General features: G+C 37.0%; 6 protein-coding genes and 1 long non-coding RNA gene across 7 annotated transcripts; 4 read left to right on the forward strand and 3 right to left on the reverse strand.

The window, feature by feature from the left end:
- Positions 1-1959: 1959 nt before the first annotated feature.
- mettl14 (methyltransferase 14, N6-adenosine-methyltransferase non-catalytic subunit) lies at positions 1960-18067 on the forward strand. Its single transcript, XM_030143950.1, has 11 exons — positions 1960-2292; positions 4429-4517; positions 4858-4945; positions 7585-7662; positions 9220-9307; positions 9387-9477; positions 9857-9998; positions 10700-10792; positions 12214-12330; positions 13464-13674; positions 17442-18067. The coding sequence occupies exons 1-11, from the start codon at positions 2227-2229 to the stop codon at positions 17747-17749; spliced, it is 1371 nt and encodes a 456-aa protein (XP_029999810.1). The 5' UTR covers positions 1960-2226; the 3' UTR covers positions 17750-18067.
- A 14454-nt stretch (positions 18068-32521) lies between these two features.
- On the forward strand, positions 32522-73039 carry LOC115425860 (mucin-2-like). Its single transcript, XM_030143683.1, has 44 exons — positions 32522-32651; positions 35521-35564; positions 35679-35711; positions 37999-38940; positions 39122-40183; positions 43215-43280; positions 43385-43545; positions 44355-44419; positions 45958-46115; positions 46216-46275; positions 47228-47269; positions 48042-48104; positions 48610-48693; positions 48916-49083; positions 49589-49714; positions 50639-50680; positions 50994-51098; positions 51316-51525; positions 51745-51818; positions 52087-52327; positions 52525-52598; positions 52867-52992; positions 53056-53086; positions 53658-53867; positions 54086-54159; positions 54428-54647; positions 54867-54940; positions 55209-55428; positions 55648-55689; positions 56126-56581; positions 57601-57837; positions 59742-59804; positions 63969-64010; positions 65260-65468; positions 65998-66062; positions 67231-67385; positions 67507-67560; positions 68336-69009; positions 70505-70569; positions 70656-70798; positions 71401-71765; positions 72090-72151; positions 72242-72384; positions 72521-73039. The coding sequence occupies exons 2-44, from the start codon at positions 35531-35533 to the stop codon at positions 72622-72624; spliced, it is 7644 nt and encodes a 2547-aa protein (XP_029999543.1). The 5' UTR covers positions 32522-32651; positions 35521-35530; the 3' UTR covers positions 72625-73039.
- A 13176-nt stretch (positions 73040-86215) lies between these two features.
- Positions 86216-87292, forward strand: LOC115425866 (5-hydroxytryptamine receptor 4). Its single transcript, XM_030143696.1, has one exon. The coding sequence runs from the start codon at positions 86216-86218 to the stop codon at positions 87290-87292; it is 1077 nt and encodes a 358-aa protein (XP_029999556.1).
- Positions 87293-110940: 23648 nt separating this feature from the next.
- adra1d (adrenoceptor alpha 1D) lies at positions 110941-124223 on the reverse strand. The gene is given in 3 exon segments (XM_030149533.1): positions 110941-112251; positions 122800-122868; positions 122871-124223. Coding segments are annotated over 3 exon segments (1530 nt in total). The 5' UTR covers positions 123781-124223; the 3' UTR covers positions 110941-111700.
- A 215010-nt stretch (positions 124224-339233) lies between these two features.
- Positions 339234-941405, forward strand: ctnna2 (catenin (cadherin-associated protein), alpha 2). Its single transcript, XM_030138923.1, is given in 19 exon segments — positions 339234-339602; positions 368191-368297; positions 412763-412958; positions 419121-419287; positions 421058-421177; positions 424272-424538; positions 475160-475363; positions 725677-725757; positions 769446-769598; positions 863225-863317; positions 866423-866579; positions 868018-868065; positions 868068-868217; positions 888412-888563; positions 899396-899509; positions 917327-917508; positions 923313-923418; positions 938250-938384; positions 941046-941405. Coding segments are annotated over 18 exon segments (2715 nt in total). The 5' UTR covers positions 339234-339602; positions 368191-368195; the 3' UTR covers positions 941334-941405.
- On the reverse strand, positions 676581-681022 carry lrrtm1 (leucine rich repeat transmembrane neuronal 1). The gene has a single exon (XM_030138936.1). The coding sequence runs from the start codon at positions 679809-679811 to the stop codon at positions 678234-678236; it is 1578 nt and encodes a 525-aa protein (XP_029994796.1). The 5' UTR covers positions 679812-681022; the 3' UTR covers positions 676581-678233.
- On the reverse strand, positions 925705-943272 carry LOC115422564 (uncharacterized). The gene is made up of 3 exons (XR_003935853.1): positions 943194-943272; positions 936102-936103; positions 925705-925716 (listed from the first exon to the last, which is right to left on the reverse strand). It is a non-coding gene; the product is annotated as an uncharacterized LOC115422564 (long non-coding RNA).
- Between the last annotated feature and the right edge of the window lie 185810 nt (positions 943273-1129082).

Genomic DNA, 1129082 nt, shown 5'->3' on the forward strand with positions numbered 1-1129082 from the left:
TTTCTTTGCCCTCAGGTTGCCCCCCCCCACACTTTTAAAATTCTGGTGCTGCCACTGAGTGTCTTCCATGGACACTTTAACATTTGGAACCAGGATTTGAACCACCAACCCTTTGGTTATTGGACAAGCTGCTCTACCAACTCTACCAACCCAATAGTTTACAAGTTTAAAATGGTAAATTGTCAAATGTTTACTTTTTTAAAACTTTTTTATTTAAAATTAAAAAGAGAGAGAGAGAGAGAGAGAGAGAGAGAGAGAGAGAGAGAGAGAGAGAGAGAGAGAGAGAGACAAAAGCAAATAGGCCGTTATTTCAACATTATGGTCTTGCAATTTAAACAGCACCACAATGTTTTTCAATTTACAGTTTTATTTTCTAAAAACAATAGAAATACATAATTTCTACATACAAATCTGGTTTTGTTCACATACTCTTCCTGTTTAAACTACAGCTATATTTGATTTAATCATTGACGCAAAAATATTTTCATATAAACAACTTTGCATTGTATTGTCACTTACAGTATTTTTTTTTTATGCTGCAATTTTACAACTTTTTGGTGTCAATTCTACAGTCATATTTTACTGTGTATTTTTCATGGAGTTACAAAAATGTCTACTCAGCTGGACACCATGTGTTTAATTTTTGAAGCAAAGAAACATGCATTTAAAACCCATCATCAGAAAGTGATATGTGTGAAAAGTATTAAATAAAAACATTTTTAATGCTGCTAGTCTGATGTTTTCTCACATTTTAACATACTCTAATACTAGTTATTACTCACGTCATAGAGATAATTTGAAAAAAAAAAAACAACAACTTTTTGTTTAACAAAAACTATTAATTACAGTCCAATAACAATTAGCAATTGATTTACACTAAAACATGTTACTGCAGGTTTATCAACAGCACAGTTACAGTAATGGTATAGATTGCAGTGTCTGTGATGATGCATAAGTGTCCATTGTGTTGGCTGATATGGAACTAAAACAACAAAACCCATGAATATACAAGAGAACAGCTGGAGAAGAACTGTCCACTGTAGTGACCAGTATGCATGAAAGGGTTAACAGGGGTTCCATCTGATTCATACACTCTGCATTATTCACATTTATCATAATACTGTACGATCAAAATGTATTTAGTCAGACAACTGGATTATGATTAACAAGTAACTTTATTCTATACACTAATCAAATCATCTTAAATATCTCACCACAGGCTATCCATAATAATAATGATTACAGTAATGATTTATTCAGGCATGTGCAAATGATTAAAAAAAATAACAGAAAATCGCTCCAACTCCAAGTATATGTATTCATTTGCTCCCATTTTGGATTCAGGCTTAAGTGAGCAGGAGGTTACTAATGATGTTACAGTTTATGACAAGGCAGGAGCTGATGATAAATAATGCAACAGCATCTCTCACCCTTTGTGCACATGAAATTATATGAAATTATCATATCGTGATTATATGAGAATAATTTTTAATAGTGAATGTGTGAGATCTCATATAGTAGGATATACAATTCTTACAGTTATGACTGTTTCTATTGTTTTAACTTAATGTTTTGATAATATCGTTAATGATGCTCATAATATCATAAAGTACAATGAAATGAACTGAACCGAACAGAACTGAATTAATTATTGAGTGTACCATCTGTATGTGAGAGAGAGCAGCGCCTCTAGTGTACAGATTAATTGTATTTTAAGGGGGAAAAATCGGATTATTTGATTGGAGGATTAAGATGTAAACGTCTATCAAACGTGTCTCAAAATAGTGGCGTCATCACCCAGCGTCCAGTGATACAGAAAGAGTATTGGCTTTTAATTTTGACTGGCGTACACCGGTATCAAGGGGGGGGGGGGTGGAGTTATAATCTAAAAATCTGCTTTCACCAGTGAATCGTGGACAAGGAAGCGAGAAAGAGTCACTGTACTTAAGTAGAGACGAATATGTATCTACAGGGCAGGTTTTGACTTAAGTTTGGCCGACACTTTTACGTAACTCCACCTTCGTTCACTTCGTACGAGCTCGCGGTGAATAAATCAAGCAAACCCATTGTATATTTTAGCGGCTAACACACATTGCTGATTGCTAGCTAGTGTTATAGTTTTTTTATATAGTTCTAGGTATTGTTAAAGCGAGCCAGGTACATTGATATGCAATGTTTTGATGCAGTATTTCTGGATTTTAACTGCAAAGCATTAAGAGTGAAGAAATGAACAGTCGACTGCAAGAGATCCGCGAAAGACAGAAACTTAGACGGCAGCTTTTAGCCCAGCAGGCAAGTGGACATGGAGCCTCCTGTCATTTTAACACACTCATTTACTAACGAAACAGTGCAAATGTTTAAAGATTTGTCTGCGAAAATAAATATACGTGTTACATTTAAAGCACCTTGTCGTTCGTCTGCTAAACACTAATATTTCTATCGTACATCATTGGCTGGAAACTGAGTCCTCTTTCAGTGGTTTATACTTGTCGCCCTCGAGTGGATTTAACACGTAAATGTTGAGTGAATATGTGAAGGCAGGGCATCAACATGTTCAGTTTGAGTTTACGACAAAGAAAAGCACGACGAATGGCTAATTAGAACAGCTAATAGTACATTAAAAGCACTGTAGATGAATAGCAACCTGTGCAGATGACGAATAAACTGAAGTTATAGTTGAACATTTGGTGAGAAGTGGCTGAATTTAGCTGAAATTGCTTAAATTGGAAAATATCCCTTGAGTGAAAAAATGCAAAATAGTAGATGTTGAATAAGCTTAAAATAAGGTAAGGTAAGTTTATTTGTGTACACAGGGTGGCTCAAAGTGCTTAAAAAAGGCATAAAAAAAAAATCACAGAACCAGAAAAAAAAAAAGCAAGACATAAAAATTACATAAAGTAGAATGAATTGTCAAAGTGAAATACTTAAAGTTGAAGAAACTGAAATGACTAAGTAGGAAAGGGTAATTTTACAGCTGAAGCAAGTTAAAACAGGGTGCACTTGCAGGTCTTGAAAGTCTTAAAAAGCCTGGAATTTAGTGTGAAAGTCTTGGTAAAGTATGTACTTTTTTTTTTTTTTCTTATTGTCGAATTTTAGAGTAGGCTCAAAGGCACATAATCTTGTAAGATACATGAGGGATGCATAGAAAAAAAAAAACATGATATGATTTCACTAACCAGTTGGTACTGAAATGATTCTTGTGAAACTTGTGTGGGTGATATCCATGCACTTTTGTGATTTTCATATGTTTTGAAAACGTTTCCGTCAGTAAAATATAATTTACTGTGTGTACATTCATTTACAGGGTGGGGAAGCAAAATTTACAATGAACATTTAGTTGTTTTTTCTCAGCAGGCACTACGTCAATTGTTTTGAAACCAAACATATATTGATGTCATAATCATACCTAACACTATTATCCATACCTTTTCAGAAACTTTTGTCCATATGAGTAATCAGGAAAGCAAACGTCAAAGAGTGTGTGATTTGCTGAATGCACTCGTCACACCAAAAGAGATTTCAAAAATAGTGGGAGTGTCCATAAAGACTGTTTATAATGTAAAGAAGAGAATGACTATGAGCAAAACTACTACGAGAAAGTCTGGAAGATACTATTAAAGAAGAATGGGAGAAGTTGTCACCCGAATATTTGAGGAACACTTGCGCAAGTTTCAGGAAGCGTGTGAAGGCAGTTATTGAGAAAGAAGGAGGACACATAGAATAAAAACATTTTCTATTATGTCAATTTTTTTGTGGCAAATAAATTCTCATGACTTTCAATAAACTAATTGGTCATACACTGTCTTTCAATCCCTGCTTCAAAATATTGTAAATTTTGCTTCCCCACCCTGTATACATTTAATAAAATGAACTTTTCTAGCACACAGAACAGGTACAATCTCTACTAAAAAAGTAGGCACACAAGCATAAAAGTACTTAAAATCAAAGTCTTTGGGGGGGGGCGGCTAACAGTTTTGAAAAGTCTGGAATTTTTATTAGGATTAAGAGTAAGCACTCTGCAAAATAGAGATGTTGATAAAGCAAAAATAAAAATTGGAGGAGGACGCTGAAAAGGCTCATTACAGTAGAAATCCCAGTCCAAGTGGGGGAAGAAATTTGAAGGAGAGTGTGAAATGACTTCAAGTTAAAAAAAAAAAATGTCTGAAATAAAGACAGCAAATACTGTAAGATGTAGGTTAAATGCATTGAAAGCTCCACTATGTTTAAGACAAGGACATGGATAATCTTCAAAAATATGTGTTGAATCTGTTATGGCAAATAAACAAGTAACAGTATTAAAAGTATCACTGGGTATGATGAATGAATAAATAAATAGTGCAAACAACTTGGTAAATAACATATTATTAGATCGCATGATGAAGCATGTAGGGTAGAAAATAGAAGTAACCCTCTGTATCTAATCCACAGTTGGGAGCTGAAAGTGCAGACAGTATTGGAGCTGTCCTAAACAGTAAAGATGAGCTCAAGGAGATAGAGGAAACAAGAGAAACATGCAGGTAAGACACTGCTCAGTCCAGTCCAACACAAACAAGCAAGAACATAAGCTTGTTTTCCTCCATTTTTCTGAATGACATGTACCCGTATATTATATCATGTAATATGCTCAACATATTTCCATGTGGGTGGCACAAACAAGTGGCTGTTTGTCCAAGTTGTTTTCTTTTTGTTTTCTCTGTGCCACTAGGTGCTGGCATTTGCAACTTTCCTCCATGTTACTTCATCCCCCCCTCTAAGAAAACATTTGGCATCTTCATTGTCAGTGTTAACATTATTTTTTAAAACCTATTGTGAGTTTTAGGCCTCTAGAGATGCATTTAGGGTGTTTGTCTTTTGCAGGGCTTCAATTGATAGTTCAGCTCCACCTTCCAAAAGGAAAGCACAGACAGAGGGTGAAGACACAGAGGAAGATGTGGAGGAACAGAAGGTGAGCCTACGTACATGTGATTGAGCAACAGGGATAGGACTGAAAATTTCTTTCAGCCCAATGACAACAAAAAAAGTAGTTTATTGTTTTCTGTAAAATCAATCATGTTACTTATAGAAATGTAAACAAGTAACAGGTGAACACAAACAGCACTGGGAATTATAATAAGTAAAATCAGGAGAAACCATTTAGGCATCAAAAGAATTTTTAGCCCAAGAAACTAAATATGAGGATCTAAGGATCTCTCAGACTAGAGATCCACAATAAATTGGTATATTATCAAATCATACAACATACCATTAGAAATGACACATTCCACTGGAAAAATCTAAATCTTACCAAGTGTATTTTTCTCATTTCTAGTCAAAATATCTCATCACACTTAAAATAAGACATAATCACCTAGAGAGTAACTCTTCAGTGAGATATAAGAACTTATTTTTAGACAATAACTTTTATTTTATTTGCTGACTCAAAGTCCAAAAGTAGATAGATCGTGAAAACCTTATTTCAAGAAATCTTACCAAAATAATTTTCAATTTGTTCCATTGGCAGATTTTTTTTGCGTGATTCAAGCAAAAAAATCTGCCAATGGAACAATTGAAAATAAAATTTTCAAGATCTATTGTCTAAAACTAAGTTCTTATATCTCACGAGTTACTCTTTAGGTGATTCTGTCTTATTTTAAGTGTAATGAGATATTTTGATTAGAAATGAGAAAAGTACACTTGGTAAGATTTAGATTTTTTTCCAGTGTGTCCTACAAAATCAAGGAACATGCTTAGTTGGTACACACCACATATAACAATCACAATATCAAAATAATCACAACAGAATTTTTTTGGTTATATCTTAGATTGTTTAGAACTTTACCTGTAGAGTAGATGTAAATGTTGTCCGAAATTATTCGAGAAGTGTTCAAAATGATAAAATGAATCTGTTTTCTTAGTCACTGTCCTCTTTGTGTGTCACTGTGTGTATATCCTTAAAACACAAATAACCGAAGACCAAGGTCACCAGACATATATAGTGAAATGGAAGGCAGTAGATATTGTATATCCTCCTGAGACCCAGTAAGTAAATATTTTCACCATTTTACATGAAAGGATTGCCTTAATAGGAAACAGCATGATGCAACATTTTTTTCTGATAAATTTTTTATTTTACATTTTTTGTTATATAACGGTCCTTTTCATTGGACTTAAAAAAAAAGAAAGTAAAGGTATGAAACTCTTGTCCACTACAGAGGACAAAAATGCATTGCTGGGTCTCAGTGAAAGTAAGGCCACCCACCTCAGTGGGACAAAAATGTACAGACAAAAGTAAAAGCAGAGGCAATACACCCCCGAAGTGGCTGCTGTTCAGGTTTTGGATAATGGAAGTAGTGACAGTGGGATTACAGTGTTCTTTCGATGCAATGGGAATAGTGCCTCGGGGTATATGTCATTCATTAGTCTTGCAGTGTCTACTTTGAGGCAATCGTAGTGCATTCTGGAGAGCAACAGCACAGTGAAGGGTGTGGTAAAAAGGCTTTTTTTTAATATATATATATATAGACACACACACACACAGGGTGGGGAAGCAAAATTTACAATATTTTGAGGCAGGGATTGAAAGACAGTGTATGACCAATTAGTTTATTGAAAGTCATGAGAATTTATTTGCCACAAGAAAATTGACATAATAGAAAATGTTTTTATTCTATGTGTCCTCCTTCTTTCTCAATAACTGCCTTCACACGCTTCTTTAAACTTGCACAAGTGTTCCTCAAATATTCGGGTGACAACTTCTCCCATTCTTCTTTAATAGTATCTTCCAGACTTTCTCGTAATAGTTTTGCTCATAGTCATTCTCTTCTTTACATTATAAACAGTCTTTATGGACACTCCAACTATTTTTGAAATCTCCTTTGGTGTGACGAGTGCATTCAGCAAATCACACACTCTTTGACGTTTGCTTTCCTGATTACTCATATAGGCAAAAGTTTCTGAAAAGGTATGGATAATAGTGTTAGGTATGATTATGACATCAATATACAATGAACTAAATGTTCATTGTAAATTTTGCTTCCCCACCCTGTGTGTGTGTGTGTGTGTGTGTGTGTGTGTGTGTATATATATATATATATATATATATATATATATATATATAATATGATGCTTTTCAACACAGAAACTGAAGGTATCTTCCCAGCAGTCAGGTGTGTGATTGTGTATCATGTACATTGTACATTCTTCACAGACACATCATTATATAAATGTAATTTGATAGACTTTTGAAATGTCTACAGAGTAAAAATACACAGGGCCACCACCCCACATAGTTATGTCTGCTCCCTCAACCAACAAAAGGTGTTATCAGATCTCAACTGAATGTCCCAGATGTAGGACAGGTTAATCATACGAGATTTCTAATAATAACAATAATAATAATAACAATGTTTTTTGCACAAGGCCTGTGTGTGTTTAGTTTTTCAATTTTTTCCAGCTCCTTTATTTTAATACTTTGTTGCTCCAGATAGTACATTTGTTTTTCACTTGTTTTTCACATTAGCTTTATGATCAAATTCTGCCAAACACATGTTCCTCCATGTAAATGACATGCTAACCAAAGGAAAATATTTCTCTTTTGTGTGTTAGGATGAGGTGGAGATCCAGCAGCCTGATGAAAGCAACCCTTATGAGGAAGTTTACAAAGACTCAAGTACTTTTCTAAAGGTTTGGAAACTTTTTTTTTTATGCATTATGAATACCTACTGTGACTCAGAGTTTTTTGTTGCTTCAATTAAATGGACAAACTGCAATCCTGAGGTAGCTAAATAAGAAAACAGCACATTGAACAATACATTTATAGTGTTTAGTTTTCTGCCAATTGTTTGAATTTGAAGATATTTTAATTCAAAGTATAAAAAACTATTCATCCGCTAAAAGTAGTATTTGCTCTTTAAAATAATTGCATACATTTATTATACATAATTTTTTGATATGATTTTATTTAAACTTTTTCAATCCACAAAACCAAGACATAGACTCTTAATGAGTACAAACAACCAAAACAACAATCACAAAATCAACTTGAGACAAACGAACAAAAAAGATGGCCAAAACAACCCCCCAATAAATAAATAAATAAATACCTACATACATATACATGCACACACACATTAACAATTGTTTATTTTTCTGCCAATTGTTTGAATTTGAAGATATTTTAATTCAAAGTATAAAAACTATTCATCAGCTAAAAGTACTATTTACTCTTTAAAATAATTGTGTAGATTTATTATATATACATTTTAACCATAACTGTATGTAAAAAAGGTAAAAAGACATCAAAAATATATTTGGCTAATAACATGTTTGTCCCCAGAGATAAATTAGTCTAGAGACGGGAAACGTATCAAAACGTCCTGTCGGAGACATCACTGTCACAAGAGAACGAACAATGCAGTATTTCAACCCACAGATTTCAACCTCAACTTTACAGAGAATCAGGTTAATATTTACTTTGTCCTGCATTTTAATCCAGTCTGATTGTTCAGAGGTACTACAGGTCAGGACAGTTGAATGATTTGACAGGTTAAAGAACTAAAAGTCTCAGTAAATAAGGAAGTAGGTGGGCAACATTTTTTTAAGCGCTGGAGACATTTTTGGAAATCCGTCAAGTAATCATCAGCTATTCATGGTCATCTCATACCATCCAGCCATAAGATAAACACCTCTTTTTTTAGTCTTGTGAAAGGCTGAATGACACGCTTTAGTTGACAGGCTGATACAGAATAAGTCATCTTGAACTGCAGCAAACATGGTGGAATGTTGGTGACAGTCACATGACATACCTGGTATCAACCTGTCATGTGTGTTGAGTTTCACAGGCTGTAATTACAGGTTTGAACCAGTTGTGAGCTGGGCACAAGCCAGTGTTTGTCCTTTCACTATATATGAACTATTCATACCTGTGTTTGAAGTGACTCTAGTCCTGACTAGTTATTAAACCCATTTTTAAAAACTATGTCATAAAGTGGTTAAACGGGATTACTGCCACATTGTTTGAAATAAGAACATGTTAAAGGGGCCATTATATGTCCAAAGCCAAGGGTTTATATTTATTTACAAAGTATCTGTGTTGAAAAAACAAGTGATCAACTATTGATGTGTATTTCTTATTATATTTATTTATCTAATCATGCTTTCTCCTGCATCTCTCTCCCTGCTCCTATTGTTTTTAATTGTTTTTCATTCATATTCTTTTTTTTTTTTTTTTTTTTTTTTAAGGGTACTCAGAGTCTAAACCCTCACAATGACTACTGCCAGCACTTTGTGGACACGGGTCACAGGCCACAAAACTTTATCAGGGATGTCGGTGAGTGTTTGTGGGTGTTCATGTGTGTTCGTGGTGTTTTTTGTGTGTCAGTCTGACCATGATGTTTTCTCTGCCTCAGGTTTGGCCGACCGGTTTGAAGAATACCCTAAACTGCGAGAGCTGATCAGACTGAAAGACGAACTCATCTCCACCACCAACACCCCTCCTATGTATGTTAAATAATGACATGGACAGGACTTGGTATCAGCCTGATTGTCACCATGTTTATATGGAATTATCATTATTATTATTATTTTTATTTTTATTATTTTTAATTTAACCTTTATTCAACCAGGGAAAAGATCCCATTGAGATTAAGAGCATCTTTTTCAAGGGAGTCCTGGCCAAGAGGCACCATGAAATACAACACACAGTTACAACATGCAATAATTTGCAGGACAAGTCAAACTATGAAAAACAAGTGCAAGTCATTGACTTAGTCTCTAGCACTTTGAGTTTGGATTTGAAAGCATTCAAGGAGATCTATTCAGTTAAAAATGGACCCCAGCCTTTCTCTATGAACTTAGGTGTCTTTGTGTGCCATTGTAGGTACCTCCAGGCTGATCCAGAACACTTTGACCTGCAGGACCTTAAATGCAAATTTGATGTTATTCTGCTTGAGCCTCCATTAGAAGAATACTACAGGGAATCGGGCATCAGCCACACGGAACGTTTTTGGACCTGGGACGATGTATGTATGCTGGTTTGCATTTATCATGATGTGTGGTTCACATGTTTCACTTTTAGTTCTTGAACTGAGATCATAGAAGAAGACGTCAAGAAAAAACATTTGGATGCCATTAAGGTGGTGGCTTAACTCTTTCAGTGCCATGGGCCGATTAAATTGGCTTTACGAATACAACCTTTAAAGTGCCACAGGCCGATCAGATCGGCTTTGGAGAACACGCCATATTTGTGTACAAACAAACCATCCACCCCCATTTCTTTCTCACATTTCGATGACGTTCTTTCAAATCTTCTTGCAAATTACGATCAATAATGAATCGGCTGCGTCCGGTGCGTTTTGAATCTAAGTAGCAATCGGTCGGATGTTACCGAGCGGTTTTTGACCAAGGAAGAGCTCGCGTTTCGTTTTCTGCTTGGGAAATTTTATGAATGAATTTATGAATGAAATCATATGCAAATTAGATGGCCATTTTGTAGTAATATCGTAAACACAGTGATCTGTCAAAACAGTCCCATCTGCTAGAAAATGAGTTCTGATGACGATTCAGACTTCGATTATAAAAACGACACGGAATACTGAAGAACGGCCAAATTCTGTGGCACTTTTAAGGCTTATTAGCCCCTTAACTGTCTGGCACTGAAAGAGTTAAAGGAATGTAGACCACTTATTTTCACTTCCGAGTTTTATATTCGCTGTTTTCACAGATCATGAAATTAGAGATTGAGGAAATATCAGCTCTACGCTCCTTTGTCTTTCTCTGGTGTGGATCTGGGGAAGGCTTGGACCTGGGTAGAATGGTAAGGTGGTCAGACACTCACTTAAAACCTCACGCTCAGACAAAGTACCTGAAAAAACCCCCTTTCTGCTTTTCCTCTTGACTGGTTTTCTAAGGTAGTAGAAGATGACAGATTATTTTTCCTGCTTATCGTTACTACATTTTAGAAGACACTAAAGGCTGAGTCACCCAGGAAACCTGTTAGTTCAGATGCATCCGATAAGTGAGTTGAGCAATGTCTTGGAACTATGCTGATGACAAACCTGTCCTTAAACACCTTTTGATGTGCATCTATTCAAACAAGACTATGTATTCAAGCCTCAGCTCCTCTGCAGAGGTATCCTTTCCAGCAGGTTGTTAGAGAGACGGCCTTATTTTCTTTGTCACACGGTTATCGGCTGTTGGTGTGACGTACTTGTGGCTGGACTTTGTCAGGTACACTGAGTCACACTCTTTTTCTTTGTGTTGGAAGGTTACTGTTATTTTTAGCCTTAATCACATGACACATGCACAAGTTCTTTTCCTGTTTTCTAATCTAGTGAGGCTCACATGCACACAACTTTTTATATAGGTGGGGTTTTTTTTAGATAAGCACACATAACATGTTTTTGTATTTGTTTTAGGGATGTCCCGATCTGATCTACAAATTGGTCTGGCCGATCTGGCATTTTTTTAGAGGATCGGATCAGATCAGATTTAGTGAGAAGATCGGGCTGATCCAGGCCTGGGTGGGGGGGGGGGGGGCGACATCCTGCCCCTTCAAATTAAAGTTTCCAGAGGTTGGGAAAAGCTGCATAACAGCGGGAGGCTTACAGGAATTAGTAAAGCGTCTATAAGTTTCACTTTGACTCTGCGCTTCTACTCATTAGGAGGTCTGGTTGTGATGCGCGAGTCTGGTTTTTTTCAACCCGCAGAACTTTTGTGGAATTATTTGACCCAACCCACCCCACAAATAAACTGACATTCTTTGGACCCGCTCCAACCCAACCCGCAAGGAACCCATTTCACATCACTAGCACATGGCACCGAACGCACCCCCATACAATACCTAGATGGACCTGTCCATAGATGCACTACAGCAGTGGAAAATATAAAGTTCTAATTCGTCCCACAGTATGAATTTGGAAAGTGCAAAACTTATACTAAAGTTATTACGAGTCAAAGGTGTCAAACTTGTCTTAGTTCAGGTTCCACATTCAGCCCAATTGTGATCTACACTAAAATAATAGTATAATAACCTGTAAATAATGACTCCAAATTTAAATCAAAATTTTATTTGTAAAAAGGCCAGATCGGATCGGTATTGGATCGGTATCAGCAAAACTAATCCCAAAAAAAAATCGGATCGGAAGCAAAAAAAAATCCAGATCGGGACATCACTAATTTGTTTATTTTATATTATAATCTATTAAAGGTAGTGTCCACCTGTTTCATTTCTTTCAGTGTTTGAGGAAATGGGGATTCAGACGGTGTGAGGATATCTGTTGGATAAAGACAAACAAGAATAACCCAGGAAAGACCAAGGCACTGGACCCAAAAGCAGTATTCCAGAGGACTAAAGTACAGTATAAACACAAAACTCAAGTACACAAGTTAACAAATTGGATTAATCATAATGAATTCAGAGTTCCTTTCTTCAGCTCACTGGCTGATAGGCCATGAGTTATGGTGAAGGCGCTGTGTCTGGTGTCATCTTCATCATCGTCTTCGTAATTGTCTTCGTTAGCAATTTCTTCAAACATCTTGTCTGATGAAACTACTGGTCGGATTAATTTCAAATTTTACATGTAACTTGCTTGGGACGATGTCTACAAAGTTTACTCACAGTTTTGAGATATTTTGATTTTTGATGACTTTTTGAAATATTAAAAATTTGCTTTTACTTATAATGAGCCATATTTTGATGGCTTATACCATGGAAATAGTTGTAGATATTAATATAGTTACTATTGAGCACTGATTAAGATTCTTTTATTGTCAGTATACAGTACATGCACCACACACTGAAATTTAATGTCTGCTAGAACATGGGGGGACACACCACACACTGCAGACTAGGAGCAGCGGGCTTTGCCATATCAGGCACTTGGGGAGCAAAATGGGGGGTTAAGTGCCTTGCTCAAGGGCACATCAGCCAACAACTTTTCCTGCCAGTCTGTGGAATTGGAACCGGCAACCCTTCAGTCACAAGCTGACTCTACAGCCCTCTAGGCCACAGCTGCCCCAGGATAGGAAGTCATACATGGACTTTCATTTAATCTGGAGTTCTCCTCCAGTGAAAGTACCACCCACTTGTATTGGGAGACTGATCTCCTGCATCGAGACCACAGGAGTCTAACATATCGGCAGAACCTGACAACCTCACAAATTCAAGTTGTTATTGATGCTTGATAGAACATGCCTGTAAGATATAGGGATATTAGTCCTATTTTTTTTTTTTGAACATGGGGATCCAGATCTATTCAGTTTAACAGGAGAGCAGAAGCATACACTCCTCACAAATGAGAGACTGACATTTTCCTTTTTCTTTTTGGCTAATCACTCAATTCCTTTATTCATTCACTACATTTACAAACAGTAAAAGTCAATGATATACATAATGACATTTCACAACAAGTATAAATGAGTAATTTAAAAAGAAGCCAGTGTATGCTTTAATTGAATAAGTCGTTTCTACAACCCATTCCTTGTAGGAGCATTGCCTGATGGGAATCAAAGGTACGGTTCGCAGGAGTACTGATGGTGACTTCATCCATGCCAACGTGGACATTGACTTGATCATCACTGAGGAGCCTGAGATGGGGAATGTCGAGAAGCCTGTCGAGATCTTCCATATCATTGAGCACTTCTGTTTGGGCCGTAGGAGGCTGCACCTGTTTGGACGAGACTCTACAATCAGACCAGGTGAGATGAACACCTTCTTCATTCCAAGCAAGGATTGGATATAAGCCTAACTGATGGAAGGCTGGACACAATTAACAAATCAGTTATTACTTAACACGTCTGTAGTATATTGACTTTTATTGGTCAGATCAAAGCACTTATTATTCCCTTGGTCCCCACAACCACATTCTATACCTACTAGGCTGTTAACTAGAGATGCACCGATACCACTTTTTTCCAGACCAAGTACGAGTACTTACATTTGAGTACTTGCCGATACCGAGTACCGATACTAGTCCTTAATAATCCCATTCCAGTTGTTGGTTCCTTTTGTAAATGTGCTTTTATTGTCGTTGTCATTAGTCTGACTGGAACAAAGTGCTGCTACTGGCATTTAATGTGTTGGAATGAACGTTTGTCAATTAATCCACCAGGGGGTGCTGCTCTGAATTAACTGTACTGGACAGATACCATGGAGAAGAGTAAAGTTTTATGAAGAAGAAGAAGAAAGTCAGTAATAACAAACACAGAGATGACAGAGGTAACACTACTGTGGATACTAATGTTGCAGCGTTTTCTCTGGTAAGGTTTAAAAGCTTAGCTTCAGGAGGTAGAGAAAAGAGAAATGAGCGATAAGTTTGGTTTTCACTTCCGCTGGTGGTGGTCCACACTGCTCCGTACCTCCATAGTATTATCAGTAGGATGGAAACCGGCCCAGCCCTGGGTAGTTGTCCTAAATGTGTCAGTAGTTTTTCTCTAACTCACACAGTCGCTCTTTGAACAGATCCTCTACCTCCACGGTTCCCGCTGGTACTCTCCATCTGGGTACGCATCCGCCAGCACCTGGAAAACAGATGGAATGTACGCAGAGGATGGACAGAACGCTGCATCTGTATCCGTCTGTATCTGTAACGTTACTTGCAGTCAGCGTTACTTTTATCTCCGTCATTTATTTTGAAAAATCTCCACACTCTTCTCACTCCCCACACAGTATTCCTCCTCCTCGTACCTGCTGCACTGAACTGGGAATGTCACACGGCCGTAAGTGGTATCGGTGCATTTGTATTGGATTACTTTTACAAGTACGAATACGAGTACACACACTGAGTATCAGAGCTGATGCCCAATACTGGAGTTGGAATCGGTGCATCCCTACTGTTAACAAACAGTTTTCCCTCAATAACCTCTGAATTACTGCTTATTCATGATTAATAAATAAGGAAGTTACTATGAATTGGGAATTTAATATTCTTTACTCTCTATGGGCCTAATAATGAGGTAGTTCCACCAGAAAACATCCTTAATTATACTTACATGGTCCATAATAAAATGCAAATGAGGTCTTTTAACTCATACTTTATAATACTTGGTTAAATTAATAATAATCTAGTAGTTTGACATATATTGATCCACGCAGGTTTCCTATTCTGATTTACCTCTTCAGATTTGAGATTGATTTTCAGTAAGAGGGGTGGATCTATTACATTTATATGGGGGGGGTACAGTATGTATATGAATTCAACAAAAGATCCACAAAATACTTGAACCTATTTACTGTCATATAATACCCTGTACCAACACACTACCCAAGTGTTCTGGATGCACAGGATCGGAGCCTGACCGATGTCCAAATAAAACAAGCTCTTACAAAAAGTAAAAGTAAAAAAATTTGAATGAAAATATCCACTACAAGAAAAGTTCTGCTCTGTAAATAACCACAGTAATTGCCCCTAAGATGTAGAGGAGTAGAGGAATGAAATACTTTTAAAATCACTTTTGGACAATGAATCGTTTTTTTCAAAGCTTTGAGGAGCTTGTTTTTTCATGTACAGTTTTAACAATATATAAGTTAGGGGGGTTATCAGGGTTCCTACAAATCCTGGAAATCCTGGAAAATGATTGACCAATTTTCCAGTTATGGAAAACATATGGAAAATGAGGAAAAAGATCAAGTGTCCTGGAAATGGTTAAATTATCCTGGAAAATTATTTCTCCTCCCCCTGCCTTGTGACCTTTTGTGCCTAAACTGAGGTGAAGCAAAGGCAATTGTTTTTCAGTGATTTATTGAAAATATACAAATATTTTTAGAGGAAGTGCAGGAGAGAAAGTAAGAGAGAAGAGAAAGTTGAGTTGGAAGTTGAACATTATAACTCCAGTTTGTCAAACTATTGAAGTGCTACGCTGTAATCTGTGGGTGTGTTTGCATTATTCTATGATACGTTTGTCATAATTATTTTTCATAGATAAATTATAGCCATAGACTGCACATCAAATATTTTAGTAATAAATATAGAAACAATCTGGGTAAATGCAAGTTACAACTGTAGAAAAGAACACTTCCAAAGAGTGAGAGGGACAAGGGAATGGATTAGTGTATGACGCGATAACTTCTCTCTGTAGTGCCTAAATATGTACTGGAAAAGTCCTGGAAAATAATTTCAGGGAAAAGAGTTGGAATCCTGGTTATACCTTAGACAACGGGGTACTTATTGACAAAACTGGAAGTGTACCTGCTTTTAAATCTGATGTCACAGTGCAGTAAAACACATGTCCATATCACAGTCAACAAGAGCACAGCCTGTCTGTTCATTCACTGTAACTTCTTTCTTTAGTGAGGCTCCAGATAGGGTTCATAAGGAACTAAACTTAATATTATTTACTTTCCTCTGAACTTAACACAAGCTCAAGCTTTTTTCAAGCTGTTGAATGTGTCCAAGATTTTTGTCCAACCAATTTCTCTACACTATTCACCTGATTCCTTTCAAATTCGACACACGTGTTCTTTAGCACAAGGAGAGGTGCAATGCAGAGTTTGACGACTGCATTTTTAAAATTTTTTTGAAATGCTTGAAGGTTAAGTCTTATGTCTTGGTTAAACTGAACTACACAAGAAGGGGAGTTATTTTGTTTAGTCTGGTTCACAAGTCTATTAATAGTTCACAGGTCTAGTAATAGTTCACAGGTCTAGTAATAGTTCACAAGTCTAGTAATAGTTCACAAGTCTAGTAATAGTTCACAAGTCTAGTAATAGTTCACAAGTCTAGTAATAGTTCACAGGTCTAGTAATAGTTCACAAGTCTAGTTCGCTCTCGGCTGGCCTGGGAATGCCTCGGGATCCCCCCGGAAGAGCTAGAGGAGTTGTCTGGGAAGAGGGAAGTCTGGGCATCCCTGCTTAGACTGTTGCCTCTGCAACCCCGTCCCAGATAAGTGCTAGAAGATGGATGGATGGATGGATGGATAGATAGTTCACAATTATCTTTAATTTCAACTTCAATATTAATTAGGGATGTAAACAATTAATCGACCAACGATTAATTGTCGATAAGAATTTGCTCAATTAAATTATTAATTGTCAGTTAATTGCCCTTTTCCGAAAGGCACACACATGCACCACCCCCCATCACACACTGCCACATCAACAGATGAATTCCACAGGAAACACTGACTGTATCCAATGGTTCAATAAATCAATCATAAAGGAATATGGCATGGTTTTTTCATGAAGTGTATAATCAATATTTAGCTTTTATTCTTATAGACCGTATTGAAAAAGAAATTCAGGATCTCAGGAAAATTGCCGCTTATCAATTAATCATTAATCAGTCGATAAGGGCAACCAACTAACGATTAATGAATTAATCGATAATTTGCATCCCTAATATTAATCCTTGGGTAGGCAGGGTATCAGTGAGCAGTAGGGGCAAAGTGTTGTTTGACCAAGCGGGGTGTTAGTAAGCTCCACTTGATTCTTCACTTGTCTTTTTATTTTTTATTGTCGTCTGTTACAGGCTGGCTGACAGTGGGCCCGACTCTTACCAACAGTAACTTTAACCCAGAAGCCTACGCCTCACATTTTGAATTGCCTAACTCCCACCTGTCTGGCTGCACTGAAGAAATAGAGAGGCTGCGGCCTAAATCTCCACCTGCCAAACTGAAGTCGGACCGCGGTGGTGGAGCGCCTAGAGGTGGGCGTGGTGGACCAAATGCAGGCAGAGGCGGAGACAGAGGACGGGAAAGAAACCGACCAAATTTCCGTGGAGACAGGGGAGGGTTCCGAGGCAGGGGAGGACCACATCGGGGCTTTCCACCACGCTAGTCCAGAAGAAGAAATGCCCATGTGAATTATCCACAGTCATATTGTGGTTTGGTTTATACTGTATGTGACAGCTGAGAAGATAGTTTGATCAGTCTTTTGGTTTGTTTGATTTTAATACTTGGATTATTCTCATTATATTATGTTTTTTTTGTTGTTTTTTTTTACTGATTTTCAATGAACATATTGACATACAATAGTTTTAATAAATGTTCTTTTCATTATATGTGATCATGTGTTAATTTGTGTGTTATTTTTTTTCTGTAGTAGGATAAACACATATGAAGGAAATAATAGGGGGTGATATTAAATTTAGTAATAAAGCAGGAAATGAAAAGTCATCATTGCTGTAATTTTTCAAATACCGTTTCAACCGAGATTTCACTGGGTGTTAACAGTGCACATTCTCCACTGTCATGTGAAATAATAAAGTTTTATTTGCTCTCATATATATATATATACATATATGCAGCAAACAGGTTGGTAACTGCTAGTTCTACTGGTTTCCATTTACAAGCACACCCCCGAAGCTGATTGGCTACCTGTATCTGTTCATGTTTTTCCTGCATGTTGTCGAGCGTGTATGAGGCATGGCAAGCAGGCAGTGTTAAGGTGGGGTATCATTTAAAGAATGTTGCACATCTTGATGAAATGCAGTTTTTACTGACGTACCTTGAGCTAATCTTACAGGTGTGACTCATTAGACACAGGCAATCTATTCCACAGTTAAAAGTACACAGGTTTTTCTTTCATCTCTATCATTTAATAGTTTTCATTCTTTTGTCTTAGTGCATACAGATGTGACTCACACCAGTTCTTCCATATTTTTGTGCCCGTTGACGTAAACCGACTAATGTGTTCTATTAATTTTGTTCAGTATGTGACCTCAAATATTTTTTCAGCATAACTTCCTCCTACCTGAAGCTACTGATGTAGTCTGTCAGTTTGGCATATGTACACCTGATTAATTCACTGGTTTAACCACAAGGCTGTTCAACAATTAACCCTTTCATGCATAGTGGTCACTACAGTGGACAGTTACTCTACAGCTGTTCTCTTGTATATTCATGGGTTTTGTTGTTTTAGTTCCATATCAACCAACACAGTGGACACTTATGCATCATCTCATAAACTGCAATTCGTCCCATTATTGTAACTTTGCTGTTCTTGATTGGTTCTTGAGTGGAAATCAATTAATATTTATTTTTTGCATATTATCTCCATGAAGTGAGTTATAACTAGTATTAGAATATGTTAAAATGTGAGAAAACATCAGATTAGCTGCATTAAACATGGTTTCATTTCACTGTTTTTATGTCACTTTATGATATTGGGTTTTAAATACATGTTTCTTTGTTTCAAGAATAAAATTCATGGTGTAGCTGAGTGGACATTTTTGTAACTCCATGAAAAACAGGTTGATTTAAAAAAAAAAAAAAAAAAAAAATTCAATCACATTTTTTTTTTTTTTCATGCCTAAAGAGGAATAAAAACACTCAGGAAAAAAAAAAAATCTTGATTAAGGTTCTCATAATTCATGCATGAAAGTAGGGCTGCTCGATTATAGAAAAAAAAAATAATCACTATTATTTTAGCAATAATTGAAATCACGATTATTAAAAACGATTATTTGTTAACCTTAAAGTTGTTTATTTTTTTCTTGCAAAACAATATAAAATATACTCTTTAAACATAAATAAAGCTTTTAACCACTAAAACAAAGTATTTTCACTTTTGTACGAAACAAAAAAATCTTTGAAATCAAATAAGTGTACTGTAAATTCAAGTATGTTTCCTTTTGTAAACAAATTGTGCACTGGAATTAAACTGCTATAGACTTGCCATAGAACTGTAGCAATAAAAAAAAAAAAAAAAAAAAACTCACGTAAAGTGCAAATTATAAATTCAAGTATGTTCAATGTAGTATGAAACATAGTAAATTCAGTGGCATGCTGTGAGGTTTCAGTTCAGGCCTTCTGTATACATCAGCCATCTACAGGGTGTCCTATAAGTCTCCATACATAGGAGACATAATACATATGGTTCTAACATACATTTCTTTATATTTCTTCTTTATAGTTCTTTGGCAGTGGAGGACATGCATTGAAATGTGTTCCCGACAAAATGGCAGTCATACAGAGCATATTATAGAAATAAAAATGGTTTATGTCAAGAAACGTTTATTTTTCCTATGTATGCAGACTTCTGGGACACCCTGTAGAATACGCACGTTAGGGTTATACGGGTTAGGGTTAGGTTAATACGGGAGTTGCAGCGTAAAGAGATTCGGAGACTGAAGATTGCATTGCGGACGAAGTTGTTTTTATGCGTTTTAGTTTTTCATAAGATAAAGATTATGATAAAGGTGTCGGTGGTTAAACTTCAGATGGTAACAAAGGTTTGTTGTGTTAGCGGTCGGTGCGGACACAACTACCAAACACTTTTTGCACGTGATGTGTTTTTGCTCTTCGTCTTCTTCATCAAACCTAAAGTGATTACATACAATTGAATTTGACTTGCCTTTTTTGTTTACCAAGCACTTCTGCTGTGATTCTCCTGCCGTTTTTCCAGACGGCTAGGTCCAACTGTCCTCTTGGGGTGGACCTGCCGGCTAGCTGGCAGCAGTAGCTTAGAGGGGGGCGGGGCAGAGCAGCTCATGGGAGCTTGCGTGCGCGTGAATTAAAACAACTCAAAATTAATAATCGTTTTTTCTCGATTACATAATTTTTGTAATCGTTGCGTGTAATAATCGAAATCGTAATTGAATTTCGATTAATTGCACAGCCCTACATGAAAGGGTTAAATACTCTGACGTGTAGGATCTACTGAGCCTTAATCACGTTACCTTGCTTTTTTGCTACAATAAATAGGCTATAAACTACCATGAGTTATATGTCAAATATTGTATTTTCCTTGCAGTATTAGTATTGGTGTTAGTGTGTTTTTGGTTATTCATGGACGACAGAAGATGATACAGAACTGTAACTGGGAATATAAAGTTGCACTATTTGGCAAACTTCCATTAAAACTTGGAATGTTGACAGATGGGGAAAACAATTGAGCATTATATGTGTTAGTGTTAGTTTGGTCTCTGTGATAACACTACCAAGAAGGTAATGTAGTAGTCGAAACCAGACTCTAAGCCAATTTACAGAAACCCAACAGAATCCTCCAGGAGCAAACACTTGTGACTGGTGACAGTGGCGAGGAAAAACTTCCCTTTAAGAGACAGAAACCTCAAGCAGACCCTGACTCCTAACACTTACTAATCCTTAAAAGACTTAGTAGACGGGTCAAGTGTGGGTCAAGGATGGGCCCCATTTCATTTTGGAGCATATTCTGAATTTCTTTTTCAAACTTTTCCTAACATTGCATGATTGAATTAACAGTGTGTACGAGGGGGGGCTGAAAAGTTCATAGCCTGACTAAGAAGGAGTTATTCCACAGCAATGAAACTTGGCATACATTAAATTCAACCTCTCCTGATACTAACTACTAAGTGGTTTCCTTCCAGGTAAACTCACATCGGATAAATAATTTAGGGCTTTGAAAAGTAGTACCAGAGACATTTGGTGAACCATCCGTGGCACTGTGGTCTTATCACATGTCTGCAGAAAAAGGGGTTAGCCCCCAAGGACATTCATGCAGATATAGTTGCTATAAGGGATGATGCTCCAGCTTTATCAACTGTGCAAAACTGGGAAGATGAATTCAAGAGGGGTAGGGAGAACGAGGGAGGGGTGAAAAGCAAGCATTTTCATGAAATGTCCGTAGTACTACTTTTCAAAGTCCTAAATTATTTATCCAGTGTGGGTTTAACTGGAAGGAAACTATGCAGTTAGTATCAGGAAAGGTTGAATTTAACATATGCCAGGTTTCATTGCTGTGGAATAACTACTTAGTCAGGCTATGAATTTTTCAGCCCCCCCCCCCATATATACAAACAGGGTCCTTGTGCAGGTGTTAAAAGTCTGGAATTTGGAAATGCTGTTTTCCAGACCTTGAAAAGTCTAGAATTTTGTGTGAAAGTCTTAAAGTATTGAAAAAAGTTTCTCTCATAGTCAAATTTAGAGTATGTTCAAGGGCCCACAAAACCTTGTAAGATAAATACATGAGGAAAAGAGATGAACTTGATAAGATTTCACTAAGCTGTCGGTATTGGAATGATTCTAGTGAAACGTGTGATATCCATGCACTTCTGATTTTCATGATTTGAAAACGTTTCTGTCAATAAAACAATGCAAATTATGCATTTATTCATTCATACATTTATTAAAATTAGCTTTTCTACTACACACAACAGGTAAAATCTCAGCCAAAAAAGTAGGCACACAAGTGTAGGAGTACATAAAATCAAGGTCTTGGGGGAAAAAGATTGCAGTTTTGAAAAAGTCTGGAATTTTTATTTGAATAAAGAGCAAGTACGCTGTACAGTCACCACCACAGTGGATTTGGAATGAAACAATTGTGATGCGATTGTGGACTTCCAGCTTTAATACAACGAGTTTAACACAAAAATTACATGAACTGTTTAAGAATTTCAAACCTTTTAAACAGAACAGTTCATTTTTATTGGCCAGAAAAAAAGACAATGTGATGACATTTTAAAATCCTGACATTGCATTAAGACTCTGTTCATTGACTTAATGGTCAAAACAAAGGCTACTTGATATTTGTGACATTAACACTTTCACTTGTAGCAATACTTGGTGGTAAACCCAAAAACCATATTAGTGCTTACAAGTTCATTATATGTAATTAGATGTATAGTACAACAACTTGTAAATGTGTCTGCTTTGTTTGCCAACTCTTTCTCTCCATTTGTCATACCCTTCTAAACAGTAGTCATAAACAATATCTTACTTGCGCTGAAACAGTGAAGTGACTACATGGGAATTGCACGGCCTCGGCCCAGTTATACCTGATCTGAAATTACTCGAATTCCTTCACTCTGCAATCAGGTAACAAAGCTGAAGCTTTTTAGACATGTTATGCTTTTGTGATCTAACTTTAGCTTGTTGATTTTCCACTGTGCATGTAAAAACAACAAGCGTTGCTTAGTCACTTCAGCGGACTTCTCTTTTACTTTTGTCCTCTACGTCATGAAACCCATTCATGGACACAGGTCAGTGAATGAAGACAGGATAGGACAGAAAGACAGCTCAGACAGTACCTGGCTGTGCTGCAGTGGGAGGAGCTATCACATCTTTCAAAACGCTGTGGTATGTGACACTTGTTCAAGTTGTTTAAGTACCTGAACATCTACAGTGTGTAAAATATGTAACATATTATAATGAAACCTAATGTAAGCATGAGTACATGTGTGCAGGTACATGCTATATACAAGGTGGGGAAGCAAAATTTACAATGAACATTTAGTTGTTTTTTCTCAGCAGGCACTACGTCAATTGTTTTGAAACCAAACATATACTGATGTCATAACCATACCTAACACTATTATCCATACCTTTTCACAAACTTTTGCCCATATGAGTAATCAGGAAAGCAAACGTCAAAGAGTGTGTGATTTGCTGAATGCACTCCTCACACCAAAGGAGATTTCAAAAATAGTTGGAGTGTCCATAAAGACTGTTTATAATGTAAAGAAGAGAATGACTATGAGCAAAACTATTACGAGAAAGTCTGGAAGATACTATTAAAGAAGAATGGGAGAAGTTGTCACCCGAATATTTGAGGAACACTTGCGCAAGTTTCAGGAAGCGTGTGAAGGCAGTTATTGAGAAAGAAGGAGGACACATAGAATAAAAACATTTTCTATTATGTCAATTTTCTTGTGGCAAATAAATTCTCATGACTTTCAATAAACTAATTGGTCATACACTGTCTTTCAATCCCTGCCTCAAAATATTGTAAATTTTGCTTCCCCACCCTCTAATAATACTGCAAAGTTAGAAAGTTGAAAAACACTGAATAATAATAATACATTTTATTTATAGGCGTCTTTCTTGGCACTCAAGGACAGCGTACAGTAAACAAGTATAAAATAAGCAATAAAACATAGAGTTGTGTTTTTCAACCTTGGGGTCACCAGAAATTTCTAGTAATTGGCTAAAAAAAGAAAAAAAAACTTACTAATAAAAAATATATGGTGAGTTGAGAGAGACAATCCCAATACATAAAAGACATGACAAACTGTGAAGCTGAAACTGAAGCACTGTGGTTCTGTTTATCTGTCAAATGTTCATTGTGGTCAGTTTCAGATGCTGCAGCTCTTTCATAATTCATATTGTTATATCGTTGTTTGTTCAGTATTAATTGTCAGCCTTGTAAATACAAGCTGGACTGACTACATATCCTGACCAAAGAAAATAAAATTCTCACTTTATGCAGTAATCTACACCTGGCTTTTCTGCCTCCATCCATAATAATACATATTATATACAGGGTGTCCCATAAGTCTCCATACATAGGAAAAATAAACGTTTCTTGACATAAACCATTTTTATTTATATAATATGCTCTATATGACTGCCATTTTGTCGGGAACACATTTCAATGCGTGTCCTCCACTGCTGAAGAACTATAAAGAAGAAATATAAAGAAATACATGTTAGAACCATGGAATGTATTATGTCTCCTACGTATGGAGACTTATGGACACCCTGTAGACTAAATGTCATCTAAAATTGACATTTATTTGCAACATAGTATAGCAAACTATTACATGATCAAAAACAAATTAATTTTAGCTAAAAAAAGTCTCAGTTTTTAATGCCCGGGGTCACCAGAAATTTGTGATGTTAAAATAGGGTCACGAGTCAGAAAAGTCTGGGAACCACTGATATATACAATGCAGAATTTATGATAGAATTTATACGTTTTTAAAAGCAGGAAATTAAAATTCTCTTTGTTTCTTTTATATTAGCTTTATTGTATTGACTATAGTCTTAGGTTCCTCTGTAACAGGAGTGTCAGACGTATTTTACTTTAGAGGCAACATTCAGCCCAGTTTGATCTCATGTGGGCCAGACCAGTAAAATAGTAGGCATACTAACCAATGGATAATAACTGTTTTAGAGTGAAAAACAAATAAAATTACATTATGAAGAATAACCTGAACAAATATTTACAACCTGAAATATATTCAGAAAAATAAGTGCAATTTCAACAATATTATGTCTCAGCTTATTATTAATAGAATTTAGAGATTATAGTGGATCAACAATGTACAAAACATTTAGTAACAGGTGTTATATTGTTAAAATTACACAGATGTTTCTCTGGAAATTTCAGTTTGTTCATATTTGTTCTGGTTACTTACATTTTATTGTGAAAAATATAAACAATTTCATAATGTAATTTTACTTTTTTCACAATAAACCAAGAAGAAAATGTGGGGTTGTCATTACTTGTAAGTTATTATGCTATTATTTTACTTAAGATCACATCGGGCCCATATGAGTTTAATGTTTAAAGCTGTCAGTCATTTATGGCACATAAATGGGTAAGATCCTCCCATTGGATTTCCATGTATTTCAAGTGTTTTAATGAAGCTTTTATGGCTGTGGAGCAGGGACTCCAACGTACAGTGCATGGACCATTTGGGGGGCTGGTTTTGGCCCACGGGCCATACGCTGGACTCCCCTGCTCTAAATTATGCACTGCTTTGCTTTTCACTGTCGTTTTCAAATGTGTGTGGGTGGGTTTTTTGTTTTTGTTTTTGTCATACCAGCAATTAAGTGCATTTAAGTAGATTTTGCCTTTTGTGTGGTCTGTTGCCTTCGTTATATAGAATACTATTTATTATTATTATTATTATTATTATTATTATTATTATTATTATTATTATTATTATTATCAGATTACTTACACTTTTGGTTCCCCCCTCTTATTTCCAATACACTTGCTCCTTAGTTTCTATGTCATAAGCTCAGTCATTAAAATTAATTTAGTTCTTGGCTTGGTGGTAGGTACTGAAGATGAACACAATCAAGACTGAACCCTGCAATTAACTGGTCAAAAGTCCTAGGTGTACAACTCCTTCACCCCTGCTTAGTCAAGTATGGATGAATGGATGGATGGATGGAGATGAAACGTGACACTAGCTGCTTTTCCATTGACCCAAAAATTGTGCAAATATAAGTTGCACATAAAAATTTGCCTCATGGAAAAACGCCATTTTCGCCAAAACTCATTTTTCGATTGAAGGTTTTTGCGCTGGCAAGAGGTGTTTTTTTGGGTGTAGCGCAAATTGCGTATCACAGAAAACTGCAATGAAAAGACCTTTTTCTGCAACTAGAGTCACAGGAATAAAAAAATAAATAAAAAATGGATGTTGAGGGACGTTACAACAAGCGAAGAAGAAGAGTTTTAAAAGAAACATGGTGGGGTATGTGTGGACACACCAGGAAACTAATCACATTTTAATTTAGTACGGGATAGAGGAGTAATAATAATAATACTAATAATAATAATAACAATAACAATAATAATGGATATATCTGTTAATCAACATCATAACTACGTTCATCGCCATGTTTATGGAATGACTTCTTGTGTCATCTCATGATAATAAATAAACAAATCATTGCATTTGTGATTTAATGGAAAAACTGACATTATGCACTTCTGTTTTTTCAACATTTAGTAAATATCGGTAAAGTTTTGCGCATATGTCCAATGGAAAAGTGACTACTGTTATCACATAAGTAAATTTGTCTTGATAGAGATCTTTACAAGGCATAATGTTTAAAAATCTGTTTTATGCTCACAGCTCTGTCTACATAGTTGATAGGAGAACGTTTCTTCCATTCTGTACAACTTGGCACAACTAACTGTTTCCAGAATTTGTAAGCACACAAACAGACCTTTTGGTTTTGTTTAGAAAATTTTCTTAGATATTTTGGTTTTGACTGATATATAAAACTGACTGGGCTCAAGATTAATAATGAAATTCTTCATTTGCCCATAAAATTTCAGAGACATATTTGGAACGGTGAAAAGTTTCTAAAGTAATTGATAAATCTAGTTTCTAAATTATCTGATAGCTGTGACAAAGCTGTAATATATAAAGTAATCCGTACTGAAGACTAACAGAGTTTACAATCTTTTGAATGTCTACTTAAATGCATACATTTAATACATGCAGTTTAACAGATACCTCTTGAATTTTATGGTCTATATTTTCAGTGTAAAGAGTTGCACCTGGTATAAAATTCTACATTATATAATGGTTTGCTGTCAAATGACCTGTTTTCAATGCCATCCCTTGTTGTTCTAACCTTATCTTTTAATTCTCTAGAAACTCTCCTGAGAGGAAATGAAAGTAGATTAGTTTGTGATTCAGTTTGGCATGTCCATGCAGCCCAGCCCACACATGTAGAGTTAAATGCAGGTCATATCTCATTAGCAGACATATCTCTTCAGCAGAACAGCACTTCCTCATGAAGAACATTTAATTTTATCTTCTGGAAGTTAACATGTGGCTTCAAACCAAGTATGATGCACTACCAGTCCTTTTTAGTGTGCTTGTGTTCATTTTCTTTAGTGGTTTAGCTTCACTGTGTTTTCGGGTCAAAACAGTGTGGAAAAACAGGAAAAGACAAAGAGAGGATGTTTTTACTTAATAAGGCACTCAGAATGTACATCAGTAAGAGATTTAGGATGTTGAACATGAACTGTAAACTGTAACACACTAACAACAAGTAATTGAATTTGGGCCCAGTAGTTTTGGTTTTGGGGCTCTTTTTTTCTAAATCAGTCCAGCTGCTTTTTAACACCTGGTTGAGCTCTAAAAAGCAGTTACACAGTCAAAACCGGGTAAAAACACAGTAAAAAAAAAAAAAAAAAAAAAAAAAAAAGGGAAAATCACAACAACACTGCAAACAGCAGTTAAAAACAAAAAACAAGGAAAACGATGTTAAAAAAAAAAAAAAAAAAACGCCCAAAGCGTCTATTTTTATAGTGAGTCAGTCTCACTCTCTACTCTGTGTTTTGCCCCATTACATAGGGGATGGGGGTGCACTGAGCGTGCTCAGATGTAAAGGAAGTGTGAGGTCTCTTTTTTCAGCATATTTTGAAAATTTTCCTATTGAGCAAATGGTTGAATTTTTATGAATATTTAAAATAAATCATACATTCAGAATGCTCACTGCATATGACCCTGGTTTCGACTAGCTCTACGTCATGAGATAACTTTTGTTATGATTTGGAACAACATAAATAAAATTTGATGGAATGATAATAAGTAATGTCAGCCGGAAAAATCTCGAAGCAAACAGATAAACCTATTAAACAACCGATGTTGTTCTACTTGTAAAACAAGTACACCAGGTTGACAACATGTTCTTATATAATTGCTTGTTTTTAACCGTCAAGGAAGTAGAGCGTCTTTACACTGCCTAGATTTCTTCTATCTCTCACATAACCCACTATAGCCCACACACTGTGTTTTACGGAAATGCCATTGTATTGACATTCTAATTGTTATTGTTGTTATTGTAATTCTAGGTGTTATTTATTGTCCATGGCTCATGCAGGTCCTGACTCTGTCTACTGTGCTGCTTTCTTCTAAGTCTATTTGTCCAGTTATACCACATCAGATCTGATAAAACCTAACAATGTAATGACAATTATTTAACTAACTTATTGTGTTAACATGTCTTCAGTTTGATATATGGTGTTCAGCTTAATTGTTACATTTGTATAATGTCTTCTGTGGCTCTGGAGGGAGTTTTCCCACATTTTAAATAGAGAATGATAATAATATCCCTGGATCTCTGGAGGTGAGATTTTTTGTTTAATGCCAAAAAATGGGCTAGTCTGCCACCTGGATTCTGTGTGTATGTGTTGGGGGGTTTACAAATTTTGTAAGAAATGCCTTTATGATATCAATGTTGTTATGGAAAAATGATAAATAAAGTTGTTTTCAAAAATAAAAAGAGCTGGTCTATAATTCAGTGGTGGAACTAGGAAATTCTGCATGAGGCAGCAAAAGAGTGGCAATAGGTCTTCACAGGGAAGCACAAGACAATGGTACATGGGAAACCCCATTTAATCATATGTAAATGGGTCCACCCCTGCTACTATTAATGAATTATTACTATTTATTGATAATAACCAAGAATATATCAGGGACAACATGTTTGCTGTCTTATCAAGATTGGGATGTGAGGATTGGTTTGGTCGACACTCTGAAGCTGGACGTGGGGGAAAATAGATGAACACAAATATATAAAATGCAAACATATTTAATGAGCCCATATCAAACACATTCCAGAGTGTGCTTGTGCTTATTATCATGCACAATATACGTTAAGCAACATGTTATTGAAAATACTTGTTATATATTACATATTTATGTTTGTTAGAAATTTCATCCGTTGAAACAACATGAGCCCAGTGGCAGATCTAGAAAATTTTACATGGGGTGGCAGGAGGTCCTGTCAGGGTGGCATGGGAATGTCCTCAGTGTGGTGTGTGGTATCCCATATGTATAAATGGAACAATAACACTTTTAAACTGTACAATGAATTATTATGCAATAGAGTAGAAATTTGCTTCATCTTCAGTTGGATCATAAATACTGATAAAATAATATACATACAAAGCTTTGCATATCTAAAATTATAACAAAGAGTTTTAGTGAAAACATGTTATTTTTTTGAGTAACATGTTATGACACTGCACTGGAATCTATGGAAAATAAAACCATACCGTGTGGTCCAGATGAAATAAGGCTGGATCCTCTGACTCCCTTCCATCACTCTCTCCATCTGCCTCCTCAGCATCTGCTTCTGTCCCTCTGTCACAAACCACACTTCCTCATTTTCATCCCTCCATTTGACATCATCTTTTTCCTCCTCTTCACTTCCTTCCTGGTCAGTTCCTCTTCAGCTCTGACCCTCCTGGTTTCTCTACCATTCTTTCTTCACCTTCATTTCTCTTCTTCTCTTCCTCCTCCACAACTTTTCTTTTCATTGTGGCCTGCAAGTGTCCAGATATGAAAACTTGAGGGTTAAAATCCATGTACTTTTCTCCCTGTGTTTGTTCTTTTCACAGTTTGACAGTAAGGATGTAACCTGCTTTAACTGTTCAGTCTTACTGCTGTGATATTGATCACAATGTCACAGAAACTTAAGCCCCTGAAACAGTGACCCCCTGAATTCAAACATAAAAGTTTTACATATCTAAGGGTGTATTCACATCTACTTCGTTTGGTCCGTTTAAAACGGACCAGAGTTTGTTTCCCCAGAAAGTCCAGACTTTTTTTAGGTGTAAATACACACATGCGAACTCTGATTCGAATCAAACAAGCGGACTAGGACCACCTAGAAGAGGCGGTCTCCAAACGGACTCTGGGCCAGTTCACTTCTGGCGTGAATATAACCGGCCTTGAGCCGAAACAAACCAAGGATTCTTGCGCCTTTCTGTGCTTGACGAGCCACCGTAGAAGTTCACAGGTGGTCAGAGCTGATAGCAGCAGCCATGAGTCATGGACAGACGTGCAGCAATGAGGAGATTGAATGTCTTATTGACATTTGGTCAGATGCACATATTATGAAACTGGCTCCGAATGAGCTGTTCTTGACAGTTAACATTATTTTTGTAAATTTGTGTCTGTAAAAACAGAATACATATTCCAGAAATGGTAACTGTATGTAAGACCTCCACGTCTGTTTTCATCAACACCGCCCGTCTCTGATTCACTCCACCCCCGACTTTTCTGTCCAATGCCAGCGCAGTTCGTCACATGCGTGCTTCTGTTTACGCATTTTGGTCCACAAGCAAAAAACGCAATGAGAATGTGATCCGACCCAAATGACAAAAATAAAGTCTGCATTCAATCCAAATCATATAAGTGAACCAAAGGACTTTTCAGGTGTGAATGCATCCTAAATGCTTTATAGACTGTTTACTATAGTCAGCTAACCAAAGGGGAAAATATGCCAACAAATCACACACGACTGAGTCACGTTTGGCTAATGATGAATGAACGTACTGAACCTTTAATGTATATTCCATTCATTAAATATTTAACTTGACTAATTTTGTGTGTTTGGGAAACTGACTTCACCTAGAAAAGCTGGGCGGCTCAGTTGCTCCACTCTGCTGGGTTACAGACTCTGTTCAGCGCAGGACGTCCGCTCATTACACAAGCTCCGTGTATTTGATGCAGGGGCGGAGCTAAGTATTTAAGGAGCCCAAGAATATTTTTAAAATTATAATTTAGTAGTGAATTCATTTTTTTTATTTCAATACTTTGAGAGGTTTTTGGGAATAGTGCTGAGTTGTTTTTGTTTTTTTAGTTTAGTATAGTTTTTAGAACATAAAGTTAGGGGGGCACCTTGCCCCCCTATAGATCCACTCCTGCTATTTTGGACACATGTTCTCTGTCTTAAAAAGGGGTTTCTTAACATCACTTTGTTTCAAAAAGCATACAAATGGTGTCAAACACAACTTGCTCTCCTTTGCTGCACATGCTTCTCTAATATCTTTTACGTCATGGTAGTTAGAACATGCGAGAAACTATTCTATTGAGCAGTAACATACCATGACAACTTCGTTTCTAAATTTAGTGCATTTACGAGCAGTAGGTACAGGTCTAGAGATGAGCACTATATTGGATGAGAATGTAATAAATGTTTGGGATTGCATCTACAGGCTACATATGTACCTTATGACCTGAATAAAGGTTCATCTAGTTTTTTATCCTGTCGTATATTCATTTTGTAGTGGGATCTGCCACATTTTGTTACCTTTACATATATATTAAGATTTGCAGTAACATCAGGTAAAATGAGTCTTTTCTTGTCTACACTATGAATATTATGTGGAACAATAACCTTAAGTGCTTGAAGACGGCAGGTAAGGCATTTTTTGGTGAAGTCCGGGAACGTGGGGCAGGTTAACACTAATGATGAATGCCTGCGCTGACTCACACCCATGCATGCATGAACGCACTGTGAGCTGTGAGAACTTTTTCAGGCAACAGCTGGGGCAAATACATATTGTTTCTGGACTTTTCCAAAAATATCAATGCTCTGGTCAATGCGACAACTACTTTCCTCTGCAGCATAAAATTCAAACATTGAATGGAAGAAAGAAAATACATATTATTTACAGAGATTCACCAGAAAACACCTACTGTAACCCAGTGGTATATGTATTTTTTTTTTGCTGCTGCCAGTGGAGACACTTGGTTGCTAAACTGAAAGCAAATGAAAACAGATTTATGGCTATTTAACTACATTTAACAGATACTGATTGACATAATCCAAAAACTTAGGTGTGTAATGGATTTCAAGATTTCTTTTTCTTTTTTTTTTTTTTTCTACGAATAATGCATCTTCTGCTCCCTTTGGGTTTATTCTATTGTTATTTTCCCCCCAACCTCGCACTTTTATCTATATTAATAAGATGCAAGGTGATGTAAAATTCAATGGAAATTAAATAAGTTTAAAAAAAAAAAATTGGACTGATATCCATCCAAAGTGTCTTCTGAGACACAGCAAAATCAAAATCCTGACCAGTTGTTCCAGTACTGAATACTGTTTTCATTTAACTATTAAAGTGAGAGATGAGTCTTAGCGCCATAAGTTCAGACTATATTGTGAGATCCAGTGCGTGTTTGAAATAACAGAGATTCTTTTTTTACTCACAGTGTCCCCCAAACGCCTCCCCCTACATTTTACACTGTGACCGCTCCATTGACAGACTGAGTGTGGTTAGATTGATAAGTCCTTCATTCTTTTTACCTGGGAATGTAAAACAAGTCTGGCAAGTTATGTCATACAGTTCAAAAAGCCAGAATTTCTTGTCCCTTCCACAAAAACTGCACACTGACAGTCTTCACTTCAATTTTGACTTATGCAGACAGGTGTTTGGTGCTTTCTTAGTGTTCGCTTGTTCCTGCATTGATTTTTGGATTGGGGACATCACAAGGGTAAGAAATAAAATTCTCATTTTCACACAGCTTCATAGTTCATAATACAATAAGAAATCACATACCCTATAATGGCAAATTTATTTTAATTTTGCAAGAATATTAGTTATGTTTGCATGGGCTTTAGTCAATTTTTTTTTTTTTTTTCTTTTGCAATTACCATCTTTTAATTTGGGACTTTATGTATTTTAACTATGAACTGAAGAGTTTCATTTTAGCTTTTAGAAAAAAATTCCATCATAACTTTTACAATGAATTGTTTTATTTGTACTCAATTTAACTTCACTTCTATTCTTCACAAGTTTATTTAGACACATCTTTCACCTGTGGCAACACCCCTGAATAATAATAACAATTATAATAATAAAGTAATGATAATGATAACAATAATGATAATGATATATAAAACATGTGCCAAAGTAATTATGGAAAGAAGAGAAAATAAAAACAATCCATATAAAATTTTTAGTCAGTTTTAGAGGGGGGGTTTCTGTTTGTTTTTTGTTTTTTTTTTTCATTTTTATAGGTTAAAGAATGATGACTTACTGGACGAGTGTAGTCAGGGTGTGGCTGCTCTGTTATCACCTTGCTCCACTGTCTTCTAGCACTTATCGTGTCTCAATGATTGGATATAATTTTTTTAAAGTAATTTTCATGTACAAGTAACATGAATGAACATATCAGAAGAAATCTAATCTGTGTAAATCATACCCTTGTTTGACAGAAAATATGCCAGTAGTCTGACAAGATAAATGGACTCTAACTGCAGAGAATATGTGAAGTATGGAAGAAGTGTTATTGAAAGATATATAAAAATGTGAAATTCTGTTGCACATTGTTTTACTGTTGATATGCCCTGAACAGGTTGGAGATCTGGGAGAATTTTTACTACTGCTACAACTTCATAGCTGTGTAATTTTTTTTCTGTCAATATAATTAACCCTAAACTAATATGATTGTCAGAAAAAAGTGACAAAATAAAAGGTTGGGCAATATGTCGAATTACTCTTTAGGTTAATGAAGTTTTTTGCTTTGTAAAAACGCCTGAATCACAAAAATGATGTTAACACTTCCTTTGGAGCCCCTTATTGCGCAACAAAAATTTCAACATTCGTTGGTGTAATGAATTCCTTTTGAATTTTCGGCCTTATAGTTTTGCTGATTTTGTTTTTAATATAATATTTTTGTTTTTGGACATAATGCAAATTAACACCGTGGTTTTGTTATTGATGTTTTTTGAAATTATACATATATTTTGTAAAGTTGCAGTGAAGAAATCTCTTAGATTGGTTTTTTGTCATGCAGGAAGTGGATGTGAAGTTCATTTTCATAGGAAGACAAAAGAAGATGAATCATCCATAAAAATTACGACAGCGTATTAGGGCCACATAAGAAAATAAAAAGTACGAGAATAAAGTTGTTAACTGACAGGAATAAAGTCATTAATTAACGAGAAAAAAGTCATAGTTTTAAAAAATTCATTATTTAACAAGAATAAAGTCATTAACAAGAATAAAGTCATTATTTAAGGAGAATAAAGTCGTAGTTTAAAAAAACTCTATTAACGAGAATAAAGTCATAATATTTCGAGAATAAAGTTGTACCCACTCATCAAATAATGGAGAACTTGGAACATTTTGTGAAGTTATACTTTCATTTCATTTAGGCACAAAGGCCAAATACTGAGTCTATCCCCCCATCATCACATTAGTCTAAGGACTTTGAAGCCAGTTTGCATACATTTGGGTTTGCTGTAAGAACCACACTGATTTGTAGCAAATTGCCTCTTTGTGGAGGAGAAACTGATGAAGTGGTCATTTGCAGGGCTATCAGTGGATACACCAGAGAACTATACAGAGAGGGTTTGGTGTTTCTGAACAAACTGTGGGGATGCTACTCCGAGTTTTTGAGTCCAACAGAATGGAAAATTGCTGCTTCACTTGTTGCCTTTGCTGTAAAACCGGAAACTCTGTCAAATTTTCAAAATATCACGACTTTAATCTCATAAAAGTACCACTTTATTCTCATTAAATAATGACTTTATTCTTGTTAATTAACGACTTTGTTCTCGTTAAATAATGAATTTTTTTAAAACTACGACTTTATTCTCATTAAATAACGACTTTATTCTCGTAGTGAAAAGCGTTTTTATTTTCTTATGTGGCCATAATACGCCGTCGTAAAAAAATGAAAAATATGATATGAATTATTTGGGCATATTTCTGATGTGTTTTTAGATTCATAACATCCACCGGAATCATCTTGATCATACAAAACTGGACACCAAATGGTTTCATAAATGAAGTCTGATGTTCTGCCATAACTGAGTGTCTCTTTAGATCGGGGTTTGCTGGTAACCACATCCCTTTAACCTCATTTATTTCAGACCATGTAATTGTACAAACATGTTTTTTATTGTAATTGATAATTTCCGCATAAAACTCTACATTAATTCTTTAAATAGGTGAAATTTGAATAAAACTCACAAAATCAGAAAACACATTTCCTACAAATGGGATTTTATGGTACGTTTTAAAAAAGCCTCAGTGTTGCGTGACATTTAATGATCTGTTTTGAAGGTAGAAGGCACACTGATTGGAATTTTTTTACATAGACCTGCCACTGCTTTGTTAGATGTAATAGATTAAAAAAAAACTTGTCTCTCCAGAATGTCAGTGCATTCCTGATTTAGTCTTGCACTGGATGAACTGCAGGTAGTTTTCAACAGCTGTTGTCTTCTACCTGTCACAGACACACAAACAGTTACCACAAAAGCAGGACTACATAAGTTGGTGCATATATCCTCTACATATATATAAATGTGATCACAAATTCATTAAAATTTAACTGAGCGTTTCATATTTCACAGGAAACGCACGATGGAACCTCTCACATTTCTTTTCCTGTTAGCAGGTAAGTTAATACATTTCTCTTCAGAAAATTAACTGCATGATAATATGTAACAGTGACGTTATTTTTCAAATAGACTTCTTTTTCATTCAATCATTGTAAATTTTTCCTCTACAGGATTAGTGGGAACATCAGCTCAAAGCACAACAGGTAACAAAAACAAACATAAATAATCTGCAGATACCAACTGAATAATCCAAAATGCTAATTTGTAGTGTAGTAAAATACAGCAAATAAAACAGTATTTCATTTATTTCATAGAAATGTTTTTAATGTATTATCAATAATTATTGTTTGACATTAAGAACTTTTAATTGTATTTGGGTCTTAAAATGATTATACAACTAAAACTGCCTTGCTTATGCAAAATGTGGGCATTAATTTGATAGATTTTTTTTTTTCTTTTCTTTTCTTTTTTTTGCATTTTTCAGTGAAGATTTTAATACCCAATATTTGGTAAAAGACAAACACTTTTTACTAGCAAGTTGTTGGGATAAACCTGAATCTTGCTTACAGTTTATACATTACAGCGCATAGTTTTAACATCTGCCTTCTAATGTACATTGTGAACAGTAGGGCTTTATATTAAGCTAATGGATAGTAATTAGGCCAGTTCTTTATGTTATGTTCTTTTAATGAAACAACAATTTTTGGGGATAAAACTGTATTGCTAATCATTATAATATCACTATTAGTTTGAACATACTTCATGGATCTGAGGAATAAACCTGAAATAACCCATCTTTTTTATTACTATCAAGAAAAATACAAGAAAAGATTTTTAAAAATTTAAATATAAATACAGTATGTAGTATAACCAGATGCTTTCACACCTAAAGGCATTCAATTTACATGCTGTGGGAATCAGTCAGTCAGTTTTCATTGGAAAAAAATGCGATGCTAATCTTCCTTATCAGGTCTCATGTTGTAATGTTGTCGGTGTGGTTTGTTGAGACTGACTTTCACTTTGCACAAAATCCCCACTGGTATCACTACATGTCAAAACTAAATAGTGCACTGTATAAAGGGAAACCACCTTTCCTAACAAGTCTACCCACTTCAGATTCCAAAGCAAAGTGCAAATTCTGAACTCTCCCACGGGAAATAACCAAAACCTATTTGTGCATTTCCCGCATGTTAATCAAACTTTTTATAGAGGAACCCAAGTCTATATTTGATACAATAAAGCAGAATTTTAGGTTTTTGACTTTAAAAATATGTATATTCTACAGCATTTTTATTCTTAAAGGCAAAATATTAAATAATATTAAAATGTAATCCAAAATAAATAAATAAATAAATCTTCAACTGCATTGAACTATACAGATATAAACAATCATTGCAGTGATTAATATGTTTCAGCTGCAACAATTTTTTCAACTCTTACTGTTACACTGAGTAGCTTCTCGTTCATTAAACAGAAATCTGTTAGGCAGGGAGGAGACCAGGATTCATGTGGTTCATTAGGCTCTCTGGGATGTGCAGGAGAAGACTTTACAGAGTGGTCTGATTCTCCATCATCCATACTACATCTTAGCCAAAAATTGAGTCCAGACAGGAATGCATGTTGTGATATTCATTGTGACACTGCATAAACATGTGGCCACATATTCAGTCCTACACCAAATGTGTTCTAATCAAAGCTCAAGGCTGTCTGAAGAAATGTTGTGTGAGACTTTTTTTGGCCAAGTTGTCTATAAACTCTAGCAATAATAATCCTTCTGAGTCACACTCCAGACACCCTCCCCCCTACACGTAGACGCCTCTCATTTGGTAGTGGATTTAATCCCCTTTTCCACCAACATTTTCAGGAACTTCTATTTCCAGGAATTTATTTACCTTGGTAAAAGAATTCCTGGTAATCTCCATGGTTTGCTTTTCCACTGCACCTCAAAGTTCCAGAAAATGTTTTCAAATCAGATGGACAACATATGGGACAGTGGTAAAAGAAACTGCACTACTTCTCCTGTCCACTAGGTGGGGGTAAGAAGCTTAAGGTCAAATGGGCATGATAGAGCTGTAAACAGCGAATGCATCATTTGTTGGCACAATATGCCAGGGTGGAGTACACTGAAGTTGTTCTGGTATTCTTTGTGTTATGCAATCTGCACGGAATGCACACTGGCTTAAACACTGCGGTTGAATGTAAGAACACAACGCTGCAAGTATGTTTCAACAACCAATTCTTCAGCCCCGCCCCTCGAGAATTCCGGAGAGTTCTGCCCGTCTACAAGGTCTTTTTTTCAGGGAAACTTTGAGGTTGAGGGAAACTTTCCTTGGGTAATATCAGTGGAAACGTGGTTTTTCAAAGGTTTTTCAAACTGGCAGTGTAAGTTTTTAAATCATGCGTCACATGTTTCCTATTATGATACATAGCAACATATTTGTTACTGCTGTTTCTCTTGCTACACTTCAATTGTATTTTAATCACTTCCAGGAAGCACAACTTTACCATCAGTCAATGCAACCTCACCACCAGTCAATTCAACATCATCACCAGTCAATGCAACTACACCACCAGTTAATACAACCTCATCCCCAGTCAATGCAACCTCACCACCTGGAAATACAACATCACCACCAGTTAATGCAACTTCACCACCAATCAATTTAACATCATCAACAGTCGATGCAACCTCACCACCTGGAAATACAGCATCACCACTAGTTAATGCAACTTCACCACCAATCAATTTAACATCATCAACAGTCGATGCAACCTCACCACCAGTCAATTCAACATCATCACCAGTCAATACAACTATACCACCAGTTAATACAACCTCATCACCAGTCAATGCAACCTCACCCCCTGGATATACAACATCACCACCAGTTAATGCAACTTCACCACCAATCCATTTAACATCATCAACAGTCAATGCAACCTCCCCACCTGGAAATACAACATCACCACCAGTTAATGCAACTTCACCACCAATCAATTTAACATCATCACCAGTCAATACAACCGCATCACTAGTCAATGCAACCTCACCCCATGGAAATACAGCATCACCACCAGTTAATGCAACTTCACCACCAATCAATTTAACATCATCAACAGTCAATGTAACCTCACTACCAGTCAATACAACCTCATCACCCGTCAATTCAACATCACCACCAGTCCATACAACTATACCACAAGTCAATGCAACTTCAACACCAGTCAATGCAACTTCAACACCAGTCAGTGCAACTTCAACACCAGACAATGCAACCTCACCACCAGTCAATGCAACCTCATCACCAATCAATTTAACATCACCAGCTGTCACTGCAACATCACCATCAGTTAATGGGACCTCATCACCAGTCAATTCTACCTCACCATCAATCAGTTTCACGTCATTAGTCACCAACATGTCAGAGTCAGGTAATATAAGTTTTCACATAACTAACAGACACTACAGATGGATGTATGAGAAGTACCTGTAAACAACACTTAATACTTTAAAAGATCATAAAAGCACCAATATATATGTTATATCTAACAGCTGTTTTGTTTTTTGTACACAAATGACTAATACTAAAATTTTAAAACTCCTGATTTTCAGCCACAGTCAATTCAACCTCACCATCAATGAACATGACATCACCGCAACTCAACACGACGGCAACACCAGACAACGTGACATCACCAACAGTCACTGTGACTGAACCAACAATGAACATGACATCACCGCAACTCAACACAACAGCAACATCAGACAATGTGACATCACCAACAGTCAGTGCAACCGAACCAACAATGAATATGACATCACCGCAACTCAACACAACGGCAACACCAGACAACGTGACATCCCCAACAGTCAATGCGACTGAACCAACAATTAACATGACATCACCGCAACTCAACACGACAGCAACACCAGACAATGTGACATCACCAACAGTCGATGCAACAGAACCAACAATGAACATGACGTCACCGCAACTCAACACGACAGCAACACCAGACAATGTGACATCACCAACAGTCAATGCGACCGAACCAACAATGAACATGACATCACCGCAACTCAGCACGACAGCATCACCAGACAACATGACGTCACCAACAGTCAATGTGACAGAACCAACAATGAACATGACATCACCGCAACTCAGCACGACAGCATCACCAGACAACATGACGTCACCAACAGTCAATGCGACCGAACCAACAATGAACATGACATCACCGCAACTCAGCACGACAGCATCACCAGACAACATGACGTCACCAACAGTCAATGCGACAGAACCAACAATGAACATGACATCACCGCAACTCAGCACAACAGCATCACCAGACAACGTGACATCACCAACAGTCAATGTGACAGAACCAACAATGAACATGACATCACCACAAGTCAACGCGACGTCAGCACCAGAAGTGACATCACCAACAGTCAATGCGACAGAACCAACAATGAACATGACGTCACCGCAACTCAACACGACAGCAACACCAGACAATGTGACATCACCAACAGTCAATGTGACAGAACCAACAATGAACATGACATCACCACAAGTCAACGCGACGTCAGCACCAGAAGTGACATCACCAACAGTCAATGCGACAGAACCAACAATGAATATGACATCACCCCAAGTCAACGGGACAGGTAACAGCTTCTGTAAAGGTTGTTTTTTGGAGTTTACTTTAGTTCAATGATGCTTATATTATGTCATGCGTACTTCATGTTTGTAAGCCTTCACTACTATTCATATTTAATAATGTAAAGGGCCAAAACATATGACACTGGCAGGATTAAGTGAGTCTGGGACTAATTGTGAACTTTCAGAATTGAAAATATGAATGTTGTGAGGGTGCACATGGAGATCAGGCTGCTTTATTACAAACACGCCCCCTTTCCTCCCACTCTTACATTTAACACCTTCACAATCCACAATCATTTTATCTGTACCACACATAAGACATATGGTAAAAATAAAGTACACTAAAACTTGATACGTTTGGGCAATAGTAGGTCTACAGGGATAGGATAGTGTTTAAGTGCATTACATTCTGCTACTAGGCTGTTTATGTGAAGGTTATAATCAAAGATTATTAGTATTGTATCATTTATAATTTATTTATACGAGTACTTTCTAATGTGCATTTGCCTGTTTTATTCACCAATATTGTTTTATTGGTATTGTTATTACTATTTTTCTTTCCTTTCTGTCTTGTAATTCTTCTTACATGTATACATTCAATGTTGTTCTGCTTCTGGTACTTTAATGTTTGAGTCGAATTGAATTGAATTGGTTTCATCAAATTCACCCCCAGAAAATGCAATCTCATAATCAGTAATTGCAAAGTCACCAACAATAAATGCAACCTCACCTCAACTAAATGCAAACCCACCACTATCAATCTCTATGTCCATAGTATTGATGGCAGGTAATGTAATCCAGTCCTTTCCATCAGCTAGTGAATCATGATTGCATCTGGGTACAAATAGATGTACTATTATCGTGTGTATGCACACAACCACATGTCACAAACAGGTATTTTAAAATTTCACACAAATAATAAAATACTACAAATTTCTCAGAACTAAGATACATATTACTTTAAGACAATTTCTTAAATTTTAAATTAAGTACTTAAATATGATAACACTATATTTATACATTTTCACCACCAGCATATGTGACCACATCACAAGCTTATGTGACCACACCACCATCTAACATGACCACACTACCAGCTAATGTGACTACACCAGCTAATGTGACCACCACACCAGGCTTTCTAACCACATCACCAGCTAATGTGTCTACACCTCTGGTCAGTTTAAGCACACCACCAGCTAATATGACCACACCATTAGCTGTTGTGACCACACCACCAGCAAACGTGATGACACCGCCAGTCAATGTGACTACATCACTGGTGAATGTAACCATGCCACCGGCTAATGTGTCTACACCACCAGCTAATGTGACCACAACACTAGTCAATGTGACCACACCACCAGCTAACGTCACAACACCACCAGCCAATGCAACAATGTCACCATCTAATGTGACCACACCACCAGCAAATGAAACCACACCAGCTAACGTAACCACAACACTAGTCACTGTAACAGTGCCACCAGCTAATGTCACCACACTGCCAGCTAACATGTCTACACTTCTGGTCAGTTTAAGCACACCACCTGCTAATGTGACCACAACACTAGTCAATGTGACCACACCACCAGTTACTGTAACAGTGCCACCAGCTAATGTCACCACACTGCCAGCTAACATGTCAACACCTCTGGTCAATGTTACCACATCACCACCTAATGTGACCGCACCACCAGCTAACGTCACAACACCACCATCTAATGTGACCACACCAACAGCTGATGTGACCGCACCACCTGCTAATGTGACCACATTACCAGCTAATGTGACCACACTACCAGCTAATGTGACCACACCACCAGCTAATGCGTCCACACCACCAGCTAATGTGACCACACCACCACCTAATGTCACCACACTACCAGCTAATGTGACCACACCACCGGTCAATGTAACAGCACCACCTGTCTACATGACCACACCACCAGCTAATGAGACCACGCCAGCTAACGTGACCACAACACTAGTCACTGTAACAGTGCCACCAGCTAATGTCACCACACTGCCAGCTAACATGTCTACACCTCTGGTCAGTTTAAGCACACCACCAGCTAATATGACCACACCATTAGCTGTTGTGACCACGACACCAGCTAATGTGACCACACCACCACCTAATGTGACCACACCACTGGCCAATGCGACCACACCATCAGTTAATGGGACCAGACCACCAGCCAGTGTAACAACCCCACCTGCTAATGTGACCACAACACCAGCCAATATGACCACAGCACCAGTCAATGTGACCACATTACCAGTTGATGTAACAACACCACTAGCTAGCATGGCCACAACACCAGTGAATGGGACCACACCACCAGTAACTGTCACAACACCACCAGCAAACATAACCATATCACCAGGTAATGTGACAACATCACCAGTTGAAGTGACCATGCTACCAGCAAATACGACCACATCAGGCAATGTCACCACATCAAGGGCAAACATGACCACACCAGCCATCAACGTAATCACAACACCACCTAATGTGACCAATCACCCTGTCAATGTGACAACACCACCAGTTACTGTAACCATGCCAACAGCTAATGTCACCACTCCACCAGCTAACATGACTACACCACCAGTCAATGTGACCACACCACCAGTCACTGTAACCAGGCTACCAGCTAATGTCACCACACTAGAAGCTTATGTGTCTACACCTCTAGTCAATGCAACCACAACACCAGTTAATATGACCACACCTCGAGTCAATGTGACCACTCCAACAGTCACCATAGTATCGACACCAGGTAATGTAATGTCCTTGACATCAGGCAGTGAATCATGATTGCACTGAAGTGTAAATAGATGCACTATTGTCATGTGTATGCACACCAGTCGCCCTTTTCTCACAACCCGGTATTTTAAAATTTGACACAAGTAATTCATGACTTCAAATTTATAAGCATCAAGATTAATATTATCTAAAGACAATTTGTCTTATTTTAAATTAAATACTTAAATAACCCTAGATTTATTATTTTATATTTTCACTACCAGCTATTGTGACCACACCATCAGTGAATGGAACCACACCAACAGCTGCTAACATGACCACATCACCAGGTAACGTGACAACACCACCAATAAACATGATCACATCACTAGTTAAAGTGACCACACCACTTGTGAATATGACTTACCTCATTGTTTTGTTGTCTTGACCTCAGCATCAACAGTGGTCACAACCATTGTCACAACAATTATGACCACAACACCTGCTCCCCCAAGGGTTGAAGTCAGTATGAGGATAGAACAACCTTTCCAAGAGGAGTTTGAAAATGTTTCCTCACCGGAATATCAGGAATTTGAAAAACAATTAACATCAGCAGTAAGTTTCTACATCTTTTTCTCTTCTTTCTTTCTTTCTTTCTTTCTTTCTTTCTTTCTTTCTTTCTTTCTTTCTTTCTTTCTTTCTTTCTTCCTTTCTTTCTTTCTTTCTTTCACTATCACATATTAAATAATACCAAATTGTTTTCAAATGGTCATTACATAGATGCATTGATAGTTGAAGTAGTTAATGAGTTTGTGTATGAGCATCATCAACTGGGCCTTTCCCAGTTATACAGGCAGTTACAATATATTGTGTTACCAACTATCTGAATGATTGTTTGAATGATTATTTGCATAAACATTTTGGCAATAAACAAAGCTCTGGCAGTTTTTAATTTCCATGCCAATTTTATGATGTTCAGCATTTACAGCAGTCAGTGCCCTCAATGCACAACATTTTTTTTCTGCTTACTTTTTTGAATTGAAATCAGTTCAACGTTTGGAGCAGCAATGTGCTCATCAATGTCAGACCTATTCTACCAGTGAATCAAAGTGAATAAATGGCAGGGCTTAACCTTATTAAGTCTACCAATAAGCAAGGAGAAACTCACTGTCAACACAGTTATTTCGATTTTGTTGTTGTTCTTACAGATTTATTTATTTGACATGTGCAAAAGAGGCATTGAAACTGCAACATAAAATATGAATAAGTACCTTATGCACTGTATGAAAGTGTTTGTAGCAAATGGTAATTTACAACACCTGTCCACAGGTTTTTTGTTTAAAAAAATAAATTACATTAGAATACAATTACATTAGAATACAGCACTTTTCATTTTCTAATTGTCTCATGGATTTCCTTCTCAGCTTGACAATGTTTACTCGGCAACGTTTGGAGACAGATTCAATAGGACAGTTCTCATATCCTTAAGGTAAGCAGCCTTTGTTCAAAGAATTTATTCTTGTTGATGTATTTATTTTACTTGGAAAGCAAAGTTAATGTTAGTAGAAAGACATGCCATTTTTTCAAAGATTTTTTAATAATGTAATAGGACAGTATTTAAATTTCAATGGTTTTAATGTGTAAATAGTCAAACTTATCTCAGTCATAAATAAAGCCTCAGTCACAAATGCCGTTACGAATGGCTATGAACACGATACCAACGATTTATGGACCATTTCGTACAACCTTCTCAAGACATACTTATAAGAATGGAGAATTCACAGACCATTCCTGAGTTCGTAGCCAGGTGAGTTATCCTGTGCAAGGTGTTTCACGAACATACGATGAAATCCACTTTTACAGGGTGCCCCAACGAATGCCTTATGAACAACGAAAGAACTACACACGACATTTATGGATCAGGAGGCCATTCCAGGACCCACATGTTCCTGCAGTGGCTGCAAGTAGATCACAAGATCACATTACATTATTATTAGGTGTCCCTTACAGCATTCATACGGACAGACGTACAGACAGAGATTCATATAACTTTCTTAAGGAGGACAAAAGCTGTTCCTAGAGGCAGTAGTGCGTCATTTGTGTGGCATTCATGTTGCTCTTTGAGGGGGTCGAATACAAACTGTCAAGACGGAGTGAATGACTGGACTGAAACGCACGGTGCTGAAGGGAAAGTGTTTTATTAACAGAAAAATAAACATGAAGAAACACCTGGAGAGAGATAATGCACAGTCCACAGGGACGAGGATCAGTTAGGGTTCAGCACTCGGTGATGAACAGTTAGTGTTTTTAATGTTCACTTCCCTCTAGTATTCTTGTCCATCTTTGTTTTATTCTTATACCTTGTACTTCTAATGTCTTCAATTGGTGTCTTCTTATGACTCCGAATTTTGAATAGTGCAGGTCAGTTTTCCCGCATACTTTACAGGAATACGTGATTCAGCACCACGGACAGCGCATGAGCCCAGACACATAAAACGCACATTCACATTCTAAAACAATTAATGCAGAAGAGATTGACGTAGTTAAAGGTCTAAAAAGACCTTCAATCATCACCAAATTATGCGTGGACATCTCTAATGCTGGGATAGGCTCCAGCACCTCCGCAATCATCTGGAGGACAAAGCGGTTCAGAAAATGAATGACGGAAAAACAATACTTTAAGAATAAACTAGGTTAACTTTTTTTGCAGAGGTGAAAGTGGACACGACTACAGATGTCCACATGAACTTTGGTGATGATTGATCACTGCTCTGGGGCATTAAACTACATTAAGCTTTTTTTTTTCTCATGGAGGACCTCAAGTTGCTCTTGCATTTTGAACGGCAGCTATACGGACTTCATAAGATGGCCGTAAGAAACTACCGCTCCCTCCACAAATGTCTATGAACTCCAGATCTCACACGAACCCATTGTTCGTAAGAAGCTTTGTGACTGAGGCTTTAACTGTAATGTAATCAGTAAATCAGCTGTCAGTTATTAAGAGTTTTTTGTATATTTCTTTTACAGCCGAGGATCAGTTGTCGCAGATGTTGAACTTATATTCAATCAGAATGAAAATTCAACAAATTCAATAAATGCAAGTACAGTGTCTGAAACTTTAATTGCTGCTGTAAATAATGGAAGCTTGGGCCTGCCTGTGAACGCTTCATCTATTTCTGTAGCTGGTGAGTTGGTTTGACTCTTATCTTCCACAACTGCCTGAACTTGTGAAAAATATTTATTACATGCACATGCAATGTTAAAAATGCAAGGTTTTATTTCCAGTTGTACAACCGACTCAAGCCCCCGTTATCCCTTCAACCATCAGTGCAACTACAGCACCAGGTAAAAAAAAACAAGAGTCAATATTTATCTGTAATTTTCCTGAATGAATTAAAATTACTTTGTGTTTAATTAAATCTTTGCAACTGTCATTTGCATAATAATTTACTTTTCAGAAATGCAACAGATCTACAATTCTGATAGTCAAAATATATATTCCAGTAGTACTGCTAGTGCATGGATTACAATTTGTAGTTTTATGTTTTAATAAAACACTACATACAAATTGGAGAAAAACTCTAAAAGACATAAAACAATACAGCTTGTGAGAAAAAAAGCAATGCAACTTCCCACCACCTACCAATATGCCCAAATGAGGTATTTTAAAGACACCATATTTGACATTTTCCCCAAAAAATTACTGTAGACTCTCCAATGATAATCCCTCCATACCATCAATTCTGACCTTCTGTCAGTGTTTGACACAGTCTTATCTGAGCCATAGGGGGCACAAGGGAAATGTTTTAGAAAAGAAGAGCTGCTTTGCGAATCTGTGTCTAAAATAAACTGTTTAATATTTCTATGATGGAATTTGTAAGCTGCACAGCAGGTTCACAGAGCAGTGTCATACTTTTTCTTTTCAGGAACTAAACGTCACATACAATTAAATGTTACTTATTACATACAGACCAGGAATGAAAAGTCTGATTTACAGACAAAAAGAAAAAAAATGTTTACCATCACCAGTTAATACAGCCTCAAGCCCAGATAAAGAATAGTTTACCACCAGTCACCAACATGGGTTAACCCTAACCCATGTCACAAAGATGTATTTTAAATGTAAAAACAAATAACACATCACTGTAAGTTGATGCTGTTATCTTATTTGTTTATTACTTTTTAATAAGACATCAGTACCGAGATATGTGCATTATCCTAAAAAAGTTATTTGATTCTTTTTCTTTTTTTTCCCACATATTATGAAAATACTAAAATTATACATTTTCACCACCAGTCAACATGACTACACCACAGGCAGACATGACCACACCACCAGGTAATCTGACCTTGCCGCCAGTCAATGTGACCGCACTAACAGGCAACATAACCAAACAACCAGCTAACGAAAACACACCACAATTCAGTGCAACCTTACTGCCAGTAATTTCAACATTCAGTAACTTCACCATTAGTCTATTCAACCTCGGAAGTCACCAACATGTCACAACCAGATAACTAATAAACAAAATTAGTGAATCACTACTAATGTATGAATTAATACTGTTAAGGTGAATATTTCAAAGTATCATATCATATTTTGAAGTATCATATCATCATTGACACGGGGGCATATATATTATCTGAAAAACTTCCTTTAATTTTGAATAGAAAATACTATGATGATATATATTTTTAGCACCAGCTAACATGACCACACCACCAGCTAATGCAACCACTCCAATAGTCAATGTAACCACATCATCAGGTAATATTACTACACCTCTAGTCAATGGAGCTGAACCAAAATTCAATGCAATCTCATCTCAACTCAGTAAAACTTCATGGCCAGTAAATGCAACCTCACTGTCAGTAATTTTAACAATGTACCTATTCAAGACTTCCAAATTCTCCACCACTACACCACTAGTGGCAAACTTGTCACAAATGTTTTACATTTAAATACAATTTCTACATCTCTACAAGTTTATGCCATTATCACACCTGTTAAATTGGAAAATTTGAAACATCATTTGATATCAGATTAAGGATGTGTGTTGTGTCTTAAACACTGATTATAAAATACTAAATGTATTATTTTTCACTACCAGTCAACATGACCACACCATCAGTCAACATGACCACACCATCAGTCAATGTCACCATGCCACAAGGTAATGTGATCACACCACCAGGTAACTTAAGACTACGATCAGCTAATGTGATCACACAGTTAAGTAATGCCAACATAACTACGTGTTAACATGAATATTGTTCAGTATTATATGACATCAGCACCACAAATTTTACATCATCTTAAAAACATTATTTGATTTCAAATTACAACATAATGTGAAAATAAGGTAATTGTTACTTTTTACCACCAGTCAATGTGACCTCATCATGAGTACATAAAACCTCATGACCCATTAATGCAACCTCACTGTCAGTATTTTCAACATTGTCACTATTCAATACTACCTAATTCCCCACCACTAGTCACTAACTTGTCACAAGTGTTTTATATTTAAGCACAATTTCTACATCTCTACAAGTTTATGCAATTATCACATCAGTTAAGTTAAAAACATATTTGTTTTCTTTGAAGAATAGTTTTATATCAGATCCAAGATGCGTGTTGTATCTTAAAATACTAAATCTATTATTTTTCACTACCAGTCAACATGACCACACCACCCATCAACATGACCACACCACAGGCAAACATGACCACACCACCAGTGAATGTCACCATGCCGCCAGGTAATGTGATTACACCACCAGGTAATTTAAGTCCACAACCACCTAATGTGACCACACAGTTAAGTAAGCACTATATAACTATATGTTATCATGAATATTGTCATATGACATCAGCACTACAACATTTCACATTGTTTTAAACATTTTCATATCAGATCCAAGATGTGTGTCATATCTTAACTCTGATTATAAAAAACTAAATTTATGTTTTTTCACTACCAGTCAACATGACCACACCACAGGCAAACATGACCACACCATCAGTGAACGTCACAACACCACCAGTCAACATGACCACACCATTGGTCAATGCAACCACACCACCAGTCAACATGACCACAGCACAAGCAAACATGACCACACCATCAGTCAATGTCACCATGCCACCAGGTAACTTAAGTCCACAACCAGCTAATGTGACCACACAGTTAAGTAAGCACTACATAACTACATGTTAATATGAATATTGTTAAGTATTATATGACATCAGCACCACAACATTTACATTATCTTAAAAACATTATTTGATTTCAAATTACAACATAATGTGAAAATAAGTAAACTGTTATTTTTTACCACCAGCTAACATGACCACACCACAAGTCAATGTAACCTCATCCCGAGTATATAAAACCTCATGTCTCGTTAACGCAACCTCACTGTCAGTAATTTCAACATTGTCACTATTCAATACTACCTAATTCCCCAGCACTAGTCACTAACTTGTCACAAGTGTTTTATATTAATATACAATTTCTACATCTCTACAAGTTTATGCCATTATCACACCTGTTAAGTTGAATACATCATTTTTATCTTTGAAGCATAGTTTTACATCAGATCCAAGATACGCGTCATATCTTAAAATACTAAATCTATTATTTTTCACTACCAGTCAACATGACCACACCACCCATCAACATGACCACACCACAGGCAAACATGACCACACCACCAGTGAATGTCACCACACCACCACTCAACATGACCACACCACCAGTCAATGTCACCACGCCACCAGGTAATGTGATCACACCACCAGATAACGTAAGTCCACAACCAGCTAATGCCTCTGTCACAAATGTTGTTATGAATGGCTACGAACACTGTGCAAACGATTTATGGACCATTTCATACGACCTTCTCAAGGTAGACTTACAAGAATGGAGTGTGTGTAGACCGTTCCTAAGTTCGGAGCCAGGTGGGTTATCTTGTGCAAGATTTTCTATGAACGCGCAATGAAATCCCCTTTCGTAGTGCGTCCTAACGAATGGCTTAGGAACAACTGAAGAACTACGCATGATGTCCGTGGATCAGGAGGCCTCCCCAGAACCCCATGTTCCTGTGGTAGCCCCAAGTAGATCACAAGAACACATTACGTTGTTATTAGGGGTCCCTTACCGCGTCCACATGAATGGATGCACAGACAAAGATTCGCACGGCTTTCTTAAGGTGGATGTAGGGTGTTCCCATAGGCAGTAAGTAGTACACAATTTGTGCGCCATTCATGGCATTCTTAGAGGGGGTCGTATACACATTTTCAAGATGGAGTGAATGACTTGACAACTGAAAACTGTACGGTGTTCGTATGACACAAAATCACGTCATTTTCTCATAGAGGCCTCAAATTGCTCTTGCGTTTTGAACGGCAGCCGTACCGATTTCATAAGACGGCTGAAAGACACTACTGCTTCCTCCACAAATGTCTAGGAACCCCAGATCTTGTACAAACCGGGAGATTCGTATGAACCTATCGTTCATAAGAAGTTTTGTGACTGAGGCATCATGTCACCACACATTTAAGTAATCCCTACATAACTAAATGTTAAGATGAATATTTTGAAGCATTACATGACACCATGACATGTACATTATCTTAAAAACTTTACTTTATTTCAAATTGCAAAATAATGTGAAGATGTGTTATTTGTTTTTTTACCACCAGCTAACATGACCACTCCGCCAGTCAATGTGACCATGCCACCAGGTAATGTTACCACACTACTAGTCAATGTAACCTTGTCACGAGTATAAACAACCTCATGCCCCGTTAATGCAACCTCACTGTCAGTAATTTCAACATTGTCACTATTCAGTACTACCTAATTCCCCACCACTAGTCACCAACTTGTCACAAGTGTTTTATATTTAAATATAATTTCTACATCTCTAAAAGTTCATGCCATTATCTCACCTGTTAAGTTGAATACATTATTTTTATCTTTGAAGCATAGTTTTATATCAGATCCAAGATACGTGTCATATCTTAAAATACTAAATCTATTATTTTTCACTACCAGTCAACATGACCACACCACCCATCAACATGACCACACCACAGGCAAACATGACCACACCACCAGTCAACATGACCACACCACCAGTCAATGTCACCATGCCACCAGGTAATGTGATCACACCACCAGGTAACTTAAGTCCACAGCCAGCTAATGTGACCACACAGTAAAGTAATCACTATATGACTACATGTTAACATGAATATTGTCATATGACATCAGCACTACAACATTTCACATTGTTTTAAACCTTTTCATATCAGATCCAAGATGTGTATCTTAACTCTGATTATAAAAAACTAAATTTATGTTTTTTCACTACCAGTCAACATGACCACACCACAGGCAAACATGACCACACCATCAGTGAACGTCACAACACCACCAGTCAACATGACCACACCATCGGTCAATGCAACCACACCACCAGTCAACATGACCACCCCATTGGTCAATGCGACCACACCACCGGTCAACATGACCACACCACAAGCAAACATGACCACACCATCAGTCAATGTCACCATGCCACCAGGTAATGTGATTACACCACCAGGTAACTTAAGTCCACAGCCAGCTAATGTAAGCACACAGTTAAGTAAGCACTACATAACTACATGTTAACATGAATATTGTTAAGTATTTTATGACATCAGTACCACAACATTTACATTATCTTAAAAAACTGTAGTTGATTTCAAATTACATCACAATGTGAAAATAAGTAAATTGTTTTGTTTGTTTTTACCACCAGCTAACATGACCACTCCGCCAGTCAATGTGACCGCTCCACCAGGTAATGTTACCACACCACTAGTCAATGTAACCTCATCATGAGTATATAAAACCCCATGTCCTGTTAATGCAACCTCACTGTCAGTATTTTCAACATTCTCACTATTCAATACTACCTAATTCCCCACCACTAGTCACTAACTTTTCACAAGTGTTTTATATTTAAATATAATTTCTACATCTCTACAAGTTTATGCCATTATCACACCTGTTAGGTTGAATACATACATTTTTTTTATATCAGATCCAAGATGCTTGTCGTATCTTAATTCTGATTATAAAATAGTGAATTCATTATTTTTCACTACCAGTCAACATGACCACACCACAGGCAAACATGACCACACCATCAGTGAACGTCACAACACCACCAGTCAACATGACCACACCATTGGTCAATGCAACCACACCACCAGTCAACATGACCACACCATCGGTCAATGCAACCACACCACCAGTCAACATGACCACACCACCAGTCAACATGACCACACCACCAGTCAATGTCACCATGCCACCAGGTAATGTGATTACACCACCAGGTAACTTAAGTCCACAGCCAGCTAATGTAAGCACACAGTTAAGTAAGCACTACATAACTACATGTTAACATGAATATTGTTAAGTATTTTATGACATCAGTACCACAACATTTACATTATCTTAAAAACTTTATTTGATTTCAAATTACATCACAATGTGAAAATAAGTAAATTGTTTTGTTTGTTTTTACCACCAGCTAACATGACCACTCCACCAGTCAATGTGACCGCTCCACCAGGTAATGTTACCACACCACTAGTCAATGTAACCTCATCATGAGTATATAAAACCCCATGTCCTGTTAATGCAACCTCACTGTCAGTATTTTCAACATTCTCACTATTCAATACTACCTAATTCCCCACCACTAGTCACTAACTTTTCACAAGTGTTTTATATTTAAATATAATTTCTACATCTCTACAAGTTTATGCCATTATCACACCTGTTAGGTTGAATACATACATTTTTTTTATATCAGATCCAAGATGGTTGTCGTATCTTAACTCTGATTATAAAATAGTGAATTCATTATTTTTCACTACCAGTCAACATGACCACACCACAGGCAAACATGACCACACCATCAGTGAACGTCACAACACCACCAGTCAACATGACCACACCATTGGTCAATGCAACCACACCACCAGTCAACATGACCACACCATCGGTCAATGCAACCACACCACAAGTCAACATGACTACACCACAAGCAAACATGACCACACCATCAGTCAATGTCACCATGCCACCAGGTAATGTGATTACACCACCAGGTAACTTAAGTCCACAGCCAGCTAATGTAAGCACACAGTTAAGTAAGCACTACATAACTACATGTTAACATGAATATTGTTAAGTATTTTATGACATCAGTACCACAACATTTACATTATCTTAAAAAACTTTATTTGATTTCAAATTACATCACAATGTGAAAATAAGTAAATTGTTTTGTTTGTTTTTACCACCAGCTAACATGACCACTCCACCAGTCAATGTGACCGCTCCACCAGGTAATGTTACCACATCACTAGTCAATGTAACCTCATCATGAGTATATAAAACCCCATGTCCTGTTAATGCAACCTCACTGTCAGTATTTTCAACATTCTCACTATTCAATACTACCTAATTCCCCACCACTAGTCACTAACTTTTCACAAGTGTTTTATATTTAAATATAATTTCTACATCTCTACAAGTTTATGCCATTATCACACCTGTTAGGTTGAATACATACATTTTTTTTATATCAGATCCAAGATGGTTGTCGTATCTTAACTCTGATTATAAAATAGTGAATTCATTATTTTTCACTACCAGTCAACATGACCACACCACAGGCAAACATGACCACACCATCAGTGAACGTCACAACACCACCAGTCAACATGACCACACCATCGGTCAATGCAACCACACCACCAGTCAACATGACCACACCATCGGTCAATGCAACCACACCACCAGTCAACATGACTACACCACAAGCAAACATGACCACACCATCAGTCAATGTCACCATGCCACCAGGTAATGTGATTACACCACCAGGTAACTTAAGTCCACAGCCAGCTAATGTAAGCACACAGTTAAGTAAGCACTACATAACTACATGTTAACATGAATATTGTTAGTATTTTATGACATCAGTACCACAACATTTACATTATCTTAAAAAACTTTACTTGATTTTAAATTACATCACAATGTGAAAATAAGTAAATTGTTTTGTTTGTTTTTACCACCAGCTAACATGACCACTCCACCAGTCAATGTGACCGCTCCACCAGGTAATGTTACCACACCACTAGTCAATGTAACCTCATCATGAGTATATAAAACCCCATGTCCTGTTAATGCAACCTCACTGTCAGTATTTTCAACATTCTCACTATTCAATACTACCTAATTCCCCACCACTAGTCACTAACTTTTCACAAGTGTTTTATATTTAAATATAATTTCTACATCTCTACAAGTTTATGCCATTATCACACCTGTTAGGTTGAATACATACATTTTTTTTATATCAGATCCAAGATGGTTGTCGTATCTTAACTCTGATTATAAAATAGTGAATTCATTATTTTTCACTACCAGTCAACATGACCACACCACAGGCAAACATGACCACACCATCAGTGAACGTCACAACACCACCAGTCAACATGACCACACCATCGGTCAATGCAACCACACCACCAGTCAACATGACCACACCATCGGTCAATGCAACCACACCACCAGTCAACATGACTACACCACAAGCAAACATGACCACACCATCAGTCAATGTCACCATGCCACCAGGTAATGTGATTACACCACCAGGTAACTTAAGTCCACAGCCAGCTAATGTAAGCACACAGTTAAGTAAGCACTACATAACTACATGTTAACATGAATATTGTTAAGTATTTTATGACATCAGTACCACAACATTTACATTATCTTAAAAAACTTTACTTGATTTTAAATTACATCACAATGTGAAAATAAGTAAATTGTTTTGTTTGTTTTTACCACCAGCTAACATGACCACTCCACCAGTCAATGTGACCGCTCCACCAGGTAATGTTACCACACCACTAGTCAATGTAACCTCATCATGAGTATATAAAACCCCATGTCCTGTTAATGCAACCTCACTGTCAGTATTTTCAACATTCTCACTATTCAATACTACCTAATTCCCCACCACTAGTCACTAACTTTTCACAAGTGTTTTATATTTAAATATAATTTCTACATCTCTACAAGTTTATGCCATTATCACACCTGTTAGGTTGAATACATACATTTTTTTTATATCAGATCCAAGATGCTTGTCGTATCTTAATTCTGATTATAAAATAGTGAATTCATTATTTTTCACTACCAGTCAACATGACCACACCACAGGCAAACATGACCACACCATCAGTGAACGTCACAACACCACCAGTCAACATGACCACACCATTGGTCAATGCAACCACACCACCAGTCAACATGACCACACCATCGGTCAATGCAACCACACCACCAGTCAACATGACTACACCACAAGCAAACATGACCACACCATCAGTCAATGTCACCATGCCACCAGGTAATGTGATTACACCACCAGGTAACTTAAGTCCACAGCCAGCTAATGTAAGCACACAGTTAAGTAAGCACTACATAACTACATGTTAACATGAATATTGTTAAGTATTTTATGACATCAGTACCACAACATTTACATTATCTTAAAAAACTTTATTTGATTTTAAATTACATCACAATGTGAAAATAAGTAAATTGTTTTGTTTGTTTTTACCACCAGCTAACATGACCACTCCACCAGTCAATGTGACCGCTCCACCAGGTAATGTTACCACACCACTAGTCAATGTAACCTCATCATGAGTATATAAAACCCCATGTCCTGTTAATGCAACCTCACTGTCAGTATTTTCAACATTCTCACTATTCAATACTACCTAATTCCCCACCACTAGTCACTAACTTTTCACAAGTGTTTTATATTTAAATATAATTTCTACATCTCTACAAGTTTATGCCATTATCACACCTGTTAGGTTGAATACATACATTTTTTTTATATCAGATCCAAGATGCTTGTCGTATCTTAATTCTGATTATAAAATAGTGAATTCATTATTTTTCACTACCAGTCAACATGACCACACCACAAGCAAACACGACCACACCATCAGTGAACGTCACCACACCAATAGTCAACATGACCACACCACAAGTCAATGTCACCACATCATCAGTGAATGTCACCACACCACCAGTCAACATGACCACACCACCAGTCATTGTCACCGCATCATCAGTGAACATCACCACACCACCAGTCAATGTCACCACACCACCAGTCAACATGACCACACCACCAATTGATGTCACCACACCACCAGTCAACATAACTGTACCACCAGTCAATGTCACCACATCATCAGTGAACGTCACCACACCACCAGTCAATGTCACCACACCACCAGTCAATGTCACTACACCACCGGTCAACGTCACCACACCATCGGTCAATGTCACCACACCATCGGTCAATGTCACCACATCATCAGTGAACGTCACCACATCATCAGTGAACGTCACCACACCACCAGTCCATGTCACCACACCACCAGTCAACATGACCACACCATCAGTGAACGTCACCACACCACCAGTCAACATGACCACACCACCAGTCAATGTCACCACACCACCAGTCAACGTCACCACACCATCAGTGAATGTCACATCATCAGTGAACATCACCACATCACCAGTCAATGTCACCACACCACCAGTCAACATGACCACACCAACAGTCAATGCGACCACACCATCAGTGAACATCACCACACCACCAATCAACATGACCGCACCACCAATCAACATGTCCACACCACAAGCAAACATGACCACACCACCAGTCAATGTCACCACACCACCAGTCAACGTCACCACACCATCAGTCAATATGCCCACACCATCAGTGAATGTCACCACACTACCAGTCAAAATGACCACGTCAGTGAACGTCACCACACCACCCATCAACGTCACCACACCATCAGTGAACGTCACCACACCATCAGTTAACATGACCACACCGCCAATCAACATGACCACACCACAAGCAAACATGACCACACCATCAGTGAATGTGATCACACCACCAGGTAACTTAAGTCCACAACCAGCTAATGTGACCACACAGTTAAGTAATCCCAACATAACTACATGTTAAGATGGATATTGTTAAGTATTATATGACATCAGTACCACAACATTTACATTATCTTAAAAACTTCATTTGATTTCAAATTACATCACAATGTGAAAATAAGTAAATTGTTTTGGGGTTTTTTTTACCACCAGCTAACATGACCACTCCACCAGTCAATGCGACCGCTCCACCAGGTAATGTTACCACACCACTAGTCAATGTAACCTCATCATGAGTACATAACACCTCATGTCCTGTTAATGCAACCTCACTGTCAGTAATTTCAACATTCTCACTATTCAATACTACCTAACTCCCCACCACTAGTCACTAACTTTTCACAAGTGTTTTATTTTGAAATTTCTACATCTCTACAAGTTTATGCCATTATCACACCTGTTAGGTTGAATACATTTTTTTTTCTTCTTTGAAGCATACTTTGATATCAGATCCAAGATGCGTTTTGTATCTTAACTATGATTATAAAATGCTAAATTTATTATTTTTTACTACCAGTCAACATGACCACACCACAAGCAAACATGACCACACCACCAGTCAATGTCACCACACCATCAGTCATTGTGACCACGCCATCAGTGAATGTCACCACACCACCAGTCAATGTGACCACATCATCGGTCAATGCGACCACACCACCAGTCAACGTCACCACACCACCAGTCATCATGACCACACCATCAGTGAACGTCACCACACCACCAGTCAACATGACCATACAACCAGTCAATGTCACCATGCCACCAGGTAATGTGATCACATCACCAGGTAAATGAAGCCTCAGTCACAAAGCTTCTTACAAACGATGGGTTCGTACAAATCTCCCAATTCGTATGAATTCTGGAGTTTGTAGACATTCATGGGGGGAGCAGTAGTTTCGGCCATCTTATGAAATCGGTATGGCTGCCGTTCAAAACGCAAGGGCATCTTGAGGCCTCCATGAGAAAATGACGTGATTTTGTGTCATACGAACACCGTTCAGTTGTCACGATCTTCGTAAGGATACCTTGGGACCTTCCTACATCAGACCTATGGCCACTTATTGAATTATTTTGTCATAAGATGAATGTACGTCAGCCCTATGTGAAACTCACGATGCTCTGAAGTCGATGGTAGGAAGATCTTATGCTGTTTCAGAATATTTAGATCGGTATATAAACAGTGGTTGTGTACTAAAAGTCCCATGTCGTGATCATCGTATTCAAGATGGCAATAATGCCCACAAGACTGAAACTTCTACTGTACAACTGCAAGATGAAGAAAAGGAAGATTTAGTGGTTGTGGCCGCTGTTTCAGTCCAACAGTAGCAGAAGAAGAGGGACATTTTAAAATGCTAAACGTCAAAAAAACAGCTTAAAGTAGTTTAATGCCCCAGAACAGTGATCAATTGTCACCAAAGTTTGTGTGGACATCTGTAGTCATGTCCACTTTCACCTCTGCAAAAAAAGTTTAATCTGAGAGTTCTGGTTATTCATTATTTCTTTCATTCATTCATTTTCTGAACCACTTTATCCTCTAGTCAGTCGCAGAGGCACTGGAGCCTATCCCAGTATTAGAGATGTCCACACATAATGTAGTGATGATTGATGCTCTTTTCAAACATTAAACTACGCGTCAACCTATTTTTAATTAAGCGTTTTAGAATGTGTGTTTTCTGTGTTTGGGATTGTATGCTGTCTGTGGTGCTGAAACAGCATTCCTGTGACGTATTCAGGAAAACTGATCTGTACTGTCAGAAATTAGGAGTCACAATAAGACACCAAATGAAGAAAATTGAAGTAGAAGGTATAAGAATAAAGCAAAGATACACAAGAATAATAGAGGGAAGTGAACATTAAAAACACTAACCGTCCGATACGCAGATCCATCACCCTGATCCATGTCACCCAGATACTGTGGACCGTGTATTATCTCTATGCAGGTTTGGTGTTGTTTTTTCAAGTTCATTTTTCTGTTAATAAAACACCTCTGCATCGTGTGTTTGAGCAATCATTCACACTGTCATGACAGTTTGTATTCGACCCCTCTAAGAATGGCACCAGTGCCGCAGGAATGACGTACTGCTGTCTATAGAAACACCTTACGTCCACCTTAAGAACGCTAAGGGAATCTCTGTCTATACATTTGTGTGAATGCCGTAAGGGACCCCTAATAATAACATAATGTGTTCTTCTGATCTACTTGTGGCCACCGCAGGAACATGTGGGTTCTGGAATGGCCTCCTGATCCACAAACGTCGTGCGTTGTTCTTAGGTTGTTCATCAGGCATTCGTTAGGGCGCCCTGTGAAAGGGGGTTTCGTACTGTGTTCATGGAAAATCTTGGACAGGATCACTCACCTGGCTACGAACTTATGAACGGTCTACGAACACTCCATTCTTTTAAGTCTGACTTGAGAAGGTCGTACGAAATGTTCCATAAATCATTCACACGGTGTTCATAGCCACTCATAATGGCATTTGTGACTGAGGCTTTAAGTCCACAACCAGCTAATGTGACCACACAGTTAAGTAATGCCTACATAACTACATGTTAACACGAATAGTATTATTGACATCAGCACCACTACATGTACATTACCTTAAAAACTTTCCTTGATTTCAAATTACTACATAATGTGAAAATAAGTAACTTGTTATTTTTTACCACCAGCTAACATGACCACACCACCAGCCAGAGTGACCACTCCACCAGTCAATGTGACCATGGCACCAGGTAATGTTACCACACCACTAGTCAATGTAAACTCATCACAAGTATATCACATAAAGTGCGTGCCCTTGAAAACCCTCAGCCTTCAGTCCACACCAAAGTTTTTACATATACAGACTGACAGAAGGACGGACAATGTGTCGGACACCCCCCCCCCCCCTCCAGGACCACAGTACATAATTCTACAAGTAACGCAACAGTACTGTATAGGGCTGGGTATCACAGCCAATTGCCTTAATCAATTCGATTTTGATTCAAAAGGTTCTGAATTGATTAGTTATGATTCGATTTGATCCGATATCGATTCGATTCAGTATTAACTGATTGATTCAGATTCAATTAGTGATACCAAAGTACAATTTTGAGCTGTAACCTGATTATATGACTACCGCAGCCATGCAACACATCAATACTGGTATCAATATTGACAGTAGAAAGGAAATAAATATGACAGTAAATAGCTGAATCTGCTCTTAAATAATGAATGGGACAGAAACATTGTCATTTTTCTACAGTGGCTCAGAATAGACTTTTTTTTGTTAATGCACTACCTCATCACCAGGCCATGCAACCTTATTACCAGTAAATACAATTTCACCACTATGTCATACAACCCTATTAACAATCCTCACCACAAGTTAATACAGTTTCATCACCAGTCAATGCAACCTCACTACAAGTCAATGCAACTTCAGTGCCAGTCATTTCAACATTGTCACCCTTCAATATAACCTCTTCCCTTGTTAATGTAACTTCACCACTAGTCTATTCAACCTATTCAACCGCAGTTCACAACATGTCACAACAAGGTACTTAAATGCATTAATTACGACATCACTACAAATGTATGCCATTATCACACTGTTAAGATGTATGTCATGCATATGATGACTATAACATTATATGACCTCAGCACTGGGACATTTGTATTATCTTGAAAACTATTTAATTTTAAATATAAAAAATACTATTATAATAATTAAATTGTTATTTTTCATCAACAGTTAACACGACCACACCACCAGCTAATGTGACCATATCACCAATCCAATCACTATAACCACACCACCAGCTAACATGACCATGGCACCTGTCAATGTGACAACATCACCAGTCATTATAACCACACCACCAGCTAACATGACCACGGCACCCGTCAATGTGACAACATCACCAGTCATTATAACCACACCACCAGCTAACATGACCACGGCACCCGTCAATGTGACAACATCACCAGTCATTATAACCACACCACCAGCTAACATGACCATGGCACCCGTCAATGTGACAACATCACCAGTCATTATAACCACACCACCAGCTAACATGACCATGGCACCCGTCAATGTGACAACATCACCAGTCATTATAACCACACCACCAGCTAACATGACCATGGCACCCGTCAATGTGACAACATCACCAGTCATTATAACCACACCACCAGCTAACATGACCATGGCACCCGTCAATGTGACAACATCACCAGTCAATGCAACCACACCACCAGCCAACACAGTGTCAGTGCCTGGTAATGTATATTTTACATCAAATAACATGTTTAATATAACCTCCCCACCACTGGCCAAAGTGTCGTTGCCCAGGAAGTCCTTTCTCCTCACCTAAAGGTCACAAGAATAATTGAGGAGACTCATGAATTCATTGAAAAGTAGCAAAGGAAGGTGGTAAAAAGAAGAAATGGACAATGCTGGATACAAACCTTATAGACAACCATCAACCTTCCCAATGCATGCATTTTTAATGTGATATGCAACATGTTTTTATACCATACTATAAGGCTGCACAATTAATTTTTAAAAGATCACCATCTTGAATGTCTGCGGTCAGACTGATCTCATGAAATCACATTGCATGTGACGCCAGTTTATTGCATTTGGCATGCTATACGAACGCATTTTCATTCTTTCGCGTGTTACTTAATGCCATTTGATGGCGTACCAATGCGCTAGCTGCTAATCACTAACCCTAAACCTAATCCTAAACCTAACCCTTACCGCTAATCACGCTGGTCGCTAATCGCACTAATCGCTAACCCTAAACCTAACTCTAACCCTAACCCTAAACCTAACCACTAATCACGCTAATAGTGTGTTATTATACGTGGCATAAATATATATACAGTGAAAGCTTATAATGCATACAGATAACACACCAATTAAAAGTGGCATGTTATCTGTATGCAATTCATGATATCGCGTTGCTGCGGTAAAGAGAGTGAAATGGATGAAAACCCCAGTGGTTGTGGTGAGAGTCACCCACCCAAACTCATGCCCAATTAAGGTTTGCATTCGGCGGTGTTAATCTCATGTCGGTCTTCTTTTCTGTCATCCAGATCCAAGTGTCTTTTCACGTTCACTTCTCTGTCTTCTGCTCTGTTATTGTTCTCCTTTTCTTGTCTTTACCGGTGAGGATAACTCGGCCTTTAACCAAGAATCAAAAGTCTCACCCTCTCCAAAACTGTTATATTAAAAAAATTCCATTCTGCTGGCTGGGAAGTTTCTTTGCGCTGCAAACCTTCCAGATCAGCTAACGTCACTTAGTAACCGGGACCTTAAATGACCGGACTACTTGCAGAGTGACATGAAAGACCATTTTCCTTGATAGCTGTGCAATAAACATTTTCGCATCTCTCATTTTTACACATTTTTCACATTTTTGCCAGAATCATGCAGCCCTACCATACTAGCACTATGTGTAATTTTTCAAATCAGTGCACTTTGTGATGTTAAACGTTGTGCTATTTTAGTCAGTTTGACCTAGGTTAGCTCTAGAGGTGGGTACCAAAAGTTGGTACTAAACAGGCCTGGGGTTAAATAACAATAGACCAAAGTATTGATAAGCTCAAATGATATTGGTTTTTTTAACAGTCCTGAAGACAGGATACCCTGACTGACAGCAGAACAGTTGTCTCCCAAACTTTTTTCACTGACTTTGTTTCTCAATAAGACATTCATGATGCATTTTTTGTGATTTTTGATATGAGATACCCAGATTGGGTCTCTCAGGGGTGGGTCAGCCCTCTGTCAGACACTGCAGCACAGAGGGGCTCAAATATGCACAGACATCCAAGAGACAATGGCCAGTGAGAACTAAAGAGGAAAATGATCACTTCACTTAATGGCACAGAGCATCAAGTCTGCATATTTGGCCAGAAAGATAAGCAATTTATCACAAAGCCTTGTGAATTTCAAGTTCAGGCAGAAATGCACAGTTTTGTTATGTATAAAAGGCTGGTAGTATGCTAAAGGTATGCTAGCAGTCTGATGGCCACTCTAAAAATTAAAAGTGACTGTCAGACAACTGATGTTTCGCTGTGGATCTGTCCCTATAGATAATCTGAATTAGTCACAGCATCATGAACTGATGTTCATAACTTTAGATAAGGTGGATTTAGAGATCTGGAGATGAACTAATAGACAAACTACAGCCCTGTTAAAATACTAATTAATAAAAAAAAAATCCTCCATTCAGATTAATTCTTAAAAATGATGAATGAAAGAATATTTTCTTTTACTCTGAATAACTATTAACATTTGCTTCCCATTCCTATCACAATAGAATCAGAATCATTGAACATCTAAATATATATTATTAACTATGCTACAAATTGAAAAAAAAAAGGATAGCAAATAAATTCTGTGTACCAGATACCACAGCAGACCTCCAGAACTTGTCTGGAGCCTGTGCCTTGGGTCAGAGCTTTTTTTTTTTTTATTTTTTTTTATTTTTTTGCAGCAAAAGACGGACCTACATCTACACCTACTTGAGATCTCTTTGTCTTTTTGGCAGTTGTACTGCAGAGCAACAATACCCAACATGTTGTACTATTTTAATAATTTCCATGTAACAACCTCTCTACTAGTCAATGCCATCTCATCACCAGTAAATACAACATCAATTCAACCTCATTACAAATCAATGCAAAAATCTCAACATCCTCATGATTTAATGCAACTTCATGACTAGTCAGCATGTCACAATCTGGAATTACAAGTACCATGATTAATGCATTACTACAAATGTATGTGACTCCATGACATATAATACCAATACCAATGCAATGTATAAGAATGCCGTTTTGTTTTGTTATGAATTACATACTAATATGACAATGCTAAAATTATCCATTTTCACCACAAACAGTCAATGGAACCACACGTCCAGCCACAACAGCTCCTGTGCCAGGTAATGTATCAGTAATAATGCAGTAAACTCAGCAATACACACTCTTTTAGGAAAGTGAGTTTTCCAAAGGCTTTATGATGAATAAAATTCAAAATGAACCATTCCATTTCATCACCACACCTGCAGTAAACAAGTGGCGTCAGGCACAACAAACCCCGCCCCTCACACATATTGTAGCTTATTTTGGTATCGATTCATCTGACGTCATCCTGTCTATGCATGTGTTGATGTCAGCATATCAATTGTCTCTATATATGTGCCACGTTTGAAGTAAACTGTAACAAAATTGATGTTTTTACAGACATTTGAAATGTTGCCCATTGTAAGTAAAAGGAAGAAAAAAAGATTTTAAAAAATTCATAAAAAATTTTAACTTTAACCTAGTTTTCCCAAAAGGTAACCACATCTATTCTGGGACACTGGCAATCTGTAAACCAAATTTGGTTTGAATTCAACCAGTAGTTTTGCAGCTACAGTGTTAAGAAACAAACAAAGAAACAAACAAACCAAACCAAAAACAATACCCCTTGCCTGCCCTTCGGGGGCGGGGTAATAAAATATGATTATTTAATAGATATATCTTATGGATTTTATATCACCAGACAATGCAACATCTACACCACTAATTGCAGCATCATGACCAGTTGTAAAATCTCAGTGCAACCTCATTAACAATCAATAAAACCACATCACTAGTCAATGCGACTTCATCACTGCTCAACCTCCCCATTACTCAATATCACATTACTACCAATTACCAACAAAACAAGTTTGGGTAATTTGTTATTATTTGTTACTAAAAAAGTTATTTCACAGAACTAGAATAAGTTTTGTTTTGTTTTTTACTACTAAGCAATACTAAATATTTTTACAATGATCTTTACCCCCTCTTTAGTGTAAGTTCTAAACTTGGTGTGAAAATTAACCAGCTGACTGTTGTGTTGAGCCATTTTATAGCATAAAATGCAGATTTTTGTATATTTCTAAATTTGTCTAAACAAGAGCAGCAGTGTTTACATGTTTCATTAGAACAGTCATTTAATCAATATGACATTCTATTGATCACCACAGTGTCTTTATCAGGTAATCTTTCACAATCAGTTTATCATTCCCTATTTTCTCAAATCAACTTCAGTACCCCTCAATGAAATATTAACATTTTGTGAGTAGAAACACCTGTATACATCTTTCAAATATGACTTGTACCGGGATTGTGTTATTTTATCCTCTACTTTCATCTTCTTCTTAGGAAATGTAACCCTAATCCCAACCACAGTAAATGCAACAGTACCACCAGCAGTCACCACGCCGCTTCCTGCAATCACAACTATGGCCACAACTGCTGCCCCCCGCAGAAGAATTAATCTTATATTCAGAATTGTCAGAACATTTGTAGATGCACTTAGAGACAGTTCCACACCTGAGTTCCGGCGGTTAGCAGATGAAATCAGCACATCGGTAAGTTTGTGCTTTTTTCTTTAATTTGCTTACTTTTTTTCTAGTTTTGTTGTACCCTATCACAATCACATGCTGAATAATCCTACAGTGTTTTCCTAATGACTTGTTCTTGACATGGAAGTAGCCAATATACAGTACTTGTACATGTAATCAACAGACGGCCCTTGAAATCACATAGGCAATTTGATTGTGTTACGAAATGCAAGCGAAATTTTCAACAAGCGAGACTCTATAACATACAGTAGATATTTCCTTGATAATTGAGTGTAAGTTAGTATGTATGACTGTAAAATGTTAAAACAATCCTGCGATTAGGGACTGAATCACAGGATTAGACACTAAATTAGACAATATATTACATTTGAGGAGTTGAACATTTCAGTGACGAAGCAAGAAGAAATTCAACCTTTAAAAAAAAATATAACAGTGATCAGGAAATTATAGAACAGTGGGGGTATTATATCAATTCAAGCCTTCTATTTTCTTTTCAAATGTAATTTCAGAAATTTTTCATGAATTTCCTTCACAGCTCAATCCAATTTACAGAAGACGGTTTGGAAGGTTTTTCATTCGACTTATTGTCAGATCCTTCCGGTATGTATCCTATATGTAAAAAGTCTATTATTCTGAAAAGCAATTTTAACTACTAGAAACATTTTGTCTTCTTCCAACAATGTTTTACTGTCATGCATTTACAGCATATCATTATTGGAATGACTGGATAGCGTTTAAAGGGGGAATATGTAGTATTTCTATTTTCGAATATTTAAAAAAATATATCATTAAGTGTGTTGAATAAAGAGGTCTGAAGTTATGGCAAAGTTGCAGATGTAGATAACAAACTGGAATAAAACTCCAAGGCATTCTCTTTAAGCATTAAAATGCCTTTATTCTCATGGTATGGTCATATATAGACCTTAAAAGGCATTTTAATGCTTAAAGAGAGGGCCTTGGAGTTGTCTTCCAGTCTGTCATCTAGTTTATGAATCCCTTTTTCCAAAGAGCACCTCAAACAAACTCCTTTTTGGACCCAGAAGCATTCCTTCCCATGATTTTTTGAAAGTCGCAGATATACTGGATTGCAGAGACATGAACTGAATATGTTCATGCCAGTGGTCCACAGAATTTACTCAGCTGGTTCACTCTGCTGGTTCCACATGATGAGGAAAAAACAACATCACAGGGCCTTTGACCAAAGTGTTAGAGAGTGATCAGATGGGATGAGAACCACAAAGAAACAACTTTTAGAGTAAGAGGAAGTGACAAAGCATTCACTAAAAACATTTCCTTTATTATATAGTTATTATATGATATTAGGTTTGGATTATTGTATGTGTTATGCCAACTGAGCTATATTGTAAACTATCATCCGATGCAGTACGTGAAGATCATATGACAGTATTACTTTGATTAACTGTCAAAATAACCAGCATGAGCTTTTATTTGTTGATGCCATAATACATATGTGTGTAAACAATGACCTTTAGACTTTACTCAGTAAGTGATACAGTCTCTGATTACATAGTATTGATTCATTGGGGGTTTTAGTAGCTGTAGGTATTTTCTGGTATGTGACTTTCCCCTGTTGTTGAGAGTTCGGAATATCAATACTGCATGTAACCCCTTCAAATTTAATCAACACATTTCATTGGATTTCTTTGTCTGCATAATTAAATTGATCACAGATATAATTTAACAGTAATCAAATCAATACTCAGGAGTCAGGGCTGACATAAATAATCTTTTTTATGTATTTTTACAGTCAAGGATCAGTTGAGGCAGACGTTGACCTGGAATTCAATCAGACAAGTGATTCATCGGTAAATGCCAGTTCAGCTGCTGAAACTTTAGTGGAAGCTGCATCAAGTGGTAACATTGGTAACCTGTCTGTCAACGCTTCATCTGTTTCTGCAACTGGTGAGTTGGTTTCAGTCTTAAGTTTCAAAATTGCCTGCGTCTGAAAAATGCTATTATGTATAGTTCATCTAGCATATGTGATAACAGAACAATTTTCAAAATTTTAAACCTGTCTTTCCAGATGTAGTAACAACTCAGGCTCCCACTACAGCTGTCAATGCAACTACCGCACCAGGTAAAAAAAAAAAAAAAAAAAAAAAAAAAAAAGAAAGGAGTTATTGAGCTACAATTTCTACATTTCTTATATTCCTTCTATTACTGAGGTTTTCATACATAGTTGTCCATAATGTTCGAATAATTTTCTATTCAGACATATTCCTCTTTTTATTCCTATTTATAACATCAGTAATCACCTTTGACTAAATCTCCACAAACTGAGTCTCAGTTACATTTTATCTATCAAGAATAAATCACATTGTCACAATCATTTCATGACAAGAGGTAAAAATATTTTATTCCAACTTTATGGACAACAGTGTAATTTGTAATCTGTTATTTTTAAGATAATTCACCGTTCATAAATTGAAAAACAACATCCATTTTTGACACTGATGAAAGCAACTACTATTCATTTTTGGTCAATGGATTATGCTTTTTAGAAGATAACATTTTATTTAATGACAGCAGTGTTTTCCACAAATGAAAAAACAGAATCAAGGTGTAAACCAATTAGTCAATATAGTTTGCAAATGCAAGCAAATAAAACTGACATTTATGTGTAATTTAATCACCACCAGTCAATGCAACCCTAATACTAGTCACAAATGCATCACAATCAGGTAAAATCTCACTTTAGATGTGTGTTAGTTCCTCACTAACATGTAAATAATAATACTTTTAAAGATCAAATAAAAGCAGAATCAAGACAAGTACAAAATGTATTTTTAATGTCAACTATGAATACTAAAACACAAAAAAAATCTTACACTTTTGTCCAAATGCAACTGCAGCTCCTTCAAATGCAACTGCCGCTCCTTCAAATGCAACTGCCGCTCCTACACAAGCAACTGCAGCTCCTTCAAATGCAACTGCCGCTCCTTCAAATGCAACTGCCGCTCCTTCAAATGCAACTGCCGCTCCTACACAAGCAACTGCAGCTCCTTCAAATGCAACTGCAGCTCCTTCGAATGCAACTGCAGCTCCTACACAAGCAACTGCAGCTCCTTCAAATGCAACTGCAGCTCCTTCGAATGCAACTGCAGCTCCTACACAAGCAACTGCCGCTCCTTCAAATGCAACTGCAGCTCCTTCGAATGCAACTGCAGCTCCTACACAAGCAACTGCCGCTCCTTCAAATGCAACTGCAGCTCCTTCAAATGCAACTGCAGCTCCTACACAAGCAACTGCCGCTCCTTCAAATGCAACTGCAGCTCCTGCAAATGCAACTGCAGCTCCTACACAAGCAACTGCAGCTCCTACACAAGCAACTGCAGCTCCTACACAAGCAACTGCAGCTCCTACAAATGCAGTGACCCCAGCAAGTACAACTGCATCAACAGATCCTCCATCATCAAGTGAGGGAACCCTGGGCCTTTCTTTCAGCCTTAACCAGACATTTACATCAGATCTTACCAACACGTCATCCTCAGCATATAGGACATTAGCAGCCACGGTGATTACTGAGGTAAGATTTCTTTGCCCTGTAAAAAAAATGCTGCATACACACAACAGCTTGGAGCAAAATGTCATTTTACATTATATTCTCCCAACATTTTTGAATCGAATATTTGAGAAAAGGTATATTGTTAAATTAACCTCTGGTCATGGTTACATCTTTGATTTTCATGGTTACACCATTTTTAGATGTGTTTGGATCCACCATGTGTCCCTATAACTATACAGTTCCTCAGGACTGACCACACAGACTGTCTTATCATCTGCCACAAACCTTCACTTGTGCTTGAGCATGAACTGAAGAGGTTTTGGTAGTCAAAAGGTCAGGGTCACTGTGACCTCATAAAACATGTTCTTGGCCATAACCCACTGTCACTATTTGTAGGTTCCTTATAATTGAGAGAAGTGTGGTTAGAATATAAATTAAACTGCGCAAAATCTTGCAGGACATGGTATGTGCCCAGCTGTGATCAGCTGATCACAGTTGTCATCCAGTGTCAGTTCATTCTCACTCATTAGGTGGTCTGTTTAAACTCAGATCCAACAGTCCCTGGTCTTTCATCACTATCAACCTGCTCAGAAACTGCCACCACCACCCCAGCCTCCAACCCCCTACACTAAGTCCTCAAAGACTCCATGTGTATTTGTCCTACACAGCTCTTGTACAGGGGCATTTGTGCAGCAGGCTCCTGCTTTGTTCAGCATGTGTTGGGCCAAAAATCAGGAAACATCAAAGAGCAGAGCCAACAGCACCAAGTTCAACTGTATTACCATTTGTTGCAATAAATGGTTTAAAAGATGACGTGAGTGTTCCTGCCTGAATGCAAGGATTGCGGACACGTCACACTCAACCTAAGGTTGTAGTTCCTTAATTTACCCCAAAATTTTAAAATAGTCTGTTTTTATTCATGTTAGTATGTAATGTATGTAGACGAGGGCTGAGTGCGATGGCCAAAAGTTTCCTGGTTATAGAAATTTTCATAGCAATGGATATTAATTATTACAATAAATATCAAATCCTTGTTTCTGTCAACACGTCCCGGGTGTACCCCGCCCTCACCCCTAGGTAGCTGGGGTAAGCTCCAGCACATCAGTGACCCTCTCAAGGATACAGCAATTCAGAAGACTGACTGACTGACTGACTGACTGTTTCTTTCAAGTTTAAAGGTTGATGTTTGCTTTGAGTGAAAGTAATGAAACCAGATGGTCATTAGAACATTCAAAACAGTTGTAAAATAAGATAAAATCTTTTTTTGAATATCAAAATGTCCATGAATGAAATTGAGTAAAACAGTATAACATTGAAACAATTCCATTTTTTACTGATAACATAAGTAATAAACCCATAAGAGGAATTGCAATAGATCTGATCAGTGTGATACAATATCACAATAACAGTAATATAGTTTTAGAGACAGTGCATGTTGACACACAGTTTTACTGAAAAAGCTTTTGGTCTTTTTAATTAACTTATAAGAGGCAATAACATCTCTTTATTTTTAAAGATGAACAAAATAGGTGCGGCGCTTTATGGATCAAGTTTCAGGCGCTCGCTTGTTAACTCTTTCACGTAAGTCTACACTTTGTCCACAATTTCTTCTCTTGTAATTTTTAATTTGCTGTTAGACATTATTGCTTTCTGTTTTGTTACTGCAGGAATGGATCTGTGAGAACTTCCATGACGCTTGTGTTTAACTCACCAAGCTCAGTTCCAGCAACAAGCACTGCAACTACACAACTCAGTAATAGACTTGCCAGCTCCACCACTTTGAATGTCATATCAGGCAGCGTTAACACAAGTAAGTCAATAAAAACTGGGACAAAAATATTAAGTACTGGTCCTATATTATCATGATCATTATTACTATTGTTTAAAACTGTGCCAGTTATATTGAATATTTTTATGGATTAAAATACTAAATGAGCTGATGATTGAAGTAAGAAGTATTGTGACAAAAATATCTGAATCTGTTCCAAAACCAAACCACGGGTCTGGATCATATAACATTGTTTTAAACTCATCCATGGTTTGTCAAAACATTCTTTCTGTAGGTCTTCATACTTGGTAGCCTTTTTTATTGTTGTGTTTCTCATCTAGTATGACATTTATGATTGCTCACATTCCTCTGCTAAATTTGTTTCCATTTCCCTTTTTCCACATTTTAGTATTTTTTTATTGATATGACAACTTATCCTCCTTTCTCATATGTAATTTTTGTTTTTTTTTGAAAAAAAATTGTTTTAGTTTTTATTTTTGCAGATTTTGACATTTTCATTTGGGCACTTTTTAAGCACAAGTTGAGAATGGGACTAAAAACTGTTGGATTGAACCACGCCTACTGTCAAATTACCCGATTAACCTTTGGTATTGATTAACATTTCACTGTTGTTGCTTCCACAGCTTCTACAAGTACTGCTTCTGCAACTACTGCTGCTCCAAATGCAACTGCTGCTCCTTCAACTCCTGCTCCAAATGCAACTGCTGCACCTGCAACTCCTGCTCCAAATGCAACTGCTGCTCCTGCAACTCCTGCTCCAAATGCAACTGCTGCTCCTGCAACTACTCCTGCTTCCAATGCAACTGCTGCTCCTACTACAAAAGCTACAACAGCTGCAACAGCGACCACAGCTCCTCCAACAGATGCTCCGTCATCCACTGAAGGAACCCTGGGACTTTCATTTAGACTTGACCGAACATTTACATCAGACCTTGCTAACTCATCATCCAACGCATTTAAGCAATTAGCAATCATAGTGACTACGGAGGTAAGATTCCCTTGTACTGTAAAAAAAAAAAAAAAAAAAAAAAAAAAGTCATATTAAAAAAAACCTTGGGTACACTGGCATTTTAAATGGTATCAATGTGTATAATTTTGTATTGTAAAAAGAGAGGAAATATATCCCAATATTGACAATTAAAAACTTGATGTTATTAAGTATATTAAGAAAGCCGCACTTAAATTAAACTTACTAACCACCATCCAACTTTTTAATTTACAGAGCTCTTACTGTTTCAATCGTGATTGTGGTCTATTGTTGTATATAACTTATATAATGTGATAACAAGTGTAATGTTCTTTATTTTTCTAGATCAATCGCATATGTAGAAACCTTTTTCCAGGTTTCAGACGCTCGATTGTTGACTCGTTCAAGTAAGAGTACATTTTGATCGCTGACTATTTTTTCCCCAGTCATTTGTAATTTGCTGTTAAAAATCATTGCCTTTGGTCTTGTCATTACAGGAATGGATCTGTGGCTACTTCGATGACTCTTGTGTTTAACTCATCAAACTCAGTTCCAGCAGCAAGTACTGCAACCACACAACTCAGCGCTCAACTCGCCAATTCCACCACCTTAAACGTTATACCAGGCTCTGTTTCAGCACGTAAGTTATTGGAGACTTAAAATCTACTTCACTTTTCATTTTTATAAACGCTTTTCTTGGTTAACGTTTAGTTTTGAACTGCTTGTAGGCCACATAATTTCACTGAATTGTGCATTTTCTTTTTCTACTATTCCAGAGTCAACATCAACATCAGCCGCTTCTCCTCGGCCCACAATGATCTCTTTGTCACTCTTATCAATAATAATGCTGGCCATTACACAGATGCTGGTAGAGTTGTAACCAGCAGTCACCAGTAAAATGTTTTACTGCGTTACCAAGTGTGTGAAAAGATTTACCAGTAAGCCAAAAAACATAATGTGTGCATGATGAAATTTACCCATTGAATGATGTGGTAAAAAGATGTGCTGTGTCTACATTTGACACGATTTTTTTAACAGTATTTAACAAATGTGATGTTATTATTACTTTTTTTTCCGTTCTATTTTATTTAAAATACTAATCATCAGGATTTTAACCCCAAAATGTTATAGTGGTTACTCTTTAAAGGAGTAGCAGCCTTTTTAATGGATATGGGTTTTTGAAATGTTCTTTACTATTCTATTATTAATTGTGGCAACATTTTTCATTGTATCAACATTTTAAGGTGTTAATATATGGACTATTTATTTTCACTGTACAATCCAGCACAAAACAATATACAGTAGTGTGCAAAAGTCTTAGGCCAGCATTAGGTTTGTTGGTTTAGTAAAGTTCTAATGACCACACATATGCATTTCTCAGTCTCTGTATTAAGATCCAGTCTGGATATATGGGAAGTATGTACAGCAGGAAAAGTGACTTAAAAGTACAATATATAATTAACTGAACATAAATCCAGTGTTTCCATTCACTGTCATTGATCCAGCTCAATGGATTTTACTGGCTCATATCTGATGACCATGAAAAGATGACAAACTGTATTTTTCACCAATTATTTACATGGATTGATAGGATTAGTGGATCAACAGTCAAGATCAGTAGATGCTTTTGGTCAACAGTGGATCTTTGAGTCTTTATGAGTTAACATGTCTTTAACCCTTTTGTTCAGACAATATGAGATGTATTGCATGAAGTTTCTGATGTTTTATACCAGATTTCATTCAACATATGTCAGATGCTTCTGTTAGTTATAGTGATTTTAACCTTTAGAACCCATTTAGTTCAGGTTTTTTTGTGTCTTTTAAGGCTGTGCACATATTTCCTATATTTTCCTGCTGCATCTGAAAAAAACAGAATGAGAAATAGGGTGGATTACCCTAATGTGGGACATTTTTTGAATATTTCGGACTTCTGTAGTATATTGCAATGTTAAGCCAACATGGTAATGCAATAATAATATATAATGTAAAGCTTAAGTGTCACACATTAGGGCAATTCACCCTAAATATGTATGCTCGTTTTAACCCTGCAAAAACAACAAAGATAAAGGTGGACTAAGATTTGCACAGTACTCCAACACCAAAAAAGACTGTAGAGGAAGGCTACATGATCTTGATACTGGAGACCGATTGTTCAAATTCCAACCAGTTGTTTTGGAGTTTTAAAAGTTTTAGTCATGATGGTGATCTTGTTTATCTCTACCTTTAATTTTATTTCACTGCACACTATGTGAAAAATATTGTCATGACACATGCACTGATTTTATGTGGAGATTTGCAGGATCGTTCAGTATCAAGTGAAAAAAATGGATTGTCTTAATAAGAATTGCTGGATGTAAGCCTAAAATCTATTTCTTTCTCACATATACTCCTTTAGCAGACTACTGAATAAATGTTAAGATGACTAAGGAAGGTTTCAACACTAACAATCAGTAATATGAAACATGTTCTTTATATGACAATGATATTAACATTGCTTTTATGTCTGTAACTCATTAAAACCAGATTTATGACCATTGCCAAGACAGTTGATTTCTGTGGGAGGCGAAAATAAATGCAAAAATAAAAGTATGAGTAAAAATGTGTTGTGAATGGCTTTTTGAATGAAAAATGTTTAACAAGAAGATTAAACCATCGACCATGTCAAACTGGTCTACAATGTCCTAAAAAGAAAATATAATTACCCCCTAAACATCTATAAAAACACAGACCAGTGAGTCATTACTGGTGGTGTTTCAACGGCACCAGACAAGACATTTTTTGCTTGTGAACTGTTCCCTAAACTTATTGTGGGAAAGAGAAGGAAAAAAATTTAAATGTCCTCAAATTTATTTATTAAGCTGAATAATTTTAGAGAGCAGTCAATCATCCATGAATCAGCTAATGAAGTTTGTCACATGATGTCACTCAAGGTCCCAAAACAGAGCAGCTGTTTCCTGCTACGAGTTTCACCTGTAACTAGAAGCACTTGGAGAGCGCAGACCGACAAGGCAGATCAGTGCCCCCCCACCCTGATGTCTGTCTGTCTGTCTGTCTGTCTGTCTGTCTGTCTGTCTGTCTGTCTGTGTGCAAGATACCTCAAAAAGTTATGGACAGATTTGGATGAAAATTTCAGGAAATGTTGATACTGGCACAAGGAAGAAATGATAAAATTTTGGCGGTGATCGGGGGTGGGGGAGCCACTGATCTGCCTTGGTGGAGGTCAGCGCTCTCTTTTCTAGAAAAGCACTCATAGAGCATAGACCTCTGCCAAGGAAGATCATTGGCCCCCCCACCCCCAATCACCACCAAAATTTTATCATTTCTTCCTTGTGCCAGTATCAACATTTCCTGAAATTTTCATCCAAGTCCATCCATAACTTTTTGAGTTATCTTGCACACAGTCAGACAAACAGACAGACAGACAAACCAACGCCGACAAAAACATAACCTCCTTGGCAGAGGTAACAAAAGCCCCACTCTCCATAGTTACTGTTGCTACAACTGTCAAGCCTTTGTACTGGGAACATGACTATGGTGTTTTCAGTGTTATCAGAGAGATACTGGCAAGGAAATATTTGGAAATCTCTATGACAAGAGTTAGCACAGAGAAACAGCAGAGAGAGATTCACAGAAAGGGCTTGAGACACCATCTTCACAATATGTTGTCATTTTAAGCAATACAAATTCTACGGTAAGATGTTAACTAATGTTAGCATTTTCAGCATGCACTTGTTATCAGACAAAGACAGCCAAGCATTTTATTTTCAAGTAATTCATGTTAACTATGGCCCAATCCCAATTCAACCCTTAGCCCTCCCCCTTGCTCCTACCCCTTGAAACAGAGTTGCAAAGGGTAGGGGCTGACACATTCCCCTATGAAATGAGACAAGACCTGTTATGTCATCATCAATGCCGTTATAAACAGATGTAACAACTTTGTTCACAAAAGAATTCACCATGCTGTCTATAATGACTTCCTTTGTCATTATCCACACACACTGGTCTGAAAGGCTTGTATGTGTGCCAGTGCACAGGTGAAGATAGAAGTGCTCCAACACAGCAAATGTCCAAACATTTCCTTTTGTTCATTGCTGCTTTATTATATACAATTGTGGCAAATAAACTTAATGCTCAATACAAAACACAATACTCTTTGACCCGCAGTGTTAGCATGCCGTGGCATAGTCAAAAACCATATGGCCTCCCCAGTGTGCACCTGTGCTGATTAACCCACCTGGTTAAATACCCAAAACCCATAGGCCTGAGGGCAACTGACACCTAGTGGCACAAACGTGCACAACACCCAAAATAACCAATGAAAAATGAACACCTGGGCTCTTACACTGTCAGCAGCTGTAACTGTGTCTGTTCCATGGGCTTTGGTCATCTTTTTGCAGCTATCAACCGCAAAGCACAAAAATGTGAGCTATAACATACTGAAACGGCATTAAATGGTTGATGAAATGATTAAACTGTTTATGAAGAAAATGCATTTGTGTGTTTCTTTCATCACACTGATGCACTTTTTTGCTGTGTTTACCAATCTTGCGAATGATTCAAACAGAATTATGGGAGATTTCTCATCCCCCTCCGTTTGTAGAGTGGTCCTGAAAAATTTCCGTTTCAAGGACTAAACATCCCCTCCGACTCATTAAGAATTGGGACATTTTCGTCCCCTTCATGTGAATGCACAAAAAGGAAGTGGAGGGGTAAGGGGGAGGGCCAAGGGGTGAACAGGGATTCGACCTAAGTTAGGTTGTTGTTTGTCACCTGAGGCAGAATAAATACTTAACACCACATAAAAGGCAAGTTTAAAACACTTTTTGTGTCCTTTTAACAACTCTGTGTTAAGCTAGCTAACATTAGCTAGCACCTTTCCTTGGAGTAACCAAGGGAGTTTTTAATTCATATTCCTTCAGATTATCAAAGTAACTGATGCATTCTGCAGTCTGTTCTATCTACATCTCTCTGATATTTCAGCACTATTATTATAGAAATGTGACATAATTTCTTTAAGAATATCAGGCCACTAACACGAGTGCCTTTTAGCTTGAGAAAAGAATCCACCTCTAAACCGAATATATGTATCTGCTGTCAGACTTACAGGTTCCATCGCAAATATACTGCATATAAAAACTCTAAAATATATAAATCAATTAATGACACAATGTGCATAACATCTATGTGTCATTGAGAATACTTTAAGTTAATATTATCATTAAATCTGACTAATTAGAGATAAAAACTGTGGTATAATGTTGAAATTTAACAAATAGCTGATACTAATCACTGGCACTCATTGAGTACACATGAGCATTTAGAATTATGAGCTCTAGTCACACACTACTTTGACCTTCACTTGTTCTGTTCCTCCTGTGTCTAGTTACAGTTATTATCATGTTTAAAGACAGAAGACATTTTTTGGAGGGAATTTGTGAAGGATCAACTAGCAAGGCTAATTTTAAAATTAATTCAACACGAGGCTGGCAGAAGGCATGGGCAGGGGTGGGCTCAGCCAAAACAATTGTCTGTCTTGCCCAGCCAATCAAGTATTAGGGAAAAACGTTGATCCCATAGAAAAATATAACAGACTACACTACTATTGGGTCTTATTTGTGATTAGGTGGGCAGCCTACAGCCCACCCTATTCCGTCAGTGATTGGTTGTCATTGTTGTTTTGCATTCCCTGAGCCCTTCATTTGCTCATACAGCAGCTCACAGTCTGTTGTCCATTTCTGAGCTGAGGGAAAATAAACGACCGTCCTTGGTTTTGCTGCATCTGTCGAGGTTTCAGTTTAATACTGCGATTCTCTCTATTGGAATTTCACTGTATCTGTGACTTTTTGACGTGCTCTTGGGCTGAACACCGTCTCCGGGCTCCTGCAGAACAGCAGGCCTGGTGCAGCGGCCGCCTGCATCACCTTATGTACACACACACGCTGACTAAAGCAACACTAATAAAACACACACACTGGACAACACAACACCAGTAATACAAAAAAACATACACACACCAGTAAAACACACACACGGTCTCTCAATCATTGCCCAATGAAGGGACAAAAACCAAGTGAGGGACAAATGATATTAATTATTATAATAATTTTGTTCTGTTCGTTTATATGTATATAGTTCTACTGAAATGTGAGTCTAAAGTTCAGGGTTTTAGATGGAAAAAGAAGATTTGCTGTTTTCTTTGTCATTTGTCACTTTTCAGATTGAATTTGAATAAGACTTTTTGGTTTGTGAAATATGAAAAAATTATATAGTTGTGTTATTTTGACTTTTGGCCAAGTTTAAGTAGTTTGTGCAATTATTCTATTGTGCCACTTTTCAGTCTGAGTTTGAAATTCTGGCCACAGTGAGAATAATTTATTTTATTGGTATTTAGTATTCATTCTTTTATTTTTCAAGATCATGCAATGAAAACAAATACGCACGGAGGACTTACAAATTCATTTTTATTTTATTTTAAAGAGTAAATGAATATAGATGAGCTGCCTGACGACTGAATTTCTCTTTGGGATCAATGAAGGGATTCTTATACTTAAATAAACCCCCGAACCATTTCTTTTCATTGCCGTCAGGACTGCAATTCAAATTATCAGCCTTCAGGTGACTTTTCAGCTTTGCTATCATCTGTACATACCAACCAAGTAGGCCACCTGTTATTTCAACCAGCCCACCCCAGACCGTCCAGACAGACCATTTATATACATACATATATATATATACATATATATCTATATCTATATATCTATATATATATATATATATATATATATATATATATATATATATATATATATATGTGTGTGTGTGTGTGTGTGTGTGTGTGTGTGTGTGACAAAATAGATACTAACAAAAATACATGTTTATACATGTAATACCAAAATTCACCAGTAGAGGGCTGCATTGCATCAAGGATGATTCTGACCCTGTCTTTACTGTTATCGTTCATAAAATACCATATTAATAGTTTTGTGTTCTCAAAGACAGAGAGTTGAGTGTGCAGTGGCTTTTTTAAAAGTTTGATTATTAATGACATCCAGGAAACACAAACTCATTGACAGAAATTGGAAAAAGCAAGGCAAAGGCAAATGCATTTTCAAGTGTTTGAATTGGATGCAAGTCCACCACATGAAACTAAGAATCAGTAATAACCCAAACCTCCTTTCTTTCTGCCTTTTTCTTTTCTCCTTGATGAAAAACAAATAGCTATCATTAAAGATTACACCACATGGACAATGTCATACTAAGAATGCTATTCCTTCAACAAGCTGTTTAAAATAACTCTATACTTATTGTAAATAAACTGATTAATCTGCAGTCTGACTGTAGTCTTTTAGTTTTTAGTTTGTTTTTCACAAACTTAAGTTTAAACATATGAATGAAATGTCCAATTTTTTATCTCCCTATGCAAAATATACTAAATATTACAACAAGTTATCAAGCAATATAAACATATTCTCAGATGTTGAAAGTGCAACAAAGTGCAGTAACAAAAAAACCATATGGAATTATGGAAATTTTTGCTGGCAACCATAATAGAAAATACAAAAATAGGCTACTGATGCTGCTTTAAGCAGCTGAGCACCAACCCACTGGAGCAACTATTCACAGGACCTTTAATCACAAATTTAAAAAATAATTATTCAATCTGGTTTCTATGTAATGTTTTAGATGTTTTTTAGGCTTTTAGAATTGATACCTACATATTGTCCTAATTTTTTGTTTTGTTGATTGCTATCACTGGTTGTATTCTATCTCACTGATGATTTAGGTGCTAAAATCAGTTTTGCTGACAGAAAAAACGGAACTGACAATGTAAGTAGGAACATGAAACTAACAATAAGAAATCTAGGTTTGGTCCTTTTTTTTTTTCTTTTCTTTATTTTCCCTCAATGTCAGTATTTCCAATTCATGTGGGTTTCAGTGGGGTTAGAGGTCATTATTATGGTTTTAAAATGCTTCATTATTAACGCATTCAATAAATCAGTCTGCAGTGTGTGTTCAGCTACTGATGGATTAAATGCAGTTTCAGTGTGTATTGCATGTCTGCATGTAAAATATACTGACAAAGATTTTCCTTAAAATTGGGGAAAAAAAACAAACTGGTTTGAATAGTAAAATGTATAGATGACTAACAATTCCAATATCACATTCATACATATTAAAAACTAATAGATATTATAATAAAGATTTATAATAATGGAGATTTAGAACCATCTGCATCATCTTTTTAATTATATGTGTAATCATTTTTACCCAGGTCACTCTGTTTTCCTCAATAAATACAACAACACCGGGGAATCAACCTCTACTTGATCTTGTTTCTAGTAACAAAAGAACAGATGTGCAGCCCGTTTGTAAAACACACTTGCATTACACATATGAATGATTGGATTGGGAAAAAAAAACCCACTAGCTATCGTGCCAATGTGCCTTTTATTACACCCTTCATTAAAAATCCCCCCATGTTTAATTAGAACACATCCGCCACACTTGAGATACGTCTGTCACTGGCTGAAGCCCAAGGTATTCAGACTAGACTGGATCGGCACTGCTCTACTGCACACCGAAACACAGGAAAGCCACAATCAGAGCAGCTGTGGGACTATACAGAAAATTTAAAAAAACAGAACATGAAACAAATGAAAAACCCATTACTACTGTTAAATCATAGAATCTGACACTGTGCACTTGAACAGCAAGTCTATGAAGCCCTCAAAGCTAAATGCATAGACTCTGATGTATTTTTACTATATCGATATATTTTGCCACAGAAAAACAAACCAAAACAAAACAGAAGAAGCATGTAACATCTGCCTGATTCTTAACATTAATAGAGACATAAACATCATTCCTAGCATTTGCAAACTATTCTTACATCGTGTGTAATAACCTACAACAGAAAAATAGTACAAAATAGTTCTATGTTACAAACTGTACTGTACACTGATAATTTAGTTTATTCATAATACACTATGTTCTGCTTCTTCTCCCTCAACCTGCCCTATACCAAACTAAAAATAAAACACAAATAAACCAGACCCCATTTATTTTTCCGGATGGTCTTCAGTATTCAGTGAACAGAATGGCAATTTGTTCATGGAACTTGGTGACCTGTTTTTTTTAATCCTTAATAATTTGGATTTCCAGAATGAACTCGAGATCCAATATTCAGACTTTCAATGGTGATGTTTGGGGTACATCTCAGGAGTAATTTTAACCTATAAAGACCCAAACATCCACCATTGAACAAAACGATCTACTAATCTAAACTGTTTAATACCTGTTGATCCACTAATTCTATCAATACATGTAAATAATTAGTGTAAAATACAGTTTGTCATCTTTTCATGGTCATCAGATGTGACCCATTTGGATGTTCAGAGGAACGTGGAAACACTGTCATCTTCTACAATACTGATTCACCAGTAAAACCCACGGAGTTTGATAAATGACAGTGGATGGAGATACTTGGTTTATGTTTAATTAATGGTGGATTCTACTTTTAAAGTCACTTTTTCTGCAGTTGTCTCTGTTTCTGATAACCCTAAACTTTAATCTGAGCTTTCATGAACAGCTAATGATCGGTAAATTAAATATAGGAAAATACATGATTTTCACTGAAAAAACTGCAAAATACAGAGGATAATATTACAATAAATGGTGATAAATCACAGAGAAGTTAAATAGAGTGAAAAATTCATTTGGGAACTGACACAAAAGTAGCACTGGGTCTTTATGAGCTAATGCTCATGCTTCTCCATGTTCTGTAACTCATAAACTCCCCTGAAACCCTGAACATGCACCTGTTTCTCCATCAGCCTATCAGCCATCAACCCTCTACTATGTTTTCTGCATTCAGTTATTCATCAGTGGGTATATTTTTATGGGACTTTTGGAAATTCCTCTCCCAGTTTGATACATCCTCATATGAATGTTTAACGTTACTCCTGCTGACACCCTGAAAGCTACCCTCCAGATGACAGGCTGCCTTACTAGTTACTGCTGTGAAATATTAACGTCGGTTGACATTATTTTCCTCAAGGCTCTTGATATTAGCTAGTTAGCCTTTTTTCATTTTACGACATGGCAATTATGTACCATGACACCAGCAGCAAGGTTATAATAGTTTTGGATTTTTAATTATAGTTTAGTCTTATTTAGTTTTGATTCTTTTTTCTCTAATTCACTTAGTTTTAATTAGTTTTCAGAGCAAGTTTGCTAGTTTTTAATAGTTGTAATTTTTTCTGAATGCTTAGTCTTAGTTTAGTTTAGTTTAGTTTAGTTTAACTATTAGTTTTAGTTATTTCATATATTTTATCTTCCTCGCCATCCTATTCAAAGAAGTTAGTGAGGTGCGGATCAGCGGGTGACCCTGGAGACTTTGAGGGTCAGGTTAGGGTGGCTCATTGACTGAGCAGAGACACAAACATATGTACAGTACAATGTATAAATTCCCTATAGCAGGTTGGGGGGGTGTAGGTGGGGGTGTGATCCATACACAACGTCACTTACGTGAAAATAATGCAAAGATGTGCAAAGCATGAGAGAAGATGCACTAAGCAGCCAGCAGTAAACTAGATAGAAGAATATATAAACCAGCTAACTGGCAGTAAACCAGATAGAAGAATATATAAACCAGTTAACCGGCAGTAAACCAGATAGAAGAATATATAAACCAGCTAACCAGCAGTAAACCAGAAAGAAACATATATAAGTCATATAGAAACATATACACCCCAGTTCAGCAGCAGTAAACCACACACCTTAGCAGATATCTCATATCTTAATCATCAACAGTTCCATTATTAGCCAACTTTGCTTCATTTCCATTTAGCTAGCTGCTGCTAGTACCATCAAACGTTTTTTTAACATTATAAAAGGTTACATACCTCTATAATTGGATTATTTTTCTACCTCCTCTTTTCTCTGTTTCTAAACTGTGCAGCTAAGGGTTTGGAAGGTCTTTTCATGGTGATAAACTCTCCAACCTTTACTTAGATGCTCGGTATAATACCTGTCTAACTGTTATTCAGCTCCACTCTGTCTCTGTCACTCACACACATGCGCAGTGAGCACCGGGTCAGGGAGAGCTCACCTGAGAAATGACGGGGGGGGGGGTTGTTGTTTTGTTTTTGTTTTTTCATTTCTTTATTTTTAAGACAGTTAATGAGAAATTATTGTGTTATCAGTACTAGTATTTCTTTATGTACTATAATTATTATTGCTATTATTTACTTTTTTTTTTTTTTTTTTTTTTTTTTTTGGCTACCGGTGGTGCCCCCTCCAGCAGTTGGTGCCTTAGGCAACCGGCTATGTGGTCTATGCCACAAGCCGACTCTGCTCCCATGCTGCTCCTACAGCCTTCTTTATTAGGAGGTATAGAGGGTTCCTTTGTGAGGGGGGGGGGGGGGGGGGGTCATTGTACCTCATCACCTATAATAACCCAGACTTCTACCATCCTCTACCACTGGACTCTGACTACTGCACAGGTTTGTCTGTTTGGTCCCCTTTCTTTCTCTCTGTTAATAAATCCATCTTGGTGCATTTGAGTCCTGTCATTCACACCACATGATAGGTTAGTGCTGCTCAGGTATGGACCAGCAGGTTAACCCTGGGGTTACCTGCGGGTCGGGTCAAAAAATGTCACTATTTGCGGGGCAGGTTAAATAATTCCACAAAAGCCGGACGTAGGTTGAAAAAAAAAAAAAAAAATCACCCCTGCATCACTAAAAGAAATCCCATACAGGACTCTGCTGTTTTGTCCCAGCTTTAGTCTGCATGTTCCAGATAGAGTGGGGACCAGAAGACGACCATAAACCACAAGTGACCAGACATGACAGACTGTAAAGTGCCTTATGGAGCCACCTGCTAAAATTGCTGGAGCGTAATAGATCAATTTGATATCAATCTGACATTGACAAAGACAAAAACTAAGGGAATTTTATACATATTTTTTATACTTTTTAGTTTTGTTAGCACACAATACAGTATCAGTTAGCTATCGTTTTTTTTTCTTTTAATTAGAGTTTTTATTTATTTCAGTTAACAAAAATATTTTGTCAATTTTAGTTTTCGTCATTTCGTTCGTTTTCATTAACGATTATAACCTTGACCAGCAGTCACAAAAAGGGGCAAAACCGGGTGTGTGGGGGGGGGGGGTCTAAGGAGGCCCACAGGTTGAAGGTGAGCTGAATTTCAAATGAACACTATATAATAAAGTCATTTTGTGGTTTTATTAACCGCAACTTCATGGGAGCTGTCTGCCAAGAAAAATGTTTTATTAAATAAAAACCAACTCTGAAAGTCCAACTCAGCAAGAGAGCAAGTTGTCATACAGACCTGTCAAATCAAAGTCCTATGATATATGGTGCAAAGCCTTCTGTCTGACCTGAGATCTGATTAATAGAAGAAGACTTTAAAGATGGCCACCAGATCACTGATCCAAATAAGACGGACAAGACAGGAGTGACTCCAGTAAAAATAATCATTCTAAAAATCTGTTTGTTTTTTTAAATGGCATCAACACGATTTCATTTATAGGTTCAATAACTTAAAGCCTGTGTCATTAGAGCATTTTTCACAAAACATACAGATTGACACACAGTCTTTGAACTGAGCTGGCACAGCAGTTGGCAGCAGACATTTGTTTTTTGTTTTTTTTTTTTCGGCTGCAATTAGGGTTGCATGCGTTCATTAATTCCCACTTCCAACCTCGCTCATCCCGCCCACCTTCATGTAAAACCATGGTGTTCAGACCTGCGCTATGGCAGAGACATGAGCACAGATCATCAGCTCTCTTCATTACAGGTGAGTGTCATTGTACATTTTCTGAAAATACATTTGACATGAACCATGTTCATGCCTGTGTTTGAAAACTGAATTAACAACTTAATTTAAAATGTTTAGTTCTTTAAATTGGTCTACATTTTGTTTTGGTAGAGCCAGACCAAGCAACACAGTATCATTGATTTTCTTATGTCTTATTATGTCACAGTACTTTCATAAATGATTTTGGAATATCTGGGTTTAATATAAAATGTTGCATGTTATGTAACACTGCATCTATACCAACATGAGATTATTTTTTTCCAAACTTGTTGCCTTTCTATTGATGTAATCAGTAGAGCTTCATATACATAATGTTACATATAACATTAGCACAATAGCACAAGTATTTTGCTTCACTTAATCACTATCACTGACATGTTGAGGCTAATTTAATGTTATTGTACTGACATTCAAAAGATCACATTGTGAACCATGACAGAGGTTGGGGTTTGTATTAAATTAACTGACATTAGCATATTCTTGCCCAAGTCACATATTAACAAAAGGGATCAGAATAAGCAGGTGCAGTGAAAGTAGGTGCAATGTCGAGATGACTGATTTTATTCATTTCAGTGTGTGTGGTGAAGTGCCCGCTGCTTCTCTGGTAAAGGAAGAGACAGAGGAAAGGGCATTTTCACACGCTTTCACCGAATAAATGATTAATACGCCAACAGCAAATATGATCACCACAACAGAAACTAATCTACATATAAATACAAACTTCAAGGGTGTGGCAGGAACAGTATGTATGTGGTGAGTTTACATTATTTTTTCTCGTCAATATGATTAATGTTAAATGCAAAATATCTCCAAGTTGAACAAAAGCCTACATTTTCACTCAGTATTGCACCCAGTCATCAAAGCACAGCCTCTGTGGAGTTCATTAAAAATTTCTACCAAGTCATCTGGAACATCTGCTCCCTGCATACACCGTTGGCCCTAGAACTTTAATATGCGATTTTTAATCTTATTCTTAACGTGCTGCACAATTGTAATGGTTGAATTCACAAGACCTGAATTTGAACATGGTTTAATTAATCTCAGAGGCGAACACACTTTGGCAAATAAAATATAAATTGTAATAGATGTGATGTAAAATTCATATATAATAAAACACTAAAATGTTTGTCACTTCAGTCGTGGAAGCTCTGATAAGCTCCAGTAAATCAGACCTGAAGAAGGCGACTCATTTGGATAATCCACCGTCTACAATCCCTTACACTCAAGGTGTCATCTGACATTTGAGTGTTTTTGTATTGGTTTAGACAACACACTCATAAGTGTCACATGTAATTCTCTTCATGCTGTTTTGATGAGAAGAACATCTGGTTTTACTCACCGCACTAAGCAAAGAGATGGCATTTAAGATAAGGCAACCATGACTTTTCAGGCCCACAGTCTCTTGGGATTTGTGCTGCTAAGAAATTAACTAATGAGAAGTTACCATGGAGTAAAAGTTGAGTCTGAAACAAACACAACTCTGGGTGGTTTGTTTACTTTTACTTTGTTAATGTACCATAGACAAGTGTAAGCAAAGCTCTTCTAACTGCCTCACTTACAACACACTCAGGCCAAAGCGCTCATTATTTACATGTGTATCTGTGTGTTTTGACAGGTTTGATTAGACGATGGATAACAGCAGCATGGAGCTGCATGGAGATGCTAACACATCTCTTCAGACTGAACTTTACTCCTGTACTACCCTAAGGAACCAGACCTTTCGCATTTTCCTGTATGCTTTCCTCTCTGTGGGAATTGTCTGCACGGTTGTGGGCAACTTCCTGGTGGTCTTGTCCATTGCTTACTTCAAGAAGTTGCAGTCACCCACAAACACTTTCGTCATGTCCCTGGCAGTAGCTGACTGTCTGGTCGGCCTGGTCGTGATGCCGTATAGTATGATTCGGACCGTGGAGGGATGCTGGTACTTTGGCTCACTTTTTTGTCAGCTTCATTCTAGCCTAGATGTGATGCTTTGTACTGCCTCCATATTCCACCTCAGCTGCATTGCATTTGACCGCTACTACGCAGTCTGCAACCCACTCGTTTACTCTTTAAAGATGTCCCGTGGTCACGTAGCCCTCCTTATTGTCATATGTTGGGCTGTTCCCATGCTAATTTCCTTTGGACCCATAATGCTAGGACTCCATGTTGCAGGTGTGGACGTCCTCCTCCCTAAAGACGTGTGTGTGTTCGTAGTTAATCGCATTTACGCCGTCATGGCCTCATTGGTAGCCTTTTACCTGCCAATGGGTATCATGCTACTAGCCTACTGGAAAATCTTCAAAGCAGCTAAACGTCAGGCGAGGCAGATCAGTGCTATGGAAAGCCAGATGGCTGCTGGGGTGGGAAAAGACTCAAGCAAGAAACAACGGCATCGAAATACTATAAAACGAGAAGGAAAAGCAGCAAAGACTTTGGGCATCATCATGGGAGTGTTTCTCATTTTTTGGATGCCGTTTTTCACTGTCAACATTGTGGACCCATTCATTGAATACAGCACAGAGGTCGTTGTCTGGGATATATTTTTGTGGCTCGGATATATCAACTCATCTCTAAATCCCTTCCTATACGGTTTCTTCAACCGCTCCTTCCGCAGAGCATTCCTCATGTTCATGGGCTGCAGAGTATGTCTGCCCGAAGCTTCCCCTGGGATGGAGCTTTCGCAGACTAGGAAAGAGGCAAATGACCGCAGAGATCAACCGTAAAATATACATCATGTATCTTTGAGTGTACATAGACAGAATACTAAAATGTATGGGTGGTGTTTTCTCGAATTGATGGACATATTTTCTTTATAGCACAAAAACATTTTCTTTGATTTCCAAAACATATTATCACCTTTTCAAAGGTTGCAGCCTCTGGGAAATATATTTCATCATTTTCAGCTCAATATCACACGTTACAAACAGCTCACAAGGGTTTACAATTTGAAGGAGAAAAAGAGGAAAAACACCAGTTAAAAGACATTGGGTGGAAAATGAACTAGAGGAAACCTTCATCATGAAGCCGCAACATCAGTTTACATCTCAGGTAAAGGACCATTAGAGTGAAACTGCAAACATTAACATTTTCGCACAAATATTAGCAGTTAAACTCACTATGCTGATTCACCTAATCATAATTTGAGTGACAGAACCTATCTATTTTTAACCCTGTAAAAGTAAAACATCTTTGTCCCTGTTATATATATATATATATTTTTTTTTTATTATAACCTTTATTTGGTTGTGTGTGGTGTGAGGGGTTGGAGTTTTAAAAGCAATGCTTCTTCCATCCCCTTTTCAAACCATGTGTTGTCCAGTTGTCATCTGTTAAGTGTATAAATGTGGTAGCAGGTTTGAAATAAACATGTGAAATGAAATGAAATGAAATGAAAATTTAACCAAGAAAAAACTTATTGAGATTAGGTATCTCTTTTTCAAGAGTATCCTGGTCAAGACAGCAGCAGCAGAAGTTACACAAAATAGAAATCACAGCCATACATCCACACTAAAAATGTGCGGTGATGTCAGCATATCAATTGCCTCTATATATGTGCCAAGTCTGAACCAAGGTTATTATCGTTAACGAAAACGAACGAAATGACGAAAACTAAAATTGAAAAAACATTTTCGTTAACTGAAATAAATAAAAACTCTAATTAAAAGAAAAAAACGATAACTAACTGAAACTGTATTGTGAGCTTACAAAACTAACTAAAATGTATAAAAATTATGGATACAATTCCCTTCGTTTTCGTCTTTGTCAATGTCGGATTGATATGAAATTAATTTATTTCACTTCAGCAGTTTGAGCTGGTGACACCATACGACACTTCACAGTCTGTCATGTCTGGTCATTTGTGGTTTCCAGTGGTCTTCTGGTCCCCACTCTACCTGGAACATACAGACTAAAGCTGGGACACAGCAGCACAGTCCTGTCTGGGGTTTACTGTAGTGATACATGGGTCGGGTTTTTTTTTTTTTTTTTTTGGCGTACCGTGTGTGTGTGTGCGCGTGAGTGACAGACAGAGCTGAGCTAAAGGACAGTCAGTGTTGAACTAGCATCCAGGTTAAAACTGGAGAGTTTATCACCATGAAAAGGCCTTCCAAGCCCTGAACTGCACAGTTTAGAAGAGGAGAAAAGAGGAGGATGAAAACTAATCCAATTACAGAGGTATGGAACCTGTTAGAATGTTAAAAAACGTTTGATGTTACTAGCTACAGCTAGCTGAACTGAACTGAAGCAAAGTTGGCTAATAATGGAACTGCAGATGATTAAGATATGAGATATCTGCTAAGGTGTGGTTTACTGATGAGGAACTGGGTTAGATATGTTTATAAGTGGTTTGTATATGTTCCTATCTGCTTTAACTGCTGGTTAGCTGGTTTATAATAGGTTCCTATCTGGTTTAACTGCTGGTTAGCTGGTTTATATATGTTTCTATCTGCTTTAACTGCTGGCTGCTTTGTGCATCTCCTCTCATGCTTTGCACATCTTCGCATTGTTTCACGTAAGTGACGTTGTGTATGGATTGCACCCCACCTCAACCTGCTATAGGGAATTTATACATTGTACGGTACATTGTGTCTCTGCTCAGTCCATGAGCCGCCCTAACCCGACCCCCAAATAAAGTGTCCAGGGTAACACATATCCACGCCTCACTAATTTCTTTGAATAGGATGATGAGGAAGATAAAATATATGAAATAACTAAAACTAATACTAAAACTAAACTAAACTAAACTAAAACTAAGCATTCAGAAAAATAACGATAACTAATAAAAACTAACAAACCTGCTCTAAAAACTAATTAAAACTAACTGAATAAGAGAAAAAAAAAGTCAAAACTAATTAAAACTAAACTATAATTAAAAATCCAAAACTATTATAACCTTGGTCTGAACAAAATTGAAACAAAATTGATGGGTTTATAGACATGTGAAATTTCACCTATTATAAGTAAATGGGGAAGAAAAACAATTTTAACTAGAAAAGCACAGACCTCTGCCTGGGCAGATCAGTCCCCCACCTCCCGATCAACACAAAAATTTAATCGTTTGTTCCTTGTGCCATTATCAACATTTCCTGAAAATTTCACCCAAATTCATCCATAACTTTTTGAGTTATCTTGCTGACAGACAAACAAACAGACAAACCCCAATGAAAACATAACGTAATAATAAAAATTCATTAAAAAATTGAACTTTGACCTACTTTTTCCAAACTGTAATCACATCTCTTCTGGGTCATTGGCAATCTGTAAACCAAATTTGGTATGAATTCAACCAATAGGTTTGCTGGTAGACTGTTAACAAACAAACAAACAAACTGAACCAAAAACAGTAGCCCTTTCCTTCCCTTTGGGGGCATTGTAAAAATATACATAAAACACAATAAAAGTCAGCACTAAAACCAAACATAAAACACTAGATAAGAACATACATATTAAACATCATTATTTTAAAAGGTACTAAAAGTATAACAACAATATTCCTTAAAAGCTCCTCACAGCAGAGCTCAGTTCATTCAATTTATAATATTGATATTCTAACATGTATCTCAGATAATTTATCATGCTCTAAGCGAGTCTTTCTCTTTTCATCATTTTTATTTAGAGGGAACTTTATCTTACTATTAATGAAACCCGTTATGTAATCACTTCCTCAGGATCGTCTGTGTGATCAAGCACAACTACACAAAAGGATGAGCGTCTCACAGGCCTGTGAACGAAAAGCACTTGAAACCCTCAAGGTTGAAGACACAGAAGTTCAAAGGTGAGTGTGTAGGATGGCAAAATTAATTAATGAGAGGCTGAATACAAGAGAAGAAATGGAAATGTACCTCTCTTTCTAGTAATGCTAATAATCTGTTTTTTACCCTCTGATTTGCTGAATTCTATCTTCACACAAACAAGTAAGCCCCCCTTTGCCGTAGACACATTTTACAAGTGAAGGAGACTCTGTAATGATGCAGTTCAGAGAAAGGATTATGGGTTCAGTTACTAGATAATATCAGCAACTACAGAGAAAGTGACTATAATCAGCTTTAACAGGGCTGAGGATAAAGTTGATTTCAGTAAATTAGCATAATTCTGGTAGCACTTCCTATAATCTGCAATGTTGAATTATTGGATTTGTTACAATTTCACTCCTATTTAAAGAATGCATCAAAATGACAAAGAGTATCATATGCTACTGAAGTTCTCTAATATACAGTATGAATATAGAGATGCTTTGTGCTTAACCCTTTCATGCATATTGGTCACTACAGTGGACAGCTATTCTACATCTGTTCTCTAATATATTCATGGGTTTTGTTGTTTTAGTTCGATATGAGTTAACACAGTAGATGCTTTTGCACCATCCCATACACTGACATTCATACCATTACTATAACTTTGCTGTTCTTGATAAACCTGATCTGCAGTGACATGTTTGAGTGTAAATCAATTGCTAATAAAAATTGTGCATATGATAAAATGTGAGAAAACATCAGATTAACGGCATTAAAATGTTTTGATTTCGTATATCACTTTCTGATATTCAAAAATTAAACACATGGTGTCCAGCAGAGTGGACATTTTTGGAACTCCACAAAAAATTATGAAGGTAGTTGTGTTTCTTTATTGCTTTAACCCCCCCCAAAAAATTACTAAAAAAAAAAAAAAAGCCATAAAATTTTTTTTTTCACTTCAATCAAAGAAACAAAGTGTTCTAATGCAATTTATATATATATATATATATATATATATATATATATATATATATATATATATATATATATATATGTTTATATATATAAATTTATATATATACATATATATATATATATATATATACACACACATATATATATATATTTTTTTTATTGCATTCAAACACTTTTTTTTATTGAACTTTTTTTTAGATAAAGCAATAAAGAAACAAATCAACCTTCATTAAAAACAGGTTTATTAAAAAAAATTCAATTGCATTGTTTTTTCATGCCTAAAGAGGAATAAAAACACTCAGGAAAAAAATCTCAACTAAGGTTCTCATAATTCGTGCATGAAAGGGTTAACCTTAGTTAGTGGTCACTCCAGTGGACAGCTATTCTCCAGCTGTTCTCTTGTATATTCATGGGTTTTGTTGTTTTAGTTCCATATCAGCCAACACAGTGGACACTAATGCATCATCCCATACACTGACATTGATACCATTACTGTAACTTTCCTCTGTTCTTTTATCTCAATCAATTGTTAATTGTTATTAGACTGTAATTTACAGAGTTGTTTTTGTTTTTGTTTTTTTTGCATATTATCTGAGTGAGTAATAACTAGTATTGGTTCAAATATGAGAAAACATCAGATTAGCAGCATTAACCTCCTGAGACCCAGGAAAGTAAAAATTGTAGCTTTTTTCCACTAAACAATTGTCTTGATTGGAAACTGCATAATGCAACCATTTTTTTTGTTTGTTTTTTCAAATACATTTTTGAAATGTATTTATTTATTTATTTTTATGGAGTGTGCTTTGCAATGGACAGCATTTTTTAAGTGAAACTGTCACACTTTTGTCCCCTACAGAGGACAAAAATGCATTGCTGGGTCTCAGGAGGATAAAAATGTTTTTATTTCATAGTTTTCACACAGTATGTCAGTAAATGCATGTTTCTTTACTACAAAAATTAAACACATGGTGTTCAGCTGAGTGGACATTTTTGTAGTGCCATTAAAAATACATTCATAAAAAAAAAAAAAAAAAAAAAAGAAATCAATCCCATTGTTTTTTTTATGCCTGAAGAGGAATAAACACTCAGGAAAAAAAAAATCATGATTAAGGTTCTCATAATTCATGCATGAAAGGGTTCAAATGAAATACCAGAAAGTGATATACTGTGTGAAAACTATGAAATATTATTTTAAAGCAGCTAATCTGATGTTTTCTCACATTTTAGCATACTTTAATACTAGTTATTACTCACTTCATGAAGATAATGTGAAAAAAAAACTTTTTTGTTTAAGAAAACTGTTAATTACAGTCTAATAGCAAATACCAATTGACTTACTCTCAAACATGTTACTGCAGATCAGGTTTATCAAGAACAGCAAAGTTGTCTGATACGCAAATAAAACAACAAAACCCATGAATATACAAGAGAACAGCTGTAGAATAACTGTCCACTGTAGTGACCACTATGCATGAAAGGGTTAAAGTAATGTACAATGGAAAAACAGCCTTGGGTAAATTCTCATTGGCAGTTCTGGTGATAAATAAAAAATAATTAAAAAAAAAAAAAAAAAGCCTGGTTGCCCAACACTTCCTCCTCACTGATACTCTGCCTACCCAGTGATTAAATTTAAGTCTTAACTTTCAATCTTGTGAAAAAGTTTTGAAAAATTTCTAAAAAAAAAAAAAAGAAGCAAAAAATTAAGAGAAAGACACATGTAAAGAATGAGGCAGGGATATTAATATGCGCATTAGTAGGATCATAAACTTATATATTATTGTCAGTCACTGGGCACTAAAAGTACAGTTTCATTTCCATTGTTATTGAGAAGGAGTCTTACGTTCTAAATAGAAATGCAAAAGGTTGTGTTTTGATTGTTCTCATTAAATAATTGCTGTCAAGCGGAGTAGGCCGATTCAAGAATTGGCAGCTCTCAGCCAGCTCAGCCACACCAAGAATAACAATGATGAAAATTATACCTTACGCTGTTGTGACAGTGTGGCAGGTAGACAACTGAGTACAGGTGTATGTATGTGTGTGAATGTACTGTATGTGTGTGAGGATGTACACAGAAGCTGCTTTTGTTTAATCATCAGTCATGATTGGATTCTGAAGAATGTCTTTCAGTCACATGTATTGTACAGGAATGACAGATTTATCTATAGGCGCCATTTATCTACAGACTCAACCCCCCCCCACCCCCCACCCCCCCACCATAGGCTATAGTGTTACTGACTGAACTATCCATCCACATATAAATGTACCAGTAGTATTAACCATTAACTAATCTGCCTTTTATTTTTGTTTTAATTAGAGTAATGTTTACTACAAGTGTGTTTTTGAATATTTTGAATGATAATAAAGACTTTATATATCATAATAATCATAGTTTTTACACATGGTAATGCAATACTTCTACTGTATCCTGTTGTTTCTAGCTTTCAGACTGATCTCATGAAATCGCGTTGTATGTCACGCCAGTTCTTATGACATTTGGCGTGCTATATGTATGCATTTTTATCCTTTCGTGTGTTTTTCAACACCATTTGAACATGTGTCAATTTACACTAAGATCTCTGGTTTACATATCCATAACCGCTAACCCTAACCGCTAATCGTGTGGTATTTGCCGTGGAAAGCTTATAATCCGTACAGATAACACACCAATTAAAAGTGGCATGTATGGTGTGTATATTTATCACATTGTTGATTTTAGATTGTTTGGAATGCAATACCATAACTGAGGCCAACCTTGTCCAAAAGTGCCAAAAATACCAAAAGTGGTCACATTAGTGAGGTTAAATTGTATTAATTTTATTATTACTAATATCAATTTTTTATTTTATTTTTTATACAGTTTTATATGATTTGAAGCAGTTCTAATGTCAATTTTGCTCTGGCTTCAAGAGGGCATTTTTTCTGGATCTGCGACTGTACCAGGAAAGACTGACATGCAAGTCATTATACACTGGTAAAATGCAAACTAAGCAGTTATGGCAGTTTGACATGAAATGTAAAAATGCAAAAATATTAAAATCTGTGTAGCTTATATACCATTTATTATTGTAGCATTTTGCAAAGTAATACTGTAATCAAACAAGTACTTTTCCAGTTGTTTGACATGTAAATATATAGTGACCTGAATGTAATAGAATGATGTGACAACATTAAATCAGTCTTTTTTAGCTTACCGGCCGATAGGCTGTAAACTATTGTTGTCATCCAGCCTCTGGCAGCGGCGTCTGTCATCTGTCGTCGTCTGTCGTCGTCTGTCGTCCATTACAAAAATTTCACTCGTCTTCTTCTCCGAAACTACAATTCCAATTGACTTCAAACTTGGTATACAGCTTCTTTATAAGATGTCAACAAAAGTTAGTGAAATTATTTGGATCCGGCTCTGATTCTGGATTTGGTGCGACTTTGAAAAATTTCCCCATTATAAGAGATAGGACTTGCCGGTAAGCTACAGGGCGATTGGTCCTATTTTTTTTTTATTATTATTATTATTGTTTGTCCTGAGGACAGTTTGGTTTGTCTTCAGCATTAACTAGAAGCACTCGGAGAGCGCAGACCTCCGCCAAGGCTGATCAGTGGCCCCCCCCGTGGGCCCCCCCACGCCAAGGAGGTTATATTTTTGCCAGGGTTTGTTTGTTTGTTTGTCTGTCTGTCTGTCTGTCTGTTTGTCTGTCCGTTAGTGTGCAACATAACTCAGAAAGTTATGAACAGATTTTGATGAAATTTTCAGGGTTTGTTGGAAATGGGCCCCCCCATGGGCCCCCCCACCCCCGATCACCACCAAAATGTAATCATTTCTTCCTTATCCCATTTCCAACAAACCTTGAAAATTTCATCAAAATCTGTCAATAACTTTTTGAGTTATGTTGCACACTAAAGGACAGACAAACAGACAGACAGACAGACAAACAAACAAACAAACAAACCTTGGCAAAAACATAACCTCCTTGGCGGAGGTAAATATCAAGAGTTTTGCTTTTTTCAGTTTGGACAAATGAGTCAGCCATTTTTCATTCCATGGACATTTGTTTTATCTAATGACATAAATCATTTGACAGACCATAACGTACCTGCTGTTGATTTGATCTGGATTTAATGACGATGTGGTACATCAGTAAGCAACCAAAAAGTGTCTATTCCAGCGTCCGTTGATGTACAGATCCATTTCAGCCATTAGTCCGTCCTTTCCCTCCCCTGGTTTCCACATCATTAGTTGGTTGAATTTGTGATGCCCAGGACAGCACACTTCCAAAATGTCATATGAGTTTTAGGCACACGCACTACTGATGTTGTCACTTTATGCTCCAGCCCATTTCAGGAATGATGATGTTCAAGTTTTACCCAGTATTTATGGAGGATCTTTCATGATTATTGCATCATAACCCATATAATGAAACATGTACTTTAATTCCTGTTGTACAGCCTGAACTAACAATAACATCAGTATGCCTTATTGTGATAGGTGCAGTTTCCCATGATGTTTCACCTGAAGCAGACAGTGGCTTTGTCTTAAATAATGTTTAAGCTCCTGATTCAGTAACAGCTCAGCAAGGTGTGATGACAATACCGGTAAACTGTTTCTTTATTTACCTTCCCCTGAAGTGGACAGCACAGCCAAGAGAGTGGGCCGCTCTCAAAAAGTATTTCATATATATTTAAATGCAAAATGTAAAGTTTTTACACTTGGTTCTTTTAATAGATATGAGAATAAAGAAATGAAATCGAACAGTGAGTGTGAAGATGTGAAAGGCTTCATAAAAGCCTTCTACAGTGGAACCTCACAGTATGAATTTAATTTGTTCCATGTCCGTGCTCATGTTGCGAATTACTCCTTTTATGAATCAGTTTTCCCAAATGAAATGACTTGAAATATAATCAATTCATTCCAGCCCAAAAAAACGCCCAAAAATCATTTTAAATGTTTTTTTTAAACTGAAAAAGTATAGATAGAAATAAAGTGACTCGTACATAAACAAGTAAACTGGTTTTGTAAGGTATTTTCCTTGAAGATGATAAAATCTGTGAAGGAAGGAATTCAGTGGAGGAGGAGGAAGGAAGGAGGAAGGAGAATCTACTGCCAGTAAAATGTCAGGTAGAAGAATTTCTGGCATTTTCTCTCTCTCACCACTTAATTGGATCTTTCTGGCCTCACTTTGCTGTTGACACCGGAACATGGGCTGACCACACATAGCACACTGGTACATGGCCATGACTTCAGCTGTGCCGCTTCGTTGTGCATGTGTGTGTTTGTGTACATGTCGTCTGGCACATGAATCTGCTGCGCTTTACCTGTGTCTCCAATATGGGCAGTGGCACATCCTAAATAACTGAACCATAACTGTCCTCATTTGGGAATTTGGTCATCTCCTCCTCCATGTGAATGCTGGTGCTCCTGTACGTGAAGTGGGCCTGTGGAGGCTGGACGTACTTTGAATTTTCACTCATATTTCGAGACCAAAAGTCAGTTTCGTGAAGCAGATTTCTCATACTACTACTACAGTAGCAGCTGCTCGTCTTTCAGAGAGGGGAAGCTCATTGTCGGCTTACATCAAAAAAATGTCAAGTTATTTAAACATAAATTCGTCCCTCCGCTCCTTTTTAAGAAAATGGTCAGTGACCTTATCGTACCAACTAAACAAGAAAACGTTGAAATTATGTTAAATTGAAGCAAGGAAGTACAATGAGTATGTTTTATTTTCCAGTGCAAGAAATGAACAAGTAATTTCGTAGTGGTTTCTCTCTTGATTTCACAGCAGAATGCGCAACAGTATTAAACTGAACTGTCAGTGAAGGAGTAGATCTGAAAATAGCTGTCAATCAAACGGGATTCAGCCTTTCGACTGATCCTCCAATCAGCATGTGGAAGCCCAGCGTCCAGCCCAGCCGAGGTCTACCCACAGCTCCATTCACCCCCAGAGACGACAAGCGTCCAGGAGCGGGACAACATCGTGGCATTTATCCAATTACCGTCCAGTTTTGAGGCAATGAAAAAAACTGTTCCACTCAGTCCCATTGAAGTGCATGGACACTGAGCGTCTACGGGCAAATGCACTGAGCAGAGATCGAATGAGAAAACAGCGCAACGGGAATGTATGAGAAGTGAACAACAATGAGTCTGTTGATTTGTGATAAAGCTGATTCTGAACGAACTCGTCTGTGAGATGAACGTGTTCTAACACATTTGTAGTCAATAAAATGTCAACACAACCGTACATATTTGACCATTTAATTTTCGTAATTTTAGGGGAAGCCAAGCTTCCCTTGCAGTCTTTGAGAAATCGCCTCTGTACTACTACTACGGTGCACTCGTACTGTGAGGTTCCACCGTATATCAGAGGAGTCTGTAAAGATCCACTGTGGCAGATGCAGTGGGAACTAATGTTAGTTAGCAAATGTGCTAACGTTAACTAGCGCAATTTATTTTTTTCATTTGTTTAAGAGTTGTAACTTGACTTATCTATTAATTTTCCGAACTGCTTAATCCTTGAGAGGGTTATCAATGGGCAAAGGTGGGGTGCACCCTGGATGTGCCACTATTTAAATGCAGGGCTGACATACACTACCAGTCAAACGTTTGGACTCACTTTCTCATTTAAATGGCATTAGATGGACCACAGATGGTCAACAAGTGCTCAGCATCAATAAGAACTCCTTCAAGACTGGTGGAAAATATTTCTATTGACTATGTCATGAAGCTCATCGAGAGAATGCCAAGAATGTGTAAAGCAGTAATAAAAGCAAAATGTGTCTGTTTAGAAGAATCTAAAATATAAAACATCCTTTAAGTTATGTCACACTTTTTTTAACTACATAATTCCATGTGTGTTCATTCACAGTTTTGATGCCTTCAGTGAGAATCTACAATGTTAATAGTCCTGAAAACAGAGAAAAACCAGGTGAGTCCAAACTTTTGACTGGTAGTGTACACCAACAACCATTCACTCTCACATTCATACCTATGCGTTATTTGACCCATTAGCCTATTAGCTGCATGTCTTTGCCAATTCAGTTTTATTTATACGATACTAATAGTAATACATGATCACCTCAAAGCACTTCTCAAATTCAGTCAAGGCCTTAAATAGACTATACGGTGAGGAAACTCAACAAATCCTCAAGAGGCAAGCTCAAGGCAACAGTGGGGAGGGGGAAGTGAGAAAAACTTCTGTTAAAGAAGGAAAAACCTCTGACAGAACCGGGCTCCGAGTAGGCGACCATCTGTCTGGACCAGCTGGAGTTAGTGGACAGAGGAGAAAGAAAAGAAAAACAGCACAGAGAAAGAACAACAAACAACACAGAGAGTGGACAACATGCAAACACTGGGCAGGTTGGAGTCCAGAACGATACATCAGGGACAAACAGGTCCAGAAGCAGAGATAACTGGAGAAAGGAATAAGAAGAGGGAGGACAGAGAGGGAAAAGCACGAACTACGAGAAAGGGAAGACACAAAGTTAGTGCTAAATAATGGTGACTTACTGCATAATAGAGAGACTTCATCTACTTCCTCTGTTCTTTATTATCACATGGAAGGTGGTAGTTTGACAGGTCGATGTGTTTTCAGACTCAGGGACACTGTACCGCAGCATCATGAATACTGATCAATGAACTGACGAGGACCCAGACACAGGAAATGACATCACAATTTAACAATTAAAGGGAGCATGTCACACTTGTGAAGTTCTGAACAGACTTCCTGAATCTCATATAGGGTCAAAACACAGTAACGTCCCGTCGAAGAACGAACTGCAATTGATTGCCTTTCCAACATTTATTTCAATATAAAGTAGCTCCTTGTTTTGGATAATCCCTTATGGTCCCGCTAAAGCAAAAATGAATTTAAAAGTAAAAATGTGGATAATTTAGCAACACTAATCTGTCAAATTGTTTCTAAAATGTCCTGTCAGAGAGATTTCAAATACCATGTTTTGATCCTATAGCAAATGGCACTGATATGCATTGCCACTACACTGTAAAAAGTCATAAACTCAATTAATTGTCATAACTAGTTTCTATAATTTACTTCCACTTAACATAATGAGTCATGAAATTTCAACTTAACTTCATGAGTTATTGGCATTGCAACTCCAGATTGTAGGCCAGTTCAGTGAAATGTTCATTTAAATGTGTCAACATAACTTAATGATGTCAGTTTGAAAATCTGTCTTAAAACTGATCACGACCACTGGTGTTGCAGCAATATTAATGCGAGGTACAAATAGTGCTGGAAGTTCAGTCTTGATCTGATAAGGGGCTAATAATTATGATGTAAGATTTTTGTCACATATAATAATTATACATTGACAAATAGTGCACTGACTAAGGTGAATGGCGACTGTTAGCAGGGGAAGGTACAGGAAGGTACTGGTAGAATGGAGAGATAATATTGGGCCGGGAGTTGCAGCCTGTCAACTGTCTGGTCAGTTGGACCAAGCGGGGGGGGGGGTGTCATCGTGACAGTCTTACCCATTCCCCTCTGTCGTGGTACCTACTTAGAAAGTCATACAGCAATCAGACCACACAGGTGTGCCAAAGCCTCTTCCACCAATGGGGTCAAAGGTCCCAACAGCCAGAACACCTATTCCTGCAGCGACCATCTGAAAACACCTCGAGTCAGAGTGGCTTTGCTCAAGACTAGTGTGGAAATCCCAACTCCTCCCAAAGATTTTGCTTCTCCTAAAGCAGGGCTATTCAAATCCGGTCCTTGAGGGCTGGTATCCTGCATGTTTTAGAAGTGTCCCTCTCTCAGCACACCTGGAAACCTTTAAAACATGCAGGATACCAGCTAGGGCTGCTCGATTATAGGAAAAAAAATAATCACGATTATTTTAGCAATAATTGAAATCACAATTATTAAAAACGATTATTTTTTAACCTTAAAGTTGTTTATTTTTTTCTTGCAAAGCAATGTAAAATATACTCTTTAAACATAAATAAAGCTTTTAACCACTAAAACAAAGCATGTTCACTTTTGTATGAAACAAAAAAATCTTTGAATGCAAATACAGGGGTTGGACAAAATAATGGAAACACCTTCACCTCAAGATGATAATGCCCCAATCCATACAGCTAGAATTGTTAAAGAATGGCATGAGGAACATTCTAATGAAGTTGAGCATCTCGTATGGCCGGCACAGTCCCCAGACCTCAACATTATTGAGCATTTATGGTCAGTTTTAGAGATTCAAGTAAGACATCGATTTCCACCGCCATCATCTGTAAAAGAGTTGGAGGGTATTCTAACTGAAGAATGGCTTAAAATTCCTTTGGAAACAATTCACAAGTTGTATGAATCAATACCTCGGAGAACTGAGGCTGTAATTGCCGCAAAAGGCGGACCTACACCATATTAAATTATATTTTGTTGATTTTTTAAGGTGTTTCCGTTATTTTGTCTAACCCCTGTAAGTGTACTGTAAATTCAAGTATGTTTCCTTTTGTAAATAAATAGTGCACTGTAATTAAACTGCTATCGACTTGCCATAGAACTGTAGCAATAAAAAAAAAAAAAATCACATAAAGTGCAAATTATTAAGTCAAGTATGTTCAATGTTGTATGAAACATAGTAAATTCAGTGGCGTGCCATGAGGTTTCAGTTCAGGCCTTCTGTATACATCAGCCATCTAGAATACGTACGTTAGGGTTATACGGGTTAGGTTAGGTTAATACGGGAGTTGCAGCATAAAGAGATTCGGAGACTGAAGATTGCATTGCGGACGAAGTTGTTTTTATGTGTTTTAGTTTTTCATAAGATTATGATAAAGGTGGCGGTGGTTAAACTTTAGATGGTTAAAAAGGCTTGTTGCGTTACCGGTCGGTGCGGACACAATTACGAAACACTTTCTGCACGTGATGTGTTTTTGCTCTTCGTCTTCTTCATCAAACCCAAAGTGATTCCATACAATTGAATTTGACTTGCCTTTTCTGTTTACCAAGCACTTCTGCTGTGATTCTCCTGCCATTTTTCCAGACCGTTAGGTCCAACTTTCCTCTTGGGGTGGACCTGCCGGCTAGCTGGCAGCTGTAGCTTAGAGGGGGGCGGGGCAGAGCTGCTCATGGTAGCTTGCGTGCGCGTGAATTAAAACAACTCAAAATTAATAATCGTTTTTTTCTCGATTACATAATTTTTGTAATCGTTGCGTGTAATAATCGAAATCGTAATTGAATTTCGATTAATTGCACAGCCCTAATACCAGCCCTCAAGGACTGGATTTGCCCACCTCTGTCCTAAAGGAAGGCCTACCTCTCATCTGTAATTATGGTATGTTCCTCTGACAAAAGAAAGCAAGGTTTTTAGAAAGGATAATGTAACGTTGTGAGTTGTTTTAACTTGAAACTTGATGTTTTTATAAAGCAGAAATGTGTGTTTGTTTAACTAGCTAAGTCAAGTTTTTTTGTTCTGATAATATTAAATAAATATTTGTTTTAACTCACATTTTTAAGTTGTAACAACAAGTGATTAATAGTTGAATCAACTTTCATAACTTTGAAAACAAAGTTGGTACAATGAGAACATTGTAGTGAAGTCAACTTTCAGAACTCTTGTCAGAACTTGTAAACCTTGTAAGTCAACAACAGTAGGCAAAAGTTGAGAAAACTCAAAAATCTCTTGCATCACGCCTTGATATTTTACATTTTCTCAACTTGTTCTTTTTTACAGTGTACTTACTACGTTCAAGCGTGGACAAGAGTTAATATGTTCTTAACTTAAAAGCCCAGAGCGACCAAAACCCACCATGACTAACATGGGACTTCCAGGTTTTGGGCTATCAAAGGTGACAGTGAAGTTTTTGTTTTTTTGGTTTTTTTTTTTATTTAGTTGCAATCTGCAGCTTCACCAGTAAATGTCACTAAATACCAGACACTGAAGGCTTAGTTATTCAAATAAGTGTGATTCTCAGTGGTGATGTAGTAAATCCAACTGTAAGGCTCAGAAGTTAAAGTAATTTATGTTGAAGAAATGTAAGGTTTAATGGTGAAATAAATGACAAGGAATAAGTTAATTCATGTATTTGTTAAAAATAGATTGACAATGTTTACCCAAATAACTATTTACATTTATGTTTGCTAAATTATTAGTTACACCTTATCACGTTTAAATATTCTCATTTGTAGTGTACAAGCAGCTGAAATAATCTGTTGAATGTGCCTTTCTAAATCACTTATATTTACCGATCTAAGTACTGCTAGCTCCTGATTGGTTTGTTCAGTCATGTGAGAGGATGTTTCAGGAAGTGTTGTGGCAATAGTTACGGTATGTGAAAAGTAAAACAATGTTTGAAGAAATCCGTCTCCATCTTGCTGTCTCATTTTATAAAGAATGAACCATTAACCACCAACAAACCCTCACACTACACAACCAACAGGAGCAAAGAGAGTTCATCTTACATTAATTCATGCACTAAATCATCGTGAGTCATGTATAATTTAACCCATAAAGACCCAAACAGCCACTGGTGACCAAAAGCATCTAGTGATGGAACTGTTTAATACCTGTTGATCTACTAATCCAGGGGTGTCAAACTCATTTTTGTTCAGGGGCCACTTTCAGCCCAATTTGATTACAAGTGGGCCAAACCAGTAAGATAACAGTGAAAAAAGAAAAAATCCATTATGATGTGGTTTACATCTACAAAGTTTCCTTAAAAATCTGAATAACATGAAGAACTTGAATGGTCTTAAGAAAAACAAGTGATATTTTACCAATATTCTGCCTCGGTTTATCAGTTTATCATTTACACATGTGCATTACAATCACACAAAACATTTAATAACAGGCAGAATATTGGTAAAATTACATTTAGTTTTCTTAACACATTTCTGTTGGTTCATATTTGTTCAGGTTATTCACATTTTTTGTAAAAGTATAGTTTGATAATGTAAACATTTTCATGTAATTTTACTTTTTTTTGTTACACCAAAAAAACAAAGAGAAAATTTGGGGTTGTCATTATTTAGAGGTTATTATGATAAGATTTTACTGGTCTCACCCACTTGAAATCTAACTGGATTGTTTGTGTCTATATGTGGAACTTGAATTAAAATGATTTTCACACCACTGATTGTTAATATCTTCAGTGTAATTTTTGCATTTCATAAATTCATCCCACGGGCCAGATTGGACCCCGGGGGTGCATGTTTGACACCCGTACACTAATCCTTTCAATCCATGTCAATAACACTGGGTTACAAAAAAATGTTTTTTGCAAGTTGTCTAGGTTTTTTCAACTGAATTAGGACCATTTTGCACCGCTAAATCCAAAAATGACATCTGTTTTTCTCAATCAGGTCAGCTTTTTTTGCTAATTTGATTTTGAAAAATTTGGGCTTCTCACAAAATATAATAATTAATACCAAAATAAGATTGGTGAGCACACTTTATGAAACTTGTGACTTGATTCCTGTTAGGTACAATGGTGTATTCACCGCAGATGTAGCAGAATACGTCAGGCTTATTTTTGCAAGATCTTCTAGTTGAAGCCATTTCATTCACCTGTAATATTAAAAAAAAACATTAATCATAAATTGGCAGAAGTAAAATCTTCAGAACTCATTTATTGCAAGAAATATGAAAGAATTTTGTATCATATGATGTGAAAATGCCCATAAATGTAAGCAAAAATGTTAAAAAGCCAATATGTAGCATAGTTCAGAAAGTTGACCAGATTGAGCAAAATTAATGTGATTTTTGGATTCAGCACACCAAAATTATCCTAAATCAGCTCAAAAAACTTAAACAATAAATTTGTTGTTGACCAGTGTAATTGGTGTAAAATACAATTTGTCATCTTTTCATAGTCATCAGATGTGACCCATTTGGACATTCAGAGGCTCCATAGTTACCATGGAAACACCATCATCTTCAACAACATTGATTCACCAGTAAAACCCATGGAGTTGGATCAATGGCAGTGGATGGAGACACTGGGTTTATGTTCAGTTAATGATAGATTTTGCTGGAAAAAGTTGGGAAGAAAATCTTCATCCTGGTCTGGGAGCACAGAAGATACCCTTTTATATGCTGTCCCCTGCTGAGTAACCTGTTCAGCATTGACCGCTGATGCTTTGATGATATGTTTAGGTGCCTCCACCAGGTCCGAGAGATTTAGCCTCCCTCCCCCTGGGTGTGAATCCCTTCCCCCTTCCTGGAGTGCAACCCCCTCCCTTTTCCCCTGAATGTGAATTCCCTGGCTCCTTCCTGGAATACAACCACTTTTTCTTTATCTCTTTGTTTGCTTTTTGTTTTCTGTTCACAGCTTTGAAGTACCTGCATAAATACCATCTGAAAACCTAGATTCGTGGTCAGACTACCAAAACAGATTCTGTGCTTCGCAACACTAAAATAAAGCCACACTCATTGTAGCAAGCTTTGAACCAGGTTTTGAGATTTTCTTCAACAAAAGTCATTTTGTCTTCAGTTTTATCTGTTTCTAATATAATAACCCTCAACTGTAATCTAAGATTTTATTAACATGAACATCAGGGATCTCAAACTCCTTTTCTTTCAGGAGCCACATTCAGCCTGATTTAATCTCCAGTGGGCCGGACCAGTAAAATAATAGAATCATAACCTATAAATAATGGCATCTCCAGATTTTTGTCTTTGTTTTAGTGCAAAAAAACCCCATGAAATCATGAAAATATTTACTTTTATAAACTATCCAAACAAAAAAGATGTGAATAACCTGAAAAAAAAAAAAGAAATTTCTTAAGAAAAATAAGTACAATTTTAACAATATTATTCCTCAACTTATCATTTCTACATGTGCATTATGGATCGGCTCTACAAAGACACTAAACACTTACTAACAGGCAGGAAATAGTTAAATTGTGCTTCATTTTATTTAGACATTTCAGGTTATTCACATTTTATTGTTACAGGATAGTTTGTAAATGTTAATATTATTTTTTGCACTAAAACAAAGACAAAAATTTGAAGTTGTCATTATTTGTAGACATAATGTAATATTTTCTTCACATCAAACCGAGAAGAAAATATGGAGGCATTATTTCTTGTAGGTTATTATGCTGTTATTTTTACTGTAGATCATACTGGTCTGTACGAACCTGAACTATAATGAGTTCCACAGCCTTGACTGGAATTTTTGCACTTTGCAAATTCATCCCAGGGGCTGGATTGGAACTTTTGGTGGGTCGCATTTGGCCCCCGGGCTGCATGTGTGAGACCCCTGATCTACATGATCAGATATTATCTGCTCCTCTTTTCAAAAAATTCAATCTTCTCTCAGTTTTTGATGTGAACGTTTACCAGGCCTGTGTCTTCATGTACAAATATGTTCACTTAACTCATATTCTTCCTAAAGTTTTTCAAAATTTCTTTATGTTGTCTTCTGTTATTCACAACTTTCCGACACGATTTTCAAGCAAATTTTATCTTCCATACTGCTGAACTTCAGTCTGTCAGTATTCTCTGAAATATTGTGGACCAAATTTGTGGAATAATCTAAGACCTGAACTTCAATCAACATCTACTTTATCATTGTTTAAAAAGCATCTGAAAAGGACTTTGATTCATGAAAAAATGTAAGGCTGTATATCACTGGATTTGTATTTGATGATTTGTAATGTGGATTACATTTTTATTGTTTTTACTTCAGTTTATTATTTCAGTTATATTGTATTTTTTAATTCTTTTTTTTTTTTTGTGTATTGTTCATTTCGGGGGAGGTATTCATATAAGCCTTCTTTTTTGGCTTCTAACCTCTCCTGCACAATTTTGTTACTTGTTTGAATGTTGTTGTTGTTTTTTTTTCCATTGCTGTTTTTATTTTGTGCAAATAAATAAATAAAAATATCAGAAAATACAGAATTTAGATTAAAAAATGCAAAATAGAGGACAGTATTATAATAAATGGTAATAAATCACTTAAGAATAGTTAAATAGAGAGAAAAAAAAAATCATTTTGAAAGTACCACAGAAGTAGTACACTCTAAAAAATGATTAATAGGCTCAACGTAAAAAAAATTGAGGTAACAATTTCCATTAATCTTTTTAAGTTATTTCAACTTGGCAAATTGCTTAAATGCCACAAGACTTCTCTAGTTAAGTAAACTCTATTACTTTAGTACAAACAACATGATTTGCTTTTTACTCTACGAGCTTAATTAAGTCGAACCAACTTAATTTTAAATGTGTAAAAACTACTCCATTTTGTTATATTGACTTATTGTTTTACTTTTATTCTACTCAAAAGTGTTCATACAAATAGTTTCTTTAATTTTTTGAGTTGGTCTAACTTATTTCTGTACATCAGAAGAAATTCCACATGGAAATTCCAGTTATATGACTGGCCCATTTAATTCTCTGCACAACTAACTTACTAAATGTACCTGCATGTTAATATCTCAAATGTACACAGTACTATTGTACGCATGTTCTTGCACATATTAATTAGCACTTGTTAAACAGTGAAGAGTTGCATTGAGCAATATAACTGCAACTAACAATAAACAGGAAAGGCACTGTTTGGCCTATGGCTCTGACTCATGGTGCAGTTCTATAAAAAAAAAAAAAAAAAAATGAACACAAAAAGGCCAATAAACATTAGAATGTACACATTAACTCAAAATTAACACCAACATCACAACCCTGCTGAACCCCTGCACATAAAAGAACACGTTTTCAACAATATACCCAATACCCACAATGCAATGCAGCAAATACGCGACAATATATACTACAATTTTAAATTAGAAAGGAGCAAAATGTGTATTATTCAGTCCTTGAATAATTAAAACTACTGTTGCAGAAACAAAGCTAAATTCTATCAAGCCTTAAAGTTTGGTAAAGTTCTGTGCAAAATCATGTTTCTCCCTTTTTTTTCTGTGCTTCCCTCCTTTTCTTGTGGTAGGCGTGGTCTGTCAGCAAAACATGTCCAGGCTCGTCAGCTTTGTACTCAGCTTTTAGAGGAAGCTTACAAGATTTTTAAGCTGTACTAACTTAATATATTTCTTTGTTAAGTTAAAGGCAGAAATGTCTGTTCAAAATCAATATGTTATTAAGTTAAGAGTATTTTCCTTGTTTTTCATTTAGACCAACTTCATAAAATAACTTATCATCTGATTTAAATGTGTACATGTAACAAACTTAATTTTTTTAAGCAGAGAAAGCTCTTGATTTTAAGCTTAACTTACTAACCCCATGAATCATTTTTTAAAGTGTACTGGGTCTTTATGGGTTAAGTGCTCATTAAGTGAACAATTTGAAGCTGTGTTTGTGTTAGTAAAAGAAATACAGTCAGAAAATCTAATGTAATCTGAAAATTTCTATCACACGCTGTGGTTTAGTCTTTTTCATTTTTTTTCCTAAGGCACCACAGTTGTTGTTTTAAACCAGATCCAATTCCCCCAAGATGACCGACTCATGACAGACTTACACCCCACAAATTTGGCTGGAGACTTTAAATTCAAGAAAGCAAACCCAACCTGATATCTCAGAACATGCAGGACTGTTTCCTTTGTAACAATAATAGCGCCTGCTGCTGACAGCTGACAAGGAGACATGCAACATTGCTATTAAGTGAGTAATTGTATGTGAGTGCATGTAACTAATTTTGGAAATTATTGTTGTTGTAGCTTTGATGGAGTTGGACTGGATTGTTTTTGAGGAAGAGGACGTTATAAAGCACATTTACTTAAAAAGTACATTGGAGAAACCATGACTTGAATCTAGATGTACTGTGGTGTGTATTTTTTATTCTGTGTTTCTGCTACACAGTAAATTTGCCAGTGTTAAAAATGCAGTGTCAAAGTATTTTAATTCTTTCGGAGTTATTCCAACAATGGACAGAGTAAAATTTAACATGATAACTTCCAGTGTTGGTGAAAATAATTGGAGTTAAGAGAGGTTTTACACTGTCAGTGTCATATATTCAGTGTTAAAGTAAACTGACTCTCTCAAAGTTAATTCAACACCGATAAGAGCAAGATACCTTTGAGTGTTAAAAAATAATGACTCTGAAAAGCCCCGCCCACCTACCTCTGTGCTCAAACTGAGTGAGAAGTTGGACTCTGGCGTCGCCATCTTCCTCGCATCGAAAAATTGTGTTTGTAAGTTTGTGTAAATAAACTTTTGTTATTTCATCCAAGCAGATTCTGTGTGCAAGAATATAGTTACTTTGTCGTCGTCAATGTTGGGTACGTGTTTTCAAATACCGAATTTCAAATGGAAAACGTGATATCGGGTCAGCGGCTTTCATTTTACATGTCATTTTATGTTCACTTTTAATTGTAATATTTCATTTTTATTTGGAATAAATTGGGTACAGAAATAATTGTATCTTTTTTTCCCACCCCTGCAGACACTGGAACTACTGGGTGGGGAAGCAAAATTTACAATATTTTGAGGCAGGGATTGAAAGACAGTGTATGACCAATTAGTTTATTCAAAGTCATGGGAATTTAAATCTTCAAATCATATTTTACTGCATTTCTAACGGTCTTGTTGTCTACCTCAAGTTCAATTGCCATTTTTCTCATGGATTTGGTTGGATCCTTTAGGATTTTGGATTTGAGAGCTTTAATAAAAGCTTTGGTACGTTTTTTGTCGCTTCCTCCACTTCCAGACTTTCTCGTAATAGTTTTGCTCATAGTCATTCTCTTCTTTCCATTATAAACAGTCTTTATGGACACTCCAACTATTTCTGAAATCTCCTTTGGTGTGACGAGTGCATTCAGCAAATCACACACTCTTTGACGTTTGCGTTCCTGATTACTCATATGGCAAAAGTTTCTGAAAAGATATGGATAATAGTGTTAGGTATGATTATGACATCAATATATGTTTGGTTTCAAAACAACTGACGTAGTGCCTGCTGAGAAAAAACAACTAAATGTTCATTGTAAATTTTGCTTCCCCACCCTGTATAGTACATCACATGTAACACCGGTAGGAGGCACTTAGAAATCAACACTCTTTGGAGTAATTTATTTATCAACATGTAGTGTTAAGTAGGTTTAACACTGGAAAAGTTATTTCTTAACACTTAACTCTTCAGTGTTGAATGTGAATAACACTATGGGCGTTACTTCTCACATAGTGTAAAACTTGATTGACACTAATTAGTGTAGTGTAAAATATTAACTCTTACTAGAGTAAAGTTGACTCTGGAAATGTAACTCTATGTTTAGGGTAAATTTTACACTTTGTAGATAGGGACCATATGTTCACTGAGGTAGTGTTAAAATTGACTCTTTAAGTGATATATAAACACTAGCGATTTTACTGTGTATTTGTGTCTGCATTTCAGAGTAAATCAGCAAATAGTGAATTACATCCTGTTCTGACACCAATTGTTAATCATTTTCCTTCACATAAAATCCCACCAATTTCACAAATGAGCTGCCTGTTTTCCTTTTATTTCCATTCTTTTCTTCTGCTCAGGAGGACTGTGTTAGTTTTGGATGTGATTACTCATGTTCTATTGTTTGATTTTCGGCTGCAGGTCACGAACGGATTTCAGTAAACGCACTGGAACGAGAGTAACAGGAAGCAGTTGAGATTTATTTGCCTTCAGCTCCAGCCTCACTCTGTGTTGTGAACTGTTGTGCGCTATTGTCCGTCAGCAGCATGCTTCTGCTTCACGCTTCTAACCTTGGCCTTTAATTCATACAGTTGCATTTGTATGTTGCCTATGACCTTGTTGAGCCGCATTATGTAATAAATTCCCATTATGTAATGAAAGTTCAAAATGTAATAAAAATGTCACGTCATCTTGTAATAAAGCTGCATTATGTAATAAACTGACGCATTTTGTAATAAACTACCTCAATGCATTATGTCGTAAATTTTTTCACATTATATAGTAAGTTATTACAATTTGAGAAGTTTATTACAAAATGCACTTGACACATTTTTATTTTCAGGAAAATGTAATGTGCTAAATTAATCTTTAAAATGTGTGGTTAAAGTTCTGATTACATTACCTGTAGCTCCTGTGACTAATTTCTTCTAATTTGCTCTGAAATTATATTAATTTGGATTGTTATTACAAAATGACCATGTTATTACATTTTTTAAATAAAAATGTGTCAAGTGCATTTTGTAATAAATTTCTCAAATTGTAATAACTTCCTACATAATGTGAAAAAATTTACTACACAATGAGTTGACGTAGTTTATTACAAAATGCGTCAGTTTATTACATAATGCGGCTTTATTACAAGATGACGTGACATTCTTATTTCATTTTGAACTTTTATTACATAATGGGAATTTATTACATAATGCGGCTCAACAGACCTTTTTTTACAGTCAAAAAGGTAGAACCAGTATATGACACATAAACCAGACTGATCTCATGAAATCACAATGTATGTCACGACAGTTCTTATGGCATTTGGCGTAAGCATTTTCATCCTTTTGCGTGTTATTCAACGCCATTTGATTCGAATTTACACCAAGTTCTCCGGTTTACATATCCATAACTGCTTACCCTAATCGCTAATGGCGTGGTGTTTGACGCGGCTTGAACATACATACATGGCTTATAATACAGATAACACGCCAATTAAAAGTGGCGGGTATATTTACGCAATTCACGATATCACATTGCATAAACTTCAAAACGATAGGGACATCTGCTGGATAGGAAATGTCACCATTACAAATTAAATATGGGTAAAAGTGAGAAAATTCAACTCTTTTTATTTCGATTTCTATATTACACCAACCAATATAACATGAGAAAATCCCCCGCAAAATAATTTCACATTAGCACAGACTTTACATTTATGTATGCCAAGTAGATTCGTTGATATTTTTTCTAGCAAGTGAACAATAATACAACATATAAATCCAACAATGAGAATAAATACTGTGCAGCATCTGATTTTTTTTTTTGTCTTTTAGTACATTATGTCTACAATGCTTTGTCAAAACACAAGTCAGCAAAAGTCATTATACCTGATTAAAATAATGTTATCGAAATCACGCTTTTGACTCAAAAATCCCTCTATTACAACTTCACTATATTTATTTCAGTCATTTGTTGTGTGTTGTTTTAGAAAAAACAACCAAATACCCAACAAAACTGTTATTTAAGGATCAGATTAATTTTTATCGACATGAAACCCGATACAAAATTTTAAGAAAGACAATCACAAACTCCGACGGATGCGATGCCAAAAGAGCATCATCTCTGGACTGCGCTCTTGTCGTACACAGTTGAGGGAGTGTCTGCTTTTGTTGACGCTTCCAAAACATGGCTTTAACCAGAAGGTTCATCTGCGTAAACATGATGGCCACGGGAAATTGAGACAAAGTTTGTCATGTTTGTGCTGGGGGATTAAAGCTGTTATTCTCAGTCCACAGAGTATTTTGTGAGTGTTACTGGCGTCTTTCTTAGCTGATCGTCCTATACGGCCGTTGAAAATAAATAAAATATTCTCTCTAAATGTCAGTCTCTTTCAGGCCGTAACATTCAGCCAGGTCGTAGAACTGATAAGTGCTCTGCTCACAGCTGTTGAAAATGCCCATAGAAACTGTATCTACGATATCAATCCGGCCCACTCCAGTTGCGGGACCTTTTCCTGTACCTCCTTTGATTTTATTTGACAGATTGTTCACTTTTTCCTTGAGCTGGAAGGAGGACTTTTGTAGAGGCGGCAGCAGACTCCACCTCTTCAAACTAAGCGAGTGCCCTTTTCCTCTGTGCAACAAAGAGCTGCCGAAGGCTTCGTGCACAGCATACCCAGGTTTATAGTCTCCCCTCTGTTCCCTTGTCATTCCTTTGACAGCTGTCCTCCACCTCTGGCCGTAGAAGCGCCGCAGAACCCTCCGCCTCTGATGGCACTGACACCTGAGGAGCCGAGTGAAAGCCCTCTGGAACTCTTTGCTGGAGCAGGGGTAAATCATGGGGTTGATACAGCTGTTGAAGTAGCCCAGCCAAAAGACCACCTTGAACACAGTCTCAGACGGTTTCAATGCAGGAAAGAAGGAACCTGCAGGGACACAAATCCAACAGGAACGCTTGTTAGTAATAGATTCATGCTACACGTACAGGGTGGGGAAGCAAAATTTACAATGAACAACACTATTATCCATACCTTTTCACAAACTTTTGCCCATATGAGTAATCAGGAAAGCAAACGTCAAAGAGTGTGTGATTTGCTGAATGCACTCGTCACACTAAAGGAGATTTCAAAAATAGTTGGAGTGTCCATAAAGACTGTTTATAATGGAAAGAAGAGAATGACTATGAGCAAAACTATTACGAGAAAGTCTGGAAGATACTATTAAAGAAGAATGGGAGAAGTTGTCACTCGAATATTTGAGGAACACTTGCGCAAGTTTCAGGAAGCGTGTGAAGGCAGTTATTGAGAAAGAAGGAGGACACATAGAATAAAAACATTTTCTATTATGGAAATTTTCTTGTGGCAAATAAATTCTCATGACTTTCAATAAACTAATTGGTCATACACTGTCTTTCAATCCCTGCCTCAAAATATTGTAAATTTTGCTTCCCCACCCTGTACAGTATGGTGGTTTATACGCCTGTTGTTTTCACAGAAAACATGCGAGTAATTACCTCGGCCAAGTGTAACGGCAGAGGTTATGTTTTCATCAGGGTTTGTCTGTTTGTTTGTTTGTCTGTTAGCAAGATAGCTCAAAAAGTTATGGAAGGATTTTCAGGAAATTTTCAGGAAATGTTGATACTGGCACAAGGAACAAATGATTACATTTTGGTGGTGATTGGGTGGGGCGGGGGGTGGATTTTTTGTTTGTTCGGCTGTCTGTTAGCAAGATAACTCAAAAACTTAAGGACAGATTTGGATGAAATTTTCAGGAAATGTTGATACTGGCACAAGGAACAAATGATTACATTTTGGGGAGGGGGAGGGGACTGATCTGCCTTGGCGGAGGTCTGCGCTCTTTGAGTGCTTTTCTAGTTCTAAATAAAATAGTCGAATAATCACTGTTAATAATCTCATGACAGGCTTTTTTGGAATGTTAGAAAGAATTACAAATGTTTTTCAGACAGGCCTGAATCTGCATCTAAACAGTGTTATGCTACATATATGCGTTGTTTTAGTCCTGTGAGAGCTGGTTATTCACAGTAGTATGTCTGTAATGATTTATTGTGCAGCCGTAGCTGGGCGTATTAATAGGAACGGAGCCGGTTCTGACGTTTTTTGGGATATATTAATGAGACAGATATTTACAGAACAGACTTCAACCAGTGGGCACAGTCCTTCTGCTTTTGCATGACTGTAGTAGATAATGATTAGCTCTTTCTAGTCCTGAGAGATTATTGAGTCATTTCTAGGGTGAATTGTATTGCAATGAAATAAAATATTATGATTATTAACCTACCACACAAGATGAGGAAATCTGACTGATATCTTTCATTAATTTTATCAGCAGGGGCAAAAAAAAAAAAAAGCCATAACTTGAAAATGGATGTGTGACGATCTCCCAACACTTCTGAACTGGACACATGTTGTGAATGAAATGTATGACATGGAAAGGCTGACCCTCTCATTAAGACTCACTACTGACAAATGTAAAAAAAAAAAAAAAAAAAAAATATTGGGGAAAAATGGGATGTTTATGTTAATCAAAGAAATCACTGAACCTGTGTAATCTTAAACCTATATATGTTTATTTTGACTTTTTTGCCTAATTTGTCCTGAACCTGTCTGTATTTTATTTATCTAAAAGTTGAACCTAGATGCTCTATAACTGTTGTGGTCTGTTTTTTGTTTATTTGTTTGTTCTGTATACTGTAAAATTTGCATATAAAAATAAAATATAAAAAAAATAAGAGGTAAAATCTTATTTGTTTTATATATCAGATACTCAATTACGAGTAGAATAAGAAGAAATAGTACACACCAGGACATCAGTTTGGACCACTTTACACATGACACCTAATACAAGTTATAAGGGGTTTGCACAGAAAAGAATAACAACCTTGAAGTTCAACATTTGGTCCATTCAGGGTGTATACTTTAGCTTATTTGTTTACTTAACCCTTTCATGTATACAGGTCACTACATTGGACAGCTATTCTACAGCTGTTCTCTTGTATATTCTTGGATTTTGTTGTTTTTTTTTTTGTTTTTTTTTTGTTTTTTTGTTTTTTTTGTTTTAAACACATATCTGTATTAAAGTTTTAAGACACTAGATATCTTTTCTGACAGGAATTGGTAACATTATGTAAATCTCTCCTGAGCATAAATCCCCAGAATCACAAGCCTTCCCCATAGTTTTCACATAATTTATCAGTAAATACATGTTTCTGTGCATCAAAAATTAAATGTGTGGTGTCCAGCTGAGTGGACATTTTTGCAACTTCATGAAAAATAGGTTCAAAAGAATTTATTTATTTTTCATAACTATTTTTTTATGTATTTTTTTTTTTAAATTTAATTTAATTTTAATTTATTTTTCAGAAGAAAATTTTCAATCACGTTATTTATTTCATGGCTAAAGAAGAACAAAAACACTCAGGAAAAAATTTTGATTATGGTTTTCATAATTTGTGCATGAAAGGGTTAAACATTGCCTTCCACATTGTGTCAGGATGATTGACAATCTCACCGTGGACAACGTTAATTTCCCCTTATCAGCTTCCTTTAGGATTACAGAATATTCAACAACCTCTGTTTTTTTTTCTATAACATGAACTATTTCCAGCCACTGCTTACAAGGGATAAAACAGAGCAGGGAAATGAAGACATGGAAGTAGTGAAGAGGCCAGTTTTTACAGCATCACTGCTTTGATGCTAGTGCCTGTGATAGTCATACTGTTATTCATAAAATGTGTCCTTTTCCTCTTGGTTTATAGATGCTCCTGTCTCCTTAGGTGTGAATTTAACTCAGCTTTGACCCTGGACAAAGGCAGGACGTCATGAGATTGTACAGTTTGACAAAGACTAGTAAAAGGGCATAATGGCAGAATAATATGAATAATATATACTGCTGTTGATAAGTATTGGTGCATTCATTTTCACCTTTAACATTGTAATAACTGTATATACTGTCAGGTGTCACCATCTATAATAATATATCTGTTGATCGTATTAATAACACTGGTCAACAACAAATTTATTGTTTAAGTTTTTTTGAGCTGATTTAGGATAATTTTGGTGTGCTGAATCCAAAAATCACATTCATTTTGCTCAGTCAGGTCAACTTTCTGAACTATGCTACATATTGGCTTTTTAACATTTTTGCTTACATTTATGGGCATTTTCACATCATATGATACAAAATTCTTTCATATTTCTTGCAATAAATGAGTTCTGAAGATTTTACTTTTGCCAATTTATGATTAATGTTTTTTTTTAATATTACAGGTGAATGAAATGGCTTCGACTAGAAGATCTTGCAAAAATAAGCCTGACGTATTCTGCTACAGTTTGTAACACTTAGTAAATACATCCTGTTAGAAAATAATTTTTTTTCTCTTAAAACCTATTTTGGGTGAGAACTATATAAAAAAATCAACTGATAAAGTCACAAAAATGTAATCAATTTTGTGAGAAGATCAAATTTTTCAAAATCAAATTAGCAAAAAAAACCCTGCCCTGATTGAGAAAAACAGATGTCATTTTTGGGTTTAGCGGTGCAAAATGGTCCTAATTCAGTTGAAAAAACCTAGACAACTTGCAAAAAACATTTTTTTGTAACCCAGTGTAATTAGAACCTGCAATCTGAAAGTAACTAAAATAACTTGCAATAAATGGAACAAAAGATAATATTTTGTGGCCCAGAAGAAGCAGAAAATGGGAAATACAAGTACTTTAAATATCTACTTGTTGTTGTTTTTTTTTACAGTAAATTTAACCCATACAAACCTAAACAGCCACCGGTGACCAAACTATCTACTCATCGAAACTGTCTAATACCTGTTGATCCACTAATCCTATCAATACATGTAAATAATTAGTGTAAAATACAGTTATTCATCTTTTCATGCTCATCAGATATGACCCATTTGGATGTCCAGAGGCTTCGTAGTTACCGTGGAAACAACGTCATCTTCTACAACACTGACTCACCAGTAAAACCCATGGAGTTTGATAAATGACAGTGGATGGACACACTTGTTTTTTACAGTCAGTTAACAATATCTTTGCTGAAAAAGTCACTTTTTCCTCAGTTTTCTCTGTTTTGACATAATTCACTTTGAATTTACTCTGAGTTTTCATGAACATCCATATGATCTGTGAATTGAATACAGGAAAATACATGATTGACACCAAAAAATGCCAAATAAAGAGGATAATATTTTTTTTAAAAATGGTGATAAATCAGTTAAGAAAGGTAGAAATAGAGGGGAAAAATCATTTGGGAACTGCCTCAAAAGTAACACTGGGTCTTTATGAGTTAATTAGTTAATTCTACAACTGAACAGATGATACATGTCACTGTGTTAACATCAACTTTGAACTTGACGTGTCCAACAGTCCATTTTGAGTCACATCAACTGTGGGAATGTTTTAAAAAAAAATGCATATATGTGGTTTTTCAGATCAATATTTTCATGCTACTAACAGTACACTGCATTTACTAAAAAGAGTCGAATTTCTTAGACAAATACAAGGTTTATATTACATTACACTGCTGACCATAACATTGGAATATTTTTGTTTTCAGACACATTCCTCTTTTTATTCACATCAGTAATCATCTCTGACCTGCACCAATGATTATATACTTACATTTTATCTATCAAGAACAAATCACATTGCCATAATCATCTAATGCGAAGAGATAAAACATATTTTATTCCAACTTTATGGGGAACAGTGTATTTGTGTTATGTTTCTTTCTATTGGATGTATTTATTTTGCATTTTTTTCCTCTCTATATAAAAGATAATCTGTATATTAGGGCTTTCCTAACAAGACAGGGTTAGATGTTAGGATAATTAAAGTGACGTCTTCCTCTGATTCTTTGGTTTCGTCCTTTCTTCTGACAACCACAACCCTTTGACGACAGGCAGCAGTTTTCATTTCCTGAGAGGACTTTAACCCTTTCATGCACGAATTATTAGAACCTTAATCAAATTTTTTTCCTGAGTGTTTTTATTCCTCTTTAGCCATGAAAAAACACAATGCGATTGAAAATTTTCTTCTGAAAAATAAATAAAAAAATAAAATAAAAATAATTTTAAAAAATAAAATAAATAATAATAATAACAAAAAAAAATTCTTATTTTTCATGAAGTTGCAAAAATGTCCACTCAGCTGGACACCACATGTTTAATTTTTGATGCACAGAAACATGTATTTACTGATAAATTGTGTGAAAACTATGGGGAGGGCTTGTGATTCTGGGGGTTTATGCTCAGGGGAGATCTACATAATGTTACCAATTCATGCCAGAAAAGATATGTAGTGTCTTAAAACTTTAATAAAGATATGTGTAAAAATAAAAAACAAACAAACAAAAAAGAAAAGATCAACAAAATCCATGACTATACAAGAGAACAGCTGTAGAATAGCTGTCCACTGGAGTGACCACTATGCATGAAAGGGTTAAAATGACTGGGATTTCACATCCTTACTGACTTCACACTGATTAACATCCTGGCATAAATCATAACATTAAGCAACAAATGAATGCTGTGACTACACCCTGCAGCCAATACAGGAGTCTTGGGACCTGTTTAATTTCTCTGACAACATTTTATGACAGGTCTTTTGTATAAGCATGTTGTGTCCTCCAGTTACAGAGCTTAGGGAAAACTCTTCCTGTCTTATATTCCTTCATTTTCAGCATCCCTACCCATGGGCCTGTTTTCAATATTTCTTAGTAATAGGACTTTGCGGTTTAATTGTATTGATCCAGAAAAAGAGTCGAACTGCACTGCAGCAAGTCTGAAAGTAGAGGATTTCACAAGCGTAGATGACCAGACCTTGATATATTTCAGTTTTATTAAGCTTTATCAGACAGACTGGTGCTGCAGACACAGATGACAAAGGTGTTAGTGGTGGTTTTATGTTCTTTATCATGCAAATTAGAGAACTCAACCATTAAAAATAGTCATAAATTTGAAACTACTCAAGATATTATCGGACACATTTCTCTAAGATAATTATTCCATTTGGCTGAGTTCCTGTTCTTTGGCTCTGTTGAGTGTAGTGCAACATTTATCTATGTACACTGAAAAAAAAAAAAAAGATTCTTTGAGTTTACTTGATTTTATTGTGGACATCAGAATGAGGAGATCTGGCATTGTATTTTCACTTTGTTTTGTATGAACTAGTGCATATAAAGTGAATACATTTAATTCAAATCAGAATGCTTGAAAGAATCATGATAATGCAACACATATTTTACCCTCATATAAATTTATGACATAGTATGATAGTATTTAAATCATGTCCAGGGTAATATTTGGGCTCCCTTCTCCCACTTCCACTATATTTTTTTTTTTTCTGGTCTCTTACTGAGACTTTTTCTGCATAAACTTGTCCTTTCCCCTCTCATTGACTGATGAAGTGAATAGCACTATATGGCATGACTAATTTCCATTTCTTGCACCTTCCACTTGCAAGGTCTGCCCTTAAAAGTGATTCTCTGGATTCAAAAGTGCTTCTAGAGAGAGCTCTGAGTGCTACACCTAATAAAATCTCGGCCATTTATTCCTAATGGCTTTTACAATCAGTGACATCAATACATGCAAAATGAAAATTCATGAACCCACCATCACTCTGTGTGTGTGTGTGTGTGTGTGTGTGTGTGTGTTTGAGTTCCACCATATATACATTTGCGTTATTGCTTTGACTTTTAGAATAGCATTCATGTCTTTCATGGTGTTGTATAATGCATCTGCAGTGACCACTTGAACTGGATGAAACCCCTTGGTGTCAGCGTGTCATCACTTGAAAAGGCTCTTTGTTAATCAGCTAAAGCCAGGCTCTGCCTCAGGATAATGGTGTGTATTTGAGAGCTCAGTACAGAAGAATGTAAGTCTGTTGTGTGAAAGACAAAAAACATGATATTACCTGAAATAAATAAATAAATAAATAAATAAATAAATAATTAAAATTAAAATTAAAATTAAAATTAATTAAATAAATAAATAAAGGCTGCTTTTGGTGCTTTAACCTTTCTGACCAACACAGTTGTGCGTAATGTGTAAAAACTACATTCTGTTGAATTTTTGGTGTGCAAGTGATTTTTTAACTCTTTCATGCATGAATTATGAGAACCTTAATCAAGATTTTGTTTTTTTTCCTGAGTGTTTTTTTTTTCTTTAGGCATTAAAAAACAATGTGATTGAAAAAAAAAATTATGAACCTAATTTTCATGGATTTGCAAAAATGTCCACTCAGCTGGACACCATACATTTATTTATTTATTTTTTTTGTAACTTGTATTTTATTAGCTTTAAAAGCACAAAAAAAAAAAAAAAAAAACCCACAACAACATAAATAAATAAGTCTGGGTAGCACAGTCTTATCAATTATTTTGCTTATATAATGTCCATTTTTTCCACTTTTGTTCATTTGAGGTTCTTGTAGTCTCAATCTGTGTGTTAGTTTTTCCATTAGAAATATGTCCTCGATCATAGTTATCCATTGATCCTTTGATGGTTCGTTCATCTTCCCCCAATTCCTTGTTATACACTTTTTTGCAGCTATCAACATCACCTTTACCAAATATTTATCGTATTCACGTATAGTGTCATCACCAAAGTTGCATAAATAAAGAATTTCAGGTTTCTTTGGAACTGTGTATCCTAATACTTGACATACATACATTTAATTTTTGATGCAAAGAAACATGTATTTACAAATATACTGTGTGAAAACTATGAAATAAGAACATTTTTAATGCTAATAATCTGATGTTTTCTCACATTTTAACATACTCTAATATTAATCATTACTCACTTCATGGCGATAATATGCACACAAAAAAAAAAATTGTCGTTAATTACAGTCTAATGAAAATAACAAGCAATTGATTTCCACTCAGACATGTTAGTGCAGATCAGGTTTATCAAGAACAGCAAAGTTACACTAATGGTATCAATTACAGTGTATGGGATGGTGCATGAGTGTCAAATGTGTTGGCTGATGTGGAGCTAAAACTACAAAATCCATGCATTTACAAGAGAACAGCTTTGAATAGCTGTCCACTGTAGTGACCACTACGCACGAAAGGCTTAAACTAGCCTTTGCCATTTTTATATATTTATGAGGTGTATTTACATATAGTGTTAATGTAGTGAAGTGAGGTCCTCTGAAATTCTACTTCAGATGCAAAAGTTACTCCCTGTGACACAAATACCTTAATCAGATTAACTTTACAGTTTAACCCTTTCATGCATAGTGGTCACTACAGTGGACAGTTATTCTACAGCTGTTCTCTTGTATATTCATGGATTTTGTTGTTTTTTTGTTGCATATTATCTGAGTGAGTAATAACTAGTATTATAGTATGTTAAAATGTGAGAAAACATCAGATTAGCTGCATTAAAAATGTTTTTATTTCATAGTTTTCACATAGTTTCTTTACTCCAAAAATTCAATTTTTAATCTTTTCTGTCGTTTGTACATATAACTTGTGCTGCTACTCATTCTCTTTGTATGCTGCCTCTTGGCCAGGTCATTATTGTAAATGAGCATCAGTTATCAATTAACTTACCTGATTAGATAAAGGTTAAATTAAAAAAAAAAAAAAGGAAAATGCATGGTGTCCAGCTGAGTGGACATTTTTTATAACTCCATAAAAAGTTGGTTCATAAAAAAAAAAAATTCAATCACATTGTTTTTTTTTTGTTTTGTTTTTTTTCATGCGTAAAGAGGAATAAAAAAACACTCAGGAAAAAAAACAAACATCTTGATTAACCCTTTCATGCATAGTGGTCACTACAGTGGACAGTTATCGTACAGCTGTTCTCTTATCGTATTTTCAAGGATTTGGTTGTTTTAGTTCCATATCAGCCAACACAGTGGAAGCTTATGCATCATCTCATACACTGTAATTCATCCCATTACTGTAACTTTGCTGTTCTTGATAAACCTGACCTGTAGTAACATGTTTAAACGTAAATCAGGCGGTTGTCATTGTTGTTACACTGTCATTAACATTTTTTTATTTTTTTTTCATATAATCTCCATACAGTGAGTATGTTAAAATGTGACAAAACATCAGATTAACAACATTTAAGAAACTATTTCATGGTTTTCACACAGTGTATCAGTAAATACACGTTTCTTTGCTTCAAAAATTAACCCTTCATGCACATTGGTCACCATAGTAGACAGCTATTCTACAGCTGTTCTCTTGTATATTCATGGATTTTGTTGTTCTTTTCATTGTTTTTTTGTTTGTTTTGTTTTACACATATCTTTATTAAGGTTTTAAGATACTACATATCTTTTCTGGCATGAACTGGTAACATTATGTAGATCTCCTCTGAGCATAAACCCCCAGAATCACAAGCCCTCCCCATAGTTTTCACACAATTTATCAGTAAATACATGTTTCTGTGCATCAAAAATTAAACGTGTGGTGTCCAGCTGAGTGGACATTTTTGCAACTTCATGAAAAATAGGTTCATAAGAAATTTTTTTTTCATTATTATTATTTTTTTAATGTTTTTTTTAAAATTATTTTTATTTCATTCTTTAATTTATTTATTTTTCAGAAGAAATTTTTCAATCACCTTGTTTTTCTCATGCCTAAAGAGGAATAAAAACACTCAGGAAAACATTTTGATTAACCCTTTCATGCATAGTGGTCACTACAGTGGACAGCTATTCAACAGCTGTTCTCTTGTTTATTTACGGTTTTTGTGTTTTTAGCTCCACATTAGCCAACATATTGGACACTCATGCATCATCCCATACACTGCAATTGACAACATTACTGTAATTTTGCTGTTCTAGGTAAACCTGATCTAACATGTTTGAGTGTAAATCAATTGCTTATTAGACTGTAATTAACAACAAAAATGTGTTGTTGTTGTTGTTGTTGTTGTTGTTGTTGTTGTTGTTTGCATATTATTTCTATGAAGTGAGCAACGACTAGTATTAGAGTATGTTAATGTGTGGTAAAACATCAGATTAGCAGCATTAAAATGTTTTTATTTCATTGTTTTCACACAGTATGTCTGTAAATACATGTCCGTTTGCTTCAAAAATTAACTGCATGGTGTCCAGCTTTTTTTTTTTTTTTTTTTTTTTCATTTTTGCATTATTTTTTTTTATTTTTGCAACTCCATGGAAAATTGCTTCATAAAAAAATGTCAGTCCCATTTTTTTAATGCTTAAAGAGGAATAAAATCACTCAAGAAAAAAATCTTGATTAAGGTTCTCATAATTCGTGCATGAAAGGGTTAAGTGGAGATAATGTATGTTACAATATTACAATGCAAATATTTCAGTGGTGATTGTTTTTTTGTTTTGTTTTTTTAACCATGCAGCATATATACATGATTAATATTTTTTGGTGAAATTCCAAAAGATCAACAGGACAGACTTGTTTTTTTTTTTTTTTTTTTGTTATTAAACCACACATACCTATCGGCAGGAAGAAGAAAAAGGGCAGCCAGCAGAGGATGAACATCCCCACCACAATAGCCAAGGTTTAGCAGCTTTTTTCTCCCTGGAAAACTTCATCAGTCGGACTGAGAGCGAACTTCTGAACGGGTGGTTTTTGCTGCTTTTGGAGCTGCTCGGACGCGCGTCTTCCAACACGCTGCGACAGTGTATCCGGAGCACCACTTCCATGGACTTATTTCTTTCTCTTTTGACACCCGCTTCCAGACTTTTAGTAGTCCTGCGGGCAACCACATAGACCCTAAAATACATAAACAGAATAACCATGAGCGGGAGGTAGAAGGAGAAGAGGGAGGAGAAGAGCGCGTAACCGGGCTCTTCTGTGATCCTGCAGATCCTCTCATCCATTGGCGGAGGTTCCTTCCATCCCAGGAGCGGTCCCACGGAGATCACAGTGGATGAGACCCACACTAAGACTAAAATAGCGACTGCCTTCCTCTCTGTCATGATGCTGGGGTATTTCAGACAGTACTTCACCCCTATGTAACGGTCGATGGAGATGATGCAGAGGCTGAGGATGGATGCGGTGCAGCAGAGGACATCCACAGCTGCCCAGATGTTACAGAACACCCTCCCGAACACCCAGCATCCCAGAACCTCCAAGGATGCAGAGAAAGGCAGCACAATAATACTGAGCAGCAGATCAGCCATGGCTAAGTTGACAATGAAGAAGTTTGTGACAGTCTGTAAATGTCTATTACACACCACAGACAGGATGACCAGAATGTTCCCAACAATTGCCACCAAAATAAAAACGGACAGAAATACCCCAACCCCGATGACCTGAGGGTCCAAAGTGAGGTTGGTGCATGTTGTTGTTGTTGTTGTTGTGGTGGTGGTGGTGTTGTCATTTGGAGATATTTGATCCGCTGCAGATCCATTGAAAGCATCAGTAAAATAAATCCCATTGTCGCTTTCGTTCCTCAAAGTGAGGTTTGTCATTTTCAAACGCCATAAAGAGAACTTTAAAGGAAGTTTCTTAAAGAGAGCGATGCTGGCAGTTTGTCTATTAATGCAACGACAGGGAAAAAAAAAAAAAAAAAAAAAAAAAAAAAGAAGAAGAAGAAGAAGACGTTCTCGCTCCTTGCAGGATGAAAAAATAAGCGAGATCAAAAATCAAAACAATAAAAATTACAATCTAAATACAGGAGTGTCTATGTAAGGTTAGGAGAGAAATATGCGTCCAAGTCATTGAAAAAAAAAAACAAACAAACAAAAAAAACAAAAGGAGTTAAGGTTCTGGAGAAAATACAAAAGAATTAAGATAGAATTACAGCGACTGAAAAAAACAAAAGTCAAATATTGAATGCAGATTTTATTGCCATGCATTCCTTCCATGCGCTGGTTTCCACTAGTGGCATCCTGTGTATCACATCCCCACTCCCACAGTCAGAGCTGCTACAGCAGGTCTGAACCCACAGCTCCACCCACAGCTCACATTCTACTGTTGCGTTCAGCCTCCACCAGAGAGCGTCAGTTGAAATCAGGTCACGAACGGCTGTCACACACACACACACACACACGCACACACACACACACACACACACACACACACACACACACACACACACACACACACACACACACACACACACACTAAGGTTATAATAGTTTTGGATTTTTAATTATAGTTTAGTTTCATTTAGTTTTGACTTTTTTCTCTCTCATTCACTTAATTTGAATTGGTTTTTAGAGCAGGTTTGCTAATTTTTATTAGTTTTCATTTTTTTCTAAATGAAAAAGTATTAATTTCAGTTTTGGTGTATCTTTTATCAGCCAGTAGGGGGGTCAGAGCGCAACAGTCTTTGACCGTGACTACATGGCTTGACTGATCTCCTGTAATGGATGAAAGATTCTTTATTTTTGAAATATTTTTCTTGTAATGTGAATCATTTTTCTTCAGTAAATAGTTCAAACTTTCAAAGAAGTCTTGCGTCATTGACTCTAGCTCAAGAACTGGCCACAAAACCGAGTTTTAAGAAACTGCACCTACAGTAAATGTCAATATTTTTGTGTAATTTTATGTTTATGTTTATGTTTATGCATTTGGCAGACGCTTTTTTCCAAAGTGACTTACAGGGGAAAACCAATCAAATCACTCAATCAATCAAATTGCATTTATATAGCACCAGATCACAACATAAAAGTTGTCTCATGACACTTTATATAGAGTTGGTAAAAACCAGACTCTAAGCCAATTTACAGAAACCCAACAGAATCCTCTGTTGGGTTTTACTTTTTTTTTAACACTAAAACAAAGAGACAAATTTACAGTTTTGATTATTTATAGGTTATTATGATAGTATTTTACTGGTTCTGATCCACTTTAGACTGAAATGACCTGAAATGATTTTAACACACTTGATTGTTAACATCTTCAGTGTAATTTTTGCATTTCAAAAAATTCTTCCCAGGGGCTGGATTGGACCCTTTGGTGGGCCAGATTTGGCCCCCGGGCCACATGTTTGACACCTGTGCATTAATGGATCAAATACCTCTGTCCATATTTAAGTTGTGGGTAATCACATTTAATGAAAAACAAAACAAAACAAAGAAACAACTTTTTTTTTAACAAGTTGTAACTCATCCTGCCTGACAAATCTGGGTCAGGTGGATTATCTTCATATCTCTCGGGCTGCGACATGTCAGCATTGACCACTGGAGAGAAAACTGTGCCTTGGGGCGAAGCTGTGAAGTTTCATCGTGTGTGAAACTGCAGCTGCCATCCACTTGACTTGTGCATAGTTGGAATAGAAGGACAGGCCTGTGCAAACCTCCAGGGAGCCTAGAGGGCAAAGGTCAAGAGGCAGAGTCACAGAACGAACAAATGGAAAACATCACAACACTGGCCTGTTATGGTAGAAGACAGAAGACAGTGTCATGTTTACAACAATCCAACACAGAACGCATATTAACCCATAAAGACCAGTTCTACTTTTATGTCAGTTCCCAAATGATTTTTTCTCTCTATTGAACCTTTCTTAAATTATTTATCTCCATTTATCATACTATTACAGGGTGGGGAAGCAAAATTTACAATATTTTGAGGCAGGGATTGAAAGACAGTGTATGACCAATTAGTTTATTGAAAGTCATGAGAATTTATTTGCCACAAGAAAATGGACATAATAGAAAATGTTTTTATTCTATGTGTCCTCCTTCTTTCTCAATAACTGCCTTCACACGCTTCCTGAAACTTGCGCAAGTGTTCCTCAAATATTCGGGTGACAACTTCTCCCATTCTTCTTTAATAGTATCTTCCAGACTTTCTCGTAATAGTTTTGCTCATAGTCATTCTCTTCTTTCCATTAGAAACAGTCTTTATGGACACTCCAACTATTTTTGAAATCTCCTTTGGTGTGACGAGTGCATGCAGCTTTTAAAGTGATATTTATATCATGAGACATGATGAGGTTAGATAGAATACCGATTATGTGAAAAATATAATACATTGTTTCATACCGGTGCCAAATATCAATATTTTTTTTTACCAAAACAAGTGACTCTAAATGAATCCCCAAACCAGGCCAGTTTAAGTCATGCAGTCACTCTCAATCACTGCTGCGTGGAGACATGAAAATGGATGTTACATTGTTTACTCTCGGTTGTCAAATACTGTGAATCTGGCACCATAATGCATATAAGTATATAATCAGTGCTTTTAGGGATTTGTACCTTTTTTCAGTTGCACAGAGATCACAGATGACTGACAGCATGTATTTAGGTCTGCCAGAATCACTGCATCATAATACCATCATCACCATCATTACCACATGTGCAGTTAATCCTAATAGTACTGTATCATAAGTTATTGAGGGGTTCCAATCTTACATACTATAGTTTACAAGTATGATAATCAAATAATACAGGGTGGGGAAGCAAAATTTACAATATTTTGAGGCAGGGATTGAAAGACAGTGTATGACCAATTAGTTTATTGAAAGTCATGAGAATTTATTTGCCACAAGAAAATGGACATAATAGAAAATGTTTTTATTCTATGTGTCCTCCTTCTTTCTCAATAACTGCCTTCACACGCTTCCTGAAACTTGCGCAAGTGTTCCTCAAATATTTGGGCAACAACTTCTCCCATTCTTCTTCAATAGTATCTTCCAGACTTTCTCGTAATAGTTTTGCTCATAGTCATTCTCTTCTTTCCATTATAAACAGTCTTTATGGACACTCCAACTATTTTTGAAATCTCCTTTGGTGTGACGAGCGCATTCAGCAAATCACACACTCTTTGATGTTTGCTTTCCTGATTACTCATATGGGCAAAAGTTTGTGAAAAGGTATGGATAATAGTGTTAGGTATGATTATGACATCAATATATGTTTGGTTTCAAAACAATTGACGTAGTGCCTGCTGAGAAAAAACAACTAAATGTTCATTGTAAATTTTGCTTCCCCACCCAGTATTCTTTCTATTTTGCTGTTTTTTTCCAGTAAAAATCAGATATTCTACATTTAATTTACTGATCATGTACTTTAATCATCACGCCGAGATTACATTTGAGGGATATTGTAACAAAAAAAAGGGAAAACCGAAGAAAAAGTGACTTTATCAGTAAAATACATCATTAACTGAACATGAAGCGTCTCCATCCACTGTCATTTATCAAATTCCATGGGTTTTACTGGTGAATCAATGTTATAGAAGATGGCGGTGTTTTCATGTTCACTACGGAGCCTCTGAACATCCAAATGGGTCCTGTTTGATGACCATGAAAAAATGACAAACTGTATTTTGCTGATCATGTACTTTAATTATCATGCTGAGATTAAATTGGAGGGTTTTCATACCAAAAACAGAAAACATGAGGAAAAAGTGACTTTTTAAGTAAAATCTATCATTAACTGAGCATAAACCAAGTGTCTCCATCCACTGTCATTTATTAAGATAAGATAAGACAGGGGTGTCAAACTCATGTTAATTCAGGGGCCACATTCAGCCTAATATGATATAAAGTGGGCCGGACCATAAAATAATATAAATAATAGGATAAGAACTTTTGAGAGAAAAAAGTAAAATTCCGTGATGAAAAGGTTTACATCTACGAACTGTACTCGAACATAACATGAACAAATATGAACAACCTGAACATTCTTAAGTAAAACAAGTGCCATATTAACAATATTACGCCTTAGTTTATTATTTAACCATGTGCATCACAACTCACAGATCACAGTGGATCTACAAATACATAAAACATTAAATAACAGACAGAATATTATTAAGATTCCACATACTTCTCTTAAGAGATTTCAGGTTATTCACTTTTTTTAAAAAAAAAAAAAAAAGGCAAGTCTGTAAATGTAAACATTTGTGTAATTTTACTTTTTTTTTTTTTTTTTTAACACTAAAACAAAGAGAAAAATTTTACAGTTTTCATTATTTATTGATTATTATGGTAGTATTTTACTGGTCTGATCATTTTTAGATTGAATTGACCTAAAATGCTTTTAACATCCTTGATTGTTAATATCTTCAGTGTGATTTTTGCATTTTACAAATTCATCCCAAGGGCCGGATTAGACCCTTTGACGGGCCGGATTTGGCCCCTGGGCCACATGTTTGACACCTGTGAGATAAGATAAGATAAGATAAGATAAGATAAGATAAGATAAGATAAGATAAGATAAGATAAGATAGCATAACATAACATAACATAACATAACATAACATAACATAACATAACATAACATAACATAACATAACATAACATAACATAACATAACATAAGATACTTTATTGTCATTATACAGAATGTACAATGAAATTTAGGTGCCCTATCAGGATACGGACTCATAAATAGTAATAGTAATAAATAGTGATAATAACTATAAAAAATATATAATAAAAACAAAATATGCATCACTCACATATCAACATCCTTTCATTCATTTCCTCACACATCAACCTCCTTCTATTAAACTCCATGGGTTTTACTGGTGAATCAATGTTGTAGATGTTGCCTTCAAGGATGTATGTATTTATCATTTATTTATTCTACTTTTCTGGTATGTCAATATGGGTGTGTATGTATGTGTATGTGAAGATGATAAGTGAGGTTAACTGATCCAAGGGACTTGATTTTTCATATATTATGTTGATAGGAAGCTAAACAATAGACTGTTGTGTGAAGAAGGGGTGGGATTAAATAAATTATACTTCCTCCCACTCCTTTTCGAATATGCAAATTAAGTCATACTTTGTTTTCATGTATACGTAAAGGTTTTTGTTTTGTTTTCTTATATCCTGTTTCATTTATAAAGACTAAGTATGATTATTTTGTTTTGTTGCATATTCAAAATAAACTAAACTAAACTAGAAAGTGACGGTGTTTCACATTCATATATTCTGGGACTCTCCAAAAATACTGGATTTTTGGAAAAAAGCTGCAAAAGGAGATTGAACAGATTCTGAGTATTAATTTCCCTTTGGAACCAGCACTCTACATTCTGGGTAGAATTCCTGACGCTATGACGGATATAAATTCAAAATCTTTACTGAAAATCCTGCTTCTTTTTCAACATTCTTTTTATTGAAGTCAAGGTAAACCCAAGTGGCAGTCATACAAGAAAAAACAATACTTTTAGATTTTCAACATAACAAAAAACACAACACCCACCCCAGTCATCCCCCTGGCCTACAAAGTCCCAGGCAATTCATCCCCATCTAAGATTAAATAAATAGATAAGCAAAAAACAAAGAAGAAGAAAAAAGAAAAGAAAAGAAAGACATATAGAGGCAATACTATAAGACAAGAGTGGAGTTGGTCTACAAGGCAGATCAGATTTGAGAGCAAGTGAGGTTGTGTTGGGCTACGTAACGACACGTCGTCCCTCATGATCTGTCTTAAAACTCATGAATTCATGAGTTATCAGGGAGAGGTTTTAGTGTATTAATAAAGGACGTTACTGGTTCCAGGTGGAGTAGAAGAGGTTTTTGGACCCCCTGAGTGTGCATTTAACCTTTTCAAGACTTAGATGGAGCATGAGGTCACTCATCCATATGGAGGTGCTAGGCGGTTTGGAGGATTTCCACTGCAGCAGAATCCTTTGACAGGCGAGTAGAGTAGTGAACGCTATAATGTCTTTGTGTTTGTTGATAATCTGCTGGTCAGTAGGTACTCTTCCAAAAATTGCAGAATAGACGTTAGGTTGCAGGTTAAGGTTCAATGCCCGTGACAGAGTACTATACTCAGTACCAATGAAAACGCAACATTTGAATGTGTTTTATTGTTCCTGAGCTGCATCAATATGTTTCAGTTTCACCTGTATAAGATAATCCCAGACAATTTCTTAACAACCTGAGACGGGTTGAGCTATTGTCACGCTTGAATGAACTTGTCTGCATTCATAAGACTTGTTTTTCTCATTTACTCAGCAATGAACTGCTCAGCTTAAGGAATTGTGGTCAGTTAAGGAGTGGTCATGTACCAAGCACCAAAATCCTTTGCAATAGCTCAGCGATGCCTAGACTGACACATGACCACAGATGCCATGCTATGGGGCTCCTGGAGGCCGGAATCTCTGCTCGGCAGGTGGCGCGCCGTTTTGGATGCAATGTGTCCACCATAGTCAGGATGCAACAGAGGCATGAAGAAACTGGCTCAACTGCAGACAGACCTCGCCCTGGACGAGCACGTGTGACCACGCCACAGCAGGATCGCTACATTGAGCTGCAGCACCTCCGGGACCGCTTTGTGACTTTTGGTTTTGGGGGTCCTTGAGTTTCTTTCTTTATCCTTATTTTTTGTCAACAAATTTGGATGTGATTTTGTATTTTTACTGTATAGAAATGGCCTATGATTAATTCCAAAGAGCTTATGGAATAAAAATCCTCATCGATATAAAAAAAGATATAAGAATCTTCAAGTGTTGCGTTTTCATTGGCACTGAGTATAAAAACTGTTGACCAGTCGTCAGTAGGGATGGGAATCGAGAACCAGTTCTTTTTTGAGAACCGGATCCCAGTAGCTCGACTCCTTGGAATCATTTGCCTGCCTGCTTAACAATTCTGCTTATCGATTCCACCTTTGTTGCACATGCGTGATGACGTCACGGGTACGCTGCATTGTTTTGGTCAGAACGTAGCCAACATGGCGCTGAGGCAGAAACGGTCTAAAAAGACGACACCAGGTCCACTGGAACACTGTCAAAGCTACCATGTGTCCAAAAGGGTGGAGTCCCTCCAGTATGTTCAAACATTCATCCACAGCATGCGACTCATTTACAGGAATGTCACGTATTTGATACGCTACTTAGAGGCGCTTGTGAATGTAGCGGCAGAGTGAACGCCGGGCCCAGTTCTGGTTCCGGTGCGGGCAACAAATGTCATATCCCCTCAAATACAAGTTTCCGAAGGCAGGGGAAAGGACATGAAGTGCACAACAACGGGAGACGAGCCGAGTCGAACCGGTTCCACGTAATGGAAATGCGGCAATAGAGGAATTAGTAAAGCAACTTTAGTTTCACTTTCACTGTACCACCCCCCCCCACCCAAAGTTATTTTAGTTCAGGGGCCACATACAGCTCAATTTGATCTCAAGCAGGCCAGACCAGCAAAACTACAGCATAATAACGTTTTTTTTGTTTTTTGGTCAAATTTTTCTCTCTGTTTTAGTGCAAAAAAGTAAAAGTGTAAATCTAACAACATTATGTCTCAGTGTGTCTTTTGCACATGTGCATTACAACTTACAGATGATAGCTGATCTACAAACGCACAAAATATTTAGTAACAGGCATAACATTGTTAAAATTTGACTTTTTTTTTTCTTTCTGGTTGTTCATGGTTGTTTGGGTTTTTCACACTTTTGGTGAAAGGATAGTTTGTAAATGTAAACGTTTTCATCAAGTAATTTTACTTTTTTTTCACACTGAAAAATTTCTATTTCAAATTGGGTCAAAGTGGGTCAAAGTGGGCTGTATGTGGCCTTTGAAGTAAAATGAGTTTGAAACCTTTGACTGTTAATTTGTTCTGTGTGATTTTTGCACTGTGTAAATTTGGTAATACCTTTGGTGGGCTGGGTTTGGGTCATGACACCCCTGCTCTGAACAGTTCTTTCCACCCTCCAGAATGCTGCATCTGTTACTATAGCGATAGCACCGATGGATAGCAAGTTGTCTTGTTGTTTTGTTTTTAGGAGACACTTTAGTGAAACTCCTTATAAGGAAAATCCACTGAGGTTCATGATTTGAAGACTATTTCATCTCACAAGAGTTAATTATAATTTTACTGAACCTTCTTAATTATTGTCCAACCAGGAGTGGCTGCACTAGACGTGGATGAGTCATCTCAGAGCAGTTCAGAGCCCATGAGAGAGCCTGGGCCCACATCACTGTAATGATGAAAACAAAGTTACTGTGGGTGGATCAGAAATTTAAAGGCAATATTTTTCTTCTCACAGTTCTGAGTAAATCCACAAGCAAATTAATTTGAGTTCATTGGAATGTGAGCGACTTATTCGTACTGTACCATGCACCTTATCTACACATCTGCAATACTTTATGTTGTTTGTATATACTACAGCTCCCCCTTTAAGTTTACATTTTTTAGGTATACATTTATATTTATAGAATTTTTTGTCTTGTGTGTTGAATGTTTTATTTATATATTTATTTTTTCTATTTTACTATTGGCTTCAGGTGCAAAAATATGTTTCACTGTGTATTGTACTGTGTATAAGTGAGCATGTGACAAATACAAATTATCTTATCTTACGTACTTTTTATTTTATTCTGGTTGAGTTTTAAACAGTGTATGGGGACTCTTAAAGCAATGTATGACATTCATCAGAAATTTTTCTTCAAATTTGTAAAACCCCAGTGATAGCCTAATTATCACTAATCCATTTGTCTTTCTGTGCTTACACACCTAAACAACTTCAACAGACTGATGTCATGAAATCACGTTGTATGTTACGCCAGTTCTTATGGCATTTGGCGTGCTATATGTACGCATTTTCATTCTTTTGTATGTTCAATGCCATTTGATCGCGTTTCGATGTATGCCAAGATCTCCGGTTTACATATCCATGACTGCTAACCCTAACCCTAACTGCTAACCGCTAACTGCTAACGCTAACCCTAACCGCTAAACCTAACCCTAACTGTTAACTGCTGACCCTAAACCTAACAGCTAAGTGCTAACCGCTAACCCTAAACCTAACCCTAACTGTTAACCCCTGACCCTAAACCTAACAGCTAAGTGCTAACCGCTAACCCCAAACCTAACCCAAAGTGCTAACCGCTGACCCTAAACCTAACAGCTAACTGTTAACCGCTGACCCTAAACCTAACAGCTAACTGCTAACCGCTAACCCTAAACCTAACCCAAACTGCTAACCGCTGACCCTAAACCTAACAGCTAACCGCTAACTGCTAACGCTAACCCTAACCGCTAAACCTAACCCTAACTGTTAACTGCTGACCCTAAACCTAACAGCTAAGTGCTAACCGCTAACCCTAAACCTAACCCTAACTGTTAACCCCTGACCCTAAACCTAACAGCTAAGTGCTAACCGCTAACCCCAAACCTAACCCAAAGTGCTAACCGCTGACCCTAAACCTAACAGCTAACTGTTAACCGCTGACCCTAAACCTAACAGCTAACTGCTAACCGCTAACCCTAAACCTAACCCAAACTGCTAACCGCTGACCCTAAACCTAACAGCTAACCGCTAACTGCTAACCCTAAACCTAACCCTAAACCTAACCCTAACTGTTAACCGCTGACCCTAAACCTAACAGCTAACTGCTAACCGCTAACCCTAAACCTAAGCCTAACTGTTAACCGCTGACCCTAAACCTAACAGCTAAGTCCAAACCGCTAACCCTAAACCTAACCCTAACTGTTAACCGCTGACCCTAAACCTATCCGCTAACCCTAACGGCTAATCGCATGGTGTTTTACGTGGCATGAACTTACCCACAGAAACCTAATAATGCGTACAGATAACACGTTATCTGTACGACTCCATCACAAGCGGTCTGATTGTTTACATACCAAACCAACACATCACTCTACCCTTATCTAAAATTTTGTCATGAAGTGCATTGTGGGAATGGAAATTCCACCCCGGCCATTGTCTCTTCAACCTCCTTCCCTCAGGCAGGAGCTACTGAAGCACAAAAAGCAGGACAAACAGGCTAAAAAACAGTTTTTACCCTTGGGCAACCAGATTGCTACATGCCTAAGGGAGGCCCATGGGTCAGCCTGTACTGTCCCAAACTCGGTGCAATAAGTATGTGTGTATGTGTGTGCAAAGGGTCTTAAATGTGGGTTTTAATGGATGTTTTAGTGATTCGCTGATTTTATTGGATGTTCATTTTTTTTTCTATATGTTTGTTTTATTGGATATTTGATTTTGTTATTGTGGCACTGAAGAGGGTAAGCTCTACCCAGTTTTGTTGTATAGATATTGTACAATGATAACACTGGTCAACAACAAATTTATTGTTTAAGTTTTTTGAGCTGATTTAGGATAATTTTGGTGTGCTGAATCCAAAAATCACATTAATTTTGCTCAATCAGGTCAACTTTCTGAACTATACTACATATTGGCTTTTTAACATTTTTGCTTACATTTATGGGCATTTTCACATCATATGATACAAAATTCTTTCATATTTCTTGCAATAAATGAGTTCTGAAGATTTTACTTTTGCCAATTTATGATTAATAGTTTTTTAAATATTTTAATATTACAGGTGAATGAAATGGCTTCGACTAAAAGATCTTGCAAAAATAAGCCTGACGTATTCTGCTACATCTGCGGTGAATACACCATTGTACCTAACAGGAATCAAGTCACAAGTTTCATAAAGTGTGCTTACCAATCTTATTTTGGTATTAATTATTATATTTTGTGAGAAGATCAAATTTTTCAAAATCAAATTAGCAAAAAAAGCTGACCTGATTGAGAAAAACAGATGTCATTTTTGGATTTAGCGGTGCAAAATGGTCCTAATTCAGTTGAAAAAACCTAGACAACTTGCAAAAAACATTTTTTTGTAACCCAGTGTAATAAACTTATTCTATTCTATTCTATTCTATTCTATTCTATTCTATTCTATTCTATTCTATTCTATTCTATTCTATTCAGCCGCAGCAGCAACAAACATGGAGAAGAAATGGAAGGAATCACTGTAAGTCAATTGTCGTCTTATAAAATGGGGTGCGTGATCATGAAAAACAATACTTAGACTTCAGTTTCGTGGCATTTTCAGAATATGTCATTGTGTAGGTTTATCATATGTGTACTATATGGAGCAAGTGAGCAGTGAGGGCCTAGCCTTACCCTGTATGCTTACAAGGCGTGTATGATTGGCCTACACAATGACGCTGGAAAGACTAATGGATTAGTGATAATTAAGCTATCACTTAGGTTTTACAAATTTGGAGAAAAATTTGTGATCAAAGTCATACACTGCTTTAATGATTCTGTGGAAATTGTTATTTTTTTTTAAATTTTTATTCTTTATTTAATTTCATAAATAATTTTTAGTTTTCACACATTATGAGAGACGCCTTCATTTATGGAGATGAAAGAGGAAATAATACATGACACTGAATACAACACACAAAGGCATTATTTATTAAAGATCAAGTTATTTTATCACCTCGAAATTGTTCATCAAAACAGTAATTTTTTTTATTTTTATTTCACTGAAGGAAATTATTTAACTATTGTCATTTCATCAACTATAATTATTTCTGATACTGATAACCATTCTGCTTGTAGAATTAAAATCGTACAAGAAATAGATTAATAAGGTGTGGAGTCTGTGTTCTGGCTCGTGGGCATTTCTGTCTCTACTCATAGCAAGTCTGTGCTATCAGACCACATCCTCATTACAGGATTTATGAAAAAACCCATCACTTTATCTACACCACCTGCTTCTCCTGATGAGACCACTAAATATGCAGTCGTGCTCAGGCAGCTTAAGGTCACACCATACGGGGAAGATGTTTTGATGGCACAGACTGGGTAATAGATAATTCTTTATAAGGGGAAATTATAGTTGGATGAGGTTCAAGGCAAAACCCCTCATTAGAGCAGTTCAGATTTTAATGCTAACATTTGTGTCATATTAGCTGCAAAATGCTATTTGAATGAAACTGTCGATGTTATGGGTTTATTTTTTAGAATCTTAACCATTGAGTAAGGACCTCAGCTCCAAAAGGAAGACAATGTGGAAGTATTTTAAAGTGTAATACCAAAGACGGCCACTAGGGTTGGCTCCAAAATGCCCTGCCTTCCATAGACTTACACTGTTTTTTCCACATATCATTCTTTCTGTGAATTTTTTTTTTTTTTCCACAATATTTTTATTAACTTTTTAACAGCATAAAATCAGGCATTTACAATCAATGTATGCTGTCAGTTTGCTTCATTAAACTCAAAAACAACAAATACAAAAATAAATAAATAAAGACGGCTGCAATCTAATTCCAAATATTGTCCAATAATCCTGCTGATTATCTTCCTAATCCCCAATCAGGTGAACCGTTCATTAGATGTCAGAAAACACTGAAAAGTTTTCAGTGTATACCAAGGTCCAAAATGGCGCCCTCAGTTGTCTCCCCCTGTTCACAACCAAGATCCAGCACTGATCTTTTTGAAGGACAGTATTCAAACTGATCAATTGATCACAAAAACCCCCCCAGTAACTATCAATTCGACAGTTAACAGCCTATCCAAAAACTGTTTTAGCTCTAAAAGCAACAAAAACAAACAAAAAACCGACAAATGAACACAGACTCAACAACAATTTGCTTCTCTTATATTAATGAATGGTAATCTATACTAAGTGGATTTTAAATTGTAGTAAATACAAAATGTAGTACATACTTCAGAAAAAAGTAAAACTTGTAAAAATGTAGGAACTGTACTGCCTACAGCAATCAGTCAACTTGAACGTCTGTTAAATCAAGATTCTTGGCATAATTAATAAAAGGTCTCCATATATTCTCAAATATGTGCTGTTTAGCCTTCAATATGTAAGTGATCCTTTCTAATGGAAGGTCTGATAGCATTTGTCTCATCCAATGAGCTGTATTTGGTCTGTGAACATTTTTCCATAACTGTGCAATACATTTTTTGGCATACAGTAAGCTGAGGTCTATAAAGGTTCGTTCATTTTTACTATAATTCTGTGTCTCTGAATATAAGCCCAGCAGAAAAAGCTTAGGGTCCAGCAAAATCTGTTTTGAAATTATCTTCTCAATTATAGCTCTTACCTCTTCCCAAAACTTTTGAATCTTTGTACATTGCCAAATACAGTGAAACAATGTCCCTCTATGTTCCAAACATTTTGTGCAGGTGTCACATATCATTCTTGCTTCTTTAGAGCAGTTCAGATTTTAATGCTAACATTTGTGTTGTATTAGCTGCAAAATGCTATTTGAATGAAACTCTCGATGTTATGGGTTTATTTTTTAGAATCTTAACCAGGGAGCAAGGACCTCAGCTCCAAAAGGAAGACAATGTGGAAATATTTAAAGTGTAATACCAAAGACGGCCACTAGGGTTGGCTCCAAAATGCCCTGGCTCCCATAGACTAATGCCGTGTTTCCACTACAGGGTATCGGCTCGACTCGACTCGACTCGGCTCGGCCTTTTTGTGTTTCCATTACAAAAAAGGACTTGGAATCTGGTACCTGGTACTAGTTTTTTGCTATCACCTCCGCCGAGGTTCCAAGCAATACTAAACCGTGGTATATAAACACTGCAGACCACTGATTGGTCAGACAGTTTTCTCTGTGACCCGCCGTTTAACAAAAAACAGATGCAGAAGTGGACAGTAAATACAGCGGTACATTAATCCACATGATAACAGCCCAAAACTACACCATGGTCGGTCCAGGAGATTCAGTCTTTGGTGGCCGACATAAAAATTCAGACGAGACAACACGCAACGAGGGAGTTTTCAGCAATTCTCTGAGCAGACGACTCGGAAATAATGCACCGCATCGCTATGACGACCAGGTACTGTAAAGTCATTATCCTGTAATGGAGACGGTCTCCAGGAATACAAAGCCGAGCCAAGCCGAGTGGAGTCGAGCTGGTTCCACGTAGCAGAAATTCGGCATTACACTGTTTTTTCCACATATCACTCTTGCTTCATTCATTTTTATTCATTTTCGGTCTTTTAGAGTTTCTGTTAATTTAATCAGCACCTTTTTCTTGACAGACATAGCAAATGTAGTCGTAGTTAACCCTTTATAGGGCACTCACTGAAATACCCTGAAATTCAAAATTTTAACCTTAGTGTGTTAGGCTCCCTCCTCTTGCCCAAAAACATCAGTGCAATATTTGCTCCACACAAACAAACTTAAAAATAGTTTTTATCCAACAGCAATAACCACCCTCAGTGCCATAAAAACCATCTTTGACACAACACATATATACAGTGACTGGATCGTCCAATGATAGAATGAATGTCTGTGCGTGTTTGTTTCTGTAATTATTTATTTACTATTGTAAGGCTCAGAAGTTAAAATAATTTATGTTGAAGGAATGAAAAGTTTAACAATGGAGTAAATTACAGAGAATAAGTTAACTCAGGTATTTGTTAAAAAAATATATTGACAGTGTTTACACAAATAACTGTTTACATTTGTGTTGCAGAATTATTATTTACACATACATACATTTGGGTATTTTCATTTGTTGTATATAGGAGGCTAGAATAATGTGTTGAATGTGCCTTTTCTAGATCATTTACATTTGCCGGTCTGGGTACTGTTGGTTCCTGATTGGCTGGTTCGGTCATGTGAGTTGGTGTTTCAGGAAGTGTTCTAGCTGTCACGACACATGCACAGTAAAGCACTGTTGTATGAAGAAATCCGTCTCCATCCTGTAGTCTCATTTTATCAAGAATGAACTATTAACCACCAACGAACCCTCACGTTACACTATTATGGTGTTTGTGTCTGTGTTGTTTTTATTATGCACTGATTGTTTGACACTTTTTTAATTTCGTTGTACATGTTTCATGTTACAATGACAATAAAGACTATTCTATTCTAAAAAGTAAACATATTCAACAAAAAGGTTGGTTAAAAGGTCATAAACTGAAAAAAAATCAGTCATATTCACTAGTTACAGCTTCAAAATGTTTATAAAATCTCACTGAATCAGTGTGTAGTATTATAAAAACCAACATGCTTCTTGACCTCACTAGAGCACAGGATTGGTCCCACATTTAATGTTTGTGGAAATTACTAAAAATAGTCACTTGCTTGATAAAGGGTTAACAGGTTACCATTACAGCACTGTAAAATGAGTGTTATGCAACAGTTTTTTGAAGTTTACATTATCTCAAGCCAATAGCATTTAGCATTAGCTCACCCGTGACCTCTGACTTCTCATAGTCCTGCAGCTCCACCTCTTTTGTCCAAATATGGTCAAAGAGTATAAACAGAGCAGCTACAACTAAATTCCCCATTAGTGATGGAAGGACTCAATACAATTAAGTTAACAGTACAAAACACTGTAAGTAAGCATAAGGTAACACTGAGAAAAACCGCCTTCTATAGAAGAAAGGCATAAACATTTCAGGACAAAGTCATAATGTTACATAAATAATGTCCTAACATTATATACTGTACAGTCAAATATTCTGATGATGAAGTAGAAGCTGTAATTTTACAATTTTTATTATTATTATTATTATTATTATTATTATTATTATCATCATCATTATATTATTATTATTATTATTATTATTATTTCTAAAGTTGTCAGAGATACTGGCACATACAGCAGGAGAGTCAAGTAGATTTAATGTAATAAATGGGTACTGGTTTTAATGTTTTTTGATGCTACATCATTTCCTTATGTGTTTATTTAAATTAAGATATTTTAAACTGATTAAATTGCTGCATCATTCTTGCAATTCTATGACTGTTTTCTTACAATATCATAAGATTATTGTTGACCTGTCTGATTTTTCTAACCTCAAAGTAGCCCTAATATCTCTTAATAGTATTTATCATTATTATTATTATTATTATTATTATTAATTATATACTTGTATGGTACCTTGTTGAGTTCCTTCCAGCTCCAAAAACCCACATGGCTACCTCATGATTCCTCCATCCACTAATTACAACCAAACTTTGTCCATAGTTTCTTGTCATCAGATTATTTGTGCGGTGTTTTCTGTGCTGTTCATCATATTGATTTGTCCTCACAGAATTATGCTGCAGCCTACTGCTGAAAAAAACAGCCCCTCTAATATACAGTACCAGCACTTTTTTTCCTGACATCTACATTTATCAGCAAAAAAAGTTGTGTGAAATGCATGACTCGGATACAACCCCCTCTTTAGCTGCACTCAACTCAGCCCAGAGGCTTTTCACCATCAAAATGTCTGGTATTTCCTGTGATAATGTACTCTATATGTGCATTAGAAGAAAACATTGTCATTTGTCTTGCTTGTATGTGTTTGACATTTATTCATCTTGCCTTTTTTTTTTCTTGGTCATATGTGTCTGTGTTTGTTTCCATCAAAATATGACATAATGTTTTAGGCTGACAAAGAGGAGGGGGAGGAGGAGGAGCATCCTGTTGCCTTATATTTTTCGGTCGTGTTTGTTACAGTTCTAAACCAGATATTTGCACATTCACAAATCACACACACATCACACAAACACATTCTTTCTCTCTCTCGCTCTCCCCTAAGACTCTCAATATGGTAATCTCCTGCCTTAGACTTTGACTGTGCGCCATCTTATCAGTTCTCAGCAGAGCACTGGGATTCAGTCGGCCACAAGTCATGCCGTGCTTTGATATCACTTCATACATGACTCCTAAAATGACTCCTCCACTCTAATGTTTGTAAAGGTCAAATGGTCACAAGTTTGACATAGTGCCTCTAGGTTGACCACATTTGTAGAGGGGGAAAAAAAAAAAGGAAAAAAAAAAAAAAAAAAAAATTCTACCTGCAGCTTGCACACTTATATCTTATCTGAGGTTGAAAGCTGATTCGCTTTGCTTCAAGGATGAGCACAGATCTGTTCTTTTCATTCGAGTGGCACTAGTCGCTTTTCCATTTACCCTCAAATTGCAACGTGATATGCAACATGAATTGCATACAGATAATATGCCACTTTCATTGGCGTATTATCTGTACGCATTATAAGCTTTCTGTGTGTATGTTTACGCCGCGTAAAATAACACGTGATTAAGTTTAGGGTTAGGGGTGTTAGAAAATATCGGTTCTGCAATATATTGCGATATTTCATTTCACAATACTGTATCGATATTAAAAAGTACTGTATCGATATTTTTAGGTATTCATTCAAATGTAGATATGGTGGATTTTTATTTTTGTTTTTCTTTATTGTTTATTATTATTTAACCCTGTTTTATTAAATAATGGTTATTTGAAGCATCCTAAAAGCACTTCTTACTGTTTTTACTGCGAGTGGCAGATGTTAGTTCCTTTGGAAACTAGGAGAATTAGAAACATTTTGTGATATAGTATTAGATCCTGTTCTGATCAAATAAAAATGTGTTTAGTATTTGTACATATTTCTGGTGTAATTCAATTCTTCCAGGAAATAATCTTAAAAAAAAAAAAAAAAAAAAAAAAAAAAAAGAAAAACAAAAAATTGCGTTTTTAACAGTATCGTGATATATCGTAATATATCGCATCGCGATCCTAGTATTGTGATTTGTATCGTATTGCAAGATTCTTGCCGATACACAGCCCTATTTAGGGTTAGGGTTAGGTTTAAGGTTAGCAGTTACAGATATGTAAACCAGAGATCTTGGCATATACATGCGATCAAATGGCACTGACTAACACGCGAAAGGATGAAAATGCGTACGTTGAGCACACCAAACGCCATAAGAACTGGCGTGACATATAATGACATTTCATAAGATCAGTTTGCAAATTGCACGAATATAACTTGCACAAAAAAATTTGCCTAACGGAAAAATGGCAATTTCACCAAAACTCTCTCTCTCTCTTTCAATGAAAAGTTTTTGCGCTGGCAAGAGGGGGTTTTTCAGGTATAGCGAAATTGGTATATCACACAAAACTGCAAAGGAAAGACCTTTTTCTGCAGCTAGAGTCATGTGAATAAAATAAAAACAATGGATGTTTAAGGATGTTACAACACGTGAAGAAGAGTTTTAAAAGAAACACGGTGCGGTATGTGTGGACACACCAGGACACCGAATAATTTTTAAATTTAGTACGGGATAGAGGGGTAATATATAATAATACTAATAATAATAATGAATACATCTGTAAATCAACGTGATATTTATGTTTGTCGCCATGTTTATGGAGCGACTTCTCATGTCATCTGGCAAAAATAAACAAACGAATCCTCGCATTTGTGATTTAATAGAAAAACCGACATTGCGCACTTGTATTTTTTCCGACATTTAGTAAATATCAGTAAAGTTTTGCGCAGATGTCCATTGGAAAAGCCACTACTGTCTTCAGCAACAACATCATCACCTTCTCGTCTTCGCATTAACAAGTTGATTTACAGTAACTGCCTCAAAATGCAGTCTTATTTGACAGGAAAACAAAGTGCTTCAGTCTGATGCTTCTTTTCACACTGTGTAGATAAATGCATTTATCACACTTTACCAATGCTTAATTAATGCCAGTATAAAAAAAAAAGATACCAACCATTAAGTGGAGAAGAGAAGAAGACAGCATTAAGGGTGCGTTGCATAATTACCCTCTTTAATCAAAAGAGTGTCTCTCTTCTGGTTTTGACAGTAAATGCTTCTCAACAACATTTTTACCCTTCTAAAAAGTACAAACGGGGTTGCAAATTTATGTTAATGACAGGAACCTTTAAACCTCTTCACTCCATGAGGAAATGCAAGTGTGTCATTACATAGTTCAGTCCAGTTTTAAAACCGGAATATTGAAATAATAACATCGGTTTTGATGATCAGAATACATTCGTGACCCTCGGTTTATGATGTTTGGAAACAGTGTCATATATGGACTGGGCTGCTGCAGCATCTGTGGAATGCAAATTTTATTCTGTCAGTTTGGATTGGCATGTTATGAGATTATTCTGTTTGTTTTAGAGTCCAAGAGGCCGTGGCACCGAACTGAGATAGACCAGGGTACCACCAGCACACACAGACACAAACACACCCGGGTACGTGAATCAGTCGGAAATACTAAGTGTGCTTTGAGAATTAGCAATAAGCTACCCAGAAATTCAACACTGTTAGCTTCTGCTTCGAGTCTGTACCATTTTTAACGCTGGTATGACTCTTATTATAGAGTCAAAACATAAAACGGTTATTACTCAGCCAGCTTGTAAATTGTTTTGACATTATTCTCATATAATAGAGATTAACAGATTTGGACTTGGCATAACAATTTTGGAACTGATTCGATAATCATAATGTTTATGTATATGCGAGGATCAGCCTTGTGATGCATAATAATCATTTGTCTTCTGAATTTATTGCTGAAAATAACATCCTAGTCGCGTGCACGTGCATGTGCGTGTGTCTGGGTGCTGTTCAGAGAGTAGAGGTGGGGGTGGATGATCCTACCAAGAGCCTATTCCCTTCCCATTGGCACATGCAACAAGTATGTGTGGTAGCTCATAGATCATACACAGTGGCACGGGTTTGTTTCCTCTGGAGACCACGCTTGGGTCTGGACACTCACAGATACACAGGTGGAAAGCCATCTGTTTACTGGGAACTGTCTCTGCAAAATAAATCGACACGAACAAAGACGGAATGAACCAAATGCCTATGTGAAATCAGAAAACATACCATCCTAGTTTTAGAAGTGCCTGCTACGAGCTGTTAACACAAGCCATCGAGAGAGTTGGTTGTACAGAAGAAAAAATAAGCCCAAAAAAAAAAAAAAAGTTTGACAGAATATTGGTTTATGGTAGAATCTTGTTATGAATGATACTGGTGTCTTGTTTATACCACGATACACCCCCAGCAATGTGAACCATCTCTGAATTTTCGAAAAAGAAAAATGTATTACTTGTAGTGAAAATTGATTCGTTTTTTTCCCCTAACACCACTCTGTATTCTCAGGCTTCAGAGGACATACAGTATGTATCTGTATTATCCCTTAAATTGGGCTTTTAATAAGCACCCCAGTGTATTGAATATAGAGTGAAAGTTTGGAAAATAACTTCATTTTGAGTTCGGAATAACACCGGGGGTTGTGTGGGTGAGACGAAATTTGTACTAATTTGAATTTCCCCAGGATAAGGTTATTAGAGTCAGACAGAATACAATTTTGACAATTGGAAAACTTTTATAATTGCTGTCTGCTTTAAAAATATGACATGAAGGACACATGAGTAAATATTCATTTCAGCTCCAACAATAATGAATGGAGAAAAAAGTAAAGGACACTTCAATCCCACAGTTTATAGACTGTACTGAAGTGACTCCAAACAAACTGGAATAGGGTATTTTAGAGACACATCAATCTGTTCACTGAAATATTCTTTTTAAGGAACCGTGATGGTGATTCCCCTGCAAATGAAACATATGAAAATACAACACAAGTTCTCATTATGTGTAAAAATAAATAAGTAAATAAATATATCAGTGTAGCTAATGTCAAGGAAGAAGCTCTGGGTTTTGTTTTGTGTTATTATAGTTACAATTGTACAGTAAAATAATAACACAAACATACTACATTGAGATTATAACTAAATAAAAGCACATCAGCATATTGTATTACATATAGTTGTGGAAAAAATTATTAGACCACCCCTTGTTTTCTTCAATTTCTTGTTCATTTTAATGCCTGGTAAAACTAAAGGTGTATTTGTTTGGACAAATAGAATGATAACAACAAAAATAGCTCATGAGTGTTAAACGGATCGTATTAAATGGTAGTTGAATGTGACTTTAAATTTTACAATGTCAGGTGAATATCATAAATCATACATCATGAACCAAAATGGAGGAGGAGAGGAGAAGTAACGTTATTAGTTGTCTGCTTAATTTTTATGTTTATGTTTATGCATTTGGCAGACGCTTTTTTTCCAAAGTGACTTACAGGGGAAAACCAATCAAATCACTCAATCAATCAAATTTTATTTATATAGCGCCACATCACAAAAAAGTTATCTCACGACACTTTATATATAGAGTTGGTCAAAACCAGACTCTAAGCCAATTTACAGAAACCCAACAGAATCCTCCAGGAGCAAACACTTGTGACTGGTGACAGTGGCGAGGAAAAACTTCCCTTTAACAGCAGAAACCTGGAGCAGACCCAGACTCCTGGAGGATGGACGTCTGCCTTGACCAGTTGGGGTCTTTACATTACAAAGTTGTTTTGCTTGAAGAGTCTTTTTATTTTTGCAAGTCTTAAGTTATATTCTGAGTTATATTTTCCAAGTGTATCTTGTATTTTTATTTTAAGAGGTACTGAACAGTCAGGTTTGATTTGTGTGTGTGGGTGTGCTTTTGATTGAACTCACACCTGCCTGCAATGAACTCAGAGCAGAGGTCAGATTCTACCTAAAAGATCTATTTTTACATCTTTAGAAAGTAGTTGTGGTAAAGAGAGCATAGAGCAGAAAAAACAGAATAGGGGATTTTTGTGGTCAAGACATGCTAGCCGAACAATGCAGGTGCTAAGCAAAAGCGGTGCACGTGCAAAAGCATGTGCTTTTCTTAGAAGTAGCTTATGGAGTGACTGACGTGTTCTGCCCAGAAACTATGATTAACCAATAATAAGCATATGACGAATGATGTCATTGAATAATGGGAGTCTCCAACAGTCACTAAAGACTATAAAAAGTAACAAAGGAAACTCTTAAGTGGGGGGCTTTTTTGCTTTTTCTCTCTGTAACGAAATGTGTTTGATGCTAGATTCTTTTTTTTTTTTTTTTTTTTTTTACTTCTGCCTGAAGCAATAAATAAAGCTATTGTTTTAACTTTTTAAATCTCATCCTTGCTTTTTTGGTGAATTTTTCTTCATTCTCCTGTTGTGTTTCTCCGACACCGACTTCCATTAGTAAGTCTTTTACCATAGAAGTGAACCCCCATCTCCTGGCAGTTTGGGTTTTTATCCTAGCCCTTCAAACTTCACTGGGCATCTGAGTAGATAAAGAGACACCGATTTTGTACTTTGCATCACGTAGACGTTTCCAGTAATCCGCAAAGTTACTCTTCAGGTGGAACAATAATGGAAAATTTTGGAACAACGATCCATTTAACTAACATAATTGTGGTCATTTGAGATTCTTGAGTCTTCATGTTTTTTCAAGAGCTTAATTTAAGAGCTGATATCTATCCATTTTCCATGTTTTCTTGATAATAACCAAAATCACTTCAGTTCTTACATCAATAGCTATGGCATTGTACTGCCAAAAACAGTGCTTTTAGGCATTCCATGTTATCTTTTCTGTCTGTTTTAGTCACATGATCTTACATCTTAATCTTACATTTAAATCTTACATTTACTTCATGTTGTTTTTTTTTTTTTTTTTTTAATTTTTTCCTACATCTCTTTTTGACAAGTTCCCCTTTAGAGTAGATACTCTGCAAAGTAGGCCTCTGGTAATTCAAGTCCTGTGGGGCTAAAAAAAAAAAAAAATAGCCACATAACACAATGTGTAGTGTGATATAAGATCTGAAAATGACATCTTCTGCCTCAGGCACAGTTCTGAAGCAACTGGAATGTCACTTATTCACTGTTAATTAAAAAACCAAACATGTATGGACACAAGCATTTACACAAACACACATCCACACAGAAGCAAGAATGTAAGCGACTCACACCCATATGTTGGGAATATAATAATAATAATAATAATAATAATAATAATAATAATAATAATAATAATAATAATAATAATAATAATAATAATTTGAGCCTCTAAGTCACAACTTCAAGCCATGACTCATGACTTTGTAGCATTCCAGGCAAGTCACACCAAACTCCCTGAGGGCAACGAATAGTGGTAGTTAGATGTAAACAAACCAACATGGTGGACCATACAAAGCTTATGGTCATTTACAATCATTTCTAAAGCTAGAGGCGCTTGCTCCTTGTTTATTTGAGGGAAACAGGAGGAAAAACGACACATAAAACAAGAGAAACTGTTACACCTTTTATGTTATGTTATTTCGATATTTGGATACGTATTTGGTATTCATTTATTCTTGCACTCAATGGACTGAAAACTTGCTAACGCTAGAGTAGCTGCTGATTATGCAGAACATTTGCAGATAAATAACGTCAAAGCAATACCTTTTTTTAAGAAACAATTTGCATAAAAAACACATCCTCGGGGGCTGCTATTGTTGTTTCACGGGCGATGTGACGTCAGAGCTCGAAACTGGGAGTAAGTCCATCTAGTACGAGTTCACAGGTAAGAAGTCATGGGTTTGACTGCCATTCCAGTGCATTTTCACAGGTAGAAGGTTGGAAAAACACAGGTTAGGGGTTGCCTGGAACACAGCATAATACTGCAGTAAGTAGTGAATGTAAGTTAATATAAAATGCATCAAAGCAGGTGCGTTGGGCAAAGCCTGAAACACAAAGCAGAGTCAAGTAATGGGATGATTCTAGCACTGTTTCTGAAAAAAAAAAAAAAAACAGGAAAGTTGTAGGTTTGTACGTTTTTGAGCAGAGATCTTGTAAAGTGTAGTTTATTTATTGGGTGGACCTAAGGAGCTGAACAACTCTTTGAGAAATAGCCAGGAGCCAGGATGAGCACGTATCAGTACACAGAAGACTAAAAATTCTGAACTGAAGCACTGATCAATGTTTCACTCCCAGTAACCTATGCTGAAGACATACAGGGTGGGGAAGCAAAATTTACAATGAACATTTAGTTGTTTTTTCTCAGCAGGCACTACGTCAGTTGTTTTGAAACCAAACATATATTGATGTCATAATCATACCTAACACTATTATCCATACCTTTTCAGAAACTTTTGCCCATATGAGTAATCAGGAAAGTAAACGTCAAAGAGTGTGTGATTTGCTGAATGCACTTGTCACACCAAAGGAGATTTCAAAAATAGTTGGAGTGTCCATGAAGACTGTTTATAATGGAAAGAAGAGAATGACTATGAGCAAAACTATTACGAGAAAGTCTGGAAGATACTATTAAAGAAGAATGGGAGAAGTTGTCACCCGAATATTTGAGGAACACTTGCGCAAGTTTCAGGAAGCGTGTGAAGGCAGTTATTGAGAAAGAAGGAGGACACATAGAATAAAAACATTTTCTATTATGTCAGTTTTCTTGTGGCAAATAAATTCTCATGACTTTCAATAAACTAACTGGTCATACACTGTCTTTCAATCCCTGCCTCAAAATATTGTAAATTTTGCTTCCCCACCCTGTATTAGCCCCTCAATATTCAAGAATATCTGCTTTGGTCTTTTATCCAACATGTTTAAATGCCATTAAAAGATGATAGCACAGTGTAATATATAGCGCTGGAAATATCTACTAAAGACAGAATTTCCAGTACCTCCACACTCACCAATTTATCAGCGTACTTACTCTGCTGGCCTCCCTCTGACACTTTGTAAATCTCACTTAATTACAGCCACCGACTGAGTTTACTGAGATAACTCTCTTGAGATCTGCTCTGTGTACACTGAGTATCCCTCAAAACACAGAGACGCTGTAGCTTCGTTCTCACGCCACATGTAGTCTGTCGAGTACGTGTGTGTGTGTGTGTTTTAACAAATGAAATCAGCCCTGATCCTCACAAAAAATACCGTTAAACATAACACACACAAACAAATCCTCTTGGCTTGTATTCAGTGTACTGTAAATCTCATTTGATTGCTCATAGTAGACCCAGTTTACTGACAGAAGTCTTCACTGTGTGTGTGTGTGTGTGTGTGTGTATACTTATGTGTGAGAGATTGTCGTTAACAAAATAGACGTTGCAATGTGAGGCTTCTCATTCACATTCCTTACATCGCCTTCTCTTTTTCAGTTGTGATTATTTAATAATTTCCACCATGATTAGAATTCATGCTTCATACCTGATTGCAACACTTTCTCATCCACACTAAAACAAACTCTATTAAAACCTTTTGACTTGTAAATTACTCAATCTGTTCACACTGTCCCCCTTATATGAACCCAGTATTATTTGTGTTATTGGAGACCGCAATTTCCGAAACTTCCATGCATTTCTTCAGATAAAAATACAGTTTATCTGCACTGGAATGACCCCAGATTTTGGCCAGTTTTATTACATCAACATGAAAGCACAAAATTATTATTATTATTTTTTTTTTGTGCTTAATGGCCTGTAGTACTCGACTCAAATCCTAACTTTGCAATTCAACTTTACTGCAGTCTGACAACAGAAGTTCTGGTGTGTGTGACAGCAGTAAAAGTTTCATAGTTAAATCTAGATGCACACAGTGGAGTTTCTGTCATTCTGCAAATCAATGAAAACAATCACCGAGCCCTTTCCAATCTGGTTCACCTTCCATCTTGTTTATTTCCATCATTCATTCATTCATTTTCCATTGCCACTTTCATCCTTGGATACATTTTAGAGTAACCAGTTGCATGTCTCTGAAGCCGAGGACCGTCTGACTGTGAGTGCTATTCACTGCACCACCGACCACTGCATTTTCTCTCCAGAAAAACAGGTCATGTGTGGTTACAGTCAGCTTGAAACTAGAAGCTAAAATGCATAGGAATGTGTTGACTTCTACATTACACTACACTGCCCAGAAAAAAACTAAACAAAACCTAATATTTCATCAGACCACCCTTAGCTTTGATTACAGGATGCGTTTGCTGTGCCATCATTTATGCCATATAATGATTATGGGATGTTATGATGAATGTGAAAACATTTATTTCTGTCCAGAGTTGCATTGATTTTTTGCCAAGATCTTGTATTGATGATGAGAGAATAGGCCCGTTGTGTCCATCTCCATCACCATCTCCATCACATCCCAACGACTCTCTACGGGGTTCAGGTCTGGACTCTGTGGAGGCCAAGCCATGTGTGAAAATGATGTCCCACACCCCCTGAACCACTAATTCACAATCTGATCCTGATGAATCCTGACATTGTCATCTTGGGATATGTCTGTGTCACCAGGGAAGAAAAAATCCACTCATGTCCAGATCTGGTCATTCAGTATATTCAGGTTCAGCTGAACCTAGATCTGACCGACAGAACCGGCCCCAGATCATAACACTGCCCCCACAGCTTGTACTAGGCATGATGGGGAGGGATGGGAATTTAACGATTCCGATTCCATTATCGATTTTGCTTATTGATCCGATTCGTTATCGATTCTCTTATCGATTCTCATTGGGTGAGGGAATAAAAGAGTACAAACGGGTGTGTTTGCATTAATGGTCTTTTATATTTCCATCTGTACACAGAAAAAATAACATATACTATATGTACAAATAATAACAGATGATGCCGGGCCCGGTTTCGGGGGGGGGGGGGGGGGGGGGGGGGGGTACGGTGAAAGTGAAACTAAATGCTTGTATTTGAGGGGATACAATATTTGTTGCCCACACCGGAACTGGAACTGGGCCCGGATGATGGCCTGGTGTCCACTCTGCCGCGAGATTCACAAGCGCTGCTAAGAAGCGTATCAAATGAATCACATGCTGTGGACAAGCATATAATGGAGGGATTCCACCCTTTTGAAAAAATGGAAGCTTTGCAAGTGTTACAAGTGGACCTGGTGTCGTCTTTTTAGACTGTTTCTGCTTCAACGCCATGTTGGTTATGTTCTGACCGAAACAATACAACATACACATGACGTCATCGTGCATGCGCAACGAAGGCGGAATCGATAAGCAGAATCATTAAGCAGGAAGGCAAATGATTCCAAGGAATCAAGCTACTGGGATCCGGTTCTCAAAAAGAACCAGTTCTTGATTCCCATCCCTAATGATGGGTAATCACTTCATCCACCTCTCTTACCACCCTGATGTGTCCGTCACTCTGGAACAGGGTCAGTCTGGACTCATCAGACCACATGAACTTTTTCCACTGAAACACAGTACAGTCTATATTAAATAAGTTCAGACTTCTTTCTACTTCTTTTCGACCATGCAAAAGTCAGACTTGCGCGTACTTGAAGACAGATTTGTCTTAATTTGCTTTATTTTGTTTTATTTTGTTTCTTTGAATGTTCAAAATAAATACATTAAAATAAATAAAATCTATGCACTCTATCAAACTGATGGATGTTTTAGAAATGAGACGCTACTCACTGTATCAGTTAGGGTTAAAGAACTTGCTGCTGCTATGAGGTGTAAGACTAAATCCAGTTAAGTGTATATTTGTTGGAAAAACAGTCACAACTTCAAAGTGTGACAGTAGAACATACCCTAACATTGCAAAGAACTAGAAAAGCACATGGAGAGCGTTCCTTGCGCCAGTATCAACATTTCCTGAAAACTTCATCAAAATCCATCCATAACTTTTTGAGTTACTTTGCAAACAGACGGACAGACAAACCCCGATGAAAACATAACCTCCACTGTCCTTGGCGGAGGTAATGATCTAAGCTCAGTTTTACCACTTTGAAATACAAATTCATTTGTGATAAGATTTGAAAAACACTCAACAACTGATGCATCTTTACATCAGTTCATTAGTTTCTGTGCAGTCGTTTAAATGTTCTTTACCACCTTATAAACAATGATAAGATGCAATGTAATAATGTAATAAAACAACAGAGGATTTACAGTACTATATATTCTCCACTATTACCATTGTTGGACTTTGCAAATACACTCAATATCCACACACGTCACAGTTTCTCAGACTTTCATTTGACCTTTCTTATCACCTGTGTGCATGTTCTACAGCTAAGCTGGAAGCCACAACAGTCAGGACCCAATCATCGATCTCTGACTCTGAATTTATCCGTAACATTTAAATTCTGAGCCGGCTCATTGTTGTATCATCACATTATCAGCGGGACTTGTTGCAATGAAAATAGCAGCTTGACATTTTCTAAAATGATTAGAGCCGTGGGTGATAGAATCATTTTTCTCCAAAATTCTTCATGGACATTAGACACCATTTAAATCAGCAGGACAGAAGGCTTTTAGGCTCTACAGTTAGGTTTCCTATAAGTAAATGTCAAGTCATTGGTTTTACAGAGCATCTACTTTAGGGAGGAGTAGCAGCAGACTGTGAAACCACACATCTTAAATCACAAAATGCATTTACTTCTGCTCCTTTGCATTAACAGTTAGTGTCTACGTACCAATTACATTGTTTAATGAAGTTGTTGTTTGGCTTGTGTGGAAGTGATAATCAAGTGTGTGTCAGCTAGATAGTCCATTCTTATATTAATTAATTTATTACTGGTTACGGTTAATAATGAAATGTTTGCATGTCTTAGTTCAATTGCTGTTGTGATATTAACCCTTTCATGCACAGTGGTCACTACAGTGGACAGCTGTTCTCTTGTATATTCATGGATTTTGTTGTTTTAGTTCCATATCAGTGAACACAGTGGACGCTCACACTGCAAAAATCTTTATCTTACCAAGTGTCTTTCTAGTCCAAATATCTCATCACACTTAAAATCAGACAGAATCACCTAAAGAGTAACTTTTCACTTAGATATAAGAACTTATTTTTAGACAATAGATCTGCAAAATCTGATTTCGAGTAATCTTACCAAGATAATTTTCACTTGTTCCACTGGCAGATTTTTTTGGCTTGAATTAAGCAAAAAAAAAAAAAAAAAAAAGTTACTCTTTAGGTGATAATGTCTTATTTTAAGTGTGATGAGATATTTTGACTAGAAATGAGAAAAATACACTTAGTAAGATTTAGATTTTTGCAGTGTATGCACTATCCCATACACTGCAATTCATACCATTACTGTAACTTTACTGTTCTTGATAAACCTGATCTGCACTAACATGTTTGAGTGAAAATCAATTGCTAGTTATTGTTATTAAACTGTAATTAGCAGGGTTTTTTTTTTTTTTTTTTTACTTTTTTTTTCAAATTATCTCCATGAAGTGAGTAATGACTAGTATTAGTGTATGTTAAAATGGGAGAAAACATCAGATTATCTGCATTAAAAATGTTTGCATTTCATAGTTTTCACACAGTTTATCAGTAAATATGTTTCTTTGCTTCAAAAAATTTCAAGCATGGTGTCCAGCTGAGTGGACATTTTTGCTACTCCATGAAAAATGGGTTCATAAAAACAACTTCTATCACATTGTTTTTTTAATGCCCCAAGGAATAAAAACACTGGAAAAAAATCTTGATTACGGCTCTCACAATTCATGCATGAAAGGGTTAATTTCTTGAATGAAATAAATATGTCAATTATGCTTAGACAGACAGACAGACAGACAGATAGATAGATAGATAGATAGATAGATAGATAGATAGATAGATAGATAGATAGATAGATAGATAGATAGATAGATAGATAGATAGATAGATAGATAGATAGATAGATAGATAGATAGACTTTGTTGAGTCATTATATATTTCTATAGAGAGAAATACATCGAGCTCAGAAAAATAGCTTTGTTTTAAAAGGTTTGCAACAATGCTGACAATTTTCAATTAATCCAAAAGGGTACAGATTAAAAACGAAAAAAAGTTTTAATATGGCATAAATGAACATTTAATCTTTCAATTTATCTTAACAATCAAAACTAACACATTTGGAGAAATATATTTTTAGACAATTACAAACAAGAGTGCAAAATTTTCCTCTCAGACATATTAGAGTAGATGTTCAAAGTTTTATATAATAGCAATACTTGAGTAAAGTACTAGTACCTCGAATTTCTGCTCAAAAATTGAGTAGAAATACTAAGTAAAACTATACTGTTATCAAAAACTCCTTTGGAATAACAGGGTTGTTTTGTTTCAGTGTTTTCAGCTTGTGTGCACAAAGACTGAGGAAAGTACAGGAGACCGAGGAATAAAAACACTCAGGAAAAAATCTTGATTACGCCTCTCACAATTCATGCATGAAAGGGTTAATTTCTTGAATGAAATAAATATATCAATTATGCTTAGATAGATAGATAGATAGATAGATAGATAGATAGATAGATAGATAGATAGATAGATAGATAGATAGATAGATAGATAGATAGATAGATAGATAGATAGAGCCTTTGTTTTTTCTTCTTTTTCCAAGGTGCATGCTGTTCATGATAATATAAGTGCCATACAAAGTGCTTGTTTGAAGCTGGTGGTGAAAGCAGTTGATTACTGGCTGTTTTTATTGTACTTTCAAAGCGGAGAGTGGAATGGGCTGCTAATAAAATAAAGCGCCTGTTGGAATATAACTTACCAGCACCGTTGAAGTGATACAAAAAGAGAGGCAGGAGCAAAGAGGGAAACATGTCCAGCTGTGCATAAATGTTGCAGCAGGGCTTCTCAGTGGAACCTGACTGAAGCTGATGTCCTAAAGCACTGAGGCGGAACAACACCACCTATACAACGTCCACTTTCACTATAGAATTGTACATATATTGGACTGTAACAATAGAAAAGGTAAAACACGGAGGCTTATCAGGATCGTACATCGTTTTTCTGAGTATGGAGCTGAGTTGTTAATTAAGGTTTGTTGTGTTGAAGCAAAAAGTAAGCATTATCCGACTGCTGCGTTTGCAGTTGTGTTGTTTTGTTTTTGCAACTACAAGTAAGATTCAAGATCAGCCTAAAGGCTAAGTGGTAAAAATAAATAAGAAATAAAGAAAAGGCATGGAAGAAAAGTATTGAAATAGTATCCATTTGCAAGTGAATAAGGAGCTGTGTGCAAATGTCAGACGTGAAAGTGTTGTAATCTTTCTTGCACTTTGTATAAATTGCACAGATTGACCTACAGGATCAGGAAAACATGAAACCAGAAACCATACCGATCTATATGACACAGTACAATGTGTTTTTGAGCTTATGGGAAATCTGTCTTTGTTTAGCCCTTTAACCCCTGAGTCATTATTTCAGGTAAATGTGTTGCTGTGAATTCATGTCTATAGAGGTGTCCTAAAAGCTGCTGTGAGTATGTGCTTGTGTTCTTTTTCTTCAGTGGTTTTCGTCAATAAGAGATTTAGGATGTTGAACATGAACTGTGAACTGTGACACACTGAACTACAATGACTCCAGCTGCTTTTGAACATCTGGTTGAACTCCAAAAACACAGATCCACTGTCAAAATGAGGTAGAAACACAGTAAAAAAAAAAAAGAAAAGAAAAATCACAACAGTGCAAACAACAGTAAAGTCTATCTCACTAGTTGCTTTTTCATTGACCCTCAAATTGAGTGAATATAACTTGCGCATAAAAATTTGCTTAACGAAAAAACAACAATTTTGTCAATACTCTCATTTTTCAGTTAAAAGTTTTTGTGCTGGCAAGAGGTGGTTTTCGGAGGTAGCGTAAACGGTATATCATGCAAAACTGCAATGGAAAGACCTTTTTGTGCAACTAGAGTTAGGTGAATTTAAAAAAAAAACTGATGTTGACAAACGTTTCAACAAGCGAAGAAGAAGAAGAAGAAGAGTTTTAAAAGAAACAGGGTTTGGTATGTGTGGACACACCAGGAAACTGAATAATTTTTTTATTTAGTACAGGATAGGGGGTAATATATAATACTACTATTACTACTACTACTACTACTACTACTACTACTAATAATAATAATAATAACACTGGGTTACAAAAAAAATGTTTTTGCAAGTTGTCTAGGTTTTTTCAACTGAATTAGGACCATTTTGCACCGCTAAATCCAAAAATGACATCTGTTTTTCTCAATCAGGTCAGGTTTTTTTGCTAATTTGATTTTGAAAAATTTGATCTTCTCACAAAATTGATTACATTTTTGTGACTTTATCAGTTGATTTTTTATATAGTTTTCACCCAAAATAGGTTTTAAGAGAAAAAAAAAATCATTTTCTAAAAGGATCCCTGTTAGGTACAATGGTGTGTTCACCTCAGATGTAGCAGAATACGTCAGGCTTATTTTTGCAAGATCTTCTAGTCAAAGCCATTTCATTCACCTGTAATATTAAAAAAAAACATTAATCATAAATTGGCAAAAGTAAAATCTTCAGAACTCGTTTACTGCAAGAAATATGAAAGAATTTTGTATCATATGATGTGAAAATGCCCATAAATGTAAGCAAGAATGTTAAAAAGCAAATATGTAGCATAGTTAAGAAAGCAAAATTATCCTAAATCAGCTCAAAAAACAAACAATAAATTTGTTGTTGACCAGTGTAATGAACATATCTGTAAATCAACATAATATTTATGTTTGTCGCATTGTTTATGGAATGACTTCACGTGTCATCTCGCGATAATAAAAAAATCATTAATTCCACATAACTGTATATTTGTTGGAAAAGCAGTCACAACTTCAAAATGTGACAGTAGAACACACCCTAACATCGCAAAGAACTAGAAAAGCACTCAGGGAGCGCAGACCTCCACCAAGGCAGGTCACACATCCCCCCCACCCCCGATCACCACCAAAATTTAATCATTTGTTCCTTGTGCCAGTATCAACATTTCCTGAAATTTTCATCCAAATCTGTCCAGAACTTTTTGAGTTATCTTCCACACAGACAGATGGACAGACAGACAAACAGACAGACAGACAAACCAATGCCGGCAAAAACATAACCTCCTTGGCAGGGGTAAAAATAGAAGAAGATGAAGTAAATATCCTGTGGAATTTTCCAAAAAATAAATATCCTCATACTTAACAAAAGCATATTTGTTTTTTGTTTTCTCTCAGTTCAAACTCCAGACTTAAAAATAGGTAAAAGGGAATAGGGATCAAATCTAACCAAACATCACATGCACGCAGTGTGTCGCTTCAAGTCATAATTGCCTCTATGCGCAATGGAGAAACAGGTTTGACATAGTTCACAGAATACCCTCTGTGAAACATTCCCCCACGCTTTGGCCCATATATAAACATCTTCCCATTCTTTTCTGTAGCTGCGTCTTCTTTTTCTGCTCGGAGTTTCCATGTTCTCTGCCAATATCAGCATACCGGTGTCCGAGGCTTTTGCCTTTGTTTTTTGTGTGTCAGTGGGTGGAGGTCCGGAGGAAACTAGTGACAGGTTGATGGACTCCTGACCCCATGTGCATGTTGGTTGATTGACAGCGGACACAGCCAATGGTGATAACGCTGTCTCTGCTATAAAATCAAAGTCATGTTTAGAGAAAGGCGACTGCCCTGCACTTTGGAGAGCCAGAGCCAGTCAAATGTGGGACATCGTGTCAGAGCTCCTCAGTCACTCGACTCCTTAAAAAGGGGCTAAAAACATTCCATTTTAGACAGGCTTTTTATGGTCCACCATGATGCTTTGTTTTATTCGCTTTGTCTTTCATTCTGGTGACAGCACTTTATTTTTATTGGACTGTCTTTTCTCTGTTAGCACTTTGAAATTCTGCTGAATTAAAAGTACTACAAGTGCCTCTCCATACCAGACAGGCCTCCTGTCTGTCTGTTTTTAAATCCCTTCTTAAAACCCATCTTTTCTCCTTGGCTCTTGAAACCATGTGAGATGTTTGAAGGTACTATCTTTATTCTATTGTTTTTATTTGGTAGTGGTTTATTGTTCTTATTTATCTATTTTATGTATTCATTTATTTTGTTGTTTTTAATTGTATGGCTTTTTAATCCATCTTGTATTTTATTCTTTTATTTGGGTTTTATTTATTCTTCTGTAAAGCACTTTTTTCTTTTTTTGTACAGTTTCTATGTCTTTAAATCTATTCTGTATTTTATTCTTCTATTTTGGTTTCAGTTTTTCTTCTGTACAGCACTTTGGTCCACTGCAGTTGTTTTAAAGTGCTTTACAAATAAAGTTGGATTGGATAAAAATGCAATTTATTATTATTATTATTATTATTATTATTATTATCAGTTGGTGGCATGTGGAAAAAATGGTCATAACGGACCCATAGACAACCACCTAACAATGCTTTTTCCCTCACGTTAAGCTGGCAACGGCTCCGGAGCTCCCTGGGGATCTCTGCTTCTACCTTTATGTGCAGATATGCCTGGATGTTGCTAGGCTATTTTTCAGGGGTCCGACTGACTGTGTCGAAGAAGTCGGTTGGTGGACTTCCATGTCCAATTGTAGAATATTCAAAACATTGTAAAATGGTGCAGTCCCATGTTACAATAACAGAAATGATGTAACTAAAACACTCTTCTTGCCGCTTTCCTCCGACAACAAGAAGAAAAGATGGCTGAAGTTGATACGGTAAGTTGGATCTCAAATGATGAACAATACAGTTTAGTGTAGGCTAGCATCAGTAGCTAACATTAGGTAGCTAGTACTAGTGCTAAATACCATACCATACCGTAGCATACCATACCATACCAACTTTATTACCTCTGCCAAGGAGGTTATGTTTTTACCGGCGTTGATTTGTCTGTTTGTCTGTCTGTCTGTGTGCAAGATAACTCAAAAAGTTAAGGATGGATTTGGATAAAAATTTCAGGAAATGTTGATTCTGGCACAAGGAAGAAATGATTAAATTTTGGTGGTGATCGGGGGTGGGGGGACTGATCTGCCTTCGCGGAGGTCTGCGCTCTCCAAGTGCTTTTCTAGTTTATTAATGTATTTGCTCTGCTATTGGTTCCTTGTACACATAAAAATGGGGGGGTGGGGGGGCCCACGAGGGGGCCCCACTGATCGGCCTTGGTGGAGGTCTGCACTCTCCGAGTGCTTTTCTAGTTTATAATGCACTTTAAGAACTTTACAGCTAGCCAAAGTGCTGTACACGAAACATAAAACAAGGGATTAAATAAGTAAACTAGAAGCACTCGGAGAGCGCAGACCTCCGCCAAGGCTGATCAGTGGCCCCCCCCGTGGGCCCCCCCACCCCCGATCACCACCAAAATTTAATCATTTCTTCCTTATCCCATTTCCAACAAACCCTGAAAATTTCATCCAAATCTGTCCATAACTTTTTGAGTTATGTTGCACACTAACGATCAGTGGCCGCCCCCCGTGGGCCCCCCCACCCCCGATCACCACCAAAATTTAATCATTTCTTCCTTATCCCATTTCCAACAAACCCTGAAAATTTCATCCAAATCTGTCCATAACTTTTTAGTTATGTTGCACACTAACGGACAGACAAACAAACAAACAGACAGACAAACAAACAAACAAACCCTGGCAAAAACATAACCTCCTTGGTGGAGGTAATAAGTAAAAACAGTGATAACACAGGGTGCAAAGCAGGCTAAGAAAAACAAAATACAACCATCATAAAATCTGATAAATCTGATAAATGTCAGTTTATATTGCATTACCTGTCTATACGTAACTTTAAAGCATCAGTATGAGCTGGGCAGCGATTGCAACAGTTTAAACTTAATAATCGTAACAGCCAAATCAAACAGGAAACACACCAATAAACTAGAAGCACTCAGAGAGCGCAGACCTCCGCCAAGGCAGATCAGTGCCCCGGATTTGGATGAAAATTTCAGAAAATGTTAATACTGGCACAAGGAACAAATGATTAAATTTTGGTGGTGATCGGGGGTGGGGGGGCCACGGGGGCCTACTAATCATCCTTGGCGGAGGTCTGCGCTCTACGAGTGCTTTTCTAGAAAAGACAGCGCAGACCTCCGCCACGGCTCCACTTCTCTGCCTTCCTGTTCAAGTGAAAAATTTATGTTTGAGAAAGAATTTCACGTGTGTATGAATGCATTTCATCTGTGTGTGTGAATGGTAGTTCTGAATAATGTCTTATACGGCCCCTCATAAAAGCTAATGCTGTTGGTAACATAAAAGGAGATGAGGAGTTTCTCTCAAGCTGGAAGCTACAATGGCCATAAAGTTGGAATCATCTTTTTATCCCTATTAAAGCACATCAGTTATCCCCTTTGACCTGGGGCAATGATCACATGCTGAGTCCCAGTCCCACACTTTATCTATCAAGAATAAATCAGTGTTACAATCATTTCATGAGGAGAGGTTAAAATGTTTGATTCCGACTTCATGGGCAGAAGTGCATTCTTAAGTTGTTGGAAAGTTGTTTTAGTGACAGAGATTACTAGACATCCAGAGGCTCCATTGTGAACATGGAATAAAAGTAAAATTATCCCATAAAACCCATGTAGTCGAACAAATGTCGGTGGTTCTAGATACTTGTTTTTACATTCAGTTAGTGACATATTTTGCTGAAGAAGTCACACTGGCTTCAGTTTCCTCCAATCTGCTATAATCAACTTTGAATTTACTCTGAGCTTTTATGAACATCTACATGGTCAGTACGTTAAATACAGAAAAACTGCAGTGGATAATATAATAGTAAATTATGAAAAATAAGTTAGGAATGGTTGGATGTAAAATAAAATCTTCCCACAAACAGAGTTGTAGGTCTTTATTCCTCCTCCATATGTTCATGACATTCCTTGATTCAATTGAAGATCTTACACAGATTGCATTTCTCTAAAGCTGAAGTTGCAAAAATATTCCCTGACTTAAACCCCATCTGTGACAGACGCAAGCAGGCCCCAGCAACAATATACCACACGTTATGGTCCTGCTCCAAGCTTATCCTTTTTTCCTTGAACTCTTTCTTTGATTTCATTTCCCGGGTATATGGGTGCTGTATTCAGCCGTCTCCCCTAACTCCTATTTTTGGTCTTATTTCATGCACAGATGACTCAATCCCTCCAGCTAACCTACAAAAAGTTGTGGCCTTTTCATCTTTACTAGCTAAAGGCGGACTATTCTTTTCAAATGAAAGGACTCATCCCCTCCAACACACGATCAATGGATCAGAGATATAAAGTTGGAAAAAATGAGGTGCACCCTAAATAATTCACTCAACAAATGTTTTTGTCAACAAATTTAACTAAATAGGGGAGCCTGTTTTACACTATGTGAATATGGTACCTGGACTGGAACTGTAAATACATTTTAGTTGTATATATTGGGATAGACCTGTTTGTTTATTTATTACCTCCACCAGAAGGTATTGTGATCGCTTTGCTTTGTTTGTTTGTTTGTTTGTTTGTTAGCAACTTTACGGGAAAACTATTCCAACCATCTTTACCAAATTTTACCCACAGATAGGCCTAGGCCCTAGGACCAACCCATTAAATTTTGGGCCAAGTAGGCCAAAGTTCAAGGTCACAGCAAGGTCACAAAATCTCAAATTTTCCTATCTCTCATCATTGAGCAATTTTCAAAAATTCAAAACGACTCTGATTAGCCTCCAATTTGACACACCCGTAGTTATAACAATATCTTGTATCTGGCACAAAATTGTCCACATCCACCGTGGAATGTGGACTCTGTGGACATTTCAATTTAACACTGAAAATCCCATTTACGTCACATTTTTTCATTATAACTCAACAAATATTGATTGGAATTTAATATAATTTGACATACACATGAATGGTACCAAGCTTCAACTCTTTCTGCTGTATGGAACAACCTGGAAACTGTTTAATTTAAAAAGAAATAGTCGATCCACACCATGCACACCATTCAGGGCACTTGGCGGAGGTTTGCGTTCTCTGAACACTTGTTTATTTATTTATTTTCTTTCCTTAAATGTACCAGAATGCACTGTTTTGACAGTCTTGTTATACATGTTTTGTTTGTACTGCCTTTTTTTTTTCCAATGAGTTTTGTTTGTTTATCATGTGCAGTGTCAATTTTTGTATTTTGAACACATCACTTGAAATTCTAAGTGTTATATTTGTTAAATGTTTCAAAGGACATCCAGGAAAAGTTTGTGTGTATCAGTGTGTGGGGTCAAGCTTTGGAATGGGTTGGGGGTAGACCTCAAGCAGTGTCCAAATATTCAAAAATTCAAAAAAATGTGCAAAGAAATGTTATTTTCACAATATCTGGCTCAAGGAAGGGTGTGATCATTAATTGGATTGTCAGGTTGTTCTATTGTATGGTGTGTGTGTATATAAACATGGGGGTGCAGACGTGTATACAGCAGTAGACATAAATTGGTGTGTATGTGACTGTATAAGTGTATGTGTATGTGACTGTATAAGTGTTTGTAGAAGTGTATGTAGATAATCACAATCTTATGTTGTATATCAAGTGATTCAGCACTAACAGTCTGAGGACTGGAATTAGGGGGTAGGACTGGATAAGCAGTGGCTTCTTCCTACTCCCTTTCAGGCACAACAGTTGTTCTTTTTTTTTTTTTTTTTTCTATTATTTGATTTTTTGTGTATTGTTTATCATTATTATTATTATTTTTCTATTGTTTGATTTTTTTTATTTGTGTATTATTATTATTTTTTTTGTTTTGTTTTGTTTTGTTTTTGTTTCATGTTTTGTATTATGTCTGTGTCTGAAATAAAGTAACCTAAACCTAAAGTTCTATAAATGTTGAAAAGCTCTATAAATAAAATAAAATATTAAAAAAAAAAAAAGAGTTGTAGGTCTTTAAGGGTTAACACACCAAGGTTAGGGTGTTTGCTGATGCCTAACCTTGTCTCTCTATTAACTGCAACTCGCGATCAGAAGATCCATATGTGTGCTCTTTTTCATGATGGTGTAGACAAATATATGTTTGTTGTGATTTGCAGAACATCCCCATGACTGCTGAGGAGAAGCGTGCCAGGCGTCCAAATACAGAACTGAACTACATCCACTAAAATATTAAACTGCTCTGTTTCCTTTCAAGTTAGAACCACTTTCTCAACACATTTCTCTGGAACAAAATAACTGCTCACAGAACAAGTCGATATGTGATTTGCCTGAAGATAACATCTTCACAGTGAAAGCAACCCAAATCCATGGCTTTAATCTTGTTTCGTTGTTGAAATACTGTTTGTTTTTGCATGTTTATGGTTTGTCTATGAGTGATGAAGCATTCACAAACCATACTTTAACTACTAGAGGCAAAGATTTAGTGTAACAAGTTCTGACATTTAGACATATATAGATTTAGATATGTGAAAAAATGTGTTGTTTTTTTAACAGCTTTGTATGATAAGTTGTTAAACCTTACATTAGTACTTCTTCTGCTGTACTTAAATACAATTCCTTGGGAGTCTTTTTACTTATGGACACAATGTTGACAACAGTTTAACCCTTTAAAACCTAGGACTATTTTTGTGGTGACTTACAAATTAATTTTTCTCTACATTTGACCTTTTCTAAGTGATTTATTACCATTTCTTATTGACATTAACCCTTTCATGCATGAATTTTGAGAACCTTAGTCAAGATTTTCTTCCTGAGTGTTTTTATTCCTCTTTAGGCTTAAAAAAACTAATGTGAAGGGAATTTTTTTTTTTTTTTTTTATGAAGCTATTTTTCATGGAGTTACAAAAATGTCCACTCAGCTGGACACCATGTGTTTAACCCTTTCATGCATGAATTATGAGAACCTTAATCAAGATTTTTTTCCGGAGTGTTTTTATTCCTCTATAGGTATGGAAAAAAAAAACAATGCGATGGATTTTTTATGAATATATTTAATCATGGAGTTACAAAAATATTCACTCTGATGGACACCATGCGTTTAATTTTAGAAGCAAAGAAACTGTCATATCAGTCCCTGGACTTTTTCTTGTTTTGTGTGTTTCCTGTTTTATTTTGTTAGTTTCCCTCATGTGTCTTGTCTGGTGTCTTTACTTCCTCTTTGTGTTCACCTTTGCCCTGATTACCTGCCTCCTCCCTGATTGTCTCCACCTGTGTCCAATTGTCTTCCCGCCCTCTTGTGTATTTAAACCCTGTGTTTCCCCCTGTTCGTTGCCAGTTCGTTTTCAACCCTTGGTGTGATAACTTACCAGCGTTTTTTGATCCTGCCTGCCTGTTGTGACCTGTTTTGCCCATCAACCTCCGACTCTGCCTGTTCCTCGTCTGCCTGCTCGTCTGTCTTCGACCTGGTTTGTCCATCACACCTGAGAATACGCCTGACCCCTGTCTGTTCCTCCGCCTTGGTGCCTTTTCCTGGTTTTGACCCCTGCCTGGACTATTGGTACGTGAGCCTGCCTGACCCTATGTACGTTTGCCTGTCTGATAGTCTGCCCGTGTATGACCTGGTCTGTCCACTGATTCTCCTTTGCTCTCTCCTAGTCGGGTTCCCCTCGTGTGCTCCCGACCTGGGCCGTAACGAGGTTCACTTAAGATCCGAAGCCGAGACGATTCCCCATCTCAGTCCAGCTGAAGATACATTCATTACCATTCTGTGTGAACCTGTTACTCTGATTATTTCTAATAAATCCATTTTAATTGTACTCCTGTCTGAGGGTCTTGCATCTGGGTCCAGTACTCGTACAATCTGTCCTAACAGAAACATGTATTTACTGATATACTATGTGAAAACTATGCAAAACAAACATTTTTAAGGCTGCTAATCTGATCTTTTCTCACATTTTAACATAGCTGCATGGAGATAATATGCAAAAAAACAAACAACTTTTTGTTTCGAAAAAAAACAAAACAAAACTGTTTATTACAGTCTAGTAACAATTAGCAATTTTTTACACTCAAACATGTTACTGCAGATCAGGTTTATCTAAAACAGCAAAGTTACAGTAATGGTATGAATTGCAGTGTATGGGATGATGCACAAAACAACAAATCCCTAAATACATAAGAAAACACCTTTGATCAGCTGTCCACTGTAGTGACCACTATGCATGAAAGGGTTAATACTTGAAGCAAAGATTAAAACCGATCATCGAAAAGTGATATACTGTTTGAAAACTATGAAATAAAAACATTTTTCATGCAGTTCAGATTTTATCATACTCTAATATTAGTTATTACTCACTTCATGGGGATAATATGCCAAAACAAGCCTAACTTTTTGATTAGGAAAATAGTTAATTACAGTCTAACAACAATTAGCAATTGATTTACACTAAAACATGTTAGTGCAGATCAGGTTTATCAAGAACAGCAAAGTTACAGTAATGGTATGAATTGCAGTGTATGGGATGGTGCATAAGCATCCACTGTGTTGGCTGATATGGAACTAAAACAACATACAACATGGATATACAAATGAACAGCTGTAGAATAGCTGTACACTGTAGTGACCAGTATGCATGAAAGGGTTAAGAAACTTTTTTTCAAACTGTAGCTAACTTGAAGTTTAATATTGTGTATATTTTACATGATACAAAGCAATGATTTTATTTTTATTTATTTATTTATTTATTTATCATTTCGAACATGCAAAGAAAATAAAACAAAACAAAGCAAATTAAGACATAAACAAAATAACATTTAAATGGACAGAATCTATCTTCAAGCACATACAAGTCTGAATTTTGCATAGTCGAAAACGAGTAGGAAGAAGAATAAACTTATTTAATCCTACCCCTCAGTGCTTTTACACTTTTATTGTTAACTTTATACAGCAATCAGCCTATACTATTTCCCTAATTTTAACGTCGTACCACAACAATTCATAATACAGTAACTGAATTATCCACAACAGTATGTTCGTGTCAGTATAGTCATACAAACAGACTCAACAAATCAAACATTTTCTTCAATAATTACAGCAGATTTGTCAGTACAATATCATACATAAACAAAAACAAACAGGCCTCATTGTCATTATTAAATACTGTACCTCTCAAGAATCAATTCTTTACATCTTTTTTTAAACTGAATTATATTTGATATTTGTTTTATCTCCACACCCAGTTTGTTCCACAGTTTTACTCCACAAATGATACATTGTGATATGTAGCTCTACGCATTCTTTGTTCATAAAAAATTATACATGATTATAACATGCATTTTATTTTTGTACAGTTTTACAGTCAACACAGTAAATGTCCAGAACAGTAAGAGGGATCCTGGGTGTTTACGGGAGCGCTGTTAGCTATTTGTACAGCTAGTTGTCAAACACTAATGAAGACAGTATATTCATTCTATATTAGTTTAACCCTTTCATGCATAGCGGTCACTACAGTGGACAGTTATTCTCCAGCTGTTCTCTTGTATATGCATGGATTTTCTTGTTTTAGTTCCATATCAGCCAACACAGTGGACGCCTATGCATCATCCCATACACTGCAATTTATACCATTACTGTAACTTTGCTGTTCTTGATAAACCTGATCTACAGGGTGGGGAAGCAAAATTTACAATGAACATTTAGTTGTTTTTTCTCAGCAGGCACTACGTCAGTTGTTTTGAAACCAAACATATATTGATGTCATAATCATACCTAACACTATTATCCATACCTTTTCACAAACTTTTGCCCATATGAGTAATCAGGAAAGCAAACGTCAAAGAGTGTGTGATTTGCTGAATGCACTCGTCACACCAAAGGAGATTTCAAAAATAGTTGGAGTGTCCATAAAGACTGTTTATAATGGAAAGAAGAGAATGACTATGAGCAAAACTATTACGAGAAAGTCTGGAAGTGGGGGAAGCAACAAAAAACGTACCAAAGCTTTTATTAAAGCTCTCAAATCCAAAATCCTAAAGGATCCAACCAAATCCATGAGAAAAATGGTAATTGAACTTGAGGTAGACAACAAGACCGTTAGAAATGCAGTAAAATATGATTTGAAGTTAAAATCTTACACAAGAACACCAAAACACTTGTTGACAAAAGCAACAAATCCAACTTTAGCAATTTTTGGGAATCATGTTTATGGCCGCCTTCTAGCCCAGATCTAAACCCTCTGGATTCTGCTATTTGGGGCATTTTAGAACATGCTACCAATAGAACATCACACAGCAATGTGGAGTTTCTTAAAGATACTGTTAAAGAAGAATGGGAGAAGTTGTCACCCGAATATTTGAACAACACTTGCACAAGTTTCAGGAAGCGTGTGAAGGCAGTTACTGAGAAAGAAGGAGGACACATAGAATAAAAACATTTTCTATTATGTCAATTTTCTTGTGGCAAATAAATTCTCATGACTTTCAATAAACTAATTGGTCATACACTGTCTTTCAATCCCTGCCTCAAAATATTGTAAATTTTGCTTCCCCACCATGTACACTAACATGTTTGATTGTAAATCAATTGCTTGTTATTGTTAATAGACTGTAGTTGACCATTTTTCTTAAACAATTTTTTTTTTTTTTTTTGCATATTATCTCCATAAAGTGAATAATAACTAATATTCGAGTATGTTAAAATGTGACAAAACACCAAATTAGCAGCATTAAAACAATTTATTTCATACTTTTCACACAGTGTATCAGTAAATACATGTTTCTTTGCTTCAAAAATTAAATGTTAACCTGTCCAAAACTGAACTGCTGGTCTTCCCAGCTAAGCCAACCATACAGCTGGACATCTCCATCACTATTGACTCCATACCTCTGGCTCCTACCAGTGTAGTACGTAACTTGGGAGTCATGATTGATAATCAGTTGACCTTCACGGATCACGTTGCCTCTGTCACCCGATCATGCCGTTTCACTCTGTTCAACCTAAGAAAGATCAGGCCATACCTAACCCAACAGGCCACCCAGCTCCTGGTGCAGACTATGGTTATCTCCCGTCTTGACTACTGCAATGCTCTTCTAACGGGCCTCCCAGCTTGTGTTGTCAAACCACTACAGATGGTCCAGAATGCAGCAGCGCGTCTGGTCTTCAATCAGCCTAAAAGGGCACATGTCACCCCCTTACTCATTGAGTTACACTGGCTACCCATAGCTGCCCGCATCAAATTCAAATCTTTAATCCTAGCCTACAAAATTCTCCGTGGGTCTGCTCCTGTCTACTTAGGTGCACTAATAAAAGCTTATGTCGCCCCACGACCACTCCGCTCGTCTGGGGAACGTAGTCTGGTGGTCCCCAGACCTTGTACAAGACAATCCAGGCTCTTTTCATGGGTCGTTCCACGTTGGTGGAACGCTCTACCAAGTGCTACAAGAACAGAGTCATCCCTGCCTATCTTCAAGAAGCTCCTGAAGACCCAGCTCTTCCGAGAGCACCTCCTGTCCTAGCACTTTCAAACATTCCATTTTAAATATTCTAATAAGGTTTTTCCCAGGACAACCACAGATTCTTTCACGATTATCTCTGGACCTGCTGCGGTGGTCCGGCCTCTTCCCTGCCCTCATCATCACCACTCACTTATCCTCAACCGCCTCCATGTGTCTCCCCCTACTCCCCCCTTCTCCCCCTCTCCCCCAGTCCCTATCTCTATCGCTCTCTCTTTTTCCCCTTCTCTACCCTCTCTCTTTAACCCCAACTGGTCAAGGCAGACGGCCATCCTCCAGGAGTCTGGGTCTGCTCGAGGTTTCTGCCTGTTAAAGGGAAGTTTTTCCTCGCCACTGTCACCAGTCACAAGTGTTTGCTCCTGGAGGATTCTGTTGGGTTTCTGTAGAATTGACTTAGAGTCTGGTTTTGACCAACTCGATATATAAAATGTCAAGAGATAACTTTGTGATCTGGCGCTATATAAATAAAATTTGATTGATTGAGTGATTTAATTGGTTTCCCCTGTAAGTCGCTTTGGAAAAAAGCGTCTGCCAAATGCGTAAACATAAACATAAACATAAACATAAATGTGTGATGTCCTGCTGAGTGAATATTTTTGCAACTCCATGAAAAATAGGTTCATAAAAAAATTTTCAATCGCATTGTTTTTTTCATGCCTAAAGAGGAATAAAAACACTCAGGAAAAATATCTTAATTAGGGTCAAAAAAATGCTATTCAAAATCTCTCTGAAGGGACATTTTAGAGACAATTTGACCCACATTTTTACTTTTAAATTCATTTTTGCTTTAGTTGGACCATAAGGGATTATCCAAAACAAGGAGCTACTTTATATTGAAATAGATGTTGGAATCGGCAATCAATTAAATTTCGCTCGCTGACGGGACATTACTGTGTTTTGACCCATTAAGGTTCTCATAATTCATGCATGAAAAGGTTAACAATGTACATGGATATAGTCCGTTTCCCATACAATGTTCTGTATGGTTTTTTCTGTTAGTTTCAGCAGTGACTCTAAAGTAAACATTTAATAACACAGACTTCGGGGAAATCATTCTCTTTCAGTTCCTTCCAGCTGTTTGCTTTTATCCGCTGTCTAACACCAATAATAATAAACATACTAATTAGCCAGTGTAACCTCAGCCTGCGGCGGGTGAAGAATGCGTCTGTGGTCTCTGTATCCTGCCTCAAAGTGTTCACACAGGTCAGTTCACATAACCTCAAGGACACACAGCAATGTTTTTCCTTCTATAAAGGCTGCGGGTGGTTGCAGCTCTATCTGGGTTTGCATCGCTTTGTCTCCCAACACTTTGCATTTTGCCACTTATAGGAGCTTCACAAGATTATTTGCACAAACATCAGCAAAGTAGATCAGTAATTATTTGAAAATTGACGAGTAGCTGAGCGTCATATTTACTAATATTTCACACTGCAGGAGCATCCTTACTCAGTAGAAGCCAAATAGTTTAAAGGTGTTATATGTGGTGTTAATATTCCAAATTCTCACCAGCAGAGACTGTATCACTCACTGAAAAAAGTTTAACTCTATAACGCCAAATGTATCATATTTGATTTATGAGTTTTGAAGCCCTCTACATGATCAGTGTGATTTTTTTTTTTCTTGAAAAACCCATAGGCCATAGGTGTGAATGTGAGAGTGATTGTTTGTCTCTATATGTTCAGCCCTGCGATGAACTGGCAACTTGTCCAGGGTGTACCCCGCCTTCGCCCCTATGTAGCTGGGATAGGCTCCAAGCGACCCCCGTGACCCTAGTGAGGATAAAGCGGGTTCAGAAAATGAATGAATGAATGAACCTGATGTATACAATTAGATACATGCAATACACTGATAATGGGGCAGCTGTAGCTCAGGTGGTAGAGCGGGTTGTCCATTAACTGAAGGATTGGCGGTTCAAATCCCACACTATCCTAAGGCCCTTCCACACCAAAAGGCCCAGGAACTTTATTACCAGGAACTTTTTTGGGGGGAAAAGAGTTCCTGGTAACTGCGTTTCCACCGCACCCGAAAGTTCAGGGTAATTTATTCAAATCAGGTTGTTGATGTATGAGTGAGCAGTAACAGAAACTGAATTTCGCCGTCGTCTGTCCACTTGTTGTAGCTTCTCTTTAGGTCCATTTTCCAAATAATCAAAATACAAAGCTTGTGGAAATTAAATGAGTTAAATATTGGCAGTGAACAGAATGCGGAAATGCTGCTAGTCTAGTCCACCACTCAGCCTTCTCCAGCACACAGCTCCGCCCCTTAAAGTTCCTGGTAATCTGGAAAGTACTACCTCTGTACCAGGAACTTCTTCAGGGTAAATTCGGGGCCGGAGGAGGGTCAGTTACCGGAGTAATTTTCGGTGGAAACGCACCAGGAACTTTGAAAGTTCAGGGTAATACAGAAAGTTCCTGCGGTGGGAAAGGGCCTCTAGTCAGTCTGTTGTGTCCTTGGGCAAGACACTGCACCCTCCCTGCCTCCAGTGCCACCCACACTGGTGTATGAATGTTTGGTGGTGGTCAGAGGGGCTGTAGGTGCAAATTGGCAGCCACGCTTCTGTCAGTCTGTCCCAGGGCAGCTTTGGCTACAAATGTAGTTTACCACCACCAGAGTGTGAATTTGAGAGCGAATGAATAATGGGTTAATAATGTAAAGCGCTTTGGGTGTCTAGAAAAGCGCTATAGAAATCCAATCCATTATTATTATTATTATTATTATTATTATTATTATTATAATTATTATAATTACTATTTTTATTATAATCCACCATGGGGGAGGAATTTGTTCACCAGAGGCCTTTCCAGTGACACTACAAGATCATCATTAATGAGGAAGGAGGAAGAACTTTGCCAAATTTTGAAAAGGAATTACCAATTTGTTAGACAAGTTTGTGTTATTTTATGTTTTTGTTTGTTAAAAAAATAATAATATTTGAGCACTGAGACCCAGTGTATCAAATATGATACAAAAGTGAAACTCATACATGGAAATTGACATTTATAAAAACTTTTTTTTTTTGGTTGTTCAGAAGGCTCCAATAAAGGCTCCAGTTTCAAAGAACTGGAATTTTCTGTGATTTAATGGTTCAGGCTTTACAGGGTTAAAGCTAATTGTTTACACACACATCTGTATTATGACCTTTTCAGGTTTTCTTTAAACAAAAATTCATAGCGGGTTTTTTTCCAGCCGGTCAAAGTAACACAGTGTCTTAGAATCTTCAGATGTGATATGATGAATCTCTCCTTCGCTATCACGGACAATGCTTAAGAGGATTTATCAGTGACTTACTGTTGCGTAGTTTGGGTCCATTCTGTACTGCGAGATGATCGTCATTAAGCTGTGAATTATTAAATGTACTTTCTGTTGATGGAGAGGATCTAAGACAGCTCTGCCAGGGAAGTATTTTATTCTAAGTTTGTCCGTTCACTGCTCATAGCACTTTGAGCTGCAAAGATCCAGTACACTGTGACAGAGGCAGCACTTACCTATTCCTGCACTGTTTGCGCACAGGTTTATTCCAGGTATATTTGTATTCACAGGGGTTACATGTAGTATTGATATTCTAAGTCACATCCCAGAACACACTCAGGACTACTAAACCACCAATGCTATGTATCCACAGAATGTATCACTCACTGAACTAGAAAAGCACTCGGAGAGATCACCACCAAAATGCAATCATTTGTTCCTTGTGAATGTATCAACATTTCCAGAAAATCCTTCCATAACTTTTTGAGTTATCTTGCTAACAGACAGACAAACAAAAAGTCTGCTCCACCCACCACCCCCCGTCCGATCACCACCAAAATTTAATCATTTGTTCCTTGTGCCAATATCAACATTTCCTGAAAATTTCATCCAAAATTTCATCCTGTACATAACTTTTTTGAGTTATCTTGCCAACAGTCAAACAAACAAACAAACAGACCAACCCCGATGAAAACCTAACTTCCTTAGCGGAGGTAATAACGTACAAAGCTCATTGTTTAATACTTCATACAACTGTATTATGGTATAATCAAGTTTTCCTTCAACTAAAAAAAAACTCACAGTTGCTTATTTTGACAGTTGGTCAAAGTAGCACTGAGCCTTAAAATCTGCACATGTGGTCTCAGTTGATAGTTTACATTATAGATGGAATTCACATCCGTCACTTCCCCCTGGGCCACGCCCCTCTAAGTCAGACTGAGTGGCAAAACAAACCAGCTCAACATGGCGGAGCATAGCAGTAACTACAGCGAGACCAGGAAAAATGTGGAATATAACACCAAATTAAAGACAACTGGACTGGGCATGGATCCATACAAGCTACCAAACAACAAGTGGTCTACGAACATTGATATGTGGCCGGAAATCACGTATCCTGACATTTATATGAACCTGATTTCAACGCCGGGAAAATACCCAATACAAAGGCTGAAAGCATACAAAAGACAAAGAGTTGTTGATATCCTCGTCATCGTTAATTAGAGGATTACAGCTGGTGAGCGCTTTCAGTTCAACATATGATTGTTTTTGAGGTTTTATGTCAGTGCAGACGTATTTTCTTGGCGGTGATTGCCAAGGTAAAGGCCCAGCAGTAGTGCTCACAGTTCACTACTGATTTACTGGAGTTGAACCCTTAGTATTGACCCAAGTGAGTGGATGATCTACTGGTACTGTGGAGATTTAAGTAGAGTTAACATCAAATACTTGATACAACACAGCTACAACAGCTTTGTGCTGGAGTACCCCCTTATTTGGAAAACTAGGTTAGCCTCAGTTTAAGCTAGTTTACAAATTATGTAGAACACAAGGTTCAGAATCACACAACTGAAGACAAAAACGTTTCAGTTATGAAATATAGAACTAAATGACAGATGCTAACATTAAGAGCTTTACTAAGAAGTAACGTTAGCCAAAACGATATGTAATCTAAGGTATGATTTTACGCAAGAAAACAGCATAAATTAACGTTACCTGACACAAAATGGCAACCACAAATCCAGGTTTCGTTGCCTGGATTCCAGTTATTTCTACAAATTGCAGCGATCCATCTGCTTCTTCTGTCTTTGGCTTTAGGTCGCTGCTAAAACAATGGCTCCGAGTGCTTTTTAAATCTATTTGTGCAATCAATGGCACAACAGCTCTTCCCCATTTTTTTAGATTGTTCTAAAGTTTTCACAGTACTCAAGCCAAAGCCGCTACTCATCTCCCTCTTTCTGCCACTCAGTGGGCGTAACCGCGGTGACTTCCGCTAGCGGTGATGTCACGTGCATACCCTCTATAGTTCTGTTAGCTTAGCTCTGTATTTAGACACCAAACAGCCTCAGTAAAACCATAAATTTACCTCTGTTTTCCATATAGTTTTTGGTGTCAGTGGCTGCACTAAAGATCTGTTTGTTCAAATGAGGTCAGAACTGTCACAGTTTAGTCTGAACCATGGATCAACAAATGGCAACTTAGCAAAGATAACATCACATAATAACTTTATACCTTCCTAAGCCTCATAATGAAACTCACCAGTGTAGAAAAAACTCTGGGATTTCAGCATCAAACTTCATCCTTTTCATTTAGAGCTACATCCAGTGGTGGAAACAACAACAGTACTTCTACTTGTCATGTCTTGTCAAGTGTGTTAAATTTAGTCATGTTAATGTTTCATGTTTTTTGTCTTATCTTAGGTGTTTCAGTGTTTTGTCCTAGTTTTATGATTAGTCACTTTATGTTAAGTTTGAGTCCTTCACATTTGATCCTGTCTGGCGCTTCTGTTTTTATTTTGCACACATCTCTTCCCTCTCGTTTTAGACCCTGACTTCCTCCCTTTGTGTGATTTTCCCACCAGTGTGATTGTTAGCCCCACCCCTGATGGTTTCCCCTGTGTTCCCCTACCTCATTTACAAATAGTCCCTGTCTCTGTTTGTCTGGTGCCAGTTCGTCTTGTTCAGTCTGCGTGGTCTTGTCAAGCATCTCTGCCAGCTTTTTCATGTTCGTCAGGTTTAGTTCAGGTATTCTGTAAGGGTTTTGTTTCTCATACTGATTCTTTTAACCCCTTTAGCCCTATCGGCCCGCCCGCGGGCCTAAAAAATTATATTAATATTCATCTACTATAAAAATATAATAAATCAGGACAATAGATGTTTTTTTCAATTTTTGCTCAAAGTTTAGACCCTAATGTTAATCAAAGTACATCAAAAGTGTATTTTAGTGCAAACTTTAATGTTCAAACATGATTTTTAATCTTTGTGGGGTGAAATATACACTATTAAAAACCTCCGACACGAACAATTAATTTATGCATGTCATCGTCAATCCAGCTGAAAAAAAAACAGGCGAGGATAAAAAATTCTAATTTCTCTTTTAGTTTGTTACAGTTTACTCAGACATAGTAATAGATACAATATTTTAGACAATAGGAATAGATTCTGTGAGGTCTCTACGAGGGCCGTTCAATAAGTTCATGGCCTCACCCAGAAATACTGGTTGTTATAATACAGGATGTTACATTCTTTTGTGATGGGATAGTGATGCTTGAACATCGATGGACCAAGTGCATTGCTGTAAATGGAGATTATGTTGAAAAATAAAATATAAATTATCAGTCTGTATTGTTCTGTTCTGGGTGAGGCCATGAACTTATTGAACGGCCCTCGTAAATGTCCACAGACACCAAGAACATCCATATGAACCTTATTATTGTGAAGTAATTCTTCATTTACTTTGGGTATGTCTTTTTAGGTGTTTTTCCCCTGAAAATATGGTCAGGGTTAAACAGCTTAAGTTGTACTTTGTATCCTCCTTGTAGCACCTTTTGTTTCACTACATTTGGACAAATAAAATACTTTAGTTAAATCATTTTTGGGAGTTGTGCGTTTGAGACCACTGGTTTTGCGTCAAAGACATTCCACTACTTTGATCACTTTCTTTGAATCTAAAAGTTGTTTCTTATCGGTTCTCATCCCATCTCTTCATTTTGTGACGCTTTGCTCAAAGGCCCCTTGACTGACAGAGTAACTCACTAGTCCCCCTAGTGGACACAAATTCAACAGATCATTAGATCAATAGATTCAGTTCATTCTCTACAATCAAATACAGGGGTTGGACAAAATAATGGAAACACCTTAAAAAATCAACAAAATATAATTTAATATGGTGTAGGTCCGCCTTTTGCGGCAATTACAGCCTCAATTCTCCGAGGTATTGATTCATACAACTTGTGAATTGTTTCCAAAGGAATTTTAAGCCATTCTTCAGTTAGAATACCCTCCAACTCTTTTAGAGACGATGGCGGTGGAAATCGACGTCTTACTTGAATCTCTAAAACTGACCATAAATGCTCAATAATGTTGAGGTCTGGGGACTGTGCCGGCCATACGAGATGCTCAACTTCCTTAGAATGTTCCTCATGCCATTCTTTAACAATTCTAGCTGTATGGATTGGGGCATTATCATCTTGAGGTGAAGGTGTTTCCATTATTTTGTCCAACCCCTGTACACTGACATCTTTGGCAGATCTTCAGAGCTCTTTATTCGAAACACACTAATGAGAATAGATCATGTTTTAACAACTAAAAGTATTACATTTAGCTCTATTAGTGTGTCAAGAATGTTTTCTTTAAAGCAAATATACTTGATTTCTTAAGAAAGAAAAATGAAAGTCTAATCGCTAATGAGCCTTCAAAGTACGAAAATATTCCAGCATGCAAGTTGCGCTTATTGCAACAAAAACATAATTATTAAAATAGATGTATCATAAACTGAAATGTCTCACTGTTAAAATGAGCAAAGCAAATACTCTGCTGGAATATTACGCAAGCCACTGTTTTAGCTCATAAATGGTTAAATTCCAGCTGGAATGTCTTATTAAAAGAAGGCTGTAAATACTTTCTAACCATTACATCACACTTCTACTGAAAAACATACCAGAGGAGATGCGATCCTTACAGTATAAACAGGTCATCAGCTGACAATAACCTATGTTTTATCAATAAAGAATAGATTTATATGCTAAATTGCCAAAAGTATTGGTATTTTTCTGCCTTTACACACACACAAACATTACATCCCATCCCTGACGTTGCATTCTTAATCCATAAGATTTAATATGGTGTTGGCGCACCCTTTGCAGTATCAACTTTCAACAGCTTCGACTCTTCTGGGAAGGGTTTCCACAAAGTTAAAGAGTATGTTGATGAGAATTTTTGACCATTCTTCTAGAGGAGCATTTGTGAGTTCCAGCAGTGATGTTAGATGAGAAGGCCTGGATTGTAGTCTCTACTCTAGTTCATCCCAAACTCACTCATCTATACGTTTATGAACCTTTCTTTGTGCATTGGTGTGCAGTCGTGTTCGGACAGGAAGAGGTCATTCCCAAACTGCTCCCACAAAGTTGAGAGCATGAAATTGTCCAAAATGTCTTTGTATGATGAATTATTTAGAATAGAATAGAACAGAATAGAATAGAATAGAATAGAATCTTTGTCACATGACATTGACAAGGCAATGACGGTGAAATGGGAGCTGCACCAGGTCCTGATTGTGCAAAAAACAGGTGTAACATAAAAATAAAAAAAACGGCAACTCAAAATATACACTGTAAAAAAAAAAAAAAAAAAAACTGTAATATTCCGGCAGCAGGGATGCTGAAAAAATACTGTTAAATAACGGAAAATAACCATCTCATAAAAATATGGTAATTTTCCATAATTAAAATACAGTTTTTTGCTCTAACTTTACATGAGATTTTGCTTTTTTTTTAAAAAACTTTTTAATGTTTAATAAAGAATATTTCCATGTATTAAAACAATCAAATTACCTATAAATATAAATAATTTTCAACGAGACTAAGTTGTACAATCCACTGATAAAAACTGTATTTGGACAGTTTATCAGTGCTTATACATGTTATACATTCACAAAAATACATTTATTCAACATTTTTGTTATGAAACCTCCCATAACGACACAAGATATTTGTCAATTAACAAACAAGTCTGGTTAAACTTACAGAACAAATACTTCTTTAATGGTTAATTGTCAGTAATTTCATCTTGTTTTATTATTATAATTTTTTTTTTTTTTTTACAATATGAAACTTTAACAGTTTAATCTCATAAATAGAAAAGAAATGTTTGTGAAATTACCATACATTTGCAAATGTATTTTAACAGTATTTTTCTGTGAAAAAAGAAAAATTTTCTTTAAAAAATGGAAAATTTATGGTTATTCACAGTTACAGTTTTTTGTTATTTTACATTTGACATGTAAAATCACAGTCTATTTTTGTAATTTCATTGATTTTTTCCTGTATCTTAAAAATACAGGAAAAATCTGTAAAATAAACGGTAAAAATTCTGTTAAACTACAAAATTTTTTTTACAGTACAGTCTAATATACTATATACCAGAGGTCTTCAATCCTGATCCTCAAGATCTACTATTCTGCATGTTTTAGATAGTTCCCTCTTCCAGCACACCTGATGGACGTTATCAGACTTCTGCAGAGCTTGATGATCATCTTATCAGTTGAATCAAGTGTGTTGGAAGAGGAATACACTGAAAACATGCAGGATAGTAGCTCTGGAGGAGCAGTAGACACCCCTGCTGTATGCAATATACAAGAAAACAATATGCACTGCCTGATCAACAGCTAAAACTTTTACTGCATCAGAATGTAGTTTTGGTGTATATGAGTGTGTGTGTGTGTGTGTGTGGGGGGGGGGGGGTATGTGGGGGGGGTACAGAGTTCAGAGTCCTTATGGCCTGAGGGAAGAAACTCCTCAAATTTTCGGAGTTCCTTCCACTGGAACTAAGAGGCCAAGCCCAAACTTTGAAAAACAACCCAACACTATTATCCTCCGTCCACCAAACTTTACATTTGGCACAGTTCAGTCAGGTAAGAGACTGTTCCCCTGGCAACGGCCAAACCCAGACTCATCCATCGGATTGCCAGACACAGAAATGTCATCCACTGCATCTAATTCTTTGCATTGCACTTAGTGATGTCAGGTTTGGCTGCAGCTGGTCGGCCATGAAAACCCACTCAACGATCCTCTCTATGCAGTGCTCTTGAACTAATCTGAACACACCGAGTTTCGAGGTTTGCAGCTATTGATTCAACAGAAAGTTGGCAACTTCTGTTGAGTCAATAGCTGCAAACCTCGAAACTCGGTACACCAGTGTATGCTTTGACCCCACTTTTTTTTTTTTTTTTACATGGCCAACCACTTCATGGCTGAGTTACTGTTGTTCCAAATTGCTTCCACTTTGCTCAAAAAATCACTAACAGTTGACTGTAGAATATTAAATAATGAGGACATTTCATGAATGGACTTACTGCACAGGTGGCATCCTGTCATATTACCATGCTTGAATTCACTGAGCTCCAGAGAGTTGACCCAACCTTTCACAAATGTTTGTAGGAGCAGATTGCATGTCTAGCATGTCTGCTTCATTTTATACACCTGTGCCATGGAAGTAATTGGAAAACCTGAATTCAACAATTTGGAGAGGTGTCCCAATACAATATACAGGTACATCTCAAAAAAAAAAAAAAAAAAAAAAAAAAGAATATCACGAAAAACTTCAATATTTTTTGTCACTCAGTTCAGAAAGTGAAACCCATATATTATATAGACTCATTAGACATAGAGTGAAATATTTCAAGCCTTATTTCTAGAAATTTTGATGATTGTGGCTTACAGATAATGAAAACCCAAAATTCAGTGTCTCAAAAAATTAGAATATTGCATAAAATCAATAAAGGTTTCATTATCAGGACAAAAACAGTGATTTTTACGTATTTAAATTCAGTTAATATTACAACTAATCTGTCCTCAGAATGAATAATAGATGAGGACTAAAATGCTCCAAGACAGAGAAAAGCATATTAAATTCCCTTCTGGATTCCTCCATATGTTGTGGGACGGACTGAGACAATATCTGCCTCATATGAAGTGACAGGTAATTGACAATGCTGCATTGTACGTCTTTTCCACAGGCAGTTTGTGTTGTGTATGTACCTGCATGTGTAATTCTTCCCTGAAGTGGCTGAGACAGATCAGTTAAAGTGGAACTAAAAATAGTGCAGGTCCTTCATTGAAATTCTGCATGGCTGAGCTCCAGCCTTAATGGACATCTATAGAAAAAATATCTCTACCAAGAATCCATTTAATTTCGGCATCAGAAATAATAATGAAACAGCACTTTGTATAATTAGGTGTCCTGAATCAGGGAAGTAGAAATATCCAGCCAAAAAGGGACAACGAAAACAATAAACTTTCAATTTCATCAGTACTCCAGCTGAATAATGAGGAGCTATTTCACGGAAAGCCTTTTGGTAGGATTGTGATGGTAGCTGAACTCTGATGGAATCTTTTGCCAAACTCCAAAAGGAGATTGTATCGGTATTTAAGAGTTAGTACAACATAATATGTAACACATATCTACTAAATGGTTTTTAGAAAACGTAGGAAATAAACTCAAACTCTTTCTCTCAGTGACAAGATGAAGACACATGACTACTCTGAAGATGAGAAAAAACTGATTTTATATGTGTGAGAGTGTACGGGAGGAATGGAGGTGACATTGGTTGACAGTGACATATTTGTTTGTGTCTTGTTTCTTTTTCTTCTGCCAATTTCTTCTCAAACCCAAACCATCCCATAATAACAACTAACCTTTTGTAGCCTTAAGGGTCATTGAACAGTTCATGGGCTTTCTCTGTTCCCAACACACGTCAAAATGTCAATTTTCATCAGTGTTGTACATTTTTACTCTTTACATCACACCCTTGGGGAAGGTTCTGCCATGTAGCTGTTTTCATAAACACTGGCAGGACCTCATACTGATTTTATAGACTGCCATGTACACGTCATGACCACTCACAGAAGAAACACCAATACTTGCTTGACATGCCAAATGTTACACAGAAGGCTTTAGAACATAACACACAATAAAGAACATACTGAGAACTAGACTGAAAATGTGTAATCGCGAAAGGAAACTGTTGGTGACTTTTATGTTCACACAACACGTGAATATTACTGACATCGATTCCAAGTGACAAAGTGTTGATTCTGAAAGTAACAAGATCTACAATCTTCATTTTCTGCAAACTTCTGCCACTTTTAATTGGCGTGTTATCCGTATGCATTATAAGGTTTCCGTGTGTATGTTCACACAGCGTAAAATACATCAGCAGGGTTAGCAGTCATGGATATGTACACCAGCTAAAATTTGCTTAGAGGTCTTATTTATGTCTTTGTGCATAAGAAATCAATGTAAGTGAATTCCCAAAGGAACTTTGTGTTGGTAAATGCAAGTTATGCAAATTTACAGGATTTCAGTTCTGTTCAACATGTTGATGGTCATATGAACTATGTTTTCAGGTCAAAAATGTCCAATTTCATCACAATTAATGCTGTATTTTCATGTCACAAATGGCCAAGTTATATTTGAACTGAATTTACCTGAAAAACAAATATTCTATTCTTTTAGATTCCCCAATTTTTCTTACAAGATTCTATCCTACATATCACATGTTTTATTTTTACAGGTTGCAATATGGAGGATGGTGCTGATCCATCCTGCTTATGTTACGCCAATACATACATTAAGAATGTCACACGTCACTTTTTAAATCAACAGTTTTCTAATAATAAGCATTTTTATAAAGAAATATACAATATACAATTTGAAGAAAATATAGTCGTGCAGTAAAAAAAATATTAAAAATAGAACCAGTTCTATCCCAAAGCTAAAATTTTGTGCACAACATCTTGAAACATATATGAAGACATGGTAAAAATTTCCAAATGTTCATTAACTGGCCACATGGTAATTCGGGTGCTCAAATAAAGAGTATTTTTGTGGAAAAACTGAAATCGACCCATTTTATTCATTGCCTCACAGCAACACTTTTCATTGAAATGTTGTCTTTTTGCAGTATATTGTTGCATCTTGAACATAAGAATCCATGCAAAAAAAAAAAAGAGGTCTCTACATTCATCCGTTATGGCACAGTGCAAGCCTGAAGAGAGAGGACATTTGGAAGAATTAGCCTTTTGGCCTGATTTCAAGGCCTCATGGACCAAAAATGAAAACACCTACAATTATTTTGATGCAAAATACGGTCTTTTCAGGGGGGTTTCGCTCCAGACAGTAAGTTTCAGCTGTGTGGCTTGAATACCTAAGGAGATATAGCTCCTCAAAGTTGGCCGAAAAGCAAATTTGCAAAATAAAAAAAAAAGCATTAATTTTCAAAGGGCTGTATCTCCTAAACTATTACAGATATGACATTAAAATTTTGGATGTGTTCGTTTATCTGGTAGGTGAACAAGTGTGAATGTTTTCAGAATTTTCTGAGGGGGTCATGTGGGGACCATTAGTTGAATTGCCATGGAATGACCCTAGTGTGTAACTAGTTGGCAGGCTAACGTAATCACCACACATAGGCAGTCTTAAGCTACGTTTACATTATGTCCCCGTGGCCACGACAGCCCTGTTTGCCCGAAATGAAATTTTGGCCATTTTTTTCTCCATATTCAGGTTTTGTTACATAAACGGCAGACTACATTTCAGGCAAACGGGGCTGCCGTGGCCACCGCAAACATAATGTAAACCTAGCTTTAAAAACCTGGCCCAGCGTCTGAAGCCTCAGCCATGCTGCTCTGTGATTTCCCCCTTTACACTACACAACATGTGGGCATGCATCAATACTAACGTTCTCAAGACCCCACGAATTGACTGCCGAATTTGTTGCCAACTCTTTCAAAAATCAATTTGGATAGATTTAATCGATTCGTCGTTACAGAATTATGTTAAAAAAAAAAAAAAAGTATTGATCACTGCGACTTTTAGCAACAAAGAAAGGAAAAAAAAGAAAGAGGACCAGAATGTTCTATTGTTCACAAACAAATGGGTGACTGGCTTGTTCTAACTCCGATTTTGTGAAATGTTCTGCTGTTTGACAAGTGTGTGTCATGTTCTGCTCAAAACCACAGTTAAACATGTGGTTTGTTCAGCATGTAATTTAAAAAAAAAACAAACATAAAAAGTTGGTGCAGTTTGTGCAAATAGAACGGAAATCTTTGTACAAAAATGCTGTTTTCACCCTCCGGTCACAAACAGTATGCTCTATTGTTTATTACCAGTATTTTTTTTTTAAAGGTATACTTGCACAGCTCTAGGCTCTGACATTAAAAATATGTGTGATTTCAGCAGCGACAGTCTACATATTGGTTGGACACATTAAATTATTTTTTTTCCCTCTGTTTCTTATCAACAGTGTAGCGTCTAAGTTATTATAAAGCTTAAAATACTCTAAAAGTAAATTTAAACTAAACCTGAACATGCGTATTCACAGCATACAAATACCAAAGTTGAGTCACAACACAATGTCATGTTGTCAGTGGATATCAGCGAGGTGCGCCTACTGCTGCAGGTGAATCTTGAATAAATGATGGGATGGGATTGATTGATATTCCATAAACTCCACTGCCACAGGCAAAGTGTTCGCTTCAGTCTCACCTCCATGTCAGTGAAGTTTGAAAAACATCAGAGAAATAATGAAACCTTTATCTACCGTATCTTTTCTTCTTATACAAATACGATGTGCTTTTACGGGCAGTGTTATTGCAGTTTTATCTCTCTAGCTCTCTAACACCATAAGTCGTATAAAGTCTGGTCTGCAATGTCAAATTCCCACTGAATCGGTTAAACTTTCCCCCCATTTCTAAAATTAATATTTTCTATTTACACATGAAATAATGAAAGAAAATGTTGATGCTGCTCTTCTTCGTCACCCAGGAGCATGCTCTAAGCTGTTTAGATGTGTGATCCATGTCATCTTTGAAGGGCGTCATGCTCCTACAACTGATGTATAGATTTATTTCTGGATGTCTCCTCTGACCCCATTTCATTTACTGATCTGCAAATATTGACCGTCCACTCGTTTATAGCTGTCATTTTGTGAATAATGTCGCAGCATTAGCTTTATCATCTCTTTACATACTCAGTCCTGGTTGATATGCTTATGTAGTATATGTAATTTATATGCAGTTATGGTTCAAAAGCTGCAAAACAGACACATTTTCTGCCCTTTTCTGACATCCACAGAAGACAAAATTCCAAACGCTGTCACTAGCCACTTTTCCATTCACCCTCAAATTGTGCAAATATAACTTGCACATAAAAATTTGCCAAATGGACAAACGACAATTTCACCAAAACTTTTGTTTTTCGATGGAAAGTTTTTGCGCTGGCAAGAGGTGGTTTTTCGGGCAGAGTGAAATTGGTATATCACGCAAAAACTGCAATGGAAAGACCTTTTTTCACAACTAGAGTCACGTGAATAAAAACAAAGATGTTGACAGATGTTACAAGAAGTGAAGAAGAGTTTTTAAACTAACATGGTGCGTTACGTGGACACACCAGGAAACCAAATCATTTTTTAATTTAGTATAGGATAGAGGGGTAAAATATAATTATAATAATAATAATAATAATAATAATAATAATAATAATAATAATAATAATAATGAATACATCTGTAAATCAACACGATATTTATGTTTGTCGCCATGTTTGTGGAATGACTTCTCGTGTCATCTCACGATAATAAATAAACAAATCATTGCATTTGTGATTTAATGGAAAAACTGACATTATGCACTTCTGTTTTTTTCACATTTAGTAAATATCGGTAAAGTTTTGCACAGATGTCCAATGGAAAAGCCACTAATGACTCAAAAACTACTAAAAATGCTGATGTACAGAGGTGTTGGGGAGAAGAGGGAAGAAAATAATGCAGGTTCAGTGTGTTCTCTTTAAACATCGCCTCTCCTCCTGACAACTGCTAAGAAACAGATTGTCCAGTGGGCAGCATGTAATTAATAAAAAGATAAATGCTTAGAAAAGTATTAGATATATGCAAAGACAGCAAGTTAGAGAAACTCTAATTATAAACACAGAAAAAGTACTACCTGAAACCTTGTTTTGTGTTGTTTTTCTCCATTAAAATGACATTTTATAGTTGTTGGTTTTTTTAAAACAATATTGTTATCTTTTCTTTCTTTGGTCATGTCAAACATAAAATTCAGTATTACACACTGGTAGGTGGATAAAATCATAGTCTTGAGATAACATAAACTTCTGAAGCACACTGTCTGTTCTATATTTCACATGTAAAGATAATGTGCACCTATGTTTCACTAGTAACAATTAGGCAAAACTTCATTAGCTGCTAAACTGTGGGATGTATTATGAAACACTAGGCCTGTATGCCATTAAAGGGGTTATATGTAGTGTTAATTTTCCAAAATCTCAACAGAAGGGGGAAGTCACATACCGGAAATACACTAACAAATCAACCCTATGTATCCACAAACTGCATCACTCACTGAATAAAGTATAGAGCTCATTGTTTACACACATCTGTACTAAGGTATCATCAAGTTTTCCTCTTCAAACATAAACATACTGGTTATTTGCACACTCGATCAAAATAACAGTGTCTTATAATCTTTACATGTTGCATCAGCTGATAGTTTACATTATAGCTTTGTTAGCTTAGCTCTGTTTTTAGACAGAAAGCAGCCACAGTGAAACACAAATCACCTCCGTTTTCAGACCTGACACAGTTTGTGTCCGTGGTTTCATCATTAAACTCCCTTCTTTTCGCTCAGAGCTGTGTCCAGTGGTGGAGACGACAACAGTGCTTCCAGGTTTTATCACTTTGAAACTTTCTTTGATTCTAAAGGTTGTTTCTAAGTGGTTCTCATCCCATTTCGTCACTGTGTGATGCTTTTTATTTATTTATTTATTCATTTAACTTTTATTTACCCAGGCAAGCAATTAAGAAGAGATTCTTATTACCTCTGCCAGGAGGTATTGTGATCGCTTTGCTTTGTGTGTTTGCATGTTTGTTTGTTTGTTAGCAAGATAGCTCACAAAGTTATGGACAGATTTTCAGGAAATTTTCAGGAAATGTTGATACTGGCACAAGGAAGAAATGATTAAATTTTGGTGGTGATCGGGGGGGCAGATCTGTCTTGGCGGAGGTCTGCGCTCTCCGAGTGCTTCTCTTGATACTATTGTGATCACTTTGCTTTGTGTGTTTGCGTGCGTGTTTGTTAGCAAGATAGCTCAAAAAGTTATGGAGGAATTTTCATGAAATTTTCAGGAAATGTTGATACTGGCACAAGGAAGAAATTATTAAATTTTGGTGGCGATCAGGGGTGGGGTGGGGGGCTGCTAACAAACAAACACGGGAAGCAGATCTGTCTTGGCAGAGGTCTGTGCTCTCCGAGTGCTGTTCTTGTTCACAAATGCTTTGGTCCGAGGCCCTGTGGGAGATCTGCAGAGTGACTCACCACTCCCTCTAGTGCACAGGTGTCAAACTCCGGTCCTCGAGGGCTGGTATCCTGCATGTTTTAGATGTTTCCCTCTTCCAGCACACCTGCCGGTTGTTATCAGGCTTCTGCAGAGTTGGATGATAGGTTTATCATTTGAATCAGGTGTGCTGGAAGAGGGAAATATCTAAAACATGCAGGATACCGGCCCTTGAGGATCTGAGTTTGACACCCCTGCTCTAGTGGTCACATAAATCTAACATTATAGAAAATCAGTATGAATAGAATGAGTTCATACATTCTACAATCCAATACACTGGCATCTTTGGCGTAACTTCAAAACTCTTTATTGTACTCTATTGATAATTTTAGGTATTTATTTAATAACGAAAGGTATAAATACTGCATATGGACCATGCTAATACCAGTAGAATACAAAGCTAATATTCCTTTTTTTTTTTTTTTTGCCTTCATTTTGGCAAAGTTCTGAGCTGCATCAAACATTTGCATTGTGTCTGTGTAGCATGCAGTGTGCGAGGGGCACATCAGTTTCCAGAACAGAACTGTCTTCATTTGACTGTCTGCTGGCTTAACTGCAGGGACAACACAATTTTAGCCCAGTTGGGATACAGCTCACTGAACTCTTAAATGAACACTTTTTCAAAAGCTAAACCCCAGTAACAGAGGCAACCATCGTCACTGCTGCCACTGTGTACATACGTCTCATAGTGTGCATTTGGCATCAGTTTGACCTGGCAAATCTGGTAATTACTGGCAAACCAAAGGAACACGTGTGGTAAAAATATCCCAGCCTCTGCCACATGCTGTCTTACAAAAAATAAGTACAATATTTTCTGTTGGCACTTTTTTCACTGAGGTTATATAATTGCATTTAATTCTCTTGAACAACTTCCATTTCTAAGCGGTCAGCAAACACGAGACACTAATAAGTACATATTTGCCGTGCTGGCAGAGTGCATATTCTTTATTATAGTTCTCCCCGTCTTGTCAGTGTACGTGAGCATCATGAGTATTCAGATTCAATGCCATGGGTGAGGTTATTAGCGCTATGCAGAAGAGGATAGGGTTCAGATGAGGTCCATGGCAGTGGGTGAGCGGCCGCCTGAGGCAGCACCGCAACTCAACAAATAGCTTTATGGACAGCTTCACGCTGAACAGGTCAGACGCAACAAGGAGAAGATTTGTCTGAGATGATGATTGTATTAACCTTCACGTTATGGTCATGGCTGTCAGTCAGTAAAGAGCTATTTGTTCTTGAATAACGTCAATGATCCACAGATTCAGGTGAAGCTGAGGCAATCCCACCTCCGGGAAGCAGGAGATTTCGTTTGGACAGGCTGTTTCCAGTGTATCAGTGCCAGACACGTCCACACGTCCACCCAGATGTAACTGAGGCAGAGCAATGAAAACAGACCTGCACAAGCTGTTTTGTCAGAGATAAGCAGCACTTAGAAAGTTTCAGTTAAAAAAGTCAGTGCTAGTGGCAATATTTTAAACCCTGTTTGCTCTTTCCCATTAAATAAATACCGGGTTGTGTTTACATAACCGAATTCTAAAATTATCTATTAGTGTGAATGCCATTCTTTTGTGTCTACAGACCTTGATATGTAATAGGACTTGTTTAATTAGGAGTGAGAAATGCATAATTGAACATGGTGACAACTGAATCTAACCCACTAAACACAATGCATACAGTATATGCTAAAGCAGGGGTCTCAAACTCATTTTCTTCCAGGGGCCACATTCAGCTCAATTTTATCTCCAGTGGGCTGGACCAGTAAAATAATTGCATAATAACATATAAATAATGACAACTCCAAATCTCTGTTTTTGTTTTAGTGCTAAAAAAAACCCATTAAATTATAAAAATACTTACTTTTACAAACTACCTGAACAAAAAAGATGTGAGTAACCTGAAAAAACTGAAATTTCTAGTGAAAAATAAGTGCAATTTTAACAATAATGTGCCTCAACTTAACATTTATACACATGCATTATGGATTGGATCTAAAGACAGTTGTTTGTAAAAACTGAGGCACTCAGAGTAGGGCTGAAATTAAAAAGCCTTTATTTAAGCATGGCCAAACAAATAAAAACTGAGCTGACACGTTGCGGCCTATGGGCCTTCATCAGGGCTGATATAAGGCCGCCCATACGGATCCTCCTATATATAGGGAGAGGTCACATGACTGGGCGGACCTTAAAGACAGAGATTAGAAAATTAAAAATTGAAACAGACAAAAAAACAGAGCAATACATAGTATATAAACAAACAACATAAGACATTTCAAGCACTATGAGTCTGCACATAAAATAAGTCATCAGAAATAAACAGATAAACAATAAGGGTTTTTAATCAGGAAGCTGAAGGAGGGATCTAAAGACACTAAACACTTAGTAACAGGCAAATTGCTAAAATTGTGCTTCATTTTCTTCAGACATTTCAGGTTGTTCATATTTGTTCAGGTTATTCACATTTTATCCTAAGAATAGTTTGTAAATGTAAATATTTTCAGAATTTAAAGTTCTTTTTGCACTGAAACAAAGACAAAAATTTGAATGTCATTATTTTTCAACATAATGTAATTTTTTTTTTTTCACATCAAACCCAGAAAAAAAAAATGGAGTCATTATTTTTTGTAGGTTATTATGCTGTTTTGCTATGATGCTATTATGAGTTCCACAGCCTTAACTGTGGAATTTTTTGCACTTTGCAAATTCATCCCACAGGCCGGATTGGAACCTTTGGTGGGCCGCATGTTTGAGACCCCTGAGCTAAAGCCAGTGAGACAGTCTGAGCATGAAACAACAGTTCTATGTATTTAATGTTGTCAATGAAAGACAAGAGTTTAGGTGCACGTGGTTCTTGTTTACCTTTACATGGATTACAAGGGAAATCTAAAATCTGGCTGTCTCCTTTATCCCTCTACATAAACAAGGTAATCTAAGGTACGCCTCTTGCCAAGTCGTGAAGTGACCAGAGAGTAGACAAGACATGCTGGCAGACAGATACAAAAAAAAAAAAGAACAAAAAAACAACATGTTGCTCTTAGCTCTTATGTATTGTCCAGGAGCCAAATCTGAACCGTAACATCAGCTGTTACTATTAAGACTTCTTTTGTGCGGATAAAGAAGTCTGAACATGACTGTCAGACTAAAGCAGCGAATAATGAATAAAAATGCTGTGGTTTTAAATCACTATTACTTTTGGAGAAGATATAACAGAGCTGTACTTTAGAGAGCAGCATATCTTGTGCTTCTACTCTTTTCTGCTTTGGGGGCTTTGTAAAGCAAGTGATTGTCTTTTTTCTTCTTAATTCTCTCATCCCTCTTTGTCTTTGTCCCAAGAGTCAACTAAAGCGCTTGTTCTCTGCAAAAATACAGTCGCTGAACAGAAGAGAACTGCTAATTAATTCATGTTTGTTCGGTACATTCACACACAAAAACTCCCAATAACCTCCCACAACAAAGCAGAACTGACCTTTAGGACCGGGAGGTGATAGAGGCCCTAGGACTCAGCACCATCCTGTTCCACTCCAAACATGTACCAGATTAAACTCTAAGCCATCCTCTCCTTCAGTTGTGGGAAAATTCCTCAGATGTCGTTAGGGGAATCTTCCTCCCTCCGGCCGTGGACAGAAAGTGTCAGGAAACTTGACAAAGTTCCCTTGAGTATTAGCCTCCGACAAGTTTTTTCTCAGTTCGGTGTATGAGCTGCAAAAAAAGATACCTGCAAAATTTGTTTAATATATAATGTTTGTATCATACATGAATAAAATAAGGGGTGGTGGTGTTTCTACGGCTGTCTGTCAAACTGTATTAATATTTTATTACTGGAAAGCAAACCTCTAAATGACCCAAAATGGCAAAAATGTATGCTATATACAGTATAGGAACCTTAATAAACAATGACACTAACAATAATAATAATAATAATAACTTTATTTATATAGCACCTTTAAAAACTGAGTTTGCAAAGTGCTTTGACAGACAAAGCAGAAGGGCACAACAACAGGATATGACTGAAACAAACAAGATGCAAGCAAAGGCACTAAAACATACAAAAACAACTCAGTAAAAGACATAAGAACAGCAAACCAGAAAAACATGACACTCCGAATAAATTTAAATATATTGAACTAGAGAGGGCAGAGATTACAGAGACAAATCACGATGCTGTAAAATCAATATAAAACTAGAAAAGCACTCTGAGAGCGCAGACCTCCGCCAAGGTAGATCAGTGCCCCCACCCTCGATCACCACCAAAATTGAATCATTTGTTCCTTGTGCCAGTATCAACATTTCCTGAAATTTTCATCCAAATCTGTCCATAACTTTTTGAGTTATCTTGCACAGACAGACAGACAGACAGACAGACAGACAAACCAACGCCGGAAAAAACATAACCTCCTTGGCAGAAGTAATGAAGAAATGGAATAAGACAACATCGTGTGTCAATATAAATGAATAACCACAAAAGGGTAAAATTAAATATTCAAACATTAAAAAGACACAACATCACATAAAAGGCAAGTCTATGAAAAATGTGTTTTAAGAAAGATGTGATTTAAAAGATGTCAGTGATTCTGCAAGCTTTTTCTCCTCGGGCAGGCCATTCCAAAGTAGAAGGGCTCACTAAATGTAATAATCATCATCTGTATGTTTTATATGAATAGTTATATGAGATTTCTCCACACCTCCAGTGCTGTCACCTGAGGGGAGAGTTGTGTACAAAATTCATCAGACTATCTCAGGAACCACTGTCTCCATCCTTAAGAGGAAAATCAATAGAATAGCAATTGACTTGTTGTTGTCAAGATACAAAATCACGATGGGGGATTCATCATTCTCCAGAGGCAATCTGCAGAACCCATGAAACATTACTGATGAACAACAATGGGCGATTAATATTTTACAAACAAGCAGTTAATCGACTGTCATTTCACAGTATATTGACCTTTCGAGAAAGTGCTGAAGGTCTTTGATCGAAACAACACACTTCAACAAAAATAGGAAAGATGTTTCATCAAGGAAGAGTTTTGCGACCTAACATTATGTATTCCAGTCAAAAAGACTCAGAGTGACAGGAAGCACAGCCTGTAAATACACTGTAAGCCCAGATAAGTAGAGTTTACTCAAAAAATTTGGGGCAAGTGATTGCACTTAAATGATTTGAGTAATGGTCGACTAATCAATTGGTTTAAGTAGGTTCAACTTTAATGCTGAAAGTATTGAACTTAAACTATTAAGTAGAAAACACTAAAAGACAAGTTATTTGTACTTTAAATCTGTTGTAAAATCAATCCCACTATCCAACCATTCAACTCAGCATTTTAGGTTACGCTGACTAATTTTTTCAATTGCAGCCAGATTAATTTGTCATTGATTAAGCAACTTTTTTTTAAGATAATCAAACTCAAAAATCCTATTCCTGACCAAAGTAGTTATGAAATTATTCAACTTCATATATTGTAGCATGAATGGAAGTTAGCTCAATATCATTTACCGGTACAGAGAGTGCTTTTACTTTGACCAAACATTTGAATTTCTGTAATACAATAATAACGTTAGATGAACAGGAAAGCCATTGTTCTTCCTATGGCTCTGACTCATGGTGCAGCTCTACAAAAATAGAAAAACAAACACAAAAAGGCCAATAAACACTGCCGTACACACATTGAATCCAAATTAACACTAACACCACAACCCCGCTGAACCCCTGCACATAAAATAACACATTTTCAACAACATGCCCAATACCCACAATGCAATGCGAAGATAAAAAGATGTGGTCATAACTAAAACTTAGTGATTTAATTCCATTCAACTTAAACTTTTTCGTACTTTCAATTATGTCTACAAATTAGTAGAATATACTGAACATTTTATAGTAACATCATAAAACTTAAATCATTTAAGTGCATTGTAATTAAAGCATTGTAGTAAATACAAATTCCGGGCTTACAGTGCAGGACAAAATCAGTAAATAAATTAAAGGAGTGATATTTTGCTTTTTTCAATGGAATTATTATTATTATCACTTTATAACATTTCCCTATGGTCTACATAAACTGGAAATGCTATGTTTGGGTCTGAATTCTTCATTAATTCAACTCCACAGGTCCATCTTCAACCCTACTTCTGAGTAATGACACTAGAAAGGTCGTTTTGAGCGCTGGCCCTTTAAATGCATATGAGCCACTTCACGCTCCACCCCCTCCAGGTTGTTGACCGTGCTGCTCTGTCCTGTTCAGCCACTTGTGCAACTTAATACAACCAACAACTGAACATTTTAGGTCAAAGTTTGGACATATTTTCAGTTTTTACTACAACCGCTGCTGCTGACAAACAATTATGTCGTACTCTGAGAAATGTTCGTCGGAAGTCTTGACCTTAAATGCGCAAATGTCCTGAGGTAACTAGTTATAGATGCAACAAATTAAACAGGAATTAAAACAGGTTGTAGAAATCCACTTGATTTCTGCCAAAATTAATATAAAGATAGCTTTGCAGCACCTGGAGGTTCCAATTCAAATTTTTGGAACTATTACAGTCCCCAAATACACAAATAAATGAACCAAAGACTAATAAAAGTGGGTTTCAGGAAAATATGATCCCTTTAAAACTAACCAAGTGGTGAAGAGAAACTTTAAGAGCGAATAAATTAACAGCAAAAAAGCTGTGATTACACTTCCACTGCACAAACAGAATTACAGGCTCCTTGGTTTTGTACCTAATCACGGTGCTGTTGTTGGACCACCCAGGTAGCTTCGACTAAAATTAGAAGAAACACAAACAAATTATCAAAAATCACTCACAGGTTTACACAACAAATAGGTACAAGAACTTTTTCTGCTGATCTTGCTGTTAAGTACATACTGATGTAATTAATGCTGCTAATGCTCATGGCTGCGGTATTGAATTCCCATTTTGGTCACGTTACGGTAGACTTCGCCCCCCTCCCTATTCATTTCAATGAACAAGGTGACATGATGCATCGGTTTCCTGTCCTCGCAAACAGAAGACGGAGTTCCATCTGGTTGAACTTATAGTGAAAATTAGCCGAGTCAATCAGGGAAAGCGAGAGCCCGAATGACCTCTTTGTGCCAATAAATGCATGATGAGATCATAATGGCAGACTGTGATTGGAAAGATAAAAGGTCTGAAAAGAGTAGGCATTAGTTTCATTTTAAGGGCTGTAATGTTGGCTGCCTCATCATGCTTCTTTTAGTAGTAATGTGCCTCTACACGGCTCGTATTATGGTCACATCTGTTTTTCACCGCTGAGTGTGATTATATTTTCTCTAGCCAATACTGGTCTCAGCACGGGAAGTTTTTAAAAATATGCAGATTTCGTTCATCATACCAACCCTGCACAGCTGCTGCAGTCATCAGCTGTATACGGTGATGAAAAAAGACAGTGAACATTTCACAGACCCGAGAAAGCAGAGGGTGGCTCAGGAAGTTAGACAGAAACGTCCACGAAACCACAGGGTTGGCAGATCCATCCTGTAAATGGCCAGGTCACAAACTTGCAATGGCAATTCCAGTATTAGCAGTATACGATTATATTTTTTAACAGCACAAAATACATCCAATCCATTTATCACTTGCTGAAAATGTACTGGGTGTTCATAAAATCTCTTTCCAAGTCAACAAATTTATTACAAAAGCAAATGACAGTGCCAGTATCAACATTTCCTGAAAATTTCATCAAAATCCTTCCATTACTTTTTGAGTTATCTTGCTAACAGACAAACAAACAAAAAATCACCCACCCCCCGCATCACCACCAGAATTTAATCATTTGTTCTTTGTGCCAGTATCAACATTTCCTGAAAATTTCATCCAAATCCATCCATAACTTATTAAGTTATCTTGCTAAAAGACAAACAGACAAACTCCAATGAAGACATAACCTCCACCATTCCTTGGCAGAGGTAATGAATAGTAGATACTGAAGTTTTTTTTTGCCTCATTTAATTCACCTCTATATGGGACAAAACATATCTCATCAACTGCTTTAAGACTTCAAGACTAAATCTAGTCTTACAGATTTAAGAACTGGTACAGAAAGAACACTTTCACTGTTTCATGCACCTGATCTAGAAATCAAACGTGCATATAAATGCAACATTACCATTTGTGTGTGAAGTGTTGTCCCTCTTCAAAGACTTTTTTTACTGCATTTTCTGCAGACAGGTTGACCATCTTCAATTAGTTTCCTCTCAGCATCCTTTAAAAATCCAAAATGTGTCCAGACTTCTGACTTTGTCTTTTTAGTGGGGGGACAAATCTCCAGAGTGCCTTGTCATGGGGGTGTAGGTGCCTTCCACCATGTTTTCAGAGCCAAACATGGTAAGCTGTGCATGTCCACCTGGAGTGCTGCTGCTTCTGCAGGAAATTAGTAGTATCACCGTTAGTTTTTCAAAATGGGGTAATTAAACACAGCTTTAATGATAATTAGAAAAGCAGTTTGAGAGTGCAGACCTCCGCCAAGGCAGATCAGCCGCCCGCAAAATCACCACCAAAATTGAATCATTTGTTCCTTGTGCCAGTATCAACATTTCCTGAAAATTTCATCCAAATCCGTCCATAACTGATTGAGTTATCTTGCTAACAGACAAACCCCAATGAAAACATAACTCCCACCGTTCCTTGGCGGAGGTAATGAATAGTAGATGTTGAAGTTTTTTGCCTCATTTAATACACCTCTGTATGGGACCATTAGTTGCACAAAGTACATCAAAACTGTTCTGGATTTCTTGCCATGTCACTGCATCACAGCCTCATCACTGGTGTCAATGGCATCGGTGATCTTTTGCCTCAGGTTGTTGATGTCTTCTTCTGTCTTCTATCTTTGTTTGATACATGACATCTTTAACACAACCCCATGGAAAAAAATCCAGGGCAGTGATGGTGAACAGGGAATTGGACCATCCCTTCCAGTCCACCATTCTGGAAATGTTTGATTCAGGAACCCACCAACATGCAGTCCCCATTGTGGTGGTGCACCATCTACCTGGAAATTGATGGTTGGTTGAAGGTCATGCAGTTGTGGTGCCACATAAATTCAGTCAAAGGTCAAGGCAGCTATTTGTAGTAACTGATCTCTCATTGAAGAAAAATGGACCAATGATTCGATTGGACATGACCCCATAATGTGATTATAAACTTTGACAACCACTGAGTACAGAGAACAAATCTGAACAAAACATATCTCATCAACTGCTTTAAGACTTCAAGACTAAATCTAGTCTTACAGATTTAAAAACTGATACAGAAAGAACACTTCCACTGTTTTATATGTTACGCCCTGGCCTGGGGTTTACCGGGGCAAACATAATGTGCTCACTTTTGTCCCCTCCCAGCTCCCAAGCACACGTCAGTCAAAAACTAAAGTTCACAATATTCATTTTTTAACAACTAAAGAAGGGTTAGGGGAGGGCACGGCTAAAACAACAAACAAAAGTCTTCTTCAAAGTTCAAACTAAATTACCTAATCCAAAATAAATGCAAGAAATAAAATACAGAAAACTAACCTACACTCCCTAAGACATAACAGGAGAAAACATGAAAATAAAAGAGCCGACCTCCCCTATACCAGGAAAAGGACCGATTTACAAAAAAACCTCTACTTACAACTACATACAAAATTGTGAATTAACACACGCATGAATGAAGACTGACGACCACACACAGGAAACACGATTGGGAGCTGGCAGCAGACAAGGAGAGAGGACGAACTGGAGGATCAGTGCCATTTTTAAAGGGGCCGGGTTATCTTGCTCCACCAATCAGCAGCTTCACCTACAAAAAGACAAGACCGACACAAAAAGGGCACAGCACACCTACAGGACGGGAGGAGAACACACACTAAACAGAAAACATACATACATACACACATAAATGGCCAAATTATGACCCAGGGTCATAACACATGCACCTGATCTAGAAATCAAACGTGCATATAAATACAACATTACCATTTGTGTGTGAAGTGTTTTCCCTCTTTGCAAAGACTTTTTTACTGCATTTTCTGCACAGGTTGATCATCTTCAATTAGTTTCCTCTCAGCATCCTTTAAAAATCCAAAATGCGTCCAGACTTCTGACTTTGTCTTTTTAGTGGGGGGGGACAAATCTCCAGAGCGCCTTGTCATGGGGGTGCGGGTGCCTTCCACCACGTTTTCAGAGCCAAACATGGTAAGCTGTGCATGTCCACCTGGAGTGCTGCTGCTTCTGCAGGAAATTAGTAGTATCACCATGAGTTTTTCAAAATGGGGTAATTAAACACCCCCCCAGTCATCACCACCAAAATTTAATCATTTGTTCCTTGTGCCAGTATCAACATTTCCTGAAAATTTTATCAAACTCCATCCATAACTTTTTGACTTATCTTGCTAAAAGTCAAACAGACAAACCCTGATGAAAACTTAATCTCCACCGTTCCTTGGCGGAGGTAATTAGAATTGGAAACAGTAAAACAGTAATACAGTTTGAAACGTCAGGAATGTTACCATGGTTTATCATTATCCCTATTTTGTAATAAATGTTTTAAATTGTAAAGAGACTTTGTGGACACCCTGTATTACCCTTACATTATAAAACAGCATTGAAACTTCAGCCAAGGAAATGCAAAGGCTGTCAAATCACAGAAAACAATATGTATTAAACCAATCAGATGCATGTAAAATGAGGATATGACCAACATCATGGCTTTGCATTTCCCATCCACAGTTTTGACTTGATTCGTCGTCACCCTACCACCACTTACAAGCAGCAGTAAACGATTAAGGGAAAAAAAAGTCAGAGCAACCTCATTCCATTACAAATGCAATAATCAAGCTCTGATGCCAAATATGGCTGTAATTTCTGTTTTGTTTTTACTGTCTCATGTTTGACTCAGAAATAAACGTCTAGCCATGAAATTTGCTCGAGTGTTCATTTTCAGGAAAGATACAACCCTTACTGCTTTTCCATGGTTTTCCATACATGTGTGGTTTATGATTTCCATCCTACACAAATGTTTGGATAAGTACATGCTCCACAAAGCAGGCTTAGATCCTGCAATTAGTTAATAATGAGTTAATTACACAGTCTATATGATAGCTGCATGTTTGCCATAGGAGTTAACACAAAGCAGATCATTAGACCCTATCTGATTACAGAACGTCACCAAGGCAACTGTATGCTGTTGTGGTCTGTTCCCTTTAAGACCCAGTGCAAAACCCAACAGCACAAACACAGGGTGCCCAATTTGGCCAGATGTAAGAGGTTTCAGATGGCTGCAATTTTCTTTAAAGCTGGTGAAAAGCAGCAAAATGCTCTATAACATGAGCCAGAGTACACAAGAGAGAAACTAAACTGTAGCATGAGCAAATCCTCTGCTACAGGGATTTTTTTTTTTTTTTTTTTTAGGCGCTTTATAGAGACTTTGAGGTTATTTCTGGAAACTGTCCCCCAGAAGATAGTGTCCTCCAAAATAAATGGTTGATCTGCAGTATAGTGAAATGCACCAAAAGCAAATTAGATACTAAATAAAATAGATTAGATAGAAAAATAAGAGTCATTTCATTATATTGATTTTATGTCGTGTCTTGTAAACTAAGCAGTTGTCTGTACTTTTTGCGTGGAAGGATCCTTTTTCCAGAATAATGCATTTTCTCTAACTGCTGTTGTTTATTATGGCAAGAACTAAAAATAGTGAGTTTAAGTCAATATGTATGCTAATGTTAAATGTCCTCTACCGTCAAATACAAGTATTTTTCAACATTCCTTTGCTGCAATCTTTGCAGATGGATGTCTCTGCACAGTTTGAACCTAGGATGGTTTTCTCACATTCATCTGCTGAATTCAGACAGTAGTTTCACTAAATACCGGAAACAATGCGGAGCACCCACTGGCAGGGTATCACACAATACTTTGGCAAATGTGACAGAAACCTGAAAGTGTACAGAGATAGAGAATGGATTGAAGGGAAACAGGAAATCATGTGCCAAACATAAAAACAATAAAATTTGCATATTAAAAATGTCAAAATTTTTCCACGACAAGGGAGAAAATGTTAATTTTATAAAAAGAAAATTCAGTAGGCCCTATGTGTGTATGCAAATGTGTGAAAAAAATATCCTCCTGAGAGTCAGCAATGCATTTGTGTCCTCTGTTAGAGTTCACTGGAAAAACAAAAAATAAAATAAAATAAAATATCATTAGGGGACACTTCCTCTTTCCGGCTGCGGGAATAAAGGATTTTCACTGAAAAATAGAACATTTATTTGAAAAGATTTTCATGTCATATTTTCAGCAAAAAAATGAAAAGGTAAACTTTTCCTTCTGTGAGTCTCAAGAGCATATTAAACTGAAATGTTTGTTCAGGGTAGAGCATTTCCACTTGTCTCAGCAGGGTTTTTTTAATGCAAACAGTTTTTAATTCAACTGTTTCCTAAGCTTTTTCATGACCTTGCTTTACACTTTCTTTACAGTCCCAGTGCTTAGAGACCCTGTATATCCTGTAAGAGTTGAACCAGTAAATTACATATTCACTTAGAAAGGATTTTTTGTCCTTGCAGAAGTTAGTTTTTCTTCCGTACACTTATGACAACATCACATCTGCAACATTTGGATTGTTTCCTGCAGGACCAATGGCAACTCTGTCTTTGCAGGCCTCGTCTACATTGAGAAAATGCAATAACCGTGAAATTAAACGGTTTCTTTTTTTTCCTAGTGCCCCCCAGGACCCTGTCTGGAAGAAGCAATCTGCAATATGAGAATTCAGGAGGGCTCGGAGGAGACGCTGTGGGATCTACTTTACTGTGAAAGTAAATCTGTCCCATAGAGTCTCCTCCTGAGATTGGTGTCTATACTTTAATAAATGTATCTTATGACATTCATTAAAGTAGAGTTTATACCATTTCAATTATATTATGCAGTGATAGGCTGTTCTATTTATTTTTGATTAAAATGTAAAACTTTCTATCTAAAATAAAAAGCTGCATTTATATTATTTTACATTTTATGCATATATAGAATAGAATAGAATAGAATAGAATAGAATAGAATAGAATAGAATAGAATAGAATAGAATAGAATTTATTGTCATGTGCACAATGAAATTAGGAGTGCTGCTCCAGTTAGTGCAACAATATTAACAAACACCAGTGCTACAGAAATAAAAATAGATTGAATATAAAATCCCAAAAACTAAAAAATAAGATAAGAAAATATAATAAAAAATGTAAAATTAAAAAAAAATTAACATCAGAATACAGCTTAGTAGAATACAAAAAAATTAAAACTGATTAAAATATGAATAGGAGCAATTTACAATATTAACAGTATGTTATTACCATGAATAACAGTGTGTATATCTATGAAACAGTATGTATTTCCTATAAAAACAGTATGTATATCTATGAACCAGGTCTATATAAAATTAATATTATATAATAATATTATTATAACAAAAAAAAAACATCCATCTTGTACAAAAATGTTTGTTTTAGTTCAGTTAGACATAGCTATGCAACCAGGCAGGCAACCAGGGGGAATTTTACACTAAGGAAATCAACAACAAATGCAGTGAAACAAATGGTAATATACAGAGCTATGCAAGAATGGAACAAACTACCAGAACACATCACACAAGGAGTGTGTTAAAGAATTCAAGAAGTGAGTCAAGAAGCGTCTATTGACCATAAATGATTGATACTTGGGCTAACTGAATATATGTACTGTATATACTATACCACTGCTGACCTCAAGGAGCTGTCGTGTTTGTATTTTATCTGTTTTTTTGTTTTTTTTTTTGTTTTTTTTTTGTGTGTTTTTTCATGTTATGTTGTATGTGAAAAATTGTTTTGTATGATTATATTGTATGTTATTTGCACTGACTAGTTGTAAAGATTATTGTTAGTACCCCAAGAAGAAAGAAAGAAAGAAAGAAAGAAAGAAAGAAAGAAAGAAAGAACTGTATTTATTTTTGATAAATATTGAATAAATATTGCAGGACAGATTATTGCACGGTTATAATTATTGCACATAATTCACAGTTGAGGGATTATTGCACATTATGGGTAGTGATTCTGAGGATGCATTGAGGGAAGCAGTAGAACAGGAAGAAAACCAGAGTTTATACTTTACCCCACAGTTAGAACAGAGTAATAATGTGAAAAAATAATAATAATAATAATAATAACAACTAAACTATCAAACCATCATGTTAGTGGTCATCACTTATTTTTTCTTCAAATCTTCTGTAAACAGTAAGTACATAGTTTGCTGTCATCAGATCAGTGAAAAGGGATTTGATTATGTTACAAAATGTCTTTGCCAATCATAGCATTCCCCCTGATCGATTGGACTTTGCCAAATATTTACTGTTATTTCAAGAAATTAAACCTCAGCAAAGTCTGAGGGAAAATATCTATCTATCTATCTATCTATCTATCTATCTATCTATCTATCTATCTATCTATCTATCTATCTATCTATCTATCTATCTATCTATCTATCTATCTATAATATCTTTTATAGCTGTGTGATGAATTCTCCCAGTATTATTAGAAACTACAGCTACGCAGAGCGGTAGGTCACACTGGAATAAGCCTTAACACGGGATAAGTAAAGAGAGAAAAGGAAAAGGCAAAACATTGTGGTGGAAAAGAAGCGAATCAGATGACAACTGCCAAAACATTTTTCAGCTGATGTTACTCAAACATGTCAAGGGAAATAATTCACCACCGCAGTAGATAAGCAGTGAATGATGCAAATACCTTCCACCTAAGAAAAATGAAACCTCTTAATGGCTCACATCATTCAAGAGGTGAATACTGTGAGTCACTGTGTTGATTTCTCTGATGAATCTCTCCTTCACCATCCTGGACAAAGCTAAGGAAGATTTATCAGAGAGTTTCTGTTGAGTATTTCAGGTCCATTCTGTGCTGCGAGATGATGGTTATTAAGCTGTGAATTATTAAATGTACTGTCTGTTGATGTAGAGGATCTGGGACTGCTCTGCCAGGAAAGTATTTTATTCTAAGTAGCCCTCAAAAGCCCTTTGAGGTGCAAAGAACCGGTACACTGTGATAGAGGCAGCACTTACCTATTCCTGTACTGTTTGTTCATTCCAGGTATATTTCAATTCAAAACAGTTATATCTAGTATTGATATTCTAAGTCACATCCAAGAACACACTCAGGACTACTAAACCACCTGACTGTATCACTCACTGACTGAATAAAGTATAAAGCTCATTGCTTAATACTACATACATTTATACTATGGTCTTATCAAGTTTTTTTTTTCCTTCAAATGAAAAACTCATAGCTGGTTATTTGGAAAGCTGGTCAAAATAAGGCTGTTTCTTATGACCTTCATGTAGATGATATAATACCTCTGTTAACTTATCTGTTTTTGTGTGTGTATGCTAAGATTTGTGGTGGTCTGTGCATTAAAGCTATACCGTATGATGTGGCATTTTTACACTTTTCTTTTGTCATCTTAAAATGCTCCTAATAAGTGTGTGTCAAACTAAAATGTAAAAGAAATCCACCAGGTATTGAAACTCAAAAATGTTTAATTCTCATATATTTCTAATAAAAGTCTGACCAATCATTTTAGTCGGTCCGAATAAAATAATTGGCTGAACCTGACTGAGCCTCCTGTCAATCATCCATTACAGCCGTCCAGCATCCAATCCATTATCACCGTCTCACATCTGATATGTGTCCCTCTGAATCTGACGCTTCACTGTCGCTGCTTCTCCTGTCACTGACCACAGTCTACTGTTCAGGATGTGTTTGGATAGAACTGACATGCACATGTGGAAGGGATTAAACGGATTTATGAACAGAAACGACAACTGAGGGGCACAAACAGGAGTCTGATGAATGAAGGATGGAGATAAAAGTCCGGAAGTCAGCTGTACTGGACTGAACAGGTCTGCATAAAGCTCAGCTTTTATGACGGTGGGACTCATACAGGTACATGTACATGGTGTCACACAATGTAAGATGATGTAGGATGATAATTGTATGGACTATGAAACTTCAAATGTCCACGGAAAATTCGCGGAGGCCGCGCATTCACAGTGCGCGCACCCATCCCCTGGGCACTGCAGTGAAGACACTGACCCAGTACTGCACAGACCAGGTCTACTGATGGAACAGGAGCTGTGGGCCCGCGGCAGGTGGATGATGCATCAGATTACTGAGGGAGGGGTCCGCGGACACGCCAAACGGACCGGACCTCCACCTCTGCTTCCTCCTCTGTTTCCATCGCGCATCAGATGAGAGGAGGAGGAGCCTCAGAGCTCAGGCAGAGGGAAGTGGGCGGGGCTTTGGAGGGAGGCGGGTTGTTCATGTTCAAACTTTTACTAAGTGCTGTGAGAAATGCCACATCGGTAGGTATAGCTTTAATGCTTGTCTTTTCTTAATTTATTTTAGCTGTTTTATCAGATTTTTTGTCGTGTTTTTATATGATCCTTCATAGTTTTTTAACTCAAATTGCATTGTACATGTTGCACAGACAATAAACTATATTGTATTGTATTGTATATATAAAACAGCCACAGTAAAACTCCAAATCACCTCCACCTCAGCACTAAAAATCTGTTTGGAATCATCACAATTTAGTCTCAACCACAGACGGGGGACTCAAGTTGAGTGATTTGACTCAAGTCAGACTAAAGTCGCCAGATTGAAGATTTATGACTTGCTAGTTTAACCGTGATAAAAAAGATTTGACTGGACTTTGACTTGTTATTCATGACTTGAGACTTGACTTAGACTTGCATGAAGTGACTCAACAAGTCATTGCTGTCTTGGTCAATATATGAATTAGGGATGCACCGATACCACTTTTTTCCAGACCGAGTACGAGTACTTACATTTGAGTACTTGCCGATGCCAAGTACTGATACGAGTATTTAATAACCCCATTCTAGGTCTTACTTCCTTTTGTAAATGTGCTTTATTGTTGTTGTCATTAGTCTGACTGGAACAAAGTGCTGCTACTGATGTTTGTGTTGGAATGAGCATCTGTCAATTAATCCACCAGGGGGCGCCGCTCTGAATTAACCATACTGGACAAATACCACAAAGAAGAGTAAAGTTCTTTGAGAAGAAGAAGAAGAAAGTCAGTAATAACAAACATGGAGATGACAGAGGTAACACTAATGTGATACTAATGTTGCAGCGTTTTCTCTGGTAAGGTTTAAAAGTGAAGCTTCAGCAGGAAGAGAAAAGAGAAATGAGTGATTAGTTTCGTTTTCGCTTCTGCTGGCAGTGGTCCGCACCACTCCGTACATCCGCTGGTATTCTCCGTCTGGGTATGCATCCGCGAGCACCTGGTAAAGGGATGGAATGTACGCAGAGGACGAACAGAACACTGCGTCTGTATCTGTCTGTGTCTTTACTGTCAGTTAGCGTTACTTTTATCACTGTCATTTATTTTGAAAAATCTCCACACTCTTCACACATTATTCCACCTGCACTGGACTGTGAATGTCAAACGGCCGTAAGTGGTATCGGTGCATTTGTATCTGGTATCTTTTACGAGTACGAGTACAGACACTGAGTATCGGAGCCGACGTTGATACTCATATCGGTATCAGTGCATCCCTAATATGAATTATCAAAAATGTACGTATTTTTTGCAACTGGGTGGAATAACAGAAAAAGACAAAGAGAGGAATTGAAGTTTGACAGGTTTTTACAACATAAGGCACTCAGAATGTACATCAATAAGAGATTTAGGATGATGAACATGAACTGTGAACTTGAACAAGGATTAGAATTTTGGCCCAGTATAGGGCTGTGCAATTAATCAAAATTCAATTACGATTTCGATTATTACACGCAACGATTACAAAAATTATGTGATCGAGAAAAAACGATTATTAATTTTGAGTTGTTTTAATTCACGCGCACGCAAGCTACCATGAGCAGCTCTGCCCCGCCCCCCTCTAAGCTACAGCTGCCAGCTAGCCGGCAGGTCCACCCCAAGAGGAAAGTTGGACCTAGCGGTCTGGAAAAATGGCAGGAGAATCACAGCAGAAGTGCTTGGTAAACAAAAAAGGCAAGTCCAATTCAATTGTATGGAATCACTTTAGGTTTGATGAAGAAGACGAAGAGCAAAAACACATCACGTGCAGAAAGTGTTTCGTAGTTGTGTCCGCACTGACCGGTAACACAACAAACCTTTGTAACCATCTAAAGTTTAACCACCGCCACCTTTATCATAATCTTATGAAAAACTAAAACGCATAAAAACAACTTCGTCCGCAATGCAATCTTCAGTTTCCGAATCTCTTTATGCTGCAACTCCCGTATTAACCTAACCCTAACCCGTATTACCCTAACGTACGTACTCTAGATGGCTGATGTATACAGAAGGCCTTAACTGAAACCTCACGGCACGCCACTGAATTTACTATGTTTCATACTACATTGAACATACTTGAATTTATAATTTGCACTTTACGTGAGTTTTTTTTTGTTTTTTGGTTTTTTTTATTGCTACAGTTCTATGGCAAGTCTATAGCAGTTTAATTACAGTGCACTATTTATTTACAAAAGGAAACAGACTTGAATTTACAGAACATTTATTTGCATTCAAAGATTTTTTTGTTTCATACAAAAGTGAACATACTTTGTTTTAGTGGTTAAAAGCTTTATTTATGTTTAAAGAGTATATTTTACATTGCTTTGCAAGAAAAAAATAAACAACTTTAAGGTTAACAAATAATCGTTTTTAATAATCGTGATTTCAATTATTGCTAAAATAATCGTGATTTTTTTTTTTTTTTCTATAATCGAGCAGCCCTAGCCCAGTAGTTTTTGTTTTGGGGCTCTTCAAATTGGAATTGCTTTGTTGTCATTTGACAGCACAGTACAATGTACAGCACATCAAACAAAATATAGTTCGATGTTTGGGCATCGGGCTGCTGCAAACCTGGTGCACCGCCACATCCCTCTTCTTCGAAGCGAAAATTACAGTGAAGAACAGAGGATAATGCAGCAAAGGCTCTTTTTTCTAAATCAGTCCAGCTGCTTTTTGGCACCTGGTTGAACTCCAAAAAGCAGTTACACGAGCAAAACTTGGTAAAAAGATAGTAAAAAAATAATAATAATAAAGGAAAATCACCACAACACTGCAAACAACAGTAAAATAAAAAAATAAATAATAAAAAAAAAAAAAGTCCAAACCATTTATTTTTATAGTGAGTGTGTTTTGACCCCCTATTCCACAGGTGGTGGGGGGTATACTGAGCATGCTCAGATGTCTATGAAAAGAACAAGGTCTATTCTGTCAGCATGTTTGGAAATTTTTCCTATTGAGCAAATGGTTGAATTTTTATGAATATTTTAAAAAATCATACATTCAGAACAAGCACCACAGACACGTCAGGGGTTAAAGGGTTGAAAAATAGTGGAATAACGTCACTGCTTTTTCAAACCAATAAGATGATGCACATATTACACTGTTAAGGTACTTGGAATTTGTTTATAAGTTAAAATGATTTGTTGAAGCTCAGGCAAACAATCACTTGATGCAAGTCTGGGATGGTAACAGTTTCAAGGGTGGGATAAAAGTTGAAATCGTCCATCACTCTAATTAATCAAAAAAAAAAAAAAAAGAAAAGAGCAGGTAATAATGTTTTTGTCCATATGATGCTTGTTAACACAAATATACAGAGCTAATTTTAAACATCTGGATAACATCAAATGGGATTATTCCAAAACATTTTCCGCTCTGCTTTTGATACGTGAGTTTGTGCATGAAATCAAATCAGTGATTCGTGGTACACAGAAGACAAAGTGTGTGCTTTTAGCTATTGCACCTGGCTATAAATCAATGTGGATTCTTTTCCAAATGCTAAAATGAAATACAAATATGTTTTGCTATCTGTTATAAATTAAGCACAAGGAACACTGCGTTAGGCTGTGATAGATCTTAGGATTTCTTCCAAAGCAGAGTTGAAGATGGTTACTTTCTGGGATGTTCTTTATATTTTTCTTTTAATATATTTCTAGTGGCCTGTCTTCAAAGATGCCTGTTAATTTATGGGATTATTTATTTATTTATTTTTTATTAAAGGGTTGACTAGTCTCCAAAGGGCAGTTGTTCATTTCCTCTTAGATTAATCCTTGTACATATGTCTTCAATTATGCAAACAGTGCAGACACCTCTCAAAGTTCACAAAGTGCTTTCATTATATAATCCTCATTACAGCATCCTGCTATCCTGCTATCCTGCTCTGTTGCAGCAGCAGCAGCAGCACATTGGGCTACATATAGAAACTGTCTTCTCGAAGGTGTGTAGTCAGACTGTGGCGAATCAAAACTGGCATTTCCACAGAGTGAGTTACGTAAGTCTGAGTGTGACCTGGTTGTGAAAGCATAACCATCCGTCATTGTGTGTGTGTGTGTGTGTGTGTGTGTCAAGGTGGAGGTCGCAGTTCCACCTGAGGGATGATGGGAATCCGGATGGCAGCAAGATGAAAGTGGATGAAAGGATGATGGACATGTCTTGAGGAAGGGGTGAAGGCTGTGAATGGCCGGTAATCTCAGTGTCAGATGAGCAGGCTTATTAGCAGAGAATATAATAGAGGAGAAGCACCTTTGTCAGAGTGTAGCTTCCAATGTGAGCTCAAACAGGGCTTTCTGTCAGTGTTGCACTGTGTGGGACTAAAGAAAATCAAGATTCCCTACATTATAAAGGAGCTATATATAGTATTTTTATTGAAGTTGTTCATAAATTACCTAAAAGTATCATTCGAGTGTTTAGTGTATCTTTTGGTAATTGGATTTTCTGTGGTTAATTGATTTTCGTTTTAAAATAGAAGAATTAAAATGGGATTTTAAGGCATTTTTCTTTTCAAAACAGATGAACCTAATTAAAAAAAAAGAATGATTTTTATTTTCTCTTTCTAATAACAAAAAATAGTTACTACCTGACAGAGATAGAAAAACAGACCAAAATTATGTTTTGTTTTTTTTTTTGTCATTTTCTAAGACCAGATGTTGACATTTTCAAGGAAAGCGCGCTAATGCCTAGGTCCCAGAGATTCTTACGAATAATTGCCCACTTGGTAAGAAATCTGGAGTTCGTAGACATTCGTGAAGGGAGCATTAGTTTCTTACGGCACTTGAGAGTGCCATGAATAGTGCATAGGGGTGCCGTATGGCCATAAAACATCTGGTCATGAGAAGAAACTCACTGCATCAGTTTTGGTTAACTCTTTAAAACCTGCTGTGTCATCGCTGACACACCCTGCACATCTACAGTTTGGATGGCCTAACTTTTTCACTGTTTGTGCAATTGGAAAAATTCCTACAGTTTCTAAAACCTGAGACATTGTGCTTTATAGAATTTATTGGGTCATTACAGTAATTTCGCTCACACCTGTACTAGAAGCTGAAGAACAAGCTATTTTAGCGGTATTTATAACATGTGGTAAATTGTAAACAAATGCTCAATTTGGAAAATTCTAAATGCTCTAGAAAAATGGGCAAAAGGACTCAGTCACAGCTAGGGATGCAACGATTACCGCTATAATGATAAACCGTGGTAAAATTTCCAACGGTTAGTATTACCTTTTAATTCTAATTATTATGATAACCGTGTTCGATTACCGCACTTTGAATTCACAGTGATGCTGCTCATTTCCTGGACCGTACAGAAAACTGAGGTGATTTGTGGTTTCATTACAGCAAAGTCAACAGACATCACATTAATATTAGACACAGTGCTATTTTGACTGAGTTTTTGTTTGGACAAAAAAAAATTGTTGATACCATAATACAGATGTGTGTTAACGATGAACTTCACACTTTATTCAGTGAATGATACAGTCTATGGAGATGTAGTGTTAATTCATTGGTGGTTTTGTGGCCATGTGCATGCTCTAGTTCCTGACCTCCTCCTACTGTAGATATTTTGGAATATCAATTCTACAGTACATAGAATGCCTTTAGCTCTAATATTTACCACTATTCACCTTTTAAGAACAGGTTACGAGTTTATGCATTACTTAAACACATAGAAAAATCACCCCCCTCTGTGTATGATGCATAACAAATCATGAGCCTCAGTGTAATTACCTACAAATCATATTTTTTTCAGGTCACAGCCACTGATGAAAAATAAATCAGAAATGTCAGGAGAGTAAAATTACGCAGATATCACAATTTATCCAAAAATACAACTTAAACAGTTATGTTTTGAGATGAATGAAATATACCAAGGTAAAACAATAAAGACACAGGTTTGATCATGTTGAAGTCTCATAATGTTTCAAGTTTTGTTGCTGACACTACAAACTGATGTGGATTATTTTCAGACTTTTTTTTTATTATATTGAAATCGAATGGTTTAATAGTCTTGGCATTGAAGACTGGATGATGAATTAAATATTATACTTCACATTTTCTTCAATTTTGCAAAATATGGAAAATGACAAAAGAAATATGTTATTGTATGTTATTGTACTGCAGTCGGAATATATATTTATACAGCAATTATGGGATGTAGTTAAAATTATGTTAAAAAAAATTATTAGTAAAAATTATGGGATGATGTTAAAAGAAAATAGTTGCTAGTTAGTTTTTTGAAGTCGCTGTATATAATGGATTATTACAGTACTTTTACATTATCACATGTTCAGTTAATGTAGCTCTGTGTGAACCGTTTTCTACGATAAGCTAAATATCCCTGCCATGTCGAGATAAAAAAAATGCTCTGTCTTCAGTCTCATCACAATATTATCCAGAATAGCTCTAATCTGCACTTACCCTTACAGTCTAATACGTGTCATTTGTAATTCACTGCTGAATGTTACCCTAAAAGGCTGCAATTAAATCTAAAATTATCCCTTCCCTAACAGTACATGCGACTGCCAATATCTCCTGTAAAATGGTTTAGTAAAAGTGTCAAACCCTCTTCATTTGGACTTTCATGGCTTTCACAAGGAACCTCTTATCCCTTCTTTTCAATTTCTGAAATCACTTGGGTGTCTGGTGCTCTGAAGACAGAACTGAGTATGAGTAGAAGCTTAAACGTAGACAAAAAGAAAAGTTTTACACCTTTGTTTCTTTGTGAGCAGAGGTATGGATGTTGGTGTGATGATTCAGGTATACTGAGATTCAGTTTTTAGGGGGAGAGTGGGGGATTTTTTTTCTATGGGGTCTCAAAAAGTCTTAAATTTTCAAATCTACATTAAATACCATTAAAAAAAACAAAAAAAAAGTCTTTAAACTGTATTCAATTTGATATGGTATGTCTTCTGTTATGTTGTCATAAACTTGTTGGCTATATTGTGTTTAAATGGGTCTGGGAAATGTCCAAGCTACAAAGAAAGTAACGTTAGTCGACTCAGTCCAACATGACAATTTATATTGAAGTTAGTAAGGATGCACTGATTCCGATACCAGTACCAGGTATCGGGTCCGATACTCAGCATGTGTACTTGTACTTGTAAAAGTAATCTGATACAACTGCACCGATACCACTTACAGCAGCATGACATCTGCAGTTCAGTGCAGCAGGTATGAAGTGGTGGAATAATGTGTGGGGAGTGAGAAGAGTATGGAGATTTTCAAAATAAATGACGGTGATAAAAGTAACACTGACTGCAAGTAACGTTAAAGACACAGACGGATACGGGCGGAGTGTTCTATCCGTCCTCTGAGTACATTCCATCTGTTTTCCAGGGGCTCACGGATGCGTACCCAGATGGAGAATACCACCGGGAACCGTGGAGGTAGAGGATCTGTTCAAAGAGCAACTGTGTGAGTTAGAGAAAAACTACTGACATTATATATGATATTTATTTATGATATGATATTTATGACAACTACCCAGGGCTGGCCTGGTTTCCATCCTACTTACAATACTACGGGGGTACGAAGCAGACGGACCGCTGCCAGCAGAAGTGAAAACAAAACTTATCGATCATTTCTCTTTTCTCTACCTGCTGAAGCTAAGCTTTTAAACCTTACCACCGAAAACGCTGCAACATTAGTATCCACATTAGTATTACCTCTGTCATCTCCATGTTTATTACTACTGACTTTCTTCTTCTTCTCAAAAAACTTTACCCTTCTTCATGGTATTTGTCCAGTATGGTTAATTAAGAGCGGCGCCCCCTGGTGGATTAATTGACAGATGCTCATTCCATCACAAATGTCAGTAGCAGCATTTGTTCCAATCAGACTAATGACAACAACAATAAAGCACATTTACAAAAGGAACTAAGAACTGGAATGGGATTATTAAGTACTCATATTGGTGCTCGGTATTGGCAAGTACTCAAATGTAAGTACTTGTACTCGGTCTGGACAAAAGTGGCATCGGTGCATCCCTAGAAATTAGGAACCGATTACGGCTAACTTTGCAGCCAAAACATTCAGAACATTCAGCCCAACACACATGCAGCCGCTAGTCGCCCAAAAAAGATGACTTAAGGAACTTTAAGGGATGGCTAAGCAAAAAATAAACATGAAGAAGTACAAATGTAATGACACCTGGTTGGAAATAAAGATCATTCTTGACCTGGTTGACACAAGTGGAGGGGGACGTGTGTGAAGATCGCTGTAACTTAGGCAAGAAATCAGTTCAGCGTGGAACGATGGGAATCAAGATGCTGGAGTAAATAAACACATTTTCCTAAATTCCAGGAGTCACACATTTTTGGGCATTAAATTCTGTTCTAAGTAGTCTTAAAAAGTTTTAAATTTAACTCATAGAAACCTGTATGAACCCTGGTTATTTTCTCTGATATTAAACCCTGGCATTTGTGGAAGCCTGGCATCTTCTTTCTCTGTGCCCCGAGGGCACTTACATAAATTCCGCAGCCTTTTACTGTGGGGTATCTTAATTGAATGATGATTGCTGTTTATCTTGAAACGGCTGACTCAATTTGAAAAAGAAATTACAGAGAGTCTGTGGAGCCGTGTTGCCATACCTTTCCATAATCCGTCTTCATTTGGAAAAGGGTCAAATTCATATTCATCAAACCAGTACGGACCTAAACATGTTACTGATGCGGGGGTGCGCCGATGTCTGTATTTCATCTCAGTGATTCAATTTCAAACTTTAGAGTAAGAGAAACATTTCTGCAGGACACTACACACACAAAGGACTGGGTTAAATGGAAAATGGACCGTATTTATACAGTGACCTTGCTGTTGCACAAAGAGCTTTACATGTGCTTCTCATTGACATGTTATTCACACACCGCTGACACCAGTGGGATTTCGTGTCCTGAATCAAACACTCAACAACCCACACTACTTCCTGAGCTATAGCTGCCCCAAACACAAGAGTTTTTGCACAATATCAGACACTGGCTCCTGAAATCTGAAGGATACCTGCCTGGAAACATACCATACTGTTGGCTACTTGTGGACTATGTCTTCTACAGATGGGTCCTTCCATGAAACTGGGTTCATTTTGGTACCTACCACTTTGTCAGATTTTTAGACCCAATAATAAAAGTGAAATTTAGGCATATTTCCCCCCAGGATGTACCGAATGATGACCACAGATAAATGCAAAAAAAAAAAATGCTCTGAGCCATCCCAAAATTAAAGAATTTTTAATCAAATATTGGGGCCAAAAAAAGGACCAAAATTGGAACAGGAAAATCTACCTATGTGTCAGTGCATTTGATGTGGAAAACATGGCAGTAAATGGTCTTATATACCACTATAAATAAAGACACTGTGTTAAATTTGAGGATCCTAGTGGTTTTTCTAATCTAAACATGGGTTTTTAATGAATCCACATTCTCATTTGAGGTTTCGTGTGTAACCCATCATGTTCACTAGCGTTACATGCGGAACCTGCCCATTTAAACACAAATAAATCATGAGTGATGTTGCAACAGTGGCCATTTTTGTGAAACACTGTGCCTTGCATAATTTTTTTGATTCCAAAAATGTACCTGTGAGAGAATAAAAAGATATTCAAAAAATAGTAGCTTGCAATTTTCATGTCCTTTTTACCATGTTACATGTGCGGATTTTGGTATTAAAAAAAATAATACAAAAAAATATAAAAATGTGTTTTATCTGAAAAATAGTTTCTCTTTTATCTCAATAAATATTTATTTTCAAAATAGATCCAAAGTACTTCCAAACTTGCTTCATAATATTAGTCTATATTTGGTTTGAAATTTTTAACCACCATGTCCTGTTTTTAGGGACCAGTTTCGTACAAGTACATATATTCCACTGTATCTTAAGCATAAAGAGTTCACTATAGTGCAGTCAAAGTCATGTCAAAGGACTAGTAATCAATATTTCCCAAGGGTTATTGTTGTGCAGCAGACTCTCTGTCCGACAGTGGTTTACATAATCAGCACCCATCCTCTGTGCACAAACAGTTCTCTAACTGTCTTCAGCCATAACATTGTTTCCCTGTAGTAATAATGGAAGCCAAAAAGCATCTAATAGCCTCTGAGTCTATGATAGCTTTTAAATATTCTGCATGGATATTTAATAAACGTGTCTTTCCAGTTCCTTTCCGATTATTTTCCTGGTGTTGACAGGTTTAATTATTTTCCCCTGTAACTTAAAATTGCCCAGTGATAATAGTAGCTTTATTCTAATTTATGCTTGGTAACTGACAGATGAGTCCTGTTTACATTGACCCGACAGACGTGTATGTGCATCATGAACACACACACACACACACACTCTACAATGCTTCATAGTATTTATATTTACCTAGATTAACCTCCCCTGCAATCCATCTGCTCTTTTGCAGCAATTGTAAAACTTTCTCATTACACTTCATTTGCATTTCAGATTGGTTTTATGCTCATCAGTAGAGCAATCCAAGTAACGAGCATGCAGATTCTGTAATTAGAACAATATGAGTGCAACTTATTAAAGCATTAGTCACCCAATCCAACCAGCTCATAACCAGGTAAAATAAAGCCTCATACACCTCAAAGAAATGAAGCAACTCCTGTTATTACCTTCACACTTTTTTTATATTCATGTTCAAAATGCACTGATTCTTCAGCTTCATTTTACAACAAACAAACGTAAGCACTTTCCACTTCTTTCTATGTACATTTCCTTGTTCAAAGCTCATTCCTGCTGAGTACAAGCATTCAATGCATCAATCCGAGCACTCACCACACTCCTCTATGGCCCTGGCACACTAGCACTTCCTCTATTTGCAGTTTGTCACAGCTCAGAGTCTACTCGTGTGAATGATGCTGATCAGCAATTAGCATCAATACAGAAGAAAGTCACTATCTCTATCTCTATCTATTTATTTATGCTGACCTTCACACACACGCACACACAGATACAAATTGTAAACAAGCAAGCCAGGGAGGGAACGAGTAAAAATGCAAAGCAGCTTAAGACACAAAAGGGAAAGGAAATGAAATCAGTGATGAAACAGATGAAGAGGTGCACAGTCTAAGCAGAGGATATGAAAAGGGAAAGCAGTGTGTAAATTGGACTGCAAAATTAGAAATGTAACATCGTCTTTGACAGCTCGTTTAAGGAATTTAGCATTAACCCATAAGGACCCAGTGCTACTTTTATGGCAGTTCCCAAATGACTTTTTTTTCTCTATTTAACCTTTCTTAAGCGATATATCACCATTTATTATAATATTATCCTCTGTATTTTGCAATTCTTCAAAGAGAATCATGTATTTTCCTATATGTGTGCTTCTCTGAAACTGGCTTCATTTTGATACCTGACAGTCAGCTTTTAAGACCCAATAATAAAAGAGAAATTTATACATATCCTCCCCCCCCCCCCCCCCCCCCCCCCCGATGTACCTAATGATGACCTCAGATAAATGCAAAAAAAATTATACTCTTGCTCTGAGACATCCCAAAATTAAAAATGTTTTTATAAAATATTAGGGCCAAAAATACGACCAAAATTGGGACATGAAACGCTACCTAGCTGTCAGTGCATTTGATCTTGAAATGGTCTTATATACCACTATAAATAAAGACACTATGTTAAATTTGACGATCCTAGTGGTTTTTCTAATCCAGACATGTGGATTTTTCATGAATCTCAGTCTCATTCCAGATTTCATGTGTAACCCATTGTGTCCACTGGCATTACACATGGAACCTGCCCATTTAAACACATAGAAATCGTGAGTAATTTTGCTACAGTGGTCATTTTAGTGAAACACTCTGTCTTGCATAATTAGTTTGATTCCCAAAGTGTACCTGTGCTGCCTCCGCAGTGCGTTCACTTGTGCAAAGCTTGACATCCAGTTAACAGTTAAGTCCTCCACTGAGCACACGAGGTTTGTCTTTTCTTGTCCTTTCCTGAAGGCTTTTGTGATTACTTTATACTGTAAAACTGTAACACAGAAATGCAAACATATATCAGTGCATATACAGATGTAGAAATGATGTCAAACACACAAATTAGCTGTCAGAAGTAGGCCTGTAACGGTACACAAAATTTTCGGTTCGGTACGTTTTCAGTTTTGAAAGCCACGGTTCGGTTTTTTTCGGTTTGGTACGGGAAGAAAGAAAACCCCTCAAAATGTCTTTAATACATTCATGAATTTTTGAAAATTTTTCCCCCAATTTTTGGACACAATAGAATATAGAAAAAAACGGAATATAATACTGCTGCTATAAGTCAAATAGAAAATGAAATGAATGATTAATATTACTAAATGTATTTTAAACATTAGTATTGCACTTTTCCCTGACAGGTAGTTTTGAACAAACAACAAAGATCAAATCACAGTTCTGTCAGTTCACATTCTGCATAAAAATACCAAAAAAATTCCACATGAAGTGCAACATTAACAAGAGGACAAACTGGTGTTCTGTTTAAACAAACTGAAGAGAAACACTGACAACAAAAAATCAACCAAATTATTTATTTTAGGACAGATAACCAACTGTTTAGGACACTGTGTGTACATGTGTGTGCAGGGTGCCATTTGTCAGGGGATGTTTTTGTTTTTGTTTGTTTTTTGGTCGAAGCTGGGGGGGGTTCATAACTAACATAACTAACGCTGGTGTGAAACGAAGGTGAAACTTTATATACTTTCAACGTCCAACTCTTGGTTCTATTCCTCTGTTATACAGCGTACGAGAGAGAGAGGGAGAGAGAGAGAGAGACAGAGCTAGTGTAAGTGTTTTAGAACTACCGTAGTTCATAGGCGGCAAACAACGTCCATCTTATTAACGTCTGTTTCCCCGTTGTTGTCTTTCACCGGGACCTGAACTGATCCGAAACAGGATTGTACTGATGGTGAAGGGTCTTCAGTCTCTTCCCTCTAGGTTCACATCATATTTGTTGTTGTTGTTTTTGTTTTGTTTTGTTTTTTTACCTTTTATCATCTGCTATTTCGTATTTCGGGTCAATGTGTGCGTCCGTCAATATGTCCGTGTGGAACTTGGGCGGATTTGAAGTTCTGCATCCATCAACGTCTTTCGTTCCTTATTCTTTTTCTCATCATACTGTGCCGTTTCGGTACAGCTGTGTACCGAACCGAACAGGTGTGTACTGAAACGGTTCGGTACGTGTACCGTTACAGGCCTAGTCATAAGTAACACTGTATGCCATATGTACTAGCTTATTCAAAATGGCTACAAGCTAAAACGGTTAGCGAGTGTTAGCTAGCAAAACAGAAACATAAATCATACAAAATAAATCACACTGCGGTCTACAACAGGATGTTTCTCTCAACATAAAGTATAGAGCCTTAATGGTTATTGCTGCAAATTACTCACAGACACATAGTCTCCAAGGCCGAAGCATATCAGACAGCATTCAACAACAACCAGTATCATGAAGTCTGTCTCATACTGCGCATCTGCCATTGACTGAACTGTGATGAAGTAGATAATTACTGTGGCCAGTAGGTGGCAGCAGAACAGCAATTACTTCAGAGCAACTACTACTTAACATTTTAAAATTGACATTCATTTTTTAACCCTTTTTTTAACTTTTAACTTATTTACATTATGAACTTAACTAGAGACAGCACAGTACCTGTGAAAGAATGAAAAGATATTCAAAAAAAAATAGCAGCGGGTAATTTTTGTGTCCTTTTTAAGGTGTCATTTTTGAGTAAAAAATGATCTAAAAAATTTTTTTTTAAAAAGTGTTTTATCTCAAAAATAGCTTCTCTTTTATCTCAGTAAACACTTACTTTTTAAAACAGACCCAAAGTGCTTCCAAACTTGCTTCATAACATTAGTCTACATCTGGTTTGAATTTTTTGCCTCCATGTCCTGTTTTTAGGGACCAGTTTCATAGAAGCACCCATGTTTAATTTACTGATCATGTAGATGTTCATAAAAACACCGATTAAAGTTTAGAGTTATTATATCAGAACAGAGAAAAACTACAAAAGCACTCGGAGAGCGCAGACCTCCGCCAAGGGTGATCAACCCCCCCCCCCCCCCCCCCCCCCATCACTGATCACCACCAAAACTTAATCATTTGTTCCTTGTGCCAGAATCAACATTTCCTGAAAATTTCATCAAAATCCATCCATAACTTTTCAAGTTATTTTGAACACAGACAGACAGACAAACCAACGCCGGCAAAAACACTACCTCCTTGGCAGAGGTAATGAAGAAAATGTGACTTTTACAACTGAACATAAACCAGTGTCTCCATCCACTGTCGTTGATCGAACTCTGTTGGTTTCACCGGTGAACCAATGTTGTAGAAGATGACTATGTTTCCATGTTCACTACAGAGCCTCTGAACGTCCAAATGGGTCATATCTGATGACCATGAAAAGATGACAAACTGTATTTTACACCAATTATTCACACATACTGATAGGATTAATGGATCAACAGGTATAAACATTATAGATCAGTAGATAGTTTTGGTTGCCAGTGGCTGTTCGGGTCTTTATGCATTAACCCTTTAATGCCAAACGTATCATATTTGATACATGAGTTTTGAAGCCCTCTACATGATCAGTGTGATTTTTTTTCTTAAAAAACCTGATGTATACAATTAGATACATGCAATACACAGATAATCCACCAGGGGGAGAAATTCGTTCACCAGAGGCCTTTCCAGTGACACTACAAGAATGACGGAGGCAGAACTTTGCCAATTTTGAAAAGGAATTTCCTATTAGTTAGACATGTTTGTGTTATATTATGTTTTTGTTTGTTCAATAATAATAATAATATTTGAGGACTGAGACCCGATGTATCAAATATGATACAAAATTTAAACTCATACAGGAAAATTGATACTTGGGAAAAAAAAATTGGGTTGTTCTGAAGGACCAATAAAGCCTCCAGTTTCAAAGAACTGGAATAGTCTGTCAGTGATTTAATGGTTCAGGCTTTACAGGGTTAAGGAATAGGGCAATACAGTGATGAATTTGAACTTATGCACAGCTACGATGCACCCGTAACTCACAACGCAGCGCCTTCACCTTTGACGTCACCGTATTTGTAAAAGGCTTAGTGTAACCTATATTTATCGTCATTACTGTGTTAAGTGCAACTGGTATATCCAGTGTTCTTGCAGGAGGTGTTTTCCATTTTCTTACTGTGTTTTTAACCTAATATGACCTTCTTATTATCTCATTATTTCAGGCAAATGTTTCTGGTTACTTTCTTTGGCAAGTATTTAATTTCACTTCATTTGTCCTACCTATCGCTCTACGTGGATATCAGGCTTGAGGTGAAAACACTGGAAAAAAAATACCATTAAGTTGAAATGTGTCACTGCACAGTCAGGCTGGGATTGCAAGTAATGGGTGAGGTGGGAGGGTGTGTGTGTGTATCTGAGGGTGATGACTCATACCAAATGATTACATGCTGTTGCTATGTAATGACGGAGAGCGCAGAGGTGTGTGTGCTGCATGTGTGTGTGTGTGTGTGTGTGTGTGTGTGTGTGAACCAGCTTAAGGATCCAGTTGATGCCAGCAGCAAACACACAAGTACCACAGTTCCTGTCTCCCACCGGTGACAGATACTGAATAACAATTGTTACTGTAATATTCATCAGACTCAGAGTATGTCTATGTATTACATACGTGACTCTGTTACTTCCTACAAGGGAACAATACATGACATTCTACGCTTTAATTATATTTCTCTATACATGATCTCTTTATTTGATCTATTTTGCTCTGTATTCTGTTCGGTTTTTGTCCCAGACGTATTAGAAATGCACACTTTGCCTTGTGTATTATTATAGTAGAGGTAGTAGTTGGATTAGTGGTAGTAATAGTAGTCCTTATTTATGCTGCAGTCCTTCCACTGCAGCTTTCAGTGCCAGCGCAGGAAGGAAATTTTGGGCTAAAAATACTATGAAGGCTCTTGACTTGATTTCTCCAGGCCAGGCTGCTGAGTTTTTCCATTAGTATCAGATACACTGTGGCTTTTGCCCCTTTCACTGGCATTGGAGATAGTTAAAACTATAATACTGTATGTGACATTAAAGCATTAAAATGTCTCAAAATAACCAAGTTACATATGTTGTTGGTGTTATAACAAATGTGTCCATGGAGTTCTGCAGTTTTATTCAATGTAATGGTCTATTTCATTTGGTTGATGGTCAAATGGTGTGATAAACCTTTGTTAACATTTAATATGAATGGGACTATTTCATTAGAATTAGAGGACGTAGCATGAACAAGCATCATTACAATAACATAATGAAAACTTTAATGAATGACCTCATCTGTAAATATTATACAACACTGTGACAGTCACGCAGAGCATGAAATGATTCACAGGGTACTGAGTACTGAGTTTATGCAACTGGCAGCTATTGTCATTAAGATGTTGGATTAATGATGTTAATGAAAATCCCTGTGTTGGCTTAATAAGTAAGTGTAACTGGGGTGGTAGTCTGACTGCAGCGGCTGGAGAAGGACAGTCAAAGCAACTCATTCATTTTCTAAGGAGTGTGACACCCCAATCCACAACACCTGAGCCATGCCTTCATGTAGTGCTAAGTAGCTTAGCTCTCTCTTGGATGAGATTGAAGTTTTCTTGCCGCTGGTAATTTAGTTCTCTTACCACTGCTTATTATTATTATTATTATTATTATTATTATTATTATTATTATTATTATTATTATTATTATTATTATTACTAGTGGCATTGTACCCGTGGTGCCATTGTACGATAGCATGAGAGTCAAAATGTCGCCCAGCATACCTCACTACATATGAATACGGACATAAAATGGTGCCTAGTAGATAGTCAGGTAATGTTTCTATTCATGTGGCGAGTTTGGCGGTGATCAGGCCTGTGAAGGCTGAGGAAAACCCGTACAAACACCCTCCTGCGCTGCAACATCGATTGGACACTGGACGCCAGGACACAGAACGTGCATTATAGTATTATTATTATTATTATTATTATTATTATTATTATTATTATTATTATTATTATTACTTACATTGCTACTATTATGTTATCACTTTATTATTACTTTTATCCTGTGATTATTAAACTATATAAACTGTGTTTTGACTCACCTGGGTAGTACCTTGTTCAGACCTGGGTCCTCCACCAGAGGCCTGGGAGCATGAGGGTTCTGTGCAAGATCATATGCCGCGTTTCCACTGCGTGGTATCAGCTTGACTCGGCTTGGCCCTTTTGCATTTCCATTATGAAAAAGAACCTGGAATCTGGTACCCGGTACTAGTTTTTTGGTATCACCTCCACCAAGGTTCCAAGCGATACTAAACCGTGACGTATAAACACTGCAGACCACTGATTGGTCAGACAGTTTTCTCTGTGACCCGCCGTTTTACAAAAAACAGATGCAGAAGTTGACAGTAAATATAGCGGTACATTAATCCACATGATAACAGCCCAAAACTACAGCATAGTCGGTCGAGGAGATTCAGTCTTTGGTGGCCGACGTAAAAATTCAGATGAGACAACACACAATGAGCAAGTTTTCAGCAACTCTCTGAGCAGACGACACGGAAATAACGTGCATCGCTATGACGTCCAGGTACTGTAAAGTCAGTAGTGTCCTATAATGGAAACGGTCTACAGGTATACCGAGTCGAGTTGAGCCGAGTTGAGCTGGTTCCACGTAGTGGAAACGCAGCATTAGGCTGCTTTCATGCTGCATACCCGAGTCCGTATCCGAGTCCATTTGACTGCAAAGTTCGCTTATTTTTATCAATGTGAATGCAAATGTTCCATGCTCGAGTACCGTACATGAGTCCAGCTCAGAAGGTAGTCCTGGGTACGGACTGCATAGACTCCACTATGGTACATTGCAGTGTGAAAGCAATCCGTGCCCGGGAACAGACGTGAACTAATCACCACAAGACCATAGACGGTGCTCCTGTTGTCTCCTGAAAAAGCCTTGGATCTACGCAGCACGGACTTGCCTTATCAACCGAACCACTCAGTGATGTTTCGGGACAATGAAGGTCACTCTTCTCTTTGCCTCAAATAGGCTAACAGATAGACAAGTAGTGCCACCATTGTAGACAAATGAACAGAACAGTCGCTCAGTTGATTACGTAAGGATTTGTCTTCTTCTGACTTCCGCGTTTGTTGGATAGCAACAGAATTCCTTCCACATTGCCACCTACTATTTCAGCCCTGTAACACCCACTCATACTGAGGCACAGGCCGCGGTACATGCTTGTAAACACAACATCTGCAGGAAAGGTGTAAACTTATTTAAATACGGTACAGACTCAGGTACACAGAGTGAAAGCACCCTTAGCTGTTCCTAGAACTGTGCTCAGATCTCTGATGTTGTTCCTGGTATCTGCTGGAGCCATCCTGTCAGTTTGGGGGTCACTGCCCCTAGTGCCCCGATCACTACTGGTGCCACTGTTGCCAAAGCACCCCACATTTTCTCTGTCTCCTCTTTCAGCCCTTGGTATTTCTCCAGCTTCTCATGCTCTTTCTTTCTGATGTTGCTATCACTTAGGATTGCTACATCTATCACTACCGCTGTCTTCCGATGTTTATCCACCACCACTATGTCAGGCTGATTGGCCATCACCATCTGGTCAGTCTGGATCTGGAAGTCCCACAGGATCTTGGCTTGTTTGTTCTCTGTCACCTTCGGGGGTGTCTCCCATCTGGACCCTGGGACCTCCAGTCCATACTCAGTACAGATGTTCCTGTACACTATGCCCACTACCTGGTTATGCCGCTCCATGTATGCCTTCCCTGCCAGTATCTTACACCCTGCTGTGATGTGCTGGACTGTCTCAGGGGCTTCTCTACACAGCCTACACCTGGGGTCCTGTCTGGTGTGGTAGACCCCGGCTTCTGTTGCTCTGGTGTTCAGGGCCTGTTCTTGTGCAGCCATGAGTAATGCCTCTGTGCTGTCTTTCACTCCAGCCTTTTCCAGCCACTGGCATGTTTTCTTATCAGCCACTTCCTCAGTTTGCCGGTGGTACATGCCATGCAGGGGCTTGTCCTTCCATGATAGCACCTCAGACTCCTTCTCCTTACTGTCGTCCTCACTCATTCTGCTCTTTCCTTCTTGGCCACACCCATTAAGGACCCAAAATCACTACATTAACAGACATCTGAGCTTGTTTTACGTCCAACATCATGATTTTAGAGCACCAGCAAAACACATCACCAAACTCCTGCAGTCTAAAGAGAATTAAACTTGACAGACTCTACACACTGGTAAAATTGCTTTTTCAGATTTTCTTGGTGGCACAGATTTTACAATGAACTGTTTGATTCTAAAATTGGAAGGAATAATGTTACACAGCAGTAACTGAGTTCAAAGTCAGGGTATGAAGTGTTTTGGTGTTTACTCAGTAAAGGCAGAGTTGGAGCTATTTTAAAAAGATCTGCAAACTGTTTCTGTCGTGTTTTAAAGTTAACCAGTGTAATTATCTACATTAAGCAGGGACTAAGCGGTAAAGCAATGAGGAAACAGGACTACAAAGCCCCAAAAAATTATTTACTCAAAAGAATTCAAAAACAGTCGAGAGGAAAATGATAATAACTAGGCCTGTAAAAGAGGTCGACACAGTATGACTGTACTCAAAATAACAGTGACTGAACAACAAGGTATAAATGGAGCAACATACTGAGCACAAACCTCACTAAAACTAAACCCCCATAATGCCACAGCCTGTGGTTCAGCCTGATGAGCTTACCCACAGTGTTAACATGTGTGGACTCCATATAAAGAGTGCAAGGTTGAAATAAATAAGTACCAACTCAAGTAAACTAATATTAAATGCTTAGTGTTGTTGAATGGAACTAGACATGTGCAGGTACCAAACTAGGTAACAGCATATGCATATCAGACAACACTTCTTGCGGTTGCAATTCTCTGCGTAGCCGTGACCATCACACTTTATCCTCTGTATCTTCACTTTTGATTGAAAGACTTGTTGCAGCCCAAATGATGTTTTGCATGACTGAAAAAGATGTAAATACATTCCAAGTATTGCTTTAGAATAGACTTGGGAAGATGTGCCTCTAAATTCAGTCACAAACTTAAACTGACAATCATGGTATCTAAGTTATTCCATCCATAGGTTGTTTTTTTTTTTTGTTTTGTTCATATAAAAAGAGTCTGTATTGGTTCTAGTTGGAAATTGTGCCTATGAGAAAAATCCAACAAAGCACTGAAACAGTGCATCGCTGATCCTTGTCTCTTGCACAATATCTCTTCTCTAATATTAGTTTTGTAAAGTTTTAATAAAGGACTAAAGATGCAACTCACATGTAAATATGAAGGTGTGTTTTGTGGTTAATGATATTGTAACGTTATGAGAAACTGGTGATTAGAAAAGGGCTGGGAAGCAGTGGCAGCTCGTCAATAGAGGGCGCTAGGGTGCTGCCCCACCTGTTTCACAAGAAGAAGAAGAATCACATAAAATAATAATATAAAAAAAAAAAAAAAGAGTATTTAACGTAACGTGCAATACATGATACAGCCTGTGAGTACCGTGTATAATCTGCATTCAAGAGGAGTTTAAAAATGTTTTCTGTCCTTCAGTGAGCAGTCACATGATATGTTTCTTGTTTGGGGTTCAAAAAGTGCTCTTATTTACTATCATAGCCTCTTGTTATAAATGGTGCGTGTGCGGTAGACCCCCCCTCAATACAAGAGATAGGAGAGTTTCAGCACCACCCATCACCACCTGTAAACGTCACATCCACACTGTTTCAGCTTGTGAGCTACTTTTAAAATGACCAAGTCAAAATGATCTACATCCACTATATATTAGTATATACAGGATGTCCCAGTACACCCTTTATGAATGAATGAATGAATGAATGAATGAATGCAATCTTTATTTCGAACATGTAGACAGTGAAATCAAAACAAACATTAACCAACAAAATATAAATACTGGTACATAATTGATTGATAAGCAAACAAACAACAAAAAAATAAATAATAGTGATAATGAATAAATAAATGAATAAAAAATAATAAGAAGAAAATAAATTAAATGAAATTATACATGCTCGAAATGGAGCGTGCCTGGGGGGTATACGGCATTAGACCCAAGAGGAGCTCACGGTTTTTCTGACCGTGTTCAGACTGTGTGGTTAAGTCCGTATATGTTTGGACAGTAAATGTATGCAGTGGATTCCTGCATGTATTTACTTTTTATTAAATTTATTTATTTATTTATTTATTTATAGAAGATGAACTTTTGCGGAGGACACACTTTTTACAACACAAATCAACCATAAGCTCCGGTGGAAGGTTTTATTGGAAAACCTACAAGTTGTGTGTGTGCTTTGGCATATCCTAGTGGTGATATGTGGTTATAGCGCATCCAAAAACTAACTCCATCCCACTAAAAAATAATGTCACCAGCTGCCACTCCTGGTGAGTGTTGATTTAATAAGTGGTTTCATGCCAGTTAATCAGGGTTTTAAGCGTGTGCTTTATCAGTGAGGTATTCCACGAGGATGTGATCGATATTTTACTAATGCTCGGTGAGAACTCCACTGAGGTTCACATCATTTGTCTTCATTTTCGCAGTCAGCTCATTTGTTACATAATGCTTTGTGATGGATAGGTTGATAACCAGCAGCAGATTGAGCCAAGTGAGCGTCTGTGTGTGTACTGTAGGTGCACAGATGTCACTAAAACCAGTAATGAAGCTTGTGCTCCATTTAGCGAGGCCTGTGAGCACCATTCAGACACTAAAACATTCAGTCACATCCGTCTCACGCATTTGGAGTTCGCTGGGTTTAACCTACCCACGTCACTTGTGGAAGTCGTGTTCGTACGTCAAACCCCCGACAACAAAGACCGGTGTCACCGACTGCACCCTTTTAAAAGGTTAATGTATAATTTATATTCCTGTAACACTGTCACTGTGACAGTTTGTGAGGATGGATTGTAAAGACAGTGAATAGCCTTGAGAGTAGTTTCAGAAGAACAACCACGGCCAACACAAAAATAGTGGGAAATTAACTGAATTTAATGGGAAACTGTTTCTTTGCCTGCATAAAACACACACACACACATATGAGCTATGAGAACTTTTATTGTGTTACACCGAAACCCTTATTTCTAGATAATCTAAGAAAATAAACTGTGTTTTATATTCCAAAAATAGCTGTGGTTCAGGGACAGGATGTGTTTTGTTGGTAACATTAGGCAGCAAATGAAGTTGCATAATTTAATACATTGCCTGTGTTTGTGTGTGTGTGTTACATTAATGTGATTTTTCAAGACAAAGCATCAGTATACCCCTCCCCTCCCCCTTTTGAGACCCTCATAAATATATGTGCATCTGCTGGGTTTAATGTACTGCTTCCTGTCAGGCTTTAAATTCCAAGGTGTCACAGAACTTTCAGAGACAACCTTCCAGGGGTTGGTACTTGTATGAGTGTCTTGTGGATGTCAAGTCTACTGCTGTCACTTTGTAAAGCGTTTACATTTTTACACTGGTACCCCCCCACCCCCACCCCCACCCCACCCTCTGCAAATGCATGTTTTTCACTGTCAGCTTTTTAATACACAGTGATTCATATTTGCTTATTGCATGCCCTTGGAAAGATACACAGACAGTCTGAGTTTGTTTATATATTTTTGCCTGTCTACTGATTTGCATGCGTTCCCCTCTCAGTGGGTTGTGTTCTGTCTCAGGCCCACTCATACACAAAGGCCCTTGGGATCCGCTAAAGTCAGAGGCTAAGTCAAAGCTTATGGGAACTAATCTTTACCAATGCATTCTCTTCCTCTAAAATCACCATTTGGTTCAAACTCGGGTCATCCCCACTGTCTCTGAGTCCTGGAGTACAGTTTGATGTTTATGAGGGATTGGGTCTGACTGCAGGATCTGTGAGATTTACTAAAACTTACAAATGGAGTGATTTTTTTTTTCCTTCTTTAACCCATAAACACCCACACTGTAAGCCTGGACTTTGTATTTACTAAAATGCTTTAATTGCAATCTACTTAAATGATTAAAGTTTTATTACATTACTATAAAATATTAAGTATATTCTACTAATTTGTAGACATAGTCGAACGTACAAAAAAGTTTAAGTTGAATGGATTTAAATCACTGAGTTTTTGTCATGACCACACCTTTTTATCTCCACATTGCATTGTGGGTATTGGGCATGTTTTGAAAATGTGTTATTTTTATGTGCAGGGGTTCAGCGGGGTTGTGGTGTTAGCGTTAATTTTGACTTAATGTGTGTATGGCAATGTTTATTGGCCTTTTTGTGTTTGTTTTTGTATTTTTGTAGAGCTGCACCATGAGTCAGAGCCATAGGCTGAACAATCGCTTTCCTGTTCACCCATAATTGTTTGTATTTAATGTAAATCTTAACGTATTTCAAATATAAAGCACCTCCCATACTGGCCAGTTACATTAAGCTAAGTTCCTGTTAGACTTCCATCCATGCTACGGTATATTATATGAAGCATTTTATATTGCAAAACACTAGTGATGGGACTTTTGGTTCTTTGAAGGGAGCCGTTCAAAAGACTGGCTCTTTTATGTATTTGGCATTCTTTTGAAACACCAATGTTTTAATGACTAAATAGGCTACATGTGATGATTGATGTTACATTTTAAAGGTGTTTAATTGGCACGGCAGTAAATATTATCTTACCATAAAAAAGAAGAGTTAGTTCAAATGTGTGGGTAAATACATGACATGAGAGGTGACATTAGGCAAATGCTGGAATTTGACAAAAAACATCACAGTACATTATGTGGACTACTCTGTAGCCTAAAAATGAAGAAGAAAATAAAACATTTTCTTATGAAATAACATTTTAGTCTCCTCAAAACAAGAACAATAAATGTGTGTAAACTGAGCTCTTCCACCAGTACAGTCAGGTGCTGAGTTTTCAAATGGCAGTGCAAATTATTCGTTGTCCCAGACTTGAAAGATATATATTTTTTTGCAAATATTGCAAGTTGTATGCCCATCTTTTCTTTCTGAAAAGTGCATCCAAATACTCCTCCTTTTTCTTTGGCTCATTACTCACAGGTGGTCACTCACTCACTCTCAAACTTTTCTCCGGTTTCGACCAGTCTTCCAGCTCCGCCTCCTCCAGTATGCTCACCTCACATTTCAAACTGTTGGGGTTTTTTTTTGCTAACTTCTTGCCATGAGACATGCGCAATGCACTCTTTTTTTTGTGCCCGAGCATTCTCCTCCTGCCCAATGCCTCCCCAGTGACACTAAATTGACAGGCAATTGGACACTCCCTCCTTAAAAAAAAAAAATGAACAGCTCTTTACAAAGACTCGGTTCCCATCATTCATTTCAAAGAACCGTTCAAAAGATTCGATTTGTTTGTGACCGTCATGTCACTACAAAATACTTTAATTTAAATCAATTTAGAATTGAGTACAATGAACTGATATTAAGTCTAATGATTGTACAAAGTAATTGAGAGTGCAACAATTTTTAAGTTAAATTAACTTGGCATTTAGTGTGTTGTACTTAAAATAGCAATTCCATTCAAATAAAGCATATAAGTTTAATACACTCAAGTTCTGATTACTCATTACTTAAATTTTTTAAGGTAACCGGTTTCCTCAAATTTTTTTAAGTAAATTTCAACTTATCCAGTCTTACAGTGAAGTACTGCTTTTCTGGTAGTTTCCAAATGATTTTTTTTCTCTATATATGACATTTCTTAAGTCATTCCTCACCATTTGTTATTTATGTTATCTTTTGTATTTTGCATTTTTTCAGGAAAATTTTCCAGTATTTAAAGTACATGTTCACAAAAGCTCAAAATAAACTTGAGGGTTATTTTACCAAAAAACTGGAAAACTGAAGAAAAAGTGACTTTTTCAGTTAAATATATAATTAACTGAACATAAAACAAGTGTCTATGACCGCTGTTATTTATCAAACTCCATGGGTTTTACTGGTGAATCAATATTGTAGAAGATGAGTGTTTCCATGGTAACTATGGAGCCTCTGAACATCCAAATGGGTCATATCTGATGACCATGAAAAGATGACAAACTGCATTTTACACCAGTTATTTACATGTACTGATAGGATTTGTGGATCAACAGGTATTAAACAGTTTAGATCAGAAGATGGTTTTGGTCATTATGGGTTTAATAAATATCACTTTGTATTAAAAGGCAATTTTCCTATTAAAATGCCTTATTCTATCTCATTGTCTTTGTTTATTTTAATGCTTTTTATCCTTTGATCCTTTTCTTTTCATCCAGTTTTCCCTGATTTACTTTTGCTTCTGTACAGCTTCCTCTTTGTGATTTCTTTAATTCATTATAAACCATTCATATATCAGCAGATGTATTAAGAAAGAAACATAGTCCCCTCTAGATTGATCGCCAGTGTAATAATGAGATGGGGAAAATCAGTATGCGAAGGCACAAAATGTTATTTTATTTTTTATTTAATCAGGGATGACTCATTGAGACTAAAATCTCCTTTATCAGAGCATCCTGCCCAAGATAAGCGTCAGCAAAATTAACCAGGTTTAAGACAAGGCAGCAACTATACATTCATAGACACAGACATCGAATTGTGCTGAGATCCAATAATGCATTTTTGTCCTCTGTAGGGGACAAGGGTTTCACAGTTTTATTTCACAAAAAAAAAAAAAAAGATGTCCACTACACTCAAAAAAATAATTAAGCCAAAAATGTTGACTTTATGTATTTTAATTACATGTAAATTTTCCATGTAATTTTATTACATAAGTTTAATGTAAAGAGTTGCATTTAATACAATGTTTTTTTCTATCATATTGAGTCAATATGAATAAATTAAATACCTTCAGTCAGATTTGCTTTAGTTAATGCAAACTTTTACATAAACTGTGTTTGACTGTGACGCTCAGCCTTTTTATGTGATCTAGTAAATAAAGTTCACATTATGTTTGACTTTTTCGGATAAATAAACTTTAAATTTCATATATTTCAGTTACATTTTACTTTAAAATATTACTTCATGTTTATTAGAGCCAATAATCATTTTTTTGAGTGTACATAGGACATTCCATAAAAATGTACCCAAAAATCATGCTGTTTCCAATCAAGGCAATTATTTAATATAAAAAGCTAAAACTTTTACTTTCCTGGGTCTCAGGAGGATATGAAATACAAGGTGAATATTAGATGAAATGTGCAGAGAGTAGTTTAAATATGATAATAAGCAAAACATCTACAGCCACTGCTTTAAAAAAATGTCACCCTATTTTTCTCCACATTTAACCTTTCTCTAATGATTTATCACCATTTATTATTCTCTGTATATTGCTTTTTTTCAGTGAAAATCAGGTATTTTCCTATATTTAATTTAATGACCATGATGTTCATAAAAGCTCGGAAGTAAATAATAAGGTATTATATCAAAAAGTGGCCGCATGTTAAAGCAAACATCTACATCCACTGTCATTCATCAAACTATGTGGGTTTTATTGGTGAAACGATGTTGCAGAAGTTGTATGTGTTTTCCACGTTCACTGTGGAGCCTCTGAACGTCCAAGTGGGTCATATCTACAGCTCGGCTCGTAGCCTGAGGTCTTCAGAACAGCACCTGCTGATGGTTCCACACACCTGTTTTAGCACACGTGGTGACAGGTCCTTTAAAGCTGTAGCACCACGTCTGTGGAATGACCTGCCTCTACACCTACGGTCCATGGACTCTGTAGAAAGTTTTAAAAAACACCTCAAAACAAACCTGTTCAAACAGGCTTTTTAATTTCCCAACTGACTCAGGGCCACCACAAACTGACTGCATTTTATGTATTCATCATATTTTCTAAACTGTTTTTAATGGTACTTTATTGTGTTTTACGGGTATTCTAATTGTATTTTATTTGTACAGTTTTATTCATTTTTCACAATGTAAAGTTTATGTTTATGCATTTGGCAGATGCTTTTTTCCAAAGCGACTTACAGGGGAAAACCAATCAAATCACTCAATCAATCAAATTTTATTTACATAGCGCCACATCACAACAAAAAAGTTATCTCATGACACTTTATATATAGAGTTGGTCAAAACCAGACTCTAAGCCAATTTACAGAAACCCAACAGAATCCTCCAGGAGCAAACACTTGTGACTGGTGACAGTGGCGAGGAAAAACTTCCCTTTAACAGCAGAAACCTGGAGCAGACCCAGACTCCTGGAGGATGGACGTCTGCCTTGACCAGTTGGGGTTAAAGAGAGAGGGTAAAGAAAGAGAGAAAGACAGAGCGATAGAGATAGAGACTGGGGGAGAGGGGGAGAAGGGGAGAAGGGGGGAGTAGGGGGAGACACATGGAGGCAGCTGAGGATAAGTGAGTGATGATGATGAAGGCAGGAGAGAGGCAGGACCACCGCAGCAGGTCCAGAGATAATCCTGGGAAAATCCGTGATAATCCTGGGAAAAACCTTATTAAAATATTTAAAACGGAATGTCTGACAGTGCTAGGACAGGAGATGCTCTCAGAAGAGTTGGGTCTTCAGGAGCTTCTTGAAGATAGGCAGGGACGCCTCTGTTCTCGTAGTACTCGGTAGAACGTTCCACCAATGTGGAACGACCCATGAAAAGAGCCTGGATTGTCTTGTACAAGGTCTGGGGACCACCAGACAACGTTCCCCAGATGAGCGGAGTGGTCGTGGGACAACATAAGCTTTTATTAGTGCACCTAAGTAGGTAGGAGCAGACCCATTGAGAATTTTGTAGGCTAGGATTAACGATTTGAATTTGATGCGGGCAGCTATGGGTAGCTACTGTACAGTTGCTACTTTACAGTGCTACATGTACTCCACGTGTCTCCCCCTACCTCCCCCCTCTACCCCAGTCTCTCTATATCTCTATTGCTCTCTCTTTTCCCCTCCTTTACTCTCTCTCTTTAACCCCAACTGGTCAAGGCAGACGTCCATCCTCCAGGAGTCTGGGTCTGCTCCAGGTTTCTGCTGTTAAAGGGAAGTTTTTCCTCACCACTGTCACCAGTCACAAGTGTTTGCTCCTGGAGGATTCTGTTGGGTTTTTGTAAATTTGATTTGATTTTGATTTGATAAAGCACTTTGTGACCCTGTCTGTGAAAAGTGTTCTATAAATAAAATTTACTTATACTTACTTACTTACTTTCTGATGCCTCTGACAAAGCTGAAAAGGTGAAATTTACCTGATTTATTTCAAAGTATGGATAGGGTTAGCGATTCAGAAGTTATTAGACACTTTAGGTCACTGTAACAAATTACTGTAAAAAAAAAAAAAAAAAAAAAAACATTAAATTTTGTATAGTATCATGCTGTTATTTGTCAATACAGTATAGTGCTGTAAATAATGAGGTCTTTAAGGTGCAAATTTAAAACAGTAAGCTACTGCAAAATTTGACAGTATTATATAGCATTTTCTTCAATTCCTTAACTGCTGTCTGCCCAGAACTGATCTGAACAAAGTCATCTGGTATCAAATCCCACCAGCTCATTTAGAAAAGATTCAAACAAATGTTAACTATAGACTTGCTGCCTCAAAGGGAAGTGGTTCTTTTTTGAAGCAGAAAGATAAAATAAAAAGAGAAAATAACAGAGGATGACTATTTTCAGCTGGACTTAACCCCATACAGCACTGGAACAGAGGTCACCTGATGCTTCTACCAACACTGCCAGAACTCCATACTGCTCCAGTTGTTCATTTATCAAGGTAATTGTGATTTTATCAATGTAACTGTGGCATTTTGGGTTCATTAAACATTAAATTGCCTCCATAAACTGTGTTCACACCAGACACAACTTGCACAGTATAACGCATGTGATAATACTGCTTCATATTTCGGGGTGCTAACCGTATGTAGCAAACATGCAGCTAATTTAAGCTGAAGCATACTAGCTAGCTGCGAAGTGGACACTGTTAAACTAAACAGCGTGTCAATTTACATGGTTATATATAATAATGTCATCTCTTGTTTGAGCTTTTTCTAGCAGTGTTCATGATTTTGTATTTTAAAATGTAACTTGAAATGTTAAAATCCTAGCTTTTCGCTGTGTTATACTGTAAATATTACATTAAATACGTTTTACAGTGATGTGTTTTTTCTTGGAATACGGTAGTTACTGTAAAGTGCAGCAACTGTGGCTAACAGTATTTGACTGTAAAAGGTACATTATGAACAGCCCAGTACCGTAATACTTTTTACAGTAAGAAACTGTAGTTGTAGATTACAGCAGAGATACTGTAGAATAACAGTAGCATGCTGGCAACTCTAGCTGCCACTATTTTACTGTTATTTAATAGTAAAATTTGTTACAGTGTAGATACTTTTGATTATTTCCACTGTTTAGGTCTTTGAGTGTACCATAACAACAGACCCTGCAGTTTTAGCTCTATGGACTCTATGCACAGCCTCACTACTTCCTGAACTTCAGGTGGGTCCTTTATTTCCTGTCTTTCATTATTGGACACACTGATTAATCCAGGTGTGTCTGCTACTTCATGTTGTGACTACTGATTAATTCGGCACATCTGGATTAATCAGTGTGTCCAATAATGGAAGACAGGAAATAAAGGACCCACCTGAAGTTCAGGAAGTAGTGAGGCTGTGCATAGAGTCCACTGGGACTGATTCCGAGTAGAAGGAGCAGCATTTTTGTTTTCTCAGTTCAATCTGACCTTTGGAACAGACAGAAGGAATAAATCCTGCGATGGAAGATTGTAACTACCTGTACTTTTTTGACAGAAGTAGTTTTGAAGATAAAAAGCATACAGACCTGTAGATGTGAACACAGCCATTGTTCAATCTGGGACTGGACACAACGGAACATCTGACCAAGGTTATAATCGTTAATGAAAACGAACGAAATGACGAAAACTAAAATTGAAAAAACGTATAAAAATTATAGATACAATTCCCTTCGTTTTCGTCTTTGTCAATGTCGGATTTATATGAAATTGATTTATTTCGCTCTAGCAGTTTGAGCTGGTGACACCATAGGACACTTCAGTCTGTCATGTCTGGTCACTGGTGGTTTCCAGTCATCTTCTGGTCCCCACTCTACCTGGAACATACAGACTAAAGCTGGGACACAGCAGCACAGTCCTGTCTGGGGTTTACTTTAGTGATGAGTGGGGTCGGGGTTTTTTTTTTTTTTTTTGTGCTCACTGTGTGTGCGCGCGTGAGTGACAGAGACAGAGTGGAGCTAAATGACAGACAATGTCAGACAGGTATTTGAACTAAGCATCCAGGTAAAAACTGGAGAGTTTATCACCATGAAAAGGCCTTCCAAGCCCTGAACTGCACAGTTTAGAAGAGGAGAAAAGAGGAGGATGAAAACTAATCCAATTACAGAGGTATGGAATCTGTTCTAATGTTAAAAAAACGTTTGATGTTACTAGCTACAGCTAGCTGAACTGAAATGAAGCAAAGTTGGCTAATGATGGAACTGTAGATGATTAAGATATGAGATATCTGCTAAGGTGTGGTTTACTGGTAATGGACTGGGTTATATGTTTATATATGTTTCTATGCGGTTTAACTGCTGGTTAGCTGGTTTATATATGTTTCTATCTGCTTTAACTGCTGGTTAGCTGGTTTATATATGTTTCTATCTGCTTTAACTGCTGGTTAGCTGGTTTATATATGTTTCTATCTGCTTTAACTGCTGGTTAGTAGCTGGTTTATATATTCTTCTATCTAGTTTACTGCTGGCTGCTTTGTGCATCTCCTCTCGCGCTTTGCACATCTTTGCATTGTTTTCACGTAAGTGACGTTGTGTATGGATCGCACCCCCACCCCCCCAACCTGCTATAGGGAATTTATACATCGTACTGTACATGTGTTTGTGTCTCTGCTCAGTCAATGAGCCGCCCTAACCTTACCCCCAAATAAAGTGTCCAGGGTAACCCACTGATCCGTGCCTCACTAATTTCTTTGAATAGGATGGTGAGGAAGATAAAATATATGAAATAACTAAAACTAATACTAAAACTAAACTAAACTAAAACTAAGCATTCAGAAAAAAACGATAACTAATAAGAACTCGCAAACATACTCTCAAAACTGATTAAAACGAACTGAATTAGAGAAAAAAAGTCAAAACTAAATAAAACTAAACTATATTTAAAATCCAAAACTATTGTAACCTTGCATCTGACACTAGTACAGTGTTTCTCAAACCGTGGGGGAGGCTACCTGGGGTGGGGGGGGCATGAGCAGTGGCGCAGAAAGGGTCCACTGGGGCCCCAAGCAATATATAAATATAAATATAAATATATATATATATATATATGTATATATATATATATATATATATATATATATATATATATATATATATATATATATATGTATATAGCATGACACCTGCACGCTCTCTCTCAGACAGGTGGGGGAAGGGCAATTTGGACTCAGGGACCCCTTCAGAGAATTTGAGACAGTTGTTACTGCAACTTCTCACTGCCGCTGTGTAGTGAAATTATTCTTTAGACTGTTTGTGTCAAGTCTGGTGGTCCTTTGGGGCCCCTGCTGGTTTAGGGGCCCCAAGCAGCTGCCTGCCTTGCCTAATGGCAAGCTGCACTACTGGGCATGAGATCACTCCTGGGTGTTTTTTGTTTTTTTGTTTTTTTCAGGTTAGAACATGTACCAGGTGGAACTTATGTTTTAGTGTTGGAACACCCTGGACTCATTTTGGGGACGTACAACAAACAAATCTACTGCCATGATGATCTGTGACTAGACTGCACAAAGAGTTTAGGTTTAAAGAATAGACAAGGATTGGACTGGAAAAGAAACATGTGCAATTGCACAGTTTGTACAGTTTGCACCAAGGTTATTATCGTTAACGAAAACTAACGAAATGACGAAAACTAGAATTGAAAAAACATTTCTGTTAACTGAAATATATAAAAAATATAATTAAAAGAAAAAAATGATAACTAACTGAAACTATATTGTGTGCTTACAAGACTAACTAAAACGTATAAAAATTCCGGCTAAAATTCCCTTCGTTTTCATCTTTGTCACTGTCGGATTGATACGAAATTGATTTATTTCCCTCGAGCAATATTGGCTAGCAACACCATACGACACTTTGCGATCCGTCACTTGTCATCACTTGTGGTTTAGAGTCGTCTTCTGGTCCCCACTCTACCTGGAAACATGGAGACTAAAGTTGGGAGAAAGCAGCAGAGTCCTGTCTGGGATTTATTTTAATATGATGGTGAGGATGATAAAAGATATGAAAAAAACTAAAATTCATACTAAAACTAAACTAAAACTAAGCATTTAGGAAAAAAATGAAAATTAATAAAAACTAGCAAACCTGCTCTAAAAACAAATTAAAACTACCTGAATTAGAGAAAAAAAAGTCAAAACTAAATAAAACTAAACTATAATGAAAAATCCAAAACTATTATTACCTTGGTTTGCACTTTAATGTTCTCCGATGTGCAATGGAAACAGGCTCATTGCAGCCACTGATATTGTTAAAATGTTCATCTTTGTTACTAAAATTTATTTGTTGTTCTAAAAAAAAAGTATCTGTGTTATCACAGTTATAAGATAATTGGGTATTTCCTATTTTATTTGGAAAAATATTGTCTCAGGGAGCAGTCTTGTTGAGTTTATTTGTATTATTCAAGCAAAAATCAAAGTTACTTTGAATTTGCACAAAAAAATTATTCAAGGAAAAGATAAAAGTATTGTTAGAATATTGATGTTTCTTTCAATAAAAGTTCTAATTGCACCACTGTTACAATGTTGTTGGGGTTGAAGGGGGTCTACAGATTTTTCGTCCTCCAAAGGGGGGGGGGGATAAAAATACTGAGCACCACTTGGCCAGTGTAAAACAAACAATGACAGATGAGGTCTTTAACGTTCCCAGTAAACCTCAGAGCTCAGCGGTAAACACTGAGTAGAACATGAGTTGGCAGTCTTTGCTCTAAAGAGCCTTTTTAGGACAGAAATAGAAAAAAAAAAATCTGCCAGGAGCCAAAAGGTATTCTTTTGTATTTTACCTCAAAGTGGTGACTGTTGGAGAATAAATCCAACTTTGAGTGCATTTACAGAACTACAAATAAATTACAGAATTACATTAAAGAAAACGGTGAAATTTGTCATTATTGTGTTGTGCAGCAAACATCGACTGGTATATGAATACTTTCTTTGCAATGGAGAACACAGATGAATACCTTCAGTGTCATAAAACAAAAAGTAATCTTGTTTTACTACTACTAATACGACTACTTTTTGATTCAGTTGGAGTGTAGTTGACATTTTTATAGCTGCATAACATCAGTATGACTTTATGGATGCGACAAAAATAGCAAAGTGTGTTAAAATAAATAAATAAATAAAATTGTTATTCATTTCCATATGTTTTTTGACAATGGCCATAGAACCACATGTGGCCTGAGAACCACATGCGGCCCGGGAGCCACATGTTACTCACCTCTGGTCTACAATAAGTCAGCTTTTAGATTAGAGGTGTCAAAGTCATTTTCGTTCAGAGGCCACATCCTCCCAGTGTGATCTGAAGTAGGCTGGACAAGTAAAATTATAATATAATAATTAGGGCTGTCAAAATTAACACATTAACACAGATTAATTCATCGCCATGATTAATCTGATTAAAAATTTTAATGCAGTTAACCCATCTGCAGTGCAGATCCAGGTGTGACAGGCAGCAGAACCAACCCATAAAGATAGAAGACACTAAACAGCACATTAGCCCTCTGGATATGAGGACAAAAAAAAACAAGACGGAACAGTTGTCGCAAGTTGTTTTGTCGAAACTGTTGAAGGTGTTTAATAAACACATTAAGTGCATATATATTCCCTTCTTTCTTGTGACTGTTTGGTCATGCAAAATAAAACGCAATTAATGTAGATTAAAAATAAATCCTACTATAATGGACGTTCTGTGTCAGACGCGTGTCTGGATGTTTGTCCCAGTGTTGCAGCACAAGAGGGCGTACAAGTGTAATGCCGCTGTTGCACCACAGGAGGGCGCTATTGTACAATGGCACCACAGGTACAATGCTGCTAGTAATATTTAATGGTGATTAATCAAAATTAATCTAGTTTGCTTGTTTGTTTGTTTGTCTGTTTGACGGTTAGCAAGATAACTACAAAAGTTATGGACGGATTTTGATGAAATTTTCAGTAAATGTTGATACTGGCACAAGGAGCATATGATTAAATTTTGGTAGTGATGCCGGGGGGGCAGATTTTTTGTTTGTTTGTTTGTGTGTTAGCAAGATAACTCAAAAAGTTATGGATGGATTTTGATGAATTTTTCAGGAAAAGTTGGTACTGGCACAAGGAACAAACGATTACATTTTGGTGGTGATCGGGGGGGGCCGGGGGGGCTTATCTGCCTTGGTTTGATTGGCGCCCACTGAGTGCTACTCTAGTTTAAGACCATGTCTCTTCACAAAGTGGCTTTTGTACAATTTCAGAACACGTGCCTCAGATACAGTCACATGAAAAAGTTAACACTATGTTTCTAAAGTTGTTTCTCTGTATGTTTCTAACACTCGACTTCTTGCTCCCTTGCTGAATCAATTCATAATGTATTTGTAATGTAGGTAATACGGAAAAGGTTCTGTCACTGTAAGACACACCTGCGCAAGGTATTCTGGGATGGGCTGTTGGATATGTATGTGACTGTTTAAGGAAGTATCTCTGGTATGTACAGCAGTATTCAATACAGTTGATATGGTACAAAGTACATGTTCAGAAACCACGTCATCACTTTCCTTCTTAGTCTGTCAGATTCAGATACAGATATTGTATTATTCATGGGTTGTGCTCGTGCCCAGTGCACCTGCGGAGCTCAGACTGTCGTGTGTAGCGTACACATCCGTGAATCTGTGGTGCACATCAACATGGGTCTGAAGAAAAGAAAAACTGTACTCAAATAAAGAGTAACACTTTTAAATGCAACTAAAATATATTCTATTAGCATGGAAGCTCCTTCTATGAAGCAACGGATAAAAGAACTATCAGAGTGCATCGGACTGGAAAGACTGACTTATATTACCAAAGGAAAACTGGAGGAATTTGTACAGTTATGGGAACCTTAAATGAACATTATGGTATCTGGAAAATAGGGACATGTCATACAAATTATCACTGTTTAACTGAAAGGTTTTTTTTTTATTATTGTTATGACTGCTGTATTTTAATTTTTTTTATTTTTTTTTTTATTTTTATTTTTTTACATATACAGGGTGGGGAAGCAAAATGTACAATATTTTGAGGCAGGGATTGAAAGACAGTGTATGACCAGTTAGTTTATTGAAAGTCATGAGAATTTATTTGCCACAAGAAAATTTACATAATAGAAAATGTTTTTATTCTATGTCCTCCTTCTTTCTCAATAACTGCCTTCACACGCTTCCTGAAACTTGTGCAAGTGTTCCTCAAATATTCGGGTGACAACTTCTCCCATTCTTCTTTAATAGTATCTTCCAGACTTTCTCGTAATAGTTTTGCTCATAGTCATTCTCTTCTTTCCATTATAAACAGTCTTTATGGACACTCCAACTATTTTTGAAATCTCCTTTGGTGTGACGAGTGCATTCAGCAAATCACACACTCTTTGACGTTTGCTTTCCTGATTACTCATATGGGCAAAAGTTTCTGAAAAGGTATGGATAATAGTGTTAGGTATGATTATGACATCAATATATGTTTGGTTTCAGAACAATTGACGTAGTACCTGCTGAGAAAAAACAACTAAATGTTCATTGAAAATTTTGCTTCCCCACCCTGTATGTACATATGTTCATAAGAATATATGTATGTTATTTATATATATATATATATATATATATATATATATATATATATATATATATATATCATTTGGTGCAAGTCTACATGACATGAATGGGTGTGTGCGTGAGTGTTTATGTTGTTTTGATTCATGTTCGTTATGTATATTATTATTTACTTTGTTTACCTTTCAATATAAAACTTCAATACCAAAAAAAATATTGTGAGAAAAAAAAATTCTATTGAACGGATCAAATTTTATCAATGCAAACATTCAATAACCAGTGCATCGCGATGTCATTCCAAACTTTTCATTCACTCGCAGCTTCTCTACCATCACACCCGGATCGTGCACATGTGTGTCGGTGTATCGATACGTACTGGATCCTCTTCCCATCCCTAATGTGTACCCCATCCCCGTTCAGCACAGACATAAATCATTGCTATTTCTCTTCTGTACACTCCAAATGTTTTTTTTCTGCAATGTCTGCAACCACAAGTATGATTACTGTTTTTAAGGCTCTGTTTTGACACCGTAAAGAAAAAACTGGTGTTGAAATGCAATGACGGTTGGAAATACTTGAGTTTTGTTTAACAAGAAGCTGAAAGTGGTCATTACACTTTCACAGAGTGGCTCTCAGAGTCTTCTTTTGAGAAAAACAGACTTACATGAGGTGTAATTCATATGGAGTCATCTTTCTTTTCACAGGGTCATTCATCTCCTAAATATCATCATACAGCTGTTAGAGCACTTAATGAGGTTCGCTTTCTTTTGATTTATAGGTGTACTCTGTGATCTCATAACGATGTGCAGTTTGTTCTTTAAGGTTCGAATAAAACTGTTGGATAAATTTACTCTCTAATAAGTAAAGACTGTTGTGGAAATGAACGAGCACACATAAAAAGCACTGATTTGGTGGAAACATAATATATTGTAATTACAACAGGAGAACACAGCCTTCCATTCAGAAATGTTGGAGGTATTTGTCTCCTCCAATAGCCAGAGAACGAGGTTTTTAAAAGACATCTGTGCACGTTTTTCTGTCCATATTAGGTATTACCACTAACTTTCTTTGGATAGAAGCTAATTTCTTTTGTTTTCAGGTTTAGCTTTTTTATATTTTCTTTACGGTACTCACAATATCTGTTACAGCTCTGTTACAGACTAACAAAAGGCAGTTTACTTAAACAATTATAGTTGTATTGAATGGCAACAGCTTTTGTATCATGACAAAAGACGAAATACAAGATATTCTGTGGTTTGGATACAACGTCTTTACTAATTTTGTGACTGTGGACAGATTCAGGAAGTCTTTCTTGCCACATTCTATTTCAGTTGACAATAACTCACTTCTGTCTGATGTGTAAACTTGGTCATAAACCTGTTTGGGTGCTTCTATGAGACTGGTCCCTAAAAATAGGACAGAGGGGCTAAAAATTCAAACCAGATGTAGACTAATGTTATGAAGCAAGTTTGGAAGCACTTTGGGTCTATTTTAACAATAAAAATTTACTGAGATAAAAGAGAAACTATTTTTCAGATAAGACCTATTTTTCTATTTGTTTCAATTATTTTTCATACAAAAATCCGCGTGTAACACAGTAAAGAAAAAAAAAAAAAAGGACACAAAAAAATATGTGCTACTATTTTTTGGAATATCTTTATTTTTTCACAGGTACATTTTGGGAATCAAAGTAAATATGGACGGAGAGTGTTTCACAAAAATGGCCGCTGTTGCAAAATCACTCATGATTTATTTGTGTTTAAATGGGCAGGTTCCCTGTGTAACGCAACTGGATACAATGGATTACATGCAAAACCTGGAATGAAACTGAGATTCATGAAAAACCTCCATGTCTGGATTAGAAAAACCACTAGGATCTTCAGATTTAACACAGTGTCTTTATTTATTGCAGTGTATAAGACCATTTACAGCCATGTTTTCCAGATTAAATGCTCTGACACCTAGGTAGCTTTACCTGTCCAAATTTTGGTCCAATTTTTGACCCCAACATTTTATTAAAAGTTAATTAATTTTGGGATGGCTCAGCATGACTTTGGATTTATTTGAGGTCATCATTAGGTACATCCTGGGGGGATATACAGGGGTTGGACAAAATAATGGAAACACCTTAAAAAATCAACAAAATATCATTTAATATGGTGTAGGTCCGCCTTTTGCGGCAATTACAGCCTCAATTCTCTGAGGTATTGATTCATACAACTTGTGAATTGTTTCCAAAGGAATTTTAAGCCATTCTTCAGTTAGAATACCCTCCAACTCTTTTAGAGACGATGGCGGTGGAAATCGACGTCTTACTTGAATCTCTAAAACTGACCATAAATGCTCAATAATGTTGAGGTCTGGGGACTGTGCCGGCCATATGAGATGCTCAACTTCATTAGAATGTTCCTCATGCCATTCTTTAACAATTCTAGCTGTATGGATTGGGGCATTATCATCTTGAGGTGAAGGTGTTTCCATTATTTTGTCCAACCCCTGTATGTCTAAATTTCTCTTTTATTATTGGGTCTAAAAAAGCTGGCAAAGTGCCAGGTACCAAAATGAATCCAGTTTCATAGAAGCACCCGTTTCCACCATGCGCTTTATTTTTTAAATTGCCACTTTTACAGTTTATTGTTGCACATTTCAGTTTGATTGTCCAGACTTTTTACCAGTTCTATAATGTGTTCACTCTTGTGTTCAATTTTGTATTGTATGCTGCTGCACTGCAATTTCCCAGTTTGGGATCAATAAAGTCTGTCTGTCTGTCTAAAAAAAAAGGTTGGAAAGGAAAAAAAATAGAGTACAACTCCTGGTAGAGCCACACTGGTAAAGGGCAGTTTTTCTAATGAATGGAAGTGCTTTCATATAAAGCGTGGAAAATCTTCTTTGAGCGTAAAATCCAGCAGAAAAAATAGAAACAACAGTGCAGGACTAATAAGGCTGCCAAAAGACTTACTGCGTCAATGCCTGCTGTGTTCTTAAGACTATTGATTTTTCTTCCTTCATGACTTTTAGTGTCCCAGTGACATCAGAAATTAACAGAGTTTTAACACAGATAAATGAAAACAGCAGCATGCTCTGAACCAAGTACTAAATGAAAAGCACTTTGGTTTGCTTTGAGACAGGAATATTCAAGAACCCTGTGAACATTCATTTTATTCACTCATTCAACATCAGTCAAGGACCTCTGCTAAGTCACTTGTTCAGAGATGAAACCCATGCCTCATGAATAAGTCAGCACTAAACCTCTCGTACCCACTTTCCCGATACATATTTTTACCTCTTTATAATGACAGAAGTTATTTTAACCAGAATTGTGAGCATTTTTGATCTTGACTGAGTGTTATTTGTAAAATTATGGCTCCAGTTTCCCTAGATGGATGGTTCATTAGGAGGATATTTAGTCATCAGTGTGATGCCACAGATGGGGAACGCTGATAATTCCAAGAAAGCATTAAAACATGAACCTCAATTAAGCCATCGTTACACAGCTGACCCGGCTAAAAATATCCCAGCAGCCTGTGAGCAGAATTAATTACAGCAGGATCAGGATCTTCTACAGGAGTTTTCTATCCAATCTTATAACTTGGTATCTGTACATTTCTGGAGGAACGTATAGAAATGGATCTGACCTTTTTTTTTTTTTTTTTTTTTTAGAAGCAGCCAGACAGACTTTCTTTTTATCAGTGTTTGTCAGTGTTTGGAAAAAGCAGCAGTTTATTGCCTGGTACAAAGATCACAGAAATAAATTGGCTTTTGATTGCATCTCAAAGGGTTGCAAACACCGCACAACAAACAAACAAGGTCATCACGAGACACAGCATTTCAGTACAATTACGTCCTAACATCTATTTTTAGCACCGAATCTCTTCTCAATATATCCTGTTATTATTATTCTTCTTCATTATTATTATTATTATTATACATATGCTAAAATGAAACAAGCAGAGGACTATAGTTTGGAAAGGCTTCTCTAATAGATACAGTTGGCAATGACGTCACAGCTGGGCACAGGGAAACCCATGGGGCAAAACAACCCCCCACCCCCCCCGCCCCTTTCACTATACCAGTGTTTTTCAACCTTGGGAGGTGAGTTGAGATACATAAAAGACATGACAAACTGAAGCTGAAACTGAAGCACTGTGGTACTGTTTATCTGTCAAATGTTCATTGTGATCAGTTTCAGATGCTGCAGCTCTTTCATAATTCATAGTTTGAGTTATTGTTTGTTCAGTATTAATTGTCAGCCTTGTAAATCCAAGCTGGACTGACTGTACATATCCTGACTGAGGAAAATAAAATTCTCACTTTGCGCAGTAATCTACACCTGGCTTTTCTGCCTCCGTCCATAATAATACATATTATATAGACTAAATGTCATCTACAATTAATGTTTATTTGCAACATAGTATAGCAAACTATTACATGATCAAAAACAAATTAATTTTAGCAAAAAAAAAAAAAAAGTTAAATGTCTGGGGTCGCCAGAAATTTGTCATGTTAAAATTGGGTCATGAGCCAAAAAAGGTTGGGAACCACTGCACTATACTGTAAAAATGCAGAATTTAAACTTGTTTTGCTAACGCTAATAAGTTGTTTTTTCTTAAAAATGACTCAAAATGATAAATTAAACATAAAAAAAATAGGACCAATGGCCCTGTAGCTTACCAGCCAAATTAAAAGCTTTGAGAAATATATCCAGATGCCATTTATTATCACCCAGTTCTGTGTATTTATTATATTACAGAAATAGCCCACGTTTTGGTCATATTCCAATCAGATCTGTAAAAAATTACAATTCCAACTTGATATCATTGATACTTACTGATTTATTGGATCAGTCCACTTCCTATCTGTTATAATGGGAAAACTTTTCAAAGTCGCACCAAGTCCAGAATCAGATCTGGATCGAAATAATTTCAATACCTTGTGGTGACATCATCATACAGAAGCTGTATACCAAGTTTGAAGTCAATCAGAACTGGAGTTTGGGAGAAAAACACTATTGAAATTTTTTCCCCATAAGAGCCCATGTTAAATTTTCCGTAAGTTCCCGGATCCAGAAGAAGATCCTGATCAGTATGTGGACATTATGTTTTGGTCATCTCCCCATCAGGGCTGGACTGTAGAAATTTACACTGGATATCATTTATATTTACTGAGTTATTGCATCCATCCACTTCCTATCTCTTATAATGGGGAAATTTTTCAAAGTCGCACCAAATCCAGAATCAGATCCGGATCCAAATAATTTCACTAACTTTTGTTGACATCATCATAAAGAAGCTGTATACCAAATTTGAAGTCAATCGGAATTGTAGTTTCGAAGAAGAAGACGATTGAAATATTTGTAACGGGTGACAGACGACGCCGACGGACGCCGCATGACGACAATAGCTTACGGCCTGTCAGCCAGTAAGCTAATAAACATCAAAACACTTGGTGACTGATTTAAAAGTTGCCAGTAAATCAATCAAACATCTAATTGTTGTTGGTCCAATATGATGTGAGGTTCTTTTAGCTTTGTACAGAAACAGACTATAGAAATGTCCTTCAGAGGGCTATATTTTATTTTATTTTATGCTTGGAGTACATTTCAGAGCCAGCACTAAAACACATTTCTATCTCAGTCACTCGCTCTGCCACATGACATTTACAGGTTAGATTCCCATTAAGGCACATTCTTAGATATTTACAGGGTGGGAAAGCAAAATTTACAATGAACATTTAGTTGTTTTTTCTCAGCAGGCACTACGTCAATTGTTTTGAAACCAAACATATATTGATGTCATAATCATACCTAACACTATTATCCATACCTTTTCAGAAACTTTTGCCCATATGAGTAATCAGGAAAGCAAACGTCAAAGAGTGTGTGATTTGCTGAATGCATTCGTCACACCAAAGGAGATTTCAAAAATAGTTGGAGTGTCCATAAAGACTGTTTATAATGGAAAGAAGAGAATGACTATGAGCAAAACTATTACGAAAAAGTCTGGAAGATACTATTAAAGAAGAATGGGAGAAGTTGTCACCCCAATATTTGAGGAACACTTGCGCAAGTTTCAGGAAGCGTGTGAAGGCAGTTATTGAGAAAGAAGGAGGACACATAGAATAAAAACATTTTCTATTATGTCAATTTTCTTGTGGCAAATAAATTCTCATGACTTTCAATAAAGTAATTGGTCATACACTGTCTTTCAATCCCTGCCTCAAAATATTGTAAATTTTGCTTCCCCACCCTGTATACTACCTGACTCTTTTGATTGCTGAACAATTTTTTGCAGAAATGATAGTGTTTGAATAATCAGTCTAACTTGTCTATGAAGGACCTATTGCCCCTGGAACGCTTAAGTAAAAGTCTAGACAATCCAGGATTATTTGGGAAATAGTCATCAACATACTATTTTTACAAACTGAAGAATGTGTGTTCTTGTTTCTCTCTGCTCCGAGCCAATCATGATCACTTCACCATTTCAATCAAAACCATTGTCTGCTGGAAACTACAAAATAATTGCATGACCCATTCACACTCTGTCACATAGATCCATTATGTAAATGGAATGGTAACAAGGATAAATGAGATATGATGTTCACAACAGTAAAATGTCAAAATGAACTATATATGCTGAGCTCTACATGTCTGCCAATTACAGGATATGCCTTAAACAACATAAACAAAGACAACTTTTTATTGCACTGTATTTAATACGATAGCATGAATACATATAAGCAAGAAACGCAGGCAGTGTATGAGCGAAACTGAATCTAGTTGTTAATAATGAAACATCAGCAGGTGGCGGAGACACTGGGGGTAAATTTCACTTTCACAGTTTTAAATTAACGTACACAATCCACCGTAGCTTTTCCACCTGGATTCAGCTTTGACAGGCAGATCGAAGGTTATTAGTCCTTAAGGAGCAATAAAACTAACCAAAGAATTAGCAGAATCAAGCCCAGGCAGTATTTAGAAGAGGTGTGTGTGTGTGTGTGTGTGTGTCTGTGTGTGTCGGGGGGGGGGGGGGGGGGGGGGGGGGGAGTAAAGTGGATTTTATTAAGATCTGTATCTAAACTTCAATACTTTCATCAGAGGAGGAAATTAATGTGGAAAACAACTAGGTGCTCAAACTTACAGGAGGAATCTTATTTATTTATTAGTAATGTGCAAATAGATGCAAATCATGTCTTTTCCAGATGTGCACTGTGATTAATATACAGCACAGTGAGAGCAATGATCCATCCTGTAATCAGAATTCTGTCTCTTCTAATACAAAACACAAACATGAGTCTGAGTGATGAGAGAAGGTGTCACTCTATATGATCTAGACCTCCGACTTCAAAAAGGCATATTGTGAATTTTTAATACTGGACTGCATTGTTGACTAAAGGTTACTGGAGCGAGTATGCAGCTCACGGACAATTAGGCATAATAGGGATGTTCAAATCTATCTGTCTGTCTTTGTGTTTCAGTTTCAAAGGAAGGCTCATTTCCACAGGAGATTTGCCGTAGTTTCGCTCAAGTGGGTGTTCTTGCCGTTGAGGTGAGCTCAGCGGCTCTATGAAATGTGATTCTTCATTAATAAACTCCACTCATCTCTCTCTTCATCTGCCATGACCTTGATTTCTACATAGATGCTTAGCTGTGTAATGTCTGCAACTTTTAAAAGGCGACCTTGTTGTTTCAACTATTCAATCTGGATCCCACATCATTATTTTTCAGTACATTTTTATCATTTAATTTGATTCAATTACAAATCCTAATGGAATTTTTCAGTAATAACTAAAAAAATGTTCAAAATGTTCTAAAACACTCCAGTTTTTAGCTTACCGGCCTACAAGCCATAAGCTATTGTCGTCATGCAGCGGCGTCTGTCGGCGTCGTCTGTCATCCATTACAAAATTTTCAATCATCTTCTTCTCCGAAACTACAATTCCCGATTCAGGACTTTTTGTGTATGTGCTACGGTCCCGTGTCTAAGACGAACCCCCCCCACACACACACACACACACACACACAGTCGCGTGCCAAAACTGTCCTGTCCTTCAATAAAACCGAAGTTAAGGTAACTGGAGACAATGCCTTACTCTCTTATTTGATACTGATGAGTCATCTGCATTTTTACGTTTCTCAGATGTGCTGTTTTACCATACCATACCAACTTTATTTATAAAGCACTTTAAGAACTTTACAGCTGGCCAAAGTGCCGTACACCAAACATAAAACAAGGGATTAAATAAGTAAATAAAACTAGTTCTGCACATATGATGGTTCACTGACAACAGGAATAAAAGGAAAGGAACTCAGATTTATTAGCTATCTGATCTAGCGAGACTGTTACTCTGGCTGTGGGGGTCACAAAGTTTAGTTGCTGGGTTTATAAGTATTTTTTCGTTAACATGCACAAATAGAATTTTTACAATTTGTAACCTCAATGCAGACAAAACCTCACGCCCCCACTGGGATATCTCTGGCAGGCCTTGTGGAGGGGCGTGTACGCTAGGTTTAGAAGCACTGGTTTAATCAACTAGTCTCATAATTTCACTTAAATATACTGGTCTTTAGCGGTACTCTGGTGCAATGGTTAGTACTGTCACCTCACAGTGCGAAGGTCCTGAATTTGTTTTCAGCAGGTCTTTCTCGGGAAGTTTGTGTGTTCCTCCCATGTCTGTTTGGGTTCTCTCCTGGTACTTTTTTTTCGTCCCACAGTCCAAAGACGTGCACTAACAAGTTAATTTGTCAATCTAAGTTGCCTGTAGGTGTCAATGTGAGTGGTTGTAGGTGGTTGTTCATCTCTATACGTCAGCCCTGTACTAGTGACGCGTCCAGGGTGTACCCGCCTTTGCCCAATGGTAGCCAGGATAGGCACCTCCACCCCCACAAACCTCTCGAGGATTAAGTTGCTCAGAAAATGGATGGATGGATATATTGGATTGGTCATATCCTGATGAAAAGTATTTAACAGCCAAACAAAAGAGGCAGCCGTGGCCTAGATGGCTGGAGAATCGGCTTTTGACCGAACTACTGACACTAAACCCGTCATTTGCTCTCTGGGTGTCTGACATGGCGAGTCCGCTGCTCCTACCATGCAGTGTGTATGATGCATGACCTAGTGATGGGTTAAAGGCAGAAGACAAATTTTGATGTGTGGTGCATGTTTATGTGTGTGACAAACTACTACTGACAAAATAAAGATTCTATCTATTCTATTAAAAAAAGAAACTCATTCAACTCATTTATCACTTTTTATTTGACAGGAACTAATATTAGTCTTTTCTATGTTCAGCTCACTGAGGCATTGTCAGCGGTGGTCCGGATGAATCGGTGCAGCGACAGACACTGCAGAACAGGTTGTGTGAAAAGGACTAATGCTCGACAAGACGACCAAAAATCAGGGTTGAAATGGGGCACTGAACCAGGTTGGAGCTGCCCAGTAAAATAGAAATGTTCCAGTTGAAGGGTGTACTTTTGCATGTCTGATAATCTGTGTGTGTTGCTTGTTACATGGAAATGACAAAAAACATATTTAAGACAAACTGTAAATCAGCTGCAAAAGGTGGAGATGGGTTCATATTTTCCGTACAGAACTGAACGAAAGATCAAATTATTATTATTATTATTATTATTATTATTATTATTATTATTATTATTATCATTATTATTATTATTATTAATAGCAGACAAACAAACAGATAAACCCCAATGAAAACATAACCTCCTTGGCGGAGGTAATAAATGTACCAAAGACTGATAAAACTGGGTTTAGCTAAATGATCCCTTCAAAGTATTTTTTGAGACACCTATATATAAACAAGTCAGTGTGGTTTACAGTTTACATGTAACGAAAGCCGTGCCTTGCACCACAACAGATCAAGCCTACAAATTTGAGAAAAAGCCTCAGTTTGCAACAGAAAAAAGGTATTTCTTCACAGTGTTGTTGCCAGAAGTTCTGTTCCTGCAATTAAGTGCAACAGGTGAAAACACAGTGAAATCCACTAGACCATCATAAAAGGGCACTGCTTGTACTCAAGCGTTTTCTCTGCCTTCCAACAGCCAAGCCATTTTCTACCACCCTTCATTTCTCTCTGTCTCTTCTGTCTTTCAAAGGTGCTGCATTCGTTTTGATTACTGTGTCAAATGGCAAATCAATTCTAAATTGCCACCAGCATTACATGATGCCCTTGATTCTTTTTCGACCCTCACCCCCTCCCTTTTTGTGAGCCTCTGTATTAATTAATGTAAGTTGTGGCTACAGCCTGTTACATAATGCAGGGTAATACAGACATGTAATGATTTATAATGGAAAAACACTGCCTGGTTTGTGTTAACAATGAGCAAAAAGTATTTGTTCTCATTTCCAGTCATGTGTATGATTGCTGTGTTTTTTTAGGGAATAATTTGTTTAATTCATTTAGTTGTGAAAATTAGACATTTGCTAGGATCTCTATTACGTACTCACTTTTTCTACAACTTCGAGACTGATCTCATAAAATCGTGTTGTATATCATGTCACTTCTTCTTGACGTTCTATACATACGCATTTTCATCCTTTTGCATGTTATTCAACGCCACTTGATCGTGTGTCAATTTACCCTAAGAGCTCCAGTTTACATATCTGTAACCGCTAACCCTAACCTTAACCGTCAGTTCATGGTATTTGGCACGGCATGAACATAAAAGTGGAAGCTTATTGACCCTTTGCACATTACGTCACGCTCTGTTCGTGCTGCAAACAAGCGCTGTGACGGACGGCGGAACTGCTGGATGGCAAACCAGCAAAAATCAAATTTGATCTGCATGTTCTCATTTTTGTTGGTTTTTTAACCCTGCTTTACATGTACAGTGGCTGCACACAACAGTTCCCCTGGTGTCAGCTGGGTTACAGAGAGAGGCTGCACTAGATATTTTTATTGTCCGTCATTTTGACGGACAGGGTCGTAAAAATTCTGTCATAACATATTTTTATCCATCATTTCAAATTTTTATTTTTTAATGATAATGAGGTATATTTAGTAGTATTTAATGTTCAAAAACATCTCAATGATGCTACAACTGTAGTTGCTGCTGGCTGATAAACCAACGTGATATCACGACTCGCATAATTATATCCACCACTTTTAATTGGTGTGTTATCTGTAGACATTCTAAGCTTTCCTTGTGTATGTTCACGCAGTGTCAAATACCATGCACTGAGGGTTCAGGTTCAGGTTCTGTGAACCACAGATCTGAGCACGAATTGACATGCCATCGAATAACACATGAAAGGTAGAAAATGCGAACATATAGCACACCAAATGCCACTGGCGTATTCCTTGCTTGTCTTTCATCCTCCACCGCGTCACTCCCTCTTTTTTCACTGCGTTTATCAGTGCCATCACATTTACTGGGCTTTTTAAAACAACTATGGAGACTCGGCTGTCTTCACATTTTGCACTAGCAAAGTAGCGTCTAATTTTGGCTAAAGTTCAGCTAAACAATGAGACAAGACTGACACTGACTGATTAATATGCACACTGGCCACCAACTGGACAGGGGGTCTACTACAGGTGGACTAACTGGACAGGGGGTCTACTACAGGTGGACTAACTGGGCAGGGGGTCTACTACAGGTGGACTACCTGGACAGGGGGTCTACTACAAGTGGACTAACTGGACAGGGGGTCTACTACAGGTGGACTAACTGGACAGGGGGTCTACTACAAGTGGACTAACTGGACAGGGGGTCTACTACAAGTGGACTAACTGGACAGGGGGTCTACTACAAGTGGACTAACTGGACAGGGGGTCTACTACAGGTGGACTAAGTGGACTGTCAAAATGACGGATGGCCTTCAGAATTTTCTGTCATTTAAAAAAAAAAAATCTGTCAATGAGGGAATATTTTCAGTTAACGTGACCTCTGGTTCCAGACACAGCCTGGCTCTGATGGACCTGATATTACAGACAGAGCAGGCTCGGTTTGTGTCCATAGCACATTAGCTCCACTAAATGCTAGCTAGGTGGTAGACTGGGTTAACTACTGTAGTCACTCTGTTCCAGTGTCTGTCATAAGTAGCCTACTATATTACCTCTGTCGTTGTAGTGGCTGCCTTTGTACCAGCTACACTATGTTCTATGTCCTACTGTTATTGTCATTATGCTGTTCCGTATGTTCTAGTGGTGGAACTGTACATATGACTGTGTGTAGATAGTAGAAAGGCAGACACTTCAACAACAGAGCTAATACTGTAGGATACTTATGACAGACACTAACATTATTACACAATGTTAGTTAATTAGAGCTGCTTTTGGTTCCAGTCTATTTGAGTTTGGATGGCATGCTGGGGGAAACATGTTAAAAACATACACAGCTAGCTAGCTAACATTAGCTGTATTGTACCTTTGCCATTATGAGATCCATTCCTCTGATGTAAGTGCAGTACAGCGACTTAGTAATCTAACCTGAGACTAAGAACTGGTATCATCCAGACTTTTGTATGCTTTTAGATCAGCACCTGTGTACGGGGACACTCCATTTAGAACAGAATGGAACAGATCGTGTGCTTTAAATTCCGGTAGACTGGAGGATTTTGTTGGATCTGTAAACACATCAGGAGGGAGAAGGCATGGGTCGGTAGCTAGCCATGCTATTGCTAGCTTCTCCAAATAGCGTTGTTTGTGGCGTCCAGTAAGGTGACAACTCCAAAACTTATTTTCAGTGCTGGTAGCCATCACTTAAAATCATGTGTCGCTTGTTCATTTGTTTGCTGTGTCGCTTTTGCCGTCCACCATGGCACTGCACCCCTAGTCACATGATAACTGTGACGTTGGCGCAAAGGGTCAATTATGCGTACAGATAACACGCTGATTAAAAGTGGCACATATATTTACACAATTTCATGATGTCAATTTACAACTTCATACTTCGATAGGATTTGATCTTTGTTTTATTTCAGTTGTAACATATAGCATCTCTTTAGGCTCCATTTTCTGAGAGTGGCAGCAGAATATTTATAGGCTGAAGTCTAATAATATTGTTCAGATAAATCTAAAGACGGATCAGGATGAACCGACCCTCTTTAGCTCTCGTTTTTCTGCCATGCTTGTGTTTGTGTCCCTAACCTTATGTACCTTACATTTCTCCAGGACATCTTTCATCGTCAGTCTCCACTCAGCCTATTGACTCGAAGTGGATTTCAAGCTGAAGGTGAAGAATGAATCATGCAGAGGAAGAGAGATGGAACAGAGGAAGAGAAGCTAAAGGGTAAATGGTGCAGAAATCTGATTGAAAGGGTGACACGCAGCACCTTTCACGTGGCGCGGTGTGAGCCTCTGATGACGGAGAGTGATGTTGCTTTCTTTTTATAGAACACAATCAGAGGCAGGAGAAGCTTGTGATCTGTTTTGTATTTATGACAATGGCATTATAGTAATTAAAAAGAAAACACAGCATTTGATTCCTATTTATGACAATAGCATTATAGTAATTAAAAAGAAAACACACAGCATTTGATTCCTATTTATGGCAATGGCATTATAGTAATTAAAAAGAAAACCCACAGCATTTAATTTCTATAATGAATTGTCTGTAAAATGTTTTGTGAAATTAAAATGCACTTATATGATCACAGTATGTGGACGTACATTTTACAGTCTTGGGTTGTTTTTGTTGGCGAGGCTCCAAAAACATATGATAAGCCATTATGGGCTGGTTGTTTAAGTGATGACTGCAGACAAGAAATGAATGAATGAATGAATATCTTTAAAATGGGAATGATCCCACAGAACAAGATATCTAACGGTTTTCTATTGCTGGTTTTAATATATGATTTTAATATAATTAATGTCTTTCTTTTCTTTTTCTACATTCAAACATCTCCTGGATGTAAGGAGGGAGAAGATTATTGTGTGCCATGTACATCACTACCACTGTATTAAGGTCAACAAGATCATGTATTTAAAGTAAATTAAGCTTTGTAAAAATAGAGTTTGTTGGTGCATAAAAATCTGCATTAGTAATAATTCTTAATACCTTTTTGTTTAACTAAAAAGATAGGATGAATATTTGAATAGAAGTTACGTGCATATGCGTTACCATGGTGACAACAGTAGCCATGAAATGTGCTACTCTTACAGCAAGCTAGCCACTAGCTCAATTACAAACCCTGGAAAATGAAATAGTCCAAGGCATGGACTTAACACTGTTTCTGTATCATACTGTATCATTTGTTGCCATTGTCATAGTGGTCAGAACAGTACAATTAAGCAAAGTAAAGCAAAGCACTATGTATTATGATGTTTCAGCAGAATAAAGTCATGGGTGAGAAAACTTGGATCACATTTCCTCAGGTCTTGATACATCATACAACTATGCAAAGGCAGTTTCAATATCTTTCATTATCCGTATGCATGTAAAACAGACTCTATGACAGCAGTACAGACCGTTCCGTCGTGTTAAACTGAAATATTCCTTCCACCCAGTTAACTCAGCTACTCTCCCCCTATAGGCAGAACATCAGTCATATGACTACATAACACACAACAGGAACTAATTTGTAACACATATTTTCAATGTGCGAGGTAGCACACTTTCACATGACTCAGTGACACTGTAAACCATGCGAGTCACATGACTCAACACAAACCCATAATGCAACTATAGTGTGGCTCAGTACAGTGTTATGATGGAAAAGCACCCCAATTCTTGTGACCAGAACACTTTTTTTTTGGTTCACAGCTTGGCAAAGCACCAAGCAGAGAGAGAGAAAGAGAGAGAGAGAGATTGTGGTGAAGCTGAGAGAAGGAGAAATAAAGGGGAGTTGTGGAGGGAGAGAGAAAGAAATAAAGGAGAGAGATGCTTCCCATGAGCACTATGCTGCTGTGTGTGACAGTCTGTGCAGACACAAGTCAGTGATAAGCAGCTGGGTGTTTTGCAGGTGCAGTTTCCCCCCAAACATGGACGTGCAGTGGACTAACTCCAAAACAGCTTTTGGAGCTGGGGAGTCATCCAGCAGACAACCGATGGTTGTCTGTCCATCCTCCATCCATGCTGCTCTGGTGGAGGCATAACAGGTGAGCTTCACAGACTTTACCTAGAAAAGAGTAAACACTCAGACTTCTTCTGGAACAAATGTCTAGAGTGGGTTTGCCTCTGGGGGAACATTGGCCTTCTTGTACAGGTAATATGTGTGTGGTTTGGAGCAGCTCTGATGATACGTGGTGTCTGAAGCTACAAGATCTCCCACTTAAACGAATGAGAAGTGTGACAGGTTAAAATGCCTTATTTTTTTGTAGGTTAAAAAGGACATTATTTTTGTGAAATGTTCTTCATGGGTCATTAAGAAGTCTATTTGACCTCAGGTATTATTATAGCTTTATATACATTGGTACAGAAATACACAGGTACAATAGAATTACATTTATATTTAGTAAATGAGGAACAATACAGGTTTATGCAGATTTAATATTACATTTAAAATGGTTATTAAAATCATTACATATTTTTTAAAAAGCTAATGCATTTACAAAGGTTTTATTTAAAACAAGTAATGCACTGCTTTGTTCCATGTTGCATGTCTGATTGATTGATATTGTCCCAGAGGAAGTTGTTGAATGCATGTGCGTCGTTGAGACCATTATTGTAATGGCTGTCATTGAATAAATTACAGACAAGTGAGGACAATTAGCTAGTTCATGGTCTTTTCAAATACTCACAACGCAGCCATCACCTTCAAACGTCCGAATGGAGAGCACAAACAGAAGACTTTCATCTTTACAGCCCTCTGCCGCTTTGAGCAGGTTACCTGCAATTAGTATTTCACATTTGAAAGATTCTCATTTCTCCTTTTTCTGTTAATTTCAGTAACATATTGATTCTTCTCACAGATTAGGCAACCAACCGGGAGTAGATGTGATGCTCTCCTCAATGGATGGGAACCTTCCAAGGCTGAGCGCAGAATCCTAACCTTTGCACAAACATTGTCCAGCTGGTCTCAGAAAAGGGGGCGACGGGGCTTTTCTCATCTGTGACTAGATGCATACAGCACTTCATTTTCAATAATGCTAGTGTAGCAGAGTTGGTTATGCTTCCCTGGATGTACCTGCTTTTCTGTGGTGCTCCAACAGGTTCGGTGTATGTGGAGCAGCTGTTGTTCGATTGTATGGTAGTGGGTGGGACAGGGACTTGTTCCCATGTCGGGGGTCCCTTAACTGTGTGTAACGTTTGCCTGTGACGGAGAGACAGAGGTATGTGGTGTTCCCCTTGTGTATAATTGTCTATTGCATTCTGAAATGTATTTATCCTACTATAATAGACGTTCTGTGTCCGATGCGTGTCCAATTGATGTCCCGATGTTGCAGCACGGGAGGGCATACGGGTGCATTGCCGCTGTTGCACCACGGGAGGGCACTATCGTACAATGGCACCACGGGTACAATGCAAAGTTATTTTAAGGCCTGTTTTTAGCTTACGGGCCAACAGGCCGTAAGCTATTGTCGTCATGCGGCGTCGATCGGCGTTGTCTGTCGTCCGTTACAAAAATTTCAATCGTCTTCTTCTCCAAAACTACAATTCCGATTGACTTCAAACTTGGTATACAGCTTCTTTATGATGATGTCAACAAAAGTTAGTGAAATTATTTGGATCCGGATCTGATTCTGGATTTGGTGCAACTTTGAAAAATTTCCCCATTATAAGAGATAGGAAGTGGATCGGTGCAATAACTCAGTAAATATAACAATAATGGATTGGATTTTATAGAGTGCTTTTCTAGACACCTAAAGCGCTTTACATTAATGATCCATTATTCATTCGCTCTCACATTCTCCCTCTGGTGGTGGTAAACACAGCTGCCCTGGGGCAGACTGACAGAAGCGTGGCTGCCTACGGCCCCTCTGACCACTACCAAACATTCACACGCATTCATACACCAGTGTGAGTGGCACTGGAGGCAAGGAGGGTGAAGTGTCTTGCCCAAGGACACAACGGACTGACTAGGACACAGTGGGATTCGAACCGCCAATCCTTCGGTTATTGGACGACCCGCTCTACCACCTGAGCCATGGCCGCCGCATGGCTATAAATGATATCAAGTGTAAATTTCTACAGTCCAGCCCTGATGGGGAGATGACCAAAACATAATGGCCACATGCTGATCAGGATCTTCTTCTGGATCTGGGAACTTGCAGAAAATTTCACATGGGCTCTTATGGGAAAAAATTTCAATGGTCTTTTTCTCCCAAACTACAGTTCTGATTGACTTCAAACTTGGTATACAGCTTCTTTATGATGATGTCAACACAAGGTAATGTAATTATTTCCATCCAGATTTGATTCTGGATTTGTTGCAACTTTGAAAAGTTTTCCCATTATAACAGATAGGAAGTGGATTGATACAATAAATCAGTAAATATCAATGATATCATGTTGGAATTGTAATTTTTTACAGATCTGATTGGAATATGACCAAAACATGTAATAAATAATGTAATATAATAAATACACAGAACTGGGTGATAACAAATGGCATCTGGATAAATTTCCCAAAGCTTTTAATTTGGCCGGTAAGCTACAGGGCCATTGGTCCTATTTTTCTCATGTTTTATCATTATTGTATTATTACTTTAATGCCTTGAGTTGGGTTACTGATGCTGATGTATGTGGTGCCTTACCATGTCCTGTTGTCTCTACAAGAAATTGTGTTGTTTTTTTTTTTTTGTTTTGTTTTTTTCAATAATAAAAAACTAAATTGCCAGTTGTGTTGATGACAACTTGAATGTTGAGTGATTGCTATGGGTGCTTTCATTAAGGGTGTTGTGTAAGATACAAGGGGGCAGCCATGGCTCAGGAGGTCGTGTGGGTCATCCAATAACTGTCAAAAAAGTCAAAAACCATATAACTTGCATACATATATGTAAGGAGAACACTCAGTATGTAATGTTAAAGTAACAAAACACCCTTATCTTCAAGGAAATTTTCAAGGAGGAATAGATGAATGAGAGTAACAATTCTTTAACTTTCATTTCAAACAGTTGGTATTTATTTAACACCACATTAAATTCATCATAAACTCTTTTGTTCTGGTTTGCAATGTCCTCTTTGTTATCAAATCAAAGTTGTCAAAAAAATGTATAAAATAAAAAAAATGACCTCAGAGCTCTGTGTCAAAAAATCCAAAATAAAAGAAAAAGAAAACCCCAATGTTCATCTACCCGGGTAGTATGTTTTTACTTTCAAAGTGTGATGAGATATCTGCTTATCTGTAGCTTGAAATGGAGACCCAGGGGTGAGATAGTTGTGTTTCTGACGAGATGATCCTCTTCAGCTCTCTTCACCATGGTTTCCACACGTGCTTCCAACTGCGCTTCTTTGATGGATCATCTTGAATCAAGACAGACCAAAAAAAAAAAAAAAACCCTGCGTAGAAGGGCAACATTTGATTATTCTCTAAAAAACTAAACTACTCGCTCTGGAAATAATATTACTCAACAATCCATATTCACAAATGTACAGTTGATAACAATTTACCTACAATCAACCATCCTATTCACTGCACATGTGAATTTTAATGCTATATCACACCGTAACAACATCAGCATAGCTTCCAAGGCACATTGGTTCAATAAACTGAAATTCACCTCCGTTTTTTTTTTTTTTTTGTCCTTTTGTTGTAAATACCTTATCATTCAAAATACCTTATCATCATAACATTATCATGCTGCTCTATCGCAAACTAAACAGCACTGCAGAGGATAGTTAGATCGGCAGAAAAAATCATTGGCTGCCCTCTTCCTTCTCTTCAAGACATCGCTAACTCCCGCTACCACACAAGAGCCAGGTCCATTAGCACAGACACTTCACACCCCACTCATCACCTTTTCACCCTTCTGCCTTCAGGGAGGCGATACAGGTCACTCAGATCACATAGAACCAGACTCATAAACAGTGTTTTTTTTTTCCAAGAGCCATCCACTCTCTAAATCACCAGCATATACCATAGCCACCAGCACTTTAAATCCAAGCCAGAGGACTTTTAAATAAGATGAACTTTTTTTTTTAGTATATTATTGCACTTTTATATAGTAGTATTTTAATATTGATGTGTTTTGGTGTGTGTGTTGTGCTTATTGAATGTATGAATGTGAGAAGAATATAGTATGAATGTTATTGTGGTTTTTTATGTTTATGTTTATGCATTTGGCAGATGCTTTTTTCCAAAGCGACTTACAGGGGAAAACCAATTAAATCACTCAATCAATCAAATTTTATTTATATAACGCCAGATCACAAAAAAAAGTTATCTCATGACACTTTATATATAGAGTTGGTCAAAACCAGACTCTAAGCCAATTTACAGAAACCCAACAGAATCCTCCAGGAGCAAACACTTGTGACTGGTGACAGTGACGAGGAAAAACTTCCCTTTAACAGCAGAAACCTGGAGCAGACCCAGACTCCTGGAGGATGGACGTCTGCCTTGACCAGTTGGGGTTAAAGAGTGAGGGTAAAGAAAGAGAAAAAGAGAGAGCGATAGAGATAGAGACTGGGGGAGAAGGGGGGAGTAGGGGGAGACACATGGAGGCAGTTGCGGATAAGTGAGTGGTGATGATGAGGGCAGGGGAGAGGCAGGACCACCGCAGCAGGTCCAGAGATAATCCTGGAAGAATCTGTGATAATCCTGGGAAAAACCCTATTAGAATATTTAAAATGGAATGTTTGAGAGTGTTAGGACAGGAGGTGCTCTCGGAAGAGCTGGGTCTTCAGGAGCTTCTTGAAGATAGGCAGGGATGCCTCTGTTCTTGTAGCACTTGGTAGGGCGTTCCCCATGAAAAGAGCCTGGATTGTCTTGTGCAAAGGTCTGGGGACCACCAGACTACGTTCCCCAGATGAGCGGAGTGGTCGTGGGGCAACATAAGCTTTTATCAGTGCACCTAAGTAGGTAGGAGCAGACCCACTGAGAATTTTGTAGGCTAGGAATAAAGATTTCCTAGCCTTATGTGGGGGGGATGTGCAATTTTGTTGTATTTATTATGCAATGACAAATAAAGCTTCTATTCTATTCTATTGAAACAACAAAGGTAACAGCAAATCACAAATTAATATATCCTCACAAAAAGAATCTCTACATATTCAACCTATTAAACACACATAAAACCATGCTGGTTAGTTTTGCACATGGCGAACAATAAGTAAAACATTCACCAGAGAAGAAGAAACTTTTTTTTTAAATCCTTGGCTGAACTCCCACCTGTGCGCTGCTTGGAGAAGGATTTAATATCAAAAACCTCTTTAACTGTCTCTCAGTCTTTAGTCTTTACTTTTCTTCATATCTTCATGTGTACTTCTTAGTTTTGTTCTTAGCCTACTAATCCTGTGTTTCAGTTTCCTTTTCTTCCTTTACCAGTAAAACCCAATAGCGAGTTTTTCTTCTGGACAGCGCTACACTGCTACCTACTGGATAACAGTGGTATGCAGGAAAAATCATATCAACCGTAACACACAGTTAGAAATAAAACTAGAGAAAACCTGCCCCCTCTTACAGGCTAAACTTGAGCGGGTTACACATACACACATAAATACACATACATATATACATACACATACATACAACCATAAGATTCTAAACATGAGACTGTCTCATCTGGTAGATCGGTTCCAAGTACATCCCAACAAAAGATGTTCTCATCAACACACTGTTTTAGACAATAGCAAAGACATGGTGTTAACAGGAGACAGAAGTGAGAGCTAACCTGAGTTCTTTACTTCCTGGTTGTCCATGAAACTTAAAGGTGGGGTCTAAGATGTTTTTCTGGAGCATTTTTTATTATATTCCTTAAAATCTCCTCCACACCCCGATTACAACTAATTCATTAAATGCTCTAACACAAAAATGCAAAAAATCACCTGTGGAACGGGCAGGACTGAAAAAACACCATTCAATCATTTTGAGTGCCCACTTGAAATGTTTGAACGGTGATATGTCTGTCAAACTCAACTGCCATTCACCCCTCCCCCCTTCCCCCCTCTTCGCATTCCCAGAGGCTGGAGCCTTGTACAGGAAGCGTAGCCAGAGCTTGGCTATATTAGTCATATTAGGATGGAAAGTTCACCTGCAAACTGTTTTGTCACCAACATAAACCACTAGGAAATGTAACATTAGTCCCATAGGTCTGAACTGGGGCTGTTCTGGAAGAGTGGGGGTGTTAGAGGAAACTGAATGAGGTCTGCATGGATACGCCAGCCGGAGGCTCAGCCGGGGCAGTAGTCGGGGTAGGAGCCCGAGGCGTACGGGACCGGAGCAGGGCACGGAGCCTCAGCCGGTGTCGGAGACGGTTCGGCCAGACCGGACCGGACCCTAGACGGCGTCAGAGCCCAACCCGGGTACGGAGCACAGCAGAGCCAGCGAATTGTTACTGTGCAGTCCTCGTGAACCCTCGGGAACAAGCATTGCACGTGCCACCACTCTGGAGGCGTGGCTTCAGAGGGACGTCTGAAGAAAGGGGTTTGGACTTTTGAACTGAGTATTTTCAAATGTAGCTGCTCGAACCGTTTTTTCAAGATCTCAGACTCCACCTTTAACACAAATCACTCATTATCATTTAGTGGTCCTGCAGGTTTGCCCGCTCGAAACTAACAGTTTTTTAAAGACTATACAGGGTGTCCCATAAGTCTCCATACATAGGAGACATAATACATTCCATACATATGTGGTTCTAACATGTATTTCTTTATATTTCTTCTTTATAGTTCTTCAGCAGTGGAGGACACGCATTGAAATGTGTTCCCGACAAAATGGCAGTCATATAGAGCATATTATATAAATAAAAATGGTTTATGTCAAGAAACGTTTATTTTTCCTATGTATGGAGACTTATGGGACACCCTGTATTTAACGTTGCTGCACGTGGCAACAAAGGAAATAGTTTCTAAGGGGTTTGAAAGATTTTTTACAATATCATCATTCAAAGAAATCACACACAGCTTCTCAGTATTAATCAAAAATGAGATATTGGGGTCCGGCCCACCACCTACACCATAATCCGGTCAAAATGAGCTCTAGTGAACATCTGAGCTGTATGTCTGGGATGTTAATAACCCATCCCACTGATAATGTCTGAAGACACAGCTAGAAGACAAAAACAAACATCATTCCAAATCTAGAAGTATCTAATCAGAAAAGTGAATTAGTGAGTAGCATGAACAGTAAATCTTTCTTTCATTATTTTTGTCCTGAAGGTCCTGCATGACTTTGGCAGCTTCTGTGATGTTTTTATCGCAGACCTTTCTCACCTATGGCATTTTCTTTCAATAGTCAAAACAGGGAGCTTCAAAAAACAAAAACACAATGGATGAAACAGCAGAGCAAGCCAGACCCGGGGCAGATAATACCTCAGCATGTCTCCTTTGCCTGCAAACTGGTCTCAGAGTCAAGTCTCTTAACTGTAAACACTTTATTAAGACACCCACACAGATACAGTTTTGTTTTTCAGAGCATTACTGATAGATAGAGTGAAAGCTCCCTGGCTGGATGTAATAAGCCAAGTTAGTCTGCCAAAGGCCATTTGCATGAGTTCTGTCTTCCTCTAATCTTGTGCTCTATTAGTCAAGGCTCCAAAGCTCAAAAATAAGCAAAATTCACATTCATTCAAGAAAAAAAAAAAAAAACAACCTCATATTTATTCACTGTGCACTGCAATGTGTTTTGCATAGTATCTACATCTGCAAAAATAGCATAAAAACTAAAAGAATTCAAGAATCATGAGAAAACAGAATATGAATGGAAAATATTAACGTGTGAAGGAGAGATCCACCAGAGTAAATGAGACAGAATTACAGCATTTAATTCACAAGGCAGCCACAAACAGTGAAATTCACTAAAAACTACACTGCGAGCAAGTAGTGTCATGGTATGCTTGTCATTTGCATGGATGTAAATCAGGGAACATGAATAAAAAGTCTTTCTTTATTTTTTTTTATTTTTTATTTTTTATTATGGGCTCAGCTGGCTGACAGGCAGCTGTCTGTACCGATAAGGCAGCAGCCGACACCAACTGTACTCCCAGTCATCATTGCCCATTTTTCTAACACCTTTGCTTGTGTATCCTCTTTTATTTGGACATTTTACCAGGGAGTATCTCACACTACTTTTTTTTTTTTTTTTTTTTTCCCCTACTTGTCTTGTCCAGCGTTCTAACAGCAGAATGGTAGTCTGGTTCCTTTTGGTGCTGAACAAATTTGCTTTGCCAAGGGTAACTTCATAAAGTATATGAAGCGCCCTTTGATATTCTACTGTGTTTATTATGAGTTTTGTTGAACCACATTTCGATGCCGGACCTGACATGGGGGGTGGGGGTGGGGGGGTAGAAGAAGGGGAGAAAACAAGAGAGAAGAAGGTGGCGAAGACCCTCACAAGAAAGTATCAACAATACAAACAGCAACAACCATGGAGACAATTATAATGATGACAATAACTACAACCAGAACTGAGTAAACAGGGCAATAAAAAGTCTTTCTAATTCTAAAATTTTTAGAATCAAGGCCTGATATCTCATCATCATAACTTACAAAGTGAGACCATACCCCCTTTTTTTCTCCTTTTTTTTTAATGATGTTTGATTATGTATCAGTTATCAGTATTCAAGTCACTATTACTTATATTATCTGTCAAATATTATTTTGTTATTTACTTTCACTGCTCTTTCAAAATTCAGAGGTGGTCTTGGGGGGATGTTCAGGGGGTTTATGTTCAACGGAGACCCACACAATATCATCGATTCATGTCAGAAAATATGTGTACTACTATGCACTGGTGATGGAGACCAGGTTGCTTTCTTCCGAACACATCTTTTCCACCTGGAGTCTGAGCGTAACACCTGCAGAGCACACAACATTAATACCAGTCAGATCTAGGTGCATCTGGTGTTAATGGAGTTAACACCACTGTGCTGCTTGGGTAAATGTACTGTTTGACTTTGGAGATTCACTTACTGTTTCAGCTGTGAGCACTAAACAGAACATCAGTATTAATGTTTCAGTGAAATCCCACTCATCATTCAGAGCAACATGAACAGAATTATTTTACCATTCAGATACTTAACATACACATTCCAGATCTATCTGAGTCACATAAGTTGCACATGAAGAACTGTGTGGACTGTTTTAAATGGATTGTCAAAGTCCTGACCTAAATCAGACAGAGAATCTGTGAGGGGAGCTGAAGACCAGAGTGATGGGTAGGGGTAGGGGTAGGGGTAGGGGTAGGGGTAGGAGACCATCCAACTGGACCCAGCTGGAGGCTTTGGCCCAGGAAGAGTGGACCAACATCCCACAGGAGACATAAGAGAGCCTATGGAAACTAACAGGAACCATCATCAAGAACCAAGGCGACTCTACTGAGTATTAAGCCAGAAGGACCCAGTGTGACTTTAGTGGCAGTTACCAAATGAATTTTTCTCTCTGTTTAACCTTTCTTAAGTGATTTATCACTATTTATTATAATATTATCCTCTGAAAGTTGCATTTTTTCTAGTGGAAATCATCTTTTTTCCTGTGTTTAATTGGCTAGTCCTGTAGATGTTCATAAAACCTCACAGTAAATTCAAACGTTTATTTATTTAGTTAGTTAGTTCATGGTTGTGCATTTCATCAGTAAACATTCAATAACACTGGTCAACAACAAATGTATTTTTTTAAGTTTTTTGAGCTGATTTAGGATAATTTTGGTGTGCTGAATCCAAAAATCACATTAATTTTGTTCAATCAGGTCAACTTTCTGAACCATGCTACATATTGACTTTTTAACATTTTTGCTTACATTTATGGGCATTTTCACATCATATGATACAAAATTCTTTCATATTTCTTGCAATAAACAAGTTCTGAAGATTTTGTTTTTGCCAATTTATGATTAATGTTTTTTTTAATATTACAGGTGAATGAAATGGCTTCGACTAGAAGATCTTGCAAAAATAAGCCTGATGTATTCTGCTACAGTTTGTAACACTTAATAAATACATCCAGTTAGAAATTTTTTTTTTTTTCCCGTAAAACCTATTTTGGGTGAGAACTACTATATAAAAAATCAACTGATAAAGTCAAAAAAATGTAATCAATTTTGTGAGAAGATCAAATTTTTCAAAATCAAATTAGCAAAAAAAAACCTGACCTGATTGAGAAAAACAGATGTCATTTTTTGATTTAGCGGTGCAAAATGGTCCTAATTCAGTTGAAAAAACCTAGACAACTTGCAAAAAACATTTTTTTTGTAACCCAGTGTAATCATCAAGTAAACAAACATGTACACACCCATGTTCGAAAAGAAGCAGGATGAAGAAAATCTTATATTTCCTGTCCCCTTCTAAATAATAATAACCTTAATGGTTAGCCATACACAACTAGCTATAAAATCATACTGTATAAAGTCAGACAAACCAACTAAATATATCCAAGATAGTACCAAATCAATACAAAACCAAGTGCAAAACTACATGTCCAGAAAGTACAAAACATAGGTAAATATAAACCTGATGAAATGATGCAAAAACATTTTACCAGTCCAAAATAAGTAAATAAATATGTCACAAAATACAAAACAAATACGAAGCCAAATGTAAAATTTATAACTGTTCATAAAATCTCATTGTTCTTTCTTTATACACTTTTTTCAGTTGGAATATGTTTTTACACTCCTTCAGCTCATTATAAAGAGAATTCCAGAGTTTAACACCCACCACTGATATACACCTCTGCTTCAAAGTTGTCCGTGCACACTGGTGTTTGAAATGAATCCATGCTCAAAAGGCACTATAAAAGAAATATACTTACAAAATATGACTCACTTCTGCCTGGGGTAGCACAAATCGATGGGCATTTAAACTGTGAAAATGTTTAGGGGTCAGTAGCTCCACTCAACAGGTAGACAGGACACTGGCCACGATTCCGTTTGTTTATTTTTCCCTGGTAACGACTACTTCCGGGTCAGACAACTTAACTATATTGAAAATAGCAAAATCGGATGAAACGGTCGTTATCCGTTTTTTCCATTTTTCATTTGAGCACAAAATCGGGAAATGGAAAAACGAACCGTTATCCGTTTTTCATTCTGGTTTTGAAAATGAAAAAGCAAAAAAAACAAGTCAATCTGTGTATCGTTCGTTCATTTGTTTTTCAATTTAAAACCAAACATTTTTGGTTTTAAATTGAAAAACGAATGAACGAATGATACACAGATTGAAATGACCTTTCCCTCTATGCTCTTCATTCTCTGAAGTGAAGACAAACAGTTCTTGTAATTTAGCTGGTAGTGCTTTACTTTTGGCCTTGAACATAACAAGTAATGTCTGTAGTTTAACTAGCTCCTGCCATTTCAATAATCCAGAATTAATAAATAATGTATTAGTGTGTTCCTGATAATCAGCTTTATGGATAATCCTAATAGCTCTCTTCTGTAGGAGATACAACGGCTTTGTGTTACTCTTAGATGTATTACCCCATGTTATTGTATCAAAACAGAAAAAAATGAAGAAAAAGTGACTTTTTCAGTAAATTATATCATTAACTAAATTTAAACCCAGTGTCTCCATCCACTGTCATTGATCCAACTCCATGGGTTTTATTGGTGAATCGATGTTGTAGAAGATGACAGTGTTTCCACGTTCCACGTATAATTTTTTTTTCTTTTTTTTTTTTTATTTATTTATTTTAAACAAATACATTCTTGTTATGTTCTTGTTATTTCAAAGAGGTGCAGCTATACAGTATAAATCAGTGAATATCCTAACAAAGGGTACACTGACTGTACAAAAATATGGAAGGACAAAAATAGAATGTGATCTCGGCCTATGTTTGTGTTAATGTAATGACAATTCAGGGAGCAATGTCATCAATTACTTGACATAAAATGTAAACCTTTTTTGTTTAGACCTAGTATTGCAAACTGAGCCTACCCATGATTAAATTCAGCAAAATCTTAACATCTTGTTATTTAGTCTGACCTTTAATTTGTGGCCTGTATTGACCATTCTGGGCACTGAATGTACATATTGTGCCAACAACAGGCGGTGTCCAGATTGTTAGGTGACAGGTTGTTCATTCCCTTCTGTGATGACTTTGTTTGGCTTTGATCTAAAATGTATTGGAATGCAGTCATTTTATCCACATCATTCATTCAGCGATGGTCTCAGGTGTCTATTATGAAACCTTTTAGCTTCAAAAGAGAGTTTTGCAATTCATTATCTTTGATAGATTTAGAAGTCAGAGCGGGGCTGTCCTATATAGAATATTATACACTGGAAAAAAATGTCCCTCTAAAAACAAGTTTTTTAAAAAATTAATAGAAGATATTTTTGCTTGAATGAAGCAAACAAATCTGCCAATGGAACAAGTGAAAATCATTTTGGTAAGATTTCTTGATATAAGACATTATGTTCAAGCCATGGGTGATTTTGAAATTATCTTATAAAACTTACTTAGCTGTATTTTACTAATATTGTGAAGTTTTGTGTCTTATAATAAACTTGTGATGCTCAAAACTAGTATTTTCCCTCTCAAAAGTAGCATTTCTTAAAAATGTTTCTTCTTTGTCACCCTCTTCATTTTAAGCATATTTAACTTATTTTTAGTTCCAATTGTGACACTGTTCTAAATTTAAGTCCAAAAGCTACATGAAATCAGATCTATAAGCCAATATTCTCCAACCTGTCATTTCATCTGTGTTTACCAGACTGTAGGTCAGTTATAACAAACGTGTTTCACAGGGAATCAGAAGGATTCTGAACTCTTTGTACAACGTGTGTTATAGCTTGTGCTATTCATTTTATAACGTTTAATCAAAGCTGACTTGAAAAAATGTCTAATGGCATATCAGGACAACATTACTTTTCTACCAACACACACTTAGCTTAGACAGCATAGTTGCATATTAGTACTTGAAAGAAAAGACGATTAATTTAACCTCAATCAAAGTTCATTTATATTTCCAGTGGCAGGTCAGATACAGTAAGAATGTGTGGGAATATTTGCTTGAAAAACATTTACTAATAATGAAAAATGTTACGCTACTCAGCTTTTGCGTGGTAGTGGAATACTTCATTAAACCCACACTGGTTTAGTAATGATCAGTGGATGTGGATTCGGACTGTTACAGATGAACAAACAAATTAAAATACATGTCGGTGGAAATTACTAACACAAGCAAGACAGTTGTGAAAATAACCACAAAAGAAGTTTATATTCCACAGGTATTAACCTTTGTTTTCCAGCTCTTTATTACTTAAAAGTCTGATGCTTTGATTAAACCATGTATATCTGGCCATAAAATAGAACAAATTGTCCAAGAATAAACTATATGTAATCAAAACAACCTCAAATTGGCTCAGATGTGCCAGTTTTTCCGACTGTATGTAGTTATTTCAAGCAACAGAATAGAATGTTAAAACACAAGTGAACAACCAAATTTTTTTTTTTTTTCAAATATCAGTTTCCATGTATGAGTTTCACTTTTGTACCATATTTGATACATTAGGTCTCAATGCTCAAATATTACTTTTGAATAAACAAAAACATAATATAACACAAACATGTCTAACAAATTGGTAATTCCTTTTCAAAACTGGCTTAGTTCTTCCTCCTTCTTCATTAATGACAGTCTTGTAGTGTGTAGAGGAAGTTACAGGGGTTGGACAAAATAATGGAAACACCTTAAAAAATCAACAAAATATAATTTAATATGGTGTAGGTCCGCCTTTTGCGGCAATTACAGCCTCAATTCTCCGAGGTATTGATTCATACAACTTGTGAATTGTTTCCAAAGGAATTTTAAGCCATTCTTCAGTTAGAATACCCTCCAACTCTTTTAGAGACGATGGCGGTGGAAATCGACGTCTTACTTGAATCTCTAAAACTGACCATAAATGCTTAATAATGTTGAGGTCTGGGGACTGTGCCGGCCATACGAGATGCTCAACTTCATTAGAATGTTCCTCATGCCATTCTTTAACAATTCTAGCTGTATGGATTGGGGCATTATCATCTTGAGGTGAAGGTGTTTCCATTATTTTGTCCAACCCCTGTACATGTATTCTATATATATTTGCATGCATTCTATTTGTCACATAGGCTTTTACATCTATTCCCTGTGTCTTTGCACAGACCACATAAGAGTGGATGACTTTCTTTGTAGTTTATGGCACCTGTAAATTCTTAACCTTTTATGACCTTTCTTATCTGTTGTGTTTAAGCCACAGACCAGTGTGACACTTGGGGGGGGGCTAAAATTGAGATCTCACAGACTCTCAGAGAGGCCTTATCTCTGAGTTCTGGGTCTCTCTGGCTCTGGTATAAGGCACAGAAACTCAGATGATTCTTGGGACTCTCATACAGACAGTCTCAGCCTCTTTCTGATCTGTACCCCTTTATTGGAGCTCCGATAAACTTTCTTCCTTGAAGACACTGATCGCTTGAACTGCCCCTTCTTTATTTTAGATGAATTAGTAGAGTATTATTTTTTCCATAACAAGTGTCACTGGAAAGGCCTCTGGTGAACAAACCCCCCCCCCCCCCCCCCCCCCCCCCCCCCCGCCCCGAGTGGACTATTTGTGTATTGCATGTATCTAATTGTATACATCAGGTTTTTCAAGAAAACAAATATCACACTGATCATGTAGAGGGTTTCAAAACTCATCTATCAAATATGATACGTTTACCGTTATAGGGTTAATGCCTGGTACAACTAAAGGTACATTTGTTTGGACGAATATAATGATAACAACAAAATTAGCTCATAGTAGTTTAATTTCAGAGCTGATATCTACTCATTTTCCATGTTTTTTGAAATAATCAAAATCACTTCAGTTCGTACATCAATAGCTATGGCACTGTACTGACAAAAACAGTGCTTTTAGGCATTCCATGTTTTCTTTTCTGTCTGTTTTAGTCACATGATACACACAGGAGTTAGTACTTGATTGCATGACCACTGTTTTTTTGTTTTTTGTTTTTTTTTCAGTAATATATTTATTGAGATTTTTACAGGCTATATATACAGGGTGACACAAAAAAACGGGAACTTTTTAACAATCCAATAAAACCAAGAGTGATGGAAGAAAAATATTTTACTCATAGTAATTGAAACCTTAAAACATGCCATTTAAGAAACAATGATGGAATTTTCATTTTTTTTTAAATTACAGGATGACCCAAAAAAACAGGAATTTTTGAAGTGCGTATTGGCAGACATGAGCAAGTGGCAGCACTGTGAGACAGTGACCTTGAGCAAGTAAACACACCTCCATTTTAGTAACCATTGGCGGCTGTGCAGGAATTGTTCGGTAACCATGTGATCTCAAGATTCGGTAACGTTCCCTGGCCCCCTAGATCACCAGATTTGTCCGTTTGTGATTTTTTCTTGTGGGGCTATCTCAAGAGTAAAGTGTACACGACTCGACCAAGAACTGTGGATGAGTTAAAACAGAGAATTCAGGATGAAATTCACAGTATCCCAGCTGAGATGTTGCAGCGGTCAATGAGGAATCTCAACAGCAGATTTCAAGAATGCATTCGTACAGGAGGACGCCATCTACAGGAAGTAATTATTAAAAAATGAAAATTCCATCATTGTTTCTTAAATGGCATGTTTTAAGGTTTCAATTACTATGAATAAAACATTTTTCTTCCATCACTCTGGGTTTTATTGGAATGTTAAAAAGTTCCCGTTTTTTTTGTGTCACCCTGTACAAAAGAGAACCATATAAACAATAAAACAAACAGACAAAACGGTACATTTAAGATCAACGCTTGAATCCATGAGAGTCCTTCAGATGATTAGTAGTATTGTCAGAATGCAGCATATGATTGTGGACCTGTACAGGGAATAATTATGATGTCCCAGATACTTGCAATAGATAAGTCAAACCTTTGTTCTTAATATAATTAATGAAACAGCCCCACAGTTTTTCAAAAACTTCTTGTTTGTCTTTTAAAGTGTATATGATTTTTTCAAGTGGTAAACATAAAGACAGTTCTTTGAGCCATTTTGCTATGCTCGGTTTGTCCATTTCTTTCCACGACAGAGCGATCACTCTCTTTGCTTCTAATATTCCCCAGTTTTTTTCTCATAGCAATTTATGATTATGTCTTAAGGGTATAATCCTAATATAAAAAACATGGGGGCATAACCATCGTTTTTGATGACATTTGATGGTCTAATAATTTTTTTCCATGAATGTAAATGAATAACTGAATGAATGAACTTGAACCCTTCAATAATACAATAGGACTTATGTAGTACAAATATTTTACCATCACCTCAACACATAAGATGATGTTTCGTAGATAAACCTCCCCCAGTGTAAGCATCAGTGTATACGCAGCATGTCATGTTGAAGCTGTTGAAGGTGCTCTCACATTTTTTGGGACTGTGCTAAGATTGTACCCTACTGGTCATCAGTGATAAAAGAAATCAATAATATAATAGAAATGGACTTAACATTGGATTTTATCGTGAATTACTTGGGTAGCCTATCACACGAGATAAAGAAATCTGACCAATATGTTTTGTAAATTTTATTAGCAGGGGCAAAAAAAAAAAAAGCCATAACTCAAAAATGGTTGTGCGAAGATCCCCCAACACTTCTGGACTGGATAACTGACCTTCTCATTAAGACTCACTACTGATACATGTAAAAAAAATACTGGGAAAAATGGAATGTGTATGTTAATGAAAGAAATCCTTCAACATGTATAATTCTATTCTAATTTGTCCTGATCCTGTCTGTATTTTGTTTATCTGGAGTTTGAACCCGGATTCTCTAATTGTTGTGGTCTTTTTTTTTTTTTTTTTGTGGCTATTTTATTGACCCTTTACACGTTATGTCACGCTTTGTCCGCACCGCAAACGAGCGCCATGACAGACTGAAGTACTGGACTGCACACTGGACAGCAAACCGACTAATATCGAATTTGATCTGAACGTTCTCGTTTTTGTTCGTTTTTAACCCTGCTTTACACGTACAGTGGTTGCACACAACAGTTCCATCCTTCTTCACAGACACGGTGAACCCTGGCTCTGATGGACCTGATATTCCAGATAGAACAGGCTCGGTTTGTGTCCATAGCACATTAGCTCCACCAAATGCTAGCTAGGTGGTAGACTGGGTTAACTACTATGAGCCACTATGTTCCAGTGTCTGTCATAAGTAGCCTACTATATTAGCTCTTTTGTTGTAGTGGCTGCCTTTGTACCACCTACACTATGTTCCATGTCCTACTGTTATTATCATTATGTTGTGCCATATGTTCTAGTGGCGGAACTGTACATATTATTGTGTGTAGATCAGGGGTCTAAAAACTGATTTACTTTCAGGGGCCACACTCAGCCCAATTTGATCTCAAGTGGGCCAGACCAGTAAAATAATAGCATAATAACCTTTAAATAATAACTCCAAATTTATGTCTTTGTTTTGGTGCAAAAAAACCCCATTAAATTATGAAAATACTTCGTTTTCTAAACTATTCCGATAAAAAAAGATGTGAATAACCTGAAGAAATTGAAATTTCTTAAGAAAATGAAGTGCAATTTTAACAAGCATTATGGATTGGATCTACAAAGGCAACAGTAACAGGCAGAAAATTGTTAAAATTGTGCTTAATTTTCTTTAGACATTTCAGGTTGTTCATATTTGTTCAGGTTATTCACATTTTACTGTTACAGGATACTTTGTAAATGTGAATATTTTCATTTTTTGATGTTATTTTTAGCTCTAAAACAAAGACAAAAATTTGAAGCTGTCATTATTTATAGTCATAATGTAATTTTTTTTTTCACATCAAACCCAGAAGACAATATGGAGTCATTATTTTTTGTAGGTTATTATGCTATTATTTGACTGTAGATCACACTGGTCTGTATGTGGAACCTGAACTAAAATGAGTTCGACAGCCTTGACTGGGGAATTTTTGCACTTTGCAAATTCATCCCACGGGCCCGATTGGAACCTTTGGTGGGCCGTATTTGGTCCCCAGGCCGCATGTTTGAGACCCCTGGTGTAGATAGCAGAAAGGCAGACACTTCAACAACAGAGCTAATACTGTAGGATACTTATGACAGACACTAACATTATTACACAATGTTAGTTAATTAGAGCTGCTTTTGGTTCCAGTCTATTTGAGTTTGGATGGCATGCTGGGGAAACATGTTATAAACATACACAGCTAGCTAGCTAACATTAGCTGTATTGTACCTTTGCCATTATGAGATCCATTCCTCTGATGTAAGTGCAGTACAGCGACTTAGTAATCTAACCTGAGACTAAGAACTGGTATCATCCAGACTTTTGTATGCTTTTAGATCAGCACCTGTGTACGGGGACACTCCATTTAGAACAGAATGGAACAGATCGTGTGCTTTAAACTCTAGTGGACTGGAGGATTTTGCTAGATCAATAAACACATCAGGAGGGAGAAGGTATGGGTCGGTAGCTAGCCATGCTATACACTAGCTTCTCCAAATAGTGTTCTTTGTGCCGTCCAGTAAGGCGAGTCACTTCGCAGGACAACTCTAAAACATTATTTCAGTGCTGGTAGTCATAATCTGTCGCTCATTTGTTTGTTTGCTGTGTTGCTTTTGATGTCCACCATGGCACTGCACCCCAAGTCACATGATAACTATGACGTTGGTGCAAAGGGTCATTATATTATAAAATGTGGAGATAAAAATAAAGTATAGGAAAATAAAAGCTAGAACATGTAGTGGAGTAGAAGCACCAGAAGACAATGCAAATACTAAATCAAGAACAACACTGGAACCCATATACTAAGTTACTGTCCTCACCAGTGGCGGCTGCTGGTCCTTCAGACAGGGGAAGCTCATTGTCTGCTTACATCAAAAAAAACTGTCGTTATTTAAACATACATTTGGCCCTCCGTTCCTTTTTAAGAAAATGCTCAGTGACCTTATCGTACCAAGTAGGCGTCTTTTCCAGGGACTGGACCAGTGTCCTCTTAATGTCCAGCAGAGCTGGGCTGCTTAGACTGCCTTGGCCCATTGTGTTGTGGGTGTAAGACTTCAGCCTTTTTAAACAACAGATGCTCCTTTCACTCCGACCTAGCCAACAGTTTGATTGATTTAACTATCTACAAAACGATATTAAACTCGAACAAGAAATGATTAAATTATGGAACTGAAACAAGAAAACGCTGAAATTATGTTAAATTGAAACAAGGAAGTACAATGAGTGTGTTTTATTTACAGCGCAAGAAATGAACGAGTATTTTCGTAGTGGTTTCTCTCTTGATTTCACAGCAGAATGTGCGGCGGTATTAAACTGAACTGTGTCAGTGAAGGAGGAGATCTGAAACTAGCTGTCAATCAAACAGGATTCAGCCTCTCAACTGATCCTCCAATCAGCACGTGTGATTCTGGCGTCCAGCCCGGCCAAGCTCTGCCCACAGCTCCATTCACTCCCAGAGATGCCCGGCGTCTGGGGGCGGGACAACATCGTGGCAGTTATCCAATTACTGTCCAGTTTTGAGGCAATGAAAAAAACTGTTCCATTCAGTCCCATTGAAGCCCAGAGACGCCCGGAGTCTACGGACAAATGCACTGAGCAGAGATGTATGAGAAAACAGCGCAATGGGAATGGAGGAGAAGTGAACAACATCGCGTCCGTTGATTTGTGATAAAGCTGATTCTGAACGAACTCTTCTTTGAGATGAACATGTTCTAACACATTTGTAGTCAATGAAATGTCAACACAGCCGTACATATTTAACCATTTAATTTTCGTAATTTTAGGGGAAGCCGGGCTTCCCTTGCAGTCTGAGAAATCACCACTGGTCCTCACCATATGTAACACATTGGTTCATAGACCTGTTTAGCCCATAATGCTTCAAGGTAGTCATCAATCACTGAAGTACTTAAATGTGTCAGTGCTCATTAATTCCTCCTCCAGCTTGTGAGTTTGCACTGCAGATGGTGCAGTACCTGAACGCCTCAGCGGTAAGCAGTGTCCTTATCTGCCCAAACAAATAAGTCTAATACCAGGGTCCCTGCCAGGAGCAATTCTGTTTTTGGTACCGTCTTCTGATTAGTGGAAGCAGTTGATGGACTACAACTTCTGGCTTTCATAAGACTGTCTGGCTCATGCAGGTTTGTGTTAGTGATTCTGTTAAATGACTGCCAACGCACTGTCAAACTGTCAGTCACTGTAGGAAACTTTCCACACTGTAACCATGGCCTTCTTGTTTTTAGTTTGTGAAGTATTTAATATTTTTGAGTTGTTTTTTTTTTTTTTCGCTACACATGTCAAATGAGGAAAACATGCCCCCTGCAGACATGGATAAAAATACAGACACAGTGTGACACTGGGATACATTTCTAAGCTTGTTATATCATGGAATTTTATTTAGTGAAAATGTACTTTAGTGCAGCTTGCAAATATTTTTCTGTATTTTTAACTGCAATTATAAATAATCTTTGAAATCTGGAGGTTGCTTCTTGTTAAGCCCCTTGAGGGTTTTTGGTAACCATCCATGACAATTCTTTACCAACTTATATTTATGTGTATGTTTTTTACTATGTGAAAATGAAAATAAATAAATCAGATGGTCCTTGTTCTGCAGGTAATACTGTTTCACAAGCAAAATGCTAAATTTCTGGCACTAATAAAAAAAAATCCGGGGTCATTTTATACAGCATTAGGTCAAGATATGAAACATATGAATTCCTATTTACTTACATTACTCACACTCTCAGCTACCAGTATTACTTCAGAACACTGTCTGCACATTAAAAATTATTAGTATGTACACCCAATACTCTGAAAAAGAGCTTTTACCTCCCTGATTGCTAAACGCCACCTCCTCTTTAACTGGAAATCTACAATAGCCCCTTCCAGTACACAATGGATTAATGAGGTAAAGTCTTTTTTAAAAGTAGAAAAAATAAGATATTCGAAGTGAGGAAACTTGAACAAATTCTATAATAAATGGCAAGCGTTTATGGATTATTTTGAGACAATGTAATTCCCTTCCCCCTCCCCCCTTTTTTTTTTTTTCCTCTTTCTTTATTACTTACTTATTTATTTATTTTCTTATGTTTATGTCACTTGTTTAATTATTTTATCCAGACAGTGTCTTAGTATTCCTTTCATTGTATTGTTTGTCTGGTTTCTTTGTTATTTGTTACTAAAAAAAAATATGCAAATCCGAAAGTAATGGTATTTACAAACCTGGTTAGTGTTGACATCAGTGTGCCATGGTGTTGGCATGTACCCTTTGTTTTCTTGTATGCACATCAATAAAAATATGAAACAAAAAAAAAATATCAGTATGTAAGTGATTTTGCACACAGTCTAAGACGCACTATGTATAAAATGCAAAAAAGGAAACATTGAAAGCAGGTGAAGTCATAGTTAAAGTTAAAACTGAGCACTTAAAGGAGTCGTATGTATATTTGGGGCCAAAACTGGTACTAGAATCACATTAAAAATACTACAGAGCGTGGTATCCCCTCCACCTCCCCCCAGACTAGGGGTTGCCAGATCCAGCATGAGCATGTTTTGCTAAAATTAATTGGTTTTTGATCAAGTAATAGTTTGCTATACTATGTTGCAAATAAATGTTAATTTTAGATGACATTTAGGCTATATAATGTATATTATTATGGATGGAGGCAGAAAAGCAAGAAAGTGAGAATTTTATTTTCCTTGGTCAGGATATGTACAGTCAGTCCAGTTTGTATTTACAAAACTGACAATTAATATTGAACAAACAAGAACTCAAACTATGAATTATGAAAGAGCTGCAACATCTGAAACTGACCACAATGAACATTTGAAAGATAAACAGTACCACATATATAACACATCTAGTTATAACATAGAAGTACACATAAAATAAGATATTATTGTAATTAATTAATTATCATGATAAGAAGATATTATCACATTTATTGATCATTGTATTTGAAGCAAATATTTAAAGTGCATATAAATATTATCGTTTATTTTAAAAAACAGTTGATTATGTAAAAACTGATTGTGTGCGAGGTGACTTGAAAAGTGTATGTGAATGGTTTGGATGGATGTTTTGTGTTATTGTAAAAATATACAGAAAAAAGTGTGTTAACAAAGCAAAGGAAGCGGACTTCATTTAATTATTAGTTTGTAAAAAGGGGTGGGAGTCAATAAGATATACTTCTTCTCACTCATTTTTGAGTGCAGAAAATTTTTATTTGATGACGTTGTATGGTTCTTTGTTATCTGATGATTCTATGTGCTCGAAATAAAACTACTACTACTACTACTACTACTACTTACTACTACTACAGTGCTTCAGTTTCAGCTTCAGAGTTTGTCGTGTCTTTTATGTATTGGGATTGTCTCTCTCAACTCACAATATTTTTTATTAATAATTTTTCTTTTTTTTTTTTCAATTACTAGAAATGTCAGGCGACCCTCATTTGAATTCCAGGCAACACTGGTCTAGTACAAGGAGCTAGTGATGAATCCTACACCGGTATAAATACCAGCCTGGTCTCTTCACCTGGGAAAGCCGGCATTGGTCTTCAAATTCTTCTCGACTTTCAGCCGTCTCCATCTTTCAAAAGCCCCTCCTATACATACACTTGTTTTGTTTCTCACTTTGTCACAACATATTTGAGAGTAATAAGAGATCTTTTAGGTTTAGTAACGTCAGACATTTGTGATCAGAAATGTTCTTTGCTGCAGCTCAGTGGGAACTGGCAACCTGGATGCTGAAACGCTACTGACTTTGTGATTGGGAGATAGATGATGGGCGGAGCATCAAACCAAAACACAAAATGACAACATAAACATTACTTGTGAGCTGACACTTAGCTTTTCAAATGCGAGTATTCTGGCTGGACTAAAGCTGTCAGTAGTCGCTTTTCCATTGACCCTCAAATTGCGCAAATATAACTTGCGCATAAAAATCTACCTAATGGAAAAACAAATATTTTGCCAAAAGTCTCATTTTTCGATTAAAAGTTTTTGCGCTAGCAAGAGGTGGTTTTTTGGGCGTAGCGCAAATGGTATATCATGCAAAAGTGCAATGGAAAGAGCTTTTTTTCGCAACTAGAGTCAGGTGAATTAAAAAGCTGGATGTTGACGTATGTTACAACAAGCGAAGAAAAAAAAGAAACATTTTGTGGTATGCGTGGGCACACCAGGAAACCCAATCATTTAGTAATAATAATAATAATAATAATACATTTTATTTGTATAGTGCTTTTCATATAACTCAAAGACACTGTACATGTAGCAGATAAAAACAGAAACAGACATTAAAAACAGATTAAAAGCATGTGCGAAAGGCAGGTATACGAATATAAAACAGTTAAACATTAAACATTAACATTAAAGATTTAGTACGAGACAGAAGGCTGATATATAATAATAATGAATATATCTGTAAGTCACCACCATATTTATGTTCGTCGCCATATTTATGGAATGACTTCTTGTGTCATCTCGCGATAATTAACCCTTTCATGCATAGTGGTCACTCCAGTGGACAGTTCTTCTCCAGTTGTTCTCTTGTATATTCATGGGTTTTGTTGTTTTAGTTCCATATCAGCCAACACAGTGGACACTAATGCATCATCCCAGAAACTGCAATTCATACCATTATTGTAACTTTGCTGTTCTTGATAAACCTGATCTGCAGTGATGTGTCTGAGTGTAAATCAATTGCTACTTGTTATTATACTGTAATTAACAGTTTTCTGAAACTTTTTTTTTTTTTTTTTTGGCATATCCTCCTGAGACAGTTTAACTTAAATGCTGTCCATTGCAAAGGACATTCCATTAAAAAAATCAATAAATTAATAAAAAAATATTTTTTAAATGTATCTGAAAAAACTTGCATTATGCAGACTCCAATCAAGACAATTTTTTTAGTGTAAAAAATCTAAAATTATCAATTTACTGGGTCTCAAGAGGATTTTATCTTCATGAGATGAGTAATAACTAGTATTTGAGTATGATAAAATGTAAGAAAACAACAGATAAGCTGCATTAAAAATGTTTTTGTTTCATAGTTTTCACACTGTATATCACTTTCTGATGATGAGTTTTAAATACATGTTTCTTTGCTTCAAAAATTAAACGTATTGTGTCCGGTTGAGTGGACATTTTTGTGACTCCATGAAAAATAGATTCATAAAAAAAAAAAAAAATTCAATTGCATTGTTTTTTTCATGCCTAAAGAGGAATAAAAACATTCAAGAAAAAAATATTGACTAAAGTTCTCATAATTCATGCATGAAAGGGTTAATAAACAAATCATCGCATTTGTGATTTAATGGAAAAACCGACATTACACACTTCAGTTTTTTCAACATTTAGTAAATATCGGTAAAGTTTTGTGCAGATGTCCAGTGGAAAAGCGACGAGTTATATCAGTATTTGAAACATGAACATGATTCCTTAATGTCTGGTGACATACAGGGCCATTTTATGATTACTTGGAATATAATTCTTACAAGCAGCTCCTTTAAGTCCAACAGTTTAGAAGCATCCACTCAAAAGGACTGACTCACATTGATTCCACGAGCTCATACTGACTATGGCATAGTCTGTGTTTGCAGCTGCTACTGTCACCACACTTCTACGGGACTAAATCCACAGTTTTGTTGTGTCACAGACTGTGGCACTGACATCGATATTTCGATACGTCACTGAATGGTTTAAAACTTAACACACAACTAGATGAGGAAAAGAAAATGCACCGTGCTCAAGTGTCAAAGTTAGTCTTTAAAGGAGCAGATCATAAATAAATGGTCAGCAGATAGTCAACCATGCACTAGTTTGTGATTATAGTCTGCCATCTAGTGGTAATATGGTCTCCCTACATATCAATCAGAGTGTGAAGGATACTGAAGTAATCCTAATGCTGTGTTATTTTCCATTATTAATACGGTTTTACATGGTTACTATGAACTGTGGGTATTGCTTTGTTAAATCCATTGAATACAGCTACTGTGTAATTTCTGAGTCATTTATAATTCTCTTGTTCAGGGGCATTTCATACACGCTGCACTGAGAAAAAGCCCATAATTTTCACTGACAGCCGTTAAATATTTGCATTCATTAAACCATTACATCGAGATAGCTGTCTTTATCATGCAAATTGTTACAAATGCGCACAGAGGAGGCTGTGAATCCACCTAGAATTTAGACATGAGAGGATGCCTGGTGTGCTTCCCTACTCATCAGCTTCATTGTTTGGTTCGCTGTCAGTCTTCTCAAACTCCTCTTCTTCGCAAATGTAATGCACGGCAACAGATCCTCCACAAATAAACACCATAACAACAAAAGTAACGGCCTGATCACAATCAAGGGTACCAGAAAGGGTGCACATTTAGATAAAAAATAATGATGCTCTATCAAAAAAATCAGACAGGCCATTTTATTTGTCTGATATTTCTCTTTTAAAGTCCAAAATATTTTTGTATTATGGTGTCTGCTAAAAATTTTGCAGGCCTGTACCCCTGTCAAATCAGAAATTATTCACTGTACGGACACTACAGCCTAATAGCCTCCATATTCAGTGCCTACAAAGATATACAAAGGTTTCAGCGCTCAGGATAATCATGCATTGTTTATTGCATAGATGTCGTGTCCAAAGCATGCCTGCTGAAAAATTCCATATATTGACAGAAACAATAAAATTAGACCCACATATTTTAATATGGTGTATGGACACTACTTGGTGTACGGACTCTACAAGATTGGAATGGAAATCTGTCTGACCACATGGTTGCATCTGTGTTAGATCTGTAACTGAGTCTTCCTGGTACAGGAGGAAAGAAACATTTGTGAACAAGTTATAAAAATATATCTATAAGGCACATACACCATATTATTGATGGAAGTATACTCAGTGCCAATGAAAACGCAACACTTGAAGATTCTTATATTTTTTTTAAATCAATGAGGATTTTTATTCCATAAGCTCTTTGGAATTAATCCTAGGCCATTTCTATACAGTAAAAATACAAAGTCACATCCAAATTTGTTGACAAAAAATAAGGATAAAGAAAGAAACTCAAGGACCCCCAAAAAACCAAAAGTCACAAAGCGGTCCCGGAGGTGCTGCAGCTCAATGTAGCGATCCTGCTGTGGCGTGGTCACACGTGCTCGTCCAGGGCGAGGTCTGTCTGCAGTTGAGCCAGTTTCTTCATGCCTCTGTTGCATCCTGACTATGGTGGACACATTGCATCCAAAACGGCGTGCCACCTGCCGAGCAGAGATTCCGGCCTCCAGGAGCCCCATAGCATGGCATCTGTGGTCACGTGTCAGTCTAGGCATCGCTGAGTTATTGCAAAGGATTTTGGTGCTTTTCAGCTTGGCTTTATATACAGAACATGACCACTCCTTAACTGACCACAGTTCCTTAAGTTGAGCAGTTCATTGCTGAGTAATGAGAAAAACAAGTCTTATGAATGCAGACAAGTTCATTCAAGCGTGACAATAGCTCAACCTGTCTCAGGTTGTTAAGAAATTGTCTGGGATTATCTTATACAGGTGAAACTTAAACATGTTGATGCAGCTCAGGAACAATAAAACACATTCAATTGTTGCATTTTCATTGGCACTGAGTATATATTGGTGTACGGACACTACATGAATTTTGGTGAACAACGCGTCATTGAAAACACGCGGTTCCACGTAAACATCCGTTTGCCACATTGTTACCAAATTTTCTGCAGCCAGGGAGCATACCAAAATCTGTCTAGTTGTGCATATTTAGTCATAATAATACTGAAATAACAGGTTCCCATTCTATTATTACAATTAAAAGGTTGTAAAAGAAGGGTTTTCACAACAAAATGGTTGATTGTCTTAATACTGAAAATAAGAATGGATAATCAAACAGCTGTTCAACAAAAATGATCAATAAATGAAAAGCAATGTGATGTGTGTATTTTGTAATAAAAAAGACACAGGAGTTGAGTAGTAAATATTTATTGTGTTACAAAATATTATGTACAATAACTTTGCTCTCTTATAACTATAAAATTGTGCACGTTTTCACGCTCATTGGGTCGCCATTTTATCAGTTTTTATCCGATTTTCTTCAAATTTGGTGGATTGCAAGATCTAGTAATAAGATGACAAAAAAAAAAAAAACATTTTGGGAATGGTGTTGGGGGTGTCTTTTGCAATACTGATAAATAACTGATGCAAGTATGCTTGTAAACCTAGATTGTGATCAGGCCATAAACGAATCCCAGCCACCCTTCTCAACATTCATTTTCCAGGAACAAACATACATTCTCAGTTTTTTTTTTTCCTTATCTCTCTGCCTCACTTTATTAATGAGACACCAGTAAAGCAAAAAGAAGATTTGGTTGTTAATCTGAGTGCAGTCAGGAGGTTTATAACCTTCATGCTGGTCGTAAAAACCAATGTCCTGCTTTAGAGAGGAGGCGCAGGTCCCAGATGATGTCAATATTGTCCATGTGCTCAAGTGAATGTGTAAAAATGTTTAACAGTTCCAGTAAAAATCTGCTGATATATGTATCCGGAGAGAGAAACATATTACAGCTTAAAGCATTTTGTCCTCGTGCCCTTTACAGCAGATACAAATACACATAAACGGATCTAGTATCACACACAGGATGGGCTTCTGCTCTGTTTTAATAATGTATCAATTATAACATCATCTGTATAATCAACAGACTGAATAAATTGTTAACTTTTTTTTGCGTCAAAATCGAGTTTTGGTTGTAACTTTTTTTTCTACAAGTGGTATTTTATAGAGGATAACAGTTCCATAAAATAAAGGTCTTTAGCTAAAAAATGAATCCACTTGATAAATGATGTGTGCAAATTTACTTTTTCACATTGCTGTTCACTTTCGCTTGATCGGACTCATAAGTGGGTCAAAAAAAGACCCAGTGAGGTTGTTTTCTTGCAGTATCTTTGTTAATGAAAAGTTGTCGTTATGTGATATTCCAGGCATTCCTCAAAAACATCATGCCATCTACATTTTTTATCTTACCTTTTATAGATTTTATGAAATTGGAGTTTTTGGATTGCCATGCAAGCTTCCATAAGTGGGTCAAAAATGATCCACATTCATTTTCAATGGAATTTCATCTGAATTCACTCTCACTCACTCACTCACTCACTCACTCACTCGCTCGCTCACTCACTCAAATATTTTAGAAAAGCATTTTAGAATTGTTAAATATGTAAAAATAAATAAATAAATAAATGCAAAAAATATTCCAAATATGAAATCATTCTTTTGTGGATTAAAATATAACACAGAATGATTAATTTTAAAATGAAAAAATGGCAAAAGAGGCATAAAAACACACAGATTTTAACACAGGTAATTTTTGACCCACTTATGGAAGACTGTAGAGTCCAGACACTCGTGCATCTAAGGGTTAATTAAATGAAATGAAATGAATGTACTTTATCTGAATCTCTCATGGCCGGGTCCAAAAGTATTTAGACACCAACACAGTGGATCTGAAATGAAACAGTTGAGGTCTGATTTGAGTTTGGGCTTTCAGCTGTAGTTCAACAGATTTAATAAAAAATATTGTGTTACCCATCTCACTCAAAAGTAATTGTAAAATTGACTTACAAGCAGCATCATGTCCAGATAAAACCTGTCGACTGGTTATTTTTATGACAGGTGAAGACCATAAAAGGCCTGGAGTTGATTCCAAATGTTGAATTTACATTTGGCAGATTTTCAAAGCAAGTGAAGGAAGCCATCATTCAGCTGAAAAAAAATAAATACATCTATCAGAGAGGAAGAGAAACTTTGGAAGTGGTCAGATCGGCAGTTTGGTTTGTTCTTAACCCATAAAGACCCAAACAGGCACCAGCGACCAAAATCAACTACTGATGTAATTCTATCAGTACATGTAAATAATTGGTGTAAAATACAGTTTGTCATCTTTTCATGGTCATCAGATATGACCTGTTTGGACGTTCAGAGGCTCCGTAGTGAACATGGAAACACCATCATCTTCTACAACATCGACGCACCAGTAAAACCCTTGGAGTTGGATCAATGACAGTGGATGGACACACTGGGTTTATGTTTGGTTAATGATATACACTATATTACCAAAAGTGTTCGCTGACCTGCCTTGACTCGCATATGAATGTAGGTGACATCCCATTCTTAATCCATAGGGTTTAATATGACTTCAGTCCACCCTTTGCAGCTACAACAGCTTCAACTCTTCTGGGAAGGCTTTCCATGAGGTGTAGGAGTGTGTTCATGGGAATTTTTGACCATTCCTCCAGAAACGCCTTTGTCAGATCACACACTGATGTTGGATGAGAAGGCCTGGCTGTCAGTCTCCGCTCTAATTCATCCCAAAAGTGTTCTGTGGGTTGAGGTCAGGACTCTGTGCAGACCAGTCCAGTTCATCCACACCAGACTCTGTCATCCATGTCTTCATGGACCTTGCTTTGTGCACTGGTGCACATCAAAATCTGCTGATATGCTGAAGCAAGAGATTTAGGAGAATTCCATGCTCCTACCTGTGTGGGAACAGTTTGGAGATGGCCCTTTCCTGTTCCAACATGACTGTGTACCAGTGCACAAGTTTTTTAGTTTTTGTAATTTTATATTTGCTCTATTTGTTTGTTAATATTGTTATACTGACTGGAATAGCACAGCATGACAATAAAGACTATTCTATTCTATTCTATTCTATTCTATTCTATTCTATTCTATTCTATTCTATTCTATTCTATTCTATTCTATTCTATTCTGCTGTGTTCTATTCTATTCTATTCTGCTGTGTTCTATTCTATTCTACTGTGTTCTATTCTATTCTGCTGTGTTCTATTCTATTCTGCTGTGTTCTATTCTATTCTATTCTATTCTATTCTATTCTATTCTGCTCTGTTCTATTCTATTCTAGTCTGTTCTTTTCAATTCTATTCTATTCTATTCTGTTCTGTTCTGTTCTGTTCTTTTCAATTCAATTTAATTCTATTCTATTCTTTTCTATTCTATTCTGTTCTTTTCAATTCTCTTCTCTTCTCTTCTATTCTGTTCTGTTCTTTTCTATTCTATTCTATTTTATTCTATTTTGTTCTGTTCTATTCTATTCTATTCTATTCTATTTTGTTCTGTTCTATTCTATTCTGTTCTGTTCTGTTCTATTCTGTTCTATTCTATTCTATTCTATTCTGCTCTGTTCTATTCTATTCTATTCTGTTCTTTTCAATTCTATTCTATTCTATTCTTTTCTTTTCTATTCTATTCTGTTCTTTTCAATTCTCTTCTCTTCTCTTCTCTTCTGTTCTTTTCTATTCTATTCTATTCTATTCTATTCTATTTTATTCTATTCTATTTTGTTCTGTTCTATTCTATTCTATTCTATTTTGTTCTGTTCTGTTCTGTTCTATTCTATTCTGTTCTGTTCTGTTCTATTCTATTCTATTCTGCTCTGTTCTATTCTATTCTATTCTGTTCTTTTCACTTCTATTCTATTCTATTCTATTCTGTTCTGTTCTTTTCAATTCAATTTAATTCTATTCTATTCTATTCTATTCTTTTCTATTCTATTCTGTTCTTTTCAATTCTCTTCTGTTCTATTCTATTCTGTTCTATTCTATTCTATTCTATTCTATTCTATTCTATTCTATTCTATTCTATTCTATTCTATTTTGTTCTGTTCTGTTCTGTTCTGTTCTGTTCTATTCTATTCTATTCTATTTTGTTCTGTTCTGTTCTGTTCTGTTCTGTTCTATTCTATTCTATTCTATTCTGTTCTGTTCTGTTCTGTTCTGTTCTGTTCTGTTCTATTCTATTCTATTCTATTCTACTCATTTTTCACTCATGTCATGGACACTGTGTTGTAGTCTGGCTCCAGTGTGGCTCCAGTTTGAAGGTTTTCTTTGGGCTGTGGGACTTGCTCTGTACCTCAGCTATCTTATTGTTTGACATGTTTGATCGAACACCTGGTATTCAGGACGACTCGGCTGCGCACCGTATGTCAGCGTCCTTTATTCTCTAAAAGTAATCTGACCACTAGGGCCGGTAAACAGTGATTCTAAAGAACATTTTCATGCTGAAGTTTCAAGTTTGCAGTCTGAGAATGTGTCACCTTCACCACAGTACTGTTCTTTTCTACGTGCTGTAATTGGACAGCATTGGCTACAGCCTGTTTCCAACTCAGCTGCGTCCCTCTAACTTTAAGTACAGAACTCCTTGTTAAAAACATAATAATGGCAAAAACATAAACACCATCTGTCACTGAGTAGGAGGCAGCAAGGGCTTTTGTCCTTCACATATTTTCACATTTAAAAAAAAAAAAAAAACAGGTTAAGATTCTACACCAGCATCTATATGATCAGATTTTTTCTAGAATAATAAAATAAAACAGAGGGAATGTGAGCAGTATAGTCTGCTTTTGTCCATGTTGTAACAGCTTGTATACTGTTTTTGTACAAGCCTAAACAAATGTGTGAAGCAGAATTACAGAGATGTTGCAAAAGCTACTTTCATCTACATGACAAGCTTAAAAAAAAACATGCTTTTGGTGCAAATTACAGGTTATTTCACAGCACTCAGGTTCCCTCACCTGTCACCATCATCACAGTTACATAAGCTCTAGTGGGGTCTGAATGGAAGAACTCAAGTGAAGCAGTTTTACATCCAATATACCATTATCGAAATGAAAAAACAAGGACATTTTAAATAAAAGTAATAAAACCTCTGTTCTTTTATCATGTTGGCAGATTGTCCCATCATTTTTCAATTTTACACAGCGCCAGTTAAAAAAAAAAGTCTAGAAAATAACCTTCTGCCATATTAATGAAATTACTTTTACCATAACTGATAACAAAATAATATTTTTTCCATGTGTTCTTAATGATAACAACTTAAAACCATGGTTTGTTTTTTATTATTAAAGAACGCAATTTTTTTTTTTTTTTTTTTCGGTGCTACTCTTATGTTCATGGTTGCCTTTTGTACCTGAATATCTTAATACTAAATGTACATGTGCACTGTTAGGCTCTTTTTCTCTCTCTCTTCTGTTTTTTTTTTTTTTTTTTTTTTTTTTGTATTTTCCTCTTTCTTCTTCTGTCATTATATTATGATTAGGAATGATGCCTTGCCTTGTGTGTATACATATATATGTATTTATGCATCCCCCTTCTTTTCTTTTTCTCTTTTTTTTCTTGTCTTCTTTCTGGAAAGTGTGGTTGGCTAAATGTACAGACTTGTTAATATCTTTTTTACTATCCATTTTTTTTTTACATGTTTAACCTTGACCATATTTTCAGGGGAAAAACACCTAAAAAGACATACCCAAAGTAAAAGAATAATTACTTCCCAATAATAAGGTTCATATGGATGTTCTTGGTGTCTATGGACATTTACAGATCTCACAGAATCTATTCCCATTGTCTAATATATTGTAGATATTACTATGCTGCAGTAAACTGTAACAAACTAAAAGAGAAATTAGAATTTTTTATCCTCGCCTGTTATTTTTCGCCTGGATTGATGATGATATGCATAAATTAACTGTTCTTGTCGGAGATTTTTAATAGGCAAGGCAAGGCAAGTTTATTTGTATAGCACATTTCAGCAACAAGGCAATTCAAGGTGCTTCACACAGGACATTGAAATAAAAGATTAAAAGATTAAAAACAGCAAGTAAGAAAATAACACATGAAATTAAAAAAAAATATATAAAATAAAATAAAAATAAAAACACACATATAAGAGCTAGTTAAAGTAAGAGTACAGGGTGGGGAAGCAAAATTTACAATATTTTGAGGCAGGGATTGAAAGACAGTGTATGACCAATTAGTTTATTGAAAGTCATGAGAATTCATTTGCCACAAGACAATTTACATAATAGAAAATGTTTTTATTCTACAGGGGTTGGACAAAATAATGGAAACACCTTAAAAAAATCAACAAAATATAATTTAATATGGTGTAGGTCCGCCTTTTGCGGCAATTACAGCCTCAGTTCTCTGAAGTATTGATTCATACAACTTGTGAATTGTTTCCAAAGGAATTTTAAGCCATTCTTCAGTTAGAATACCCTCCAACTCTTTTAGAGACGATGGCGGTGGAAATCGACGTCTTACTTGAATCTCTAAAACTGACCATAAATGCTCAATAATGTTGAGGTCTGGGGACTGTGCCGGCCATACGAGATGCTCAACTTCATTAGAATGTTCCTCATGCCATTCTTTAACAATTCTAGCTGTATGGATTGGGGCATTATCATCTTGAGGTGAAGGTGTTTCCATTATTTTGTCCAACCCCTGTATGTGTCCTCCTTCTTTCTCAATAACTGCCTTCACACGCTTCCTGAAACTTGCGCAAGTGTTCCTCAAATATTCGGGTGACAACTTCTCCCATTCTTCTTTAATAGTATCTTCCAGACTTTCTCGTAATAGTTTTGCTCATAGTCATTCTCTTCTTTCCATTATAAACAGTCTTTATGGACACTGCAACTATTTTTGAAATCTCCTTTGGTGTGACGAGTGCATTTAGAAAATCACACACTCTTTGACGTTTGCTTTCCTGATTACTCATATGTGCAAAAGTTTCTGAAAAGGTATGGATAATAGTGTTAGGTATGATTATGATATCAATATATGTTTGATTTCAAAACAATTGATGTAGTGCCTGCTGAGAAAAAACAACTAAATGTTCATTGTAAATTTTGCTTCCCCACCCTGTAATAGTGTATATTTCACCCCACAAAGATTAAAAATCATCCTTGAACATTAAAGTTTGCACTAAAATACACTATTGATGTACTTTTATTAACATTAGGGTCTAAACTTTGAGCAAAAGTTGAAACAAACATTCATTGTCCTGATTTATTATAGTTTTATAGTAGATGAATATTAATATAATTTTCTCAGCCCGTGGGCGGACTGATAGGGCTAAAGGGGTTTTAATTTACTTATACTACCTTTTTTTTCTCTCTCTCTCTCCTCCTTTTAATGATCATTATTGATACCCCTTTTCTTCCTCTCTCTTCTTAAAAAAAAAAACAGAGAACAGTGTACTTTGTATAGTTGATGTCTTGTATAATATCTTATAAGACTGTTTGCAATAAACATTTGAATAATAAAAAAAAAAAGAACGCAATCTAAATTACACACACACACACATGCACACACACACACATATCTATATACATGATGCAAGCTGTTAAATGAAATGTGTCACAATGTTGCATCATTCACTTTTAAAGTTTCCACAAACATACAAATACGTCTTGGGCAAACACAACAATGATAATATAACGCTAACACGAGTTACATTTGAACACATAGTGCGTGATTGTGAGTGTGTGTCTGCATATGTGTGTACAAAAGAGAGAGAGAGAGAGAGAGAGAGCGAACGAGAGGGAGAAGGAATGAGTGTATGTGTGTGCAGAGCAGATAGGATTGGCTCATTCCTCCCACAAGGCTGTGCACAGGCGTTGCTGTTCGTCACTGATACATTTCAGTTTCTCTGATCATATTCCACGTCCTTTCCCATAGACACAGCTCAGGCCAGCAGCATCATCTTCAAATGTGTGTGTTTTTTTTCTCTCTCTCTCTCTCTCTCTCTCTCTCTCTCTTTTTCCCATGGAGTTGTTTGCAGCGTTGCATCGTGTCTCCGGAATATGAACATCAGAGATTTTGCGTTTTTTGTAAAGTTCTGAGTGAAATGACAGAGGAGAAATCTCAGGAGGTGAGCAGAAGTTGTTGCAGAGGCACACCCTCTGTTTGTTGCTTAAGTGATTAAATCCAGGCGATCCAGTCTTCCAGGCAACTGTGTTTTTTGGGTTAATTTTTCACTGAGAAGATGGCGACAATTATATCTCCACCAATGGACCTAATTCAAATTACTAATGAGCTGGAGGATTAAAAATGAGTTTCACGCTAATGGTGAAGTTATTTCCACTCTGAGACTGCAGGTGGAATTATCCTATCTTCCCAGGCACTTGTGAAATCCGCTTATGTGTATTAGGCTAATGATCCGAATAGTGAAATAATTTAAAAATAATCACACACTTCAGAAGAACATTGAGAGAAATAGTTCCCCTCTCACAAGGTCTTCAATGTATTTCAGAAATCCACCCCAGCTCGGTCTGTGCATTTTATATTCACCACATAAAGCACTAAATATAGCTGTATTTTATAGGGTCTTTACAGGGTGACATGTACAATACTTTAAAAAAATAGATATATATGAATAAAAAACATGGGCCTTTAAGACACTATTTGAGCAGTGGGTTTTAACATCGCCATGTGAGCTCTATTTGTGTAACCTGTTCGTCTTAAATTTTGTTTCACTTGCAAACTCACAAAACAAATAGCCATTCCCTTTACTGTGATTAATCATTTCCCAGCGCTGGAAAACTTCTCCTCACTTATTAACTCCCACTGGGCTAATAGAAAAGCACAGTGTAGCACAAACTCAAGAAGCACACAAACTACACACCAAACACTCTCCTTTACTGCTCTTCAAGCCATTCTTGTCTTGATTTACATTTATTGACAGTATATGAGATTTACAGGTATAGGAATTTGTTTGTGCAGGTGCAATAAAGTAAAAAAAAAAAAAAGCCATGAAATTGAATTTGCAGGAACTCACCCACCCTTCTGCTATCAGTTATTGCTCATTTCCTTTGGTGCGGTGGGTTCCCAAAGTGGGGTACGCATACCCTGAAGGGTACTTGGAAGAAGCCCAGGGGGTGCTTGAAATGTTTTTGGAAAAATACATTAAATAAGTCATCATGAACCGAATACAAAATAAAAAAAAAATAATGAGAATTAATGCGGAAATGTAAAACACAATAAACGCATGCATATAATAGTTTCATTGTCAATCATTTTGTTTAAGCTTTGGTAAAATTCTAAGAACTTTTCTGTTTTATATTACTACCCCGCCCCCTAAAGGGGAGACAAGAAGTATTGTTTTTGGTTTGGTTTGTTTGTTTCATTGTTTACACTCTAGCAGCAAAACTATTGGTTGAATTCAAACCACATTGGGTCTATAGATTGCCAGTGACCCAGAATAGATCTGATTACATTTGGGGAAAAGTAGGTCAAAGTTCAAATTTTTTAGGAATTTTTAAAGTCTTGTTTTTCTCCCATTTTCTTATAATGGGCGAAATTTTACATCTATAGCAGCAAAATTATTGGTTGAATTCATACCAAGTTGGGTTTATAGATTGCCAGTGGCCCAGAATAGATCTGATTACATTTTGGGAACAGTAGGTCAAAGTTCAAAACATTTTTTAGGAATTTTTAAAATCTTTTATTTTCTCCATTTACTTTGAATTGGCAAAATTTCAAATGTTTGTAGCAGCAAAACTCTTGGTTGAATTCATACCAAATTGGGTTTGTAGATTGCCAGTGGCCCAGAATAGATGTAGTTGCATTTGGGAACAGTAGGTCCAAGTTCAAATTTTTTTCGGAAGTTTTAAAATCTTTTTTTTTTTCCAATTTTCCTATAATGCGTGAAATTTTACATGTCTGTAGCAGTAAAATTATTGGTTGAATTCATACCAAATTGTGTTTACAGATTGCCAGTGACCCAGAGTAGATCTGATTGCATTTGGGGAACAGTAGGTCAAAGTTCAAATTTTTTCTGAATTTTTAAAATCTTTTTTTTCCTCCCATTTTCTTCTAATGGGCGAAATTTTACATCTATAGCAGCAAAACTATTGGTTGAATTCATACCAAATTGGGTCTATAGATTGCCAGCGACCCAGAATAGATCTGATTACATTTGGGGAAAAGTAGGTCAAAGTTCAAAATTTTTAGGAATTTTTAAAGTCTTTTTTTTTTCTCCCATTTTTTTATAATGGGCGAAATTTTACGTCTATAGCAGCAACATTGTTGGTTGAATTCATACCAAATTGGGTTTATAGATTGCCAGCGACCCAGAATAGATCTGATTACATTTGGGGAAAAGTAGGTCAAAGTTCAAAATTTTTAGGAATTTTTAAAGTCTTGTTTTTTTCTCCCATTTTCTTATAATGGGCGAAATTTTACGTCTATAGCAGCAACATTGTTGGTTGAATTCATACCAAATTGGGTCTATAGATTGCCAGCGACCCAGAATAGATCTGATTACATTTGGGGAAAAGTAGGTCAAAGTTCAAAATTTTTAGGAATTTTTAAAGTCTTTTTTTTTTCTCCCATTTTTTTATAATGGGTGAAATTTTACGTCTATAGCAGCAACATTGTTGGTTGAATTCATACCAAATTGGGTTTATAGATTGCCAGCGACCCAGAATAGATCTGATTACAATTTGGGAACAGTAGGTCAAAGTTCAAAATATTTTTTAGGAATTTTTAAAATCTTTTTCCCCATTTACTTTGAATTGGCAAAATTTCAAATGTTTGTAGCAGCAAAACTCTTGGTTGAATTCATACCAAATTGGGTTTGTAGATTGCCAGTGACCTAGAGTAGATGTAGTTGCATTTGGGAACAGTAGGTCCAAGTTCAAATTTTTTCGGAAGTTTTAAAATCTTTTTTTTCTCCAATTTTCTTATAATGGGTGAAATTTTACATGTCTGTAGCAGCAAAATTATTGGTTGAATTCATACCAAATTGTGTTACAGATTGCCAGTGACCCAGAGTAGATCTGATTGCATTTGGGGAACAGTAGGTCAAAGTTCAAATTTTTTCTGAATTTTTAAAATCTTTTTTTTCCTCCCATTTTCTTCTAATGGGCGAAATTTTACATCTATAGCAGCAAAACTATTGGTTGAATTCATACCAAATTGGGTTTATAGATTGCCAGTGACCCAGAATAGATCTGATTACATTTGGGGAAAAGTAGGTCAAAGTTCAAAATTTTTAGGAATTTTTAAAGTCTTTTTTTTTTCTCCCATTTTCTTATAATGGGCGAAATTTTACGTCTATAGCAGCAACATTGTTGGTTGAATTCATACCAAATTGGGTTTATAGATTGCCAGCGACCCAGAATAGATCTGATTACAATTTGGGAACAGTAGGTCAAAGTTCAAAATATTTTTTATGAATTTTTAAAATCTTTTTCCCCATTTACTTTGAATTGGCAAAATTTCAAATGTTTGTAGCAGCAAAACTCTTGGTTGAATTCATACCAAATTGGGTTTGTAGATTGCCAGTGACCTAGAGTAGATGCAGTTGCATTTGGGAACAGTAGGTCCAAGTTCAAATTTTTTCGGAAGTTTTAAAATCTTTTTTTTCTCCAATTTTCTTATAATGGGTGAAATTTTACATGTCTGTAGCAGCAAAATTATTGGTTGAATTCATACCAAATTGTGTTACAGATTGCCAGTGACCCAGAGTAGATCTGATTACATTTGGGGAACAGTAGGTCAAAGTTCAAATTTTTTCTGAATTTTTAAAATCTTTTTTTTCCTCCCATTTTCTTCTAATGGGCGAAATTTTACATCTATAGCAGCAAAACTATTGGTTGAATTCATACCAAATTGGGTTTATAGATTGCCAGTGACCCAGAATAGATGTGATTACATTTGGAAAAGAAGGTGAAAGTTCAAATTTTTTTATGATTTAAAAAAAAAAAAAAAAAAATTCTCCCATTTACTTATAATGGGTGGAAACTCAAATGTCTATAAAAACATCAATTATGTTTCAATTTACGTCAAACTTGGCACATGTATAGAGGCGATTGATATGCTGACATCAGCGCATGCATAGACATGATGACATCAGCTGGATCGATGCCAAAATAAGCTACAACACGTGCGAGGGGCGGGGTTTGTTGTGCCTGGTACCACTTGTTCAAGATGAGTTTATCTGAGTGCCTAAGTAATTATATTTTATTGATGAAAGATTCATTTATTAATTAATGAGCAATTTATTTATTTTTCTTATCAGTGAAAGAGGGCAAGTTTCAGTTTATATTTTGCTCACAAAATTTACTTAAAAAAATTTGTGATTTGTTTTATATCACAGTTAAATACATGTTGTTTGCTTACGAAGTTTTGACACCTTTGGAACAAATTTTGCCTAATTTTTTTTCAATCAAAGATGCTGAAGCAAGAGTTTGGGTGTACTTGGCTAAAACAGTATATTTCAGTGGGTACTCAACTGTAAAAAGTTTGAGAAGCACTGCTTTAGCGTCACAGATGGCTGAAATCCTTCCCAGCAGGCGTGAAGACCGGGGGAAATACCTCTGACATGACAGCTGTCCTTAAAGGAGTAACATCAAGTATTCAGCCCTTATGCTTGGATGGTTCTCCTCTTATTGCTTTTACAAGTGGAATCAAGTGGTTGGATGGAACTACAACCATTTTACACAAAAACCCTCCATTTCCAGAACCTCAAATTGATTGTAAAAACTCTCTGATGAGTGGCTTCATGTCCACATGTTTCTTGTTCCCTGGTTATTATTCCACTGATAAATGAAGCAGAAAAAAGGTATGAAGTTGATTCCAAATGGTAGCTGTTCACTGGAATTCTCAATATGAGGTCAATGCAAGTAAAGGATGCCATCATTCAGCTAAAAAACAACTAAAATAAATCTATTAGAGAGAATTCAAATCGAAACAAGTGGTGCCAGGCAAAACAAACCAAACTCCTTGCACATATTGTAGCTTATTTTAAACTCTTGCTTCAGCATCTTTGATTGAAAAAAAATTAGGTAAAATTTGTTCCAAAGGTGTCAAAACTTTGTAAACAAACAACATGTATTTAACTATGATATAAAACAAATCAAAAATTTTTAAGCAAATTTTGTGTGCAAAATATAAACTGAAACTTGCCCTCTTTCATTGATAAGAAAAATAAATAAATTGCACATTAATTAATAAATGAATCTTTCGTCAGGCACAACAAACCCCGCCCTTCGCACGTATTGTAGCTTTGGCATCGATCCAGCTGATGTCATCATGTCTATGCATGCGCTGATGTCAGCATATCAGTCGCCTCTATATATGTGCCAACTTTCAAGTAAATTGAAACAAAACTGGTGTTTTTATAGATATTTGAAATTTCACCCATTATAAGTAAATGGGGGGGGGGGTTAATTCATAAAAACTTTGACCCACTTTTCCCAAAATGGAATCACATCTATTCTGGGTCACTGGTAGTCTATAAACCCAATTTGATATGAATTCAACCAATAGTTTTGCTGCTACAGACATGTGAAATTTTGCCCTTTATAAGTCAATGGGGAAAAAAAGAAGATTTTAAAAATTCATAAAAAATTTGAACGTTGACTTACTTTTCCCAAAATGTAACCACATCTATTCTGGGTCACTGCCAATCTATAAACCTAATTTGGTATGAATTCAACTTATAGTTTTCCTGCTACAGACATTTGAAATTTCACCCATTATAAGTAAATGGGAGAAAAAATTAACTTTTAAAAATTCATTAAAATTTGAACTTTGACTTACTTTTCCTAAAATGTAATCAGATCTATTTTGGGTCACTGGCAATTAATAAACCCAATTTGGTATGAATTCAACCAACAGTTTTGCTGCTAAACAAACAAAGAAACTAACAAAGGAACAAACTGAACCTAAAATAATACCTCTTGCCTCTCCTTTGGGGGGGGGGGGGGGGGGGGTTGAAAGAAAATAATGTACTGAGGCCAGCAGCACTGCAAGGGATGAAGACCATAAAAAGCAACTTAAGTGGATGATTGCAGAGGAAAAACACACTTCCAGCCATGTGTAGAATATGTTTGAGGGTGTAGACATGTCATTATCAAAGTCCATAATCAAAAGACGCCTTTGTGAATGAAATTATAGAGGTTTAATAATAATACGCCAACCACCGGAAACACTCAGCAACAGGAAGAACAAGTTAGGATTTCACAGAAAACATATTTAAAAAAAAAAAAAAAAAAAAGTTCTCTAAAGAGATGAGATAGATAGATAGATAGATAGATAGATAGATAGATAGATAGATAGATAGATAGATAGATAGATAGATAGATAGATAGATAGATAGATAGATAGATAGATAGATAGATAGATAGATAGATAGATAGATAGATAGATTTTTTTAGTAATTATTACATTGAATCTACAAACCAGTGTTGATGTATTAAAAATGTATGATGTGAAAAAATGAATTGCATAAATACCCCCCCACACACACATTTGGTGTCAGTGGTCTTACGTTTAGTGAAGTGTAAACTATCTGAGTGCAGTGAAAGTGTCTGTAGTCATTATAGTTTAATGTACATGTATGAAGGTTCTGTAGTCAGTATTCCACACAATAACAGAAGTTATTGAAAAGTACAAGGGGGATGAATACCAACAACATACTGACCATGATTCCATTAAAAAAAAAAAGTAATAAAATACAAATGAAAAATTTAAGGAGGTGAATTTTTTTATTTTTTTTATTTTTACATCGGCACTGCATAGAAAATAAACTCTCCCATGTATCATTTTTCATATTGTGTTTGTGGTATACTAATGTAGCTGCTACTTTACTCTTAATACCTGAGGAAAAACAACAACATTATGACAAAAAAAAAAAGAATGTGGATGGACATCATTGTGAGAGTTGATGAAATAGTGAATGGGAACGTAAAAAAAAAAAAAAAACATGTTTCACACAAACCTACCTCACTAGTGACATTCAGGTTTCCACGGTGATCTGTCTTAGTGTACTAATTAGACAAAACATCCTAGCGCCTTCGGATATCTCCATGTGACACACTGGGTTACAACATCACCATGACAACAGGACAAGGTAGCACTCGAAAGAATGTAAAAACTGCAGTGGACACACAAAGGTTTATTTCTATTGCAAATGTAGCCTTATCATGGAAACACTAATAACACCTCCATGTTTTTGCGGCAGCTCGCTGTTATACTCTAGTGTATTTACAGCAGACCAAAGACCGCCTGAATAGAAGGAAATGATTTAACACCTTTTTTCTTTTCTCAACTTTTCGTAGATGCTTTGAAGGTGCAACAAAGAAGGCGGCTGCTGTTGTCGTCTTCACTCGCATGAAGGTGGACACTGTTCCCCGACGGTAGAGGGGACAAGTCCAAAGTTTGACCATGAAAAATAAACCAGATGACATGGTAAAAAAAAAAAAAAAAAAAAGACCAATCAGTGACACTTAGGAAGAAAGTCTGTGCTTATTCATGTTCTTTTTTTTTAACCTTTATTTAAAAAAAAGGTCCCTTAAAACAAAAATCTCTGTTTCGAGGGAGACCTAACCAAGGGGCACATCAGTACAATACAAATAAACTAACAGAGTATAAAACTTACATATAATTAACCCTTTCATGCATGAATTATGAGAACCTTAGTTAAGTTTTTGTTTTATTTTGTGGTTTTGTTTTTTTTTTTAGCGTTTTTATTCCTCCTTGGGCATGAAAAAACAATACAATTGAGTTGTTTTTTTTTTCATGGATTTACAAAAAATGTCCACTCAGCTACACTATGCATTATATTTTTGAAGCAAAGAAACAAGTATTTAAAACCCAATATCAGAAAATGATATGAAAACAATGACATAAAAACATGTTTAATGCTGCTAATCTGATATTTTCTCACATTTTAACATATTCTAACACTAGTTATTACTCACTTCATGGAGATAATATGCAAAAAATAACAATTAATAATTGATTTCCACTCAAGAACCAATCAAGAACAGCAAAGTTACAGTAATGGTACGAATTGCAGTTTATGAGATGGTGCATAAGTGTCCACTGTGTTGGCTGATATGGAATTAAACAACAAAACCCATGAATATACAAGAGAACAGCTGTAGAATAACTGTCCACTGTAGTGACCACTGTGCATGAAAGGGTTAAGACAACATAAAATGGCTAAAAACATTAAAAAAAAAAAAAAAAGAAAGAAAAGGCTGAAAACTGGTTTACTAATTGCAGTTACACAATTCTGTTAGATGAATTCACTCAGGGTAATGAATGTAATGTCTCTAAATATGTTATTTACATTTATGCATTTTTTTTTTCATTCATGGTTGTGCATTTCATCAGTAAACATTCAATAATCATCAAGTAAACAAACATGTACACACCCATGTTCAAAAAGGAGCAGGATGAAGAAAATCTTATATTTCCTGCCCCCTTCTACATAATAATAACCTTAATGGTTAGCCATACACAACTAGCTATACAATCATACTGTATAAAGTCAGACAAACCAACTAAATATATCCAAGATAGTACCAAATGAATACAAAACCAAGTGCAAAACTACATGTCCAGAAAGTACAAAACATAAGTAAATATAAACCTGATGAAATGATGCAAAAATATTTTACCAGTTCAAAATAAGTGAATAAATATGTCACAAAATACAAAACAAATACGAAGCCAAATGTAAAATTTATAACTGTTCATATAATCTCATTGTTCTTTCTTTATACACTTTTTTCAGTTGGAATATGTTTTTACACTCCTTCAGCTCATTATAAAGAGAATTCCAGAGTTTAACACCAACCAGTGATACACACCTCTGCTTCAAAGTTGTCCGTGCACACTGATGTTTGACATTTGGCATTTGGCAGACGTTTTTTTCCAAAGCGACTTACAGGGGAAAAACCAAAAAATGAAAGAAAAATACAAGAATAAATTAAAAACATAAAACAGCTGTACGATTAAACACTGTCGTACAGAAGAATAAAAAGCAAAATAATAGACTGAAATTAGGGATGTCCGATAATATCGGCCCACCGACATTATCGGCCCGATATTGGCATATAAATATAATATCGGTGAATATCGGTATCGGTTTTTTGCCTATTATTAAAACCGATAAAATAATGCCTTGATCTCACCGGCATTTACCAACGCGTAAATGAAGCATTGTTTGTAGCTGAAAGAAATGTGCAGTTTTCAAAATTGTACAGTAGAGTTGCCACACTGTAACAGACTCATGGAGGGAGGGACAGAAAATAAATAAATATGGCATTTTTTCCACAACTTAACTCTTTCCCCGCCAATGACGAGATTTTCCGTCACTCCATGTTTTCACTGTTATACTGTAGTTGAAGCTGTTGCGGATCGTGTGAATTACTTTCCTTAGTCCAAAAACAAACAATTAAGCAGCTTTTTTGGAAAAATGACGGACCGGGTTTAATGTTTTTGCGCTGGAGTCTCCGTATCCCATGGCAACGCATCCAGCGGCAGTCACTGAATGAGGAAATGCAGATTCTGCAGGAACCACGCACAGTTTCAAAAGCCTTAAAGATGATTATGGAGACAGAGTCTGACAATTCAATATATGATGGAGCTACAGAAGAACCATTTAGAGACAGGAACAGAGAAATAGAAGGTGAGGGAGACGGACACGGAACACGGGAAACACGGAGCGGCTCAGGTCCGATACAAAGTGTGTGTGTGTGTGTGTGGGGGGGGGGGGGGGGGGGGGGGGCACGGAGAAGAAGAGAAAGGAAAATGAGAGAGAGAGAGAGAGAGAGAGAGACAAGGCAGATTTATTTGTACAGCACAATTCATACACAGGGCAATTCACAGTGCTTTACAAAAATGGGAAAGATACAGGTTAAAAACACATAATTACAATTAAAACATAATCAATAAAACATCAATAATAAATTAAAATAATCAATTAAAAGAAAGTAAAAGAGAATAGCGCAGATAGAACCCCTTCAGTTGTTCTACGCATAGTTGAACAGCGCTGTTTTCAGCCTGGACTTCAACATTGTCAGAGTAGAGGCCTGAGAGAAGGAGGAAAATGGGGGGGGGGGGGAATAAAATTAAATAAGTAAATAAATAATAAGAACCAAATGAGATGAAAAGTAGCATTTATCTAAATACAATGTCATCAGTGTTAATGCTATTGTTGCTGCCTACGCTGCCACACCTCACCATCACAGCACTGTGGCCACTGTTTTTTTTTTTGTTGTTGTGGTTTTTTTACTTGTTATATTTTAAAAATAGCCTCATTACTCCTATTCCATTCCAGCTTGTCACCATTCAAATAAAAACAAAAATATCCAGATAAATGGTGCAATCCAGATAGAGTGAATTTGACTGTGGTTGGATGAGAAGTATAAACAAATACAATTCCAACACACGTTTGGTTTGTACGTGGTCCATCACACCTGACTTTTTACACCATTCCAGTACTTATATTCAACTAGTCATCATTTCTTCTGCTCCACGAAACACATGTTAATGCTAAGTAGTGCACATATATGGTTCTTTAATACATTTGAATTGGACTAAAATGTGTTCGTTTTTGTCAAAAGAAAAGCTGTTTGATGTTTTGTATGCTATTTTTCTTTTAATTAATATGGTACAGATATATAAAGAAGGGTAATTTGTGACTGAAGTCAATGCTGTGCTTTTATGACTGTAAATGTCAATAAAAATATTCTGGCAGGAAAAAAAAAAAAAAAGCAGCATTCATTTTCAGGTAGCCTAGTGCATGAGAGACAGACAGATACTTTATTAATCCCAAGGGAAATTCAAGTATTCAGCAGCTTTACATACAGCACAAGACAAAAACCAGACAGACCCAAAACACAACAGTGGGTTAGTACCAGGTTGACATTAGGGTTAGTATATATATATATATATATATATATATATATATATATATATATATATATATATATATATACACACACACATACACACACACACACTTTAAAAGATACTTGCTAAAGAACTGAAGAACTACCTGTAATGGTCTGAGTACGGGAACTGAACCCAATTGCAAGACCTGGAGGCAGACGTGAAAGTTCACTTTGTTTATTAAACACAATAATAAATGACAATTCACAGACAATATCAATAAGCAGATCCTTGAAGACAATGGGTCCCGGACTCTTCACAGGATCCAGAGACAGGACCGGAGATTAGGCTTCACAGCCCGGACCAGTAACACGCGTCGATAACCCGACTAGGGGAAAACAGAATTGTCAGAATCCAAACCAGGTCATACACGGGTAAGCAAACGGATAGGCAACAGGACATAAAGAACAGGCAGGCTCACGTACCAGTAAATCAGGCAAAAGATCGAACACACGAGGAATCAGTTGGAGGCAGAGGCACAGACAAGGGTTGGGCAAAAGGCAGGAGTCAAAAAGGCAATCCAGGTCAAAAACAGACAAACAGGATCCAAAAACACTGGTAGGTATCACACAAAGGTAGAATACAAACTGGCACAGGACAGAGGGAAAGACAGGGCTTAAATACACAAGAGGGAGAGGAGAAAACAGACACAGGTGTAGCAAATCAGGGCAGGGAAAGGTAATCACACAGGTGGGGGTAATGGGAACAGAAAGCAAAGACACCAGACATGACACATGAGGAGGACTTAACAAAATAAAACAGGAAATGACAGACAAAACCAGACTAACAGCTGGAGGCTGATGTGACAGTACTTCTAAAAGAGCTTCCTGTTGTTACAGAAATTTTTCTCTGCTGCTGGTGAATAATGAAATAGAGACATCTGCCGGCCGACAATATTTTATTTCTTTGTCAAGAAAGGTCAGTTCTGCACACGAGCAGCGATTGTGAAGAAAAGACAAAGAGCTTCTCACAAGGTCCACCTTTTATAGGGTGAATCACATTTGCAGGTGACACCTCCAGTCTCCTCAAAGGGCCTTTTGATTGAATGATGAACTCATGGCTTTAACAATCAGTCACCTTTTGTTACCTTGCAAGAAAATTTACACACACAGTAGGGGAATTTAGGTAAGGAGACGGGAAAGTTAGCAGGCAGTGGGGGGTATTCAGAAAATTAGCATGGAGTGGGGAAGGGTAGTCAGGAATGGATATGGAAACAAAGAATGGAATCAGAAAATTTCATTACACTGTACAATACTGTAAATAAAGACTTCTGGTTGTATTTACACATTTCAGGGCAGTGATATAAAGTGAATCAGTTATTTAAGTGTAAAATGTTTCAACATTATCATTTTACTATAACATTATAGTCATTATGGCCTTTAGAAAAATGCTTTTTGGGAGGTCATGCACAATAGGCCCCTGTGGTACTGCCTAAGCTTTTGTCCTAATGGCATTTTTTCCCCCTTACAATTACTCCAATATGGAATCACAGGAGTGCCAAAATTAAAAGGAAATAAATGTGGAAATAAAAAGAGAATCAGTAAAAGAAATTTGGAAATAAAAAGAGAATCAATAAAAGAAATGTGGAAATAAAGAGAATCAATAAAAGAAATTTGGAAATAAAAAGAGAATCAATAAAAGAAATTTGGAAATAAAAAGAGAATCAATAAAAGAAATGTGGAAATAAAAAGAGAATCAATACAAGAATCAATAATAAAAAAAATATACAAATGCAGTCATATCATTGCTTTTGCTTATTCCATTTTGACATTGTCTTTTCCATTTACGTTTTGACATTGTCTTTTCCATTTACGTTTTGACATTGTCTTTTCCATTTACGTTTTGACATTGTCTTTTCCATTTGCGTTTTGACATTGTCTTTTCCATTTGCGTTTTGACATTGTCTTTTCCATTTACGTTTTGACATTGTCTTTTCCATGTGCGTTTTGACATTGTCTTTTCCATTTGCGTTTTGACATTGTCTTTACCATTTACGTTTTGTCATTGCTTTTACCTGATGGCTCAAGCTGTCAATCAAATGGCTGTGGGCGGGTCTTTCTGTCCAGGATAACTAGTCGATACCTGATCAGACGATTCCGGCTTGACAGTGGCTATGCAGTAGCTCTGTTTATGTGTTAGCTCTCAGCGCGGGAGACCAGAAGTAGCGTCACGGACAGGACGTAGACACACATACACATTTATCTGAAGTAAAAAGAGGGAAAGTTAAATATGGTTGACGTGGACGAATTGAGAAGAGGTGTTCAACGAGAATTATTAGCAATTGCTCGATATGTGGAGGAAAATTTTCCAACGGACTATATTTTAAGGTTGGTGGAAGATGTAATGGAAAGTCTTGGAGAAATATCTGCACTGACGAATGCAGACATGGTTCTAGTTGACACATGTGTATGTGTGTCTACGTCCTGTCCGTGACGCTACTTCTGGTCTCCCGCGCTGAGAGCTAACACATAAACAGAGCTACTGCATAGCCACTGTCAAGCCGGAATCGTCTGATCAGGTATCGACTAGTTATCCTGGACAGAAAGACCCACCCACAGCCATTTGATTGACAGCTTGAGCCATCAGATAAAAGCAATGACAATAAGCAAATGGAAAAGACAATGTCAAAACGCAAATGGAAAAGACAATGTCAAAACGCAAATGGAAAAGACAATGTCAAAACGCAAATGGAAAAGACAATGTCAAAATGGAATAAGCAAAAGCAATGATATGACTGCATTTGTATATTTTTTTATCATTGATTCTTGTATTGATTCTCTTTTTATTTCCAAATTTCTTTTATTAATTCTCTTTTTATTTCCAAATTTCTTTTATTGATTCTCTTTTTATTTCCACGTTTCTTTTATTGATTCTCTTTTTATTTCCAAATTTCTTTTATTGATTCTCTTTCTATTTCCAAATTTCTTTTATTGATTCTCTTTTTATTTCCACGTTTCTTTTATTGATTCTCTTTTTATTTCCAAATTTCTTTTATTGATTCTCTTTTTATTTCCACATTTATTTCCTTTTAATTTTGGCACTCCTGTGATTCCATACTTTTATACTTTAAGTAATTTTGAAACCAGTACTTTTACACTTTTATTTGAGTAAAAAGGTTGAGTTGACACTTCAACTTCTACACAAGTCTTTTTAAACCCTAGTATCTATACTTCTATCTGAGTAATGAATGGGAATACTTTGAACACCTATGTTTGGGAATCACTACAAAGATGGTTCTTGGTCCTCAAGGGTAAATTTCTTCAGTCTGTTGGTTTTTCTTATTGTGGTGGCAGAAAGTACATTTTATGTAAGAGCACTGTAGAGAAAATCAACCCTTTTGAGAACAGAACTTATCACAGACCACTCAAGGATCTAATTTCCTTCTCAGTATCTCAACAGAAACACACATAAACAATGGTAAGTCACCTTCAGCTGTCAAGGTTCATTTGCTTTATATGCGCACAGAATGACTAAGTGCTGCCATGACAATGAGATGATTTAAATAATTGATTGGTTTAGAGAATTTTTAGCTGTGGGGTAGAAAGGCTGTTGAAGTGAAGCATTAAGCCATGAGCATCATTTTTCCATCCAGCCCTGAGATATATACAGTCTATCTTCACATTAAAAGAAATACATATTTTAAGGTCACAGTCATTCATGTCTTATAACTTTTCCTTACATATTTAAAAATGTGTGCCATGAGTCATGCATTTGATACCTACAAAGTATTTTTGTACTTACTTTTCTATTTTAACCCATAAAGACTCACACAGCTGCTGACGACCAGTATCATCTACTGATGTAAAATGTTTGAACCACTACTCCTATCAATACATGTAAATAATTGATGCAAAATACAGTTTATCATCTTTTCATGGTCATCAGATATGACCCATTTGGACGTTCAGAGGCTCTGTAGTGAACATAGAAACACCGTCATCTTCTACAACACTGATTCACCAGTAAAACCCATGGAGTTTGATAAATGACAGTGGATGGAGATACTCGGTTTATGTTCAATTAATGATAGATTTTACTGAAAAAGTCACTTTTTCTTCCGTTTTGTCTGGTTTGATATCATAACCTTTGAATTTACTCGACATCTACATGATCAGTGAATTAAATATAGGAAAACACATGATTTACACTGAAAAAAAAATCAAATGAAAGAGGATAATATTGCAATATAGGGTGACAAATCACTTAAGAAAGGTTAAATACAGAGAAAAAATTAATTTGGGAACTGCCACCAAAGTACCACTGGGTTTTTATGGGTTAAAAAGAAGAACAAAGACATACATGTAAATAAATGGTGTAAAATACAGTTTGTCATCTTTTATAGTAATCAGATATGACCCATTTGGACGTTCAGAGGCTTTGTAGTTACCGTGGAAACACTGTCGTCTTCTACAACATTGATTCACCAGTAAAACCCATGGAGTTTGACAAATGACAGTGGATGGAGATACTCGGTTTATGTTCAATTAATGATAGATTTTACTGAAAAAGTCACTTTTTCTTCCGTTTTGTCTGGTTTGATATCATAACCTTTGAATTTACTCGACATCTACATGATCAGTGAATTAAATATAGGAAAACACATGATTTACACTGAAAAAAACCCATCTGATATGAACCATTTGGATGTTCAGAGGCTCCGTCGTTACCATGGAAACACTGTCATCTTCTACAACATTGATTCACCAGTAAAACCCATGGACTTGGATCAATGACAGTGGATGGAGACACTTTTCTTTAGTTTTCTGTGTTTCTCATATAACTCTAAACTGTAATCTGAGCTTTTATGAACACGTACATGATCAGTAAATTAAATATAGGAAAATACATGATTTTGACTGAAAAAACACCCTGCAAATTTCAGAGGATAATATAATATAATATAATATAATATAATATAAAAGTTATACTTCCCCCATCTCCTTTTCCAATAAGCAAATGAAGTCACACTTTGTTTTCATATATACGTACAGGTTTTTGTTTTTGTTTGTTTGTTTTGTTTTCTTATAATTTGTTTCATTTGTAAAGACTAAGTGGGATTACTTGGTTTTGTTGCATATTCAAAATAACTAAACTAAACTGAACTAATATAATAAATGGTGATAAATGACTTATGAAAGGTTAAATCTAGAGAAAAATTCATTTGGGAACTGACATAAAAGAAGCCCTGGGTCTTGATGGGTTAAGTCAGCCGTGCTTCATTAGCCCAGCCAGTCTTTTCTTTGTTATCTTGTATGGCCAGAACCATCCTTTATTTACTGCTAATGATGGGTACAAAGGTTTTTAATGGACACAATATATAGCGCTTTAAATACATTTAAATCTCAGCCAGTGCAGTATGTAGCAAGTAGCAGGTAAACACAAGATAAAGAAGAGGTAATAGGTACGGATGATTCCTTGCCAGACACCAAGTATTATATTCATATATATTACCTTTGTGTTTTACTTCTGATTTTATAGTAAAGCGCCTTGTGAATTCTTTCTGTGGTGAGTGCTATATAAATAAACTTTTTTTTTTCTTCCATTACAGGGTGGGGAAGCAAAATTTACAATGAACATTTAGTTGTTTTTTCTCAGCAGGCACTACGTCAATTGTTTTGAAACCAAACATATATTGATGTCATAATCATACCTAACACTATTATCCATACCTTTTCAGAAACTTTTGCCCATATGAGTAATCAGGAAAGCAAACGTCAAAGAGTGTGTGATTTGCTGAATGCACTCGTCACACCAAAGGAGATTTCAAAAATAGTTGGAGTGTCCATAAAGACTGTTTATAATGGAAAGAAGAGAATGACTATGAGCAAAACTATTACGAGAAAGTCTGGAAGATACTATTAAAGAAGAATGGGAGAAGTTGTCACCCCAATATTTGAGGAACACTTGCGCAAGTTTCAGGAAGCGTGTGAAGGCAGTTATTGAGAAAGAAGGAGGACACATAGAATAAAAACATTTTCTATTATGTCAATTTTCTTGTGGCAAATAAATTCTCATGACTTTCAATAAACTAATTGGTCATACACTGTCTTTCGATCCCTGCCTCAAAATATTGTAAATTTTGCTTCCCCACCCTGTAGAAGGGGGCAGGAAATATAAGATTTTCTTCATCCTGCTTCTTTTCGAACATGGGTGTGTACATGTTTGTTTACTTGATGATTACACTGGGTTACGAAAAAATGGTTTTTGCAAGTTGTCTAGGTTTTTTCAACTGAATTAGGACCATTTTGCACCCCTAAATCCAAAAATGACATCTGTTTTTCTCAATCAGGTCAGGGTGTTTTTTTGTTAATTTGATTTTGAAAAATTTGATCTTCTCACAAAATTGATTAAATTTTTGTGACTTTATCAGTTGATTTTTTTATATAGTTCTCTCCCAAAATAGGTTTTAAGAGAAAAAAAAAATCGTTTTCTAACAGGATGTTTTTATTAAGTGTTACAAACTGTAGCAGAATACATCAGGCTTATTTTGCAAGATCTTCTAGTCGAAGCCATTTCATTCACCTGTAAAATTAAAAAAAACATTCATCATAAATTGGCAAAAGTAAAATCTTCAGAACTTGTTTATTGCAAGAAATATGAAAGAATTTTGTATCATATGATGTGAAAATGCCCATAAATGTAAGCAAAAATGTTAAAAAGCCAATATGTAGCATAGTTCAGAAAGTTGACCTGATTGAACAAAATTAATGTGAAGGCAGTTATTGAGAAAGAAGGAGGACACATAGAATAAAAACATTTTCTATTATGTCAATTTTCTTGTGGCAAATAAATTCTCATGACTTTCAATAAACTAATTGGTCATATACTGTCTTTCAATCCCTGCCTCAAAATATTGTAAATTTTGCTTCCCCATCCTGTATGTACTACTTCAGTCGCTATTTGAAAGCGGAGACTACATAGGTGAGGAAGTCTGACTTGGGTGGTTTTGTTCTATGACTGACATTGTGAAAGCACATGAATCATAAACCACTCAACTGGTGAAAAAGGTCACAGGAAATAACAGCTTGAGCTGCTGGAAAATTAATGTTCATTACGTGTTGAATGAACTCCAATTGTATATGACCATTTCTGAGCATCTTGTAAATCATGCATCAAGTGGACTTCCAAGTGCAGATGGAGGGCAGTTGGTGAATTTCTACATAGAAAACCCTGTCACAAACTGTCAAAGTGTCTCTGGTTTCGCTCAACTGTCAATCTGAGGAACGATCAGGAACATTTCAGACTGTTTTTTTCCTCCATTATGTACTACTTGCTGTTGCTGTTTGAAAGTAGAGACTGCATAGATGGGAAAATCTGACATGGGTTCAACTTAGGGCTGCTCGATTATAGAAAAAAATAATAATCATGATTATTTTAGCAATAATTGAAATCACGATTATTTGTTAACCTTAAAGTTGTTTATTTTTTTCTTGCAAAACAATGTAAAATATACTCTTTAAATATAAATAAAGCTTTTTTTTTTTTTTTTTTTTTTCCTTTTTTCTTTTATGGGCTCAGCTGGCTGACAGGCAGCTGTCTGTACCGATAAGGCAGCAGCCGACACCAGCTGTACTCCCAAGGTTCAAGGTTTCCTTTATTGTCATTTGGCAGTACCAGTCAGCATTGTCCATTTTTCTGACACCTTTGCTTGTGTATCCTCTTTTATTTGGACATTTTACCAGGGAGTATCTCACACTACTTTTTACCTCCGCCAAGGAGGTTATGTTTTTGCCAGGGTTTGTTTGTCTGTCTGTTTGTCTGTCCGTTAGTGTGCAACATAACTCAAAAAGTTATGGACAGATTTTGATGAAATTTTCAGGGTTTGTTGGAAATGGGATAAGGAAGAAATGATTAAACGTTGGTGGTGATCGGGGGTGGGGGGGCCCACGGGGGGGGGGGGGGCACAGACCAGAAAATTTCATCAAAATCTGTCCATAACTTTTTGAGTTATGTTGCACACTAACGGACAGACAAACAGACAGACAGACAAACAAACCCTGGCAAAAACATAACCTCCTTGGTGTGGGGGGGCCCACGGGGGGGACCACTGATCAGCCTTGGCGGAGGTCTGCGCTCTCCAAGTGCTTCTAGTTTTTTTTTTTTTCGACTTGTCTTGTCCAGCGTCCTAACAGCAGAAAGGTAGTCTGGTTCCTCCCGGTGCTGAACAAATTTGCTTTGCCAAGGGTAACTTCATAAAGTATACGAAGCACCCTTTGATATTCTACTGTGTTTATTATGAGTTTTGTTGAACCACATTTCAATGCCGATAAATAAAGCTTTTAAACACTAAAACAAAGTATGTTCACTTTTGTACGAAACAAAAAAATCTCTGAATGCAAGTAAGTATACTGTAAACTCAAGTCTGTTTCCTTTTGTAAACAAATAGTGCACTGGAATTAAACTGCTATAGACTTGCCATAGAACTGGAGCAATAGAAGAACCTCACATAAAGTGCAAATTATAAATTCAAGTATGTTCAGTGTAGTAGCAGCTCGTGCAAAATGATGTCTTGAAGGAAATCATAGCGTTTGTCCAGTGTATTCACCATTTGTCTGAAGCCCCAGTTGTCAGTGGTGTTAATGGAGCACATACCTTTAACCAGGTAATGGACAGTGGATTCTGTTTTCTTTTGGTGTCTCTCTGATGTTGATGAGTGGGGAGTTGCAGCGTAAAGAGATTCGGAGATTGAAGATTGCATTGCGGACGAAGTTGTAGACGGAGTTGTGGGGTTTTTTTGTGTTTTGGTTTTTCACAAGATTATCATAAAGGTCGCGGTGGTTCAACTTTAGATGGTTACAAAGTGTAGCATCCAGGGAGGCCTCCACGGGTCAGAAAAGTTAGAAACAAGACTGGAAACAGTTCTTTACTGTCACACTGCACATTTAATGTTTGCAGGGAAGCTCAGACAATCTTCACATGTCGCACAAGCACAGTTTTGCAGAGGAAAAACATGAAATAATGTTTTAAGAGTCCAAGCTGATGAATAGCGGCAAAAAGGTAACGACAGTAACTCTGGTCTGACCTCGAACTGTCCAGGTTACATCCTCACGTTAGCATAGCGTCATCATAGAAACCAAGACCTCTTAAAGAGACATTACAGAGAAAGGCGATCATTACAAAAGGTTTGTTGTGTTAGCGGTCGGTGCGGACACAACTACAAAACACTTTTTGCACATGATGAGTTTTTGCTTTTCGTCTTCCTCATCAAACCCAAAGTGATTCCATACAGTTGAATTGGACTTGCCTTTTTTGTTTACCAAGCGCTTCTGCTGTGATTCTCCTGCCATTTTTCAAGACCGCTAGGTATAACTTTCCTCGTGAGGTGGTCCTGCCGGCTAGCTGACAGTGGTAGCTTAGAGGGGGGCGGGGCGGAGCAGCTCATGGTAGCTTGCGTGCGCGTGAATTAAAACTCAAAATTAATAATCTTTTTTTTTCTCAATTACATAATTTTTGTAATCATAATTGAATTTTGATTAATTGCACAGCCCTATTTCAACTTCATACTTTATTTCATTTATCAGGAAATTAAGTTGAATAACAGAATTAGTAAAGGGTTGTTTTACAATAGACCCTTTTCCTCCAAAACACCAGGAACCTATTTACCTAGGTAAAAGAATTCCTGGTAATATATGTGCTTTGCGTTTCCACCACACCCCAAAGTTCTGGGTAATTTATTCATATCAGGCTGATGACATATGGGGGAGTGGTAAAAGAAACTTCACTATACCTCCAGTCCAGTAGGTGGCGATAAGAAGAAGAAGCTGAGAACCCAAAAAGCACGATAGCGCTACAAATGGCAACTGACAAGTACGCATCACTGTTTGTGCGATACGATCTGCCCAGGATGAAGGACACCCAAATTGTTCTGTTGTTCCTAATGTTTTACTACATCGCAAATAAAACCATGCAATCCGAATGGGAAAGACGACAGACGTTATTTGTAAAGACATTTGCGAACATCCGATGAGAAAATATTTTAACCCTTTCATGCATAGTGGTCACTACAGTGGACAGTTATTCTCCAGCTGTTCTCTTGTATATTCATGGGTTTTGTTGTTTTAGTTCCATATCAGCCAACACAGTGGACGCTCATGCACCATCCCATAATACACTGACATTCACACCATTACTGTAACTTTGCTGTTCTTGATAAACCTGATCTGCAGTGACATGTTTGAGTGTAAATCAATTGCTGATAAAAAATTGGGAATATTATAAAATGTGAGAAAACATCAGATTAGCTGCGTTAAAAATGTCTTGATTTTATAGTTTTCACACAGTTTATCACTTTCTGATATTGCATTCTTTGCTTCAAAAATTAAACACATGGTGTCCAGTGGATTGGACATTTTTGGAACTCCATGAAAAATTATGAAGGTAGATTTGTTTCTTTATTGCTTGAACCAAAAAATAAATAAAAATTTTCAATAAAAAAACAAAAATTTCAATAAAAAAAAAAACTTCATAGCCCTTTGTCAAAGGGGGCCGACGGGTCATTACAACCTTCAACCTTCAAGTAGTTCTACACTGTCCATTACATGTAAAAATAAGAATAAATAAGAATGATGGAAATAGGTATAGGTTAAATTTGGCTGGAGCACACCGGTGTTCAGCTCCACCTCCTTAAGTCCACAACAAACCCGAGCCGAGTTCACGTCCCTCTCCCTCAATAGGCCCTTTTCCACTGCAGGAATTTACAGGAACTTTGAACATTACCCAGAACTTTGAAAAACCCAGGTGCACTTCCACCTAAATTACCCCGGTAAAAATCTTTCCTCGCACCCCAGAACTTTCCCCAAAGAAGTTCCTGGTGGGGAGGTAGTACTTTTCGGGATTACCCGGAATTCTTGAGGGGTGGGGCTGTGTACTGGTGATTGCTGATGCTGATTGGTGGACTATACTTGCAGCGTTCCGCATTCTGTTCATCCATCATTAAGCCACTGTGAGGCAGCAAACTTTGTTTTGTTTATTTCATTTCCACAATCTTCACCTTTTGATGATCTGGAAAATGGACCAAGAGAGAAGCTACACAGTAAATCTGCCAGTGTAAAAAATGTAGTGTCAAAGTATTTTAATTCTTTCAGAGTTATTCCAACAATAGACAGAGTAAAATTTAACAAGATAGCTTCCAGTGTTGGTGAAAATAATTGGAGTTAACAGAGGTTTTACACTGTCAGTGTCATATATTAAGTGTTAAAGTAAATTGACTCTCTCAAAGTTAATTCAACACCCATAAGAGCAAGATACCGTTCAGTGTTCAAAAATAATGACTCTGAAAAGCCCCGCCCACCTACCTCCATGCTCAAACTGAGTGAGAAGTTGGACTCTGGCATCGCCATCTTCCTCACATCGAAAAACTGCGGTAAGTTTGTATAAATAAACTATTGCTTTTGTTTATGTCATCCAAGCAAAATCTGTGTGCAAGAATAAAGTTACGTCATCGTTGTCACTGTTGGGTATGTGTTTTCAAATACCGAATTTCAAATGGATAACGTGATATGGGGTCGGCAGCTTTCATTGTACATGTCATTTTATGTTCACTTTTAATTGCAATATTTCATTTTTATTTGGAGTAAATTGGGTACAGAAATAATTGTATCTTTTTTTGGCCCCTGCAGACACTGGGACTGTAGTACATCATATGTAACACTGTTAGGAGGCAGTTAAAAATCAACACTCTTTGGAGTAATTTATTTATCAACATGTAATGTTAGGTAGGTTTAACACTGGAAAAGTTATTTCTTAACACTTAACTCTTCAGCGTTGAATGTGAATAACACTATGGGTGTTTCTTCTCACATAGTGTAAAACTTGATTGACACTAATTAGTGTAGTGTAAAATATTAACTCGTACTAGAGTAAAGTTGACTCTGGAAATGTAACTATGTTCAGTGTAAATTTTACACTTTGTAGATAGGGACCATATGTTCACTGAGGTAGTGTTAAAATGAACTCTTTAAGTGATATATAAACACTGGTGATTTTACTGTGTATAGAAAGTGGACTCTTTTGAGCATATGTTACACACCCCGGGTGCGAGGCCTGTATACAGATGAATTTTGTTCTTCTGTAAAGAACAGAAAATACAATGAGAGACGCAACAGGTCAAGTGTTTCCTTCACTCGCATCTCTTGTTCTTTATTATACAAATGCCATGTTATTCATTGTCAACATTTTGTTCTTATTCATGTTCACATTTCCTGAATTAACCTTTTCTGATTGACATCTTTCAGTTCACAACAGCTTCCTAACTTAATCAGAATCAGTTTCTACAGTCCATGTTTCAGTGACCATGAAAACAATAGACCTGGCTTTAAGCTGCTGGCTATGATAAACTAATGCCATATTATGTTATACTGAGTCATCATATTTCTTGTCCAGGTATGCTGGTTACAGGGCTTTTCCGCGTTAAGCACAGTGCGCGGCAAAAGAACAAAGAACCAAATATGGCGAAGCTAGCGAAAATTACCATGTAAGAACCAGTGACGTGCAGTGGGGTTCATGGCTGGGGAGGCACTGACTCTTTCAGAGCCAGATCTACAAATATATGGTGGCCTGAGAAACTGGAATAGAGAGAGTGAGCAAAAGGAACGGCCTGGGTATATGGGCTCTGCATCAAGTCAGCATAGGTAGACTGGCAGGAACTCAACAGGAAACCTTCAAAAAGAGCCATTTCAAACTAAAAATAAAAAAAGTTTATGGTCTTACCTTTATTTGTACATGAAATGTAATCCTCCATTTTTGATGAGGTGAATTAAAGTGTGTAAAAAAGAACGAAGAAGATTGTAAGCGCATGAATCTGTGGACTCACAGGCGCCATCTATCATGAGGCAGGGGTACTGTTTGCCTCCCCTAGTGACTTTTTCACTGCGGTTTTATGATTAATCTGCGAGTCTAAACACATTACAGAAATACATTCCAGACGTTATGCAGATTATGGAAGGATAGAGCATATAATCAGAGTGTTTGAAAGCATTTTAACTGCGATATACAGAGGGACAGCGACACAATATTTTCTTTAGGTACCAGCAGAGTTCATGAGGGGAGGAGACAGTTCTCCTGGAGGCACAGCACAGCGCATCTCCTCCCTGTATCTGAACGGAGCATGCGGAAATTCTGCTATTCTAATTGACAAAAAAATAAATAAATAAAAATAATAATAATAATAATAATAATAATAATAATAATAATAATAATAATATTGGATTCGAACGGAAAATGAGTTTATAGGACATACCAGCTGACAACCATCAACATTTATTATATTTTATAGTTAAGTTTTTTTTCTTTTCAAGATTGACAATGGAGGCTCTGCCTCCCCTGCCTCCTCTGACTGCACATCACTGGTAAGAACACACTAACGTTAATACACATTTTCACAAAACACTGCATCACATATATCGTAACCGGAAACATTCTGCGTTGTCAGGGAGCCGTACTAGTTAACGTGAAATATAAAACCTTCAAAATATTACCTGTATTTATATCCCTTAAACCATTCACCAGACGTTAAGCTAACTGGCTAGCATAAACAATCATAGGCCTAGGCCGGCATACTTAGACACTTAGCATGTCGTGTTAAACAAAAAAAAAACACATCGACTGATTCAAAGTAACATGCCACCTACATGTATGCTGTACTAACAAGCGTTTGACATAGTTTGGAGAGGTTTTATCCATTACTAACCTGTAAAGAATGTAAAATATAATGAGAGACGCCACAGGTCAAGTGTTTCCTTCACTCATTTCTCTTGTTCTGAAGATGAGATCCGACCTGGCCATCCCACTGTAAGACTGTTGCTCCCTTGTGGTCAAACGAAATTATTGTTTGGAGAGCAAAACATGCACACATATGCCATACAAACTACACATTTTGGGATGTATAAATGACATTTAACCTAAAATAGTTTACATTCAAAAACATAATGTGACTCATTCATGGGTGTCACACATATTTATGGAGGAGGAAATTCAGAGGGACTTCAAATCAACAAAACAATTGAGTTTATGTACAATTAGCCAACAAGCTGGCAGAGCTAAATGTAAGACACGCCTAAACAAATGCAAGAAAAGCTGAAGAAACTTATGCAGGATTAGAAGAAACTAGACTGCTATGGTCTCCCAGAGGATGGGGAACACAAGACTGCAAGAGAGGGAGTTCCAGACGGGCTTTGTGTCCTGGAAAAGCTTGTCCAGACACTTGGCCAGAAGACCAAACTATCACAGATGTTTATTTCCTTTTAAATCTCAAGGCACCTTGTTTTTTTTTTTAACCTTTTGTTTTGTGTTTCAGTTTTGAATAAAAAAAAAAAATTCTAACCTAATATTGTCTGTTCATTTACAAGACATCAAAATATAAGTAGAGTATAAGTACTTTTTTAAAAGTAATATGCAAGTAGAATGAAATGCAGGCATTTGAGTAAATCTGTATGACTTTATAACTTCACCTAAAATGTTTTCCAGATGGATTAAGTGATTAAACAACCAGCAAAACGTTAAACCAAAACCACCCACTTAAAGTACTGTGTCATTTTATGGTGCTAGAGCTTATCTTCTGGTTGGACATGAACTGTACTTGTTACATGTTCAGCTAAAATGTGTTTGAATGCTGCAGCTGTTACAAGTTTATGGTGCTGGAACTTAGCTGATGATTTTATATTATTTTGTTTCCCAGCATGTCATATATGTATGAAGAATATATATCCTTAACTAATTCCGTAACCTTGAAAGAATCACTTTGAAGATGTCAATTTTTATTCTCAAAAAGGGGTCATGGTTATAAAACATGCAAACAAGTATTTAGTATATTTACAAAAACCTAAATCCAAAGTACTCAGGATGTTACACCGCACATGGTCAGTCTCCTCAATGGCTTGTAAAATCCATTTTCTTTTTAATGATCAATATTTCAGCACAAAAAAGTGTTAAATTCATTTAATTTGACACTTTTTATTTCAAATTTTTCCTCTTTCATTTTGAAAGATGAATCAAATGAACTACTCTTAAAAAATTTCATTTAAGTGAAAATCATGACCGTAAAAACAATCTCACAAAAAATGACAAAGCAAAACCTTTTCATTTTCCTTTAACAGAAATCTAACCCACCTTGATGAAAACTGGAAATCCCTCTCTCTCAGACTACACTGAACAAAAATGATGAGATAGCATGGGTGTCAAAAGTCAGCCACCCTAAACAAGAAAACAGAAAATATGCCACTGACTTTCTAAAACGACACTCTTTTTCTGTGTCATTTTAAGAGCTGGCAAGAGCAGCTAATACTATCAATTCTCTGAATAAGACAAACACTTTTACTTTTGCCTCTCTGCGATAAGCTTAGTCAGACGATTTCAGCTGCAGTTCTTCTAAATGTGTCAGTTTGAAGAACAGATTACAGCAACTTTAGGCCAAAAAGTTTCCGCAAGTTGACAAATCATTCAGACAAGGTGATGTGTTTTGTAGGGCTGCCCTTAAATATCAACAGTCTTTTTTTCCCTCCACACAGAGACACTAAGAAACCTCCGCCTGAACCACTGCCGCGTGGCAAGTTACCTCCATTACTCTATTTCAGCAAGGAATAATTTACAGTACTGGACATCCTGCCAGCAGTAATATATAACAGTCTTCTGTGGCAAATAATAGAGGCCATTGTTTTACTATCTGACCACTCAGGGTTTAACAGAGGAAAAAAAGTGGAAAATGTGCAATCTATCTATCTATCTATCTATCTATCTATCTATCTATCTATCTATCTATCTATCTATCTATCTATCTATCTATCTATCTATCTATCTATCTATCTATCTATCTATCTATCTATCTATCAGGTATGAAGAGTAAAGTAGCAGCTACATTACTATACCACAAGCACAATTAGTAAAGTAAGTTACTAATATGAAAAATGATACATGGGAGAGTTTATTTTCTATGCAGTGCCGATGTAAAAAAAAAAAAAAAAATTCACCCCCTTAAATTTTTTATTAATATTTTATTCCTTTAAAAATAAATAAATAAATAAATAAATAAATAAGCGTAATCATGGTCAGTGTAATGTTTGTATCCATCCCCTTTGTACTTTTCAATAACCTCTGTTATTGTCTGGAATACTGACTACAGTATTCACTGCTGCCTTTGAGTAAAAGGCTTTTGACTTTTTAAATTTTATATTCTCTTTGAAACTCTGCACTGCAACTTTTACTTTAATATGTGTGTGTTTTTATTTTTATTTTATTTTATTTTATTTTGATTTTATGTGTTGTTTTCTTACTCGCTGTTTTTAATCACCTTTTATATGTTTCTTTTATGTTTTAAATGTGTTTCTTTTTGTTTCTTTTATTTCAATGTCCTGTGTGAAGCACCTTGAATTGCCTTGTTGCTGAAATGTGCTATACAAATAAACTTGCCTTGCCTTGCCTTGCCTTACAGAACCTTCATACATGTACATTATAGTATAATGACTACAGACACTTTCACTGCACTCAGATAGTTATATCTGAAGTCACTAGGATGTTTTGTCTAATTAGTACACTAAGACGGATCACCGTGGAAACCTGAATGTCTCTAGTGAGGTAGGTTTGTGTGAAACATGTTTTTTTTTTTTTTTTTTTTTTTTTTTTTTTTTTTTTTTTACATTTTATGTTTTTTTATTTTTATGTTCCCATTTACTATTTCATCAACTCTCACAATGATGTCCATCCACATTCATTTTTTTTTAGTCATAATGCTCTTGTTTTTTCTCAGGTATTAAGAGTAAAGTAGCAGGTACATTAGTATACCACAAACACAATATGGAAAATGATACATGGGAGAGTTTATTTTCTATGCAGTGCCAATATAAAAAAAAAAAAAAAAAAAAAAATCACCCCCTTAAATTTTTCATTAGTATTTTATTACTTTTTTAATGGAATCATGGTCAGTATGTTGTTTGTATCCATGCCCCTTGTACTTTTCAATAACCTCTGTTATTGTCTGGAATACTGACTACAGAACCTTCATACATGTACATTATACTATAATGACTACAGACACTTTCACTGCACTCAGATAGTTTACACTTCACTAAACGTAAGACTACTGACACCAAATGTGGGGGGGTGAATATTTATGCAATTCATTTTTTAACATCATATATTTTTAATCCATTAACACTGGTTTGTAGATTTAATGTAATAATTACTAAAATCTATCTATCTATCTATCTATCTATCTATCTATCTATCTATCTATCTATCTATCTATCTATCTATCTATCTATCGAGGACTAAATGAAAAGTCATCTTTGTGTGAAAGTGAAAGTCTTCTCCAGGAAAAAAAAAAAAAGAAAAGGAAAATGCATCTGTCACATATGGGGGTTGTTTTGGAAGTAATATTTCAAACACTTCAGCCCTCACTGTTTCTCAAGACAGTGATCAAGAGTTCTGCCATTCAGTGCTGCTGCAGTGTAATCTATCTGCATTTGTGTGGAACTGTATTGTTGACTAGGAAAAGGGGGAAAACAGACATTAAGATGGGGTTATTTATCTCTCTGAATAATCTCTCTCTTGCTTTGCACTGATGAAAGCATGAAAAACTAAAGCTTTACTTAGGTCCCACTGGTATTATCAAGGAAAGGTACTGTTTATCATTCCTGAGCTCTCTGCATCTAAGTGTAACAAAAGTGAGGGATTTAAAGAATTTTCCAATTTCACTTCTGTTCTGTGCTCATTATCGAATACACTTTCCAACCTTGCAGAGCAAAATGCATCTTCCTCTAAAGACATTTATTGTTCTCATATAGTAACAGTGAAGCAGTATTCCTTTGCCAGGGTAGCACAGTGGGCCTCTAGTTAGCTGTTAAACTGTCTGGAGCTTCTCTATAAACCAGTGAAGCTGCACCATTGGGCAAAGCGTGTACTTTGAGGCGTCCCTGGAGACCTGTTTATAAACGGATGAGTCATTGAACAGGACTTATATGTCAGATCATGTGACAGAACACACGCTGTAAAACCAGCAGTACACAAGGCTGTGTGGCTTCAAATGTGAAGTGGCTGTCATCAAGCATAATCTTTGTCCTTCAGTTTTCTTTTTTCCTGCAGTTTTATAAGGCAGTGCAGCAAAAAAAAAAAAAAAAAAAACACTGTATGAAATGCTTATCATATAATCAGGTTTAGGAATGGAAGTGAACTGGATCACATAAAGATTTGAGGAATTTAAGGCATTCAGTACCTTCCGCAGGACAGAAAAGTAGTCCAAATGCAAATCAATGAAACCAATAACAACAAGTGTTCAGAGAACGCAAACCTCCACCAAGCACCCGAATGGTGTGCATGTGTGGATCGACTATTTCTCTTTAAATTAAACAGTTTCAAGGTTGTTCCATACAGCAGAAAAAGTTGAAGCTTGGTACCAGTCATGTGTATGTCAAATTATATTAAATTCCAATCAGTGTTTGTTGAGTTATAATGAAAAATGTGTCTTAAATGGGATTTTCAATGTTAAATTGAAATGTCCACAGAGTCCACATTCCACAGTGGATGTGGACAATTTTGTGCCAGATACAAGATATTGTTATAAGCTACGGGTGGATCAAATTGGAGGCTAATTGGAGTCGTTTTGAATCTTTTATGAATTTTCAAAAATTGCTCAATGATGACAGATAGGAAAATTTGAGATTTTGTGACCTTGCTGTGACTTTGAACTTTGGCCTACTTGGCCCAAAATTTAATGGGTTTGTCACAGGGCCTAGGCCTATCTGTGGGTAAAATTGGGTAAAGATGGTTATAATAGCAAAGCGAAGTGATCACAATACCTCCCGGCGGAGGTAACAAGTGATGCCAGGCACAACAAGCCCCGCCCCTCGCACCTATTGTAGCTTATTTTAGCATCAATCCAGCTGATATCATCATGTCTATGCATGTGGGGATGTCAGCATATCAGTTGCATCTATATATGTGCCAAGTTTGAAGTAAATTGAAACAAAATTGTTGGTTTCATAGACATTTGAAATTTCAGCCTTTGTAAGTAAATGGGAGGAAAAAAGAGAATGAAAAAATTCATTAAATATTTTAACTTTGACCTACTTTTCCCAAAATGTAATGAAATCTATTCCAGGTCACTTGCAATCTATAAACCCAATTTGGTAGGAATTCAACCAATAGTTTTGCTGCTACAGACATGTGACATTTCACCCATTAGAAGTGAATGGGGAAAAAAAGAAGATTTTAAATATTCATGAAAAATTTTAACTTCGACCTACTTTTCCCAAAATGTAATGACATCTATTCTGGGTCACTGCTAATTTATAAACCCAGTTTGGTGTGAATTCAACTTATAGGTTTGGTGCTACAGACATTTGAAATTTCACCCATTATATGTAAATGGGGGAAAAAAGATTTTACAAATTCATAAAAAAATTTGAACGTTGAAAATGTAATCTAATGTAATCAGATCTATTGTGGGTCACTGGTAAAATGTTAAATACCTGTCCACTAATCCTATCAATCCATGTAAATAATTTGTGTAAATTGCAGTTTGTCATCTTTTTGAGTTTACTCTGAGCTTTTATGAACATCTACATGATCAGTGAATTAAATATAGAGAAATTTTTGATTTTTACAGAAGAAACACAAAATAAAGAGGATAATATTCTAATAAATGGTGATAAATTACTCAAGAAATGATAAATACAGAGAGAAATTCATTTGCAAACTGCCACAAAAGTAGCACTGGGTTAAGGGTTAACCTGTGCGAACATGCAAACAGTAGTGAAAAAACAAAATGAACTGTTAAACACCGGGGTAAATATGCCTTTTTAGCATCTTTTAAATGATCAGACCACTGCAATTTTCCTCTTGCCCATATGGTTACAGAAACATGCTGCATGGAGAAGATGATGGCCAGTGTAACTGCATCACTTGAGGTTAGCTGTCTCCCTGAGGTTGTGTTTTGTCAGAACATCAGGTTGGCAATAGACACTAGATCCATCTGCTTGTCCTCATTTCATCTACCCAGGAGCCCTGAGTGGAGGCAGCAGTGACTGATGCTGACTGCACACATTTGGGCCTTTTATTACCACCTAATGTTATCTCCTTCAGTGTTGAAAAGAAACTGGTCAGATACTTACCACTGACATGCTGATAATGAATACTGCTTTTGTGGCATTTCCAACAAGTAATGTGCTTCAAAATCCTGACTTTTCTATAGTTGGTGTCTGATAGCAAAATTAAATTTGTATCATTTTAACATGTCATGGTTATTTCTTCTTTTTGACATGTAACATTTCTTTCTTGCATTTGTGATTTTTTTTTTTTTTTCCCAACTACAATAGAAAGTGCGCAGCAGACTTGAAAAGACGTCATCTTGTCCTTGACAAACTGCTGTTGTAAAGACACCTTCGATTTTCTTTCACGTTCCCTTAATATGTCAGTCATTTTTCATCGCTTCAAGTGTAATTTTCAACTTCATTTAAAAAGAATCATAACACTGGTGTGCATTATCATCTCCATTGGCACCCTGCAGAGAGGGGAACAATACAGTATACACTTGACAGCGCAATCATGTAATACAATCATCCTCACAGCGGGGGAGGGGGCACGGTCAACTCAAGTGAATCATATAATTGCTGCACACATGGTTGCATCATTAATGTGTCTAAGTTCTGGAGGTACAAAGAAAGAAAGTAAAACCAAATCTCGGCTAGTTGCACTGTTGAACCTGAGCAGTCACAAATATTTAATTAACAACGGCTGCCTTGGGCCATAATATTTACTTTATAAGCTCTTTAGTGACATGCACATTCCCTCAGTGTAATTATGATTTTTTTTTTAAAAAGTCAAAATGACAAAAATTGACAAATCCAAGAAAAAATTGCATTTAAGAAGAAATGTAAAAACTACAAAAAATGACCGAAATAATGACAAATGATGTAACGTTATTATTAATAGTAGTAGTAGTAATAATAATAGTAATAATAATAAGAATGATTTTGTCAGATTTACATCATTGTTACACAAAACTCTTTAATTCACTTTTATTTATCAGTTCCCTCTTACATATGTTTTGTAACAGGACAGTCTACTAATGCAAGTAGGGGGGTTTGTAGGACTTATTAAAGCAATGCCTATTTGTACCTTTATGTAAATGGAACAGACAGCTGCTTGTGTACTGTTGTGCATTGCTAAAATGGCCATAAACTGTTCTGGCTTCTATTCTTTTTTAAGACTTTCGCTATGAAAATTAGCTGCATTTCCTGGACAGAAGCCAGAGACATAATTATAACACCACCCCTAGGGCCTCGTTAATACATTTACTCAAGGTCCTGTGGAATGAATTTTGTCTCTGAAAAGTAAAATTGGATTTTTTGAAAAAAAAAAAAAAAAAAAAAACTGCTCCTGAAAATAAGTAACATTTGCTATGGTTTGTTTCCTGTTTGAGTATACATTCGCCTCCAAACACAGACACAGGGAGTATGAATAATTGATGCGTTATCGTTGTCTGTTACTGTCCTTTTTTCTTGTGTTCCTTCATTCATTTTGCTTTCCAATCTGCTTTAGTTACTGACAGCTGTGAGGAAGCACACTGCTCTGGACCATGTTTTTCCGTCCCTTATCGTGAACGGAGAGGTCGAGTGTGGCTCATCATCCTCTTTATGTGCTAAGGAGTCTGATTTTCAACCCTTTGGAGAATTTCTCTCGGTGGGAAAGATCCAGCATGACATCATCATGCAGCTTTTTAAAGGAGCTGGAGCAATAACACAACATGAATCATTCATGTTCTAACAGCTGTACACATGTGTTAGCACCCACAGCTGTGTAATGTAGAAATGACTTAACCATGACAGCAGCAAAGGAAATGGAATGTTCTCTTCTTGTTTCCTGCCTGCTGTGACCATTTATAATTTGTTTCTCACAGGACAGCCCTTATAAAAGTTCACTTCATTAGGAAAGAACAACCTCGAGCACCAGCTTTAATTAAATTCATATCTTATAGCATCTCTATACCTTACTTTCTTAAGAAAGTGATCCTCCTTCTAAGAAGATTAGGTGTGCAATGGTGCTTAAAAAACCATTAAACATTGATAAGGACTTGGAAGACAAACAGAACTCTCAGACAAGCCACTGGATGGATGTGAGGCTGAGCAGCCAGATAAACAGGAAACACTGAAAGGTCCTTGAACAGCTGGATTTTTGTGTGTGGTACCCTAGTTTCAGAGGGCATGCTCTACTGTCTGATATTCTGATCTATGACAGAAACAACATTTTCTGTCAGAAAACTGACACTTCAAGATCACATACGTCTGCCAAGATCACACATTCTTGAAATTCAATCAAATGTTTTGTCTCAGAGAGAAGAATGAAAAACTTGACATTTAGGGATGGGAATCGAGAACCGCTTCTTTTTGAGAACTGGATCTCAGTAGGAATCGTTTGCCTGCCTGCTTAATGATTTTGCTTATTGATTTCGCCTTTGTTGCGCATGTACAATAACGTCACGCGTACGCTGCATTGTCTTGGTCAGAATGTAGCCAACATGGTGTAGAGGCAGAAACGGCCTAAAAAATCGACACCAGGTCCACTGGCACACTGTCAAAGCTTCCATTTCTTCAAAAGGGTGGAATCCCTCCAGTATGCTCAAACATTTGTCCACAGCATGTGATTCATTTACAGGAATGTCACATATTTGATGCGTTACTTAGTGACACTTGTGAATCTAGCGGCAGAGTGAACACCAGGCTGTCATCTGGGCCCAGTTCCTGTTCCGGTGTGGACAACAAACATTGTACCCCCTCTAATACAAGCTTCCGAAGGTAGGGGAAAGGAAATCAGGTGCACAACAATGGAAGACAGGCCGAGTCGAACCGGTTCCATGTAGTGGAAATGCAGTGATAGAGGAATTAGTAAAGCATCTTTAGGTTCATTTTCACTGTATGCCCCCTGCCCTCTCCCCTCCCAAACCGGGCCCAGTGTCATCTGTTATTATTATTTGTACATACTGTATATGTTACATTTTCTGTGCAGAGATGGAAATATAAAAGACAGTTAATGCAAACACCCATTTTTACTCTTTTATTCCCTCACCCAATGAGAATCGATAAGAGAATCGATAAGGAATCGGATCAATAAGCAAAACTGATAATGGAATCGGAATTGTTAAATTCTTATTGATTCCCATCCCTATTGACATTTTAGTCAGAGTTTGCTCCGTCCTTGGACTCTCACAAGACAGAACAACTTCTTTTATAAAAGCAGCACATCAAACTGTTGGCTGTTACAAAATGAAGGATTTCAAGGAGCTTAGAGTGAATATTTTTTGAAGTGAAATTTGGTGAAGAGGAGTGATCTTAACCCATAAAGACCCAGTGTTACTTTTGTGGTAGTTCACAAATTATATTTTCTCTATATTTAAACTTTCTTAAGTGATTTATCAACATTTATCAAAACATTATCCTGTCCATTTTGCATTTTTTGGGTGAAAATCAGTTGTTTTCCTGTATTTATTTTTACTGATTATGTATTTTAATCATCATACTGAGATCGCATGGGGATGTCGTACCAAAAACAGATAAAACTTGAGAAAAGTGACTTTTTCAGTAAAATTTATCATTAACTGAAAATAAACCAAGTGTCTCTGTTCACTGTCATTGATCCAACTCCATGGCTTTTACTGACGAATAAATGTTGTAGAAGATGATGGTGTTTTCACGTTCACTACGGAGCCTCTGAACATCCAAATGGGTCATATCAGATGACCATGAAAAATGGTAAATTGTATTTTACACCAATTATTTACATGGATTGATAGGATTAGTGGATCAACAGGTATTAAACATGGTAGATTAGTAGAGGCTTTTGGTCACTGGTGGAAATTTGGATCCTTATGGGTAAAATTTCGTCATATAATCCAGTGTAGATGAAACAATGTCATAGATTTACAACATTACATATTACTTATAAGGGAGGCGCACATTCAGTAAAAAATCACCTTAAACGTACCACACTGGATCTTTTTATTATGTGAATTATACAGGGGGGTAGAACCTATAGGGAGGAGCCATTGCCAGCCAGAAGTGACACACCATTGTTAATTCCAGGTGATGGAGTGCAAGTAAACAAGCAGCAGTCAGTGAGCAAGTTTGAGTGGAAAGCACATGTTTAAGAAGCAAACTTTAGCTAGCCTTTTTAATGGAATGGGTGTAAATGGTTACTTATTTGATCCGATAATGTATAACTTTCTTAATTCAGCCTGATTTACCCTTTACCAATTCTTATGTGCTTACCTCTCAGGTGAGTCCTAACTTGTTCCTGATTGGAGCACTTGCAAGTGTTACAACTGACCCGTGTTACAACTGTCCCCAGTCTCCCCTACTCATGTGTACTTGACAACAAGACAAAAATTACCTGACGGAACCACTAGTATTATACATGATTTTTTGAAATAGCTAGCAATGAAAATTCACTACAGGTACCCTTGAACTTGTTTTCAGTGATAGGGTTCAAAATTACATAAATGTACCTCTAACTTTGACCTTTTGGTGGCACTAGAACTTTCTCTTTTTGGCACTTTTTTTGTTTTCACCCCACCCCATAAAGAGGAGGAAAGGGGTATCAGTTTTGGTTCGGTTTGCTTGTGTCTTTGTTTCTTTGTTGACACTTTAGCAGCAAAACTATTGGTTGAATTCATACCAGATTGGGTTTATAGATTGCCAGTGACACAGAATAGATGTCATTACATTTTGGAAAGGTTAAAGTTAAAGTTAAATTTTTTTTTATGCTTTTTTAAAATCTTCCCATTTACTTATAAAGGGCGAAATACAGGGGTTGGACAAAATAATGGAAACACCTTAAAAAATCAACAAAATATAATTTAATATGGTGTAAGTCCGCCTTTTGCGGCAATTATAATTCTCTACTCAATACTCAATTCTCCGAGGTATTGATTCATACAACTTGTGAATTGTTTCCAAAGGAATTTTAAGCCATTCTTCAGTTAGAATACCCTCCAACTCTTTTAGAGACGATGGCGGTGGGAATCGACGTCTTACTTGAATCTCTAAAACTGACCATAAATGCTCAATAATGTTGAGGTCTGGGGACTGTGCCGGCCATACGAGATGCTCAACTTCATTAGAATGTTCCTCATGCCATTCTTTAACAATTCTAGCTGTATGGATTGGGGCATTATCATTTTGAGGTGAAGGTGTTTCCATTATTTTGTCCAACCCCTGTATATGCGAGGGGCGGGGTTTGTTGTGCCTGGCACCACTCGTTTAGCTAGATACAAAGCTGGTGCCTACTGCAACTGGTGTTCTAAACATTAAACATAGAGTGAAACATTAATTTTGAGGGAATTTTATATGTACTGACTTCACTTTTGGTAGTGTGTTGTTTTTCTGTGTTTGATTGTTACATTTTTGTATTTTTTACCTTTGCCAAGTGTAACGGAGGAGGTTATGTTTTAATTGGGGTTTGTCTGTCTGTCTGTTTGTACTTTTGTCTGTTAGTAACATAAGTCAAAACGTTATGGATGGATTTGGATGAAATTTTTAGGAAATGTTGATACTAGCACAAGGAACAAATGATTAAATTTTGGTGGTGATGGGGGATGGGGTGGGGTTGATCTGCCTTGGTGGAGGTCTGCACTCTCCAAATGCTTTTCTAGTTATATTTGCGATCTTAATTATTTTATTTGTGTGAATTGGGGAATGGCATTGGTTCTGAATATTTTCATAGACCTTGAAAATGTTTAATCCTGGGTTCTACATGAGAAATCAAAAGACCTGGACATGGATTCTGCTTTGTTACTGCCCACAGCCCTCATTTATTGCAACACTAGATGGCCTCCACCCAAGTCGATAACCTGAGTGTTATAATATTCTTGAGTTGTTAAATAACGCCATGAACCAAGTATGAAAAAAACAAAATATCATGAAGGTTTTTCACATTCTACATTTAATTTAACATGATTTCGAACCAACTATGAATCAAAAATACCATACAGCCCCTTTTTATTGATGCTAAATGATCTACTCAAGATGCAAAAAGAAATGCAAACAAGCCAGGACCTCCCCTGAAGGCTCTGTACTTATAATTTCAAGGAAAGCTCCTCTGCATTGCTGCAAAATGACAACACATCAGTCTATTTGTCCTGAAGGTAAAGCATACACAAATATATGTTATGAAAGGCCACCTTCACTCTTTAAAAGTTAAATCTTACTCCTGCATTGCTGTAGGTGGGAATCTCCAGTCTGCAATAATATTTTTCCTGAAAAGCCACTTGAATATTTTATCATAAACTGCTGAATATATTCCTGCATAAATCATAACAGATGGCATTAACTCAGATTCTCAAATGCACATACAGACAAAATGAAAGGCTATTTCATTCTCCCATTAAATCCCATTGTGTGTGTCTCTGGGAGATTCCACACAGGCTTATCTAGTCTGCTCACTCCTCACAACCATGGTTGCTAACAAAGCAAAGCGTTGCGTTGACAAGGAAAGGGCACATGATCACAAATATGTCATAGCCTCTAGTGCATGGTAATCCACAGTACATGTGTCAAACTGCGTTTTCACTGTGGAAGTCGAAACTTTCTTTCAGATTTTTTATTGGTTTTCTGAATAATGGTGGAAAATGGACAAAAAATGTGTTTATTATTAGCACATCAGACAGGAAATTTGTTGTACTAAAAGTTCCTTTCCCTCTTGGTCCAAAGACACCGGAAAATTTACTGTGAAATTACTTCTCTAACTCACAGATGGATGAAACATATCCATCCAATCATACCCGACAATATATCATGTCTGACAGGAGTCTAAATGATTCATTATATCCCATGTATTAAAATCATGAACAATCTTTAATTTATGATCCCGGATGCTACAGCGGGCTACCAGGGAGCATGGTGTACAGTATGCTGACTGTGAAAGAATCGTATTCCTTTTGTTAAAGTGATAGACAGAGAAACCTGACCAGCAACTACATGAGAAGTTCCCAAAAAAGGTCAGATTTCCACCTTAGGTTAACAAGGCAACATTTTTAGATTCAGTTTCAATAAGGCATTTAATTTCAAAGTCGTCTATTTTTAGTGCCCCTGATTGAAAGCTCAGATGTAATTGTGAGCACACGCTCAGCAAAAATCATCATGTAAAGTGGGGAGCTCATTTAAATGTAATCATTCTCACTCTGCATTTGAAAGGCAATCTGACACAACTCTGTGCAGAAAGTATTTTAGATACCATATCTGACCGTTACATTGAACATTTGAACAATTGCCTAAAATCTGTTTGGAAAGGGGGCGAATGTAATCTGAGGATAATGATAAAAGCAGTGGTGAAGAGTTGAACAAAATGAGATGATTGGTACAGTGATTGCATGAAAAGATGTACCTGACCAAGTTAGAAATAATCAAGAAAATCTTTCTCTGGACTCAACTGAACATTGGATAATTTTGTTCTTATTGACAACGCTGTTGAAATCCCGGTCTTGACTCAAAAAAATATAAGACATCTTAAGAATATGGACAGCCAATTTTGGAATGGCTTTGAGATGGAAAAAAAGGGGTTATAATGGGACTTAGTGCGACATTTCTGTCCTCTAATCACTCAAGAGGATGGTAATAGAAATTGGAAAATAACTTTTTTTTTTTTTTAGAAGTTTTTATTTTGGAAAAGGTACAATCAAATATTCCCTGAGACAAAATCCATAGCAATTAAAAGTGAAAAACAGAAAAGACAAGAAATACACAAAGGTATTGTTACACAACTTCAACATTGTAAATTAATTTATACAATAAAAATAAAAACACCCAGATTAACCTTGTGACAGGGTCACTTTCCTTTAATTAACCCATATAGGCCCAAACATCCACCAATGAACAAACTCATCTACTGTTGTAAAACATATAACACCTGTTGATCCACTAATCCTATCAATACATGTAAATAATTGGTGTAAAATACAGTTTTTCATCTTTTCATGGTCATCAGATATGACCCATTTGGATTTTCAGAAGCTCCGCAGTTACCATGGAAATACTGTCATCTTCTACAACATTGATTCACCAGTAAAACCTACAGAGTTGGATCGATGACAGTGGATGGAGGCACTTGGTTTATGTTCAGTTTATGATATATTTTGAAGAAAAAGACACTTTTTCTTCAGTTTTCTCTGTTTTTGATAAAGTAACCCTCAACTTTTCTCAGATTTTTTTTAAACATCTATTTGATCTCAACTTTAAATACAAAAAAATACATGATTTACACTGAAAAAAGGCAAAATACAGAGGGTAATATTATTGCAAAGGGTGATAAATCACTTAAGAAAAGTTAAATAGAGAGAAAAAATCATTTGGGAACTAACACAAAAGTAGCTCAGGGTCTTTATGCGTTAAAGAGCTAGTTTAATAACCCAAGTGTTATAAATCCAAGTACAGTTTTACAGGGTTCCACCTTTGAATGAACAGGTCTGTTGTCATTTGAAGAGATGCAGTCATTTGTTCCACTTGATTTTGTTTCCCGTGACCCTCTCGATGATAAAGTGGATCAAAAGATGACTGATGAATAACAGCGACTTTGAGTAATCAAACTGCTTTACAGGGTTAAAATCCTTAAAACGACTGACTTTTTTTTTAGCAGTTCTGAGCAGGAATTAAGTTAAGAGATTTACACAGGGAAAAATATTGATCTCTGAAGTCTTTATAGTTTTTTGGAAATGGAGATTTTTGTCCTGAATGACTTAAGAGTGTACATTTTTTCAGTGTTCTGATGATCTATTAGAAAAAAAAAATATTACAATTCTTAACTTTCCCGAGAGAGACTTTGTTGACAAAAAAAAAGTACCATATGCACTCACACAGACAAATGATACCAGATGAAGAGTAAAAATTTGGCCAAATGGACAAAAATTTGCATAATCACGTTTAAGCGTTAAACCTCAGTGTAATTTACTGCCATAAAACTTGATTACATTTTATTTGAATCAGCTGTATTGGAATGTGTTATGCTTTATGATGGGGTAGAATATTAAATATTTTCAACACTTTTGGGAGTAAAACCAACACCATTTAAGTAGTAAAAACAACAACAACAACAACAACCCAGAGCAGTGTTATTTGTCTAATCCTTAGTGCTGGTTTAACTGTTTTATGAGTTGATGAAGAAACTCTGAGAAAGTGTTGAATGTTAAAGGGGTCATATTTTGCTAAACCTACTTTTATTAGTCTTTGGTACATTTATTTGTGTATTTGGACCCTAATAGTTCAAAAAGTTTGAATTTGAACCCTCCAGGTGCTGCAAAACTATCTTTATATTCATTCCAGCAAAAACTGAGTGGATTTCTACAACCCGTTTCAATTCCTGCTTAATTTGTTAGATTTTATAACTAGTTACATCACGACATTTGCACATGTAAGGTCGAGACTTCCGATGAACATTTCTCCGAGTACGCCATAATTGTTTGTCAGCAGCAGCGGTTGTAGTCCATACTGAAAATATGCCCAAACTTTGAGCTGATTACCTAAAATGTTCAATTGTTGGCTGAACAGGACAGGGCAGCACAGTCAACAACCTGGAGGGGGTGGGGCTTGAAGTTGCTTCATTTGCATTTAAAGGGCCAGCGCTCAAAATGACCTTTCTGGTGTCATTACTCAGAAATAGGGTTGAAGATGGACCTGTGGAGTTGAATTAATGAAGAATTCAGACCCAAACATAGCATTTACAGTTTGTATAGACCACAGGGAAATGTTTTAAAATACATAATTCTATTTTTTTTTTTTTTAAATGCAAAATATCACTCCTTTAAACTATTTTGAAAGTGTTAATTTAATCCTTTCATGCATAGTGGTCACTCCAGTGGACAGTTCTTCTCCAGCTGTTCTCTTGTATATTCATGGGTTTTGTTGGTTTAGTTCCATATCAGCCAACACAATGGACACTTATGCATCATCCTATAATGATACACTAACATTTATACCATTACTGTAACTTTACTGTTCTAGATAAACCTGATCTTCACTAACATGTTCGAGTGGAAATCAATTACTAATTGTTATTAGACAGTAATTACCGGTTTCCTTAAACAAAATGTTGTTTTTTTGCATATTATCTCCATGAAGTGAGTAATAACTAGTGTTAGAGTATGATAAAATGTGAGAAAACATCTGATTAGCAGCATTAAAAATGTTTTTATTTCATATTTTCACACAATATATCACTTTCTGATGATGGGTTTAAATACATGTTTCTTTGCTTCAAAAATTAAACGTATGGTGTCGATCTGAGTGGACATTTTTGTAACTCCATGAAAAATAGGTTCATGAAAAAAAATCTCAATTGCATTTTTTTTCCCACATGCTTAAAGAGGAATAAAATCACTCAAGAAAAAATTATTGACTAAGTTTCTCATAATTCATGCATGAAAGGGTTAACTTGGGAGAGTGTGGAGTTATGTAACCCTTAAAAAACTGTTGAATTTAACTCTGTGGGAGTTGAATTCAACACTGTACTGGTCATTTTGCTGTGGATCGGGGAAATAATTCAAATATGGCAACTTGAGAACTTGGCAACATCAAAATGAATTTTGATTTCTGTTTTCCTGTAATCAACACGATTGTAAACCAGGAGACCAAAAACATTTACTCGAGGAAGTCATTATTAAAATTCAGCCTTTGTACCCTTATTTCTGCAGATTAATGCTTTAGCTCATATACTATAAACTCTGTCTGTGTGATGATTTTTATACACATTTTGTATCTGTGTGATTTATTCCCTGAAAGCTTTAAAATACTGGTACTTTATTAATAGCAGGTGTAAGTGGTTTTCTTCTTCTAATTTACTGTTCCCAGCTGATCAGGTGAAGCACAGTCTTGTTCATTTCAGCTCCTTCTGCATCAGAAAATAAAAACTATCCTCTTTTCTGCAGCTTCAACCCATTTTCCTGTCTGTGCTTTCATAGGATAAAGCCCTGCATTGCATTTGCCAAAAAGCAGCACAACTTTATTATTCCATCCTAAAGTACAGTGGATTGGGTGTAGTGATGACCTCATTATGCTAAAAGAACATTAGAAGCCAGTCCAGGGACATTTTCTGATTGCAGTCCCAGGTGTGCGTGGCCTCTGTGTGGAGGGGAGGGCCCAGCTGGACCGGGAGGCTAGAATGTGAATATATTCTCTAAACAGATGCAGCTTTATGTGAGTTGTTATTAAGGAATTTGTGCATACATTACATCACACAAACATGGACACTTATAACGTTCTAATGCGTAGAAGGAAAGCAGAGGGATTCAAATCTCAGTGGGAATCTCGATGTGAAGCCTTGCAGTGTTATGGGGGGAAAAGGGGGATCATCATGCATTACATTACAGGGTGGGGAAGCAAAATTTACAATGAACATTTAGTTGTTTTTTTCTCAGCAGGCACTACGTCAGTTGTTTTGAAACCAAACATAACTAATGTCATAATCATACCTAACACTATTATCCATACCTTTTCAGAAACTTTTGCCCATATGAGTAATCAGGAAAGCAAACGTCAAAGAGTGTGTGATTTGCTGAATGCACTCGTCACACCAAAGGAGATTTCAAAAATAGTTGGAGTGTCCATAAAGACTGTTTATAATGGAAAGAAGAGAATGACTATGAGCAAAACTATTACGAGAAAGTCTGGAAGTGGAGGAAGCAACAAAAAACGTACCAAAGCTTTTATTAAAGCTCTCAAATCCAAAATCCTAAATGATCCAACCAAATCCATGAGAAAAATGGCAATTGAACTTGAGGTAGACAACAAGACCATTAGAAATGCAGTAAAATATGATTTAAAGTTAAAATCTTACACAAGAACACCAAAACACTTGTTGACAACAACAACAAATCCAACTTTAGCAATTTTGGGAATCATGTTTATGTCCGCCTTCTAGCCCAGATCTAAACCCTCTGGATTCTGCTATTTGGGGCGTTTTAGAACATGCTACCAATAGAACATCACACAGCAATGTGGACTTTCTTAAAGATACTATTAAAGAAGAATGGGAGAAGTTGTCACCCCAATATTTGAGGAACACTTGCACAAGTTTCAGAAAGCGTGTGAAGGCAGTTATTGAGAAAGAAGGAGGACACATAGAATAAAAACATTTTCTATTATGTCCATTTTCTTGTGGCAAATAAATTCTCATGACTTTCAATAAACTAATTGGTCATACACTGTCTTTCAATCCCTGCCTCAAAATATTGTAAATTTTGCTTCCCCACCCTGTATACTACTTGGCTTGATCTAAATATAATAACGTAGTTGACAACTCGTCATACTCAAAGATAGGTTCCCAGGGCAGCTTTGCTCCAGATGGATCAGGCCAGTGAACCAGTTAGTGAAAGGCTGGGATACACTGGGAGACGACTCTACAGTAACACCACAGTCACAGTCTCTTATTTGACAGATGAGGAATGGCTTGCTAACATGCTGTACTGGATTGCTGCCATGCTCCTAAAGCACAGGCAGATGGAAGACAATAGGCTGCTGTTCCTGCACTTTTCTTCCCCCAAGACAAAGAAATCGAGGGACGGCATGCTGGGCCAAAAGACAATGCAAACAACTGGATAAAGAAATGTTTACTCACTAAGAATCCACTTTCAGACTGCCCAGGTTGTGTTTGTGTATGTGTGTGTGTATGTGTGAGATTTTTTCCCCTCTAAATTACTGTGTTGTTCAGCTTCACACCTGCACAGACACAGAGTTGTACGGTTGTTAATGTTTCTATAACAGGCCTAGCTGGTTAATGTTGAGAAAGACAGCATCTGTTACATCTGCAAAGCACTGAAGCTTCATTCCATTCAGCAGTGTTTTACAGACCTTATATGTTGGCTGGTATTCTGCGTAATCCAATTTCTTCCAGGAGACGTAATATCTCAGTGGCTTTCAGCGATTAGCCGGTCATTTCCGACTTTGTACATGTCCTCAGTTTTAACATAATAAGCTTGAAAATAACTGATCCCATCTCAGGCTGTACTCTAAGCTGACATAATGATGAAGGAGTGAATATTTGTATGGAAAAAAAATCCCTACCTAAATGAAGTGCTTCATAAATGCAAAGCTCTGATTATGATGATTTGCTGAATTTTTTTTTATGTCATGATGGATAAAAAAAATAACATTTGTACATGTAGAGAAGTAATGAATGAGACTGTGGTTAATAGCACAACTGTACAGGATGGGGAAGCAAAATTTACAATGAACATTTAGTTGTTTTTTCTCAGCAGGCACTACATCAATTGTTCTGAAACCAAACATATACTGATGTCATAATCATACCTAACACTATTATCCATACGTTTTCAGAAACTTTTGCCCATATGAGTAATCAGGAAAGCAAACGTCAAAGAGTGTGTGATTTGCTGAATGCACTCGTCACACCAAAGGAGATTTCAAAAATAGTTGGAGTGTCCATAAAGACTGTTTATAATGGAAAGAAGAGAATGACTATGAGCAAAACTATTACGAGAAAGTCTGGAAGATACTATTAAAGAAGAATGGGAGAAGTTGTCACCCCAATATTTGAGGAACACTTGCACAAGTTTCAGGAAGCGTGTGAAGGCAGTTATTGAGAAAGAAGGAGGACACATAGAATAAAAACATTTTCTATTATGTCCATTTTCTTGTGGCAAATAAATTCTCATGACTTTCAATAAACTAATTGGTCATACACTGTCTTTCAATCCCTGCCTCAAAATATTGTAAATTTTGCTTCCCCACCCTGTACTCAATTAATGTATCTCCCTGTATTACATTACATGAACATTGCTATAACATGCTTTGGTGTTTTACCCAGGAACATTCATTTACCAGACAGTCGTGTACACTCACTGACTTTAGCAACAAATCGATTTCACCATTTTTTAAATGACTGAGTGACTTGATTTATAGTGAAGTTTAAATGAAGCTGGAGAATGACAGGCATCTTTTGCAGGTACAGTACTGAAGAGCAGAGCCTGAAGGCAACATTCAAGATTACACCAGCCAATCTATGTTCCACACATCACTTATCATCATGACCTCTTGGCAGCAACAGAGCTAAAATATACTTCATACTTCATAGTACATCTGCACTCAGCCTTGGGGAGAGGGTGAGGAGCTGAGATATCTGGAAAGAGCTCAGAGTTTAACTGCATGTCCCTCAGATTAAAAAGGGCCAGTGCAGGTTGTTCAGTGACTTATTATAATAGGTTACTTCCTGTAAACCTCCCTTTGGGTATATTCTGGGTACATCCACTTGAGACAACCCTAAGGTAGATACAGCATAAGCAGGGTGGATTACTTATGCAGGTGTCTCTGCAGATTGCATGCTGGCTCATCATCACTTTGTCAGAGGTTAACACAATTAATGACAGACCTCACATTATTGGTTATATGTTATTTTCCTCCAGTGATATGTAAAATGGCTTCTTATGGCATATTTTTACCCTGCCCCCTGAAGGAGAGGCAAGGGGTACTGTTTTTGGTTTGGTTTGGTTTGGTTTGTTTGTTTGTTAACGCTCTAGCAGCAAAACTATTGCTTCAATTCATACCATATTGGGTTTATAGATTGCCAGTGACCCAGAACAGATCTGATTACATTTTGGGAACAGGAGGTCAAAGTTCAAATTTTCTGATGAATTTTACAAAATCTTTTTTCCCCCATTTACTTATAATGGGCAAAATTTCAAATGTCTGTAGCAGCAAAACTATTGGTTGAATTCATCCCAAATTGGGTTTACAGATTGCCAGTGACCCAGAATAGATGTCATTACCTCTAACAAGTGTAATGGCGGAGATTATGTTTTCATCTGGGTTTGTCTGTTTGTTTGACTGTTAGCAAGATAACTCAAAAAGTTAAGGATGGATTTGGATGAAATGTTCAGGAAATGTTGATACTGGTACAAAGAACAAATGATTAAATTTTGATGGTGATGGGGGGGGGCTGATCTGCTTTGGTGGAGGTCTGTGGTCTTTGAGTGCTTTTCTAGTTACATTTTGGGAAGAGTAGGTCAAAGTTCAAATTTTTGATGAATTTTTAAAATCTTTTTTCTTCTCCCAATTATTTAAAATGGGCAGAATTTCAAATGTCTCTAAATACATTAATTTTGTTTCAATTTACTTCAAACTTGGCACATATACAGGGTGGGGAAGCAAAATTTACAATATTTTGAGGCAGGGATTGAAAGACAGTGTATGACCAATTAGTTTATTGAAAGTCATGAGAATTTATTTGCCACAAGAAAATGGACATAATAGAAAATGTTTTTATTCTATGTGTCCTCCTTCTTTCTCAATAACTGCCTTCACACGCTTCCTGAAACTTGCGCAAGTGTTCCTCAAATATTCGGGTGACGACTTCTCCCATTCATCTTTAATAGTATCTTCCAGACTTTCTCGTAATAGTTTTGCTCATAGTCATTCTCTTCTTTCCATTATAAACAGTCTTTATGGACACTCCAACTATTTTTGAAATCTCCTTTGGTGTGACGAGTGCATTCAGCAAATCACACACTCTTTGACGTTTGCTTTCCTGATTACTCATATGGGCAAAAGTTTCTGAAAAGGTATGGATAATAGTGTTAGGTATGATTATGACATCAATATATGTTTGGTTTCAAAACAATTGACGTAGTGCCTGCTGAGAAAAAAACAACTAAATGTTCATTGTAAATTTTGCTTCCCCACACTGTATAGAGGCAATTGATATGCTGACATCACCACACGCATAGACATGATGACATCAGCTGGATTGATGCCAAAGTAAGACACAATACATGCAAGGGGCAGGGTTTGTTGTGCCTGTCACCACTTGTTGTTATAGAATTTATTTATAACTGATCTGCCTTGGCGGAGGTCCGCGCTCTCCAAGTGCTTTTGTAGTTTGCTACAGTGACTGAATGGATGCCTATATGATTTAGTGGCAGTTTAATACATAAACATCTAAGATAAGATAAGATAAGGTAAGGTAAGGTAAGGTAAGGTAAGGTAAGGTAAGGTAAGGTAAGGTAAGGTAAGGTAAGATAAGATAAGATAAGATAAGATAAGATAAGATAAGATAAGATAAGATAAGATAAGATAAGATAAGATAAGATAAGAAAACCTTTATTGGTCCCACAATGGGGAAACTGCAGCATAACACCAGCAGAGTACAAGAACAGCAGTGGAATAAGAGTTACAGGATCACAAATATTTAAGATAAGTAGAATAAAAAAATATAAGCAATATGAAAATAAACATAGAGTGTGCATCTACCTATCTAGAACTCAACGACAAAGCTAAAAATAATAAAAATCTACTTGTCTTCAACCAACTTTACCTTTACAGGCTGTAACTTGATGCTCTTAGTGCTCTGACTCCAAAGAATATGTCAAGATTTCTTTTTTGAAACCTGAGTTTTATTACACTGGAAAAAAAGTGTCTGAATTGCAGCCCAGAGCTCTTCACCATGGTGCAAAAATCAGCTTTTAACTGGAGAAAAAAATGGTTTGGCAGATAACATGATAAGTACTGTTAAGGACTGATGTGAAAATTTCTAAAGTATCTTCCATCTTTATTTTTCAGAGTGTGAATGTGTAAGTGAATGAATAATGGATCCACTATATGCGCTTTGAGCATGCATTCATAGAAAAGCACTATATAAATCTAATCCATTATTATTATTATTATTATTATTATTATTATTATCATCATCATTATTATCATTATCATTATCATTATTATTATTATTATTATTATTATTATTATTATTATTATTATTATTATTATTTTGCATTGGATCAGATGTTTACCCAACTCTAGCTGGTATACCACATTGTGCACCCTTTAAGCCATAAAGACCAAAAATCCACCTATGATTTTAAATGTTTAATAACTGTTAACCCACTAATCCTATCAATTCATGTAATTAATTGAGGTAAAATGCAGGTTGTCATGCTACATGACCATCAGGTATAACCCTGTTGGATGTTCAGAGACTCCATAGTGAATGTGGAAACACCATCATCTTCTGTATCATTGATTCACCAGTAAAACCTGTGTAGTTTGAGAAATGACACCGGTTATAGATGCATGCTTTATGTTCAGTTAGTGATATATTTGACTGAAAAAGTCACTTTTTCTTCAGTTTTCTTTTTTTGATATAATAACCTTTGAATACAGGGTGGGGAAGCAAAATTTACAATATTTTGAGGCAGGGATTGAAAGACAGTGTATGACCAATTACTTTATTGAAAGTCATGAGAATTTAAATCTTCAAATCATATTTTACTGCATTTCTAACGGTCTTGTTGTCTACCTCAAGTTCAGTTGCCATTTTTCTAATGGATTTGGTTGGATCCTTTAGGATTTCGGATTTGAGAGCTTTAATAAAAGCTTTGGGACGTTTTTTGTTGCTTCCTCCACTTCCAGACTTTCTCGTAATAGTTTTGCTCATAGTCATTCTCTTCTTTCCATTATAAACAGTTTTTATGGACACTCCAACTATTTTTGAAATCTCCTTTGGTGTGACGAGTGCATTCAGCAAATCACACACTCTTTGACGTTTGCTTTCCTGATTACTCATATGGGCAAAAGTTTGTGAAAAGGTATGGATAATAGTGTTAGGTATGATTATGACATCAATATATGTTTGGTTTCAAAACAACTGACGTAGTGCCTGCTGAGAAAAAACAACTAAATGTTCATTGTAAATTTTGCTTCCCCACCCTGTATACTATGAGATTTTATGAACGTCTGCATGATCAGTGAATTAACCCTTTCATGCATGAATTATGAGAACCTAATCAAGATTTTTTTCCTAAGTGTTTTTATTCCTCTTTAGGCATGAAAAAAAAAACAATGCGATTCAACATTGTTTTTAATGAACCTATTTTTTATGGAGTTGCAAAAATGTCCACTCAGCTGGACACCATGTGTTTAATTTTTGAAGCAAAGAAACATGTATTTACTGGCATACTGTGTGAAAACTATGAACATTTTTTTTTAAATGCTGCTAATCTGATGTTCTCTGATGTCACATTTTAACTTACTCTAATACTTGTTATTAATCACTTTATGGAGATAATACGCAAAAAAACAACTTTTTGTTTAAAAAAACTGTTAAATTCAGTCTAATAATAATAACAAGCAATTGATTTACCCTAAAACATATTAGTGCAGATGAGGTTTATGGAGAACAGTAAAGTTACAGTAATGGTATGAATGTCAGTGTATGGGATGATCCATTGTGTTGGCTGATATAGAACTAAAACAATAAAACCCATGAATATACAAAAGAACAGCTTTGAATAACTGCCCACTGTAGTGATCACTAGGAATGTAATGATAACCGGTATAACGATAAACCGTGGTAAAATTCCCGACGGTTAGTGTTATCATTTAAATTTTAATTATCATGATAACTGTGTTTGGTTACCACACTTTGAAAACTCATGGTACTGCACATTTCCTGGAGAAGCAGCATCTATCTATCTATCTATCTATCTATCTATCTATCTATCTATCTATCTATCTATCTATCTATCTATCTATCTATCTATCTATCTATGAAAAAGAAACTAAAACAACTCAAACTTGGTATGGAAAATCGTCAAACAATGGCCATAAGGTTTCATCTTTAATGCACATTTGTTTGTTTGATGTTTACATGTTAACATTTGAATGTTTCTGCCAACAAAAAGTACATTGCGTCTGTCATTTTATTTTATTTTTTATTTTATTTTTTTCAAAATAAACTTGGTTACATTATTTCAGTGGGTGTATAAGTATAAATACCATATTAATAATGGTAACCATAATAATTTTGGTCACAATAACCGTTACATGAAATTTTCATATCGTTACATCCCTTGTGACCACTATGCATGAAAGGGTTAAAAAACCAGATTTTCACTGAAAATGCAAAATGCAGAGGATTATATTATAATAAATGGTTATAAATTACTTGGGAAAGACACAAAGTTTGGATCATTTAGAAGTTGTGACAAAATGAGTCATAATCTTAAGTAATTTAACACAGACTTATTTATTTACTCATTCATTCATTAACACTTAGTGACAGCTATTTTCGCTGGTACACCACATGAGTATTAACCCTTTCATGCATGAATTATGAGAGCCTTAATCAAGATTTTTTTCCTGAGTGTTTTTATTCCTCTTTAGGCATGAAAAAAATAATGTGATTGAAATTTTTGTTTTTTATGTATCTATTTTTCATGGAGTTACAAAAATGTCCACTCAGCTGGACACCATGTGTTTAATTTTTGAAGCAAAAAAATATGCATTTACTGTCATACTGTGTGAAAACGATGAAATAAATGTGTTTTTTTTTTTTACCCTTTCATGCACGAATTATGAGAACCTTAGTCACATTTTTTTCCTAAATGTTTTTACTCCTCTTTAGGCCTGAACAAAACAACAATGCGACTGAAATTTTTTTAACAAACCTATTTTTCATAGAGTTACAAAAATGTCTACCATGCGTTTAATTTTTGAAGCAAAGAAACATGTATTTAAAACGCAATATCAGAAAGTGATATACTGTGTGAAATCTATGAAATAAAAATAATGTTATTGCAGCTAATCTGATGTTTTCTCTCATTTTAACCCTTAGCGGTCATACTCTAACACTAGCCATTACTCCATGGTGATAATACAAAAAAATATATAAAAAAATACTCAAACATGTTAGTGCAGATCAGGTTTATCAAGAACAGCAAAGTTATAGTAATAGTATGAACTGCAGTGTATGGCATGGTGCATAAGTGTCCACTGTGTTGTCTGATATGCAACTAAAACAACAAAACCCATGAATATACAAGAGAACAGCTGTAGAATAACTGTCCACCGTAGTGACCACCGTGCATGAAAGGGTTAATGTTGCTAAGTTGACGTTTTCTCACATTTTAACATACTATAATAGTAGTTATTACTCACTCAAATAATATGCAAAAAACAACAAAACAGAACAACTTAAAAAAAAACAAACAAACAATTGTTAATTACAGTCTAATAACAATTAGCAACTGATTTACACTCAGATATGTTGCTGGAGGTCAGGTTTATCAAGAACAGGAATGTTACAGTCACGGTATGAATTGCAGTGTATTATATTATGGTATGGTGCATAAGTATTGACTGTGTTGGTTGATATGCAAATAAAACAACAAAATCCATGAATATACAAGAGAACCGTGACCGTGACTATAACATTCCTGTTCTTGATAAACCTGACCTCCGGCAACATATTTGAGTGTAAATCAATTGCTAAATGTTATTAGACTGTAATTAACAATTGTTGTTTTTTTTTTAAGTTGTTGTGTTTTGTTGTTTTTTGCATATTATTTGAGTGAGTAATAACTATTATAGTATGTTAAAATGTGAGAAAACATCAGATTAGCAACATTAAGAAAAAAACATTTATTTCATCGTTTTCACACAGTACGACAGTAAATGCATGTTTCTTTGCTTCAAAAATTAAACACACAGTGTCCAGCTGAGTGGACATTTTTGTAACTCCATGAAAAATAGATTCATAAAAAACAAAAATTTCAATCACATTATTTTTTTCATGCCTATAGAGGAATAAAAACACTCAGGAAAAAAAAAAAAAAAATCTTGATTAAGGTTCTCATAATTCATGCATGAAAGGGTAAACTACACAGACAAAATGACTTTTTAACACGCACATTAGGGAAGGAAGAAATGATTCAATTTTGGTGGTGATAGGGGGTGGGGGGGCCCACGGGGGGGGCGCAGACCTCCGCCAAGGCTGATCAGTGACCCCCGATCACCACCAAAATTTAATAATTTCTTCCTTATCCCATTTCCAACAAACCCTGAAAATTTCATCAAAATCTGTCCATAACTTTTTGAGTTATGTTGCACACTAACGGACAGACAAACAGACAGACAAACAAACCCTGGCGTAACATAACCTCCTTGGCGTGAGGGGGGGGGCACTGATCAGCCTTGGCGGAGGTCCGCGCTCTCCGAGTGCTTCTAATTGTTCAGGTTATTCCCTTTTTTTTTTTTTTTTTTTGCAAAATTATACTTTGTTTTAGTGTAAATACATGAAAATATTTACATTAACAAAGAGAAAAATTTGGAGTTGTCATTATTTATATGTTATTATGATAGTATTTTACTGAATCCTGCCCACTGGAGATTGAATTGGTCTGAATGTGGAACCTGAACTAAAAGAATTGTTAATATTTTAGTGTAATTTTTGCATTTCACATATTCATCCCAAGGGCCGGAGTGGACCCTTTGGAGGGCCGGATTTGGTCCCCGGGCCGCATGTTTGACACCTGTGCATTACATACATTACGTTATTAGCTGGACATTGAACGCCCCATCCCACAATATGGCAGAGCGCAGGAATCCTCCCTCCCTCCAATGTGTTCACTGGCAGGCAGGGCGCATCCTCAGACACGGAATCACGCATGCGTCAATGACGGAGCCTCTGCTGATTTGACAAGCCTCAGGAATCTACCACACTGCCCACTATATTGCAAGCTTCCCCGTTACTAGCGCACCATCATCTGCACCTGTTTACTCTGTTGTTGTAGTTGGAGCGCTTGGGAGGGGTCATTATTTCGCAGGGAGCCGTAGGAGGAGGAGGTATTTCCGTGACACCGACAGAAGCGTGTAGCCTCAGCTTCAGCTTCAGCACCACACTATTGAGGAAAGCTGTGTCCGGATTCAGGCGATTTTCGGTGTTCACTGTGGGATCATTATAGAAGAAGAGGACGCTATTTTTTTTTTTGGGAAATACTCAGTCAAACCAGGCACTGTGCACAGTTTGCAAACCCAGCAAGAAGTGTCATCTCCGACGGTTAAAGGTGCGTAGTTTGTTGGATGCTGTGGTTTTTGTCAGCTGGCTGATTTTCCTAGCATCTTTTTTTTTTTTTTTTTTTTTTTTTTAGCATTTACACTTGCTGCACTAACTGACCCTCTCCGTTGCTAGCATTAGCTTAGGCGAGGTCCGGCTTTTTTTTTTTTTTTTTTTAGTATCGTTCTGTTTTAGTTAGCTAATTGGCGGGTTAAATAATTACTCCAGTTTTAAATGCCTCACAGTCTTAAATAGAATAAAAGCCGTCACTGTGGTGTTCATTTGCTGGGGGGGAAAAAAAAAAAAAAAGCTAATCTCAGTCTCGCTTGTTGTGTTAGCATTTTCTGCCTGGTAGTCGGAGCAGTGCTATCCAACGGTCCCAGTGCTGAAAGCCTGCTGCTCCCACTGACTTATGGGAGACTGTCGGGCACACACACAAGCTAGGTGGCTAAGCTAGCATTTCCTGCTAAGCTAACTGAACTGACACTTTAGTACGAGGGGAAATTCACATCTTCGTTTTGTCGTTGCTTTCTCACTGATTTAGCGCTTTAATAACTGTCATTTGACTTGGTACCAACACCACTTACCATACATACGTTTCTACTCGAATTTCCAGGTCTTAAAAATTTCTTTGTCTGGAAATTTTGCTACTGTTTAACCCTTTCATGCATGAATTATAAGAACCTTAGTCAAGATTTTTTTTTGTTGAGTGTTTTTATTCACAAAACAATGTGCTTGAAATTTTTTTTTTAAACCCTTTCATGCACAGTGGTCACTCCAGTGGACAGTTCTTCTCCAGCTGTTCTCTTGTATATTCAGGGTTTTGGTTGTTTTAGTTCCATATCAGCCAACACAGTGGACACTTATGCACCATCCCATAATACACTGACATTCAGACCATTACTGTAACTTTGCTGTTCTGACATGTTTTAGTGTAAATTAATTGCTAATTGGTATTAGACAGGTATTTTTTAACCTTTTTTTTTTTTGTATATTATCTCCATGCAGTGAATAATAACTACAGGGTGTCCCATAAGTCTCCATACATAGGAGACATAATACATTCCATACATACAGGGTGGGGAAGCAAAATTTACAATGATCATTTAGTTGTTTTTTTCTCAGCAGGCACTACGTCAATTGTTTTGAAACCAAACATATATTGATGTCATAATCATACCTAACACTATTATCCATACCTTTTCAGAAACTTTTGCCCATATGAGTAATCAGGAAAGCAAACGTCAAAGAGCGTGTGATTTGCTGAATGCACTCGTCACACCAAAGGAGATTTCAAAAACAGTTGGAGTGTCCATAAAGAATGTTTATTATGTAAAGAAGAGAATGACTATGAGCAAAACTATTACGAGAAAGTCTGGAAGTGGAGGAAGCAACAAAAAACGTACCAAAGCTTTTATTAAAGCTCTCAAATCCAAAATCCTAAAGGATCCAACCAAATCCATGAGAAAAATGGCAATTGAACTTGAGGTAGACAACAAGACCGTTAGAAATGCAGTAAAATATGATTTGAAGATTTAAATTCTCGTGACTTTAAATAAACTAATTGGTCATACACTGTCTTTCAATCCTTGCCTCAAAATATTGTAAATTTTGCTTCCCCACCCTGTATATGGTGCTAACATGTATTTCTTTATATTTCTTCTTTATAGTTCTTCAGCAGACACGCATTGAAATGTGTTCCCGACAAAATGGCAGTCATATAGAGCATATTATATAAATAAAAATGGTTTATGTCAAGAAACATTTATTTTTCCTATGTATGGAGACTTATGGGACACCCTATAGTATTAGAGTATGTTCAAATGTGAGAAAACATCTGATTAGCAGCATTAAAAATGTTTTTACTGCATAGTTTTCCATATCATTTTCTGATATTAGATTTTAAATACATGTTTCTTTGCTTCAAAAATTAAATACATGGTGTCCAGCTGAGTGGAAATTTTTGTAGCATTTTTTTTTTTAATCGATCACATTGTTTTGTTTTATGTCTAAAGAGGAATAAAAACACTGCAGAAAAATATCGTGACTAAATTTCACATAATTAGTGCATGAAAGGGTTAATGAACCTATTTTTTCTTTTATGGAGTTCCAAAAAATGTCCACTCAACTGGATAGAATGCGTTTAATTTTTGAAGCAAAGAAACAATATCAGAAAGTGATATAATATTTTTCATGCATCTAATCTGATGTTTTGTCACATTGTAACATACTCTAATGCTAGTTATTACTCACTTCATGGAGATAATATGCAAAAAAAACCAAAAACTTTTTGATTAAGAGTAGCGTGATAACAATTAGCAAGTGATTAACACTCAAACATGTTAGTGCAGATCAGGTTTATCAAGAACACAAAGTTACAGTAATGGTATGAATTACAGTGTATGAGATGATGCATAAGTGTCCACTGTGTTGGCTGATATGGAACTAAAACCTTCTAAGCTCCTAACCTCCTCCCTTTCCTTTGTGTTTTTATTCCACTTTAGGCATGAAAAAAAAAAAACATGCGATTCAATGCTGTTTTTTATGAACCTATTTTTCGTGGAGTTGCAAAAATGTCCTCTCAGCTGGACACCATGCGTTTAATTTTTGAAGCAAAGAAACATGTATTTACTGGCATATTGTGTGAAAACTATGAACATTTTTTTTTAAATGCTGCTAATCTGATGTTCTCTGATGTCACATTTTAACTTACTCTAATACTAGTTATTAATCACTTTGTGGAGATAATATGCAAAAAAACAACTTTTTGTTTAAAAAAACTGTTAAATACAGTCTAATAATAATAACAAGCAATTGATTTACACTAAAACATGTTAGTGCAGATGAGGTTTAATGAGAACAGTAAAGTTACAGTAACGGTATGAATGTCAGTGTATGGGATGATCCACTGTGTTGGCTGATATGGAACTAAAACAATAAAATCCATTAATATACAAGAGAACAGCTGTAGAATAGCTGTCCACTGTAGTGACCAGTATGCATGAAAGGGTTAATTACTATTCATACCCAGTACGTTTAGTACGTTAACTTCTTATACATAAATCTGTGGCACTGAATTAGTTTTACTCGTTATTCTGGATGCTCAAACTACATTTTCTTTGCTCGACTCGGGGGGTTTTAAGTGTACAAACCTTTTCCTTGCCTTACCCTGCAAGTGCAGCCTTACTTTATAGTCTCTTTCTTTATGTGCATTGTATTCGCTGTTTTGCGCACCCATCCCTGCTGTTCTCTTAAAACAACTCAAGCTGATTTTAAAGACTAAACTGTCCCCTTGCAAACATAGTGAACTTAGAGCTTCTTGCAAAATCTGTACCAGATGAGTAGGGTGGTCTAACAGTCATGGTAAAAAATAAAGTTTCAGATAACCTCAATTAGAGCTCTGCATTAGGTTTTGGCATTCAAAAGATGATTTACGAAAAAATTTGGAAGAAAAAGGAGATGTTTTAGAGGTTGCACAAGTTGCTGGAAGTTTCCTGGAAATTGACCAATTTTGCATTTTCAGCATAGCCGAGCTGACCTGTAAGAGAAGCAGCAGTACTATCAAAACTAAGGTTTTAGCGCTTCAATGATGCCCGTAATCAAGCAGATTATGAAGGGAAGAAGATCAGTGATTTTGTCACCACCAGCACGATGCGTTTCTTTGAAACTTTGGGTCTGCCACAAACATTCTTAAGAATTCCTCCAAAAGACTGGGCTGATGATGAAGACTTTCAGAAGGCTGCTAAAAGTGTGCATTCCAAAAAAGGTGTCAGTGATGTTGCTGAAAAAGGGGTGAAGCTTATTCAAGACTTCAACTGTAGCCGAACAAAAAATGAAGATCAGAAACAGTACTTGCTCTCAAGTTGTCAAAGAACACAGGAACGTTTTTTGTAATTTCAATAAAGCAACAGTGGTGGCTGGACTTTCTAAGTAACATTTTTATGCGAGTTGCAGTTTGATTTTGAGAATAAAATTACAAATTATTCTAATATGCCTTATTCATTTGGCTAGTTATGTTATAGTAATTAGAACAATCTTCACATGTCTTGTGCAACCTCTAAATATTAATTAATTTGCATAAAATTTGGACCAAAGTAATTTGACCAGATATGGAATCAATTGCAGGGTTCTAATCCATCTTAAAAAAAAAAAATTTTGGGCCACCCTACAGCTGAGTCTGTGTGGTCAGTAGTACATGTCTCCTGTTTGCTGTTGGCTTTTTGGCTTATCATTAAAATGTTTCATTTTTTAGCTGTTCTTGCAAAATTGCAAATAATCGTTGAGTTCTTGCGTGCTGCTCTGGGCTATGTTGGCTTGTCTGCAAACATATATCAGTCAGTTCAGTCCACTCAGCTTTCACTAGTGCAGTACAGCAGGAGTCAGACCAAAGCTTTTCCTGTAACTGGAGATATAGGATCCCAGAGGCCTCTGGGGGTCACATAGTGGCTGTATTTAGAATATGAACTTTTGATTGGCATGGAGGCATGCTCAGACTTGCTGTCATGGGCTGAGGGTTACTGTCTAAACTTCATATACTTAAGTTTCTTGGGCAATGTAGGCAGACTGCAAAGAATGATAGTCAGAAAAAAATGTTTCACTGAAGAAGAAATGTATGAGTTAGCCTATCCCCACAAGTCAGCAATAGATAATGGTCTAAAGTTATCATGTGACTAACAAAAATAGTGCAAGATTAAGTTAAGGATTATTGACATATTAGACTAATCATGCATTTATTCATCCTGGACATATTGATTAAAGTCTGAGGAATAGGAAATTAAGTAATAGGTGTAAGTAAAATCAGTATTTATCTGTGTTGTGTTATTAATAGTCTCCTATTGTGTGCTTTTTTTGTTTTACATATTAGCTAATGTTGCAAAAATCCTTGAGATTCCCATTTTTTAGCTCCGATGGAGTAGAAATATAAAGTATCGTATTCTAAATATTGACCAGAGGCAGATAAGGTTAGAACTGTGATATTGGCCTGCCAAGAATAGACAGATTCTCTTCTGCCTGCTGGGAAATAACTGCACATGTGTATCACTGTCTTACCATCTGCTTAAGTCATATTTTATGCAAGACTTATTTGTTTAACCTTTAGGAGTTTTTTTGCATCTCAGTACATCCATATTCAACACTTTGTTGTTATACTACATTGTTGACCTCTCCCTAGAATGCTTACTTATTGTAGTCAGCATGATATTTCGCGAATAAATTAAATCTGAAGAAGATGGATTTGCCCACTTTCTTTGCTGAACAGATCTAGTTTTAGCTAGTTCTTAGACATGTATCAGCCTGGGAGATCTGGCCAAAAGGTCATATGATGGCTTTTTAAAATCACAATCATGATCTGAATCGCAAGTTTCTCACCAAGCAAGTAATAACCAAATGAAGTTTTCCTCTATTTTTTTTTTTTTTTTTTGGTAGCTAATTTTGGACTGAAAATATTACAATATTTTGAAATTGTATAGATTAAACAAAAACATATATCCACATCAACAGTTTCGTCTATGCACAAATGCAATATTTCCATTAATTATCTAGAGTGTAGCAGCTTATTTTGCCCTGTTGGAGTTTTATGATGCACAAAAAAGCATTTTCCTTTAAAGCACCTTTGTAAATCGGACCCACTGCATGTTCGAGTTCAGAAGCTGCACTTACAGCTGATAGACTTCTGATAATTCTCTATCATCCCTTCTTCAACAGCAGCATAACAACACATTACATAAACTCTACAAGTTAATGTAGAATGAAACCAAACAGTTCAGTGCAGACATACATGAAGTGTCTCAGTCTCTGAACAGACTGAGATAAACTCACTGGCCTAATGACCTATGTTGGTGTCAGTAATGCTATAAACCCAATGATTAGTGTTAAGGTCTCATAATTACTATAGTTACTCTCATAAACATTTGCTGAGCAGGAAAGTTTTAACAGGTCCGTAATTTATATTTTTAATGGCATGATTTGTATGATCCTTCTGGAAAGTAGGTTATTTGATGAATTAAGGTCGTGAGATCACCCAGCCTTAGAAACACCTATACTTAGCTTGTGTGCCATTCCTCTCTTCTGTCTAAGTCTGAATGCTGTTGTTAATTGTTTGACATTCAGCTGTTGGGTTGTACGGAGCTCAGTTATTGTATGCAATTTACAGTTTACACATGTTTCTTTTGTCAAGGATAAAGGAAAGGGAAAGCCATAGTTTATGGGTGAAACTTTGCAATCATTAGCAGTCCAGAGTGCATTGCATTCCCCGTCTCCTGGGAGAGGAAGCAGTATTGGCTGAACACCATGGAACCCCCTGTTGTTGTACAGAAGCAAAGCTTTAACGTAGCCATGGTGCCCCCACTAACTGGAACCAGATTACTTCTGCTGTCTGGCCTCTTTACACTCTAGCTTCTGCAGAAACATTTGAAACTGTTTAGGAGAGATGAGAGATGAGGCACTAGAAACGAGACAAACAATCAATAGTTACTGCGCTATCGTCTACCGCATTCATTTTTACTGCCCCAAACCCAGGTTGTGTATTAGCCTTGGCTACAATGTGGAAGCACATTGAACTGACCACAAAGTCAGAGTAGGCTTTTAGTTTAGTTTGTCTTTCCTGTTTTCAAGGAAACATATTGCATGTACATTTTAGTGTGTCTCATAGAGTTACAGTACTATCTTGGAAAAAATATATTAGTGCTCAGTCAAGTAAACAGATACTTGAAACTCATAAAATGGAAATCTTGGTGAAGATTTTGTTGACGTGCTTAGATGCTGACTGTCAACTCGAAAGAGGGAATTATAATTTAACAATATTTAAGAAGTAATGTCAGTTTTCCCTCTGGAGTGGAGGGATTATTAGTAATAAGAGCCACTAAGTGAATAAATGTAATATTCTCATGTCAGTGTTTTTAAGCTGTTACTCATGTATAACCATCAAATACTGCTTTGGGTTCAATTAGACTCAAACTAGTTAATTGTAAATTGATTTTCATGCATATTGTATTAAAATCAGAAGAGCGTAAAAATCCCTATGCTTGGATCTAAAAACATAAGGAAAAATTCATTGTTCTTAGCAAATGAGCTACCCATTTTCCTTAAAAGCCCATTAAACAACATGTCACGTCTGCTCGTTTTTCTAGAATATTGTACTTTTTCTTTTAACTATTTCATAACTATCACATTATCACTCACTGCAACATAAAGGGTAAAATAGAAGACTCCTTTATTGGTACAGGAGGGACAATAAAGTAGATGATCCAGCACTGGTTGAAAGTATAGTGTCAGCAGCAGTTTGGTGCAGCAAGAAGGATGGTGGATATCGTCTTAATCTCCCTTTTAGCTGCTCACAGCTTTGCTCGCAATACCCAGCCATGAGGGTTGTGTTACAGTGTAAGTTTATATTGTTAGACCATTTTAATTCTCCGTAGAACTATCACTGAAAATCCATCCATCCATCCATCCATCCATCCATCCATCCATCCATCCATCCATCCATCCATCCATCCATCCATCCATCCATCCATCCATCGTCTTTCTGTGGGTCTGGTTAAATAACATTTCACAGAGAAACCAAACAAACAATAAAAAACAGTAGACAGGCTGGTATTTTGCCAGTTTTATGAACTTGATAAAATGTTAATAAAGGAAACTAGAGTGTGCTAAAGTACCCCTTGTGCCACGTACACACTCCATTCCTGAGTGGAATTATGTAATCAAAATGTAATACCTTATGCTGCTTAAATGTTAAATTCAGGTTACAGGTTAAATTTTAATACCACTCAATAACTGCATGAATTCTGACCTTTTTGCCCAAAAACAGTTAATAGTTCAGGGTGGTAGGTGAGTTTGACTTCAGGTTGACTAGCGGTTCAGGTCATAGACCCCATGCTGCATGTTGCACATTTCTGCTGTTGCTTATAGCTGCTTGTAGTTTAAAGGCAATATACATTTTAAGTAGTTTATCTCTCATGTGTAGCTTGTGCAGACATAAAGAGTTAAGATTTTATTGTATGCCAGTAACATCAGAAGATTTTTTTTCTTTTTAAATTTTATGTCATGGAGAAGTGTAATAAATGAGAGGAAACTTGGCAGTCATCTGTTAAACCAAGCACATCATTTCCATTCAGCTATACAAGCTGCAGATGTTGTTAAAAGTGTTTGAAATGTTAAAATTCACCATCTGCAGCAACGAGAGATTAGCCACAGTGTCTGGCCTAATCAGTCATCAGCTGAAGCAAAGAAATATCTTTATTTATACTTTTCAACTTTGATATGATTTTCATATTGTCCCCATATGGTATAAAATCATATTAATAATAATGTTATAATCAGAGCTTCTGTTATCCCCCTATAATGCTATAAAGGAACAGTGGGTTTGGATAAAACTATTAAAATATACAGTAGATGTTAGGGATGCAACGGTACAGGTTAGCCACAGTTCGGTACGTACCGCGGTTCTTGAGTCACGGTTCATAGTACGGTAGGGTTTGGATACAGAGGCCGGCTGGAGCCTGGCTGTGCGCCAAAACATAACTAGGAGCTGATAGAGAGTCTTAAGGCTCATTTATGCTTGCTTTACATACTTAAATAGGTTCGTCCGTTTCTAACGTCATGGGTCATGTACATTTGAATGAGCATTTCTCAATCAATCCACCAGAGGGTGCCACTCTTAATTTCTTATTGGCTAAATACCACAAAGAAGAGAATTTTTTTTGAGAAGAAGAAAAAAAAGAAGAAAGTCAATAATAACAAAAATGGTAATGACAGATGAGGTTTTACTAATGTAGATACTAATGTTAATATTGAGAAGGGTAGTTGGAAGTAGAAGGGCTGTGCTCGGTGCACAGCCGGGTTCCACCGCATTCGGCTCGGGCCAGGCTCCACCAGTGTCCAGCTTCAACCAGTGACAGTAGAATTCTGCAAGTCAGTCATCTTGCAAAGCTTTAACATAAACGTGAGTTTTCTGGAAATGTCATTTGAAAAAAATGACAAATGAGCCGTACATGTTCGTACCAAACCGTGATGGGCGTACTATTCAGTACGACGGTACGACGTGTACCATTGCACCCCTAGTAGATGTGCTTCTTTTCTGCTTCTAGCTTATCAATTGTCATTGGAAATATTTTAAATTACCAAAATTAAACTTATTCTCCAATAATAAGTTTTAGTTGTCAGTAGAAGTATGCTTGAAAGTGCACTGATGTAGCTCAGGCTCTAAGAATTAAGAGGTGAATGGGATTTCCACACTAGCAGACAGCACCTTTTTATTTGAGATGGTGCAACTGGAGTGTGATGCTGAGGTACTGTCAGATTTTTACACAGCTGTTTTAATGAGTCTCCCTCAGCTTCCTGCTGGTGTCACAGTCTTGTGGGAAAAGTTATTGATTTTACTAGATTGAATTGTATGTAGCATTTTTCTTTGGTGCCTGGTCCATTGTATCTGATCTGTCTCAGTCTGAAGTGTAAAAGAAAAACCCTGCAGGCAGATCTACCACATCTATTATCATATTATCAGCTCATATCTTTGTAGAGGGGTAGCCCATAATAATCCATGTATCAAATACTGTATTTTTTAAGTTGGAGCGGCAGCTGGATCACTTTGAAAATGGTAATGTCTGTAATGTGTTACAACTGAACAGAATCACAGTTTTATTGAAATCACACTTTGATCAATTTTAATATCCAAATTGCATCTTTTTAGATAATGGTGAAATGTGTTACAACATGCCATTGTGCTGGTAAATGCTCCTTGCTAGAAATATATTCTTTAGATGTAAGAGCTGTTTGGTAAAGAGCCCAAGAAAAACACATCATTACGGTTACATTTTAAGTGATGAAAATGTAATTATCATTTTGGCTCAAATCAAAACTCATATCACATTGTCTAAATTACTAAAAGTGAAAGGACGGTTTTCTATATAACTTCTGGTATAGTTTTGATTATCGCATAAAAATGGATCTTTTTTCTTTTCCTAATAATTCCCAAATTGATTTTTGTAATTAGAAGGAGAGTTTGTGCTGTTGCAGTTGTAAGCCATTGATTGATGTTGGACTAAATAAGTTGATAAAGTAGCTTGTTTGAGCTGGAGCAGGAGTGACTCTTCCATACATTAGAAACACACATTGGTAGATCTTATGGATGTAGCTCATTGGCGTTATTATTAAGGATGCTAGCCGTGTAGCTTGGTGAACTGTGCATAGTTTGTGTGCAAACATTTAGGGTCATTCACACTTGCACAGCTTTTGTTTTTATAAATCATGAAAGGTCACGCTAACACACTCCTGCTGCGCTAAAGTTCTCTCTCTCTATACTTTAGCCGTGTCTCCATCTCCCATTGTGCCTCCTTTTATTGTTTTCGATTCTATCAAAAACAAAGCTGTGCAGAGTGTTGCCAGAGGCCATTCTGCTCTGATCACAGTTGTTCTGTCCTCCTGAAGCCTCACTCGTCTCCCTCACAATCTCATCTTTCCACCCCCACCATAGGCTGCATCTGGGACCAGTGCGGGGCCCCAAGTATTGGCCCAGCTCCTCCCCCACAGTGTGTGCTTTCTCTCGGCGTATTAACTTTTCTATTGTTAGGTGACTGCTTTTCTTCACTGCTCTTAAAGAAAATCTATATGCTGACCACGGACAATTGTAGGATTTGACAACCAGGGCTTAGCCTAGAAGCTTCAGATGGGGTGGTGCATGGGGACATATTCTTCCTGGGCTATTTTTACATTCCAAAAGTAAAATACCTACATTTCATGCATCTAAAAAGAAGCACTTTAGTCAATACGAGCAAAATCTTTTCTGTAAATAAACGAAAACTGAGCTGTGAAAGGCTTAGGATGATTTGAATGGTTTTTGCTTTTTCTATGCGATGCTTAACATTGCAGTGGGAACATTTGTCAGTGTCGCGTGGCACCGTCTTGTCTGACATTATACTTATATGCTACAGTTGGATCTTAATAAATCCTCTCCTTTTATTTCTCAGTCTCATCAATGTTACCATCTATTGGTCTCATAGGGAAAGAAAGAAGAGACCTTTATTGACGAAATATTACCCTTTAAAAAGTAGACGATTATGCTACAAATACACGTTAAGTTTGTCACTTAAAATGTATATGCTATAAAGTAAATTCAGATGAAATATATTGACCTTAAAGTTACACGACACTAATGTAACATCTTTGTTCAATCTGAGGCTCACACTATTAATGTCACTCTACAAAATAATTCAACCTATGAATTACAACAGAATTTTTCCCAGTACAAATACAATTAGTGGACTGAGTATAAAATATATATTATGTATTTTATTGGACAGTTTTTTAACATTGATAGTGATGCGAATGTCCAGCATGCAGAAACATCCTTTATCCATTTATAGCCCTTTTTTCACAGAAATCCCAGAAAAAAGGTGAGACGGTGATTCCACTTTTATTCCACCATTAACAGATTTACACAACCAAGCCAAAGGATTAACAGAGGTGAGACAGGCTGGACTTTTACACAGCGGACCTGCATTCTGGAATCAAAGGGGCGGTGACACAGTACAGCGTATGGCCTAATGTGACGTATCACTTCCACCTCGGAAATACCCCGAGCATAACTGTGTTGCTAACCTCTCCAGAGTCTTTCACCGTTCCGCAGATGTTAGCATGGATAGAGTCCTCCGCCCAAAGTGACAACAGCTTGTGGATCTTGGCGTCTTCACAGTTCGACATATTTCTGGCCGCGTTGATATGTTTGTTTACTGTACACAGCTCCTGCTCATTTTTAAATTCCCCTGGCATGGGGTTTGCACACACCATACGTCATCAAAACGACACCTTGGTTGCGGAACGAGAAGTGTTCCTTTTGCGTAGCGTTTCAGAATCATGATTCCACCTTTATTACGGCTCTGTTACCACCTCCAGAGGCGTTACAGAGCTTCTTTTACACAGATGTCGTTTCAGAATAAAGGTGAAATATTCCCGTAACAGAAGTGCTGTGTAAAAGGGGCTTATGACGCAATAATACACAAACACGCCAAGTCTGTTGTGGGATTATTATCTTTTATTCAACTCTAGGATTGACCCACTTTCATGGTTAGTCCCGCAATGTTAGACTTGGATTAATCCTTTGACCAGTTTGACTCAAGTCTGAAACTATAGTCACTGTGTTTCATCAACACACTACGTAACTGTATTGGTGTCTGGATGTTTAATTTCTGTCGGGGTACCAGTATAAACCCCTCTACTTTGTTATCATGCCTCCTTCTGTGTGGTCGAGTCAAGCAGAACACATGGTCAAGAGGCTTTAGAATCACTGCCAGTATGTACTATAGGTTTTTAGCAATCATGTCATCATCCTGGTGCAACAGCAAACAGTACCTGTGTTCTCTGTCAAACCAAAGCTGAGCTTTGTCTGTGGAGTTGAAGCCTGGTTCAGAGCAGGGCTGCAGAGATTGGTCAGATGACACCCATTGTCCCATTCATTCTGCTGACAGGCCAATAAATGCATTATTACCCTGGACTCACAAAGCCCTTCAACTTAACAACAGAGCTGTCATTCATCCAGAATTGAAAGCTTTTAAACGAGTCTCTTTAGTGTTCAACTAATAGATGTCAAGGTTTGCAGTTGTACAGTGAATATTGTGAAAAAAAAAACAAAAACCCAGTGAGGTAGTTGAGATGACCAAAATATACAGAAATTGAAAATGGATTCTGATGGTGAATTAGAGTAATTATTGGTTTTGCCAATTTAGCATTACCAACATTATATCAACTTTATAATGAATAGTAGATATTTCACCATTATGTACAATAGTTGCAGTAGTCTGATCTAAATGTTTATTAATCTATTCATCAACAACTGTCACTTCTGCTGTGGGTGCTCATGTGGAGGCGGGTGTATTAACAGATAATAACTGGCAGGAGGGTCTGCAGCATGGACAGATTGCATGCTGTTGTTATTCTAGCAAGTGCAAAAGAGTCAGCATTTCCATGTGTTTTTAAAATACTGAAGCTCTGATGTGTTCCTATTTTTATTATTTTATAAATTCATATATGAATTTATGATGACCATATTAAACAACAGGGTGTGCTGAGTTGACATAGACTGGTTTGCAGGATCATCACTTTAATTCACACTGTTTGTTCTGGTCTCAGGATTGTTTTGACCAGACCTTCCAGCCAATCAGAGAATGGCATTTTAAGAAGCTTTGGTTTGAGTATTTATTCAACTTTGCAATTTTTCATTTATGTTTTGAAATAAGGATTTTGTCCTCCCAAGAAAACATGACTGCTCTTAAAATTTCACAGGTTGCGGTCTACTTTGATCAGCCTGTTTTGGCCTTTCTGAGAGCGTGGCTCTGGAGAGCAGCGATATGAGAGGTTGAGCCCTGACTTCTGCTTTTAGAGACTCCCTTGCTGCTCCATGAGTGCATATGTGTGTGTGCTTAACTCCTTTTCAAATCTGGGTCAATGCAGTGTCGGCATATTAACTTTCTATAATGACAGATGACAGGGATTGTAGTCGCAAAGTTACCGATTGCTTCAATGCCCATTTTATGCATTGCAAGCAGAGTTTAAACTTTTAAATATGTCTCTCTGTGGAAAATATGTGTGTACAAAAACATAAAGGTTAAAAATATTTAGGAAAATATGTCCTACCAGTTTGAGAGCATTTTACTGTTATATTTTTATTCAGACAAAACTTTACACTCAGTATCTTTGTGTGTTGTGATGTTGCTAAATGTAACTACACATTAGAACTAAAAAAAAAAAAAAATAATCCTGCTTGTTTGAGCACTTGATTTTGGCCTTATTTCTCTCTTAACTGAACGCTTATCATGTATTGACCTCATTTGTTAATACATTCATGTCTGTGGAGTTAATCCGTGTCAACATGGTCTCACAGAGGGAGGAGTCTTGGTTTTGATTCTGCCTCTCAGATGACCAGAGATTGAGCTCATAAACGGTGTTTTTAGACTAACATCGTAGTATAGTATAAATAAGTGGACACGACTGACTTTGCTACAGAAAAGTAATGATTTGTTGTGTTCAAAGAAGTGTTTTTCATTGACAGATCTTATAAGACAGTACTTGGTTGTACGATCCTAATGAAATGTTGGGAGCAAGCAGTTTTTCGGTGCCATAGATATGTCATTACTAAGGCTTATGCATAGTTGTAAATTTCCCTATGGGATGAATAAAGTATCTATCTATCTATCTATCTATCTATCTATCTATCTATCTATCTATCTATCTATCTATCTATCTATCTATCTATCTATCTATCTATCTATCTATCTATCTATCTATCTATCTATCTATCTATCTATCCATACATACATCCATACATACATCCATACATACATCCATACATACATCCATACATCCATACATACTTGGAATTTCTAAATGCATTCAATTATTCTCCACTACTTATGTTGAGTCCATGCCTTTGCAACATGAATTCTCAGGAAAACACACTAAAAAGCCTTTTCTTCAGTGGCTTTGTATTTGTCTTTCTGAGCACATTTCTGTTGCGTTGTTTATGTTTGAAGGTAATTGAATGCATTTATTTACTCCAACCTAAAGACCTTAACACTTGAAGGTGGGGTAGGCGATATTTTCCTGGAGCATTTTTTACTATATTGCTTAAAATCCCCTTCACACCATGATTGCAACTAATTAAATAAATGCTCTACCACAGGGGTGTCCAAACTTTTTTTTAAAGAGGGCCAGATCTGATAATGTGGACATTGCCAGGGGCCAGTGGTCCCTTCAGACATTTTTTAAACAGTAAAAATTACATATAAATGTGCTGTTCTACAATAATTTTATTTTCATTGTCACAATATAATTTTTTTAAATGGCAATGTAACCAGACCTACGCCACTCAGGTGTGAACAAATTAAAAAAAAAAAAAAAAGAAAAAACAATTCTGCCTTCCTTTCACATCTGGAGTCAGATTACATAGAACAAACTGTATGGAGTATCTTAAACTTCCAAAAAGTTGATAAAAATCTTAACCCCACATTCATTTTAAACATGACTTATATGAGTAATCATTACTCATATATTACTCAGTAATGCGAAGTCTGTTAACATTTTAGATGAAGACATATGGCTCTTACTCTTGTCTTTCACAAAATCATTCAGAAAGTAATATTTTGTGTCACATCTACAAGTACAAAACACCAGCAGTTAGAGGCAACTAACCTGGCAACTTGGTAGCCTGCCTTGGTGGTGAATTCATTGAACTCCCAGGTTCACATGAAGAGTCACTGTTGTGAGTTTAAAGCAGCTGGAATTTGCTTCACTTTTTCGGAACGCTCACTCCCTGCTAGCTTGTCGTATACGTTAGCATGTTTTGTCTGCTCATGTCTCTTTACATTGAATTCCTTAAACAAGGCAACAAGCTCTCGACAAATTAGGCAAACACAATCACCTCGATTTTCAGTGAAAAAAAATTGCAATTCCCATCTCTCCTGGAAGCGGCGGCCCTCACTGTCAACTTTCCTTTTTTTATTTACAGGCGCCATGGTTAGAAATGAGCGAAAATGGTTCACGGCAAAGTCACAGAGCCAGATAGAGTTAGAGTGGTGCTGCCACCATGAGGTGAAAGGAGAAACTGCATTTGGAACCTTTTATGATTCATGGACTCGGATCAACAGTCCAAGCGGGCCATAAATAATATAATATAAAACCCAAGCTGTGGGCCGTATAAAATCTGACCGCGGGCCGTGATTGGCCCCCGGGCCGGACTTTGGACATGCCTGCTCTACCACAAAAAAAAAAAAAAATGTAGTCACCTGTGGAATGGACAGGACTGAAAAAACACCATCCTAACATTTTAACCGGCCCATCGAAATGATTGAATGGTGATACGTCTATCAAACTCAACTGCCATTTATCCCTCCCCCCTCTGCGCATACCCCTCTTCACGCACGAATTGCGCATTGAGAGGCTTGGAGCACTTGCACAGGAAATAGAGTTAGAGCTTGGCTAGCTATATTTGCTAAATTAGGATGTAAAGTTCACTGGAAAGCTGTTTTGTCTCTAACCTAAATCACTAGGGAATGTAATGTTACCCAGATAGGTATGAATTGGGGTTGTTCTGTCGACAAACATAATCAGTGAATCAATGATTTCAATGAAATCAGTGTTTCTGCTGGTAAGGTTTTGCCGTGGCGCAGCACCACCACACCATCCATTTCATACATAAAAATCAGCACCATCGCATTAGACTTATACATATGTATAATATATAATAGGCCCCCTCAAAGGAAAGTTTGCAAAGATTCAGGAGCGGGAGACGGAGAGTAATTAGTAATGCGTGTTAAGTTTCACTTTCACCCCCCGCTTGTGAACCCTTGGGAACAAGCATTGCGCGTTCCCGTTCCGGTACTCTGGAGGCATGGCTTTGAAGAAAGGGGCTTGGACTTTTGAATTGTGTATTTTCAAAATGTAGCTTGCTCGAACGGTTTTTCCAGGATCTCCCACCCTACCTTTAGGTGTAGTGAATCTATGCAACACATTAAAGGTGCGGGAGACTTTTGTGACCAATTTTTCATCAAATCTGTCAAACCTCAGTTATAGCCTAAGTATCGTGAATCTGCAAGTCTTTCTGTGATTACTCACCTGAATCTCTTGCATTACGGTGAACAGTTTCAAAGTGCCATCCACCATAAACAGACCATGTGTTTACAAACAGTCGGGAAGTAACTTGGGCATCTTCGGAATTTTGTCGCGACATGCATTGTGGGAAGCGAAGGGTCACGCTGCGAGCTGACAGGGGCAGCGGCAACCCGAGCATATGATATTAGATGGATGAAACAAACAAGACGCGGAAACGGCTGGAGGAATGTGCATAGAGGGAAGGGAGCTCCTGCCGTTTCCGCGTCGTGTCTTTAGCCACTACCGCTGCCAGACAGAAAATTCTGAAGATGCCAGAGTTACCTCCCAGCTCTGCTTGTAAACATATGGTTTGTTTATGGTGGATGGCACTTCGAAATTGTTCACCATAATGCAAGAGATTCAGGTGAGTAATCACAGAAAGACTTACAGATTCGTGATACTTAGGCTATGACTGAGGTTTGACAGATTTGATGAAAAATTGGTCACAAAAGTCTCCTGCTCCTTTAAGCTTTAATGATAAAACGCTCACCTTTGTTATAGTGGAAATTGTGTCAACCCAACTTTGAGATGTGGTCTCTGGCTATTGCTGTTTCACTCAGTACCTTCGTAGTAAAGCAGATCCCAGTGCCTGTGCAGTGGTTAGCAGTCATTATCTAAAATACAAACAACACACATACACACATAACTCTGTTAACACCTGGCCCTCTGAGGTAATTACTTTACCTCTGTTAGCAGTTGTCTCTCCGCCATGTCATCAGCATTATTTCCAGTAAGAGCTGACATAAGCACAACCTCAGGTAATAATATTGTTTAATGGGCAATAAAAAACAAACAATATCAAGAAGACCCTACATTAGGTGACAAATGAGCTGACTTATTGGCACTAGCAGCATGTAGCAAGCACACTACAGATGCCAGCACTACCCCCCCCCCCCCGCTACAGTTTTGACTGTGAAACATACAGTATATCAGTCAGTTTGACAGGCTGTTGTTTTTCTATCACATATAGTCATTGTGGGCCAAAAGTAGATGATGACACTATTATGAAGATAAAAAAAAATAACAACAGTCATTTAGTAACACGAGAGCTGCAGTAGGAATGTAAGGTTCTGTATTTACTTGGGTAAACATTTAGCCTATTTGTTCATATCTTGCCCCCCCCCCCCCCTTAACTCTTCACACTGAGCTTGTTTGCTGACACTGTCACAGTTTAGCAAAATTCAACACCAGCGCTAGATTAGAGTGAGCAGAAAAGCAACGCAGCTTTGAAGATTGTAATTCTGAAAAAGGTGTGCGATGCCAGAGAACTGACACACTGAACAAAAAAAAAAATAGGGTATTCTTCCAATATTGCATGTAAGATTCTATAATTGCTCAGCACTTAGTTTATCAAGTCAGCAAATTTGAGACATTTTTGTGGGGTTTTGCTATCAAAATGTATCTAGAGCAGAATCTTCAACTGATGCGTGTAGTAGGGCTGCACGATATTTTTTTTTTTAACTCTGCGATATGAAAAAATACTCAAGAGGATGTAATAGCTGTGTGGTGCTGACGTAAACGGTCAAACAAATTAGTTGTGTTACCTCTCATTGTGGCAACAGTCGACACAAAACACGTGTTTCAGTATCATCCTTCTTGTAGCTGAAATAATTCCAGATAACTGACCGTGCTTTTCTTTTTGGCACCAAGTCTTCGTTTTCGGTGATTTTCTCTTGTTCGTAGCTCATTTTTCAATGTTGTTACCAGCGACTCACTCCCTGTTCATGGGCGTGGTCTGCTTCAGCAAACTGATTAAGAACAACTGTGATTGGTAGATCGCTGCGCACAGTGTGTGTCAGGTACCTAGGCTGAAATTAGATGAGAAGACGTTGAGTTCATTTGCCTCCTACATTGCAGGACCTGTGATGTGACTATTGCACACACATACATTGCGATGATGATGCTCAAACAATATATTGTGCAGCTCTAGCGTGTATGATCCATTGGTTGAATTAGAAATGGAATTGCAGGATTTCAGTTAGTTTCAGTGTAAACAAAAACACTGAACAGTTGAGTCTCCAGTCAGCCCAACCCAAAAGGAAAAGCTTTAGATTCTAGAGGGTAAAGAAAACAGAACACCTGGAGTCAACCTAGGGGCATTAACTGTGGCTTGAAAGTGAAAACAATGCAGTGACTTTATTACTTTTGTAAAATTTTTCAACATTTTTTATTATGTAGAAAATTAAGGTCAATAAAGTTGCCATATTTGGTTCCTTACCTGTAAGTGGCAAAAAAAAACAAAAACAAAAAAACATATGTACAGTGAAAGGAACATAAATTTTAGAACATCACTTTTAGAACATTACAACAACATAAGTGCTGATCCAGACACCTTTCAACATACATATTATCCCTTTGAACATCATTCCTTACATTAGTACCATTACTTCATGGTACCTAACAAAACAGTTACACTTACTGTTGAAGTACAGTTGGACCTTGCAGACCCTGTAGACCACATTTGACCTGAGATTGTTACCTCACTGTCACTGTAACTGTCCCTGTCTTGTAATTTATTCGGGAAATTACCAAAAATAGTCACTTGCCCGACAAAGGGTTAACAATCAGATCTTCTGTTTATCGAACAAAATGTACTTATAAAAAAGCTCTTTTATAGTTATGCTAAATATGTTACATGGGTGACACAATGGAGTGGATAGCGCAGCAAGAAGGTCCTGGGTTTGATTCCAACATCAGTTGATGGGGGTGGGACCTTTCTGTGTGGAGTTTGCACGTTCTCCCCATGTCTGGGTGGGTTCTCTCTGGGTACACCGGGTTCCTCCCACCATCCAAAGACATGTACTGAAAGGTTAATCGGTTAATCTAAATTGCCCATTGGTGTGAACTAGTGGCATTGTACCCATGGTGCCATTGTGTGTGAAAAGTGCCTATACATTATTGTAAATGGACACAGCAAGAGCAGTAGCAATTTGTAAAAAATTGTCGTGATGTTATTTGTTTATATTATTTGGGAATGGATATTATAGGAATATTTTCAAGACACAATTATGCATTTAGGCAGCTTGCTTATTTGAGTACCATCAATTTATAGTATATGCAGTGAAATACTGCCTATTTGCATTCTTCAGCATGGAGTATGGCGGCAGGGATGAAGAATTCAAAGTCGAGAGAGGCTAAAATCACCCAGCATACCTCGCAACATTTGAATACGGACATAAAATTGTGCCTAGTAGATAATCAGGTAATGTTTCTATTCATCTGGCGAGTTTGGCGGCGATCGGGCTTGTGAAGGCTGAGGAAAATCCGTACAAATGCCCTCCTGCGCTGCAACATCCATCAATCGATCGGACACAGAACGTACATTATATAGTAGGATGTGAGAGTGATTGGTTGTTTGTCTCTATATGTCAGCCCTGCGATGAATTGGTGACATGTCCAGGGTGTACCCCGCCTTCGCCCGTAAGTAGCTGGGATAGGCTTCAGCAACCCTAGTAAGGATAAAGCGGTTTCAGATAATGGATAATGAATGAATGAATGTTACAATAATAAAACTGTTAAATGATTTTGTTAAATTGAGGCTTCAAAACTGTAGTCCAGAAACTGATATGTGTGGATACATGCCCTTCTTTAACATACTCTATAAATGAAGTAAACGCATCAGAATTAGGGAGGGTTATGAGCCTGCCACAAGAGTCTGCAATGTTAACGACTGAGCATCTGCACCCTCCATCTGTTCAGTTACCCCTTAAGAAAACACATCCTGAAGAACTCAAATTAGCAAGAAAATCATGGCCTTAATCATAGCTTTTTATAATTCATGGTCTTAAATTGTTGCACACCTTTTAGTAGCAGTTTAGAACAGCATGTGTCATCATTTATTTATATGAAAGAGTAATTATAGGCCTGTCACAAAGAAGTAATGCCTGTACGCACCAACTCAAGGCATAAAATTTCTTCAAAAATGAATTTTGTCCTTGTGAGGATTTAAGTTAGGGGAAAATATTCATTCTTTTTGGTTAAATGTCAGTGCTTAGAGTCAGTGTGTTGGAATTACCTGCTTCTTCAACTCTATTTATTGCCTTAGAAATTAATGAGGAAAGATATGTAACACTTGGGTACAATTTTTATATCATCAGGCAGAACTATTTAATGAATCAAGGCAACAGTAATATTATTTATATCATCACCCTGACACAAAACAGGAACCCTAATTAACAAAAAACACTATTTGATGAGTATGCTCTACCAAGCAGTCCACAGATTTTTGTCAGACTGATGAGGTGAGAAGTGACACTGTTTCCATTCAGCATTTTGTGTAATTAGCCTTGTCCCACCAGTGACATGTTTCTGTTCTTATATTTAGTGTATTGGTTGTAGCTATGGAGGTTGTAGACAGTTGTGGTATTGTAGTAGTTTAGTTGAAATACTTCATTCTGCTGGAATGACACTCTTTAGTTGTAATGCATCTCGCGTCATATCTGCAGCTATTATTGATTAATCTGATAACACTGGGTTACAAAAAAATGTTTTTTGCAAGTTGTCTAGGTTTTTTCAACTGAATTAGGACCATTTTGCACCGCTAAATCCAAAAATGACATCTGTTTTTCTCAATCAGGTCAGGTTTTTTTTGCTAATTTGATTTTGAAAAATTTGATCTTCTCACAAAATTGATTACATTTTTGTGGCTTTATCAGTTGATTTTTTATATAGTTCTCACCCAAAATAGGTTTTAAGAGAAAAAACAATCATTTTCTAACAGGATTCCTGTTAGGTACAATGATGTATTCACCGCAGATGTAGTAGAATACGTCAGGCTTATTTTTGCAAGATCTTCTAGTCGAAGCCATTTCATTCACCTGTAATATTAAAAAAAAACATTAATCATAAATTGGCAAAAGTAAAATCTTCAGAACATGTTTATTGCAAGAAATATGAAAGAATTTTGTATCATATGATGCGAAAATGCCCATAAATGTAAGCAAAAATGTTAAAAAGCCAATATGTAGCATAGTTCAGAAAGTTGACCTGATTGAGTAAAATTAATGTGATTTTTGGATTCAGCACACCAAAATTATCCTAAATCAGCTCAAAAAACTTAAACAATAAAGTTGTTGTTGACCAGTGTAATTATTAGGTTTTAGGGGGTTGTGGTGGCCGTGTCATGTGATGTGCACATTTGGCAGTCCTAATCCGTGTATCATTCATTCTTTTCATATTCAACTGAGAATCCACAATCGTAAAACGAAAAAATGACTCGTTATTTTATTTTTTATGTACATGGACCAAATGTCTGGTTTCATGTTGACATTTTTGATATCCAATTTGGTATGACCCGGAAGTTACTGACTTCTTCATGTGTTGAGCTGGAAAATCATGGGTTTGCTAATATTCTGCCTAATGCATTCTGCGGTAATGGAGAATTTCATGTTATTCAGAGGCAGTAAAACCGTTACACTCAAGGAGGATGACATGACTCAAAAAATCAGCAGGATCTTCCAGGAATTGTTAGGTCTAATACAGTATGGTCATGGTAGCCAATTTAAATAGAAGCCACTTCGCGTAACACACAAAGAAGTCAGTAACTTCCAGGTCATACCAAATCGGATATCAAAAATGTCGAAATGAAACCCAACATTTGGTCCATTTGCTTATTTCCAGTTTTTATTTGGGCATACTATCCAAAGAATGAAAAACAACTATTTTTTCGATTTGTACATGAATAATGAAATAATGAGTCCTTTTCTCGTTTTCCGATTGTGGATTCTCAATTGAATATGAAAAGAACGAATGATACATGGATTCTACCTCAAGAAACATTTATGTTAGTGTATTTTAATTTTCAGGGAATTTTGGACTGTTACTGGATTTTCTGAAACGACTGCATAAATCCTCCAGCAGTTTTTCAATTTTCTGTAATTCTGCATTCTCTCCACAGAAATATTCCCAGAATTCCCTGGGTAGTTCTCCTAAGCTTTACAATGGTAGAGAAAACCCTTAACGGATTCATTCTAATGTCAAAAAAGCAGAAATAGTGAAAAAATGTTGGTTATAATTTTTCTTCACACAGTCACGTTTAAATTGAATTAAATTAAGTTTCCGGCTGAATGAAAAGAACAAAGACAATTAATTCGCTGTGAGAAGTAACAGGAAAAATTTCAAATTGTCACATCTGTGAAGCTGTAAAATTCAGACATATTTGACAAAAAAAAAAGATTTGAATAATTAATTTATTATCAAAATCATTAACTAAAAGCCTTTCCACACAGAACAAACCTAATCAGACATTTTGTTTTTCAGCACAAAGGATTCGAGAATGGCACACATCAAACATTTTCTTCTGCTGTCATAATGAAATAATTCAAATAGTTAATCTTTGGCCACTAAGTAAAAATACATGTGCAAAAAAGTAGTCCTTCTCAGCACCAGCTTTAATTGAGTCTGCTTTAGACTAGAGGAGCCAAATGCTTGTGTGAATGCTTGGGTTGTGCTTTCTTTTTCACAATAAATCCTAAAAACCGTACCTGATGGCCTATTTTCTACCCTGTGCATTGTGTTATTCTAAACCTTCTGACATATTGCCATGCTTCCTCAAAAGCCCTATTCTGGAGCGTAGGAAACCACAAGATAGATATCAGATTGGAATAAGGATGGGAGTAGAGCAGTAAATAATAGTCACTTTAATTGTATTAAATGTTTGTAGTACATCCTGTGAAAAAAAAAAAAAAAAAAAAACATGGTCAGATTGTTCAAATTCATGGCCATCATTGTTAGCGTTCCCCTTGTTTTTAGCTCATTTCACATACAGTGAGTAAATGATTTTCTGTATTCCCTGGTGCTCTACTCGTATCCCTGTCACAGACGTACACCAACAGATTTATACAGCAGATGTTGGGACATCTTACAAATTATAACAAGTGAAATGCAGCTTGTGCTCTTCTTCATGTTGAGAGGAGGTTTTATCCGTCCTGAATAGAACTCACATGTTGGAATTCGCATGAGGAGCTTTTGTCTGGGGGATAAGTGAACTAAAGCAAACACAATTTGCTGGGTATTTTTTTTTTTTTTGCTTTTTTGAGTTTTATGACATATATTGCTAAGAACATGGACAAATGCCCTGTCATTTTATGCTAGGTCACTTTGTTACTCTTTAATTTTCTCTGCTCTTACAGTCTGTACAGTTGAGCTTGCTGTGTAATAACATTTTAAAGAAAATACCTGACTGATGATGCAACGCTATAATGAAAAGTGTCTTGTCAAGCTTTTTATTTGTCCAAATTACTGCTACATCAATATAAACCCATGATTTTGCCTCTGTTTTAAAGATTTGCTTTAATTTATATTATCCATATGGAACATTAAAAAAAAATTATTACAGCAATTGATGAGATATGCTGATCAGATTTTCTCTATGTACTCGATGGTTATCAAAGTTTTTAATGACATTGCATTTGTGTATTTCAGGTACCTTATTGATGAAATGGGTTCTGTTAAATAAACTCCTAATAAGTAGCTACTCCTGAAGAAAAGGCACAATGCGTATCGTGGTTTATTGAAACAAAATCCCAAAAATCTTTCTATGGAGTTATGCTAAAGATATTGCGTATCGAACAAAGATACAGGACATCAATGACCTGACGCAAAAGATCGCTAATACCATTGATACCATTGATGAGGCTATGATACAGCCACCATGGCAAGAAATCTGGTACCGTCTTGATGTGCTTTGTGCAACTAATGGTGCCCAAATAGAGGTGAATTAAATGAGGCAAAAAAACCTTCAATATCTACATTTAATAATAATAATAATAATAATAATAATAGTAATAATTTCCACAGATTTGTCTATTCATTTGCTTTCATAATGAATTTGTTAAATTGTAAAAAGACTTTACGGACACCCTGTAAAACATATATTTACTTTGTCTTGAAATGTGTGTTTGTTGGGATCTGGTCACGTGACTCCAAATTACTCAATACTGTGAGGAGGATGGTGTTAATAATATTGACAGTTGCTGATAATTATTGTTGCTGTTTGTTGTGCTTGTATAGATGTGTTGCTGTTTATTTTATAGTATATGATGGCCTCCCATTGGCTACTGTCATTGTATAGTTGATGCTGTACTGGTGTTGTGTTGGATTGAAATGTGTTTTTTTTAAAAGGGGATTATTGTATTTCCTTCCTGGATTACTTGAATTTCTGCCAAGTGTCTTTTTTTTTTTTTTTTTAAGCTTGTGTTGCACATTATTGGAAAGAGTGATTTTTGCAGTGTTTCTACTACACGGTACCGGCTTGAGATGACTCAACTTGACTCTGCCTTTTTACATTTCCGTTATGTAAAAGAACCTGGAGTCTGGTACCGGCACTACTTTTTTATGCCGCATTTCCACTACGTGGAACCAGCTCAGCTCGACTCGACTCGGGTACCAGGTCCTATTTCTGGAGACCGTTTCCATTACAGGATACTACCAACTTTACAGTACCTGGACGTCATAGCAATGCGGCGCATTACTTCTGTGTCATCTCCTCAGAGAGTTCCTGATAAACTTGCTCGTTGCGTGTTGTCTCATCAGGCTCATGCTGAATTTTTACGTCCAAACCTCCTCGACAAACCATGGTGTAGTTTTGCGGGCTGTCATCATGTGGATTAACCTACCGCTATATTTACAGTAAACTTCCGCATCTGTTTTTTGTAAAGCAGCCGGTCACAGAGACGACTGTCTGACTAATCAGTGCGCTGTAGTGTTTATACGTCATGTTTTAGTATCTGGTTCCCAGTTCTGGAACCTCAGCGGAGGCGATACCAAAAAACTCGTACCGGGTACCAGATTCCAGGTCCTTTTTCGTAATGGAAACGCAAAAAGGACGAGACGAGTTGAATGGAGCCGATACCACATAGTGGAAACGGGGCATTAGTACTTGCTTGGCTGAGGTTCCAAAACGAGTGAAGAGAGAGGCTACTAAAATGTGACATGTATACACTGCAGACCATTGATTGGTCAGAGAGTTGTTGCTGTGTCATTGCGTCATCAATGTGCAACACGCCATTTTTTTAAAAAACAGATTCGGAAGTTTACAGTAAATATACTGACAGGTTAATCCACGATGACAGCCCGCAAAACGACACCGTGGTCAGTCGAGGAGGTTCAGACATTTCTGTCCTTGGTGGCTGATGAAAAGATTCAGCGTGAGCTTGACAGGGCAATGCAACGAGCAAGTTCATCAGCGACTCTGAGCAGACGTCACATAAGTTACATGCAATATTGCCATGATAACCAGGTGCTCTAAAGTCGGTAGTATCCTGTAATGGAAACGGTCTCCAGGAATTGTACCTGGTACCTGAATCGAGTCGAGCTGGTTCTACGTAGAGGAAACGCGGCAATAGTCTTGTACATATTGAAATCAGCACATTGTCTCTTATCATGGATGTGGGCTATTGAGACTGTAAATGATCATCTAACAGCAAAAATGACCACTTCAGATCTTTATGTAACATTCAGTGCTAAATCACAAGCATATTGTTATTACAGTTGATATTATGAGAAGCCATAATTTCCCCACATCTTTATAAATAAACTGTGCCGATATGATAACAGCATTCACTGACAAGTTTGTTGCTGTTCGATTGTTCTTCAGTAACCGCAACATACATCTCCCAAGTAATTGGGTAGTATTATATAATAGGGCACTCTGAGATGCTTGCAGTCTGTAGTCTTTCCGTTTAGCCTCGGTTGCACTAATAACAACATTCATATTCTAGTCACGTCTCATTTACTTCCCTCCGCTGTATTTTCTTTCACATAATTTTTCATGAAAAGATGCACTGCAATTTTGTCGTCTCTAACTTAACAGGTGGTCAGTCCTTTGTGTGCTTTAAATGACTTCAAACTGCTAATAAATGACCAGTAAAAAATACATAACTGCTAATTTCAGTTTTATTTAATCAGATTTGTGCACTTTTTTGCTGTGATAAAGTGTATCATATTAAAGTTTCAGTGACTAATTTTCAGAGTACATAAGTGGTATGCTGTTTTGTACTTTAAAGAGAAGTAATGTCCTGCTTGTGGTTTCATTGGTGCAAGATAGTTGTGTTTTAACCCACTGTGTGTAGTATAGGAGGCCTCTGGCCCAGATCTGTCATTCTTGTTCACATTCTTTATTCCCTTCTGCCTCATTGACAGTGGCTGTAGACTGGGGCGGTCCCAGCTGGCCCATTCTGAAATTGCTTACTGTAGAAACACATCCTCACAGTAACAGACCGCTACGTCTGTGCCGGCTGTTCAGTCTTCATAATGACCTAAAATAACCCTGCTGAACTTAAGGTTTAACCAACTAATGAAAACTATTCCTAGTCCAAAAGAACATTGTCCACAGACCTGCTCAATTCAGACTTAAAGTATAACTAGTTATCCTAGTTTTATTTTGTCAATCCTGGTTACCTCACCATGAGCTATTGTGAAGTCGCAATTTTGTTCTTTGCAATTTCTTCAAACATCTTCTTCTCCAAAAACTGCTGGTCGGATTCATTTCAGTTTTTATACGTAGCTTCCTTGGGACAATGTCAACAAAGTCTGTTCACAGTTTTGAGATATTTTGATTGAATTTTTGACAATTTTTAAAAAAATTACAAATTTACCTTTGCTTATAATGGGCGGTATTTTGATGGGTTATAACATAGAAATGGTTACAGATATTAATATAGTTACTATTGAGTGCCGATAGGAAGTCATATATGGGCTTTCATTTGGGTCCATGACCTTTGACATTGAGTGACCTCAAAGGGTCAAACTCAAGATTACCAATGACTACATTTCAACATTCTTCTGCAAAACTACTGGTCAGATTCATTTCCAATTTTAGGTGAAGTGTCCTTGGGACAATGTCTACAAAGTTTGTTCACAGTTTTCAAAAATCTAGATTTTTAAAATTTTTGCTGAGTTTTTTAAATATTAAAACTTTGCTTTTACAGATAATGAGCCATTTTTTGGTGGGTTATAACATGGAAATGGTTAGAAATATTAATATAGTTACTATTGAGCACTGATAGGAAGTCATATATGGACTTTCATTTAATTAGTTGAGTTCAGTGAAAGTACCACCTACTTCTATTGATCTCCTGCATCAAGACCACAGGACTCAAACATAGCAGCAGAACCTGACAACCTGACAAATTCAACTTGTTATTGATTCTTGATAGACCATGCCAGTGTCTAGTGTCCAGTCTATTTCTTTTTTGTCTTAAGTGTGGTGTAGTGAAGTATCAGTAAGCTGTAGGCATTTTGTTGATAGGTCTCGGTTACTCATTTCTTATTTGTTATTTATGCTGGATTAGTGGAGCTGTAACCCCATGTGTGCATTTGGTTGCTGGGCTGAAGTCACACCCCTGTGTCAACCCAGATAGTGTGTGAATAAAGAGATGCTCTACTTGGTGTTGAATACAAATCCCCATGTGAAAGACATCTAAATTGTTTGGCTGTCTCTCTCACCACAGTATTTTCAGTTTATTCTGAGATCGCCTGAGTCTGTGTAGTTAATGGGAAAAACAAGTCATATATTGTTGAGTTTTTATAAGTCGCTTATGTGATGCAGGATTTTGTGTGTTTTCTACAATAGAGAGTTGAGGGTCTTCAGAGCAGTAACTAGTTGGCCTGCATTCGTTTGCTGTTGTCTTTGTTTCTCTTCTATTGCTGTTCTGTTCTCTTCCTTTATTTATATGCCCTCTCAGTGAACAGCTACAGTACAATGTTTGTACTTCAGTGATTTTTAAGTAATCAGAATGCTACTCAGATTCAAAAGGAAAGTGAAGGAATCTAGGCCAAATCCACTGAATTATAAAAAAGCTAAACAACACTGTTTCCCTTTATTTACAGTAGCTTCACTCAATAACACTTAAAGACTGCCTGCAAACATTCACCGTGTATTATCAACTGCTACTGCTGTGTTTTAATACAACAAAAGCGTTTCATCCTTCTTACATATAATGTGCTTCTGCTTCCAACAGAGATCATGACGGCCGCCACCTCCCCCATCCTGTTAAAATGGGACCCCAAGAGTCTTGAAATACGTACCCTGACTGTGGAGAGGCTCCTGGAGCCCCTGGTCACACAGGTAATGCAATTTACAATGCAAATATTACTATGGCTCATTTTCTCCAATAATCATTCTGCAGGTTGTTTTGAAATGAATCATCACATAATCATCAAGATCTTGCATTTCACCATTTATTTCTTGAGAGAAATAAGTTGCAAAGAGAAGCAGAGTAGAGGTTAAAATAAATAAGTAACTAGAGTCAGATATTCATCTAGAAGTAACTGATGGATGATGAGAGTCTTAAACCTTTGTCTGTGATCAGTGATTTGTGTACCTTTTCTGAAGGTGTGAATGGTCGGCGTACCAAACTAGCTTCTTTTAGTGTAGTGTAAGAGAAACACTGATGCTTTCCTGGTTGTGCCTTGGCTGGATTAGTAGTTACAAATGTGTTAAACTGTATTAGGTTACAGCTAAAGACTTTGGCTCTCGGCCATTGGCTTTGTTTGATGCGCAAGCTGAACAGATGGTATAACATGACTTCGGTCACCAGGCTTACTGCGGCACAGGGCTGTGAGTTCGATAATGTGTTGTTTTTTTAGACTGAATTTGTTTTTAATCCAGATTTTTATTAATGTTTTGTTTCAAATAGCAGAGGTGAATTTGAAAACTTTTCGGTAAACCAGGATGTTTTTTGGTAAAGTCTTTTCTTTGTGATTTCTATGTGTAAGCATTTATTAGTTGTAAATCTTATGGTCCTGCTGCAGAACAGTATGTTTTTGTGACACCGTATACCTCATTTTATGCATATCCGTGATGGTTTTTCTCTAGTTTCATTTTGTATATAACATAATATATTGCATATAGTAGGTGGCTTGCTTTTTGTTGAAAGATATTTCTTTGTGTCACATTTTGCACATAGAAAATACTTTGTAATATACATTGCATTTTGCCTTCTATTCCTTTATTTATTCACAGACTGAAATTATCCTGAGGTACACAACACATCTTCCCCCTTGTATTCATCCAATCCATGTCTAGTCAGGAGCCTTTGGTTTTCATTTTTGATTCCTGCACATGTCTGAAATTTTAACTCAAACCCAATCTGACCTCAGAGGCCCTTCCACAATTGACATTTGAAATGGATGATTTTTTGGCAAAGTACTTTCGGTGCTGGAATGGAATCTCATTCAGCTTTCCACTCTTTAACCACTTCAGCTATCCACTATGCTGTTGAGTCTATGACACTCAAAGTAGCACTGTTTCAAGGTCACTTCCACCCAGAAAACTCAGAAAAACAATGCTACTTTAATATGAAATGCTTTTGGTGTGACTACAGATGAGTTGCTCTTACTGCTCTGAGCCGAAACTGGAGGTTATAACTTATAGTCTTAGTGAGTGGTCATATGTCATAAAATCTGGTTTTAAGAGGGATCATACAGATAGTATATTTAAAAAAATAACAGCAGTATTAAAAACATATTCAACTTGCATTAATTTTAAATGCCCCAAGTACTAGAGGGATTACTGCAGAGAGCATTGCATCATGGGTTTGTTTATAGTATTAATGTTGCTCGGCTAGGAAGTTAATTTAAGCCCAACGTGTTTGTTCTGTCCACTTAAACCTGCAGACTTTGCGTAAAGTACTGTTTTGCTGCTGCTGCTTTTGAGGAATAATGAGAAATGAAATAACTTAAGAAAGCCAAGAATCCCACAAACTGCCAGTGGCGTGGCTTCTGAACTCTGACATGCAGTAAGTGTGATTTACGCTGACGAATCAATGGCGCAAAACTCAGTGTTGGAGTGTAAATTCTGACAGGATAAATTATGCCACTACTAACAGATAGAAATCACCGCTGATGCCGGAGATGGATAGGCAGTTTGGAAATTATGGATAAGTGTTTTTGTCATTGCAAAAGCTTGTTCAGGTGTTTCTGTTATTTGTGATTATGGGCTTAAATCAGGGATTAAAGTTCTCCGTCACCACGACGGATTTCCGTCAAATGGAAAAATTGAGGGGGGAAAAAAGTCATATTGAAGTAACTTCCCCACGTGTTTCGCGGAGTCCAGTCCGCACCGCGATCCTGTCTTGAATCTGCAGCGCTCCGGTCTGCAGGTGTTTAACACAGGCACGCCATGCACAGGGGGCTGATAGGTTTAACAGTCATGATAATAAGATGACTTCTTTATTTTTATGTCGGGAGGAGAGATTGATGACTATTTATCTTTGGAAGGAAACACTGCTCATTATGTGCCTCAGAAACACATGGACAAGTTCAGCTTTACCAAAGTTCAGCCTCCAGACCCTAACTTTAGTTTAGTGCTAACAAGTAGCTTTCATTATGAAAGAACCACAGCGAAAAGGGAAGAAGACAGAACTGATCTATATGGACCTTCATGTTTGGGTTAATAGCTTATCTCCTCTTGCCGGTATATGACTAGTGTGTGTGTTTTTGTTTGTGTGTATGTGCCCTTCCCGTGCATGCAGCTGTGCGCGCCGCGGCCTTACGCGGTTACGCGCCCGACTGCATAAGTGCTTTATTTTGACCCGTTTAGCATCTTATTTCTATCTGTGTGGAACAGTACGAAGATAAAATTGAATGAATGAGTAACACCCTTGGTACATTTTCCCCAAAATTCATGTGCTGTTGGAGTTGGAGTTATGTTTTAGGAGTTCCTAAATTGTTAAATAAAAAGTTTTTCACTCATTTTTTGCAGTAAGGTTTTCTTCTAGTTATTATTTTCACTTGCTTCAAAGGTTTTCATACCCTTTAAAATTAACCAGAGAGCACCAAAATTGACCTGAAGCTTTAAAAATTTTCTGGGGGAGGACCCCCAGACCCCCCACCAATACCACTCATGACATTTTTTCTATCCATGTTACTAATCTTCTACACCTGTACACTCTCCCATTCAGTGTGTTTTACAGTATTGCCAAATTTGACTATATAAACTTGTACGCTATAGTAGGATTGTATTGCATCATTCTTAATAGTGGCCAATGATTTTGACCAGAAGAAAATTTTCAGTCAGATGAAAAATTTTTGCTTTAATCCCTGGCTTAAATCAAACTTCGTTGAATGACTTGATCAGTGAGTCCTTCAGAAATCTACAAAAACTTGCTATATCTACCAACCAGTTTATAAGAGTTGAGAAAAATTGTGATTCAGATCGTGGTTGGTGACTCTACATCAAAAAGCCAACATAGAATTTTTGGGTCAGATCTTCCAGCTGTAACAACTTGCGTGATACCATGGCGAGTCCTTATTTGTCTGAAAAACTACAGTTTCCCTCCTACTAATATCTCCTGAACTGATTAATAGTGTGTGTTTCCTTCCATATTCAAGCATCTTATGTTTAAAAACAATGATTTAAGATACATTTGCTGAACTATTTCATCCACACTCATTAAGCTGATTTTTCTTGATTTAAGGTTTTGAATTCTGATGCAGTTGTTTGCACAGTATTATATTTCCAGTCTACATGGCAAGATGCCCAAGATTTTTTTCCAAACATCCCACCATTAAGTCAAGCAGGCTTATACACATCTATTACGAAATGAGCACAGACTTCAGGTGACAATCCTGTCGCTATAACATTTCTAAATAAGATGTCTCATTGTAGGAAATGGCTGACTCACTAAGAGAATATTTTAAAATGTAAATTGTTAGATTTACTCATAATGGGACCTAGAGTCTGTTCTGTTAAAATGGTTTATAACTATGGGCCTTTACCTGTTACAACAGCAATAAATAGGCCTTTTAATAAAAATTGCCACTATTTTATGCTAGTTGTCAAAGCCTCCTTTGTATTTATTTTCATTGTCAGTGTTTTAGACAAATAAGTTGAACCAGACTTGGGTTTTGAATACTTAATAATACCAGTGACATGTCTCGATAGTGTTGACTAGACTGATAAACACAAATCCTTTAAAGCGGATGTGCCATTAACATGAAAGAAAGGATAATTTGATGATGAAGTAAATAAAAGTTCAGTAGAAGTTTTCAGGGCAATTATACAAAAAAAGATGATACTAAATCATGGGGATTATATCCTTCCTAATATTCTGTAGTAATACATCATTATCTCATCAAAATCCTACAAAAATCTCAAAAGAGAAGAACTTTTGAGTGTTGAGATTTTCCCCTCTGTCCAACGTCTTCAGTGTGGAGCTTTTGGCAGGCGATATGTCTTTTAAGTTATAAAAAGACACATAGGGTCATGAGTCTTTGGTGGAAAATTCAAAGTAAAAATCAACTAGGACTTTAAAATCCACACATTCAGGGCAGAAGCTTCAGTCAGTACTGGTTTTCACATCTATCTCCTTTAGTCTACCTGTGTAACTTCTTACATTTAGCCTCATTTTCATCAATTAGATTAGACTGTAACTTCTAAGAAACCACTATTCCTGTTAGTGTGTTAAAAGCTGACACTTTATATGTGAAACAAATACAGTAATGTATATTAGTCAAATTTAGGTGCAAGTGAAATGATTTTTAAAGAAAGTGTATTTAAATACTGTGACTGGTCTGTATGAAGTGTTGCACAGTGTGTGTTGTGTTGAGGCACACCCTGTGTTTGCTCATGAACAGACATCACAGTGACAGGCTGACAATTGCTTGATGTTAGGAGGACGAAAGGGCTGATGAGCCTCCATTTCTCACACCAAGTGATCATTATTATTTACTATCTATAGCTATGCTTGACTGCCCTCATAACAAATTATGTTTCTGACAGGATAACAAATTCTATTTAAAAATGACATGTTTCTGTCATGACAACTCTATTACCCCGCCCCCCCTAAAGGGGAGGCAAGGGGTATTGTTTTTGGTTCGGTTTTTTGGTTTCTTTGTTTGTTAACACTCCAGCAGCAAAACTATTCGTTGAATTCATACCGAATTGGGTTTATAGATTGCCAGTGACCCAGAATAGATATGGCTACATTTGGGGAACTGTAGGTCAAAGTTCAAATTTTTAAAGAATTTTTAAAGTCTTTTTTTTTCTCCCATTTTCTTATAATGGGCGAAATTTTACATGTCTATAGCAGCAAAATTATTGGTTAAATTCATACCAAATTGGGTTTATAGATTGCCAGTGACCCAGAATAGATATGGTTACATTTGGGGAACAGTGGGTCAAAGTTCAAATTTTTTATGAATTTTTAAAGTCTTTTTTTTTTTCTCCCATTTTCTTATAATGGGCGAAATTTTACATGTCTATAGCAGCAAAATTATTGGTTGAATTCATACCAAATTGGGTTTATAGATTGCCAGTGACCCAGAATAGATATGACTACATTTGGGGAACTGTAGGTCAAAGTTCAAATTTTTAAAGAATTTTTAAAGTCTTTTTTTTTTCTCCCATTTTCTTATAATGGGCGAAATTTTACATGTCTATAGCAGCAAAATTATTGATTGAATTCATACCAAATTGGGTTTATAGATTGCCAGTGACCCAGAATAGATATGGTTACATTTGGGGAACAGTGGGTCAAAGTTCAAATTTTTTGTGAATTTTTAAAGTCTTTTTTTTTTTCTCCCATTTACTTATAATGGGCGAAATTTTACATGTCTATAGCAGCAAAATTATTGGTTGAATTCATACCAAATTGGGTTTATAGATTGCCAGTGACACAGAATAGATCTCATTACATTTTGGAAAAGTAGGTGAAAGTTGAAATTTTTTATGAATTTTTAAAATATTTTTTTTTCTCCCATTTATTTATAATGGGCAAAATTTCAAGTGTCTATAAAAACTTTTTTTTTTTTTCCAATTTACTTCAAACTTGGCACATACATAGAGGCAGTTGATATGACATCACCACACACATAGACATGATGCCATCAGCTGGATTGATGCCCAAATAAGCTACAATACGTTCAAGGGGCGGGGTTTGTTGTGCCTTGCACCACTTGTTTCTTCTTAAATTGAACTTTGCAGCTGTTGCAATAGTGATCCCCGTATGAGTTCACACAGATTTATTTAGTACTGTGAATGACCTAAAACAATTCATGTTTTTCTTTTTTTTGCCATAAATAATAGGTCAGATGTAGTACTGCTGTCTACAAAGTAGGGATGTAACGATTACCGGTATAACGATAAATCGCGGTAAAATTGCCGACGGTTAGTATTACCGTTTAAATTCTAATTATCATGATAACAGTGTTTGATTACCGTGTTTTTCCGGAGAAAACGCCTATGTAAAAATCTGCTTTTATGTCAAACATTTGAGTATAGTTTTAATTTATTACAATTTTAATTTTATATACCTAATATTTGGAACCAATATTCACTTTTAAAGTCTTTGAAAAGGTTTGTTAAGCATCTTTGTGTAATTTATGCAATAAATTATATACATTTTTCAAATTGGATTTTCTATATATTTTTTTGTATTTTTTGGCCTTTTGTGTTGATATAGTAGGTTAAAGTGAAAAAATAATAGGCAGTTGATATAAATGAAGTTGTGCTGAAAAAAAAGATACCAAACATGGGTATAGTAAACATTTCTGTATATAGTATATAAAGTCAAAATCAAAAGTACTGAAAAACGGCCAAAATAGGCTCAGACCACTAAGGGTTAATATTTCAATGTTTCTGCCAACAGAAAGTGCATTGTAACAATTATTATTATTATTATTATTATTATTATTATTATTATTATTATTATTATTATTAATTAATTAATTAATTAATTATTCAAAATACAGCTTGGTTAAATTATTTCAGTGTGTGTATAAGTACTTTTTGAACATTTTGAGCACAATTTCAACAATACCGCGATAATAATGATAACCGTGATAATTTTAGTCACAATAATCATGATATGAAATTTTCATATCGTTATATCCCTACTACAAAGACCAATTACAGTCTGTGAGTCTGTCAGTTTGTTTGGCAGCAGTTTCTTTACATTGAGATTTAACTGTTATGACTGTTACATCTCTTTTTCTAAATTGTCCATAACTTAATATACCTCCTTAAATACCTCCTTAAATCCTTACTATTTAATTGTTCCCTCCCTGTGTAGATGGATATCGCAGTTAAAATGATTTATCCTCTACCCTGCACAATAACGGTAATGCGCTGCGACACAGATGATACTGTGGCAAAATGTGCTCACTACACACTTCTGGGAATAAGCACAATATCCAGCAATGGTAGTTCATCTTTTCTGCAATTGTATTTGAAGTGAGAGGATTTTCAGATATGAACGAGACACCATGATTGTTTCTCCTGCCAATTTGGATGATTCAGTGTGTTTGGATAGAATAAAGGGGGGCCTCAGGAGGACAGACAAACAGGCTCACCCTGACATTGCTGGAGATAGGAGGCTCATTCATCATGACCAAGCCTCTTTTACCACTACTAGAGAACAGGCCGTAGCTAAAAATACTGAGGAGCTACTTTATCACTGTTTATGAAGGCAGTGTGCCTCTGATATAGTAAACAGTTTTATACTGCAGGCAATAGCAATATTTCTTAAAAGACTTATGAAAGAAGAATTTCAAGTGGCCGTGAGAGGCATTGAAGAAGTAAAGGTACTAAAAGTTGAGCTTCGTTTATGACGACGGTGCTTTAATACTCGAAGTAAAGAACAGACGCAAACTGAAGCGAATGCGAAATGTGGCCCCAAACTGTTCCGGAAATGATGACAGTTGGAAACATCACTTACAAGCAGTTATCGGGCTCAACAAACCTATTTTAATTCCAGTTTTACAATGTCAGGATGGGGAAGAGGCTGAAGTGAGAAGGAGAAAAACAAAAATAAACACAGCATCTTCAAATTTAAGGTGAATGCTGTATGCGAATGACTGCTGAGTGGTGTATATACAGGGTGTCCGATAAGTCTCCATACATAGGAGACATAATACATTCCATACATATATGGTTCTAACATGTATTTCTTTATATTTCTTCAGCAGTGGAGGACACGCATTGAAATGTGTTCCGGACAAAATGGCAGTCATATAGAGCATATTATATAAATAAAAATGGTTTATGCCAAGAAACGTTTATTTTTCCTATCTACAGGGTTGGGAAGCAAAATTTACAATGAACATTTAGTTGTTTTTTCTCAGCAGGCACTACGTCAATTGTTTTGAAACCAAACATATATTGATGTCATAATCATACCTAACACTATTATCCATACCTTTTCAGAAACTTTTGCCCATATGAGTAATCAGGAAAGCAAACGTCAAAGAGTGTGTGATTTGCTGAATGCACTCGTCACACCAAAGGAGATTTCAAAAATAGTTGGAGTGTCCATAAAGACTGTTTATAATGTAAAGAAGAGAATGACTATGAGCAAAACTATTACGAGAAAGTCTGGAAGATACTATTAAGGAAGAATGGGAGAAGTTGTCACCCGAATATTTGAGGAACACTTGCACAAGTTTCAGGAAGTGTGTGAAGGCAGTTAATGAGAAAGAAGGAGGACACATAGAATAAAAACATTTTCTATTATGTCAATTTTCTTGTGGCAAATAAATTCTCATGACTTTCAATAAACTAATTGGTCATACACTGTCTTTCAATCCCTGCCTCAAAATATTGTAAATTTTGCTTCCCCACCCTGTATGGAGACTTATGGGACACCCTGTATACATGAGCCCTTTTACGCCCATTCACAGACATTATTGACCCATGTCGTCATTTCACAGTGAGGTTGTGCAAGCTTATGTCTTTACCCCCATTACATTCTTGCCTCCATGCATTATTTTACTCATCCTGAAAAAGAAATTGGCGGAACTAGAAGTTGTTATTAAAACCTCTTATTTGATAACAACTGGTAAATGAAAGCAACCATCAACTACCCACAACTTCTATTGGGACATGTAAAAACTGATTTTGCGCAGGTTGATTTTTGACCCACTTCCCTGAAAAGTCAAGACTATAATATTAGGCTGATCTTTATCCAAATGTAGTGTAAATTTTAGCAGAATTTTAAGGAAATGTGCAACAACAGTTTTTTTTAGCAAGGTATAGAGTGAATAGTTTGAAAAATAAATAATTCAGTGCCTTTTTCTACATCTATTTATTTGTCACGTTATGCTTTGCAAGGTTAGAAATCACTGTTAAACATTACTGGATAGTTTCCACTTAGGAATAGATTCTCGCTCAAATGAGTTAAAATGGAGAGGGTTGAGCTTTTCACAGTATTCTGTTAAAGCCCTTGTATGTACACTTTTATAATTTGGACGTCTATCGGGACATTCTTGTGAAAAAATCATCATATTAGAACTGAAAAATGGGATTGGTGCATCCCTGCTAATATTCAATATTTTGAGTGTCTTTTTCCGACTTCATGCAATTCCTTTCATTCATTCATTCATTTTCTGAACCCGCTTTATCCTCACTAGGGTCACTGGGAGCCTATCCCAGCTACATAGGGGCGAAGGCAGGATACACCGTGGACAAGCCGCCAGTTCATCGCAGGGCTGAACATATGGAGACAAACAATCACTCTCACATTCACACCTATGGGCAATTTAGATTAACCAATGAACCTATCAGTGCATGTCTTTGGATGGTGGGAGGAAGCCGGAGTACCCGGAGAGAACCCACGCAGACACGGGGAGAACATGCAAACTCCACACAGAAAGGTCCCACCCCCCGTCAACCGGTGTTGGAATCGAACCCAGGACCTTCTTGGTGTGAGGCACGAGTGCTAACCACTGCACCACCGTGTCGCCCATGCAATTCCATTTGTTTTTGTTTTTTTCAGTGAAGAAATGCAAATGAAAACAGTGGGATGGAAACCTATTGAGTTTGAAAACAATCTTCTTATGAGCTGCTTTGACTCGTAATACCTCTGTGTGTCTCACATTGCTGTGACAAAATTGAATACTGTGTATCAGATACATATGCCGAGAGGAATTTTAGCTTATTGCGTCCTCAAAGACAGACATTTCACAACAAAATACTACTTTAAAACATCACCAACAATCAAGAATTAAGTACAAGAAAGTGCTAGTTCATACATGCTTCAGTCTATGTCACAGGTGTCAAACATGTGGCCCGGGGGCCAAATCCGGCTCGCTAGAGGGTCCAGTCTGGCCCCTGGGATGAATTTGTGAAATGCAAAAATTACACTGAAGATATTAATAATCAAAGATGTTAAAATCATTTAAATTCAGGTTCCACATACACACCAATCAGATCTCAATTGGGTCAGTAAATACTATCATAATAACCTATAAATAATGCTGCAGAGTTCATCTTTGTTTTAGTGTAAAAAAAAAAAAGTCAAATTACATGAGAATGTTTATATTTACAAACTATCCTTTTACAAAAAATGTGAATAACCTGAACAAATATGAACAACCTGAAATGTCTTAAGAGAAGTAAATGCAATTTTACCAGTATTCTGCTTGTTGTTAAATATTTTATGTATTTGTAATTGTAATGTAAGTTGTAATGCACATGTGTACATGATAAACTGATAAACTGAGGCGGAATATTGTCAAAATTGCACTTGTTTTTCTTAAGACATTTCAAGTTATTCATATTATTCAGATTTTTAAGGAAACATTGTAGATGTAAACATAATAATGTCATTTTTCTTTTTTCACTGTTATTCTTGTACTGGTCTGGCCCACTTGAGATCATAATGGGGTGAATGTGGCCCCTGAACTAAAATGAGTTTGACACCCCTGGTCTATGTGGTTTAACAGACCTATACCAGAAGACGAAAAACAACTCTGGGCATTGGAAGTTCATAAGGATTGTACTTTTTACCCATATTCTCCTTGAGGAGGGTGTGAGACATCATTTAGGGATTACATGCCCCATCCCCATCAATTTGGACTCATAAAACATTTTTTTTTGTTGACTCACAATCTTGCCAGAGTTCACTACAGACAATGAAAAATAACAAGTAATAAAGCAGAAGGTTGGAATACTCACCACAAATGGTCAGTAAACTCACTTGTTGTACCTGAAATGTGTAACTTCCTTCATAAGGGAATATATAGAGTCTCGGCTAGTGTTGACCAGGTCAGTGTGTATTGCCCAGACTATAGGATCTGATATGCAGTGTGCTGATTGTATATGTTTCGAGCCTCGTGTCATGTAACGTGTAATTGTTTCATCTTAGGAGCGCCTAATGAGGTGAAAAATACCCAATGCGAATTTTCAGGATGTATAGAGATGTTATCAAAGCTCGCTTTTCTTTTGTCAAGCACCACAGTACTGTCATCATTTATCTGTTTGTGTTTCATCTCTCCTACACAAACACACAGAGACATTCACAGACTAAATCTATTTTAGACATCTCTTTCTGTCATGTGTTTATTTAGTCGCGGCTTTCTCTTCTGGTTTGTTCATTCCATATCATCGTCACAATATACACAGAAGTATTGCTTTGTTTATTTGTCAGTGCTTTGTTCAACTTGTGTGTGTTTATTGGACTTGGCTTTCCAGGAAAAACTAACATGGAAGGACAGCCCTCATTATCATACAATGTGTAATACAAGTGTTTAAATTAACTTAGTGTTATAGACCAAGCGGTCAAGCAATGAGGAGAATTTAAAGGTGAAAAATGTCTTTTAAAGTGTATCAGTACTGGTCATACTTACGACATTAATTGTGCTTTGCGTATCACTTATGTATCACTTATCCCCATAAATGCACCACACTGGACCTCTTTATTATATGAATTATTGGCGGGGGCAGAACCTATGGGGAGCAGCCATTGTCGGCCAAAAGTGACGTACCATCATTGATTCCAGGCGATCAAGTGCGAGTAAACAAGCAGCAGTCAGTGAGCAAGATTGAGTGGAAAGTTTGTGTTGTTTTTTCAGCTGTAAGCTTTGCACTCTGCCATTATTCTAGAGACGTGACCCAGCACTGGCCGATAATGTGTCATCTTAGACTGGTGTCTGCAGCATGGGGCCATTGACCAGTCCATCACAGCCCAGGTAGTCGGAGAATACAATGAGGTTTTGTCACTACTGGTGCTGGAACAGCTCGTGAAGGTGGAAACATGTCACTGTCCATGACTGACTGATGGAGCAGGGTCATTCGATATGAAATCAACAGATTTTAAGAAAGTTTCCCACCTGACCCTCTCAGGTTTTTCTAAATTTTTACATACTTATAGAACATTATATATGATGGAAAAATCTAAAATTTAAAGGCTTAATTGTAAATAGTTCCAAAGTTATGACCATTTGAAGTAGGTAGGGGATATCCTAAAATTGCGACCAAAATTAAGACTTGAAATTTTTGGCTATTTTCAGGCTTCTACAATTTCTGAACAACAAGAGCTAAAGGTCTGAAATTTTCAGAATCATTTCACAGGAACCTATAGTCTTAAAAAATGTGAAAATATTTACTTAAAATTTATAATTGCATGTTACAGAGAATGACAAAGTTGAGATTTTATCCATCACAAACTTATAAAATGCCACATTTGGCCACTCATTACACAAAAACTAATCATCATATTCATTAGAAATTTTATGTGCTATATCGTGGCTACTTGGGGAATGGATCTGTGTAAAATGAAGGTCCTATGTTTTGTTATGTATGATATATGAACAGCTTAAAATAAAAAATATCTGTCCGACCTTTGGATTCAAAGGTCAATATCAGCATGTGGGATAGTTAGTATCACAAAATAATAGACACCATGTGAAAGTACAGGAATTGCCCTAAATTTTGACACCAAGCACAACTTGCTTCTATAAATCCCATATTTTTGCCGAAAACGTCCATATTTAATTTGAACATTTAACAGAAGGATTTATAGAAGCAAGTTGTGCTTGGTGTCAAAATTTAAAAGTAAAAGACACCATGTGAAAGTACAGGAATTGCCCTAAATTTTGACACCAAGCACAACTTGCTTCTATAAATCCTTCTATGTTAAATGTTCAAATTAAATATGGATGTTTTCGCCCCCATATTTTAGCCATTTATGGCTAAAATAGAAGCAGGTTGTGAGATCTGAGAGGGTCAGGTGGGGACCACTTGATGAAATTATATGGAATGACCTAGCACTGACTTAGTATTTGCGTGTACTTGACAACTGGTTGTAATGTAAGTTACCTGATGGAGCTGCTAGTATTATACGTGGTCTTTTGAAATAGCTAGCATTGAGAATTGACTACAGGTACCCTTTAACGTTACAGTATTCAAGAAAGGTTAAAACAAACCAAACTAACTGTTTGATAAATGGGTAGGTGTGAGTTTTCCCGTTCCTGTAGGTAACTGGAGTACAGGTAACTGCCGCACCAGGAAAAACAGATACATATACTGTAGGTTAATTTTCCTGCCTGTACCTCTGACCACAGTACTGATGAAGATCTGGAGTTGGTTACAGAGTGCCTTCAATGGCAGCTCATTGCTTCTCATGTGCTAATTGCTAATGCTAGGTGTTTTGCTTGTTGACTGAAGCTAAAATGAGCATCTTTAGGTACTACTACTGCAATTGCTACTGCACATGAAATAACCTTCCTGTGCAATCAAGTAGGGATGTAATGATTACCGGTATAACGATAAACCACAGTAAAACTGCAGACGGTTAGTATTACCGTTTAAATTCTAATTATCATGATAACCGTGTTTGATTACCGCACTTTTAGGGGAAAAAACCCTATGTAAAGATCTGCTTTTATGTCAAATATTTGAGTATAGTTTTAATTTATTTCAATTTTAATTTTATATACCTAATATTTGGAACCAATGTTCACTTTTAAAGTCTTTGAAAAGGTTCGTTAAGCATCTTTGTGTTATTTATGCAATACATTTTATACATTTTTCAAATTGGATTTAATACTTTTTTTTGTGTTCTGGCCTTTTGTGTTGATATAGTAGGTTAAAGTGAAAAAATAATAGACAGATGATATAGATGAAGTTGTGCTGTAAAAAAAAAAAAAAAAAAAGATACCAAACATGGGTATAGTAAACATTTGTTTATATAGTATAAAAAGGCAAAATCAAAAGGACTGGAAAACGGCCAAAATAGATTCAGACCCCTAAGGGTTAATATTTGAATGTTTTTGTCAACAGAAAGTTTTAGTTAGTTTAATTTAGTTTTTTTGTTGTTTTTTTTTAATTTTTTTTTTTTTAAATACAACTTGGTTAAATTATTTCAGTGTGCGTATTAGAACTTTTTGAACATTTTGAGCACAATTTCAACAATACCGCGATAATAATAATATTAATCATGATAATTTTGGTCACAATAACTGTGATATGAAATTTTCATATCATTACATCCCTATGACCAAGGTCTAAGGTGTAATATTGCTGACACCACTGGATGCTCCAAAATGGCCCTACTCCCATAGACTTATGTCGAACATCACACAAAAAATATCAAGTCCATAATGTTTTTTGAGGTGTAACACTGGCCTCATTCTTTTTATTTGGACCCTCTAATAAGGGATCTTGTGAAGTTATTGCTCCATTTGTTTAACAGGTCTTTTTTGACAGCTCACTTACCTGCTGAGTCTGACTTTCAGAGCTCCTGTTTATTGAATGATACAGTCTACTCTTGTTATACCGCCAACTTCCGTTCACGGCCAAATTGGCAGTATAGCGAAAATGGCGTTACAACGGGTTGTGTCCATAATGTGCATGTCTTTACTATATGATGTCTATGCTGCCTCCGTTAACCCGTTCTAATTGCATTTCTAAATAAATCTTGATTCTGTTATGTTGTAAGGGATCATTTAAAGTGGGGAAACATTTTAAGCATTATTATACCGTGTCGGGAAATGACACCCCATCATCTTGAGGCTTTGGCTTAATCCCACGTCCTCTTCCCGACATCTTGACCTACTGAGTGTTCTGCGATAAATGAACCGTGGCCGTTCCGTAGACCTACTCGTAGCTTGTCGCGATCAGCGTCTGGCGCGTTTGTTTCAGTGCATTGTTAAAATTTATGTGTACTCGATGGCAATCACGCTGGCGGTATAACGGTCGGGAAATCAATGGTATAAGTGTTGTTTGTGCATGGAACTGGGTTGGCGGATGGCGATAGGCGGAAATGGCGGTAGCTAATGGAATAATGCATTGGGGATTTTTGTGCAATGGTTTTGGTCGGCGGTGAGCGAAAATGGCGGTATAACGGCGGGCGGTTTAACGAGAGTAGACTGTAGGTAGTTTTAGCAGATTGCTTCATTTTAGAAGTGGTTACACTAACAAGACCATCACATGACTTTGTTACAAAACTGTTTGATGAAGTTTACTGTTTTACCTCAATTGTGCAATATAAGTCTACTGGATATATTGTAGTTTTATGTGTACACTTACAGTGCCTCACCATGATCTAATTTGTGCCAACATTGTTACATGATGAACTCGAGCTGAAAGTAGTTTTGCACATCTCATTTAAGATCTCTATGAATTGATGAACTGGTTTGTTGCTTCTGTAAAGTTCAGAATTACTGCACATTTTGGACCTCTGTAGCCAGCAAGTGTCTGACTTGCTGTAGTGAGTACTCCACAACAGAAGAACATGTGACATCGTAGATTAACTGAACACTTTTATTGCTGACAGACTCTAAAGAATCACACCAAAAATGTTTTTAATACTGTGTTCTGCATCATCACTTTTGCAATAACAGATCAGACTACATTGGAGTTTAGAAGCTGAACCAGCAGCTCTCAGAGTTACTGTAATCCTTCGCTGTCTGAATTTGTCATTTTGTAACTAACCCTTCGGCAGCAGCACAACATGTTAACTCTACAGACTAACTGAACATTTTAGCACAGACAGATACTAAAAAATGACTATAAATTGACATAAATGCACCACCTAGATGAGTGACATTATGGCGAACAACCCATAATGCAAGTCTACATGGACTTGTTGCATTTACTTTGACTATGCTTTTATTTATTTATTTAATGATACAGACTGTTGAAACCCTTAGCAAATCTGTTACAAGCTGAAGATATTTAGTTTACTTGCACAGGTTGGTTTACTTTCTTCAGTCCAACAAAATGGAATTAGACAATTTTGAGGGTTATCACAGCAGCTGTCAATGAATTTAATATTTTTAACTAATCCATAATCAAATAATTGTTGCAGGTGTATAATGATTTTAGATTTTAAAATACATCCTATGCTCATGCTAACAAAATGTAGTATATTGATAACACGCCTGGTAAACTCATAAAGTCTTACGCTCTATTTGCACAGGACTAGTTTGACCTGTGGACCTCTCATAATTTGTAATGATTGCGGAAATGAACTACCCTATTTCAGAAAACAGGTACTTTTTTTATAGTATTAGTCCTATGGGAATTGACATCTCTGTAATTTGGTAGTATATCCAACATTTTTGTTTCCTCTGCACATTTATTCTGCTTATTTCCTGGCCGAGGATGATGGAGGCTGTGCCGGTGATGATAAAGTTTGAAAAGTGTTTTAGGAGGAAATCCAGGAGGTGAATATTACAGTATGACATGGATGTTCAGTGAACGAACAAACTTACACCTTTCAGAAGAGTGACATCTCAGAAGTTGGATGGATGTCAAGCAAGACAGCTACAGTAAGGAACATTTTTCTGCCTTTCAACGGTTCTCTGTAAGTGGTGAACCTCCCTTTAACATCAAAACCGAGGAAAAACTTCAGCAAATTAGAGTTAAAAAAAACTGCTTCTCCTGTGCCAATATACCACAGATGTGAGGGGGGTCATTTCCAAATCACCAAAGGTCCACAGGTTAAACTAGTCCTCTGCGAAAAAGGCTTTAGCCCTTAGAGGGTGAAAAACAAAGTGGATTTACCCCCTGATCTCTCCGCCCTAATTCCATCTCTTGGATGGGATTCCCAACGTTTGGAGGTTTTGGTCATTGACATGACTTTACAGCGTCCATGTGATGTAAGGAAGAGCCTCTCTGCTGCACAGCCCAGTTTGCCCGTCAAAGAGAGCTATCAAACTATTCCCTGGTTATGGTTTCCGCTTTTACGGGCTTGTGAATCCCCTGTTGGCTTTTGATAGTCTTACGATGGATTCGTTCACGGTGAGTACTCACACTAGGTTTTCAGCACTTTTAATGTTTGGTCTTAGAAGTCCAGCTCTAATGTCTTAGCTCTGGTTGACGTGTCTGTGGTTTGTGTGAGGTACAGTCCACAGCTGGCTCAAGACCAGCACTGAATGAATTTAAAAGGTAAAGGCCTGTTTCTGCACCCACCACCATACTGGCACATTGGTAGAAGTAAACAGTTGCCTAATTGATTTCATTTGTGTTTGGCCCAATGGGGACCTGAAGTGTAGAGCTGGCTGTCAGCGAGTGATGCTTTAACTCCCTTTGTTTTTGCATGACATCCAATCCCAAAGTTTGGCGCCGAGTATTGGTAGTTACCTGACACACATACACACACTCTAGTCAAGGGGCTTAACATAAAGGGAGGGGAGACGACGGCGGCAAGGGGATTAAGACTTCATGCTGCATCACTGTCATAATCCATTAAGCTAGTGGAAAAGGAGGAAGCTTGGACCTCAAAAGACACTTTTCTGTGTTGAGAAAGGATGCTGTGCTGCTCCTCAGAGTTTTCATTGAAACCACAGAAAAGTCGCCCCAAAACTTGGTTAATTTTGGCTGCAGCTGTTAAAGATGGAAAGGAGTCATTTTTGGAGCACGATGACAGCTTGTTGAACTTCGCATCTCACTTTTTAGGAAAAGACTAATGACTTGAGTTTATCACAGAAACACAGAAATCCATTTTGGTATCTTCCACCGGGACATTTTTAGTTTTATCCGAAAATAATCCAAGCCAGCCATATTCAGATATTATACAGTACTGTGTGAATCTTGAACACACTGAAGAAATGGGTCTAGCACATCTTTGGCTCTATTTTTGAAAGCTAAGTACTGACGAAGAAGGCAAAGAAGCTCACTGGATTTGGAGATGTAAAGTCCTCCACTCTTTGTACTTTTTGCTGTCCCTTGTTTGAGTTCGGATGACAATGTTTCTAAGAGGCTTTGAACCCTGTGAGAGGCAGTGATGTTCAAAGACAGGCTGGAACCCCTTCTTCTTGGCATGCTACTCATCGGATGTTTGCCATGTCGCAGGAAGCGATTCTTAATTTAAGTTTGCGGGGTGAGATGAGGAAATGAATTGGACAGCTGGCAAAAAACCATCTTGTCAAAACCAAAGTATGGAGAAAATGACGAGAAATTTAATGGGACATTTTGTCGCTGGCAGAATTTAACTAGAAATATTCTAATATGATTACATTTACTATGAACTGTGAAGTACATCCACCTGTCTGTTTTTATCTTTCATTTGCTTTCTCTGCTTATTGCATCTCATCCGCTACATATTTTCTCTCTCCGTTCGGAATGCACCGAGGTATTAACATACGCTACACACAGACCAAAGACGTGAGGAAGGTGGTGATAGTAAGTAATACTTTATTTTAACACAGCGGTATGATTAGTATGACAGCTGTGTCATTATGCAGAGTGCCCCCTGTTAGCTTCCGTCTTCTCATTACTTCTGCCAGTGCTTTAGGGTCAGCCCCGGATCTTGTGAAACACACTTTCATCTGTCTTCAGGCTCTGTCTTCTGACACCTTGCTATGTCAGCATATGGCTTGCTCCGGGGTTCTGAACAGCAGCCATGCACAGATGCCGGTTATCTGCTGCCTCTCTGCTTTTCTACCAGAGCAAATGCATCACATCACAACAGACTGCCTTAGAAATACAACCCTTCTGGGCAACATCACTTTCATGCGCACAAACCCAAGGTGCTACTAAGCTTTCTCAACAGTCACAAACAGTCTGAGTCTCAACTCACCGTCTGAAGCTGAACAAAATGAATTGGTGAGCAACTGCTTACATATATTTAACACTTCTGCAAGAAAATGCGATTCCTCTTTAGGGCTGACTTTGCAATATTTTTTTTTCTGCAGTGTGGAAAAAAATGCAGCACTGTAACTATGTAGAATAAATTCATCATTCTTTGATAGTCGGGTGATTGTGTTGTATCTAAAACACCACATAAGTATCATCTTAAGGACAAATGCTCACAAAAGCAGGGCTGTGACTACTATTCAGTGGTGTTTTTGGAGGAGCAAGGCAACGTCGGTAAAGTACCTCATTTTGCCCAACATCACCCTTTCAAGTCGCCGAAACAATTCCAGTAAACTACTATTCTTTTTACAAACCAGTCCTCCTTTTCAGTGTTTTTTTTCTCCTGTTCCTTGCTTGTTTGCAGGCTGTGGTTCATGGCTGTCTCTGATCATTCCTTAAAACTGATTCAGAATGATTGTGATTGGTGGGTCATTGTTTATCCAAGAATACAAGAAGTAAATACATTAGAGTTATTTTGTAGATTAATTGGAAAATAGTATGCTGCTTTTCTTCTTAAGAGTTTCAAGTGCTTCAGTTAATTCAATTGAATTCGTGACTGTTTTGCATGCCCACATCACAATCAAAAACAATATATTGTGCAGCCCTGTACTTGGTATTCAGGCGTGTTTTGACATTTGTTGTTTTGTGCTCATTGAATCATTGTTTTGTCTAATTTTGTGTTTAATTGAGTTTCATCATACTGTGTAGTTGTGGGCGGATAGATTGTCACTTTGAATTTAGCTTAGTGCCAAGCTAAATTTTAAGGGAAATATTAAATGTATTTCTAGTACTTGGCTGTAGGACCATAAATTTGTCACACTATATTTCTTAAGATTCAAAGTATTTAGGTCACAGTATTTGTGTGGGATGCCCCCTGAAGGTCGTTCATTTGAATAATCTGTTGTAGGACCTCTGAATTAACAAACATTTATTAAGTCCAACATTAATTTTTTAGCCATTTTTTTACCTGAATGCAGCATGATGGTTTTGTTAACCGGCAGCCTCTAATTGGCCAGTCGAGTTTTTCTGCATTATAGCTGTCAAAAGCTATTGAGAGACAGAAATATGGAGAGTAGATGAAGGACATGCAAGTATGAGGCTTATTTTCTGAAAAGACCCTCTTGCTTTTTTCCCCTTTCAGACCTGATACATTGGAATTATCAATACAGGGAATCATAAATAATGTGAAGCTGTAGGTGGATTGTGAGTACTCTGACCTGTTCATGACAGTGCCGTAAATGTATCATATTATCACTTTATTTTTTAATAGCACTCAAAAAGATGTTTACTGGGAACTCTTGCAGATGGAAATGATCACTGCGCTTGAACTGATGGACGTGATGATTGTCAGTTAAATAAGTCATTAAATTTCAAAAAGCCTTTGCACTGTTTAGATGTAAAGCCCAAGGCTAGCAACTAAATATATTAAGATAATTCTCAAAATACCCACCTAAAATAGTGTGGTATACTGCACCTTGATGTATTTGGACATTAGGTTGACCGTAAAAAGGAAAAAAAAAAAAAACATTTGCAAATTTCATAAACATTTTATTCACAATCCAATATAGAAAACATAAAATGATGTAAAAATTTCAGGGAAATGTCAAAAAATGGATGCGAAAGCACATCAAAAGGCTGGAAAATGAAGGGGTACTAAAAGTAAACAACTGGAGGAATATTTTGCAGCTAATTAGATCAACTGGCAACAGGTCAGTAACATGATTGGGTATAAAAAAACACCTTAAAGAGGCAGAGTCTCATAAGTGGATCCAACCTGAGGCAGTCTCCGTCCCAAATTTTTGGAGATGCCGTTGCCGGCTGTTATTAAATTGGCTTCACATAGTTAAGGGATCTCTTCTCTAAACTCTCTGGATGTTGCTGTGGAAGAAGAGCATCATTTTCTGCCCCTGAGGTTTTCCAGCTGTTCTTCTCCTATGACGGTGTATAAAAAATTCATATCCTGTGAAAAATTAACCCCTGTAAACTGGTTCATCTGGTGTACTGCCCAAGACTAATACTACACCATGATGCTTATTCAGTATGCGAAGTTAGACTACAGTCTTTGTCTGCTTGTTTTATCAGAACAGCCTTCGGTAGATGATGAAAAAAGCTGAAAATGTTGAGTTCAAGGGCAGCATCTTGATAGATTCTAGTATTGGATGTAATGTTTGGTAAGGTTTTCATCAGAGCTGCAGCCATCGGTGATTTTTTTGTAATGGATTATGTTCATCAATTCGATTAAATAATTATTTCAATAGGTGAAAAGATTGTAAAAATCTGAAACGGACATGTCTGAAAATGATAAAGAACTTTTCCTTTATTCCAGAAGCAGCTGAGACAACAACCACTAGAAGTATAAAAGTAAAGGGATATATAAAAATACCTACGAGGGCCGTTCAATAAGTTCATGGCCTCACCCAGAACAGAACAACACAGACTGATAATTTATATTTTATTTTTCAACATAATCTCCATTTACAGCAATGCACTTGGTCCATCGATGTTCAAGCATCATTATCCCATCACGAAAGAATGTAACATCCTGTATTATAACAACCAGTATTTCTGGGTGAGGCCATGAACTTATTGAACAGCCCTCGTACACAGAAATAACAACAATAATAAGAACAGTATAAAAGTATATTGAAATATCTGTATATAAACAACAAAGAAGTCAAATGACAATTACAAACCATTAGGGATGGGAATCTCTTACTATCTCATGATTCGATTCGATTCCGATTTTTGAGGCTACGATTCAATTAAAAAACGATTTTCGATTCAAAACGATTTTTGATTCAAAATAATTCGATTCATAATGATTTCTACTTAAATCTATAGGTGTGCAGAGGATTCTCATGACCTACTCCGGTCTGCTTTGCCAGACAGAATGACAAATGCAGACATTAAAATGTCTTTTTCACATTTATTAAGTCTTAAACATTTATCCATGCTTGGCAGGGAGTTTGGTGAGGCACAGCAGTACGCATTGGTTTGCCGCTGGTGGCTGACTCGGCACCGTGTCCTTAAGTTCTGGGTGATGCCTGCTTACAGACTGAGCTCATGAAATCACATTGTATGTGATGCCAGTTTATTGCATTTGGCGTGCTATATGTATGCATTTTCATCCTTTCGCGCATTATTTGACACCATTTGATGGCGTGTCAATGCGCTAGCCACTTATTGCACTAACCCTTACTGCTAATCGCGCTAGCTGCTAATCACGCTAGCCGCTAATCACTAATCGCTAACTGCTAACCCTACCTCCTCCATTAGTTTCCTTTGTTTTGATGCTTACCACTCATGCATATATTCCAGAACTGGTTGCGTGATGATGTTCGAACGTCTCTCAAACAAAATGGAGGCAGACTGCCTGCAGATTTGTTTTATTTTTTAAAATTGATTTTGGGACATTTTAAATCGATTCTGAATCCTAGTAAATGAGAATCGTGATTTTTATATGAATCGATTTTTTTTGGCACACTCCTACAAACCATATGTGCACTGCAGTCTTTTGTATCCAACTTACTAACTCAAAATGGAACTAAAATACAACTACAAATAAATCCAAATATTTGTAATGTTTGTGTGAAATCAAAAATGGAGGAGTAAGTAATGATGTTGATTCTGGCGTCATGTGCGTCACAATAAGCGTTCTTGTGAAACACAACAGCGGAACCAATGTTTAGCGGCAGCAAAATTAAGGAAACAAAGCTTCAATTCAAGAGAGTTGTAATTGAAGAATTTTTTTTTTAATCGATTCGAGTCCATTAGTTATTTAAGCTCTAGTTTTCATGTGTTTTTCACACAGTTTCCATATTATCATGTACTCTCTGAACCAAAACAACACACCTACTTGTATATTAGTGCATGGGCCAAAATGACATAACACCTCAGCCTGATCTAGTGGTGGAGTTCTGATTTGTTAGAGATCTTCAAAGGACTTGGAAAATGAGATAGAAGGGGTCTTGCTTGCCCTGCTCTGTCATGTGTCTATGTTTTTATGAAAAAAAAAAGAGGTGCCAGAGAGGAAGAGGATGAAAGGGAACGATGGAGACAGATAATCTGAGATTCTGGTCTGCATATTTGGCTGGGAGCTAGATCAGCAGTGATGCAATCTAAATGAGACTGAATAGCCAAAAATATCTATCTTGTTCCCTCATTCACTCCTTTAATATGGATGTGTGCTTTTTTGATTTTATACTTAGTCTCTTCCTCCAGACAGCCATCCTTTTCCCTTGTGTTCTATAAAGAAGAGTTAATTTGGTCTACACTATCATATTATTGCACAAGAGGGGAAATACAACAAAACAGCCCATTTGCATGAATAATTTACCGGCCAATTTACTGACTTCAGTCTAGAGCTCTTTGACTATTTTGGGCTTACTTTGCTAAGTTTAATGCTCTCAGTATGACACATTTGCTGAAATTCCCTGTTGAGCATATTTGGGGTAGTTCTGCAGGAAGTTGCATCATTTTTTTTTTTTTTTTTCTCGCTAAGAATGAACTTGTTATTACTTATGTTACTGTTGTAAGTATTTTTAGATCTGCTATGTGTGGCTGTCATTAAAATAATTTTGAAATAAGTTGTAATCCCAGAAATCCAATTATATTAATTTGTAAATCAGTCATGGTGCTCGAGTTCCCAGCCTGGTGTAAGTGGATTAAAGTTGACTCTACAAATACCCATCTTTAATGTCATCCGCAGTATGAACTTTACATTTTGCTTTTCTAATGAGTTAAGAAGTTTGGTAATAGCTAAGATGAAAACATAACACAACTCAGTCCATCTCCCCTCACGACGGACCTGTGTGGAAGACCTTTGATGATACATTAGGTTTCAGAGATGTACTGACTTAGCAGCGGAAATCATATTTTACCAGTATTCCTCTTTTTGACGTCCATAGTTCCTTCAATTAATGATGCAGCATACAAATATTGCAATGGTAGACTTTCATCTGTTATTGTACCTGCATGATGATGCGACATCTGCACGGCAGCATCTGCACGTCATTCAGTTCTAGTTCAGTGGTAGTAAATGGAGTTCTCTATACTGCCCTAGTAGTTATCTGGACTGACTGAACAGAGTGTGTTGTCAGCTGAACTGTGTGCATGCATCCAGACACTAAATGATAATTACTTAGCAGTGACATAACATAAAAACAAAGGAAACAGATTTTACTAGATCTGCAGCTATGGATTAGTTTTTTAATCGATTAATCTATTGATTAGTTTCTTCGATACGATTAAACAACTATTTGATTAGGTGAAAATAAGCAGTAAAAATGTGAAAAAACATCTGAAAATTTCAAACAACTTGTCTTTTGTTCCAGAACCAGCTGAAACAATAACCAAAAAAAGTATAAAAGTTGAATAAATATCAACACTATTTACAGAGAAATGAGAGTTCATGAATGAGAAGCAGTGCATGTTCCATCACTCCTTTAAGCAACAGTTAGAGCAAAACGTGAATGAAAGTACTGCAGTAACATTTAGTTTTTTTTTCTTGAGCTAAAGTTAATGACATAACCATCAACCACTACATTTGGCTAACATATTAGCATTAACATAGGGTCTTCTCTCAGGAGTAATGCAGGCTGGTACGCTGCAAATACTGCAGCACTGAAGTTCTTGTGATAAATGAGCTCCGTACCACAGTTGATTCATTGTACTGTATTATTTTTTTTTTCCATTTCAAAGTGTTGCCACACTTTATACATTTTTTGCCTTTTTGTCCTTGTGTGTTCTGAGCTACATTTCACGTTGTTTGTGTTGATCCTGGTATCGTGTGCATCGTAAGCATCCGTGTGAAACAGTGGAATCAATGTTTAACTGCAGCGACATTAAGGAAATTAAGCTTCAGTTCAGGAAAATAGTGATCGAATAATTTAACTAACTGATTTGGGTCGATTCATCGTTTCAGCTCTAGATTGTACTTTGTAATCTAAAGACTTTCTCTTTGTTTATTTGTATGAATTAAAATAAGAATATATTGTTTTGCTTGATGTTCTTATGCCGTATTGTAGCAGTGGTAGTAATAGTGACAATGTGGGAAAAACACTGACTTAATGCACAATTTGGATTTTTTGGTGAAATCAGATTTTTTTTGGTGTGCTCATTCATTTTACACATTAAATGCGATTTCTATCAGTTTTGAATATGAACTGAATGCGACCCTGAAGCGACCCGCATGCACAAAAGAGGTCCTGATGTAATACGTGACCATGCAGGCATACACTGTGTCTACGGAAGTGACACTCCTGGGATGCAGAATTGTGACATTTGTCACATTTCAATGACGTAAAGGTCAAATAAATGCAACCTGGCCATTCAGACTGAAGTCACTTTGTAATATATCAGATACATATTGGATTTAGGACCACATATGAAAATGGTCTGGGTCAGATCTTAAAAATTGGATTTGTGATGTTCAAAATGTCTTTAACAGATCGGATACAGGTCACATATGGGCAAAAAAATCTGATTTGGGTCGCATTTGCCTGCAGTCTGAATGTAGCCTATGAGTAGTCGACATAAAGCAGCAGTGTAGAGTACACAGCGTACGTCCCATGCAGGTGATGCCGTACTAGGGATACACCGATCCGACTTTTTCAGTTCTGATGCCAATACCGATGCCTGATACCAATCCATTATCATTGATGATTTAAGAAGCTACAAGCCTTACCTGGAGAGGAATTAAGTTTCACTTTCTACGGTCATATGATCTGTAAGTACTTGTGAGGTACAGCATGAACTGCATCGCCCCCCATACATATCCCCCCCAAGGATTGGTCTTACGGAGCAGTTACTTTTACCAATCCTGATCCAGCTAAAATGTTGATACCAGAGTCGATATCCGATCCTAACATTGGATTGGTGCAACCCTATGCCATACGGCTGCAACATGATTATAAAAACTTCACAATTTGTAAAACCGCTGATGAAACTGCAACACAGTTTAGGACCGAAATAGGGTGGATATTCTGTGGATATACGTCATCTGCTCTTGCCCTGTAATGTCTAATGAAAAGTTAAATTCATGTTTTACTGTTAAAATGCTTTTTTGAGACTTTCCTTGAAGGCTTTCTTATCTGATGTTCACTGCGCAGATGTCTGAGAATGATCTTTTTGACCTTAGCTCACACTTTCAGGGTGAGATTTGCAATTGCTTTTAGGTGTTTGTCTTTGAAGTGAGTACATCAGTTTGGATGGCATGTACTCGCTGTTTGTTGTGAAGATTATGTAAAAAAAAAAAAACTTAAAAAAAAAGAAAGAAAAAGGGGGAAAAAAAAGGCTCATGGCATATTATGTAAAGAATTAAACCCAAGTCAAATAAGGATTTGTTTGCCTCTTTGCTGAAGAAATGGCCTGTTTCATCTATAAACTTAATTGCATCTTAAAGTGCAGGTGGAAAGTTTGATAGTTAAAAGATTTGCATTGTTGATGAAGTGTTCTAATTGGCCAGCTCTGCACACACTGATTTCAAAACCCACGCTCTTATGCTGCTGTTGTTTTGTTTTTCTTAGATAAATCTCCAAGGACTAGGAATAATGGATTCTTTTTTTCCCCACACAGACTAGATTAATGGTAATTCTTGACATTTTACCAAGGTGGCTTTTTCACATCACATGCATATTCTTGTATTTCTCGTCAGATAAAACACTGTAGATGAGTAGATGGAGATAAGTGAGATGGGAAGTGTAATTAAAAATACCCCGACCACCAATAAAACAATCCCAGAATTCACTGCAAAGTTGTCACCTTGGTTTATTGTTTATTAACACTGCTCATCCCTAGGCTATTTATTATCTCTGTTATGTTCAATATCACTGTTTGAACATTGATTCCTCTATAAAATACGGATTTTATAAGCTTCAAAAATGAACAACCAGCATAATTTGAAAATATCTGTGGAGAGGGTAAAAAGGACAGAGTGGAAGGATGAGATACAGGATAGAAACATGGACTGGGAGAGTTATTCATGAGAACGTATTCTGATGAAATCCTGCTCCAGCATTGATGCTACTGGTTCGACTTTTCCACAGAGTCATATTCTTGCAACTATTTCTTAAAATCATAGTGTTTTGATGTCTCCAATGTAGAATCCATATTGTAAGATGAAACCGAAAAAAACAACAGTGAAAGTTCCAGTAATACAGTATTTTTTAGGCTTTAACCTGAGGTTGTGAAGTAACTTACCTTGAGATAGTGATGCATTATGACTGATTCTATAGAAATAAAATCAATCAATCATCATTTTCAGTCATTATTTATAGACATATGAATATAACATAAGAGGAAAACGTAAACAAAAGAAGTGGAAAGAATATTAGCAGCTAGCGCATTGGCTTTTTTTTCCTGATCTATGCCTCTATGAAATTTCCAACAGTGATTTCCAGGCTTTAAAACCAAAACTGCTTTCAGGAAATTTTATAAGGTTATACTTGCCAGAGAGCACAATTTATGGATGAGAATGTCAGGGCTTGAAACCCCAGTAATGTGACACTTCCTGCTGTAACCCGTCATCTTTGCCACCCTAAAATCCATTCAGGTACTAGGCTAATTTTAAGTCTTGGTAATCCTTCATGTTTTGCTCTTCAGGACTTGTTAACTTCAACGTGCATTTTAAATAACAGAGCATGATACAACGTGAGTGCAGCCTTGACAGGTCAAGGTTGGAAAATACTTTTTTTTTTTTTTTTAATTTAGTTCTGCAACATGCACAAGGCTGTGCTGTGGTAGTTAGTACATTTTCTTTAAAATATGTCTCTATTTAAACACAATAATGGCAGGCTCATAAAAGCTAATTTTCTGCATGTTTGACTGTCCTGACTATCTGTACTTTGCATATGTGTCTTTTATGGGTGTCTTTCAGAATTTGCTTTGATCAAACAGTGAAACTCACGTAAATTAAATGTCTGGGGGGGGGGTTAACCTGTAAGTGGAGGTGAAATCTAACAACAAAGAGAACGCAAATCCTCCAAAATAAAAGTGAGATTCCACACAAATGTGGAAATGGAGCTGAGTGTTCGACTGACTTTGCAGCATCATCTCAGTGGCTGCTGCTGTCTGTAGAGCATACGCTAAAACATTGAGTGTCTAGATGATGGAGCATTCCTCTTCAAAGTAAATTTTTATGACGTTGACCTTCACTTGTCTAGTCATGTTAATTTAAAGGCTGGAGCTGCTTGCTGGCAGGCTGTTCAGTGGACAGACCACTAAGGATTGTGTGTTGCCTCCCTACATGCACCGCTTTCTTTCACTTATGTTTCATTTCGCTGTGTCTTTGTTATTGTTCTCTATCTGTCTGTCCATCCATCCGACTGTGTGTTATCATTTTGTTTCACTGGAAAACCATTCAATACTTTTCCACCACACTAGCTCCAATTTATCACTTATGTGTCTACTGAACTCACTCTGGTGCCATTCATTCATTCATTCATTTACAACACAGCGAAATATTCAGTCAGTTTTACTACATACAATGTGCAATAATATGTTAACATTCCACTCATGTCTCCTCCTCTGTGTTCATTTATTTATCATTATACTATGTACACTTTTCACATAGTAATCTGTGTGTGTGGTTCTTTTTTTTTTTTTTTAAATGGCAGCTTCATTGCGTTCCTCATGCCACATATTGAATGACAATAAAGGATCATGAATCTTGATCTTGAGTCTAAGTGGTGTCTTTTGCAATTTTGTCTGTTGTCAGTCATGGCATCCGTCATTGTTTTGGTTCTAGTGCAGAACAGGCAAAATATTCACCATTTTTCCACTAAACTTCTTGTAAAGTACTCAAAAATACCCAATTCATTAATATGTGGAAGATAGACCAAACATCCACTAGTTCACGGATCTGGAGGGAGTTTTCCTGGAAAAATCTGGTGCGTTTCTTTATTACACCTAAGAAGAAAAATAACCAGTTAAACAGACAGCAGAAATGTTGCAGGGAATGTGGAGAATTTGATGAAGATCACACACGTTTTTTGGAAATGTGATAAAATAACTTGTGTTTTGGGAAATGGTGTGTGGAGTACTAAAACAAAGAATGGGGTATGAGATTCCAATGTGCTTTGATGTTCTGTATTTGGGTAACTTGTCTGATGGAAATGTAATAGGAAACGACATATATTTAGTTAAGATACTTTTGGTGGCTTGCAAAAAAGCTATTACAAGGAACTGGGGAAGGACAGAAGCACCAACACAAGACCAATGGATTGAAATTATTGATGGAATATATACAATGGAAAGGGTGACTCATACACTGTGACAACAGGAAGCACAAATGGACAAAAAGTGGAATAAATGGACTGTCTACAGAGCGAAGAATGATGGAAAGACTGGATAGGGCTGTGTTGAAGAATGTGTGATGCGACCAAGCAATGTTTTTTTTTTCGTTTTTTGTTGTTTTGTCAAACGTGTGAAAAATTTCAATAAAAACATAAGTGACAAAAAAAATAAAAAATACCCAACTCCTGTTAAATGATTTAATGAAACTAAGCTAACAGTGTTGTAGTCAAGACTTGCTAGACTGGCTAGACCGAGACCATGACACTGCCGAGACCGGAGGGTATCGAGACCAAGACAAGACCTAGACCACAAAAAATTGATCTCCAGACCGGTTTCAAGATCAAGACCGGTCTCGAGAACTACATCAGTAGTGGACTGTGGAGGGCTGGCGTTGTCTGTTGAGAAAATTTATATGAGGGAACATGTTTTTAAAATGCAGGGTGGGGAAGCAAAATTTACAATGAACATTTAGTTGTTTTTTCTCAGCAGGCACTACGTCAGTTGTTTTGAAACCAAACATATATTGATGTCATAATCATACCTAACACTATTATCCATACCTTTTCAGAAACTTTTGCCCATATGAGTAATCAGGAAAGCAAACGTCAAAGAGTGTGTGATTTGCTGAATGCACTCGTCACACCAAAGGAGATTTCAAAAATAGTTGGAGTGTCCATGAAGACTGTTTATAATGGAAAGAAGAGAATGACTATGAGCAAAACTATTACGAGAAAGTCTGGAAGTGGAGGAAGCAACAAAAAACGTACCAAAGCTTTTATTAAAGCTCTCAAAAGATCCAACCAAATCCATGAGAAAAATGGCAATTGAACTTGAGGTAGAAAACAAGACAGTTAGAAATGCAGTAAAATATGATTTGAAGTTAAAATCTTACACAAGAACACCAAAACACTTGTTGACAACAAGTGTTTTGGTTTAATTTTGGATTTGAGAGCTTTAATAAAAGCTTTGGTACGTTTTTTGTTGCTTCCTCCACTTCCAGACTTTCTCGTAATAGTTTTGCTCATAGTCATTCTCTTCTTTACATTATAAACAGTCTTTATGGACACTCCAACTATTTTTGAAATCTCCTTTGGTGTGACGAGTGCATTCAGCAAATCACACACTCTTTGACGTTTGCTTTCCTGATTACTCATATGGGCAAAAGTTTCTGAAAAGGTATGGATAATAGTGTTAGGTATGATTATGACATCAATATATGTTTGGTTTCAAAACAATTGATGTAGTGCCTGCTTAGAAAAAACAACTAAATATTCATTGTAAATTTTGCTTCCCCACCCTGTAGATGCATCTGACTGGTTGCATTTTAAGATGGCGCGTAATAAATAATGATGCTATTCTGTGATGATACGGCTTTTGTACAAATTCCATCGAGACCGCTATGTCCAAGACCAAGACAAGTCTGAGACAAAGAGAGTGGAGACCAAGACAAGACCGAGACCAAATGAGTTGAGTCCGTGACAAGACCGAGACCACAAAAAGGTGGTATCAACAACTACATCACCACCACTTTTTGATGATGTGGAAGCTGTGGGGCAGTGTCTTCTTTGATGGCTCTTGTATGTTTCGCTTTTATGAACCCGCACTTTCGGCTGCTTTCCTTGCAGTAGAGCCAAAGAGGAACTCTATGTACATGACAAACTCCAGTAAGGTACCTTGGCAGAATCTCTAAGCAGCTGTGTTATATGTGTTTGTGGTCATGTATTTATGCAGACACCTTTCCCCAGTGTTTAACAGTTAAAGTGCATCCCCCATCCATTGGTTGCGCGTCGCAGAGCCTGAAGGCAGAAAATTGAATGGCTACGCAGAGCCACAGGGATTTACTACTGAGTTGAGAGTCCACTAGCCACTGCTCTAGAGAGGAAAGGCCACATGGCATTTAATACTATTGATCAGCAATAAAACGGGAGGGCAAGGCACAACAACTCCTAATGTCTGAAGAAAAGGTTAGCTTCACCACTGCTGCAGCGTAATCGCTTATTACCAGTTAACTGTTTCCTGTCTGAACCCTAATGTTGAAGGCAAGTCGAATGTTGTTTTTTTTTTTTTATATCTCTATTAAACAGAAAGCAGCTTTTATGTATTTTACACTACACTTGGTTTCCAGTGTGTCTATTTGTTGTTTTTATTCATTTCCAGAATTGTCTGTTTACAGAAGCTGATTTTGTTTGGTGTGAGTTTTGGTTAGTTAAAGATTTTCCAGTACTGCAGCGACAAGGGGTGTTATTTCAGCACAAGACAGATATCAACAACAACAGAGAAGTATCCTGCTGAGCCAAGACTGTGCACCACCAGAATGCAAGAAGTTTTCTCATTTTTCTCTCTAATTCCCAGTCTGTTTTTAAATAGGACACAGCGCATTGTGTTTACATGTGGTCCCTCAAGTACTGAACTATAACATGAAAATGACATGTTACCACAGACTCTTTTACTGATTATGATGTCTGGAGAACCCCCGTAGTTTAACAAATGGCAAGATAATGACTCAGGCTGTTGAGTGTGTCTTTGTCACCCTCAAGGATTGTTCACACAGACGTTTTAATTCTCCCCTCATCAGGCACCATACAAGCCGTGGAGATTTTTGTGTCGAATTATTCTTTTTCAGTATTTGTGCTGCACACACATCAATTTTCCTCTTCATCTCATTCTTCTTGCACATCAGTGATGTATTGTGCAGTTTATCCTGTTGTATCATCCTACATCTTGTATAGCATGTACAATTGCAATTTAGGAGTTGTGATGCTATGTGGTATTCACCAGCCTGTTTGTTTCTTCTTCATACATGAACCCTATTTTGTTGTGTTTTGTATTGTGTGTACAGGTGTGCCTATGTTGCGTATTGTGTTCTTTGCTAGGGCTGGGTATCATGGCCAATTTCCATAATCGATTCACTTTCAATTCATAAGGTTCTGAATCGATTAATCACGATTCAATTCGATTCAATATTGATTTGATTCAGTATTAATTGATTGATTCAGATTAACTTAGTGATACCAAAGTACAATTTTGAGTTGTAACCTGATTATTTGACTACTGCAGTCATGCAACACATCAATACTGGGATCAGTATTTATATTAGAAAAGAAATAAATCTGACATTTCAGCGGGAAGTAGCTGAATCTGCTCTGAAATAATGAACAGGACACAAACATGTCCAGGTTTTTACAGTGGATCTGAACGGACTTCGTCATCTTTATTCTGTTTTATGGCTGGAGGCTTCGACACATTTGGGGGGGGGGGGGGGGGGGGGGGGGGGGGGGGGGGGGGGGGGGCGTTGCTCCGTGATTGTTGGTCGGAGGGGAGCGGGGCTGGGGGGTGTGCACGCTCCATGAATGTTGGTCGCGGAGCGTGGGGGGTGAGGGGTGGGGAGGGTAGCGTAACGGTCTGACATTGTCGCTCTACTCTTCCTCTAACTCCATACTCAGCCATAGGTGATAGTATGGATCCAAGTTATTATTCCAAGAATGACCAGCTTCTGTGACTTGCCGGACGGCCAGTTCCTTCACATTGCGGGTTCCGGTTTGAGGCCGGAGGACCTCCAGCGGAGGGGACTTCCCCTCCGCGTCTTTTTCGAAAGTGAGACCAAGTCTTCCCCAGGGGTTCACAAGACGGAGTCGCCCACGGTTCCGCGTACTCCTGGTCCTGCCCTGAAAAATCAATCTCATCCACTATTAATCAATTACGCAAAATTAAAATGAGATCAATCTAAGATCGATTAAATTGATTTTTTTACCCAGCCCTATTCTTTGCTGTCTATTATTTACTGGCTGAATGTTGTCATTTGCGAAATTAGTTCGAAATGGGGATGGCTAGTGTGACGTCACAAATCACTTCCGTGTCCAAACCCCTGCTGCTAACGTAAACGGTAATGGCTGCAGCCCAGGAACCGGTCACCTTTTTCCACAGTAACATCCTACTTTGCTGACTTCCCAAAGTTGGTTTAAAGAGTTATAAAAGTTAGTTTAATGCCAGGTGGAAATCTGACAGGGAAAGTTCAGGCGTCAATGAAAAAGAGGAGCTATGAGGTTGAAGTGAGAGCGAGTATCTAGCGAGCGTAAGGGTGTTAGCAATGAAGCTAACGTTACTGCACCCAGGTAATGCTAGCATTTAATTCGCTACATTAGAAGTACCATGGTTAGTTGACAAAATAACTGACAACATACACACATCATTTTGCTTTAAAGTTGCATATAGACACTAATGTTGTATAAGCTAATGTTTAGTGCCAGTACTAGCTAGCTAATGTTAGCTACTGATGCTAGCCAGGAACAGGTTTTTTCGGACGCTGGATGTTTGGAGCATGAGACGTTTTGCACATGGATGTTTCGAACCCTGGGATAAAGACATTTTGGACCAGACTGAGCACACTGATATACATATACACTATCAGTCAAAAGTTTGGACTCAACTGTTTTTTCTTTATATTCATGACTATTTACATTGTAGATTCTCAGTGAAGGCATCAAAACTGTGAATGAACACATATGGAATTATGTAGTTCGAAAAAATGTGACATAACTCAAAGCATGTTTTATAATTTACATTCTTCAAAATAGCCACGTTTTTCTTTGATTACTGCTTTGCACATTCTTGGCATTCTCTCGATGAGCTTCATGAGGTAGTCACCTGAAATGTTTTCCAAAAGTCTTGAAGGAGTTCCCAGTTATGCTGAGTACTTGTTGGCCATCTGCGGTCCATCTCATGCCATTTAAATGAGAACGTGAGTCCAAAGTTTTGATTGGTAGTGTAAATACAAGAAATATGTAAATATGTACAACAGAAAGATCGTTTGTCATTGTCAGTCTTAGGGGGACTTCATGTGTCACTCTTGAGATCATCTGTACATTTCAAAGTAAAATTGAAGTGGTTTGTCTGAACCAATAATGACTTTTGACTTTTTTTAACCGTAGATTATTGTTAAGGTGCTTGACAGTTACTAAAATGAAAGTATTTTGTCTCTAGCAATAATGACTTCAACCCGCTAGCCTACACTAAACTGTACTATTCATCATTTGAGATCCAACAAACCGTATTAACTTCAGCCATCTTCTCTTCTCCTTTTCGTCGGGAAGAAAGTAGTAATAAGAGATTGTTTTATTAATGTCATTTCTGTTGTTGCAACACGGGACCCAGCACTGCACCATTTTACAACGTTTTGAATATTCCGCGATTGGACACGGAAGTAACGTTTTCGACTATGATGATGTAGCGACTAGCCATTCTGATAGTGAAAGCATGAAAAAAAAGTTGATTCCTGCATTTGTAGTCTTATATGTTTCATTATAGTTGTCAAATTTACCAACACATGCCTTTTTACCTGTAACCCTATCAGAGCTTTGCATTTGTATGTTACTGTTGCATTTATTTAAAAGTCCTATCCTTTGCTTTGCCTTTTGCTGTAGTTATTTCTGCGACTGTATACGGGTTATTCTATATAAAGGTCCGTATTCTTCATAATAAGGATTGTTGTGTCTCGGAGGCTGTGGTTATTTTGGCTGAGAGAATGACATAACTGGATGCATGGAAATAACCCCAGTGTGTTGCATAAAATCCAGGCGGGCAGTGGTGCTAATACACACAATAAATGGGCTTACCCTGGGCCAATTACCAGCTGGCAGAAAAGGGCAAGGCAGCCTTTCCTAGACAGTGGATTTATTTTGTTGTGTATTAGACCACATTTGGATGCACTTGGCAAACATTACTGTGGCTCACTTCATTTCTTTTGCAAAACTACTTTTGTTTTTACCCCTTCCCCCAAGGGATCCTTTTGATTAGACTTTTTAGTTCTTATTTTGGACTTACCATTGGTATTTTAGGATTCAGATTTTTTTGCGCTAAAGTCATGTCATGCACAGCACAGCTTTATAAGAGTATTTATTATTTGATGTCACAGTTCAGTGCCTTGCAGCTATTTTCCCTTTAATGACCATGTGTACCCATAAATGCAGAAAAAAGAACAGCCTCTCTTTGGGGTGTTCATGTTTTAGCTGTTAGTCACATATGTCACATTACGTAACCGATATCTCACAGTTTTGAGGTTGTGTATTTATGAAATCTCAAGTGTGATAAACACGATGTGATGCCATTGGATGTTGTCCCACTTCCTGTCAACCATCTCTCAATTCTAGAAGAGTGAATTTAAACATTAATTTAGTTGTCTCTATTGCATTGTACTAAAATACATGTTCACTTACATTCAGTAAGACGTAACAACACTGGAACACTAGTGTCAGGGGAGTTTCTGAAACGCTGTTGAGGCCAATCCTCTCTTGTGTCACAGTTATGTTCTCTGTGTGTTAGAAGCATTACTTTTTTCTTCTTCTTTTTTTTAACTTGTCTTGTCCAGCATCATAACAGCAGAATGGTGGTCTAGCTGTCTTTTTGAGCTGAATAAATTTGCTTTGCCAAGGGGACCTTCATAAAGTATATGAGGCTCCCTGTGATATTCCACTGTCTTTATATTGGTTTTGTTGAATCACATTTTGATGCCGGACCTGACGTGAAGGAACAGGGGGAAGAGAGAAAGGGAGAGCAAAGATGAGGAGAAGAAAAAAGAAAAAGAGGGTGGCGAGGACCCTCATGAGAAAATATCAACAATACTATCAATAACAACTAGGGATGTAAACAATTAATGGCCTGTCAATTAATTGTTGATGAGAATTTGCTCGATTAAATTATTAGGATTCAATTAAATTGATAGGATTCTGTTGGGTTTCTGTAAATTGGCTTAGAGTCTGGTTTTGACCAACTCTATATATAAAGTGTCATGAGATAACATTTTTGTTGTGATCTGGCACTATATAAATAAAATTTGATTGATTGAGTGATTTGATTGGTTTTCCCCTGTAAGTCGCTTTGGAAAAAAGCGTCTGCCAAATGCATAAAAATTAATTGTTGGTTTTCCACGGCGGAATTTGTGGTTTCAACAGTAGGGGGCGCCACTGCCCAAACTAGACTTCATTGCTGAAATTGATTAACGGGGGAGTCACCCTGTCCACCTGTCCACACCTGTCCGAAGGCTGCAGGTTTGTCCGCGCTGCCACGCCGCAGTTGGGATAGTCGGTCGAACCGGATCATGGCGTTGCTGAGTTAGAATGGCTTTAGGGACATGGTGGAGTGAAACACAGACTGGTCCGTCTGTTTGTGGGAGCGGTGCACCCCCGCCTAAATACACGCACAAATGTGGGGTCAGTATTGGACCGGTCCCGGATGGAGCGTTTTCCCTGGAGGTTGGTGTAAACCACGGTCATCTGGACTATCTGGTCAGTGAGACAGAAGTTGAAAACTTCGTCCAGGCTCCTGATCCAGGCCACAGGTATGTCCCACATTATGTCCCGCGGTTACCCTGGTGGTCACAGGAAAACAGCGGGCGGACTGAAACCTCGATCCGTCGTGTCAGGTAGTGATGCAAAATCAGAAATGCCCATTTCTTCTAAACTACCCCTCTTTAGATCCATTTATTTTATTGAATTTCTGTTCGGAATTTATTTAGTTCTAGTACATAAATATCATTGCCTGTACTGTATCCAATAGTATGGTAAATCAATCATTAAGCAATACGACATGCTTTTTTTATGAAGTATATAAACAGTATTTAGCTTTTATTCTTAATGACCCTATCGAAAGAGAAATTCAGGTTCTCAGGAAAATCGCCACTTTGATCGATAAGGTCAACCAACAAACGATTAATGGATCAATCGATAATTTGCATCCCTAATAACAACCATGGTGATAATTATAATTATAACAATAACTAGAACAAGAACTGGGTAAACTGAGCAAAAAAAAGTCATTGAAAATAAAATAAAATAGTTAGAAGCATTACTAATGCCTTTCAGATCTAGCTGAGTTGTAACTTGAGTGTTTTGGCAAGTAGCTGTGCATATTTTGCAGCATTCATTCCCCATTTTCTTGATAGGCCGAGTATGAATTTGATGTCTGTCGGTGCTGAACATGTTCCGGGAGTACAAACGCCGGGCTATTTGTCATATCCTGTGTCTCTGTAAAAGTGACAGTGATTAAACTTGGATGCCTCAGCAGCCACAGTAAAAACAGCCGTGGTGTCTTGAGGACCTCGAGATGGAACGTCACTCAGCCTGAGACAAAAGCACAGTCTTCCCTCGCTGCAGAGTTTTTCCCTCCCAGGGATGTTTGTTAAATCTGATTTCCACGCTTCATCTAATCAGTGTAAACTCTGCTCTCATTTATGTTGGTCCTTTTAAATTAGTTAATAAGTTCACTGTCTGTGTTATTGGAAGTACCCAGCAGTGTGCAACTCCGCACTCTGCTTGCATGTATTTTAATTAGCTTCTATTCTTCTTGGTTCTTTTCTTGGTTAAATTGCAAAGTAACTCACATTAGTCACGAATGCTCCCACAGTCATTTTACACCATCACTTTATGTGTTCTGAAATGATCTCACATTTTAATGCTCTGCTTTAAGTATTATTACTAGTGTGCCAGCCCTTTGTGTTTTTCTCGTGGTATTCAGCTGTATGTGCAGAGGCAGCGAGATATTTTCATAAAAGTAGCACAGTTAAATTTATATGAAGGTAGATAAATTGTTGCAGCCACCCTGCAGGCGATGAGGTTATTTTTGGCTTATTAAATATACATTGAGCTTCTTTTAAGTCGCTGTCGTGGAACAAAACGTCAACAAGCTTCGAGTTGACAGAGTCATTCCTGTGGAAAGCCATATGACACACAGGGTGGAGTGGTGGATTTCACAGTCAGCCCATGTGTTAATGTATAAATGAACATCTGAAGTGCGATGAGACGTGCAGACACATGGCTTAGTGCATTCTCATCTTCTGTTCTATGGCGGCGCATAAGAAGGCATTATGCAAACATAGAAGTTAAAGGTCTAATTAACTCTGAGATTCCAGCAACATGAACCCACATATTTATCCACTAATCTATGAGTAAACATATCTAAGGACGACAGAACTGCCACCTCAAGTATATAGAAATCCTTTTAATAGTGCACAAATCTCATGAAGGTTACATCAGGTGTTGTGTCATATTATCAGATTGCACATTAAAGTAACTGCTGTTATATAAGCAGACAGTCCTAGCATGAAGCACCTGTAACAAGCATGTGGTTTAATTACGTTACAACACTATTCCTATAGATATATGTATACTGCAGCCTCTAATTCACAGTGTCAGTTGCCAGCTGTTGGCAGTGGATCTACTGGGTTATAGTAATGGAAGCAAACTAATGGATGTCATTAGCCCTGATTATGTACCTTAATGGGACTTTATGAAATGGAGAGTAATCATCTATGAAAACAATGCAACAATTCAACAATACGACTTGTATGTGTTTACTGTATTTGTTCCAAAGCAAATACCTAACCTGTAAGGTGCAGTATTTATGTGGTCATGTGCTGCTGCTTGTTCATTTTCTTGTACACAACAATACAGACATACCAGCAAGTGAAAGTACATAGTTATATAATTGCATAATGCAAAATAACATAAATGATTATGCCTCAGTAATGTTAATGCTTCTTTGCATTGTTTCTGCTGTAACATATGTAATGACTACTGTCATCTTAATAAAATTAGTACTTCATCAGGGTTGAGTCAGTTTCATAACCAGTTGTTTTAGAAATGCAAGCTTTGATGTGAAACAAAGAAAACACTCTTTTTCCTGATAGTATAGCCATGTTAATTAGGTGCATGGAACAGGCCACGCTTATGATGGAAGACCAGCACAGACAGAAATCCAATGTCTGCATCATTAACCGTGTACAATACTACAGATATTATGGATCAGACTGGATATACTAATATATCTTGTTAAATTATTTGCTGAATAACAGTCACTAGCAGACATCCAACAGGTGATTTTTTTCTTAAAAAAAGATTGTTGCTAAGCCAGTACCCTTAAACATCAATCAAGTGATAGAATAAAATGACATGCACCGCAACAGGTTAATCAGTCACTCCCATAGGAGGGAATATTAGAGTGAATGGTTGTTTGCCTGTGTAAATTAGTATTGCGATTGAAATGGCGACACATCCAGGGTGTACCACGCCTTCGCCTGTTTTGGTAGCAGGGATAGGCTCCAGCTCCCCATGTGACCCTTAAGTGGTTCAGAATATGAATGAATAAAAAAACATTAATGTTACAAATCCTAGACCCCACAAGCTCCTCCTATGTGGATATTTCTCAGTCCCTCCAGAAAAGTGCAGGCAAAAATCTTTCATTATACAGGCAAAAATCATTGATTACCTCCGCCAAAGAGGTTATGTTTTTGCCAGGGTTTGTTTGTCTGTCCGTTAGTGTGCAACATAACTCAAAAAGTTATGGACAGATTTGGATGAAATTTTCAGGGTTTGTTGGAAATGGGATAAGGAAGAAATGATTAAATTTTGGTGGTGATCGGGGGGGGGCACAGGGGGCGCCACTGATCAGCCTTGGCGGAGGTCTGCGCTCTCCGAGTGCTTCTAGTTATGCAATGGAATATGCAGGGTTTTTATGTGATTTTATGCAGTGAAATTGTGGGAATTTGAAAACAAAAGTGCAACATTTGAAAGTATGCAGTAAGTGGAAAAAACATGTTTGGATGAAAAAAAAAAAGATTCTTCTCCCACACCCTGTTCTAACTAGGCTACTACTGAAAAAAAAATGTCTAATTAGATTATATGATTAGCCAACATACAAGAAGCAAGCATACACTACATCACAGAAAGTGCTGGATATGTTTTAGTTCTTTATTTTCTAGCATGGCTCAAACATGGCTTTAACATTCCGGAGACACACGTGCCAAAAATAATAGAACTGCTTCCTGCTTCACAAACGTGTGGTAGAACAGGCTGTTTCAAGGCTATTAGAGCTTTTATGTTCATTTAATGTTATTATCGCTGCAGCAGAAACCATTTTCAAATGTTTGGCTATAGAAAAGTGGCTCTCCAGCATCAATTTTCTCTTGTAGTCCAGTGTACAGTTGCATGGGTTGCATGATTTTGTGTAGGACCCAAAAGAAACACACTTAGAGTTTCTAACCTTACGCTCCATTTAGGAGCCTACAACAACTGACAGTAAAACATAAACATTTTTTGCCATAGCTATAACATTTTTAAAATTTTTTGGTAGAAATGATTTTAACTTCACAACATTAGCAATCTAAATGGCCCAAAAAGAGTCACTGTTAATGGCAATGTGAGAAATGATGGTCTGGCCCTAATTCAGGTAAATTTTTTCAGACCCCCTCCTCGAATGCAATGATTTATTTTAGTGTGACAATGAAAAACCATTTACATTTGTAAGTGAGAGTGAGATCAGCAGCAGCTTTGCACATGCGCTATTCATTAGCAGTGTGGACGTGGAGTGGTGGGTCTGATCTCTGCTCTGACTGCTGCGCGAGGCGACTGTGAGTGCTGTGAAATGGGGGAGGGGCTCACAGCAGCACCTGCGGCTCGTTGAGGACAGTAACTGCAGAATGATGCGTGCTTCTACATCAGAGTCTCTAAAACACCAGAAAAGTCTCCAATAACACCAGAAGAAGCTGCTAAATTGGTTGCTAGTCACTTTTGAAAAAAAAATAAGCCACCAACAGGATTTGAAAAGTTGCCAGATTTTGTGAGAAAGTCACCAAGGTGGCAACACTGGTTTACCTTCTGTGGACGCATGAGCTAATGATGTTGTACGTCACATATTACATCTCTACCCACGTCAAGTTACAATGTAATATTTTTTTAAACTTTATGTGGAAAAATGCGGGGATTATGAATAGGGCCCGACCAATATGAGATTTTTGGGGCTGATGCCGATACCGATATTGGGGGCTAAAAAAAGCTAATATCCAATATATCAGCCGATATCTGATATTGGCCGATATATGAAATGAGAACACTGATCTACGCAGGATATAATAATCTTTTATCAGATAATTGTGGAAAGGTGCATTAACAGTTGCATAAATCTTTGTTTATCTGACAAAGATAATTTACACAACTTTCAAATGCAAACTATGCAATCACAAAAATAATTAGAGTAAAAAATATGACTCACCACAAAGTTATGTTTTCACTCACAAATTTTGATGTGTCTGCTTCACGGCACTACAACTTCCCATGTGGACTAAGGAGTAAACTGAGCATGTGCAGAGTGAATTAGGTGAGTCCTAAGTTGTTCCTGATTGGAGCAATAGCAAGAGTTACAACTGACCCGTGTTACAACTGTCCCCAGTCTCCCCTACACTATTAACACCCAGGCCTGCCTGCAGAATGAAACTGTGAGGTAGACAGTAAGTGCACGGACATGGGTGTGTGTGTGTGTGGGGGGGTGAATACTTCATAAGACAGGGGATCCGTGATTTTCGGGGTGGGGGTAGGGGGTTGGAATGGGCGGGTTAGCGGTCCATCCTCGTCAGAGAGCGCAGTAGCAGTCCGTGATTTTTGCCGGTGGTGGTGGTGTTGGTGGGGGGTCGGGGTTGGATTAGCAGTAGCTCTGTGATAATGTGATTATGTGTGTGGGGGTGATAGCGTCATTGTCAGAGCGGAGGTGAAAGTGAAACTAACTTGCTTTACTGTTCGTCTGACTCTCCGGGCAGCACACACACACACACACACACACACACACAGGAGCAGCGAGCGACAGAATCTCCACGCAGCAAAAAAGTTAATATATCGGCCACATCGGCTACATATTTACCGATGTTGATGAATTGGTGAAATGCTATAATAAATTGGCTGGCCGATTAATCGCTCGGGCTCTAATTATGAAATCATGTGAGCGCCGCATATTTCGCATATTTTTATGCGGAAATATTTTATTATTTAGGTGAATATGTGCCCTGTTTGAAAAAATGTGGACCCCCGCATAATGTGCACTATGTGGTTGATTACGCATTGAGTTATGCAATCGCATAATCGTGTTTTTCTGGAGGGACTGATTTCTGCTTATATATCTTCAAGCTAATGAACATCTATAAGGGGTGAAATGTATGTAAGAATGTTTTGCAGATTTTGTTATATTACTGAAAGAAAAATGAGCTCAATCAGAAAGTGTGAGCCGATGATTAAATTAGACTTGGATAACAGATGGTAAATAACACTAATAAAATACTAATATGAAGATAATTCTGAGCCTGCGGTGATAAAGGTTACCTGGTTCAGATTTCATTATCTGCAACAGACCCGGCTCCTCTGCCAGCAGCTAAAATGTCATCTTCATTTATGTGGTTGTTTTTGTGTGTGAATGTGTTAATGCATGTTCCTGCTCATTCCACTTTTTTCTAATGCTGTGGCAGTGTATACAGTGTTTGGGTGCTTTGTGTGTGAGGTGAAGGTAGTGTATTTGCACAGGTTTGTCTGTGCTTTCATGTGTAAATGCAATGACGAGTTATTGATTTGAAAACTTAGATTAGAATAAACACACCATTGCACTTCATAATGAGCACTCTTTCAGCTGTGCAAGATGATGTTGGGCAGATACATTGATGGTAAACAGATGTATCAAAGTTATTCATTAGGGCAGCCATGAGTAAAGACTAGACAATTAATGATAATGAATTCCTTTTTTGAGCAATGTACTTTGAAAACATCCATCTGTAAAGGCTGACTTTGCTTCATATCTGTGCTGCTATTCCTAGATCCATCACAGGAGAGGACATACATCATTAAAGTATTTATTCCAGCCTGGAAACGCTTAAGTAATGCAGCCCAGACAGGACACAGCTTTGCTCTTAGCAGCTTCAGGGAGCAAAAGCTTCTACAAACTAATCATATCGCCCCATTGTGCAACATCCACTGCTGTCATTGTGATACACCCACAGCAAACTGGAGTGTAATGAGAGATTGTGTCCATGTGCTGCCTCACTGGTCTTGGACAGACATTTATCTCATTTTTTTGAAGCCAAAGTATCACAGCATACATGACATAAGATTATAACGCATATTACATTATTCCTACAAAACCCAATTCTGTAAAACACCAAACTTGTTCTCATAAAAGTTGACCAAAAACTCACAAATTTCCAAAAGAGCTGACATCAGGGAAATGAGTCTTTTTTCTGTAATATTTTTTTCTATCCCAGCTTTTATTTCTGATGTTGGAGACTGTGACTGAATGTCTTGTCAACTGAAAGACTGTTCAAGGTGAAAGTATTTTTACCCCGTCCCCCCGAAGGGGAGCCAAGGGGTATTATTTTTGGTTCAGTTTGTTTGTTTGTTAACGCTCTAGCAGCAAAACTACTGGTTTAATTCATACCAAATTGGGATTATAGATTGCCAGTGACCCAGAGTAGAACCAGTTACATTTTGGGAAAAGTAGGTCAAAGTTTCAAATTTTTTATGAATTTAAAAAAAAATGTCTCCCCCCATTTACTTATAATGGGTGAAATCTAACATGTCTGTAGCAGCAAAACAATTGGTTGAATTCACACAAAATTTGGTTTATAGATCGCCAGAGACCCAGAATAGATCTGATTACATTTTGGGAAAAGTAGGTCAAAGTTCAAATTTTTTATGAATTTTCAAAATCTTCCCATTTTTTTTATAATGTGCGAAACATATGCATGGGGCAGGGTTTGTTGTGCTTCGCGCCACTTGTTGTTTTTATTGTTAATTGCAGGCCAACACAGTGGTTAGTGGTTAGCACGGTCGCCTCACAGCAAGAAGGTCCTGGGTTTGATTCCAACACCAGCCAATGGGGGGGGGGGGCTTTCTTTGGGGTGTTTGCATGTTCTCCCTGTGTTTGCGTGAGCTCTCTCTCTCTTCCTCCCACCATCCAAAGACCTGCGCTAATAGGTTAATGAGTTAACCTAAATTGCCCATTGGTGTGAATGTGAGAGTGACTGGTTGTTTATTTCTATATGTCAGCCCTGCGATGAACTGGTGACACGTCCAGGGTGTACCCCGCCTCCACCCATAGGTAGCTGGGGTAGGCTCCAGCACCCCCACAACCCTCTCGAGGACTAAGCAGTTCAGAAGATGAATGAATGAATTACAGGGGTTGGACAAAATAATGGAAACACCTTCACCTCAAGATGATAATGCCCCAATCCATACAGCTAGAATTGTTAAAGAATGGCATGAGGAACATTCTAATGAAGTTGAGCATCTCGTATGGCCGGCACAGTCCCCAGACCTCAACATTATTGAGCATTTATGGTCAGTTTTAGAGATTCAAGTAAGACGTCGATTTCCACCGCCATCGTCTCTAAAAGAGTTGGAGGGTATTCTAACTGAAGAATGGCTTAAAATTCATTTGGAAACAATTCACAAGTTGTATGAATCAATACCTCGGACAATTGAGGCTGTAATTGCCACAAAAGGCGGACCTACACCATATTAAATTATATTTTGTTGATTTTTTAAGGTGTTTCCATTATTTTGTCCAACCCCTGTATGAATTGCTAAAATGCTATTTGTTGCCTGTGTAAATACTCATTCCCCTCTCCTGTTTCCTAGGTTACTACCCTGGTGAACACCAGTAACAAAGGGCCCTCCAGTAAGAAGAAGGGCCGCTCCAAGAAGGCTCATGTGCTGGCAGTGTCTGTTGAGCAGGCTACCCAGAACTTTCTGGAGAAGGGGGAGCAGATTGCCAAAGACAGCCAGGACCTCAAGGAGGAGCTTATCGCTGCTGTGGAGGATGTTCGTAAGCAAGGTGAGCTTGTTGGGATTTTTTTTTCGTAGGCAAAATACTTGAGCTTACAATTGTTGTACCTTAATATTGCTTTGGTGTTTGTCAGATAATTGCTTTGTGAGTGTGTAATATTCTTTTTTTTTTACATTTGCAACCAGGCATCGAGTAATTCCTTCTTACTCACTGCAATATTATTGCTGCTTTTCTCTTTTTATACAATATTTTGCTCAAAAAGTTTCTGCTGAAAACTACCTGTTCATGCCACGACAAGCAGTGATTACAGTGAAGCACAACATTAAACTGAGCAAGTGACACAAAAAAGTTAGCAGAAAGAAGAGGCTGCAGGTACACGACAAATGAAAGAAAACACCTACATAGTGTACAAATAAAGTCAGAAGAGTGTCAGAACTCTACTGGAGGTATGAACTCCCTCTCTGTGCTTTAATGATGGAGGTGTCATCTCAATGCGTTGGTTTAAAGTCTTCTGTCGCTGTTCAGTTCAGTTTAGATCTGATGACTGTGAAGACCATTACAAATGATTCACTCATTCTTATTTAGTGAGGTGTTGTGCCCTATGGATGTGGACATTGTCATCCTGGAAGAGAATACTCTAACCAGGACACAAAAATAAAATATATGTCATCAACAGGTGATAATGATCACAGATGACTTTATAGTCGTTTGAAGTAACCCTTCTCTGTAGGGTTCAAGCATTTAGTCCAGCACTGTTCTCTTGATGTGGGTTGTGAAGAATATGATGAAAAAACTCAGCTGTTATCATTTATTTGTACATCTCTCTGTGGACCACTGCCATTGGTATGTGGTTAACGAGGAGTTTATGCACTGCAGTCCTGTTACACTGCCTGGCCAAAGAAGTTAAACACACAATATTCAGGTCCAGTGAAGTACAGGACACATTCGCTTTGGCATTATGCCTCACAATGCTTGTGCAACATCGCAATAAGTGTCACAGCATTTATTTCCGGCCACAGTTATGATAATTATGAGCCAAGATCTTGTATTGGTGATGCAAGAGTCAGACCGCTGTGTAAAGTCTTCTTCATCACATCCCAGTATTTCTTTATGGGGTTCAGGTCTGGACTCTGAGGAGGCCAATCCATGTGTGAAAATTATGTCTCTTGCTCCCTGAACCACTGTTTCACAATTTGATCCTGATGAATCCTGACATTGTCATCTTGAAATAGGTCTGTGTCACCAGGGAAGGAAAAAATCCATTAAAGTTAAAACCTGGTCGTTCAGTATATTCAGGAAGTCAGCTGAATACTAAGTTTTGGACACATGACATTGTTGAACCTAGACCTGACCAAATGATGCACCTCCCGATCATAACACCTTCCCCACAGGGTTGTGCTATAGGCACTAGGCATGATGGGTAATCACTTCAACCCCCTCTGTTCTCCTCCTGATGTGTCCATCACTTTAGATCAGAGTCAGTCTGACCTTTTTCCACTGAAACACAGCCCAATCTCAATACTTCTACAAACTGATGGATGTTTAAGAAAGGAAAAGCTACTGCACCAGAACTTGTTGCAGCTGAAACAGTAGTTATCCAGTGGAAGGCTTCTTCCTATTTACTTACTTGAAGCCAGGTGGTAACTTTTAGCCCAGGGGTGTCGAACTCATTTTAGGTCAGGGGCCACATCCTCCTAATAGGATCTGAAGTGGGCTGGACCAGTGAAATAATTACATAATAATAGATAAATAATGTCATTTCTAAACTTTTCTCTTTGTTTTAGTGTACAGAAGTAAAATTACATGATGAAAAGTTTGCCTCTATGAATGATTCTTTAAAAAATGTGAATAACATGAATCATGAAAGAATTTAAATTTATTATAAAAAATAAGTGCAATTTTAATAATAATAATAGTCTGCCTCAGTTAATCATTTACACATTATTATCATTATAACTTACAGATCACAGTGGTTTTACAAATACACATGAAAATTGCACTTCTCTTAGGACATTTCAGGTTATTTGCATTTTTTGTGAGAAGATACCTTGCACTTTTATTACACTTAAAGAGAATTTGGAGTTAGTATTTATAGTTATCATGATAGTATTTTACTGGTATGACCCACTTGAAATCAAACTGGGTTAATGTGGAACCTGAACTAAAATGATTAATATCTTCAGTGTAATTCTCCCACAGGCCGCATCGGACCCTTAGATGGACCAGTTTTGGCCCGCAGCCCACATGTTTGACACCCATGTTTTAGCTGAACAATGTACGACATCCCTCTGTTCTGTCAGATTGTTTTTTTGAGGTGACTGTGATTGTCAGTGCAGGATATGATTAGACTGAGGACCAAATAATGTATAAATATCAACCTCTACAAGAATCCATGTGACCCACTGCAAACATACACCGAAACCACGTAATGCATCTATTGTATCATAACAGGATGCATTCCTCTAAAATGTCCACACATTCTTCTTTTCCATGGCTTTAAAGGTTGCATATTTAATGCTTTAGACTCACATTTTAGGAAAAGTACTGACAACAAAAACTCTCCCTCAGACCAATACGCATTTATGAAGCTAAGGTTTTGAGGGACATCCCATTAGGAGTACATTATTATTCATTTGCTTAGGCTTTTACTTGATGCATGCAGCCTCATGAATGTACTGCCTGGAGTTGTTACCCTAAAGTCATGCATCGTTAACGCTTTGACTGTCTGTCGTGGTGCTGAAGATATTTCAGAAGCCCATTCTCATTACTGACAATTTGGGAATTTTCAAAGGCTTCACACAGAAGCTTGAATATAAGTCCTCGTTTCAACTTATGCTACTCTTCTTCTTTTTTTTTTTTTTTTTCTTAGGAGCTCTTGTTCAGATGCAGCAATGTCATAGTTGTTTGTAGTTCCCAGAAGTTTGCCTGTGCTGAGTGAGAAAGTCAGTGAGCCTTTATGTGAATCAAATGTTTGTCCCCAGAATGGAATTGCATTCCCTGTTCAATAACTACATCAGCAGAAAGAGCAAATGGAGCTCAGCATATGTTGTGTTGTACCCATATTCCTCATCCTGCACTGTCAGCTCCACTTGGCCATTGGTGCTGTTGAACACTGACTTGACTGTGCTGGCATATAGGTCTTTTGAGGCGTGAAATCGACTGTTGCCATACAGGTCATCACCGCAGCTGACACCTAAAAAGACAGAGTCAGTCATCCCACTTGTTAGGCACACTAGTCAAAGCTAAAGGAAAACTGTTCAGCAGTCATGGTGCACTTTTTCTTTTCTTCTAATTAAAACACATTTTTAACCAACGTGCTGCAAAACATTCTGAAATTTGCAATCATTTATAATTACAGTGCCCTTTTATGATTCTTATAATTATAAAGGTCTGCCCTTTTAAATGAGTAAAACTAAGTCAATGTCTTTCCAAGTCTGAAATGAAAGTTAGCACTCCACATGTCCTCAGATGCTTACCGCTTAGTGCCATTATAGAAAAGATAGACATGATGAAAAGCTCTCCAGTGTAGAACTGAACAGCCGGTGGGGCACTCTCATTCTCTCTTTGCACTCTACTTTTGCTAGGTTAGGTATATTTACATGCCATGTCATCCAGGAAAACTCATTTAACAAGTTATGATCCCAAAAATAGCTTGTGTTGACTTTATTCGGTAGGCTTTTAAATGGTACCTGTAGGGAATTTTCATTGGTAGCTGTTTCAGAAGATCACACATAATACTGGCGGTTCTGTTATAGCCCATTGTCAAGTACGCACATGCACCAAGTCAACGCTCAGTCAGGCATGATCAGTGACTTGTTGCCTCCTTCACGGACTGTTCCAGCACCCGTAGTGACACAGAGTTGTTTTGTCAGATTACCTGGGCTGTTACAGACTGGTTACTGACCCCGTGCAGTAGACACCAGTATTGGTCAGCGCTAGGTCACATCCCTAGGGCAGTGGCGGAGTGCTAAGCTTACGGCTGCACAAACAACAAGTGCAAACATGTAATTTCCACTCAATCTGGCTCACTGACTGCTGCTTGTTTACTCATTCGATCAACTGGAAACAACATTGGTACGTCACTTCCGGCCGGCAATAGCTGCCCCCACATGTAATTCACATGATAAAAAGATGTAGGTTGGTGCATTTATTATTTATTACCCCACCCCCCGACGGGGAGCCAAGGGGTTTTGTTTTTGGTTAGGTTTATTTGTTTCTTTGTTTGTTAACACTCTAACAGCACAACTATTGGTTGAATTCATGCCAAATTGAGTTTATAGATTACCAGTGACCAAGAATAGACGTGGTTACATTTTGGGAAAAGTAGGTCAAAGTTCAAATTTTTTATGAATTTTTAAAATCTTTTTTTTTTTAGCCATTTACTTATAATGGATGGAATTTCAAATGTCTCTTGCAGCAAAATTATTTGTTGAATTCATACCAAATTGGGTTTATAGATTGCCAGTGACCCATTCAGTGGCAATCATGTCATTACATTTTGGGAAAAGTAAGTTCAAATTTTTTATGAATTTTTAAAATCTTTTTTTTCTCTCCCCATTTACTTATTTACTTACTTCAAACTTAGCACATAAATAGACAATTGATACAATGACATCAGCACACACATAGACATGATGACATCAGCTATGTGTGAGGGGCGGGGTTTGTTGTGCCTGTCACCCCTTGTTTATTTATTTCCTGAATTTGTGCCTCTCTTGCTTGTAAGTAATACACAAAGCATAATTAATGTCGTAAGCATGACCAGAACAGGTACACTTTAATGAACGTTTTTACAAGATTCTACGCAAACAGCTTGGAGTGTTGTTCACTGAATGTTACCATCTACCTCGTCAATGTCATGGTGAATTGTACAGCTCTCTTACTTCTGTCATCATCTCAACAGACCTTCGTCGCCACGACCTCATTATCTCATACCCCTTCATGTTTTCATGATTAAATTATAGATGCTGATTTCAGACCACAGAGAGGTTCAGTAATCAGTTCCTTTGTACTATGACTCTTCACTAGCTCATCCCTGGGCTGGACGGAGTTGGAGCATAACCAGCTACAGTCTGGAAGGAACCCCAAAGACTCTATTGGATGTCTGCATTTATACAACTTTAAAAATGTAGCTATACTATTGGTAATTTACAGTGTCTATGTGAAGTGGAGCTGTTTTTATTTACCAGCTGCCACATCATTATTTAGCAGTAGTCTGCTGCATGTCCTCATTACCGGGTAGTATGCAGTATCAGCTTGGAAATATTCAGTTATACCACAGAAAAGTTATTGTAGCTGCTTAAAAAAAGAAAAAAGCTCATTAAAAGATTAAAATGATAACTAAACATCTTAACAGTTTGCCTCAAGGGTTGGAGCTGTTCTGCTGTGAGCCATGGCAGCACTAATGTTTTCCAAAATGCCACTCGAACTAAGATGAAGCGGTTCAAGGGATGTTATAGCTGAAACACTTTGCAACACATTATGTAGCGAGATGGCACACCAAGCATGGTGATTAGTAGGTATGGGAAGGAAAGATACCCTCCATGGTCTGCAAAAGGGAAATTTGTCTTGGGCCAACAGAATGTGTAGAGCTACTAGTGTCAGAAACAGCCAGTTTTCGACTGTCCACGGGGTTTAATCAGACTGGGGCTGTTTTGGAAGCTAGTTCAAACCCATGTATTATTTACTGAGAAACACAATAGATTTATAAGTGGATTTAAACTTGGGGGAATCTCACAATTTGTTTCCAATTGTTGAAATCTAATTCGTAATTTAATGAACAGAAAATACGGCAGCAGATTGATCACTGGCTAAATATGAGTTCTTTTTCCCTTGATAGGAGTTGGCTACAGTTTTGTAAATTGTTACGATGTTTGTTTGTCATACATGTTTGTTTTTTTTTACATTTCTGAAGTGCGTCTGCTGCTTTCCTGTAGTGTTTGTGAGCTGTCACCATCCAGGTGCATACGTCAAGGTTATTAGTGTTGTTGTTTTTGTATTCATGTTATGTTTGTATTCCGCAAATGTATTCAGAATCTCCAATATAGGAACAGTCTTTATTTTTGGATTCAGTTCACCCCCTCCCCTCCCCTTCTGTATGTACACACCCACACATGCACACAGATAATGATATCACCTGATTTAGAACAGTAAAAGTTGAAGTCGAATCGTGTCAGTTTTTTTCACGTGCTGCGCTCTTCTTTCTTGCAGGGGAAACCATGCGCATCGCCTCCTCCGAGTTTGCTGATGACCCGTGCTCCTCTGTGAAAAGAGGCACAATGGTGAGAGCCGCCCGGGCCCTGCTCTCTGCCGTCACCCGTCTCCTCATCCTCGCCGACATGGCTGATGTCATGAGACTGCTGGCCCACCTTAAAATTGTAAGTGTAATCATCATCACTATGTGGAAATCAGTGGAGTTGAAACTGAAAGGGTGTATGAAACAACATTTTTAGGAGTGATTATTGACCATCAACTCGGTTGGAAACCACAAATAGAATATATCAAACGTAAAATGTCCAAGGCTGTTATGATTCTTTATAAAACTAGAGATCTGTTAAACAAGCAATGTTTGCACATATTGTATTGTTCCCAGGTAATGCCATATATGTCATACTGTGTGGAAATTTAGGGCTACGCGTATAAAACTAACATAGACCTTATAATTTAACTCCAAAAAAAGCTATCAGAGTAATAAATAAAACAGGTTATCTTCAGTCAAGTAATCAATATTTTGTAGGATCTGGTATATTAAAATTTCCTGATATTGTATATTTAAAAACAATTGAAATTATTTTTTGTGCTAAGAACAAACGTCTTCCTGTTTGTGTTCAAATTTTTTTAAGTTAAGAAAAGGGAATTATAATTTAAGAGGGTTGTTTGTCTTTGAAACCTAAGAACAAATGTTAAATATTGCTGTGTTTCTGTTATTGGTGTCAAATTATGGAATCAAATGAATGATGAATTGAAATTGTGTAGCTTGTCGAGTCTTGAAAAACCTTTAATTTGTCAAATTCTCAAGGGTTATAAAGGTAAAATAATCTTGAAGTGGTTTACGGAACTAAATGTAGATTAATTTGTGTTAATGTTTTATTTGCTGCAGTTTCAGTTAATTCAAAAGATGAGAGCAGGAGAAGCAGAAATAAGCCTCTGCCTTCAGCTTCTTCCTTTTACGGTTACCAATTGTGTAAATTGTATGCTCTTTATTTGTATGTGTTTTGTACATAACTGAAAAAAAAATAGTCATTCATTCGTTCAGTTCAACTATTTGGGGTTTATCTGTGTTACAGTTCAAGTCAGTACTCTGTACTTTGGCAAAATGATTGAATAAATAGCATTAATTAGGCTTGCATGCCAAATGGGCTTAAAAATACAAGCAGATGTTCATACAAGGACCTTGTAGTGCTGCAGAGTCAACAGCAGCAACATATGCTTTTATTCCAACCTGTGCACATTAGCATATAGATGAGGTATAGAGGAGCATTGTTGATTATACTGTACCACATCATGCCACAGTGCTCTGGTGTGATTGACTGCACAAACCTATTCTACCCTAATATTTCAGCCTATTTTCACCAACTTTGTTTTCTGTGACTCAAGACTTAAAAAGAGAATTTGAATACAGCAGTGTTGGTTAGCGTCAGAGTCTCCCAGTAACATAGTCTCTCTAATTCCGTAATGCACTCTTGTCCACTTACACAGTCTCCCTTTTCTCTGTTTCATTCACACACGCACAGTCTGTTCCAGCCTCATTTTTTGAGACTTGGAGAGGGTTTAACTCAAATCACTATAAGCCCTGCCATCAAAGGCCACTTAAAAGTTATCTCTCTTCTCTTTTCCATTACATCTTGGGTGGCACTTTCATTAGGGAAAGACAGGAGCTTAGTATCACGATGTGCCTGCAAAAGGAATGTGGTTGCTGAAATGAGACACTTAAAATTACAGTTTAATCAGTATTGTCTTCTTTTTTTTTTTAAAGTCTGGTTACAGCCACACAGAATAAACTCATTTTCTTCTACCATGTTATGTTATAATATATATATATATATTTTTTTTACTGTTAAAGGTGTATAGCTTCAACTACATGTAGATACATTTCCAGGTCTCCAGAGGTTTTGTAAGACTCAAGTTGATGTGTGTGTCTGTGACAGGTGGAGGAGGCTCTGGAGGGAGTAAAGAATGCAACCAATGAGCAGGACCTGGCGAACCGCTTCAAGGAGTTTGGGAAGGAGATGGTGAAGCTTAACTATGTGGCAGCCAGGAGACAGCAGGTAAGGGCTTCTGAAAGGTGGAACTTCTCCTGTCTCCACTACTCCTGTCATTTACGATACATCAGCCTTAACTCGGCTATGATTCACTGTTTGCTTACATAAGGGGTAATTGTCTTATTAAGGCTACTTTTCACAAAGAATCAAACCCACTACCATTGTGATGTGACAGACAGGCAATGGTGGAGGTGGGGAAAACGTGATAACTCGACCCTTTTAACCCGTAGAGGTCCACGGTCAAGGCTCAGTGACTGAATCACATGACATTTTCAACACGTCGTGGCATCGGAAGTCGCTCATGTAGACCACTGAGGACAATTGCATTCAAAAGTGCGGACTTGAAACACTCTCCCACTTTTTATTTGATGTCGATAGAGTAAATACAACCGGAGATATGACGCTTTAAAACTAGAGCAAACAAGCGATATAGCATTTTTATAGTGATATAAAGCAAATGTTATATTTCTGACCATATCTTTGTCATTTTTTGTCCGTTTTCAAAATGGAAAAAAAAAACTGGCCGAATCTGCGGATTCTAAGCCACATACTGCATTAGCATTACAGGTAAAGGCGAAGATGACCCCTACCTGAACCAGATGTGTAACCCGGGGTGGGGGGATGGGGGTGAGAAAACCGGAGAAAACACCTATGTAAAGATATGCTTTTATGTCAAATATTTGAATATAGTTTTAATTTATTACAATTTTGATTTTATATACCTAATATTTGGAACCAATATTCAGTTTTAAAGTCTTTGAAAAGGTTTGTTAACTGTCTTTGTGTTATTTATGCAATAAATTCTATACATTTTTTAAATTGGATTTTATATTTTTTGTGTGTTTTTTGGCCTTTTGTACTGATATAGTAGGTTAAAGTGAAAAAATAATAGGCAGATGAGATACATGAACTTGTGCTGAAAAAAAACAAACAACCATTTCTTTATGTAGTATTTAAAGGCAAAATCAAAAGTACTCAAAAACAGCCAAAATAAGCTCAGATCCCTAAAGGTTAAGACAGTTTTTCTGCGGTTCATTAAAAAGCCATTAAATAGATTTTGTGAAAATTAAGGTCTTAAATGGCACTAAAAAGCATTAAATTCAATGTCCTAGAGGCATTAAAAAATTAAATGCACTTGATGGAAAAAAAAACAAAACATTGTTATTCACGATTTATTTTGATTATATAAACATTTAATAATTTTGATGGGAAGTATAGTGTGATGATTGACAGGCGGAACCCTTTAATTGGCTATTGCTTATGGCCGATACACAAAGTCACAACACCGGATGCTCGGAACGCAACGAGCGGAGGGAATATTGGCAAATGTCGGAAAAATGGGAAAATGCAAGTTTCAGTAGAAGTGATTGGAAGGAGAACTATTCAGAACCTGGTTAAAGCCTGTTAATGGTAAACTGTCATGTATAAATAAAACTATTTATAAAACTGTATCTACAGTTGGACATGGACATTAAATTTGTTTAAAGTGGCATTAAAAAGGGCATTAAAAAGCATTAAATTGGGTTTGCTGATACCAGCAGAAACCCTGTAAGACTGCCATTATAACAGGCTGCCTAGGTGTCTTCATGTTTTCTTTGCAATAAAAGTGTCAGTAAATGCCCAATTTTTGCCCATTCTTTTGCATCTTTGTTTTCAGGAAGAACTTAACTTTCAATATCTGGCTATTAATGATCATTATTATGAATAATAAATGCTTAAAACGTGCATTTTAGTAAAAAAAACAAAACAAAACAAAACAGACTTGAAGTATTTAGCATATTTATTGTCAGAAACAACTGTAAATCTCCATAATGGAACTTTTTGAAATTGCAAAAATAAACTTTCAACTATTTTACATCTGCTCAAACATGCTTTTTGGTCTTGAACATTCAGTATCCATATTATGGCTTAATATTTTTTGTTATTTCCAGGTGTTATTTTTTAGTCTGTGCAGAAGTCTCTGATACAGTTGGTTTCTACTTGTAATAGAGTCACACATTCCTGCTGCAAAGAGTTCTTGTATCGCGTCGGAAAGCTCCAAGTACTGGAGAGTTTGCAGTTGTTAAAGAGTTAAAGAATAAACTTTTTTTTTTTTTTGAGATATTGGCATTAACCCATAAAGACCCGGTACTACTTTTGTGGCATTTCCCAAATACATTTTTTACTCTATTTAACCATTTGTGAGTGATTTGTCACCATTTATTGTAAAATTACCCATTGTATTTTGCATTATTTCAGTGAAAATCAGGTATTTTCCCATATTTAATGTACAGATCATGTAGTGTAATCATCATGCTGAGATTAAAGTTAAGGGTTATTAAAGCCAAAACAGAGAAAGCTTAAGAAAAAGTGACCTTTTCAGGAACATATATCATTAACTAAATATCAAAACAAGAGCCTCCATCCACTGTCATTCAATATCAATCAGTGTTGTAGAAGATGAGACTGTGTTTCCACGGTCACTATGGAGCCTCTGAACATCCAAATGTGATAACCAGGAAAAGATGACAAACTGCATTTTACCTGAATAATTTCAATGTATCAATAGGATTAGTGGATCAACAGGTATGAGACAATTTAGATCAGCAGATACTTTTGGTCAACAGTGGATATTTGGGTCTTTATGGGTTAAAGCAGTAACAATAATGTTGTAAAACAGCTAAATGCAGATGCTAAGTGTGTGTTTTGCGTTTAAGGCGAGTATTCATTGGCACGTCACAATTTAATAAATCAGCAGAATATCCACACCAGTGCTTATTTTACCCAGGAGGATAATTCATGCTTATGTTGGGACATTTTTTCTCTAATATGGCCCTTGGACTGACAAAGAGCTTTTAAAGGATTTTTTCCCTTCAAGTGTCATGTTGGCAAAAATCCACCCTGCTGAACATTCCCACAGCAAAGCACTGAATCCTGTCCAGCTCTGGGGTTGCTGATCTGCTGACACCGCTGTTACTTTGTGCAGTGGGAACAACTCTTATTTATAACACGGGTCATGAACTCATGTGTCCAGGTTTAATTTGTGGAAACTGAAACCAGATTTATTTAGTTAATTATGTTTTTAAGGACGGTGCTTAACTGGTAAACATTCACTTTTCAGGAGCTCAAAGACCCTCAGTGTCGAGATGAGATGGCAGCGGCACGCGGGGCCCTTAAGAAAAATGCCACCATGCTGTACACGGCCTCACAGGCTTTCCTGCGCCACCCAGACGTGGCCGCCACACGTGCCAACCGAGACTACGTGTTCAAGCAGGTGCAGGAGGCCATCGGAGGCATTTCCAGCGCTGCTCAGGCCACCTCTCCCACTGACGAGAAGCATGGCCACGCTGGCATCGGAGAACTGGCTGCTGCCCTCAATGAATTTGATGTGAGTCACCCAAAGATGTTTTCCTTCCTCATCCCACTATATTTTCACATTAATGAACTTGATGTGATGCAGTAACCTAAAACAACACCTCTACATTTCCACTCCCACTCTAATACAGTGACTACTACTTTCATTTAAAATGTGCCGCGTGAATGCACCATACCAACTGTCCTTTACTTGGATACAAGTGTAGTGTTGTAGTTAATGTTGCAGTAGACAGTTGGTGCACTCATATGATCTGATATTTTCCAGTCGCGTATATGTACAGGGTGGGGAAGCAAAATTTACAATGAACATTTAGTTGTTTTTTCTCAGCAGGCACTACGTCACTTGTTTTGAAACCAACCATATATTGATGTTATAATCATACCTAACACTATTATCCATACCTTTTCAGAAACTTTTGCCCATATGAGTAATCAGGAAAGCAAACGTCAAAGAGTGTGTGATTTGCTGAATACACTCGTCACACCAAAGGAGATTTCAAAAATAGTTGGAGTGTCCATAAAGACTGTTTATAATGTAAAGAAGAGAATGACTATGAGCAAAACTATTACGAGAAAGTCTGGAAGATACTATTAAAGAAGAATGGGAGAAGTTGTCACCCCAATATTTGAGGAACACTTGCGCAAGTTTCAGGAAGCGTGTGAAGGCAGTTATTGAGAAAGAAGGAGGACACATAGAATAAAAACATTTTCTATTATGTCAATTTTCTTGTGGCAAATAAATTCACATGACTTTCAATAAACTAACTGGTCATACACTGTCTTTCAATCCCTGCCTCAAAATATTGTAAATTTTGCTTCCCCACCCTGTAAATTGGTAAGCTCTGGTTCTGCAATATCGTTTTCTGACTTAATACAACTATAAAGAACAGACTTACAGACATGAACCCTCTATAATGTGAATTATGTGCAGTAAGTTGTGCAGTAACAACGCAGTGTGTATTCAATATTTGTCAAACATAAATGCAACATTTTTATAGACTCATTCACAGATATGCATGCTGTTAATATTTTAACCCTTTCATGCATAAATTAATATTACCAAAATCAAGATTTTTTTCCTCAATGTATTTATTCCTCTTCAAGTAGGAAAAAAACAATGTGATTGAAATTTTTTTTTATGAAACTATTTTTCATGGAGTTACAAAAATGTCCCTCAGCTGGACACCATGCATTTAATTTTTGAAGCAAAGAAACATGTATTTACTGACATACTGTGTGAAAACTATTAAATAAAATCATTTTTAATGTTGTGAATCTGATGTTTCCTCACATTTTAACATACTATAATACTAGTTATAACTCACTCAGATAATATGCAACAAAAAAAAAAACAAACTACTTTTTGTTTTAAAAGACATTTAAATTACAGTCTAATAATAATTAGCAATTGATTTCGACTCAAATATGTTACTGCAGATCAGGTTTAGCAAGAACAGGAATAGTAATGGTGTGAATTGTAATGTATGGGGTGTTGCGTAAGTGTCCACTGTGTTGATATGCAAGTAAAACAACAAAACCCATGAATATATAAGAGAACAACTGTAGAATAGCTGTCCCCTGGAGTGACCACTATGCATGAAAGGGTTAAATACTGTGTCTATTCATATTTTATATCTATTTTAATTTTATTCTACTTTAGGTCTATTCTTATTTAACTTTTTGTCAAATTCTATATTCTATTTATTTACCTTTTTAGGTTTTGTAATTTTATGTTCGCTCTATTTTTATTTTTTGATGGATTGGTTTTTTAAAGTCCAACAGCCCTAAGGGTCCGATGGACTATCGGTATCAGTTGATGTCCATCTGTCGTCCACCTGTAAACAATTTTTCAAGACTCTTTTTCTCTGAAACCGACAGTCACAATGACTTGATATTTGTTGTGGAACATCTTTGGGGTAAGGTCCACCAAATTTGTTCAAAGAATATATAGAATATAGATAGGAAGTCACATATGGACTTTCATTTGGTGCCATAACCTTTGACCTTGACTGACCTTGAAAGGTTAAACCTAAGGTCATCTATGTCCACAGTTCTAGAAAGTTCTTCTCCAAAACAGTCGACCAGAATCAATTGAAATTCATAGATGAGGTTTCCTTGGGGCAAGGTCTACCAAGTTTGTTCAGAGAATTGAGAAATATTTATTTTTTAATTTTTTAAATGAATTTCTTAAATTTTAAAAATCCCCATTGGTTTATAATGGGAAAATTTCAAAGTGCCATAACTTGAAAACAGTTGAAGATATTGATATAATTACTATTGGCAATAGATAGGAAGTCACATATGGGCATTCATTTAGTGCCATGACCTTTGACCTTGAGTGATCTCGAAAGGTCAAACAAATGTCAATTAATGTCTTTAAATATGCTGTTGGACTGCAGGTCCTATTTTTCATATTATTGCACTGACTGGAGTAGTATTGCTAATTTCATTGTAAACACAACGACATTAAAGACTATTCTGTTCTATTCTATTCTATTCTATTCTATTCTATTCTGTTCGGTTCGGTTCTGTTCTGTTCTGTACATATATTGAGGTAACTTAGGGAAGTCTTTAGGCTTTTTCAATTCATTTACAATCAATTAATATTCCATTGTCCCTCCATGATCTACTCAGATACAATCATTACATTAGTAAAAGCACAGCAGTGTGCATGGGGGCAGTTCTTATCTGTATCTGTTGTCATCATGTTAAAGACTATTTCTCTGTTTGACTTTTGGTGCTGTATCACCGTACCTGACTGAAGAGACCATTTCTGTTTCTTTCGATAGTTACTTCACCACATATACTCTATACCCTATACATATACTCATTTTTACTTTAAAACCAGTGTCTTCTTTCCACCACTGCTATAATTTCAGGAAAACAAAAAATACATATGGACACTGTACACCGTCCTACATATGAATTTTCACTCTTTTTACCTTGTTCTAAAACTGCTGAATTTGTGACATAAGAAAACTCGAGACATTCTGCCGTCCGCCGCCTTCAGTAACATGATTCTCTGCTGCCATCTAGTGGTTATACATTGACAGTGAACAGTCAGTGTGAAAATACTGTACATGAGCTTCAAGTCAGGCCAGCGATGAGGTTCTGAATCATTCAGGTTCAGATATCCTTTGTCTATTCAAAGCTGGGAAATGGTCTTGTTACAGCAGTGCAAATAAAGTCAGTAAATCACAGCAGTTTCAAAATAGCGCAAGTTTATTTACATCAACTTGGTTTAATACTGAAACATATGTGCTAGATAACAAATAATGTAAGAGGACTTTATGTACAATATACCAAGGTGGAATGGCTAAAAAAGCATTACAGTGAAGAATAAATTAACTGTACAATTGAAAGTGAGATATGTAACTAAATAAAATGTGCAAAATGGATAATTACAGGGTGGGGAAGCAAAATTTACAATGAACATTTAGTTGTTTCTTCTCAGCAGGCACTATGTCAATTGTTTTGAAACCAAACATATACTGATGTCATAATCATACCTAACACTATTATCCATACCTTTTCGGAAACTTTTGCCCATATGAGTAATCAGGAAAGCGAACGTCAAAGAGTGTGTGATTTGCTGAATGCACTCGTCACACCAAAGGAGATTTCAAAAATAGTTGGAGTGTCCATAAAGACTGTTTGGGAGAGAATGAGAGAATAATGGGAGAAGTTGTCGCCCAAATATTTGAGGAACACTTGCGCAAGTTTCAGGAATCGTGTGAAGGCATTTATTGAGAAAGAAGGAGGACACATAGAATAAAAACATTTTCTATTATGTCAATTTTCTTGTGGCAAATAAATTCTCATGACTTTCAATAAACTAATTGGTCATACACTGTCTTTCAATCCCTGCCTCAAAAAATTGTAAATTTTGCTTCCCCACCCTGTAATTGTGAGTTGGTAACAGTGTATGAGTCATGAAGTGCAATACAGCTACTAAAAATTGTATGTGAGCTTTAAAGCAGGTGTCTGTCAGCCAGAGGTGTGTAGTCGTACAGAGTTATAGCACTGGGCAGCGAAGACTTCCTTTATCTGTCCTTGTGGCTGCAGAGTTGGATCAGTCTGTTGGAGGAGCGCCACCGCCCATTCAGAAGGTGGTGCAGAGGGTGGTCAGGGTTTCCTCAAGTGGATAATGGTGTGTTCAGAGTAAAATGCCCCATGTCCAGCCTAACGCAAAGTCAGCCTTTCTGATGCGTTTGCTCATGATCACCATGCAGTTGTGAATGCGACAGCTGATTCACTTATGAACTTTTGCAAAGCATAGAATTGGATGTCCGTCAGTCCTGGTCACATCTGCAGCCTGTCCATCCATGGGAGTGGATCTCTCTGTCACTGCGGTTCTCCCCAAGGTTTCTCGTTTTCCTACTGTTTTTTTGTTTGTTTGTTTGTTTTTTTTTAGTTTTTCCTTGCTGAGAAGGACAGGGGATGCCCGGGACATTAATCCATTTGCATCATCAACTGTTTAACTATTCAATTCTGTGAATCCCCGTGAGACGACCTTGCTGTGATATTGGGCTTTACAGATAACATTGAATTGAATGTCCCTTTCAGCTAGCGTTAAGGCTGATGTGTATTTAGACTTTAGAAACTTTGCTGCTCTTAGGTTTCATCACACTAGCAGCACACAGGCAAAAAAAATAAACAGACTTCCTACTTAAATTGTATTCTTTAAAAAAAAACAAAAAACATAATAATAATAATAATTCAGGACTATTTTCTGTGATTATGACTCAGGGTTTTCTTGTAATACATACGAGGCCAAATACTGTTAGTATGTATAATAAAAACACTACAGATTTGATTTGTGCCAGATTTCTTAAAATAGTATTTATAATAATAATAATAATAAGAAGAAGAAGAAGAAGAAGAATGAAATGTTCTACAGCCTTACTAACTTACTTTAACATTTATTATGTTATTTTGAAGTACCTTATTACCTGCATTTAAATAATTTTACAGGACATGTAAAAAAAAATTTGGTTCCATTATGTTAAATCACTTTCCCTCTAAATAATTTCCCATGCCTTCTGCTGCTGCCACTTGTCTTGACTGGAATCAATACCTTTTTTCTTCCGTATACGATCTAATCTGGATCTGTCCATCAAATGGATCGTAAACCCAGTCCTAAATACAGCATTATTAGTGTAATGTACAAGAAATGGGTAGAGATTGGCAGCAGTAAATGCACTGAGGTCATTTAGCAATTAGATAATGGAGGAGACCTGCCAGATTGCTATAAAATGTGATGGCCTTGTTTTTTTGTTGTTTGTTTTGTGCTGCAAGTTACAGGAGATACCGACTCAATCTGTAGTCTGGACAGTCTGCATCTGAAAATCAGCAGACAGACGCTGCAAACGTAATACATACTAATTCAGATCAGGGAGTTTCTTTATTTGTATTTTCTTTATAGCTTCATAATTCTGTTTTTGTCAGAAACACGTACAAATATCTGGGCTCAAATTTCTGCCCGTCTTGAGTTGTTTTACATATGATGCGTTTCCAAACTGCGTTGTGCTGTATACATTTACAGTATGTGAGTGACCCCATGTGGTGAGTTTTGGAAATGTCAAGTGCCTCATGTTTGAAGTCATTGTTTCCTCTGCTGTGAGGAGAATCTTAATATCCATCAGCTTAAATGTAGACATTAACATTTTAATGAGTAAATAGCTGAAAGATATGTTAGTATTAAGGGTTTTGGAAGATTTGAGAAGTAAATTTTAGTTTTGATTAAACCTGTTATTGTGTTTGAGGCCATGGCCTATAGTAATCACATCGACGTTTTTATGTAAAGCAGTACAGCGTTTTAGAAAAGCCAAAGACCTGCATAATTTCATTTCATTTGGCAGACAGGCAGCAGTTAAATGAGACAAATTGCCCTTTGCTTAGCCCTCTGTGCTCGCCTGAAGCTGATGCATGTTTAATTCGTAACTTACTACAGTCACAGACTATGGTCAGATCCTTTCAGAATAGTAATGACCTGATATACTGAGCAACATTTCATACGCGTGGCTGTGTCTGTGCCGTGTGTTTATGTGCAAATATACTGTAGACGGTTCTACGTGATGTCAAACACACACAGCTCATAGAAAGTCCATGCATATGAATCTGCAGTGGTGTGATACAACAGACAAAGCTGTGTTCCAACCAAACTGGCGGTTTCTCTTTCACTTCACACAAACCCATGACTCACATGACATGCTTGCCTGCTTCATTATCAATAATGGACTTCCTCTGGAAGCTTCAGAGTTGGATGATTTTGTTTATCTGGTTTGGGGGTACTGCTCCCTGTCCCCAGTCAGCTTTGATCTGTTTCTCATGTTTTGACTCCTCTGCAGTGGTTGGATGCATTATTGGCAGACCTGACTACAGCACAGAGAGTACAACTTTGAACCTTTGGTCCATATTGACATTTGTTGTTAAAAATCTATGAAATACTGTGACTTGTTTCTTATCGAACAAACAGATGTTTTGATTCCTCTACACTCCATTTTCTGCAACCAGTATTTCTTTGTCCCTTCATTTATCCTTGTACAACATTTACTTTAAATGCAAAAGTAAAAAAAAAAAAGAAAAAAACCTTGTTCCTCATTGCATCTGTTCCACAAAACGGAAAATGGCGGCCCCACAAGTACTTGTAATGTAACAAGCATTTTAACCATATAGAAACGACATCTCATTAGAGACTGTAGAGGAAGTGAAGACTCAAGTAAAGGGCACTGAGTACGTTTCATCTCCCCTGTTGCAATACCTAGACTAAGTAATCATACGGAAAAGCAGCAACAGGAAAAAAAACAAAAAAAAACATAGCGAGTATAGATTGCCTTGTATATGTGGATTCTACTTCTTCTCTAATTAGAAAAAAATACATCCAGGGGACACAGGCGTGTTTCTCAATTTCTGAGGCTGAATGTGGTTTATGTGCCACAAAAATGAAAATGGCAAAGATGTTGAGCACAGAACCTGAGCCTCTCCTGACACATTACAGTCCGTGACACAAAGGTTAGACAAGAATTTTAAATGCTGGGCATAGATGCGGGTCTGTAACTGCATTTAAAGGGCAGCTTATGAATAAGACAAGAAAGAGTGAATGACCTCATCTGTATTTTTTTTTTGCTTCACTGACACCCAGAATTAGTTCGGAACCAGTCAAGTAAGGACGTTGAGGTACAAGATCCATTAAAAGAGTAGAAGGGAGGTCAACATCATTTCAAGTCTACTCAATTCAAGCATAGTTTGGCGTGCCTCAAAGAGACAACACGAACCCCCTTTCCACCTTTTACCTTTTAGACATAGTTATGGATATTGGAAGGGTTTGTCTGCAGAATTTTGTGTTGAGATATCGCACATTGGGAAACCTTTACCTCCACAAACGCATTCGTTAACACAGTGGTTCCCAACCTTTTTGGGCTCAAATTTCTGGCAACATTCAAAACAGAAACATTTTTTGTGCTGAAATTAATTTATTTTTGATCATGTAATAGTTTGCTATGCTATGTCGCAAATAAACGTCAATTTTAGACGACATTTAGGCTATGTAATTTATATAATGCACCTTTTGGGTGTCTGCTTCTCAGTTTCGCTTGGAGATGTCCAGGCGGGCGAAGAAATCTTTCCATTCTCTGTTCAGTCTTGTTTTCTGACTACGACTTTCTCTGGGCAGGTTGAAGCGTAGTAACAACTGCAGTCACATGATCAGGTCAATCAAGATATGCCCTCTCAGATATTATATCCTGCATTTTATTTAAACTTGATTTTTATTAGGAAAAGTCTGTAGTATTTTAAGTATAATGAAATATATGTTGATTCGTTAAAAAATATTTTTATTAGTAATTTATTTATTTAGTTTTTTTTATCAATTACTGAAAATTCCAGGTGACACCACAGCTGAAAAACAGTGTTAACATTTCAGATTATACAGGGTGGGGAAGCAAAATTTACAATGAACATTTAGTTGTTTTTTCTCAGCAGGCACTACGTCAATTGTTTTGAAACCAAACATATATTGATGTCATAATCATACCTAACACTATTATCCATACCTTTTCAGAAACTTTTGCCCATATGAGTAATCAGGAAAGCAAACGTCAAAGAGTGCGTGATTTGCTGAATGCACTCGTCACACCAAAGGAGATTTCAAAAATAGTTGGAGTGTCCATAAAGACTGTTTATAATGGAAAGAAGAGAATGACTATGAGCAAAACTATTACGAGAAAGTCTGGAAGTGGAGGAAGCAACAAAAAACGTACCAAAGCTTTTATTAAAGCTCTCAAATCCAAAATCCTAAAGGATCCAACTAAATCCATCCAGATACCAGGTATTGCCATGGCTTAAAGCAAACTACCCAGATGGAAATTGTGTATGGACACAGGATGGTGCTCCAGCCCACACAGCTAGAAAAATACAAGATTTCCGCAAATCCAACTTTAGCAATTTTTGGGAATCATGTTTATGGCCGCCTTCTAGCCCAGATCTAAACCCTCTGGATAATGCTATTTGGGGCATTTTAGGACATGCTACCAATAGAACATCACACAGCAATGTCGACTTTCTTAAAGATACTATTAAAGAAGAATGGGAGAAGTTGTCACCCGAATATTTGAGGAACACTTGCGCAAGTTTCAGGAAGCGTGTGAAGGCAGTTATTGAGAAAGGAGGACACATAGAATAAAAACATTTTCTATTATATAAATTTTCTTGTGGCAAATAAATTCTCATGACTTTCAATAAACTAATTGGTCATACACTGTCTTTCAATCCCTGCCTCAAAATATCGTAAATTTTGCTTCCCCACCCTGTAGAATGAAATCTATGTTGAATCGTTAAAAATATTTTTATTAGTAATTTATTTATTTAGTTTTTTATCAATTACTAGAAATTCCAGGTGACACCACAGCTGAAAAACAGTGTTAACATTTCAGATTATATGTAATAGCTAAATGGAAATGCAGAAAGTGCGTACCTCTGTCAAGGCTCCACAATCCTGAAATGTACTGAACTGTATTGTGCCATCTTATAAAAAAGTCTGAGGAAAAGTATATATATCTATATATATTTTTAAAAAATCCTTTAAGATCTGCTCCAATACTTAACAAGTTCCTTCAAAGCCCAAGTTTGATGAAAACTGATGTTGTAGTTTTCCCCCTGACTTTCATTTTAACTGTTAAACACTGTAACTGTCATCTAAATTCTTTGTATGGGAAGTTGTGATCCTAATATAAATAGTTTTGCTAATTAACATCAGGTTGCATACCATCCAGATCCTATTCAGCTGCACCCTGAATGGCGTCCACTTCTTCCCTCTTCCACATTCGGACGCAAACGTTGGTGACGGTGCATTTAACACTCTCAAAATAAGTTTTATTCCTGCTGCCAAGGGCCGGCTTTTGATAGAGGCGGTACGAAACTTACGGATAACCACCTTTATACTTGCTATGCAGTAAAAAAAAAAAAAACCCTGTCACGTTGGAATGAAAGTCTTTGTTTGGGGATCTGAGCTCAGTGGGAGGACAGATGGAGTCGAGGCCCTACGGGTATGTACACACACATAGAGATTTTTAGGTCACAGCACTCACACAATATATTAATTCTTTTAGATTTAAAGAAAAAAAATACGGCTTCAGTGGTGCGGTTATGAATTTTTGGTAGCATATGTTGAAATGTGCAATGAGCTCCATAATTTATCACTGTAGAAATGCCTTTTCTCTGGTCATTCTATGTGAACTGTTATGTGTATGCTCTTCGAAAAGTGCAGTCCCTCTCTCTCTCTCTCTCTCTCTCTCTCTCTGTCGCCTGGTAACTGCTGTGCATAGTTAATTATGCAAAGTTTCTCTGCTTGTCGCCCTGTCTTTCTCCCTCTTTGAGCCCTGCTACCTTTGTTCAGTCAAATGCAAAAAGCACCCGATACTGAAAATTGCAATTCTGTTGGTTTTCCCCATTATCTCCCACTTATTTAAAGTGTCACGCCTGAAGACATTATCTTGCGAATACCAGCAAAGTAAATATCTCCCACTTCGACCTTTCTAATCAGAAGAAAAATAAAATACATCGACTCGGGTGATGTCACTGCGCTACCGATCCCACCTAGTATGAGTTATGACAGAGCCATCTTTTATTCTTCTGCTGCTGCTGCATTCGATTAGAATAGAGGAAGAGTAGGGGAAAGATCACCGTGCTTGTGATTTCATCAGAATAATGATGATCTTGGGCTTTTTTCCCCCTTTTTTTAAAATTATTTTTTCAAGATGCAAGATGCCCGAACATGCCGCATAGGCCTTAGTTCGATTAATGCAAACAGGTGGTCCAAAATGCAGCAGTTAAAATACATTAACGTCAGACTCAAAGCATGCAGGGTGTTCATACTGTGACCAGCAGATGGCAGTGTTTAATTACATTCATCACTTGTCCACCCTTTCCTCTCCTATTCCCCACCCTTTTCTATCTTTTCCATTTTTATCCCTTTTTCCTGCAAGTCCTTAGAAACAGAGATTTTCACTCGGGCTCATTTTCTGCTCCGAGAAAGAGCCTGCACTATTGCGTTTTGGTACCTTTAATGAGATGGAGGCTATCTGGCTTCTCTTCCTGAGATGTTTTGATGTATGTAGATACTTAAAGTGCGTTATGTCAGAAAGAATCCTGTATTAGCGTTAACCAGATAAAGCCTCGAACATCTGACCTCGTGGCCCTCATCCGTCTGAGCGACTGCTTTCCTGTGTTCGAGGTATCTGAACAGTGAAGATGACACAGTTTGCAGACCTCCCTTTCCATTTCTGTTGTGTCATCATCTCGTATAACTACAGCAACCGAAGATAAAACCACTGAAGTGAGTGATGCTCACTTCAGTGTACACACTACACACAAGCAGAGGGAAACACAGACACCCATTTCATTTTCACACAGTGCAGACATGCATACTCTGGCAGTGCATTGCTATGAGCCTGCGGCAGAGATCCAAGTCGCACTGGATCACTTTAACATGGTTTTTATTTCCATCTGCTTGTCCTCTACCTCTTTTTTTTTTTCTTCTTTTTTTTTTTAGGGGGTGGGGGTTATTTACACAGCATCTTTCTCACTCCCCCTCATCTCCCTATCATCCTTGCCCTCCTTCCTCCCTTCCTCCCTCCCTCCTCCTCTCCTCTTGTTCTCTCTCGTCCTGTTCGTCTGATGTGTCTTGAACCAACAGAAGTGTTTGAAATTCGAGTGTGCTTACATGCTTACTCTGAGCCTATTTGGTAGCTGCGTTGTATTTTCATCCAAAACTCTCCTCCATATATTGCAGAGCCTGTAGCCACATAACAGAAGCATACGCTGGTCCTCACTCTGCATACATTAAGGGCTAACTATAACCGGATTTACTTGCTAGCTCAGGGGAAGCGTCCATGACAGGCTTTCTTTGAATCTCACTGTGGCAAGCATCGCTTCCCAGTGTAAGTCATTTTCTGAATGCTGCATGCACCCATCTGTTCAGTGCCAGGTAATTGGCTACCTTCATGTTTTTTGGATGACACTTTCAGACACTGAATTAAAGTTAACATGCAAATTCCAATAAACATCCTGACCGGAGACAAATAAACAGCAGCTTGTTTTTATTTGCCACACATTTGTGTTTTTGTCTGATAACACTGGCTGGTAGTTTTCACCCCCCCCACCCCCACTGAGATGCATTCCTTCTTCCGGTGTTAAAACCATGCAGCAGCATACACAATAGGTAGGATTTTCATTGTAAGTGCATCCACAAAACCCAATGATGACCTTTTCGCGTGCTTCGTTTGTGGCTGAGGCTGAGTACGAGACACTGCTAAACCAACCTCAGAGAAACAGTGGCAGGGGAGCAACCAGGGTCTAATGTATGTAGATGTATTCCTAACTGAGGGATAGCTTTCCTGGTAATTGCTATATCAATCTGTGCACTTCTATCCTTGCTGTCTCATTTCAGGCTCTCTCTTATTTCTCTGCTGCTTTCCTCTTCCTCTCTTGCATGCATGCACACACATAGCGTCTGCCACTTCCTCCCTCAGCATTGTTTCCTTTCACAATATATATTTTTTTTCCCTCTCCTTGACTCACATCGATTCTGTACTTGAACATGTAGGTGTTCTGTTGTTACTTGTGAAAAACTGGCAGAGAGGAAAGAGTACATCCTGAACAGCACAGCCATCTCGCTGGGTAAGGTCAGGCAAACACACACACACACACACAGCTGCACAAAAATATACAGATGTGCAAAAACCTCCATGCATTAATAACCGCCTCAAACATGAAGCCAAGTGGCAGCCGTATTGACAAGGACCCTGTTGTGCTCAATAAAACTCCACTCCCACTGTTATTTTCACCTTGGCTGAGCCACATGTTAGCCCAGAGGTACATCTCTTAATTACGACATCCTCTGCCTGCCGATTACAACACTGCCTCATTTTCCATGGACAGATGCACCTGTCAAGAGAAATATGAATAGGCAGACTAAGCTGAAGTAATGGGACATGACCAGGGAGATAGAGAAGTATTGGTTTGTTTGTTGCTGTACAGTAATTAGCCACTGCCTGTCTTGTCTTGATGGCAATAAGGCACCGGCGAGCTGTGAAGGAAGCCCAAGGAGAGTGGAACGGGTCATCTGTGAACAGGATCCATACATCCATACTGGTTACAGTTGGAGCTTACAGCCTTAGGTCTATTGTGATGAGGCTCTCCACTTCTTTTTCATTAAAGCTCGGTTCGCAGATTTCAGGAATTAGTCAGCTCTTCTTGTTTATCTCCAGCTATAGATTTAGTCCTGTTAAATTAGACTGACTGATGCTCTGCCAAGACACTTTGGCAATTTGAATTCTCACATCTCCATGAAGCTCACGAAGTGAAAGACATTTATTATTATGCATCAGATCATTTAACATAACAATAGATTTTCTAAAGCTACTATGTTTTTGAGGTTGGCTTTAAATTATCTCCGTAGAATATTGTAGATTTAAGGCAAATTTCACACTTTGTTTTTTGGCTTAATTTCACAGTGAAGGGGAGAGAAATGATTAACAGAGTGTTTGTTATATATTCTTACCCTTCTTTTTATATATGGACAGGCACCCAAATTAAATGGTAAAAGCAACCAAAGTGAATTACCCAACTGCATCCCCAGACCTCTCAGCATAAAACTCTTGGGAGTTTATTTCTGGGTGGGTGCAGCAAATTACTTTTTTTTTTTTCTTTTTTTTTAAAAAAAAGGTATCTTGCCTTGAAGTCAAGGTCTTCTCTGCAGGAGCATCTTGTGCCAGCTTGCCTACTCAGTTCTGTTCACTCTCATCAATGTGGGGGCACATATATTGCATGTACAGCACAGAGCACACACAAACAGACACCACCACACACATTATAACTGATTGTCCAACTTTCCCTTATGGTCCAAGGCTAACATTTGAAATGAACCCTACTCTGGTCAAATTGGTCTGATGCTTCATCTGTGCTTCAGGCCAGTCTGAGGGTTCTTGCTACTCAGGCAAAGCTACACTACTTTGAAGGGTTTTGATGACTTTTTAAAATACATTTTCCTCCCACTCATATTCTTACAGTATTCTGAATTATACGGGCATATGCACTGATATACAAAAACAGTCCTCTTAGGGAGGCTAGTAAGGGATATATCTGGCAGGAAATTCCTGGTGGATTTGAGACAAACCTAACCAAAAGATTATAAATGAGCTGCTTGTCTGATTTTCAGTCTCCTTGTTGCTAAGCTGGCTCCCTACCTCAAAGTCTAACTGTATAGAAATGCAAAATAGCTTCATGTTTTTGCAAGAATCTGTTGGTTTACAAATTTGTAAAACAAAATAAATATGCTACTAAGATCCTGGGGTGTAGATGCTGATTTTCCTGTAATTTGACGTATAGAATATTTAGCAGTACACAGCGAAACTTTTTGGAATGCAGGAACTCTTTAATTATGCATAGTGGCACGTATCCTGTGGGCATAAATGTATACAGGGCAATTTTTATAGACTGATAAACCTGAGGTGCAGAGAGGGTGTAAAGCATCTCAGGGGATGAGTCCACCAAAGCCTGGAATGAAGATAGTGGCATTGCCTGAGGGATTTACTAGACACGCATTCAAGAAATGTAATTCTCAGGAGTTTAACGGAGTAATACTTCAATTCAGACTTGGCTGACTGAATGTTACCTGCTTAAGTTTTGTAGATGAAGTGAGTCGATAAGCTTAAGGTGACACAGGTGATTAATCCACATTTTGCATGCGTCAGAACAGAGCTGCTGCTATAATGTGCAGTTTGTAATGCTAAAGAACTTATAGCTCTTAATTGAACTGATTAAACAAACACGCATGCATAAATGGATGGCTGGATACTTAAGAGTAGGTGCTTTGTGCTAAAGGCGAGTAAAAATCAGTTCCTATCCCCTGAGCGACAAGAGAAGATGAAGTAGGGGAAGTTCTGATTTGGAATTAATAACATACCATTAATTGTCTGCCTTCCCCATTCATCAGCAGGACTTTGTTCCCCTGATGCACTGTGCTCAGACTTTTTTTTCTCTTTTTTTTTTTACTTCAGCATTAGGCTGTCATAAAAATACAAAGCAGCTCAGCTAAGATTTAGTTAGCCAAGCCTGTACTTTTGAATAGTGCAGCTTTCAGAAACTAATTTTCCCCTGTGGCTTCCAGAATGGAAAAGATGCCCCATATCCCTGATCTGTATTTGGAAGAAGCACTAATGCACCATGGAGGTTGCTTAGATGGGTGTTGCTTTGTTGACAGGCCAATTTAGCTGTCATTTGGAGATAATGGAGTGGTCTGTGGCAGCAGCTACAACTCCGTACAGCAGTGATCTCAGCTTCCCCCCTCAAGCCAAAACCAGGTTTCCAGTCCCACCATATACCATATTAAAAAAATAGTATGTAAATATTTAATATAATATGTACAATTGCAGAAAAAATTATTAGACCACCCCTTGTTTTTGTAGGTTTCTTGTTCATTTTAATGCCTGGTATAACTAAAGTTCCATTTGTTTTGGACAAATGGAATGATAACAACAAAAATAGCTCATAGTAGTTTAATTTCAGAGCTGATATGTGTCCATTTTCCATGGTTTTCTTACTAATAACCAAAATCACTTCAGGTTTTACATCAATATCTATGGCATTGTACTGTCAAAAACAGTGCTTTTAGGCATCCCATGTTTCTTTTCTGTCTGTTTTAGTCACATGATACACACAGGAGTTAGTACTTGATTGCATAACCATTGTTTTTGATGACGATTGATGGTCTAATAATTTTTTTCCACGACTGTATTCTTTAGGTTTTATTGCTCCTGAATCATCTTTTTACATTTTCTTTTACCCTTTTAAGTCTGCCATTATAACAAGTCAGGCCACCTAGGTGTCTTCATGTTTTCTTTGCAATAAAAATGTCAGAAAATGTCATTTTTTGCCAATTATTTTGAACCTTAGTTTTAAGCATTTACAATTTATAGTAGCGATAATTAATGGGCAGATATTGAAAGTTAAGTTCTTCCTGAAAACAGTGTGTTTTAGTAAAAAAAAAAAAAAAAAAAAAAAGAAAAAAACAAATGGTAAGTTTTTAGCATCTTTTCTGTCTGTTTTAGTCACATGATACACACTTGGAGGTTGTATTTGATTGCGTAATCGTTGTTTTTGATGACTTTTGATGGTTTAACAATTTTTTCTGCGACTCTATAAAAGCTGAAGTGAAATTTAAGTGCATCTATATTACGTGCCAGTAAACTGAAATGAAAAGTAATGCACACAAATGCAACCAATGTAAAAAGGTTGTTGTAAGTCCTGAGATCAGTTTACTCTTTGTTTAAGTACAGAGGAATTTTTGTTTTTTTCCAACTCTCAAGAGCAAACTGTTTGAAATTTTTGTATGTTATGATCATTTTTAACCAACTATTGCAACTTATTTATATGAACAAAACAAGTTTAATGGTAGAAAAAACATGTATAGACTAAATTATGTACAGCAGAGATGTGTGGCTGTATATTTACCTTCAGTGTCACTGCTCTCTGTGTTTTTTATGTGTGTGTGTGTGTTTTGTTTTTTTTTTTTCCTCCTGTTTTGTTATATTCAGGTCAGTTCACGGGGTTGGCCTTTGGGCGCCGTGTATGGAATGCCTCTCAGTAACAGCATTGTTTAGGCTGTGCAGGCTGGATGTATAAAAATGCAATAACATGGGTATTTCCTCTCTCTGCACTATTTTGAGTTTGTATCTGCCTGCAAGACAGCATGTAGGTCTAAAATACATAGACACACAAATCTACAGTCGCGAAAAAAATTATTAGACCATCAAAAGTCATCAAAACAACGGTTATGCAATCAAGTACTAACTCCTGTGTGTATCACGTGACTAAAACAGACAGAAAAGAAAACATGGAATGCCTAAAAGCACTGTTTTTGTCAGTACAATGCCATAGATATTGATGCAAGAACTGAAGTGATTTTGGTTATTATCAAGAAAACATGGAAAATGGCTAGATATCAGCTCTGAAATTAAACTACTATGAGCTATTTTTGTTGTTATCATTATATTTGTCCAAACAAATGTACCTTTAGTTGTACCAGGCATTAAGATGAACAAGAAATTGAAGAAAACAAGGGGTGGTCTAATAATTTTTTTCCGTGACTGTACACTTCGTCCATAGCTGTCACAATAGAGCTGCATTCACTCAGAACCTCCCTGTAGCGTTGTGCGGAATAATTTCCTCGTTTTTTTAAGTGGAGAAGTAGCAAAATGTGACCAGTTTTTACAAACATGTGAAAAATGTTACCCATGATACCCGTCAGGTCTCTGAAAACTCAAACTGGAATCTATTTAATTGATATATTTAGTATTTTCCCGTGATTCTAATGAGTTGAACAGAAAATAATGAGTGATACCTCACAATTAGCTTGTTTTCTTACTAGCATAGCTCTCATTGTTGTAACTTTAGACACTGAGGGCCCTTTCATAGTTCTGATTTCCTGGTATTATGTTTTCATCTCATTAGTTCCACATCTTTAGCCTTTATCCATTTTCCAGCTGTTTAAATCTTGTAATGGTTTCTTTTTAAAGCATCCACAGTGCGTATATTGCATTTTGTGCCACTGTTCACTCACTTTCAGCCTCAATGCCATCCAAAGGAAATAAGTTTGAGCTTTTTGCCTACAGTGCCTAGCAAAAACTACATTTAACTTAAATGAGAATTTTTTTTTTTTTTCTTTTGAAAATGATCTTTCTTTTCTTGCCAAAATGACTGGCTGTCTGTTTTACATCCAAATCTTCTTTCCACACAGCAGTTAATACCCAGTTGCATATTTGCTACGAGGAGCTCTGCGGATACATTTTTCTCATTTAGGAAATCATGTGAAACCCAAACAAGTGATTGGACATTAAGCAAATGATTGTAAATCTTTAGTTAAAGACCATGATCTAATCTGTGGTGTGAAAACAGTGTGTAGCTTTTTACTGATTTAGAGCTTTCCATGCTTAGCAAATGAGAACATGAGTGATGTAGAAATTTACTACCGGTCCCGCTCTATTGTGCTGGCTTTGCATCAACCTATTAAATGCTGGTCCACTGGGGTGTCTTTTTAGTCCAGCTTGGTATGTTTCATATTGCTTTGCTGTCCTACTGTCTGCAGTTTTAGCATTTGTTTATCACTGTTTAATCGATTAATTTAACTGTAAAGAAAGCTGGCAGCTGAAATTGTCTTCCTTTTAATTGCATTGCATTTTATGAATAAAGAAATGAAATAATTTTTAGTCTATGCCCTTGTTTGTTACATTTGATGTTTGGAAAAAAAAAAAAAACACATTTGATCTGTCAACCTATACTGTAGAGGTTTTCTGGTCTGCACTTGTAGAGATGGTCATTTGTTTGCTCCAATGTGTTTTTTTTTTTTTTTTTTTACCCCAAATGAACAGCTACTATGAGAATATAATAATAAAAAAACATATTGTAAATCTTCACTTCTAGTTAACCCAGTGCTACTTTTGTGTCAAACATTTTTTTTTACTCTATATTTAACCTTTCTGAAGTGATTTATCACCATTTATTGTAATATTATCTTCTGTATATGGTGGTTTTTCAGTGAAAATCATGTATTTTCCTATATTTAATTTGCTGATCATGTAGATGTTCATTAAAGCTCCGATTAAAGTTCAGGGTTGTTCTATCAGAAATAGAGAAAACTGAAGAAAATGGGACTAAAAAAAAAATATATCATTAACTGAAAATCAACCAAATGTCTCCATCCACTGTCATTGATCCAACTCCATGGGTTTTACTGGTGAATCAATGTTGTAGAAGATGACAGTGTTTCCACGTTCACTGCAGAGCCTCTGAACATCCAAATGGGTCATATCTGATGACCATGAAAAGATGACAAACTGTATTTTACACCAATTATTTACATGGATTGATAGGATTAATGGATCAACAGGTATTAACCAGTTTAGATCAGTAGATGGTGTTGGTTGCCAGTGGCTGTTTGGGTCTTTATGGGTTAATGTTGATGATAACCTATCATTAGCAGAGATTCTTTAATCAAGAATCTGAGCTTGAGTCTCATTGTCAGATTATTATTATTTTTTTTTTAGCTGTGTTATTCAGCAGAGGATAACAGAAAGAAGGTTGTAAGCTTTCACACCTTTTCTAAAATCATCTCAGTTAAAACTGATGAAGAATTTGGAAGAGTGAAGGCAAGGCAGAGCGGCTCACTTCTGTTCAGTGCTTGGGGATTTGAGGTCTGATGCTGAATGTAACCAGGCGCTGACTTTTTATACCGAAGTAACCGAGGAAGTCGAAAAAAGTAGTTGTTTATACCAGTAGTGTCCACACACTGTGACAATAAAACCCATGTACTTGTATTATTCCCTTATTTTGCATTTGTAGTTTTTGCAGTAAAATATAATCTTAAGACATTTTGTTCAGTGGGAATGCTTTTGTGAAGTCGAAGAAGCCATTCGTGGCTGATTTTGTGCACAGTTGATTTAGGGAAAAAAAAGGGGGGGGAGAAAAGAGAAGGGGGCTGGGTCACTGGGAGGAACATAGGCAGAGTGTAGCAGAATGATTTCTATTGAAGGGGTGGTGGTGAGTGAGGTTTGGGGTTATCTTTTTTACGAGACAGAATTTGAAAAAAGCAGAAAATGAAATGAGAACTGTATTCATATTCAAATGGAGACAAGTCCCTATGTGGCAGCGCGGTTTTCAATTATGGGGGATATGTATATTTATGTCTGCGCCAAAGGAAACCGGACAGGGCCTCTTGATGGTTTTGAAAGGCTGAGCATCACAAGTATCGGGTGTGTTATTCCTCCCGCATCCTCAGGCATGTATTTGTATTTTCTGTCAGACAGTTCTTTGAGTAAGAATACTGAAATATTTTTGTATATATAAATACATATTGTATATTAAAAAGGTGTACAATGCCCGTATATATTAGACTGTGACACATCAGCGGCAATATGATCAAGTGACAAATAACTCGTCAAAGGAAGGGAGAAGAGAAAGGATACAAAGCCTTCTGTGGAAGAATAAAAAAAAAAAGAAAAAGCTTTGGACTTTTATTTCAAAGTCATATTTTTGTAGAGGTTTGTTGGTGTTTCTGCACTCACTGACAGCCCACAGGTGAAGCAGTCCATGGGGAGAAGGTTCTACTCTAGATTTCCAGTCTGCCCCAGGGCATGCTAGTAAAAACCTTGAGCCTGTATCCTGTATTTGAATCTCCTTGTATCTCTCACTTTCTCTCCTTTTTCTCTGTGCTACCCTCGGTTCTCTCATGTGTTCCTCATTTTCCCTTCACCGGGTACAGAAGCAAAAAGCAGACCAGAAACCAAACACACAGAGATGGGGACGTTACGGTCTTACAGCTTGATATATACTTTGCTTGACTGAAGATAAACAACACACGGTTTATGTCTCAGCATTTTTAGGTGGGTTAGATTTAATTTGTAAGCACTAGACACACAGAGGAAGTGAAATGCCTCACACACTGCAGGTTACAGTGGGCTAACTGAACATTTATAGTCATGGTAAAGCTATGTGATGTAGCATTTTTACACTTTTCTTTTGTAATCTTAAAATGGAGATAAAGTCCAGGAGTCGGGTGGACTTGACTCCACAGACATGTCCACCCAAAGCTCAGCTTTTATGACCGCGGGACTCCGCGTACACGTACATGGTGTCAATCAATGTAGGATTATGTGGGATGATAAATGTATGGACTATGAAACATCACATGTCCACGGACAGTGGTGGAGTCTGCACGCTCACAGTATGGCCCAGTCCGCCCAGGTGATGAGGTGCAGTGAAGACAATGACCCAGCGCTGCACAGACTAGACCCTTAAATACTGGGTTTCCTAATGAAAAGGAGCTGCTGCTGTGTCTGGTTGCTGAGGGAGGGGTCCGTGGCCACGCTGAGGCAGAGCAGACCTCTACCTCCACCTCCACTTCCATTGCGTTTGTCAGGTGACAGGAGGGGAGCATCAGAGCTCAGGCAGGGGGAAGCAGCCAGATTATCTTATGTTTTATAAAATTATCCTATATGATTTTCCTGTGGTCTGAGGTGTGTTAAGAGTGAATTTGTCCCAATAATTGGCTCCAAAACTGGTCGGGGCTGACAATTGTAAATATTAAACTTGATCATTATTTACGACCAAAAATCTTTGTGTGTGGGGAAAGCCGACGAATCACGAGTCATGACTCCGTGAATTGTGACATGGAACAGAATGTAGCCAGTCAAGAAGTGAGCTGACTGAGGAACAAGGAAACAGGTGTAAATAAAGTTCAGTGGACCTCAGAAATGAAGTCATGATATCATGCTCACCAGCTGGTGGAGCTGTGGGAAGCCCGAGAAATTTTATTCAACGTCTGCACCAAGTTGTACCACAACTGAAATGACATGTTGTGTGTGGCATTTTCCGGTTGTTGCTGTTTCTTCTTCTTTGTTTTTGTTAGATCATGTTTGATCACGTGAGATTTGTGGCTTGGAGGACTAGATTCTAGATCGATAGCGGGACAGAATCGTTATGTATGTGGTGTGCTGTGTTGAGATTATCAGAGCATGCCACACACAGTACGATCAAAACTGTTCAATGCCTGATTTTTTATTTTACTGTGTGGAGTCTGTAACAGATAAAAAATCTCTTCAGATTGACAAAATCCCTATGTGTGCACCCCGCTTTAGACTCTGAAGAATCACTATAAATTGACCTAAAAAACACATGAAACATAAATGGTACAAAGAAGAGGTGAGCAATGTAGCCAAAAGGTTATCATGATAAACATGGGACAAAAAGTTGTAATAAGATAAATGGAACACACATAGATAAGATGTGAGAAGGCAAAAATGCTGAAAAGAAAAGGTTTTAAATCCTACTTTTTGAGACAAAGATTAGCCACAGTGGAACTTTTCGCAATGTTTAAGGTAAACCTAAACTATTGTGGTGATGCAGTATTATTTCAGTAATAGCAAGTTAAGCAAGCAAAAGACTGACACCGTTTGTAACTGTTGTAAACAAAATAAACCCTTTTAAACTGAAACCATTATAACCCCGATAACATAATAATTATTTAGAATGATATTCATCTCAGTATGAACTGATATTGTTTTCCTACATGTCGTGTCAAAAGTGTAAAAGTGTAAGGTTCTCATCTGGAGACAGTTGAGGTTTTATTATTTTTCTTCACCTTTGTTGTGCAGTGTGTATGTCCTGTTATCCAGAATGTGAAATCAACAGAGAAGGAATTTAATCTCACGAGATGAACACAGACTGACTTGAGTGACTTGATCACAGCTTCGCAAAGTGTCCTCAAATAGACATAAAACAAACAGTGAAAGGCATTTCATGACTTATCCCATAACCATCCATCAGTTAGATACCTCTACGCTGCTGCCGCCACAGCAGTTGGACTGTGCCTAAAAGCCCTTGTTACTGAAACTACATGTCTGATGATGAGCTGTAAGATATACAGCATCATGGCAACACCTCTTATGTAGACAGAGTGCGTCTGCTGCATGGCGCATCGTTCCCTTGGTCACTGTGAAAGTTCAGATACCTTGCAGTGTTGTTAGTGGTCTTAATCTTCATTAAAACACAGGGGCATCAGTGTGGCTCAGAGCGTATGAGAGGGTCTGCTCAAGCTCCTGCTGAGTAATTAATAAAGTCCTCTTTTCTCCACCACCCCTTTCTCCTCAGTCCCCACAGAGCAAAGCTGGGGACAAAGAAACATAAATTTAAATGTTAATTGCATCTTTATATCCTCTGATTTCTAATTACCTTTGCTTTTTCATTGTATTTGTGGTAAATGGTGCTTAATGAATAGGGATTAGCAGGTGAGCCCTGCTGGTGGTAATCACCCCCCAAAACACCTGGAGTGTGTTTTGCTCCCATTCTTTTGTTACCTTAAAGGTGATGTGGGATGGTGCTATGACTTTTGTTGACATTGTGTAGTAACAATTCATGGTAAAACATGACATTTTATAAAAACTTCACAAAATGGCAGTACATTTTTAACTTTGCTCTTTTTTTTCTTTTTTTTTTTTAACAATGTTTTGTAAGAGTATCAACTCAATACATTTCTCATGTGTTTGGTAATAAATTATAACACGTAGTGTGTTTTTTACAAAATGTAGGAACTTCATATCATATAATAACCAATGCAAATGTTTTTGTGATCTGTTAAATTAAGTTAAATGAAGCTTCCAACTTGTAGTTGACTTATTGTGGGTAATTCATTTATCAGACAGGGGTAGTTGTTTGTTTACCTGCTTGTCCTTCAGACAAAGGCTACAGGAAGTAACTGAAACTAGTCAAGCAGGTAAACAAACAACTACCCCTGTCTGATAAATGAATTACCCACAATAGTTATATTTGGAAGGCAGTATGAACCTTTACCAGACTTTGATCTTAGTCTAAACAGACCCCTAAAACCACTAACTAAAATGATCTTATAATCCCGTTGTTCATCATATTCTCTGAATCATATCTTAGAAGCACAACCAAACTCTGAGCCGTGAAGGTGACAGTGACTACTGACTGGTGTGTTAAGGGAGCTCCCCAAAAACACCATCATAAGCAAAATTCAGCCAGTAGAGTAGGTAAAAACGCATTATACAACATGTAATAATTTATTGCAAAGTCCAATGTAATTTATTAGATACTGCGTTTAGGAAGTATTGTACATGACGCAGCAGATTATAAAGTATCAGAGTTATTACATGAGTGAAAATTTATTATATTATATTTACATATTGCTGCATTACAGCTATTCTGTACTTATGCATAAACAAGGACTCCATAGCACAGACTTGAACTGTAATGCCATCTACTGTCTTCTCTCCTATATGCACTACATGCTACAGACTGCAATAATTCAGCGGATGTTTATGTCTATCCAATGTGGTCCCGTTAGCTGGAGGCAGGGGACATCTTCCCCCTCTCCACACACCAAGATCATGCAATCCCTTCTAATGCAACCCTTATGACAGAGTAGACAGTCTCAGCCTGAAGTTAATATCAGTCACAGATCCCTTGTGGCCCAGGAGTAATGCAATGCATGTAAAATGAAGACCTTCACGTGTCAATGCATAGCTGGAAACAGGAGATCTTTAAATGTCTTCCTAATGGTCGCTTTGCAAAAAGCACCCAGATGTTACTTTGCGGGCTTGAATAAGCCGGTGGAGAAAAGGTCTGTCACACCTGACGATAAGGTGACAGAAAACGCAGCGTTATCTTATTATTTTTTACCTTTCTGGAAAGGCAGCGGATGGCGGCTGCCAGGTTTAGCGCTATCAGTTCTTTCAGTTGCTGACATCTTGACCTGAGCTAAAGTGTGAAGGCCACTGTCACAGGTATTGAGAGAGTGGTCCTCAGTGAGAGTGAGGAGAGATTTCTGCGTGGAACAAGATCTGTAACACATACTCGCTAAAACTGGGCCAGAGGTCACCTAATCATCGCTTGTCCTCGAGCTCCGTCGCAGCTTCAAACAGTCTCCGTTGGCTAAAAAGCACTTCTTGGCGTTGTGTTTTATTGCTTCCAGTTTCGTTTGTTGTTGGACTGCAGACATACAGTATTTGCTGCTGCTCTCCTAAAAACCTGGTAATTGGAACAAATACAGTGAAGGACCTGTTTTCGGTGTCCTGTACCACCATTGAAACTTCCGATAAATACCTGTGTAGGCAACTCATTTACACATTTTGTTTACCTGTGTACTTATGGTGTTTATGAATGGTTTGTATGGATGTTTTGTGTTATTGTAAAAATATACAAAGGAAAATGTGTGTTAACAAAGCAAAGGAAGTGGATCTAGTTTGATTATTAGTTTGTAAAAAGGGGGTGGGAGTCAATAAGTCTTCCCATTCCTTTTTGAGCGCAGAAAAATTTTGTTTATTCATTTTTTTGACCATGTTGTATGATTCTTTATCTGATGATTCTATGTGCTCGAAATAAAACTACTAGTACTACTACTACTACTGCTATTATATCACGTTTCCCACAATGTAAACATTCAGAGAAATGCATCATTTTGTTCAACATAACAAGCCATTTTGTTTGGTTACCAGTCAGTGATGTCATTTCTAATTTACTATATTAACATTTAATGATACTTACAGCTGTTTCTTTACAATGGAATAACATAACATGAACAAATGGCGTTAAATATAAGGTGATTGTAATAGCAGCAAATCCCTACATCACCTATAAAATTTTTTTGTCAGTGCTTTTTTGGGGACACCCATAATGGCAGAAATTACATAATGCTTAATTAAAAATGTTTGGAAAATAATCGTAGTAGTGCATATAATGTACTGTCAGCATTAAGGTACAGTACATAATGTACAAAATATTGAATACAGTGTTAAAAAAGCAAAAGACTGTATTAGCTTCACTGATCAATTACCATTGTTAAGTAGTTCATATAATTAGTTGAACTTTGATTTTCCACACACAGTCATCAGTTTAACGTGTCCCTGAGGTGTTCGGAAATTGTGTTGTTGTTTTCTGTGACTTAGCAAGATGTCGTTATCTTTGTATTTACTGGACTTCCAGCTATTGCGGAACAGACTGACTTCCAGAAACATTGATTCCACTTATCTCCTGAACACATCAAATGAGATTAGCGGGCAAGACGACAGGTGTGCCTTTGCTGATGACCCCAGCATGTGTCCTTTTTTGACAAATAGACATGGCTCTCAAATGACCATCTGTAAGGGGTGCTCCTGTGAGTTTGGCAACATTAACCTGCTAAATTGATGCCAGACTGGCTGATTATTGAATGAAGTGTACAACTTAAAAACTGTTCACAAACTCAGTAACTCTGCGGCAGTCAGACTTTCAGTGGTGGTGTCTTCCTATATGACGGCGTTATAAAATAATCCTCATCTCAGTGATTAGTTCATTAATCTTATTAGCAGTAGTCCTGTGTGTATCCTGTTGCCGCTCTATCAAATGATTTCCTTTAGATCAGTGGTTCTCAACCGAGGATTGAGGTCCGTGTGTGTGTGTGTGTGGGGGTGGGGGTGGGGGGGTTACCAGTTGACTCATGGTGGCATTAGTGGAGTGTGGTTCAAAAAAGGTAGAGAAACCCTGCTTTAGATTGTGTCAGTCCTGATATGACTACATCATTTCACAGATCGTCTTGGGACCCATACATAGTTTTATAACAGCCAGTAAACAGGAACCATAGAGGTAGTTAAAGTTATTTCTGTCAGGATAATCATTAGTTGACAGACAGCTTTAAGAGCACAAACCAGTGGGTTCATTGGATAATAACAGTGGCGCAGAGGTCCAGTGGGATTAGAAAAATAGAATGATAATTGTCTGGGTGCTTGAACTTGCACTAAAAGCTTCATTTGACAGGCAGTTTGCTCGCTGGCCTTAATGGCTTTAAATTCAAGGGAATGAAGGAAAAAATTGCGCCTTTGAAGCAGTTTGTCATTTGGAAGTAGTAGGGAATGATAGGAAAAAACAGGATGGTTGGAAATGTAATGCTTAATTTAAAGCAATGGTAAATATGTGCAACGCTGAACCATGAACGATCTCTTAAAAAAAAAAAAAACATTAAAAAAATCAGAATTTTTGCATCTGACCATTTAACAAAATGTTTATTTTTCGTCCAATGTACGAGAGCGTGCCATAGAGTCAAAGGAGAGGTTCCAGTATTCCCCTGCCATCATCTGACACAGTGAAATATTGGAGACTGTCTCGCATATCCTGCCATGAGCCAAAACCCTGTCTCCCAGCCGAGCCATCCCCCACCTAATGCTCTCCTGCAGCTTGCTGTGGGTCTACATTCAGTCTACTGCCAGAGAGACCGGGCACTGCTCCAACTACCATTACCTGGGCAGGCAAGGAGCCTCGTTGGCCTTATTATGCTACTGTACTGTATGATTTATGGCTCTGTCTATGTGCATCTGCTACATTAATAAACATTCGGGCACACACTCATAATTTAACCTACACAGTTTTGAATACAAGCTATATCATAGCTCTGGTATCATGAGTATCACTGCTGAGGATCATATTAGTTTAGAGTGTAATATTCAGTCCCGCTGCACTACACATCACACGCTTTTTCATTTGTTTAAAGATAGGTGACCTTCAGTTGGTAAGTGTGCCAAGAAATAAGTAAAAAAAAAAAAACTACAAGAAAACAAAAACAAGCTTATTTGTTACGGTATCGTGGCGAGGCGTTTTAAAGGTTGTCAGATGTGGACAATGGGGTGACTTTCTTAGCTGTGTTTCTAGGTCTGGTATAGGGATGTAACGATATGAAAATTTCATATGACGGTTACTGTGACCAAAATTATCATGGTTACCATTATTATCATGGTATTTATACATATACACCCACTGAAATAATGTAACCAAGTTGTATCTTGAAAAAAAAAACAAAAAAAGCAAATAAAATAATAGGCACAATGTACTTTTTGTTGGCAGAAACATTCAGATATTAACATGTAAACATCAAACATACAAATGTGCATTAAAGATGTGACCTTATGGCCATTGTTTGACCATTTTCCATATCAAGTTTGAGTTGTTTTAGTTTGTTTTTCATAGATAGATAGATAGATAGATAGATAGATGCTGCTTCTCCAGGAAATGTGCAGTACCGTGAGGTTTCAAAGTGTGGTAACCAAACACGTTTATCATAATTAGAATTTAAATGGTAATACAAACCGTCAGGAATTTTACCGCAGTTTATCGTTACATCCTTAGTCTGGTACATGCAGTATGTATGCAGTATGTCAAAGTCTACAAGAGATGGTGTTGGGAAAGTTAAAGTCTACAAAGAAATGTTTAATAAGCAATACAGCTATTTTAACTACTTCATCAAAGTTGGAGAACTTATTATGTTTGATGGCTTATTGATTATTTTCCTTTTTTTTCCTCTTTTTTTTTTTTACTTGTCTTGTCCAGCATCCTAACAGCAGGACGGTAGTCTGGTTCCTTTTGGTGCTGAACAAGTTTGCTTTGCCAAGGGTAACTCCATAAAGTATATGAAGTTCCCCTTGATATTCTACTGTGTTTATTATGAGTTTTGTTGAACCACATTTCGATGCCGGACCTGACATGGGGGGGTGGGGGGTGGCAAAGACCTTCACAAGAAAGTATCAACAATACAAAGAGTAACAACCATGGTGATAATTATAATGGTAACAATAACTACAACCAGAACTGAGTAAACTGGGCAGAAGAGAGAGAACAAAAAAACACAAAACAAACAAACAAAATTACAAAAAAATTAAATAAAATATATAAGACCTATTAAATGATGAATATAAGAAAAGAAAGCATGAATAGAATATCATACACCACGTTCACCCAAATAATACCAGTAACAAATAATACCAGTAACATTCTTTTTTTTTGATTATTTTCCTAAAAGCTGAAAATAACCGAAACATTCATTTAAACACTGCAGTATGATATTGGTGCTTCTACTTTTAAGCAAGAGAGGTGCAAATTCAGTAGAAAAAAAAAAAAACACTATAAATGCACCACATTGGACATTTTGATTATGTGAATTATGTGCAGGGGCAGAACCTATGGGGAGCAGCTATTGCCAGCAAGAAGTGATGTACCCACAGTGTTTCCAGGTGATCAGTACAAGTAAACATGCAGCAGTCAGTGAGCCAGATTGAGTGGAAAGCACGTGTTTGCACTTGTTTGTGCAGCCGTAAGCTTACACTCCGCCATTGTCCTAGAGACACGACCCTGCACTGGCCGATAATGTATCATCTTAGACTGGAGTCTTCTGTGCGAGGTCAGTGACCAGTCTATCGCAGCCCAGGTAATCTGACAATACAACTCTGTGTCACAATGGGTGCTAGAACAGCTTGTGAAGAAGGCAACATGTCGCTGATTATGCCTGACTTGACGGAGCAGTGACTTAGTACTTGTGCAAACTTGACAACGTGCCGTAACATAAGCTACCTGACAGAACCGCCAGTATTATACGTGATCTTTTGAAATGAAAGCAATAAAAATTCACTACAGGTACTCTTTAAAGGGGTCGTATTTTGCTAAATCCACTTTTATTAGTCTTTGGTACATTTATTTGTGTATTTGGACCCTAATAGTTCCAAAAGTTTGAATTTGAACCCTCCAGGTGCTGCAAAGCTATCTTTATATTCATTCCAGCAAAAATCGAGTGAATTTCTACAACCCATTTCAATTCCTTCTTAATTTGCTATGTTTTATAAGTAGTTACCTCACAACATTTGCACATATAAGGTCAAGATTTCCGACAAACATTTCTCCGAGTACGCCATAATTGTTCATCAGCAGCAGCGGTTGTAGTCCATACTGAAAATATGTCCAACCTTTGAGCCGGTTACTTAAAGGCGGCCATACACTGTGCGATTTTAGAGATGATTTCTCACTCGTGCGACTCTTTCTGGGATCGGGCCAGATGTGCCTCTAATCGTGTGTCGTGCTTCGTGCAGTGTACATGGGGTAAGGAGAAGCGATTAGCACCTCACGACCACCTCACGATCAGCAATCGTGTGTTTGCAAGGAAAACGGAGCTGTTTGAAATCCTGCTCGCTCCTCGTGAGGGTATCGCACTGTCAAAGCAGTGCCACGAGCTGATGTGCCTCAAATTCTCACACTGTGCATGCGCAAACACAGAAGCGTACAGTAGCATACAAGCTAACAGTAGCTGGCTATTGGCCTAGTGCAGTTTAGCTTTTGCAGCTTACCTCTAGTTCCCGCTGTAGGATTGACAGCCCATACTGTCCACGTCTGGCCAACCAATTCCTGCACCAAACATGTCGTCGCCTTTTCTTCTTTTTTGATTCCCCGCAGATAATGGCACATATTGCCAAAGCGGCTCGTTGGTTTTTGTTTAGCACTACCATTTCGTGACTCATGCCAATACACAATCGTCTATGCACTTCGGATTCCTTGGTATTTTAACGCTGTATTTCCAGATACAACACTCGAACGTGTCGTGCGTCCTCTGGTGTATGGTCCTACAGTGTGAGCAGTCAGGTCGTGTACGAGCATCAGTGTGAGTACAGTGTGAGAACATGAATCGTGAGCCTGACTTTACGATTGATTTGCACAGTTTGAGATGGGGCTGCGTGCGACGATCAAAATAATCGCACAGTGTATGGCCGCCTTAAAATGTTCAGTTGTTGGTTGAACGGGACAGAGCAGCACAGCCAACAACCTGGAGGGGGTGGGGCGTGAAGTAGCTCATTTGCATTTAAAGGGCCGGCACTCAAAAAGACCTTTATGGTGTCATTATTCAGAAATAGGGATGAAGATGGACATGTGGAGTTGAATTAATGAAGAATTCAGACCCAAGCTTAGCATTTACAGTTCATGTAGACCACAGGGAAATGTTATAAAATGCATAATTCCACTTAAAAAGCAAAATATCACTCCTTCCAGAAGGTAAATGTAATGGAATTTTCAGCACCGAAATGTGTACTTATTCGACAACAAAGCCCCTATGGTTGGGTGTTACATTCCACTGAGCCACCACCAGGATTTAACTTGGCAAACTGTTAATATCCTTCCATTGGATAATTAATACAGTGATTAATAAGTTTCAGTCGTAACGGGTTCTTTAACTGATACAGTACATGGCTTTTTATTTCTCATCAGTTTGATAGAGAGCATAAAGTCTGGACAATACCACGATTCATCAGGGTAAGATTATCAGAGTAGTTCAGGGAGCATGAGATATCATTTTCACACATGGATTGGCCACCACAGGGACCAGACCTGAACCCCATAGAGAATACACAGCGGTTGGACTCTCACATCATCAATACAAGATCTTGGCAAAACAATTCATGCAACTCGAGACCATTTTGACTTTGCGTCAGCACTGCAAGGCAAAAAAAAAAAGAAAAATAGTGACATGGCAAATGTGCACTGTAATCACAGCTAAAGGCGCGCCATTGTAATTTTATATATCAAACTTTTTTTGGCCAGGCACTGTAAATATAAGCTTTGTCTGAAAAGAATATACTTGGATGTAACATGTTTGTAATCATTAGCAGTTTGATTAGTAACTGCAATTTACTAACTTAAAAAAAATAATTGTTATAATCAGCTATGTGTTTTGTCATTTAACTACCATTATTACCTCCGCCAAGGAATGGCAGAGGTTATGTTTTTATCGGGGTCTGTTTGTCTGTCTGTTAGCAACATAAGTCAAAAAGTTATGGATGGATTTTGATGAAATTTTCAGGAAATGGTGATACTGGCACAAGGAACAAATGATAAAATTTTGTTGGCGATGACTGGGGGGGGGGGGGTTGTCTGTCTGTATATATAGGTAACTCAAAAAGTTAAGGTAGGATTTTGATGAAATTTTCAGGAAATGTTACAAATGGTAAAATTTTAGTGGTGATGGGGGGGAGGGGGGGGATTTTGATGAAATACCTCAAATAACTCAAAAAGTTATAGACAGATTTAGATTAAATTTTCAGGAAATGTTGATACTGGCACAAGGAACAAATGATAAAATTTTGGTGGTGGTGGTGGTGGGGGATTTTGATGAAATGCCTCAAATAACTCAAAAAGTTATAGACGGGTTTAGATTAAATTTTCAGGAAATGTTGATACTGGCACAAGGAACAAATGATAAAATTTTGGTGGTGATGGCGGGGGGGATTTTTTTGTTTGTTTGTCTGTAAGCAAGATAACTCAAAAAGTTAAGGTAGGATTTTGATGAAATTTTAAGGAAATGTTACAAATGGTAAAATGTTGGTGGTGATTGGGGGGGGGGGGGGGGGGGGGGGGGATTTTGATGAAATACCTCAAATAACTCAAAAAGTTATGGACGGATTTAGATTAAATTTTCAGGAAATGTTGATACTGGCACAAGGAACAAATGATAAAATTTTGGTGGCGATGCCGGGGGGGATTTTTTGTTTGTTTTTCTGTCTGTTAGCAAGATAACTCAAAAAGTTAAGGTAGGATTTTGATGAAATTTTCAGGAAATGTTACAAATGGTAAAATTTTGGTGGTGGTGGTGGTGGGGATTTTGATGAAATACCTCAAATAACTCAAAAAGTTATAGACAGATTTAGATTAAATTTTCAGGAAATGTTGATACTGGCACAAGGAACAAATGATAAAAATGTGGTGGTGGTGGTGGTGGGGGGATTTTGATGAAATGCCTCAAATAACTCAAAAAGTTATTGATGGATTTAGATTACATTTTCAGGAAATGCTGATACTGGCACAAGGAACAAATGATAAAAATTTGGTGGCGATGGCGGGGGGGATTTTTTTGTTTGTTTGTCTGTCTGTTAGCAAGATAACTCAAAAAGTTAAGGTAGGATTTTGATGAAATTTTAAGGAAATGTTACAAATGGTAAAATGTTGGTGGTGATTGGGGGGGGTTTGATGAGATACCTCAAATAACTCAAAAATAAATTTTCAGGAAATGTTGATACTGGCACAAGGAACAAATGATAAAATTTTGGTGGCGATTCCGGGGGGGATTTTTTGTTTGTTTGTCTGTCTGTTAGCAAGATAACTCAAAAAGTTAAGGTAGGATTTTGATGAGATTTTAAGGAAATGTTGACACTGCCACAAAGAACAAATGACAAAATTTTGGTGGTGATCGGGGATGGGGGGGATGGGACTAATCTGCCTTGGCGGAAGTCTGTGGTTTCAGAGTTCTTTTCTTGTTGTTTATAGTTTTGAATCCCCATTAGCTTTGCTCTAAAGCACAACTAGTCCTCCTGGGGTCCACGTCTAAAATCACAAATACACAACAAAATACTCTTTAATTTGTCATTAGTCAGTATCCATTGAGAACAGCACACTCGAATTCATTAAATATTACAGCTGTCACAACTTGGCAGACTTTATTTATTAGATGTTACAGTCTTAACGTAGAAGAGCATAACAAACACGACACGTAACACATCCATCTTACAAAATGTGATGTTCCAAGTGTTTCCTAATTGACTTTTTAAAGACAACTCCGTTACTTGTAACTATAATTACACTCCAGCACTGGGAAGACGAAACAATCACCTTACTTCTCTTACATTTACTGTGCTCTGAACTGAGACGCCACGTTGTCTGTGTCACTCTTGAACATATCTAGGTTTAAAAAAGTAAAAAAAAAAAATTAAAAATGCAGTAACATATCACATAATGCAAACCCAGGGGAATGAGACAGGCATCAAATGACTGAAGAGGGAACGCAGACAGCGGCAACGCAATAAACACACAAACAACATCTGAATGTGAAATTGATGCGTATTTTAAGCAACCCTCGCCCAGAGACAACAGAATTTTTTAATGTTATGTAAAACTGTTGATTATACCGAAAGTTGTTATTTCTTCTCCCTAATCAAGTTGATTATGTGCAGAACAGTGATATCTCCCCTTAGGTATAGACTACATGGGGCAAGTCAGATTCTAGCCCGACATAATTAAACCAGCAGCATACAAGTTGAAACGTTAATCAAGATGTCCTGACAATTCAGAGTCTCACTTCTAAATTTGTGCAGGAAGGTTGAACATTTATTATCCTGTTCCTGTGGTTCGGTCTGCCGTGTTCTCGCACCTCCCTTAATTCATTTCCAAGTAAGCAACATTGCTCAAAATACCCATAAACCATAATTCTTCAAATGCGGTTGACATCCAGAGAATAGTTTTATTGTCGACTGAATATGTCCCTGTTGGCACTTGAGACTGTTTTTGGCTTTGTTCGAAGTGAAGTTCTAATTAACATGTGTGCAGTAAATCCAGGGTTCTTTATGTCACAGCAGAACTTCATCGGGCTCGTGTCTGTACACATGTTTTATTGGGGATGATTGTGGGTTTAAGTACACGCTTTCAAGTATTTATACTGGACAAAGTGATCTCAATGGGTCATGGACACACTATTTTAGGAACTCTGCTTTTAGTTTGATTTCCTGCTGGTTATGCTATTTTACTAATTCATGTGTCTTTTACTCTCTCTGCTCCAAAAGCGCCCCTTTTATTATAATTAATTATTTAAGAATGCTTTACTTTTTGATTTTTAATGTGATATTTGTGTGGCGTATCTGCCATTCAGAGGACATACTGCTACATTCCATAGCAATGTGTTCTTCTATACAACATGCTGCAGCAACAAAAACTACAATACCACTCAACTTAATAATTCATATTCCTCCAAGGGGTAAGGCAAGACAATTACAGTTATGAACATCTCATCCAAAAGTAAAGCTTTATATATTCTTTTGGGTCAAACTGCTTTACAGTACACCACTTAGTCAGTTACAGTACTTCTCAGCTTTTGGTGTTATTAATGCTTTTAATGTTGAATCTGCAGAGGGGAAGCTTTCATTTCCTTCACAATATTTTTAGCCATAGGAAGAACATTTTTTTTACTCACTCCTTGACTTGAGATGATGAATAATAACACAAGGGACACTTTTCCGTTAAGAAATGCATCTTCTGCATATCCTGTTTGGCGACTACAGAGCTAGTGAGGAGTTTTAGTTAGAAATAATCAAGATTTATTGCTTCTGTGATAGTGCAGTATATGGTATGTTGTATACTAATAACACTAAAGCAATAACTACTTCTAGCATATATCCCTTTGTTAAGAACCATCACCCAACTTCTCTTTATGAACCGTTTAAAAAGAAAAATCCAACCGAATTTAGAAAGACTGAAACAAATTGCATGTTTTTTATAAACCACAAATGTATTTATCTCCAACAGGAGACACTTTGTAATTAACTGGTTCTCTATTGATTCTTGTGTTGCTTATTCAGGAACTTTTTTTTTTTTTTAAATTAAACTTGATAATCTCTAATTTATGGTTTTATTTTATTGGATTTTTAAGGAAATTCAAGATGTGTTTCTTAGAAGATTAAGATTATTACAATCTGAAATATTTGCGTATACATCAGATTATTTTCTGTAACAAAACAAACTTCCCGTCTAATGATTTTTTTTTTTTTTTGCCAAAATGTTTTTATTAAATTTTTTTTATCATTTTAACAAACATACAACAAACAACAAACAGCGCATATATCAGATCCATGCAACCTGTTGACTACAATCACAAACATTATTATGTTTACGAAAAAAAAGAAAAAAATAATTATACAAAATACAGAAATCTGAGCATCCACCTGTAGAAGCCACAGTGGTAACTTTTTCAATTGTTTGCATTGTCCTCCAATAAATTTAGATTCTTGAAAGGATTCCAAACACGTTCAAATGACTCCTGTTTGCCCTTAAGAATACAGGAAATTTTTTCTAGTGGAAGGGTAGAAAGCATCTGCCGTATCCACTGACTAACAGTTGGTTTATGAGTTCTTTTCCAAAATAATGAAATGCATTTTTTTAGTAATAAGTAGACCGAAGTCTATAAAAATCCGTTCATTTGTTGTATATTTATGTTTTTCTGTATATATGCCAAACAGAAATAACTTTGGGTTCCATCTAATGATTTGATCAAAATGTATTTGGTGGAACTATGAGGTTTTCATATTTTATTATAACATGTTTTATTCATATCCGAATCAAGAAATGGTTATGTTGACACTGCTAATAGTGATAAGATTCAGTTTCAGATTAAACTTTCTTTGCGTGTACCTCTTCCTGTTTTTAAGTGCTTATACATTTTTCGTAGTGTATCACTTGACTCAGCTTTTCATCTTCTCAAAATGTTTTTATTCTCCACTTAAAACCCTCTCTAGAACTGTATAAAACATGCAACACTGATATGACGTGTTCTGTGACGATCTCATTGCTACTGTTTTCCTCTATAAAATATTCAGAATCACCCAGTTTGGCCCCCTATATAACATGTAAAAGCGGACCCTTTTAAGCACACTCCAGGAGGGGAGGTCAACCAGGTGGATAGCGAAGCCGTACTGCACAGATATACAGTACGTAGCGATAAAAATAATAGCTGATGAATACTGTTGTAATTCAAGAGAAAATACAAGTAAAAAAATTTAAGAATCAAGGAGACAGATGGGAATCAATGACCTTGTTCATGCCCCTGGTTAGCATGCTTTGATAATAAATACAGACGAAACAGACTTCCTGTGTGATTGGAGCTGTGTGCACTTGAACAGGAGGAGTACTGGAAAGAAAACAGTGGCTGAGAGTAGTAAAGGCGAAGAGCGACAACCCATCATTTACGATATAAAAACTGCCTACAGTACATGAAACTATAAAACTACTCCCTGCCTACTCCACTTCAAGGCTCCTTCAAAAAGGAAATAACTGCTGCTTTTATTTGAACTTTCTTAAAGCGTTAGTCATATGTAAATGGACTACATGTAAATTGGACTTTTTTGTATCGTCAGTCAGTCATTTGTGATACAGTAGCACCTGCAATTATTACACCCACCAAAAGGGTCATAACAAAGATTTTTTTCGTTACGTCCGCCACGAGGTATTGTGATTACTTTGCTTTGTGTGTTTGTTTGTTTGCGTGTTTGTTTGTTTGTTAGCAACTTTACGGGAAAACTATTACAACCATCTTTACCAAATTTTACCCACAGATAGGCCTAGGCCCTGGGACCAGCCCATTAAATTTTGGGCCAAGTAGGCCACAGTTCAAGGTCACGGCAAGGTCACAAAATCTCAAATTTTTCTATCTCTCATCATTGAGCAATTTTCGAAAATTCATAAAAAAATTCAAAAACGACTCCAATTAGCCTCCATTTGATCCACCCGTAGCTTATAACAATATCTTGTATCTGGCACAAAATTATCCACATCCACTGTGGAATGTGAACTCTGTGGACATTTCAATTTAACATTGAAAATCTCATTTACGACACATTTTTCATTATAACTCAACAAATATTGATTGGAATTTAATATAATTTGACATACACATGACTGGAAACAAGCTTCAACTTTTTCTGTTGTATGGAACAACCTTGAAACTGTTTAATTTAAAAAGAAATAGTCAATCCACACACTTGTTGCTGAACATGTTTTGTTTTGTTTTATATTTTTATTGGACTTTGGTATAAAACTGTTTCAGTTTTTGACTTTTCTTTCCTCATTCCACTACATGGGTATTATTTCACCCTTCGTATCCTCCTGAGACCTAGGAAAGTGAAAGTTTTAGCTTTTTTACATTAAACACTTGTCTTGATTGGAAACTGCATAATGCAACAGTTTTTTAGATACATTTTTAAAAATTGTTTTTATTTTATTTTTTTATGTAATGTCCTTTGCAATGAACAGCATTTTTTTTTTAAAGTAAAACTCTCAAATTTTGTCCCCTACAGAGGACAAAAATGCATTGATGGGTCTGAGGAGGATATCATAATAATCTGTATATTTGAGAATCTTGGTTCCCATAATGCTTTGCTGTGTATCTAGTCTGGCCTCAGTCATGACTTGGATTTGACTATGGAGCTGTCCACTCAGAGATAAGTTTAGGAGTATATGCAAAAGCTTTTTTTTTTTTTTTTGGTTTTAATCATATGTTCATTTCATCTGCATGGAACCGGTATACAAACTGAACATTCAGTATTCACATGTTCAGTGTTGTGAAAGAAAATATATTATCTGCCCCCACACCATTATGTGAATGGAACAGAACATCATTTTTCTCTCTTACTCTGTGTAAAAGATAATAAATGGACAAATAAATGATCCATGAGGAAAAAACAAACAAAAAAATCCATTATAATTAGTCAGATACAAATATATATGGTTGTTCACATCCCATTCAAACATCACAGAACAAAAACAATGATAATACCACAATACAATAAGGCCTACTGTATTTTGTCCAACAACTCATGTACGATTTGTCCAATACCTGTCTTTTTAATAAATTGGACAAGGGTTTCCAGATACCTTCATATTATTTTTTTAATTTTTCATGGGGCCATAGATTGTGCCATACCATTCAACCAAGTGCCCTATAGGTGGATGGGACCTTTTCCAGTATAGGCCGATCATCCTTTTAGCCTGTAATGTTGCAAAAATCACTGAATTTGCATTTGAAGTTCTTTGGATACAGGTATAGTATCGTTAGCTTGGCGTCAAATGGGATGCTCAAGGATAAAATTGAGATAGATTCTCGGTTGCCTCAGTGTGTGATGATAGAGGGCCAAACCCTAACCCCAAGTCAGGCACTCTTCATTAGATTAATCAATCAGAGAGTGGGCTATGAGTAATACCCCTCCAGGGCCAGTGTGGGCAGAGCTTTGTCAAACGGAGTAATAGTCACAACCAAACTGCCCTTGAACCCTGAAATAGGGCCACCAGAGGCAGTACAGTGGTACACTCAAGACTTTGTTGAACTACCCTCTTAGACAAAATAGTTGCAGTCAAATATCGCAAAGTCCCAGAGGGCACATTTGACATAGGCTGATGTGACATGTGCCCTGTCTCAGTGGTTGATGCCCTAAACCGGGGTCAAACTAATAACCTCACCCTTTGTGGAGCGAACACAAGGTTGCCTCTGGACCTGAGCCGCTTGAAATCAAATGGTGGATTGACTGGGAGTGACACTCTAAAAGACTGTTCTAGGATATGCCCGAAAGAAATGTAAAACTTAACATGAGTGTTAGCCTGCAGGTAAGATGTCTCTGATGGAAAAGTACAATACAAACACATGTGTTTTCTCATCATTGGGAAATATAGCCTGTCATTACACTCTGTTGATTCTGAGACCAGACAAAGCATACTAAGACTTACAGGGTGGGGAAGCAAAATTTACAATGAACATTTAGTTGTTTTTTCTCAGCAGGCACTACGTCAATTGTTTTGAAACCAAACATATATTGATGTCATAATCATACCTAACACTATTATCCATACCTTTTCAGAAACTTTTGCCCATATGAGTAATCAGGAAAGCAAACGTCAAAGAGTGTGTGATTTGCTGAATGCACTCGTCACACCAAAGGAGATTTCAAAAATAGTTGGAGTGTCCATAAAGACTGTTTATAATGGAAAGAAGAGAATGACTATGAGCAAAACTATTACGAGAAAGTCTGGAAGATACTATTAAAGAAGAATGGGAGAAGTTGTCACCCGAATATTTGAGAAACACTTGCGCAAGTTTCAGGAAGCGTGTGAAGACAGTTATTGAGAAAGAAGGAGGACACATACAGGGTGGGGAAGCAAAATTTACGATATTTTGAGGCAGGGATTGAAAGACAGTGTATGACCAATTAGTTTATTGAAAGTCATGAGAATTTATTTGCCACAAGAAAATTGACATAATAGAAAATGTTTTTATTCTATGTGTCCTCCTTCTTTCTCAATAACTGCCTTCACACGCTTCCTGAAACTTGCGCAAGTGTTCCTCAAATATTCGGGTGACAACTTCTCCCATTCTTTAATAGTATCTTCCAGACTTTCTCGTAATAGTTTTGCTCATAGTCATTCTCTTCTTTCCATTATAAACAGTCTTTATGGACACTCCAACTATTTTTGAAATCTCCTTTGGTGTGACGAGTGCATTCAGCAAATCACACACTCTTTGACGTTTGCTTTCCTGATTACTCATATGGGCAAAAGTTTCTGAAAAGGTATGGATAATACTGTTAGGTATGATTATGACATCAATATATGTTTGGTTTCAAAACAATTGATGTAGTGCCTGCTGAGAAAAAACAACTAAATGTTCATTGTAAATTTTGCTTCCCCACCCTGTAGAATAAAAACATTTTCTATTATGTAAATTTTCTTGTGGCAAATAAATTCTCATGACTTTCAATAAACTAATTGGTTATACACTGTCTTTCAATCCCTGCCTCAAAATATTGTAAATTTTGCTTCCCCACCCTGTACATCACACACTGACCGAGTTCAGAGTTAGTGTCAGCAAAAATGCTTTGCAGAATGATTATAGCGTAAGTACTGACTGTCCAGAAGCTCATCATGCACTGTGAACTTTCTGAAGAGCAAGTTGAGTTATAATAAATTCTTGATAGACGTCAATGAAATGTGATTTTAGTTTTACAATATATGAAGCCGTACCTAATAAAACATTAATGTCTGATTCATCTACTTAGAAAAAAAAAAGTCCCTCTGGGGAACTGCAGGACAGTGAACTGTGTGGTTTTAGGCTTGGATGAAATTTTCTTCAGATTCATGTTGTACTTCAAACAGCTTTCAGCTCCTTTTCAAAATGCTTAATTATTTTCCATGTGTACTGAATGATGATGTTAAAATAAATCAGTATGAGCAAATGAATTAAATATCATGAAAGTGGTGCAGGGTACCGACCTCATCATGCACGATTGTGAGCTTCTTGGAGGACGACTTCAGCCCCTGCCAATTACCTTGAAAACCTCCCAGCCTTTGTCAACCCGGCATTCGCTGCTCTTTCTACTCTGTCTATTCCCAACTCCCAGTGATAATTGAAACCTGACATCCTGCATGGAATAACAATGGAGTGGGGTCTTCAGGGAATTTTCTCAGTTTCTCTTCATGTTCCTTTTCTCTTTGCATCTTTCCATGCCGATATCCCCAATGTATCGAACTACGCTGCATTCTTTTGTTCCTTCCTAAAGCCCTAATTTCTGATACTGATGTCAACATAAGGATAGCCACTGCACAAAAAGTATGAAGCAAAAAATGAGAGATTTTTAATATTCAGAAGATCAGCTTCATGAAGACCCAGAAGTAGACCTTTTATTCAGGCTTTTTGTTTAAACTTCAAATAATGCAGCCAAGTTTTATGAGTTTATAAGACCACTCTATCAATGGTTTTGTAGATCAGCAGCTGAAGTTTGAGTTATTTCCATTCAATACGACAAGTGATATATATTTAAATTAAGTTTGCTATGTATTATAACATTAAATTATTTGGATCAGTTAAGTTTAAGTGTACAAGAAATCTGCTTGCTAAGGTAGTTTCAACGCGATTACTCTTCGCCAAATCATCCGGTGTCCTTCATGTTTGGTGTTTAGATGTATCTTGGGAAGCTCTTGGATGAGTTCTTCGGGCGTCGACCTTGACTTTCATTTTCAAGGTCACATGGGGGTCAACAGAACAAACTTAGATGTCAACGTTGACCTAGATTTTTTAGCTCTTTCAGTCAGTGCATGGTCATGAGATCATCATACGCTCAACACTGGTCTGTTAACAAGTCAAAGACATTACCAGCCTGTGCAGGTTTTTGCTTTTAGCATAGAGATGATTTAGATTTTTAGCACAGAAGTGGAAACCACTACCATTTATATGGCAAAAGCACAGAAAGTGCAAATAAATAAATAATACATAATCTGTTTCCTCAACTCTTATTTAAAACTTGTAACAGAAAAATAAGACACAGCATGAAAGAGTCACAACTGAACATTGTAGTTGTCTGGTAAATCTGTTAAAAAAAAACAAACAACAACAACACACTTATGTATGTGTTTTTGCTCACAGTCATAGATGCTGGCATTACAAACTAGGAATAAAAACTTCTCCTTTAAAAGGTTATTTTAACCTTTTTTAATGTTTTGTCATACGTGGGGAAAAGGTTTAAGATTTCTATCATCATTACTGTTGCCAGCTTCAAGCAAAGATCAGGACAGAGAACAGAGAAGTAAGTCAGATTGCTCGTCTTTTATGTTGAGACACACTTGGCTGAGTCCTCCACAGACATTTTCTCTGTTCTAAATTTATCCATTTCTGCTCTTTTCAGAATTTTTTTCTATATATGTTATTTTTTTACCACTGTAGCCCCGAACTCTCTCCTTCCCAGTCTTTTTCTGCACATTCCTGCCAACTGTGGATGAAAAGTAGGTTATGCCTAGTGCAGTCCTTGCACCCTTGTACCTCCTGTGTGATTAGGCATTGTTTGACCGGCTGTCACCCTGCCCCAGGATTAGAATGGATGAGGAGAGACAAAACACTGCACCTTTTCTTCAAATTATTCCCTACCACTTGAACAACTCCTCCTGTATGTTGCAGGACTGACATTTCATCTTAGGTTAATGTTGAATGAAGTGAAGCACTTAAAATCTCAACAACAGTTCAATAAAACTTGGTTGTGGCTGAGAAAAATTCTTATTTGCATGGGACTTAGAATAAAACTACTTAGTTTGACATGCTGTTAGAGTTACATTACCCTGTGATTAAAGGATAAGGGGGCATGTCAAAAAAGTGGTTGTAGTAAATTAAACACATATTAATGTTCTGCCTCATAAATCTGTGAACTACTCTTCAGTGATCCGTAAATACTCCTGTCTTTACATAACTTTGTAATAGCTTTATTATTGTGATCTGAAACAATACAGTTTGTGAATAAATTTCAGTCATAAAGAGATGATGTGACCTAAAATATTGTAGAAGTAATGTAAAAGAAACAACAAAAAAAATCCACTCTTGTTTTTTTATACTTTACAGGTAGTGCACTATGCCCGAAGGGGAGGCAAGGGGTATGGTTTTTGGTTCGGTTTGTTTGTTTCATTGTGTCTTTGTTTGTTTCTTTGTTTGTTAACACTATAGTAGCAAAACTATTAGTTGAATTCATACCAAATTGGGTTTATAGATTGCCAGTGATCCAGAATAGATGTCATTACATTTTGGGAAAAATAGGTCAAAGTTCAAATTTTGTCTGAATTTTTGAAATCTTTTTTTTTTTTTTTTTTTTTTACCCAGTTACTTATGATGGGTGACATTTCAAGTATCTATAAAAACATAAATTTTGTTTCAATTTACTTCAAACTTTGCACATATATAGAAACAATTGATATGCTGACATAGATATGACATAGATATGATGACATCAGCTGGATCGATGCCATAATAAGCTACATTACGTGTGAGGGGCGGGGTTTGTTGTGTCTGGCACCACTTGTTTATATTTTAAAAATGCAGAACACTTCACATGGCACAGGGAACAGCTTGTAGTTTCAGTGTTCTGGCCAATCTTAAAGAATCCAGCATGACCTTGCCGATCAAAGACATTCATATCACAAACTGCTGTGAATGGCATATTACCGTTTTGTATGGCAATAATACTTAGAGATGTGCCCATGTTCTCTGCTGCAGACATCATAAAAATGAATCCATTTCGTGGCAAATCTAACAATATGAGGTCTGCAGAAGAGGTCACATCCTTGCAGGATTGCATTGTGCTTAAGAGCTCCATAAAAAAAACACAACATGAATTAGCAGCATTAGAGAAGCAGTAACGTTAACATTAAGGTCACCTCCTTCTTTCTCACTGTGGTTAGTACCTCAGAGAGCCAGTCCTAAATCTTCCATGCCAACAGGGTACGCATGTTTGGTACTTAACTAAATTTTCAGTATAATAGTATTGCTGTTGAGTTCATTCTCAAGTTTCAGGGAAGTTACCCTGTGTAGTAGCCCTTCTTTGTGCACACCTGCTTTAGTAATGGTAGCTGAGTGTTGAATTAAGTCATTAGGGGATGTAGCAGAAGCAGCCCATTCTATCTCTGTCAGGTACGCATTCATACACAGCCTGGCCAAATAAAAAAGTCCCCACCTGGACTGAACTAAGCAAATACTTCAGGTCCTTCCATTGGATAAATACTGCCGTGATTAATGTTTCAGCTGCAACAAGTTCTTTAACTGATGCGGTAGCTTCTCATCTCTTAAACAACCGTCAGTTTGATATAGAACATAAAGAGTGGAACTGTGTTTCAGTGGGAAAAGGTCATGTGGTCTAATGAGTCTAGACTGACCCTGTTCCAAAGTGATGGACTCATGAGGGTGAGAAGAGAGGTGGATGAACTGAATACCCATCGGGTCTAGATTCAGCAAAGTTACGTGTCTAAAAATGAGGGATATAAGTGTTTCAAATGAGCGTCAAAGTCTAAGCTTAAGGCAGTCCAGCAAAACATTAGTGTGGGAGGTTTTATTTTTTGTTTTTTTTTTCTGGGCCAGACTATGTATATTTCCTCTTGCACATTAATAAAAATATATATTCCCCTTCCGCACACATAGTTTTATTCTTACACGTCTAGCTGTCCTGTCATATACCGTACAGAGGTTGCGCTTGACATTCTTAATTTTCATCATTTTGATGGACAGGGTTGTAAAATTCATAACACATTATTATCCATCATTTCAAATTATCATTAAAAAAATTTAATGAGACATATTTAGTAGTAGTTAATGTTCAAAAACATCTCAATGATGCAGTAACTGTCGTTGCTGCTGGCTGATAAACGTTATCAGTATTGCACCGCGTTTATCAATGCCATCACATTTACTGGGCTCTTTAAAATAACTAAGGAGACTTGGTTATCTTGACATTTTGAGCTAGCAAAGTAGCATAGCGAAGTGGCAAAGTAGCAGGCCGGGTGCAGGACTGTGGTGTTATTTTCAGTGTAGTAGTGAACAGTGGTGCTGTAGGGTCATATACAAGCGCTGTAGGGTCGTATACAGGCGCTGTAGGGTTATATGCAGGCGCTGTAGGGTCATATACAGGCGCTGTAGGGTCATACAGGCGCTGTAGGGTCATATACAGGCACTCTAGGGTCATGTACAGGCGCTGTAGGGTCGTATACAGGACACTGTAGGGTCATACAGGCGCTGTAGGGTTATATACAGGCGCTGTAGGGTCATATACAGGCACTCTAGGGTCATGTACAGGCGCTGTAGGGTCGTATACAGGACACTGTAGGGTCATACACAGGCGCTGTAGGGTCATATACAGGCGCTGTAGGGTCATATACAGGCGCTGTAGGGTCATATACAAGCGCTGTAGGGTCGTATACAGGCGCTGAAGGGTTATATGCAGGCGCTGTAGGGTTATATGCAGGCGCTGTAGGGTCATATACAGGCGCTGTAGGGTCATACACAGGCGCTGTAGGGTCGTATATAAGCGATGTAGGGTCATATACAGGCGCTGTAGGGTCGTATACAGGTGCTGTAGGGTCGTATACAGGTGCTGTAGGGTCGTATACAGGTGCTGTAGGGTCGTATACAGGTGCTGTAGGGTCGTATACAGGTGCTGTAGGGTCATATACAGGCGCTGTAGGGTCATATACAAGCGCTGTAGGGTCGTATACAGGCGCTGAAGGGTTATATGCAGGCGCTGTAGGGTCATACAGGCGCTGTAGGGTCATATACAGGCACTGTAGGGTCATACACAGGCGCTGTAGGGTCGTATATAAGCAATGTAGGGTCATATACAGGTGCTGTAGGGTCGTATACAGGTGCTGTAGGGTCGTATACAGGTGCTGTAGGGTCATATACAGGCGCTGTAGGGTCATATACAAGCGCTGTAGGGTCGTATACAGGCACTGAAGGGTTATATGCAGGCGCTGTAGGGTCATACAGGCGCTGTAGGGTCATATACACGCGCTGTAGGGTCGTATATAAGCGATGTAGGGTCATATACAGGCGCTGTAGGGTCGTATACAGGTGCTGTAGGGTCATATACAAGCGATGTAGGGTCATATGCAGGTGCTGTAGGGTCATATACAGGCGCTGTAGGGTTATATACAAGCGCTGTACGGTCATACAGGCGCTGTAGGGTCGTATACAGGCGCTGTAGGGTCGTATACAGGCGCTGTAGGGTCGTATACAGGCGCTGTAGCGTCGTATATAGGTGCTGTAGGGTCGTATACAGACGCTGTAGGGTCGTATACAGGTGCTGTAGGGTCGTATATAGGCGCTGTAGGGTTATATACAAGTAGGATGCTGTAGTGGACTGTTAGATGCGTTAAGAGACAGACAGACCAGTGATCCTTCAAGCAGGTTCTGTTCACAATTTTGAATGAAAACTTTCTTTGGCAGATTACCGTCAGTGTTTTAATCTGTTAAAATGACGGACGGCCGTCAGAATTTTCCGTCATCTTTAAAAAAAAATCTGTCAGTGATGGAATATTTTCAGTTAACGCGAACTCTGATAGCGTACATGGGTAAGATCGAGCGAAAGTCAACATGAAAAAGTACATTTGCACACATCATTTATCAAGTGGGCTCATTTTATAGGTAAAGATCTGTATGCTATGGAACTGTTATCCTTTTTTTTTGTTTTTTGTTTTTTTTTAATAAATGTGTTTATTGGGTTTTTTCTTTTTTAACCCTCTGGTATCCGGGTGCGCCTTTTAGGCACACTTTGCATTTCGTTTTAAAAAACTCCATATTATTTTTCACAATTTAAATAAGGTTAGAATTCAAAAGTTGTTCACTTTTGCATGATCTTTAAAATTCTGGCCACCAACTAAAATTTGCACATTGTAAACAGAAGAAAATTACAAGACTAGCATCTGTCTCCCAAGTGTGCCTAAAATGCACTATTTCTTCCATTTGATATGTATGATTAAGGCTGACCTTGATTTACAAAAATAAAATCAAATTAGAGCAGAAAAATAAATCAATATGTAATATTTAATAGTTTGATTTATAGGTGTGCATTTTTTCACGCTTGATGACAGATGCTAGTATTTTTGTACATTTGACCTAGCGCCAAAAATAATAATGCAAATTAACCAGTGTTGGAGTTAATCACTGACATATGCTAGGCTGCAAAAATCAAATAATATGTGATCCACTTTTTATGTAGTATATTGAAAAAAAATATTTTTTTTGTTTTTGCATCCAAAAAAATGATTTGTTTACATTACAAACACGGCATTTAAAGGGTTAAAAAATGTGACAATTATTGAGTATTTGGTATTTTTATTTACGGCTCAAGTTGATGAAATAGAAAAAAGTGTAAAAGAATTAAAAACAAACTGTATGAAAAAATGTTTTGACATTATTCCACAAGTGTGCGAAAAAGGCACACTTGGTGCTTAGTAAGGGCTTTGCTGGACGGGATACCGGAGGGTTAAACACACACAAAACAAAATAATAGAACAAAATACAGATGAAAATAAATAAAGTTATATATATTCTCACACACGAGTGTACACGCACATACACATATGCACATACACATACCTTCTAGGCTACATGTACGTAAGAATGAAATGTGTACAAGTGAGTGGAGAGTGTGTGCATGAGAGTGAATGTACCGTGGGAAAGAAGGCAGCATAGTGCAAACGGATAGCGGGCTGTTTAATCCTGCTCTGATTGGCTGAGAATCTTGAAGGCCATGTTTACTGATAACCAACATTTACTGGCATCATAGTGGCAAACAGTGACAGACATCTATTTGGAGCGAGCGGGTTCGAGTCAGGACTGACATGTGGGGGATTAGAATTCAAATCCTGTGTAAATCCCTGCATTTTTTATTATTTTAGTTTGCATACTTGGACTAATTAATTATTTACAGTGTTTAGCATTCTTTTCAGCTTTCAGTTGCAGTGTGGTCAGGTTTTACGCAACCAAATGACTTCTTTAGGTTGAGGGAAAAATGTGTTAAATATTTACTTTTCAACTCGCATATTTTAAGATGTAAAGAATCCATCTGTCACGTTATTTGACCCGATAGGCACAGAGCGTCCCTGTTGCCATGGTAATTAACTCTGACTCTGTGTGTGTGCTCTGTTCTGCTGCTCTGCTCTTCTTCATCTGTATTATGATCTTTTAATGTCATCTTTTCACTCTGTCAAGTCATGAATTCTGAAGTCATTCTTTGTGAGAAAATGGATGTTTGGCGTGAGATACAGACCTACAGTAACTGTGGATCGTGTATCTCATGGGGTTTGGTTGATATTTCTGTTGCTGTAATGGCTCTTGCCCTTTCAGAATCATCTGGTTCTGTTGTTTATTTTGTGTGCAGCCATAATTCGCACATATGTATATTACAAAATGTAGATCAGGGGCCACATACAGCCCAATATGATCTCAAGTGGGCTGGACCGGTAAAATAATAATGGTGAAAAATGTAGAATTACATTACAAAAGTGTTCACATCTACAACGTCTCCTTAAAAATCTGAATAACATGAACAACCTGAAATATCTTAAGTCTTTATAGGGCACTCAAAACTTTATTACTTTTGTGAAAATGTTGTTTATGTTTGTTTTATGTTTATGTTTTCATTTTTTATTATGTAGAAAATCAAGGTCAGTGAAGTCAACATATTTGGTTTCTTACCTGTAAGTGGCCAATAATTAAATAAAAATCCAAGCAAATATAAAGAATACAAGGAAAAAAAAAACATGTAATGTGAAAGGAACATGAATTTTAGGACATTGGAGCATCACTTTTAGAACATTACATCATAAGTGCTGATCCAGACCCCTGTCTACATCCACATTCTCCCTTTGAACATCATTCCTTACATTAGTACCATTACTTCATGGTACGTAACAAAGCAGGTCCACTCACTGCTCATGCAGAGGTGGACCTTACAGACCCTGTAGACCACATTGGACCTGAGATGGTTGACTCACTGTAACTGTAGCTATCACTGTCTTGTAATGTATATGGAAATTATCAAAAATAGTCACTCGCCCAATAAAGGGTTAAGGAATAATAATAATAATAATAATAATAATAGTAGTAGTAGTAGTAATAATAATAATAATAATAATAATAATAATAATAACAACATACCTTCCTTCTGTGGGTCTTTCCTCCTGGACCAAGTAAAAAGACTAAAAGTAAACACAGATGAACGTGGTGGTGTTTGATGCTATTATGGATAAGTGAAGCCATGTTTGGATCATCAGCATCACATGGTAGATTTTCTACAACATAAAACTCATATCCTCTTAGACCACATAACAATATGCTGACAGGTAATTATGAAAGTGTTGCCCATTGATGATTAAAAAAAAAAAAAAAAAAAAAAAAACTTGCCCGATAAAGGTTTAAGAAAAATAAGTGCAATTTTAACAATATTATGCCTCAGTTTATCATTTACACATGTAACACAACTTACATTACAATTACAAATACACAAAACATTTAGTAACAGGCAGAACATTGATTTAATTGCAAATTTCTCTTAAGACATGTCAGGTTGTCAATATTTGTTCAGGTTATACACATTTTTTCTATAAGGATAGTTTGTAAATATAAACATTTTCATGTAATTTTACCTTTTTTTTTGCAATAAAACAGAATTTGCAGTTTTCATTATTTATAGGCTATTTTGATAGTATTTTACTGGCCTGACCCACTTGAGACTGAATTGGCCTGTGTGTGTCTGTATGTGGAACAGTGTATGAGGCAAACATGGAGGAACAAGGTGTGTTCAAAAAAACAAAACAAAAGGTAATACAACAATATATTGATAATTAGTACGTCTTTGAGCAAGCTGTGCACCTTTTTTTTTTTTTTTGCCATGCTTTCCAAAAATTAACTGTGTAAATCACAGGTGCCTAGTACATTGATGTGGAACCTAAATTAAAACCATTTTGACACCAGTAATTGTTAATATCTTCAGTGTTAACTTTCTTTCTTTCAAAGGTCTTTCTATTAATAACAGAACATCAATAAAACATTTACTATACAGGAAGATAATTTTTGATTTTCTGTGCAACATCCACTCATGACATGACACAACACATAACCCCACCCAAACATGGACGAACGCAACCAACCGCTGAAAAAAATTATGAAAAGATGGAATGAAAAAGTGTAACTTTAAAAAATACGTCCCACGGGGTCAGATTGGATCCTTTGGTGGGTTGGTTTTGGCCCACGGGCTACATGTTTGACACCTGTGAAGTAAATTGTGCATTTCATTTTCATCATCATGCACTGCAACGTTAACCGCATGTTCCAAGTTCATCCCAAAATTAATTCACATTGTTATCAACATTATTAAGTGAGACTCTGCTTGGCACATGCACTCAAGTGAGGAACTCAACACATCTCGGCTGAAATTGCTAAATCTATTGGCCTGTGTCTGTGATTCCTTTTTGTTCTTTTGCACTAGCATTTTAATTCATCAGATACAAAGATTATAGGAATGTAGATTTTAAGATAATATTAAAGGACAGATATTTTACTTTTTTAAATGGAATTTCCCTGTAGTCTACATAAACTGTAAATGCTATGTTTGGGTCGGAATTCTTCATTAATTCAATTCCGCAGGTCCATCTTCAACCCTATTTCTGAGTAATGACACCAGAAAGGTCGTTTGGAGAAGTGGCCCTTTAAATGCAAATGACCCACTTCATGCCCCGCCCCCTCCAGGTTGTTGACAATGCTTTCTGTCCTGTTCAGCCACTTGCGTTCGTTAATACAACCAACAACTGAACATTTTAGGTAATCGGTTCAAAGTCTGGACCTATTTTCAGTTTTTACTACAACCGCTGCTGCTGAAATGTTCGTCGGAAGTTTTGACCTTATATGTGCAAATGTCATGCTAGCTAGTAATAAAACGTAACAAATTAAGCAGGAATTGAATCGATTTTTGCTGGAATGAATATAACGATAACTTTGCAGCACCCGGAGGGTTCAAATTCAAACTTTTTAAACTGTTAGGATCCACAAATACACAAATAAATGTACCAAAGACTAATAAAAGTGGGTTTAGCAAAATATGACCCTGTTTAAAAAAATCAATAACATTCTTGTACAACAGTTTCCCAAGTACAGTCCCTCAGCGACAACTATGAGAATATACATAGCAGCAGTGTGAAAATACATGGACGTACAGAATGCAAGAGTGAAAATGAATTGATGTGACATGAAAATGAATGTGAGTGGGTTTTATCTGGTAAGGTCCCCTCATTTTTAGTCAGATTTTGATGTACTCTTGATGTCAGTGTAACTCTATGCAGATGATAGTCATGAAAATAGTATTCAGTTGTGTGTATTTACCTAAAAAAAAAAAAAAATGGTTTGGCTTTAACTTAATTTTCTCACATTATCTCAAACCCTTTGAGGTGAAAAAAATGTGGCTTGCAACTTCACACACTCTTTACAGCTCTTTTGTACAGATAGTTTTAAGATGTTTCAGTTCTTACTCTGTCTGAAACCATGTGTTTTGTTTTATTTCTGCTTAACACAGTTTTCTTCAATTGTGTATCATGATTGTTTTGTTTTCTGTGCACTTCATATCTGCATTTGAAAGGAAACAACACACATTTTTCATGTAAACAGACACAAATAGTCTAGTATTCATTCTACTCTCCCACATTACTGCTTATATTTAGTTACTAAATGCGATTCAATTGTTCATTATATCCCTACAACAGTGACACGACTGTGCTGTTTTTATCATTTCAAAACATTTTTTATGGGTCTGTTTCGTCCTCCACAGGTCATTCTTCAGTCCAATTGATCCTGTACTCTTGTCCTGACCTTTTACTTCTCTTTTGGCCTTACAGAACAAGATCATCTTGGACCCTCTGACATTCAGTGAGGCACGTTTCCGCCCCTCTCTGGAGGAGCGCTTGGAGAGCATTATCAGCGGTGCAGCTTTAATGGCTGACTCTTCATGCACACGTGACGACCGACGTGAACGCATCGTGGCCGAGTGCAACGCCGTTCGACAGGCCCTCCAAGACTTGTTGAGCGAGTACATGAACAATGTGAGTTACTCCTCTGATAATTCTATTCTCACTGCTGCTCAGTACACACTCAACTGTGCATGTACTGTCTTGGATACAGATAGAGCAATCGCACACACTGACAAACATGATCCTGATCAGCTTCCCCTTTTATTCCCCTGGTTACTTCTGTGTTTTACTCTATTTTTCTACGTTTCTTTGTTGACATGCAGGTCATTTAATATTTCCTCTTCCAAGACTCCTGATCAAATCTCAAGCAACACCCTTCTTATTAAACTAGACATAAGACCGAATGGAGCAAAATGACTTTTGATTGGCTTATAGGAATCCATTTTTGGACAGCGCCAACACTAGCGCAATATATTTTAAGACTTGATGGCATTTCCCTTACCTCAAATCACTTTAAAAAAAAAAAAAAAAAAAAAAGTGTGGTTCAGGTATTTTTTCTTTTAAGAAAAATACAACAGTCCCAAAAGTGGGAAAAAGACGAGAAGGTGAACAGACACTTTGGTAACAAGTGGTGTCAGGCATAACACACGTATTATAGCTTATTTTGGCATCAATCCAGCTGATATCATCATGTCTATCCATGTGCTGATGTCAGCATATCAATTGCTTCTATATATGAGCCAAGTTTGAAGTAAATTGAAACAAAATTGACGTTTTTATAGACATGAAATTTCGCCCAAAAAATATTTTAAAAATTCATAAAAATTTTGAACTTTGACCTGCTTTTATCAAAATGTAATGGCATCTATTCTGCATCACTGGCAATGTATAAACCCAGTTTGGTATGAATTCAACCAATAGTTTTACTGCTAGAGTGTTAACAATCAAACAAACAAACAAACCAAACACCATACCCCTGGGTTTAGCAAAATATGACCCCTTTAAAAGACAAGTGGTCATCAGTTAGGAACCCTAGAGATTTAAAGGAAGAAACCTATTGGTTGACCAGTTTTTGTTGCCATAACTTCTGATTGAGCTGTTCTTATTGTATTTGAGGTAGCGCTGACAATTAAATTTGCCAAATCTAATGATTTGTTTGTTACTTAGGTTATATGATCGCTTGTTTCGTTCTGTTTTTTTTTCTGTGTGTATCGGCAGGACATAACTAAAAACAGAAAATTCCCCACATATATGTAATCTCACGCCTCAGAAGAAGTGATTAAAAAGGTCTAACATCTAGCTCTTTCATAGATCTGCTCCTCTAATTAATGGGTTTGTGAAATGTATGAAATCAGGTGCAGTAGATTTTGTCTAATCCTGTGGAGTCTCCACTGTGTTCCCTCCGAGTTCTGCTTTGCTTTAATTTTATACTTCCACTCTTCCAAAGTAAAGCAGATGGAGTAATGTTTCTTATGTGAATGACTGGCTAAAATAAAAACCAGATTTTCAATGTCTTGACAAAAGCAACTTGAACTAAATTGCTCCCTTCACTACGTGTTTGTGATGTCACTTTATATTGGATGTTGCCGAATGAAACCTCGAGACAACAGGAGTATTTTCTTCCTCGAAAAACTGGTGTTGACTTTTCCATGTCCCTGTGGAACCATCATGCACGGCTGTGATTGGCACAGATGTTTTAAGGTTAGAGAGACTCAGACAATGATTAATCATTTCTACTCTACCTCAGCTCGTCGTTTTGTCCATAGCAGCTGTCATGAACAGAAATAGTGGGTGTATTTGGACACACTGTCATTGACCTTGCACATGTTCTCTGTCCTGGTCAGTGTGATCCCGCAAAGATTATTTTTAATCGACAGACACACACAACTCAAACCTACAGAACAGAAAAATACCCATTAGCGCAGAAACTCTGCCATGTATTTACACAAATATAACTTCTGTCGTGTAATGGGCTTAATGAGATTTAATAGGAATAGCATATGTAGCCGGTCTGTCCTGACACTCACACATTTTGCCACAAATCTGTGTTGTGTGTAAAGTCGAAGAAGACAAGGACGACAACTGCCTTGCCAAATGTGGAGGGTTTATTCTTTTCGTATTTTCAGGCTGTGCCACAACAAAATAAAATCCTTGCAGTAGCCTCAAATGATCAGGCTTGTACAGTCACATCTCTGTCCAAAGGTTATTATCGTTAAGGAAAACTAATGAAATTTCAAAAACTAGAATCGAAAAAACATTTTCATTAACTGAATTACACACACACATATTGTTTATGTTAAAAAAAAGGTGTCTAAAAATATTTCTGTATTGAGTAAAGCAAAATATGTGTTGGATTATAAAGCAATGGGAATTTTATATTGTTCACTTATTCTGCCATATTTGAGTTACTGTGTTGAAGTATGGGCCAACACATATATGAGGAACACAAAGCCATTGTTTCTATTACAGAAAAGAGCAATAAGAATCATGTATAATGTTAATTTCAGGGAACATACAAATGAGTTGTTTATTAAATCAGGATTATTTAAGTTTAAAGAATTGGCTGAATTAAGGACATTGCTGATAGTGTTTAGAGCGAGAAACGGACTTTTGCCTGCAAATTTGCAGAGATTATTTGTTTTAGTATCACAGGATGAAGAACATAGAAGGAGGTTTAATTTTAAACAGCAAAGGGTACGGACTAATGTGAAGAAAATGTGTATTTCTGTTGTGGGTGTCAGTTAGAACAAAATGAAAACTAATAAAAACTGGAAACGCTGTTCTAAAAACTAATTAAAACTAACTGAATTAGAGGAAAAAAAAGTCAAAACTAAACAAAACTTAACTATAATGAAAAATCCAAAACTATTATAACCTTGCTTTGTCCTTGGCAGGGCCTCTAGTCGACTGAAGAGAACAGCCCAATTACACTGGCAGCTTCCAAAGACCAATAGGTCATGCATACTCTGACATAAAAACAAAATGCATGTATAAAAATGCATACAGAAATATACATATATATAGAAAACAACACAAGCCCAGATTCAGATGCAGATAGAAAACAGCTGGAGCTGCTGTGTGAATTCCAGAACTGGTTTACTTCATTCTTACACAAACAAAGGAAAAAAAAAAAAAAAAAAAAAAAAAAAAAAAGTGAATAAAGCGAAGCGTAAAGTTGTGTTAAAATCACTGTACTAAAATTAGTTAATGCCTGGATTAAAGACAATGACCTCACCAGTCACTATGTAGGTGCTTGGCAGGGTTTCTCTCATTAAAAATAAAAAATAACAGTAACACAAGGGTAAACTACAAAAGATAAGTTATAATACTGATTATTAAGTTCTTACCATGAGGGAAGGTTCACAAGAAAATTATAAAGTTATAAAGCCACTGACAAGATTGATGAACAGCCCATGTGGCAACCTTCAAGTTGCCCTAAACAGAGCCATACTTCACTGTTTTGCTATGGGGCATTTATTGTACTAGGCCAGCCTTAAATTCCCAGATAACCCCTGATGGGTCTCGACTGCCGGTGAGTTATTACTTTGCTCAGATGACTGCAATGCTCTCATGTCTTCGAAGGTAGGGCTCCACATTGGTCGGGCAGACTGAGGTAGTGCAGCTGCAGACATTTGATAAAAAAGGGTGTAGTGTATTGATTTATTTCTTATTCTGTTCTTCTTATCATGTATTATTATACTAATAAAACAAAAACAAACCTTAGCTGTTCTGCACCTAAATGTACTGAGTTTGTCCTTAACCCATAAAGACCCAGTGCTACTTTTGTGTCAGTTCCCTAATGTTTTTTTTTTTTTTTTTCTCTATTTTTAACATTTCCTAAGTGATTTATAACCATTTATTATGAAATTATCCTCCGTATTATTTTGCATCTTTCCAGTGACAATAAAGTGCTTTCCAATATTTAATATACTGATCATACAGATGTTCATAAAAACTCAGATTAGAGTTAGGGCTATTGTATCAACTGGAGAAAAAGTGCCTTTCTCAGTAAAATATATCATTAACTGAATATAAACCAAGTGTCTCCATCCACTGTCATTGATCCAACTCCATAGGCTTTACTGGTGAATCAATGTTGTAGAAGATGACTGTGTTTCCATGTTCACTACAGAGCCTCTGAACGTCCAAATGGGTCATATCTGATGACCATGAAAAGATGACAAGCTGTATTTTACACCAATTATTTACATGCATTAATAGGATTAGTGGATCAACAGGTATTTAACTTTCTATATCTGTAAATGATTTTGGTCGCCAGTGGATGTTCGGCTTTTTATGGATTAAATAAATGAATGAAATGAAGCAGCTCAACCATAAAACAAATGCTCTTTATATGAGGATATGAAAAATTTGTGATTAAATATACTTAACCCTAAATTAAAACGGATAGATAAATAAATAAATGTTAAAAACAAAACACAAAGTGAATCCCCTTTTGCAGGTTGATTACACATGTATTAGGTGTCAATTGAAGCCACTGAGCAATTGGCAAGCCAGCTGTATATTGATCCCTATGATATCAGTTCTCCTGCTGGCAAAAGGTCTTGTGCAATACTCTGTAATCTTCAGCCTAATAATATGTATTTGTTGTGGCATCTGCTTTCATAAAGTAGTTTAGAAACAATGGGGGGCTATTAGATAAGGTTCCTTATTAGGTTACAGCTCCCCTCCGTCATAATAGAATATTAACTGTGCAACAGCCAGTGTTACACTTAGTGTGTGCATGCATGTGTGTGTCTGTTGGGGAGTGACCTTCATTTGAGGATTTGTATATTAGGTTTCTGCTTTAATACTTTATTGTTATGAGGGGTTTTCCATCTTTGTACAAGTGTTTTTTCATTTTGCAAACTGATCATTTTAAATTATGATTAGATTTACTCTTTATTATCAGTATGACGACATGGAAAAACAATTTAAAAGCTTTAGGTCAAATCTGTTGCAGTTTGTAATTGCAGAAACAAAACAAAACAAAAAAAATCATCTATCAGTATGGTGTTGAATCCACAGAGATTTAATCCTTTTTGTAACTCTTGTACCAACTTAAATCATGCATTTTTTATGAACACAAGATGCCCTTTCCCATTCTTATAGCACAGCAGCTTTTTTTGCTTAAGTAATTCTGCCTTGGTTCATTAGGCCCATGAGTTGTGTTTTAGAGGCTACAGCTGGGAGATGGTTGACAGCCCCTGGCTGTCCTAGCAAAGAACAGAGTAAATCACAGAGACACAAAGAACAAAATGCTTCCACTTCTCAGCTCAGCATCTCCAACAAGGGTAAATCAACAACCAAGATTGAATATGCAAGGAACTGTTCCCAAGCCTGCTCATAAAGCACATTATTTCATAAATGATGTAGAAGCTTAAATAGCTGTAAATCTGTTAACAAATGAAAACTTTTTTAGGCCTAATGCCTGTTTTTAGTTTTGGATTTTTGGTTTTGTGTGTTCACAGACAGGATTGTCTCTGTCTGTATTGTGTTGAAAGTTTACTGAAGTAATGTAAACATCCACTTGCCTTTGTTTTTCCTCCTCCTTCGTCTTTCAGTCAAACCCCTCTCCTCTCTTCCAACACACAAATTTTTATAGGAAGCTTGAACCACAGCACAAGGTTAATCAATGTGGTAGCTGGCAATAAATTAGGTTCAAGTGACAGGAGAATGTCCATACCTGTCTCAGCTGCTGGTGATCTGTGATTGGTGACAGCAGGCCCGGCTCCCCGGTTGGTGCTGAATCATCAGGAGCAGCTGATTTAGTTACGGCAGCTCCGACAGGGCCAATCTATCAATTGATCTGGGGAGTAATGCATTACCAGCTTGGGTCAAGGGAGCCTGGGCAGAATATAGCCATAGCCAGAAGCCAGAGCAGGTGAAAGAGGGCAACTCGGCAAGACCGTGAGAGGCAGAGCGAAGGATTTAGAGTGTGATAGCAGGCGCACTAATCTCACTGTTAGCTGAATGTGGCACATAAAACGAAACAGGGTTGTGAGGTAGGATGATCATTAGGGAGAGACTGATGGCTGTCTTGCTCACACAGCTCCTCGGGGAGTTGCCACGGAGAATGCTCAATCAACAACTGGCTGACTGATTACATACAGGGGTGGGAGTTTCCATGGATAAGATCATATCTGCTCACTTTTTGATTTACCATTGTCTTAAAAGTGAAAAGGAGATGGAAATTACAGATTAACTCATGACGCGATAATATCATGATATTTTACCTCCGATAACAATGTATCATAACAAGCAATTCTGCAGATAAACCACAAAGGACTTGTGTGAGCAACCAGAGAAAACGCGTATTAACATTGATGTGACCATATGTTACGTTAATTTATTCATAAAAGTGGCAATTATGGTAAACACATACGTGCGCATGATAAATGCATAGAAATTATGTATATCTGCAAATGTTAAATGGTATTCCTCCATGTCCCTTAACAGATTTCCTCCTGTGTAGGTTGAGGCTGTTGTTTTCATATTTTCACCATTTTTTCAGTCAAATCAGCGTGATGATAAGTGAGGTAGTGGTCTGTGTTGGCTGCTTTTCCATTCTTCAGTGTTTACAAGGCCGTTCACATAATGTTTAACAAGCTTCTTTTTTTTAGTCGGTGTAAAACCACAAAGATTTAGAGTGTAGGGTTTATGAGGACCTAATATAATATTCATAATTACGGCTTAATTGGTGCATAATCACCTGAAATGAATTTTTTTCCCTGTTTTTGTTAATGTTATGTCTTTTTCACTACCAGTTAGAACTTATGTTTCATTTGATTGCCTCCATATGGAGCGGTACAGGGGCTCTTGAAAGCTACAATTGTTATGTGAATAAATAACCTATGAGTGGTTCTTGAAATTAAAGTGTTGATAATTAGCTCCAATAGGAAGTAACAAACAAGTGATACCTGCAAGCAACATACATTTATGATAAAAATAGTAAAAGTGTATATGAAGGACTTGAGCACGCCTCTACCTTTTAAATAATATGTTTAATGACAAGTTTTCACCATTCAGTTCAATTCAGCTTTATTTATACAGCACATTTCATGGACAAGGTAGACTCGGTGCTCTTCACAACAGGTATGCAACATAAAAACACAAAAAAATAAAATAAAATGAAAACAAACAACAGTCAAATAAATGGTAGAAGAAGGGAATGGATTAATGTCTTGGGCATCCCCATCCTTGTTTTAAAGGAGTGATATTTTGCTTTCTTCAATGGAATTCTGCATTTTAAAACATTTCCCTGTGGTCTGCATAAACTGTAAATGCTATGCTTGGGTCTGAATTCTTCATTAATTCAACTCCACAGGTCCATCTTCAACCCTATTTCTGAGTAATGACACCAGAAAGGTCGTTTTGAGCAAATGAGCCACTTTACACCCTACCCCCTCCAGGTTGTTGACTGTGCTGCTCTGTCCTGTTCAACCACTTGTGTTCATTAATACACAACCAACAACTGAACATTTTAGGTAATCGGCTCGAAGTTTGGACATATTTTCAGTATGGACTACAACCGCTGCTGCTGACAAACAATTATGTCGTACTCAGAGAAATGTTCATTGGAAGTCTTGACCTTATATGCGCAAATGTCGTGATGTAACTAGTTATAGACATAACAAATTAAGCAGGAATTGAAATGGGTTGTAGAAATCCCTCCGATTTTTGCCGGAATGAATATAAAGATTGCTTTGCAGCACCTGGAGGGTTCAAATTCAAACTTTTTAAACTATCACGGTCCAAATACACAAATAAATGTACCAAAGACTAATAAAAGTGGGTTTTAGCAAAATGTGACCCATTTAAAACAAAACTTAAGGCAAATACTAGTAGCTTTTTTAACATATCTATGTAAAACTAAAGGAAAATTCTAGAAAATATCTCAGACGTTTCATAAAGTGAAAAAAGATACAACTAGGAAAGCTTCAAGATGCACCATGGAATGTTTTCATATGCTTTTGTACTTACATGAAGTCGGTTTATTGCCGTGAGCTGTAGTTGACACCCTTTCTAAACTACTCACAGTCTTAGTCGCTTGCATCCATGAGACTAGTGACAATATACCAAATATACTGCTTTCTGTGCAGGGATTTGGGTTGGATTTACCTTGAAAATCCTCACGTTCACTTTCAAGCTCTTTATTCCCTCTCTTTTTGCTCTTCACTGCACACTGCAACAGTGTATAAAACTAGACGATTTTAGCTTAGAAATGTAGTCAGGTAATGTCAACAGATGTCTGTCTCCCAGCACAAAACAAACCCCAGTACATATTTCTTATAAACACATGAGCATGAACAAAACTTACACAGAGAGGTGTTCAATTCATACAGAACTTTTCATTTCAATTACTATTCTCAGACAGGAAGAGGTTGCAGGATCAGAGCTGAAGTGGGACATTTTACAATAAATTTGTTTAATAACATTGTTTCTCAGGTGGTAGAGTGGATTGTCTGTAATCCAGAAGGTTGGAGGTTAGATCCACAGCTTCTGTCCACATGTGGATGTGATTTGAGTCCAGTGACTGTTTACTGTGACACTGGTCTGTGCTAGGGCTGCGAATCTTAGTTGCGATATATTGTATTGTATCAGATATATTATAGATAGTTGTGTGGCACCTCGTGATGTGATACGATATGATTCGCACCTACAACACGATACAGAGCGATTAAGCATATTCTGATTCAACACATTCATTCTGGAAAAAAAAAAAATGCAGTGCAATTCAGTAAGTTTGATTACTACCTCCACCAAGGAGGTTATGTTTTTGCCAGGGTTTGTTTGTTTGTTTGTTTGTTTGGCTGTTTGTTTGTTTGTTTGTTTGTTTGTTTGTCTGTCTGTTAGTGTGCAACATAACTCAAAAAGTTATGGACAGATTTGGATGAAATTTTCAGGGTTTGTTGGAAATGGGATAAGGAAGAAATGATTAAATTTTGGTGGTGATTGGGGGTGGGGGGGCCCACAGGGGGGGGGGCACTGATCAGCCTTGGCAGAGGTCTGCGCTCTCCGAGTGCTTCTAGTTTATTTATCAAATAAGAACATGACTTTTCATAAAGTGGCTTTAGTTCAGTTTCAGAACACGTGCCTCACATACAGTCAGTTGAAAAAGTTAGGACTTTGTTTCCAAAGTCATTTCTCTACATGTTTCTAACTCAACTTCTTGCTCCCTCACCAAATTAATTACCTCCGCCAAGGAGGTTATGTTTTTGCCAGGGTTTGTTTGTTTGTTTCTTTGTCTGTCTGTCTGTCCGTTAGTGTGCAACATAACTCAAAAAGTTATGGACAGATTTGGATGAAATTTTCAGGGTTTGTTGGAAATGGGATAAGGAAGAAATGATTAAATTTTGGTGGTGATCAGGGGTGGGGGAGCCCACGGGGGGGGGGGGGGCGCAGACCACAAAATTTCATCAAAATCTGTCCATAACTTTTTGAGTTATGTTGCACACTAACGGACAGACAAACAGACAGACAGACAGACAGACAAACAAACAAACAAACAAACCCTGGCAAAAACATAACCTCCTTGGCGTGGGGGGGCCCACGGGGGGGGGGGGCACTGATCAGCCTTGGCGGAGGTCTGTGCTCTCTGAGTGCTTCTAGTTTGTAATGTAATGTATTTATAATGTAGGTAAAACAGAAAAAGGTTCTGTCACTTTAAGAGACACCTGCGCGAGGTATTCTGGGATGCACTGTTACATATGTATGTGACGGTTTAAGGAAGCATCTCCAGTATGTACGGCAGTATTCAGTACAGCTGATCTAGTATAAAGTAGACGTTCATTAACCACATGTGGTCACCTCCCTCTATGTCTGTCAGATTCAGATACAGACGTTACAGTATTCAACCGCCGCGCTCCAGCCACAGTGCACCAACGGAGCTCAGACTGTTAGTGTGCAGTGTACACGTCCACGGGGCACGTTAACGTGGGTCTGAAGAAAAGAAAAACTACCCAAATAAAGAGTAACACTTTTAAATGAGAGTAAAAATATATTTTATTGCATGGATCAAATTTTATTGATGCAAACATTCAATAACCGATGCATCATGATATCATTCCAAACTTCATTCACTCACAGCTTCTCTACTGGTGCATTTAGATCGTGCACATGCGTGTCGGTGTATCGATACATATCGGATAATCTTCCCATCCCTAGTCTGTGCTAATTGGTGAATGTAACATGTTTTGTATCACTGTGAATAACATCAGTGTAGAAAAGCTCTGTAGAAATACGAGTGCATTTATCATATTACCTGAAAAAAAAAAAAGAATGGCAAAGATTATTATTATTTTCAAGAAAGCAGAATATTGGTTTCTGTAATCAATCAATTGGTTTCTATAATTAGTCAACCCCTAAGGTCTAATATATCAATGAAGCGGACACCTTGTAAGGAAGATATTGGGGTAATGGTATTTTTCCCCCTTCCACCTCTACTTAAGAATACACCCCTGAATATTGACTGGTGCATGATGGGATAGGTGTAGGCAGAGATGTGTCGTAAGTCCCTGGGCTAAAATACATCTTATACTTTAAAACTATTCATTTGGCTGTTTGAAAGAGGTGAAAATCCAATGATGTGATGTAGGAGCGTCTGTTTTTTAAATGGATAGACTGCCTTCTTCTTTCACACTGCAGTGTCAGTGTCTGGGCTCACTGATGAATCGCATCAATGCAAACTTTATGTGAAAAAGGTTCGGCTTGAGAAAAGAGATGGGGAAAAAGTGCATTAGAAAAGCAAGGTTTTATACTGAACAACAGCAAGGACACATATACATCTAGTCAAGTCCTTCAATGGAACATAAACACATATAGAATACATGTGAGATGATGAAAGCTTGAAGTGTTTTTACTCTTTCTCACTTATTGCAGTTTTGCATATAATGATGAACTTTTAAAAGGTTTAGTTAAAAGGTACTTGTTGTGAATTTTCATTGCTAGCTATTTCAAAAGATCACATGTAATACTAGAGGTTCGGAGCGACATCGTCATGCATGTGTGCACGTGTGGGTGCGTTTGCAACTGCTGTTGTACATCACAACATTCTAAATCACTTAGCACATCTTTGGGACATGTCATCCCCCCACCCCCCCAAATTTGCAAATTTGCAGCAGGTAGTCAATGACATTAGCGCCTGCAGCCATGCTAACCGCTACGTATTGAGTGAAGTCTGAGCGAGAGAGAGAGAGGTAGGTAAGGTACGTCGTGGTAATTACAGAGACACTCCCCCCATCACCACCACGGTCTTATAAACTACTCACCCACACACCCCCGTCCATGCATACCTTGCTATTTTACTCTGTAGGTGCACCTGGTCAATGATAAGGTGAGGGGAGCTCACTTTCACTTTCTCACAGAGCTATATAACCCACCACATCCTCCACCTACTGGTCTATCACGTTACTTGTAGAATTACGTAACCCCCCCACACACACACACGCAGGGTCCCACACATTTTTTCGAGCATGGGAGGGCGCCAGTAGGCTCATGATGTCATTAGAGGGGCGTGGTTCAAAAAAGGTTAACAAACCCAGTTATTGCCTGTTGTCAAGTACATTCGAGTACTAAGACTACATTCAGACTGCAGGCGAATGTGGCCCAAATGTGATTTTTTTTTTTTTGCCCATATATGACCTGTATCCGATATTAAAGACAGTTTGAACAGCATGAATTTTTCAAATCTGACCCAGGCCACTTTCATATGTGGTCCTAAATCTGATACGTATCTGCTTCTTACAATGCGACTTCAGTCTGAACAGCTACGTTGCATTTATCCAACCTTTACGTAATTGAAATGCAACAAACTTCACAATTCTGCATACTAGGAGGAGGAGCAACGGGAAAAATATATTTACTTTTGTAAACACAGTATGTGGCTGCACGGTTACATATTCCGTCAGGACCTCTTTTGCGCATGTGGGTCACTTCAGGGTCGCATTCAGTTCATACTCAAAACTGATAGAAGTCGCATTTAATGTGTAATATGAACGAGCACACAAAAAATCGGATTTCACCAAAAAATCCAAATTGTGCATTAAGACCTGCTGTCTGAATGTAATCTAAGTCACTGCCCCGTTTGTCAGGCATGGTCACATGTTGACAAGTTGCCTCTTTCACGGGCTGTTCCAGCACCTGTAGAGACGCAGACCCGTTGTATTGTCCGATTGCCTGGACTGTGATGGACTGGTCACTGACCTCATGCACCAGACACCAGTCTATGGCCGCGTTTCCACTTTGCGGAACCAGCTTGACTCAACTCGGCTCGACTCGACTCGGGTACCAGATACTATTCCTGGAGACTGTTTCCATTACAGGATACTACCGACTTTCCAGTACCTGGACGTCATATCGATGCAGCGCATTGCTTCCATGTCGTTTGCTGAGAGAGTCACTCATAAATTTGCTCGTTGCGTGTTGTCTCGTCAAACTCATGCTGAATTTTTACGTCGGCCACCAGAGACTGAATCTCCTGACTGAATGATGTAGTTTTGTGGGCTGTGATCATGTGGGTTAACCTACCGCTACATTTACTGTAAACTTCCGCATCTGGTTTTTGTAAAACGGCGGGTCACAGAGACAACTCTCTGACCAATCAGTGGTCTGCAGTGTTTACACATCATGTTTTAGTATGTGGTCCCCAGTCCTGGAACCCCAGCAGAGGTGATACCAAAAAACTAGTACTGGGTACCAGATTCCAGGTCCTTTTTCGTAATGGAAGCACAAAAAGGTCGAGTCGAGTCGAGCCGAGCTGGTACCACGTAGTGGAGACGCAGCATAAGATGACACATTATCAGCCAGTGCTGGGTCGCATCTCTAGGACAATGGCGGAATGCAAAGCTTACGGCTGCACAAACAAAAGGTGCAAACATGGGCTTCCCACTCAATCTCACTCACTGACTGCTGTTTGTTTATTCGCACTTGATTAACCGGCAGTGGCTGCTCCCCATAGGTTCTGCCCTTGTGCGTAATTCATGTAATAAAAAGGTCCAGTGTGGTGAATTTACCGTGTTTTGTTTTTTTTTTTTTTTGCACTGAATTTGCACCTTTCTTGCTTATAAGTAATACACAAAGCACAATTAATGTCGTATGCATGCCTAGGTTTAAGTGAAGATCGCATGTTCATGTCTGACATCTTATTCATAAAGTACGGCACTGAAGTCCGTAGATGAAAAGAGCAAAACAACAGATTTGATCAATACGTGTTTTGTCCCTCTGCTCCTCAGCTGTGCTCCACTGTCTGTCACCTTAAGCTGGCCGAAGGGCACAGTTGTAACAGTTGCAAGGATGCCGACTTTACCTTAACAGGGTTTTCTAAGGCTAATTGGGTATGTGGAGGGCTTCGAGAACCATATCACTGATAGGTTGTGTTACAGGGGAATAAGTACAGAGTCACATTTGGAATGCACCGCTGTTATTTTTGAGTATATACAGATTATTGCGAGCAGAAATGGTGGATGTAAACAGTGTCAGGGCTAACACTGTGGGGAACTGAGCCAATTTTCCATCTGATTTCACTTTCTTCACCATCCCTGTCTACCTCATTACTTGATCTCTCTGTCCTATTTTTTGTTGTTCTCCCAGGTTTCCTAGAATCTAGCAAATCCAGTGTTTATGTCTCAGATAAGGCTCATGTCTGTCTGTGTATTTTGTCATGTTTTTTTTTTTTTTTACTTTTAATTTAAGAGCTCTGAATATCTCAGTTTTTCTTCTATTGATTTCTTTCATCTCAGTACTTTTGTTCAGGATTCCCACTGTGTGTCTTATTGATCATATGTTAATGGTATTTTTAATGTGTAGTAACTATGTCTAGATGAATAAACAGGTTTTAACATTAGTCCTGAATTACATTGAGAGAGACGCTCATAGGCCAGTAGTCCCCTCTTCTTCTCTTTACCACTGTGTTATCAAATTGCAAGTAATCAACGATGTTTTCCTTCTTTTTGTCAGTCGGTGGCATTAGTTAGCGTTACCATGGTAAAAATAACTGTAAAAAATATTGACACAATAGCATGTAATTTTTGAGTTGGTACCCAGTTACCATTCCAAAAAACTTAGATTGCCAAGAACTGAAAATCAATATATTGTTCCATTGCAACAAACTTGCCCAGCAGCAAAAGAGAAAAAATAAATAAATAAATAAAACTATATACTCAAGCTCCTGTAAAACAACTTATTTTGATAAGAAATGACACCTAAGTTTTGTCTAATAGCAACATGTGTGTTTTAAATTGGAGTTGAGTTTCACCTCCTGCTTCTTCACTCTTTAACCATTCTGAGTTAGTGGGGATTCTCCTTTCTTAAAGAAACTTCAAAATAAATGTAGCCTCCGGCCCTTTTCTATGACTCTATTCCAAAAGTAAGGGAGAGTTTCCCATGCTGCGCCCATCCACCAAATATAATAAAAATCAGCACAGCAGTATTTTTTGACAGACACTACTGTAGCCAAATAATTAAAATTGAATACCTCTGTGTATATTTTCATTGAGTATTGGTTGTAGGGATGCTTATATTGATGAATTATTACTTCACTGAGCTACACACTACTTGAATTGTTGCTGTGAACTCAGTCAAACCACACACACAGTTTAGTCAGTGGGCATGAAATGTGCAATATACAAGTAAAATCTTAATGTGCGTTTGATCAAATAGACAAATTGCTCATGAAACCCATGCTTATTTAATCACAAGATAGCGGTTTCACACAGTGTATATTTCCACGAGTCAGCAGCGTAATTCTTTAAAGATCTATATTCATCTTCTTTGTATCCACCTTCTCTTTGTTGGTATTCCCTTTCTTTATACTTGGATTTTTACAATTGTCGTCACATCGTAGTCCCGCCAGACTAAGCACTTACACGCCGTTAAATATCCCAGGCCTTGCAATAAATCATTGGTTCCCCACAGCGTCCCATGCCCTCCATCCCATCTGTCAACACCTAATGTGCCACACGACAAGCTGCAATCCACTGTGCACCAACAAACCACTCACTTTAAACAATGTAGCTTTCTCAGCCATTGAAGGCTGGCCCAAAGGCACAGGCCCTGAAGGGGATGGACCAGAAGGCCCAGGTAACAACTGGAGTCTTTAATGGCCCATGGGATACTCGGCCCCTTTCTCAACAGAGGTACTAGCATTACGAAGACTTCTCATTATATCATCCTCTGTGAGGTGTGTGTGTGTGTGTGTGTGTGTGTATATATATATATATATATATATATATATATATATATATATATATTTTTTTTTTTTTTTTTTTTTTTATCTATCTCAGTGATGGCTCACATACATAGCGATGTCAGCTCTTCCTTTTACACAGATGTCTTTTCGTCTCTGTGTCTACCTCTGTTGCCAGCTTTAAGGCAGGAACGCGCTGTCCCCCATTCCACCTCGAGTAACGGTAAGGTGGAATAAAGGAACAGTATTGCTGCCTTCAAGGGCCTGTGTAAAAGGGACTTCAGAGGACTCCTTCATTCTCACAGCTCCTTCAGTGTTAGAGTGAGGTGGCAGCAGCTGAGGCAACTGACCCAAACTGAATATCTACTGTTGAGATAGAAAGACCACCTGCCTGGATGGATGGACCAAGGTTCAAAGAAACTCCTACCTATGAAACATGAACTCAAAAACTCAGTCTGTACCTACCTGTCCCATTCATGCCTTGCACAAACATGAGTTTTCATTGTTTTCACACAAACACACACACACACACACACACACACACACACATACACAAACCTTTATTGAATTTCTGTTATGTCAACCTGTGTGTACTCCACTTCGAGAAGGTACGCACTGCGGAAGTAAACATTAGTTTTCTTACAGTGCATTCAGCGTTCACAGAATGCATCCTATGGTTAATACTTTAGATCAGTGGATCCCAACCTTTTTTTGGCTTGTGAACCCATTTTAACATCACACATTTGTGGTGACCCCAGACATTCAAAACAGAATTTTTTTTTTTTTTTGCTAAATTAATTTGTTTTTGATCATGTAATAGTTTGCTATACTTTGTTTCAAATAAACGTTAATTTTAGACAACATTTAGTCTATATAATGTATATTATTATGGACGGAGGCAGAAAAGCCAGGTGTAGATTACTGCACAAAGTGAGAATTTGATTTTCCTTGGTCAGGATATGTACAGTCAGTCCAGCTTGGATTTACAAGGCTGACAATTAATACTGAACAAACAATAACTCAAACTATGAATTATGAAAGAGCTGCAGCATCTGAAACTGACCACAATGAACATTTGAAACATAAACAGTACCACAGTGCTTCAGTTTCAGCTTCACAGTTTGTCTTTTATGGATTGGGATTGTCTCTCTCAACTCACCATATATTTTTTATTAGTAAGTTTTTTCTTTTTTTTTTTTTTTTTTTCCCAATTAATTAGAAATTTCGGGTGACCCCATTTGAATTTCAGGTGACCCCACGTGGGGTCCCAACCCCAAAGTTGAAAAGCACTGCTGTAGATAATTTACTTTATATACTGTGATGGGAATTTCAGGACTCTACCTGTTGATATTTTAAGATTTATATGCTTAGGTTGTGGGGCGACACGGTGGTGCAGTGGTTAGCACTCGTGCCTCACAGCAAGAAGGTCCTGGGTTCGATTCCAACACCAGTCGACGGGGGGTGGGACCTTTCTGTGTGGAGTTTGCATGTTCTCCCCGTGTCTGCGTGGGTTCTCTCCGGGTACTCCGGCTTCCTCCCACAATCCAAAAACATGCACTAATTGGTTAATTGGTTAATCTAAGTTGCCCATAGGTGTGAATGTGAGAGTGATTGTTTGTCTCTATATGTTCAGCCCTGCGATGAACTGGCAACATGTCCAGGGTGTACCCCGGCTTTGCCCCTATGCAGCTGGGATAGGCTCCAAGCGACCCCCGTGACCCTAGTGAGGATAAAGCGGGTTCAGAAAATGAATGAATGAATGAATGCTTAGGTTGAAATGATGGCATAAATGCCAATTCTCTCTGAGTGTTGTGATGACCTGAAGATCTCCTCCACCATCTTAAAATAATTCATACACATGATTTCGCTGTTTTCTCCGAAGAAAAACCCATATTCTTTGTCATGTTGATCAAGAACTTCAAGAAGGACCCAGCTGGCATACAGGTCATGTTAATGGTTTATGTTTGGATCCTCACAACCCCAGATGGCACTAAATGTCTTTTTGTGTGTGCGACTACAATCTTCAAGATACAGCTCTAGTTTCGTCTGTTTTTTTTCCCCTAAATTTCAGATCTGCAGCTATAATATCAGCAAGAGGATGATGCCTGCCATTCCTTATTCCATTTAGACTTTGCTCAGTGGCTGGAGTAAAACAACCCTCCATAGCTGCATAGATGGTGGTGAGCAACTGGCACATGACTGTCTGAATGCTCATGTCAAACCTCATGTCACCATCTCCAATTGAGGTGATCAGATAAATTCGACTTTAATTGGGTTTTTAGGCTAAGCCATATAAGGAGATGAGATAGAATTATCCAGGAACATATTAATGTAATAAAAAGCTCTTAGATCTGGCAGCTCTATTGCATTAGAGAGCTGCCAGTGCCCCCCCCCCTCCCCTCCAATCGCTCCCTTCAATGCCAATTCGCCTCAAGGACTTGCTGCTTTGAGCTGCGCTAACATGATTGACATTGATAGCTGGATCAAAGTATAGAATCAACCCTAATATCATTATGTGAGCAGACATGGAAGCAAAGACCTGGCTCTAACTGTATTAGTTGTTACATATGTTAGGGTTATGGATGCAGGGGGCTAAATGCATTGGGAAATCGAGCATGCAGGCTGCCGTTTGTGGAAAAAATAGAAATAAATAAGTGAGCCCGTGTGTATGCGTGACATTTGTGCCTGTGGATGTGCGCTGCATACGAGCCTCGATGCATAGACTCCTGTTTGCTTTGGCTCACTGCTTTTTCTTTTTTTTCTTTTTTTTTTTTCTTTCTTTTTAATCGGATATAATTCCCCGTTGTGGTGTCAAAGTTGACTCTTCCACATGTTTCATTAATGACTGAGACATGCATTTGTCACTTTATATGTGAGTGACATGACATTTCGGAGGCAAACTGGGTTAGTTTTACATGTGGCAGTTTTTAAAATAATACATTCCACTCAAAAGTAGATCCTATTTCTGTTTTGTTTTTTGTTTTTCTTTGTTTTTTCTGACACACACTTCTCTACTGTCACTCATTGTAGTAATGCTGACAGTCTATCATCACCTATTGTTTTATTTTTTACTAGCCATTAAAGTTGTGTTATTGTGAGAAGTGAAGTTGGCCATTATTTTTCAGTGGTTTTACAATAAGTCATAGTTGTAAGTATTAATATATATTGTCAATAGTAAGCCAAGTCATAGTATTAGTAGGTATAGGATCAGTGACTGGTAAAGCATTGGACTGATAAGCAATAATGGCTTTTATTATCAGTTCTTTTTTTTTTTTTTTTTTTTTTTTTTTTACCATTTTTTACCATTTACCATGTTGTTATGTGTCACTTCCATTACTATTATCGGTATGTGATTATTGTTGAAATATATTGTATTATAAGTAGGGGTGTAAGAAAATATCGGTTCTGCAATATATCTCAATATTTCATTTCACAATACTGTATCGATATTAAAAAGTACTATATCGATATTTTTGGGTATTTATTCAAATGCAGACATGGCGAAGGTTCATTTATGTTTTTCTTTTTTGTTTATATTTTATTTATTAGTATTTAACACTCTTGCGTACTCTGTTAGTTCCTTTGTTGGGATTGCACAAAATAATGTTCTGATGTTAGTTATGAACTAATAGAATATGAACATTTGAACAGGATCTTAAACTGTAATGCCTGTAAAACAGAATTTAAGTTTTAACACAGAAAAATTTTCTTCAAGGAAATAATCATTTTTAAAATAAAGAAACAAACAATAAATTGCCTTTTTAACAGTATCATGATATATTGTGATATACTGTATCATGATCCTAGTACTGTTATTTCTATCGTATCGCCAGATTCTTGCCAATACACACCCCTAATTTTAATTTATGCAGATTATCATTTAAATAGTTACTAAGTGTAATATACATCAGTTTTAGTAATCTATTTACTGTCTGTTATTTACAGTATTAGGACTCTAAACAGATGTTATATCGTTAAGGAAGCAAAAGTAATGTGTTATGTTGTATAAATGTGAAATGGGGGTGGGATTTAATACATTTTCTTCTTCCCACTCCTTTTTGAGCATTACGTATTGAATTTATTTTAGTATTGCTTGTGTACATGGCAATTGCTATTTTGCCATGATCACCTTTGTTTATTAATGTATTTAATCTGCCATTAGTTCCTTGTACACAAAAGATGTTTGATTTTTTTCTTCTGCTCAAAACAAAGAAATAATGAATGAATGTGTAGGTATGTGTGTGTAGGTGTACATGCGAGCATCTCCCCTATCTCCCCTATCCAACCCGTGGCATGATAAGCACGTGCACAGCTGTAAATAGTATATATAGCTTTTTTGATTTGTCTTTATTTTTGTTTTTGCTCTTTTTTGCTCTGGTGTGCTTTGTTTGTACTCCACTATTGCTGCTGTAAATGTGGAATTTCCCCTTGTGGGACTAGGATTTTTTTATTTATCTTATTTGCTTAATTTTTCTCATATACAGCATATATACTTAACTGCAAAAATCCAGATCTTACCAAGTATATTTTTCTCATTTCTTGTCAGAATATCTCATCGCACTTAAAACTAGAAAAGCACTCTGAGAGCGCAGACCTCCGCCAAGGCAGATCAGTGCCCCCCCCCCCCCGATCACCACCAAAATTTAATCATTTGTTCCTTGTGCCAGTATCAATATTTCCTGAAATTTTCATCCAAATCTGTCCATAACTTTTTGAAAGATCCAGATCAGTCTTTGCCATTTGATAGAACACCCCATTGTAAATCCCTCAGTCAAATTGCATGAGATTTGCACAATTCCCCCATATTGTGATTTCCACCATAAATATTAGTCCCATATTTATTTTACCTATATTTTAAGATTCCTTGACCATGAAAACATACCATTAGCAACTGGATTCATAATTATATCCTTATTAGTTCAGTAGTTATTCACGAAAATCACATTTCTCGTAATGGCGGTTTTCTTCTGGATCTAGCTCCTTAAGTATTAAAGCTACATGAAATCCGGTGGCATACTCTCGATGCGGAACTGACTGAGCTACACGATGGCGCTTGTCAGAAATTTCTACCTTTAATATTAAAGGCACAGTAGGCCAAAAAGTAAAGGCACCCCCATTTTTTATATAAATTGAGATAAAATCCGCCTTCTGGATCAGATCCGGATCAGCCTTTGAAATGTGATAGAGGACCCCATTGTCAATTCCTGAGTTAAATTTCATGAGTTTTGGTCAATAATTAAGCGAGATATTGGGAAACGAAAATTTTGGCCCCATTTACCACAATGTTAACGAAAATTTCAAAGTGATCCAGAATCCAGGATTTCTTCCGGATCACCCCCAAAAGTTAATCATTTCTTCCTTATCCCATTTCCAACAAACCCTGAAAATTTCATCCAAATCTGTCCATAACTTTTTGAGTTATGTTGCACACTAACGGACAGACAAACAGACAAACAAACAAACCCTGGCAAAAACATAACCTCCTTGGCGGAGGTAATAAGACATAATCACCGAAAGAGTAACTTTTCAGTGAAATGTAAGAACTTATTTTTAGGGAATAGATCTTGAAAATCTTATTTCAAGAAATCTTACCAAGATAATTTTCACTTGTTTCATTGGCAGATTTTATTGCTCAATGCAAGATTTTTTTGATTAATTGTTATATCTCGCTGAAAAATAACTCTGACGGTGATTATGTCTTTTTTTTTTTTTTTTAAGTGTGATGAGATATTTTGACTAGAAATGAGAAAAATACACTTGGTAAGATTTAGATTTTTTCCAGTGTTTATACATAATTTGTATTCTTCATTAACACAGGATAGTAGCATTGTTTTAAACTAACTACTTTTTTCACTCTGCTTTATTATGATAGTAGTTGGAAACACATTTTATACAGTTACTACCATTGCTTTCACTCTTTGACATAATTGTGAAAGTGTGGTAGTTTCTGCAGTCCCCAGACTCCTAAACCCCCGAAACTATAAGCTCTATAATCATTAACTCAGGGTCATTTTTGAGCTCCAGGCCTATACCATACCTGTACTTAATAAACATATGGAACCAACAGATGGAAAAGACTTGTTGCACTTGTGCCACTGTGTTAAGTGAGCAGTTTACTGTTTAGAGATAAGGATGTGTGTGTTTGTGCTGCACAGTGAAGCGGTGTTTGTCACACAGGGCTCACATACAGACCTGGACACTCATCTAGACTCAAAATAACAAATGCATCACAGACAAATGCTTCAGTCAGAAAGGACGTTGGTGGAAAGAATTCACAAGGCAGCTTTTTTGGACTTTAAAAGGAAACCTGTTTTCTTAATTTCTCCACTATTAAGAAAACCAGTATTGATGATCCTGTTTACTTGCACACAAATACAACCTGATCGTTATCCGATTTCTGGAGTTATCAGATTATTCAAGTGGCCATGTAAACTGCATAATTTAATAGGCTTTGTTAGATAACAGCAGCAATCTGATTATGAGAAATCAGATTAACACACCTGGATTTCTCCCCAATACTCTGATGCAGGGGTGTCAAACTCATTTTAGTTCAGGGGCCGCATTCAACCCAATTTGATCTCCAGTGGGCCAGACCAGTAAAATAATAACAGTGAAAAAAGTAAAATTATATTATGATCAGATTTACATCGACAAAGTTTCCTTAAAAATCTGAATCACATCAACAACTTGAATTGTCTTCAGAAAAACCAGTGCAATTTTAACAATATTCTGCCTCGGTTTATCAGTTTATCATTTACACGTGCATTAAAATCGCACAAAATATTTAGTAATCGGCAGAACATTGATTAAATTGCATTTACTTTTCTTAAGACATTTCCGTTTGTTCATATTTGTTCAGGTTATTCACGTTTTTTGTAAAAGTATAGTTTGGTAATGTAAACATTTTCATGTAATTTTACTTTTTTACACCAAAAAAAACAAAGAAAGAATTTGGGCTTGTCATTATTTATAAGTTATAATGATAATATTTGACTGGTTCTGACCCACTTGAAATCTAAATGGACTGTATGCATCTGTATGTGGAACCTGAATTAAAATGATTTTGACACCACTGATTGTTAATATCTTTAGTGTAATTTTTGCATTTCACAAATCCATCCCGTGGGCCGGACTGGACCCTTTGGCAGGCCGCATGTTTGACACCTGTGCTCTGTCTTCCTGCATGTTCACGGGTTAATCTGATTTGCTTTGTTCTTTTACGTCTGCGCATGTGTAAACGCAATCAAAATCGGAGAAAACTGAAGTTGCATCGTCAAACATGAACGGAAGATAACAGGGAGTTTGACTCTACCATCACTATATATGTACATACTCCAAAGGAAATCTGATAATGGACTGAAATGGTCTAAACTAGGGTTTTGGATTTTCGTATTTCGTAAGTGCATGTAAAAGCATCAGATCTGATTATTACAATTGTCTGATTACTCACAGTTATTGGATTTTTATGGTCATATAAACAGGCTCACGAAAGACTTCAGTGGTGTTTTGGCTTCAAATTTGGAGTACTAAATGTGCAGGGTATCACACTTAAAGTTAATATCTGATTTCTGAAACTAAATTCATATTTCTCCTTTCAGGAGGCCATAGCTTAGTTGTGATTATCAGGAGTATCACTGTGCACTTCAGTAGGTGTCTAATGCCGCGTTTCCGCAACGTGGAACCAGCTCGACTCGGTTTGGCTCGGCTCGACTCAGTATTCCTGGAGAGCGTTTCCATTACAAGATACTACCGACTTTACAGTACCTGGTCGTCATAATGATGCAGCGCATTACTTCGTGTCATCTGTTCAAAGAGTTACTGATAAACTCGCTCGTTGCGTGTTGTCTCGTCTGAATTTTTTTAATTTTTACAAAGACTGAATCTCCTCAACCGACCATGGTGTAGTTTTGGGCAGTTATCATGTAGATTAATGTACCGCTATATATTTACTGTCAACTTCTGCATCTGTTTTTTGTAAAATGGCGGTTCACAGAGAAAACTGTCTGACCAATCAATGGTCTGCAGTGTGTACACGTCATATTTTAGTATCTGGTCCCCAGTCCTGGAACCTCGGCGGAGGTGATACCAAAAAAGTAGTACCGGGTACCAGATTCCAGGTCCTTTTTCATAATGGAAACGCAAAAAAGGCCGAGCCGAGTCAAGTCAAGTCGAGCCGATACCACGTAGTGGAAACGGGGCATTAAGTAGCTTTCATATGTTTTTTTTTTTTTTTTTTTTCCATTGGTAAGAGGCTACAAAGCTGGCAACAATGCTGTGGGAAAGTATGACTACCTTCTTAAAAGTAATCCAAAGGGCAGAAATCAATTCTGTAAGTATATACTGTGGTGCAGCCCATTTAAAGGGGTCATTTTTTGCTAAACCCACTTTTATTAGTCTTTGGTACATTTATTTGTGTATTTGGACCCTAATAGTTCCAAAAGTTAGAATTTGAACCCTCCAGGTGCTGCAAAGCTATCTTTATATTCATTTTTGCAAAAATCAAGTGGATTTCTACAAGCTTTTTAAATTCCTGCTTAATTTGTTACATCTATAACTAGTTACATCACAACATTTGCGCATATAAGGTCAAGACTTCTGACGAACATTTCTCTGAGTACGACATAATTTTTTGTCAGCAGCAGCGGTTGTAGTAAAAACTGAAAATATGTCCAAACTTTGAGCCGATTACCTAAAATATTCAGTTGTCAGTTGAACGAGATAGAGCACCACAGCCAATAACCTGGAGGGGGTGGGGCGTGAAGTGGCTCATTTGCATTTAAAGGGTCAGCACTCAAAATAACCTTTCTAGTGTCATTACTCAGAAATAGGGTTGAAGATGGACCTGTGGAGTTGAATTAATGAAGAATTCAGACCCAAGCATAGCATTTACAGTTTATGTAGACCACAGGGAAATATTTTAAAATGCCGAATTCCATTTAAAAAAAAGCAAATATCACTCCTTTAAAACAATGACGGGGTTGCCCAGGACATTAATCCACTCCCTTCTGTTACTGCTTATTTGACTGTTGTTTGTTTTCATTTTATTTTATTTTAATTTTTTTTTTAATGTTTTTATGTTACATACCTGTTGTGAAGAGCACCGAGTCCGCCTTGTGCATGAAATGTGGTGTATAAATAAAGCTGAATTGAACTGAATGACGACAACTTGTCATTAAACATATTATTTAAAAGGTAGAGGCGTGCTCAAGTCCTTCATATACACTTTCACTATTTTTTATCATAAATGTATGTTGCTTGCAGGTATCAGTTGTTTGTTACTTCCTATTGGAGCTAATTACAATGGTCAGCAACAAATTTATTAAGTTTTTTGAGCTGATTTTGGATAATTTTGGTGTGCTGAATCTAAAAATCACATTAATTTTGCTCAATCAGGTCAACTTTCTGAACTATGCTACATATTGGCTTTTTAACATTTTTGCTTACATTTATGGGCATTTTCACATCATATGATACAAAATTCTTTCATATTTCTTGCAATAAACGAGTTCTGAAGATTTTACTTTTGCCAATTTATGATCAATGTTTTTTTTTTTTTAATATTACAGGTGAATGAAATGGCTTTGACTAGAAGATCTTGCAAAAATAAGCCTGACGTATTCTGCTACATCTGCGGTGAATACACCATTGTACCTAACAGGAATCAAGTGATCAAATGATTTTTTTTCTCTTAAAGCCTATTTTGGGTGAGAACTACAGGGTGGGGAAGCAAAATTTACAATATTTTGAGGCAGGGATTGAAAGACAGTGTATGACCAATTAGTTTATTGAAAGTCATGAGAATTTATTTGCCACAAGAAAATTGACATAATAGAAAATGTTTTTATTCTATGTGTCCTCCTTCTTTCTCAATAACTGCCTTCACACGCTTCCTGAAACTTGCGCAAGTGTTCCTCAAATATTCGGGTGACAACTTCTCCCATTCTTCTTTAATAGTATCTTCCAGACTTTCTCGTAATAGTTTTGCTCATAGTCATTCTCTTCTTTCCATTATAAACAGTCTTTATGGACACTCCAACTATTTTTGAAATCTCCTTTGGTGTGACGAGTGCATTCAGCAAATCACACACTCTTTGACGTTTGCCTTCCTGATTACTCATATGGGCAAAAGTTTCTGAAAAGGTATGGATAATAGTGTTAGGTATGATTATGACATCAATATATGTTTGGTTTCAAAACAATTGACGTAGTGCCTGCTGAGAAAAAACAACTAAATGTTCATTGTAAATTTTGCTTCCCCACCCTGTAGATAAAAAATCAACTGATAAAGTCACAAAAATGTAATCAATTTTATGAGAAGATCAAATTTTTCAAAATCAAATTAGCAAAAAAACCGGACCTGATTGAGAAAAACAGATGTCATTTTTGGATTTAGCGGTGCAAAATTGTCCAAATTCAGTTGAAAAAACCTAGACAACTTGCAAAAAACATTTCTTTTGTAACCCAGTGTTATCAACACTTTAATTTCACGAACCACTCATAGGTTATTATAGACCACAGGGAAATGTTTTAAAATGCAGAGTTCCATTTAAAAACAAAACAAACAAACAAAAAAAAAAACCCAACAGAATATGACCCCTTTAATACTGGATTTTGGTACCCATTCTGAAGTAGTAATAAAATAATCAGTGTTGATGTCCAGGTTAAGTGGTGAGTCTGTCTGCTGTTGACAACAGTCTGGGAGTAAAGGATGTTTTGAGGTTCTTGTACATGGTGTTCACCTTCTGCAGCTGCTTCTCTGGTTGGTCAGACTGGGGTGAAGAGTCAATGATGTCATCCCCTTCATTCAGAGTCTGTCTCTCCACCACAGTCCCTACTGAGTCGAACTTCTTTCTGATCACTGAGCCAGCTTTTTCCACCTGTTTGTCCAGCTGTCTTGCATCCTCGTGTCCCGCTGCGTCCTGAGCTGCATCTTAGCGCAGACTTCAAAGGGCTTGAGCCTTCGTAGGAAACATAGCTGATTCTGTCCCTCTGGATAGAGTAGACTAAGACTTCTGAAAATCCTCTCCTGTCTTGAAGGTGTTAAATATGGACCGTCCACACCCCTCTACTCCCCCTTTCTCTTCATTCCTGATGCACGCCACAATAGACAAAGTGGTTATGACAAAATTTGCCAATTTGGAGGAATTTATTTTTTTATTTAACCTTTATTTAACCAGGAAAAGGATCCTATTGAGATTAACCCTTTCATGCATACTGGTCACTACAGTGGACAGCTATTCTACAGCTGTTCTCTTGTATATTCATGGATTTTGTTGTTCTTTTGTTTTTTTTTTTGTTTTTTTACACATATCTTTATTGAAGTTTTAAGACACTACATATCTTTTCTGGGGCGACACGGTGGTGCAGTGGTTAGCACTCGTGCCTCACAGCAAGAAGGTCCTGGGTTCGATTCCAACACCAGTCGACGGGGGGTGGGACCTTTCTGTGTGGAGTTTGCATGTTCTCCTCGTGTCTGCGTGGGTTCTCTCCGGGTACTCTGGCTCCTCCCACCATCCAAAGACATGCATTAATAGGTTAATTGGTTAATCTAAATTGCCCATAGGCGGGAATGTGAGAGTGATTGTTTGTCTCTATATGTCAGCCCTGGGATGAACTGGCGACTTGTCCAGGGTGTACCCCGGCTTTGCCCCTATGCAGCTGGCATAGGCTCCAAGTGACCCCCGAGACCCGAGTGAGGATAAAGCGGGTTCAGAAAATGAATGAATGAATGAATATCTTTTCTGACATGAATTGGTAACACTGTGTAGATCTCTCCTGAGCATAAACCCCCAGAATCATAAGCCCTCCCCATAGTTTTCCCACAATTTATCAGTAAATACATGTTTCTGTGCGTCAAAAAATTAAACACATGGCGTCCAGTTGAATGGACATTTTTGCAACTTCATGACAAATAGGTTCATAAGATTTTTTTTTTTCATTATTGTTTTTATGTTTGTTTGTTTTTTTTTTGATTATTTTTATTTTATTTATTTATTTTTCAGGAGAAAATTTTCAATCACATTGTTTTTTTTTCATGCCTAAAGAGGAATAAAAACACTCAGGAAAAATTTTTTTATTAAGGTTCTCATAATTTGTTCATGAAAGGGTTAAGAACCTCTTTTTCAAGGGAGTTCTGGCCAAGAGACAGCATGAAACACAACACATAGTTACAACATACAATTACCTCATACAGTTACAACAAACAATAATTTACAGGAAAGTTCAACCTATGAAAAACACGTGCAAGTCACTGAGTTGTTCTCCAGCACTTTGAGTTTGGATTTGGAAAGATGAGATTCACTGCAAAACAAATGAATCATTAGATCAGAAGACAATGTTATATTGCCGTTTGGGGTTAATATTGAAAAATGTGTGCTGCCTCTAGGCCAGGTCGTTATTGTAAATGAGAATCAGTTCTCAACTAATTTAACTGGTTAAAAAAAATAAAAAATAAATAAATAAATAAACAGAGACCTCCATAATAGCTGATAATATTAATGCTTTTACAAGCTGAAAACTGTAAAACCCATGTACTAACTAGACTAAACCAAGCAAGTAGACCAACCTCTTAAATCATTTTTAGTGGTAACTAATCAATGGAAAGCTATCTTTAATGCATTCATAGAGAAACAGTCAGACGGTGCATGTTTCATATTGATTCTTAGTCTCTCTCCTTTTTTATTATGTTGTTACTCGCAAGAGAGTCAAATTTCATTACACCCTCTGGATCCATATAACAGCACAAACTCATCTTCGTGTCACTAATAAAGTGATTACTTAGATGGAGAAAAGGTCTAAAATGGTTTTTCATGGCTTCTAGGTGATAATTACTTGAAGTATTGGGCAAATATGAGTATATAGTGTCATAGAAGAATGAGAGGGGGCTGCGGTGTTGGAACAGCTTTTATAGCTCACTGACCTTTTAAAGAAATAGATTGTTGTTCTGTTAGATCATGTACTCTATAGACACCCAATACGAGCCTGTTCTTTTATAATGTATTATTGATTTTTGGTAGCTTTATTACTCTATTTAAAGGCCAAAAAAGCATTTGTGTCGGTAGGAACGGATGGGCATGAAAAATGATGTGTTTCTGTAATATCAAGTTTTCAAAGATTTATTATTCATGTTAAACAGAGTATTAACCCTTTCATGCATGAATTATGAGAACCTTAGTCAATATTTTTTTCTTGAGTGATTTTATTCCTCTTTAAGTATCTTAAAAAAACAAACAAAAACAATGTAACTGAGTTTTTTTTTTTTTTTAATGAACCTATTTTTCCATGGACTTACAAAAATGTCCACTCAGATGGACAACATATGTTTAATTTTTGAAGCAAAGAAACATATATTTGAAACCCATCATCAGAAAGTGATATACTGTGTGAAAGCTCTGAAATAAAAAACATTTTTAATGCAGCTAATCTGATGTTTTCTCACATTAACATACTCTAATACTAGTTATAACTCACTTCATGGAGATGACATGCAAAAAAAAAAAAAAAAAAACTTTTTGTTTAAGAAAACTGTTAATTACAGTCTAATAACAATTAGTAATTGATTTACTCTCAAACATGTTACTGCAAATCAGGTTTATCAAGAACAGTATGAATAATAATAGTATGAATTGCAGTGTATGGGATGGTGCATAAATGTTGACGGTGTTGGCTGATATGGAACCAAAACAACAAAACCCATGATTATATAAGAGAACAGCTATAGAATAACTGTCCACTGTAGTGACCACTATGCATCAAAGGGTTAATGAAATCGGAACAGGGAAGAAATGGCAGCCAACAGACCTTGATTATTGTCGTGTCATTAGAAAAGGTATTTTAACATATTTCAAACATCTATTTTTTATTTGCATTTTATTGCTTTTACAAGTTTTAATCTTTTTTTTTCCCCTTCCCTTTTTACATCAACCACATATTACTTTGAATGCATTTTAGGGACGTAGGCTTCTCTTTGCACCAACTTTACAGCCTTCTGGTCTGATTGTTGCTGCTAATGGATTCTCCAGAGACACCTCCCACACACTCACACAACGTCTTATACCCACAGAATTGATTTCTGTGCTTTGCATTGCTTTTAAGAAGGTAGTTATACTTTCCCACAGCATTGTTGCCAGCTTTGTAGCCTCTTACCAATGGGAAAAAAAAACAAAAAAACATATGAAAGCTACTTCAGACACCTACTAAAGTGTACAGCGATACTCCTGATAATCACAACTAAGCTATGGCCTCCTGAAAGGAGAAATATGAATTTAATTTCAGAAATTAAATAGTAGCTCTAAGCTTGATACCCTGCACATTTAGTACTCCTAATTAAAAGCCAAAACACCACTGAAGTCTTTAGCAAGCCTGTTTACATGACCATAAAAATCCGATAACTATGAGTAATCAGATAATTGTAATAATCAGATCTGATGCGTTTACATGCACTTAAGAAATGCAGTAATCGAAAAACACTTGTTGAGACGTTTCAGTCCATTATTGGATTTCTTTCAGATTACGTACATAGTGATGATAGACTCAAACCTCCTGTTATTGCCTTCAGCTCATGTTTGACTGTGTAACTTCCATTTTCTATGATTTTAATTGTGTTTAGACATGCCCAGATAAAAAAGAAGGAAATAAGATAAGATAAGATAAGATAAGATAAGATAAGATAAGATAAGATAAGATAAGATAAGACTTTAATGACCCACCATGGGGAAATTTCACAGTTGACAGCAGCAACATACAACGTACCAGTGCAAGAGAAAGACAGGTAGAAAAAAACACAGGTAAGAGGGAAATATAAAGGAAAAATAATAAATTTGGTATTACTCAAATGTTTATATAAATAGAGAATTAGAAATTAACCCTTTCATGCACGAATTATGAGAACCTTAATCAAATTTTTTTTCCTGAGTGTTTTTATTCCTCTTTGGGCATGAAAAAAACAATGTGATTGAAAATTTTCTTCTGAAAAATAAATTAAAAAATAAAATAAATAAAATAAAAATAATTAAAAAAAAAAAAAAAACATTAAAAAAAATAATAATGAAAAAAAATTCTTATGAGCGTATTTTTCATGAAGTTGCAAAACTGTCCACTCAGCTGGACACCACACGTTTAATTTTTGACGCACAGAAACATGTATTTACTGATAAATTGTGTGAAAACTATGGGGAGGGCTTGTGATTCTGGGGGTTTATGCTAAGGAGAGATCTACATAATGTTACCAATTCATGCCAGAAAAGATATGTAGTGTCTTAAAACTTTAATAAAGATATGTGTAAAAAAAAAAAAAAGAAAAGAAAAGAACAACAAAATCCATGAATGTACAAGAGAACAGCTGTAGAATAGCTGTCCACTGGAGTGACCACTATCCATGAAAGGGTTAAACATTCTTTAAATTTAAATCAGAGTAACTTGTATATATGGAGGAAGACATTGGACTATTGAGGAGAAATCCAGGTTATCCGATAAAGCCTATCAGATCACACTGTTTACCTGATTACTTGAATGATCTGATAACTCCAGAAATGAGATAATGATCAGTGAGAACGAGTCCAGTTGAACCCAGAAGAACTACCAAGAAGAACCATGACCTGGACAAATGAGAACTTACATAGACATAATGATCAGAGTATTAGTGAGCATGTAAATGAGCTCATTGTTCATTAAGAACATTCACATTCAGACCCATTCTGGACTTTTCTAAGTTCAATCATCATGGTCCCTTGTTTTGGCCTTCTTCAACGGACCACTTCTAGTTGACCTACATTGAATTTAGCTCACCATCAAGCCGTCTTAAGCTGAAAGGCTTAATTATGCATCTCAGAGCGGAACAGAACTTAAAATGACAGAATCACAATTTTTCAGACTGCCTTTTTTTTTTTTTTTTTTTTTTTTTTTTTTTGGACAGTGTCAATATTTAGACAATCACAGGTGTATAACTGACCTTGCATTGTTCTCTCCTGTGTGTCCCGGAGTTGAAAGCAAGTGAGTTGGTACTAGATGAGGTGTTGGTATTTTGGTAAAAATTGGGTCTTTGACGTTGTGCTGAGAATAGACGTCCAAGTAACAGCGGCCTCATTTTTCAAAGCGCGCAGGTTCTAATTCTGTGTATAAGACCTGCATGAATGCCTAAGAAAGTTGGTATTAATCAATCGTGCATAGGCACACCTGTATTCTTTGAACAATGATAAATCCTACCTGTTCTACAACCATCTGCTTGTTCAGGGCCCAACTCATTTACATAGAGAAACACCCTTAAATTGCTGCATATAGTAAACACATCTTTTAAAAAAGACCTACAAGTCTAAATGTAGGACAACATGCAGTGAAAAGAAATGAGAAATGAAAAAAGAAATGGGGGGGGAAAGCAATTTTTCAAGAAGGATGAGGCTGTAGCACTTCTGAATGACGTAGATATGAAAAGAAAAACACCAGGACAACAAAGTGGGAGGCAGATGGTTTGTATTCATGCACAGTTGGCCATAATAGAATAAATTGATACATGTCAGTTTCAAATATATAAAAAAAAAAATTCTATGTTCAAACTGCATCCAAATCAACATTTCTGCTGGTAAGGTTTTGCCGTGGTGCAGCGCCACAGCAAAATCATTGTGGCCGCACCATACATTTGATAAAAAAAAAAATCATCACCATCGCATTAGACGTATTATACTTATGTATAAAAATATCTAACACCATTAAAAACACATGGTCCAAACGTGGTGTGATTTTCAGAAAATGATTTACTCAAGTGCCTGTTTTATATATGTTGCTTACGAGATGAGTAACACAGTTAACTAGAGCCCGACCGATATGGGATTTTTGGGGCCGATACCGATACCAATATTGGGGGCTAAAAGAAGCTGTTATCCAATACATCGGCCCATATCCGATATTGGCTGATAACCGATATATTGGCCGATATATGAAATAAGAACACTGATCTACACAGGATATAATAATCTTATATTACAGGGTGGAGAAGCAAAATTTACAATATTTTGAGGCAGAGATTGAAAGACAGTGTATGACCAATTAGTTTATTGAAAGTCATGAGAATTTATTTGCCACAAGAAAACTGACATAATAGAAAATGTTTTTATTCTATGTGTCCTCCTTCTTTCTCAATAACTGCCTTCGCACGCTTCCTGAAACTTGCGCAAGTGTTCCTCAAATATTCGGGTGACAACTTCCCCCATTCTTCTTTAATAGTATCTTCCAGACTTTCTCGTAATAGTTTTGCTCATAGTCATTCTCTTCTTTCCATTATAAACAGTCTTTATGGACACTCCAACTAATTTTGAAATCTCCTTTGGTGTGACGAGTGCATTCAGCAAATCACACACTCTTTGACGTTTGCTTTCCTGATTACTCATATGGGCAAAAGTTTGTGAAAAGGTATGGATAATAGTGTTAGGTATGATTATGACATCAGTATATGTTTGGTTTCAAAACAATTGACGTAGTGCCTGCTGAGAAAAAACAACTAAATGTTCATTGTAAATTTTGCTTCCCCACCCTGTAGATAATTGTAGACAGGTGGATAAACAGTTGCATAAATCTGTGTTTATCTGACAAATGTAATTGACACAACTTTCAAATGCAAACTATACAATCACAAAAATAATTAGAGTAAAAGATATGACTGACCACAAAATTATGTTTTCACTCACAAATTTTGATGTGTCTGCCTCACGGCACTACAACTGCCCATGTGGACTAAGGACTAAACTGAGCATGTGCAGAGTGAATTAGGTGAGTCCTAAGTTGTTCCTGATTGGAGCAACTGCAAGAGTTACAAGTGACCTGTGTTACAACTGTCCCCGGTCTCCCCTACACTATTAACACCCAGGCCTGCTGGCAGAATGAAACTGTGAGGGAGACAGGAAGTGCACAGACATGGGTGTGTGGGGGGGGTTTAGCGGTCCATACTCGTCAGAGCACGTGGTAGCAGTCCGTGATTTTCGCCGGGGGGGCAGGGTAGCTTCGTGATAATGTGATTGTGTGTGTGGGGGGTGATAGCGTCATTGTCCGAGCAGGAGTGAAAGTGAAACTAACTCGCTTTAAAGTTCCTCTTATTCTCCGGGCAGCACACACACACACACACACACACACACACACACACACACACACAGGAGCAGTGAGCGACAGAATCTCCGCGCAGCAAAAAAAGTTAATATATCGGCTACATGTTGGCCGATGTTGATTAATTGGTGATACGCTATAGTCGGCCCGATTAATCAGCCAGCCGTTTAATCGGTCGGGCTCTACAATTAACAGCTGTATTTTTTTTCATTCCCGCCGCGCAACGTCAGCGTTTGGATTTATCCTTAATGTCAGACATTGAGTCGAATCTCTTGTACAGAGTCACACTTGACTGGTAACTTTAGGTGTGGTCAACAGCCAATATAAAGGCAGCAAAGAAAACGCCCAAATGTTTTTGGAGCTCAAAATGCCACGACTTACGATACAACAGAGAGAACATGGCGTTGGCCTGTTAGGAGCAGGTCTGAGCCGTGGTGAAGTCGCTCGTCGTCTGCGCTGTGCAATCAGTCGTCTGAGTGCCAGAGAACATAAGACAGGCACTGTTGCTGACCGACCTCGCCCAGGCCAGCCGAGAGTAGTGACGGAAGTTTTTGGAAGCCAGAGGTGGACACACCCAGTATCGAATGATGACACTTTCAATTTCTGAAGTTCTGAAGTTGATCACAGTTTGTCCACAATTCATTCACTAATGACTAATGTTTCCCTATTTAATATGAAGGTAACCCCAAACCAATTAATTTAATATATCTCCAAATATACATATTAGTCTGACCCGTGTGTTTTTAATGGTGCTAAGTATAGAATAGGCCTCGGGGCCAGCTCTGGGGAAGGACGTGCCCCATAAACAAACGTCCAGCACCCTCACATGAAAGTTTGTGAAGTTTCAGGAGGTAAGGAAAAGGTAAATGAGCTTCACAACAGCGGGAGACGTAGAGGAGTTTCACTTTCACTTTGCATGTACCTGTTGTGACTTACGTGCAGCATGGACCGTACCACCCCATATAACCCCCCCCATTACACACTGCCACACCAAGAGATCAGTTCTACAGGAAACCCTGCAAATGTTTGCTGCCAGAAAGGAAATACACTTAACTACAACATCACCCTGAATAATCTGAGTAAATGGCAAACCAGTAGATATTTGGATGTCGTTTTTCACTTCTTGACTTTTTTTTGTGTTTTTGTTTTTACACCACATCAAGACTTTAGCAGGATGTGATGCTGGAACGACATTTTTTATTGTCCAATTTTTAGTTTTAGAAACACATGATGTACTTCACCACAAGGCGCTGGCTTTGACTGTCACCATGCTTAATGGGAAGCCTAATGAATCGTTCTGAAAGATGATGTCCTATCTCTCTCTCCATCTGTCATGGCTTTTTAAGTGTAGGTGCACTGCGGTGGCATGGTCCGCTCTGGACGCTTACACACAGACTTGGACTTCAAGAGCAAGACATTAAGAATCAGCCAAATATTTGGATTGCAAAATTTTTACAACACGGTCAAAATACATTTTTCATAGAAACAAATTGTCACCGCAAAGTCGTTTGTGTATAACGCACACATTTCACACTGCATTGCCCCTCCAGTGAAGTATGCTGGCCCATGACCAAACCAAGTTGCAAACCCCTGCCACACAGATCTGGCATTTTTTTTAAAAAGTGCACTTACTGGCCTGATTGGGTCTGATAGGCACACACTGTGTTCTGCCATAACTACTTCACCTTGGGTCTAGTTTTAATTAAATTTGACATCTGTGTGTAAATTGAAGGGGTTGCATATTGTTCATTTTTGTGACTGTGTGGTCCAAACTAGCTTTTTGCTCTTTTCCTTCCCAGCAGTTTGCCTTATCTCATATTAGGCATAGGAACAAGTGCTTCTTGTCCCCTTCTCTTCACCTGATGCTGTTTTTGAAGTGCGTTCCTATCCCCAGAGAATACTAAAATGGTGATGACCTAATTTCCATGAGAGGATTTGTAAAATGGGCTAGAACTGAAGTCTTCCACCTGTGTTAGTCATTTAGTGTATGGTAATTTTGCCCTTAGTAGAGCTTTACCTATGACTGCGCCTTAATATTTTAACACATTTCCTGTCGTTTGGATGTAATACTCACACATGCACATACACTCAGATATGATGCACAGAAACACAAGACAATAAAACCCATGTAGAATACAGAGCCATGTGGTTTGTGGGTTATTGTAGGGTACAAATGACACAAATAATTCTTATTACCTCGGCCAAGGAGGTTATGTTATTGCCGGCGTTGGTTTGTCTGTCTGTTTGTCTGTCTGTGTGCAAGATAACTCAAAAAGTTATGGACGGATTTGGATGAAAATTTCAGGAAATGTTAATACTGGCACAAGGAACAAATGATTACATTTTGGTGGTGATCGGGGGGCACTGATCTGCATTGGCGGAGGTCTGCGGTCTCTGAGTGCTTCTAGTTTTTAATATTTTCATGTAATAAAAAATACATTAACGGACTAAATTGCACAAGAGCGTTTTGAAGAAATAGATAGAATTACAATAGATTCACAAAAGATGCAAGACCTTGTTTCCTAACAGACACAAGTAACATTTAATTGTGTTTTTATCTCCTTAAAAGCAAAACTAAACACATTAAATAGCATTAACTCAACATTCGGCGTGCACATTAAACATCTTAGTATTTGCTGGATTGTGAATTAAGACGTGTAAAGCACACACAGAGACCAATAAGTCGAATAGTATATGTAGGTGTACACTTGCCCTCCTACATCTTTCTTTTAATCTCTTTTTTTTTTTTTTTCCTGCTCAACCTCCGACCTCTCCTCTTTGTGTTTAGTGGTGGGCGTAACACACAACCCAGTGTAATCATGTGTGATCAACATAAATAGAGCATGTGAAGATTCACACCACTAAGTATGTGGAAACCAGCCTTAGGACACGTGTTGTTTGCAGTGGAACTGGAGCTGTCAGATAGTTTAACCTTACAACAGCTTTGGCTCACAGCACAGAGAAACTCAAGAAACAGGCAGAGGCACAGCTTACAACAGCATTGAGCTTGGCCTTAAGTAGGACAACAGAGCTCTCCAGGCTGGTGTTGAAACTGAAACAATCCCTCCAGGAATTTTTCAAATTTGCAACCATAAGATTTTTTCAACTTTTTCAACTTCATCACAAATATTGCAGGGATTTGCAGTTTTTGTAAATCAACACCGTTTCTGCATAAAATCCCTAACGTTATTTACCTTTACCTTCAATTTTTCAATGCTCCAATCAGTAGTGCTGTAGAGGTCTGTAACTCCGTATATGCAGAGTGGTGACATATTTACCCTTCAGTTATAAGTCCTTCTAAATAAAAACGTAGGTTAGTGGGTGCCTCATAGACCCCAGACATGACATTCAACGTTTCATCAGCAGTGAGTGCAGTACTTAACTTGAGTGATGAACAGAAGAGCATGAAATGGCGTGTTATGGTTTTACGGTCATGGTAGTAGAATATGTCTAGAATTAAATATAGATATACTTTATTGTGCAATGTGGTTTTCTGAGTTCAGTTGAGGTTAATTGAGTTCATTATTCAATAAGAAGTTGTTAAAGCCACCCCAAAAATACAAATTGACCAAGATGGGTCAAGCATAATAATAATAATAATAATAATAATAATAATAATAATAATAATAATAATAATAATAATAATAATAATAATAATAATGGACCAAGCATTTCCATAGTCATCCTTTGGCAGGTTTATTTTTCTGTTTTATAGTGAACAGTATAAAGTCAGCCTTCCAAATGGAGGACAAATTATCTTTCCATTTTATTCAGAACACATCCACAGAAAATTCACACTTCACACAATGACAATAATTACTGAAATCCCAAAACATCCTCCCTTGGTTTACATATAAATCCAGTTTCCTCACTTAATTCTGTTATCATGGCCTTTTCCCTTTTCTCTCTCTGTACCCATGCAACAAGCTGTTCCAGTCATGCGAACATGCCACCGCTCAGGATATAGTGCTGATACAGAGGGACATAAATTATTCTGCCCTGTGGGCATGCAGCTCCGGAGTTACAGTGCATATGGAGAAGACAGTGAACCATACACTGGGACAAGTTTGCTCTAAGCCTGTGTTTACATTTTATAGGTCTGTATTTCACATATGAACCCTGTTTTAGGACAGAGTAGTTAAATATGAAGAAAAGCTCGCATAAGCTAATATGTGTGCATTTCAAATGGAATGATATTCACTAAATCCAATGAAAATGAAAAACATTGGAAGTGGGTTTCATGCACGCAATAATTATGTGAAAAGACTTGAGTGCATTATTTTTATATTAAGCAACATATTTTTTAAAGTGTAAGTATGTGCGCCTGAAGCTCTGTGCTCTGTTTTGCTGTAATGGCCACTAGGACTTGTCACTTAGGATGGACTACGGTCTTGGGCAACCCAATGAGCCTGCAGCCAAACAACGGCTCTGGGTAAACAGGCAAAGCAAGGAGGAAGTGAGAGGATGGAGGAAATAGGAGGCCAGTAGAGCAAGACAAGGGGAGAGGGGTGGACTGAGGGGCAAAGGGAGACAGGAAGTCAGAGGGTAAGGGAGATGCTGCAGTACTAGTGACCTACCTTGGGGTTAGTGCAGTGAGAGAAGGGATCTAATTAATGGCTTTAAGGGGGCTGTTTGCTTTGAAACTCCCTGTGGGTGATTACTCACCTCAAGGCTGTTGGCTGCTCAGAGGTAGTCTGTGTCCGCACGTGGCCTCCAGACACCGTCACACATGCATGCCGCATCAAAACCCACGTTTGCTTATCTCATTAATTACACTGCGTCATTAGCAGTATGAGACATCACATGCAAACAATTGTGAAATGAAGCATTTTTGATATTTCTTAAATTAACTTTGTGCTTATTTGCTCTGGGGTGAAATGAGTGAGTCTCACACTCTTAATTGTGGGAAGCATGCGCAGTTAAACAATATTCTGTCGATAAATACGACAGTCATTATAGCAGGAGGTCGAGGTATCCCTTGGGCAAATGGTTTTTGAAGGATATGAGTGATGATCTGTATCAGCCTAAAGAATACACAGATCTAAACAACAGAGAAGTATTTTTATCTCAGTGCATTCCTTGCCTATCTACTGTTTTTAGGAGGGATTCAAGTTGAGATTAGTAAACAGCAATGACAACGGAATGTTTCCTCTTTCGTCTTCTCTTGTATATCCAGAGGGTGTTTTTTTTTTTTTTTTTTTTTTTTTATAAATAGTGTTTTGTTGACTGATTCATGATCCTCACTGCTCCCATGATCATTTCAGCTCTCATTACAAACTTGTGAAAAAAGGGAAATACGGAAGTGAGAATAGGTAAGGTCAGACATTTTGGTTTGAGGATGCTTCAGCTTCATAAAATTAGTGATACATAAAGAGAGCAGGAGGGAATAAGGAAAACACATGGCAAAAAAAAAAGCTATCATATTGTAATTACTGTTGCATACGAGTAAATAAATAGAATTGCAAGCTCCTTCATATCAATTGGTAGAAGATAAACCAGCTCAGCTTCTGTCTGTCTTATTATATCAAATGTTCACATGCTTCACACACTGCTTGTACAAAATTGCAGATGTTCTGGATGCAGATTTGCTCACATGTCATGGGTCATATATACTGTACCTATTTTAATTAAATTTCGATGAAAGACAAGACGTGAAGGAAATCAATCATAAGCAAAATTATTAAATAAGTGTGTGTATGTATGGCACGGAGTTGAATAAAAGAGGAGAAGAATTAACACCTTAAAAAGAATTAAGTTAAAAAAAAGTCAAAAACTGCCCCTTCTCAATCTAACTGTATGATTCTACATAGAAATGACATATAATTTTAATAAGCTTCTGCATTAAATGCAATGGATTCAATGCAGTCAGTTAAACCTAAATATGTTTTCATGGAGCTGTTGCTGGTATAATTACCAATAGCTAGAACAAATGTGCATACCTGTTAATAGGGCTGGGTAAAAAAATCAATTTAATCGATCTTAGAGCGATCTCATTTTAATTTTACGTAATCGATTAATAGTGGATGAGATCGATTTTTCAGAGCAGGACCGGGAGAACGCAGAACCGCAGGTGACTCCGTCTTGCGAACCCCTGAGGAAGACTTGGTCTCACTTTGAAAAAGACACGGAGGGAAACCCCTCCGCTGGAGGTCCTCCGGCCTCAAACTCGAACCTGCAGTGTGAAGGAAGTGGCCACCCGGCGAGTCGCGGAAGCTGGTCGTTCTTGGAATAATAACTTGGATCCATACTATCACCTATGACTGAGTATGGAGTTAGAGGAAGAGTAAAGTGACAATGTCCGATCGCTGCACTACCCCCCCCCCCCCCCCCCCCCCCCGAACAACACCCACGCGCACCCCCCCAACCCCACTCCACTCCAACCAACAATCACAGAGCACCCCCCCCCCCCCCCCCCCCCGACACTGAGTAGAAGCCTCCAGCCATAAAACAGAATAAAGATGATGAAGTCTGTTCTGAGCCACTGTAGAAACATGGGAATGTTTCTGTCCCATTCATTATTTAAGAGCAGATTCAGCAATTTACTGCTGAAATGTCACATTTATTTCCTTTCTAATATCAATATTGATCCCAGTATTGATGTGTTGCATGACTGCAGTACTCAAATAATCAGGTTACAACTCAAAATTGAACTTTGGTATCACTGAATTACTCTGAATCAGTCAGTTAATACTGAATCAAATCGATATTGAATTGAATCGAATCGTGATTAATCGATTCAGAACCTTATGAATCGAAATCGAATCGATTATGGAAATTGGCCATGATACCCAGCCCTAACTGTTACTACTACTACTCCAAATACAGGTACTAACAGTGGATATACCACTACTGCACTATTACTTATGCACTGTTCCATTGCTTTAAACAGAATAGATGATTAGAAACAGTGTAGATTGGGCTCAACAGTTGTGTCAAAGTCACAGACTGATTCAGTTACAGTGTACAAGTCCTGTTGTATTCACAGAAAATATCATCAAGGAGGAAAGCTTTTTTTTTAAAGTAACCGAAACCCCACACTATGAATTTTGTTTTATGTCATGCTGATGATTTGTTCTTTAGGAACTATAACTCATACTTTGACATTAAACTTGTATGAGTTATCTAGGGTTACACGGTTGGTTCAATGCACAAATCTCTAACATTTAAGCAAACCAAAGTTGTGTTGAGCGTTGTCTGTTACAAACATTGAATATTTACTACTTAATTAAAAGAAATAATTATTAAAAAGTCATCATACACAGTCTTTGAGTCTCACTGTTGTCTGGGGATAGAGACCAAAAAAAAAAACTGTACAAACTTAGGAGTCTGGTACTTTGAAATATTCTTCGTCAGAACATTGTGACTGTGCAGGCCTACATGAAAGTCAGTGGACTGGACTTTGTTTGACAGCTTTGAAACATCCAGTACAAAGAAAAAGTTATCGGAATACCTCGAAGGTATACTTTAGCTCCCTGGGATAATCAGGATTCAGTGCATAGGTCAAACCAAGGAGGACGGAGCAAGCCCTGCTAATACCGTCAGGTCCTCTGATCACTGCAGTATCAATTCCACTGTCCTTTGGGCTGTCACTTTAAGAATCTCCAGCCGTTGTGATCACAATAATGGCCAATATGAGCTGTTCAAGTTCATCCAAGTTGACAGTGTCCTGCAAAATAAGATGTAACCAGTGTCATAGCTGTCAAGAAGTATACACACAGGGGCAGCACCTTGTCACATATGTGTCAATCTGCTTGACAACAGTATCAGCAGCAGGTTCATGCAAATGACAGTTTTTTGTGCTGAATTTTTTTCAGACATTCCCCCAGTTCTCCACAGTATTCTATGCGGCACCTTTGGGAAAAGTCTCTGCTGGGTTGTACTTTCTGCTTTGGTGTATAATAAATGTCCCATATACATGTATGTTTGTCTAAAAAGAGCTATATGTAGTATGTAGAACACAGGTGTCAAACATACGGCCCGAGAACCAAAACCGGCTCTAATCCAGCCCCTGGAGTGAATTTGTGAAATGTAAAACTTACACTGAAGATACTATCAATTAACAATCAATCAGTTTAGTTCAAGTTCCATATTCAGAACAATTCGATCTCAATTGGGTCAAACCAGAAAAATACTATTATAATAACCAATTAAAATGACAACTACATAGATAGATAGATAGATAGATAGATAGATAGATAGATAGATAGATAGATAGATAGATAGATAGATAGATAGATAGATAGATAGATAGATAGATAGATAGATAGATAGATAGATAGATAATTGATCCTTTCAGGAAATTATTCGGTTACGACAACAGTAAAAACACACTGACACATCCCAACAGACAACCAACATTGGAGACACAGGGTAAGAAGTGATAAAAAAAAAGAATAAAAGATGTGTGATATGCTGTATATAATATGTACAGTAAAAGTAATTGAAAATTTATCGCTCAGCAGTAGTGAAAAGTCTAATAGCAGCTGGCAGGAAGGACCTCTTGCTGCGTTCAGTCCTGGACCGAGGGGGAATCAGTCTGTGGCTGAACACCTCAAGATGGTGAAGTGGGTGAGATGCATTACTTAAAATAGACTTCCGCTTCCTGAGCATTCTCACCTCAGCCACCTGCTGAACTGTGTCCAGTTCAGCCCAGATGATGGAGCTCGCTTTCTTAATGAGTTTGTTCAGTCTGTTCCTGTCTGAAACGCGAGCTCCATCTCTCCAGCACACCACACCAAAGAACAGGACACCAGCCACCACAGTCTGGTAGAAACTGCACAGAAGAGGCTTGGAGATGTTAAACCACCTTAATCTCTGTAGAAAATAAAGTCTGCTTTGCCCCTTCTTGTGCAGAGTCTCCATGTGACAGGACCAGTCCATCTTGTTGTCCAGCTGGACTCCCAGGTACCTGTAATTGGAAACAACTTCCACTTCTGTGTTGTGAATGGTGACTGGCACCAGTTTGGACCTCTTTCTCCTAAAATCCAAAACCATTTCCTTGGTCTTGGAAATGTTGAGCTGAAGGTGGTTGAGGTGACACCAGTCCATGGCTTAATGGATTATTGCTAACGTGTTGGACTTTTATTTTCAGTGACATGTTTAGCTAAGCAAACAATACTTGTGAAAGATAGACTATTCCTGGGCTGTTAGCTTCGTTCTTTGCAGTATATCTTGACTTATGAGGTAAGCTAACGTCACTTTAACTGTATTGTTGCTGCATACTGTGAATTTTGTACATATTAAGAATTTATTATTATTTTTTGCATATTTTTTATTGTACTACTTACCATTTATATATTCTATTTTAGATTTTATTCTTTATCTTCTATCTTCCGAGACCTGGGTAACTACATTTCGTTCTATCGTGTACCATTGATCGAACGACGATAAAACTGAGTCTGAGTGCAACATTTAAAGGCGCATGCATTAAATTTCCAGCCTCAAATGTCCTGTGTTACAATCTGGGATGCAACAGAAGATCACACCATTATGTTGCTCTGAATCCACACATTTTTACATTGCCATCTCATTTGCAGGCACTGGGGGAAGGAAACGGGCAGTTTCAGATGAGACATGCCTTTCAGCTACTGCTCATTTCCAGATAAAACCCACCCCCGAGTGAATGCAAATGCAATGTCTAGACTCTATTGTATATCCAACCTTTATGGATCTGTAAATGTGAAGAGCAAAAACGACTGAAATTTTGAACTTTTATGGTATGTTCAGGAAGGATGCATCATCTTTTCGGGTCCGGGATTTTCACCGACATACTAGAAACAATGAAGAGCAAAGCATTTCCATATTTGTAACAGCACTGAGTGGGCTGTTGTGTGTATTCATACATACCTATATTTTATTTATCCATTTTTTGGCTTTCCTTTGTCCTTGAAATAAATAAATACTGAAAATAGTAGCATAAATAAATGCAAAATAAAGAGTGTCTTAAATACCAGAATACTGAAATGTGGGCTTAAAAGAAAAGAGAGGATGTATGAGTAATATCAGGAGTAAAGTCACTGAATCTAACATGACAAACTCCACGGCAGTCCTGTGACCTGCATCAACACAGTTCTAGCCGATTTACATGTGGAAACAAAATAAGACTTCATCCTAATACGTAGCTGGGTTTCCATTACTGTTTTCCGCAAAATTAAAGTGATATTTCTACAATTTCGACAAAGTATAACTGCTATTTGTAGGTGTTTCCATTGAAGAGTGTAGTAAAGTCCCGTCTACCCATCTCGCGATACGTCATAGTTCTCGCTAGAGCCCAACAGATATGGGATTTTTGGGGCCTATGCCGATATCCAATATATCGGCCGATATCCGATATTGGCCAATAACCAATATATTGGTTGATATGTGACATAAGAACATTGATCTACACAGGATATAATAATCTTATCTTATTAGATAATTATGAACAGGTGGATCAACAGTTGCATAAATCTTTGTTTATCTCACAAAGATAATTTACACAACTTTCAAACGCTGTATAATAGTCTTATATTAGACTAATATGTGACCCATGGCGAACCATAAACCGTTTGTGCGACAGAAACTCCGCAGCAAAAAAGTTAATAAATCAGTTACATATTGGCCGATGTTGATTAATCGGTGATGCGCTATAATCGGCCTGATTAATCGGGGGGGCACGCACAAAGGATTTCTGGGAGATAATTGTACAGAATTCAACAAAGAGTTGTGGATCTAGATTTTCCAGATGACTCAGGCACGTTTGATTGTGGCACCGGACTTGTCATGCCCATGACTAGTGAAAATGCGCAAAATGTGTTTCCATTACACTTTTGCACAATACTTCTATATCAAAGCCTCTCAAAAACCTCCTCATGAGAGCGTAAAAACTTTTTTGCAATCTTTGACAGTTTTTCCAACATTTCTGTGTTTCCATTGCCAGTTTTCTATTTGTGCAATTTTCATTTTGCGCATTTTTGAAGGTAATGAAAACCCAGCTATTAACAGTGTCAATACCATGGCTATATTTGTGTGTTTAGTAACTTAAAAGTCCAGTTTAAGTGTAAAATTTAAGGGAAAGAACTATGGCTAGGCAAGTTCATGCGTTATTACTGCGTTAACGCATTCATTAAATAATGCCGTCAATTTTTTTATCTCACGTTATTGCCGTTTTATTATAACTCATATTCTTCTGCCCCTGCTTGTGTGCGTGTAGCGATTAGCCTGGCAGATAGACAGCAGGTTTCCCAAGAAAAGCCGGACGCTGAAAACTTCTCTCCAAATCTTTTACTTGAGACTCACTGTAAAACTGCAACATACATACAAAATATGTCTCAGTTCTTTTCATTGCCTTAGTACATTTACATGGCATACATTTAAATGAATGGGAAAAAGGCCGCCAGCTCGATGTTAACTTGAATGGGAAAATCCATAGACATGCTAACGATTAGCTTTTACAGATTTACTTAAGATTTACGTCTTTTTATCCAGCAACAAAGGTTCACATCAGAGATATTTTATACTATTCATTCTTACAACAACTTAACATAAGATACTCACAGGCAAACGTTTGTCAGGCCATACAAACAGAGTGAAAGAAACATGTCTGTTAGTTCCTTCTTATGTCCGAACTGGCTACGGGAACACCGCAAGTACAAAACACAAGTTAGTGCAATTTATTCCGACCACTAGAGAGCCCCCTTTGCTTACTTTTAACAACTGAACATCCCATATTATTGGGCTTATTAGTATTAGTACTGATTAGTGGGCTTAAGACTCCTGTCAATCACTCACAACCGGAAATAAACTGATGGGGACATAAACATGGAGAAAAGTACCGGTCTTTTACATGGACATTTTCATGTTAAATGTCTTGAGATGGTGGGGTTGAGAAGGACAAAGTTGTTTGTAAGCACTGCAATGTGGAATTATTTTTTATCACCGGAGTACTTCAAGCCTGAAATATCACTTAAAGGCAATACACGCTGTTGATGCTGGCAACCCCCCCCCCCCCCCCCCCCCCATAACTATGCAATTAATCGGGATTAATAGCAGAAATCCATGCGATTAATCGTGATTAAAAATTTTAATCGCTGCCCAGCACTAGAAAGAACATAAAATCTATATCTATCAGTACAACACAGATGTGAAAATACAGAGTGGTCAAAATAACATGTAAACTTGTGAGGATACCTTATTAAACACATACAGTGAGTCTAAGTGTCAAAAACTATCTAAATTAACCCATAGAGACCCAGTGATACTTTTTGGGCCATTCCCAAATGTATTTTTCCTCAGTATTTAACCTCTCTTAAGTGATTTATCACCATTTATTGTCTGTATTTTCAACATACTGATCATGTAAATGTTTATTAAAGCTCAGATTAAAACTGAGAGTTATTATATCAGAAACAGACAAGACTGAAAATATATCCTTAATTGAACATAAAACAAGTGTCTCCATCTACTGTCATTTATCAAACTCCAAGTGTTTTACTGGTAAATTAATGTTGTAGAAGATGACGGTGTTTCCACGTTCATTACAAACCCTCTGAACGTCCAAATGGGCCATAAACTGCATTTTACACCAATTATTTACATATATTAATAGAATCAATGGATCAACAGGTATTAAACATTTTACAGGACAAGATAGTTTTGGTTGCCAGTGGATGTTTGAGTCTTTATTGGTGAAAACAATCAATTTTAAGCAAACTAAATGAAAATTAAATAAATCATTAAGCTTTGACGACCAACTAACATAAGCATTTTTGCAAAATAAAGACATGCTCGCTGTCTACACTCTGAACAGTAGACCGCTGCATCAAAATAAAGTGTGTTTTGACGGGAATTTCTTTTCAATAAATTACTGTGGACACTGAACATTCTGTCTGTTTGGATTTACACAAACAGAATGCTTATGTTTAATTCAACCAGAATAAATCGTTTTTGTTTTTTGGGTTTGTTTTTTGGATACTTGTTTTTTTGTTTTGTTTTGTTTTTTTTTACATTTAACAAATTATTTCTATAAAATCAAGAACAAAATTATACTGACTGTCTTTTATTAAATATATGTTTTTCAAATGACAATATCTGAAAATGGAATCAACCATTAGAATCCAATGAAAGTCCCTAAGTACACGACTAACATAAATCTAACATAAACTCTGAAATTCTCTTTATAATGAGCTGAAGGACTGTAAAAACATATTCCAACTGAAAAAAAGTGTATGAAGACGGAACAATGAGATTGTATGAACAGTTACAAGTTTTTACATTTTGCTTCGTATTTGTTTTGCATCTTGTGCTTATTTTTGTCTGGTATCATAATTGTTTTGCATTATTTCTTCAGGTATATATTTACCTATTTGTTGTTTGTTTTGTACTTCCTGGACATGTAGTTTTGCACTTGGGTTTGCATTCATTTTGTGCTATCTTTGGATGTATTTTGTTTTGTTTGTCTGACTTTATACAGTATGATTTTATAGCTAGTTGTGTATCGCTAACCATTAAGGCTATTATTATTTAGAAGAGGGGAGGAAATACAAGATTTTCTTCATCCTGCTGCTTTTCGAGCATGGGTGTGTACATGTTTGTTCAACTGATGATTATTGAATGTCTGCTGGTGAAATGCACAACCGTGAACAAAATAAATGAAATGAAATACACCACACAAAATCCAAATACACTAAAGTCATGACTAGGGATGTAACGATATGAAAATTTCATATCACGGTTATTGTGACCAAAATTATCACAGTTATCATTATTATCGTGGTATTATTGAAATTGTGCTCAAAATGTTCAAAAAGTACTTATACGCACACTGAAATAATTTAACCAAGTTGTATTGAAATAAATAAATAAATAAATAAAATAATTGGCACAATGTACCCTCTGTTGGCAGAAACATTCAAATATTAACCCTTAGTGGTCTGAGCCTATTTTGTCCATTTTTCAGTACTTTTGATTTTGCCTTTATATACTACATCACAGGTGTCAAACATGCGGTCCGGGGGCCAAATCCGGCCCGCCAAAGGGTCCATTCCGGCCCTTGGGATGAATTACACTAAAATATTAACAATCCTTTTATTTAAGTGTCCACATTCAGACCTATTCAATCTCAAGTGGGCAGGACCAGTCAAATACTATCAAATATAAAGAATGAGAACTCCAAATTTTCCAAATTTTTCATGTATTTACACTAAAACAAAGTATAATTTCGCAAAAAAAGTGAATAACCCGAACAAATATGAACAACCTGAAATGTCTTCAGCGAAGTAAGTACAATTTTAACAATATTCTGCCTGTTATTAAATATTTTGTGTATTTGTAGATCCACTGTGATCTGTAAGGTATAATATACATGTGGAAATGATAAACTGAGGCAGAATAATTGTTAAAATTACACTTATTTTTTCAGTTTGTTCATGTTATTCACATCTTTTGAAAAGATAGTTTGTCGATGTAAACCTGTTCATAATGTAAATTGTCTTTTTTCGCTCTAAAACACAGAGAAAAGTTTGGAGTTGACATTATTTACAGGGTGTCCCATAAGTCTCCATACATAGGAGACATAATACATTCCATACATATATGGTTCTAACATGTATTTCTTTATATTTCTTCTTTATAGTTCTTCAGGAGTGGAGTACACGCATTGAAATGTGTTCCTGACAAAATGGCAGTCATATAGAGCATATTATATAAATAAAAATGGTTTATGTCAAGAAACGTTTATTTTTCCTATGTATGGAGACTTATGGGACACCCTATATATATTATTATGTTATGATTTTACTGGTTCAACCCACTGCAGACCAAATTTAGCTGAATGTGGCCCCTGAACTAAAATGAGTTTGACACCCCTGTACTATATAAACAAATGTTTCCTATACCCATGTTTGGTATCTTTATTTTCAGCACAACTTCATCTATATCATCTGCCTTTTATTTTTTTTCACTTTAACCTACTATATCAACATAAAAGGACAGAAAACACAAAAAACATATAAAATCCGATTTGAAAAATGTATATACTTTCTTGCATAAATAACACAAATCTGCTTAATGAACCTTTTCAAAGACTTTAAAAGTGAATATTAGTTCCAAATATTAGGTATATAAAATTAAAATTGTAATAAATTAAACCTATACTCAAATATTTGACATAAAAGCAGATCTTTACATAGGCGTTTTCTCCCCTAAAAGTCAAACACGGTTATCATGATAATTAGAATTTTAACGGTAATACTAACCATCTGCAATTTTACCGCGGTTTATCGTTATACCGGTAATCGTTACATCCCTAGTCATGACAGTCGGAAGGTTCAGCTGTAATACGCCGGAGCCAAGATTGTGTCTTCTAGTCGACAGATGTCTATGTGTACTTGGATGCCAATTCGTATCCCACATCAGCAGCATTTGCACTGTGTCACATCCCCACCTGGCTGTTACACTTCACATACACTCAGCGCTGTCCAAGTCCTGATAACCACAATGCGCTCTGCTACTGCGTCCTCTGCTCACGATTCAAATCAGTTTCTAATAAATATATAAAAAGGGTACTAAAATATGAATTTACTTGCCCATTTTCTTTCTGTTCTTTTTGTGGACTCATTTTGTGAATAAAATGTCAGAGAGGTCAGGATTTTATTTTGAGATTAGTGCATTACAGTGTCAGGGAGAGGTTAGTTTGTTCTCTTTTTACAGCAGACACAGCTGGGTGTGTATCCCTCTGCAGGTCACAGCTAATCTCTTCAACAAGTCCTCCAACCTGAATGACCAGATGTCTCATTTGTCCATACCCTCTCGCATAACCCCTATCAGTATTTGATGGATTAGTGCCTCAACAGGCGACACGAGACACTACACCAATGTGAAAATGTAGGCTGAGACAGAGCAGCGAAGTTCTGAATTGGGTGAGGAAGAAATCAAAGTCGGGTTTAGATTCAGTTTAACCCGTAAAGACCCAGTGCTACTTTTGTGTCAGTTTCCAAAGGACATTTCCCCTGTATTTAACCTTTCTTAAGTGATTTATCAAGAGCACAGGTGTCAAACGTGCGGCCCGTGGGATGAATTTGCAAAGTGCAAGTTAGGGCATCAAACTCAAAAATGATATTAAAATAACCTATAAATAATGAGAACACCAAATGGTTTTAGTGCAAAAACTAACGTTCAATTATGAAAATGTTTACATTTACAAACTATCCAAACAAAAAGGATGTAAATAACCTGGAAAAAAAATTGAATTTGTTAAGAAATATAAGTGCAATTTTAAAAATTTTCTGCCTGTTACTAAATGTTTTGTGAATATGTATAAATGATAAGTCGAGGCATAATACTGATACAATTCTACTTATATTTCTTAACAAATTACGTTTTTTTTCAAGTTATTCACATCCTTTTTGTTTGGATACTTTGTAAATGTAAATATTGGCATAACTGAACGTTATTTTTTGCACGAAAACAATTTGGAGTTGTCATTAATTATTGGTTATAATGCTATTAGTTGACTGGTCCGGCCCACTTCAGATTGAATTGGACTGAATGTGGCCCCTGGAAGAAATTGAGTTTGACACCACTGATCTAGTGATAGACCGATATGTCGGCCAGCTGATATATTGATTTTTTTCAATATCAACCATCAGCCCTATTTATTTATTTATTTATTTATTTATTTATTTTTAAAGCCAATATTTGATCAGTAGTAAAAATGATATAAGATATTTGATCAGGCACCTGTGTGGGCAGCACTTGAAGTTCAATAAATGTTAAAAGAGTACTATATGTACGTGTATTAATAATTACCCTGCCCCCCCCAAGGTGAGGCAAGGGGTATTGTTTTTGTTTTGTTTTGTTTGTTTGTTTGTTTGTTTGTTTAAGACTCTAGCAGCAAAACTATCGGGTGAATTCAGACCAAATTTGGTTTATAGATTGCCAGTGACCCTGAATAAATCTAACTACATTTTGAGAAAAGTAGGTCAAAGTTAAAATTTTTTATGAATTTTTTAAAATATTTTTTTTCCCCATTTACTTATAATGGGCGAAATTTCACATGTCTGTAGCAGCAAAACTATTGGTTGAATTCATACCAAATTGCCTTTATAGATTGCCAGTGACCTGGAATGGATCTCATTACATTTTGAGAACAGTAGGTCAAAGTTAAAATTTTAATGAATTATTTTTTAATCTTCCCATTTACTTATAATGGGCAAAATATGTACGAGGGGCGGGGTTTGTTGTGCCTGGCACCACTTGTTTTATTTGTATTGCTGCATAAAAATCTTAATTATCTGAGTGTTTCAGTTGTATTTCACGGTCAATGTGTTTACAAAAAAAATAAAAATTGGCCTTTAATATCAGCCTCAAAACCTGGCTGTAGGTATCAGCAATTGGCTTTCCAAATTTTAAAAAATCGACATCAGCCTTAGAAAAACCCAAATTGATCAACCTCTAGATTTATAACCATTTATTATAATATTATCTTCTGCATTTTGCATTTTATCAGTATAAGTCAGTTTTTTTCCTGAATTTAATTTACTGATCATTTAGATGTTCATAAAAGTTCAGATCAGATTGTTCTGTTTTGTTCTATAATGTTCTGTATTGTTTTGTTTCGGTGTACTGAAATGTGATGGGTTGTGTGTGGTATGAGGGGTTGGAGTTTGAAAAGCAATGCTTCTTTCATCCCCTTTTCAAACCATGTGTTGTCCAGTCGTCATCTGTTAAGTGTATAAATGTGGTAGCAGGTTTGAAATAAACGTGAAATGAATGAAATGAGATCAAAGTTGAGAGTTATTATATCAAAAACAGAGGAAACTGAAGATAAAGTGACTTTTTCAGTTAAATCTATCATTAACTGAACATAAACCAAGTATCTCCACCCACTGTCATTTATCATACTCCATGGGTTTTACTGGAGAATCAATGTTGTAGAAGACGACGGTGTTTCCACGTTCACTACGGAGCCTCTGAACATCCAAATGGGTCATACCTGATGACCATGTAAAGATGACAAACTGCATTTTACACCGATTATTTTACATACATTGATAGGATTAGTGGATCAACAGGTATTAAACTTCAGATCAGTAGATGCTTTTGGTCAGTGATGGATGTTTGGGTCTTTATGGGTTAATACTAACTGTATTGCGTGATAAGATACTGTCTCTGGTGTTACCTTTACTGAGGTTGGCAGCGATTCTAAACACAATGTAAAATCGTGCAGATAACGGACTGGTCGATCCAGAATCATCGCTATGTCCATACATGTATGTGTCGTCATGTTGCAAAGCAGGAGACTCTGACTCAGCTTTATTGTCATTTGATCAATGGTACGTGATAGAAGGAAGTATAATAATCCAGGTCTCGGTTTTGTAGCATGAGAACGACAAAAGGATGAAATATTATAAAAGCTAAAAAGAGTACAATAAAAACAACTGTAAAATATGCAAAAAAAAAATTTAAATAACTTCCTAATATATACAAAATTACACAGTATGCAACAACAGTACAGTTAAAATGAAAGTGCATGTTGCAGCAGCATGAGCAACAATGAAATACTTGGACTTATCCAAGCTAGCGGGAAATCTCTAAAAAGGTCAACGCAGATGTTCAGTTTGACCACAGTTTTTAGTCTAAACAACTCTATTCTCCCCTTAATATATAAATTGTAGCTTAAAGTTAATTTTGCCCTCCACCATTGTCGACTCGGGCGTAGCTGCAGTCGTACTGAAGACAAAGTCACAGCAATTGATGCCGCGTTGAGGTGAGTTTTGCTGATGACGTTAGCGGAAAAGCGGCAACGCAGTGGTCTTAGGTTTCTTATCCCACCCTACAGTAAAGACTTTGTCCTGTAACAGCATCTCCATCTTCTTATTTACACATCACAATACAAGGGTCGACCACTATATGTCACTAAACAGGAGGATATCGGTATGGGCCATAATAACATGGTTGTTCCAATGACCTCTGAACATAAGAAACGAAAGGATAAGGTCACCCTCTTCTCCAGTGATGATGATTCTGGGTATGTGTATAATTACTGCCTGTTACAAATGAATGTAAGTCAGCGTAGCTTCCTTTAAAGCGGCAGAACATGACTATGTGTGATAGAGATTCAAGAAGTGGAAAGATATGGACATGAAAATATAAAGATTTTCAAATTGAATTTAACACACCACATTATCATCTGAAAGAACATCTGCATTAAGCTGCTGATTCACCTGTTTGATGACTTTTGTAGTTGTCAGCTTAATGACTGCTCTGCTAATAGGCATTCATTTGGTGTATTTTTCAGACACATACACATATATTGGCCTGTCTAGCTGTTGCGAGCACAGGTCTTTGGGACCACTGACAGATTTTCTCATGCACGGGTACTTTGAAGCCTCGTTCGTGGCTCACCATCCTTGACATTAAATCTTTTCCTGGGGCTTTGTGAAAAACGTGGATGACACATTTCGCTTTTTAAAATTCTCTTTTTCTTTGTGGCTTTAAAACACATAACATGAGTCAACAAGGAAGTCTTCAAGGCCTAGCTTTTTTGTTGGGGGGGGGGGGGGGGGGTTGTTGCTGACTAACACAGGATTCCTATGCATGTATGGAAATTATGGAAAAGTATGGGATTTGATTTTAGAAATTTCCAGGAAAATGGAAACAAATGTATGGAAAAATATTCAAGTTTCCAAGACTGTTACCAAAATGTGGGCGACACGGCGGTGCAGTGGATACTACTTGTGCCTCACAGCAAGAAGGTCCTGGGTTCGATTCCAACTCCAACACCAGTCAATGGGGGTGGGACCTTTCTGTGTGGAGTTTGCCTGTTCTCCCCTCTGCATAGGTTCTCTCTGGGTACTCCGGCTTCCTCCCACCATCCAAAGACATGCACTGATAGGTTAATCCGTCAATCTAAAATTGCCCATAGGTGTGAATGTGAGAGTGATTGGTTGTTTGTCTCTATATGTCAGCTCTGTGATGAACTGGTGACATGTCCAGGGTGTACCCCAACTTAGCCCAGCTGGAATAGGCTCCAGTGACCCCCATGACCCTAATGCCCCGTTTCCACTGCGTGGTACCAGCTTGACTCGACTTGGCTTGGCTCGGCCTTTTTGCATTTCCATTACAAAAAAGGACGTGGAATCTGGTACCTGGTACTAGTTTTTTGGTATCACCTCTGCCGAGGTTCCAAGCGATACTAAACCGTGATGTGTAAACACTGCAGACCACTGATTGGTCAGACAGTTTTCTCTGTGACCCGCCGTTTTACAAAAAACAGATGCGGAAGTTGACAGTAAATATAACGGTACATTAATCCACATGATAACAGTGCAAAACTACACCATGGTCGGTCGAGGAGATTCAGTCTTTGGTGGCCGACGTAAAAATTCAGACGAGACAACACGCAACGAGCGAGTTTATCAGCAACTCTCTGAGCAGACGACACGGAATTAACGTGCTGCATCGCTATGACGTCCAGGTACTGTAAAGTCAGTAGTATCCTGTAATGGAAACGGTCTACAGATATACCGAGTCGAGCCGAGCTGAGCCGAGTTGAGCTGGTTCCACGTAGTGCAAACGTGGCATAAATGAGGATAAAGCGTGTGCAGAAAATAAACAAATGAATGTACAGGGTGGGGAAGCAAAATTTACAATATTTTGAGGCAGGGATTGAAAGACAGTGTATGACCAATTAGTTTATTGAAAGTCATGAGAATTTATTTGCCACAAGAAAATTGACATAATAGAAAATGTTTTTATTCTATGTGTCCTCCTTCTTTCTCAGTAACTGCATTCACACGCTTCCTGAAACTTGCGCAAGTGTTCCTCAAATATTCGGGTGACAACTTCTCCCATTCTTCTTCAATAGTATCTTCCAGACTTTCTTGTAATAGTTTTGCTTATAGTCATTCTCTTCTTTCCATTATAAACAGTCTTTATGGACACTCCAACTATTTTTGAAATCTCCTTTGGTGTGACGAGTGCATTCAGCAAATCACACACTCTTTGACGTTTGCTTTCCTGATTACTCATATGGGCAAAAGTTTCTGAAAAGGTATGGATAATAGTGTTAGGTATGATTATGACATCAATATATGTTTGGTTTCAAAACAATTGACGTAGTGCCTGCTGAGAAAAAACAACTAAATGTTCATTGTAAATTTTGCTTCCCCACCCTGTGTATAGGAAAAGAAATTGATTGATCTGTTTTTTTAAGGCGCTTGCTAGTGCAGCTAAAATGTTTGTGTGGAAGCATATACAGTAGGCTACGCATCCCAGAAAACATTTGGGCAGATTGACAAGTTGAATGTCCAGCCTTCTGCTCTTATCCTCCTGCAACCCATTTTAAGGCCCGCCCAGTTGTCGTCAAGTTTCACTTCTGCTTTGATGGACAGGTGATGTCCACACACTGTTCATCATGAGCGAGCTATTCAACATGCCTTGTATGATCAATAGCAGAACTCATAATGGGTAGATGTACATTTTCTGATGACTGGCTTATAAATCCCAAATATAAAGACTGGTTGGAATTTTTTTTACCAAGATGTCTGGAAATGAGGGTCTGGAAGAAGTATGGAATTTTGAAATTTCAAATGTGTAGGAACCCTGCTAACAACACCAAAACAGAGGGGTAGAATATGCTTCATAACATGTGTACCTTATAAAGTCAAGGAAATAGCTTTTTCTTAATATCAATTAAAAAAAAAAAAGTCTTTAACAGACTTTAGCTAAAGTCAAGGGAAGACTATGAGGATGTGCTACGTTATTCTGCTCACAAGTGACAGATTTCTGTTTGGGGCTGTTAAAGTTCTGTAATGCCCTCAAATTATCCATCTGCTGATTTCTTCTTGAGGGCCAAAAACAAATTAACAACCAAAATGAAAATGAATTTATTATCATGAGTTAAACATCAGCCAGTAATCTGCCAATGACACATAAGACACATCAAACCAAATGCTTTTTGGCTCCATCTATCTTGAGATCCCTTGAATGGCCAAGTTGTGATTATCACTGTTTGATCTCTCCAATGGACAGTGCAGAAGTGTAGAAGAGTAAAGTACAAGAGACTGGTGGTCTGTCAGTGTTGATTTGAGGTCACAGCAAGTTATTAACCCCTCCTCTTGAATCCCTCTGTCATGGGGAAAACAGACAGGGTAAATAATCACATTCTTATTGTCCCCCGCTAACCTCTGACCACCTGACGTCTGCTTGGACAAACTACCCACTGCTTTTTGTCTCTTAACCTCACACATAGATACTGTATTAAAATAACACAGAGTGGTGAGGTTGCGCTGTGGAGGTCTCGTGGGTTGTTTGTCAACTGGACGTACATCCATAAATCGCACCCTTTCTATTACAGTACCTGTCCGTAGGGCATCTGACATCCTAAACGAAGGCTCTCAAGAGACACTTTCAAGAAGTGATACGTCCTGAAGTATGGATACGGCTAAGACGATAAATCAAAGTTATGATGTGTTGTTTAAAGATAAAGGATGAGAAAGAGAACTGAAGTCGTAGTCCAATTTGGAACAATAAACTGTTAAAAATTCATTCAATCATCTCTTGTTAATTGTATTTGCTGAAGCACAATAGGATTAAGTCACAATTTGCATTCAGTCAGTGCCCAAAGTTATGTCATACAGCCTTAAATACTTTATGCTGTTTAGTGGGTATTAGTTCTTGGTCCCTTGTGAAAACACCTAATAGTAATTATAAAAGGCTAATTTAATTTCAGAATTCAAGAGTGTTATTGTAGTTGATGTGAAACAGTTAAAGCTGTGTGCCAGTAAAACAGAAAATCAATCTGTTTATTTGCATATTCATTCAAAGTCATTTTCAGGATTTGTATTACAACTTTTTTTTCAGCGTGTAATCAAATCTGGGTGCATTGTGTTGTTTCCCTCCTATTCAGAGAAGTCTCTGTAGATGGTGCTACCTGCTTAATTCGACAAACTGCTGTGTGACAGTGAGCTCAACTAAAACATCACAAAAGGCTATGGGTAAACGAAGTTAAATTACTGGAGCCTTCACAACGCTTGTGTTCTGGCTGTCATGTTCTCTACATAGTGGCACCACTGACGTCCCAGATGAGGAAGACGGGGGTTAAGTCTGCTTGTGCTATTTTGGCTTTGGGTGCAGAAGTCGTTTTTTCTGAAGCTGCTTGGAGAGAATTAATATCCCGCCCCCCCGAAGGGGAGGCAAAGGGTATTGTTTTTGGTTTGGTTTGTTTCTTTGTTTTTTAACACTTTAGCAGCAGAACTATTGGTTGAATTCATACCAAATTGGGTTTATAGATTTCCAGTGACCCAGAATAGATCTGATTCCATTTTGGGAACAGTAGGTCAACATTCAAATTTTATATGAATTGAAAAAAAAATAATTTTCCCATTTACTTATAATGGGCTAAATTCCAAATATCTGTAGCAGTAAAACTACTGGTTGAATTCATACCAAATTGGCTTTATAGATTGCCAGTTACACCGAATAGATGTCATTACATTTTGGGAAGAGGAAATCAAAGTTTCAATTTTGTATGAATTTTTTAAAATCTTTTTTCTTCTCCCATTTCCTTATAATATGCAAGATCTCACATGTTTATAGAAACATCCATTTTGTTTCAGTTTACCTCAGTCTTGGCACATACAGGGTGGGGAAGCAAAATTTACAACATTTTGAGGCAGGGATTGAAAGACAGTGTATGACCAATTATTGAAACTCATGAGAATTTATTTGCCACAAGAAAATTTACTTAATAGAAAATGTTTTTATTCTATGTGTCCTCCTTCTTTCTCAATAACTGCCTTCACACGCTTCCTGAAACTTGCGCAAGTGTTCCTCAAATATTCGGGTGACAACTTCTCCCATTCTTCTTTAATAGTATCTTCCAAACTTTCTCGTAATAGTTTTGCTCATAGTCAATCTCTTCTTTCCATTATAAACAGTCTTTATGGACACTCCAACTATTTTTGAAATCTCCTTTGGTGTGACGAGTGCATTCAGCAAATCACACACTCTTTGACGTTTGCTTTCCTGATTACTCATATGGGCAAAAGTTTGTGAAAAGGTATGGATAATAGTGTTAGGTATGATTATGACATCAATGTATGTTTGGTTTCAAAACAACTGACGTAGTGCCTGCTGAGAAAAAACAACTAAATGTTCATTGTAAATTTTGCTTCCCCACCCTGTGTATAGAGGCAATGGATACGCTGACATCAGCACACGCATAGATACGACGACATCAGCTGGATCAATGCCAGAATAAGCTACAATACGTGCGAGGGGCCTGGTTTGTTGTGCCTGGCACCACTTGTTTTTTAGATCTTCGCATTTACTTATAATGGGCAAAACATGCGCAAACAGCAGGGTTTGTTATGCCTGGCACCACTTGAGGTTAAAGATTAGGTTTTTTGTTGTTGTTTTTTTTAATTGTGAAAGACTATAACATTGAGCAATAAATACAACAATAACTTGGAAACACCACAAAAGAAGTGCGATAAATGACGTTTTGTGTTCGAAGCTTTACAAACTGGGAAAACCAGCAGAGAAGTAACAGCAACATTTAAAACAAACTCTGCATTAGAGCGGCAGCTGTAATGTAAACCGTATCGATTCTTTATACTGACCTTCAAGCCATGCTTGAAATGATGGATTTTTGCCAGGGAAATGTGAACGTAGGAAAAAAGAGTGGCAGAGAGGAAGGGGGTTATGAAGATACATTACCTTGTAGAGGTTCGTTTAGTGTATCTCACCCTGCCAATATGCAGAAAAAATATTTTGTTTGATGTTATTGTACTTATCAGTTTACTAAAGGCAACATGGACAGGAGAGAGTGGAGAAAAAAAGAAGGGGGAGGGGGGCATGACTGTGCAGTGCTAAAGCAATGCAGGAGCTATATAACTGATAAACAGAGCCATCTCAATTGTGCTCAGTCAGGCGGTGCAACGATAACTGGATCATAACCAGATAATCTGGCTCTGTTACAAATGATCCAGCCTCGTCTGGATCTGCAGAGGCCAAAATGACTCTTTATTTATTTTTTTTTTAACAGTCTCACAGCCCTTTCTTTTTCTGTCCGATTATTATGTTAATTGATGCACAGGCAACTTAATATTCCAGAAATACTGTGAAAACACTGATGTCCAGTGTTCTTAGACAAGGATAACAGTTAATGCAGATTCAGTGGAGACAATCTGTGCCCTTCCTGCTCAGGGATCGCTATCATTTCTTGTTAACTCCTTTGGCCCCAGTTCCCATAGGATCACACCAGAGTATTTTATCAGGTTTGCACTGTTGGTTAATGTAAAGCATTCAGTAGATGTATTATTCACTGTCACCGTCATCGCATTAGAAAACCACTTTTTAACAGGACCTTAATGTAAAAACGCTAATGAGTCATAACTGCGGTGCTGTTTTGTTCTCGCTGCTTGTTTTTTGGGGGGTATTACAGTGGTATTTGTAGCTGACTAGTAAATGTGTGTAGGCCTTGTTCTCAGAGGAGAAAAATGTAGAGGAAAATTCAAGATAATTCCAACTCTGTAAGGAGATAATAGTATTATCCAGGGTATTTTTGTGTTATGGTTTTTATGTCTGCGGTTAAACTAATTGTTTAAGATGCCTGTTTGTCACACCTGGAAGCATTACACCAATACTGCGTATTTTACTCCTTAGGCTCATTCCGCATATTCATGATGACACACTGAGAAAAATGGGTTGGAAAAGAATCTTGATTATATGTTATGAAACGAGTGCTCTGTTGCCACCACAGACTTTTACAGCTGCTTCTCAGATTTTAGTTATTTTTATTTTTATTTTATTTTTTTTAATTCATGCACTGACATGGACAGTCTTCTAGGTGCGATACTGGGAACTTGAATTACCTTTTCATGTACCATAGTTTATAACATTTATCCTTTGACAGATTTCTCTTCTTTTTCTTTCACTCACAGGCTGAATTTAATTTCAGCCTTTTGGGATTTTTTTTTCTTCGTCATGTTTGTTTAAATTCAAATTTTCCCATTTCAGGTCAGGTCATTGCTGCTAAAATTACTCATTATTAGACCACTCTAAACAGTGATGTTATCTTAGAAGATTGTCACTGGCTTCTTGACACAGTCGTGAGTAATAATAAAAAAAATATATAATAAAAAAAATAAAATAAAAAAAGGTCCCTACTTTGCTCTTTTAAATAACTTCCTGGATGCAGACTAATAATTTGATCCAGGGTTTGTTTGTTTTTGAGCGTTTGATTTATTGGACCATTAAATTATTATTGAAAGGAGGGGAAAAAAAAAAAAAATCGAGACTATTTTTGAGGCAGCTTTGTAATGAGATCTGTGAGGGAAATACACGAGGCCCTCATTTTGGGTTTCAGTTGAGGACGTTTTCTGCAACCTCCCAGTAACACTGCTCTGTGTTTTTCACAGTGGAGGACAATTTTACTCTCTACTCCTCATTTTATGTAAAGATTTGAATACCTGTCATCAAGAGGTGAATAATACTGCATTAGAGGGAACTCTTCCCCAGACAAGAGAGGCACATACACTATGGAACAAAGAGAGCAATACACTATTGTTCTATGTTGGTTGATAGTAATGCAGCATTGTCCCATTTTTCTTTTCATCTTGTTCTTCATCTTTATCTTTTCCTTCCTCCTCCACCTCCGCCCCCTCTTTTTTTTCTCAAGAACATATCACACATAGAATATGGCAAAATCTACAAGTGAAGTCAAAGTAACGCTGTGGCGTCGACTCTTATGCCTTTGAATATGTTTACATTTACTCTCATGAGGTAAAATGAAAACCCATTAACTGCATCTTTTCCTGGCACACGTCTGCATCAAGCTTTGATATTCAGAGATTACTAATGGGCCTATGTAATAAGTATAATAACAGTATAATTACTTGTTGTTTTCATATGTTTTACAGAGTTACCGCAGGTCTTAAAAGTCTTTAATTTACAAATTTGCTTTTAATACCTTAAAAAAAGTCTTTAAAAGGAATTAAATTGGATATGATAGATCTTAAGTTATGTTACCATAAACTTGTTAGCTGTATTGTGTTTAAATATGTCTGATGAATATCCAAACTGCAAAGAATGTACCGTTAGTCGACTCAGTTCCACCCGTTCCAACCTGATAATTTACACTGAAATTAGGAACTAATTTTCGCTAACTTTGCAGCCCCCGCTGTGAAATGATCACCGAACATTCAGCCCAACATACGCGCAGCAATTAGTACATGTGTTTCCCAAGAAAGCTGACTTTGGGAACTTTAAGAGACGGCTCACAAGCGAAAAGTAAACAAGGGAAAGTGCACTTTTTTTTTTTTCTTAACTTGTTTTTATTAGATTTTCTTTTTTATCCATACAATTTGTTAGGATTTTTTGTGTTCGTTGATTGGAAGGTCCAAAGACGAGTTCAGGATGCACTCTAAGAATTGATTCTGATCACATGTGAAATATAAAAGCCAGCGTTGGTCTCTCTAGATCACAGGTGTCAAACATGCGACCCGGGGGCCAAAACCGGCCCGCCAAAGGTTCCATTCCGGCCCATGGGATGAATTTACAAAGTGTAAGTTAGGGCATCAAACTCAAAAATAATATCATAATAACAGAGAAATAATGACAACACCAATTTTTTTTCTCTTTGAATTAGTGCAAAAAACAAATTGTGAAAATGTTTACATTAACAAACTATCCTTTAACAATAACGTGAATAATTTGAACAAAATGAAGAAATGAAGGAAATTAAGTGCAATTTTAACAATTTTCCACCTGTTACTAAATGTTTTGTGCCTATGTATATATGATAAGTCGAGGCATAACATTGATAAAATTGTACTTATATTTCTTTACAAATTCCATTTTTTTCCCAGGTTATTCACATCCTTTTTGTTTGGATAGTTTATAAATGTAAATATTGGCATAATTGAACCTTATTTTTTGCAATAAAACAATTTGGAGTTGTCATTATTTACTGTTTATCATGCTATTATTTTACTGGTCCGGCCCACTTCAGATTAAATTGGGCTGAATGTGGCCCCCGGAAGAAAATGAGTTTGACACCCTTGCTCTAGATCACAGGTGTCAAACATGTGGCCCGGGGGCCAAATCCGGCCTGCCAAAGGGTCCAGTCTGGCCCTTGGGATGAATTTGTGAAATGCAAAAATTACACTAAGATATTAACAATCATTTCATTTCAGGTTCCACATTCAGACCAATTCAATCTCCAGTGGGTCAGATCAGTAAAATACGATCATAATAACATATAAATAATGAAAACTCCAAATGTTTCTGTCTGTAAATGTAAATATTTTCATGTATTTACACTAAAACAAAGTATAATTTCACAAAAAAATGTGAATAACCTGAACAAATATGAACATTTTGAAACGTCTGAAGTGCAACTTTACCAATATTCTTTCTGTTACTAAATGTTTTGTGTCGCTGTAGATCCACTGTGATCTGTAAGTTATAATGTACATGTGGAAATGATAAACTGAGACAGAATATTATTAAAATTACACTTATTTTTTTCAGTTTGTTCATGTTATTCACATCTTTTGAAAGGATAGTTTGGAGATGTAAACCTTTTCATACTGTAAATGAACTTTTTTCGCTCTAAAACATAGAGAAAAGTTTGGAGTTGACATTATTTATATATTATTATGTTATTGTTTTACTGGTCCGGCCCACTGCAGACCAAATGTAGCTGAATGTGGCCCCTGAACTAAAATGAGTTTGACACCCTTGCTCTAGATGAAAACTCCTGCAGGAACTCGAGTCAAAGAGCCCTGAATACTGGGTGTGGTTGACAGTTATCTTCTTGGATGACTCCACCCCGAACAATGGGTTGGACTTCACAACGTCATCTGACTCCGTCTTCTGATTGGGCCTCACCTATTGACGTGACTTGCCAACGGTCAGTCCACGTCTTGTTGCTGGGATGTGCTACGCAAAGTGTCATGACTGTTGTTTTAGACGCGTATCTATTGGAATGCGAGGTCCTAGCTTCTGCAGCCGCAACATCTTCTTCAGTGAGCAGAACTGACCCTGAATCTGATCAGTACTGGCGTTCATGAGTTTACTAGGAGACAAGCTTCATCAGTAGAGAAATATGTGACATTTTAGAGCAGTTCAGAGCAATACTGTAATTATTCTATAGTTATGCTTCAAATACAATGCATTTAAATAGAGTTTCTTTTCCTTTTTCTCAGCTGTATGTCTATTTTAACAAGCCTCCATAGACAATATAGGTAGGAAATGAAAGAAAATAATAAGTCGCGGAAAAATAAATAGAGAATGTTCACTCCAAAAATAAGTTTGTAGGTATAATTCCTAGACAGCATTTTGATATACAGCATTAGGTTTTGCATCACTAATAAATATTATTTCAGCAATAAATGTAACATAAGTCCCCATCTTTTAGTAAAGGTGGCTTTCTGAAGCCTTTTTTTTTAAATTTAATTTTATTTTTTTTAAACATATTTATTGGAGAGTTAGACAGTCAATATACAATCATCATTGTACATACTCAAGAGACAACAAACTGGAGTATCAGATCAGATAGATTCATACCAACAGATTTACACAAACAAAACAAAAAGAAAACAAAATGAGACAAAACAATAACTATCTAAAGTCTTAGTGAGAATGTGATCTGCTCCGTTTGAAAAATATCCTGAACTTTTTGAATCCATGTATTATATGAGGGAGGTTATGGTTTAATCCAACTGATGGTTATAGACTTTAAAGCAGTGGGAAGTGCAAATTTAATAATAATAATAATAATAATAATAATAATAATAATGATGATGATGATGATAATAATAACAATGATGATGATGATGATAATAATAACAATGATGATGATGATGATAATAATAACGATGATGATGATGATGATGATGATAATAATAATAATAATAATAATAATAATAATAATAATAATAATAATAATAATAATAATAGTAATAATAATAATGCCTGGTTGGAGAGAAGATCATTCTCGACCTAGCTGACACGAGTGGAGGTGAACGTGTTTGAAGTTCACTGAACCTTGTACAAGAAAGCAGTTTAACTCAGAATGATGGAAATCAAGGCGTTGGAGTAAATAAATACATTTTCCTAAATTCTAGGAGTCACAAATTTTTGTCAGTATGGCCGTGAAATAGGCTGTGAAGTGGGCATTAAATTCTATTCTAAGTAATCTTAAGAAGTCCATCCATCCATTATCTTCCGCTTATCCGGGGCCGGGTCGCGGGGGGTAATAGTCTAAGCAGGGATGCCCAGACTTCCCTGTCCCCACACACCTCTTCCAGCTCTTCCGGGGGGACCCCGAGGCGTTCCCAGGCCAGCTGAGAGACATAGTCTCTCCAACGTGTCCTGGGTCTTCCCCGAGGTCTCCTCCCAGTGGGACATGCCCGGAACACCTCCCCAGGGAGGCGTCCAGGAGGCATCCGAAACAGATGCCCGAGCCACCTCAGCTGGCCCCTCTCGACGTGGAGGAGCAGCGGCTCTACTCTGAGCTCCTCCCTGGTGACTGAGCTCCTCACCCTATCCCTAAGGGTGCGCCCAGCCACCTGACGGAGGAAACTCATTTCGACCGCTTGTATCCGGGATCTTGTCCTTTCGGTCATGACCCAAAGCTCATGACCATCTTAAGAAGTATTAAATGTAACTTGTGGAAACCTGTAGGAACCCTGGTTTTAGTTAAGGTTCTTCACGTAATCGCAGGGAAACAGCAGAATTTCATGAGGGGTCATATTTTGCTAAACCCCCCTTTTTTAGTCTTTGGTACATTTATTTGTGTATTTGGACCCTAACAGTTCAAAAAGTTTGAATTTGAACCCTCCAGGTGCTGCAAAGATATCTTTATATTAATTTTGGCAAAAATCGAGTGGATTTCTACAACCTGTTTCAATTCCTGCTTAATTTGTTACGTTTTATAACTAATTACGTCACGACATTTGCACATATAAGATCTAGACTTCCAATGAACATTTCTTCAAGTACACCATAATTGTTTGTCAGCAGCAGCGGTTGTAGTAAAAACTGAAAATATGTCCAAACTTCAAGCCGATTACCTAAAACATTCAGTTGTTGGTTGTATTAATGAATACAAGTGGCTGAATGGGACAGAAAGCACAGTCAACAACCTGGAGGGGGTGGAGTGTGAAGTGGCTCATTTGCATTTAAAGGACCAGCGCTCAAAAGAACCTTTCTGGTGTCATTACTCAGAAATAGGGTTGAAAATGGACCTGTGGAGTTGAATTAATGAAGAATTCAGACCCAAACATAGCATTTACAGTTTATGTAGACCACAGGGAAATGTTTTAAAATGCAGAATTCCATTTTTAAAAAAGCCAAATATCACTCCTTTAAAGAGCTTAATCTTGTGCATGGTCTTCCTGATATTACTCTGAATGCAGATGTATGAGTTATGCTCACTGCAGCTTCTGAAACATGATTCTCTCCAGTACTGCCTCCATTGTTCTATCAGTCAACAAGCAAAATGTAATTTCTGGTTCTCTTTTCTTTTCCTTGCATGTGGTGTGGATACGAACTGTATTTTCATAACAGGTAAGTCTCCTCCTCAGCTGTCTATTCAACACTCCACTTGTCTTTCTCCCTGTGTACACATTATTATCCATTATGTCTTTGTTTCCTTCTTATTTACTAAACCAATATTTGTCTTCAGTTGCATAGATGAGTATAATTTTTCGGGGCCTTTTTAACACATCTGTGCATAGTCACTGTGCCATCATTTCCATCATTATGACTAGACTCTCACAACAGTAAACATAAATATCTGCCAACTGGATTACAGAGCTTTTTCAGTCTAAATGCTTTGAAGTGTTGGATTCAGGGGGCCTCAAGCAACTCTTACACTGCAGTAATTTCATGTGCTCTTGCCTCATTCTCTATAAACCATGCACCATCAGAAGCACTTGAAAGATGCAGTACTTGCATATCATTTCTTCACATGAGGACTTAAAAAAATAATATGACCCACATACTGTTTCATTTCTGTTGGAGAGAGGCTGCTCACGGCTTGTTTTTCCTTCAAGCAATATCACATATAGTATTATAAAGCTAATTCGCCACAAAACATGTATTTCAAGTCATGTAACTGCAACAAGATCAAGAAAATCCTTAATAGGTATGCACGGTTTGACCATTACATGATGACAAGGTAATAACGCAACTTCATTATGACAAATCCAATCTCATTACTATTGTCTATGACCAAGCGCAAATGCTGTTTAGCGTTTTTCTTCACTGATACTTGAAGACATTTTTTCTTCCTCTTAAGAAACATCCTTGACTATAAAAGAGTCCTCCTACCTAATCCCAAAAGTCCTTTACCTAAAGCTGTGAGCAGGCAGAGTCTAGTTTAAAACTACAAAGACAAAAACACCATGCACATAATGACTTCACTTTTTTCTTTTCTTTCTTTCTTTTATTTGTTTTTTTTCTTTTTGTTGTTGTTGCTGCAGTCAGAAGGATTACATAGTTCTTTAACTCCTAATTTAAAGCAGTGTAGCATGGCTGTTTGCGGATGTAGCTATATAAGAACCATCTAAACGACAGTGCACTGTATTAATTGAGACAAAGCATTTCTCTGCCTACAGTTGCTGCATAGTAACAATTGCTAAAGCTTGATTCTTTTAGAATTGTAAAAAAAAAAAAACACATTATCATTTCTAATGCTATCTCGCATAATAACCATTAAATGACTGGAACAGTTAATATTTTAAGGGGAACAGTGAACATTACCATATTAATTTTGCAAATATCTGCTGTTTACAGCTGCATTGGGCGTTTTAAGAAAATATACAACATGATAACACTGTACTAAAAGCAAGTTAAAGCTGCAGGAGTCAGTGTGCTACAATGTCAAACCACAAAACATCCTCCTGCATCTATAAATAATAAAAATCTCTTTGTTTTAGTGCAATTAAAACATTAAATTATGAAAGTATTTACATTTACAAACTAAAAGATGTAAATAACATGAAAGAAACAGAAAGTTTGTATGAAAAATAAGTGCAATTTAACAGTATTATGCCTCAAATGATCATTTATAGATATGCATTATACACAATGTTAGACAAACATTTGGTAACAGGCATAATATTGTTAAAATGTTCAAGTTTGGAACTAAAATAAGAACAATTTTTACAATATTATGTATTAGCTTATTAACACAATGTACAGATTACAGTGGATCTACAAATGCAAAAAACCTTTAGTAACAGGCAGAGTATTTTTAAAATGGCACTTTATTTTACACATTTCAGGTTGTTCATATTTGTTCAGATTATTCACATTTTATTGTGAAAGGATAGTTTGTAAATGTAAATATTTTCGATAATGTTATTTTTTTCCCCACATTTTACCAAGAATAACATTTATAGTTGTCATTATTTCTAGGTTATTGCGCTATTATTTTATTTCAGATCATATTGTTCTGTATGTGGCCCCTGAACTAAAATGAATTCCACATCCTTGACTGTTAAGTTAATATCTTCAATGTAACTTTTGCTCTTCCCCAAATTCATCCTGTGGGCTGGATTGGTATCTTTTTTGGGCTGGTTTTAGCCTGCGGGCCGTGTGTTTCACACCCCTGATATAGCTAATAACGAAGAGCACATCTCAGTATATGACATTTTATTTCACATTGAACTGTTTTGTTACCCCTCGGCCAACGTCGGGCTGAAAGGGTATTGTAATCGTTTTGTCGTCTGGCTCTGTCTGTCCATTCAAAAATGTAATCGCATTATCTGAAGAAGGCTTGGAGATATCTGCACCAAATTTATACTGTGGATGCATCTTGGCATGGAGAAGAAACCTATTGAAAACAGATCACCTTGACCTACTTTTACAAGGTCATTCAAGTTTTTATTATTATTATTATTATTATTATTATTATTATTATTATTATTATATGGCGACATGTCCTTTCAACCATGTGCATGTGCAATCAAAATGTAGATATGTAAATATGATTTAAATTTTTAAAAAAAATATTTAATTATAATTCTTTATATAAATAACAAATTTTTCATTTTCTTCATTTTTCATTTCTCACTTGTGGTGTTTTCTACCTGTCATTTTCTTTACACTGGTATGTTATATATTGCTGCTTTTAACTGTGACATTTCCCCATGTTGGGATCAATAAAATCTTATCTTATCTTTTCTTATCAACAACATAATTGTATTATCTCAAGTATTTAGTATTTAGTGTTTATTTGCACATCACAAACAACAAGAAAAAAGAAGAAAAAAAAATAAAAAATTCATCCAACTAACACCATTGTGCAGGAGCGGATAGAAGTCAAAAAAGGTTATACCTCCCCGGAAATGAACAATACACACACAAAAAAAATAAAGAATAAAAATACCATATAACTGAAATAATAATTAAAAGTAAAAAACAATACAAATCAAAGCCTTACATTTTTTCATAAATTACAGTCCTTTACAGATGCTTTTTAAATAATGATAAAGAAGACGTTGATTGAAGTTCAGGATGTAGATTATTCCAAAATTTGTGGTCCACGATATTTTAGATATTTTATCAATATTTTATTGATATTTTAGCTGAAGAATGCATTGAGATATCCGCACTAAATTTACACAAAGACCTTTAAAACATTTGCCTATTTTAGTCTTTACTTCAATAATTTCTATAGAAATAGCTGTTTTGTTCCAGTCATTCGCCTCCATTTTTGCTTGTGTTTCCCTTCATGCAAATTTCATGTAATGAATTGGATTTTTTGCAACGCACCATTCTAAACAAGAATCGTTCTTCTCCCATCATGTGTTATATTTTGTTATGTTGCACAGCCCTAAGCTTTTATGTAAAGTAAGGTCAAATATTCACCAGATAGGAAAATGTATCCCTGTTACCTGCTGTCAAACACACTTGCGGAGAAGCCCTTTGACTACGCTGGAAGAAATGCACATTAGCTCGAGTTTTGACGCTTCATATTTTCTCTCAAACTCGTCTTATATATATATATTCACCGGGAATTGTTTGATACTCGACTCATGAAAGATCATTTCAGAGACAGTGCTGTGAATTGGTGGGTCGACGTGGTGAGATTGTCATGGATCCCATTTGGTTAGTCATTGTTTAGACACTCCATCACAGTCCTTACAGGGATTTTGAATAGCTTATCCTGCCTCTATTATATTCAGAGGATATCAATCTCCCATGCTGGGGCCAAGTCTCAAGTAAAGGAATATACAGCCTGCCAGAGCCTATCAGACTATAGATTCAATCGAAAGAGGCCCCGCATGCCATCCCTGTAGATTTGAGGCAGCTATTTCTTTTTTGTATAGAGGGGGGTCTCAGAGGGGTAGTGTATATTGAGTTTGTTTTGAAAGTGATGCTTCCATTAGATGGGAGCTGGTCATCTGCTTCAGTGCTAATGCTGGCAGAATGCCTGATTCAGCAGCACTCTCCGGGCAAGTGTGATGGTACATTGCACCAGTCAAAAAGCACTTGAACATAAAATAATCCCAGGACGCAAACAAGTGGTAACAAATACATATAGTAAACTCAACAGAATTTAAAAAAAAAAAAAAAAAAAATCATGGTACATGGTTTTTTACACCTCTGTTTAATAGCATTGAAGTGTTGATGAGCTTTGGGAGATGTTTTACAGAGTCTGCTGCAAAGTAAAACAGACTGGGACGGGAATAGGAATTTTAGCTCCATCACCCTTTTTATCGCAAATCAGCTGATTGGCCTTAAATCCTTCCACTTAACATCTAATGCTAGGTAAAGGTAAAAATTTTAGAAGATTATTTACTTGTAGAAAAAACAATTTCCACTTATGGAAATATTATTTATGATTTCTGTTCCCATTTTTTCATTCTCTTACTCATTGACTTGCATGCACTAAGGATGTTACGAAACCAGAAATTCAGGGATCAATACCAATACCACTATAAAAGTACACAATGGCCAAAAAAAAAAAAAAAAAAAAAAAAAAAAAAACCCAAAACAAAACAAAAAATCAGAAGAACCCATAAACTTGAACAAGAAATACTTTTATTTGCATATAAATGAATATTGCTATTGTCTCTAACTCTCTGATCTGTTGTACTGTCAGTTAGAGCTGCAACCGATTAATCGACTCAAAGTGATCAAAAAAAAAAAAAAAATCATTCAACCACAATTCTCCTGAATTTCTCTGCTGTTAAACATTGGTTCCACTGTTGTGTTTCACACGGACGCTTATTGTGACGCACAAAAAAGCTTCAGTTCAGGAAAACTGCAATAGAATATCTCCCTTCAGTCAATTCGCGTCGATTAATCGCATTGGGACTTTTTGCATTGACTTCAAGCACCTAGTCCAGGGGTCACCAACCTTTTCTCTTCTGTGGGCTACTTTTACCTAATGAAGTTGCTGGAGGGCTACTCTAATTTAGCAACATTTATTTACATAGCTATTTTTCATACATATACATATTTTGTATCATACGTTTGTAACATTGTGCTCTTCATTTATTTTATTCATTTATATATCTTTGTTTTAACATTTACAATACTTAAAAAGTGTTAATATGAAACTATTATTTTATTTTAATTAAGAAAATCAAAAGTAGAAAAAAACAAATACAAGCATTTGCATGCTGTATTCCTAAATATTTTAATACTATGTCAAAAATTATGGAATGGAACAATCCTGCATATTTTTATAGAATTACTAAAAACAAATAATACACACCTGTATGTGCATTTTTAATACTCTGAAATTGTGAAAAGGAACGTTGTCACTCACACAATAAAACTTCACCAGCATGTGCTGCTGTTTTTCTGAAGGATTTGACCTTTTCTAAATTCACATATGCTGTCAGAACATATTAATTAAAACCTAAAAATCTTTGTGTTCTTATATTAGTGACCCTTGGCGAACCACCGGTAGATCGCAAGCAACGTGTTGGAGAACCTTGAACTAGTTCTATGTTTAGAACAGGCCTGCGGGCGACTCGCGTGGTCCCTGCGGGCGACCTGGTGCCCGCGGGCACCGTGTTGGTGAGCCCTGACCTAGTCGATTAATCGGTTGCAACTCTACTGTCACTCACAGTTTACTGTTTTGAATATGCAGACATGATTGGCTGAGTGGTATCACGTGGGATGGTTCTAATGTCTACCTGAAATACATCCATGTACGACTTTTGGTCCTTTTTTTGTCCATTAGACAAGGCGTCTTAAAAAAATGAGTACTGACGGTTCTTGTTTCATCATAGTATAGAATGGTATCATGAGTATCGGTTCTCATGACATCCCTAGCACGCACGCTAATATTCAATGTTTTTCCCTTATTCTGAAAAAGACAGTATCCTAAATAAGCAGTTTATCTGGCCAATGAAAATGAATTTCTATTCACATGCAGTCGTATATATCCTTTAAAATAAGGTTTTCCTTTGGTGGAAGATGTCCCACTATGAATTCAGCCTCTGTTTTGTTCCATTAATAAACCTCCTGGTCAGCTTTTCAGCACTTGTGCATATACTTAGGTTGATGTTTATATCTCAAATCAGTATCTTACGAAGGTGTAGCCATGACGTGTCCCATTATTTCTATCCATATAGTTTATAAATATTAATATTTCCTTAAAGTTTAATGGGAGTGAGATATGAAGAAAGTAGATGGTAATTTGTGGTAGAAAATTATTTGCAGTCAAAGCATGAAAAATATTTTAGAAATTTAGAGGCTGAACATTTAAAATCAGTCACGGTTTAAAAAAAAAAAATAATAATAATAATAATAACTTTAAAAAATCTATGTTTAGAGAATTAGAGGCATTTTGGAAGCAAAGATAACAATTTAAACATAACTAACCAATGCAATGATTTTAATAATAATTTAAAACCCTGTTATGACATTTGTCATTATTGTTTTTGTCACTCAGACCCCTGTTACAGAAGAAACACCTGAATTCTATGTGTCTGAATACTTTTATCCATACAGTCTATCTATAAACCTTTTGATATGCTTTGTCATAATGTTTAACAGTAGGTGTGTTTCCCCTTCTGACCAGAACGGTGAACTTTCTTTTTGATTCAACCATCTCTGCGAGAGTGGACCTTTTCAGTAAAACCAACAGTTTAGATTTGTTTTCCAAATGTCCTATTTACATTTCCAAAGTCCACTCACAAAATTGGAATAATATCAGCATATGGGTCTGGCCAAGTGAGTTGTGGGGTAAGAGAGCACTGTGCAGCAATACTAATTATTCCATATCTGTTTTAAAAAATTAATTTAGCAGCAACCATAATAGCTCAAATTGTAGGGTTTAGCAAGTACTTTAACAAGCCATTAAGGAATAATAACCAAATATTTCATAAAAACATGAATTTATCATCACTGACAAAGTAATGGAGTGAGGAAAAATATACAGCAGTTATTCAAGGTTTGGAAAAAATGCCAAAAAGTGCTGTTCCTCAAGGAAAGTGCAAATATTTAGCATATCATACTTTTCTCAATATATGAGAGTACATTATATCCAGATTTTTTTGCTTGAATTAAGCAAAAAAATCTTGAATTAAGCAAAAAAAATCTGTCAATGGAACAAGTGAAAATTATCTTGGTAAGATTTCTTGAAATAAGATTTTCAAGATCTATTGTCTAAAAATAAGTTCTTCTATCTCACTGAAAAGTTATTCTTTAGGTGATTATGTCTTATTTTAAGTGCGATGAGATATTTTGACTAGAAATGAGAAAAATTCACTAGGTAAGATTTAGATTTTTGCAGTGAGGGCAAAGACACACCAACCCGACTGCGGATCGTTGCCAGAAAACGTAGCCTGACTGATGAGTTGGCTCCCGTCTCTGTGACACGGTCAAAAAAAATGTGAAGAACACACCGAATTGACTACCAACATAAGCGTACGTTCTACGCTTGCACGAGACGTAAATTCCGGAAATGACAGAACATCTCTCTAGACCAAAACACAGAGCTTGCGGTCGTCAGTCATTGTTGTCAGCAGAGAGTTTTGACTAGTCAAGAAGGGTAGTTGTTGTATTTGTTGAACGGATGGCTAGTAATAAGAAGATACTGGCATTGTCAGCTCTCTGGTGGAAGAAGAAAGATATCGCAGGCGAAAACTAAGGAGAAATCGCTCTATGCTAACAATGCTAACAGTGTTCACTACATGGAATGAATGAAGTCCATAGGCAACACTGACTGGCACTCATTCAGATACAATGTGAGGAGTGAATGGTCTATTATAGAAGATATTAATAGTGTGAAGTACCTTGGCATAGCTCAGGGATTAAAGTTCTCCGTCACCACAACGGATTTCCGTCAAATGGAAAAATTGAGGGGGGAAAGAAGTCATATTGAAGTAACTTCCCCACGTGTTTCGCGGGGTCCAGTCGGCACCACGATCCTGTCCTGGGTCTGCTGTCCTGGGTCTGCTGTCCTGGGTCTGCTGTCCTGGGTCTGTTGTCCTGGGTCTGCTGTCCTGGGTCTGCTGTCCTGGGTCTGTTGTCCTGGGTCTGCTGTCCTGGGTCTGTTGTCCTGGGTCTGCTGTCCTGGGTCTGCTGCGCTCCGGTCTGCAGGTGTTTAACACAGGCACAGGGGGCTGATAGGTTTAACAGTGATGATAATAAGATGACTTCTTTATTTTTATGTCAGGAGGACAGATTGATGACTATTTATGTTTAGAAGGAAACGCTGCTCATTCTGTGCCTCAGAAACACATGGACAAGTTCAGCTTTACCGAAGTTCAGCCTCCAGACGCTAACTTTAGTTTAGTGCTAACAAGTAGCTTTCATTTTGAAAAAACCACAGCGAAAAGGTAAGGAGACAGAACTGATCTACATGTACCTTCATGTTTGGGTTCGTAGCTTATCTCCTCTTGCCGGTATATGACTAGTGTGTGTGTTTGTGTGTATGTACCCTTCTCGTGCGTGCAGCTGTGCGCGCCGCGGCCTTACACGGTTACGCGCCCGACTGCATAAGTGCTTTATTTTGACCCGTTTAGCATCTTATTTCTTTCTGTGTGGTACAGTACGAAGATAAAATTGAATGAATGAGTAACACCCTTGGTATTTGCAAAGCCACTGTATTTTAAATACCCTCAGAGAGTATCTGTAACGGAATATAATTTCTGTTTCAGTTGACGTAATTTCAGTTGACGTGCCAAAAAGCAGAAAAAATAAAAGATTAGTTGGTTAGGGTTACAGTTACACAGACATTTCCCCCAAAATTCATGTGCTGTTGGAGTTGGAGTTATGTTTTAGGAGTTCCTAAATTGTTAAATAAAAAGTTTTTCACTCATTTTTTGCAGTAAGGTTTTCTTCTAGTTATTATTTTCACTTGCTTCAAAGATTTTCATACCCTTTAAAATTAACCAGAGAGCACCAAAATTGACCTGAAGCTTTAAAAATTTTCTGGGGGAGGACCCCCAGACCCCCCACCAATACCACTCATGACATTTTTTCTATCCATGTTACTAATCTTCTACACCTGTACACTCTCCCATTCAGTGTGTTTTACAGTATTGCCAAATTTGACTATATAAACTTGTACGCTATAGTGGTATTGTATTGCATCATTTTTAATAGTGGCCAATGATTTTGACCAGAAGAAAATTTTCAGTCAGATGAAAAATTTTTGCTTTAATCCCTGGCATAGCTGTATTCACATGGAAACTTCTCGTTCACTGATTCACTAGTCAAGGGCTGTCCCTCCACCAATCAGATTGATCCGAATGAATGACTTGTTAGTGTCAGATTACATGTTGAACCGGCTGAAAAGACTGGCAACGGCGTTAACGACAGTCGATCGCATGGAACACACCAAGCAGACTCGTGTCACCGACCTCACCAGACTGCCCGACGACATCCGACCACCGAAAATCAAGTTGGTGTGTCTTCGCCTTTATACGCTGCATATTTTTTTTTTGCTGTACACGAAAAACAATGCGAACGGCAGAACCAGGCAATACAGCGTTACACCAACCATTCTGCTTTTCTTCTATTTCTTCATTGTGATCCTTTACTGCACTTTGAGTGTTCAGCGCTTAAAAGGGCTGTTGTGTAGATATCATATCTTTGAGCGCATAACCAACACCTCCTCTCCTCAAGCCTCTGCTGCCGAAGAGGAATTAGGTCTGAAATTGGTTCCAGCGGCCTGGCCTTCTTTGATATAATAATCAGTGTGCATGATGTTGTTTTTAAACTGGGGAATAAACACATTAATAAACATTATGGCACAGTAACGAATTCAAAGGTGCTTATTGCTTTGAGTCAGGCCTTAATTGAAATCAGTTTTTGTCAGCGTTTTGCATTTATTATTTGGAATTTCTGACCTTTTTTTTACCCGCTGACAAGCAGTCACTCTCCTCGATGCACTCACGTCATAAAAACAGATTAAGCCACGTTCTTTGTCTTGTTGATTTGCAATGCATATGTAATGGATTAGTAAACAGATTGGAGTCCTTTTGGTCCCTTATGGCCCATGTGATCAGACTGGCCATTCAGAACCTCTCTTTGCAAAGTTAAGGCCAAATTACTTTATTATGCCAAATGAAAGCTTATTCAATACAAAGCATAACTTCAATAGATTTTATAAAACCTTGAGAGGCTGGTTTATGGAAATGGTCCCCGCACAAAAATACAACAAAACAAATTATGAGACTGAAGTGTCATTACTGAAACAAAGAAGTGAATGAATGAAAGATAATAAATGCAGGCCTAAATGGGAAGATATTGTATATTTTAATGCTGCACAATACTGGGTCATCTTTTTGACTATAGTAACTGTGTGCCATGGCCGAGGACTGTACCATTATTCACAAAAAACTACCTCCACAACCTTTTCCCTTAATTCCTCTCTTTAAAAAGACACCACAGTAAATTTGGTAAGTTCTGAGTCAGCATCAAACACAGGCTATGAAACAAAAATGAGACTTTTTAAAGCCATAACCTTTTCTGTAAGCTCTAACACACCCAAAGATTTGTCTTTTATCAGATTTCTATAAAGACTGCAATAACATAAAAAGATGAACAATATAAATTTCTGTTATGAGTTGTTCAGAGTTCCTTTCTTGGTGTACAGCAAACTGCACACCCATGTACAATACACTGTGTTTTAACAATGAGCAAATCATCTGCTAGTCTACAGCAGGCAGTTACTCTCCTGGTTTACAGTCGGTCCCTAGTACTCTACTGTGGTGAAAAGAACTTGAGTGACACTTTTTTTTTTTTTTTTTTAATTATTGTTATTTATTATAATTGCAGTAATGTTATCTTGTATGATGATTAGTGGTTTACTTAATGTAGTTTTCTGATTGGTTAACCTCTTGATCAACTTAGCAATAGCATGCAGTTGTCATCTGTAAAAGGTTGCTTAAGTAGGGTACACACATAAAGACCATCAGGCTGGTTTTGTCCCGATTTTCGCCCTTCCTGACCAAGTACGGCGGACGCCAGATTATTTTATGTCGAAGATTATCCTGTGGTCTGAGGTGTATTCAAAGTAAATTTGTCCCGATGATCTCCTCCAAAATGGGTCGGGGCCGACAATCGTAAATATTAAACTTGTTCAATATTTATGACCAAACATCTTCATGTGTGTGGGGAAAGCCGACGACTACCGAGTCATGACTGAGAATTGTAACGTGGAACGGATTATAGCCAATCAAGAAGCGAGCTGACTGAGGAACAAAGAGGCAGGCGTAAGTAAAAACAAGTATGGCTGACCTGAAACATAAAGTTCGGCGGACCTCAGAAATTTGTAATTTTTCCATCAAAAATAGTCCCAAGAACACCATCATTTCCTCCTCTTCCATTATTCATAGATGGACAGAAAAGGCAGTATTACAGGTTCGACCTACTACTGCTTCTGCTTGAGAAGTAGCGTAGTGGGTTAAGCATATGCTTGGCAAATAGGCACTACCAGTTCACCATCAACACCGCTAGTAGGGATGGGAATCGTTAAAAATGTAACGATTCCGATTCCATTATCGATTTTGCTTATCGATCCAATTCCTTATTGATTCTCTTATCGATTCTCATTGGGTGAGGGAATGAAAGAGTACAAACGGGTGGGTTTGCATTAACTGTCTTTTATATTTCCATCTGCACAGAAAATATAACATATACAGTATGTACAAATAATAACAGATGACGCCGGGCCTGGTTCGGGAGGGATGCAGTGAAAGTGAAACTAAAAACGCTTTACTAATTCCTCTATTGCTGCATTTCCACTACAAGCTCGGCTCTTCTCCCGTCGTTGTGCACCTCATTTCCTTTCCCCTACCTTCGGAAACTTGTACTTGAGGGGGTACGACGTTTGTGGCCCACACCGGAACCGGAACTGGGCCCGGCGTTCACTCTACCGCTAGATTCACAATCACTGCTACACACATCAAATTAATCACATGCTGTGGACAAATGTTTGAGCAGATTGGAGGGATTCCAACCTTTTGAAGAAATGGAAGCTTTGACAGTGTTCCAGTGGACCTGGTGTCGTCTGTTTGGACCTGGTGTCGTCTGTTTGGACCTGGTGTCGTCTTTTTAGACTGTTTCTGCCTCAACACCATGTTGGCTACGTTTTGACCAAAACAGTGCAGCGTACGTGTGACATCATCGCGGATGCGCAACAAAGGCGGAATCGATAAGCAGAATCGTTAAGCAGGCAGGCAAATGATTCCAAGGAATCGAGCTACTGGGATCCGGTTCTCAAAAAGAGCCGGTCCTCGATTCCCATCCCTACCCACTAGATGTTTTGTTTTTTTTTTTTAAATTGGTGAATCAAATTGATCGATTCAGATTGGATTTGCAGCAAATGAACGAACTGAAAGAATCAAGTTAGTAAAAAGAATCGGACTTCCCATCACTGTAGTATTTACAGAGAGTATAGAGGAAATTCTGATCCGCCACAGGTTCTTATATAGGACATACATGGCATGCGCACCATATCCCTCATATATAGTAGGGTTCAGGTGTGGCAAAGATCACAGAGAACAGGAAATCCAGCAAAATGTCATCAGCAGATTTTCAGTTACCTGCATGTGAGATGAAATAAAATATGGCTTTATCATTTTTTTTATTGGTTTGTAATAATTTGACAGGTCCTTGTCTGAAAATATGCAGGTATCATGGGATAACTAAGGTGGTAAGGTTAACATGTGTATTAATTTGTCAGAGACATTAATGTTTTATATATAACAGTGTCCTACTACTGATACTGCAGATACTAGCGTCTGCTCCAGGGAGTCTTCTGAGTTCCAGTGGTAGGTTAAGCAACTTAAGCATGCAGAGCTCTGTTTTAATGGTTCTCAGTTTAAAGAATTCCTGTACTTTTAACTGTGGGATTAAGGCTTTTTGGGGTAAATCCTTATTTTCAGCCTTGGGAGTAGGGGCTGACATAGCTTGGAATGAATGTAAACACTCTGACCTCTTGATGCATTGCAAACAAATCAATGCATATGTGAATATTTACATAGTCAAGACCAATTGATTTTGCTGACCCTGTCATTGCAGACATACAACAACTACACGAGGACGGGCACAAGTTGTAACTTAATGAAGACATATTAATTTAGTTTTTCCACTGATTATTATTATTATTACTCCCTTACACTAGTATTTATGTCTTTAACTTAACCCATAAAGACCCAGTGCTATTTTTTTGGCAGTTCCCAAATTATTATTTTTCCCTCCATTTGACCTTTTTTAAGTGATTCATCACCATCTATTATAATATTATCCTCTCTTATAGTTTTTATGCTGTTGTGTGTATTTGTGCATGCTGTACCACATTTGTCCAACAGTCACCACCAAAGTGTTCTAGGCATAGCAACGTGATTGTAAGGTTGTTGTATTCCAAAATTACTAATATCTCCCAAAATATTGGTCCTATCAACTTGCAGTTTTCACTAGTCTATTCCTTGACCAAACATACATAAATATGACAAACTGCAGCCGTCAACTCTTTCCGGATTTTGTGCGAATCCCCAGACACACATACATGTACGCATGCACACACTGGCCGCTCGGTTTTTATCTTATAGATAAGGAGAATTTCACGAAGGTCTCTGTGTTCCAAAGTTTAAACTACTTGTAAAGTCTGTTGTGTTTTTCAAGGATTTTTATTACATGCATAGAATTATTATTTTTCCATTGAAATACCGTTTAAAAGAGAAACTGTTGAAGGGTTGCGTGAGGAAATTGTGATACATAGTTGCTCTCCTTTTTGAGAATATCTGTGAATTCTGATTCCTGCTGTGACCACCTTTTTGCTCAATCTATAATTAAATTCAAACTTAAAAAGCCAAGTGCTTTGCAAATGACCTGAGGGTGATGCTGACTTTCTGTTGCACTTTAAGTGGGCATTTATTAATACATGTCTGTATTTTCACAGTCTTCAGAACACATTCTCATAAAAGACTTTTAACTTCAAGGCACACTTTCCCCTTAAAAGGCTTAGGGATAAAGAAAGCATCATGCTTATTGCATGAGGGCCACTTCTTGTTTAATTAGAAAGCTTGCCTTTATTTATTTACAAGGCATTCAAGGGAGCATTTTCAGCAGTACATAATTTCCTCTGGATGTGATCTGTAATTAAAAATGTGCATCACATCTTAGTGTAAAATTATACAGAGCAGCTGAAGTCCCCTGCTTTGATGAAGACAATCCAAATGCTCGACTCCCATAGAGACAGCGACATAAAGTATAGATTTAGAAAACACAATCTTTTGTCGCTCTTGTTTTGTTTTTTTGTTTTTTTTTGTGGTTTTTGTTTGTTTTTCTTAGAATTAACATGCAGCCTGTATGTGAACATTCATATCTGGATTATGAAAAATTAAGATAAAGTGCGTGAAGGTGGAAAGTGTTGTTTTTGCAGTGCAGATAAATCCACTAAGCAGAAAGGGACATGGTTTCACCCAAACTGTGAATGAATGTGTAATCGGTACTCTATCACCACACTCCTGGGGGGGGGGGGGGGGGGGGGGGGGGGCTCTTGCTGCAGAAGTTGAAAGGTCACCTAGTTCCACCTTTTCTTCCCAATCAAACAACAACATGCAATAACTACCAACAGAGGCAGAAAGCAGCAACGCAAGAAGTGTTCAGAAATGAAACACGGCACCGTTTTTCCCTCAAACCTCATTGTTCACAAATACAGCAACTAATACATTTTCATGACGAGGTCTGATGGCGGTGGAGGCGGAATGGTGGGAAGTCTTGTTAAATACCAGGTGCAAATGCAAAGGCTCGTGGATCACATGTCATTATTAAGATAATGCATCAACCTACAGTTCCCAATGAAAGGTGTGAACAGTGTTATTTACCACTTCCAAGGCTCTGCACAGGCAAAAAAGAAAATAACAGATGAGTCGAACAGAGCACGCATTCACTGCATAGTCGGGTTTTGGACTGACTTTTGTAGTTCAGGTAATGTAACATATAGTGGTTGAAAGAAGGAAAGAGCTGTTGAGCGTCATGTTGATACTTCCACGCAAATAACCTTTTCACTTTCAGCTGGTAGTGATGCAATCCATTGGTAATATTCAAGCATTGTAATTAATCTCCAACTGCTTTATGCCCTTGTAGCCCATATAAGCATGTCTATTAGTAAAGGAACATGCCTGTGGTGCTTGTTTTCATCTTTTTTTTCTGTCTTTCTTTGTGGCACTTGAAGAGCAGGCTTTTAATCGCCCTTATTATTCCAGCTGGCCTGGAGAGATGCCACGACTTCCTTGTCTTTAAAGACTAAATTATCATAATGAGCACTGTCAACATTTGTACTATTTTTATCATAACATGTTGTCGTTATGTAGATGGAGAAACAATACGATCATTACCGAAATGGAGAGAGTCGCGCCAGCTTCACACAACAGGAAAGGTGCTCGCTTGTTTTTCTAACAAACAACTTCCAACCGCGCTACGCCAAGCACTTGTTTGCCTTAAATGAATGTTTTTCTGCGTGCGGATCTGAGGTAAAACATGAAGGAGAACGACAAAGAGGTAGATGTGCCTCTGAGAAACAAACCAGTGTAGCCTCTATGATGTAGCGGGATGTTTCCTCCGTGAGACTGGTGTACACCAATGATAAGTCCCATTCACAGTCGTCTCTGTATGTGTCACTAACTAACAATCGAGATAAGCTGTTTAGATGAAACAAGTCCTACAGTGCAGTGAAACATGCCTGTGAGCTGGTAAAATTGAAGCAAGGCACTGAAAACCAACAACGTCAGAAGCACCATATGCTGATAGAGGAGTCGCACAAAATTAGCCACTTTGATTACAGTGTTATCTTCTGAAATCCATATTACTTATTTAAAGTGTGACAGCTGGCTTTTTTTTTTTTTTTGTGACCCTGAGGTAAACATTGTGAACATCATATCAAGTGTGGTGCTGGGATATGTAAATCTTTACAGTTATTTGCATAAATGTGTAGCAGTTTACTTTGCACAGTCGTTTTAACTGCTTTCAAACACATAAATGCCTTATTTCCTTTTTTTTTTTCCATTATGGTTTACACTAGTGGATACTGGGATACCACTGTGTTACAGTAATAGCATAACTTCCAATAAATTCTACCCAATCTGCACCCAAGTCTGATACATGATTATTAAAATCTATTTTAAGACCAAGCACTTGAGGATGAAATCACTAAATCACATGTGGCTAAACTCTGAAATGTGTTTTCAAGGCAGTTTTTATCATAAGGAAATGACTGTCAGACAATTCTGTTTAAATGCCAATTAATGCCGCTTTCTCTCAGGTAAATGTTTTTTTTTCTCTCTCTCTTTGAGATCAAACTGTTTTTTGTAGGTCTTTATCATGAGCATCTGTAATCACTTCAGCTCTTCATCGTGCCTGCACTCCCCGGGGGATTTAAAAATGAGCGCGGGTCGTGTACAGTAAACAAACATATCAACGTGACCAGAAAGATGTCAAACTGAGGAGACGCTTAAAGGTGCTGGAGACTTTCATGACCAATTTTTCATCAAATCTGTACAACCTCAGTCATAGCCTAAGTATCACGAATCTGTAAGTCTTTCTGTGATTACTCACCTGAACCTCTTGCATTACGGTGAACAGTTTCGAAGTGCCATCCACCATAAACAAACTGTGTGTTTACAAACCGATCCGGGAGGTCACTCGGGCATCTTCGGAATTTTGTTGTGACGTGCATTGTGGGAAACGGAGGTTCACGCAGCCGCCTGATAGCGGCAGCGCGACCATATGGTATATGGATGAAACAAACACACGGAAATGCGGAAACGGCTGGAGGAACATGCATAGAAGGAAGGGAGTTCCTGCCGTTTCCGATCATGTCTGTTCCAGCTGCCGCTGTAAGGTGGCTCTGTGAGCCTTTGCTTCCCACAATGCATGTCACAACAAAATTCCGAAGATGCCTGAGTGACCTCCTGGCTTGTTTATAAACACATGGACTATTTATGGTGGATGGCACTTCGAAATTGTTCACCGTAATGCAAGAGATTCAGGTGAGTAATCACAGAAAGACGTACAGATTGGTGATACTTAGGCTATGACTGGGGTTTGACAGATCTGATGAAAAATTGGTCATGAAAGTTTCCAGCACCTTTAAAATCTGCACTGCTAAAATAAACATCGCTGCGCTCTGTTCGTCCTCCATTGCTGTTTTGAGAGCCAACACCGCTATGCTCGGGGTATTTCTGACGTGCAAGTTATATGTCACACTATACGCTGCGCTATGTCACCGCCCCTTTGATTACTGAACACAGGTCCGCTGACTGAAAGTCAAGGTTATAATAGTTTTGGATTTTTAATTATAGTTTAGTTTTAATTAGTTTTGACTTTTTTGTCTCTTATTCAGTTAGTTTTAATTAGTTTTTAGAGCAGGTTTGTTAGTTTTTATTAGTTATCGTTTTTTTCTGAATGCTTAGTTTTAGTTTAGTTTAGTTTTAGTATTAGTTTTAGTTATTTCATATATTTTATCTTCCTCATCATCCTATTCAAAGAAATTAGTGAGGCGTGGATATGGGTTACCCTGGACACTTTATTTGGGGGTCGGGTTAGGGCGGCTCATGGACTGAGCAGAGACACAATGTACCGTACAATGTATAAATTCCCTATAGCAGGTTGAGGTGGGGTGCAATCCATACACAACGTCACTTGCGTGAAACGATGTGAAGATGTGCAAAGCATGAGAGGGGATGCACAAAGCAGGCAGCAGTTAAACCAGATAGAAACATATATAACCAGCTAACCAGCAGTTAAAGCAGATACGAACCTATTATAAACCAGCTAACCAGCAGTTAAAGCAGACAGAAACATATATAAACCAGCTAACCAGCAGTTAAAGCAGACGGAAACATATATAAACCAGCTAACCAGCAGTTAAAGCAGACGGAAACATATATAAACCAGCTAACCAGCAGTTAAAGCAGATAGAAACATATATAAACCAGCTAACCAGCAGTTAAAGCAGACAGAAACATATATAAACCAGCTAACCAGCAGTTAAAGCAGATAGAAACATATATAAACCAGCTAATCAGCAGTTGAGGCAGACAGAAACATATATAAACCAGCTAATCAGCAGTTAAAGCAGACAGAAACATATATAAACCACTTATAAACATATATAACCCAGTTCCTCATCAGTAAACCACACCTTAGCAGATATCTCATCTCTTAATCATCTCCAGTTCCATTATTAGCCAACTTTGCTTCAGTTCAGTTCAGCTAGCTGTAGCTAGTAACATCAAACGTTTTTTAACATTCTAACAGGTTCCATACCTCTGTAATTGGATTAGTTTTCATCCTCCTCTTTTCTCCTCTTCTAAACTGTGCAGTTCAGGGATTGGAAGGCCTTTTCATGGTGATAAACTCTCCAGTTTTAACCTGGATCCTAGTCCTGTCTGACTCTGTCCTTTAGCTCTGCTCTGTCTCTGTCACTCACGCGCACACACACGGTACGCAAAAAAAAAAAAAAAAAACGACCCATGTATCACTACAGTAAACCCCAGACAGGACTGTGTTGCTTTGTCCCAGCTTTAGTCTGTATGTTCCAGGTAGAGTGGGGACCAGAAGACAACTGGAAACCACCAGTGACCAGACATGACAGACTGTTAAGTGTTGTAGGGTGCTGCTAGCTCAAACTGCTGGAGCGAAATAAATCAATTTCATATCCATCCAACATTGACAAAGACGAAAACGAAGGGAATTGTATCCATAATTTTTATACGTTTTAGTTAGTTTTGTAAGCTCACGATACAGTTTCAGTTAGTTATCGTTTTTTTCCTTTAATTAGAGTTTTTATTAATTTCAGTTAACGAAAATGTTTTTTCAATTTTAGTTTTCGTCATTTCGTTCGTTTTCGTTAACGATAATAACCTTGCTGAAAGTCCAGCCTGTCTCACCTCTGTTACTCCTTGGCTGTGTGAATCAGTCAATGGAGGCAAAAAAGTGGGATCACCATCTCACCTTTTTCCGGGATCTTTGTGTAAAAGTGGTTACTGTGTGGTGGTGGAACAGGGAGGTAATATATGACATGATTTAGTCTTATCAATCAGAAACATGCAGGTTCAGTCCACAGAGTATCACACGTCTTGTATCTTAAGTCATTTTGTCATATTCAGGGATAAACACCCCTGTCGTGCTGTTACGGTGAATATAATTCTGGAGTGTACTGTACCAGGCTTTTGGGATCTTTTCCGCTGCATAATGTGAATGACATGCATGCAGCTAGAATCAGAGATATGCCTATTTTGTTTTTATTTATCACCCCTACCTAACACGGCCTTAGTATCATTTTGCCACAGATGTCATGAATGACATTTCATCAACAAAACATTTTCACTGCTACATACAGAGTAGCAGTCACATAAGCAACATATTTTACATTACTGTGCCTTGTTTCCTGTTCTTCACAAGGATTTATTTTGTATGTTACACAGGAACGTGGGCTCGACAACCTTGGTACTGAAAAGCCAAATACATCATTACAGGACTAATAGGAATTCCACACAAATACAGTGAAGATCAGGAAATTACTTTTGCTTAATTTTTAATTGGAAATAAGCTATAGTAGTTTGTAATTGTATACAAATGCCACACAAGAAAGCAGTAAGCACAGTGCAAGACTTGGAAGCAGTGTTGCTGTAAAACATGACAGTATTATTAAAGTGGTGAATTGCCATTGCCAAAACCCTTAAAAATGTGATTCAAAAGCAGTATGTACACATTTCAAACTGTGGGTCCTTTTTCGATATCACACTCCAACTTTTTTTCACAGATACACACATTTTTCATGTGGTTAAGAGTTTTGTTGAGCGCCAGTTCCATATACTGATATTAGAAATGATATTGAAATGATATTGATTATATTAGAAACGAACTCTGGTCCGTTTTAAATGGACCAAACGAAGTAGGTGTGAAATATATTACTTCTCATCTTCCATAACTGCTTCCTTCATTCACAAATCAACTCTTGGCGAGCAGCTTCCTTATATGGAGAAATGGGGGCGTGGTTGTATGCTAATCACAAATAGCAATCACACGCCTTTCAGTGCACAATGGTTCTGATTCACACACATACGCAAGGTGGTGAGAACAAAATTGGTGTCATGAATCCCATGGTGATTTTGCGTATGGACTTATTTTCAGTGTTGGGAATAACGGTGTTAAAAATAATGGCATTTCTAACGCAGTTATTGTTTTCCAGTAACGGGTAATCTAATTCATTACTATTTCAAATGTTACAGTGCCATTACCGTTACTGGCAGTGAAAAGTGGTGCGTTACTATGCACTGATATCTAACAGCTGTTATCTGTCCTGGCTCACTCAGCCAGTCACGAGAGATGTGACGTTCGCGGATGACTCGAGTCTTTTGGACAGCTCTTTTAACTGAACGATAACAACTGATTCGTTTACGAGCTGTTCTTATATTCAAATTGCACACACTGTCTTCATGCTTCACCTGTGTGTCCATGAGTCTGAGTTGTCCACGCTGCCTTCACCTGAACGACTAATGACATGTCCGAGTTTGAGTTATCCGCAGCACACCCCATGCACTTGAACTCAGCTACGCACGCAGCTAATTTAGGGGAGGAGTTATCAGTGAGAGTCCCACTGACTGGACTGAAGACATTTACCGCTGGATCAGAGAGGAGCGACTGAAAAAAGTGGAGATGTGGGATTAACTGGAGGAGCATCTTCTTCCTATAAATGCAGATATGCATTCATGTAGTGGAAAAGTCAGACCCATGTGGACCCCAGCCAGGTCCTGGTGGAGCCCAGTTGGGCCCTGGTGGACCACAGCTGGGCCCTGGTGGACCCCAGCCTCACCACAGTTATGGTATAAAGTACCTGTCTGCTGTTCTACTCTATGCCACGGGCCGTGAAACACGCTCAAAAATCTGTTTCCTTTTTTTTTATTTATTATTTTTTATTTTTTTTTTCAAAATTTTTTTAAAATACTTTTTTTAAAAAATGAAATACTTTTATATACTTATATAATACTTATATACTTTTATATACTTATACAATACTTATATAAAAATACTTTTTTATATACTTTTTTTTTTTTTTTAACTTTTTTTACCATAAAAAAAGAAAAAAAATCTGTTTCCTTTTACATATTTGAAGGTTTTTCAAAAAAGTAAGGCAATGATTACTTTCCCTGGTAACTAGTTACATTTATGAAGGAGTCATTCCGTTACTAACTCAGTTACTTTTTGGGAAAAGTCATTAGTAACTATAACTAATTACTTTTTTCAAGTAATTTGCCCAACACTGCTTATTTTGTACGCAAAGTAAAAAACATTTCCAAGCACACATTAGTGACTGAGGCCCGTTATTTCAGGGTGGTTTACCTCGTAGTTGTACAGGGTGGGGAAGCAAAATTTACAATGAACATTTAGTTGTTTTTTCTCAGCAGGCACTACGTCAATTGTTTTGAAACCAAACATATATTGATGTCATAATCATACCTAACACTATTATCCATACCTTTTCACAAACTTTTGCCCATATGAGTAATCAGGAAAGCAAAGGTCAAAGAGTGTGTGATTTGCTGAATGCACTCGTCACACCAAAGGAGATTTCAAAATAGTTGGAGTGTCCATAAAGACTGTTTATAATGGAAAGAAGAGAATGACTATGAGCAAAACTATTACGAGAAAGTCTGAAAGATACTATTAAAGAAGAATGGGAGAAGTTGTCACCCGAATATTTGAGGAACACTTGCGCAAGTTTCAGGAAGCGTGTGAAGGCAGTTATTGAGAAAGAAGGAGGACACATAGAATAAAAACATTTTCTATTATGTCAATTTTCTTGTGGCAAATAAATTCTCATGACTTTCAATAAACTAATTGGTCATACACTGTCTTTCAATTCCTGCCTCAAAATATTGTAAATTTTGCTTCCCCACCCTGTATAATTCTGCAATTAAATGAATTATCATTAATGCACTACACTAATTAGCCAGTGATGCCATTTACGTCCATATACATTTGGAGTTTCATACTTTGACCGCTCTGTTGAAAAATAATTTGGGGATTGTCCACAGTGGAAAGTAAATATCCCTAGAACCTTCTCCCACTTTAGCGACGCCAAATTCTAATGTCCTCGATTCCAGGCTTTTCTATAGTTCACAGTGATAAAATACAAATCCATGTTTCATTCCTAATGAAACAGGGCTCAGGTACACAGCTCCTCAGTAATACATCATGTTAACTGGAGAATGAAGGAAGAATAATGGTTATGCCTGTTGCTGCCACAAATCTGTGGATTCATCAGTGAAAGCCAAGATGAATGGGCAGCCCAAGCTGACTTCAAATTTCACCGTGATGGAGACGCTATTATCTACTGTCCGTCTTCTAAACATGAAAGCCGCTTTGTATTTTTAGCCATGCACACCTTAATGGTCATGTCATAATGGATGTGGTGTCGGAGATGGATTACAGGACATACAGCAGAGAAATTCTTTAAACATGTCAGGATGTTACGCTGTTAATATATTCACCTCCACACACAGGCTAAGTAGATATTTAATAGAATGTACTAAAGTCCCGCAGTGATCGTGTATGTACTGGGTTTAGCAGTGCACACAGAACAGTGAAATGCCTTTTTTAGACAGTAGAACGGTCGTGGCTGAAACAGCACAAAACTTGTGTGGCAAAGCTGCACAAAAGCATGGATTTTTGGCCAAAATATCTAAAAAGAAATGTTTGAAAGTGGTAGTGGTTGAAACACTGGGTCAAAAACTGAAAAAAAAAAAAAAAAAAAAAAAGATCTGTAACAAGGAAATAAGACATCAAGAAGGACAAGGATGGTGCAAAAACAAATGCCAAGGAAGCAGAAAACCCAATTAAATTATTAATTAACCCATAAACACCCGAAGAGCCACAGAATCACCTACTGATCTAAAATGTTTAAAGGGGTCATATTTTACTAAACTGACTTTTATTAGTCTTTGGTATATTTGTTTGTGTATTTGGACCCTAATAGTTCAAAAAGTTTGAATTTGAACCCTCCAGGTGCTACAAAGCTATCTTTATATTAATTTCATCAAAAATCGAGTGGATTTCTACAACCCGTTTCAATTCCTGCTTAATTTGTTAGATTTTATAACTAGTTACATCACGATATTTGCACATATAAGGTCAAGACTTAAGACAAACATTTCTCCGAGTACGATGTAATTGTTTATCAGCAGCAGCGGTTGTAGTAAAAACTGAAAATATGTCCAAACTTCGAGCCGATTACCTAAAATGTTCAGTTTTTGGTTGAACAGGACAGAGCAGCACAGTCAACAACCTGGAGGGGGTGGGGCATGAAGTGGCTCATTTGCATTTAAAGGGCCAGCGCTCAAAACGACCTTTCTGGTGTCATTACTCAGGGGCCGTTTACACGGCGTAGGATTCAGTCGACTCCGGGAAGATTTCATCGCGGATTAGCCTTCTGTTAACATGGAAACGGTGCCTAGAGTGCCTGAATCCGGAAACTTTTGATACCAGAGTCCAGGGTGGAATGTTATCGATACGCTCCGCATTTCAGCTTCGTGTTAACGCGAATCGGAGCGTTCCGGGGTAAAATATGACGTCACCGCATGCGCGCGCAGCCAAGACCCGCCAGTTAACCCACTCCAGGCCAGTTGGTGGCGGTAATACGCCTCCAAGCTGGTTTGCCAGCCTCTATGACACAATAAAGCTGCAGAAAAAGAAGGAACAACCACATCAACAATGGCCGGTTTCAGAACAACATACGTGCTGCTAACTGTGCTCAGTTTGCTGTCGCTTCTCCACCAAAAGTTAGACTTACTGCGTCTACACTCTTACCACCGCCTCTTCTTCTTCTTCTTCTTCTCATTTAAAGGCTGTCTAAACCGGAAATTGTTTGTGTGCAGGCGCGTGTTTTACCGCCACTGTTTCACTACAGCTCTACATTGCCAGCTACTGGTCTGGCATGGCCACTACAGCGTATTCAGCCGTCCTCGCGGACTCATGTTAACGCAGATCGTTATCATAGCGGCTTCGTCTTAACGCGGAATGATTTTATAACGCAAAGGAGAAATCTTTGCGGAATTAGATCCTAGTGTTGCCGTGTAAACGTACCCTCAGAAATAGGCTTGAAAATGGACCTGTGGAGTTGAATTAATGAAGAATTCAGACCCAAGCATAGCATTTACAGTTTATGTAGACCACAGGGAAATGTTTTAAAATGCATAATTCCATTTAAAAAGCAAAATATCACTCCGTTAATACCTGTTGATCCACTCATTCCATGTAAATAATTGGTGTAAAATACAGTTTGTCATCTTTTCACAGTCATCAGATATGACCCATTTGGATGTTCAGACACTGTTGTAAACGTGGAAACACCGTCGTCTTCTACAACATTGATTCACCAGTAAAACCCATAGAGCTGGATCAATGACAGTGGATGGAGACACTTATTTCTATGCTCAGTCAATAATATCTTTGCTCAAAAAGTCACTTTTTCTTTAGTTCTCTATTTCTGATGCAATAAACCTCAACTTTAACCCGTAAAGATCCAGTGTTACTTTTGTGGCTGTTCCCAAATGAATTTTTCTATTATTTGTAACCTTTTCTAATTGATTTATCACCATTAATTCTAATATTATGCTTTGTATTTTGCATTTTTAATTGGAAATTTGTTATTTTCTTGTATGTAATACACTGATTATGTAGATGTTCTTTGAAGCTCAGATTAAAGTCGAGGGTTATTATATTCAAAATAGAGAAAACTGAAGAAAAAGATGATTTTTTTTTTTTTTTTAGCAAAATATATCGTTAACTGAACATAAAATAAGTGTCTCCATCTACTGTCATTGATCCAACTTCACGGGTTTTATTGGTGAATCAATGTTGTAGAAGATGACAGTGTTTCCACGTTCACTACGGAGCCTTTGAACATCCAAATGGATCACATCTGATGACCATGAAAAGACGACAAACTGCATTTTGGGCCAATTATTTAATGTATTGATAGGATTAGTCGATCAACAGGTATTAAACATTTTATGTCAGTGAATGATTTTTCGTCGCTGGTGGATGTTTGGGTCTTTATGGGTTAATCTGAGTTTTTATGAACATCTACATGATCAGTGAATCAAATACAGGAAAATAGATGATTTACGCTGAAAGAACATTAAATAAAGAGGATAATATTACAATCAATGGTGATAAATCACTTAATAAAGGTTAAATATAGAGACAAACTGATTTGGGAACTGCCAAAGAAGTAACACTGGGTCTTTATGGGTTTTAAAAAAAAGAAGGATTTTTGTTTTTATTTAATGTTGCAGACATTTTGTTCTGCTTCTTACATTTTGTGCATTTTTTTTTTTTTACCAATGATTGTCATAATCTTTTTTGTAAGAAAACTAAATTGTATGGGTTCTAATGAATGCTTACACCCTGCCCGCAGAAAAGAAAAAGACAAACATATGACAGATGCCACAATTTCTTGCTGCAGAAACACTCTCTTAACCAATTAAATCCAAACCACTGTGAGTCAAGCATCTCTTAGGCATAACGCTGCATTAGCACCACACGGACAAGAATATCACTACAACAAACGAAACTAAGGCCTTCTCATTTTCTAATATTGTAGGAAAGAAAATGCTCGCTTCAAGTTGACTGCCAGTCCTAGCTCAAGGTTATTGATTCACCATCGTTATTTTTTTTCTATTGGTCCCCCCAAACCATTCCATGGTCATCCAGAAATATGGCATGAAGGTTTTTTTTTTTTTTTTTTTTTTTCTTAGCTGTTGTGATGAGGCTTTTTTTTTTTTTTTTTTCACTTTCTACAGTCACCAAGACCGAAGCATCTCCCCTACTATTAAATGTATTCTTGACCTCCAATTCCACGGCAGATTGTAACAACTTTGTAAATCCTCTGTCTCCTCTTGCATTAGAAGTAAATTGCGGGAAGTTATTGCATGTGGAGATATACGTCAACAACCTTTGTCTGCACCCTTTTGCCTCAAACGCTGTCATAGGTGGGGGAGAAAAAAAAAAAGATTCGAAATGTGTCACATCCATCATTTTTCCACACATGCAAAAACAGTAGTCGGCGCTGAAACGGCAAAGAAACGTTCAACATCCAATCAGGATCCTTTTCCCCTGTGCATCTGTCAGTGGCCGTCTTCCTCTTTCCCTTTATGTCTCTCCCACATAAACCATAGCTACGAAGCCGATGATATATATTTAAGTAAAGCGCTTGCAAAATAACATTCATGAATGTACTTCTTAATCAAAGGCTCAGTTTAAAATTACACGCTACCTTTTCTCACCGTTAAAACCCCATAATTACGACAGCACCATGGTGTCAATATCGGAAGTTCTTTTGTGACTTGAACCGAACTCATCCGTCTGTGCGCTTTTCTCAGTTTTCTCTAGCTTTTAAAGCTGCAGTCGTTCTTTCACTCGTCTTTTCCTGTATTTCCTTCCGCATTACGAGAGAGGCGTGCGCTAAGAGGCCTGAATGTGGCTTCAGTCCTGCATCGCTGACGAATTTTCACTTTTACATGTTTATATTCTGAAAATCGAAACTACTGTCACACTCTCTCCTTGACTTCACGCTTGTGTTCATTGCAATTAAAACAAAATCACTCAGCCGTATAGATGAGGGCGTCTAAATATTTAATTAATAGGATGGAACATATGCATACTGCGGGTGCATGCTGATGAGTTTGTTTATTAAACACTTCCCTTTAATTTAAGAGTTTGAGGATTAAAGTTAACTCGACCAGGCCACAAATAACCGAAGTAATGCTAGTTACCCCACTCCCCCGAAGGGGAGGCAAGGGGTATTGTTTTTGGTTCAGTTTGTTTCTTTGTTTGTTTCTTTGTTTGTTAACGCTCTAGCAGCAAAACTATTGGTTGAATTCATACCATATTTGGTTTATAGATTGTCAGTGACCCAGAATAGAGGCCATTGCATTTTGGCAAAAAATAGGTCAAAGTTTCCATGTTTTATTAATTTTTTATTTTTTATTTTTTTTGCCATTTACTTTTAATGGGTGAAATTTCACATGTCTCTAGCAGCAAAGCTATCAGTTGAATTCATGCCAAATTGGGTTTATAGATTGCCAGTAACCCAGAATAGATTTCCGTATATTTTGGGAAAAGTAATTCAAAGTTTACATTTTTTATGAATTTTTTTAAAAATCTTTTTTTCCCATTTACTTATAATGGGTGAAATTTCAAATGTCTCTAGCAGCAAAACTATTGGTTGAATTCATACCATATTTGGTTTATAGATTGTCAGTGACCCAGAATAGATGTTATTACAGTATGGGAAAAATAGGTCAAAGTTTCAATTTTTTATGAATTTTTTAAATCTTTTTTTTTTCTTCACCATTTACTTATAATGGGTGAAATTTCACATGTCTGTAGCAGCAAAACTATCAGTTGAATTAGTACCAAATTTGGTTTATAGATTGCCAGTGACCTGGAGTAGATGTGATTACATTTTGGGAAAAGTTGGTCAAAGTTCAAATTGTTTATAATTTTTTTTTTTTTTTTTACATTGTTTTTTCTTCCCATGCACTTATAATGGGTGAAATTTCAAATGTCTGTAGCAGCAAAACTATTGGTTGAATTCATACCATATTTGGTATATAGATTGCCAGTGACCCAAAATAGACATCATTACATTTTGGGAAAAATAGGTCAAAGTTTCAATGTGTTATGAATTTTGTAATTCTTTTTTTCCTCCATTTACTTATAATGGCAGAAATTCCAAATGTCTGTAGCAGCAAAACTATTGGTTGAATTCATACCAAATTTGGTTTATAGATTGCCAGTGACCCAGAATAAATGGGAACTGTAGGTCAAAGTTCAGATTTTTTATAAATTTTTTTACATCTTTTTTTTTCTCCCATGTACTTATAATAGGTGCAGTTTCATGTCTATAAAAACATCAATTTTATTTCAATTTACTTCAAACTTGGCACATATATAGAGGCAATTAAGATGCTGACATCAGCACACGCATAGACATGATGACATCAGCTGGATCGATGCCAAAATTGGCTACAATACGTGTGAGGGGCGGTGTTTGTTATGCCCGGCACCACTTGTTTTTGTTTTTTTTTCCTTTGCTGTCTTTGTGTTAAATGTCGCATTGAGGTGTGTTTTGTCAAAAATCTAATTCATTCATTCATTCATTCATCTTGGGAATCCGCGGGGGGTGTTGGAGCCTATCCCAACTACCTCTAGGTGAAGGCGGGGTACACCCTGGGTGAGTCGCCAGTTCATCGCAGAGCTGACTAAAATCGAATTGCTTAGGTTTAAACAGAAGCACTCTGTTTTGTTGCACTGTATAGCTTCAATTGTAGCCATATCTGATTATTTTCTAACTGTTAGCATCTTCCTTGATCACTTGGATAAATCAAAAACGCAACTCCAGACAACTCGAAGAAATGACAATACATTAGACGCATTTTTATTAGGCTATTGTAATTGCATACAGCGAAGTCATTATCCTCAAGGTATCGTTCTTTTCTGAGGGGAAATATAAATAGAAGTACAAGGCAGTAATAATGATGCACACAAAAAGATTCACAAAGAATAGACTCCGTTCAGACTGCGATCTTCTACTGACGTTATTGATCTTTTTTTTTTTTTTTCCCAGACATTTATTTTCTCTTCAGCCATGATAGTAAAATTAGTCGTATTTTATTGTTTTACTTTCTGTGGGACTGCGATTTACTGATGGACTGCAATCAATTTGGAGTGTTCCAGACCTGGAAACCCTGCAGATAAACACAATAAGACAGGCTGGTGCACACTGATGGAATTACTCTGCTGTCGCCATGGTGAACATGGCCTCGTTAGATGTGACCTTCTCCGGGGCCTCTGGATAGATAGATTTCACGATGATCTCGGCGTGCTGCTCGGTTTTTTTAGAGTACTGCTGTATTCCCAACAATTTCCTTGCAAATTACACATTGTTAGATAGATGTTTTGGTGTCAGGAAAGTACAAAGTTTTCTGTAGCACTTTACTCCACAGACTTCAGACACACACACACACACACACACACACACACACACACACACACACACACACACACACAGGCCTACCAGTACCAGATGGAGGTCAAATATACTTCAGTGGAACCAAATTGTCTCGTATTAAACAAAAGCATCTGCTAGAGGGGTAGATTTTCGTAAAATGAGAGTAAAGGTCTTGTCACTGAAAGACTATAATGGACTTAATGGGAAAACATGACAATTTAAGTAAGTGATTACACTTACAAGCAATGACAACATAGTTATTTAAGACAGACTTCCTAAATTGAGAGGTTGTACAAGTGGTTTGACTCTTAAACTAAGGACAACAACCTTCCATCTCTGCTGGTAAATGATGCAATGCCTTGTTTCAACTTATTCCATATCTTCTTCAGACAAAGTTGGATATATTTTTATTGAAATGAGATTATTGTAATGAAAAACAACATGCCTGGGATTGTTTTTTTTTCTTTATAGAGAGGAAGTATCATTTCCCAGAAGTAAGTATTTTCACTCTTAAAATTCTTTTTTTTTTTTTTTTTTTTTGTGGTGCATTTTCCTAGTTTTAATCTAGTTGAGACTTGAGACTGCAGTCTTGTTTTCTCCACGTCTGCCTGGTGCTTTACTGTATTTTCTAAATTTAATCGCTCTCTAACCGAAACCCTCAGCATTCATTTTTAAATATTCCTCGCCTAATCTAGCTTTATCTAAAATCGTCCATTTTGATGAATTCCCAGTGACACAGTCAGTGGAGTGTACACGTGGGTTTTTTTTTAATTAATATAAATAATTGCTTTGCTGTTGGAATGCCGTATTGGTCCGTGGAGAGCCATCCTCATTACCTTAAAGTGTTGTTTTTTCTGGGTCATCTTCAGGACTAAATCCTCCAGCAGACACATATCCAGCTGTAGTATCTTTATAGCCTTTACAGTGAAGTCACACATTTGGAGATCATGACGTAGATGAAGACTGTTAGATCCTACAGAGAACTCTACAATGAGTTGAAAGAAAGCAGTTTGATTTAAAACTTTTCACTTAAAAGCAAGGTTGAAGCCAAGAAAGAAGAGCCGAGGCCCCAGGAGGAGGCTGCCAGCGTGTGCTCTCCCACACTGAGCACATCACTGCTCTCATTAAGGAAGTGTCGTCTCTGGCATCACTCTAGATGGGAGCGTGAACATCATGGGTATTTTAATGCAGACCAAGATTTAACGTGAAAAAAGTTCTCTGGGCCTTCTATAATGATTTCTCCAAGTAGACTGATAAGGGATATAAACATCACCACTGTGGCTTTTATATTTCATATTTGCAGTTTGAGAGTGATTCTGTCAAGTTTGAAGAGGTAGACCTAAAAGTTAATTTATTTAGCCACTTTTGCCCATAACTTTTGCAACGTTTACACCTAGCATTTTAACAGCTTTAACTTTTTAACCCCTAACATGTCTGCGCTGCTCCTTCTGCATGTATGATTTATTTTAAATATTCCTAAAAATTCAACCATTTGCTCAATAGGGAAACTTTCAAAACGTGCTGAGAGAATAGAGTTTGTACTGTCCAGAGACATCTGAGCATGCTCAGTCCACCCCCCCGCTGCATGTGTAATAGGGGGCAAAACACACGTCAGTGAGTGAGAGAGATTGCTATAATATTTGGGCTTTTTTTCGTTTTTTTTTTTTTTTTTTTTAACACCATTTCCTTGTTGTTTTTACCTTTGGTCCTTGCCACATGGTATTGTCATCAGTTTGTCGTCCGTCCATCCGTCCGTCTGCCATCCGTCCGTCTGTCCATCCGTCCGTCCGTATGTGCAAAAACTTTGGCGTGGACTGAAAGCCGAGGGTTTTCAAGTGTGGGCATGTTACGTTTTGTTTTTACTCAAGCTGTCAAAATTAATACATTAACTAGGATTAATCCATCATTATGATAAATCTGATTAAAAAATTTAACACAGTTAACCCATCTGCAGAGCAGAATGACTCTGAATGTCTCCGGAAACACATTTCAGGCAGTTTGTCCAAGTAGAGTTACCGTTGCTGAAATGCAAATGGGCAGTTGATCCGGTGGCAGGCAGCAGAACCAACCCATAAAGATGGAAGACACTAAACAGCACGCTGACCCTCTGGATGGAAATATGACGACAAATAACCCCAAGACGGAACAGTTGTTTCAAGTCGTTTTGTTGAAGGTGTTTAAGAAACACGTTAAGTGCATATATATTCCCTTCTTTCTTGAGTCTGTTTACTTACACAAGATGAAACACGATTAATATAGATTAAAAATGAATATCATGAATAATTGAATCATGGTTAGTCGAAATGAATCGACAGCAACCCTGTGACTAATCTGATAAAAATTTTAATCGTTTGACAGCACGAGTTTTTACTGTTGTTTGCAGGGTTGTCATGATTTTCCTTTATTTTTTTAAACTGGGTTTTTACCAGGTTTAGACCGTGTAACTGCTTTTTGGAGTTCAACCAAATGCAAAAAATGCAGCTGGACTGACTTGGAAAAAAAAAGAGATGCAAAACAAAAACTACTAGACCAACGTTCAAATAGTTGTTCAGTGTGTTCCAGTTCACAGGTCACGTTCAACATCCTGAAGTTCTTTTTGATGTACATTCTGAGTGCGTTATTCAGTAAAAACCTGTAAAACTTAACCCTTTCATGCACAGTGGTTACTACAGTGGACAGGTATTTTACAGCTGTTCTATTCATGGATTTTGTTATTTTAGTTCCATATCTGACAACATAGTGGACGCTTATGCATCATCCCGTACACTGCAGTTCATATACTTACTGTAACTTGGCTGTTCTTCATAAACTTGATCTGCACTAACATGTTTTAGAGTAAATCAGTTGCTTGTTGCTATTAGACTGTAATTAACAGTTTTTTGTTTTTTTTAAACAAAATGATGACAAAAGTAGCACTGGGTTTTATGGGTTAAACAAAAAACTTTCTTTTTTTTTGCATATTATCTCCATGGAGTGAGTAATAACCAGTATTAGACTATGTTAAAATGTGAGAAAACATCAGATTAGCTGCAATAACAATGTTTTTATTTCATAGTTTTCACACCGTATATCAGTAAAGAAGTTTCTTTGCTTCAAAAATTAAATGCATGGTGTACAGCTGAATGGACATTTTTGCATCTCCATGACAAATAGGTTTTAAAAAAAATGTCGATTGCATTATTTTAATGCCTAGAGGAATAAAAACACTCTGGAAAAAAAAAAAAAAAACTTTATTAAGGCTATCATAATTCATGCATGAAAGGGTTAAATTCCTCTCTTTGCATTTTTCTGTTATTCCACCCTGGTACATATAGTGTATGTTCACCTGGAAGATAGGGCACTTCTTTACATTTTTTGTGATTTGCCTTGTAAAAGAAAAAGATTTTTAAAAAAATCACACACATGCCGCACAACAATATCTATCAACATGATCCATTCCACATTGATCTGCGGAATAATCCACAACTGAGAGCATGTTTCTTTCATTTAATCTTCAACTTCGCTGTGTGTGATAGGTGTTCATGACCTCATATTGAGCATAGTAATTTAGGCATTTACATTTATTGTTAATTCCTCTTTCACATTAGTCCTGTTCATAGATATCTCAGAATACAAATGACCGTGAAATTGCACCATTTCCACCCCAAGTAGAAAAGTGAATGCAAGTGCTCGGAATATGTTTTAAAAGTGAAGGTTTCTAACACGTTTCCTTTCATGTATTCACCACATAGAGGAGTTTATTCTGCACGATGAATAAGACTGGAGGGCCGAGGGTTTTTATTGTCTGAATTTTGTTAAGATGGAAAGTTATTGTGTTTCACATAAGTTTTATTATTGTGAAATGGAGGTGGATGCAATGAAGCCTTGCTGATTAAAGTCAGAGTAAGAGTTCATTAAATCCTCCGTTTGACCTCTTTGTGAGCCTCATGGCCCCTTGGAAATGTTACATGTGAATATTCTGACCTCACGATCAGAAACAGCTCAGAGGAAAATCTGGACAGTTTTGCTGTAATTATGCTTTGATAAATGGAAAACAACATCTTTCCTCCTCCTCCTCCTCCTCCACCTGCTCTCTGTTCTCTGCAGAGCCTCCTATTACAGTCTTAAATGGGTTAAGACCTGTAAATAAGGTCAAAATTGGCATAAATTGACTACTTCGAACTTTAGTAAATTGTGTAGCACAAATCATTTAAATCCTCACCAAGTAAATCTCTTTTCAATACTTATACAATGAAGGCAGGAATAAAAATAAGGCTTTTCCAGGGCTTTGTGATACACATCTTTAGTTTGATTTTATTTTATTACCCCACCCCCTGAAGGGGAGGCAAAGCGTATTGTTTTTTGGTTCGCTTTGTTTGTTTGTTTGTTTGTTAACACTCCAGCAGCAAAACTATTTGTTGAATTCCTACCAAATTGGGTTTATAGATTGCCAGTGACCCAGAATAGATCTGTTTACATTTTGGGAAAAGTAGGTCAAAGTTCAATTTTTTAATGAATTTTTAAAATCTATTTTTTTCCCATTTACTTACAATGGGCGACATTTCAAATGTCTGTAGCAGCAAAACTATTGGTTGAATTCATACCAAACTGGGTTTATAGATTACCCGTGACCCAGAATAGATTTGATAACATTTTGGGAAAAGTAGGTCAAAGTTCAAATGTTTTATGAATTAAAAAAAAAATCTCCCGTTTACTTATAATGGGCGACATTTCAAATGTCTATAAAAACATCAATTTTGTTTCAACTGACTTCAAACTTGGCACATACTGTATATAGAGGCAATTGATATGCTGACATCAGCACACACAGACATGATGACATCAGCTGGATCGATGCCAAAATAGGCTACAATACATGTGAGGGGCGGGGTTTGTTGTGCCTGTCACCACTTGGGTTTTTTTTTTTTTTTTCTGCAAAGAGGTTGAAGTTTGGTGTTTGCTAATTGGGCCCCGCCTCTGAAAATGTACCAAAATGCTAATGTGGATTCAGACTATTTTCAATGTAAATAGCCTTTTCAGTAGATACATGTGTAACTTCATCCTTTGTATCTTGACCTTCTTCAGATTAAAATATATTTTATTTGCGTACGGACACTAATGACTGAGAAATGGTAACTAGTGCTAGTACCAATAACTGAACACTTTAGGGGTAGTCATACAAAGATAGTTTTAAAAGAACGAACCGAAACAACACACATCGTAATACTTTTTTCCATATAGACATTGTCCAAAATTATTATGTCAAAAAATCTTAAAAGTTCGACTTTCTACCCAGTCAACAGAGATAATTTTTCTTTCAGACCTTAACATAAATTGCTTTGCAACAGTGATCGATTCAGTATGGACTGTCAGCTGTGCTCTGGTTACACACACTGCTGATTTGCTGAGCAGTCGCTTGTGTTTAGATGACACGGAATCAGGAGATCGAAACAAGCACTTTGTCTCACGACCAAATTGCTTTCATGCATACATGTTCTTTTGTACCACCTCCACTGTTTCTGATTAATCAGCTGGTGTGTTTATGGCCTCTTGGTCAGACTGACAGCTTGTTTGGTTGTCAGCTTTAGGCTTTTTTTGTGCTAAGTGGAAGGAAGGATCAGAGTGTCGTACTAATTATACTCGGTTAAATCAAGCCTTTAAATTGTTTGACATTTATTAGATTAATTTGCTTCACCAGTGGTCAGCTGATGCTGTGGGTCAACACAATGTTACGCGATGCCTGGAAGTTATCATATTGATTCATCAGCTGGTCCGGCAAATGTGTCATTTCTTCACAAATTAGCTTAAGACAAAAATGTGTGGATTGTTGCTGCTGGGGCAAGTGGCATAGGGCAACGAAGCTAGTTATTGTACTCTTTTCTTCCTCTTTTTCTCCTTTTTTCTGCCTTTTTCTTTCTTTTTACTGTCTCTGCACTGGGGTCAAACTGAAAATTGTATCAGCACACTGCATGACACAGAGGATTTGGACTGCTAGGATCAATTTCAACCTGGCCGACTCACTGCTTGGGTTGCTCTGTGGCTGCCAGTTCAGGGTTCTGACCTGGATTACAATGCTCAATCAATTGGGCTCAGGAATTTTACTCAGAGCAAGCAAGAGATACAAACATGTTCCTCACACAACACACTCTACTTTTTTGTGCTCATATCAGCCTCTATGCGGATTGCTTGTTCATATGGTTTGCCTTGTCTAATTCCCCTGTGGTATTTGATGTGGGAGGTTTGCATACTTACAGTTAATGCAAATATATGAATGTGTAGATTCTTATATTATATTCATTTGTTAGGGTCTGTGGTGCAAATTAAAGTGAAACAAGACCAAATCTGTGTGACATTAGGTGCATCACTAACCAGAGGTAATAACCATAATTTCACATCACACATTACATGGTGATTTTTAATTTGTTTTTATTCTCTCTTTGTTGCATGCTCTGCCTCCTGACAACCATAAATGGGATCCTTTCAATAGGTAAGTCAGTATTTTCTATCTGTCGTACTGTTTGTCTGTCTGTCTGTCTGTCCAACGACTTTATCGGTGCAGTGTCACACTATTTATTACACCGCGCTTCACTATTAGCTTTATTTTTTTAATTTTTTTTTTTCATCTTGTTATGGTATGAAAGAAAAGGCTTATTTTGTTCCAGTGAAGTGAAGTATGGAATTCAAGCCCCTACTGAAGAAGGCACTTGTGAAGCAACAAACTGTCAAGACAAAACAGGTCTTTTAATGACCAGGCATAAAAAACGCTTCTCTTCTAGAAGAAGTGTCATATTGCTGTACTGCACGTGCATGATGCATTATGTCCTTCGTTCTTACATAGTTAACATTATGGAAAATGTCAGGGTATGGCTGCATTTGGCTGTGGCGTATTGTATTCTTTTGCTGCCACACTATCATGAACATTGTAAGTCCTGCCACTCACACATCGGGCTTCTGAAAAATATCAGAGGGTTCAGGTAGTGTTGAGTGCCTGTGGATGGATGGGTGCTTTGAGGCAGACAGCCATGCTTTATGGCTCCTTGGTTTTGGAGTGGCAGTGCCAGAGTGAAGTGTGTCGGCACAGCAATGATCACTCAGAGCTGCTGATGCAACCCTTGACAGCAGATACGCCGCTTTTCATGCACATGCACACATGTATGTGCACACAACAAACACGAGTAAAGCTGCTCTGACGACCACTGTCTCGTAAGACCGATGTCAAGTCAGATTAAGTGATTCCGACAATACTTAAAGAAAAAAAAAACAAGCAGAAAGAATTTGCAGAATTAGTCTGAGACTAGTGTAACCAGTGTGAGCAAATGATGAACACACCTGTGCAACACACACACAAAAAGACGGACCCAAAAAGTCAGAGAAAGAGAGATTTTGTCCATTTACTTTTATGTCCAAGTACTGTCAAAAGAGTAAGCACTTCAAGGCAGACGGTGCCCAAATGTAGCAGGTGCTTTTTTTATACTGTTAAACTTTCCCATCACATATCCCTTCTCTTTAAATAGGGCAGAGGAGAAAGAAAGCAACCGAAGGAGAGAGAGGTTCAAGGACAGAAAGGGGAAATGTGATTGATCTAAAGGGAGATGTGTCTGGCCAGGCTCTCAACTATACCCCCCCTCACCAACCCTGTTACAGCCCATAGATCCAGCCGTCCTACCTAAGTCAGGGTGATGGAGGACCTTGTCTGCCTCTGTGCTGCAATAAGAAAAGAGAGGAAGAGAGTGCAATGGTATGAGCAGTTCCGTACAAGTCAGCCGACACGGACAGTAACTCCACTGAGTTTAGGATTCAGGGCTAGGTCTAATTACAGTTACTGCTTACTACAACATATAACATGGCTTGATACTTCAAATGCAAATATCAGATTCTTTCAAGTCATACGCAATGTGGTGCCACCAAGTCATGACATGTTTATTAATTCTGTTTTACTTTTTAATTATACCTTCTGTGTAAATTATCACCAACCTTGAAATCCACCAGCTAGCTCCTTCTACAATAAAATAATAGACTAAGACCACCAATCAATTTTTCCACTGGCTGAAATGCTGAAATCCTAAATGGCCTGCCCTCCCACCACCAGCCATACATCTTGGGATTCGAGCAGAATCATTTACTGCCAGAGCGAGGGTGGATGTAGCTCTGAGTGGGAGTGGAGGAGCAGGTATTGGAGAATGTACTCTTGAGCTGGGAATGGATGTGACCAAGGGTGGGCGATCTGGCTTAAAGATCACAGGACAATTGTGTTTTGGCTTAGTACAAGCAGACAGTAAATGTGTCTTTCATCTGTTATAATATCAATAAGATTAGGCCATGGCTACTGCCACAGTACTGTGGTACAAAATATTGGTTTGTCTATTGCCACAGAGCCAATCAAATGTTAGCATTTGTGCTGTGACAATAAGCAGTAACATTTTGTTGCCACAGACCTAATCATGTAAAGTGTTACATGAACTCATAAGCAGCAGTGGCAGCGTTTACACTATATGGGCCAAAGTCCATTGAGAAAACCATGATTTTTAAAATAATCTGGCTATGGTTTGCACAGTTTTCTCTTCCGATCAGCGTAATTTCTAAAAATGTGGGATAAAGCATTTGGTCTGTGGACTCCCCTGGCTCTGCTCTAATGGCCGGTGGCCGCGGCTCTTGTTTCTCACTTTGTTATGACGTATTTGGGAATCATAACGAGGCCTTTTAGATTTAGTAACGTCAGACATTTGTGATCAGAAATGTTCTTAGCTGCAGTTCAGTGGGAACTGGCAGCCTGGATGCCAAAACGCTACTGACTTTGTGATTAGGAGATAGGTGATGGGTGGAGCATCAGACCTAAACACAAAATGACAACATAGACATTACTTGTGGGCTGACACTTAGCTTTTCAAATGCGAATATTCTGGCTGGACTAAAGCTGTCAGTGATATCAGTATTTAAAATGAACATGAGTCTTTGATGTCTGGTGACGTATCAGGGCCATTTTATGGTTACTTGGAATTTAATTCTTACATACAGCTCCTTAGTATCGTTTCAGCGTTTCGTCCACATGACACTGGTGTTGTCAGTGTGCTGAAACTGTATTTTTGGAGAACGTGTCCCAGATTGGAAAAATCTCTCAATGCCACCCTCACATAGCCATATGGATAGGCAAAATACCACTTTTTGGAAACGATGATGCCATTGTACAGAAGAAAACCCTGAAGGTTTCCTCATAACGTAACCTCATGCATATACTCTCTGCATTCTTCTGTGATTTTAGTGTATCTTGCAGCTCTGTCTGTTTGTGTACAGCAACACATATAGGTGTGGCATATGTATTACAGTTTTAACCCAGTTTTCCCTGTTCCACCTGGACACAGATTTTTCTTGAAACGGTACGTGTATGGACGCAAAACTTTAAGAATCCACAAAAGAAAAGTACCATGAGCATTGTCATCCAGACGTAGCCTAACTGCTACCCTAGCCTTTTCCTGTAAGCGGATAGCCACATGGCATGTGTTTATTGCCACAGTACTGTGGCAGCAGGGTGACAGGTTACCAGTCTACACGTGATAGAACAAGGGCGCTGATTGGACCTGTGGTAACAGACTAATGAGAAAGTTAGTCCCACAGTACTGAGGCAATAGCCTCTTCAACGTATCATAGCTAATTGTGCTTTTGCTCAGTTTAGACAGAGCGAATATGTATTTATTTACTTAATGACATGGGTTTTTTAATGACCTTTCTGACCTCTGTGATTTCTCTTAAAAGCACATCACAGGAAAATTAAACTGCACACAATAAAGATCGTCCAACTGCCCACCCCTAGATTGAACCTTTTTCATTTAGTTCCTCTTTCAGAATGAACGTGGTCATTTTCATTTTAGACTCTATTGTGATGTTCAACCCCGTCTCGTATTGACTTGGTGAGTTAAGTACTTTACTTTGTGAATGATTACTGGGGAAAATGTGTGCAAAGATTTAATGGCGGCCAACCGAAAACAAAGGAAGTGACTGAGTGCTCGGGCATGCTGGCAGAGAAACAATAATTGGAGCATAAAGAAAAAGTGACATTCACTAAAGTGCAGAAGGTCAGAGGAGGACAGTCTTTGAGAGGAGGTGTCTTGCCGGTAGATGATGGCAGACTAAAGAACAGAAGGGCCCCTCCTTGTTTGGGTACGGAGACAGTTCGGTCTGGCCCTGGATCCACTTCATTTTACCTCCTGGCCCTCCCTGAGGGAACAGGATACTCTGAAAGCTCCTGGCCAACCTGTGGACAACCTTGGCATCATTAATGAGTCTGTGGGCCTTAAAGTTCTGCAGCACTGTAACCCGGGCAACAGGCTAGCCTTCTGCATGAGCTTAGAGATTGTTTACAAAATGAAGAGTGGCTGAGGTGAGATTCTGCTGCTAAGTCAGATGTGCCAGACTCAGCTGAGGTGGCAAAGGAACTCAGACAAAATCATACCTTTATTATTATTCTTTTTTCCCCCCATTTTTATTAGCATTATTTTTCTCACCTGAACGCCTGTGCTGTATTTAAACCACGTCTTTCTCACTGAATTACAAATCCCACCTCAGGATGTTCACACCATACAGTTGGCCTTTCTGTTGTTTGACCCATCGTTCCCTCCCTTCCTTCCACTTTATCCTAAAATGATGCATTATTACTATGTGACTCCAAGTCCTCGAGTAATCAATTTTGATAGATTTTCTTCTTAATTCATCTACTGAAAGGACTAAGGAACACTCCCTAGTGCCAGTTTGAGGCTGCTGAGGCAATACATTCTTAAAGTAATATTTAGAATCAAATTTATCTCCGATTCCTCAGCATATTGTAAGAACTTGGTACTTATTGATTTTTATTTCTCAAATGAACAAGTTTTCAGCCTTTCTAAATTTCGTCTTTTTTTTTTTTCTTTTTTTAGCCTGCAGTTTTAGTCATCCTAAAACTGTACACACAGCACATAGTAAATGACTTTCTGTAGTGTGATTAATATAAAATAGTGAAACATGCTTTTTATATTTCACTGGCTTTACAAGGCAAGGAAAGAAATGACAGAATACAAGAAGGACCTTATTCTCTGTGGTTTTTGTCACTGTTAACTGTAGCAATGATTCTCATGACTTCACAGTCACAATGTAGCTTCAGTTTATTGTAACACACACACACATTGATGTGTTGCTGGTATTTGAAGCAGACATTAGTCATGGTCCGTCCTGTTGCCTCTTTAATTAACCCTTTAACAACTGCAATCTCTCCTGCTCTGCATTTTGCACTTTACAGTATTCAAATTACCGTAACTCCCATTTACTTTATTCACAAAATTCAAATGGCATCGGAAAGCTGATTTTTCCGACACTACATAACACTTTATGGAAGCAATGTGGGAGTCTATTACAAGTAGAGAGGAACTGTTTCAGAGATGTCCACACAGGATAATAAAAAAAAAAAAAACACCTGGAAATAACAAAGAATATGAAGCCATAATATGGATACTGAACATTCAAGACCAAAAAGCATGTTTGAGCAGATGTAAAATAGTTGAAAGTTTATTTCTGGAATCTCAAAAAGTTTCGTTATGGACATTTACTGTTGTTTCTGATAAATAAATGTGGAATGCTTTTTTGTTACTAAGACACACTGTTTTAAGCATTTATTATGTAGAATAATTATGATTAATGACCAGATATTGAAAGTTAAATTCTTTCTGAAAACAAAGGTGCAAAAGAATTGGCAAAAAAGTTAGAACGGCAGTCTTAAAAGGGTTGGATTTGAGTGTATCGATGTTAGGTTTTAGGAAAAGAACTCCATAGCTTAGTGTAAAAGTGTGTTCTTTGCTGCAGTGTTACGCTGTTGTACATGAACAGCCTTACCATGAATGTCATACCACTTGCTCATACACCCTGGTGTTAAGACACATCAGTTCCTCAGTTATGTTGTGAGCAGAAATGTGTTAGTAGGATTTGGAATTGGTGTGCAGAGATGGTCAGCACTCCCCCAGTCTGTTTCCAGGCTGGAGGCGTTTTGAGAAAGTAAAGAAAAGCGTACCTCTCTCAATGGCTTTTAGAGTTTCACTGCCTTAACCCTTTCATGCATGAATTATGAGAACATTAGTCAATGTTTTTTTCTTGAGTGTTTTTATTCCTCTTTAGGCATGAAAAAAACAATGCAATTGAAATTTTTTAATGACAATATTTTTTATATGGAGTTACAAAAATGTCCACTCAGCTGAACACCATTTATTATTATTATTATTATTATTATTATTATTATTATTATTATTATTATTATTATTAAAGGGGTCATATTTTGCTAAACCCACTTTTTTCATTAGTCTTTGGTTCATTTATTTATGTATTTGGACCCTAATAGTTCAAAAAGTTTGAATTTGAACCCTCCAGGTGCTGCAAAGCTATCTTTATATTCATTTAGGCAAAAATTGAGTAGATTTCTACAACCCGTTTTAATTCCTGCTTAATTTCACTGCAAAAATCTAAATCTTACCAAGTGTATTTTTCCTCATTTTTAGTCAAAATATCTCATCGCACTTAAAATAAGACATAATCACCCAAAGTGAGATATAAGAACTTGAAAGATTTTGAAAATCTTATTTCAAGAAATCTTTTTTTTTAATTACTTTTTTTTTTTTTTTTTTTTTTTTTTTTTTTAATTTTACATTGACATAAACATGTACTTAGACATAAGGAACCACACAGACACAATCCAAAAAAAAAAAAAAAATAAAACAAACCTACAGACCCATTAAACATAAAAAAGAGAAAAACAACAACAACAAAATAAATAAATAATATTATCAACTCCTCTTTATAATGCTCAGGGCTGGTTCAGAGTTTAATTTCTGAAGCAAAGAAACATGTATTTCAAACCCATCATCAGAAAGTGATATACTGTGTGAAAACTATGACATAAAAACATTTTTAAAGCTGCTAACGCTCACATTTTAACATACTCTAATACTAGTTATTACTCACTTCAGAGAGATATGAAAAAAAAAGAGGTATGAAAAAAAAAAAAACAACCTTTTTGTTTAAGAAAACTGTTAATTACAGTAATAACATTTAGCAATTGATTTACACTGAAACATGTTACTGCAGATCAGTTCATCAAGAACAGGAAAGTTACAGTAATAGTATGAATGTCAGTGTATTATTATGGGATGATGCATAACTGTTCACTGTGTTGACTGATATGGAACTAAAACAACAAAAACCCATGAATATACAAGAGAACAGCTGGAGAATGACTGTCCACTGGAGTGACCAGTATGCATGAAAGGGTTAATGACAGGGCGATGTAACTCTTAGAAATAGCGTTATACACCTTTTCAGTACTAACAACCCATATATGATGAGGTTGGCGTTTATTTTGCATCACTCTCCTCAGGTTCTGATAGCTTTAGGGCATGTGAATATAATGATATATGAACAGAATGTCCAATGATGATCAAGTACAAATTCTTTTGACTTTTTTTTTTTTTTCCTCCTCCCTTTTGAAATGCATTCTGTGTTTATGCCACTGCTTCTGAAACACATTTGTGCAAAAATGAGATAAAACATATTTGTGGAAACAGTAGGCTTTAAACCTCTGAGCGTTGTTTCCTTTGGCAGCAGCTGACTGACATGTGAGCGGTGACTGAATGCTGCAAGACCATTTTCTGTCAGCTTCCTTCCATCATTCCTTCCTTTTTCTTGTCCTTCCTTCGTCATAACTGCGTTTTCTTATAAATGCTGAAACCAGCCAGTTAAATAGCTAATTCTGACACGTGGAAGCAAGGTTGTAATTTATTCATTGCAGAGTTGGTTCAGCTAGTCTTTAATTTAGTAGATTCTGTCCAAATTTTAACTGAATGTACAGAAAAATAAGTCTTTTTGTGTTTTGTAACAGTAAAGTTTTGAGGATTTCTTTACTGTTTCGATGAATTTTTGATGTTTGCCTGAATGTGTTTGTATTGCCGAGTATTAGTCAGTTTTGTCACCACAGAAAACGTATGTAATCTCACTTCAGCCTTTTTTGTGTTTGATAAATACAAATATAATACACACAAAGCGCACAACTACCAACCTCCCACTACCCTCTGATATAATTTGTCTCAACTGGGTGGCAAGTTGGTCCAAAGAGCAATCTGGATCGGCAGATTGTGGAGCTTGGGTGGTTCAAACTGGCATAGTGCCCCCCTCCCAGCCCACCATCCTCCACAGTGCACCAAGATTCTCCCTCCAAGCTTTCTCAAGCTCACTGAATTACTGGCTCGGAGCTTGGACGCAAACCCTGATTTAGAAGGCTTTTTGTCTGTGCCACACACCCATGAATATGAATATCATTATCTGCTGACATCAGGACACGAGGCAGATTAAAACGTGATTATCTGGCTTGTTGTTATTGTTTCAGGCAAGAGATTTAAACTAAAATTTGAAGATGAGAGAGCTGAAATAATTTACATCCAGCTGTGCTGTTTGTTTACATGTCTAGGGGTATCATGGGCCTAGTTAGAGGTTGTGTACATGAGTTGTTTTTGAATTTCAGTAATTGTCATCCTCCTCCTCTGTGTTTATGACTCTGGTATTAAAATAATGACAAGGGGCCTTTCATTTCTCCCAAATGGATGTAGAGACCCGGTCTGAATATGGTTTAGTGGTGTGAGACAAAACCTGATCAAAACCAACAACAAATGACTCAGAGCAGCTTTTAAAGTGATATTTATATCATGAGACATGATGAGGTTAGATAGAATACCGATTATGTGAAAAATATAATACATTGTTTCATACCGGTGCCAAATATCAATATTTTTTTTTACCAAAACAAGTGACTCTAAATGAATCCCCAAACCAGGCCAGTTTAAGTCATGCAGTCACTCTCAATCACTGCTGCGTGGAGACATGAAAATGGATGTTACATTGTTTACTCTCGGTTGTCAAATACTGTGAATCTGGCACCATAATGCATATAAGTATATAATCAGTGCTTTTAGGGATTTGTACCTTTTTTCAGTTGCACAGAGATCACAGATGACTGACAGCATGTATTTAGGTCTGCCAGAATCACTGCATCATAATACCATCATCACCATCATTACCACATGTGCAGTTAATCCTAATAGTACTGTATCATAAGTTATTGAGGGGTTCCAATCTTACATACTATAGTTTACAAGTATGATAATCAAATTATACAGGGTGGGGAAGCAAAATTTACAATATTTTGAGGCAGGGATTGAAAGACAGTGAATGACCAATTAGTTTATTGAAAGTCATGAGAATTTATTTGCCACAAGAAAATTGACATAATAGAAAATGTTTTTATTCTATGTGTCCTCCTTCTTTCTCAATAACTGCCTTCACACGCTTCCTGAAACTTGCGCAAGTGTTCCTCAAATATTCGGGTGACAACTTCTCCCATTCTTCTTCAATAGTATCTTCCAGACTTTCTCGTAATAGTTTTGCTCATAGTCATTCTCTTCTTTCCATTATAAACAGTCTTTATGGACACTCCAACTATTTTTGAAATCTCCTTTGGTGTGACGAGCGCATTCAGCAAATCACACACTCTTTGACGTTTGCTTTCCTGATTACTCATATGGGCAAAAGTTTGTGAAAAGGTATGGATAATAGTGTTAGGTATGATTATGACATCAATATATGTTTGGTTTCAAAACAATTGACGTAGTGCCTGCTGAGAAAAAACAACTAAATGTTCATTGTAAATTTTGCTTCCCCACCCTGTACATTTTGTCAGAAATAATTGTGATTTATGATCGAATTAGTACGATTTTATTTCACTTTTATGCAAGTTGAATACAAATTACATTCTTTTTTCCTTTTTGGCTTTACTAACAGAAATAGCAAAGGGCAGAAGTCCTACCTTTTCCTTCAAGTATGAATTGGTTGAAGCTTTTAGTTTTATCTCTCACTTTACCGCTTTCCTTTTTCAGCTCTGTCATGCATGCCATCAAGTCAGTCATAGACAGGCAGGTGACAAAGGTAATCTCAGAGCCACTGACAGGGTGTCAGTAGCATAGGCAGAGCCCTTTAAACACGGCCCGTCTAAGTTAATGGCACACTCTGAAGGGAGAAAATGGATAGCCTGGAAGATAGAGGAGTGTGTTGACAGGGTAAAACACGAGGACACACATGAGTCTTCATGTGATTTGACTTGAGTTGTTCTGACATACCAAAGCAGGTAGCTCACAAAATTGCTCTCCTGGCAGCGGCAAAGAAACAAAGGCTTTTTTTGCTCATGTTCTGAAACCACAGCTTGCAAAAAAAAAGGTGATGATTACTGTTACTTGCACCGTGCAGAAGTCCTGACAAGTGCAGCCGGAGTTCGATGGGAGGCTATATTGATGATTTTAGCCAATCACTCTCAGATGACTGAGCGATAAATATGTGTGTAGTTTGTCAAAACACAGTCTTCTATTTCTGATATATGACACTGTACATTTTAAGACAACAAACAGGAATGTGTGCATTGATAAAATGAATTTCAGTGACTGACTAAAAGCCTTGTTAAGTCTGCATTGAACAACATTGCTTTCCTTATTTTAAGAAAGACATTTATAATTTAACAGGTTAAGAAAAATATATCCAGATTAAATAACAGCATTTTTAGCATTTTTCTAACAATTTCTCGAGGCTTGACTTTTTTTTTTTTTTTTTTTTCAGTAATCTAGCCAAGCAAAATTTGCAGATTCTTTGCTTAACCCTTTCATGCATAAGTCACTGCAGTGGACAGTTCTTCTTCAGCTGTTCTCTTGTATATTAATGGGTTTAGTTGTTTTAGCTCCATATCAGCCAACACAGTGGACACTTACGCATCATCTCATATCCTGACTTTCAGACCATTACTGTAACTTTGCTGTTCTTGATAAACCTGATCTGCACTAACATGTTTGAGTGTAAATCAACTGTTGTTTGTTAGACGAGAAGGTTTTTTTTTTTTTTGCACATTATCTCGATGAAGTGAGGAATTAATAGCATTAGAATACGTTAAAATGTGAGAAGACGTCAGATTAGCAGCATTAAACATGTTTTTATTTCATTGTTTTCATATCCCTCTCTGATATTGGGTTTTAAACACATATTTCTTTACTTCAAAAATTAAATGCATGGATATTTTTGTCACTCCACAGGAAAAAAAAAAAAAACAACCTTGATTGCATTGTTTTTTTCATGCCTAAGGAGGAATAAAAACACTGAGGAAAAATATCTTGACTGAGGTTCTCACAATTAATTCATGAAAGGGTTAATATAAGACAATTTGATTATATTTAAGTGTACATGGCCTCTCTCTTGTAGAGCTATTTTTGTAGTGCATGCAACTGTTGCTTTTATATGTACTAGTTCTTATGAACAGCTGTGATACCCCCTGACATCCCCACCAATTTTCATACTTCTGTACTCAGCTTGAACAAGTGGCTACTGTGACTGGGCTCCTCAGGGCTTCTATTTATTTGTTTATTTGTCTACATTCATTCCTGCTGTCCCTGCTAGGGGCTGAGGAGGGTAATTACTGGTGTGGAACAGCAGGAGGAGAAGGCAATTTAAGTTTGGACACCAGTGAGGTGTGAGGCTGGCCCCGAGAGGCTCCAGCTCCTCACCTGTTCCATTTAAGGCCTCGAAGAGAAGAGGTGCCACTGGGTCTCACCATAGTATGGGATTAGACACAGCATTTGGACACACACACACACACACACACACACACACACACTCTTACTCGATCTGTGTGTGTGTCTCTTCCAAATCAATAAATAATAACAAAAGTACAAAAATGTTCCATCTAACAATATATGTGAGTGGAGGATTTATTTTTATATTGTCCTTATAAAGAGAATGAAAGCCTATTAGCCCACAGTATAACCATAAAATCTAAATCATTACACTTCAAATATTTGTTGACAGTAAATAAAACAACTTCAAAACTTAAATTTGTTTTTAAAAGCACACGTCAAAATATTGGCTGTCCTTAAGCCGGAGAAAAAAAACCCCAAAACAAAACAAAGCAAAACAAAAAACTGTGAAGAATAGGGATTGTATAGGAGAAAACAAAACACACAAAAACAACCACCAGGTTAAGAGTCTGAGGGTGAAATTGAGAAAGAGCAGCTTAAACACACCTGTGAAAACCCTCCTAAGCTGCTTAAAGCAAGGTCGTGAAAATTGGGAGTTTCTTCAGGTCACTCCGGAGGGACAGGTGCAAAACAGAAACCCAGATTCTGAGAACTGATTTTACTGCTGCGACAGGCTCATTTCTGCATCCGCTGTGTATTAACACATGCCCGTGCACGCTAATGCAGCACATGAGAGACGGTCCAACAGCACAGCACAGCACGCCTCTCCGGTAAACACAGCTTTTTATACTTTGCCTCGCTGTACACTTTTTATATTATATGCCCATTTCAAACCTGTCATTCAACCAAAAACAAATAACAAATAATAGACCATACACGTGGCACTGTAGTCTAGTTTTCTTCAACAGTTTCATAAATTTCCCTAATCTGCCGAATCCAGCAAACACCCTGTTCCATGGAGGATTAGTTGGATGAGTATTTACGAGCACACAGCCAGTAGCCAAGTTCATGTTCAATGGAAAAACACTCTATAAAGACAGCATGCATGAACACATTAAAAAAAAAAAAAAAAAAAAAAAAAAAAAGCGCCTTCATATGAAACGAAGCAAAACGCACATATGTTGTTTTTTTTGCAGTATGACATGAGGGACCATGTACTCGTAAAAGCTACATAAAAGTTTTATCTAACCCAGAGTCAGTGTCTCCTTCATTCATTTGCCTTTTCTTCACACTATCGGTAAATAAAAGCCCTCATTTGTGTGCACGTTTCACATATCCAGTATATTTTAAATTTTTTTTTAACTTCTATTTATTTAAGTTATTTAAGTTTTATGACAACTTTACAAAGAGTAAATAAACAAACTAAAAAAAAAAAAAAAACAAAAAAAAAAACTGTTGGTAAAATTTAAAATACAATGATGCTACAAGACTGGCCATGGCTCAGGAGGTAGAGCGGGTAACTCTTTATATACAGTATATTTAAGGCTTTACATTATTACCCCTTTGCTCACCACTTTGGTCTGTTTCTTTTATTGGAACAAATCCACACTTGAATGAAAAAAACATACTGCATAATTTATTAAATAAAACCAGTTAAATATGTTTATTTGTCATCGGGAATGTTGATACCAGCTGTATTTGACTCTTGCAAATATGTTAAAAATCTCCCCAAAAGAAAAGAGAACAAAATACCTTAAGGTGATGTGTATTTTTAAACCAATGAATTAATTATTCACATGCAACACATTTTTAGCTTCGTCACCATTTTAAGGTTATTTAAATGCATCTCAGTTCAGTCTTTTTTTAAACAAATGCAGACATACAGTAAAATGTGCAAAGCATGGACCAATTTGCAGTGCCTGTCACAGTTACATCACTAGAGTTGTCGGGTATTGTAACAGCAGGAACAAGTGGAGGGAAACGAGCAAGATCTCAAGAATAAGGAAACAAGAACCTTAAGTTCGACGACGCATTCACTGCCCTTGCATCAGCAGCGTGTCTATTATAAAAATCTTTCTGGCAAGTATCAAATTAGTCTGATTTCACCGCCTGAACAATGACATACGCAGCTGCCTCTGCACGTCTACATATCTCATTGTGCTGTTAGAGATCAGGGGGAAAAGAATGCAATTTAAATGCACTTATTTCCATCATGAATGAAGCTACTGAACACAGACACAAGGGGCTGTTCATTTGAGTACTAGGTAACTTTTTTTTTTTACTAGTTTAATCCTAAGGTGATATCGTAATTACTTTGAGTCATGGCTAAAAGCATAACAAGGAGAGTTTGCTGCTTTGATATCCATCCTTAAAGCTGCGTAGGACTTTTGTCACCAATTTTTCATCAAATCTATAAAACCCGAGTCATAGCCTTAGTATCACGATTCCATTAGTCTGTCTGTGATGACGCACCTGAATCATTTCCCTCACATTGACTCCATTACAAGCAGTCCTTTATTTACATACCAAACCAAAACCATCACTCTGTCCTTTTCGGAATTCCACGCAGCCGCAGCAGCAAAAAGCAATGAAGCCGTTTCCATGTTTGTTGCAGCTGCGTCTCACAATGCACTTCACGACAAATTTCCGAAAATGCCCGAGTGACCTACTTGGTATGTAAACAAACAGACTGCTTGCGATGGAGTACACTTCGAAATTGTTCACCATGAAGGAAGAGATTCAGATGCGTAATCACGGAAAGACTTACGGATTCATGATACTTATGCTATGACTCGGGTTTTACAGATTTAATGAACAATTGGTGGTGAAAGTCATACGCAGCTTTAAAGTAAGAAAACACAGAACTGATCATCCTGCAATGCTGTGAAAGACTTAAATAATAGCTAAACGACATAGAATCACGCACCTGTTATATGCACAGCCTGGTCATGGTATCATTTCAATATGACTCTCATCATAAATGGTGCATGCGCAGTAGACATTTGAAATTTTGCCCATTAGAAGTAAATGGGAGAAGAAGGAAGGTCTCTGCAATACTTTAAGTTAATTGAGTTAAAATTTATGTTTTCATAGAGATTTGAAATTTCGCCCATTATAAGTAAATGGGAGAAGAAAGAAGGTTTAAAATTTGATCAAAAATTTTCAAAAACATGCTATCACATATTTTGCACTTATGCCTTAAATTAATCTCAACATCTCTGCAATGTTTTAAGTAAATTGAGTTAAAATTTCTGTTTTTGTAGTGATTTGAAATGTTGCCCATTATAAGTAAATGGGGGGAAAATGATTGTAAAAATTCATAAAATTTGAACTTTGACTATTTTGCAGAGTGATGTCTAAAATTGATCTCTATATCCCTGCAATGTTTTAAGTTAATTGAGTTAAAATGTATGTTTTTATATAGATTTGAAATTTCGCCCATTATAAGTAAATGGGAGAAGAAAGAAGGTTTAAAATTTGAACAAAAAAAATTCAAAAACAGGCTAACACATATTTTGCAGAGTTATGTCATAAATTAATCTCTATATCTCTGCAATGTTTTAAGTAAATTGAACTAAAATTGATGGTTTTATAGTGATATGAAATTTTATTCATTATAAGTAAATGGGGGGGGGGTTATAAAACTAAAAAAAAAATAACTGACTATTTTGCAGAGTGATGTCTTTAATTAATTTGTATATCTCTGCAATGTTTTAAGTAAATTAAGTTAAAATTGATGTTTTTATAGTGATTTGAAATTTTACTCATAAGGAAATGGAGGGGAAAAAGATTGTAAAAATTCCCAAAAAATTTTAACTGACTATTTTGTAGAGTGATGTCTTAAATTAATCTGTATATCTCTGCAATGTTTTAAGTAAATTGAGTTAAAATTGATTGATATTTTTAAAGTGATTTGAAATTTCATCCATTATAAGTAAACGGGAGAAGAAAGAAGGTTTAAAATTTGAATAAAAAATTTCAAAAACAGGCTATCACATATTTTGCAGAATTATGTCAAAAATTAATCTGTATATCTCTGCAATATTTTAAGTAAATTGAGTTAAAATTTAGGTTTTTGTAGTGATTTGAAATGTTGCCCATTATAAGTAAATGGGGGGGAGGGGGGTGTTTGTAAAAATTCATATAAAAATTAGAACTTTGACTATTTTGCAAGAGTGATGTCTAAAATTAATCTCTATATCTCTGCAATGTTTTAAGTAAATTGAATTAAAATTGATGTTTTTAAAGTGATTTGAAAAAAGTTCATCCATTATAAGTAAATGGGAGAAGAACAAAGGTTTAACATTTTGACAAAAACATTTCAAAAACAAGCTATCACATATTTTGCACAGTTATGCTGTAAATAAATCTCTGTATCTCTGCAATGTTTTAAGCAAGTTGAGGTAAAATTTATGTTTTATTAGTGATTTGCAATTTTGCCCATTAGAAGTAAATGGGGGGGTGTAAAAATCTTTAAAAAATTTGAACTTTGACTATTTTGCAGAACGATGTCTTTAATTAATCTCTACATCTCTGCAATGTTTTAAGTAAATTGAATTAAAATTGATGTTTTTAAAGTGATTTGAAAAAAGTTCACCCATTATAAGTAAATAGGAGAAGAACAAAGGTTTAACATTTTGACAAAAAAATTTCAAAAACAAGCTATCACATATTTTGCACAGGTATGCTGTAAATAAATCTCTGTATCTCTGCAATGTTTTAAGCAAGTTGAGGTAAAATTTATGTTTTATTAGTGATTTGCAATTTTGCCCATTATAAGTAAATGGGGGGGCGGGGGATTGTGAAAAATCTTTAAAAAATTTGAGCTTTGACTATTTTGCAGAACGATGTCTTTAATTAATCTCTATTTCTCTGCAATGTTTTAAATAAATTCAGTTAAAATTGATGTTTTTTATAGTGATTTGCAATTTTGCCCATTATAAGTAAATGGGGAAAAATAAGATTGTAAAAATTCCTCAATTTTTTTCAAAAAATTCATAAAATTATTTAAGGGGAAAGTTAAATTTAAAGATTCAAAAAGTACGCACTACGTTAAAAAGTTTCTGTATCACCATCTGTGGAGTAAAATTGCGGAACAAATTGTGTGTGGAGATAAAACAAATATCTAGCATAATTCAGTTTAAAAAAAGATCTAAAAAAAATGATTCTTGAGTGGTACAGTATTTAATAATGACAGTAAGGACTGTTTGTTTATGGATGATGTTGTACTGATAAATCTGCTGTAATTACCTCCGCCAAGGAGGTTATGTTTTTGCCAGGGTTTGTTTGTTTGTTTGTTTGTTTGTCCGTTAGTGTGCAACATAACTCAAAAAGTTATGGACAGATTTGGATGAAATTTTCAGGGTTTGTTGGAAATGGGATAAGGAAGAAATTATTAAATTTTGGTGGTGATCGGGGGTGGGGGGGCCCACGGGGGGGGGGCCACTGATCAGCCTTGGCGGAGGTCTGCGCTCTCCGAATGCTTCTAGTTTATAATGAGCGATAAAGGTGTAAAAGCACTGAGGGGTAGGATTAAATAAGTTCATACTTCTTCGTACTCCTTTTCGACCATGCAAAATTCAGACTTGCATGTGCTTGGAGATAGATTCTGTCCATTTGAATGTTTTTTTTTTTTTTTGCATGTTCAAAATCAATAAATAAATCAAATCAAATCCAACATTTTGAACTTTGACCTACCTTTCCCAGACTGTAATGACATGTACTCTGGGTCACTGGCAAGCAATAAACCAAATTTGGTATGAATTGAACCAATAGTTTTGCTACAGCTCTGAGGTCTCTACACTGGCTCCCCGTCTCTCAGAGAATAGACTTTAAAATTCCCTTGCTAGCATATAAAGCACTGAATGGTTTAGGCCCAAAATACATCAGAGACCTTCTGGTCCTGTATGAACCATCCAGACCACTCAGGTCATATGGTGCAGGTCTGCTCCGTGTTCCAAAAGTCAGAACTAAAACATGGAGAATCAGCGTTCAGTTTCTATGCTCCGTATATCTGGAACAAACTACCAGAAAATATCAGGTCTGCTGAGAGTCTGAGTTCGTTTAAGTCCAGGTTACTGACTCACCTGTTCGCTGCTGCCTTTGACTAAAAGGATTTGACTTTTTACATTTTATATTCTCTTTGAAACTCTGCACTGCAACTCTTACTTTAATATGTGTTTTTGTTTTTATTTTTATTTTTATTTTATTTTATTGTATTTTTTTTTTTATTTTTTTGTGTTGTTTTCTTACTTGCTGTTTTTAATCACCTTTTACATGTTTCTTTTATAATGTTTTAAATGCGTTTCTTTTTGTTTCTTTTATTTCAACGTCCTGTGTGAAGCACCTTGAATTGCCTTGTTGCTGAAATGTGCTATACAAATAAACTTGCCTTGCCTTACTAAAGTCTTAACAAACAAACAAACAAACAATAATAATAATTCATAATGACCAGTAAGTAAACCATGTGCGCTGTCCAGTTTCTCCCAGTTAGTACTAGCAGCGCCACCTGAGCATGTAGGCAGCAGCTTAGACAAACTGTCCTCATCAAAATTAGGATTAGTCCCAACAGTCACTTCAAAATGCCTGCATCGTTTGGAAAGTTCCTCTTTTCCATCTCCCATTAAAATGTCATATTGGCAGAGCCGGTTTGAAAAGCAGTTCATTCCAAAAAAAAAAAAAAAAAAGTCACTGGCCAAAGCTCACATTGTGGCTTATTTTTAGGTCTGGTAACTGGCAAAGACGTGGTGTTAAACATTCAGTAAAGCCCACGTCATACGCGTACAGTTTGTGTTGCATTATGCAGATCAGCTTTACCAGATTTGTGTCCAAAGGAACAAGTTTTGCCATGTGTTTGATCATGTCTTTGTCCTTGGCTCTATCTGACATACACACACACACACACACACACACACACACATAGACATCCATATGGACACTAGGCCATATGTAAGCTGTTCTATACAGCCGGCCTCCTCCATGCTCGGATAAGCCTGAATTGCACTATCTTTCTCCGTTTTGCCTTTTCCTCCAGCCTCACACTGGCCGACGCTCCACCCCAGACCACTACCGTCCAAGGTCCGCTGAGTGCTGACTAAGCTAACTGTTTTTTTTTTTTTTTTTTTGTTTATACCTCATCTCCACTGTACTCTAAGGTCACTTTTATCTCCTGTATTTAAGAGCTGCCTGAGGCCAAGTGCTCATATACTACACCAGAGGCTTCCTTAGTAATTCCAGCCTTTCATCTGTCATTTTTTTTTAATGTCGGAAGAATTACCAACTTTGGCAGTGGCACCTATAGAAAATAGTCTAATAAATAGACTGTATTAAATGTCAGTACGCATTAACCGGTCTTAAATGAACTGTTTTCACATCCGAATTCTTGTGTCTGTGAAAACTGTCACACAATTTGTCAAAGTTACACATGTTAGACAGGGCCGCGCAGCTTAGAGTACCGTCTTGATTGAAATTGACTCTCGTCTTTTTCCTGACTATACCAATACTTCTTCTTTAATTGCCGTAATATATTGGTGTGTCATGGTAATCACGTTACATTTGACTACCAAATGGCCCTCAAGCCTGCACTCATCCATATTCTGATACCCCAAAAGTGACATTAATCAATCAGCTGATCCATACTCCTCCACATTCTGTACGACATAGCTAAGTTTACTGGAGATCTCATCACTCATTTGACTCTGTCTCTGAATCTGTTGTGAATTTTTAACCTCCTCTTCTCATCCTACATCGTCTTCATCCACTCGCTGTGATACACTGTAAAAAGAAAAGAAAAGAAAACAGTAAAAAAACAGTATTATTCCAGCAGCAGGGGTGCCAAAAAATACTGTTAAATGATGGAAAATAACCATCTCATAAAAATACAGTAATTTTCCATAATTAAAATACAGTTTTTTGCCCTAACTTTACATCAGATTTAGCTTTTTTTTTTCATTCATTCATTTCATTTGTTTATTTCGAGCATTCACAGAATACATGCAAATTCATAATTCCAAAATAAATAAATAAATAAATCATTTATACTCGATAAGGAGTAGGAAGAAGAAAAACTTATTGAATCCCACCCCCATTCTCATCTTCAAATAACTTAACATAATAACTTTTAAATACTCACTCCTGTCCTTTGACTTCGAGCTAGAACAATGAACAAAATAGAACAAAATAGGCCTATACCAAATTAGAATAAACTCATTTGACAGTATTTACATTGCATAACCAAAATGTGTGTAAAAAAAAAAAGTAGAAACAAAGTACATTCCTGGTGGTGTTACCACAGGTAACAGTTAACCGTCAACTTACATGATAATAATTACATACCAACAATGGTAAAAACAAAACGTGACTTTTTAATGTTTAATAAAGAATATTTTCATGTATTATAACAATCAAATTACCTATAAATATAAATATATATGTATAAATAATTTTCAATGAGACTATGTTGTACGATCCACTGATAAAAACTGTATTTGGACAGTTTATCAGTGCTTATACATGTTATACATTCACAAAAATACATGTATTCAACATTTTTGTTATGAAACCTCCCATAACTGCACAAGATATTTGTCAATTAACAAACAAGTCTGGTTAAGGTTACAGATCAAATGCTTCTTTAACAGTTGATTGTCAGTAATTTTATCTCTTTTTTTTTTTTTTTTTTTTTTTTTTTTTACAGGATTAAACTTTAAATTAACAGTTTAATCTCATAAATAGAAAATAAATATTTGTGAAATTACCATACATTTGCAAATGTATTTTAACTGTATTTTTCTGTCAAAAAAGAAAAAATTTCTTTAAAAAAATGGAAATTTTATGGTTATTCAGTTACAGTTTTTTCATGTTATTTTACATTTGACAAGTAAAATCACAGTCTATTTTAGTAATTTCATTGATATTTTCCTGTATCTTAAAAATACAGGGAAAATCTCTAGAATAAACAATGAAAATTCTTTTAAATTACAGAATTTTTTTACAGTGTAGTATCTACCTTCCTGTCAGTATTCAGCGTACAAATCCACCATTTAGGTTACATACATGCTTTTTGGTGATACTAATCTGCGTCATCTTTTTTATATATTTTGATCTTTTCTTTAAATTAGAAATGTTAACTTGCCTTTTTCCACATTTTTTCACATGTACATAACCGCACTGAAATATAGTTTCATTATAACATGATTTACCATTGCACTGCCTTTGTTCGCAGAGTTTCGTGTGAATCATTTTGGTATTCTGGGTTTCCTATAGGTATCTCCAGTGGCGATGTTAATGCATTCTGCAGCTCTTCTCTTGGTGTTAATAATCAGATTTTATTGGCTTTAATTTCATTCCTGCCACCCCCCTCTTCTTCTTATCCAATTATAGAAATCATGCCAAGACACAAGTAACTGGTTAAAATGAGTAGTAGTAGAAGATAAAGTTAATTTTACACACGATATTTACTTGTGCCACTAGAGGAGAAAATAATAATAATGTTTTGTTTTTTTTTTGTTTTTTTTAATAATTTAATTCAATGCAGTAAAATAATTTCTATAAGTAATACATACTGTTAAAACATACATATGTGCCATCGAAGACATATTCCCACCTTTATAGAGGTGTTAAGATAACAGCAGTGTCATCAGGTGTGAGCCTTCACACTTAAGACAGATCCAGTCGTATTGGTAAAGATTTTCCATTGCACTGTGTGTGTTCACAGAGATTACGTAACGGTTTCATGTGAATCATTTTTAGATTCTCTATTACCTATAGGTATCTCCTGTGGTGATGTTAATGTACTCTGCAACTCTTCTCTTTGAATTATAATCAGATTTTATTGGCTTTAATTAGATTCCTGTCATTTTCCTCTTCTTCTTATCCAATTACAGAAAACAAACCAAGACACAAGTAACTGGTTGAAATTCTACGTGAAGAGTAGTAGAAGAAAAAGTTAGTTTTACTCAGAATATTGACTTGTGCCACTAGGGGAGAAAATAGTAATAATAATAATAATAATAATAATAATAATAATAATAATAATAATAATAATAATGTTTTTGTATAATTTAATTCAATGCACTAAAATCTTTCTATAAGTAATAAATACTGTCAAAACGTACCTTCACATTTTAAACCAGATCTTACAGCTTAATACTTAATGCAACCTTTACTTAATATTTGTCAATATTACTGCAATAAAAGTTCCACTACCTCTTCTATCCTTGTTGATACTTAACACTTATCCTGACCGTGATTTTTCCCCCACTTTACATACTTGTATTTGTTTTGCAATGCACAAAATGATCAACGTGTGCAAAAAAGTCATACTACTTTATAAAAGTAGTCTACAAACAAAGTGCTTCCAGAATAAAAATGATGACACTCTACTAAATTTAGGTCACTATTAAACAGAAAATACATCCAAAAGGCCAGTTGGCTTTAGTTTTCAAGATAGGATTTTCTTGCAAGATTCATGAATCTCTTATGTGAATGTAGAGTGTGTGTATGTGTGTGTCTAGATCAGGGTTTTTCAACCTTGGGGTCGCCTGGAATTCAAATGGGGTCGCCTGAAATTTCTAGTAATTGATAAAAAAAAAAAAAAAAAACTTACTAATTAAAAATATATGGTGAGTTGACAGAGACTATCCCAATCCATAAAAGACATGACAAACTCTGAAGCTGAAAGTGAAGCACTGAGGTTCTGTTTATCTGTCAAATGTTCATTGTGGTCGGTTTCAGATGCTGCAGCTCTTTCATAATTCATAGTTTGAGTTATTGTTTGTTCAGTATTAATTGTCAGCCTTGTAAATCCAAGCTGGACTGACTGTACATATCCTGACCAAGGAAAATAAAATTCTCACTTTGTGCAGTAATCTACACCTGGCTTTACTGCCTCCATCCATAATAATATACATTATATAGACTAAATGTCATCTAAAATTAATGTTTATTTGCAACGTAGTATGGCAAACTATTACATGATCAAAAATAAATTAATTTTAGCAACAAAAAAAAAAAGTCTCCGTTTTGAATGTCTGGGGTCGCCAGAAATTTGTGATGTTAAAATGGGGTCACAAGTCAAAAAAGGTTTTGAAAACCACTGGAGTATAGTGATAGCATCATCAGAAAGAAAGAACAGAACAGAAAGAGAGATGCTCAAAAGAAATACCAAGGACTGAAAGAGGAGATGGAGAAAATGTTGGGTGTGAAGGCAACAGTGGTGCCAGAGGTGACTGGGGCATTAGGGGCAGTGACCCCCAAGCTGAGAGGATGGCTCCAGCAGATACCAGGAACGACAAAATTTCTATTCTATTCTATTCTATTCTATTCTATTCTATTCTATTCTATTCTATTCTATTGTAACAAGAATTGGATACCAATTTATTGATTAATTGAGTGTTGATTTATTGATTAATTTAATTATAGATTTATAACCAAACTTAAACTTAAATCAACTCAAAACAATAATTTGGAAATCTTGCATAGGTTGATAGTTCATGGACTGCACAGTGAACCCATGTGTGAATAATAGTACACAAAGCACAACTGAGGCAATGGATTTATATACATATAAATACTTTATTTACTAAACTAAGACACACAAATAACATAAAGACAAGAGACAAATACAACCAAAGGAGCAGGGGATTATGGACAGGAGAATATGTAAATTAAGTTGGCAGATAGCTATATTCAAGAGATTATAATGTTAGTGAGGTTACGTTGAGGTAAACCTACTTAAATTGGAATAACACCAACTCAGATAAATCAGGAGCAAGTTTTCTTACAAGTTGTTGCGGTGCGGATGCAGCAACTGGCACGGCCTTGACGGCGGATGGATAAAGTCTTCTGACGTAGTTCGAAGCAGGAACAGGCTGTGAAGCGACGTGCTTGCGCTGGAGGCCTGAAGGTCTGGAGTTCTGAAGTTCTGCTGGCTGGAGGAGGTTCACAGCTGGCTCTGGCGGCTGGTTCTGGAAAGCTCACCAGGAGAAGATGGAGAACAGCGAAGATGATAAAGCTCTTTGGAGAGCTTAGAGGATAGAACAGCTCTGAGAGCCAAGGAGATGGTCAAGACTCCTTGGAGAAAGCTCTTTGTTCTTAGGTGAGAGCTCAGAAGAGGTGGAGAAAGCTCTTTGCGTAGGTGAGAGCAGCGAGGGTGGAAAAAGCTCTTCTTGTAGGTGAGAGCAGCAAGGGTGGAAAAAGCTCTGCTGAAAAGTTGGTTTCATTTACTTTTATAGTTTGTCCAAAAACCAGCTTGCCACGCCTTCCTCGTGCATATAGATGAGTTATCGATGCCTTGGGGCGTTGCCTTCTTTGTCTGTTTTCGGCGGGAAAACGCCTCCTTTTGCCGGTCATTTACATATTTCAGAGTATCATCTCTCTCTCCCCCCCTTAGGAGAGGGAGAGAGGACCTCATGCAGACTTGTAAGAAAACTTCTCCCAACCTTAAATAAGATCCTGAAATAAGATCCTTAAACTTTGTACATCACCTGTAACCTCACTTAAGCATCAGTAAAATAATAGCATGATTATTCAGACATGCTATAAGCAGTGATACTCTTACTTTCACATAATTTACCGTGAACATGATCAGGACACACATATGTGAAACCACAGGTCAGGCAAATGGCTTAAGTATTACATGCATAAAAGAGTTAACGTGCTGAGTTAATCAACATTAACACATAATGTAATACATTATTTACATGGCACATATAGGGATTTTATCATTCAGTCCTTTGTTCGTTTCTGGGTTCATCTTCACCTCTGGATAAGCAAGAATAATGGGACACAGATGTTGAGAGGCAAAAGGTCAGCTTAGTGTCAAAACCGAGTCCATTAGGCTCATTCTTTAAGATCATCTGTCTTTGTAAATGTCATTTGCAAAGGATGTCCCAGTACTGACCTGGTGACGGACCAATCAGCATGGTTGTTCAGGAATTTGGTTTGACACGGAGAGGAAGATAATATAATTTATACTTCTGTTTTTGAGTCTGTTCACTCACTCCACCGTCATCCGGCTACACTATTCTATTCTATTCTACTCAGTTCTGTTCTGTTCTATTCTATTCTGTTCTGTTCTATTCTATTCAGTTCTATTCTATTCTATTCTATTCTATTCTATTCTATTCTATTCTATTCAGTTCTATTCAGTTCTATTCAGTTCTATTCTATTCTATTCTATTCTATTCTATTCTATTCTATTCTATCTCATCAAAGAGACATTTAGTAGATTTCATCTCTAAAGCAGATAATTAAAAAAATAATAATCAAAAAGCCCTCTGTGGACCAGTGGTGGTAACTAATCACATGGAGCAGTGGTTGATGTGAAAAACATCCTTTAATCTGGGCAAAGGAAAGGAAACAAAGAAAAAGGATTGGGGGGGGGGGCGATGCAGAAATGATGAAGAGGAGGACAGTGCGGCTCTTGCCCGTGGACAGAAGGACGCTCGTACAGAGACGTATTAGTAAGAGCGAGCGAATGAATGAGATGAAGACGGAGGGAGAGAAGTGAGGACTGGTTTCTGGAGGAATTTTCTCCTTCCTTTTACCTCTTTAATCATTTGGCTTTTCTTCTGGAACTGGCCTTGAGCCTTATGTGATACTGCTCACCTTTTACTCAAACAGGTAGTTCAGACTGCCTTCCTACCTACTGATGAAAGCCGAGCTCAGAAAAAGCGGTGAAAGACGGCAAGATCAGCATTGGCAGAGCAGGGGAGGCGAAAAACAAAAGGGAAAAAAAAAATAATGTATCGAGGCCCTGTCATTTTCCTATCACTGAAAGACATGCTAATGAAGTCGTGCTCCATCAGCAGGTGTTGTCACTGACAGTATTTTTTAAAGTCATTGGAAAGTGCCTTTCATGGTGTTGGTTACATTTATTTGGTGTGAGTAGCATCGAGCCTGTGTTTTGATTCTTTTTCTATGCTCCATTTCACAGTTACAAACATGTGTTTGAAGCTGCCACAATGATTTTAGTTGGTGTCAACCTGTATTTTTTTTCCTCTGTGACACTTTGCTCTTTTTGTGTGTGTTCTGTGTGAAATCGCAACAAAACTAGAAAAAAAAAAAAACCCAAAAAACAAGAATTGAACAGTCACGGTGTCAACTAGAATTTAGCCAAAACCTGAATTACACGTGAGCATGTGATGTGATATAAAAGACGCACCAGGGAGGATGGTACGCAGTGGGTCTGGGAGTGGTGATGCTGACAGAAAAAGAAACGATTTTTCTGTCCAATTTCTATCTGTTACTCTTTTTTTTAAACCATACATGTCAAATTGAGGGAGCACAGTGACAAGAAATTTGTGCCAAAATGAGTCAGCAGCTCATAAGAGCACAGCAGGTTACAAACTAATCAGAGCAAATCAGCAGATAGTCCTGTTTGGATCCAGCCCATAAAAGAAGCAATAAATGGATGTCGGTCTCTATATGGACATAAAGCAGCTGTTAACGATACCGTGGACTTCGGTAAACATCTTCTCTTCAGAGGACAGTTAAGTTTCCCCATGATTTATTTGATCATAAGTAACATTTCTAAGCCATTTGTCCTCTCTGGGGTGTATTTTCTAAGGAGTATTACAAACATTTACCAAGCTCTTAAATTTAAGGACCACATCTGGCTGTAGTTTAGAGGCTAATTTATTTAAGATCTTACGTTTAAATCATATAACTCCACGTTACACAAGTGGCTTATTGAGCTGAAAGAATAAAAATGACTAAGTGGACTAAAAACAAAAAGCAAACATTTATTAAATCTGAAATGTTTTAGAGAGAATCCCAGTCTTTTTGAGAGTCTTAACTCCATTAGTTTATTTTATTATTATGATTTTCATTGGAGTGTTAATAATATAAGAATACTTTATTAATTCCAGAAGGAAATTATTGTGTGTTACAATTGCTCCATTCAAGTATAATAACAAAAAAACAAAAAACAAAGAAAACATTATAAAAAAATATACTGTATAAAAATATACTTTAACTAAATGGCTAAAGTTAGGATAAGTTGATAAGGTAATTAAGGTAATGTAAGATGTGATGATAGTGTAAATTGACATTTAATAAAACTGTAATTATCATCATAAATATGCATTTAAATTGATTAACAATAATCTTGTTATGTACTTAATATAAATACAAATGATGATGGTAATTTACATGTATGCATTTACATGTATGCATTTGGCAGACGTTTTTTTCCAAAGCGACTTACAGGGGAAAACCAAAATGAAAAAAGCAATAATGTACTATTTAATCTACAAGTCATCAGTTCTTTAATCATTCAGACTAAGTGCATGTGCATCATATCATAAAGTATTGTTCTCAATTCAGAAATGTACTGTTGAGAAGAAGAAACATAACAGAAACGTAATACTACATTAAATATGTTGCTATTTCCACTAAAGATCATTGTTTTGGTGTTAAAGTAATGATTAATACCTGGATTTAATACCTGGGTTGCTTGTTTGTTTGTTTTGATGATGTCTATGTCATCATGATGTGTATTTTATTTGTATTTTATGTCTTGTTTCTGTCACCTGCCTAGGAACTGCAGATGAAAAGTAGTTATTTTTACTAATTCAGGCATATTTACATGGGTGAATTTTTTTTTTTTATACAGCAATGTTCATAAATATGCATGGTCCCAATTAAATAAACCAATAAATAAAATAAATAAAAATAAGATTTATTGGAGTTGGAGACTGTCCACAGTTTCATAATGAGCTGATAAACTTTTTACAACCCAATATCATAAAATCTAGTCTGTTGAGTTTTTGTCTGTGAACAACATAAAGGGTGTGTTTTAATCATCATGACTGAATCAGTGGCAGAAAATATGATACGCAAACTCCTTTAAGGTAAAATGGCAAAAACAATTATTTCCAGTGATTATAGTCTGTAGATACTCACTATAAGCAGATTTAAATGCATGCAACTGCCTAGCACCATTAATCAGTCCCTCCAGAAAAATGCACGCAAAAATCTTTGATTATGCGATGGAATATGCGGGGGTTTTATGTGATTTAATGCAGTGAAACTGTGGGAATTTGCAAAAAATGTGTGACGTTACGAAAATATGAAAATAATATATTACAATGCAATATTTTTTAAACTTAATGTAGAAAAATACTGGGATTATGAAATCATGCGAGCCCTGCGTATTTTGCACAGAAATATGCTATTATTGCGGTTAGGGGTGTAACGGTGCACTTGTTTGTACTGAACCATTTCAGTTTGGGGCCTTCAATACAGTACAGAGGTGCATAGAACAAATACATGGAGCCTATGTGAAGAACGCTAACACTCGCCTTAAGTTTCCACATGAACCTTGAAGTGGAAAGCACACAGTATGAGCAGGGTGGCCGCAAGCAGAACTCATGTGCAGGGTTTCCCCTATACAGGGTGAGTCAGAAAAAACGCTCTTTCCATTTAAAGAAATTGTACTGCTAAAACGGAAACACTGATTTTTCTTTGGACCATACAGTCATATTGATGTGGTTATTGAGCATGTCTGGTGATGTAGTCATAGATTTATTGCATTGCATAAGAGAGAAAAGGTCCATTGTTTATTGGGCACTGAAATACCTGCCAACACAATGTATGCCACAGTGAACAAACTTGAAATTGACAACAATTACAGGAGTCGGGGCTTTGCTTTCACACTCAGGACATAGGCCTACATGACAGTGCCCAGGGAGTTTTCATCATGGCAAGACCACAGCGATTGCAGGTATTATTTCCTCATCGAGTTGTCTGTTTGGGTCAGGAGAGAGAGTGGCCACCTAGATCCCCGGACTTGACCCCCCTTGATTTTTTCTTGTGGGGGTATCTTAAAAACCGGGTGTATCAGACTGTTCCACAAACTCTTCAGGAACTCCGAAATCGCATCACGGCTGAAATCCAAGCCCTACAACGAACACGAATGGCGAGAAGAGCTGTGTTAGAGATGCGACAACGAGCACAGATTTGCATCAATCTGAACGGTAGCCAGGTTGAAGGTCGTGCCGGACGACTTCGTTGAGACAAAACATTTTGATGGTGAGTAAACATGCTGTAATGGTTGACAATTTCAATTTCATTCACGGTGACATAAACTGTGTTGGCAGATATTTCGGTGCACAATAAACAATGGACATTCCCTCTGTTATGCTATGCCATAAATCAATGATTCAATCGCCAGACATGCTCAATAACCACATCAATATGACTGTATAATTAAAAGAAAAATAAGCATTTCCATTTCAGTGGTACAATTTCTTTAAATGAAAAGAGCGTTTTTTCTGACTCACCCTGTATATACTAGTCAACATTTGCAAGGGATCAGTTTTATATTTGCACAATAATTGATGTTGTATAATATTTTGGGTGACTTCATATATTATGTGTGTACTTTGGCTAGTCATGTAAAGAAAAATGGACCAAAAGGTAAAAAAAACATACATTTTTATTGCACTTTCAGGCAAAAGGGTGATACAACCCTAGAAATTAGAGTTCACAACAATTACTCTTCCAATTTTGTTTTCACTGAAACCACTCAGAATGTTCTGAAACACATACGGTGTGATGTCAATAATGTGTGTGGCCACCATCCGCATCTGCAGGCTGTACTCCACTGGGAAAATAAACTGTCAAGTTTCCAGAATTACACCCCCGAATATAGCAAAGTTATAGTCCTGATCCCTAGCAAATGTTGAGTAGTGTACATTATGCAGTGGCGCCGCTGCTGAATTCTCAGCGCCACTGCAAAAAACCCAAAAAAACACTTTATCCTGAGGCTGGGGCACAGATAAGTGGAGGTAAACATGACAACAGAGAGTATAACAGAGGCACAGAAGCCAGATCTGACGTTTGAAGCGTGTTAAGTTTCACTTTCGGTTTTCGGTAGGTACAGAGTGCTGAATTATGCAGTTGCATAATTGCATTTTTCTGGAGGGACCAAATAATGTTTTGAACAACCCATAATGCAATGCTCTTTGTCAAATAACCTTATTACACTTTTGCCAGTTAAAAATGAACAGCACAGTTGGAAAGTTTAGAAAAGGCTGTTTTTGTAATTATATAATGACAAAATCTATAGAGTCCCCTGAAGAGCAGATCGTATACAAAATGAAGATTGTCCATGATATTCTTACCCCACCCCCCGAAGGGGAGGCAAGGGGTGTTGTTTTTGGTTTGGTTTGTTTGTTTGTAGGTTTATTTCTTTGTTTGTTTGTTAACACTTTAGCACCAAAACTATTGGTTGAATTCATACCAAATTTGGTTTATAGATTGCCAGTGACCCAGAACTGATGTCATTACATTTGGGGAACCGTAGGTCAAAGTTTTAATTTTTTCTGATTTTTGTAAATCTAAATTAAAATAATATTTCAACGTGAATGAGCAAAATGGAGAGGTAGGGGTAAGGAGGAGAGCCAAGAGGTGAAATGGGATTGGGCCATAATTTTAGATGTTTATAGCCCAATACAATGTACATCATTGTGATAAAAAGTGAAAAAAAAAAATAATCAGGAGTATATGTATTCCTGTAGGTATGTATTTTACCCCAGCGATAAGGTGCTGTACTGGAAAAAAAATGCAAAATAACCCTTAAAAGTGCTTGAATTTGATCTTGAAAAATGTGTGCAAACCCTGTTAACAAACACTAAAATAGATGTAGTTCATGTGAGAATGTGTTATCATATTCTTACCGTCACCAACAAGGTTATACAGCGTAGCCTTACATAATCGAATTTCAGCGGCCACAGATGTATAATGAGCCGGAAATACAACGGAAACAGAAATAGCAACGCAATTTGTACCTCTTTCTACGCTACTTTTCGTTCACAGGTCTCATCTGGGTTTTTTCTCTTAAGCTGAGGTGGGAGGTGAGCCCCATGTGGTCTTAGTCGCTGTGAAGTTGTGATCCAGGACAGTGACAGGTGAGGCGTTTGACTGAGCTGGTGAGGGGGTTACCTGTCAAACTGTAACCCAGGGGTCCTAAGGTGCGCTCAGGATGAATAGACACGTCCTCTGCAGCCAAACGCTGAAAGACACCAACGCTCCACAGATCTTAATTAGTTGATTGTTAATTGTCCAGAACTGCGGATTCAATCAGAGCCTTTCATGACAGTGCTGGAGGCATTATGTCCATCTGTGCTCATTCTTAAAGAAAAAAAAAAACAAATTCAATAATAATGATTTAAAAAAAAAAAAAAAAAAAAAAAAAGCATTCCGGTAACTCTGTCCCATCTGATCCAACTGGTAAAATTATGAGTCAGGAGTAGAACTAGTATCCTAAATACAAACGGAAAAGGGGAAAAAACAACACATGTATTGTTCTGTTCTACTTACAGGGTGGGGAAGCAAAATTTACAATATTTTGAGGCAGGGATTGAAAGACAGTGTATGACCAATTAGTTTATTGAAAGTCATGAGAATTTATTTGCCACAAGAAAATTTCCATAATAGAAAATGTTTTTATTCTATGTGTCCTCCTTCTTTCTCAATAACTGCCTTCACACGCTTCCTGAAACTTGCGCAAGTGTTCCTCAAATATTCGGGTGACAACTTCTCCCGTTCTTCTTTAATAGTATCTTTCAGACTTTCTCGTAATAGTTTTGCTCATAGTCATTCTCTTCTTTCCATTATAAACAGTCTTTATGGACACTCCAAGTATTTTTGAAATCTCCTTTGGTGTGACGAGTGCATTCAGCAAATCACACACTCTTTGACGTTTGCTTTCCTGATTACTCATATGGGCAAAAGTTTGTGAAAAGGTATGGATAATAGTGTTAGGTATGATTATGACATCAATATATGTTTGGTTTCAAAACAATTGACGTAGTGCCTGCTGAGAAAAAACAACTAAATGTTCATTGTAAATTTTGCTTCCCCACCCTGTATACCAACAGAAACTAATCCCATATGTCAGTGTTTGTCAACCGTGGGGTTGGGACCCTACGTGGGGTCGCCTGAAATTTCTAGTAATTGATAAAAAAAAAAAAAAAGACTAATAAAAAAATATATGATGAGTTTAGAGAGACAATCACAATCCATAAAAGACATGACAAACTGTGATGCTGAAACTGAAGCACTGTGGTACTGTTTATCTGTCAAATGTTCATTGTGGTCGGTTTCAGATGCTGCAGCTCTTTCATAACACTGGGTTACAAAAAAATGTTTTTTGCAAGTTGTCTAGGTTTTTTCAACTGAATTAGGACCATTTTGCACCGCTAAATCCAAAAATAACATCTGTTTTTCTCAATCAGGTCAGGTTTTTTTTTTGCTAATTTGATTTTTAAAAATTTGGGCTTCTCACAAAATATAATAATTAATACCAAAATAAGATTGATAAGCACACTTTATGAAACTTGTGACTCGATTCCTGTTAGGTACAATGGTGTATTCACCGCAGATGTAGCAGAATACTTCAGGCTTATTTTTGCAAGATCTTCTAGTCGAAGCCATTTCATTCACCTGTAATATTAAAAAAAAACATTAATCATAAATTGGCAAAAGTAAAATCTTCAGAACTCATTTATTGCAAGAAATATGAAAGAATTTTGTATCATATGATGTGAAAATGCCCATAAATGTAAGCAAAAATGTTAAAAAGCCAATATGTAGCATAGTTCAGAAAGTTGACCTGATTGAGCAAAATTAATGTGATTTTTAGATTCAGCACACCAAAATTATCCTAAATCAGCTCAAAAAACTTCAACAATAAATTTGTTGTTGACCAGTGTAATTCATAGTTTGAGTTCTTGTTTGTTCAGTATTAATTGTCAGCCTTGTAAATCCAAGCTGGACTGACTGTACATATCCTGACCAAGGAAAATCAAATTCCCACTTTGTGCAGTAATCTACACCTGGCTTTTCTGCCTCCATCCATAATAATATACGTTATATAGACTAAATGTCGTCTAAAATTAAGGTCAAGGTCAAGGTTACTTTATTTGTACCCGTAGGTAGATTTGTTTTGCAGTCTAGGTGAGTGCTTTGGTATTACAACAATACATACGTTGAACATGTAAGACAGGTACTTGATCACGCTTACAGACAGGACAAAAAGTGCTCAGTGTTCCACCATTCATCACTATAGCAGCATGGATAAGTAAAAGAATAAAATAAATAAATAAGATCAAATAAATAAAAACAAGATGCAATAAAACACAATAAAAACCAGAAAAGATAAGAACAATCTGGGATAAAAACCAGCATAAGAACATAAAATTTAACAACTAGAAGCACTCGGAGAGCGCAGACCTCCGCCAAGGCTGATCAATGCCCCCCCCCCCCCCCCCCGTGGGCCCCCCCACCCCCGATCACCACCAAAATTTAATCATTTCTTCCTTATCCCATTTCCAACAAACCCTGAAAATTTCATCCAAATCTGTCCATAACTTTTTGAGTTATGTTGCACACTAACGGACAGACAAACAAACAGACAAACAAACAAACAAACAAACAAACAAACAAACAAACCCTGGCAAAAACATAACCTCTTTGGCGGAGGTAATTAGCAAAAAAACCTGACCTGATTGAGAAAAACAGATGTCATTTTTGGATTTAGCGGTGCAAAATGGTCCTAATTCAGTTGAAAAAACCTAGACAACTTACAAAAACTAGAAGCACTCGGAGAGCGCAGACCTCCGCCAAGGCTGATCAGTGGCCCCCCCTGTGGGCACCCCCACCCCCGATCACCACCAAAATTTAAACATTTCTTCCTTATCCCATTTCCAACAAACCCTGAAAATTTCATCCAAATCTGTCCAGAACTTTTTGAGTTATGTTGCACACTAATGGACAGACAAACAAACAGACAAACAAACCCTGGCAAAAACATAACCTCCTTGGCGGAGGTAATTAATAATGTTTATTTGCAGCATAGTATAGCAAACTATTACACGATCAAAAACAAATTAATTTTAGCAACAAAAAAAAAGTCTCCATTTTGAATGTCTGGGGTCTCCAGTCATTTGTGATGTTAAAATGGGGTCACGAGCTAAAAAATGCTGGGAACCACTGCCATATGTAAAGTTACCTTCATCGTGTATTAAAGTGCTGTTGGAGATCCTGCAGTATTTGCAGGCAGCAGTCTGTGATTAGACTTCTATTTTTTTATTTTTTATTTTTTTAGTTTATTTTGAATATGCAACAAGACAAAGTAATCTTACCAAGTCAGAAATAAAACAGATAATAAGAAGTCATGGAAGAAAACAAAAACCATACTTGTACATATACATGACTTCATTCGCACATTCAAAAAGGAGTGGAAGGAAGTAAAACTTATTTAACCCTTTCATGAATTATGAGAACCTTAATCACATTTTTTTTCCTGAGGGTTTTTATCCCTCTTTAATAAAAATAATAATTCTATTGATTTTTGTTTGCCTATTTTTATGGAGTTACAAAAATGTCCACTCAGCTGGACACCATGCATTTCATTTTAGAACCAACGAAACATGTATTTACTGATATACTGTGTGAAAACTATGAAATAAAAACATTTTTAATGCTGCTGATCTGATGTTTTCTCACATTTTAACATAACTGCATGGAGATAATATGCAAAAAAAAAACAAAAAAAAAAAACCACCTGTTAATTACACTCTGATAACAATTACCAATTTTTTTTACTCTCAGACATCTTACTGCAGATCAGGTTTATCTAGACCAGCAAAATTACAGTAATGGTATGAATTGCAGTGTATGGGATGATGCATAAGCGTCCACTGTGTTGGCTGATATGGAACTAAAACAACAAAATCCATGAATATACAAGAGAACACTTTTGAACAGCTGTCCACTGTAGTGACCAGTGTGCATGAAAGGGTTAATCCCACCCCTTCTCCACACAACAGTCTATCCTTTAGCTTCCTATCAGTATAGTATATGAAAAGTCCCTTCGCTCTTTTGTAAGTAATTAACCTCACTTATCATCCTCGCATACACATACTGTACATACACACCCATATTGACATACTAGAAAAGTAAATAAATAAATAAGTACATACATACATAAGTCCTTGAAGGCAACACAAATGGATGCACAGTAAAGTAAACCATACAATGAAGTAAACGACAAACAAAACATAACAATCGACAAACGCACAAAAAAACAAGGAACAAACAAAATCAGACAAGATAGAATATTAATGTAACATTTTATTTTGTATTGTTTTGTCGTTTATCAGCTCACCGTGTATAATATTTGATTATATGGGAAACACTGTGGGGGCGTGGCCAGAGGTTCCATCTATCACCTGACTGGTGTTAATGGTGCCTTCACAGTCTCATCTCAATGAACGAACAAACCTGCAGTTATCACTTATCACCAAAAGGGGCCACCAAAGAGAATAAAACCCACACGAAGACCAAGTGCTGTTTTTGTGCCAGCTTCTAAATGATTCTTTTTCTGTCAGTTATTTATTTATTTATTATCATATTACCTGCTGAATTTTCCAGTGAAAATCATGTATTTTCCTATATTTAATTTAGTGATCATTTAGATGTTCATAACACCTCAGATGTAACTTGAGGGTTAGTTTATGAAAAATAGAGAAAACTGAAGAAATTGTGACTTTTTTTGGCAAAGATATCAATAACGAAATGTAAAAAAGTGTCATTTATCAAACTGTATGGATTTTACTGGTGAATCAATGTTGTAGAAGATGACATTGTTTCCACTTTCACTACGAAGTGAAAATCGTGTATTTTCCTCTATTTAATTTAGTGATCATGTAGATTTTCGTAAAAGTTCATATGTAATTTGAGGGTTATTATGTCAAAAACAGAGAAAACTGAAGAAAACGTGACTTTTTCGGCAAAGATATCAGTAACTGAATGTAAAAAAAAAAAAGTATAATTTATCAAACTGTATGGATTTTACTGGTGAATCAATGTTGTAGAAGATGAGTGTTTCTACTTTCACTACGAACTGAAAATCATGTATTTTCCTGTATTTAATTCACTGATCATGTAGATGTTCATAAAAGATTATATCAAAAACAGAGAAAACTGAAGAAATAGTGACTTTTTCAGCAAAGATATCAATAACCGAATGTAAAAAAAAAAGTGTCACTTATCAAACTGTATGGGTTTCACTGGTGAATCAATGCTGTAGAAGATGACAGTGTTTCTACTTTCACTACTGAGCCTCTGAACGTCCGAATGGGTCATATCTGATGACCACGAAAAAATGACAAACTGTATTTTACCTGAATTATTTCAACAAATCGATTGATATTAAACATTTTAGATCAGTCGATGATTGTGGTTGCCACTAGCTGTTTGGGTCTTTGAGGAATGTTTAACGCAACATCCCGTTCACAGCCAAATCCCCCATAGCGTTCCATCCACGTGTAAATCAAATGCATACGTTCATCCCATCACTGAAAGCAGGTTGCACAGGGAGTGGAATTACATATACAGTTAGGGGGAGGTGAATTCTAATACGTACATATGTAGGAAAAACAAATCTACATCACAAATCAGCTGTTGTTTGATCTCTCTGAATGTAAAAGTTGTCTAATATATTGATATGTACTGAAGCAGAAGGAAAACCATACCATAAATCTGTGATCACTAATGGGGACAGTGTGGGTGTGTGTGTAGGGGTTCTTCAAATGTTTCTGAGAAAGCGTGTCTTTCCAAAGAGTTGTTTCCAACCTGACTCTGTCTTGGATGCCAACAAACGTCCTTATTTATTTATTTATTTTTTAATTATTATTATTATTAAATTGCACAGTAAAGCCGCACATATAGCACAGCATGCTTGAGACAGTCCCTGTTAATAATTGCATAGTTACCCTATGTGATTCAGAGATAAAGGGTGTCTAATCATTCTTCACATTATGCTAATACCATGCAGCACATTATGGCAGAGTGATAAAATTCCTGGTAAGCCTTGCTAATCCGCCCTAGTGCTAAAATAATGATTGCTTTTTGTCTGCTGTTGAGAAAGCCGTCCACATCATGTGGGTCATGTGCTGCCTGAAAAATCTGTATCTGCATGCTTCATTTTAATACTTCTGTCTGTGTTTTTCCTCTCTGTATCCTACAACAAAGCCTCTTTTTTTTTTTTTTTTTTTTTTTTTTTTTTTTTGCCACTATAAGTGAGCCGTGGGCATTTCTGTTAACAAACAGCGCATGGACAGATGTGTGCACACAAACATACACAGATGCATCACCCCCCTGCGCCTCCAGCACAGTCATTGTTAAGTTTTAGCAAAAGAAATTGAGAAGAAAATGAAAAGCATGAAAAGGATATACATGTAGGAGAGCAGATTTAACAGTTCTCATATGGTTATTTGTTTGTCTGCTGGTATCTGGCGTACTGCAGCAAGTAATAACACTTGACAGGGACCCAGGGGCTTGTGTCCTGCTGCAGCACAGCACCACCATGGCTGCTGTTTTGCTGGCTTAATTATCTTACTCATAGAACCACTGTGTGATCATTGCTCATGCATGACAGAGTGCAATCTGAGTATGATTTTTATTTATTTATTTATTTATTTATTTATGTGTGTTTTTTTGTTTTTTTAAACACGCCTTTACCATCTTACATTCAGAGACAATTTGCGGCAGAAGATGAGCATCATTGTACGCGTGTGTTTTAAATGTGGAGGTATAAGTAGTGGGCAAAAGCCTTGTAGAACCACCACAGTTTGATAAGAATTGCTTTGGAGGCCAGTGCATGAGTAAGCACACTCTCAGAATACAGAGTTCTACTTGTAGCACTAAAAATTATTGTGCTGTCTCAGGGGATCATATTCACAGATAGTGTATCCTGGACATCTGACAAAGGGGCAAGAACCACAGCCTGAAACTGATGCCAGTGAGGAAGTATCTGTAATATGTAATAGAAGTAATAACCCAGATGGGCATAGGTGGTAAGTGCCGGCTACAAAAAAACAAAAACAAAAAAAAAACAAAGAAAGATTTTTCTAGTAACACTGAGTTGGATGGTAATATTTTGCTTGAAGTTGTTGATGTCTTCTGTGGGTGAATTTATCGACAGGTAAAGGGAGGTTTGCTCGTCTGCTGAATCAGACTTTCAGAACCCCAGTTTATTTAACAATTAAAAAAAAAAAAAAAAAAAAAAAATTGTTACCCTGTGCCCTAAATGGGAGGCAAGGAGTATTGTTTTTGGTTTGGTTTGTTTGTTTGTTTGTTTGTTAACACTCCAGCAGCAAAACTATTGGGTTTATAGATTGCCAGTGACCTAGAATAGATGTGATTATATTTTGGGAACAGTAGGTGAAAGTAAAAATTTTTTATGAATTTTTAAAATCTTTTTTTTTTTTTCCCATTTAAAATTTCAAATGTCTGGAGCAGCAAAACTGTTAGTTGAATTCATACCAAATTTGGTTTATAAATTGCCAGAGACCCAAAATAGAAGTCATTACATTTTGGAAAAGTAGATCAAAGTTTACGTTTTTTATTTTTTATTTTTTCTTCCCCCATGTACTTACAATGGACAAAATTTCAAATGTCTATAAAAACATCAATTTTGTTTCAGTTTACTTCAAACTTGTCACATGTATAGAGGCGATTGATATGCTGACATCAGCAGGATCGATGCCAAAATAAGCTATAATTCGTGCAAGGGGCGGGGTTTGTTGTGCCTGACACCACTTATTTTAATTTTTTTTCCTCACAAAGTATTTGATTCTTTTTTAGGAAATTACAATAACACGACCATCCAGATTTTGTCATGCTAAGGTTTCCTGATGTCTGCTTGTCTGTAATTACAAACCGGGGCCTGTTAGCCCAATTTAGCAACATTAGCAAATGTTAGCATTAATTTGCCGTTGCATTATATGGGCTTTGAGCTAGCCAGCTATAAGTGTATTTAGACATTACACAAACTGGACATTTCTGTTATCACTGTTACCTATACATATTCTATTGCCTGTAAAGTTGGAAATGATAGTTAATAGAATATAGTTGGAATAGTCTTCTGTTTTATAGACATCAGTACTGACCGTTGACTGGGTTCAATGATTTCATACATACATATCAGGAATATATCACATTTCCACTGACCCACAAATTGCGCAAATATAACTTGCGCATAAAAATTTACCCAATGAAAAACAACAGTTTTGCCAAAACTCTTGTTTTTCAATTAATTTTTTTTGCACTGGCAGAAGGAGGTTTTTCAGATGTAGCGCAATTGATATATCACGCAAAACTACAACTGAAAGACCTTTTTCCAGAACTAGAGTCACGTGAAAAAAAACCAGAGTGACAGATGTTACAACAAGCGAAGAAGAGTTTTAACAGAAACATGGTGCGGTATGTGTTGACACACCAGGAAACACATAACTTCTTAAAATTTAGAACAGGATAGAGGGGTAATATATAATAATAACGAATATATCTGTAAATCAACGTGATATTTACATTCTTCGCCATGTTTATGGAATGACTTCTCGTGTCATCTTGTGATAATAAATAAACAAATCATCACATTTGTGATTTAATAGAAAAAACCAACATTATTCACTTCCTTTTTTTTTGACATTTAGTAAATATCGGCAAAATTTTGCACAGTTGTCACAAGCATTTCATAAGAAGACACAAACAATGTTTCTGTCCAGTGTTATTGGCAACATTGTGCTGTTATTTCTGATACTCTAGTTTGCAGTGTCAGTAAGTTAGCGCTACCAGTAGCTCAGCAAGTTTCGGCTTCACCCTCTTCTCGAAAAAACAAGCTGAGATGTCAAACGTGGAGGTTCATGAGATGTAATGTCATGATAGCTTTGTCCACTTTGTTTATGCAGTCAGTATCTGAGCTAACGTCACAGTAGGTGCTTATGAGTGGTTTATGAATAGGTCGATTCGTAGCAGAATAATGGCCCCATGAGTGTGTCCCTTCAGTGAGCCTCAAAACATATGATGATAAAATGATAACGATAATAGTGATAAAAGAAACGCTGATTCTTACTGATAGTGCAAAACATCAAAGCATCCTTCTGTAAAAGAAACATCAGGGTATGTGGAAATAAACTGCCCCCTATATGGCATCAAAGCATTTGTGTTTCAAAAGAAATGAAGGCGATGTAATCTCAACACGAATTAGCCTCTGTGTACAAATCTGTTCCTCTGTGTGGGGGCAGTAAATACATTTTGTCTCGCCATTATACTTTCCCTTCATGAACACAGCCCACATTATGCATTCCTTGCCTCAACTAAATGCATAATTAAAAATAAGCATCTCTCTGCATTTGAGTCTCTTTCGTTTTCATTCACACAACCAGGCAAAAAAGAGCAGCCGCTGTGTGTGTGCGCGTGTGTGTTTTACCACTGCAGTGCTGTGCAGAACCCCGTTTACAGATGGATGTCTGTTGCTTTGATAAACATTAGACGGCACACTATCGATCGCTCTTTACTCTGATTTGATGTGTGTGATGGCGGAGCTGCGGCTAGCTGTGAAGGGACTGTGCCTGGGCCCAGACCACAGGCATCAGCAGGAATGGAGGCCCCACAGAGAAACAGGAAGGAATGGGGAAGTGGAGGACACATGCCAACTGGGAAGGCTAAGGGGGCAGACTGTTAAACAGAAGAATGGATGAGCTGGTGGTGTGAAGGGCACAAGGGTGCAGCAGTTGGAAAAAAAAAACATTTGACCCTACCAAACACATTTAATGCTGAGGGCAGGGTTTGTATCCTGTGTGGTTGCAGCCGTGACAATGGATGGATATAAAACATTAAATTGTAAGAAAAAAAAAATTACAACGCTCCGCAGAAGTAGAAATAGGGAAACAACTAAGCCAGACTTCAGGGACTGAAGAAAGAAGAGCAGCCTTGCCTCAGCTGGTTGTCTGCCATCCATCAGCTCTGTGCCAGCTGCTGGGTTCAGATGCTGTAGGGCCAAGAGGCAGAGATATGTGTTTGTTGGAGGGGGTGGGGTTGTCATCCCTGGTCATTGCTGCATTTCTAACCACAGACATTGATAATATTGCTGATGTGTGTGCTTAAAATGTAATTATATAAGTATGGAGCCCATGGCTTAAATTTGTCAGTCTGCAGTCTCCATGTAATTAAGCAGGCTTTTGTGATAGTTTTTGCTCTACCCTGACGAAAGATTACTTTACTTTTAATCATAGTTGCTCCAGCAGGACTCCTCAGAGGGCTCTGGAGATGGAGATGTAGAGTGCCATTAGACTGAGGAACTAAATTAGAGGTTTCAGTGGGCCTGAAAATTCAAGCATTCGCTTAACTGTCCCATGTGAACTGAAGCCTGAGCCCAACTAGGCCTTAATTATCCTTCACATGCTGGTGGTATACTACAGCCTGACTGCCAAAAAATGAGTGCCTGTTTTCCATCATTTGTTTTACACCTGAAACCACAGGACGGAGCAACAGGTAGAAGACGAATTCAGAATACGAATAAAAACGATACTTCACTTCCTGTCTTGCATCCACAACACTTCTGTAAGCCAGAATTAATTGTTTGATCGATTTCAGGAAAAACATATTCAGTAGAGCCTCATGTTTTTTTTTTCCGATTTTAATCACATTTGGCTGCTTTAAAATCTGTGTACTACACCGAGACTGGATTATTGTTATTGAAGCTTGCCAGTTCTTCAGTGGCAGCCCACTGGCCAATGAATAAATGAAAACAGTTTATTTTAGGACGTTAAAGATTTCAATAATGATGTTAACTATCACCACCATGGTAGACTCAAGGTTATGACAGAGATTATCTTGTCAAATTAGAAAGTAGTGTTTTTTTCCTGCTATTCCAGACTCAGCTTGATGGAAGATTAACAATGCACATATTAAATGAAGCTGTATGTAAGTGCAAGTGGAATATAATGTATAAGAATGTGAATTAGAGTGTAACATATAATAGTATCTGATTGGTGCCTTACTTGAAGTGGTCTTGCAGGTCACAGAGCATTAGATGGAGTCTTCATGCTTATTCCATTCATATTTTAATGACATGCCTTGCAGGTTTCACTTGTTAGACACAGTTAGAAACCTTTGATTTCAACATGACTTTTTTTGTTATGTATTTTGCATGTTATCTTTCTTTTGTCGTGACCATAGAGCTTTTTTTTTTTTAGCGTTCCTTTCAAATATTCATAACCTTTCAGCATATTTTAATTCAAGTGGTCTCTAAGGAAACAAGAAATCTAAAAATGTGAATGTTTTTGAGCTGTTAAAAAAATAGGGAGTTTAAACATACGATTGACAGCCGCTAGATGTGGCCAGATGTAGTTGTGTTGCTCCACTATGTGGCTCAACATGGAATCTTAGGCTCACTTTTCCACAGTGACGTGAGGGCATCAGAGCATCTATATTAAGATTTAATTTTTTGTTTTGTACTTAAAGCTTCAGAAAGAGCCTCAATTGCGAAATATGAGTATACGTTGAATAAAAGACAAGAAAGAGTGGGTTTCAGTCAATTATTAACCCTTTCATGCATAGTGGTCACTACAGTGGACAGCTATTCTACAGCTGTTCTCTTGTATATTCATGGATTTTGTTGTTCTTTTTGTTGTTTTTTTGTTTTTGTGTTTTTTTTTACACATATCTTTATTAAAGTTTTAAGACACTACATGTATTTTCTGACATGAATTGGTAACATTATGTAGATCTCTCCTGAGGATAAACCCCCAGAATCACAAGCCTTCCCCACAGTGTTCACACAATTTATCAGTAAATACATGTTTCTGTGTGTCAAAAATTAAACATGTGTCCAGCTGAGTGGATGTTTTTGCAACTTCATGAAAAATAGGTTCATAAGAATTTTTTTGTCATTTATACTTTTTAAAATGTATTTTAATTTTTTTTTTTTTTTTTTGGATTATTTTTATTTTATTTATTTATTTATTTTTCAGAAGAATTTTTTTTTCATGCCTAAAGAGGAATAAAAACATTCCGGAAAAATTTTTTGATTAAGGTTCTCATAATTCGTGCATGAAAGGGTTAAATACACTGCTTGGCCCAAAAAAGTTGTATATGCAATATTTGACTGCACCACCTTTGGTTTTCACTGTGACATCTTTTTATCCACATAATGTTTATATAGTGTTACAATAAAGTTCCTAATATTTTTTCCATCTGTAGTTGCATTAATTATTGATTATTGATGATGGAGAATCGGACCGGTGCATCAAGTCTTCATCACATCCCAAATTAGAGTCTGGACTTTACGGAGGCTAATCCATGTCTGAAAATGACGTCTCATTCTCCCTGAACCATTCTGTCACAAACCTGATGAACCTGATCGATCCTCCTTTCAGAAATTTGTCACGAGGTGCATTGTGGGAAGCAGAGCTACACGCAGCCGCAGTAGCAAGAGGCAATGAAGCCATTTCCATGTTTGTTGCTGCAGCGGCCATAATGCTGCTGTGTGTAACGCTGTTTCCCACAATCCACACTGCGACAAATTTCCAAAAATGCCAGATTGACTTAGCGGCTGGGTTTGTAAACAAATGGACTGTTTATGGTGGAGTACACTTTCAAATTGTTCCCCGTGAGGGAAGAGATTCAGGTTTGCAATTACGGGAAGATTTACAGATTCGTGGTACTTAGGCTATGACTCGGGTTCTACAGATTTGATGAAAAATAGGTAACGAACGTCATACGCAGCTTTAAAGACATGAGAGACTACTTACTGCAGTTAGAGTTAAATAACCTGTTACATTATTCACCACTCTGATACTTACCCATGGAAGGATCTGAACTATTTGCTTAGTTAAATCCAGGCAGTTACTTTTTTTTTGTCCAGCCTGTTTATTTAACTCTAAATGCAGTAAGTAGCCTCTTATTATTTATTTTTGTCCACAACCACAGACTAAAACATGGGAGATAAAAGGGTTTGTCTCCTTTCTCGACCTACCTGACCCACTTTGATAGACTTACTCAGAAATGTATGATTCTAAGAAGGATCCATCTTATGATGCTATATATTGATATTCTACAACTACCTAAACCTCCAGATGCTGCTACAGCAGCAGCTGAACTCACCCCCATTCATCATCACCTTGGACCAGCATCCATCCATCCATCCATCCATCCATTTTCTACCGCTTTATCGCCGCCGGATCGTGGAGGCAACAGTCTAAGCAGGGATGCCCAGACCTTCCTCTCCCCAGGCACCTCCTCCAGCTCTTCCAGGGAGACCCCAAGGCATTCCCGAGAGACATAGTCTCTCCAGGGTGTCCTAGGTCTTCCCTGAGGTCTCCTCCTGGCGGGACATGCCCGGAACACCTCCCCAGGGAGGCGTCCAGGAGGCATCCGAAACAGATGCCTGAGCCACCTCAGCTGGCTCCTCTCGAATATTGCACCAGCAATATTTTCTAAAAATCACATCAAAGCTCTTATGCAATTTTATCAACTTATGTATCATTAATGCATACTTTTAATAATTATAATACTTAAAATAGTGCTTTTGATACATATCCAGCTCCATATAATGACCAAACATGACCTCTGACCTGAACTCATTTGAATATCCTGTTGGAAAATACAGCAACAATCTAAAATAACATTGTTGCCCACCTTGTAGATTCTGTTGCTTGAAATATGTTAAACACACTATATTTATACATAAAATATATCATGCTTTAGAATCTACAAGGAGGGCAAGATGTTCCATTTCAAGGCAAACTAAGAAGGTTTAAAAATTATACATTTCATGCAGAAGTGAATGGAGCTTCCCAACGGATCACCTAAACATGTCTTATTTACAAAGGTTTGTTGTGATTCTGATCAGAAGTATTTGTTGCTTTAATGAAACTCCTTTCCAGTTGAGTAAATCATGTCGCTTTTAATACAAAAGAGTTCCAGACTTGGTATTACAGACATGATCCCGATAAAAAGGATCCATTCTGGAGATGCTTGATATTGCTGTTTTGTTTCAGCAACTGAGTCATGCATCACTGATCATGGTCCAAAATGATTTTCTAGACATAATTATGCATTTGACTGAGCCAGACACACCTATTTTTAACATAAATCCAAAGTGGACAAAACAGATAAGTAGCAGAACGTGTCCTTGCAGCCACTTGTAAAAAGAATATTAGAACAAAATGTCATCAACCTTGTTTTAGTTACAGCACGTCTTTCTTATACACACCGATGGATGTTCCATGAAATTAGAAGGATCCACTTTTTGTCAGTAAACATGCTTTTTTTTTCTGTTAACTGCCTGTCTTCACTGGGGGGATGATAATCAGAGTTTAATGAACTCTCACCGGAGAGTGGCGTGGCTGCCATCTCCACAGATACACCCTCAGTCACAGCCAAAAAGATCTAAGATAGGACATGTAATTTATTGTAAAGAGACAAGCGCCAATGCTGGATATTTACTCTGACTCATTTCTGTTTCTGCCGTGCTGTCCCGGATGTTGTTTGCATGGCTGGATAGATACATAGAGAGTCAGTGTGAAGGTGTGTGTCTGAGCAGAGGCAGGTGAAGGATTCCTGTCGACCTTATTTATAGCAGCCACTTGTGGTATTTTAGTTGCTGTCTGTACATTTGTGCTGAGATGACAGTCCAGTTTATCTTTCGTTTGGCATTATTTATCTGTGATTCAGTGGTGACTTGGTGCAATACAGCAGTTGACATGATGAGACACTTATCTTTCCACTTCTGCCCCTCCCTGCCATGACTAAATACTCGCAAAGAATCCAATCACAAACGGCAGGGCAATGCGAAAAAGAAAAAGAAATTAATAAAGAAAAAAACAATAAAAAAAAAACAAACAATTTATCTCTCTGTTTGCCTCTCCAAGTCTTCCTGTCTGTCTTTTTTTTTTTTTTTTTTAATCTCTTTTTCTCTCTCATCATTTAATAACTCCAAAATCAAATTGCATTACTCTCCACTTTACTGGTCATTTGGTACCCTCAGGACTGCCTCTCTGCTGGCCAAAGGAGAAAACGACTAATGACCCATGATGTATTAATTGAATCATTTCTCGCTGGCCAAATCATTCTGACAATGTGACTCCAAAATTCCTTAATTGCTTAGAATAGCATCCTTAATTCTTTTGAGTATTACTGGTGCTTTTAGGTGGCTGGGTGAAGGCAGGGGGGCAGTTAAGTGCTGATTTTTTTTTTTTTTTTTTTTTTTTTACTCCAATCTCCCGTACTTACAGACAGCAATTTCATATGCACTGCGTGTGCCAGTTAATGATCATTTTTAGTATAGTACAGGGTAATGCTGCTTTGAAAACTACCCTTTGAAATTATTCATCAGCATCATTATGTATGCTTCATCCATATATGATGAGACATTGATCCCTTATGCATACAATATGTATATAATGCATGCCTGATATATATCCGGGGATCATGTAAGATCTGCAACAAATTGCTGCAACTGCGCCAAAGCACAGTGGAAACATACAGTATGTGGGACAAATAGAATTGTTGCTGTAAATGTGCATCTTTTTGATTTTGTAAATGATATCAAATTTAAGTACATATATTTGTTCAAGCCACTGGAAGCCAAATCCACAATAACCTTAAACCAGTGTTTTTCAACCTTCGGGTCTGGAATTCAAATGGGGTTGCCTGAAATTTCTAGTAAGAAATAAGGATAAAAACTTAATAATAAAAAATATATGGTGAGTTGAGAGAGACAATCACAATCCATAAAATACATGACAAACTGTGAAGCTGAAACTGAAGCACTGCGGTACTGTTTATCTTTCAAATGTTCATTGTGGTCGGTTTCAGATGCTGCAGCTCTTTCATAATTCATATTGTTATATCGTTGTTGTTTGTTCAGTATTAATTGTCAGCCTTGTAAATCCAAGTTGGACTGACTGTACATATCCTGACCAAGGAAAATCAAATTCTCACTTTGTGCAGTAATCTCCACCTGGCTTTACTGCCTCCATCCATAATAATATTCATTATATAGACGAAATGTTGTCTAAAATTAACAATTATTTGCAACATAGTATAGCAAACTATTACATGATCAAAAACAAAAACATTTTTGCAAAAAAAAAAAAAAAAGTCTCAGTTTTGAATGTCTGGGGTTGCCAGAAATGTGATGTTAAAATGGGGTCACGACACAAAAAAGGTTGAGAACCACTGCCTTATACTGTAACAATGCAATTTAGGGCCACGTGTACATACTAGAAAGTCAAAAAATTTGACTTCAAAAAAAGAAAACAAAGTGTTGTTATGAAGTTTCTTAAAATTCAGCATTTGATTTGTCATAAGTCAGTTGTGCACACCTACTATGAGTTGCAATTTATATGTGAAATTCAGTTGTACATCATATTATATGTAACGTATTAGCATATTATTACACTATATTTAAGCTTATGTAATTTTTGGATATTGCTAATAAGTTGCCCCTGTGTTTTGTAACTTATGTTTACCAGCTTTGGCAGATTCGCTGTGCCTTCACAGTTTCAAGAAATGGTCCAAACAGCAAAACAAGCTGCTGTTGAACCGGTGTTGTTTGTCACTTGTTTTTTTGTAGATGCTTAAAGCTGCAGTATGTAGGAATTATGTTCTAAGTAATTGTAAAATTGCCTTGACTGTCACCAGACATGAAGGAATCATGTCCATTTCAAATACTGATCTCACTGACAGTAGTAGTCCAGCCAGAATATTTGCATTTGAAAACCTCAGTGTCAGCCCTGAAATGATGTTTATGTTGACATTGTGTGTTTTGGTCTGAGGCTCCGCCCATCACCTGTCTGCTAATCACAGAGTCAGAAGCCTTTCAGCATCCAGGTTGCCAGTTCCACTGAGCTGCAGCTGGAACATTTCTGATCACAAATGTCTGACGTTATTAAACCTAAAAGGCCTCTTATTATTCCCAAATACATCGTGACAAAGTGAGAAATAAAACAAGGAGATGTATAGGAGATGATTTAGAAACATGGAGACGACTGAAAGAGGAGAAGGATTTGAAGACTGACGCTAGCCCTGCCTTAGTCTGACCACCGGTAAGAGCCACTCAGAGCCGGGGTCGCGGCCTCTTCACCCGGTCCCTTCTCCCAGGGCCGGGCTGCAGTCTCTTCTCCTGGCCCCAGTGAAGAGACTGCCGGTCCGGGACTGGTGAACAGACCGGGTACTGCTGTAGGACTTGTCTCTTGCCATGGTAGCTCCTTGTAGTTCAGTGTTTTCTGTGGAAGTGACCTGTTCATTTAGCAGTGTGTAATCCGAACGGGGGGTTCGGTCCGTGGTTCGGTGGTGGTGGTGGGGGGTTGGTAGTTCGGCGTCTGTGGTTCGGTGTGTGTGGGGGGCGGATCGGTAGTCCGGAAGGGGGGGGGGGGGGGGGGGGTCGGTGGTCCGGTGTCTGTGGTTCGGCGGGGGGGTCGGTAGTTCGGCGTCCGTGGTTCGGTGGTGGTGGTGGGGGGGGTGAGAGCGATCGTGCGGTTTGTAGTAAAAGTGAAACCTAATGCTCATTTCCCTTTTCTCTATCTCCTGAATCTTCGCAAACTTTCATTTGAGTGTGCAGGACGTTTGTCCTGGCCTGTTATATATTAGACTGATGTAGAATAAGTCTGGTGATGATTTTTTTGTATGAAATTTATGGTGTGGTGGCAAGGATTAGAGGAAACACTAGTAGTGGACACTCATGCGGGATCTGGCAACCCCTAGCCTGGGGGGAGGAGGAGAGGATACCACGTTCTACAGTATTTTGAATGTGATTGCAGTACCAGTTTTGGCCACAATCCTACATACTGCAGCTTTAATGAGACTCAGCTTTGGTATCATACATGAGGGAGAGTCATAAAGTTCTCAGACGGATGTAATAAAAACTTTATTCATCAGCATAACAAAATTATTTTTCGACATAAGCTCTGTTAGTGTCTAAACACTTTTGTGATCTAATGCTGCATTTCCACTATGTCGTACCTTTTTCCACTCGGCCTTTTTGCGTTTCCATTACGTAAAAGAACTTGGTACTACTTTTTTAGTCCTTGCTAGGCTGAGGTTCCCAAACAGGTGAAGAGATACTAAAATGTCACTGCAGACCACTGATTGGTAAGAGAGTTGTATCTGCGTCATTGCGTTATCAATGTGCAGCACACCATAAAAAGTAAAAAAAAAAAGAAAAAAAGGATTTGGAAGCGTACAGTAAATAAACCGTTAGGCTAATCCATGATGACAGCCCGCAAAACGACACCATGGTCAGTCGAGGAGGTTCAGACATTTATGTCCTTGGTTGCCGATGAAAAGATTCAGCGTGATCTTGACGGGGCAATGCAACGAGAGAGTTTACCAGCAACTCTCTGAGCAGACATCACGGAAGTTACGCGCAGCATCACTATGACAACCAGGTGGTCTAGAGTCGGTAGTATCCTGTAATGGAAACGATCTCCAGGAATACTATACTCAGTGCCAATGAAAACGCAACATTTGAATGTGTTTTATTGTTCCTGAGCTGCATCAATATGTTTCAGTTTCACCTGTGTAAGATAATCCCAGACAATTTCTTAACAACCTGAGACGGGTTGAGCTATTGTCACGCTTGAATGAACTTGTCTGAATTCATAAGACTTCTTTTTCTCACTGCTTAGCAATGAACTGCTCAACTTAAGGAATTGTGGTCAGTTAAGGAGTGGTCATGTTCTGTATATAAAGCCAAGCTGAAAAGCACCAAAATCATTTGCAATAACTCAGCGATGCCTAGACTGACACGTGACCACAGATGCCATGCTATGGGGCTCCTGGAGGCCGGAATCTCTGCTCGGCAGGTGGCGCGCCGTTTTGGATGCAATGTGTCCACCATAGTCAGGATGCAACAGAGGCATGAAGAAACTGGCTCAACTGCAGACAGACCTCGCCCTGGACGAGCACGTGTGACCACGCCACAGCAGGATCGCTACATTGAGCTGCAGCACCTCCGGGACCGCTTTGTGACTTTTGATTTTGGGGGTCCTTGAGTTTCTTTCTTTATCCTTATTTTTTTGTCAACAAATTTGGATGTGATTTTTTTATTTTTACTGTATAGAAATGGCCTAGGATTAATTCCAAAGAGTTTATGGAATAAAAATCCTCATCGATTTAAAAAAATATATATATATAAGAATCTTCAAGTGTTGCGTTTTCATTGGCACTGAGTATATCTGGTACCAGAGACAAAGGTTATAATAGTTTTGGATTTTTCATTATAGTTTAGTTTTATATAGTTTTGACTTTTTTTTCTCTAATTCAGTTAGTTTTAATTAGTTTTTAGAGCAGGTTTGCTAGTTTTCATTAGTTTTCGTTATTTTCTGAATGCTTAGTTTTAGTTTTAGTTTTTTCATATGTTTTATCTTCTTCAACGTCGAATTCAAACAAATCCCAGACAGGACTCTGCTGCTTTCTCCCAACTTTAGTCTTCATATTTCCAGGTAGAGCGGGGACGAGAAGACGACTCTAAACGAGGGAAATAAATTGATTTTATATCAATCCGACACTGACAAAGACGAAAACGAAGGGAATTTTATCCATAATTTTTATACGTTTTAGTTCGTTTTGTAAACACACAAAACAGTTTCAGTTAGTTATCGTTTTTTTCTTTTAATTCTAGTTTTTATTTATTTCCGTTAACAAAAATGTTTTTACAATTCTAGTTTTCATCATTTCGTTAGTTTTCGTTAACGATAATAACTTTGCCCGAGACGAGTCGAGTGGAGCTGGTTCCGCAAACTGGGAACGCAGCATTTTCTTTCGGTAGGTTCCTTCTTTGTATAATTGCTGGGGCTGTGCACTGCGCACTTTGAAATGATAACATTTGGCTGAGAACTTTGACTCTCCCTCATAATTTCAATCAAATTTCTTTTCCTTTCTGCTGATGCAAACCAACAGGCCTGTTATAAAGCAAAATAAATCAATCTCTTAGGTATTGATAATTGTTCCGTGATTATTACCTCCGCCAAGGAGGGTATGTTTTTGCCAGGGTTTGTTTGTTTGTTTGTTTGTCTGTTTGTTTGTCTGTCCGTTAGTGTGCAACATAACTCAAAAAGTTATGGACAGATTTTGATGAAATTTTCAGGGTTTGTTGGAAATGGGATAAGGAAGAAATGATTAAATTTTGGTGGTGATCGGGGGTGGGGGGGCCCACGGGGGGGCCCATTTCCAACAAACCCTGAAAATTTCATCAAAATCTGTCCATAACTTTTTGAGTTATGTTGCACACTAACGGACAGACAAACAAACAAACAAACCCTGGCAAAAACATAACCTCCTTGGCGTGGGGGGGGCCCACAGGGGGGGCCACTGATCAGCCTTGGCGGAGGTCTGCGCTCTCTGAGTGCTTCTAGTTAAAGATTACACTACAATGACTTGTCTCAGTCAACTAAAGATTTGGTAACCCTGTGGTAAATTGGTTAATGCTCTCTGCTTACTGTAGCACAACAACTATAATGAGGGTTTGTGGACTGTCAAATGTTATTCCACATATAACCTTGTCTCTGATTTATGTTTACGACAGCTTGTCATGACCGATTGCTGGGACTCGTATTTTCCACTTTGAAACAGTTTTAAAAAGCTCAACATCAGGCCTAGAAGACTTTCCGTCTGTTTACATACAAGTTAAAAGTTTAGAGGCTAGGGTATCAGTTGTATTAGAAATGTGCACTGGGGGCATGTTGGGAGCAGGCCAGTAAGCTGTCTATCTTTTGTCAGTCGCAAAAAGCTGTAGGCCATAAATCATTATCAGAGACGAAGTGAATGACACACACTCCACACACACAAATCATTCCCATGCTTCAGGGCTTAAACGTAAACAGCTATGATTTTGTATTCAAGCCAGTGGATGCAAATGACAGGCTGCAAAAGAAGGACAAAGATATGGTACTAGGAAAAAATAAAAATAAAAAAAAAAAAAACATCCCAATGCGGCACCCACTCTAATAGCAAACCTAAAATAAATGTAGAGAAACTAGAGAGCAACCAGACAGCGCCTTCCTCTGTCAGGGCCACACAGTTCTAGTAATTGGTTGTTTCAATGTCAGAAAGTGTTGAGAAATGTTTATCTGCATTTTGAAAATGGGTCGGCATCAAAATGCACATTTAGACAGTGCATCGGTTTGACATTCATGCTCTGCAACTTGTGGATCAAACTCAAAACTGAAGCCAGTGCAGAAGCATTTTAATGTGTAATAGCACTGACAGCAGCTACAAGTTAGCTCCACTGAAGTCGTCTGTAGAAATGAGGAATTAACCCTGTCATGCACTGTCCACTCCAGTGGACAGTTCTTCTCCAGCTGTTCTCTTGTATATTCATGGGTTTTGTTGTTTTAGTTCCATATCAGCCAACACAGTGGACACTTATGCACCATCCCATACACTGTAATTCAGATCATTACTGTAATTTTACTGTTCTTGATAAACCTGATCTGTACTAACATGTTTGAGTGTAAATCAATTGTTATTTGTTAGACACGAAGGTTTTTTTTTTTTGCATATTATCTCCATGAAGTGAGTAATTACTAGCATTAGAATATGTTAAAATGCGAGAAGACATCAGATTAGCAGCATTAAAAATGTTTTTATTTCATTGTTTTCATATCACTATCTGATATTGGGTTTTAAACACATGTTTCTTTACTTGAAAAATTAAATGCATGGATATTTTTGTAACTCCATAGAAAAAAAAAACTCGATCGCATTGTTTTTTTCATGGCTAAACACTGAAGAAAAAAATCTTGACTAAGGTTCTCATAATTTGTGCATGAAAGGGTTAATATATTTTTACAGGATTTTTTCTAATGACATTCATTTTATTTAGACCAAGGGTGTCAAACATGCAGACCGCGGACCAAAACTGGCCCACCAAAAGGTCCAATCTGACCCACAGGATGAACTAGCAAAATGTGAAAATGACACTGAAGATGTAATTAACATTTTAGTTCAGGTTTCATATACAGACCAGTGGGATCTCAAGTAAAATAATAGCATATTAACCTATAAATATTGACAACTTCGAAATGTTTTCTTTGTTTTAGTGCAAAAAATAACATTAACCCTTTCATGCATAGTGGCCACTCCAGTGGACAGTTATTCTCCAGCTGTTCTCTTGTATATTCATGGGTTTTGTTGTTTTACTTGCATATCAACCAACACAGTGGACACTTATGCACCATCCCATAATACACTGACATTCAGACCATTACTGTAACTTTGCAGCTCTTGATAAACCTGATCTGTAGCAACGTATTCGACTGTAAATCAATTTCTAATTGTTACTAGACTGTATTTAACAGCTTTTTTTTTTTTCAAAGTTGTTGTGTTTTGTTGTTTTTTGCATATTATTTGGGTGAGTAATAACTATTATTATAGTATGTTAAAATGTGAGAAAACATCAGATTAGTGACATTAAAAAAAACACTTATTTCATAGTTTTCACACAGTGTGACAGTAAATGCATGTTTCTTTGCTTCAAAAATTAAACGCATGGTGTCCATCTAAGTGGATATTTTTGTTAATCCATGAAAAATAGGTTCCTAAAAAAATCAAATTTCAGTAACGTTGTTTTTCATGCCTAAAAAGGAATGAAAACACCCAGGGGAAAAAAAAAAAAAAAAATCCTGATTAAGGTTCTCATAATTCATGTATTAAAGGGTTAAATTATGAAAATATTTACATGAACAAATTGTCCTTTAACAATAAATGTGAATAACCTGAAATGTCTCGAGAAAATTAAGTGCAATTTTCAACCATATTATACCTATTACTACATGTTTTATGCCTTTGTAGATCTGATCCATAATGCACATGTATAAATGATAAGTTGAGGTGTAATATTGTTAAAATTGCACTTAATTTTCTCAAGAAATTTCAGTTTTTTCAGGTTATTCATTATATTCATTATTTGTTATATCTTTTTTGTTTGGATAGTTGGTAAATGTAAATATTTCCACAGTTTAATGGGGTTTTTTTTTGTTTGTTTGTTTTTTTGCACTAAAACAAAGAGAAAAAATTGGAGTTGTAATTATTTATAAGTTATTTTGCTATTATTTTACTAGTCCGGCCCACTTGAGGGTAAATTGGGCTGAAAGTGTCCCCTGAACTAACATGAATTTGACATCCCTGATTTAGACCCTCTATTCATAATTTATTGAACTATCTGAACTGCCTTATATGTTCTGAGTCAATAGATTTAACATATTTATATGTCATGAGGGCCTAATGGTATTTGCACCTCCTAGGCTGATAAAGTCAATGTCCTTTTTTTTTTAGTAAAACCAGATGTTCAGAGACTGTTTGCGTGTTAGTGGACTCGGTACAGAACCAGAAGTTGAACTACCGCTCATTGCTTAATAAATGATTCGCTTTACTGTTGCGTAAAATAGATGAATTTAGCTAAAATTGGGCCATGACAAGGTAAGAGAACAATATATTGATTATAAGCACATCTTTGAGCAAACGGTGCACCATTTTTTTTTTTTTTTGGCTGTGCTTTTTGAAAATTAACCGTGCAAATCACGGGTGCACAGCTCGCTGCCTAATACACTGGTTTAAATATACTTTCAGTGAACATCCATGCTATATCTTGACTCCCTCCTGAATTTTCACCCAAAACACGATTAAAACTTCTATTTAGGAAATTTGGGAACAAAAATGTTGCAAATGACTCCATATTACAGAGATGTGAATTTACACAGGGTTAGTATTATCACAGGATGTGTGTGGAAAGGAGGTCATCTGCGGTGGAGTTTTTACTTCACAAATTACAGACATAGTGGATTCACGAGGGATTAAGATCACTGACAACCTTCGTAATTATTAGAAATTGCCAGAGGTTCACAAGGAGGACTAGTCCCGTGTGAATAGGGCTTAGGTTAGTTCTTAGCAACTCCCCCAACCCCAACCCCACTTCCACTCAGTTATATATAGACATTTCTGGCTCCAAACAACCTAAATAACGATGGCCAGAAATGCAAATTTAAGGCTTTGAAATGGTATCCGCCCAAAAAACAAAACAATATGTGGTGTCACAGTGGCTTCATCAGGCTATATAGTCTATTTCAGTGGTACCTGATAAAGCAGCGCTGTTAAGATACACACATTAACCCTTTCATGCATACTGGTCACTACAGTGGACAGTTATTCCACAGCTTTTCTCTTGTATATTCATGGATTTTGTTGATTTAGTTCCATATCAGCCAACACAGTGGACACTTACAAATCATCCCATACACTGCAATTCATACCATTACTGTAACTTTGCTGTGTTTGATAAACCTGATCTGGAGTAATATGTTTTAGTGCAGGGGTGTCAAACTCATTTTAGTTCAGGGGCCAGATTCAGCTAAATTTGATCTGCAGTGGGCCGAACCAGTAAAATAATAACATAATAATATATAAAGAATGTCAACTCCAAACTTTTCTTTATGTTTTAGAGCAAAAAAAGTTAATTCACATTATGAAAAGGTTTACATCTACAAACTATCCTTTCAAAAGGTGTGAATAACATGAACAAACTGAAAAAAATAAGTGTAATTTAACAATATTCTGCCTCAGTTTATCATTTACACATGTACATTATAACTTACAGATCGCAGCGGATTTACAAATACACAAAACATTTAGTAACAGGCAGAATATTATTAAAATTGTACTTACTTCTCTTAAGACATTTCAGGTTATTTACATTTTTTGCAAAATTATACTTTGTTTTAGTGTAAATACATCAAAATATTTACATTTACAAAGAGAAACATTTGAAGTTGTCATTATGTATATGTTATTATGATAGTATTTTACTGGTTCTGACCCACTTGAGATTGAATTGGTCTGAATGTGGAACCTGAACTAAAAGGATTGTTAATATTTTAGTGTAATTTTTGCATTTCTCAAATTCATCCCAAGGGCCAAACTGGACCCTTTGGCGGGCCAGATTTGGCCCCCGGGCCGCATGTTTGACACCTGTGTTTTAGTGTAAATCAGTTGTTATTTGTTAGACATAAAGTTTTTTGGTTTTTTTTTTTTGGCATATTGTCTCCATTACATGAGTAATAACTAGCATTAGAATATGTTAAAATGTAAGAAAACATCAGATTAGCAGCATTCAAATGTTTTTATTTCATTGTTTTCATCTCACGTTCTGATATTGGGTTTTAAACACATAAATGTGTGGACATTTATGTAACTCCATGAGAAAAAAAAAAAAAAAAAAAACTGGATCGCAATTTTTTTTTTCATGCCTAAGTAGGAATAAAAACACTCAATAAGAAAATCTTGACTAAGGTTTTCATAATTTATGCATGAAAGGGTTGAGTTCACTTGAAGATAAGCGTAACCCTAAGACGGGGAGAGAGAAAAAAATAGTCGAGTAGAAGGAAATGTACACAGCAGAAATATTCTTAGCCCTGCAAACAAGTACTTTTCCAGTTCCTCTGAAGTGATTTATCGCTCAGGTGTGTATGTGTGTGTGATTGAGTGAGTGTTCATAATGTAAATGAGTCCCTTTAAGGATCTAAATTATCAAGCCTGATGCAACATGTAGCACTGATCGAACAGATGTCAACAAAAGGGGCAGGAGACCTTATAGATTTGCATTGATTTTTCTTTCTTTTTTTTTTTTTTTTTTTTTTTTTTTTTTCCTTGCACAGGCTCTTTGTTTAATCCATACATTGTATTTAATTTCACAGCAAACAAGAAGAATATGTGCTACTTTATATTTCACACAACACTTAATTAATGTCATTTTTCAGAGTGAGCAGACCTGAAGCCAAAATTAAATCTAATAGAATCGGTGACCGTGTTACGAAATATGAAAAGGTGTTGGCTTTTTAAATGACGACCGGTCGCAATTCAATATCTATTTGCAACAACGCTCACGCTTAACTTACGTTGTGAGTCATCAAACATGTTTTATATTCTTGGTCTATTTGCTTTTGAACAAGGTGTGATTGCACTTAGTAATGAAGCACACCTCCCACCCTGACAATTAATGGCTGGGGATGCAATGGGTGGGAACCAATAAAAGTTTATGGACTTGTACATGTTGCACAGGCTGGTTAGTGGCTCTTGTTTGAAACATGGGCTCATATAGTTTAATGAGCTCATTATAACACAGGCTTTAGGCATTAGGTAGTGTCATAGCCTGTCTCTTATACTGGTAGACGGTTCTGAGAACATTTAGACATTTTGAGGTTAATAATCACGCTCATCACTGAAACAATGTACTGTTTATTAACGCAAGTAAATAGGAAAAGGTCGGTTCTCTCTGTGGAAGGAGAAGTAGCAGTAATCGTTCTCAATATGTGTGAACGTCTGTTATATAATGTTTAACAGCAACACATATAACTGGTAAAGGTACGTAATATAGAATAGAATAGAATAGAATAGAATAGAATAGAATAGAATAGATCGTTATTGTTACTGTCACCAGAACAATAAAAATCAGTTTAGCAGCTCAGTTCAATTTAGCAGCAAAACACTTAGTGCAAAATGAAGTGTATAAGAAAAAAAAAAAAAAAAATAGTAAAGCACTCGGAGAGCACAGACCTCCACAAAAGTAGATCACCCCCCCCCCCCCCCCAAATACCACCAAAATGTAATCATTTGTTCCATGTGCCAGTATCAACATTTCCTGAAAATTTCATCCAAATCCATCCAGAACTTTTTGTGTTATCTTGCTAACAGACAAACAAACAAACTGACAGACAAACCCCGATGAAAACATAACCTCCGCCATTCCTTGGCGCAGGTAATAATAAAAAACTATCAGAGAATTAAAGAAAATAGGACCAATGGCCCTGTAGCTTACTGGCCAAATTAAAAGCTTTGGGAAATGCCATTTATTATCACCCAGTTCTGTGTATTTATTCTATTACAGAAATAGCCCATGTTTTGGTCATATTCCAATCAGATCTGTAAAAAATGCAAATTCCAACTTGATATCATTGATACTGATTTATTGGATCAATCCACTTCCTATCTGTTATAATGGGAAAATTTGTCAAAGTCGCACCAAATCCAGAATCAGATCCGGATCAAAATAATTTCAATACCTTGTGTTGACATCATCATATAGAAGCTGTATACCAAGTTTGAAGTCAATCAGAACTGGAGTTTTGGAGAAGAAGACGAATGAAATTTTTTCCCCATAAGAGCCCATGTTAAATTTTCCGTAAATTCCCGGATCCAGAAGAAGATCCTGATCAGCATGTGGACATTATGTTTTGGTCATCTCCCCATCAGGACTGGACTGTAGAAATTTACACCGGATATCATTTATATTTACTGAGTTATTGCATCCATCCACTTCCTATCTCTTACAATGGGGAAATTTTTCAAAGTCGCACCAAATCCAGAATCAGATCCAGATCCAAATAATTTCACTAACTTTTGTTGACATCATCATAAAGAAGCTGTATACCAAGTTTGAAGTCAATCGGAATTGTAGTTTCGGAGAAGAAGACGATTGAAATTTTTGTGACAGACGCCGCCGCCGGACGCCACATGACAACAATGGCTTACGGCCTGTCAGTCGGTAAGCTAAAAAAGTAGGACTGTGCAAAGGCTTCAGAATAAAATATTAATACACATGTGTGACTAAAGTAATTCTACACAAGAAAAAAATTAAAGAGCATTTTTTCCAGAGTCAAAAGTATTTTCCTCAAAATGAATAATTTTTGCTCTATAGTGAGTAAATGTGGCTTTAAATTGAGTTTGGAGAGCTCTACCCGAAGAGTAACTTTTATTCTGTTTAGAGAGGGACCAAATGTTATTTAGTAGAGTAAAATTTTCTTCAATTTGAGTCAATTTTACTCAGGCATATTTCCTGTGTACAACTCTTGAGATGAACAAAATATACAGAAAGAATATACAAAAGCTAACTCTATACTACAGATGAGACATATGTACACCCAATAGGATATTTACAGGTAGTAGTAAGGTGCATGTGTTGTGGCTTTTGCTGCTGAGGTAGGGTCAGAATTGCAGTGTCCATTACTCTGGGGGTGGAGATTGTTCAGTTTCAGGTGTGGGGGTGGGGGGACATTTAACCGCTTGTGGGTAAAAACTTTGCTTGAGTCTGTTTATATATATTTTTTTTTAAAAATACTCTTTATTGAGTTTTTTCATATTGTAACAAAAAGGTGTTCATGTACATTCATAGTGCTTAATGCAACAAAAATGAGAACACGCAGTAAAACAAAAAGCACGCTAACAACAGTAAACAATGAACATCAAAAACCAAACTGAGGACATCATATATCGCCAATCCTAAGTTGTTTACACATTTGCATTTTTAAAATAATCAATGAAAGGTTGCCATGTTAAGTGCAATGCATTTAATTTCCCTTTTAATGAAAATTTAATTTTTTCCAATTGTAAGTGTTTCATTACTTCTCTCATTAACCCATAAGGACCCAGTGTGACTTTTATGATAGTTCCCTTTTTTTTTTTCCTCTTTATTGAACCTTTCCTAAGAGATTTATCACCATTAGTGTAATAATATGCTCTGAATTTTGCATTTTTCCAGTGAAAATCATTTATTTTCCATTGTCTAATTGACTGATCATGAAGATGTTCATAAAAGCTCAGAGTAGACAAAGGTTGTTGTATCAAAACACGAAAAAAATTGAAGAAAAGGTGTTTTTTTTCAGTAAAATATAGCATTAACTGGACACAAACCAAGTGTCTTCTTCCACTGTCATTGATCCAACTCCATGGGAATTACTGGTGAATCAATGTTGTAGAAGATGACGGTGTTTCCACATTCACTACAGAGCCTCTGAACGTCCAAATGGGTCATATCTGATGACCATGAAAAGATGACAAACTGCATTTTACACCAATTATTTACAGGTATTGATAGGATTTGTGGATCAACAGTTTAGATCAGTAGATACTTTTGGCCGATGGTGGATGTTTGGGTCTTTATGGGTTAAGGTTGAATGGGCGGGGGGAGTTTTTTGTTTCCAATTTATTAGGATTAATCTTCGCGCTAGCAACACCACAAAACATATCATATTGTTTCGGTTGCTGGAAAGTTCTACAGCGGCCGGCTTCACACCAAACAAAGCAAAAACTGGATCTGGTTTAAGTTGTTTTTTTAAGATTTCGGATAAAGTCTGAAATATCTTGGTCCAGTATATTTTGACACAAGGACAGTTCCGAAACATATGTGCAAGTGAGGCCGGCCCCTGTTTACATCTGTCACAGGAGGGGTTTACCGAGGGAGACATCTTTGATAGTGAGTCTGTTTATCTTAGTATGAATATTGTTGATTATATAATGTATTGATGCAGATGCTCATTGATGCCTAGAAAAATTCAGCAGATCAATTTTTTAGTATTTGGATCAATATGTTTGTGGGATGTTTGACGCTTTCCTCGAGGTACCATGTTTTATTGCCTCATACTTGAAATGCCATGCAACCTGTACTAAATACAGCCGTGTAAATTATCTCCGTACAACATGAGATGCTAGTTTTTCGTCCTCCTCTTAATATCTATCGCTGCTTTTCTTTTTTTTTTTTTTTTTTTTTCTGTCTTATTCTCTCTTACAATGACAAACAGGCTCAGAGGCACAGAACAGTCCCTTATTCTCTCATGTCTGCTCCCAAAGTGACTGGATGAGAGATTTGGAGGTCTGACTCCACTGTATGTCCAGCTTTGGATTTACAGCCAAAGCTGCCCATGAATTGCAGCCCCCATCTGTATTTATTTATGCACTTGTTTAGACTTTAATTAGTCAACTGGAGAGCATTGCCAAACCCCCAGCCCCCTCAGGCACCCAGACACAAAACTTGAAGAACCATCTAGAATTCCATACAGATACTGGCGTGTTGGATTGCAAAAACTGGTGGGTGTCCTTTCAAGATGTTAAAGCCAAAATTTGATGGATAGGGGAATGGTTCTGTGCTCTTCCGAGAAGGATGGAGGTTTAAGTTAATCATGGTCTGCAGAGGTTACAGGATGTACTTGATCTTCCAACCTTGACATTGCTTGAATGAGACAACTCCCGTGTCGCTGAGAGTCTTTTGTGACTTTGTAAGTTTGTGAGATTGTTTTTCTGATGACAGGCAGAGAGATGCTAATGCTAACATCATAGCCTTCCCCCCATAAAAATGCAAAGACTTTGATTGATGGCCCTTTCGGTTTGTGGGTTTGGTCAGATGGGCCTCCATCTGTCTCCGGATCCTTGTTGCCTGCACAGTGATCCTCAAAGGATGGTGATACAACAATTATCATTTGTTAACGTCAGAATGTTTTCTTTTTTTTTTTTTTTTTTTCTTACTTTCTATCCAATCCTAATATCTTCTGATACGCTTTTAGCAAAAAAAACAGATTTCAGCCTTTATATCATCATGTGCTGAAGTCATTAGCATTCATTTATTCACTGTATTTTATTCTTCCATCTTCATTAGTAATACTGATCCAATGCCATGACTCACAGCTTTTCTGGAGCTCATTTTATTGTTACACATAAATAGAGTCGCTGAGCTTTGTTCATTTGTATAATTTGCTATTACAAAGGCAGCTCCAACGTCAGCTAACTTTACTCCATGAACTGGGTCTAGACAGACAGACCTGTCTGTGCCAAAACAGGTCATGTTATCAGTGAAATAGCCATGGATCTATGGGGATTAGTTTAGCGGCTGGCCTGGCCTTCCCATCAATCATTCATAAGTAAGCTGTGAGATATTACATCTCCCCTGTAAAGGGTTTTTTTTTTTTGCATGTTAACTACTATAAGTCATTTACTTGAAGGTCAAACCTCATAATTCTGCACTTCACAATGTCCTATTAAAAAGAAATTATTGCAAAAGTAATTATATAATAACGTAAAATAGACAATTGCAGAAAATTGCATCAGAGACCCAGCTAGTCTTGCCTCAAAAAACAGTAAAATTTTAAGTGTTACTTCTAATATGAAACATGATTTATTACTTCATTATTACTTACTATCTCTGCTGAATTTGTCTCTTAATGAGCAGCTTTAATGACCACATTTTCAGTACAATCCGATAGCAGTCTGACCTCATCAGAAAAACAACAGTACCGGTCGAGGGTTTAAGGGGGTTGGAACAACCACTAAGCCAGAGGTGTCAAACATGCGTCCCGGGGGCCAAATCCGGCCTGCCAAAGGGTCCAGTCCGGCCCTTGGGATGAATTTGTGAAATGCAGAAATTACACTGAAGATATTAACAATCCTCTTAGTTCAGTTTCCACATTCAGACAAATTCAATCTCAAGTGGGCAGGACCAGTAAAATCCGATCATAATAACGTAGAAATAATGACAACTTCAAATGTTTCTTTTTGTAAATGTAAATATTTTCATGTATTTACACTAAAAAAATTACAATTCTGCAAAAAAAATTTGAACAACCTGAAATGTCTTAAGAGAAGTAAGTACAATTTTAACAATATTCTGCCTGTTACTCAATGTTTTGTGTATTTGTAGATCCACTGTGATCTGTAAGTTATAATGAACATGTGTAAATGATCAGCTGAGGCAGAATATTGTTAAAATTACACTTATTTTTTCAGTTTGTTCATGTTATTCACATTGTTTGAAAGGATAGTTTGTAGATGTAAACCTTTTCATAATGTAAATGAACTTTATTCACTCTAAAAAATAGAGAAAAGTTTGGAGTTGACATTATTCATATACTATTATGTTATTATTTTACTGGTTCGGCCCACTTCAGATCAAATTTAGCTGAATCTGGCCCCTGAACTACAATGAGTTTGACAATTCTGCAAAAAAATTTGAATAACCTGAAATGTCTTAAGAGAAGTAAGTACAATTTTAACAATATTCTGCCTGTTACTCAATGTTTTGTGTATTTGTAGATCCACTGTGATCTGTAAGTTATAATGAACATGTGTAAATGATAAACTGAGGCAGAATATTGTTAAAATTACACTTATTTTTTCAGTTTGTTCATGTTATTCACATTGTTTGAAAGGATAGTTTGTAGATGTAAACCTTTTCATAATGTAAATGAACTTTATTCACTCTAAAAAATAGAGAAAAGTTTGGAGTTGACATTATTCATATATTATTATGTTATTATTTTACTGGTTCGGCCCACTTCAGATCAAATTTAGCTGAATCTGGCCCCTGAACTACAATGAGTTTGACAATTCTGCAAAAAAATTTGAATAACCTGAAATGTCTTAAGAGAAGTAAGTACAATTTTAACAATATTCTGCCTGTTACTCAATGTTTTGTGTATTTGTAGATCCACTGTGATCTGTAAGTTATAATGAACATGTGTAAATGATCAGCTGATGCAGAATATTGTTAAAATTACACTTATTTTTTCAGTTTGTTCATGTTATTCACATTGTTTGAAAGGATAGTTTGTAGATGTAAACCTTTTCATAATGTAAATGAACTTTATTTGCTCTAAAACATAGAGAAAAGTTTGGAGTTGACATTATTCATATATTATTATGTTATTATTTTACTGGTTCGGCCCACTTCAGATCAAATTTAGCTGAATCTGGCCCCTGAACTACAATGTGTTTGACACCCCTGCACTAACCCTAGCTCTAACTCTAAATCTTTGAACGGTCTGTTGATGTTGTCGAACAGACCTTTTACAGACCTGGCAAGTAGACAATACTAATGCAAGGTGTGAACGCACAGAAGAGACATTCAGAGGTGTTCAGGGATCCATTCATCCACATTCTGTCGTAGTCTGAACATGTAAGCATCCTGGGACACACTGAGGGGCTGCCTACTCAGCTGACATGCTCAGTCTAGCACGCCAATGCCACGATCTTGAAGCGTTTCAAAGATGTCTGAAGAGTTCTAAGAAGCCCTCAAAGATCTATTATGAGCACTGTCTGAGCTGAATGATGCTCTACCTTCAATACCTTTTGTCCCCCGCTTCATCAGTAAATTTAGTATCCACATAAGAACATTAGAAACGCTTGAAGATTCAATCATGACTACTCTGGTTGTCATGCAAGAGAGGCAACGAAAACACAGAACGGTCAAAGCTGTCATATCGATATTTGAGGTGTATAGATCGGTTTACGGGGTCAGACAGAAAACACTCCACCTTTGAACTGCACAGTGCATTAAGGTTACAAAGAAACATGACAAAACCAGTTTGAAATGACTTGTGTGCTGCGTGTTAGACTGTAGACTGAACATTTTTATTTTTATATCAGCATCCATTAAGAAGCGCCCTCTCAAAGATACACTCGGGGAGCTTTTTCTAACGCCAAGTGAAAAGAGACAGACACTTAGAGCTGACAACTTGTATTCACATTTCTCAGGACGGATGTTAAATCGAAGGTCTGAATGCGACCGTTGGGACAAACTCCGCAGTGTGAAGAGGTCAGGGTTGATTTGGTAGAATAAGAAACCTGAAGATCAGAGATTGGATCTTGTTTCAGACGGGGAATAAATGCTGCTGATATCAAATCGAGCCCTTAACCTTAACACAGGTTGTTTTAATGGCTAAACCTGATAAAATCGTTAACCCGTAAAACCCAAACATCCGCCTTTAATCAAAACCATCTACTGATCTAAATTGTTTAATACCTGTTGATCCACTAATCCTATCAAGCCATGTAAATAATTGGCGTAAAATACAGTTTGTTGTCTTTTCGTAGTGATTCGATATGACCCATTTGGACGTTCAGAGACTCCGTAGTTACCGTGGAAACACTGTCATCTTCTACAACATTGATTCACCAGTAAAACCTATGGAGTTTGATCAGTGACAGTGGATGGAGACACTGGGTTTATAGTCCAGTCATGATAGATTTAACTGAAAAAGTCTGTTTTTCTGCAGTTTTGTCGGTTTTTGATGTAATAACCCTCAACTTTAATGTTAGGTTTTATGAACATCTACATCAGTGAATTAAATATAGGAAAATACCTGATTTATATTGATAAAATACAAAAATACAGAGGATAATATTATAATAAAGGCTGATAAATCACTTAAGAAAGGTTACATATAGTGAAAAAAAATATCATTTGAGAATGGACACAAAAGTCGCGCTGGGTCTTTATGGGTTAAATGTGCCTTGCCACACAAAGCTGTTTTTACTTGTGTTTGTTGAAATATGTCAGGTCCATAGGTGTTTATGTTCTGTGGTGAAAGTGAAAATGAACCGTTACCTCCGCTGTCTGCTATTACCACTGAAAAGAAATAAGAGAAGAAATCTGGTTGATTGTTAAATCTGGTCAGTGTGACGTGTTAATACCTGAGCTCATTATTATTCGTGAGCTCACCTGGGTGAGACCACGCCCACTGAATTGGTCTAGCTCAGTGACAGTTTTTGTATACAGCAAGCTGGGGCGCTGTAAGGGGGGGTATACATGACAAATTCATGGGGGCCAGCATTCCTGGGGGGTCCATAGAGCAGTGGAGGGGCCCCAGTGGATACAGATTAAGGTGACCATACACTGTGCGATTATTTTGATCGTTGCACACAGCTTCATCTCAAAATGTGCGAATCAATCGTAAAGTCAGGCTCACAATTCATGTTCTCACACTGTACGGACCGATGCTCGTATGCGACCTGACTGCTCACACTGTAGGACCATACACCAGAGGATGCGAGTGTTGTATCCGGAAATACAGCGTTAAAATACCAAGGTATCTGGAAGTTCATAGACGATTGTGTATTGGCGTGAGTCACGAAATGGTAGTGCTAAACAAAAACCAACGAGCTGCTTTGGCAATATGTGCCATTATCTGTGGGGAATCAAAAACGAAGAAAAGACGATGACGTGTTTGGTGCAGGAACTGGTTGTCCAGGCGTGGACAGTATGGGCTGTCAATCCTACAGCGGGAACTAGAGGTAAGCTGCAAAACCTAAACTGCACTGGGCCAATTGCCAGCTACTGTTAGCTTAGAATTAGCTTACAGTAGCTGGCTATTATTGTATTCGCGCATGCACAGTGTGAGAATTTGAGGCACATCGGCTCGTGGCACTGCTTTGACAGTGCGATACACTCACGAGGAGCGAGCAGGATTTCAAACAGCTCCGTTTTCTTTGCAAACACACGATTGCTGGTCGTGAGGTGTTAATCGCTTCTCCTTACCCCATGTACACTGCACAAAGCACGACACACGATTAGAGGCACATCTGGTCCGATCCCAGAAATAGTCGCATGAGTGAGAAATCATCTCTAAAATCGCACAGTATATGGCTACCTTTAGAAGTTGTGAAAATTCCACGTAAGGTTCGCCGTACAAGAGGCATAGAAGCCGGGAGTCGGCCGTTCAAAGCATGTTACGTTTCATTTTCGGTTTCTACCAGTTCCTCTACTTGTTGCACAGGGTAAATGATGCTAAAAAGCTAGGCTGTTATTGGCTAGCTGGGGACAATTGTATTCAAAAGTGCAGACTTGAAACATTCTCCCACTTTTTATTTGTTGTTGATAAAGCAAATGCATCCAGAGATATGACATTTTAAAACCGGAGCAAATCTAATGTCATAGTGATATAAAACAAGTGTTATGTTTCTGACCATATCTTCATCATTTTTTGTCCTTTTTCAAAACGGAAAAAACTGGTCAAATCTGCGGATTCTAATCCACAGACTGCATTAGCATTACAGGTAATAGTGAAGACAACCCCCCCCGGGACCGGATGCGGAAACCGGGAGGACCAGGGGGCGGGGCCGATGCCTATGTACTTAGTATTGTTTTAATTTATTACAATTTTGATTTTATATACCTAATATTTGGAACCAATATTCAAAGTCTTTGAAAAGGTTCGTTAAGCATCTTTGTGTTGTTTATACAATAAATTCTGTACATTTTTCAAATTGGATTTTATATTTTTTGTGTGTTTTTTTTGTCCTTTTGTGTTGATAAAGTAGGTTAAAGTGGAAAAAATATTACAGAAATGAGATAGGTGAAGTTGTGCTGAAAAAACAAACAAACGTGGGTATCGTAAACATTTCTTTATATAGTATATAAAGGCAAAATCAAAAGTACTGAAAAACGGTCAAAATAGGCTCAGACCCCTAAAGGTTAAACACGAGGTTGCCGCAGGCGAAATGTAATGGTTATCTTTTACATGGTGTTGTTTTCTGTGGCAATATAGCTATGTATTGTACAGATAAATGTGAGAATAAGGTGTTTTGTGCTATTATTTTTATGTAGGTATTTTAAAGTTTAATTTTAGACGTATATTTTACTGATTTTAAATTAGCCTTAGTTTTAGTCATTTTTAATGTATTCATTTATTTATTAGTTATTTATTTTATTCATATGGCAAATACGGGTCCTCAGAAACCAGTTTCGTTCTCTTCGTTGTGATGGAATGACAAATAAAACTCTTTTGAATCCTTTTCTTACCCTCTGTTACAAAACTTCTCTTACATACATTCAACCCTCCTACCTCACTTGTGCTACTCTCACTACAGTCGTTTACATCCATACTGAGAAAAACACTGTCATCTTGTCAGCTAACTTAACATCAAGGCAAAGTAAGAAATGACCTGAGATGCACTGCAACACATTATAGACAGTTGTGTTTTCAAATCCAGGAAAGGAAGTGAGTCTTGCATTATGTTCCATCTCAAGCTGTCTATCACTTATGAATGATACACGTGTAAACAAGCTTATTGAATAAATCCAAGCTTAAAGTGGATACAATTTTGCTGCAAAACAGGTTATTTAACTGTTTCTAAGAATGTAAGGGATGAGGATAAGACTTAAGACGTTGTATTCCTTTATATTAGTGTTTTTCTTGCTTTGCTTTTCTGTGCTTTCAATACTTTGGAAAAACACAAAGTGCTGCAGGTGACTGTAAACATGAGACGCGTAGCAGGATGGAGTCCTGTGGTTTTACGTTTGCCCTTTTTTGTGGGTCCTTAAGGCCCAGTGCGTGGGTGGCACTGTCAAGAACTGTTACCTTTTGCAGAAATTATACTCATGAAAGTTTGATGGGGTTCACATAACACAAATTGTATCAGTCAGTGCTCCCCTGTTGTTACCTGTACTGAACTGAGGAGATGCGTGTCTACGTGCACATATGTGTTTGTACTGATAGAGCACTGTAAACTCAAAACTTAACATACAGGGTGGGGAAGCAAAATTTACAATGAACTTTAGTTGTTTTTTTCTCAGCAGGCACTACGTCAATTGTTTTGAAACTAAACATATATTGATGTCATAATCATACCTAACACTATTATCCATACCTTTTCAGAAACTTTTGCCCATATGAGTAATCAGGAAAGCAAACATTAAAGAGTGTGTGATTTGCTGAATGCACTCGTCACACCAAAGGAGATTTCCAAAATAGTTGGAGTGTCCATAAAGACTGTTTATAATGGAAAGAAGAGAATGACTATGAGCAAAACTATTACGAGAAAGTCTGGAAGTGGAGGAAGCAACAAAAACCGTACCAAAGCTTTTATTAAAGCTCTCAAATCCAAAATCCTAAAGGATCCAACCAAATCCATGAGAAAAATGGCAATTGAACTTGAGGTAGACAACAAGACCGTTAGAAATGCAGTAAAATATGATTTGAAGTTAAAATCTTACACAAGAACACCAAAACACTTGTTGACAACAGCAACAAATCCAACTTTAGCAATTTTTGGGAATCATGTTTATGGCCGCCTTCTAGCCCAGATCTAAACCCTCTGGATTCTGCTATTTGGGGCGTTTTAGAACATGCTACCAATAGAACATCACACAGCAATGTGGACTTTCTTAAAGATACTATTAAAGAAGAATGGGAGAAGTTGTCACCCCAATATTTGAGGAACACTTGCGCAAGTTTCAGGAAGTGTGTGAAGGCAGTTATTGAGAAAGAAGGAGGACACATAGAATAAAAACATTTTCTATTATGTCAATTTTCTTGTGGCAAATAAATCCTCATGACTTTCAATAAACTAAGTGGTCATACACTGTCTTTCAATCCCTGCCTCAAAATATTGTAAATTTTGCTTCCCCAACCTGTAAACAGTGAAACAGTGAAACTCCAAATTTACATTTCACCACCTCAGAGCTATTTGCTGTCAGTTGGTAGTTTTAAATGTAGGTTGGATTGCACCATCATCCCCATTACGGACAGCTTTACATTGCATCATATTGAAGCAGCATAGCATAGCATTAGTAAACATGTGCACCATCTATAGTATGTTGACAGACGCAAACAACCTGTGCAGCAATCTACATGACAGTGTTTATATAAATATGTGTGAAAAATGAGCTCGCAGTCTTTGCGAATGGCTGTACATAAGATGCTGAAATTGCTTAAGATGCAATTTCATGCTTTATACTTTCCACCAGGAATGGTAAGAAGAGATAAAGCTGCTGCTGTGTGAACTCTGCCTCTATCAAATGTAATGAGAAAACATGAGAAGTGTGGTGATGTTGTCTAGTCTTCTGTGAACATGTGGATTTGTGAAGGGCACTACACAAGACCCTTGGTGCTGCAAGAAGCACTGTCAAGAGCACCCATGGCCTCGATGATGAATCACTCTTTTAATCAAGCCCGAAACTGCCAGTTTTCTTCAAACAATAACCCAGTGTTGCAATGAGACCAGGATGTTCACCACATAATGGCAAGTGATGTATTATATATTGCAAAGCAGCAGGGAACATGCTGTTTTCACCCATCTTTGGTGACAGGGGTCAAGAGCGTGAGGACTTTCTCCAGTTGGTAGCTTTTGGAAGAAGGCCTGGGGCGACAGACTGTGGTTGACCCAGGAGGTCAGCAATTCCCTCTTCTGCGAACGGATGCATTTACACCCACTGGTCCAAACTGTTGCCGGTTTTGTTTCTATGTCAGGCATGATATACACACAGTATTAGAGTATAAAAGAGTTCCTTTCAGAGCTCCAATATGAATCGGCGCCTTCTTAGAATAAACAAACGAGTTACTATTTCCCTCTGTATCTTATCTCATGGGATAGTTTTGTGCTTCATTTGACTTTTTGTTGTATGGTATGGATGGAGTCATTTGCCTTATTTGCACATTTGATCCCTTCTGTGAATATTGAACTGAGTGTCTTTATTCTGTGTTATAAAACAGAACGTTACGGTTCTTATTCTGATTGACTGAACTGCGATCAAAGCTGTGGTAAAACACAGAATAAACACACAGCTGTGACCACATTACATCAGTACTACTGCACCGTGCACATTGTTTTAAGATGTTCAGTGCGGTTGGAAATTTTGATTTGCTTGGTGAGCTAAAAGTGAGCGATCGTACAAAGAGATGGACATGATAGAAGATAGAGGCAGATGAAAAAAAAAAAAAAAAAAAAGAAGAAAAGAAAAGAAAGGAGGCATGCTGAAATTAATGACAAACCGAAGAGTCCACATGTAAAGTCATGGCTGTTAATTGGTCTTTGTGGTCTGTTTGCTGTGCTTAGACCTGGTTTACTGAGAATTTTACAAGAACTCAGTGATGCTGCCCAGAGGCTAGAATAATTATATCAGTGATCAAGTAATCCAAGTGGCTATAGATGTGCATATCCTTGCACTATCACCATCACTTTTATATAGCAGATGCTTAGCTGATAGTTCAGGAACCATAATGTGACAAGTATGTAAAAAATGTCTGTTTTAATGATTCCATACAATGAGATATAATTCATGAATGTGCTCCAAAGTACTACAGCTGTAGACGTTTTTCAAAGTAAAATTGTAGCACAAGGCCATGAGCTACCAATCTTCTATCCAGATTTTTCCATCTTTCTATTTCATCCTTTCCCTTTCTTTAAATTACAGCAGAGGAGGACAGGATATTAGTCTTGCTCAAGGTCCAGCAAGCGAACTGTTAGACACAGAGCAGAGAAACGTTAGCTATAAGAAGATGATATGAAGCAGGGGAGCTATGTAGCTTAGGAAGAGGTTAGGGGTATTGAATAAGCTGAGGATTAGCATGCTTTTATATTATAGGATTTAAAAATAAAAAAAAAAGTTAAGTAAACAGAAAAGGGTGGATTACTGACTGACGGCGCAATACTGTCAGTGTCAAGCTGATCAAGAAACAGATAGACGAAACCTTTGAGTCTTATTGTCACTTGGATGTATTCGTCATATCACTGGTCCGTTTATGCTTATGTTTTATGTCCATGTTGGATAGTTTCCCTAAACCTCCGATTCATCAAACTGAATCATGTATTTATATTTAGATACATAGATATATACAGGGTGGGGAAGCAAAATTTACAATGAACATTTAGTTGTTTTTTTCTCAGCAGGCACTACGTCAATTGTTTTGAAACCAAACATATATTGATGTCATAATCAAACCAAAGGAGATTTCAAAAATAGTTGGAGTGTCCATAAAGACTGTTTATAATGTAAAGAAGAGAATGACTATGAGCAAAACTATTACGAGAAAGTCTGAAAGATACTATTAAAGAAGAATGGGAGAAGTTGTCACCCGAATATTTGAGGAACACCTGCGCAAGTTTCAGGAAGTGTGTGAAGGCAGTTATTGAGAAAGAAGGAGGACACATAGAATAAAAACATGTTCTATTATGTACATTTTCTTGTGGCAAATAAATTCTCATGACTTTCAATAAACTAATTGGTCATACACTGTCTTTCAATCCCTGCCTCAAAATATTGTAAATTTTGCTTCCCCACCCTATAGATAGATAGATAGATAGATAGATAGATAGATAGATAGATAGATAGATAGATAGATAGATAGATAGATAGATAGATAGATAGATAGATAGATAGATAGATAGATAGATAGATAGATAGATAGATAGATAGATAGATAGATAGATAGAGATTTTTTTTTTTTTTTTTTTTTTTTTACGGGGGACTATTTACATTTATATTGAAAGACACATTACTTAAGAAATTGCATTTGCATCTTTGCAGTGAACTCTGGAAATGAAAAAAACCCAATATTAACCTTTTGCTGTGTTGAAATAGTTGGATCATTTCAAACAAACATAGAATTACAATCTGTCACCGGCTAAAAGGGCTGTAAACAAAGTAATTTATTTTGGCATAGTCAAATGATTACATATAATACAGTGTAAAATAAGACTCTCATTGCCATCAATATAAATTAAGAAAGAGAAAAGATATCCTCATTTTTTCCCCCTGTTGTTAAGTACATGTATTAAACAAGTTAAAATGAAATATAATTGGCGCGCATCTAAAAATATATAATCTTTCCATAATCCTGACACCCTTTGTTCCGCTTTTACACAACTGTATCATCATCTTATTATTATTATTATTATTACACACTGTCATACCAGACAGATAAACTTATTTATACCAAGATTTTCCTTAAAAAGTTTCTTGTGATGAAAATGACTTATAACATGAAAGCTCAAAAAGGTCCAAAAATATTCTGTAAAGTCCCGTTCGTCATTTAAAACAGCAGCGAAATTAATGACACATCTGTCCCCAAATGAAAACAGTTTTTTTTTTACCCGAGAGAACAATGTGTTATTGTGTGTGCGTTTGATGCAGCCGGGCTGACAACCTAAAAACTGAAAGCAGCCGGGGTGACCTAAATCAGGAGAGGTGATAACTCAGACAGATAGCTGGAGATTACCCAGGGATCAAGAGGCTCAGTGGCCTCTCAAACAACAATGACTGGAGAGCATATCCCCTCTCACCGCCCCCTGTGGAGCACCTTATGGCGAGCATGGACCAAAACACGCATGTGTGTATACTTGAATGCACAGAGCAGATTTAGTGCACACTCTAGTATTTGTTTGGATAGCTGTTGTCTGTTTGGGCGACAAAACACGCTGAAGATGTACCCAAGAAGCAAATACTATAAGCCTATTTTCTGACCAAAAAGACAAAAAACAAAACAACAACAACAAAAAAAAAAAGGCTTTTGTTGTTTTGGTGCTTCCATGAACAATATACTTACTCAGGCTTTTAATACCTTTAATACTGCGAGGTGCAGAATTACAGGGTTTGCGGTTTAACAACAATGTTTGAATAAGTGATTTTTTTTATTTTTTTTTTTCAGTCATTTACTAAATGATTACAGCTATTGCGTTACGGTTCAGTTTAATGGAATGGCTTTCCTGATTTGATTTCGAGTCATGTGCGTCCACCAGGCCAGGCATTTGTAGATGTGTATGCGTGTTGGACGGCAGGGGTCGAATGCGTTTCACTACGGCCTTACCATTAATTCATGATTGATTGATGAGTCTCCTACACTGTGGCCAATAACAAGCGCATCTTCTCCTCTCGGTATCTGTGTGTGTGGGATGTGTGGGTGCGTAGGCTTGTGAAAGAGGGGCAGGAGAGGTTGGTCACTGATTACTCTGCGCTTCGCTTCATCCACAGAAATACAACTATTTGTTCAGGATATTTAGCATAGGATCTTTTCCATCTTCAATACTCTCACCTTACACTCAGAATGGTCTGTCTTTGTTGTCAGAACAGCAAGGTTTTCTCATTAGTGTAGAAGGTAAATCTATATATAGATATACCGCAGAACATCTCCTGTAAGAAAGAAGAAAAAAAACCCAACTCTAATCACAAACAGCATTTGCACCTTAATGCAACACTGGTGCATTCTTTACAGCCTTCTCTAAATACATTTGGAGATTGAAGGTCCGTGCCTGACTGTACAGTAAACTGTGAAGGGGGCTGGTTGCTCTAGGCGATGCTTGTTCCAGGGACCATCTGGTTGTATTGGATTTTGGCATCGTTCACTCTCTGTCCTCTAAACCTATAATTCAGTGTCAGTCTTTATTGTTCCTTAATTCAAGAACTTCAGTTTCTAATATATCTTAGTCTTTTTTTTTTTTTTTAAGACTTGCAACAAAGTACTACATTTTTACACATCTCAGTTAAAATTGATGTATTATCAGGAGCTTTTTTTTTTTTTTTTTTTTAACAAAAGCCTTGCTCTCTCAGAAATATGACAAGTGGTGATGTAACCTTGATTAATTTCTGCTCGAGTTCAGTTTGGGGATTTTGTTACTTTTACGTACAATTAACTTTGCTATGACTCCTTTAAAAAAAAACAACAACATATATATATATATATATATATATATATATACATATATACATATATACATATACATATATACATATATATATGTATATATATATATACATATATACACACACACACACAGGGTGGGGAAGCAAAATTTACAATGAACATTTAGTTGTTTTTTCTCAGCAGGCACTACGTCAGTTGTTTTGAAACCAAACATATATTGATGTCATAATCATACCTAACACTATTATCCATACCTTTTCAGAAACTTTTGCCCATATGAGTAATCAGGAAAGCAAACGTCAAAGAGTGTGTGATTTGCTGAATGCACTCGTCACACCAAAGGAGATTTCAAAAATAGTTGGAGTGTCCATAAAGACTGTTTATAATGGAAAGAAGAGAATGACTATGAGCAAAACTATTACGAGAAAGTCTGGAAGATACTATTAAAGAAGAATGGGAGAAGTTGTCACCCGAATATTTGAGGAACACCTGCGCAAGTTTCAGGAAGTGTGTGAAGGCAGTTATTGAGAAAGGAGGACACATAGAATAAAAACATTTTCTATTATGTCAATTTTCTTGTGGCAAATAAATTCTCATGACTTTCAATAAACTCATACACTGTCTTTCAATCCCTGCCTCAAAATATTGTAAATTTTGCTTCCCCACCCTGTGTGTGTGTGTGTGTGTGTGTGTGTGTATATATATATATATATATATATATATATATATATATATATATATATATTTTTTTTTTTTTTTTTTTTTTTTTGACTCTAGCCCCTATCTCAATACATTAAAGATTGTGTTTATCGTATTTTTAATTAAAAATATGCAAAAGCGGTGTAAAACGAAAAGTAGTAACCCTTACATGTGGCCAAAATGTAATTATTCATTCACTTTCAAAGGGTCGATATGTAATGGAGGGATTGTTGAAGTCCATAGGATATACAGGGTGGGGAAGCAAAATTTACAATATTTTGAGGCAGGGATTGAAAGACAGTGTATGACCAATTAGTTTATTGAAAGTCATGAGAATTTAAATCTTCAAATCATATTTTACTGCATTTCTAACGGTCTTGTTGTCTACCTCAAGTTCAATTGCCATTTTTCTCATGGATTTGGTTGGATCCTTTAGGATTTGGGATTTGAGAGCTTTAATAAAAGCTTTGGTACATTTTTTGTTGCTTCCTCCACTTCCAGACTTTCTCATAATAGTTTTGCTCATAGTCATTCTCTTCTTTACATTATAAACAGTCTTTATGGACACTCCAACTATTTTTGAAATCTCCTTTGGTGTGACGAGTGCATTCAGCAAATCACACACTCTTTGACGTTTGCTTTCCTGATTACTCATATGGGCAAAAGTTTCTGAAAAGGTATGGATAATAGTGTTAGGTATGATTATGACATCAATATATGTTTGGTTTCAAAACAATTGACGTAGTGCCTGCTGAGAAAAAACAACTAAATGTTCATTGTAAATTTTGCTTCCCCACCCTGTATATTGCTTACATCTTTATTAAAAGTTTTTTAAAAAAGTATGTTTTTTTACATTCATTATGATCATGTCTTTAAAAATTCCATAATTATTTAATTACGGAAACAATCACTTCTTAATAAACGATTGAGAAATAATTAATAAATGACTAGATCTACTAAAATGTCAACTAAATAACCATCCATCTTTAATAACAACCTTCTAATTAGCTAAACAATAATGACATGAGCTCATTCAAAAATCATTTTGATTGTGTTCTTTTTATTAAGTTGAGATAATCATGATAGATATTTCTTTTTTGGCAATGTATCAAATTTTAGATGGAAAATAACAAATTGTGTCTGTGTCAGAGAAATCACTTTCAACTTAATTACCCATTAGAGAAGTGTGTTAATTCCAGATCACATGACCTGCTCCACGTGATGTCATTTCCTCCTGAAGAAAACCCTGGAAAGACTCCAAGATATGTTCTCTCTCCTCTTTCTTAGTTATTTAATATAAAGTAGAGTGAGTCAAGTGTGTATTTAACGTACTCTTATGCCAGAAATGTGACTACAATATCTTTATAAACAACTTTCAATTTCAATGTTACCCAATTGTATATTTATGATATTTATAAGAATCTTTCTGTAAAAATGTCATGTGGTGTTATGGTTATGTTGATTTTAGGCCTGAAAACAGCAAAAATGTCAACTATACCTGTCAACTCTGTTGCTCTGTAAAGGGAACTCAAAAAGTCTCTCAATTATATATTGACCTAGAAAGTAGTTGTGAAAATAAGATATTCATTTACTCATGTTAAATGTAATTTACCACATCGGGTATACACCTGTTATGTCTGAAGCACATTAGATTATTATAAAACATGCAGGACCACCGTAATGACAGATTTAATGTTTTGTTTTCGGTTTGTTTTGTTGTTGTTGTTTTGTTTTTTTTGGTAAATGCACTCACCAAATTATGTAGTCAAGAAGCAGAAACTTGGGACCTCATAGAAACTCATGTGGTCAAACGTGGTTTCAAAGCAAAAAGAGCATGGAGGCAAAATGTCGTCATCAGTTGTTTGCACTGGTATGTTTTGCATAAAAAAACCCAAAACAAACAAAATAACAGAAGAAACCGAATGAATAGAGAGAATACTGAGAATACAGAATAAGATCATACATTTTGCAAGGTAACCTGGAGGCAAAAAGGAAAGTTGAGTGAGTCTCGAACACTGCTGGTGGAATCTTGTCCAATGTTGTGTGACACTTTGTAACAGTAGGTTTCTGCTCAATATTCCATCGTTATTCACTTACAGGGTGGGGAAGCAAAATTTACAATATTTTGAGGCAGGGATTGAAAGACAGTGTATGACCAATTAGTTTATTGAAAGTCATGAGAATTTATTTGCCACAAGAAAATTTACACAATAGAAAATGTTTTTATTCTATGTGTCCTCCTTCTTTCTCAATAACTGCCTTCACACGCTTCCTGAAACTTGCGCAAGTGTTCCTCAAATATTCGGGTGACAACTTCTCCCATTCTTCTTTAATAGTATCTTTAAGAAAGTCGACATTGCTGTGTGATGTTCTATTGGTAGCATGTTCTAAAACGCCCCAAATAGCAGAATCCAGAGGGTTTAGATCTGGGCTAGAAGGCGGCCATCAACATGATTCCCAAAAATTGCTAAAGTTGGATTTGTTGCTGTTGTCAACAAGTGTTTTGGTGTTCTTGTGTAAGATTTTAACTTCAAATCATATTTTACTGCATTTCTAACGGTCTTGTTGTCTACCTCAAGTTCAATTGCCATTTTTCTCATGGATTTGGTTGGATCCTTTAGGATTTTGGATTTGAGAGCTTTAATAAAAGCTTTGGTACGTTTTTTGTTGCTTCCTCCACTTCCAGACATTCTCGTAATAGTTTTGCTCATAGTCATTCTCTTCTTTACATTATAAACAGTCTTTATGGACACTCCAACTACACTGAACAAAAATATAAACGCACCACTTTTGTTTTTGATTCACATTTTTCATGAGCTGAACTCAAAGATCTAAAACTTTTTCTACGAACACAAAAGGCCTATTTCTCTCAAATATTGTTCTTAAATTTGTCTAAATCTGTGTTAGTGAGCACTTCTCCTTTGTCCTTTGCTGAGATAATCCATCTACCTCACAGGTGTGGCATATCAAGATGCTGATTAGACAGCAGGATTATTGCACAGGTGTGATTTAGGCTGGCCACAATAAAAGGCCACTCTAAAATGTGCACTTTTACTGTATTGGGTGGTCCAGGGGGTTCAGAAAACCAGTCAGTATTTGGTGTGACCACCATTTTCCTCGCACAGTCTTCTTCATGAATTCTCTGAAACAGCTTTGGAGATGGTTTATGGTAGAGAAATGAACATTCAATTCACAGGCAAAAGCTCTGGTGGAGATTCCTGAAGTCAGCATGCCAGTTGCATATTCCCTCAAAACTTGTGACATCTGTGGTATCGTGCTGTGTGATAAAACTGCACATTTTAGAGTGGCTTTTTATTGTGGCCAGCCTAAGGCACACCTGTGCAAAAATCATGCTGTCTAATCAGCATCTGGATATGCCACACCTGTGAGGTGGATGGATTATCTCAGCAAAGAAGAAGTGTTCACTAACACAAATTTAGACAGATTTGTGAACAATATTTGAGAGAAATAAACCTTGTGTGTACACAGAAAAAGTTTTAGATCTTTGAGTTCAGCTCATGAAAAATGGGAGCAAAAACAAAAGTGGTGCGTTTATATTTTCAGTGTATTTTTGAAATCTCCTTTGGTGTGTCGAGTGCATTCAGCAAATCACACACTCTTTGACGTTTGCTTTCCTGATTACTCATACGGGCAAAAGTTTCTGAAAAGGTATGGATAATAGTGTTAGGTATGATTATGACATCAATATATGTTTGGTTTCAAAACAATTGACGTAGTGCCTGCTGAGAAAAAACAACTAAATGTTCATTGTAAATTTTGCTTCCCCACCCTGTATTTTAATGAGTTAAAGGAAGGTAGACTCCGGTCCATTGAGATTCTGTCGGTTAACCACTCGCAGTTGGAGATCAATTGGGCAGACAATCGGTTTAGACCTGTCTCAAATCAGAAATGTGTCTGTAGAGTAGCACATCAGATCCAAAGTCAGTCTACTTATCCTCTAACGAAGGACCATCACAAGGAAACACACAATCTGTCGTCTTGTCTTACTTTTATAGGTATATAGTACATTTCCTGACACAGATGCGATGCCTGGTTTTTCTGTAATCGTAGCTACACTATCAGTATGCAGGGCTTTAGGGGCGGAACTTTGAGCCCAGCGGTGGATTTCATGTTGCAGTGTACGTTTAGTTTGATCATCTGCTATTTTAGCAATGGCTGCCTTTTCCAGACTGCCTTTGTCAGAGAGGAAAATATGAGTCTCTATCTGTTTCAGGGGCAACTAAGTGTACAGTCATCCAGCCAGAAATGGAGTCTGTGTAAACAATCTGAGTAGATGCAAACGACACAGTACACACACACACATACTGTATGTATTCCGAGGTTATTTACTCTTAACCCTAAAAGGCTCAGCGTTAGAAAATATAGCAGTCGTATGCAGCTGAGCACGGTGATGCAGCAAAGATTTGAAGACATAGCCGCTTTGAACGAAGTCATTTAGTCTCCCAGACTTGCTGCCTTTATAGCGTTTTGTAATGCGGTATAAATATTAATGCGACGTTATCAGACTTATTTTTTATTTTCTTTGACGATGATGTCTCAGAGGTTATAGAATCTAGGACGAGATAATGCCACTACCTGTGCATACCTGTACATACAACTGCTGATAGATATGGGATGAAATACAGTGATTTATAGTGTGTGCTGATACATATTATTGTCTACCAGAGTGAAAGAATTACAGTGTGGCTCTTTTATTTTGTTTTAACACATCATGGGTACATTTCACTTTTTCCCCTATATAATATGGGGGGGGCTTTTGATATCTTGTCCTGTTGTTTTTGTCTGAAGGTTTTCAGATTAGTAGTAATATATTCAGCTATGTAGGTTTGCTGGAGCGGGGTTCTGTGCAGACGATGAAAGATAGCCATATTACAGCATTGAAAAGATATTTGCATTGTCAAAAAACTCACGCTACGGATCTCTTTCTTAGCTTGTTCTTTTTCTTTTTGTCTTAGTTGCATATACTGTACAAATGCACGCACAGAAACACACACGAGGCCAAAAAAACATGCACATACTGGACTAAACACTTTCTCATCAAACATCCTCCCATTGTCATCACGGGCCCATGGGTTTCATTAGTGCCAGCATTAAAACAACATTTCTCATTCCCACTCCCACACTCTAGTCCCAATTGCTTTCATCGGAGGAGGAAACAACACTTGCCTGAAGGGTACGTGCATATGAAATCCCACAAAAAAAAAAAAAAAAATAGTAGGATTTATACTCTACACTTAGATGTAAAAGGCGCAGAGAAATCACAACATAATCTGGCCATCTTGAGTGTTAATTTGCCCATTCATTGCATAGCTTGCAACTAAACCGAAGTGGTTACAAGCTTGCTTATCACAGGTAAGACTACATTCACAATAAAAGCCAAACCAACAATGAAATGCAGTGATGTCTGCAGTTTAAAGCAAAACAGTTACTATTTGGTAGGTGATAACCGTGGGTTTCCTCAGTACTCGATTTTCCTTTGGACATATGCGCAAAACTTTACCGTTATTGACTAAATGTCGAAAAAACAGAAGAGCGTAATGTGGGTTTTTCCATTAAATCACAAATGCCATGATTTGTTTATATACTGAACAACAAAAGAAATGCAAGTTTTGGTCGTTAATTTAGGCTAAAGTTCAGCTGTCTGGTTGAGTTGTCAACAGAGATACACATTACAATAAGTGAGTTGTAACTATTGGAGCATGTGTTTGCAGGCAAACACGACCACGAGTGGTGTTGAGCACGTGTACAAAGTATCGGAGGTGCGGTACGTTTTGAGTGATATCGTAGTGGGAGCAACAAATGGGAGTGGCAATTCCCTTTGTTTATCCAGGGGCTATAAAAAGAAATGGTACGATTCAAAAGTTACTGCATTACCACGATGCCTCGCCTTAACGATAATCTGAGAGAACACGACATTGGTATGCTTGATGCTGGTTTAACGGCTTGCAACATTGCCAGACGTCTGCAAGTGCACAAGTCCACCATCAGTAGGCTGAGGACACGATTCCGTGACACAGGGACCACTCGGGACAGACCAAGATCCGGAAGACCACGTGTGACCACCTGTAATCAGGATCGCCGGAGGCCCATCTCCGTGACCGTCAACTCAGTGCTCATAGACACAATTCAGTGTACTGCCACTGTAAATTTTACAGCTGGATATAAATATCTCATATGAAACCAATATTCATAATAAAACTCCCATATAAACCAGTACCGAAACATACTTGCGTTTCTTTTGTTGTTCAGTATATATTATCATGAGATGACATGAGAAGTCATTCCATAAACATAGCAACGAACGTAAATATCGTGTTGATTTACAGATAATATTCATTATTTTGAAAGGGCCCTCAGTGTCTGAAATTACAACAATGAGAGCTATGCTAGTAAGAGAAGAAGCTAATTTTGAGGTATTACTCAGTATTTACTGTTCAACTCATTACTATCACGGAAAATTCTAAATATATGAACTAAATAGATTCCAGTTCTGACAGGTATCATGGGTAACATTTTTCACTCGTTTGTAAAAACTGGTCATATTTTGCTCCTCCTCCACTCAAAAAACAGGGGAATTACAGGGGTTGGACAGAATAATAGAAACACCTTAAAAATCAACAAAATATAATTTAATATGGTGTAGGTCCGCCTTTTGCGGCAATTACAGCCTCAATTCTCCAAGGTATTGATTCATACAACTTGTGAATTGTCTCCAAAGGAATTTTAAGCCATTCTTCAGTTAGAATACCCTCCAACTCTTTTAGAGACGATGGCGGTGGAAATCGACGTCTTACTTGAATCTCTAAAACTGACCATAAATGCTCAATAATGTTGAGGTCTGGGGACTGTGCCGGCCATACGAGATGCTCAACTTCATTGGAATGTTCCTCATGCCATTCTTTAACAATTCTAGCTGTATGGATTGGGGCATTATCATCTTGAGGTGAAGGTGTTTCCATTATTTTGTCCAACCCCTGTATTTCGCACAATGCTGCGGGGAGGTTCTGAGTGAATGCAGCTGTATTGTGACTGCTGTGGACGAAGTGTACAGTCACAGAAAAAAATTATTAGACCACCTCTTGTTTTCTTCAATTTCTTGTTTGTTTTAATGCCTGGTACAACTAAAGGTACATTTGTTTGGACAAATATAATGATAACAACAAAAATAGCTCATAGTAGTTTAATTTCAGAGCTGATATCTAGCCATTTCCCATGTTTTCTTGATAATAACCAAAATTACTTAAGTTCTTACATCAATATCTATGGCATTGTACTGACAAAAACAGTACTTTTAGGCATTCCATGTTTTCTTCTCTGTCTGTTTTAGTCACGATACACACAGGAGTTAGTACTTGATTGCATAACCATTGTTTTTGATGACTTTTGATGGTCTAATAATTTTTTCCATGACTGTAGATTACCCCTCTATCCTGTACGAATGTAAAAAATGATTTGGTTTCCTGGTGTATTTCTTTTAAAAAATTTCTTCTTCACTTGTAACATCCGTCAACATCCGTTTTTTTTTTTTTTTTTTTTTTTAATTCACATGACTGTGGAAAACATGTTTCTGTTGCAGTTTTACTTGATCTACCAATTGCGCTACGCCCAAAAAAACACCTCTTGCCAATGCAAAATCTTTTATTAGAAAAACAAGACTTTTGATGAAATTGTCTTTTTACCATTAGGTAAATTTTTATGCGCAAGTTCTATTTATGCAATTTGACGGTCAATTGAAAAGCGACTAGTGAATGGAAGGATTTTTTTTTTTAATTTGTATGAAAGTTTCCTCCCCCATCCCATTTGAGAGTGAGGAAAATCATTGTGAATGCCACCACACTTACAGTGATGTGACTGATGGGTTTCTCTCTAATTAGAATGACATTAACTAATGTAAAAGCAAAGCAGTGGAGTGGACAGCTGGCTTTGCGGTTGCCTGGCAACAGTTCAAGAACGCTTCGTGACTCGGTAGGTTTCTTAGAATGAATGCAGAAGACAGCACTTGAAGTCACACCAGAGTTTTCAAAGAATATTCATTTTTATTTATTAATATCGGCTCATATTTTTGTTTGGTTGCAGGCGTCGAAGATGTATCGCCTTTTTCACACACCCATAGAATGAGAAATATCATTTATGTATTTTTTCCCTCTAAAGTTTCATAAAGGACTGGAAATATTTTCACAGGTTTTATGGTAACAGAATAAATATTCTAATGCTGCTTTCATCCCTTTGTTTATTTTTATTTCAGTGTCAGAAAAACACAGTAATCTACCACCTGCAGTTTAAAGTGGACATTGAGTGTAGCCACACCCTCAAGAATCACTGTAAATCAAATGAGCATTTCCTAATCATAAGGCATGGGCCCATTTTTAGCAAGAAAATACTAATTCAAAGTTACAAATAATAGCCTTATAATGTAAAATACATGTGTGATTAAAAAAACAAAAAACAAAAAACATTTCATTGTGCAGGGCTGTCTGTCTCTGATGTTGAAAGACTAAAAAAAAAAAAAAAAAAAAAAGATGTTTTGACAATTCAAGGTGAATTTTTGTAGATGCGACTTCAAGTGAATATCATTAGAGTAGGGTAGTTTGAACATGTGGGAAACACTATATCAATGTTTTTTAACCTTGGGGTCGGGACCCCATTTGGGGTCACCTGGAATTCAAATGGGGTCACCTGAAATTTCTGTTGTTTAGCAATTGTTTTGTTGTTGTTGTTATCGTTGTTTGTTTTTTTATAACTATTTGCAAAATCAGAGGTTAAATTTCAGGTTTTTTGTTCAGACTTAGAGTGGATAGCTTGAGTTTTTGGAAAATATTAAAAACTCCTGTTACATCCTGTGCACCATATTTACCACAGATTTACTCATATTTGTCCTCTAGCATATCATAAGATAAGATAAGATATTCCTTTATTGATCCCACAATGGGGAAATTCACAGTGTTAACAGCAGCATAAAACACACACATAAACGTACACATACACGTAAAACAAACAGTCATATAAATTTTAATAAAAAAGTGTTTAAAAAGGAGAGTGCAAATATGGTTTGATATGTAGTGTGATGGTTATAAATATAGAAAAAAAAAAAAAAATATATATATATATATATATATATTTATATAAATATGGATTTGAATATATACAACATAGATGGAATGTGACTACTAAGGCCCAAACAGTGACAGAATTTGAACAATGAGCCTCCAAGTGACAAGAATTTCATCCAATTCTTGCATTAAATATCCATCAACAGTGATAAAAATAAAAATAAACTTACTAATAAAAAAAATATATGGTGAGTTGAGAGAGACAATCCCAACACATAACAGACATGACAAACTGTGAAGCTGAAACTGAAGCACTGTGGTACTGTTTATCACTAAATTTAACACTGATTGACCCCGTAATGTGCAAATGCCCTGGTTTACCCAATATATTTGTGTGTTTGTGTCTCATTTTTCTACTTCTTAAAGGAGTGATATTTTGCTTTTTTTTTTTTTTTTTTTTTTTTTTTTTTTTTTTTTTTTTTAATGGAGATATGCATTTTAAAACATTTCCCTGTGGTCTACATAAACTGTAAATCAGTGTTTTTCAACCTTTGGGTTGGGAATCAACATGTAGAATTCAAATGGGGTTGCCTGAAATTTCTAGTAATTGATAAAAATATATATTTAAAAAAAACAAAAAAAACAACTTACTAATAAAAAATATATAGTGAGTTGAGAGAGACAATCCCAATCCATAAAAGACAAACTGTGAAGCTGAAACTGAAACACTGTGGTACTGTTTATCTGTCAAATGTTCATTGTGGTCGGTTTCAGATGCTGCAGCTCTTTCATAATTCATAGTTTGAGTTCTTGTTTGTTCAGTATTAATTGTCAGCCTTGTAAATCCAAGCTGGACTGACTGTACATATCCTGACCAAGGAAAATAAAATTCTCACTTTGTGCAGTAATCTACACCTGGATTTACTGCCTCCATCCATAATAATATACATTATATAGACTAAATGTCATCTAAAATTAACGTTTATTTGCAACGTGGTATAGCAAACTATTACATGATCAAAAACAAATTAATTATAGCAAAAGAAAAAAGTCTCAGTTTTGTATGTCTGGGGTTGCCAGAAATGTAATGTTAACCCTTTCATGCACGAATTATGAGAACCTTAGTCAAGATTTTTTTCTTCAGTGTTTAGCCATGAAAAAAACAATGCGATCGAGTTTTTTTTTTCTATGGAGTTACAAAAATATCCATGCATTTAATTTTTGAAGTAAAGAAACATGTGTTTAAAACCCAATATCAGAGAGTGATATGAAAACAATGAAATAAAAACATTTTTAATGCTGCTAATCTGATGTCTTCTCACATTTTAACATATTCTAATGCTAGTAATTACTCACTTCATGGAGATAATATGCAAAAAAAAAACCTTCTTGTCTAACAAATAACAACTGATTTACACTCAGACATGTTAGTGCAGATCAGGTTTATCAAGAACAGTAAAGTTACAGTAATGATCTGAATTACAGTGTATGGGATGGTGATAAGTGTCCACTGTGTTGGCTGATATGGAACTAAAACAACAAAACCCATGAATATACAAGAGAACAGCTGGAGAAGAACTGTCCACTGGAGTGGACAGTGCATGAAAGGGTGAAAATGGGGTCACGAGCCAACTTCACTATAATGTTTAATTACTCTGCAATATTTTTCTTACATACACTTTTTCATTTACATATATTACATGTTTTCAAACCGTTAAAGAAACTCCACCTTTGTGTTTTATCTTGATTTAGTCTGACATTTCACATGTGGATCTGACTTACCGCTGAGCATTTAGTGCACTTTGTAGAGAATTCCCCAGATATGATTTTCTTTTCCACATCTCCCAGCTCTGGTTGGTTGCTCGGTGACTTGGTTGGTTGGAATTGCATATATTGCGGCCTTCAGGGACAGAATATCTAGAGCGATCAGACACTTTACCATTGGACAGGAGAGGATGAGCCTGATCCAGGAATCCCAGCCCAGGAGGCAGACTTATTCAGTATTCTGCCAATGTGTGATCCTGACCTTACTGTTGCATGTCCTTGGTGCATGCAGAGCGCAGCAAATGTCTTTTTGGGGGATTGCATGCTCCAACCCATTTTAATGTGTCTTTTCATTCTCAGCGCACCATCACTAAGCCCCGCAGCAGGGGCCCAGAGCAACCATTTTGATTATGAGAATGATTGAATTAATGCTGCTGAAGTTGACACTTAATGGATTATAGTGGTAAGAATTGTTAAAACACACGAGGTAGATCTGTGTAAAGACATCCTAAACCCCTTTATTCGCCACACTCCCACTGAGGGTTTTAGGTTTTAATTGGTTTTAAAGTGTAACCTTGCTAATCCAGTGCAAAGTCCAACCGATTGAATATGAGGTCAAAAACATACAAACGCGCATTATTCCTGACATGAGGTGGACCGCTAACTGCAAAACATACACTTGGAGTAAGGTTCAGTATCATTTCATTTTATTTTGAAGGAGAGGACAATTGAATTTCCCTTAGGGTATGAATAAAGTTCATCTCATCTTATCAACATCTCTTCACAACCTTGATAATCTCCAAGTTTCACCCCCCCCCCCCCCCTCCCCCCACGGTCCGCACATCCTGCATCTGGATACGTAACAACAGACCCGCAAAGCTTGTCGCTGTTTTCCTGTTACACCCAACATCTCTTATCTCTTTTAATTTCCTTAGTTGTGCATTTTTCTTTTCTGTTTTTTTTTTTTTTTTTTCTAGCTTTTTTTTTTTTTTTTTTCATAGTCTTCTTTTCGATTGTCACTAAAGTATAAAAAAAAAATATGACCCGCCGGTTTCTTCAAGTGAAGTACACGTATCCCAGGTTCTATTTTCAGCAGCGTTTACACTTTGCTCCTTTTCTCCCTGTGTCTGCACTCCCACTGTTCTGCCGGTAATCCAGGTTTTATCAGGCTACCTTGAAGTTTGCACAATAAATGAACAGAGGTGAAGACAAACAGCCAGTGCAGTCTTCTTCTTAAACCCCTTAATATAACCTCTTTCCTTTTTTAATCATGCACTGTGAATTTTTTCCTTCGTCACTCCTCAGTAATATACTTGCTTTAAAGCTTAAGCCAGTTGGAATTTGTCATGCACTGACTGAAAGCAATATCCCTGCCACAAAACATTAGTTACAGACATCTGATTGCAAATGCATTTTGTTTAAAAAGCTATTAGTTGATTTAATTTCCGGAAGTCATTGGTTTCATTTTCCAGTTAAAAGACCTGGCTTGTACACAATGGACTTCCCAATGCAAATGAGCCAAGAGCGGAAATGGTGTTGGATTTCTACACTAAATTTAACACTGATTGACCCCGTAATGTGCAAACGCCCTGGTTTACCCAATATATTTGTGTGTTTGTGTCTCTTTTTTTAACTTTTTAAAGGAGTGATATTTTGCTTTTTTTTTTTTTTTTTTTTTAAATGGAGTTATGCATTTTAAAACATTTCCCTGTAGTCTACATAAACTGTAAATCTGTGTTTTTCAACCTTGGGGTCGGGAATCAACACGTGGAATTCAAATGGGGTCACTTGAAATTTCTAATAATTGATAAAAGAAATTTCTGTTGTTTAGCAGTTGTTTTGTTGTTTGTTTGTTTTTTATAAGTATTTGCAAAATCAGAGGTTAAATTTCAGGTTTTTTGTTCAGACTTAGAGTGGATAGCATGAGTTTTTGGAAATATTAAAAACTCCTGTTACAGCCTGTGCACCATATTTACCACAGATTTACTCATATTTGTCCTCTAGCATATCATGTGACTACTAAGGCCCAAAGACTGAAAGAATTTGAACAATAAGCCTCCAAGTGACAAGAATTTCATTCAATTCTTGCATTAAATATCCATCGACAGTGATGAAAAAAAAAACCAAAAAAAAACCTTACTAATAAAAAATATATGGTGAGTTGACAGAGACAATCCCAATCCATAACAGACATGACAAACTGTGAAGCTGAAACTGAAGCACTGTGGTACTGTTTATCTGTCAAATGTTCATTGTGGTCGGTTTCAGATGCTGCAGCTCTTTCATAATTCATAGTTTGAGTTCTTGTTTGTTCAGTATTAATTGTCAGCCTTGTAAATCCAAGCTGGACTGACTGTACATATCCTGACCAAGGAAAATCAAATTCTCACTTTGTGCAGTAATCTACACCTGGCTTTTCTGCTTCCGTCCATAATAATACACATTATATAGACTAAATGTCATCTAAAATTAATGTTTATTTGCAACATAGTATAGCAAACTATTACATGATCAAAAATAAATTAATTTTTGCAAAAAAAAAAATAGTCTCAGTTTTTTCTGGGGTTGCCTGAAATTTGAGATGTTAAAATGAGGTCACAAGACAAAAAAGGTTGAGAACAACTGATGTAAATGCTATATTTAGGTCTGAATTCTTCATTATTTCAACTCTACAGGTCCATCTTCAATCCTATTTCTGAGTAATGACACCAGAAAGGTCATTTTGAGCGCTGGCCCTTTAAATGCAAATGAACCACTTCATGCCCCGCCCCCTCCAGGTTGTTGGCTATGCAGTTCTGTCCCGTTCAACCAACAACTGAGCATTTTATGTAATCAGCTCAAAGTTTGGACATATTTTCAGTATGGACTACAACCTCTGCCGCTGATTATTAATTATTAATTATGTCGCACTCAGAGAAATGTTCGACAGAAGTCTTGACCTTATATGTGCAAATGTCGTGACGTAACTAGTTATAGATGTAACAAATTAAGCAGGAATTAAAACAGGTTGTAGAAATCCACTCGATTTTTCCCAAAATTAATATAAAGACAGCTTTGTAGCACCCGGAGGGTTCAAATTCAAACTTTTTGAACTGTTAGGGTCCAAATACACAAATAAATGTACCAAAGACTAATAAAAGTAGGTTTAGCAAAATATGACCCCTTTAAATGGAAAAAAAAAAATCTAAATATTGTCAGTAAATGATACTAGTAAAGAAGGATTATACAATGCAAGAACCAACCTGAATACAGACATATATAGGATCACATCTAATTGAATGATATTAAATGGATGTAGATTATTTTGTTTCAAATACCATGTGTTAAAATATATGATCTAGAGTTGAACAGCTTTACACATTTACAGGGTGGGGAAGCAAAATTTACAATGAACATTTAGTTGTTTTTTCTCAGCAGGCACTACGTCAGTTGTTTTGAAACCAAACATATATTGATGTCATAATCATACCTAACACTATTATCCATACCTTTTCAGAAACTTTTGCCCATATGAGTAATCAGGAAAGCAAACGTCAAAGAGTGTGTGATTTGCTGAATGCACTCGTCACACCAAAGGAGATTTCAAAAATAGTTGGAGTGTCCATAAAGACTGTTTATAATGGAAAGAAGAGAATGACTATGAGCAAAACTATTACGAGAAAGTCTGGAAGATACTATTAAAGAAGAATGGGAGAAGTTGTCACCCGAATATTTGAGGAACACTTGCACAAGTTTCAGGAAGTGTGTGAAGGCAGTTATTGAGAAAGAAGGAGGACACATAGAATAAAAACATTTTCTATTATGTCAGTTTTCTTGTGGCAAATAAATTCTCATGACTTTCAATAAAGTAATTGGTCATACACTGTCTTTCAATCCCTGCCTCAAAATATTGTACATTTTGCTTCCCCACCCTGTATAAATGTAAATGGACGTATGACATATCACAGTTTGCACATTCATTACATGACTGATGTTGCGGCAGATTCCTAGTATCTCATAAAGAGTAATTCAGGGGCTGTTTTCAATGTCACACTTTTTTTTTTATTTGACAGAATTATTATTGATATGTTCCTGCTGGCGGATTACACCTTTGAAAATGAATAATCATTCATCTGCTGCAGTGAGAAAGCAAAAAAAAAAAACTACAAAGAAGTATAAGTTGCCCTTTCTATTGTGGTCGGTATCTCCCTGCAGAGCTTTTTTTTTTTTTTTTTTATTAACTTCTAGTAAATGTACATAGCTGAGTTAACTCCATTTATATCAATTATGGTGGCTTTCCCGAGTGCATGTAATAAAAGAATCCAATATAATTATTATTATCATCACAATGTTATTGGTATCCTGGTGATAGTGTGACTATGGGGTTGTTATCCTAATCTAAATTGGACGCAAGAGATTTTTCTAAATACACGGAGACGCTTGGAACGGGTCATCGCCTTTACACAGATAGTAGTGCTCAGATTCATAGCTGTGGGCAGTTAAACGTCACCACTAGTCTGGAGAATGATAAGAGAAAAGGGTGAATAGCACTAGGAGAACATAGAGTCCCAGGATGAGTCTGCAGTCAGAGCTAGGGAAACAGTGGCAGCCACTCAAACAGGGGCATCTTTTTTTTTTTTTTTTTTTTTTTTTCTGTTTGTGTAAAGCAGTAACAACAGCATTGTGATAAGATTTGCACAGCACTGTCAGACTGCACAGAAGCACTGTGGAGTTATAAAGTTATATAGACTTGTAGTGTTATGATGCATGTCTGGTCGGTGGAAGGGGATGCCGGTGTCACTGTCTGCTCTCACAATTTTTTTTTTTATTGTCAACGCAGTCTCCAGATAGAAAGTTATATCTTTGCTTTCCCCTTATTTGCCGTTGACTATGACGGCTGTCGCTAGCTATGGTATGCGTTAAACGTGTGGTCGGTTTACCTCCGGCACTGTAGGCTCTCTGGTCTATGTAATGTAAACACTTTGTGGTGCTGTACTCTGTCATGGACTGTTTAATCTCATAGCAATCTGTTAGTCTCCCAAACCTTTTTCATGTCCCAAAATAACCCCTGCAATCCTGAGTTGATTAAATGCTTCTCTGCTGTTTTAAACAGCCATATATTTTAATAGATCTATGGTCAAAAATGAATAAAATTGTTGACTTTTAACATGTATTTTCTTCTCTCTTTCCCTTTTGGCATTCCTCGTGGATCCTCTGCTCATCTGATCTGTGTTTATTATGACAGGTAAGTTCATCTTTTTTCTTTTTCTTTTTTAAGTTTATGACCTAGATTAGATTTCATGCATTGGCTGTCACAGTGAGAATGGTTTCACCAGACATTCTCCTTCAGCACCTGCTGCACCAAGGATGCGTTTTAGCCCAGTGTATTTAGTATACACTGAGCACCCCCCCCCCCCCGCTCAGCTGACACTTGGAGAATGGGGCAATTCCATTTATGCAGCCAATCTCATTGGCTACTGGAGAGATGCCAATCTGCCCTCACAGACAGGGAAGAGAGAGGGAGCAAGGAGAGCGGGTAGAATAGCATTTATTCATCCTGACACTGATCAGATAAATAGGAAATGATAAATGCTGTCTATTTTTACTTCGCTTAACCCATGTTAACTTTTTATACAAAAAAGAGCTCCTACCATCTCACAGTGCTTTACATCTGAAACTCTTTGAGAGCACTTGTTGTTTGCAATTGACTTTTATCAGGTTTATTTCATTATGAATAATGAAACCTCCTCATGAATCATTTAGCACAGGAGTGTCAGACTCATTTTCTTGCGGGGGCCAACAATTCAGCCCAATTTAATCTGAGGTGGGCCGGACCAGTAAAATAATAGCATGATAGCCAATAAATAATGACAACTCCAAATTGTTTTAGTGCAAAAAAATAACATTCAGTTATGCCAATATTTACATTTACAAATGAGCCAAACAAAAAGGATGTGAATAACCTGGGGGAAAAAAATGGAATTTGTTAAGGAGTATAAGTAGAATTTTATCAATATTATGCCTCGACTTATCATTTATACATATGCATTATACAGGGTGGGGAAGCAAAATTTACAATATTTTGAGGCAGGGATTGAAAGACAGTGTATGACCAATTAGTTTATTGAAAGTCATGAGAATTTATTTGCCACAAGAAAATGTACATAATGGAAAATGTTTTTATTCTATGTGTCCTCCTTCTTTCTCAATAACTGCCTTCACACACTTCCTGAAAGTTGCGCAAGTGTTCCTCAAATTTTGGGGTGACAACTTCTCCCATTCTTCTTTAATAGTATCTTCCAGACTTTCTCGTAATAGTTTTGCTCATAGTCATTCTCTTCTTTACATTATAAACAGTCTTTACGGACACTCCAGCTATTTTTGAAATCTCCTTTGGTGTGACGAGTGCATTCAGCAAATCACACACTCTTTGACGTTTGCTTTCCTGATTACTCATATGGGCAAAAGTTTGTGAAAAGGTATGGATAATAGTGTTAGGTATGATTATGACATCAATATATGTTTGGTTTCAAAACAATTGACGTAGTGCCTGCTGAGAAAAAAACAACTAAATGTTCATTGTAAATTTTGCTTCCCCACCCTGTAGGTCAGATCTACAAAGGTACAAAACATTCAGTAACAGGCAGAATATTGTTAAAATTATACTTAATTTTCTTCAGACATTTCAGGTTGTTCATATTTGTTGAAGTTATTCACATTTTATTGTTAAAGGATAGTTTGTTAATGGAAACATTTTCATAATTTAATGTTTTTTGCACTAAAAAAAAAAATGGTATTGTCATTATTTATAGGTTATTATAATATTATTTTTGAGTTTGATGCCCTAACTTGCACTTGCCGGATTGGAACCTTTGGCGGGCCGGTTTTGGCCCCCGGGTCGCATGTTTGACACCTGTGATTTAGCATAAATGTGATGTATAGATATGGGTGCTGGGGCAAAGAAATGAACAATGATTGACTTTCAAGGGTAGGAAAAAAAAAAAAAAATGTTCCAAAAGTAACCAGTCTTGTTTTTAATATATTGTCTATAGTTTATATTCAGTTAAAGGCCACACATGTGTACGATAAAGAATCTAAATACTCATTCAGAACACTTCAGTTTCCAGTACTGGTCGTCACAGAGGTCAGAATGTCCCCCAAATGACAATCTGGCAGAAATTTAGATCCATAAAGTTGATCATAAAAATAAACATTCTGTGTTTATTGATTTCAGAATCTACAGCCACTTTATGAGGAAGCGGATTAGGAGATTTCTCATTTCTAATACATTCATAGATGCAGAAAACACAGATTAAAATGATTTCACTTGACATTAGAAGAGTGATTTTTGACCGTTAATTTACCAAATTAAGAGACCGCTCTGAATTTCCAGAACTGAAGTAGGAAAGCTTTATTTAATGAATTTCATGGCCGATACCAAAACAAGCAAATTAAATAACAATTTGGCAGATAGTAACCCAGACAGACGTTTTATTTTCTTTTTGTTTATTTGGTTATTTTTTTGTGCCGGAGAAACCTTCATCATCTTCATTAGTAAAAACAACTCAACTGCTTTAAACATTTCAGCATTCATTATTTTACATTAATGAATTAAACTTCAGTAGAACACAACAGATGTCATTGTATTTTCTGTCAGAGGAACAATGTTGATTTCAGATCATACTAATGCTCATCCCTAACTTGAGCCACCTTGATTTTGTTTGCCTTTGAAAGATTCCCAATTGTTTGCCTGATCATTTCTTTGTTACCTTTCTCAAATCCATTCCACGTATTTTTAAACCTTTACTTCCTGTACCTGTAATGTTGTAAACGTCCTGCTTTTCTCACACATTTCTGTCTCTTTTTTTTTTTTTTTTGTCTTTTTTGCTCTTATACCAGCCAATACTCAAGCAAATTCTATTATTTTCCAAGTCAGAAACGTCCAGTAATTACTCTATAATTTATGTGTCTAGTGTGAGTAGATGACGTCATGAAAAAGGCTCGTTCTGTTTCTATCGTACAAGTGCGTATATCTGCACTTAGGAAAACCTCAGCCATTCATTTTATTGATCGCTTCTACCTTGAGTGGGTGATGGAGCATGTGTTAGATACATGTCCTCAGGCATCTAATTTAACAGGGACATTTTTAGGGTTACAGCTCCCACATGGAGAACAAAGAATGATCTGGTGCATCTGTAAAGGAAAACTATTAGCTTATATGATCTGCCGTGTATTATGTATCTCATCAGTCGAGACAGGGTGTATCTGTAAGGTATGAATAATAATAATGAATGAATAATAAATCCTGTGTCCAGTCCTGGATAAAGCTGTGTAGCTCAGCGACGGTAATACTCTGAAAATTAGGCGCTGACCCACATCTGCTGTTAGACGGGTTACATGGAGTCCCAGATGCGAGCCCAGCTGTTACCATGTATTATCTCACTGGCCGACCCTGATGTTTTTGTGAAACGCAAGACAAAACATTAGCATAATCTAATGTGAATGAGTCATAGCAAGAAAGTTAACTATGAAACAACAACAATAATAATGGTAATAGTAATAGTAGTCGGTATTTAGTTTACTGTCCATCCTTGAGTCACTATAATGAATATTCAGTTGCCAACTTTGTCCCTGTTTTCCAACCATTTGCACCTCTCTCGGCAGTCACCACCGCTCTACCTACAGAACCATATGTAGGTAAGAATAATGACTCCAGTGATTATTATTAATTCAGTGTTGCTTGAATATGTGGCATGTAAATGAGGTAGTGGGCGATGAGAGCTATAGGTTGCCTGGAGAGTTAGCCTGAGTAATGAATATAATTACAGTGCCCTACTGGACCTGTGTCTGCATTAGTAAAGTTATTATTCTGACAGTTTGTTCCATTTTAACAAGGGGTGGATTCTCAAGTAAACTGTAGGAGACTTCAGAATCTGACATTTAATTGCTTTTAAAGTATCGCCAATTTTTACATACATGACTGTGGGGGGAAAAAAAATAAATTAAGAGAGCTTTCTGAATTTCCAGAACTGAACTAGGAAAGCTTTAATTAAGGAATTTCACAGCTGATACCAAAACAAGCAAATAAAATAACAATATGGCAGATAGTAGCCTATCCAGACACCGGTTTTCTTTTCTTTTTTGTTTATTTGGTTGTTTTTTGTGCTTCATCATTTTCATTAGTAAAAACAAGTGAACTGTTTTAACCCTATAAACCCTGAGTCTAAAATGGCTTTTTTTTTTCTCATTTTAACTATAAAAAGTTTAGAAAATATTCTGCGAGTGAGTCCGTTTGCCCATTTTTCCAGAGCACTTTTTTTTTTCCCAGATATTTCAAAATCTAGTAATCATTTACAATTTCCTGCATGTTATAATCCTGTTAAAACAGCTTCTTCTCCAGTTTCTAGAACAGGCGTGAGTGAAATTACTGTAATGACCCAATAAAACCTATAAAGTGCAATGTCTCAGGTTTTAGAAACTGTTAGAATTTTTCCAATTGCACAAACAGTGAAAGAGTTACAGCCATCCAAACTGTATATGTGTATGGTGCGTCAGCGATGACACGGCAGGTTTTAAACAGTTAAACGTATCAGCATTCATTATTTTACATTAATGAATTAAGCTTCAATATAACACAACAGATGTCATTTTATTTTCTGTTAGAAGAACAGTGTTGATTTCTGCTGATACTAATGCTCATCCCTAACTTGAGCCACCTTGAAAACTTCTGAAATGTAATCCAGAGTAAGACGGATGGTCAGAAGCCTTCCAAACCAAACGGAGCTGCTTGCATTTATGCAGGAGTAGCATGAAGTAATTGACAGCAATGAAAAAGAGTGGTACCAAGATGTAAATATTTAAGAACTTTTTGTAAGGTAAAATATTAGTATTGTGTTGTTTAGGAATGAATGATCAGGTGGGACCTACATCAGTTTTTGTGTCAACTTCCAAATTAAATTTTCTCTACATGAATCCTTTCCTAAGTGATTTGTTGCCATTTATTATAATATAATCTCTTGCATTTTCCAGTGAAAATCAGGTATTTTCCTATATATAATTTACTGATCATGTAGTTGTTCATAAAAGCTCAAAGTAAATTCAAAGGTTATTATATCATAACAGAGAAAACTGAAAAAAGATCATTATTTGAAAATCAAAACAAGCATTTACATCCACTATCATTTGTTAGACGTCCTGGGTTTTACTGGTGAATCAATGTTGCGGAAGATGAAGGTGTTTTTATGTTCACTACGGTGCCTCTGAACATCCAAATGGGTTATAGTTGATTCAGCTGAAAAGCTGAGAAACTGCATTTGACCTGAATTATTTATATGTATTGATAGAAAATAAGAAGATATTTAACATTTTAGATCAGTAGATGCTTTTGGTTGACTGCGGTTGTTCAGGTCTTTGAGAGTTAAACACAGATTTGAAAAGGGTAAAACCAGTTTTTTGGTTTTTTTTTTTTATTTTTTATTTTTTTTATTTTAGAAGACAGTTAAAAAAAACATGATTATACGAGCGGCAGTGGCGTTATTTGTTGTTATGCATTTAGTGCAGTGATGTCACATATACAGCAATGACGAGCAGCTCTGTTTAGAAGCACATAGGCTTTAAAATGCGATTAAAACGGCGTGTCAGTGCTTTTGGATTCAGAGATAATGTTGATGATGATTAGAATATTGATCATAAAAACCCACCTGTTTTAAAAGAAGCAGTGGAAAGCCACCCACACATTGTCATTAGTCATCACCAGCGCCTTACAGCCTACTGCAGTACATGCTGACACCCATGATTTAGCTCTCCATCCAGTTATGAGGGGGTGTTAAGTGTTTATTATGCACCACAGTCCCAGTCCCAATGAGATGGCAGAATGTTGCCCGATCAATAGCGCTCACAGGAAGCCAGGTTAATTTATTTTTTAAGGATTTGTTTGCGTCTCGAAGGACCTCCCTCCTGCTACAGATTGTGATGCAAGCTCTTTCCCAAAGATCCGCAGAGTGATGTTTAGTCGCACAGGCACGCTGGGATAAACATGGGTGCAGTCCTGAAGTCTATACTTGACTAGCGCGTTGACCCTAGATGAGGTAGTTTTTATGCCGTCGTGTATTTGTGCCAAGGTTATTATCGTTAACGAAAACTAACGAAATGACAAAAACTAGAATTGTAAAAACATTTTCGTTTACTGAAATAAACTATAATTAAAAGAAAAAAAAAAACAAAAAAAACGATAACTAACTGAAACTGTATTGTGTGCTTACAAAACTAACTAAAACATTTAAAAATTATGGATAAAATTCCCTTCGTTTTCGTCTTTGTCAATGTCGGATTGATAAAAATTGATTTATTTCCCTCAAGCGATTTTATCTGCTGTCACCATATGATATTTAACGGTCCGTCACTTGTGGTTTACAGTCTTCTTCTGGTCCCCACTCTACCTGGAAACATGGAGACTAAAGTTGGGAGAAAGCAGCAGAGTCCTGTCTGGGATTTATTTGAATACAATGGAGAAGAAGAGAAAAGATATAAAAAAAACTAAAAATAAACTAAAACTAAGTATTTCGAAAATAACGAAAACTAATAAAAAAAAAACAAAACAAGCAAACCTGCTCTAAAAATGAATTAAAACTAACTGAATTAGAGAGAAAAAACATCAAAACTAAATAAAACTAAACTATAATGAAAAATCTAAAACTATTAAAACCTTAATTTGTACATGCTGTACTGCATTTGTCCAGCAGTCACTGTCAAAGCATTCTGGGTATAGCAACGTGATTGTAAGGCTATTGTATTCCAAAATTACTAATATCTCCCAAAATACTGGTCCTATCAACTTGCCGTTTTTCCTAGTCTGTTCCTTGACCAAATATACACATGTATGACAAACTGCAGCAGTCAGCTCTTTCCGGATTTTGTGTGAATCCAGACACACACACACATACATGCACACAGAGGCCACTTGACTTTTACAATATAGATACCACGAGGGCTCTCGTTTACCATAAGAGACTCTCGTTATAAATGGTACAGTAGACCACCCTCAATACAAGAGATAGTAGAGCCTCAGGGTGCAAAATAATCACACCTAAGCACCACCCGCAGAAGTAAACGTCACATCCCGATAGGAGGTAATACTACTGAGTCACAATACAACGGTTGGGTAGCTCAGTGGTTAACACTACAAGAGAAGTGACAACAACACCATTTAACGTGTAGTTTAACTGAAGCACTCGTCTAAATGCATCATCCATACTATCAGTGGAAAGTCTGATCAGGGGCATGACTGACTTAACCCTTTCATGCACGAATTACGAGAACCTTAATCAAAATTTTTTTCCTGAGTGTTTTTATTCCTCTTTAGGCATGAAAAAAACAATGTGATAGAAAATTTTCTTCTGAAAAATAAAAAAAGAAAAGAAAAATAATTTTTAAAAAAAAGAAAGAAAATTAAAAATACATTTAAAAAAGTAATAATGACCAAAAAAAATTCATGAAGTTGCAAAAATATCCACTCAGCTGGACACACATTTAATTTTTGACGCACAGAAAGATGTATTTACTGATAAATTGTGTGAAAACTGTGGGGAAGGCTTGTGATTCTGGGGGTTTATCCTCAGGAGAGATCTACATAATGCTACCAATTCATGTCAGAAAAGATATGTAGTGTCTTAAAACTTCAATAAAGATATGTGTAAAAAAAAAAAAAAAAAAAAAAAACAACGAAAAGAAGAACAAAATCCATGAATATACAAGAGAACAGCTGTAGAATAGCTGTCCACTGTAGTGACCACTGTGCATGAAAGGGTTAAACAATAGAGCCATGAAAAAATGTGCATATTTGAAGGCTAGACTGGTGAAATTTGCATATAAAAAAAAAAAAAATGACCGAAAACACAAACTGTGTATTTTAATTTAAATTAATATTTTAAAATGTTGGTACATGTGCTTTAGTGTTTCAGATTTCTGTTTATTCAGTCCTCATCCATAATACAGAAACTACAAACAATGAGGCTAATTTGAAGTCAACCGACTGTGAATTATGTCGGGACTGAATAGGCTCAGGCAGAAGCTAAATGCTTATATACGCCTCACCTACATTCAAATCTAAATCAGTTTTAGGCTACCAATCAAAACTGCAAAAATCCGTCCTGCTTGTATTCCTTGAAAATATCTTTCCAAAGCAATGTTTTGAAAACCATTATGAATGTCTTTAAATTTATATGTATGTCATTCTATAATTTAACCCCAATAACAGAAATACATCTTTTTATACGTTTAACAGCTTTTTGTACAGTAAATATACAAACACCTCTGAAATCATCCCTGCTTTCCCGTATCGAAAACAACTTTTGAACAGAGTAAGGGAGTGACTTTTGTTTGGCTCGGAACATTATTTGCATAGTTTGCAATAAAACAAGTCATTGAATTTCATAACATGGGAATAGAGAAACAGTGGAGTTGTGTGTGTGTGTGTGTGTGTATGTGTGTGTGTGTAACGATCGGCTTTATGGATGATTGGTATGGCTCGTTTCTGCAGTACAATTATTGGATTAGTTATTGTTTTGAAGGTGGATCCCCGTAGCTCCACACAATAAGACAGTAAGGTTGAAAAAAATCGAACAATAAATGGTACAGAGCGTTTTGTAATGTAAAAACTTCTCTAGTTTTATAAAGCATTCGTACTGATTTAGAAAGTTTACCTTTAATGTAATCAATATGTTTTCTCCATTTTAGTTTACGGTCAATCACAACTCCGAGGAATTTTCTCAACTACTCTTCCGATCTCACAATTACAGATTTTTAGTTAAACTACATCAGTGATTTTTTTGACGACTTCCAAAAACCATAAATTGACTTCCTTGACAATTTATTAACATCAATCCAGCATGTGAGTATTTTCAACTCCCTTTCAACTCCAAAAGTTTATTTAATATTTTACCTGAGCAAATTATGTTTGTCACATCTGTAAAAACCACAAACTTACAGAAATGTGTTAGGTCAAATATATCATTAAAATAAAGTATGAACAACTTTGGACCAATCACAGATCCTTGAGGTACTCCACAGATGATCTCCTGAAGTCCTGACACACCTTCTTTAATCTGCACATGCTGTATCCTAGTGGTGATATGTGGTTATAGCGCATCTGAAAACTGACCTGCGTACTGCGTCCCACCAAAAAAATAACTTCACCAGCCGCCACTGAGGTTTGGTTTCCATAGTGAGGCTGAATTGTTTTTATTTGTATTTTAGCTATTAACATTGTCTTCTATGTGTTGCTGTAAATTTTAGTCTACAGTTAGAGTTGAACTTTCAGATGTGACCCTCCCCTCGCTTCCTGTTATTGAATGACCCACATTTTGACTGTTCCACCCCCATGTGCATTTTCATATTCAGGGTTTTGACCTTTACTCTCTGATTCATTCACTTTATTCACTCATCTCCATTTTGCTCATCTTAGCTGAGTTCTCATTATTGCCTTGCAGTATACTGTAATCATAGCCATCATATGATTTCCATGCCATTTGACCTTATTTTTAACCACATGTGCTAACATATAGTGTACATGTGTACACATACATCATATGTTTTGCAGCCTTATTATCGAGTTCATTGTACAGTGCATACAACCCCCTGTTTATCCTCTGGCTGGAAAACAGATGTGGCTCTGCAAAGTACTAAACAAATGTCACGCTTTCCTTCCCAACTGCTCTTAAAAAGAAAACAAACCTCTACTTTTGTCTGACTGAACTGGGCCTGATTTGTTGACCATGTCAACCACTTATCATCCTAATCAGTTATAGATTTTTGTATAAATAAAAGATATCAACCTCAACCATTGGTGTATACTTGTCTGTGAGGGAGAGATGAATACATTTGTTATCACTATCATCATTTTGGTTACCACTCATCTGTATTGATTTTCACTGAGAATCATCAATCAAGACATTCATAATAGAAGCTGTCTGAGAGCACATATCTTCCCCCAGGGAATTATCACCCTAGGCTTAGGTCAAACTGAGATTTGATCTATTGTCAGTAAGATGAATTGATGTTTTTCTCCACATTTACTGTGTCTTACGGACACAGATGGAAACACATTGAGAGGGAGAGAGAAGTTAACTGGAGAGAGAGAGAGGTAAAGGTGAAGCTGGATAGAGATAAGTGTAAAGTAGTTTAACGTCAGCCCTCAGGACTCAAAGCTTTTAAAATATTCAGAGCCATTCTCCATCACCTTTTGCCCTGGTTGCTTGTTTAAGAAAAGAGTGAAATGAAATCAATAGCAGTGCCAGTCCTGGCCTCTATGCTAGGCATCATCCAATATTTATACAAATGAAGCTCCACGACCTCAAATTTACCCTGCAGTTTCATGTTTAAGGTGCCGCAGGACTCTCAGGAGGTGGAAATTCATGGCAGGATGCAAAGATGCCAGAACGAAATAAATCTATGTTGCCATCATGATGCCCTGCTATACCTACTGCAGTCATTTGCATTCAGATTCTGTTGTGGTTTTGATTAACTGCTATGTCGAGTTTTAAATTGGGACACTCTTTGGCACCATAAATAAAAAATGGACCATAAATCCCACATGGCAGCTTTAACATTATCTCTCACCAAAAGGAGTCACCTAATAAATAACCACAAATCTGAGCGGTTTTTGTTACTCCCACATCACATACAGTTGATGCTAACGTGGAGGATTATAGCAACATTAATTAAATTATTGAATCTGATACTGCATTTAATTTTGATAAAATGTTGTATGTGTATTAGTCACGTTGAACTCCTGTTTTTCATCCTACACGGGCTGTTACTTTTACAATGGATTTATAATAATCAGTGATGCAGGGTCACTTTACAGTTCTTATTCATATCAGTTTCAGATTAAAACTCATAATTTGTGCTATTTAGAAATCATTAAAATAACATATACCTAAGCATGCTAAAACTGCATTTTGGGAAAGGAAAAAAAAAAAGGATTTTAGCTCATCATTAAATGTTTTTATCACATCGTTCAGAAATTATTCATGTGCGGTGTATTAATACCACATCATTCAATGCAGATTTTTTTTCTATCTTTGCAATTATTACAATTTTAGTTCAGTTTATTTGCTGTGAAATCCCCAGATGGGCTTCGTTTTGATAAGGCTGATATGTATTTTATGTAATAGGATTTATCCTGAGAGGAGTCCTTCAAGGTGTGGGGGAGAATAAGATAACTCGATATTTATATGTCATGGCTAATATTGTTAGACCCTCCAGATATCTGTGATCTTGTGACATTGAATTGAATCAGTTATTTCCGAGAGTTAGCAATTTTGTTAGATTTGTGCAATATTTCCAAATGAATACTGTCAAAATGTTCGGCCATTTTCCTAATCAAAACAGTTTCAGTAGAAAATGATTTTATTTGAAAGCACTGACACTTGACCCAGACCAAAGTGAATTAATCTCAGACCTTAGTAAACCTATTTTGAAGAAATATTATTACCTAAGGGACTTGAGGTGTTGACCTTTTTCTCAGTCAAAGTTTCCTCCAAGCCTGGCTGTTATCCTCAGAAAGCTCAACCAATTCCAAATCCGGTAAACCATCTTTACCTCGATAAGACCAGCCATGTCTTACGTGCGTTTTCTGAGCTTTGATGCATATTGTTAAAGAAAAAAAAACCAAAAAAAAAACCCACCAGACTGGGGTTGAAGAGAGTGAATTTTAAAGTTTACCTTTGGCTCGTATTGAAACTAATTATGTGACCAATTTCAGTGATTTCTTAAAACATTTTTATTCCCGCTGACTTACAAGTTGTAAACATTATCTTAATTTATCGCAAAATAACACAAAAATGATGCAAATTGATGCATTGTATTTGCTGCTGCAAATTCACTCTATTGCAGTTTGTCCCGCTGAGAAGGTACGCAGAATATGGTGCACAGTAGGTAAAATGCAGCCACAGTATGAGAGTATGCACACTAGAGAGCAGTCTGTTCCTTCTTTCTGCAGTCGTTGGGCTCCTCCATCTCCCTTTCCTTGCGCCCCTCTCACACAACATACTGTTCATGTCAAAGCACCCAAGAAACACATCATCTGTCAGTGCACTAATTTACACAATGAACACCAGAGGAAGAAGGATATATTTACACCTCAAAATGGTGTTGTATTCAACAAACATTGTACATCACATGAAAACACAGTGAAGAAATCGTTCTTTTAAGCTGGTGGATAATTTCTGTCATCATTCCGAGACTATTTGAAATTGTATCTTGGTTTACATATGCATGGGTTGAATGATTGTTGTCATTAGTGTGCTTAATTCAGTGAAAAGATGCATTACTCCTGTGAAACCCAAAGAGTTAGAAGCAATGAGAGGCATAGCTTTAGATCTTTGACACTCTGCTTTCTTTACTTAGATGGTACACAAATAGTGATATATTAATATGAAATTATGCTAACTGATTAAAATGTAGATCATTGTAACCTGTTCACAGATAAGCAATGGGAAATGGGGGGGAAAAAAAACTACACTGATAGCGAGGCAACACAGTGAGTGAACAAATATGAGAGCTAAAACAGAGATCTAAAATTCAGACCATAGATTTTACATTTGAGATGAGATGCAGATATCCCTCTGCCTCTTATTTCTGTTTTTCTTATTTTTTTTATCTCTTTTTTTTTTCTTTCTTTTTTTTGGTTCAATACACTGCAGAGACATTGCTCTCCAGTCCACGGGCACAAAGACTGCGTCTATTGTCATCCATCCTCTCTGACAGGCTTCTGACATACAAATGAGTTTACTGTGAATAGCAATTCATTTATTTAAACATTTTTTTGTAGTTTACAAAAGAAATAGATTATCTTGTGTCATTTTTGTCCACACTTGCACTTCTTCTTTTAACATATTTTACACAGACTATCTTTACATTTTCAACCCAACTTAAACATGTTTTTTTTTAATATTTTAAATGCTTGTCAAATATTGTGTTTACCATAATACAAATGGTTCACCTTTTTTTTCTGTTTTGTTGTTTTTGTGTGTCCCCAGTTTATCTTTAAACAATAATTAAAAGTCCTGAAGTAGAAAGACACATTAAAGCTCATATATCCATCCATGAGAGAAAAGCCTCAGTGCCCATAATGTATTCCTCCCTGTGTTTCTGTAGAACATCAACAGGTCTAAGAGTCAGGTGCCCATTATGCCCTGTGGCTTCGAATCAGCAGTAGACAGCAGTAGCAGTAGATCCACCACAATATAGTCAGCTGCATAAAGCACTCTCCTTCAACATCACAGTGAGACGCTGTGTAGTAAGTGTCTAAAATATATTTTTTTATTCCTCGTGTCCAACAATATGTGTATCCAAAAAGGGGATTTACTGTATATCCACATAATCACATGTAAAGACGTCGTCACAAAGCAGGATCACACCTCACATTCCCGAGAAGGTTGCTGTTGACAAGTGCAAGAGCCATATTCATTAATGATTACCAAAGCTCCCTCGATGTGGTTGGGTTTATAGTCAACATAGTACTCCGGTGTAGAAATTGCAGCCATCTGCTGCATGCTTTGCTTTTGCTTCTGCTTACGACGCTGGCTGCTGAAGCACTGCCTCAGTTGTCGTATTCCAGCTGGAAAGCACTTCCATGCCACGTACAGCATGAGCACTATGATGAGAAAGGAAAAGATGAGCGCCATGGTGCCAGTCACCACCTTGTGGATCTGCATGGTGCTTTCCAGATCATCATGGCTCACCGTGACAGTGAAAGAGCTGGTGACCACTTCACTGCCCTCCCCCTCATAAGGGTTGGGTGTAAACGGGCCTAGGAACACAGAGCCACCCTGGGCCAGATCCCTTGTAGAGGCATACAGGCCTGCTGTTGTCACCTCCAGTGGCGGGTCCTCACATAGCTGAAAAGCATAGACAGCATCCAACACGTCCTCACCCTGTGCGGTGTCGGGGCTTGAACACAGCAGGGAATTGTCACGCTGGCCTCGGAAGGCGCTCAGCCAAGAGGCCAAGGCACACACGTTGCGACTGCACTCCCACTCATTCCCTGCCAGGGTTATGCTGTCCAGAGATGACCACGAATCCAGGATGCGCTGGTCCACCGAGGTCAGCCGATTAGAGTCTAGCATCAACACTTTGAGGCTGGGAGCACTCTCAAAAACATGAGGCTCAATGTACTCGATTTCATTGGATGAGAGATCAATCTTCTCTAAATAATGCCATGTCCATTCCAGGGTATTGACAACAATAGTGGCACGATTATTGTGCATGTACAATGTACGTAAAGAGATGAGGCGTGGAAAGTGGGCTAGGTTGACTTTCACCAGTTCATTGTGCTCAAGATGCAACTCAGACAACTTGAAGAGGCCAGCAAATGAGTTTCGTGCCAGGCTCTGCAGTTGGTTGTATCCCAAGTCCAGAAACTGCATGCTCCGGCAGTCTTGAAAAATTCGCACTGGCACAAATTTGAGAGCATTATAGCGCAAATGCAAATTGGTGAGCTTTCTAAGGCCGTGGAACAGGTCAGGCTCTAGTGCCTGCAGCCTGTTGTATGAGAGGTCCAGGATGCGCAGGTTTGGGAGGGGCCTAAAGGTACCATTTGGCAGACTCTCGATCCGGTTGCTGCTCAGGTCTAACTCCTTGACCCGTCTTAGCCTGTCAAACGCACCTTCCTCTACAATGTCAATGTTGTTGTGATCTAGGTATAGCCAGGTGAGCTGCGACAGACCAGCCAGTTGGCCCTCACGCAGCTCGGTCAAGTTGTTCTCTCTCATGGACAGGCCCATGGCACTGCTCAGATTGCGGGGAATGTCTGTGAGGTTGAGCCCCTCGCAGTACAGCAGCTTGCTGTCGCAGCGGCACAGCCTTGGACAAACCCCCTCCGCCAAGGGAACTGTTCTCAGAAAAATGCCCAATGAACACAATATCAACCCAGGGGGCTTCTTCAGTGGCCACTTTAAGTACAGTCCAATTAGAAGGAAATCCATTAGCATAAATATCCAGGGATGTCACTGAGAAAATGTCCATTGAACCACTCTGGATATTGGTTTTGCACCTATCATATCATATTTATCACATCATTTTGAATAATTTTGCTATGATTAGTTGTATTTTGTATTTTAGCCGTAGGCAGTGATATTGTATGTGCCTTTTATTTATTTAATGCAAAGAAATCCTTCTCGAAAATGCTAAGGATGAGGGACAAGTCTCTTTTATGATCTTGTATATCAAGCAGTGGGTGGAGAGAAGAGGGGATGAAAAAAGAAAATTATAATAAAGCTGTCCTCATTGATCGATCTTATTTGAAAAGATTCCTACTCACCCCTATCCAAAAGCTGACAATCTCCATTCAGCGTCTCGCTTTGTGCCCCAACACTAATTATGTGCGAATCTAAAAAAGACCCTACTGTGGTACAAATCCCCCCCCCTCCCTTCTCTCTTTTCAGTGGACACCAGATCCTTGGCAGGCTTACAATGTCTTAGTTCTCCTCAAGTGAAAGAGCCAGAAAGAGAAGGAATCCAAGTAGCTTTCAGCGAGATGGTAGGAAGTGCAAGTTCCCCTGTCTGCATGCATGAGCTCTGTCTCTTTTGCTCCTCCGCAGTCCTCTGCTGCAATGATCAGAGGGGAGAAGAGACAACCAGAGAAAGGAAAAAAAAAAAAAAAAGGACCAAGGAAAAAAAAAAAAATCTTTTTAAATATCTGTCTTGCTCTTTTCTCCTCCCCTTCCTGCTTAAGTTTCGGCAGATCTGTCAACGCATATTACCGTCCATCTCTGCAAGCAATCACTGACATGTAAGGTTTAAATCCATTCAAGCGGGTAATCATGCTTTCAGTGACGGGTGCAAGACGGAGGAAGAGGAAAAAAAAAAAAAAAAAAAAAACGGATTTAAAGAGGTGAAGCCTGTTCACTGTTTTCTTGTGTAACAATATTCCTTGTCATCTCAGTGGCTCATCTCGGTTAAGAAGCCTCTCGCATCCCCCCGTGGCTCGCAGGTCTCTTTCACTCCCTCGCTCTCCGGGTATTTTCTCAGCCAGCTGGAAGAGGCTGCTGAAGGCTGGTGCTGGTAGGCAGGCAGGGGCGGTAAATGTGGGAAGCAAAGGAGCGCGCAGTCCCTTGCAGCAGACCAGTCCACTGACAGTGCATGCAGAAGCACCTTCTGTTCACTGAGTGTCGTAAGCCACTCACAATTCAGAGTGCTCGCTCTCTTTCCCTCACTCTCTTGCTCTCTTTCCCTTGATCGCTCACTCACTTGTTCATGCTGCTCCCCTCCTCTTCCTCTCTCTCTCTCTCTCTCTCTCTCTCTCTCTCTCTCTCTCTCTCTCTCTCTCCCCTCCTCACTTTTTCTCTTGCTGTGTTTTTCTCTGTGCCTGAGACATTTACATATTCAGAATGGGCTGGGCTTAAACCAGGAGCTTTAATGAATCCCCCCCCACCCCACCCTACCTTCCTCCTCCTCCCTCCTCCTCCTCTCTCCCTCACTCTCTCCCTCTCTCTCTCTCCCTCTCTCTCTCTCCCTCCTCCTCATTTCTCCCCCTCCCTTTTTCAGTGACTGTAATGAATTGGGCCATATAATGTCTGCCTCCTTTGACGTTGCTATGAGGAAGCATTTTTCTGATTTCAGAGTTGCAAAATACCATTCATCCAATGAATGAAGGAAAGGGCGTCCTATGTAAGTCCCACCCTTTCAGCACAGATTTCAGCATTTCCGTGCATTAAGATACAAAATTAACAGAAGATAATACGTCTGTGCATTGGCAAGGCCTTGATGCAAAATACAAGAGCCACAGTATATTTGATTAAATTGAGATACTGTAAACAAGGGGACATATGATTATCAAACTCTAATTACATTAACATAGAATAAAAAAAAAAGTTTTGTCAAGAGAGATTACAGTACTGCTATCTAGTGGTGGGGGGTTTAAACACAGGGTTAAAAGAATCATTGTCTGCCACATACCTTGCATATAAACTATTTAAAAGCAGTACAATGACTGAATTTATACAGCATGACCCATAACTACATTAATATTTCCTTCTCTGAAAATGTAATTAGAAGCATAATTCACAATATTCTCATCACAGTTATATACATGCACTTCAACAAGTATGAGACAAATGTTCTCATTATCATGTACAGAGTATGTAGTTTCACTCCCAACGCTATGCTTTAAATGAGTCTGACTGTATTCATTCATTGTTCAGCCTAGCCAATGATAAAGGCCAGACTAAAACGAGTTAAAACCAGAGTATGACATTCCCCGTTTGATCAGACTGTCCTGTAGCCAGCCATTCTATGTCACTGTCAATTATGGTGGGGCTATCCATTCTGAATACAGATGTAATTGCTTGCTACATAATATTAGCATAAAGCTATAACATAAATATCCCTCTCTGAAGGTTCGCCTTCGCCTTGCTTTGCACTTCTCTGGAGTCATTCCTCGCCTTGTCATCATTCTCTCGTTAATTTTCAAAGACAATGAGCTGTGACGAAGCCTTACATCTGTCATACCGGCCAAGTTTCCAACCCCGTGACCTTTTTACCTTTCTGACTTTACCGCATTCAGACTGACATACGACATAACCTTGATATCAATTGCGAATGAAGAAAAAAATCTTTTCTTCTAAGAATCAAAGCTAAATAACCTGCAATGTTTCTTATATAGTAGAAAACTAGTAAGTATCCTTTGACACTGAATGTACAGTATTATGTTACTACTGGCTGTTATTCAATGCAATTGGGTCTTGATCATTTCTTTGCATTGGGTTTGCATTGTCAACACCTGCGATCTAGTCGACTGCAGCTAGTGATCTTGTGTCATTACAGCTACATCATACATCTTACATGATCTTGAACACTGTATTATGGAGTTTAACTTTCCTTCTGTTGGGTTATGGTGGGCACTGACCTATTTTAGGTTTTAAATGCATAAATGAACCACATACATTTTGTGTATTGTATCCAGGCCTTTTGACTTTGTCAGGAACCTCTAATTCAACAAAATAACACAATTTTTTTCTTTTTTTTCATTAAATTATGAAATGCTGTGGTTGAAATCATGTCCCTTGTGTTGTTAGGGTCGGTTGCAACCCAGTTATAAAACTAAGATTATAAAGCAATAATCAGAGCCAAAACTGAAATCATAAGTGCACTGTCAGCCAACACACTAACAGCAGCTCCTGTAACAATCATGAGCTTTTGGGGATTCTCATTTTGCCTTGTTATCCAGTATACCTGCACAAAAACAAAACAAGCAAAGACAGGCATGTCCACACATGTGAGGTCAGTTCAGTATAGAGCTGGTGACTGGAAGAGTTCACATCAAGGGGTATACTGACGCTCACACCACATTAAAACCAATATTTTCATGGATAAGGAAGCCTAACAAGGAAACCAAGAGATGAGAAACAAATCAGATGATAGATAATTGTGTATTTTACAGCTGATTTCAGACATGGGTCAAAACCGACCCGATAACATAAGACATGATACCAGGAAGCTAACACAAGAGGAAGGTTAAGTAAGTAAAGCATTTTTTTATCAGCTTCTGTAGATGTAATGCTACTGTATCTGTTCCTGTGATCCTCTCTGACTGCCAACCAGTGTCACGTAGGTGTTTGTGTTGGAGCTGTTAGCAAGGCATTATCATAAGCTGAGGAATAGCTAGCTAACTAGGACAGGGATTTTTGTGACGTTGCTGTATTTTTCCATCATATAACATGTTGCACAACCACATAACACTAAAGTAGAACATGTATAAATCAATAGCTTTCCTTTTTGAAGTAGCAGGTGATTGGTGCACCACAATTTAGTGAAATTTCTAACATTTATACAAACTGTAATAGCTGGTAGTAGACAGTTTGAATGTATCAAATAATGCAGCAGATCTTACATGATCCTGTGCTGTCCCTCAGGATATGAAAGAAATAAAGATATACTGAGCAAAAAAGAGGAAAAAATGTCCTTCACGTCATGTGGACATCTTGAAGTTGGAATCATCTACGCCTTGCCTTTGCTATATTCCCTCTCAGCTGTAATGGATCACTACACCATCAGCTAATGACTTGGTGCACTATAATGACTTGACACAGCGAACAGGAGATGAGAGTATCCAGACCATCAGTTTTAAGACTTTAAGAGCTTTGGCTCTGCGCTTTGGAGTAAGGTCAGCACAAGTGTAAGTGAAAATGTGTGTCCATATGTATGCGCGCAACACACCACTGACATGTTAATGAGAGCAATTATGCCAGTATATACAGCCACGCTTAGACATTCCAAACTAGTAATATCTGCTTTGAGGATGCAACAAAGGAAACAGCCCGTGTTAATGGATGCAGTGATCAACCACTTATGGATCAAAAAGCACATTTATTCCTTTATAAATCCTGCTGAAATAATTTGCTTGCAGTAATAAATACTCAGCTTGCCCCTATTCATTTTTTTTTTTCATACCTGAGACTGGTGCCACATCTACTTTTAAATAATTTCCTCTAAATGAAAAACAACAGAAATCTTGTAAAGGGAATCAATAATGTGTTCAGTCACATGATGCCCCCACACAAGGTATAAGTATAAGCCAGAGAGAAGACAGTTTTTTGGAGTTTCTGTTGGCTTTTCATGCTTACGAAACTGCACAGGGAGGCTGCTGGGGGCAACAATTAGGCTAATGCTGTGTTCATGGCATGTCCTTTAACCCATAACTATGAAGAGATGGGATGGAAAAACCCATATTGGTTTTAATTCAGTGTCAGTGGGATTGGAAATTTCAAAGTTACAAAAACATATCTACACCACCAGTCAAAAGTTTGGACTCACCTGGTTTTTCTTTATTTTCATGACTATTTACATTCTATATTCTCACTGAAGGCATCAAAACTATGAATGAACACATATGGAATTACATAGTTCAAAAAAGTGTGACATAACTTAAAGCATGTTTTATATTTTAGATTCTTCAAAATAGCCACATTTTGCTTTTATTACTGCTTTGCACATTCTTGGCATTCTCTCGATGAACTTCACGAGGTAGTCACATGAAATGTTTTCCAAAAGTCTTGAAGGAGTTGCCAGTGATGCTGAGCACTTGTTGGCCATCTGTGGTCCATCTAATGCCATTTAAATGAGAAAGTGAGTCCAAACTTTTGACTGGTAGTGTATGTATGTGGTTAATGTCACAGGCACCAGCACATCTACTTAAATGCATCATTTACATGTAGTCCAGATAGATAAAGGGAAATAACTCCTACTATTCCAAATAAAACAGTATCAGCCTTATAGATCCAGGACAAATGAAAGGTTTGTTTATATTTATCATCTGTTTTGACCCTAGACTGTTTTGATCACTAAGATCTTTTTGTACTCCAATATTGACTTATCATTTAGTATTCTCAGATAAATGAAAAAAAAAAAAAAATACTCTGGCACTGAGCCATTCCAAAATTAATGAAATTTTAATAAAATATCAAGGCTGAAAATGGGACCAAACCTGGGACAGGAAAAGCTACCGAGGTGTCAGTGCATTGGATCTGGAAAACATGGCTGTAAATGGTCTTATATCTCACTATAAATAAAAACATTGTGTTAAATTTGATGATCCTAGTGGTTTTTCTAATCCAGACATGTGGGTTTTTCATGAATCTCAGTCTCATTCCAAATTTTGTATGTAACCCATCGTGTCCAGTTGTGTTACATGCAGAACCTGCCCATTTAAACGCACATAAATCGCGAAGGATTTTGCAACAGCGGTCATTTTTCTGAAACACTCTGCCTTGCACAATTAGTTCAATTCCCAAAATGCTCCTGTGAGAGAATAAAGAGATATTAAAAAAATCGTAACACTTAATTTTTGTGTCCTTTTTACCATGTTACACGCAGAATTTTGTATTAAATATAATGTAAAATAATATAAGAATGTGTTTTATCTGAAAAATAGTTTCTCTTTTTATCTCAGTATTTATTTTTAAAAACGGACCCAAAGTGTTTCCAAACTTCCTTCATAACATTAGTCTACATCTAGTTTGAATTTTTAGCCCCCATGTCCTGTTTTTAGGGACCAGTTTCATAGAAGCACCCAAATAGAGATCTTAAAAAATGAGCCCACTTGATAAATGATGCGCAAATATACTTTTTCATGTTGATGTTCACTTTCACTTGATCAGACCCAGCAGTGTTACATAGTCTGACTTTGTGTCTCAAACATAAAACTGTATGATACCATAAGATGAAAAGCTTAATATTGTATTTGGTGAGTGATAAAGATGGTGCCATTCATTTGTTAGTGGTTTTAGTAGCTAAGAGTACATTCCGGTTCAATACTCCCCTCTGATATTGATACTTACAACCCCTTTAAAAAGTCACAAATCGAACTCGGCTTAAGCTGCAGGAAAAATAGTTAGAGGTCGTGATGTATTATCAGTAGACTGAAGTGATTTGAGGGATAGCATAAGGCTGAAAATTATCAGCATCTCTGATTACAGGCACATTATTGGAATCATTTATTGAATCAGAGGATATCCATCTGCAAACCAACCAAAAAGCCCAGATGATGACTAATTGGCCCGCTACAGAGATAATGTTGATGGGCAGCTGTGAAAAGATTGTAGAGGGGGTTGGTGGAGGCACTTAAACCTCGGAGTGGTTGACAGTGGTGTGGCGAGGACGCAGTAGGAGATGATTCTGCATCCGCAATTGAGCCGGGCTTCCAGCAGATGGAGGTTTCTCTGAGTCTGGAGGGGTCATGAGTTGACTGAGAGTTAACACTGACTATTCATGTTTAAGTTCTACTGTTTTTCCTCCCTCCTTTTCGTGACATAATCCCATTATATAATCAGTAACTGAAAGTAAACTACGGAAAAGAAGATAAACTGAGATAGCCATAGGGTATTTCTGACTGTTACACTCACAGTTTTAGCTTCAATATACTATACTTCTTCCAAATCAAAATGATGAATAAAAGGAAGCAGTGAAGCTTGACGTCGGAATATGTTCTGGTCTTACTATATGTTAAAAAAATAAAATAAAAAATCTATCTCCCCATATTAGCACAGTTGGAAGCAGCTGGGGGTAAACAAAATAGGGGGAAACAACACCATCACAGTGTTCAGTGGAGTATGTGACAGGTAAAATATGGCTGTCAATATGAGCTACAATTCCTTTAGACATGTTTTGTGTGATGCCAACTTTGTTTCTATAACCAATGGTAACTGTAGAGGAGGAAAGTCATTATCTAAGCCTGCTTTAATGGGTTAACTGGTCAGTCTGATGGATGGGCAGAAGATGAACATGTTGATAATTATGTGGATGAACAACATCACCTGTTACCTCAGAAGAAAAAGGAAAACATACCGACAAGTAAATTTTAAGATTTCAAGGAGAGAAGAGCAATGAGGAAAGAACAAAACAAATGTGAAACCAAATGAAATGAAAAAAAAAAAACAAGACAAAAAAAAAACAATTCTAACCTATTATAGTATTCTCTGTATGGATGATTGAGAAAAGACAATAAAATTACATGAAGCTCAAGCAGGTATAACCCTATAACACCTAACGTATCAAATTTGACACCTGAGTTATGAAGCCCTCTACACGATCAGTGTGATATTTTTTTTTTCTTGAAAACCTGATGTATACAATTAGATACATGCAATACACAGATAATCCACCAGAGGGGAAGGAATTCATTCATCAGAGGGCTTTCCAGTGACACTACAAGACTGTCAGTAATGAGGAAGGAGGCAGAACTTTTGAAAACGAATTACCAATTAGTTAGACATGTTTGTGTTATATTATGTTTTTGTTTGTTCAGAAATATTCATATTTGAGCATTGAGACCCAATGTATCAAATATGATACAAAAATGAAACTCTCATACATGGAAACTGATATTTGAAAAAGCATTTTTTTGGTTGTTCAGAAGGACCAATAAAGGCTCCAGTTTCAAACAGCTGGAATATTCTGTCAATGATTTAATGGTTCAGGTTTTACAGGATTAAAAGGAAAACATCAGAAAAATAATATAATTAATTACCATGGCCTGTGTGTTGGATTGCTGTTTTTTTTTCTTGGGTGGGGAGTGGGGTGGTTACCCCTTGTCCAACTTCTGGCTGAAGGGGTTTTGGAATCATTTTGTCATCTGTCCGTCTGTCTGTCCATTCAACAACATAATCGCATTATCTGAAGAATGCATTGATATATCTGTACCAAATTTATACTGTGGATGTGTCTTGGCATGAAGCAGAAGCCTATTGAAAGTAGGCGACCTTGACCTACTTTTTCAAGGTCAAACGGCATCAAATGGAGACATTCCCACCAAATTTTTACCATGTATACATCTTGGCATGGCTTGGTCTGTTGGGGGGTTTGCTTGAAACAGCTTTGTGCAGTTATTACATCTGAGCACTTTCAAATATAAATATGTACGTTATATGATTTACACAAAGACAGTCTAATCTAATTTATAGGGCAGTAACTTTCAACAGAATCTTACACTATGTTTGGCCGAGGGGGATAAAAAGTGTGCAGCACGTTATGTTTAATTTGGAACATCTCACCAAAGAGAAGGAAGGCTGTGTGGTTTGTGTGTCTGGGTGTGTGACAGAAGAATTAATATGGTTTTAAATTGCTTCCAGCCAACGCTATGTGTTCCCCATCGAGAGAAAAAGAAGACGGTGATTTTACCATGTCACAGCATAGAGCAGTCACACTCTGTGCGGTGGACAGTCTCTTATACAGGAACAAGATCAGAATTCTTCACCGCCACCGCAGCTGTAAAAACATACAAAATCAGACCTTCAGTGACGTTTAACATGTCAGTGTGTGTGTGTGTGTGTGTGTGTGTGTGTGTATTTTTTAACCCTGAATTCAACATGTAACATTAGAATTACCACTGTGTTGTTTTATTTATTTATGTTGTAGCTGTTATGTTTCTGGCTTCTGACTCTACATCAAACAGGGCCCATGACTAGCCTCTGTCTGCCAAAAGAACTTTGTTCTGTTGTCAGATGATGCAGAAATCCCACTGAGAGACACCAAGTCCATTTCAAAACCCAGTTCTCTGGTGCCACATGCCCCCACTTTTGATAGCCCTGACTGCTCTGGCTGATTGCCTCATCCAGAGCCAAACAAGCCTTTACATCCTTCATGTGTCCAGTAGCCTCTCTCATGTCTGAATGAAGTAGAGCTGAATACAGCCAACAGAAGACTCTGTGATGCAAAAGGCTGTAACACTTGTAAATGTAGACTAAAACGTTCGCGTGGCTTTATTCTAAGTGTCCTTATTGCAAGGTAAAAAATAACCCAACAACAGCAATAAAAAAAAAAAAAAACTCGATAAAAGGAAAATAAAGCAATTAGGGATGAATATTAATACCGAAAGGTCATTGTGTTTCATGTTTGACGTCACAATCTCTGTGTCTTCAACTGTGGGAGAAAAACTAATATAAGACATCCTGTTCATTGTTCATTTGCTGTTTCTTGCAAATATCTCTTAATGTAGTGGTTCCCAACCTTTTTAGGCTCGTGACCCCATTTTAACATCACAAATTTCTGGTAACCCCAGACATTCAAAATGGAGACTTTTTTTTTTTTTTTTGCTAAAATTAATTTGTTTTTGGTCATGTAATAGTTTGCTATACCACGTTGCAAATAAACATTAATTTTCAACGACATTTAGTCTATATAATGTATATTATTATGGACGGAGGGAGAAAAGCCAGGTGTAGATTACTGCACAAAGTGAGAATTTGATTTTCCTTGGTCAGGATATGTACAGTCAGTCCAGCTTGGATTTACAAGGCTGACAATTAATACTGAACAAACAAGAACTCAAACTATGAATTATGAAAGAGCTGCAGCATCTGAAACCGACCACAATGAACATTTGACAGATAAACAGAACCACAGTGCTTCAGCTTCAGTTTGTCATGTCTTTTATGTATTGGGATTGTCCCTCTCAACTCACCATTTATTTATTTTTTTAATTATTTTTATTCTTTTTTTTAATCAATTACTAGAAATTTCAGGCAACTCCATTTGAATTCCAGGTGACCCCACATGGGGTCCCGACCCCAAGGTTGAAAAACACTGCCTTAATGTATAATTTAGGTGGTCATTGAGTTGATTGAACCCTTTGACACAGCTAAATACTAAGTAACTAAGTACAATGTCTAACTATCTATATTTCTTCAAGTGTGGACTTTATTGTTCTCTCAGTGAGGTGCCACCATGCAGACGTGTTCTACCAGCACTTTGTATTGTATAGAGAGGCTGAATATAGAAAAACGTTATATGGAAGGAAATTGGTCAAGTCTGAGACTGAAAGGCCCCCTGCTACTTATAATTTTGCTAATCATAAGAACTGTGCCATGCCTGCTTTCATGTACTGTAGGGGTGTCTGTACTGGGCCAAATGGGTTTGACTTAATGGCACACTGTGGAGGATTTAGGGGATCCATTTGCAGAAATGAGATGTAGTTTTTATAATTATGTTCTTAGTAGTGTACAGTCACCTAAAATGGGTCCATCGTGACTCATGTTGTCCCCCCTCATGTTGTTTCTACATTTGCTTAGAATGGACAAAACACTGGCTCCATTTGAATTCCAGGCAATGCCACGTGGGGTCCCGACCCCCAAGGTTGAAAAACGCTGCCTTAATATATTATTTTAGGTGGTCATTGAGTTGACTGAACCCTTTGAAACAGCTTGAAATAACTAAATACAATGTCTAACTTTCTATATTGCTTAAAGTGTGGACTTCATTGGACTCTCAATGAGGTGCCACCATGCAGACGTGTTCTACCAGCACTTTGTACAGTTCATATAAAGAGGCTGAATATAGAAAAAAGTTATATGGAAGGAAATTGGTCAAGTCTGAGACTGAAAGGCCCCCTGCTACTTATAATTTTGCTAATCATAAGAACTGTGCCATGCCTGCTTTCATGTACTGTAGGGGTGTCTGTACTGGGCCAAATGGGTTTGACGTAATGGCACACTGTGAAGGATTTAGGGGATCCATTTGCAGAAATGAGATGTAGTTTTTATAATTATTGCCCCCCCTTATGTTGTTTCTACATTTGCTTAGAATGGACAAAACACTGGCTCTTTCCATATGTAGGTTAGGGGTATTCAGTTGTTTACAATCTGTAACGTTGCCGCTAGATGCTACTAAATTCTACACAGTCCACCTAAAGTGATGTTGCTTTATATGTAGCCTAAGTGTGCACAAAAACACCCATTTCTCTTGAATTCAGACAAAACTGGGGTTGTGTTTCATGTTTTTTTATGTATTTATGTTATGTATCATGAATGAAGTGCAGTCGTCCTCAAAATTGTTTACACCTCTGCTGTTTTTGTGATTTTTTTGTTTTTGTGATGAAATGAATGAGTTTTGTTAAGTTTGTTTGTGACTTATATGTGATACACAAGTGATACATGAAGAAATACTTCATTTAAGCAGTATTTTCTTAATGGATTTCCAAAAAACGGCATGTTCAAAATTATTCATGCCCTAGGTTTACTAAGTCCAGTGTCTCCAGATTGGTCCTGATTGGACATCCCAGCAGGACACTGACCCCAAGCATACCGCCAAGGTAGTGCAGTGGTGGTTCAAGGACATGACCCAGTCGAAGCCCTGACCTAAATCATATAGAGAATCTGTGGAGGGAGCTGAAGACCAGAGTGATGGGTAGGAGAACATCCAACCAGACCCAACTGGAGGCTTTGGCCCAGGAAGAGTGGACCAACATCCCACAGGAGACACAAGAGAGCCTATGGAAACTAACAGGAACCATCATCAAGAACAAAGGCTACTCTATTGACTATTAAGAAAAGACATTGGACTTAAACTGGTAAACCTAGGGTATGAATAATTTTGAACATGGTGTTTTTTGGAAATCCGCTATTAAAACACTCCTGACATAAAGTATTTCTTCAAGTATCATTTGTTGTTTTTCTCTCACTTGTGAATCACATATAAGTCACAAACAAACCTGACAAAACTCATTCATTTCATCCCAAAAAAATACAAGTGGTGCCAGGCACAACAAACCCCGCCCCTCGCATGTATTGTAGCATATTTTGGCATCGATCCAGCTGATGTCATCATGTCTATCATTGCCTCTATATATGTGCCAAGTTTGAAGTAAATTGAAACAAAATGGATGTTTTTGTAGGCATTTAAAATTTCACCCATGATAAGTTAGGAATGAAAAAAATTGAACTTTGACCTACTTTTCCCAAAACGTAACCATGTATATTGTGGGTCATTGGCAATCTATAACCTCAATTTGGTATGAATTCAACCAATAGTTTTGCTGCAACAGACATTTGAAATTTCACCCATTATAAGTAAATGGGGGGGGGGGGGATTTTAAAAATTCATAAAAAAAATTAACTTTGACCTACTTTTCCCAAATTCTAATGACATTTATTCTGGATCATTGTCAATCTATAAACCAAATTTGGTATGAATTCAACCAACAGTTTTGCTGCAACAGACATTTGGAATTTTGCCCACTATAAGTAAATGGGGAAAAAAAGATTTTAAAAATTCATACCAAATTTTAACTTTGACCTAATGTTCCCAAAATGTAATCAGATCTATTCTGGGTCACTGGCAATCTATAAACCCAATTTGGTATGAATTCAGCTAATAGTTTTGCTGCTGGAGTGTTGACAACGAAACAGAAACACAAAAAATGGCAGGGGTATGAATAATTTTGAGGATGACTGTATATCCAAAAACATAACTCTATATTTTGGCTTGCATCCTGAGCTGAAAAATAGAAATACAGTACCCCTGTTTCAGATTGATCGAAGGCTTGCATGTGTTTTGTTGTCCCACGGGGGATTGGCATTCATGGCTGTGGGTTTTTACTCACTGGCAGACTTGAACACTGTAAGACTGACACAGTCTAACAGTGTCAGTTCAACAAGTAGCCGTGGACACCAGAGGCCTTTCTCTCTTGCTAATTTCTCACCTTGATAGCAATAATTAATTGCATAATGTCCAAAAAAAGAGTAGGATGACACTAAAATTCATTACAGACACTGCTGGGGGTATCCTCATTATGTCTTTTGACTTTGCTGTGAACTACACATTCATCATTCTGCGCTTCACATTTACCATTAAAAGTGAAATAAATATAAGGTGCATGATCACAATTTCTTTAACATTTTTTTCCTAAGCAGGTAGGACAGCAGGACAGAGAGAGGTGACATGTGGTAGATGTCCTGAGGCAGAATCAAGCCCTGAACTTTGAGATCACATGGGAGGTTGCATCTGCACAAAAATGTTGCCATTTCTTGAAACAGAGCCAGAGGCACCTGATGTTACTGGAGGCATTCAGTTATGGACTCTGTCATTACGTTAAATAACTGTTTTAAGCCAGTGTAACTGCTCTGAACGAAATTATCTGGATGTTATTTTCTTTTATGACATTAAGAATCAATTCATGAAGCAGGACAAACTACTTTAAGATTGGCTGTTCAGCATCAAGAGTGTAGCAGTACTTAGGTTAGCATCATGCGCTGTCCATGGTGCTGAATCATGGGAAACAGTGGAGACTTTGAGTATCATCAAGTTCATTGTGAAAGTCTTTTTTTTTTTGTATGGCATGAAGCCTAATGGCACTTAGTGTGTGTGAAAGTAAGAGTTCTTCATGACTTGTGTCCTGGTCTTGGTTTGGGAAGATCATGTGCCTCTGTATGCTTCCCATTACTGACCTCAAGACCCAGGGACAATACAAGGTGAAAATGCAGCATGTGAATTCGACTACAAAAGCCTTAGTATGCTCAAAAAGAACCAGAGGCCAGTAAGCAGTGTGTATTATGTCAATCTTTCTAGTTGGAGTTCCAGGTCATCTTTGATTTCCTCCAGCAAATTAAGACTAGCAAGCCTTTGCAATTGATACGTTCCGATAACACCTTCCACTGGCATTCAGATTAAATGAACACACATGAAGAAAACTCTCTCTCTTCTACCATGAAGTCTGCCTTCCTCGGTGCATATCTACCACAGCCCTGTCTAGCAAAAGAATAGGTTAAGAAATGCATTTTTCAACTTTAAATAATGCAATTGGCACTAAACTGACTATTAAAACTTGAGTAAGTCACGATGAAAGGGTGTTTTTATATATTCCGCTCTTTAAAGTTTGTGGTCTGTAAGGAACACTCCTACAAACACATATGCAGTGTGGCCACCGGCAGGCTTTCCAATACTTATGTTTCACCGTGTGTCTCTAGTAAATCCCAACAGTTGTTTTTTGAGAGGGTTTACTCTTGTACAAACATTGGTAATCCTGGCCTTAAGTCTGAAACTCACTAGTCCGTGCTCACACTCACTTACAGGGGTCATATTTTGCTAAACCCACTTTTATTAGTCTTTGCTACATTTATTTTTGTATTTGGGGACCCTAATAGTTCCAAAAGTTTGAATTTGAACCCTCCAGGTGTTGCAAAGCTATCTTTATATTCATTTTGGCAAAAATTGAGTGGATTTCTACAGCCCGTTTTAATTCCTGCTTAATGTGTTACGTCTATAACTAGTTACGTCACAACATTTGCACATAGAAGGTCAAGACTTCCAACAAACATTTCTCCAATTACAGAGAAACGGGACAAAGAAGCACTGGCAACAACCAGGAGGGAGTGGGGTGTGGAGTGGAGTGGCTTATTTGCATTTAAAGGGCCAGCGCTCAAAACAACCTTTCTCACCTTTGTCATTATTCAGAAATAGAGTTGAAGATGGGCCTGTGGAATTGAATTAATGAAGAATTCAGACCAAAGCATAGCATTTACAGTTTATGTAGACCACAGGGAAATTTTTTTAAATGCTTAATTCCATTTTAAAAAAGCAAAATATATAAAGTGTAATTTTAACAATATTCTGCCCGTTACTAAATGTTTTATGTGTTTGTAGATCTACTGTGATCTGTAAGTTATAATGTACATGAGTAAATGATACACTGAGGCATAATTCCATTTAAAAAAGCAAAATATAAGTGGTGTTAGCAACAAGTGTTGGAGAAACTGTGGTCTTGTCAGTGATCAGACACACATATTTTGGGAGTGCCCCATTGTGAAACACTTCTGGACTAATGTAAAAGGCATATTGGATAATTTACTTAAAGTGAACCTCTCTATGGACCCATTATTATTTTTACGGAACATATTCCCTGATGGTCTGTCCCACGACCAAAAATTCATACTACATCTTCTTCTGATGACTGCGAGAAAAATGATAACAATGTTATGGCTGAAACCTGAATCACCTACAATTGAACAATGGATACAAAAAAATTAAACAAGTTTGTCTAATGGAACAGTTAACAGCACAGCTACGGCTGAAGACTCCGACCTTTGAAAGAAGATGGAGACCAGTATTCAGTCTTATTGGAATGGATATTTAAGCCTGGATTGTTTTTTGTTTTTGTTTTTTTTTCTCTCCTTTTCTTCATTGTAACCAAATATTTTATATTGTAATCTTGGGCCCAATCTCAGGACAAACGTTGTTACTCTGTACATTGTTTTTTTGTTTTATTTTGTTTTCTTCAATTAAAGTTCAAAAAAAAAAAAAAAAAAAGCAAAATATAACCCACCCCTTTACAGGCTTAACACTAACCAGCTCTGTGCCATATAACAAGAGCAGTGCTGGCCTTATTTACTTGTCTTCTTCGCATAACAACTTCTTTTAACCTTGATGCTAAAGCTTAAAGACACAGAATCATAAACAAACCCTGAGTGGTTACTCTTACTTTACTAAATTATATGTATATATTAAATAATTAAACCCAAAAGGACAAAGAAAAGGACTGAAATAATAGCCATAGCATATGGCCACCATCAGGAAGCATAAAGTTGTGTTCCTTATGAGTTATCTTTGGGAAGTTAGGATGTTTTCTAATGTAATTGTCTCACCAGTCATCCATTTGTCAAGTCAATGCAGTAAAAGCATAGAACCAAATGTGTGCTGTAACACAGTAGATGCCAAGCTTTTAGAGTTATGAATCATTTATTCTAGAGTTATTTTAGGTCTGTTACAAATGTAGAACACCTGTATATGAGACGCGTTGTAGTTATATATTATTTTTATCTCAGTGGAGAATATTTGCTAGATCAGAAATAAAAAAGGATGTTCTTTCTGTTGACGGAGGGAATTCCTTCTTCAACGCAAGAATAACTCCTGTATCAAACATGCGTGTTTACCGGTGTGTTCAAACCAAACCAAATGTAGAACATCTATTTGTCTTACAGGAAACTCAAGCCGTTAATGTCCAGCTCTGTGAAAAAAAAGCATGCTCCCATTTATTACAAGGAACTGTTTAGTGCTTTCATGTTGACTGTCTTTTGCCGGTTTTTATTTATAGATGACTGAGGATGATTAAAGAGACGTGATAAAATGCTTGAGACTTTTGATGGAAAAAATAATTGGTGGGAGCCTGTACTTGACGTTTCCTGCGGCAGTGTCACAGTTAAAGCTGTCGTCTCTGTATTTAGCCACGCTGCTGGTTCAGATGTATCACATGTTAACACAACTGGGTGTTTCAAGTGTTTCAGACTGCAAATGTCGCTAATGACACTGAAACGGTGTCCAGTACACCTTGAGTGAACAAGTTAGGACGGACAGATAAGGTGCTTCTCAATATCAAGTTCACCGAGTACGGTCTTGGTAAGAACGGACTTCCTAAGAACACAAGTCTCTCTGTAATTAGAATGGTTGTGTGTTTGTGAACTTTCCTCCCTGGCTCGGCTGTGTTTCCGTCATCAGCTCCCTAACGTATTCCCGCAATCCACCTCAATATGTCACTCGATTTGATTTCAGTACATTTGCACAACTATTTTCACGTCATTTATTTTTTAAAAATATATATATATTTTGTATATCCTTCAAAACTGGATAAACACACTTTGTTGAATCCTATGCCATGAAAATAAAGATGCATTTTCTCACTATTCTGCCTATCATCTCATGTGGGTCATCTACTTAATAAAACATTTCTGAGGTCGTCACAGAAGCCGCTATTGCCTTCGCGAGTAAATTGACAGTAGCAGTAGCAGAAAATGCATCCCTGGATATGTGCCAGCCAAGTCTACATGAGTCACCAACGAGTGCATACTTGTTTGAAGCTAGGTGACAAGAACAACATCTAGGTATTCCATCCGATCTAGGTTTGTGTGAACTTTTAAATGGAACAATACGACCGGTGACATTTCACAAGATCGCAAGAACAGAAGAACAGACAATAACATGTATTGAGAAAGGCCTATAGTAGGGATGTCAAAGTCATTTTCTTTCAAGGGCCATATTCAGCTCAATTTGATCTCAAGTGGGCCAGACCAATAAAATAATAGCATAACAGCCCGTAAATAATAAAAACTACAATTTTACTCTTTGTTTTAGTGCAAAAAAATACATTAAATTATGAAAATATTTATATTTGCAAACTATCCAAACAAAAAAAGATGTGAATAACCTTAAAAAACATTTTTTAAAGAAAATAAGTACAATTTTAACAATATTATGCCTCAACTTATCATTTATACATGTGCAATATGCATCGGATCTACAAAGGCACAAAACATTTAGTAACAGGTAGAATATTGTTACAATTGCACTTAATTTTCTTTAGATATTTAAGGTTATTCATATTTGTTCAGGTTATTAACATTTCATTGTTAAAGGATAGATTGTTAATATTTTCATAATTTAATGGGGGTTTTTTGCACTAAAGGAGAAAAATTTGGAGTCATTATTTATAGATATAATTAGGGATGTCTGATATTGGCCTTTTTGCCAAAAACCGATATGCCAATATTGTCTAACGCTTAATTTCCGATTCCGATATCTACCGATACCACTGCCGATATAGGTGGGATATTAAACTAATTTTAGGTAACATCACATATCTCCTGTCATGGAATTAACATATCATGCCTAATTTTATTGTGATGCCCCATTGGATGCATTCTCAAATGCAACAAGGCTTTCAAAATGTAAACACTGTCTGTGCAAAGAATACATACTTCAACTTAAGTTGTGGAAAAAAATGCCATATTTATTAATTTTCTCTCCCTCCCTCCATGAGTCTATTACAGTGTGGCAACTCTACTGTACAATTTTGAAAACTGCACATTTCTTTCAGCTACAAACAATGCTTCATTTACGCGTCGGTAAATGCCGGTGAAATCAAGGCATTATTTTATCGGTTTTAATGATAGGCAAAAAAACCGATACCGATATTCACCGATATTACATTTTTATGCCAATATCGGGCCGATAATATCGGTGGGCCGATATTATCGGACATCCCTAGATATAATGTATTATTATCATTGTGCTTGAGATCACAATTGGGCTTTACGTGGCCCCTGAACTAAAATGAGTTTGACACACTTGATTGTTAATATCTTCAGTGTAATTTTTGTATATTGCAAATTCGTACTATGGGCCAGATTGGAACCTCAAACCTTTAGTGGGCCGGTTTTGGCCCACAAGCTGCATTTTTGACACCCCTGGCTAGAGACGTGGGTGATATATATGTCGCCTACAATAATCTCATAAATGTTGATTTGACGATGTGCAATTTTACATTATCAAGTAGTTATACTGTCTAAAAATGAAAACAAACGGACGATGCATAGACAGTAAAGGAGAGGTGAATAAAAGTCCTTATTGGCCGAATGTGTGCCTCAGAAGCCAATCAGCGGACAGGATTCAGTCTCATGGTGAGTTGGCGGCACCCAAAACACAACAGGGTCTCACATGGAGGAAATATGCAGGAGTCTCAGCGGATGATTTCATAGCGAGACATGGGTCCACATCACTAGTCTGGAAATGGTTCAGGTTTGACAAGACTGATGTCGGTCAAAATAACGTTATATGCAAGCTGGGGTGCCGTAAAGGGGGGTGAGGGGTTAACGTGACAAATTCATGGGGCCCAGCATTTGTGGGGGGTCCATAGAGCAGTGCAGGGGGTCCAGTGGATACAGGTTAGAATTTGTAAGATCCGTTGTATCATAGAAGCGTAGAAGCTGGGAGTCAGACATTGAAAGCATGTTAGGTTTCACTTTCATTTCACACCAGCATTAGTTACGTTAGTTATGGGCCACACACCCACGTATATAACTACTGCCCCTACCTTGTGTAACACCCCCCCACCCCCCAGCATGTTTTGCAGAAGATGTATGAAGCACTTTAAAAACAAGTAAGAGCTATTGTTCCGAAACACAGTATCTATCCACAGATATCCTGGTAAGCAAGTAGAGTTTTACAGCATTTTTTTTGTAAAAAAAAAAAAAAAAAAGAAATTAACATTTTAAAAGATATCATCAGATTATCATTATTAGGATTTTTTATTTTTTTTTGGTCCATATCGCTCACCCCTGCCCCTGGCCTATAGTCTTCTATAAGGGACACTGCAGTTACTGTACTGTGTTATGGGGAAAATTAACTGTCATTTTGCATTATTAGGAATATCTGAAATTGACCAGTTGACTATGATAGGTATAGCGGGGTATCTGTTTCTTTAGGAGATATAATAAGGCTTTACACTGCCAGTCTTGTTAAGCTGAGTTTACAAAGCCCTGGTTGTATCAAGTTTTGGTATCACTTTATTTAACATGCAACACTGACTAGGTATCGACATTATTAATCACGTCGCTCTTCTATCAGCTACTGTTTGGTGCAGCTGCCCACCTGCACCAGAGCCTTGTCTACCAGATGGACCATGCATAATTAAGCTGATAACCCACAGCAGAAACGTGACCTTGTCACAGCCCTGAATATAAGGCAGGCCGTTCAGCTCTGGGGCACACTTCAACCTCTTTCAGATGCCCACAAGTTCATGTTTTCCTGCTCCCAAACGACCCTAATACACTGGCCAGACAGACCACACAATAGTATTAAAATTACAATGGTTGGAATATTTTAGTCACTATTTTGTCAAAATGGAAAAACTATGTAAAACCTGTAATTGCTGTGGATTGAATACATCGGTTATGTGAAAACATTTACATGATATACATTTCTGTTTAGGTTATTGTAAATATATACGCCTTACACGAAGAAGTAGAGCAAACCCTCTTCTCTTGCCCACATGTTATATTTGTTGTTTATTCTACTAAAAAACTAGGATGAGCAACAATCACTCTTTCGTTTACATCAGAGGTGTGGACATTGAATTGTACCTGAAAGGGATGTTTTGTGTGATTTGCTTTTCCGAATAAACAAAGAATGAGAAAAAAAAAGATAAAAAATTGCAATGGTTTTCAACTCAAATCATGTTCATTTTGTTACATAATGACGGTCCATACCAGCCATATTCCTTCCTGGCCCTCTTACACATAGAACACATCATCATTTCACTTTCTTAGATTTTCAATGTTCTTTAAATTAATTTTTATCTTGACACCAGCACATGGATGTTTCCTTATTCAATGTTATATTTCAGTTCACACACTCATACATATTACACTCATTCCTTCCTACATTTTACTCATGCATTCAGGATATACATTTAATATTATCATAAATAATATATGTATGTAAAAAGAAAATGTCTGTAGGTAGATAGACACAAGTAATGTATGGCTGATGCTTGGATCAGGTGGAGGAACACTGTTTATGACTAAATGGTCACACTACAAAGCACATGATTAAATGTCAAACACTGATAATTATGTGGACAGTTATTTCTTGAAGAAATTAAAATAGGGACGCTTGTACATTAATATATGCTATACTTTTACCTCTACACAGTTCAAGAATTTATTGTATTTCTTAAGTATTCAACACTTATAGTTAGTTGTCAAATTAAGAGTTTGACGTATAAAAATTCATACGAGTATTTTGTTTAAGTCATTTGTTGTGTGAAAAAGACCAACTCAACCTTTTCTGGTCCCGCGTTAAACTGCAGATCTTCCTTTCAGCAAATTAGATCATTTCAAAGTTTGGACTGTTGGTTGGACCAAACAGCTGCTGTAATGATATTACTCTGAGCTCTGACATTATTTTCAGATTTTTACAAATAATACCGTAGGAGGGTACAGAGACCTGCTGAAACCAGTTTGTGCTTTGAGTCACAGCTGCAAAATTACAATTCGGAGGATTGTGAAACTTGTTTAGGCTACACATCGGCTTGACAAAACATTCAGACAGAAACTTGGCCATGTCTACAACTGACTCGTGTGTTTTTACGCTGAATACAACAAGGAATGACAGCGCAGTAGAGCATCCCAGTGGTGCAGACACAAGTGGACAGGGTGGGGAAGCAAAATTTACAATATTTTGAGGCAGGGATTGAAAGACAGTGTATGACCAATTAGTTTATTGAAAGTCATGAGAATGTATTTGCCACAAGAAAATTGACATAATAGAAAATGTTTTTATTCTATGTGTCCTCCTTCTCTCTCAATAACTGCCTTCACACGCTTCCTTGTTGTCTACCTCAAGTTCAATTGCCATTTTTCTCATGGATTTGGTTGGATCCTGTAGGATTTTGGATTTGAGAGCTTTAATAAAAGCTTTGGTACGTTTTTTGTCGCTTCCTCCACTGTCAAAGTTGACATAATAGAAAATGTTTTTATTCCATGTGTCCTCCTTCTTTCTCAATAACTGCCTTCACACGCTTCCTGAAACTTGCGCAAGTGTTCCTCAAATATTCGGGTGACAACTTCTCCCATTCTTCTTTAATAGTATCTTCCAGACTTTCTCGTAATAGTTTTGCTCATAGTCATTCTCTTCTTTCCATTATAAACAGTCTTTACGGACACTCCAACTATTTTTGAAATCTCCTTTGGTGTGACGAGTGCATTCAGCAAATCACACACTCTTTGACGTTTGCTTTCCTGATTACTCATATGGGCAAAAGTTTGTGAAAAGGTATGGATAATAGTGTTAGGTATGATTATGACATCAAAATATGTTTGGTTTCAAAACAATTGACGTAGTGCCTGCTGAGAAAAAACAACTAAATGTTCATTGTAAATTTTGCTTCCCCACCCTGTATATAATAATGTTTACACGGGTATCATATATACAGTAAATGTATATGAGAATATGAGCTAATCTTAATACATGTGAATATGATATGAATGGAATAATGAAATATGCATGTATTAAAGTAAAAAAGCGCTCAATGTGTAACCACAATCAGACACATTAAACCAAGTCACAGAGTATGTATAGTGAATAATAATCTCCATAGAGGTGCTTTTTATTTTCACCCCCCTGTCGTTGTTAAGTGCTTATGAGTTTATTTAATTGTGTCCACCCACTGTTATTAGGGCGCACGTGGACAACAATAGCAAATGTTACACAAAACAGCCAGTTTACAGGCCATAGGTCATAGGAAACACAATCATTACCTGAACAACAAATTAATTTTCACTGAAAATATAAATAAATAACCATTTTCAATTATAGTTACAGTGCACGCTATTGCCAGTGCAGGTGTTTATGGAGCACAGTTTCCCACAATGGGCTTTTCTTTAGGTCATTTATACAGCAAAGCTTAAACAGCCACAGAGGAGTCGTTTCTCTGCTCTCTTTGCTCTGCATGGTATGATAATATGCATCAGAGCTGTAATTTAATAGGCAAGGCGTTGCCAAACACACATTGACTGTGGTGTGTCATGTATGTAAATAAGCCACCGATACAGCAAGTCCTTGGTTCTGCAGCTGAATCAATTTATCAGTCTGGGATCAAATCAGTGCTCATTTAGATGTTGCTCCACAGTTTAATAAATCAGAGGCAGAGAGGTCCATATGTCTATCTAGTGCTTGAATCTGTGCTGTTTCTAAGACAGTATGATAAATGACGGCCACTATTTCCAAGGGTGCTGTCTGCATGTCATTTCCTGAAAATACTGGTTAGTTTCAAACAGCTGCAACCATTGTAAGAATGCATTTTAGAAGACAGCTTAAGGAAGAGAATATATGTCCTTTTGAAAAGACATCAATCCCTAAACACCCACCATGACAGTAAGTCCTATTCCCTGATCCATCCTCACGCAGTGCACTTACATCATGTCCAGATATTCTGTGGCTTTACTGTCCCTTATTCCGCACGGCTAATAGCAGCAACAACAACTCTGTTAACGGCTTGCACTGCTGCGTGGCTGGACTGACAAAGCCTACATAAAAGGATAGTGGGAGACATAATCATTTCACCAGTTCAGCTAGCTCTGGCAGTCTTTGAAGTTTTTGCACCCTGGATCATTACAGCATGTGAGCACGCAGTTGTCTAGCTCTGTACAGTATATTTCTGCTGTTTGCGTGCACAGTGACTTTCTCTACAGCGGGCTCAGCCTCAGTAGATAGTACACATGGCAGTGTTATCATGCTATCATTAGCATGTTTTTATGTTATCTGCTCCTGGCTCTGGTTGGCTGTCAGACTTGAGGCCATTTCCCCCCCCCCATTTCCCCAACCACCTTAATCCCTGATTAGCACTACCTACACACAGCTACCCACTGAGAAGAACGTCTTGAGTCATCATTATCGTGGTTTACTAAATCATGCATATGATTCTCTACAGCTTCTCTGTCCACGACATCCAACACCTTCACGCTGGTAGCAAAGGAATTCTCGTACAGGAGAAGTCATTTAGTAGTTTGTGTTATTGGATTCCATTCATTTCTAGTTTACTGTGTGTTGAACTACATTCAACAACTCAGTCAGTGTCTAGATAACTGGTTTTGCTCTTGCCGTCTCATCCGTGGTACAATGTGTGTAGGATTGGAAGGGACTCGAAATGTGCCGGCGTCGAAAAAAGTTGTGTTTTTCTTCAGTCATTTCAGGCTTTTGCAGCCACATCACTGACTTGTAATCCCATGTTTCACACAGGATATTGTGAAGAGGTCACATAGGGTGGTTTTGACAGCTACGGCAATAAGTGGAAAGAGAGCATCAGGCAAGTTGGGATGAAGTCTGAGACAAGTGTGAAGGAAGATAATGTCAACACTCAACTCAGTCTTTTCACTCATTCATCTGCCCTGGCATATATTTATCAGTCACCTTTGTTTTAGCTGAAATTAATTTTAATGACAGCACTTTTCACCAGTGCCCTAATGGTATCTTAGTGTTGATCTGAAGTATTGCACAAATGAAACTACAGGAAATTCACAATGAAAACCGGCTCAGAGCAACTGTATGATTATGGCTGTTATCATGCATTTTTAGTTGGTGATTAATTGTCATGTACATAATTTCAATTAAAACTGAAAAAGGCAGAAATCAGGGATTAAACTGCAGCTCCTCTGCTTCATCCCAAGAGTAGAGTGTGTAGTATAAGACAGTAGGGCTGCAACGAACAATAATTTTAGTATTTGATTAATCTGTTGATTATTACTAATTGATTCATCGGATAAACACAAAAGACTCAATTCTCAAAGATCAGTTTTTAACCCAAAGCAATATAGGCTGCAGACAAGTCACTAATGATTACATCCACACAATGGCTTTAGGTATAGTTAGTAAGCACTAGCCCGCTACCTAGACTTGTTATGGCTAGAGACCAGCAAGCTATAGTCTTTAAACAGCTCTGGTTATAGGCTATGAAGTTAGCGTTGTATGTATTAGTTCCAATCAATGATAGGTAATGTCAGTCTGTTAGTCAACGGAGATGGAGGAAATGTTATAATTACTAATAATTATGTTTGCGGTGGCTACAGCAGCTCCATTTGCGTGAACTGTAGTGCGCCATAGGATTTTGGCCATTTTTTTCTCCAAATTTAAGTTTCGTTACATAAACGGCCCACTACGTTTGGGCCAAACGCGGCTGTCTGGCATCCGAAGCCTCAGCCATGCTGCTCTGTGTTTTCCTCTGTTACACTACTGTGTGTGGGCATGCCTCAACACTAACGTCCTCAAGACCCAATGAATCAATTGCCAAATTCGTTGCCAACTCTTTTAAGAATCGATTTGGATCAATTTAATCGATTCGTTGTTGCAGCCCTATAAGATGGACAACGCCACATAATGGCGGATGTTTTCTACATTCCCTCTTCCTGAAAAGACCTTTGATTTGACCAGAACTGTTCATCAGAAGCTATATTTTCTAAAGACTGAAAACGGATCCACAAGGAAGATCTGGTTTCTTGTCAGACCACATGAACTATGATATGCTGAAAGATTATTTTGGGATTACAAAAATGAATTGCTGCCTTCCAAAGGTTGAAAAAATGTGTATTTTTTCTGTACATTTTATAGTGTTAGGCTACTATTTTAATAATTTTAGGCTAATGCATCTTACAAAGAAGCGCAAACCTCAATTGGTGGAAAACAACATGGAAATAGTGATGGATGGATGACATTTCTGAATCAGCCAAAAGTTTTCTACAAGTGAATGGGAATGGTTCTGATTTATGATGCAAAATAATGGTGTGATCAGGCAGTTATATAATAATTGTGACAGGCATCAGTATGACATAACCATTATTATGAATCCACCATGTAAACTGTTGTTGTCGCAGGTCATTCCGTTCCCTGTAATGTTTTTCACCAGCCTGTATTACTGAGTGGCCATTATATGTTTATGCTGGCTGCACCCTCAGCCATTTTATGAGCCTCAGCCATTAAGTGAATCCCAGCTTTTATATGAGAATTTACTTTAGTTGGAGGGGTCAGGCTTGGGCATCCATTAAATGAGAGGTAATTGAGATTTCTGACCCACACACACCCACACCCACACACACAGGCACAGTAATGTCTGGTTTGTGTTCATTGCCTGTTTCATGTAGAAACTGCTCGTTCGTGACATGTATTGTTTAGCCTGACTATATGGAGGTGGAGAATGGAATGATGCAATGCTGAAAAGAGCGGATGAAGATGAAATGGGATTATGTGTCCCGGTATTGAGAACAGGTCCTAAAATTGGATTGACCTATCTCTGTCGCAGGTGCTCTCACCATTCACTTGTGTTTGATTTAAACCTTCAGTCAAGCTTCCGCAGACAGCCTCGTCATGTTTGTGTTTGCAAGTATCAGCGAGTGTGTGTGTGTGTGTGTGTGTGTGCATGATAAATTTATGTTTTTCAGTTCTGCTGTGAAACAAAAGTGCATCAGCGATACTCAAACCTTCTTCTCACCCCATTGACTTGCGTTTTTTTTTCCCTTTACCACAGTTGTGCTCTCACAGATATCACACCATTCTCTTTTTTTCTCACCCACTCTAACCTACCTACCCCCCTCCTCCTCCTCCTCCTCCCCATCGCCTCTCTTCTCCACCGCTGCCCTTCCTTCAGTCCCTCCCTCGCAAACTACTTGCTATTCAGTTCAGGGAGGCTGCAGGCAGCATTGCTCTAGCTCCCCATACTGCTACTGCTGCAAGACTAGACTTTTTATCCCCTGCTCTTTCTCTCTCTCTCTCTCTCTCTCTCTCTCTCTCTCTCTCTCTCTCTCTCTCTCTCTCTCTGTCTGATAACCAGACAGTTCCACTCTCTCCTTTTCTTACTCTGCTGAAACTATGCAGCCAAAACCTCAGCTTTACAGCCTGACGCACTTAATATTTAACCCTCCCCCTTCCCCTTCATGCATTTTGTCCTTAAACCTCTGCGTGACATCCCATTATGTCTTTGGTCTAATGTAACTGCAGAGTTGAATGTCGAATTACCAAAACTGGAAAGATTTTGTCTTAATTTAAGATATTTCACCCCTATGAAGCCTTCAGACATCTGTACTGCTGCTCATGTTGCTTCTCAGTTCCTGTCACTCTATTTTTTCAGACTGTTTTGGAATACTTTTGTCTGCCAGTGGAAGCTGGATAATGACGTCTTTATGATGTCTGTAACCTCCCTCTGGCCTCTGTCTGCGACTTCACGTCTTAAGCCAGGTTATGGCATGGTATTCGATCATAAAGTTTTAATCACCTCTCCAAAAGCATTTCCACGAAGCCTACATTATACCAGGCAGAAACGAAAAACACAGAACTTCTCTGTATATGGTACCTGCATTCCTAGCACTGTCTCTGCTGCAGCTTGTGATTCATGCACCTTCTCTCTGCCTTCACAGTTACTCTTCTGGTATGTCTGTTTCAATATTTTTTGAGGCACGTATTGAAATGATCACTGCTACAGAAAATGGTAAGTTACCTGGTATAATGGTGTGTCAGTATACCTGGTGTGAAGAGGCATCCCTGCAGGATATCTGTGAAATCGAAATATTCCAGGTTAGATTGCAGCATTGCACCTTTGGCCTCTACTGTAGAGGTCAGCAAATATATCCACACATATACATACACAGAGGACATATATGCAAGTACTTCATGCAGGGAGACTACCTATCAAAAAACAAAATCACTATATGTGCCAGTCGTATCAGTTTGTCAGGATTTTGTGTTATGTTTTATTGCAGTCTGTCCATTAACCATGGATCCATGCACACAGGGTGTTAATCCCTCATTCAGTGTTTACTCCATCCTAAACAAACTGCTCATTTCGTACTTACGATATGCTTGATGATAAGCCAGATGCTTCCTCTCATCCACAGCCTGCTTGACCACAGATGCTAATAGCCACTGACAGGCCCACAGTCTAAACATGAGCCAGTGTAATGAGAGGAGTAAGCAAACGGCATCAACCATTAAACATAAGAGAGCTTGTGCCAGAAGGCACTGGGGCTCCTCTTCAGGCTGTGCCGATCTCAACTGCATTAACTGGATCTGACAGGAGACTGCTAGACTCAAACAGCACCGTTATAGATACAATGAACAACATGTGAGTGAAGAAAAGGCATGACGCCCTCGGATAACAAGTACATAAAGGTTCAGGAGACCACCGACAGCATCTCTGCTTTCTTTTACTCTGACATTTACTGATTTTATTCAGAATTTGTGTGCTTAGTAAATTACTTTCTACAACATCACTAATAGTCAATGCCATACTGTTGTCCTTTTTTAAAAAATACCGCTAGAAGTATTGATCATGGCTGGTATGGCATTATGATAAAATATTCATTTCAATTAATAATCGACAATTATGCAAACGTTTAATCATTTTTAGAACAGTCAACAACACAAACCAATGACATATGATAGACCCTGTTAGGGAATTTTTTTCTAGTTAGTAATATTACCATAAATTCCGGACTATAAGCCTGCTACTTTTTTCCCACGCTTTAAACACTGCGGCTTATACTCCGAGACGGTTTATACGACGATTTTACCTTATTGCCTGCCACACCCCAGGGAAGAATCTGTCTATTGTTACCAGGTATGCAGGAATGGATAACATTAACAACTTAACCTTTATAAAGTTAATATTAACACACACACAAAAGGGGAACTTTTAAGGAAAAATAGTAAACCTTCAAATGTTAATATTGTTTCACAGATATACAAAACAAAACTCTGAATGAAAACACTCAATAAAGCTCTCCAGAGACCGTCATAAATTTAAAGCATCTCAGAATTAATGTGCACATCGTGTGTAATGTTAAATGGAAATGATATTACAACAGACGTAATTACTTGTTTTTAATCTTTATATTTTAAAAATAAATTAAAAGTCCTACTCTGACGAAAAACAAAAATTTGTTCACTTTCAAGTGTCTTTCAAGTCATTTTAAGTCTGTGAATCCACAGCCGGCGCAAAAGCAAGTCAATCCCGTATCAGCACGAATCCAAAGGAAACCCTGATAAGTCCACCGACAAAAAAAAAGAAAGAAAATGTGCTTTTATTACTATCCTTTTATTGCCTCGTTTTTTGTCTTTTGTTTTTTAATCATCATATTAACAACGAATCAACCTATAGATATGACAGCAAGCTCACACATATCAGACCCATTTACATACAGGGAAGAATTTCATTTGAACTCAAAGAAAACCTTTATCCAATTACCGTCCAGTTTTGACGCAATGAAAAAAAAGGTTCCACTCGGTCCCATAGACTCCCATAGAAGCCAGGCTTCAACGGGGAAATGCATTGACCATAGATCGTATGAGGAAACAGCGCAACGGGAATGTACGAGAAATGAACAACATCCAGTCTGATGATTTGTGATAAAGCTGATTCTGAACAAACTCGTCTGTGAGATGAACGTGTTTTAACACATGTGTAGTCAATGAAACGTCAACACAACCAAACATATTTAACCATTTAATTTTCGTAATGATAGGGGAAGCCGGGCTTCTCTTGCAGTCTATGAGAAATCGCCACTGGTGGACACCCGCGGCTTATAAACCGGCGCGGCTTATACATCTACGAAATTGATTTTCTGTCTAAAATTAGGGTCTGCGGCTTATATTCAGGTGCGGTCTGTAGTCCGGAATTTACGGTAATTAGTAATTAATTAGGTTAGTTAAGCATTCTCTGAGCTCCACCTTGAAATTGTTAGTGATGTGTACAATTTGCGAAACATAAAGAATAATGAGTTACATGTGGGCCATCAGGAGTCCCAAGGACAAGGACTGAGAACCTCTGCTGGAGGTCATTATCACTCACATTAAACCTCATTAATAAGAAAAGTCTGGTGTTCAGAACTACTTGTATGTCTTTGAAGACAATACATCAACAGTGCACATGTAATCTGCTTATCAGTGGCTTTAACAGGCTTTGTTTATGAGGATCTTTCAGAGCTTTGCGGGGCTTTTAACTTCATCACTCTATCTTCATCAACAAATGAAGTAAATCTGTGATGATTAAAAAAACTTGAAAAACTCCATCAAACCTACAACAGCTTTGATGTTAAATTATTTTCAGGTTCCAGATGTGCATCTTAGCAGATCAGTACTATTAATGAAAAATAGGCATCGCATCATTCAGTTGACATGTTTGAGCTGTGTCTATGTGGATTTCTCCCTCATTCTTAAGAAATGCAGGTGAAACGGAGCCTTGAATTTGCTTCTAGGTGAATTACTGTCTGTCTCCATGTGTCAGGACTGTGACAGAATAGAAACCTGTCCAGGCTGTGCCCTGGCTGTTTGCCCACTGTGTTTGTCAGACAGGCTGCCCAACCTGCACGGTATAAAATAGTCTGGCTGGATGGAAGGAAAAAAAACTTTACAGACTGCACCAAAAGTATTGCTGTGATTTTGCAAATGCAGATCTTACTAATCTGATTATAACTGGTTTTACTCAAACTGTTTGCATAGGGTGGTATGATCTATATTCTATATACGGTCGCAGAAAAAATTATTAGACCACCCCTTGTTTTCTTCAATTTCTTGTTCATTTTAATGCCTGGTACAACTAAAGGTACATTTGTTCAGACAAATATAATGATAACAACAAAATTAGCTCATAGTAGTTTAATTTCAGAGCTGATATCTAGTCATTTTCCATGTTTTCTTGCTAATAACCAAAATCGCTTTAGTTCTTACATCAATATCTATGGCATTGTACTGACAAAACAGTACATTTAGGCATTCCATGTTTTCTTTTCTGTCTTTTTTAGTCACATGACGCACACAGGAGTTAGTACTAGATTGCATAACCATTGTTTCGTTTTAGTTTAGTTTATTTCGAATATGCAACAAAACAAAATAATCCTACTTAGTCCTTATAAATAAAATAGATTAGAAGGAATCAAAACAAAAACATATACACGAAAACAAAGTGTGACTTCATTTGCATATTCGAAAAGGAGTGGGAGGAAGTATAACTTGTTTCTGATGACTTTTGATGGTCTAATATTTTTTTCCGCGACTGTATCACCATGATTAGAGTTTTGCCACTACACATTCCTAGATTAACTTTTATATACAGGGTGGGGAAGCAAAATTTACAATATTTTGAGGCAGGGATTGAAAGACAGTGTATGACCAGTTAGTTTATTGAAAGTCATGAGAATTTATTTGCCACAAGAAAATTGACATAATAGAAAATGTTTTTATTCTATGTGTCCTCCTTCTTTCTCAATAACTGCCTTCACACACTTCCTGAAACTTGCGCAAGTGTTCCTCAAATATTCGGGTGACAACTTCTCCCATTCTTCTTTAATAGTATCTTTAAGAAAGTCGACATTGCTGTGTGATGTTCTATTGGTAGCATGTTCTAAAACGCCCCAAACAGCATAATCCAGAGGGTTTAGATCTAGGCTAGAAGGCGGCCATAAACATGATTCCCAAAAATTGCTAAAGTTGGATTTGCAGAAATCTTGTATTTTTCTAGCTGTGTGGGCTGGAGCACCATCCTGTGTCCATACATAATTTCCATCTGGGTAGTTTGCTTTAAGCCATGGCAATACCTGGTATCTCAGAGTCTTGTAGTAAGTATTAACACTGATTTTTTCATCAGCTTTGTAGAATTTTATAGGCATGTTCTTTCCATCGGAAGCCACAACACCAAAAGCCATAACTTGAGCAGGATGTTTTGTTCTGAATGTCCCCTTAACCTCAGCTTTCGATTTTGCGATAAATCTGTCATTTCTGCGGTTCAGAACAGCATCGACAGTGAAGATCTTTTCATCTGAAAAGATCGTTACAATGGAGGACTTTTTCTTGAACCATGTAATAATTTTCTTGCACCTTTCCAATCTCTTTTCCTTCATAGCTGTTGTCAACAAGTGTTTTGGTGTTGTTGTGTAAGATTTTAACTTCAAATCATATTTTACTGCATTTCTAAAGGTCTTGTTGTCTACCTCAAGTTCAATTGCCATTTTTCTCATGGATTTGGTTGGATCCTGTAGGATTTTGGATTTGAGAGCTTTAATAAAAGCTTTGGTACGTTTTTTGTCGCTTCCTCCACTGTCAAAGTTGACATAATAGAAAATGTTTTTATTCTATGTGTCCTCCTTCTTTCTCAATAACTGCCTTCACACGCTTCCTGAAACTTGCGCAAATGTTCCTCAAATATTCAGGTGACAACTTCTCCCATTCTTCTTTAATAGTATCTTCCAGACTTTCTCGTAATAGTTTTGCTCATAGTCATTCTCTTCTTTCCATTATAAACAGTCTTTATGGACACTCCAACTATTTTTGAAATCTCCTTTGGTGTGACGAGTGCATTCAGCAAATCCCACAGTCTTTGACGTTTGCTTTCCTGATTACTCATATGGGCAAAAGTTTGTGAAAAGGTATGGATAATAGTGTTAGGTATGATTATGACATCAATATATGTTTGGTTTCAAAACAATTGACGTAGTGCCTGCTGAGAAAAAACAACTAAATGTTCATTGTAAATTTTGCTTCCCCACCCTGTACTCTCAGAGCGCTGACACAGTAAGAAGGTCCTGGGTTCCAGTCCAGTTCAATTCAGTTGAGGGTGGGACCTTTCTGTGTGGAGTTTGCATGTTCTCCCCGGGTACTCCAGGTTCCCCCCACCATCCAAACACATGCACTGATAGGTTAATCGGTTAATCAGTTAATCTAAATTGCCCATAGGTGTGAATGTGAGAGTGATTGGTTGTCTCTATACGTCAGCCTTGAGATGAACTGGAGACATGTCCAGGGTGTACTCCACCTTCGCCCATAAGTAGTGACCCTAGTGAGGGTAAAGGGGGTTCAGAAATGAATGAATGAATGAATGAATACTCTCAGAGCTGCCTGACATGTTTAGATATGTATTGACTCAAGAATGTAAATTATACTCCTGCTTATTTTCTCCAGCTTTGCCGTGTTTATAAAACTGACAGTAGAATATACTGTGCATCTATTAGTTGCCCCGGGGGGGGTTATAATGGTTATAACAAGATTAAGATGTGGCATCTATTTCTGTTCCATGTTGCGATGTCATCTCATTTAAAAAAAAAGAGGAGGAAAAAAAAAAAAAACAGTTCTAATCTGAACTGCTCATCTGGAACGGCTCATCGTCTGTTTTAGCTGCAGGCTGCTTAGCATGTTTTCTTTTTTCGTATCCTGTAATCAAACTAGCTGATAGCCACTGCTGCACCTCTTTAAGTTCCACTTAATGAGAAGTCAAATTGGCCCATCTATGGCACTACAGCAGAGGGAGCACAACTTATCTTAATGAGGATCTAGCTACCCATTATCGGCTGGTAACCCGACCAACATGTTACCACTATTATCAACCCTCGGTCCTCGCTCGCACATACGCAGACACTTTCTCACCCTCTTGTTATCAGCTTGCCTTCCCCTTTAAGCCCGCTGCAGACAGTGTAACCACATTGGACAGTAATTGTACCTCTCGCTCCTGCCTAATTGAATTGACAAGGAGCCGGAATTGATATCATTTAACACATTGATCTTGGGAGACAATGAGACAGAATGCCTCGTACCCCCCACCCCCCCTGCGCCCTCCAACCCCCCTTTCCTCCCCCACCTGTCTTCTATTTTCTTCCCTGTGATTCATCTGCCCATTGCTATGATTTGCCATGTTATTGCCTATGAATTTTCACATTCATCCCTCACCTCTTTCGCCGCTGTTTGGTCTCAGCATTTTATTGCAATTGTTTCGAGGGAGGCGCAGAGACGTGGCAATCAAAACAGAATTTAGTTCAATTAGTGAGGGAATGAAGCCACTTTTTAAACAGATCACAAAAAAAATATAGATTTACCGCATTTTCACACTCTGTTCATTCTCTCATGTCTTCAGTAAATCTTTCAGAAGTCTTATAAATGGAAAGACAAAGGCGGAATTTGGGGAATTAAACATGAATTAGTTGCGTGTTAACACATTAGTAGCGTACTGGTTCTTTTTAGCCACCATAAATCACTTATTAATGACTCATTTATTTATTCTGGAATGTCTCCGGTTAATTGCAGTATTCTGAGGATAACAGGGAATGTGTGTGGATCAATAAATGCCAAACTAGTGTAAGAAAGGCTTCAGTTAAATACTGAGAGCTCTAAATGACATTCAAAGGCAGTATTCATGGGTTAGAAGCTTAATATTAACTATTGGCACCAGACTTCTACCGATACCAGTCGTTTTAAAACATACATTAAACCAGTTAATTAGCACATGCTGTTGAGTGAGAATGACTACACCTGTAATACTTATGAGGCTACAATATAAGCAGTAATTACAGGGTTTTCAATAGAAACATTTAGTTAATAGCCTTGTAAATGTACAGTTGTGGAAAAAATTATTAGACCACCCCTTGTTTTATTTAATTTCCTGTTCGTTTTAATGCCTGGTACAACTAAAGGTGCATTTGTTTGGACAAATATAATGATAACAACAAAAATAGGTCATAAGAGTTTAGTTTCAGAGCTGATATCTATCCATTTTCCATTTTTGTTTTTTTTTATAATAACCAAAATTACTTAAGTTCTTACATCATTAGCTATGGCATTGTACTGACAAAAACAGTGCTTTTAGGCATTCCATGTTTTCTTTTCTGTCTGTTTTAGTCACATGATACACACAGGAGTTAGTACTTGATTGCATAACCATTGTTTTTGACAACTTTTGATGGTTGATTTTGGTTTTTTTTTCCGTGACTGTAGAATACCACCATGCAGAGGTATTAATAAGTGATTCATAATGGCTGATAAAGAGCCAATGATATATTAGCATATATGAAAATAAACAATTACTTTATGGTTGATATGTGGAATTAAAATAATACAATGAATGGATGAATGAATGAATATAATAAATAATATACTAAATTTGGAGTTAATTACTTTGAAAATATGGAGGTTAAACTCATAATAACCTAATAATAACCACATATAAATGTATTTTTCTTTCATTTGTGCAGGATAAAAAGTTATATTAGCTGTTTTACTTCAACCCTAATGCACCAGATCTGGTTTGCTCGCTCAGTGTTTCAAACCCTTTGCTTAAAAAAAAAAAAAAAAAAAAAAAAAGTCAGTGGTCTTAAAATAAACTGGAACAGTAAAAGTGACATGCCAGTGCCACATTCTTCATTATTCTGCCTGCACTGACACTACTGTGGCTTATTTCTTCACTACAGGGTTTGAGGTCAGAAATGCAGTGAGGCACTTTGCAATGCAGTGCACCACTGAATTACACAACTAACTTTAGGAAGGTCAGAGTGAGTGGACACGTTCAGGGGCCCTCAGCCATTCCACTGGCATGCACCGTCCACCAGCCATCTCCTGAGTGGGCAAGAAATAACTTCACAGTTAGTGCTTCCATTAGTCTGCACACTAGATGCTTATTTCCAGGCACCCTCCTCTTTCTGCCTCTCTCCAACTGCAAATAAATGAATGCACACTAGGGGGTGGAAAATAATGGATGGGGACAGTTAGGAACATTGTCTGCAGATGCTATGGGGACTTGTGTTTACCAGAAAAACTGATCATGCACATTCCATTATGTGGCAGTCAAAAACCAAGCAATCAATGGCGCTATATGGGAGACAGTTGAATCAACAACCAACTGTGTTGTCAAGCTTTTAATGGCTGAGAATCACAATTGCTAACACACACAGGGCACACCTGGATGGAAGCGGAGGCGAGTCAAATAGCTTCTCAGATAAACATCGTGTGATAACAGTTCTGTTTCTTGTTTTTTTCCCCCCTTCTTTTTTGCACACATACACACACACTAGAAATGCAAAATCTAATCAAAAAACACAGTTTTGTGCTCGGCCAGTCCCGGATGAATGTGAGTATGACGCATAGACTAACCTATGATTCATCGCTGTAGACAGCTTCCTATAGAATCTCTGTGTTTGGGGATCAGCAACGATTTAATTGGGTGCTTTATATTTAACAAGAGCAGAACATTTTCAGGGCATGTTTTGCAGGTTTTGACATATGAAAGTGGAAACATAATCCTTTTGTATGGGAAACATATTTAGATGACTAATAGTCTTTTTAATGTATTACTGTCACAAACATGTTGCACTTAATTTAAAGACACAAGATTACACTAACACCTACTATTTTAAAGGTTCCAAGTCATTTGTAAAGGTCTGAGATTGTTGAATCAGAATCAGAGTAGTTTATTAATCCCAGAGGAAAATTATGTGTGTTATGGTTACAACAATAAATAAATAAATAAATAGTATATACTTTTTTAATTCATGAGATAGAATGACAGCAATTTGCACAATATTATCAATATGATAGTTAAAATAGTTAAAGAAATATACTTAAATATGTGTGCACAATATTGTTGTGTCATTAAAAATTATGTCGTTATAATGAAGAATTAATTATCTAATATTTATTTTAATTTAATTTATGTTTCACAAATTAAGCTGCATTTTTGCAGTGCACATCTGAAATCAACAACATGTAAAGGAAGTGGCTTTTACAGCTTCACAGTTTGGCACCTTCATCATGTGTTGAGACAAGTGTGAGCAGTTGGTTGACTTGGTAATGGCATGCATATATGAATATGTATACGGTTCTTAAGTACAGATTGGTATATTTATGCGGAGTGGGGTTAGAGCAAGTGTTTTGTAATACTTTGTGAATCTCCTTCAACTAAAGAAAGGTCTTGGAAAAAAAAGTAATGGCATGTATGCATAGTGCATTGGTGTGAAAAACCTTTGAAAAATAACATTAATCACTGTTTCTCTTCTTTGGCCCCTCCAGCTGCTTGTGTCCTAGGTAGTGGCCTAGTTTGCTTTCGTCTAAAATCAGCCATGTATCATTAAAAAAAAAAAAAAAAGTGCTCCATCTTCCGTAGCCTGCAACTGCCAATAAAAACAAAAAAATTAATAAATAAGTAAATGAATAAATAACAGGTGTTGAGCTTTGTCTCTTTGGACTTTAGTCATCACTGTGCAGTTGTTTTATTTTAATCTCCTTAACTCAGATTAAAGAGTTTGGAGTTTTGAGAAAAACAGCTGGGGTTTATGATTCCAGGAAATGAGGATAAAAAGAACACACACCGGTTTTCTTAATGACTGTGTCGGTTTAGTATTTAAATAACGAGGTGAGTCGGTCATATCATCAGGAGCCTGACCTCTCCTTTCGTTTTTGTTGAATTAAGGTCACTTGTCATGAATGAAATAATATGTTTCAAGTGTCCTTTCAAAGATTCAAGTTAAGTTCTTTGTTTTTGTTTTGTTTTTTTTGGCAGTGAGTAGCTTTAATCCCATGCTTCCCTCTTGTGCCTTAATGACACATTAGGCTGTTTAGGCAGCACAATGACTAATGTTGTCATGTCTTTTGCTTTGGCACAGAACTGTGTGTCTGTACATGCACATGAAAGTATGAATGCTTTTATGAGGATGTGGCACATAATGGGAGGCAAGTGAATGCTATCTTCATTTTTTTCCCCTCCCCTTCTGTCAATCAAAACGTACTAAAAGCCATTCTCTGTACATTGCAGATTATGGCTTGCAACCCAAATACAATAAAATCACACTCATTCATTGCACTGGTAACAATTAGAATAACAGCGTGAGTGATTGTAGTGTAGCTACAAGAGATAGGGTGGATTTCTAGTGTTCGAACATCCATGTGAAGAAAACCCTGCACTATATGAGCCTTGGCCAAGAGCAAGGCAGCAATGCATTCAACAGAAAGGGAATCGTGTTGGTTTTATAGATCCAAGTTCTTTTCACTGAGCAGCACTTTCACTCGGTGACCTTTCAAATGTGAATGTATTTAAGCACATACTGTACCTACTTTAACAACATACTAAGATGTGAGGGAAAAAAAAAAAAAAAAGGTTGAAAGATTGTGGTAGGATGAATGTTGCCGGTGAAAAATATTTCCAATCGTCCTCTTTATCAGCCCTGGGACCTGCCCTGCAATCAGTTACAGGTAGCCAACAGTGACCCTGGATCCCCCCACTGAAAACACCTGTTGCACTGCTTTCTCCACTGCCCTGTTTGTAATTGAAGTTCTGGCATTATTGATGTTACCCGTTGTTGAGTGGGTTGAGTGTCTACTGAGAAGTGGGTACCAGTGGATGAGAGAGAGGCTGAACAGCATCTCTTACCCACTCCTTCTGTGTGATATTAGACATATACCAAGTAAACCTGTGTCACAGAAATTATATTTGTATCGAATAGGGCTGCTCGATTATAGAAAAAAAACCAATCACGATTATTTTAGCAATAATTGAAATCACGATTATTAAAAACGATTATTTGTTAACCTTAAAGTTGTTTATTTTTTTCTTGCAAAGCAATGTAAAATATACTCTTTAAACATAAATAAAGCTTTTAAACACTAAAACAAAGTATGTTCACTTTTGTATGAAACAAAAAAATCTTTGAATGCAAATAAGTGTACTGTAAATTCAAGTATGTTTCCTTTTGTAAATAAATAGTGCGCTGTAGTTAAACTGCTATAGACTTGCCATAGAACTATAGCAATAAAAAAAAAAAAAAAAAAAAAACTCACGTAAAGTGCAAATTATGAATTCAAGTATGTTCAATGTAGTATGAAACATAGTAAATTCAGTGACGTGCCGTGAGGTTTCAGTTAAGGCCTTCTGTATACATCAGCCATCTAGAAAACGCACGTTAGGGTTATACGGGTTAGGGTTAGGTTAATATGGGAGTTGCAGCGTAAAGAGATTCGGAGACTGAAGATTGCATTGCGGACGAAGTTGTTTTTATGCGTTTTAGTTTTTCATAAGATTATGATAAAGGTGGCGGTGGTTAAACTTTAGATGGTTACAAAGGTTTGTTGTGTTACCGGTCAGTGCGGACACAACTACGAAACACTTTTTGCACGTAATGTGTTTTTGCTCTTCGTCTTCTTCATCAAACCCAAAGTGATTCCATACAATTGAATTTGACTTGCCTTTTTTGTTTACCAAGCACTTCTGCTGGGATTCTCCTGCCATTTTTCCAGACCGCTAGGTACAACTTTCCTCTTGGGGTGGACCTGCCGGCTAGCTGGCAGCTGTAGCTTAGAGGGGGTGGGGCAGAGCTGCTCATGGTAGCTTGCGTGCGTGTGAATTAAAACAACTCAAAATTAATAATCGTTTTTTTCTCGATTACATAATTTTTGTAATCGTTACATGTAATTATCGAAATCGTAATTGAATTTCGATTAATTGCACAGCCCTAGTATCGAACTAAACTGTAATTGCAAATATTTTAAAAGCAGGGACGGCCGGTGAAATCATTTTTTAGTGGGGCGCAGTATACAACTCTACGAAGGCGTATTAAGGCCACATAAGAAAATAAAAACACTTGTGACTACGAGAATACAGTTGTAATGTTTCAAAAATAAAGTTAGAATATAATAATAATAATCCTGCTATATAATGCACGTTGTCCGTCTGATCAATGTTGCAGCACGGGGGGGCGTTTGTATGGATTTTCCTCAGCCTTCACAGGCCCGATCACTGCCAAACTCGCCAAATGAATAGAAACATTACCTGACGATCTACTAGGCACAATGTTATGTCCGTATTCAAATGTTGTGAGGTATTCTGGGCGATTTTAGCCTCTCATGCTATTGTACAATGGCACCACGGGTGCCATGCCGCTAGTAATAATAATGATGAGAAGAAGAGGAAGAAGAAGAAGAAATTTTATTTTCATGGATCTCAAAAACACTTCACATAAAGCAAATAAAAACAGAAACCAGACACATTAGAAACAGATAACAGCAGGTGCAAAAGGCAGGTATATGATTTTAAAACAATTAAACATTAAAAGCAATCTTAAATAAATGAGTTTTTAAAAGGAACTTGATCATCAGAAGTCTTGACCTTATATGTGCAAATGTCTTGACATAACTAGTTACAAAACATAACAAATTAAGCAGGAATTAACCCTTAAGGGTCCATGGTCACGGCTCCGTGACTGAATCACATGACATCTTCAACACTTCGTAGCATCAGAAGTCGACCACGTAGACCACTGGGGATAATTGCATTCGAAAGTGCGGCCTTGAAACACTCTCCCACTTTTTATTTGATGTTGATAGAGCAAATACAACTGGAGATATGGCGTTTTAAAACCAGAGCAAACAAACAATATAGTGTTATTATAGCGCTATAAAGCAAGCGTTGTATTTCTGACCATATCTTTGTCATTTTTTGTCCTTTTTCAAAAAACGGCCGAATCTGGGGATTCTAATCCACAGACTGCATTAACATTACAGGTAATGGTGAGAATGACCCCCACCTGAACCAGATGTGGAAACTGTGAGGACTTGGGGGGGGGGGGGGGGGGGACACACCTATATAAAGATATGCTTTTATGTCAAATATTTGAGTATGGTTTTAATTTATTACAATTTTAATTTTATATACTGAATATTTGGAACCAATATTACTTTTAAAGTCTTTGAAAAGGTTAATTAAGCATCTTTGTGTTATTTATACAATAAATTATAAACATTTTTCCAATCGGATTTTATATTTTTGTGTGTTTTTTTGTCATTTTGTGTTGATATAGTAGACTAAAGTGAAAAAATAATATACGGATAAGATGGATGAAGTTATGCGGGAAAAACAAAACAAAACAAAACATGGATATAATAAACATTTCTTTATATAGTATATAAAAGCAAAATCAAAAGTACTCAAAAACGGCCAAAATAGGCTCAGACCCCTAAGGGTTAAAACAAGTCCTAGAAATCCACTTGATTTTTGCTAAAATGAATATAAAGATAGCTTTGCAACACCTGGAGGTTTCAAATTCAAACTTTTTGAACTATTAGGGTCCCCAAATACACAAATAAATGTACCAAAGACTAATAAAAGTGGTTTAGGAAAATATTACCCCTTTAAAGTCAGTCATGCCCCTGATTAGTGTCTTTTCCACTGTTAGTATGGCCAATGCATTTAGACCAGGGGTGAAGGTAGTCCATTGTTTGAACCTGAACACATAACAGGAATTAATAAAGTTGTGTATTTTCTGTATGTGAGTTGCATCTATCGTACCGCTTACATGTTGACGAAAGACAAAAGAGTCTGCAGACGTTTCTTCACATGAAAAGCCATGCAGCTATTTTGTTAGTAATGGACATAATGCGAGTAGCAATATTGAAGTCTTATTCAGATTAGAATAACACATTGCTCAGGCTTTGTTGTTGTACAGCTGTGGTCTGTTTGTGTCAAAAACAAACATAATTCAAAGTAGACATGGGTGAGTACAAATCCATGATATCAGGTGTATTTTAGTTTAGTTTTTTTTTTTATTTTTTTTTTTTTCTGCAAAGCCACATAAGAGTTTGGTGATATTTTACTTTCATGCTTTGCTGGGGTAAACCTGTCAGATGGTTGCCTGGTAACAACATAGTTAATTTGGTATGCTGGTATTGCTGTGATAGAAGAAGTGTCTTTCAATCTGTGGATCATACTGAGAACCATTTTCCCTTGTGTAAGAAAATAAATAAATGAGGCCACAGCCATTCATAGATTATGGGTTCATCTGAGGTAATAAGAGGTACTGTAATAACCAAGCACAGCATTTAAGTGCAAGAATCACAAAAGGAAAATATGAAATATTCCAACCATCCGTCACAACCTTGTCTTGGCATAAAGAATAATCAACGATTTACTAACGTCGTCATTCATTTAATTGCCATAAACATCAGCCTCCACTTATATGCAAGACTTATACCATTAAGATTTTACAGTTTTGCTCTGCCTTCTTAGACATACAGGGTGGGGAAGCAAAATTTACAATATTTTGAGGGAGGGACTGAAAGACAGTGTATGACCAAGTAGTTTATTGAAAGTCATGAGAATTTATTTGCCACAAGAAAATTGATATAATAGAAAATGTTTTTATTCTATGTGTCCTCCTTCTTTCTCAATAACTGCCTTCACACGCTTCCTGAAGCTTGCGCAAGTGTTCCTCAAATATTCGGGTGACAACTTCTCCCATTCTTCTTTAATAGTATCTTCCAGACTTTCTCGTAATAGTTTTGCTCATAGTCATTCTCTTCTTTCCATTATAAACAGTCTTTATGGACACTCCAACTATTTTTGAAATCTCCTTTGGTGTGACGAGTGCATTCAGCAAATCACACACTCTTTGACGTTTGCTTTCCTGATTACTCATATGGGCAAAAGTTTCTGAAAAGGTATGGATAATAGTGTTAGGTATGATTATGACATCAATATATGTTTGGTTTCAAAACAATTGACGTAGTGCCTGCTGAGAAAAAAACAACTAAATGTTCATTGTAAATTTTGCTTCCCCACCCTGTACATGCACTTCTCTGGAGGGATCAGCATAGAATATCATTTATATATGTCCTGGAGCAGAAGTGCTATGCTCTAAAACCAAACACTTATCTGTAGTTGGATAGAAAAAGGAGAAAACCAGTAACAGGTGAACCTCTGTCTAATACAGTCACAGAAAAACTTATTCGACCATCAAAAGTAATCAGAAACAATAGTTATGCAACTAAAGGTACATTTGTTTGGACGAATATAATAATGCCGACAAAAATGGTTCATAGTAGTTTAATTTCAGAGCTGATATCTAACCATTTTCCATGTTTTTCTTGATAATAACCAAAATCACTTAATTTCTAACATCAATAGCTATGGCATTGTTTTTTTCTGTACAGATGCGGAAAAAAATATTAGACCATCAAAAGTAATCAAAACAATGGTTATGCATTCAAGTGCTAAACTCCTGTGTGTATCATGTGACTAAAACAGACAGAAAAGAAAACATGGAATGCCTAAAAGCACTGTTTTTGTCAGTACAATGCCATAGATATTGATGTAAGAACTGAAGTGATTTTGGTTATTATCAAGAAAATATGGAAAATGTCTAGATATCAGCTCTGAAATTAAACTACTATGAGCTATTTTTGTTGTTCTCATTATATTTGTCCAAACAAATGTACCTTTAGTTGTACCAGGGATTAAAATGAACAAGAAACTGAAGAAAACAGGGGGTGGTCTAATAATTTTTTCTGCAGCTGTACATGTGAAGCGTCTTATAGCTAGACACTGGAAAAGTGTTGATTGTCCGTTGTTGAATTCATGGACTGTGGAACTCTCATCCTGTATAGCTATTGAAAGGCTCACATACACAATTATAGAGAAAACTCATATCTTCCACAAGATATGGAATTCATTTCTCAAATTTTTAGAATCAAGGCCTGATATCTCATCATCATGACTTACAAAGTGAGACCACCCCACCCCCACCCCCACCCCTTTTTTTTGTTTTTAAATAATTTTTAAATGATGTTTGATTATGTATCAGTCATATGAAAATGTTGACAGGTATTGAGTTAGTTATATCTGCTGTCAATTATTATTTTGTTATTTTTTTACATTGCTGTTTCAAAAGTTAGAAGTGGTCGTGGGGGTGGGGTGGGGGGTTGTGTTCAGGGGCAACCCACACGATGTTACCAATTCATGCCAGAAAAGATATATAAAAATAATAAAATTCCAATAAAGATATGTATTAAGTGATGACAGAGGGGAGGGGGTGACCCTTTAGGACAGGGTTCGGGACTACTAAAGGTACACTACAAACAAAAAGTTCAGGATATTTTTAATTTTTGGGATTCTTGCGCAACGCTTCTTACTTTTTTGTGTGTGACTTGAACTGAAACACATTTTATTCAATGATTAGACATAGTTTTATTTAGAAATGGCAAAAATGACAAAAAAAAAAAAAAAAAAAGAAATATCCTTAAGTTTTTGTTTGCAGTGTAGATAGGTATGCATGTATGAATGTATGAGTGTGTGTGTGTGTGTGTGTGTGTGTACAGATCAGTGGCGGACAGTGCATTTCACACCTAGGCCTTCAATAGTGCGCCGTCTGAATCAATCCACCCCTCAATAACTATTTTATGGTTATAAAAAACATCTTATTATGCAGAAATACAGTATAAAGTGCCGTTGCATCGCAGATAGATAACTGGTGTAGCCACAATAAATGCCTTTACTGAATAAACAAACCCGGGGTGCACAAGTCTCCTTCTACTGCCGCTACAGCTGCGACACACATGAAGCCTCAGTCACAAATGCCGTTACGAATGGCTACGAACACTGTGCGAACGATTTATGGACCATTATATATATAAATACAAACTGTCAAGACAGAGTGAATAACTGGTGTCAAACGAACGATGCAGAACATATAAAGAATAAAGTCTTTTATTAACAGAAAAATAAACTTGAAACAAATCTGCAGAGATGACTCAAAATCACGTCATTTTCTCACGGCGGCCTCAAGATGCTTTTGTGTTTTGAACGGCAGCAGTACCGACTTCATAAGACGGCCGTAAGAAACTACTGCTGCCTCCACCAATGTCTACGAACTCCAGAACTCATATGAACTGGAAGATTCGTTCATACGAAGCTTTATGACTGAGGCTTACAGAAGCATCAATAATAACCTCATTAACTCACAATATTATTTAGCAATATTTTACGCACCAAAAATTCTGATTTGTACACAAAATCCATCCTCCTTTCTTTCCTCAAAAACAGTTCCACTACTCTGTTGTACAGATTATCTGTGGGGTACCGGCCGTAGTTAGTGTAGTGAAAGTGACGGACAAATCCTTTTCCTGGTTGTGACCGTCTTGCTAGCTTCGGAATTGTCCGACCTTTCTTAACGATGTCCTGCTTTTCTGGAGAAGTCCATCTTGAAAATGGCTTTGACAATAAATCTGCATCCAAATCCATTTCTTCTCCTCCTTCAGCCGTTGTGTTTTGACAAAACCGCTATTAAACCAACACAACTATATTTCTGTTCGTGCAGCTCACTACAGATGCAGTTTGCTATCTTTGGCTAGTACGCTCTCTGACTATCCAATCACAGGGTGTGAATACGCTGACGTCACCCTACGCCTGCTAGAGGGCCTTGGTGTCACCAACTCAAAATCTGATTGGTTGAAGCAACTGCGTCACTGAGACTTATGCTTTGCTATAGAGGGCCTGCAGAACTGATTGTGAAGGCCTCCAGGTAGATTACTGTGACTGTGACCCTGCCTGGCAACAAATGATGGCCGAAATGTGATTGGTTAAATGCTTTAATATGAAAATACATGTGTGGAAGCAGCACAACCAGGGGAAAAGCTATGAAAGGAAGTGGACAGACCATTTGGAAGTATTTAATAAGTATTCATAGACAAAATATAATTAACATCAGCCTGTGATTCAGATATTTTTTAGGCCAGCAGAGAAGGCCTTACAGGCCCTGACAGCCCGCCACTGGTGCAGATACATATTAGTTGATATTTTTATGTATCCACCTTTTTTGTATTTACTGCCTGTCTTTTATTTATTTTATTTTTGATCTTTTATGTTTATGAGATTAAAAACTATGTTGAGTCTGTGGAGTTAATTGTTAATTATACACTACCTGTTCTTGTATGGAGGAACATATTAAGTTTGTCATGTACCAAGCCTTTGAAAAGTTCAATAAAAACTTGAATTCCAGAAAAAACCAAAACAATTGTAACAGGATTAGTATAAATGAGCTAAGTCCTTATTGAAACACTGGAGTTTATAAGTGGGACACCCAGGTGGCATAGTGGGAAGTGGAACTTTTCCCTCGTGCCAGCATTTGAGTGAATCCAATGGGCAATATCGCTGTACAGAAGGCAATAAAAGATCATATCCTGTAGCTGCCTCGGTAACTCCTACTGGTTAGTTACAGACGTGTGTTTGCAGGAGAGAGTTGAAATCTGGTGTTGCAGAGCACTGTGTTGCTCTATCTGTGAAGTTCCCTGTTGTCAGGAGAAAAGAAGCATCTGGTGACTGTGTGTATCAGGTGAAGAACACAGTACGAGACACCCTCATGAAGTCATCAGGAGGAGCTGGCAGTAACAGGAAATGCAGCGCACAGGGGAACTGGCAACAGCTAAATTGATACTTGGCAAGAAAAAGGGTGGTTGCTAGGTAACCTTCCAAACTGTCAGTAATGTTTTCAGTGACTGCAGCCTCATCACGAAGCCCTCATGACAACACACGTTATGTACTGAACTGTGTTTTCATCATTTGCAGTCTACACTAAATGAACTCCTCAAGCTCTGTGGAGTTCACTTTCCCACTGATCTGTTGTTTGATGTTCTGAGTCTGTCACAATAAGACTGTACCAATATTATCACTGCGTTAAGATACTGTTGTTTTTTTTCTTACAGACTGGCAGGAAAGAGAAAGGTGACCCCCTGAACACAGCCATTGATAAGATGACCAAAAAGACCAGGGACCTGCGTAGACAGGTGAGTGCGTGTCTGTTACATCACTTCTGTCTTCAGTAATTCTGTTAACCCACCGGTATCCTGTCCTGCAAGACCCTTACTAAGCACCAAGTGTGCCTTTTTGACACACTTGTGGAATAATGTCAAAAAAATGTCATACAGTTTGTTTTTAATTCTTTTACACTTTTTTCTATTTCACCAACTTGACCCGTAAATAAAAATACCAAATACTCAATAATTGTCACATTTTTTAACCGTTTAAATGCTGTTTGTAATGTAAACAAACCATTTTTTTGGATGCAAAAAACACAAAAAAATTATTTTTTTCAATATACTACATAAAAAGTGGATCACATATTATTTGATTTTTGCAGCCTGGCATATGTCAATGATTAACTCCAACATCGGTTAATTTGCATTATTATTTTTGGCGCTAGGTCAAATGTTCAAAAATACTAGCATCTGTCACCAAGTGTGCGTAAAATGCACACCTATAAATCAAACTATTAAATATTATATATTGATTGATTTTTCTGCTCTAATTTGATTTTATTTTTGTAAATCAAGGTCAGCCCTAATCATACATATCAAATGGAAGAAATAGTGCATTTTAGGCACACTTGGGAGACAGATACTAGTCTTGTAATTTTCTTTTGTTTATAATGTGCAAATTTTAGTTGGTGGCCAGAATTTTAAAGATTATGCACCAATGAACAACTTTTGAATTCTAACCTTATTTAAATTGTGAAAGATAATATTAAGTTTTTTAACACAAAGTGCCAAGTGTGCCTAAAAGGCGCACCCAGATACCGGAGGGTTAAATAAAGGTGTGGCCTTTTTTTTTTTTTTTTTTTTACAATTACTGTAAAGACATGATGCAGCATAATTTTAAACAAGTGGTGCCTGGATCAACAAACCCCGCCCCTTGTACGTATTGTAACTTATTTTGGCATCGATCCAGTTGATGTCATCATGTCCATGCATGTGCTGATGTCAACATATCATTTGCCTCAATATACAGGGTGGGGAAGCAAAATTTACAATATTTTGAGGCAGGGATTGAAAGACAGTGTATGACCAGTTAGTTTATTGAAAGTCATGAGAATTTATTTGCCACAAGAAAATTGACATAATAGAAAATGTTTTTATTCTATGTGTCCTCCTTCTTTCTCAATAACTGCCTTCACACGCTTCCTGAAACTTGCACAAGTGTTCCTCAAATATTCGGGTGACAACTTCTCCCATTCTTCTTTAATAGTATCTTCCAGACTTTCTCCTAATAGTTTTGCTCATAGTCATTCTCTTCTTTCCATTATAAACAGTCTTTATGGACACTCCAACTATTTTTGAAATCTCCTTTGGTGTGACGAGTGCATTCAGCAAATCACACACTCTTTGACGTTTGCTTTCCTGATTACTCATATGGGCAAAAGTTTGTGAAAAGGTATGGATAATAGTGTTAGGTATGATTATGACATCAATATATGTTTGGTTTCAAAACAATTGACGTAGTGCCTGCTGAGAAAAAACAACTAAATGTTCATTGTAAATTTTGCTTCCCCATCCTGTATGTGCCAAGTTTGAAGTAAATTGAAACAAAATTGATGTTTTTATAGACATTTGAAATTCCGCTCTTTATAGATAAATGGCAGAAAAAAATAGATTTTAAAAATTCATAAAAAAAATATTTAAACTTGGACCTACTTTTCCCAAAATGTAACCACATCTATTCTGGGTCACTGACTATAAACTCAGTTTGGTATGAATTTAACCAATAGTTTTGCTGCTATAGACATTTGAAATTTCACTCTTCATAAATAAATGGGAAAAAAAAAAGATTTAAAAAAAATACTAGAAAACTGAAACTTTGACCTACTGTTCCCAAAATGTAATCCAATCTATTCTGGGTCACTGATAAACTATACACTCAATTTGGTTTGAATTCAAGCGATAGTTTTGCCGCTAGAGTGTTAACAAACAAACAAACAAACCGAGCCAAAAACGATACCCCTTGCTGGGGTGATAATGGTATATATGTAGGTCTGTTCTGTGTGATATACACTATGTGGACAAAAGTATTGGGACACATTGAGTTCAGGTGTTTCTTTTCTAACAGGGTTCTGGGATACAAAACAATAATGACAAATGTCATAATATAGTTTTATATTGTGATAAATATCATTGAATTGGTTAGTTTGGTTTAAATTGTTATCTTTGCTTCCAAACTGCCTCAGAGATGGTTTTCACTTATTTTCTCTCAGCATTGAAGTTTTCTTTTTTTTTTTTTTTTTTTATCCATGACTATGATTTTACTTTATTCTTTTATATTTATTTTTTCTTCCCATAACTATGATTTTAAATGTTCTGCTTCTGAATTTCTAAAATATTTTCATTCTCTGACTGTAAATGATCATTTTCTACCACAACAAACCATCGACTAGTTTCATATTCCACTTAGGAAGAAAAATCTCCCATTAAACTTAAAGGAAATATTGATGTTTATAAACTATATGGACAAAAATATTGGGACACATCATGACTACAGCTTGTAAGATGTCCTGTTCATGATGATTTGAGATGTAAACTTTAATATTTCCTTCAAGTTTCATGTGAGTTTTTTCTGGGTTGGCTTGTGTACTTTGAATACAATGTAATATTTCCAACAATGATCAAAATCACAAATGCTGTTTAAGTTTACTACCGGTAAAAGTCTGTATAAATAGCCCAGATGGAGAACAGTCTGCTTTACCACAGATATTTCACCTTGTTACCCTTCCCTCAGTGTAGCATCTGCAAAACAACAACAACCGCATTAATAATCAACAGATCCTGACTGACCAGATGTTAATTTGTAACTTACCACCGCTGCGCCCTGAGTAAATACACACAGTTTCTTTGGGAGATCAGAGTTGCTTTGACATCACAGTTCATGCCAGCCTATTTAAGATGCACAATTGGGACTTGTTTTTTTGTTTTATGGTTTTACTGCAGTTTTCTGTTAAAACCAATCTGAACTGAAATGTATGAAACACTTGAAACAATAGAAATACAGGTGCAAGCAGAAGGCAAATTGCACTGATACAATTACAGCAAAAATCTTTTGGAATACAACAGATTGCTGGTGCAAACACTGCAATTATCCATCACAATGCATACTTTGTGGATTCAACCCTCTGTTTTTTGCCATTGTTTTGATTGAGAAACTCCTATCAGCAAAAATAAGATACTCTGCATTATATTTAAATGACCAGACCTGGGATTAGCAAATGTTTCTTCTTTTGTAACAGCACTTGTATGTCATAGATCATCACTGACAGACAGCAGTACGACATCATGAGCAACAAAAGACCCAGGGCTACAATATTTTTCACTATTTTACCATTCTTAAGTGATTCATCACCATTTATCATAATATTATCCTGTCCGTTTTGCATTTCTTTCAGTAAAAATCAGGTATTTTTCTATATTTATTTTACTGATCATGTATTTTAATCATCATGCTGAGATTACATTTGAGGGTTGTCCAACTAAAAACAGATAAAACTAGAAAAAAGTGACTTTTTCAGTAAAATATATCATTAACTAAACAGTGTCTCTAAAGTTACTAACCTATAAAAGCCCAAACAGCCACTGGTGACCCAAATCATCTACTGATCTAAAATGTTTAACACCTATTGATCCACTAATTCAATCAATACATGTAAATAATTGATTGAAAATGCAGTTTGTCATCTTTTCATGGACGCTCAGAGGCTCCGTCGTGAACGTGGAAACACCGTCATCTTCTACAACACTGATTCACCAGCAAAACCCTTAGAGTTTGATCAAGTTTGATTGTTTTATGTTCAATTAATGATACATTTGTTGAAAAAGTCACTTTTTCTTCTGTTTTCTCTGTTTCTGATACAATGAAACACAACTTTAATCTGAGCTTTTATGAACATTTACATGATCAGAAAATTAAATATAGGAAAATACATGATTTATACTGAAAAAACACAAAATACATAGGATAATATTATAATAAATGGCGATAAATCAATTACAAATGATTTAACTGATAGAAAAATTATTTTGGGAACTACCACAGAAGAAGCACGGGGTCTTTACGGGTTAAAATTTGTGCTATCAAGCGATTAAAATTTTAAATCAGATTTATCACAGGGTTGCTGTGGATTAATTAATCATGATTAAATGTCATTTAGTCAATGACAGTGGATGGACACACTTGTTTTTATGTTCAGTTAGTGATATCTTTTTGAAAATGTCACTTTTTCTTCAGTTTTCTCTGTTTCTGATGTAATTACCCTCAACTTTAATCTGATCTTTTATGAACATCTACATGATCAGTGAGTTAAATACCTGAAAATAGATTAGTTATACTGGAAAAAATGCAAAACAAGCTGGATAATATTATAATCAATGATGATAAATCACTTAAGAAAGATTAAATATAGAGGAAACTGCCACAAAAGTAGCACTGGGTCTTTATGGGTTAAACATTTTAGATCAGATGCTTTTGGTCACTGGTGTTTATTTGGGTCTTTATGGGTTAATGCAGTGGTTCCCAATTTTTTTTGGCTCATGATCCCGTTTTAACAAAATTTCTGGCAACCCCAAGACATTCAAAACGCAGACTTTTTTTTTTTTTTTTTTTGCTAAAATTAATTTGTTTTTGATCATGTTTTAGATGACATTTAGTCTATATAATGTATATTATTATGGACGGAGGCAGTAAATCCAGGTGTAGATTACTGCACAAAGTGAGAATTTTATTTTCCTTGGTCAGGATATGTACAGTCAGTCCAGCTTGGATTTACAAGGCTGACAATTAATACTGAACAAACAAGAACTCCAACTATGAATTATGAAAGAGCTGCAGCATCTGAAACCGACCACAATGAACATTTGAAAGATAAACAGAACCACAGTGCTTCAGTTTCAGCTTCACAGTTTGTCATGTCTGTTATGGATTGTGATTGTCTCTCTCAACTCACCATATATTTTTATTAGTAAGTTTTTTATTTTTATCAATTACTAGAAATTTCAGGCGACCCCACATGGTTTCCCGACCCCAAGGTTGAAAAACAGGTTGAGCTTTTCCTCTGTAATGGAACCAGCACCTGATAAACTATGTCTGATGCAGCTGGATCAAGTACAGGCTATAGTTATTCCTAGTACTATACCCAATCATTTTTATTTTTTCGCATGACACTCCTCTGCAAGTTTATATTTACCCAAGCACGGTACACAAAAAAAATTCCAAAACTTTTTAGTGAGCAATCAAATCAATTCCAGCGGTATTAATCACAGCTCTGTTTCTTTTTCTCAAACTCTGAATAGTTGTATCAGGAAGCTGCGGTAGAATTATTTTTCCAAATTCTAAAGCTAAGTAGATGATTCATGCTGCGATACATGATGTCACAACTCAAAAGCAATATCGATTTATTTTTCATCTTCACTGAAGGCAAAATCAATCTGACTTCCCTGTGTTAGATCACGCAGAGTGTTACAAAAGGTTGGTTTTTATATATAATTTAAAGTACACAGTGAAGTGTCAATGGATGTAATACAATATTTTAATCATATCTGAAGTGAAATTCATTAAAACTCTCACAATTACGAATCATTCACGGCTAAAAATGTGAGCATATCTATTTGCTCCAGAAAAAAAACAGTTAGAGAAATTCATAAACCATCAGGACACCAGCGGTAGTCCCTGATTCATTTCCAATCCCAAACAGCACTTTTCCTGTCATGCAGTGAAATTTTTTTTTTTTTTTTTTTTTTTTGCAGGAATGAGTTTCTGGTAAAAATTGATGAAAGCAACTACCGATACAGAGTTGCTGTGTTCGTGTCCTCTGTGACCTTTGAGAACCAAGTGATCATTTCAGATGGGAGGCTGTAACTCTGCCTCCCGTTGGGCATTTGGAGGGGCTCCCTGACAGGTGGTACTCATACTGACAGGATGTTCTATTGACTCAGGGTTTGGTTTGACAGAATGGGCGGTCTGTTTAAGCTTTGATTCTTCGATGGGAGGGCAAAATTTCACCACGCACACACACACACACACACACACACACACACACATACAGGGCTTTACTCAAAGCTGCGATACTGTAATTATGTCGCCACGTTTTGAGAAAGTCAGTGGAACCGTGTAGAGACGCAAGACCTTCCTGTGGGGAGGAGCACCGTTATTTATATGAGCCTTTCAGTCTCTGCTGTCTCTATTATGAAGAGGAGGGATCAAATATTAGCGCAGACAAGCACAAGTGACAGACAGCCCTTGTGAAATGGGAGCAGGTAAAACGCCAGAGACAGGCTGCATTGTTTTGTTTTTTTTTCATTCACGCTGTTGTGTTTACATAGCAGACAATGCTAAGCTGTCTGTAATCCAGGGCAAATTCAAAAGATGTCAAGCCTGTCGTTCCCACCCCCATTTTGTTGCCTCGGTAAATGTAAAAAAAAATAAAAAAAATAAAAAATCTCACAACACAAACAGACGGAAGTAGGGGGTAGAATAAAGGCGTTACAGTGGTATCATGCAAATGTCAGGGTTTGATGGGCAACCTGAGAATAAAAACATGTTTTCAGTTCCAATAGGATAACATCAGGAAGTGCAAACAAATGTTGAATCAATTTTCACGACTCGAAATTACAGCCCGGCAACCTGTTGTTATGGCTGCCTCCCTTCATGTTGATTACATTGTTCCTCCATTTGTACTACAGATATGCAGTTGTATATCCTCACAAGAGGTCGTCAATCAGAGGCGGAGTGTACTTTCATCATCAGGCTTGTTCTTGTTGGCATTTTGTGTGTTCTGATCAAATATGTCCAATAGGAGGAGGGATATTCAGCTCAAAAATATACAGACAGTGTAGAAAAATGACAACGCTAAGACTCTGCAAGTGAAATAGTCTGATTAGCACTTGGTATCCGAGGCCTTTTTCCTTTGAATGATTACCCCAGAAAGACCCAGTGCTACTTTTACAGCAGTTCTCAAATGAATTTTTCTCTTTATTCAACCTTTGTTAAAATATTTATTACCATTTATTATACAGGGTTCCTACAGGGTCTTAAAAAGTCTTAAAAGTCTTGAATTTACAAATCTACATTTATTACCTTAAAAAAGTCTTGAAAAGGTATGAAATTTGATATGGTAGGTCTTCAGTTATGCTGCCATAAACTTGTTGGCTGTATTGTGTTTAAATGTGTCCAAGCTGTAAAAATCGGCCTCTGAACAATGTCTGGTTCTACGCCGATCCTAAAAGCAGAGGTTTTGTGGACTCTAAATACTGTAGCAATACGATAGAATCACCGCATTGTTTAAATGTATGTTTCCTGACTCAGATTATAGCTAGCGTGTTTGACTAAATTTCAATTAGCAGCGTACATCAAGACAGAGCTGGTTTCAAAAGTCAACGACGGGCCTTTTGTTGTTATGTTTGGCTGTGAAATGGGCATTAAATTCTGTTTAAAGTAGTCTTAAAAATGTCTTAAAAAGTCTTAAATTTAACTTATATAAACCTTTAGGAACCCTGTAAGTCCTTCTTTATACAGGGTTCCTACAGGTTTCTCCAAGTTAAATTTAAGACTTTTTAAGACCTTTTTAAGACTAGTTGGAGCAGAGTTTAATGCCCATTTCACAGTCAAACATAAAAACAAAAGGCCCGTTGTTGACTTTCAAAACGAGCTCTGTCCTGATGTATGCTGCTAATCCAAATTTAGCTAAACATGCTAGCTATATCTGAGTCAGGAAACATACATTTAAACAACTCAATGATTCTACCGTATCGCTACAGTATTTAGAGTCCACAAAACCTCTGCTTTTAGGGTCAGGGTAGACTTTTTTGCAAAATGTTGTGCTGTTTGCTATTATGTTTGTCATTTTCTGACTATAAAGAAGGACTTACAGGGTTCCTAAAGGTTTCTCCAAGTTAAATTTAAGACTTTTTAAGACATTTTTAAGACTGCTTTAAACAGAATTTATTGCCCATTTCACAGCCAAACATAAAAACAAAAGGCCCGTCGTTGACTTTCGAAACCAGCTCTGTCTTGATGTACGCTGCTAATCGAAATTTAGTCAAACACGCTAGCTATAATCTGAGTCAGGAAACATACATTTAAACAACGTGGTGATTCTATCGTATTGCTACAGTATTTAGAGTCCACAAAACCTCTGCTTTTAGGGTCAGGGTAGACTTTTTTGCAAAATGTTGTGCTACTTGCTATTATGTTTGTCATGTGTTATTACACATATATATTGGTTTATGTACATTTATATAATAGTTTTCTAAATCTTCCACTAAATAAAACCTGTAAAGTGAATGTATTCTAATGTGCAGACAGTGTTTTGAAGTAGATCTTGTAGCTCTGAGACAAATATTCCTTTTGAGTCAAACCCATTCTTTCGTTAATTCTTGAATTTCACATTTTGACCCAAGGCTGTATCTTGGAAAGTTCAGCCAACCAGCATTTTTGACTTGATTTTTCTTCATCAGTGACTCTCATGTGGTAAAATTTCATTACTTTTATTCTGGAAGCATTTTCCTTGTAGACCAGTGTTACCAAAAATGTTCAGATGTTGGTTGTATTAACAAACTCAAGTGGCTGAACAGGACAGAAAGCACATTCAACAACCTGGAGGGGGTGGACCTTAAAGTGGCTCATTTGCATTTAAAGGGCCAGCGCTCAGTATGACCTTTCTGGTGTCATTACTCAGAAATAGGGTTGAAGATGAACCTGTGGAGTTGAATTAATGAAGAATTCAGACCCAAGCATAGCATTTACAGTTTATGTAGACCACAGGGAAATGTTTTAAAATGCATAATTCCATTTAAAAAAGCAAAATATCACTCCTTTAAAGGGAAACCCAGCAGAAAGTGTTGATGAAGAATGGCTAATACTGACTATATTATTTCTTTTTCCCCTCTCTGTGGTGTTGTTGGTATTTGATTAATGAGGGGTTTATGCACTGCATGTGTAACATCTGCCTGTAATTGTTGATGCAGTTGTTGTTGACAGTCTGATCACATTTTGCATAGATAACCTTAGTCACCTGACTAACAGGTGCTGTTTAGTTTTTCCTTATAGTATATCCCACCAAGCATTACAGTCATCAAATGTGTGCAGTCAACCACAGTTTCCACCTTATTTACTGTGGTCTTTCCTTTAGATCTAAATGCAGATGTCACTTTAGTCTCTGCTCCTGTTGAACAGTTGAACAGTCTTTGTGACTGAAACTTGTGCCATCTGTGCCCCAACAATGAACCCTCTTTCAAACTCGCTTACATGTTTTCCTCTTCACATCTCGATCCAAATTCAGAATCACTTGATCCTGCTCGGCATTGTTACACCTGCCAAAGACTGTGATTAGATGATAATTGCTCAAGTGTATCAGGCCATGCACGTGTGTCACAGCATCTGCATTCCTTTCCTCTCTACTCAGTTATTCAGATTTTCAGTCCCTCCAGAAAAATGCGGGCCAAAATCTGTGAATATGTGATGGAATATGCAGGTTTTTTTTTTGTTTTTTTTTTGTCATTTTATGCTGTGAAATTGCAGGAATTTGCCAAAAATGTGTGAAGTTGCAAAAATATGCAGGAACTGGAAAAGCGTGCATTTCAATGAAAAAAACAGATTCTTCTCCCACACCCTGTTCTACCTAGGCTACTACTAAATGAAAAATGTCTAATTACATCCTATCATAAGCAAACATAGAAGAAGTAAGCATTAAAGTGGTGGTTATGTTTCAGTTCTTCTTTATTTTCTAAGCAGGGCTCAAACATAGCTTTAACATTCCTGAGTCACAAGTAGGGGTGTTAGAAAATATCGGTTCTGCAGTATATTACATAATTTCATTTCATGATACTGTATCAATATTGAAAAGTACTGTATCGATGTTTTTAGGCATTTATTCAAATGCAGATATGGCGGAGGTTCATTTTTGTGTTTTGGTTTTCTTTATTGTTTTTATCTTATTTATAATTATTTAACACTGTTTTATTAAATAATGGTTATTTGAAGCATCCTAAAAGCACTATTTACTGTCTGAGAGTGGCAGATGTTTGTTCCTTTGTTTGGGACAAAAACAATGTTATGATGTTAGTTATGAACTAACAGAATATGAACATTTGAACAGGATCTTAAACTGTAATGTCTGTAAAACATAATTTATATTTTAACACAGGAACATTTTGTGGTATAGCATTAGATCCTGTTGTGATCAAATAAAAATGTGTTTGGTATTTGCACATATTTCTGGTGTAATTAAATTCTTCCAGGAAATAATCATTTAAAAAAAGAAAGAAACAAAAAACATTGCCTTTTTAACAGTATCGTGATATATCATGATATACTGTGATATATCGTATCGTGATCCTAGTATTGTGATTTGTATCGTGTCGCCAGATTCTTGCCAATACACACCCCTGGTCACAACTGTCAAAAATAAAATAATTACTTCGTGCTGCACAAAAGTGAGGTAGAACAGGCTGTTTCAAGGCTATTAGAGCCTTTATGTTCATATATCATTATGATCGCTGCAGCAAAAACCATTTTCAAATTTTTCGTGCTGGAAAAGTGGCTCCGGTGTCAATTTTCTCTTTGTCAGTTGCATGGGGTGTAAAATGCCCCCGATTTCATGTAGGACATCAGGTACTGGTTTACTCTGTCTTTTGCAGATTTTTTTTCAGCAAATGAGCTACATTTTTCATCACCTTGCATGATTACCCCCGCCCTTTTTCATCTGGTCTTGTCTGTTTGTTTGTTTGTCTGTTAGCAAGATAACTCAAAAAGTAATGGACGTACTTGGATGAAATTTTCAGGAAATGTTGATACTGGCACAAGGAACAAATGATTAAATTTTGGTAGTGATCAGGGGGGTGGGGGGGCTGATCTGCCTTGGCTGAGGTCTGCGCTCTCCGAGTGCTTTGCTAGTTTGCTCTGAGGTTCGCAGTTAGTTTACCCTCCGTGGACATGTGAGCGTTACATATTACATCACTACCCGTGCCAAGTTACAATGCAATATTTTTTTAACTTTATGGAGAAAGAAGTGGGGATTATGAAATCATGCGAGCCCTGCATATTTCACATGGAAATCTGCTATTATTGGGGTGAATATGCACCCTTTTTGAAAAAATGCAGACCCCTGCATAATGTGCACTATTTGCTTGATTAAGTATTGAATTATGTGATCACATAATGGAGTTTTTCTGGAAGGACTAGATTTTATATTGAATTTCTCACTCCTCTCTAGCCTACGATGCTTAATCTTCATTTGTTTCCATCACATTCTTGAAATCAGAAATACTATAAAAATGGAACAGAAAGTTCAGAAAGTTTGATATGGTAGAAGAGGTTTTTCTTTAATAGATCAGATAACAAAATGTTGGGTAGGGTAATGAGTAGCACAGTAATTAGCCCATCAACTCATGCTTGAAAATCAGCAATCTATATATTGGATAGCAGTAATTTTACAGTTTAGCTCCTATGTGACTCTTCCTGAAGTTTGCATCTTTTTTGATGGGGGAGGGTGTTGTCTATGGGTGCTTCTATGAAACTGGGGTCATTTTGGTACCTGGCACTTTACCAGCTTTTTAGACCCAATAATAGAGAAATTTAGACATATTTCCCCCTAGGATGTACCTAATGATGACCTCAGATAAATGCAAAAAAAAATTTTACTCTTGCTCTGAGTCATCCCAAAATTAAGGAATTTATAATCGATTAATGGGGCCAAAAATGGGACCAAAATTAGGACAGGAAAAGCTACCTAGGTGTCAGTGCATTTAATCTGGAACACGTGGCTGTAAATGGTCTTATATACTGCTATAAATAAAGACACTGTGTTAAATCCTCATGGTTTTTCTAATCCAGACATGGGTTTTTCATGAATCGACAGCCTCATTCCAGGTTTTGTGTGTAACCCATCGTGTCCACTCACGTTACATGCAGAACCTGCCCATTTCAAAACATATAAATCACGAGTGATTTTGCAACAGCGGTCATTTGTGTGAAACACTCTGATAGAAAAATTCTGTGATATACTCTGAGACAAAAGACGGAGTCACTGGATTCTGGAATCAGAAGATTTGACTTGCAAGGAGTCAAGTACATACAGTGAGATGCAGCAGTTGACTGACTGACAACAGGAAGTTCAAGATCTTATGAAAAAACATGAATATTACAATCATTGGACCAAGTGTACAAATATTATGACGCTGATCAGGTTCACCATTGGCTTAGGTCAAGGGTGTCAAACTCATTTTCTTTCCGGGGCCATATTCAGCCCAATTTGATCTCCAGCGGGTCGGAACCAGTAAAATAATAGCATAATAACCTATAAATAATGACAACTCCAAATTTTTTAGTGCAAAAAATAACATTAAATGATGAAACTATTTCTATCCAAACAAAAAAAGATGTGAATAACTGGGAAAAAAATGAAATTCCTGAAGAAAAATAAGTGCAATTTTATCAATATTATGCCTCAACTTATGATTTCTACATGTGCATTACAGATCGGATCTACCAAGGCACAAAATAGGCAGAATATTGTTAAAATTGCACTTATTTTTCTTTAGACATTCCAGGTTGTTCATATTTGTTCAGGTTATTGACATTTTATTGTTAAAGGAGATCAGAATTTAATGTTCTTTGCAATAAATCAAAGAGAAAAAAATTGATGTTGCCATTATTTATGGCATAATGTCTTATTATTTTTCTCACATTAAACCAAGAAGAAAATTTGGAGTCATTATTTCTCGGTTATTCTGCTATTATTTTTGAGTTTGATGCCCTTGACTGTTAATATCTTCAGGGTAATTTTTGCATTTTGCACTTTGTAAATTCATCTCACGGGCCAGATTGGAACCTTTGGCAGGCCGCTTTTGGCCCCCGGGCCGCATGTTTGACACCTGTGCCTTAGGTATTCAAAACACAGTGACGCATGGGTTCAGTGACTGCGTTTGTACTCTTCCCCCACCTGCCCCATGGTCTGATCTCCTCAAGGGCAGCAGCCCACTCTGGTCCCAAACTGAATGGACAACAAGTACGCTTTGGTCCCAAACTGGAACAAAACAAGCAGATAGCAAAGAACTGGTTGACATATCCTGAGTGGATATGTCCGGGCATTCTTGCAAAATGTCATCATAACCCATCCATGACTCATGCTCTGAACACCTGGTATTTACAGGATATAGTCTAATAGCCTAATTTTTCTAACACACTCTCCATTGCATAATTAGTTCAATTCCCAAAATGTAGCTGTGAGAGAATAAAAAGATATTCGAAACTAGAAAAACCTTCACCAAGGCAGATCAGTCCCCTCCCCCCGATCACCACCAAAATTTAACAATTTGTTCCTTGTGCCAGTATTAACATTTCATGAAAATTTCATGAAAATCCTTCCATAACTTTTTGAGTTGTCTTGCTAACAGACAGACAGACAAACAACCAAACCCAGATGAAAACAGAACCTCCGCTGTCCTTGGCAGAGGTAGAAACAAACTAGAAGCACTCGGAGAGCGCAGACCTCCGCCAAGGCTGATCAGTGGCCCCCCCCGTGGGCCCCCCCACGCCAAGGAGGTTATGTTTTTGCCAGGGTTTGTTTGTCTGTCTGTCTCTGTCTGTCCGTTAGTGTGCAACATAACTCAAAAAGTTATGGACAGATTTTGATGAAATTTTCTGGTCTGCGCGCCCCCCCCCGTGGGCCCCCCCACCACCGATCACCCCCAAAATTTAATCATTTCTTCCTTATCCCATTTCCAACAAACCCTGAAAATTTCATCAAAATCTGTCCATAACTTTTTGAGTTATGTTGCACACTAACGGACAGACAAACAAACAAACAAACCCTGGCAAAAACATAACCTCCTTGGCGGAGGTAATAATATGAAATAATATAAGAATGTGTTTTATCTGAAAAATAGTTTCTCTTTAATCTCAGTAAATATTTATTTTTAAAATAGACCCAGTGTCCTTCCAAACTTGCTTCATAGCATTAGTCTACATCTGGTTTAAATTTTTATCCCCCATGTCCTGTTTTTAGGGACCAGTTTCATAGAAGCACCCATATTGTAAATATTTGTCTATATGAATAAAACTGACTTCAACTGAGTAGAATAATCATTAACTTGAAAAATACTCGGAGAGTGCAGACCTCCACCAAGGCAGATCAGCCCCTACCCCCCCACTCCCACCCCCACCGATCACCACCAAAATTGAATCATTTGTTCCTTGTGCCAGTATCAACATTTCCTGAAAATTTCATCAAAGTCCTTCTATGACTTTTTGAGTTGTCGTGCTAACAGACAAACAAACAAACAAACAAACAAACAAACAGACAAACCCTGATGAAAACAGAACCTCTGCCTGTTTCTTGGCGGAGGTAATAAACTGTGTCGTCTGTATTACATTTTCTGACGTGTCATAAAAACACGAAAAGTCATGTTTTCAAATTATAGTATATAGAGAAAAAATACTCTCAGGTAGATGATGGTGTGTTTTAAGTGAAGTGTCCCTGCAGACGAGGTCGTATCTGTCGTTAAGCATGCATTAACTCTGTGCATAAATACATTAACAAGCATGCTAATGCACCGAGTTAAGGCACGGATTCCTTAATGCACATGTATAGTGCCTTATATCTGCAAAGAGAGGCAGCTTTTATACGTAAACCTCCTGTGATCATGTGAAACTGGTATAGACACCGTATCAGCTTTACCAAGAGGTCATAACTGTGTTTAAACAGAACATTTTTACTATAGTAGACAGATGCAGTTTTTTGTCCTGCAAAGCCTCTGTTTGTGCTTATGAAGAGCTAATGCAGTCATTGGTGTAGCACTACTGTTGTAGATTCAGACATCCACAAAAGACTCCGCAGGCCTCTTTAACAAACAAGGAGTTCGGAAGTTCAGTCTCATAGCTGTCCATATGTGAAAAATATGCACTTATTTAACAGATATAATATTATTTTCTCTGACAAAAAAGAAAGAAAAGAAAAAAAAAGTGGAATGTTGAGAATGGTTTGATGAAGAATAAGCACAGCAACCTACTCACCTCAGTTGCTTAAAGGGCATTAAAGAGAATCTATTTCAGATTTTTTTGCTCTATTATAAACCGTGTAAGTCAACACAGAAGACCTTTTTTTTTTTTTACTTCAGATGAAAAGAAACAGATAGATGGGATTTGTACTGAAGGCACTAATAATAAAGATATAAAATCAGATGTCTATAGTAGAGGAGGAGAATGAAAAAGTAGGCATTCTTGAAAAACCTCTGTGTGATCGTGATCATTTCTAATGTCTTGACTGCCATTAATTAGTATGCACTGGTAACCAACCCGTTGGAGTTGTTGGAAATGAGCCATGTGTTGTACCCCCCATCGTCCTGTCAGTAATGGATGCATCTGTCAAGTCATCTCTCCGTATTTTGACTGATGGTTGAAACCGGGATTCCTCGCAGCGCAAACGCTCCCCACATTCTCTGCCTGGCTTTCTCAACCCCAACCCCCCCCCCCTCCCCCCTCCCCCCTCCCCCCCGCCTCAGATTTGAGATGTCGAACTCATTTCCATTGCCGCCATTAGTTTGTTGATTAGGACAGCTGTTTTTAATTGGTGGGGGTTATCATGTTAAGGAGGAACAGCTGCCACAAATCTTGTCAGCTGTAAATGTTGGCTCAGACTAACAATTCAAGATCACTGTTGAGATCTTGCAATGATTTTCAGCACTGCTCTGAGGATCCAAATTAACGTTCTGCTGTTGCATCAGAAGCTTAAATATATGCGTCCATGTTTTTTACCCCGGGGCATTGTTTTTGGTTCAGTTTGTTTGTTTGTTTGTTTGTTTTCTAACACTCTAGCAGCAAAACTATTGGTTGAATTCAAACCTAAATTGGTGTATAAATTGCCAGTGACCCAGAATAGATCTTACATTCTGAGAACAGTAGGTCAAAGTTTCCATTTTTTATGAATTTTTAAAATCTTTTTTTTTTTCCCTCCATTTACTTATAATGGGTGAAAATTCACATGTCTGTAGCAGCAAAACTATTGGTTGAATTCATACCAAATTGGGTTTATAGATTGCCAGTGACCTAGAATAGATGTCATTACATTTTGGGAAAAGTAGGTCAAAGTTTCCATTTTTTCTGATTTTTTTTTACACCCCCCCCCCCCCCCCCCCCCCAATTTACTTATAATGGCTGAAGTTTTACATGTCTGTAGCAGCAAAACTATTAGTTGAATTCATACCAAATTGCCTTTATAGATTGCCAGTGACCTAGAATGCATCTCATTACATTTTGGGAACAGTAGGTCAAAGTTTGCATTTTTTATGAATTTTTAAAATCTTTTTTCCCCCATTTATTTATAATGGGTGAAAATTCACATATCTGTAGCAGCAAAACTGTTGGTTAAATTCATACCAAATTGGGTTTATAGATTACCAGCGAGGCAGAATAGATGTGGTTACACTTTGGGAAAGGTAGGCCAAAGTTTCAATTTTTTAAGAATTTTTAAAAAATCTTGTCACCCCCCCACCCCACCCCCCGTTTACTTATAATGGATGAAAATTTACAGGTCTGTAGCAGTAAAACTGTTGGTTGAATTCATACCAGATTGACTCTATAGATTGCCAGTGACCCAAAACGGATCTCATTACATTTTGGGAACAGTAGGTCAAAGTTAAAAAAATTTTATGAATTTTTAAGAAGATTGCCAGTAACCCAGAATAAATCTGATTACATTCTGGGAAAGGTAGCTCAAAGTTTCCATTTTTTATGATTTTTTTTTAAAAATCTTTTTTTCCCACCCATTTACTTACAACGGCCGAAATTTTACATATCTGTAGCAGCAGAACTATTGGTTGAATTCATACCAAATTGGGTTTATAGATTACCAGTGAGGCAGAATAGATGTGGTTGCATTTTTCAAGAAATCTTACCAAGATAATTTTCACTTGTTCCATTGGCAGATTTTTTTTGCTTAATTCAAGATTTTTTTGCTTAATTCAAACAACAACAAAAAATCTGCCAATGGAACAAGTGAAAATGATCTTGATAAGATTTCTTGAAATTAGATTTTCATGATCTATAGTCTAAAAATAAGTTCTTAAATCTCACTGAAAAGTTTCTGTTTAGGTGATTATGTCGTATTTTAAGCGTGATGAGATATTTTGACTAGAAATGAGAAAAATACACTCGGTAAGATTTTGATTTTTGTAGTACAATGCAGAGGATAATATAAAACATAATAAATGAAAAATAGTTTCAGGTTTTTAAGGGTTAACATCCAATGTTTTGCAGTTGTTCATTTTTAAGGTAGATTACCACCAACTATTATGCAAGTACAGGTCAGAGTTCCCCATTTATATCTCCAAAATTAGGGCAAAAATGACACCGGGCTGCAGGGCAGATGAATGAAGAGTCTATAACTGAAATACATCTTCATGCAGAAGAGGATTTCCGGCACAGATTTGTGGCATACTCTTGCAGGTTGATACATTCAAATGAGCAAACAAGCTAATAAAGTAAGCAAACACAGCAATCAGTGTCAACAGTTTTATACCTTCAAACGCTTTCTAGTGGATTTATATAAATTTAATCTAGACCTCTATAAATGTCTGCCTATAGCTGCCAGGCAGTAGTTCCCATGGTAATCGATGCCTGCTGGTCATGTGAATGTGTAGTATGTTCATTTTCAGATACGGCGTACTGTAGGAAATATCAAGTAGCCAATGTATGAAGCCTACTGTATGTTTGTGTACTGTATGCTAAAAAATATAAACAAAAATACATTCACAAAGACATTGCTGGATTAAGAAAAGCAATTATATCAGCAGCCAAAAAAGACACCACCTTGATTCAACTTAAAAAATGAAAGACAAAACAAAAAAAAGAAAGAAAACAGCCTTCCAATGGATAATAATTGTAGTGATTAATATGTTCCGGCTGTTATTTAATCCTAACTAATGCCATGAGTAGCTTCTCATTATTCCCTCAAAGACCCAAACAGCTGACGGTAACCAAAAGCATCTACTGATCTAAAATGATTCAGGTAAAAGGCAGTTTCACAGCATTTCACTTACGTCAGATATGACCCACTGGGACGTTCAGAGGCTCATGAGGGAACATGAATACACCATCAGGTTCTGCATCGTTGAATCACCAGTGAAACCCATGTAGTTTGACAAATGGCAGTGAGTGTAGATGCTTGTTTTTATGTACAGTTAAAGGGGGAAAAAAAATCACTTTTTCTTCAGTTTTCTATGTTTTGTTATAATAACCTTTGGATTTACTCTGAGGTTTGAAGAGCATCTACATCACAGGTGTCAAACATGCGGCCTGGGGTCCAAATCCGGCCTTCCCAAAAGGTCCAGTCTGGCCCCTGGGATGAATTTGTCAAATGCAAAAATTACACTAAGATATTAATAATCCTGTTAGATCAGATTCCACATTCAGACCAATTCAATTTCAAGTGGGCAGGACCAGTAAAATACTATCATAAGAACATAGAAATAATGACAACTCCAAATTGTTCTCTTTGTAAATGTAAATATTTTCATTTGTTTACACTAAAAGTATAATTTCACAAAAAATGTGAATAACGTGAACAAATACGATCAACCTGAAATGTCTTAAGAGAATTAAGCGCAATTTTAACAAGATTCTGCCTGTTATTAAATGTTTAGTGTATTTGGAGATCCACTGTGATCTGTAAGTTATAATGTACATGTGTAAATGATAAACTGAGGCAGAATATTGTTAAAATTACACTTATTTTTTCAGTTTGTTCATGTTATTCACATCTTCTGAGAGGATAGTTTGTAGATGTAAACCTTTTCATAATGCAATTTTACTTTTTTCGCTCTTAAACATAGAGAAAAGTTTGGACTTTACATTATTTATATAGTATTATGTTATTATTTTACTGGTTCAGCCCACTTCAGATCAAATTTAGCTGAATGTGGCCCCTGAACTAAAATGGGTTTGACACCCCTGATCTACATGATCAGTAGACTGAATAAAGGAAAATATCAGATTTTTACTGAGAAATGCAAAATACAGAGGATAATATTGTTGTAAATGTTCATAAACCACTTTAAATATCCAGAAAGATTCATTTGGAAGTCACCACAAAAGTAGTTTGATAGAGAGCAGTAAGACTAGACTGTTTTAATGGGAAAGGGTCATGTGGTCTGATGAGTTCAGATCCACCCTGTTCCAGAGTGGATGAAGTAATTACCCATCATACCTTCTGCCTGCAGTATAAGCCTGTGGAGACAGTAGGTTTACATGAAACCTAAAAAAAAACCCTAATTATTGCATTAGTCTAAATAAAACTGGGCTATAAAAGTACATGTAATCATGTTAGCTCAAGGGAAATTGAATTTTTAGTCCAAGGACTATTGGTCGTCTGTCTGTAAACAACTGTTCAAAAATCTTGTTCTCCATCTAGATCAGAGGTTCCCAAGCTTTTTTTTTTTACCCCATTTTAACATCACAAATTTCTGGTGACCCCAAACAGTCGATACAAAGACTTTTTTTTTTTTTTTTTGCTAAAATTAATTTGTTTTTGATTTTGTAATAGTTTGCTATACTATGTTGTAAATAAACGTTAATTTTAGATGAAATTTAGGCTATGTAATGTATATTATTATGGATGTAGGCAGAAAAAACAATAACTCAAACTATGAATTATAAAAGAGCTGCAGCATCTGAAACCGACCACAATGAACATTTGACAGATAAACAGTACCGCAGTGCTTCAGTTTCAGCTTCACAGTTTGTCATGTCTTTTATGGATTGTGACTGTCTCTGTCAACTCACCATCTATTTTTTATTTGTAAGTTTTTATTTTTATTTTTATCAATTGCTAGACATTTCAGGCGACCCCATTTGAATTCCAGGCGACCTCACATGGGGTCCTGACCCTAAGGTTGAATAACACTGTTCTAGATTCAGCAACATAATCCGTCCATTAAATGAGCTCCACTGACTGCCTCAATATACTGGATGACAAGGTCTGGGCATTAGTGGGGGGGTGTTCTTCACTGATGATACAGACATATTCCAAGATGACAATGCCAGGACTCATCAGGATCAAATTAGGGACCGATGAGACATCATTTTCACATATGGAATGTCCACCACAGAGTCCAGACCTGAACACCAATGACAATCTTTGGGATTTTCTTTAGGAAGAATTTTTCACATTGATAATGACTTTGTGTAGCATAAATGTTAACGTTGCAGATGCATCCTGTTATCAAAGCTCAAGGTGCTCTGAGGAAATATTGTGTATGTGATTTACTACTGTTGAACTACACAAAACTTTGAATTACTGTATCATAACCCTTTAACCCCTGAGACATTATTTCAGGTAAAACGTGCTGCTCTGAATTTACATCTGTTTTAGTGTCATAAAAGCTGCTGTGAGTATGTACTTGTGTTACTTTTGTTCAGTGGTTTTGTTTGACTGTGTGTTTTAGGGTCAAAACAGGGTGGAGGAATGGAAGTTTAACAGGTGTTTATTAAATAAGACATTCAGAATGTACATCAATAAGAGATTTAGGATGTTAAACCTGAACTGTCAACTGGAACACACTGAACAAGTGTTTGAATTTGGGCCCGGTACGTTTTTGTTTTGGGGCTTTTTTTGTCAAAATCATTCCAACTGCTTTTTGGCACCTGATCGAACTCCAAAAAGCAGTTACACGGTCAAAACTCAGTAAAAACACAGTTTAAAAAAAAAAAAAAAAAAAAAGGAAAATCACCACAACACTGCAAACAACAGTAAAAAAAACAACAAAAAAAACAGGAAAATGTAAAAAAAAAAAACAAAAAAAACAAAAAAAAAACGATCTATTTTGTAGTGAATCGATCTCACTCGCTGTTCTGTTTTACCCCCCATTCCGCAGGTGGGGGGAGTGGGGGTGCACTGAGCATGCTCAGATGTCTATTGAAAGAACAATGTCTATTTTATCAGCACATCTTTAAATTTTAACTATTGAGCAAACGGTGGAATTTTGATAAATATTTAAAATAAATCATGCATTCAGAACGCTCACCACATCAGGGGTTAAAGGGTTAAAATGTGCCTTAAAAGTTTTGTGTTTTAAGCGAAACTTGAGTTAAGTAAAGCCAGTTTTGATAATTAATATTCTATCGCATTATGTTTGTTTTTAACCCTTTCATGCATAGTGGTCCCCACAGTGGACAGCTGTTCAAAGGTGTTCTCTTATGGATTTTGTTTTAGTTTCGTATCAGACAACACAGTGGACGCATATGTATCATCCCATACACTGTCATTCAGACCATTACAATAAATTTGCTGTTCCAGATAAACCTGATCTGCAGTAACATGTTTGATTCTTAAAAAAAAAAAAAAAAAAAAAAAAAAAAAAAAAAAAAAAAAAAAAAGCTAATTGTTATTAAACTGTAATTAACAGTTTTTTTTATTTATTTATTTATTTATTTATTTATTTATTTAAACAAAAAGGATTTATTTTTTGTTTGTTTGTTTATTTTTGCATATTATGTCCATGCAGGTGTTGTTAAAATGTGAAAAAAAACCATCAGATTAGCAGCATTAAAAATGTTTTTATCTCATAGTTTTCACACAGTTTATCAGTAAATACATGTTTCTTTGCTTCTAAAATTAAACACATAATTTTGTAACTCCATGAAAAATAGGTTCATAGAAAAAAACTCAATCACATTGTTTTTTTGTTGTTGTGTTTTTTAACCCTTTCATGCACAGAGGTCACTACAGTGGACAGCTTTTCTACAGCTGTTCTCTTGTATATTCATGGGTTTTATTGTTTTAGTTCCATATCAGCCAACACAGTGGACACTTATGCATCATCCCATACAGTGCATTTCATACTGTTACTGTAACTATGCTGTTCTTGATAAACCTGATCCGCAGTGACATGTTTTAGTGTAAATCAACAAACAAAACAGGTTTTTTTTTTTGCATATTATCACCATGAAATGAATAATAACTGGTATTAGATTATGTTAAAATGTGGGTAAACATCTGATTAGCAGTGTTAAAAATGTTTTTATTGCATACTTTTCCATATCACTTTCTGATATTAGGTTATAAATACATGTTTCTTTGCTTGAAAAATTAAATGCATTGGGTCCGGCTGAGTGGACAGTTTTGTAACTCCTTAAAAAAAATTAAAAAACTAAATTGTATGTTTTTTTCATGCCTAAAGAACAATAAAAACACACAAATATTCTGACCAAGGTTCTCATAATTGCATGAAAAGGTTAAAGCCTGCACTGGAATAAAAACACAGGGGAAAAAAATCTTGATTAAGGTTCTCATAATTCATGCATGAAAGGGTTAATCCAAATAATCAGTCTAAAATGGATCGTTTTCTGGCCGCTGGCTGATACCTCACCAAATAGCCGAGTATGTTTCTACTAGTGGAAATAATTGAAAACAAAATAATCATAGTAGATAGAAGTTGACCATAGAAATCCCACCATTTTTTAGAACAAAACTGCCATAGATTGTGAGTAATCTGCCGATGCCAGTTTCGCCTTTGGGATTATAAGCACCTCTTCCTTCTAAAACTGGATTTCCCCCGCTAGTAATTTATTTTTCAACCCGCATTAAGTGAAAGCTCTTGGATGTGATATCTGATGTGTTTGTTCTCAGGCTGTTGATGATCAGCAGTCCCTCTTCCCTCTCTTTCATTTCTCGACTCTCCTCTCACTAATCTCTCCGTGCTCATTGATAGATATAATATATGAGAGGTATTACTTAATTTTTGATTTGCTCAGGCTGTTTCCCCTCAGCCGTGACTCCAGCCGTTTATGCCGTGATTGCTCTTGACATTTTAATAAGAAACTTTCCTGCGCTGACCCCAAGGTACCCACCAATGTGTGCCCTGCATCGCAAGTGAAACATAACACAAGCTGAAGTGCAACTGTAAACATGCAGAAATCCAGCCTAGCTTCCTCTTTCATGTTTTCTTAGCCTTTTTGCATTTGCTAAGACCCGAATGAATTATAAACAAGTTCGGAGACGTCGGCTCTGTATGTATTTGTTTACAGAAAAAAATAAAAATAAAAGCAAGAATATCAGCATTTTCAGATTTCTTTGAAACACGATTTTCAGTCTCTGATCTGATGCTTCCAACAGTTTCCTTCATGCGTCTGTTTTTGTGACGCGTGTCACGAGTACACAGCTGGTGTAATCCCACAGAATGGAAACACTTCTCCCATTAAAAAACAAATCCACCAAATTAATGCTAATCTCATCTTTGAAGATCATACAACCCTCCTACTTATCAGTGAGCAACACCGATATTCATCTGCCAGGTTTTGTTAAGTATATGAGGGATGTTAATTATTTCACCGAGGTTCTTGAGCCACTTCAGTAGCAGGTCGGATTCACCGCCGTTAATTGTAGCTGCTTACCCAGAAGTGTTTGGAGGAATTAGAAGGAAACACCTCGTAACAGTGTTACACATATACCACAGGTGTCAAACATGCGGTCCAGGGGCCAAATCCGGCCCGCCAAAGGGTCCATTCCGAACCCTTGGGATGAATTACACTAAGATATTAACAATCCTTTTATTTAAGGGTCCACATTCAGACCTATTCAATCTCAAGTGGGCAGGACCAGTCAAATACTATCAAATATAAGGAATGAGAACTCCAAATTTTCCAAATTTTTCTCTTTGCAAGTGTAAATATGTTCATGTATTTACACTAAAACAAAGTATAATTTTTGCAAAAAAGTGAATAACCCGAACAAATATAAACAACCTGAAATGTCTTAAGCGAAGTAAGTACAATTTTAACAATATTCTGCCTGTTACTAAATGTTTTGTGTGTTTGTGGATCCACTGTGAGCTGTAAGTTATAATGTACATGTGGAAATGATAAACTGAGGCAGAATAATTGTTAAAATTACACTTATTTTTTCAGTTTGTTCATGTTATTCCCATCTTTTGAAAAGATAGTTTGTCGATGTAAACCTTTTCATAATGTAAATTTTCTTTTTTCGCTCTAAAACATACATTATTTATATATTATTATGTTATGATTTTACTGGTTCGGCCCACTGCAGACCAAATTTAGCTGAATGTGGCCCCTGAACTAAAATGAGTTTGACACCCCTGACATACAGTACAGAGAAATGAAACAACACTGTTAATAGCACTGATTTTCACCAGATTGTTTTTCAGCTTTAGTCACGTTTTGTTATAATGACAAACATTTGGGGTCATTAGGATACGTATTCATTTATTTGATATAACTGCTATCGAGTGATGACCCTGAGAGATGCACTGAACCGGTATCATTCACATGCTGGTGCAAACCTGTGAAAAAAAAAAACCAAAACAACTTAATCTGCATTTAAAATTCAACGGGGGCTCTCTGTCACGAGAAGAAATATTAGTTTAGTTATTTAAGCTGCTGAAATAAAATTGTCATTAACCTTAAGTTTCTCCGTACGTGGGAGAGTCAAAAAGTTCTCACACAAATGTAATAACAAGTTTAATTAGCAACATAACAAAATTATTTCTCTATATGAGTTTCATACAGGGTGGGGAAGCAAAATTTACCATGAATATTTAGTTGTTTTTTCTCAGCAGGCACTACGTCAATTGTTTTGAAACCAAACATACATTGATGTCATAATCATACCTAACACTATTATCCATACCTTTTCACAAACTTTTGCCCATATGAGTAATCAGGAAAGCAAACGTCAAAGAGTGTGTGATTTGCTGAATGCACTCGTCACACCAAAGGAGATTTCAAAAATAGTTGGAGTGTCCATAAAGGCTGTTTATAATGGAAAGAAGAGAATGACTATGAGCAAAACTATTATGAAAAAGTCTGAAAGATACTATTAAAGAAGAATGGGAGAAGTTGTCACCCCAATATTTGAGGAACACTTGCGCAAGTTTCAGGAAGCGTGTGAAGGCAGTTATTGAGAAAGAAGGAGGACACATAGAATAAAAACATTTTCTATTATGTCAATTTTCTTGTGGCAAATAAATTCTCATGACTTTCAATAAACTAATTGGTCATACACTGTCTTTCAATCCCTGCCTCAAAATATTGTAAATTTTGCTTCCCCACCCTGTACATGCAGAGCAAGCTGACGTAGTGCCTGCTGAGAAAAAACAACTAAATGTTCATTGTAAATTTTGCTTCCCCACCTTGTACAGCTCTGGAAGTCACAACAAATTTAATTTATTTGTACTTTATGTTAATGTTGATGACTAGCAGTGAGTTCTTATAAATAAAACTGCACTTTCCACATTCTTTTGTATTATGATGTGTTATTATGATGATTTTTCTGAAAAATGCTTGGTTTTCACCGAACCCGCAGTCATATCGTATTGTATCGATATCGAGATATCTGGCATGAATATCGAGATATGAAATTTTGTCCATATCGTTCAGCCCTAATGAGAATACTGGAAGGTCTCAGAGCATGTGTGCGTGTGTGTGTGTGTGTGTGTGTCTGCACAGTTCTGAGAAATGTAGACATTTTTAACTGGCCAATTTGGTACCTACAGTTAAGGAATAGTCCCATCTCCACATTAAATATTTCAGCAAGTTGATAGGACTAATATTTTGGGAGATATTACACTGGAAAAAATCTAAATCTTACCAAGTGTAGTTTTCTCATTTGTAGTCAAAATATCTCATCACATTTAAAATAAGACAGAATCACGCAAAGAGTAACTTTTCAGTGAGCTATAAGAACTGATTTTTAGACAATAGACCTTGAAAATCTTATTTCAAGAAATCTTACCAAGACATATCATAAGAAACTTGCCCCCCCGATCACCACCAAAATTTAATCATGTGTTCCTTGGACCAGTATCAACATTACCTCAAAGTTTCATCAAAATCCTTCATAACTTTTTGAGTTATCTTGCTAACAGACGAACAAACAGACAAACCCCCAATGAAAACATAACCTCCGTCGTTCCTTGGCAATTATTTTTGTACGATTTCTTGGAATAAAGTTTTCAAGATCTATTGTCTAAAAATACGTTCTTATATCTCTCTGAAAAGTTACTCTGTAGGTGATTATGTCTTATTTTAAGTGTGATGAGATGTTTTGACTAGAAATTTGAAAAATACACTTTGTAAGATTTAGATTTTTCCAGTGTAGTCATTTTGGAATACAATAGCCTTGCAATCATGTAGCTTGGTTGGCCGGAAGCGCAGTGTCACACTGCATGATGGGAAATGAAGTTAAAAACAGGAGCGACGTGTTTACTAGCTTCAGTCCATAGAAATATGCACTAGATGTTGTATTCAGCCTCTCAGCCTGTGTCAATACCTCTGCCATATTTGTACAGGGTTCCAAGGTAAAAAAACAAACAAACAAAAAAACCTAGTATTATATAATTTGTCTTTTAACTCTCCCTTCCTTTCCTCTTCCTCGTTCACTGGCTAACAGGTTAGTCAGCCCACTCATTTCTCTTCCTCTGAGAAAAACATATTTGCTGAGTCTGACTAATATGGCCAAATATTAGAGGGAAATAAAACACTTCACTTGTCTATTAAATGTCTTCGAGGCTTAACCCATCTCAAAAAGATAACCATTAAAAACACATAAAAACCATTAAAAAAATCAGATAACAAAGCTTGTTTGACTTTTGACCTCTGGCTTGACACTGGTTTCTACACGTTTCAAAGTAATAGTTTGACACAGCCTTAATTAGGGATGCACCAATACTGGTACGAGTATGGGGTATGGGTTCCGATACTCAGTGTGTGTACTCATATTCGTACTCGTAAAATATATCCGATACAAATGCACCGATACCACTTACGGCCGTTTGACATTCACAGTTCAGTGCAGCAGGTACGCGGCGGTGGAATAATGTGTGTGGAGTGTGAAGAGTGTGGAGATTTAACGAAATAAATGACGATGATAAAAGTAACGCTGACTGCAAGGAACGTTACAGATACGGACGCAGCGTTCTGTCCGTCCTCTGCGTACATTCCATCTGTTTTCCAGGTGCTGGCGGATGTGTACCCAGACGGAGAATACCACCGGGAGTACAGAGCGGTGCGGACCACCGCCAGCAGAAGTGAAAACGAAACGTATCACTTATTTCTCTTTTCTCTTCCTGCTGAAGCTAAGCTTTTAAACCTTACCAGAGAAAACGCTGCAATATTAGTATCACATTAGTGTTACCTCTGTCATCTCCATGTTTGTTATTGCTGACTTTCTTCTTCGTTTCAAAAAACTTTACTCTTCTTCGTGGTGTTTGTCCAGTATGGTTAATTCAGAGCAGCGCCCCCTGGTGGATCAATTGAGAAACGCTCATTCCAACACATTAAATGTCAGTAGCAGCACTTTGTTCCAGTCAGACTAATGATGACAATAATAAAGCACATTTACAAAAGGAACTAAGAACTGGAATGGGGTTATTAAGTACTTGTATTTGTACTCTGTATCGGCAAGTACTCAAATGTACAGGGTGGGGAAGCAAAATTTACAATATTTTGAGGCAGGGATTGAAAGACAGTGTATGACCAATTAGTTTATTGAAAGTCATGAGAATTTATTTACCACAAGAAAATTGACATAATAGAAAATGTTTTTATTCTATGTGTCCTCCTTCTTTCTCAATAACTGCCTTCACACGTTTCCTGAAACTTGCGCAAGTGTTCCTCAAATATTCGGGTGACAACTTCTCCCATTCTTCTTTAATAGTATCTTCCAGACTTTCTCGTAATAGTTTTGCTCATAGTCATTCTCTTCTTTCCATTATAACAGTCTTTATGGACACTCCAACTATTTTTGAAATCTCCTTTGGTGTGACGAGTGCATTCAGCAAATCACACACTCTTTGACGTTTGCTTTCCTGATTACTCATATGGGCAAAAGTTTCTGAAAAGGTATGGATAATAGTGTTAGGTATGATTATGACATCAATATATGTTTGGTTTCAAAACAACTGACGTAGTGCCTGCTGAGAAAAAACAACTAAATGTTCATTGTAAATTTTGCTTCCCCACCCTGTAAGTACTCGTATTCGTACTTGGTCTGGGAAAAAAGTGGTATCGGTGCATCCCTCGCCTTAATCCAGAGATACTGAGATAATAAAGAAAAGACAACATTTGACGAATAATATAATAAACATTAAGAAATCTATAAGTCATCTGTCTTTGAAAGTTTTTCAAATGAACTGAACTTATTTAGTATACCAGCTCGGCTCAAGGATTGACTTAAAGCTTATGTAAGAGCTGAATCAAATATTTTACTGCAAACTGCAAAATTCATTTATTTTAAGTATAAATGCTTCGGCTTCAAGTGCAAATCAATTCATTTCATTGTGTATTAGAAAATAGTTGGCAGACTAGCCAGCATCTTATCCCTGTTTTAACTCATCCAAGTCCAAAACATAAAAAAAGCTCATGTTTTCCACATTCTTTTGGCTGTAGAGTATGTTTTCCTCTAAATGTATCTACCTGCTTGTATAGAATATCTGTGATGACAGCAGCTCCGGCTTACTGCTGTTTCATTTCATCTCCTCAGACTACATGTTGCCAGCTTGCCACTAACATTCTGAAATCTGAAATGTATGGGCTGAAATGAATGTCAGGTTGCAAATATGAATATGTAAAACAAAAACACATTGCATCCACCGCTCCGACTGTTGCGCTGCCGTACAACTGCCGAGACAAATAGCCTCCCCGCTAACTTTTAATGAGCCGAGCTTTTACTATCTATTGGAATTCCAGGTCTATTTCCTTTAAGTGTTGGGGAAATACAGAAGGAGTGTTAGAGGAGAGACGGTGGGGGTGGAGCGTGGAGGGAGGCGAGATCTGAAAGAGTGAAGATGGATTTCTGTGGGAGTGGTGAGTGGGCATTAGAATGCTGATGGTGCAGGAGGGTCTTGCGACTTGGGAAATCACTCGTCTGTATCATTTCTGCGCTCCAACCCACCATCAGAATCGCTTTCACTGGTGTTCATTCATGAGCATCCAAAAGTGTTTTTCACATACGCAATGCATCTGCTGCTCAACGCGTCTTTTACCTCTGTAATTGTGTTATTTGCCCGATAAGATTTTTTCCTTGTGGTGAACAGACTCAAAAAAGCTTAACAATGACTTCTATAACCAGGCCGTTTACGGGTGTCAAACATACGGGCCCTGGACCAAAACCTGCCCGCCAAAGGGTCCAGTCCGGCCCCTGGGAGGAATTAGTGAAATATAAAAATTACACTGAAGATATTATCATTTTAGTTCAGGTTCTACATTCGGTCATTTGGATCCCAGGTGGGCCAGACCAGTAAAATGCTATCATAATAACAACTCCAAATTTTTTTTTTTTTTTTTAATATATTTTATTCTGCAGTTTAAATTAATAATTAACAAGCCACTCCTTACTTAAAGACAGAGGGGCAGAGGCAGAGGACAGTCACGGGTATCCTACTGTAATGGACTTTCTGTGTTTGACGCGTGTCCTGATGTTGCACCACGGAAGGGCGCTATCGTACAATGGCACCACGGGTGCAATGCCGCTAATACAAATATAACACTGGTCAACAACAAATTTATTGTTGAAGTTTTTTGAGCTGATTTAGGATAATTTTGGTATGCTGAAACCAAAAATCACATTAATTTTGCTCAATCAGGTCAACTTTCTGAACTATGCTACATATTGGCTTTTTAACATTTTTGCTTACATTTATGGGCATTTTCACATCATATGATAAAAAATTCTTTCATATTTCTTGCAATAAACAAGTTCTGAAGATTTTACTTTTGCCAATTTACGATTAATGTTTTTTTAATATTACAGGTGTATGAAATGGCTTCGACTAGAAGATCTTGCAAAAATCAGCCTTACGTATTCTGCTACATCTGTGGTGAATACACCGTTGTACCTAACAGGAATCAAGTCACAAGTTTCACAAAGTGTGCTTATCAATCTTATTTTGGTATTAGTTATTATATTTTGTGAGAAGATCTAATTTTTCAAAATCAAATTAGCAAAAAAAACCTGACCTGATTGAGAAAAACAGATGTCATTTTTGGATTTAGCGTTGCAAAATGGTCCTAATTCAGTTGAAAAAACCTAGACAACTTGCAAAAAACATTTTTTTGTAACCCAGTGTAATCCTTAGTCCAGTGTTTTTCAGCCTTGGGGTCAGGACTCCATGTGGGGTCGCCTGGAATTCAAATGGGGTCGCCTGAAATTTGCAGAAATTTATTAAAAAATGTATTAATTAATAATGAAAAAATATATATGGTGAGTTGAGAGAGACAATCATAATCCTTAAAAGACAAACTGTGAAGCTGAAACTGAAGCACTGTGGTACTGTTTATCTTTCAAATGTTCATTGTGGTCGGTTTCAGATGCTGCAGCTCTTTCATAATTCATAGTTTGAGTTCTTGTTTGTTCAGTATTAATTGTCAGCCTTGTAAATCCAAGCTGGACTGACTGTACATATCCTGACCAAGGAAAATCAAATTCTCACTTTGTGCAGTAATCTACACCTGGCTTTTCTGCCTCCGTCCATAAAAATATACATTATATAGACTAAATGTTGTCTAAAATTAACGTTTATTTATAGCATAGTGTAGCAAACTAGTACATGATCAATAACAAACTGATTTTAGCAAAAAAAAAAAAAAAAAAAAAGGTCTCTGTTTTGAATGTCTGGGGTCACCAGAAATTTGTGATGTTAAAATGGGGTCATGAGCCAAAAAAGGTTGGGAACCATTGCCTTAGTCCAATCTAACTTTCTCCAAGTATGCGAGGAATGGAGTCCAAGCACTTGAAAAAGTGTTCACAGAACGTATCCTCAAAGACCTGAGCTTTTTCATCTGTAATAACAACATGTCATTGACCCACATTCGAAAAGAAGGAGGATTTGGATTGGATTTGTTTTAGTGTAAAAAAAACAAAAAAAAAAAAGGTAATATAATAAGAAAATGTTTACATTTACAAACTATCCTTAAATACAAAATGCAATTAACCTGAACAAATTCGAACAACCTGAAATGTCTTAAGAGGAGTAAGTGCAGTTTTAACAATATTCTGCTTGTTACTAAATGTTTTGTGCATTTGTAGATCCACTGTGATCTGTAAGTTGTAATGCACATGTGTAAATGATGAACTGAGGTGTCGTGTTGTTAAAATTGCACTTATTTTTCTTAAGAAATTTCAGTTTGTTCATAGTGGTTCATGTTATTCGCATTTTTTAAGGGATAATTTGTAGATGTTAACATTTTCATCATGTAATTTTACTTTTTTCAATCTTCTTTTCTCACAGTCTGTGTAAAAAGACTGTTTATTAACATCATAAATAGTCATATTATCACAGGTGTCATTACTATGAACCACTTCTAGCAACCTTGTTTACAGCTTTTCAGGTAGGCAGCATAATAGCATCTTTACATGATTCAATAAAAAATTAAACAGTTATTTTCATACAAATAGTATCATTTATCTGTTTGAAAGCATAATTGTAGGATCTTGAAGAAAGAAATAAAGAGGATTGAAACAACAATAGCAGAAGAGGCGAACAAAAGCTGTTACAGTCTCAACATGTATGTTTATTTTCCTGGCTCCATGTAAATAATTTTTTTTTAACCCATAAAGACCCAGTGTTACTTTTGTGGCAAATTAAATTTTCTCTGTACTTGACCTTTCTTACGTGACTTACCACCATTTATTGTAACATTATCCTCTTTATTTCATGTTTTTTCAGTGAAAAACCTTGTATTTTCTTGTATTTAATCCACTGATCATGTAGATCAGGGGTGTCAAACTCATTTTAAATCAGGGGCCACATTAAGCCCTAATTGATCTCCAGTGGGCCAGACCAGTAAAACAATAGCATGATAACCTGTAAATAATGACGACTCCAAATTTTTCTCTTTGTTTTCGTGCAATCAAAATTAAATTATGAAAATATGTACATTTACAAACTATCAAAACAAAAATGATGTGAATAACCTAAAAAAAAAGGAAATTTCTTGAGAAAAATAAGTGCGATTTTAACATTATTACACCTCAACTTACCACTTATACATGCATATATATTATGGATTGGATCTACAAAGGCACAAAATATTTAATAACAGGAAGAATAATGTTAAATTTTCACTTTTCAGGTTTCAGGTTTTTCACATTCAGGATAGTTTGTAAATGTGAATATTTTCATAATTTGATGTAACTTTTTACACTAAAACAAAGAGAAAAATTTGGGGTTGTCATTATTTAGAGGTGTAATGTCATGTTGTATTTTTCATATTAAACTAAGAAAATGTGGAGTCATTACTTATAGGTTATTATGCTGTTATTATTTTAGTTGAGATCCCATTGTTAGTTTAGGTATGTGGAACCTGAACTAAAACGAGTTCGACATCTTTGATTGTTAATATCTTAAGTGTAATTTTTGCGCTTTGCAAATTCATCCCACGGGCCGGAGTGGAACCTTTGGCGGGCCGGTTTTGGCCCCCGGGCCGCATGTTTGACACCCCTGATATAGATGTTCATAAAAGCTCAGGTTAAAGTTGAGGGTTATTGTATTAGAAATAGAGAAAACTGAAGAAAAAATGACTTTTTCAGCAAAGATATAAACAACTGAATATAAACCAAGTGTGTCCATCTTCTGTCGTATATCAAAGCCCATGGGTTTTACTGGTGAATCAATGTTGTAGAAGATGACAGTGTTTCTACGTTCACTACGGAGCCTCTGAACGTCCAAATGGGTCAGATCTGATGACCATGAAAAGATGACAAACTGTATTTTACACCAATTATTTACATGGATTGATAGGATTAGTGGAATTAAACAGTTACATCAGTAGATGGTTTTGGTCGACAGTAGATGTTTGGGTCTTTATGGGTTAATATGGTACTAAGGCAACACATTTTAGAAACTTACTGCCTTTGACCTGAATCATTTCAGTCAGTCCGCTTATATTAGAAGATTTATTGCAGGACCATCACTACCCACAGATATTTTATACATGGGTATATTGGGCAGTGACCAATAAATAACTTTCCCCTGGTGGGACAGGTGGATGCTGGAGTGGTGGAGGGGGCTTAAAGACTCGGTAGCAGAGTTGACATGCAGTGGCAGCTGGGAAATACACTTAAAATAGGCCGTCAAAATGGAGGGTGTGGTTAGTATGTGGAAAGAGCAATATGTTTGTATCAGCGGAGCTTGAGTTTTATCTGCCATGATCTCAAGGTTGAATAGAATAGAATAGAATAGAATAGAATAGAATAGAATAGAATAGAATAGAATAGAATAGAATAGAATAGAAGAGGCAAGGCAGGTTTATTTATATAGCACATTTCATGTATAAGACAATTCAAAGTGCTTTACATAAAACATAAAAGCATTACAGCAGGGGGCAGGGGAAGCAATAAAAAGTATAGGCAAAAAAAAAAAAAAACAGATAAAAACTTTAAGCTTAAAAGAAACAGTGCAGATCTGAACTTCTGAATAAAAACTCTATTCAAGTGCAGCTGAGAACAGGTGGGCCTTTTTGCTGGATTTAAATAAACATAGAATAGAATAGAATAGAATAGAATAGAATAGAATAGAATAGAATAGAATATCCAGATACTGTCATTTGTCCACAAAGTTCCTACGCAAGTATGGAAAGTATGGAATTTGATTTTATAAATTTCCAGGACTGGAAGAGTGTAGAAAATGAAACAAATCTATGGAAAAATATCCATGTCTCCAAGAGTGTTACCACTGTTCTATTTTCTAAAACATAAAATTATGCATATCTAACAAAGAAATGGATTGTTCTGTTTTTTAAGGCCCTTGCTAGCGCAGTTAAAATGTTTGTGTGAGAGCGCATACAGTAGGCTACATGTCCTAGAAAACACTTGGGCAGATTGACAAGTTGAATGTCCAGCCCTCTGCTCTTCTCCTCCTCCAACCCATTTTAAGGCCCGCCCATGTGTCGTCAAGTTTCACTACTGCTTTGATGGACAGGTGATGTCCACACACTGTTGGTGAGCGTACTGTTCAACAGGCCCTGTATGATGGTTGGCAGAACTCATAATGGGTAGATGTAAATGCTCTGACTGGCTCATAAATCCCAAATATAAACACTGGTTGGCTGGTTGGAATTTTTTTTTTTTTACCAAGGCGTCTGGAAATTCGGGTCTGAAGTATGGAATTTTGAAATTTCAAATGAGTAGGAACCCTGCATACATACACATACACTGGTAAAAAAAAAAAAAAAATCTGTAATTTAACAGAATTTTCACTGTTTATTTTACAGATTTTTCCTTTATTTTTAAGATACAGGAAAATATCAATGAAATTACAAAAAGAGACTGTGATTTTACACGTCAAATGTAAAATAACACGAAAAAACTGTAACTGTGAATAACCCAAAAATTTGCATTTTTTAAAAAAAGTTTTTTTTTTCTTTTTTCACAGAAAAATACAGTTAAAGTGCATTTGCAAATGTATCATAATTTCACAAATATTTGTTTTCTATTTATGAGATTAAACTGTCAATTTGAAGTTTAATACTGTAAAAAAATAATAAAACAAGATAAAATTACTGACAGTTAACCGTAAAAGAAGTATTTGTTCTGTAAGTTTAACAAGACTTGTTCGGTAATTGACAAATATCTTGTGTAATTACAGGAGGTTTCATAACAAAAATTTTGAATAAATGTATTTTTGTGAATGTATAACATGTATAAGTGCTGGTAAACTGTCAAAATACAGTTTTTATCAGTGGATTGTACAACTTAGTCTAATTGAAAATTATTTATACATATATTTATATTTATAGGTAATTTGATTGTTTTAATACATGTACATATTCTGTATTAAACATTAAAAAGTAAAAAAAAAAAAAAGCAAAATCTCATGTAAAGTTAGGGCAAAAAACTGTATTTTAATCATGGAAAATTACCATATTTTTATGAGATGGTTATTTTCCGTTATTTAACAGTATTTTTTCGGCACCCCTGCTGCCGGAATGTTACCATTTTTTCACGTTCTTTTTTTTTTAAGTGTAGAATGAATGAAACTTCCTTGCTTGAGTCTTTCAGTAATTATGTGTTAGTATTAGTAATTAAAAAAAAAAATAAAAAAAAAGTAACTAAAAATATATGTTGTCAGGTATATCAAATCCAGTAGTGAGTTTTCGGACACCCTTAAAATTAAGGAATTTTTGTACCTTTTAAATTATTGATGATGTTTTATCTGTATGTTCTTAGTTTAGTTATTTCTGTGTGGTTTTAGAACTAACTTTTATTGTGTTTTATGTATATTTTTAGTGTGGATGTATGATGTATGTAAGACTTAATGTATGGCTGCTGTCTTTAAAAAGAAATTTTTAATCCCAATCAGCTTTCTCCTGGTTAAATAAAATAAAATTAAAGACAGAAAAATCCATAATTTTAAAGAGTATTACGTATTTCCAAAAAAGTGGGGGGTTTTTTGGTTTATTTTTTTGTGTTTTCCAAAAGGTGTGGCTGCATCTGACAGATACAAACAAATGCAAGTGTTTTGTTTGTTTGTTTTTTTAATTTCTTATTAATTTTATATTTTTACAGAAAAAAATAAAACTAAATTCTTAACAGTTTCAACTTGTCCTGCCCTGGATATGTTTCCAAGGGCATTATGAACTTTTAACAGAACACGTACAGAAGGGAACATGTGGGTTTGGAGAATGGGACAATACTTGGCAGTTGGCAATACTTGGAGTTCAATGACTTCAGAGTGATTCTTAATGCAATAATATATCATAAATACATGGGCCGTCCAAAAACTGTTTTTCCACCACAGTATTGACAGGAATGAGTTATAGCACTTAGGATACCAGATTATTCCACATGAGGATGCAACGAAAGTTATTTCACAGTTAGTACAGCTACACCTGCATTCTCTTAAACCACCCACTTACCATCCAGCCCCCCCCGCAAAGGTGAGAAAAGGGGTATTGTTTTTGGTTTGGTTTGTTTGTTAACACTCTAGCAGCAAAACTATTGCTTCAATTCATACCAAATTGGGTTTATAGATTGCCAGTGACCTAGAATAGATCTGATTACATTTAGGGAAAAGTAGGTGAAAGTTCAAATTTTTTATGAATTTTTAAAATCTTTTTTTTTTTTTTTCCATTTACTTAGGTGAAATTTCTAATGTCTATAAAAACATCAGTTTTGTTTGAATTTGCTTCAGACTTGGCACATATATATGGAGGACTGAACCTGCCATATTGAAAAATATATACAGAAATATAAAAATGACTTGATAAATTAATTCATGTACTTATACATGGTACAAAAAAAAAATAAAAAAATTAAAAGGCATTTATTTACTTTAACATGCCATTTAACTTAACATGTATTTATTTATTTAGTCCTTATCAAGGTTATAATAGTTTTGGATTTTTAATTATAGTTTAGTTTTAATTAGTTTTGACTTTTTTTTCTCTTATTCAGTTAGTTTTAATTAGTTTTTAGAGCAGGTTTGTTAGTTTTTATTAGTTATCGTTTTTTTCTGAATGCTTAGTTTTAGTTTAGTTCAGTTTAGTTTTAGTATTAGTTTTAGTTATTTCATATATTTTATCTTCCTCATCATCCTATTCAAAGAAATTAGTGAGGCATGGATATGGGTTACCCTGGACACTTTATTTGGGGGTCGGGTTAGGGCGGCTCATGGACTGAGCAGAGACACAATGTACCGTACAATGTATAAATTCCCTATAGCAGGTTGAGGTGGGGTGCAATCCATACACGTCACTTACGTGAAACAATGTGAAGATGTGCAAAGCAGGAGAGGAGATGCACAAAGCAGCCAGCAGTTAAACCAGATAGAAACATATATAACCAGCTAACCAGCAGTTAAAGCAGATAGAAACATATATAAACCAGCTAACCAGCAGTTAAAGCAGATAGGAACATATTATAAACCAGCTAATCAGCAGTTAAAGTAGATAGGAACATATTATAAACCAGCTACCCAGCAGTTAAAGCAGATAGGAACCTATTATAAACCAGCTAACCAGCAGTTAAAGCAGACAGAAACATATATAAACCAGCTAACCAGCAGTTAAAGCAGACAGAAACATATATATAAACCACTTATAAACATATATAACCCAGTTCCTCATCAGTAAACCACACCTTAGCAGATATCTCATATCTTAATCATCTGCAGTTCCATTATTAGCCAACTTTGCTTCAGTTCAGTTCAGCTAGCTGTAGCTAGTAACATCAAACGTTTTTTAACATTCTAACAGGTTCCATACCTCTGTAATTGGATTAGTTTTCATCCTCCTCTTTTCTCCTCTTCTAAACTGTGCAGTTCAGGGCTTGGAAGGCCTTTTCATGGTGATAAACTCTCCAGTTTTAACCTGGATGCTAGTTCAACACTGACTGTCCTTTAGCTCTGCTCTGTCTCTGTCACTCACGTGCACACACGGTACGCCAAAAAAAAAAAAAAAAAAAACCCGACCCATGTATCACTACAGTAAACCCCAGACAGGACTGTGCTGCTGTGTCCCAGCTTTAGTCTGTATGTTCCAGGTAGAGTGGGGACCAGAAGACCACTGGAAACCACAAATGACCAGACATGACAGACTGTGAAGTGTTGTATGGTGTCACCAGCTCAAACTGCTGGAGCCAAATAAATCAATTTCATATCAATCCGACATTGACAAAGACGAAAACGAAGGGAATTGTATCCATAATTTTTATACGTTTTAGTTAGTTTTGTAAGCTCACGATACAGTTTCAGTTATCGTTTTTTTCTTTTAATTAGAGTTTTTATTAATTTCAGTTAACGAAAATGTTTTTTCAATTTTAGTTTTCGTCATTTCGTTCGTTTTCGTTAACGATAATAACCTTGGTCCTTATTTATATTTTTCCTTCTTTAATTTTTATCCCTGCATGTATTTATACACACAGAAATGTAAAATAGAGATGCAGGAATAAATAGGCCTTGGAGAAATAAACAGAGGAAAAAAATGCAAGAGCGGGAATACTGGGGCGGCAAATATGACTATGCATTAAAAAAAAAAAAAAAAAAAAAGTCAGATGAAAATCAAATATGGAAATAAATTTTAAAAAATAGATAAAGAAAATGTAAAAAGAAAACAATGCAAAAATAAATGCAGGGATAAAAATTAATAATATAAATAATATAAATAAGACAAAAATAAATAAATGCTTCAGAAAATAAAATGTTAAAGTAAATAAATGCCTTTAAATTTTTTTTGTATCATGTATTGGTACATGAAATACTGTATCAAGCCATTTTTATATTTCTGTATATATTTTTCAATATGGCAGGTTCAGTCCTCCATACATACATAGAGACAGTTGATATGCTGACATCAGCACACACATAGACATGATGACATCAGCTGGATCGATGCCAAAATAAGCTATAATATGTGCGAGGGGCGGGGTTTGTTGTTATTATTATCCTCATTTTTCCAAAATAACTAAAATCATCATAAGTATCTTTACCAGCTGCCATTTTCTCAATGAGCAGGAAGCAATATATCTTACTCTCTATTAAGTTCCTTCACACACACACCCCAAAATAAATAAATAAATAAATAATAACTGTGTATATTTTTTACCACTTGACCAAATCAGATAAGCTGACTAGATTTGTAAGTTAACATGGCAGTTTTTACTTGCTCCAGGAAAACTAGCAACTTGTGTAGTTTAACCCTGATTCGATCTGTCTAAAATGTACATTTTAAGCCTGAGAGGGCCACATGTACTTGTAGACTCTTACTCAAAGCCATTTCTATAGATTTTTCTTGATTATAAACTATATTTAGCAGAATTGTTTATATAGCATTTGTCAGGGAAATATCCAAAACTAATCTGTGTGTTTCAGTATAGATATAATTATTTAGACCTGCAAATTAAATCTGTTTTTTTTTTAAATTCATAATGTTGCTTGGGGATTGCTCTTTTTTTTTTTAATATTGTGAATATTGAAGTCCTTACAAATTAATCAAGGGTAAAATCTTTGCAAATTAATTTGAACCCTTTCATGCATAGCGGTCACTACAGTGGACAGTTATTCTCCAGCTGTTCTCCTATATATTCATGGATTTTGTTGTTTTAGTTCCATATCAGCCAACACAGTAGATGCTCATGCATCATCCCATACACTGCAATTTATACCATTACTGTAACTTTACTGCCCTTGATAAATCTGATGTAGAGTAACATGTTTAAGTGTAAATCGATTGCTTTTATTATTATTAGTCTGTAATTAACAAGTTGTTGGGTTTTTTTTGCATTATATCTCCATGAATTGAGTAATGATTGGTATTAGAGTGTTAAAATGTGAGAAAACATTAGATTAGTAGCATTAAAAATGTCTGGTAAAGGTTCATACAGGGTGGGGAAGCAAAATTTACAATATTTTGAGGCAGGGATTGAAAGACAGTGTATGACCAATTAGTTTATTGAAAGTCATGAGAATTTATTTGCCACAAGAAAATGGACATAATAGAAAATGTTTTTATTCTATGTGTCCTCCTTCTTTCTCAATAACTGCCTTCACACGCTTCCTGAAACTTGCGCAAGTGTTCCTCAAATATTCAGGTGACAACTTCTCCCGTTCTTCTTTAATAGTATCTTCCAGACTTTCTCGTAATAGTTTTGCTCATAGTCATTCTCTTCTTTCCATTATAAACAGTCTTTATGGACACTCCAACTATTTTTGAAATCTCCTTTGGTGTGACGAGTGCATTCAGCAAATCACACACTCTTTGACGTTTGCTTTCCTGATTACTCATATGGGCAAAAGTTTGTGAAAAGGTATGGATAATAGTGTTAGGTATGATTATGACATCAATATATGTTTGGTTTCAAAACAACTGACGTAGTGCCTGCTGAGAAGAAACAACTAAATGTTCATTGTAAATTTTGCTTCCCCACCCTGTACTGTCTTCCACATATAATTTTTGCAGATAATTCATTTTTCAGACGAACTAGTAAAGCAGGTAAACAAACAGCTACCCCGTCTGATAAATGAATGACCTAAAATAAGCATTAAAAATGTTTTTTATTTCATAGTTTTCACACAATATATCAGTAAATACATGTTTCTTTGCTCCAAAAATTAAACGTGTGGTGTCCAGCTGCTGAGTGGACATTTTTGCAGCTCCATGAAAAACAGGTTCATAAGAAAATTTTCTTTAGGCATGTTTTTTTCATGCCTAAACACGCAGGGAAAAAAAATCTTAAATGAAGGTCTCGTAATTCATGCATGAAAGGGTTAAAAGATTGAAGGATGACGCCCTCAGATCCGCTGATAAAAGCAAAACAAGAAAACCAAAAGTCGAGTGGAAAAAAACTCGGTGCTACATGTTCAGATTTCGATGAAACTGAATGTCACTCCAGTCTTCACCTCACTGTATGTGTCACCACGGGAAAGAAAATGCCACAGCTAAATCTGTTCTGCCCTGATGCAATAATCATTATTTAAAATGCCAAAGTGTAAAAGCCTCAGAGAAAAATATGATGATTTGGTTGCATCTCTGTGTTGTAATTAGTGATTGAGTGCTTTAGACTTTTCGATGCAGGGTTGCTCACAGATACTGCGGGCTTCAGGTTGTTTACAGCATTTGCAGACCTGTCATGTCCAGACTGGCCAAATCTAGTCTCTTTCCAGAGGCTGTAGTGATGGATTATCTGCCCCTAGGAAGCCATAATTCACCATTGTTCCCCTTCACTCCGTGGGCTAGCAATTAAGTTTGTAATTGCTGCAGGTTATTTAAGTATGTCTGACAGACCAGCATATGATTTTTTTTTCTTTTTTTTTTTGGTTAAATGAATTTTCTCTTGTCAGTCACTGCTAATAGACTCCTCCACCTTCTCTCCTGCTTGTTTCAACAGTTTTAATTTGGAAATGTGGCCGCAGTGTTTGTCGTACATCTAATTATACGAGATGGCTCGAAAAGTCAAACAAATCTCTGACATCTTTGTTGTTAATTAAACGCTTTTCTCTTTAATGTCATCATTTACGTATAGGGAAATGATAACCAAACCAGCAGGATGAGGCGTTGTCTGTGTTAGCGCATACAGCTTATGTTGTTTGAGGTTTGAATGACTTTAATTGAGTCCAGTTCTAATCTTTCGTTACATGTTGAGGTGTTAAGTACCTGATCAGTGCTACTGCTGTTACTGTTAATTACACTGGATTAAAATTTTAACTTAACCCTTCGAAGTCTGTGATATAAATGTCCATTTTTGCCATAACTGCTTATAATCACCATTTCAGGCATTTTATTTCACCTGTTACCCAATGTGTTGCATATCAAAATATGCAGAACATTCTCAGCTATCAGGAGAAAACTGGACCGCTGTTATGAAAATGTTGAGCCCTGAAGCTGAAAAATTAGAATTCCAATTTTGGGGGGGGGGGGGGGAAGAAAAAAAAAAAAGATAAATAACCTGTGAAATACCTTTACTGTGTGTAAATGGAATTATGGAGATTACATATTGATTTAGCAATTTGTTTTGTTCACAAAGGTAGTGAAACATATGAAAAACAGCCTAAAATAAAAATAAATAAATAAATAAGAATGTGTTTTTAATTGAAATTGTTGTTTTTTACTTGACTTTCAAAAAAAGTAAAACTGAGTGATATGAAATGACAATGAATAATAAATAAGTCACAGAAAGCGCTAAACAATGTAGACTCAGAGAAAGGGGGAAAGGGGGGGTGCTGCCTTCAGGGACCGACCAGAGACTCTGTAAATCTTAAAACTCAGCACAGATAAAACAGACGGCGTCTACACAAAACATATGAATTGATACAGATACATAAACTACTTCTATGCATTTTTTTTTTTTTTTTTTATGGTGGAGATGTGCACAGAACATGTAGTCTAGCAACAGTTTGAAGCCATTGTACGCTCATTGTACTACTATGTTGTTATAATTTACATCAAATATGAACATATTCATTAAAGTATGGCTTTGGGACCTGAACTTGCTCTTGAAAATATCACCGGTGGATCTTTATATATCAGAACCCACTGTGTCCCTATAGTGTATTCTTGTCTGTTTTTGTACTAGAAGTAAGTGCAATTTTAACAATATTCTGCTTGTTACTAAATGTTTTGTGCATTTGTCGATCCACTGTGATCTGTAAGTTGTAATGCACATGTGTAAATAATAAACTGAGGTGTAATGTTGTTAAAATTGCACTTACAGGGGTTGGACAAAATAATGGAAACACTTCTATGATGCCACAATGTTAGGTGTTTCCATTATTTTGTCCAACCCCTGTATTTTTCGTAAGAAATTTCAGTTTGTTCATAGTGGTTCATGTTATTCACATTTTTTTAAGGGATAATTTGTAGACGTTAACATTTTCATCATGTAATTTTACTATTTTCAATCTTCTTTTTTTACAGTCTGTGTAAAAAGACTGTTTATTAACATCATAAATAGTCATATTATCGCAGGTGTCATTACTATGAAGCACAACTAACAACCTTGTTTACAGCTTTTCTGGCAGCAGCATAATAGCATCTTTACATGATTCAATAAATAATTTGACAATTATTTTCATATAAATAGTGTCATTTTTCTGTTAGAAAGCATAATTGTAGGATCTTGAAGAAAGAAATAAAGAGGATTGAAATTCCAATTTTGAGGGAAAAAAAGATAAATAACCTGTGAAATACCTTTACTGTGTGTAAATGAAAATATGGCGATTACATATTGATTTAGCAATTTGTTTCATTCGCAAACTGTAGTGAAACATGAAAAACAGCCTAAAATAAATAAATAAATGTGTTTTTAATTGAAATTGTTGTTTTTACTTGACTTTCAAAAGAAGTAAAACTGAGTGATATGAAATGACAATGAATAATAAATAAGTCGCAGAAAGCTCTAAACAATGTAGACTCAGAGAAAGGGGAAAAGGGGGGGTGCTGCCTTCAGGGACCGACCAGAGACTCTGTAAATCTTAAAACTCAGCACAGATAAAACAGACGGCGTCTACACAAAACATATGAATTGATACAGATACATAAATTACTTCTATGCATTTTTTTTTTTTTTGCACAGAACATGCAGTCTAGCAACAGTTTGAAGCCATTGTACGCTCATTGTACTACTATGTTGTTATAATTTACATCAAATATGAACATATTCATTAAAGTATGGCTTTGGGACCTGAACTTGCTCTTGAAAATATCACCGGTGGATCTTTATATATCAGAACCCACTGTGTCCCTATAGTGTATTCTTGTCTGTTTTAGTACTAGTCTCATGTGACCAACTCCCTCTTTGTGTAAGATGAAGGACCTGCCTGTTGTGGTTTCTGTACTGTTCCCTCTGGCATCTCATCAGATATCCTAGTGAGTAGCATCAGGGTCCATTTACTGTCTTATAAAACAACCAGTCCCCTGCCAGTTTGGTACAAAACGATTCCATAAACAAAGATATACGTTGCAAAGCCTGCCCTTGTAAAAGGCCTTATGGGAAAAATGACACCTTACAAGCAATTTACACTCTTGCCTGTTGAGAGTTTCCTTTTTCTTCTCCTCTCCTCCTCTGTCTATCCTTTCAACCCATTATGTCGCTACATCATATTCATTACAAAGCGATGTGGTATGTAATCATTGCCAAATGTAATTGAGAGAAGTCATTTTCAGTGTTATTAATAATATGACCTTTTCTTCCTTCCACCTCTGTCCTTCTGTATTCTAGTTGAGAAAGGCAGTCATGGACCACATCTCAGACTCTTTTCTGGAGACCAACGTCCCCCTTTTGGTGCTCATTGAAGCAGCTAAGAGTGGAAACGAGAAGGAGGTCAAGGAGTACGCCCAGGTGTTCCGCGAACATGCCAACAAGCTGGTGGAGGTCAGTCATAAATTATACATGGGGGCACAAACACATACACGCGCACACATACACATATATATAAACATATATATACTCACATATCTGTTCTCATCCACCGGGTCAGAACTGAAATAATTATGTGCGTGTTCAATTATATGAGCGCTTCAGGTCAGGTCAACATAATGATTCCTAGAGCTGCAGTCGTCTTTCTGGCCAGTAAATAAAATAGCCTCTTTAATAAGAAGAGAAATGATCTGCAGCAGACATACTTGTCATTTTTAATATATAGCAGTGGTGTGTCATTTGAGGAAGAGCAACAAGAAGACCTTTGGAAATGACAAGATATTTACAAGTTTTCAGATTGTCTCTCACATCCACTCTGTGCAATGTTAAGCAGACCTTGCACGTCCTTGCTTTCATTGCTTGAATACCATTTTCTCTTAAGCAGCGGGGGAATGTTATTGAATTATTTGTAATGTAGTGACTTAGCAGAACTATACTCTTTTTCCTCATTCATTTTTGGCCAAAATCATATTATGAACCACAACCCAACTAAAATAAAATGCTTTGCACGCAGCTTTTCACTGCTCAAATACCCTGAGTAATTTTGTGCTTGCAGCTGGAAATAGAACTGTCCTTTTTTTTTTTTTTTTTTTTTCCTTTATGTGTTTTATCTTCTTTTATATTCAAAGTTATGGCTTCAGACTGCCCAGCCTCCTCGCAGAGCTCGAAAAGACATCATGTCCTCATATTAACACGAGTTATTTCTATATTCTCAGCAGTAAGAAAGCAGCAGGGGAAAAAAACTGGATTTTGTCATGAAACAACAATGGCAAAACCTAACAGAGAGTTTCCATTGCTCCAGTTAGTTTGGCTGAGAGCAGACTAATACTAGGAGGATAATTTCAGATACTAGCACATCTAACCTTCCTGCATCAACTCATGGGATGGATTTTCTCAGGAAAAAAGTGAAAACTTCTATTAAGTTCATGGAACCTTGCAAAATCCGAAAGCTCACCTCCACAGACTTTTTTTTTAGTTATGAATTTTTTTGGCCCTTGGAGCTAAATTTCATCATTAGTATGTGTATTCTTGAGCTTTGCCGAAACTGGATTGAAAATTGTATTGAACTTCCAGGAAACCCTAAGGATAATTTGCGGCCTATATTCGTGTAGATCGTTGCAGCTGAAATTAAATGATAAAACATCAATAATTTCTTACTCAAACACGAAATGCTTCTTTTTCAAAAGTAAATATCTTCTCTTGTAAACAAATTTTAATGTTATATATTAATATAGTTCTGTCTTATCTACAAGACCTAAGTCCTGCATAAAAAAAAAAATACGGGCTGAAAGAGATGAAAAACCCACATTCTGGCTATATGTTTTCCCAAGACTTATTTGAATTTCACTCAAACTTTTTCATGGGAAAGTGTTAATATTCACTGAGGATGTTTAATTTTTTTTTTTTTTCTTACATAAAACAGCTCAACAACAAATGTCTTAAAAAGTCCTGAGATTGGAGATTTAGCTTAACCCTTTCATGCATAGTGGTCACTCCAGTGGACAGTTATTCTCCAGCTGTTCTCTTGTATATTCATGGGTTTTGTTGTTTTAGTTGCATATCAGCTAACACAGTGGACACTTATGCATCATCTCATACACTGTAATTCATACTATTACTGTAACTTTGCTGTTCTTGATCAACCTGATCTGCAGTAACGTGTTAAATAAATTGCTAATTGTTATTAGACTGTAATTAACAATTTTATTTATCAAAAAGGTTGGGTTTTTTTGCATTGTATTTGCATGAAGTTAGTAATAACTAGTATTAGAGTATGCTAAAATGTGAGAAAACATCAGATTAGCTGCATGAAAAATGTTTTTATTTCATAGTTTTCACACAGTATATCCCTTTCTGATCATGGGTTTTAAATACATGTTTTGGTTTTTTTTTTTGCTTCAAAAATTAAATGCATGGTGTCCAGCTAAGTGGACATTTTTGTAACTCCATGGAAAATAGGTTAATAAAAAAATTTCAATCACATTGTTTTTTTCATGCCTAAACAGGAATAAAAATACTCAGGAAAAAAAACTCAACTAAGGTTCTCATAATTCATGCATGAAAGGGTTAAACTTGATGTAAAGGTTCTATATATAGAACGTTCACATTTGCACATCATTGACGTTGTCATAAGTGTTTGCTCCTGGAAGATTCTGTACGGTTTCTGTAAATTGGCTTGAGAGTCGGGTTTTGACCAACTCTATATACTACTTGTATTTATATAGATGTGTGCATACAGGGTGGGGAAGCAAAATTTACAATATTTTGAGGCAGGGATTGAAAGACAGTGTATGACCAATTAGTTTATTGAAAGTCATGAGAATTTATTTGCCACAAGAAAATGGACATAATAGAAAATGTTTTTATTCTATGTGTCCTCCTTCTTTCTCAATAACTGCCTTCACGCGCTTCCAGAAACTTGCGCAAGTGTTCCTCAAATATTCGGGTGACAACTTCTCCCATTCTTCATTAATAGTATCTACCAGACTTTCTCCTAATAGTTTTGCTCATAGTCATTCTCTTCTTTCCATTATAAACAGTCTTTATGGACACTCCAACTATTTTTGAAATCTCCTTTGGTGTGACGAGTGCATTCAGCAAATCACACACTCTTTGACGTTTGCTTTCCTGATTACTCATATGGCCAAAGTTTCTGAAAAGGTATGGATAATAGTGTTAGGTATGACTATGACATCAATATATGTTTGGTTTCAAAACAATTGATGTAGTGCCTGCTGAGAAAAAACAACTAAATGTTCATTGTAAATTTTGCTTCCCCACCCTGTATATACTCAGGAAAACACACTTTTTGATATTCTATGCCATTTCTGCAATCAGACCCTACTAAATCCCCCCCAAATCCTCCACATTGGGCCTTTAAATAAAATCCTTGACTTGATCTGGGAGGGTTAGTTGAGTTGTATGGACCATCATCATGCATAAACACAGTCCATCAAAGCAGTAAATGTTTAGGAAAAGGGAATGCATCAGTTAGCTCATCCTATTCTGGTCAGTTTTCTGTGTTGACTATATCTTGTTTCAATGACTTTAAACAGACTTTGTTTCTCTGTCATTCAGTCCTGCAGCAAAGGAAGCATCCCATGACAAATTCTCTCCTTTCTTTGTGGAGAATTGCCTTTTGTTCTCATAACCCATTCAACGCCGCCTTTAGAACCTTTTATACAGGCCTTTCTTAACACACTGTCACTTACGACAGCACTGTCTCTTCCTCTGACATCAGCTGAGCCAGTGAGTGATTTGTGTGGCCTTTTGGTCCGCCCCAGCTGTTTGCTGATGAGGGAGGATCTGACGGATGCTACACTGAAAACGTGTCTTTTGCATACTATGCCATTTAATACTTTGTTAGCCTAAGGACATTTGAGGCAGATGGGTTCTGTTATTCCTTCTCATAGAGGAAAATAGGAAAGAGATGCTGCACTGCTTTCTGTCCTGAATTATAAAGCATATGGCTCCAATAAGGTTCACAGCAGTAGGTTTTAGGAAGAGAGGATTTACCCCAACTACAGGAAAGCTAACTCTAGCTGTGCAGTGGCCATAGATCATTGGGATGATCTCTTTATCAGTGTAAAAAAGACCATTTTATATGCAAATATAATCTTTTAACAACCAAAGGTATGTTCAGTCCGCTGTGTTGAATGCAGAGTAGTTTTATATATATATACAGGGTGGGGAAGCAAAATTTACAATGAACATTTAGTTGTTTTTTCTCAGCAGGCACTACGTCAATTGTTTTGAAACCAAACATATATTGATGTCATAATCATACCTAACACTATTATCCATACCTTTTCACAAACTTTTGCCCATATGAGTAATCAGGAAAGCAAACGTCAAAGAGTGTGTGATTTGCTGAATGCACTCGTCACACCAAAGGAGATTTCAAAAATAGTTGGAGTGTCCATAAAGACTGTTTATAATGGAAAGAAGAGAATGACTATGAGCAAAACTATTACAACAAAGTCTGGTAGATACTATTAAAGAAGAACGGGACAAGTTGTCACCCGAATATTTGAGGAACACCTGCGCAAGTTTCAGGAAGCGTGTGAAGGCAGTTATTGAGAAAGAAGGAGGACACATAGAATAAAAACATTTTCTATTATGTCCATTTTCTTGTGGCAAATAAATTCTCATGACTTTCAATAAACTAATTGGTCATACACTGTCTTTCAATCCCTGCCTCAAAATATTATAAATTTTGCTTCCCCACGCTGTATATGTATATTCTTTGTTTAGATGGAATCCCTGTTTAATTATCTAGTCATTCTTATCTGCATATTTTCCTTTACTCTGCTTTTTATCAGAAGCTTTTAGTCTTCTTGTAGCACTGTAAATAAAAGGACATTCTTTAAATGGTAAGTGAATATGGTACATTTTAGATGAAACTGATTAGTCTTTCCCATTCTTCTTTAGAGGGATATTGTTTAATAAAATGTAAGTGGTTGTGATTTTTGCAGCAGTGCTAGCTTGCCTGTTATTGAATATTCATTGCCACATCTCAGTATTTGACTTTTTTTTTTTTGTGTGTGTTTGACATTGAACACGAGAGGAAGAATCTTAGGGATTATGACTTTTCAGGTGTTGTATTATGGCTCTGATTCCCTGTAGAGTCTCACCAGCACTAGTAGGCTTGTGTTAACGTTTGTGTTAACACGATGGAACTTCCTCTCCGTTGCCCTACACTTGTCTCTCAGCACATGTCGAATCAGGATGCATCGTGTCCGTTTCACCTGGTGTAAGATGTTTCTGTCATTCAGATGCACATGCAGCTTGACATACTGACACCATATCAGTGTCATGTTAGAGGTTGGACTAAATGATTTTTATTCCTTATGCCTGTAGACTCGTTGAGACAAAAAGATTTGAGCTCTGTAGCGTCATGGTAAAGTAGTTAGAGTTTGCAGTGGTTCATGAGAAGTGCCTTGGCATGTAATAAGCCAGACCTTTGTTGGGTTAAATTGACTCATCACATTGTAACTGGTTGAGCAGCACATGCATATGAATCTACTATCATGAGATGGCGTGGTGTTGTGTGGATGAAGTCAGATTAGAGGCAATTGTGGAATTACAGTTACAAGGTGATGAAAATGAGTAATCAGTGTGGCTGGACACAGTCGGAGATGAAAATCACTGGGAAAAAAATTATTTTAAACAATCTTGCTGAAGAGGAAGCTGCGGGTTCACTGTTACCGTGGTGTCAGATCATCATAGAGTTTTATGCTTTAATAGTTCAAATTCACAGGCAGAGGAATGAACTTCATGTTTGCATGTTAAATAGTGTTTTGACGCATGCAAATGTGATTGCTGCAGAGAGAACTCAAAAATCACACCAAATTAGAGTTTCTCCATGTGCAGCGGTAGTCTTTTTTAGTACTTTCTGCACTGTACAGCTCTTGCCTGTCTATGGTACTTCATATAAAATGTGTAAAGGAGGTGGAGGGCAGAGTGTTCATTCTGTTGGTGTGAACCTGTATCATTAGCGGTCATTGCTAACTTGATTGCTAATACATTTGTCTCCAGGCAATGATCTTAAACTCTGGACATTGTCCAAAGAATCAGGATCGTTGTATGGACTTGCCCTTTCACACACACATACCACACACAGCAGTAGACTGTCTGTGTCACATGTGTTCTCACTGGAAATGCTGAGTTGTTTAAAGCAGGGGCCTTAAACATGCGGCCCGGGGGCCAAATGTGGCCCGCCAAACGGTCCAGTCCGGCCCATGGGATGAATTTGTGAAATGCAAAAATTACACTGAAGATCAGAAGTGTGTGAACTCATACAAGGAATTGGCTTCGGTTTTTCTTAGCTCACGACGTACAATTCTAACATAAACCCAAACACACTTAAACGTAGACCTAATATCAACAACCATTTGGCTAGAGACAAGGACCGCAATGGGATTATATCAACAATCATTTTAGTTCAGGTTCTACATACAGACCAATTCAATCTCAAGTGGCTAAGTTCGTAAAATACTCCCATAATAACCTATAAATACTCACAACTTCAATTTTTTTCACTGCAAATGTAAATGTTTTAATGTAGTTTTCCTGTATTTACACCAAAGCAAACCATAATTTCACAAAAAAAAAAAAGTGAATGACCTGAAATACCTGTAAATTGTAATGTAAATGTCCAATCCAATCCAACTTCATTTGTAAAGCTCTTTAAAACAACCACAGTGGACCAAAGTGCTGCACAGAAAAATAAAGAAAAAACCAAAATAGCAGAGTAAAATACAGGAATATATTAAGACATAGAACAACTGTAAAATAAAATAAAAAAAATTCAAAATAAATAAATAAATAAATAATACAGAAGAATAGATAAAACCTAAATAAAAGAATACAGTACAAGAATAGATTAAAGCATAAAAAGCTGTACAATTAAAAACAACCACAAATAAGAACAATAAACCAATACCAGAACAATAAACCAAACGTGTAAATGATAAACTGAAGAATAATATTGTTAAAATTGCACTTGTTTTTAAGACATGTTAGATTCTTCATGTTATTCATATTGTTTTAGACAATAGTTTGTGATGTAAACATTTTCATCATGATGGAAAGTTTGGAGTTGACATTATTTATATATTATTATGTTACTAGCGGCATTGTACCCGTGGTGCCATTGTACGATAGCATGAGAGGCTAAAATCGCCTAGCATACCTCACAGCATTTGAATACGAACATAAAATTGTGCCTAGTAGATAGTCAGGTAATGTTTCTTCTCATTAGGCGAGTTTGGCGGCAATCGGGCCTGTGAAGGTCTGTGGTGAGCTAGGACTTGGTCCGAGGTGAGCTGGGACCCGGTCTGTGGTGAGCTGGGACCCTGTTAAAATCGCCCAGCATACCTCACAACATTTGAATACGGACATAAAATTGTGCCTAGTAGATGGTCAGGTAATGTTTCTATGCGTTTGGCGGCGATCAGACCTGTGAAGGCTGAGGAAAACCCGTACAAACGCCCTCCTGCGCTGCAACATCGATCAGACGGACGGCGTTATATATTTTGTTGTTATTTTACCGGTCCGGCCCACTTCAGAGCAAATTTGGCTGAATGTGGCGCCTGAACTACAATGAGTTTGACACCCATGCTTTAAAGGATGTGGTGCTTCCAAAGTAGTCTGACTCACAGGAAGCAGTCACTTTTATTAATCCTGCCACTGTTGGATTGTTTCTCTTGCCGTTCTCCTCCCACTCTACTGTCTGACAGTTCCCTCCTTCCAAGTCCCGGCTATGGCTTCCAACTCAATACTGTAAAAGGTAACGTTGGATGAAGATTGGACACTAAGGCGGACCTGTTGGTTCTTTGTGGCGCTTATTCCTGCTTTTATTGGAATTTATCCCTTGTACTGTCAGGACTTGTTTCCCCCTGTGCAAAACGTTCCACCGAAACAAGTTCTCCCCTACACTCTTTTGCAGCATCACTTCATCCCAAGACAATGCTGATTAGTTAGTAAAGAAATGCAAACAAGCTGGAGAGGTTTTTTTTTTTTTTTTTTTTTTTTTTTTTTTTTTTTTAAATCTCTTGTTCCAGAATGATAATGGGTTCATCCACCCCTTTCTCTAGTGCTGGCGCAGCACTTCAACAGAGTGTGGAGATATGTCTGGCTCTGCAAGACTTAGTATCCTGGGTAGAGCATGCAGGAGGCTCAACATGACACAGAAAGGAGGCTAAGATCTCAGTGTTGTGTTTACAGCACGCTGACGGTTGGCATTCCTTGAATTTTTCTGATGATTCCTGCTTCAACCCCTAGTGACAGGAGTTTCCAAATTTTGCGTCTCGAGGTAGAGTTTTTACATCAATTTCTACCAAGAACCCCCTCCCCCCTCTCTCTCTTTTTTTTTCTTACTCTCGGATGCTTGCTTGGATGATTCTCCCAGTCTCTCACCACTCACATAGGAATGTCGTCAACACGCTCGGTCTCTTCGCTGTGAATTCCCTGGACAATGACCTGCTCTACACAAACATAGACCCTACAAATACAGGGTGTCTCTTTATAATTTAACACATTTCTTATAAAAGCAAATGAATAGACAAAACTGTGGAAAGTATTACAAAATTAAAAGTAGATATTGAAGTTTTTTTGCACTATTAATTGCCCAAAGCACATTCAAGACAGTACTGGATTTCTTGCCATGTTGGCTGTATCATAGCATTTTCAATGGTGTCAGTGGCATCAGTGATCTTTTGCTTCAGGGCGTTGGTGTCCTGTATCTTTGTTTGATACTCGATATCTTTAACATAACCCCGTAGATGTTCATCTATAAAGCTCTGCTGGGTAAACTCCCAGAATACCTCAGTAATCTTCTTTCTGTTAGCTCTAGTAGTTTCCATTTACGTTCCTCCAAGTGGTTGCTTTTGACTGTTCCCCGAGTTCTGACAGATTTTGGAAAAACAGCATTTTCCTACCATGCACCAAGGTCATAGAATAATCTTCAAAAAACTGTAAACATATCATGGAGAATGCAGTGAAGGAGGAATGTCACTGTTTTTCTTGATGCTATTATGGTTGAATAGTTGTTATTGTGTTTTATTGTTAATTGTGTATCATGTATGTGTGTTATGTTTTTTTAACTTTGCATGGCTGCTACCTTGGCTAGGTCTCCCTTGTAAAAGAGATTTCTAATCTCAATGGGACTTCCTGCCCAGCCAGCATGTCCATGTGGGCCCCAGAAGGGTTATAATTGGGCTGCATATAAGGGTCCCATGTGGGTTTGTATGTCCATGTGGGCCCCAGAAAGGTTACATTTAGGCTGCAAATAAGGGTCCCATTTGGGTTTGTCCACAGTTTCCATGGTGGCCCCACATTTGTTTGCCCATATCAGAATCAGAATCAAAACAGAATCTCTTTATTGTCATTGTACCAAGTACAACGAAACTGAGGTAAAAGCTCTCAGGTTAAATGCAAAAATTTACAGACAGACAACAAATATCAGTAAAACAACAACAAATATCAGTAAAAGGCACAGTTATTTACATTAAAAAAAAAAAAAAAGTATTGCAAAGTAAGACATTTGCAAAACATAGAATTTAAGTAGTGCAAATAACATGAGAGGTAGTGCAAATGACATGAAAGATAAATATTGTGGGATAAGTAGTGTGAAGACTAAATAATATAAGATATTCAGATCTCTGATTCTGATTCTGATATGGGCAAACACATGTGGGGTCACCATGGAAACTGTGGACAAACCCAAATGGGACCCTTATTTGCAGCCTAAATGTAACCTTTCTGGGGCCCACATGGACATACTGGCTGGGTGGATAAACAAAGGTAGGTAAATAAACTACAGAGTGTCCCATAAGTCTCCGTACATAGGAGACATAATACATTCCATACATATATGGTTCTAACATGTATTTCTTTATATTTCTTCTTTATAGTTCTTCAGCAGACACGCATTGAAAGGTGTTCCCGACAAAATGGCAGTCATATAGAGCATATTATATAAATAAAAATGGTTTATGTCAAGAAACGTTTATTTTTCCTATGTATGGAGACTTATGGGACACCCTGTAGAACAGCACTTGGAGAGCGCAGACCTCCGCCAAGGCAGATCAGTGTCGTCCCCCCCCCCCACACACACACACACACACCTCGATGTTTGTTTGTCTGCCTGTCTGTGTGCAAGATAACTCAAAAAGTTAAGGATGGATTTGGGTGTAAACTTCAGGAAATGTTGATGCTGGCACAAGGAACAAATGATTAAATTTTGGTGGTGATCAGGGGTGGGGGTTGGGGGGGCACGGGGTCCCACTGCTCTGCCTTGGCGGAAGTCTGCACTCTCTTTTCTAGAAAAGCACTCGGAGAGCGCAGATCTCCGCCAAGGCAGATCAGTGGGCCCCCTTGCCCCCCCAACCCCGGATCACCACCAAAATTGAATCATTTGTTCCTTGTGCCAGTATCAACATTCCCTGAAATTTTCATCCAAATCTGTCCATAACTTTTTGAGTTATCTCGCACACTGACAGACAGACAAACCAACGCCAGCAAAAACATAACCTCCTTGGTGGAGGTAATAAATAAATAGAAAGAAAGAAATCCAGGGCAGCGATATCTGGTGAACGAGGTGTCCAGGGAATTGGACCATCCCTTCCAATCCACCGTTCTGGAAATGTCTGATTTAGGAACCCACCAACACGCAGTCCCCGATGTGGTGGTGCACCATCTACCTGGAAAATGATGGTTGGTTGAAGGTCATCCAATTGTGGTGCCACATAAATTCAGTCAAAAGGTCAAAGGAAACATTTGTAGTAATTGATCTTTCATTGAAGAAAAATGGACCAATGATTCAATTGGACATGATCCCACAATGTGATTAAAAACTTTGATAACTACTGAGTACAGAGAACAAATCTCATAAACATATCTTACCAGTTGCTTCTGTAATATTTTTTTTAAATCATAAATAGACTTTGTGGACACCATGTACTTTGTTCTATGGAGCCAGAGGGATAAAGTCCTGGCTCCAGAGTGTGCCCTGACTGATTTGGACATTTGCGTTCTCACATACAGCTCTCTTCGGATAATGTGTGGATAAATTCAGACTTGCTATGCGTGTGTGAAAGGGACTCTATATACTTGGCAATATCATTGTCGCTGCTGTCATCATCATTATTCGTGCCATCGGAGACACAGTCATCATAAGCGCCACCGTCACAATCCTCTAATATATTGGATAAATTAACATCCTGCTCAATGTCACTGCAGTCTTCTCCGCGATGTCAGGGAGGAACTGTCTGAAGTCATTAGCCTTTAGTTTGGACAAGATCACAAGTATCAAAGGGAAAGTGCCACTCGTCATGCCCGCTTCGTTCCTACTTGATTTTCTTCCGTTTGGGTCCTCGGTGTGCAGTCCACAGTCTATATTTTCGTCACTGTTGTTCTTTCCTCGCCTCAGTGAGAAGGCGGTTTCTCCCCGAGGGCTCTTATAATCACATCATTCTCTTTACACCTTCGTGACCAGCAGCAGGATACTAATTATTAACCTGCGTGTTGTATATCACCGGCTGAAAGATGGATCTGTATATGAATTGTAATCCAATGAGTGCGGTGTAGTCGAAACAAATGTGTTTTCTATGATCTCCTGGATTCAACTGGGTGCATTTATACTTGGCATGTATTCTTGTTTTGACTGCATTCAATACAGTCCGGCTTTACCCGTCCATATGTGGACACGTAGAGTCGAATCGAATAGAATAGAGTGGAGTAGAATAGAATACAGTAAAATTGAGTAAAATAGAATAGAATAGAATAGAATAGAATAGAATAGAATAGAATAGAATAGAATTAACTAGAGTGGAGTACAATAGAATACAGTAAAATTGAGTAAAATAGAATAGAATACATTTAAGTAGAGTAGAATAGAATAACATTAAATAGAATAGAATAAAATTGAATAGAGTAGTGTAGAATAGAATAGAATATAATAGAATTAAATAAAGTAGAATAGAATAGAATAGAATAGAATTAAATAAAGTAGAATAGAATAGAATAGAATAGAATTAAATAGAGTAGAGTAGAATAGAATACAGTAAAATTGAGTAAAATAGAATGGAATGAAATTAAATTGAATAGAATAAAATGGAATAGAGTAGTGTAGAATCGAATAGAATAGAATAGAATTAAATAAAGTAGAATAGAATAGAATAGAATAGAATTAAATAGAGTAGAATAGAATAGAATTAAACAGTGTAGAATAGAATAGAATAGAATAGAATAGAATACAGTAAAATGAGTAAAATAGAATAGAATAAAATTAAATAGAATAAAATTGAATAGAGGGGTGTAGAATAGAATAGAATAGAATTAAATAAAGTAGAATAGAATAGAATAGAATAGAATACAATACAATAGAATTAAATAGAGTAGAGTAGAATAGAATACAGTAAAATTGAGTAAAATAGAATAGAATAGAATAGAATAGAATAGAATAGAATAGAATAGAATAGAATAGAATAGAATTAACTAGAGTGGAGTACAATAGAATACAGTAAAATTGAGTAAAATAGAATAGAATACATTTAAGTAGAGTAGAATAGAATAACATTAAATAGAATAGAATAAAATTGAATAGAGTAGTGTAGAATAGAATAGAATATAATAGAATTAAATAAAGTAGAATAGAATAGAATAGAATAGAATTAAATAAAGTAGAATAGAATAGAATAGAATAGAATTAAATAGAGTAGAGTAGAATAGAATACAGTAAAATTGAGTAAAATAGAATGGAATGAAATTAAATTGAATAGAATAAAATGGAATAGAGTAGTGTAGAATCGAATAGAATAGAATAGAATTAAATAAAGTAGAATAGAATAGAATAGAATAGAATTAAATAGAGTAGAATAGAATAGAATTAAACAGTGTAGAATAGAATAGAATAGAATAGAATAGAATACAGTAAAAATGAGTAAAATAGAATAGAATAAAATTAAATAGAATAAAATTGAATAGAGGGGTGTAGAATAGAATAGAATAGAATTAAATAAAGTAGAATAGAATAGAATAGAATAGAATACAATACAATAGAATTAAATAGAGTAGAGTAGAATAGAATACAGTAAAATTGAGTAAAATAGAATGGAATGAAATTAAATTGAATAGAGTAGTGTAGAATAGAATAGAATAGAATAGAATAGAATAGAATAGAATAGAATTAAATAAAGTAGAATAGAATAGAATTAAATAGAATAGAATAGAATTAAATAAAGTAGAATAGAATAGAATAGAATACAATAGAATACAATAGAATTAAATAGAGTAGAGTAGAATAGAATACAGTAAAATTGAGTAAAATAGAATGGAATGAAATTAAATTGAATAGAGTAGTGTAGAATAGAATAGAATAGAATTAAATAAAGTAGAATAGAATAGAATAGAATAGAATTAAATAGAATAGAATAGACTAGAATAGAATTAAACAGTGTAGAATGGAATAGAATACAGTAAAAATGAGTAAAATAGAATAGAATAAAATTAAATAGAATAACATTGAATAGAGGGGTGTAGAATAGATTAGAATAGAATAGAATAGAATAGAATAGCCTTTATTGACATTGTGTGTTCAATGAAATTCAGAGTGCTACTCCAGTCTTTGCAGTAATATTAACGAAAAACCAATACTTCAGAAAACAAGAATAGAGCGAATATAAAATTTCAAAAACAATAAAAAAAAAAATCTAAAAAAAAATTGACAAAAGTAGGATGAGAATATATATGTAAAAAAAAGACATAAAATATGAGCGGATACAATATTTACAACATTAAAGCTGCGTATGATGTTCGTCACCAATTTTTCATCAAATCTGTAAACCCAGTGATATCGTAAGTATCCTGAATCTGTTAGTCTGTCCATCATTACGCACCTGAATTACTCCCCTCATGGTGAACAACTTTGAAGTCAAGCAGTCCATTTGTTTACGTACCAAACCGAAATCAAGCCGACACTCGGGCTTTTTCAGAATTCCACACAGCCACAGCAGCAAGACGCAATGAAGCTGTTTTTCCGTGTTTGTTACTGCTGCTGCGTGGAATTCCGAAAAAGCCCAAGTGACGGTTTGGTATGTAAACAAATGGATTACTTGTCTTGGAGTACACTTTGAAGTTGTTCACCGTGAGGGAAGTGATTCAGGTGTGTAATCACGGAAAGAGTAACGGATTCACGATACTTTGGATATGACTCGGGTTTTATAGATTTGATGACAAATTAGTGACAAACGTCATACGCAGCTTTGACAGTATGTGACAGTATGCACATCTATTAACAGTATTAACATTATGTATACCTATGAACTCAAGTCTTTATAAAAATAGTGCGTTTATATTTTGATAAATATTGAATAAATACTGCATTGTTCTTGCACAACTTATTGCACCTAATTCACATTTTACAGGGTTATTGCACATTATTGGAAGTGATTGTTTGAGGGTACATTGATACATATGCATCGTCTACATGTGGTCTCTTCCAACATGGCGTTCTATTTAATCACAGCCACATTTCAACACGTTTCTGTTTGCAGAGCACAATCTGTACCAAGAGAAGAGGTAGGATGTATTAAAACTAAGTCAAAAGACAGAGGAGGAGAAAGCAGGAGCCGTACCTTAGGGATGGAGAAGTAAAATCACGGCTATATCGCTGTATTACTGGTCTATTAAGGATTTTTACTAATTAATTCCCAAGACGGGCTTTAATAAGAAGAACCTAATCCTAATTTATCACCAATCCAGACATCTTTCTGTTTTAAAATACTTCACAGCAGATGAGATGTTTATAGTCTGAACATTCACCTTATACAGCCAGCGGTAATTTAAACAGGACGGGCTTTAGCGTTTTTAAGGATGCAACCGGTAATTCCTTTTAAAACATCCGTGTTTTCTCTATTTCGTGTTTTATTTCAGCTGGGGAATGTTCTCATCTTAACACAAGATTTTACGCTTTTCATCTTTCCCAACCATCTTCCCTACAAAGATCTTGAGTTCTTTATAGCTTTAACACAGTGTATTATTTGATGATTGGAACTACATCGTTTGTCTGTACGGCGATAGAAATAAAGTCAATTAAAGCCGCAAGCGGCATCTAAAGGCCCTCACCAAGGGCACGTCCAGTGGAAGTATGCTCATCGTTCAGCAGGTGGCGCTGTAGCCCCAAATTTTGTGTCTTCTAATGAATGGGTTTAGGCCTGGGACATTGACAATTGATTTGAGACAAATCAGTGTTCGTATGTCCGAACTGAACAAAATTTTGTATATATAAATCTGTAGGGGGCGCTATGAGCAAAAATTCAATTTGTTCCATTGAATGGGTGTAGGCCTGTGAGATGTACCACTGAGTCAAATTTGAGCCAAATCGGTGTTCGTATGTCTGAACTGATGCAATTTTCATGAAGGTAAATTTGTAGGGGGCGCTACTGAGCGAAGTGGCAATTTCTTTTGATAAATGGGTGTAGGCCTGGGAGATTGACAACTGATTCAAATTTGAGCCAAATTGGTGTTCGCATGTCTAACGTGAAGTAATTTTCGTAAAGGTAACATTGTAGGGGGCACTATGGCGCGGAATTTAAAATTTTTCTGATAAATGGGTGTAGGCCTGGGATATAGACGTCTGAGTCAAATTTGAGCCAAATTGGTGTTCATATGTCCAAACTGAAGCAATTTTAATAAAAAATATTAAAAAATTTTGTAGGGGGCGCTGTAGTGCAAAATTTCAGTTTCTTTTGATAAATAGGTGTAGGCCTTTGAGACAGATGTCTGAGTCAAATTTGAGCCAAATCGGTGTTCGTATGTCCGAACTGATGTCATTTTTGTAAATGTACATTTGTAGGGGGCGCTATAGTGCGGAATTTCAATTTCTTTTAATAAATGGGTGTAGGCCTGGGAGATGGACGTCTGAGTCAAATTTCAGCCAAATCGCTGTTCGTATGTCTGAGCTGAAGCAATTTTTATGATGGTAAATTTTCAAAAAAACTTCGCAAAGTTTGCAACCTTGTCACACAAAAACGGTGATGCCGATTCAAAAAATTCGGCTAACTTTTGATGCCCCACTTCTCTAGATACTGTACACCGATTTTGAGCTCATTCGGCCAAACGGCTTAGTAGGAGATAGTTAAAATACAACTTCAGTGAAAACGCTGACTCAGCATTTTGGAAATTTCAATCCAATATGGCCGACTAAGGGTTGGTTTAGGGGCGTGGCCATAATAATATTTTTTGTTTGTCTCCTCATGATGAATCTGTCTACCGATTTTCGTGGCTCTACGACAAACTTTATGTTGGACGCGCTCCCATTGGCGCAATGCATTTCCACTTTTCAAGGGGGCGCTGCCGCAACATTTCTTTACCGACATCTACGAAACCTATATGTAAATTCAATTTCTCACACTTCTGAATTTTAGGCAAAATTTGGTGAGTTTTCGTAAATGTTCAGAGGGTCAAAATTGAGCTCAAAGCGCAGGACAAAGAAAAATAAGACAAAAAAAAAAAAAATAAATAAAAATAATAATAATCTGAGCAAGAACAATATAGCCGTTTCTATGGCAACCACGTATTTGCCCTTTTTTGAAAGTTCTCGAGGCCCCCCACATGTGTGTGGGGTCAGATGTCACCTGTCGTGCACTTACACACATGTGATTGACCCCGAGTGGGCGTGTCCCATTGACTCCCATTCATTCTGAGCAGGTGTAAATATGCGATTTGTCCACATGTCATATACATCGTCGGAAAGGTCTCAGTGCCGTGAATGTGAATATGTGTGAGAGTGGCGACAGTGGCGAAAGGCGACCGCGTCACTGGCGATTTTGTCCCCATGCGCCCACTGCAGACTCAATAGGCCCTGCGCCGGCTTTACTCGGCTCGGGCCTAATTAACTAATAAAAAAAAAAAAAAAAAAAATTTAAATTCGTAAAAGAAAGAAAAATATAGTCAATTAACTAAATTTAAAAAAAAAGAAAAGAAATAAAGTCATTTTAAACTGTTTTTGGAGAGAAGAATGACAAATAATTTATGATTTCAACCAAAAAATCTGAATCACAATGCTTTATTAACCCTTTCATGCACAAATTGTGAGAACCTTAATTGTGTGAGTGTTGAGTGTTTTTATTCCTCTTTAGGCATGAAAAAAAATAATAATGCGATTGAAATAGTTTTTTATGAACCTATTTTTCATGGAGTTGCAAAAATGTCTACTCAGCTGGACGTCATGTGTTCAATTTTTTAAGCAAAGAAGCATGTATTTACCAATGAAATAATTTTTTAAATGTTGTTAATCTGATGTTTTGTCACGTTTTAACAAACGCTAATACTAGTTATTACTCACTTTATGGAGATTATATGCAAAAAAAAAAAAAGAATGTTAATGACAGTCTAACAACAATAACAAGCACCTGATTTACACTCAAACATGTCACTGCAGATCAGGTTTATCAAGAATAGCAAAGTTTCAGTAATGGTATGAATTACAGTGTATGGGATAATGCATACAGGGTGGGGAAGCAAAATTTACAATATTTTAAGGCAGGGATTGAAAGACAGTGTATGACCAATTAGTTTATTGAAAGTCATGAGAATTTATTTGCCACAAGAAAATTGACATAATAGAAAATGTTTTTATTCTATGTGTCCTCCTTCTTTCTCAGTAACTGCCTTCACACGCTTCCTGAAACTTGCGCAAGTGTTCCTCAAATATTCAGGTGACAACTTCTCCCATTCTTCTTTAATAGTATCTTCCAGACTTTCTCCTAATAGTTTTGCTCATAGTCATTCTCTTCTTTCCATTATAAACAGTCTTTATGGACACTCCAACTATTTTTGAAATCTCCTTTGGTGTGACGAGTGCATTCAGCAAATCACACACTCTTTGACGTTTGCTTTCCTGATTACTCATATGGGCAAAAGTTTCTGAAAAGGTATGGATAATAGTGTTAGGTATGATTATGACATCAATATATGTTTGGTTTCAAAACAATTGACGTAGTGCCTGCTGAGAAAAAACAACTAAATGTTCATTGTAAATTTGGCTTCCCCACCCTGTAAACGTCCGCTGTGTTAGCTGATATGGAACTAAAACAATAAAATCCTTGAAAATACGATAAGAGAACAGCTGTAGAATAGATGTCCACTGTAGTGACCAGTATGCATGAAAGGGTTAATCCCTGGAGGAAATTTTTGCATCTTGCAGTTGTTCCATTCAAGTATAATAAAAATTAGCAGGAGCAAAAATATCAACACAACAGAAAGAGGAAAAAGAATATATATACACACACATTATTAAAACACAATTAGAATAACTGATCTTTCTCCTCTCAATCTCTTGCCATTATATTTATTACAATTGATATAATCACATAAAACAGAGCATCTACGACTACAAAACCACATCACACTTTTTTTTTTTTTTTTTTTTTTTTTTTGACCGTCTGCTTGCTGCTCATAACACCATATTTTCTGATTTCTGTCATGTTTTATGCTGTATGACTTTGGTTGAAAGACAATTAGTCTTTTCTTTGTGTTTTGCTTGATGGTAAATATAAAGACTACAATAGGATAGTGAATAAAGGTTGATTAAAGAAACCGTCCTGTCTTTAAACATCCATTCACAACCTTCAGTAATCATCCGAGCCGCCTTTTCCTCATGTCTGTATATTAGCTGTCGACATTAAATGACCATCCTCCGGTTTTTACGTAACTGTTTCTGATTTTCCTTGATGCTCTCTATTAAATTAGTGCTGCCCACACTTGATACGCTGTTGTTAATTTAAACACAAGATGAATATCCAATCTTTTAAAGTTCCCACAGTTGGCTTTTATTGCCACTGCAGTGAGAATGTATACGTGCCGGCACATCTTAGACATCTAAAGGACGTTACGCTCCATCACTATTCTAATGTCACAATGTGCTTTTCCTGTGACCTTGACTGCGTCTTGGAATATATGTTCGATATATGTGCTAAATACACCGCTAATGGCTTTGCTTTGCTGTACAGTCGTTGTGAGCCATCTTGGCTAGAGACATGTGCTATTTTATCCTTGTATTTCAGTGGATTTTTTTATGCTAAATATTGTTTAAACTGTTTTATATCAGATTTTTTTTTTTTTTTTAAATGCTAAATAAGTTCTTTAGTTTGTTTTAGGGATGTAACGATTACCAGTATAACGATAAACCGCGGTAAAATAGCAGATGGTTAGTATTACCGTTTAAATTCTAATTATCATGATAACCGTGTTTGATTACCGCACTTTTAAGGGAAAAAAATCCATGTAAAACGTTGCTTTTATGTCAAATATTTGAGTATAGTTTTAATCCTTTCATGCATAGGCCACTCCAGTGGACAGTTCTTCTCCAGCTGTTCTCTTGTATATTCATGGGTTTTGATGTTTTAGTTTCATATCAGCCAACACAGTGAACACTTACGCACCATCCCATACACTGACATTCAGACCATTACTGTAACTTTGCTTTTCTCGATAAACCTGATCTCCAGTAACATGTTTAAGTGTAAATCAATTATTGGTTAGACAAGAAGTTGTTTTTTTTTTGCATATTTTATCTCCATGAAGTGAGTAATAACTAGCATTAGAATATGTTAAAATGTGAGAAGACATCAGATTAACAGCATAAAAATGTTTTTATTTCATTGTTTTCATATCACTTTCTGATATTGGGTTTTAAACATATGTATCTTTACTTCAAAAATTAAATGCATAGCTATTTTTGTAACTCCATAGGAAAAAAAAAACTTGATCGCATTGTTTTTTTCATGCCTAAGGTGGAATAAAAATACTGAAGAAAAAAATCTTGACTAAGGTTCTCACAATTCATGCATGAAAGGGTTAATTTATTACCGTTTAAATTTTCTATACCTAATATTTGGAACCGATATTCACTTTTGAAGTCTTTGAAAAGGTTCGTTAAGCATCTTTGTGTTATTTATGCAGTTAATTATATACATTTTTCAAATCGGATTTTATATTTTTTTGTGTGTTTTTTGTCCTTTTTTGTTGATATAGTAGGTTAAAGTGAAAAAGATAACAATAAACAGATTATATAAATGAAGTTGTGCTGAAAAAAACAGATACCAAACATGGGTATAGTAAACATTTGTTTATATCGTATATAAAGGCAAAATCAAAAGTACTGAAAAACAGACAAAATAGGCTCAGACCACTAAGGGTTAATACTTGAATGTTTTTGCCAACAGAAGGTACATTGTGCCAATTATTTTATTTGTTTGTTTTTTGTTTTGTTTTTTTTTTGTTTGTTTGGGTTTTTGTTTTTCAAAATACAACTTGGTTAAATTATTTCAGTGTGTGTATTAGTACTTTTTGAACATTTTGAGCACAGTTTCAACAATATCACGATAATAATGATAACCGTGATAATTTTGGTCACAATAACCGTGATGTGAAATTTTCATATCGTTACATCCCTAGTTTGTTTATAATTTTAGTGTAGTTTCAGCTGTTTAATACCCATTATTTATGCTAATGACTGTTTTCTAGGATACATTTTACAGTTTTATACCTGATTTTTTTCTGACTAATTTTACCATTTCCAACTTTTTTTATTTTCTAGTCTGTTTTTTACCCATTTTCTATAGCATTAAGTGTTGTTTTGAGTTTACATTCAGCAGTGTTATACCTAATTTGTATGCTAAATAATGTTTTTAGTGTATATTCACCTGTTTGGTACTCATGTTTTGTAACAAATGGGTGGTTTTTTGTTTACTTTCATGTTAGTCTTTAATGCGAAGTAATGTTTTAGATCATTTCAACTGTTTTGTACATGATTTTTTAAAAATAATAACAGCAATAGCAATTATAGCAATGGCTGTTTCATAGTCCCCTTCCATGTGGTTTTAACTGTTTGTAAGTCTTTTTATACTTTTTTTTTTTCACAGCAATGAGTATTAGTAGTCCGCTTTTAACAGTTTTATACCAAAAGCTTATGTTAAATGATGTTTTTAGTCAAGTTTAAACTGTTTCATTCTCATTATTGTAACAATGGGTGGTTTTTAGTTTACTTTCACATTAGTCTTTTAAGCTAAATAATGTTTTAGATCATTTCAGCTGTTTTGTACATGTTTTTTTTTTAAATAATAACAGTAATAGCAATTATAGCAATGGCTGTTTCATAGTCCCCTTCCATGTGGTTTTAACTGTTTGTAAGTCTTTTTATACTTTTTTTTTTTTCACAGCAATAAGTATTTATAGTCCACTTTTAACAGTTTTATACCAAAAGCTTATGTTAAATGATGTTTTTAGTCAAGTTTAAACTGTTTCATTCTCATTATTGTAACAATGGGTGGTTTTTAGTTTACTTTCACATTAGTCTTTGAAGCTAAATAATGTTTTAGATCATTTCAGCTGTTTTGTCCATGTTTTTTTTTTTTTTAAATAATAACAGTAATAGCAATTATAGCAATGGCTGTTTCATAGTCCGCTTCCATGTGGTTTTAACTGTTTGTAAGTCTTTTTATACTTTTTTTTTTTTCACAGCAATGAGTATTAGTAGTCCGCTTTTAACAGTTTTATACCAAAAGCTTATGTTAAATGATGTTTTTAGTCAAGTTTAAACTGTTTCATTCTCATTATTGTAACAATGGGTGGTTTTTAGTTTACTTTCACATTAGTCTTTGAAGCTAAATAATGTTTTAGATCATTTCAGCTGTTTTGTCCATGTTTTTTTTTTTTAAATAATAACAGTAATAGCAATTATAGCAATGGCTGTTTCATAGTCCCCTTCCATGTGGTTTTAACTGTTTGTAAGTCTTTTTATACTTTTTTTTTTTTCACAGCAATGAGTATTAGTAGTCCGCTTTTAACAGTTTTATACCAAAAGCTTATGTTAAATGATGTTTTTAGTCAAGTTTAAACTATTTCATTCTCATTATTGTAACAATGGGTGGTTTTTAGTTTAGTTTCACATTAGTCTTTGAAGCTAAATAATGTTTTAGATCATTTCAGCTGTTTTGTACATGTTTTTTTTTAAATAATAACAGTAATAGCAATTATAGCAATGGCTGTTTCATAGTCCCCTTCCATGTGGTTTTAACTGTTTGTAAGTCTTTTTATACTTTTTTTTTCACAGCAATGAGTATTAGTAGTCCGTTTTTAACAGTTTTATACCAAGAACTTATGTTAAATGATGTTTTTAGTCAAGTTTAAACTGTTTCATTCTCATTATTGTAACAATGGGTGGTTTTTAGTTTACTTTCACATTAGTCTTTTAAGCTAAATAATGTTTTAGATCATTTCAGCTGTTTTGTACATGTTTTTTTTTAAATAATAACAGTAATAGCAATTATAGCAATGGCTGTTTCATAGTCCCCTTCCATGTGGTTTTAACTGTTTGTAAGTCTTTTTATACTTTTTTTTTTTTCACAGCAATAAGTATTTATAGTCCACTTTTAACAGTTTTATACCAAAAGCTTATGTTAAATGATGTTTTTAGTCAAGTTTAAACTGTTTCATTCTCATTATTGTAACAATGGGTGGTTTTTAGTTTACTTTCACATTAGTCTTTGAAGCTAAATAATGTTTTAGATCATTTCAGCTGTTTTGTCCATGTTTTTTTTTTTTTAAATAATAACAGTAATAGCAATTATAGCAATGGCTGTTTCATAGTCCGCTTCCATGTGGTTTTAACTGTTTGTAAGTCTTTTTATACTTTTTTTTTTTCACAGCAATGAGTATTAGTAGTCCGCTTTTAACAGTTTTATACCAAAAGCTTATGTTAAATGATGTTTTTAGTCAAGTTTAAACTGTTTCATTCTCATTATTGTAACAATGGGTGGTTTTTAGTTTACTTTCACATTAGTCTTTGAAGCTAAATAATGTTTTAGATCATTTCAGCTGTTTTGTACATGTTTTTTTTTAAATAATAACAGTAATAGCAATTATAGCAATGGCTGTTTCATAGTCCCCTTCCATGTGGTTTTAACTGTTTGTAAGTCTTTTTATACTTTTTTTTTTCACAGCAATAAGTATTTATAGTCCACTTTTAACAGTTTTGTACCAAAAGCTTATGTTAAATGATGTTTTTAGTCAAGTTTAAACTGTTTCATTCTCATTATTGTAACAATGGGTGGTTTTTAGTTTACTTTCATGTGAGTCTTTTATGCTAAATCACGTTTTAGATCATTTCAACTGTTTTGTACATGTTTTTTTAAAATAATAACAGTAATAGCAATTATAGCAATGGCTGTTTCATAGTCCCCTTCCATGTGGTTTTAACTGTTTGTAAGTCTGTTTATACTTTTTTTTTTTTCACGGCAGTAAGTATTTGTAGTCCACTTTAACAGTTTTATACCAAAAACTTATGTTAAATAATATTTTTAGTCAAGTTTAAACTGTTTCATTCTCATTATTGTAACAATGGGTGGTTTTTAGTTTACTTTCACATTAGTCTTTGAAGCTAAATAATGTTTTAGATCATTTCAGCTGTTTTGTCCATGTTTTTTTTTTTTAAATAATAACAGTAATAGCAATTATAGCAATGGCTGTTTCATAGTCCCCTTCCATGTGGTTTTAACTGTTTGTAAGTCTTTTTATACTTTTTTTTTTTTCACAGCAATGAGTATTAGTAGTCCGCTTTTAACAGTTTTATACCAAAAGCTTATGTTAAATGATGTTTTTAGTCAAGTTTAAACTATTTCATTCTCATTATTGTAACAATGGGTGGTTTTTAGTTTAGTTTCACATTAGTCTTTGAAGCTAAATAATGTTTTAGATCATTTCAGCTGTTTTGTACATGTTTTTTTTTAAATAATAACAGTAATAGCAATTATAGCAATGGCTGTTTCATAGTCCCCTTCCATGTGGTTTTAACTGTTTGTAAGTCTTTTTATACTTTTTTTTTCACAGCAATGAGTATTAGTAGTCCGTTTTTAACAGTTTTATACCAAGAACTTATGTTAAATGATGTTTTTAGTCAAGTTTAAACTGTTTCATTCTCATTATTGTAACAATGGGTGGTTTTTAGTTTACTTTCACATTAGTCTTTTAAGCTAAATAATGTTTTAGATCATTTCAGCTGTTTTGTACATGTTTTTTTTTAAATAATAACAGTAATAGCAATTATAGCAATGGCTGTTTCATAGTCCCCTTCCATGTGGTTTTAACTGTTTGTAAGTCTTTTTATACTTTTTTTTTTTTCACAGCAATAAGTATTTATAGTCCACTTTTAACAGTTTTATACCAAAAGCTTATGTTAAATGATGTTTTTAGTCAAGTTTAAACTGTTTCATTCTCATTATTGTAACAATGGGTGGTTTTTAGTTTACTTTCACATTAGTCTTTGAAGCTAAATAATGTTTTAGATCATTTCAGCTGTTTTGTCCATGTTTTTTTTTTTTTAAATAATAACAGTAATAGCAATTATAGCAATGGCTGTTTCATAGTCCGCTTCCATGTGGTTTTAACTGTTTGTAAGTCTTTTTATACTTTTTTTTTTTCACAGCAATGAGTATTAGTAGTCCGCTTTTAACAGTTTTATACCAAAAGCTTATGTTAAATGATGTTTTTAGTCAAGTTTAAACTGTTTCATTCTCATTATTGTAACAATGGGTGGTTTTTAGTTTACTTTCACATTAGTCTTTTAAGCTAAATAATGTTTTAGATCATTTCAGCTGTTTTGTACATGTTTTTTTTTAAATAATAACAGTAATAGCAATTATAGCAATGGCTGTTTCATAGTCCCCTTCCATGTGGTTTTAACTGTTTGTAAGTCTTTTTATACTTTTTTTTTTTTCACAGCAATAAGTATTTATAGTCCACTTTTAACAGTTTTATACCAAAAGCTTATGTTAAATGATGTTTTTAGTCAAGTTTAAACTGTTTCATTCTCATTATTGTAACAATGGGTGGTTTTTAGTTTACTTTCACATTAGTCTTTGAAGCTAAATAATGTTTTAGATCATTTCAGCTGTTTTGTCCATGTTTTTTTTTTTTTAAATAATAACAGTAATAGCAATTATAGCAATGGCTGTTTCATAGTCCGCTTCCATGTGGTTTTAACTGTTTGTAAGTCTTTTTATACTTTTTTTTTTTTCACAGCAATGAGTATTAGTAGTCCGCTTTTAACAGTTTTATACCAAAAGCTTATGTTAAATGATGTTTTTAGTCAAGTTTAAACTGTTTCATTCTCATTATTGTAACAATGGGTGGTTTTTAGTTTACTTTCACATTAGTCTTTGAAGCTAAATAATGTTTTAGATCATTTCAGCTGTTTTGTCCATGTTTTTTTTTTTTAAATAATAACAGTAATAGCAATTATAGCAATGGCTGTTTCATAGTCCCCTTCCATGTGGTTTTAACTGTTTGTAAGTCTTTTTATACTTTTTTTTTTTTCACAGCAATGAGTATTAGTAGTCCGCTTTTAACAGTTTTATACCAAAAGCTTATGTTAAATGATGTTTTTAGTCAAGTTTAAACTATTTCATTCTCATTATTGTAACAATGGGTGGTTTTTAGTTTAGTTTCACATTAGTCTTTGAAGCTAAATAATGTTTTAGATCATTTCAGCTGTTTTGTACATGTTTTTTTTTAAATAATAACAGTAATAGCAATTATAGCAATGGCTGTTTCATAGTCCCCTTCCATGTGGTTTTAACTGTTTGTAAGTCTTTTTATACTTTTTTTTTCACAGCAATGAGTATTAGTAGTCCGTTTTTAACAGTTTTATACCAAGAACTTATGTTAAATGATGTTTTTAGTCAAGTTTAAACTGTTTCATTCTCATTATTGTAACAATGGGTGGTTTTTAGTTTACTTTCACATTAGTCTTTTAAGCTAAATAATGTTTTAGATCATTTCAGCTGTTTTGTACATGTTTTTTTTTAAATAATAACAGTAATAGCAATTATAGCAATGGCTGTTTCATAGTCCCCTTCCATGTGGTTTTAACTGTTTGTAAGTCTTTTTATACTTTTTTTTTTTTTCACAGCAATAAGTATTTATAGTCCACTTTTAACAGTTTTATACCAAAAGCTTATGTTAAATGATGTTTTTAGTCAAGTTTAAACTGTTTCATTCTCATTATTGTAACAATGGGTGGTTTTTAGTTTACTTTCACATTAGTCTTTGAAGCTAAATAATGTTTTAGATCATTTCAGCTGTTTTGTCCATGTTTTTTTTTTTTTAAATAATAACAGTAATAGCAATTATAGCAATGGCTGTTTCATAGTCCGCTTCCATGTGGTTTTAACTGTTTGTAAGTCTTTTTATACTTTTTTTTTTTTTCACAGCAATGAGTATTAGTAGTCCGCTTTTAACAGTTTTATACCAAAAGCTTATGTTAAATGATGTTTTTAGTCAAGTTTAAACTGTTTCATTCTCATTATTGTAACAATGGGTGGTTTTTAGTTTACTTTCACATTAGTCTTTGAAGCTAAATAATGTTTTAGATCATTTCAGCTGTTTTGTACATGTTTTTTTTTAAATAATAACAGTAATAGCAATTATAGCAATGGCTGTTTCATAGTCCCCTTCCATGTGGTTTTAACTGTTTGTAAGTCTTTTTATACTTTTTTTTTTCACAGCAATAAGTATTTATAGTCCACTTTTAACAGTTTTGTACCAAAAGCTTATGTTAAATGATGTTTTTAGTCAAGTTTAAACTGTTTCATTCTCATTATTGTAACAATGGGTGGTTTTTAGTTTACTTTCATGTGAGTCTTTTATGCTAAATCACGTTTTAGATCATTTCAACTGTTTTGTACATGTTTTTTTAAAATAATAACAGTAATAGCAATTATAGCAATGGCTGTTTCATAGTCCCCTTCCATGTGGTTTTAACTGTTTGTAAGTCTGTTTATACTTTTTTTTTTTTCACGGCAGTAAGTATTTGTAGTCCACTTTAACAGTTTTATACCAAAAACTTATGTTAAATAATATTTTTAGTCAAGTTTAAACTGTTTCATTCTCATTATTGTAACAATGGGTGGTTTTTAGTGCATTGTACGCAGTTTTGTACCTTGCATTTATGCTAAATGTCTAATTTTAATTTCATTTGTTGCTTTATTTGACAGTGACAATGGCCATTAATCAACAGAAACATAAGAGGCTGTAAATGCATCACCCCACAGAGCTCATTTTCCTCTGTTTGTTCCTGTTGTGATATTAAAAGGCAGCCTACGCCAATAATAACATTTTCAACCTGTTTTTTTTTAATAATGATTGTTTTGTCATCCACTTTCATCTGTTTTTTCCTGTTTACATCTAATCCTAACCTCTTCTCTTTTTTTTTTTTTTTACCCATTTTTTACCTTAAGTATTTCTCAATCTACTTTCAGCTTTCATTTTTATATTAAATCATGCTTTTTTTGGTCAACTTTAAACAGCTTTAGTCTCACGTCTTGTAATAACAGGTGTTTTTTTTTTTTTTTTTTTTTTTTCACTTTAAGCAGTTTTACATCAGTGTTTCAATGCTAAATAAGGGTGTTAGTCTAGTTGCAAGCGTTTTTGTCTAATTTTGGTATTTTCAACCTCTTTTTTTTTTTATAACACTGATTGTTTTGTAGTCGTTTTTCACCTTGTTTTTACTGTTGACAACTGTTTTATCACCGGTTTTTATAGCGGTAAGTGTTTTTAGTCTACTTTCAACAGTTTTATGTCTGTTTTTTTATGTGGAATGCTATTTTTAGTGTAGTTTCAACTGTTTTAAACCGGATTTTTATGATAATGAGTTTTTTAGTGTAATTTCAACTGTTTTATACCTGTACTCTTGCGGCAATGAGTGTTTTTAGTGTACACTGATTTTTTTTTTTCCTTTTTTATTTATAAAGGCCGTTTTGTACTTCACTGTAATGTTTGCATTTTACATTACTTCCACATGATAATAGTTTGATGTATTTTCAGGAATATAGATTGCATGAAATGAGTGTGTGGTAGAGCTTACAATCTTTATAGTTCATCTTACATTATGCTGTTCACTTTACTTTCATCACTTCATTAGCTTTTCCTACTTTAGATTTACAGCAGTGACCTTACTTTAGACATGAGCAAAGTCAAGAGGGAAGACATACTTCTAGTGATTATGCATAATCAATACACAGTTGAATGTAACCAATACTAAACTGGCCTTCAGAGCTCAGCGACATGAGACGGACTACAGCAGTAAATATTATTCTGGGGGCCACTGCATTAAGCACTTTACTGGACAGTTAACCGGGATGTGAATGGATCACTGTTGGAACAGATCTATTTGTGATGACCCAGACCTTTAGGCGAACATTAATCCTCGCTTTTCACGCAAAGTTATTAGCCTCCGAGGAAATCTGCCTTTGGAAGATGTAGCCAAAGAAGTATGTAGAAAGATACATCAACCTCACGTAATCCACCACAGGTTCTTACCCTATTAGAGTTATTTTTAGCACCATAGCCTTGAGCTAAAAACATTATAGAAAAAAACCTGAGAAAAATATTTTTATACTTTGAATATCTGAACTAGAGACTCATCGAAGTCTGTGGAAATTACATTCACAAAGAAAAGAAGGAGTATATGAGCCAATGGTGACGTATTGTTACGTATGGTACTGGACATGTACAGAAATTGGTAGCAAACACAAACCAGTTCTTTCTTGCAATGACCCATGGTTGTTCGTTCACTGTAATAAAACAGATTTCAGGTTGTCTGTGACTGCAAATGCACAAGCCCAAATTCTACCGACTGTCTGCAAATGGCTCCAAAATTGTGTTTGCAATTAATGACCCTTTTTGTCCGTGTAAGGATGGGTGTCCCCTAGGCTTCGGCCGGGCTCTCATTTTCTTTTTAAATTTGTTTTAATGCTTTCAGAGCACTTTGAGGTTACACTTAATGCTTGAAGCTTTATTGCAGATCACCATCCGCTTTCTGTGTGGTCACCTCTGAGTGGTTGGAGTTGAAATCAGCTCAGTATTTGAGAGACCCACTGTGCTCATTTGTGTTACTTTTCATGAACTGACTAGTCGCACCGGAGGAGATGAGAGTTAATGCCATTGTTTTCCATGAATAAAATGGCCTGCAGCTCACATTTCCACAACAAAGGAAGGAGGAATAGTTTGAAGGGATCATGTCGGGTGGACACAGAATCTGCCTACTAGGTGTTTTTGTAAAGTTTTTGTACTCTTATATTTCCTTCTGGTGATGTAGCCTGCAGTGGTGCTTTACAAACAAGCTGACATTTGAAGGCTTTACCCAGATCATGTAAATGCACTGTTGGGTTCTACTTCTGGGTGGATGGGAAACTGTACACTAGTTAATCTGAGCTGTAAGGAAGCATCCGATTTATGTTGGTATGCAGATAGATAGATGGGGGGGGGGGGGGGGGAGAGTAAAACAGTACTCACAATCTCTCTGATGGCACATTTCAGAGACAATTTGACAGATTAGTGTTGCTAAATGACCCACATTTTTTACTTTTAAATTCATTTTTGCTTTAGTTGGACCATAAGGGATTACTCAAAACAAGGAACTACTTTATATTGAAATAAATGTTGGAATGGTAATCAATTAAAGTTTGCTCTCTGACAGGATATTACTGTGTTTTGACCTATAGATAGATAGATAGATAGATAGATAGATAGATAGATAGATAGATAGATAGATAGATAGATAGATAGATAGATAATAAAAAAAAAATAAAATACCATTCAGTTTTATCTCACTATTTCTTCTAAATGAAATTCTTAAATTCCAAAAATTCTTAAAAGGTGGACGCTACTTTAAAGGGCTTATATTTTGTTAAACCCACTTTTATTAGTCTTTGGTGCAGTTATTTGTGCATTTGGACCCTAATAGTTCAAAAATTTTGAATGTCAACCCTCCAGGTTCTGCAAAGCTATCTTTATATTCACTTGGGAAAAAATCAAGTGGATTTCTACAATCCGTTTTAATTCTTGCTTAATTTGTTGCATCTACAACTAGTTACGTCACGACATTTGCACATATAAGGTCAAGACTTCCGACAAACATTTCTCTGAGTACGACATAATTGTTTGTCAGCAGCAGCGGTTGTAGTCCATACAGAAAATATGTCCAAACTTCGAGCCGATTACCTAAAATGTTCAGTTCTTGGTTGAACAGGACAGAGCAGCACAGTCAACAACCTGGAGGGGGCGGGGCCTGAAGTGGCTCATTTGCATTTAAAGGGCCAGCGCTCAAAAGGACCTTTCTGGTGTCATTACTCAGAAATAGGGTTGAAGATGGACCTGTGGAGTTGAATTAATGAATATTTCAGACCCAAGCATAGCATTTACATTTTATATAGACCACAGGGAAATGTTTTAAAATGCATTATTCCATTTAAAAAAGCAAAACATGACCCCTTTAAGGTTATTAACGAAGGTTATTTCATTTAGCAGTGGGTGCATACAGTCTTGTATTTCCATTCTCTCTTTACATTTTAAATATGCAGCCATGTATGAAAGATCAACTTGAAGGTTTATTTGTATTCAGTTGAAGAAAAGCAATGTAAATTTTTTTTTTTCATAAAATTCATTTAGTAAAAGCCATCATATGAATAACAAACACTAAATAAATGTTCCTGCTCCTCAGGTGAGGCTTCAATTGCCAAAGGCAGCTTATGGTTATTGACATTTTTGTGTTTGTTATACAGGGTGGGGAAGCAAAATTTACAATGAACATTTAGTTGTTTTTTCTCAGCAGGCACTACGTCAATTGTTTTGAAACCAAACATATATTGATGTCATAATCATACCTAACACTATTATCCATACCTTTTCAGAAACTTTTGCCCATATGAGTAATCAGTAAAGCAAACGTCAAAGAGTGTGTGATTTGCTGAATGCACTCGTCACACCAAAGGAGATTTCAGAAATAGTTGGAGTGTCCATAAAGACTGTTTATAATGGAAAGAAGAGAATGACTATGAGCAAAACTCTTACGAGAAAGTCTGGAAGATACTATTAAAGAAGAATGGGAGAAGTTGTCACCCGAATATTTGAGGAACACTTGCACAAGTTTCAGGAAGCGTGTGAAGGCAGTTATTGAGAAAGAAGGAGGACACATAGAATAAAAACATTTTCTATTATGTCAATTTTCTTGTGGCAAATAAATGCTCATGACTTTCAATAAACTAATTAGTCATACACTGTCTTTCCATCCCTGCCTCAAAATATTGTAAATTTTGCTTCCCCACCCTGTAGAAATTAGGAATCATTTTAAAATTCTGAAACAAAGCTCATGCGAAAATAGAACTGGGCATAAGATATTCAGGCATGTTGAAGATTAATCTGAGCCATCCACGAGACCTGACAATTGGTAGAGGAAAACAGATTAGAGCAATCCATCATCTGATGTCAGAGTTTTCCCATCAGCAGTCGTTACTGACAGCAGTGTATTAACAGTGATCTTAACGTGATGAAACCTGGAGGCGTGGTCTGATCAATACCGCAACAGGCCAGAACCAGTAAGTCCCAGTCAGTGGGAGATTCCCACTGCATGACTTCAGCTCCTTAAGCTGTAGGATAATCCTGTTTTCGCCAGGGGAGCTATTGAACAATGCTGTGCCGTGTTGATGCTTGTTATGTCATCATTACCATCAATACTCTGTGTTGAGGTTTGATTTTCAATTCGGTTCTGTTTTCAATCTATGAATATGGTAATTCCATAGAAAAAGCTGGAACCTTGATCATCTAATTATACGGAGGGGTGAGAAATTAAAAGGAAACTGGATTAAAGTCGTCTCTTTGAGGATGACGGTGTCCCACGTGACTCAGTGAGAGGTTTGATGAATGTAAAATTATATTCATCATATTCTATGGCCTTCACTGTGGACAGATATCAGCCCACATTACACCTATGGGAGTGTTTGGGGCAACATGTTAGTCAGTCTCCACTGCCACCATCAAAACACCTACAGTTCACAGATTTGTAGAGTAAACAATGTAATGTGCATGTTAATATTCTGATGTAATCCCACATATGAATTATCCTGACTTGGACTATATAATTAGAGGGGTGGAAACCTTTAATATTTTTACACAATCGCAAATATTATTGTGAAATATGTGCTTTTTTGTGTTCCAGAAGGTCTGGCTGCATCAGACCAACACAAACAAATGCAAATGATTTGTTTTGTTTATTGCAAATAAGAAAGAACAAGTGATGCCAGGTACAACAAACCCCGCCCCTTGCACGTATTGTAGCTTATTTTGGCATCGATCCAGCTGATGTCATCATATCTATGCATATGGTGATGTCAGCATATTAATTGCCTCTATATATGTGCCAAGTTTAAGTAAATCGAAACAAAATTGATGTTTTTATAAACATTTGAAATTCCACTAATTATAAGTAAATGGGAAGATAGAAAAAGATTTTAAAAATTAATTTAAAAAATGTGAACTTTGGTCTACTTTTCCCAAAATGTAATGAGATCTATTTTGGGTCATTGGCAATCTGTAAACCCAATTTGGCATGAACTGAATCAATAGTTTAGTGCTGCTAGAGTGTTAACAAAGAAACAAACAAGCTGAACCAAAAACAATACCCCTTGCCTGCCATTCGGGGGTGGGGGTGGGGGTGGGGTAATAACAAAACTTAATTCTTGACAGTTTCAACATATCATATCCTGGATGTGTTTCATTTTCTTGCTGAAACATTTAGTTCTGACCTTGATGGAACAACCAAAACTAAAAATAATACCCTTTGCCTTCCCTTCTGGGGATGAGATAATAATATATAAATATAATAAGAAATTTTGCTCATTAAAAGTAAATGAGAGAAAAAAGTTTTTAAAAATTCATAAAAAATTTAAACTTTGACCTACTGTTCCCAAAATGTAGCCACATCTATTGTGGTGTCACTGGCAATCTATAAACCAAATTTCATGTGAATTCAACCAATAGCTTTGCTGCTACGGATATTTGAAATTTCACCCATAGTAAGTAAATGGGCTAAAAAATTTTTTTTACAGATTCAAAAAACATTGAAACATTGACCTACTGTTCCCAAAATGTAATCACATTTATTCTGGGTCATTGGCAATCTGTAAACCCAATTTGACATGAACTGAATCAATAGTTTAGTGCTGCTAGAGTGTTAACAAAGAAACAAACAAGCTGAACCAAAAACAATACCCCTTGCCTTCCATTCGGGGGTGGGGGTGGGGTAATAACAAAACTAAATTCTTGACAGTTTCAACATGTTATATCCTGGATGTGTTTCATTTTCTTGTGGAGACATTTAGTTCTGACCTTGATGGAACAACCAAAACTAAAAATAATACCCTTTGCCTTCCCTTCTGGGGATGAGGTAATAATATATAAATATAATAATGAATTTTGCTCATTAAAAGTAAATGAGAGAAAAAAGTTTTTAAAAATTCATAAAAAATTTAAACTTTGACCTACTGTTCCCAAAATGTAGCCACATCTATTGTGGTGTCACTGGCAATCTATAAACCAAATTTGGTGTGAATTCAACCAACAGTTTTGCTGCTACAGACATTTGAAATAAAGTAAATGGGCTAAAAAAAATTTTTTAAAGATTAAAAAAAAAATTGAAACCTTGACCTACTGTTCCCAAAATGTAACCACATCTATTGTGGTGTCACTGGCAATCTATAAACCAAACCAGGTGTGAATTCAACGAATAGTTTTGCTGCTAGAGTGTTAACAAACAAACAAACAAACAAGCTGAATCAAAAACAATACCCCTTGCCTTCCATTCGGGGGTGGGGTAATAACAAAACTAAATTCTTGACAGTTTCAACATGTCATATCCTGGATGTGTTTCATTTTCTTGCTGAAACATCCAGTTTTGACCTTGATGGAACAGAGCATGTGCAGAAGGGAGCATGAAGGTTAGGACAATTGAACAATACTTGGCAGAGTTCAATGACTTCAGAGTGATTCTTGATGCAAAATATCACATATGCATCACTGTAGTTTATATAGTGTAAAGAAGACCATCAGCATTTTCCAACAAAGACATGTTTACAACACAGTTTATTCACCGCTTTTTTTTTTTTGTTTCCTGCTGTTTATGACATTGAGCCTTTTGCCTGTTTATAGTAAACTGTGCAATGGACACAAATCAAATGTATACAGAGATGCATGGAGAAAAGAAAAGCCCACACTTATATTAAATTGCAGATATAAACCTACACCAACACATTATGAAAGACTTGGATATCAACAGGGTTCGGATGTGTGAAAATATTTCATTCTCGACCTTTTCAACAAGGTAGTTGCTGGAAAGAAAAATGGAGTCAGTGTTCACGTGGATCCCGCTGGTAGAAAATTCTATGCTAATTGGGCTATGCTTTGACTGCATGTAAACAGGAATATTAATAATAAACAGCTTATAAGGAGGACAAAAGGACAAAATATAAACACACTGAAAGCCAAGACACACTGAGGTTGTCCTTGTGGCATGTGGGAGCCTGATACACAATACATTTTACTTTGTTTTTTCCTTTTATTTGTCACGCATGTATATGTACTGCTGCACTTGGCACTCTCCCTTTTGGCTTCTTTGTTAATTTCCTGTGAGTCGGTGCCTGTATCCCAGAGGTATTGGTCATCATCTCTTTCCACAAAAGAATTGCAGCTGTGCCCTAGGATGCAATCAAACAATCTCAAGCTGGCATTTATATTCTTTGTGTTACTTTTCCACTGTCCCTAAAAGGAACAAACAGAGATAAACAAATGAAAATCCACGCACCAGGCTTTTATTTACAAAAGACGGCCCCGAACCCCCCTTCCAGGCTTAGAGGAGTCAACTCAAAGGTCCATTATCTTCCACAAAATGCATGGATTGGCTATAGTGTTTGTTTGACATATTGCACCAAACGTCTCCTTAGCAAATTGCCACGGTGATAAGCTTAGCTCTGAGACTAAAACAGTGTCAGCATTCCCACTAAGAGCCGGAATAGCTGCTGTGAAGGTGCTACATGGCAAGAAGTAGCAGAATTCCTGTCATGTTTTTCAGATATGACACTAAGTGGATTACACAAGATTAAGTATGACAAAAGAGAAAGCAAAAGAGGAATAAGACTCGACGCATGGCACCATGATTCCCTGCTCTGAGCGAGTAGACTTCGTATGGTAATATGATATATAGAGTAGCATAAATCCTTAATTATGTCATGTGCCCATGGGGGCTTAGTCATATCACTTTAGATGTCCCATAATGCCGTTTTGCCCATGATTCATGTATCATCTTCATTTTTCCAGGATATGAACAACGCAAGTGCGTGATTCAAAGTGCAAGACATCTGATCTTTTCTTATCCCATTTTGTCCCTAATGTGGATACTACCGCATTTGCGAAACAGATTTCATTAGTCATGGGATGATTAATGTTCAGTATGCATTCTGAGGGCAAATCTGGACCTGGGAATCTAGTAAGGAAATTATTATACGATGGCCTTAAGCTCCATGACATATTGTGAATCTATATATGATAATATTTGTGAACTGTGCTTTTGTGTGGATTCAGAAAGTTTCAATTTAAAGTATGTTTCCAACAAATAAACTATATTTACAATCCACAACTTGTCCTCTCTAAAATGTATGAACCTCAGTATGTATTGGATTTAATAAACATAGTTTTGTGTTTAACCCTATAACACCAAATGTATCATATTTGATACTTGAGTTTTGAAGCCCTCTAAATGATCAGTGTGTTTTTTTTTTTTCTTGAAAAACCTGATGTATACAATTATATACATGCAATACACAGATAATCCACCAGGGGGGAGGAATTCATTCACTAGAAGCCTTTCCAGTGACACTACAAGACTGACATTAATGAGGAAGGAGGAAGAACTTTGCCAATTTTGAAAAGGAATTACCAATTACTTAGACATGTTTGTGTTATATTATGGTTTTGGTTGTTCAAAAATAATGATATTTGAGCACTGAGACCTGATGTATCCAATATGATACAAAATTTAAACTCACACATGGAAATTGATATTTGAAAAAAAAAAAGTTGTTGGTTGTTCAGAAGGACCGGTAAAGGCTCCAGTTTCAAAGAACTGGATTTTTCTGTCAATGATTTAGTAGTTGAGGCTTTACAGGGTTAAGAAGACCAACATTTCTCTGTTTGTAGGAAATGTCTAATTATTCTATATCGAATACACTACAAAAAAGGCCTGTACAAAAATAAGAAAATTAAACTCATTGTTGGGTTAAAATGTCTTATTTCATGTAAAATGATCTGCCAGTGCAGTAAGAAAATTGCACTTATCAAGTTTTCTTAAAATAAGAAAATATTACCCAAGGATTATACAATGCTACATTTCATATTTTAAGCAGAATATACTTGATTTTAAGTTTTCATCTTAAGATTGTTTGTCTATGCATGAAACAAGTCAACATTTCTTGAGGGCAAACACTTACTGTGTCCTCCATACTCATCCCCCAGCAATGCAGCTTAGTTTGTTAGAAATATTGCTTAAATTTAGTCGTAATATTGAAGTGGGGTAGCTCAAGATGAAAATTCTTGGAACAAGTCAAATAATCTCAACAAGATTATGTCTGGATAAATTTATAAATCTAAAAAATTATGTTTCAATTTAAATATTCAGATAATATAAGTCAGATATTCGTTTTTTGCAGTGTATAATAACAACACTAATAAGTCTTTTGTGCATGTCTGCCCTCATATACTTTACCTTTTCTTTTCCGCTGTAACAGCAGCAGGGGAGGAACAGCAGGAGAAGCTTCTCTCGAGTGGGTTTAAATGTTAAGTGCAAAGGCACAGGGGTTGTTACTCATCAGGCCAAAGCCCTCTGCTCTTGCATGTTATGAAATTTCAATTAACGTCTGTCTTCATTTTATTCTCAGTAAATATACATTTATATAAAAAATTAAGAGTGCATTAAAGTGGTCTGTCATTCCCCGATGAGCACTCATCCTACAAAACCATATGTCTGTTAGAACATGGATGTTTAGGTGATTAACAGTCTTAATCTAATTGATTTGTTAGGAAGATAAGAACTTTATGTGGTTTATCCAGAGGAGTATTTCTGAAACAGGGGTCTGTGTTTGAAGATACTACTAGAGCAGGGATGTAAACTCATGTTCTTTCAGGGGCCACATTCAGCCCAATTTGAACTCCAGTGAAAAAAAAAAAAAAAAGCATATCAGCTTTTGTAATAATAATAATGACAACTCCAAATTTTTGTCTTTGTTTTTGTGACGGAGCGGCCGTAGACGCCACGTCACTTTCTCCCGCACGGTGCATTCTCCCCGTGGCTCTGTGGGAGGAGGCAGCGTGTGTAGAGTGCCAGTGTCCCACAGAGACCTGCTTCGATGGACGTGCGGGAAAGTAATTTCTCACCACATTCCCCGTTCTGAACCTTTTTTTTTTTTTCCCCCCTTCCTTTGTTTTTTTTTCCTTTCCCCCATGAGTAGTGCGGTCGAGGGTGCACACTTGACGCCTACATTTAAGACTCGCTCGCAAACACAGACTCACCAGACGCTGATCCGGCCGTATCTTCCGCCTCCGGTCACCACTCCAGGTGGCGAACCGGGGCACTCCCTGCTTAGCCCTTTTATAGCGCATTGTGGCGCGCCATTGGAGGTCAGGTGACCTGGACTAGTTTATTTTTTTTTCCTAATTATTCAATTACGTTGTTTTTCACTATATTTACATTGAAAGTAAATGCCACATGGAGGGCATTTTGTTAGTAAAATATTTCTGTTATTGGATGTGATTATTTGGTAAATTATTTTTTCCTGAGTTTTGAAGTTTTTGTTAAAACCCTGTTTTTTTATTAATTTGGTATGCCCGGGGGAGGGGCTAAGAGTATTTAATGAGGGGTTTTTCTGTCAGACGGGCAGACAGGGTTTGGTCTCCAGGCTGTGAACTTCTGGTGAGGTTGGCTAGTTTTTTTTCCTTGTATATACTTTAGTTTTGTATTGTAATTAATTTTTCACGTTATGCTGAATAAAATCACAGAAAATAGTTTGACGACTGAGCCATCATTATTTTTTTAATCTGGGAAACCCGAACCCGTGACAGTTTTATTGAAAAAAACAAAACATAAAATTATGAAAATATTTACATTTACAAACTATCCAAACAAAAAAAAGATGCCAGTAACAAAAAAACTGAAAATTATTAAGAAAAACAAGTGCAGTTTTAACAATATTATGCTTCAGCCTCGTGTATTATGAATCGGTTCTTTAAAGACACAAAACATTTAGTAAGAGTCATTATTTTGTTAAAACTGCACTTCATTTTTTTTTAGACATTTCAGGTGGTTGATACAGGGGTTGGACAAAATAATGGAAACACCTTAAAAAATCAACAAAATATAATTTAATATGGTGTAGGTCCGCCTTTTGCGGCAATTACAGCCTCAGTTCTCCGAGGTATTGATTCATACAACTTGTGAATTGTTTCCAAGCCATTCTTCAGTTAGAATACCCTCCAACTCTTTTAGAGATGATGGCGGTGGAAATCGACGTCTTACTTGAATCTCTAAAACTGACCATAAATGCTCAATAATGTTGAGGTCTGGGGACTGTGCCGGCCATACGAGATGCTCAACTTCATTAGAATGTTCCTCATGCCATTCTTTAACAATTCTAGCTGTATGGATTGGGGCATTATCATCTTGAGGTGAAGGTGTTTCCATTATTTTGTCCAACCCCTGTATTTGTTCAGGTTATTCACATTTTATTATTAAAGGATAGTTTGTAAATATAAATATTTTCAGAATTTAATGGTATTTTGTGCATTAAAACAGAGAAGAATTTAGAGTTGTCATTATTTATAGGCGATTGTACTGTTATTTTACTTAAGATCACAGTTGGACTGTATGTGGGACCTGAGCTAAACTGAGTTCAACCCTTGACTGTTATACCTTCAGTGTAATTTTACACTTTGCAAATTCATCCCACGGGCCAGATCGGACCGTTTTTGGGCAGCATGTTTGACACCAGTCCTGTGTACTAGAGGATACTGACATTCTTTTTGTTTGTGTTGTCACCGTACCTCTTTCAGCAGGACTACAGCTAAGTTTTATAGAAGAGCCATGAGGGGCTCAGTCTCAAAATCCTGTAGTTTATTGTTTGCAAATGCAGCAAGAAAATCTGTGCTTCCCCCAGATAAGATAAAAAATTTAAAAAAAAAAAAGCCTTTTACCTTTCCTGAAGTCATCCTTGTCTACTTTTGAGTTTATGAGCCAGAATAGGTAAGATTCTGTTCTGTTCATATGAAATGGATCAACAGACATCCTGCTGTACCATAGAAGGCCTGGATACATGTACGCACAGAATAAGGCCATAATTTTCAATTTTTCTCTTCTCTTTTTCACTGATGGAGAGACCCTCTCTAGCCATCTTTTGTCTATTAAAATTTATCATCCATAGAGCCACTGTAATGGATGGTGAGGAGAGCACATAGGACTCTCTGGCAGCTTATTTCAAAGTGAAAATTGACTCTTTGTACCCACTGATGGATATTTTTAAAGAGGGATCTTAAACTGAGCGCTCAGAAGGCCCAGCCCCATAGATAGATTAAAAATGCAAAGGCCAACAAAATAAAAATTTAGCCACAGTGGAAATCTTTTCAGCCACCGTGCTATGGCATTTAATTTGTTTTTGATAATCTGCTATTGTTAGAAACAGATTCAAGACAAACACTCCAAAAATCAGAAGAAAAGGCAGCCCAACCAAAACTCAAAGTCAAATCAAAGCAAAATTGGAGGTTAAATATAAAATGTTTGATTGTATATTATTTTCTTTTCAGTCAAAACAAATCTGTTGGAACATCTGTGGAAATACCTTAATTCATTCTCACCCCAGGTTTCAGACTACACTAAATGGCGTACTTTAACCCTTTATCCCCTGAGACATTATTTCAGGTAGAACATGCTGCTCTGAATTAACATCTGTTTTATTGTCATAAAAGCTGCTGTGAGTATGTGCTCGTGTTCCTTTTCTTCAGTGGTTTTGCTTTACTGTGTGTTTTAGGGTCAAAACAGGGTGGAATAACAGAAAAAGACAAAAAGAGGAATTGAAGTTTGACAGGTTTTTACTAAATAAGACACTCAGAATGTACATCAGTAAGAGATTTAGGATGTTGAACATGAACTGTGAACTGGAACAAACTGAACAACAAGTGTTAGAATTTTCTTTTTTCTAAATCAGTCCAGCTGTATTTTGACACCTGGTTGAACTCCAAAAAGCAGTTACATGGTCAAAACTCAGTAAAATCACCACAACACTGCAGACAATAGTAAAAACAAAAAACGACAAGGAAAACGGTGTAAAAAATAAGCTCCAAACTGCGTGTTATTACACCAAGGGGGTCTCATTTACTACTCTGTGTTTGACCCCACCCTCATTCCACAGGCAGAAAGAACAAGCTCTATTCTATCAGCATACTTAGACATTTTTCTTATTTAGCCAACTTAGATTTTTATGAACATTTAACCCATAAAGACCCAGTGTTACTTTTGTGGCAGTTCCAAAATATTTTTTTTCTCTATATTTAACTTTTCTTTAGTGATTGATCATCATTTGTTATAATATTATCTTCTGCATTTTGTGTTTTTTCAGTGAAAATCAGATATACAGGGTGGGGAAGCAAAATTTACAATATTTTGAGGCAGGGATTGAAAGACAGTGTATGACCAATTAGTTTATTGAAAGTCATAAGAATTTACTTGCCACAAGAAAATTTCCATAATAGAAAATGTTTTTATTCTATGTGTCCTCCTTCTTTCTCAGTAACTGCCTTCACACACTTCCTGAAACTTGTGCAAGTGTTCCTCAAATATTCGGGTGACAACTTCTCCCATTCTTCTTTAATAGTATCTTCCAGACTTGCTCGTAATAGTTTTGCTCATAGTCATTCTCTTCTTTCCATTATAAACAGTCTTTATGGACACTCCAACTATTTTTGAAATCTCCTTTGGTGTGACGAGTGCATTCAGCAAATCACACACTCTTTGACGTTTGCTTTCCTGATTACTCATATGGGCAAAAGTTTCTGAAAAGGTATGGATAATAGTGTTAGGTATGATTATGACATCAATATATGTTTGGTTTCAAAACAATTGACGTAGTGCCTGCTGAGAAAAAACAACTAAATGTTCATTGTAAATTTTGCTTCCCCACCCTGTATATGTGTGTGTATATATATATATATATATATATATATATATATATATATATATATATATATATATATATATGTATATAGACTTTTTTTTTTTTTAATTTACTGAACATGAAAATGTTCATAAAAGCTCAGATTAAACTCTAGCATCAGAAATAGAGAAAACTGAAGAAAAACTGACTTTTTCAGCCAATATATCATTAATTGAACATAAACCTAGTGTCTCCATCCACTGTTGTTTATCAAACTCCACCGGTTTTACTGGCGAATCAGTGTTGTAGAAGATGACGGTGTTTCCACGGTAACTACGGAGCCTCTGAACGTCCAAATGGGTCATATTGATTACCATGAAAAATGACAAACTGTATTTTAAACCAATTATTTACATGTATTGATAGGATTAATGGCTCTACAGGTGTTAAACAGTTTAGATCAGTCAGTGCTTTTGGTCATTGGTGGCTGTTCAGCTCTTTGTGGGTTAACAGTATAAGTCTATCTACATGTACATATATACATACACACATGCATGCATGCATACACACACATATGCATGTTTATTAATGTTATTAACTTATTAACAATCTGTCTGGAGTTGAAAACATGCATGGGTCATATCTGATGACCATGAAAAGATGACAAACTGTATTTTACACCAATTATTTACATGGATTGATAGGATAAGTGGATCAACAGGTATTAAACATTCTATATCGGTAAACGATTTTGGTCGCTGGTGGATGTTTGGGTCTTTATGGGTTAAAATAAATCATACATTCAGAACACTCACCACAGACATGTCAGGGGTTAAAGGGTTAAACAGATGGGTGAGTTCACTCAAATTAGGAAATTAGAGTCCATTTTCTTAATGTTTTAAACTATTTTTGCCATTTATTGCATTAACACATGTCACATGACTTCTCTCACATAGTTGGATTAGATTAGTTGAGACTCTAAACCAGGGGTCTCAAATTCATTTTCTTTCAGGGGCCACATTCCGCCCGATTTGATCTCCAGTGGGCCGGACCAGTAAAATAATAACATAATAACCTATAAATAATGACAACTCCAAATGTTTGTTTTTTGTTTTAGTGCAAAAAAACCCCACGAAATTATGAAAATACTTACTTTTATAAACTGTCCAAACAAAAAAGATGTGAATGACCTGAAAAAACTGAAATTTCTTAAGAAAAATAAGTGCAATTTTAACCGTATTATACCTCAACTTATCATTTCTACATGTGCAATATGGATCGGCTCTACAAAGACACTAAACACTTAGTAACAGGCGGAAAATAGTTAAAATTGTGCTTCATTTTCTATAGACATTTCAGGTTGTTCATTTTTGTTCAGGTTATTCACAGTTTAGTGTTACAGGATAGTTTGTAAATGTGAATATTTTCATAATTTAATGTTATTTTTTGGCTCTAAAACAAAGACAAATATTTGAAGTTGTCATTATTTATAGGCATAATATAATATTATTTTTTTTTCACATCAAATCAAGAAGAAAATATGGAGTCATTATTTTTTGTAGGTTATTATGCTGTTATTTTACTTCATCATTATATTGTTCTGTATATGGAACCTGAACTAAAATGAGTTCAACAGCCTTGACTGTGGAATTTTTTCACTTTGCAAATTCATCCCACGGGCCGGATTGGAACCTTTGGCGGGCCGCATGTTTGAGACCCCTGCTCTAAACACTCTAATACATTTTTGTCTTAAAATGCATAACGTTTGCTGCATTTACATCTAGCTTGCACACTAATGCGGTGTTTTATCCCCTGTCTTTGGACTCCTCCGGGGTTGTGTTGTAGTGCAGACAGACCAAAGGACTGCAGTTTGCTGCCTGGTTGGTCCAGTCGATTGCTTTGAATCCTTCCCTGATTTTTCACACCCCTTTAACGTGACTATTTCTGGACGTAAACAAGATGCCGTCATGACAACCAGCTGTTGGTTCAGTACAGAATTACATGTGATTTTGTCTGTGTTGTCTCTATCAGCATCTTTTGCCGATAAATATGACATTTTATCATGATTCTACTGACCACATTCACAGGAAGTGAGCTGTCATTTGAGTAGTTTTCAATCCCGTGTCCAACAGTGTTATCACCCCACCCACCCACCCTTTAACATGTGATATGCATTTTAGCTGTTACAATATTCCCATGAGAATAGAGGTTGTTTTTGTTTCATTCATTTCATTAGTTTGGATGGAGCGTCGGGTTATATAAAAATCTATACTATGAAACAAGAAATATCTGGCAAGATTTTCTTAAGTTACCAAGGGAAGATTTGGTGTTTTTTATGTCAGTCTGAACCTCTGGAATGTGGAGTAATTAATGGCTTCAAAAGTCGACGGTCCAATAAATATTCAGGACAGATTCCACACTCCTCCCACTGGAGGTCTTTGCACTACAAGCAAAGTGTTTTGATCCACAAAAGCTTTTGATTCACAGCCAAAAGCTTGATGAAGAAAAAACCTTTGCATTGAGACCAAACCTGGATCTAACCAGGAATTAAAAAAAAAAAAAAAAAAAAAAAAAAAAAAAGCCAACTGAGAAGCATTCCATAGTGTTTTTTGAACGACGACAAAATCCTCGTCATTGTAAACGTAATTTGACCTTAGATGTTCCGCTTTCATTTGATTTTGATTGAGTAGAGATTCTTGCTTCAAGTGCGTTTTCATTTGATTGCAATACTAAAGATTAGTCCTGTGATCGATTTCATTTGACTGCAGAGCTTAAAAAAAAACCAAACAAACAAAACAAAAAAAAATTTAAGCTCCACACTTTGCCAAATACAAGTACTCAAATTTCAATAATAACTTTTGTTAAAAACAAATAAGAGTGCTTCAGAAGAGATTCCAAATGATTTCCTTTTCACATTAAAGCATTCCTCCACAAGAAGCCTGCCCAAATCCATATTATTAGTTTTATAGATTTGACCACAAGTATAGCAGTGCTTCTTCAAAGCTTAGATTGATTGGAGATATTGACTATTCTTCCACTTCCACACTCAACCTGTTCACCGTCAGCACTGCTAATACACCAAACCAGGGGTGTAACTCTTTTCCTGTGGCTCATCAATTCAACGACCTCTTTATAAAAGGGTAAATTAAACCACATCCCAGAGCCATTTTAGCTCACCGACAGCAGGTTAATGGCTCATCAAGAGTCTGTTCTCCGTCCTGAAACTGATCTTCTCATTCTCGTACCTGCTCGTCCTTATACAGCTCTATTGATGTCATTGTGGCGTATGTGTATTTTCAACACACTTTTACGTGTATGCGCCGGGATAAAAATCCAGTTTGAAAATTAAGTGTAATGTGTCGAGAGCCTGGAAGCTGACGGCCAAGATTTTGGTGCAGGAATTAACCCTTTAACCCCTGAGACATAAGCCCCTTTTACACAGGACTTGTACTCTGGGAATATTTCACCCTTATTCCGGAAAGACGTCTGTGTAAACAAAATGGTGGGATCATTTGGTCCCAGCATTTTGTTTATCGCGGCTTTGTAACGCCTTTGGAGGTTGTAACAGAGCCGTGATTAGGGTGGAACCATGATTTCTGACACTGTGTAAAAGGAACGCCTCTCATTCCACAACCAAGGTTTGACATTTTAATGCCAGGAGATTTAAAAATGAGCGCGGGCCGTGTACAGTAAACAAACATATCAACGCGACCAGAAAGATGTCGAACTGGGGAGACGCATAGATCCGCGAGCTGTTGTCACTTCAGGCGGAGGACTCTATCCATGCTAACATTTTTGGAACTCTGGAGAGGTTAGCAACACCGCTGTGCTCGGGGTATTTCCGATGCGGAAGTTATACGTCACACTATACACTGTGCACCTTTGATTCCAGAACGCAGGTCCACTGTGGAAAAGTCCATTCTGTCTCACCTCTGTTAATCCTTTAGCTGTATAAATAGGTCAGCGGTGAAGAAGGTGGGATCACCATTTCGCCTTTTTTCCGGGTTCTCTATGTAAAAGTGGCTATTATTTCAATAAAACGTGCTGCTGTGAATTTTCATCTGCTGTGAGTATCTGCTCGTGTTCCTTTTATTGTGTGTTTTAGGGTCAAAACAGGGTGGAATAACAGAAAAAGACAAAGAGAGGAATTGAAGTTTTACAGGTTTTTACTAAATAAGGCACGTATTTGAATTTTGGCCCAGCGGGATTTGTTGCTTTGAAGCTTTTTTTTTTGGCACCTGGTTGACCTCTAAAAAAACAGTTCAATGGTCAAAACTTGTGAAAACATAGTTAAAAAAAAAAAAAAAAAAAGGAAAAAAACAAAATTGAGCAAACAACAGTAAGAACAAGAAACGACAAAGAAAACGTTGTAAGAAAAAAAAAAAAAAAGCCAAAATAGCTCTGTGTTTTACCTCCCATTCTGCTGGTGGAAGGGAGTGCACTGAGCATTTTGTTTTTTATCAGTCCAGTTACTTTTTGGCACCTGTTCGACCTCTATAAAACAGTTACATGTTCAAAATTTGTGAAAACACAGTAAAAAAGAAAAGAAAAAAGAAAAGAAAATTGAGCAAACAACAGTAGAAACAAAACCGACAAACAAAACAGTGTATTTAAAAAAAACAAACAAAAAAAAAAAGCCCAAATAGCTCTGTGTTTTACCTCCCATTCCACAGGTGGAAGGTGGTGCACTGAGCATTTTTTTTTAATCATTCAAGCTGCTTTTTCGCACCTGGTTGGCCTCTAAAAAAAACAGTTACATGTTCAAAACTTGTAAAAACACAGTTTAAAAAAAAAGAAAATAAAATTAAAAAAAAAAAAAAAAAAAAAGAAATTTGAGCAAACAACAGTAAAAACAAAAACCAACAAAGAAAATGGTGTATAAAAAAAAAAAAAAAAAAAAAAAAAAAGTCCAAATAGCTCTGTGTTTTACCTGCCATTCCACAGGCGGAAGGGGGTGCGCTGAGCATTTTTTTAATCAGTCCAGTTGCTTTTTGGCACCTGGTTGACCTCTAAAAAACAGTTACATGTTCAAAACTTGTGAAAACACAGTAAAAAAAAAAAAATAATAAAATAAAATAAAAAAAAAAGAAAGAAAATTGAGCAAACAACAGCAAAAACAAAAACCGACAGAGAAAACGGTGTATTTAAAAAAAAAAAAAAAAAAAAGCCCAAACAGCTGTGTTTTACCTCCCATTCCACAGGTGGAAGGGGGTGCACTTAGCATTTTTTTTTTAATCAATCCAGCTGCTTTTTCACACCTGGTTGGCCTCTGAAAAGCAGTTACATGTTCAAAACTTGTGAAAACACAGTAAAAAATAAATAAAAAAGAAGAAAATTGAGCAAACAACAGTAAAAACAAAAACCGACAGAGATAATGGTGTATTAAAAAAAACTAAATAAATAAATAAAAAAACCCAAACAGCTGTGTTTTACCTCCCATTCCACAGGCGGAAGGAGGTGCACTGAGCATGCTCAGACGCCTATGGAAAGAACAAGGTCTATTCTATCAGCATGTTGTGAAAGTTTTCCCATTGAACAAACAGTTGAATTTTTAGGAATATTTTGAATAAATCATCCATTCAGAACGCTCACCAGAGACACGTCAGGGGTTAAAGGGTTAAATTCAGAGTCGGAGAAAGGGAGGCTGTAGAGAGTGGAAAGCCGCAAACAAAGAGGTCAGTTTTTCTGGCTTCATCATCGCTGAGCTGTCCAGTGGTTGCTGTGGGAGGTGTGGGATTATCAGAGGTTGGTGCAGCAGTAATGAAGGCCGTCTCCCAGAAGGCAGACTGGCCATATGCTCTTGATAGACCGGGGGAATTGGCTCCAGCACATGACTGAAACAGAAGAGAGAAAAACAGAGATCACTCCATCCTCAAAGCCAAGCCAAGACCACAGCCGTAGATTAACACATGCCCTCTGCACAAGGTTTAAAAAAACAGCCTTCAGTCTGTGTTTAAGTGGAAACGAACAGAGATTTGAGGAACAACGATAAGAGATAATAAACCGAATTTGGTTCAAAGTAACACAGCTCTTTTTTCTCTCTATGAAAAATCCAATAATACGAGATTTTAAAACACAAATGTTATAATGTCATGTTTCAAATTTGCCCAAATATCGTCTCTTCTGATCATGATTTATTTCCCTGTTTTATCAATTTCGTGAAATGACAGGAATGGATGTTTTTTTACTCAGCATTTTGATTTTTGATTTCTTCTGTTTATTTTTGTGAAATGACTGAGTAGGAGAATCAGTGATAGTGAAACAGAGCGGTTGGAGCTTTGACATTTTCATTTGGTTTCATTTTGGTTTTGGATTTGAGTTTGGTTTTACGAGAGCAGTTATTTTGAGGAACCACCTGAAGTGTCTAAAGAAAATATTTCATATTTCTTATTTGCATTTTTTTTTTTTTTTTTTGTAAATTTCCCTCTTTTGAACTGACGCTCGAAAGAGGCCGTTGTATATTCTACACACTGTAAAACTGTGTGGGATATTGGTGCAGATGAATAAAACGGAATGGAAATGTATTGAATTTAGGTTAAGATAAGGTTAATTTTGTGTGGAAAGGCTCAGATATATATAATAGAAGCTGAAAAATGTAGAATGAAAGAAGCCATGACATAAAACTTTTACAAATCTACAGGGTGGGGAAGCAAAATTTACAATATTTTGAGGCAGGGATTGAAAGACAGTGTATGACCAATTAGTTTCTTGAAAGTCATGAGAATTTATTTGCCACAAGAAAATTGACATAATAGAAAATGTTTTTATTCTATGTGTCCTCCTTCTTTCTCAGTAACTGCCTTCACACTCTTCCTGAAACTTGCGCAAGTGTTCCTCAAATATTCGGGTGACAACTTCTCCCATTCTTCTTTAATAGTATCTTCCAGACTTTCTCGTAATAGGTTTGCTCATAGTCATTCTCTTCTTTCCATTATAAACAGTCTTTATGGACACTCCAACTATTTTTGAAATCTCCTTTGGTGTGACGAGTGCATTCAGCAAATCACACACTCTTTGACGTTTGCTTTCCTGATTACTCATATGGGCAAAAGTTTCTGAAAAGGTATGGATAATAGTGTTAGGTATGATTATGACATCAATATATGTTTGGTTTCAAAACAATTGACGTAGTGCCTGCTGAGAAAAAACAACTAAATGTTCATTGTAAATTTTGCTTCCCCACCCTGTACATTTATTATATTACTTGGGCTGAACCCCAGTTCACCCCTTGGCCTTGGCCCTCCCCTTACCCCTACCCCTCGCTTTTGCGTGTACACGTGAAGGGGTAGTCTTGTCCCGATTCTCAATTAGACGGAGGGGAAAGGCTAAGGTGGAGGACTGTATTGCTCATGCAATGGAGATATTTCAGGAGCACACTATGAACGGAGGGGTAGGAGAAATTTCCCATAACTCTGTTCGAATCGTTGGCAAAATAGAGGTAAACACAGCCAAAAAGTGCAACAGTGTGATGAAAGAAACACACAAATGTATGTATTTTCTTTATAAATAACTTAATCATTAGATCGACCGTTTAATGCTGTTTCAATGTGTTATAGATCGCATTTCTGCAGTTTATAGTTGATAGCCGCAAAAAGATAACCAAAGCCCATGGAACAGAGATGGTTACAGCTGCTGACGACATGGGGAATACTTTTGGAAACAAAGTTGTCGCTAGGGATGGGAATTGAGAACCGGTTCTTTTTGAGAACCGGTTCCCAGTACCTCGATTCCTTGGAATTATTTGCCTGCCTGCTTAACCATTCTGCTTATCGATTCCGCCTTCGTTGTGCATGCGCGATGACGTCACACATACGCTGCATTGTTTTGGTCAGAACGTGGCCAACATGGTGTTGAGGCAGAAAAATGGTCTAAAAAGACGACACCAGGTCCACTTACTTGGAACACTTGCAAAGCTTCCATGTCTTCAAAAGGGTGGAACCCCTCCAATATCCTCAAACATTTGTCCACAGTATGTGACTCATTTACAGGAATGTCACGTATTTGGTACGCTACTTAGTGTCACTTGTGAATGTAGCGGCAGAGTGAACGCTGGGTCGGTTCAGGTTCCGGTGTGGGCAACAAACGTCGTAACTCCTCAAATACAAGTTTCCGAAGGTAAGAAGGGAAAGGAAATGAGGTGCACAATAACAGGAGACAAGCCGAGCCAACTTGAACCAGATCCATGTAGTAGAAATGCGGCAATAGAGAAATTAGTAAAGAGTCTTTAGTTTCACTTTCACTGTACACGCCCAGCCCCCCCCCCCCCCCCCCCCCCCCCCCCCCCCACCGGGCCCGGCATCATCTGTTCTTATTATTTGTACATACTGTATGTGTTATATTTTCTATGCAGAGATGGAAATATAAAAGACAGTTAATGCAAACACACCTGTTTGTACTCTTTTATTCCCTCACCCAATGAGAATCGACAAGAGAATCAATAAGGAATCGGATCGATAAGCAAAATCGATAATGGAATCGGAATCGTTAAATTCTTAACGATTCCCATCCCTAGTTGTCGCATCTGTTTATAGCGGCATCGATGACTGCTGATGACATAACAGGTCTGGAAGGGTTGTCCCATTTCATAGGGGAATGTTTCAACCCCTAACCCTTACAGCTGTGTTTCAAGGGGTAGTGTTAAGTGCAAGGGTCAGTGGGTAGGGGTAAAGGGGAGGGCTAAGGAGTGAATTGGGATTGGGCCTTTTTCTTTCTTTTTTTTTTTTTTTTTTTTTTTTAACATATTCATTTATTATTTTACTTTAGTGTAGTTTAGTACAGTTGAGTTTATTTCAGACACAAACATAATATAAAACATAGAGAGAAAAAATAATAAAATGAAAATAAAAAATAGAATAATAGAAAAAAAAGAACAACTGTTATACCTGAAAGGGAGTAGGAAGAAGCCACTTTTTGGTGCAGATTTAAGTTACATTGAACATTTCAATTTCAGAGGCACTAAGCATGTCCCATTCTTCCCACCCCCTCACTCTCCCACTCCTGGTCCTACATAACATACTTAATGGTTGTAATAAAAAACAGCAAAGTACTCATAAAACAAAACAGGTAAAATTAAAAAAAAAAAGAAATAAAAGAAAATAATACAAGCAAAGAAGAGAAAAACAGCCTAATAATAGACAAATCTGCTTATTCATAATTACATTGTACACACAAGATATTGGCATGTAGCGTTATTAATATCATTAGAGAGTACACAAGTATATATAGTCGCCAAACGGGGAAAAAAACCAAAAAAGTGTGGGGATTGGGCCTTTTTCTATCCTGATAAACATGTTTCAGTTAAAAAAAAATGATACTAATAATAAAGTGGAGTAACCGTAGGCTGAAAATGCCCCCTATGTCCGGTTGATTGAAAGATTATTTCAAGGTGATAATAATTACCAAATTACTAGTAAGGGTCAGTGGGTAGGGGTAAGGGGGAGGGCTAAGGAGTGAATTGGGATTGGGCCTTTTTTTTGTTGTTGTTGTTGTTTTTTTTGTTTTAACATATTCATTTATTATTTTAGTTTAGTGTAGTTTAGTTCAGTTTAATTTATTTCAGACACAAACATAATACAAAACATAGGGGAAAAAATAATAATAAAACAAAACAAAACAAAAAAATAGAATAATAGAAAAAAAAGAACAACTGTTATACCTGAAAGGGAGTAGGAAGAAGCCACTTTTTGGTGCAGATTTAAGTTACATTGAACATTTCAATTTCAGAGGCACTAAGCATGTCCCATTCTTCCCACCCCCTCACTCTCCCACTCCTGGTCCTACATAACATACTTAATGGTTGTAATAAAAAACAGCAAAGTACTCATAAAACAAAACAGGTAAAATTAAAAAAAAAAAAGAAATAAAAGAAAATAATACAAGCAAAGAAGAGAAAAACAGCCTAATAATAGACAAATCTGCTTATTCATAATTACATTGTACACACAAGATATTGGCATGTAGTGTTATTAATATCATTAGAGAGTACACAAGTATATATAGTCGCCAAACGGGGAAAAAAACCAAAAAAGTGTGGGGATTGGGCCTTTTTCTATCCTGATAAACATGTTTCAGTTAAAAAAAAATGATACTAATAATAAAGTGGAGTAACCGTAGGCTGAAAATGCCCCCTATGTCCGGTTGATTGAAAGATTATTTCAAGGTAATAATAATTACCAAATTACTAGTAAGGGTCAGTGGGTAGGGGTAAGGGGGAGGGCTAAGGAGTGAATTGGGATTGGGCCTTTTTTTTGTTGTTGTTGTTTTTTTTGTTTTAACATATTCATTTATTATTTTAGTTTAGTGTAGTTTAGTTCAGTTTAATTTATTTCAGACACAAACATAATACAAAACATAGGGGAAAAAATAATAATAAAACAAAACAAAACAAAAAAAATAGAATAATAGAAAAAAAAGAACAACTGTTATACCTGAAAGGGAGTAGGAAGAAGCCACTTTTTGGTGCAGATTTAAGTTACATTGAACATTTCAATTTCAGAGGCACTAAGCATGTCCCATTCTTCCCACCCCCTCACTCTCCCACTCCTGGTCCTACATAACATACTTAATGGTTGTAATAAAAAACAGCAAAGTACTCATAAAACAAAACAGTAAAATTTAAAAAAAAAGAAAGAAAAGAAAATAATACAAGCAAAGAAGAGAAAAACAGCCTAATAATAGACAAATCTGCTTATTCATAATTACATTGTACACACAAGATATTGGCATGTAGTGTTATTAATATCATTAGAGAGTACACAAGTATATATAGTCGCCAAACGGGGAAAAAAACCAAAAAAGTGTGGGGATTGGGCCTTTTTCTATCCTGATAAACATGTTTCAGTTAAAAAAAAATATGATACTAATAATAAAGTGGAGTAACCGTAGGCTGAAAATGCCCCCTATGTCCGGTTGATTGAAAGATTATTTCAATGTGATAATAATTACCAAATTACTAGTAATGATAACAATTGTGATTATCAACTGTAAATCCAAAAGGTGATGATCTGATTGTGTTGAAGTTCACCAGGGGTTAGGAACAGTGAAAGCCTCAGTGAACACATCCCCTGGAGTAATATTTAGGCCCATTACTGTAATCAATGTGTGTTTGCTTTTGTTAATCTCATGACTGGGCGTTATATTTTGCAGTCAATCTTTCCCGTTTTGTTTGACCACAGTTAATTTTTGCCTCGGTACTTGTATTTGAAACTAGAACAATCCTCTTCTGTGATACAACTATGAAAAAAATGAACTCCTTCCAAGATGGATTGCAAATGCGGAAGTGAAACAAATCTCCAAGGAGCTGCTCCACAGCCTCGTCTCTCCTTCCCTGAGGTAGAAAGCCCTAGTTTGAGTGTTCACTTACATCATCAAAGGGCCCCTCTGTCTCATGTAATATTAACATGTGCTAAATCAGTGGCAAACAGCAGCAGCAATGTTTACACAGCATTAGCACAGGCTTGCAAAGCCACATAGAGAAGGGCTGTCTTTGTGTTCAAAGATTAGGTAGCTCTGACACCCATGGGAGGCAACAAGATTAGAGAATATATGGGCTCACTGTTTCACAAGGTGACTAATTCAGGCATGCGGCGTCTTGTCCTCAACAGGAGCCTCTGTAAGCATCCTCTGCAGATTATAGCATAAATGTTTGTCTGGTGAAAAACTTAATAGACATGCAGAGGGAAAGCGATTTTTGCAGTGGCTTGCACATAAATATCCTTTTATTAATCTGAATGTTGTCTCTAAGAAAATGAAAAAAAAAAACAAAAAAAAAAAACGCACGGACAGGTAGAAAGTGTGGGTGAGAGGACGGGGAGGGACATTTATCTGTAAGCTGTTTGACTCTTTGACACAGGCTTAAATCTAATAATCAGAAAGCTTTCAAAGTGAAGTGGACTGTCACCGTGAAGTCAAATCTGCTGGAAATTAAGTCCATTAATCACACAGTGCTTCATTTAGTTCTTTTTTTCTATATACAGCTCCGATGTGCGTCTGTGTGAGCGACTACTAAAAGAATGGGGGGCTTCAGTTGGAAAGAGTGAGAGAAAAAGAGAAAATGCTCGGCGGTGCAGAAGAAAAACCATCAATTCTCATTATGGAAAATAGATCATCTCTCCTAATTAGAGCCACGGCTTTTTACCACAGTACAAATGCAGAATAACGCAAGCTACCGATGGCAGGCACCACCCACCGCTGATTAATTAGGTGAATGAATAAAAAGCTATAACGACCCAGAGATTTTGCCCCAGATAGCTTATTAAAGGTAAAGCACGATATATTGCAGGTCAGGTCCTTTGGGAAAATATATGTAGCGTTTCTAGCAATGGTGGGATGTAGTGCTTATGAAACATATCCGCCTTTCTGTTAGCTACATTTGTACTTGTATGCGTTATTTAACAAATGCTTAGCAACTGTGGAACCATTTGTAGCTTCCTCGATTGAATTACATAATAGTTTCAAGCGTGTTGCATCAAGCGATACATGATGCAAGTCTCCTGTGACACTCCGTCCTGATCTCTGCCCTAATCACCATATAGCAATTTGAAGATATCAAATATCACGCGTTGGCATTTGTTCAATAATCATGAGACAATAGAGTAGATGGGTAGGGAGGGATTTGTTCCTTGTCAAATGTGGAGTGACAGGTTGGGAAAGGAAGTGAATTTTGGCACCAACAGGGAGGTATTGCTGGAGCGAAGAGCACTATAGATAATTGGGATCTTCCTTTTTAGATGATTAAGATGGCGTTACAAATTTTAGGGAAAGGAAGCATGCGGAGAGGGGGGTCATTAAGGGGAAAAAAAAAAAAAAAAGAAAGTTCTTTCTGTATCCATATTATTAAATATTCAAAGTGGAAAAGGTTCATCTACCAGTTAGTCTTCTAAACTCAGATAGAAGGCACCTTGTGGAACGCCAACCCAGTCTCCAGAATAAAATATTGCCAGTGTACATTTCTGCAAACTGCTGATACATATAATCTCAACATCATTTGTAAATAAAGGCTCTGGTCTTTTCTCTTTCTGCCTTTACATCATTAGGTACAGTGGAGGTGGGGTTGATAGTGGACTCACAAAATATAGGACTATGCAGAGTTTGCATCCTCAGTCCGGTACGTTTTTAGTTCCAGGCAGTAAAAAGGCGAGGAAAAGATTGCGGACTGGGTTGGATATTAATAAATATATTTTAGGTTTTATTTTGTTAGGCTTAAGAAATAGAAGCGCTTCAGTTGGAGTGTGGAAAAAAGTGATGGCGTCATTTAATGGCGCTCATACAAATCCTCTGAAATTCTAAATCTCAACCTTGAATGAATGAATGAATGAAATCTTTATTTTGAACATGTAGACGGTGAAATCAAAACAAAAATCAACCGATAAAATATAAGTACTGGTACATAAATGATTGATAAGCAAACAAACAACAAAATAAATAATAATAATAATAATAATAATAATAATAATAATAATAATAATAATAATAATAATAATAATAATAATAATAATAGTAATAATAGCAATTATTATTATTATTATTGTTGTTGTTGTTGTTGTTAATAATAATAATAATAATAATAATAATAATAATAATAATAAAACAAATGAAATTAAATTAAACATGCTCAAAAAGGAGTAGGAAAAAATAAAAACTTATGTACTCCTACCCCCAATTTCTATTCCTTATGATCATTATATAGCAATTATTATGTTGTATGAATAATAATAGTAATAATAATAATCATCATCATCATAGTATAACAATATCTTACATCCTTTTTCCTATATACACTAATATGATAATACCCATTTACAACTTTTCCTACCACATAGTAATACCAGATATTAATAAAAAATAAAAAGAACAAAAACAAAACAAACAAAAAAACAAACCAAAACACATATACATATATAATATAAATACATATACTATTCTATATTGTCCTATAGAGCAATAATATATTCATATATCCATATTTAAAGTAGATATTATCACATACTGTATGTGGCAAACCCTAGTGTGTAATTGGTGAACATAAGAAGAATGTACTGCTTTTGTGAATTTTTTCTAAATTTTTTATTGTTAAGTAGATAAACAAGGTTAATGAAGTTACCATATTTGGTTCCTTACCCATAAGTGGCAAAAAATAAATAAAAAAAAATAAAAAAAATCCAAGTATATATATATTTTTTAAAAATACAAGAAAAACACGTGTGAGGTCAAAGGAACATTTATTTTAGAACATTAGAACATCACTTTTAGAACATTAGACCAATATAAGTGCTGATCCAGACCCTTGTCCACATCCACATTCTCCCTTTGAACATCATTCCTTACATTAGTACCATTACTTCATGGTACTTAACAAAGCAGGTCCACTCACTGTTCATGCAGAGGTGGACCTTACAGACCCTGTAGACCACACTGGATCTGAGATTGTTGACTCAGTGTAACTGTTGCTGCCACTGTCTTGTAATGTGGGCAGAAATTACCAAAAAATAGTCACTTGCCCAATAAAGGGTTAAATACATTGCAAAACATTTTCAATTTTCGCTAATTTTCAGTGAATACTTGCAGAAACAAAGTTGTCGCATCTGTTAATTTTGCTGTTAATATTGTTAAATAATCAATGTTATTACCACTTGTCCTGTCAGTGGTCAGAAAGTTACGGCTGACCAGTGTAATATCTGTGAACAGTTTACATTTCATTCCCAAAGCTCAGTAAGTAGTTAAATCTATTACTACTGTTGACAACCATATATCTAGAAATGGAACATATTTTTGACTCAGAAACGATTTAAGGATATTGCCTTTATTTCGCAGTCAGAATCACTTTGTTGTCATTGTCACACAGCAGCAAACCAGTGAGCATCCCCTGATACACGGCTAAAAACTAACTTCTAAAACTACTACAGTAAGCAATAAATAGTCTGTAATAAATGAATAAATAAATAGTAATATGCATGTAATAAATAAGTGTAAAATAAATTCAAAATACAAGACTTATCAGATGGTTTCCTGAATCTAATCAATCCCCAAACGCCATCATATTATTATTTAATTTGGAATATTAATTCATCTTGGATGCAAAAGAGAAGAGTCAGAAATCCTACAAGGAAGCCTCTCCTACATTATTAAAAATAGGAATATTTACATTAAGAATTAACCCACAAAGCTGTTACATATTGCCTTTGTGACTAACAGGATTCAGGATTTATTCATCAAAAAAGATTGATCTCGGAAATTGTACATGCATATACATATCTTTGCATATGCAAGAACGTACAGCGGCACTATTTTTTGTCTTGAAGAAATTGGTAATATATGCACTTAAAACCGACACTTTGACACCATTGCATAGTTCAGTATAATCGGTACAAACGGCCCTGACTCAACATGCCATTCATTTAATCACTCTTCCTAGGGACCGTGTCCAATCATATCCTACTTTCTCCTTTGAAATTCATGACCACAGCTCCGAACACGTCCACATGTTTGTTGCTGCCACTGCTTTTCTTCTTAAATGAAATAAATAAAGCCGGAACATAAATCCAGTCCAGCACAAACAGGACATATAGCTAATTTCATTTCCTTTCGTCTGTGACCCAGTGTAGTCTTATCTCTGTCCTCAGCACTTTTTGTGCTTTGTTTATTTATTTTCTCCTTTCCATTTCCCAGTTTCTTTTAAGACTTTAAAAGCGATAAGTTGTGGTTTGTTTAGCAAGGGTCACAGGTGAAGAGAATATCCTGGATAAAGTGGATCCGAGAGTCGAAATACGACAGAGAGCTCGGGCCTAAACAGACTCATAACACAAGCACATTCCCTCATGCATATTCATGAGGAAGACGCTGCTCATCACATTATCTTTGATCTGATTCATAGAGTATGCAAATGCATGTATGCACACAGAAGCACACAAGGCATTTCTAAGCCTCTTCCAAGCTGCGTGGATCATTAGACAACAAGAGTTAGCCACACTGGCTCGCTCTTCTGCAGAAAGAATCCAAGAAACACTAGGCTATGTAATATTTTTAGTCTCAGTACAAGCTTTATTTTGTGCCCAAGTGCTGTTACATGCATTGATGACTTCATATAATGTGATATAATATGTGTTATGTGTTTAATGTGAGTTATATTGGGTTCATTTGATCCATATGCATTCATTGGTCTGATATTATTGCATTACAGGCAGCCATGAGGGGGAGGGGGGGTTCATTACATGTTGTTCAGAGCATATTGCATTTAGAATTGTAAATTAAGAGTAACTTGTGAAAGCAGTAGGACATGCGACGGCGTACATCTGGCTGCCATACAGCTGTTCTCTACAGATGCGTCATTAGCTTTGGGCTGATGTGATGTCCAAAGACAATTCCAACTGAAATTCTTTCACACATTAAAATCTCACACATCGTCGTGACAAACTCTCTCACACAAATAGAAAGCTTCTTACATGCATACCAGTGAAATCGAATAATTTACTCTGACTCGTATGTGCACGGTTGACTAGACTCTTCACTAATATTTACTGCATTTACATTCGTGCGTGCTGGGGCAGCGCTAGCAATTGTGGGCTCCATGAAAGGTAAAACTTGTGGACGCTTCATAAAATTCAGTATCTTGTCGGAGCGGGTGGGGGTTGTACATGGGGTAGGGGCAGTGGTTATATATGGGGATCTGTAACTAACGTAACTAACACTGGCATGAAGCGAAAGTGAAACTTAACATACAACTTCCAGCTTCTATGCCTGTCCCATACAGAGGATCTTACACAAAATTTTCACAACTTCTAACTAGGGATGCAAATTATCGATTAATTCATTAAAGCTATACCGTATGATGTGGCATTTTTACACTTGTCTTTTGTCATCTTAAAATGCTCCTAATAAGCATGTGACAAACTAAAGTGTAAAAGAAATCCACCAGGTATTGAAACTCAAAAATGTTTAATTCTCATATAATTCTGATAAAAGTCTGACCAATCATTTTAGTTGGTCTGAATGAAATAATTGGCCGAACCTGGCTGAGCCTCCAGTCAATCATCCATTACGGCTGTCCAGCATCCGATCCATTATCGCTGTCTCCGCATCCGATATGTGTCCCTCTGAATCTAAGGCTTCACTCGCGTTGCTTCTCCTGTCACTGACCACAGTCTACTGTCTAGGATGTGTTTGGATAGAACTGACATGCACATGTGGAAGGGAAAAAACGGATTTATGAACAGAAACAACAACTAAGGGGAACAAACAGGAGTCCGCTGAATGAAGGATGGAGATAAAGGTCCGGAAGTCGGATGTGCTGGACTGAACAGGTCTGCATAAAGGTCAGCTTTTATGACGGTGGGACTCATACAGGTACAATTCCATGGTGTCACACAATGCAGGATTATGTAGGATGATAAATGTATGGACTATGAAACCTCAAATGTCCACGGAAAATTTGCGGAGGCTGCACGTTCACAGTGCGCGCGCCCGTCACACCTCATCTCCGTGGTGCAGTGAAGACACTGACCCAGCATTGCACAAACCACACCCTTAAATACAGGCTCTACTGATGGAACAGGGACCGCGGGCCCGCGGCAGGTGGATGATGTGTCTGATTACTGAGGGAGGGGTCCACGGACACACCGAAGCGGACCGGACCTCCACCTCTGCTTCCTCCGCGCGCATCAGGTGAGAGGAGGAGGAGCCTCAGAGCTCAGGCAGAGGGAAGTGGGCGGAGTGAGGGTGGAGTGAGGTGGGTTGTTCATGTTCAAACTTTTACTAAGTGCTGTGAGAAATGCCACATCGGTAGGTATAGCTTTAATCATTAGTTGGTTGGTCTTATCGATCGATTAATGATTAATTGATTAGCGGTGATTTTCCTGAGAACCTGAATTTCTTTTTCAATACGGTCTATAAGGATAAAAGCTAAATATTGTTTCTATACTTCATAATAAAACCATGTCATATTCCTTAATGATTGATTTATTGAACCATTGGATACAGTCAGTGTTTCCTGTGGAATTCATTTGTTGATGTGGTGGTGTGTAATGTGGGGATGTACGCGAGTGTGTTTCGCAGATGGGTGGGTGGGTGCAAGCGCGTGTGCGTTTTGTGTGTGTGTGTGTGGGGGTACTCACACACGCACAGTACGGCCAGGGGATTCGTGCATGTTGGATGGTAACTGCGTGCGTGCGTCACTTTCCGTCCTACTTGTAATACTATGGGGGTATGGGGCGGTGCAGTCCATGCCCCCGCAGAAGTGAAAGTGAAACTTTTCACTCATTTATCTTTACCCCACCTCCTGAAGCTTCGCATATGCATTACATACCTGTGTCCCGGATCAGGAGCCTGGCGGATGTTTTCAACTTCTGTCTCACTGACTGTGGACTACACCAACCTCCAGGGAAAACGCTCCAATACCGACCCCACATTTGATTTGTGCGTGTATTTGTTTGGGGGTGCATCGCTCCCACAAACAGATGGGCCAGTCTGTGTTTAGCTCCACCATGTCCATAAAGACAGTCTAACTCATAAACGCCATGATCCGGTTCAATGACCGGCTATCCCAGCTGCGGCGTCACAGCACGGACAAACCGGCAGCCTTCGGACAGGTGTGGACAGTTGGACAAGGGCAATTACCGACAATTAATAATGTCATTCGTTCATTCATTCATTCATTATCTGAACCCGCTTTATCCTCACTAGGGTCATGGGGGTCGCTTGGAGCCTATCCCAGCTACATAGGGGCGAAGGCGGGGTACACCCTGGACATGTCACCAGTTCATTGCAGGGCTGAACATATAGAGACAAACAATCACTCTCACATTCACACCTACGGGCAATTTAGATTAACTAATTAACCTACTAGTGCATGTCTTTGGATGGTGAGAGGAAGTACCTGGAGAGAACCCATGCAAACACGGGGAGAACATGCAAACTCCACACAGAAAGGTCCCACCCCCATCGACTGGTGCTGGAATCGAACCCAGGACCTTCTTGCTGTGAGGCACGAGTGCTAACCACTGCACCACCGTGTCGCCCCAGTTAATAATTCAATCGGGCAAATTCTTATCGACAATTAATTGTTAGTTCATTAATTGTTTACATCCCTACTTCTAACCTGTATCCACTGCTCTATGGGCCCCCCACAATTGCTGGGCCTCATGAATTTTATGCGTTTACCGCCCCCCCACCCCCACCCTTTATGGTGCCCCAGCATGCATGTATATGTGGGAGACTCTGGGTTTTGAACAAATGTGTAGTAGCCTATACTACTTTTTAAATATTTTTTAAGATTAAACTTTCAATTCGGGGCCTGTATCATCGTTTTTGTAATTATACTTTGAATCCTACATGACAAACTCACATTAATGCACCGTGAAAAAATTTAAACTTGCTTCTTCCCAGCGATGGTGTATTTTACCATTACCATTTCACATCTTTATCTCCTCTTCAGTTAATTGAAAAATGATGTAAAGACATTGACAGACACGTGCATATAGTCACAGAAGTGAGATGCATTTACAATATATAACACTATAATTATTCAATCATATTTCTGTCATTATTTCCACAATTTGCTGAAGTCTACTATACGTAGATTGTGGCTCATAATTACCTGCAGTAACCGATGATTGACACAGCGAAGTAAAAATGTTTAATCCTTGCATGTCTGTCTTTCAAAATGGTAAATTATGTTTCATTTTGCTCTTTGTTCGGTCAGTAATGAAATACTGTATCAGCCCCTGCCTTTCCCGTCACCATGGCAACAAACATTCCTTTGGGTAATAAAGCAGACAAACATTCAATCAAGACTGAGTCATTGAGGTGGGAACATTTTAGCCCAAAACACCATTGAAATGAGCAGGAAGGTGCTCTAAGATCCAGCTGCATTTTTAAACGTTTGTGAGGAACTTTGGATTTGGATCAACTTTTTTTTTTTTCTTTTTTTTTCTTTTTTTTTTTATCAGGGATAATATTCTAGAGAGTTTTTTGTCAGTTGAACATTCGGAGTTTCACAGTTTTCACAGTTCAAGGAAGGTTTAAACAAGCTCTAGGGGGGAGAGACCACTTTCTATAAACTGTAGTCATTGCCGGTGGTGTTCTTTGATACATGTGGACATATTAGAGCCATCATGAGCTCTTAATGTGAGTAAGAACATATGGCAGTTTGCTTGACTCAAAGTGTCACACATTTAGTTAAGGAGCCCTGTCTGTTCTTGTAGTGTGGGAGGCATATTTTTCCACACTGACCCTGTGCTATTCTGGGCCAGCAGCTTCGCTCTGCGACAGCCAACTTCTGGTCCCTATTTCCCTAGAGGCTTCACTGAAGCAGACATCTCTCCTATGAGACGTAGGCCTAACATACACAGAGCCTGTGCTCCTACGGACATCAGCAAGCAACAACACACCACAGAGCAGGAACATTCCCAGAGGTGTCAGATGGAAGGGGATGTTTCTACTGCCTACTCCACTGGGCTGAACTAAAAGCACATAATGGCAATCTTAAGCCTGAATGAAACTGGAGGCATCAGCTTCAGTAGCTCTGCTGTAGGTGCATAATTTACCATTCTTGAAAGACCAGACCCATTGGCTGTCATCGCGCTCCTGCAAACCTCAATTTCAGTCCTGTATATCCATTCTCTCAGAAAAGTAGTAATTATGTAAATTCTTTCACATTCACTTTGTGACAGAGTGGTAACTGTAGCAGCAAGGAGATGGTTTGCACTGGAGCAGCTTTCATTACTTGATGATGAAAAGCTAATTTGTCCTCCATGAATGAGAAGATTATGACCTGTATTTTCAAACAGTCCCTGCTGACCAATCACTGAACTCCTGTTGTCCACATGTTCAGCTTGGCTCCGAGAAATGCTTTCTTTTGTGCCGATGCACTTTACAAGCACTCAGTATTTAATTTCATTCATTTTATATTTCTAAAACACTGTTTCCAAATTCTGCCATGCATTAATTATCCTGATACTTGATAAATAATCAACAGGAATCTTACACGGCCACACTACTTCAGATTTTTGCCCTCAGTACGTCAGCCCTTTTATCAGCTTTTATTGCCTCAATGTGACATCCTTGGTAATATTATCTGGCCATTGTTTGCGGTGACTCTGTCTCTATTTTCTTTTCCTCCTCCTTTGCTGTCATTGCCCCTGTTGCATTCATGCAAAGATGGCATGCTAAGTGAAAGAGGAGCCAATGGGAATCAGCAATGCCTGTTAAGCTGGTCTTAGTCACGGGGCATTGTCATTAGATTAATGGAGCAGAAGGAGCCATCCGTTCTCTCTCCAGAGGGGAGCTTTACTTTTGGTAGGGTAGGGAGAGGAGAAAATGAAGGGGAGGATGTGGCTCAGCCTCAAATGGAGGATGATTTGGCACTTTGCACCCCTACCCCCACCCTCCCACCCCTTCTGCCCACGCCTCCTGCTGATCATGTATAACTGCTCTCATGTTAAGTGCAGGATCCTGTGACCCGTGCAGGACTGTACAGTATTTCCATTGTGGGCCATAGAGAAAAGGAACATTTTAATTTCTTATTTGACACATTTAATATTGTACCGAAATAATTTTATAGTCAGCTTTCACATACCTCATTACTGCACATGATAAGTCATCACTGTACATGTCGAAACTTATTCAGTTGTACTCAGTTATCTGCTGAGGTGGTTCTTCATAGGTTGAAGATGCACAACAGTAGATAATAATTGTGTGCACTTGCTTGTCTTTTGTAGAGCAATTAATTCTCTTGTAAGTAGCACAACCTTTGTAATTACTGTGCTTTAAAATAAAGTGCTAGCCAAATGTTCTCATTGTGCAACTTGGTAGCTTTGCCCACAGCATATAAATTTATATCAACACACTTGATTCAGTTTAGAATTCAGTCCATGCTTCAGTGAATTAATTCTGGCAAAAAGGGGCAGCAATAAAAAGAAAACCTGAGGAGACTAAAGTTGCACAACAGTATTAGCAGAAGAGAAGAGACAACTGTTACCATGGAAAATAATCCGCAAATTCTTTGCTTTACCATTTCCAGCCAATTACCCTGAACTACTGTTTCATCTGGGTGGCAAAGGTTTTTGGCAGAAGACTTACTCTCAGTTCCAATGAGTTCTTCAGTACAAGTTACATCTAACGTCTAAAGGTGTTAGTTGTTGTCATGTTCGTTTTCCTTAGTGCAAGGTGCATTTCTACAGTCACTAACGGATACGCCGCTTCACCTTCGGCTTGGTGAACAGGCTTGTTTTCCGAGTTCACTCACTCAACCAGTGGAATGAGATGATTATCTGCCTGGTTGCTTACACTTCCCGGTGATACAACGCCAGGCCCCTGTATCACATATACATTTTTAAATGACTGCATTTTAAATGTGGTTAACAATGTAGCAATAAGCTGTTTTTCTGTACTGGCCTGTTGTGGTGATTGCTCATCAGGGGCAACTTGAGTTATCTCCTCACGTAAGAGGAAAATACAACTCTGGGTTCATGTAAAGAGCACAGGGCATGTGGGTATTTTAGACTTCTTTATGAAGGTTGATGGGTCTGGCAGACAGAACTCCAGCGAGAGTTGTGTTCAGACAGAGACATGTTTTGCCAGCTAAGTTAAGACAAACAACAATTAAGGCTAAAAGAAACACTAACTATTGTTACTGAGGAAATACTTAACCTTCCATCATCACTGTGATAATGAACACATCAGAAGTAGCTGCCTGAAAAATTATAAATAAAAAAAAAATCATGTCATGTACATGCATACAGCGCTCATGCAGAACTGTTATTCTTCCTCAGATCAGCACCTCTGCTCTTTTGGAATTATTTTGTATTACGTTTCATTTTATTTCATTTATTAAGATCCCTATTAGCACTAATGATTCAGTTGCTATTCTTCCTGGGGTCTCCTCTACATTACATTACAATTTTAATTATTTTACATTAATCTTACACCATTCATGCCCACACACACACACACAAACAGGACATATACAACAGCCCAATACAATTAAAATAAATAAACAAACAAAATAAGTACTATACATATGTATTCAGGAGATGCATCATTGTAAAAACACAGCTTCTGGGTAAAGCACGCTGAGCACTTGTGATAGGTGTTTGTATTATCAGTGAGCCTAAGCAGAATAACATACAACCTGCTGTCCATCTGTCTTCCATCTCTATGTATCTGTCTGTAACATTGAAGATGTGTCTCCAAAGGGCTGGACCCCTGATATGTGAATTTAACCTTTAAGCAAACTGTATTTTTCTGGCTGCTTCACCGAGTGGTCGTATATTGACTGACTAGTGCTGCTTAGAAAATTGAACCCTGTCAGGCTGGGTCATTTTTGGATTTGAACAGTAAATAAAACATACACACTTTGATTAGTCGCTGCTACATTGAACACACATACAAAAATACAGGTGTGCGAAATCATCATCTTCACATACGGTTACATGTGAACACCAAAGATACATAAGCTGTCATCAACATTCTTACTTGAACTGTCAGGTGTCAGTGGGTGGATTCATGGAAGAGCTCTTTGAGACCGTAAATGTCATCAGGATATGTACATAAACATCAGTCAGCGTCTGAGTACGTGCATATGAAAAGCAAAACAGACAGCCTGATGTTTAAGACAAATATCCAATTACAGTGCAGCAACAGCACCCGTGGGACAGCAGCTGTGAATATGCCCTGATGGTGGCTCCCACAGCCTGCCTTATGTTCTGCTGTGGAAATAACCTTAAAAGCTACAGGCTGGACCCCAGCTGGTCATAAGGCACCCGTTTCCTAAAATTGCTTGATGACAGCAACATGTTTTAATGAGTCTTTTTTTTTTTTTTTTTTATGAAAGAGTAGTTTTCAAGGTGGTGACGGAGGGTTTTTTATGATAGAGATGTCCAGACGTTACTCCCCAAGGAGCAATAGCTGCAGCCGTCTTCAGTTCGTACAGTTTAATTACGCCATTCCTGAAGTAATTGGACTGTAGATTTATAGTTTATCAATGTTACGAAAGGAAAACACCCAGAATTACACCCCGACTAGATGAGAGAAGTCAGAGTTGTGTGTCGTAAGTATTGCCTTTTGTCCGACTTTAAATCCTCTTTTTTTTTTGTTAACTTTTCTAAAGTTAGAATAACTTATAATTTGACACTTGTACAACTTAGGCTTCTCACTTCTGTTAAACTAGTCCCAGTTGGAGTAATTAAACTCTGTATGTAGATTGAGGTGGATTAATGTGTTGGACTAATTTTCACAATTGAGGTCACTTTGTTTCTTTCATATTAGAATCAGTAAGTAACTATCCTATGTATAGATAATTCACATGAAACTTTACATTCAGTGCACTTATTAACCCATAAAGACCCAGTGGTACTTTTGTGTCAGTTCACAAACAAATCCATCCATCCATCCATTATCTTCCACTTATCCGGGGCCAGGTCACGGGGGTAACAGTCTAAGCAGGGTTCCACTCAAATGTTTTTCTGTATTTAACCTTTCTTAAGTGATTTATCACCATTTATTATAATATTATCTTCCTGTATTTTGTACTTTTTCAGTCAAAATCTGGTATTTTTCATTATTTAATTGGCTAATCATGTAAATGTTCATAAAGACTCAAATTAAACTTGAGGTCTGTTATATGAAAAACAGAGAAAACAGAAGACAAAGTGACTTTTTCCATAAAATATATCATTAACTAAACATAAAACAAGTGTCTCCATCCACTGTCATTGATCCAACTCTATTGGTGTTACTGATGAATCAATGTTATAGACCGTGAAAAGATGACAAACTGCATTTTACACCAATTATTTACATGTTTTGATCGGATTAATGGATCAACTTGTATTAAACTGTTTAGATCAGTAGATGGTTTTTGGCACCGGTGGATGTTTGGGTCTTTATGGGTTAATGTTCATAACCGTTTGCATCAAGAGCCGAGTAAATGGGATCTGTTAAGAATTATAACCCTAGTCTGAGCATGCTCCATATAGGATTTCTACTGTGAGTTATTATTAAAGGGTGCAGCTTGGTTGAAACATTGGTAGGGAGACGTGAGAGCAAATGCAAAACATCATGAGTTGTCATTCTCATGGTTGTTCACAGAACTAGTGAAGTTACAAGGACATTTCAACAGCCATATGTACATCAGTAACTTATTATACATGAGCAAATCTTAACTTATGGCAAGCATTCTAGAAAAAAAAAAAAAAAACTGACAAAGAGAGTAAACTAGGCCTATAGGTTAGAGAGAAAAAGAGATGAAAGAAAAACAATAAGACAAAAAACAAAGATCGTCACAGACAAATACAACATTAACCCATAAAGACCCAAACATCCACCTCCAACCAAAATTATCTACTAGTCTAACATGTTCAATACCTGTACTTGTAAATAATTGGTGTAAAATACAGTTTGTCATCTTTTCATGGTCATCAGATATGACCCATTTGGACGTTCAGAGGCTCTATAGTTACCATGGAAACACCATCATCTTCCACAACATTGATTCACCAGTAAAACCCATGGAGTTAGATCAATGATAGTGAATGGAGACTCTTGTTTTTACGTTCAGTCGATGATATATTCCGATGAAAAAGTCCCTTTTTCTTCCATTTTCTCTGTTTTTAATATAACCCTCAACTGTACTCTGAACTTTTATGAACATCTACGTGATCAGTACATTAAATATTGGAAAATACCTGATTTTCACTGAAACATGCAACATGCAGAGGATAATGCCATAACATGTGGTGCCAGGTACAACAAACCCCACCCCTTGTACCTATTGTAGCTTATTTTGGGATCGATCCAGCTGATGTCATCATGTCTATGTGTGTGCTGATGTTAGCATAGGCAAACTTTGGCCATTGTAAGTAAATTGGAAGAAAAAAATAATAATTTAAATTCATAAAAAATGTTAACTTTGACCTAGTGTTCCCTAAATGTAATCACATCTATTCTTGGTCACTGGCAGTTTATAAACCCAATTTGGTATGAATTCAACCAATAGTTTTGCTGCTACAAACATGTGAAATTTCACCCATTATAAGTAACTGGCAAAAAAAAAAAAAAAAATCTTGAAAATTAGAAACTTTGACCTACTTTTCCCAAAATGTAATGACATATATTCTGCGTCGCAATCTATATAAACCCAATTTGGTATGAATTCAACCAATATTTTTTGCTGCTAGAGTGTTAAAAATAAAAGAAATAAACAAACCAAACTAAAAACCATACCCCTTGCCTCGCCTTGAGGTCGGGGTAATAAGTGGTGATAAATCACTCTAGAAAGGTTAAGTAAAGAGAAATTTTCATTTGGGAATTGTCACAAAAGTAGCACTGGGTCTTTTTGGGTTAAACTAGTTGACACGGCAACTAACACAACCCAGTTCGTTTCCAGTTCCAACATTTTTAGCCGGTGCCCTGGATATACTGTAAGGTTATCTGTAAAAATCTAAAATTCATTTTTATTGTGTTCTGGAAAAATGTCAGTTGTCGGACTGAAAAGGTAAGGAAAAGCTGTTGTCAGGCCAGGAGGACTCTGAAGGACGACTGCTTCGTCTAAATAGACGGCACTGTTAACGACTACAGAATTAGCTGAGCTTTCATCACTTTCCAACACAGTTATGCTACCCATGGTTAGACCCTTAGTCTCCTGCTCTTCTGGGTCCTTTTCCTTGTGATGAAAAGACATGAAATAATCAATACATGAACAGTAAATCAGAAGGAAAGGCATGTACCATTATTGTGGCTGACAGCAATATGGTCTCACTCTGAAAACTTGTGATAGCTACCAATTATTTCTACACTGAAGACCTTGTGGTTCACATATTCAGTATCAGAACCAGCTTTATTGGCCAAGTACGTGAGCACATACAAGGAATGCGGCTTTGGTTTTTCATTGTACATATGATTCAACATGAACCCGATCACACTTGAACGTAGACCTAATACAGACAAACATTCGACTAGAGACAGGGACAACAGCGGGATGAAATTTACAATGGATTTATTTCGTAATATGTACAGAGCGCAAAGTGGAGGTTTATACGGTGAGTGGATTTGTACGGGGATCTGGTCTATTAACAATATACAGGGGTTGGACAAAATAATGGAAACACCTTCACCTCAAGATGATAATGCCCCAATCCATACAGCTAGAATTGTTAAAGAATGGCATGAGGAACATTCTAATGAAGTTGAGCATCTCGTATGGCTGGCACAGTCCCCAGATCTCAACATTATTGAGCATTTATGGTCAGTTTTAGAGATTCAAGTAAGACGTCGATTTCCACCGCCATCGTCTCTAAAAGAGTTGGAGGGTATTCTAACTGAAGAATGGCTTAAAATTCCTTTGGAAACAATTCACAAGTTGTATGAATCAATACCTCGGAGAATTGAGGCTGTAATTGCCGCAAAAGGCGGACCTACACCATATTAAATTATATTTTGTTGATTTTTTTAAGGTGTTTCCATTATTTTGTCCAACCCCTGTATGTTTATATATATATTATCTACAGTGGGATTTATATTGGAATATGTTCAGAAAGTGCAAATTGGAGTTTTTATACAGTGAGTGGATGTGTACAGGGATCTGGTTTAGTTTAGTTTATTAGGGTACATTTGCACGGCAACACTAGGATCTAATTCCGCAAAGATTTCTCCTTTGCGTTATAAAATCATTCCGCGTTAAGACGAAGCCGCTATGATAACGATCTGCGTTAACATGAGTCCGTGAGAACGGCTGAATACGCTGTAGTGGCCATGCCAGACCAGTAGCTGGCAATGTAGAGCTGTAGTGAAACAGCGGCGGTAAAACACGCGCCTGCGCACAAACAATTTCCGGTTTAGACAGCCTTTAAATGAGGAGAAGAAGAAGAAGAGGCGGTGGTAAGAGTGTAGACGCAGTAAGTCTAACTTTTGGTGGAGAAGCGACAGCAAACTGAGCACAGTTAGCAGCACGTATGTTGTTCTGAAACCAGCCATTGCTGTTGTGGTGGTTGTTCCTTCTTTTTCTGCAGCTTTATTGTGTCAGAGGCTGGAAAACCAGCTTGGAGGCGCATTACCGCCACCAACTGGCCTGGAGTGGGTTAACTGGCGGTTCTTGGCTACGCGCGCATGCGGTGATGTCATATTTTACCCCGGAACGCTCCGATTCGCGTTAACACGGAGCTGAAATGCGGAGCGTATCGATAACATTCCACCCTGGACCCTGGTATCAAAAGTTTCCAGATTCAGGCACTCTAGGCACCGTTTCCATGTTAACAGAAGGCTAATCCGCGATGAAATCTTCCCGGAGTCGACTGAATCCTACGCCGTGTAAACGGCCCCTTAGTTTGATCCCCATTAGCTGCTGCATACCCCAGCAGCTACTCTTCCTGGGGTCATCAACAACACAAAAACAAAGGACCAAACAATTTCCCACAACTCATTCAATAAACAGGATGTACATACACTCAACACAACAACACAAAACCAAATATCAGCAACAGCATACAATACAAAACGATTACAATAATAATACCAACAACAACAGAAAACAGAATAAATAAACCAAAAATCTGAAACAATAAAATAAACATAAAATAAAAATAAAAACAATAAAAACAGCTCCACAACAAACAAAAAAACAAACCGTCGAGATGATGTCATTATAGCATATGCAATAGCTCAGACAGTTATTCTTGGGTAAACATGAAAATTCTCAACCTTTTAGAAAACCTAACTGCTTGAATTTCTGAAATTAAAAATTGTGGCAATGTATTCCATCTGGTCTAGTAGCAATATATGTTTATATATTAGTGTTGTGCAAAAATATATACATAAATATATATATTTATGTACACTGCAAATATATCTACATTTGTAAACAGCATTTCATAACCTGCAGTGACACACTTTACAACTTTTATGCATGGCAACAAGTAAATAGCCCGAGCTTCAGTCTTCAGTGTGTAAGAGTCAGGAGGATCTATTTGCAAAGATGGAATACAACGTTCATAATTATGTTTTCATTAGTGTATAATCACCTGAAAATGAGAGATGTGTAGAGAGTACATTAGCACAGAACAAACCTTTTCTTCTTCTTCTTCCTGTTTTATGGCACATGAAGCGCATGAAGGTTTGAGTTTATTCCAGAGTTAATATCCCTAATGCAAAAGCCCAGAACAGACAAACCGACCACTGTAATGAGGGCTTTTTGTTGTCATGTTTTTCATCCACCATAAAGGAGAGCAGGCAGAAGATATTTAGTTGTACGCAACTTGCCTTTTTACATCTACATCTTCCTACATGTCCCAATACTGATCTTAAAAGGTTATTTCACTAAACACGCCATGATAAAAACAGCTCCAAACATTCACTGCCTGAAGGACTGTTGAGGAGTTCATCCATCTCCGTTTGCAAAGCCCGTCCTTCTAGCCTGTTGAAGTCTAAGCAGCCTCGTAGCCCATCGATTAACGGATACTTGAAACTGCCAATAAGGATTCTGTTTGCAATCCAATGAAGCTCTTCTTTGATGTGTTGAAAAATTACAACGCAAAGTGAAAATTGTGTGCATTATTGACGACAACAAACATCACTGTTCATGAGAATTATGCAGCAGCTCAAAATCACAAACGGAGCAAAAATAAAAGTTGTTCAACCCAGCAAGTGTTGAATCTTTTAGTCAGTTGTCTGTGCGTCACTGAAGTATACTTTGATGTGATCTTTTGCTTTACCAAGCCAAATAAAAATCAGTTTCAAACATCTCCTTCAACTACTTGCAAACTGCAGGTCTACAGCAATTTGAAACCCTGCCACTTCACACCAATGCAACCACAGAGTATCACCTCCATAGTAATGACTCTGTTCTTCTGTTCTCTGCATGCTGGAAGCTGGATATATAACATAGCATCTAAAAATAGGAGGATAATAATAATAATAATAATAATAATAATAATAATAATAATAATAATAATTGTAACTAGAAACGCACTCGTAGAGCACAGACCTCTGGCAAGGGAGATCCCCCCCACGCCCAATCACCACCAGAATTTAATCATTTGTTCCTTTTGCCAGTATCAACATTTCCTGAAAATTTCATCCAAATCCGTTCATAACTTTTTGAGATATCTTGCTAACAGACAAACAAACAGACAAACCCCTGATGAAAACATAACCTCCACCGTTCCTTGGTGGAGGTAATAATAATAATAATAATGATAATAATAATAATAATAATAATAATACTGTTATTAATTACAGTTGCATATTGAAGAAATTGTGAAAATATGAAAGAAAAAAAAAAAAAAAAAACAGAAAGGGCTGAGACTGTCTGCTATTCCCAGAATAGCCCTGTTTAGAGCAGTCTGTGTCACCTGTATAAGCAGAGAAAATTCAAGCTATTGAGACAGGATTTAACAGAGAAACAGCTGATGATAAACTTTCCTTTCATTGTTAACAGGTGAGCTACAGTTCATAAATACTGAGAAAATCCCACACTGTGTAAAACCAGCCACGGGTGTTTTGACATACTGACTTGCTGGTAATGCCACCAGTCGGTTTGATTCGAGTCCATCTGTTGTACACCACTGCAGTCTTTACCTGCCACACTCTGAAACACTTATGTCTAACATTTAACTCCAATCCTAGCATTATTGTTAACTGAATTACATGAAAGGTGATACTAAACATTATGTGGACTTAGGCACCAAATGGTCCAATGGTGTACAGTCGTGTTTTCTTCAATTTCTTGTTCATTTTAATGCCTGGTACAACTAAAGGTACATTTGTTTGGACAAATATAATGATAACAACAAAAATAGCTCATAGTAGTTAAATTTCAGAGCTGATATCTATCCAGGTCAACTACAGCTGAGGGTTATTATATCAAAAAGAGAGAAAACTAAAGAAAAAATTACTGTTTCATCAAAATATATCATAAATTGAATGTAAAAACAAGTGTGTCCATCCACTGTCATTGATCCAACTCCATTGGTTTTAGTGGTGAATCAATGTTGTAGAAGATGATGGTGTTTCCACAGTAACTATGGAGCCTCTGAACATCTAATTGGGTCATATCTGATGACCATGAAAAGATGACAAACTGCATTTTACGCCAATTATTTACATGTATTGATAAGATTAGTGGAACAACAGGTGTTACACAGTTTATATCAGGAGATATTTTGGTCAGAGGTGAATGTTTGGGTCTTTATGGGTTAAAATTAAACCAGGAGTTCGTTACAAGTTGGGTCAAGGCCAGTGTTCATTAAATACAACTGTCACTTCTAAAATTCATTTTCATCCATTCAACTGCTGTGTTGTTCAACGTCATGCAGATGAAACATGGTTGTCCGATCTCAGACACTGCAGGTGTGTGTTATTTGTGCAATAGGAAGACGTTTACACACCAAAAGTACTGTTAACCCATGAAGACCCAAACATCCACCATCGACCAAAATCATCTACTGATGTAACTATTTAATAGTTGTTTATCCATTAATTATATAAATACATGTAAATAATTGGTGTAAAATACAGTTTATCATCTTTTCATGGTCATCAGATGTGACCCATTTGGACGTTCAGCGGCTCCGTAGTTACCATGGAAACACTGTCATCAACTGTAACATTGATTCATCAGTAAAACCCATGGAGTTGGATCGATGACAGTAGATGGACACATTGGGTTTATGTTAAGTTAAAGGGGTCATATTTTGCTAATCCACTTTTATTAGTCTTTGGTACATTTATTTGTGTATTTGGACCCTAACAGTTCAAAAACTTTAAATTTGAACCCTCCAGGTTCTGCAAAGCTATCTTTATATTCATTTTGGCAAAAATTAAGTGGATTTCTACAACCTGTTTTAATTCCTGCTTAATTTGCTATGTTTTATAACTAGTTACGTCACAACATTTGCACATATAAGGTCAAGATTTCCAATGAACATTTCTCCGAGTACGGCATAATTGTTTATCAGCAGCAGTGGTTTTAGTCCATACTGAAAATATGTCCAAACTTCAAGCCGATTACCTAAAATGTTTAGTTGTTGGTTGAACGGGACAGAGCAGCACAGCCAACAACCTGGAGGGGGTGGGGTCTGAAGTGGCTCATTTGCATTTAAAGGGACAGCGCTCAAAACGACCTTTCTGGTGTCATTACTCAGAAATAGGGTTGAAGATGGACCTGTGGAATTGAATTAATGAAGAATTCAGACCCAAGCATAGCATTTACAGTTTATATAGACCACAGGGAAATATTTTAAAATGCCATTTAAAAAAAAAAAGCAAAACATCACTCCTTTAATGACATATTTGCTGAAAAAGTCACCTTTTCTTCACTTTTCTCTATTTCTGATATAATAACCTTCAACTTTTGTTTAAGCTTTTGTGAACATCTACACGATCAATAAATCAAACATGAGAAAATACATTAATTTAGCTGAAAATCACACAAAATACAGAGGATAATATTAGAAATAAATGGCGATAAATCACTTAAGAAAGGTTAAATAGAGAGAAAAATTCATTTGCGAACTACCACAAAAGTCACACTGGGTCTTTATGGGTTAAGCAGTGATTGGTCTCAGTACATTTTAACAGTAAAGAAAGTGTTGCATTTGTAAAGAAGCACACTGCAGTACTTTTAACATTGCAAACGTTAGATCAAATTGAAGTTTCGTACAAAATACAACCATTTCTACTTATTAATGAGACAAAATTAGAAATAAAGACCTGCCTCTAACACTCCAATAAACTTCCATAAAGGCCTTTTACCTCCTCCGGCTGAGGTAAATAAAGACCCCTGCCACTATCTGAGGAAAAATGGTACATGTAAGTATAAGTAAACAAAGCTCCTTCATAGTTTTAAAGATGTTTTAATTTTTTTTTTTTTTTATGATAAAAAAAGAACATCCTAAACTGAAGGCTTTCCACAGTGTATGTGATTCTCCAGTCCACATTAATTGGCTACTGGGGCAAAATGTTTGGCTGCTCCTTAAAGGTACAGTATGTAAGATTTTTAGTGTTTTTTTTTCCAATAATCAATCTTATTATTGATTATAATTGAATAAAATAGTGCTCAATCAGTCAAAAAAAAAAAAACTGTTTGATTACATTTAACCTAGAAAAACCTGTTTAAATATACATAGCGCAGGTACTGCTTGCTGGGCGCCGCCATTATCACCGCCATTTTTTTCCCTACGTGAGCCTCCAGAGGACAAAAATGGAAGTAGCCGCCTGCAGAACGGGACGGGTTTCTCCATATCTTAAATCTTTTCACGAATGTTTTTATTTTTCTACACATATCTTGTTGCTCGATGGAAGTGATGACAGAGAAATAGAGGCGCTCGCTATTTTAGCAGGTTGTGGAAACAAAGTATTGGAAAATCGCGAAAGATAAGTCCATAAGTGCCAGCTGTTAGGTAAAGCGCAACACCGGAACAGAGAAATTACGCTGTCTTTGCATTGATTTAGGTATTTGCTGCCACCGAGGGTAGGGGAGTTCCACACTGTGCCTTTAACTAAGTAATCACCTAAAGCCATTGCATCAAAGACTTGCGCTGATTACAATTTTGACTTTGTCTGGTCACTGGCTTCTTAGACTTTTTAGATTTTAGTGAATGTTCGCTGCCAAAATACCCGCCAAGACATTACTATTATCATAACAATAAACACATTCAAACTCTTTTCTTAAAGCTGACATCAATGATAGATAAATCCGCCACGCCACTAACACTTCCACTATAAAAGGTTTGTCTTCATAAAGCCAACAAAGTGGAAAATGAAATGTTTGCGCTGATTTTTTTTTACATTTTCTTTTGTCCCGTCGTGTCCTGTCCGGAGTTTTTGATATGACGGTAAAATAAATTATCTGATGACTAAATGGCTCGTGGAAAAAGTTTCTTGATCTTCATTTATTACTTTTTCTTAGGCGCTCTCTATTTCTTCACTGTTTTATCACCTCATGTCTTTATCTTCCTGCATAGAAAAAAAAAAAAAAAAAAAAAAAGAAGGGGAGGGGAGGGGGGGTGTTCATTAAATACATAGTGTACTGCAGTGTATTGTATATCACTGCAAAAAATGATACTTATAAAACTGTTCAAGTATGAGCTCCAGCTTAGTGCACACTGCATTATACATGAGGTGTTATTTATTAACACCCTACCAGGAATTATTCCTAAGAATTATTCCTTGTAGAGTAATATCATGCTGGGGAATTTTTAAATTGTGCTGTTACTTCAGCTCACAGTCAGTAACATGATGGCCTTTCACGTCTTGCCAGATCAGTTTTTTTTTTTTTTTCCTCATAGCAGCATTAATTTAAAGCATAGGAATCAATGTGACATTTCCGCTGGCATATTTAGACTTCCTAAAAAAAAAAAAATCTCAGACTGGTCAGATCAAGAAGTCTAACTGACGAACCTATAACCGATCAGTGAAACATATTTGACAACCAACGCAGACATGGATGATCCTCAGAAATGCTTTTTTGATGTAAATGGATGTGTCTCCTGCAGTTTTTCTTACTCCTGACCTATTCTGTTTACACTTTCCAGCCTTACTCACATGTTTATATGACATGGAACGGGTAATTATTGGTTCTTCTAAATCATCAGTGTCACCACCTCCTACCGTCACTGCTCATTTCTTTGACGTCTCTTTGACCATCCCCCAATTTAAAGGTTGAGGCATTAAGGGCTGACAACTGCTGACCTTTCCCACTGCATGCATCTATTATCCAACAGGACTAATCATGCTTTTCTTGTGCCTTAGATAGATGTGAGAAGGCAGAGCGATGTGATGTTTAGAAATGTCAAGGTCTTGCCGTGTTCACATTTTGTCTGAGATCGGACTGTAGCGTTATCGCTTCAGACAAATCTACTGAGAACTGTATGAAATGGGGTTCTAAATTACCAAAATACAAGTAGGGTGATATAAATTATGCACAGCCATAATCACCTTAATCACATAGCAAAAGGGCTTTAAATAATGTAATATCATTATGTTTATGCCATACATTGCACAGTAGATCTCACTGTTCAAGCTGTTTGAATTCATTAGTGACATATTGTTACTTATAGATCAGCATTAATATTTTTTTTTTCTTTGTGGTGTAAACACTTGAAAAAAAAAAAAAAAAAAACAACACTTAGCTCAAATATGAGTCCAAACATGAGTTCCTTTTGTTCCTATGAGGCTCAATTTCCCTCAGTGGGCGTGAGGTGTTTGGGGAAGGATATTAGATATTCTACATACAGTTTGTTTTTTGTTTTTTGTTTTTTTTTGGGGGGGGGGGGCTTCATAAGTAATAATAGCATTTTGGTTAAACACAGGGGAAAATGATGGCTTGGTTAAATTATCATACATTGTGAGTCATTCTTATTACCCTGGCCTGACACATTCTCACCATAAAATCTTTACAAAGTGCCTATTGCCACAGTACTGTGGGACTAACTTTCTCATTTGTCGATTACCACAGATCCAATCAGTGTCCTCCTTCTATCATGTGTAGACTGGTAACCTGTCACCCTGCTAACACAGTACTGTGGCAATAAGCACATGACATGTGCCTATCCGGTTACAGGAAAAGGCCAGGGTATCAGTTACTGGAGGCTACGTCCAGGCGACAATGCTTGTAGTATTTTTCTTTTGTGAATTCTTAAAGTTTCGCATCCATACATGTACTGTTTCAAGAAATATCTGCGTCCAGGTGGAAACGGGAAAACTGGGTTAAAATGGTTTACATATACCACACCTGTATGTGGTGCTGTACACAAACACAGACAGTGCCACAGGATACACTAAAATCACAGAAGCATGCAGTGAGCATGTGCATGAGGTTACGTCCGAGGTTTTTGTCAGGTGATGTGGTACAATGGCGTCATCATTTCCAAAATGTGGTGTTCTACAAACATACCATTTCAGGGCACTGACAACGTCTGTGCCATGTGGACGAAAGGCTGAAACGATATTAAACTTGTGTTGTCGTGTACACCATATGTCACCACAGTACTGTGGCAACAAGAGGCTGATGAGTTCATGGAACAGTATCTATGATTGGCAACAAAATCTCGTTACTGCTTATTGTCACAGTACAAATGCTCACATTTGATTGGCTCTGTGGCAAAAGACAAACTGATATTTCATGCCACAGTACTATGGCAGTAGCCACTGCCTAATCTTTAATAATACTGCAATCAAAAGCAGCTTATATTGTAAAGTGAGTTGGTGGGTCTTTTGGCAGAGCAAAATGTGTTGTCTATTTAGAATTTACACTTCTGTTTTTGCCACTTTGAAATTCTGTTTTGTGTCTTCCATTCAGTTTATAATCAAATGTTTCTGCAGTTACAATTCAGTTGCATATGGACATAATTTCTGAGGGGACTGGGTTGCTGAAAACATATCACTAACACCTTTGGCACAGAAGCAGTTTTGATACTGCAGCTGCTGTATCTCACGTCATGCTGCAGAGTTTAATGTCTTGAAAATGGGCCTGATTTTGGCTGTGTCATTTGGGCTTCACTGGCCATTGAACTGTAAGTTGGGGAGAGTGCAGCAATCGCTGTCTGAGTTGAGGCAGTTTGTCATGGCTGCCACACAGTGTAAATTGATGCCAGCGTTTGACAGAAAAGTATCGAGCATTCAAATCTCACCCTGGTTTGATGCTCAGACATCTGGCAGTGTGCTAACAATACCCAATGTGAGTGAGACTCATAGAGGCATATCCCTATAATTTGGCTAAAATAGTAAGGTATCATCTGTGTCCCCGAGTCAGACACTCCTTATGCCACCAAAAAGGACACCATTCTTTACAGTACGCAGGGTTAAACATTTCAATTCCCTTGAAGCAGTTTTTAAATAGCTTCTGTTGCAAAGGGACTGTGGAATGTACAGATAGATTAAAAGAAACAACCCAGAGGTCCATTTTCATAATTATGTTTTGGTGCCAAGCCCAACTGCTTGGCTAGCAGTCTCAGACAAGGAGGGAGAGAGATAGAAAGAAAGAGAAGGAGATAGAGAGCAAAGAGAAATCAATACAGCTCGTGCTGCCTTTTTTAGGGGAAAGAGGAATAGAGAAGAGCTGTTAGAGAGGCAGTTTGGCCCCTGTGGCTACAGTACACAGCTTGAGCAAAAGGCAGAAATGTTGTGAGATGAACAAGGCACTGTACTACCTACCTGGGAGACACCGGTTTTTGACTGTATAGGTGGTTCCGACCACCTCACTTGTGCAATCGAGTGCCCCTAGCATCGTGAAGAAAAATCCGTCTTAGCAGCTTTTAGTCCTGTAGACCGGACCACAGGAAAGCAGTAAGACACCGAGGCAAACAGGAAGTGTGTATAGTTGGCCTCTGCCTCAGGGAAGTGCATTGGCCATTTGTTCCCCTCTGCCTTATTCCTTTAATGTCCTGTCATTTACAGCACTGTGAACAAGTTAATCCAATATCCAGCACTGTGGGAGCAGTGAGATGCTCATATATAGCATGTACACACACACATAAATATATATATCCTTGTCCCAAGTCAGTTCTGTCCGGCTAACTTTATGATTTGTTTATATTGCTTTCAATTACGTCTCTGTGTCCCTTGTTGAGCTCAATAAAATTTTATACTGTGGATATGATTCTCTAGCTGCCCATCCTTTCTTCCTTTGGCCTTCCTCATTTAGGCATTCAGAATTCAATGTAAATAAATCACACTTTGAAGTCTGCGCGAATGTGAAGGAACGCTCCACACCATAAAAGGGTGAACAAGCAAAGCACAGGCCCGGGCAAACATTGCCTGCGTCTCCTTTTGTATTTCATCAGGTGCCTCCGCTCTCTTTCGCAGTCGTCAGTGTGTGTGAATGTACGTCTGCGGCCGTGTTCTCGTGCCTCTGCTCATCTAAACTGTGTTGTCATCCACCCCCGCTGTCGTCTCATGTTAGATTCTAACTGCTCCCTGCTAGGAGTGCTGGTTCACCTCCCCTGCAGCCCGCAGAAAATTATCATATTTATCGAGAAGCCAGCCATGATATTAGCAGGAATACCCAAACCTCAGCTGCGGCTCCAGAGAAACGACCACTGTAAATCACACTCTGTCAGGCTCTCATGCAGGCTCAGTCATGGTTGTCAAGGAGACCGTGGTGTGATTGTGAAGGCTATTCTGTTTTCTGAGTTCAACCCTGTGTTAGATTCAGTGTCAAATAGGCCTGAAAAAAGAACCTTAAAGTCTAAATTAAATTGAACCTGTTTTGATAAATTTCTGCACTCTGGGATTTTGTTTTGTGGATAAATGTGAAAAGGTTAAAACTAAAATAATACATAAAAATATCCTATTTACCTCATACCTTAGCTTCCAGCTGTTTCTCTTTTATTCCAAAAGTTCAACTCAAGTAATCGTGTTATTTCTTGTTGATGTTTCATTTCATATCGCTCATTATGTAGCAAATGCACTATTTTATGTATTTATTTAGAACATGCAAAGAAACAAAATAAAACAAAACGAAGCAAATTAAGACAAAAACAAAAAATGGCATTTAAATAAATAGTATCTATCTTCAAGTACATACAAGTCTGAATTTTGCATGGTCGAAAAGGAGTAGGAAGAAGTATAAACTTATTTAATCCTACCCCTCAGTGCTTTTACACCTTTATCATTAACTTAATACAAGAATCAAACAATACATTTTTCCTAATTTTAGCATTAAATCACAACAAATTTTTTATAAAGACCTGGTTCCTAGGTATACATATTTGTTGTACATACTGTTTTTATAAGAAATACATACTGTTAATAGCGCCTATTCATATTTTATCCAGTCTTATTTTTATTTATTTATTTTATTCTACTAAGCTCTATGTTTGTGTTACTTTGTCAAATCTTTATTAATTAATTAATTTGTTTTTTTTTTTTTGTTTTTTTTTTTATCTTATTTTTTAGTTTTTGTAGTTTTATCTTCGCTCTATTCTTATTTCTGTAGCACTCGTATTTGTAAATATTGCTTCACTGACTGGAGTAGCACTCCTAATTTCATTGTACACACAATGACAATGAAGTACATTCTATTCTAAAAAAAAAAAAAAAGGGGGTAATATTTCTTTTCAGTAAATAATATTCTGCTCTCCAGTACCTGAAAAAGAGTCTTTTTCATTTTGCCTGTTATCACAAATTCCTCACATTGGTTTATTTACTTTTGAACTGTTGCTTTTATTTTTCTAAAAACTCCTAAACTTGTCAAATTAGTTTGGCCTCAAGAGAAGTTTTTTTTAACATAGTCTTATAAGACAAAAATTTAGCTTGGAGATTTTGTGGGTGTTAGTGAATTTCCAGACTCAGTTCAGAATACCCAAGTTGCCAACTGAACAGCAGATTAGTTTAAAGCTATACCTACCAATGTGGCATTTCTCACAGCACTTAGTAAAAGTTTGAACATGAACAACCCGCCTCCCTCCAAAGCCCCGCCCCCTTCCCTCTGCCTGAGCTCTGAGGCTCCTCCTCCTCTCTCCTGATGCGCGATAGAAACAGAGGAGGAAGCAGAGGTGGAGGTCCGGTCCGTTTTGGCGTGTACGCGGACCCCTCCCTTGGTAATGACATGCATCATCCACCTGCCGCGGGCCCGCGGCTCCTGTTCCATCAGTAGACCTGGTCTGTGCAGTACTGGGTCAGTGTCTTCACTGCAGTGCCCAGGGGATGGGCACGCGCACTGTGAACGTGCGGCCTCCGCGAATTTTCCGTGAACATTTGAGGTTTCATAGTCCATACAATTATCATCCTACATCATCTTACATGTGTGACAGCATGTACATGTACCTGTATGAGTCCCACCATCATAAAAGCTGAGCTTTATGCAGACCTGTTCAGTCCAGTACAGCTGACTTCCGGACTTTTATCTCCATCCTTCATTCATCAGACTCCTGTTTGTTCTCCTCAGTTGTCGTTTCTGTTCATAAATCAGTTTAATCCCTTCCACATGTGCATGTCAGTTCTATCCAAACACATCCTAGACAGTAGACTGCGGTCAGTGACAGGAGAAGCAGCGACAGTGATGCGTCAGATTCAGTGGTACACATATCGGATGTGAGACGGAGATAATGGATCGGATGCTGGACGGCCGTAATGGATGATTGACAGGAGGCTCAGTCAGGTTCGGCCAATTATTTCATTCGGACCGACTAAAATGATTGGTCAGACTGTTATTAGAAATATATGAGAATTAAACATTTTTGAGTTTCAATACCTGGTGGATTTCTTTTACATTTTAGTTTGACACACACTTATTAGAAGCATTTTAAGATGACAAAAGAAAAGCGTAAAAATGCCACATCATACGGTATAGCTTTAATTTTTGGTTCATTCAATTTAGTGCATTAGATTTAGTTCAACTGGAACATCTTTAGTGTTTTAAGTGGGCAAACCTTAGTGTCAGTGGAAGTTTGGATTAAAGAGAATTTCAGCCTGTCTGTTTACCCATGAAAGTGCGGTAAACATTTTAGACCCTGCACACAGCACTGATCAGGAAATGAAAGGAAAAATACAAAGGATGCAAGGCTTTATTTATGCATATCTGAATGGAAAGAAACAAGAGAACCTGAATGTGGGGGGCGGCGCTCTCCTTCACTAATGTATCTATTATCTAACAGACTGAAGGCCAAACATTTTGGATGTTAATTTATGATCATGTATACATATGTATTCAGTAAAAGAGAGGCTCATTATTGTCTCATCTGCACATTTCACATCATGCTCTACGTGTCCATGGTTACCTCTGTCAAAGCCTGTACACATTCTTATTGTAAAAGAAATTGTAAGGTTTTGCCAGAGGAAGTGTGTACAGTCATTTGCTCTGACCTAGAAACAATTTTTTTAAGGGTTCAATGACTGAACGGAGTCGCTTCAGTGGACCTTTGTGCTGCCATCCAAGGCCCGTGCACATGATCCTTTTTAACACGTCACATTTCAGTTCAGCAAAAATGAATGAGAAACGTGTATTAATTAACCCTGGAGTAGTCTAAACAGATGTGAAGAAATATTATTTTGTGCTGCACCCTTAATAAGGAATAAAAATTCCTTTGGCCCTAGTGCCTTAACACTGTTTTAGATGTCAAGTAGCATTCTATTCAGTATCAAAACAGCTCAGGTTGTGATGAAATTAAGATGTCCGTTATATCTTCCAGTGCTAAATTTATTCATCCAAGGGTCTGAAGCAGTGGTACAATGAAAACGGAGCTTTTGGATGTTTTCTTTAGGGTCAGGTCAAGTGGTGACACGGTTATATGTTTTGTGTTCAATGGGCGCTAACTTTGTACATAGGGCTGCTCGATTATAGAAAAAAACAATAATCACAATTATTTTAGCAATAATTGAAATCACAATTATTAAAAATGATTATTTGTTAACCTTAACCCTTTCATGCATAGTGGTCACTACAGTGGACAGTTACTCTACAGCTTTAATCTTGTATATTCATGGGTTTTGATGTTTTAGTTCCATATCAACCAACACAGTGGACACTTATGCATCATCTCATAAACTGCAATTCATACCATTATTGTAACTTTGCTGTTCTTGATTGGTTCTTAAGTGGAAATCAATTGTTAATATTTTTTTTTTTGCATATTATCACCATGAAGTGAGTAATAACTAGTATTAGAATATGTTAAAATGTGAGAAAACATCAGATTAGCTGCATTAAACATGGCTTCATTTCACTGTTTTCATATCACTTTATGATATTGGGTTTTAAATACATGTTTCTTTGGTTCAAGAATAAAATTCATGGTGTAGCTGAGTGGACATTTTTGTAACTCCATGAAAAACAGGTTGATTTAAAAAAAAAAAAAAAAAAAAAAAAATCACATTGTTTTTTTTTTTTTTCTCATGCCTAAAGAGGAATAAAAACACTCAGGAAAAAAAAAATTGATTAAGGTTCTCATAATTCATGCATGAAAGGGTTAAAGTTGTTTATTTTTCTTCTTGCAAAACAATGTAAAATATACTCTTTAAACATAAATAAAGCTTTTAAACACTAAAACAAAGTATGTTCACTTTTGTACGAAACAAAAAAAAAAATCTTTGAATGCAAATAAGTATGCTGTAAATTCAAGTCTGTTTCCTTTTGTAAACAAATTGTGCACTGGAATTAAACTGCTATAGACTTGCCATAGAACTGTAGCAATAAAAAAAAAAAAAAAAAAACTCACGTAAAGTGCAAATTATAAATTCAAGTATCTTCGATGTAGTAGCAGCTCGTGTAAATGATGTCTTGAAGGAAAACATAGCGTTTGTCCAGTGTATTCACCATTTATCTGAAGCCTGAGTTGTCACTGGTGTTAATGGAGCACATACCTTTAACCAGGTAATGGGCAATGGAGTCTGTTATCTTTTGGTGTGTCTCCGATGTTGATGAGTAGGGAGTTGCAGCATAAAGAGATTCGGAGATTCAAGACTGCATTGCGGACGAAGTTGTAGATGGAGTTGTGGTTTTTTTGTGTTTTGGTTTTTCATCAGATTATCATAAAGGTCGCGGTGGTTCAACTTTAGATGGTTTCAAAGGTTTGTTGTGTTAGCGGTCGGTGCGGACACAACTACGAAACACTTTTTGTACGTGATGTGTTTTTGCTCTTCGTCTTCTTCATCAAACCCAAAGTGATTCCATACAGTTGAATTGGACTTACCTTTTTTGTTTACCAAGCGCTTCTGCTGTGATTCTCCTGCCATTTTTCAAGACCGCTAGGTACAACTTTCCTCGTGAGGTGGACCTGCCGGCTAGCTGGCAGCTGTAGCTTAGATGGGGGTGGGGCGGAGCAGCTCATGGTAGCTTGCGTGTGTGTGAATTAAAACAACTCAAAATTAATAGTAGTTTTTTCTCGATTACATCATTTTTGTAATCGTTGTGTGTAATAATCGAAATCGTAATTGAATTTCGATTAATTGCACAGCCCTACTTGTACATACATATATTTGGGTGCGTCTATGAAACTGGGTTCATTTTGGTATCTGGCATTTTTCAAGCTATTTTGACCCAATAATAAAACAGAAGTTTAGCCATATTTCCCCCCAGGGATGTACCTAATGATGACCTCAGATTAATGCAAAAAAAAAAAAACTATGCTCTTGCTCTGAGCCATCCCAAAATTAATGTTTTTTTAATCAAATATTGGTGCCAAAAACAGGACCAAAATTAGGACAAGAAAAGCTACCTAGGTGTCAGTGCATTCGATCTGGAAAACATGGCTGTACATGGTCTTATACACCGCTATAAATAAAGACACTGTGTTACATTTGATGATCCTAGTGGTTTTTCTAATGCAGACATGTGGGTTTTTCATGAATCTGCAGTCTCATTCCAGGTTTCGCATGTACTGTATCTCATCGTGTCCACTTGTGTTACACGCAGAACCTGCCCATTTGAAAACATATAAATCACGAGTGATTTTGCAACAGCGGTTATTTTTGTCAAACACTCTGTCTTGCATAATTAGTTCAATCCCTAAAATGTACCTGTTAGAGAATAGCTTCTGTTTTATCTCAGTAAATATTTGTTTTTAAAACAGACCCAAAGTGCTTCCAAAATTGCTTCATAACATTAGTCGACATGTGGTTTGAATTTGTAGCCCCCATGTCGTGTTTTTAGGACCAGTTTCATAGAAGCACCCATATCAATGTGTGTTACATTATTCAGCAGGTATTTATAAGTACTTAAACAAAGTAAGGATGACAATTGCATAAAGTAAAATTTTTGCCAATAATATTTTAAAATGTGCTCGGTAACACGATTTCATCAAAATGTCACTGATTTTGACAAGGTTTACGCCAAAGTGGAAATTGACTTAAATTTGCCTATGATGTGTTAAATAACATATTAAGCTTCACTGATGTCAAAATTTAGGAAAATGTATTGGAAACATTTGGACTTATTGACAAATATTTAAAGTAAAACTGTTTAAATTCTTGATCCTGTTATGATGTAAGGACCAATGTGTCTACAAAACAAGTCAAATGTTTTTAATACGAGCATTTATTCTACATCACAGTAATAAGATGACAAATGTTTTTAATTTTTTTAGTGTTGAATATTTAATTTTACCCTGTTTTGGTTATTCATTTATATTGACACACATCACAGGTGTCAAACATGCGGCCCGGGGGCCAAATCCGCCCCTCCAAAGGGTCCAGTCTGGCCCTTGGGATGAATTTGTGAAATGCAAAGAATTACACTGAAGATATTAACAATCAGTGGTGTCAAAGTCATTTCAATTCAGTTTCCACATACAGACACACACTGTCTAATTAGATTTCAAGTTGGTTAGAACCAGTAAAATATTATAATAACCTATAAATAATAACAAACCCAAATTTTCTCTTTGTTTTTTTGCTGTAAAAAAGTAAAATTACGTGAAAATGTTTACATTACCAAACTATACTTTTATAAAAAAATGTGAATAACCTGAACAAATATGAACAAATGGAAATGTCTTGAGAAAAGTAAAAAAAAATTTTGCCAATGCTCTGCCTGTTACTAAATGTTTTGTGCGATTGTAACGCTCATGTGTAAATGATAAACTGATAAAACGAGGCATAATATTGTTAAAATTGCACTTGGTTTTCTTAAGACAATTCAAGTTGTTCAATAGTTATTCACATTTTTAAGAAAACTTTGTAGATGGAAACCTGATCATGATATAATTTTCCTTTTTTCACTGTTATTTAACTGGTCCGGCCCGCTTTAGCTCACATTGGGTTGAATGTGGCCCCTGAACTAAAATGAGTTTGACACCCCTGATATAAATAATGACAACTCCAAATTTTTCTCTTTGTAAATGTAAATATTTTCATGTATTTACACTAAAACAAAGTATAATTTCACAAAAAAAAAAAAAAAGTAAATAACCTGAACAAATATGAACAACCTGAAATTTCTTAAGAGAAGTAAGTGTAATTTTAACAAGATTCTGTCTGTTATTAAATATTTTATGTATTTGTAGACCCACTGTGATCTGTAAGTTATAATGTTCATGTGTAAATGATAAACACAGCCAAAATATTATTCAAATTGCAATTATTTTTCTTAAGAAATCTCAGGTTGTTCATGTTATTTACATTTTAAAGGAAACTATGTAGATGTGAAAACTTTCATAATGTAATTTTCCTTTTCTCCACTGCTTTTTTTTTTTTTACTGGTCCGACCCACTTCAGGTCATATTGGGATGAAAGTGGCCCCTGAACTAAAATGACTTTGGCACTCCTGACATACATGATGTTGTTTTATTCCATTCCTTCATTTTGCATTGATCTGACGGCATCATGTTATGTTATTTCTGTCCTCTCCACTACGATACGTTCAGAGTTAGTCATGATTTCATTATTGCTGTACTTATCTCTTTTATTACCTCCGCCAAGGAGGTTATGTTTTTGCCAGGGTTTATTTGTTTGTTTGTTTGTTTGTTTGTCTGTCCGTTAGTGTGCAACATAACTCAAAAAGTTATGGACGGATTTGTTGGAAATGGGATAAGGAAGAAATGATTAAATTTTGGTGGTGATCGGGGGGGGGGGGGGGGGGGGGCACTGATCAGCCTTGGCGGAGGTCTGCGGTCTCCGAGTGCTTCTAGTTGTGTTGTGTTGTTACCTCCGCCAAGGAGGTTATGTTTTTGCCAGGGTTTGTTTGTCTGTCTGTTTGTTTGTCTGTCCGTTAGTGTGCAACATAACTCAAAAAGTTATGGACAGATTTGGATGAAATTTTCAGGGTGTGTTGGAAATGGGATAAGGAAGAAATGATCAACTTTTGGGGGTGATCGGGGGTGGGGGGGCCCACGGGGGGGCCCACTGATCAGCCTTGGCAGAGGTCTGCGCTCTCCGAGTGCTTCTAGTTTTCTATGTTTTTATTTTACTGTTGTGCACTTTTGCTTTGTCTGTCACAGCACTTGGTTAACTCAGTTTTTAAAGGTGGTATATATAAAAAAAGTTATTATTACCTCCGCCAAGGAGGTTATGTTTTTGCCAGGGTTTGTTTGTCTGTCTGTTTGTTTGTCCGTTAGTGTGCAACATAACTCAAAAAGTTATGGACAGATTTTGATGAAATTTTCAGGGTTTGTTGGAAATGGGATAAGGAAGAAATGATTAACTTTTGGGGGGGATCCGGAAGAAATCCGGGATTCTGGATCACTTTGAAATTTTCGTAAACATTGTGGTAAATGGGGCCAAAATTTTCGTTTCCCAATATCTCGCTTAATTATTGACCAAAACTCATGAAATTTAACTCAGGAATTGACAATGGGGTCCTCTATCACATTTCAAAGGCTGATCCGGATCTGATCCAGAAGGCGGATTTTATCTCAATTTATATAAAAAATGGGGGTGCCTTTACTTTTTGGCCTACTGTGCCTTTAATATTAAAGGTAGAAATTTCTGACAAGCGCCATCGTGTAGCTCAGTCAGTTCCGCATCGGGAGTATGCCACCGGATTTCATGTAGCTTTAATACTTAAGGAGCTAGATCCAGAAGAAAACCGCCATTACGAGAAATGTGATTTTCGTGAATAACTACTGAACTAATAAGGATATAATTATGAATCCAGTTGCTAATGGTATGTTTTCATGGTCAAGGAATCTTAAAATATAGGTAAAATAAATATGGGACTAATATTTATGGTGGAAATCACAATATGGGGGAATTGTGCAAATCTCATGCAATTTGACTCAGGGATTTACAGTGGGGTGTTCTATCAAATGGCAAAGACTGATCCGGATCTTTCAAAAAGTTATGGACGGATTTGGATGAAAATTTCAGGAAATATTGATACTGGTACAAGGAACAAATGATTAAATTTTGGTGGTGATCGGGGAGGGGGGGCACTGATCTGCCTTGGTGGAGGTCTGTGCTCTCAGAGTGCTTTTCTAGTTATTAAAGTTATTATTAGAAATGAGTGTACACAGAATAGGATAAGAGAAACTTTGATTTTCTCATAGATGTGTGTGTTCCTTTGACCTGACCCTCTAATAACACAGTTTTGTTTGTACTTCTACATCATTGAATTTTCATGCTGCCAACAGTTCAGTTAATGACCTTTCAATATTTTTGTAATTCAAGTGGACGGAGAGAAAACTGGACCTCCTCTTGGCTCTGTTTTCATGCTTTCGAAAATATAGTGTGCGACAGAGGATTTTGGTCTTTTCAGAAAGGGAAAATAGAGAAAAAAGGTGACAGCTGTAATGATCAATCACTAGCCGACAACCTGGCAAATTCACTTTTCCGTAGTGGCATGAAGCGGCGTTACGTTGTCTGTTTTTATATTCACTGAGAAGAGAAAGGAGGAGGATTCATAAACATTTCTTGTTTGAACTTTTTCTCCATACATTGCTGACCTTGTTCTTGTAATTATTTAGTGTTGACATTTTGCATGTGGTGAATATCTTCCTCTTTAGTCAGATCTTCCATAATGTCAAATATGTTGACATTATGCATGCATGCTTCACTGATTTCCAAACACTGATGATGTCTCATGGGTGAACATTACAGTATTATGTTATATTATAAAGCAGTTATAAGCTGTTTATGGCCACAGGAAACAGTGATAGACTCATTCTGTATGTAGGTGTGTGCATCTGTGCGTGAGTGTCTTTCTATATGTATGGAGCTGAGGGGTCTGCGGGGAAACGGTGTGTGGAAAGGGGGAGGTTTGGATCCCACTCAGCTATATATTAGTGGACCTGTCACTTAGTAAACAGTGACTTAAACTCATTTCCATTCTGAGTTAGGAAGTGTAGAAAGAACTCGTAAGTGCATTAGAGTCACTCGCAATTTAGGTCCACTTTGTCTCTTAGGGAAAGGTGGATAGGGAGGAGGAAAAACGTAGCAGACTGAGCAATTAAACAGCAATCAGTAATCAAAAAGACTCACAAAGCTATTGCTCAATTTCACTTCAGGTTTTGGCTTCATTGTGTAAAAAGAAAAAAAAAGGAATAGCTTAGATTTTTTTCAACCCACTTTACTGTTTTGCTTTTTAAATATTAGTGCAGCTGGCATTTTCTTAAAATGAGCGCTCGTTTTTTTTTTTTTTTTTTTTTTTTTTTAATACAGTGACATAATTCAGTCAGATGATTTTTAACATACTCAGATTATGAAAAAAAAATGCACTGATCAACAGCTTCACACCTTGGATTTAAGTGTAAAGCACAGACATTAAAACGTTGAGCATGCTTGGAAAATCTTTTGCTTTTGTCCTTGTTATTTTCCGCTTTTCTCTTTTAATATACTTCAAGGTCTGCGGAGTCTTTTGATGTTGCTGCTAGCCCGGTGGGCATTCTTCCTGAGGCGATACGTACTTCGCTCACTAATAGGGATTGATTTCCAAAGGTGTGGCTCATAGTTACTCAGAGCAGGTCGTCAACTCTGGCTGCTTTATTTCCCCGATGGACTTGAACCTCACATAAATGTGACATCTGGCGTTACCAAGTGCCATGCACCTTAACCTGTTTCTGTCACCTCTGGTCCATATGCTGTACATATATAGCCATCACCAATGGGAGTTGACAGCTCATGACTAATACAAATAGGAGTGCTCCTGTGAGGCCAGGTTTGTAATTGTTTCACAGTGTGCATACCGGAATCCCCACATTACATGTTCTGCTCCATCTGTGTTGACAGAGTTATTTATTTACTGTGTGTGTGTGTGTGTGCGTGTGTGTGTGTTGCAATGCTCATGTATGTGCAAAATCCATAGAGGCAATTGACTGGCAGATGTGTGTATTTAATAGGAACACAACTCTTGAGTTCATGTCAACCATCCCTGCAACAAGTTAACATCCAGATGACAGACCTTTAACAGAACAAAGTGCTTCTGTCTTGCATCACACTTGAAATGTCACTTGAACTGATTTGATTCCTGTGCGGCCATTCTGCCTGTTCTCAGTCTGCTTCATGCTTTTCCCTCAGGGGGAACTGTTGTGCCCATGCACCTTGGCTCACACCAGCTCTGTTAGTCCTTCCTGAGAGTCAGTAACTGGACGGGTGATTTGTGTAGGTGTAGCCACTGGAAATGGGTCTGGGAAGGTGTGGTTTAGGAGGCCACTACCCTGAAGTGACACAATGAGAGGCTTCATCTGGCTCGGCTGTCCTACTCTTCGACACATACCCTCTATGTACTTAACCCTTTCATGCACGAATTATGAGAACCTTAGTCAAGATTTTTTCTTCAGTGTTTAGCCATGAAAAAAAACAATGCGATGTAGTTTTTTTTTTTCTATGGAGTTACAAAAATATCCATGCATTTAATTTTTGAAGTAAAGAAACATGTGTTTAAAACCCAATATCAGAAAGTGATATGAAAACAATGAAATAAAAACATTTTTAATGCTGCTAATCTGATGTCTTCTCACATTTTAACATATTCTAATGCTAGTAATTACTCACTTCATGGAGATAATATGCAAAAAAAAAACCTTCTTGTCTAACAAATAACAATTGATTTACACTCAAACATGTTAGTGCAGATCAGGTTTATCAAGAACAGTAAAGTTACAGTAATGATCTGAATTACAGTGTATGGGATGGTGCATAAGTGTCCACTGTGTTGGCTGATATGGAACTAAAACAACAAAACCCATTAATATACAAGAGAACAGCTGGAGAAGAACTGTCCACTGGAGTGGACAGTGCATGAAAGGGTTAAATACACCCAAAAATAATAAATGGGTGTCTCATAGTAATAAAAAATATTATACATCAAACTTAAGACTTCAATAAGTATTTTATTATTTTGAAATACTAAGTCAGTATTTTGATGTGTTGGCTGTTTTTCCTCAACACATTGGTGGAAAAGGGCTTATAAAATCATCATAAAATCCTGTACACTAAATTATTTTACAAAAGAAATACTTATTTGTCAGAAAGTTTTAGGTTTTATTCTGGGGCATACAACAAAGAGGATTTTGCAAGATTACATTGAGATAAACTGATTATGCACATTGTATGCAGACAGTGTTAAATAGCAATGAAGAGAGAGTGCTGAGATGCTATTTTAATTTATTACCTCCCTCAATGCTTCCTGAAGATGGAGCTTAGCTCCTCAGTAACAATCTCCTGCTCAAAAAATGAAAAAAAATGACACTATCAGATCTCTTTTCAGTTACTCAGCTCCATTTAGGTGATTTAGATAGCATACATGAGAATGCCCATCTCTCCAACTGCAGTGGAAACGTTCATCAAATTAGAATTGAAGTGATTATCCAGGGCAGAGCTAAAGGACAAAATCGATAGTTCTTTGTTCAAGACTAAAATGAAGAATGGGCATTCAGCAGGGAGCTCTCTATATTGCTCCCTTTCTCTCTCACACAGAGGCATACACACACACACACATACACACACACGCACACACACACACACACACACACACACACACATCTTTGAATTGTGTATTCTGTTCCAGCATCCTTGACCGTATCAGCATTAGGCTTGCATGGTGTAGTCTCAAACCTTCTGTCTTGGTTTTTCCCTCCCTGTTTGAAAACAAAAAAAAAAAAAATCCTCAAAGGAGAAGCACTTCCTTAGATAATTGCAATTAGTAGTTTTGGCTGGGTGTTGCAGCCCTGGCCCTGGCCCAACTCCCTGTGTTGGGAAAGAAGGAGTGGGAGTCGGCCTGTTGGGCATGTTTCCAGGCTTCACAAGCCCTCTGCCCCTTCGCCTCACATGTGCCTACTGCAGCAGTCAGAGGGCCACTGGGCCTGTGCAGAACCAGGGAGAGAAAACTGGAAGTGAATAAAAATTACAGAGAGAGGACCTGCTTTCTGTTGGTTAGGTACTGCAATTATATTGAAATAAGGGAAAGTGCAACATGGAGCAAACCAATCCATCTTTGTTTTCACACTATGACGCCTGCTACTTTGAGACACTAAAAATGACACAAAACGTCTCTAGTATCCTACATACAGGAACATAGACCTGAATATGTATGAGACCTAAAATATTATAAATACTGTGAAAATACTGTAGATTTATCTGTTTTGGGCACAAATGACTCAGTCAGGAATATACTACTCATTCATACACGAGGAAGTGTTGTGTCAGTCAAAAGTGAACCTCTTAAATAAACCATGTTCAATAAAAACAGCATTACATTGAAGTTTAAACAGTAATGGTTTTAAATGCCAACCTTGTTCTGTACTGGGAGGATTTCTCAGATATCACACATTGTTAAATGTTGATAAATGCTCTGGATGGTATGCAGGAGTGTAAAACATTAAGTCAGTGCTGGAAGTGAAAATTATGTTGAGTATGTTTTTCAGACACATTCTCTGCATGCAGTCACTCACGTTTATGTGCAACTGCTCTCAATCACACTCTATCTTCCTCTCTCATACACCCAGGCTTTAAACACATGCACACACAGCTTCACATAAAGGACTGCAATCCATCAATGTGCTCATTGCTGTCATGAGTAAAGAGACAGAGCTCTAAGCAAGAGTCCTCTAACACAAATTTGATTTACCTCAATTTGCCTCAAACAGTGACATGTGAGCACTAGAAGTGCTAATACAGACTGGCACCTCTTGCTGCCAACAGGCATGTGTCTGTTTAGCTCAGTTTCAAAGACTGGTCTCATCTGAAATCTGATTTAGTGAAGGATGGTATTAAATATAAGGAGTTTGAAGTTATGAAAATTAACAATGAAACACAGTAATACTATGGAGGATATGATGAGTTTACCTGGTAATAAGGAAGACATTCCCTATGCCTTTGAATGAGTGTGTGTGTGTGTGTGTGTGTGTGTGTGTGTGTGTGTGTGTTCTGTCTGAAGGAAAGTAATCGTTGTGCTGCCTTCAAGTATTTAAAGCATGTCTAATGCCTTCCACGTACTTAAAACTTTAATTATTCAACCCGTTGCTGGGTTGTGCTACATGCAGATATCAAATTGAATCAACCAAATACAATTAATCAGATCTAGTTTGCTTTTAAATATTGACCCTCTCAGGCTGTAGTAAAACAGAGCAGAGCAGTGCCATACCAGAAGAAGTGCAACATAAGATTCAAAACTTGGCTTGGATAAACTGTCTGATAGAGGAGATAAAGAGGGGTAGAATGTAAATCTAACCGATGGCGTCTGCACATAAGAAACTATCTGACATCTTAATTATACCAATAAAGCACCTCTTTGCACCACCAAGTCTGGTAGTACTTCACACACACCGGTCATGCATCATAGGAATGCTGGAAGTATCAGCCTAATGACTTCTGCATTCTGTATACATATTATGTAAACGCTGCCATTTTGGAACTAAATGAATCCAATTACCTCACTGCAGCTGCGCGCCATGGACTAACCTGTGCTACAGCATATCGCCGTGCTGTAGAATAGTACATTCTCACAAGAATTCAGTCATCAGGCACCTGCAGTGTGTTTGTGTTTGTAGAGATCCACATCAAATAAAAAAAAAAAAAAAACATTTCATTGAAAACAGCTGCGTAAATTAAAATTTATGATATGCATTATGATTCATAATATATATATTCACTGCATACACTGATCTCCTTATTGCCAGATTGAGAAAATCTGGGATATGCACAAGAGAATCACATGTTGAGGCTCACATTTGTAGGTGGTTGTGGTTTAAACATAAGCTGCAGAAGGACAATTTTTCTCCGGAAGAAAATATGTAAAACTAAGCATATGCAATACATGAAAACACTGCTGGTTTATACAAATTGATTGACTGATTGATTTTGAGCTTGTGTACTGTATGTACAGTGTTATTTCAATTTCACAATAAGACAGAGATAATAACAGCCACATATTATATACACATCATTTTGTGTACATAGATATACAGCAATATATATAATAATTCACTATTAATATACACCCCTAGGAGCCCAAAAGGGAGTGGGAAGAAGTAAAACTTACTTACTCCCACCCCCAGTTTTACCTTTACATTGTATGGTTGCAGTTGTATTGGAGGAATGAGTTGTAAACGTGCATTGGTAAATATTGTCAATGACTAAAGTAAAAAATAAGAGAAATGACTGATGTTTGTCTTTTGTGTGTGTCTCCTTTGCCTCTTTTAGGTGGCTAACCTGGCTTGCTCTATCTCCAACAATGAGGAAGGTGTCAAGTTGGTTCGTATGGCTGCCACCCAAATTGACAGCTTATGTCCACAGGTGAGGACTTCAAAGCACTTCACTCCCAATGCAAAAGCTCTCTTTACTATGCAATTGTCAAAATTGCTATATTTCAGTGATTTCAAATACTCCCAAATCTCACAGTGGCATTTCAGAGCATTGTTCAAAAAGACAGAAATGAAAGATTAAAAAAAACAGGGCAAAAACTCACAGTGGGCAGAACGGTAGGAAGAGCTATGAATAATGTGTAGGAAGATCTTGTAGTGTTGTTTCCCAGGATGCACACAACGAAGGAGGTTAAAATTGATCCATTATTTCTGAGGTTAAGAGTAGGCCTCATTCACACAGAGCCCAGAGGAGTAATGGATATGAGATACAGGAAGGGCAAGATGAATTCAAGGTGTAATGTGCAAGCTCCTCAATACACACCTGCTGAGAATCACTCACTTAGAGTGGATGCATTTTCCAATAATTCCAGAAGATGCTCAACACAGACAGATTAAATATTATAATAATAGACAGACTTTGTGACTGGAGAGGGAGTAAAGTATTTCCATCTGTCCTGGAAAGTGTTAACCCCAGTCTGTTATGTGCACACACAACCTCAGCAGCTGCCATGTCTGGATGATAGCGTCTTCTTCTCCTTTGTCAGTCGTTCAACTAAGAGTAAATATTCAGAGCAAGATCTGAGAAAGAACCAGACAAAAAAAATAAATATAAAAAAACAAACACGCTTCTTCTGGTTAAAGCACACACGCCGTCTGTCATAGCAAAAGATTACAATAACGCTGGCTGTTCTCAAGCACAAGTCTGTTGAAGTGAAGAGTCTCAGCAGGATGCTGTTCATCTAAAAACACAGTCATTTGGCCACTTTGAACAGAGCTGTCTTATTGTTATTGTTTCAAAGATCCTCTGAAGTGTGTTGATCTGTTTTGGTTCAAAGCCTTTTTTTTATCTCCTTTCATCTCAGATCAGAACCTTGAAGTATTAAATTCACTTTTCTAAAGATATGAAATATATATATGCATATATTTATGACTGTATGACTTTTTAAAGTGTCAGTGAACAAATTAGTTGCAGGCTTCTACAGAAACAGTTGTACTACAGTAATACTTTTCGTACCTTTTAAAATAATGGTGATGTTTTATATGTATGTTATTTAGTGTTTTTAGTGCTGGCTTTTATTGTGTTTTATGTATCCTTGTTCTAAGTGGCTATTGCCACAGTACTATGGGACTAACTTTCTCATTTGTAGATTACCACAGAGCCAATCAGTGCCCTCGTTAAATCATGTGTAGACTGGTAACCTGTCACCCTGCTGCCACAGTACTGTGGCAATAAGCACATGCCATGTGCCTATCCAGTTACAGGACAAGGCTAGGGTACCAGTTACCAGATCTTCTGCGGATTCTAAAAGTTTTGCATCCTTACACGTATTGTTTCAAGAAATATCTGTGTCCAGGTGGAAACAGGAAAACTGGGTTAAAAAAATGTGATACATATGCCACACCTATATGTGGCGCTGTACACAAACAGACAGAGCCACAGGATACACTAAAATCACAGAAGAATGCAGTGAGCATGTGCATGAGATCCTTCTTCTACTACAAACATAACCACAAGAAGAAGATTGCAGGTTTTGTTGTAGTAGTGCTAATAAACTTAGTGCAGCACAAACACAACTCTGTATTCTGCCATTGTTGTTGTCGTTGTTATCATTTTCAAAAAGTGGTGTTTTGTCTATTCATATGGCAATACAAGGGCAGCATTGTGAGATTTTTCCGCTCTGGGACCTGTTCTCCAAAAATACTGTTTCAGGGCACTGACAACACCGTTATCATGTGGACAAAAGGCTGAAACAATATTAAACTTTTGTGCTTTGACATAATTTAATTGTCGCGTGTCCTGTATACGCCATGTATCACCACAGTACTGTGGCAACAAGAAGCTAATGAGTTCATGGAACAGCACTCCTATTTTTTGGGGGCCTTTTGCCCAGGGCCAGGGTTACGTTCTATGTGTTAGGGGTTAGAGTTAGGGGATAACCGGATTATGACACCGTGCCGACACAAGAACCCGCATCAAATACAACACATCAGTGATGCAGAACATAACCCCGCCCCCGGGTGAAATGCTCCAAAAAATAGGAGTTCCTTCATGTAACAGTATCCATGATTGGCTCTGTGGCAACAAAATGTTGTTGCCGCATATTGTCACAGTACGAATGCTAACATTCGATTGGCTCTTTGGCAATAGACAAACTGATATTTCGCTCTGTGGCAGTAGCCATTGCCATATTTGTTTAGTGTATATTTTTAGTGTTGATGTAAGGTTATAATAAAATAATAAAACTACTATGTGATCCATCAGTACATTTTAGGAATTAAAGAGTGCTTGAAGAAATTAACCCTAGCCTGAATCCTACTCTTCTGTTTTCCTTGTTGTTACCTCCGCCAAGGAGGTTATGTTTTTGCCAACGCTGGTTTGTCTGTCTGTCCGTGTGCAAGATAACTCAAAAAGTTATGGATGGATTTGGATGAAAATTTCAGGAAATGTTGATACTGGCACAAGGAACAAATGATTAAATTTGGTGGTGATGGGGGGGGGCACTGATCTGCCTTGGTGGAGGTCTGCGTTCTCCGAGTGCTTTTCTAGTTTATGTATTGATAGTTACATTTTCACATTTTTTATTCTTTTGATGCAGCTGTGAGTGCTATTTATACACATCAGTAATCACTTTTGACCTAATGTAATGATTCCAGTTACACTTTATCTTCAAGAATAAATCACATTATCACAATCACTTCATAATGAAGGGGTGAAAATATTTTATTCCAGCTTGAAGGGCAGCAGTGTATTATTGTTATGTTTTTTAAGAACTATTGCAGTGTTATTTTTTTTATTTCTTTTTTCTATTGGATAATTTTATTCTTTGTGGCAGAACAGTTAACGTACTTACTTAACCATGGTATATATTATTATTAACATACATTACCATGAATATAAGCTGAGGTTAAAAGTACACTTATCTCCAATGTACTGAAATGGGTTCTACTCTTATATAAGTCTTCCCTTATAAAATTTAATGAGTAACACTAGCAGGACTTGGACATGCTAACACTGTTGACCCTTCCTCTGTGAAAGGTTATCAATGCTGCGCTCACTCTGGCTGCCCGCCCACAAAGCAAGGTGGCTCAGGACAACATGGATGTTTTCAAAGACCAGTGGGAGAAGCAGGTGCGCATCTTGACCGAGGCTGTGGACGACATCACCTCTGTGGATGACTTCCTGTCTGTATCAGGTACGGAACCTGGCAACATTGCACACATTCTTCACAGAGTTGCAAAGCTGATACGTTGCGAAGATGATTTTTCACAAATTCACAGTCACAGTTTTGTTTGGGTCTCTGTGCAGTAGCCCTCCTGTGAAAAACAAAATGACTAATTGGATAGTAACAGAAGAAGAATCTAAAACCAAAATGTAAAAAAAAAATAAAATAAAATAAAACAGAAGATGAAATCAGACAAAAAGAAGGCTGAAGTCTGAAAACAGGCTGTATTTTTGGCTTTGGATTGTAGTTACTGCAGTTTATCAGTTTATGAGCTACTGTATGGTCATGTAAAAATCAGTCTATTCTTTCAGTTATTAACTAGATATAGGGACACACAGCAATAAATATTTATTGACATCTATACATTAAGAAAAAAACCTTAAAACTCATTGACCTTGTAGAGTTCAAAACTATTCAAATAATGTATAAAGCAAAGAATAATTTACTGCCAGACAATATTCAAGAAATGTTTTGTCAAAGAGAGGGAGGCTATGATTTAAGGGGAAAATTAAATTTAAAGATTCATAAAGTACGTACTACATTAAAAAGTTTCTGTATCACCATCTGTGGAGTAAAACTGGAACAAATTGTGTGTGGAGATAAAACAAATATCAAACATAATTCAGTTTAAAAAGGATATACAAAATCAATTCTTGTGAGGTACAGTATTTAATAATGACACTGAAGGCTGTTTGTTTATGGATAGTGTTGTATTGATAAATATGCTGTAATTATAGAAGGAAATTGTTTGAATTGTTGAGTCTGTTTGTATGAGCGTACTGCGATGATCATATTGTGTATAATTCAATTACTGCAGTATGTATTTGTTGTGGTTGAATGCTAAAATTAGAAAACATGTATTGCTTGATTCTTGTATTAGGTTAGTGATAAAGGAGTAAAAGCACTTGAGGGTTAGGATTAAATTAGTTTATACTTCTTCCTTCTCCTTTTCAATCATGCAAAATTCAGTACTTGAAGATAGATTCTGTCCATTTAAATGTTTTTGGGTTTTTTTGTCTTAATTTGCTTCGTTTTGTTTTATTTTGTTTCTTTGCATATTCAAAATAAATCAATAAATGAAGATTTTTTTTTTTTTTTCTAGAAAGACAAGTAACCTCATTCACAATAAAGGCATTCACATGAATTGAGATGAATAAAAATGTACTTGTGTAAAAACAGTTGTACCTTTTCATCCATGAATTTGGGGGATGAGATTCTGAAGGAAATAGAAATAAAGGGATCTCATACTGTGCCATGAAGCAACAATACAGTTATAAAACAGACCTTCCTTTGCCTGTAATATTAAATCTTCTATGGAAAAATCCAGACTTCATTCCTAACAGAAACAACAGAAATGCGTCATCCACATGAGTGCTATTCACTGCCCTCTTCTTTCATCTCTCCCAAGAGAACCACATCCTGGAGGACGTCAACAAATGCGTAATTGCTCTACAAGAGGCGATGTGGACACTCTTGACCGAACCGCTGGTGCTATCCGGGGCCGGGCTGCCCGTGTGGTCCACATCATTAATGCTGAGATGGAGAACTATGAACCGGGGGTGTACACCGAGCGAGTGTTGGAGTCCATCAAGCTCCTGTCTGAGACTGGTCAGTTCAAATTACACAACACCGGTGTGACATGAGGACTGCAGCTGAACATATAGCATGTTCTGTTGTCATGTAAAATTTACTGCTGCAGGTGGGAGACATCTTTGGTCCTTGTGACACTCTTCCACCCTGTGCTCTGGCATGTTGAGTTTATTACTGCGTTCCAGGCAGGTTTTTGAGCCTGTAAGCCATAATTTCAAACCACAGCACACGACTTTCTAGCGTTCCAGGCAAGTCACGCCAAACTGTTTGAGCGCAGGAATTGTGGTAGCTAGATGTAAACAAACCAGCATGGTGGACTGTATGTTATACTCATTACAATCATTTCTATCGCCAAAGGTGCTTGTTCCTTGCTTATTTGAGGGAAACAGAGGAGTAAAAACAGCACATAAGGCAAGAGAAGCTGTTATACCTTTTATGTTATGTTATTTGTATATTTGGATACATATTTGATATTAATTTATTCTTGTACTCAAAACTAGCTAACGCTAGAGTAGCTGCTGATTATGCAGAATATTTGCAGATAAATCAGAGTAATACCTTGTTTTAAAGCTATACCTACCGATGTGGCATTTCTCACATCACTTAGTAAAAGTTTGAACATGAACAACCCGCCTCCCTCCAAAGCCCCGCCCACTTCCCTCTGTCTGAGCTCTGAGGCTCCTCCTCTCTCCTCCTCTTACCTGATGCGCGCAGAGGAAGCAGAGGTGGAGGTCCGGTCCGCTTTGCACCCACCCACCCATCTGCGAAACACACTCGCGTACATCCCCACATTACACACCACCACATCAACAAATGAATTCCACAGGAAACACTGACTGTATCCAATGGTTCAATAAATCAATCATTAAGGAATATGACATGGTTTTATTATGAAGTATAGAAACAATATTTAGCTTTTATCCTATAGACCGTATTGAAAAAGAAATTCAGGTTCTCAGGAAAATCACCGCTAATCAATTAATCATTAATCGATCGATAAGACCAACCAACTAATGATTAAAGCTATACCTACCGATGTGGCATTTCTCACAGCACTTAGTAAAAGTTTGAACATGAACAACCCGCCTCCCTCCAAAGCCCCGCCCACTTCCCTCTGCCTGAGCTCTGAGGCTCCTCCTCCTCTCTCCTCCTCTTACCTGATGCGCGCGGAGGAAGCAGAGGTGGAGGTCCGGTCCGCTTTGGCGTGTCCGCGCACCCCTCCCTCAGTAATCAGACACATCATCCACCTGCCGCGGCTCCTGTTTCATCAGTAGAGCCTGTATTTAAGGGTGTGGTCTGTGCAATGCTGGGTCAGTGTCTTCACTGCACCACAGAGATGAGGTGCCCAGGCAACGGGTGCATGCACTGTGAACGCGTAGCCTCCGCAAACTTTTCCGTGGACATTTGAGGTTTCATAGTCCATACATTTATCATCCTACATTGTGTGACACCATGTACATGTACGTGTATGAGTCCCACGGTCATAAAAGCTGAGTTTTGTTCAGACCTGTCTGTTTAGTCCAGTACATCTGACTTCCAGACTTTTATCTCCATCCTTCATTCATCGGACTCCTGTTTGTTCCCCTTAGTTGTTGTTTCTGTGAATAAATCCGTTTTTTCCCTTCATGTGCATTTGAGTTTTATCCAAACACATCCTTAGACAGTAGACTGTGGTCAGTGACAGGAGAAGCAGCGCCAGTGAAGAGTCAGATTCAGAGGGACACATATCAGATACTGGACGACCGTAATGGATGATTGACAGGAGGCTCAGCCAGGTTCGGCCAATTACACTGGTCTAGAATTTTTTAGAAATGATTTCCTTCAGACATTAAATGTGCTAAATGTTACGTATTTTAATAAGATTAATTGGAAAATAAATGACAAAAGTGCCGGTTTGCTGATGTTTTCAAGGTATATGATTAAGTGTTATTACACATATATATTGGTTTATGTACATTTATATAATAGTTTTATAAATCTTCCACTAAATAGAACCTGTAAAGTGAATGTATTCTAATGTGCAGACAGTGTTTTGAAGTAGATCTTGTAGCTCTGAGACAAATATTCCTTTTGAGTCAAACCCATTCTCTCGTTAATTCTTGAGTTTCACATTTTGACCCAAGGCTGTATCTTGGAAAGTTCAGCCAACCAGCATTTTTGACTTGATTTTTCTTTATCAGTGACTCTCATGTGGTAAAATTTCATTACTTTTATTCTGGAAGCATTTTCCTTGTAGACCAGTGTTATTTCATGCGGACCGAATAAAATGATTGGTCAGACTTTTATCAGAAATATGTGAGAATTAAACATTTTTGAGTTTCAATACTTGGTGGATTTCTTTTACATTTTAGTTTGACACACGCTTATTAGGAGCATTTTAAGATGACAAAAGAAAAGTGTCAAAATGCCACATCATACAGTGTAGCTTTCATAAACAATTTGCGTAAGCACCGCAACCATGGGGGCTGCTACTGTTGTTTCACAGGCTACGTGATGTTAGATCTCGGAACTGGGAGTACGTCGATCTAGTACGAGTTCACGGGTGGGAAGTTACATTACGTTCCAGTGCATTTTCACCGGTAGAAGGTTGGAAAAGCACAAATTACGGGTTGCCTGGAACGCAGCATATGTCTCTGCACTATGTAGCGGGGCTTCGTCAAGTAAATACACAGAGTCAAGTCAAAGTCGGAGATTGAGCAGAATTCGAGCTGCGTAAAGTGTTTATTCATACACAAAATAAACACTGAGTTGATATCTGCAGAAACAACTGACTTTTTCGCTCTGGGAGACCATTTTTATTTGTCCAAAAATAGGTTGGGTTTCAGCTATAGACCTTCCTTTTTACCATATTTAGAACATTATTCTAGTGACATCAGGGCCCGCGTTTTTGGCTTTGTCCATGATAGGGTAAATTTTTGCTGGTCTTTGTCTGGATTGGGAAGCATCAAACTACAGGGGTTGGACAAAATAATGGAAACACCTTAAAAAATCAACAAAATATAATATAATATGGTGTAGGTCCGCCTTTTGCGGCAATTACAGCCTCAATTCTCCGAGGTATTGATTCATACAACTTGTGAATTGTTTCCAAGCCATTCTTCAGTTAGAATACCCTCCAACTCTTTTAGAGACGATGGCGGTGGAAATCGACGTCTTACTTGAATCTCTAAAACTGACCATAAATGCTCAATAATGTTGAGGTCTGGGGACTGTGCCGGCCATACGAGATGCTCAACTTCATTAGAATGTTCCTCATGCCATTCTTTAACAATTCTAGCTGTATGGATTGGGGCATTATTATCTTGAGGTGAAGGTGTTTCCATTATTTTGTCCAACCCCTGTATTTCCCAGTATTAGTTTATCATATATGACTATGTAACTTTTTCCTAGGATATGTAACTTATTTCCCAGAATGTCCAAAATTTCTACTCGTGTACTTTTGTCCACCATGATCTGAAAACTTTCCAATGGTGCACTTGTCTTTTTGTAGCGGTTCTCCCAGGACAAAAAGTCAGCTAGTCTGGTACAATCTTCACATTATAATATGAATAACTTGTGGCACGCAAATGAATACAAGTTAAATACAGTACTTTTGAATACAAATTAAATACTTTCAATTAAAATACTGGTTTCCGACACCACAATGTGATTAATATCCCTTTATACTTAAGACCGTCACCCTGGTTGCAAAGGTTTTTGGCAGGCGAAGCTCCTGCCATCCGAGGTAATCCAACACATTTACTGCAGGTACATACACACAGCTTAGCATTTTAGCCTCTCAGTTTGGTCAGTGACTTACGGACACACCTTAACTGCCAGGATGCCCAGTCTCCCGTAGCTTCAATCAGTGTCTTGGCTCTAACACAAACTCCGGACGCCACCTGTTCACTCTTCTGCCACTCTTTCCTCATTCATTTTTCAGCTTATTCTCACACAATACACCATAGGTCAGCATAGGCTCATGTTTAACCCCGTACAGCACAAAGAACACATATCAGTATTTGCTAACACCTGAGCTGTGTACCTGTACTTTGTCTTGAAATATGTGCATAAAGGGAAAACATTTTCAAGCTGTTTTTGCCATAATTACCTTGAAATTACTGTGGTTTGTGTCTACCGTTGTTGTTATTAATTAAAGTAGGTCATCAGGACATAAAGCAACAATTTTGTCATCACTGCCTTTTAGCATTCAGCTCAACGTGCGGTGTAAGTGGTATAGGGATGTTAATTTCCAAGTGGAGTACAGAAATGAAAATCCCTACTTTTTTTTTTTTGCCGTAGTGTACTCCTGAAAGGTATTAATGTTTGTGTGCTTTGTGTTTAGAATGATCCTAAACACAAAGAAAAGAGGCTGACGTCTTTATTTCCTGGGAAACATTTTTGTTTTGTGAAACATCTCCTAAAACCCCTTAAAAGTAGGTGCTAACGTCATGAAAGGTAGACAGAGAAAAGACAGGGTGAAAGGAATTAAATAATTTCACAACTTCCTCCCTATAAGAAATATACCGGACCACAATCACTTTTTACAACCCACCACCACCTCCACCACCCACACACCTTCAGCTTTAGCCTGTCTTGCCCATCCTTTCCTCCCTCAGTTCTATCTCTCCCATTAGAGCCCATTTAGCGAGGCGGTATATCTATTGTTTCTCTCGGTACTTTCATCTGCTGGGATAATTGAGCGACACAATCAGCTCCCCTCCCTGCTCGCTGATAAGTTGCAAACAGCATTAGGTGAGTCACGTGTGTTCACTCAGCCATCTGTCTGAGCTCCTCTTCTGGCTCTTAGCTCTATCATAATGGACTACCTACAGTACCAGTAATATGGTATCTTAAACACATTCTGTTCTATTATTGCATAATTCAGTTTAATTGATTGGGCTAATTAATTGATGAAGTACAGTGGCAATTCAGTATGGACACCTAAGGTCAATTCCTTATGGCCGTAACCTTGTCACACACTGAGACTACATAATTGTGCCGCTGTTCTATTAATCCTCCATGGAGCATAGGGCTTGTTTCTAGAGTCAGCAAGACCTAAAGCATTATGTCAGCACTACTGAGAACAACAAATGGATAACTGTTGATGTTGCAACATCCTATTGATCGTCCTCTTATTTTTCTATATCATTTAATGACTTATTTTGGAGCAAACATCATTAAGGCTTGAAATGAAAAGCCTCTAATCTGCATTTTATACCCAGGTGAATTCAGAAAAAGGGTACACCTTTAGATAGTATCATTCACTTTCATTTTCATTGTGATATATTACATATTTGAGCTTCAGTACATCCCAGGAGTCTTGTATTTTTCTGAGATCTTATACAAGGTACTCGTGACTTACATGCAAAACTTAATCTAGTCTAACAAGGCAGTGATTAACTGTTTTTTAATTGGCATGAATGCTATGGTGAACTATATTATTAAAGCAACCAGGATAATAAATGTCAATAATGAGAGAGAAGAGAGAAAATAACAGTAATGGTAATACAGTTCATTTGGTAGAATAAGATAATTAACCCCGTAACGCCTGAATTTACATACAATATTAAAACTTTTAAAACATTTCCGCCACTGAAAAAAAAAATATCAGCATGGTAATGCCTCAGTCACAAATGCCATTATGAACAGCTACGAACACCACGCGAATGATTAACGGACCATTTCGTACGACCTTCTCAAGGCGGACTTATAAGAATGGAGTGTTCGTAGACCGTTCCTAAGTTCGTAGTCAGGTGGATGATCTTGTGTAAGATTTTCTACGAACGTGCTAGTAAATCCCTTTTCGTAGTGCGTCCTAACGAATGCCTTAGGAACAACCTAAGAACAAGGCTAAAGACGTTCATTTTGTCTTCTGTTTATGTAAATATAGTATTTTCTTTTGTTCAGACAAGTAATAGTTTTTAGATGTTACCTGCTTGACAGTTTCGACTGTGACTCCAGTCTTCCTCAGAAGCGTCATCCGGCGTGTTGCTGACATGTTATATATACCAGCTGATAAATAACACGTTAGCAACACGTCGGATGACACTTCTGAGGAAGACTGGAGTCACAGTCGAAACTGTCAAGCAGGTAACATCTAAAAACTATTCCTTGTCTGAACAAAAGAAAATACTAGATTAACCTAAGAACGATGTTCGTGGATCAGGAGGCCATTCCAAGACCCACATGTTCCTACAGTGGCCGCAAGTAGTTTACAAGAACATATTACGTTGTTATTAGGGGTCCCTTAAGGTGTTCACATGAATGGACGTGCAGACAGAGCTTCACACAGCTTTCTTAAGGTGGATATAGGGTGTTCCTATAAGCAGTAGTGCGTCATTTGTGCGTCATTTGTGCATCATTCATGCCGTTCTTAGAGGGGGTTGAATACAAATGTTCAAGATGGAGTGAATGACTGGACTGAAACGCACAATGCTGAAGGGAAAATGTTTTATTCACAGAAAAATAAACATGAAGAAACAAAACCTGGACAGAGATAATGCACAGTCTTGAATGTGATGATCACGACACAGGACTTTCAGTACACAGCCTCAGTTTATATACCGATCTAAATATTCTGAAACAGCATAAGATCTTCCTACCAGCGACTTGAGAACACATAAGTGGCACATAGGGGTGCCGTACCGGCCACCCTATGACAAGATAATTCCTGAAGTGGCCGTGGGTCTGATGTAGGAAGGTCCCAAGGCATCCTTACAAAGACTGTGACAACTGTTTACGGTGTTCGTACGACGCAAAATCATGTCATTTTCTCACGGAGGCCTCAGGATGCTCTTGCGTTTTAAATGGCAGCCGTACCGACTTCATAAGACGGACATAAGAAACTATTGCTCCCTCCACAAATGTCTACAAACTCCAGATCTCATACAAACCAGGAGATTCATATGAACCCATCGTTCATAAGAAGCATTGTGACCAAGGCTTAAGTCATAATTATGAGATGAAAAGTCAAAATTATGCTCCCGTGGCCAGGGGAAACAATTTTGAGCAGGGATACGTACCTTGGCACAACACCGGCATGTAGGTCCGTCACCGACTGATCCGACAAGAAACAAGTGCTTGAAATAGATTCGTAGGGATGTGTTGAATATGCCCAAACTGGTACTGGGAGAATATATACGCTATCTTAGCTGTTCCCGTGATGGAAACGGTATGTTGCAAATTTATGCTCGTAGGCGTCAAGGGATTAAACCGACAAATTCACAAGAGAATGAAAAGGCAGTCTTTAACTCCTGGAGGTTTGAAATTGCAGCGTGTTATTTGTTTTAACCCTAACACCCTCACAAAAGTAACAGCGCCGTGTAAATGAGACAAATAGTTTTTGCAATTTAACAATGAGTGTTACAGCTGCTTGCTTTTATAGCTGTTATTTACATTGTTTTTTCCGTTGTTGTACGCATTAGCCTTTCAAAATGTACTTTTTTTTTTTTTTTTTTTTTACTGGAGTAACTTTCTGCAGCATACTGGATAGAGTACAGAGTTCACAATGTTCCCAGTGTCAGTGCCAGATTTTATTTGTCCAAAGCAAAAGAAAAGATGGGAGGTGTGATGCAGAGGCCAAAGGAAAACAGTGAGGGAAAATTACTAGTGTGGGTTGTCTTCTGCCTTTGGTGCTGAAGATATTTCACTCACAAACTTTAGAGATACTGCGGTACTGCATGAATATGATTATTGATATAATAGTAAACTTTTGGTAGGTTCCAATGCTTCTGTACAATTTATAAGTAAAACTATAGTGGATGAGGATGCATGTCCACATTAAGTATCATTACATTTGAGGGGAACAGTTGAAAAAGCATTGTTTTAAGGTTGAAGTCTTTACTGAGAAAGTGATGAATAAACAACAGGAAGTGTAAAATACTCACCTACGAAGGATTTGCTTCTCAACTATTCACACCGGCAACAATGCAAGTTTGCAACAGTTTTGACAATTGTTCAATGAACATTTGGGTGCTTCTATGAAACTGGGTTCATTTTGGTATCTGGCAGTTTATCAGCTTTTTAGACCCAATAATAAAAGAGAAGTTTAGACAATTTCCCCCCAGGATGTACCTAATGATGACCTCAGATAAATGCAAAAAAAATTATTCTCTTGCTCTGAGCCATCCCAAAATTAATGCATTTTAATACAATATTATATACAAAAATAGGACCAAATTTGGGACAGGAAAAGCTACCTAGGTGTCAGTGCATTGGATCTGGAAAACATGGCTTGACATGGTCTTATATACCGCTATAAATCAAGACACTGTGTTAAATTTGACGATTCTAGTGGTTTTTCTAATCCAGACATGTGGGTTTTTCATGAATCTCAGTCTCATTCCAGGTTTTGCGCATAACCCATCGTGTCTACTCACGTTACATGCGGAACCTGCCCATTTAACCCTTTCATGCATGAATTATGAGAACCTTAGTCAGATTTTTTTTTTTCTTGAGTGTTTTTATTCCTCCTTAGGCATGAAAAAACAATGCGATCAAGTTTTTTTTTTTTTTTTTTTTTTTTTTTTTTTTTTTATGGAGTTAAAAAAATGTCCACGCATTTAATTTTTGAAGTAAAGAAACATATTTAAAATCCAATATCAGAAAGTGATATAAAAACAATGAAATAATAACATTTTTAATGCTGCTAATCTGATGTTTTCACACATTTTAACATATTCTATTGCTAGTTATTACTCACGTCATGGAGATAATATGCAAAAAAAAAATTGATTTTGTCTGACAAATGACAATTGATTTACACTCAAACATGTTTCTGCAGATCAGGTTGATGAAAAACAGCAAAGTTTCAGTAATGGCCTGAATGTCAGTGTATGGGATGTTGCATAAGCGTCCACTGTGTTGGCTGATATGGAACTAAAACAACAAAACCCATGAATATACAATAGAACAGCTGTAAAATAACTGTCCACTGTAGTGACCACCATGCATGAAAGGGTTAAACACGTCTAAATTGCGAGTGATTTTGCTACAGCGGTCATTTTTGTGAAACACTCTGCCTTGCACAATTAGTTAGATTCCCAAAATGTACCTGTAAGAGAATAAAAAGATATTCGAAAAAATAGTAGCACGTAATTTTTGTGTCATTTTTACCGTGTTACATGCAGATTTTTGTAGAAAAATTTGATAAGAATGTGTTTTATCTGAAAAATAGTTTCTCTTTTATCTCAGTAAATATTTATTTTTAAAATAGACCCAAAATGCTTCCAAACTTGCTTCATAACATTAGTCTAAATCTGGTTTGAATTTTTACCCCCCAGGTCCTGTTTTTAGGGACCAGTTTCACAGAAGCACCCATATACGCTGCGAATGTTCATATTTTTAAAAGTAAACTTAAAACTTATCTTTTTAGGCTAGCTTTTAATTAAACTCTTACTATAAATTTTACTTTGATTGCTTGTATTTTTATTTGCAACCGCGGGACTGTGGGGGGTTTTGGTGTGAAGCACTTTGTGCTACATGTAACATGTATGAAAAGTGCTATAGAAATAAAGTTTGATTGATTGATTGATTGATTGATATACGTATGTATTTGTGCCAGATTAGAAATAGATTCAACATCACCTGGATTGTCATCTGCAGCCTGTGTGTCATGTGTTCCTTTAGGTCTACATCTGGGTCTGATAGGTAGCTGCCCCCACACACTGCCCTTTACTTCATTATTTTTAATCATATGTGCATTTAATACAAACCAGATGCCTTTGATGCCTTTATTTGCACCGTGAAAAGTCAGAAAAATCCACTTTGTTCTGATATAGCACAACGCTGCTGTTTCACCACATAATATTCACCTTCTCTGTGAAACTACCCATGATATAAACTGTGGTTCAGAAGAAAATATAGTGACAGGCAAATCAATTGTTTGAAAAAGATAAACCTAGTGGGTTAATATGCAAAATACCAACTCAGAGATACACTGGTATAGATTTCTTTATATTTTGGATATAAAAACTTAAAAAAAAAAAAAAAAAAAAAAAACATGCAGAAGAAAATCCAAAACAATAAAGAGAATGTGGAAAAATAAGAAGAATTCTGAGAGGGACATTCTAAGAGTGTAACATTAGGAATTAAATGAAAGTGAGGTTTAGATCAGATGAAATCAACAAACTGTTGTTATTAATAGAGAGCTTCAGAGAAGGAAATTGGTTTTAGAGCCCAGTTGACATAAGACTAATAGCAAATATGTATGTTTACATCTCCAGACAGATTTGAAATGAGTTTGCTTAAAAACTCACAGTATATTCATAATGCACAATGTAAGAAATGTCAGTAAGTTAATAACATTAATAAACCTGTGTGTGTGTGTGTGTGTGTGTGTGTGTGTGTGTGTGTGTGTGTGTGTGTGTATGTTTATGTAGATCAGGGGTCTCAAACTCATTTTAGTTCAGGGGCCGCATTCAGCCCAATATGATCTCAAGTGGGCTGGACCAGTGAAATAATAACAGTGAAAAAGTTAAATTAAATTATGATAATGTTTACATCTACAGAGTTTCCTTAAAAATCTGAATAATAGGAACAACTTGAAATGTCTTAAGAAAAATAAGTGCAATTTAAAAAAAATATTATGCCTCTGTTTATCATTTACATGTGTACATTAGAACTTATAGATCGCGGTAGATCTACAAATACACATAACATTTAATAAGAGAATGTTGGTAAAATTGCACTTACTTCTCTTAAGACATTTCATGTGGTTCAAACTTGTTCAGGTTATTCAAAATTCTTGTAAAAGCATGGTTTGTTAATGTGAACATTTTCATGTAATTTAACTTTTTTACACCAAAACAAAGAGGAAAATCTGCAGTTGTCATTATTTATAGGATATTATGATAATATTTTACTGCTCTGATCCACTTGAGAACTAATTGGTCCATATGCATCTGTATGTGGAACCTGAATTAAAATGATTTTGACATCAGTGAATGTTAATTTCTTCAGTGTAATTTTTAATTTTTGCACTTCACAAATTCATCCCACGGGCCGGATTTGGCCCCTGGGCCGCATGTTTGACACCTGTGATGTAGATGGATATATGCTATTAACCCTCAAAATCTGCTATTGACCAAAACCATCAACTGATCTAAAATGTTTAATACCTGTTGATCCACTAATCCTATCAATTCATGTAAATAATTGGTTTAAAATGTAGTTTTTCATCTTTTCATGACCATTAGATATGACCCATTTGGACGTTCAAAGGGTCTGTCGTGAACGTGGAAACACCATCATCTTCTATGACATTGATTCACCAGTAAAACCTATGGAGTTTGATAAATGACAGTAGATGAAGACACTTGATTTATTGATCAGTTAAAAAAAAAAAAAAACACTTTTTCTTCAGTTTTCTTTGTTTTGATGTAATAGAATAGAATTTACACTGAGTTTTTATGAGCATCTAAATTAAATGTAGGAAAATACGTGATTTACAGTGAAAAATGCAAAGTACAGAGTATAATGTCATAATAAATGGTGATCAGTTACTTAAGAAAAGTTAAATAGAGAGAAAAATTCATTTGGGAACTGCCACAAAATTAGCTCTGGGTCTTTATGGGTTAATAGCCCGCCCCTTTCAAGGTTGGTAGAGCTGTCATAAGATAGTGAAATTTCTTTGTTGTTTTTTTTTTTCTGTATTTTTAATTTCACAAAAGAAAATCATCCAGATACAGTACAAACATAGTGATACTGGGTCTTACATTTTGCAGTTCTCCTTTGTGCACTCTTCCCACCCCCTCCCCTAAAGGAATAAACCAACTAAACACACTTGAAAGTAATAGACCAAAAACATAAAGGTCTAAATATAAAAAGAAAATAATAATAATAATAATAATAATAATAATAATAATAATAAGGGTAGCAACATATGCATAAGCATAGTGATGCATGCTGTAACATGAATAGCAGTAGTAGGGCAGTATTCATAGCGTACAAACTCAAACTTTCTCCATACCAGAGAGTAAAGGCAACCAAAATTCATTAACCCTTTCATGCATGAATTATGAGAACCTTAGTCAATATTTTTTCTTGAGTGTTTTTATTCCTCTTTAGGCATGAAAAAAACAATGCAATTGAAATTTTTTTTATGAACCTATTTTTCGTGGAGTTACAAAAATGTCCACTCAGATGGACACCATAGGTTTAATTTTTGAAGCAAAGAAACATGTATTTAAAATTCATCATCAGAAAGTGATATACTGTGTGAAAACTATGAAATAAAAACATTTTTAATGCAGCTAATCTGATGTTTTCACACATTCTATCATACTCTAATATTAGTTATTATTCATTTCATGAAGATAATATCCTCTTGAGACCCAGGAAATTGACAATTTTAGCTTTTTTACACTAAAAAAATTGCTTGTTTGGAAACGGCATAATGCAACAGGTTGGGTTTTTTTTTGTTTTTTTCAGATACATTTTTAAAAATCATTTTTATTTATTGATTGATTTTTCAATGGAACGTCCTTTGCAATGGACAGCATTTAAGTTAAATTGTCAAACTTTTGTCCCCTACAGAGGACAAAATGCATTGCTGGGTCTCAGGAGGATATGCAAAAAAAAACAAAAAACACTTTTTGTTTCAGAAAACTATTAATTACAGTCTAATAACAATTAGCAATTGTTTTACACTAAAACATGTTACTGCAGATGAGGTTTATCAAGAGCAGCAACGTTACAGTAATTGTATGAATGTCAGTGTATGGGATGGTGCATAAGCGTCCACTGTGTTGGCTGATATGGAACTAAAACAACAAAACCCATGAATATACAATAGAACAGCTGGAGAAGAACTGTCCACTGGAGTGACCACTGTGCATGAAAGGGTTAAAGAGATGGCTACAATTATATTTATCCAAAGTCAGTTTTTCTAAAGGTAAAAAAGAAGACAACTGATCGTGGAAAATCATAAAAGATGGAGGGGAATCATTCTTTCAAAATAAAAGTATGCACTTCTTTGCAAAGTAAGTTGGTAGTGAAATTTCCGCAAGCATCTGTTTATTGTTATAAGGAAATTCTTAGTGTTTATCCACATTTCAGGTGGTAGCCAATCCAGGCATACATTTGAGGGTCAAAGAGTAGCTAGAAAGAGGGATTTCCTCACAAATATAGAGAAAAACACATATATCTGTGCATATAAAACTAACCCCAAAGAAGACAAAATAATTCCGTCCATCTACCTCTGTAAGACGTCATTCAGTGTAGTGCAGTTGCAGCTCTAATCCATGACATGCTTCTAAGTCACTGGTGTCAAACATGTGGCCCGGGGGCCAAAACCGGCCCACCAAAGGGTCCAGTTCAGCCCCCTAAAGATATTAACAATCAAGGATGTTACAATCATATTGGATTAATTGAATCTAAAGTGGGTCAGACCAGTAAAATACTATCATAATAACCAAAAAATCATAAAAAAGGCTAATTTTTCACTTTGTTTTAGTGTAAAAAACTTTATATTACATTTACAGACTAGCCTTTTACAAAAAATGTGAATAACCTGAAATGTCTTAAGAGAAGTATGTGGAATTGTACCAATATTCTGCCTGTTACTAAATGTTTCGTGTATTTGTAGATCCACTGTGATCTTTAAGTTGTGATACATATGTATAAATGATAAACTAAGGTGTAATATTGTTAAAATTGTGCTTATTTTTCCGAAGAATTTTCAGGTTGATCAGATTTGTTCATGTTGTGTTCAAGTATGGTTCGTAGATGTAAACATTTTCATTACGGAATTTGACTTTTTTCACTTAAAAACATAGGAAAAAAACTTGGGAGTTGACATTATTTATAAGTTCTTATCCTGTTATTTATATTATTTAACTGGTGTGGCCCAGTTTATATCATATTAGGTTGTATGTGGCCCCTGAACTAAATGAGTTTGACACCCCCGTTGTATGCGAAATACTACACGACTTTTAAATGTAAATTCCTGTTGCTCAGTTTGAAAGAAAACTTCATGTGTAAGTGACGAGGCCCAGATTATTATGTAGTCCGTACAGATGCGACGTACATACAGGGAAAGTCACAGCGACCGAATGGCCTCGGGGAGGATTCCTGTCTTAAATTTTAACGAGGTGTTGTGTCCACTCCATCTTCAGGAGCTAATTGAGATGTTAAGGCGGGGAGCCGGCAACTGCGTTAGACTAGCGTTTCATTGGCTCCATATTTCTCTTTGATGAAGAACTGTTGTGTTTCCCGTTCCTGTTTCCCTCTTAGTGGTCGTAGTTGGGTTTTTAAGGGCTACCATGCACATCTGATCTGGACCATAAAGCACTTATTGATCCTTGTGAACTTTTGCCTCCCCCCACCCCCAGTCCTCACAGACCTGATGTCTATGGATTTGAACACAGTCAAGGAGAAATCTATAGCCGGGGGAAAAATGATTAAGTGTAGCTGAACAAAGGAAAAGGCTATAGGACCACACACTTTTTAGAGGGTACTGAGTCCAATTAACTAGACTCTACCAAAAAATCAATAGCTGTCACCAAGGATTTCACTAAGCGATTTGAGCAGGGTTTTTAGTGGAATTCATTGATGTGGTCCTCTTTTTTTCCTTTCCCTCTCTAATGTGCATGTGTAAAGCGTCTATCCTGTGCATCCTGTGGTATATGTTGTTCCGTGGTTGCGCCGGGGCCTTTTGAATTGACTGTTGGCGGTTTTATGTGATTCCCACCGCTACTTGCGCCAACAGTGTCTTTCTGACAGCTGCCACATCTGCAAGGGACGCTTATCGCAACGACCTGCCCTCTGACCTTACCTCAATTTAGCCGTCGCTCTTCCTCATATTGAGCGCGTTCAGATTTACAGCCAGGCCCCAATACAGGCAGCCAAGGCACACAACTCTTCTGTGTAAAGCTGAGCCATAGATTCCTGACAGGCAGTCCACACATGGGTCCTGGATTGAAGTGTGTCCTTGAGAGGGAGAAAAATCAATAGCCTAATGGGAAAGTGGTTATGGCTTCTCTCTCTCTCTCTCTTTCCCTCCTTTTTTTTTTTTTTTTTTTTCCCTCAGACACTTTTCTGCCCACTAACTCCCTGTGTTTAAACTAATCTTCTCCTCAAAAAAAAAAGGGACAAATTTTAAAGTCGATCATTAATGTGGTGCCCGGAGAGGGTAGATTAAAAAACTGATATATGGCCCGAGTCAGCGTGCCATTTAGAGACGTAGGGTGGTGTTGCTCCTTGTTATTACATCGGGGCACAGTAAATGGGATTTAGCCTGGGTTTTGCAGTGAGTAATAACACACATGCTCACACTGCCACCCACATGTCATGCCTGTAAATCAGAGGATCAAGTTGCACTAAAAAGAAGTGCAGCAGAGACTGTGGGATAGAAGTAAAGACTCTTCACACTGTCTTCTTTTCAAATAATCACTCTGGGCCAGACTTGCAATGACAGTAAAAGCAACATACCATAAATAGCGTAAAACTTCTTCTGTCTCTAATCGCATTGCTTATTAGTGGCTTCAGTGGACACTAATGTAAAAGTAAAAAATGAAATTTTAGGAAATGTAGGGGAATCGGTGCTCCTTTATTACCTATGGCTCAGTTGTTGAGGCTCATTTACTGAGCTGGCTGAGTCTCTCTTTAAGTTTGCATCCTTTGTTGTGATGATGGGAAAAGAGATTTCAGCCAGAATGGGAAGCAGATGGCGAACTCATACTTTGTAAAGAAAGTAGGTACAGTCTCTTAATCGGTGTATAAACAGAAGTGGGAGTTGGTGAGAGTGCTCAAGAGGACAGCATTGTGAGAGTGCACCGAGGACTCAAGCATTGTTAGCAAGGTTAGAGAATAGGCGAGCAGAATCCTTGGTCATGTTTCCTTTGAGTTGAAGTTTTAAAAGTGTCATTGTTATTGTTCTGCTAATGGGAAAAAATATATTATTTTGTGTGCATCAGTGGCGGCTGCTCGTCTTTCAGACAGGGGAAGCTCATTGTCGGCTTACATAAAAAAAAAAAAAAAAAAAAAGAATTAAGAAAATGCTCAGTGACCTTATCGTACCAAGTAGGCGTCTTTTCCAGGGACTGGACCATTGTCCTCTCAATATCCATCATAGCTAGGCTGCTTAGATTGCCTTGGCCCATTGTGTTGTGGGTGTAAGACTTCAGCCTTTTTAAACAACAGATGCTCCTTTCACTCCGACCTAGCCGACAGTTTGATTGATTTAACTATCTACAAAACCATATTAAACTCGAACAAGAAATGATTAAATTATGTAACTGAAACAAGAAAACGCTGAAATTATGTTAAATTGAAACAAGGAAGTCCAATGAGTGTGTTTTATTTACAGCGCAAGAAATGAACAAGTTATTTCGTAGTAGTTTCTCTCTCGATTTCACAGCAGAATGTGCGACGGTATTAAACTGAACTGTGTCAGTGAAGGAGCAGATCTGAAAACAGCTGTCAATCAAACGGGATTCAGCCTTTTGACCGATCTTCCAATCAGCACGTGGAATTCTGGCGTCCAGCCCGGCCGAGCTTCGCCCACAGCTCCATTCACCCCTAGAGATGCCCAGCGTCCGGGGGCGGGACAACATCGTGGCATTTATCCAATTACCGTCCAGTTTTGATGCAATGAAAAAAACTGTTCCACTCAGTCCCATTGAAGCCCAGAGACGCCCGCAGTCTACGGACAAATGCACTGAGCAGAGATCGAATGAGAAAACAGCGCAATGGGAATGGAGGAGAAGTGAACAACATCGCGTCCGTTGGTTTGTGATAAAGCTGATTCTGAACAAAGTCATCTTTAAGATGAACGTGTTCTAACGCATTTGTAGTCAATGAAATGTCAACACAGCCGTACATATTTAACCATTTAATTTTCGTAATTTTAGGGGAAGCTGGGCTTCCCTTGCAGTCTATGAGAAATCACCACTGGTGTGCATATTGCCAGTCTAATGGTATTGCTTGAATAAAAAAATCAGTTCAGTTCGAATTGAGGAAACTGTCGGGAATTTAAAGGTGCGGGAGACTTTCATGACCAATTTTTCATCAAATCTGTCAAACCTCAGTCATAGCCTAAGTATCATGAATTTATAAGTCTTTCTGTGATTACTCACCTGACTCTCTTGCATTACAGTGAACGATTTCTTAGTGCCGTCCACCCTAAACAAACCATGTGTTTACAAACAGAGCCAGGAGGTAACTCGGGCATCTTCGGAATTTTGTCACGACGTGCATTGTAGGAAACGCCGGTTCGCGCCGCTGTCTGGCAGTAGACACGACGCGGAAACGGCAAGAGCACCCTTCCCTCTATGCATATCCCTCCAGCCGTTTCCACGTCATGTTTGTTTCATCCATATAATATCATATGGTCACGCTGGCGCTGCTGCTGCCAGGTGCTTCCCACAATGGACGTCGCGACAAAATTCTGAAGATGCCCGAGTTACTTCCCGGCTCTGTTTGTAAACACATTGTTTGTTTATGGTGGATGACACTTTGAAATTGTTCACCGTAATGCAAGAGATTCAGGTGAGTAATCACAGAAAGACTTACGGAGTCGTGATACTTAGGCTATGACTGAGGTTTTACAGATTTGATGAAAAATTGGTCACAAAAGTCTCCCACACCTTTAACGAGGCAGTGAAATGAAAAAAAAGAAAAAAATAATCCAGCACTCATGGAAAAAACATCCCTTCATTTACAGCCAAGTTTCACAGAATCAAAGTTCAGTACTTTTCCTTTTTATTCCTCTGTGCCGGAGTCAGGCGTAGCTGTAGGCATTATGTTGTTAGGTACACAATACCGCAATAACGCTGCGACAGAATATCTTACCTTGAATGTTCAGTTAGACTGAAGGACGAACTGATAACTCACTGAATTTGTGGTGAAAAGTCAAGGAATTATTGCTAATACACATAACCTGACAATACCCTCAATTAATCTGTCAAAAATTCACACAGTTTCATAGGAAATGGTCAAGGGTCCATTCATTGTTTTCTATATATACACCGTTTTGGCTGTTCTTCAAGTCCCACGTCACTGTTGAAAAAAAAAAAAATGAATCACCGGAATAATAAATGTTACAATTTAGTGTTAAAATAACACAAACCTTTCACCAAAAATATACTTAATGCCTTTTATTAAATCCCATCCTTCATTCTTCCTGGTACATGTATTATATTAGTTTTTCCATTAACCAAAAAGTTAATGTGGTAATTAGAATGTACCTCTGTTTTTGGTCTCTACCGGCTCCAGAATAACTCCTGTCTTATTAACTGCTAAATACTCATGTTCACCATCTCTTACTTGCCCGTGTTGTCCATCATGTGCTTGGTGCGTGGGGATGCAGCAAGATTTTCGAGCTTTCTCACTGAAAACAGCTGCCTCTGTGTGAAAATTATACTGATGAGACGGTGAGACTGAAGCACAAAAGCGGAGCTGCCGGTCAGAAAATAAAATCAAAGATCCGACGTACCCAGTTTTAGATTTTATGGTGGCAATGCATGATTTAGTGCAATTTTTGTTTGCATGGCAGGAGTTTTGATTTTACCTTTTTGTGAAACGCTTCCTAAATTGAGCTGTCAAATCTGCGCAGGTTGTGGTGCGTGGCGCCTCACAGGGCACGCTATTTCTACTGTGAGCATTTTAAGCATTCATTGTACATCTATAACTTCTCACTTAAACTATGCCTAAGCCTGGCGGGTGAAAAAAATCCATTCCTACATGGTCACATTTAATTCCCTTCATCATTTTTCAACTGGAATGAGTGAAATTGCTCCTTACCATCAGCAACTTTGCTCATTAAGAGCTTGGAGAACATTTAAATATTTCTATTTAAAGCGCCTTCCCAGCAATTCCCAAAAGCCTATTTTACGCTTCTCCAGTAAGTGGATTAAACTGAATTAAAAATGAAAAGAAAAAGGGAAAGACTTTTTGTAGTGCCTTTTATGTTTGGTGAAATATAGCTTATGTTTTATATCAGACAAATAAGTATACTGCAGATACACCTTTAGCGCAAGCTGGCTAATTGATTTAGCTCACTCTGAACGTAAAAGAGGAGGAAAATGTAGAGAATAATAATAAAATCACACTCTTGGCTCTCACGTTGAGACTCCCCGGTGAAGCTGCCATACTTTATTTGTCTTTTTTGTCATGTATTTCCTTTGCTTTCCCATCTTTCCTCATCAGACCTGTGTGTTCTTACGGTGTTATTATTTTCCATCAGTCAAAATAGCTTCCTTCCAGAACGCGCTTTCCTTTTAAACATACTTGTTTTTGATTACTCTCAAAGCAGCCCAGACAACGTTTCAAAGAGCAGACTCTTTCTCGAGTTGCTCTGCACAGTTGCAGATATGAAGCATAGGCACAAGTTGTGTTATCATTCTATATATTTGTTATGTGTGTATCGATTTTACAATATGTGAAGACTTGACATTTCTGAAAATGACTGTCCGTCGCTTTTGTTATGGTAATTTTCCACAGTTCCAAAGTCCATACTAAAGAAACACATTATTGGACCCTGCATCCAATTATTGAGACTCAACAAGAGATTACGTGGCAAGGTAGCCTGCTAAATATTCAGACATTCAGTCCGTATTCTTGAATATTGAATCATTTCTATTCAGATTCAGTACAATTCATTTGAACGCACAAAGAGCATAAAGCTTTTCCATCGGGTCTGGCCAATTGATACAGACAACAAAACCCAACCATTTTTATAGTCAATAGGGACTTTTCTTTTGTTGGTCGCCTTTGTTCCTTTCAACAGACTTTGATGAATTTGTTTCCCTTCATTGGCAGTGATTTGACAGGCTGAGCGTGCAAGTTAATGTCCTTATACTGTAAAACTGAAGCACCTCTCACAGCTTACACATACATTCGCACATGTCCGCCATGAGCACATGTGCGAACAGATATGCGACAGACAGGCCAATCTTCCTGTTAGGTAAGCCAAGGTAAAATGGCTAATTGGTGTGCAATGTGTGAATGGCATATTGACACTTACACAGAGGTTTAGGGTGACATCTTGCCTTTCCTTGAGGTGCGTAAGTGAACAGAGACTGATGTATGGGAAGACCATAGCGCTATAAAATTTGAGATGAAAAGGCTGTGGCTGTGTCCTTGACTAGAGTAACTACACAGAAATGCTTGCACCATCCTAAGCGATACGTGTGCAGTCACTCTAAAAAGGCAGATTACTAATAAATGCGATAAACCTCACTCCTCTTTGTTCTCTCTCCCTTTCCTCTGTGTTAACTACCTCTCCCTGCAGTCATGCCGCGTTTTGCTGAACAAGTGGAGGTAGCTATCGAGGCACTGAGTACAAACCCCCCGCAGGCCTTTGAGGAGAACGAGTTCATTGATGCATCGCGTTTGGTCTACGATGGAGTCCGTGACATCAGGAAAGCTGTCCTAATGATAAGGGTATGTCCACTACCTGCTCTTAAGGGTAAAAGGATTCACTAAGTAAAGATTCAACCAAAGCTAGATGGGAAAGAAATATGTTTGGGAATGCTAACAAGTGCAGTAACTTCCTCTAATTACTTCTATCATCCTCTACTTTCTTTAAACATTTATTTCTTAATCACCCCGCCCCCTGAAGGGGAGGCGAGGTATTGTTTTTGGTTCGGTTTGTCTTTGTTTGTTAACACTCTAGCAGCAAAACTACTGGTTGAATTCAGACCAAATTTGGTTTATAGATTGCCAGTGACCCAGAATAGATCTGACTACATTTTGGGAACAGTAGGTCAAAGTTCAAATTTTTTATGAATTTGTAAAATCTTTTTTATTTTTCCCCATTTACTTATAATGGGCGAAATTTCACATGTATGTAGCAGCAAAACTATTGGTTGAATTCATGCCAAATTTGGTCTATAGATTGCCAGTGAAGCAGAATAGATGTGATGACATTTTGGGAAAAGTAGGTAAAAGTTTACATTTTTTATGAATTTGTAAAATCTTTTTTTTTTCCTATTTATATATAAGGGGTGAAATTTCACATGTCTGTAGCAGTAAAACTATTGGTTGAATTCATACCAAATTGGGTTTATAGATTGCTAGTGACCCACAATAGATCTGATTACATTCTTGGAACAGTAGGTCAAATTTAATGTCTTTTTTATTAATTTGTAAAATTTTTTTTTCCCCCATTTACTTATAATGGGCAAAATTTCACATGTATGTAGCAGTAAAACTATTGGTTGAATTCATGCCAAATTTGGTCTATAGATTGCCAGTGAAGCAGAATAGATGTGATGAAATTTTGGGAAAAGTAGGTAAAAGTTGACATTTTTTATGAATTTGTAAATTCTTTTTTTTTTTTCCATTTACTTATAATGGGTGAAATTTCACATGTATGTAGCAGCAAAATGATTGGTTGAATTCATACCAAATTGGGTTTATAGATTGCCAGTGGCCCAGAATAGTTCTGATTACATTTTTGGAACAGTAGGTCAAAGTTAAAGTTTTTTATGAATTTGTAAAATCTTTTTTTTTTCCTATTTATATATGAGAGGTGAAATTTCACATGTCTGTAGCAGTAAGACTATTGGTTGAATTCATACCAAATTGGGTTTATAGATTGCTAGTGACCCACAATAGATCTGATTACATTCTGGGAACAGTGGATCAAATTTAATTTCTTTTTTTTAATTAATTTGAATTTTTTTTTTTTTTTTTTTTTTCCTATTTACTTATAATGGGCAAAATTTCACATGTATGTAGCAGCAAAACTATTGGTTGAATTCATGCCAAATTTGGTTTATAGATTGCTAGTGACCCAGAATACTTCTGATTACATTTTGGGAACAGACGGTCAAAGTTAAAATTTTTTATGAATTTGTAAAATCTTTTTTTTTTTTTCCATTTACTTATAATGGGTGAAATTTCACATGTATGTAGCAGTAAAACTATTGGTTGAATTCATTCCAAATTGGGTTTATAGTTTACCAGTGACCTAGAATTGATGTGATGACATTTTTGGAAAGGTAGGCCAAAGTTCCAATTTTTTATGAATTTCTAAAATCTTTTTTTTTTTTCTTCCCATTTACTTATAATGTCCAAAATTTGTCTATGCTGTCTATGTCTATGCTGACATCAGCACACGCATAGACATGATGACATCAGCTGGATTCAGGCCAAAATAAAATACAATACGTGCGAGGGGTAAGGTTTGTTGTGCCTGGCACCACTTGTTTTACAAATGTCTCTCCTCTAAGCTTCAATGACATCTAACAGTGACGTTGCATATTCCAGTGTTACACCCACCTCTCCCTCCTTGACGGAGCTCATGAAAAATACAGAAATCCTGTTTTAGAGTCAATGTTTAACCTTTCTGGATTTTTAGGTAAGGTGATATTAACTCTATGATGGAAATGCTGTCCTTAAGGCTGGATAATACCCATTACATAATTTAAAAAGTCTATTCAAAGCTACTGTACAAACATTGTAGAGCAGTATGGAGCACTCAATTAAAGGCAACCCACTCCCTCTATAGATATAAATGTCTCATTTGAAGGTACTGAAAACACAATAATTGTTACTTCTAGGTGAATATGTATCAATTAACACATTATTATGAATATTCTATTCTATTACTGTAATTTGAGCCATGTAATTTCCCCTCAGTCTTACTAACCAGGACCATGAACAGCTACAAAACAGGATATTTATTCATGAATCCTATGATTGCACTAAACAATTTCTATTTAGAGTGAAAGAACTGTTGTAATGTCCTTACATAGTGTTTCCAAGTGAAACAGAGCATGTGGTTGGATTTAGTTACACGATAAGTTTAAATACACCTTTCCAGATGTCACTGATCATTTAGAAGTGGGTACGGCTTAGACAATAAAGGGCAATAAAGAGCTGTAGAGAGAGTTATGGAGCTGCATGACCTCTGCACACCCCCCACACCAGTGCTGTTAATTTAGAAGGAGGAGGTTTAAATGAACAAATCAGGCCTAAATTAGATTCTTTAGAAACAAAAACAGTGGAAATCCAAATACACAACTCCTACTAGTACTGCAAGTTGATGCTCAGTGGGGTTTTGTTGTAAATCACTTGTATATTTACCTCATTTTTCCCCAAATTATATTTATTGGATACATTTATCTCACTACACATGGATTCAAGATTCCTTTTTTTGTCTGTTTTTTTGTTTTTTTTGTTTTTTGCACTTTACAGGAGAAAGAGAGAGATTTTACATGAGATAATTATAATTATAATTAAACTGACAGATTTGTTTGTAAAAGGAGGCCAGGCATGTCAAAACTTCAGCCGTAGATGCAGAGTACAGAACAGATATACACTCTACTCTCTTTATACCGCCAACTTCCGTTCACGGCCAAATTGGCAGTATAGCGAAAATGGCGTTACAACGGGTTGCGTCCATAATGTGCATGTCTTTACAATATGATGTCTATGCTGCCTCCGTTAACCCGTTCTAATTGCGTTTCTAAATAAATCTTGATTCTGTTATGTTGTAAGGGATCATTTAAAGTGGGGAAATATTTTAAGCATTATTATACCGTGTCGGGAAATGACACCCCATCATCTTGAGGCTTTGGCTTAATCCCACGTCCTCTTCCCGACATCCTGACCTACTGAGTGTTCTGCGATAAATGAACGGTGGCCGTTCCGTAGACCTACTCGTAGCTTGTCGCGATCAGCGTCTGGCGCGTTTGTTTCAGTGCATTGTTAAAATTTATGTGTACTCGATGGCAATCACGCTGGCGGTATAACGGTCGGGAAATCAATGGTATAAGTGTTGTTTGTGCATGGAACTGGGTTGGCGGGTGGCGATAGGCGGAAATGGCGGTAGCTAATGGAATAATGCATTGGGGATTTTTGTGCAATGGTTTTGGTCGGCGGTGAGCGAAAATGGCGGTATAACGGCGGGTGGTTTAACGAGAGTAGACTGTATTAAACAGGGTCCGTATGAAGCAGAGCAAATGCATGAAAAACAATCAAATATAGTTGTATATATGGATACAGGGTGGGGAAGCAAAATTTACAATATTTTGAGGCAGGGATTGAAAGATGGTGTATGACCAATTAGTTTATTGAAAGTCATGAGAATTTATTTGCCACAAGAAAATTTACATAATAGAAAATGTTTTTATTCTATGTGTCCTCCTTCTTTCTCAGTAACTGCCTTCACACACTTCCTGAAACTTGCGCAAGTGTTCCTCAAATATTCGGGTGACAACTTCTCCCATTCTTCTTTAATAGTATCTTCCAGACTTTCTCGTAATAGTTTTGCTCATAGTCATTCTCTTCTTTCCATTATAAACAGTCTTTATGGACACTCCAACTATTTTTGAAATCTCCTTTGGTGTGACGAGTGCATTCAGCAAATCACACACTCTTTGACGTTAGCTTTCCTGATTACTCATATGGGCAAAAGTTTGTGAAAAGGTATGGATAATAGTGTTAGGTATGATTATGACATCAATATATGTTTGGTTTCAAAACAATTGATGTAGTGCCTGCTGAGAAAAAACAACTAAATGTTCATTGTAAATTTTGCTTCCCCACCCTGTACATAGAAGCAATGTTGGGAATAACAGTCTTAAAAATAGCGACGTTACTAACGCCGTTATTGTTTTCCAGTAATGGGTGATCTAATGAATTACTATTTGAAACATCACAACGCCGTTACCGTTACCGGCACTAAAATGTGGCGCGTTAGTTTGCACTGATATCTAACAGCAGTTATCCGTCCTGGCTCGCTCAGCCAGGCACGAGAGGTGTGACGTTCACAGATGAGTCGAGTCTTTTAAACGACTCTTTTCAGTGAACGATAAGAACCGATTCGTTTATGAGCCATTCTTATATTCAAATGATTTGTGTGTGTCACCTGTGTGTCCATGAGTCTGAGTTGTCCACGCTGCCTTCACCTGAACGACTAATGACATGTCCGAGTTTGAGTTGTCCGCAGCACACCCCATGCGCTTGAACGCAGCTACGTGCACAGCTAATTTAGGGGAGGAGTTATCATTGAGGCCAGCTGACTGGACTGAAGACATTTATACTGGATCAGGGAGGAGCGACTGAAAAAAGTGGAGATGTGGGATTAACTGGAGGAGCATCTTCTTCCTATAAATGCAGATATGCACTTCTGTGGTGGAAAAGCCGGGCCCTGGTGTACCCCAGTCTCACCAAAGTCATGGTATTCAGCACCTGTCTGCTGTTCTACTCTATGCAACTGGCCCGTGAAACACACACAAAACTCAGTTTCCTTTTACATATTTGAAGGTTTTTCAAAAAAGTAACGCAATAATTACTTTCCCTGGTAAATAATTACATTTATGAAGGAGTAATTCCGTTACTAAGTCAGTTACTTTTTTTGGGAAAGTAACTAGTAACTATAACTAATTACTTTTTAAAAGCAATTTACCCAACAATGCAAATAAGTCAGTGTTTCTGGAGTTAGGACCTCTGTAGATTATTACATTCTCTTTGCGCTATGAAAAAAAAAAAAAAAAGGGTGACAAAAACCTCTACTCTGCTTCATTTAGCCCAGGGTTAGAACTTACATGTATTTTTCATTTCATTGTGTTTTAAAGGAATTCATGCTAGCATATGTACATATAATCATGGACAAAAACATACAGTGGATTAACATATGATGTATATTAATGAACACTTCTATATATCTGTGTAAAACCACATTATACTGCTAATGACTATTAAAAAAATTAAAATAATCACACACTCACTAGAGTCATACCCTTGTGAACTTATTATGACACATATTTGGATGCTGTAACTGTACATGTGGGATGGTATTAATGTGCCAACTGTGCTGTTTTTGATAGCTGATAGTGGATCTAAATTTAACATAATTATGTTTGCCTAAGGAGGAAAAAATCACGCTACAAATTTGAAATTCATTCACATTTAAAAAGTCACAGCCATCACATGAACTGCTGAACAAAGCTGGCAGAACATTGTACAGCATGTCACAATAAAAACACTGCATAACAACTTGATACAAGCAGCTCCACTGCCTCACACACTAATGTTACAGTATCTGCATTTTTCACCCTAACTGGCCCTTCTCTCTTCACCATGTAATTCATTTATTCAACTTTATGCAGGCTGGAAGGTTTCCCAGTGCAGCTCTGGAAAAAATCTAATTATGGAAAATAATTTGATGTTGGTAAATAATGTAAAACAGGCAGCTTTGAACTGCCCGAGACCAGCTGGCTTCATAATCCCATCCAAGTTCAATTACTTTCTGAGGAAACAACTTGGAAGATCCTTGCTTTGCATGTTGTCTAACTCCATCATATAGATAGCAAACGTTGATGCCAAATGTAATAGTTTTTATGCACACATTTTTATGTGTCGGTGTTATTTTTCTTCCACTTAAGCTGAGCTACGGTACAGCACAGATCTTAAGCGTAGTCAGTGGATTAAAAAAAACAATTCTCCACAGTGTTTAAAAACTGAAGCATATCTTGGACGTAATATAGACTTATAAAGTTCTCAAAAATATAGTTTTGTACCTTTATAAGCCCTGACAAATACATGCATATAGAGTAAAGTAGCAGCACACAGTGGCAGAATAAAACAGATACGATAATAATCAATATTTTTTAGGGGAAGCTGCAGATCTAGACAAAAGGTCTGTCTCTGAAAAAAAGTTCAGTTTTTAGCCGGCGTGCAGACTCAAAATCAAATATAAATCCATAAGGTTTAAAGAGTATCAGCCACAGAGACACTCAAATACAAAATAATTGCAATGTAAGTCAGATGTGAAATAAGGTATCCAGGGTTGTGTGGTTCACATGTAGGTGTGTTTTACCATGTGGTGCAGAAGTGTTTCTTAATATGGCCTGGGTCAGACTTTATCTGTCTTTTCTGGCCTTAACAGTCCTGGACAACCTGTCTCACAAAGCCCATTAACACTTCCATTACCCTTTATTTGCGACCCAGCTACCCAGTGGTCTGTCACATCCTTTCTATGGGCTGACAACGTGAAGTGCTTTAACGAACAGCAGTGGATCAGATGGATTTTATTTAACAAATGGATCTATTAAATTTTTTGCTTGATACTATTTTAAACAACAATAACATAGTGTGATTTTAAAACCTGTTTTCAGAGTGTGCTGCCAACCTCTTGGTCAGGTTGCACTTGTAAAAGAGATCTCGATCTCAATGGAACTCTGGGTAAATAGAAGTTTAACCCATAAAGATCCAGCGCTACTTTTGCGGCAGTTCCAAAATTGTTTTTTCTTTATATTTGACTTTTCTTAAGGGATTTATCACCTTTTATTATAATATCATCCTCTGTATTTTGTGTTTTTCCAGTGAAAATCACATATTTTTCTCTATTTAATTGACTGATCATGTAGATGTTCACAAAAACTCAGATTAAAGTTGAGGGTTATTAAATCAGAAACACAGAAAACTCAAGAAAAAGTGAATTTGTCAATCAAATCTATCATTAACTGAACAGAAACCAAGTGTCTCCATCCACTATCATTGATTCAACTCCATGGGTTTTACTGGTGAATCAGTGTTGTAGAAAATGACGGTGTTTCCACGGTAGCTATGAAGCCTCTGAACATCCAAATGGGTCATATGTGATGAACATGAAAAGATGACAAACTACATTTTACATCAATTATTTATATGTATTGATAGGATTAATGGATGAACAGGTATTATTTAGATTAGTAGATGCTTCTGGTCATCACTAGCTGTTTGGGTCTTAATTTTGATCGCTTAATAAAAAATAAATGAAAAAGATGTCATCAGAACACGTAACATTCAACAGCAACTTAAAACAACAAACACAAAGTTGAACTCAAATGCAATTTATATAAAAACCAAACTATACAATGTCAACATAATACACAGTGTCAATTAATACTCTATAGAGACTTGGTGGCAGTGCTCTTTACAGGGGTCGCTGTGACAGAGCTGTGAACTCAGGTCTTTTTAAATGTCAGCGTCATGTAGGAGTGATGTCTTTACACATGTACATGTTTTGATCTGATCCTCTGAACTTGCCCCGCTCTGCAGTACGTTCACTATCCACCACAGGTTGCCATGGTGATGAAAGCTCAGTAAAGATTCAGTTTTCTTCATGAGAAAAAACTCACATAATTGAACTCAGCCTTCATATAGGCACAAGATGAGAATTAAAACCCTAAGTAATCATTTAGCCACTACATTTGATTAAAAAAAAAATATATTACTATCTATTTTGTTATTTGACAAGGGATTACATGCATGCTTTGTATAATACATATCACTCTTTTCTGTGCTTTTGCAGTAAGAATTGGTTTAAAAAAGGAAAGAAAGATTGTATAGAGCTTAGAGAACACCTGTAAGGACATAAAGTGATATATTAAGGAACAGATGTACCAACATAAAAACATACCACTTCAATTATTACTCCATTTTCATAATCATTTTCCAGTTAGTTTGACAGACCTGAGACACAGAAATGTGGAAAATATTCAACTCACTCAATCGTTCCATCTACTTTTTTTTTTTTGCTAATGTCACTGTTAACCCTTTGTAGGGCACTCATAGAAATTCTCTAGAATTCAAAATTTCAACCACATTGCAAGATTATTATCGTTAACAAAAGCTAATGAAATGTTCGTGGACAAATTAATTTGTTTTATCAACAATGGAATCCTTTTTTCTCTACTGTCAACAAGAGGGTCCTGCTGTCACCTACTTCCTTTTGATGGAGAAATGTGTTGTTGGTTTGCATTGTATTGACTCAGCTCTTCACTTGTAAAGAAGAGTTGATAACGTTATTTATCTTGTTGCTTTTTTTTTTTTCTTTTCTCTTTTTTTTGCGGGGGGGGGGGGGTCTGGTACGTTTGTTGTATGGTTTGTATATGTTGTGTCTGTGTAGTTCCCTGTGTATGGGTACATGTTTGTGTAAATGTACAGGGTGGGGAAGCAAAATGTACAATGAACATTTAGTTGTTTTTTCTCAGCAGGCACTGCGTCAATTGTTTTGAAACCAAACATATATTGATGTCATAATCATACCTAACACTATTATCCATACCTTTTCACAAACTTTTGCCCATATGAGTAATCAGGAAAGCAAACATCAAAGAGTGTGGGATTTGCTGAATGCACTCGTCACACCAAAGGAGATTTCAAAAATAGTTGGAGTGTCCATAAAGACTGTTTATAATGGAAAGAAGAGAATGACTATGAGCAAAACTATTACGAGAAAGTCTGGAAGATACTATTAAAGAAGAATGGGAGAAGTTGTCACCCGAATATTTGAGGAACACTTGCGCCAGTTTCAGGAAGCGTGTGAAGGCAGTTATTGAGAAAGAAGGAGGACACATAGAATAAAAACATTTTCTATTATATAAATTTTCTTGTGGCAAATTCTCATGACTTTCAATAAACTAATTGGTCATACACTGTCTTTCAATCCCTGCCTCAAAATATTGTAAATTTTGCTTCCCCACCCTGTATAATTTGAAATTAAAAAAAAAAAAGCTAATGAAATGACAAAAACTAGAACTGAAAAAAATTTTTAATTTAATGAGATAAAAAACATAATTAAAAGAAAAAACAATTACTAACTGAAACTGTATTGTGTGCTTACAAAACTAACTAAAATGCATAAAAATTATGAACAAAATTTCCTTCATTTTCATCAATGTCAAATTGATATGAAATCGATTTATTTTGCTTGAGCAATTTTAGCTGGCGGCACCATAAGGCACTTCATGGTCTGTCACTTCTTGTCGCTTGTCGTTAAAAGTCGTCTTCTCGTCCCCAGTCTACCTGGAAACATGGAGACTAAAGTTGGGAGAAAGCAGCAGAGTCTCATCTGAGATTTCTTTGAATACAACGGCGAGATCTGAAAAAAATAATACTAAAACTAAGCATTTAGAAAAAAAACAATAACTAATAAAAACTAGTAAACCTGCTCTAAAAACAAATTAAAACCAACTGAACCTAAATAAAACTAAACTATAATGAAAAGTCCAAAACTATTATAACCTTGCCATAGTGTGTTATTGGAGGAAATAGCTAAACTTTATTACTTTTGTACAATTTTTCAAAATTTTTTATTGTTATGCGGAAAATCAAAGTCAGTGGCGTTACCATATTTGGTTATTTACCTGTAAGTGGCAAAAAATAAATAAATAAATAAATGAAAGACAGAAATTCCAAGAAAGTAATATGTATTTTAGAAGATCCAGACACCTGTCCACATCCACATTGAACATCATTCCTTACATTAGTACCATTACTTCATGGTACCTAACAAAGCTGAGGTGGAGCTCTGAGGTTCATCAGCAATTTTAAATCTCTTACCCATCATTGTCTGCTTTATGATCGTGTAGGATGGTCTTCTTTGTCGGCTCGCAGACTGAGTCACTGGCGTATTTTAATTTATAAATCTATTCTAGGTCTGCTCCCATCCTACCTTCAGACCTACATCAGTCGGAGAACCACAGACTCTTATAATCTGCGTTCTCAGGATCTTTTCTTGTTGTCTGTTCCTAAAGTTACAACTGAACAGGGGAAAAAGGCCTTCAGGTATGCGGCCCCATTCACCTGGAATGAACTACAAAAAGACCTGAAACTGAAGGATCTGGTTTTGTTGGACACTTTTAAGAGGATGCTGTGTGACTTAGAGAGGGAGATAACTGGCTGCAGATGTTTTACCTGACGCACTTTTGTCTACATTTCATGAGCACTTTTTGAGTTGACTTTGGAAGGTTTGACTCGTCTGTGTACTTTTTATGTATTCGTTTTATGTATGGAAGTCTGTCTGTAACTATTTAATGTACTGCTGCCCGTCTTGGCCAGGACACTCTTGAAAAAGAAATTCTTAATCTCAATGAGGTTTTCCTGGTTAAATAAAGGTAGAATAAAAATAAAGAAAAATAAAAAAAGCAGGTACACTCACTGTTCATGCAGAGGTGGACCTTACAGACCCTGGAGACCACATTGGACCTGAGATGGTTGAGTCACTGTCACTGTAACTGTAGCTTTCACTGTCTTGTAAAGTAAGCAGAAATGACCAAAAATAGTCACTTGCCCGATAAAGGGTTAAGGATCATTTTCATCTCAATGTACGGCATGTATAATACAATGTAATGGTTTCATGTCGTCGTCTTTGTGGGGTTTTTGTAATCAAACTGACAACAGGAGGGTGGTTTTATGCTCTCTGTTACTCTGTTACGATTTCAGTTTGTCTGTCATTCTCTGATTGTTTGCCCAACTTTGGCCTTGTGTTCTCACAGACACCAGAGGAGCTGGAAGATGACTCCGACTTTGAACAGGAGGACTATGATACTCGCAGCAGGACTAGTGTCCAGACTGAAGATGACCAGCTTATTGCCGGACAGAGCGCTAGGGTGAGTATATGTTCACCCTCCCCACTGTTCTGCAACTTCTCAAGTCGATCGTAGCCAACTGGAACCAGCAAATAAAAATAATGACAGGAAAAACATCTTAATGTTTGAGAAAAGACAAGGCAAAGCACCCACATGCACTGTGGAAGAGCGTGGTGTTAGCGTAGCGTGATCTCTCAGTAGTAGGTGGAAGTACATCCTACCTGAACACCCACCGCTGTTCCTCAGCTCTACTTAAATTCATCCAACTAGTTCCACTTACACAGCATGAAAGTCCATTTAAATGATACAAACAAGTGAGATTATGTGAAATAAACGCTGCCCAGGGATGGCAGGTGTAAAATTACAATCACAAACTGAGATGTAATTACCAAATCCCCTCAGATAGCTGACAGACATAACAAAATACAATATAGTTCTGTGCCAAGGCCTCCGTTTTGATCACCGGAGCATGGGCGCCTTGCACATTAGCAAATTTTCACTTGGGCCCAGCTTAAAGAACATTAAGAGGGTATCAGTGCTTGTTGCCCTCCAGCAAAACACAGGCCCTAGTGGTGTGTTGCATGTTGAATGGATGGCGGATGGCGGCAGTGTGACTTGGCCCGGTGCCTCTCCTCGTGGCACAGGCCTGTATTCGACTGCTGTGCCTGGGTCTCACACGCACTGGGGGATAATGCACAAAGAAGACAGGAATACATAAAAGCACTGGTGTAGTCCAGGGTACATGGAGTATACCTACTTATTTTTCAGTCAATATTGCGTATACCCACTTCTAAATCCCCCTTATGTGCAACATTCAGTAGTATCTGAGCCAAATTGTCAATTTTTTTCTCCCAGGATGGTGAAGCCATGACCCGCCCTACTCCGCCTCTAATTGGCTAGGACTCGGTACCTTCACTGATTTTGATTGGTTAACTTTAGGTATGAGGACTGATGAGCCAATCAGAGGCAGAGCAGGGCGGGTCATGCCGAGGAAAATATCGCTAACTAGCGCTGGCTACCTCTGGAACCTAATTCCAATGCCACCCCAGTTGATTGACAGGTCACTGCATGTCTTGTTTAAAGATGCGTGATTATTAGAAATGCGAACACGAAAGGCAGAATAAACATCTTTCAAGTGAGTGACAAGTATTGAGATAAAATGCTTTCATTGAATACATTATTCTGAGGTAAGTTTTTTTTTTTTTTAATTCAAGTTTTTATTTGGTTTACAATGCAAAATTTACATATTTTATACATTGATAGTTTGGTTTTTTATAAAACAAGACAAAAAACAAATGAAAAAACAAATGAAAAAACAAAGAGAACAATTGAGTAGCAATTGAACAATGGGCATCAAGTATGTTCTTTTTAAGTATTTATAAAGTCTGTCCACTGTCTCCAGCATTCCTTGAATTTGTCATGGTCCAGTCTTAGTGTAAAGGTGAGTTCTTCCATTTGAGCGATTTCTTTAACAAGGTCCTTCCGTTTGTCCAATGAGGGTGTTTTGTCTGTCAACCATTTCCAAGTGATCACTTTTTTGCTGGCAATCAACATGGTATTCCACAGATATCTTTTACAAAATCCTTTTATACAACCTGGTCGTTTACCTAAGAACATATTCTTAAAACTTACAGGCGTTTTTATTTTCATGACTTTGTCAATACTATTCCCAATTTTTTTCCCAAAAGGGAGATAATTTTGGAGAGCTCCAAAAAATATGATGGTAATGAGCTTTTTTCATCCCACACTGTCTCCAGAATGATGTATCTACATTTGAACCTTTTTGTGCAGGTGTTCTAAAAAAAGCAAATCACATTTTTCCATGCAAATTCTCTCCATCTAAGTGAAGATGTACTTTTCCATATATTTTCTTGTATTTTAGTCCATTCTTCCATATTCAATTCAAAATTACCCTTATTTTCCCACTTTTCTTTGATATAAACCGTACTTTCAGCCCTAATATTTTGTATATCGGTGTGCAGTCTTGATATTAGTCGGTTGTTTGGGTATGATTTATATGATTTCAGTAAAATTCTGAGGTAAGTTTTGAGGTGGTTCCCATATGAGTCATTAGACATTCATGCAGCTGCTTGTGTGACCAGTAAAACCTACAAACTGCTCCTGATCAAGTCATGATAATTTTATAATAGTGAGCAAATACTACTGACGGATTTTTGAGTAAAGTAAATAGAATAGTCTTACACGTCACTGTTTCTAAAACAAGGCGTTTTTCTGGACTACTTAAAAAAAAAAGGCAAAAATTGAAAGTATACCCACTTCTCCGGGGACCACTACACCACTGCATAAAAGCAACAGAGTTCTGTTGTTCTTACATGTATGTACAGTACTGCTGGAGACTTGTGAAGCCTTTCAATAATAGGTCAATAAAAGGTCCTTGCTGCTGTCAGGGAAACCCCTCTGAGGGAAGTCACTGTTGGTATGTCTGTTGTCACTGTGATTTAATTTATTTCTGCTGCCTTTTGTAATGTATTAAAGGGGTCATACTTTGCTAAATCCACTTTTATTAGTCTATGATACATTTATTTGTGTATTTGGAGCCTAATAGTTCATAAAGTTTGAATTTGAACTGCTGCAAAGCTATGTTTATATGAATTTTGGCAAAAATCGAGTGGATTTCTACAACCTGTTTTAATTCCTTCTTAATTTGTTATGTTTTACAACTAGTTACATCATGACATTAACACATATAAGGTCAAGACTTCCGATGAACATTTCTCTGAGTACGACATAATTGTTTGTCGGCAGCAGCAGTTGTAAAATATGTCCAAACTTCAAGTCAATTACCTAAAATGTTTAGTTGTTGGCTGAACAGGACAGAGCAGCACAGTCAACAACCTGGAAGGGGCGGGGCCTGAAGTGGCTCACTTGCATTTAAAGGGCCAGCGCTCAAAACAACCTTTCTGGTGTCATTACTCAGAAATAGGATTGAAGATGGACCTGTGGAGTTGAATTAATGAAGAATTCAGACCCAAGCATAACATTTACAGTTTATGTAGACCACAGGGAAATGTTTTAAAATGCATAATTCCATTTTAAAAAGCAAAATATCACTCCTTTAATTGCACAATTGTTTTTTTTTTTTTTATATCTGATATCCTTAACAGAGTAGTGACTTTGGTTTATCGGTGTATTCCACTGTTGCAAAAATAAAAGTGGTTAGGCAGAGGAAAAAAACCTACTCATTTAAGGTTAAGAAAGAATTGTGGTTAAAGTTAAAAGTCACACATTGTATTGACCGATCCATCCACACACTGACCTCCCCCCTGGGAAATTGTGATGTTCAGCACCGCGGCCTGTATTTGTGTTTAAAAGAAAACTTTTATGGAACATAGCATTAGCTGCATTTGTTGCAAGGTAAATAGAATTTTTAGAAAATAAAATAAAAATAAGCAAACAAAATAGCTCCCTAAAAAAAAAATCAGTAATACCAGTAAAAATGCCATAAATTAGTACTGAAATTTGAGTCTCAATTAGCAGTCCCAGTTCAACAGCACCAGATTGTGATGCAGAAAGCAGACTTTCTCCACGGGACACAAACTGGTGACTACAGACAGGAGAACATTTCAATTTGTGTTTTTATTAGATGCCATGTCAGAGAGAATACAATCGCGGAAAAAATTATTAGACCATCAAATGTCATCAAAAACAACGGTTATGCAATCAAGTACTAACTCCTGTGTGTATCATGTGACTAAAACCAACAGAAAAGAAAACATGGAACGCCTAAAAGCACTGTTTTTGTCAGTACAATGCCATAGATATTGATGTAAGGACTTAAATGATTTTGGTTACTATCAAGAAAACATGGAAATTGGCTAAATGTCAGCTCTGAAATTAAACTCTTATGAGCTATTTTTGTTGTTGTCATTATATTTGTCCAAACAAATGTACGTTTAGTTGTACCAGGCATTAAAATGGACAAGAAACTGAAGAAAACAAGGGGTGGTCTAATAATTTTTTCCGCAACTGTAATGATGAGAGTTACAGTCATAATAAAGAGGCTGAATTTCAGACAATAACGAGTCGATAGAGTAGAACTGAAGTAGAAACCATACACTGAACCACATATTAGAGTAGAACTGAAGTAGAGACCATATATTGAACCACATTTTAGAGTAGAACTACTAGAAACCATACACTGAACCACATTTTAGAGTAGAACTACTAGAAACCATACACTGAACCACATTTTAGAGTAGAACTGAAGTAGAAACCATATACTGAACCACATTTTAGAGTAGAACTAGTAGAAACTATATACTGAACCACATATTAGAGTAGAACTGAAGTAGAAACCATACACTGAACCACATATTAGAGTAGAACTACTAGAAACCATACACTGAACCACATATTAGAGTAGAATTGAAGTAGAAACCACACACTGAACCACATATTAGAGTAGAACTGAAGTAGAAACCATACACTGAACCACATATTAGAGTAGAACTGAAGTAGAAACCATATACTGAACCACATATTAGAGTAGAACTGAAGTAGAAACCATACACTGAACCACATTTTAGAGTAGAACTAGTAGAAACTATATACTGAACCACATTTTAGACTAGAACTGAAGTAGAAACTATATACTGAACCACATTTTAGAGTAGAACTGAAGTAGAAACCATACACTGAACCACATATTAGAGTAGAACTGAAGTAGAAACTATACACTGAACCACATATTAGAGTAGAACTGAAGTAGAAACCACACACTGAACCACATATTAGAGTAGAACTGAAGTAGAAACCACACACTGAACCACATACTAGAGTAGAACTGAAGTAGAAACCATATACTGAACCACATTTTAGAGTAGAACTAGTAGAAACTATATACTGAACCACATTTTAGAGTAGAACTGAAGTAGAAACCATATACTGAACCACATTTTAGAGTAGAACTGAAGTAGAAACCATACACTGAACCACATATTAGAGTAGAACTGAAGTAGAAACCATACACTGAACCACATACTAGAGTAGAACTGAAGTAGAAACCATATACTGAACCACATTTTAGAGTAGAACTAGTAGAAACTATATACTGAACCACATTTTAGAGTAGAACTGAAGTAGAAACCATACACTGAACCACATATTAGAGTAGAACTGAAGTAGAAACCACACACTGGACCACATATTAGAGTAGAACTGAAGTAGAAACCACACACTGGACCACATATTAGAGTAGAACTGAAGTAGAAACCATATACTGAACCACATTTTAGAGTAGAACTACTAGAAACCATATACTGAACCACATTTTAGAGTAGAACTAGTAGAAACCATACACTGAACCACATTTTAGAGTTGAACTGAAGTAGAAACCACACACTGGACCACATATTAGAGTAGAACTGAAGTAGAGACCATATACTGAACCACATTTTAGAGTAGAACTAATAGAAACTATATACTGAACCACATATTAGAGTAGAACTGAAGTAGAAACCATATACTGAACCACATATTAGAGTAGAACTACTAGAAACCATACACTGAACCACATATTAGAGTAGAACTACTAGAAACCATACACTGAACCACATTTTAGAGTTGAACTGAAGTAGAAACCACACACTGGACCACATATTAGAGTAGAACTGAAGTAGAGACCATATACTGAACCACATTTTAGAGTAGAACTAATAGAAACTATATACTGAACCACATATTAGAGTAGAACTGAAGTAGAAACCACACACTGAACCACATACTAGAGTAGAACTGAAGTAGAAACCATATACTGAACCACATATTAGAGTAGAACTACTAGAAACCATACACTGAACCACATATTAGAGTAGAACTGAAGTAGACGACTTGTAGTAAGTGACTGATAACACTGGGTTACAAGAAAATGTTTTTTGCAAGTTGTCTAGATTTTTTCAACTGAATTAGGACCATTTTGCACCGCTAAATCCAAAAATGACATCTGTTTTTCTCAATCAGGTCAGGTTTTTTTGCTAATTTGATTTTGAAAAATTTGATCTTCTCACAAAATTGATTACATTTTTGTGACCTTATCAGTTGATTTTTTTATATAGTTCTCACCCCAAATTGGTTTTAAGAGAAAAAAAATCATTTTCTAACAGGATTTATTTATTATGTATTCACCGCAGATGTAGCAGAATACGTCGGGCTTATTTTTACAAGATCTTCTAGTCGAAGCCATTTCATTCACCTGTAATATTAAAAAAAACATTAATCATACATTGGCAAAAGTAAAGTCTTCAGAACTCGTTTATTGCAAGAAATATGAAAGAATTTTGTATCATATGATGTGAAAATGCCCATAAATGTAAGCAAAAATGTTAAAAAGTCAATATGTAGCATAGTTCAGAAAGTTGACCTGATTGAGCAAAATTAATGTGATTTTTGGATTCAGCACACCAAAATTATCCTAAATCAGCTCAAAAAACTTAAACAATAAATTTGTTGTTGACCAGTGTTATCTGAACAAAACATTAGCTGTAATAAAAACTCATCTCACTCAGCTTTGAATCACATTAACTCCACATAATAAATACATTTCAAATGCATCTGTATTTACTGAAAATGCCACAGTAAAGTAGTAAAAGCAGCACCGGGTATAAAAGTAGGCACTACCTAAAACTACAAAACCAATAAAACAAGAAATACAAATCAAATTAGTCTGGAGCACAGGTGTCAAACATGCGGCCTGGGGGCCAAATCCGGCCTGCCAAAGGGTCCAATCCGGCCCCTGGGATGAATTTGTGCAATCCAAAAATTACACTGAAGATATTAACATTCAAGGATGTTAAAATAATTTTAGGTCAGTTTAATCTAAAAACGATCAGCCCAGTAAAATACTATCATAATAACCTATAAATTATGAAAACTGCAATTTTTTCTCTTTGTTTTAGTGTAAAAAAAAAAAAGTTACGTTACACAAGAATATTTACATTTAGAGACTAGCCTTTTATGAAAAATATGAATATCTGAAATGTCTTAAGAGAAGTATGTGGAATTTTAATAATATTCTCCCTGTTATTTAATGTTTTGTGTATTTGTAGATCCACTGTGATCTCTAAGTTGTGATTTGCATGTATAAATGATAAACTGAGGTGTAATGTTATTAACATTGCACTTATTTTTGTTTGGAATTTTCAGGTTGTTCATACACTACAAATACAAAGTTAAGGATATTTTTAATTTTGGGACTATTTTTTTCAGTTGGGGTTCTTGCACAGCGCTTCTTAGTTTTTTGTGTTTGAATTGAAACACATTTTTAAATTGCCACAGTTTTATTTACAAATGGCAAAAATGACAAAAAAAAAAAAAATGACCCAAAAAAGATGAAATATCCTTAACTTTTTTTTGTAGTGTATTTGTTCATGTTATGTTCAAGTACAATTCGTACATGTAAACATTTTCATTCTGGAATTTTACTTTTTTCACTCAAAAGTTCTTATCCTATTATTTATATTATTTTACTGGTCTGGCCCACTTTAGATCATATCAGGCTGTATGTGGCCCCTGAACTAAAATGAGTTTGACACCCCTGGTCTAGAGGGATCACAAACTTATAACAAACCAAATAATAACCTTAATAGTTTTGATTAATTGTGCACTGTGTTACTATGGTGCACCAAAGCCATGGATTTCAACCATGGACAGATAGTCTCCCAGTTTTTATTCTAGCTGCATTTCCTGTCCTTGGCCATAATACGGCTCGCTGTTTCCTCTCTTTCCTCCATGCTTCGCTGTTTTGTATACTGGTAGTTTGTTTTTTGCCATCGCACCCTTAACCTGCGGAATTCCCTGTCACAGTTCGATTGACACCATCCCACAGTCCGGCCCGCCCCCTGCACCCTGATGACAGCGCTCACTGTCCCTGCTCTGTCAACACAGGCAACTGATAAATGTCAGATAATAAAACACGCATTTCCGAACTGTTGCCTGACTGGTAATAACAATGCAGGACAGCAACTCAATTTGTGGGACGTGTGGAAAATAATAAAAATGCGGGACTGTCCCACACAAAGCGGGACATCTGGTCACCCTAATCAGAGTGGATGGATTCACACTGAGGGACAAAGTAATCGATCTAAACAACACTTCTTCAAGGCCAAAATGATGCCCTTGTATGAGTGCAGTGGTTCTGAACAGAGAAATAAAAGTAAAACATAACGTGCTGTACACTTTTAATAACCCTCGGCCAATTATAGTGTAAGATTCTGTTGAAAGTTACTGCCCTATCATTTAGATTAGATTGTCGTTGTGTAAAACATATTACATATATATTTATATTATTTATGTTATGAAAGTACTCAGATATTATAACTGCACAAGGCTATCTGACCTTGAAAAAATAGGTCAAGGTCACGTATTTTCAATAGGCTTCTGCTCCATGCCAAGATGCATCCACAGTATAAATTTGGAGCAGATATGTCCATGCATTCTTCAGATAATGCGATTACGTTTTTGAATGGACAGACAGACAGACGACAAAACGATTACAAGACCCCTTGGCTGAGAGGTAAAAACGAAAAGTTGATTAGAAGAAACAAAAAGTTCCTCATGAAATTGAGAGTTTTTTTTTAAACAGGAAGTGGCGACTTGTGCCATTTCCACCCATAAAATGCAGATTTGAATATATTTGTTGATTATATTTTATTAATGTAGTTTTGTTTTTTTTTTTCTCATGTGCATCATCACTAGCATTTATGTGTTTCGTTTCGCTCGGGTCATATTCACAGTTGCAGCACTTGACCTCATTTAAATAAGATCCATCGAGTGTTTGTTTTTTTTTTCCCAAAGTAATTTTTTTTCATTGTTTAAACAAGAAGAAGAACATTAACTCACTGTACTTGTTTCTGGTATTAAAAGAAAGTATGGCAGTGTTTCCTGTGGAATTGATCTGTTGGTGTGGCAGTGTGTAATTGTGGTGGTGGTGGTGGGGGGGTGTATAGTGTGGTAGCAGTGCCATAGCAAAACCTTACCAGTGGAAGTGCTTTATGGTATACAAAAGGTAAACTGTGGATGAATGAAATAGAGATAGATAGATAGATAGATAGATAGATAGATAGATAGATAGATAGATAGATAGATAGATAGATAGATAGATAGATAGATAGATAGATAGATAGATAGATAGATAGATAGATAGATAGATAGATAGATAGATAGATAGATAGACCACTTAACTGAGAAATTACACTGGTCAGCAACAAATTTATTAAGTTTTTTGAGCTGATTTAGGATAATTTTGGTGTGCTGAATCCAAAAATCACATTAATTTTGCTCAATCAGGTCAACTTTCTGAACTATGCTACATATTGGCTTTTTAACATTTTTGCTTACATTTATGGGCATTTTCACATCATATGATACAAAATTCTTTCATATTTCTTGCAATAAACGAGTTCTGAAGATTTTACTTTTGCCAATTTATGATTAAATGTTTTTTTTTAATATTACAGGTGAATGAAATGGCTTCGACTAGAAGATCTTGTAAAAATAAGCCTGACGTATTTTGCTACATCTGCGGTGAAATGATTTTTTTTTCTCTTAAAACCTATTTTGGGTGAGAACTATATAAAAAGTCAACTGATAAAGTCACAAAAATGTAATCAATTTTGTGAGAAGATCAAATTTTTCAAAATCAAATTAGCAAAAAAACCCTGACCTGATTGAGAAAAACAAATGTCATTTTTGGATTGCAAAATGGTCCTAATTCAGTTGGAAAAAACCTAGACAACTTGCAAAAAAACATTTTTTTTTTTGTAACCCAGTGTTATCTTTAACATACCATAATAGTAACTGAAGAAATAAGTCCATAAAAAATAAAGAATAAATAAAGTCTGTATAAAATGGAAAGGATGAGTCTTCAGAGATTACCGTAGTGGGTGTCGCCCAAAAAGGGGTCACTGGAAATATCACATCTGAGAAAAAAAAAAAAATAAAAAATCTAAATTGCACGAGTAGCAGCCTGCAACTGAACTAATGAGCAACTTCTAAAAATTTGTCAAATTGAAAACCCAACACTGGACTAAAACAACAGACTCAGGTTTGGGTGCACAATCCCTGCTACAGGAAGACTGTGGGGGTCCTGGGTGTAAAGCGTGTTCAGTTGTTATACATCTACTCCCACAAAGACTCCCGCTGTGTAACATTGCGGGGCCATCTGAGCTTAGACATGGCAACGCAGCCGCACAAAGAAACTTCACACCACTGAACTGTTAACTTATTTTCCTGGCGCTCGACTGCACTGTGAGTGGGCTGCTCTTCTTGGGAACACTTTGAATTTGCAGCGTGTCCTTTTGTCATAACGCGTTACTGTAATGCTGTGATATAAGGTGGATTGAAGGGTGACAAAGCCGAACGTAATGTGAACACGCTCTTAATTAGCTAGCTACGCACACAGAGTAAAGCTCTCGCAATGGTGCCGTGGCGTGTTGTACTGTAGAACTGTTTGTACATTTAGTCGCATGTCGTATCATGTCGTACATACAGTGCATCTGGCACAGTGTCACAGCTTCACACAGTTAATTGATATTGCCTGTTTTGCCACTCATAGACACTGTTATGCCCTCAGAGACTAAACATTTACACACGCACAAGGCAAAGCGCATCCATAAAAGATGTGTTTGCTGCGAACCACTGGTGATCTGCCCGGTCGGCCTTTGCCTGTCGTGTCAGGATAAAGCTTGCCGTCCTCTCACGGTCATGCCAAGTGCACGCCGGTTGCTTTGTGTTTGTATTCAAACAGACGAGAGGAAGCGTAATCCATTTTCTCCATAGGAGCTGACACGAGCACACTGAGGTTTTACAGTCATGATCCGTCCGAGCCCCTCCAGGGTGCGGCTATCACACACAGGACACAGGCGTGATATCTCCCTCTCACTTTCTCAATCTCGCTTCCTCTTACTTTGTCGAAAAAAAAAGAAATCAGATGAAGTCCGGGGTAGTCCCAGGAGTCTTTGTTCCCAGTGCTTTGCCCCCGTGTGGCGCTCCGCTTGTCACTTCTATTACACGTAGGCATAAAGTTAAGTTATTAGAACAAACATGCATAATGAGAAGGCAGGAAAACACACAGGGGAAGGAGGCCCCGTTCATCGTGTCTCTTTCTATTAGAACATGCAGACACTAACTCTTACTATAACACACCACGGATAATGCACAGAGAGCCAAATACAAAGCCCCCCACCCCTCCTCCTGCACACACACACCCAACATCTCTTAACACGGTGATTGGATAACACTGTTGATAGGTCATCCATAAAATTGAACTCTGAGTGTCTGGGCAGTTTATTTCAAATGAAACAAATTAAAGTCATTTCAAGACGCTACGCCCGGTGAAGAAACCCGGAAAGCGCTCTAATCCCCGCAGACGTAGCCGAGTCGCGGAGTGTATTGGCACCGCACTCCCTCGGCCGGATTTGCCACTATGTTAAGCTCCCAAGGCCCGCTCCTTGTTGTTATCAGTAAAGTAGGGGAAGGGATTTGGGGATAAGTGAATTCTAGAGAACAGGGGAGGAGGGAGGTGGAATGAAGGGGGATGGGGGGATGGGGGGGGGGGGGGGGCGACTTCACCAAGTGCCTTCCTGCTCCCCTGACGTCCCAATTGGCTCGTGTGTTTACCCCTGTGCCGCTGCTCTCTTTTGTGTTCAGAACCCCATTCTCTCTCCGTCTCCCCGTCCTGACTCGCTCCCTCTCGCTTTTGTCAAACCATTTTCAGCTTGAATTGGAATACCAACCAAATCCCTCACGTTCTCTCACCAACCTCCCTTGATCCCTAATTTTAGAAAAGGAATTTCAGTCCATTTTGTTTGAGTTTCAAGAGACATTTTGCTGCCTTTAGCTGTTAGGAGAGTAGTTCTTCTTAGTTTAAAACCGCTCCTATGTGCATAAGGCGAGATAATCTTTAAAGAAACTGCCATTCCTTCAAAAAAACTTTAATTACTTTATTTATGACTTCATTTAATTACAGTTGTACTGAGTAAATCCATAATCTTTCTGTACTTCTATTCAAAGATGCATTTGGTTCAGTGTAATTATAGTAATTAGTCAATTATTGGACAGCAGCAGCCAGGTATGGTCTGGGCCGAGGATCACCACCGAATGCAAGAGAATGATTCAAAAACCCAAAATCTATGTTCCTCAAAGAAAGGTAGGAAGGGATTTGGATATTAACCCATGAAGACCCGAACATCCACTGGCGACCAAAAGCATCTACTGATCTAAACTCATACCTGTTGATCCACTAATCCTATCAATTCATGTAAATGATTGGTGTAAAATACAGTTTGTCATCTTTTCATGGTCATCAGATATGACCCATTTGGATGTTCAGAGGCTCCATAGTTACCATGGAAACACTGTCATCTTCTACAACATTGATTCACCAGTAAAACCCATGGAGTTTGATCAACGATAGTCAATGGACACACTTGATTTATGTTCAGGTAATGGTAGATTTGACTGAGAAATTCACTTTTTTTTTTTTTTTTTTTTTTTTTTTTTTTTACTTTTCTCTGTTTCTGATTTAATAACCCTCAACTTTAATCTGAGCTTTTATGAAAATCTTCATGGTCAGTAAATTAAATATAGAAAAATACATGATTTTCACTGGAAAAACACAAAATACAGGGGATAATATTATAATAAAAGGTGATAAATGACTTAATGAAAGTCAAATATAAAGAAAAAACAATTTTGTAACTGCCACAAAAGTAGCACTGGATCTTTATGGGTTGAACTTGTATTTAACTAGATCGAGTTCCATTGAGATCAAGATCTCTTTTACATGGGTGACCTGGCCAAGAGGTTGGTAGAACACACTGAAAGCAGGTTTTACGTAGAACATAGAAACACTGTCATCTTCTACAATGTTGATTCACCAGTAAAACCCATGGAGCTGGATCAATGACAGTGGATTAACACTTGTGTTATTGTTCAGTTAATGATAGATTTTTGCTGAAAAAGTCACTTTTTCTTCTGTTTCCGCTTTTTTAAATATAATTACCCTCAACTTTAATCTGAGCTTTATGAACATCTACATGATCAGTGAATTAAATACGGGAAAATACCTGATTTAAACTGAAACACTGCAAAACACAGAGGGTAATATTATAATAAATGGTTATAAATCACTTCAGAGAAGTTTAATGTAGAGGAAAAGATCATACAGGAACTGCCACAAAAGTAGCAATGAGTCTATATGGGTTAAAGATTAGAAGATGCAAGATTAGAAGATTTAAGGAATCTGAATGAGCAAGCGTGCAAGTCTAAGCTGAACAGCCGTGATCATCTGCAGCTGATAGAACCACATGGACTCAGGATTACTGTAGCAAGTCTTTGTCAAGCACTACAATACGGAGTTCATTTGTGTTTTCCAGTGGAGGTTGGTGAAATAGGATAACTTAACCCTGGCTCTTGACTCCTAAACTCCTACTATATACTCTTACACTTTAATATACTCTAAAACACAGGTGTCAGACATAGGACAAAACCACCGTGTCAAAGGGTCTAATTCGGCTGTGGAATGAATTTGTAAATGCAAAAAATTTAATTTAAGATATCGTTAGTCATTTTAGTTCAGGAGCCAAATTCAGCCCAATTCAGTCTCAAGTGCATCAGACCAGTAAATAGTCGCTTTTCCATTGGACGTATACGCAAAACAGAAGTGCGTAATGTCAGTTTTTCCATTAAATCACAAATACGATGATTTGTTGTTTTTTTTATAATTGCGAGATGACATTAGAACTCATTCCATAAACATGGCGATGAACACAAATATCATGTTGATTTACAAATATATTCATTATCATTATATATTACCACTCTATCCTGTGCTAAATTTAAAAAATGATTAGTTTCCTGGTGTGTCCACATATACCGCAACATGTTTCTTTTAAAACTCTTCTTCTTTGCTTGTAATGTAATGTAACCGTTTTTTTTTTTTGTTTTTTTTTATTCACTTGACTCTAGTTTCAGAAAAACATCTTTCCACTGCAGTTTTGCATGATATTCCATTTGTGCTACACCCGAAAAACCACCAACGCAAAAGCTTTTAATAAAAAAAAAAAAGATTTTTGCCATTTTTCTCTTTGAACGTGTTTACATTTACAAACTAATAATAATAAACTCATAATCATACGTAACACTATTATCCATACCTTTTCACAAACTTTTGCCCATATGAGTAATCAGGAAAGCTAACGTCAAAGAGGGTGTGATTTGCTGAATGCACTCGTCACACCAAAGGAGATTTCAAAAATAGTTGGAGTGTCCATAAAGACTGTTTATAATGGAAAGAAGAGAATGACTATGAGCAAAACTATTAGGAGAAAGTCTGGAAGATACTATTAAAGAAGAATGGGAGAAGTTGTCACCTGAATATTTGAGGAACACTTGCGCAAGTTTCAGGAAGCGTGTGAAGGCAGTTATTGAGAAAGAAGGAGGACACATAGAATAAAAACATTTTCTATTATGTCAGTTTTCTTGTGGCAAATAAATTCTCATGACTTTCAATAAACTAATTGGTCATACACTGTCTTTCAATCCCTGCCTCAAAATATTGTAAATTTTCCTTCCCCGCCCTGTATTTCTATGTTATTATGTTATTATTTTACTGGTCCTGCCCACTTAAGATCATATTGGGCGATATTTGGCCCCTAAACTAAAATTAGTGACATTCCTGCTCTAAAACAAGTCATTGTCATTTGTTTTCCAGACTAATGGCTCACCCTGCAATGATTCTCAAATCAAATATTAAAAAATTTAATTTCTATATGCCTATATTTGCACAAATAAATAACTTTGATGCCCTCCAACTTGCAAAATGATTAGAAAGTCCACTACCAATCAAAAAAAGAGTTAAAATTGAAAAATCTCATCAGAGTTTATCCATCATATACTCAGTACCAATGAAAATGCAACACTTGAATGTGTTTTGTTGTTCCTGAGCTACATCAGTATGTTTCAGTTTCACCAGTATAAGATAATCCCAGACTATTTCTTAACAACCTGAGACAGGTTGAGCTATTGTCACGCTTGAATGAACTTGTCTGCATTCATAAGACTTGTTTCTCTCATTGCTCAGCAATGAACTGCTCAACTTAAGGAACTGTGGTCAGTTAAAGAGTGGTCATGTTCTGTATATAAAGGTGAGCTGAAAAGCATGAAAATCATTACCTCCGCCAAGGAGGTTATGTTTTTGCCAGGGTTTGTTTGTCTGTCTGTCTGTTTGTTTGTCTGTCCGTTAGTGTGCAACATAACTCAAAAAGTTATGAACAGATTTTGATGAAATTTTCAGGGTTTGTTGGAAATGGGATAAGGAAGAAATGATTAAATTTTGGTGGTGATCGGGGGGGGGCACGGGGGGGGGGGGCACTGATCAGCTTTGGCGGAGGTCTACGCTCTCCGAGTGCTTCTAGTTTGCAATAACTCAGCGATGCCTAGACTGACACGTGACCACAGATGCCATGCTATGGGGCTCCTGGAGGCCGGAATCTCTGCTCGGCAGGTGGCGCGCCGTTTTGGATGCAATGTGTCCACCATAGTCAGGATGCAACAGAGGCATGAAGAAACTGGCTCAACTGCAGACAGACCTCGCCCTGGACGAGCACGTGTGACCACGCCACAGCAGGATCGCTACATTGAGCTGCAGCACCTCCGGGACCGCTTTGTGACTTTTGGTTTTGGGGGTCCTTGAGTTTCTTTCTTTATCCTTATTTTTGGTCAACAAATTTGGATGTGATTTTTTATTTTTACTGTATAGAAATGGCCTATGATTAATTCCAAAGAGCTTATGGAATAAAAATCCTCAAAGATTTAAAAAAAAAAATATAAGAATCTTCAAGTGTTGCATTTTCATTGGCACTGAGTATATAATCAATAAACTCCAAAAGAAAAACACCAAGTGCATGTAACTTGACACTGTCTGGATTCAATGTTACAGTTTTTAGGGATTTTTTTTTTTTTAACTTGGATTCACTGTTATTCGATTTAGAAACAAATCAACAAATTTTAAAAGCTTCATGATACACGTAAAATAACCAGTAATCGAAAAAAAGCAAAAACAAAAAAAAGCTATAAAGTTCAACCAAGAGAGCACTGGTTAAAGTTTAGTTCTCAATTAGGGCGTAATAACCGAAGCAAAAGCAGCATTTAATTTAAGGTTGTGTCTAATTTGTTGATGGTCTTATGGTGGTGTGTTTAATTCAAAGAATGCAAGAGATATTTGACCGAGCTGGAATAAATAGTGGTGTTGGTGATGAGAGGAAAGTGGAGAGAGTCCCAGAGGAGACGCTTGTGTACGACCCATAATTCTTAGTGCGGTGCTCCTGCAAAACGAACACAAGCTCGCCCTGCTGGAATCACTACTCTGTTTCATATTGTTGATTCCTCATTGTGCAATCTAAATACATATTAAATCGGTATTTGTTTTAAATGTGTGCAGTGTTTTCACCCCCACACACGCTGTTTAATGGGATTTGCTGCTGCTGTGCTGTTGTTTGTGTGTCTTGGCACCAGCAGAAGAGGAAATCTACACTGGGCTTAAGGGGGCTTGTTTTGCTTGTTTGTTTATGCCATTCGGGTTTCTTTTTTTATTTATTTTGTTTTTTTTGTTTTTTTTTTAACAAGTTAACCACCATCAAAGCCGTGCACCAGTCGACTCGTAGTGATCAGAAGGCCAGAGCTCATGGTCACATCTGTTGGGCCCCTGATGGGAAAGATGCAGCTCTGTGCTTCTCACTTTCTGCCTGTAATTTCAATTTTTTTTTTGCTTTTTCACGATGGGTTGTTGATGTTTCTGTGAGTTTTTCTCAAAGTTTTTTTTTTTTTTTTTTTTTTTTTTTGCGGCAAGACAAGTGGTCTGTGTTTTTGGTTTTCATTTCCTCCTCACAGTCTTACCAAGGGACATGAGCAGACTGACGCATTTTCTTACTGTGCACACCCACACACACCAGCTTTACTGTGAGAGAGGAAATAAGGAAAAGGGAAAAGGAAGACAAGGGCGATTATTTCATTAAGAGAACTGCAGTTCTTGGAGGACAGTCCAAGACGAGGTTAAAAAACAATAGTGGCTTTTCTTTTTTGTACTGTACTCATTTTCTTTTTCTGCCTCTTGAGTCAATAGAATCGACCTAATGGAAACCAGGTTACACTTCCCTCTATCTCACCTCCCTGACATAATGTTGAACAAATGCATTATTCATTCTCTGGTCTAAGAAGGTAATTATACATTTATCTCCCAAATAATACCGGGGCCTTACTGCGCCTGTGACCTTGCCACAAGATTTATGCCAGTTTGGACCTGCCCCCAAAGGCCGCTGAGAGAGCAAATGTATTCTTATAGAGGGAAAAATGAAGGCAAAAATGGATTTGCTCTTTATGGGTATAGGATGTCGAGGGGTTTGAAAAGGTCCAGTCATTAAATGTAAAGTTTAGAACTTTATTTTGAAGTGTTTCACAGAGGTACAGACAGTCAGACTCCAAACTTAATGTTCAAGTTTTTGTAGGGAGGATTAAAAAAACACAGCAGCCAGAAAAAAAAAAAAAAAAAAAAATTGAACTTAGAGTTCCACAGCTCTCCTCTTTGTATTCTTTCCTTTATACTGCTCCTCTTCAACTAATCCCTTTTCTTACTTACCCCTTTTCTCATTTAACTATCATTCTCTCCTCCTCAACCTTATCTCACTTCTTTACCTAAACTCTTTCCCTCTGGCGTTTTCCTCATTTTGTGCAGTTCTTCTAATTTATTCAGCTCAAATTTACTGCTTAACATCCTCCTTCTCCTCTAATGCTCTTGTTTCCTCCTTACTCCCATGTCGCCTGTAGGCTATCATGGCACAGCTTCCCCAGGAGGAGAAAGCCAAGATTGCTGAGCAGGTGGAAAGCTTCAGACAGGAGAAGTGTAAGCTGGATGCAGAGGTGGCCAAGTGGGATGACAACGGCAATGACATCATTGTGCTGGCCAAGCAGATGTGTATGATCATGATGGAGATGACCGATTTCACCAGGTAAGAGGGCAACACATCCTCATACCTACGCTGGAACAAATTCCCTGTAGAATATTCAGTAAATACCAGGCGAAAAACGTTGCCAATAAAATGCTGTAAAATCGTTTACTAATTACTCTCCAAATAACACTGGGGAACACAATTTTTTTTGAGTTAGGTCTGACAGCTGTTTTTAACAAATTTTTGGGTGTGGAATCCAAAGCTGATCTCAGTTTTTCTCTATCACGTCAAGTTTTTGAACTACAGGGTGGGGAAGCAAAATTTACAATGAACATTTAGTAGTTTTTTCTCAGCAGGCACTACGTCAATTGTTTTGAAACCAAACATATATTGATGTCATAATCATACCTAACACTACTATCCATACCTTTTCACAAACTTTTGCCCATATGAGTAATCAGGAAAGCAAACGTCAAAGAGTGTGTGATTTGCTGAATGCACTTGTCACACCAAAGGAGATTTCAAAAATAGTTGGAGTGTCCATAAAGACTGTTTATAATGGAAAGAAGAGAATGACTATGAGCAAAACTGTTACGAGAAAGTCTGGAAGATACTATTAAAGGAGAATGGGAGAAGTTGTCACCCCAATATTTGAGGAACACTTGCGCCAGTTTCAGGAAGCGTGTGAAGGCAGTTATTGAGAAAGAAGGAGGACACATAGAATAAAAACATTTTCTATTATGGAAATTTTCTTGTGGCAAATAAATTCTCATGACTTTCAATAAAGTAATTGGTCATACACTGTCTTTCAATCCCTGCCTCAAAATATTGTAAATTTTGCTTCCCCACCCTGTATAGGATCCCTGTTTTCTTAAAAAATATGAAAAATAATGTACTTAACCGATATGTGCTTGTTTTATAAAAAATTTTCAAATACTTAGATACAATGAAATATCACATCCCCTACGAACTGAATCCTCCTGAATTTCAAAATCTGCGTCAATGCTGTCACTGCGTTCTTCAACATCACTCAAATCTTCTAGAGGAGGTAGTTGTTCGAAAACTGGCACTGGAATTTCAGCTGAATGATGCATTGGTCTTATAGCTGACGGTAGATTAGGATATTCTATTTGACTTTTATTTTTCTTGTTAAATCCTGATGTTTTCACTAAACAAAAGTAAGTCTGTGCAATCTTTTTGCTCTGGCCAAACCATGGGGATACCAAGTGCCAACTGCTTGTACACTTTGTGAGGGGCCCATGGCTTGTCTTGATCACCGAGTTTTACTTTAAAATATGCAAAATATGCTTGTTTGACAAATGCACTGATGTTTGCCCTCTGACTTGGAATGGTGAAACTACCACAAATATAGCAAAAGGAGTCAGGGTTGTTTAGGCATTTACGACGAGAAGTAGCAGGAGCAGACATGATCTGGAACAAAGGAAATATATACCTATGTAAATAAAACACTAAGATGGAATAGTTAGAAGCTTTGAAAACTAAAAAAGCAGCATAAAACGAAATAGAACTTATGATGGTATGCCCATGGTTACAAGGTTAAGAGAAAAGCCAGCACAAATCCTCTTAATTCCTACTATGCTAGCTTTCTGTTTGCAGATATTGATAGTACTGACCTATTGGGAGCTGCACACACCTCTCACCGCACTGTCGCAATTGTGACTGCACAAACAAGTTGCCATGTAGCTGTAGATGAGTCCAATCGTAATCAGCTGGCAAGTCTTACTACAGCTAATCAGTGGAATTTTGCTTATCTGGAGGGTAAGCTGTGGAGGAAAAACTTGACATGCTCGAAAAAAACTGACTGCAATTTTGGAATCAGCATGCCAATTTTAGTTTAAATCAGCTTAAAAATCTAACTCAACAGAAATTTTTTTTCAAATTGTTCCCCAGTGTAATTTACTTTTTACATGTTTTTGCTGTATATAAATTACAGCAATGTATTGTTGTTTTACATCAGAAACAACCATTAATTGTATTTTAGTTTTTTTAGTTTGATTACTCCAGTTTGCTAACAGTGCTAATGGAGCCTGGACTGTCAGAGGCATTTCTGAATGGGGCTAATGCATGCAGCTAGCGTTAGCTTAACTTAACCAGTTTTTTGCTGGCTAACATTTGCAAAAATGGTCCTACACTCTGTATAGAGGGAATGCACATCCGTCACTTCCCCCTGGGCCATGCTCCTCTAAGTCAGACTGAGTGGCAAAAACAAACCGGCTCAACATGGCGGAGCATAGCAGTAACTACAGCGAGACCGGGAAAAATGTGGAATATAACATGAAATTAAAGACAGTTGGACTCGATATGGATCCATACAAGCTACCAAACAACAAGTGGTCTACGAACATTGATATGTGGCCGGAAATCACATATCCTGACATTTATATGAACCTGATTTCAACCCAATGCAAAGGCTGAAAGCATACAAAAGCCAAAGAGTTGTTGACATCCTGGTCATCGTTAATTAGAGGATTACAGCTGGTGAGTGCTTTCAATTCAACATATGATTGTTTTTGAGGTTTTATGTCAGTGCAGATGTATTTTCTTGGCGGTGATTGCCAAGGTAAAGGCCCAGCAGTAGTGCTCACAGTTCACTACTGATTTACTGGAGTTGAACCCTTAGTATTGACCCAAGTGAGTGGATGATCTACTGGTACTGTGGAGATTTAAGTAGAGTTAACATCAAATACTTGATCCAACACAGCTACAACAGCTTTGTGCTGGAGTACCCCCTTATTTGGAAAACTAGGTTAGCCTCAGTTTAAGCTAGTTTACAAATCATGTAGAGCACAAGGTTCAGAATCACACAACTGAAGACAAAAACGTTTCAGTTATGAAATATAGAACTAAATGACAGATGCTAACATTAAGAGCTTTACTAAGAAGTAACGTTAGCCAAAATGATATGTAATTTAAGGTGTGATTTTACACAAGAATACAGCATAACTTAACGTTACCTGACACAAATCCAGGTTTCGTTGCCTGGATTCCAGTTATTTCTACGAATTGCAGCGATCCGTCTGCTTCTTCTGTCTTTGGCTTTAGGTCGCCGCTAAAACGATAGCTCCGAGTGCTTTTTAAACCTATTTGTACAATCAATGGCACAACAGCTCTTCCCCATTTTTTAGAATGTTCTAAAGTTTTCGCAGTATTCAAGCCAAAGCCGCTACTCATCTCCCTCTTCCTGCCACTCAGTGGGCGGAACCGCGGTGACTTCCGCTAGAGGTGACGTCACATGCATACCCTGTATACTCCGTATGAAACATGACTAAGATAAATAAAACAATGTGAAATTACAGTCACTCACACAAATAAAGAAACATTATTCTTACTAAAATGCTGGTTTTGACATTGTCTACATTACACACCGAGTTTTGTTTAGTTTAGTTTATTTCAGACACTAACATAATATAGGGAAAAAAATTTAATAAAACAAAACAAAAATAAAAAAAATAGAATAATAGAAGAAAGAACAACTGTTGTGCCTGAAAGGGAGTAGGAAGACCCAACGCTTATCCAGTCCTACCCCCCTGATTCCAGTCCTCAGACTGTGAGTGCCTTATCACATGTTATACAACATACGATTGTGTTTATCCATAAACACACCCCTACAAACCTGTACACCCATACACATACAGTCACATACACACCAATTATATCTACATCTGTACACTAACCCACATCCCCACCCCCATGTACTGCATATACACACACACCATATAACAACCTGACAATCCAAATAATGTTCACACCCTTCCTTGAGCCAGATATTATGACAAAACCATTTCTTTGTACATTTTTTAAAATTTGAATTGAGTTCAAATAGAAGCCAATTATATTGCATGAAGTTACTACTTGAATCACGTTTTAATTTTGTGTCCTAATAATGTCTTCCTTCCACTTTATTGAGTGGATGGATGCGGGGTTCGCTCCCCTGTGTCCACCTTCATGTCCTCTTTTGTACCTTCTAATATTAACAGTGTGTACTGTAACTGTAATTTGTATCATTAACAGTCAGGACCAGGTGAAAACACAACCATCCTGTTATTTTAAAATGCAATACTGTGAACAAATGCTTTAAGTTACCGTACATATTTTTTTTTTACCCGCAATGCATTGCAATATACAGTTACACATTGTAAATTGTTTGAACAAGAAGCTGTCATTTTTTACTGTAGAAATTACAGAAATTTGTTACAGTGTTCTTCTTCTAAACAAAATTCAAGTCTGCAGGTATGCTTGCTGGTATATACAGAGAGAGATAAGTAAGGTATGCAATGTTTTATGTGCATGGGGATGTTCGCAAATTCTGAGACTGCCGACTGTTCAGTTCAGGTGAAAGTTAGTGCCAGCAGTGTAGGCTATAGGTGTAAGAAAGCTCAGTCACAACCTGCCTGTTATTTCAAGTGGTTAGTTGCCCCCCACCCCCCACCCAAGGATGAAATTCATTCAGCAGAAGTAGGGATGTAAAAACCAGAGGGGGGGGGGGTTGATCCCCACCAACAAATCACACCTTGCCTTTAAGGTAATCATGTTGTGTGTTCATTAAAGTGGGGTTATCCTGTTACACTGGGTCTCCAGGCTTAAAATGACCATTTCATGCTGGAACAGGATGACAATAAAGTGATGCTCTGTTCACTGTTCTAATTTAAGAACAGAACTAATTAAAGAGAGAATGCTTGAGAAAACTCATCTTGGTGTCTCTGTTGGAGGGTAAGTCACCACTCAACCCACTGGTGTGAGAGGGGTGACATAAATCGTGACAAACACTGTCTTGTCATTTTCCATTTTTAATATAAATGCTTAATTAAAAGTAGCCTCCTTCGGTTTTAAGATCTCGCTGTCATTATACAAATAATGGAAATTTGTACCAGGGTACATTCAGGAGGGTGGCGTAGGGTATTTCATTCACAGATGTCAGAGTCAAGAGTCAGATGGCATCAGAGCTGACTGGAGCGTGATCAGCACCGCATAGACTCTTTGGGGATAAAACAGGCTGTGAACATGAGTAGCTGCAGTCTGTTTTGATATCAGTGCAAAATGACCCAGACAACCTTTGTTTTGCTCAGACGACACAGCAGTCACGTGATTTCCAGATATTCTGTAACAGATAATCTGTTTGCATCAAGAGTTGTGTTGCTTATGTTTACTAAAAGCCACCAGCTTTCTTCTTAATCTTCTCCATCTGGGCTCAACATATCTTGGAAGTCCCTGGTGCCTAACTGATAGTTATCGGTCTCATGTAGAGAGCTGAGATAATTATAATGCATAGAACAAACCAAATTAAAAAAAAAAAAAACAGAGCCATGAGTGATTAGTCATGAGTGATTATGGCGATGGTGCTGTAACTGCACCATTATTATTTGGCGTTGACCCCAGTGACTCAGACTGGCGTGAACAAACTGGGAACTTGAGTTTAGCACTGACTAAAAATGACACATCACACACAGGCAAACACACTCATGATAACCAAATAAACTGAGCTGGGACATCAAAGAAACGCACACAAAATAAAGGCTCAGCTTTTGACCATTACTCTCTTCTTCTGTTTTTTGTCCTCGTGTAACTGCTTCGACATTTCACTTCAAAGGGTGTTTCTATAACACATCATTAGTGGAAAAGGGAATAGTGTATTTGTTACATCCATTATCTTGTTAAATCTTTTATTTATGACTGATAGTCAAGCCTCATATGCCTCCTGCAAGATACAGCAAATGAGCTCCTGCCACAGTGGCCTGTGTGACACAGGGGTGAGCCCAGTCTTTACACTGAAGCTCTGCATGCCGTCTGTCTCCACAACTCCACCCACAATCCTCTTTTCTTTCTCTCATGCTAAATTTTCTCAGAGGTAAAGGCCCCCTGAAGAACTCTTCAGATGTGATCAATGCCGCTAAGAAGATTGCGGAGGCTGGTTCCAGGATGGACAAATTGGCCCGAGCTGTTGCAGATCAGGTAACTCCATGTGTGCCTTTCACTTCTATTTTTATCATCATATTTTCAGTCTCTTTGAAAGTTTTTGTGTCTGTGTGATTGCAATAGAAAAAAGCGTGAGTTAAAGGTAAGTGGCGGCGGCCATTGGAAATCTTTATGTGGGCATCAAGGAGCCCAGCTGGAGTGGTGGGCTGACTTTGTCTTCCAATGGGGCCGACACTGAGAGAGCAAGACAGCAGAACCAAGTTGTGTCTGTAATATAATTAGCTCCCAACCGAGGTGTTGCATTAATTATCTGATGAGTACCTCTCTAAAACACGCTGACAGACCATTTTCAATATCTAATCAATCAGTGCTGGGAAGATGGGAGTAAAAAGCAATAGGTGTGTATACACTGTGTATGTGTGTGTTCAGCAAATGAAGCGGGAGGTATTTGAGAATGCACTCCAGGTAATGCATGATGTTCTTCTTCATTTCATCTTTCTCTAATAAGCAGGGAGAATAAACTTAGGCCCAAGACTCACTGATTTATTTAGCCAGCCTTTTGTCATTGTTTGTGCAACTGCTGTTAGTGAGCAACCCCCTGGAATAATTGTAGCCAGTATCACAGTGTAGTATCACAGACTGAGGTTCTTTACGGTGTTGGAGGCTCAAAGCAGCAATGATCAAATCTTTTTCACTTAACTGAAGGCTGTATAGTCCTAATAATGATTTAAATTTTTAAAGGAGATGCAAAGAAATTGCATATTATTATTATATAAAATAATTAGAAATTGTTCATTTAAAATTGTGTGTTAAAGAACAGTCTCCAACATGCAAACCTTTTTTTTTTTTTATTAAATTCTATATCATTTTCAGTGCATAGTTGTTAGCGCGCTGGCTGTACATTTATTAGTGCCGTAATAGTGGGCAGACTTATTCCAACTGCCTACTCACTGTTGGAGATATGTGGCTACAATGTTCACCATGTTTCACTGTCTCTGAAGCAGTGACATCTGGTGAGGTTTATGGTTGGTGAGGCTCTGACTCAGTCAGATCTACAAATATATGAACCCAAAGGAGTATTATTACAGCTGGCTCATGAACCGAACATAGTGATAGACACAGGGCCATAATTAACTGATAAAGTAATGTGTTTTGAAACAATAGAAAACTGAATCAAAACAAAACGAAGAGCAAACGTCTTGATACAAGACGGGCCTGAGTCCTTCTGATCGAGGCTCAGCCCGTGGACGGTGTGAGGCCGGTAACGGCCCCCGTCGCGCCGGGGTCCGGTCTTCTCGGAGTCGGGTTGTTTGGGAATGCTAAGTGTGCTGCTGAAGCTGGAGGCCAGTAAAACAAACCGAATGACTGAAACAAAGGGACTGGTTATTTCATCCCTGCCGTCCAGCTGGCACAGGTGGACTAGCAGGAACCCAACAGGGAGCTTTCAAAATAAAGCTGGATGTAACTGTATCTAATTCACTGTTTGATTGGCAACAGTTAACAGGTTATGTTCCATATCTCATATCAGCATTCTTTACACATACATGTGTGACGCATACTTCATTTAAGGTCAAAATTAAATTTTTTAAGAAAATGATGTTGGATATGTAATCTTCCATTTTGGGATTAAGTCGGAGTGAGAAGGAAAAATAAACAAATCACTACACTTGACTTGTAGCTAGCGCAGTAGCAAGAAGACCCTGTGTGCTCAAGAGCGCCCTCTGCCATGAAGCAGGAGTACTGGCTGCCTCACCAAATGCCTTTTTTATACGGTTTTATGATTGATCTGTGAGACTGAACAAGTTACACACATACATTTGATACATTCTCTGGACTATGGAAAGTCAACATGTAATCAAAGTGTTTGAAACCATTTTATTGGCGACATACAGAAAGACTCTAACACACTCTAATTGCATGGGATGAAGCACAGTGTGTGAGGGACTACGTGATCCAAGGTGAGGCTCAGCTTGCTGCTGCCACACCGCACATCTCTTCCCTGTATTTGAAATCCTGCAATTTTGAATTGAAATTTAATCAAAATTATTTAATCACACAGAAAATGAGTTTATAGTACAGATCGAAGGACAAATATCAACATTTATTTTATTGTATCATTATTTCTTTTTTTTTCTATTCATGATGACGTGAGGCTATGCGGCCCTTGACCGTTTGTCACTGGTCTGAAGGGTCTGTTATTAATGCTGAGAATGGCCATCATGCGCTGTGTAACCCATGCCACCGCAGCTCTAAAATCACCTGCTTCACTGTGTGTAACTGGGAACGCAGCAGGAAGTCAGACTTTAAAAGCTTTCTAATTGCTTTGAAATCATTCTGCTCTTTTTTTATTGATGTAGGAGCTACTCAGTCTTTCCAGGGTATATTATCTAAAGAGCAAAGGGTTTGATACAAGTTCACACACATTGCATTAATATGCTTGTATCAATGGAAGATCTTAAAGGAACGCTGCACAATTTCTTTATTCCCTGCCTCCTCATGAGAGTGTGTGGGTTCCTAACAATATATCGACAAGCCTTCTGCTGTAGTGCCGACTGCTGTCAGTTTGAGTGGCCTTAAAGTATGCTAGACTTTCAACTGGGCCAGAAGGCATCTTTAGTCAAGCTGGCACTGTTCTCCTCATGTCGCACTGTCCTGCTCTCAAGAGCATATTGCACTACAGAACAAAGTTTCAGGCTGTGAACGCATCACTCTGCCTGTTATGCAGTAATTACCACAAACACAGAGCTTAGAGCGTGAGCCTGGAATAGAAACATTTTTGCATGTTTCCAAGTGTGAGATTATTTCGCAGGTCTTTGCCTGCGTCACAGCATGTGTGTAGTTCAGAGCTGAATCTGCGACACAGAAGATAAACTTGTGTTTATGTGGTGAGAGATGACCAGTGTTTAACAGGGTTTAGGTGGGAGTGCATCCGTCACATGGCACATCACTTTCAGGGCCTGTTTCTGAATCAACAGTTGCCATAATGAAAAGAGCAGGTGGCCTTGCCATTTTTAATATTCCCTTAAATGGTTCCTAGACCAGTGTGTACTGAATATTCAAAGCCTTCTGTTACACTTTCAGAGATCTGTGCTCAGGAAATAAAGTGGAACCTGAGGATTAAAAAAAAAAATTCTACCATGTATTTATTATAGAAGTGCTTCAATGTAAAGCATCTGTTTTCCATGTCATTCTGGAAATGGAAGGCCTTATTAATAGTTAAAATGGCAATGGTTTGCTCTTATCAAACAACATAATGGAATTACACAACAAATAACATAACCTTGATTATTTGCTTTTATTTCAAATGAGGAAGACAAGTATTTTGCATTCACACATTACGCTTGATAACCTGTGCTTGTGGAGGGCACTGTGGTTTGACAGTAGGAACGCAGGCTGCTCCGCTGCTTTCAGTCAGGTCCCTTAAGTAGCAAACCTTGTCGCCATGACTCCACATCAGCCCTATTGATGAACACGTGTGAAGCAGAAGGCTGTTCTGTGTGGAAGGGTAGGAGGACGGAAAGCTCTTTCATAGTCATTTAAGCACAGCACTTGACATAGATAAACCCCTCGGGGCACCTCAGCCCATTTCACTCCAACAATGCCTTTTTTCTACTCTATTTCTCCCACTCCCTGTTCCCCACTCAGCTCCATTCTTTAAGTATGCCTCCTACAGACACAACCCTAAATAGTTTAGGGCAGCTGTACAATAGGTAACAATGGCTATTGTGAGACATACATTGATTGTTGATTGTTGTTGCTGTGCAGAACAGCACTGACAGTATGTATCACTATGTAATCCAGGCAGTGTTTGACAGTTTTGTAATTCTGCAGTTCCAGCTGTGATAAAATGTGCCTCTGCAGCCAGTTGTCATCTGTACATTTATGTAAAAGTATGTTAATACATTGGAGTTTTAATGAAAGACAGTTAATGGCTCCTTGGACATGTTTATCACCGTGGTGTTCAGTTAATCCACTAACGTAAATTCCGACTCAAATATAGAGCGGATAGAGAGATGAAGTCCCGCCCCTTCCTGTTGTGCCCTATGGGACCTAAGTTTGGGAAAAAAAGTATATTGTAGCCAATGCCAAAAGACAGGTCATTTTTTTAATCCTGGTTGTTTTATGCCATTATTTAACCTGGTCCTTCCCATCTCATTTGTGTTGATTTTCTGTAATTTCTCATACATACCAAGTTCCAAAGCTTACAACTGAAGAACCACGAGGCCATGATTAATCAATGACACTTCATTTGAAAGGTAATAACATCTAGTTTCAGAAAATTGTCTTTTTTGGTATGTGGCTAAAATACAATTTAATCAGCTTTTACTAGTCCCATCAGCTTTGATCTCTATCCAGGTGATTCTCTCACTAATTTTGTTGTTCAGGAATAAACTTAGCAAGTCAGTTACTGAGAATCTAAGCTTTTTAACAACGTACAGCATATATGTTGATTGTTTATTGTAGAAACTTTAATGTATTTAACCCTTCATAGGGCACTCATAGAAATACTCTGAAATTCATAATTGCAACCTTAGTGTGTTATTAGGGGACATAACAAGACTCTATTACTTTTGTGAAATTTTTCTAAATTTTGTATTATCATGTAGAAAATCAAGGTCAATGGATAAATTGATTACTTTCGTCATGTCTTCCATTACACATGAGTTAGAGATTTTCTTGGGAAATTTTATGTTGAAAAGTTTCCCGGCCCGATCAGCTGCTTTTAGACATGTCACACCAGGAAGTGTTTGACAGCTCTGATTAAGGCTGAAGCTACAGTATCTACACCAGTACTTTTTTAATCATGAGCTTTTTTAGTTTTACTATGTGTATTTGAACCCTCATCGATTACTTATTTTTCACTGGACTGGATTGAAATGTGTTCCGGACATCCATGTGAACAAAAATCACAATACAGTCTGTCCAGCAATAAATGAAAACTGGACCACAACGGGAAAAAAAAAAAAAAATCATATCTGGACCAACGACAATTTAATATTTTGCTGCTAAAGATAAATAAATAAAATTCCACAGTCAAAATGTGTCTTTTACATTTGGAGATGTATTTAGCAAGTTAATAACCATAAAACCATATCAATCCAACAAACTTGTATGAATATGAAAACTAGTGGAGATACTAAGATTCTTATTATTCATGTGACAAATAATTAATGTTTACTAAACTGATCTTAGTAAAAAAAAAAAAAAACTATTAAGGTGAGTAAATGTTGCAAATTATCCTTTAGGTGTCTTGGATGTTCGGTATAAATTTCCCAATACAGTTTTGGTGCAGCTACGAATACACACAGTAATGATTAAATTTAGCTCCAAGGGACAAACTTCAAACACTAATGACTATAAAAGTATTTAGAGTACAGCTTCAGGTTTTCACTTTGTAAAAGTTTCAAGACCATCCGTGACCTGATCTGAGAATTCCAGGTGAGTTGGCAAAAGAATCAAATGTATTTTTCCAAACTACACATTGTAGTCAATGTAAAAATGCACTTTTCCAGGGACCATTTTCACCTGTAGCTTAACACAGTTGTGGTTCTCCAGTAAATATTGGCAGCAGCAGTGTGTGTAGTATTGACTCAACAAAAACTACAGGGCCACTGTTATTCTTATCGATGAGGCAACATTAATATGACTTCCAATAGTTCTTGAGGCTCCTCCGGCAGGGACACATTAGACACAAAGGAATAAGCTGTTTAACAGGATCGCTTCGTTGCCGAGTTGAATGTTTTTATAAGATTTGTCGACGGTCCTTTTTCGACTCCACTCATCAAGTTAAAATTCACCCCACTAAGTAGTGATCCAGGAACCAAAAAACGCTATGTGTTTCTAAACGCTGCTTAAACACTCAGGTTTGAAGCTCATTACGCAGACTTCCAGGTTTCACTTTAGTCATTACAGCGTAAAACTCTGCCATATTAACTGCACAACAACGAGAGTCGAGCTCCTGTCGCCTCTGCTGACGGCAGAGAAACAAAGTGTGACTGATGTGCAATTAAAAGGCTCCCCACTAAAAACAAAAACTACAGTTAAGACAAGCCAGCGAGAGAGGACTCACTATCCACTATCTTCAAACATGAATGCTGTTTCTATGTGAAAGTCGTTAACTGAGAATCAAACGCTTTTTCTGACAAAGGAAAACCAGCTTCACTTTAGTTTTACCAACATGCATTTCTTCATTTATTCAGTCAAGATTCCATCTGTATTTTCTCAGTATTATAATTCTTTTCGCAGGACTATGTATTATATCTCATATCCTGTGAATGAAAAAAAGCAAATCCCTCAAACTGTAGGTTCCATCAGTGTTGGGAGTAACACACTACTAAAGTAATGCATTACAGTAATGGATTACTTTTTGCTGTAACGCAGTAGTGTAAGGCATTACTAATGAATTTTCAGTAATATTTTACTTGGTACATGTTCAATAGTGCTTGCGTTACAACACACTTTTCACCCATAATTTACAGGGTGGGGAAGCAAAATTTACAATGAACATTTAGTTGTTTTCTCTCAGCAGGCACTACGTCAATTGTTTTGAAACCAAACACATATTGATGTCATAATCATACCTAACACTATTATCCATACCTTTTCAGAAACTTTTGCCCATATGAGTAATCAGGAAAGCAAACGTCAAAGAGTGTGTGATTTGCTGAATGCACTCGTCACACCAAAGGAGATTTCAAAAATAGTTGGAGTGTCCATAAAGACTGTTTATAATGGAAAGAAGAGAATGACTATGAGCAAAACTATTACGAGAAAGTCTGGAAGATACTATTGAAGAAGAATGGGAGAAGTTGTCACCCGAATATTTGAGGAACACTTGTGCAAGTTTCAGGAAGTGTGTGAAGGCAGTTATTGAGAAAGAAGGAGGACACATAGAATAAAAACATTTTCTATTATGTCAATTTTCTTGTGGCAAATACATTCTCATGACTTTCAGTAAATTAATTGGTCATACACTGTCTTTCAATCCCTGCCTCAAAATATTGTAAATTTTGCTTCCCCACCCTGTAATTGAAGTCACTATTGCCTCAGTACTGTGGGACTAACTTTCTCATTTGTCTGTTACCACAGATCCAGTCAGTGCCCTCATTCTATCATGTGCAGACTGGTAACTTGTCATCCTGCAATCAGTATCGCACATGCCATGTACCTATCCAGTAACAGGAAAAGGCTAGGGTACCAGTTACCAGAGGCTACGTCCAGACAACAGCGCTCGTGGTATTTTTCTGTAGCAGATTCTAAAAGTTTCGCATCCACACAAGTACTGTTTCAAGAAATATCTGTATCCTGGTGGAAGCAGAAAAACTGGGTTAAAACAGTTTAATACGTATGCCACACCTATATGTGGTGCTGTACACAAACACAGGCAGAGCCGCAGGATACATTAAAATCACCGAAGAATGCAGGGAGCATGTGCATGAGGTTATGTCCAGGGTTTTGTTCTTCTGGCCACATGGTACTATGGCATCATCACTTCCAAAAGTGGGGTTTTGCCTATCCATACAGCAATGCGAGGGCAGCGTTGTGAGATTTTTCCGTTCTGGGACCCGTTCTCCAACAACACTGTTTCAGGGCACCGACAGCACCAGTGTCATGTGGACGACAGGCAGAAACAATATTAAACTTTTGCAGATTGACATGATTCTGTTGTCGTCTGTACGGGGTGTATACCCTAACCCTAACCCTAACCCTACTGCACATGTTCCATTTATGACCAGAGTCTGTATGAAACTCCACAGTAATACAGGAGTCATGTAACACATTACAATTCTGAGACAGTAATATTGTAAGGCAAGGAATTTCTTTTAAATAACAGTAACAAGTAACAAGTTGCATAACTGCTTTCATAATCTGTATTAAGATTCAAATAGAAAAATAGTAACTTTTAACATTAAACTTGATTATGAGAGCACAGAAAAGCTTTTACATGTCATTATTCCATTCAAGTTGTTCAGCTTCCTTTTCTCTACTGAGAATGTTCTCCAAAAGATGAACAAAAGAAAGGAAAATAAGTGGATGTGGTTTTTAGATGTTAATGAAATATAATAAGCACTTTCAGGTTGTACTGGAACACTTGAGTGCTTGGTCTGTGGTGAAGTTGACATGTACTGAATGAGAAAATAGAAAGATTAGCAGCTAATCTGTACCAACAGGTGAAAGTTAAACCTGAGACGAGACAGACATCCAGTCAACAGCTTTAAGCAGGAACCCTTTGAATCTGTAATGGGTCGACCATTTCATTTGAGTCTCTTTGCCCAAATGTGTGACTTTTTTAGACCATTTAAATGACCATGATAATAATTATGTAGAAAACTGTCATGATTTAGCTGATATCAACGATCACATAACAGACTAACTCTGCTTCTAAATGCAGCCAGGTGATGAGATGGGACTTATGTTTTGACAAACTGTCTTGGTCTGATAGTGTCACCCCCGTCTCAACACCAGGCCTCATATTCTGAAATATTCAACGGGGGCATGTTTCATTCATTATATATACAAAACAACACAATACAGGCTGCAGCTGTTTCTCTGGATGTGGTGACCTGTGGTTAAAACAGGCAATAGAAGGCCAAGAAATTACGCTAAGCTAAGATAAGATAAGATAAAATGCAGTTCTTGAGAGTATTTTAGCATCATTGGACAAAATATCTATAATTACCTTTCATGTGGTCTGAGAGGACTTCTCCCTCTAATCGTTGCCTGTGTTTCTAGGCTGTAGAAAATCTCCTTTTAATCGCAGACATTTTCAGACAGATAGGGAGGTTAAATATGTGACTGACAGCTGTAATTACAGATCGCTGATCAGGTTCAGGTCTACTGCTCTACTCCAGGTCTTAACACAGGAGCTTGGGTTTTAAATGTGCATTTAAATCTATGGTACAGTGTAGGCTCTTGTCTAATATATACAGAGGAATATCAGACAAAAGCCACAGAACTGCCCAAAAACAAATATTGAAAAAAAGAAATGCTCAGAGATCTGCTAAGGTCAAGACAAGTCAGAGAAAGGCCAGGCAACAGAGCACACAACATCTCCTCACTAGTCTGTAATGAATGCTGTTTCACTATGACGGGCAGAGAGAAATGGCAAGATGGAGCTTCAATGGGCCTGCAAAAGTAATGGAGCATACTGTTTATTTACATCAAGAGGGAATTTGTGGAAGAAATGGACTATTAGTCAACTGCACAATAGGGAACTATTGTGTCATGTCTGCATCAAACTTGCCTAGGGCAGGAGGGTGTGTGTGTGTGTGCATGTGTGTGTATGTGTGTGTGTGTGTGTGTGTGTGTGTGTGTGTGTGTGTGTGTGTGTGTGTGTGTGTTCCTGCAGTATGAAGTGCAGTTAGCAGTGATGGTATCCAGGAGTGGCGGTGCAGTGATAATGTCCAGGAAGAAGCTTCCCTCTGCCTCACTGGCTGCTCTATGAGCTAGCAGCTCCTCCTCCATCTGCAGACACTGGCACTGTGTGAAGGGGAAGCTGCTGCTGCTGGTGGCAGCTCCACTCTTATTTACTGAGGCACTTGTACTGCTCTGATAGCGCCCACACCTATAAACGTACATCAAGCCTTGAATTGCTCTTTGCAATTATATGTGTAGGATAGAGAAAACTTTCAGCAGACAATGGGAGGACTGTGTTTGACTCGCTATTTGTGACCATCATTTGTGAAGGGCACTTGTGGCCAATCAATACTGTTTCTCTTATCACAAGAGGCTCTTCCTCTGAGAAGAGCAGGAAAGATGGGCAGCCAGGATGTCTGTAAGCCCTGGAGGAGGTGTATTCATATCACAACTCTGTGTTTAACTTGCCATCCCCCTCCACTCGAGCCCACAAGACAAGGAAATGAGCTGCACGTTTCCCCACACAGAGCTGCAGAATGTCCTAGTTAGAAGCGTTTAATATTAATGGCGAGAAGAAAGGTGTTGCTACAAAATGATGCTCACAGTGTTTAAGCAGCTGATGCAGTGTTCTTAACCCACAGGGAGCTTAGTGGGCCATAGCTGACTCCTGGAAGGCCTCCAGATGGAATAATAGGGCTAAACTGTGGAGACCTGAGGAGGCTGTCCTCATGTTCCCTATTGGTCCATTTACTGCGCCGTATGATGGGCTTTTTTTTGTTACTGAGGTAACAAAAAGGCCGGGAGGATCTGACCAGAACTTCTAAAAGAAAATAAAAGAAATCAAGTAGAAGGACACTTAGAAAAGAAAGGCTGCTGTGGGAAGAAAGTTGTTTTCAAAGTAGTAGTGTTCACTGGCTTCTGATTGATCTGTTTTTTTTTAGTTTTGCAACATGTGGTGACAAACTTGTTCTTTGTGAAATGAATGAGCTGACACCCTGCAGTGTCATCTCAACATGCCTTTGAAACTCATACCTGCAAGAACCCACCAATAAAAACAAATGCTAAGCAACACAGCAACACTCTGCGCAAAGTATAATTAGTGACCGAATTTTCTGGACCCCTACTGATTTTGTTGAAGTTTTTGTGTTTATAGTTTTTCTGCTCAAAAAACAGCCCCATATCAGAGCCCACGAGTCGTAACGACAGCAGAAGTACCTTTAGTGAGAGTATTCACGTGTAATTATCTAAGGAAATCTGGATTAAAGCTCTGTTTTGTCTTTACACGTTATGACAAGACATTATGCAAAAACACCACATTATGTAATAATTCAACAGGGTATCACATTTTAATTTCATTACGTGTTATTTTGTTTATGTCATTATGTGTGGTACATTTCCTAACATGTTGTGTTAAATTCAAACTTGGAGCAGCTGCATTTGGAATAAGCTGAATATTTTTGGTCCCCGTTGTAGTCGGCCCTGCCCTAAAATAAAGGTGTATCTGAGTTTTTCCAGGTCAGCTGTTGTGAGTTGGACTGTATTCGGATGATAGATGAGGTAAAAAGCTGCCTTGGGGTGACTGTTTATTTCTATTAACATTTACAAAGTGTAGCTTAGTTGGTTATTATATGATAAAACATATTATATTTTCATCACAAAACCAGAATGTGTAAGAATTAATTACAAAATGCAATGAAATGTATTACTGTATTGTACATAATGAAGTGAAATTTCTTTTTACATTTCTCTAAGTGTGTTTTTTAGTTATATATTGTTGACTTTCACTATGGATGCTTTTATTTTGGATCTTGTTGACATGTCCTGGTCCTGTTGTTGACGTTCACCTGAACTTCTACAGCATCAGATCAATACAAACTAATGTGAACCAATGTTTTCCACAAAGAGGAAGTTCTCTTATAATTTCCTCAGTAACCCATTAAGACCCAAAAGTCCACCAGTGACCAAAAGCATCTACTGATCTAAAATGTTTAATACCTTCTGAACCACTCAACCCATCAAACATATTAAAATAATTCAGGTAAAATGCAGTTTATCATCTTGTCATGATCATAAGATATGACCTATTTGGACATTCAGAGGCTCTGTAGTTACCGTGGAAACACAGTCATCTTCTACAACATTGATTCACCGGTAAAACCCATAGAATTGGATCAGTGACAGTGGATGGAGACACTGGGTTTATGTTCAATTAATGATACCTTCACTGAAAAAGTCACTTTTTCTTTAGTTTTCTCTGTTTCTGATATAATAACCCTCTACTTTAATCTGAGCTTTTATGAACATCTACATGATCAGTGAATTAAATATAGGAAAATATCTGATTTTCACTGAAAAAAATGCAAAATACAAAGGACAATATTATAATAATGGTGATAAATCAGTTAAGAAAAGTTAAATATGGACCAAAAAAATATTTTGGAGCACTGGGTCTTTATGGGTTAATTTAATGTCTTATTTTACCCTTATGTTGTGAAAGGCTAAGAGGTGTCAGACCATGTTCAGATGTGCCTCATACTGTTTTCTATATATTTATTTTTAAGACATACACCACTGCCAGTTTTACATAAACAATATTTTTGAGAATTAGATTTTGCAAGTTGCAGTGGTTATCAAATGCATCACTGAATACAAAACAAAACAAAACAAAAAAACTTAAATGGCTCATATTTTGCTAATCCACTTTTATTAGTTGTTGGTACATTTATTTGTGTATTTGGACTTTAATAGTTCAAAAAGTTTGAATTTGAACCCTCCAGGTGCTACAAAGCTATCTTTATATTCATTTTAGGGGCCGTTTACACGGCGTCGGATTCAGTCGACTCCGGGAAGATTTCATCGCGGATTAGCCTTCTGTTAACATGGAAACGGTGCCTAGAGTGCCTGAATCCGGAAACTTTTGATACCAGGGTCCAGGGTGGAATGTTATCGATACGCTCCGCATTTCAGCTCCGTGTTAACGCGAATCGGAGCGTTTCGGGGTAAAATATGACATCACCGCATGCGCGCGCAGCCACGACCCGCCAGTTAACCCACTCCAGGCCAGTTGGTGGCGGTAATGCGCCTCCAAGCTGGTTTGCCAGCCTCTATGACACAATAAAGCTGCAGAAAAAGAAGGAACAACCACAACAACAATGGCCGGTTTCAGAACAACATACGTGCTGCTAACTGTGCTCAGCTCGTCTGTCCACACAAAGAAGTCCTGCGTCTTTGTACGACCACTCGCCATTGTTGTTTGTAAATAGTGTTGTCCGCCTCGTCTTCTTCTTCTCCTCATTTAAAGGCTGTCTAAACCGGAAATCGTTTGTGCACAGGCGCGTGTTTTACCACCACTGTTTCACTACAGCTCTACATTGCCAGCTACTGGTCTGGCATGGCCACTACAGCGTATTCAGCTGTTCTCGCGGACTCATGTTAACGCAGATCATTATCATAGCGGCTTCGTCTTAACGCGGAATGATTTTATAACGCAAAGGAGAAATCTTTGCGGAGTGTTGCCGTGTAAACGTACCCTTAGGCAAAAATCGAGTGGATTTCTACAACCTGTTGAAATTCCTGCTTAATTTGTTACATATACAACTAGACATTTGCACAAATAAGGTCAAGACTTCCGACGAACATTTCTCAGAGTACGACATAATTGTTTGTCAGCAGCAGCGGTTGTAGTAAAAACTGAAAATATGTCCAAACTTCGAGACAATTACCTAAAATGTTCAGTTGTTGGTTGAACAGGACAGAACAGCACAAGTGGCATGAAGTGGCTAATTTGCATTTAAAGGGCCAGTGCTCAAAACGACCTTTCTGGTGTCATTACTCAGAAATAGGGTTGAAGATGGACCTTTGGAGTTGAATTAATGAAGAATTCAGACCCAAGCATAGCATTTACAGTTTATATAGACCACAGGGAAATGTTTTAAAATGAATACTGTACTTTCTGGGCTATAAGGCGCACCGGAATATAAGCCGCACCTGACTATATGCCGCAGGTGTCCACGTTGTGACATGAGATATTTACACAGAACGATGGTAAACAGAAAGATTATTTAAATATTTATTTCCATACATTAACCACTTTTTTCCAAACAGTGCCTGTAATATGGCAGTAAAACGGCAGGAACACGGCTGGTTAAAAAACCCAGAAAAGGCATTGATCTCTGTCTTCATCTTCCTTCTGCTCATTGAAACCACTGCAGTCATCTTCTTCAGTGTTCTTCAGTTGAACAGCCTCAGAAAGGCTCCGTCACACACCTTCTACGTCTCTCCTCCGTTGTTGCTCAATGGCACTTCCGTGCTGCAGCTCTATTTCCGTCTTTGACAGACACTGATTACTTTTAACTTAAAAGCTGCAAAATATACTAAAACAAATTTATGCTGGAGACATTGTGGACAAATTGGAGATCACACACACATTTTTTGGGATTGTCCAAAACTTAAGTCTTTCTGGGAGGGAATTAGGGGGGAACTTTCTAAAATACTACACACTTACATTGAATTTGACCCACTGATTTTTGTCTTTGGAGTGCTCCCTGCTAATTTTTTTAAATAAGGATAGAGAATATCTTTTGAAAATTCTTGTCTTGGTAGCAAAAAAAATGATAACTGTATCCTGGTAAAAACCACTTCCTCCAACAATAAATCAGTGGAAGGAAAGAATTGTGAGGGTCTATACAATGGAAAAAATAACAGCAAACCTAAACCTTACCACTGATTTGTTCAAGAAGAGGTGGAATCCTTTGATAACCCATTTGGATTTGATATTGTAGCATTTGAAACTCTGGCGCTGGGGGGATATTATTTGTATTTTTATGTAATTATTAAAATAATTGTAGGCAGATATATTAGGTATGCAAATAAGACCTTGTAACAGTACACTGATTTGAGGTACCAGTTTGCCGAGACGTTATGTTTATTTGTTCATTTATTTATTTATTTATTTTTGTTATAAAAGATATGTAGCTTTCTACATTAAGAATATGTAAGGATTGTACATATTGTAAAGCTTGAAATATGAATAAAATTTTGTTAAAAAAAAAAAAAAAAAGCTGCAAAATATAAAATATGCATTTCTTCTTGTGTTTTCCATGATGAGAGTTTGTGCATGATATGCAAAATGATTGTTAAAAGTTCAGATTAAAACTTCTTCTCTTCGCATCACCTCTTCCACCTGTCTGTCTCACTTTTGCACTTCCTGCTAGAGCGCCCCCTGGTGGTTGTTAGCCCGTATAAATCTATACTTGAGCTGCATCGCTGTATAAGCCGCAGGGTTCAAAACGAGAAAAAAGTAGCGGCTTATAGTCCAGAAAGTACGGTAATTCCATTTAAAAAAAAACAGCAAAAATATCCCCCCTGTAATGAATTCCACAGGACGTATATCAGTATAAACACAAAAACGAATTCCACATGATAACTAGGTGAGTATTGTGGCTTAAAGGTGTGTCGGACCACAGTTTGGTCAGTACTCATTTATTATTGCTGTTGTTTTTTCCACCCAGTGCCCTGATTCAGCGTGCAAGCAGGATCTGCTGGCCTACCTGCAGAGAATTGCCCTGTACTGTCATCAGCTCAATATCTGCAGCAAGGTGAAAGCTGAGGTTCAGAATCTGGGCGGAGAGCTCATCGTGTCTGGGGTAAGTCCATCCATACAGAACAACACACTTCTTCCACCGAGGCTGCGGAAACGTGTTCGGCCTTGAATCTTCACACTCGGTCCGTTGAAGACATTTTTTCTGCTCCCGTGCCCTGGGTGGGCAAACCGTGGAGTTCAAGGTTATAATGAGCTTCAAAGACCAGACGAAGGGTCATGCAGATTAGGGCTTGTGCAATTATTTCAGACTGATTAGCATCTAGTACCACCAGGACGATCCACCGCAGGCATTTTGCCAATTGTATTTTTCATGCCCGATGAAACACATTAGGCCTGCTTCAACCAAAATGGCTCGATTAGCCTTTAGTCCTTACATTTGACATTTTCGCAGTATACGGTAGAGCGATGGTAGAGAGATGGTGCATCTCCGCGTTCTGTCATTCAAGCCCAACTCGGTTAATTACAAATCTGAGACTACAATTGTCTGCGTTTGCGTAAATGAAGTTCTAAATGTTATATAATACAATAAATCCTCCTGCAAAAACATATCAAGGGTAGTTCACTCTGTAATATTTTATGAACATTATGTTATGTTAAAAAGAAACACATTAGCCGGGCTCCTCCAGTCTTATGGGTTTCTCACCTATATTAAAAAATCTTATTATATGTTATTATACATGTATGTCTCTAGCTTCCTTTAACGCCAGTGTTTTAGATTAAAAAGGTCATATTTTGCTAAACCCACTATTATTAGTCTATGGTTCATTTATTTGTGTATTTGGACCCTAATAGTTCATACAGTTTGAATTTGAACCCTCCAGGTGCTGCAAAGTTATCTTTATATTAATTTTGGTAAAAAATCAAGTGGATTTCAACAACCTGTTTAAATTCCTGCTTAATTTGTTACGTTTTATAAGTAGTTACGTCACAGCATTAGCACATATAAGGTCCAGACTTCCGATGAACATTTCTCCGAGTATGCCATCATTGATTACACTGGGTTACAAAAAAATGTTTTTTGCAAGTTGTCTAGGTTTTTTCAACTGAATTAGGACCAAAAATGACATCTGTTTTTCTCAATCAGGTCAGATTTTTTGGCTAATTTGATTTTGAAAAATTTGATCTTCTCACAAAATTGATTACATTTTTGTGACTTTATCACTTGATTTTTTATATACTTCTCACCCAAAATAGGTTTTAAGAGAAAAAAAATAAAAAATTTCTAACAGGATGTATTTATTAAGTGTTACAAACTGTAGCAGAATACATCAGGCTTATTTTTGCAAGATCTTCTCGTCGAAGCCGTTTCATTCACCTGTAATATTTAAAAAAACAATCATAAATTGGCTAAAGTAAAATCTTCAGAACTTGTTTATTGCAAGAAATATGAAAGAATTTTGTATCATATGATGTGAAAATGCCCATAAATGTAAGCAAAAATGTTAAAAAGCCAATATGTAGCATAGTTCAGAAAGTTGACCTGATTGAGCAAAATTAATGTGATTTTTGGATTCAGCACACCAAAATTATCCTAAATCAGCTCAAAAAACTTAAGAAATTTGTTGTTGACCAGTGTTATCAGCAGCAGCGGTTGTAGTAAAAACTGAAAATATGTCCAAACTCTGAGCCGATTACCTAAAATGTTCCGTTGTTGGCTGAATGGGACAGAGCTGCAGTCAACAACCTGCAGGGGGCGGGGCCTGAAGTGGCTCATTTGCATTTAAAGGGCAACCTTTCTGGTGTCATTACTCAGAAATAGGGTTGAAGATGGACCTGTGGAGTTGAATTAATGAAGAATTCAGACCCAAACATAGCATTTCCAGTTTATGTAGACCTCAGGGAAATGTTTTAAAATGCAGAATTCCATTAAAAAAAAAAAAAGATATGAAAAATATGCCCCCTTTACCTGGACGTGACAGTTTATTTTTCAACGTTTCACCTTTATTCAACTTCTCCGTGTTCAACTCTAGGAACAGGATGTGGTTCAGTAGGGACGAGATACTTAAATGACGCTTAAAAAGTTTCATGAATCACTTGTGAACTTTGTACTGAGACGATCTCTGCGCTCAGAGCGGCTGGTTTCTCCAACAGTTTGTACTCTTAGAGAAACCGTTGTACTCCTGCCGCTTTTGCCTTTAAAGAAGTTTCTCCAAAACTATGTTTGTTTAATATGTGCGCCCTAATTAACATCGCACTTTACTTTTATTTGCTTCTCTGAGGTTTCATGGCATCCTCTACAGATACAGTCCTTCTTGATTCCTCACGACTCTATTATACTTTTTGTTTCATATGAGATATGCAAGTCCTGCTGAGATTTTAACCTTTTCATGGTGGCCAGCTGGAGTCCACACTCATTAAATCTAAGCAGTTGACTCGCCTCAGCTTGAGGTAGAAGGAAGCCCACTGGCCGCTGACCCTTAAATGTCAGCCAAACAAACCAGACGGAGATGGAGGAACACCTGAGCCATGCCTCTGCTAATTAAGAACTGCTAAATAAGATGTCACATAGCGAAGGCCATGTTTTTATCCTGCTTAATTGCCAGTAGCAGCTCAGACCTCCTAGGTGCTGCATGAGTTATACGTCCTAACATCGGGCAGAAAAAAAAAAAAATCGCATTTTTTTTTATCCCTTTTGATTGACTTCGCTTGACTTGTGTGTGATTCACGCTGACTTTACCCTCCGCCTATCCTTGCTCTGTTGTAGTTGGACAGTGCCACCTCCCTCATCCAAGCCGCCAAGAACCTCATGAACGCCGTGGTGCTGACGGTAAAGGCGTCGTACGTGGCCTCCACCAAGTACCAAAAGGTCTACGGGACGGCCGCCGTTAACTCGCCCGTGGTGTCGTGGCGCATGAAGGCCCCCGAAAAGAAGCCTTTGGTAAAAAGGGAGAAGCCCGAGGAATGCCAGACACGCGTTCGACGAGGTTCCCAGAAGAAACACATCTCCCCTGTCCAGGCCCTCAGCGAATTCAAGGCCATGGACTCCTTCTAAGAAAAACGAAAAATAAAAATAATACTCACCGAAGAAAAACAAGAAAACATGATGGTGACATGTTGAAGAGAAGTCCCTTTTTACATTGTGTTAACCCACCTCTGTTTGCCCTGTGTGTGCTTGGTGACGCCTCAGGAGGACTACAGTACATATTAAACTGCCGCACTATGGCTCCTGTTCGACTGTGGGCCTCATGGTCCACAGGCAGCCGGCGCACGCACACACACACACACACACACACACACACACACACACACACACACACACACAACACTATTTATCGATCTTATTGTAGCTTAATATGTGAGAGCCAAAATGTGATACAAACATGAAAATATGGAAGAAGAAAAAAAAAACAAAAAACACATGTCAGAGGAGGCGCAGAGAGTGGCAACCTAAAATTTGTGGCAGTTGATATTTTAGCTCTATCATTAATGTGCTACTGACTGGCTGCTTGTATACACATTTAAACTGTCTGAATGGATTTCCTGAATGGTTCAGTAGAGGAGTTATTGTTATGGGAATATATCACTGATGGTATGCTCCCATTTGTTTTTTCCTTATGTTTTTTTTTTTTATTTTATTTTATTTGAATGTTAATCTGTAGTACTAGAATAATTTATGTTTAAGGTACCGGAGATGTCGGCATCCAAGTAGTTTTCCTTGTTCCCAATGATTATAATAATAATAATCCATATAGTGTTTTTTTTTCCAAAGCACACTTATGGTCTAATGTATTGCCTTTTCAAATTCAATTTATTTAATGGTTACATCACTAACTATGATGACCTTGATTGGAAGTTGTGTAGCGTATAAATATAGACGGAGAGGTTTGACTAGTTGTGGTTTGCTCAGAGAATAGAATCCCTGCATACAGTACCTTTATATTCACCCTTCTCTAATAAATCCCTCAACTTGATCCTTCAAGCTTCGTGTCTTTTTTTAATCATTACCTTGTCGGTCACAACTATGTGCACAAGTATGTATGGTCGACTATATAAAGTAGGGGTGTCAAACATGCGGCCCGTGGACCAAAACTGGTCCGCCAAACAGTCCAGTGGGGCCCGCTGGATGAATTTACAAAGTGAAGACATTAAACTGAAGATATTACCAATTAATTTTTGTTCAGGGGCCACATACAGACAAATCTCAAGTCAAATATTACGGCTAAAATTTGCTTAGAGGTCTTATTTCTGTCTTTGTGCATAAGAAATCAATATAAGTGAATCCCCAACAGAACTTTGTGTTGGTAAATGCAAGTTATACAAATTTACAGGATTTCAGTTCTGTTGCAACATGTTGATGGTCATATGAACTATGTTTTCAGGTCAAAAATGTCCAATTTCCTCACAATTAATGCTATATTTTCATGTCACAAATGGCCAAGTTATATCTAACTGAATTTACCTGAAAAACAAATATTCTAGATATATAGATTATAGATCTATATCTAGATTAGATATAGAAAAGAGTAATTTAGGCAGAAGGAGAAAAAAAGGGACAAACTAGCAATAACAGTGATAACACACTTTTCATTACTGTTACAGTTCTTGCCTCCATGTCCATGTCTTTGAGATCCATTTGTTTTTATCAATCATTTAATTTTCTATTTTTAAAGTTTCCCTCCTTATTTTTGTCTGTTTCTGCCTACGCCTCTGCTCACCCCCTGAAAACCATGTGCATATATGAATTTCAGGTGGCATCAGTGATGTTTTGCTTCAGGTTGTTGATGTCTCGTATCTTTGTTCGATACGTGATATCTTTAACATAACCCCATAGATTTTATTCCAGTAAACTACCATGCACATTGTGCCTTTTCTTGGCGAGTAGCCACTTATTAGAGGTTTATTTACATGATACAAAATGAAAAGTAGATATTGAAGTTGGGGTTTTTTGCCTCATTTAATTCACCTCTATATGGGTAACATTAGTTACATGACGCACATGAAGACAGTACTGGACTTCTTAGCATGTTGGCTGTAGTATAACCTCATCTATGGTGTCAGGGATGTTTTTTTGTTTTGTTTTTATTGAGTGAGGCAAGACAGAACATGACAAGTGAAAATCAACATACTAGCATTACATACAGACGATGAAGACAAGGTGAGACAGAGACTCAGATTTGAACAGTCTGAAGGTGTTGAAGGCATGTTTGTGCATGCCTGTGTGTGTGTGTATACATACATATGTATGTGTGTGTGTGCATGTAGTTGTTTTGGAGGACACAAAACCAATAGGTGAGGACATTGTTCGTCAAATTAAGTTGAGATTAGATGTACAGGGTGGGGAAGCAAAATTTACAATATTTTGAGGCAGGGATTGAAAGACAGTGTATGACCAATTAGTTTATTGAAAGTCATGAGAATTTATTTGCCACAAGAAAATTTACTTAATAGAAAATGTTTTTATTCTATGTGTCCTCCTTCTTTCTCAATAACTGCCCTCACATGCTTCCTGAAACTTGCGCAAGTGTTCTTCAAATATTCGGGTGACAACTTCTCCCATTCTTCTTTAATAGTATCTTCCAGACTTTCTCGTAATAGTTTTGCTCATAGTCATTCTCTTCTTTCCATTATAAACAGTCTTTATGGACACTCCAACTATTTTTGAAATCTCCTTTGGTGTGACGAGTGCATTCAGCAAATCACACACTCTTTGACGTTTGCTTTCCTGATTACTCATATGGGCAAAAGTTTCTGAAAAGGTATGGATAATAGTGTTAGGTATGATTATGACATCAATGTATGTTTGGTTTCAAAACAATTGACGTAGTGCCTGCTGAGAAAAAACAACTAAATATTCATTGTAAATTTTGCCTTCCCACCCTGTAGAAAAGAGTAATTTAGGCGGAAGAAGACAAAAAGATAGATATTGAAGTTGTTGTTTTTTTGCCTCATTTAATTCACCTCTATATGGGTAACATTAGTTACATGACGCACATGAAGACAGTACTGGACTTCTTAGCATGTTGGCTGTAGTATAACCTCATCTATGGTGTCAGGGATGTTTTTTTGTTTTGTTTTTATTGAGTGAGGCAAGACAGAACATGACAAGTGAAAATCAACATACTAGCATTACATACAGACGATGAAGACAAGGTGAGACAGAGACTCAGATTTGAACAGTCTGAAGGTGTTGAAGGCATGTTTGTGCATGCCTGTGTGTGTGTGTGTATACATACATATGTATGTGTGTGTGTGCATGTAGTTGTTTTGGAGGACACAAAACCAATAGGTGAGGACATTGCTCATCAAATTAAGTTGGGATTAGACATAGAAAAGAATAATTTAGGCGGAAGAAGAGAAAAAAAAGGGACAAACTAGCAATAACAGTGATAACACACTTTTCATTACTGTTACAGTTCTTGCCTCCATGTCCATGTCTTTGAGATCCATTTGTTTTTATAAATTATTTAATTTTCTATTTTTAAAGTTTCCCTCCTTATTTTTGTCTATGCTTCTGCTTACGCCTCTGCTCACCCCCTGAAAACCATGTGCATATATGAATTTCAGGTGGCATCAGTGATGTTTTGCTTCAGGTTGTTGATGTCTCGTATCTTTGTTCGATACGTGATATCTTTAACATAACCCCATAGATTTTATTCCAGTAAACTACCATGCACATTGTGCCTTTTCTTGACAAGTAGCCACTTATTAGGGGTTTATTTACATGACATAGTTTAGCAGATGTCCACCTGAGCACAGAGAAAGAGTCACTGTATTATAAAGGTATCTGTGTCTAGATGTCTTCAGTATTCCTGACTACATTTACACCATGAAGACAAAAGTACAGGCAAGGATAGTTGGAAAGTGGAAGTCAGGGAGTGGAAGTCAACAAGTCAACTAAACACTGCAAATCATCACAAACACACCGTCCCCATTGTGGAGCACAGAAGCAGCAGCAGCATCACACTGTGGGGATGCTTCTCAGCAGTAGGTCCTGGAAGACGTGTAAAGGCAGAGGATAAAATGAATGCAGCAAAATATAGGGAAGTCCTGCAGGACAATAGGAATCAGTCTGCTAGAGAAGCACAGCCTGGGAGAAGACCTGTTCTGCAAAACAACGACCTGAAGCATCCAGTGACAGCTACACAAAAGTAGTTTAAAGACAACAAGGTGAGTGTTCTGGAGTGGTTGAATAAAAGCCCAGACCATCCAACAGAGAATGTGTGGCTGAACATGGAGAAAGGCCCCTGTAAACACACTATAATCCAGTGATTTTCAACATTGGGGTCGGGACCTCATGTGGGGTTGCCTGGAATTCAAATAGGGTTGCCTGAAATTTCTAGTAATTGTTAAAAAAAATTAAAACTTACTAATAAAAATTTACATTATATAGGCTAAATGTTGCCTAAAATTAACATTTATTTGCAACATAGTACAGCAAACTATTACACGATCAAAAACAAATTAATTTTAGCAAATAAAATGTCTGTTTTGAATGTCTGGGGTCACCTGAAATTTCTAATAATTTATTAAAAAATAAATAAAAATTAAAACTTACTAAAAAAAATTTACATTATATGGCCTAAATGTCTAAAATTAACATTTATTTGCAACATAGTATAGCAAACTATTACACGATCAAAAACAAATTAATTTTAGCAAATAAAATGTCTGTTTTGAATGTCTAAGATCACCTGGAATTTCTAAGAATTTATTAAAAAAAAAAAAAATTAAAATTAAACTTACTAACAAAAATTTACATTATATAGGCTAAATGTTGTCTAAAATTAACATTTATTTGCAACATAGTATAGGAAACTATTACACGATTAAAAACAAATTCATTTTAGTAAATAAAATGTCTGTTTTGAATGTCTAAGGTCACCTGATTTGGCCCCCGGGCCGCATGTTTGACACCTGTGATCTAAAGGATGTGATGAAATCATTAGAGACTGCACTGAAAAGTCTGCAGACACAAATATTCAAGAGGAGAAAAAAAATCAATCACATGTATTTTTATATCACATCATAACAAAAGTTATCTCATGACACTTTACATTTAGAGCTGGTCTGAATCAGACTCTTGAAAAAAAGCAGACTATTTGTGCTAAGAGCTGCATAAGTATATTGATCGTGGGTCACGGGTTGACCCCCATTACTTCACTGTGACCCGAGATAATTGTTCTGAGGTCACCACTATTAATGCTATCTCTGAGTTATTTTATTGCATTTTCCACATAAACAGTATCCCATACTTCACTAAATTAATGGTACATTTTTAGTGGTTTTTACATATTTCAATAAAGTGTTATTGCTCCTTCACACTGTACTGTGAGTTCAAACCCTGTGTACTTCTTATCGGCTCAAAAGTTTGCTGCTGACTTCTGGCACAGTGTATGAGCCAGTACTGAACACCGAAGTCCTTGTCAATCTTTCTTAAGCCTGCTGAGAAAAAGAAGGATGGGAACACAGGAACAGCGGTTTGATAGCTGGGACTCGAGTGAGACCTGAAACATCGATTGTCAGCAAGGTGAGAAACCACCACACTGTCCTGAGCCCTGAATGTAAAGTCTGAAATCTCTAAAGGAAAGAAGGATCGCTGTGGATACTACAAATGTGAAGTTTATAACGCTAGTTGAGTGTGTGGAAAACCGCAGAAATCTGGCTGTAGCCTCCCTTCACACCAAGCAATTCTGGTGAATTAGTTCATTTTAAGAGACAGGCCGATGCATTCCCTTTTCGAAAGCGGCTCCATCAAGTCCCCTACAGCCATCAGCGGCCCATCCTGCCATTAAACCGGAGAGGGAGACCCAATCAATTGATCCCTTAACACGACCTTGATCTCTCGTGAATCAAAAGCATCGACAAGCATAATTGTCCAGATAACGGCTCACAGGACACTAGTTTAGATAATTCAGCAGTTTAGGCACTGGTAATGAATAAAGCTCATTATGTATCCACGTTGTACTGCTAATGGCCATTAAACACAACATGCATCAGCCATCCGTGCATCACCAAAGTACCCTCTGTTTAGGAAACGGGGCCACGGGGGAGAAACTGTAATATGGTCCTTTTAATGGAGGGATTAATTCGTGGTCACGGCGGTATCTAACGAAAATAATCCCTGTGTGTGTCCACGTCCTGCATCCATGTAAACTGTTACATGATGGTCTCTCAGAGAATGAACAGGAAATCATTAAACAAAAATAATGATAGCATAAAAACATGGTGTAGTGCACCGGTGTCAAACATGTGGCCCGGGTGCCAAATCTGGCCCGCCAAAGGGTCCAGTCTGGCCCCTGGGATGACTTTGTGAAATGCAGAAATTACACTAACATATTAACAGTCCTTTTAGTTCAGGTTCCACATTCAGACCAATTCAATCTGAAGTGGGCAGGACCAGTAAAATACTATCATAATAACATATAAATAATGACAACTCTAAACTTTTCCCTTTGTAAATGTAAATATTTTCATGTATTTACACTAAAACAAAGTATAATTTCACAAAAAAATGTGAATAACCTGAAATGTCTTCAAGAAAAGTAAGTACAATTTAACAATATTCTGCCTGTTATTAAATGTTTTGTGTGTTTGCAGATCCACTGTGATCTGTAAGTTATAATGTACATGTGTAAATGATAAACTGCGGCAGAATATTGTTAAAATTACACTTATTTTTCCAGTTTGTTCATGTTATTCACATCTTTTGAAAAGATAGTTTGTAGATGTAAAACTTTTCATAATGTAAGTCAACTTTTTTTTTTGCTCTACAACATAAAGAAAAGTTTGGAGTTGACATTATTTATATATAATTACTGTAAATTCCAGACTACAGACCGCACCTGAATATAAGCCACAGACCCTAATTTTAGAAAGAAAATCAATTTTGTACACGTATAAGCCGCGCCGGTTTATAAGCCGCGGGTGTCCACCAGTGGCGATTTCTCACAGACTGCAAGAGAAGCCCGGCTTCCCCTATCATTACGAAAATTAAATGGTTAAATATGTTTGGTTGTGTTGACGTTTCATTGACTACACATGTGTTAAAACACGTTCATCTCACAGACGAGTTTGTTCAGAATCAGCTTTATCACAAATCATCAGACTGGATGTTGTTCACTTCTCGTACATTCCCGTTGCGCTGTTTCCTCATACGATCTATGGTCAATGCATTTCCCCGTTGAAGCCTGGCTTCTATGGGAGTCTATGGGACCGAGTGGAACCTTTTTTTTTCATTGCGTCAAAACTGTACAGTAATTGGATAAAGGTTTTCTTTGAGTTCAAATGAAATTCTTCCCTGTATGTAAATGGGTCTGATATGTGTGAGCTTGCTGTCATATCTATAGGTTGATTCGTTGTTAATATGATGATTAAATAAACAAAGGACAAAAAACGAGGCAATAAAAGGATAGTAATAAAAGCACATTTTCTCTTTCTTTTCTTTTTTGGCGGTGGACTTATCGGGATTTCCTTTGGATTCGTGCCGATACGGGATTGACTTGCTTTTGCGCCGGCTGTGGATTCACAGACTTAGAATGACTTGAAAGACACTTGAAAGTGAACAAATTTTTGTTTTTCGTTAGAGTAGGACTTTTAATTTATTTTTAAAATATGAAGATTAAAAACAAGTAATTACGTCTGTTGTAATATCATTTTCATTTAACATTACGCACGACGTGGGCATTAATTCTGAGATGCTTTAAATTTATGACGGTCTCTGGAGAGCTTTATTGAGTGTTTTCATTCAGAGTTTTGTTTTGTATATCTGTGAAACAATATTAACATTTGAAGGTTTACTATTTTTCCTTAAAAGTTCCCCTTTTGTGTGTGTGTTAATATTAACTTTATAAAGGTTAAGTTGTTAATGTTATCCATTCCTGCATACCTGGTAACAATAGACAGATTCTTCCCTGGGGTGTGGCAGGCAATAAGGTAAAATCGTCGTATAAGCCACGTCGGAGTATAAACCGCAGTGTTTAAAGCGTGGGAAAAAAGTAGCGGCTTATAGTCCGGAATTTATGGTATGTTATTATTTTACTGGTTGGGCCCACTTCAGATCAAATTTAGCTGAATGTGGACCCTTGGTGTAGTGCATCAGTACTTTGATTAAAAATATGCTTCCATGAGCTATGCTGTATTAAAACTGATTTCTGATGTAGTTAAACAAACCGCCCTTGGAATAGCTATAAAAACACAGGAAGAAAAAAAGATTACTTTAAAGTCCCACAGGAAAATTGGTGATGAACTGTATACAGCCAGCTGCTACAGCATGTTTTTGGCTTTTGGTCTGTGGTGTCAGTTGCCTTCTGACACTGAACATCGCAGACCCAGCCATCTGCACAGATGGACATCATTGCTGTAAAGAGACCTTTTTTATGGCTGCAGTTGTTTTATAACCCAACATGAAAATTAAGTCACAGAAAGTGGTGCTGAATCATTTTTATTTGACCTGATATTACAAGTGAGTGTCTTTTTTTTCACCCATTCACCAAGATGATCAAAAAGATTATAAGTAAATAGAAACAGTTTTGGAAAGACACCTGAAGATATGTTCATTGGACCTGCTGCTTTATTTGGAATCCGTTATATGAGCAAAAAAAAAAAAGATTTTTGTAGTGGAAAAACTATTTCAGCTTGAACCTGCCAAACACATTATCACTACAAAGAGTTTGCAGATACTACAGAGGGATCTGAAATACAACCACAGGCTTTACTTTTTTTTCCCCATCATCCTTTAGCCCTCTTTAAAGGTTCTCTGTGTCACATCTAGCTGTACGGTGGCTACAAAATTGTGAAATGCTTGTTTGTCAGCCAGCATGAAACGGGACTAGAGAAGATGAAAAAGTCCCTTGTGAGCTACTGTAGACCTAAGAACTTAACAATCGTAACAACTGAAGAGCGTGAAGGCACCCTGCTCTCTCTGTGGATAGAAACGGCTCATTTAAGGTTCTAAGTTCTCAGGTGTTTTTGTTGTTTGTACTTAATGACCATAGACTGTACAGAAGTCAGGATTCGTACAGGTGCTTGAAATCCTTGGTGTTCTCAGGTCGACTTCAGGTACGTTTTTATCTTAATCTTTGTCTTGGTGTGAGTGTGTCTGAAGAATGCCAAGTGGCTTCCCTTTTTTTTTTTTTTTTTTTTAATAAAACATTGTGCTCCTCTTTAACTTCTAAACTTTTTGCTAGTATAGATCATAGTTGTAGATTTTTATGAATGAATAAATGAATTGTTTATTTTTGGTTTGTACATTAATCTGTGCACTTAGTACAATAATTATAATAAACATCAAAACTAAAAAATGGAATAGGCTAGCAGCAAAAGCTTATTTCTTGCCTATCCTTTTCCTCTGATACACTGATTACATTAAATTAAATGTGAACAGCATCGAGTATTCTCAGGATAACAAAAAAAAACAACAACAAAAACATATCTAGTATTTCAACTTAATATTCCTGATCGATTTTTTTTTTTTAACTTTGTCAAAGAAGTGAGCAACTTAACCCTTTCATGCATGAATTATGAGAACCTTAATCAAAATTTTTTCCTGTCTGTTTTTAGTCCTCTTTAGGCATGAAAAAAACAATGCGATTGAAAATTTTCTTCTGAAAAATAAATAAAAAAAAATAAATAAGTAAAATAAAAATGATTTTAAAAATGTAAAAAATACATAAAGAAAATAATAATGAAAAAAAAAAAAAAAAATCTTATGAACTTATTTTTCATGAAGTTGCAAAAATGTCCACTGAGCTGGACACCCCACGTTTAATTTGTGATGTACAGAAACATGTATTTACTGATAAATTGTGTGAAAACTATAGGGAGGGCTTGTGATTCTGGGGGTTTATGCCCAGGAGAGATCTATATAATGTTACCAATTCATGTCAAAAAAAGATATGGAGTGTCTTAAAACTTTAATAAAGATATGTGTGTGAAAACAAAAACAAACAAACAAACAAAAAAAAAACAACGAAAAGAACAACAAAATCCATGAATGTATAAGAGAACAGCTGAAGAGTAGCTGTCCACTGTAGTGACCAGTATGCATGAAAGGGTTAAATTCATCATCAACTCCATTCCATAATTTCGTACCCACAACCAAAATACATCTAGACTTCACATTTGTCCTCACTTTAGTTCATTAAAAAATATAAAGACCTCTGAAATTACAGTTACTTTCTCTTGTAATTGCTGTAGCGTAATACAACGTACATCATGATAAAAAAAAAAAAAAAAAAAAAAAATCATGAGTATGTGTATTCCTGTAGATGTGTATTTTACCCCAACAATAAGGTGCTGTGCTGGAAAAAATTGAAAATAACCCTTAAAAGTCCTTGAAAAGAGCTTAAATTTGACCTTGAAAAATGCGTACAAGCCCTGATAAGTAACAGATGGAGAAACCGTGACGTCTCCTGTTGGTTTGTAAACTCATGTTGTGCAGCCAGTAGTTTAACCCTTTCACGTGGTCACTCCAGTGGAAAGTTATTCTACAGCTGTTCTCTTGTATATTCATGGATTTTTGTTGTTCTTTTCGTTGTTGTTGGGGTTTTTTTTTTGTTTTTTTTAGACATATCTTTACTAAAGTTTTAAGTCACTCCATACCTTTTCTGACATGAATTGGTATCATTATGTAGATCTCTCCTGAGCATAAACCCCCAGAATCACAAGCCCTCCCCATATTTTTCACACAATTTATCAGTAAATACGTGTTTCTGTACATCAAAAATTAAACGTGTGGTGTCCAGCTGAGTGCACATTTTTGCCACTTTATGAAAAACAGGTTCATAAGAAATTGTTTTCATTATTATTATTTTTTTATGTATTTTTTACATTTTTAAAATTATTTTCATTTTATTTATTTATCTTTTTTTCTTTTTTTTTTTTAATTTTTCAGAAGAAAATTTTCAATCGCATTGTTTTTTTCATGCCTAAAGAGAAATGAAAACACTCAGGAAAAAATTTGGATTAAGGTTCTCATAATTCGTGCATGAAAGGGTCAAGATTCAGCTATTGCCATTTTGGCTTTTTTGGAACTTTGAAGTGATCATATTTGGACAAAAGAGGTGGAACTAAATGAGCACAAGGGGTCATGGATACGCTAATGCTAAACGCTAGCTTACAGACTCGCTAAACTTCATCAAACACTGCGTACCAAAGTTATTTTACAGTCTTATCAATGTCACTATCAACCACAGCCCCAGTGGAGCTGCCTGTCAGGAAGATGTGTTTTATTAAATAAACAGAAACTCCAAAAGTCTGACTCAGAGGTGAGCGAGCTGTCACACAGACCTGTCAACCAGAGCCAGACGAGCAGACAGCGAAGCCTTTCTATTTGACTCCAGATTTATTGATGAAGAAATAATTTAAAGATGGACCAACAGATCTCTTACTAGAGGTTCCAGAAATAATGAAGAGAGCAAAACGACTCCTGGAAAAAAGGACTTCAAAACACCAGGGGCCTCATGTATAAAGGGTGCGTACGCCCAAAAATGTGGCTTTCTCCACGCTCACGTTCAGATGTATAAAGAGTGAAATGACCATGGAAATGTCCGGTGCTCCACGCCAACTTCATTAGTGGCGTACGCACGTTTCTAGTGCTTTTGAACCTTTGGCGACACTTAAAGGTGAAACTGGGAAACTGTTAATAATGTGAAAACGGTCATTCCTCCCATTTATGTGCACAGTTTATACTTCTTCCTACTCCTTTTCGACCATGCAATATTCAGACTTGTATGTGCTTGAGGATAGATTCTGTCCATTTGAATGTTATTTTGTTTATGTCTTAATTTGCTTTGTTTTGTCTTATTTTTCTTGGCATGTTCGAAATTTAAAAAAAATAAAATAAAATAAAATAAATTAAAATACAGAGTGGGGAAGCAAAATTTACAATGAACATTTAGTTGTTTTTTCTCAGCAGGCACTACGTCAATTGTTTTGAAACCAAACATATTGATGTCATAATCATACCTAACACTATTATCCATACCTTTTCAGAAACTTTTGCCCATATGAGTAATCAGGAAAGCAAACGTCAAAGAGTGTGTGATTTGCTGAATGCACTCGTCACACCAAAGGAGATTTCAAAAATAGTTGGAGTGTCCATAAAGACTGTTTATAATGGAAAGAAGAGAATGACTATGAGCAAAACTATTACGAGAAAGTCTGGAAGTGGAGGAAGCAACAAAAAACGTACCAAAGCTTTTATTAAAGCTCTCAAATCCAAAATCCTAAAGGATCCAACCAAATCCATGAGAAAAATGGCGACTGAACTTGAGGTAGACAAAAAGACTGTTAGAAATGCAGTAAAATATGATTTGAAGTTAAAATCTTACACAAGAACACCAAAACACTTGTTGACAACAGCAACAAATCCAACTTGAGCAATTTTTGGGAATCATGTTTATGGGCGCCTTCTAGCCCAGATCTAAACCCTCTGGATTATGCTGTTTGGGGTGTTTTAGAACATGCTACCAATAGAACATCACACAGCAATGTGGACTTTCTTAAAGATACTATTAAAGAAGAATGGGAGAAGTTGACACCCGAATATTTGAGGAACACTTGCGCAAGTTTCAGGAAGCGTGTGAAGGCAGTTATTGAGAAAGAAGGAGGACACATACAGGGTGGTGAAGCAAAATTTACAATATTTTGAGGCAGGGATTGAAAGACAGTGTATGACCAATTAGTTTACTGAAAGTCGTGAGAATTTATTTGCCACAAGAAAATTTACATAATAGAAAATGTTTTTATTCTATGTGTCCTCCTTCTTTCTCAATAACTGCCTTCACACGCTTCCTGAAACTTGCGCAAGTGTTCCTCAAATATTCGGGTGACAACTTCTCCCATTCTTCTTTAATAGTATCTTCCAGACTTTCTCGTAATAGTTTTGCTCATAGTCATTCTCTTCTTTCCATTATAAACAGTCTTTATGGACACTCCAACTATTTTTGAAATCTCCTTTGGTGTGACGAGTGCATTCAGCAAATCACACACTCTTTGACGTTTGCTTTCCTGATTACTCATATGGGCAAAAGTTTCTGAAAAGGTATGGATAATAGTGTTAGGTATGATTATGACATCAATGTATGTTTGGTTTCAAAACAATTGAGGTAGTGCCTGCTGAGAAAAAACAACTAAATGTTCATTGTAAATTTTGCTTCCCCACCCTGTAGAAAAGAGTAATTTAGGTGGAAGAAGAGAAAAAAAAGGGACAAACGAGAAATAATAGTGATAACACACTTTTCATTACTGTTACAATTCTTGCCTCCATGTCCATGTCTTTGAGATCCATTTATTTTTATAAACTATTTAATTTTCTATTTTTAAAGTTTCCCTCCTTATTTTTGTCTGTTTCTGCCTACGCCTCTGCTCACCCCCTGAAAACCATGTGCATATATGAATTTCAGGTGGCATCAGTGATGTTTTACTTCAGGTTGTTGATGTCTCATATCTTTGTTTGATACGTGATATCTTTAACATAACCCCATAGATTTTATTCCAGTAAACTACCATGCACATTGTGCCTTTTCTTGCAATGTGGACTTTCTTAAAGATACTATTAAAGAAGAATGGGAGAAGTTGTCGCCCGAATATTTGAGGAACACTTGCGCAAGTTTCAGGAAGCGTGTGAAGGCAGTTATTGAGAAAGAAGGAGGACACATAGAATAAAAACATTTTCTATTATGTCAATTTTCTTGTGGCAAATAAATTCTCATGACTTTCAATAAACTAATTGGTCATACACTGTCTTTCAATCCCTGCCTCAAAATATTGTAAATTTTGCTTCCCCACCCTGTACATCAGAGACACACAGATGAACAATGAACACACCAGCATGCCATCCTACTGCCAGAGCAGCATCCCCCCCCCCCCCCCCCCCTCACCAGAACCAGACCAACCAGACAAGCCCTGGACCCATTCATGCAGGGGTGTCAAACTCATTTTAGTTCAGGGGCCAAATTCAGCCCAATTTGATCTCCAGTGGGCCGAACCAGTGAGATGATAACAGTGAAAAAAGTAAAATTACATTATGATCAGGTTTACATCTACATAGTTTCCTTAAAAATCTGAATAACATGAACAACTTGAATTGTCTTAAGAAAAACAAGTGTAATTTTAACAATATTATGCCTCATTTTTATCAGTTTATCATTTACACATGTGCGTTACAATCACACAAATCATTTAATAACAGGCAGAATATTGGTAACACTGCATTTACTTTTCTTATGACATTTCTGATTGTTCATATTTGTTCAGGTCATTCACATTTTATAGACATTTTCATGTAATTTTATTTTTTTTACAACAAAAATCAAAGAGAAAATTTGGGGTTGTGATTATTTATAGGTTATTATGATAATATTTTACTGGTCTGACCCACTTGAAATCTAATTGGACTGTATGTGTCTGTACGTGGAACCTGAATTAAAATGATTTTCACACCGTTGATTGTTAATATCTTCAGTGTAATTTTTGGATTTCACAAATTCATCCCACGGGCCGGATTGGACCCTATAGCGTGCCAGATTTGGCCCCTGGGCCGCATGTTTGACACCTGTGCATTAACACCACTGAGCCCGGCAACAACCATATAAAGAGACAAGGACACAAACTTCACTTGTAGATAAATGTATTTAACGTACTATTAATGTCTGTGAGAACATTTAGAAGTCGGTCCAGATGCTCATTGATGCCGCACATTGCCCTCACGATGTCCTCTTGTGACCCGAGTGAGGACACGGCCAATCGGACAGGCATCAGCAGCTGGCTGTTGGCGGACCGGAGAATCGGCTGATGCCAGGGGCTGGAGGAATCCCACAGTGTGTGACACGAGGCTGGGACGGGACAGTCTAAAACACTTGATGTAAAAAAGCTTAACCCCTTTAGCCCTATCAGCCCGCCCGTGGGTCTAAAAAATTATATTAATATTCATCTACTATAAAAATATAATAAATCAGGACAATGGATGTTTTTTTCAACTTTTGCTCAAAGTTTAGACCCTAATGTTAATAAAAGTACATCAAAAGTGTATTTTAGTGCAAACTTTAATGTTCAAACATGATTTTTAATCTTTGTGGGGTGAAATATATGCTATTAAAAATCTCCGACACGAACAATTAATTTATGCATATCATCGTCAATTCAGCTAAAAAAAAAACAGACGAGGATAAAAAATTCTAGTTTCTCTTTTAGTTTGTTACAGTTTCAGGCATAGTAATAGATACAATATTTTAGACAATGGGAATAGATTCTGTGAGGTCTCTAAATGTCCATAGACACCAAGAACATCCATATGAACCTGATTATTGTGAAGTCATTCTTCATTTACTTTGGGTATGTCTGTTTAGGCGTTTTCCCCCTGAAAATATGGTCAGGGTTAAACAGGTTAACGTAGCTTAATGCCTGAAAACTGCGATCAGTCATCACCAATGTCATCATTTTGATTTCTGGAGAGGTAAAAGTGGACATGATTATGATGTTCATGCATAATTTGATGATGACTGATTTTAGACATTAAGCTACGTTAAAGGTGGGGTACGAGATCTTAGAAAAACGGTTCAAGCAAGCTACATTTTGAAAATACCCAATTCAAAAGACCAAGCCCCTATCTTCAGACATCCCCCCGAAGCCACGCCTCCAGGGTACTGGCAACCGCAATGCTTGTTCTAGAGCACAGGTGTCAAACATGCGGCCCGGGGGCCAAAACCGGCCCGCCAAAGGGTCCAGTCCGGCCCTTGGGATGAATTTGTGAAATGCAAAAATTACACTGAAGATATTAACAATCAGCCCTGCGATGAACTGGCGACTTGGCCAGGGTGTACCCCGCCTTCGCCCCTATGTAGCTGGATAGGCTCCAAGCGACCAACAAGTGGTTGAAAAAGCTTCAAAAAGACTACTTCACATGACATGATGTTTTTTAAATCCGATTAATTTTTCCAGAAGAAATTAATATGGAACTAAAGTACTTTCTATTCTGTTTCCATGGAAATGTTAAACCCGAATAAAGGTTTACATGAGTAACTTTTATTCGGTTCTCACAGCCCTTCTGTTAGCTTAGCTTAGCATAGTCACTGCATTTCCATGGTCACACATAGCCAGTTTTTTAAAGGTGATTTGTTGTCTTTTGTAAATGATTTTGTGAAATCTGATTCTCCCTAATTATTTTTTTCGATCTGCAACTTACTGCACTCATACAATCTTGGGACTGTTGTGTTGACGGAAGTTGGAAAATCTTTTTGTTGGAAGGGATGCATGCGCTAAATTAGCTTTGCTTTACCGTTTTAGCTTTGCATTAGTTTTTATTTCCCAAGACTTTATTAGTGCAGTAAGTCACATCGTCATGATTTGAGCCTCAATTTGTGATCATATTGACCCCAGCGGACTAAAGTAATGATTACGGAGAACTGAATTTCACTAAATCACTCATAAAATACTACAAATCACCTATAAAAGCCTGGCTACGTCTGACCATAGGAATGAAGCGATTATGCTAAACTAGGCTAAGCTAAGCCAACAGAAGGGCTGTGAGAACAAGTCAATCGGTGCACTGCAGTGCAAACTGATTTGCCCACTTATCGAACTCATTAGTGCATGACAAATGAATTAATAAAAAAACAGGTGATGAACTCTTCCTTCAGGGTTTTCCAGGCTGGTAGATCCCATCAGAATAGCGCACTAGAACAGTTTGGGTTGACTAGACTGCATTGCATATTCTTCCGCCAGCGCAGAATGTGTGCGTCATCGCAACAGGACAAGACAACGAGCATGTGCAGAACGGAAGGAATAAAGTCCGAACGGAATAAAGGGTTTACATGTCTGAGGAGCAATTTAGACCGGATTCAAAAGTGGATTAAACCAGTGACTTTAATCGGGTTTAAATTTAATCCCAACTTTTCTTTTTCAACTGGAATAAGGTGTTTACATGGGCATCTGAAATAGGATCTAACTTTTAATCAGTTTAAACCAGGAATAAAAGTTGTCATGTAAACGCACAAATTGTCTACCTATGAGCATATATATTTATTTCCAGGTACAAGATGTTGTAAAGGGAAAAAAAATGATCAAACATTTTGCTCGATGAAGGTCTAGGACTGAAACCACATCAGCAAATGGATGTCCGTCAGTCCTGTTCACATCTACAGCCTGTCTGTCCATGGGAGTGGATTTCTCCTTCACTATGGTTCTCCCTGAGGTTTCTCTTTTTTCCATTGGGTTTTTTGGAGTTTTTCTTTGCCCGAGAAGGATTGGGGATGCACAGGACATTAATCCATTTGCGTCATCGACTGTTTAACTATTCAACAAATTCTGTAAAGCCCTGTGAGGCAACCTTGCTGTGATATTGGGCTCTACAAGGAAAACTGAATTCAGTTGAATTGAATTAAAAATTTGCAGCAATATATCATTGCAAGACATACAGTGTGAGGAGGTCTTTTTGCAAAATAGAAGTTTTAAGAAAATATGCCCTTTGGAGCTGTTTTCTTTTTAGATAAAACAAAAAAAAAAGGAAGAAGAAGAAGTGCCCTGCCATTCAACAAAGAAGAAATACATCACCCTTTTGCAACAAGGATGAGTTTTAAAGTTTTTAATCGTTTTCAGAAAGCAGAGAAGGCACCGAGGAATAAGGAATTGGGTTACAGACACATGGACAATACCGTCTGTAGGATGGATTCATTGCTGGTTTTAGCACAGAAAATTTCCAGATTCATCCTTTAAATGTTCATCTTAGAAAGGGTCAAACCAGTTGTTAAAAGTAATTTTCTAGGGAAGCTGACAGGTGGAGGAGAGTCTAGAAATTGTATGAAACCTTTTGCATGCTGGGAAATGTTCTGCAAAAGTCTGGGTAACACTCCCACACTCATGGCTCATTTTAAAGCCTTGTAGCAGTAATTCTTTTTGCATGCCTTCTTCAGCTTCAACTCAACTCCTTAAATGTGTCTGAGGAGGTCAAGTGGGCATGACATTTCAATCTGACTGCCCAGAATCAGACTCTTCTGCTCAGCTGAGAGAATGTTTCCAATCTGAAAATCCAGACAGCGAGAATGAAAATGGATTTTGGCCATACAGCCCATGATTAAAGCACAAATGTGATCCTGGTAGAGGGTCGATAATCCAACATTTCCTGTGACACAATGTCTCAATTGCTCAGAAAAAGAAAAAAAGAATAGTTCCTGGAACAGCAAATGTTGAGATATGCTGCTCTTTCAAGTCTGGAGCAAGAAAATTCTCAGGATCATCAAGACCTTTGTGTTTATGTCACTGTGTCCTTTCTTTTTCCACAGAGTTTTGTGCAGTAAATTGAAAGAAAAAGAAGCTTTTTTGGTGTAGTAATATTTATAAGGTTAACTGCCACAATTTTTATTTTCTAATTGTAAGTATCAGTGAGAACTGGAATTATTCAAATGAAAGTAAATATGTAATTTGTGTAATAAACTGTGTGGGAAGAGTAAGTTGTATTATGTATTTTCACATTCAAAGGTTCAAAGGTTATAGTCACTGCACATGAACCTAGAAATACCAAGTAAGATTTAACAGGCAGTTTTAAAATGCAGAAAAAATATGTAAAATGTTGTGTCAATGTTACTTATATATTTATTGTCCATTAATAAAAGTTAGAATAAGTATTGTAGCAAGCCACACTGATTGTAATGGGGGCAATTTGTACCGAGTCATGTGACTCATGTAGTTTACAGTGTCACTGAGTCAATGTGATGGTGCGCAACCTTGCAAGTTGTAAATATTCATTAAAAGCAAGTTGTTGTTCTGTGTTCTGTATGTAACCCTGGTGATAAAACCGCCTATGTACCCCTTTAACTCATGTCTGCCTCCGTGAGTATAATATGGCGTTGTTTCATCGTTCTCGCGAGATGGTCACATGGGTCGATGCAACCAATCGGCATTGGCGTTGGGGACGTCATACGGTCACGCGACGAGGGTGTAGCCAATCGTGCGCAGTCACGTGACGGGGGTGTAACCAACCACTGCTCTGTATACGCGCGGTAGTCAGTCACTCAGGTGTATCCGAGACGATACGCACGCAGCATGCGGGAGGTAGGTTGGAATCAATTTTTCACTTCTGTTTTCACCGCAAATGAGTTAACATTGAGTGTATACACTGTGGTGTTTAGGAGCCCGTCCGCCAACCCGACCGACATGACCCGAGCCGCGTTAACCGGACCGATATGACCGGAGTTATCACCCGAATTGGTGAGTGACGCTGCGCTAGCTTAGCCGCCGCTAATTAATTCATATGGTGTGGTTTGTCTGTGATTTTTGCTGCCGTTTCCACACAAGAGTTCTTCAACCTTAACGTCCATGCCTGTTTAGTCTGACTTATGATATGAACTTATGTACTGAATTAATTATATTGATGAATAATACTGATATTGACTTGTTTAATTGTGTTTATTTTCATGACCTAATTTATGAATTGATATTGTGTATTTATTTTCATTACTCAACTGAGTTAATGGTTTGATTTATGTTTGAGTTGAAGATTGTTTATTTATTTTCATGACTTAATTAACTGTATTAACAATCTGATTAATACTTGAATTGATATTGTCTTTGTTTCAGTACTTAATAGTATTTATGATTTGATTAATGAATGAATCCATGATTAATTAACTTTGAATATTATTTATTTTAAAATATGATTAATGTACATTAATTGAATGATTGAATGCACTATTGATTGATTGAATTTGATTTACTAGTTAATACAGCTGATATATGGTGTGCACACTGGATTTAACCTGTGGCTTGTTTAATAATTGAATCCTGTTTTCTATACAGGCCAGGTTGTTCTGATAATTCTGTTGATGGCGAGCTAATGAACCAGGCTTTGAGCCTAGACCACAACTTCAACGTTTGCACTTACCCAGTGCAAAGAACTCCCTACTGCATCCTGCTGATTGGCTGGTAGGAGGGCTCCTTCAGCCCACACCCTTTTTCACACTCCACCCCTTACATACTCACTCATTGCCCACTTCCAAAAGGTGTCCCCTTTCAACAAAACCTCTACTGCCATACCTGGATCCATGGACTCATCCACATAAAATCCCAGTGTGGGTTTTTGACTAGTACAAACTTTATGTTTGGGGACTCTTGCATCAGTTGTGAACTATGGTGTTGCATTTCTGTACAAACTGAACCGCTACAGCTTTATTTCAATTGTTTAGTCATTACTGCACTATTGTTATATGTTGTTGTTCATTGTTTATTTTTTTCAATACATGGTACCTATTTAAACGCAACCCTCAGTCTCTGTTCTCTCTCTCTCCTTGAGTCATTCCTAGTCTTCTGATTTGCTCTAGCTTATAATTATTATATATTAATTACAAACTAATTACTAATTAATTACAAATTGTAATTATGTAGTTCTGTGATTCATGTCCTGCCTATAGTGGAGAGTAGCTGAGTTAACTGGGTGGAAGGAACATTTCAGTTTGACATCATAACTGGTCTGTGCTGCTGTCATACAATCTATGCTGTTTTTGAGATATGTAGTTTAATGAAAGTGAATACCAATGCTTTTTAATAAGAGTATAATGTATTAGGGTCCGAGAAAAGCGACCAACACTCACTCTCCTGTAACTTTATTCTACCAAAACGTCACAGTACTTAACTATAAAAGCATTCAGAGAGCGCAGACCTCCGCCAAGGCAGATCAGTGCCCCCCCACCCCCAATCACCACCAAAATTTCATCATTTGTTCCTTGTGCCAGTATCAACATTTCCTGAAATTTTCATTCAAATCTGTCCATAACTTTTTGAGTTATCTTGCACACAGAAAGACAGACAGACAGACAAACCAACGCCAGCAAAAACATGACCTCCTTGGTGGAGTTAAAAATTACCTTAAAAATCCATTAGGTTTAGGTGCACTAGCATTAGCATTTTTCAGTTTGAAGCAGTCAAAGTCTAAGTAAAACTTACAAAGAAGGAGAAAGTATAAATTCAATGACCATGTTAATAATCATCAGTAAATGAGGTTTGCTAGTAAAATAAACATATATCCGCAAGTAAAGTTTACTTGATGATCGCCCTTGTAGAATTTGCCTACAATTCTAAGTGCAAATACTTTCCAAAGTTTCCTAAGTAAATATCACCCCCAGTTTTTTCCAGTGTAATGTTTTAGACACCAGATAAATATTTAAAGACCTTCTGCTGTCTTCATCAACGATACAACCGGCAATTCACCATAATATCATACATTTAAAAAATAGTCAGGGTCTGTAGTGTAAGAGCTGATGGAATCAATGGAATATTATCAGGGTTTACAACGTTTTGAAACCCAAGTGTCTTCCATTCATAGGAAATTAGAAGGAATTTCCAGTCAACCTTGGGCACAGCAAACAGATTCTATATCGCTCTAGATTTAGAAAAGTATGTGTATTAACACTTTATCAAGGAAGTGACTATTTTTGGTCATTTCCGCACACCTTAAAAGACAGTGACGGCAACAACTGATTCATACCAAATTGGGTTTATTGATTGCCAGTGACCCAGAATAGATCTGATTACATTTTGGGAACATTACGTCAAAGGTCGAATTTTTTTAATGAAATTTTAAAATCTTTTTTTTCCCCCATTTACTTACAATAGGCAAAATTTCACATGTCTGTAACAGGAAAACTATTGGTTGACTTCATACCAAAATAGGTTCATAGGTTGCCAGTGACCCAGAAAAGATGTAGTTACCTTTTGGGACAAGAGTCATATTTTTTTAATGAATTTTTTAAATCTTTTTTTCAGAATGTAAGATATTTGTCCATTTACAACCAAGTTTCATAAAAATTGATGAGCAGTAATAGTTTTTCTTTGTCTAAATAATCGTGCTAATAAGACATTTGAGACAGGAATCCAAAAAATGTCAAAATGTATACTTTGTACCTTTTAACTGTGTCACACAATCATGATTCCCACAGTGTTCCCATAATGTTGTGATATCTAAACAGATTTCCGTTCAGTTTGGTTTATTTCAAATATGCAACAAAATAATCAAAACAATCTTACCTTAGTGCCCAGAAATAAAACAGATTTAAAGAAAACATGAAAACTTATAACAACCTATAAAGGCTTCATTTGGATATTTGAAAAGGAGTGGGAGGAAGTGTAAACTTCTTTAATCCCATTTCTTCTCCGCACAGCAGTCTATCATTTAGCTTCCCATCAGCATAAGGCTGTACAGAAAATCAGTAGAATAGAATACAATACAACAGAACAGAATAGCCTTTGTCATTGTGTGTACAATTGAATTAGGAGTGTTACTCTAGTCGGTGCAGCAATATTAATAAAACACCAATACTTTGGAAAATAAGAATAAATGGAATACAAAATTACAAAGAGTAAAAATAAGATAAGAAAATAAAATATACAATTTGGCAAAAGTAAGATAAGAACGGAGCTAAGTAGATAAAAAAATAGGCATACTTTTTTTTAATAGACACAATATTTTCAATATTAACAGTACATGACAGTATGTATATCTATGAAACATATGAATAATATTAGCTATGAAAACAGTAAGACAGCCTTTCACTGGAGGTGTGATAAACAAGCTGACCCCATGCAGTCTTAAGTCTGTGGTCGGTCACTGCAGAACCCGAGACACTAGTGTTTTACTGTCGAACATGTTGAACAGGTGCTGTAAAATCTCCCTGGCTGACTGGCACATGTTGTGGACACCATGGTGCTGTCAGAGGACGGCAGTTTGCTCAGGCAGAACCCCCCCCAATTACCTTTTCACCTGCAAGGCAGTGATGGACAGTCGGGAGGGGAGAGGGCAGGGCCCACAGCGCTGTCTCCAGGTGTAATGGACAGTCTGCTGCCGGGCAAAGGGTTTGGAAAAGAACCAGGGCCGTAATGTTATGGTGACCTTTAGAGTGATGGACGTTTTGGGGATGGGTGTGTTATTTTGTCACTTTCAGTTTTTGTCAGTGAAGGGGAAAAGCAAGGTGTGAGATGGGCAGTGTGAGTGAGGGGGTAGGCGCTGGTAACTGGCATCCCATTACACTGTGTGTGGAGGTGGGCAGTGATACCTGCCCAGGGTTCTTCTTTTCACACCTTTAAAAAAACACCGGTGCACTTTGGTGCCACGTTTACTTACTGCTTGCAGAGACAAAATAAATGAAACTGACTATCTGACATTTTATTCAGTCTTGACTTACTACTGCAACTCTGGAAATCATCAGATCACATCTTTTACAATGTAGGTATGTATTTAGGAAAACAAATGCTTTAAATTACTGTCATTATTTCCTCCAAAGGTTAAATAAAAATATTATTTTCAGGATTTATCAAAAAAAAAAAGACAACTCGTCATCCACATAGCAAAATATGAGGTTTTCAGACCTCCAATGATGCAAAGAAAATTGAAAAATTATAGTATTATTTTAACCCTCAGATCTCCAAGGATATTTGCTTGATTTCTACATGCTTCCTTAAATTCACATTTTAAGGTACCTGCGTATAGCACAATTTCCAAATGTTTTATATCACAATGGTTCAGTACAAGTTCAGTTTTATGTAAACTTTCATCCTAGAGAATAGCGATAATTCAGCCCAAATGCTGAACGTTTGAAGACAGATTTGTGAAAACTTTTAAATCACTTGTGAAAACACACCTTCACCCACGTGGACGATGTGTTTTGGTGTTGAAATAGGTACTCTGAAATCTTAGATTCACAAAAGTAGTGAAGTTTATGAATAAACTAGTAAGTGTCGAAAATATTATTAAAATGAAATATTATATCTTTTTTTTTTTTTTTTAGCATAAATGTTGTCTGTCATTGTATTTTCACCAAATGCCTCAAATGTGAGATAAATGAGGCTGAACAATAATGTCATATTACAGATCAAATTAATAATACAAAGGACCATTGTATTATATTTATTTATTTAGTGAGCACCCAGTATTTACATACTATATATACTTTTTTTTTTCTGTGATATGGAGGGCCTTAGTAATTCCAGACTGCCTATTGGTTGGTAAAAGTTGACAGATGAGGGATTCAACCTGCTGTGGTAAGTGGAGGTAACACAGCCGCCTGGCAGAGGCAGTGCAACCATATGATATCATATGGCTGCAAAAAACACGACGTGCAAACGGCTGAAACGCGGAAACAGCTGGAGCCAGGTGGCTACGCCAAACCTCCGCCTCCCACAAAACGCGTCTCAACAAAATTCTGAAGATGCCCGAGTTATTTACCGGCTCTGTTTGTAAACAAATGGTTTGTTTATTGTGGAGTACACTTCGAAACTGTTCGCCATGAGGGAAGAAATTCAGGTGAGTAATCACAGAAAGACTTACGGATTCGTGATACTTAGGCTATGACTGGGGTTTGACAGATTTGATGACAAATTGGTGATGAAAGTCTCCCTCAGCTTTAAGGTAAGCAAAGTCTATACAGTCCAAAATGTATTGTCAGAAGGTTTGGAAACAGGCCTGATTTTCCTGAACTCATGAAAAGTTGACTTGTTGTGTCATTCTCACACTACAGTGACGCTACAACTGTCATGTGTTGGTATAGATTATTGTGTGCAATATGTCACTGCGTCTACCATTGTTGACATTTCAGACCGGCCTGTAAACACTAAAGCAGTGGTTTTCCTGGATTAAAATCACTTGAATCTTTGTTTGTTTGTGTCCCATATGCCAGCGATGTTGGACCCAGCCACCATTTCATTCCCTTTTCCACTGTCCGCCTGACCACTTCCTGGGAGTTTTCCACCCAGCTGCTTCAGCCGACTGCCAGACCCACCTGTTTCTCCTTCCGTCATCCGTCCCAGTGCATTTCCTGGCCACTTGTCTCCAGTGTTTTGCCAGATTGTCGATATGTCGTAGGGCCCCTGCCTGTAAAGACCTGATTCTGGTTTCTGAACTTTGCCTGTTGTTTTTTAGACTCTGCTGTCTTCTTCTGTTTTCGGCCTGGCTCTCCTCACCGCCGCTGTGTGACCCGCCCTCAACCTGAACCCGATACTCTCCTGTTGTGGTGCTTGCTGTTCTCCTCGGCGATCCTTCCTCCCTTATCTGACTCAACCGTTTCCACCGATTCCATCCGTTTTCTGATCTGCAAACCTTTCTTTTGACTCCTGTTAGTAAAGTTATTGAGCTGCTGCTGGGGTGTCTACGAGTTTTACTTTTGAGACCAGCTCCTGACTCTCCATTTTTTTTAGTTAGCTACTTAAAAGAACCTGTCTAGATGTTTTTGAGTTATCTTATTTTTATGGGGGGGTGGGGGGGGTACACAACTGACTTACAGGTTCTAAATGGCAGGAATGCACCGATCTGACTTTTTCAGTTCTGATGCCGATACCAATGCTGGGACCTTGCGTATCGGTCGATACCTAATACTGATCTGATATCATTACCTCTGCCGTTCCTTGGTGGAGGTAATGATGGATTAATTGCATAAAAATTTTTAATCAGATTAATCATGATGATGGATTAATCCGTGTTAACATGTTAATTTTGACAGCCCTAATATAAATATCCACCTTATACATATAGGTGTGATGTAGGTACACGTGATGTTTGTCAGTTTAAAAGATAATTTTAAAATTGCAGTTTAAAAAAAAATATATATATATACACCCAAAAGTCACATGATCATCACTTTCTCTCTCCATAGTCTGCCCAGAGTGGCTGAACTTTGTCTCTGCAGCTTCAATGTGTCCAGACTCGTGGTTATTTTTTTCCTCTTTTAATACATTTTCAATTCCCTCTTGAAGAACAAGGTGAAATATGCCAGAGGAACAGCTGTTTTGGTGTTGGAACAGTGTATCCCTTGCACTGAGAGACGTAGTCCCATGAGTTGTTTAACATACAAACTGTGATGTTCTTGACTTGTAAATTTACACTTTTTATAAACAAACATCACGTAATGAATGACAAGGTTCCCATTTAGGGGACTTTACCTGTCTGTGTGCTGCTATTTGCTAAATCTTCCTTGCTATGTGAAGGAACAAGTTTTAACAAATACATGTGCCACTTTTTCATTTTTATTCCACAGCTCACTCGTCCATGTGCAAATGCTCCATACACACTATTTTGTAAAGGCATTGTCACTTTGTTTAACATTTACAAATGCAGAGACACACAAATTCACTTAACAACCCAGAGTGTGTCCCCTTCTGTGCCTTCAGTGGTAGAGGATGGAAGTGTGTGAAACCAGTACACTGTTTAAATTTGAACAGTTGTTACATACGGCTGCCATCTTCTAAATCAGTGCTTCTCAATAGGGGGTCTGCGGCCTACTGGGGGGCCTCAGAGAGCTGCCAGTGGGGCCTTGAGATGGCTGAGAACAAATACAGAAATAAATCCTAACTACACAAACGGCTGAAGGAAATGTAATCTATGTGCTTGCCTCTTGCTGGATTTGTGGACTTGTGGTTTGGTGCAACGTAAAAGCAAGAAATAATACCGAAGGACTGTTTCTAAATAAAGTACTGCATATATTTGGATGAAAGTTATGTTTTTCTACATTGCATATGTATGTATGTTATTTATTACAAAAAAATGTTTACTACAACTGTAACAACACAACAGGAAAGAGAAAAAATATGGATCAGCTGAATTATTGACCTCATTTTTCAAAAATGAAATTTACAGATTACATAAGATTAAAACTAGGGATGCACCGATACTGATACGAGTATCGGGCATCAGCTCTGATACTCAGTGTGTGTACTCATACTTGTAAAAGATATCTGATACAAATGCACCGATACCACTTACGGCTGTGTGACATTCACAGTTCAGTGCAGCAGTGGAATAATATGTGAAGAGTGGAGATTTTTCAAAATAAATGACAGTGATAGAAGTAACGCTGACAGCAAGTAATGTTAAAGACAGATGGATACGGACGCAGTGTTCTGTCCCTCCTCTGCGTACATTCCATCTGTTCTCCAGGTGCTGGTGGATGCGTACCCAGACAGAGAATACCAGCGGGAGTACGGAGCAGTGCGGACCGCTGCCAGCGGAAGTGAAAATGAAACTTGTCACTCATTTCTCTTTTCTCTTCCTGCTGAAGGTAAGCTTTTAAACCTTACCAGTGAAAACGCTGCAATATTAGTATCACATTAGTGTTACCTCTGTCATCTCCATGTTTGTTGTTACTTTCTTCTTCTTCTTCTCAAAAACATTACTCTTCTTTGTGGTATTTGTCCAGTATGGTTAATTCAGAGCGGCGCCCCCTGGTGGATGAATTGAGAAACGCTCATTCCAACACATTAAATGTCAGTAGCAACACTTTGTTCCAGTCAAACTAATGATGACAATAATAAAGCACATTTACAAAAGGAACTAAGAACTGGAATGGGATTATTACGTAATGGTATCGGCAAGTACTCAAATGTAAGTACTCGTACTCGGTCTGGAAAAAAGTGGTATCGGTGCATCCCTACCTACAGGAGTAAATGTCACATCCCAATAAGAATGAAGACAGCCAGATAGCAAATTGGTCACCTGACAACTCAGTGGAAGTATGGCTCAGCAGGTAACTGATCAGCCTTGGCGGAGGTCTGTGCTCCCCGAGTGCTTCTAGTTTTTTAAAAAGTTTTTTTTCTTGCCTTGAAGGAGGGTCTAAGGACAGGGGACACCCAGGACATTGATCCTGATTACTTGACTGTTTGCTTATTACCTCCGCCAAGGAGGTTATGTTTTTGCCGGCGTTGGTTTGTCTGTCTATCTGTGTGCAAGATAAGTCAAAAAGTTATGGACAGATTTGGATGAAAATTTCAGGAAATGTTGATACTGTCATAAGGAACAAATGATGAAATTTTGGTGGTGATTCGGGGGGGGGAGTAGGAGTAGGCGCAGTGATCTGCCTTGGCAGAGGTCTGCGATCTACAAGTGCTTTTCTAGTTTTTTTTTCTTATCAATTCAACAATTTCTGTAAAGCCCTGTGAGGCGATGTTTTTGTGATATTGAGCTCTATAAGGATAACTGAATTGAAACTGAAATTGAATAGGGCAGGTTGGTCAACAGGTAGAGGACAAAGTGTCTGACCCATTGGCTGAGCTGCTGCAGAGACTGTGTGTGTGTGTGTGTGTGTGGGGGGGGGGGGCATCCAACCCAAACTCCTGTGTCTCCAGATTTAACATCACCTTATCGATATCTGGGGGAAAGTCGCGCGTCAATAACTAATCGATACTTGATGGCTGCCTTGTCCTCCCCGCCCTCTTGGTGTCCTGGGGTTCTGTCCCTGTCCCCCGCCGTCCCCCAGCATCCTAGCCCCCCCGGCATCCACGAGTTCCATCCCCGCTCCGACTGGATCGCAGTATTGTTTCAATAAACAGAAGGAGTGAACGGCTTACAATGATTTAACTCTGGTCCAGCAAAGACAGTACGTTTTTACCTTGTACATATTCTATACTGCCTGTGTAAATCCTTTAATGTTGTGTATATATTTCTTTTATCTGTAGTAAAGAGTTGGCTTTTTGTATATTTTACTATTTCTTTGTAGTTTTATTTTCTTTGTAGAAACCATAAGAAATAGCTCAAAGGTAAGGATTCTCAGTCAGTCGGGTTTAGTTCTTCATTTATGTAACACAGTATAATAATACCCAACTACACAATATATACAGAGGACTGAGCTGCTCTATCCAACTTGAAGGTGACCTTTTGCAGTTCTTTAGACAATAAAACTCACTGCGTTTCTTCCTGTATTTCACTGTGATTTTTCTTTGCTGCTACTGTAAATATATTTTTTATCCTTTATTAATTCTAAAGCGTGTGAGAGACTGCATTGTAATCAGAGCAGCTGTCCTTCATCCCTAAATAACAAGTGACATTTTTTATTAAGCTCAGAACAAATCAAGAAGCAAACTAGAAAAACACCTGGAGAGCGCAGACCCCCACCAAGGCAGATCAGTCCCCCCCCCCCCCAACCCCGATCACCACCAAAATTTCATCATTTGTTCTTTGTGCCAGTATCAACTAGGGATGTCATGAGAACCGATACTCACGATACTATTCGATACTATGATGAAAAAATAATCAATACTCATTTTTTTAAATAAATGAAAAAAAACAATGCCTGCATAAGAATCAATTCCATCGGAAGGCTACTACCCTTCCGGAATTGATGGGTTCAGTATGCGCCGACAGTACACATGCAACAGGTACAGCAACTCATGAAAGAATGGACACAACTGCAGCTAAAGTTCCGCCTCATCTAACGGACAAAACGGGACCAAAAGTCGTGTGTGGAAGTATTTCAGGTAGACGACCATGACATGGTTATGGACACACACAAGCCACTGTGTAAACGCTGACACTGCAGAATTCAAACAAAGGGGGGAATACCACAAACCTAGCAAAGCACCTTCGAGGCAGACACCCAGATCTGTTTAAAGAATTCGAGGTGACTTCTGTTATTCAGCATTAAACATCTGACATGTGATACCATCAGGGCTCGACATTGGCACTGCTCTGATGGTCCGACACAGTTTTTACAGCCTGGCCCGTTCAGACCACTGCCGATACGAAATACTGACAATAAGAAACTATACCAGCAGTCACTAACAGGCAGACTGCAGTCCTGGTCCGGACCCAGAAGCCATCCCATACAGACTCGGACCGACAGCCAGTGGTGGAGCGCTTCTATTTTAACCAGCACAGCTTACAGTAGAGTAGATGAGGAAACACACAGACCAATTGCATGTAGTTAGAACGAGGGATGTCCGATAATATCAGCCCACCGATATTATCGGCCCGATATTGGCATAAAAATGTAATATCGGTGAATATCGTTATCCGTTTGTCTGCCTATCATTAACACCGATTGATTTCGCCGGCATTTACTGATGCACAAATGAAGTATTGTTTATTGCTGAAAGAAATATGCAGTTTTCAAAATTGTACGGTAGATTTGCCACACTGTAATAGACTCATGGAGGGAGGGAGAGAAAATAAATAAATATGGCATTTTTTTCCACAACTTAAGTTGAAGTATGTATTCTTTGCACAGACAGTGTTTACATTTTGAAAGCCTTGTTGCATTTGAGAATGCATCCAATGGGGCATCACAATAAAATTAGGCATGATGTGTTAATTCCATGACAGGAGATATGTGATGTTACCTAAAATTAGTTTAATATCCCACGTATATCAGCAGCGGTATCGATAGATATCGGAATCGGAAATTAAGCATTAGACAATATTGGCATATCGGTTTTTGGCAAAAAAGCCAATATCGGACATCCCTAGTTAGAACCATCCCGTGTGATACCACTCAGCCAATCACGTCTGTGCATTCAAAGCAGTAAACTGTGACTGACAGTACAACAGATGAAAGAGTTAGAGGCAATTGCAATATTAATTTATATGCAAACATTTGAAGTATTTGTTGTTTAAGTTTATGGGTTCTTCTGATTTTTCTTTTTATTTTGCTGTGGTATCAATTTGGTATCAAGAATCGTGTACTTTTAGTGATATTGGTATTGATTCCTGAATTTTTGGTATGGTGACATCCTGAGTTCCTGATAATTTCATCAAACCCCCCCCCCCCCCAATCACCACCAAAATTTAATCATTTGTTCGTTGTGTCTCATCAAAATCCATCCATAACTTTTTTGAGTTATCTTGCTAACAGACAAACAAACAGACGAACCCTGATGAAAACATAACCTCTTTGGCGGAGGTAATAAATATATTTACATCAGTGAAAATTGAGAGACAAGATTTGTGTTTGTTTCTAAAATGTAATCTATGTGGTGCAGTGGTGAAAGCTGAAGTAACAGCAAACAGAGATGATTATTAGACCCTGTTGGAGGTCCGTTCTGCACTGAGTGCCTTTTCTTTTATTTTGCGTTTCACCAGATGGTACCTTAATGAGCTGGAGCTGTCAGTGGTTAAATTACACAAGGAATAGAGAGGCGCCGGCTAAAACGCCCTTTGTAAATTTGAACAAGGTCATCATAAAGTGGTCAGCGGTCGCCCAAAATGGTCGGAGAAACAGTGTGATTTATGCCTGTGTGTAATTGAATCAGGAAAAAGTGAGTGACCTCTGCTAAGACTGAGCCAATCAGAAAGAAAATTTTTATCACACGAGAAGGTTGTGGAACAGTTATTTCCCTCATTGCCAAGTCGTATCGTCCTCTCAACTATTAACCGTTTGCTTTTAACATTAGCTTTCAAAGAGAGTGGACGTGAGAGGAGCTCATCTGCTAGAGTACATATTTACCCATCAGGACGGATGTTCTTTCACAGAGGTTAAAGAGCGGATGAGCAGTGTTTGACTGATGAAATTTTAAACATTTCGCTGCCTGGTCAGCAGCTTTTTATGGGCAGTTCATCTGTAATGGTAAAACACAAAAAACTACATATAGGCCAATAAATCAAACTATAATATAAAACCACTTCTTTTAATGATTAATCAAATAAGGAGAGTTTCTGTGCACATCCTGAAAACCAGGCAGGAAAGTGATGCTGAATGGAGCGTAGTTTCACAATCGCTTAGGAAATGTGAAATGTAGAGAAAAATTATTTGTAAGTTCTGTCAAAAATAATTTAAGTGCGAAAATAATCAAACTCAGCTGTAACGTTGACCATAACGTGCCCTGGTCACCCATACATTTTGAAGTCGAAAAGTCAAGGTCTGAGGATCACTTAGGCTACAATTCGATTTTTTTGTGTGCTCGTTTGTATTACACATTGAATACGACTTCTATCAGTTTTGAGTATGAACTGAATGCGACCCTGAAGTGACCCGCATGCGCAAAAGAGGTCCTGACGTAATTCGTGACCATGCAGGCACGCACTGTGTTTATGGAAGTAACACTCCTGGGATGCAGAATTATGATGTTTGTCACATTTCAATGACATAAAAGTCGGGTAAATGCTACCTGGCTGTTCAGACTGAAGTTGCATTGCAAAATATCAGATACGTATCGAATGTAGGACCACATATCAAAGTGGCCTGGGTCAGATTTGAAAAAAATCTGATTTGTGTCATTCAAACAGTCTTTAACAGATTGGATACAGGTCACATATGTGCAAAAAAAAATCTGATTTGGGCCACATTTGCCTGCAGTCTGAACGTAGTAGTTTACACCCCTACAGTGAATAATGCACTTGTATTACTCTGACTCACTTTTTCATCTAAATTTCATTGGGTGTTTCTGTATGTCAGTCATATTTTACTGTGCGATAACAAAAAAAAAGCCATAAAAATGGAAACTGAGTTAACTATTATAAACAGATTCAGGATAATGGCTGGAAAAAATGCAAACATTTTTATACACAAACAGACTTTCAAGGACTCACCACATAAAAGCATTTAACCCCCCCCCCCCCCCCCATCTCCATCTGCCTCACGGCATTCTTCTTCTCTTCCTGTCCCCCTCGCACAACTAAATTCATTGAAAAAGTTCCACCACGTGTACTGTGTTTATAATGTCTTATGTATGTGATGTATGTGCTTGCATTTTTTCCACTGTAATTCTTTCGAAGGATTTGTGTTGGGCACATGGGCATGCAGTGACCGGCAGTGAGCGAAAGCTTGCTGCAAAACAAATGTACCCATGGGTACAAATAAAGTCACCTTGAACCTTGAACATTACCCTGTCAGTGTTCTTTTAACCCTATTCAGGATAACCAGGGTCCGAACGGACTCTGTGGATGAAAAAACGTTCCTATTTTTTGCAAAAATCAATTAATCGGTCTGATTTTTTATTTTTTTATTTTTTTTCAGTGAACCAAATTTTGTTGTTTTGTGGACCATAAAAAATTACGATGATAGCTTTGTTCGTTTTTATGTAGTATTAAGTTTCCCAACAGGGTCCGTTTGGACCCTGTAAAACTGATCACTTATTTCATGCTGTAATTCTGGATTTACTTTACTAACCTTTTTTTCTTATTTTCCAGAAATGTAAATAACTGAACCATGGCCCACGGGAGGACTAAATACACAACCCCAGCTGTCATCCAAGGACTATTTGATAGTGAAAGTGATTCAGATAGTGCTAATCCGAGTGATTCAGATGATGATTTTGTTCCAAACAGTGACAACAGACTTGATAGTGATACAGAGGCTGAAATAAACTCAGATATTGATGATGTCTTGGAAATTGATGAAAATGGGGCAGTGGAACAGAATGTTCCTGATCAAAATGCAAATATTCAGGGTGATGTAGAAAACAATGAACTCAGAGGTGACAGAGAAAGAGGCAGTTACAGAGGCCTTGGCAGAGATCATGGTCAAGTGCAACACCAGATTGCTGATCATGATCAAGGTATAGTAAATCCACCAGATCCAAATGATAATCCACCAGATTATATAGATTATATAACACTTGTTTTAGAAAAGGATTGTTGAAAGGAATGAGAAAGAATAACTTTTGTTGACTTTATTACTGAATATTAATTCCTTAGATAATGGGGATATTGTATGTTCTTTCAAATGCCCAAATCACAGAAAATCATTACTTTACGGTATTAAAAAATTCATAGAAAAAAAAAAAAACTACTTTGTATTTTTCTTTCATATTTGGTTTATAAGCTCAGCACTAGCGTACCAAAAATTGCATAGAGTGTTGTCAAATTTGTATTTGACATTTTTTAGTTTTGAAAGAAAATGTGTTTAGTTTCACATTTTTCTACAGAAGTGGAGATATGGGACCCTTACTTTGATCCAAATTATCTACAGCTTATCTAAAAGTAGACAATCCAGGCTTTCAGTTGAGTTATTGATCATAAAAATTAGACTTGAAATAAATTTTTGGTGATTTTTTTTTTTTTTTTTTTTTTGGTAAAACAGGGTCTATTTGGACCTTCCTTATCCAGTAACGTAAGTTTTTTGGTCATCCTTAATAGGGTTAACAGAAGCTAAGAACTGTTAAAGTTTGTGGAATAAAAGGACAGAATAAACTCTTTGACTTGACTCTTTTTCCAGGTGAAACGTCAGTGTATGCAGTGGAGGCAGAGCAGCCCAGAGGCAGCAGGTGGCTGCAGCTGCTGCGGCGTTAGCCCTAGCCTCTCAGGTGTTAGCCTAATTAGCTTGAAGCAGTTAGCGTCCGTCTGTGAACTCGGCTGACTCTCCTCACCCGCTGGACACGCTTTGGCCACAGTCCCACCGGTTTCCTCAGGCTCGTAAGCATCACTCATCCACTTCCAGACAGCATGGTTTTACTTGGGTCACGGGGAAACCATTTAGTCCCGTGTATGTTTCACACATTAGCCGTGTAGGTCTACTTCAGGTGCATTGTGTAATTGTGATTATCACTTCCTGTTCCATTAATTAACACCTGAGTGGATGAATTCGCAGCTTTTGAGTTCATCCCCAGGCCATAGTTGAAACACTGTGTTATTCCCACATTTATTATTATTAGATGAATTTGTGCGTTGCATTCAGGTTCATTCATGTCTGTCTGTGATAGTTCCATAGATGGTAGTGGTTTCTGTTATTTGTACTAACAGCTGTAATAGTAGTATATCTACTGTTGATACTTGTATTTGATGTAGTAATATTAACAGTTGGGTCAATATTTAATTGAGGGACTTTCTTATTTTCTTATTACAGGGTGGGGAAGCAAAATTTACAATGAACATTTAGTTGTTTTTTCTCAGCAGGCAATACGTCAATTGTTTTGAAACCAAACATATATTGATGTCATAATCATACCTAACACTATTATCCATACCTTTTCAGAAACTTTTGCCCATATGAGTAATCAGGAAAGCAAACGTCAAAGAGTGTGTGATTTGCTGAATGCACTCGTCACACCAAAGGAGATTTCAAAAATAGTTGGAGTGTCCATAAAGACTGTTTATAATGGAAAGAAGAGAATGACTATGAGCAAAACTATGACAAGAAAGTCTGGAAGATACTATTAAAGAAGAATGGGAGAAGTTGTCACCCCAATATTTGAGGAACACTTGCGCAAGTTTCAGGAAGCGTGTTGAGAAAGAAGGAGGACACATAGAATAAAAACATTTTCTATTATGTAAATTTTCTTGTGGCAAATAAATTCTCATGACTTTCAATAAACTAATTGGTCATACACTGTCTTTCAACCCCTGCCTCAAAATATTGTAAATTTTGCTTCCCCACCCTGTGTATCCACTGTTGATACTTGTATTTTTGATGAAGTAATATTAACAGTTGGGTCAATATATAATTGAGGGACTTTCTTATTTTCTTATTATATAGAATAAATGTCCTCTAAATTAAGGTTTATGTGCAACATAGTATAGCAAACTATTACATGATCAAAAACAAAATAATTTTAGCAACAAAAAAAAAGAGCTTCCATTTTGAATGTCTGGGGTCACCACAAATTTGTGATGTTAAAATGGGGTCATGAGCTAAAACAGGTTGGGAACCACTGCTCTATATTGTACCTTAGATGGGAACAGATGGGAGCAAAGGATAACCAGTTCATTTCCCTGCACCAGCAGAAGAATTGTCGGCCCTTGAACAAGTTATTTAGCCTAACCCCTCCTTTGCTCCACAAACACCTGACATAGTATCTCATTGCTCTTTGTCTACAGTGTCAGCATATTAAATATTCTGACAAATAAAGTTTCCTCTTAATGACAGGCTTCAAAGATTTAAGTCACACTTATAAAGTTAATCTTTTCTTTAAAAAAGTTGAAAAATATAAATCATTTTAAAAGTTTCCAAATTCAATAAATGCCCATTTTTCTTGATAAATGTGCATAATCTACGTATTACTAGACTCTGGTGCAATAAATTAACATAAACAAGGACACTGTTGACAGTGACAACTCTACATGTTTAAAAGTAATATTTAATATTTCTTTTAGGGATAAAAGAAAATATTCAGTCTCATTAACAGGAACACTCATCTTACTAATACTGGATCAATATTTAACCCTTTCATGCATGAATTATGAAAACCTTAGTCAAGATTTTTTTTCCCTGAGTGTTTTTATTCCTCTTTAGGCATGAAAAAAAAACCGCAATGTGATTGAATTTTTTTTTTTTTTTTAAATCAACCTGTTTTTCATGGAGTTACGAAAATGTCCACTCAGCTACACCATGAATTTTATTCTTGAAGCAAAGAAACATGTATTTAAAACCCAATATCATAAATTGACATAAAAACAGTGAAATGAAACCATGTTTAATGCAGCTAATCTGATGTTTTCTCACATTTTAACATATTCTAATACTAGTTATTACTCACTTCATGGAGATAATATGCAAAAAATAAATATTAACAATTGATTTCCACTCAAGAACCAATCAAGAACAGCAAAGTTACAATAATGGTATGAATTGCAGTTTATGAGATGATGCTTAAGTGTCCACTGTGTTGGTTGATATGGAACTAAAACAACAAAACCCATGAATATACAAGAGAACAGCTGTAGAGTAACTGTCCACTGTAGTGACCACTATGCATGAAAGGGTTAATATGTGGGAAACATGGTTGGTGTAATGGCATCACTGTGAATCTGGTCTTGGTCTTGAATTGGTCTCTGTTTAGGTGGACTCTTTCACATAAATACACAAATCCATGTTCCATCATTTCTTTATTTTCTACTCTCTATCCTTTGACCTCTCTTTCTAAATCACAGCACCATAGTGTTAATGTAAATAATTCCAGATTTGACACGAGTGACTTTTTTCTCCAACTGTAAACTTTATGTATCTTTGAAATCTGCTGTCTTTTTTATTTGAGGGAATGTGATGCCAACAATTGCTAAAAACTGGCAGCCTCCCATGACTGGATGAATGTAAAGTGGAAACAGTGACTTTTATAGATGATAAAGAAATGTATTTAATATGAGTTGGTACTTATTGGCTGGTATATGGTCAGTATATTAGTCAGACTAGAGGCTCTCATTTCCTAATTACTCAAAAGTCTGGGATACTTCTCTGTGGTACTTTTCTTTGCAAACTTCCCTTGCAGACTCAGTATGATGAAAACACTAATGTAGCGAGGCCGTCGCTAGGTATGGACAGGTTGAAAGTTAAGGCAAAACGTTTATCCAATAGAGAAATATAACAGACTCCATTACTATTGGCTCTTATTTGTGATTGGGTGGGCAGCCTACAGCCCGCCCTATTCCATCAGTGATTGGTTGTCATTGTTGTTGTTTTGCATTCCCTGAGCCCTTCATTCACTCATACAGGAGCTTACAGTCTGTCGTCTGTTTCTGAGCTGCAGGGAAATAAACGACCCTCCTCGGTCTTTGCTGCACCTGTCAAGGTTTCAGTTTAATACTGCGATTCTCTCTATTGGAATTTCACTGTATCTGTGACTTTTTGTCGTGCTCTTGGGCTGAGCACCATCCCTGGGCTCCTGCAGAACAGCAGGCCTGGTGCAGCGGCCGCCTGCATTACCTTATGTACACACACACACTGACTAAAGCAACACTAATAAAACACACACACTGAGCAACACAACACCAGTAATACAAAAAAACATACACGGTCTCTCAATCGTCGCCCAATGAAAGGACAAAAACTGAGTGAGGGGCAAATGATCTGTCACTAAATTCTATTAATTATTATAATAATTTTGTCCTGTTGGTTTATATCAGTGCTTCTCAAAAAGTGGGGCAGGCCCCCCCGGGGGGTGCGAAGGCTTGCCAGGGGGGGCATGGGATCATTCCTAGGTGTTTATTTTTTCTTCATGTTCGAACATGTAGCAGGTGGAACTAATGTTTTAGCGTTGGAGCACCCTGGACTCATTTTAGGGATGTACAACAAACAAATCTACTGCCATGGTGATCTGTCACTAGATTAGACAAAGAGTTTAGGTTTGGAGAGTGGACAAGGATTGGACTGGAAAAGAAAAATGTGCAATGTTTCTGTTTTTGCACAGTTTGTACAGTTTGCACTTTGATGTTCTCAGATGTGCAACGTAAATGGGCTCATTGCAGCCACTGATGTTGTTAAAATGTTCATCTTTGTTACCAACATGTGTTTGTTGTTCTAAAAAAAAAAAAAAAAGTACCTTATTGTCATAGTTGTAAGATAATTACACATTTCCTATTGTTATTTTGAAAAATAATGTCTCAGGGAGCAGTCTTGTTGAGTTCATTTGTATTGTTCAATCAAAAATCTACGTTATTTTTAATTTGCACAACAAATTATTCAAGGAAAAGCAAAAAGTATTCTTACGACATTGATGTTTCTTTCAATAAAAGTAATAATTGCGCCACAGGTACAATGTTGTTGGGGTTGAGGGGGGCTTGGAGATTTTTCGTGCTCCAAAGGGGGGCCCGACAGAAAAAGACTGAGAACCACTGGTTTATATGTTTATAGTTCTACTGACATTTGAGTCTAAAGTTCAGGGTTTTAGATGGAAAAAAGCAAGATTTGTTGTTTTTTTTTGTCATTTGTCACTTTTCAGATTGAATTTAAATAAGACTTTCTTTGGTTTGTTAAATATGAAAAAATATAATTTAGTTATTTTATTTTTTACTTTTGGCCAAGTTTCAGTTGTTTGTGCCGCTTTTCAGTCAGAGTTTGAACAAGAGTAGACTGCCTTCTTTTTGTATAAATTCTGGCCACAGTGAGAACAATTTATTTTATTAATATTTAGTATTCATTCTGTTATTTTTCAAGCTCATCCAATGAAATAAATATGCATGAAGGACTTTTAAAATCATTTTTATTTTATTTTAAAGAGTAAAATGAACACAGATGAGCTGCCTGACAACGGAATTTCTCTTTGGGGATCAATACAGTGTTTGTTATATTTAAATAAACCCCCAAAGCACTTCTTTTCATTGCCGTCAGGACTGCATTTCAAATTATCAGCCTTCAGGCCACTTTTCCGCTTCGCTATCATCTGTACATACCAACCATGTAGCCCACCTGTTATTTCAACCAGCCCATCCTAATATGACAGGCTAGAACCGGCCCAGATTTGTAGTATTAAACAGGATTTATTGCGCATTCAGGACATGTTTGTTCCACTTGTACAAGACCAGTGTCATCTTTCATCATCACAGTTTGTGAATAATTGACCCTGTGGTTTCAGTTTGCTCACTACGCTTTAGGTTTCTGGCTTTTATCCCGGTAGATAGCGCAGCCAGGTAATTAATTGTTGTTTGAATGTCAGTAATATTCTGTTAAAGGCCCTTACTTAATAGAAATACCTGTTTGCCAAAGCCAAGCGGTGAGTGAACCTTGTTTGACCATGATGATACACATTGACCCGCCGAGATGAAATGCCCACCCGTGTTTAAGCTTGGCTGCATCAGTATAACAGTTGTATCCTGACTGAACGTCCTATTTTTCTCACGTTTATTTATTAATTTTTTCTTTACCATCGAACACACTAATATTCTAACCTTTTGTGACTGTGAGCATTGTTTTTACAGTAAAACTAATCATACCAGACCTAGAATCTAATATGGTATCACTTTTCACAGCATGCTACTGTCACATTAGCCAGTGCCTAATTCTGTCTAATTGAGTAATGATAACAATTCTGTACAGTGACACCTCTGTTGCAAGGTCATTCAAAGTGTTGCCAGCTTCACACAGAGAAACCCAGTCACGTCCGCTCACACCGCAGAGCACACAGCGGGAAACTTACCCAAATCCAATAAATCTAACTGCAGGTATCAAACACACATGTACAAGCATGTTTGCAGCCGCTCACTCAGACACACACAGTAGCTTTGGTTCAAGGCAGATTTTACAAGGGGACTGTAGGGCCTCCATTGAAGAATCACAGCAAGATGTCTTAGTGCGAGGACATTTTTTTTCCTGTTTTTTTTTTTCTTCTTTTTTTTTGCGATACTGGATAATCTGTCCTTTCAAGGGGCCACATGCACAGAAATATAAAGTGGTTGAGTCACATTGTATTTTTAGAGAGATGAGGTTTCAAGTCCACTAAATTTCAGTAGCTATTTTTCCTCTTCATATTGGTTTCTATTTTAATGGTTTCTCTTAATGCAGTCATTACGGTGTTCTGCACATAGCTTTGCGTCATGGGTAGCTTTAATGTACCTAGTGTAATGGCCTCACTAATGTTCCGTTTTCTCTTCAGTTGCCTGGGTCCAGAGTCCTCGACATATATCAAGAGTCGCGACACTTCCATAGACTCCCGTTGACAACGAAATATGCACCTTCTTCCGGGTCATGGAGGGGCTAATAGTTCCAAACATTGAGTGTAACGCCGTCAGAACACATTCATTTCTATTGCAGCTGATCTAGCAACTCCAGCGGTAAGTTAATAAGATATCGTCATCTTTCAAATTATCGAGTGTATTTCCTGTATTAGCGGACATTCATGGTGTAAATTCAGTTGTCTTTGGTTAGGGTTTGTACAAATTTATATCTTAAACAACTGTTAAATTCAATTTTCAGCTGTAGCCCCATAGGTTGCTAGCTTGACTTGTTCAGCTGTTGAGATTAAGCACTATAACCACAAATTATGGAGTTTTTAAGATAAGGTAACATTATACTGGTCAACAACAAATTTATTGTTTAAGTTTTTTGAGCTGATTTAGGATAATTTTGGTGTGCTGAATCCAAAAATCACATTAATTTTGCTCAATCAGGTCAGCTTTCTGAACTATGCTACATATTGGCTTTTTAACATTTTTGCTTACATTTATGGGCATTTTCACATCATATGACACAAAATTCTTTCATATTTCTTGCAATAAACGAGTTCTGAAGATTTTACTTTTGCCAATTTATGATTGTTTTTTTTAATATTACAGGTGAATGAAATGGCTTCAACTAGAAGATCTTGCAAAAATAAGCCTGACGTATTCTGCTACATCTGCGGTGAATACATAATAAATAATAAATACATCCTGTTAGAAAAGGATTTTTTTCCTCTTAAAATCTATGTTGGGTGAGAACTATATAAAAAGTCAACTGATAAAGATACAAAAATGTAATCAATTTTGTGAGAAGATCAAATTTTTCAAACTCAAATTAGCAAAAAAACCTGACCTGATTGAGAAAAACATATGTCATTTTTGGATTTAGCGGTGCAAAATGGTCCTAATTCAGTTGAAAACACCTAGACAACTTGAAAAAAACATTTTTTTGTAACCCAGTGTTATTGGTGGGTTTTATTTTAGTCGTTTTGCTGAACCTGGTGGTGTTTGGTTAAGTTTGTCAGCTGAGGTCATGTGCTAATTAGGAGGAGAGTTGCTGTAGAGCTGAACTCTGCCAATAAAGTTCATTCAAGTTATTATTCATGAGTTAAAGGAAGCGAAACTTCTGTCACTTGGCATTTGTAGGATCCAACTGTCATGACCCCTCCCTTATGGTCATGTGGGCTGCTGTTCTGTCCTAACGTTTGTCTGCAGGTGGAGTTAGGGGCAGACCAGCGGACATGCGTGGCACGTCTGGGTCCGACGCGCCATGCCTATTTATACCGACAGGAAAGCGCCGCACTCTCTCTCTCCTTCACTGCTCAGGCCGACACCAGCACCAGACCACCATATCTTTTGTTACCGTTGTCATTTGTTTTACACCATACAACACTCACACTTATCACATTCACTCACCTCAACATTCACCCCATTACCGATACTACAGATGCCACATCCCATACGAGTTATATTGTTTGCACATTTCTCTTTATTTATTGTAAATAAATCACTTCATTCTTTATTGCACATTGTGTTGTCAGCGTCCTTTTGTCATGCCCAGAGCCGGGCCATGACACAACTCATCCTGTAAGAATTCTATTGACTTTTGAATTTGCTAATGTTGAGTTTTTAATGAGTTTAGTGTCCATGCTAATGCTAACATGGTAACTTAGCTGCAATGCCGTGGCGATTTCTCATAGACTGCAAGGGAAGCCCGGCTTCCCCTAAAATTACGAAAATTAAATGGTTAAATATGTACGGTTGTGTTGACATTTTGACTACAAATGTGTTAGAACACGTTCATCTCACAGACGAGTTCGTTCAGAATCAGCTTTATCATAAATCAACAGACTCGATGTTGTTCACTTCTCATACATTCCCATGTCTCTGTTTTCTCATTCGATCTCTGCTCAGTGCGTTTGTCCGTAGACTCCAGGCATCTATGGGCTTCAATGGGACTGAGTGGAACCTTTTTTTTCATTGCGTCAAAACTGGACGGTAATTGGATAAATGCCACGATGTTGTCCCGCCCCCGGACGCCGGGCTCTGGGGGTGAATGGAGCTGTGGGCGGAGCTCGGCCGGGCTGGACGCCAGAATCCCACGTGCTGATTGGAGGATCAGTCGAAAGGCTGAATCCCGTTTGATTGACAGCTAGTTTGAGATCTACTCCTTCACTGACACAGTTCAGTTTAATACCGCCGCACATTCTGCTGTGAAATGGAGAGAGAAACCACTATGAAATTACTCATTCATTTCTTGCACTGTAAATAAAACACACTCATTGTACTTCCTTGTTTCAATTTAACATAATTTTGGCGTTTTCTTGTTTCAGTTACATAATTTAATCATTTCTTGTTCGAGTTTAATATCGTTTTGTAGATAGTTAAATCAATCAAACTGTCGGCTAGGTCGGAGTGAAAGGAGCATCTGTTGTTTAAAAAGGCTGAAGTCTTACACCCACAACACAATGGGCCAAGGCAGTCTAAGCAGCCCAGCTCTGCTGGACATTCAGAGGACACTGGTCCAGTCCCTGGAAAAGACGCCTGCTTGGTACGATAAGGTCACTGAGCATTTTCTTAAAAAGGAACGGAGGGCCGAATGTATGTTTAAATAACTTGACAATTTTTTTTTTTTTTTTTCTTGATGTAAGCCGACAATGAGCTTCCCCTGTCTGACAGACAAGCAGCCACCACTGCCGCAATGCTATCTGCTGGTTAATGCTATTATTGTGTGTGTGTTATCAGAGCAGAGCTTGGCAGACAGTGTTCACAGCTAACCACTGTTTTCTGCTTGGACCACAGTCCTATAATAGTAAAACTCTAAAATGGTAAATTGTCTATCTCCTTCCAAGTACAGAACAATTGCAGAGTGAATGAACTTGTAAAATTAGCACCTCTCACATAAGTAGCCTCCCCAAGTTAACACCAACCCCAGTCCTTTCAGTGGTCAACCCCACTACTTAAAAGTATAACACACAACAATACATACAATAGTGACACAATGGTTGTGTGTGGTTTATTTTAGATTTTCCAAACTCACTGCTGTTTCTCCCATTGAATAACATGGGAGCACTAAGTTTGTTTGGACCTGTTCAGGCTAACATGAACCACATGATCACCAGAGGGGCGGCATCAAAGCGTGTCATAACTCTCTTTATAGGGCTCTGCCTGGAGTGCATGACAGTGGGCCGTCGGTTCTTTGGTCACACCTCTTAAGGGGTGTGGCTTAAGATTATAAAAGGGCCACATCAACAGGTGTGTCTCAGAGTTAACAGGGTAGGTAGTGGGCACAGGAGAGAGGAGACTATGTTTGACTAGACTAATATTAAGGCATTGTGCACTGAACAACACAATGAAATTCGTAGGAAAACAGCAGACGGGCTTATGTGAGGGATGATAGGAGGAGGAGTCTGTGGAGCATTTGATCTGGAACTGTAGGAGGTATGAAATACAGAGAGAAATGATGAGGAAAACACTGAGGGAATTGGGGTGGAGGAGTTTCCATTAAAATGATTATTAAGTATGGGTGAGGGAGCACAGGTGAGGGCAGTGTTGGTTTTCTTAAAGGACACAGGGATTTTTGTTAGGATTTGATGGGAGTTAGTCTGTAAATCTACTGTTGGATCCACACTCCGGAGCATCAGGTGGTGATAATGCACCTTAAAGCTGGATACCAACCGACAATAAAATAAAAGGAAGAAGAAGTGCGTCCCCTTTGACTGAGCCGACTGCTGACGTCATGGCCAACATAACGGTATTGTTTTGTTTGATTCACACACCAATGTTACTTCAAACATGCTATCTGCCATCTACATACTGCCTTTTGGAATGAATTTAGTTAACCTGTTTAACCCTGACCATATTTTCAGGGGAAAAACGCCTAAACAGACATACCCAAAGTAAATGAAGAATTACTTCACAATAATAAGGTTCATATGGATGTTCTTGGTGTCTATGGACATTTAGAGACCTCACAGAATCTATTCCCATTGTCTAAAATATTGTATCTATTACTCTGCCTGAGTAAACTGTAACAAACTAAAAGAGAAATTAGAATTTTTTTTATCTTTGCCTGTTTTTTTTCAGCTGGATTGACGATGACATGCATAAATTAACTGTTTGTGTCGGAGATTTTTAATAGCGTATATTTCACCCCACAAAGATTAAAAATCATGTTTGAACATTAAAGTTTGCACTAAAATACACGTTTGATGTACTTTTATTAACATTAGGGTCTAAACTTTGAGCAAAAGTTGGAAAAACATCCATTGTCCTGATTTATTATATTTTTATAGTAGATGAATGTTAATATAATTTTTTAGGCCCACGGGCGGGCTGATAGGGCTAAAGGGGTTTTAAAGTACTTTTCATTGTTTAGGTAAATATGTGGATTGTCTTTTGTGACGTGCATTGAGCCCTGTTTGTAACATACAAGAGTTCAACCAAACCTTAGATTGATTTTGATGGTACTTGGCTGTAGTGGTGTTTGATAGTCACCTGTCCAAGGAGAACTATGTTGTGTTTGGTTTCCAGGTATTCCAGAAAATGTCGTTCGTTCACAGAAACGGCGAGAGACATTGGCTCGTCTTAAAGAGGGAGGACTTATCTAGCATACAGGGTTAACAGAGTATGAGTGTCTGAGTCCATCTGAGTACCAGGTTGCATATGGAGGCTGGTGTTTTTATGGTTTCTTCAGAGTTGTTACACATATATGTTTACATAAGTGGCTGATAAGTCCATAGCTTAGTTGTATTCTAGAAGGCCTTGACACATTAAGTTTATTTCTCACAGCTTGTATGAACTTTATACAGAGTAAGAGTGTGTACAAGGGTTAAAAGAAGTATAACATGGCTAAATGATGACATAATACAAGTATACAGGGTGGGGAAGCAAAATTTACAATGAACATTTAGTTGTTTTTTCTCAGCAGGCACTACGTCAATTGTTTTGAAACCAAACATATATTGATGTCATAATCATACCTAACACTATTATCCATACCTTTTCAGAAACTTTTGCCCATATGAGTAATCAGGAAAGCAAACGTCAAAGAGTGTGTGATTTGCTGAATGCACTCGTCACACCAAAGGAGATTTCAAAAATAGTTGGAGTGTCCATAAAGACTGTTTATAATGGAAAGAAGAGAATGACTATGAGCAAAACTATTACGAGAAAGTCTGGAAGATACTATTAAAGAAGAATGGGAGAAGTTGTCACCCCAATATTTGAGGAACACTTGCGCAAGTTTCAGGAAGCGTGTGAAGGCAGTTATTGAGAAAGAAGGAGGACACATAGAATAAAAACATTTTCTATTATGTCCATTTTCTTGTGGCAAATAAATTCTCATGACTTTCAATAAACTAACTGGTCATACACTGTCTTTCAACCCCTGCCTCAAAATATTGTAAATTTTGCTTCCCCACCCTGTAGATCCACAAAAGCAGGTTATTTGAAAACTCTTGAGTATGTTAAACCTGAGATGAGGAGAAACTCTGAGTTTTTTGTTCCAGAAAATGAGGGGTAAGTCAAACCCAGAGTTTGTCACCATGGTAACTAACTCTGTTAACATGACCTCCTCGCTTTCTATAAAAAACCCTGAGTTTCACCTGTCTCCTCTCACGTGAAACACAAACGATCCCATAGCTTTAGAAGCACAGTTAATACACGGTGCTTTACATCAGAAGATTTTCAGACATTGACTAGATGCACTATCCTTTCCTGATGACTATTTATTTATCTATTATCTGTCTATTTCTGTCTATTTGGGCCAGGTCAATATAAGCTTGGCTTCTTCCTACTCCATTTCAGACATAAAATGTTAAAGAGCCACATTGAAATAGCTGTACATTGTGTGACCTTTTTTTTCTTTTTTTTTTTTTTTTTTTTTTTGTTATTGCCTTGAATATTTTGGAATGTTCCGTTTAAACTTATTTCTTTTTGCCTTTTGTTCACTTTTATATCTCATTCCTACTTATGTTTAACATTCTCACCTCAATTTTACACTCTATATTAAATCCTAAATTATATTTATTGTTAGAGACATTCTGCTGCAAAGAGGTAAACGACATGCACATCCAAAATTAGAGGTGTGCAGGATCTCAAAAAGTTAAACATGAAAAAATAAAGGAAGGTCCGCACAACCTGTGAGCTCCCAAACCATTTATTCAGTGACGTTTCGGGCCGAGGCCCTTCATCAGACTGAGGACAGACAAACTTACTCAGGTTTTTTATATGTAGCATCTAATCACAACACGTGACCTGCGTTATACGTCATTATGGAATAACAGAAAAAAGTCTATTAAAACTTTTCAAACATATGATCAATTATAAATGATCAAGAGTCAAACATTCCAAGTATCCACAAATACAGAATACACAAGTGTTTTATACGCAGTGTCCGACCACAATAGCACATGACACGCAATATACGTCATCTTAAAAGAACAGAAAATAGCTTATTAAACTTTATCATACGTACAATCAATCATAAATCGTAAGGTGTTTCAGATGTCTACAAATAGACATAATTTTTAGTGCTCAAACTGCTTTGCACTCATATTTGTAAACAGATATTAATCAGATTTCTACAGGTCCATGTAGTTATACTGTCCATCTGAATGCGGTGACAAACATTTCACTTTCTGCTGCAAACTCAGACTGAGATCAGCGATAAGCTTCATTTTGCTGGTCTTCCAAATGTAACTGTGTGTAGATGGAACTAGATGGGGACTATGTAAACAGGAAGTCCTTCTACACCTTCAACATCCAGGTACAGGGGTTGGACAAAATAATGGAAACACCTTCACCTCAAGATGATAATGCCCCAATCCATACAGCTAGAATTGTTAAAGAATGGCATGAGGAACATTCTAATGAAGTTGAGCATCTCGTATGGCCGGCACAGTCCCCAGACCTCAACATTATTGAGCATTTATGGTCAGTTTTAGAGATTCAAGTAAGACGTCGATTTCCACCGCCATCGTCTCTAAAAGAGTTGGAGGGTATTCTAACTGAAGAATGGCTTAAAATTCCTTTGGAAACAATTCACAAGTTGTATGAATCAATACCTCGGAGAATTGAGGCTGTAATTGCCGCAAAAGGTGGACCTACACCATATTAAATTATATTTTGTTGATGTTTTAAGGTGTTTCCATTATTTTGTCCAACCCCTGTAGCTTTACTTCTACAAGGTGGGGGAGCAAAATTTACAATGAACATTTAGTTGTTTTTTCTCAGCAGGCACTACGTCAATTGTTTTGAAACCAAACATATATTGATGTCATAATCATACCTAACACTATTATCCATACCTTTTCAGAAACTTTTGCCCATATGAGTAATCAGGAAGGCAAACGTCAAAGAGTGTGTGATTTGCTGAATGCACTCGTCACACCAAAGGAGATTTCAAAAATAGTTGGAGTGTCCATAAAGACTGTTTATAATGGAAAGAAGAGAATGACTATGAGCTAAACTATGACGAGAAAGTCTGGAAGATACTATTAAAGAAGAATGGGAGAAGTTGTCACCCCAGTATTTGAGGAACACTTGCGCAAGTTTCAGGAAGTGTGTGAAGGCAGTTATTGAGAAAGAAGGAGGACACATAGAATAAAAACATTTTCTATTATGTCAATTTTCTTGTGCCAAGTAAATTCTCATGACTTTCAATAAACTAATTGGTCATACACTGTCTTTCAATCCCTGCCTCAAAACATTGTAAATTTTGCTTCCCCACCCTGTTTATTGAAAATGACAGTATACATCAAAATACACAGCATCTAATAATAATAATAATAATAATAATAATAATAATGCCATTCTTTGTACTATCAAGACCATCTGTGATCCGCTACATATCATCACAAATGTAGAAGCTAAGTGGCCTGGTTCTGTACTTGACCCCCTCATACTACCGTATTCTCTATGGATTACCGCTTCATATCCCTGTACACTTGAAACATAACCTCTTCTTCCAGTGCAGTGAAAAAACGGGCATGCTTTTTGTCAGCGGTTACCATGGTGAATGCAAGTATTAAAGCTCCATTGATGATGGCTTTTTATTGTGGTTCATACATGTGCCTAACTCTGGGTAAATATACTCCGAGTGGATTGAACTAATTCAAAGCAGCTGGAACTGAATACTCAGAGTTTTTCAATTCAGAGTAATGCCGCGTTTCCACTACGTGGTATCGGCTCGACTCGGCCTTTTTGCATTTCCATTAAGAAAAAGGATCTGGAATGTGGTACCCGGTACTACTTTTTTGGTATCACCTCCGCCGAGGTTCCAGGACTGGGGACCAGATACTTAAAGGTCCCATATTATGCAAATCTCACTTTGTGAAAGTTTTCTTATAGTAGTGTGTGTTGCAGTAGCCTCATTATGAGGTTCGAATTTGAAAACTGTCTGTTTCCTCCCTGCCTTGCTACACCACATTTTGTGAAAATGCCTGCTCAAACGGCCGAGTTTGAGTTGGGTCCGCTTATGACGACATAAGCGGATTTAACTCCTCCCCCTGACTGTGCCCCCACCCTGCATGAAAAGGTGAGCCCCACCCTGGCAAAGCAAGCCCCACCCTGGCAAAGTACCTCTTGGACAACAAACATGGCGAAGGCGAGACACGCAAGTTGTGGTGTTGTTGGCTGCACACACCAACACGAAAGTTTATTTTTGCTCCCCACTTCCGAACCTCTCCGAAAAAAGTGGCTGGATTATATCTTTGATGGTCATGTACCAAACAACATTCCGAAACGCTTGTATGTGTGTGCCCGGCATTTCACGGACAAGTGTTTTTCGAACATGGGCCCATACAGCTCCGGCTTAGCACAAAGACTCCGAACACTGCGGCTTATACGACGATTTTACCTTATTGCCTGCCACACCCCAGGGAAGAATCTGTCTATTGTTACCAGGTATGCAGGAATGGATAACATTAACAACTTAACCTTTATAAAGTTAATATTAACACACACACAAAAGGGGAACTTTTAAGGAAAAATAGTAAACCTTCAAATGTTAATATTGTTTCACAAATATACAAAACAAAACTCTGAATGAAAACACCCAATAAAGCTCTCCAGAGACCGTCATAAATTTATAGCATCTCAGAATTAATGTGCACATCGTGTGTAATGTTAAATGGAAATGATATTACAACAGACGTAATTACTTGTTTTTAATCTTTATATTTTAAAAATAAATTAAAAGTCCTACTCTAACGAAAAACAAAAATTTGTTCACTTTCAAGTGTCTTTCAAGTCATTCTAAGTCTGTGAATCCACAGCCGGCGCAAAAGCAAGTCAATCCCGTATCAGCACGAATCCAAAGGAAACCCTGATAAGTCCACCAACAAAAAAGAAAGAGAAAAAGTGCTTTTATTACTATCCTTTTATTGCCTTGTTTTTTGTCTTTTGTTTTTTAATCATCATATTAACAACGAATCAACCTATAGATATGACAGCAAGCTCACACATATCATACCCATTTACATACAGGGAATAATTTCATTTGAACTCAAAGAAAACCTTTATCCAATTACCGTCCAGTTTTGACGCAATGAAAAAAAAGGTTCCACTCGGTCCCATAGACTCCCATAGAAGCCAGGCTTCAACGGGGAAATGCATTGACCATAGATCGTATGAGGAAACAGCGCAACGGGAATGTACGAGAAGTGAACAACATCCAGTCTGATGATTTGTGATAAAGTTGATTCTGAACGAACTCGTCTGTGAGATGAACGTGTTTTAACACACGTGTAGTCAATGAAACGTCAACACAACCAAACACATTTAACCATTTAATTTTCGTAATGATAGGGGAAGCCGGGCTTCTCTTGCAGTCTGTGAGAAATCGCCACTGGTGGACACCCGCGGCTTATAAACCGGCACGGTTTATACATCTACGAAATTGATTTTCTTTCTAAAATTAGGGTCTGCGGCTTATATTCAGGTACGGTCTATAGTCTGGAATTTATGGTATATATATATTTTTTTTAATTACTAGAAATTTCAGCTGACCTCAATTGAATTCCAGGTGACCCCACATAGGGCCCCGACCCCAAATTTGAAAAACACAGGTTTATAGTGTTTCTTTGGTTATGCAGTCAAATATTTGATTAGCTCACTTTAGTTTACTTTTTTTTTCCCCTATAAAACAGGTGTGAAGAAAGTCATGCTTTGCCTGCTGTTCAAAACTGAAGCTTTGTGCAAAAAGGGTTCAAGGTGTTAAACTGTTAAGACACTTTTAGAGTGTGTTTTGGTTCAATATAAGAATAAAACTTAAGAAAACAGACTGTTGGGTTGCCAAATCTGTAGAATTAATGAAAAACACTGTTATTGTCATGCTGCTACTCATTGAGCTTAGTACTCTGCATCTCTGCTTAAGTGCTTTTGTGTCTTTTTTTTCGTGAGTAATGAAACACGACAGGATCTCTGGAACTTAACTGTTGCTGTCCATTATGTGTCTCGGTGATAAGGATTTGGTGTGTTAATTTTCTTCAAATCTTGTTCATGCTTTAATAATTCCATACTGGTTGCACTTAATGTCACAGTGAGGTGTTGGGAGAGCTTTAGAGTAGAGCACAAGGTGTCTCTACAACCATTAAAATGTTTGACTGCCCATTAAATGCATATGTACCTTTTTGTAAGTGTCTCTATCCATCACTGTTATGACTGGTGGATATTATCAGCACCTGGTCTTAGAAGGACTGGTGGTCCACACATAGAAATATGGTCTACTCTGTCAAGTTTTAGTGGCGGAAGATGAGAAATAAAAAACAAATGGTAGGAAAGAAGAGCACAATGGTAAATATTAATCCTTTTTTTTTTTTGTTTGTTTTTTTGTCATATTCTGAAAAAAAATAAAATAAAAAATTCATCTATTTTATTAAGTGTTCTGCGCTCATACATATTGGCATCGTGTAGACATTTAGACTGTTTCTCTTTTAACCCATAAAGACCCAAACAGCCGCTGGTGACCAAAACTATCTACTGATCTACACTGTTTAATACCTGTTGATTCACTAATCCTATCAATACATGTAAATAATTGGTGTAAAATACAGTTTGTCATCTTTTCATGGTCATCAGATATGACCCATTTGAACATTCAGAGACTCCATAGTGAACATGGAAACATCATCATCTCCTATAACATTGATTCACCAGTAAAACCCATGGAGTTGGATCAATGACAGAAGCTGTAGTTGTTTGTTTTTATCTTCAGTCATTGATATCCTTGCTGAAAAAAGTCCCTTTTTCTTCAGTTTTTTCTGTCAAAAAAGAATAACCTTTGAATTTACTCTGAGTTTTCATGAACATCTACATGGTCAGTAAATTAAATATTGGGGAAAATACCTGATTTAGACTGAAAAATGCAAAACACAGAGGATAATATTATAATAAATGGTGATAAATCCCTTAAAAAACATTAAATAGAGTGAAAAATTCACTTAGGAACTTCCACAAAAGTAACACTTGGTCTTTATGGGTTAAAATTGGAATGATACTGAGATGAACAATTTGTAGAATAAATAACAAACATCTTGGCCTCATCATGACACTGGAAATTGTTTCCCCTCAACAAAATCTAGCAGTTATCCAGTCTTATTTCACATCAGTTTATGTAAATAAGTATTGAAATTGACATCTAAGTTATTTTAAAAGTAAAATGGAAAGAAAGAAGTACAATTTGCTATTTAAGGTCTGAAGCGACACTATGTAGATTAATGCGACCTGTTGCGTCTCATCAACACTTTACTTTCCGTCTCGTGCTTTGTTGTCATGTCTCCGGTTATTTGTTGCATAATGTATTGCTCTATTTTCTCCTGAGATTGATTATTGATTAGTAAGGTCTACACAGGCTTTTTCTTTCTTTGTGTTAAACCTTTGTAGACATGATGTGATAAAGGGCCTTGAATGTACGTGGGTGACTTCTCTTATGAGGCTGGTACAAAAAAACAAAAATCGATACGGCAACGTTTCTGCTTGCGAGACATTACCAATAAAGTGGCGCTAAGTATCAGAACAGTTTGTGAAACATCACACCTCTCACCACTGATTTATTCACATGACAGATCTGGTTTTCCGCTATTGTTTGCCTCCATGTACAATTGTTCCTAGAAGCGAATGAAAGGTTTCAAAGTAGAGTTGGGTCGGTGTAAAAATTTTAAAGCTGCTCTGATATGAAGCCAAACAGCAAACCAAGCCTGTATTCTGAATTTTACCAAACTAGTATGCAGACACTGGGGACTTGCAAAACTATCCTCACTCAACATTTCACAAAGTACAAACAATATTCTGAGATCTTTGTTGCTTGGCAAACATTTATATACAGCTGTGTATAAAAACGGCAACATACAGTGGCAGAAATAGCAGTTTAGTAACACTTTGACTTTTTACACAGCAGTAATGTTGAGGTGGATGCATTTAGTCATTTAGCTGGAGCTGGAGCAGACCACAGTCCATAGCAAGTGGTACCAGGCACAACAAAGCCCGCTCCTTACACATATTCCATCCATTATAAGTAAATGGGAAGATTTAAAAAATTCATTAAAAAAATTTAACTATGACCTACTGTTCCCAAAATGTAATGAGATCCATTTTGGGTCACTGGCAATCTATAAAGGCAATCTGGTATGAATTTAACCAATAATTTTGCTGCTACAGACATGTGAAATTTCACCTATTATAAATAATTGGGGAAAAAAATATTTTACAAATTCATAAAAAATTGTAACTTGCACCAACTTTTCCCAAAATGTAATGAGATCCATTCTGGGTCACTGGCAATCTATAACTAAATTTGGTATGAATTCAACCAATAGTTTTGCTGCTACAGCATTAACTAACAAACAAATAAGTGGTGCCAGACACAACAAACCCCGCCCCTCGCACGTATTGTAGCTTATTTTTGGTATCGATCCAGCTGATGTCATCATGTCTATGTGTGTGCTGATGTCGGCATATCAGTTGCTTCTGTATATGCGCCAAGTTTGAAGTAAATTGAACCAAAGTTGATGTTTTTATTGACATTTGAAATTCCGCCCATCATACGTAAATGGGAGGAAAAAAAGAATTTAAAAAGTCATAACAAAATTTTTACCTTGACCTACTTTTCCCAAAATGTAATCATATCTATTCTGGGTCACTGGCAAACTATAAACTAAATTTGGGATGAATTAAACCAATAGTTTTGCTGCTAGAGTGTTAACAAACAAACAAATAAACAAACAAGTGGTGCCAGGCACAACAAACCCCGCCCCTTGCACATATCGTAGCTTATGTTGGCATCGATCCAGCTGATGTCATCATGTCTATGCATGTGCTGATGTCAGCATATCAATTGCCTCTGTATATGTGCCAAGTTTGAAGTAAATTAAAACAAAATTGATGTTTTTATAGACATGTGAAATTCTGTCTATTATAAGTAAATGGGAGAAGAAAAAAGAATTTAAAAATTCATGAATACATTCATATACAGGGTGGGGAAGCAAAATTTACAATGAACATTTAGTTGTTTTTTTCTCAGCAGGCACTACGTCAATTGTTTTGAAACCAAACATATATTGATGTCATAATCATACCTAACACTATTATCCATACCTTTTCACAAACTTTTGTCCCATATGAGTAATCAGGAAAGCAAACGTCAAAGAGTGTGTGATTTGCTGAATGCACTCGTCACACCAAAGGAGATTTCAAAAATAGTTGGAGTGTCCATAAAGACTGTTTATAATGGAAAGAAGAGAATGACTATGAGCAAAACTATTACGAGAAAGTCTGGAAGATACTATTAAAGAAGAATGGGAGAAGTTGTCACCTGAATATTTGAGGAACACTTGCGCAAGTTTCAGGAAGCGTGTGAAGGCAGTTATTGAGAAAGAAGGAGGACACATAGAATAAAAACATTTTCTATTATGTACATTTTCTTGTGGCAAATAAATTCTCATGACTTTCAATAAACTAATTGGTCATACACTGTCTTTCAATCCCTGCCTCAAAATATTGTAAATTTTGCTTCCCCACCCTGTATATATATATATATTTTTTTTACTTTGACCTACTTTTCCCAAAACGTAATCACATCTATTCTGGGTCACTGGCAATCTATAAATCAAATTTTGTATGAATTCAACCAATAGTTTTGCTGCTAGAGTGCTAACAAACAAATAAACAAACTGAACCAAAAACAGTACCCTTTGCTTCCCCTTTGGGGGGGGGGGGGTAATAACTCTTCATTGGTGGACTGCACACATTGAAATTGCCTGTGATATATTTGCCTGTAAAGGTATGTCAACTGAGAGCTGTCTGCCCGTTGAACACTTCATGTCAACTTAATATCCACATAGCAAATTCACTGCGATATAAATGAACTGAAATCGCATGGAAATGTTTGGCATTCGTCCTCTGTGTTTTTATTTTGTGCTGCATTTACTCGCCTATTTCCAAACTATTATCTGGCAATTTTTCCATAATGGCTTTTTTCCAAACTGATTACAACTGATTTGTTTGTGCTACATTTTTCATTTGATCTCTTCCAATTGTGGCTCTAACAGCCTGCTGCAAAGAGATAAGTAAAATCTGTTTTGCATAGAAAGAGCCCCCCTCACTATCTGTTATTTTGATGCTATTGTTCCTGGTCCCAGATGCGAAAGTAATAGCTCTTCATCTCAATGACAGGCACTTGGTAGGAATGAGGCTTTTAGTGTGAAAATGACTTAATGGAAAGCTAAAAAAAAGGCCAAAATTAAAAACATTGCATGTAAAGTGAAGCATTTTCTTCATCAAGCCATCCCCAGGTGCATCCCACCCGTGGCTACGCATATAAATTATGGCCGCGCCACATCCATATTGACTCCACAGCTGTAAAGTAATGTCGCAAAGCTTGGGGTACAGTGGCAAATCTGTTTCCAACCGGATTTCGTCATCATCCTAAGCACTATCAATGCATTTTTGCCACTATTTACTTTAAGTCTCTCTGAGCCTCAAAGTAAATTGTACACAATGTGATGGACAATGGCATGCTCCAGAATGTCCTGAGGATGGAGAGCAGCCTTTTCATGTGATAACAGGCTCTGGATGGCAGTGGGGTTTTCACACGTGTCTAGCCAAGTGTTTCTGACAGCAGGAGGCATATAAGGCGGCCGTTTGTGCAAACCAGCACTAACCACATCAAAATGGAGCCTTTCATCTCACCAGCAGTCACTGAGACATATCATTCAAGGCTCAAAGCAGAAGACATCCTGGTGCAGCTGACCAAAGGCAGGGATGACGACGCCTAAAATCCATAGGGCTGCACTCCACTCATTCCCGGACTGGGTTTGACCATAGGCTCGAAATGATTATCACACATTTTCATACTGTATGTAGGTTTTCAGACTGAAAGCATAAAGCAGGGGTGTCAAACATGCGGCTCGGGGGCCAAATGCGGCCCGCGGGATCAATCTGCAAAGTGCAAAAATTACACTGAAGATATTAACAATCAAGGATGTTGTAGTCGTTTTTGTTCAGATTCCACATACAGACCAATGGGATCTCAACTAAAATAATAATAGCATAATAACCTGTAAATAATGACTCCAGATTTTCTTAGTTTAACCCACAGGTGTCAAACATGTGACCAAAACCGGCCCACCAAAGGGTCCAATCTGGCCCCTAGGATGAATTTGTGAAATACAAAAATGACACTGACGATATTAATAATTAAGGATGTTAAAATCATTTTAGGTCAATTCAATCTAAAGTGGATCAGACTAGTGAAATATTATCATAATAACCTATAAATAATGAAAACTGCAAATGTTCCTGTTGAGCCGCATTATGTAATAAATTCCCATTATGTAATAAAAGTTCAAAATGTAATAAGAATGTCACGTCATCTTGTAATAAAGCCACATTATGTAATAAACTGACGCATTCTGTAATAAACTACGTCAACACATTATATAGTACACTTTTTCACATTATGTAGTAAGTTATTACAGTTTGAGAAATTTATTAAAAAATGTACTTGACACGTTTTTATTAAAATAAAAAAAATGTAATAACATGGTTCATTATGTAATAACAATCCAAATTAATATAATTTCAGAGCAATTTAGAAGAAATTAGTCACAGGAGCTACAGGTAATGTAATCAGAACTTTATCCACACAGTTTAAATATTAATTTAGCACATTTCATTTTCCTGAAAATAAAAATGTGTCAAGTGCATTTTGTAATAAATTTCTCAAATTGTAATAACTTACTACATAATGCGAATAAATTTACTACATAATGCATTGAGGTAGTTTATTACAAAATGCGTCAGTTTATTACATAATGTGGCTTTATTACAAGATGACATGACATTCTTATTACATTTTGAACTTTTATTACATAATGGGAATTTATTACAGAATGCGGCTCGACAAGGATGTTAAAATCATTTTAGGTTAATCCAATCTAAAGTGGATCAGACTAGTAAAATATTATCATAATAACCTATAAATAATGAAAACTGCAAATGTTCCTCTTTATTTTAGTATAAAAAAGTAAAATTAGAAAAAAAGTTACATTTACAGACTATCCTTTGACAAAAAATATGAATATCCTGAACAAATGAACAATGAATGAACAATGTGAAATGTCTTAAGAGAAGTATGTGGAATTTTAGCAATATTCTGCCTGCTACTAAATCTTTAAGTTGTGATGCACATGTATAAAGGATCAACTTGGGTGTAATATTGTTAACAATGCACTTTTTTCGTTAAGAATTTTCAGGTTCTTCATATTTGTTCATGTTATGTTCGAGTACGGTTGGTAGGTGTAAACATTTTCATCATGGAATTTTACTTTTTTCACTCAAAAACACAGAAAACTTTGGAGTTGGCATTATTTATCAGTTCTTATCCTATTATTTATATCATTTTACTGGTCCGGCCCACTTTAGATCATATTAGGCTGTATGTGGCCCCTGAACTAAAATGAGTTTGACATCCCTGGTTTAACCCTTTCATGCATAGTGGTCACTCCAGTGGACAGTTATTGTCCAGCTGTTCTCTTGTATATTCATGGGTTTTGTTGTTTTAGTTCCATATCAGCCAACACAGTGGACACTAATGCATCATCCCATACACTGATATTCATACCATTACTGCGACTTTCCTGATTTTTTTTTTTTTTTAAATCTAAATCATTTGCTAATTGTTATTAGACTGTAATTTTATATATATATATATATATATATATATAATTTTTTTTTTTTTTTTTTTTTTTTTTTTTTTTTTTTGCATTTTATCTGAGTGAGTCATAACTAGTATTATAGTGTGTTCAAATGTGAGAAAACATCACATTAGCAGCATTAACCTCCTGAGACCCAGGAAAAAGAAAATTTTAGCTTTTTTCCATTAAACAATTGTCTTGATTGGAAACTGCATAATGCAACAGTTTGTTTTTTTTTGGTTTGTTTTTTCAAATATATTTTATTTATTTATTTAATTTTTGAATGGAATGTCCTTTGCAATGGACAGCATTTTTAAGTGGAATTGTCACACTTTTGTCCCCTACAGGGTAGGGAAGCAAAATTTACAATGAACATTTAGTTGTTTTTTCTCAGCAGGCACTACGTCAATTGTTTTGAAACCAAACATATATTGATGTCATAATCCTACCTAACACTATTATCCATACCTTTTCACAAACTTTTGCCCATATGAGTAATCAGGAAAGCAAACGTCAAAGAGTGTGTGATTTGCTGAATGCACTCGTCACACCAAAGGAGATTTCAAAAATAGTTGGAGTGTCCATAAAGACTGTTTATAATGGAAAGAAGAGAATGACTATGAGCAAAACTATTACGAGAAAGTCTGGAAGATACTATTAAAGAAGAATGGGAGAAGTTGTCACCCGAATATTTGAGGAACACTTGCGCAAGTTTCAGGAAGCGTGTGAAGGCAGTTATTGAGAAAGAAGGAGGACACATAGAATAAAAACATTTTCTATTATGTCAATTTTCTTCTGGCAAATAAATTCTCATGACTTTCAATAAACTAATTGGTCATACACTGTCTTTCAATCCCTGCCTCAAAATATTGTAAATTTTGCTTCCCCACCCTGTACAGAGGACAAAAATGCATTGCTGGGTCTCAGGAGGGTAAAAATGTTTTTATTTCATAGTTTTCACACAGTATGTCAGTAAATGCATGTTTCCTTACTTCAAAAATTAAACGCATGGTGTTCAGCTGAGTGGACATTTTTGTAGTGCCATGAAAAATACGTTCATAAAAAAAAAAAAAAAAAAAAAATCAATCACATTGTTTTTGTATGCCTAAAGATGAATAAAAACACTCAGGAAAAAAATATTGATTAAGGTTCTCATAATTCATGCATGAAAGGGTTAATGTGAAAAACATAATATTACATTACATCTATAAATAAGTAATGACAACTCCAAATTTTTCTTTGTTTTAGTGTAAAAACTTACATTAAGTGATGGAAATATTAACATTTACAAACTATCCAATAAACAATAAAATGTGAAAAACCTGACATTTTGAAAGTGAAATTTTAACATTATTCTTCCTGTTATTAAATATTTTGTGCCTTTTGTAGATCCAATCTGTAATATGCATATGTATAAATGGTAAGTTGAGGTGTAATATTGTTAAAATTGCACTTATTTTCCACAAGAAATTTCTTTTCTTTTTTTTTTTTTTCAGGTTATTCACATCATTTTTGTTTGAATAGTTTGTAAATGTACATATTTTTATAATTTAATTTTGATTGCACTAAAATGAAGAGAAAAAAACTGGAGTCATCATTATTTATAGGTTAATATTCTGTTGTTTTACTGGTCCGGCCCCTGGCATTAAGCATTAGACCTGTGGTTCTAGAACTTTTTACAGTGGAGTACCCCCTGAAATAAGCTTTTATAGCCAAGTATTCAATTGTTTTATTTGGTATTGGTTTATTGTTCTTATTTGTTGTTGTTTTTAATTGTATAGCCTTTTATGTTTTAATCTATTCTTGTATTTTATTCTTTGATTTAAGTTTTATCTATTCTTCTGTATTTTTATTTATTTATTTTTAATTTTTTTATTTTATTTTACAGTTCTATGTCTTTTAATCTGTTCTTGTATTTCACTCCGTTATTTTAGTTTTTATTTATTTTTCTCTACAGCACTTTGGTCCACTGTGGTTGTTTTAAAGTGCTTTACAAATAAAGTTGGATTGGATTGGAAGTACCCCCAACTCTCGCTTCAGCATTTTTGATTGGGAAAAAAAAAAAAGACAAAATTAGTTCCTGTGCCAACAGTGTCTGTTTATACTTTCAAAACTTTGTGAACAAACAACATATATTTAACTGTAATATATTAAAAAGAAACAACACATTTTTTAAAGTACATTTTGTGTGGAAGATATAAACTGAAAAGTGTCCTCTTTCATTGATGAGAAAAACAAATCAATAAATTTGTCATTAATGGAAAAATATAACCTTTCATCAACAAAAAATTAGTACTTCGCTACTCAAACTCATTTTGAATTGTATAAAATAGAAATGTTCTTAAAATGTTCCCAAAGCTTAGACAAGATGATAAAACAATAAAACTATTTGTTACTTATTGTGTTTTAATATTTCAGCATTAATTCTCATTTATTTGGTTTTCAGTACATGATGACTTATGTAACCCTTTAAAACCATTTGTATCATATTTGCTACACCAGGTTTTGAGACCTTTAGCTTACCAACAAGATCAATACTTTCCTTAAGAACTTGTTGAATATGACCCGATACGTGTTTTCTGCCCCCTTGTGGATTATCATCCTACTACAGCCATCATTAAATCATCCAACACAAGAGAAACATTTATACTGTTATTCTGTTGAAAATTTTTTAAAAATATTGAAATTATGTTGCCCTTCAAGGGAAATGCATAGTCTATGCAAGATGGCCGACAGTCAGAAAAGAAACCAGGTCAAATCAAACCATTTGTACATTGTTCTGACCACAGAGAAGAAACCTGAACTCATGCGCTATCTGTGGAATCGACACATCTTCTGCTTGATAAATAATGCCAGTGAAGTGGTGACATATTTTTGACAGAGTTGGTGAAATCATATTTGTGATGGAGGAAGTGTTAATCGTAGAAGTTGCATTTCGTGTTTGTAATTATTTTTGTCAAAACTTTTTCATTCCTATTCTGACAGATAAAATACACACAATACATTTTATGTGCGGTTGAACTCATTCAAGAGTTTAACCATAGGCTAATAGTTGATTAATATTTAGCTAATATAGGCTAATATGCACACGTTTCTCTCTTATGCATACAAATATTTTGGCTGCTTCCTAACCCCATATGCTTCCCTCACTCTTTACGTTAAAGAACATGTTTTCCTCTTTCGAGATGTTTCATGGGATTTAGTGAACATATTCACTGCAGTATATCCCAGCATATGTTTTTCTCTACACATAAAGCTGACATTACCACACCCACACGTTCTCTGTAATCTAGGAAAAAATTAAACGTCCACATCCCCTGTGTGATTAGACATCTCAGTTCCACGTCTGAAAACACCAGGCTAAATGTTTTCAGTTGGACTGTTTTGATTTCCTGTTTAGAGTCAAATTGGAAAACAGAGAAAATGCCACTGTCGCACAAGTTGCTTGATTACATTTTTCATTTGGGTGTGATCGTTTGTTCTCTGCAGGGAACAATAGTTGATGTCTATATTTGCATGGTGTACATTGTGCTGAATGTGGTCGTTTTGAGATACCACTGCAAGAATCAGCACTTTTTGTCCAGATCATGTTTGAGTGATTTCTGTGTAAACTGAGCCAAAGCTTTTTATTCACACAGAAAAACTGATGTCGCCAGAAATACAGAATTAGGTTCAAATCCTCTTGATACCAAAGGAAATGTTTGCTGCGAACATTTGCCTTTGCATCCTATCACTGACATTAACAGATTAATATTTATTCTAAAATAAGAAGAAGAAGCGGTGACAGGCACAACAAACCCCGCCCCTCGCACGTATTGTAGCTTATTTTGGCATCGATCCAGCTGATGTCATCATGTCTATGCATGTGCTGAGGTCAGCATATCAACTGCCTCTAAATATGTGCCAAGTTGGATGTAAATTGAAACAAAATTGATGTTTTTATAGACATGTGAAATGTCTCCCATATAAGTAAACGGGAGAAAAAACAGACTAAAAAATTCATAAAAAATGTTACCTGACCTACTTTTCCCAAAATGTAATCACATCTGTTCTGGGTCACTGGCAATCTTTAAACTTTTTAACAATTTGGTATGAATTCAACCAATAGTTTTTCTGCTAGTGTTAACAAATAAACAAACCAAACCAGAAACAATACCTCTTCCCTCCCCTTAGGGGGCAGGGTGTTTGCTCAGGTCCTGAAAGTCTTAAAAAGTATAGCATTTTTGCAATGCTGTTTTCCAGACCTTGAAAAGTCTGGAATTTTGTGTGAAAATCTTAAAGTATGAAAAATGTTTTTCTCCTCGTCAAATTTTACAGTATGCTCAAAGGCACATAACCTTGTAAGATAAGAAGAAAAACATGAGGAAAGCAAATAAAACTTGATATGACTTCACTAACCGGTCGGTACTGGAATGATTCTAGTGAAACTTTGTGTGATATTCATGCACTTTTATGATTTTCATTTGTTTTGAAAATATTTGCGTCAGTAAGACATAATTTACTGCAAAATATGCATTCATTCATTCATACATTTATTAAAATTAACTTTGTACTTGTTGTGTGTAGTAGAAATGTCAACCAAAAAGTGGGCACACAAATATAAAAGTACATGAAGTCAAGGTCTGGGGGAAAAAAATAACAGTTTTGAAAAAGTCTGGAATTTTTATTTGGATAAAGAGAAAGCACCTTGTTTTAGACTGAAATATATTTTATTGATACAATGTGAAATTTTAATGAAATTGCATCATCACTGACACATCAAACACCATCACATTCCTGTCGAACACATGTAGCACACACACCGACTGCAGGGTTAGTGATGTTGGGAACTGATACAGACCTTACAAATGGAGCTGCTGAGCTGTTGTGAGCAGCCGATCGCAGTCGATGCTGTTCTGACTGATCTGTGTCCTCATGGCAGTAAAAAGGCTTTCCTGGGTTTTATCACATGCTTTTATGTCTCTTCACTCAGCTACTTCACCTGCGTCTAGCTTTGTGTTTTTTCCCTCACATCAATACTGGCTTGCTGAACAATGTACTTCCTGTAGCAGGATGAGAATTTTTATCCTTTTTTCTTCATTTTTGCACATCTGTGTTAAGAAATAATCAAACACGAAAAGCAGTTTTGCACATTAAAAGAGATGGCAACCCCCCCCCCCCACACACACACACGTAGGCTTTTCATCTTGTCTTGGATGCATTTCATTTTCACTAATGGTTCCTTAAAATACACTTTATGGACATCAGTGTTAAAAGATGAACCTATTAGAAAAGAAACGTCTGAATTCAACGTGTTCTAGTACTTTCCATTCAGTGTATTTCAATAAAATAATCTCTTTCTTTCTCACTCATTTTTGCTTACATGTAATGTACAAATTCTGTGTTTGTGTCTTACTCGAATGTACTGACATTTTTTCCTCGTAGTGTAACAGACCGTAGTTAATCTGTGATCTGCTCGGATGATCCACCACAGTTTGGGATGCATGTGATGAGCTGAAAGTTGAATAATCATACTTTAGGCTACTGTCACTGACAGAGATTATGGATGGATGGATGGATGATCACTGTGTGTATTACATTTCTTCTCTTGTTCAATCACGACTATGAGAAAAGAAATCAAAAGAACACGTTTATTTGAGGTGACTGATGTTAAATGAGATCATTTGCTGCTGTTGTGTTTACGTAGCAGAACATGAAGTGGAGAGATTGAGAATATGTACTAGAACACAGCACATCTCCACCGGGTTTAACTCAACCAAACCCCATCGGAAAAAATAGGACCAATGGCCCTGTAGCTTACCGGCCAAATTAAAAGCTTTGGGAAATGTATCCAGATGCCATTTATTATCACCCAGTTCTGTGTATTTATTATATTATAGAAATAGCCCATGTTTTGGTCATATTCCAATCAGATCTGTAAAAAATGCAAATTCCAACTTGATATCATTGATACTGATTTATTGCATCAATCCACTTCCTGTCTGTTATAATGGGAAAATTTTTCAAAGTCGCACCAAATCCAGAATCAGATCAGGATTGAAATAACTTCAATACCTTGTGTTGACATCATCATACAGAAGCTGTATACCAAGTTTGAAGTCAATCAGAACTGGAGTTTGGGAGAAAAAGACAATTGAAACTTTCCCCCATAAGAGCCCATGTGAAATTTTCCATAAGTTCCTGGATCCAGAAGAAGATCCTGATCAGCATGTGGACAGTATGTTTTGGTCATCTCCCCATCAGGGCTGGACTGTAGAAATTTACACTGGATATCATTTATATTTACTGAGTTATTGCATCCATCCACTTCCTATTTCTTATAATGGGGAAATTTTTCAAAGTGGCACCAAATCCAGAATCAGATCCGGATCCAAATAATTTCCCTAACTTTTGTTGACATCATCATAAAGAAGCTGTATACCAAGTTTGAAGTCAATCGGAATTGTAGTTTCGGAGAAGAAGACGATTGAAATTTTTGTAACGGATGACAGACGACGATGCCGGACGCCGCATGACGACAATAGCTTACAGCTTGTCGGCCGGTAAGCTAATAAGATAAAAGAGAAAAAAATGAAGTTGTTTTCTTTGTGGATCTGCATTTTTTTGCCCCAAATTCTACCCTCTATCAAGTTTAGTAAAATTGGATAATTAGCTTGAAGATAATTCCACAGAGAGTGAGTAATAGACAGACAAATACAATCATGTTACCTATTTCTAAAATAATCTGGGAGAAAACCCTTTGCAATTACATAACATACCAATGTTCCACTAGGTCAGGGGGACCAAATGTCCTCTTTTGCCAGGACTGGTCCTCTTTTCACATCCTGTCCAGAGTGTCCGGGTGGTTTTTAGCTTTACAAAAACTTTTACAAAAATTTCAATCGTCTTCTTCTCCAAAACTACAACACTGATTGACTTCAAACTTGGTATACAACTTCTTTATGATGATGTCAACAAAAGTTAGTGAAATTATTTCAATCCGGATCTGATTCTGGATTTGGTGCGACTTTGAAAAATTTCCCCATTATAAGAGATAGGAAGTGGGTGGATGCAATAACTCAGTAAATATAAATGATATCCAGTGTAAATTTCTACAGTCCAGTCCTGATGGGGAGATGAGCAAAACATCATGTCCACATGCTGATCAGGATCTTCTTCTGGATCCGGGAACTTACGCAAAATTTAACATGGGCTCTTATGGGGAAAACATTTCAATCGTCTTCTTCTCCAAAACTCTAGTTCTGATTGACTTCAAACTCGGTATACAGCTTCTGTATGATGATGTCAACACAAGGTATTGAAATTATTTCGATCCAGATCTGATTCTGGATGTGGTGCGACTTTGAAAAATTTTCCCATTATAACAGATAGGAAGTGGACTGATCCAATAAATCAGTATCAATGATATCAAGTTGGAATTTGCATTTTTTACAGATCTGATTGGAATATGACCAAAACATGGGCTATTTCTGTAATATAATAAATGCACATAACTGGGTGATAATAAATGGCATCTGGATACATTTCCCAAAGCTCTTAATTTGGCCAGTGAGCTACAGGGCCATTGGTCCTATTTTTATAAATTAGCAAAAACGTCCAGTTTTTATTGTTTTTCGCAGGAAAAACGCTTTAAATGCTTATGTATGGGGGAAGCACAATTTCCACGTCCATCACTGTTCGTGCAATCGGAAAAGTTCCAGATCGAGCTGGAAGAAAAGACTTTGGGCTTTCCAGTGGCATATGGAACATTATGGCAGTGAAAGGCACTGATTCACACCAGCCTGTGGATGTGGGGATGGACGGATCTGGAGACGAACTATAGCAGGGCTGTCAAACATAAGGCCTGCAGGCCAAAACTGGTCCATGGTATGAATTTGTAAAGTGAAAAAGTTATACTGAAGTTATTTAGAGTCAAAGGTGTCAAATTAGTTTTGGTTCCAGAGCCACATACTGACCAATAGGATCTACAGTAAAATAATAACATAGAAACCTGTAAATGACTCCAAATTAATGTGGAAAAATCTATCTATCTATCCATCTATCTATCCATCCATCCATCCAGTTTAATACCTGTTGATCCATTAATCCTATCAATCCATATAAATAATTGGTGTAAAATACAGTTTGTCATCTTTTCATGGTCATCATATATGACCATTTGGACGTTCAGAGGCTCTGCAGTTACCATGGAAACACCGTCATCTTCTACAACATTGATTCACCAGTAAAACCCATGGAGTTTGACAAATGCAAAGGTTGTAAATGCTTTCTTTTATGTTCAGTTGTTGGTATATTTTGCTGATAAAGGTAACTTTTTCTTCTATTTTCTCTGATTTGATGTAATAACTTTTACATTTACCCTGAGCTTTAATGAACATTTACATGCTCAGTGAATTAAATATTGGAAAACAGATGATTGAAAAATGTAAAATACAGAAGATAATATTATAATAAATGGTGACATATCACTTAACCCTGTAAAGCCTGAACCATTAGATCATTGACAGAAAATGCCAGTTCTTTGAAACTGGAGCCTTTATCTGAACAACCAAAATTTTTATTTATTTTTTTCAAATATGAATTTCCATGTATGAGTTTCAATTTTGTATCATATTTGATACATCAGGTCTTAATGCTCAAATATTATTTTTGAACAAACAAAAACATCATATAACACAAACATGTCTAACAAATTGTTAATTCCTTTTCAAAACTGGCAAAGTTCTTCCTCCTTCCTCATTAATGACAATCTTGTAGTGTCACTGGAAAGGCCTCTAGTGAACGAATTCCTCCCCCCTGGTGGATTATCTGTGTATTGCATGTATCTAATTGTATACATCAGGTTTTTCAAGAAAAATCTGCAATCTAATATCACACTAATCATGTAGAGGGCTTCAAAACTCATGTAACAAATATGATACGTTTGGCGTTATAGGGTTAAATGGAGAGAAAATATTCTTACCATAAAAGTAGCACTGGATCTTAATGGGTTGAGAGGAAGGCAGAGAACTCTTGCTATCGAAGCGCTAGATGTTTTTACATGAAACTCCAAATCTATAGTAGCTACAACCCTGGAAACAATGAAACTTATTAAAGCACAAATGCGCATTCCACAAATATCGCTGCAATGTAATTCTCAAGGATAAACCAGCACGATATTAAAAGCTTATAAAAAAAAAAAAAAAGCCTTTGAAATCCATCTTGTTTAATCTGTCTACCAGCATCGTGTTCGTGCTCTTCCGGCGCTGTAGCACACCCCATGTTTCCTTCATTTCGCTTGCCTGGGGAGTGTGGATGTCTCTGGAGGCCTCCACTTCTGAACAAAAACGGCATTAATGAACTCTTTAGCCTGTGCAAATGCTTTCAGGAAAAGAACAGTACAAAAAAAAAAATACCTCTAATGCTTTGTGTTTTTTTTTTTTTTTTTTCTTCTTGATTTTCTAAAACGATCAGAGACCATCCTGAGTCACTAATTTTTGGCATTGAAAGAAACATTTTGACTGGTTTATCCCTACAGAGTTGGGGAAATGGGAAGAGTGAGGCATAGAGCGCAAGATCATTCTGCTTTGATTGTCAGATAGGGAGAATGGCGAGACTTAAATAAGCTCCGGGGCCAGCACTCTGGATTCTCTTTATAGCTCTGCCATCCCATGCAAAAAGGAATTTTGAATGTAGCTCTTACATATTTAATAGCCAACTTGTTTCACAGATGTTTCTCCAGACATTTTCTGCCTCATAAAACAGGTTATATTATTTTTTAATAAGCCAACATCTCCTGTTGTTATGAGGATAGACTATGAAGCCCATCAGGGTTGCTTTGATGTAAACGTTGACAGATAGATGCATAAACTGGAATGACAGGGCAAAGGGATGCAAACACAATGCTTACATGCAACTTTGTGACTGCTGTGCATAACATGGATAAGAAAAGAAAAGTTGTGTATTCAGTCCTTAATGTACGGAGATGTTTTGGTATCTGCCCAATTTCAGAAGAATCCTCTGAGCTCCGAGGATTAGTTGGCCGGCAGGAAATCAAAAGACAGACATCACTTCAGTCTCTGGTACATTGCATTTTTCACTCGCTCCATTTCTGACATTTCTAAAGATCAAATGATGTGTGTGTGTGTGTGGGGGGGGGGGTATGCCATCCACACTCGCTACTATTTATTAGTTACGACTTGAAGTGGTGCCTTTTGCCATTTAGTAACATGTGAACCACAAAAGAGTGCCAGAATCAACCCAATCATTCTGAAAACCATCGGGTACGTTTGCACCAAGTTCGCTATAATTTTCCAGTAATGTATTAAAGTGCGTACCTTTTGCCTTTTTGTCAGATGTAATATTCACTGAATCAGTGCTTCATTTTCTGACACTACTCGATTCCTTCTTCTGTCAAGTCGGTAAAACTAAAAGCTAACATCAGTAACAAGTAGCACTTTTGGATTTTGGGCTTATATTTAAATCTCCTGTGGTTCTGGATGCTGTACAGGATGGAGGAAATTCTGAAAACATAATTTCTCTACAGGGACATTAATGCCAACTTGACTCACTTGTTAGCTGTGAATTTTGATTGCCCCAAAAATAGCCGGTGTCTGCTGATTTCTGTCCTGATCTCAGACAGGTTATGCAATGTTGTGTTCATAATCATAACCATGAGATTTGGATGGATGTTAACATCACTCAGATTTATTTATCTTAATTTTGTACATTTTCTTTCATCCTGATACCACAGTTCAGCAAGACACTGGTTATAAATACTAGCGGCATTGTACCCTTGGTGCCATTGTACGATAGCATGACAGGCTCATCATCACTCAGATTTATTTCTTAATTATGTACATTTTCTTTCATTTTGATACCACAGTTAAGCAAGACACTTGTTATAAATATACATTTCTAAAGATCAAATAATTTTGTGTGTGTGGGGGGGTATGCCATCTACACTTGCTACAACTTATTAGTAACATGTGAACCACAAAAGAGTGCCAGAATCAACCCAATCATTCTGAAAACCATCGGGTACGTTTGCACCAAGTTCGCTATAATTTTCCAGTAATGTATTAAAGTGCGTACCTTTTGCCTTTTTGTCAGATGTAATATTCACTGAATCAGTGCTTCATTTTTCGACACTACTCGATTCCTTCTTCTGTCAAGTCGGTAAAACTAAAAGCTAACATCAGTAACAAGTAGCACTTTTGGATTTTGGGCTTATATTTAAATCTCCTGTGGTTCTGGATGCTGTACAGGATGGAGGAAATTCTGAAAACATAATTTCTCTACAGGGACATTAATGCCAACTTGACTCACTTGTTAGCTGTGAATTTTGATTGCCCCAAAAATAGCCGGTGTCTGCTGATTTCTGTCCTGATCTCAGACAGGTTATGCAATGTTGTGTTCATAATCATAACCATGAGATCTGGATGGATGTTAACATCACTCAGATTTATTTATCTTAATTTTGTACATTTTCTTTCATCCTGATACCACAGTTCAGCAAGACACTGGTTATAAATACTAGCGGCATTGTACCCTTGGTGCCATTGTACGATAGCATGACAGGCTCATCATCACTCAGATTTATTTCTTAATTATGTACATTTTCTTTCATTTTGATACCATAGTTCAGCTAGACACTTGTTATAAATATACATTTCTAAAGATCAAATAATTTTGTGTGTGTGGGGGGGTATGCCATCTACACTCGCTACAACTTATTAGTAACATGTGAACCACAAAAGAGTGCCAGAATCAACCCAATCATTCTGAAAACCATCGGGTACGTTTGCACCAAGTTCGCTATAATTTTCCAGTAATGTATTAAAGTGTGTACCTTTTGCTTTTTTGTCAGATGTAATGGTGATTTAATCAGTGCTTTATTTTTCGACACAACTCGATTCCTTCTTCTGTCAAGTCGGTAAAACTAAAAGCTAACATCAGTAACAAGTAGTACTTTTGGATTTTGGGCTTATATTTAAATCTCCTGTGGTTCTGGATGCTGTACAGGATGGAGGAAATTCTGAAAACATAATTTCCCTACAGGGACATTAATGCCAACTTGACTCACTTGTTAGCTGTGAATTTTGATTGCCCCAAAAATAGCCCATGTCTGCTGATTTCTGTCCTGATCTCAGACAGGTTATGCAACGTTGTGTTCATAATCATAACTGTCAGATTTGGCTGGATGTTAACGTCACTCAGATTTATTTATCTTAATTATGTACATTTTCTTTCATTTTGATACCATAGTTCAGCAAGACACTTGTTATAAATATACATTTCTAAAGATCAAATAATCTTGTGTGTGTGTGTGTGTGTGTGTGGGGGGGGGGGTATGCCATCCACACTCGCTACAACTTATTAGTAACATGTGAACCACAAAAGAGTGCCAGAATCAACCCAATCATTCTGAAAACCATTGGGTACGTTTGCACCAAGTTCTCTATAATTTTCCAGTAATGTATTAAAGTGCGTACCTTTTGCCTTTTTGTCAGATGTAATAAATAGGTTATGCAACGTTGTGTTTATAATCATACCCGTCAGATTTGGCTGGATGTTAACATCACTCAGATTTATTTATCTTAATTTTGTACATTTTCTTTCATCCTTATACTGTAGTTCAGCAAGACACTGGTTATAAATATGAGTCATTTTCGTTCAGAAAACTGAAGAAAGCAAGAATCAGACTTGTAATATTTTTCAGTGCTTTCCTTAAAGTTTAATTTTGGCGGTGGCGGTTTGTGTAGGTTCTCAGTGGTGTTGTACCTGACATAAACCACCTTTTAATATCAATAATATACCGTACAATAAATGCAATACATCAGGGTGCTGCATCACTGATGGATATCTCATGAGAATGAATGTCAATATTAAAACAAGAAACCAATAAACATAATGAACACAACTCAGCAGGTCTCCTTGAACCCTTGTGTGGTGTTCAGATTTTGGTTTTTCAGCCAGTGTTGGTGGGTGTGGTGGTCCTGCTGTATTTGTGGAATTTTAATTCAACATAATCAAACAATTTTATGTTTAAATACTCAACAGATGTTTACTTCATCCCAATTATAAGCAACATAAAAAGCACAAATGTTTAATATTTGCCTTTTGCCTTTGCTAGATCACATTTATTAAAGTGCTACTCGTTTTTAGTTTGGTTTTTTAATAAAATGTAATATAATCAAGATATGAGAGGGAAAAAAAAATCTTTAAAAAATAATTACTCATCATTAGTCTTTTAATAAAAAATGAAAACGGCATACAAGGGTAAACTCAGGGCTCGTGACTGCGACTGAATTACGGTCGCATGCGCCTGAGAATTTCGGCAGTGCGACTGTTTTTGAGATTACGGTCGCACGGTGCGCCAATAAAAAAATGAGCGAAAATTAATACGTGCGCCTAGAATAATGGCTGCAGAAGTAACTCGTCAGCTGAAAATAAACAAGCTCCACGCCCCGCTGACTGAAGCGGAAAATCTAGTCCCCGCCCCACTCGCGTGCGCAGGCGGCATAAACAAAGGGATCAAATAACTCCACCGATGTTTGAAACAATCTCCCGCCAAACCCGGTTAGTAGCGCTGGCGTTGTTCCAAGTATTTTCCCATGACGTAATGTATCCTGCAAGTCAGATGATCATGTTGCGCGAATCAACTTGCTACACGATCAGCTGACCGTAACCAGCGAATCGAGGAGCTAATGAATAAACAACAAGCGGTATCCAGACGTGTACATGATTCGTCAAAAGTTTCTGCGAGCCTGTGGGCGTTGTTTGTGTAAACAGGGAAGATGAAGCGCTCTATTTCGGATTATTTTTTGATGGCTTCTGTTTCAAAAGAGCGAGAGCGCCCGGAGCCACCAAAGAGCCCAGAAACCCCTGATGAACCGCACCAGAGCGATGTGGAAGATACTAAAGTATATACCACACATTGACAATTGTTTTGCACCTGTGTCAATGTAAGCTTTTTCTTTCATACTCTATTCAAATACTTTATTCTAGGTTGTTAACATTGCTTAAATACATATAGGAATATTAGTTGGTATGGCCAAGAGTTTTGCTTGTTCACCAAATTTTTTATATAATAGTGGTGCGCCTAGATTTTAGCCTGTGCTCCTAACTTTTTAGGGTTAGGAGCACAGTGCTCCTAGGTCAAAAAGTTAATTTTGAGCCCTGAAACTACAGCAACAGATGGACCACATAAATCAACTCGAGCAGAATCACCAATATTTACTAGAATCAAATGACAAAAACATAAAAAAATGTTTATACTCACCAAAACTACTGGATTGGGTGACTGGAAAAACAAATATTGAAATCTAAACCAATCTACGGTCCCTCCAGAAAAAACGTGATTATGCAATCGTATAATTCAATGCATGATCAAGCAAATAATGCACATTTTGTGGGGGTCTGCATTTCTTCAAAAAGGGCACATATTCACCACAATAATAGCATATTTTCATACAAAATTCAAAATATGCGGAGCCCGCTTTATTTCATAATCCCCGCATTTTTCTGCATAAAGTTAAAAAAAAATTGCATTATAACTTGACACGAGTAGTGACATAATATGTAACATGCAACGTCAACAGAAAAAAATCCTGCAAGATGAAGAAAAATGCAGCTCATTTACTTACAAAAATATCTGCAAAAGACAGAAAACCAGTACCCGATGTAACCCGATGAGGGTTAGTTAATAGTTAACCTTTGGACGGGAACTATCTGCTGCAGACATACGTACTTCCCTTTTTAATCACAAATGTTGGTCCCTCATCCCGCCGGATTGCCTGAATCCATGTCCACCTAACCTCACTGTCCACAGGAAAAGAATGAAAAGACAGATACACCTGGTTTTGGGAATAACAAGGGCAACCTGAAATGCTACAAAAACTCGTCTTCGCTTACGCCGTAGTTGCCCTGAAATGCGAGTAAGTACGATTCTGCGTCGATTGGGTATTTCCGGTAAAAAAAATATGGAAGATGTGAAAAAGGTCTATTATGTGAGTCCTGTGGGCATGTTTTTTTTTTTTTTTTGTTTTGTTTGGGTTTTTTTTTTCGCTTTTTTTTTTAAATGGAATTTTGCATTTTAAAACATTTCCCTGTGGTCTACATAAACTGTAAATGCTACGTTTAGGTCTGAATGCTTCATTAATTCGACTCCACAGGTCCATCTTCAACCCTATTTCTGAGTAATGACACCAGAAAGGTCGTTGAGCGCTGGCCCTTTAAATGCAAATGAGCCACTTCATGCCCCGCCCCCTCCAGGTTGTTGGCTGTGCTGCTCTGTCCCATTCAACCAACAACTGAACATTTTAGGCAATCGGCTCAAAGTTTGGACATATTTTCAGTTTTTACTACAACCACTGCTGCTGACAAACAATTATGTCGTACTCTGAGAAGTGTTCGTCGGACGTCTTGACCTTATATGTGCAAATGTTACGTCTACAACTAGTTATAGATGTAACAAATTAAGAAGGAATTAAAACTAGTCGTAAAAATTCACTCGATTTTTGCCAAAATTATATCTTTGCAGCACCTGGAGGGTTCAAATTCAAACTTTTGGAACTATTAGGGTCCAAATACACTATAAAACGTACCAAAGACTAATAAAAGTGGGTTTAGCTAAATATGACCCCTTTAAAGTTCCAGTCACTTCGAGGATAGTGGGGGTCACCAGTCCCTGGCACCGTTATTTAGGGGGTCATAAGTTTAAAAGTTTGGGACGCCCTGCCCTATTCCGTACGTGCGTGGATTCTGTTTAACCCTTTCATGCATAGTGGTCACTATAGTGGACAGATATTCTCCAGCTGTTCTCTTGTATATTCATGGGTTTAGTTGTTTTAATTTCATATCCTCCTGAGACTCAGCAATGTGTTTTTGTCCTCTGTAGGGGACTAAAGTTTGAGAGTTTTAATAAAAAAAACAAAAATGCTGTTCATTGCAAAGGACATTCCATTAAAAAATAAATAAATGAAAAAAACTTGCATTGTGCAGTTTCCAATCAAGATGACTGTTTAATGTAAAAAAAAAAAAAAAAACCTAAAGATTTTCACTTTTACCGTATCTCAAGCAGATATCAACCAACATAGTGGACGCTCATGCATCATCTACACTGATATTCAGACCATTACTTTAACTGCTAATTTTCTCAAACAAAACATTTTTGGGTTTTTTTTTAGGTATTATCTCCATGAAATGAGTAAAAACTAGTATTAGAGTATGAGAAAATATGAGAAAACATCAGATTAGCTGCATTAACCCTCCGGTATCCGGGTGCGCCTTTTAGGCACACTTTGCACTTTGTGTTAAAAAACTTCATATTATTTTTCACCATTTAAATAAGGTTAAAATTCAAAAGTTGTTCATTTTTGCATGATCTTTAAAATTCTGGCCACCAACTAAAATTTGCACATTATAAACAAAAGAAAATTACAAGACTAGCATCTGTCTCCCAAGTGTGCCTAAAACGTACTATTTCTTCCATTTGATATGAATGATTAAGGCTGACCTTGATTTACAAAAATAAAGTCAAATTAGAGCAGAATAATAAATCAGTATATAATATTTAATAGTTTGATTTTATAGGTGTGCATTTTACGCACACTTGGTGACAGATGCTAGTATTTTTGAACATTTAACCTAGCGCCAAAAATAATAATGCAAATTAACCAATGTTGGAGTTAATCATTGACAAACGCCAGGATGAAAAAATCAAATATGTGATCCACTTTTTATGTAGTATATTGAAAAAAAAATATTTTTTTGTTTTTCCATCCAAAAAAATGGTTTGTTTACATTACAAACATGGCATATAAAGGGTTAAAAAATTTGACAATTATTGAGTATTTGGCATTTTTATTTATGACTCAAGTTGATGAAAAAGAAATAAAAGTATAAAAGAATTAAAAACAAACTGTATGTACATTTTTAAAAAAAATTATTCCACAAGTTTGCCAAAAAGGCACACTTGGTGCTTAGTAAGGGCCTTGCTGGACGGGACACCAGAGGGTTAAAAATGTTTTTATTTCATAGTTTTCACACAGTATATCACTTTACGATGATGGGTTTTAAATATATGTGTCTTTGCTTCAGAAACTTAACACATGGTGTCCAGCTGAGTGGACATTTTTGTAACTCCATGAAAAATAGATTGATGAAAAAAATTCAATTGCATTGTTTTTTTTCATGCCTAAATAGGAATAAAAACACTGAGGAAAAAAATTTTGATTAAGGTTCTCATAATTCATGCATGAAAGGGTGTAAGGAGTGAGAAATAAAATAAAGAGACAATGGGAACTACATTTTATTTCAATCAGTACTTGACAAATTGGGCGGATAGTTAAACTGAACACAATGGGGGGGGGGGGGGGGGGGGGGACAAAAAAAAAAAAACTGCACCCAATGGGGAAAGAAACTGAATGAACAAGTTGAGAGAATATTATTAGGATCATTTTTTAGTGTCCGTGTTGACCTTTGAGTGGGAGTTTATAATGAACAGATAAGTATCCATGTAAAGGATAACCAGGCTCTGTGACTGTCAGAGTTGCATGTGTGACCATCAGCCAACTATACCAGCATCTGGTGAAGAACAGTAGTGTGGATCTAAGTCTGTTATGGTATGGTCCCTTTATCTACACACTGCAGATGAAAGTGCTGCCAGCCTGACTTCACCAGCTGGATTGTAAAGGCAAGCACGTAACATGATGATTTATGTAGTCGGTGAGCTGTGGTCTGTTTCTGTGGTTTCTTCATGTTCATTTTCCTCACGTCTGGAGATTTGCTGAAGGTTCTTTGTGCCCCACCACCACCACCACCACCTCCCCCTCCCACCTCCAGTCTAAACATATTGATAAGTTGGGCTTCAGATGAAATGTATAAAATGGATGAAATGAAAAACAAGCAGATCTGTTGTTGTTTGATGAAACTGGATAAACTGTAAAAATGTTTAGATGATATAGTTCTAGTTTGAGGTTTTATTAGTATTGATGGAGAATGTTTGTACACTGTAAAAAAATGACGGTAGAATTAACACCAAAGAGTTGTAAAATTGCAACATAAAAAAACTATAAGTGGCAATACAATGCGAAGTTGTTTATCTGAAAAGATTTTTGTGTTAACGATTAAATCAAATTTAGCTGTAGTTTTTACAGGAAGAGTATGCGAACAAAACCAGATTTGTACGTAGAAATTATGTATTTCTATTGTTTTTAGAAAATAAAACTGTAAATTGAAAAACATTGGGGTGTCGTTTAAACTGCAAGACCATAATGTTGAAATAACAGCATACTTGCTTTCTTTTTTCTCTTTTTTTAAAATAAAAAAGTTATATAAAAAAGTAAACATTTGACAATGTAACATTTTAAACTTGTAAATTAATGCATTGGTCGAATTGGTAGAGCGGCTCTTCCAATAACCAAAGGGTTGGTGGTTCGAATCCTGGCTCCGACTGTCCATATGTTAAAGTGTCCATGGAAGACACTGAACCCTGAATTGTTCCCAGTTGGACCTGGTGGTTTTGGAAAGTGCTTTGGACACCATGAAGTGCAATCCATTTACCATTGAATTCCAGTGTTAAATCTACATGTTTAAAATATTAAATCTATATGTTTAAACTGTTAAATCTACGTGTTTAAAATGTTGAATCTATGTGTATAAAATGTTGAATCTACGTGTTTAAAATGTTGAATCTAAATGTTTGAACTGTTAAATCTACGTGTTTAAAATGTTAAATCTACGTGTTTAAACTGTTAAATCTACGTGTTTAAACTGTTGAATCTACATGTTTCAAATGTTGAATCTACATGTTTCAAATGTTAAATCTACATGTTTCAAATGTTAAATCTACATGTTTCAAATGTTAAATCTACATGCTTAAAATGTTGAATCTACATGTTTAAAGTGTTGAATCTACGTGTTTAAAGTGTTGAATCTACGTGTTTAAAGTGTTGAATCTACGTGTTTAAAGTGTTGAATCTACGTGTTTAAAGTGTTGAATCTACGTGTTTAAAGTGTTGAATCTACGTGTTTAAAGTGTTGAATCTACGTGTTTAAAGTGTTGAATCTACGTGTTTAAAGTGTTGAATCTACGTGTTTAAAGTGTTGAATCTACGTGTTTAAAGTGTTGAATCTACGTGTTTAAAGTGTTGAATCTACGTGTTTAAAATGTTAAATCTACATGTTACTCCATAAATATGTTTACAGTCTGATGTGTTTTTTACAGTATTGTTCTGGAAACCACAGCTGTCAGTTTTATTCCGTAAAAACAGGATTTTTTTTTTATTATTATTTTTTTTTACAGTGTTGTGCTGTCTGTGATAAAACATAATGCACTTTATATATTTGGAAATTCATCTCATTCACAATGTGCTTATGAACATAGCTTGGCCTATATAGTGTACTTTAAAATTCACGATCCTTTACATTTTAAACAGCGTAAATTCACTTATATCACTGACTGAATTACACATCTGAACATTTTTTTCAAAGAAATGCAAAAATCCATTTATGAGGCTAGAAATGGTAAACGCTTCCACATAAAAGAGCAGATATACACAGCTAAAAAGAAAATAACTTTCATCACCTTGTCAAAGCTGCAGTCATGGGTTTCTGGGTCTCTGCTCGGCTCTTCTATGTATCTAACTCTTAAATCCTATTATAGTGCTTTAAAGACTGGCTGCTTGCAATGAATAGGTCTACAATACACTTTTCTCGTTCTGCACAGTGGGCATTTTTTTCTTTTTTTTTTTTTTTTTTTTTTTTTAGGTGGCTATTACTGTCACCTAGCTTGAAGACGAAGCTTTGGATGACGACCTTTTGAAAGTATTGGAAGTTTATTATAACCCTTTTAGCCAAGTTGATTCATGCTGAGTGAGCTGTGAATGGGGTCAAGGAGAGCATCACAGGTCCACATGTACCGCATCATTTAGAACTCAGAAGTAGATTTGATCACTATGTATACAGGGTGGGGAAGCAAAATTTACAATGAACATTTAGTTGTTTTTTCTCAGCAGGCACTACGTCTGTTGTTTTGAAACCAAACATATATTGATGTCATAATCATACCTAACACTACTTTGTGTACATAGTAATACAGAAAACATGCCTTAAAATGTGATTACACAGCAATAATTTAGCTTTTTGACAATTCTCACTTGTGCAACAAACACCGAAATAAGAGTTTAAACCAGAGTCATTCAACTGGGACTTGAAATTAATCTATTAACCGCTGTTTTCCAACCTTGGGGTCACCTGAAATTTCTAGTACTTGATTAAAATAATAAAAAACTAGAAGCACTCGGAGAGCGCAGACCTCCGCCAAGGCTGATCAGTGGCCCCCCCCGTGGGCCCCCCCTACGCCAAGGAGGTTATGTTTTTGCCAGGGTTTGTTTGTTTGTTTGTTTGTCTGTCTGTTAGTGTGCAACATAACTCAAAAAGTTATGGACAGATTTTGATGAAATTTTCAGGGTTTGTTGGAAATGGGCCCCCCCGTGGGCCCCCCCCACCCACCCCCGATCACCACCAAAATTTAATCATTTCTTCCTTATCCCATTTCCAGCAAACCCTGAAAATTTCATCAAAATCTGTCCATAACTTTTTGAGTTATGTTGCACACTAACGGACAGACAAACAAACAAACCCTGGCAAAAACATAACCTCCTTGGCGGAGGTAAAAAACTTACTAATAAAAAAATATATGGTGAGTAGAGAGAGACAATCCCAATCCATAACAGACATGACAAACTGTGAAGCTGAAACTGAAGCACTGTGGTACTGTTTATCTTTCAAATGTTCATTGTGGTCGGTTTCAGATGCTGCAGCTCTTTCATAATTCATAGTTTGTGTTCTGGTTTGTTCAGTATTAATTGTCAGCCTTGTAAATCCAAGCTGGACTGACTGTACATATCCTGACCAAGGAAAATAAAATTCTCACTTTTGCAGTAATCTACACCTGGCTTTACTGCCTCCGTCCATAATAATATACATTACAGGGTGGGGAAGCAAAATTTACAATGAACATTTAGTTGTTTTTTCTCAGCAGGCACTACGTCAATTGTTTTGAAACCAAACATATATTGATGTCATAATCATACCTAACACTATTATCCATACCTTTTCACAAACTTTTGCCCATATGAGTAATCAGGAAAGCAAACGTCAAAGAGTGTGTGATTTGCTGAATGCACTCGTCACACCAAAGGAGATTTCAAAAATAGTTGGAGTGTCCATAAAGACTGTTTATAATGGAAAGAAGAGAATGACTATGAGCAAAACTATTACGAGAAAGTCTGGATGTGGAGGAAGCAACAAAAAACGTACCAAAGCTTTTATTAAAGCTCTCAAATCCAAAATCCTAAAGGATCCAACCAAATCCATGAGAAAAATGGCAATTGAACTTGAGGTAGACAACAAGACCGTTAGAAATGCAGTAAAATATGATTTGAAGTTAAAATCTTACACAACACCAAAACACTTGTTGACAACAGCAACAAATCCAACTTTAGCAATTTTTATGGCTGCCTTCTAGCCCAGATCTAAACCCTCTGGATTCTGCTATTTGGGGCGTTTTAGAACATGTTACCAATAGAACATCACACAGCAATGTCGACTTTCTTAAAGATACTATTAAAGAAGAATGGGAGAAGTTGTCACCCCAATATTTGAGGAGCACTTGCGCAAGTTTCAGGAAGCGTGTGAAGGCAGTTACTGAGAAAGGAGGACACACAGAATAAAAACATTTTCTATTATGTACATTTTCTTGTGGCAAAGAAATTCTCATGACTTTCAATAAACTAATTGGTCATACACTGTCTTTCAATCCCTGCCTCAAAATATTGTAAATTTTGCTTCCCCACCCTGTATTTTAGTGAGATTGTTTACAATACTACAGGTGTTTGAAATATAATTTTAATTGAGATATTGAACTTTTAGGATGAATTGTTTTAGTATTCAATAGTTATTGTTTTAACATAGGATTCTTTTGGTTCATCTGTTTTATTTCAATAATGTTAACAGTGAGTTCTTTGTGACCAGGATGTATGTAGTACTCTGTTGTACAGGGTGTCCCATAAGTCTCCGTACATAGGAAAAATAAACGTTTCTTGACATAAACCATTTTTATTTATATAATATGCTCTATATGACTGCCATTTTGTCAGGAACAAATTGATCCAAAACACTTCCTGTTTTTTTTAACATGACAATAAGTTTTGCCACAGCGTCGTGTGTGATACTCGTCCCATGTTTTCTGTTAAATGCACTTACAACCATACGACTGCTTGCTGAACCGGCCATCAGGATGATTTCAATTCGTTGCTCTTTATTCAAATGCATTCTTTGGGTTATCTGAAATATAAAGAAATACATGTTAGAACCATATATGTATGGAATGTATTATGTCTCCTATGTATGGAGACTTACGGGACACCCTGTAGTTTAAATATTTTGTCAGTAGGTTAACCCTTAGGGGTCCATGGTCACGGCCCTGTGACTGAATCACATGACATTTTCAACATGTCATAGCAGCAGAAGTCAGTCATGTAGACCCCGGGGGACAATTGCATTCGAAAGTGCAGACTTCAAACACTCTCCTACTTTTTATTTGATGTTGATAGAGTAAATACAACAGGAGATATGATGTTCTGAAACCGGAGCAAACAAGGGATATAGTGTTACTATAGCGATATAAAGCAAGCGTTATATTTCTGACCATATTTTCCTCATTTTTTCCTCATATAATGTTATTATAGCGATATAAAGCAAGTGTTATATTTCTGACCATTTTTTCCTCATATAATGTTATTATAGCAATATAAAGCAAGCGTTCTATTTCTGACCATATTTTCCTCATTTTTTCTTCATATAGTGTTATTATAGCGATATAAAGCAAGCGTTATATTTCTGACCATATTTTCCTCATTTTTTCCTCATATAATGTTATTATAGCGATATAAAGCAAGTGTTATATTTCTGACCATATTTTCCTCATTTTTTCCTCATTTTTTCTTCATATAGTGTTATTATAGCGATATAAAGCAAGTGTTATATTTCTGACCATATTTTCCTCATTTTTTCTTCATATAGTGTTATTATAGCGATATAAAGCAAGCGTTATATTTCTGACCATATTTTCCTCATTTTTTCCTCATATAGTGTTATTATAGTGATATAAAGCAAGTGTTATATTTCTGACCATATTTTCCTAATTTTTTCCTAATTTTTTCCTCATATAGTGTTATTATAGCGATATAAAGCAAGCGCTATATTTCTGACCATATTTTCCTAATTTTTTCTTCATATAGTGTTATTATAGTGATATAAAGCAAGTGTTATATTTCTGACCATATTTTCCTCATTTTTTACTCATTTTTTCCTAATATAGTGTTATTATAGTGATATAAAGCAAGTGTTATATTTCTGACCATATTTTCCTAATTTTTTCCTCATTTTTTCCTCATATAGTGTTATTATAGCGATATAAAGCAAGCGTTATATTTCTGACCATATTTTCCTAATTTTTTCCTCATTTTTTCCTCATATAGTGTTATTATAGCGATATAAAGCAAGCGTTATATTTCTGACCATATTTTCCTAATTTTTTCCTCATTTTTTTTCCTCATATAGTGTTATTATAGCGATATAAAGCAAGTGTTATATTTCTGACCATATTTTCCTCATTTTTTCCTCATTTTTTCCTCATATAGTGTTATTATAGCGATATAAAGCAAGCGTTATATTTCTGACCATATTTTCCTCATTTTTTCCTCATTTTTTTTCCTCATATAGTGTTATTATAGCGATATAAAGCAAGTGTTATATTTCTGACCATATTTTCCTCATTTTTTGTCTGTTTTCAAAACGTAAAAAAACTGGCTGAATCTGTGGATTCTAATCCATAGATTTCGTTAGCGTAGCAGGTAAGGGTGAGAATGACCCCCGCCTGAACTGGATGTGGAAACTGGGAGGTTGGGGGGGTGAGAAAACCGGAGAAAACGCCTATGTAAAGATATGCTTTTATGTCAAATAATTGAGTATGGTTTTAATTTATTACAATTTAAATTTTATATATCTAATATTTGGAACCAATATTCACTTTTAAAGTCTTTGAAAAGGTTTGTTAAGCATCTTTGTGTTATTTATGCAATAAATTATATACATTTTTCAAATCGAATTTTATATTTTTTTGTGTTTTTTGTGTTGATATAGTAGGTTAAAGTGAAAAAAATAATAGACAGATGACATAGATGAAGTGCTGAAAAAAAACATACCAAACATGAGTATAATTAACATTTCTATATATAGGCTAGTATATAACGGCAAAATCAAAAGTACTCAAAAATGGCCAAAATAGGCTCAGACCCCTTAGGGTTAAGCTTGTTAAGATAGGAAACATCTGTCTGCACAAGAGTTAAGTTTGTGCTGTTCTTCCTCTAGATAACAGGTGTCAAACATGCGGCCTGGGGGGCAAAACTGGCCCACCAAAGGTTCCAATCCGGCCCGTGAGATGAATTTGCAAAGTGCAAGTTAGGGCATCAAACTCAAAAATAATATCATAATAACCTATAAAGAATGACAACACCATTTGTTTTCCTTTGATTTAGTGCAAAAAACATTAAATTATGAAAGTGTTCACATTAAAAAAGTATCCTTTAACAATAAAATGTGAATAACCTGAATAAATACGAACAACCTGAGATGTCTAAAGAGAATTAAGTGCAATTTTAACAATATTTTGCCTGTTACTACATGTTTTATGCCTTTGTAGATCTGCTCTGTAATGCATATGTATAAATGATAAGTCGAGGCGTAATATTTAGTGATTTTTTTTTTTTTTTTTTGATTTGGTGATTTATTCCAAACATGCAATGAAATTTAACATATATGCACTTGCAAAACATACATAATAATACAAATATCAAGAATCATAACAATCTTAGTCAGAAGAAAAGCACAATAATTCTATTTACATTTACCCGAAAAGGGGTAGGAAGAAGTATAACTTATTTAACCCCACCCCCTCTCCCTACAATATTATTAATATATGTCCCACTTCCTTTTACATTACTCTTCTATATTTATCTATCTATTCACACACACACTCATTCATCCATATACACGCATACAAATACACATATAATCTCTTACCAATGTCTTTCTTAGTTGTGGTAGCGAACAAATAAACAAATAATAACTAACTCAAGGAAGGAAATACAGTCTACTCTCGTTATACCGCCAACTTCTGTTCACGGCCAAATTGGTGGTATAGCGAAAATGGCGTTACAATGGGTTGCGTCCATAATGTGCATGTCTTTACAATATGATGTCTATGCTGCCTCCGTTAACCCGTTCTAATTGCGTTTCTAAATAAATCTTGATTCTGTTATGTTGTAAGGGATCATTTAAAGTGGGGAAACATTTTAAGCATTATTATACCGTGTCGGGAAATGACACCCCATCATCTTGAGGCTTTGGCTTAATCCCACATCCTCTTCCCGACATCCTGACCTACTGAGTGTTCTGCGATAAATGAACGGTGGCCGTTCCGTAGACCTACTCGTAGCTTGTCGCGATCAGCGTCTGGCACGTTTGTTTCAGTGCATTGTTAAAATTTATGTGTACTCGATGGCAATCACGCTGGCGGTATAACGGTTGGGAAATCAATGGTATAAGTGTTGTTTGTGCATGGAACTGGGCTGGCGGATGGCGATAGGCGGAAATGGAAATGTTCCCATATATACTCTAGATCAGGGGTGTCAAACTCATTTTAGTCCAGGGGCCACGTTCAGCTAAATTTGATCTGCAGTGGGCCGAACCAGTAAAATTATAATATAATAATATATAAATAATGTCAACTCCAAACTTTTCACTATGTTTTAGAGTGAAAAAAGTAAATTTACATTATGAAAAGATTTACATCTACAAACTATCCTTTCAAAAGATGTGAATAACATGAACAAACTGAAAAAATAAGTATAATTTTAACAATATTCTGCCTCAGCTTATCATTTACACATGTTCATTATAACTTACAGATCACAGTGGATCTACAAATACACAAAACATTTAATAACAGGCAGAATATTGTTAAAATTGTACTTACTTCTATTAAGAAATTTCAGGTTGTTCATATTTGTTCAGGTTATTCACATTTTTTGTGAAATTATACTTTGTTTTAGTGAAAATATATGAAAATATTTACATTCATAAATATAAAAATTTGGAGTTGTCATTATTTCTATGTTATTATGATAGTATTTTACTGGTATGACCCACTTGAGATTGAATTTGTCTGAATGTGGAAACTGAGCTAAAAGGATTGTTAATACATTAATGTAATTTTTGTATTTCCCAAATTCATCCCAAGGGCCGGACTGGACCCTTTGGCGGGCCGGATTTGGCCCCCGGGCCGCATGTTTGACACCTGTGCTCTAGATATTTTACTTTAACATTTCATTCATTAATTGTTGAATTTAAAAGAACAATAAATAGGATGTTACTCAGGAAGTACTCAGTACTTGAGTAATTTTTTCATTAAGTACTTTTTTTTACTTTTACTTGAGTAATTATTTGGATGACTACTTTTTACTTGTACTTGAGTAATATGTTTCTAAAGTAACAGTACTTTTACTTGAGTCTAAGTTTTGGCTACTCTACCCACCTCTGGCGCTGAGTGTCTACCTTATTTGTGGTCTGAATAAATTTTGTCAACTTTGAGACCGATCTGAATCCACACTCATCCCTGGAGCTTCCAATAAAAGAACACATTAACATGTTTCACTTAATTTTAGGATCTCCTCTTTGTCTGCAAACAGAAAACAATAATATAGAAAAGTCAGCTGTGCACACACATTAACCTATAATCATCATGAGTCAATTCTACTGGTAAACCACCTTTCTCATATTGTTCAGAATCTCTTTATTATAACACAAGTCCCACTAAACCTTACAAATCCATCCAAATCCGGCCTCCTCCCTTTCATGAATGAAATTAGCGCATGAATCTGAAGGCAAGAGGCCGCTTAACATTCACAGCTCATCCTGTCTGTATATTCATGGAAAGAGCAGTGATATTTTGTGCAGGATTTAATAATAAAGATTAGAGTAGGGCGATGCCTTCAAAAATGGCATGTCATGATTCTCATCGATCCTGTGAAACATGAGGATAGACGTTGACGTCGTGAGGGAAAGGAGAAGAGCAAAATATGCAGGACTACAGGGTTCCCACGGGTTCTTAAAAAGTCTTAGAAGTCTTGAATTTACAAATCTGCATTTAATACCTTCAAGTCTTTGAAAGGTATTACATTTGATTTGGTAGGTCTTCGGTTATGTTGCCATAAAGTGGTTGGCTGTATTTGTTTAAATGCCCCCCGCATAGCCATATTAATTTAAATTAATTCATATGAACTCCAACGGATAGTAACTGATACAAATACATTATTACAAGTATTAAATAATTTAAGTCATTGTTGTATTGTGACTACCTCCGCCGCTACTGCCGCTGCAATAATACTAGCAAATTAGACTACTGGTATTATTATGATTATTATATATTTTTGTATTATTACATCTATTATTATTTTCCCCTTCACTCCCCCCTCTCTCTTTCTCACTTCCATTCACACTCCCCTCTTCCCCTTTTCCCTATCGCCCCTAACCAAGCTGTATTGTTTAGTTGTTCTTTACATTTTATGATATTTTTCATTATAATATGATGTTGTCGTTGTTGTTTGTCAGTACTCTGTCATTGTTGTTGTTTTTGGTTAGTTTATTCGCTTGATTTTCTCTTTATATGTTGTTGTTCTTTTTCTGTCCACAATGTCTTGATAACTATCACTAATAAAAAAAAAAAAATAAAAAAAAAAAAAAAAAAGGAACCAGAAAAAATAAATAAATGTGTCTGGGAAATGTCCAAGCTGCAAAGAAACCAACCCAACAATTTACAGGGTGGGGAAGCAAAATTTACAATGAACATTTAGTTGTTTTTTCTCAGCAGGCACTACGTCAATTGTTTTGAAACCAAACATATATTGATGTCATAATCATACCTAACACTATTATCCATACCTTTTCAGAAACTTTTGCCCATATGAGTAATCAGGAAAGCAAACGTCAAAGTGTGTGATTTGCTGAATGCTTTCGTCACACCAAAGGAGATTTAAAAAATAGTTGGAGTGTCCATAAAGACTGTTTATAATGTAAAGAAGAGAATGACTATGAGCAAAACTATTACAAGAAAGTCTGGAAGATACTGTTAAAGAAGAATGGGAGAAGTTGTCACCCCAATATTTGAGGAACACTTGCGCAAGTTTCAGGAAGCGTGTGAAGGCAGTTATTGAGAAAGAAGGAGGACACATAGAATAAAAACATTTTCTATTATGTACATTTTCTTGTGGCAAATAAATTCTCATGACTTTCAATAAACTACACTGAACAAAAATATAAATGCATGACTTTTGTTTTTGCTCCCATTTTTCATGAGCTGAACTGAAAGATCTAAAACTTTTTCTGTGTACACACAAGGTTTATTTCTCTCAAATATTGTTCACAAATCTGTCTAAATTTGTGTTAGTGAACACTTCTTCTTTGCTGAGATAATCCATCCACCTCACAGGTGTGGCATATCCAGATGCTGATTAGACAGCATGATGTTTGCACAGGTGTGCCTTAGGCTGGCCACAGTAAAAAGCCACTCTAAAATGTGCAGTTTTATCACACAGCACAATACCACAGATGTCACAAGTTTTGAGGGAATATGCAATTGGCATGCTGACTTCAGGAATCTCCACCAGAGCTTTTGCCTGTGAATTGAATGTTCATTTCTCTACCATAAGCCATCTCCAAAGCTGTTTCAGAGAATTCATGAAGAAGACTGTACGAGGAAAATGGTGGTCACACCAAATACTGACTGGTTTTCTGACCCCCCTGGACCACCCAATACAGTAAAAGTGCACATTTTAGAGTGGCCTTTTATTGTGGCCAGCCTAAGTCACACCTGTGCAATAATCCTGCTGTCTAATCAGCATCTTGATATGCCACACCTGTGAGGTGGATGGATTATCTCATCAAAGGACAAAGGAGAAGTGCTCACTAACACAGATTTAGACAAATTTATGAACAATATTTGAGAGAAATAGGCCTTTTGTGTTCGTAGAAAAAGTTTTAGATTGTTGAGTTCAGCTCATGAAAAATGGGAGCAAAAACAAAAGTCATGCATTTATATTTTTGTTCAGTGTAATTGGTCATACACTGTCTTTCAATCCCTGCCTCAAATATTGTAAATTTTGCTTCCCCACCCTGTATAATAAAATTAGGAACCAATTATTGCTAACTTTGCAGGCCCCATTTAGAATCGAGGTGTTTTTGTAAATAAATACATTTTCCTAAATTCCAGGGGTCACACATTTTTTGCTGGTATGGCCATGAAATACAATGTAAAATGGGCATTAAATTCTGTTCTAAGTAGTCTTAAAAAGGTCTTAAAAAGTCTTAAATCTAACTTGAAGAAACCTGTAGGAAGCCTGGACTACTCTGTTGGCAGTAAGATGAAAGCAAATGATTTTTTCCTCTTTACAAATCTGCTGAAACTTGTTTCTAATGAGGCCTTGAAACATGTTTGTGTCTTGAATAAAGGAGTTGTAGTGGCCTTATGTAAGATGACAAAAGCTCCATCTACAGTACACGAGGGCTCATCACGAACAATATCTGATGGCCTTCAGACACAGGTATGAGTTCAACCCAACACAAAGTTGGCAAGTTCTGGACTGAGATGTTAAACAGAGTTCTCCACCTTCATCATCAAAGCCTCAAGGATGGTGTTCACTCCCCCTGTAGAGTTTGCAGAATTGCAGAATTAAAAGAGCATGAAGCAGTGCATGGTGGAGGAACACGTTACATTATTTGCTTATCTTGACATTTCTTGCTTCATGTACGCATGAAAAAATCAGCCAAAGGCAAACTTCACCAAATTTGCAGACTGGAAGCTACATCTTTCAAAATGTAATTACTTTTTTTCCATTATGCGAAATGATTCTTTATTAGAGCATGACCGATTAATCGGGCCGATTATAGCGTATCACTGATTAATCAACATCGGCCAATATGTAACCGATTTATTAACTTTTTTTGCTGCGGAGGTTCTATCGCTCGCTGCTCCTTTGCGTGTGTGTGTGTGTGTGTGTGTGTGTGTGTGTGTGCTGCCCGGAGAGTTAGAGGAATAGTAAAGCGTGTCAGTTTCACTTTCACTTCCGCTCGGACAATCACACTATCACCCCCACACACAACAATCATGGAATCCCAGACCCACCCCCAGTCCCAAATTCACGGACCGCTACCCCCCCAGTCTCCACCCCACACACACACACACCCATGTCAGTGCACTTCCTGTCTACCTCACAATTTCATTCTGCAGGCACGACTGGATATTAATAGTGTAGGGGAGACTGGGGACAGTTGTAACACGGGTCAGTTGTAACTCTTGCAACTGCACTAATCAGGACCAACTTAAGGCTCACCTAATTCACTCTGCACATGCTCAGTTTAGTCCTTAGTCCACATGGGAAGTTGTAGTACCGTGACCCAGACACATCAAAATTTGTAAGGGAAAAAATAATTTTGTGGTAAGAAAAATTTTTTGCTCTAATTATTTTTGTGATTGCATAGTTTGTTTTGTAGTTGGACTCATCAAAGGTAGGTGTCGCTTACATTTTAAAGAATGATTTACCAAACAATTTTTATGTCACTACTTATAAAATATAGACTCACATCTTTTTCTAAAGTCTGTTCTTCCCAGCATAAAAACTACCACATCTAAAACCCGTGGTTCCCCACAGGTCACAGACTAGTCTAATATCAGACTATTTTACAGCGTTTGAAAGTTGGGTCAATTATCTTTGTGAGATAAACAAAGATTTATGCAACTTAATCCACCTGTCCACAATTATATAATACAAGATTATTATATCCTGTGTAGATCAATGTTCTTATTTCATATATTGACCGATATATTAGACATCAGCTTTTTTTTTATCCCCCAATATTGGCATCGGCCCCAAAAACCCCATATCGATTGGGCTCTATTCCACTGGTCAACAACAAAGTTATTGTTTAAGTTTTTTGAGCTGATTTAGGATAATTTTGGTGTGCTGAATCCAAAAATCACATTAGTTTTGCTCAATCAGGTCAACTTTCTGAACTATGGTACATATTGGCTTTTTAACATTTTTGCTTACATTTATGGGCATTTTCACATCATATGATACAAAATTCTTTCATATTTCTTGCAATAAACGAGTTCTGAAGATTTTACTTTTGCCAATTTATAATTAATGGTTCTTTTAATATTACAGGTGAATGAAATGGCTTCAACTAGAAGATCTTGCAAAAATAAGCCTGACGTATTCTGCTACATCTGCGGTGAATACACCATTGTACCTAACAGGAATCAAGTCACAAGTTTCATAAAGTGTGCTTACCAATCTTATTTTGGTATTAAACTTGGTGACCAAGATAAAGTTTGGGCACAGATTGTGAGAAGATCAAATTTTTCAAAATCAAATTAGCAAAAAAACCTGACCTGATTGATAAAAACAGATGTCATTTTTGGATTTAGCGGTGCAAAATGGTCCTAATTCAGTTGAAAAAACCTAGACAACTTGCAAAAAACATTTTTTTGTAACCCAGTGTTCTCTATCATACTTGTAGCCATGTTCTTATAAGTACTGAAGGCTATGTGTAGCACGTGCAGTAGTCTATAATACAGTGTACTAAACCATATATTTAAATGGTGTGGAAATAGAAGTAAAATTTTTCGGTGTCATCATAGATAGTAAACTGTGTTGGAAACTCCATTTTGAGTATATCCTCTTAAGACCCCGCTATGGGTTTTCTGTCCACATTTGTAGACAAGAGTTTCACAACTTTATACAAAAAAAAAAGAAAAAAGAAAACTGTCCACCACAAAGGACATTCCATAAAAAATGTAAAAACTGCAAAAACTGTTGCATCATGATGTTTCCAATATAGGCACTTATTTAATAAAAACAAAAAAAGCTTGTACTTTGCTGACATTTCCTTGGTCTCTGGTACAAGTACAGGGTGACCCAAAAAAACGGGAATTTTTGAAGTACGTATTGGCAGACATGAGCAAGTGGCAGTTCCGCAAGACAGTGACCTTGAGCAAGTAAACACACCCCCATTTTAGTAACCATTGGCGGCTGTGCAAGAATTGTTCGGTAACCGTGTGATCTCAAGATTCGGTAACGTTCCCTGGCCCCCTAGATCGCCAGATTTGTCCGTTTGTGATTTTTTTCTTGTGGGGCTATCTCAAGACTGAAGTGTACACGACTCAACCAAGAACTGTGGATGAGTTAAAACAGAGAATTCAGGATGAAATTCTCAGTATCCCAGCTGAGATGTTGCAGCGGCCAATGAGGAATCTCAACAGCAGATTTCAAGAATGCATTCGTACAGGAGGACGCCATCTACAGGAAGTAATTTTTAAAAAATGAAAATTCCATCATTGTTTCTTAAATGGCATGGTTTAAGGTTTCAATTACTATGAATAAAATATTTTTCTTCCATCACTCTTGGTTTTATTGGATTGTTAAAAAGTTCCCGTTTTTTTGTGTCACCCTGTATTTATTTAGAATACTTCTTGCCGCCGGCAAAAAAAAGCCATCACCAAATACTGGCTGAAAAAGGACCCTCCCGTAATTTCCTTGGTGATAAAAATTGTCAACCAAATCCATTTAATGGAAATGATGACATACAATCTCCGCCTACAACAGCATAAGGGTGTAAAGCACTGGAAAAAATGGGACTTTTTCATTCAATCTGTGGACAGTAAACAGTATGTAAATGTCTGAATGTACCTGTGACCTGTGACTGTGTTTCTGTTTGTTTTGTACTTTATATTAACCCTTTCATGCATAGTGGTCACTACAGTGGACAGTTACTCTACAGTTTTAATCTTGTATATTCATGAGTTTTGTTGTTTTAGTTCCATATCAACCAACACAGTGGACACTTATGCATCATCTCATAAACTGCAATTCATACCATTATTGTAACTTTGTTGTTCTTGGTTGGTTCTTGAGTGGAAATTAATTGTTAATATTTATTTTTTGCATATTATCTCCATGAAGTGAATAATAACTAGTATTAGAATATGTTAAAATGTGAGAAAACATCAGATTAGCTGCATTAAACATGGTTTCATTTCACTGTTTTCGTATCACTTTATGATATTGGGTTTTAAATACATGTTTCTTTGCTTCAAGAATAAAATTCATGGTGTAGCTGAGTGGACATTTTTGTAACTCCATGAAAAACAGGTTGATTTAAAAAAAAAAAAAAAATCAATCACATTGTTTTTTTTTCATGCCTAAAGAGGAATAAAAACACTCAGGAAAAAAAATTGTGATTAAGGTTCTAATAATTCATGCATGAAAGGGTTAAAACAATAAAAAATAAAGTACAAAAAAAAAACAACATTCATTCATTCATGTTTTATCCATTCTTTGACCTGCGTAGTCCTTATGAGAGGTACAGGATAGCATATACAGTATTATTCCAAATTATCCTTCTCTGTGAAGTGCAGATCTCTGAATACTGACTGCTAAATGAGTCAGGCTTATTCCAGCTGCCTGGCACAACAAACTGGTGGAAAAACTTTGAGGAAAGTCTCTGCTCATAAAGTAGTGTTGGCCCAGACACTAAATGAGAGATCTGATTGGCTCTTGTATTTAAGTGGCAGTTTCTCTCCGTTATCCTCAGTCCCAGCTGTAGACCAGAATAGATGAGTGACATGTGCCATGTGGATTTAGGAAGTAGGATTCATCTAAGTAGCCATCTTGTTTCAAAGTCAGGGAAATCCAGCCAACATGAACACATTTATGCTTTTATCGGCTTAACATGCTGACAAGATGAGAAGGCTGGGCGTTGTTATATCCAACTTAGTTTCACCATTTTCCTTCACTTACTGCAAAATTAAACCATGGAGTTACTCTGACAAAGATGGATGGAGGGAGGGAGGGACTTTATTTATCCCAAACAGAAAAATTACATTGCAGTAGCAGCGCGACACACAATAAAAATAGAATATACAAGTTAAAAAATGGAACACAAAAGCAAACACCATATATAATAAATTTGACGCAGCCTACAAAAAAGATCTGGCTTAAAAAAAAAACAAAAAAAACTGGATAATTTACTGTAATGTGTGAAAATAACATATTAAGATGCAAAATAAACTACAGTGATCCCTTATTTTTTGCGGTTAATGGGGACCAGCGCCCCCCGCGAAAATCAAAAATCCGCGAACTGGAGTCGGAGCCCCCCGAGCCTATCCTAGACCTAGGTACATGTATGTATGTATGTATCTATAAATAATATATAAGTACTGCAAATGTAATAATTATGAAATAAATGAGATATATATAAAAGAAAACAATGATTAGTACATGTATACATGCATATACATAGATCGGATACATGTACGTACTGTAAAACATCTGAAAGAAAAGAATGTAGAAAGTAAACAAAACACACACACACACGTGCATACGTACTAACAGCGGATACGTACTCTCTCCTCTCTTCATTCGTGACGCTTATCCATCGTATACGTACACACGAACACACGCACGTCTACTCCCAGCTCTCTCTTCCTCTCATATGCACAAGAAACGAATCAGTTCTCTCTCTCTCTCTCTCTCTCTCTGGTCTCGAGCATCAACACACACAAACACACGTACATGGGCATGCATGAACTGACATTTCTACATTTTCTCTCTCTCTCTCTCTCGCTCGGGGTAAGCGGTTGCTGGGCCGTCTGCGTTTCTTGTGTTGCTTACAGGAGGCTGTGACTCATCGTTTGACGTTTCGCTGGCAGCTGCGGCCTGTCGTCTGCTGTGGGGTGGATTTTCGCGGAATTTCCGCGATTTTTTCTTGATTTTTTATTTTTTGATGAATATTTCTGAAAAATCCGCGAATAACTAAAACCGCGGAACTTAAAGCGCGAATTGGCAAGGGATCACTGTATGATGTTCAGTATGATGAAGAACCTTGACAAATGGCAGAATGAATCTTCACATATCCAGATGTATTTTACAGTTTATCCAAACACAGTGGGGATCATCAAATGTGCTTTTTTTTTTTTTTTTTAACCCTTTCATGCACAGTGGTCACTCCAGTGGACAGTTCCTCTCCAGCTGTTCTCTTGTATATTCATGGGTTTTGTTGTTTTAGTTCCATATCAGCCAACACAGTGGACACTTACGCGCCATCCCATAATAATACACTGACATTCAGACCATTACTGTAACTGTACTGTTCTAGATAAACCTGATCTGCATTTACATGTTTGAGTGGAAATCAATTGTTATCTGTTAGAAAAAAAAGTTTTTTTTTTTTTTTTTTTTTGCATATTATCTCCATGAAAAGAGTAATAACTAGCATTAGAATATGTTAAAATGTGAGAAAACATCAGATTTTATTTTATTTCATTTTATTTCATTGTTTTCATATCACTTTCTGATATTGGCTTTTAAACACGTTTCTTCACTTCAAAAATTAAATGAATGGATGTTTTTGTAACTCCATGAAAAAAAAAACAAAAAACTTTGATCACATTGTTTTTTTCATGCCTATGGAGGAATAAAAACACTTAAGAAAAAAAATCTTAACTAAGGTTCTCATAATTAATGCATGAAAGGGTTAATACTGAGCTGCAACACATGAATGACTTACACTGTTAGATGTAGTGAGAATAGAGATGTTCTTCATGATATATTAACCTTTTTTTTTTTTTTTTGCTTAAGACATGACAGGTTGTTCAAGGTGCCATACTAGATCATGGCGTATACTGATTTATACAATGTAGACTTTTTTTTTTTTTTCCTTTTATTACTGTGCTTTGGGTTGACATTTTAAAGACGGAATTATTGCTTCATGAGAAATCACCATGTATAGGGAAAAGAAAAGTAATGTCAACAGGGCCATTAATCATTTTGGCTATTTAGGCTATCTCTCAATTTTCATCTCTAACCTTTTATTTCAATATTAATGTCAAAGTACTGCCGAGTGATACGACCAGCAATCTGAATTTTGGTGATTTGGGCACAGTTTCCTGAACCATTCGTGTGAGCAGGAGGCATCCTATACTGATTGAACTGACAAGTGCAGCCACAGTAATGCACCAAAATATTTTAAGATCCTTAACCCTTTAACTCCTGACGCGTCCCTAGTGAGCATTCTGAATGTATGATTTTATGATTTATTTAACATATTCATAAAACTTCAACTGTTTGCTCAATAGGAACATTTTCATATGGTTTTTATGTGATGGGTCGAAAACACATTTTGTCTTTTAATTCTGCTTTCTTTTTAATCTAACTTATTCTTTGCTACTTATACTCTGCATTTATTTATTGTTGATGTGGTATGACTGTTTCTGTGGAGCAATGACTGTAAAATAATAATAAAGTAAGTCTATCTATTTATCTATCTATCTATCTATCTGGGGTGGGAATCTTTTACTATTTCACGATTTGATTAGATTCCGATTTTTGGTGCTACGATTTAATCCAAAATCGATTTTCGATTCAAAATGATTTTCGATTCAAAACGATTTGATTCATAATGATTTCTACTTCAAGCTATAGGTGTGCACAGAATCCTCGTGATCTACTTCAGTCTAGCTGCTAATCGCTAACTCTAACCACTACTCGCACTAGCTGCTAATTGCTAACTGTAAACCTGTCACCTAGCTGCTAATCGTGCTAATTGTGCTAATCACGCTAATCACTAACCCTAACTGCTAATCACACTAGCCGCTAATCACGCTAATGGTGTGAGACTGCTGGTGGATTTGTTTTATTTTTTTAAATCGATTTTGGGACATTTTAAATCAGTTCTGAATCGTAGTAAATGAGAATCATGATTTTTATATGAATTGATTGTTTTGCACATACTCACAGCAGCTTTTATGACACGGAAACAGATGCTAATTCACTGCAGCATGTTTTCCTGGAATAAAGTGTCAGCACCTAAAGGGTTAAACACTACAGTATATTGACCTAAAATTTGGAATGCATGAAACATATTGGAATTCCATTGATTTCAGCATTTCCATATCCTGCCATAAGTAGACTGTAAGTTAACTGATGTGAGATAAAGTTTAAGCTGTTTAAGTGTCTCTTAGTACAGGCTCCACAGCACTACTGTATGTGTTTAGTAGCAGAACACCATTTACTCTGTATCAAACTCTTACAGCTGTTGAGGGATGGTGTTACATAGAACAAGACGAGTGTTAAATGTTGTAACGACCCCTCGGCCCCTTTTGACCACTGGCTTCCGTGCACCTATACCCCTGTTGCTTCCTGCTCCCCCTCCAGTATCACTATCCCGTCACCTCATCTGTGGTAGCTTCTCCTATCTGCCCCCAGGACCATGCACTGACCCTGAAAGTCCTGATAAATCTGCACTACCAGTCAAAAGTTTGGACTCACTTTCTCATTTAAATGGCATTAGAAGAACCACAGATGGCCAGCTATGTGCTCAGCATCACTGGGAACTCCTTCAAGACTGTTGGAAAACATTTCAGGTGACTACCTCATGAAGCTCATCCAGAGAATGCCAAGAATGTGCAAAGCAGTAATAAAAGCAAAATGAGGCTATTTTGAAGAATCTAAAATATAAAACATGCATTGAGTTACGTCACACTTTTTTTTTTTTTTAATTAAATAATTTCATTTGTGTTCATTTATAGTTTTAATGCCTTTAGTGAGAATCTACAATGTAAATAGTGATGAAAATAAAGAAAATAGGACCAATGGCCCTGTAGCTTACCGGCCAAATTAAAAGCTTTGGGAAATGTATCCAGATGCCATTTATTATCACCCAGTTATGTGTATTTATTCTATTACAGAAATAGCCCATGTTTTGCTCATATTCCAATCAGATCTGTAAAAAATTCAAATTCCAACTTGATATCATTGATACTTACTGATTTATTGGATCAATCCACTTCCTATCTGTTATAATGGGAAAATTTTTCAAAGTCACATCAAATCCAGAATCAGATTGGGATCGAAATAATTTCAATACCTTGTGTTGACATCATCATACAGAAGCTGTATACCAAGTTTGAAGTCAATCAGAACTGGAGTTTGGGAGAAGAAGACGATTGAAATTTTTTTCCCATAAGAGCCCATGTTAAATTTTCCGTAAGTTCCCGGATCCAGAAGAAGATCCTGATCAGCATGTGGACATTATGTTTTGGTCATCTCCCCATCAGGGCTGGACTGTAGAAATTTACACTGGATATCATTATTGTATCGATCCACTTCCTATCTCTTATAATGGGGAAATTTTTCAAAGTGGCACCAAATCCAGAATCAGATCCAGATCCAAATAATTTCACTAACTTTTGTTGACATCATCATAAAGAAGCTGTATACCAAGTTTGAAGTCAATCGGAATTGTAGTTTCGGAGAAGAAGATGATTGAAGGTTTTGTAACAGACGCCGCCGCCGGACGCCGCATGACGACAATAGCTAACGGCCTGTCAGCCGGTAAGCTAACCAGGAGAGTCCAAACTTTTGACTGGTAGTATAAGTCAACATTAGTGTCCACATTTGCATCAACCTGGTTTGGCCTTGAAAGTGAAGGTCAAAATTTATGCCCAAAAAACTTGTCAAAGAGCTTCCCATGTTTCCCAGGAAGGAAATCGGATTTGGTGAAGAGTAATCCCATTGACACCAACAGATAGACGGATGAATGCACCCCAGCATCCGATGGCCAAAGGAGAAAAAATCACACACTAAAGGAAATTAACCCCATTCATACCAAGTTCATCTGGTGTCTTGTTCATTTGTTCATTTGTTTGTTTTTTTTTGCTAATTTTCCCTTCCTGTCTGCGAGTACATTGGTGTACTGTTCACTAGTATAAAGGGGGGTGTTCAGAGAAGTGTGAATATAATTTTATTCTTACGGTGTCTAACAGCGTTCCTCCACTTGAGGCTTTATTAAACCTAACTATTTAAAAGATCTGGAGGCCAAGAGTTCTTTATTAGTAAGAATTATCATTTAATACATAAATTCATATTGTGGAAGGGCTATGTTTGATTGATTGCGTGCCAATCAATACTAGTTGTAATTCAGTTGAAGTGTACAGCATTTTAAGTCCAACACAAATCATCTTCTGATGTGACAGAGATTATGACTTTGACTATGTAATGACAGGGGAATGTCTCCTCTTTGCCCTTTTGCCTGTATTGGGAGAATTATGAACTATCCTTCATTACACACTGAATAATTCCAGCTAGAGTACGGCGCACAAAAAAATATGGAATGTTTGGGCGGCTGGGTCACGTTCCTGCAGTGAATGTGAACTTGAAGTAAACATCCTTTTTGATCGCTATAGGAACGTTTGAAATCCTGTCTCTTCATGAGGGTTGATTGTCTAACCTGAAATGTGAACACTCAACTTGAAAATAAACAAAAGCAGAAGGGCACGATGAGAGCACATATCTCAGACAGGGCCCCAAATCCTGCAGTAAAAACGCCCCCTTTCACAATGTTGGAAAAAGAATTTTAGAAATCCAGCCTCCTCCACTTTTTGTTTTGGATCTGCTCCAAAATTTAATGGGCTCTGCACATCCCACCTTTCAAGTTTCATGAAGTTTGGGAGTCAGTCGTATTTGCGTAATCCTGCTGATGGCCAAGCAAACACAAGGACTGTGGGTGACTTCATCTTGTGCTCAGCAGAGCTAAAAACACCATGGCAACATACAGTGATGTGGTGTTGTGGCACAGTGAGAGTCCAGTAGTCATATAAGTTTATTTCCAGCCTCACTGTGTGAAACCGATCTAATGAACTTGAGTTTGACATATGTGTAGGTTGTACAATGATAACACTACAATACAAACCAGTGTCATCTGTCCATGATAGATAGATAGATAGATAGATAACTTTATTGTCTGTTCCAAGTAAAAACAGAAATTCCTCCTTTGTCATGGCTGAAAGACAAAGTTAAAGAAAAACACACTCAGGCATTAAAAACACCTGTACACATCAAAAACTACAGTGGCCCAGAGGTGCAACAGCCCAAAAAATTATCCACTGTAAGAAAAAAGGAGAACAGCCCAAAAAATTATCCACTATAAGAAAAAAAAGAGAACAGCCCCAAAAATGATCCAATCAGAAAAAAAGACAACAGCCCAAAAATTATCCAATAACAAAGAAAGAGAACAGCCCAAAAAAATTATCCAATAAGAAAAAAAGAGAACAGCCCAAAAAATTATCCAATAGGAAAAAAAAAGAGAACAGCCCAAAAAATTATCCACTATAAGAAAAAAAGACAACAGACCAAAAAATTATCCAATAAAAAAAAGAGAACACCCCAACAATTATCCAATAACAAAGAAAGAGAACAGCCCCCCCCAAAAATATCCAATAAGAAAAAAAGAGAACAGCCCAAAAAATTACCCACTGTAAGAAAAAAAACATCATCCACCTTTTCAGTTAAGGGAGTGCTGTTTTCCTGAAAGGTCTCTTGCTTTAAAATTAAGGCCATCACAAAAATAAAAGCATAGGCTGAAATTTTTGAAGGCCTTCAGCTAATGTGGCTAATGCTAAGGAAGCCACCGGAAGTGGAGGTCAGTGCACTAAAAGTAAAGTTATTTTAAAAATATTTACATTAATATAGTTTGCAAAGTGGTTAAATGATTAAATAAGGTTCCCGTATCTGCTTAAGGTTAGGACTGGGTGTTAAATGATAAAGGTTGGGTTAGGGTGTGGTTGGGGTTAGTTTTAAGTGGTAAATGGCCCTTGTGTGCACTGTGTGAAGGTTCGTTGCTAAGCTAATGCTAACGCAAAAAGTTGACTGCAACTTTTTTCTTATAATGGACAATTTTTTGGGCTAGTGGATAATTTTTTGGACTGTTCTCTTTTTTTCTTATAGTGGATAATTTTTTGGGCTAGTGGATAATGTTTTGCTCTGTTCTCTTTTTTTCTTATAGTGGATAATTTTTTGGGCTAGTGGATAATATTTTGCGCTGTTCTCTTTTTTTCTTATAGTGGATAATTTTTTGGGCCAGTGGATAATATTTTGGGCTGTTCTCTTTTTTTCTTATAGTGGATAATTTTTTGGGCTAGTGGATAATATTTTGGGCTGTTCTCTTTTTTTCCTTACAGTGGATAATTTTTTGAGCCAGTGGATAATATTTTGGGCTGTTCTCTTTTTTTCTTATAGTGGATAATTTTTTGGGCTAGTGGATAATATTTTGGGCTGTTCTCTTTTTTTCTTATAGTGGATAATTTTTTTGGGCCAGTGGATAATATTTTGGGCTGTCCTCTTTTTTTCTTATAGTGGATAATTTTTTGGGCCAGTGGATAATATTTTGGGCTGTTCTCTTTTTTTCTTATAGTGGATCATTTTTTGGGCCAGTGGATAATATTTTGGGCTGTTCTCTTTTTTTCTTATAGTGGATAATTTTTTGGGCTAGTGGATAATATTTTGGGCTGTTCTCTTTTTTTCTTATAGTGGATAATTTTTTGGGCAAGTGGATAATATTTTGGGCCTTTGTGTTTTTTTTCTTATAGTGGATAATTTTTTGCTCTGTTCTCTTTTTTTCTCATATGGATAATTTTTTTGGGCTGTTGTCTTTTTTTTCCTTATAATGGATAATTTTTTGGGCTAGCGGATAATATTTTGGGCTGTTGTCTTTTTTTTTTCTTATAGTAGATAATTTTTTGTGCTAGTGGATAATTTTTTGCTCTGTTCTCTTTTTTTTTCTCATATGGATAATTTTTTTGGGCTGTTGCACCTCTGGGTCACTACAAAAAAACACAGTAAAACAGATAAGAACAAGTAGAACACCTAACAAAAGTCTAAAAAGACTAACAACACAGTGCAGTCTGTTACTGTCTATTAGTAGCTGTTAACAATGAAGCAACGCTTATGATTGCGTTGTTACAATAGGCTTCCAATAGAATTCCAAAGACAAGATGACGACAAATGTAGACCCGAATGTGACTTGGCAGAAGAGGCCAATTTGGTATGGTCTCTTGTGCAACGAAAGCTCGAGATTATTTTTTTGTTTTGTTTTAAATTTTTAGCTTTTAAACATAAATATCTTTACCATGATGATCAGTGCATCACTTCCTGCTGAATTCCTTTTGGTGGATTTGTGGACATAAGTAGGAACAGCAGTCACAAATGTCTACAGTGTACTGTTATCTGAAAATAGCTTTCAGGCTACGTGTACATATTGTAAACAATGAGCTTTTGAAATGCATAAAGATTGAGGCTAGTTGTAATGAGAATATATTTTCGCTGCTGCATGTCTTCCCTGTTTTTCTCCTTTCTTTTCTCTGCTGTACAGTACTCACTTCTGTTGCCCTCTTCTTGTTATTACTACAGGATATACACAGTAATTTCCAGCTTCTCATGAACAGTGTAACCCTGCTGTGTCTCCCTTGTGCATAGACTAGTAGTAGATGGATTGTTTAACCCTTGTACGGTGTTTGGGTCTGTGGGACCTGTTATCATTTTTTATTAAAAGAAAAATTATGATTTTTTTTTTTTTTTTTTTTTTTTTTAGAATTTTTTTCCTCTTATATCTTATGGAAGACTATTAGGGCCACTGGGAAAAAAAAATAAGGTCCAATATATATATGTTTTTATTATTATTCTGAGAAAAAAAAGTCAGAATTCTGAGGAAAAAGTCAGAATTCAGCCTTTTTTCCCCTCAGAATAATAATAATAAAAAAATTTATATATTGGACCTTAATTTTTTATTTTTATTTTTTCCATTTTTTTCCTAATCCTCGTCCATATACAGGGTGACACAAAAAAACAGGAACTTTTTAAAAATCCAATAAAACCAAGAGTGATGGAAGAAAAATATTTTATTCATGGTAATTGAAACCTTAAACCATGCCATTTAAGAAACAATGATGGAATTTTCATTTTTTAAAAATTACTTCCTGTAGATGGCGTCCTCCTGTACGAATGCATTCTTGAAATCTGCTGTTGCGATTCCTCATTGACCGCTGCAACATCTCAGCTGGGATACTGTGAATTTCATCCTGAATTCTCTGTTTTAACTCATCCAGAGTTCTTGGTCGAGTCGTGTACACTTTACTCTTGAGATAGCCCCACAAGAAAAAATCACAAACGGACAAATCTGGCGATCTAGGGGGCCAGGGAACGTTACTGAATCTTGAGATCACACGGTTACCGAACAATTCTCGCACAGCCGCCAATGGTTACTAAAATGGGGGTGTGTTTACTTGCTCAAGGTCACTGTCTTGCAGTGCTGCCACTTGCTCATGTCTGCCAATACGCACTTCAAAAATTCCCGTTTTTTGTACAAGTACAGGGTGACCATAGTAACCATTGGCAGCTGTGCGAGAATTGTTCGGTAACCGTGTGATCTCAAGATTCAGTAACGTTCCCTGGCCCCCTAGATCGCCAGATTTGTCCGTTTGTGATTTTTTCTTGTGGGGCTATCTCAAGAGTAAAGTGTACACGACTCGACCAAGAACTCTGGATGAGTTAAAACAGAGAATTCAGGATGAAATTCACAGTATCCCAGCTGAGATGTTGCAGCGGTCAATGAGGAATCGCAACAGCAGATTTCAAGAATGCATTCGTACAGGAGGACGCCATCTACAGGACGTAATTTTTTAAAAATGAAAATTCCATCATCGTTTCTTAAATGGCATGTTTTAAGGTTTCAATTACTATGAATAAAACATTTTTCTTCCATCACTCTTGGTTTTATTGGATTGTTAAAAAGTTCCCGTTTTTTTGTCACCCTGTATATCTTCATTATATTACATTGTATTAAAAAAAAAACCAAAAAACTAAAAATGAGTAGCACTTTAATTCATAAATGTGATCTAGCAAAGGCAAAAGGCAAATCTTAAACATATATGCTTTTTATGTTGCTTGTAATTGGGGTGAAGTAAACGTCTCTTGAGTATTTTAACATAAAATTGTTTAATTAAATTGAGTTAAAAACCCACAAATGCAACGGGACCACCACACTAACCAACACTGGCTGAATAACAAAAATCTGAACACCACACAAGGGTTAAAAAAATTATGCATTATTGTGAGTCTCGTCCTTTGGCCTGTAGTTCATGTCAAAATATATTTCAGCTGGTTTTGACTGTATTTAGGTTCAGCGTTAGGACATACTCTTGCTGCTTGTGGAGTGCTGGCCAAATAAATGTGTATACACATCCTAAAACCTTTGGTGAAAGAGTGATCTGAAGCTGTGCTCTTATTGGAGAACTGAAGTTTTACCCAGGGGCACCAAGGGCTCCCACTTCAATAGGTAGTACATCAGAATTGATTTTGTTTGTCCTTGCACGATTGGATCATTTTCATTGGATCGTCAGCTCATCTAGTGAGAGGCCGATGCTTTCAGGATGGAAAAAGGACCACAAAGCAGACAGTTAACCTCCTCAAAACTTGACAGGTAACAAAGTTTAGTCCTGTTCTTCTCGTTAACCTCCTTGTAGTAGGCTAACTCACATTTCTGTATTTTACACAGGGACTGCAAAATGAGGTAAATATGGCAGGGCGGTGCAGTGGCATTATGATTAGCACTTCCACCTCACATGGCAATATAAGGTAACCCATAACAACCCAAACAGCTACTGACGTAAACTGTTATATAACTATTGATTCACTAATTCTATCAATCCATGTAAATAATTGGTGTAAAACGCAGTTTATGGTCATCAGATATGACCCATTTGGACATTCAGAGGCTCTGTAGTTACCGTGGAAACAGTCATCTTCTACAATATTGATTCACGAGTGAAACCCATGGAGTTGGATCAATGACAGTGGATGGAATCACTGGGTTTATGTTCAGTTATTGATAGATTTTACTGAAAAAGTCACTTTTTCTTCAGTTTTCTCTGTTTGTGATATAATAGCCCTCAACTTTAATTTGAGCTTTTATGAACATTTACATGATCAGTGAATTAATTATAGGAAAATACAGGGTGGGGAAGCAAAATTTACAATATTTTGAGGCAGGGATTGAAAGACAGTGTATGACCAATTCGTTTATTGAAAGTCATGAGAATTTATTTGCCACAAGAAAACTGACATAATAGAAAATGTTTTTATTCTATGTGTCCTCCTTCTTTCTCAATAACTGCCTTCACACGCTTCCTGAAACTTGCGCAAGTGTTCCTCAGATATTCGGGTGACAACTTCTCCCATTCTTCTTTAATAGTATCTTCCAGACTTTCTCGTAATAGTTTTGCTCATAGTCATTCTCTTCTTTCCATTATAAACAGTCTTTATGGACACTCCAACTATTTTTGAAATCTCCTTTGGTGTGACGAGTGCATTCAGCAAATCACACCCTCTTGACGTTTACTTTCCTGATTACTCATATGGGCAAAAGTTTGTGAAAAGGTATGGATAATAGTGTTAGGTATGATGATGACATCAATATATGTTTGGTTTCAAAACAATTGACGTAGTGCCTGCTGAGAAAAAACAACTAAATGTTCATTGTAAATTTTGCTTCCCCACCCTGTACATTACTCTCACTTGAAAAACTGCAAAATGCAGAGGATAATATCATAAAAAAAAATGGTGATCAATATAGAGAAAAAACTATATTGGAACTAAGGTTCTAATAGTTTTGGATTTTTCATTATAGTTTAGTTTTATTTAGTTTTGACTTTTTTTAGTCTAATTCAGTTCATTTTAATTAGTTTTTAGAGCAGGTTTGCTAGTTTTTATTAGTTTTCATTTTTTTCTAAATGCTTAGTTTTAGTTTAGTTTTAGTGTTAATTTTAGATTTTGTCGTCTCTTTTCTCTTCTTCGCCGTCGTATTCAAATAAATCCCAGACAGGACTCTGCTGTTTTCTCCCAACTTTAGTCTCCATGTTTCCAGGTAGAGTGGGGACCAGAGGACGACTGGAAACCACAAGTGAACACAAGTGATGGACCGTCAAGTGTCGTATGGTGCCAGCAGAGAAAATTGCTAGAGTGAAATAAGTCAATTTGGTATTAATCCAACATTGACAAAGACGAAAACGAAGGGATTTTTAACCAGAATTTTTATTCGTTTTAGTTAGTTTTGTAAACACACAATACAGTTTCAGTTAGTTATCTTTTTTTTTTCTCTTTTAATTATAGTTTTTATTTATTTCGGTTAACGAAAATGTTTTTACAATTCTAGTTTTCGTCATTTCGTTAGTTTTCGTTAACGATAATAACCTTGATTGGAATTGCCACATAAGTAGCGCTGGATCTTTACGGGTTAAGTAAGTTCCATTTAAAAAGTTACAATGTCATGGGGAAACGTTAAAAAAAACCTTGTTGTTTCACCTATAAATGTGTAAACAAAAGCAGAAGTTCAGAAATTTAGTTACATGTTTCAAGAGGTTAATAATTTACTGACTTCTGACACTAGACTCAGACTAGTGTTTATTTATGAATTTCATTGAATTAATAAGCACCAGCGGGGGAAAATACAATATTCTATCTCTTCAGTACATATTAACCACCTTATATTTTAATTTTTTTCCTTATGACCTGTTGATGAAGGAAACAGTGATCTGTAAGTGGAGGGAAATTAATTAAATTTTTGGAAACAAAATGATGCATAATAGGTGATGATAGGTCATATCTGATGTCCATGAAAAGAAGACAAAGTGTATTTTACACCAATTATTTACATGTTTTGATAAGATTAATGGGTCAACAGTTTATATCAGTAGATGTTTTTGGTCGACGGTGGATGTTTTGGTCTTTATGGGTTAAATATGTAGAACATATACAGCATAATATGATCATAAGGATCATACAATAGTATCTGCTATTTAATATTTAACTTTACATTCTTCAGCATAAAATACAGTGAAAAAAACTTAAGCAAGGCAAGGGCCTGTGTCCAAAGGCAGCAGCTTTGTGCATGCGATATTCATTAGCAGTGTGGATGTGGAGTGGTGGGTCTGCTCTCACTGTGAGACTGACCGCCCGGGAGTGCTTTGAAATGGGGGAGGGGCTTACGGCAGCACCCGTGGCTTGTTAAAGACAGTAACTGCAGAGTGACGTCAGAGTCTCCAATAACACCACAAAAAGTCACTAAATTTGTTGCTTGTCACTTTTGAAAAAAGTCGCCAAGAGGATTTGAAAAGTCGTCAGATCTAGCGAGAAACTCTCCAAGTCGGCGACACTGGGCAGCAGCCTGTCCTTGACCTTATATTCAAAGCAGCTCTTATGACCACTTATTGATGCTGCGTTATGAACACGGTCTTAAAGCACTTCTGCATTATTTCATTATTCATCATTTAGCTTACTTATTTAAGTAATGAATAATGAAATAATGTATCTTGGGGCCTTGTTCACGAGTGAGGGAAGGATGGAGCGTGAGATTGACAGACGGATCGGTGCAGCGTCTGCAGTGATGCAGTCGTTGTATCGGTCTGTCGTGGTGAAGAAGGAAAGGCAAAGCTCTCGATTTACCGGTCAGTCTACGTTCCTACCCTCACCTACGGTCATGAGCTTTGGGTAATGACCAAAAGGACAAGATCCCGGATACAAGCGGTCGAAATGAGTTTCCTCCGCAGGGTGGCTGGGCGCACCCTTAGATAGGGTGAGGAGCTCGGTCACCAGGGAGGAGCTCGGAGTAGAACCGCTGCTCCTCCACATCCAGAGGGGCCAGCTGAGGTGGCTCGGGCATCTGTTTCGGATGCCTCCTGGACGCCTCCCTGGGGAGGTGTTCCGGGCATGTCCCACTGGGAGGAGACCTCGGGGAAGACCTAGGACATGCTGGAGAGACTATGTCTCTGGGCTGGCCTGGGAACGCCTCGGGGTCCCCTGGAAGAGCTGGAGGAGGTGTCTGGGGAGAGGGAAGTCTGGGCATCCCTGCTCAGACTGTTGCCCCCGCAACCCGGCCCCGGATAAAGCGGCAGATGATGGATGGATCATTACTTAGCTTTTCCCTCTGAGTCCTGCTTTATCTGTGGTGCATGAGGGGTGGGGGGTTAGTTTGCAACCTGCTTGTTTTGTTATTTGTGTTGTTCAGCATCCCTGTTACCATGGTAATTAATTTTCACCTTTGCCTGTGTGTGGTTGGGCTGTTCTGCTTCATCACATGGTCTGGGTTGGATCCTAATGCTGTCCGGCTGGGTCTGCCTGTGTAGAACCCACATGTTCTCCCTGTGTCTCTGTGGGTTCTCTCCAGTTTCCTCCCCTTTGTTCATCCACCCTGGGATGAACTGCTGATGCATTGAGGGTGTACCTTGTCTTCGCCCATTTGTACATGAGGGATCTCCACTCACCCTCCCAAGGACGAAGCAGTTCAGAAAATGAATGATTTTCCATGTTACTCACATGACTTTCCAACAGATGTGGAAACATCCCTCCACACCCTCTTGATTTTAAATATTGATTATGACAACCCTTCAGAGTTACAGTAAATCATAAATAACTGTCAGCAACAGCCAGGATCACGATTCACGAACGAATCATTCAAAAGAATCCTCTCTCGCTGCAGCCCAGGTATTAGAGTGTGTGCTGCAGCTGCTCTTACACCTGTGCTGTGTGTGTCAACCTAACTTGACGCGGCTCTAGTGTGATTGGTTCGGTGTGGCGCTACTTAATTACGATTGGCTGTTCTTCTGTTTGTCAAAACATGGACGAATGAATGCATGTCTCACATTTCTATTGAGGAAAAGATATTTCATGATATACAGTATATTGTTGTTGTTTTTTTGCTCAGCCCTAGTTAGACCTCATTTCTCTTGCATGAAAAGTGGTGTAGTGGTATATGCAAATGCTTGACGCTTAAGCTCTGCAGGTTCACGACCAACCCCTACAGAATTTTAAAAAAATTGGTTAATCAAATGAATTGATTTGGAGTTGATTCGCAACAGAGGAACAAATGGTAAGACTCAAGATAGTTAAAAGAATCGGACTTCCGATCACTACATTGCTGACAGTGTTCCTATTGTAAATCCCCTCCTTTCCTGGGTTGTGATTGGCCATTCAGACGAAAACAACATTGTTGAGTAAGTAGCTGATCCAAACGTTTGACTATTTTCAACTCAAAGAGCCATTAACACAATGAAAAAAAAGCTGAAAGCTGTGGGTGGTTTTGTGCAGAGGTTGTTGAGTGCTGTCAGTATTAAACTTTATAGGATTTGCATGGAAAATAGACATGTCCACAGGCAGCTTCTATTAGCCCTAAGGCGTGAAGTATGAATGCATGATTGTTAACTATTGGATGAGAGGCAGTGTACACCTGCATACGTGATGTTCAGTTTTCCTCATAGAGCCTGTGTGCTTTGGTCAGGCTTGAATTGCTGCCTCTGTCAGAGTCAGCAACAGGCCATGAGCTGAGGAGGGAAAGCTCCAGGTCTGTTTCCCCAGAGACCACCTGTGGCTAAGGAGCTTGTTATTGATCTAAGTAGAGGAGGAGTGAGAGACAGAGGGCAAGCAGGGAAGCACCCTTGCCCCATCCTGCCCTCCTGTGTCCCATTGGACAGAGCTGAGAGTCTTTATCAACTCTGCTGTCAAAATGAAAAAAACAACTATCGACGTCGAAGCTCCAAGGACAGATTTGATTTAGGGAGGTTGAATTGAAATAAATCCACAATTTTAACCAACCCCTTTTTTAAAAACAGTTCATAATCAAGGGCCTCCCATAGTAAATGCTCATTTTATCAAACTATACTAAACAACTTTAAAAACGCACATTTAAAAAATTTGCTAGAACTGTCATGAGACGTACTCAGACGCTCCAAACAGCTTCCCAGACACACAATATACTGTTGTTCTGCCTGACTGATTGTACTTTTTCTCAACCACAGGCCAATTAATGAAAGTTGTACTCACAAGTGTGCAAACTGTGTAGGGGAGTGAAATACCGGGATGGGCTGAATTGTTAACCAAAAATGTGTAGCCTTTGTACCATGTGACCCTCCCTATAAAAACCCTGAAGTAAAAATGGGGGAAAATGTCAGTAGCAAAAATGCCATGCTTGAGTGTGGCCAATCGTGATCAGGCAGTCGGGATGCTAAGTGCAGGAAAGATTGTTTTTTACCTTTATTTAACCAGGAAACAAGATCTCATTGAGATTAAGAACCTGTTTTCCAAGGGAGTCCTGGCCAAGAGGCAGCATGAAAAACACACAGTTACAACATTCAATAATTTACAGGACAAGTCAAACTACAAAAAACAGGTGCAAGTCATTGAGTTAGTATCTAGCACTTTGAGTATGGATTTAAAGGTGGTGTCTGAGATATTTTTCTGGGGCATTTTTTTATTATATTCCTTAAAATCCCCTTCACACCCCGATTACAACTAATTAATTAAATGCTCTAACACAAAAATTTAAAAAATCAGTCACCTGTGGAACGGGTAGGACTGAAAAAACACCATCCAATCATTTTGAGCGCCCACTCGAAAGGATTGAACGATGATATGTCTATCAAACTCAACTGCCATTCACCCCTCCCCCGTCCCCCGTCCCCCCGCTGTGTGTACCCCTCTTCGCGTTCCCAGAGGCTGGAGCGCTTATACAGGGTGGGGAAGCAAAATTTACAATGAACATTTAGTTGTTTTTTCTCAGCAGGCACTACGTCAATTGTTCTGAAACCAAACATATATTGATGTCATAATCATACCTAACACTATTATCCATACCTTTTCACAAACTTTTGCCCATATGAGTAATCAGGAAAGCAAACGTCAAAGAGTGTGTGATTTGCTGAATGCACTCGTCACACCAAAGGAGATTTCAAAAATAGTTGGAGTGTCCATAAAGACTGTTTATAATGGAAAGAAGAGAATGACTATGAGCAAAACTATTACGAGAAAGTCTGGAAGATACTATTAAAGAAGAATGGGAGAAGTTGTCACCCCAATATTTGAGGAACACTTGCGCAAGTTTCAGGAAGCGTGTGAAGGCAGTTATTGAGAAAGAAGGAGGACACACAGAATAAAAACATTCTCAATTATGTCAATTTTCTTGTGGCAAATAAACTCTCATGACTTTCAATAAACTAATTGGTCATACACTGTCTTTCAATCCCTGCCTCAAAATATTGTAAATTTTGCTTCCCCACCCTGTATACCTCACAATAATCATTGTTGGTTCCATCACTTTAATATTTCTAGTCTGTTCTTATGGAGGCAGATACTGTGCATGTTTTTCTATTTACTTTTTCAAGTTAGCCTAGATATCTTTATCTTAACATATCTTCCCCTTCTGTCGAATTTCTTTAACTCGTGAGTTTTTGGCGGAAATCTTTCTAACAAAACAAAACAAATTGTTTTTTCTATTATGTAAATTTTCTTGTGGCAAATAAACTCTCATGACTTTCAATAAACTAATTGGTCATACACTGTCTTTCAATCCCTGCCTCAAAATATTGTAAATTTTGCTTCCCCACCCTGTACAGGAAGCGTAGCCAGAGCTTGGCTATATTAGTTCTATTAGGATGGAAAGTTCACCTGCAAACTGTTTTGTCACTAACATAAACCACTAGGAAATGTAACATTAGTCCCATAGGTCTGAACTGGGGCTGTTCTGGAAGAGTGGGGGTGTTAGAGGAAACTGAATGAGCTATGCATGGATACACCAGCCAGAGGCTCACCTGGGGCCGTAGTCGGGGTAGGAGGCCGAGGCGTACGGGAGCCAAGCAGGGAACAGAGCCTCAGCCGATGTCAGAGATGGTTCGGCTGGACCGGACCGGACTGTAGATGGCATCGGAGCCCAACCCGGGTACGGAGCAGAGCAGAGCCGGCGAACTGTTGTTGTGCTCGTGAACCCTTGGGAACAAGCATTGCGCGTGCCACCACTCTGGAGGCGTGGCTTCAGAGAGACGTCTGAAGAAAGGGGTTTGGACTTTTGAACTGAGTATTTTCAAAATGTAGCTGCTTGAACCGTTTTTCCAAGATCTCAGACCCCACCTTTAAAAGCATTCAAGGAGATCATTTCAGTCAGTTTCCAGTCTTTTGGCAACATATTCCATGTGCAAGGAGCAGAGTAGACAAATACCCTTTTACCCAGTTCTGTACGGGCGAACAGCACAAAAAGGAACAAATGACAAATGATGCAGACGGACGTTGCATGTCACTTTGATGTCCATCACTCCACCATTCAAAATCTTGTATGTAGAATGTGTGCAATAAGAACAACTACTATAATTGGAAACATAGTTCATGAATTAAAAGTAAAATATTCATGAATTTCATAGTGCCTGTTTAAAGTTACTTAGTGTATTTTTGTCAATGAGTACATCTTAACGTGATATTCCTGCTGTCTATTATACACCACATTAAATGTCTGTTTTCTATATTCAGAATTTCTTCTCTGACATTTATATTTATATAATTTAGGGAAAAAAATAATAATATTGCATAGTATTGTCCAACAAATGTCAGAAGTGAAAATATAATTTCATTTCATATCCTTTTTTATTCATCTCCACAAACATTATTACAACGGTGCTTTCGGTAAGATGATTTGATTTTCTAGTCCTAAAATCAACTCTTTTCATCTGTATTTTGTGGAGTGGAATAAAATACTGTAGGTCTGCTGTGTTTGACACATAATGACAGTCTGAGTCAGGGACATGTTTTGTATTATTATGTTTTATGCAGAATTAATACCTGCCAAACTGCATATACCACAATGTGACTGTGATATTGTAACCACTCTACATGTTATACATCTCATTTTTCAGAGAATTAATTGTTTTGAGTGATAAATATTGCATTTAGCTCACTGCTTCATATCCCATGTGCTGTAATGGTCTTTAATTAAAGGTTCTGTTGGGACCTCCAACTCAGTAATGGTATATGTACCTATTACATCTTAGGATGCATGCCAGAATAAGGCTCCTATTAATGCCTTTTAGGAGTATACAAATGAAGGTAAACCTTTTAACAATTCAGGATCCAGAGGGAATCACTTGCTTTACATTATTGGGTGCATGCATGAGTGTTTTAGAGCACTCCGCTGGTATTTTCGTACTATTGCTATTTGCAGCCCATATTAATGTATGTTAAACACTCTACTGTGAGCAGTGATGGTAAGAAAAAAAAAAAAAAATCAGTGAGATTCTCTGAAACACCCATACCATTGTATAACCAATGTATTCGTTTATGCAGTAGAAGAAATACTGTACAACCAAGACACACACATCTGGTTCTTTGCCCAGGGTTTTGCCTCTCAGACAGAACTGCACCACACTATAAGACAGTGGTTCCCAACTTTTTTTGGCTCATGACCCCATTTTAAGATCAAAAATTTCTGGTGACCCCAGACAGTCAAAACAGAGACTTTTTTTTTTTTTTTTTTTGCTAAAATTAATTTGTTTTTGATCATGTAATATACTCAGTGCCAATGAAAACGCAACACTTGAAGATTCTTTTTTTTTTTTTTTTTTAAATCGATGAGGATTTTTATTCCATAAGCTCTTTGGAATTAATCATAGGCCATTTCTATACAATAAAAATAAAAAATCACATCCAAATTTGTTGACCAAAAATAAGGATAAAGAAAGAAACTCAAGGACCCCCAAAACCAAAAGTCACAAAGCGGTCCCGGAGGTGCTGCAGCTCAATGTAGCGATCCTGCTGTGGCGTGGTCACACGTGCTCGTCCAGGGCGAGGGCTGTCTGCAGTTGAGCCAGTTTCTTCATGCCTCTGTTGCATCCTGACTATGGTGGACACATTGCATCCAAAACATCGCGCCGCCTGCCGAGCAGAGATTCCGGCCTCCAGGAGCCCCATAACATGGCATCTTTGGTCACGTGTCAGTCTAGGCATCGCTGAGTTATTGCAAAGGATTTTGGTGCTTTTCAGCTTGCCTTTATATACAGAACATGACCACTCCTTAACTGACCACAATTCCATAAGTTGAGCAGTTCATTGCTGAGCAATGAGAAAAACAAGTCTTATGAATGCAGACAAGTTCATTCAAGCGTGACAATAGCTCAACCCGTCTCAGGTTGTTAAGAAATAGTCTGGGATTATCTTATACAGGTGAAACTGAAACATATTGATGCAGCTCAGGAACAATAAAACACATTCAAGTGTTGCATTTTCATTGGTACTGAGTATAGTTTGCTACACTCTGTTGCAAATAAACATTAATTTTAGACAACATTTAGTCTATATAATGTATATCATTATGGATGGAGGCAGAAAAGCCAGGTGTAGATTACTGCACAAAGTGAGAATTTTATTTTCCTTGGTCAGGATATGTACAGTCAGTCCAGCTTATATTTACAAGGCTGCAAATTAATGAATTAAGAAAGAGCTGTAGCATCTTAAACCGACCACAATGAACATTTGGAAGATAAACAGTACCACAGTGCTTCAGTTTCAGCTTCAGTTTGTCATGTCTTTTATGTATTGGGATTGTCTCTCTCAACTCACCTTATATTTTTTTAGTACATTTTTTTTTAATTACTAGAAATTTCAAATGACTTCAACTGAATTCCATGCGACCCCACATAGGGCCTGACCCCAAATTTGAAAAACACAAGTTTATAGTGTTTCTTTGGTTATGCAGTCAAATGTTTGATTAGCTCACTTTAGTTTGCTTTTTTTTTTCCCCTATAAAACAGGTGTGAAGGAAGTCATGCTTTACCTGCAGTTCAAAACTGAAGCTTTGTGCAAAAAGGGTTCAAGGTGTTAAACTGTTAAGACACTTTTAGAGTGTTTTTTGGTTCAATATAAGAATAAAACTTAACTTAAACTTGGTCAGGATAAGTACAGTCAGTCCAGCTTGGATTTACAAGGCTGACAATTAATACCGAACAAACAAGAACTCAAACTAGGAATTATGAAAGAGCTGCAGCATCTGAAACCGACCACAATGAACATTTGAAAGATAAACAGTACCACAGTGCTTCAGTTTCAGCTTTACAGTTTGTCATGTCTTTTATGTATGTCTCTGTCAACTCACCATATATTTTTTATTAGTAAGTTTTTTTATTTTTATTTTTACCAATTACTAGAAATTTCAGGTGACCCCATTTGAATTCCGACCCCAAGGTTGAAAAACGCTGCTATAAGCACTGAGCGTATAGGCTGATACAGTGTAGAGTCCCTTCATTGTCATATTGTTCCATTTGTGTACATTAGACAATGCTGTATGGGTATTAAAGAAAGCAGAGTTGTATTTAGTAATATCGAATGTGCAGTTTTCTTTATTCTCACGTAGAAAAACAAGATGCACAAAACTAGTAGTGTTTTTGTTAAAATGTCAGTGATGTAAAACATTATTGAAATAAAAAGCCTTCTAGTATTCGATTATTGTAGCTCACCTTAAAAAAAAGTGAGAACAGAAAAATAGAAGAAAAAGAAGAATTTTGAGAGAGTAGAGGGCAAAATCAATACATGTTGTAGCTTTTCAGTAAGCTTAAGTAGACTCTTGAATGAGACTGCTGGTCTGGTACTTCACCTAAAAGTCTGGGTCCTAAATGGGCTGTTTTAACCCATAAAGACCCAGTGCTACTTGTGTGTCAGTTTCCAGATGAATACTTCTCGCTATTTAATCTTTTCTAAGTGATTCATCACCATTTATTATAATATTACCCTCTATATTTTGTGTTTTTTCAGTCTAAAACATGTATTTTCCTGTGTTTAATTTACTGATCATGTAGATTTTCACCACAGCTTAGATTAAAGTTAGGGTTATTTTATGAGAAAGAGAAAACTGAAGAAAAAGTGACTTTTTCAGCAAAATATATCATTAACTGGATATAAACCAAGTGTCTCCTTCCACTGTCATTTATCAAACTTCATGGGTTTTACTAGTGAATCAATGTTGTAGAAGATGACAGTGTTTCCATGGTAACTACGGAGCCTCTGAACGTCCAAATGGGTCGCATCTGATGACTGTGAAAAGATGAAAAACTGTATTTTACACTAATTATTTACACGTATTGATAGGATTAGTGGATGAACAGGTATTAAACATTATAGATGAATAGATGCTTTTGGTCGTCAGTGGCTGTTTGGGTCTTTATGAGTTCATATAAACGGGGCCTTTTTAATAAACATTTAACACAGGGCAATTTTTGCCATATTAAAAGAGTTAATGACAGTTAAAGGTGGTCTTGTAAAGAATCATCATAATTTTCTAATCACCACACATGTTTCCAACTGCTCTTTGAAAATACAACAGGAAATGCACACATTTCTGTTTTGTTCTTGTATGTATTTAAATCAGGAGAGTGTTGTGAGCGGCAAACGTCTGCTCAGGGAGGCAGATGTACTACTGAGGCAGGTCAGCAACAATCTACTGATATGATGGTCAAGGTTCATAACCACAGTTTATCACAAAATAATGTCCTCAGTTAGAGAAAAATTCAGTTTGAGTGAAACTGATTGAAGAGAATGTAAACAGTGGAGCTACATTTTCACCCTGCATCAGTGAAAGAGTCTCCTCAGACCTGTGTGCAGCCTCTACTGTCTATATTGGACAGGTTAATACACTGAATTGATGGGATTGATCTTTTTTCCCATGGAGAATGCACATTATAACTGTTGCAAGTGCTACTTTTTGGTATTGTAATATTTGTAATGCATCCAAACAATGTACTGTTTAGTAAACAATATGATTTTTGACTCATGTTTTGCATTTGGTTTGGTCAGCTCCATTTGTATCTGTAGAAAATTAACGCTTATGCCATTATTTCAGTTTCAGTAATGGAATACAGGGTGGGGAAGCAAAATTTACAATATTTTGAGGCAGGGATTGAAAGACAGTGTATGACCAGTTAGTTTATTGAAAGTCATGAGAATTTATTTGCCACAAGAAAATTGACATAATAGAAAATATTTTTATTCTATGTGTCCTCCTTCTTTCTCAGTAACTGCCTTCACACGCTTCCTGAAACTTGCGCAAGTGTTCCTCAAATATTCGGGTGACAACTTCTCCCATTCTTCTTTAATAGTATCTTCCAGACTTTCTCGTAATAGTTTTGCTCATAGTAATTCTCTTCTTTCCATTATAAACAGTCTTTATGGACACTCCAACTATTTTTGAAATCTCCTTTGGTGTGACGAGTGCATTCAGCAAATCACACACTCTTTGACGTTTGCTTTCCTGATTACTCATATGGGCAAAAGTTTGTGAAAAGGTATGGATAATAGTGTTAGGTATGATTATGACATCAATATATGTTTGGTTTCAAAACAATTGACGTAGTGCCTGCTGAGAAAAAACAACTAAATGTTCATTCAGGTTCACTGAATGTGTCGAGAATCTTGTGCATAGATGTAACTTGAAGAAGATACCATTGCTTAGTAAATGAATTGAGGTGAGTAGAGCATTTAATTGCAGTATTGATTTGTGGTGATATTGCCCAGTCCTAATATTAACAGAGACTGCTTCAGCGGTGTAATTTTTTGTCTTGATTTATTTGAAGCTATCTATTTGGACCTAATATCTATTTTAAGCCTTGACAGGCTAATTCCTATGATGAAAAGCCCACTGGCTGCTCAGGAGCAGGAGGTAGATCAGATGCTGTGGAGAATACTCAGCAAACTCTGATAGCATGAAGCTTTAGGATTTTGTCTTAGTAGACCTTGAATCTAAGCAGATTAGAAAATCTAGTGCAATTACTCATGAGTTACTGAAACTTTGAACGTTATATCTAAATGTTTGTCATCACTTTTTGTTTGACAGGATCTTTGGTAGCTGGCCAGCTTTGATTTCCTCTGCTCATAATGTATGCACCATACACTAATTTTGCACTTTATATGGTATATAATTAATGGACAGAGGAATTCATTTGTTTCTGATACGCTGTTTTGAAGACATTTTTTGATTTGGCTGTCAACATGCTGGCTTTTCTGTGATGAAGTGACAATACTTTGACAAATGGGGTGGAGCTGCAGGGTTGTAAGTAGATAGAAGCACCCTCAAGGACTCATGAGGGGCCAGTACTAAATACCAGCTGACTCGGTAAAACGCTAAACTTCACTGAGAATCAGGGCCGTTTCAAGATATCTGGGGGCCCTAGGCAAGAAAGTAAAGTGAGGCCCCTAATACGCGAAGATGTGGTGGTCAAATCACCAAAGAAGAAAAATAAAATCCAGATGCGATTTCCTGTTTTCTGGTGCATTTAATGAGTCATGAATTACTCTGTATTACGCTACACAGAGTATCCACTAGAGTGTAGTAAAGGACACAGTCTGTGTGTTTACATGACAACTTTTATTCCTGGTTTAATCTGAATAAACGTTAGATCCTATTTCAGATGCCCATGTAAACACCTTGCTCCAGTTGAAACAGAATAGTTCGGGATAAATTTAATTCCGAATAAAGTCACTGGTTTAATGCCCTTTTCATTCCAAACTAAATTACTCCTCGGACATGTAAACCCTTTATTCCGTTCGGACTTTATTCCTGCCATTCTGCACATGCTCATTGTCTTGTCCTGTCGCAATGACACACACATTCTGCGCTGGCGGAAGAATGTGCATTCCCCAGTAAAACCCATGGAGTTGGATCAATAACAGCGGGTGGACACACTTGTTTTTATATTCAGTTAATGATATGTTTTGCAGAAAAAAAAAATCACTTTTTTTGTTTCTGATATAAACTTAGAATTTACTCTAACTTTAATGAACATCTACATGATTAGTGAAGTAAAGACAAGAAAATACTTGATTTACAGAGGATAATATTATACTAAATGGTGATAAATCACTTTAAAAAGGTCAAATATAGAGATAAAAATATTTGGGAGCTGACACAAAAGTAGCACTGGGTCTTTATGGGTTATAACAAGATTTTGCAATAAAAAATACCCATGGTCTTAAAAGAAACCAAAACTGGGACACAAAGTTCATGAAAGAATTTATTCTACCTTCTAGAGAAAAAGGGAATAATCATCATTGATTTAAATCTTGTTTGACCTTCTGCAGTTGTGCTTTTGTTTTGCTTTATTTTTTCATAGGTTGAAAAAGAAGAATGTTAAACTTTACATTCCTCTCAAATGTTTGTTCATAACTTTAACTCTGTGGTACTGCGTACATCTGCTTTGCTGTGATATTCGTTACACGTGACAGGATGCAGTTTAGACACAGGCTCAGGTAGGCCTTAGGTTGGTCACAATAACAGACTACTCGAAATGTGCAGTTTTATCACACAGCAACAACACCACAGATGCCCTGAGTTTTGAGGGAGTGTGAAACTAGCAGGGATGTCTAGTAAATCTGTTGCCCATGAACTGAATATTAATTTCTCTACAATAAATTGTCTCCAAAGTAGTTTCAGAGAATTTTGCACTACATCCGACAGGCCTCTCGACTGCAGATGACTTGTAACTATGCCCGCTCAGGACCTCCACATCAGGCATCATCGCCTACAAGGTAGTTTAAGACTATCCACCCAGACAGCTGATGAAACAACTGGTTTCAAAGAATCTCTGCACAGACTGTCAAAAATCATCTCAGGGAAGCAAGCCCCCCACCCCACCCCTCCCTCCAGAAGTATGACCACAGATGCACTAATGTATTGTAGAAGTGGTATATTTTTTAGCGTTAGTGCTTCCTTTATCATTTACTCCAAGCGTGTATCTTTTAATAGGCCACTTGAGGTAGCAAAATGTTAGCTGCCAAAATAATACACTATAAATGGGCACAAATTAACCCTGAGTCCTGCCTGAGTGCTGATGAGCCGTTTTATTAGATGGGTACAGCACTTAATACTGTCTGTAAACCAGAACTGTAAGTTAAATCAGTTGTGTCCACTATCCTTATATCCAGGGTGTGATTTGTTGGGGTGGATGGGGGGGGGGATCGACCCCTCCTCTGGTTTTTACATTCCTACTTCTGCTCAATGAATTTAATCTGGGGGGGGGGGGGGGGGGGGGCACAACCAATGAACTGAAGTAACAGACAGGTTGTGACTAGGGATGGGAATCGAGAGCTGGTTCTTTTTGAGAACCGGTTCCCAGTAGCTCGATTCCTAGGAATTGTTTGCATGCCAGCGTAACGATTCTGCTTATCGACTCCACCTTTGTTGCGCATGCACGATGACGCCACGTGTATGCTGCATTGTTTTGTCAGAACGTAGCCAACATGGTGTTGAGGCAGAAACGGTCTAAAAAGATGACACCAGGGACACTGGAACACTGTCAAAGTTCCATGTCTTCAAAAAGGTGGAATCCCTCCAATATCCTCAAACATTTGTCCACAGTATGTGATTAATTTACAGGAATGTCACGTATTTGATTCACTACTTAGCAACGCTTGTGAATGTAGCGGCAGAATGAGTGCTGGGCCCAGTTCCGGTTCCAGTGCTGGCAACAAATGTCGTACCCCCTCAAATACAAGTTTCCAAAGGTAAGGGAAAGGACATGAGGTGCACAACAACAGGAGAAGAGCTGAGTCAAATTGGTTCCACGTAGTAGAAATGCAGCAATAGAGGAATTAGTAAAGGATCTTAAGTTTCACTTTCACTGCACACCGCCGCACCCCCACCTGAACCGGGCCCGGCGTTACTTGTTATTATTATTTGTACGTACATGTTATATTTTCTGTGCAGAGATGGAAATATAAAAGACAGTTAATGCAAACACATCCGTTTGTACTCTTTTGTTCCCCCACCCAATGAGAATCAATCAGAGAATCGATAAGGAATCAGATCGATAAGCAAAATCGATAATGGAATTGGAATCGTTAAATTCTTAACGATTCACATCCCTAGTTGTGACTGAGTTTTCTTACACCTATGTCCTACATTACTGGAAGTAACGTTCACCTGAACCAAACTGTCAGCTGTCTCAGAATTCACGAATGTCCCCATGCACTGGGGTTCCGTAAAGGTGGTGGGTGGGGGGAGTGTCCAGTGGATACAAGTTAGAAGTTGTGAAAATTTCGTTTAAGATCCACTGCATAAATAGAGGAATAAAGCCCGGAAGTTGGATGTTGAAAGTATGTAAAGTTTCACTTTCATTTCATGCCAGTGTTAGTTACGTTAGTTATGGACCACACCCCCACGTATATAACTGCTGCTGCTCCCCCCCCCACACTCCCCCTGCTCCGACAAAAAAACCCAAAAAACATCCGCCCTCTGTTTTTTTTGACACAACGCACCCTGCTTATAACATTACCTTATATAATCATGCAGTTCTGTTAACCCATAAACACCCAAACAGCCACCATCGACCAAAACCATCTACTGATCTAAACTGTTTAATACCTGTTGATCCACTAATCCTATCAATGCATGCAAATAATTGGTGTAAACTGCAGTTTGTCGTCTTTTCATGGTCATCAGATATGACCCATTTGGACGTTTAGAGGCTCTGCAGTTACTGTGGAAACACCGTCATCTTCTACAACATTGATTCACCACTAAAACCCGTGGAGTTGTATCAGTGACAGTGGATGGAGACACTGATTTATGCTCAGTCATGTTGAAAATGTCGCTTTTTTCAGGTTTTTGTTTGTCTGATTTAATAAATCTTTGAATATACTCTGAGCTTCAATGAACATTAACATGATCAATGGATTAAATGTAGGAAAATACCTAATTTACACTGAAAAAAACTCCAAATACAGAGGATAATAATATAATAAATGGTGATAAATCAATAACCTGGCCAGCCATTCATCTTTCTCAGTAAGAAATCCGTCTGGAATCGTGGTGCTTGAATCTGAATATGAAGGCACAGAGTAAACCAATCACAGATAAGACAGATGTAACGTTTTTGTCAGAGAAACTTAAGAATCTAGGGTGTAATCTGTAATTCAGTCCTTATTTTTGAATCAAAAAACCAACAACAGTTATAGAGAGATTTGTGGACTTGGACTTTGACTTTTGACAAAAAGAAGTTGGTGCATATGACGCATTGCAAAACACCACCCCCAAGACCTGTGATTGGTCTGGTATAAAATAGATTGGGCTTAATTCACAGTGAATGGACCAGTTCTAGACTTTTTTCTCAGTAGTAAATACACTGAGAAAACCGGATGGCTGGACAGGCTAGTAAAGGACTTAAGAAAGGTGAAATAGAGAAAAAAATTCAATTTGGAAACTGCTACCAAAGTAGCGCTGGGTTTTCATGGGTTAATTATTAGTAGCCAGGGCTCGTGACTGCGACTGAATTACGGTCGCATGCGCCTGAGAATTTCGGTAGTGCGACTGTTTTTGAGATTACGATCGCACGGTGCGCCAATAAAAAAATGAGCGAAAATTAATACGTGCGCCTAGAATAATGGCTGCAGAAGTAACTCGTCAGCTGAAAATAAACAAGCTCCACGCCCCGCTGACTGAAGCGGAAAATCTAGTCCCCGCCCCCTCGCGTGCGCATCTCTGTGGATGGTCCAACACTGCATGACTTCGATGCACTGCCAGCGGTCAGGAAGTACCTACACTCTGGCACCAGGTCAAGGAGGCCTGACTTCAGGCGTCGTGGTGCAGACCACAGTGACTAAGGGGCACCAGGTCAAGGAGACTTGACTTCAGGCATGGTGTAGACCACAGTGACTAAGGGCCTTTAGGCCATGAAATAAAAAAGTTGGTTGTTGCAAATAATGGTGTGATTCGTCTTTCTTCTCCAAGAACCAACTAAAGTATATACAACACATTGACAATTGTTTTGCACCTGTGTCAATGTAAGCTTTTTCTTTCATACTCTATTCAAATACTTTATTCTAGGTTGTTAACATTGCTTAAATACATATAGGAATATTACTTGGTATGGCCAAGAGTTTTGCTTGTTCTCCAAATTTTTTATATAATAGTGGTGCGCCTAGATTTTAGCCTGTGCTCCTAACTTTTTAGGGTTAGGAGCACAGTGCTCCTAGGTCAAAAAGTTAATTTTGAGCCCTGGTAGCTATGGCCAAAAATGTGTTCTGTGAGGTGATGCTGACCTGGACCATTGACCCTTAGTCTTTCAAAATCCAGTCAGAAAATCCTTGAGTCCCAGTGAATGTTTGTGCCGAATTTAAAGAAATTCACTCAAGGATTTTATTTAATGGTACATTCACACCAGCCCTGTTTAATCAAACTCTAGGTCATTTGCTTGGAAAGTCCAGTTCGTTTGCAGAGGCATGAATGTGGAATCAAACTCTTGATAGCGGATCAAAAAAGCAAACTCTGGTTCCTTAAAACGTAGGTCTCAGTCTACTTGAAGTGAACCAAGTGCAGGAAGCGGACTACAACACAGCTCCATGTTTTGTTTTCATATGGCAGTAATAGAAATGAAAGACCCTGGTGCTAAAAGGAATGAAGTCACAAAAAAGTCCTTAAAAAAATTTATAGGGTGGACTTAGCCAAACAAATACAACATGTTTATATGCTCGACTTGAAATTGAAATTCTTTATTTATTCAGTCATCACATAATAATACAACCAGTGTCAACACTCCAAACATTACCAACAGGTTAATGACTGAAAAGGCACAGGCAGAAGCAGAATGCTTATATTAATGCCTGTCCTACAGAACAAATTCAGTTACCCAGCGTTCAATATAGGAAAAAGAAAAAAACAATGCATACAACCAAACATGCAAAAACATAAAAAAAGCTAAACTAAACCAGAAAAATAGAAAACTTAACTATCCACATTAATGGTAATTTAATGTAGAGTCAAAAATAAATTATTTATCTATTACTTATTAGATCTTAACAATTGTATCCTTCAAAAATTGCCTTATGTACCATTTTTTTTAAATAACAAAAATGGGCTACACATTCTTAAATCCATGCTGGCCTCATTCCATCCATTCATTCCTCGTTCTACTTTTAGTCTCTTTACTAGCTTTCTGTACAACATATTTAGACTCATGTGTTGAGAAGAACCTTTAGGGAGTAACTTTAATTTTGCTTTATACATTATTTGCTTTATTTTATAGTTAACCAAATCATTAAATTTCATTATATGGGATTTCATAAACAATTAATGAGTATGTTCATAGTAACCGGCCTTATTAAAGGTGGGGTCTGAGATCTTGGAAAAACGGTTCAAGCAAGCTACATTTTGAAAATACTCAGTTCAAAAGTCCAAACCCCTTTCTTCAGACGTCCCTCTGAAGCCACACCTCCAGAGTGGTGGCACGCGCAATGCTTGTTCCCGAGGGTTCACGAGCGCTACACAGCAACAATTCGCTGGCTCTGCTCTGCTCCATACCCGGGTTGGGCTCCGACGCCGTCTATGGTCCGGTCCGGTCTGGCTGAATCGTCTCCGACACTGGCTGAGGCTCCGTCCCCCGCTCTGGTCCCGTACGCCTCGGGCTCCTACCTCGACTACAACCCCGGCTGAGTCTCTGGCTAGCGTATCCATGCAGACCTCATTCAGTTTCCTCTAACACCCCCACTCTTCCAGAACAGCCCCAGTTCAGACCTATGTGACTAATGTTCCATTTCCTAATGGTTTATGTTGGTGACAAAACAGTTTGCAGGTGAACTTTCCATCCTAATAGAACTAATATAGCCAAGCTCTGGCTACGCTTCCTGTACAAGGCTCCAGCCTCTGGGAACGCGAAGAGGGGTACGCGCAGAGGGGGGACGGGTGAATGGCAGTTGAGTTTGATAGACATATCACCGTTCAATCATCTTGAGTGGGCGCTCAAAATGATTGGATGGTGTTTTTTCAGTCCTACCCATTCCACAGGTGACTGATTTTTTTTTAATTTTTGTGTTAGAGCATTTAATTAAGTAGTTGTAATTGGGGTGTGAAGGGGATTTTAAGGAATATAATAAAAAATGTTCCAGAAAAACATCTCAGACCCCACCTTTAATAATACATATGGCTCGTTTTTGTAGGAGGACTACAGTATTTACAGTTGTTTTATGTCGAGACCCACACTCCCACATGTTGCCCCATATTGGACAACTTGAATTGTCCAAAAAAGTGACTTCAGTACTTTTAGCACCAGAGTCTTCAACTGCCCTTCATTAACCAATAGACAAACAATTATCTTTGTTTATTGTTTTTCTTGTCTTCTGCTGTAGTAACTCTTGATGCAGTGGCACCACAGGGAAGGATGGGACTATGTTATTCAAAAAGTTTGGTTTGTTTGACAAGATGCAGTGTGAAAGAGAACTCGGACCAACTGAATGTTGCGGGTCCCCAGTTGTACCGAGTCTACCAGACTATTAGGTGTGAAAATGACTGAAGATTGCATTTGTAAGAATAGACGGACATCATGAGATAACAGCCACCAAAATCATTTCAGCTCCTCCATTCCTCCAAATGATTTTTTGTCAAATTAAAAGAAAGTTCCTCAAGGCGTCTCTGTGGTATCGCGCTCATAATAGACAGACACAGTCACAGTGACCTTGACCACTGCCCACCAAAAATGTTTCTTCATTCTTACATCTAAAAGAATGCTTGCACCATACATTCTGTCAAACTTCTCCTGAGAAATAATACTTTAAGTGCAATGAGATGCACTGCGGACACATCAAAAGACTAATTTTTATAGAAAAGAAAAAAGTAACCTGCAGTAAGAAAGTATAACCTTGAGCAAGATGAAGTAAGAGCTAGCCCACTGAAATATGAGTCCTGGTCTCAACCGTTGTCCAATTTTTTAAAGAGGTGTTGCCTGGATTTAAAGAATGAGTTTTAGACATAAATGAGGCTGCTGCCTTAAAAATAGCGGCTTGGATCAGACTTCAAGTGAAGAAGCGATCACTCGACTTGTGTGTTAACAGTTTCAGTCAATCCTTAGTTTTCTATCATCATTATTGGCAAGGCAGTCTATGGAGGCAGACTACTTGTGGGAGGTGCTTTGTGGTAGGCTAGGGTTTCTTAAGAGCGCTGTGACCAGAAGACAGTTCTTGTCTGAGCGTGAGCAAATACAGGAAATGTGAGTCTAAAATGTAGAAAATGTGCCTTAACCCATAAAAACCCAAACATCCATTCATTTACTGATCTAAACTGTTTTTGATCCACTAATCCTATCGTTACATGTAAATAATCGGTCTAAAATACAGTTTGTCATCTTTTCACGGTCATCAGATATGACCCATTTGGACGTTCAGAGGCTCTGTAGTGAACGTGGAAACACCGTCATCTTCTACAACATAAAACCAGTGGAGTTTGATCAATGACAGTGGATGGAGATGCTGGGTTTATGTTCAGTTTATTCATACACTACCAGTCAAACATTTGGACTCACCTGGGGCCTCATGTACAAAGACTTGCGTGGATTTCATACTGAAACCTGGCGTACGTCCAAATCCAGAAAAGTCCGCATGCACAAAAAAATCCAGATGAACAAAACTGTGCGTATGCCCGAATCCAAGCACACTTCCTTTGTACATCCCAATCAGCGTGGAATTGACCGCACATGTTGGAGTACCAGACTCCTCCCTCTCCACACCCATATTTAAATATGCAAACCAGCATAAACAGGGTCTTCAGGTGGGATTCCATCTGGGATTCCCCTCTCGGCATGATCAGCTGATGTCGTCAAAGTGGATACAAAGCGGAGGCCGAAACAGGTGGCAGGAGAAAAGAGACGAACTCAGCCCGTTTGAGCAGAGTCGCCGCTATTTTGAGTGACACTGGTCTAACAGGGGCGACTCGAATCATCCCCAAGATAAATACAGTCTACTCTCGTTATACTGCCAACTTCCGTTCACGGCCAAATTGGCGGTATAGCGAAAATGGCGTTACAATGGGTTGCGTCCATAATGTGCATGTCTTTACTATATGATGTCTATGCTGCCTCCGTTAACCCGTTCTAATTGCGTTTCTAAATAAATCTTGATTCTGTTATGTTGTAAGGGATCATTTAAAGTGGGGAAACATTTTAAGCATTATTATACCGTGTCGGGAAATGACACCCCATCATCTTGAGGCTTTGGCTTAATCCCACGTCCTCTTCCCGACATCCTGACCTACTGAGTGTTCTGCGATAAATGAACGGTGGCCGTTCCATAGACCTACTCGTAGCTTGTCGAGATCAGCGTCTGGCGCGTTTGTTTCAGTGCATTGTTAAAATTTATGTGTACTCGATAGCATCACACTGGTGGTATAACGGTCGGGAAATCAATGGTATAAGTGTTGTTTGTGTATGGAAGTGGGCTGGCGGATGGCGATAGGCGGAAATGGCGGTAGCTAATGGAATAATGCATTGGGGATTTTTGTGCAATGGTTTTGGTCGGCGGTGAACGAAAATGGAGGTATAACGGCGGGCGGTTTAACGAGAGTAGACTGTATATATTTTATATCTGTGTAACTCACACATTAGTTCATTCTACAGGTCATACAGTAGTCTGATCCCAACCAACAAGATAAAGGTTCGTGTGTAATCCCGTCAGGATATCAAAGAGGAAATCAAAGACTACGACGCATGTTTAATCACTCAATTTATTATTTCCCAAAAGACAATGAGACAGAAAAAGGTGAGACACAGTCCCAGCCTGTCACAGACCGTGGGATTTCTCCGGTCCAACAGGCAGCTGCTGATGCCCGCCCTCGGCCGTGTCCTCACCCGAGTCACAAGAGGACATCGTGAGGACAATCAGTGGTGTCAATGAGCGCCTGGACCGACTTATAAATGTTCCCACAGACATTAATATCACATTAAATGCACTTATCAACAAGTGAATTCTGTGTCCTTGTCTCTTTATATGGTTGAAAGCACATTCTATTCAGTTGGCAGGATTGGCATTGATGGGTCCAGGGTTGGTCTGGTTCTGGTGGTGGTGGGGGGGGTGCGCTGCTCTGGCAGTAGGATGACGTGCCGGTGTGTTAATTGTTTGATTGTGTATCTCTGATGTATCCATCAATCGGAGGAATGACCTTTGTCACATTATTAACAGTTTCTCAGTGTCACCTTTAAGTGTTGCCAATGGTTCAAAAGCACTAGAAATGTGCGTACGCTAGCTGTGAAGTTGGCGTGGAGGACCGCACATTTCCACGGTCATGTCACTCTTTGTACATCTGAACGTGAGCGTGGAAAAGGGCGTACGCCACATTTTTGCAACCTTAGTACATGAAGGCCCCTGGTTTTTCTTTATTTTCATGACTATTTACATTGTAGATTGTCACTGAAGGCATCAAAACTATGAATGAACACAAATGGAATTATGTAGTTAAAGAAAAAAGTGTGACATATATTTTAGATTCTTCAAAATAGCCACATTTTGCTTTTATTACTGCTTTGCACATTCTTGGCATTCTCTCGATGACCTTCATGAGGTAGTCACCTGAAATGTTTTCCAACAGTCTTGAAGGAGTTCCCAGTGATGCTGAGCACTTGTTGGCCATCTGTGGTCCATCTAATGTCATTTAAATGAGAGGATGAGTCCAAACTTTTGACTGGTAGTGTAGATTTTACTGAAAAAGTCACTTTATCTTCAGTTTTCTCTTTTTATGAAATAATAACCCTCGACTTTTCTTCATCCTGCTCCTTTTTTGAGCATGGGTACATACATGTTTGTTCACCTGATGATTATTGAATGTCTGCCGATGTAATAATGACAATAATAATAAATAATGCACAACGATGAACGGATTAAATGAAATGAAATTAAAAATGACTTTAATCCAGTGGTTCTTAACCTTGTTGGAGGTACTGAACCCCACCAGTTTCATATGCGCATTCACCGAACCCTTCTTTATTAAAAAATAAAATATGATTTTTTTTCAAATTCAAGACACAGGTATATGTTTTACTGGTGCACAAAATGAACCGTGCATTAACATCACTGTATTCAAAGAATAAAACCAATACAGTGCATGAACTTACATCAAATTACATGCCTTTTCACAAAGACATGACTTGTATTTAATACTACCACACTGAAATGGTTTTAATTTTTAACCTTATGTATTCCAATAATGAACTTATTGTATTTATGCTATTTATCATTTTTAACATTTTAACACACACCCATCACCTAATTTCCATCAGGCTACAATAATAATGAATATTTACTACAAATCAGTGTGACTTCTGCGGTTTTCATTTCATCTCGCTCCGAACTTTCCGAACCACGCAATTTTGACATAAAAAAAAAGATAATTGCATGTAGTGTATCAAAAAAAAGTTCTCGTTATACTCCTTAAGTATTTTTGTGATCATTGTTTTATTACGGCACTAGCTCGGCTTTAGCGTAATACGATTTCTCCATCCGCAACGGTGCGTCGGTCGTCACATGATTGTAACTGACCAGTGCGGTGACCGAAAAATGTAAACAAATGCTACACATGGCTGCCTCCGTGAATAACAGGAAGTAGCAAAAGTCATTACAACAATGTGGAAAATACTCAAATAATTCATCGTCAGACGAGTGGAAGAGATTATAAACACTTTCAGATGTGTTGTAGTGCTATAAGCAACAACAATACACCACGTATATTGGATGTCAATCAGAGAAAGAGTCTCCGAAGCCGTTTGTTTACATACACAGACCTAGCCCGACACACACACCCGACTAATGAGTCGAGTGTGTGTCTTGACCTCCGCCGAACCCCTGAGACTGACTCACCGAACCCCTAGGGTTCGATCGAACCCAGGTTAAGAACCACTGCTTTAATCTGAGCTTTTATGAACATCTACGTGATCAGTGAATTAAATAAAGGAGAATACCTGATTTTCACTCAAAAATGAAAAATACAGAGGATAATATAACAATAAATGGTGATAAATCAGTTAAGAAAGCTAAAAAATATAGAGGAAAAAAATCATTTGGGAACTGCCACTAAAGTAGTACTGAGTCTTTATTCGTTAATGTGAAGTTTAACATCAAACAGATGCTTCAGTATAGTGGAATGATGTGAAAAATAGTAGTAGTTTTTAGTGAGCTGAGCTGCTTCAACAAGAATATCTCAAAAGCAAGCGACATGTAACAGTTTACGTACAGTGTTTACTTCTTTTGCAGCCCTGACATCAAGCAGCAGTATTCACATCCTTAGCTCTGATAGTCCTGTTTCCTGTTCTGAGTGAAGAAAGAACGAAGTCTAACCTTGGCAGTTCCCACAGTCATTCAGGAGTCAAGTGAAAGAGTGGGTGTAGGTTTAAAATCAGCAGAATGTACCATCTAAGTGGGTTTCCTTTTTATTTAAGTTATTTGTAAACAACATTTGGAAAAAAAAAAAAAAAAAAACCCTGCCATGAACGGTATGTTATAATAATGTTTGTATCACAGCGCCTTCAGGGTTAATGACAGTGACCAAAAATGTTAGTGTTGTGGGTGTTGACATATCGCACTGTGTATGCACCTTGGATTATTTTCTACACAGCTGCACATTCTGATAATTAAAAAGACAGTCAGACAGTTCATCCATGATAAACACATGTGACAGCGCTGAACTGCTGAACTGTTGTGGTAAAAGAGTTCACGTAACCCTGACTATGGAAAAAAGAAAACCTGGGATTTTCAAGTCCTTAAGTGAAGAAAATTCATACATTACTTCTTTTATTTATAGGTTGTTTCTGTTTTCTGCTCTGATTCTGGAAAGTTTTAAGGTACATTTCAAAGACAAAGTCAGTTTGGAAAAAAACAAAGCCAAATTTATGTAAATGATTATGGTGAGCAATAGTTGTAGTTGCTGCCCAATTATTTTCTTTAGAGAGTTTTGCATTTTTGGTGTTTTTTTTTTTATTTTTTATTTACCATCTGATTTTTTTTATTTATTTATTTACTTATTTACTTACTTATTTATTTATTTACCCTAGATATGATATTGATTTTAAATTTAAAAAAATATAACATTCTCTTATAGGACGACCCCAAAACTCCCACCCGTATATTGAAGTCTTATATAAATGTTTAATATTCATTCTAAAATAAATTCAAAATGAATCTGCGTGTTCATATAGGGATGTCACGATTACCGTTATAATGATAAACCGTGGTAAAATTGCAGATTACTGTTTAAATTCTAATTATCATGATAACTGTATTTGATTACCACACTTTTAGAGAAGCAAACGCCTACGTAAAGATCTGCTTTTATGTCAAATATTTTGGTTTTCTATACCTAATATTTGGAACCAATATTCGCTTTTAAAGTCTTTGAAAAGGTTTGTTAAGCATCTTTGTGTTATTTATGCAATGAAGTATATATATTTTTCAAATCGGATTTTATATATATTTTTTGTGTTTTCTGGCCTTTTATTTTGATATAGTAGGTTAAAGTGAAAAAATAATAGACAGATGAGATAGATGAAGTTGTGCTGAAAAAAAGATACCAAACATGGGTATAGTAAACATTTGTTTATACAGTATATGAAGGCAAAATCAAAAATACTGAAAAATAGATGAAATAGGCTCAGACCACTAAGGGTTAATATTTGAACGTTTCTGCCAAGAGAAGGTACATTGTGCCAATTATTTTATTTTATTTATTTATTTTATTTAAAAATACATATTGGTTAAATTATTTCAGTGTGTGTATTACAAGGTTATAATAGTTTTGGATTTTTAATTATAGTTTAGTTTTAATTAGTTTTGACTTTTTTTTCTCTTATTCAGTTAGTTTTAATTAGTTTTTAGAGCAGGTTTGTTAGTTTTTATTAGTTATTGTTTTTTTCTGAATGTTTAGTTTTAGTTTAGTTTAGTTTTAGTATTAGTTTTACTTATTTCATATATTTTATCTTCCTCATCATCCTATTCAAAGAAATTAGTGAGGCGCGGATATGGGTTACCCTGGACACTTTATTTGGGGGTCGGGTTGGGGCGGCTCATGGACTGAGCAGAGACACAATGTACCGTACAATGTATAAATTCCCTATAGCAGGTAGAGGGGGAGTGCAATCCATACACAACGTCACTTACGTGAAACAATGCGAAGATGTGCAAAGCATGAGAGGAGATGCACAAAGCAGGCAGCGGTTAAAGCAGATAGAAACATATATAAACCAGCTAACCAGCAGTTAAAGCAGACGGAAACATATATAAACCAGCTAACCAGCAGTTAAAGCAGACGGAAACATATATAAACCAGCTAACCAGCAGTTAAAGCAGACGGAAACATATATAAACCAGCTAACCAGCAGTTAAAGCAGATAGGAACCTATTATAAACCAGCTAACCAGCAGTTAAAGCAGATAGGAACCTATTATAAACCAGCTAACCAGCAGTTAAAGCAGACAGAAACATATATAAACCAGCTAACCAGCAGTTAAAGCAGACGGAAACATATATAAACCAGCTAACCAGCACTTAAAGCAGACGGAAACATATATAAATAAACCAGCTAACCAGCAGTTAAAGCAGATAGAAACATATATAAACCAGCTAACCAGCACTTAAAGCAGATGGAAACATATATAAACCAGCTAACCAGCAGTTAAAGCAGACAGAAACATATATAAACCAGCTAACCAGCAGTTAAAGCAGATAGAAACATATATAAACCAGCTAACCAGCAGTTAAAGCAGACGGAAACATATATAAACCAGCTAACCAGCAGTTAAAGCAGACAGAAACATATATAAACCAGCTAACCAGCAGTTAAAGCAGATAGAAACATATATAAACCAGCTAACCAACAGTTAAAGCAGACGGAAACATATATAAACCAGCTAACCAGCAGTTAAAGCAGACGGAAACATATATAAACCAGCTAACCAGCAGTTAAAGCAGACGGAAACATATATAAACCAGCTAACCAGCAGTTAAAGCAGACAGAAACATATATAAACCAGCAGTTAAAGCAGACAGAAACATATATAAACCAGCTAACCAGCAGTTAAAGCAGACGGAAACATATATAAACCAGCTAACCAGCAGTTAAAGCAGACGGAAACATATATAAACCAGCTAACCAGCAGTTAAAGCAGACGGAAACATATATAAACCAGCTAACCAGCAGTTAAAGCAGACGGAAACATATATAAACCAGCTAACCAGCAGTTAAAGCAGACAGAAACATATATAAACCAGCTAACCAGGAGTTAAAGCAGATAGAAACATATATAAACCAGCTAACCAACAGTTAAAGCAGACGGAAACATATATAAATAAACCAGCTAACAAGCAGTTAAAGCAGATAGAAACATATATAAACCAGCTAACCAGCAGTTAAAGCAGATAGAAACATATATAAACCACTTATAAACATATATAACCCAGTTCCTCATCAGTAAACCACACCTTAGCAGATTTCTCATCTCTTAATCATCTCCAGTTCCATTATTAGCCAACTTTGCTTCAGTTCAGTTCAGCTAGCTGTAGCTAGTAACATCAAACGTTTTTTAACATTCTAACAGGTTCCATACCTCTGTAATTGGATTAGTTTTCATCCTCCTCTTTTCTCCTCTTCTAAACTGTGCAGTTCAGGGCTTGGAAGGCCTTTTCATGGTGATAAACTCTCCAGTTTTAACCTGGATGCTAGTCCTGTCTGACTCTGTCCTTTAGCTCTGTCTCTGTCACTCACGCGCACACACACGGTACGCCAAAAAAAAAAAAAAAAAAACGACCCATGTATCACTACAGTAAACCCCAGACAGGACTGTGCTGCTTTATCCCAGCTTTAGTCTGTATGTTCCAGGTAGAGTGGGGACCAGAAGACAACTGGAAACCACCAGTGACCAGACATGACAGACTGTGAAGTGTCGTATGGTGTCACCAGCTCAAACTGCTGGAGCGAAATAAATTAATTTCATATCAATTCGACATTGACAAAGACGAAAACGAAGGGAATTGTATCCATAATTTTTATACGTTTTAGTTAGTTTTGTAAGCTCACGATACAGTTTCAGTTAGTTATCGTTTTTTTCTTTTAATTAGAGTTTTTATTTATTTCAGTTAACGAAAATGTTTTTTCAATTTTAGTTTTCGTCATTTCGTTCGTTTTCGTTAACGATAATAACCTTGGTGTATTAGTACTTTTTGAACATTTTGAGCACAATTTCAATAATACCGCGATAATAATAAACGCGATAATTTTGGTCACAATAACTATGATATGAAATTTTCACATCGTTACATCCCTATATTCATGTAAATAATTCCTTTAGAGTATCAACCTCTATGACCACAATCACAACACCTGAGCCCCCTGTTAATCCAAACCCTTAAAACTCTCATATACTGGAGTAGTTTATTTACAATTACATTGTAATATTGTAATTATTAGACAGACATCATGTGAAATATAAATATTCATTTGTTGTGTGAAGTAGGAAAGAGGCAAACAAAAAAAAAAAAATGGTCATGGAATTTAAAGATATGAACTGATTATGACACATTTCATCTTGCATCCAAAAATTGAACTACAGTATTTTTCAGTTGAAAATACATGGTCAGCATCTGAAATAAACTGAAATAAACATTCCATGAGAGCTGAAATTTATGTCAAAGAAAATGAATATTCTAGGGAAGACTGTTCAGTATTTCCTAAGGGCATTACTACACAACCTACAGGTAAACTGCACAATATATAGAGAATTTTTTTCATAATTTCATTTAAAAAGTGAAACTTTGATAGAGTTCAGATTCACTACCCCAGCAGCCACAGGGATATTGCCGCATCCATCTGTGTCTGTCCGTCAGTGTCAGCATCATCACTCTAACAGGGTGTTTGCGCAGATCTTGAAAGTCTTGAAATGTATGGAATTGTGAAACGCTGTTTTCCAGACCTTAAAAAGTCTGGAATTATGTGTGAAAGTCTTGTAAGATAAGAAATACATGAGGAAAGCATATAAAAATTGATAAGATTTCGCTAACTGGTCGGTACTGGAATGATTCTAGTGAAACTTGTTTGTGTGATATTCATGCACTTTTGTGATTTTTATATGTTTTGAAAATGTTTCTGTCAGTAAACCATAATTTACTGCAAAATATGAATTCATTCATACATTTATTAAAATGAACTTTTCTAATTCACACAACAGGTACAATCTCAACCAAAAAAGTAGGCACACAAATGTAAAAGTAAATAAAGTCTAGGTCTTGAGAAAAAATTGGAGTTTTGAAAAAGTCTGGAATTTTTATTTGGATAAAGAGCAAACATCCTGCTCTTCTTGTTCATGCTCAGTATTTAGTGTCGGGCTTATATTTTAATGTTCATGTTCAGATTTATAATACAGAAATGTCAGACTTCTGTAAATTGCATTTTTATGTGAGTGTGACAGGGTGTGGAGGTGATCAGTCTGACACTGCAGAGGTGGTAGGGAAGTCTATGTTGCTTCCAGACCTTCAGCTCTTCTGTATTGTTGGGTCTGATGACTGTCATCTTCGTCTTGACAATAGCATATTGATTCTCTACAGGGTTCAGGTCAGGTGAGTTGGTTGGCCATCAAGTACAATACCACAATGGTGAGCAAACCATTTCTGAGTAGTTTTGGTACTCTTTACTTTTTCGTCTGTGCTATTGATAAAAAAAAAAAAAAAAAAAAAAAAAGAAAAGAAATCAACATTCTGTGGCAGGACCATGACCTGCGCTAAAAAGAGTGGGCTCACACTAGGATTGTGACTTGTCGCCCATTTCCTGGACTCTTTTGTACTTGGAGACTTTTGATGCACTGACTCCAGCCTCGGTCCACTTCTTATGAAGTTCAATATTTTAATATTCATTTGTTTGTTGGATGAATACTAGGGATGGGAATCGTTAAGAATTTAACGATTCCGATTCCATTATCGATATTGCTTATCAATCCAATTCTTTATCGATTCTCATTGGGTGAGGGAATAAAAGAGTACAAACGGATGTGTTCGCATTAACTGTCTTTTATATTTTTGTCTCTGCACAGAAAATATAACATATACAGTATGTACAAATAATAATAATAACAGATGACACCGGGGGGGGGGTACAGTGAAAGTGAAACTAAAGACTCTTTACTAATTCCTCTATTGCCACATTTCTACTTCGTGGAACCGGTTCAACTCGGCTTGTCTCCCGTTGTTGTGCACCTCATTTCCTTTCCCTTCTTACCTTCGGAAACTTGTATGTGAGGAGTTACGACATTTGTTGCACTATTTGTAGCACTATTTCTTCCATTTGAAGTGTATGATTAGGGCTGACCTTGATTTACAAAAATAAAATCAAATTAGAGCAGAAAAATAAATCAATATATACTATTTAATAGTTTGATTTATAGGTGTGCATTTTACGCACACTTGGTGACAGATGCTAGTATTTTTTAACATTTGACCTAGCGCCAAAAATAATAATGCAAATTAACCAATGTTGGAGTTAATCATTGACATATGCCAGGCTGCAAAAATCAAATAATATGTGATCCGCTTTTTATGTAGTATATTGAAAAAAATATTTTTTTTGTGTGTTTTTTGCATCAAAAAAAATGGTTTGTTTACATTACAAACACAGCATTTGAAGGGTTAAAAAATTTGACAATTATTGAGTATTTGGTATTTTTATTTACGGCTCAAGTTGATGAAATAGACATAAGTGTAAAAGAATTAAAAACAAACTGTATGAAAATTTTTTAGACATTATTCCACAAGTATGCCAAAAAGGCACACTTTCCAGGCCTTGCTGGAAAGGATACTGAGGGGTTAATATAATAACCCTCAATTTTAATCTGAGTTTGAATGAACATTTACATGATCAGTGAATTAAATATAGGAAAAAACTTGATTTTTACTAAAAAAAAAAAAAAAAAAAAAAAGTACAGAGGATAATATTACAAAAAATGGTGATAAATCACTTAAGACAGGTTCAATACAGAGAAAAATACATTTGGGAATGGCCACAAAAGTAGCACTGGCTCTTTATGGATTAAATAGTATATATTCCTGTATATATCATGATATATATCATCAGATTATTACCTGTGCCCAGCTCTGTAAAACTGGCTGTAGTGGACAATCACAAAATAAAGTGATATCAAACTAAAATAAGTTCTATTAAGAAAGTACTGAGAGTTGTCAGTGATATTGCATTGGATATTATAGAAATGTATCATCTGCGGTTACATTTAACACAGAAAACATGTTAGGAAATGGTCCAGAAACCATACACAGCCCTCTGAGACAATCATTTATGTTGCACAACACTATATTCCCTGCTGTTCATGTGAACTTTGCACTTGAGAAATGGGACACACCTTCTGACGCAGACATTATTGAGAGCACAGTGTGGAAATTACATGACTACTCCATCCACACTGAGAGGGGACAGGATGTGGCTGTTACATCTCCACCAGGAACACTGTTTAACACTCCTCAGGGCCTGGTTGTATCTGTTGAATGTAGGTTAGCCATGTTGACGTACACCATGTGTGCTGTACTTGTGGGAAGTGTCCGTGCTGCAGCCTTGGAGAGGGCAGGATAAGGTTGTATACAATTCAGTGGAATACAATACAATAGGCTTGATGGTCATTACACCAGTTGTGCAACAGAACTGAAGGTGGTTTCTTCCAGCGACAGTGCACTTACAGGGTGGGGAAGCAAAATTTACAATGAACATTAGTTGTTTTTTCTCAGCAGGCACTACGTCAATTGTTTTGAAACCAAACATATATTGATGTCATAATCATACCTAACACTATCATCCATACCTTTTCAGAAACTTTTGCTCATATGAGTAATCAGGAAAGCAAACGTCAAAGAGTGTGTGATTTGCTGAATGCACTCGTCACACCAAAGGAGATTTCAAAAATAGTTGGAGTGTCCATAAAGACTGTTTATAATGGAAAGAAGAGAATGACTATGAGCAAAACTATTACGAGAAAGTCTGGAAGATACTATTAAAGAAGAATGGGAGAAGTTGTCACCCGAATATTTGAGGAACACCTGCGCAAGTTTCAGGAAGTGTGTGAAGGCAGTTATTGAGAAAGGAGGACACATAGAATAAAAACATTTTCTATTATGTCAATTTTCTTGTGCCAAGTAAATTCTCATGACTTTCAATAAACTAATTGGTCATACACTGTCTTTCAATCCCTGCCTCAAAATATTGTAAATTTTCCTTCCCCACCCTGTAAAGATGTAACAGTGTAAACAATGTAAACATACATGTACCAGTGGAATCTGATGATTAAATCATGTTAGATTGAGCCCACAAACATGTGCAGTATATATGGGTTCGTACATAGACTCGTGCTCTTGTTAAATTCCTCATAATGGTTCTACTCCTTCAGCCAGCGTCTGCGAGGAGAGTGTGTTTCATGTTCAATTGCAGTAACCCGGTGTAGTCTTAACACATCTGTCAGGTTACTGCTGAGCCTTTTGCTAAAAGTGCCTGCTTGCTGTGAAACATAGAGGGACAAAAATAGAGAATGTCTGAGCTGACAAGTAGCAGAGGTTAAATGGGGTAAGGTTATATTTCAGAAGTAACTTAAGAAGTTCCAGGAATACTTGTCACATATCAAACTAACAGGCTATGGCTTTTTGTTTGGTTTGAATGGATGTGCACTACAGCCAAGATATCACACACACACACACACACACACACACACAGTTAATGGTACAATACTGATAGGCCTGCAAACTCTGTGGACAAGTGTCCTGAACTGTCTTGTCCAGATTATCAGTAGTACAAGGAAAGTCTAGACAAAAAACATTTTCATTTACAGGCATTTTATTAATTTGTGTGTGCTATAAATAACATGACATTTCTGTGTGCTCTATTATGGCACAAGCTAATTAATTTTGATTTGATTAGAAAAGAAGGGGGATATTTAATTACTCTTTTTTTTTGGTAATTGTTTACCAATGAGTCACAAAAAGTCACTTTAATTACCACTTGTACTTCATGGTGTTTGCCACGGGCACTGGTACATTCTTCACACTCATCTTGTTTTTTCTTTGCACTGACTGTTTTTCTTTGAGAGCCACATACTTTACTGAGCTGAAAGTAAAGCCAAATCAGATCTAAACCCTTGATGTAATTTTTATTTTTCCTGCACTTTTACATTCTGTTAAAATGTAGCTGGTTTCATTTAACATCCTAAGACCCAGCTATGGGTTTTCTGTCCACATTTGTGGACTAGAGTTTCACAACTTTATACAAAAAAAAAAAAAAAGGAAAAGAAAACTGTCCACCACAAGGGACATTCCATAAAAATTTTAAAAACTGCATCTGAAAAAAACTGTTGCATCATGATGTTTCCAATATAGGCACTTATTTAATAAAAAACAAAAAAAAGCTTGTACTTTGCTGACATTTCCTGGGTCTTAAGAGGTTAAATGTACCAGAATGCACTGTCTTGACTGTCTTGTTTTGTTTGTTTTGCCTTTTTTTTTCTTTTCTTAATGGGTTCTGTCTGTTTATCATGTCCGGTGTCAATGTTTGTATTATGAACACATTACTTAAAATTATGAATGTTATATTTGTTAAATGTTGAAAATTTCTATAAATGTTATAAAAACTTCTATAAGTAAAGTTAAAAAAAAAAACAAAACATCAAATATTGTTTTCTAACAGGGATGTGAGACAGAAAAAAGGAATGTGCATGAACGCATGACACAAATGAAATCCATGGTGGTTTCACAATTTTATAAAAAAAACAAAAGAAAAGAAAACTGTCCACCACAAAGAACATTCCATAAAAATTTTAAAAACTGCATCTGAAAAAACTATTGCATCATGATGTTTCCAATATAGGCAATTATTTAATAAAAAAACAAAAAAAACCCTTGTACTTTGCTGACATTTCCTGGGTGTTAGGAGGTTAATTAACAATTAATTACCAGTAGTTTTAAACAATCACTTACCAAAGTCCTGACCATTTGTTCTGTGAAAGAATTTAATCCAGTGCTATTATTAGAATGTTAAAACTAAGAATAAAACAAAACAAAACTTCATAAATAAAAATGAAAAGTTTCACTAACCACAACTAACCGAGAACTACACTGAGTAAAAGTAGAACTAAAACTACTTAACTCATACACTAGGGCTGCTCGATTATAGAAAAAAAAATAATCACGATTATTTTAGCAATAATTGAAATCACGATTATTAAAAACGATTATTTGTTAACCTTAAAGTTGTTTATTTTTTTCTTGCAAAACAATGTAAGATATACTCTTTAAATATAAATAAAGCTTTTAACCATTAAAACAAAGCATGTTCACTTCTGTACGAAACAAAAAAAATCTTTGAATGCAAATAAGTGTTCTGTAAATTCAAGTATGTTTCCTTTTGTAAACAAATAGTGCACTGGAATTAAACTCCTCTAGACTTGCCATAGAACTGGAGCAATAAAAAAAAAAAAACTCACGTAAAGTGCAAATTATAAATTCAAGTATGTTCAATGTAGTATGAAACATAGTAAATTCAGTGGCGTGCCGTGAGGTTTCAGTTAGGGTAATACAGGAGTTGCAGCGTAAAGAGATTCGGAGACTGAAGATTGCATTGCAGACGAAGTTGTAGACGGAGTTTTTTTTAATGTGTTTTAATTTTTCATATGATTATGATAAAGGTTGCGGTGGTTAAACTTTAGATGGTTAAAAAGGTTTGCTGTGTTAGCGGTCGGTGTGGACACAACTACGAAACACTTTTTGCACGTAATGGGTTTTTGCTCTTCATCAAACCCAAAGTGATTCCACACAATTGAATTTGACTTGCCTTTTTTGTTTACTAAGCACTTCTGCTGCGATTCTCCTGCTATTTTTCCAGACCGCTAGGTACAACTTTCCTCTTGGGGTGGACCTACCGGCTAGCAGACAGCTGTAGCTTAGAGGGGGGCGGGGCCGAGCAGCTCATGGTAGCTTGCGTGCGCGTGAATTAAACAACTCAAAATTAATAATCGTTTTTTTCTCGATTACATAATTTTTGTAATCGTTGCGTGTAATAATCGAAATCGTAATTGAATTTCGATTAATTGCACAGCCCTATCATACACACTAACTTAAACTAAACTAAATCAAAAATGGGGCTAAAAATGACATGTAATGGGTTTACTCTTTATGTTTAATTATCCTCTAATATTCATTATACAGACCCATTCTTGGTAAATTTACGTCCAATGTATGTACGTTTAGGTTTGTCAGACCTACAGTCCTCAGTCCCTCTAACCTGCAGGGGTCTGTATAACATGTTTTTCTGACACTGGAAAGTCATGGCTGTGGATTTGAGATTGTGTTTGGCTCTTGGGTAGGTGCAGATATCTGACCTGTGATAAGTCTGGGTATGGAGGGAGTGTGTTGGACATATCCTAGGTTCTATACTGAACAACAAAAGAAACGCATGTATGTTTCGGTATTGGTTTATATGGGAGTTTTATTATGAATATTGGCTTCATATGAGATATTTATATCCAGCTGTGAAATTTACAGTGGGTCTCTCTTGCTGTCCTTGTAGCACTGAGTTGACGGTCACAGAGATGGGCCAAGCGAATATGGCGATCCTGATTACGGGTGGTCACACGTGGTCTTCCGGATCTTGGTCTGTCCCGAGTGGTCCCTGTGTCACGGAATCGTGTCCTCAGCCTACTGATGGTGGATTCGTGCACTTGCAGACGTCTGGCAACATTGCGAGCCGTTAAACCAGCATCAAGCATACCAATGGCGCGTTCTCTCAGATTATCGTTAAGGCGAGGCATCGTGGTAATGCAGTAACTTTTGAATCTTACCATTTCTTTTTATAGCCCCCGGATAAACAAAGGGAATTGCCACTCCCATTTGTTGCTCCCACTACCATATCACTCAAAACATACCGCACCTCCGATACTTTGTACACGTGCTCAACATGACTCGTGGTCGTGTTTGCCTGCAAACACACGCTCCAATGGTTACAACTCACTTATTGTAATGTGTATCTCAGTTGACAACTCAACAGGACAACTGAACTTTTGCCTAAATTGACGACCAAAACTTGCGTTTCTTTTGTTGTTCAGTATATATCGACAAGTAATAGACATAAGCAAAATTATAAGCACAATTCCTCTTATAATGTTACGCTCCCTTGTGTTCTATCATCTTCATCATTCTGTTTAGAAGTTTATGTGTTTATTAGCAAATGTCCCATTGGATGGACTGGCTGATGCTCCTCTTGCTGCTCAAACTAAACTAGCACACTGACCCATTGGAATGCGTGGGTTCTAGAAGCAGTAGAGCTGATAAAATAGGGAGCTGAGCTAAACTTACTGGGGTAATACACAGATTAGGAAAAAAACAGAATGGCCCTCATTTTGTTACCTCCGCCAAGGAATGGCAGAGTTTGTTTTCATCGGGGTTTGTTACCTCCGCCAAGGAGGTGATGTTTTTGTCGGCGTTGGTTTGTCTGTTTGTGTGCAAGACAACTCAAAAAGTCATGGACGGATTTGGATGAAAATTTCAGGAAATGTTGATACTGGCACAAGGAACAAATGATTAAATTTTGGTGGTGATCAGGGGTGGGGTGGGGGTTGGGGGGGCCACGGGGGCCCACTGATCGGCCTTGGTGTAGGTCTGCGCTCTCCGAGTGCTTCTAGTCGGTTTGTTTGTTTGTCTGTTAGCAAGATAACTCAAAAAGTTATGAAAGGATTTAGATGAAATTTTAAGCAGATGTTGATACTGGCACAAGGAACAAATGATAAAATATTGGTGGTGATCGGGGGGGGTGATCTGCCTTGGCGGACATCTGCGCTCTCCGAGTGCTTTTCTAGTTTTGTATTGAAATCAAAAGTAACAGATAAGAATGCATTCATAGTGACCTTATATATTTGTTTGAAGGGCTTTACATCACTACTGTGTGACTTCCTCACATTCACTTTACTTGATGACTTGACTAAACTCACTGGTGTAACACACAGATTAGGAAGAAATAGAATGGTCCTCATTTTGTTTTGTATTGACATCGACATGGACCAAAGACTTTGACACAGGACTGAACATGACAGTTTGTGAATTGTACTATTCCCGGTAGCACATGAAGGCAGTGTAAGACTTTTGCACAGGACTGAACATGGCGGAGGCGAACATTAACAGTTCGGGTCTAACCGCGGGCCAGCGTTGTGGAACTGGATTACTGTAAGAACCAGACCAACTTGATAGTGTGTGATCACAGCTGGACCTGTTTCTCCCGCTGTGTCCCAGTGCCTCTGTTGATCCGGATCCAGCACCCCCCCCCCTTGTTTGTGGCTGTGGATGGCCAACAGTAAGCCCATTGTAATTTTAAAAACAACTAAAGTTTTGGTCGTATCAATGAACTGTTTTCACCTGTCTGATCCTTGACCCAAAATGCATAAGCACTACAAAAGGCAAAGGCTAGATCAGTCCAGTTTTTCAGTTATAAAGCAGATAGTCATACATGCACGCGCATAGAGGTCACATGGCTTTTATAATATAGATGATCTATGGGAAGAAATGACAGTTGTCTTAGAACTTCTGGAAAAAGTACACTGGTCAAATATTACGGTCATTGACAGTAGATGTGGTATTATTGTTGATCATTTCATTGCAGTGGTCCCTTTCACTGGCTTAAGGTATATTAGACAAAAAGTCAACATTTAGTCTTCAAAGCGATGTGTTGGAAACAGCAAAATGATCAACGTAAGGAACTGAGTGACTTTGACAAGTTCCATATTGTAAAGGTCAGAGCTGGCTCCTGTCAGGTCATATAGACCATTGGCTAAAAAATAATAATTATAATACAAAAAAAATAATAATAATACTAATAATAAAGAAAGAAATAATAGTAAATGTAATTTGATAATTTCTCATCTTCTATCTTGAAAATAAAGAAATGAGAACACCCCCCCCCCAATAATTGCACCTTAGGTGAGCTCCTCCTGACCTGGGCCTGTACTTGGAGGCTCCTCAGTCACATCATGCAGAGCATTCAGGTACAGGTTGCATAATTTAACACCATGAAAAAGCTGTCCAAGCCCTCAGGTGTGCAATTTCGAAAGCAGAGAAAGGAGGAGGCAGAAAAGAAATTCAGTTATATAGATATGTACTGTAAATTCTGGACTATAGACCGCACCTGAAAATGAGCCGCAGACCCTAATTTTAGAAAGAAAATAAATTTTGTCCACGTATAGCCATGGTCTCACGGCGCCATGGCACCTGGCACCGAAGTACCACGGCTCTGTGCCAGGTGCCGTGGCATGAGCAAGGTGCTGGGGCACCTCAGGGCCAGCGCTAGGTGCCGTGGCACCGCAGTACTACGGCTTAGTGCCAGGTGCCATGGCACCGCAGTACCAGGGCTCGGTGTCAGGTGCCATGGCACCGCAGTGCCACAGCTCGGTGTCAGGTGCCATGGCACCGCGGTGCCACAGCTGGGTGGCACCGAGGTGCCGCAGCACCACCGGCACCTCGAGCTGAGGTGCCGCGGCACCGAGCCATGGTACCAGTAAAATCGTTGTATAAGCCGCGTCGGCGTATAAGCTGCAGTGTTTAAAGTGTGGGAAAAAAGTAGCGGCTTATAGTCCGGAATTTACGGTAATCTTTTATGAAGTAATTTTTAAAAAAAGGTTTCTAGCAACAGCTAGTTCAATTAAAATGAAGCACAGTTGGCTAGGGTTGGGGTTAGATCCATACCTTGGGTGCCAAAATGGCTAGAGCCAGCCCTGATAACAGGGATGACTGGGTCAGAGCAGCTCCACAACTGCAGGTCCTGTTGGGTGTTCCTGGTCTGCGGTGGTTAGTACCAACCAAAAATAGACTAAGAAAGGACATCCTGAGCTACGGTAAGGAGAGCTGAGCATCTGTGGGAGGTTCTGGACAAATCAAATGATCCACAGACGTCCACCTCTCTACTTCCAAGACTTTAGGGATCTGCAGCTAATGTCTTGGTCCAGATACCACAGCAAACCTTCAGAGGTCTGATGGAATCCAGGCCTCAGGTCAGAGCTGTTTTTGTGGAAAAAGATTGACCTAGATAATATTAGAGAGGTGGTAATAATGTGCTGCTCCCATAGATGCTGGGCTGGTTGAGATCCAGTAGTTGTTCATTAGATACTTTTGGTTGGTTCTAACCACTTTACTCTGGGAATGAACAACAAGATCTGGAGATGTTCTGACCCAGTGATTTCACACAGTTACACACACATCACAATGTATCCATTGTCAAAGTTGCTCAGATCTCTACTGTTCCCCATTTTCCTGTTCATAACACATCAGCCTTTAGGATTTAATGCTGCGGTCCATAACTAACATAACTTATGCTGGCGTGAAACGAAACTGAAACTTAACATGCTTTCAACGTCCGACTACTGACTTCTATACCTCTGTTATACAGCAGATCTTACACTAAATTTCCACAACTTCTAACCTGTATCCACTGGACCCCCTCCACTGCTCTATGGGCCCCCCACAAATGCTGGGCCCCATGAATTTGTCATGTTTACCCCCCCCATGGCACCCCAGCCGCCATCTGACAGGTCCCATTGTAATGAGATATACCGCGTTTCCACTGCGTGAACCGGCTCGGGTCAACTCGACTCAGCTCAGATACCAGGTATTACTCCTGGAGACCATTTCCATTACAGGATACTAGTGACTTTAGAGTACCTGGACATCACAGCGATGCAGCGCGTTGCTTCCATGTTGTCTGCTCAGAGAGTTGCAGATAAACTCGCTCGTTGCATGTTGTCTTGTCGAGCTCATGCTGAATTTTTACATCTGAATCTCCTCGACAAACCATGGTGTACTTTTGCGGGCTGTCATCATGTGGATTAACCTACCGCTATATTTACTGTAAACGTCCGCATCTGTTTTTTGCAAAACAGCGGGTCACCGAGGCAGCTCTCTGACCAATCAGTGGTCTGCAGTGCTTACACGTCACGTTTTAGTATCTGTTCCCCAGTCCTGGAACCTCAGCAGAGGTGATACCAAAAAAAACTAGTACCGGCTACCAGATTCCAGGTCCTTTTTCGTAATGGAAACGCAAAAATGCCGAGTCGAGTCGAGCCGGTACCACGTAGTGGAAACGTGACAATAGTCAAAATGAATACCACTTTGCCTGTCACTGGTCAGAATGTTATGGCTGATCATTGTAGGTCACCACTATTTTCAGGTTGTGTTTATACTACAGCAGGTCAAATTAGACTACGGGCTGCTCTGCTACATAACCTAATTGGCAGTACTTCGGTGCGTACTGTGCAAGTACAAAGCCGACAGATGTGAAATACTCAACCAAGAAGAGCAGTACAACACCGGTTTTCAGTTTCAGACATGTATAAATATTTTTTGGTAATGATGACAGGGGTTGTTTGTAAGTCATGCTTGCTTGGTTTCAGCTTTTGCCCCTGTGTCTGTGGTTGTTAAGATTTTGTGACTATGACGACTAAAAAACATGACTGCGGTAGACTAGACAGATAGGAAACAATATCAAGACGGATGACAGCCTCTCACAAAAGAAAAAGTAAGAGCAGGGCACAGAGACAGACAAAAAACACCAGCAAAAAGAGGCAGAGACTAATGGTGAGCCTGTGAGCTGAAGAAATACACATGGTAAAGCTGCTCTGGCACAACAGACGGAGATGGAGTAGACAGAGCTCACAAGAGACTGGAGTGAAGAAACTGGCATTAAAGCCCTCCACATGCCACCACAAATTCTGCCCCTGGACAACAAGACAGAGGAAATGGCAACCATAAATAAACATGGCCCGCGTCTTAAAGGGAACAAGCAAAAAAGGTGTGTTAGTGTGTGTGTCACACATACTGTTTCTGTGTACGAGGTTGTGCCTGTGCGAGCTATAATGAAATCGATGCTGGAACAGGAGGTCATGTGTCAGAGCTGCATGAAGACATTTGTGTGCATTTGGGTGCATGCTAAACTTTGTCTGAACAATTTCTCCTTTGTCATAAAACAAAGCACAGACTATAATAAAATAACAAGTGCAATGTTAGGGTATGTAAGAGGTGTAAAACCCGCCGACTAAAAGATCAATAACTCAAGCAGATTTATGTGAAAGCCAAACTTTCGCCTCTTTGCTCCAATCTTTCTTCTACTGGCACTGTTGTTTAAATTACAAGAGCAAAGAGGCTCAGACACATAAAAAATACAAAACCTCTCTCCAAGAACGGGCAGCAGTGACTGGTAATTCAACTTTTGGCAGCCGTCATCACAGACAACAATATGTTTTATCCGCAGAGGTCCACCAAACTTGTAAAAATAGATCAATTTACTATGTAACTTAACACAGAAACTGATGTTTCAGTATCGCCATTTGTATTTTTTTTTTTTTTTTTTTAACTCTTTTGCTTATTTGCTGAGTGACACCCTCACTATATCTTAGGCCCCTAATGCACTTACTTTATATCCAATATTAAATGTTGTAGCACTCCTTCCAAATACTGATCCACTCTTTCTCTCCATGTCTATATTTAACCTTCTAGATATGGGAGTCCCTCTAAGCCTGTGAATTTCTTACAGAAAATCATGAAAAAAATACATATTGTAATTTATATTCAGGCCGTTCTTGTTATCAGAAGATTCTAACATAGCAGTAGTAGAAGAAACTTTTACATGTTAAGCTGTTAGCATTGTCTGCACCTCTTTTTTTGGTACATTAGCATTCAGACCGACATATAAAAGTTTAAAATCTTAAGATTGACTCACTTTATTAAGCCCAAAGGAAAATTGAGACTGCGTTTTACCCATCTTAATACACCAGGATTTCTCATCAGGGATGTTGGGACACCATGGGGGGGGGGGGGGGGGGGGGGGGGGGCGCGTTTGGAATGAGAAAGGAGAGAGGGGAGCGCTGAGACTGAAATGGGGGGTGTTAGTCAGTATAAGCATCAATATCATGCAGCATGTTATGTCAATAGCAAATTTCTGTACCCCCACCCCACTCCTCCGCAATTAAGGTACGTCGCAGCTAGGGATTGGAATCGATAAGAATTTAAGGATTCCGATTCCGTTATCGATTTTGCTTATCGATCCAATTCCTTATCGATTCTCATTGGGTGAGGGAATAAAAGAGTACTAACAGGTGTGTTTGCATTAACTGTCTTTTATATTTCCATATCTGCACAGAAAGTATAACATACAGGGTGGGGAAGCAAAATTTACAATGAACATTTAGTTGTTTTTTCTCAGCAGGCACTATGTCAATTGTTTTGAAACCAAACATATATTGATGTCATAATCATACCTAACACTATTATCCATACCTTTTCAGAAACTTTTGCCCATATGAGTAATCAGGAAAGCAAACGTCAAAGAGTGTGTGATTTGCTGAATGCACTCGTCACACCAAAGGAGATTTCAAAAATAGTTGGAGTGTCCATAAAGACTGTTTATAATGGAAAGAAGAGAATGACTATGAGCAAAACTATTACGAGAAAGTCTGGAAGTGGAGGAAGCAACAAAAAACGTACCAAAGCTTTTATTAAAGCTCTCAAATCCAAAATCCTAAAGGATCCAACCAAATCAATGAGAAAAATGGCAATTGAACTTGAGGTAGACAACAAGACCGTTAGAAATGCAGTAAAATATGATTTGAAGTTAAAATCTTACACAAGAACACCAAAACACTTGTTGACAACAGCAACAAATCCAACTTTAGCAATTTTTGGGAATCATGTTTTATGGCCGCCTTCTAGCCCAGATCTAAACCTTCTGGATTCTGCTATTTGGGGCGATTTCAAAAATAGTTGGAGTGTCCATAAAGACTGTTTATAATGGAAAGAAGAGAATGACTATGAGCAAAACTATTACGAGAAAGTCTGGAAGATACTATTAAAGAAGAATGGGAGAAGTTGTCACCCCAATATTTGAGGAACACTTGCGCAAGTTTCAGGAAGTGAGTGAAGGCAGTTATTGAGAAAGAAGGAGGACACATAGAATAAAAACATTTTCTATTATGTACATTTTCTTGTGGCAAATAAATTCTCATGACTTTCAATGAACTAATTGGTCATACACTGTCTTTCAATCCCTGCCTCAAAATATTGTGAATTTTGCTTCCCCACCCTGTATACAGTATGTACAAATAATAATAACAGATGACGCCAGGCCTGGTTTGGCGGGGGGCGGGGGGGTACAGTGAAAGTGAAACTAAAGACGCTTTATTAATTCCTCTATTGTCGCATTTCTACTACGTGGAACCGGTTTGACTCGGCTTGTCTCCCGTTGTTGTGCACCTCATTTCCTTTCCCCTACCTTCGGAAACTTGTATTTGAGGGGGTACAACGTTTGTTGCCCGCATCAGAACCAGAACTGGGCCTGGTGTTCACACTGCCGCTACTTTCACAAGTGTCGCTAAGTAGCGTATCAAATACATGATATTCCTGTAAGTGAATCACCTGCTGTGGACAAATGTTTGAGGATACTGGAGGGATTTTACCCTTTTGAAGACATGGAAGCTTTGATAGTGTTCCAGTGGACCTGGTGCCATCTTTTTAGATGGTTTCTGCCTCAACGCCATGTCGGCTACGTTCTGACCAAAACAATGCAGCGTACGCATGACGTCATCGCGCATGTGCAACGAAGGCGGAATCGATAAGCAGAATCGTTAAGCAGGCAGGCAAACAGTTACAAGGAATCAAGCTACTGGGATCCAGTTCTTAAAATGAACCGGTTCTTGATTCCCATCCCTAGTCGCAGCACTTCTTCGGTGGTGTCATCTGTCGCATCTGCCCCCCACCCCACCCGTTCAGGAGGGGGAAGCTTACTAACTATGCTCCACATATAAGCTCTGTCAGACCTCCCCCGCCAGACAGCTTGTTAGGCAGGTAAGGGGGCTGTTACCTACGGAGCGCTGTGACCCCCCCCCCCCCATGCCACACACACACACCTGAGTTGCAAATTTTTTTTTGGAGGTGGGGTGGGGTAGGAGGCTCATGATTACGTAAAGGGTTGTTTGCTCAAAAAAGGTTGAGGACCACTGACATACACACAGAGTACCTAGCATTAGTTTTAGAAATTAGCATTAGCACATAACACAGTGAAGGCGCTCAGGGACCAACTCCAGCTCTTCATCTGAAATGTGCTCAGGGCAACTAATGAGAATAAACCTAAAACAGACCTAAAGTGGAAACCAGAGAACCTGGAGGGAACCTGAGTGAACAGATAAAGTTAACACAGAAACACTGCAGTACCCTCTTACAGTGAGGCAGAAGTGCTAACCAGTGTGCCATGGGGATAGATGAGGAAGAAGAAGGAACTGAGCTGAAAGGAAACTGCCATTTCCCCTGGTTTCCACAAAAACACTGCATGTTTATGTGTGTGTGTGTGTGTGTGTGTGTGTGTGTGTGTGTGTGTGTGTGTGTGTGTGTGAAGTAATAATAATTTGTATTTTCTATTAACTAAAAGCATGATTATCTTAGGCCTGCCTCTCCCAAATGATTACCTCCACCAAGGACGTTATGTTTTGATCGGGGTTTGTTTGTTTGTTTGTCTCTGTTAGCAAGATAACTCAAAAAGGATTTTGATGAAATATTCAGGAAATGTTGGTACTGGCACAAGACACAAATGATTACATTTTGGTGGTGATGGGGGGGGGGGCTGACCTGCCTTGGCTGCGCTCGAGTGCTTTTCTAGTATTGTCAATAATTTGTTAATCATTTTCTGTATTGTTGCCTATATTACTGATTGTTTGTTAATTTTTGTTAATTATAGTATTAGTTTTGTTTTTCTTGCTTATTCTTACTTACACTGTTGCCTCTAAAGTTGAATTGAATTATTTTTACCTCTTGAAACGATATATAATAGTCTTTAATCATCGTATGTGGTCAAAGGTCATTATTGATGTGTATGAAAACAAAATTATTCCTTAATGGGCAACAATGTATTTTCTTGATTATTTTGTAATTTTTTCTTGATTGTAAAACTTATTTTGTTGTTTCAAACTCAAATCAAATTGAATTTAGTTTAGTTTTACTCTCAATCCTTGTACACTTTACTATCTTATCCATTTAAAGACTAGATAAAATGCTATAACACGTCACTGACTTTTCAGTGAACAACAGAGCTGTAATGATTGTTGATAAGGATTTTTTTTCTACATTCGGTCTTGATATGATACTTCTTTTTAGCTCTGCACTTCAGCACTGCTTGAATATTACCATTATCATTTACCTCAATAGTCTTTACCTTATGCAAAGCCTTTTCCTACAATACACCTGCTGTTTTCATTGTCAACCACAGCCATGGGCCCTTGCATTTGCCATTTTTAATGAGCTATTGTTAACACCGTAATAAAACCTGCAATATACCATGGCCTGTTATGAGCCATTCAGCCGGATCGAATGAGAGGAGTGACGAGGAGAAGACTGTGTGCGAGCACTGCAGCGACACGTGTGTGTTTGTGTGTTTGTGTGTGCTTTATTTCACTATCGGATAGAAGAGAGTGAGTATTGATAGGGTGGAAAATGAGTATTAAAAGCGTTTCAAATATTCCAAATTGATTATCTGTCCAAAAAAAATAGCCTTTTTGATAACATTAGGTTCTGTTTTGCAGCATGTAGTTTTCCAGTTCCTGCTTTACCCCCACTGAATAAATCAACGCCGTCTAAAAAGGGCAAAATGGAGATATTGTGAGGTTAAATTGGCGAGAAGCTTGCCTGTATGTAATAGGAGGACGTAGACAGTGTGTAGGCCTGGGTTTCACTAGCATGACTCACTGCTGTAGTCTGAAGGGTCAGTTAAAGGTCTGGATGCAAAATCCAATGACTGTATTTGAAATAAATCATCCTTTTGTCTGGTGGAAGGCTTGGAGCTGACAGCAAAGCCTATTAGTGCTCTACCAAGCCGCACGCCTGGGTGTGTGTGTGTGTGAGAGTGTGCGATGTGTATGTATGTGTGTGTTTCTGTTTGTGCTAGTTTGATTTTCCAGTTGTTTACGAGTCTGTGTGTGCCGCTATGCTTTTAAAGCGTGAATAAAAACACATGGCATAGTGACAAAAAATTAGTAAGGAATTCTTAGTCGTCTTTTGTGTTTCTTAGGGACATTCTCTTTTGTTTCTTTTAATGGCAAATCATGAGGACCCCCCCCCCCCACACACACACACACACACACACGGATTGCCCTGGGATAGCCCTGCTCTTATTTATACTTTTCAGACTCCATACTGGTCGGTTAATTGTGTGCCACCACAGCTCAGACAATTTCACGGATAAATCTATGCATATTTATATCAAATTCACCCAAGGTTCAGCTCTGTGTCTGGGATAAATCTGAGCCTCACCATAACTTCAGCATAAGTAACAAGAGCCAGGCAGTTAATGTACCCTTGACTGTTTGACACCCAAAAGCTTACAGTGCTGGTTCTGTTTTCACATTGTTTGAAATGAAATGGACATGATATTGCATGCTACTGACAGGACTGAGCACTTCGCATGTTTTTGGCTGTCAGAGTGTTGTGAACTGAAGGCAGGCCTTGCCACTAGAAATTTTAAGTCCAACAAAAAGTGGTCAGTAGAAGCTCTGTCATAATATGCATCCAGAACTGTTTGCAGCTTCCAGGGCGTCTGTCCAGCACTCAGCGTCATAGCTGGAAAAAAAAAAAAACCTGAGGAAAGACTCCAGACAGTGTCACATTGGCTTTTCGTTATGTTTGTTCAAAGGATGGAGCTGATGTACTAACATATAGTCACTCATCCAACAGCGTCTTAGGGACAGTGTTGTGTTTGAGATTATGGTCAGACAAGTGAATAAAATCCACATCCACACATTTAGCTTGTCGTGACACTGCAAATTTGATTTTTACTCTCAATGTGTGTAACACATATCTCACTTCATCTCTTGTGCCGTTTCTGTAGATAAGTCTGGTACCCCCCCACTATTGTTCTTGCATAGTGTAAAATCATTGGTGTGGAAATCCCTGGAGAAGTGGGTATACTCTTAATTTTTTTTTTTTTTTTTTTTTAAGTTGTCCAGAAAAATGCCATTTTGGAAACAGTGACATGTAAGGCTACTCTATTTAGTTTACCTAAAAATCTGTCAGTAGTATTTGCTCACTATTATAAAATTATCATGACTTGATCAGGAGCAGTTTGTAGTTTTACTGGTCACACAAACAGCTGCATGAATGTAAATGTATTCAACATGAGGCAAACACTGGATAATGTTAGTGTTGCCCCCCTGGCCTGGTGTCCAGAGGGGGTGTGTGTATTCTGTATATAGAAACAAAGAGGCAGCAACGTTTAGCTTGCGTTCGGCTCGACTGCAGCATTTATTCTGCTTTTACCACAAAAGCAAATAAACAATTGACTTCCTGAGGTGATTAACAAATGTACTGAGTAACATCAGGTAAGCTACAGTATCTTAAAGCACCTGAGATGTCACACCATCTTCTGAAAACACAACAATAACAACTGGATGTAAATATACAGAAAAATGTATCGTTGAGTGATAACAATATGAATGTCCGTAACTGTCCTTATTTTCCAGCTGCATTGGATTCACATATATCAACCAGTAAAAGAATAAAGAAATCCTATTTGCTCTTATTTTGTCACTGCAGCTATGTGCACAGCTAAATACTTTTGGTCACTTTACAAATAGTCATGAAAAAAGGTGAACACATCCAAAATTTGACGTGTGCAGGATCCCAAAAAAGTAGAACGTGAAAAAAATAAAGGAAGGTCGCACAACCAGTGAGCTCCCAAACCATTTAATAGTGACGTTTCGGGCTTACAAGAGTTTAAGCCCAACTTTAAGTACAACTTACAAGAGTTTAGATGTCTATTTTGATGTATTTCAACGTTGCCCAATATAAACTTCTTAAAAACAAATTTTCTTTTGTTTTTGCTTTTGTAAATCTGTTCTTGTATTTTTGTTAATAAGAACCGTGCACACATGCTGTGGTGTTTGTCACCACATTCAGATGGACAGTATAACTGCATGGACCTGTAGAAATTTGATTAATATCTGTTTACAAATATGAGTGCAAAGCAATTTGATCATTAAAAATCCTGTATATTTGTAGACATTTGTAACACTTTATGATTTATGATTGATTGTACGTATGATTAGGCTCTACAAGTTATTTTCTGATCTTCTAAGATAACGTATATTGCATGTCACATGCTATTTTGGTCGGACACTGCATATAAAACACCTGTGTATTTTGTATTTGTGGATACTTTGAAATGTGTGACTCTTGATCATTTACAATTGATCATATGTTTGAAAAGTTTTAATATTTTTTTCTGTTATAACGCAGGTCACGTGTTGTGATTAGACGCCACATATAAACACCTGTGAAAGTTTCTGTCCTCAGTCTGATGAAGGGCCTCGGCCTGAAACGTCACTATTAAATGGTTTGGGAGCTCACTGGTTGTGCGGACCTTCCTTTATTTTTTTCACACTTTACAAATAATATAATACATATAAACTACAGTAAGGAACTTCCCTCTTACCTCATAAATTACTGCTAAACATTTACATACATTCACAAATTACCTTGTTTATGTCTCTACTAAAGGCACTTATCACTAAAATACAAGTGAAAACAGTTTAACAGATCATTCAATATAGGCATTAGCCATTTAAACACCCTCTGACTCGTTAACAAAATGAAACAAAACCCGTTTACGTGTCTCATTTGCATTTCTATTGTACACATATGTTAACTAGCCGTTAGCAACAGGTCCGCTAGCCTAGCATGACAGCATACAGCTAAACACATCTATTTCCACATATTACTAGAACACAACTCAGCTTTACATGTTTCCGATTTTCAACAAGGACCCATTATCCCTTATTTTGGGGTACATGCTTGTGATATTGAGAAATATAAACCCACCTGTATATAGAAACAAAGAGGCAGCAACGTTTAGCTCGCGTTCGGCTCAACTGGAGGATTTATTCTGCAGTGCCTGCCTCTGAGGGGTAATACATTCCTCGCAAGCGCTATGTGCCACCTTGTGACCTGTTTGAGTATAGCAGCAACAAGTAAAATACAATGAAATCAGTACTTACTATTTTAGACACCAAAAAATATGTGGGGTGTCTTTTTTTCTATTTTTTAAACTACCATACATCATGCATTTTTAATCCTTTACACTAGCCTTTCATAACGTTAGCATTTCATAATGTTAGCCTAGTCACATGTTTGAACTATTGGTGACAAAATCTCTTATCCTCTGACTCATTCTGAAACCACCTTAAAACTTACCTCAGAATTATGTATTCCATGAAAGTAGTTTCTCTCCGTATGTGTCAAGGTTATTATCGTTAACGAAAACTAACGAAATAACAAAAACTAGAATTGTAAAAACATTTTTGTTAACTGAAATAAATAAAAACTATAATTAAAAGAAAAAATGATAACTGAAACTGTATTGCGTGTTTATAAAACTAACTAAAACGTATAAAAATTATGGATAAAATTCCCTTTGTTTTCGTCTTTGTCAATGTCAGATTGATATGAAATTGATTTATTTCCCTCAAGCAATTTTAGCTGCTGTCACAATATGATATTTAACTTATCGTTTCCAGTCGTCTTCTGGTCCCCATTTTACCTGGAAACATGGAGACTAAAGTTGGGAGAAAGCAGCAGAGTCCTGTTTAAGATTTATGGGAATACGACCGTGAAGAAGAGAAAAGATATGAAAAAATATAAAACTAAACTAAAACTAAGCATTTAGAAAATAACAAAAACTGATAAAAACTAGCAAACCTGCTCCAAAAACTAATTAAAACTAACTGAATTAGAGAAGAAAAAGTCAAAACTAAATAAAACTAAACTATAATGAAAAATCCAAAACTATTATAACCTTGGTATGTGTCACTCAGTTGAAAGACGTTTATTCTACCTTTCTCGTTCACATTTCCAATAATCGCGCATCTTTCAACGAGATGTGCAGTGACTTGTCAATCAGCTGGGGTGGAACTTGTACCTGAGATGTTCAAACAGGTTCCAGAGGTGGCTAGCGCTAAGCAGAGCCCTGGCTCTGGCGCTAAATTAGCAATATTTTCCTCGGCGTGACCCGCCCTACTCTACCTCTGATTGGCTCATCAGTCCTTATGCCTAAAGTTAACCAATCTAATCAGTGAAGGCAGCGAGTACTAGCCAATTAGAGGCAGAGCAGGGCGGGTCATGGCCTCACCATCCTAGGGAAAAAATGGGCAATTTGGTTCAGATACTACTGAATGGTGTGCATCAGGAGGTTTTAGAAGTGGATGTATGCAATACTGACTGAAAAAATTTTTAGGTATACTCCATATACCTCCGTATACCCTGGACTAGACCTCTGAATAAAATGTATCCCAGTTGTTTGGCTAGTTCTAGACAGAAGCAGTGCTTTATGTCAGTGCATTTGCAAAATAGTGTCATGAAAGATGTTGTGTTGGTGGAACATGTACAGATCTGGATAAGGTCTATATAAGGACTATATCTCCTGAAAACAAAATGGCCTATAAAATGACAAATGATTTGTCAAAACTTGCCATTTTCAGAATGTAGATGCAACTCAGAGGTGGTTTTCCTTCCATGTAGTGAAGGAGACTTTCACAGTAACGATGTACAGATAATAGAAGGAGGAATCTGGCTACCGGTGCCACTGAGTGATGAAAATATTCTACTTAACTCCAGCAGTGTGCGTCCAACAAGGCAGACTCACTGTACAAACTAAAGCTGAACAATTAAGACAGCGGCAGCCAAGACGCACAGCATGTTAGAGGAAGGAGCGCATTGTCTTCATGAAATAAATGAACAGAATAATCCAAACACACTGGCTGTCCAAATTATTATTCAGTATTGGTCGTGCTTACATAGTTCACAGAACATTACTTAGACTAGAGTTTTTGTAGATCCCAGTCAGTTTAGTAATCCTACTCTGAGTCGTTTTCTCCCTTCAGTCTTGGCCTTGTGCTAGTGATCCCACTTTTATGGAATTATTTGACCCACCCCGCGAATAAAGTGACATTTTTTGGACAAGCATCAATCCGACCTGGGTTCGCTGATCCACACATCACTACCTCATGCTCCATGTTTTCATGCAGAAAGATGAGAGTTTTGACATGTACGGAATGAAGGCTCATGCGCTGTCGGGTGATGGAAGTGAGAGAGAATAACACACGACTAGTCAACTTGTGCCACAGACATCAACAAGCCGGTTTTTCTGTTAATGGCCTATTCAGAATGTAAATCAATAAGAGATTTAGGATATTGAACATGAACTGGAGCACACTGAACAACAACTAGGATTTGAATTTGGGCCCGGTATTTTTTTTTTTTTTTGGGGGGGGGGGGGGGGGGGGGGGGGGGGGGGGGGGGGGGGGGGGGGGGGGGGGGGGGGGGGGGGGGGGGGGGGGGGGGGGGGGGGGGGGGGGGGGGGGGGGGGGGGGGGGGGGGGGGGGGGGGGGGGGGGGGGTTCTTTTTTTACCTCCGCCAAGGAGGTTATGTTTTTGCCAGGGTTTGTTTGTCTGTCCGTTAGTGTGCAACATAACTCAAAAAGTTATGGACAGATTGTAATGACGTTAGTACAGGCACAGAATCCAAATGCAGAACTCAGAGGCGGAATATAAAGTTTAAAGGATTTATTAGTCACAAACAGATAGAAGATAATAATGAGTGACACAATCTTGAGGATAATTGATGGGGGTTTCCCTCTTCGGATTCGTCCTCTGGACTGAGGACGTTAATCCCTTTCTCCGTACAGTTACCGGGGCCTTTTTCCTGACTAGGGAAAAGCAGAGGGAGGTCAGGGACGGAAACAGGTCATACACAGGCAAGCTATCAAACAGGCGACAGGACATAAGGGTTGGACAAAAACTCACGTACCAGAAATCAGGCAAGGCGATCAGAACCGGGAATCAGATGAGGCAGACAAAACCGACAGGGAGCAGGCAGTAGACAAAAACCGGGTAAGCAAAACGGGTCAAAAACAGACAGACAAGATCAGAACGCTGGTAAGTACTGCGAGAGTAACAAACTGGCGTCTGACCAGGGGAAGAGACTGACTTTAAATACACAAAAGGGAGGGAAGACAACTAGACACAGGTGGCACAAATCAGGGCGGAGACAGGTAATCAGGGGAAAGGTGAACACGATCAAGGAAGGGAAGTAGAGACGACAGACAAGACACATGAGGGGAAACTTAACAAAATAAAACAGGAAGTGACAAACAAAACATGAAGGACAGACAAAACCAGACTAGCGTCTGGCTGCAGGTATGACACAGATTTTGATGAAATTTTCAGGGTTTGTTGGAAATGGGATAAGGAAGAAATGATTAACTTTTGGGGGTGATTGGGGCTGGGGGGGCCCACGGGGGGCCCACTGATCAGCCTTGGCGGAGGTCTGCGCTCTCCGAGTGCTTCTAGTTTCTCAATCTGTCCAGCTGCTTTTTGACACCTGGTTGATCTCCGAAAAGCAGTTACAGGGTCAAAACTGAGTGAAAAAAAGAAAGTGACGAAATAAAAGAAAATCACAACAGTAAACAATCTGCAAACAACAGTATAAACCAAAAAACAAGGAAAATGGTTAAAAAAAAAAAAAAAAAAAGCCCAAACCGACTATTTTTATAGTGTGTCGATCTCACTCACTGCTCTGTGTTTACCCCCCCATTCCACAGGTGGTAGGCATGGGCGGGGGGGGGGGGCTCCACCCACCCAAATGTTCGTCTTGCCCACCCAATTGAAAATTAAGGGAAAACATTTATCCAGTAGAAAAACATAACAGACTACACTACTATTGGGTCTTATTTGTGATTGGATGGGCAGCCTACAGCCCGCCCTATTCCATCAGTGATTGGTTGTCATCGTTGTTTTGCATTCCCTGAGCCCTTCATTCGCTCATACAGCAGCTCACAGTCTGTTGTCCGTTTCTGAGCTGAGGGAAAACAAACAACCCTCCTCGGTCTTTGCTGCACCTGTCAGTGTTTCTGTTTAATATGATTCTCTCTATTGGAATTTCACTGTATCTGTGACTTTTTGACGTGCTCTTGGGCTGAACACCGTCTTCGGGCTCCTGCAGAACAGCAGGCCTGGTGCAGCGGCCGCCTGCATCACCTTATGTACACACACACACTGACTAAAGCAACACTAATAAAACACACACACTGGACAACACAACAGCAGTAAAACAAAAAAACATACACAACACTAGTAAAACACACACGGTTTCTCAGTCGTCACCCAACGAAGGGACAAAAACCAAGTGAGCGGCAAATGATCTGTCACTAAATTATAATCATTATTATAATAGTTTTGTCCTGTTGGTTTATATGTTTATAGTTCTGACATTTGAGTCTAAAGTTCAGGGTTTTAGATGGAAAAAAGAAAGATTTGTTGTTTTCTTTGTCATTTGTCACTTTTCACATAGAATTTGAATAACACTTTTTTGGTTTGTGAAATATGAGAAAATATATTAAGTTGTTTTATTTTGACTTTTGGCCAAGTTTCAGTCATTTGTGCCACTTTTCAGCCAGAGTTTGAACAAGAGTAGACTGCCTTCTGTTTGTATAAATTCTGGCCACAGTGAGAATAATTTATTTTATTAGTATTTCGTTTTCATTCTGTTATTTTTCAAGATTATACAATGAAAAGAAATATGCAGGAAGGACTTTTAAAATAATTTTTATTTCATATTAAAGAGTAAATGAACACAGGTGAGCTGTCCAATAATTTAATTTCTCTTTGGGGATCAATAAAAGGATTCTTATTCTTAACCCTTACATGCATGAATTGTGAGAACCCTAAGCAAGATTTTTTTCCCTGAGTAGTTTTATTCCTCTTTAGGCATGAAAAAAACAATGCGATTGAAATTTTTTTTATGAAGCTATATTTCTTGGACTTGCAAAAATGAACGCAAAGCGGGACACCATGACATGACACCACCAAGTAGATTGGCAATAGAGCATGAGCAAAAAAAAAAAAAAAAAAAATGTTGCTGTAACTTGATAAAATAAGTTCAAGCAGCATCTTTTTTTAGTTCTCTTAAGTAATATTTTGAAGTCCTCATTACTTGACACAGCAAGTTGAGTCAACAAATTGCAAGTTGTATCAGTTATGTATTCCATGTTGAGCCAACTTGATTCACGGTTGTAAGAACTTGATAAAATAAATTCAACCAACATCTCTTAAAAGTTATCTCAAATAATACAGGGTGACACAAAAAAATGGGAACTTTTTAACAATCCAATAAAACCAAGAGTGATGGAGGAAAAATATTTTATTCATAGTAATTGAAACCTTAAAACATGCCATTTAAGAAACGATGATGGAATTTTCATTTTTTAAAAATTACTTCCTGTAGATGGCGTCCTCCTGTACGAATGCATTCTTGAAATCTGCTGTTGAGATTCCTCATTGACCGCTGCAACATCTCCATCATCGTCCATCATTGTTTCTTAAATGGCATGTTTTAAGGTTTCAATTACTATGAGTAAAATATTTTTCTTCCATCACTCTTGGTTTTATTGGATTGTTAAAAAGTTTCCATTTTTTTGTGTCACCCTGTACATTCAGACATTTACGTACTGTTCACTGTCCACAGATTGAATGAAAAAGTCCCATTTTTTCCAGTGCTTTACACCCTTACGCTGTTGTAGGCGGAGATTGTATGTCATCATTTCCATTAAATGGATTTGGTTGACAATTTTTATCACCAAGGAAATTACGGGAGGGTCCTTTTTAAGCCAGTATTTGGTGATGGCTTTTTTGCCTGCAGCAAGCAGTATTCTAAATAAATACAGGGTGACACAAAAAAACGGGAACTTTTTAACAATCCAATAAAACCAAGAGTGATGGAAGAAAAATATTTTATTCATAGTAATTGAAACCTTAAACCATGCCATTTAAGAAACGATGATGGAATTTTCATTTTTAAAAAATTACGTCCTGTAGATGGCGTCCTCCTGTACGAATGCATTCTTGAAATCTGCTGTTGAGATTCCTCATTGACCGCTGCAACATCTCAGCTGGGATACTGTGAATTTCATCCTGAATTCTCTGTTTTAACTCATCCACAGTTCTTGGTCGAGTCGTGTACACTTTACTCTTGAGATAGCCCCACAAGAAAAAATCACAAACGGACAAATCTGGCGATCTAGGGGGCCAGGGAACGTTACCGAATCTTAAGATCACACAGTTACCGAACAATTCTCGCACAGCCTCCAATGATTGCCGTGCAGTGTGTGATGTCGCTCCATCCTGTTGAAACCAGGTTTCTTGAACGTGTGGAAAATTGTTCAGTTCAGGTGTAACGAAGGGTTGTAACATCTCCACGTAACGATTCGCAGTGACAGTGACTGAGATCCCCTGTTCATTTTCAAAAAGTCCATGGTTACTAAAATGGGGGTGTGTTTACTTGCTCAAGGTCACTGTCTCGCAGTGCTGCCACTTGCTCATGTCTGCCAATACGCACTTCAAAAATTCCCGTTTTTTTGGGTCACCCTGTATTTTCAAATTCAACTTACTTGATACAGGAAATTGAGTCAACAGACTGCATGTTGCATCAACTTGTGTTTTAAAGTGTAATAAACTTGACATTACAAGTTGACTGAAATTAACTCAGTCACAGCAACAAGATGACTTCACTTAAGTTCAGTCAACTTTTTTTTTTATACAGTGCATGTGTTTAATTTTTGAAGCAAAGAAACATGTATTTACTGATATACTGTGTAAAAACTATGAAATACCGACGTTTTAATGCTGCTAATCTGATGTTTTCTCACATTTTAACATACTCTAATACTAGTCATTACTCACTTTATGGAAATAATATGCAAAAAACAAAAAAAACAAAAACTTTCTGTTGTTAAGTACAGTCTAATAACAATAACAAGCAATTGATTTACACTAAAACATGTTAGTACAGATCAGATTTATCAAGACTAGCAAAGTTACAGTAATGTCATTAATGTCAGTGTATGGGATGAAGCATAAGGATCCAATGTGTCGGCTGATATGAAACTAAAACAACAAAATCAATGAATATATAAGAGAACAGCTGTAGAATAACTGTCCACTGTAGTGACCACTATGCATGAAAGGGTTAAATAAACCCCCAAACCACTTCTTTTCATTGCCGTCAGGACTGCAGTTGAAATTATCAGCCTTCAGGCCTCTATTCAGCTCCACTATCATCTGTACATACCAACCAAGTAGGTATTATTTCAACCAGCCCACTCTAATATAACAGGCTACAACTGGCCCTGAGGTCTCTTCTATCAGCATGTTTTGAAATGTTTCCTATCACCCGCACAGTTGGATTTTTATGATTTTTAAAAAATTAATCATACATTCAGAACTCTCACCACAGACATGTTAGGGGTTAAAAGGTTAATTGAAACATCATCACAATCACAATACATCCAAGTGCAATATCTAAGTCGCAGGAGCTGCAGGTTTTCATGCCATAATTGACATTGCTGTGGCATTCTAATTTACTTTGGTTGAATACTTCATTTATTCAAGTATTCAAGTCCCATCCATGATGTCCATGTAAAGCTTCAGTTGACTTTTGATCATTTTTCATCATCAAACATACACAACTGGTCAAAAGTTTTAGAACACCCCAATTTTTCCAGTTTTGTATTGAAATTCAAGAAGTCCAATGAACAGCTTGAAATGGTACAAAGGGAAGCAGTGAACTGCCAGAGGTAAAAAAAAAAAAAAAAAAAAAGGTAATGTTAAACAAAATTGAAAAATAATATACATGAGTCTGTCAATCTCATGTACGTGAGATTGACAGACGGACTGGTGCAGCATCTGCAGTGATGCAGTCGCTGTACTGGTCGGTTGTGGTGAAGAAGGAGCTGAGCCGAGAGGCGAAGCTCTTGATTTACCGGTCAATCTACGTTCCTACCCTCACCTATGGTCATGAGCTTTGGGTCATGACCGAAAGGACAAGATCCCGGATACAAGCGGTCGAAATGAGTTTCCTCCGCAGGGTGGCTGGGTGCACCCTTAGGGATAGGGTGAGGAGCTCAGTCACCAGGGAGGAGCTCAGAGTAGAGCCGCTGCTCCTCCGCGTCGAGAGGGGCCAGCTGAGGTGGCTCGGGCATCTGCTTCGGATGCCTCCTGGACGCCTCCCTGGGGAGATGTTCCGGACATGTCCCACCGGGAGGAGACCTCGGGGAAGACCCAGGACACGTTGGAGAGACTATGTCTCTCGTCTGGCCTGGGAACGCCTCGGGGTCCCCCCGGAAGAGCTGGAGGAGGAGTCTGGGGAGAGGGAAGTCTGGGCATCCCTGCTTAGACTGTTATCCCCGCGACCCGGCCCCGGATAAGCGGTGAATAATGAATGAATGAATGTACATTTCAGAATTATACAAAAAGGCGAACAAGATTTAAGGTTAACAACTTATAGCAGTTCTGCAACAATGGAGGTGATCAAGCCTCAAAAGTTGGTCTTACCAATTCCTACGGGTGTCCCAACGTTTCTGAATTCCTTCCAACCCCCTCTGTCTGCATAAAAGTAGTGTTGGAACTAGGGATGTAACGATATGAAAATTTCATATCACGATTATTGTGACCAAAATTATCAGTTATCGTTATTATCGCGGTATTATTGAAATTGTGCTCAAAATGTTCAAAAGTACTAATACACACACTGAAATAATTTAACCAAGTTGTATTTAAAAAATCTTAATAAAATAAAATAATAGGCACAATGCACTTTCTCTTGGCAGAAACATTCAAATATTAACCCTTAGTGGTCTGAGCCTATTTTGTCCGTTTTTCAGTACGTTTGATTTTGCCTTTATATACTATATAGCAGGGGTCAGCAATTCTGGTCCTCGAGGGCCGGAATCCTGCATGTTTTAGATGTATCCCTCGTCCAACACGCCAGATTCAAATGATAAGCCTATCATCAAGCTCTGCAGAAGCCTGATAATGACCGTCAGGTGTGCTGGAAGAGGGATACATCTAAAACATGCATGATACTGGCCCTTGAGGACCAGGATTGGTGACCCCTGCTATATATGTTTACTATGCCCATGTTTGGTATCTGTTTTTTCAGCACAACTTCATTTATATCATCTGTCTATTATTTTTTTTCACTTTAGCCTACTATATCAACACAAAAGGCCAGAAAGCACGCAAAAAATATAAAATCCGATTCGAAAAATTGATATACTTTATTGCATAAATAACACAAAGACGCTTAACAAACCTTTTCAAAGACTTTAAAAGTGAATAATGGTTCCAAATATTAGGTATATAGCATTAAAATTGTACTAAATTAAAACTATACTCAAATATTTGACATAAAAGCATAGCTTTACATAGGCGTTTTCTTCCCTAAAAGTGCGGTAGTCAAACACGGTTATCATGATAATTAGAATTTAAACAGTAATACTAACCGTCGGCAATTTTACTGTGGTTTATCATTATACCAGTAATTGTTACATCCCTAGTTGGAACACACTTTGGTACCATACTGTAGTGAGCATTATTTGAACAGTATTGTACTGCAGAAAGTAGTATGTTACTATAAAAATGGCGAGGAAAAGGCAATTAACAAAATATTTTAACCAAGTTGTATTTAAAAAATAATAATAATAAAATAAAATAATAGGCACAATGCACTTTCTCTTGGCAGAAACATTCAAATATTAACCCTTAGTGGTCTGAGCCTATTTTGTCCGTTTTTCAGTACTTTTGATTTTGCCTTTATATACTATATAAACAAATGTTTACTATGCCCATGTTTGGTATCTGTTTTTTCAGCACAACTTCATTTATATCATCTGTCTATTATTTTTTTTCACTTTAACCTACTATATCAACACAAAAGGCCAGAAAGCACGCAAAAAATATAAAATCCGATTCGAAAAATTGATATACTTTATTGCATAAATAACACAAAGACGCTTAACAAACCTTTTCAAAGACTTTAAAAGTGAATAATGGTTCCAAATATTAGGTATATAGCATTAAAATTGTACTAAATTAAAACTATACTCAAATATTTGACATAAAAGCATAGCTTTACATAGGCGTTTTCTTCCCTAAAAGTGCGGTAATCAAACACGTTATCATGATAATTAGAATTTAAACAGTAATACTAACCGTCGGCAATTTTACTGTGGTTTATCATTATACCAGTAATTGTTACATCCCTAGTTGGAACACACTTTGGTACCATACTGTAGTGAGCATTATTTGAACAGTATTGTACTGCAGAAAGTAGTATGTTACTATAAAAATGGCGAGGAAAAGGCAATTAACGAAATATTTTAACCAAGTTGTATTTAAAAAATATTAATAATAAAATAAAATAATAGGCACAATGCACTTTCTCTTGGCAGAAACATTCAAATATTAACCCTTAGTGGTCTGAGCCTATTTTGTCCGTTTTTCAGTACTTTTGATTTTGCCTTTATATACTATATAAACAAATGTTTACTATGCCCATGTTTGGTATCTGTTTTTTCAGCACAACTTCATTTATATCATCTGTCTATTATTTTTTTTCACTTTAACCTACTATATCAACACAAAAGGCCAGAAAGCACGCAAAAAATATAAAATCCGATTCGAAAAAATTGATATACTTTATTGCATAAATAACACAAAGACGCTTAACAAACCTTTTCAAAGACTTTAAAAGTGAATAATGGTTCCAAATATTAGGTATATAGCATTAAAATTGTACTAAATTAAAACTATACTCAAATATTTGACATAAAAGCATAGCTTTACATAGGCGTTTTCTTCCCTAAAAGTGCGGTAATCAAACACGTTATCATGATAATTAGAATTTAAACAGTAATACTAACCGTCGGCAATTTTACTGTGGTTTATCATTATACCAGTAATTGTTACATCCCTAGTTGGAACACACTTTGGTACCATACTGTAGTGAGCATTATTTGAACAATATTGTACTGCAGAAAGTAGTGTGTTACTATAAAAATGGCGAGGAAAAGGCAATTAACAAAATATTTTAACCAAGTTGTATTTAAAAAATATTAATAATAAAATAAAATAATAGGCACAATGCACTTTCTCTTGGCAGAAACATTCAAATATTAACCCTTAGTGGTCTGAGCCTATTTTGTCCGTTTTTCAGTACTTTTGATTTTGCCTTTATATACTATATAAACAAATGTTTACTATGCCCATGTTTGGTATCTGTTTTTTCAGCACAACTTCATTTATATCATCTGTCTATTATTTTTTTTTCACTTTAACCTACTATATCAACACAAAAGGCCAGAAAGCACACAAAAAATATAAAATTCGATTCGAAAAATTGATATACTTTATTGCATAAATAACACAAAGACGCTTAACGAACCTTTCCAAAGACTTTAAAAGTGAATATTGGTTCCAAATATTAGGTATATAACATTAAAATTGTACTAAATTAAAACTATACTCAAATATTTGACATAAAAGCATAGCTTAACATAGGCGTTTTCTCCCCTAAAAGTGCGGTAGTCAAACACGGTTATCATGATAATTAGAATTTAAACAGTAATACTAACCGTCGGCAATTTTACTGTGGTTTATCATTATACCAGTAATTGTTACATCCCTAGTTGGAACACACTTTGGTACCATACTGTAGTGAGCATTATTTGAACAGTATTGTACTGCAGAAAGTAGTATGTTACTATAAAAATGGCGAGGAAAAGGCAATTAACAAAATATTTTAACCAAGTTGTATTTAAAAAATCTTAATAATAAAATAAAATAATAGGCACAATGCACTTTCTCTTGGCAGAAACATTCAAATATTAACCCTTAGTGGTCTGAGCCTATTTTGTCCGTTTTTCAGTACTTTTGATTTTGCCTTTATATACTATATAAACAAATGTTTACTATACCCATGTTTGGTATCTGTTTTTTCAGCACAACTTCATTTATATCATCTGTCTATTATTTTTTTTCACTTTAACCTACTATATCAACACAAAAGGCCAGAAAGCACGCAAAAAATATAAAATCCGATTCGAAAAATTGATATACTTTATTGCATAAATAACACAAAGACGCTTAACAAACCTTTTCAAAGACTTTAAAAGTGAATAATGGTTCCAAATATTAGGTATATAGCATTAAAATTGTACTAAATTAAAACTATACTCAAATATTTGACATAAAAGCATAGCTTTACATAGGCGTTTTCTTCCCTAAAAGTGCGGTAATCAAACACGTTATCATGATAATTAGAATTTAAACAGTAATACTAACCGTCGGCAATTTTACTGTGGTTTATCATTATACCAGTAATTGTCACATCCCTAGTTGGAACACACTTTGGTACCATACTGTAGTGAGCATTATTTGAACAGTATTGTACTGCAGAAAGTAGTATGTTACTATAAAAATGGCGAGGAAAAGGCAATTAACGAAATATTTTAACCAAGTTGTATTTAAAAAATATTAATAATAAAATAAAATAATAGGCACAATGCACTTTCTCTTGGCAGAAACATTCAAATATTAACCCTTAGTGGTCTGAGCCTATTTTGTCCGTTTTTCAGTACTTTTGATTTTGCCTTTATATACTATATAAACAAATGTTTACTATGCCCATGTTTGGTATCTGTTTTTTCAGCACAACTTCATTTATATCATCTGTCTATTATTTTTTTTTCACTTTAACCTACTATATCAACACAAAAGGCCAGAAAGCACACAAAAAATATAAAATTCGATTCGAAAAATTGATATACTTTATTGCATAAATAACACAAAGACGCTTAACGAACCTTTCCAAAGACTTTAAAAGTGAATATTGGTTCCAAATATTAGGTATATAACATTAAAATTGTACTAAATTAAAACTATACTCAAATATTTGACATAAAAGCATAGCTTAACATAGGCGTTTTCTCCCCTAAAAGTGCGGTAGTCAAACACGGTTATCATGATAATTAGAATTTAAACAGTAATACTAACCGTCGGCAATTTTACCGCGGTTTATCGTTATACCGGTAATTGTTACATCCCTAGTTGGAACACACTTTGGTACCATACTGTAGTGAGCATTATTTGAACAGTATTGTACTGCAGAAAGTAGTATGTTACTATAAAAATGGTGAGGAAAAGGCAATTAACGACAGAAGAGAGACAGACCGTCATAACACTGAAAAATGTAGGTCATTCCTACAGAGAAATTGCCAGGAAAGTCCAGGTGTCAGTGAGTCCAGTTTCCTTCACCATTCGAAGGCACTCAGAAACTGGGGGAAGTGCTGACAGGAAGAGGTCTGGCAGAGCCAAAGACACAACAGAATCAGAAGACAAGTTTATGACAGTCAACAGCTGGAGTGAGAGGAGACTCACAGGACAACAGAAACCCCCTCTCACCCGATTCCGTTTCATGCTGCTGTAGAAAAGTGAAGCTACACCCGAAACATCTGTGTCCATTCACAGAGTCGTAGAACTGTGTCTGACTCCAGCTGAACAGTGATCACATATTTAACCCTACTACTACTACTTTTCTGACACCTTTGAGCAGAAAATCCAAACTTTTAGCATTTAAGAAATTACAACTGTAGTTCAGATGGTATGTTGTAACACCATACTTAATTGTCCGTACAGGCTGATGAATAATTCTTCAATCATTACAGAATATTCAAAGTAGTAACTGTTAATAGCAGTGGTTCCCATCCTTTTTTGGCTCCTGACCTCATGTTATCGTCACAAATTTTTGGCGACCCCAGACATTTTTTTGTTAAAATAAATTTGTTTTTGACCATGTAATAGTTTGCTATACTATATTGCAAATAAAATTTAGTTTTAGATGACATTTAGTCTATATAATGTATATTATTATGGACAGAGGCAGTAAAGCCAGGTGTAGATTACTGCACAAAGTGAGAATTTTATTTTCCTTGGTCAGGATATGTACAGTCAGTCTAGGTTGGATTTACAAGGCTGACAATTAATACTGAACAAACAAGAACTCAAACTATGAATTACACTGGTCAACAACAAATTTATGGTTTAAGTTTTTTGAGCTGATTTAGGATAATTTTGGTGTGCTGAATCCAAAAATCACATTAATTTTGCTCAATCAGGTCAACTTTCTGAACTATGCTACATATTGGCTTTTTAACATTTTTGCTTACATTTATGGGCATTTTCACATCATATGATAGAAAATTCTTTCATATTTCTTGCAATAAATGAGTTCTGAAGATTTTACTTTTGCCAATTTATGATTAATGTTTTTTTTAATATTACAGTTGAATGAAATGGCTTCGACTAGAAGATCTTGCAAAAATAAGCCTGACGTATTCTGCTATATCTGTGGTGAATACACCATTGTACCTAACAGGAATCCTGTTAGAAAATGATTTTTTTTCTATTAAAACCTATTTTGGGTGAGAACTACATAAAAAATCAACTGATAAAGTCACAAAAATGTAATCAATTTTGTGAGAAGATCAAGTTTTTCAAAATCAAATTAGCAAAAAAACCTGACCCGATTGAGAAAAACAGATGTCATTTTTGGATTTAGCGGTGCAAAATGGTCCTAATTCAGTTGAAAAAACCTAGACAACTTGCAAAAAACATTTTTTTGTAACCCAGTGTTATGAAAGAGCTGCAGCATCTGAAACCGACCACAATGAACATTTGAAAGATAAACAGTACCACAGTACTTCAGTTTCAGCTTCACAGTTTGTCATGTCTTTTATGGATTGGCATTGTCTCTCTCAACTCGCCATATATTCTTTATTAGTGAGGGTTTTTTAAAAATTATTTTAATCAAGTACTAGAAATTTCAGGTGACCCCAAGGTTGAAAAACACTGGTTAATAGATTAATTTCAAGCCCCAGTTGAATGACTGGTTTAAACTCTTATTTCGGTGTTTGCTGCACAAGTGAGAATTGTCAAAAAGCTAAATTATTGCTGTGTAATCACATTTTAAGGCATGTTTTCTGTATTATTATGTGCACAAATGGCAGTGTAACTGATAAATCACAACCTGCACTTTTTCTTATCATATGTTGGTGTGCCAAATAAAAGATTAGTTTTAACCAGCTTCCAATTCTGACAAAAAAAAAAAAGATAAATGAATGGGACACAGCATCTCAGGGCTTAACCTTTACAACAAAGCGTGTAAATAACAGGGACATTTCTCCCAGAGGTCGGACATGATTAATGTAAAAACCTGATTACGGCATAACAAGGCCAGAGCGATACTACTCATACAGCATTACAATGTAACTACCCAACTAAAAAGTAAAATGCAGACACCTACACTCAGAATGACAAATATAGTATTTTTACACATTATTTCATCCCAAAGTTTTACGTATCTCACATTTGATATTCGGATGGAAGTGTTATTTTTAGGTGTATTCCAAAGTACACTTGTGTCTTTTCTAATTCATGTATCTTCAAAAGTAGATTGCATTAGATTGAGTCAATTAGATTCAATTTGATTTGATTAACGAATTGCATGGCAAAACGTAATCAGGTTAATTTTAATAGGTCAAACATACAGCATGAAATGAAGGTTAGGATGTGAGGACATGCATTGAGTGTACTACAAACAACCATGCAGTTTTCTAAATGGATGAATCCTACAGAAAGTGTTTTATGCAAGGCGCTGGCAAGTTTTTATATGCTGCAATGACTGAGTAAGCATATCTACAAAGTACAACTTTAATGTGACTTTGTAAGGGTGGGGGGGGGGTGAGGGGGGCGCAGTATAAGAAATGGGCAGAATGTCTGGTTTTATATCGTTTTGGTGTATAATCGACAAACGGCCATTCACAACTGGTTTAAGATCACTGCATATGTTGTGAGCTAAATTGCCAATAAAAGTGAAAATGTCTTGAATTCATTACAATTACTTTAACTTTAGACACTGTACGTCAAGAGGCTTTTTCCCCTGATCTGCTGTTTTTGAGAAGCTACACAAGATTGAACACTAATTAATATGGTTTGCATGTTTCCCTTTTTACAGCCGTGGGGGAGAGGGCAGCACAAATGGGAGCAGCTTTTTTCCTATCAGAACTCAGCTGTTAATAAAAAAAAAAAAAAAAGCTGCCTGGAACGATCATAACTTCACCAGGAAAGCTTGTAACCTGTTTGGATATATTTCTTTGAGCCCCTTAACTGTCATGCTTGCAGTGCACCCACGGCACCCATTTCAACTGAGCTTACAGCATTTCAACTTAAACCATAAAACATTTGGAGGCAGTGAAAATTCAAGAGACATTTATTGTTAGTACATTCATTGTTATCACCTGACAAATATTGTAATCTGACCAATAAGGAAAGATATTAAGCCGGGTTGTGTTGGGAGGGATTGTCGTCTAAATTCTGCAGGAGTCTTGCTACTGTTCATGACCAAAGTGGAAATCATGAAAGAAGTCAGTAAATTGTGGAGAAAGTCACTATGAGAACCAATTTATAAGCTTGGTTTGGGGGTGTAGGTCAACACCTGTGCAGCTATTACAATCGAAATGCACTATATATATATTTATTTATGCTGGAGCACCGCTACCAATTGTAGTAGTAGTAGTGGTAGTTAGGGCTGTGCAGTTAATCGAAATTCAATTACGATTTCGATTATTACACGCAACGATTACAAAAATTATGTAATCGAGAAAAAACGATTATTAATTTTGAGTTGTTTAATTCACGCGCACGCAAGCTACCATGAGCTGCTCGGCCCCGCCCCCCTCTAAGCTACAGCTGCCAGCTAGCTGGCAGGTCCACCCAAAGAGGACAGTTGTACCTAGCGGTCTGGAAAAATAGCAGGAGAATCGCAGCAGAAGTGCTTGGTAAACAAAAAAGGCAAGTCAACTTCAATTGTATGGAATCACTTTGGGTTTGATGAAGAGCAAAAACCCATTACGTGCAAAAAGTGTTTCGTAGTTGTGTCCGCACCGACCGGTAACACAGCAAACCTTTTTAACCATCTAAAGTTTAACCACCGCGACCTTTATCATAATCTTATGAAAAACTAAAACACATAAAATAAACTCCGTCTACAACGTCATCCGCAATGCAATCTTCAGTCTCCGAATCTCTTTACGCTGCAACTCCCGTATTAACTCTTTAAGTGCCAGACAGTTAAGGGGCTAATAAGCCTTAAAAGTGCCACAGAATTTGGCCGTTTTTCAGTATTTTGCGTCGTTTTTATAATATTTGAAGAATCCTGCAGGAAACCGCTCGGTAACATCCGACCGATTGCTGATTAGAGTCAAAACGCACCGGACGCAGCCGATTCATTATTGATCGTAATTTGCATAATTTATAATAATAATAATAATAATAATCTTTATTTATATAGCACTTTTCATACATTAAAAACTGTAGCACAAAGTGCTTTACATATCAGTTTAAAAATCAGTACCGCCCCCCACCCACACGCGCACACACACACACACACACATACACACACACACACACACATATATACATGCAAACCCACAAGTTCACACATACTTAAGAAGACTGACTGAGCACGGGTAGACCAGAACAAAAATGTACAAGTCAAAGTAAAACATCAATTTAGGAGGCGCTGTCTCAGGGAGCCATCCGCACCAGGATGCAGCCGCCGACCCCAGCGACCAGGCACCAGCAACACAGCCCCGCATCCCAACTAGTGGGAGAGGGCCAACTGGGACCCCCACCCACCAGAAAGGAGCGGACCCCAGTGAGAGAAGGCGCCACAGCCCCCGGAGTCCACAGTCGCCCCCCGGCATGGAGGGCTCCCTCTGATGAAACACCGGAGAATAAGAAACATTAAAAAGATATAAAAATATTATTCGGTCGCGTGACCTCAAATTCCCGTCTGCTTGGTCTCAAAAGGGGGACACAGAAAGAACGTCATCGAAATGTGAGAAAGAAATGGGGGTGGATGGTTTGTTTGTACACAAATATGGCGTGTTCTCCAAAGCCGATCTGATCGGCCCGTGGCACTTTACAGGTTGTTTTCGTAAAGCCGATTTAATCGGCCCATGGCACTGAAAGAGTTAACCTAACTGAAACCTCACGGCACGCCACTGAATTTACTATGTTTGTAATGCTGATAGTACGAACCCAGAACCCAAATGCAGAACTAGGAGGCGGATGTAAAAGTTTACAGAGTTTATTATATTCAGGTAGTACAAAAATAAAGGCTGTGATAATGAACAGGATCTTGAGGACAGCAGCCAAGGAAGTCCTCGAGGGATTCGTCCTCCGGGCGAGGGACACGAACCCACGGTTAGGCTCCGGGTTTTGAGTCGGCACGCCGACTAGGGAGAAGCAGAGGGAGGTCAGGGACGGAAACAGGTCAAACACGGGAGAGCAAACAGACAGGCAACAGGACATAGGGGTAAAGCTAGCTCACGTACCAGAAACCAGGTGAAGAAGTCAAAATCCAGGAAGGCAGATGGAGGCAGACAAAACCGACAGGGAGCAGGCAAGACAGGCAAAAACAGGATGACAAAACGGGTCGAAACACAGGTAGGCGAACGAACAGACAGGATCAAAACGCTGGTAAGTAGACTGCGAGAGAATACGAACTGGCGTCTGACCAGGGGAAAGGACAGGGTATAAATACACAAAAGGGAGGGAAGACAATGAGACACAGGTGGAACACATCAGGGTGGAGTCAGGTAATCAGGGAAAAGGTGAACACGAACCAGGAAGGGAAGTAAAGACAACAGACAAGACACATGAGGAAAACTTAACAAAATAAAACAGGAAGTGACAGACAAACATAAAAGACCGACAAAACTAGACTAACGTCCGGTAGCAGGCTTCACAATGTTTCATACTACATTGAACATACTTGAATTTATAATTTGCACTTTATGTGAGTTTTTTTTTTTTATTGCTACAGTTCTATGGCAAGTCTAGAGCAGTTTAATTCCAGTGCACTATTTGTTTACAAAAGGAAACATACTTGAATTTACAGTATACTTATTTGCATTCAAAGATTTTTTGGTTTCGTACAAAAATGAACATACTTTGTTTTAATGGTTAAAAGCTTTATTTATATTTAAAGAGTATATCTTACATTGTTTTGCAAGAAAAAAATAAACAACTTTAAGGTTAACAAATAATCGTTTTTAATAATTGTGATTTCAATTATTGCTAAAATAATCGTGATTTTTTTTTTTTTTCTATAATCGAGCAGCCCTAGTAGTAGTAGTAATTTATTTGTCCATTTTAGAAAACATGATATTGTGGCATGTTTGCCGCAGTGCATTGTGGGTAGTGGGCATTTTGTTGTAAATGTGTTATGTTTATGTGCAAGAGTTCAGCAGGGTTTTTGTGTTAGTATTAGTTTTGACTTAATATGTGTATGGCAATGTTTATAGGCCTTTTTTGTTTTGTTTTGTTTTTTTTGTATTTTTTGCAAATTTATAAAGTTGCGCCCTGAGTGACAGCCATAGGCAGAGCAATCAGTATCCTGTTGTGATTGTTTGTTCCAATGTCTTACTTCCTGCTTGTCAAATTAACAGCATAACTTGTACTCACATTCGACACTGAGCTAACTTCCTACCAAGCTTACACCTACGCTACGATATATACAGTACATACATACAGTTTCCATATAAAGACTATCTCCAGAAAACAAAATGGCATATCAAAAGACACATGATTTGTCAAAACTTGCCATTTTCAGAATGCAACTCAGAGGTTGTTGTAAGTAAGTAATTTATTCGTCCATTTAAGAAAACATGATATTACTATAAATTTATAAATATAACTATTTATTTATAGTTACTATAAAAAAAAAAAAACCACACAAATAAGGTTTTCTTCCTCATTATATTCAGTAGAAAATGTTCTTATATTGGCACTAATATATGGCTGTGATATATCTGTGACAGCAATATGTTCAAATTAACAACACAACAACACTATGTCAAAATACAGGAAGGTCTCCTGTGGCATACCCCAAGGATTGGTGATTGGTCCAAAACTTTTTCTGCTCTATATTAATGATATTTGTAATGTCACTGAATCATTAAAATTTCTTATTTTTGCGGATGATACAAATATGTACTGTTCTGGGAAAAATCTAAAGAAACTTTTGTCCACGGTTGAAAAGGATTTAGAAATTCTTTAAACTTGGTTTGATGTCAATAGATTGTCACTTAACATTAAATAAACTAAATTTATGGTTTTTGGGAATCGAAAAGAAATTGATGGGGATATTACATTAAAAATATGCGATGCTGAAATTGAAACAGTGTTTGATATAAAATTTCTAGGGGTTGTTATTGATCACAAATTAACATGGAAACCACATATTAGATATATAAAAGGAAAGATTGCAAAATCAATGGCAATCTTGTGTAAGTCCAGAAATATACCCAACCATAAGGCACTACATATAATTTACTGTTCACTTATACTTCCTTATATGTCATATTGTGTGGGAGTGTGGGGCTCGACATATAAAACAACTGTAAATACTATAGTCCTCCTACAAAAACGAGCAATACGTATTATTAATAAGGCCGGTTACTATGAACATACTAATGAACTGTTTATGAAATCTCATATTATGAAATTTAATGATTTGGTTTACTATAAAATAATGCAAATAATGTATAAAGCCAAATTAAAGTTACCCCCTGTCTGTGTACAAAGGTTCTTCTCAACACATGAGTCTAAATGTGATTTGTGAGATGTTTGTAAATTTGTTGTACAAAAAGCTAAAAAAGAGACAAAAAGAAGATGTATATCTGTTGTTGGAGTTAAATTATGGAATGAGGCCAGTATGGATTTAAGAATGTGTAGCCCATTTTTGATATTTAAAAAAAATGGTACGTAAGGCAATTTTTGAAGGATACAACTTTTAAGCTCTAACAAGTAATAGGTAAATTATTAATTTTTGAGTCTACATTAAATTACCATTAATTTGGTGGTTAAGTTTTCTATTCCTCTGGTTTATTTTCACCTTTTTAGGTTTCGCTTGTTTGTTGGCTTGGATACACTGTTTTTTGGGGTTTTTTTTTGTCTTTTTTCCTATATTGGATGCTGGGTAGTTGAATATGTTATGTAGGACAGGCATTAATATAAGCGTTTTGCTTCTGCCTGTGCCTTTTCAGTCATAACCTGTTGGTAATGTTTGTAACGTTTTAAGTGCTGTTGTTGACACTGGTTATTGTGTGACTGAATAAAGAACTTCATCATCATCATCATCATATATACATACAGACAGTTTGGATTTCTATATTAAACACGGTCGAAAAGGTGTAGGCAGAAGCAACCGCTTATTTATGCCTACCCTATTTACAAGAAGGAAAGTTACAGAAACAAAACAAATAAGATGGTGCAGTTTTAAACAATATAATATAGATAAAACAGATAATATAATCTAAGCAAAATCTTAGATTCATACTGATAATTGGCTTAGTTTATCCTAATATTTAGTATTTATTGAATACCATAGTTTTAAACATCCTTCTAAATGTGGTGACTGATGTGCATGTTTTTAATTCTTTATCAGAGTTGTTCCATAATTTTACTCCAATTACAGATATGCATTTGCCTTTTGTGTTGGTCCTTGTGTAGCGGTTGTATTCGTGCGTTGTGTTCGATATGACAAAACCAAACTTCTTTGGACACTTGCCGTTTATCCCTGGCAGAAAAGTATCCAGTCAGTCTCATTGGTAACACCTGAGCCTTGTTGTCACACTGCTAAGCTAAAATTTTAAAAAAAAGTCAAAGCTAGCTAACACACCACATGTCAGTCATGCTATGAACAAATAATTAAAAATATCGTCATTTTCGCTCAAGAATATGCTCAACTGATAGGGAGCCAAGTGTTACACAAATATAATAGTGTAATACAACCACTTAGATACTAAATTAATTAAAAAAAAAAAAGTAAAATAATGACAGGACTGACAATGTGTATACTTACCAGGTAGACAGCACAACGAAATTGTTGCTATCTCCCTGGGGTGCACGACCCTTGTTCGCATGGGTGTGGCGTTCAATGCCCATAAAATAAAATTGTAATTAATACAATAACAGTATGAGAGATGGCAAGTAGAATCACACACTACATACAGGGTGGGGAAGCAAAATTTACAATATTTTGAGGCAGGGATTGAAAGACAGTGTATGACCAATTAGTTTATTGAAAGTCATGAGAATTTATTTGCCAGAAGAAAATTGACATAATAGAAAATGTTTTTATTCTATGTGTCCTCCTTCTTTCTCAATAACTGCCTTCACTCGCTTCCTGAAACTTGCGCAAGTGTTCCTCAAATATTCGGGTGACAACTTCTCCCATTCTTCTTTAATAGTATCTTCCAGACTTTCTCGTAATAGTTTTGCTCATAGTCATTCTCTTCTTTCCATTATAAACAGTCTTTATGGACACTCCAAGTATTTTTGAAATCTCCTTTGGTGTGACGAGTGCATTCAGCAAATCACACACTCTTTGACGTTTGCTTTCCTGATTACTCATATGGGCAAAAGTTTCTGAAAAGGTATGGATAATAGTGTTAGGTATGATTATGACATCGATATATGTTTGGTTTCAAAACAATTGACGTAGTGCCTGCTGAGAAAAAACAACTAAATGCTCATTGTAAATTTTGCTTCCCCACCCTGTACATTAACTCTGTTACACTTGCCTTTGATTTCTTGAACATACAGGTCCTCCTAAGGTTCTACTGGGACTCTTTGACTGAGAACAGTTCCTAAATATAGGGTGGAAGTAGGTTGTTGTGTGCCTTATAGATTGGTGGAAAAGTGTGTAGAATTGTGAGCCCCTTGAACGGTAAATGTTGTCAGCCCTTCATAAAAGTCAATATTTTATCAATGTGTCAGTGCAAGGGGGGGGGGGGGGGGGTATGTGGGGTAGGGGCAGCAGTTATCTACATGGGGGTGTGGTCCATAACTAATGTACCTAACACTGGCGTGAAAGTGAAACTTAACATGCATTCAATGTCCAACTCCCTGCATCTATGCCTCTATTATACAAATTCTAAACCGTATCCACTGGACTCCCTCCACTGCTCTATGGGCCCCTCAGAAATACTGGGCCCCATGAATTTGTCATGTTTGCCCCCCCCACTCCTTACGGCGCGCTAGTGTACATGTATTACTGAAGAAAGTAATAAGGATTATAAATGAGGTGGGTTGCGGCGTGCATGCTGTAATGTGTTCACTGAAGCATACACAGGGTTGTTGAAAGCACCGGCAGAGGAGATGAGGGAGACCATTTTAGTAATTTGTGTTGAGAAGTGTACAGGTAAAATAAGACTTTTTTCCTCTAGCCGTGTGTCTATTATTTGATTTCAGACTGCAATGTACATCGACTGTTCATTGCTGAGTATAAATGTTTTAATGTCCACATAAGGGAACGTGGCGGGTATCTCTAATTCCAACTGTGCAGGAGTGAAAACGGACTGTGTTTGCATCATACACTGGGAAGTCTTGAAGCGTGTATCTGAGAATGATGGGGTTTTTTTTATTGTGGTTTTTACTTTAAGTATGCTTCAGTGATTCTCATGGTAGAAGTACTCTATTCACCTGCTTCAGGGATTCAGGCGTGGTAGGTGGTAGCAGGGGGAGGCCAGGAGATCATTTGTAATTCATGAAGGCATCTGTCAGTACTATGCATGAGGTAATTGGTTCAATAATAAAAGAAGAACATGCCACTCCTCATCAGGTGGCATTGTGAATGTTGTTTCTGTTTGTGTGAACAGTAATAAAACTGTTTGATGTTACTACATCAATGTCAAGCCCAGTGTTCTCCCCAGGCATTTAGTGATGACACCTCCCCACTTTCATTTATCTTTTAATATTTCTTCTAAGGCTTGGCTGACTGCCACTGATATACAGGGAAACTCTTTAAGTTGTTTGACAAATATCCACCATTCCAGTGGGGGAGGGGGGTGGGCAGTGGTCAGCTGTGCAGAAGAATGGATGTGAATGTAAATTGGAGTTTCAGAATTTAAGAATCTCCTCCTGTTATGTCTAATACTCCTCAGTGGATACAGGTTCCATTCTGATATGTAGCACCTACAGGATGGGGAAGCAAAATTTACAATGAACATTTAGTTGTTTTTTCTCAGCAGGCACTACATCAATTGTTTTGAAACCAAACATATATTGATGTCATAATCATACCTAACACTATTATCCATTCCTTTTCAGAAACTTTTGCCCATATGAGTAATCAGGAAAGCAAACGTCAAAGAGTGTGTGATTTGCTGAATGCACTCGTCACACCAAAGGAGATTTCAAAAATAGTTGGAGTGTCCATAAAGACTGTTTATAATGGAAAGAAGAGAATGACTATGAGCAAAACTATTACGAGAAAGTCTGGAAGATACTATTAAAGAAGAATGGGAGAAGTTGTCACCCGAATATTTGAGGAACACTTGCGCAAGTTTCAAGAAGTGTGTGAAGGCAGTTATTGAGAAAGAAGGAGGACACATAGAATAAAAACATTTTCTATTATGTCAATTTTCTTCTGGCAAATAAATTCTCATGACTTTCAATAAACTAATTGGTCATACACTGTCTTACAATCCCTGCCTCAAAATATTGTAAATTTTGCTTCCCCACCCTGTATTAGTCATATTATATCAGCTTCAACGCACAGAGAGTGGGTGAGATCTTTTTCCTTTGACGTCTGTTGACTGCAACAGTAAGGCTGTGTAATTAAACCAGATAAACCTATTAAACCATTGTCATATCTCGATATGGGACCTTATATGTTTTCATTTTGATTTTTATACTCCGTAGATGAAAGGTAGTGAGTCATTTTGTTTAGAGCAGGGGTGTCAAACTCATTTTAGTTCAGGGGCCATATTTAGCTCAATTTGATCTCAAGCGGGCCAGACCAGTGAAATAATGACTTAATAACCTATAAATAATGACAAATCCAAGTTTTTCTTTTGTTTTAGTACAAAAAAAAACCCAATTAAATTATGAAAATATTTACATTTTACAAAAAAGATATGAATAATCTTAAAAAACAGAAATTTCATTTGAAAAATTAGTACAATTTTAACGATATTACAAACTAAAATACAATTAATGGTTGTTTTTATATAAAACAACAATACATTGCTGTTATTTATAGACTGCAAAAACCTGTAAAAAAGTATCCAGTAATATACTGTAATTATTTTTACAGTAATTAGCAACAATTTTACAGTACTTTATTGGCAACATTTTTTTTTGCCTGGCATTTCCTGTAAATTCTGCAGGATATACACCAAAACACTTGTTGACAACAGCAACAAATCCAACTTTAGCAATTTTTGGGAATCATGTTTATGGCCGCCTTCTAGCCCAGATCTAAACCCTCTGGATTCTGCTATTTGGGGCGTTTTAGAACATGCTACCAACAGAACATCACACAGCAATGTGGACTTTCTTAAAGATACTATTAAAGAAGAATGGGAGAAGTTGTCACCCGAATATTTGAGGAACACTTGCGCAAGTTTCAGGAAGCGTGTGAAGGCAGTTATTGAGAAAGAAGGAGGACACATAGAATAAAAACATTTTCTATTGTGTAAATTTTCTTGTGGCAAATAACTTCTCATGACTTTCAATAAACAAATTGGTCATACTCTGTCTTTCAATCCCTGCCTCAAAATATTGTAAATTTTGCTTCCCCACCCTGTAGAGCAGGTTTTTTTTCTTTAAAATTCTAAATTTCTCCACTTCAAATGTTACAAAAAATATTTTATGCAAAAATTAGACACCTCAGATTGGTTCCTTTCAAAACACGTACTTTTTCTTTGCAGTTTTTTTTTTTAATCTTTGACATGACGCGACACCAAGCATGTTTATTATATTGAATAAGAAACTTTGATTTGTTTACCAACCCACTGAGCCTGTAATTTCCTCCAGACATTACACATAAGTCTTCTAATTTTCTATACATTGTCTTCTTTAATGCCCTGTTAGAGGGCAGCCTAATCAAGTGTGCATTCCTGTCTTTAGATTTGTCTCGCAAAAGGTTAAAAGGCAGAAAATTCCAATAAATGAATCAGTATATCATCAGTCAAACACAATGAGGCGTGACTCGTATATGGGCAGATAAACAGACTCGCGCATGGACTCAAATTACTGTCTGCCTTTACATTTCAGATGGTGATATGATCTTCAGCTGTGTTTTCCTGTAAATATCAGTGCACAGTAAATGAATACAGTAATGAGAGCGGTATGGAACCCCTCAGACGACCGCTTATGAACTCATCTGATGCATTTTTAATACGTTTAAGCCTCTGTGGCTTTTGCACATCACCAGAAGTGGGAATGTTTGTATGACTACACACAGCGACAGTGTCCCTTTGTGACTCCGACTGCGTCACCTTATTAATAGCAGCCAGAGCTCTTATGGAATTATAACAAGGAATGATTTTAATGAAATGTTTTTGCTGGCACTGAAATTAGATTTTAAAAACAAAAATCAAAGAATGGAAGTCATGTTTCTAATTATTATGTGTGGCCAAACACAGCATGGGATTTCTCTAATGGGCTCCGTATAAATTTACATGATGGCTGTTTACAAACTTTCTTGATCCGTCTTGTGCAGGGCCAGATTAACACTTCATTGTACCCTGGGCAACAATATTCAAGGGCCCCATCATCACAACCCCAGGATCCCTATAATCTGGCAAAATACAGAATAAGTTCCAGAAATATATGTAAATCACTTCAATATCTAACTATCATTAAATGCATTTTGATGTACAAATGTGTAAATGCTCGTAGAACTACAAGTGCACCACGATAGCCTCTTGTCAAGGCCACTCACTTGCATATGATGATATGAAAACAAAACACATTAGCATCAGTATAATCTAAAATTGATCCACTACATTAGAAAGAGAGGGAAGTGTCCTCCATTTTCACAAAAAATAAATAAGAAACCATTTCCAAAGTATCCAGTATTTATTTAAGAACACTTTTTGCCAACACAAATGTATTGAATCGTCAGAAAAAGCCCACAGACAAAACACAAACATAATCTGATAGAATCAGATATGAATTTTAAACAGAAATCCCCTTGTCACCTCAGAATTCAACAAGAGAGTTAAAGTAAGTGCAATGTAAACATCTTGAACTCTGCTTTCTCTCAACAATAAACATATCTCAACATTTTCATGGAGCCACCACAAGGAAAAAATAAATATAATGCAGTATAATCTGCTAAAATAAACATTTTGGTCCCAGTTTAACTTTTAAACAGAAAACACATCACAATTCAAGGCATGTCAAGGCAAGGGTTAAACATTTTAATACTAAATACTACATATACTAAATATTATAAACATCTGGAAAACTGTCAATTTCTGTCAAAGAAATACTTATCTGACCAATACAAAATTTGTATTCTAAATGATGGGGAAGTGCATGTTTAAATTTCACATTCCTGATTTTATTTGGCACATCTTACACTGGCATTTTTCTGGACTTTTAATTTTCGTTTGGCGCTCCCACTTAGCTGCTTCTCCATGTTTGCAATGTTTTGATTCGCATACGTCGCGTAGTTCTTGACGTCTCACATCCCGCTCAGTGCACGCACGTTGATTTGCATCACCGCTGATTCGCTTTTTGGACTGACCAATGAGGAGAGGGTCTCAGCTCATGGTCACAGACAGCAGGAGCAGGGTTTCTGTGCAGTGCAATGGCTCCGGGCAGCGGACAGTTTCATTTATAAGCAAAAGATAACCAGATATTTTCGTTATGCCCAAGCTACCCAGGGCCCTTCAAAGGTTGCGGGCCCCTGGGCAATTGCCCAGTTGCCCATATGGTTAATCCGGTCTTGGTCTTGTGTTAAAACCTAAAGTTAATGCAAATTACATCATTGATACACATTGATAAAATGGCTGTTAATATTGCCTGTAGGTCTGCAGCAGCTCCATGGGAATGAAATTCATCCAGTAATGATGTGTTTTCTCTGGAACGGTTATTTAACAGAAATTCCAGTTTTTTTAGGTAATAGAACGGTGACAAATTAAAGGGATTTACTAAGGTGTGAGGATGACCCGTACACACTTTTTAGGATCAAACCCGCTGTATGCAACTGCTCCATGTCAAGGTTATTATCGTTAATGAAAACCAACGAAATGACGAAAACTAGACTTGTAAAAACATTTTCTATAACTGAAATAAATAAAAACTATAATTAACCCTTTCATGCATAGTGGTCACTACAGTGGACAGCTGATCAAAGGTGTTTCCTTTGTATATTTATGGATTTGTTGTTTAGTGCATCATCCCATACACTGACATTCATACCATTACTGTAACTTTGCTGTTCTAGATAAACCTGATCTGCAGTAACATGTTTGAGTGTAAAAAAAAAAAAAAAAATATGCTAATTGTTACTAGACTGAAATAAACAGTTTTGTTTTGTTTGTTTTTTTTAACCCATAAAGACCCAAACACACACCATCGACTAAAAGCATCTACTGATTTAAAACGTTTAATACCTGTTGATCCACTAATCCTATCAATACATGTAAATAATTGGTGTAAAATGCAGTTTATCATCTTTTCATAGTCATTAGATATGACCATTTGGATGTTCAGAGGCTCTGTAGTGAACATGGAAACAGTGTAATCTTCTACAACATTTATTCACCAGTAAAACCCATGGAGTTTGATAAATGACAGTGGATGGAGACTCTTGGTTTATGTTATTCTATGATATTTTTGCAGAAACAGTAACTTTTTCCTAATTTTTTTTCTGACTTGATATAATAACCTTTGAATTCACTCTGAGCTTTTATGAACATTTACATGATCAGTGAGTTAAATATAGGAAAATACACGATTTCCATTGAAAAAAGCTTAAAATAAAAAGTATAACATTAAAATAAATTGTGACAAATCACTTAGGATAGATTAAATATAGAGAAAAATCCATTTGAGAACTGACACAAAAATACCACTGGGTCTTTATGGGTTAAACAAAAGTTGCTTTTTTTTTTTTTTTTGCTAACTTTTTAACTAACTGAAACTATATTGCGTGTTTACAAAACTAACTAAAATGTATGAAAATTCTGGGTAAAATTCCCTTAGTTTTCGTCTTTGTCAATGTCGGATTGATATAAAATCGATTTATTTCGCTCTGGCAATTTTTAGCAAGTGGCACCATACAGCACTATGTCAATTTTCTTGTGGCAAATAAATTCTCATGACTTTCAATAAACTAATTGGTCATACACTGTCTTTCAATCCCTGCCTCAAAATAATGTAAATTTTGCTTCCCCACCCTGTACATGCCCCCCACATAAAAAACTACAAATAACATTCAAACTACACTCTTCCCACTTATAAATACATCCAACAAACACACCAAACACATCAGTATTAAAATAGTTGCATATAAAAGTGCAACTATATAAAAAAAAAAGTGCATTTGTATAGCTGAATTAGAGGGGGAAAAAAAGTCAAAACTAAAAACTAAACTATAATGAAAAATCCAAAACTATTATAACCTTGCTCCATGTTATGTTTGTGTACATTCTTCTTTTGATTCATGCCTCTGTGAATTTGCTCCTCATATATAACCTATATACAGCAACACCATACCTGTTTTTATTATGACACACACACATACACACATATATATAATGTCTGTTGCTCCCTCCCACCTCTCCGTGGTGTTCACAGCTCTGCACTGATGACCCGAGTGTCACCATAGCTATGTGAGACCTCATCTTTAGTGACCTTAATGACTTCTGAGTCCTGTCTCACATTCTCACCTACCTCTCTCTCTCTCTCTCTCCCTCCCTCTGCTGGTCTATCATTATCTTTCCCTTTCTTGCATGCAACCTATTAGCCATGTGCTATCTTTAACCTGTCTCGCTCATTCATTAATGAAGCAGGGGAATAGGTGAAGCGCTTGAAATGAAATCTGACTGTGACTGGCCCGTCTTACTCGTATGTATAGGTTAAAGAGCAAAAGGCTTTTCACATTTGATCAAACAGGGGAGAAATGTGCGCTTTCAACATAGTATTAGAAATGTGCATTTAAACTGGGCTGGTGAATTCATCACAATCTAAGTAAAAATGCAAATTCAGCGCTGTGTGGTAACAGAATTAAAAATGCTGAATTTGCATAATAGCTACAGCACAGGTGTCAAACATGTGGCCCGGGGGCCAAATGCGGCCCGCCAAAGGGTCCAGTTTGGCCCCAGGGATGTTTTTGCCAAGTGCAAAAATTCCACAGTCTTGAATTGAAATAAGCAAAAAAAATTTTGCTTGAATTAAGGAAAAAATCTTGAATTAAGCCAAAACACCCTTCAATTAAGTAAAAAAAAAAAAAAATCTTCAATTAAGCCAAAAAAAAAATCTTCAATGAAGTAAAAAAAAAAAATCTTGAATTAAGCCAAAAAAATCATAAATTTAGCAAAAAATCTTGAATTAAGCCAAAAAAAAAAAAAAAAAATCTTGGAATTAGGCCCAAAAAAAATCTTCAATTAAGTAAAAAAAAAAAAAAAAATTTAAATTTAGCAAAAAATCTTGAATTAAGCAAAAAAAAAAAAAAAAAATCTTCAATTAAGCGAAAAAAAATCTTCAATTAAGTTAAAAAAAATCTTCAATTAAGCAAAAAAAATATAAAAAAAATCTTCAATTAAGCCAAAAAAAAAAAAAAATCTTCAATGAAGTAAAAAAAAAATCTTGAATTAAGCCAAAAAAATCATAAATTTAGCAAAAAATCTTGAATTAAGCCAAAAAAAAAAAAAAAAAAAATCTTGGAATTAGGCCCAAAAAAAAATCTTCAATTAAGTAAAAAAAAAAAAAATTAAATTTAGCAAAAAATCTTGAATTAAGCAAAAAAAAAAAAAAAAATCTTCAATTAAGCGAAAAAAAATCTTCAATTAAGTTAAAAAAATCTTCAATTAAGCAAAAAAAATAAATAAATAAAATCTTCAATTAAGTAAAAAAAAAAAAAAATCTTCAATTAAGCCAAAAAAAAAAAAAAAATCTTTAATGAAGTAAAAAAAAAATAAATCTTGAATTAAGCCAAAAAAAATCATAAATTTAGCAAAAAATCTTGAATTAAGCAAAAAAAAAAAAAATCTTGGAATTAGGCCCAAAAAAAAAATCTTCAATTAAGTAAAAAAAAAAAAACAAATCTTCAATTAAGTGAAAAAAAATCTTCAATTAAGTTAAAAAATCTTCAATTAAGTTAAAAAAAATCTTCAATTAAGCAAAAAAAAAAAAAAAATCTTCAATTAAATAAAAAAAAAAAAAAATCTTCAATTAAGCCAAAAAAAAAAAAATCTTGAATAAGGCCAAAAAAAAAAAAAAAAAAAATCTTCAATTAAGTAAAAAAAATCTTAAATTTAGCAAAAAAAATCTTCAATTAAGCCAAAAAAAATCTTCAATTAAGCAAAAAAAAAAAAAAATTTCAATTAAGTGAAAAAAATCTTCAATTAAGCCAAAAAAAAAAAAAAAAAAAAAAATCAAGAATTAACAACTGAATTTTTTCCCTTTGTTTTAGTGCAAAAAATAACGGGAAATTATGAAAATATTTACATTCACAAACTCTCCTGTAACAATAAAATGCAAATAACCTGAACAAATAAGAACAACCTGAAATGTCTAAAGAAAATTCAGCCCAGTTTGAACTATTTTCTGCCTGTTCCTCAGTGTTTAGTGTCTTTGTGGATCAGATCCATAATGCACATGAAAAAATGAGAAGTTGAGGAATAATATTGTTAAAATTGCACTAAATTTTCTTGCGTTTTTTAATTTAAATTTCAGTTTTTTCAGTTTTTTTTTTTTTTTTTGGATAGTTTATAAAAGTAAGTATTTTCATAATTTAATGTTTTTTTTTTTGTTTTTTTTTTTACACAAAAACAAAGACAAAAATTTGGAGTTGTCATTATCTATAGGTTATTCTGTTATTATTTTTCTGGTCCGGCCCACTTCAGATCAAATTTAGCTGAATATGGCCCCTGAACTAAAATGAGTTTGACACCCCTGAGCTACAGGGTGGGGAAGCAAAATTTTACAATGAACATTTAGTTGTTTTTTCTCAGCAGGCACTATGTCAATTGTTTTGAAACCAAACATATATTGATGTCATAATCATACCTAACACTATTATCCATACCTTTTCAGAAACTTTTGCCCATATGAGTAATCAGGAAAGCAAACGTCAAAGAGTGTGTGATTTGCTGAATGCACTCGTCACACCAAAGGAGATTTCAAAAATAGTTGGAGTGTCCATAAAGACTGTTTATAATGGAAAGAAGAGAATGACTATGAGCAAAACTATTACGAGAAAGTCTGGAAGATACTATTAAAGAAGAATGGGAGAAGTTGTCACCCCAATATTTGAGGAACACTTGCGCAAGTTTCAGGAAGCGTGCGAAGGCAGTTATTGAGAAAGAAGGAGGACACATAGAATAAAAACATTTTCTATTGTGTCAATTTTCTTGTGGCAAATAAATTCTCATGACTTTCGATAAACTAATTGGTCATACACTGTCTTTCAATCCCTGCCTCAAAATATTGTAAATTTTGCTTCCCCACCCTGTAATTACTTTAAAATAAATAAAGTTATTTAAAGCCATATGGGTGTTTCAATGAAACTGGGTTTATTTTGGTGTCTGACACTTTGCCAGCTTTTTAGACCTAATAACAAAAGACAAATTTGGACATATTTCCCCCCAGGATGTACCTAATGATGACCTCAGAAAAATGCCACAAAAAAAAATTATACTCTTGCTCTGAGCCATCCCAAAATTAACTAAAATATTGCGACCAAAAATAGGACCAAAACTGGGATGTGAAAAGCTACCAAGGTGTCAGTGTGTTTGATCTGGAAAACATGGCTGTAAATGGTCTTATATAGTGCTATAAATTAAGACACTGTGTTAAATTTGAGGATCCTAGTGGTTTTTCTAATCCAGACATATGGGTTTTTCATGAATCTCAGTCTTATTCCAGGTTTTGCGTGTAACCCATCATGTCCACTCTCATTGCATGCAGAACCTGCCCATTTAAACACAAATAAATTATTATTATTATTATTATTATTATATTATTATTCATCCCGTGTAAATTTCCCTATGAGATGCATAAAGTATCTATCTATCTATCTATCTATCTATCTATCTATCTATCTATCTATCTATCTATCTATCTATCTATCTATCTATCTATCTATCTATCTATCTATCTATCTATCTATCTATCTATCTATCTATCTATCTATCTATCTGTTACGCTCGGTCTAGGGGTTGCCGAGACGCAACATGAAGTGAGACTCCTCTCCCTCCATGTCCCTTAACAAACAGGGCAAAATATCAAAAAAATGACCAGCAACCGTGGAAATGCAGTATGAGTTATTTATTTACAAAAAAAAGAAAAATTAAATCAGGTAAGGGAATCATATTCTACAAACACAAAATTAAGGAAACCAAAATACAACAATCTTACCAAACAAAAATTTAACGAAAAGGATTCCCTCCTTGATCACAAGGTTTACAAAAGTTCTAACAAAAAATGTACAAAAGGCTGGTCTGCATACAGAAGGGGAGATGAAATGAGAGGAGTCCGGGGAGGAATGAAGCTCTGTCCTTTAAATTTCCCGGGTCATCTCCTGAAGCACCAATCAGAAAGAGCCAGCACACCAATACCACTCCTGCAGCTCATCCTCAATCAGCTGCTATCTGTTGGAGGGAAAAACAGAACACACCCACACAAGGAAGAGAACAAAAAACTACAAAAATACAATAATCACAAATGGCACAGCTCATGACAGAATCAACAAAAAATACTAAGCCTTAACACTATCTATCTATCTATCTATCTATCTATCTATCTATCTATCTATCTATCTATCTATCTATCTATCTATCTATCTATCTATCTATCTATCTATCTATCTATCTATCTATCTATCTATCTATCTATCTATCTATCTATCTATCTATCTATCTATCTATCTATCTATCTATCTAAATCATGAGTGATTTTGTAACAGTGGTCATTTTTGTGAAACACTCTGCCTTGCATAATTAGTTTGATTCCCAAAATGTACCTGTGAGAGAATTAAAAAGATCTTTGAAAAAATAGTAGCACATAATTTTTGTGTCCTTTTGACCTTGTTACATGCGGATTTTTGTATAAAAATGATATAAAAATGTGTTTTATCTGAAAAATAGTTTCTCTTTTATCTCAGTAAATATTTATTTTTAAAATAGACCCAAAGTGCTTCCAAACTTGCTTCATAACATTAGTCTACATTTCATTTGAATTTTTACCCCCCATGTCCTGTTTTTAGGGACCAGTTTCATTGAAGCACCCATATATTTTTTAGTTTTATATGAACTGTTTCTGAAAAAATAAATGATAAAAAAATCGATGAGAATAGCAGCGAGAATAGAGTTATTTGAGGGATGAGAGCAAATTGAGTGAGAAATAGATAAAACCATGAAGTGAAAGATTGAGCCCAGCTCCTGGAAATATGGAAACCATAAAACTAGTGATACAGGATGTGTGTATGTAAAGACTGAAGGGTGTTTCTCAGTGGTTCCCAACCTTTTTTGTCTCCTGACCCCATTTTAACATCACAAATTTCTGGCGATCCCAGACATTCAAAACTGAGACATTTTTTGGCTAAAATTAATTTGTTTTTGATCATGTAATAGTTTGCTATACTATGTTGCAAATAAACATTAATTTTAGACGACCTTTAGACTATATAATGTAAATTTTTATTAGTAAGTTTTAATTTTTATTTTTTTTTTAATAATTTATTAGAAATTTCTGGTGACCCCAGACATTCAAAACTGAGACATTTTTTGGCTAAAATTAATTTGTTTTTGATCATGTAATAGTTTGCTATACTATGTTGCAAATAAACGTTAATTTTAGATGACCTTTAAACTATATAATGTGAATTTTTATTGGTAAGTTTTAATTTTTAATTTTTTTTAAATAAATTATTAGAAATTTCAGGCGACCCCAGACATTCAAAACTGAGACATTTTTTGGCTAAAATTAATTTGTTTTTGATCATGTAATAGTTTGCTATACTATGTTGCAAATAAACATTAATTTTAGACGACCTTTAGACTATATAATGTAAATTTTTATTAGTAAGTTTTAATTTTTATTTTTTTTTAAATAATTTATTAGAAATTTCTGGTGACCCCAGACATTCAAAACTGAGACATTTTTTGGCTAAAATTAATTTGTTTTTGATCATGTAATAGTTTGCTATACTATGTTGCAAATAAACGTTAATTTTAGATGACCTTTAAACTATATAATGTGAATTTTTATTGGTAAGTTTTAATTTTTAATTTTTTTTTAATAAATTATTAGAAATTTCAGGCGACCCCAGACATTCAAAACTGAGAAATTTTTTGGCTAAAATTAATTTGTTTTTGATCATGTAATAGTTTGCTATACTATGTTGCAAATAAATGTTAATTTTAGACGACCTTTAGACTATATAATGGAAATTTTTATTAGTAAGTTTTAATTTTTTATTTTTTTTTTATAATTTATTAGAAATTTCTGGTGACCCCAGACATTCAAAACTGAGAATTTTTTTTGCTAAAATTAATTTGTTTTTGATCATGTAATAGTTTGCTATACTATGTTGCAAATAAACGTTAATTTTAGACGACCTTTAGACTATATAATGTAAATTTTTATTAGTAATTTCTAATTTTTATTTATTTATTTATTTTTTATAATTTATTAGAAATTTCTGGCGACCCCAGACATTCAAAACTGAGAAATTTTTTGGCTAAAATTAATTTGTTTTTGATCATGTAATAGTTTGCTACACTATGTTGCAAATAAACGTTATTTTTAGACGACCTTTAGACTATATAATGTACATTTTTATTAGTAAGTTTTAATTTTAATTTTTTTTTTTTTATAAATTATTAGAAATTTCAGGTGACCTCAGACATTCAAAACTGAGAAATTTTTTGGCTGAAATTAATTTATTTT

This window comes from Sphaeramia orbicularis, chromosome 1 (assembly GCF_902148855.1).
Source record: "Sphaeramia orbicularis chromosome 1, fSphaOr1.1, whole genome shotgun sequence".
NCBI classification, from domain to species: Eukaryota; Metazoa; Chordata; class Actinopteri; order Kurtiformes; family Apogonidae; genus Sphaeramia; species Sphaeramia orbicularis.

Excerpts from the sequence above, each read along its gene's own strand:
- mettl14 (XM_030143950.1), top strand. The coding sequence starts at position 2,227 with ATGAACAGTCGACTGCAAGAGATCCGCGAAAGACAGAAACTTAGACGG. Across the intron at positions 4,518-4,857 it reads GAAACAAGAGAAACATGCAG|GGCTTCAATTGATAGTTCAG; the intron begins GTAAGACACTGC and ends TGTCTTTTGCAG. Across the intron at positions 4,946-7,584 it reads AAGATGTGGAGGAACAGAAG|GATGAGGTGGAGATCCAGCA; the intron begins GTGAGCCTACGT and ends TTTGTGTGTTAG.
- LOC115425860 (XM_030143683.1), top strand. The coding sequence starts at position 35,531 with ATGGAACCTCTCACATTTCTTTTCCTGTTAGCAG. Across the intron at positions 55,429-55,647 it reads CAATGTCACCATGCCACCAG|CTAACATGACCACTCCACCA; the intron begins GTAATGTGATTA and ends TTTTACCACCAG. Across the intron at positions 66,063-67,230 it reads CTTATTGTCAGATCCTTCCG|TCAAGGATCAGTTGAGGCAG; the intron begins GTATGTATCCTA and ends GTATTTTTACAG.
- LOC115425866 (XM_030143696.1), top strand. The coding sequence starts at position 86,216 with ATGGATAACAGCAGCATGGAGCTGCATGGAGATGCTAACACATCTCTT.
- lrrtm1 (XM_030138936.1), bottom strand. The coding sequence starts at position 679,811 with ATGCTAATGGATTTCCTTCTAATTGGACTGTACTTAAAGTGGCCACTG.